Source organism: Balaenoptera ricei, chromosome 5, assembly GCF_028023285.1.
Source record: "Balaenoptera ricei isolate mBalRic1 chromosome 5, mBalRic1.hap2, whole genome shotgun sequence".
Classification (NCBI taxonomy): domain Eukaryota; kingdom Metazoa; phylum Chordata; class Mammalia; order Artiodactyla; family Balaenopteridae; genus Balaenoptera; species Balaenoptera ricei.
The window spans coordinates 26,354,785-27,501,974 of record NC_082643.1 but is presented as its reverse complement, the minus strand read 5'-3'; the positions used below and the strand labels follow the sequence as shown (position 1 = coordinate 27,501,974).

Genomic DNA, 1,147,190 nt, shown 5'->3' with positions numbered 1-1,147,190 from the left:
TAGTGTTTTGGTTTTTACCAGTTTACAAAATGGTTACACCAATATATTTAATACATCAGTAAGGATAATCTTGAAAAGAATGGCAGTTTAGACAAGATAGGAGCTGGGTAGAGGAAACTTGAGACCGAGTTAGTTTGCAGGAAGAGATTGAAGATAAAAGAGAAATGAAGTAATTGATGGATCTAAGACAGTCATGCTAGAACACAGGAATAGCTTTGGAACTTTTCCTTTTCCAATAGATGGAAGTAAAACTACAGAGAAAAGTTCGCCTTTACTGGAAATGGTGCCGCGTTGGAAGACAAAAATAAGGTAGAAAGTAAAGCATTAAGAGGACTGAGTGGTAGGATTGTGGATTGGCTGATATCCTGTAACTTAAATGCTGAGATGTAAAATTAACAATACTTAATAACTATCTGTTACATCCTATGTTATGTGACAAGGGAATAACAGAGGAAAGAAAACAATATTTGTTATACTTGTTATATATATTAATATATAGTCTGAGCAAATATTTTTGTTATCTATACTAAGCAAATATATTACACATTCATAAGGAAAAAAGGAGGAAATACTTATGACAAGGCTGTAAATGGTCATGTGGTTATAGTTGATATTTATAACAGCCTTTTCCCACTACTATTTTGTATTCCCTTTGCCTTCAGCAAGTACCTCAGCTGGTTGTAGTTCTTTGCTTGGTGGAGTGACCCAAACCTTCATTCCTGAAGAATCTGGGCCACTACTAGTCCTACCTGGATTGGATTTTGTAGATTTCCATTGATTTTAATCAAAGAGCATGGTAATACTAAGAGATGCCCTAAGGGATCTCTTGTATTCCAGACAATGCATTCCTTATCTCCACTGTATTAATAGTAGAGTTGCTGTCCAATTTCCTCTTGATAGAGAGGATTAATCACCCCAGCCAGCACACTAATTCCCTTCTTTGCATGTTTTTTTAAAAAATAGATCTTTATTGGAGTATAATTGCTTCACAATACTGTGTTAGTTTCTGTTGCACAACAAAGCGAATCAGCCGTGTGCATACACATGTCCCCATATCCCCTCCCTCTTGAGCCTCCCTCCCATCCTCCCTATCCCACCGCTCTAGGTCATCGCAAAGCACCAAGCCGATTTCCCTGTGCTATGCTGCTGCTTCCCATTCTGTAGTGTATATATGTTGATGCTACTCTCACTTTGCCCCAGCTTCACCCTCCCACCCCATGTCCTCAAGTTCATTTTCTATGTCTACCTCTTTATTCCTGCCCTGCAACTAGGTTCATCAGTACTGTTTTTTTTTTTTAGATTCCATATATATATGCGTTAGCATACAGTATTTGTTTTTCTCTTTTTGACTTACTTCACTCTGTATGACAGACTCTAGGTCCATTCACCTCACTACAAATAACTCAATTTCGTTTCTTTTTATGGCTGAGTAATATTCCATTGTATATATGTGCCACATCTTCTTTATCCATTCATCTGTCGATGGACATTTAGGTTGGTTCCATGTCCTGGCTATTGTAAATAGTGCTGCAATGAACATTGTGGTACATGTCTCTTTTTGAATTATGGTTTTCTCAGGGTATATGGCCAGTAGTGGGATTGCTGGGTCGTATGGTAGTTCTATTTTTAGTTTTTTAAGGAACCTCCATACTGTTCTCCATAGTGGCTGTATCAATTTACATTCCCACCAACAGTGCAAGAGGGTTCCCTTTTCTCCACACCCTCTCCAGCATTTATTGTTTGTAGATTTTTTGATGATAGCCATTCTGACGGGCGTGAGGAGATACCTCATTGTAGTTTTGATTTGCATTTCTCTAATGATTAGTGATATTGAGCATCTTTTCATGTGCCTCTTCACCATCTGTATGTCTTCCTTGGTGAAATGTCTATTTAGGTCTTCTGCCCATTTTTTAACTGGATTGTTTGTTTTTTTGATATTGAGCTCCATGAGCTGTTTGTATATTTTGGAGATTAATCCTTTGTCCGTTGTTTCATTTGCAAATATTTTCTCCCATTCTGAGGGTTGTCTTTTTGTCTTACTTATGGTTTCCTTTGCTGTGCAAAAGCTTTTAAGTTTCATTAGGTCCCATTTGTTTATTTTTATTTCTATTTCCATTACTCTAGGAGGTGGGTCAAAAAAGATCTTGCTGTGGTTTATGTCAAAGAGTGTTTGTCCTATGTTTTCCTCTAAGAGTTTAATAGTGTCTGGTCTTACATTTAAGTCTTTAATGATTTGGAGTTTATTTTTGTGTATGGTGTTAGGTAGTGTCCTAATTTCATTATGTTACATGTAGCTGTCCAGTTTTCCCAGCACCACTTATTGAAGAGGCTGTCTTTTCTCCACTGTATGTTCTTGCCTCCTTTGTCGTAAATTAAGTGCCCATATGTGCATGGGTCTATCTCTGGGCATTCTATCTTGTACTATTGATCTATATTTCTGGTTTTGTGCCAGTACCATACTGTCTTGATTACTGTAGCTTTGTGGTATAGTTTGAAGTCAGGGAGCCTGATTCCTCCAACTCTGTTTTTCTTTTTGAAGATTGCTTTGGCTATTCGGGGTCTTTTGTGTTTCCATACGAATTGTAAAATTTTTTGTTCTAATTCTATGAAGAATGCCATTGGTAGTTTGATAGGGATTGCATTGAATCTGTAGATTGCTTTGGGAAGTATAGTCATTTTCACAATATTGATTCTTCGAATCCAAGAACATGATATATTTCTCTATCTGTTTATGTCATCGTTGATTGCTTTCATCAGTATTTTATAGTTTTCTGAGTACAAGTCTTTCGCCTCCTTAGGCAGGTTTATTCCTAGGTATTTTATTCTTTTTGTTGCAATGGTAAATGAGAGTATTTCCTTAATTTCTCTTTCTTTAATTTTTCGTTGTTGGTGTATATGAATGCCAGAGATTTCTATGCATTAATTTTGTATCCTGCAACCTTACCAAATTCAATGATTAGTTCTCGTAGTTTTCTGGTGGCATCTTTAGGATTTTCTATGTATATTATCATGTCATTGTCAGAAGGTGACAATTTTACTACTTCTTTTCCAATATTTATTTCTTTAATTTCTTTTTCTTCTCTGATTGCTGTGGCTAGGACTTCCAAAGCTATGTTGAATAAGAGTGGTGAGAGTGGATATCCTTGTTTTGTTCCTGATATTTGTGGAAATGCTTTCAGTTTTTCACCATTGAGTATGATGCTTGCTGTGGGTTTGTCATATATGGCCTTTATTATGTTGAGGTAGGTTCCCTCTATGCCCATTTTCTGGAGAGTTTTTATCATAAATCAGTGTTGAATTTTGTCAGAAGCTTTTTCTGCATCTACTGAGAGGATCATATGGTTTTTATTCCTTAATTTGTTAATGTGACGTATCACATTGATTGATTTGTGTATATTGAAGAATCCTTGCATCCCTGGGATAAATCCCACTTGATCATGGTGTATGATCCTTTTAATGTGCTGTTGGATTCTGTTTGCTGCCATTTTCTTCAGGATTTTTGTATCTATGTTTGTCAGTGATATTGGTCTATAATTTTCTTTTTTTGTGATATCTTTTTCTGGTTTTGTTCTCAGGGTGATGGTGGCTTTGTAGAATAAATTTAGGAGTGTTTCTCCCTCTGCAATTTTTTGGAAGAGTTTGAGAAGGATCAGTGTTAGCTCTTCTCTAAATGTTTGATAGAATTCACCAGTGAAGCCGTCTGGTCCTGGAGTTTTGTTTGTTGGAAGATTTTTAATTACAGTTTCAATTTCATTACTTGTGATAGGTCTGTTTATATTTTCTAATTCTTCCTGGTTCAGTCTTGGAAAGTTGTACCTTTCCAAGAATTTGTCCATTTCCTCATGGTTGTCCATTTTATTGGCATATAGTTGTTTGTAGTAATCTCTTATACTCCTTTGTATTTCTGCAGTGTCAGTTGTGATTTTCCCTTTTTCATTTCTAATTTTATTGATTTGCGTCCTCTCCTTTTTTTTCTTGATGAGTCTGGCTAAGGGTTTATCAATTTTGTTTATCTTTTCAGTGAACCAACTTTTACTTTTATTGATCTTTGCTATTGTTTTCTTCGTTTCTATTTTATTTATTTATGCTCTGATCTTTATGCTTTCTTTCCTTCTACTGACTTTGGGTTTTCTTTGTTCTTCTTTCTCTAGTTGATTTAAGTGTAGGGTTAGATTGTTTATTTGAGATTTTTCTTGTTTCTTGAGCTGAGATTGAATCGCTATGAACTTCCATCTTAGAACTGCTTTTGCTGTGTCCCATAGGTTTTGGGTCGTCGTGTTTTTGTTGTCATTTGTTTCAATGTATTTTTAAATTCTTCTTTGATTTCTTCAGTAATCTCTTGGTTATTTAGTAGTGCACTGTTTAGCCTCCATGTATTTGTGTTTTTTATAGTATTTTTCCTGTAATTGATTTCCAATCTCATAGCATTGTGGTCAGGAAAGATGCTTGATATGATTTCAATTTTCTTAAATTTATTTAGGCTTGATTTGTGACCCAAGATGTGATCTATCCTGGAGAATGTTCCACGTGCACTTGAGAAGAAAGTGTATTCTGCCACTTTTGGGTGGAATGTTTTATAAATATCAATTAGATCTACCTGGTCTATTGTGTCATTTAAAGCTTGTGTTTCCTTATTAATTTTCTGTTTGGATGTTGTGTCCATTGGTGTAAGTGGGGTGTTAAAGTCCCCTACTATTATTGTTTTACTGTCAATTTCTTCTTTCATGGTTGTTAGCATTTGCCATACGTGTTGAGGTGCTCCTGTGTTGGGTGCATAAACATTTATATCTTCTTCTTGGATTGATCCTTTGATCACTATGTAGTGTCCCTCCTTATCTCTTGTAACAGTCTTTATTTTAAAGTCTATTTTATGTGATATGAGTATTGCTACTCCAGCTTTCTTTTGATTTCCATTTGCATGGAATATCTTTTCCATCCCTTCACTTTCGGTCCTTATGTGTCCCTAGGTCTGAAGTGGGTCTCTTGTAAACAGCATATATATGGATCTTGTTTTTGTATCCATTCAGCCCATCTTTGTCTTTTGGTTTGGGCATTTAATCCATTTACATTCAAGGTTATTAAATTCAATATATATGTTCTTATTACCATTTTCTTAATTGTTTTTGGTTTGTTTTTGTGGATCTTTTTCTTCTCTTGTGTTTCCTGCTTAGAGAAGTTTCTTTAGCATTTGTTGTGAAGCTGGTTTGGTGGTGCTGAATTCTCTTAGCTTTTGCTTGTCTGAAAAGCTTTTAACTTCTCCACTGAATCTGAATGAGATCCTTGCTGGGTAGAGTAATCTTGGTTGTAGGTTTTTCTCTTTTATCACTTTAAGTATATCCTGCCACTCCCTTCTGGCCTTCAGAGTTTCTGTTGAAAAATCAGCTGATAACCTTATGGGGATTTCTTTGTATGTTATTTTTTTTTTCCCTTGCTGCTTTTAATATTTTTTCTTTGAATTTAGTTTTTGTTAGTTTGATTAATATGTGTCTTGGTGTGTTTTTCCTAGGGTTTATCCTGTTTGGGACTCTCTGTGCTTCCTGGACTTGGGTGACTATTACTTTTCCCATGTTAGGGAAGTTTTCAGCTATAATCTCTTCAGATATTTTCTCAGACCCTTTCTTTTTCTCTTCTTCTTCTGGAACCCCTCTAGTTTGATTGTTTGTGCGTTTAGTGTTGTCCCAGAGGTCTCTGAGGTGGTCTTCAATTCTTTTCATTCCTTTTTCTTTATTCTACTCATCAGCAGTTATTTCCACCATTTTGTCTTCCAGCTCACTTATTCGTTCTTCTGCCTCAGTTATCCTGTTATTGATTCCTTCTAGTGTATGTTTCTTTTCAGTTATTGTGTTGTTCATCTCTGTTTGTTCTTTAGTTCTTCTAGACCTTTGTTAAGCATTTCTTGTATTTTCTCAATCCATGCCTCCATTCTATTTCCAAGATTCTGGATCATCTTTACTGTCATTATCTGAATTCCTTTTTGGGTAGATTGCCTATTTCCTCTTCATTTATTTGGTCTTGTAGGTTTTTACCTTGCTCCTTGATCTGTGACATTTTTTTGCCATCTCATTTTTTTTTTTTTTTTTTTTTAATGAGTGGGATGGAATCATTGTTGCGTTTCCTGGTGGAAACATTCTTCTCTTTGAAACTAAGACTTCTAAACCAGCAGAGCATAAGGTCACAGGAACAGGGAGCAAACATTTTGCCAAAAAGGTCACTAGGAGAAATAGTGAGTGGTACCCTCCCATTTCTATCCTTTGGTTTCTGGACCTGTGAATCCTGGCTATGAGAGAAATAGCACCATGTATTGGATGCTGATTCAGAGCATATACAGCATTCTGGAGAACTTTGCTACAGTCCTGCAAGTTCTAGTCACCTAGTGACACCATAACTGAGTCTTCAAAAGGCTATTCCACCATTCTGTCAAGCCATCTGCTTCAGGATGGTGGGATACATGGTAAGATCAGTGAATTTCATGAGCGTGGGTCCATTACCTCACTTCATTTGCTGTGAAGTGAGTTCCTTGATCAGAAGCAATGCTGTGTAGAATACTATGATGGTGGATAAAGTGTTCTGTAAGTTCATGGATGGTAGTTTTGGCAAAAGCATTGTGTGCAGGGAAGACAAATTTATATCCAGAGTACATGTTTATTCCAGTAAGAACAAAATATTCCCCCTTCCATGATGGAAGGAGTCCAGTGTAATCAACCTGCCACCAGGTAGCTGGCTACCACCCAAGGAACTGGTGCCATGGTGTTGGTCACTGCCGTTGACAGGTTGGGCACTCAGCAGTGGCCATAGCCAGGCCTTGGTAAGTGGAAGGCCATGTTGCTGAGCCCATGCATAGCCTCCATCCCTGTCACCATGACCACTTTGTCCATGAGAACATTGGGTGAATACAGGGATGGCTGGGGAAAAAGTGATTCAGTATGTAATCATATGTCTGGCCATTTCTCCTTCCAATGAAAGTGAACAACCAGGTTCACTGCTTGAAGTTCACCCGCTGGGAGGAGTTCCTTCACTACTGTCCTTCAGGGATGTCCCAGAACAAGGGGCTGTAGTTCTATAGCCATCCACTTTTGGGTGGTGCTTGCATATTGTCCAAAATCATCTGTAAACCAGGCCAGAGTCCTCTCTACCTCTGTCAACTGATTTAGGGAACTCCCCATGAGGCCATAGGTGCAGATTTATTTCTCACTGTGGCATGCAAATGTCTTACCATTAAGTCTAGAGTAGTTCCTATTCCAGGTCCATCTTCTGCTCACCAGGTCCAATCCGTATACTGTCATCAATGTAATGGAGCAGTGTGATGTCTTGTGGAAGAGAAAGGCAGTCAAGATACTTGTGAATTAAATTATGATCCCCTAAGTTAGGACTGGAGAGTTTAGTCCCCTGAGACAGGAAAGTGAAGGTGTATTGCTGCTGGCCTTGCTAGCTGGAAACAAACTGCTTCTGGTGGTCCTACCAATAGGTATAGAGAAAAAGCATTTGTCGGATCAGTAGCTGCATACCAGGTACCAGGGAATGTGTTAATTTGCTCAAGCAATGAAACCACATCTGGTAGAGTAACTGTAGTTGGAGTCTCCACCTGGTTAAGCTTACGATAGTCCACGGTCATTCTCCAAGATCCATCTGTCTTCTGAACAGGTTAAACAGGTGAGTTGAATGGGGACGTGGTGGGAATCACCACTCCTGCATCTTTCAAGTCCTTGATTGTGACACTAATCTCTGCAGTCTTTCCAGGAATATGGTAGTGCTTTTGGTTTACTATTTTCCTAGGTAGAGGCAGTTCTAATGGATTCCACTTGGCCTTTTCCACTTGAATAGCCTTCACTACACAGGTCAAGGAACCTTTGTGGGGATTCTGCTAGTTGCTGAGTATATCTGTTCCAATAATTAATTCTGGTATTGGGGAAATAACCACAGAATGGGTTAGGGGACCCACTGGGCTCACTCACTGTGAGACAGACTTGAGCTAAAATTCCATTGATCACCTGACCTCCATACGTTCCTACTCTAACTGGTAGATCACAATGATGTTTTCGATCTCCTGGGATTAGTGTCAGTTCTGAGTCAGAGTCCGGTAGTCCCCCAAATCTCTGAGTATTTCCTTTTGCCCAATCACAGTTACCCTGACAAAAAGCTGTAGGTTACTTTGGGGAAGGCTGGGAGAAAGAGTAACAGTATACATTTTTGGCAGTTCATCCAAGGGGTTCTGGGTCTACAAACTGGCTCAAGTCTGGGAACTCAGTGAAGGACCATGACTCTTCCTTTCCATGATTCAGGTTAGACTTGTCTTCACTTGGCCTAGAACTTTCCTGCTTATACACATCAAGTAAGAATTTAGTAGGCTTCCTATCTATTTCATTTCTAGGAACACCATGATCCACTAGCCAATGCCTTAGGTCTATGCAAGTCAGACTTTTCTGATTGCTACGTCTCTGCTGTCCATTATGGTAACCAGAGCACCTTGCCTTTGGCAGTTAAGGGCTGCCACTTGATCCCTGCTCTCTGAGATTCAATCACTTCCATTGCATTTAGGTTTTCCAATTCAGTGACTGCAGTCCCTGCTATAAGGCCTGGCCTATAAAGAAGAGCGATCACAGAGTTCTTCAGAGATGTTGGGGCTCCTCTCACAAGTTTATTTCTCACGGTAGTGGTGAAAGATATGTTTTCTGGACCCTTCCAATATGGATACATAGATCTTAAATGACAAATCCACTCTAACATTCCAATCTCCTTAAGCCTTTGAATCCCTTCCTCCATATTAAACCGAGGCAGGTCTAGCATTTCTACTTTGCCCACTGGTGGATGATTGAGATCACTAAAGGAATTAGTGTAGATGGGAGAAGAGAAATAGCTCTAAGTTGGGCTCTATAATATTAAGATATTTGGAAGACTATGAAGAAACAACAGAAGGGGCTATGAAGAAGCTACTAGCGTGGTGGAAAGAAAACCAAGTATCCTGGTATCCTGCATGAAGAAAGCAATTAGCTACATTATATATTGCTAAATATTATAATAAGATGAGGATTGCTACTGGAATTAACAATGTAAAGATAAGCAGTTGGATGGAGTGGTGTGGTGAGTGTTAAAGCCTGTAGGAGACTGAAGAGAAAATGGGAAAGAAATTGATGACAGCAAGAATAAACAACTCTTTCAAGGAGGTTTGCTAACAAGAAGGGAAAAAATGGGGTGGTAGCTATAACACAGAGCAGGGTAAAGCAAAATTTTAAGAAAAGAGAAAAATCATGTTTGTTCATTAATGGCAAAAAAATCTAGGAAAGGAGAGGAAATTCTTGATACTGGAGAGAGAAGAAAGAATTGCTGAGACAATGCCTTTGAGTAGATGGGAAAGGATCTAGTGCACAAATGGAAGGGTTTCCCTTTGCTAGGAGCATGAACTAGTTCACTCAGTAACGGGAGAGACAGCAGCTGCAGGTAGGTGGGTGAATGTGGTTGTGGGAGTCTGCAGAAATTCTCATCTGATTGTTTCTATTTAATCAGTAAAATAGAAAGCAAGGTCGTCAGTTGAGAGTGAGACTGAAAGAAGAGTTGGAGATTTTAGGAGAGAGGTAAAGCCATGTAATAGTTTTTTAGTGTTGAGGAGAATGGAAATACAGTATGATTCCAGGCAGCATTTAGGGCCCATTGAAGTTAGAGGTCATGAATATAAGTGAAACCAGTCAGTCTGTTTATTTGTTTCCTCCAGCCGTGTGTACATGCACAACATGCACAAGTACAACCATAGAATAGGCAGAGAGTTGGACATTACCAGGGTTGTGGTTTAGCCATGTACAGGGAGACAAGAAAAGGGCAGGAGAGTGAAGAGTGTATGCAAAGGAGTGATTATGATTGACCATGCAATTTAAGCTGGGCAAGGACAGAAGTTAAGATATGAGGGGTGGGAGATGAGAAAAAGACGTTAGAATCAATGAACTGTAGGTTCTGGTGGGGTCAGAGGATTGTTGAAATTTTCCAGATTCCAAGTAGAGGTAGTGAGCTGGAAAAATAGGAGATGATAGTCAAAGTGAGATAACCTCAAATTGAGATGATCAAGAGGCAATACAGTCGTCCTTTGGTATATGAGGAGGTTGTTTCCTGGTGCCCTCATGGATACCAAAATCCATGGATGCTAAATCCCTTATGTAAAATGGCATTGGATTTGCATATGTCCTATGCACATCCTGCCATATACTTTAAGTCATCTCTAGATTGCTTATAATGTCTAATACAATGTACAGCTGACCCTTGAGCGTGTGGGAGTTAGGGGCGCTGACCCTTTGTGCAGTGGAAAAATCCATGTTTAACTTTACAGTCAGCCCTCTGTATCCTCGGTTCCACATTCACAGATTCAACCAACCGTGGATCATGCAGTACTGTAGTATTTAGTGAAAAAAACCCACGTATAAGGACCTGCACTGTTCATGTTGTTCAAGGGTCAACTACAAATACTATATAAATACAATGTAAATGGTGTGTAAATAGTTGCCAGTGCGCAGCAAATTCAAGTTTTGCCTTTTGAAACTTTCTGGATTTTTTTTTCCTGAATATTTTTAATTCACGATTGGTTGAATTAGAGGATGTGGAACCCACAGATATGGAGGGCTGACGGTAGTTATTGGGAAAGACGAGGATTGAGGTATGGCCGTGCGAGTAAGTAGCTGAGGTAAGGTGGAGAATAAAAATCAGTGGAGGAGAGGAGGGCAAGGCACTGAGTGGCAATGTATTGGGTAGATCATCTATGTGGACACTGAAGTCCACTGAGAATTATGACAGGAATGCGGTTTGAGACAGTGTCAGGGAGTTAAGAACTAAAATCTCCAAGGAATGGGGTGGAGGGAGACTAGCCTGGGGTTTGTTTGAGAACCGCAGCAGGGAAAGGGAGTTAGTGCTGTCGTTTGATGTCATAAAATGTAAATGGGCAGCTTTATGGAGGAGGGAAGAAGAAGGGTCTGGAAGGAGCTACAGGGAACAGGAATGTCATCCTCTCCACCTCCAGGCTTCGCAGTGGTGGAGTTTGGGAGTTTTGGCTGCAGAGAAGAGGGTTGATCCGGTTTTAAAGCAAAAAGTGAAGGAAATGTTTAGAGAAGGCGATTTTGCTGATGACTGAGTCTCAGAGGGCCCAGTGGATAGTTTTCCGTGCCCGACAAGGATAAGAAATGGGTCAGAAAAGATGTTCAGAGCCTTATAGGAATTAGAGTCCTGAAGATGAGAGTTAACTTTGGCTTTTTGTGGCAACTAAAACCAACAGGCATGAGGTGCATAATGAGATTCATCTTGATGAAAGTCTTTGAAAAAAGCTTTAAGTTCAGAATGGAAACTATAATGAAACAAATGTGCAACCTCAGTGCCTATTCAAGGACAATCTTAGGCTTGGATTAGTCGTGAGTGAAATGCCTGTTGGCCAAATGTCTGCCTTGTAAAGGGTGCAGGGTGGTTTTGGGGGTTAGGAAGGAATCTGAAGACCTTGGAGATAATCAGGGTTTACTATTCATTACCTTCAATTTACATCATACAGCAATTATTGCTGCTATCTCAAAGACTTTCATCATCATAAGAGGATCTTTCTCAAAATCTAGGCAGTAAGTTTCTGCCCTCTTGCCTGAGGGGAGTTGGAATATCAGTATCATCTTGTTGATTTATAGACATTTTACCTGTTGTTACATTCAAACAAAATTTGAAACTTGAAATTTGATGTTTTAAAAATCCCCAAAGATCAAAACAGGCATAAGTGGCTGAACATGAATTCAAAATAAAGAAATGGTGGGAAGATTCCAAACCTAGAAAATGGACATAAATATTTTTAGGCATATTAAAAACCGTAACAGTTTTTCCTATTCTGCCTAAAATAATCAACATGTGATACAGGAAAAAACACTGGGTGGGATTATTAATTTTTATCTAATTCTTATTTTGGTCAACTCACTTTATCTTCTTCCTAAGACTAGATCTGTGTGTCTCTTCTTCGCTTATTTATAACAGGAACTCACAACTATCATTGCTACTTTTGAACACTGAGAGGTGAAAAATTTTCTGGTCAGGGACAACCAAGGCTTTGACTGGCTCAGAGAGGGCCATGTAATCACAGGGTGATGTAAGTAGGAATGAGGTGGAAAGCAAGAAAGTAGATTGGCCGTGGCATGGCTGCAGTTTACTTGTTATGAGATTGGGGTGTTTACAGAGTCTGAAAACTCAAGTTTGCTAAGAAGGGGAGAGGGCTGGAATGGATAATTATGCAGTGTTTGTGTACAGGTTTTGAAGATTTAGATGGAAGGCAGGACAGAGAACTTTATCATTTACTGTTTAGGTTCTTTTTAAAGTTTCTGCTGTGACAATCAGTGTGCAAGACACACTTTGGCTTGGCAAATTGTAGAAGGAATAAAACCAGGGCCTACAAATAGCTACCTCATAGTTTTGTTGAAAGAGTAAATTAAATGAAATGTGCAAGGTACAGAGCCCAGTGCTTGGCTTAACTTTCTTAGAAGTTTTCTGGAAATTATCTCATTAGTTTTGGAATGTTTTACAGAAATAAAATAACAACTTCTGGTTGCAAAAAACCTCTGCAGTTATTTAGATGAGCTCTTTAACCTTGTGCTAGCTGTACACATATGTATGTGTGTGTGTGTTTAATCATAGTAGATCTTCCCTGCTGCGGTCCCTTTCCTCAAGTATCACTAACTCATTCTTTCAGATCTCAATTTAAATGTCCTATCTTCAGGGGAAATTTTACCTAACTTCACAAAATAGATCAAGTATTCTATAAAATATCCTCAGAGTATCCCGTATTACTGTCTAACACCTATCACAATTATAATTATTTTTTCTGTAATTTTTGAATGTCTGTCTTCTACCTGAGGAATTAAGTTCTTTGAGGCTAGACATCATGTTTATCTTTCTTCCTGTTCCTTGCCCAGCACCCAGCACAGTGTCTCCCAGTACTCAGCAGTCAGTAATTATTAATAAATTATTAATAATTATTAATGAATCTTGGTTTTAGTAAAAATCCTTTTGGGGATATGCTCATTTGGCATATATCAATATTTTTAAAGAGAAATTTGACAAGAAGTAAGTTCTTTAGTGGTATTATAAATCTTTAGGGATTATTCATGTTAGCTTCCTCTACTGTAACTGGAAAAATATATATATAAAATGTTATATATATTATTATATATATGTTGAAGAGTTTTCTTAAGATGATGTGGACATTGCCAACATGTAGGTTATTAAATGTTTCAAGTAATGTTTTATTGCCTTACTTCTGAGGCTTTGTACATACTCTTTCTCAAAGATGTGTCACCAGAGAATTTTATTGCTTAGATGAAACAAGATGTGAGTCTTTTATAAGCTTCAATGTAGAAGAAATTATTTGTATTTTAGGAAGATAGTGCTTAAGTCAGCTTTAGTTATAAAGCATTTTCACATGAAGAGCAATCTAGAATGTTTATTTGAAGTGGCCCTTTTAGCTCTAAAAAGTAGACTGTTGTGGTAGCAAACAAAGAACCAGAGAATTGGTAACAAAGCAGACCAAATAATCTTTCTGGTTTTTAATATGTTGTATGCTTTTTATTTTCAGTTGCAGATTAGTGAAGAAGAAATATTAACTGTTTTTCAAAACAGACCTAAGTAGATTGACTGTACCTCCCTCTTTTATGTTGTGGCCTTGGGTGAGATACATACTTGGACCTCAGCTTTCCCATCTGCAAAGTGAGAATATCACCTTATTGCCAGGGATGTTCTACGGATTAAATAGTCTAGTGTATATCAGATGTCTCGCAAATAATGGCACACAACAAATACTTCTTTCCCCTCATTGGTGGTGTTAAAGAGAAAAATCACAGGCCCAAAGTGGTGTCACTTGTGCTAACATTTATGATACCAAACCTAGATTTAATATCTAACCTCATTACAGTTTTGCCCTTAATCTTAATCAACCAGTCTGGAATTTTCTGGTCAGCACCAATCTGACCAGAGGTAATCTGCCACTGAGGGCCTTCTTTATGCCCCAGAGGAAGAGAGGCAATCTACATGATAAAACCCTTGTAGTTCCCTTTCCCCCAAAAGATGTCCTCCAACCTAAAATAATCCCCTCCTTTCTTTTGCTAATAGCTCCTTTGCCCCACCCTTCTTCCTGTAAAAAACCCTAATGTATCAATATTGTTTCATCAACTGTAACAAATGTACCACTCTAAGTTATTAATAATAGGGTAAAATTGGAGGTGGAGGAATATGAAAATCCTTTAAACTTTCTGGGGAATTTTTCTGTAAGCCTTAAACTACTCTAAACAATAAACCATATTTTTAAAACCCAAATGCATTATGAAAGATGTTATTCATCTGTTCTGGGCCCTGGAATCTTTATTATAGGGTCAAGCAGGGTTTTTCAGTTCTGGGATTTGATTTTACCATGCTTGCAAGCTAATAAATTAGCCTGTTACTGTTTCATCAATGCATGAGCATCAGTATGTCTGCATTGGTTCCCCTTGCCCCTCATTTACATGGGGGTACACAGAGGGCCTAGTTGGGAGCCCGCACATGCCGTCAGTTATATTCTAACTGAATTTGGGAATCCACTGTTTTTATAGCAAGCACTAAGCAAGCCTGCTCTTTATTTGTGATGGGTGCATTACCTTATCTCTCAAGATTGCTCTCTGCAAGCACAAATTTCAGAAATGGCCTGGGCAGAGAGTGGTCAGGGCTTTGCTTTCATGGCACACCCTGCAAAAATGTGCAGGATGATAACTGCCCATGGCAGATTGTCTCTCCCAACAGGTCCTTTCAGTTCTGGTGTCTCCAACAATACTTAAGGAAAGAAATTATTCATATGGGGGTTTCTAAAAACAACATACATTTTTATGTACAGTTGACTTGCATATGTGTATAAAATTAAATATGAATTCTTCACAAATGGGATACTGATGTCAATGTCCATTTCCTTCTTAATAAGCATTCTTCTCTGTTCTGCTCCAATCTAGATTTCTTTTCTTTTCTTTTTTTTTTTAGCATCTTTATTGGAGTATAATTGCTTTACAATGGTGTGTTAGTTTCTGCTTTATAACAGAGTGAATCAGCTATATATATATACATATATTCCCATATCTCTTCCCTCTTGCGTCTCCCTCCCTCCCATCCTCCCTATCCCACCCCTCTAGGTGGTCACAAAGCACCGATTTTCTTTTAAGTCCTGCTGATCTTACTTTGGAGGGTTCCATTCAAATCTGCCATAGAATGGTGACATTTTTTGTATCAAAACCTTTATAACTGTTTGCAGAAATTTCTTTACCTATGTATCTGAAGTTCCTAGAGCTTACTTTAAATATGGCCTTTTCCTCATTTGGCTGCTGTGTACTTTGTTCTCTTTGCCATGCCCTGTTTTCTTCAAGGCTAGGGTCTACTTCCTTTAGCAGGAAAAATTGCTTCCTGTTTGATACCTAGACTGAAAACAACCACAATGGGCAGGAACATGGCTACCATAATGCTTCCTGGGTAACATTAGATAATCTTCCACCTTCCTGTGTCAGTGCCAGGGACACTGCTGTTTAATTATTTTATTCTCAGTATTGTGTGGCTTGTAAAAATCCATGGAAATATGATTTCATATCCAATCTATGGTGTTGTTATAAAAAAAGAATGTCCTTAATGAATAAAATAAGACTAAATTGAGTGCCCATAGTTTATAACTATCATTTATGTAATAAAGGCTGTGGAATACCAATGCCATTTCTAAATATAATTTCAAATCAAATCAAATCAATACTCTTTTACCCTCCAAAATAATATTTTAGCCATATATGTTAATTATTGCTATTAGCAAAGTTGATAGAGTTAACTTATATCTCTTCTTTTGCTTTGCTTATCCCAACTGTTGTTTATAAGACGGCAATAAGGAGATAAAATAGCTTGTATAATATGAGCACAGAGAGAAAGAAACTCACCAAACCGCTTGCTAATTTTCCTAAAACTCCAGTTTTATTTTACTGTTTCATAACTGACCATCCCTATGCCTCTTTGGGGGGCATCCCAGGGGGGTTGTGCTCGGTGGACTATCAAAGGGTCATTACATGTTGAGAAATGGAGTAAAAATAATAGTTTTTTCTGTTTTTACTTCTCCTGAGGTTAGTAACTCCCTCGGTAGAAGTCACATATATTTAGAAAGTACATTAACATTTTAAGGCCATTTTGGTGCTCGTTAATAAATTATGCTTTCATCATACTAAAATAGCACCTGGATGGACACTCCAGTGGGCTTTCAGTGACAGGGTAGTGTAACAAGGCACTGTTATTTGGACTTAGGAATGAGAGCTCAACTGGAGAGTTAGACTGCCTGGGTGTAAAACCTAGTGCCACAATTTACTAGCTATATGACTTTGGGAAAACTAATCTCCAGGCTTTAGGCTTCTTATATAATGGTAATAAACGTACAACATAGACTTCTTTGATGATTAAAGGAGATAATCCATAGAAGACACTTAAGTGCCTGTCACATAATATTCACTCTATAAATGATAGCTCTTACTCCTTCTTGGCATTATAACAATATATTATTAATAATAGCCAACTTAATGAGTGCTTGCTACAAGCTTGGCACTGCATTTTCACAAGCATTGACTCATTTAATCCTCACCAGTGTCCTCTGTATTAATCTTAACACAAAAGATTGCATTATCAAGTCAGACAAGAGTCAGAGATTTCACTGGCATCATTGGGTGAAATGATGATTTGGCACAATTAACTTTGCTTCAAGTTTGCCAGGAGGTTTGTCATTAGCATGTTCATAAGGAAATTTAACTAGGTCAACTTCCTTCTTTTCTAGGGGCCTCCCTTCAGTAAAGGGAGAGAATGGATTGTAGAAATAGGCTAGCTAGTTTCTTCCCAGGCAGGCACTGGTATTTCCATTTTAAGGCTGAAGAAATTGGGACACAGAGAGGTTTAGTTAGTTGCTTCAAGTCTAGTAATAATGGAGGCTGAATGAAAAAGATTATGGCTTATGGAATACCCACACACACACGAGGCACTAAATTGTATACAACTAGACTCACATTTAACCAAACTCAATCAAACTCACATTTCATTTCTAAATAACTTAAAATTTGAAAGAATATATTCTGATAGGTACATAAAACATACAAATATACAGTAATGCATTGAGGGAGTATTATACAAACCTGGTCTTCTAGTTTTCCCTTTCTCAGGAATGGCACCACCATCTAGCTATGCAAACCAGAAATATAGGAGTTGTCCAAGACACTTTCCTCCTTTCCTCTTCTTCACCTTCATATCCAATACCCCATAACAAATTCTGTTGTTTTGACCTCCTAAATAAGTCTATAAGTTATTTACTTTGCTCCACTTTTTCTGCCTCCCCTAGTCTAAGTACTATCTTCTGTCTTCTGAACTACCACAATAATAAATTTCCAGGTAAGAAAATAGCCTATACCAGCACACTCTTAAAATATTGTCTCCACACCACTTGCAAACTAATCCTTGAAAATGCAAATCTGATTATGTCATTCCTCTACTTAAATGTATTAAAGCTCCCCATTCTTAAAATAAGAACAGAAGTTTTTATTATGGTCTGTGGGGCACAACAGGTCTAACTCTCAACCGTATTTCTAGCCTCTGTTCACACTATGCTTCCCCACGTTCTTTGTATTCCACCCACAGTGGCCATTTTGCAAACTCTTCTAATTTCAGTGTTTCATCCTTTCAAATAGTTTTTGCATATGCTTTTCCCTTTGTTTCCTCCCCCTTTTGCTTGGTGGTTCTTAAAATTTGCCCTACTGACCTCAGTTCAGTTATTTTTTTCCTCAATGAAGCCTTCTCTCACCTGTTTGACAAAGCCAAACTCCCCAGTTCTAAAGCATGGACTTTAGGTAATTTCACTGAAAAACAGTTAACTTAGAGTCAGTTCCATGAATTACAGATTTGCTAAAAACAAAGTTGGCAAAAGCCAACTTACAGGAGACCAGTTCATCACCCTGGTCTAGGGTGGTTCTCTGCAGCAATCTTTCTGGAAGAGGCTTAAGTCTAAAGACAGTAAACTGCATTTAAGGAGAAGCCCACCATTTGCTTACATTGGAGTACTGGATCATTGGGCTTTAGAGAAGGACTTGGCATCTAAAATGTGAAAACATGAAATTGATATCCAGCCCAGACAGACTGTCAAATTTGGAGTTAAAGAGCCGTCATGAAAGGACTGCATTGCAACGTCTGTGAAATGAAGTCTTCGAAAAATCCTTAATAATTCAGTAAATTAGTCATTTGATGAAATGATAATTTGGCAGACTACTTTTCGTCAAATTGGTTTTCTAGAAATTGGTTTTTGGTGAACTAGCTTTCAGTGATTTGTCAGGGAATTCAGTGAATCAGTCATTTGGAAAATTGACTTTTGGCAAATTGGCTTTCTGCAAATTGATTTTTGGCAAATTGGCCTTCTTACAGCATCATGTAACTCACCTTGCAACATTTTTCATACTTAATGTTTTCCATTTGTTTTATGATTATTGGATTGGTGGTGCTCTCCCCCACTGTATGTAGGCATCACCAGGGGAGGGGCTATATCTGTTTTCATTCACCGTTTTATTCTTAGCTCCTGGCACAGTGTCTGGCACATAGTAAGTACTCAATAAATATATGTACAATGAATTACAAAATAACACATTGCTATAGATCAAAATGGAATAAAAATGGATATTGGGCATTACTCAGTGGGGCTTTATTACCAAATATCTAGATGAACTGATTATGAGGCAGTTGCTTTTATTTTTTTATTTTTTAAAATTTTTATTGGGGTATAATTGATTTACAATGTTGTGTTAGTTTCACATGTACAGCAAAGTGAATCTGTTATACAAATACATATATCCACTCTTTTTCAGAGGCAGTCACTTTTAGACAAGTGCCTATAGGAATGCTGTATGTATAAGATGGTACCGTTTTAAATTAGCAATAGTAATAGCTAACCTTTATATATCACTAACTTCACGGCACACTTTATAGTGATTAACTCATTTCGTCCTTGCCACAATTCATGGGATAGATTACTACTGTTATCCTCATCTTATAGATGAGGAAGCTGACACATAGAGAGGATAAGAAACTTGCCCAGTGTCACACACCTGCTTGAACATAGGCAGTCTGACTCCAGCACTAGCCAGTATATTGCAGTTTTCTTGACTGAAATTTTGGTCAAAGTTAGGTGATGAGCAATGAGCAGTTTGTAACTTTGAATATTTCTTAGGATAGGCATGGAGCAATGAATAGGTTATAAGAAAGGAAGAGTATTTCAGGTGTAGTTACTAATGTGATCTAAGAATTTTGAAAACTGTCATGGAGGGTAATGTTTGACGATGGGCTAAGTGATGGCTGGACACAATAGGAGAAGGGGGATTTTTAAGGTCCTTTGTATCTCCATCGGCCTCCTGAAAACTCCCCAAACATGCAGCATATATAAAAACAGGGTGCTTGCTTTGTATGCACAGCATCAATGCAAAAATCCCTCTATTTACTGGAACCAAAACAGTGTCCTTGCTGTGCAAATTCAGCTTCAAGACAATTTTTCTAATGTCTCTTTCTTACCAGATTTTTGCCCCTAGTTCCTTCTATATAGAAATTCTGGAGCTGACTCCAGTTCTTATAGGGTCACCTGGGTAGGAATGAAAGCAGCAGGGGTGGGAAATGGATGAGTGATAACTATGGACTGCAGGGAGTGAAATTAAGTAATTCATGGAGGCCTTGTCATCATTATTAAAATAGTAATACAAAGCATGACCTTGCTCTTCCGAAAGATAGGGAGAATGAGAACTTATTGTTTCAATGTAAGCCTTCATATCTATCATTTGGTGGGGAGGGGTACTTTGTATATATACTACATTTAATTTTTACAACTTTACAAGTGAAGTATTATTCTTCCTATTTTCCAGATGATGAAACATTCAGGGTGAGAAATTTTCCCAAGGACATATGTCTAGTAAGTGATCTTGGGATTCTAACCAAGATCTGCCTTATTTCAAACTTCATGTAATTTGCACTACACCACACTGCCCTTGTAGGATATTGTAAGGTAGAGACAATAATGATGGTGTTGATAATTGGATGTTTGTTCTCAAGCACCTATTGCACAGAATGTGAAGAAAAGCAAAGTTTATGCTAAAGAATGAGTGTTGGTGAATGTTACAAAGGAAAGACTTAGATGCCTTGATGAATAGAGCCTGTTTAACTAAATGGAGTAATATGTTACTGCAGCCATCTGTCAAAACATAACAGCAATATATTGGTGGTACAGTCATCTTTGGTTTGAAAATAGGACTGACTGAGAGGCTGTTCTTGAGATCATGCCATTGAATTTACCTCCAGAAATTGGGCATATGCTTGAAAGAGCCTTGATACATCAAATGAAAGAGAAACTACTGCTTCTTTCAAGGTTTCTTTTCTCAGTAAGATGAAAATGTTGATTATTGCTAAGGATTTTTCTGAAGAATATAATAGCTGTAGGCCAAAATTGAAAAGTTCAAAATGATTCATGCAATCTCAGAAAGTTTCATCAGTAGTTTTAATTGGCTTTGTAGGGAATTGTTAATCTCATCAAATTCTACAGAGGAAACAGGAATGAATTCATGTCTATTTCTTTCATCACATTATGCTTGCTGTTTTTCTCCTGTTGCCACCTATGGGAACTGCTGTTGTTAGGGTAAAAGTTAAATATGTTATTAGTCCTATTCATTGTTACAATTTATTTTGAGTTAAATACCAGTTTTTTTTTTCATATGTGCTAAAAGCCTGACTGCCACAAAAAAGAAACTTTTTTTTTTAGTTTATTTATTTATTTACTTTTAAAATTTTATTTATTTTTGGCTGTGTTGGGTCTTCGTTGCTACACGCAGGCTTTCTCTAGCTGCGGCGAGCGGGGCCTACTCTTTCACTGTGGTGCGTGGGCTTCTCATTGCGGTGGCTTCTCTTGTTGCAGAGCATGGACTCTAGGGTGCTCAGGCTTCAGGAGTTGTGGTGCGCAGGCTCAGTAGTTGTGGCTCGCGGGCTGTAGAGTGCAGGCTGAGTAGTTGTGGTGCACGGGCTTAGTTGCTCTGAGGCATGTGGGATCTTCCCGGCTCAGGGCTCGAACCTGTGTCCCCTGCATTGGCAGGCGGATTCTTAGCCACTGCACCACCAGGGAAGTCCAAACATAAACTTCTTTAGATCTGTGCACTTTTTTTTTTTTTAAACATCTTTATTGAAGTATAATTGCTTTACAGTGGTTTGTTAGTTTCTGCTTTATAACAAAGTGAATCAGTTATACATATACATATGTTCCCATATCTCTTCCCTCTTGCATCTCCCTCCCTCCCACCCTCCCTATCCCACCCCTCTAGGTGGTCACAAAGCACCGAGCTGATCTCCCTGTGCTACGCGGCTGCTTCCCACTAGCTATCTATTTTACATTTGGTAGTGTATATATGTCCATGACACTCTCTCACCCTGTCAGATCTGTGCACTTTTAAAATTCTAGACAGAGCTAAGGAAATTATAAATTTGGGTTCCAATATTTTAGAAAGAATCTGATGCATTATTTGCTAACATATTTTTTGGAAGTAAGACTCTTGTAGTTTGGATAGAGGCAGAATTTTGAAAACTATCTTTCTTTTTAGAATTGTCTCTGGTCTTTAGCCATTTTACAAATTCTCTGAACAAGTTACCTTCTCAACTCTTCAAATACATGCACACGATCACTTAAATTTGTGATCAGAACTTGTGTGATGATATGGAAACTCTGCCTTTTAACTATTTTTTTGGCATAATATCAGCAAAAGTTGTACATTTCCTTTGATCTCTGTATGAATAATGCTGCTTCATTGATTTTGTGGTTTCATCTGTGAAGGAACTAATGGTTGATCTCACTATCTCTATCTTCTATAACTTTTAATAACATAGCTCAAGATGGGATTATATGACAGACGACATTACTTACAAAGAAAGCAGTAATGAAGACATCAGTTATTCCATAAGGTTTGGTTTGCTGCAGAATCTTTTAAAAGCACAGCTGACTCAACTACAAAAAAATGTGATGTTCTGAGTATTTCTTCCTTCTGGCAATTTTGAGGTGAAAATCAAGAGATTAACATTGTCTTGTTTGTTTAAAGAGTGAACAATATTAATTCTGTAAGTGTGTTTGACTAAAAATGTGGTTAAATAAATAATAGAGAACGCTGCTTCACGTGATTTTTTTTCAGGGCATGGTAAAATGTTGATTAAATTTCTTTCAGGTTGTTGACAATTCAGAGTTTTAAAAATGCTTATCAAAAATTCGGTGTTACCTAGCTATTCTTAGTGGGCTTCCTTTGGTATTGAAGATAGTTGTAAACATTCACCTCCTTTACGTTTTGGACAATTAACAAAGAATCAGGAACTAGAATCTTGTAATAGGTGACCTTAACCACTTACTTTGGCCAAGCTTAATAGGTATGAATAGAATTTGCTGTGGAGGAAGTTTGCTAGTATTTTGTAAGTGCGATTTGTGTTTGAAAGTTGATTACAAGTCCTTGTCTTTTCCATTGAGCCGATACTAATTTTCAGGTAGATCCAATCTGGGGAGACTTTTCCCCACCATATGTGATTGACTCAAAGACTATGCACCATTCACTGCCTAGTTCACTGCATTTCTATTCTAGGCTAATATGTTTTAGATCAGATTTTTGGGTAGTGGTATGAAGAATGGGCTGATGAGACACAAAATAAGACATAAGGAGACTGGGTAGGATGCTATTGCTGACTGGTTAGGATGCTAGCCAAGAAAGGACAGAGGTTTGAACAAATATAATGTCAATAGGGGTGATGTTAATAAAATAATCTTTATTTATTGAATGCTTTCTATGTGCTAGGCACAGTGCTATGTACTGTGCCTGGATTGTTGCATTTAATACTCACCATGTCCCTATGAGGTAGGTTCTATCCCCATATTACAGAGGAGAAAAATGAGGTCTAGAGAGGCTAAACAACTTATGTTTACGTTATGCAGTCAGGAAGTGGTATAGTTGCGATTTGGCTCCAGAGCCTGGGCACACAACCACCATACAGCAGACAGAAATATTTAAGAGGTAGAATTTAGCAACTGATTAGAAGCAGAGAGGATAATGATGGGGAGCTAAGGTGTAACTCTTTGGGCTCTGGATTGGACACCCTAGTTAGTGACATTGCTTCTCTCCAGGTCAGGGAATACAGAATGAGGAACACGTTTGGAAATTTAGGGAGTTCTGGACATCTTGAATTTGAGGTGCCTTTGAGACACATCAAGAGAGGTCAAATAGGTTATGTGGCTCAGGAGATCTAGCAGGAATCTGGGTCAGAGTGCTTGGCACGATGCCTGGCACAGAATAACTGTCAATGAATATTTGTTGGGTAAAATGACAGATGGAGAGGCAGAGGGAGAGAGAGAATGAGAGAGAGAGAGAGGGAGAAAGAGATTGAGAGCAAGCACAGAGAACTGTTAGTTATAAGGGTACTTGGGACTTTGGGAGTGGATAAAATTTCTCAAGGGCAGTGTGTCAAATGAAAAGAGAAGAGAACCCAGAATAACTCTGGGGGCAAATCAGTACTTAAGAGTCAGGTAATGGAAGAGGAACTTGAAAGGATGACAGAGGAGGAGAAGAACTTTAAGAGAATAATATCACAGACGCCAAGGAAACTGAAGGATTTTAAGGATATTAATGATATTAAATGCCATAAAAAGAGGCCCAATAAAATAATGATGATAAATAGCTAACAACGTATATTGCTCTTACTGTATGTCAGGCAATGCTTTAAGTGTTTTATATGTATTAGCTCTTCAAGTGAAATCGGTACTATAGGTATTTTTATTAACCATGCTTTATGGATAAGAAAAGAGAGAGATGAAATAACTTGCCTAAGGTAAGCGGCAGAGTCAAGATTTAGAACCATGAAAGTGACCGCAAAGTTGATGTTCTTAAACCACTGTGATATTCTGGCTCACAGAAGCAGGGGCCAGAATGTGACAACTAGATGGGGCAGTTGGGAAATCGTTTATGACTCGGGGAGTGCAGTTCAGTGGGATACCGTCACCTGAAGCAGGATGCTGTGTGGGGATTAGGCCGTCAAGAGTACAGGAGGCTTCTCTTACTGTGAGCTTGACTGTAAAGGAGGGAAGGAAGAGTTTGCCAAAGCGATATTAGGGCAGAAGAAATTGTTTTTAGGATGGGAGAGATTTGGGGATGTTTATGTGGTGAGATAAAGCATCTTAGAAGAGAGATTTGGGGAGATACTGGAGAGATGTGGCAAAGGAAGAGATGGTCAAGTATGGTCTCTAAGTACTCTGGGAGATCTTCAGCTCAGACAGGAGCAGGGAACACCTACGTTACAAAAGGAGAGGGTTAATAGCTGTGTAGAGAGGCAGATGGGTCTTTTAGTCTGAGTGAGTAGCATGCTCATGGAGTTCATACTTAATCCCCCCGTTTCTGTCTCTATGAACAGTACTTGTTACTCTGTTTTCTTTTTTAAAAAACAGTAACCCTTCCTTTAGGGAAACTATTCCCATCCCACCCTACACTCACATGAATTTTGTGGGTTTCTGCTATCGTTATATTTTGTCCTCTGCTCTCTATGTAACTAAAGCTAGGCCTACCAGTTCTTACTCTTCCAAAGTTAAACCTTGTGTAAAGACTCTGTTGATCTGAAACAAAAAGACTGCCAGATATTTCTCCAGCAAAGATGTGTGTATTAGGGAACAGCAGAGACTGGCAATTTGGGGGTCCGTAACCATGATAAGCCAGTTGCATGTCCCCTGCACAGCTCTTTTACAGGGAGGAAAGGGGAGTTAGGAGGGCTACAGTAAACAAAGAATCCATGGCTTTTCATTGGCTGAGTCCTTGCCAGGAAAGAAGAGGAGTCTTTCTTCTTCCTCTTGGGCTCTGCTGTGGTCACAGGGCATGAGAGCTCCCCTTCTGGTCTCCCAACACTATCTAATTGAGGTTTCTGTTTAATAATTTTTACAACTCATAGGGACAGGAAATGGTTGGAGTTGAGTCATTTGATGGCAATGATGTTTTGAGCTGGCTAGATTCTTGCCCTTTCAGAGATGCTTCCTGTTCAAGTCTTCCTTCAGTTACATGAGCTCCAATAAGTCGTCTTTTTCTTTCTAATAATGTCTCTTTTGCTTAAATCACTTGCCACATCTACCTAATAAAATCTCTTGAGGGAACTTGAAGGGTGTGGCATAGAATAAAGAGTTTTGGGGCTTCTGCATTAGCAGTGGTGGGAAAACCAAAATAGGATCCACCTAGACACAGATAAAACTGAGAAACACCGAGGCCCTGCTGAAGCAGGAAACCATTCACTTCATTTGAAATTGCCTTTTTTGTTTGTCTCCACCACTCCGACCCACTGCAGAATATGGAATATAGGGAGTGTGATAAAACTCATCAAAAATAGTTATACTAACCATTTGAATCATAGCTTTTTAGTTAGGTGACCCAATTAGGAATAGTTTTTGAGACAAGTTTCATTGTTTTTGTCAAAACCTTTTAAGAATTTTTAAGGTAAGTATTGTCAAAAGGCAAAATTAATGTTTGACTCACTTGGAGTTATTTAAATGCTGAATGAAGTCTTAACCCTCAGCCAAATTCTTCCTCGTAGATTGTTCACACTGTTAAGGACATTTTCCCCAATTAAATCTGTGAGCACCACTGTACTATAGGCATTCTGTATAATTTCACACTTAAATGACTGGCTTATCAAAAATAGAATCTAACTCCAGGACACAGGTATTCACACAGATCATCAGTATGCAACTATTATTTGTTGTCTGCCATCCGCATAAATAAATGTTCAAGATTTTGTAGAGTTTTACAGCTCATGTAGTTTTTTGCTTTTGATAACTTCACATATTGTGAATTTGTAATACATTTTATTATTGACAATAAATAATAGAACAATAATCAAGGAAAACAGGCTAGTAGAATAAATAGCAAAGTAGAAATATGCTACTAAGAGATGGTTTAGTGAACAACTTTTCCAATTTCACTTTGAACATGATTGCATTTCAGTAAAAGAAACTTAAGTTAGACACTTGAAAAACTTCTTTGACTCCTAGAATTGTGTTTTTGATATTCAAGAGAAATTGAATGTCTTTGATGCTATGTGGAGCTACATACACAACCTCTTTGTACTGGCAGTGTGCCCTTGGGTGAATTATTTAACCTGGTTTTCTCATCTCTAAAGTGGGATACTTATACCTCATAGTGTTATCATAGGTATAATCCAAGTGACCCCAAATAAAATATTCCTATAAAGTCACTCAAGCTTTTGTTATCTGCTGTGCAAGGTCCAAGACATTGTCCAGTATTCTAAGAGAGTCCCAGGGATATTTAAATGTTTTTAAAACACTTTTCCTGGAACTCTGCAGAGGTGGTTATTTAATTTAAATATCATTTTTAAATTAAGTTTTTATGAATTGCGTACAAATGCACAGATGCCACTCTAAGCTTAAAATAAAAGGAGTCGTTCTCTCCTCCCCTCTCCCTACCCCCAATCTCCTCTCTGCTGCTTTCAGCGCTTTTTTAGGTTATTTCTTCTGTTATTTCCACAATGTAACTATATACTATACACTACTCTTCTATACTACTATATTTCTATATACTACTCATCCTTGATTTTTTTTTTTTTTACACACACACACACACACACACTGTATTTTATTTTTACAAGGGATAAATAGACTGACACCAAGCATTGTACATGGATGACTACAACAAAACATGGATGACTACAACAAATCTTCCTTGATTTTTAATTTTAATTTTTTGTTTTTAATTTATATTTACTTAAAAACACATTAAAATAAAAAATGAAAATTAGACAATGATGAGATAATGATTTCAAAATTTTAGACTTTCCTTTAGTTGACTTCCTCCTATGGGAGATGAGGATATAGTTCTCAGATGTCCCCCTCTGTTACCCACTGCAATCCCAGCCACAGACACACACATTCCCCCTCTCTCCTTCCCATACACCCATGTCATAATTTTTGTGTAAACGAACAGTAACTGTGTACATAGTTATAAACATGTCAATATTGTTCATAACTAAGCCATGTTTATATTGCTTTTCTTGTACAATTTTTATCTTTCATGAAATCACTTGCTTTATTTTAAAAGTTTTACTTTGTTTTCTGCACTCCTTTTATTAATTTAGCCCCCAAATTTCCCATAGAAGTGTGAAATTCTTCTTAGAATAGTCAAGTACATTGATAATTTGTCAGATTTATATTTTCCCTGCTGACACCCCTCTCAGAGCGCTTGTTGATCTGCAGTTCGGGTCAGCTGCTCTGTAGACCTGTTGTGACACCCCTTCAGCATCATGCTGGGAATCCTCTCTGCCTCTGCCTTCATCTGTGTCCTGCTTTCCATGTCTTCCTCCTACTTGGTTTATCCCCTTATTTTAGTGCAGCACATTCTCCAGTAGATGCCTAAGAAATGGTGAATTGGAGTGAAATTGTTGAGAACTTGCATGTCATAAAATATCTTCTCTCTCTCTTTTTTAACATCTTTATTGGAGTATAATTGCTTTACAATGCTGTGTTAGTTTCTGCTGTATAACAAAGTGAATCAGCTATTTGTATACATATATCCCCATATCCCCTCCCTCTTGTGCCTCCCTCCCACCCTCCCTATCACACCCTTCTAGGTGGTCACAAAGCACCGAGCTGATGTCCCCGTATGATGCAGCTGCTTCCCACTAGCTAGCTATTTTACATTAGGTAGTGTATATATGTCAATGCTACTCTCTCACTTTGTCCCAGCTTACCCTTCCCCCTCCCTGTGTCCTCAAGTCTATTCTCTACGTCTGCGTCTTTATTCCTGTCCTGACTCTAGATTCACCAGAACCTTTTTTTTTAGGTTCTATATATATATATGTGTTAGCATACGATATTTGTTTTCCTCTTTCTGACTTACTTCACTCTGTATGGCAGTCTCTAGGTCCATCCACCTCACTACAAATAACTTAATTTCGTTTCCATTTATGGCTGAGTAATATTCCATTGTATATATGTGCCACATCTTCTTTATCCATTCATCTGTCGATGGACACGTAGGTTGCTTCCATGTCCTGGCATTGTAGATAGAGCTGCAATGAACATTGTGGTACATGACTCTTTTTGAATTATGGTTTTCTCAGGGTATATGCCCAGTAGTGGCATTGCTGGGTCATATGGTACTTCTATTTTTAGTTTTTTAAGGAACCTCCATAATATTCTCCACAGTGGCTGCACCAATTTACATTCCCACCAACAGTGCAAAAGGGTCCCCTTTTCTCCACACCCTCTCCAGCATTTATTATTTGTACATTTTTTGATGATGGCCATTCTGACCAGTGTGAGGTGATACCTCATTGTAGTTTTGATTTGCATTTCTCTAATGATTAATGATGTTAAGCATCCTTTCATGTATTTGTTGGCAATCTGCATATCTTCTTTGGAGAAATGTCTGTTTAGGCCTTCTGCCCATTTTTGGATTGTGTTGCTTGTTGTTTTGATATTGAACTGCATGAGCTGCTTGTAAATTTTGAAGATTAATCCTTTGTCAGTTGCTTCATTTGCAAATATTTTCTCCCATTCTGAGGGTTGTCTTTTCATCTTGTTTATGGTTTCCTTTGCTGTGCAAAAGCTTTTCAGTTTCAATAGGTTCGATTTGTTTATTTTTGTTTTTATTTCCATTTCTCTATAAGGTGGGTCAAAAAGGATCTAGCTGTGATTTATGTCATAGAGTGTTCTGCCTATGTTTTCCTCTAAGAGTTTTATAGTGTCTGCCCTTACATTTAGGTCTTTAATCCATTTTGAGTTTATTTTTGTGTATGGTGTTAGGGAGTGTTCCAATTTCATTCGTTCACATGTAGCTGTCCAGTTTTCCCAGCACCACTTATTGAAGAGGCTGTCTTTTCTCCATTGTGTATTCTACCTCCTTTATCAAAGATAAGGTGACCATATGTGCATGGGTTTATCTCTGGGCTTTCTGTCCTGTTCCATTGACCTATACTTCTGTTTTTGTGCCAGTACCATACTGTTTTGATTACTGTAGCTTAGTAGTATAGTGTGAAGTCAGGGAGCCTGTTTCCTCCGGCCCCATTTTTCTTTCTCCAGATTGCTTTGGCTATTCGGGGTCTTTTGTGTTTCCCTACAAATTGTGAAATTTTTTGTTCTAGCTGTGTGAAAAATGCCGTTGGTAGTTTGATAAGGATTGCGTTGAATCTGTAGATTGCTTTGGGTAGTATAGTCATTTTCATAATGTTGATTCTTCCAATCCAAGAACATTGTATATCTCTCCATCTGTTTGTATCAACTTTAATTTCTTTCATCAGTGTCCTATAGTTTTCTGCATACAGGTCTTTTGTCTCCTTAGGAAGGTTTATTCCTAGGTATTTTATTCTTTTTGTTGCAGTGGTAAATGGGAGTGTTTCCTTAATTTCTCTTTCAGATTTTTCATTATTAGTGTATAGGAATGCAAGAGATTTCTGTGCATTAATTTTGTATCCTGCTACTTTACCAAATTCATTGATTAGCTCTAGTAGTTTTGTGGTAGCATCTTTCGGATTCTCTATGTATAGTATCATGTCATCTGCAAACAGTGACAGTTTTACTTCTTCTTTTCTGATTTGGATTCCTTTTATTTCTTTTTCTTCTCTGATGGCTGTGGCTAAAACTTCCAAAACTATGTTGAATAATAGTGGTGAGAGTGGGCAACCTTGTCTTATTCCTGATCTTAGAGGAAATGGTTTCAATTTTTCACCATTGAAAATGATGTTGGCTTTGAGTTTGTCATATATGGCTTTTATTATGTTGAGTTAGGTTCCCTCTATGCCCACTTTCTGGAGAGTTTTTTTATCGTAAATGGGTGTTAAATTTTGTCAAAATCTTTTTCTGCATCTATTGAGATGATGATATGGTTTTTATCCTTCAATTTGTTAATATGGTGTATCACACTGATTGATTTGCATATGTTGAAGAATCCTTGCAATCCTGGGATGAACCCCACATGATCTTGGTGTATGATCCTTTTAATGTGCAGTTGGATTCTGTTTGCTAGTATTTTGTTGAGGATTTTTGCATCTATGTGCATCAGTGATATTGGCCTGTAGTTTTCTTTTTTTGTGACATCTTTGTCTGGTTTTGGTATCAGGGTGATGGTGACCTCATAGAATGCGTTTGGGAGTGTTCCTCCCTCTGCTATATTTTGGAAGAGTTTGAGAAGGGTAGGTGTTAGCGCTTCTCTAAATGTTAGATAAAATTCACCTGTGAAGCCATGTGGTCCTGGGCTTTTGTTTGCTGGAAGATTTTTAATCACAGTTTCAATTGCAGTGCTTGTAATTGGTCTGTTCATATTTTCTCTTTCTTCCTGGTTCAGTCTTGCAAGGGTGTGCTTTTCTAAGAGTTTGTCAATTTCTTCCAGGTTGTCCATTTTATTGGCATATAGTTGCTTATAGTAATCTCTCATGATCCTTTGTATTTCTTCAGTGTCAGTTGTTACTTCTCCTTTTTCATTTCTAATTCTATTGATTTGAGTCTTCTCCCTTTTTTTTCCTGATGAGTCTGGCTAATGGTTTATGAATTTTGTTTGTCTTCTCAAAGAACCAGCTTTTAGTTTCATTGATCTTTGCTATCGTTTCCTTCATTTCTTTTTCATTTATTTCTGATCTGATTTTTATGATTTCTTTCCTTCTGCTAACTTTGGGGTATTTTTGTTTTATTTCTCTAATTACTTTAGGTGTAAAGTTAGGTTGTTTATTTGAGATTTTTCTTATTTCTTGAGGCAGGATTGTACTGCTATAAATTTCCCTCTTATAACTGCTTTTTGCTGCATCCCATAGGTTTTGGGTCATTGTGTTTTCATTGTCATTTGTTTCTAGGTATTTTTTGATATCCTCTTTGATTTCTTTAATGCTGTCTTGCTCATTTAGTAGTGTATTGTTTAGCCTCCATGTGTTTGTATTTTTTACAGGTTTTTTTTTCCCCTGTAATTGATATCTAGTCTCCTAGTGTTGTTGTTGGAAAAGATACTTGATACAATTTCAATTTTCTTAAATTTACCAAGGCTTGATTTGTGACCCAAGATGTGATCTATCATGAAGAATGTTCCATGAGCACTTAAGAAGAAAGTGTATTCCATTGTTTTTGGATGGAATGTCTTATAAATATCAATTAAGTCCATCTTGTCTAATGTGTCTTGTCTAATGTGTTTCCTTATTTATTTTCATTTTGGATGATCTGTCCATTGGTGAAAGTGAGGTGTTAAAGTCCCCCACTATGATTGTGTTACTGTCGATTTCCCCCTTTATGACTGTTAGCATTTGCCTTATATATTGAGGTGCTCCTATGTTGGGTGCATAAATATTTACAATTGTTATATCTTCTTCTTGGATTGATCCATTGATCATTATGTATGACCTTCTTTGTCTCTTGTAATAGTCTTTATTTTAAAGTCTATTTTGTCTGATATGAGAATTGCTACTCTAGCTTTCTTTTGATTTCCATTTGCATGGAATATCTTTTTCCATCCCCTCACTTTCAGTCTGTATGTGTACCTAGGTCTGAAGTGGGTCTGTTGTAGACAGCATATATATGGGTCTTGTTTTTGTATCCATTCAGCCAGTCTATGTCTTTTGGTTGAAACATTTAATCCATTTACATTTAAGGTAGGTATCGATATGTATGTTCCAAGTACCATCTTCTTAATTGTTTTGGGTTTGTTATTGTAGGTCTTTTCCTTCTCTTGTGTTTCCTGCCTAGAGAAGTTCCTTTAGCATTTGTTGTAAAAGTGGTTTGGTGGTGCTGAATTCTCTTAGCTTTTGCTTGTCTGTAAAGGTTTTAATTTCTCTGTCAAATCTGAATGAGATCCTTGCTGGGTAGAGTAATCTTGGTTGTAGGTTTTTCCCTTTCATCACTTTAAATATGTCCTGCCACTCCCTTCTGGCTTGCAGAGTTTCTGCTGAAAGATCAGCTGTTAACCTTATGGGGATTTCCTTGTATGTTATTTGTTGTTTTTCCCTTGCTGCTTTTAATTTTTTTCTTTGTATTTAATTTTTGATAGTTTGATTAATATGTGTCTTGGCATGTTTCTCCTTGGATTTATCCTGTATGGGACTCTCTGCACTTCCTGGACTTGCTTGACTATTTCCTTTTCCATGTTAGGGAAGTTTTCAACTATAATCTTTCCAAATATTTCCTCAGACGCTTTCTTCTCCTCTTCTTCTCCTGGGACCCCTATAATTCGCATGTTGGTGCATTTAATGTTGACTGCCAGACAGTTTCTGAGACTGTCCTCAAATCTTTTCATTTGTTTTTCTTTATTCAGCTCTGTGGCAGTTATTTCCACTATTTTATCTTCCAGGTCACTTATCCATTCTTCTGCCTCAGTTATTCTGCTATTGTTTCCTTCTAGAGAATTTTTAATTTCATTTATTGTGTTGTTCATCATTGTTTGTTTGCTCTTTAGTTCTTCTAGGTCCTTGTTAAACGTTTCTTGTATTTTCTCCATTCTATTTCCAAGATTTTGGATCATCTTTACTATCATTACTCTGAATTCTTTTTCAGATAGACTGCCTATTTCCTCTTCGTTTGTTTGGTGTGGTGGGTTTTTACCTTGCTCTTTCATCTGCTGCATATTTCTCTGTCTTCTCATTTTGTTTAACTTACTGTGTTTGGGGTTTCCTTTTCTCAGGCTGCAGGTTTGTAGTTCCCATTGTTTTTGGTGTCTGCTCCCAGTGGGTGAGGTTGTTTCAGTAGTTTGTGTAGGTTTCCTGGTGGAGGGGACTAGTGCCTGTGTTCTGGTAGGTGGATCTTTTCTCTCTGGTGGGCAGGGCCATGTCCAGTGGTGTGTTTTGGGGTGTCTGTGAATTTAGTATGATTTTAGGCAGCCTCTCTGCTGTGTGGGGTTGTGTTCGTGTCTTGCTAGTTGTTTGGCATCGGGAATCCAGCACTGGAGCTTGCTGGCCATTGGGTGGAGCTGGGTCTTAGTGTTGAGATGGAGATCTCTTGGAGAGATCTTGCTGATTAATATTATGTGGGGCTGGGAGGTCTCTGGTAGTCCAGTGTCCTGGACTCGGCTCTCCCACCTTGGAGGCTCAGGCCTGACCCTTGGCCGGATCACCAAGACCCTGTCAGCACACAGCTCAGCAGAAAAGGAAGAAAAAAAAGGAAAAAAATAAATAAATAATAAAATAAAAATAAATAAATAAATAAGTAAATAAAAGAAGAGAGCAACCAAACCAATAAAGAAATCCACCAATGATAACAAGCACTAAAAACTAAAGTAAGATAAACCTAAAAATCAGAAACAAATCAGTCGCAGACAGCAAACCCCAAGTCTACAGTTGCTCCTAAATTCCACCGCCTCAATTTTGGGAACATTTGTTGTCTATTTAGGTATTCCACTAATGCAGGGTTCTTCAAATTGTCTGTGGAGATTTAATCTGCTGCTCCTGAGGCTGCTGGGAGAGATTTCCCTTTCTCTTCTTTGTTCACACAGCTCCTGGGGTTCAGCTTTGGATTTGGCCCCGCCTCTGCGTGTAGGTCACCCTCAGGCGTCTCTTCCCTTCCCAGACAGGAGGGGGTTAAAGCAGTGGTTGATCAGGGCTCTTTTGCTCACTCAAGCTGGGGGGAGGTAGGGGTACAGTAGTCATAATTCGAATGTGGGGTGAGCCTGCAGTGGCAGAGGCTGGCGTGACATTGCCACAGCCTGAGGTGCACCATGTGTTCTCCCTGGGAAGTTGTCCCTGGATCTTGAGACCCTGGCAGTGGAGTGCTGCACAAGCTTCCAGTGGGGCAGGGGTGTGGGTAGTGACCTGTGCTTGCACACAGGATTCTTAGGGACAGCGGCAGCAGCGTTAGTGTGTCATGCCCATCTCTAGGGTCCGAGCTGATAGCTGCTGCTCAAGCCTATCTCTGGAGCTCGCTTAGGTGGTGCTCTGTGTTCTGTGGGCATACAGGGAAGGAATCCCCTCTCCTTGTGCACCCGGAAACAATGGTCTCTTGCTTCTTAGGCAGGTCCAGACTTTTCCCTGGACTCCCTCCCAGCTAGCTGTGGCGCACTAGCTCCTTCAGGCTGTATTCATGCAGCCAACCCCAGTCCTCTCCCTGGGATCTGACCTCCGACGCCGGAGCCTCAGCTCCCAGCCCCTTCCCGCCCCGGCGGGTGAGCAGACAAGCCTCTCGGGCTGGTGAGTGCTGGTCGGCACCAATCCTCTGTGCGGGAATCTCTCTGTTTTGCCCTCTGCACCCCTGTTGCTGTGCTCTCCTCCGTGGCTCTGAAGCTTCCCCCCCCCCCATCTCCGCCAGTGAAGGGGCTTCCTAGTGTGTGCAAACTTTCCTCCTTCACAGCTCCCTCCCTGAGGTGCAGATCCCATCCCTATTCTTTTGTCTCTGTTTTTACTTTTTTCTTTTGCCCTACCCAGGTACATGGGGAGTTTCTTGCCTTTTGGGAAGTCTGAGGTCTTCTGCCAGCGTTCAGTAGGTGTTCTGTAGGAGTTGGTCCACATATAGATGTATTTTTGATGTATTTGTGGGGAGGAAGTTGATCTCCACATCTTACTCCTCTGCCATCCTGAAGGTCCCCCCTAAAATATCTTTTCTACCCTTATACTTATTTAATAGACAGGTTGGATGTAGAATTATGGGTAGAAACTAATTTTCCCTCGGAATTTTGGAGGAATGCCTCTTTTGTCTTTTTGCTTCCAATACATACCATTTCCCTCCTACAATTTGTATGCTGAATAAATAATGAACTTAGATTTAGCCACATGCCTTCAAGGAGCTCAGAATTTGGAGAGTGGGTAGAATTTAGGAAGAAAGGGTTAATATTTGTATGTTTACTGTATGTCAGGCAATATTATAATATACTGTCTAATTTAAACTTCATAACATTTAACTTTATAGTAAAGCAACTGAGGCTCAGAGAATTTAAGTAATTTGCCCAAGATTACTCAGAGATTTTAATACAAGTGTTGCTGGAGTATGTGTTTTTCCCATTCTATAAGGCTGCCTTCCAACTATACTAATAACATCTTATTTTATCTCATTAAGCAATTTGGTTATAGTAGTGCCTAAGGACATGGATCCTGGTTTCATATCTGCCTCTTTCTAGCTGAATTAGGGGTTGATATGTGTCAAATGCTTAGAGATGTATAGGAATGCTGTATAATGTTAGCTGATGTCATTATTAAAATTGATTTGTGTCCTGCTTTCCCCTCCCCCATTCTGTTTGCCCAGTTAACTCCTTATTCTTAAAGTTATCAATTTCAGTTTCACTTCCCCAGTGAAACCATTCCAAGTAGAAAAGCCTCACTCCCTCCAAAACTAGATTAATTTACATCTACGTCTTACACTGTAAACTTATGAGACAGTAATTTTCCTAATTAATCAAAGTTAGTTTGATTAGTTTCCTACTAATCACAGTTAGTAATTATATGTTTTTGTGAGTATTTGTTTCAAATCTGTTTTCCCTATTGAGGTCTAAGCTCCATGTCTGTTTTGCTCACTTTTATACCCACAGAACCTAACAAATACTCAGGACATATGTATTACATAAACATTTGTTGAAGTATTGGTTGCATAAATGAATATTGAGTGCAGGGAAATCTATGTTTTTTCCCTTACTGCAAAAATATATTTTAATAGAAAGTTAATAAATAACAAACAGCAATACTGTTATCATCTTTTCCATGTTTATTATGTATCTAAGTGTAGGGAGAAACCATTCTCCCTATATGTCTGCCTCAGAGAGGGTGCAGTTTGCAGGTCAGTTTAGTGGGTTGTGACCAGATTTTAAAAATGTCATGGAATAGAAGATATCAGGGTACATAATATATAGTAAGGGGTAAGTACAGTCTTATGAAATCATATATATCTATATATCTACACACACATACATATATATATGAGTATATGAAGTGGATTGCATTATAATAAAAATATTTTTTATTGTGAGTATGGTCAAAAAGTCTTGCCAAGTCAATTGCTCCAGAGCAGAGATTGGCAAACTTTTTCTGTAAAGGGCTAGCTAGTAGATATTTTCAGTTTTGTCATCCATGTGGTCTTTGTCACAACTACTCAACTCTGTCATTGTAGCATGAAAGCAGCCATAGACCATAAGTAAAGAACTGGACATGGCTGTTTCCAATACAACTTTATAAAAACAGAAGTCTGGATGGATTTGACCCAAAGGCCATAGCTTGCCGATCCCTGCCCTGGGGGGATGAGTTGGCAGGGAAACTTCTATCCCTCTCTCCACCTTGTTAGTTGAAGGAGATAATTTGATTAATTTGGGGGTAATCTGATAATTCTCATTAATCTGATGGTTCTTGCTTAGTGGATGGGAGAATAGGGAAATAGTCTGCACCCTGAGCTAAGCTACCTCAAACTCTTATTCTCTTTACTTTCCTCATATTCCTGACTATGTGATAGAATTGAAAGAGATTGGGCAGTGCTTTCCTCTGTGTAAAGAGGAGCTTGCCACTCTCTTCACAAGGCCCTTGCCTATGCCTTGCATGTTTTACACTACATAATAGTGTATGTAACCTGAGCCCCCTAGAGTTGTGTCAGCTGGCAGCTCTGACTGCCTGGTAAGTGGCTTTAGAGTCTACTCTACGATTCTGCCTCTCTTCCTGAGTGGGTCTTAAGGACCAGGGTTAGAGTGTTAGCAGGATGCCCACTTAGGTCTGAAATCCAATCCATGTTCTCAAATCCAGCTGTTAATAGAAAGACTGAAGTGTAAAGTGATTGGCTGTTTGTCTAGATTGAATCAAATGGACTCTACGGTTACAAGCACTTTGTAAGAGTACTTTATAATTTAGAACCCAGAGAGGTGAGTTTAAGTTCTCTGAACTTTCCACATTAAGAATTGGGTATTCAAACTATATTTCAAGAGCAAAAAAAAAAAAAAGAAATTAGATTTCCCTCTGTCTCTCTCCAGAATGATATATGTCTCTCAGACTTTTCTCAACTAACTTCAACTAACCTGAGAAATTTGACACCCTAAAGTGATTCTGATTCGGAGTGAGAGGACTTGTGGAGGGATGAAAAATATTGAAAATAGCTGCTTCAGAAGAGTGTGGCTGATATTATAGACTGGCTACCCCAGATTCTTTTGTAATCCCCTCCCTTTTCTGTTCTTCTACTACAATCACTGAAAATCTTAAAGATTCATGTTCCTTGGACTTTCTTGAAGCTAGGATGAGCCATGTGATAGAGATGTGGTAAATGAAACAGAAGTGTTTCTTTTCCCCCTTCTTTCTGGATGAGATGGTTCCTGGCATGTTCCTGCAGGTGCAGCACCATCTTGCACACATGGACTCCCTGCCAAGGACGCTGGCACAGGAGATGGAAGGAGTCTGTTTGCTTGATAACATTACTGAGGCTTTCAGCTGCCAACACTTAGACTTCTTGTTGCATGATAGAAATTCCCATGTTTTAAATAACTGTTAGTCAAATTTTTAGTTATTTAGGGGTAAACACAATTCTAACTGATACCAAAAGAAGCTCAGCTTGTTAGATGGAAATTGTTATTATAAAATAATGTTAAGGGGACATTACCCTAGGTAATGAAAGGGAAAAAGGCATTGGTTTGAAATTTAATAGTTAGAATGAATAAGTTGTAAGTTGTTTATAATGCTAAACCTTTATTTCTTTAAATGCAAGAAGTCATCGTGGGGCTCTTAGAACTTTATAATTGTAGGTTTTCCAAACTACAGAAAATTTAAGATCTCTTCATTCACAATGCGCATCAAATACCTAGTATATATTATGTATGTCCAATAAGTGCATGTTAAATGAATAATTGAAAATGTCATTGAAGGAATAAATGAATGTGAAGGATACTTCCTGAAGGAAGTATCATAGGTGACCTCACCAAGAATATTTAAAAACGCAAATCAGGAAAGGTGGAGAAGTTTTTATACTCATTTCCATTGATGTCAATAACTTTGAAACACAGATGTAGAATCTAACATCAAAACATTTTAATGTTTCAAAAAGATATGATCATGCCTAATGTGAGAGTGGGAAGGACAATTTATTTAGTCTGGGAGTGTATAAACAAAATAAACAAATGGAAACACGACCTTTAGATTTTATTATGAAAGTTGGAATTAATTTCTAAGAAGTCTATACTTGCCAAATTATTTTCTGGAACTGAAAGGGAAACACAAGGTAACAGAATATTAGGAAGCACAATGACATTTTAGAATATAAAATGGTGAGTGATATGTGGTTTTGACTCTCTATTTTACAAGTTTGGGAGGAGTCAGAGTTGTATCCTTTACTATAAAACTATAATTGTAAGTATAATGCTTTCCTGAGTTCTGTGAGTCATGCTAGTGAGTTATAGAACCTGAGGGGGTTATGAGAACTGTTGGATTTGCAGCCAGTTGGTCAGAAGTGTGGGTGTCCTGGGGACCCCTTGAACTTGCAGCTGGCATCTGAGGTCAGGGCAATCTAGTAGAGGACTGAGCCCTTAACTTGTGGGGTCTGTGCTAACTCAGGATGGTTTGTGCCTGAATTGTATTGAAGTACATGCAGTTTGTTGAAATGGAATACCGTCCATAAGAAATGACTGGTGTTTGCAGCCCAGTAGCATTCTCAGATTTTGTCCTGTCTGCCATTAAGTTGACTTTCTTAGGAAATGCACTCCTTGATGGAGATTAGTGTGCAAGAGTTTAACTGGGTAGTATTCTTTGGATCAATACTTGTTAAAGGGAAAATAAGAGTAGGACTGGGCCAGGGGAGAACTCAAGCTGTGATGCAGTCTTAATGGAAGACTCCCTTGTCCCTACAGAGTCTTCTAAAGGTAGGATGACTCCTCAAAGCTACTCCAAGTTAGGGTAATGGCTCTGGAATATGGGGTAGTTAGTTTTTATGGACTGGGTAATTTCATATGCTAATGAGTGGGAGGATTATTCCAACTATTTTGGGAAGGGGTGGGGATTTCCAGGAATGGGGCCACTACCCACTTTTTGGCCTTTTATGGTGAGCCTTGGAACTGTCATGGCGCCTGTGGGTGTGTCGTTTAGCATATGCTAATGTGTTACAATGAGCATATAATGAGGCTCAAGGTCTGCTGGAAGTCAAATCTTCCACCATCTTGGGCCTAATTGGTTCTAACCAGTTTTTGTTGTATCCTCAACAGCTGTGTCATTCTTTTAATGGTTATGCCCTTTCCCCTTCCCTCCTGTCTCAAAGCCAGCAGGGGAAAGCTTCTCTCCTTAGGAAGGGCCCATTCCCTCTTTTAAAGGCTTTCACTTGATTAACTTACACTCACCTGGATAACAACCCTTCTCTTTTTTGCTTTTGTCATCTAATGTTACCTAGTCATGGGAGTGAAATCCCATCATATCCACAGATCCTGTCCACGCTCAAGAGGAGGGGGTTATACAAGGCTGTACTTCTGCATCAGGGGATGGAAATTTTAAGGGCCAGCTTAGAACTCTGCCTACTAGAGTCTTTAAATTCTATTTCCCCCCTTCTTAGTTGTTCTAGGGAAAATGGCACAGGCCCAGAGGTAGGAAGCCAAGGTTAAGTCCTGGCTCTGCCACTGACCCATTAATAACTTTGGACAGGTCATTTACCCTTTTAGGAAGGACTAGATTTCTTCTGCATTTGTATTCAGATGCTAATATTTCAAAATCCCATGATTCTATCTCTAAGTTTCTTTGCAGGAAGGAGGGACACAATATCAGACACATTGTTGCAATTCGATAAATATTAATTTAGTGAGGTAAAAAATTCAACCTACATTATAACTTGGGTGTGCAGAAAAATTATAGTTACTGAATGTAGTCTACAACTAATTTGGCCTTTCCATATAACCTCCATCAACTAATTGGAAGGGAGAAAAACCAACTTAATATCCAATGTAAAGCTTATCTGGCTCAATAATTTAAAACTGGCTATTTAAGCAGTGTTTATTACCTCTTGGATAAAAATGTGGAGCCTTTCATACAACTTTCTCCTCTTCCCTGCCTTCTTCCTAAGACAGTGTCAGTTTCTATGGGGAGAGGGTTGATGATGAGGAGGAGGATGGGTGGGGCTAAAACATCCTTATCAAGGTGGGGAAGTGCTGGCATCTTCAAGTGCCATCATTGGCCTCCTTTGGTCTCCAGGTGATATGACATTAAGCTAATTGAGAGTAGAATAGGAAATATAATTAGTTTGGCTTTTAGTGCATAGTATTTGCATGGTTTGTAGTCATTTCTATATTACTGGCTATCACAGTGTAGGAATGGATTCTAAGAATATGCCTACTAATCTCGGGTGGCCTCAGCCTGCAGTGCCTTGAAGCAGCATTTTGGTTCCCTGGCCAGAGACTGAAGTCAGGCCGTGGCAGTGAGAGCGCTGTATCCTAGCCACTAGACCACAAAGACCAGAGGCCAGTGACAAGGCCCTGGTCCAAAGGCTTTGTAGAAATGAACTTCCACAAAGAGACAGAAAGTAGTGAAACAAGTAAAGTGTTTATTAGGAGGAAGAGTATGTGACTCACACGGGCAGACTCAAAGAGTCGCACCCTCGTGGTAGTTTGAATCACTTATATGGGGCATTCCTTCTGGGTTTCCTCTGGCCAATCGTCTTACTTTGCCTGGCTCTGAGTCCATATTTGGTTTATGTCAGGGTCCTCCCCTGTGTGCGCACGCATCTCTTAGCCAAGATGGATTCTAGTGAAGAGGCCTATGGGTAGGTTGACATCACCTACTATGGGGTGGCGTCCCCTCCCTTTTTGGCTCCCTAGGAACCGTTCTGAGCATGCGTAGTTGGGAAGGTCTCCTTGACCTCAAGAATGAGAAATAGGTGGTCTCTTTAGCTTTTATCTGGACAGGGCTCAGCTCCTCTTCGCTCCCGCCATTTTCTCTGTCTTGGAGGATCTGTCCACAGGGGACAAACTCCAGCTGCTCAGCCTGGGGCCCATCTGTCTCCTGCCTCACTACCACTTGCTGTGTCAATTAACCGATTGTTATGGTATGAAGGTATGGGACTAAAGGTCTTATTGTGATATGAATGTGTCCTGTGGGGCCAGGAGCAAAAGTAAGTGGTTAGTGGATGAGAAGCAAAGATTAAAATGTATGGGGCCAGAAGCTAGTCTGTGGGAAAATTCTTACCTTCACCACTCCATCTCAGAAAATGAATTGTCTCAGCTTCTCCAGAGTAAGCCTTTACATTTTCACTGGATTCCATCCCTTCCCACTTCTTCCAGAACCTTGGTCTGTTGTTTATACTAGTGTGTACTTTTGGTATGGTATCTGACTGTTCAGACAATAAAAAAAAAATACCTTCCAGATTTAAACTAGACCATTTTGAAGGATCAACCTAGTCACTAGGCCACAGTAGCAGTATGAAGTATCAGTTCATTTATTTATTCACACAATAAATATTTAATAAGCATGTATGTATCAATTTTCTATTGCTGTGTAACAAACCACTTCCAAATTTAGTGGCTTAAAACAAAAACAGTGACTTACATTGTTCATGAATCAGTAATTTCATGAATCAGGGCTCAGTAAGGATAGCTCATCTTTGTTCTGCATGTTTCTATCTGGAGTGGCTTCGTTGGGAGCTGGAGAATCCGCTTTCAAGATGCTCACCCGTATACCTGGGAGCTCAGCCAGCCTCTGCGCCAGGGACTTTGGTACCTCTCCACATGGCTCCTCCACGGACTGCTTGGGCTTCCACAAGGCATAGTGGGCGGATTTCAAGAGCGAGATCCCAAGAGAAAAGGCAGAAATGATGACATTTTTATGACCTAGCTTCTGAAGTCACATGGTGTCATTTCCTCTATATTGGTTGAGGTAGCCGTAAAGGCTCACTCAGGTTCAAGGGGAGGGGGTATCTATGTTGTATCAGGGCTTCTGTAACAAAGTACCACGCACTGGGTGGCTTGAAAGAATTAAAATTCTGTAGAAGTCATGGTTCTGGAGGCTGGAAATCCTAAAGCAAGTTTTCGCCAGGGTCATGTCCTCTCAGAGGCTCTATGGGAGAAACTCTTCCATGACTCTCTCTCAGCTTCTGGTATGGCTGTTAATCCTTGGCGTTCCTTGGCTTGCAGATGCATAATTCCAATCTCTGCCTCTGTCATCACATGTGATCATTCTCTCCCTGGCTGTTTCTCTCTCTCCTTTCCTTATAAGAACACCAGTCATATTGAATTAGGGGCCCACCCTACTCTAGTATGGCCTTGTTTTAACTAATTATATCTACAACAACCCAATTTCCAAATAAGGGCACATTCTGAGGTACTGGTAATTGGGACTTCAACATATCTTTCTGGGGACACAATTCAACCTGTGACAGATGACAAATGTTGTATCTTCTTTGGAAAATATAATCTGCCACATTGTACTAAATAGCAGTCACTGGCTTATGTATAGGTGATAAATTGGTGACTTTTAGAATGTAGGCTCTATGAAAACAAAACTTCGTCCAGTACTTAGAACATTGCTGACATAAGGTAGGCACTTAACAAATATGCTGAATAAATAGAATGAGTGAAAACAGATAAAGACTTTGTCTTTATCTGTTGGTATTTTACATGGGATGCCCTCCAGAGTCAACATCACTGAGGAGGTAACATTTCTGCAGAGACCTGAAAGAAACAGATGAGAAGATAAGCCATATACCAATCTGGGGGAGATGTGCTCCAGCCAGAGGGCAGGTTAAGGGCAAAGGCCTTGAAATAGGAAAGGGATTGGCATGTTTGAGAACAGCAAGGAAGCTGAAATGGAATGAACAAGGGGGAGGAAGGTGGAAATGGAGGTCAGGGACTTGTAAGCAAGCCAGTGGGAGGACTTTGATTTTTTGCTTCAACTAAGATGGCAAGCCATGGAGGGTTGTGAGCAGAGGATTGGCGTGATCTGACTTATGCAAAATCTCAGCTCAAACCTGATTTCAGCTGTCGGCTCCTATGTCATCCTCCCAAATAAAAAGTTTAGATGATCATGAGAATATGTAGCAAGAGAATGTGATTTAGTTGGGGGGTGGGGAGTTTTGAGCTGACAAGTGAGAGATGACAATAATTTTCCAATTTTATCTCAATATGATTTTCAACAGATACGAAAGTTGCATTATTTAACTTTGTCATATTATATGTTAAACGATCTATAGTATTTTAAATACCTAGGTATTTGAAAAGGAAAAATATATAGTGATGGTTCTATCCAAATTACATTTTTATTTAGTAGCAATAAGTATTATCCAACCTGCAAATAGGAAATTGAAGCTTTTTCTATTATCTTGTCGTTTAGAAAATAATGCTTGGCCCAAAGGATGAAAAATAAAATACATGTTACTTGTTTATGGGGAGAAAGTAAATATCTAGTTTCATATATTATGAATATTTTAAATAATGATGCTGTGGTTATAAAGTTAACATAATGTTCTTTAACAATATGATGATCTAAAATTACTTCTTTGTCATATATTACCTGTTATGGACTGAATGGTTGTGTCCCCCCAAAACTCATATGTTGAAACCCTAATCCCCAGTGTGATGGTATTTGGAGATGGGACTTTTGGGAGGTTATTAGGTCATGAGGGTGGAGCCCTCATGATGGGATTAGTGCCCTTATAAGAAAAGACACAAGAGAGCATGCTTCCTTTCTCTCTGCTCTCTGCCATGTGAGGTACAAGAAGACAGCTGTCTGCAAACCAGGCAGAGGACCCTCACCAAAAAATGAATCTGCTGGCACTTTGATCTTGGGCTTCCCAGCCTCCAGAACTGTGTGAAATAAATGTCTATTGTTTGAGCCACCCAGTCTATGGTAATTTGTTATATCAGCCCAAGCTAAGATACTACCCAAAAATGAAGAAGTGATTTTTAAAAAATCTCTAAGTGGAAGTATGTCCAGAAGTGTTTAAAGATTACACATTGCTGGAGTATGTTGGGAAACACAGCTCTAGATCAGGGTTTGGCAAACTTCAACCAATGAACCAAATTCTGCCCACTGCCTATTTTTGTGAGTAAAGTTCTATTGGAAGACAGTCAAACCTATCCATTTACTTGTTTTCTAATGGCTTTTTTTTTTCTTTCTACAATAGCATAGTTAAGTAGTTATCTGCCTCTTTACAGAAAAAGTTTGTTACTCCTGCTTATGTGAGATGTATGACAGGCCCAGAGAAGAAGGTATCTAACTTTCCCTAAATCTTAGAAAGGTAACATGATTATTGCTAGTGAGGAAAAATTTGTAAAAATGAACCTCTGGCAATTAAAATATTTATTAAGAATAAATGAGTATGGGGACCTTTATGCACAAACATTCCAAATGGCTTTGTAGATTGCTCACAAAACCATTTATACTCCTGTTTTTTATATCAGCCAATGACACCACCCATTTACTCAAGGCAGAAATCTATCCAGTGTCCTCTTCATTCCTTCTCTGCTTCATCACCAACTCAGTCCTTCTCTCCATTTGTACTGTCACCCTGGGCCAGGCCACCTGGAATTCTGCAAACTTGCCTGGAGTAGGCAAGCATTTCCTAACAGGATCTCTCACTGCCAGACATTCTTTTATATTCAATCTCTGTCCTACACAATGACCTTTTAAAAGGTGTCCGTCCCTATTTATACCCTTCAATTGGTTTTCTATTGCTTTTAGAAATAAATCCAAATGCAAGAGCATAATTTTTGAGTCCTTCACAGGTGGCCTTTATTTGACGAACTTCTCTTTACCCTTCAAGCCCCAGCTTATCTATCACTTCCTCTGGGCTCCTTCTCTGGTACCCAAGTCTAGTGTAAGTCATCCTCAGATGTTCTCCTGTTTACAGTTTCTTGTTATAGAGCAGAACACATTGCATTGTAATTGTTTGTTTAATTGTCTGTCTGAACACTGTAATGCGGAGGGTAAGAACCATGTCTTTATTAACTGGGGAGGCACTAGAGGGGAAAACAGACATAGTCTCTGTTGTACAGACACTGCAGCATAGTGAGAGAAACAGATACTTATCATGTATTACTGAAATATAAGTAGCAGTATCCTACTACTACTGCTGCATTTTTATTTTATTTTTTATTTATTTAATTAATTAATTAATTTATTTTTGGCTGTGTTGGGCCTTCGTTGCTGTGCACGGGCTTTCTCTAGTTGCGGCGTGCGGGGGCCATTCTTCATTGCTGTGCACAGGCTTCTCATTGCAGTGGCTTCTCGTGTTGTGGAGCACGGGCTCCAGGCGCACAGGCTTCAGTAGTTGTGGCTCACGGGCTTAGTTGCTCTGCGGTATGTGGGATCCTCCGGGACCAGGGCTCAAACCCATGTCCCCTGCCTTGGCAGGCGGACTCTCAACCACTGCACCACCAGGGAAACCCCACTGCTGCATTTTTAAACTGAGGTTCCCTGACCCTCTTTCCTGAAATTATTCTTGTTGTCTTATGGTTCTTCACCCATTCATTGATTTAGGAAGAAGGCAAAGTCAGGCTAGATTAATGAGGTCACGATCAGTTTTGAAGTTCATAGTCCACAGGGAGACAATAGTTTTCAAGGCCAGACTTTCAACTGCAAAAACTAGTCACCCCCAAAGAGAAAAGTGTTTCCCAAATTCCAAAAGCTATCCTTTAATAATCAAGAACAAAAGATTGGGGGGCTAAGGAAGAATTTTACTATAAGCTCCAGAGTAGAAAGGCTACAGGATATGTCACACAGGGAGAAGATAAAAGCTCTTTTGGGGCTGGGCAGAGAAGCCTGGAATGAGGGAAAGGAGTATAAGTTCCAAGTGAGAAGCCTTCACACTTCCCTGTCTCTTTCCCCTAGAGTGTAGGTCTTTTGGGGGCAACAGAAGCCCCAAGATGGGGTTGAGAAATCCAGAGGAAGACTTGTGCCCTGCTTCCCTTTCCATGACTCAGGGAAGGTGAGAGCCTCTTAGAGAAGAGGCCCTGAGTGTAGCATGGCGCTGGAGCAACCTGGCACACAGGTTGATAGCAATGTTGATACAGGTGACCCAGTGAATGGCTTGATACAGGGAAGGCTTGACCCTCCCTACCTAAAGGGATCCAGAACTGTAGACTAGGAGGTCTGGACTAGTCTAAAGTCTCGACTAGCTTAGAATTTCAGATCCCTTTAGGTAGAGAGGGTCAATGGAGAAAAACATGTTATAGAACTGAGAGAAAGTCTTGTTTATGATTGTATCCCAAGTATCTAGTACAGTTTACTGGCACGTGGAAGCAGATAATAAATATTTGTTGAATAAATTGAATGAATGAAGAATGGGAAAACAGGGAGGAAATTGAGTTTTTATTTATTTAAAAGGATCTTTGAAGGAAACTGTCATGTTGACACTTGACATAAAGCACTTAACTGGAAAATTAATCTTACTTTAATTTCAGGAAAGCAAATCTACAAGCAAGTGATCTGAAAAAAAGTCCATAAAAACCTTAAATCCTTGGAAAATCCACATGGCTCCAGAATCCATGGGCTGTCAGTCATCTTGATAAACTATGACAGCTTACTTGATCTAATCCTTTTACAAGCTGTTTCATTTCTTATATTCTTAATTTCTAATACAACTTTTACTGTCTAGAGCCCAGCACAGTATGCTTAGAAAATACTTAAAACAAATTTGTTGAATAGATTGTTGAAGAATTCATCTAATCTCCAGATCTGAAAACTTTGGAGGAAGGAGAAAATCCCCCCTCTCTTAAATCATATTTGTACTAATTATCCGCATAGCATCTGGTGTAAAGTGGGTACTCAAAAATATTTGTTGAAGAAACTGAATGACCAAAGAGGAAAGAAGGGAAAGAAAATTTCAGCTCTCTTGCACACTTCTATCAAAGAGATCTTTCCAGAGAACCTCTATCAAGCTTAACATCTTCTATTCTCTATTACCTTCAATATTAATTTTTAATGTGCTTTTTGCCATGAAACCCCATGTCCAATCTTACGATCATGTAAGAATTAGGAAAGAATATATATTAAAAATAATTAGCTTTTTCCAATTCTGTCTTTTATGCTTTTTAAGGAGGATGGACTCTTAGGAAGAACCTTTGTTTTGCTGAATGAGATGATATGTGGGTGTAAGATGTAGTAGCAAGTGAAGACTGTATTCTGAACAGAGGGGTGGAGAGACCCAGACATCAGGGTATATGGATGTTGCCCACATGACATCCTGGCTTTTGCATTGAAAGTCTTCCTTCCTGGGTATGGGTTGAGGCTTTTATAATGTTTGTTGTTATAATCCTTGTGTTCCGCCTGTGTGCACTGCTGACTTCTCTCCCTGGTAAACTTGTGCTTTACTTTTTCTCAGCTTGGTCCAGTACTGATTCTGATTGCGCATTCCTGCTGACATGGCCTCTCTTTAGCTCTTGGTAGTGCAGAGGCCTGTTGGGTCTCTGCTCTATTCTCCATCTGACCTTGTCCAAGGATGTCCACCCTGCAGCAGAGGCTGTTGCTCAGCTTTCCCCCCGCCCCCCCCCCCCCCCCCGACTATGGCCTGTGCATTCTCATCCCAGGAGCCCTGTTACATAGGAACAGAGGTTGATCCTGTCTCTGGCTGACCAGCCTATCCATTGTCTCGCCCACACAGGTGTGGCCATTTGTTGGTCAAGGGCCACTCTGCATAATGATCTTCTCCCAGAGTCCTGAATATGGAATGCTCCTCCCAGTCTATCACCTCTTCCTCCTCCTGCAGAGCCTTGAAGCCGGGAGGTTGGGCACACATCTAATTGCTTATCTCACCTACTTCTGTTCACATTTTCTCTCCCAAACCATCATATTGGAAAGGACAGACTTTCCCCTTCTCTTCCTGGCTGATTAAAATAGTCTGTGTCATATCCTTCACTTCCCCAAAGATCTTTGTGTCTCCATTTCTTTAAAGCTGTGATTGTGAGTGGGTGTAGGGAGATAGAAAACCTGCTTACCAATAGGCAACATACATAGGAAGATATTTTTAAAATATTATACTTGCTGCACTCTGAGAATGGGTGATTTAGATTAGAGCCAGATATACTGAGCTTTCTGTGGGTTCACTAGGTTAAAAAAAATCCATAGTACTTCCTTGTGGAATGGAAGACTGGAAATTAATATTTAACCCAACCTCTAATGATACATGATTTCTTTAGTGATCAGAGTAATTCCTGGAAATGGAGCTATACCGTTATCATTCTGAGTTCTGCGGACACTTCCCTTAACGCTGGTATAGTAAATTTATACTTCTGTATAATAGCACTTAACTTTCCTACTGTAATTATCTCTGACTAAAAGTCTCTCTCTCCTTTAGTATGAATTCGAGCAAGGACCTTGTTTTTCTTACATCTCCCATCACTACCTCTCCAGCGGTCAGTGAGCGTAACACCTGGCACACAGTGAGTGCTCAAAAGTTATTTGTTGAATAAATGACACCATTTAAACCTATGGTTTAAAAAATGTGTTTCACTTTAAAAATGGCAATATTATAAAAGGCCACAAGATGGGCTCATTACACTGTAGAAGTTTGTAAAACCCTCCTGAATCATGAAATTAACAATTTTCTGCAAAAAGTTAGGAAGATTTCATACATGTTTTTGAATCTTAAAGAAGAATTAAAATGCTTTTAGTGGCAAATCCTGGCAACATTTAGTCATTTCTTTATTCATCTAAAGAATTTTATTAAAGGAAAGTTGTAGTGTTATTTAATTATCATTCCCTCTTGTGGGTTTGAAAAAAAGGTTTTATCTTTATCACTCTTTCCATATATTCCTCTCTATAAAATTGAAATGTCTTCCTATTTATGGAATAATAAACTACATTTCTTCTTAGAATTCAAAAAGGTGTTTTTCACTTTTTTTTTCATTCAAAAGATTAAGGTTACTAAATTGAGTAGCCCTTTTTTTCTAAACGAATGCTTCTTGAAAATTGACTGTATGCCAGGACAGTCTCCATCCTTATCTCATTTGATACTTATTAACTAGATGAGGAAACTGAGGCTCTGAGAGTCTGAGGCTGGCCAAAGTCACCCAGCTAATAACTAGAGGTACATTTTAGAAGAAAGACAGATACAAATCAAAAAAAAAAAAACAACATCAAAGAAACAAGAGAATGTGAGCTTGCTTGACAAAGCATGGTGATACGATAGAGTGACTGAGGTTCTACTGTAGGTTGGATGGCCTCTTTGAGAAGGTGACATTGATGCTAAGCCAGGCATGATGAGAAGGAGCCAGGTTTTTGTGATTCTGGGGAAAAGTTTTCCAAGCAGAAAGAACAGCCAGTACAAAGGCTGAGTTAGGGAGGTGATTGATCTCAGTCTGGAAAGAAGACAAACTGTGTGGCACTAAAAGATTCATCCAGTATCACTCTTACGCCTTTGACACAGTTGATGTTAGACATCTACTGTCCTGGCTTCCCTTGAAGATAAGCAGACACTGGCGTGTATCTTTGCAACAACCAAGGGATTGTTGCTTATTTTAAGGGACTGGCACTCACTACCAGGAAGAAGGAAGAACTCTTCTGGAATTGAGTGTTCTTTAGCTAAGGAAGGTCAGGGTTATATTCTATTAGGGTGACTCCAAGCCAAACAGGACCTCCTGGTACCCGCTGAAGCCACAATGGGATTGGAATGCTTTTCATGTAGTCAGTATGTATACATTAAGTATCTACTGCTGGGCATAGAGTATCATGCAGTGAACAGAACAAAATTCCCTTCCCTCAAGGAGCTTGTATTTGATGACATCATGGCTTATGTAACTACACATGGTTTACTTCAATTCTCTTTAGTCCAGCCAGTGTTTGATTAAGTTTAGAACTCTTTCATTTATTGGGTAGTTGAACAAAAAAGGAAATGGCACTGATTGTCAGGATTTCCATTTTCCTGTCCCAATCCCAGTTGGGCTCCTTTAACAGTGGGAATTTTCCTGAGGATAGATGTGGTGCAATTATTCCTGCCTACAAAGATTCAGAACATTAGTGCTGACACCAGAAACCCGACAGTTATAATGGCTTATTTGTACCATCCTGGTCTCTAATGCAGATCCAGACTTACATGGTGCCCCCTTACTTCCTACCTAGCTTCCATCCATCAGGTCAGGTTATTTCTTCATGATTCGTGTCCCTTAAGTCTATAATAGGAGAAGCAGAAACTTATCCCTCAATGACTGAAATCTAAAACCCAGCGGAGTCTAATTGTTATAGACTCAATGGCTTTTTCTGAAATTTTTCCATAATTTAGGCTACGCAGAAGAAAAATTCAGAAAAGAAAAAACAAACTACATTCACACACTGACCTTTTGACACAAGGGGCAATATCACTTGTGAACATGGTGTCATTTCTGCCCTCACATCCACTAATTCATAGGAAAATCCTCTAGAAAGAACGTGAAACCACCACCTGCTCCCCCTCCCCCACCAAGCACAGTTCTTTACAATTTTTCTTTGTCATCGGAAGCAAATGAGATAACAGACTATGTATATGGCCTATACTTAAGCTTCATAGCACCTTATATTAGGTTTTATAGCACCTTATAATAAGTTTTCTATTTGAAAACTTCTATTTACAATCGCAAATTTCTACAAACTTAGTGGTGTAAAACAAGACACAGTTATTATTGGACGGTTCTGTAGTCCAGAAGTCTGACAATGGGTCTCACTGGGCTAAAGTCCAGGTGTTGGCAGGGCTAGGTTCCTTTCTAGAGGCTCCAGAGGAGCACGTTTCCTGGCCCTTTCCAGCTTCTAGAAGCTACCTGCGCTGCCTACCTCTTGGTCCCTTTCCTCCAACTCTAAGGCCAACTGCTTCACATATCTCTGACTTTTCTTTCATCATCTGGTCCCTCTCTAACCACAATTAGAAAAGTTTCTCTGCTTTTAAGTGCTCATGTGATTAGATGGGGTCTGCCTGGATAATCCAAGAAATCTCCCCTTCTCAGAGGCCGTACCCATAACCACATTGTCAAAGTCCCTTTTGCCATGTATGGTAACGTATTCTGAGGTTCCATGGATGAAGATGCAGACATCTTTGGGGCCATAATTTTGCTACCACACCCTTTTCTTAAAAAAAAAACACTGGGAAACATATACATGTAACTCCTATAAATCCCCTGTATAGAAATCCTGCTGTTTTCAGTTAAAACTCTCCTCTCCTGTCCTCCTCTCTTCTTACCTATTCCCTCTCCTTCCCTCCCCTCCAGTTTTCTTCTTTGGGGGGACAGATATGGAAAGAAAGTGAGATGAATACTGTGCTTTTGTCTACTCAGCTTCTCTTCTCTTGTCACAAGCCTTTGGTAGGGGAAGTGAGTGTTCTTTTCATCCACTCTAATCCTGATGTTTTGGTGGGGTTTCCAATCATAGTACTCCTCTACCTCTTTGCCTCAGAGCCCCCCTATCCAGTTTGTTTATCTTATCCACCTGGCATTGTGATTGGTTCAGTAGCAGGCATTTAACCCAAACTGGGCCAATCAGAATACCGCCTTGAGATTTTTTTTATAAGTGGCTCCATGGGGGGACATTACTCTTTCTTTCCTTGCTGCAAGAAAGCTAAAAGTATATGATTCAGAGCTGCTGGTTCTATACCTTTCACCCCTTGGAGAAACCAATAGACTGATGAGGACAGAAAGAGATGATTCTGGTAAGTTACTCCTTGATTTTATTCTTTGAGGTCTTCAAAGCTGCTTTGGTTCCTCTTTGATTCTATGAGTTACCCACGTTTGTTTCTAATAAATCTCCCTTTTGCTTAATCTAGTTTGTTTTGAGTTTGTTTCTTACAACTAAAAGAGTCCCAATTAAAATATGTTATTTTCCCTCCCATAATGCCTTTGTCCCCTGACCTCACTGTTTTTTTCTGGGGGGGAGCATTGCTGACTTCTACTTTTTTTTTTTTGTTTTTTTCTTAAGGTATAGTTGATTTACAATGTTGTGTTAATTTCTACTGTACAGCAAAGTGACTCAGTTTTACATATATGTATTCTTTTTCATATTCTCTCCATTATGGTTTATCACAGGATGCTGAATATAGTTTCCTGTGCTATACAGTAAGACCTTGTTGTTTATCCATCCTATATATACTGATTTGCATCTGCTAATCCCAAACTCTCAATCCTTCCCTCCCCCCACCCCCACTCCCCCTTGGCAATCACAATTCTGTTCTCTATGTCTGTGAGTCTGTTTCTGTTTGGAAGATATGTTCATTTGTGTCGTATTTTGGATTCTGAACTTATATGTGATATCATATGGTATTTGTCTTTCTTTTTCTGACTTACTTAGTATGGTAATCTTTAGGTCCATCCATGTCACTGCAAATGGCATTATTTCATTCTTTTTTATGGCTGAGTAATATTCCATTGTATACATGTATCTCATCTTCTTTATCCATTCATCTGTCAATGGACATTTAGGTTGCTTCCATGTCTTGGCTATTGTAAATAGTGCTGCTATGAGCATAGAGGTGCATGTATCTTTTCGAATTATAGTTTTGTCTGGGTATATGCCCAGGAGTGGGATTGCTGAATCATATGGCAACTCTATTTGTAGTGTTTTGAGGAAACTCCGTACTGTTTCCATAGTGGCTACACTAACTTACATTACTGCCAACAGTGTAGGAGGGTTCCCTTTTCTCCACACCCTCCCCAGCATTTGTTATTTGTAGACTTTTTAATGATGGCCATTCTGACCAGTGTGAAGTGGTATTTCATTGCAGTTTTGATTTGCATTTCTCTAATAGTTAACAATGATATGCATCTTTTCATGTGCCTATTGGCCATCTGTACGTCCTCTTTGGAGAAATGTCTATTTAGGTCTTCTGCCCATTTTTCAATTGGGTTGTTTGGTTTTTGTTACTGAGTTGTGTGAGCTGTTTGTATATTTTGGAAATTAAGTCCTTGTCAGTTGCATCATTTGTAAATATTTTCTCCCAGTCCATAGGTTGTCTTTTTGTTTTGTTTATAGTTTCCTCTGCCATGCAAAAGCTTATAAGTTTGATTAGGTCCCATTTGTTTATTTTTGCTTTTATTTCTATTGCCTTGGGAGATTGACCTAAGAAAACATTGGTACAATTTATGTCACAGAATATTTTGCCTATGTTCTCTTCTACTGTCCTCACTACTTATCTTGTTGATCCACTGGGTTTAAAAGCCAAATCTAAGGTCAAGGATGTCTCCCATGGGGGAAAAAAAAAGATCAAGAAATGATCAGAAGAGATTCTGAAATGAGTCCACATCATATTGCTTTTGTTAGTTCTTAGGTCACACTTTCTGAAAACATTCACCCCCTGTTTCACAGTTCTTCTTGGATTATGCAACTCAGTTAATTAAAGAGGATTATGTACAGATGCCAGTAATACTATTAATACAATGGCAGTAAGATGAAAAGCTTGAAGTCTAAATACTTTCTGTTTCTATTATCAAGTTTCCACGGTGAAATTAAAATCCTTTAAGTGAAATCTCCCTTCTCATTTCTTCTTATTTTACTTCTGGAACTTATACATTCCCAACAAAACCTTCAAAGGCCAGTTATTCTAAAGCCAGCTTTCATGAATCTCATTTTTCCAAACTTCAGAATGTTATATAAGAACATTTCCATTGCAACTCCATACCCAGAATTTTCTGACCCAAATGCAAGAAGTGCCAATTTTGCTTCATAATTTGGATCGTCTCAACAGCATATTTCTGAGACTCGGAAATCGTTAAATTTTTGTGCATGTTTCTGACATACAAGGAGATGCCCAGTGTGCACTTCCCAATGCATTGCAAGCTACAGTTCCAGAAGAGAATTGGTGGGGAGAGGAATGTCCAGCCAGCATATGAGGCCAAGCTACTCACTTCACGTTAAATCACAGAATGACTGCCAACTGGAGGTGCTTAATTACATTATGGAAGAAGATACCTCTTCTGCACCTGTTTAGGTATGGAAATAACTCCTCATCTCTAGCCTACAGAGACCATCATCACAAAACAAAATTAGCTTGCTGCTCAGAAAGTAGTTGTTATCATGTACTTGTAGGGCATAAGCTAGGTACTGGTACGTAAAGGTGGACAAAACAGACCTGATTCCAGCTCTCAATGAACTTGAAGTCTAGTGGGCGACATAGAAACCAAATAAGTGACAAATAGAGTTATAATTAAAAATTATCCTAAGCGCTATAAAAGAAAAACTTCTAAAAGGTGACATTTAATCTGAGCTCTGAATGTGATGGATGGAAAGGAAGTAGTCAAGGGGAAACTATTAGGAAGAGGATCCTAGGCAGTAAGAGGAGCATCCAATGAAGAAGAAATAACAATTGCATAGATCCTGAGGCAACAAATCGATTGCAGCTCTCGAGGACTCTCATGCATGCTGTGTTCTGGAGCCTGGTGAGTGATGTAGAGTGTAGTAGATGTGTATGTGTGTTTGGAGGAGAGTTAGGGAGGGCAGACAAATTGTACAGGCTCAGTTTGCCTTAAACCAGGTTAAGAATTTTAAATTTTTTTCTAGGTACAATGAAATGCTATTGAAGTATTTTCAAAGTGGGAGAGTCATGATCTAATGTACATTTTAAAGGGATCACATGGAACCTGTTTGGAGAATGGCTTGGAGGGTGGCCCTAGTCAAATCAGACAGACTAGTTAGGAAGCTATTACAATAGACTACACAGGAGGTCAAGGTCCTGACTCTTAGACTAGAGTCATGGCAATATGGGGAGAATCACATGGATTTGAGATATATATTTGCAAATAGGATCAACAGGTTTTAGTGATGGGTTGAATATGGTGAATGATGGCAAGAAATCTGCTTTGAGAGGCTAGATAGGTAGTGGTGGCATTTAGGGATCAGGAAAAAGACTTTTGGTGGAAGAGATTTTGAAGATAAGGTAAGAGTTCAATGTGAGAAATTTTAAGCTTGAAATGTCTGTGGTACATCCCAGTGGAGATATCAAACAGGAAAGTGAACAAACTAGATAAACTAGTCTGGAGTTCAGAGGAGAGATCTGGACTAGAGATTTAAACTTGAGATCAAAGGTGCACACTCTTTTTTTTCATGTTTTATTTTAGAATAGTTTCAGACATACAAGAAAGTTCGAAAATAGTACCGAAAAATCCTGTTATACATCCAGGTTTCCTAAATGTTAAAATCTTACATAGCCACAGTACAATTATAAAAACCAGGGAATTACCATTCATACAGCACTATCTAATGACAGACGTTATCCAAAGTTTGTCAATTGTCCAACTTGTATCCTTTTTTGCATCCAACATCCAAATCTAGGATCACACATTGCATTTAGTTGTCACGTCTACTCAGTCTCCTTTCATCTGGAACAATCCTTTGTCTTCATGATCACAGCATTCTTAAAGAGTACTGGCCAGTTATGTTGTAAAATGTCCCTTAATTTGGGTCTTTAGAGAGTCCTAACTAATATAATGAGTAGAAGGGTAACTTTGAACATCCACCGAACCCTTAGATGCTGTCACAGAAAGTCCTTCCTGCTCCAAACCCTGAGAATTCCTGGCTGCCATTGCTAGTGGGCTGGGTGGGGGGGGGGAGAATCTTCAGTGAGGATAGGGTGAGAGGGTGGGGAACAGAAAAGCAGCATAGACCAAAACTCTCTTTTGCACAGCAGATTCCCCTGCTGAAGCAGGCCTGAATGAGAAGTGGGAATAAGTTTTAACCTTTCATGAATTTCAGAGTTTTGACTATTACATGGGGCCAACTCTTTTAAGTATTACACTTAGACTATTCTTGGAACTGAAGTGACCAGAAGATTCTTATCATTTGGGACATAGGGAAACAAATTTCCTACTCCAAAGTGTCTCTTTGGCATGAAGATAAATTTAGGCTGATTATTTTTAAGAAACAGAAGACTCAGGAAGTCTTGCTTTTTACTTCCTCCTTAGTTGCCTAAAGAATTTAGATAGAGGGCCTGTCTTCTGAATAGAGCTATCACCAGAGATATTTGAAAAGAATTTGGACTAGATGTGGTCCATAGAGATCAGTTCTTTCTGGGTCCCATTTTCTCTGCATGGCCCAGCAAAATTTGCTTACCAAACATCTGCTTTCCCATCTCCATGTCAATCAATCGCCTTCTTCCCCTTTGAAGTCCCAAATCACTACCCATGATATCTTTTTGTTTTGTTTTGTTTTTTGTAGCTGAAGATGGTATTTAAGGTGAGGGTTTCGGCCATTTTGGTGAGTTACTCAGTTTTCCTAGGTCTCTCCCATGTATACATGTTATTAAACTTTTGTTTGATTTTCTCCTGTTAATCTGTCTCATGTCAATTTAATTCTTAGACCAGCCAGAAGAACCTAGAAGGGTCGAGGAAAATTTCTTCCTCCCTGACAGAGATGAAGGAAAAAGTCATGAGTTCTGTTATAGAATTTACTCAAAGGACAGGAAAGAACTAGCTTAATAAAATTTCATTGGGCAAGAAGGGGTGCAGTTATTTTGTTTGTACTCCAGTTTCTTCTTTAAATGTAATAAACACATTTGCAAACAAGAAGACTAAAAATTCATCAACTAAGTATTCAACTAAAATTTTTAAAAAAGAAAAATAGGCTAAGCCCAAAAAACATAGAAGAAAGAAAATAATAATGATATAAGCATAACTTAAGGAAATAGAAATCAAACAATATAAGATCAACTAAAACCAAAAGCTAATTGTTGGAAAAGAGTAACAAAATAAATTAACTTTTTCCAAGATTGAACAAGATCAAAAATAAAGAAAAAGCACAAATAAACAAGGCTAGACATTAAATAACAGGCATCACTATATGTAAAGTAAAAACTTGAAAAGAAGAGAATACTATAAACAGACTTACGTTCATGATTGAAAAAGAGCTGAAACAAATACTTTTCTAGAAAATGGATTCAAAAGGAATTATAAAGTCTGAAAAGCCTTATACGCACTAAAAAACTGAAGGAACATTCAAATATTGACACACAACGGTGGCACCCTCCTCAGAACCTTTTATAGCTGAGTTTTATGAAGCTTTTAAGTAAAAAAATAATTCCAGTCTTATAAGACATGTTTATACAATAGTAAAAAAGGGTGTACACCTCAACTCCTTTCATGAGTCCAGGTAACTTTGATACCCCAAAAAAGATAGTATGAGAAAGGAAAATTAAAGGCCAGTCTTATTTATGAACATAGTTATAATACTCTTGAAAAAAATATTTGCAAACTAAATCTACCACCGAATTAAAAAAAGAAACATCTTAACCAAGGAAGAATCATCTCAAGAATGTATGAATGGTTTACTAACTGAAATTTTGTAAAGTAATTTACCAGAATCACAGGCAAAGCAAGGTTAAAACCCATACAATGGCCCCTGTATCCTGTATTGCTGCTGTAAAGAAATCACCACAAACTTACTAGCTTAAAACAACACAGATTTATTATCTTACAGTTCTGGAGGTCAGAAGTCCAAAATCAGTCTCAGTGGACTAAAATCAAGGTGTTGACAGGGCTGCATTCCTTCTGGAGGCTTTAGGGGAAAATTCATTCCCTTGCTTTTTCCAGCTTCTGGGGGCTGATCACATTCTTATGGTTTTAGGGTCTCATCTTCTATCTTCAAAGCCAGTAGTGTAACTGCTTCCAATCTCTTTCTCTCTCTCACTCTGATGCTCTTTACTCCTTCTTATATGGATCAGTGTGATTACATCGAATGCACTCAGATATTCTAGGACATTCTCCCCATCTCAAAATTCTTAATTACATCTGCAAAGTCCCTTTTGTTATATAAAACAAAATATTCACAGGATCTGGGGTTTAGAATGCAGCTGTCTTTGGGGGCTATTATTCAGCCTGCTACATTTTAGAAAAATAATTTGATAAAATTTAACATGTGTTCATGATTTTAAAATAAACAACCACAATGATAACAAAACTCTTAGCAATAGAAATAGAAAGAAACTCCCTTAGCCTGTGAACGGTATCTTTAGGAACATTTTCTTTTAAGATCAGGAACTATGCAAGAATTCTCATTATCATTGCTTCTTCTCAGTATTGTGCTGGAGGTCTTAACCAATGCAATAGATAAAATAAAGAAACAACTGGTAAAGCACTAGACAGAAAAAAAGAAAAAATTTGTCAACAAAGAAATTTCTCCCAGAGAAAACCAAAGAGAGTCTACAGATAAATATTAGAACTAATGAGAAAATCTGCCAGGTTGCTGGATGCAAGATGAATTTACTCTTGTTTCTATATATCAGCAGCAAGCAAATAGAACATGCAAGATGATATGTAATTTTAAAATTTCATTCAATCCCTACTTCATGTCATACACAAATATGAATTCCAGGTAGATTAAGGACAAATATTTAAGGCAAAACTATGAAACTTTTCAAAGGCAATATGAGAAATTAACTTTATAACACTGGAGTAGGGAAGGAGTTCATAAATAGGATACAAAAAAATGCAACCCATAAAGAAGAAGACTAAATTTGTTCACTTTATATGATGAACTTCTCGATCAAAAGACACATAAAGGGAGCACAAAGGCAAGTCACAGTCGGAAGATGATTTTCAATATCTTCAATATCAGATGTAATTGAAACGAGATTAATATTCAGAATACATAGTGATCTTCTAGAAATCAACATAAAAGAGAGATACCCAATCAAAAAATAGGCAAAAGATTTAAACAGGCATTTCACAAAAGAGGAGATCCAAATGGCCAATAGACTTATAAAAAGGTGCTTACCTCATTAGAATTAGAGAAATACAAATGAAAACCACAATCAGATACCATTCCATACCCCAAAAATGGGCAAAAATGAAAAAGCCTTATGCCAAGTGTTGTCATCAATATGGAGCAACAGAAACTCTTAGACAATGTTGGAGTGTAAAATGGTACACTGCTTAGGAAACTAGTTTTACATTTGAACAGAAGTAGACACAATGATTCAGCATTTCCACTCCCAGGCATAGACTTTAGAAAAACTAGTACAGTGCCTGAAGATACATACACAGCATTGTTCATACCAGCATTTTTTGTAATAGCCCCAAACTGAAAACAACCAAAATGGCCATCTACAGTAGGATAAACAAAATTTAGCATGTTCACCATTGAAAACGCTCCACAGCAGTGACAGTGATTGAATAACCATCACTTGTATCAATATGGCTCAGTTGAAAAATGTGATTTTGACTGAAAGAAGTATAGAGAATAAATACAGCATGATTCTATCTATAGAGTTGAAAACCATCAAACCCTGATCAGTGTATTGTTCATAGATACATACATAGGTGATAGCATTATAAAGAAAAGCCCTGGAATGTTTAATACGAAATTTACAGTAGAGGTTATAACAATGAAAGAGGAAGGGAGGAATAAGATCATGGAGGTAAGATTCCACATGAGATTCTGGTTAGTCCTACTTTTTGTGGGGAAGGAAGCAGATGGTTTTTTTATATTGCTGTTTTTACAGTGTTCAACATCTACAATGTTTCATACATCTTCTGTTTGTCTATTTCGTTCTTTGTTTCTTTCATAGCCACACCCACACTCAAGAAATTCCATTCAGGTTACCAATAAACACTAAAAATTACTTAGGAATATATCTACAAAAGCAGGCATAACTTTTATGGAGAGAATTCTGAAACTTTCTTGAAGGGCATACAATGAGATAATGAACAAACCATGGCATTGGAACTCAGTATGGGTGAGTGAAAAGATGACCATTCTCCTCAAATTTACTTTACATTTAGTGCATTTCTTTTTTCTTTTTTCTTTTGGTGGATTTTGATAAACTGACCATAAATTCTGTGGAAAGGTAAGGGACCCAGATTAGCCAATATAAATTGAGATACAGGATAAAGAAAAAAAAATTCACACAACATGTATTAATATATTTTGTTTCTTTGAAAAAAAAAAAAAGACTGGGGTATGAAGAAATAGAGATAACATTTGTAGGCAACCCTTTTGAAAAGTTTGGCTGTGCAGAAAAGCCGGAACACAATTTGTCAATACTTGTTCTGGTACACAGAAACGTTTCAGCTAATGGATCAGCTGCTTCCTGTGAAATTGAGACATAGTTTATGACACAGATAATCAAGCTCAGGGTTTCCCAAACTTGCCTAGTCATTAGAATTGCCTAGGATAGTTGTTAAAACTGCAGATTCCTTTGCCACATTCTAGACCAACTGAATCAGACTCTCCAAAGGAGGGTCCTGGGAACCTGTATTTTCCAAGTAATAAACGGCCCAGGTGATTCTTCTGATTTGGCAAGGTTGTGTAACACCGATCACTTCCTAAACGAATAATTGTTGTTAGAAAGAAACATGATACAACACATTTTGTGAAAGTTTATACATAACTTTAAAATAATAGTAATCGTCTAGAAAAATATATTTTTTCCATAGATGAGAATTATTTCCACAGAAGTTTGGAATCTGCTTTAGTTACTAAGAAACTCTTTAGGAGAACACTTTATAAATGTGTCTAACTTGCCAAATTAAAAAAAAGAAATGTGAAAGTCTTAATTTATAGGAGCAGTTAATATTTAAGTCCATTTACTTAGGATCTCTTAGGAGATCATTGGTTTAGCTATGTTTTTCTTTTCTACATTTTTATCAAAGAAGGAGGTATAATACAAATTTTGGTTTGTGGTTCTGTCCGAAAAGGTTTGTGTAGAGAACAAATGTATAGACACCAAGGGGGGAAAGAAGAAGTCTGTGTGTCTTGAGTTTCAAACTGTTTTTCTTCATCTCAAGCTGAGCTTCTTTCTTCCTCAGTTAAAGGAGAATCTGTCCTCTGGTTTCCAGCCTTCAGAATCAAAACTTTTTCTTTCTTTCTCCCTCCCTCCCCCCCCTCCCCCCCTCCCCCCCTCCCCCCCTCCCCCCCTCCCTTCCTTCCTCCCTCCCTCCCTCTCTCCCTCCCTCTCCCTCTCCCACTCCCTGTCCCCCTCCTTCTCTCTCTTTCTTACTCTTTTTCCTTGCTGTTTTTCATTTTATTTTGGCCTGGGCTTTCCTTCAGTCACATTATTTTATTTTATTTTTTTTTAATTTTTTAATTTTATTTTATTTTATTTTTGGCTGTGTTGGGTCTTCGTTTCTGTGCGAGGGCTTTCTCCAGTTGCGGCAAGTGGGGGCCACTCTTCATCGCGGTGCGCGGGCCTCTCACTGTCGCGGCCTCTCTTGTTGCGGAGCACAGGCTCCAGACGCGCAGGCTCAGTAATTGTGGCTCACGGGCCCAGTTGCTCCGCAGCATGTGGGATCTTCCCAGACCAGGGCTCGAACCCGTGTCCCCTGCATTGGCAGGCAGATTCTCAACCACTGCGCCACCAGGGAAGCCCCAGTCACATTATTGCCTCTCAAAGCCCATGGTCTTCCTTGGGGAAAGCAGAGGCGTATCTAATTTATCACTATCACTTGTGATTTAATACTTGTGTTACAACTTCTCAGATGGTAAGCATGTGTCAAAGTTTTATTTCAAACTTGCCATAGGGAGAAGGCTCCTAAGAAAGACGATCCAAAGATTTGCTCTTGGTAGAGACATCTTTTGGGGAAATAAGTGGTTAAGTAATCATTGTTAAATTAGCTTTGTTAAAAAAAAAGCATGTCTACTTAAAGATCATTAGGCTTATTGCAAGGTGACTGTAAGCTGAGTGATGTGACTCTAATTTCTCCAAAAGAGTTTGAATCTCATTATCATCTATCAGAAAATTGCTCCAGCATTTTATCACGAATACCAGCTATTTGCCAGAAGGTGCTTCTAACTACATCACACCCCAGAGTTCTGCCTCAGCTCAAGTATGTGGTATTTTTCTTTTCCAGGCCCTTTTTTTTCCCCCACTGAGAAATTCTTTTAAAAGAACTAGCTTGGTCAAGAAAAGATTCATCTCATTGTGTTTTTATCCTATGTGTATTAATCGAGTTTGTCACTTAGTTACTTATTACATTTTTTACAAATGGTAGAAATTAGACATAGGTTTAATTTGCACCATCAACATCAATATTTGCACTTCCATTGTTAATATTCCATTTAACCATCCCTCTAGGGAATATTTCTGAAATAAGGTTATGTCTTACAACTGAACACACACACACACACCTAGTAAAGCCATTGTTGAACTGATGGTGTGTCTTAAATAAATTTAAAAAATACACGTGACATTATACAACTTGGCACATGTGGCTTTACGGTGTTAGCTTCCTGACAGTAGGCCTTTTTTTTGGTTTCTTGGTCTGTTTAAAACCCTTTATTATGTGGCATACATCAGAAAGGTGGGGTAATACAGCCTGGTGCCATTCTGTGAGAGGCAGGAAGCTCTCACTGTTTGTTGACTCCAGTGGGAAAGTTGGGGGAAAGGCTTTTTATGTCCCCTCCCCCCAAGGGTGGGGAGAAACAGGAGCGGCTGTGCAGTCAGATCCAGATAGCGGTCCTTTCCCCAAATTGGTGACTTCCGTGTTGCTTGGGAGGCTCTTCTCATTATGGAGTTTTCCTCACCCCTCTCTTGGGTCTTATGTAGTTAATAATTCTGTTCAGTTTGTTTTGGGTGAGGCTGCCTAGTCGTGCTTCTAATCCATGTATGTGCAGTCAGGGAAATTGCCCTCATCAGTCCAGCCTTGTGGTGGAAACATGTGTAATACAAATCAGGTTTGACCCTGCCAAAAGTGATTGCTTGTCGGTAGTGCTTCTAAGCGCTGTTATTCTGCTAACGGAGTCTCTCTTTTCTCCTATTTGAATTACATTACAACACGTCCCCTTCTGTAATCCCCTTCAGCACAGACCAGGCACTGGAGGAGAGCGGTGAAAGTTGATTGTAAACCCTGCAGAGCTACATATTGTACCCACCGTAGAGTTTCATGTGGTGCTTGGCACTTACTTGGTACTGGCGCCATTTTGCTGGTGGTGGGTGCCTGTGGCAGTGCTGGCTGGTGAGAGACAGGGCTTCTCAGCATTTCACTACTGCCAGGGATGAATCCTTGACCTCACAATTCTAGAAATGGGAATTTTTCAGTATATTCAGCTGCTCCATTGCTGACTCGTGTTGCCTCAATTCCCCAGGTGTAGGTAGATAAGCCAGAATGTGATCTTACTAATTTACGGTCCAGTGTATACGTGTTGTAGTAACTGGGACGGTCACCATGGTCTCAGGGAGCCCTCCTTCCTAAGTACTGAGGAACGTGAAAAACTAGACTGTAGCTTGTGTACATGGAATCAGAACAGGAGCATAGTCAATATATGGGGTGACAGGGGGGATATTTTATCTAAGCTTCAGGAAATAAAAACAAAATATGACTAGCCTACAACAGAGAAAGTTTCTTTACTGACTGCAGTTGACCAAGGTAATTAGTGCCAATGAGAGAATTGGAAGTAGGAAGTGGATTAAAAGGGGTCTAAGAGGGAGCTTACTTTACAACTGTAAGGAAAATGGTGACATGACAAGTTTTGTTAGCGATTGAAATCCAGACATCCAAGACTTTTCCAGGAGCCCAAAGGAGAAGAATGTCAGTTAGCAATAGACTTTAAAAATATCCTGCCTGGGCCTCAGATTTAAATTATGAACAATACTTATTCAAAGAAGTTAATAATGAATGTGACAAGAAACTACCTCCAAAGTGGTAGAAATGTAAGAATTTTAAAAAGTGTTATGACTGAAAAAAACTTGACAAATAAAACTTTTTTTTTTTTTTTAAACCAAAATAGGGACTAATGCAAGTGAAGCTGTGCCAAATCTGTGTGAAATACCTACTTAAAACAGGTAGGAATGTCAGAGGACCTGTAATTACTGTCTCTGCATTTCCTGTGGAGTCTATTTTGCAATACTTTGTTTGGAAGTCTTTTACCCCAGTTGTGGAGAGATGAAGGGAAAGAAGTAAACTGGTATTATAAAAAAAAAGGAAAAAAATTTAAATATAAGAATAAGAGACCCGAGTTGCACAAACACCCAAGTTCATTAACATAAAGAGAAGCTCTGTGCCACAAGAAGATAATGTCTGAGCAGATAAACAACACAGTTGTTTTCTTCTTCTAGCCTGAGCATGAAATCATCCCTGAGTTTAATGAAAGATAGATATTTGGATGAGATGTATGAGTGCAAACGGAGGAAGGAGAAACAAACTAAGGCCCTTAAGGGAAAACAAATCAAAATAGGCATCCCATCTTGGGAAAGAGGAATTATATAAATATACATCAAGAAATTTGGACCTGCTATTGCATTAGCTCTTTTGGATATTAGGGATATTGAGGGAAACTTCTAGTTATCTTTGGTCCCCTGTCTATAAAAAAACAAGAATAAGCATAGATCTTTTCAATGGATGCTGGAAAGTAAATGCAGGATTTTTGGAGAAAGTTCTAAATACTTTAGAAAGGAGCTTAGAAGAGTATGGTGTAATTACATTTATTGAAATAGAATGAGCACCATGGGCATGTTCATTCCGTTAATTACAGTAGTACGAACACTTCTATTTAGTGTTCACTGTAATTTTAAAAATAAATAAACTTTACTGTGGTATAGTTTTCATATAATAAAATGTGGCCATTTAGAGTATTGTCCACTGTGTTTTGATAAATGCATGTACTCACCACCGCCACAGCCAAGACACAACATCTTCATCACCCCCAAAAGCTACTTCATAGTCGTTTGCAGTTATCAGCACTTAGTATTGTCAGGCTTTTAAATGTTAGTCATTTTAATAAAGATGTAGTGGTATTTCACTGTGGCGCTAATTTGCTTTTACTGATAATTAATAATATTGACCATCTTTTCAAGTGCTTCTTTGCCACTCATGTATTTTCTTTGGTGAATTGTTAGGTAACATATTTATGTTGGGTTGTTAGTCTTCCTCTTATTCAGTTAATGTGAGTTCTATATATATTCTGGATATGAGTCCTTTATCAGATGAATGTTTTGCAAATAGTTTCCCCTGTACGTGGCTTGCCTTTCTACTTTTCTAAAAGCGTTTTTGAAAAAGCAAAAGTTTTAAATTTCAATGAAGTCTAGTTTATCAATTATTTTCTTTTCTAATTTGTATTTTTGGGGACCCATCTAAGAAATCTCAGAGGTCTACTGTAAGGTCACAATGATTTACTCCTATGTTTTCTTCTAGAAGTTTTATATTTTGTGCTATTACATTTAAAGCGATAAACTATTTTCAGTTAATTTCTGTGTGGTATGAGGCAAGGGATGAGGCTGATTTTTGTCCATATGAATATGGATATTTAATTGTTCCAGCACTATTTATGCAAAGGAGTATTTTATGCCCCTTGAATTAGATTTGGATTGCTGTAGAGAATTGCTTGACTGTATGTATGTATGTTTCTGGACACTATCTTATTCCAATGTTGTATGTGTCTAGCCTTGCACCAGTACCACAATTTATTGCTTATGATAGCTTTACAGTTTCACCTGAAATCAGAGAGTGTAAGCCCTCCAAATTTGTCCTTTTGGGGAGCTAGTCTAGGTCTTTGCCTTTTGATATAAATTTTAAAGTTGGCTTGTCGAGAATGTGTCCTGGAATGATTTGACTGTTACTACACAGAAGCCATTGACAATTTTGTAGAAAATTGACATCTTAACAATATTGGGCCTTCTGATCCACGAATATGGAGTATCTGTCCATCTATTTGAGACATTCTTTAATTTTTCTCAGCAACGTTTTATAGTTTCCAGTATAAAGGTCTAGCATGTATTTTTCAAATTTATATTTAAGTATTTTATGTTTTTGGATGATATTGTAAATTAAATTGTACTTTCTGATTGTTCTAGCATACTGAAATTAATTTTTCATATTGATTGTTTATTCTTCCATCTGACGAAATATATTTATTAGTTCTAACAGTTTTCTTTTAGATTCCTTAGAATTTTCGATGTAGACTAACTTGTCACCTATGAATAAAGACAGTTTTGCTTGTTTCTTTTAGTCATTATCCCTTCAGCTCATTTACTTTCGTCTTGTTGCACTGGCTAGGAACTCCAGTACAATGTTGAAAGAAGTGATAGTGAACATCCTTGATTTACCTTCAAAATTAGAGGGAAAGCATTCAGTTTTTGCCATTAAGTGAGACTTTAGCTATAAATTGTTCACTGATGTCCTTTGTCAGGTTGATGAAGTTTCCTTTAATTCTTAATTTGTTGAAAACTCATCACAAATGGCTGGTGAATTTTTGTCAAATGCTTTTTCTGCATCTATTGAGATGAATCATGTGGCTTTTCTCTTTTATGATGTTAATGTGGAGAATTACATTGATTGATCTATAAATATTAAATCAACCTTGTGTTTCTAAAATAAAACCCACATGCTCATGATGTATTATCCTTTTTCTCTATTGCTGGGTTCTTTTTGTTAATATTTTAAAAGAAATTTTACATCTATATTCAAGAGAAATATAGGTCTATAATTTTCTTGTTATTCCTTTGCTTTTGGCATCAAAATAATACTGACCTCATAGTATTAAATGAATTGGGAAGTGTCCTGGGGATCCCCAAGACCACCTTCAGGCTTGATGACTCACTAGAAGGCTCACAGGACTCAGAAAACTATTATACTCATGATTACAGTTTATTACAGTGAAAGGCTACACATTAAATTCAGCAAAGGAAAAGGTACATGGGTTGAAGTTCAGGAGAAACCAAGCTTAAGCTTCCAGATATCCTCTCTTAGTGGAGTCACATGATGTCCTTTATTCTTCTCCTAATGATGTGTGACAACATGTGTGTTACCAACTAGGGGCGTTCACCTGAGTATTGGTTTGAGACTGCAGATCTTCAGAGCAAAAACAGGTGTTCATCATAAATCACATTCACCTGAACTATCTGATCAAGCTGGTATCATGTGGTCCAAGGCTTCAGGCATACAAACACATTCTTATCAGTCAGAATATCCCAAGGGCTTAGAGATCATATCCCAGGAGGTGGCCAAGGGGCAGTACAAGAGGAAGGACACTCTTGAGAATGTGCAGGTTTTGAAGAACCCAGGCCTGCTGCATTAGCCCTTTCCTGCACAGGATGTGTGTCTGTAGTCTCTATTTTCTGAAAGAATTTGTGTAAGATTGGTCTTATTTCTTATTAGATGTTGACTGTAATTTATCAGTGAGGCCATTTGGACCTCAAATGTTCTTTGTGGAAAGATCTTTAATTAAAAATGCCATTTCCTTAGTTGATGTAAGGTTATTTATGTTGTCTATTTCTTCTTGTGTCTTATTTGTAATTTGTATCTTTCAAGAAAGATTTGTCCATTTTGTTTAGTTGTTAATTTTTTTGACACCACATTTTTAATGATATTCCCTTATTAGGTATGGTAGATTGAAAACAGTTTCCCAAAGATATGTCCATATCCTAATCCCTGGAACATATAAATGTTACTTTGGAAAAAGGTAAGATGTAACTAAATGAAGGATTTTAGATGAGGAGATCATCTGGGATTATCCAGGTAGGTCCTAAATGCCGTACAAGTGTCCTTATATGAGAGAGGCAGATTAGAGAGATACACAGAGGAGACACTGATGTGGGGATGGAGTAAGAATAGGGAGTAATGGAGCCAGAATAGGGAGTAATGGAGCCACAGGACAAGGAACACCAAGGAATGCTGACAGTCACCAGAATCTGAAAGAAACAAAGAAGGGATTCTCTCCTAGAGCCTCTGGAGGGGATGTGGCCTTGCTGACACCTTGAGGGTTTGCTCAACCACTTTATACTGTGGAAGCAATAAAGAAAGGCCATTTATTAGAAATCCTAGTCACTGTATTTTAATTGCCTCTTTTCATGCCTGCTCCCCTTTATTTCACTATAAGCTCTCGGAATATGGAGACTGTATCATATTCCATGTTGCATCCTCAGCACCTAGAGCAATACCTGGGGCCAAGCAGGCCCTCCATTAATATTTGTTAACTAAATTAATAAAATTCGAGCAATGAGTCTCACCTGACATCTTCAGAAGCCTGGCAGGATCATTATGTTACATATGCCCAGAAGGATGCACGGTTATTAGAATTATGTGAAGAAATTTCAAATATGCAAATAATATGTAAATGAGGAGTCTATTAGTGATGAAGCCATGGCTCAGTGGTAGGGGAGGAGGGATGCCAGTGCAGGTGAGGCTGAGCAGATCAGGAAACAGGTGTGATAAAACACCTAGGCAGAGAGATCACTGGGAGGCTCCTCATTAACACATTTAGGAAGCCTACATTTGTGTTCACAGTGAATATAAAAACACTAATGTGATCTTTGTTTCTCTGGGAACAGAAACATAGGCTAGCAATTACTATTTAAAAAAGCAAATAGACTGCATTTCTGTATTCATGGTTGTCAAAGAGCAGCTTACATATATTAAAATATTTATGCTCTTTTCATTGCTATAACACTGTCAAACCTTATCACTTGTACTGGCTTTGAAAGAGCAATAAAGCAAGAGTGAAATGGCTTTATTTATTTATTTTTGGATACATGCAAAAGCTATTTTTATCTTAGTCAAGGACTAATTTAAAAGCATATTATGAATTAATGAGAAGACTAAAAGTTTCTATTTTTTCAGTTAAATATTAAAAGTGTACTAAAGTTATAGCTTATGGAGATGTAAGAAGAAAATACTTATTTAGGGAAAAGAAAAGAAGAAACTCCACACAAGAAGGATTGGGAATGCTTGCAGGGGGACAAATTTCCATCTTGAATGGGGCTGTCAGATAACATTACTGGTGAATCGGGCAGGACAGAGACTAAATGGAGTCTGGATATATTTCTGTCTAGAGAGGCTGAAGCTACTCAGTACCAGTTCTTTGTTCCTATGGAACCAGAGCCTGTGTTACCAGTTCTTCAATTCGTTTTCAGTTCTGCTCATGGTTTTGGACATTCTTCAAAAGTTCTACGTAATTCTCTTTTGATCTGTCTCATTTCTGGTTTGTTCCTGGCCTGGCATCCTTCCTGAGTTTCCCTTCTCTCTTTAGCTGAACCACTTAAAAAAAAATTTTTTTTTAAATTTTATATTGGACCATAGTTGATTAACAATGTTGTGTTAGTTTCAGGTGTCCAGCAAATTCAGTTATACATATATATATATCTATTCTTTTTCAAATTCTTTTCCCATTTAGGTTATTACAGAATATTGAGCAGAGTTCCCTGTGCTATGCAGTAGGTTCTGTTGGTTATCTATTTTACACATGGTAATTTATATATATCAATTCCAAACTCCCAATTTATCCCTCCCCTCACCTTGCCCCTTTGGTAACCATAAGTTTGTTTTCTATGTCTGTGAGTCTGTTTCTCTTTTGTAAATAATGAACCACTTTTCTAGTCTTTGAAAGATTCCTTTCGTTCCTCTTTCCTCTCTCCCTTTCTCTCCCCATCCTTCCTTCCTGCCTTACTTCCCTTCCTTCATTCTTGCTTTTAAAATAATTCTTTCTCGAATAGCTCTATTAAATGGAAAAATCTGCTTCCACAATCCTTTAACCTTGCCTAGAGATAGACACACACACAAACACACACACCCACACACGAAGCTTGGCATTTTAAGATTTGATGTACATTTATCTTGGGTTTTCAATGAAGTGTTCACAAATGCTTTCCAGCTTCCTGTGGGTTGTTGAATTTTTAAATGCTATCATTCAATATCCCCCTAACCTCTACAGATTTTTCAAGTTTGTTCCCTAAAAGTGAATAACTGGGATGGATTTCTCTTTTGTTTTGCTTTCTCTCTTCCACTGGCATATTCAACTTAATTGGCATCATCACAAACATTTACTGAGGGCTACACCATAAGGCACTGTGCAAACGAATGGGGACCCAAAAAATATGGCATGCCTCTCTATTTGCTTATAATCACGATGGGGGAGATAAGATATCACATGAAAAGATAAATAATGATGGAAGGTCATATATGGTAGGTAACAGAAAAGTAATGTAAACAAGTGCTATAGGAATTCAGGGATAAGAACAATTATTACGGCCTGAGAGAGAGGAAAAAAAGGGTAGAAGCGAACACTCATTGAGTGTTTATTATGTCTAGGCATTTCACATGTGCCATTTTCCTTTATTTAATTACTTCAAGAAACTGGGAGGTTTATAATGTTACCGCTTTTCAAAAGGATGAAACTAAGTGTCAGAGTGGTCAAAATGATATTCCCAAGAACACAGAGGTAGTAAATTGCAATCCAGGATTTGAGATGAATAGTCATGACATGTTTCAGAAGTAAAGAGTCTAGGAGAAGTGGAAGGCTCTTACGGGGTATAGTAGAGAAAAAGGTCTTTAATGATAGAGACCAGATTGGGTAATGCTTTGATGTCAGCTCCTTAGAGTGTACTTAATGCGTTCTAGAAGACTGTTTTAATACAATCAAATATTATATTTTACTTTAGAAGGGTAGAGATAAAATATTCTTAAACAGAATTTTATTTTATTTTTAAAATTTTTATTAAAATTTTTTTTATTGAAGTATAGTTGATTTACAATGTTGTGTTAGCTTCTGGTGTACAGCAAAGTTATTCAGTTATATATATGTGTTTGATATATATATATCTATATACATATATATATATTCTTTTTCATATTCTTTTCCATTATGGTTTATTACAAGAGATTGAATATAGTTCCCTTTGCTATACAGTAGCACCTTGTTGTTTATCTATTTTATGTATTATAGTTTGTATCTGCTAATCCCAAACTCCTAATTTATCCCTCCCCCTCTTTTCCCCTTTGGTAACTATAAGTGTGTTTTCTATGTCTGTGAGTCTATTTCTGTTTTGAAAATAAGTTCATTTGTGTCATTTTTTTAGATTCCACATATAAGTGATGTTTTATGATATTTGTCTTTCTCTGACTTACTTCACTTAGTATGATAATCTCTAGGTCTATCCATGTTGCTGCAAATGGCATTATTTCATTCTTTTTTATGGCTGAGTAATATTCCATTATATATATATATGTATACATATATGTACATATATATACATATATCTATATATTATACCTTCTTTGTCCATTCATCTGTCGATGGACATTTAGGTTGCTTCCATGTCTTGGCTATTGTAAATAGTGCTGCTATGAACATTGGGGTGCGTGTATCCTTTCAAATTAGAATTTTCATCCTTTCCAGCTATATGCCCAGGAGTGAGGTTGCTGGATCATATGGTAACTCTGTTTTTAGTTTTTTAAGGAACTTCCATACTGTTTTCCATAGTGGCTGCACCAATTTTCATTCCCACCAATAGTGTGGGAAGGTTCCCTTTTCTCCACACCCTCTCCAGCATTTATTATTTGTAGACTTTTTATGATGGCCATGCTGACTGGTGTAAGGTGATACCTCATTGTAGTTTTGATTTGCATTTCTCTAATAATTAACGATGTTGGGTGTCAGCCATCTGTATGTCTTCTTTGGAGAAATGTCTATTTAGGTCTTTTGCCCGGTTTTTGATTGGGTTGTTTGTTTTTTGGTTATTGAGTTGTATAAACTGTTTGCATATTTTGGAAATTAAGTCCATGTGGGTCACATCGTTTGCAAATATTCTTTCCCAGTCTGTAGGTTGTCTTTTTGTTTGTTTTTGGTTCCCTTAGCTGTGAAAAAACTTATGAGTTTGATTAGATCCCATTTGTTTACTTTTACTTTTTTTTCTATTGCCTTGGGAGACTGACCTAAGAAAACATTGCTATGATTTATGTCAGAGAATGTTTTGCCTATGTTCTCTTCTAGGAGTTTTATGGTGTCATCTCTTATATTTAAGTCTTTAAGTCATTTTTAAAACGGAAGTTTAGAAAATATCTTTTACATATCCTCTTGCCTAGCAATTCCTGGCCTAGATATCTATCCTACAGAAATACTGACATAAGTGTGAAAAGATGTATGTAGAAGGTGTTTATTAATGCACTGCTTTTAATAGCGAAAAAAATGAAATTAATCTATGTGGGAGAGACTGACTAGATGCTCATCAAGACTTCTTCCACTTCCTGCTCACAAATTCAAACAACTTTTCCAGCCTTCTTGGTGGACTACATGACTAGTTCTTGCCAGTAGAACATGAGTAGGAGAAATAAAGCACTTCTATCCATGGCTGTGAAGAGTGTTGTGCCTTCACACTTTCTCTTCTCCTGTCTGCTGGGTGACCTTGAAGAAGAAAGGAGCCTGATCCTTGTAGGACCATGTGAAAGAGAACATCCCTTTCTGATCCATTGGACTGTGACCTGAGTTCAGCCATAACCTTTAGTAAGTTAAACTGTTGAAGTTTCAGTGTTGTTTGTTATAGCTCTTAGCCTATCTAATTAATAAAATCTGATATACATCTAGGGGAATGAATTAATAACTTTTGGTACTTCCATATTATGGATTGCTATGTGGCCAGTTAAAAGAATTGGGAAGATTTTTGGTACTGTCATAAAACCACCTCCAGGCTATGCTGTTAAGTGTGAAAAGCATTTCACAAAATAATATGTATAATATCCCGCTTATGAATATCTGCCACCCCAAACTCTGTTTGCATGTGCCTGTGCACAATGCATAGGGAAATGGTTGAAAGGATACTGGGCTTTAACAAGGGGGTCCATCACATTTTTCTCTATGTACTTTATTATTTGAACTTTTAACAATAAAAATGTATGTAGGATTTTTATAAATAAAAAAAGAAAAAGAAAAAGTCTGTTCAGACTTTTTTACAGGCTTGGTGTAAGGTTCAATTAATGTAATAGTTGTAAAAATTCTTAGGAGATAGTGCTAAATATATATGAGAAGTTTTATTATGACAAACCTCTTCAAATATATATTGTTAAGATGTCTATTTAGATTTCTGAGCAAGTTATAATTTTTTTGTACCATAGGAACGTTTTAGAGTTGCAGGTTGCTAGGCTATCTTAGCTGCTTAATAAGGAGTCACTGTGACTACGATTTGAGATGCTTCCTGTCCTCTTATGCTTTTTTCCACATGCATCCTCCTCTTCTGTCTAGTTCTTCTGAAGGTAAAATACTGGGAGGAGGGGGAGAGTTCTCTTTCCTTTTAGAGTAGCCTGGAAACATTTTACCAATTAGATAAAAAGATTCATAAATGGGGTGAGGAGGTGCCCACACGGCAGTAATTTTCCCCTCTCTGCTTTGGGAAGAGAGGTCGTAAATAATGAGGATGTAATACTGTCAAAAGAAGCAATAGATATAGCAATAAAGCTGATAAGGTTATCTGAAGGCAAGCTGAGGTTGTCTCTTTAATTCGCTTGAATGGGAATTAATTCAAAGGCATCACTACGTAGACCAGTGCGTAGACAAGCCTTCATGATGAGAAAACAGAAGAAGCAGCACGCTTTGCTTCAGGCTGAGCTGGGTTGGAATCTTGATTTAGCTAACTACATCATGTGCAATTTGGCAGAGTGAGAAGTTTCTCAGATATCTAGGGCAGCGTTTGATGCGTTCAAGGCACTCCATCAATGTTTTTAAAAACAAGTTTTTAAGAAGTTATTTTAAGGAGCACAGCACCTAAAGTAATTATTTTTATGTCATTGTTCTGCTGAACCACTTTCCAGTGACGAGAGTCATTCTACTGTGTAGCTCATTTACTTTGTAGGAAACCTTTGGATCTGAGAAGAGGAGGAGTAAGGGAGATAGAGGAGAAGTAGGAGGAGGAGAAAATGGAAGAGGGGAACCGGAGGAGGGGGTAGAGGAAGAAGAGGATTGAGTGAAGGGGGACAAGGAAGAGGAAGAGAAATATGATGAGTCACTTTTAGTTATGTGTCTAGATCACAAAAATGTTCTTTTTTTTCAGTCAATGAACTAATCAGATACAATTCTTCCTCTTTTTAACATAAAATTTTCATGACAGCTTTTACGTCTGCAGTAATTTCCGTTGACTGAGTAGTTGCTAACTTTTTACCAGAAGTAACCTACAAGTAGTATTATCTTTACTGCTACCTATTTTATTAAAATCTAAATCTTTTTTATTATAGTGGCATTTATATAATCACATAGAAATATCTATGTATCAACTGTTTTCTGCTAGAAAATTTAGAAAAGCTATGGTTTAAATGTATTGGTTTATTGATAAACAGAAATTAGTTAAATTATTAAAAGAATAAGTTGAAATTTATATTGCTGGAATTGTTGGTGATAGAATATAGGGATCATATAGATCACCGTGGAACTCCATGGTGAGTGATTTGTAGGTTCCACTGATTAGTTTTCATTGCTTTCTCAGTGTCCCAAAATAAACAAAGAACATTTTTGAACATATGTTAATAATAATTGTGACACTTCTGATTGCTACTTTATGTACTTAGGTTTGTTGATTAAAAGTTCGAGAAATTTCTTCATTCTGCTCAACTTGATCTTACAAATGAAGATTACCAGAAGGTGGTTAAAATATGACTGTATAACTTTTAAATTCTTCTTGTAGAGAAGAATACACAATTATTCTTCATTAATATAGTTAGAGTTAGAAATATTAATATTAATAATCATCACATTTAAAGATAATATAAAAAAGGACAATTTAAGGAAGTAAATCTGTAAGTTCAATTGGGGACCATTCTTAGCAACCTTTACTATTAGACACCATTTGGTGTGGAACTTAAACTTCTATCTTGGAGTCAAATAATTTCCTTGCTTAGAATGCATCTGCTGGAATACAGCTCAATGTCTTTTGGGCAACTAGCATATCGTAGAATGAATACAGAAAAGAAAATCCATTACTACTCTGCCTGTCAATTCTTTCCATTGTAAAATGAGCGTAATAATATCAGCTACATCAGCACATAATGTTATTGTGAAGCTCAAATAAGAAAATGTGTGTGAGCACTTCCCTGGTGGTCCAGCGGGTAAGACTCCGTGCTCCCAATGCAGGGGGCACAGGTTCGATCCCTGGTCGGGGAACTAGATCTGGCATGCATACCACAACTAAGAATCCGCATGCCGCAACTAAAAAAGATCCAGTGTGCTGCAACTAAGACCTGGTGAAGCTGGAAGGAAGGAAGGAAGGAAGGAAGGAAGAAAGAAAGAAAGGAAGGAAGAAAGAAGGAAATAAAATGTGTGTGAAAATATTTTGAAAATAAAGGCATTATTATAAGAATTGCCCAACAGTGTGATGGGAGGTGTTTCTCATGGCCCATTGGCAACTCGGTTCCATTCTTTTTCTTCTAGGATATTCCCTATATTATGAAAATTGGAAACCTGGAAACTAAATTTCACAGAATCCAAGCTGGGAACGTTCTGGGTTAGATTCTGTGAAGGAGAATCACCTGTATGTGATTTGGAAGATTGAAGAGATGCTTCTGTCCTCTTGCTACTTCAGCAGTAGAGGGAAGATGCATGCATGCCTCATCATATTCTCTCAAGTTCTGTTTTAAATAACAGTGCCTGCCAACACCCACCCTCTATCCCCAACCTGTGGCCTCCAACATCACCATATTAGTATAAAGCAGACGAATGAGGTTTATCTATAGTCAAGATTCATGAATATGATTTGATTCCTAGTTCTTCTTTTCTAAGGAAACCTGCCTCCTCCTTTTATACCTAGGGCAATTGACAGTGATGACATTAAATTACAACACTTGTTTTCACATTTGGAAAATTAGGAGATGAACTTCTTTGCTACTCTAAAATAGACAAAGTGACAAGCATTCAAAAATTCTTGTGATGTAGTGGGATTATCATAGATATTTTAAATTTCTTTCCTGTTAATTTCAATGTCTTTGTCATATGTGGGACCATTTCTACTGTTTTTTCCCTCTGGGTTAAAAGTCAAATTTTCCTTTTGCTTTATATATCTAGTAAGTTTTTACTGTATGCTGGACATTGTTGATGTCATGTTTGAGAGTCTAACTTATGTTATCTTTCTTTATAAAGTGTTGATTTTTGTTTTGGTAGGAAGTTAATCTACATATGATTCAGTTTGATTCTTTTAAGGCATTCGTTTTAGCTTTCTTTGCAAGGTCCATAATAGCTACTACAGCATGGCTAGATATGCCTTACTCCTAAGTTGTGGCCTTTCTGAGGTCACACAGGGAAACCGTTGAAAGGATGTTGAATACTTAGAGAGTTGTGTAAGATATACGGGAGGTCAGAGTACCAGCATTGTGTGATCTCTGGATTTCCCACTCAGCTTACAGACTCCCAGCAATTGACCTCTCCCAGGCTTGCAGATACACAGCTAAGGATCTAGACAAAAAGTCAAGAGAACTACATAGATTTATATGTTTATTTCTCTACATAGCTCCCTCCTCTCTGGCACTCAGTTGAGCAACTACATACTGTCTCAGCAACCCCTAACTCTAATATTTATATTCTATACCCAGTAAAGTGGATAATAAGCTCTACTTCTCTGTAAGTCAGTTTGAAAGTGTACCGACAACAAAAGCCAGGGTGAAAGTAGAACTTGCCTTATGTATTTTCCTTGTGTCTAGGATCACAGATCCATGCTTTCTTTTGTTTAATGTTTGAAAACTTTTACTGCATATATTTGTCCTGCTTTATTGTTATTGACTGCAGGAGGGTAAATCTGATACCTACTACCTCATTATGGCTGAACTTCCAGAGAATTTTTGGAAGTCAACCATTATTTTCCCTTGTGCCATTCTCAGATGTGAATGCGGTACAAGGAACCTCTGCATCTTGTTGCCAGCATGGAAATGAATCTAAAACCTGGAAGAGGTCAAGGCCAAAAGAAACTGAGCCCAATGTACTTCATTAAGCCAAACTTGAAGAACACTCTGCTTCTGGATTTCTAGTTATGTGAAGATATAAATGTCTTCATTGTTAAACTTAATTGAATTACATTTTCTATTACTTGCAGGCAAACCATTTTAACTGATATAAGCTCACACACATATTTTTAAAATTAAAAGTTAAACCATGTTATAACATATTGTGAAAGAATATTAAAATTATTTTTTTGTACTGACTTTTTTATATGTCAATCATCATATGAAATAAATGCTCCATTGGCTGAGGCTAAAAACAATAGAGATTTTTCATAAAATCACATTTTTTGCTAATTAATTCCTTAATGCTTTAAACATTACACAGCTGTTTATTTAACACTCTGTGAAGCACTGGGGACACAATAGTGTAAAACCAAAATAACACATGAATTTGTGTCTATAAGCACTTATGTACCTGTATGCCTAGAGAAAAGTCTAATAAGATTGAAAGAAAATGTCTAAAGGAGTTAACATGTGTGGTAGAATTGTACATTATTTTCCTGTTTTAAAAATAATTTTTTCTACTATTTGAATTTTTAAAAACCTGATACCTATATATAGTACGGTGTATCTGGCATGGTGATAAACAACAAATATTAATTTTTTCTCTTAGTTTTCACAACAAAAGATAGGAATTGTATTATTCTTATTTTACTGATGAGGAAATTGAAGCTTTGATTTTAAGTAAATTATCCAAGATAAAACAGTTAATAAATAGTAGAGGACATATTAAATTTATAATTAGAACATAAAAGAAAATTAATTCCCTTTAAGAAAAATAATAATGTAGAAATGTATTTAATGATATGGAAAGATGTTTATAATATGTTAAGTAACAAGAAATCTGTTATAATACAACTATCTCAGAAGACCCTCATAATATCCTGGCTAGAGTCTGGGGACATTTTTGATACTGGACATGTAAAAATCTTTCTTCTCCTGGGAAAAAAACAGGACCAATAAATTGACATTAGCTTTCTTAAATTCAGTATACAGCAATGTAAGAAAACATACAGTGTCCAAAAGATCTGTATTTGCATTCTCTCTTCTGAAATTATGGTTTATAGTTTTTTTTTTAAAGATTTTATAAGGGAACAACAACAAAAAAAACTGCCTCTCAGTGCTTCAATGGAGCCAAGAAAAAAGTCATTGGTTAGGAATATCATGCCTCTTTTTTTTTAATTAATTAATTTATTTATTTATTTATTTATTTATGGCTGTGTTGGGTCTTCGTTTCTGCGCGAGGGCTTCCTCTAGTTGCGGTGAGCGGGGGTCACTTTTCATCGCGGTGCGCAGGCCTCTCACTATCGCGGCCTCTCTTGTTGCGGAGCACAGGCTCCAGACGCGCAGGCTCAGTAGTTGTGGCTCACGGGCCCAGTTGCTCCGCGGCATGTGGGATCTTCCCAGACCAGGGCTCGAACCCGTGTCCTCTGCATTGGCAGGCAGATTCTCAACCACTGTGCCACCAGGGAAGCCCTATCGTGCCTCTTTGAAGCAATTTCCAGGTCGTGTCCACAAAGCTTGACTATAAAAATCCCTCTTATTTTCTGCCCAAATATTTGTCTTGAGAAGGGTCGAGATGGTTTGCATATTTGCAAGAGAGAGTCTCACCAGTAGATGGTTGAGAAGCACTTTAGGTAAATCTGAATCAAATATCTGACCTACACCTAACGTGGCCTTGGGTACAAAATAGATGATTAAATCTCTGATTGACCTCTGTCTCTTTGTATCCTTAAACCTCTGACCATTGTTTTGAAAAGAAATAGTTAAATAAGACAGCCTTGATTTTGGCAAACACCATGTTGTCTTGCTTTTTGCTGATTTGTATTTATAAGTTTTCTTTAATGAGTGTTATATTACTTATGTAAGAGGAATATATATTATTTTAGAATTTTAGGATTGTAGTTGGTCTTAGATATTATCTAGTTCAAACTATTTTTCCTCTTTTACAGATGAGTACTCTGAAGTCTACTGAGGGTAATTGTTCATCTTGTTGGAATGTGTAATGGTACCAGTTAGTACTTTGCTAAAGATTTTTGCTTATATACTTTCTACAAATATATTTAATTATTACATTGCACTTTCTTGCTGTCTGATTGGAGATTTTCTTGAGAATTTTTTTTTAAACAAAGGAGGAGTTTGGAATTCCCTGGTAGCACAGTTGTTAAGAATCCACCTGCCAATGCAGGGGACACAGGTTAGATCCCTGGTCTGGGAAGATCCCACATGCCACAGAGCAACTAAGTCCATGCACCACAACTACTGAGCCTGTGCTCTAGAGCCCGCGAGCCACAACTACTGAGCCCACGCACCGCAACTACTGAAGCCCGTGTGCCTCGAGCCTGTGGTCCTCAACAAGAGAAGCCACCACAATGAGAAGCCTGTGCACCACAACGAAGATTAGCCCCTGCTCACTGCAACTAGAGAAAGCCCCGCGCACAGCAACAAAGACCCAATGCAACCAAAAATAAATAAATTAATTAAATAAAATAAAGTATACAATTCAATAGTTTAAAAAGATATAAAGGAGGAGTTTGAACAATTCTTGAGTGAATGAGAAATCTTTAGGTCCTGTAAAAGCATTTTATTTCCTTCTTTCTTTTTTTAAACTCTAAGGGGATTTCATTATCAGATATTTTAACATGGGTATTTTGTATCATTTTCTTCTTGCTATTTAAAAACATTGCTGTTGTAATCTCTAGCCCATCCAAAGACATACCTGTGGCTTTTTCATTCTTTAAGTCTGCACTGAAGTGCTCTTTCTATCCTCTTTCGTGAATGAGCTCTTCCAATGTAAGAACTGTTTCCTTTGAAAGGGAGTTTATCTGAGTGGTTTACAAACTCTTAAAAACTTTGAAAACATTGGCTTATGAAAGTCAAGTACTCTTTGTAAAAATGGCATTTCACTGAGTGAGGTCTTCATTGACTTTAGTGTTCCTTTTGCCCTTGATTCCTCTTGGTACCTTGATCATGATAACACAGCACACTTGTCTTCTTATGGGGACATAATTCACAACATTCACATGTAGGTTTTATCTCCAAGATTTTCTAAACTTAAAAAAATCTTTGTTTCACTCTTCAATTTTTCATCTTTTCCATGTCTCTTATTGAGGATTTCTTTTGATTGCGAGACACAAAAAATCTGGACAAGAGCCACTAAAGAAAGTATGGGTTCATTTGGGTCGTATAATAAATCCAGAGGCAGTTGTCTGTGTAAGTTCACTTATTCAGGGATGTCATCAAATGCTATGATTCTTATATTTTCACTTCACTAGTGTTAATTGGTTGGGTTTTTCCTCATGCTTGCAGCTGAGTAAATTCTGTCTAAAACTGAGTGAAGTTTTTGGATTTTGGATTCACTTCTCCTTTAGGAAAACAATGAACATCCAGTAAAGTGTGGGTACATTTCAAGGACCCTGTTTTGAAAGGTGTTTGAGATTGGTGAGAACTTTCTTCTTTACTCCACCCATCCTTTCACTTTCTCTTTTAATCCAAGCCTAACCTTTGGGTCACAGCTCACTATCAGAAAACAGGATGTTGACCCCTGGAATACTGATGTCCTCTGAAAGGCTAGAAACAGCAAGTTTGGATCTGAATCAAGCCACTAAATTGGGGAATTTCGGGTCCGGACTGGGTAATCATGATAGTAAATAAGTCTCACCAAATCCTATGATACAGATGTTATCTGGAGACCCTACCTTTCAAAGATCTGGCTGAACATCTCCTGAACCCCCAGTTTTATAGTTTGTGAGAACCCTCCTCTGCTTTCTGTGACTTCTTTTTAAAAAAATTAGGTTATCCAAGATGATTTAAAGGTGTACAATGTGATGGCTTAATATGTGTATACATTGTGAAATGATTACCACAATCAAGTTAATTACCATGTACCATTAAACTAAAAAATAGTTACCATATTTTACAGTAATAAGAACATTTAAGACCTAGTTTCTTAGCAAATTTGAAGTATACAATACAATGTTATTAGCTATAATCCCCATGCTATTCATTAGACCCCCAGAATTTATTAATCTTATAACTGAGTTTGTATGCTTTGACCAACATTCTTCATGCCTCTCTCTGCTTCTTTGCTCTTGAGTTGATGCCTGCTCCGCTTTTTCTTTTAAATGTCCATTTAAAGATGAAGCCAAATTCTTCGCTATTCTTCGGAAAAATCCAATGAAATGTTTTATGAATTCAACTATCTTTACCAAATGTTTTAGGGCCCATAGAGCCAAGGATACAGCTTTTTATCCTCTTGCTAGCCCCGGGCTCAATACCTTATGTTCTTCTACAAGTCTTCACCCCAAAGGGAAAGGAGTTCAGCCTCCTACTTCAGCCTCATCAGGCCAGCGATTTTCCCAGCCTTCTCCAAATTTTGGGCAATTATAGCATTCTGTAAACTGTTAAATTCCTCTGTTAGTCAGGGATCCTTAAGTTGATTTTGACAGAAGCCACAAATGGGAACTTATTGGCTTATAATCCTGAAAAGTCTAAGTAACACTGGCTCAGTCAGAGTTTGATCCAGGAACTCTTGTGGCCTCATCAGGACTAGATCTTTCTCTGATTTGTCTTGACTTTCCCTAGTACTGCTTCACTCACAGGCAGGCTCTGTTTTTATTTGTTTATTTATATTTGTTTTTAGTGGTCTTATTTTAAAATTTCATTCATGTAGGTTATTTATTTTTAGTGCATTTTTCAAAGCATCAGTGTGTGACAGTTGGGAATTTTACAGAGTTGGTCCTTTACCACAGACTGTTTGGCACCTAGATCTGCTGCTGACCAACCGTGTGACCAGAGCAAGTCACTTAAGCTGTTAAACGTTAAATCTGTTATTTGGGAATAATACTGCTTGTCTCAGAGGATTTTTATAAGATTCTATGAGTTGATTTATCTTGAATATTTTTAATTGTATTATTTTATTCTGGTAAAATATAAATAACATAAAATTTACCATTTTAACCATTTTTCAGTTTACAACTCAGTGGCATTAAGCATATTCACCATGTTGTGTGAACATCAACATTATCTATATCCAGAACTTTTTCATCATCTCAAACAAAACTCTGTATCCATTAAACAACAGCACTTCTTCTCCTCTCCCCCACAGCGCTTGGTAACACCTATTCTACTTTCTCTACACAAGTTCTACCCCCCGTGCCAGGATTTCATCCTTTAATTTCAATGACTTCAGCAGAAAGAGTTTTTCTACATCCCAGTAATTTTCACAGAAGTCCCAGGTTTGAGCTCAGTTAGACAAAGTTGGTTCATATGTCCATCCTTGAACCTATGGGACTGGCCAGACCTGTGACATGTGACACTGCTGGATGTTGGGGATGAGGCCACTCCTGCCTTTTTCCCTAACCATGTGGACTGAGCATGGTGGACTGTGGTCTTCAAAGAAAAATCAAGATGCTATTATCAGAATTGGGGGTGAGCTGGGGTGAAGGAAGCAGAGCATTGGTTGCTGGGCCGACAGACCCCAAGGCAATGTCCAGCTTACACACCTGTGTCCATGTGGATCAGGTGACTTCTAATCTATGACCCTTCAACAGGAAATGGAATGCTTTGTATTCTTTTTTTCTCTTTTTAAAAATCAATCAATCAATTAATTAATTAATTAATTATTTGGCTGCATTGGGTCTTTGTTGCTGCCTGCGGGCTTTCTGTAGTTGCGGCGAGCGGGCTTCTTATTGCAGTGGCTTCTCTGGTTTCAGAGCACAGGCTCTAGGGCGTGGGCTTCAGTAGTTGTGTCACGCGGGCTCAGTAGTTGTGGCTCAAGGGCTTAGCTTCTCCGTGGCATGTAGGATCTTCCTGGACCAGGGACCGAACCCGTGTCCCCTGCATTGGCAGGGGCATTCTTAACCACTGTGCCACCAGGGAAGTCCCTCTTTTTTCTCTTAAAGGTGAATTGATCTACTAAAAATAATAACATTTGTCACACACAAGTAAAAACATATTAAATTTGATTGGAAACTTTTGTTGTAGTTGGGAGAGTACACTATATAAAAGTTCATTATATGACATTTTTAGAAGAAAGAAAATTTGTTTTATTAAATAAGTTCATAATTCTATTTTATGGTAGAGAAAAGGAGGAATTAGGAAATAAATGAGGAGAGGGAGAAACACATAAAAGGAAACACTGATAGAGATTGGGAAGTTCCTCTGTTAGGGAGAGGGAGTGCAGATTGGTAGAGATAAACTATTCTTATCACATTTTATATTTTACTTGAACTTCTGAGGTAGGCATTTCAATTATGTTTGCCCTGAAATCTATGGATCAGGATCAGAAAATATGGGATATTTAAGTTGCTATTTCCTCCTTTCTGAATCTGTCATAGACATTGCTAATCTATCTTGGCACTGTTCCTCTAAGTGGCCTTAGAATGTTCTAAAGAAGTTACTCTAGGAAGCCATCAATCAGAGTTCACATGCAAAATTACACCTATTTGCCATCCAGGTCTTAGAAGTTCATTATTACTGAGACATAGGACTATATATGGCCTGGGATTCCTTGGCAGTACCCAGCGCAGTATTATTACCTTGAAAACTGGATACGTTGGGCCTAAAGTTAGGTCCAGCCCATAACCTGGTACTTCTTCATTCATGAGTTCTAAAATTGTGACATGTATCCTGAGCTACCTTGGAGCAGCTAGACTATTCCTTTCCTCAATTATGCCAGCAGGCCAATGGGATAGCCAGCATTTTTTGCCTTTTCCCATTCCAACTGAGTAGCATTCAACTGCCTGATTCTGGAAACTGCACAGTAGTCATTGGAATTTCCTGACTTTGAACTAAGAGAATGCTATTAAAATTGATTAATTTGAAATCAGAAGAAAAAGGATATTACCCAAATTTCTATTTTTTTGGTAAAGATATTGATTAAATTTTGTAGAAGAAGGCTTCATTTGGAATTACAAAAGCAGCCACAGAAGTATGAGGCAGAATATTTTTTAATCAATATTTAGTTGGAAAACAGAAAAAAGTGATGACCAATGGAAGTCAGAGTTACTTAGATGATAAAAAGAATGAAACTGCAAAATTATTAAATGCACATAATGAGTCTTTGTCTTATTATCTTTCTTTCCTTACTTAAACGCTAATTTCAGGCAAAAATTTTCTGCCTCAAGATTTGCACCTTGGGTCATGCATACTCCATTTCCTCTAAATTATACTAATTAGGTAACATATCAAAGATATTAATTTGATTCTTCACTTACATAAAAATTCATTTACTTTAGAAAAATTAATACAGAAAATAGAGCATGCCAGTGTTCTGTTAAAGGTATGTGACGAGCAACAGATTGTATTTGATGGTTGTCTATAAGAACATATTTTTAAAAAAGCAAAAAATTATTTTCTCTAAATGTTCAATGGATTTTCATTTCTCAGTTGAATTTGGAATTGGAAATTAAAACTATCAAGTAGCTTTCAGGAGTAGAGCCTCTGTCATTTTCAGTGGTGGAAATATTAATACTAGGTATGTGACAAACATAAAAATAGCTAAATGTTTACATCAATGGTCAAAAAATAAGCTTACACTAATAATAAAGCTGAAAAGACAGATCATCTCCTGGCAGCCTCCTTTTTTTTTTTTTTTCAACATCTTTATTGAAGTATAATTGCTCTACAATGGTGGGTTAGCTTCTGCTGTATAAAAAAGTGAATCATCTATACGTATACATATATCCCCATATCCCCTCCCTCTTGTACCTCCCTCCCACCTTCCCTACCCCAACCCTCTAGGTGGTCACAAAGCACCGAGCTGATCTCCCTGTGCTATGCAGCTGCTTTCCACCAGCCATCCATTCTACATTTGGCATATGTATATATGTGTATATATGTCCATGCCACTCTCTCACCTCATCCCAGCCCACCCCTCTCCCTCCCCATGTCCTCAAGTTCACTCTCCACATCTCTGGCAGCCTCCTTTTTTATTAAAGCAAGACCTTGACTGAAGTGTGTGTGTATAATAACTTCTATTCAGAAATCAAAGATAACCTATAATATTAGAAAACTGGACCTTGTAATTTTTCCTATGATATTGTGTATGTTCTTGATTCTTTTTTTTTCTGTAGGTAGGTTCTTTGAGAATCATAACATTGTTTGTGTGATGTTCATAGAAACATCGCCAATGTCTGGAGAAATGAACAATTATTCCCATGCTGTGCCTTTAGCTTGGGTGATGCATCCATACACCATGTACCCAATACACAGCAAAAGTCTGGACTTTTCTGCATCTTGCTCAGTTTTGCACTTATCTGATTCCTGAACTTTTGGCTTTATGCCCTGTTCCTTTTCTTGCACTTGACCTTGGACATGACATGTGATTTGCTTCTTTGTGTGACTCTCAGCACTCTGCTTGGACATGTTTTTTAAAAATTTGCTTCAGGGTCATTTAGCTTCCAATTATTTGATAGCCAAAGCACAGAATATCCATCTGAATTACCAATAAGCCTGACCTTTATCCTGATGGGCCTGAATAAACTCCAATGAGGTGTAAGCAAAGAGATTGCAGTTTCAGGTTCTGGTGGTTCATTACCCTGGTTCCCTAGGCACAAACTTGATAAAGAAGATGAATGAGGCTCTCCCCTATACCTGTCGACATGAATTTCTGAATAACCATGAAGACATATGTTCTAGGGGCCATTGTCAGATACATAACTAATACAGTTATATGTATAAATCCCTTGGAATGTGAGATTGTATAAATATTGTTATAATTTGAGAGGACCTTGTTTGGAAAGAACTGAGAAAATGGAGTGATCTACAACATCTTATAAGGACTATATTAAAAGGGGCCATATTATAAGGGCAAATAGAGCTACAGGAAAACCTTACATTTTACTTAGTAGATTCGTTATGATGGTGGTACTGTAGTAGTTCCAAAATTATTTTGTGCTTATTATAAATTGAGTAAATGAATAAATGTTGATATTGTTAGGAATCAGAGTTCTCACTGTAGAAGAAGGGTAATAAAATTATGGATTAGAGGCTATAAAGGAAGAACCCTACGGTATTACTTTGGAATGGATATACCAGAAATACATATATTCATTCAGAAGAAGTGATTTCATTTAGAAGAAGCCCTGTTCAAAATGTATATCTGAACTTAACCTATATATGTTTGAAGTAGTAACTAAACACTCCTTGAGTGGTGAGAAGGGTTAGATAAGAGGAGAAAGGCATTACTTGTTAGTGCTTTACTGTGAATAAATTGTATAAGTTTTTATTGATACCCAGTTAATAAACTCTAAGTCAGTTGTTCATAACAGGTGATAGTGAATTCTTTAATTTTTCCATCAATAGCAAAAAAATTTTTTGTTAACAGTTACTGTGAATATTATATGTCAGATGTAAAATCGATTGAGTGGGTGTCTTGAGACCATCTAGAACGGGTTAAAAGCTATTTTGCAAATAAGAAGTTAGAAGCATATTTTAAGACCAAATACTGCCTAATAGAGATAGTGAGTTTACTGTGATGTGTGAGAATTTTCCCTCTTGCGTATCTAAGCAAGTGTGGTCAGGGTACAAAATAGTCCCCTCAAATGACAACTGAATAGTGAGATAACTAATTGAAGATGGTTAAAGATCCATGTGACATTATATGACAGTTATAATTAGAAAGTAAATCTGTTGTGAGAGTAATAAACATATAAAACATATTTATCCAAGAGGTTTGTTATTTATACTTGGAAATAATCAGCATATAATGGAAATACAATAGAATGGAAGGCATCTCATTAGTGGATTTAAGAGACCATGTCTTGGTCAATAAAGTATATAGAGATACAGGAGACAAAGGGAAGAACTCTAGAGTTGACATTCTTGTGATCATAAAATTTAGGTGAGTCAAAAAAACATTTGGGATTCTTCCAAGTGGAGCAAAGTAAACCGTCTAAAACTAAACTGTGCTGACATCACTGCCCTGCCACCTGGTTGTGGGAAGCATGCATCTCCACCCCGTTTATCAACCCATAATAAATAAAGCAACATGCAAGTACAGAAAAATGTAGCTAAAGGCAGAGCAACATATGGTCTTCAGAGCTTCACATTGAAGGAGAAGAGATCGCTGGGGAGCTTGGGAGGGTTTTAAATGGTGGATAAAGAGTGAGTGCTTTGGGGAAGGAAAAGTTCAAGTAGTACATAAGAGACTGACTGAGTCTGCCAAGAGTATCCTGGGTATGGTGTCTGTCATCTTTCTTGCTGGTGTGGTCGGCCAGAATGTTCACCTGCCTATTACCAGGAAGGAAATCCTAGGGAGTAGAGATGCCAGCTATAGGAGTGATTATGTTATTGCTGAGATGTTAGAATTGAGTAGAGTCTTTTAATCTTTTTAAATCACTGAACTGTCAAAACTTCTGATTCTAAAGTGCTACAGACTAAAAATTTTGAGAACCATTGCTGAATGGGCTTCAAAGATTTGTGACCAATTTTCTTCCCAGTTGACTTGTGGATATATCTCATTTGGATCGTAACTCCGCATGGGGAATTTCATAAATTCAGTTATGGTGTGCTAGAGGCAGAGCAAGTGAAATTCTACGGAGGAAGAGGTCTGAGACTTTAGTGGGGTCAGAGTCCTGGTTTTCCAATCCAAGGGAGATTTAGCTGAGAAGCGAAGGAGAAGTGAGTGGCACTCCTTGTCCAATGATTCCCACAGAGGTCTCCTAATCTGTGACTGTAGACCAAAGAATGTATTCTGGTATCAAACTTAGAGAAGTAGGCAATCATGGTGGGTGAAAGATGAGGACTGCAACAATGTGACTGAATTAGAGTTTGTTCCTGGAGTGTTTCCAGAGCTGAGTAGATACTTGTAGTCATTTCATATTAGGTAACTGCATGTGGTGGTATGTCCTTCATGGTAGAAATACCAATAGGAAAGAGAGTCATTTTTAAAACGTGTGAACTCCAGTGGCATCCAGGGTTGGAGGAGCTCTGAAGTCTGGCTTGTTGGGTAAGTTGGTGTCAAATAAAACAAAGAGAAAACTATGAAGTAGAAGGAGGCGTGGAAATGAATAGAGGATTAGGGTTTAGAAAGGAAGATGCTTAAATAATCTTATCTAAATGTGCTGGGCAGAAAAAAAATGTCTGAGTAGGATCTTTTAAGATTTGTATAGCTGTGAAAATCTTAATGAGAGTTATGATCACACTTACAGATTATTTGGGCAAAAATTATTTTTGCCTTAATTACCTAAATAATTGAGGAAATGTCTAATGATCCCAATTAGCAATTTAAGATACCTCAGACCACCAGATAATGTAATTCTCTATTATATTTTGTATCAGTGAGCTAAGGAGAGATCTTTAGTAGAAAGAATTTCCCATTTCCAGTCCTTAAATCTGTTGGTGAAATTGGTCCAGCCTGTATAATTTCTGATAATTGAAAATAAAGACATTGTAGTGGACATCCCTTATTCACTATTTGCTAAAGAAATGGCTTTTGTTTTCTTTTAAAACATTTTGGAATATATCCAAGATCTCTTTCCTTTCTTCTTTTAACTAAAGGAATCTTAACCAATTGTTCTAAACTTGCATAAATTTGAACACTATTTTGCATTGAGTAGGAGAGTGCCTCTCTTTCTGTGTTTTCTAAGAACACAAAGTTTGATGGGAATAGAACTGAAATGTAATGACTATCAATTGCAAATATCATTACAATGTCAAACAATTGGTAATTGTAAAATTTGGCTAATAGTCCTGTGTTCCAGAAAACTGAATCACTCTTTCTATCAATATCTTGATTTCAGAGATGATAGCATTTCCATCTTCCTTAGAGGGGGTCATTAAAATTAATAAATAATGCCAATAAAATCCTTGACAAAACTCAGAAACTAGCATTACACAGAAATCAAGATATTATTTATTTAAAAATTGATTACTTATTGTTTATCTTCATATTTTAATTATGAGGTGATAGTAATATAATATATAATATAATATTTAAAAATTTAAAATACATCACTTTGACATATCCCTCAATCATTGTCTATGTATTTTTCTTTTTTTTTTTTTTGAGAAATTTCTTACTTTCTGGAAGTACAAGGTACTACATGCTTATTTTGTATATTTCCTGTACCATCTCATTCCTCTAAGGAGCCCTGATTCCCTTTATTGGGGAGTAGTATTAGAACAAAGAACTAAGAGCACTAGACATGCTCTTTGGTGTGGGGCTGATGTTACTTCTTGGCTCTCTCAGCTGGCAAAGCAAGGAAATATATGGGCGTGTATTAACCTGTGTATATAGGCATGTCTATAAATACCCACAAATTTATATACAAATATGTAAATATGTAAATGTCAAGAAATATAACTCTTTCTATATGTAGCCATCTGTGTCATGTTAAACTAACATCAGTTCATACTTATGTCTCCAACCCTGGTTCATTACCATGTGGATTCTTCTGGCCTCCTCCCCTTGCTTATGTGTAAACTTCCACTTTAACAATGAGAAATCTGGCTTCCACCATCTGCTATCTCTTTACTTAATTGCTTAATTTTAGTATTCATGTGTAGCAGTATCAGAATTGTTCATCTGTACTTCTGTGGCAAACAACATTATCAACTAGAGTACAGTGCTTATGTAGATTTATTTTGGCATTTACTTTATAGGCTCCACTTGTTTCCAAAGTTACTTAGGTCAACACCTTTTCTTCCCCAACCTCTTAAGTGAGGTTGTTTCATACATTTTTATTGCTATTAGGTTGTTTTGTCACATTCTGCAGTCCATTGTGGGATTCTTCCAAACTTCTAAATGATTTTTTAAAAATTTACACTTAAATGTCCATCGACAGATGAATGGATAAAGAAGATGTGGCACGTATATACAGTGGAATATTACTCAGCCATAAAAAGAAACGAAATTGAGTTATTTGTAGTGAGGTGAATGGACCTTGAGTCTGTCATACAGAGTGAAGTTAAGTCAGAAAGAGAAAAACAAATACCGTATGCTAACACATATATATGGGAATCTAAAAAAAAAAAAAATGGTTCTGAAGAACCTAGGGGCAGGACAGGAATAAAGACACAGATGTAGAGAATGGACTTGAGGACACAGGGAGGGGGAAGGGTAAGATGGGACGAAGTGAGAGAGTAGCATTAACATATATACACTACCAAATGTAAAATAGATAGTTAGTGGGAAGCATCTGCATGGCACAGGGAGATGAGCTCGGTGCTTTGCAACCACCTAGAGGGGTGGGATAGGGTGGGTGGGAGGGAGATGCAAGAGGGAGGGGATATGGGGATATATGTACGCATATAGCTGATTCACTTTGTTATGCAGCAGAAACTAACACAACACTGTAAAGCAGTTATACACCAATAAAATTGTTAAAAAAATTTTGCACTCACTAAGTTTCACTCTCTGTGCTGTAAGCTTCTATGGGTTTTGATAAATGTATAGTATCATGTATTCACCACTACAATATCATACAACATAGTTTCAATGCCCTAAAAAATCTCCTGTACTTCACCTATTTAACACATCTCCTGTGTCCCCAAACACAAATCAACCACTGATTTTTAAAAATCATTTCTGTAGTTCTACCTTTTCCAGAACATCATACAATTTTTCATTATTTATTTTTTTCAGATTGGCTTCTTTCACTTAGCAATATGTATTTACAATTCATCCATGTCTTTTCATGGCTTGGTAGCTCATTTCTTTTTATCACTGAGTAACATCCTATTATTTGTATGTACCACAGTTGTTTATCCACACCTGTTGAAGGAGAAGTTAGTTGCTTCTGGCTTTTGACAATTAAGAGTAAAGCTGCTATAAACATTTGCATGCAGGCTTTTTTTGTTTTTCCCCAAGATTTTTCTTTATCTTTGGTTTTCTGTACTTTGAAATTGGTATGCCTCCATATGGTTCTTTGGCGTTTATTCTGCTAGATGATCACTGAGCTTCCTGGATCTGTGATTTGGTGTCTGACATTACTTTGGGGAAATTCTCAGTCATTATTTCAAATATTTCTTCTGTTCCTTTCTCTCTTCTCCTTCTGGTTTTCTCATATATGTATGTTATACATTTTATAGTTGTCCCACAGTCCTTGGATAATCTGTCCTTTTTTTTGCAGTCTTTGTTGGTTTTGCTTTTCAATTTTGAAGGTTTATATTGAGATTTCCTCAAACTCAGATTCTTTCCTCAGGGACTTCCCTGGTGGCACAGTGGTTAAGAATCCACCTGCCAGTGCAGGGGACATGGGTTTGAGCCCTGGTCTGGGAAGATCCCACATGCCGTGGAGCAACTAAGCCCGTGAGCCACAACTACTGAGCCTGCACTCTAGAGCCCGCAAGCCACAATGACTGAGTCCACTCGCTGCAACTACTGAAGCCCACACGCCTAGAGCCCATGCTCCACAACAAGAGAAGCCACCGCAATGAGAAGCCCATGCACCACAACGAAGAGTAGCCCCCGCTCGCCACAACTAGAGAAAGCCCGTGTGCAGCAATGAAGACCCATCGCAGCCAAAAATAAATAAATTAATTAATTAAAAAAAACCAAAAAAACGGATTCTTTCCTTAGCCATGAACAGTCTAGTAATAAGCTCATCAAAGGCATTAGTCATTTCTGCCACAGTGTTTTGATCTCTGGCATTTCTCTTTGGTTACGTCTCAGGATTTCCACCTCTCTGTTTACACTGTCCATCCGTTTTTGCTTGCTGTCTACTCTATCCATCAGAGTCCTTAGCATATTAATCATAGTTCTTTCAAAATGGTGGCCTGATAATTCCTACATCCCTGCCATGTCTGGTTCTGATGCTTCCTCTGTGTCTTCAAATTGTGTTTTTTGCCTTTTAGTATGCCTTGTAATTTTTTCTTTGATAGCCAGACATGAACAAGGAACTGCTGTACATAGGCCTTTAGTAATGTTGTGGGGGGAGGGGCAGGGAGAAGCGTTCCATAGCCCTGTGATTAAACCCGAGTGTCTTAGTGAGCTCTAGACTGTGGACTTCACAAATGTTTCTCGGTTTTTCTCTTCCCTTGGGTGGATGAGGATGGCTCGAGTGGGCTAGAGTTGAGTATTTCCCTTCTCCCTCTTGGAAGGCTACAGCTGACTCAGCTGACTGGAGTTGAGTATGTCTCAGGTAACTCTCAGGTGAGTTAGGTTCTGATAATACCCCAGCCAATTAGGCTCAGGTTAATTCGTTTTCCTTGAGGGCAGGCCTTAAGAAGAACGGAGTGCTCTGGTGTATTTCAAAATGGTTCCCTTTCCCCTCCTGGTGCTGGAAGCACGAAGGGATTTTTCTCTGATATTTACTGTGAGAATCTGGTTGAACTGAAGGTAAAACTCACAAAAGTGTAGGACTCCCCCCTATGACTGGGTCCCCCCCAGAGTTTTTAATTGTCAGAGTTTTCCACACTGAGCCTCCAGCAATTCACCAATTTCAGTGCAGGTCTTCTACTACAGCACTGGTTCTCCTGGCAGTTTCTGCTGTGCGTCTCTGCTCAGGTAAGCCATGACTCCTTGTATTCTCCTGCCTGACTCTCCAGTCTTGGGGACACAGAGGTTTGCCCTGTGTTTTCCCCTCTCTTATGAATTCTAGAAGAGTTGTTGATTTTTCGTTCTGTTCAGCTTTTTACTTGTTTTTAGGATGGAGTGGTGACTTCCAAACTCCTTACACAAAGAACCAGAAACCTGACGTCTGCAGGTTTTTGGTGAATATAAGTTTTCAAATAAGTTGGGTAAATACCTAAGAGCATGACTGTTGGATTTTATGGTAAGAGTATGTTTACCTTTACAAGAAATTGCCAGACTCTTCCAAAGTGGCTAAACCATTTTGCATTCCCACCATCAATGAATGAAATGAGAGTTGTTTTGCATCCATGTCAGCAATTGGTATTGTTTAATTTTTGGATTTTAGCTATTCTATGGTTTGTGTAATGGTATCTCTTTGTTGTTTTAATTTGCAATTCCTTAATGATGAGTGATTTCATGAACATTTTCATTTGTTTATTTGCCGTCTGTATGTTGTCTTTGGTGAGGTGTCCAAGCATTTTGCCCATTAAATTTTTTTATTGTTGAGTTTTAAAATTTCTTTCTATATTTAGGATACAAGACCTTTATTAGATATGTGTTTTTCAAATAGTTTATCCTAGTCTTTAGCTTGTCTTTCTATTCCCTTTAAAGTTTCTCAGGATAGAAAACTTTATAATAAAATCCAACTTATCAAGTTTTTCTTTCATGGAATGTGCTTTTGGTATTGTATCTTAAAAACTTATCACAAAATTCAAGGTCACATATATTTTCCCTTACTTTAATTCATAGTGATACATTTCAGCATCTTCTTGTTTGCAAACTTTCTTTATAACCGTTGCAATTCAGTAAAAGCGCCAAAATCTGAAGATTTTTAGCCTGTTAATTATCTAATCTCTGATTATTGATTTCTAAGTCACTCTGAACAAGATGCAATCTAAATGTAAAGGACTTTCTAACAAAAAGTTTCATGTTTTTTCAAGACACTAATTTGTTTTACGGTTTTTTTTTCAAAGGCTTAAATATTTGAAGAGAGGTAGCAAAGAAAAATTTTATACTACCATTTGGAAGCTCTTTTTCTTTCTTTTTTTCTGTTATTTTATTTTCACATTAGTTTTGTTGCAAACTAGTCCATTGTAGCGTATATATAAAATATTTGTAAATTTTTAAGACCTCTGTTTATTTTTTAACTGGTGGACTATCATGACATATTTGAATTTGGTTATGAATTATGTGTGCAGCACAATTAGTTCTAAGTATATTTCTTTATCATATGTTTTCAATTTAGTAAGAACATTGTTCTTACCATGATGATGTGCTCCATCAAAATTTGTATATATATCATTACTGGAAAAACAAATCCTTTTTTTCACAATAACATTCATAATAATGTCAGGTGTTTCACCTTAAATAGAATGAATTTTTTAAAGTTTCACTTTGAGTCCATAAATTGTATGAATAAAACAAACATTATTTGAATTAACTTTTTCTATTTGAAGCATCTGATGACATAGATATGAAACTGGCATAATTAATCATTTGTGATTTGCTATTGCGGCCAACAAATTAACACCTATCACTTCACTTTTTATTTACATACAAGAAAATGTGGAATAGAAAATTAGCTATATTAATATAAAAGCAGTGTCATTTGATCTAAATGAAAAATCATGTTCACAGAATGATAAGTAATTGCACCCCTGTAGCCTCATTTTCTATTGTCATCTCTGGACACAGAGATGTTAAAATAAATATCAAAAGTAAAATAGATGCTGGAATTTCTTCAGATTTCTGACTACTGGTTTTTATATAGCTACTGGTGTCTCTACAATCCTCATGGCATGGTAGATAGTAAATATTTTAAATAAGGTATACATTTATCATCACCTTTTTGAGAGACAGAAATTTAGTACATGACTTTTCATTAAATAAATAAATACAGTTTTGAGGTCATAACTGCTGAGAGAGTGTGTAAAATAAGTGTTGCCAAATAAGCTAAATAGTTGTATACTTACATCATATAATAAATGGCTAAGCCACCGTAGCAATAGTATTCAGGGTATTCTCTATATACTCTACAGAAGAACTGCTCTGCTATTTCTTGCATATATTTCATGTGTACATAGCCAGTAAGTTACCACGTTTCACACTGATCTATTCCTCTGACCCTGACTGGTGGTCTGATGGTCTCGTGCATCTTACGGACCAGGACATGGACCATGCACAACTAGCAGTTATACCAAATGACACACAGGATAGCAGCACAGAATATTTTTTCTGATGCCTACCTGAGACTTGAAAGAGATGGTTGTCCTAATCATTTGCATCGAAAGACAGTCTATTTCCTAAGCAAGAGCTGTCTGGAAGAGTGGTGTTTGCTGAGTCTGGAAATGCTCAGTGAAGAAAGGCAGGTTATCGCTGATTATCCTTCAGATTTAACTACACATTAAGGTGAGAACTCCATTTAGTGCACGTGAGTCTTGTAGTAGTATTAGATAAAACCATGGCAGAAGTGGAAAGGTCAAAGTGGAGGTCTGCTAAATGCAGGCATCTTATTTTAATGCAACCGTTAAAAATAAAACTTCATGAAAAGTGAATAATCAAGAAAAAAATTGCTAAATTGGACAGGATGCTGTGGAAAAAAGCCCCATAAACTAGGACTATCATGGGCAAACCAGAATATATTGTCACCTTACTTATAATCCCGGAATCTCCAAAACTTCCTTGTATCATTTGCCTACGTCCTTCATTTTCCAATTTCCTATCCTTGGGGCAATTACTTTACATTTCTCAACTTCTTGGGCATTTATTTCTATATTTTTAAATATGTGCAAACTGTTCTCTTGATTCTTAACTTTTAAAACATTATCGATTGACTTCCTGTTACAGTAGATGAGGATTTTTCTCTCTTTTTATCCTTTTCTACTCCCCAATATAAAATCACAATATTTGGTTAAATCCATTTTTGGTGTTTTCATTGTGTGTGTGTGTGTGTGTGTGTGTGTATGTGTGTGTGTGTGTTCGCTGCTGAAGTCAACTATTATAACGTGAAAACAGTTTGTTGTTAGACTTCCTTCTGAAGTTGATAATTGCCTTATTTTTTCCCATTTGCTTAGTTTTCTTTAAAGTAAAAGCTGTCTTTCTATACTCTAACAGTTCTGTAAAATATTTATGAATATAATATTCTAAGTAGTCAAACTTCTAAGAAAATCTGCCAATAACTTCACCATCATCTTTTACTTATTTTTTGCTAAAAGCATCCTTTCTGGAACCTTCCATTTTCTGTTCCATGGTGGTGTGTGGTGTAGGCTACCTGCATGGCGCTCATCTTGGGACTTCCTTTGGACAAGTTCATACAAATTCCTTTCATCCCTTTCCTCTGTTGGATCCTTGTACTGGATTCCATATCTTGTTTTTGCCTATTTACTTAATTTTATTGTAATATATCCTTCAGTAGCTTCTTACAGAAAGGTACCTGGGAAGTTAAATTTTTCAGAGACTTCATTTTTCTTGTTAATTGTGCTCCATTCACCATTTTATTAGCATCCCATTTTCTATTTGGCAATCCAGTGCCATTCATATTTCTGAGTTGGTGGAAATTCATAATAAGAAACATTTTAATTGCTATCGAACATATACATGGTGATATGTGTGTACTCTAGGTATTGCCTGGTGCTGTTATTAATGAAAAAAAGAACTATTTTTTGGTGTTCTTATATACAGTAGTATTCTTGTCAAGCGGCTCAATGGTTTGTAAAATGCTATCTTTACAAGTAGGTTTTTGATCAAAGCACCCTGGAATATACCCAATATACTACAATTATCAAATTAGATTTCATTTCATGATGATTGTACTTAACATTTTGTAGAAAGAATTAATGATTTCATTGCCTGTTTGTATCTTGAGTTTATTTAGAATCTTTTGCAAATAGAACATACATACCAGTAATGATCACCAAGATACACATTGTTTGTGTCTTTTTATAATTATAAGATCTCTCAGTTCAAAACAAAAGTAAAATCATTAGAGATGACAAGATACTAACAAAATCTCACACAAAGAGTGAACTTTATTTAAATCATAGAACAATGAAAAACCCGCTGCACTGACATAAAGGCTCATAGGTGAAATATAACAGAAAGAAATGAACATTATTTTTCTTCACATCACATCAAGATGGCAGAGGTAGGGACTCCATGTGATTTCAAGTTACTAGTATTAGAGTCAGTATTGTTTCAAAGAGCCTCAAATAAAGAAAGCTTGCAATGTGAAGCCCAGTTAGAGCACAATTCCCCAAGCCCTGACCTGGAAAATATGTCCCCAAAGAACTGCTTGTGATAAATTTAACCTCAATGACATTACAAAAATATCTGAATACTGATTAATATCTTGTTTGTTAAGTTAACTTACCCTCAACAAAAATGGACATCGGTCTTAAATATTTAAAAAATAAAAATGTAGGTGTTCTGCTGAAAGTTTTGAAATGGTGTCATCATTTTAAGTGCAATGATTGGTTTCATAGAGCAAGTGGCATAGAAATTTCTGTGTCTTAGTAAGTATCTCATATAGATTCCTAGATAATGAAATACAAAATAATGGATAGAAAATAATGGCTTAACTACACGTACATTTATAGTGAGTAGATTAAGCATTCCTGTATGCATATTAATTTAACAGGAATTATGAGAAAATTACAGTTAACAATAATGACTCCTGCTTCTTGAAGTAGCAAAGGACTTAGAATCTGAAGCCTGAGAAAGATATTTGAATTTTTTTTTTTTTTTTTTTAGCAAAGACGAGTAATATTACATTATTAAGTATAGGGGAATAAAGTCATTTCATTCCATAAATGAATGTTTACATGACTATCTGAGTCTCACTGCTGACTGCTACTTCTAGGAAGTACTAGATAGGTTTCCAAAGAAATGATTTTAGCTTGCCATAACAACCCCTAACTAATGTGGACACATAGGATATTTCTTTCCCACTTGCTCTTCCTTCCAATCCCAGTAATCCTTCCAATATATTATACTTTATAATATTGCTGGTTGTAACACTTACTTGCTGATAGTTAATGAATTTTCGATGCTTTCTTGTTTATAAACATAATGCCACTGTTAAAACTCTATATGTTCATTTGTTATAAGACATATCAGGTGACTAAGAAATATTAAGTTCCTTTTATCCAAATTTGTCAAAGTGATTTCAGTACTTTTGTGCTTGGACTGGAAAATATATAAACTTTATTGAGTCTATGGCTTTTTGCATTCTGGTGATCAGTTCTCCACTCATTTCTCCAAATGGGAACAAACAGACACCTTGTTGGAGAACATTCTGCCCCATTTTTGTTTTTGCATTTGTTTCTTCAGCTGAGAATATCCCAGTACCTCATTTTCTTTCCTTTATTGCTCTTTTGCATGGGCTGATTGTTTCAGTGGTTTCTCCCACAGTAATAGTCACATCTTTTCCCTGTTCGCTGTGCTAGATGATTGTCCCATTTAGCACTTATTTGCTAGCTTGATTTCTTGTTTCTGGACTAATTATTTTACTTTACAAGGAGTACTGGCAAATAGAACAGACCATTAGTCTAAACATTTACTGTGGGTTCTATTATCTTCTCTTTCTATTTCACCACCAACAAATACAACATTTACTTAACAGCAACAAAATCTCGAAGTTGTCACATCACATGGCATATTTTCATGCTTGGAACATTTCGAACTATCTCAATATTAAATAATATTTTTGCTCATGGGATTGCTTGCCTCACTGAGTGACCTTGGAGCGTTCATACCTGCCCCCACCCCCACTGCAACACACACACACACACACACACACGCTAATTCAACCTACACAGTTATAGAGAGAAAAGCCATGTTAATACAACAGGACTGGCCCCTGGTCGTACCTGTGCACCACGCTGGTCCAATCAGAACCTCTCTGAAATTAAGCTTTTAAGTTTAGGTCTTACTCTGACTCGTCTTTTGAATTTTTAACACTAGATTTTTTTTTTTTTTTTTTTGGCTGCGTTGAGTCTTTGTTGCTGCGCGCGGGCTTCCTCTAGTTGTGGTGAGCAGGGGCTACTCTTCGTTGCGGTGCGCAGGCTTCTCATTGCAGTGGCTTCTCTTGTTGCGGAGCAGGGGCTCTAGGCGCGTGGGCTTCAGTAGTTGTGGCGCATGGGCTTAGTTGCTCCGCGGCACGTGAGATCTTCCTGGACCAGGGCTCGAACCCGTGTCCCCTGCATTGGCAGTCAGATTCTTAACCACTGTGCCACAAGGGAAATCCTTTTTTTTGTTAATTGGCCATGTTTTCTGCCAAAAGGCAGAGAATGCCTGACTTGCCAAGATTAAAAAGAAGGCTGGAGCTGATTTTTAGTGAATAGCAGTGGTTAGAGGAGTGAAAGAGGGAGAAAATCATGAAGGAATTTAAACTCCTGGTTGCCATTTGTCCTGGGCCCAGCTGCATCTGTCTTTGAGATACTCTTATGGTCTTATGATAAAGTCCCCTTTTAAAAATTTATGCTGCCCTGGTTTGGGTTTTCTTACTTGTTAACAAAAGCAATCTAAGAAATATATTTCTCAAGACCCAAGATATTTTACCTTAAGGTTGTCTATACTTCTCTGTGTTATTGCAAAACAAAATGTAATATAAAAACAAAACATAAAAACACGATCTCTCACTTCTATCAGGCAATAAAGGAAAGGTTTCTGGGCTATGGTCCTTCTTAGATGATATCAAACAGCCCCAAACCCTTGGAATTTCATAACTGAGTGTCATCTCGGTGATGATATATCAGTGTTTTCCTGCAATATCAAAGATCATTTTACTTTATTCTGTAACAAACACTTTACATATTTTATTTATGCCTGAAAGACCATATTCATATATTGGATCATATTTTCCTTTTGGTTTTCTTTATATTTTGGCTATCTTTTCTCAAGGGAAGAAGTTAGCTTTATTGCTTTTGGACGTGTGTGTGCATGTGTGTGTGTGTGTGTCTGCACATATACACATATGTATGTATATATGTATATAAGTATATATAGGTGTATATATCTATAACGCATATATACTCAGATATATAAAGTTTTATGTGTGTGTGTGTGTGTGTGTATATATATATATATATATATATATATAAAACTTGATCTTTGTTAAAGCATTTATTTAATTTTCCCCATTTACTCTCGTAAAGATTAGTCAAAGAAAGTTTTAACCCACATTAAAAAGTGCATATAAATTAAAGCAAAAACATTTCATTTTACTGTGAATCCTCATTTTCTTCATAGGCCACAGAAATTTAAGCAGCCATACTAACTACTTTCCTTCTTTCTTTATTTAGAAAATTCTAATGGAAACAGTTATGCAAAAATACTTTTCAAAGGTTTCCAGGGACTGCAAGCCTTCTTAATTTGTAGTTAAACGTAAGTTTCAGGATGATATCAGCAAGATGGCAGAATAGGAAGCCCCAGACCCTGTCATCAGAGACATCCACTCAACCATACATGGACCACTTCCCTTTGTAAGAAATTCAGAACCAGTTAAGAAGCATCTGCACCCCAGGGGAGCAGTGAAACCAGCCAGCATCAAAGTCAGTAGGAAAATTTATGGCACCCACTCTGCCAGGCTGGATCTGGAGAAAACTCCCAGCTCTTGGCTTCTCTCTGGGGAGGGAAAGAGGAAAATGAAACATACATCCAACTGTTCAGACTTTTTTTGGGGGGGTCAGCCTGAAGGACTGGTTTCTGTCATACCTGAAGCTAAGTGCTGACAAGAAATGGTGCCAGGTCCAGGGCAGCTGAGAATTAGGTGATGATTTGGACTAGTCCTTCCCTGTAGCTCAGTGCAGAAAAAACCCCTTACTCCTGGCTTCTCCCTGGGGAAGGAAAGAGTTGGAGCATGTGTCCAATGTTCAATTTTTTTTAAATTAATTTTTATTGGAGTCTAGTTGCTTTACAATGTTGTGTTCATTTCTACTGTACAGCAAAATGAATCAGCTGTACATATACATATATGCCCTCTTTTTTGGATTTCCTTCCCATTTAGGTCACCACAGTGCCTTAAGTAGAGGGCCCTGTGCTATACAGTAGGTTCTCATTAGTTGTCTATTTTATACATAGTATCAATAGTGTATATGTGTCAACAATGTTCAGTTTTTTTGGGGAGAAAGGAGTTCTCTCTTTCTTTACCTATATTTTTTCTTAGATTTTAAAATCATCTCTTTATTTTTCACTTCATGCTTTTTTAAAAAATTATTGTGGCCAAAGAACATTAGGAGCACAACATGAGATCTACCCTCTTAACAAATTTTCACATATACAATGAGAGTAATGTTAACTATAAGCATAGTGCGGAGGACAACTCTAGAACTTATTCATCTTGCATAACTGAACTTTTATACCCATTGAACAGCAACTCCCCATATGGCATGCTTGTCGAAGATCATTTGACTGTAAATGCCTCTATTCTTCTTTCTCAAGATTGTTTTGGAGACTTCCCTGGTGGTCCAGTGGTAAAGAATCTGCCTACCAATGCAGGGGACACGGGTTCGATCCCTGGTTGGGGAACTAAGATCCCACATGCTGTGCGGCAACTAAGCCCGTGCACCACAACTACAGAGCCCACACGCCCTGGAGCCCATATGCCACAACTAGATAGAGAAAAACCCACAGGCCACAACTAGAGAGAAGCCTGCATGCCACAACAAAGAGCCCATGCCACACAACGAAGAGACCATGCACTGCAATGGAAGATCCCACATGCTGCAACAAAGATCCCACGTGCCACAACTAAGACTTGATGCAGCCAGATAAATAAATAAATAGAAACAGAATATTTCAAAAAAAAAAAAAAGATTGTTTTGGCTATTCAGAGTCCTTTGTGGTTCCACATGAACGTTTTTTTTTGTTTTTTTTTTTCTATTTCTGCAGGAAATGCCATTGAGATTTTGATAGGGATTGTACTGACTCTGTAGATTGCTTTGGGTATTATGGACATTTAAAAATATTAAATCTTACCATCCATGAACACAGGATGTCTTTCCATGTATTTTTGTTTTCTTCATTTCTTTCAGCAATGTTTTGCAGTTTTCAGTGTGCAAATCTTTCATTTGCTTGGTTAACGTTATAATTATTTTATTATTTTCATAGTATTGTAAATGGGATTATTTTATTAATTTCTTTTACAGACTGTTTATTGTTAGTATATAGAAACATAACTAGGTTTTGTATATTGACTTTCGTATCCTACAACTTTACTGAATTCGTTTATCATTTCTAACAGTCTTTTGGTGGAGTCTGAGGTCTTCTATATATAAGATCATGTCATCTGCAGACAGAGACAGTTTTACTTCTTCCGTTCCTATTTGGATACCTTTTATTTCTTTTTCTTGCCTTATTGCTCTGACTAGAACTTCCAGTACTATATTGAATGGGAGTGGTGAGTGAGAGCGAGCATCTTTACCTCGTTCCTTATCTTAGAGGAAAAGCTTTCAAGCTTTCACCACTGAGTATGATATTAACTGAGGGCTTGTCATGTATAGCCTTTATTATGTTGAGATACATTCCTTCTATAACCAAGCCTTTTACCTCTATTCTCTGCACCTCTCAAGCATCTAGAATATGCTGGGTCCTGGCAGTACTCAGTGACAGGCAAGACAGAAGCCAGTCCCTTGGGCAGCCCCCAGAAAAGTTGGGATGTTGGCTGCACAGTCCAACTCTTTCCTTTCCTGGGGAGAAGCTGGGATTTGGGGGTTTTCACCCATTTGCTCAAGGCTAAGTTACACGAGTGTGTGCATGCTGTTCTAAACTGCTGCTGTTCTCAGCAGCTCCCAACCTGTGAACCTTTCAGTGTTCAGATTCAGGCAAGGCAGGAACAAGTTCCTCAGGCTGTCTCCAGAAATATCAGAACTTTGGGTGTATGGTCCAGTCCTTTCTTTCCTTCCCCAGGCTGAACCTGGGAGCTGCGGGTTTCCTGCTGATTGTGTGATGCTATGTCAGGGGGAGGGCTTATGGTGCCAGGGAATCTCAAGTTTTCCTACTGGCTTCAATAAGGCTATTTCACACTTGCTAGGAGCTTCTCAGTTGGTTTCTGGATTTCTCATAGAGAATTGGGCCATGTGTTGTTGTTGAATCATTGTGTCCCTGGCAGGAAGGAGAGTAGAGGCTTCTTATTCTGTCATCTTCTTGACATCATTCCTCTTTGCCTTAATTTTAAAAACATTTATTAATTTGCTTCTGCATGTTGGGAGTCTAAACTCTGGGGATTCTGAAGTTAAGTTTCATTATACAGACTGCCATAGGTGCTTTGTTCTTGTAATTCTGATTTTCTTTTTTTCTTTCTTTGTTTTTAGAATAATGATTTGTTTCTTCATCTTCAAGCAGTGACCAGTTAGTTCCTTTTCCTTTTGTTTTATGAAGCACTGAGTATTAGAACATGTTTCAAACTGTTATAGTTAATATTCCTATTGATGCTCAATTTATTCCATGTGTGAACAGTGATACCCTTTCAAGTTGGCCCTTGAATCCTTATGATACAACCCTAGTAGTAGTCTTTGATAATTTCTTGTCTTACGGATAAGATGTTTCAACCTCATCTTGTATATTTCTTCCCTAGCCATGAGATCAGCCATTTCTTCAAAGATCTCTATTCTTTTTGGTGGGTAATTATACTTAAAAATTACTATGTTGGTGTTATTCCTTAGAATTTTAAATCTTTGATATAATATTCTCTCTTTTTCTTATTCTCATAGTTAAACTGTTCTGGTATCTATTGCTGTGAAACAAACATAGTTAAACTGTTCTGGTATCTATTGCTGTGAAACAAACCACCCTAAAGTTTAGTGGCTTAAAGCCACAATTTGTTGTTATCTCTCAAAATTTTGTGGGTTGGCTCGACTCATCTGGGCACTTATTCCTTAGGGAGTCTCATGAGGTTGCAGTTAGATGGTGCTCCAGCAGGAATCGTTGAAGGCTTGCATGGGAATAGATGTACAGGATGGCCTCTTCACTCATATGTCTGTCACCTCAGCTGGGAAGGCTGGAGAAGCTTGGGACCGGCCTGCCATCTATCTCTTTCTTCATGTAGTCTCTCTACGATGCTAGATCGAGCTTCCTCATAGCATGTGGATCTCAGAATTGTCAAGCATTTTGCTGTGGTGGCTGGCTTCCACCAAAATAAGTGTTCTAAAGCCCAAGGGAGAAATGGCAGGTTTTTTTCTGACCTAACCACAGAAATCACACAGAATCGCTTCCACCACAGCCTACTGGTTACAACAGCCAGCCCATATTCAATGTAGAAGGACATTAGACTTGTCTAAAAGGGATTCGTTTGGTACAGAATGGCCGTACTTAGACATTATCTACTAGGTATACCATCTCTGTTAATAACATCATTTAAAAGCGTGCAGTGGGATTATATCAAATGTTTATTTTATTTACCTAACTATTCCTATTCTAGTATGGGCAAGGCACTATTCTAGGAGCTGAAGATACAGTTGCCAAAAAAGATATACACACACACACACTCACAAACATATTGACTGGTCTCAGTTTACATTTATGACCACCAACAATAAATTCAATATGGGGCAGAACTAGAGAAGGACATACATACCGGGAGGCATGGTTCATTGTGGGACTATATGTGTAGACTAGCTACCACATATACCAATAACGTCACCCAGACACTGAGAAATATACAGTAGCGTTATATCAAATGGTCATTTTATTTACTCCTTTATTTTAGAATCAAACTTCCACATCGCCTCTCCTCACTATTATTTTAGTAAAAGCTGATTAATACAACTTTTACAAGATCAGTCAGGTTTCTGTGTTGAGAATTGACTGGAGGAGGGCAAAGACAAAAGCAGGGAGACTGCTAAAAAACTAATTGCAAAGATCCAGGAAGAAGACGATAGTGGTTTGGACAAGGACTTCTATGAGATTCTGACAATCTCCATTCCTCCCCTTTGAAGACATCTCTGTCAGGTCCCATGGCTTCCTAGTCATTCACAGATACAAGAACAAGTTCATTTTTGAAATATACTGTCCAGTCTAACTGTATCTCAAAGTCAAAGCTCTTTCCCCTCTGACCACTGCCTTGAGCCCAATCCCAGGCATGGCCTGTGGCTGGAGACTCGTGGTGAGAGCCAAGGCAAGGTCTGACTTCATGCTGCCTCCTGTTTTCCCCTCTCCTTTTCACCTTTCTGCTGCTCTTGGCTCCCACAGGGTTGGGATGAGCTGTAGGGGGATTAGAGGAGGTGGCAAATGTCTTAATGATTCAACTGTTATTGTCATTGATGTCTTTGTGGACTCACGGATGCAGGGATTAGTCCTTTGGGACACTGTAGGGACTTCTTTGCCACTCTGCCAGCACAGCCGAAGTCCTCAGGTTGCCCTCTTGCAGGACATCTTTAAGACCACAGTACCTACTGTAAACGGTGCAAGTGAAGGCTCTCCTTTGCTGTTCTCTCTCCTCGTCCCACTCTTACCATCTTCTCACGTTAGCTACAGGGGATATGTGTCAGGTTCTCCCAAGAGCTCCCTTTCTTTAACCCACCCAGCACTGGCTGTACCAGGGTCTATATATTCCACAGAGGTGAGGATGCCAATTTCCTCTTCTTCCAGGCACTCCTGATCTCTATGACTGGTTCTCTTGGAGACTCTCAACTAGATCGAATTGGGGGAATAGTGGGGAAAAAACCACAATACTCTTCTCTCTAGGCTGGCAGCTCACATCTCAGATAATTCTTTAGTACAACAACTTTCCTTAGCATTGCTTTCCCTTTAAATCAGCTTGAGGTGGATATATGGGGGTGAAGGAATCAGATCTGATTTTGATTTCTTTTAATAAGGCCCAGAGTGGATATTTGGCAGCTCCTGGGTGTTCTCTTTAAAGTGAAGTTTCTTTGAACATTTATCCAATATTCTCAGACCATAGAAAAGTCTAATTCAAAACCCTATTTAAGTTTTCTGTTTCTTGATTTAATTTTTAAAAACATTAATTTTCTTATAAAATCATATATCTTCTGGGGTTTTTTTGTTTCATAGTCATGTTCCATAATTATTTAGTAAATTTAATATATTTTGGTTTCAGCTCTTCACAGTTGGCCCCTAAGAGCCAAGATATAAGAATCTTGAATTTTGCTGAAATAAGAATGAGGACTGAGCCAGCCTGGGTCTGAGTGCAGCACTGATATCTCTGTGTGGCTTTGTTGTTCTCTACTTGTCAACAGTAACCCTGTAAGTGATGAAATGTGTGCTTCTTTGTGGAAAATGGCTATTAGGTGAGAGAAAACTTTAGCACAGGTGGAAAAGCCTGCTACGTTGCTGGATAAGGATGTGTTGGGAATCGCATGACTTTTTATTGAGGTGCGATTTAGAGGAAAGCCAAACAAATTTTAATTGGTCACATATACACTCAACTAGAGATTTTAGTTCCTAATCTCCCTATAGCTAACTGAGGCCATGTCACTAAGTTTTGCTCAGTTGGATGTATGCAAAGTAATGTGTGCAAATGCCAGATTAATTTTGTGTAAGGAAATGACTTGCTTTCCACATCTTCTTTTTCCCACTTTCCATTGCCTAGAACACGCACACAATTGTCCTCGCCAGCTTTAACCATGTACATGAGGACAACACTCTAGGAGATGGCAGAAGAAGATAGAAGGGATCTGGGTCTGCATATGACATAATAGACTGTTTTCCTGCCTACCAGGGGCTGCATTTTCCATCTGGACTCTTGTAAGAGAGAGAAGTAAACTGCAGTCTTATGTGAGCCACTGCATTTTGGAAGTCTTTTGTTTTAGTTTCTTAAACTCTTCCCTAACTAATACATCATATTTTCATGTTTTCATATTTTAAATTGCTTGATGTAGTCCTTTTATATTTCTAGTTTCTCATGCTTACTTTGTAATTTTTCTCTTAATACAATGAAGACACTTCTGTGTTTAATTTTTCAAGTAGATATAGATGGACAGTATATTCCTTAAACCATTTCATCATGTTATCTTGTCTGGGTATAAAATAATTGCCACATCATTTTTCTCCCCAAATTCTGAAGACAGTTCTAGTTTTCTGGGTTCAATGGGGAGACAGGCCTGACTTTTTTTGATTCTTCAAAAGTAATCTATTTCTGCCTGAATTAAAAAAAAAATCTTAGTTTGGAATTTAAAATTTTGTTTAGTTTATATTTAGCCTATTTTATATCAATTTTGCCTGGAATTTGACCTATCAATGTCAAACTTTTTGACTTTTTGACCTATCAGTGTCTATGCTTTTTTTTTTTTTTTTGACTTCAGGATATTACTATTTTTTCCTTCTAATAAATCTTGACAATTACTTCTGTTCCTTTTCCCAGTGGTGGTGACTATTTAAATGTTGAATTTTCTCTTTCATTGTAGCTGTCATTTTCTTAGAGAATTTCTCTAGGTTGTTACTGCTTAAATTTTATGCAGTCTTAATTCTGTATTTTACATGTTCCAGGGCATATTTTAATTATTTCATATTTTATTGTGCTTTCTTGAGGGCTTCTTTGCATTTTAATTTTTCTCTGCCAGCTCAATATTCATTTGTGTCATATCTCATTTCACTGAGTCCATGATTTCTTGTATTTCATTGAGATTAAAAAAAACAGTATAAACTTTCCTTTTATTTCTTGGATGAATATTATTTAGAGGTAGACATATGTATATATTTTTAAGGTAATAGCTAAAGTTCTTTCTTATAGATCACAGAGGGTTTTTATTTTAAAGCTCCCCTGTTTCCCATTTCTTTCTGATTTTTTTAAACTTGAATGAGGAATTACTTCTCTGGGCCTGGTATTTGTCAAGTAATGTGATAGTTTCATTCCCTTTGAGTTTATATATTATCCACACCTTTATTGCTAGAATTCCCCATCAGCTCTTAAGCTGATAACCAACGTCATGAACATAACCTCCAGCAAGTTTCTGGTGTAGAGCAGACGTTCACTTAGGATGGTTTTGTTTGAGAGACCGAGAAATTTCTTCTGCTCTTAGTTTTTGATTCTGAAATTGTGAGGAAGTAAATTTACTTTGGGAATTAAAAAATATTTTGAATTTGGTTAATTTGTTATAGATAATACATGACTGGTATAATCTCTGGAGGACATTCTTCACTCTGCTCTAACTGAAACCTTCATTTATCACCAAAGGAAAAACACTGCCCTCCATCTTTCACTAAGGGTTTGGCACGAGACATTGATGCTTCCTGAATGGCTGTAGAGAGAGGTAAAGAAAAGCATGCTGGGAGATCTGCAGTGTTAACTAAACTGGTATGTGAAGACCTTTTCCAATCCATTCCTGTAAAACTGAATAGCTGTTTCAGAGGTCTTGTCAATGATTATTTTACAATCTATTGAAGCTATAATTAGGGGTAAATCATTAATCAATAATTGATTTTTTACATGTTTCTTTTGCTTTTACGACTCTCATCACTTCTTTTTCATTTATGGGAAGATAAGGAAATGAGTGTCAGTTTCCATTAGTCAGCATCATCATGACCTAAATGTTGTAATATTTCACCTCAGTGTTGTTTGAAACCTCTTTATGCTTTGGGGAGAAAAGTTCTTATTTTTGAACTAAACAAAACATGAATAGATGTAAACTTCAAGCTCAAAATTGTGCAGAGCTGTCGTTGGCCTTCCCAAAAGTGCATAATTGCCTGCGGGAAAGATTTGTTTTGTATGAAAATCCTCTGAATGTTCATGAAAATTTATAGAAGTCAATTTTGCATCTCACTCTGGGTAGTGGGACTGTTTTTTAGGTCTCCCCAGAAGTAAGTAATGTGTGGAAATGGTCACTTAGAGTTTCTTTATAGAAATAGTCCTACAAAGGCAAAATTGCATTAGAAGCTTATGACAAATACAAACATTTCTAGCAAGCAGCTTAATCATAATGCATATCCACTCTCTTCCTCAAACTTTTAAATGCTTCTCTCACAAAAGCACTTATAGGCTTTGCAGAACCTCTTACAGGCTTTGCAGAAGATTCCCAGGAATTGAGAGGGTCTGTTCACCTGGCTTTGAATGCCTCCTAACCATATTCTTCATCTAATCAGATTAATCCATTTAGCATTTTTCAAATGTGAATTACCTTCTGTTTTTAGGCTCTGGACTGTCACATTGTGTCACTGGCTTTTATTCTAGCAGAACTTCCCTCATTGATCTGCTTCTAGTTCTCTCTTCCCCATCTTGATCTTTCATACTCTCATAGGTCCTTGTTCTTGATGCAATGACTTGTTCTAATCTTTGGCAACTGTGTTCTCTCCAATCCTTATTTTGATCTCTAGTTCCAAGTTGGTTATCAATTTCTGGCCTTTTCCAGTACCTGACCTCTAAATTTTGTCCAAGCTGTACCTTTGGTTATCTGAATCTGGTTCCACTCTGAACTCTGTGGTCTCAACTGTGGAAAGTCTTGGAATAAAAAAACCATTGGCAAATTCATATTTAATATATGTGTGTGTGTGTGTGTGTGTGTGTGTGATTATAGCACAATTTAACAAAATGTAGATATTCCAAAATATCCTAAACTGTGTCCAAAAAATAACTACTATTCAAATTTTTAAAAATCCCAAATACAGATGTACTTTTCCATCATGCCCTCCTTTTTCTGACTTCCGCAAACTCTGTAAATTCTTTAAAAACGTCAGTATTGCAGAAATAGAAGACTCTGCATTTCCAGCTGCTTGGGTTGCCTCAGGATCTAACATAAGACCACATGGTCATGCATCTCCTTCCTCAAGTTAGGGGTTATGTAAGAATATTTCATCCTTGTTATATTACACCCCCCACTGCCTGAGAAATAATAAAACTACCAAATAAAAAGTATCATCAGGTAGAGGAAAAGGGGGTAGGAAAGAAGAGGATTGGAAGGTATTATATTTATTATTGGGAAACTGATGTATTAAAGAAATTCAATTCTTACTTTGATAAACTTATTTCCCCCCTTTTTAGGATAAGGGCATTATCTCAGCTTAGATGGTCTCTGGTGACTTGAGGACAGGATTCTTTTTAGATAACTTACTAATAATTCCTATCCTCCCAACATTTTTCACTCCCGTGAAAAATACACAAAAATCATCTTGTCCTTGTATGTTTCTTTTTTGGAATGTTGATAATATATTCTAGGGAGAAAATGAATCATGAAGGTGCAGGGTCATGACATATAATAACTGATGCCCTTCATCTTCAATAGTCAGCACTTATTACAAATATATAAGGGAAAGAGTGGAGTAGAAAACCTTAAGCCAGGGAAGAGAAAGAGTGACTACTAGCTAATGATGAGTCAGTTACAGAAGGTAACTATCACTGTGATTTTAATTTAAATAAATCTTAACATATTTATAGGAGAATTTCTAAGTATTTTTCTGTATTTTGTTTTAAATAAAATTCAAAATCTTCCTTTCTTTGTGTGAATTTAAACACTTCTAATTTTGGCAGCAATATTATTCTTCCTGGTCTCATGTTTGAAACTCCTTGATGTTAATATTTTGATAAGTTAGCTACTTTCTGTTGGATCAACTGTGAGCTATTTGCATTATAAATTTATCATTTTTTTGCTACAGGATGTTTTTCATTTGGCTTTTGCTTAGTTTGTCCTTTTACTTTTCAATACTCCATGTTGTCTAAGTTATCATGATTTTACTCATTTTAGTTGATTTATCATTGATCTCACCACTTTTTTTTTCTGTCATTCATTATTAATGTAGTGCCAGAGACGTAACATGTGCTTTATACGATTGTTGAATGTGAATAAGATGGGTCACTGCTCGGGGTGGAGCTTTCTCAGTTAGGATACGATGTTTTCACAGTACCTGTGATACCAAAATCGCTATGACGTTCCTAACTAATGGAGGGGAGAGCGATTGTGATGAAGCCGCGACACCCACCTCACGCCGTGGTGATGAGCGCATTGAGGCTAGTATTAGCTTGTTATCATTTGTAGAGACGTGGATGGACCTAGAGACTGTCGTACAGAGTGAAGTGAGTCAGAAAGAGAAAAACAAATGTATATTAACACATGTATGTGGAACCTAGAAAAATGGTACAGATGAGCCGGTTTGCAGGGCAGAAGTTGAGACACAGATGTAGAGAACAGACATATGGACACCAAGGGGGGAAAACTGTGGTGGGGTGGGGATGGTGGTGTGCTGAATTGGGCAATTGGGATTGACATGTATACACTGATGTGTATAAAATTGATGACTAATAAGAACCTGCAGTATAAAAAAACAAACAAACAAAACAACTAATACTAAACTTTCATTGGGTTATTTGTATGGAAATATGTTAATATAAATGTTTCAGACATTACATGAAATTTCTAAAAATCTTATATGTTCTGGTATAATGTTATAAGTCATAAGTCTAGTTATTACTTTAAAATGTATATCTCAGAAATAAAAAAAAAAAGAGGAAAACAAATACCGTATATTAACACATATATGTGGAACCTAGAAAAATGGTACAGATGAACCTGTTTGCAGGGCAGAAATTGAGACACAGATGTAGAGAACAAACATATGGACACCAAGGGGGGAAAGTGGCAGGGAGTTGGGGTTGGGGGTGTGATGAACTGGGCGATTGGGATTGACATGTATACACTGATGTGTATAATATAGATAACTAATAAGAACCTACTGTATAAAAAATAAATAAAATAAAATTCAAAAGTTCAAAAAAAAAAGAATAGGGCTTCCCTGGCGGTGCAGTGGTTAAGAACCCACCTGCCAATGCAGGGGACCCGGGTTCGAGCCCTGGTCCCGGAAAGATCCCACATGCTGAGGAGCAACTAAGCCTGTGCACCACAACTACTGAGCCTGCGCTCTAGAGCTTGCGCACCACAACTACTGAGCACGTTGCCTAGAGCCCGTGCTCTGCAACAAGAAAAACCACCGCAATGAGAAGCCCGCGCACTGCAACTAAGAGTAGCCCCCGCTCGCCGCAACTAGAGAAGGCCACGCGCAGCAATGAAGACCCAACACAGGCAAAAATAATAAATAAATTAAATAAATAAATTTATTAAAGAAAAAGAATAAAAAAAAAAAAGGCTAAAAAAAAATGATGTACCTTCTAATCCCTTCAAATTATATGTCAGTATGCATTGATAAGCATAGGAAAATATATTTATTATCTCATATATTTCCTCACCAATTAATAGGGTAGTCGAAAGAAAAATCATTATAGCTCAAAACCCCAGGGGCAGCTAGCAGGGGAACATAAATATTTGATCTGCAGAAAAGCTTCCAAGTTTGCTTCTATGTACAGTAAAATGTTTTACTGAGCAAAGAAAATCAATAAGGAGTAAGAAACATAAAATTAGATCAAATACATATTACTTAAGATTCTAAAGATGTTCTTCAACATACAACAGGATCAGACACAACCTAAATGATCTAAATTTATATTGCTATTTATAATTTGTTTGAAAAAATTAACTCAGTGTTTAGTTCCAGAATTGAGTTAAGGTATCTATACATGGCTGCAGTCTCAGTAGTCTCCTGAGAGAGCAAATAAAGTCACAAAATAAACCCACACCTTTAACACCTTTAAACATACAGCCAAGCTGTCGCCAGGCACTTTGACTACAGTATTTACCTTCCTTAAGCAGCTGAAGCCCTTGGGATTTTAAATCCAAGATTTAAAAAAAATGTTTTGGAACTCTTCCTACTGTGTGAAATTTCTTGATTCTCTCTCATTATCTTTGCCCTGTAACCCCATAGAGTTTTTTTTTACTGTGTCCTTGGGTGTGTGGAAAGAGGAAACCATTAAATAAAGGTGTAATCATTGTCTAGTAATGGAGGCTGGTCCGGCAACTAGCTCAGTTCAGAAAGATCATCACATTAGCATACTAACAAATGATTTTTTTTTAAATCTGTCTTCAACATAATGGTTTTATATTTAATGTATCCAACTCACAGTATCATTCAGGGCTGTGAATACAACATGGGTGTCTGTGGAGCCTGCATTAAACTCTGGTTTAATCATAATACACTGTAATACGTGGAGTAAGGGGTTGGCCATGTTAAGTGCTTCCGTGAGCAAGAAGAGGTGCACAGAACCTTTAATTTTATTAATTTAGGGAGTATTTTCCTTTTGGCAAAGTTCTGATTCATTAGTTTCCTAAATTCTAAGTAAACTCTGTTGAGCAACAGAGAGTTATAGCAAGTTTAGTCTAACGTTCCACTCCTAGGCCAGATTTAGTCCTTGTTAAAAACCAGTGTTTAAACAGAATCTCTACTAAGTTCCTATAGAACTCATTCTCATACAGTTTCCAAGTTCTCATAGAGTTTTCTAGCAGGAAGACTTGGCAGGGGATTCTGCAAAGGTCCACAGCCCCTTCTAAAGAAACCTGCCCTGGCACTGCTGATGGAGAGTCCTGGACAGCCTGCCTTTCCACCAGTTCTCCTCTAGTCTTCTCCCCACTCCCACCTGTGGTCTTGCCACATGTGGTTTAGCGCCAATACGATTGGACCTGACGGACATCTAACCCAAGGGCGGTCAATCAGTAGGCTGAGAGATGACTAGAAGATGGTCCCTTGTGGCGAGTTTGGTCCATGTGAAGTCACCTGTGCTGATTACTTCTTGCTGTGGGTTATGTCAGTTAGGAAGGTCAGAGGCAGTTAGCAGTGGCAGTGCTAAACCGCTATGGCCACAATGGAGCCAAAGTCACGTGTAAACAGAAGCTATGAGAAGGAAACAAAGATACGCAGGGGTTGAAGAGGTTAGGTGGGAGCCAGTGAAGAGAGAAGGACGTACTCAGGGAAGAGCTGCTGCATTAGTGATGGGACACTTGGGTGAGATGCACTTGCTGTTGCTCAGCTTCCCAGCAGGCTTACACTCTGAACCACCTCCCAGTTCCAGGCTCCAAGAGGCCAGCTCTGCTCCAGTCCTGTTCTTCTTGAAGCCCAACTAGATGGTTTGGCTTTTCCTGGGTACTCCTGAAGCTGGCCATGGACATAGTTTTCTTTCTTAGGTCGCTGGTATGGCCCACTTCACCACCTTGTGTACAAAGGAATTTGTATTTATTTTATTTTTCAAATTAATACTGGCTTGAGCACTCTTGCGCCCAAATTCTTAGTAATTCTTAAAATAAGATTCTCAGTATCTTATTCATGAGATAAATGATATATTTAAAAGATACACATTCCAGCATCGTTTCTTCCATCACATTAAAAATTACTCAAAACTTTGGGGGACTTACTTAGTTCAAAGGGATAGTCATACTTCCAAACTCTCATGGAGAAAGAGAAGTTTGCTGTTTTTTCTGTTTTCTGTCTCTGCCACAGGTTGTTGCTAAAATTGGAAGGTCTTGCAGTTTTCTCTGCATTTAACTCACTGTTGCAGTGCTACCACTGCGGACCTGCTGGTTGGTACCTTTTCAGTATAGGGAGGGGGATGTTCTAGAGGTCTCTCCCCACAGTGTTAAGTCTATCTGTGGTCACATTACTATTCTCATTAGTGGGGCTATAGTGATCAATAAGAAAGTTTTAAAACAATAATAACCTCAAAAGAGATGAGGTAATGAACTCGATATCCGTGTTTCCGGCGGCCTCTTTAATCTTAACTCCTATGCAATTCTGGCCACACTTCCTCTGTGGAGAACAGCTTTCCACACCAAAGGGTATTAGTAAGGGTGGCGTTTGTCTGTTCACCTAAATGTAACGCTGCACCCTTCTGCCAAGGCGTGGGGTACCCACTTGCCTTGCATCTACATTACTAAGAAATCCACTCAATGAAAAAGATATGCTCCAAGTTTACGTGTTTATTAAAAAGGAAATCCATGCACTGGATTCAAAATTCAAAAGGTCCCAAAGGGTTTATTTTGAAAAGCAAATTTTTGTCTCATCCTGTTTCCTGATCATCTAGTTCCTCTTTCTAGAGGTGTGTATATTCTTTAACGATACTATATACATGTACATAAACACATGCTACCATCCTATACATATAATTCTATACTTTGAGTGGCATATATTCTATCATAGGCATGCAGTATGACTTACTTAGTCATACTTCTATTAATAAACATTTAAGTTTGCCAATCTTTTGCTATTATAAACAATGCTGGAATGTGTATCTTTTAAATATATCATTTAGCACAGTGTGTTTAACATTTCTATAGAACAAACTTCCAGTTGGGCCAGAGAGAATAATTGATAATTGTGATTTGCAATTTTGTATACATATTGCAAAATCCTTCTCCATAGTTGTTGAAGTAATTTACACTCACACACATTGTATGTGAGAGTGCTTGTTCTACCACATCTTTCCTGACCCTGTACGTTAACAGTTTTTTTAATCTTTACTAACTTTTTGGTGAAAAATGAAATCTAATTATAGTATTTATTTATGTTTCACTTAGTAGAAGTGAGGTTGAGCATTTTCACATATGTTTAAGACTCATTTCCATTTCTTTTTCTGTTCTATTTTTTACTGTCTGTTCACAGCCTTTGTCCAGTTTTCCATTGTTACTGGTCATTTGCTGTTGGAGTTTAGGATCTCTCTCTCTCTCTCTTACACATATACTATTAAAGAAATTAATAATTTGTTTGTAATATGAATAACATCAAATATTTTTCCATCTTTATTTGTCTTTAACTGTTTTGGGAGGACACAGGGAACTTTGTTTTCAGGATAATTAAATTTATCAATCTGTATTTTCATGGCTTCTAAATTTTGTGTTCTATTTAGAAAGTCTTTTCCCACTCAGAGACTATGAGACTAACATTGTGCATCCCACAGCACATATGTCTGTAATCATCTGTAAGTAAGCCACCTGTTACTTTAGATGACATGAGTGAATTTCTGTTTCTTGTGACCTAAAAAAGAATAACTTAAACTTGTGAGACAGTCAAGAGAACAGAAAGAAAAATTTAAAGGTGCATTGAACCATGATTTCCAGCAATGATATAGTCAGCAGGCAGGTCAACCTAGTGTGCAGGACTCAGAGCAGTGGCTATGCTTTTTTGAGCAAAGGTTTGAACTCAGACACTGAAGCTGAGACAGAGTCTCAAATAGTAATAGCTCTGAAGCAGGGACTTATTTGTGGGAAAATAGATCTGGGAAACATTAAGGAAACATATTTTTTTTTTAATTTATTTTTTATTGAAGTATAGTTGATTTACAATATCGTGTTAGTTTCAGGTATACAGCACAGTGATTCAGATATGTATTCTTTTTCAGATTCTTTTCCCTTGTAGGTTATTGCAAAATATTGAGTATAGTCCCCTGTGCTATACAGTAGGTCCTTGTTGTCTATTTTATATATAGTAGTGTGTATATGTTAATCCCAACCTCCTAATTTATCCCTCCCCCACCCTTTCCCCTTTGGTAACCATAGTTTGTTTTCTATGTCTGTGAGTCTCTTTCTATTTTGTAAATAAGTTCATTTAGGTTCCACATATAAGCAGTATCACAGATTTGTCTTTGTTTGGCTTACTTCACTTAGTATGATAATCTCTAGGTCCATCCATGTTGCTGCAAATGACATTATGTCATTCTTTTTTTTAGCTGAGTAATATTCCACTGTATATATATACCACATCTTCTTTATCCATTCATCTGTTGATGGACATTTAGGTTGCTTCCATGTCTTGGCTATTGTAAATAGTGCTGCAATGAACACTGGGGACATGTATCTTTTCAAATTATAGTTTTCCCCAGATATATGCCCAGGAGTGGGATTGCAGGATCATATGGTAGCTCTATTTTTAATTTTTTAAGGAATCTCCGTACTGTTTTCCATAGTAGTTGTACCAATTTACATTCCTATCCACAGTGTAGGAGGGTTCCTTTTTCTCCACACCCTCTCCAGCATTTATATTTTGTAGACTTTTTGATGATGGCCATTCTAACTGGAGTGAGGTGATACTTCCTTATAATTTTGACTTGCATTTCTCTAATCATTAGCGATGTTGAACATCTTTTCATGTGCCTGTTGCCCATCTATATGTCTTATTTGGAGTAATGTCTGTTTAGATCTTTTGTTTGGGTTGTTTGTTTTTTTGGTATTGAGTTGTATGAGTTGTGTGTATATTTTGGAAATTAATCCCTTGTTGGTTGCATTGTTTTCTCCAATTCTGTAGGTTGTCTTCTCGTTTAGTTTATGGTTTCCTTTGCTGTGCAAAAGCTTTTAACTTTAGTTAGGTCCCATTTGTTTATTTTTATTTTTATTTCCATTACTCTAGGAAATGGATCAGAAAAGATAAGCAAACATATTTAGAGTGTGGACAACAGCAACTCAAACACATTTAAGTTTAAAGTCTCTTTCCATCACATACTTCTGATTCATGTATTCAATAAATAATATGTGTAATTTCTATATACATTAGTTTGTTAGGCACCAGGAAGTTTAAAGAATTAAATGCAGTTGTCCTTGACCTTTTGAAACTTGCAAGTTCATGTGAGAATTGATGAATCAAGAAAATACGTATGTGTAAAACCAAGAAAGTATTTGTAAGGATATGTATCAGCTAAATCATTGAAAATTGTGTTTATAAATGTGCAGAGGTCAGTGAGTTTTTAAAAGTGGAAAGTAGATTAAAGAGCAAAAATTACTCTTTTTACGAAAACATTTATCATAGTTGAAAGTTTAGGAAACAGATAAGCAAAAAAAGAGAAAAACTTAACAGCACACCTGAGAGATCCACTTTGAGCATGTAGCGTTTCTTTCCTTTCTCTGACTCAAATTACACATTATACATATTGTTTGGTAACCTTTTTTCACTTAGCAATAGACTAGGGACATCTGTCATGCCATTGCATGTTCATCTAAAACATTTGTGGTGTTCTACCATAGAGCTATACCGTACTTACCATTTGGTATAGCTGTACCATTTTCATATTGTTGGAATTTTGAATGGCTTCTAAATGTTCAAGATGATTAACAATGGTGCTAAATGTGTGCATCTTTATTTTGTTCAGATACATTGAATAACTAGAATTGATGAATCAAGAGCGCCTTTTTAAAAAGGGCCTTTGATATTTACTTATTCATTCATTCCCCATGCAGAAATATTACTCCAATTTATACTCCCACCATGGCCTCACCAATGCCAGATATCATGATTTATAAAAATCTATGTTAATTTGATGTCCCTAAATAGTGACTCACTTCAATGTGAATTTTCCAAATTGCTAGTGAGACTAAACATCTTTTCACAAATATCTTTGCCTTATATATTTCTAGGGGCATCTTTTTGAGGGAGACAGTTCTTGAGTAAAGTGTTAGAGGAAAAATTGTAATTATTTGGGGATCACTAAATGATTAAAGTTGTTTATCAGATCAGTAAGTATGTTAAAGCCAGTTCTGATTTGCGATTTTTAGTCACATCACTTTTCTTCACTGGATAACCCCTATATGTTGCAATGTAATGGAAAATACAAGAATAGCAAGAAGAAATGTAGTTCTAGAAAATTTCAGTCAAAATTATATTTACAGGACATTGGTGACAAAAATAAAGCAGATTGGGTTTCAGATTTTAATCATTTTCACCATCTCCTTCCCCAACAATATCTCATAGAGATAGACATCATGTAGTACAATTCTGATCATTGGAAGGTGGGGTGTGCTCCAGACCTACACACCCATGGACTTCCAGCATGGAAAGAAAGTCCCTTGCTCATATTCTGCTTGATGGCCTGAAAGAAAATTCAGGGAGAAAGGAGATTGTGCTGGATCCCCGTATTTATATCTTAAGAGTGAAAACACATCCCTGTTGAGTTTGGGATTACTCATTTTAGGTGAAAATTTTAGGGAGTCCATTTTGGTTTCAGATGTTTCTGAGAGACTGAATCAAAATACTCCTGGTCACCCCAGTCTATAGGACTAAAGGGACAATAAATTGAGCCAGGTTAGAAGGTAGGAAATGGGGAACTGAAGTCACCTGCGTCCACCTGGAAAATGACCTGAGAAAGAACTCTTATCTCCTTTATGTCTTTCATATTAAGGGTTGCTATGGACTGAATTATGTCCCCACTACCTTTATATGTTGAAGCCCTAATCCCCAATGTTGTGGTATTTGGAGATGGGGCCTTTGGGAAGTAATTAGGGTTAGTTGAGGTCATGAGGATGGAGCCCTCATGATGGGATTAGTACCCTTATAAGAAGAGACACCAGAGAGCTTGTCCTCTCTTTCTTTCTTCCATGTGACTTCTCTGCAATTTAGGAAGAGAACTCTCACCAGAACCTGACCATGCTGGCACTCTGATCTCAGACTTCCTGCCTTCAGAAGAACTGTGAGAAAATACTTTTTGGTGTTTAAGCCACTCAGTCTATGGTATTTTGTTATGACAACCTTACTAGACTAAAACAAGGGTTGACTTCCTGGGTTCTACTCTAGAATGGACCCCACTCATCTCCTGATACAAATTCACAATTCACTCTGTTAAAGCTGAAGTCTAAACTGGCCTCTCAGGGAGCAGTAGGTAACCACTGCTTATTAAAAGACAGTAATGAGATAACAGAATGCTTCTGAATACATTTCAGTTGCTCTTTTGATAGTGCAATTAACACTTCAGATCCTGAAATGTTTCATAATTATAGGAGTTTTAAGGTTTAGAGCTTTCAAATTTAGTTAAGTTAGAGGTTCAAAAATGCGGGCATATTGTGGTCCAAAAACCATTGAACAAAAATGGGGGAAGACAATGGAATATAAAATAAATAAGAAATATCCATATTTCTCATATTTGAGAAGTAATAGATTTTTTTAAAGTAAAAATACTCTGGGACCCTTAATGTTGGCTTAAATTATTAAGAGTATATTTCTTAGCTGAGTATATGTATATTTAAATTTTATCAAAATGAAAATCTAAAAGTTTAAGTTTCTCTTGGAAAATCATTAGATTCATTGGAATATAATCATTTATTTTCTGGTGTCTGTGGACTCCCATTTGAGAAACAGTGATATAAAATATAATAGAATGCTTGGATAAACATGTAACAAGTGATATTTGACATAGAAAAATTTTTTAAAATTATCTTCTCTATGAAAAATGAGTTAGAACTAAGTTCACTGTCCATGGTGCTACTCTCCCCACGCTTCCTCAAATGTGCTACCTTAGAAAAAAAAATTTTTTTTAAACATCTTTATTGGAGTATAATTGCTTTACAATGGTGTGTTAGTTTCTGCTTTATAACAAAGTGAATCAGGTATGCATATACATATATTCCCATATCTCCTCCCTCTTGCGACTCCCTCCCACCCTCCCTATCCCACCCCTCTAGGTGGTCACAAAGCACCGAGCTGATCTCCCTGTGCTATGCAGCTGCTTCCCACTAGCTATCTATTTTACATTTGGTAGTATATATAAGTCCATGCCACTCTCTCACTTCGTCCCAGCTTACCCTTCCCCTTTCCCGTGTCCTCAAGTCTATTCTCTATGTCTGTGTCTTGATTCCTGTCCTGCCCCTAGGTTCTTCATAACCATTTTTTTTTTTAGATTCCATATATATGTGTTAGCATACAGTATTTGTTTTTCTCTTTCTGACTTACTTCACTCTGTATGACAGACTCTAGGTCCATCCACCTCACTACAAATAACTCAATTTCATTTCTTTTTATGGCTGAGTAATATTCCATTGTATATATGTGCCACATCTTCTTTATCTATTCATCTGTCGGTGGACACTTAGGTTGCTTCCATGTCCTGGCTATTGTAAGCAGAGCTGCAATGAACATTGTGGTACATGACTCTTTTTGAATTATGGTTTTCTCAGGGTATATGCCCAGCAGTGGCATTGCTGGATCGTATGGTAGTTCTCTTTTTAGTTTTTTAAGGAACATCCATACTGTTCTCCATAGTGGCTGTATCAATTTACATTCCCCCCAACAGTGCAAGAGGGTTTCCTTTTCTCCACACCCTCTCCAGCATTTATTGTTTGTAGATTTTTTGATGATGGCCATTCCTTAGAAAAACCTCATTTTCTTCCCTCCTTCCTCTCACATACTATGTACCTAAAGGAGCTTTCATATTAGTGGACTGAGTTTGACAATAAACCAGTGAACAAGCAAATGGTAAGGTGTCAGGTGGTGATAATCAATGAAGGAATATAAAGCAGGGTAAAGGGGAATAGAGAGTGCTGGGGTTGTTATCTTATAATTATGTATTTTATATAGGATGGTCGGGGAGTGTCTTGGATAAGGTGACATTAGACCAGAGATACAATTAAAGAGAGTGAGCACTATAGATATCTGGGAGAAGAGTATTCCAAGTGTAAGTTTAGTTGGGAGAGTACTTGGCATCTTTAAAGAACAACAAGGATTACAGCATGGCTGGAGCTGAGTGAGCAAAAGGGAGAGTGGTAGGAATGAGGTCTAAGAGAGAGCAGGGTCATATCACATAGGGCCCTGTAGGCTGTTATAGGGAATTTGGCTTTTAGTCTAAATGAGATGCCAACCTTTTAGAGAGTTTTAAGCAGAGAAGTGATTGTCTCCATGGGTCCCTCACATTTCTGCATACCTTCAAATGTATTAACAGATAATTTGCTCTGAACTGTCTTTTTAAGGATGTTTGTATAGCAAGCAGCCTTGGAAGACAGAGTTGTTTCCTTTCTTGTAAAGTTTTGTTTATATTGCAAATAACAAAGGTAGAGATATCAGTCTCCGGAGAGGAGGATAGGCAGGTTTACAGGAGCCAGGTATATAACATCAAAGCTTCCAGACTCCTATAACCCAACTCAACTGCATATACTGGCAATAACTGGTCCTCCTCATAACATCCTGTGAGAACTGGGGCTTATGCAACAATGTTGCATTAACTAGTGTTATTACTGTAGGTAATGAATTGTCTTTTGTCTCTGAACCAGTAGTCTTGTGTCTTCTGTCATTATCTATGAAACTGTAGCAGGCTACTTTATTAGCTTGCTATTAGGTAAGAACTCAAAAAACCCTCATAGTTCCTGTCCTGGCTGTGATATGATCTGACTTACATTTGAAAGCACAATTCTGGCCCCTGTGTGGAAAATGGAGTGTAGGAGACCAACAGTAGAAGCAGGGAGACTGGTAGTAGGTTCTTGCAATAATCTTGGAGAGAAATAATGGTGGCTTGGACCAGAGGGTAGAAGTAGTGATGTATTGATAAATAGAATGTTAAACAAAAGTATTTGGTAAGGAATTGGATGAAGAGCGTGAGAGAAAGCAAAATGCCAGGGATGAGTCCAAAGTTCTTGGTCAGAGAAACAGGAAGAATAGATGGGAAACACTGCAGAAATCTTGAGGTAGAGATGGAAGGGAACTAAAAAATTTATTTTGGTTGTTATGTTTATTTCATTTAAATTTTTTTATTTCCCCCCACCTTTATTGAGATATAATTGACATATAACATCATATAAGTTTAAAGTATAAATGTGATGATTTGATATAGGTAATATTGTGAAATGATTACCACAATTAGGTTAGTTAACACATCTATCACCTCACCTGACTATAGTTATTTTTGTGTGTATGATGAGAACACTTGAGATCTACACTCATAACAACTTTAAAGTATATAATACAGTTAACTAACTAGAGTCACCATACTGTATATTAGATCCCCAGAACTTATCTTTTGGTTAGAAGTTTGTGCCCTTTGGCAATCATCTCCCCACTTTGACGACCTCCCAGCCCTTGGCAACCACCATTCTACTCTCTGTTTCTATGAGTTCCCATAGAACTCCCATTGTCTTTGTTTCTATGAGTTCTTTTTTTTTTTTTTTTGATTTCACATATAAATGAGAGCATAGGGTATTTGTCTTTCTTTGCCTGACTTATTTCACTTAGCATAATACCCTCTAGATACATCCATTTTGTTGCAAATGGCAAGATTTCTTTTTTTTATGGCTAATATTCCATTGTATATCTATATATACCACAACTTCTTTATCCATTCATCTGTTGATGGACACAAGTTGTTTCCATATCTTGGCTATTGTGAATAATGCTGCAATAAGTATGGGAGTGCAGACATCTTTTCAAGATAGTGATTTCCTTTCCTTCGGGTATGTACTGAGAAGTGGAATTGCTGGATCATATGGTGGTTCTATTTTAATTTTTTGAGGAGCTTCCATACTGTTTCCTATAGTGGCTGCACCGATTTACATTCCCAGCAACAGTACACAAATGTTCCCTTTATCCACATCCTCACCAATACTTATCACTTATCTTTTTGATAAAAGTCATTCTAACAGATGTGAGGTAATATCTCATTGCGGTTTTGATTTGCATTTTCCTGATGATTCATCATGTTGAGTATCTTTTCAGGTACCTGTTGGTTATCTGTATGTCTTCTTTAGAAAAATGTCTATTAAGGTCCTTTGTCCATTTTTAAATTGGATTTTTAGAGGTTTTTTTTTTTCTTTTTTGATATTGTGTTGTATAAGTTACTTATACATTTTGGATATTAACTCCTTATTTGCTATTTGGTTTGCAAATATATTCTTCCATTCTATTGGTTTCTTCTTTATTTTGTCAATTGTTTCTTCTGCTGTGCAGCAACGTTTTAGTTTGATGTAGTCCCACCTGTTGATTTTTGCTTTTGATGCTTATGCTTTTGATGTCATATTGAAAAATTGTTGCCGAGACTAATGTCAAGGAGGCTTTTTTGCTATGTTTTATTCTAGTAGTTTTATAGTTTCAGGTCTTACATTTATGTCTGTAATCTATTTCAAGTTAATTTTTGTGAGTGGTATTAGATAGGGGTCCAATTTAAGTGGTGAAAGCAAAAGACAGTGTGAACTAGATTAAAGAAAGAATGAAATTCAGGACAGAAAATTAAGTTTCTGAGCAGTCTGGAGTAGAGAAATGGGGCAATAACTGAAGAAGAGTATGGAGACAATTTTTTGAAGATGTTATGTTTGTATGCCAGTGGTGACGTGAAGAAAAATGATCATGGAAAAGAAGGAGGAGGGATAAATGTTGGAGTGATGTCTTTGAACAGGTAAGAGGAGATTGGCCCCAGAGACAAGAGGAGGGGTTGGAGAAGAGCATGGGTTGTTCATTTCTAGCATTAAGAAAAAGATGATGTAAAAGCGGATATGGTGATAAGAGCTTGAAAATTTTCTCTTGTGATATCATCTGCCTTTTCAGAGAAATAGAAACAAGATCATCAGCTGAGGGGAGATGGTGTTGGAGATTTGAGGACAGAGAGAAGGCATGGAATAATTATCTAAGTGTGTAGAAGAGTGAATGGACCAGGAAGACAGATTGCTGGGCAAGGGTCCTCTTTAGGTTAGCGATTATGAAATAGAAGGGAGAAGGATGAGCACGGTTGTGTCTTTTTCTTCAGCTCCATTCGGATGTCCAGGTGCAAGGGTGAAGAGTGTGGGGAACTGGGCTTGATAAGCACTGGGATTTAGCCAGGTGAGTATCACGGAAAGGGTGGGGTAGGGAGTTGGGAGTGAAAGGGAGTGATTGTAATTATGAACTTTATTTAAATTGTGTAGGCAGGGAAGCGAGAACATCATGGAGATGAGGGACAACGAAAAGGTTATTGGGATCAACGGATTATAAGCAAAGGATTGATGGAATGTTTACTTGATGGCAGGAGAATAAAAGATCAGAGGTTTTGGTTGAAGTGTTTACGGAAGGAAAGCAGATCTAAGTGCAGGTCCGTTTCATCTAATTCACTTTGAATTTTGTGTGTTGGTCTTTTTACATACATTACCCAATCTGGGTACTCACTTGCCTCATGTTCGAATTCTTTTTATCGCCTTCTCGGTTCTGTAAACTAACCTGCTTACAGGAAGAAACATCTTTCTAAGAGTCATTTTGATCTTGCTATTCAAATCCTTAGAAGTCTATAATAACTCCAGGCCATTTTAAAATCAAAAGTTGATGTTCTTAAAGGTAATATCCCCATAACATCTTACTGTGGCCCTTTCTACTCCATTATTTTTTTTTTTTCATTTTGCCCATATAAACAGAGCATGTTTCCGAGCAGTTCTTTAAGTAAAAAAGGAAGTTTTCTCCCTTTATCTCCCACTGATTTCATTGTCTCATGAAAAAGGAGAAGCTTAGGTCTAAAGTTTCTCTTTGGGTGTTCTATGGCTCTTTATAGTACCTTTTCACCACCTCTCCAGAGTAATTGCACCACAATCCCAGACCTTGATCTCTAAATTTTGTTTTATTTCCTCCTGTGATATCTTATAGGCTCAAAGCATAAGAGAGTCAGGTTGTTTTTTATCCAAATGTGGTAAGATTCCAAAACAGTCTTCTAACACAGAGCGGGCCTTGTCCTTCCTGGTCCCTTTGGCAGTCCATGCCCATGTGATTCTTTCTGATGTGTTATCAAGGAATTCCAGATGGAACCCTAACACTTTTTTTTTTTTTTTTGCTTTCACCACTGTACCTTGCTCCAGGCTCAGTTTTCTAATTGGGTGTCTTTCCTTTTAAAGGGACATGTATTAGGGCCTTAGGCTATTATTTTTTCTCTACTGATGGGTTATTCTGAGTGATTAGTTCTCATCCTCATTTGACTGACCTCTTCTGTAGAACTTTGGGACTAATGGCACTTGGGTAATTTTTTATGTAATAGATCTTAAAGTGCTTTTTTCTCATGTCTATTCCCCATCATATTTTCAGGGCTTTCAGATAAACCGTACTCTGTTTACAATGACAATTTAAGAACTGATATTTTTTTCTTGATGTTTCTGGAGAGAGATTCAGGCTCAACAAAGCTAAGTTCTGGTAGAAACTGGTACTTTTGATTTTTAAGTGAGCCTTACGAGGTCTAATAGAGGAAGTACCTATTAGTCACGGGACTTAGCTCCTTATTTCTTTTTGGTGGGTATTATTAGTTTTCTAGGACTGCCATAAAAAAGCACCACAAACTAGGTGACCTAAAACAACAGAAATTTAATCCCTCATGGTTCTGTAGGCCGGAAGTTCAAACTCAAGGTGTTAGCAGGGCCCTGCTTCCTCTGAAGCCCATAAGGGATGATTCTTTCTTGCTTCCTCCAGCTTCTGAGAGCCCCAGACATTCCTTGGCTTGAGGCAGCATAACTCCAAACTCTGCCTCTGTCTTCATATGTCTTCCTTCTGTGTCCGCGTCTGTGTCCAAATTTCCCTCTTCTTAGGGGGCACAAGTCATTAGGGTCCACCCTAATCCAGTTCACAACCTAGCTTAACTAAGTACATCTGCAAAGACCTTATTTCCAAACAAGGTCACATTCTGAGGTTCTGGGTGGACATGAAGTTTTAGCAGACATCATTCATTCCAGTAGAGTGGATGTAGAATAAATCTGTGAAAATTGCATTATGATCATTCCTTTGGAAGGTGAGTGTTTCAGAATGGTGCTATGCGATATTGTATCCCTTCCGCCACTACCAGCATTTATTCCTTTTATACGCAGAGTTGATACTGAGGAGTGGAGATGACTGGAAGTGACTCACTTCAGTCATTCAAGATGCTTTTCACCAAATGTTAGAAAAATGAATGCTTTGAGGAGAAAAGTGGATTTGATAAAATATTATTAAGGTGGAAACATTAATAAATAATGCCTTTTACTGGATAAATTCCCTTTACCTGTGAAAGAAAGAGTAAACTGTGAAATCTTTAATTTTACCCATTTCACTGCCCCTCAGTAGTTGACTTAACCTACTACTTTACTGAAAAGCCAGCTTAAAGGAGCCCTGTCATAGGTAGTGTTGCCTCGATGTCTTCATTCCTTCACCACCCCACTCCCCTTTGTTCTCCCTTCCCTCCATGAGGAAAGTGTATCTCTCTTCCTGGCAGAGCCTGAAGCTGGGCTTGCACCTGGGCTCTTGATCGAACCTCTTTTCCTTCCTCTGAGATTTCATTCCTTCGATTTTTCTTTCTCCTTTGTCAATTTAATCTTTCTCTCTACCGGCTCTTTCCCACTTGTTGATAAACACATTTCAGTCTCCATCTCCTGATAAGCTCCATTTTTTTTTTTTTTTTGCTCTGACACTGAAATCAATACTGCTTTTCTCAGATCACAATTCTTTTTGTCCTCTAAGCAGCCTTTGATATGTTGACCATCCTCTCTTAGAGTTTTCTTTTTCCCCACCTCTCATTTCTTCTGACCTCACTGTTATTTCCTCCTCTGTCTCCTTCACTGGCCCCCTTCTCTCCTACTGTGTCTTAGAATGGAGGTATTTCCCAAGGTTCTCCCCTTAAAACTTTTTCTTTTTTTTTTTTTTGTTGATGATTTCATCAACTCTTACATCTTCCATATATATACATATATACATATATATATATCACACACACACACACACACACACACACACACACACACACACACACACAGAGAGAGAAGCCTTTCAAACCTATACCCTTTGGCTCCTAGTTTTGCATAATGTCAGGAGAAAAAGCAGCAGCGGTAGCAACAAGAATATTAGCTACAATTTAGTGAGTGCCTACTGTGTGCTATCTACAGTGCTATGGTGCCAGGTGCTATTTCGTTCCTTTCTAAAAGAAAATTATTTAATTCTCCAAAAAAGTCTATGAGGGATGTTTTTATTCCTATTTTTCAGACAAAAAATTTAGAAACATTAAACTATTTTCTTGAAAAGGTACATAGTAAGTCATGGAACAGAGAAAGCAAACGTTCTCTGCACAAACTCTAGCAACATCTCAATAAGCCCAGGGAACATCCTTGCCTCCTTTTTTGTTGTTGTTGTTAATAACAATACCTAACTCCTTATTTTGTTAATTTCAGGGCTGAGATTCTAAACATGAGCGTTATTCCCCCGTTCCCTTTTTCATAGGACTCTTCCCATCACATAATTTCTTGCCAAGTTCTTCATAGTGTCTTGAGTCCAGCCCCTCTTTTCCAGGTTCAGTGTTGCCACACTAATTCAAGCCTTCATCTCTTGCCTTGTCTATTACAAATATATATATATATATATATATATATATATATATATATATATATATGTGTGTGTGTGTGTGTATATATATTACATGTATATTCTCACAGGTCCCCTTGGCATCCTGTGCTGCACACTGCTACATGGTGAGTAGCCCTCCTTAAGCCCAGCTAGAAAGTGTCATCCACCTTCTCATAGTTCTTCAGAATTTCCATTGCTTGCTGAATTAGGTACAAACTCCTCACACTAGAAGTGATATATAAAAGATTAGAGTTTGTTTTGATGATCAGCTGAGAAAGTACACAAAGCACTTATAGAGCAATGTTTGCATATGGAAAGAGCTTAATACATATTTTATAATAATTCAGTGCTCTTCACAATGTGGTTCTAAACTTACTCTTCTAGCTTACGTGTTCCAAAGCCCGTCAACCTTACCCTCCATTCTAATAGGACACATGAACATGTATCCACTTTTCTGCTGTAGTGCTTTTATTCATACTGTTCTTCTTTCTTAACATTATTTATCTCTGCTGTGGAGATCCTTTCAATTTTAGGTCCTCTCTTAGGCCATTTTCCTGAGGAATTTCCTGATTTGAGATTTCCTGGTCCAAGTTGATAGAATTGTTTCTTACTATAGCTCCATGGCACCTTGTTTATAACTCTCAGGTGACAAGCAACATAGACTATGTGGTGATGTAATTGTCTGGGTACTTGGCTCATCTTTTCTGGATTATAAAGTCTCTGAGGGCAGAACTTGCATCTAATTAATTCTGCATCTTTATAAAGCCTGACATAGTAATTTGTCCAACACTTGCCCTCAATATAGGTTTGAATTTAATTTATATTATCTTTCTCTAAATTTATTAAGATAATACTAGGCTGCTACAACAAAAAGACTCCCAATTGCTCTAGCTCGAATGAGATAGACGTTACTTGCCTTGAGGGGAGGCATGGGGTCCAGGAGAGGTAGGGCACTGTGCTCCCTCCATGAGTTGACCTGGGGACCCAGTTTCCTCTGTCTTTTTGTTCCATTTCCTTGGTCGCCACCTCATCTGCATGGTAGAAGCTAGCTTACCTGCTTCATGTTCTCAATACAGCTTGTGGGGTGAGGAGGAGGAAGTGGAAGGCAAGCAGTTTTCCTATAAGGAAGCACCACATAAGTGATACAATAGATTCCATTAACATTCCAGTGATAAGAGGTTAGTCACATGGTCACACTGAGCTGCAAGGGAGATCAGGACATGTAGCCTCTAGAGGAGTGGAGAGTCATGTCCCCACATACTCAGGACCTTTCTATGTCCAAAAGAGGACTCGGAGAAGGAAAGTTTAGGGGATAATTAGCAGTCTTTGCCACACCTCCTCATGAAATCATTTGCTATGTTATATTTTGATTTTATTCTCTCTGTATCTTCTTATAACAGGATCACTTAGATTAGATCATTCTGAATAAACAAGTATTTTAGCTAGCTAAGTATGTATCTATTATGGCACTAAAATTTTTTATTTGACTTCTTTTGAGCAGAAATCTTTTGTATTACAGTTTCAATGAAATTATTGAGCCTATTTTAATCATTTCTTAAATATTCAGGGTTATCTTTATAAACATTAACTATTTTACTGAGCTGAAATAGAGGTCCTCGGACATGATGGTTCAGGCTCCTCTTCATAAACATTCACTACTCTATTGTGATGTGCTGCCCTTGGATACTCATCAGGCTTTTACTCCCATACTCAATGTCCCCAATTCTTACGTCTATCTTTAAACAATAACCCCACCCCTTCCCTTTGCTACTAGACTTTAAGTTGATAATGCTTGATGGTGTCAGTGCAAATGCCCTCAGAAGCCCTTGTCTCTCATCTTTCTTGCTGTTTATAATAGTTTATGGGCTTAGAAATCAAACAATAACTATGCCTGGCACAGTTCTAGGTGTTTTATATTTTTTAATTAAATTCATCCTATAACAGCTCTGTAAAAAATACTGTTTTCCTCATCTTATCGGTGATCCAACAGAGCACTGAGCTTAAGTAACTTAAGGTCACAGAGTTAATAAACAGCAGAACCAGGATTCAGCTCAGACTGTCTGACTCCAGCATCTGTGCTCTTAATAATTACACTGTGCTGCCTTCAGGCTTCTTCAAATTCTATTCAAACTAAGAAGAAATAGATTCTGAAAGCGGGTGAGAGGTACTCCTGTAAAAATAGCATTTTTGGTCATTAGGACATTCTCTCCTTGCTCTATTACATGCAGATGGAATTGAAAGGTAGACAAATTCCAAAAAGGTGAGGTAATATGGCAGCTGTAGTTTGGGCAGTTGTGTCAGAAAACAGTGAGAGAGCTTATTCCATACCATGCAAAGTCAGTCAGTTATAAAGCAGGGATTCAGAGGTGAAATCAAGTGTTTCTTCTCTTCTATGTTGACATCACTGTAATTAGAAGCCCATTCATTCTCTTTTTCAAGTTGACCAAATAATTTGCTGGCTCTTGATCTGTAATCCATGTGAGACTGCTATTTCACATTCTGACTCTTCATGTCACCAGGATGTCAGAGGGAAAGTTTCAAAGGAAGAAAAAAAAAGTCTAGAGAATGTCACCAGTGTTTTCCTTTGGTACTATAATATAAAAGTTAGTTTCCAAACATGACTGATTTAAAGAAAAAAGGATCCTCTCTTGGTCAAGGAAAAAAGTGTTTATCTTTTGTGGAAAGTTAGTACTTTGGAAGGAAATGTACATTTGAAAAATGCAATGTAAAGTATCTGGACAGTGTTTTTAATGTAAAGTATAAGTGTCAGAGGGCATCTTACAGTGAGGAGGAGATACTAGCTGGGAACAATGCCAATAACCAAGAATATTAGTGAAGTGAAAAAATGTTCTATAAGTACTGATGGTAGAGTAGGCACTATTTAAGATTGTTATAACCTCCACAAGACTTGATATTTTCTAATGACTTTGAGGCTTTGCTAATTTATTTTGATGACTAACAGTTTTTGGAGTGTTCCTTGGATGTTTACTCATTTTTCTGCTTCAAAAACCACTGAGAGCATTTTCTTTTATAGCAGAGGTGATTTGACAGTCACTGATTGAAAAGTAAGAAGTCTCTTCTCTTAGCTATGGCTGTGAATGGTTTTATTATAAGACAGCAGCATGTTTCGGAGGCCTGCAATTTGGTTTATTACAAAACAAGTATGATAGTAGAATTTTCTACCATTTTCCACTCCTGTACCTCATTAACCTGTCAAAATGAGTACATTCATTTTTTATATAACAACACATATATTTACAAGTTATAAAGCTCAGACTGCAGTGTATAAAGAAAATAAACTAACCTATATAGCATCAAAATGAGTATGAAGGGCGTAGTTGTCCCATAGTAAGAAATTTTATATATTTTAACCTGATATTGGCAGACATAAATATTTCTACCTCAAACCATCAGACATTCCCATTTCCTTCTTCTACTCCCCATCTCACTCAGCTATAAGAACACAAGTGTAGACTGATAAACACTGAACCCCTTGAAAAGTAAAAAAAAAAAAAAAAGAGTATATTGACAATGTTGGCCTACTGCCCAAGTGCCTGTTAGTTTATACAGATTTCCTTCAATTCAAGCAATAGGGGCCAGTGCCTATTTTCAAGGCTGTGCTAGCTTCAAGTATTTAAACCTCTTTAGGGATTATACCACTATTCTAGATGGGTATAGGAAGAATTAGTTGCCCAAGATCAAAGGTGAATTTCTTGACTTCCTATTAGGATTTTAACCTGGTTTATTTAGCCTTGTCTCTGAATTTGGAATAGAGCAATGTCATGTACTATCTTGAGCATTTAGTTTTATAACTTTGGTTTGATCTTTTGGATAGAATCGTTTTCCATGTGATCTGATTATTTGTATCAGATTCCCTGGAAGAGGCTGAGGTCACACTCCAGCTGCCACTTTCCTTTATGGCAAGTCTAATTACTTTCACTGTAATGTGTGATTGTGAATGTAACCCCAGATCTGCTTGTTGCCCTGTCCTCTTGTTGCAGGAAGGGGAACCCCTTCCAGAGTGGGCTCTTGTCTAACACTTGGAAATGAATTATCCTAGGAGACACATGTGCTGACAAAGTAAAAGACTTAATTGGAAAGGCGTTCCCAGGGCGGAGAGCAGTGGGATAAGGGCAACCAGGAGAACTGCTCTGCCACGTGACTCACAGTCTCAGGTTTTATGGTGGTGGGGTGAGTTTCTGGGTTGTTTCTGATCAATCATCTCACTTGGCCCATATTTGGTCTGACTCAGGGTCCTTCCTGGTGGTGCATGCATCTCTCAGCCAAGATGGATTCCAGCGTGAAGGATTCTGGGAGGTTGGTAGGACGTATTGTGGGCTGGCATCTCCTCCCTTTTTTGGCCCCTCCTGAATTCTCCCAGTTAGTTTTCAGTGGCAGCACCATGTTCCTTACCCAGACCTCATGTTGTGAGACAATTCATGCAAGAGGTTATCATCCCACCTGGCCAAGGTGGGCAGTTTTGGTCAACAGTTCCCTAACGCTCTGGCTTTTGTGTCCATGAGTTTCATCTCATTTTTATCCCATGTAAACCTAGATTCTAAATTCCATCATTTCACTGCATTGCAAGAACGAAAATATCCACTCACGCCAAGATTTTAATGCATTTCCTAGAACTGATTGAAGATTTGAAAGTCATGGTGGTGAGTGCATTGTCCTGGTTCAGTTTGCCTCATTTTTTCTCTCTGTGTCTCACTCTTATTTTGCCTTGGAATTCTCCAGACTCTGTCTTTTTTATTATGTAGAGTATTCCATATTCCCTCCAAGCTTTCATTGATTGATAAGTAGGCCCGGAGGGGCTTAACTTTTACTCCAAAAAACCTTTCATAAGTCTTTCCAGCAAAAAAGAGCTGTCTGCCACAAAAGAATTACAGCCTCAGCTGTCAGCTGTTATAAACTTTATCCTATTATGAGTAATAGCTCAGTCATTTTATTAATTGCTTTCCTCCTTACATCTCTCTCTTCTCCTTTCATTTTCCTTTCATTATTCCTTTCTTCTCTTTCTCCCTCCTTTCCTTTCTTCTCTCCTTTTTTCCTTCTTACCTTGTACACCTGATATGTACTCGCTACTCTTCTAGGCACTGAGATAGGAGGATGAATACAACAGGTCCTTACTTTCAAGAAGCATCACTTAGAAAGGGGAAACAAAAAAACAAAACAAAACAAACAAACTCACAATGTGGGAGGTTGAGAGAGAGGCGGAGGAACTTAAGGTCATTTCATGGTTGCTAATTTGGAGGATTGGTTTGATAAGAATGTCATTAATAGAAAATACAAGAAAGGGAGGTTTTAGGCAGACATGATAAGTTTGGTTTTCAACATGATGAAGTTTTATGAACCTGCAAGATACCTGAGGAGAGGAAAATTCAGTGGAATTTAGGAAAGAGCTTAAAGTTGGAATATAATTTTAAGAGTCACCAGCATGTGTGGGTGAGATTATGCAGGAAGGAGAAAGAGAATAAAAAGAAAAGGGGGTCAAAAAAGGATGTAGTTTTAAATAACATCCACATTTTAGAGCAGTCAGAAGCAGAGCCACAAAAAGGAAAAGCAAAAGAACACAGTAAGAGTAAAAAATTATGTGGAGACTAACTCCGTCCATTTCCAAACTCTTGCCTTCTTTTTATGACCTTGAAACCTTGGAGACCATGGATCCCAAAAGTGACTATCAATGTAAGAGAAGAATAGAGTTGTACTTTAGGAAGGAGAGGAGACTCTTCATAAGGGAGGGAGCAGCCGACAGTGTACAATGTCTCAGAAAGAATAAGTTCACTGAAGACTGAAGATGGGCCACTGAGTGAGTCCTCTATCTTTAACCTGTTGTTGTCGATCATTCCATCTTATTCTGTTTCAATGAAGCTGGAGGGCAGATGGTCACCATCTTTCTCACTTTTCTTGTCTACTGTTTTTTTCACTGTTTTCCTTTAAGTTCCATTCTTTTAAGTATTATTTTGTGAGCCTTCTCAGAAGTGTGTTCTAGTCTTTTTAATTTCTCTAAAGTCCTTACTGAATCTTTATCTTGAGTCGCACTAAATTGAGTTAGTGCTTCATTTGATTATGCTTTTATTAATTCACTCCTAGACAGCACTTGTTTATTTAGAAGTGTGTTGAATTCCTGGTAATATTCAACCTGTATTGCCTGGTAATTTCTGGATTTCTTTTGTTTACATTTTTGCATAGACAAAAGTTAGTAGACATTAGTATGCCATAATAGCAGCTGGTTTCAAAGGATATGGTTATAGGAAGCCTGAGTATTTTGTTTGTTTGTTTTGTTCTTTTGACTGATGTGGACGGATACAGTCTGAGTAAACATAATGGAAAAGACAAGACAGAGGCTATTATTAAAAAGGTTTTTCAGTTAACAGAATTCACACTGAAGATTCCTATAAGCATGGACAACGGTCAGTAGAGTTTTTTCAAATTGACAGTAATAAATGCCTTCCCAGGCCTGCAGGGACACAGGAAGCTGAACACATTAGATGCTTAAAGACAGCAGAAAGTTGTCTTAAGTCATACGTTTCTTCGGATTTGACATCTCACAAAAAAAGTGATTTTATTCTGTTATTTTCTATAAAATATGTGATTGGTTTTATGATCATTTTACATTATTTTATTACTTTTATAAGGTCCTTGCAATAAATTTCAGTGTATTTTTTACAAGGAGAACAAAAAGATAAAATTTCAGTGGGGCTGAAATCATTGTTTCTTTTTATACCTAAACATTTGTAAATATGAGTTAAAAATTTGTGATCACAAGGCCAGTGAGTCTAAAGATCTATTTAGAAAGTATATTTCTAGTCAAAGTTGGATGCTAGGGTTCCTGTGACCAAGACTTGAGTTCAACTCTTAAACAAGTCATCAGAGATGGGAAAGAAGCTGCTGGAGGTCCTGGCCAGGAAGTCTGTCTTCAGGCTCATCCATCCTAACAAGATTCATTAATCACAAGGTTCATTGATCCAGAGGGGTTTCTCTAATCAGACTTGGTGGGAACTGAGATACTCCTGGATGTTGCTAGTTTAAAATGAAATATATCAAAGAAAAGCAGTGTAACAAACACCTACTTTTTTGTAGCAATACCTACAATCTATGTTAATCATTTATTCATTCAACAAGTATTTACTGATGGCGTACTATGTACCAGGCAGTATTTTTGGGGTTAGTGGTACATCAGTGAACAAAACAGAAAACAAACTCCCACATAAAGTTTATATTTTGATGGGTGGAAACAGAAAATAAAGAAAATAAATCAACAATTATTTAATATGTTATGAGGTGATAAGTGCTATGGAGAAAAATAATGTATGTGGTGGGTGAAATATTAAAGGGATGGCCTCATTATGAAGAGAGCATTTGAGCAAAGATTTGAAAAACATAAGGGAATAGTAAACCATGTGGAAATCTGAAGTAAGACTGTCACAGGCAGAGAGACATGTGCTTATAGGAACAACTTGGAGACCAATGAGGCTGAAGTGAGGTGAATGGAATACAGATAGTAGATGACAGCAGAAAGGCAGTGGAGGTCCAGGTCCTACAGGTGTCTTGCCCACTGTTATAAGGACTTTGGAATTTATCCTCAGTGAGCTCTTTATTCTGTCAGAGGGGTGACATGATTGGACATGTCCAAATGGATCACTCTGTCTCTTGGTTGGGAATAAATTGAAGGGGGGCAAGCATGTAAGTGGCGATATAATTTGAGCATGAGTAGAACCTTCTCTGTGACTGGAAAGTACAAGAATTTTGAGTGTAGTACAAATAGAGTAGGCCAATAGGGAAACTACAATTGAAAAGATAACTGAGCATTTCTTTGTGAAAAGGCTATGGTGTGTTTGTGTCTGCCTTGGTTGTTGGTGGTGTTTGCTGAGTCTGTAAGCTTTTTGTATGCTTATGGTGACTAAATCTGCAGTTGCGAATTATCTTTGCCCCTTGAAATTCTGTTCTTTGCAGTTCTGTCTGTACTTCAAAAGTACTTCTTGCATCAGTTATACATGGTGGCTTATCTCAGTGAATATTTGCCCAACTGTCTCTGAAAGATATTATAACTCTACTTAAGGACAAAAGCTTCCCCAAAACAAATAATAATGAACCTGGGAAGGTATTATGTCAGGGGCTCCTCCAGGAGTAATGGACTAGACAATCTCAGGAGTGTAATATTTAGAAGAGTCTGAGGCAATAGAAATTAACTAAGTGTTTAAAATAGTAAATATTTTATGTCTAAGACAAATTGGATTTTAAAAGTCATCAAGACTATGGAATTGAAGCAAATAATAAGGTAGTTCATTCTTTGCTACGAGATTCTAAGAAGAATATAAAATTTCAGGAAAAATGAAATAGTAGAAAAATTACTCATCAGAGTTAGCTATTCCTGAATAGTGGTGTATGAATAATTAAAATGATCAAATCAATAGGAACGAAAGCTTAAAGTAATTATATAGGTATTAATTTAATTTCCCACAAATTTAGGAGTTCCAAAATATAATTTTATTTTTCTACAGCTGAAATTAATTTCCATCCTATCCTATTCTGCCTAGTGGCACAAATTTAACCATTGTCACTTTAGTCAATTCAGTAATTTCTCAATCCATTCAAGATTTTCACCTTTCAGTGATCCCTGAGAGAGTATATATATATATATATTCTGAGGGGCTTTCTCCAGCACCCAGCACCAGAGGGGCGGGACATCCATTCCTCAGCCATCGATTGTCCTTGTCGGCATCCGTTACCACCTTCCAGGGGCTGTTGGCTGGCGGCCACCCTCAGGTCACAGAGGCCACTTGTAGTCCCTGGAGGCTGCCTGCAAGTTCATTGTCTCATGGGCTTCTTCACGTGGCTGCTGACTTCATCAGGCCCCCAAGGACAGTCCCTCTATTAAAGGATTTCACCTGATTAAGTCAAATCCATATAGGATAATCCCTCTTTTGATAATAATTTTAAATCAAATTATTTGAGACTTTAATCACATTGGAATACCTTGCACTTTGGCCATATTCTGTCAGTTAGAAGCAGCTCACAGGTCCCATCCATCCTCAAAGGGGATGACGTAGGAGCTACCCTAGGGTCTGTCCAACAGTCTGGAAGACTTTCTTAATGTTATCTTCTAAAAGTTTTACTATTTTACATTTCATATTTAGTTTCACATTCTACTTGGAATTGATTTTTATGTGAGGTAAGGGTTAAGATTTATTATTATTTTATGTGGATAAACAAATGACCCAGTATAATTTATTTGTCATACATCAAATGAATATGTTTGCTTATTTTTCTAGACTCTTTGTTTCTGTTCATTGACATATTTATCACTACTGTGCCCAAACCATACTTTTTATTAATACTTTGGTTTATAATATCTTGATATCTGAGTAAGTGTAAATCCTCCAAATTTGTTCCTTATTTGTCTTAGCTATTCTTTGTTTTGTATTCCCATATAAGTCATAGAATCAGCTTGTCAGTTTCTACCAAAATCTCTAGTGGGATTTTTATTGGTATGTCATTAAATTTATGAATCAATCTGGAAGGAATTGTTAAGTTTAAAAATTGAGCCTTTCAATTAATGGAATCTCTGTCTCTCTCACTCTATCTTTTAAAAATTATCTTAGTACCGTTTTATAGATTTCTGTATAGAGTATTGCATGTTTTTCATTAGGTTTATTTCCTAGGAAGGGAACCAGTAGTTCTCTATATGGTTGGAGCTTTTCATTAATCGCAGAAGAGCAAGCATTTTTTTAAAAAAAATATTTATTTATTTATTTTGGCTGTGCTGGGTCTTAGTTACAGCCTGCAGGATCTTTTAGTTGCAGCGGCATGTGGGATCTAGTTCCCTGGACCAGGGATCGAACCTGGGCTCCCTGCATTGGGAGCACGGAGTCTTACCCACTGGACCACCAGGGAAGTCCCAGAGCAAGCATTTTTGAACCAAGAGGCAGGACTGAGAAAAGACATAGCTTCCCTAAATTCCTCAATCAGAGATTTAAAATATAATTTCATTAATAAAAATTCTGAATGATCAGAAAATTAGAGACCCCAATATTCAAATATATGGAGAAACTCAATTCCAAAACCAAATCTAACAGCAATTACACTGACAACAAGAGAATTAAGCTGTTTTTTAGAAGTCTATACCAGGGGTTGACAAACTTTTTTTTGTAAAGGGCTAGATAGTAAATATTTTAGGCTTTGTTGGCCGTAAAGGACATTTTCTTAAAAGTACCCAACTCTGCCTTCATGGCATGAAAACGGTCATAGACATGGCTATGTTCCAATAAAACTTTACTTACAAAACAGGTGTTGGCTGGATTTTGCCCAAGGGCTATATTTTGCTAGCCTCCTGTTCTAGGGCATTGGTTAGAAATTACTGAAATATACATATAGCTTATTTAATTATGGATATGGAATGGTTAAATGGCAAGCCTCTGAGTCATTGCAACAAGGAAGGATGTTTAATGTAATTTAAGAAGTATGAAAACGTCTATGTCTCTGCCCAAAGGGGCAAGCTTCTTCCTGACCTCATCGCGTTTGCAGACTAGTCTAAAGGAGAAAGAAATCCCAGAAAGAACAGAGGATAATTTCTTGACCATATTGCACTAAGGATTTTCAATGACTCCTTAATGAGGAGAGAAAGAAAATCAGATCCATAATGTATATGCATATTCATATGTAAATGTATGTGTATATTTGTACTTGCATTAATATACAAAAAATTATCCTACATATTACACGTACTTTTATTTCATTTATGTAAACACATGGAGAGCTAATTCTTCTCTTTGAATATAACTCTAGAATGTATTTATTATATTTAATTTGACTTATTTGTGAATATAAACACTATTCATCAGCATAAATAATTTGAATTATGGGAATTTTGCTGCACATTTTTTGGTGTGCAGTGTTTTAGTGTCATTACATCCAGAAGATACAAAGTTCTGAACTTGAAAGTTATTGATCTGAAGCTTTTAAACATAAGGAGGACAACTTTATTAATCATTTAAAACATTATAGATGTTTTAATAACTGATCATAAAAGAGGATTAATAGGAATGGGGGAAGGACTTCCCAAGCCCAGATACAGCTGAGGTAAATAAAATGTGAATCCAAATATCTGGAGAACAGGTTAGGATGAATAGGTAGGCTATTTTTCCCCAAGAATTTATAAAAATTTTCTGCTGCCATTTAGTCTAAGGAAACACATGGTGCAGTCTATCTATGGTCTAGATTTATTTGGTTAACTAAGGAATCAGGGGTACAATTTATAATTTCTATTTTTGGAACTAAGTATTTTAAATTTAGCAACATCCTTGACATGTTGATAAGCATTTTGCACAACATGAGCTGTTAACAGCTATCATGGAAAAAAGGATTTGGGAACAAGTCAATGTGGGATGCACTGGATAATCTCTGTCTCTGTTAGAGATTCACCACCTGCATGAACATATGTTAAGGGCTTCAAGAAGTCTGGAAGTTACGAAACATGTTTGTGCTTAGCCTAGATTTCTTCCAAACTTTTTGGATGATGAAGCAGTTTGTTTCCCCTATAAAACACTTAAATTCTGAAGTGCAAGTATTTTAAGGGAAAAACTTTGGGAAACAACTATTTTAATCCATAATTTATTTCCCCATTGTTTTTTGGAACCACTTCTCATTGTTTCTGACATTTCTAATCGAAATAGTTGTATTTATTTCTGTCATTTCGTATAGACTTCTACAGTTGGCTAACTTGAGGATAACTTAGGGAGAGAATTTAATTTTTCTCTGCATGTTGATTCTTGCTTAATTTGAGATATTAGAAGCAATATTATATTCTGTCTTTTTATGAGAAGTTTCAAGAAGCATGTTGACAGAGAAATTTACCAATCCAGTAAAAATATATTGATTATTAGTGGCTTAGTTAAGTACTATGAAGTACTTTTCATTTTTGTTTTAAAATTTACACAAATAATCCATGAAAATATACTTATTATTAAAAAAAAATGAAACAATGCAGAAATTTTAGAGTAAAACATAAAACTTTTAAACTCATAAAGATTATCTTTGTAAACATTTTGGGTTCTTCGGGAGCCTTTTAAAAACGCATTTTATTTATTTATTTATTTTATTTATTTTTTATTTTTTAACATCTTTACTGGAGTATAATTGCTCTACAATGGTGTGTTAGTTTCTGCTTTATAACAAAGTGAATCAGGTATGCATATACATATATTCCCATATCTCCTCCCTCTTGCGTCTCCCTCCCACTCTCCCTTATCCCTTCCCTCTAGGTGGTCACAAAGCACCGAGCTGATCTACCTGTGCTATGCGGCTGCTTCCCACTAGCTATCTATTTTACATTTGGTAGTGTATATATGTCCATGCCACTCTCTCACTTCGTCCCAGCTTACCCTTCCCCTCCCTGTGTCCTCAGGTCCATTCTCTAGGTCTGCGTCTTTATTCCTATCCTGCCCCTAGGTTCTTCAGAACCATTTTTTTTTTTTTTTTTAGATTCCATACATATGTGTTAGCATACAGTATTTGTTTTTCTCTTTCTAACTTACTTCACTCTATGACAGTCTCTAGGTCCATCCTCCTCACTACAAATAACTCAATTTCGTTTCTTTTTATGGCTGAGTAATATTCCATTGTATATATGTGCCACATCTTTTTTATCTATTCATCTGTCAATAGACACTTAGGTTGCTCCCATGTCCTGGCTATTGTAAGCAGAGCTGCAATGAACATTGTGGTACATGACTCTTTTTGAATTATGGTTTTCTCAGGGTATATGCCCAGTAGTGGGATCACTGGGTCGTATGGTAGTTCTCTTTTTAGTTTTTTAAGGAACCTCCATACTGTTTTCCATAGTGGCTGTATCAATTTACATTCCCACCAACAGTGCAAGAGGGTTCCCTTTGCTCCACACCCTCTCCAGCATTTACTGTTTGTAGATTTTTTGATGATGGCCATTCTGACCGGTGTGCGGTGATACCTCAATGTAGTTTTGATATGCATTTCTCTAATGGTTAGTGATGTTGAACATCCATTCATGTGTTTGTTGGCAATCTGTATATTTTCTTTGGAGAAATGTCTATTTAAGTCTTCTGCCCATTTTTGGATTGAGTTGTTTTTTTTTTTTTGTGATATTGAGCTGCATGAGCTGCTTGTAAATTTTGGAGATTAATCCTTTGTCAGTTGCTTCGTTTGCAAATATTTTTTCCCATTCTGAGGATTGTCTTTTCGTCTTCTTTATGGTTTCCTTTGCTTTGCAAAAGCTTTTCAGTTTCATTAGGTCCCATTTGTTTATTTTTGTTTTTATTTCCATTTCTCTAGGAGGTGGGTCAAAAAGGATCTTGCTGTGATTTATGTCATAGAGTGTTCTGCCTATGTTTTCCTCTAAGAGTTTGATAGTGTCTGGCCTTACATTTAGGTCTTTAATCCATTTTGAGTTTATTTTTGTGTATGGTGTTAGGGAGTGTTCTACTTTCATTCTTTTACATGTAGCTGTCCAGTTTTCCCAGCACCACTTATTGAAGAGGCTGTCTTTTTTCCATTGTATATTCTTGCCTCCTTTATCAAAAATAAGGTGGCCATATGTGCATGGGTTTATCTGTGGGCTTTCTATCCTGTTCCATTGATCTATATTTCTGTTATTGTGCCAGTACCATACTGTCTTGATTACTGTAGCTTGGTAGTATAGTCTGAAGTCCAGGAGCCTGATTCCTCCAGCTCCATTTTTCTTTCTCAAGATTGCTTTGACTATTCGGGGTTTTTTCTGTTTCCATACCAATTGTGTATTTTTTTGTTCTAGTTGTGTGAAAAATGCCATTGGTAGTGATAGGGATTGCATTTAATCTGTTGATTGCTTTCAATAGTATAATAATTTTCACAATGTTGATTCTGCCAATCCAAGAACATGGTATATCTCTCCATCTGTTTGTATCATCTTTAATTTCTTTCATCAGTGTCTTATAGTTTTCAGGATACAGGTCTTCTGTCTCCATAGCTAGGTTTATACCTAGGTATTTGATTCTTTTTGTTGCAGTGGTAAATGGGAGTGTTTCCTTAATTTCTCGTTCAGATTACTCATCATTAGTGTATAGGAATGCAAGAGATTTCTGTGCATTAATTTTGTATCCTTCTACTTTACCAAATTCATTGCTTAGCTCTAGTAGTTTTCTGGTAGCATCTTTAGGATTCTCTATGTATAGTATCATGTCATCTGTAAACAGTGACAGCTTTACTTCTTCTTTTCCGATTTGGATTCCTTTTATTTCTTTTTCTTCTGTGATTGCTGTGGCTAACACTTCCAAAACTATGTTGAATAATAGTGGTGAGAGTGGAGAGCCTTGTCTTTTTCCTGATCTTAGTGGAAGTGGTTTCAGTTTTTCACCATTGAGAACAATATTGGCTGTGGGTTTGTCATATATGGCCTTTATTATGTTGAGATAAATTCCCTCTATACCTACTTTCTGGATGGTTTTTATCATAAATGTGTTGAATTATGCCAAAAGCTTTTTCTGCATCTATTGAGATGATAATACGGTTTTTATTCTTCAGTTTGTTAATATGGTGTATCACATTGATTGATTTGCATATATTGAGGAATCCTTGCATTCCTGGGATAAACCCCAGTTGATCATGGTGTATGATCCTTTTAATGTGCTGTTGGATTCTGTTTGCTAGTATTTTGTTGAGGATTTTTGCATCTTTGTTCATCTGGGATATTGGCCTGTAGTTTTCTTTCTTTGTGACATCTTTGTCTGGTTTTGGTATCAGGGTGATGGTGGCCTCGTAGAATGAGTTTGGGAGTGTTCCTCCCTCTGCAATATTTTGGAAGAGTTTGACAAGGATGGGTGTTAGCTCTTGTCTAAATGTTTGATAGAATTCGCCTGTGAAGCCATCTGGTCCTGGGCTTTTGTTTGTTGGAAGATTTTTAATCACAGTCTCAATTTCAGTGCTGTGATTGGTCTGTTTATATTATCTATTTCTTTCTGGTTCAGTCCCAGAAGGTTTTGCTTTTCTAAGAGTTTGGCCATTTCTTCCAGGTTGTCCATTTTATTGCCATACAGTTGCTTGTAGTAATCTCTCATGATCCTTTGTATTTCTTCAGTGTCAGTTGTTACTTCTTCTTCATTTCTAATTCTATTGATTTGAGTCTTCTCCCTTTTTTTCTTGATGAGTCGGGCTAATGGTTTATCAGGTTTTTTTTCTGCACAAAGAACCAGCCTTTAGTTTTATTGATCTTTGCTATGGTTTACTTAATTTCTTTTTCTTTTATTTCTGATCTGATGTTTATGATTTCTTTCCTTCTGCTAACTTTGGGGTTTTTCTGTTCTTCTTTCTCTACTTGCTGTAGGTGTAAGGTAGGTTGTTTATTTGAGATGTTTCTTGTTTCTTGAGGTAGGATTGTATTGCTATAAACTTTCCTCTTAGAACTGCTTTTGCTGCATCCCATAGGTTTTGGGTCATCGTGTTTTCATTGTCATTTTTTTCTAGGTATTTTTTGATTTCCTCTTTGACTTCTTCAGTGATCTCTTGGTTATTTAGTAGTGTATTGTTTTGCCTCCATGTTTTGTATCTTTTACAGATTTTTTCCTGTAATTTATATCTAGTCTCATAGCATTGTGGTCAGAAAAGATACCTGATACGATTTCAGTTTTCTTAGATTTACTGAGGCTTGATTTGTGACCCAAGATATGATCTATTCTGGAGATGTTCCATTAGCACTTGAGAAGAAAGTGTAATATGTTGTTTTTGGATGGAATATCTTATAAATATCAATTAAGTCCATCTTGTTTAATATGTCATTTAAAGCTTGTGTTTCCTTATTTATTTTCATTTTGGATGATCTGTCCATTGGTGAAAGTAGGGTGTTAAAGTCCCCTACTATGGTTGTGTTACTGTTGATTTCCCCTTTTATGGCTGTTAGCATTTGCCTTATATATTGAGGTGCTCCTGTGTTGGGTGTATAAATATTTACAATTGTTATATCTTCTTCTTGGATTGATCCCTTGATCATTATGTAGTGTCCTTCTTTGTCTCTTGTAATAGACTTTATTTTAACGTCTATTTTGTCTGATATTAGAATTGGTACTCCAGCTTTCTTTTGATTTCCATTTGCATGGAATATCTTTTTCCATCCCCCCACTTTCAGTCTGTATGTGTCCCTAGGTCTGAATTGGGTGTCTTTTAGACAGCATATATACAGGTCTTGGTTTTGTATCCATTCAGCCAGTCTATGTTTACGTTGGAACATTTAATCCATTTACATTTAAGGTAATTATTGATATGTATGTTCCTATTACCATTTTCTTAATTGTTTTGGATTTGTTATTGTAGGTCTTTTCCTTCTCTTGTGTTTCCTCCCTAGAAAAATTCCTTTAGCATTTGTTGTAAAGCTGGTTTGGTGGTGTCAAATTCTCTTAACTTTTGCTTGTCTGTAAAGGTTTTAATTTCTCTGTCGAATCTAAATGTGATCCTTGCTGGGTAGAGTAATCTTTGTTGTAGGTTTTTCCCTTTCATCACTTTAGATATGTTCTACCACACCCTTCTGTCTTGCTGAGTTTCTGCTGAAAGATCAGCTGTTAACTTTATGGGGATTCCCTTGTATGTTCTTTGTTGTATTTCTCTTGCTGCTTTTAATATTTTTTCTTTGTATTTAATTTTTGATAGTCTGATTATTATGTGTCTTGGTGTATTTCTCCTGGGATTTATCCTGTATGGGACTCTCTGTGCTTCCTGGACTTGATTAACAATTTCCTTTCCCATATTAGGGAAGTTTTCAACTATAATCTCTTCAGATATTTTTTCAGACACTTTCTTTTTCTCTTCTTCTTCCGGGTCCCTTATAATTCGAATGTTGGTGCACTTAATATTGTCCCATAGCTCTCTGAGACTGTCTTCAATTCTTTTCATTCTTTTTTCTTTATTCTGCTCTGCAGTAGTTATTTCCAATATTTTTTTTTTCTATTAAACTAAACATTTATTTATTTATTTTTTTTTTTTAAACATCTTTATTGAAGTATAATTGCCTTACAATAGTGTGTTAGCTTCTGCTTTATAACAAAGTGAATCAGTTATACATATACAATATGTTCCCATTTCTCTTCCCTCTTGCATCTCCCTCCCTCCCACCCTCCCCATCCCACCCCTCTAGGTGGTCACAAAGCACCGAGCTGATCTCCCTGTGCTATGCGGCTGCTTCCCACTAGCTATCTATTTTACATTTGGTAGTGTATATATGTCCATGACAATCTCTTACCCTGTCACATCTCACCCCACCCCCTCCCCATATCCTCAAGTCCATTCTCTAGTAGGTCTGTGTCTTTATTCCTGTCTTGCCACTAGGTTCTTCATGGCCTTTTTTTTTTTTTTTTTTTTCCTTAGATTCCGTATATATGTGTTAGCATACTGTATTTGTTTTTCTCTTTCTGACTTACTTCACTCTGTATGACAGACTCTAACTCCATCCACCTCATTACAAATACCTCCATTTCATTTCTTTTTATGGCTGAGTAATATTCCATTGTATATATGTGCCACATCTTCTTTATCCATTCATCTGTCGATGGACATTTAGGTTGCTTCCAGGTCCTGGCTATTGTAAATAGAGCTGCAATGAACATTGTGGTACATGACACTTTTTGACCTATGGTTTTCTCAGGGTATATGCCCAGTAGTGGGATTGCTGGGTCGTATGGTATTTCTATTTGTAGTTTTTTAAGGAACCTCCATACTGTTCTCCATAGTGGCTGTATCAATTTACATTCCCACCAACAGTGCAAGAGTGTTCCCTTTCCTCCACATCCTCTCCAGCATTTATTGTTTGTAGATTTTTTGATGATGGCCATTCTGACCGGTGTGAGATGATATCTCATTGTAGTTTTGATTTGCATTTCTCTAATGATTAATGATGTTGAGCATTCTTTCATGTGTCTGTAGGCCATCTGTATATCTTCTTTGGAGAAATGTCTATTTAGGTCTTCTGCCCATTTTTGGATTGGGTTGTTCGTTTTTTTGTTATTGAGCTGCATGAGCTGCTTGTAAATCTTGGAGATTAATCCTTTGTCAGTTGCTTCATTTGCAAATATTTTCTCCCATTCTAAGGGTTGTCTTTTGGTCTTGTTTATGGTTTCCTTTGCTGTGCAAAAGCTTTTAAGTTTCATTAGGTCCCATTTGTTTATTTCTGTTCTTATTTCCATTTCTCTGGGAGCTGGGTCAAAAAGAATCTTGCTGTGATGTATGTCATAGAGTGTTCTGCCTATGTTTTCCTCTAAGAGTTTGATAGTGTCTGGCCTTACACTTAGGTCTTTAATCCATTTGGAGTTTATTTTTGTGCATGGTGTCAGGGAGTGTTCTAATTTCATACTTTTACATGTACCTGTCCAGTTTTCCCAGCACCACTTATTGAAGAGGCTGTCTTTTCTCCACTGTATATGCTTGCCTCCTTTATCAAAGATAAGGTGACCATATGTGTGTGGGTTTATCTCTGGGCTTTCTATCCTGTTCCATTGATCAATATTTCTGTTTTTGTGCCAGTACCAAACTGTCTTGATTACTGAAGCTTTGTAGTATAGTCTGAAGTCAGGGAGCCTGATTCCCCCAGCTCCATTTTTCGTTCTCAAGATTGCTTTGGCTATTCGGGGTCTTTTGTGTTTCCATACAAATTGTGAAATTTTTTGTTCTAGTTCTGTGAAAAATGCCAGTGGTAGTTTGATAGGGATTGCATTGAATCTGTAGATTGCTTTGGGTAGTAGAGTCATTTTCACAATGTTGATTCTTCCAATCCAGGAACATGGTATATCTCTCCATCTATTTGTATCATCTTTAATTTCTTTCATCAGTGTCTTATAATTTTCTGCATACAGGTCTTTTGTCTCCTTAGGTAGGTTTATTCCTAGATATCTTATTCTTTTTGTTGCAATGGTAAACGGGAGTGTTTTCTTAATTTCACTTTCAGATTTTTCGTCATTAGTGTATAGAAATGCAAGCGATTTCTGTGCATTAATTTTGTATCCTGCTACTTTACCAAATTCATTGATTAGCTCTAGGAGTTTTCTGGTAGCCTCTTTAGGATTCTCTATGTATAGTATCATGTCATCTTCAAATAGTGACAGCTTTACTTCTTCTTTTCCGATTTGGATTCCTTTTATTTCTTTGTCTTCTCTGATTGCTGTGGCTAACACTTCCAAAACTATGTTGAATAATAGTGGTGAGAGTGGGCAACCTTGTCTTGTTCCTGATCTTAGTGGAAATGGTTTCAGTTTTTCACCATTGAGGACAATGTTGGCTGTGGGTTTGTCATATATGGCCTTTATTATGTTGAGGAAAGTTCCCTCTATGCCTACTTTCTGCACGGCTTTTATCATAAATGGGTGTTGAATTTTGTCGAAAGCTTTCTCTGCATCTATTGAGATGATCATATGGTTTTTCTCCTTCAATTTGTTAATATGGTGTATCACATTGATTGATTTGCGTATATTGAAGAATCCTTGCATTCCTGGGATAAACCCCACTTGATCATGGTGTATGATCCTTTTAATGTGCTGTTGGATTCTGTTTGCGAGTATTTTGTTGAGGATTTTTGCATCTACGTTCATCAGTGATATTGGCCTGTAGTTTTCTTTCTTTGTGACATCTTTGTCTGGTTTTGGTATCAGGGTGATGGTGGCCTCGTAGAATGAGTTTGGGAGTGTTCCTCCCTCTGCAATATTTTGGAAGAGTTTGAGAAGGATAGGTGTTAGCTCTTCTCTAAATGTTTGATAGAATTCACCTGTGAAGCCATCTGGTCCTGGGCTTTTGTTTGTTGGAAGGTTTTTAATCACAGTTTCAATTTCAGTGCTTGTGATTGGTCTGTTCATATTTTCTATTTCTTCCTGGTTCAGTCTCGGCAGATTGTGCATTTCTAAGAATCTGTCCATTTCTTCCAGGTTGTCCATTTTATTGGCATAGAGTTGCTTGTAGTAATCTCTCATGATCTTTTGTATTTCTGCTGTGTCAGTGGTTATTTCTCCTTTTTCATTTCTAATTCTATTGATCTGAGTCTTCTCCCTTTTTCTCTTGATGAGTCTGGCTAATGGTTTATCAATTTTGTTTATCTTCTCAAAGAACCAGCTTTTAGTTTCATTGATTTTTGCTATTGTTTCCTTCATTTCTTTTTCATTTATTTCTGACCTGATCTTTATAATTTCTTTCCTTCTGCTGGCTTTGGGGTTTTTTTGTTCTTCTTTCTCTAATTGCTTTAGGTGCAAAGTTAGGTTGTTTATTCGAGATGTTTCCTGTTTCTTGAGGTAGGCTTGTATTGCTATAAACTTCCCTCTTAGCACTGCTTTTGCTGCGTCCCATAGGTTTTGGGTCGTCGTATCTCCATTGTCATTTATTTCTAGGTATTTTTTGATTTCCCCTTTGATTTCTTCAGTAATCACTTCATTATTCAGTAATGTATTGTGTAGCCTCCATGTGTTTGTATTTTTTACAGATCTTTTCTTGTAATTGATATCTAGTCTCATAGCGTTGTGGTCGGAAAAGATACTTGATACGATTTCAATTTTCTTAAATTTACCAAGGTTTGATTTGTGACCCAAGATATGATCTATGCTGGAGAATGTTCCATGAGCACTTGAGAAAAATGTGTATTCTGTTGTTTTTGGGTGGAATGTCCTATAAATATCAATTAAGTCCATCTTGTTTAATGTATCATTTAAAGCTTGTGTTTCCTTATTTATTTTCATTTTGGATGATCTGTCCATTGGTGAAAGTGGGGTGTTAAAGTCCCCTACTATGATTGTGTTGCTGTCGATTTCCCCTTTTATGGCTGTTAGTACTTGCCTTATGTATTGAGGTGCTCCTATGTTGGGTGCATAAATATTTACAATTGTTATACCTTCCTCTTGGATCGATCCCTTGATCATTATATAGTGTCCTTCTTTGTCTCTTGTAATAGTCTTTATTTTAAAGTCTATTTTGTCTGATATGAGAATTGCTACTCCAGCTTTCTTTTGATTTCCATTTGCATGGAATATCTTTTTCCATCCCCTCACTTTCAGTCTGTATGTGTCTCTAGGTCTGAAGTGGGTCTCTTGTAGACAGCATATATATGGGTCTTGTTTTTGTATCCATTCAGCCAGCCTGTGTCTTTTGGTGGGAGCATTTAATCCATTTACATTCAAGGTAATTATCGATATGTATGTTCCTATTCCCATTTTCTTAAATGTTTTGGGTTTGTTATTGTAGGTGTTTTCCTTCTCTTGTGTTTCTTGCCTAGAGAAGTTCCTTTAGCATTTGTTGTAAAGCTGGTTTGGTAGTGCTGAACTCTCTCAGCTTTTGCTTGTCTGTAAAGGTTTTAATTTCTCCATCACATTTGAATGAGATCCTTGCTGGGTAGAATAATCTTGGTTGTAGGTTCTTCTCCTTCATCACTTTAAGTATATCCTGCCACTCCCTTCTGGCTTGCAGAGTTTCTGCTGAAAGATCAGATGTTAACCTTGTGGGGATTCCCTTGTGTGTTATTTGTTTTTTTTCCCTTGCTGCCTTTAATATGTTTTCCTTATATTTAATTTTTGACCGTTTGATTAATATGTGTCTTGGCGTGTTTCTCCTTGGGTTTATCCTGTATGGGACTCTCTGTGCTTCCAGGACTTGATTAACTATTTCCTTTCCCATATTAGGGAAGTTTTCAACTATAATCTCTTCAAATATTTTCTCAGTCCCTTTCTTTTTCTCTTCTTCTTCTGGGACCCCTATAATTCGAATGTTGGTGCGTTTAATGCTGTCCCAGAGGTCTCTGAGACTGTCCTCAGTTCTTTTCATTCTTTTTTCTTTATCCTGCTCTGCAGTAGTTATTTCCACCATTTTATCTTCCAGGTCACTTATCCTTTCTTCTGCCTCAGTTATTCTCCTATTGATCCCATCTAGAGTATTTTTAATTTCATTTATTGTGTTTTTCATCATTGCTTGATTCCTCTTTAGTTCTTCTACGTCCTTGTTAAATGCTTCTTGCATTTTGTCTATTCTATTTCCAAGATTTTGGATCATCCTTACTATCATTATTCTGAATTCTTTTTCAGGTAGACTACCTATTTCCTCTTCATTTGTTAAGTCTAGTGTGTTTTGACCCTGCTCCTTCATCTGCTGTGTGTTTTTCTGTCATCTCATTTTGCTTATCTTACTGTGTTTGGGGTCTCCTTATCACAGGTTGCAGGTTTGTAGTTCCCGTTGTTTTTGGTATCTGTCCCCAGTGGCTAAGGTTGGTTCAGTGGGTTGTGTAGGCTTCCTGGTGGAGGGAACTAGTGCCTGAGCTCTGGTGGATGAGGCTGGATCTTGTCTTTCTGGTGGGCACGTCCACGTATGGTGGTGTATTTTGGGGTGTCTGTGGCCTTATTATGATTTTAGGCAGCCTCTCTGCTAATGGATGGGGCTGTGTTCCTGTCTTGCTAGTTGTTTGGCATAGGGTGTTCAGCCCTGTAGCTTGCTGGTCATTGAGTGATGCTGGTCTTGATGTTGAGATGGAGATCTCTGAGAGATTTTTGCCGTTTGGTATTACGTGGAGCTGGGAGGTCTCTTGTGGATCAGTGTCCTGAAGTTGGCTCTCCCACCTCCGAGGTACGGCCCTGATGCCTGGCTGAAGCACCAAGAGCCTTTCGTCCACACGGCTCAGAGTAAAAGGGAGAAAAAATAGAAAGAAAGAAAGAAAGAAAGGAAGGAAGGAAGGAAGGAAGGAAGGAAGGAGGAAGGAAGGAAGGAAGGAAGGAAGGAAAGAAAGAAAGAAAGAAAGAAAAGAAAGAAAGAAGCTATAATATAGTGAAGTAAAATAAAGCTATTGTAAAGCAAAGCTATACAGACAAAATCTCCCCCAGAAGCATATACATATACACTCACAAAAAAAAAAAGGAAAAGGGGAAAAATTAATATATCCTGCTCCCAAAGTCCACCTCCTGAATTTGGGATGATTCGTTGTCTATTCAGGTATTCAACAGATGCAGGCACATCAAGTTGTTTGTGGAGTTTTAATCCGCTTCTTCTGAGGCTGCTGGGACAGATTTAACCTCCTCTTCTCTGTTCACACAGCTCCTGGGGATCAGCTTTGGATTTGGACCCGCCTCTGCGTGTAGGTCGCCTGAGGGCGTCTGTTCCCCGCCCAGACAGGACGGGGTTAAAGGAGCAGCTGCTTCGGGGACTCTGGCTCACCCAGGCCGCGGGGAGGGAGGGGTACAGAGGAGGCGGGGCGAGCCTGCGGCGTCAGAGGCCAGCGTGACGTTGCACCAGCCTGAGGCGCGCAGTGCGTTCTCCCGGGGGATGTTGTCCCTGGATCACGGGAGCCTGGCAGTGGCGGGCTGCACGGGCTCCCGGGAGGGGCGGTGTGGAGAGTGACCTGTGCTCGCACACAGGCTTCTTGGAGGCGGCAGCAGCAGCCCCAGCGTCTCACGCCCGTCTCTGGGGTCCGCGCTGATCGCCGCGGCTCGCGCCAGTTTCTGGAGTTCGTTTAGGCGGCGCTCTGAATCCCCTCTCCTTGCGCGCAGCGAAACAAAGAGGCAAGAAAAAGTCTCTTGCCTCTTCGGCAGCTGCAGACTTTTTCCCGGTCTCCCTCCCAGCCAGCTGTGGTGCGCTAACCCCTTCAGGCTGTGTTCACGCCGCCAACCCCAGTCCTCTCCCTGCGATCCGACCGAAGCCCTAGCCTCCGCTCCCAGCCCCGCCCGCCCCGGCGGGGGAGCAGACAAGCCTCTCGGGCTGGTGAGCGCTGCTCGGCGCCGAGCCTCTGTGCGGGAGTCTCTCCGTTTTTCCCTCTGCGCCCCTGTTGCTATGGGATCCGCGCTGTTAGCTGCGGCTCGCGCCCGTCTCTGAAGTTCGTTTAGGCGGCGCTCTGAATCCCCTCTCCTCGCGCACCAGGAAACAGGGAAGAAAAAGTCTCTTGCCTGTTCGGCAGCTGCAGACCTTTTCCCGGACTCCCTCCCGGCTAGCTGTGGTGCGCTAACCCCTTCAGGCCGTGTTCACGCCGCCAACCCCAGTCCTCTCCCTGCGACCGAAGCCCGAGCCTCAGCTCCCAGCCCCGCCCGCCCCGGCGGCTGAGCAGACAAGCCTCTCGGGCTGGTGAGTGCTGGTCAGCGCCGAGCCTCCGTGCGGGAAGTGCGGGAATCTCTCCGCTTTGCCCTCCGCACTCCTGTGGCTGCGCTCTCCTCCGTGGCTCCGAAGCTTCCCCCCTCTGCCACCCGCAGTCTCTGCCCACGAAGGGGCTTCCTAGTGCGTGGAAATCTTTCCTCCTTCACAGCTCCCTCCCACTGGTGCAGGTGCCGTCCCTATTCTTTTGTCTCTGTTATTTCTTTTTTCTTTTGCCCTACCCAAGTACGGGGGGAGTTTCTTGCCTTTTGGGAGGTCTGACGTTTTCTGCCAGCGTTCAGTGGGTGTTCTGTAGGAGCAGTTCCACGTGTAGATGTATTTCTACTGTATCTGTGGGAAGGAAGGTGATCTCCGCGTCTTACTCTTCCGCCATCTTCTCTCCCCAATATTTTATCTTCCAGGTCACTTATCCGTTCTTCTGGCTCAGTTATTCTGCTATTGATTCCTTCTAGAGAATTTTTAATTTCATTTATTTTATTGTTCATCATTGTCAGTTTGTTCTTTAGTTCTTCTAGGTCCTTGTTAAACGTTTCTTGTATTTTCTCCATTCTATTTCCAAGATTTTGGATCATCTTTACTATCATTACTCTGAGTTCTTTTTCAGGTAGACTGCCTATTTCCTCTTCATTTGTTTGGTCTGGTGGGGTTTTGCCTTCCTCCTTCATCTGCTGTGTGTTTCTCTGTCTTCTCATTTTGCTTAACTTACTGTGTCTGGGGTCTCCTTTTCGCAGGCTGCAGGTTCGTAGTTCCTGTTGTTTTTGGTGCCTGCCCCCAGTGGGTAAGGTTGGTTCTATTTACTCCTGTCTCCGAGATCTCATCCACCTTCACATCTTCAACTTTCATCTCTTAGTGGATGACTCACAAACCTTTATTTTCCACCTTAAGATGGGCATACATAAATCCCATCTGAATTGTCCCATAAAGGGTATTAGAACAACTCATGATTCATTTAGGAAAAAATTAAAAAATAAATGTTGATCCTATCTTCACAACATACAAAATGCAATTCTAGTTGAGTTAAAGAGACAAACATTAAAAAAAAATAATTTTTAAATTATAGAGTAGTCATACAGTTCGGATATATATAGAATATATACTTATTATTATAATGTAATATAAATATATATTTACAAATTGAACTTCTTTGATGATGTCTTCTGAGATATGCTAAAGGCACAGACTTATTGAGTGAAAATCAGAGATACAAATCAATGCATCACAGATGCATGTGCAGAGATTTATGCAATTTCATGTTAATGTATCAAATTTGCCAATTTGTAGTGCATTGAACTATGCATCACTAAAAAGGAACAACATGTTGAACATATCATGAATATCACTGAACATAATTATTGCAACACAGTATCAATAAGGCATTTATTATGCATATTTACTTAGGCTTCCAGAACTTCTGGTCATCCTGTTTAAGGAGAAAGTTTATGATATTTTGTTTAAAACTATGGGATAAGGGAGGCCTTTCTACACATGCAATAAAACTCAAAAGCCAAAAAGGAAATATTTTAAAATGCGTTTTTAGAGACCTTCAAGATGCTGGAGGAGTAAGACATGGAGATCATCTTCCTCCCCCACAAATACATCAGAAATACAAGTACATGTGGAACGACTCCTACAGAACACCTACTGAACACCGGCAGAAGACCTCAGACTTCCCAAAAGGCAAGAAACTCCCCAGGTTCCTGGGTAGGAGAGAAGAAAAAAGAAAAAACAGAGACAAAAGAATAGGGACCGGACTTGTGCCAGTGGGAGGGAGCTGTGAAGGAGGAAAGGTTTCCACACACTAGGAAGGACCTTCATGGGCAGAGACTGGGGGTGGCGGAGGGGGGAAGCTTCGGGGCCGCGGAGGAGAGCGCAGCCACAGGGGTGCGGAGGGCAAAGTGGAGAGATTCCCGCACAGAGGATCGGTGCCGACCAGCACTCACCAGCCCAAGAGGCTTGTCTGCTCACCCGCCGGGGTGGGCGGGGGCTGGGAGCTGAGGCTCGGGCTTCGGTCGGATCCCAGGGAGAGGACTGGGGTTGGCTGTGTGAACACAGCCTGAAGGGGTTAGCGCATGACAGCTAGCCGGGAGGGAGTCCGGGAAAAAGTCTGGACCTGCCTAAGAAGCAAGAGACCATTGTTTTGGGGTGAACGAGAAGAGGGGTTTCAGAGCACTGCCTAAATGAGCTGCAGAGATGGGCACGAGCTGTGGCTATCAGCGCGGACACCAGAGACAGGTATGAGACACTAAGGCTGCTGCTGCCGCCACCAAGAAGCCTGTGTGCGAGCACAGGTCACTCTCCACACTGCCCCTTCCGGGAGCCGGTGCAGACCACCACTGCCAGGGTCCCGTGATCCAGGGACAACTTCCCCTGGAGAACACATGGCATGCCTCAGGCTGTTGCAATGTCATGGTGGCCTCTGCCGCCACAGGCTCGCCCCACATCCATACCCCTCCCTACCCCCGGCCTGAGTGAGCCAGAGTCCCCGAATCAGCTGCTCCTTTAACCCCGTCCTGTCTGAGCGAAGAACAGACGCCCTCAGGCAACCTACATGCAGAGGCGGGGCCCATCCAAAGCTGAACCCCAGGAGCTGTGCAAACAAAGAAGAGAAAGGGAAATCTCTCCCAGCAGCCTCAGGAGCAGCAGATTAAATCTCTACATTCAACTTGATGTACCCTGCATCTGTGGAATACCTGAATAGACAACGAATCATCCCAAATTGAGGCGGTGGACTTTGGGAGCAACTGTAGACTTGGGGTTTGCTTTCTGCAAATAATTTGTTTCTGGTTTTGTATTTATCTTAGCTTAGGATTTAGAGTTTATTATCATTGGTAAATTTGTTTATTGATTTGGTTGCCCTCTTCCTTTTATATATATATGTATTTTTTTTTCCTTTTTCTCTTTTTGTGAGTATGTGTATGCTTCTTTGTGTGAGTATCTCTGCATAGCTTTCCTTTTACCATCCCCAACTTTAGGACACGTGCTTCTTTAGAGAGAGGAAGAAAAGGAGTTAACCAAGAGGTAGTAGAAGGACCCAGAATGGTGCCATGGAAGTTAGGGATTAGGGAAGTTTCAAGATAAGGAGAGAGTGGTACTAACCAGTGGGGAAGCAAGAGTCTGTTGTGAAATGGGTGGAACAGAACATTGGATACATTTGTTATGTTGTTAATTGAGTTCTGTGGTACAACTGGCTTTTGGATTATTTTGGATTATCTACAATTTATTCCATTGTTTCTATCCATGGACATGGATGATTGTGAGTTAACTGTAAACATGGTCTGTTTGGGGGTAGTAAAGTGAAGTTTTCTAAACATATTTAAAAATATTTTATGAACATTTTATTTGTATAGTGCATTTGAAAGATATTTACAATAAAAACTCAGAACATACAATGATATAATGTATGCAAAAGAACTTTTGACCTGTACAAACCATGAAAATAAAAGATGTGGTTTGTATGTGTAGCATGGGGTGGCTATTCCTCAACCATTTGGTGAAAATATGGAGTGTACTGGGCCAAGCCTCTTTGCATTCCCGTGTTTGTCTATACCCACAGTAATGCTGTAAAAGACAGCTTAGGCCTCCTAATTCTTTGTTTTTATAAGCTATTCATTTCTAATGCCTATGTGTGGCTCACTTTTCCCCGTTTCCCTCTTCAGAAAGAGGTGGAGAGAGGTAGAGAATTTGTTCCATTTAGTTTGGATATACTGTTAGATCAGCCTGTGACCGTGCCATAAGGACGATAATCGCTATGTAAATGCATAGCAACACAGCGTCCCACTAGCCTTTCCCAGCTGCCCTGGAAAGCAGCCAGTCTGCAAGCCCGGAAGCCGCGTGCATCACTCGGCTCGGCTGCGCCCTGGCTGAGGATGGATGGTGGCCGGATCTGGGGCAGCTGCTCTACAGCAAGACTCGTGGGAAGGAACCTCCGTCCAGGTGCTTACTGAGAAGCCCATGGGACTTGTTGGTGTGACACCAAGGGAGCTGCCGTCAGTGATGAATGAGGGGTACACACATGGCACACGGCAGTGTGACAGAGGGGGATCATTTTGATTCAAGGTATTGAGCAGCCTGTGAAGCTAGGAATATCCGCAAACAGCGACAGGCCCTGCGTTGGTGCCTGGAGTCAGAAGGAAGGGCTTGACCGGCTAAGCTTCTCTGTTTAGAGCAATTTGCAGGGTTTTTTTTTTAAAAGCTACATCCATAAATATGGAAAGCAACATTGCCAGCATCATTATCACCATATATGAAGGAAGAAGATGCACATCCATAAATCACACTAATGAATGCCAGCTAATGGTGATGGGCTGAACACCGTATTCCATAAAAGTCTTAAAGTCATTTTCTATCTGCTTATCCTGATTTATTTTCTTCACAGCCTTATTTTTGCCAGATATTTTATTATATATTTATTTCTTTATAGATCGTTTCCTTCTTAGCCTCTACTATATAGAAGTTACAGGGGGGTATGGCCTTTGAATGGTCTTGTTTCCTGCTGTCTCCCCAGAGTCAAGAACAGCGCCTGTACATAGTAAACCCTCAGGATATATGTTTGCTGTAAAAAATGTAAAAATTCAGTCTAGTATATTTCTAGTGATTTCCCATAATATTGGCAAGGCTCAAAACATCAATTTCGAATAAGAATTGTGCTCCTTAAGTGAACAGTAATTTTCTTCAAAGTGATTCCTAAATAGCTGAGTTTTCCAGTATTCAAAATGTGTAATGCCATATTTCTGATGGGTTTATCGGTTAGCATTAACAATTTAGCTAGTAAACTCATTGTTTTGTGCCCATGCTGCAAAATAACAGGTTTTGACTAGGTTTCTTTCCTCCCCTTTCCATCCCTCCCATCTTGCCCTGGAGAGGATGTTGTCACAGCACAAATGTTACCTCCAACTCACTGTCAATGCATTGATAAGAGGAATCAAATGATCTACTTCCTTTTATAGACTGGGTGTGTCTGTGTGTAAAAGGAGGTGGAAAAATATGAGTTTTCCTAGGTAGAGAAAACAGAATGTTTGCAGTTACTTTAGGTGGAAATGGTTTGGGCTCTTGGTTTGGAGTTGTTCCTAAACCAGCCTGGGCAGCAGCCTCATCTGAGAGCATTAATAAATAACAAACAAACAAACAAACACCGAGAACAAACAAACAGGCTTCAAGTCCCCATTCTGGAGGTACCTCTGTGGAAATACTGAATTCCATATTGAAAACAAGGCAACTCGTCAGGCGATTCTCATGTACATAAAGTATTAGGAACCATGTAAGGCTGGGATTCAAATTTCAGATAGAAAGTTGGACCAGATCAGCCTTTCTCAAGTATTGCCCGAGCATTATTTGGTCAAGGCTTTTCTCACTGGGAATTCTATTTCAGTTGTGCAGGGTTGAGGCCTATAATTTTTTTCCAGTTTTTAATTTTAAAAAATTTTAATAAGATTCTGGGTGGTTCCTGGATCATATGGTAGCTCTACTTTTAATTTTTTGAGGAAACTTCATACTGTTTTCTGTAGAGGCTGTACCAGTTTATATTCCCAGTCCTAGGTTTCCCTTTTCTCCACATCCTGGACATCACTTATTATTTGTTGTCTTTTTGATGATAGCCATTTTAACATGTGTGAAGTGATATTTCATGGTTTTGATTTGCATTTTGCTGATGATTAGTGATGTTGAGCATTTGTCCATATGCCTGTCGGCCATCAGTATGTCTTATTTGGAAAAGTGCCAAAAGGTACTCTGCTCATTTTATAATCAGGTGTATATCCAAAGAAAATGAAAACACTAATTTGAAAAGATATATGCACACCAATGTTCATAGTGGCATTATTTACAATAGCCAAGATATAGAAGCCACCTGTGTCCATCAACAGATGAATGAAGATGTGTATATATTTATATACATATATATATAATATAATATTACTCAGCCATAAAAAAGAATGGAATTTTGCCATTTGCAACAACATGGATGGACCTGGAGGGTATTAAGTGAAATAAGTCAGACAGAGAAAGACATATACTGTATGTTTTCACTTATATGTTGAATATAAAAAATAAAACAAATGAACGAATATAACAAAATGGAAACAGACTCAGAGATACAGAGAACAAGCTAGCGGTTACCAGTGGGGAGAGGGGTGAAGGGAGAGGCAAGATAGGTAAAAGGGATTAGAGGAACAAACTACTAGGTATAAAATAAGTAAGATACAGGATGTAATATACAGCACAGGGAATATAGCCAATATTTTACTACTTTATGTGAAGTATAATCTATAAAAATATCAAATCACTGTTTGTTGTACACCTGAAACTAATATTGTAAGTCAACTATACTTCAACTTTAAAAAAGATCCCAGCTGATTTTTATTTTCAGCTACATTTGGGAATCATTATCTAGAAGACCTTGAGGTATGGTCCAGTCCTCAGATTCTTTAGTTATTCAAATAATTTAATTCCCTACTTTATCTGGATGTAGATTCATTCTTTAAATGATTTTTTGGGGGGAGTTTAGGAGTCCTATAACTGATATCATAGACAGTGGTTTATAAATTGGACGGTTTATGCCTGGCTTAAGAACGCATGAACAAATAAAGAGGCCTCATTTCATGCAAATTTCCCCTTGGAATGACACGCCCTCTGGATCACTGGGCCCAGTAACGTTTTTCATTTGTTTGTGAGCACACTTGATGGGCCTGCAAAGGTTAAACTCAACAGCTAGAATAATGATGACAGTAACAAAGTTTAAATAACAAAAAAGCATGGTGCATGAAAACCAATCTTCAAACCCTATAAAACTCCCAGTGCCAATTCCTCATTATATTTTTAACTACATAATGATTATACAACTTGAACTCCTCTGCAAGTTGAAAAACAAATAGCCAGGACTTAGAGTGGTATTTCCCAACAATGGTTCTGCTTTGAATTTTCTTTTTGTTTATTTCTTTTTTTACTATATATTTCAAGTGGACTAAATAGAGAATTTTAATTAAGAGAACAATGTTGGGAGCCCTATTTGCTTCTCAGATGCTGTACTCTATGATCCAGCAACTACTTTAATGAGTTGTAATGCTGCAAGATGTTTCTAGTTCCTTTACATCCTTAACTCCATCAGCATATATTTCTGCCAGACTTACACAATGAATTCTCTTTTCCCAAAATGCATAATTTTTAACAAAGAGCTTAGTGAAAGAATTTCTTCCTATTCTACTTTTTTAAAGTGACTAATTTAAGGTATAAGCTATTCTTAACCCCAAGTAGGATTGAACTAATTTTTTCCCTAGCTATCTTACATAGCTATTCACATGGCAGAAGTCTTTGGATAATTATTTTATCTAACTTTTAGGTCTCCAGATACTGCAGAGAATAATTACAGAAATTTAGAATTTTATCATTTGAAAGAACATTCAAGGTGGTTTATGCTAATACTCTCGATTTTCAGATGTGAGGACTGAGACTCAAAAGGACTAAATGACTTGCTCACAGCCATTTAATTCAAAGAAAGCCAGTGCTTGCACCTGGGCATTCAGAAGCCAGATTCTAAGTTCTTTCCAACCCATACATTGACTTCAAGTGCCCTCACCCTAACAATACCAGTCAAATAGCTTAAAAGAATAATTCAGACCATGCTTGATAGCAAGAGTGAGAAGCTCCATAAGACTCCTAGCAGAACTTTAGCCACTGATGACAGCTCAGCACTGCTCAGGGTGGGCCCTCAATGTTCATCCCAGTCTCGAGGGGCAGTGCTCAACACCGAAAGACCTAAGGTTCTTCTTAGGAACTCATGAAATGAAAACATCCCCTGTTCGGTCTTGGCTATAAAGAAACAGCCATTTCCTCAGAGGGTTTGGAAAACTCCATGGGGACTATTGAGATAAGTCACTGTGACCTCTCGAGTAGATCAAGGTGGATGAGTCCCTGGAAGAAGGTTGAAGGTGTCAGCATGGACCAGGTGATTGTGGAAGGGAAGGGGAAGGGGTAGCTGTGCCCTTGCCTCCTAAACAAGGTTTGACAGAAGATGCCACTCTCCACATCCTGGTCCCAAACCAAGGCCAGAAGAAGGTCAGTGAAGAATGTCCCCAGTGAGACGCAAGGACTGAGAGACTTCTGTCTGCCTAGATCCAGATGCATTCTGCATGCGGTGCCAGGAAGAAATGCTCCCCTATACACTTTGGGCTGCTTTGCCTGTGAAATACCATTCTGGGGGGGCCCTTCCCTGAGTGCACATGAGCTTGGGATAGAAGACTAGGTTCCTATATTCTAGGAGAAGGCTACTGGAGAAGGACAGCCATCTTTGCAAGGGACTGCAGAGATTTTACTGGGAAGGTGAACCATTGACTAGAGGGTGGGTATGATCCTTCCTAATTCTGGGACTGCAGAGGTTGGGCCTGGATTCCACAGCCTGGACACACAAGGTGCCCCTGCTACATGCAGACAGTGAGAAATCCTGAAAGAGATTCTATAAACAAGATGGTTTTGAGGACCCTAGGCGGAGCCACATCAGGAAGTAAGTTATACATTAATCTTTGGATTGGGCTCTTGATCATCTCCATACTCTCTGTGGAGCCTTGTGAGAACTTACAGCTTGACTGAGCTGTGCTGTGGAGAAGGAGTGGAAATTCTCATCCCCTAAGTGTAAGAGGATGGTTGTGACAACAGCCGACCCCAGTGGTGGCTTGTGGGGCCCAGCAGAGTGGCCTCCGAGGAGGCTCACTGACCAGGTGCCACAGAACCCGCTCCTAAGTGAGCACAGATGTTTGAGGGATAACAGGGGCGGAAGTCAAGTGCATTAGTACTATTGCTATTAGCACCTGCTGACCTGCTCTGCTGGTACACCCTAGGCCAAGCACCACCCACTATGCTAATCTATGCTAATTGCACAACAACTGTCACCACAGCACAGGCCAACAGAGCTTCTCTCTTAGCCACCCATGCGTGTCGGGCATGCAGGCCCACGCCCTGCCCACTCTGTCTTTTAAACGCCATAAGGAACCTTCTCACTCATCCCACAAGATGTCCTTGCCCCTGTTTCCTCGGCCATTTTCATTTCCTTATGGCACCATTTTCTCTTGGTGTTCCCCATAAAGCTCTGAATGCTTCTCATCAGTCTGTTTCATGGACTCCCTGCCTCCCTCCGGTTCCGGTCTTTCAAATGTTGGTGGCTCAGGGTTCTGTCCTCCTTCTCGCTCTCTTGTCCTGTCAGGTGATCTCAGTCACTTACTGCCAGGATGCCCACACATCCCAGTTTTCTCTCTCCTCCCAGATCTTCTTCTTGCTCTGAGATTTACCGAGAGTTTTCTAAAAAAAGATATCTGAGATGTGGTCTTTTTCCTTACAGATAGTTTAACTTATTTGCTATAAATGGCATATTTTAAAAGGAAACGAATATTGTCCTTAGGTCTGCGTTTAACTATTCAAACTATTTTATAGATTTTTAGTTGAATTTAGAACACGCTAATTAAAATTTTGTACTTTATTTAGATCATAATTATATGTTAGATTTTTAATATATACATTTAATTTTTATTGATAATAAAAATCATGATACTGAAATAAGGATTAATATAGAAATATTCATAACATCTTAGTACTTATAGTTAATAGAATTATTCTTTGAAATTACCTTGTCTCAAAAATTAAAGCATAAAATGAATTTATAGATACTTTTTAAAGCACTTTTTTTTTTTGAAAATTACTGGGCTGCTGGTTTTTTATTTTTTTCTCTTTTTTAATTAATTTATTTTATTTTTGACTGCGTTGCGTTTTTGTTGCTCCTCGCGGGCTTTCTCTAGTTGCGGCCAGCGGGGGCTACTCTTCATTGCGATGTGCGGGCTTCTCATTGCGGTGGCTTCTCTTGTTGTGGAGCACGGGCTCTAGGCGCGCGGGCTTCAGTAGTTGTGGCATGTGGGCTCTAGAGCGCAGGCTCAGTAGTTGTGGTGCACGGGCTTAGTTGCTCCGCGGCACGTGGGATCTTCCCAGACCAGGGCTCGAACCCGTGTGCCCTGCATTGGCAGGCGGATTCTTAACCACTGCACCACCAGGGAAGCCCTAAAGCACTTTTATACTAGAAAAAACTTAGCCTTTTACATGGGCACAAACGTTGCTTATGAAGAAAATGAATACTTCCTACCTAGCTAGCTGTAAGTATAGTCACCAATGGAAAATGGAGAACCGCATTTTCCTTAGTTTCTAGATACATCCAGAGAAATTTTTTTAAATATAAAAATGAGTTTATGCCCCTCAGAATTTTCTTACAATAGTTAACCCCTCTGAAGCTAGACCTCAGAGAAAAGTTGACTCTGGAATTACTTAGATAATTCAGGAAAATCTTTCATTTCTGTACTAAGTATTTAGTTTAAACCATCTAAGTTTGGGTTTCACTTTTTTTCAAAGGTTATGATCTTAAATTTTTTTTCTTTTTAAGTTACCTATGGATGACATGGACATAGAAAACAAGTCCAGGGCAGGGCCCAGGACATAAGACAACCATTCTGGCTGTCTCCTGAAACTGTAAAATGACACATAATGAAACATTCAAATCACAAGCTATGTGTCTCTGTAAGTTATGATAAATAAGACAAACACTAAGCATAGTGCATATATGCAGAACACACTGTTCTGGGTTCTCAGAATCGGTGAGGCAAGTCTGTTTTGGCTCCTGGTGTCCACTTGAACACATTGATGGCCGTGTAAACAGATTGTGACGTGGCCAGAGCCATCTGCAATACTCTGCAGACCTGCCTGGAGTCCACCGCAAGTGAGGAACCAGAGCAGGTCCCTCGAGCCATCCACACATCCACAGCTGAGCTGTGCGCCTGCAGTTCAGGATCAAGGAATATCTATCTGCACACGTGGATCCATTTTTCAGTTACCCCCATGGGAAATAGAGTTCAGAGATACTTGGCTGGCTCAGCTGCTTGGGGCAGCTGTGAGCTCAGCGAGAACTGCAGTCTCAGAGCACGTGCATTTATTACTGAGAAGAACCAGGACTTACAATGAAAGTAAGTGGAATTTGATTGGTTGGTTTGTTCACGGAAGCCATGTCCTCATTGGCTGGCAGGGATGCTGGTTTGCCAAGGCTGGGAAAGGAAAGATCAAGGAAGAAGCAACCCTAGAAGAGGCAGGGGTTGCTCCATAGACTTGAGCTAAGATGCCACGGACCAGAGAGAAGAAATATTTCCCAAGCAGAGTCGTGAAGCGGTTATGAGCTGGGTATATTAAGCTATACTGCCTGGTTTCAAATTCCAGCTCTCATGACCTTGGGGAAGTTATTTACTCCCTCTTTGCCTAAATTTCCCCGTCTATGAAATGGGAATAACAGTATTCATCTTGGATGGTTGTTGTGAGATTATATGAGTTAATATAGATGAGGCACTTAGAACAGCATGAAACACTCAGTAAAAGCGCTCGGTGAGTTTGAGCCTTTATTAGTCACTGTGATGAACGTTCTTACATAGCGCCTGAATAGGTATGTATCTGCCTGCCCCTGACCCCCAGCTATGTAGCACACAAGCCATGGGTGCAGAGTTTGGGGACCTGCAATAGTCCTTGAGTGCATCTCTTTATTTGAGGAGCTGCCAGACTAAAAGCAGATCACCTTCTAGAGAATGTGAAACTATTGGAGCCTTTAGTGCAAAGCTGTATAAATCTTGCACACTTTGGTAACATTTTAGGGCATTTTTGTGGGAAATGCGTGCCTACGCGTGCACACACACAGTGAGCTCTTACTACATGACACATGTTCTCTTAAGCTCTTTACGTATATAGTTTCACTTACCCCTCACAACAGTTCTGTGAGGCAAGCCTAATTATTATCTTCATTTCAAAGATGAAAAATCTGAGGTTTGGGTCAGTTACAGTTACCTAGGATCCAACAGCTGGTAAATAGTATAGCCAGAGTTTGGACCCATGTATTCCTGACTCCAAAACCAACACTTCTTATTTTTTTTAAATTAATTTTTGTTGGAGTATATTTGCTTTACAATGTTGTGTTAGTTTCTTCTGTACAGCAAAGTGTATCGGTCATGCGTATACATATATCCCCTCTTTTTTAGATTTCCTTCCCTTTAGGTCACCACAGAGCACTGAGTACATCTCCCTGTGTTATACAGTAGCTTCTGATTAGTTATCTGTTTTAAACATAGTAGTGTATATATGTCAATCCCAATCTCCCAATTCATCCCACCCCCCTTTCCTCCCTTGGTATCCATAAGTTTGTTCTCTATATCTGTGACTCTATTTCTGCTTTGCAAATAAGTTCATCTCTACCATTTTTATGGATTCCACATATAAGTGATATTATACGATATTTGTTTTTCTCTTTCTGACTTACTTCACTCTGTATGACAATCTCTAGGTCCTTCCACGTCTCTGCAAATGACACTATTTTGTTCCTTTTTATGGCTGAGTAATATTCCATTGTCTATATGTACCACATCTCCTTTATCCATTCCTCTGTAGATGGACATTTAGGTTCCTTCCATGTCCTGGCTATTGTAAATAGAGCTGCAATGAACATCAGGGTGCATGCATCCTTTCGAATTATGGTTTTGTCTGGATATATGCCTAGGAGAGGGATTGCTGGGTCATATGGTAGCTCTATTTTTAGGTTTTTAAGGAACCTCCATACTGTTCTACATAGTGGCTGTACCAATTTACATTCCCACCAACAGTGTAGGGGGGTTCCGTTTTCTCCACATCCTTTCCAGCATTTATTGTTTGTAGAGTTTTTGATGATGGCCATTCTGACTGGTGTGAGGTGATACCTGATTGCAGTTTTGATTTGCATTTCTCTAATAATTAGTGATGTTGAGCATCTTTTTATGTGTTTGCAGTACCAACATTTCTTAACCGTTATATGGGAAGGTGTACAGGACAGTGGTCAAAGGAAGGCCAGGGTGGTGAGCACCGCCTGTCATGCTCTGGCGAGATTGCCACATTTTCTGGAATATGTGAGCTGAAAAATTTTAAGCTATATTCTTCATGTTACAGGGTCAAAATTTAACAGTCACAACAGATAAGCGTGTACAAACAATAGGGCTTTCTTTGCTGTATCTGAGATCAACTGCTCCTCGGCCCTCATTGCTGCTCATGGTAGGGAAAGGCACACTCCTTGCATCTGCCATGTAAAGCACACCCGATACCTTCTGTTTGATACCAGTGAATATTCACTTGATTCAAAGTTCATTTCAGTATCCACTTGATTCAGAGATCAAACTTCCTAAAAAGGTTGCTTCCATCTTGTCAAAAGTATTCTCCCCCTTCTGCTTCCCAAGATGGGAAGCTTAGGTATCCTCAGGGCAGGGAGACAACAGACTGATTCCTCTGGTGAACGTGTCCGATAGGGTACTGAGGGGCTCTTCCTCTTACCCTCATCAAGGTCATTACTCTTTTCTTGCTGACTGAGACACCTCCTTTGTCCTCTTGATGTGGCCCACCCTCTGAGGCATGGTCAGGGGTGCTCCTTAACCCCTTGGCATTTGCGCTGGACATCTGCTCTCGGGTTGATTTATTTTTCAGAGGGACCACCCTCCCCCCACTCCCCCTGCAGCAACTGTGCCAGTCTGCATCCGCAAGTGATTTTCCGTCTTCCTCAGGGGTGTAGAAAGTCATCCTCTACCCATCACTAGGAATGTGGAGGCTTTGCAGGAAATTTCCCTCAGCCATTTCCACGCTTTGGCTTTTGAGTCATGTTGGGAGTATACCTCGAAGAAACTCTGAGAGTTTCTCTGAGAGGCTTGCACAGCAGGGGAAGCAAAGTTGCCTCCTGCTCTGAGATGCCCCCCAACTTGTCTGCTTCTTTCAGCCCCCCTCCCTTCACCTGAGGGCTTCCTCTGCACAGGTGGGTTTGGCGCCAGTGGTAGGGGAGGGCAGGAAGCCCCTTTGCATTCATTTACTCTGCATTCCTCTCTCTTCTCTTCCTTTTCCTCAAAGAGAGGTTTAGCAGTTGAGTGGGAAGTTTCTTTAGTACGTATCTTGACTGTTCTGTGTGATGATCTGCTATGTACAAAACCTTCCACATTTCGTTTGCTCAAGTTTGAAGAGGTTTTGGAAATTAAGGGGTATGCGTGTACGGGGAGGGGGCGGTTCTCTTGCTTAAGGAAACCAGGCTTTCAAGACTATTTCTCACTATAGGCTTTACAAATCTGATTTAACACTCAAATCTGAGCAATTCCTTTTCTCTAGGTATTATGGGCTCTTCCCCTCAAGCAATGAAAGCCCTTGATTCAATGCCTGAGAGAGCCATAGGGAATTAAAAATTACATTATTTTCAAAATATTATAGCGATTACATATATATGTAGTTTAACGTTACTTTTTGTGTGGATTTCCCTTTTGTGATCCACAAGTTTCATACAATTTTTATTTAACTGTGCCAGTGTGATTTCAGTTATAGTTAATTTTTTTTTTCTTTAACATCTTTATTGGAGTATAATTGATTTACAATGGTGTGTTAATTTCTGCTATATAACAAGTGAATCAGCTATACGTATACATATATCCCCATATCCCCTCCCTCTTGCATCTCCCTCCCACCATCCCTATCCCACCCCTCTAGGTGGTCACAAAGCACGAGCTAATCTCCTTGTGCCATTCGGCTGCTTCCCACTAGCTATCTATTTTACATTTTGTAGTGTATATATGATGCCACTCTCTCACTTCGTACCAGCTTACCCTTCCCCCTCCCCGTATCCTCAGGTCCATTCTCTACATCTGCGTCTTTACTCCTGTCCTGCCCCTAGGTTCTTCAGAACCTTTTTTTTTTTTTTAGATTCCATATATATGTTAGCATACGGTTTTTGCTTTTCTCTTTCCAACTTACCTCACTCTGTATGACAGACTCTAGGTCCATCCACCTCACTACAAATAACTCAATTTCATTTCTTTTATAACTGAGTAATATTCCATTGTATATATGTGCCACATCTTCTTTATCCATTCATCTGTCGATGGACACTTAGGTTGACTCCATGTCCTGGCTATTGTAAATAGAGCTGCAATGAACATTGTGGTACATGACTCTTTTTGAATTATGGTTTTCTCAGGGTATATGCTCAGTACTGGGATTGCTGGGTCATATGGTAGTTCTATTTTTAGTTTTTTAAGGAACCTCCATACTGTTCTCCATAGTGACTGTATCAATTTACATTCCCACCAACAGTGCAAGAGGGTTCCCTTTTCTCCACACCCTCTCCAGCATTTACTGTTTGTAGATATTTTGACGATGGCCATTCTGACCCGTGTGAGGTGATACCTCATTGTAGTTTCGATTTACATTTCTCTAATGATTAGTGATGTTGAGCATCCTTTCATGTGTTTGTTGGCAATCTGTTTATCTTCTTTGGAGAAATATCTAATTAGGTCTTCTGCCCATTTTTGGATTGGGTTTTTGGTTTTTTGATATTGAGCTGGATGAGCTGCTTATATATTTTGGAGATTAATCCTTTGTCAGTTGCTTCATTTGCAAATATTTTCTCCCATTCTGAGGGTTGTCTTTTCATCTTGTTTATGGTTTCCTTTGCTGTGCAAAAGCTTTTAAGTTTCTTTAGGTCCCATTTATTTATTTTTGTTTTTATTTCCATTTCTCTAGGAGGTGGTTCAAAAAGGATCTTGCTGTGATTTACGTCATAGAGTGTGCTGCCTATGTTTTCCTCTGAGAGTTTTATAGTGCCTGGCCTTACATTTAAGTCTTTAATCCGTTTTCAGTTTATTTTTGTGTATGGTGTTAGGGAGTGTTCTAATTTTATTCTTTTACATGTAGCTGTCCAGTTTTCCCAGCACCACTTATTGAAGAGGCTGCCTTTTCTTCATTGTGTACTCTTAACTCCTTTATCAAAGATAAGGTGACCATATGTGCGTGGGTTTATCTCTGGGCTTTCTATCCTGTTCCATTGATCTATATTTCTGTTTTTGTGCCAGTATCATACTGTCTTGATTACTGTACCTTTGTAGTATAGTCTGAAGTCCAGGAGTCTGATTCCTCTAGCTCTGTTTTTCTTTCTCAATATTGCTTTGGCTATTCGGGGTCTTTTGTGTTTCCATACAAATTGTGAAATTTTTTGTTCTAGTTCTCTGAAAAATGCCATTGGTAGTTTGATAGGGATTGCATTGAATCTGTAGATTGCTTTCGGTAGTATAGTCATTTTCACAATGTTGATTCTTCCAATCCAAGAACATGGTATATCTCTCCATCTGTTTGTGTCATCTTTAATTTCTTTCATCAGTGTCTTATAGTTTTCAGCATACAGGTTTTTTGTCTCATTGGTAGGTTTATACCTAGGTATTTGATTCTTTTTGTTGCAGTGGTAAATGGGAGTGTTTCCTTAATTTCTCTTTCAGATTATTCATCATTAGTGTATAGGAATGCAAGAGATTTCTGTGCATTAATTTTGTATCCTGCTACTTTACCAAATTCATTGATGAGCTCTAGTAGTTTTCTCGTAGCATCTTTAGGATCCTCTATGTATAGTATCATGTCATCTGCAAACAGTGACAGCTTTACTTCTTCTTTTCTGATTTGGATTCCTTTTATTTCTTTTTCTTCTGTGATTGCTGTGGCTAAAACTTCCAAAACTATGTTGAATAATAGTGGTGAGAATGGATAGCCTTGTCTTGTTCCTGATCTTAGAGGAAATGGTTTCAGTTTTTCACCATTGAGAACGCTGTTGGCTGTGGGTTTATCATATATGACCTTTGTTATGTTGAGGTAAGTTCCCTCTATGCCTACTTTCTGGAGGGTTTTTATCATAAATGGGTATTGAATTTTGTTGAAAGCTTTTTCTGCATCTATTGAGTTGATCATATGGTTTTTCGCCTTCAGTTTGTTAATATGGTTTATCACACTGATTGATTTGCATATATTGAAGAATCCTTGCATTCCTGGAATAAACCCCACTTGACCATGGTGTATGATCCTTTTAATGTGCTATTGGACTCTGTTTGCTAGTATTTTGTTGAGGATTTTTGCATCTTTGTTCATCAGTGATATTGGCCTGTAGTGTTCTTTTTATGTGACATCTTTGTCTGGTTTTGGTATCAGGGTGATGGTGGCCTTGTAGAATGAGTTTGGGAGTGTTCTTCCCTCTGCTATATTTTGGAAGAGTTTGAGAAGGATAGGTGTTAGCTCTTCTCTAAATGTTTGGTAGAATTCGCCTGTGAAGCCATCTGGTCCTGGGCTTTTGTTTGTTAGAAGATTTTTAAACACAGTTTCAATTTCAGTGTTTCTGATTCATCTGTTTATATTTTCAATTTCTTCCTGGTTCAGTCCCGGAAGGTTGTGTTTTTCTAAGAATTTGTCCATTTCTTCCAGGTTGTCCATTTTATTGGCATAGAGTTGCTTGTAGTAATCTCTCATGATCCTTTGTATTTCTGCAGTGTCAGTTGTTACATCTTCTTTTTCATTTCTAATTCCATTGATTTGAGTCTTCTCCCTTTTTTTCTTGATGAGTCTGGCTAGTGGTTTATCAATTTTGTTTATCTTCTTAAAGAACCAGCTTTTAGTTTTATTGATCTTTGCTATTGTTTCCTTCATTTCTTTTTCTTTTATTTCTGATTTGGACTTTGTGATTTATTTCCTTCTGCTAACCCTAGGGTTTTTTTTGTTCTTCTTTCTCTAATTGCTTAGGTGTAAGGTTAGGTTGTTTATTTGAGATGTTTCTTGTTTCTTGAGGTAGGACTGTGTTGCTATAAACTTCCCTTTTAGAACTGCTTTTGCTGCATCCCATAGGTTTTGGGTCGTCGTGTTTTCATTGTCATTTGTTTCTAGGTATTTTTTTATTTCTTCTTTGATTTCTTCAATGAACTCTTGGTTATTTAGTAGTGTATTGTTTTGCCTCCATGTTTTGTATCTTTTACAGATTTTTTCCTGTAATTGATATCTAGTCTCATAGCATTGTGGTCAGAAAACATACTTGATACGATTTCAGTTTTCTTAAATTTACCAAGGCTTGATTTGTGACCCAAGATATGATCTATTCTGGAGATGTTCCATGAGCACTTGAGAAGAAAGTGTAATGTGTTGTTTTTGGATGGAATGTCTTATAAATATCAATTAAGTCTATCTTGTTTAAAGTCCCCTACTATGATTGTGTTACTGTCGATTTCCCCTTTTATGGCTGTTAGCATTTGCCTTATGTATTGAGGTGCTCCTATGTTGGGTGCATAAATATTTACAATTGTTATATCTTCTTCTTGGATTGGTCCCTTGATCATTTTGTAGTGTCCCTCTTTGTCTCTTGTAATAGTCTTTATTTTAAAGTCTATTTTATCTGATATGAGAATCCCTACTCCAGCTTTCTTTTGATTTCCATTTGCATGGAATATCTTTTTCCATCCCCTCACTTTCAGTCTGTATGTGTTCCTAGGTCTGAAGTGGTTCTCTTATAGACAGCATATATATGGGTCTTGTTTTTGTATCCATTCAGCCAGTCTATGTCTTTTGGTGCATTTAAACCATTTACATTTAAGGTAATTATCGATATGTATGTTCCTATTACCGTTTTCTTAATTGTTTTGGGTTTGCTATTGTAGGTCTTTTCCTTCTCTTGTGTTTCCTGCCTAGAGAAGTTCCTTTAGCATTTGTTGTAAAGCTGGTTTGTTGGCTCTGAATTCTCTTAGCTTTTGTTTGTGTGCAAAGGTTTTAATTTCTCCGTCAAATCTGAATGAGATCCTTGCTGAGTAGGGTAATCTTGGTTGTAGGTTTTTCCCTTTCATCACTTTAAATATGTCCTGCCACACCCTTCTGGCTTACAGCGCTTCTGATGAAAGATCAGCTGTTAACCTTATGTGGTTTCCCTTGTATATCCTTTGTTGTTTTTCCCTTGCTGCTTTTAATATTTTTTCTTTGTATTTAATTTTTGATAGTTTGATTATATGTGTCTTTGCATGTTTCTCCTTGGGTTTATTCTGTATGGGACTCTCTGTGCTTCCTGGACTTGGGTGGCTATTTCCTTTCCCATATTAGGGAAGTTGTCAACTATAATTTCTTCAAATATATTCTCAGTCCCTTTCTTGTTCTCTTCTTCTTCTGTTACCCCTATAATTCGAATATTGGTGCGTTTAATGTTGTCCCAGAGGTCTCTGAGACTGTCCTCAATTCTTTTCATTCTTTTTTCTTTATTCTGCTCTGCAGTAGTTATTTCTAGTATTTTATCTTCCACGTCACTTATCCATTCTTCTGCCTCAGTTATTCTGCTATTGATTCCTTCTAAAGAATTTTTAACTTCATTTATTGTGTTGTTTATCTTTGTTTGTTTGCTCTTTAGTTCTTCTAAGTCCTTTTTAAACGTTTCTTGTATTTTTTCCATTCTATTTCCAAGATTTTGTATCATCTTTACTATCATTACTCTGAATTCTTTTTCAGGTAGACTGTCTATTTCTTCTTCATTTGTTTGGTCTGGTGTGTTTTTACCTTGCTCCTTCATCTCCCATGTATTTCTCTGTCTTCTCATTTTGCTTAATTCACTGTGTTTGGGGTCTCCTTTTCACAGGCTGCAGGTTCGTAGTCCCCATTTTTTTTTGGTGTCTGCCCCCAGTGGTAAAAGTTGGTTCAGTGGGTTGTGTAGGCTACCTGGTGGAGGGGATGGGCTCCTGTGTTCTGGCGGGTGAGGCTGGATCTTGTCTTTCTGGTGGGCAGGGCCACATCCAGTGGTGTGTTTTGGGGTGTCTGTGAACTTATTATGATTTTAGGCAGCCTCTCTGCTAATGGGTGGGGCTGTGTTCCTTTCTTGCTAGTTGTTTGGCATGCGGTGTCCAGCACTGAAGCTTGCTGGTTGTTGAGTGGAACTGGGTCTTAGCGTTGAGATGGAGATCGCTGGGAGAGCTCTCGCCAATTGATATTACATGGGGCTGGGATGTCTCTGGTGGACCAATGTCCTGAACTCGGGTCTCCTACCTCAGGGGCTCTGGCCTGACACCTGGCCGGAGCACCAAGACCCTGTTAGCCACACAGCCAGGTACGTGGGGAGTTTCTTGCCTTTCAGGTATTCTGAGGTCTTCTTCCAGCGTTCAGTTGGTGTTCTGTAGGAGTTGTTCCATATGCATATGTATTTTTGATGTATTTCTGGAGAGTAAGGTGATCTCCTCATCTTACTCCTCTGCCACCTTGAAGGTCCTCCTTTTTTTATATATATATAATTTTTTTTAAAATTTATTTTTGGCTGCGTTGGGTCTTCGTTGCTGCACTCCAGCTTTCTCTAGTTGTGGTGAGTGGGGGCTACTCTGTGTTGCGATACGCGGGCTTCTCATTGTGGTGGCTTCTCCTGTTGCGGAGCTTGGGCTCTAGGTGCGTGGGCTTCAGTAGTTGTGGCACACGGCTCAGTAGTTGTGGTTTGCGGGCTCTAGAGTGCAGGCTCAGTGGTTGTAGTGCACAGGCTTAGTTCCTCTTTGGCATGTGGGATCTTCCCAGACAAGGGCTCGATCCTGTGTCCCCTGCATTAGCAGGTGGATTCTTAACCACTGGGCTACCAGGGAAGCCCTCAGTTGTAGTTTAGACCAGAGCATTAAATGGGGAACTATAATATTCTCTACCCCAATGGCATTGGGGATGCCATTGGGGTAGAGATGGCAGTGGCACTGGAATTAAGGAATGGAGAAAGTGATTCCAGAGAGAATAGAGGTGGGATGTGAAGTCCAGCTGCTCATCCTTATACCAGGAAACTTCTTCAAATACTAGCCTTGCATGTTCTGGGTTTAATTTTGTTAATGATGTATGTTATTTGTGTCTTGGCAATATTTTTGCTACTTTTCTGACTGCCAACATTATTTTTGGTTCTACGTGTGTGTTACAGTGACTGTGGAATACAAAATACACAGTATGACACAGAATATAGAATGTTGTTATAGAAGAGATTTCATATGGATGTTGGGCCATCATGTAGGTATTCTGAAGGATTTTAATCCTTTTGTATTGTTCAAGATGACATTTTATTTTGGTTTGTACCTGGCATCCTGTTAAGTCAAACATTAATGAGAACTTGGAGAAAATGGTGGACTGTTATGTTTGCAGAAGTGTGTGTTTCTGATGATGAAAGGAAATATGAAAATCTTTGTGTAAAGTGTCTCCAAAATACTAGCTTCTATTTTTGTAACATTTAGTGATACTCGTTCTATGCATGTGTCCTCACTTGCCTCATTCCCAGTTGCCACCACTCGTGACTTGGTAGGGTAGGGAGAGTGTTTTGTTTTTCCTTTTATACTTTGACTCAAATATAGACACATATGTTTTTCCTCAACTCATCATAATGGAATTGTGAAAGAACATTTAGATAATAATTTTCTATGGATTAAGCAATGATTTGCATTGTAAGCTATGACTTCTTCATGTTCAACTGTGTTCCTGCATTTCCTCACTTCATTTTGACATCGGTGATTAACCTAAGGAATCTTAAAGTATTCCTCCAGTCTAATGAGAAAATGAGAAAGTGGAACTTATTTGAAATGGGTGGCAAACTTCTGAAATGCAAAGTATCTCCTAGAGATAAAAGGGGCACATAAATTAATACTAGGATATACCCATTATTTCATTTGGTCACATCTTTAATACTAATAGATGAAAAGGGGGACAAAAAGGAAATGAAGGAGAAAAGAGGTCAACATGACACAGACCCAAGAAGTTCAAAGACGGAAGCAGGAGAGGAGTGATCAAGAAAGTGATCCAGAACTACAGATACAGTGACTGAAAGAATATTTGGCAATATTCTAAATGACCTTCTAAACACTTTGCAACATACGCATGTTTATAAGTTTTGTTATTCCCTATTGTCTATTATGAATCTATACTTTTAGATCAGTTGGAACCGCTATGTAGTTCAAGCCAATAAGTGTAAATTCTGGGATTTCCTCACATCGCTCATATTTAACATCTCAGCTTCTTCCTTCTAGAAGATTTTCATAATTCTGCTCCATGCATCCATTCAAATGGATACTACCTCATTTTCTTTTTTCTCTTCCAATGCTCACCTGTGTGGACCTGCCCAGAGGTGCAGCTTTTTTACTGCTGAAAGTTGGTTCGCCTTTTCCAGTTTGTCTTTGTTCTTTGTCTGGAGCTACTTCTGTCTGGATTAGTACCCAAGGCAAGATGATGGTTAATGTTGTGGATACTATAGGTAGACTGCCTGGGTTTATTTCCCACCTGTGATTTGTTAGTGGGTAAACTCAAGTCCTTTCTTAACCTCTCTAAATGAATCAGACAGGACCCTATCAGGAAAAGATGGCGCATTCAAATGGGGGTAATTTGATGAGTGTACTGCTTTGCAGTGATGATCTGAATTCTCCATTCTCCTCCCCTTGTCCCTTTGATGTAACTTTGCAGAACTTTTTTACTCTAGTTAGGGTTCCCTGCTATATCCACCCACTCTCCCCGTCAGCACTGGGCTCAATCATGTGACTTGCTTTGGCCAATGCAATACTAGCAGAAAGGATACAAGCAGAAGTTTAGAATGGATATGTGCACTGGGGCTTCCTTTTCTATGCCTCTACTAGTACTATGGGAGCACGTCAGGGGTAACCTCCTGAGGTCGGGAAGCAGGAGGAGCAGGTCTGAGGCTAGCTTAGATCAGCTGTCAGACCACTGCCAGACATATGAATGAGCCTGACCAAGAGTGACTAGCTGACCATCCAGCTGATACTAGACATGTGAGCAATAAACGCTCATTATCAAGGCTATAGAAGCTTTGTGGGCTTTGTTATAAAGTACTGTGACAATAACCTGAGAGTTTAATTTTGGCAACTTTTTACAAAGCTGTGTGGGCAGAGTTTAGGTACAGCAGAGTTCAGGAGTGGTAGCAGCAAGGTGCACTTACCACATCTAGGCCTGAAGGAACAAGGGGAGAAAGTGGTTAATGGAGTTTAGAGAGAGAGAAATGCATAGAGACCAGAGCTGTGAACTTCAATTGAGGGAGGCAGCCAGCCTGTGGTTACACAGGGAGGGAGCTGCAGGAATAAATACCCTCTTCTCACTCTCCCGACTGGACCTACTGGCTCAACTGTTAGATGAACTTGGGCCAAAACTTCAGGAGCACCCTCTCAGGACAGTGGTGGTGTTTCAGACATTGGGATTAGCCTCAGAGCAGAGCCAGGCTCTAATAAGCCTCAGAAGTTCTCAGTATTTTCCTTTCTTTAGGGCACAGCCAACTGGTAAAATGGCCTCAAGCTCTGCGGGAAGGACTGGGGTAAGATTTAGGATATAGGCCTCTGGCTGTGTTGCATGGTCCTTCAAAGGGCCAAGCCTCCCCCTCAGTCAAGGCTCTGGGTTTGTGAATTGGCTTAATTCTGGATGGATAAGGTACACACTTCCACTATGGTGATTTAAGTAAAGCTTCTGATGACTAAATCTGGAATATTTCTGCCAGTATCTGTATAGAAATGCCTTATTGGGCAGCCCATCTGCTTTATTTCTAGCGATCATTGGTGAGTCCATCATCTATTCACCAATTTTGATCCTTGAGGGTCAAAACACTCTGACTTCATTTTTCCCAGAGGCTTATTGTTTAATTGCCTGCACCTTATCACTGATGGTTAATTGCCAACACCTGGTCTCCAGCCCCCTGGGATCACATTATTTCCACTGAGATCAGGAAACTAAATTTTAATTCAGCATCCTCCACTGTTATCTCCAGCTTGCAGAGGACATCTGACACAGAGCTTTTCAATCTTCTGGTGCCTTTCTCATCAGTGCCTTAGTAAAGGAAGTATTCTTTACGCCATCCTATGAGGTACGGTTGGGGTGGTGAGTGAGTTGCCATATAATGGATTCATTCCAGCCTCTCATTTCCCAGTAGGACTCCTTCCTCTCCTGTAACTCTTGAGCAGTCCCACATTTTGACCTCAATGATGTAGATCAGGGGTCGGCAAACTTTTTTCAGTAAAGGGATAGATAGTAGATATCTTAGGCTATGAGGACCATATGGTCTACATGGCAACTACTCAGCTCTGCCACTGTAGCTCAAAAGTAACCACAGATGATATGAAAATGCATGAGTTTAGCTGTGTTCCTATAAAGTTTTATTTACATAAACAGATGGAGGACTGGATTTGGCTGATGGGCTGTAGTTTGTTGACCCCTGACATAGATAACTTTTAGATCCAGCTTCAGTTACCTAACTTAGCAAACTATCAACACCACTTTTGATGATCTAATACATTAGGTGTGAGTCCTGGGTGAACAGATGCAAGTTAGTGAATTCAGCTGGATCAAGGTTTATGTTTCAATCTTCTAGATGTAATACTTTCAGAATCTGCTTCCATATATGCTCCTCAGCCCTGCTAGCACTTGTTGTATCTTGCTGTATAGATTGTCTCCTTTGGAGCTGGCCTTGTATTACTCTGTCTGGACTTTGTAGGGCTTTGACTCTGGTTAGGGTCCAGAGTCAATGAGGAGTGGTTGGAGTGAATCCTGAGAATAAGCATTAGTTTGTGGGATAACTCTTCCTCGTTAGTCAGTGAAAGGCTTTTACTAAGGATTAAGCTAGTTCCTTTAGAGGGAGGGTAGGGAGAGTATTCTTATGGAAAAGAGAGATCCCTGAACTCTACAAGGGATGTTCAGAGGGTCGTGGGCTCAGAATCTTCAGCCTCATCTATATCTGCTCAATTGTCCTATCCCACAGCTCAGGGTCCTATTTCTTCCCTTTACATTAGGGCCTTATATCTGGAAGCATTGAGCATTTAATTGCTGATATAGTTCTGTAAACCTTAAGATCAAGTTTACAATTGAGTCATTTGGTGAACATCTAAAAAGGGATTATTTAAGGATTGGGCAGTGTTTAAGGGAAACACTCAGGATAGCATACAAATCCAAGGCTAATTCCAGAAGGGCATTTTTTCCATCCTAGGCCTAAAGGAGTCATGAAGTGGTGCAGATAGAGCTGTATATGGATGACCACTGATCAGGACCCTTTTGTGGAGGAGGCATCCAATGCACAGCAACACAACAAGAAAGGTTTTAGGGAATAAATACCTCAACTCTACTTTCCCTTCTTTCAACTCTTTACAGTTCTCTCTATTAACTGAAACCAACAGGAAGCCAGACAGCAAGGGAATCTGTTGATACCCTAGTGTCAGACTATGGGCTCAAGCTCCCATTTAATCTGAGTTCCCCTTTGTATTTGCCAATGGTAATGTACAGAACTCCTCTTCCTACTTCCCTCCCCCCCCCCCCAATAAATGAGCTTTCTGCATTAAGCAAAGGGAAGAGCTGGGGACCCTTTGTCAATGGGAATAGTAACTCCATGGAATATAATGGCCTTAAGGAGAAGAGAAGAATGTGAGGAAGGAAAGGTGATATGACAATTTGACTTTGCTTATATTTCCCATTGGACCTTGCATATATTTCCTATTGGTTTCAAGGAATGGGGAGAGGAACTTGACAGCTGGTAGGCTGAAGATGGTGGTCAGATGTAATCAGGTACTGGAAGAGATTGCTCTAAAGGCATATATTCCAGAATTGCAGAATCAAATGCAAATTAATCAAAAGAAGAGATGATTTTCTATAATTTCAGTCAGAAAAGTTTCAAGAATTGTACAAGAAATACCAATATACCCTTGACCCAGGTACACCAAGTGTTTACATTTTGCCCCATATGTTTATCCTTCTGTCTCCCTCTCTCTATTTTTTTCACGTGTGTGTAAACTTTTTTTCTGAACCATTTGAGTGTAAGTTGAGGAATTATACTTCTTTATACCTTAATAATTCAGTGTGTATTTCCTAAGAAAAAAGAATATTTTCTCTATTTTTATTATCAAAATCCAGAAATTTAATATTGATACAATACCATTATCTAATCTATTGCCTATTCAAATTTTATCAATTGTCTCATAGCTTTTTTTTCGGTCTAAGATCAAATCTAGGAGCATGGTTGTTCTTATGATGGATTTAGCTTCAATCCATCTAGAGCCATTCCTCAGCCTTTCTTCGCTTTTCTTGACTTTTTGAAGAGTACTTTATAGAATGACATTTAATTTAGTTATTAAATTTTTTGTAACATGACATTTGAGTTTAATTGATTTTTCCTAATTTTAGACTTTCAAAATTTTGTTTTTAGGTATTTTTGGTAAGAAAGCAACGAAGAAATGCTGTCTATTTTTTAGACCATCATATTCAGAGGCACATGATATCAGTTTGTTCCAATATTGGTGATATTAGGTTTCTGCACTGTACACTTATTGTACTGTTTTTATTTTTGTAACAAGTAATTTATAGGAAGATACGATGCAACTATATAAAAATAATGTTCCATACCAAGCTTTCACTTCCTAGTTTTAGCATCCACTGATGATTTTTCTACTCCATCATTCTTTCTGTATTAGTTGTCATTATGCTATAAGAGATCTTCCTCTTCCCCATTTATTTTATTATTAATTTATGTAAGAATGAATCCATGGATTATTATTTTATTCATTGTGTTATAATCCATTATTATCATTAGTTTATTGCTCAATTTGGCCCAGATTTGGCCAGTGGGATACCTTCTAGCTGCTTCCTGTGACCTTTTGCCAAATCCCCATAGTTATTTCAACACTTCCTTACTTTTGGGCACAATAAAAGGCACAAAAAAATGCTCCAGTCTCATCCTGTACTTTTCCTGAAGCATCCCTGAAACAGCCATTTCTTTGAAGCATTTCGGGTTCACTGAAGTAAAGAATGGCATTTAGAAAGCAAGAACTTGGCTCAAGATTGCTCATTGCTACTGTGCATGATTTATTTTAGGTCTTCTCAGCAGACAAGAGGAGTATATGTATATTATTTCATTGTCTAATTATATAACTTTGAAAAAATTCAATCTTTCAATGGACATTCAAGTTGTTACTCTTTGTTGGTTTTCTGTATGTATGAGAATTCTCATTGCTTCCTCACCAACATTTAATATGATCAGACATTATTATTATTATTCTTTCTATTGTTTTGCCAATCTGGCTGTTGTGAAGTTTTATTTCTTAGTGGCTTTGGTTTATGTTTCTTCCAGAGAGGTTTTCATTTGTTAGCTTGGAACCGTTGTCATGCTCTTAACATGGGGTCACCTGAGCCCCATTTGAGCAGCCAAGTGGGACTCTCTGGATTAGCCCCACCACCTTGAGGGGGGCCCAAAACTAGATTCATGTCCCAGAACTGTAACAGATCTTTCCAGAGTAACACTGGTTTTGTGTTCACTTGTTGCTGACTTTCTAACTTTATTTCACTCTTTTCCAGTAGAACTGGAACTTCCTTTCTGTACCCAGCAATGCATTATAGTACTTCACCTGGGATCTGGTTGTACTTAAGTAGAAGAGATCTCAGAGATTCTAATCCACTTCACTTCCAGAAATTGAAGTCAATGATGAATATTTTATTTTTTAACAATGTGCATAAAGGTCACAAACACTCCTTTCTCCCAGCCCAAAGTTTCATAATCTGATAATCTCATGTCCCTTTCAACTCAGAGCTTTATCTACTCACACTGAATGCTAGGAGAGTGGAGTACGGTTGCCCTTTGAACAACATGGGTTTGAACTGCATGGGCCCGCTTATATGCACATTTTAAAAATAAATATATCCTACGGTACTACACCATCCAGTTTTGTTGACTCTGTAGATGTGGAACCACCAATGAAGAGGCCCAACTGTAAAGTTATGCGTGGCTTTCAACTGGGTGGTGGGCCCCCGAGTTATTCAAAGGTCAGCTGTAACCATTTTCAAGATAGACAAAGGAAATTTGTTATTTCAACTATTTGCTTAGGAGCTTCTGGCATTTTGTGGTCTCAGGGTTTCAGGGCTTCAGGATCGAAAGATTCAGGCTTTCCTGGACATAGTATGATTGCTTCCTCCTCAAGGTTAGCAGGAAAATGTCCTGCATTGCATGGTTCCTACAGGTGAAGAAGGCAAAGGTGGTTGCGTGGTGGGAGGGAGTGGGCTCTGTTTAATGTGTAAGAAAGTTCAGGCTGGGATATTCCCTCATGCCTAGTGGGGGACTCTAGATTATTTTCCATTTCTGTTGAAGCTACCTCTACAAATGGAGCCCCAACCGACTCTTTTGTCCTAATGCCCTTGCCCCCAACTCCATGAACTCGGTGCTTTTAACCACACCAGTTCTTTGCTCTTCCCCTCATAAGGAAGACATTTTCCATCCTGTTGTGTTCATGCTGTGCTCTTTGCTTGGACTGCTCTCCGCTCTTCTCTTTCCTGTAAATGCCGAATCTTCCTTCCCGATCCAGCTTAGGCTTCTCCTTCTTGATCTTTTTCTTTCATCCATGGCACTTTTAATACATTGAATTACGTCTCCCCAGATTAAAATTTTAAAAAGGCCTAGGAATGTTGCTTCTCAGTGCCTAACACAGTACTGAGTATGACATAAGCACTTGATGGATATTAAATGAATGAATAAAAAGCAAATGAACAAATACATGGCCATTTTCTTGTATTTGCTGGCATTCCGAGGTCAGGGTGAAGCCTTCCAGAAGGATCAGAAGAGTGAGAATAATCCTCAAAATTGTGCTTAGTGAAATCTCTGGAGTGAGGAAAATAAGCTCCTCTGGTTCTTTGCCAGCCACAAATCCAACTGGATCAAGTCATTGTTTTGCTGTTCAGAAAGTGGATGGATGGGAACGAAATGTGCTGCTTTGATGCAGTGCTAGGGTGTCCACTCAACAAGCTCTCAAGACCTGAGAGAGAGAGGGCTCTGTTGTAGAGGGAACTCCAGGACTTCGAGTTCCCTGCTGGTGGGAGAGGAGTGTGACCTGCAACCCCTCTCCCCCATGTCTGCTTAGTTCTAGGTCTTCCCATTCAGACATTTTTCTTTGAGTTAGTTCTGACTAGGATTCAAAGACAAACAATATTTAGGAACATTCATTCAGAAATTTATAACTTATTTGCCAGAAGTAGACAACTGATCATTTCGTATCTGAGTTTCTGGGCAATATGTTTTGGCCATCAGAGAGTCATCACCTTCCCATCAAATTTCAGTCCCCCAGAACCTCCTGGCCCTTTTTCCATGCTCACAATAGAGCTCTCCTTCCCTTGTTTCAGAGACTCTGTGAGTGATGCCATCTTAATCCGGAGAGTTGAACTGAGGGCTGGGAAATCCCTTATTTTTCAACCATCTTTTTTCAGGGCTTGGTCGTTCATCATTCAAAACAGAATAGTTCTTCACCAATATTCTGTTGGGTTCCTTGAGTAAGACTGCAGGCTGTAAGCCTCATTATGTGTCTAAGTCTAGATCTATGGTTCTCAAATGTACCACAATCACCTGGAAGGCTTGTTAAAACACAGATTTCTGAGCCTCACTCTAGAATTTCTGAATCCATGGGTATTAGATTAGGCTCAAGAATTTTCATTTCTAACAAATTCCAAAGTGATGTTGATACTGCTGGTTCTGGGAACACCCTTTGAGAGCCACTGGCTTACAACTTTGAGGCTCGTTTATTTCATCCTATGCAGCTGATGATGTGGTGGTTATTAGTTAGGACACTGGTCATGACACTATAGCTAAGAGACCCCAAAATACACTAACTAAATCAAGAGAGAAGCTTATTACTTTCCAATGTAAGAGTGCAGTTGTGAGGGGTCCACTGCTTGTAGGAAAGCTATAACTTTTCCATGGGGCTTCTAACTTTGTCCCAGTCATTTCCATTTTCTGAGGAAATGAGAAAGGGTAGAGGAACAGTACAGGCAATTAGTGATGACTCTCAGGAGATGACCTGGATATTACGTATATCATTTCTGCTCCTATCTCATCAGCCAGCCCTGTCACTAACCACACTTTGCTTCAGGAAGGCTGGAAATGTAGCTACTATCTGGGTGGTCACATGTCAAGAAGAAATGTTGTGAAGTTTATTAGTAAAAAGAAGAAAGGGAGATTTTCTGGGTCATAATCGGCTGTCGTTTCCTCAAATAAGGTATTGAAGGTAAACATCTAGCAGGTAATATTTTTAATGAGAAATAGAAAGTATGAGATGATGACCTGGGATCCAGAAATCTTATATATTTGGGGGAGTTGATTTTGGAGCTGAATTTGGAAGTTCATGAATTTATTTGGTTTAGGATTTTGATGCGAATATTCAATAACCTGAGGTACATTTATTGCTAAGGGAGAAATTATGCAGTAAGTGCTATTTTTTTGTTATAAATCTCATTGTGACACCCATAATTCATTTTTCTTAATATGTGCTCTTGTCCAATCGTAATTTATCTTTGTTATCTTATCTTATATTTATATTAGCCTTTTCAATTAAGATCTGCACTGATGAAAGGACAAAATGTCTAGAAGGGATATTGGTATTAGACAAGTATATTTTACTTTATTCAACATGGGGAATATTGATACCTTCAAGGTCTGAAAATAACTTTATTATGTACTTTGAAAGGTCTCAGGCTCTCAAATTTTGCCTTTAATACACAGTGCAGAAATGTATTTACTCCTATTCATGCAAACACAAATGCTGTTGGGGGTAATTCACAATAATCTGATAAGAATTTGAAATGAAGGCCATATTAAAAATACAGCATGCACTATGATAAAAGTGCAATGGTCATTTTGACATTACTAGTTCTGGCTGATGTTAGGATTGGTGCCAAAGAGAGCATATTTTTGACACTTGAAATATTATAAGAATGATGCATTACATCTACTTGACATTATCATTTCTGATGATGCTTATCTCCCTTAATTTTCACCGTGGAGGGCAAGAGAAAAGGTTAGTCTTTTTCAGAAGATTAAAACACATGTTTAATCTTATTTCTCTAGGCTAAGTAGAGTGAAGCCTTGAGAAATTATGTAGAAAAGTCAGCACTATTTTTAGATTACTTTACCATGTACATGTACCTTATTTACTTTTCATGTGGTATCATAAGAGTATTATTACTTCTTCCATTTTTCAGAGGAATTAAGTGAGGTGTAGAGATATTAGAGACAGTAACTCATTCAGCAACACACATTCATTTGGTAGAAAAGTCAAGACTAAAGCAACTTCTGTGTCCAAATCCTGTATACTTTCTACTATACCACACTGCCTCTCATTATAGTAGACAAACAACCCTGATAATTCATATTTAAAAAGCTACCTATTATTTGGCCAATCACTCAATTTATCTCTTTCTTTTCTTTTTTTTCAGATTATATTCCATTTTATGTTATTACAGGATATTGTGTGTATAATTCCCTGTGCTATACAATAAATCTTTGTTGCTTATCTATTTTTATCACTGTATTTTCTAGGGTAGGTTTCCAAAAAGAGAGCTTGGAATGCCTAAGTTCTTGGATTTAGCTTCCTATAATTGTTATTAAATGTGTTCATGCTCATGATCCACATTAAGTGCTACCCATTGTATCTCCTGATTTGAACTTGGGGCAAAGATTAATATGCTCGAGAGGTACAGGTGCAGTTGAACAGCTACTGGTGGGATATTTCTCAACTTGGGGCATCTGTGTAGACTTCGGGAGCATTCAGCATGAGAAGGTGAAGCTCATGAACTTCCCAGAAGTTAAAAAATATTTAAAAAGCTAAATTAAAATATTAAACATTAGACAAATTAAACATAAAAGATAGAATTCCTAAAATTATAGTTATTTAATCTCAGTGAGATCATATTGCTTTAACTTTCCCCAGAATAAAAACACCTGGTTCCATTTGGTGATGGATAGTTTGAGTTACTGGTCAAATTCCACTTTCTAGTCTTTCTCTTTATTTACCTAGAAAATCCCAACCTGCAGGGACTTGGTGAATTGGCCAGTAGTTCTGGATGTTCAGACCAAATATACCTCTAGTAATATTACAGATTCTTCATACTGAAGACAGCAGTTAGCACTCCATCAGATGTAAAGTGAGAAACAGATCACACACAGAAGCTGGAAGAGCTGGTGATGGTTTCATTTTGAGAGATAGAGACCAGTAGCCCTCTAAATTCATTCTGGAGTTTCATTTAACTTTGTTTCATTTCAGAATTTACACATGGTAATAAAATTTGCTTTATAGCATATAAAATGTGTCATCAATTTCTGTCTGTAGATGTGAGGAAAATCAACTGTTATAAATTTAAACTCTTGGAGGTAAGCCATTTGTATCACAGTTTGGTTTCTTAAGAAGCCCTGGTATCTTGCCTTTAATAATAGCAATATTTCGGTCCTGAAGTGAAAGTTTCAACTGTTTCAAAATACAGTTGACCCTTGAGCAATGAGGGGGTTAGGAGTGTTGACCCTCCTCTCAGCTGGAAAATCTATGTATAATTTATCGGAGACCATTTATATATGCAGATCCTCCGTATCCGAGGTTCCAGCTGTAGATTCAACCAACTGTGTATCGTGTAGTACTGTAGTATTTACTATTGAAAAACATCCACATATAAATGGACCTGCACAGTTCAAACTTGTGTCGTTCAAGGATCAACTCTACTGGGTATATCCCTAAAATATGTCAGTTGAGGAAATAGTTTGAAATAATAGAAATGGTCTCTTTTACATAACTGATTCCCTCATTTCAAATGTGACCTCTTCCTTCTCATAGGGTGCACTTCATGTGGAGAAGGTCTCCTGTCCTACCTGACCATTTCTTTATACAGCACGCTGAAAATAAACTTTTCAGAGACTCTGAGTATGGAACATTGGTTATCCTTTGTCTACCGGTTATAATCTGGTGGAATCCTTATCAGGGGTCTTCTCCTCTACAGTTCAAGGTGGAGTATTTGAATCCTGTGCAGAGAAAATTATAAAGTTAAACAGTTGGCCTCCAGTGCCACACCAGTGGCCGGCTTCTACCAGCCTGGGTCTGATAAACCACAGTTGCTGGGCTTCCTGATCCTTAGCCTCTGGGGCTGATTTCAGTCCTGCCCATTCCCAAGCCTATTTCTCTGGCCTGCCATCAATTCTCTGAGCTCCCCTTACCATTCCAAAAAGCTTAATTTTATTTAAATCAGCCAGAAACTGGTTTGGTTGACTGTAACAAAAGTACTTTGACCTGATTATACCAAAAATTACTGCCATTTCCTGCAACACGGAATCAACCCCAAATTATTTATTTTTTTGTATTGATAAAACAAGGTGTTTGATATTTTGGTGCAACAACTTAATAACAGTCTTTCTGGCTGCACAGCTAGTCAGTCCTATTAAGTACGTTGTCCACCACACTGTTTCTAGCTACGTCGTGCCTCAAAAACTTGGAGCTAAAATTTTTAAAAAGGCCTTTTCTCCTGTAGTATGAAATTTTAGTGTGAAATGTTACAAGAAATCATTACTTTCCCTTCATGTCTCCACCGTGCATATTACAAGAACTGTTTCACACTGTACATCAATGCTTTCTTCCAAACGCAAGGTGAAATATCTGGTAGGATACATATATATTTGTAATTGTATATTTTGTACCATTAATATTTGGTGACATACAACAAGTTCATTTGATTAAAGGAATTTTGGCAGTGATGTTGTTATGGACTGCATATTTTTGTCACCCCAAATTCATGTGTTGAAACCTTAACGCCCAGTGTGATGGTATTTGGATGTAGGGCCTTTGTGAGGTGGTTAGACTTAGATGAGGTCATCAGCGTGGAGCCCCAATGATAGGATTAGTGTCCTCATAAGAAGAGTAAGGAACCCCAGCTCTTTGTCTCTGCCGTATGAAGATACAATGAGAGGACAACTGTCATCTATAAACCAGGAAGATGGCCTTCACCAAGAACCTGACCTTGCTGGCACTCTGATCTTGAACCTCCAGGCTTCAGAACTGTGAGTAATAAATGTCATTTGAGCCATACAGTTTATGGTTTTTCAGTTACAGTGGTCTGAACTGATTAAGACAGATGTGTTCTGTTTTCTTTTTAGCACAATATTTTTCATTAACTTTAGACACTTCTCATCAACAGTATGGTTTCTATATTTTTGCAAGAAGGTGTGCAATAAAATATAATGGTTCTGTATTTTTGTCTCTTCTCCTTCTTTAGTAATAACTACCACCAAATATTTTCCTCAGGAACATTATTTTATAATTTTTCTGAAAAAACCACAATTGGTTTACCGAAGAGACCATTGTGCTTTGTTTGGAAATGAAGCAGAAGCCTTGACAATGTTTTGTAATTCAAACTGCCATGGAGACCAGAAGGAACTGGATCACAGGTCCAATAAAATTCAATATCAAGGCTTATGTAAAATAACCATTACTGAAGACACAGTTGTCCCAGCCTACTTTGTGTTTGCTCCGCAGTCATATTCATTATATATGTTTATGATATTATTCTGTTACAATATTTAGATTAATATTTTCTTTAGTACTATTTTGCTTCAATAAACTAACTCTAAACAATATTCTCTGCTCTTGGGGCTTAGCAACTTGACATTAGACAATAATAAAGGTAAAATGCAACAGAAACAATAAAAACCCAATAATAGCAAATGTAAGTAATAAGCACACAGTTGATGTGAAAACAAGTTAGTTGAGATGAATTGTAATCTGTTAACTGGATGTTAGTTCTGGTGACTAATCAGCCTAATCTTTGCAGGATATATGTACACTTAATGCTGTAATGATTGATAAGAACTTTAGAGAATTCTTGTCAACAAGTAAGAACTTGAATTCTCTTGGAATTCATAGGTAATACTGCATCTAATCTTTGTGAAATGGATGGCAGTAAACATGATTTTTCCTTTGAAATCACCCAAATCACCTGTAGATCATTTGGTAATTCACAGAGGCATTTTGAAGAACACACTTTGAGAAACTTTGGATTAGAACAGTGGTTTCCATACTCTTTTAACCATACACCTTTTCCAGTAGAATCTTGACTATAAATGTTTATTTATTAATGATTAATTATATACGTTTCCTTCTAAAATTTTATGTACATTTAAAACACATACAAAATTACAAAATAAAAAAAGATAAAATAAAAACAAAGTAAATTATGTTTTAAAAATACTTTATATTAATGACACAAAAATGTACTTTAAAATATTTATCCTTAGGTATAGTATTTTACTAGGCTCTGTCTTGTTAAATATACTTTGTTATTTTTGAAAACCATGGTCAACACTTTGTGATACAGTGATTAAAAGGATTGGTTCTAATTTCAGTTTATTTTGATACTTGGTTTTAATGGATTGTTCTAACTCTATAGAAATGATTCCTCACGAAGATATACAGATCCTAAAGAAGGAAGCACATCTTTGGCTATATTTAAAATTTTTGATAAAATTTTTTTCACATCTACTGGGCAATTACACAAATGTCGTATAAGAAAAACTGCTTTCTTAAATCACAGCAAGATCCTTTTTGACCCACCTCCTAGAGAAATGGAAATAAAAACAAAAATAAACAAATGGGACCTAATGAAACTTAAAATCTTTTGCACAGCAAGGGAAACGGTAAAGAAGACAAAAAGACAACCCTCAGAATGGGAGAAAATATTTGCAAACAAAGAAACTGACAAAGGTTTAATTTCCAAAATATACAAGCATCTCATGCAGCTCAATATCAAAAAAACAAACAACCCAATCTAAAAATGGGCAGAAGACCTAAACAGACGTTTCTCCAAAGAAAATATATAGATTGCCAACAAACACATGAAGAGATGATCAACATCACTAATCATTAGAGAAATGCAAATCAAAACTACAGTGAGGTATCACCTCACACTGGTCAGAGTGGCCATCATCAAAAAATGTACAAACAGTACATGTTGGAGAGGGTGTGGAGAAAAGGGAACCCTCTTGCACTGTTGGTGGGACTGTAAATTGATACAGCCACTATGGAGAACAGTATGGCGGTTCCTTAAAAAACTAAAAATAGAACTACCATATGACCCAGCAATCCCACTACTGGGCATATACCCTGAGAAAACCATAATTCAAAAAGAGTCATGTACCACAATGTTCATTGCAGCACTATTTACAATAGTCAGGACATGGAATCAACCTAAGTGTCCATCGACAGATGAATGGATAAAGAAGATGTGGCACATATAGACAATGGAATATTACTCAGCCATAAAAAGAAACGAAATTGAGTTATTTGTATTAAGGTGGATGGAACTAGAGTCTGTCATACAGAGTGAAGTAAGTCAGAAAGAGAAAAACAAGTACCATATGCTAACACATATATATGGAATCTAAAAAAAAAAAAAAGGTTTTGATGAACATAGAGGAAGTACAGGAATAAAGATGCAGATGTAGAGAATGGACTTGAGGACACGGGGAGGGGGAAGGGTAAGCTGGGACGAAGTGAGAGAGTAACACTGACATATATACACTACCAAATGTAAAATAGATAGCTAGTGGGAATCAGCCGCATAGCACAGGGAGATCAGCTCGGTGCTTTGTGACCACCTAGAGGGATGGGATAGGGAGGATGGGAGGCAGACACAAGAGGGAGGAGATACGGCGATATATGTATATGTATAGCTGATTCACTTTGTTATATAGCAGAAACTAGTACAACATTGTAAAGCAATTATACTCCAATAAAGATGTTAAAAAAGAAACCTGCTTTCTTGATATTTATTTGTACTTTCTATAATAGTCTTACCTTTAATCTACGGCTTCTTTGCAGGAGTCTTTTTAAGACACTTTATTTTGTGAAAATTAGCTTGTTAGAATTATATAATCTGTGAGTTCATTTAACTCGCCACTCATGAATGGCAATGTATAGTGATATATCCAAATACATTGAAAGTATGAGTGAAAGCACCATGGACATTCCCTCAGTGCTTATCTCAGGAGGTCATGCAATACAGAATTAGTGTCAAGCCACATGTTAACTACCAGGGAAACTTAGTTTTTTTCCTTTTTCTTTTTAAAATAAACAGAGCAGTGATTTTCTTCCCACACTACTATGTATCATTTTGCACACTTCTTGGAATGTCTACGCACTCATTTTGGAGACCACTTCCTTTATCTGTATACTGCTGCATCATGGAATCCATTTAGGCCTGGGAAGTAGCTGTTCTTAACAGCCAAATCATAAACAAATTGTTGGAGAGAAAAGTTATTATCAATTGCTTATCTTCCCTTATTTTCATTAATAGAAACTAGAATGACTTTTTGCTGGACATGTGGTCCATCTGGCTAGAAACTGCATTTTCCACCCATCTTGCAACAATGTGTGGCCACAAGAATATGGTCTGGCTATTGGTGTGTGAGTGGAAGTCGTGTGCAACATCCAGGTCATGGACTTATAAAGGAGGCCTCTTTGCACTCCACTTCTTTGTTCCCCTTCCCACTGAATTACAAATGGCAACACCAGAGCATCCAATCTGGAGTCAGTGATGGAAATTACTTGTTGAAGATAGCAGAGCCATCCTGTCATGTAAAAGATAAATAGACTTCTATTTTATTTGAGCCATTGTATTTTGTGTTTTCTTGTTAAAGCAGCTTGGCATGTTCCATCCATCATTTGTTTGGCTGGAAGAAGCATTTCCAAGGGACATTTGCTGGTAGATTTCTCACTAGCACCTAGAACCAAATACAGGTAAATTTTGACTCACGTGTTCTATCTTGACCTCAGATGACAGAATCAGAACAAATGGGAAGACTATGTTTAGATGATTTCAAAGTAGGATAGTAATAGCTGCTAGCGTTTATCAAGCACTTAACTAGTGTTAGGAATTTTCAAAATATCCTCTTATTTTTGATCCTCAAACAACTTTATGATTTTGGAATTTTTATCCCCATTTACAGATAAAATATATTTGTCCAGAGGGTTTGAAGGCTACACAATTACTAAGAGACAAATTCTAAGAATCCAAAGTCCCTGGTGTCTTTCCATTGTGACTCTGCCTTTCTAGATCTATTTTTTTATTATTAAAGTATAGTTGATTTACAATTGTGTTAATTCCAGGTGTACAGCAAAGTGATTCAGTTATACATATATATACATATTATTTTTCATATTCTTTTCCATTATGGATTATTACATGATATGGAATATAATTTCTTGTGTTGTACAGTAGGACCTTGTTGTTTATCTATTGTATGTATAATAGTTTGTATCTGCTAATCCTAAACTAATTTATCCCTCTCCCACTCCCCTCCCCCTTGGCGACCACAAATCTGTTCTTTATGTCGGTGAGTCTGTTTCTGTTTCATAGATAAATTTATTTGTGTCATAGTTTAGATTCCACATATAAGTGATATCATCTGGTATTTGTCTTTCTCTGTCTGACTTACTTCACTTAGTATGATAATCTCTAGGTTCATCCATGGTGTTACAAATGGCATTATTTCATTCTTTTTTATGGCTGAGTAGTTAGATCTATTTTTAAAATAAAAAAAAGTATAGCTTGATGAGTGGAGGGACAAAGATTTGTCAAATTTTTTAACAAAGGAAATTTCCAACTTTCTAAGATACTGAAGCTATTTATGGTTGTAAATCTACCCCACAAAGAAACAGAAAGCCAGATTAGTTTGACATCCAGGCCATTTATTCCACCAAGATGCATCATGTTTGACCTGAAAACTTGGTCAACATGATCTGCTATTGAGATCACCATCACAAATAAATATGTCAAGAGAAGTAACACACAAAAAACCTTTGATTTATGTCAGCTGCATTAATTTTCACAGAGTTGGATAATTAAAAGGACCTACAAGATTCTCCATGGTATATTCACTTAAGCTTAAATAAAGGTGAAGGATATGGTATAGCAGGAGGAAAAAAAAGGACAACTATCAGAGAGGTATAAGACTTTCTGGCCAGCTCCCAGGTTCCATTCTTAGTCACAAAAGACAAGTTGCCTTAATGTCAGGGAAATCAGAGTCCCATGTGAGGAGATGTCTTTTATACCCTTCTGGCCATGTCCCTCAAACCAGGCTTTATGACAAGCCTCAGTAATGGAAACCAAGAGAACACACAGAAACCAAGTGCAAACCATCGATCTGCATGTTTCTTTTTCTTTTAACATATTTTTTTCCAAAGATTTATTTATTATTTATTTATTTTTTTGGCTGTGTCAGATCTTAGCTGCGACACGCAGGATCTTCGCTGAGGCACGTGGGATCTTTCCGTTGAGGCGTGCGGGCTGTTCGTTGCGGCGTGCAGGCTTCTCTCTAGTTGTGGCCTGCGGGTTTTCTCTTCTCTAGTTGTGGTTGTGGTGCACAGGCTCCAGGGCGCGTGGGCTCTGTAGTCTGCGGCACACAGGCTCTAGTTGAGGCCCGCAAGCTCAGCACTTGGGACGCAGGGGCTTAGTTGCCCCGTGGCACGTGGGATCTTAGTTCCCCAACCAGGGATGGAACCCGAATCCCCTGTATTGCAAGGCTGATTCTTTACCACTGCGCCACGAGGAATGTCCCCAGTTGCTCATTTTATTGACACATTGCGGGTAACTTCCCTATACAGACATAAATTTATTTTTTACCTTTTAAAATGTATAAAGAGACCTTCATTCCAGAGGTATTTGATCAAACCAGAAATCCTTGACATACTTTTAGTCACCCTTCAAATCTAGTCAGTCACTAAGAATTGCCAATTGTCTATTGTAATTATTCTCTCTCTTTTTTTTAACCTGTTGGTCATTTTATTTTATTTATTTTTTTAACATCTTTATTGGAGTATAATTACTTTACAGTGTTGTATTAGTTTCTGCTGTATAACAAAGTGAATCAGCTATGTGTATACATATATCCCCATATCTCCTTCCTCTTGAATCTCCCTCCCACCCTCCCTATCCCACCCCTCTAGGTGGTCACAGAGCACTGAGGTGAACTCCCTGTGCTATGCAGCTGCTTCCCACTAGCTATCTATTTTACATTTGGTAGTGTATATATGTCCATGCCACTCTCTCTCTCACTTCATCCCAGCTGACCGTTCTCCCTTCCATGTCCTCAAGTGCATTCTCTATGTCTGCGTCTTTATTCCTGTCCTGGCCCTAGGTTCATAAAAACCTTTTTTTTTTCCTTTAGATTCTATATATATGTGTTGCATATGGTATTTGTTTTTCTCTTTCTCACTTACTTCACGCTGTATGATAGTCTCTAGGTCCATCCACCTCACTACAAATAACTCATTTCGTTTCTTTTTATGGCTGAGTAATATTCCATTGTCTATATGTGCCACATCTTCTTTATCCGTTCATCTGTCGATGGACACCTAGGTTGATTCCATGTCCTGGCTATTGTAAATAGTGCTGCAATGAACATTGTGGTACATGACTCTTTTTGAATTATGGTTTTCTCAGGGTATATGCCCAGTAGTGGGATTGCTGGGTCATATGGTAGTTCTATTTTTAGTTTTTAAAGGAACCTCCTAACTGTTCTCCATAGTGGCTGTATCAATTTACATTCCCACTAACAGTGCAAGAGGGTTCCCTTTTCTCCACACCCTCTCCAGCATTTATTGTTTGTACATTTTTTGATGATTGCTATTCTGACCCGTGTGAGGTGATACCTCATTGTAGTTTTATTTTGCATTTCTCTAATGATTAGTGATGTTGAGCATCCTTTCATGTGTTTGTTGGCAATCTGTGTATCTTCTTTGGAGAAATGTCTATTTAGGTGTTCTGCCCATTTTTGGATTGGGTTGTTTGTTTTATTGATATTGAGCTACTTGTATATATTAGAGATTAATCCTTTGTCAGCTGCCTTGCTTGTAAATATTTTCTCCCATTCTGAGGGTTGTCTCTTTGTCTTGTTTATAGTTTCCTTTGCTGTGCAAGTTTTTAAGTTTCATTAGGTCCCATTTGTTTACTTTTGTTTTTACTTCCATTTCTCTAGGAGGTGGGTCAAAAAGGATCTTGCTGTGATATATGTCTAAGAGTGTTCTTCCTATATTTTCCTCTAAGAGTTTTATAGTGTCTGGCCTTACATTTAGGTCTTTAATCCATTTGGGGTTTATTTTTGTATATGGTGGTAAGAAGTGTTCTAATTTCATTCTTTTACATGTAGCTGTCCAGTTTTTCCAGCACCACTTATTGAAGAGGCTGTTTTTTCTCCATTGTAAATTCTTGCCCCCTATATCAAAGATAAGGTGACAATATGTACGTGGGTTTATCTCTGGGCTTTCTATCCTGTTCCATTAATCTATATTTCTGTTTTTGTGCCAGTACCATACTGTCTTGATTACTATAGCTCTGTAGTATAGTTTGAAGTCAGGGAGTCTGATTCCTCGAGCTCCGTTTTTCTTTTTCAAGATTACTTTGGTTATTCGAGGTCTTTTGTGTTTGCATACAAATTGTGAAATTTCTTGCTCTAGTTCTGTGGAAAATGCCATTGGTAGTTTGATAGGGATTGTATTGAATCTGTAGGTTGCTTTGGGTAGTATAGTCATTTTCACAATGTTGATTCTTCCAATCCAAGAACATTGTATATCTCTCCATCTGTTTGTATCATCTTTAATTTCTTTCATCAGTGTCTTACAGTTTTCAGCATACAGGTTTTTGTCTCCTTAGGTAGGTTTATACCTAGGTGTTTGATTCTTTGTTGCAATGGTAAATGGCATTGTTTCTTTAATTTCTCTTTCAGATTTTTCATCATTAGTGTATAGGAATGCAAGATATTTCTGTGCATTAATTTTGTATCCTGATACTTAATCAAACGCATTGATTAGCTCTAGTAGTTTTCTGGGAGCATCTTTAGAATTCTCTATGTATAGTATCATGTCATATGCAAAACAGTGACAGCTTTACCTCTTCTTTTCCGATTTGGATTCTTTTTATTTCTTTTTCTTTTCTGATGGCTGTGGCTAAAAATTCCACAACTATGTTGAATAATAGTGGTGAGAGTGGGCATCCTTGTCTTGTTCCTGATTTTAGAGGAAATAGTTTCAGTTTTTCCCCATCAAGAACGATGTTGGCTGTGGGTTTGTCATATATGCCCTTTATTATCTTTAGGTAAGTTCCCTCTATGCCTACTCTCTGGAGAGTTTTTATCATAAATGGGTTTGAATCTTGTCAAAAGCTTTTTCTGCGTCTATTGAGATGATCATATGGTTTTTATCCATTAATTTGTTAATACGGTTTATCACATTGATTGATTTACATATACTGAAGAATCCTTGCATTCCTGGGATGAACCCCATTGGATCATGGTGTATGATCCTTTTAATGTGCTGTTGGATTCTGTTTGCTAGTATTTTGTTGAGGATTTTTGCATCTATGTTCATCAGTGATATTGGTCTGTAGTTTTCTTTTTTTGTGACATCTTTGTTTTTGCTTTCATGGTGATGGTGGCCTTGTAGAATGAGTTTGGGAGTGTTCCTCCCTCTGCTATATTTTGGAAGAGTTTGAGAAGGATAGGTGTTAGCTCTTCTCTAAATGTTTGATAGAATTCGCCTGTGAAGCCATCTGGTCCTGGGCTTTTGTTTGTTGGAAGATTTTTAATCACAGTCTCAATTTCAGTGCTTATGATTGGTCTGTTTATATTTTCTGTTTCTTCCTGGTTCAGTTTTGAAAGGTTGTGCTTTTCTAAGAATTTGTACATTTCTTCCAGGTTGTCCCTTTTATTGGCATATAGTTGCTTGTAGTAATCCCCCATGGTTCTTTTTATTCCTGCAAGATCAGTTGTTACTTCTCCTTTTTCATTCTAATTCTGTTGATTTGAGTATTCTCCCTTTTTTCTTGATGAGTCTGGCTAGTGGTTTATCAATTTTGTTTATCTTCTCAAAAAAGCAGCTTTTAGTTTTATTGATCTTTGCTATTGTTTCCTTCATTTCTTTTTCTTTTATTTCTGATCTGATCTTTATGATTTCTTTCCTCTGCTAACTTTGGGATTTTTTTGTTCTTCTTTCCTAATTACTTTATTTGTAAGTTTACGTTGCTTCTTTGAGATTTTTCTTGTTTCTTGAGGTAGGATTGTATTGCTATAAACTTCCCTCTTAGAACTGCTTTTGCTGCATCCCATAGGTTTTGGGTCATCGTGTTTTCATTGTCATTTGTTTCTAGATATTTGTTGATTTCCTCTTTGAATTCTTCAGTGATCTCTTGGTTATTTAGTAGTGTGTTGTTTAGCCTCCATGTGTTTGTATTTTTTACAGTTTTTTTCCTGTAATTGATATCTAGTCTCATAGCGTTGTGGTTGGAAAACATACTTGATACGATTTCAATTTTAAATTTACTAAGGCTTGATTTATGACCCAAGAAATGATCTATCCTGGAGAATATTCCATGAGCACTTGAGAAGAAAGTGTATTCTGTTGTTTTTGGATGGAATGTCCTGTAAATATCAATTAAGTCCATCTTGTTTAATGTGTCATTTAAAGCTTGTGTTTCCTTATTTATTTTCATTTTGGATGATCTGTCCATTGGTGAAAGTGAGGTGTTAAAGTTCCCTACTATGATTGTGTTACTGTTGATGTCCCCTTTTATGGCTGTTAGCATTTGCCTTATGTATTGAGGTGCTCCTATGTTGGGTGCATAAATATTTACAATTGTTATATCTTCTTCTTGGATTGATCCCCTGATCATTATGTAGTGTCCTTCTTTGTGTCTTGTAATAGTCTTTATTTTAAAGTCTATTTTGTCTGTTATGAGAATCGCTACTCCAGCTTTCTTTTGATTTCCATCTGCATGGAATATCTTTTTCCATCCCCTCACTTTCAGTCTGTATGTGTTCCTCCATCTGAATTGGTTCTCTTGTAGACAGCATATATATGGGTCTTGTTTTTGTTTCAATTCAGCCAGTCTATGTCTTTTGGTTGGAGCATTTAATTCATTTATATTTAAAGTAATTATCGATATGTATGTTCCTATTACCATTTTCTTAATTGTTTTGGGTTTGTTATTGTAGGTCTTTTCCTTCTCTTGTGTTTCCTGCCTAGAGAAATTCCTTTAGCATTTGTTGTAAAGCTGGTTTGGTGGTACTGAATCCTCTTAGCTTTTCTTGTCTGTAAAGGTTTTAATTTCTCCGTCGAATCTGAATGAGATCCTTGCTGGGTAGAGTAATCTTGGTTGTAGGTTTTTCCCTTTCGTCAGTTTAAATATGTCCTGCCACTCCCTTCTGGCTTGCAGAGTTCTGCTGAAAGATCAGCTGTTAACCATATTGGGATTCCCTTGTATGTTATTTGTTGTTTTTCCCTTGCTGCTTTTAATATTTTTTCTTTGTATTTAATTTATGATAGTTTGATTAATATGTGTCTTGGCGTGTTTCTCCTTGGATTTATCCTGTATGGGACTCTCTGCGCTTCCTGGACTTGGGTGACTATTTCCTTTCCCATATTAGGGAAGTTTTCAACTATAATCTCTTCAAATATTTTCTCAGACCCTTTCTTTTTCTCTTCTTCTTCTGGGACCCCTATAATTGGAATGTTTGTGTGTTTAATGTTGTCCCAGAGGTCTCTGAGATTGTCCTTAATTCTTTTCATTCTTTTTTCTTTATTCTGCTTTGTGATAGTTATTTCCACTATTTTATCTTCCAGGTCACTTATCCGTTCTTCTGCCTCAGTTATTCTGCTATTGATTCCTTCTAGAGAATTTTAAATTCATTTATTGTGTTGTTCATCATTGTTTGTTTGCTCTTTAGTTCTTCTAGGTCCTTGTTAAACGTTTCTTGTATTTTCTCCATTCTATTTCCACGAGTTTTGGTCATCTTTACTATCATTACTTTGAATTCTTTTTCAGGTAGACTGCCTCTTTCCTCTTCATTTGTTTGGTCTGGTGGGTTTTTACCTTGCTCCTTCATTTGATGCATATTTCTCTGTCTTCCCATTTTGTTTAACTTACTGTGTTTTGGGTCTCCATTTCCCAGGCTGCAGGTTCATAGTTCCCATCGTTTTTGGTGTCTGCCCCCAGTGTGTAAGGTTGGTTCAGTGGATTTTGTAGGCTTCCTGGTAGAGGGGACTGTTGACTGTATTCGGGTGGGTGGGGCTGGATCTTGTCTTTCTGGTGGGCAGGGCTGCATCTGGTGGTGTGTTTTGGGGTGTCTGTGAACTTAGTATGATTTTAGGCAGCCTCTCTGCTAATGGGTGGGGTTGTGTTCCTGACTTGCTAGTTGTTTAGCATGGGACGTCGAGCACTGGAACTTGCTGGCCGTTGGGTGGAGCTGGGTCTTAGGGTTGCGATGGTGATATCTGGGAGATCTCATGCCGAGCGATATTATGTGGGGCTGGGAGGTCTCTGGTAGTCCAGTGTCCTGAACTTGGCTCTCCCACCTCAGAGGCTCAGGTCTGACACCAGGCTGGAGCACCAAGACCCTGTCAGCCACACGGCTCAGAAAAATTGGGAGAAAAAAAGACAGAAAAAAAAATTTTTTTTAATAAAATAATTAGAAAAAAAATTTTTTTTAATTATTAAAATTAAAAAAGGTAATAAAAAAAGAAGAGAGGAACCAAAACAATAAACAAATCCACCAGTTATAACAAGTGCTAAAAACTATACTAAGATAAACATAAAAGTCAGAAAGAAGTCAGTGGCAGACAACAAATCCCAAGTCTACAGTGGCTCCCAAAGTCCATCACCTCAACTTTGGGTTGCTTCGTTGTCTATTCAGGTACTCCACAGATGCAGGGTACATCAAGTTGATTGTGGGGATTTAATCTGCTGCTCCTATGGCTGCTGGGAGAGATTTCCCTTTCTCTTCTTTGTTCGCACAGCTCCTGGGGTTCAGCTTTGGATTTGGACCCGCCTCTGCATGTAGGTCGCCTGAGGTCGTCTGTTCTTAGCTCAGACAGGACGGGGTGAAAGGAGCAGCTGCTTCGGGGGCTCTGGCTCACTCAGGCCGGGGGGAGGGAGCGGTATGGAGGAGGCGGGGCGAGCCTGCAGCGTCAGAGGCGTCATGACGTTGCACCAGTCCGAGGCGCGCCGTGCGTTCTCCCGGGGAAGTTGTCCCCGGATCACGGGAGCCTGGCAGTGGCGGGCTGCACAGGTTCCCGGGAGGGGCAGTGTGGAGAGTGACCTGTGCTCGCACACAGGCTTCTTGGTGGTGCAGCAGCAGCCTTAGCATCTCATGACAGTCTCTGGTGTCCGCGCTGATAGCTGCTGCTCGTGCCTGTCTCTAGAGCTCATTTAGGTGGTGCCCTGCCTTCTGTGGGCACACAGGGAAGGAATCCCCTCTTCTCACGCACCCTGAAACAATGGTCTCTTGCCTCTTCGGCAGCTGCAGACCTTTTCCCAGACTCCCTCCCAGCTAGCTGTGGTGCGCTAACCCCTTCAGGCTGTGTTCACGCCGCCAACCCCAGTCCTCTCCCTGGGGTCTGACCTCCGAAGCCCGAGCCTCACCTCCCAGCCCCCGCCCGCCCCGGCGGCTGAGCAGACAAGCCTCTCGGGCTGGTGAGTGCTGCTCGGCACCGACCCTCTGTGCGGGAATCTCTCTGCTTTGCCCTTTGCAAAGCGCTCTCCTTGGTGGCTCTGAAGTCCTCCCCCCGCCCCCCCCAGCCCCATCTCCACCAGTGAAGGGGCTTCCTAGTGTGTGGGAACTTTTCCTCCTTCACAGCTCCCTCCCAGATGTGCAGGTCCCATCCCTATCCTTTTGCCTCTGGTTTTTCTTTTTCTTTTGCCCTTTGCAGGTCCATGGGGAGTTTCTTGCCCTTTGGGAAGTCTGATGTCTTCTGCTGGCGTTCAGTAGGTGTTCTGTAGGAGTTGTTTCACATGTAGATGTATTTTTGATGTATTTATGGGGAGGAAGGTGATCTCCACGTCTTACTCTAACTTTTTTAAAACATTAATTAATTAATTAAATTATTTTTGGCTGTGTTTGGTCTTTATTGCTGCGTGCGGGCTTTCTCTAGTTGCCATGAGCAGGGGCTACTCTTTGTTGCGATGCGCAGGGTTCTCACTGTGGTGGCTTTTCTTGCTGTGGAGCATGGGCTCTAGGCATGCAACCTTCAGCCGTGGCACACGGGCTCAGTGGTTGTGGCTTGCAGGCTCTAGAGCACAGGCTTTGTAGTTGTGGCGCAAGGGCTTAGTTGCTCCGCGGCATGTGGGATCTTCCCAGACCAGGCCTCGAACCCGTGTCCCCTGCATTGGCAGGTGGATTCTTAACCACTGCCCCACCCGGGAAGTCCCTGTATGTTTTTTATAACCAGTGCTGATAAGCTGGCACAAGTTGCCCCTGGTCTGTCTTGGACCCTATCTCAGGACTATATTCATCACTAATCAGTACACTTCATTCAAGTTTGACCATGACTCAGAGCGTGTCTGGATATAATAATTATAGGGTTGCAACAGATCGGCTCAGAGTAACCCTGTTCTTATACCATCCACACCTGACCCTTGGTTGAGCTTTCTTAATTACAAATTGGTCATCATCATTCTTCTTTCTGCCTTTTATGATATTTATAGAACAGAAAAAGCAGAAAGATAAACACCAAACTACTAATCATTTGTAACATTCAGTGAGGTGTAGGTATTGCTTTAAGAAAAACACGCCATCTTTTCAAATATTCCAGCACAAAATTTTTCATAATCACATACCAGCTTGACAACTCTTTTTTTTTTTTTCCACTACCAAAAAAGGATCATGAGAAGAATATGGTGATTGGAGAAGCAGAAAGAAGGTCTGGGTTAGGGATGCACAGAAAAATTCATGTGTGACTATCCTAGTAGATGCGTTGAGCATGGTGTCATGAAGTCTGAAAGAAGCAGTAGGTGGGAAATCAAAATTTGTTTGGCACAAGGGAGATGAGGAAGCAGTTGGGGGAAGAACTCAACCATGGGACCATAGTTCAGGAGCAGTACTCATATTCCTAGGACCACTGCCAAGCGAGGCAAGACCTCAGAAATATCCAGCAATACATCGATTCACTGATTTGAATTCAGTTACAAGAAGGGCGTGGTGCTTAGAGCTAAACGAGGACACCAGAGAAGCCACTAGTTCATTCATTTACTTATTCTTTAATTTTCCCTCTTTCAGTACGTATTTATAGGGCACACACTATGTGGCAAAAATTAGGGCAGAATACACACAGGGTTAAGCAAGACAGAAAAATTCCCTGTTTTCAAACTTTATATTCTAATGAATGGCTAAGGAAAGTTTACCTTGATTTTAGGCTAATGATCTAATATAGAGATGCTTTAGTAGTTCCCAAATAGGAATTATACTGATTCCAGAGACTAGGGTAGGAAGACTCTGAAAGGAAAGGGCTTAGCATCCTTAGATTTGGGCTTTAGAGAGATGTGCCAGCAGAAAGTCAAGCAGATTATTTCACTGCCTACATCTTCACAATGGAAGGTTAAGAAATTACATAGTTTGTGTTGAAAATCTAAATCCATGCAGAAAATTCAATCTCCCAAGTCTTCTTTTATTGTCATGATAGAATTGTATCTTGATGTTCAACATTCCACTTGACTTTATTATAGATCTAGACTAAAATGAAGCACAGACAGAAAATGTATCATATTTTGCTCCATCGATGGTTGTTTTTAATAGTAGATGTTTAACAAAGGCTCTGCTCAAGCATTGAAGATCTGTTATGACAGTCAAACCTTCATATCGTCCTTCTGCTTCATCACTCACTATGAAAAGTACTTACTTTAAACTTAAAGATTAAAAGATTCAAAATGAAAGATAAATATCTTCTATCAACTACTGAAATATAGCTTTCATGTTTTCTCGCTTCTGGGAGCTTTGATAAGCTGACTTATTTATTCCACTTAATCTTATTTTTAATAATGAAATAGTGAGCAACCATAATCTGCCCATAATAGTGAGCAGATTATATAGCAGATGCCAAGGTTAATTATTGGACAGTTGACTCTACCAATGAATGGGGAATATTGTAATTAGATTACATAAAGAAAAATGTGAGTTTGCACTCTTCAGATGTGTAAAGTCATATCAGAAATGCATATGGCTACAAATACACAATGAGGAATAGAAAATTCTACCTCCAGATTCCTTAGCTGGGCTTGGCATGCACCAGTTGTTTCTTAGGGAGAAAGCTTAGTTAGCATGTCTCAGTGCTGGATTGAGTCTACATTTAGGTGTGGACTCTCATTCCTAGGAGATTAGCATCCAGACAGTGAACAAGAGCCTACAATACAAAGCACAACTTTACTATAGAGAATACAAAGAAGTCTGGATTTGGAATCAAATGAAACTGGCTTACTTGTGTAGCCTTAGATACACTGTACACATCTTCTGGACCTCAGTTTCTATAAAGTGGAAAAGTTGGATTCAATGATCTTTAAAATTTTCCCTAACTCTAAATTTTACAACTTGTTTTTATGATTATTCTTTAATATTTTTTTTACCACTTTTATAAATTGTGATTATAATATAGTGTAATTGCAACGAAGATGGGAGATTAACAAATGTAAATGGTAAGAAGTAAATGCTGTGAAAACACATTAGAGAACATACCTATACCTTGTTAACTAAAAGTTAGCTGAGATGAATTGATCAGTTTTGTTCAGCCCAGACCTCAGAGCACATGTGCAGTGATGTTAAATCACGGCTCTGTAGCATTCATCTCTTACATTTCCAAATCATTGTTCAAAATCACATTTCTGTGGCATTCATATCTTACATTTAAGCAAAATACATTTTTGCCTATTATATGTGCTGTTATATTTATCTCCATAATAACTAATTGCCTGCTGGGCCTTCAATAAACAACCTGGACCCCTACAAACCACATTTTGAGGACTTTTACTCCAAGGAACTTATACACTTTTCTCTTTGAGACTAAGGAAACTAGATCCAGGTAATTAGCCAAGTTCCTGCCCCGAGGTCACACAGCTAATTAATTGCAACTGGCAAGAGCTCCAGCCTCCTCATCCCTCCGACTGCTGTGGCACTGGCCTCTGACTGCACCGTGTACTACAGCCCCTGCACTGATTACTGGCAATCTGCCTGGATGGCAGGCGGTTCTCAAACGTTGGTGAGCGTCAGCAGAAACCAGAAGGCCTGTTAAAACACAGGTTACTGGGCCCCACCCCAGAGTTCCTGATTCAGTACTTCTGTGGTAGGGCTAAGGATGTGCATTTCTAACAAGTTCCTAGATGATGTCACTGCTGGTAGAAGGCTATGGCCCTTGGAGAACCCCAAGTGTCTCCCTCTTCTCTGATAGTTCTATAGGCATACAAATCACTTAGGGATCTTGTTAAAATGCAGATTCTGCCTTTCTAATGAATTCATATATAATGCCAGGGCTGCTTGGACCAGCCGTGTTTTGAGGAAAACTTCAAAACATGCTCAGCTACCAAATAAACACCGGGAGAAAAAACAAGGAACATGCAGGTTGGGCCAGAAAAATGTAGAATTCTTCAAATATAGAATCACTTCCATGCAACTTGTTTTTATTACTTTTAACTTTTATTTAATTTAATTTAATTTATTTATTTATTTATGGCTGCGTTGGGTCTTCGTTGCTGTGCACAGGCAAGCGGGGGCTACTCTTCGTTGCGGTGAACCGACTTCTCACTGCGGTGGCTTCTCTTGTTTTGGAGCACAGGCTCTAGGCGCATGGGCTTCAGTAGTTGTGGCGCACCGGCTTAGTTGCTCTGCGGCATGTGGGATCTTCCCGGACCAGGGCTCGAACCCGTGTCCCCTGCATTGGCAGGTGGATTCTTAAACACTGAGCCAACCAGGGAAGCCCCAGTTCAGTATTTTAAAACAATACAGTCTAACTATGTATAAATGACCTTCCTCATGCTGTGAGCCTCTTGAATAATGAGGCAATGTGAACAGCGTCATCTCAGGAGTACTTCTTGAGGGATTGCCACTCAATCACGATTTAAATAATGATTATCTTGGGTAGCCAAAGAATCTGATTTTGAAAGTCATTGAGTGTATCTCTTTAGAAAACAAAAGAAACCAAACAGAACAACAACACACACCCACACAAAAACCCATTGAAACTATGTATTCGGTGGTCTGAGATATCCAAGTTAAATCATTTCCACCATCAATTTCAATTAAGAAATGATTGTTGAATAGAGATATGTTTAAGAAGTATTTTTCCTGGCAAATGAAAGTTTCAAATACTTTTTCAAGAACATTTTAATAAATATATTTTTTACTTGAACTGTCACAGACAATACCATATAAAGTTCTAAGAAGACAAATAATATGATTATCTCCATAAATGTTGAAAGCCTTTGACAAATCTCAACCCCCATTCTAGATAAAAACATAAAGCATAAAAAACAGGAATTAATGTATACTTACTTAACATGAATTTATGTATACTTACTTAACATGAATTTATGTATAATTATATATTTATCTGATATATAAATTATGTACATATATAATTTTATATCTATCTACCTATCTCTATATTTCTTAGTCCTAAAGCCAGTATTTTACCTAATGGTGAAACACTAGAGGCATTTCCACTAAAAATATGAAGAAAAGAATGTTATTATTTAATACCGTACTGGACATATTAGCCAATGCAGTTAGACAAGAGAGATCTATTAATGGCATAAAAATTAGAACATAAGTAAAACTATTTTATTTCTATTTGCACATTATGTGGCAACACCTGAAAATTCTACAGAATCAATGATAAATTCAGCTTTTATAATGATGATCGATGATAACTCAAACAATAAAATAATTTGTATATGAAGCAAGATATAAAATGAGCATACAGAAATCAATAATCTTCCCATACATAAGTTATAGCCAGGATAAGATATAATGGTTGAGATACCCCATTCACAATAAAAGAAGATAAAAATAGTTAAGATAAACCTTATAAGAATATGTAAAATTTATATGAAAAATACTCTAAAACATTTGAAAGACACAAAATTTGACTAGGATAAGTGAAAGACATTTCTTGTTTTTGCGTAGGATTACTTAGCATCATAAAGATGTTATTTCTCCATAAGTTAATTTATTAATTTAATGAAATTCCAATAAAAACCCAACCAACCAGCTTTTTTCTGAAATGAGACAAGTTAATACTAAAGTTCATGAGCAAAAACAAACATAAGAGAATAGTTAAGAAAATACTGAAATAGGAAAGTTATGGAAGGTGTGGTACTAGCCCTCCAGATATTAAAATATATTTTTAAAAAAACTTCTGTAATTAAAACAGTAAATTAATAAATAGCCCAGCAAAAGCAAATGGAAAGTTCAGATAGACCCAAATACACAGGAAATATAGGAGATGACAAAAGTGTCATCTCATATCTGGAGATGACACTGGAACAAAGATGGACTTTTTAATAAATGCTGATGGGACAATAGTATAGACAGCTGGGAGAAGATAAAGTTTGTTCCATGTGTTACACCAGGAACAGCTCCAAATGGATGGGAGATCTAAGTGTAAAAAATGAACCATATAAGTATGAGTGGGTGACTTCCTCTATATTCTGAGAACAGGTAAAGGCTTTCTGACTATGGCTCAAAATCTAGATGCAATAGAGAAAGGATTGATAAATTCAATTACATAAAAGTAGGTACCTTTGGCCTGGTAAAAAATACACCATTAAGTAAAAAAAAAAAAGTGATAACTAGGAATATAATAGTAAAACATTTAGAAAAAGAACTAATACATAAAGAACTTTTAAAAATATAGAGAAATACTTTACATTCACTAGGATGGCTATAATAAAATAGACAGACAATAACAAGTGTTGGTGAGATTGTACAGAAACTGGAATCCTACATTTTGGTGTGAATGTAAAATGGCATAGTGCTTTGGAAAATAGTCTGGCAGTTCTTCAAAATGTTCAACGTAGACTTACCATATGACCCAGCAATTCTACTCCTAGTTATATATTCAAGAGCACTGAAAACATGTCCAGCCCAAAACTTGCCACTAATGTTCATAGTAGCATTATTCAAAATAGCCAAAAAAGTGGAAACAGCTCAAATTTTCATCAACTGACAAACGGAAAAACAAAATGCGATCTATTCAAACAATGGAATATTATTTGACAATAAAAAGGAATGAACTTCTAATACATGCTACACCATTGGTATTTGGTGATGGTGGTGAAATCCTCTTTGCTACTGCCTCTGCTGGCCATTTGGTGTACCAGTTGGCTGTACATGTGCCATTGCCTCTAAGATACACAAAGAAGCTTTGGGAAGAGAAATTCTTCGTGCTGGTAGCTCAGGGCAAGGGCAGAGAATCTGCTGGGTGAGTAGAGATCACTGGCTGCATCAGGCAGGGATTCCTAGAACTCAAAGAGAAGCCTGAATCCCCAGCTCTTTTGCATCATGATTTGACATTTGCTCTCCTTCAGCAGCTCTGGGTCAACAGCTACATTCCCGCCTCCTCCCCACTCCTTCCACACCTGCTTCCTGCAAAGGGGGCATGTCTGTCTGGCTCCTGGTTCAGCGGTGCCTCTTCTGCCACCATGAGCTGTTGGTGGATCGGGGTTGGATCAGGGTCAGGGATGCTCACATAGTCTTCTCACATTCCGAGCTCCAAGCAAGGGTCATTGGCTTGCTTCCTCTTGGTTTGCCACTTACTTTTGGAGAGCTCCTTAGGGTGCCTGAGATCTGCATGGAAATATGTTCCCTCTTAATATCCTTTCTTGGCTTGGTCTTAAATTTGGTGGCTATTTTAAGTAGATTCTGGGTTGAGGCTGTGGTCTTTTCTAGTATCAGTATTCTTTTTTCCTTCTTTCTGTTTTCAATCTTTGTTGTTGTCTCTAGGTATCAGTGAGTGGAATGGTGGGAGAAACACCTTTTATACTTCTGTTTTAGCTCTGTCTTGCCCCCTCCTCCACTAAGTTGGTCTTTAGGTGACTGACTGTCCATTTTGTACAAAGTCTAGGGCAGCCTACTACCGTTTCTTCTTCTGGATTCACCTTTTTCCTGTTTCTCTCTCTATCTCTTTCTTTCTGTCTTTAACATATATACATATGCTCAAACATATACACTCACTCCATTTAAGATCAGAATAGAAAATAAGTTTCTTATTTAGTATAAGGTAAGTAGTATATACTTGTAGGTTAGCAATGAAGAACTCTGATTTGGTGGTGAAACAGAATTAGAGGAAATAAGTAGCACAAAAATTTTTTGCTGAGATTTGACTTAAGTAATGCTTTTTGAACTCTATCAGCTGAAGTAGGCTTTTTCCCTTTCTTTAAATCTCTGTTCCAGCTGATTGCTTTGAAACTCTGATGTTGTCTAAACAAGGAGGAGATTCTGGGAGCCTATATAAATGGACTCACAATATCCTTTGAAGGACAATGAACTATGATTTTTAAAAGGTATTACTAAAAGAGGATAGATCCATTTCCATTCAATTGCTCTGATACTGCCATTCAGAAAATATAGATAAAAAGAAGATATCATGGATCTTTGCTGAATAGTTTTGTCTTTTGGTCTTCTTTTTTATGTGAGATGAATTTTAGAAAAGTACTTTAAATACTAAAATCATAGGATGCTTTCCAGAATAGACCATATTTCATCCTAATCATTTGGAGGGTTACGGGCCATTGGAAGGGCTTTGGTGTTTAATCTGTGTGAAATAAGGAATACCTGTAGGGTTTTGAGGAGTGACATGATATGTCCTAACAAGGTCACTATGGTCGCTGTGTGGAGAAAAGATAGCAAGTATAAAAACTGTAAGATCAATTAGGACGCTACTGAAATAATTCAGGTGTGAAATAATGCTGACTTGGACCAGGGTGGTGGACGTAAAAGTGGTAAGAAGTAGTACAATTAAGAATATATTTTGAGGTAAGATTTGCTGATGGACAAGATGTGGAGTGTAGGAAAAGATGGGAGGTAAGGATGAGACCAAAATTTTTGTCCTGAGCAACTGCAAGAGTGGATTTGCAATGACCTGAGATGGGGAGACTTTAGGAGGAGCTGGTCATGTGGAAAATAATGAGAACTCACTTCTGGACATATTTTGCTGAGATGTTTATTAGACATCCAAGTAGAAAGGTTGAAAAGCCAGTGGGACATAAGGATCTAGATTTCAATGGAGAGGTTTGGACTGAAAATGTATTTCTGGTGCCTTCAGCTTATAGATGGCATTTAAAGCCATGAGTTTGAATGAGATCACAGCCAGGTAGTGAATGTATAAGGAAACAGAAGAAATCCTTGGGCACACCCACTTTCAGAGTTTGAGAGGTACGGAGGAACCATTTAATGAGATGGATCAAGGCAAAAGGAAAACTAGGGGAATGTGAGATCCTGCTTCGAGAAGGAAAGAGTGATCAACTGTGTCAAATCCTACTGATGGGTCAAGTAAGACCGGCACTGGATATTGAGCATTAGAGTTAGCAATGTAGAGGTCCTTCAAGATCTTGAGAAGAGCTCTTTATAATGAACGTGTATGTTTTCATTCAGTTAGCATCTTTTCTTCCATAAGTATCCAAGTATCACCAAAACACTGTATCTTATTTGGTCACCAGAATACCTATCATTTAGCATAATAAGCGCTTGTAAATATTTGTTGAATGAGTGATTTCACTAAAGATGGCCACATTTTAATCTTTTTCTGAGACCTACTTCTGAGTTCCTATGTCATATATTAAACATTCGGGGGGGACTTTCCTGGTGGTGCAGTGGTTAAGAATCTGCCTGTCAATGCAGGGGACACGGGTTTGATCCCTGGTCCCGGAAGATCCCACATGCCGCAGAGCAACTAAGCCCGTGCACCACAACTACTGAGCCCACGTGCCACAACTACTGAAGCCTGCATGCCTAGAGCCCGTGCTCCTTAACAAGAGAAGCCACCGCAGTGAGAAGCCCGTGCACTGCGAAGAAGAGTAGCCCCCGCTCACCGCAACTAGAGAAAGCCCGCGTGCAGCAACGAAGACCCAATGCAGCCAAAATTAAATAAATAAAACAAATAAATTTATTAAAAAAACAAAAATCAAACAAAACAAAACAAAAAAACATTCAGGGGGATTTCTTTCCTTGGATTTACCACAGATTTACCCTAGACTCATGTGAATATGGACCAAACTCTGAGCTTGGCCTTGGAACTGCAAAAATAAATTAGATGCAATCAGTCTCCTAAAGATGTCCGTCAGAGCTGGGGAGGCAGACAAATGAATGGACAATGAAAATGCCCTTGGTTTAATATAGTGATAACAGTGAAGGAACTCTGTGAAGAGGCAGAAGCTGTGCCGGGCGAGCGGGGGGTGAGGGCAGCAGGAGTGTCGGGAGGTGACGATGTCTCAGAGGCCACATCTTTGAGCCTGGTTAGTGGGCATCATGCAGGTGAGGACATGTAGGAAAGGCAAACCCCAGAGCAGCCCGTGCTAGGTGTGTGGGTGAGAGGAGCCATATCCTGGAAATAAACGCATATTCCTTTCTTTGGTTTGAACCCATCCTCCCACTCCTGTATTTCCCATTTCCTCCAGCTCTAGTCTAGGTTTTTTATTCTTGGTTTGTTTTGCTTCTTTTCCTCTGTTCTCTCTGTTTTGCCTCCGTATTCGTGGCTGACCTCTCTTCCCAGCATGGAGCTTTCTTCGATTTCCTCCACAGAAACTCATTTCTTTGATTTAACCTTGAGTTGAATCTAATTAACTTCCTCCATGTGCAGCCCTGACGACCACTGCCCAGACTTACATGCCTTCTCTTCCTTTCAGAGGAGCCCAAGACTTGTACCATTCCTCTTTTCTCCTCCACAACTTCGTCACACCCTTATTCTCCAGCAGAGTCCAACTACCTGAAGTTTCCTAAATCTGCTGTCCTGTTTAAAGCCTCTGAACATCTCCTATGCCCACCTTGAGTCTCCTGCCCAGCACACCCTCCCCTCCTCTGGTGACTTAAATTCACACTTATTTTGCAAGATAATGTATACATTGCTTCGACTGTAATGTATTATCAAGATAGGCCAAGGTAGGCTACAGTAACAAACATCATCAAAATCTATGTGACTGATGGCAAAAGTTTATTTCTTTTGCTTGCAAGATTCTGCATGCGTCTGGGAGATGATCTTGGGATGATGTCTTTTTTGTGGAGGTTCAGCTTCCCCCAGTATCTTTCCATCTTGTAGCAACTCCACATCAACAAGTGCTTCAGTGACCACTGGGAAAGGTAAAGACAGGATGGAGAATTGTGAACTGCCTCTTAAATGCTCCTGGAAGTGACACATGTCATTTCTGATCACATTTCAATTACACGTATCCATGCATATATTCAAAGAGAAAAGTGCCCTAAGGAAAGGAGAACCAGAAATCTTAGTGATTATCAGTAACGTTTACCTTGTGGGATATATTAGTAAATGGTATTTGTGGAGACACTAGAGGAAATTTCGCTACTCTCACTATATCATTAAGTTATTTACTGAGAAAATTACATAATTTACCCCTGCCTTTGTTTCCTCAGCTATAAGATAAGGATAATAAAATCACCTATTGTAAAAAGGTCATGATAAGAGTAAAAGTGCTTAGAAAAGTACCTAGAACTTAGCACAAGTTATCAAAAAATTATTATCGATTTGTACTATGAACTCTTCCTTGAGCTGTCTGCCTCATCCCATCTTGCAGAGTGAAACATTTTCTCCTTTGTGTTTTTACTCTTCCTTGTGTGCAATCATAGATGGTTGCCTTCATCTCATAATTTATTATTTTTAGATGAGGTTGTGAGCTCCTTAAAACTAGGATTTTTGTCTGTTCAACATTGTGCTCTAGGATCTAGCACCATAGAGGAGGTACTCAATATATTTCACGTGCTTGAATGAGTAAGTGAACAAAGGACTCAGTTTGTGGTTTCAAAGCTCTGCGCTGGGGATTAATAATGTTTGGGCTTACAAGTACCTCCTACCTTTTTTTTTCTGAAGTCCTACTCTGTGATGATATTCTTGCTCCTAAACTGCTTGTACATAATCCATTGACAGAATGGAAGCATTCTTGACCTGGATATTGTCATGCTTACAGATATGTTTTCTTCCCTCAAGAACTCAACTACTTTGCCCCCTGGTGTGGTTCACAGACCAGCAGCCTCAGTGTCACCTGGGAGCTTGTTAAATATAGAATGTCAGACCCCCACCCCAGAACTACCAAATCAGAATTTGCATTTTAACAAGATCCGGGTGATTCATATGCACATTAACATTTGAGAAGCACTGTTCTAAAGCACTTACTCAAGGTATCAGAACAAGCTTCTGGGCCCTCCATGCATATGGTTGAGAAAGGGGACTGAGAGAATGCAGCTACCCTAAAGTTGTTTTGGGTCGACTTTGTTCATTCTGACTTATTACTGAAGAAAAGAACTTGTTTCTAAATGATCTAATATTAGCAGACTGTGTTTAGTACTGGGGAAATGATGGATTTAGAAATGCTTTGTGACTGAGTAGTATTTCATTGTATATATATATATATACCACATCTTCTTTATGAGTTCATCTGTTTATGGACACTTAGGTTGCTTCCATACCCTGGCAATTGTAAATAATACTGCTATGAACACTGGGGTGGGTGTATCTTATCAAATTAGTGTTTTTGTTTTTTATGGACATATACAAAATAAAATTAAATTTAAAAAAAGAAATGCTTTGTTCAGGAAGTTGAGGGGTATGTCAGTCAATTATTATTTAGTGTCAATTGATTTGTTATTTGTCACTGAGCATACAAAGCATATCTGAGAGATTTATGGATTTTTGAAGTTATGGAAGAAACAGGTGCTTTTGCCAGATGGTTTCATGACATGTAAAGTTGAGCTATTTCTTTGTAAATTAGCTGATCTTAACAGTGTGGAAGACTTTCTATAGGTTCTGTGCTACTTGAGAAAGAGATCAGGCAGCTGGGCTCCTTATATGTCCATAAACTGGGCAGTCATTGCTTTCCTAGGTGAAGACCTTAAAAACATTTTTAAAAAGTAATCACGAAGTGTATTTCCTGATGTAAGCATGTGAGCAGTTTGGAGTGACCCTTGATGTATGCCATGATTCAAGGCAGACAAGGGGCATGCCACACTTGGTTCACACATGAGTGAGGAACAATTGGGGGCTGATAGAATCTAGTCAAGGAGTGATTGGTGCTGCTTAAAAGTTTTTATTTCAGGAACCATCCAATGACGAATTTTACTATTTTGTGACCTGTTGGATCTCCATGTAGAAGGAAATCTTCTATCATCACTCATAATGAGTAATATCATTCAGCACAGTCAACATTACTGCAGGGTTATATGGGGAAAATTTTCTTTCTATGTGAAAAATAGCCAGAATATTTCCCACAACTTCAGGATGCATTTGATTAAAGGAGCTAGTGCAGGATACTGATATGATTGCATATAAATGTGGTCCATAGTTGTTGTTTTTTTTTCCCCAAAGATGTCCACACTCTCATCTCTGGAACCTGTGGATATGTTATGTAAATGGCAAGAGGAATATTGTAGGTTACAGACTTCATTTATTTATTTTTTGGCCATACCATGTGGCATGTGGGTTGCGGGATCTGAGTTCCCTGTTCAGGGATCGAATCTGTGCCCCCTGCCTTGCGAGCATGGAGTCTTAACCACTGGACCGCCAGGTGAGTCCTGGTCCATAGTTGTTTTGTTTTGCTTTTTAGTTTTTTTGGCTGTGCCACACAGCATGTGGGATCTTATTTCCCCAGCCAGGGATTGAACCCATGCCCCTTGCATTGGAAGCGCAGAGTCTTCATCAGTGGACCTCCAGGGAAGTCCTCCATATCTTTTTAATAGCTGACTCTGCCCAAGAATCATCAGGCTGGGTTTGATTCTAAGAATTGCTATCTTGTTCTTAGTATTCATATATTTCCAGCCTACTGAGATTGCTATGCTCATTTTGTTTTTCTCACAGGTAAAAAAGTCATTAAAGGTTTATTGGATATTACATTCATAAATAAGTGGTAAACATTCGATATTATCTATCACATAAAGAAACACATGCCAATTTTTATCACATTTTTGTTGCCTCCTTAGCATATTTCCTAAAAAAAGTATCAAACATAAAAGAAACATATTTGCCAAGAGACACTGCTGCATCTTTTTAGCAATCATAACAAACAGTTTGCACAGCTATTTTAACTTGTTTTGATGGATTAATTGGTACTTATGACAGAGATTTCTTGCATAGCTGATTACAGGCTTACCTTGGAGATATCGTGGGTTCCGTTCCAGACCACTGCAATGAAGTGAATATCTCAGTAAAGTGCATCACACGAATATTTTGGTTTCCCAGTGCATATAAAAGTTATGTTTATACTATACTGTAGCCTATTAAGTGTGCAATAGTATTATGTCTAAAAAAATGTACATACCTTTATTAAAAATACTTCATTGCTAAAAAATGCTAACCATCATTTGAGCCTTCATCAAGTCTTAATCCTTTTGCTGATGGAGGGTTTGCCTTGATATCGATGGCTGCTGACTGATCCGGGTGGTGGTTGCTGAAGTTGGTGTGGCTGTGGGAAGTTCTTAAAATAAGACAACAGTGGAGTTTGCCGCATTGATCAATTCTTCCTTTCATGAACAATTTCTCTGTAGCATGTGGTGCTGTTTGATAGCATGTTACCTACAGTAGAACTTCTTTCAGAATTGGAGTCAGTCCTCTAAAACTCTGTTGCTGCTTTATCAACTAAGTTTATATAATATTCTAAATTCTTTATTGTCATTTCAACAATCTTCACAGCATTGGATTGGATTCCATCTCAAGAAACCACTTTCCTTGCTCATCCATAAGAAGCAACTCTTCGTCCATTAAAATTTTGTCATGAGATTGCAGCAATTTATCACATCTTCAGGCTCCACTTCTAATTCTATTTCTGCAGTTACTTCCTCCAGTGAAGTCTTGAACCCCTCAAAGTCATCCATGAGGGTTGGAATTAACTTCTTCCAGACTCCTGTTAATGTTATTATTTTGACCTCTTCCCTTGAATAATGAATGTTCTACATGCATCTAGAATGGTGAATCCTTTCCAGAAGATTTTCAATTTACCTTGTCCAGATCCATCAGAGGAAACACTATCTATGGCAGCTATAGCCATGCAAAATGTATTTCTTAAATAATAAGACTTGGAAGTAGAAATGACTCCTTGATCCATGGGCTGCAGAATGGATGTTGTGTCAGCAGGCACAAAAACATTAATCTCCTTATACACCTCCATCAGAGCTCTTGGGTGACCAGGTGCATTGTGAATGAACAGTAATATCTTGAAAGGAACATTTTTTTCTGAGCAGTAGGTCTCAACAATGGGCTTAAAGTATTCAGTAAATCATGATGTAAACAGATATGCTGTCATCCAGGCTTTATTGTTCCATTAATAAAGCACAGGCAGAGTAGGTTTAGCATAATTCTTAAGGGCCCTAGGATTTTGAGAATGGTCAACAAGCATTGGCTTCAACTTAAAGTCACCAGCTGCATTAGCCTCTAACAAGAGAGTCAGCTTGTCCTTTGAAGTTCTGAAGCCAGGCATTGACTTCTCCTCTCTAGCTATGAAAGTCCTAGATGGCATCTTCTTCCAATAGAAGGCTGTTTTGTCTACATTGAAAATTTGTTATTTAGTGTAGCCACCCTTACTAATTATCTTAGCTAGATCTTCCGGATAACTTGCTGCAGCTTCTATATCAGCACTTGCTGCTTCAGCTTGCACTTTTATGTTATGGAGATGGCTTCTTTCTTTAAACCTCATGAACCAACTTCTGCCAGCTTCAGACTTTTTTTCTGCATCCTCCTTACCTCTCTCAGCCTTCCAGAATTAAAGAGAGTTAGGGTTTTACTCTGGATGAGGCTTTGGCTTAAGGGAATGTTGTGGCTGGTTGGATCTTGTATCCAGACCACTGAAACTTTCTCCCTATCAGCAATAAGGCTATTTCACTTTCTTATCATTCATGTGTCCATTGGAGGAGTGCTTTTAATTTCCTTCAAGAACTTTTCCTTTGCATTCACAACTTGGCTAACTGTTTGACACAAGAGGCCTAGCTTTCAGCCTATCTCAACTTTTGACATGCCTTCCTCACTAAGCTTAATCATTTCTAGCTTTTGTTTTAAAGTGAGAAATGTGTGACTCTTCCTTTCAATTGAACCATTGGGGCCATTTGGTTAATGGCCTAACTTCAATGTTGTTGTGTCTCAGGGAATAGGGAGGCCCAAGGAGAGAGAGAGAGAGATGGGGAAATGGCCGTTCAGTGGATCAGTCAGAACACATACAACACTTATTAAGTTTGCCATCTTACATGGGCATGGTTTGTGGTGCCCCAAAACAATTACAATAGAGGCAGACCTTGGAGATATTGTGGGTTTGGTTCCAGATCATGGCAATAAAGTGAATATTACAATAAAATGAGTCACACAAAGTTTTGGGGTTCACAGTGCATATAAAAGTTATATTTACGCTATAGTGTAGTATATTAATTGTGCAATAGCATTATGTCTAAAAAATGTACCTACCTTAATTAAAAAATACAAAACAAATAATTATAATGGTAATATCAAAGGTCATTGATCACAGATCACTGCAACAAATATAATAATAATGAAAAAGTTTTAAAATATTGCAAGAATTGCCATAATGTGACACAGAAACACGAAGTGAGCAAATACTGTTGGAAAAATGGCAACCAATAGACTTGTTTGATGCAGGGTTTCCACAAACCTTCAATTTGTCAAAAAAAACCCCAAAAACCCACAATATCTGTGAAGCGCAATAAAGCAAAGCGCAATAAAATGATGTATGCCCATCTTTTGTAATGTTATCATCTGCAATATATGGAAAACATCTTTATGCTACGAGAAAGATTAGGAATCAACAACAAAATGACTGAACTGAGATTACTTCTGCCATAGCATTTCATATCCGTGTGTTTACCAGAAGTATTTTTACACTGTTTTCTCAATGACATGGTACCAAATATATACGATTTTACAAAATAAAATATATCATGCTCACATATGGTCTTTCATGTACATTGCCATACCCCTATAGTTGCCAGTCTATCACTGTGCCTCAAAAATAAAGTTTGCGTTTTCTCATTTTTGCTGTTATGTGAACAACACAGCACTCTGGTGACTTAAAAAACTGACAGATAAATGAAACTTTAAAAGCACTTATCTGTTTAATAACTAAATGTCAGTGATAAGTAAGTGAAAAGATCCTGAATAGCCAAACAAGTTAAAAAATAAAATTGAAGGAAGTTTATTCCTAATTCGAAAATTTACTATAAAGATACAGATATCAAGATAATGTGGTACTGGCATAAGAACAGACTGTAGAAAAATGGAACAGAATTAAGAGTCTCAAAATAAACCCTTCTGTTTGTGGTTAAACTGATATTCCACAGAGGTGCTAAGGCAATTCATTGGGCAAAAGGATAATTTTTTCAACACATTATGCTGGGACAATTGGATATACATGTAAAAGATGGAATTAGACCCTTACCTCACACCATACGCAAAAATTTACTCAGAATGGATCAGGGTCATAAATGTAAGAGCTGAAAAAAATCTTTTAGAAGAAAATATAGGAGAAAATCTTGATAACTTGGGTTAGGCAAAGGTTTCTTGGATATGATACCAAAAGCATGATCCATAAAAGTAAAGAATAATAAATTGGACCTCATCAAGTTCCAAAACTTTTGTATTTCAAAAGACACCATTATGAAAATGAAAAGACAAGCCAGAGGTGGGGAGAAAATGTTTATAAATCATATATCTGATAAAGGATGTGTATTCAGAAAATACAAATAATTCTTATACTTCAATAATAATTTTACAAAACAGCCCAACTAAAAATAGACAAAATATTTGGATAGACATTCCACCAAAGAAGATATCTGAATGGCCAACAGCACATAAAAAGATTCTTAACATCATTATTCAGTAGAGAAATGCAAAATAAAACCATAGTGAGTACCATTTCATACCCACTAGAATGGCTATAATCAAAAAGACAGACAACAAATGTTATCAAGGATGTGGGGAATTAGAAAACCTACATTCCTGGTGAAAATGTAAAATGATATGACTAATTTAAAAACAGTTTGGCAGGTTTTTTTAAATAAAGTTAAACATAAATTTACCATACATTTCAGCAATTTCATGCCTAGATATCTATCCTGGGTAAGTGAAAGCATATATCCATGTTTAAAAAAGTGCATGTAAATGTTCATAGCATCATTATTCACAAAATCCAAAAAGTGGAAACAGTGCAGATGTTCCTCAACTGGTGAATAAAGAAAATGTGGTATATTCATACAATGGAGTACTATTTAGCAATAAAAAGAAATGAAGTACTGTTATGTGATACGACATGAATGAATCTCATAAACATTATGCTAAGTGAAAGAAGTCATACGCCTAAATGTGTGATGATACAAAATAATAAGCACACACATATTACTGGTGTGATGAAAATATTCTAAAATTAGATTATAATCATGGTTGCACAACTTGGTAGATTTATTTAAAAATCATTGAATTGCACACTTAAAATGGGTGAATTATACAGTGTGTAAATCATACCTTCAGAAATTTTTGGAAAATGATGTGAATGATTAAAACAATTAAAATCTAGGTGAATCTGTCATCTTGATGTCCACGTGGCTTTATTATTGTTAGAACTTTCATGTAATCTTAATATTCCTACAGGTCCTGATGGTACCCCACCCTCCATCAGAATGTATCTCTCCTCACCAACAAACTAGCTCTTTATTTACAGGATACAGCTGTGGGCCCAGGGCAGGTTATACCCTCTGCAGCCAAAAGCTGTATAGATCTTTTCTAAAACATAACTAATTATCAGGTTCCAACTGTTGGTGGGCCTGAAATGCTCTATTCTCCTTATTTTGTCCTATTCATATTTCAGATCTCACCTCAAACCATACATCCTCAAGGAGTTCTACCTTCTTGATTATTCACCCTGGCCTGCCTTCACATTCATAAACTAATCCTTTTGTTTCACTGACGATCTGTTGTTTAGATTTTTGCTTTGTTCTGGCCAGTGATGCCATTTGTTACATTACTTTTAGCACAGTAATTCTCTGATATAGTGTGATTAAGAATTTATTAAATACTAATTATATGGGACCTCGCTAAACATGTAGACTTCTATGTCTTACCTATAGAACTTCTAGTGGGTGACTTAGAAATAAGTAATTTTAATGAGCTCCAGTGATGCTTCTGTGTATGTAATATGTAGACCATGCACTGTTTTTGAGACACAGAGATACATTGCTGAGGATGGAATCAATTAGAATATTTTTCAATGTAACTTTACTGAGGCATATATTACATATCATATAATTCACCTGTTTAAAGCATACAATCCTATGATATTTTGATTGAGATAGAGTTGATTTACAACATTGTGTTAGTTTCATCTCATCAATTTCTGCCAAAAAAATAAAGACCTACTGGAATTTTAATAGAAATTATCTTGAATCTATAGGCCAATTTGGGGACAATTGTCATCTTATAACTAATGAGTATTTCAATTAATGTAGATGGAATGTCTTTCCAATCATTTAGAAATTCCCTCAGCAATATTTATAATTTTTAGTGTACAAGTCTTCCACTACTGTTGTTAAATTTATTTCTATGTATTATATACGTGTTTAAATCTCACTGGAGTATTTGGGATCTATCATGAGCAGAGATGGTTTTTGACTGTATACCCAGATATTAACAGTGGTTATGTCTGATAATGTAATAACAAGTATAGTTTTATTTTAAAATTTTTGTCCATATTTTCCAAATTTTCCAGAAGTTTCATGAATCTTTTTTTAAAGTTAGTGATGCCCCCAAACATAATAAATCATCAATAAATAAAAGGAAACATATGAAAGGGAAAACCTTAACAATAATAAAGCTATTATATATTACACTCTTACTATATATGAGGAATTTTTCCTAAGCTCTTTACATGTATTACCTCATTTAATTGTCTCAATGACTTCATGGATTATCTCTATTATGCCCATTTTATTGATATGGAAACTGAGTCAAAAAGCAGTTAAGGTACTTGCCCAAAGTCTCAAGGCTTATAATTGCCAGAGTAGTAATTTGAACTGGCTCTAGATTCCATGCTCTTAACCACTGAATATTGCAATAAAATCCACCAAAATATTAATACTAAATATCTCTGAGTAGATATTTTTAATTAAAATGCTTTTTGGAATTTTCTAGATGAGTGTTAATACTTCTGTAAATAGAAATATTTGAAAGTACCATAAAAAAATTCAGTGGTGGACTCTATCCTGCGGAATACTTTTCCTTACCTGTTATCCTGAAATTCACAGTCACCAGCGGTAACCCAATGAGTTTAAAAACATTTTATCTTTCTTTCTCTGTGAAATATCTAATCTATAACTGTAATCAAAATTTCACACTTAAATCTTGTATTACTTTACCCAAACCACAGGCCATTCCAGTAGCAATTTCTGTAGTGTAACAAAAAGAAGTGCACATTCATGTATTTAAACAAAACACAAATAAGGAAAGCAAACAAAATTCAGGTATTAAATTTTTCTGAAAAAGACATACAACTCATTTTCTTTCATTTATGTACTGTTAAATGAATTCCTATGTAACATTTAAATTGACATGTTCACTCACGTCTCTCCTGTTTTTGTGTCTTGTTAGTGAACTGGCTTTTTAATGTCCCAAAGTCATAATAAGGTCTTTAGAAAAGCTTTGTATCCTATAATTAAAAATCGCTATTCCTTTAGCTGTTTTGCTTAGCAAAGGCATAGGGCACAGTGTCTTTTAGAGACATTGCTCCTGAGATGGGAATAAAAGATTTTGACCTTTTATTACAGCATTCATGAGTCGGAAGAACTTCATTTATTTTAGGTAAAGAGCAAATGGAGCATTGCTTATTTTTAGTAATTCAAGAGCAGCTGAAGTCACCTACAACTTGCCAGTCAATAGTCTTTTGTAATGTTTTCCTTTTAGAAAACTATTGTACTTGTCTTTAAAACACCAGTGGCTCTTCCCTAGCAATTTGCACACACACACACACACATACACACACACACCCCTATATGACAACAGTCCAGTCACTAGTGAGTTACAGTTATAAAGAACACTACCCTCATGTGTGAAAATTTTCCTGCTCTTCCAGCTGAAAAGACTTATTCTTCAAAACCGAGAAATCACTCAAAAATTGACTCTTAAATGTGAGCTAATTAGAGCCTGGAGGCTCCATCTAGTTCAATGTTTTCATGTGGAAAAAAAAAAAGGCTTAAGGTCTATTTGATATTCAATCAACTCTGTAAGCACAATGGTATCGACTGACCCAGCTTGCTCATATATAAAATTAACGGCATGGATAATCTCTGCACTTACTTTTACTTTAAGAGGAAAAATTAGGATAATAATTGAAAAGTGGTAAGAAAAGTTTTGGTCAATTCCACCTTAGTCTGTAAGTCCCATTTTAAAGCTATAAGCGCTAAGAAAGCTAAGTTCCCTCTCTGGTTTGTTGAAACCACATGCAATTGTGGACACCTAAAAAATATGAAAGTTCACAAGGTGTATCTTTAGTCTGTACAGCCCGAGAAGAAGAAAATCTCAGTACGTCGAGTTTGGTTACTAGGATTCACCACTGCCGCTCTACACAATCGATATAAATTGCTGCATAATTAGCCCAGCTGCAATAATCCATGGATCACAGAGACAAGCTGCAGAGAACTGAAGCCATCGATTTTGCCCTCTGTGGCACGCCTCGGTAACCACGTGCATGCGGACCTGGTTGGAAACATATTTGTCACGTGGTTTGCTTTTGCCTTGAAAAAGAGTGCGGCAACAATTTAAAAAAGAATTCAGAACAAATAGAAATGTCTGTTTTTAAAGGTTTGAACGTACATGGGGTGGGCTTGGGCGTCTATTACTCCTGGTCAGAAAGACAGAGTCAATTAACGCCTCCCTTAAGAGAAAAAAGAATGACTTAGGGGTGGTGGTGATAGTGGGGGAGACAACGTGTTGATTTCTCAAACAGCATGGAAAGAGAAATTCTGAGTGATAATAATAACTTGTGAAAATTATGTAATTTCTGAAGGCTACCCTGGGAGCAATCCACAATTTATTTTTAGAATCAGACGTGTCAGACACATTTACACAAAACCAATTTCCTAACTCATCAAAGATAGAAACCTTGGAACTACACGCTGGATATGTAATCTCCAAGGAATATATAATGACTGTTTTAGAATCAAATGTCTATTTTACTGGTGGTACAAGTAATAACTCAACAAAAATCTCAAATAGAAATAAAAAAGATCTCTCTCCTCAAACTATATTCAACGTGATATAAACTATAAACAAGATCAAGAATAAGATTCTGTAATGGACCAGTAATTAGGAAGATTCAACACAGCTGGACAAAGGTACCATTTCAATGAGCTCCTTTTAAATTCTGTTGTGACCAGTATAGAAAGGTCGTTGGGTAGTGATGGTAAAAGTGATTTTTTTTAAAATTAATTAATTTACTTATTTATGGCTGTGTTGGGTCTTCGTTTCTGTGCTAGGGCTTTCCCTAGTTGCGGCAAGCGGGGGCCACTCTTCATCGCGGTGCGCGGGCCTCTCACTGTCCCGGCCTCTCTTGTTGCGGAGCACAGGCTCCAGACGCGCAGGCTCAGTAATTGTGGCTCATGGGCTTAGCTGCTCCACGGCATGTGGGATCTTCCCAGACCAGGGCTCGAACCCATGTCTCCTGCATTGGCAGGCAGATTCTCAACCACTGCGCCACCAGGGAAGCCCCTAAAAGTGATCTTTGTGTGATTCACTGATAGAAAAAAAATCTTTATGAAATCTAATTATGTGCAGAAAGAAGCTACATAATTCATTTTGTACTAGATTCTTCACAAAAACTATAAGTTCAAACATAAAGCCTCCAGAGTCAAGGGGTTTAGAAGAAATGAGATGAACTCATTAAGGTAAATCTGGTTACCAGCAGATGACTGATCAGCATAATTAATGTTCTTTTGGGAATAAGAGGAAATATTTGAATCAGAAAAAGTATACTGTCTTGTACATGTACCTGATTTAAAAGGAAGATGTAAGATATTATTTGGTTTCTAGATATGAACTTGATAAATGTTAATATTGCTGTCAGGCTGTTCCTAAGTGATGATATGGACCTCTTTGAGAATTTGGAATAGTAATCCAGAGTGATGCCATTAAAAAGCCTTTATCAATATATCATGAGATTGGCTGCAACGTGTCCAAGTTGCCTGCATTGGGTATGTTAGAGTCTTGGGTCCTTCTGTTCGGTGGGTGCAATGAAGAAAGTAGCAGTAAGGGAAGGAAAGTTCAACCTGGTAAGGAAAAAACTGCGTGGAAAGAGTATGACAAGGAGAAGCAGATAATAATAGTCCAGGAAAGTAGTTCATATAGAGGAGGAGTTTTAATAGTAAATAGTTGGGGGGAGGGTATTTGTCTAATAGATGGCCATGAACAATCTAGGAGCAGTCAATATACGGAATGTAGAGAGACAGGCAGGTGGGCATCAGGAGATCTTGTCGGCAGGTAGCAGAGCTCCAATCATGGGACAACCCCCCCCCCCACAACACACACACACCTCTGCCCCCGCCAGAAAAGTACTGTGATGGATATTGCAGACTGGCTTGTTCAAAACCAATTTCCACCTCTTTCTAGTGTGGCTTCCTATACTGCAGAGGCTGGTGAGCTAAAATCCACATTTCCCACATTTCTGGATGTGATTTATGTTCTGCCAACCAGATGCCTTTACATAAGACCAGAATCCAGAACTGAAATAAGAGTGGAGGGAATGTGGCATGAGGCTCCTATTTTTGCCGGTGCAGATTGAAGTGGAAGTGATTTGATCTTGAGCTAGCAGCTGTCATCATGACTTCTTGCTTCATCAGGCAGCTTCCTGATTACGGCCAGGGCAACAGCAGTTCTGCATCATGACTTAAGAGTTTTTTATCTGGAAGATCAGACTAAATTCTCTTCAGTTTATAAACAGTTTTATAAGCCATGTAATATCCTGTAAAACAAATTCCTTTCTGCTGACACAATCTGGAGTAGGTTTTGTTCTCTATAAGTGAACCCTCACAGGGTATTTACTGGCTATTGTGATCGTAAGCAACAGACTCTCAAAGAAATGAGACTCTAAGATTGGTTAGCTCACCAGTTTGAAATAAAGGCAGGTAAGATTCTGCTAGTATCATAAGATAGACACGGGTGCATACTGGTGATGTGTTAACTTAAATCATAACCTGGGGTTGTATAGAATAAGAGGCCTATCAATGACAAGGTTTTGGTGGCTTCAGTGATGCTGGTCATTATGGAAGGAAAAAGGATGTAAGGACTGTTGTGGGGATGTGGGGTGGATTTTTCTATCTGTTCTGTAGAATGTAAAGGAAAAATGATAAAATGAGATTTAAAGTGTTCTGATTAAGGTATGGTCAGAGAATCAGAGAACTTCCATGGCTGCCTGTAAGATTCTCCTCTGTCTTGTAGCTGTTGAACTGACAGAGCCAAAAGATAGAAACAGAGGCAGATCCTTTGAGTTTCTGAACCACAATGTAGGGTGAATTCATAAACTTCGCATCTCTTATGTGGACAAGAGGGTATTTGGGGGAAAGAATGGGACCAGAAAACAAATAGGGAATTTGGTAGAGTCTTATGTCTCCGAGTACCTTAAAAGCCCACATTCCACCAAGTATTCCTTGAAAGCAGAAGCAAACTTGCTTCCTGTTTCATGAGGCTGCTCCTTTCTTGCCAGAAGGCTCTGTGATGTCTTCACCTGAGGGAGTTCAGTCAGCAGGAATGCCAGCCCTCCCCGAGCCCTACACCCCAGCATTACCTTCAGATCCATAGCCAGAATCAAAGCCCAGCCTGCTGGTGTGGTGGCAAACACAGTCAAAGCTGGAGGGAAAGGTTTATACAACAGAAAGAACCACAAGATTTTGCTCATTTGCAATGGCAAAAACCTGCAATATGTGTGGGAATGGATTCCAAGGGTGTCAGACCAAGAAGGGAGAAGCTTAATTTTAGATCCGGTTGATTATTTTGCATTGGGTGCACTTGCCAGAGATTCTGAGTTTAATATGCTCACTTGAGCAGCTCAGAATGTTTGGTAGAAATGTGGGTATGGTAGCCAATAGCTATCATACCCATAGCCATACCAACATCCACAGCCAATGCTTAAGCTATGATGCCAGAAATTTCGTGGGATAATGTAGAGAAATGGATGTAAAGATAAGGAAATATTGGGGTTTCTTTACGATGTGAAAAATCACTCATCTACACCTAGTCATGTCTCCCAAGAGAGACTAAAGGACCTTCCTTCAGTGAGGTACTACCTTCATCAAGAAATAACTTGATACTATATATAATAGTTTGACTCTGCTAATCCCAAACTCCCATTCTTTCCCTTCCCTCCCCCTCCCCCTTGGCAACCACAAGTCTGTTCTCTATATCTGTGAGTCTGTTTTTGTTTCGTAGATATGTTGATTTATGTCTTATTTTAGATTCCACAAATAAGTGATAACATATGGTATTCGTCTTTCTCTTTCTGACATACTTTGCTTCGTATGATAATCTCTAGCTCCATCCATGTTGCTGCAATGATGGATAAACAACAGGGTCCTGCTGTATAGCACAGGGAACTATATTCAATATCTCGTGACAAACCATAATGGAAAAGAATATGAAAAAGAATATATATATGTATAACTGAGTCACTTTGCTGTACAGAAGAAATTAACACAACATTGTAAATCAACTATACCTCAATAAAATAAAAAATATATATACCTTGAAAAGTGTCAGACTGGCTGTCCTCTGACGGTAGGAGCTACTGTCAAAGAAAAGGGCTCCCTGATTTCTCTGGGGGTGATGGGGTCCCAGGTGGCAAAGTTCAAGAGACAGCACAATGATAGGACCCAAGACAGAGGTGAAATGGGTGTGGTTACCATAACAGGCAGCAGGGCTGGACCAGTGATCACAGGTTTTGAATGTTAGGGATGTTTGACAGTGGTTAACTGTACAAGAGGTGCCTAGGACTGAAAGAAATATGCAGACCTATTATCATCCTCCTTGATCTGCATAAACTGACACCAAAACAAAAGCTCTAGGTGACCTGAGTAACTATAATTATGAGTGACAGCCCTTTCCTGGTTCATAGACCCACAGCCCATAAGTGAATGTACCCTATGATAGTGCCACAAGCACTGTTCATCTTTGTATTCTCCTGAAAAGGACCTGCATTCATCTGTCAGGAAAATGGCTATGGCCAGGGGAAAGGAACCACCCAGATCTCTGTGGGATTATTGACATGAGCTGTAGCTAATATTCATTCCAGGGGACCCAGAAATGCCAGTGTGGTTCCCTACTCAGAGGGGACTTACTGAGGTTAGGGAGTATAAATGGAGATTTGGTTTGCGTTTACCTCACAGTGGGTCAACGTGGGTCTCCTCCTGATTCGTTCTGTGATTACTTTCCCAGTTTCCATATGTATATGGTGGTTGGAATAGACTTACTCATCAGCATGTGCGTACTGGCTTCCTGATGCATAGCCTGAAGGCTCTGGATGGGCAAGAGAAAGCTTCTGTGCTAAGATGCTGCCATAATAGTTAACTTAAGCCATGCCACACACCTAGACGGGTTGTAGAGATGAGTGTTACTATCAAACCCTTGAGAAAGGCAGGGATAATAATTCCTATTACATTCCCAAATTCCCCCCCTCCCCCATCCTCATTAAGCTCTCCTGTTTGACCAGTGAGAAGATTGATGGGTCTTGGGAACAATATCAATGGATTATCAGAAACTTAATGAGAGGGTGATTCCAACAGAAGCTGTTCCATACATAGTTTATTTTCTGAAGCCAGGGCACACAGATCCTGACGCCTGATGTGGAATTGTCAAGTTGGCAAATTTCTTTTTGAAATTAAATACACCGAGAGACCACAGATGCACTTTCCTTTTAAGTAGCAGGGGGCAGCAGTGGACAACCGGCTACAACAACTCTCTGGTTCTGTGTGGTAATTTAGTTCAGGGATTGGCTAACTTTTCCTGTAAAGGGCCAAAGAGTAAATTTTTTAGGCTTTGTGGGCCACATATAATCTCTGTCGCATGTTCTTCTTCTTCCTCTTTTTTTTTTTTTTTAACAACTCGACAAAGTAAAAACCACTCTTAGCGTGCAAGCTTTACAAAAACAGGCTTCAGGGCAGATTTGACCCGCAGGCCATAGTTTGCTGGCTCCTGATTTGGCTTATGGGCTCCTTAGCCATCTCACCAGTCCACAGGATATCACGCTGCTCCATTACATTGATCATGCTGTAATTACGAACCCAGGAAGCAGAAAGGAGTCCTGGATGTCCTGGGAAGACATACTGATGTCAAAAATGGAAGAGAAACCCTCTGAAAGTTCGGTGACCTGTTTCCAAGTCACAGAGCTAATTTCCAGAAAGTTGTTTTTAATTCTAGGTTTCAGAAACCAGGAAAACCCATCAGGAGCACTGAGCCCAAGCTCTGAGATGGATGAATAGTGAGTGTGTCTTGAAGCCGGCCCCTCCAGTGTGGTGTGACTGGCCTCAAACCCTTCCCACCAAGGGCCTTTGGAACTGAGAAATGGCTGAGTCTATGTAAGGGTGTAAAATGGCTCCAAATGCAAGGAGAGGAGAAGTGCCGTGGCCAGGAACCGGGGGCTTGATGAAATAGGTCCCTGAAATATTGATTTTGAGCCTCTTTCACCAGTAAGCCATTTTTATTGAGGGTGTTGTCTGACGTTGGGATAGGAAGAAGTCAAAACTTGACTTTAATTTTATTCCTTAGATTCCCAGGGAAAAACAAAATCTACCTATAGGTAATATAAAAATAGCTATGGGGGCTTTCCTGGTGGCGCAGTGGTTGAGAACCTGCCTGCCGATGCAGGGGACATGGGTTCGAGCCTTGGTCTGGGAAGATCCCACATGCCGCGGAGCAACTAGGCCCGTGAGCCACAACTACTGAGCCTGCGCGTCTGGAGCCTGCGCTCCGCAACAGGAGAGGCCGCGACAGTGAGAGGCCCGCGCATCGCGATGAGGAGTGGCCCCCGCTTGCCGCAACTAGAGAAAGCCCTCGCACAGAAGCGAAGACCCAACACAGCCAAAAATAAAATAAATAAATAAATAAGATAGGCTATTAAAAAAAAAAAAAAGCTATGTTCCAAGGGAATTTGAAAGAAAGAAACATTCAGAGATTGCTGAAAACCATATAATTGTGTAGTTTTGCAAGCAGAGAAGACTTTTCTTCTTTATTCATTTTAAGCACAATTTAAATTGGTTTGTGCATAATAAAAATTTAGCCTTTCATTAATACTTGGATAAATAAACTGCAGCCTCCCTGGAATATAGATTATCAAGGGACAATCATACTGTGGTTTACTATTTCATGCAGTATGCTTTCTCTTTCAGAGCTAATAAAAGCCACAACTGCATGCTTTATTATAAAAAGCAGAACAAAAACTGGGCAGTGTTTTCCTTATTTCAGAAAGACAAAGCTCATCAATGAATCAGATACTAGGAATTTGACCTGAACAGTAAGAGATTTGACTTTCTTGCTGCCACGTTGGCTTAACCCCATCTGTAAGCGTGGTCGGTAGTGGTGACAGGTATTTGAACCTCTTTCTTTGATTTCATGACCTTTAGCAGAAACATATTCACTGCATATGTGTATGTTTTCACCAAAGCCATTTTCTTATGTATTTGAATGTGCATTTGTTTCATTCAGGATTTTACTAGCCTGGTGTCCAATATCCCTAATTCACGATTCCCTGCTCTTGGAAACGATGCTAGGTTGCCCTTTATACTCTGCAGAGAAATGTGGACACCTGATAAAAGAATAGCCTAACCATACATCAGCAAGCTATGACGTAGGCCGTTGCTCTCTCTTCTTAATAGGAGAGAGATTAATTGCCTCAATCTGATGCTATCCTTTGCAATTTGGACTGAGGAGAATGCAGAAGATCATTCAATTAGTGGTAGGAAGACAAAGAGGAACCTCCAAAAAGAAGCATAGACAATGAAAGTTGCTGAGAAGTATTAATGTTCAAAGGGAAGGATTCAGATCAGAAGAGAGCAAAGCTGTGGTTCTGAATGGCGGTATCCCCCAAGTTTTCTTCATCCCTCCACTCCTAGCTGTTCAGTATAAGGTGACCAGGATCCCAGTAACAGTGATACCAGTGGCTTCTGTGGCAGAGAAAGAGTTACAGAGAGGGGACCCATCAGGCCAACACCACGGATTCCTAGTATTTCATGTCTGCCCAGTGTACCTCTGTTCCTTGTAACTATCACCCAAATGTGTGGCTTCTCCAACCTCTGGGGAATCACACCTCTCTGCAATTAAGATATGTAGAATCTAAAAAATACAACAAACAAGTTAATATGACAAAAAAGAAACAGACTCACGGATTTAGAGAACACACTAGTGGTTACTAGTGGGGAGAGGGAAGGGGGAGGGGCAATATAGAGATAAGGGATTGAGAGGTACAAACCATTATGTATAAAATAAGCTACAAGGATATATTGTACAATACAGGGAATATAGTCAATATTTTATAATAACTATAACTGGAATATAACCTTTAAAAATTGTGAATCACTGTAATGTATACCTGTAACATATATTAGACATCAATTATACTTTGATAAAAAATTAAAAAGAAAAGCTTTAGAATAGTTTTAGCAATAAGAATAGTATTATTAAAAAAAAAAGAATAGTTGGAGCTGGTATCCTATTTGATTTTTGGAAGTCCAGTATTTTTTTGATCCAAAGAATGCTTCTACCAATTTATTCCAGTTTAGAGAGTCCCTTCAACCAATCATCTTCTGGTTCTCCTCATGGTAACTCAAGTTCTTTCTCTGTATCTTCTGGCTTCTCCACACTGTTGCTGCCTTCTGATTCACCCTGACAGGACAAAGTCCCCAAGTCTCAGCTAAGATCCTGCTATTGTGTTTAACGACACTTCACAGACAAATGATGGGCACAGAAAGGAATGACAACAGAGGAAGAACAAGCAAAGAACAGGCGAATTCTTAGGGCTTTTTCTAAAGTGTAAGGCCCACGTCCTTCTATGAGGGCACCTGGAATGTGACGATAGGGACAGATTAGGGTGGAACGGGGATGTTACATGGTCTGCCAACATGGCGCAGGGAACACTTGGCATCCTTGAACGAAAAGTGCCTTTGCTCTTGGGCTTCCTGCCTGGAGTTTAGTTGCCCCAAAGTCTTTTGAGTCCAGCGAGAGACAGATCTATTTTCTCTCTCATCCACCACTCCTAACCTCCAGTTCAAAGCCTGCCTTCAGGAAACATAATCATCTTCAGAGATATAGTAGGGCCTAGAATGAAGACAAACTTTTACATTGTTATGTAGAGCTGTTTGCTTCCTCACTACTTTGAATATCCCATTGTAGAATAATATTCTTTTTGGTTTTACCATCACAAAAAACCCACCAAAGTCCTTTTTTTCCCCCCAAATCAAAAGCAATCTGACCATGTGGTTCAAGTTAATCTTCCATTTGGAGAACCTGATAGAATGTTCACAGTATTAAAATAGTGGTGTTTCCCTGCCCCCTGCTCCCAATCACCTCTGAGTACCCGGTCTTTCAAGGTTTTTTTTTTTAAAAAAGAAAACACTCAAGTCTACTCTCAGCTACAGCTTTTGGTTACAAAACGAGAAAAGGCTAACTCAGATAGGGAGGTTTTTACTTTTATATTATAGAAAGCATAAAATGAGTCAATCCTTTGTTTTCACTATAACTTTCAGGAAACTGAAATTCAGCCCTATAAAATGTTACTTCATTTTAGACCAAATAAAACAGTTGTCTTTTCACACTGATGAATTTCCTCAACCTTTTCCTAAGGTTTCAAACGATCCTGTTTGCCCACAAGTGCTGTGTTTCAAAAGAAGAACACTTTTAAGCTATCTATCATGATTTCTCAATTTTTACCTTACAGAATATTGCAGTGCGCTCTGCGTGAGAAGCTTATATTCTATTTACAAAGAAAAAGATCTGTAACTTTATGTTTTGCTTGAATGTTGTAGAAAACAATACTCGAGTGTACATGAAAACGTCACTCAGGAATTTCTAAAGTGTTCCAAAAGCGATCACACACTCACACGCACACATGCATGCGCATGTACACACTCATTCATCAATTTGTGTAACATGGGAGGAGCTTTTTGAAGTAACCCAGATGAATTTTCTCCTCACGACAGCTCAGATTCTTTCTCTGTATCTTCTCTGGCAGTATTGCTACAAGAAAATAAGTACAATTGCTGCCAGAAAAAGAGGCGGCTATGATGTAGGAGCCTTGGTAAACAGGGTAGGGAAGTAGAAAGTGTGGAGAGAAAGGGCAGGAAATGCAAAAAGGGCAGAAATATAGATGTGATTGTCCTTCCCCCTTAGCGGTTAATCTTCAAGGGTTGGAGTGTAGATACACTGAGATACCTTCTGAAGAACCCCAAACATGGCACGTCTCAGAGAAGTTCCACACGCAGCCTAGGGGAGCATGTTAGAGAGCCTTGACAGAGGAAGGGTCTAGATGGATGGGCCCTGGCTTCCCATGACCTTCATGTGCCATGTGGAGGTCTAAAGTTCCTGATGACCTTGTGAGGAATGCAGAAGTGCTGAGAGAACCGTGGGTCAGAGATGCCCCGGGACTAGGTAAACCCCCTTCCAAGCAGAAGATCCAAAAGAGGTGAAGCGGACGCTAAAAAGTGATAGATTTTTCAGCAAGTGTGGTGAGAGGTTCAAGCTGGATATAAACTTGAAAAGTAAATGAATTTACTTTAAAAGTAAATGAATGTGGGGCTTCCCTGGTGGCGCAGTGGTTAAGAATCCGCCTGCCAATGCAGGGGACATGGGTTCGAGCCCTGGTCCGGGAAGATCCCACATGCCACGGAGCAACTAAGCCTGTGCGCCACAACTACTGAGCCTGCGCTCTAGAGCCCATGCAACAAGAGAAGCCACTGCAGTGAGAAGCCCGCGCACCACAACGAAGAGTAGCCCCCACTTGACGCAACTAAAGAAAAGCCGGCGTTCAGCAACAGAGACCCAACGCAGCCATAAATAAATAAATAAATTTGTTAAAAAAAAAAAAAAGTAAATGAATGTAAAATTCCCTAGGTTCCAAGTTCTCAGCATTTTCTGGAACCTTTGCATCCGTCGTAACGAAATAAAACATGGCTTTTCCTCTCAGGAGGAGCTTGTGACCCAGTGAAGGAGATACATGGGTAAACAAATCCAATGCAGTAAGTGATACAACGGAGGCAGGTTCACGGTGATGGGGAAGCAAGGACGAGGACGAAATGGACGGTCTCCTCAGAGTGGGTGAGGCGACCCGCTCTGATGGCTGAGAGTTTTCACCATCCACCACGTACTAACAGGCCTCCCTGTGGAATCTGTGCCAGTTACGTCCCCTGAAATCTCTCGCATATCAAACATCACCTCCTTCATGAAGATTTTTCTGATCCTTCCAACTAGATTTGATTTCTCTTGTCTCTTGATTTTCATGGCATGTCCGCTTAATCTCTCTCCTCGTTTTATACCTGTTTGTATACTTACCTTGTCCTGTCAACTACATTTTGTGCTCACCCCTGTGTTGCCACATCCCTGTACCCTTTGTGTACTAGACACTCAATAAATGTAACGTTCCAGTGAATTGAGTCGTCGATAAATAAATGGAGAGGCTAGGTTTAGAAAAAATCAAGTCTAAACCTACTAAATGATGTGCTCTCTGAAGACAAAGTTTATGCCTTCTTCACCTTTTTATTCCCATAATTTAGCACAATTCCTGGCAAACAGTAGGTGCTCAGTGAATGCTTGTTAGAACTGAATGGGGAAGCTGTAAAGATAAACTGGGAGTTAGAAGTGGTTCTGCAGAAGGTTTCTATTTGAAGCTTTCTGGAAAATTCTCCTTTCAGATGCCATAGACTTTAGTCAGAGTCTTTAGAACTCTGTTACTCTTCACAGGTGCTGACCAATATCTCTGTGACAAATGTCAGGTTGTAGGTAATAGTGAAATAGCGAGACTAGAACATATAAATTAGAAGGTTTAATGTTGAAACTCTGATTTTGCTCCTTCCCTGTCCATCTTCTTCAGTCTTGGCAAGGGGATATTGGATACATACATCATGCAAGATGGATGCCATCTCATCTCGTGTACAGTAAGTGCCCTACCTACGAACCTTCAAGTTGTGAACTTTCAAAGATGCGAATGTGTGTTCGCACATCCAATCACGTAAGTTAGTTCACGTGTCTGGTGTACATTGTCACGCGCATGCATCCTCTACAAGTGGTTGTGCTTTTGTGTACTTTACAGTACTGTATAGAGTACAGTAGTACAGTATCTTTATTTTAAGCCCAGAACCTGTGCCATCAACGTCAGGCGTGAGTGAAATTGCAGCTTGCCTTGCATCTCCTATTGCTGACGATCCTTCAGCTCTACCATCTCCCACCTCCTCTCCCTCCTCCAGTCAGTAACTCTTCTTGCCTGTTCACTTGATGCCAGCCCCTGTATGCCAGCTGCTGTACTGTACTACTGTACTTTTCAAGGTACTGTAGTGTAAGATTAAAAATGTTTATTTTTTGTGTTTGTTTTTTATGTATTATTTGTGTGAAAAGTATTATAAACCTATTACAGTACATTACTATATAGCCGATTGTGTTAGTTGGGTACGTAGGCTAATTTTGTGCTCTCAGAACAGAACTCGTTCGTATGTAGGAGACTCACTGTACTTGTAGTGTCACAGGGGGTTCTCACAATCTGTCTATGAGGTAGGTACTATTGTCCCCATTTTTCAGATAAAGAAAGAGACCCAGAAATTTTAAGGCACTCATCAAAGGTCACACAGCGGGTGAATGGGAGCACCATGATTGAGCCCTAATTTGTCTGATACTAAAGCACACATCTTGTCTTGATGAACAAATTAAGTCTTGATGGAGACAGGTCTCTGGAGATACAGGTTTAATTGGGAGATACAGTTGGGTCCAATTCTTCTGACTTACTCTGGTGATCAAAATTGGTCTATTCCAGCCTAAATCAGGTCAGAAGGAGATGATAGAGCTTGATTATACCACAGAAGAAGGGACCCAGGATGGTAAATTGACAGGAATATTGGATGTAGAGAAATCTTTGAAAATAGGGTGAGAAGGATCTATTTGCATGTTTAAAAGTGGAATGCAAGAGAGAGACACTGATGAACAAGATGTAAGAAAAGATTCAGGAATATTGCTACAATCAATAGCCCCCATTAACACAAACATTCCCTACAAATATGTCTGATGTGTAAGTTTCTCCTTCATTTTATGCCACTAGTGACATAATTAGGTAATAAAGAAGTATTTGCTTGAAAATGGGGAGAAAGAAAAACAATTAACTCAGATGTTTTCATTTTGAAGACTTCTGTTAAAATAAAAAGCTTTATATTTCTCAAAGTGAAGCAGCATAATACTGTCACCTCTACTTGAATATAGCTATCTTTACCCAGTGATTGTCTATAATTTCTGCATTTACGATTCTATCCTTTCTCTGGCATTTACTAAACACAATCATGTGAGTTATTGTCTGTAACTTACAGATACTACTCTTTAAGAAAACAGAATTTCAAATAATATATTAGTGGAAAATTATATACATTAGCAGGTATTTTTTTTTTCAGTTAAAAAGATTCTTCATACAATCAGATTTAAAAAACCAAGACGCAGATGTAGAGAACGTACTTGAGGACACAGTGGGGGGAAGGGGAGGCTGGGACGTAGTGAGAGGGTAGCCTTGCCATATATACACTACCAAATGTAAAATAGATAGCTAGTGGGAAGCAGCCGCATAGCACAGGGAGATCAGCTTGGTGCTCTGTGACAACCTAGAGGGGTGGGATAGGGAGAGTGGGAGGGAGGCTCAAGAGGGAGGGGATATGGGGATATATGTATACATATAGCTGATTCACTTTATTGTACAGCAGAAACTAAGACAACATTGTAAAGCAATTATACTCCAATAAAGATGTATTAAAAAAAAACAGATCCCCTAGGGCAAATATTCTCAATCTGGATTCATAAATGCTATTCCAGGAGATCTACGTACTTCTTGAAAATACATTAAAAATGTGAAGTGTAAAGGATGTATTTTTGAAAGTCAATAGAGGGACTTCCCTGGTGGTGCAGTGGTTAAGAATCCTCTTGTCAATGCAGGGGACATGGGTTTGATCCCTGATCCGGGAAGATCCCACATGCTGCGGAGCAACTAAGCCCGTGCGCCACAACTACTGAGCCTGCGCTCTAGAGCCCACAAGCCACAACTACTGAGCCTTCGTGCCACAACTACTGAAGCCTGCGTGCCTAGAGCCCGTGCTCCGCAACGAGAGAAGCCACCGCAATGAGAAGCCTGCGCACTGAAATGAGTAGTAGTCCCCGCTCGCCGCAACTAGAGAAAGCCCGCGCGCAACAACGAAGACCCAACACAGCCAATAAATAAATAAATTTATATATTAAAAAAGTCAGTAGAGTCTTTAAATCTCAGGTACAAAAAGTGGAACATAATTTTCCTACAGTAAAATTAACTTAGAAGCACCCATTTGTACTCAGAAACAGGAAACTTCAGTTAGTTTTCTTAGATCTATCCAGCCACCTAAACCAAGTCTATCCTGGTTTAAAACTTACCCAGTTTAAGATACTGCTCTTCCCTCTTTTCCTTCTCTCTCGCCTCTGGGGCAGCTTGTTAGTCCAGGGGAGACTTATGAAGCATCATGATATTGGGGGACATGTCTGGGTGTTGATGATCTCTCTTCTCATTTTCTGCAGAGATGACTTGGCCTCTGTTCTCCAGGTGTGAGTGACACACGACATTGCTCTAGGGCACAGCCACTGACTCTTCTGAGGTCATTGCTTTGGCCCCATGCCTGCTCTGTGCAACGCCACAGAATGGTAGCCATGTCTCTGCATACCAGTCAACAGGACACGCTGTTCCTTAGTCCTGTGTCTGTTTACCCTCCTCGGTGGCCTCTTCCATGTCCCGTTGGCTCTCTTTCCCACTAACTTCCAGGCCTCCTGCAGGTCACAGGCACCCATTCGTCACCACTCAGTCACCATGAGAAAGTCCAGGGTGCTGGAAAGGCTGTTACCCTCAGCCCTTTAGGATCTAGATAAGGCAGACTACCATTTACATTCTCACTTTACATCCTTGTGTTCTGGGTTCTTCTCAAGACTGAGATTTTCCAAATCCTTCAGTGGGAAAACTGGATACAAATTTCTTTACTCTTCGGCTCTCTTAACATAAAGGGGAAATCTCTATCTCACCTCCACCCCGAGACTCTTTCTGGAGTTTGATGCAGTGCCTGTCTGTTAGGGGGTGTATGGTGTCCCCCGTGCCCTGCAAATTCATATGTTGAAGCCCTAACCCCAGTACCTCAGAATGTGACTGTCTATTTGGAGATAGGGTCTTTACAAAGGTGATCAGCTTAAAAGGAAGCTGTTAGGATGGGCTCTAACCCAGTCTCGAGGTGTCCTTCTAAGAGGAGGAAATTTAGACACAAAAAGAGACACCAGAAGTGCTGGCACACAGAGAAATGGCCATGTGAGGACACAGAGGTAGGTGGTCATCACCAAATTATGGAGAGAGGTCTCAGGAGAAACCAGCTCCGCTAGCATCTTGAGCTTGGGCTTCCAATCTCCAGAACTGTGAGAAATAAATTTCTGTTGTTTATGTCAGCTAGTCTGTAGTATTTTGTTGTGATAGTCCTAGCAAATGAATACAACATCCTTCTCCAAATTGCAACTTCTAACAGCTCTGTCTTCTTTCCTTACCTCTACCTCATTTGTATCTCAGTCAGGGCAGGAGTCGGGGGGAGGGGAACTCTTTCCCCAAGTTCGCATAGGCTCCGGCACTCCCCACCCCTAACCAATGTTTTGACTTAACTGGGCATTTTGAATCTTTTGTTGACGAATCTGGAGTCTTTGTTTCACTTGTTCAAATGGGCTTGATTGGAGGAAGCCAAAAGAAACATGTTTGAAGTTCCAGATCTCAAATAAATATGTCATATATCATCCCACTATAAACATGTGTGCATCCAAACTAGTATATATAGGATGGATAAACAACAAGGTCCTACTGTAAAGCACAGGGAACTATATTCAATATCCTGTGACAAACCATAATGGAAAAGAATATATATGTATAACTGAGTCACTTTGCTGTACAGCTGAAATTAATACAACATTGTAAATCAACTATACGTCAATAAAATTAAAAAAAATATGTGTGCATCTGCTCAAGATTTTCTGGGGAAAGTCCACAGCTCTCTTCAAATTCTCAAAGGCGTTTCTGACCAGAAAAATGTTAAGATTCACCATCTGATCATATTTGAAATGTGATTCAATTTCAAGTACATGATTTATATACATTTTAGAAATAACTATTATGTAAATGAGAGCAGAATGTTTATCTTTGATAAATGTAAATGATATCACACTCATTGCCTTCAGTTAAAAAAATCACTTATTTAATTTGCCATGAAAAAAGGAGCTAAAGTAAACTGTCTGTGAAATACTTGATTCCATGCTCACCTAGTCCCAGGTCAAGAGATCATAAAATCATCCTGTTACTTTCACTGGGACCAGCATCTTAGGGCACCACCATCAGCAAGAGGCATTCTCCGTCACTCAGAATTTAAACAGGCATATGCATTCGCACACACAGATGTCATGGCACGTTATATTTCTCCTTCCCGCCTCCTTCTGCCTTTTGTGCCATTATTCACGGAACAACAAGGATTCAGAGATGAGAGCGGTCAGGGGAGAGGATCAGGAACTCCTCCCCATGTTCTGGGAATTCTTCCTTCCCTTCCTGCCTCAGCCCACCACTATTATCCATCTGATTGCTACAGTAGCTGCTATGGGAATGCAACTTGACCGTGATCCCCTCGCCAAGGTTGTCTGGACTGGAGTTTGACAGCCAATAGTGGTACTTCCTTGAGAATTTGGAACTGGCCCATAGGTCATGAAGTTCAAGTTCTGTGAGTAACCATGTAACTCAGGGCACACCAGAGAAGCAAAGAAAGTCGTGTATGTGGAGAGAAAGGGAAGGAGGAGAGAGAGAAAGGATGGAGCAGGTAGGGTAGTGGGAGAAAAAAGAGAGATAAAGTTCTTAACGCATGTCCCTGTTTCCAAGTTGTCACTGATGCCCAGTTGCATTCCTGTCCTCGAGTTCCATGGATAGCCAGGTATCTTTACACTAGTTCCCCCCCTTAAGTTGGGTACAATTTCTATTTCTAATAACATCTCCCATGAGTTTCATTACACACACACACATACACATATGCACACACAAGAGATGATCTTAGTGTAGGAATATCAAAACTGAACTCTCCCGATGTCAGGGGACATGGGTTCGATCCCTGGTCCGGGAGGATCCCACATGCCGCGGAGCAACTAAGCCCGTGCGCCACAACTACTGAGGCTGCACTCTAGAGCCCCCGAGCCACAACTACTGAAGCCCACGTGCCTAGAGACTGTGCTCTGCAACAAGAGAAGCCACCGCAGTGAGAAGCACACGCACCGCAACAAAGAGTAGCCCCCGCTCCCCACAACTAGAGAAAGCCTGCGCGCAGCAACGAAGACACAATGCAGTGAAAAATAAATAAATAAAAACAAATAAATTTATTTTAAAAAAATTGGGAGGAAAACTGACTTGATCTACTACAAAGTTATCATTAATATAAACGAACAAGTTTGGGAAACAAAAAACCACTATGCCATACTTGGTGCTATATTTTAGAAGAGATTTTTCATAGTGAAGGCTCACAAAAATGGAGAATCCTCCTTGTGCCATACCAATCTCACCTGAAATAAAAATCTCCAGCAATAATGAATCTATACAAAGAAAAAGTATGAGCTACTTCACTGAAAAAGGGGGGGTGCAGTGCCAGCCTTGCAGATTCTGGCTTGATTTTATTGCTTTAGACAGCAATGTAACTACTGGGACTCACCTTTGGTCTCTGGCCCTATAAAGATATATCAAAAGGAAATGAAAAATATTTTGTCCTTCATTGGCAAATGGAGTTATGTTTTGGGAGCACAAGTGGCTAAAAGTTTAAGGTTTGTAAAAGTGGATGATGAACGAGTTTAATAAGCCATAGAAGAATCTGAACCTGCTAGGTTTATTCAAGGAAAACACCGCCAAATAACTAAAAAAGGTAAATATCAGGCTGATTGATGGGTTTTTAAAATGTCATGTGGTACATGTATTTGATTCATTCTCTCTCTCTCCGGAATTAAAACTCCCTAGATGATCTGCATGGGTATGTCACAGGGCTGTTCCCAGCAGCCCTGTAAATGGTCTGTAAAAGGTCTTGGTCAGCATGATGAATGTCTGGGTTTTAATTATAAGAGGGTTTTCTGGGTATCTTACTTTAAGTGTTCTTTTCCACAAAGACAGTTGCTGCATCTGTTTTACAACCCTCTCTTTTAGAAGGAATGGTTTAATGCTTCTGGCACTGTGGCAATCTTCATAAACACACACACACACACACACACACACACCACACTAAATCTCCGTTTAAAGTTAGACGATGGATATATCAAACAGCTTTTCACTTTAGTGGCAAAGCTCTGGCACCCTGATGTTCTGATAGTCTTTCCCTCTTTCTGTATTTTAAGGAAAGGCTGAAACTCTTGCCCAATGAGAAAGTTGTCTCATCTCGCCAGCAGATCGCTGCAATCGGGATTTATCCATTGCTTCAAGCCCCACGTATGACACAGGTGTTTTGTTTTGTTTCCAAAAAATGGGTGTGTTCAGCACTGCCCCATGGAGGAGAAATTTAATTGTGTAATGGGCTCCGCAGGTGTGATCCACGTCCTCGCAGGGCCTGCACGGACTGCTCGTCCGTTTTGTTCCTGCTTCTCTCCATCCAGCAGCTCACCTGTGATGGTGGCTGAGCGTAGCAGAAAGAGCTTGAAGAGGAGGAAAGGGAAGGGCTGTAGGGAGAGAATGGGCCAAGCACAGTTTCTGGCCCGTAGTGCTTATTCATTCACTCTGTAAACACTTATGAAAGCTACAGCATGTTAGGCGTTGTTCCAAGTTCTGAGGAAGAGTGATGGGAAAAACAAAGAACCCAAACACCGAAGTCTCTGCTCTCATCGATAAAGCTTATAACCCAGTGGCAGTTAAATGCTTGCAGAGTGAAGGGATGCCTCGATGCAGGGAGCGACAGCAGGGGTGAGAGCTGGGGGCAGCTCCAACTGCCCACTCTGTGTAACTGTAAGTACTGACTTACCCAAATCGACTTCACCATCCCAACTCTAGGAGTCCCGTCTCCGCGGAGCAAACTGTAACTCGCGTGTACTAGCATTCTCACTCTTGTTTAAACTGTAAATTTAAAGTGCCCGTAGGGAGGGGAAAGGCTGAGGGTGCCTGCCTGGACCGGCGCTCGCCCGGCCTTTCCAGCATCCCCGTGACCTTTGAGCCGCGCAGTGGAAACCTCCCCAAGAGAACCGCCAGGTGGCACCTGTCAGGCGCAGATAGGGAGAGTCATTCTCCCGACTCCCCAGCCAACCGGAACAGCCGGGCTGTGCGCCTTCGCCAGTAGGCTTGTTGGCGAGGCAGAGGGGGAGTGTTAGCCTCGGTTCAGACTGCGCGGTTACGTACCCCGTTTTCCCCACACCCCAGACACGCAGAGTGTAGACCTGTCCCCACGCGCCCGGGCTGCCAAAGGCGCGTCATACGCTTGTTGGGAGCGGCTCGGCCTCAGTCACCGCGCCGCGACTTGGGGGCTGGCGGTGGGTGGCCGTGGGCTGCGCTGAGTTGGAAGCCTCGCCAGTGCCCAGGTCTCCTCCGCCCGACCTCATCCCGGGCCAAGGCGGAGGAGTGGCACGAGAGACGGGACCCAGGGCGGTGGCAGGCAGAAGTCCGGTCACGCGGGACACCGCCTCCCCCTCTTCCCCCCACCTCCCGGGTCTGAGCCTGGGTCCGGGGCGCCTCCTCCCGCCGGTTAGAAACCCTGTGGTTTCCGCGGCCCCGGCCGCAGCGTGGCGGCGTCGGGTCACCTCTCCCCACCGCGCCGCAGCGGCGCTCCCAGCAGCCCAGGCTGGGGACCGTCCCCACTGGCAGAGGGGCCCAGCAGAAGGTCGGGGTGCGGGGTGGCCGCACCCGGAGCAAGCGTGTTGGGGTCATTTCGGATTGGGCGGCCGGGTCACCAACTCCACTCCATCGGTAGCGGAAAGCGAGCTGCGCCAGTTGCGCGACTGTCGCTGCCGTCGCTGCCTCTATTCGGCCGCCGGTGACATTGGGAGGAGACCGCTGGTAAAGAGCGGAGGAGGAGGAGGAAGAGGAGCAGGGAGGGCTGGGGTGGGGGGACAGAAAGTAGCGATTGTGCCAGGGGGCGTGTGAGCAGCCGGAGAGGCGGCCGCGCTGGTGCAACTTCTCCGGGGCGCGCGCGGCGGGGCGGGGAGCGAGCGCGGAGCGCGGCGGGCGCCGGGAGCCGGAGGGAGGCGCGGGAGCCTCGGGGAGCCGCCTTCAGCGCCCCGCGCCCTGCGCCCCGCGCCCTGCGCCGCCGCCGCGCCGCCGGCTCGCTTCCTCCGGGTTCCCAGCCCCGGGTGCTGAGGCTCCGGTCTATAAATAGCAGGTTACAGCTCCCGCTGGCGCGCACAAGCTGACCCGCGAACGCCGGAAAGTCAGGCTCAAAGTGTCTGCTGCTGCTGCCGCCCCCTACTCCGCCTCCGGGAGAGGTAATTACCCGCCGGGGCTCGAGGGCTCGGCGGGGGCTTCGGCAGGGTGGGCTGGGGGACGGTGGGGGGCTCGCGAGGCGTTCGAGCGGGTCTGAGAGCGCGGGGGCGGGCGGCGGGGGGCGGGGAGCCAGTCTGTTTGGCCTCAAGTTTCTCAGCCTGGCGGCCCCGATAGCCCCCGCCGAGCCCTCGCTCCTAAGCGGTGTGGTGTGCTGTCTCTCCCGGGCTGCCGGGGTACCCCTGACACCCGTGAACCCCCTGGCCGGACGCCCCTTGGCCGGGCCGCGCGCAGGTTCAGGTTCACCGTCACCCTCGCCCCCTCACACTCACTCTGTGGGCCCCGCGTAACTCTGAGCTCTGGCCTCACTGACCTTCCAAGGCGGCGCCCGCCCAGCCTCGCGGTCCTTTTGGAGAGGCTGCGGTGCCCCGGGGAACTCGCTCTCCATCGCCTCCCGGCCGCTAACCTGCCGCCGCCGCCCGCCTCGGGAGAAGCCGTCTTCGAGGCGAGCGGGTGGGGGTGGGGTGGGAGTAAGGGAGATTGATACTGGGGTCTCCGTTGCCCCATGGTTCGGTGTTTCCTAAGGAGCCCCCTCTCCATGGCCACCCCCATTCCACTCCCGGCAACTCATTCCGGCAGAGAAGCCCGGTGCGTCTCTTCTTGGCCACCGAGCATCTCTTGTCCTGCCCCAGAGAGGTCTCATTTTTAAAGGGGTTCGACAGCGAGGGGCCGTGGCTGGAGGGCGGTGGGGGGCCGTGGTCGCGCGGTTGGCGTGGGGAAGTCATTGTTTGGCGTCTGACAGCTGCGCTGCAGGGTCTGCGAGCTCTCTGGCACCTTTGGCAGGGAGGGCCCAGGCCGGGGATGGTTAGGAGCCAGGGGCTGGTTCCTGAATGGACTTTCGGGCTTGTAGCTGGGACTAAGATCGGGATGCTGGAGCCCCACGTATCTGTTTTTGCCCCTCCCTATGCCTCTGAACTCTCCTCCCTTTTGGGGGGTGGTGTCTGCCCCTACACGGTGCAGAGGCACCGGCAGTTTCTGTTTGGGGACAAGGGGTTTATAAGGGCGAGGATGTGCGTATGGATTAGGTTGCCGCTGCCGCCCCAAACTTACTGGAAAAACCCGGGAGGGTTCTTTTCTATTACTCTCGTTTTAATGATGCAGATTAACTTTGCCTGTCTCCCCCCAATCCCCTCCGCCGGGAACTAGGTTTCCTCCCTCTTTCTGAGGTGTGTTATTTGAGGTCATTACATTTTATGACTCCAGGTGTTACATTTTACATATCTCCTTCCTCTCAGTGTGACAGAACCTGTTTGTAAAGGTGTGGCTCTATAAAATAAGTGAAAGCCTGGAAGACAGGGGGTAGATTGTCTTCTTTCCCTCGAGATGGGCACTAGATAGCCCGTTTGTAGGTGTAGGACTACATTTCCAAGACCTTGGCTTGTCATAGGAGTTTTCTTAATGGGTTCTGGACCAGCAGTAGTAGTAATCTGACGATGCTAAAGCAGCATATAAGGTGCAAGGAACCACCGACAGGGCAGCTGGCTAGTGCAAGAAGTTGAGTAAAAAGAGGATTGAGTAAGTGGGCACTGTCTCACTTAATAGACAAAGAAATGCATGATCTTGTGTTCCTTTGTGATATACCCCAGTAGAGCATTGATGTGACATCAGAGTATATGATCAATGGCTTTGTAATACGTACTTGAGCGTTAAAAATTGAACCTCTTGGATTTGTAGTCATGTAAAACGCGACTGCAGTGGAATGCTTTTCCAATGTATTTCTCTAAAATGTGCTTTAGAACATTGTCCTTGAAAGGTTATGAGAGTCTAGATCCTCAGTGTCTTTCAGAAACATATGTGCTGCTTGAAATACTGCTCGTATTTTTGAAGAATATTCTCTGTGATTAGGCAAATCAATATTTATTTGTGATAAATTAATGACCAGTTAGGATGTACATATTTATAACGGTGTTTTGTTTTTGATCCATTGATAAAGTATAAGAAAAACCAGATAGACCAAGTTTAGTCTTGTTCCTCCAGCTGTTTAAAGAAGCACATGGTCAAAGTTATAGGCAGAAAGTACTTTCCAAATGTTGGGTTTGAGCTTCACTTTGGGGATGCAAATCGACTGAATGACTTCATTCCCCTAAGGTAAGGTTTTTGTCAAAATGCTCATAAGATAGACTCATCAGTTAAATTTGATTATAAAATAATGCTATTATATTTGAGTGGTGTGAAATGGAAAACTCCTTAAGCTTAGGGAAAAGCCAGATATTTGTTCTAAATTGTGCAGATTGAAAGCAATTCATTTCCTTTCTGAGACCTGGGAGTTTCTTCTAGTACAAGTAATATTAATTCGCACATGGGTGACAGAGGCTACTTTCACTACTTTGAGGCAAAACCCAAGAGGGCAGTTCTCCTAAAGACAAAGAAAAAAGTGCAAACTGATCTCATATCTCTTAGCAACTGAATAGATGTCAGTTGTCAGGTAATTACCTGACATCTGAGAATACAAAGTTAAAAAAGTTATGAAATAATTAGTGAGCAAAATGCTTACTGAATATGTTACATTTTCTTATTTCATAGTGCACAATCCCCAGCCAGTACTAATATTAGAGATATAAATATCATAATTTTTGTAATCTGTGTGGAATAAATTCTTGTCTTTCATAACCATGGGGATTTTAATAGCTAGAAATGTGCTGTTTTAAATAATCTCAAGTTTAATGTTAATGTTCATTTGAAAGCTGTATCTGCCTCTTCTGTATTCTGTATCTTAATTTTTCAATGTGTTCTATCTATCTTTCTAAAGCCCTAGGGAATGTGCTTCATAGCCACTTTGTTACTACTTTTTAATATTGAGTTAGAAATCTTTGATTATAAAGCTCTTTAGGATACACAAATATACATACTTTCATATTCAGGCTAAGAAATGAGGTTATTAGACAAATAATTTCAGTTTAAACATTTATTTTTAGATAAATCCAAATGATAATGCCATGGTTGCATTTTTGTGTGCAAGATGCACATAGCTTTTGTTTTCCAAAACTTTAAATGCAGTATGTATTGATACCTAGAAACACATTAAAATATGGAAGAAAATTTTAAGCAATCTTGAGAGTCCCAGGCATTATTATCATTTGAATCAAGACTCGTTAGTTCACTTACTTTATATGTTTTCATGACCTTGTCGACCAATAGGAGCATTTGAAAAGGCTTATGAAGTTTTATTATTATAATTATCTCGTTTGTATACCTGCAACTGCTGTGGGATTTTTCTTATATAAGGGACAGTTGTAACCACTGTCTTGTGTCCTAGAAGTATCTTGTTAATACATGGTATACCATAAGGCCGGTGGAATATCTAAGAGCTGCAACTTCAGACTTGTTTTTTCCAATTGACTTTGTAATTTTGTCGAACACTGATAGATGTAATCCCAACATAGTGTGAAGAATTGGATTTCAATGTAATATGTGTTCTTAAATCATGTTTTCCAAACGGAGTTTCTTACATTGCAATATTTTGAGTAAGTTCTGTCTTTTGCATTGGCAGCCATGCCAACTAGGTGTCCTAATTGTGTGGAGAGGCCTCAAAATAGCTCTATGCAGAGCTAAGTGGAATAGACTTGGCAGTATTCATTTGGTTAAGCTGATTAAAGGAAGTAGTGAGAAGTTGTCTAGATCATGTGGCTGTGATCAGAGATTCCTTTGGGAATTATCTAAATTAATGATTTCAAGGGGATGGAGGCAACACTTCCCTCAAAGGTGAACTTCTCCCTCCTTCTCCCACTCCCTCCCTCCCTCCCTCCGTCCCTCCCTTCCTTCCTTCCTTCCTTCCTTCATTCCTTTCCTTCCATCGATTTGTCTCTTATCTATCTTTCTTTTTCTACCTGCCTTTCTGGTTGTTAAAATGAAGCACTGCAACAGGCCTGATGTTGAAATTGCTGAGCTATGTGCTCTATTTTCCACATTGCCAAGGATGGAGAGAAGTTTGTGGGATATACAGGCGGCCTTAATACTCACTCTGCATTTGAATTATCGGAGTAACAACAACAATGAAAAATGTCTTCCAAGATCAACATAAAATATAGTTCTTTAAAATTTCCATATATGAGTTGTTTTAATATATCATGGATTTATAAATTATAAGTACTTTAAAAGGAGAAACAGATTTTTATGTGTCTCAAAACGGAGTGTGATTTTTAAAAAGTTAAGCAGCAAAGGTTTAAAGGGAATCCTCTGAGCATTTTTCATTATAGCAAACTTAATGGGCAAAAATATGAGTCTTTCACCTTTCACCTTACTTCTTAAAATAGGTAGCTACAGTGCATTAAGTAGACCAAACTGGGGACTACCATTGTAGACTACAATGAAGCAAATAAAATGCACTCCCTTACCCATAGCAAAGTTCTCTATAGCAACTCTTTCTTTAATCCAGTCTTTCAAACATTTCTCATTTCATTTTCTTGGGGCTTTACTCTTCTAGCCAAAAGATCAGAGATGAGCCTGAGCAATTAGCACAACCAAACCATAAAAATTATTCACCGCTGGGAAAATAAAGTAGAACTAAAAACCAGTGACATCTTAAATTGAAGTTATAACCTGTAGATGAGGGGAGATTATAGCTATGTCCTTAAGAAAGCTTGGAAGTATCATTAGTGATTATTTAACATCCTACAAAGCCCTTTTGAACATTTTCATATACCGAACTTGCTAGATAACAACATATTCCACTTGGAGCATTGGCATATATCACATTCATAATAGAATATGTTACATACTTGCTGCACAGTATTAAAAAAAATCACCCTTTAAAAAAATTTCATGTCTTCATTAACAAAACCCATAACTTTTTATATTTACTAATCTAATCAGATCTTTTTTACCTAAATTTACGAGACAGAGATGATTTTATGGTATGTGTAATTTCATTTCTCCCTAATAGCTTTCTTCTCTTGAAGCAGTTATGAATAAATATGTTCCAGAGCTATGTTTTTTGGATAAATTTGCTTTAAAATAGAGCATCTCCACTTTCCTGAAGGCGTCCATTGTGCATTTGGAGTGAAAGAGACAGCACTAGGTGGCAGTGTGCAATGCTTAGTAGCCTTGGGTCTTTTTAATTGCAATATATTCATTATTAAAGCTGTTCTTTTACACAGAATTTATTTATATCACGGGCGAGCTAATGAAATTAAAATCAACAGGCAGCTAAATCCTTAGCAGTATATGTAGAAGATCTATTGTTTGTAATACTTTAAAGATTTGATTGTAATATTTAACACACTCTGCTTTTATGTGGGGTCTGCTCGTGTGGGGAATTCTTAGCAATTAATTGAACTAAACGTGCCAGAATTCTGCTTATGACTGGGTAAGAAAAAGGTAAAGACAAAATTAAGTGAACATGGTAGAACTCTTCCCCACCCCCAGTATGGTCATTCTAAAACAGACATTGTATTAACCATTTGCATTTTAATCCTAATCCTCTCATTACACAGGCTGAGCAAATTCTTTTTTCTAGGTGTTGAAGGCTATAATTCTTAATTTTTCCTCTATCTTATTGTCCTTGGGACAATGCAAAAAAGAAAAAAAAGTGCAGATTGTCTCCCTGACACTTCAGCAGTTCCCTAATGTCCTCTGTAATAGTGATGGCCTGGCCATCACAGTGACCAAATTGGATTAGCCACGTAGCACTCTAATTTACTTTATTGTGACAGCTGAAATTTATCCAAACCATTTCTTCTTGGTTTATCTGGATGTCAGCATCCCTTTCTTTGGCTGAATGACTAAATCATGGGCCATGGCAGAATTAAAATTTATTCCATCCTCCGTGCACCAGAATGGGTCCCGTGCATAGTGTAGCCACCTGATTGGAACCTCCTCAAGGTCAACAGGGTAGGTGTTTCAAACCATGTTCACTGGATGGGGCAGTTGTGGGAATGGAAACCAAGGGAAAAATTAATCAACATAAATTTGCATAATTAAGAAATATACTTCTTTTAAAAGACTTTTTAGTACTGTGTAAAATTTTAAACATAATAAAAAATAGTACAGTGAACTCTCGTGTTCCCACCAGCCAACTTCAGTAATTGTCAAATCATGGCCATTCTTGTTTCATCCACAGTCTCACTAGCTTTTCCCCTTTCTGCAGTTTTGGGAAGCAAATCCTAGAAATTATATCAAAGGAAATATACTTGTGAAGCAGTTATTTACAAAAATAGGTATCATATGAAGGGCAAGTTAAAAAAGATTACTAAAGTAAGAACACTACATATTTCAACTAAAAAATTAGGAATCTTGGCATTAGTTAAATTATGCACAAATTATGAATTTGTTTCTGGAAAATATGTCAGACTATATAATTAAGGAATTGATTTCAACTTAGGTTCTATGTCGTATTTTTTTAATCAACAAAAGTGTGCAGTAATGTTCCTTGAACATGGTAGGTAGTTAGTACATGCTTGATAAACCAATGACTGCATTAGGCTTCTTAGATTAAAACAAATAACTGACTGTCTGCATACCTTGTCACTACAGTTCTCTTATGTAACATTTTACTTCTAAAGAGGCAGACATTGTAGACAACAGCAGGCCCTTGGCATGCGAGAATTTAGTTTGCAAGAGTCAAGATTTTACCAGCTGTCTTAAATTACTTACACGTAGTAATCTATAATTTTGCTGAAGTGTGAATTTAAATCACACAGTCCTGGAAACTGGCCTTTCAGTGAATGAGCCCAGCCAGTGGGCCAGTGGTCATACCTCCAGGTGATTTTATGCTCTAGGTAACATGGCACTTCACTTTCTAGAGCTAGTTATCCCTGGTGAGTGTGTTTGAGAATTTGGCAATCTGAGAAATCGTTTGGTCCTCCCCTTTGAAAATGTCATGAATCTCCTAAAATATACCTGTAAGATTTTGTGTTGAGTTGAAATTTTAAATGAGTAGGATTTTTTCAGATTTCAAAAAATTGACAGTAACCATTATGTATAAATCATTATGATATTATGTGTCTAAGAGAAAATATAATTCCATGGTAGAGAAAACAAGTATTTTGTATCTAAAGGGTTTAAGCCATGCCATACTTTTCATATGTAAAAATTATATAAGGAACAAAGGCCCTGTATAATTTTCTTAATACTAGACAGATAATTTTTTTGACTTTTTTGAAATTTACTATAATGTTTTCTTTCCTGGGCTGTGTTTTAAAGACTGCCTCCCAATTTATTCATGCTATTCATATTCCGATTTCTCACTTTATATTTTGGGTGGGAGTGAAGAATGGTACATACTCAGAATAGTGTAACAAGAAATAATTGAGCCAGTTGGCTTCCAGTTGATGTTTTTTTTTCTACTCATTTTTTTTCCAGATTATAAATGTAATAGATCTCCATTGAAAAAATTTTGGCAAGTAGAGAAAAGTCTAAAGAGGCAGAAAAAAATCATCCAAGGACATATTTTTAGTGTTTTATCATATTTCTTTCTAGAATCCTGTGATCCTTTCTAGATTTTGTGATTCTTCTACAAAAGTTGAGATTATAGTACGTGCATGCATGTGTGTGTGTGTGTGTGAAAATGTCTTGATTTTTTTTTCCACTTAGAATTCTGTTGTTCAATTCAGTTTAGAATTTGATTGAGCACCTACTGTGTGCCAGGTACTATGCTAAGCTCTTTTCTGGTTTACAACAATGAATAAAAAAGAAAATCACTTTTCCTGTGCCTGTAAACACTGCTCTAACCTTTTCTTTCTTTTTTTTTTTTTTTAAATTGCCATCTGGTAGTTAAGCATACAAATCACTATCATTTGTTTAGCCATCCTTGCAACTTTGACTTTTTGGCATTTTTTTCCTGTTCACACACTGTGATGAATCTTTTCTGTATGACCTCATTTTCTAATATCCCTTGTCTATCATTTTTACTGTTTTCTTAGGAATGATTCCTAGAACTAGTATTCTAGATAAAAAGTATAAACCTTTAAAAAATTCCTTATACGTATTGCCAAACTGCTTTTTAGAAAGACTGCACCCATTTTCATTCTCCCTGGAAGTACATAAGTCACATCTCCATCCTCACCAGCACTGAGGGATATGATTATTTTTTATTAAGTTTGTTAATTGGAATGAGGAAGATGATTTTAACATCAACCACAACAAGAAAACTTATTGCACACCTCGTGCAGCCCATTCATCAAACAAGACCTTTATCTATATTATCTCATTTAATCTTTGCAGCAACTGTAGGAGGAGGACAATGTTACCATCCCATTTTAAAGGTTAGGAAAGTTATATTTTGAGAGGTTAAGTGGCTACCCCGAAGTCACACAGTTGGTAAGTGGTCGAATTGGGTCTTGGACCAAGACTGATTTTACTGTAAAGTCTAGGCTTTGAACTACTGCATTCTTCTCCTATTGTTTTATTAAGTGAGGCTGAACATTTTGTTGTTGTTGTTTCAAAGCTCCAAATTTTTAAATTTGATTTATTTATATATATTTATTTTAATTGAATGATGGTTGATTTACAGTGTGTTAGTTTCAGGTTATGGCAAAGTGCTTCAGTTATACATACATATATATTCTTTTTCAGATTCTTTTCCATTATAGGTTATTACATGATATTGAATAATGTTTCCTGTGCTATTGACTAGGTCCTTGACATTTGAGGCTGAACATTTTTGTAATGCTTATTTTCATTTGTACTTTATTTTAAATATTAATTTATATTTTTAGCATTTTTGCATATTGGGACCTTGGTTTTCTTTTCATCAATTTTAGTGTCCTTTATGATACTGTCTTTTTGTCATTTATGTTATCTGTATTGCTTTGCTTTCTTTTAACATATGAAAGTTGAAAATGTGTGGGTTATTAAGTTGAATGTCATATTTCTCCCATTGTATTTTTGTTTTTTTGCTTAGATAATACTTTCTCATTTATAAAACAGATTAACATTTACCTAAATTATTCTTCCCCTAAAACAATTTACATCTAATTCTTTAATGATTTTTTTATCACTTTTCCACCCAACATTGTTTTGGTGTATGGTGTGAGATAAGAATTAAATTGATTTCCCTCCTAATAACATTTTTCAGCAGCAGTTTTTTGAATAATGCATCCATTTCCCACTTATTTGTGATTCTATCACATCATGTTATCTAATTCTAGAGGTAAACACATAGACACACACACACAGACACAGACACAGACGCGCACGCACACACACACACACTCCCACATAGTGGGTTTCTGGTTCTGGTATACTTACTTCATTCTAGTGTTCTGTCAGTAGTTTTTATTAATATTTCACAGGTTTAGATGTTGTTATTTGCTTAATACCTGGTAGTATTGATGCTCTCTACTTGTTTATTTTTCTGTAGCTTTTAAGACATTCTCACTGATATTTCTTCTGGACTCTTTCTAGAATAACTTGGAAAAGTTACCCTCACATATTTTTAGATTTTAATTGAAATTTGAGTGTATAAATGGAATTGAGGAGAATTGGCAACTTAATGGGACTTAGTCTTCTTGTAAGCAACCTGGTGTGCCTCTCAGTACAGTTTTGATTTGGAGGGTTTTTCATGCTATATGTAAGAGCCTGTATTAGACATCAATCATTCTGTCTAAGTATTTTCCTTTTTTAGTATTCATTCTCCAAACTGACCAGGGAATTAGGCAGCATGCCCCATGCACCATGGGCCCACCTTAGCTTTGCCCATTCCTGTTCATGTGTTTGGCTTAATGGCATCTCATTGTCCAGGAAAGGGAGGGGCACACGAGGCTCGAAAGCTTCTCTTTCCCATTATTGGGCCACAGCCGTGCTCTTAACATATGTTTATTTTAAATTATTTTACTTAAATTAGCCTAAGAAGATACATTCAGTATAAATATTTAAAATATCAAAATGTGAGTTCTACTTCTTCAACAGCTTACCAAGGAAGTATCATAAAATTGTCCAAAAATTTGTAATACCTGTAAATCAAAAAAATATAATCCAGCAAACATTGCTCAGTTTGATATTTGGTTTCCAGTTGTCGAATCTGGTGAAAGTACCTCTAAGATCATCAGTTTTGGCCCATTACAATGGAGCGACAGGGTTGGGTAACTAGCCTGAAGCTATAGCTCATTTGTTTGGGTCTGTGCTCCAGTTATAGAGATTTAAAAAAAAAATGAATATCCAGAAAGATTTTTATACACACAATTTGTTTATGTCTTTTTAAAATGCTACATAGCTATATACTCCAGCTCTCTTCCATTGACGGGTGTATAAAACAGTTTGCTTATTGGAATCATGCAGAAGAGAAAGCCTTGCTTTTATGAACATGAGTCCTGCAGGTTTTCTTGAAGCTGAGACTTGTCTATCTCAGGCTAATGGACCCCACATCTGCTGGTGCCCTGTCTCAGGAAGCTGCAGATAGACAAGTGGGAGAAATATTGTGTGTGTGGAGGCATCTTCAGGCCTGCTCATCCATACCCCCAGTTCAGTTATATTATTTTCAATGACAGTTCTTCTGCGTAGTGGAACTTTGCATGTAAGTTACATTCAAGTTACAAACATCGGATTGTGGTAAGAACCACCTTCATCTCTCTGTTTAAAACTGTGAGGACTTCCGCATGGACGGGTCACTAAGTCAGATTCTACTAACATCCACTTTCCATTTCATAGACTAGATCATTGAGCTCAACAACAAGTGAAAGCAAGTGAAAAGCTTATAATTTGCTTCTGTTAAGACTTTCTAATTTCCATGCTTAGGTTCCTGTATTTCTTTTCAGTTGAACGCTTGAAGCAACAATGCACTAGCAGTGATGAAAGTCCTCTCAAAGCCTCGGGAGAGTTTTTCTCCCACTGGTTTAAATTTCCCTGTCAAAATTTCTCAGGTAATGTGATACTGCGAAAGAGCGTGTGAGAGAGAAAAAGATCGACCATTGTAGACAGGGCAGGGCAAAGACACTGCAATGGGGTTGTAAATCATATGACACTTATCTTGGGATTCTAACCCATACAGACCTATATCTCCATAGTGTTTCTGCATCCAGCACATAAACACTAATTGTAATTTTAAAAATGATTTAAAAAATCACTGAAAAATACTGTCTTAGTTCAAGAAGACACCTCTAGTTTAACTATTTCCCTGCACCATTTTAGGATGACCAAGGTTTTATTTATTTATTTATTTATTTGATTGAAGTATAGTTGATTTACAATGTTGTGTTAGTTTCTGCTGTACAGTAAGTGACTCAGATATACATACATATATATATTCTTTTTAAAATATTCTTTTCCATTATGGTTTATCATAGGGTTTTGAATATAGTTCCCTGTGCTATACTGTAGGACCTTGTTGTTTATCCATTCTATATATGATAGCTTACATCTGCTAACCCTAAACTCCCACTCCATCTCTCCCCTAACCCCCTCCCCCTTGGCAACCTGTTCAACCCCCTCCCCCTTGGCAACCTGTTCTCTGTGAGGATGACCAATGTTTTGATATGCTCAGGGCTGGTGGATTTCAGTGCTGAAACCTGGAGAGACCTGGGCAAATGGGCTGGTTGGTCACCTTATCATCACAAACACGTTTGAAAAGTATAGAGAGATTAACAGGTAGAAGTTTTCAAATAATCTATTGTGCTCATTAGAAAGGAGAGATAGTTTTTGGTATGTGAAAGTGCTACTTGAACATTCTATGAATAATAATCACCCCAGGATGATACAAAATCTGGACTCAGGTTGTTCTTTTCTGGCAGAAACTGGATATTTTTAATTTATGTACTTATTTATTCATAATTTATTCCCTGCACACTTCCAAAAATGATTTGAGATGGTTTACAGTAAAACAACATAAAAAGATACTGAGGTTTTTTTTGTTTTTTTTTTTTAATTTTATTTATTTATTTATTTATTTTGGGCTGTGTTGGGTCTTCGTTTCTGTGCGAGGGCTTTCTCTAGTTGTGGCAAGCGGGGGCCACTCTTCATCGCGGTGCGCGGGCCTCTCACTGTCGCGGCCTCTTTTGTTGCGGAGCAACAGGCTCCAGACGCGCAGGCTCAGTAGTTGTGGCTCACGGGCCCAGTTGCTCCGTGGCATGTGGGATCTTCCCAGACCAGGGCTCAAACCCATGTCCCCTGCATTGGCAGGCGGATTCTCAACCACTGCGCCACCAGGGAAGCCCCGATACTGAGTTTTTACAGCAGTTCAATACTAATGCAAAAGATATATTTTGGAGCTTGACTAAAAGTACCATGCCTTAAAAATGAAATTTGATAATATGAATACTAACCAGTACGAGATCTGAGGTACTCTAGGTAGAAACACATATGGGGACCTTTAAAAATCACTACCCAAATCCCATGATTTTGGATAAAAAAGTAGCAATTTTTTGAACAATGATTTGATGTTATAAGGTTCCCACGAGACAGTCTGGGTGAGCTATTTTGGAGAGGGCCCAATAGACAAGAATTCTGAGCCCATCCAAACAGGACTGGCGGCTTTCTTTCACAGGCATGTTTTTGATTCTGTCTCCATACATTCTAGCTTTAGACACATTTGTGTTGCATTGAAAAGACTGTTGCATTTATTTAAAAGACCTACTGTAAGACTTTGTTCCTCCAAATCTAGGCTGTAGTGATTTTGGGAAAGTCATTGAAATCTACCTGAGCCTGTTTTCTCATCTATTAAGTACAGATAATAATAACTATCTCAGATTTGAAGTGAGAATTAAGTGGGACTGTATACAAAAACTATAAATTACAATTTATAAAATATACTATAAAAGCATGGTATTAAATATATTGACAACCACTAATGTGATTATTATTCTATTCTATATCCTATACTCAGAATGATTATTTGGGACTCAGTTACAGCTTGACATGTAACCAAGAAAACTATATAGATTCAGTGTCCACTCTGATGAATTTTAAGCATAGCCTCCTAATCTGTAAACTGGTTCATGAACACCCACCTTGCAAAGATGTTATGAGGATTAAATACAATAAGGGATGTAAAGCACACAGTGTCAGGCCATAGTAAGTCTTCAATGAGTAGTAAGTCTTCAAGCTATTTTATTACTGTGATTAATAGTTTTTATTTTTTATGAATGAATGAGGAATTGAGATATTAGAGTTATCTGATGCTATATTTTCTAAACTTTCGACAGTAGAATTTTAAATGAAATCTAAAATCTCAGTGTAGAAAGTAGACATACAAACAATATTTTATTAGCATAGATGCATTTTGTAAGTTCACATTTTAAAAATATGCTTATTGATAAGGTCAATCAATGAAAACAAGGAGGTTCCTTTGCTGAACACAAATACGCAAACTTTGTGCTTATAGATAATATTTGAGCAATTATGTCTGCTCCATCATGAAATATATTTTTTACTTATTTGTTTTCTTTCCTTTTTAAAATTTGGTGTCTTTATTTGATTTTGGTTTATTTGGTATTTTTATTTTGTGCCTTTGTTTGGTTTATACAGTTTCTTCCTCTAGATTGCAAATTTCTTTTTTTTTTTTGTATTTATATATATGATTTTAAAATATTTATTTATTTTTAACAATTTTTATTGGAGTATAGTTGCTTTACAATGTTGTGTTAGTTTCTGCTATACAGCATAGTGAATCAGCTATACATATACATGTATACGTATATCCCCTCTTTTTTGGATTTTATTCCCATTTAGGTCACCACAGAGCATTGAGTTGAGTTCCCTGTGCTATACAGTAGGTTCTCATTAGTTATCTATTTTATATATAGTAGTGTATATATGTCAATCCCAATCTCCCAATTCATCCCACCCCTCCTTCCCCCCTTGGTATCCATATGCTTGTTCTCTACTTTTGTGTCTCTATTTCTGCTTTGCAGATAAGTTCATCTGTATCATTTTTCTAGATTCCACATATAAGTGATATCATACGACATTTGTTTTTCTCTTCCTGACTTACTTCACTCTATATGACAGTCCACCCACATCTCTGCAAATGACACAGTTTTGTTCCTCTTTATGGCTGAGTAATATTCCAGTGTGTATATGTACCACATCTTCTTTATCCATTCCTCTGTTGATGGATATTTAGGTTGCTTCCATGTCCTGGCTATTGTAAATAGTGCTGCAATGAATATTGGGGTACATGTGTCTTTTTGAATTATGGTTTTCTCTGGATATATGCCCAGGAGTGCGATTGCAGGATCATATGGTACTTCTATTTTTAGTTTCTTAAGGAACCTCCGTACTGTTCTCCATAGGGGCTCTATCAATTTACATTACCACTAACAGTGTAAGAGGGTTCCCTTTTCTCCACACCCTCTCCAGCATTTATTAGATTGCAAATTTCTTAAGGATTGGGAGCATCTTCAGTTTTATCTTTTGGACCCAGTGCCCAGTAGAATGCATGGTACATGGTAGGCCTCAAAAACGTTTTGTGGGTGAATGAATAATCAGCATAGTGAGGCTTATTCTACCTGAGAAAAATTATTGTGTTTTTAAAGGTGTAAGGGTATGAAAAGGACAGGAAATGAAATATCAATTAATAAACTGACTGATCTAAAAATAACGCCTTCTTGATGAAGGTCTAGAAGAACTTTAATCTATTAGTAGAGCTCTTGCTACACCAGGGAAGATTCTGGTCTTGGAAAAGTCTGTGTATGTGTGTATGTGTGTGTGTGTGTGTATGCACACATATGTGTGCTCCTTCATGCATGTGGTTTTGTGAGAGTGAGTGAGGGACAGAGTGGAGGACACTGGAAGGGAATGAACACTTGTGCAGGCCCTGCCATGTGTCAGGCACTTGCCAAGTATGTTGCTTTGAATATGGTCTGTTCTTCTTGGGGATTTTTGCTGCATCAGAGCCTGCTGAAATGCATCCAGTGAAATGTTTATCACGCTTTGGCAGGTGGACTCTGGGAAACAATTACAAACTATTTGTAGAACTGTGGGGTCAACTGTTTTCTGTCTTTTTGAGGCTGAGTAATTTGTAGAGCTCTTTATCACCCTTGTCTTATCCATGAGAACCAGCAAGGAAAGGTCTCAGTAAATCGGAAAAAAATAAATCCTCATGGGAACTCACATATTTCCTCTATCCTGATAAAAATAACAATAGCTGGCATTTATTGAACACCATGAATGTTTTACTTACATTAACTCTTTTACTCCCCACAATTAGCTGAGCTAGGCACTGCCGTTACCCCCATTTTACAGGTGAGAACCGTGAGAACAGAGAGGAAATGTAATGTGCTGCAGTCTCGTCTTTAGGAAATGGTAGATCCAGGATTCTGAGCAAATTCCTTAAGCACCCACCACTCAGGACCATACTCTTGCAATCTGACTCTTCGAATATCAGCTGCAGAAGTTAAGAGGAAGCCTGATGTTCCTGCCAGTTCCATGTCGGGGTTCTTCACTTGAGCTTCAGTTGATGGGAAAGGAAAATGTGCCCTTGAGGGTAGCTTGCAGCCATGGTGCCAGGGGCGAAGTGTGCTCTCTCTTTGTTGGGTCAGGAAAGGCGAAGGTGATTGTTCCAGTCCCAGAGGTGGGAGGCTGGCTAAAAACAATGTAGCTATCTGTAGGATCCTTCCCTTTGCCATTTGTTTCTTCTAGTTGGGAAACATGGTTATTTAGTTCTAGTTGGAGCCATCTGTTGAGCATATATATATACATAATATATAGAGGTGCTATGTTGCTTATGAGCATAAAATTGCCCGGCGATTGGAAACCTTTAATCATACACTTTCAACATTCTAGCCAAAATCTTTGTGGCCTAAAAAACATCATAGGTGGAAGGAAACATCTGCTGTGTTTTTCATGAGAGCTGTGGAATCCAATCTGCTTCATTTACACAGTCATTTTATGTGCATTGGGCATACTTAAGAATTTTACTTGTCCCTGAATTTTCTACTGAGAACATTCCCCATGCGTAGAAATAAATGTTAACCTCTGTAAAAATCCACTGGTGAAAGCCATCTATAGAAGTTGGCAGCTCAAGGTATAAAAAACACTGTCCAGGCTGGATTGTTTTTCCCTCCTGCTGTCTTAGAAGATATATCTTGAGCACAAAGTATATTTTATTTTTAGGAAGGATTTGTTTACACCGTATGGTGCCAATGCTGTTAAGGTTTATTTGTGCCACGGGTACTTATCGACACTGTAAGAACAATATATTGGAAGAAAATGAGCACACCTTGGGTGACATCTCTTCATTAAGATAAGCATGCAGTAAATCTCAGTCTATGAAGAATCTTCTCTGTCTTAATGGAAGGTGGTATTTGCGAGCTAGCGTTGCATGACCATTGCAGATTTGTTTGCTGGTCTCTATGGGGTGGCTCATTTGCAGATCACCCAACATAGAGGTTTAATCTTGGGAAGAAGGAAAATATGCTTTTTGAAAAACACTAGAGGAATTGGTGTTTTCAGCTTGATCATAATTCACTGAAAGCATGAGGGGATCTGTGTGAACCATGTGCTTTAAATTAATGGGGATCGAGAAGTCTTTTTTCACCCTTGTGAATCCTTTTAGAAGACATTTGCAGAGAAATTACTGGAGCTGCTCCCCCGTGGGGTGATTAATGTTTTAATATGCAAAAGCAGACAACCCACAATTCCTTTGCGCCCTGGCACTCCGAGCTACACAATTTTATTACTTTATTTTCCCCATGTAGCTTGGCTGCCTAAAAACTCCTGTAGAGTCAAATAGAGCCACTAATGCCAAGTCATATCCTCGGTCTAGACTTGAGGACTCTGCTACGTGGCACCACCAAGCCGTTTGTGCCTCACTCTGGTGGAATAAATGTCTAGGTGAAGGTATTGAGATTTTCCTGCTCATCCACTTGAATTTACTACCTACTTCATTTCCCAGCATCAAAGTTAGGCACTGGAAAATGGTGTTAGGGGAGGGTGTGTTTTTAGGCTCTTTTACCACTAATTTCCAGTAAAAGTCAAAGCCAACAAAAGCATGACCTTTAATAACCCACCACCCACCTACTGCACTCATGCATCTTATCACTATCCTTTCCTCCTTCCTGCCTGGATAAACTAAACCCTGCACCCCTGCAGTCAATCCTGTTTCCTTCTGAAATCTCAGGGCTCTCTACATGGCCATCATTTCTTATCTCCTGTATCTTCACTTCTCTGCTACCTTCCAATGAGCAGTGAACACATGCAAGATTTTCATGTTTCACCCCTCTCTACTGCATACCCACTCCAGCTACGCTCATTTCTCTTCCAGTAGAGAGCCAAGTGTCTTGGAGGAGATATTTAACGTTTCCTATACTTTCCAATTTCATTGTAGTCTGGACTTCATCCCCACAGCTCCAGTGAAACTGCTTTGGCCAAGGTCACTTAGATACTCTGTTATATTTCACAAGTGGTTCTCTGTCCTTGACCACTTGGCAATATCAGGTCTATTAACTATTCCTTTAAAAAATTCCTTCTGTTTTTCTTGATACTGAATTCTCCTTTTCTTTAATCTAATTCTTGAATATAAAATATCTTTGATTATATGTATGTATAAAATGTCTGGGACTTCCCTGGTGGTGCAGTGGTTAAGAATCCACCTGCCAATGTGAGGGACACAGGTTCGAGCCCTGGTCCGGGAAGATCCCACATGCCGTGGAGCAACGAAGCCCGTGCGCCACAACTACTGAGCCCGCGCGCCTAGAGCCCGTGCTCCGCAACAAAGAGAAGCCACCACAAGCCCATGCAGCAACGAAGAGTAGCCCCCGCTACTCGCAACTAGAGAAAGCCTGTGCGCCGCAACTAGAGAAAGCCTGTGCACAGCAACAAAGACCCAGTGCAGCCAAAAATAAAAATAAAATATAATAAATAGTACTTAAAGAAAAAAAGTCTGTATATTATAAGAAAAAGATAATCAGCATACTGTACTCCTCTCTCCCAACTATATCCCTCTCTTTGATTGGCACTGCATTAAATCCTTAGGTCAACTTGGGTAGATTTGACCTCATAATATTGATTATAATCTTTGTATCCATGAACACAATGTATCTCTCTCTTCTTAAGAGTCTTTTAATACAGTTTAAACATTTGCTCCATAAATGTCCTCTACATCCTGTGTTAGTTTTATTTTTAGGTACCTCATTTTTATTGTAGTTATTTAAAGTGGTATCTCTTTTGAAATTACATTTTCTAACTATTTGTTAATGGTGTATAGAAATATTATTGATTTTAATGTATTGATCTTATAATCAGCCACTTTACTAAACTCTCTTATTCTGACATTTTATTTTCTGCAGCTTTGCTGTTTTCTGAGTATATTGCAATAAGAGTCCATTGCTAGTAAACGCTCTTGGTTGCTGCTTATCTTAAATTGCCTTTATTTTGGGCTTGCTGTTAAATAATAGCACTATATAATTCCAAGCTGACAGTTCTCCTCTCAGCACTTTGAAGATATTGTTCCACAGTTTTCTGGCTTCTATTGTTATGATTGAGAATTTTGCTGTCAGTCTAATTGCCATTTCTTTGTCGTGATCCAGCTTTCCTTTCTGATTAAGATAAGGGGGAACCACAAGGAAGAGTGTAGAAGCTCAGGAATAACAGCAACAGGGCTGTTGGAGAGGGAGAGGTTACTGGAAACTGGAAGAAGAGAGGGTTGTGTAGTACAGGAGCGGTAACCCTGTGTCAAGAGGTACAGCCAGTTTTGGGGGCCTCCCAGGGAAAGAGCCAAGGCCGAGAACACTTGTACTCATTCCCCCTCCTCCCTCTGATCTCCTGCTTGTGGTCTACATTAACTAAACCCAAGAAGAAGCCAAGGGCCATGATATGATTAACGTGATGATAAATACAGGTCAGATAAATATAGGGGGCAGAGAGCTTGGTGGAAAAGGGTGGAGAGTGTGGATCTGGAGGGTTCAACATGAGATATTTAGCCCATTGTATTTACTTTTCTCTTCAAATCTGTCTAGTCATTTTCGATCATTTTTGTTCCTTTCTCAGATTTCAATCCCATCTTTTAATTCTTTAGGCATCTCATGCATAGTTGTTTATATTAGATCTGTTAGGTCTGATATCTTGAGGTTCTATAGTTTTTGGTATTTCTGCTGACTCGTTTTTTTTTTTTTTTTTTAATATTTATTTATTTATTTATTTATTTTGGCTGCGCCGGGTCTTAGTTGCGGCACACAGGATCTTCGTTGCAGCATGCAGGATCTTTTTGGTTGTGGCATGCAGACTTCTTAGTTGTGGCATGCATGCGGGATCTAGTTCCCCGACCAGGGATCGAACCCAGGCCCCCTGTATTGGGGAGCGCCGAGTCTTACCCACTGGACCACCAGGGAAGTCCCTTTGCTGACACTTGCTGACTCTTTTTTCTTGAGTTTATGTTCATTTTTAAAGTGAGCACATTTTAGCTAAAAATCTGTGTGATTCTTAAGGAACCTGAGTAGAGGATCTTTTCTCCAAAGAGGAGTTACATTTATTTCTGCAAGATACCATGGACCTCCACAACCTACTCTGTATGAGCATGTCATTTAAACCTCAGACTCTTGTGAAAGAATAATTATAAATACAGTTTTTCCAAGAAGAATATCCTTTTTTTTTTTTTTTTTTCTGCTCAGACTGTGATGGAGGCAGATTTGCTCATCTATTCCCTTTGTTGATGTGTGGAAGTTTTCCAGCCCATGATGTACAAACAGTACTTCACTTTGGAGAATCGCAGTTCTTTGTGGGGCTCAGGGTCATTCCCCACCTAGGATGCAGGTCCAAGGCCTTAATGCTTATTTCCTATACCGGGACCTTGGATTTTCCAAGGTCTGGTTTCCTGGTGTTAACATTTGTCCTATTCCTTCTTGGTTTATTGTTTGCTTTAATTTGCCATTGAGGGCCTTCCTTTAATTTCTGGTGGACTCAGTATTGTAAATATCATTGTAGTTTATCTGACATCTAGGACTTTGGTGTGAAAGGAGATTTTCACTTCTCCTGGGTTTTTTTTTTTTTACTTCTTGTCTTGCCTTGTCATCCTTCCCAATGTCATTTCCTTGCCTGTCCTTTAAACTCGAGGTACTTCAGAGTTCTGTCCAATTCTCTCTTCCCATATCATCTTACATTTATAAATCAATTATTGCTTTAATTCACAAGCTATTGTAATTTATGAATCAATTATTACTTAATTCACAAACTATTCAAAAGCTATTGTGGGCAGGGATTGTGTAGATATTCTTCACCAATATCTCCCTAGTGTTTAGAATAATATGTAGCACAATAGTAAGTATCCGGGTTCATATTTGTTGAATGAATGAGGGAATGGAAGAACCATTAATGTGGTCTCACTAGAGGATGATTAGTTTGTGGTACTGTTGGTGGGAGGGGTTGGAAAAGTAATGGTACTATAATGGATAAATACCTTCATTTTACTTCAGTTTCTTGAAGTTTGCACTTCTCTTGAGGAAATATATCTTGCCTTTGGATTTGTCTCTACCTTCATGCTGCAGGCAATGTTGAGTATTTTTACCCCTCCCTTAAATATATATTTGTCCCTAATATACGTGGACATGTAGAATTCTAAACAGCTTTAGTCAGTAATGGGCTTTTTCCATCTGCTGAGGGGGATGTTATTACATCTAATGAATAGTAACACATTATTATTGGCCTTTTTTCCAATTACTATGAGGACCTTCTAGTTTGCCTGTGACTTTATTACATTTGATGATTGGGCTTGAAGACTTCTCTTCATGTAGAGCAGATAAAATGGCATTAACTTCTGCTCATATTCAGAGCAGACAACACCTGAATATATGGAAAAGCACTTTAAGTGCAGAGAGGTAGCAGGCTAGGGTGAAATCTGTCTTTATCAATGTTGCACGGCTTTTATGCTAACAGCACGGGACTGGGTTGTGTCTATAAGATCCTTCCCACAGAGAAAAGTATGGAGAACAAGCTCCTGCTGGGTAGAGGCAAACCAAAGACTGACCCTTGACATAAAGAACTTCTGGTTTTTCCAAACAAGTGGTGACTGACCTTGAAAGCAAGTGACTGTTAGAAGCGGTAACACAGGACCTGATTTGTGTTCTACAGCGAGCCTTGAAAACAGTGGTGGGGATGGTGACTTTGGGAGTCATAGACCCTACAGAAAGGTACTGATAGGTCTGTGGACAAAGAGAGGCTGCTACAGATTTCAGGAGCTGCAAAGGTAAAGCTATTTCAACAACAGTGACAAGCTTCCAGGAGCTTTTAAAGATGAAAATGGTCATTGTACTTTATCTCAGCTATTTTGGAGAGCTTGCTGGGTTATTCATTTTTCCTGTATGTCAGAAGCTAGAGAGTTGAGTTTGTGAAGACCGTAGTGGAGAGAGCTCTTGGCAAACTGAATAGAAACACAGGCTTAGCTGGCCGAGAGTTTCCCCAGAGAAACAACATTTGAAAAGAACAGTATTAAAGATGAGGACACTGCAAACAAAATATCACAGAGTTAGAGCCTGTTCAGGAGAACAGATACTGTGCAATATTAAGAGATGAGAGTGGGAAAGGTTTTCCGTTTGTTTTGTTTGTGTTTCAGCTTCAGAAAACAATTTAGCGTTAGGAGAATGGAAAGGGGGATGGGGCTTAGTCTGGACTAGCAGAGAGGGCCTTGGGAACAGTAGGCAAAATCTCCAGGAGCAAACCCGAAGGGCTTCAACTTCTCAGGTAAAATGCCGGAAGTCATGCTATTCATTCTCTTGTGGCATTGTCCTGATGTATAAGAATATTCAAAGTGAAGAATTCATTTTATGAAATTCAAGGGCCTATGAGCCTCATTCCCCTGCAGGCAAATACATTTATGAACTTAATCAACTAAATTTAGGGAAAGAATTTTACCATCCTGAAATTTTGGCTGGGAGACCTGGAAAGAGAAAAAAAAAAGTGTGGTAATTGTTTCTCATACATATGTAGATTTCACAGATGAATTTGTTAACTTTCATTCCAGCTACTTGGATGGAAATGATATTTGAGCCTGTTAATGGAAAATAGGCCACATAATCGAATTAAAAAGGAAGCTTAGTGTCTAGAACAGGGTACATAAACAAAGAAACGTGTGAAAAGAGGCTGTATTTTCCACATCTGTAAAAACAAGAGCTTGAACATAGGGTCACTGAGCTCTCTTCCAGCTTGAGCATTATATAGCTCTGAGAATCTACAGTGTGCATTTTATTTCCTCTTTCTTCTTTGCTGTGCCCTACACTACAGGCAAACAAGACAACTTGATCTTTCCCAAACATACCCCCTGCTTGTTCCTCCTTCCTCCTTTCAGGGTGGGCTTCCTTCTCAATTCTGTCTCTCGGAATTCTACTCATATGTTAAGGTCCAACCCAGGTCATTTGTCACTCTTCCACAAAGCTGTCCCCTGGTTTTCTAGCTGAAAGTGACCTCTAGGCGCTGTGCCCCAAAGCACTTGTAGTTCTGCTATCATACTTTTCACGTACTTCTTTGTATTATGCTTATTTGTTTACATGCCCATCGACTAGATTTTAAACTTCTTGAGGTCAGGGATTCCATTGTTAGATTCTCAATAACATATAGCATCGTGCTTTGCACATAATAGGCATTGTCTCTTTATACATTGAATTGAAAGTTGAGTAAAGAAAACAATTTGCTGGTAGGTTAAAGTCAACTAGATAAAGTTACAGTGAAATCTTAAACTTACGTAATGCATTTAGTGAAATAATCAAATTTTATGATCTAGAGTCTAAAACAAGTAAATGGGAAATTTTTTTGACATCTCTATTTCCAGATGAGAAGTTGGATTATCAGTACTCACATTAAAGTAATTCTAGTAACCATATCCCCTCTTGGAAAAGTGCTAAGACTTCTAGAAGTCAGAAGAAAGAAAATAAGGTATCACATTCACAAAATGCAAATAACTTGCCCTTTAAAATATGTCAAAAGGAACATGGTTCCTAGGAAAGTCTGACATGAACTTTAGCTCATCAAAGAGACTAGCACACAAATCCAAGGTTGCAGTGCTATTACACAAAACTGCCATTGTTTTTCCCCCTCTGGTATATTTCCTAGCTTTAAATTCTCTGAAATGAAATGGAGATGACTTAAGAAAGTCGTCAACACTTTGCCAAGAAATCTGTCTCCAAACCCAAACACAAAGCTATCCATTTTGAACTCTTTCTAATTTATGTCATTAAAATTAAGGTATAATTTTTTTTTTTTTTTAGTTCTGAACTTTTTTCTTTAAACAAAGAAAGGATCCTATTAAAAAAAAATTGTTTGCATTGTCAACTGAAAAAAATGCACAAAGTGAGAGTTCTGCATTCAGTTTTATTTGGGGCAAAATGAGGACTATAGCCCAGGAGACAGCCTCTCAGGTAGCTCTGAGGAACTGCTCGGAGGAGGTGGGGGGCAGGTCAGTATATATGCGATTTTGGTGAAGGGGGATACGTGTAATCAAGCACACATTTTGGCAGAAGGTTACTGCTGGTCACAAGAAGGTTGCTGCTAGCCATGGGGGTTAGATGTCTCTGTTAATGATTTTAGTGCTTTTCTAGATATGAGACTATGCAAGGAATTGGGCTCATAAACTCTTCTCCTGAAAATAACTATCTGAAGGCCTATTTTTCCCAGAACACAAAGTGCCTCATTCCTGATCTCTGCCCTGAACTCCTTTCAGGGTGTGTTGAAGGTCAGCGCCTGCAGTGGCTAGTGTCTTCATTCTTAAAGAACCAGACGGCGAGTGACAATTTTTCGTTGGCAGTATTTAGTTGAATAATGTTGAGGTGATCAAACTATCTTTTTGAGAGGCAGGCATTGAAACTCTATATCTGAATAAAGGACTGGGGAAAATGAATTAGTGTGAGATTGCCATGACAGTTCATAACCAAAGAAATTTACTCTTCTGATATTGTGTAGAAAAAACTTTTGGATTGTGTCTTTGGAGGGGGTGATTCACACCAGAAAAACTATAGCTCTTGGATTTGGAGTTAGGGTTAATTCTGAATTTCAAAGTAACCACGTATTTAATTGAGTAGGTTCAAGACAACACTTAACAACCAACTGCTTTAGCCTGTTCTAGGGTGTTTTAAAGCCAAGAGGGTTTAGAGGAAGGAAAACGTGGTTTAGGGTAAGAGCCCAGAGGACTATCTGCTCCTGCCTGGTGCAGCTTTTGCTTTCTCACTGGAGACTTTCAGAGAAGGGGACAGCTTTTATCCTAAAGCACTGTCAGTCCAAATGAAACAACCCAAAGTCTTGTGTCCCCAAGGCCGAATAGACATTTGTGAATTAGTATTGAAGGCAGAGGTCATTTGGAAGAGGAAATATTTAGTGATTTAGATGAGCTGCAAGCAACAATAAAGAGCTTTAATGAAAAATGATATTCGTTTAAAATGATCAAGATTGATGGAAATTCAGTCAATGCGTTTCAAAAGCCTATGTATTAAAATTGTGTCATTAGCTCTACTCCAGTGGATTGTTTCAGCAGTGGGTAGATACTCTCATGTTCTCGTAGTATTTTACGTCTTAATTGTTTTTTTATTCATGTTAGAAGAAACACTACACTTTCAGAAGAGGTATGAATACTGTGAAAGAGAAATGAAGGGGCAATACCATCATGATATTGTGCTACCAAAGAAAGTTTCCTGTCTCATTAATTACTTGGGAAAAATATTTTGAGAAGCTGTGAGTTATCGTCAGCTTTTTAAAAAATTTAAAAATTTTTTAAATTTTTATCTTTTACTGAAGTATAGTTGACTTACAATATTGTGTTAGTTTCAGGGGTACAGCAAGGTGATTCGGTTACACATATATACGTGTATATATCTATATCCTTTTTAAAAATTCTTTTCCATTATAGTTTATTGCAAGATATTGAATATAGTCCCCTATGCTGTACAGCAAGACTTTGTTGTTCATCTGTTTTATATATGGTAGTGTGCATCTGTTAATCCCATACTCCCAGTTTATCCCCCTACTCCCCCTTCCCCTTTGGTGGCCATAAGTCATCAGCTTTTGAATGAGAGAATACTTGAAAACTTTGTAGTGAAGATACGGTAATCATTAGTTTCCTTCACTAAATACCCCTGGCTCCCTGCTAAGCTAGCACAGGATCACACTTCCCGATCCCTTGTGTTTGGGTGGCCAAGTGATTATTAGTCTTACCGGTGACCTATAAGTAAAAATGGCCCTTGTGCCACTTCTTTACCTGAGCAATTAACTGCCAGCTCTGCCCGCTTCAGAGCTCTTTCTCCCTTTGCTGTGGCCACCAACATATTTTGGGATGGTAGCTGCTCCTTCAACCCAGATCCAGTATTAGAAAACGTGAGGCAGGCAGGTCCCCATGCCGACCCATGGTGAGCATGTATAGTGAATGAGAAAGAAACCTTTATAAGAAGATGGGGAGGCTTAGGGGTTGTTTGTTCATAGAGCACAACCTTGCATATTTTGACTGATGCGGAAGGAATTCTAAACCGTAGGACTAGGTTAGGAGACTATGTAAAAAAAAAAAAAAAAAAAAAAAGATGGGATGTCCAACTACACTGGTATAATTGAGGGGACCTGAGTCAGGTTTACCATGGCACGGAAGGCAATATAACCTCAGGGGTAAGGACTGCCAAGTCCCCTAAGGTAAAGAGGCTGAGTCACTATTTCCCCATCTACGAAATGGGAGTGATTATCTTAGTACTCACCCCCTGAGGTGGTTGTGACGATTAAGTAACAGCCTGCACTTGAAGTACCTCACACAGTGCCGCATAATAAATATGCAGCGAGCTTTAGTTTTTATTGTTTTTTATTGTTTCAGTTGTAAGGAACCCAAATTCCTTTGGTCAAATTTTTTCACCATTTGAGGTGAAAAAAAAAATCACTTTTATAATATCTCAGGTAGTTGTCCTGCTTTTACTTGAAGTCTCTAGTAACAGGGAACTCGCTGCCTTCCGAAGCAAGCAGAAACTTCTCCTGGAAAGGCTGGAAACAAAGGCTAGCTTCCCATAGCGTCGACCTCTTGGTTCTCATCCTGGCCCTTAGGGACACTCAGGGCAAAATCAAATCTTCCTTCACAGAATAGTGGCAGTTCCTTTAGTCAGTCTTTAGGTGATTAGCCTTCCAGATGCCCTCACTTTTTCAGATGCACTTTGATGCATGGGGCAGCGACCCATTTATGCTGCGGGTCCAGACCTACGCATAGGACAGCTGAACCAGTGACACCCCTGTCCCATAATTAACTGAGCTAGCATTTAGTGAGTGCTTACTACCTGCCAGGCTGCGTCCTCCCCACAATTCTATGAGGTCATTTTTATTATTATCTGCCTCTTATATTTAAGAAACTGAGAAAAGTAAAAATACATCATTCTACCTGTTCTTAAGACTGTTGACTACATAGGAGACTATTTGTATATATAGTTATAACTGACAACTCACAGAATAAACTATAAAAATAAAAACTACGTTAAGACTACCTAGTTGATGGCAATTTGAAAAAGAAAATATGAAAATAACTGTATATTAATATTAATCAGATAAACCAATAATGTAATGCAAGAAATGTGTATTATTATTAGGCAGATTGGTAACTTCTTGGATTATTCTAAGCAACAAAGAAAGAACATTCTCTGCCAAAAAAAAAGGTATAGCCACCTTGTGGTGTTATTTTAATTAAGGCAGGGTGTATTTCTAACATAATGTGTGAAAATAGAAAACTGACTGAAATATAAATCTAACTGTTCCATGAGCAAGTAGCATATAAATCAAATAAATAAATGCACTCAAGAGAATTTAGGCTCAAGAGAATGTAATAAATGCTATATCTTCATTGAAGCTTTTTAATGATGTTATTACTAAAAATGTGAACTAAAAATAAAAAAGCAGTTGACCAAGTTCTCAAGAGGCATCATAATTCCTATGAGAAATAACTGACCAGAAAGAAGCAAGCCTGCATATTGTGAAGATAATTCACACGGTTTGCTCATAAAATACAGGAGGCAGATTAAATTCTTAACTGACTATAACCAGTATAAAGTTATAATAGAAACCATGAGATAGAGTCCTCTTAAAAGCCATCAAATACACAAGACCAACTTCATAAAACAAACAAACAAAATTTAAATTAGAATCAGGGGACTCAGAGTTGGCTAAGTTATTTCAGAGTCAACTTTTCTACATTAAAAGATTAAAAACAAATGCACACTGCTATATATAAGATAGATAACCAATAAGGACCTACTGTATGGCATAGGGAACTCTACTCAATACTCTGTAATGACCTATATGGGAAAAGAATCTTAAAAAGAGTGGAAATATGTATATGTGTAACTGATTCACTTTGCTGTACAGCAGAAACTAACACAACATTGTAGATCAACTATACTCCAATAAAAATTCATTAAAAAATTAAAATTAAAAAAATTAAAAAAGAGGAAGTTTAAAAAAATAACGCACCTGTAAAAAACCATAATGGAAAAGAATATGAAAAAGTATGTATATATATGTATGACTGTATCACTTTGCTATACACCAGAAATGAACACAGCATTGTAAATCAACTATACTTAAATTAAAAATTTTTTTAAATGCAAAAAAAAAAAAGTAAAACAAATGCGCAAAGAAAAACCAACCAACCAACTGTACGTGCAGAAAAGGAACAAAAGGAAACTGTGTTATAGTACACTGCAGGCATTTCCTGCAATTGGGCATGCTCAGTTTCCTACCCAATACTGTTACAGCATAAATGGGCAGTGAACTGGTCAGTTGCAATAGGGAAAGTTCCTCCTCTGCATGCAATATCATCATAGTTCTCTGAACTTACTCAGAATCTGATAAATTCAAGTGACCTTAAAATGAGGTAGGATTTACTCCAGTTTATTCTAATTTAAACAATTCTAATTTTGGATTTGAAGTCCGTAGCCGACCCAGCCATATACTGTTTTATGTTGGGTTTTCAGAAGCAGAGCCTGAGACATGGATTCAGGTGCCATGATTTATTGAGGGGATGCTCTTCCGGAAGAGCCTCTAAGGGAGGAGGTGATGCAGGCGGGGGAAGGGAGAAGAATTGAGCAAAGAGGTGGTTTCAGGTAAATTTTAGTCTTGGCTACGTGTGGGGTAAATTCTACCTTTGGCTAGGTGTAGACTCACAGTGAGGGTGAAAGGAGAGATTGTGCAGGCATAAACCACACCACAAACCACACCACACCTTGAATGGTCATCCAAGGATGCCCGTCGGTCATTGGCTGTGGGCTGTGTGTGTGTGTGTGTGTGTGTGTGTGTGTGTATGTATGCATGTGTGTGTGTGTGTGTACCTGTAGGGTGTTGGGGGAAAGGCGTGTGGCAGCTTCCCTGATGAGGTGGCTCTTGTCTACACTTGCCCAGTAAAGGGGCAGATATGCATAGGACATCAGCATAGCCTTTACCACATATGCATTTGAATTTTAGTTTTACCAACTTGCGATGGTCTACAGAAATACCTTTTCCGTATATCTTGCTGGAGGGAGAAGGAAAGCAGCTAGAATTTGCAGCCTAAAAGTTATACTGGTGTCTCACCTACAATGATAGATGGCTGTAGATTTGGATGCAGTGCGAAGTCTTTATTTAGCGTTCTGTTTGGTAATTCCCTGAGACTCACTTAGAATTTTCTATTGCCATTTTAAGACATCCCCCTATGTAGGCTTAGTTTCTTTCCCCGTTGCTTGGTGAGGGACTCAAATGCTAACCAGACTCTATGTTCTGCCTCAGTGGGGTGTAAACCTTTACAAGTTGATTTGCAAGAAATGAATCAAACATCTCAGCACATTTTCCCCAGGCCATGTGATAAGACGAGGTGAGCCCTGGATGCGGCTCCTTAGGCCTCTTGGTGTTTGAAAGTGAAGTTGTTTATTCAAACTGCTAAATCTGTTTACTTTCATCAATATATACTCCCTCCTCAATTCCTGATCTTTCTTCTACTCCAAAGTATTTGAGTCGAGGAAGGCAGGGAGCACAAGTGTCTGAATCCCTCTTCCTTCTCGAGTAAATACTGCAAAGGTAGTCCCAGCACACAGCGCAGAGCTGAGAGGCATTCCTTCCTCAAGAAAGATTCATCGAGAGAAACTTCCCTGGTGGCACAGTGGTTAAGAATCCGCCTGCCAATGCAGGGGACATGGGTTCGAGCCCTGTGCTGGGAAGATCCCATATGCTGTGGAGCAACTAAGCCCGTGCGCCACAACTACTGAGCCTGTGCTCTAGAGCCCGTGAGCCACAACTACTGAGCCTGCGTGCCACAACTACTGAAGCCCGCATGCCTAGAGCCTGTGCTTCGCAACAAGAGAAGCCACCACAATGAGATGCCCGCGCACCTCAACAAAGGGTAGCCTCTGTTCGCCGCAACTAGTGAAAACCCACGTGCAGCAACAAAGACCCAATGCAGCCAAAAATAAATAAACAAATAAATTTTTAAAAAAGAAAGATTCATCGAGAGCCTGTGAGAGCCAGGTGCTCTTCTAGGTGCTGAGTATGCGGCAAAGTCCCTATCCTCACGGTATTCACATGCTAGTGGACCAAAAACTCAAAAGCAAATATATCAGAGGGAGAGATACAGTGTGGATAAAAATAAAATCAGATGAAGAGTTAAGGAAAGTTGGGTGGTTGAGATTTTGTATAGACTAGTGAGGGGGAAGGAGTTCTCTAGTATAGGAACAATTGAGGGGCAACCAACAGAGCTACAAGTGTATAGGGAGGAGAGAGTTCCAAGCACTGGGTACAGCACACGCAAGTATGGAGAGACACCTTCCTGGGAGAGTAGCTGGGCTGCCAGGGTAGGATGGGGCCGGGGCAGCGCCCAGGAGCTCACCCAGCCTCAAAGTCTTTTTCTTTGGCCACGTAGCACGGCTTGTGTCTTGTGGGATCTTAGTTACCCGACCAGGGATTGAACCCAGGCCCTCAGCAGTGAAAGCGCCAAGTCCTAACCACTGGACCGCCAGGGAATTCCCACCCAAAGTCTCTTCTATTTCTAATGTCATCTTGATTTTTATTTTAATATCGTCATGCCATTTTTACAGTCAAGACTTTGAGGCATACAATTGACTTAAATTTTGGTTCCTACAGCAGTGGTAATTCTACTGAAATATAGATATCATTGGTAATACATACACACATATGTGTATTTAAATTGCTTTCCTTGTTTTATAGAAAAACCAGGCCCTAGAATGGCCTCTGATGAGAAAAAGCCGTGGAAATTTTACTTTGGCAGAAATGCCAATAATGGAATCAAAAGCTGGCCTCATGTTGTTTCTGGCAAAGCAGGCGTTGCTCAGTGAAAGAATGATGGCCTTTGAAACTTGTGTGATGTCAGAGGGGAAGTGAAATGCTGGCACGGAAAGGGGATTAGAGCAGACTCCCGGGCCGCATGCAGTTCTAGGGGCTTCTCTCCACTTTCACATGTAATGCCAGGAGGAGCTGCGTTTCATTCTTTAACATTATTGAAGTTTCATTTTCTTACAATTTTTGACCACTTGATTTTTTTTTTTTTCTATCATGTTGCTTTCTCATTATTTAAGTGCTCTCTCTCGCTTTTTTCTCTCTCTCTCTCTCTCCCTTTTCCTCTCTCTTTATGGAAAGCTTGTTGCTTATTTTTTCTAATTCTAATGAAACCAAAAAACCACCAGGATAAGTTTATCTAAGAAGTTCTAATTTCCTGGTGTCTTTTGCTGTTATTTTGGTTTCCTTTTTGTATCAGTATATAGCAGTCTTAAAGCGGGTTTAGATGTTTTAATTTTTTTTTTAAGTTCAAATACATCCAGAATATAAATATGGCACAAATATGATGATGGAAGAGACCCAGGAAATGTTAATGTTAAGTTATTTAAAACGGATTTAGCTCTACTTGAAAGCTGACTTCCTGGGTGATGTGCTGCAGGGCGTCTTAATCCCTGGTTCCATGGTTTCTGGGCGTTGGCATGAGAAGCATTTAATCAGTTAGTCATCGCTCTTCCGAGGGCTTGTTGTGGCCCAAGCATTATTGTAGCTGGGCTGTCACCTCCCTGGATATGCCCCTTGGAATGGGGATGAATTGGTTGCATGAAAGGTGTATAAGGGCCAGGGAACATCAGAAGCAGCTGCATAGTCAAAGATGAAAGTACTTTATATGCAGTTTGACTTTGAAAGGACTGGATAATCAAGGGGAAAGTAAGGGGAATGAAGAGGCTTGTTGTAGGTAGCTTGCTTGTGTTTGGGAAACCTATCAGGTCTGTGACTGGTAATTTCATTTCACACGTCTTTAGTTTTATGTGTTTTTTTTTAGCCCTGGCTGGAAAGCTCACGAAAAAACTTTTATCCTATAATCAGAATGATCAACCACCTTGTTGAATGCACGACTGCAATGCAAGGTATAGGAAGAGGCCCATAAACAACTGAAAAAATAATGAAATCCCATTTCCTCCCAGATCCCCATCTTCATTGTTTGTGCTTTATAATTTTACATCGAGGACAACCATTTTGATATGGGAGGCCTGGTGTGTATGAGCATTTCAAAGGGTGCTATTTAAACTGAATCCATGAAAACTAGCATATATAGGATGGATAAACAACAAGGGCCTACTGTATAGCACAGGGAATATATTCAATATCCTGTGACAAACCATAATGGAAAATAATATGAAAAAGAATATATATATGTATAACTGAATCACTTTGCTGTATAGCAGAAATTAACACAACATTGTAAATCAACTATACTTCAATAAAGTTTATTAAAAAACTCACTAAACTGAATCCATTCTTATGGAAATTCTTATTTGTGTGTATATCTCTCTGGCCCACCATATTAGTTTTCTAGGGATTCTGTAACAAAGTACCACAAATTTGATGCTTTGGACAATAGAAATTTATTCTCTCACAGTTCTGGAGGCCAGAAGTCTGAAATCAAGGTGTTCGCAGGGCTATGCTCTCTCTGAAGGCTGTATAGGAGAGTCCTTCTTTGCCCTCATTGCTTCTGGTAGTTGCTGGCAATCCTTGGTGTCCTTGGTTTGTAGATGCATCACTGTAAACTCTGCCCCTATTGTCATTCTCATGGCATTCTCCCTGTGTGTGTTTTCTCTTCTTATAAGGACAGCAGTCATGGATTAGGGCCCACCCTGATCTAGTATGACTTCATCTTAATTTAACCTATTAAATCTGCAAAGACCCTATTTCCAAATAAGATCACATTGTGAGATTCAGGTAGACATGAACTTTGGGGGGACATTATTCAACGAGTAACCCCCATCCCACTAGATTATAAACCTTTTTGAAAGACAGGCCTATCTATACCTTAAATTTTTTAGGTATGTCTACAGTGGCACTTGAAACTCAGTAGATGCTAAATAAATTGTTGTTAAATAAAATAACAGATTTGCTTTGAACATTCAAATGTACCATAAAGAAAAAATAACCAGAGATTCAAATGGTACCCAAGAACATTTCTCTATGTGTAATATACACACACGCATATATATATATATATATATATATATATATATATACAGATTATATATGTATATATATATATTTTTTTATATATGATTTTTTAAAGAAGTTAGGCACTACAGAATATTACTATATTTACTATTTTTTAAGATGGAAAATAGTTTAAGCTTGAAGGAAATGACTAAGTGGATCCTTTTCCTTTCTTGCACTAATTCTTTTCCTATAACAGCATATTTAACTTAAGGGTATGGAAAGTATGAACACATACTCAATTAAATATTTAAAGAGTGACATTGTAATGTTCTTGATGAAATAATGTCGTATGAAATGGAAATTGGCTACTTGGAGTTTAACCTGCTTTAATCTGTTCTGAGAATGATGTCCTCGGAAGTTACAGCCCTATGAATGGAGAGTGGTAAAACATTCCTCCAATAAGATACCTATGCCTAAAGACTCTATCATGGGTATGAAGGTGGAGGTATTTCCCCAAGAGGGCCTACCCAGGAGAGAAGCAGAAGACACATTTCTATTTTGCACCGGAGTGGTTCTGATCACTTTTCTGACATCAGTCTGTTGCCACAGAAATAATTATGGTGACCCAAATTTAGCATCATGACTTCACAACAGAAAGTGCAACTTTACTTTCTTTACACCGTGGGTGGACAAGATCTACTGTGAGGGGAAAAAGTATCTTCTTTGAGTAGAAAGCTGGCAATTTAGAAAAGTGGAGACAAAATGAATAACTACCTATGGGAAAAAATGGATTTTCTGTAGTTGGTTTTTACCTATCCTTTAAAGCATGATATCTTAATTTTTGAATTATGTCTCCAAACAATACACATGATTTGTAATAAGTAAACATACACAGAGAATAAAGCTAATGCATATAAAAATATTTGTAGAATTGAGCTAATGTTTTGTCAAGCTTACCTAATTTGTCTTCATAATGTTAAAAATCTAACAACAACTAAATCCCCATAGAAAGACAAAGTTCGATTGGGATGCCAGGTTTGTTTTTCTCATCACAGCTTATGTTCAGTAGAATGAGTAGCATGAAAAATAATTGCTTTGTTAAACTGAAACATGAGTGGCACGATAAATTTATATTTATATGGCTTTCATTAAAATAAACTTTCTATTTTAGAACAGTTTTGGATTTATGGAAAAATTATGAGATAATACTGAATTCCCAGGGACCCCATACTGTTTTTCCTATTAATAACATCTTACATTATTATGGTACATTTGCTCAAGTTAATGAACCAGCATTGATTCATTACTATTAACCAAAGTCCATTCTTTATGCAGATTTCCTTAGTTTTTATCTAATGTTCTCTTTCTGTTCCAAGATCCCATCCAGTATATCACATTACATTTTAGTTGTAATGTCTCCTGAGGCTACACTTGGCTGTGACAGTTTTCTCAGACTTCACTTGTTTTTGCAGACCTTAACAATTCTGAGGAGTTTTAGTTGGGCATATTGTAAGTTGCCCCTCTAATGGAATTTGATACTTTCTCATGATTTCACTGGGCTTATGGGTTCTTGGGAGAAAGACCATAGAAGTAAAACGCCATTCTCATCGTATCATACAATTCACATGTCTCTCAGCACTGCTGAGTTAACCGTGATCATGTGGTGAGGTGGTGTTTGTCAGATTTCTCCTCTGTAAAGTTATTCCTTCCCCCCCTTTCCGTATTGTATTCTTTGGAAGGGAGTTACTACGTATAGCTCACACTTAAGGAGTCCTGGGGGGCAGCGGTTATGCGCCATCTCCTTGAGGGTGGAGTATCTACTTACGTCATCTCCTTCTGTACAGGAGAACTATCTCTTCACCTCTATACATTGACATATTCAATCATTTATTTATATTAGTGTGGACTCGTGGATATTTATTTTATGCTTTGGATTATAATCCAGTACTACTTTATGAATGTATTTGCTCAAATTGTTCCAGCTTTGGCCACTGGGAACTCTTTCACTTGGTTCCTGTGTCTTATGTGTAGTTTTAGGCAGGCCAAATTGAGTTTTAATAGTCCATGACATTTCTTTCCCTCTTTATACAATAACTATATAAAATAATTTTGGAGAAGAGGACAGATTATTTGGCCATGGTATTAGTAGGTAACTTGACCAGATAATAATATCTATTTTCTATCTTTGTTTTTATTTTTATCTTGGCATTTTATACCATCTAAGAAAAATAGACTTATATTTTGCAATTATTTTAATATATGTTTGTCAATTAATTCACTCTCTAGTTAGTTTTTTTTAACCTCTTGGGTGTTGGGAAAAAAGCTGGTGATGTAGATAGTGAAGGACCTCCAACCCCACTGCAGTTCCCTCTTGTCTTCCACTGACATTGTGCTTTTGCTTGAAGATGTTGTACTTAAAATATGATGTCTTCCATAGAGAAAGAAAATGCATGGTCCTCCTCTATCGCCCTCACCTACTTTCTTGCCATTCCTCCCCTTTTGTTTTTTGCACAGTGATGGGGAAACACCCTGTTAGAGCAGAGATTATGTCCTGTTTTCCAGCCACTGCCCATTTGCTGTCCCTCCTCAGCCTGCAGATGAAAGCGCTTGGCAATCTGGCCACACCTGGGGGAAAGGTCCATACCTTTTTGTGTTTTTAGGGTTTATAGAGAAATTGGTATCATGATTTTTAAAGCAGTTACCACCACGTTTTATGCAGTATTAAAATTTCAGTTCAGAATATAAATACTGCCCAAAGACACAAAATGCAACATAACAAAAGGAAGTGAGAGATAAGAGATGGAGTTCTTCTGTTACTTTGTTGTTTTTCGGTATATAGGACACATATATTGTAAATCATTGATTTAGTATTCATTTATTTTGTTGTTGGCACTATGATCTTTGAAAATGAAACTTTTTGTTAGCTTGGATCTATAATATGTGTCACTGGAAAGCATTTCCAACTTCTTTGATGTGTTATTGTTTATTTCTTTTTCCTTTTATTGGCAGTGACAAGGCACAGAGCAAAGCTCAACTGAAGAGCACAAAACACCATTACATCGCTTAGTAACACGGGGGTGATGGAAAGACATGGAGAAGTTGATATTAGAGAAACTCTGTGTTATACTTACTGCATTAACCCAACTGGCTCCTACAAGTCTGGGTTCTGTTCATCCGGAGACTTTTAGCTCCATGTGATGATTTGTCAGGAGAGGTTTTTCCTAAGAGACCCATTAACATTTCTTTACCTTTTATCAAATGAATGGTGAGGAATGACAGAGCAGGTTACTGTAAGAATCTTCAGAAAATGATGTTAATTTCCATTCTGAAATGACATAATGTTTATGGAAGCTTTATAAGGTTTCAAGGTAATGTTATTTTTACTTATTATTAGCTTGGGACACGAATAGTGCATGAATAAGTCTCCTTGCTGGGTTTAAGAAAAAGGGCTTAGGCACTAGAGTGGAGTGGAAGAAACTCCCCCTACAGTGAGGCTGTTTTGAAATTTCACTTTCAACATTTTTAGGAGTGAGATCACAAGCACACGAGGAGAAGCTGAGGCAGGGTGTACGGCATTAAATACCTGGATGTACCTTATGTTATGGATATAAATTTGATGTTGATCATAGTAAAGCCTTTCATTTTTTGGCATCTAAATGATAGATGAGAGTCCTCCATCTGTGACTGGTGCGATGTTCCAGAAGGGTGTTCTTCTCATAATTATAAAGGATTGTCACGCTTTTTACATATATAAAGCCTGTCAAATCCATATAGCTGAAGATGTTGGGAATAGTCTATGAATTCTAGAAGTCTTTACTGCTCAAAAATATTTTACTAAAATCAAGTGTTCTGATGTCTTTTTTCCCTTATTTTCTTATGAATATGTATAAATAAGGCACTAACGAGGTAACAAAATTGTTTGTTTTCCTTCTGTGGCAGCCTAGTTTTGGATTAAATCCTTTAAGCGTCCATGTTGTTTGCTTCTCAAAATGAACAGCACGTGGTCACATCCATTTCCACACGTTAGGCAAGAAGAGCAACATGTTCGCAAGAATGGGATCAAACAGAATTTAGTGGAATTAATAAAACATCTGTATTTATTAAAAATGCATAATATTATTTTCTAACTTTAAAGGAGGGAAAACAAAGCAAAGCCAAGACATTTGGTGACGAAGCAGCTCTCACGGCTTAGAGAATCAGAAAGTGCAACATCTTCTCCATTGGAACCACAGCTGAGGGGAGCAGTGCTTCCGGACAATGTAGGACAGGCACAATCCTGAAACGCCAAACCCTTTATCCACTGTCAAGGCTAAATCACCACAGGTGTGTGGCCACATGCCTGCTGTTAGGTACATCATTTTTTGAAGAGTCCCCTGTCCTTAGAATGTGGGGTTCAGCAGAGAAGTGTGCTATAAATATTTGGGATTTTAATTTTTATCAAGAAACTCTGTCTCTCATTAGATTTTAAGTTTGTTTGAGAGCAGGGACTGGGTAATTCTTCATCTTCATACCCTCCATAGAATTCCTAGTGCCTTACACTAGTAGGTTCTCAGTAATTTGTGTGTGCGTGTGTGTGTGTGTGTGTGTGTGTGTGTGTGAAATGGAATTGTTGACTTTGGTTTTAGGAGGGCTTGGGAAATTATAATTGCTGGTTAAATATATACTTATTCAATTATTTAATCATTCATTGGATAATATTTTGAGGCCTCTTATGTGCCAGCACCAGGTTTGCCTTTGGGGATATATTGGTAAGCAAATGTAGATATAGGCCCTCATCCTTATGAAGCAGGGGGGTGGGGTGAGAGTTAAATGAAAAAATTAATATTCAAAATATTACTAACCAGATGGTCAGATGAATCAATCTATAAATCAAGGCACGAGAAAAAATTTAAATACAATTATTTTATTTTCTAACTTAACTGACATGTATCATAAGCCAGTTTCCCAAGTGTTATAAGTTGTACTTTAAATTCTTTTAAACTTAACACATCATTCCAACAATTTCCAAATCATTGGTTGAGTTTTAGATAGTAGTAACATAATAAATCACATCAAACTTTTCCAATGACTTCCTCATTAGGTTTCCCCTAGCCAGCACGTCTATGCAGTTGGAGGGCAGCTGGCACGATGTCCTTGGGTCAAAGCAGGATACACAGATGGATGTCAAGCCATTTCCTTATGACCCAGACTCGGGGCAGCGCTGGCTTGGCTCTGGCAACAGCACGTCCACCAGTGCTGCCTACTCTGCCATCCACACTCCTGCCCTGCCTGCACTGTGCTACTCTGAGGCGGTGACAGCTCTTGCCCATGATTCCACGGCCGTGGTCACCCTTGGTGTACTAGGCAGATGTGTGGGTGGAGGTAGGGGCATACCAGCATATATACATATATACATAGTCACCAGCACTGCAGCTGGCCCCATTCCCAGCCTCTACTGCCACTGCTTCATGGCAGTATCCTTAGGTAACTCCTGACACAGCAATATGTAGAACTCCACCATTGGATTCACAGTAGATTAATATTTTAACAACCAGTGCAAAAAAAATGTCAGCATTATATACTGGTACCTATACAATATCTTTAATTTTTAAATTGCTAGAAAAGAGCTCTTTTCTGTCTGGACGTGTATAATTAGTAAAGTCAGGAAGAAATACTGTTAAACTAATGTATCTTTGTTGAATGACAATTTGTATGCAAGACGTTTTTGGGGAGGGTAGACAACAGGATTAGAAGTCTGGTGTAAGGATAAGTGTAGGATACATACGATAACAACAAGACTTGGTCTTAGAAAATTTCCATAGTGACTTTGGGATCACAGTGTGGGGTTAATAGCAGCCTTACATATGAATATATCTATAGTATGAGTGTAAAGCTTACAAGTTAGTCAACCATATATTGAGATGACAATAAAAATGTCTTGAGAGCGTCCTTTGTGCTGTATAGGAATTCAGTAGATGTTGGTTGAGCTGATTGTATGAAGCCACTGGTACAGCATTGAAAATATGATTGTATATACTAGCTGTGGTCCCATAACTGAAATGTTAATCTCAGTAGATTACTGCTCATATTTATGGCAGTAAAATATTCATATTCTGAATCAATGAATAAATAATGCTGATGGATCAAGATGTAGTTCAGGGTTATGAGTAAAAGAAGCTAATACAATAGGAACAAAACTTTATGTGAGGTTGTGTAGTAGAAAAATGTGAATTATATTATTTTATAATTAAATGCTATATGACAACATTATTAAGTGTTTTGATGTTAAATTCTTTTTTTAATTTGTGGAACATATACATAACAAAGTTTACCATTTTAACCATTTTTAAGTGTACAATTCTGTGGCAGTAAGTTCATTTACATTGTTGTACAATTTGATGATAAATTCTTATTAAGAGCAAGGTCATATTATATCCTATAGGGTTTTTTTTTTAGTATGGGAAAACCAAATCTTTTCGAGTCACTGCAAAAAGTCGACCGCAGTTGACTGCGGCTTGACTGAATCTTGTTGATCCAGGAACATCAGTCATAAGGAGAATACCCAAGAAGAATACAGATCATTTGGTGCAAACGTCACTACTTCATAATAAATTCTAGTTTATATTCTAGGATGTTCGTACAGTTCTTTTCTTTGCATCTGTGTCAGTAGTTTCTTCATGTGATGACAGGTTATTACTAATAGTTTATAAATGGAAATTCAGTGTATGAATCCATCCTCAGTAATCTACATAAGTTTCAAGTGGGCAATGCCTGCTACCTATTACTGTAGAGATACATGGAGATGGGTAAGAAATGTATTAAAGGATCAAACATTTGTCCTGAATATAATGTTGTAGGTGTTAAAGATTAATGGAGTTCTGGAGCACTTCTTAGAACAGCTGGGTTTCTAGAAGACCTTTGTTTTTTCAGAGTGAAATGAACATTAATTATAGGTATTAAGGCAATATGCAAAGTCATGATTAAAATTTGGCACTGCTATTTAGTCCTATTAAATATCTTTTCTTATACTACATAAGTGGAAATTAAATATGAAGGAATATGTTTATGTTCTAGAATCTTAAAACTTTTATATCTTTTTCTCAAAATGAAAATGTTGGCCATTTTCCTTTTTATGTTTTTTTTTTTTTTGACCTTGAAATTCTTTCAACATGCACCGATTTCAGAACACATTTCATTGATAAAAATCTATTTACTGATAAGATTAAACTTTCCTTCTTTAGTAATAAGGTTTTCATCCAGGACGACTGGTAAAGTCATTTCTTATGCCAATATTTTTGAAAATAAAAAGATTAAAATTCCTTGTGTCCTTTTCCCTAACCAATCTGAATATTTGAGTCTTAATTTTTGAAAACTGTATTCTAATATTAGCAAATCCAGAAATATTTAGGATAACAATGTTGGCTGCTTAGGCATTGTGGTCTCATATTATCAATAAAAGATATTGATGATTTTCATTCTGGAGTTCTTTGGCTCTTCAAAATCTTCATTATTTTCAATAGTGAGTTGTATAAATAAATATTCTAACAGCATTAAAAAAGAAAGCATTCTGAAAAAAAATCTTATGTGGCAACTTCTGTTGGTGTACTGATCATGAATTAGTTGGATAAATATACAGAATGATAGGGATTTATGTTTGCATTGTCAAGGGCTATTTCCAAGTAAAAATTCTCCTTTAAGTTTTAGCTCCTCCATCATAACTACCCCGTAATGTATTCAGTTTATATTTTTATTAATTACTTATGCATATTATTCATCTAAAGTAGTCTTGTTACACTGAAAAAAGATGAGTACAGTTGAGATTAGGTTCTATTTCTAATTAAAGGTGGTATATTCTTTTTCTTCCTGATTGGATAATCCTTTGAGTCTTAAAACAGGTATATTATAAATCCTCTGAAAGGCTTTTTGTATGTCATTTTCTTAAGTATCTTCATCTGACTTTCAATTTGGGAAGTCGTGATTTCTCTGCATTTTTATTAATAGTTTCCAGTTAGAAACCTTCAAGCAAGACTCCTAGGAAGTTTCACCTGTTGTGAAACCCTATTTGGTAATTCTTTTCAACATTTGTTATTCAGTAGAATAAAACAAAAAAAAGAAAAACTACTCCCCCTGAAGGAAGGACTCCTTTATTGGGGAAACTGTAAGGTTCCAGTAAAGTCTTTTATTTAGGTGGAATGAGAGATGATGGAACTTGGCAGCTTAAGTATTTATAACAAAATTGAAAAATCAAAACACCATCTCTGGTATTCACAGAAGCCAGAGTCAAATGAATTTTGAATAACATAGAAGATAAATCTTGATTTTCATGTAATTCTAGTATAAATGTTGACATATTTAGATAAAATGTTGTTCCAATATGCTAGAGCAGCTGAAGGTGTATTGATTCCTACACGATTTTATTCTTCAAGCTTAGGTATTGTCAGGGAAAAGTTGAATGATGTTGCAGACAGTTAGTGGCTATTGGGTGTCACCCTAGGAAATTTACTGTGCATGTTGTTGAGTAGGACACTGAGATGAACCTGAAGGAAATATCATTCTCATCATATCTCACTTTTCAGTTTTGCCCCTTCTAATTCATCTTCCACATTGCTTGCCTGGTGAGCACATGAGTCTGGTCCTGTGTTCTCCCTGCTGAAAGCTCTTCTGGCTCCACATCTTCCAAGGACGAAGCCTAAACTGTGGGACTAAGCTGCTAAGGCGTTTGATAATTTGGTCATTGTTCTCTCTCCTACTTGTTTTCTTAAGATTTTATGCCAACATATGTTTTAGAGACAGGTGTTTCTTTCTGTAAGAATGTATTTAAGTTTTTGAATAAATAATACTTACATAGAATCAAGTGTCAGCAAATGTAAAATGAAGTATCCTGTCAAAAGTCTCAACTGTCTTTTCCATTTGTCCAGATCCAGTGGCCCTAAGAGATAAAAGTCATCCAGAGAAATTTTATGCTTGTATGAGCTAGTATACACATATGTTTATGTTATTTTTCCCCTCTATTTTTTCAGTTTTAATATTTTTGTACTGACGTATAGTTGATTTACAATGTTGTGTTAATCTCTGCTGTACAGAAAAGTGATTCAGTTTTACATACATACATTCTTTTAAATATTCTTTTCCATTATGGTTTATCATGGGATATTGAATATAGTTCTCTGTGCTATACAGTAGGACCTTGTTTAGTCATTCTATATATATAAAAACTTACATCTGCTGACCCCAACCTCCCACTCCATCCCTCCCCCAACCCCCTCTCCCTTGGCAACCATCAGTCTGTTCTGTATGTCCCTGATTCTGTTTCTGTTTCATTGATAGGTTCATTTGTGTCATACTTTAGAGTCCACGTGTAAGTGATATCATATGGTGTTTGTCTTTCTCTTTCTGACTTACTTCACTTAGTACGATAATCTCTAGTTGCATCCATGTTGCTGCAAATGGCATCTTTTCGTTCCTTTTTATGGCTGAGTAATATTCCATTGTATATATGTACCACATCTTCTTTATCCACTCATCTGTCAATGGATGTTTAGGTTGTTTACACATCTTGGCTATTGTGAATAGTCCTGCCATGAACATTCCCCTCTCTTTTTAAGCAGAGTGTGGCATACTTGGTCACACTTTTCTGTACCTTGCTTTTTTCACCTGACAACATATATTGGAGAGTTTTCTACATGAGTGCATTGGCCAGGATAGGTTACTGTGTTGATCCTAAAATCTCTGTGCCTTAAAATTACATAGATTGGTATCTCACTCATACAATACATGTCTATTGTGAGTCATCTGTAGCCCTTGTCCAGGTCATTGTCTCTTGAGAATTCAGGCTGATTGAGCAACATCTATATGGAACATTGCCAGGTTCATGACAGAGAGGAAAAAGGGCATGGAAAATCACATCTTGGCTCTTAAATCTTCTGTCTGAAGGTGACACATGACATATATGCCCACGTTTCATTGGACAAAGCAAGTCATACCTTTTCCCAAGTTCAACAGGGATGGGGATATATAATCCTCCTGCAGGGAGAAACATCACAGTAGGGGAGTTTTGACTAACTGGTGAATGGTAACCCAGTCTGCCCCAATCAGTAATAAAGACCTCAGTATCATTTTTACAACTGCACTGCATTCCACTGAACGGATGCACCATAATTTATTTAACTACTTTCTTATTAATAGACATTAGCTTGTTTTTAATCTTATTACAATAGTCCTGAAAGGCATCGTTTCAGAAGCATGAGTGCCTCTTTAGGGTAAATTCTGAGTAGTAGAATTACTGAATCAAAGATACATGTATTTGTAATGTTGATTGATATTGTTAAGTTGCCCTCCAATTGACACCAGCAGCATGTGCGAGTGTATTTTTTTTATGCTTACCAATACAATGTGTTATCAAACCCCCTGGAACTTAACAGATCTGTGAGGTGTAAATGGTATCCTGGTATAGTTTTTTTTAATTTTTTAATTTAATTTAATTTTTTAACATCTTTATTGGAGTGTAATTGCTTCACAATTGTTAGTTTCTGCTGATTCACTTTGTTATAAAGCTGGTATAGTTTTAATTGAATTTTTTTATAAGTGAGATTGAATATTGTTTAACATATTTGAGAGCCATTTGTATTTCTGAATTCACTGGACTTCTGTTTTGCTCCTTTAGTTGGCTGAATCATGTGCCCAATACTTATTATTTTGATTACTGAGGTTTTGTAGTATGTTTTAAAATCTGAACAATCTCGTCTTCTCTCACTGCTCTTAATTTATAGAGCTTTCCTCTTGTACTTACTTTTTTTTTCCATATTAACTGTAGAATCAGCTTACTTCGAGAAAAAATATCTGCTGATATTTTATTGATATAATTTTAAATGTATAAGTTAATTTAGGGAGAATTGACATTTTTATAACATGTATTTTTTTTCAATTGCCATTTCTAATCATGTTTAGGTTTTCCTAATACAGTTTTGCACATTTATTTGAAAAATAATCCCTAAGTACTTTACCTATTATTTTGTGTTATTGTTTCTGTTATAAATTTGACTTTCTGTTCCATTATATCTTTTGTCTGGTCATTGTTTGTACATATGCAGATTATTGCTTTCTATGTACTAATTTTATGTTCTGATACCTCACTAAATCTTACGTTCATTTTGGTAGTTTTTTTATTTGATTTTTTACTCTAGTTGTATAATTCTCTCATCTCTAGATAGTGATAGTTTATTCTGCCTATTCCTTTTGTATTGATAATTTCTTTCTATTTCTAACTGAATCAGCTAATACATCCCATACAGTGTTAAGTATTAGTGGTAATAGTGAGCACCCTTTTACCTGTTGGTAGTGGAGTGCATCCAGTGTTTACCCACTAAGAATATTCTTGAGGTAAATCTTAAGGATTTAGCCATTAATTTCTATTTCGCTGAGTATTTAGCAAGAATGTATATTTATTTGTCAAATGGTTTTTTAGTTTCGATAAAGAATACCATGTGGCTTTTCTTCAGATTTACCAAATAATCACTCTGTCATCTATTAAAAAAATCAATTGAATGCTAACTATGTGTCAGGTACTATTGTAGGCATGTGGAATACAGTGGTGAACAAAACAGAGTCCTGGCTCTTTTAGAGTTTGTATTGTGGCTGGAGAGAGAGACAATAAATAAAAATCACGATGTATAAATACATTGAATCAGTTCTAGGTGATACAGAAATGCTACAGAAAAAGGAAAACAGAGCAGCGTATAAAATCAGAAGCATCAGGGGTGGAGGTAGAACAGTTGCAAATTTAAACAGAGTGGGCAGCATAAGCCTTATGGTGAAGGTGACATTTAAGCAAAAAATTGAAGGCGGTGAGGGATTTAACCCCACAGATACTTGCGTAAAGTGTTCCAGACAAAGGGTGTAGCAGTGCAAGGCTGTTAAGGCAGGAACATCCCTGGGTTGTTTGAGGAGCAGCAGAGTGTCCAGTGTGGCTGGAGCCGTGTGACTGAGTGGAGAGAGTAAGAGACAGGGGCAACAGTTATTATTATTATTATTTTTAAAGATGTTGACGCAAATACTTTAAAAAATTTTTTAAATTTATTTATTTATTTTTGGCTGCATTGGGTCTTTGTTGCTGCTCGTGGGCTGTCTCTAGTTGCAGCAAGCGGGGGCTGCTCTTCGTTAAGGTGTGCGGGCTTTTCATTGAGGTGGCTTCTCTTGTTGCAGAGCACGGGATCTAGGCGCACAGGCTCAGTAGTTGTGGTGCACGGGCTTAGTTGCTCCGCGGCATGTGGGATCTTCCCGGACCAGGGCTCGAACCCGCGTGCCCTGAATTGGCAGGCGGATTCTTAACCACTGCGCCACCAGGGAAGTCCCGCAACAGTTATTTATATAGATTGCCAGGTTGTATAAACCCTTTAGGTCATGTAAGAATTTGTGGTTTTTACTCTGTGTGAAATGGAAAGTTTTTGGAGGTTTTGGAGCAGGGAAGTGACATGATCTGACTTAAATATTAAAGTATAAATAGTATTAATACATTTTCTCAGATTGAATGATCTTAGACTATGCCATATTTGATCGTGATGCACTACTCTTCTTTTTGAAGAAGTATTGATGGATTCTGTTTGCAAATATTTTCTTTAGGACTTTTACGTTGATAATCATAAGTGAAATTGGTCTTTGGAATTTGTGTGTGCGTGTGTGTGTGTGTGTTTTGAGTAGTGTACATATCCTCAAGATTAATTTCAGAATTTTGTTCACTTCATAGAATTGAGAGGTTTTCTTCATTTTTCTATGTATTGTAGTGCTTAAAGAGAATTGGCATTATCCTTTTTTTTTTTTTATAATTTATGTTAACCCTCTTCTTAATTTATTTTTCTGGCTGCATTGAGTCTTCGTTGCTGCGCAGACTTTCTCTCGTTGCGGCGAGCGGGGGCTACTCTTCGTTGAGGTGCGCGGGCTTCTCATTGCAGTGGCTTCTCTTGTCACGGAGCATGGGCTCTAGGCACGCGGGCTTCAGTAGTTGTGGCATGCGGGCTCAGCAGTTGTAGCTCGTGGGCTCCAGAGCGCAGCCTCTGTAGTTGTGGCGCACAGGCTTAGTTGCTCCGTGGCATGTGGGATCTTCTCAGACCAGGGCTCGAACCCGTGTGCCCTGAACTGGCAGGCAGATTCTTAACCACTGCGCCACCAGGAAAGCTCCGCCCCCCTGCCCGCCCCAGTCTTTTTTTAAAGGTTTCTTGGAATTCCCCTGGGAAACCGGAGACACATTTCTTATCTCTATTCCTGCCTTAGACCACAAAAGTGAATTCACTTTGTAGGGTTCTATGTCACAAAATTGAAAAGTGGTAAAAATAGCCGGGTTTTAAAAACTTTCCTTTTATGAAAAAGTGCAATGACATTCTGTGAGGTTTTTCTTATACAGCAAGGAAACTGAAAATGATTTTGCTGATAATTTTTCAGTGATTCTCATGTCAAATTCAATTAATAGAAAGTCTTTGTTGAGCACCTACTGTCTGATTATTAAATGAATACAGACTTGAAATTATATTGTACCTTGGCTAATTGATGACTGTTGCAAAAACCCATTTTAAAACTTGGATATTGTATAAGGTGCTGTAAAGAACTAATTCTTGATGTTTTCTATCTTACATCCTACCAATTATTTCATTCCATTTTATTATTTTTGCACAGAGAGGGTGGTCAGTGCTATCTTTAAATTATTATTATTTTCTGCATAGAAACTGAAAGAGGAGAAAGGAACCCCCAGACTAAAAGCTGGAGGCTCATAGCTGTAGTAGGCTGAACGAGCTGACATCTTGGTGGGCACTTTCAAAATACCTTCCATAAAACGAAATCACTATCTTGGAAAGATATCTGCACCCTCATGTTTAGTGCAGCATTCTTAACAGTAGCCAACACATGGAAACGACCAAAGTAGTGTTATTCAGCTATAAAAAAGAAGGAAATCCTGCCTTTTGTGACAACATGGATGAAACTGGAGGATATTGTGCTAAATGAAGTAAGCCAGACACAGGATGACAAATACTGTATGATCTCACTAACATGTGGAATCTTAAAAAGGTGAGCTCAGGAGTTCCCTGGTGGTCCAATGGTTAGGACTTACGCTCTCACTTCCGAGGGTCTGGGTTCAATCCCTGGTCGGGGAACTAATATCCCACAAGCAGTGTGGTGCAGGCAAAAATGAAAAAAAAAAAAAAGTTGGGCTCATAGACAAGGAGAAGAGATTGGCGGTTGCTGGGGGCTGGGGCTGGGGGCAATGGGGAAATGTTGGTCAAAGGGTAGCCACTTTCAGTTATAAGATGAATAAGTTCTGGGATTCTAATGTACAACGTGGTGACTTCAGTTAACGATACTGTGTTGTATACTTGGATGTTGCTAAGAGAGATCTTAAATGTTATCACCAAAAAAAAGGTAATTATATGAGGTGTTAACTAACTTTATTGTGCAATATATACGTGTATTAAGTCATCACATTGTATACCTTAAACTTATACAATGCTACATGTCAACTACATCTCAATAAAACTGGAGGAAAAGTACCTTCCCTATCATTTAGTAGGTGAGCTATTTGAGGAAAATCCTGGTACCTACTGGAATGCTTTCAGCTTCTCAAAATAGGATTATTGACCAAAGTGGAATAAACAGTGTGGGATTGTTTTTCTCCCATGACAAGTGACGAGGTAGGTGACTCCAGGATTGGTTCAGCAACTCCACAAGTCCAGACCTCTGGGGAGGCTTCTCTTCAGTTCTCTTAACCTTCCCTCATTCTCACAGTGTGGCTGCCACAGTACCAAGCATGACATCGTCTCACCAATCTTTAAGTTCAAGAAGAAGGAGGTGAATGTTTCATCACACATTTTTTTCCTGTTTTTATCAAGAAGAAAATCTTTTCAGATACATCTCCATTGGAGATGGATAGGTCAAATGCCTACTAAACATTCCCTGGCAAAAGAAACTATGATTTCCATGTGTCAATCATGATTTGTTCTCTGGGGCTTGACATGCTACTGCCCAAAACCTGAACCAAAGTAAGCTCCTATTAAAGGGAACTCACAAAGAGAAACATCTTCTGAGTGGACATTCAAGCGGCTGCCTCAGTACCTAAGAGCCAAACCCTTAGTGACCTTTACAAGGGGAAGATGGAATTCTCTGTCACTGTCTCCTTTCCATATGCTCTTATCCATAGGTCACCAAGTTTAAGCAAACATTCTGTTGCTTCCCAGCAGGGTCTTCATTAATCTGTAAGTTGATGGACCTGGGCCCATTTCTCCAGCCAAGCTCTCCGTCCTGAGTTCCAGATCCATGTATTTCTCAAATCATCTAATTTATAATTAGACTTTCTACTTAGGTGTGTCATAATTACAAAAGCTCAACATGTCCACAACTGAATTTGTTAAGTTTTAGTCCGTCCTGCGCCTCCTCTTGGAGTCCCTTCCTCAGAAAATGGCTCCATTCTCTGGAGTCACCTGGACTCCTCTCTCTCTGTTAAAACTCATATCCAGCCACTGAGTTTTGTGATTCATGACTTCTAAATATCTGTCAGGTCCACTCACTTATAGCCATCAGTATTAGTTTCCTAGGACTGACAACAATATACCACAGACTGAGTGGCTTAAAAACAGATTTATTTTCTCACAGCTCTGGAGGCTGGAAGCCCACTATCAAGGTCTCTTGACCTTGTGACCTTGTGACCTTGTGACCAAGTGGAGGCCTCTCCCCTTGGCTTGCAAATGGCTGCCTCCTTCCTGTCTTCATATAATCTGTTCTCTGTGCACACACATCCCTGGTGTCTCTCTGTGTGTCCGTATTTCCTCTTCTTAGAAGAACACCAGTCAGATTGAATTAGGACCCACACTAACAGCCTCGTTTAACCTAATCACCTCTTTACATGCCCTGTCTCTAAATGCCGTCACATGCTGAGGTACGAGGGGTTAGGGCTTCAACATCTGCGTTTTGGGGAACACAGTTTAGCCCATAACACCATCCTAGTTCTACTTTCTTAACTTTGGCCATCATCATCTCTTGTCTAGATTACTAACTGAAAATCCCCTCTTTCCCCCCATTTTTTTCTTTATTCTTCAGCTAGCGTGTTCTTTATCATCATGACACTCTGTGTTTAAATGCCTTCAATGCTTTTCTTTTACGACTTTAACCTGGTATACGAAGCTGTCTGTGATCTATCTCTGGTCAACTTCTCCATCTTTATCTCTGGACAATTTCTCCTCATCAAATCCATTTTCTCACCATGTGGATCTATTTTCAGATTCCCTAAGTGGCCTGCTCTACAGACTCCGGGCCCTTAAGTACCCTCTTTGTTTGTAACTTACTCCCAATGTAGAATAATGTCCTATTTCTTACTCCTTCCACCATTTTGAGTTATCACTACTCTCCAAACACCTTGAATCACTTAATGGGAATTTAAGAAGTTCCAAGCATAGTACCAAGGTGGAAATACTAAGAGAGACCCCTAACATTGAACACCCAAGTAATTAGCAGAAATCCCTGAAACAAAAGTAAGCATCACACTACCAGCATCCTGTGGTGTTTTAAGGGTTGTAAGCTAATTAACATAAGGTTAGTTAGTGTTTTTCCTTTAGAACTTAAAACACTAAGAGATCTTTGGAAGTCATTGGATCTCTTCTTTCGAAGATCTGCATATAAACCTCAGTTCTTTAATATCTCTTGAAAAAAAATGATTCTGTAATACATCTGGTGATTCAGTTTCCATTTAATCAGATATACACACCATTACCTTAACTTTATGCCCTCTAAGAATCATTAGGAACAAAGAGGAAGCATGATTGGTTAAAGCAACCCTTTTAACTACTTGTAAATAGCACTGGTACTTTATCATTGACTCAGAATCTTTACCTGCTCTACTGCTTCCGCAGAGATGCATTGGCCATAAAAAGAATGAAACCAGCAGTATTGTTTGTTTCCCTGATATAAATCATTGCTCACTTTTGGGAGAAAGGAGATTGCTGTTTCTAAGTTTGCTGTGTGTATATTCAGCCCAAAAGGGATCATATTTTCTTACTGATTCTCAAAACATTTGAAAAGAACTCACACCTATCTTTTGTTCTTTTGTTTTTAATTTACGCAGTACCATTTTACACAAGTCAAAGAATTACCCTGCCTTTATCTAAATTACATGCTTTTCCAATTGTACTCAGAATGATCTTTATACAGTTTATTTTATTTCTCTTAGAGCCAGTATTCGTTTTATACTTCTGGAAATTTAAGCTATGAAAACAATCCAAAAGAGGCGAAGATTTTTATGCACAGATGTATTCTTTGCATCATTATTTATAATTTGAAAATTTTTTTAAATTGGAAGAACAGTAAGTATTTGATATTAGGACAATAATTAATTAAAAGTCGATAAAACATGTAAAAGATATTTATGAAGAGGCTTATGTATGGGAGAATACTTTTTGTTACAATATTCAGTAAAGAAAAGCAAGAAACAAAAACTTACATAGATCAAGCATTAAAACACACTGTATATGCAAAGATGGGAGTAAATATATGAAAATGTTAAAACTGAATAGATATAGAATTGTAAAGGATTGTTATTTTTCTCTTCTATACTTTTCTCTCTTTTCTGACTTTCCTACATTTGTTATTATTTTTATAATCCCTAAACATATATTTTCAAAATTATATTTGAATAGTCCTTTTAATAACATGGAATTTTTAATATTAATTTTTGTAAGTAGAATGCAAAATATTAGTTGTGCTATGGTTTTAGTAAAGAATGAAGATGATTGCCAAAGTATCACAAGCAGTGACTTCTGAAGAGTGGATTATGATTGTTTGTTCTACATATTTTTTTCAGAATTGCCAGATTTTCCCACAAAATGTATACCTTTTATATGGATTATTTAAAGTCAGCAAAAAATGCACACAACTATTTAAAATATATTGGAACCGATGAGATTCAGATAGCAATGCATAGACAGTAATTCTGAAATATACATATGAGGAAAAGAGAATCAAGAGATTTTTTTAAAGTGACTTTTTAAATAATACTAGTTGTAAAGCATTTAATAGAGGTTGAATGTGAAATTTCCTTTATATTTTATGACAATATTTCAATGGGATTAATCCCAGTCTTTGAATCTAGTGGGGTTTTTTAATTTTTTATTTATTTAAATGCACTCTTAAATTACCAGTGGGTAAAATCCAGTAATACCAAAGGGCTCATCAAGAAAAGCACAGGCTGTTTCTCACTATCCCCATCCCATCGCTCAGACACAGACACTTTAACCATGTAAACCATTTCTGATTTTGGTTCTTCTATTAGTATTCTTCTAATACTCTAACCTTAAATAATATGCTTAAATACTAATTGATTTACCAACCTTAGGCATTACTTCTACTTCTCCTTTTGAAATATGGTTGTTTATCTCATTTCTACAATTTCCTCCCCTTTTCAATTTAAAATATATATTTTAGCAAAGTTCTTCAGTTGGGTATCTGTATAATTTTGATAATGCCTTTTAATTTCTCCTTTTGTTCCCTAGTTTTTAGATAAGGTCTCTTTATTTCTCATGATGTCCAGGGAGGATGTTAACACCACCCATCTCCTCTACACTTCTTTCCAACTCCACCTACCAACCTGTTGGCTTCGTTTCCTTGTATATTATCCAGGTAGATAGCATTTACATTCTGTTCTGAAACCATAATCAATTCCTTCATGCTTTAAGAATCTAAGTAGATTCTAAAGATGATGAGTAAAATTACTTTTCCTTCTTCATGGGCCCAGTTACCTACCCCTCATACCTCTTGAATCAACCTAGCATCAAGTCAAATGAGTTCTGTTGTGATCTCACACTCCACTAACTGCTCAAAATCATGGCGCATATTGCTTTGCTTTATACATGGAAAAATAGCTTTCTTGTAGAGTTTTCTATCTTTTCTGATGTTTCTGTTCCTCCCTCTCCTTCTTGCCTCCCTTTGGTAATGGTAAACAACCTTTCATGATAGCACTAATCTCGTTGGACTAATTTTTATACTGATTGGAGTCTACCTCATTTTTCTTCTTTGAGATTTTCTACTGGTGGCCCTATGTCTTCTCGTCCTGAGACCAGTTGCTTTCCAGGCTTGCTGCATAGCTGATATCTTAAGATGTCCCTTTCACTGTGCTCTGCTCTTCTGTTGTTGTTATTTCTTACACCTTTCTCTTTCTTGATTTCCATTCTTGTTTTGGTGAGGCAGCCTCAAGTGATTTCCTCTGAGAGGTGGATGTGAGATACATGTTCTGAATTTATGACTATCTGAAAATATGTTTATTTAACCTCACATTTGAAAATAGATAATCTATGTACCAAAAAATTTCCCTTAAACTTTGAAAACGTTGCTCTATATTTATTTCCTAGAATTTAATGATGACAATGGCAGAGTGACCGCAGTGCATTTTGTTTCAGTGAACTTTTATTATTTTTTTCACTTCGGAAACATTTAGGATATTCTTCTTAGGCTAGGAAGTATAAAATGCCATGAAAGTATGTCTAGATTTTTTTTTTTCCTCTTGTTAGTTCTTGGGCTGGAAAATTTGGTGACTCCTTCTCCTGTGAAAACACATGACTTTTTTGTCTTCACCCTCTAGAACTTTGGTCACGTAGATGTAGAGCTCCCCTTCTCCCACCCCCAACCCTTTTCTGTAGATCTTTTGTTTTCTCTCTGCTCTGGGAAAGTTCCTTGACTTTATCTTCCAGTTTTTCTCCTGGTAATCATATTTACATTTGTGGAAACTTTTTTTTTTTTTTTTCCTCCACATTGGTCTCTCCTAAAGAGAGAGTCTTATTGTAAACTCTCTGTACAGGGATGGGTCTTGTAAACCGACAGTCTCTGTTCAAGGATGAATTGAAAAGAAAGCTTCCTTTTAGGTCAAGAACTCATAAATGCGAGAGTGGGTAAGTGCCTGCTTCAACACCAGTAGTCTCTGCAGCACTTATTCAAATGGGCAGAAAGAACTCTTTTAGATTTTTTGTTTGTTTGTTTGTTTTGGCCTGACTGTAAATGTTAAGCTGCTGGAAGCTCTCTCTGCCTCTCTGCCTTGGCCGGACGTGGAGTTCTCCTTGGTCAGACTTTCACTTACCTTCCGCGTTCAGCATCCTTTTTCCTACCATCCGTCCCTGCTGATTTCTAGCCCAGAGCGTGTTCAGGGCTCTCATTCTCTGGCTGTGGATTCTTCCATTCTGTTTCATTCATAGCACGTTTCTCAGCTACTTTCCGCCTCTTAGGATTTTGGTGAAATCTTTTGACTGCTGAACCCCTGATTGCTTCGAAAGTTTCAGTCCCTTTTGTGTTGATTTTTATCACTTTAATGGCACTGTTGTCTTCGAACAAAATGAGAGAGGCAAACGTATCTGCCTTCTCCTTTAACTTAAACAAGAATCCTCCGTGTGTGTTTACTCCTTAGTTCATTCATTTTAAAATACGTCGTTCATTCTTCAAACATTTTTGAACACATATACATGTGCTTGTCACGTAGAGCGAGAGGTTGGGGATAGAACAATGATGAGATGTGACCCTCGTCTTCGAGATGCTCACATTCATGGTACATGAATATTGAAATCAAATTCAGAGATGAGGGGCCTTTCTTTGGGAGGAATGGATATAAAAATGGAATGAATGTGGAGCATTGTACATTTCTCTCATATTGGATAATATTCTTAAATTAAAAATGATGACCGAAATTAGGTGAAAGCATATAAGGCATGTTGAATAGAGGCAGCAATTATGGAAGTTTTAGAAAGAGGGTTTGTAGTGAGAATAAGAGGATATATAAGATTAAAAAGGTAGTTGAATAAAGGCATAATTCATCAACTGAGTTCTTTTGTTTGGTTGTGGAAAGGATTAAAACATTAGGTAAGCAGAGAGGCCATAGATTGTTTTGGCCACATTGATAGTTGCACTGGTAACAGTAGATATGATGATATTAATGATAATAATAATGATAATTAACAATCATTAAGCACCTACTATATACCAGATACTATTCTAAGATCTGCTCTATTTTCACACAGCCTTGTAAGGTAGGTATTGTTAAAACTTGTCCTTCGAGCTGAGGAAACAGATTTTAAAAGGGCAAGTTATCACCCCAAGGACACTAAGAGGACCTTCAGACGGCATTCTCTTTTATATTTTATTTTGTTACCTACCGCACAAAACCGAAACTATTTATAAAGTAGGCATATGTTGTAGAGAATGACAACACAGCAATTTCTTGCATACCTACTGAGACAGGCTGGGACCTGGGACCCTTTGCTGCAATGCTGCAGTGCTAGCACCTGGACAAACCTCTCCTCAAGCAACAAAGTACAAAGAAACTATATGGGACTAAAAATAACTGTGTGCATGCACAATTGGGGCAAAGTCTGGATAAAAGATACAAAAAGATAAAAAAAATCCCTACTGCCACTTTTGAAAAGCCCAGAGCAAAAACAGGGTGTTGGGAGCTAAAGCAGCCTACTGAGCATGCCCCCTGCACTCATCACCACCAGAGGGGTGGGCAAAACACCTAAGCCACCCCTCCGGCCTGACCCCTAGACACAACTCTACCTTCACCCAGTATAAGGAGCAAGCTTGTCCCCCCCCAGCGAGCGAGTGAGCAAGGGAACCTGTTGTTTGTTCTCTCTCCCCCCTGCTGCAGTAGGGGCCCCCATAAAGCCTTGCCTGAATTTCTTGTCTGGCCTCTAGTCAGTTTCTATTGATTGGGGAAGGCCAAGAACTCAGGTCGGTAACATACTTTGTGGTGCCCAACTTGGGGCTCTTGTCCCCTTCTAAGGAGAGGTCTGTCTAGGTGCAAGCGTTGCAGCACTGCAGCAAAGGATACCAGGTATCAGCCTGTCTCACTACCACTCAAGTTAAGTAAGAGGACCATTGCTTTTGAGGCTCCTTGGGTGCATGTCCCATTGTCATCCCTATCTATGCTTCGTAAGAGGTAAATAGGTATTACCCTGGATTTTTTGTTACAATTCTCTTGCTTTTTCATCATAGTTTTATCATATATGTTTCTATCCCTAAACCTATATTGTTCAGTTTTTCATGCATTTGGAGTTATATAAATGAAATCGTGCTTGGCTTCTTCTGTAACTTGCTTTTTCACTGAACATTATATTCCATATTCATGGTGTTGCATGCAGTTGTAGTTTATTCATTTTTGATGCTACATAATGTTCCACAGTATGAATATACCACAATTTATTTATTTAACCCATTTTACTCTTGGATTACATTTTGTTACTACAAAGAATCTTAAAGGAATATCTTGTGAAATGTTTTTTAAGACATATATATGTGTGTGTATATATATATATGTATATGTACACGTCTGTCTATCTAGCTAAGCTAAGAATTCGACTCCTGGTTTTATATATACTTATATCTTTATGTATCTTTATATATTTATAAGTATATATAAAACCAGGAGTCGAATTCTTAGCTTACAGTGTATGCACATACTTAAATCCTACTACTTAATGCCAAATTGTTTTCCAAATTACATCCTCCAAATTTTTAGGTTATTTTTTGTGGCCTCTTTTGGTAAGTACTGCCATTTTCCTTATATATTGTTGTCTTTCTGATTGATTTGCATACGTGCTTTGTATATTTTTATGCTAACATTTAAAAGTATACATGTTATCTCCGAGTATGTGGCTTGAATTTTCACTTTCTTTTTATGATATCTTTCAATGAACAGAACAGATTATTTTAAAATAATCTAGCATATCAATATTTTCCTTTATGACTTGGGTTTTTTATGTTTAAGAAATCATTTTTTGCCTGAGAGTACTAAAGATATTCTATCTTATCTTCTTAAAATTTTATTGCTTGGTCTTTTATATTTAGTTCCTAAATACACAGAATTTTTTGTGTATGGTATCAGTACAGAGTTAATGTTATATTTTTTTCCCATTTTGCCTCAGCCCCTTTTGTGGAAAGGTTCATTTTTTTTTTACTGACTTTTAGTTCAGGTCTGTAATAAATCAAGCTTCCATATACCTTTGATTCTGGATCCTTTATACTGATCCTGTTCTATTTGTCTATCCCCAATCCACGCCATCTTAAACTACAGCTTGATAAACTTAATACTTTATTTATAACTTAAATATAGTTAGTTTTTGATATCTGGTAAAACAGGTTCTCCTACCTTGCTTTTATTTTTCTTTCACTATTCTTGGTCTTTTGTTCTTCCATAGACACATTTTAGAATTAGCTTGTGGTAGAAGGATGGATGGATAGATAGATAGATAGAATTACAACCACCAAAACCAACCCATTGATTCTTTACTTGTAATTGCATTGATTCTATAGATTGATTTGGGGAGAATTGATGTCTATACAATATACAATCTTTCAATGCATGAACATGGTATCCATTCATTTAGTCTTCTTTTTGTTTCCTATTCATCCTGATTCAGGACCCCTCCCACCATCACCAATTGAATGGCTGCTTTGATTTTTTCTAATTATTAATATGCATGAGCATATCTTCGTATATTTATTAGTCATTCAGTTTTCGCTTTCTGTGAAGTTCTTGTCTATACCTTCACGTGATTTCTGGTTGGTTGTCTATATTTGCAGAAATTCTTTGCGTCCCAGATTCTTTACATGCTAGATATTCATTATTTCTCCTTATTTGATATCACTCTATTGAATTTCTCAGTTATATCATTAAAATAATAGAAGTCTTTAATGCTTTAATGTTGTTAAATCTATCAATTTTCACCTAATGGTGTGGTGTCTTATTTAAGAAGTCCTCATCTACTTAAGTTCAAAAAATATCCTCTCATATTTATTAGTTTCATATTTTTCTATTTCATACTTAGGTCTTTAACATTTGTACATAATGTAAGATTGATATTTAGTATTAACTTTCTCTATATAATGAGCCAGATTTCTTAACATCAACTACTATACAATCTGTCCTTTCCTCCCTCATCAGCTCTATTTTCAGATCTCTCAGGTGGAACTTTGGTTCCCGTGTTTAATTTTTTTTCTTCATAATTGCATATAGTTTTTACTACTGTGGTCTTTTTGTTATGTGTTAAAAAGTGGTAGGGAGAGAGTCCCTTCTTTTATTTTCTAACTTGATGTATCTATTCAGGGATATCACCCCCACACATACATATCATGAAATAAGTTAATACGTTCTTAAAAATACAGATGGAATATTTTGTTTAATTTTGGGAGTATTGGTTTTAGGAGTATTTTAATTTTAATTTGCTCCATCCTTAAATATGTTACCCATTTATTGAAATCTTTCTTTTTTAAAGTTTTAGAAAAGTTTTAAAAGTTTTCTCTTTCAGGTGTTGACTGAAAAAAATACACAACTTAAAGTTGAGAATTATGTTTTATTTGGTGGCCTTATTGAGGACTGTAGCCCAGGATGGCAGCTTCTCAGGTAGCTCTGAGGGACTATTCTAAAATGGTAAGGGCAGAGCCAGGCTATATAGGAGATTCTGCTGGGGAAAAAAAAACCCTAGACACAAAACCGTGTAGTCGAACATCAAAAGATGACTGCTAATCACAAAAAACAGACATCTCAAGTTAATAATTTTAGTGCTTTTCATGTATGGGAAGATGCAAGAGTCTGGGCTCATTGAAATTATTCCTTTGATATGCATCTTAACTATGTAGGACCAGTATCCTGTTTTTCTCTATCCTAAATTCCCCTCAGGGTGCACCATCAGGACTGATGGCTTAAAGGCTCAGTGGTGGGCAAGATTCATTGCTTACCGGAATGGCAGGCAACATCCTTTGTTTACTGAAATGGCAGGCAACATTTTTTTTTGTCCACATAAGAAAGTTTTAAAGTTTTCTCTCAGTAGGTTTTGTATAATTTGTGCTAAGTTAATTTCTTAGTACTTTTAATTTGTTCACGCTAATGAATGATATCTTATTTTTTAAATGAAATTTTCTAGCTGATTATTAGTGGTTTAGAAATGTTTCTGGATTTTGTAAGTTAATCTGTATTTGGAAACCTTGCTAAGCTCTTTATTAATTCAGTTTTCCTATTGATTCTAATGATTTTCCATGTAGATGATCATCTCCCTTACACATAAGACAGTTTTGCTTCTTGCTTTCCAATTCTTATACCTCATTTTTATATTAAATGACAATGATAACAGTTATCTTTGTTTTAATCCTGAATTTAAAGACTGTGTCAAAAATTTCTGTGTAAAGTATGATATTTACTGTAGTGTTTGGCCATTAAGTATATTAGCAAGGAAATGCTTTATTATTTTTATTTTCTTTGGTTCTATCAAATATAGGTTGTTGAACTTAAGAAATACTTTTTTTGTACCTATTGAGATAGTCATATGAATTTTCCATAATAGTCGTCTTTAATTTCTTCTTTTCCATTTAGTTTTCTTTAATTTTTTGAATAAAGTTTTAATTTTTTTCATAAAGGTATTGCATATATTTTGTTAAATTTATTCCTAAATACTTTGTGTTTTTATGCAATCTTTATTACATTTTATAACTCCTTGTTCCTAGTGTTTAGAAATGCAATTGATTTTTGTATATTGATTTTGTTTTCAGCAACCTTGCTAACATGTTTTGTTAATCTTAGTAACAAATACAATGAGCTTAGCACTGCACCTCATTTATTTATTTTTGCCTTTTCTGTTTGACTTTTGGAATCACAGTTTTCTACGCACAGTGGATGAGAATGTTTAGGATTGCTGTCATTCTAGGACTTTGAGGCCTCTGAGGAAATCCTTACAGATACATTTTGTTACTTGCAAGGTCTGAACCTTAGCTGCTGCAACAAATATGTCATTTGGTTTGTTTTGTCCTTAATGCTTTTTGTTCAGTTGCTAATTACATTGAAATATGTGCCCTGCTCACAGTTTTGCTTCCTTGTTTAGTTTAACATTTACTGAGTTTCTATTGTGGCTACATGCTGATCCAGAGAGTGGGCTGGGTGCTGAGGATACAAGAATGGTCAAGTCAGTCCCTATCTTCCCAGTAACTGAGGGGCTGGTGGACTTTTGGGCAGATTTCCTCCTGATTAATTCTTCTGTGCTGCAAAGGGTAACTTATTTTCTTCAGGGAGCTCCGTTTCTGATGGGCAGTTACTGGAAGCAAAACGCTCTATGTGGGTGTTTCATGTTTTTTTAATTTTCACGTTTAAACAAATAAATGTGGGTGGTATTGACCCATTTCTGGTTCTGTAGCTTTTTTGCCATTCACTCTTTATTTCATGTGGCATCTTGGGACACTCGAAAAAGTTGGAAGGTCAGTATTTTGCCAGAAAAGAAGTTGGACCTTCCAGCTCCTGGGTTTGGTCACAGACATCATCTGGTGATGGGAACATGGGAGTGAAGATTGGGGTATGGAGAAAGCTTGCATAGCCCAATCCATTTTGAGATGATCTTTGGCAATTTTAAATCTTGTGTTTCTAAAAATATCTTGGACAGTTCATTTTCAGTTTTGAAAGTCAGAGCAATGCTTGAATTGAGTTTGGTATTGTTGTCAGTCCACACTTTACCATATTATCTTCTTTGTCTTGTGCTCTGTGGCTTGGAAAGGCTGCTGTGCTCAGGTGTGGAGTGATTTTTTCCATCCGGGATGTCTCTCAAGACATCTAGCACTCTAATGTCAATGAGAATATGGCCAAAAAATCTGTTACCTTCTCCGAGCCCATAGTAATGCTTTTCATTTCTTAAGCAGTGTCTCTGTGTCACCTCACCTGAAAACAGTTTCCTTAAACTAAAAGGAAAAAAAGTCTTGGGGACATGATTAAATCAGTAATCATACTTTCATTTAATGGAAAATCATGCGTCAAAAATTTTTAACGTCAGGTGAAAATGTTTATGATAAAGTACTAAGTGAGAAATGAGTGAGTCTCGGTATTTTTCTGTTCCCCCTCCAACCAAGTTCTTTAATTTGTATGTGTTGTTTTAACAATTGGAGGGAAAATTTCTAACAAAATTAATAAAATTTATTTAAAAAACCCATCGCACATACACAAATATAACCAGTGGGATTACATATGAGACATTATAGGGTTATTTACTTTAGAACTTAAAAAAAAATTTTTGAAATTAACTTTAAGCAAGTCTCTCTTGGTCACTGCTGTTTGAAGTTTATTTTAGAGTTTCTGTTAACCATACTTGAGTACTAGGGTTGTTAGAGGTGGGCTAATGAATCCAAGAAGGCAGTGTGAGCCAACATGAGGACATCTGGGTGTGGAGTCAGTGTTTGGGAGAATCACGTTGATGGTGGTGGGTTTAGGAAACAGTCACTGGTGGGTAAGTAGCAGAGCCCAAGTCTCAGGGTCCAAAGTGTACTGGGGGATCGTGGTTCTGAAAATGATTCTAGCTGAGAAGGAAGGCAAAAGAAGGCCATTCTTAATCTCTAGGGATGTAGGGAGCCGAGGTAGTAGCGAGTTCTTCCGTAGGAAGGTGTGGGCAAGATATTGAACCAATCACTAAATTAGAGCTTAGTCATCAAGAAGTGAAGGGTCATACTTCTGGTTGGGGCGTGGTATAAGCCTACTGGATGGAGGTCTTGATCCTCAGCTACACATGACAGACTTCTTCATTCTAACTCCTCCCCAGTGGATCTGCCCCTTTCTGGCCTCCCTCTACACACACCCATGGTAATATCCATCCTGGAGTCTGAGTGGGCAGTGTGTTAATGCTGTAGGCGGAATCCCACTTTAATTGATGCTGTTATAATCTCCGACCTTCTAGTTTGACACCATTCCCTTCTCCTGGTGAACTGTCCATAGAAAAGGGTATTTGCTGAATCTCTGGAATGAAATGAAATGAAACAAAAGCCCTTATAGAGCAGCAATATTTAAAAGTCCCACTCCATACAGCAGTACAGTTCTGAGATGAAGTCTTTGATGATATGAAATTCAGCTTCGGTGATAAAACTGGTAAGTCATGCCATTTCTTAGGCTTCTGATCTTGGGCAGATCACATCACTATTCCAAGTTTCTATTTTCCTTTCTTTGAAAGCATGATATGTTTTACCCGGGCTGTGAAGTCCAAAGTCAAAGACAGTAATGTGTGTGAAAACACATGGTAACATTTATACAAATGTCAAGTATTATTATTATTCTTTTTATTTAATGTAGAACATTCTGAAATGTGGGCAGGTTTCCAAAAGATTGTGATGGAGTTAGTGTTTGGTGTTGGGAAGTGGGACTGAGGCAAAATGTGGTGTTCATTATTAACCAGTATGCCCACTTGCATGCTGTACCTTCTCCCTTTCAAGCTTTTAAAGGAGAAAGGAAAACAGGGCAGCCCCTAAACCTGGTTTATTTGTAATATGAGAGGGAAAAATGATCTCATTCGAAAACAATATTCTATTCTGCACCATATAGAAATAGACATTTGTATAAATGTTAAAATATAACGTATCAATAGTTTAATATTCAATCAAATTAATTACATCAGTTTTCTGTCCCAGTTTGTGTTTCTTTTCCCCATACAGGCCCACTGGCTTTGAAAATATGTCTATTAGAAGTTTTTCAATCTTCTTCTAACCTTGTAAAGAACACTCAGGGATTACCTACTAAAAGATGCAGCAGAACCAAGAGAAAAGCCCTCTTGTATAAGACTCTGGGAATTCAAATTTTAGTCTCGGGTCGATCTTAGAAAGTCTATTTTCTGTTCTCTTATATTGGCATTTTGGAGCTCCTTCTTTTACTACTTTCAAGAATTGTGAAAAGTTAAGTGAAATTATATTTGAAAAATATCTTGAGCTCTGTGGAATAAAGATACATTATTAAAGTTATTAATATTTGCTTTGAACTTACCAAGTGTTTATTGGCTGGTGTATCATACTTGTTATGCTTTCTGCCCCATGGGTCAGTGTTCTTGGGGACATTGCAAGTGAGGATAATGTTTATATTTCTTACGCTGACTTTAAGACCTTCTGTAATCACAAGTGCTTCAGCTGGTCCCATCTGAATTTAAGGACTTTCCTCCACTCCGTCCGAATTTCTCTATTCTCGGTACTGGTCACATCTCTGCCTCTCTCCCTTCCACCTCTATGGATTTTGTACTGGTTTCTCTGTGGCACATTCTCTAATTGCTCAAGTTTAGACCAATCTTTCTGAACTTACATAGCACTTATATTTACTTCGTTTTTACTGTGTTTTCTCTTATATTCCTATTTGCCTTTTTATGTGTATGTCTCTCCCTCTATCCCTCATCTTGACGGTAGATTTATTTTTTTGAGACCAGTTACTATCTCCTATAGTAATTAAGCACTGATATAGTATTTTTCTCAAAGTAGGATTTGGAGATAGATTTGTCATTGACTATTGTAGTCCCCAACTACTGTTGCATAAACTGAGGCACAACTGATAGTTCGATGGCATAAAATAAGCTGGTAACATGGATAAGAATGGAACCCAGAATATAAGACTTCCAGTCATCCTGAACCTGACATTTATTTTAATAGATTTCATTTTTAGAACTGTTTTAGAGTTACATCAGAATTGAGAAGATAGTACAGAGAGTTCCTGTATACTCCTACATACAACTTACCCTATTATTAACATTTTAGAGTAATGTGGTGTGTTTGATATAATTAATAACCAATGTTGGTACATTATTATTAACTGAAGCTCATAACGTTACTCACATCTGTTTGTTATATGGGTTTTGAAAAATGCATGATGTCATGAATCCACCATCACGGTATCATACAGAATAGTTTAATCACCCTAAAAATCCTCTGTGCTTCACCTATTCATCCCTACTTGTCCCCTTCTGAAGCCCTGGCCACCACTAATTAAAAAAAAAAAAAACTTTGTATTTTGCCTTTTCCAGAATATCATATAATTGGCATTGTACAGCATGTAGCCGTCTCAGGCTAGCTTCTTTCACTTAGCGGTATGCACTTAAGGTGTTTCTAGCAGTTTCTGGCTCCAGCAACTTTTGCTGTAGGTAAGCTGTTCTTGGCTGTGATTCTCTGTATTTGCTTGTCTTTGCAGATTTTGGGTTGGTGACCTGTGACCTCAGTTCTGTGATTGGCCTAAGAATAGTTATTGATTTTTAGGTTTTTTTTTCGGCTTTTTTCTTTCTGTAAGCATGGAAACCATGACTTCTAAGCTCTTTACATGCAGAAACCAAAAGTCTCTGGCGTTTCTCTTAGCCTTAAAAGTCTTAAAATCTCTTATTCTTTACTGTTCAATGATGCACCTATACTTGCTCTCAACCACACTGCCATTCCTCCCCCTCCATTCTACATTGACTGTTTGCCACCCAGACCTAGCACTTTATAGGTGCTGAACCCACCTCAGTAATTGGCAAGAAAGAGGTGGGGAAATTTGGGAGAAAGCAGGTAATACCATGCTACATGAAGGGTTATTATACTCTCTATTTTTTTTGAATGCATATTTTCTGTCATTTTAATTCTTTGCAGAGTACACAGAGGATTCTAAATTTCTGTTTATCATAATCCCAATGTAGCAAAATGTGGTGTTTAAAAAAAAAAATCTTCCACAAGGGATGCCTAAAAATAAAACTGGGAACTAAAAACTCAGAAGAGGGGAAAAAGAAGCCAGGTCAATAAAAATTGTCTCTGTGTGGTGCTTTAGTCCTTCCTTTAACATAAATATTTCTAATATGAAAGATGCCTAACTTCATTTAAAATAAGGTTGCTTTAAAAAAAGGTTAGCAAAACATAAAGAGGGAGTAAGTCAATCCAGCTGAACCACTGGCTAGCAAGTAAGCAATGTCCTTTCTGTAGTAATTCTCTAAAGGGCAGTAATTAAATTCTTATTGTTAGTGTTTGTTTTCTCATGGTAAGTCCACTTTCATGAGGTTATCTTTTGTTTTACTGTTATATCCTGTACGTTTAATATTGTAATGCCAATGGTACTCACCGTATATATATATTATATGCTTTTATGTATTTATATATATTGTTTATTGAAGTATAGTTGATTTACAATATTATGTTAGTTTCAGGTATAGAACATAGTGATTTAGTATATTTGCAGATTATACTCTGTTATATGTTATTACAAGATAATGGGTATAATTCCATGTGCTATACAGCATATCCTTGTTGCTTACCTATTTTATATATAGTAGTTTACATCTGTTAACCCCATACCCCTAATTTGTCCCTCTACTCTTCCCTCTCCCCTTTGGTAACCACAAGTTTGTTTTCTCTATTTGTGAGTCTGTTTCCGTTTTGCATATACATTCGTTTGTATTATTTTTTAGATTCCACATGTAAGTGACATCATACAGTATTTATCTTTCTCTGACTTATTTCACTAAGCATAATATTCTCTATGTCCATCCATGTTGCTGCAAATGGCATTATTTCATTCTTTTTTATGGCCGAGTAATATTCCATTGTGTGTGTGTGTGTGTGTGTGTGTGTGTGTGTATGTATACTACATCTTCTTTATCCATTCATCTGTCGATGGACATTTAGGTTGTTTTCATGTCTTGACTATTGTAAGTAGTGCTGCTCTGAACATTGGGGTGCTTGTATCGTTTTGAATTAGTGTTTTCGTTTTTTTCCAGATATATACCCAGGAGTGGAATTGCTGGATGGTATGGTAGTTCCATTTTTAGCTTCCTGAGGACCCTCCATACTGTTTTCCAAAGTGGCTGCACCAATTTACATTTCCAGCCAGTGGTACACAACTTAGATGAAGACTTACATCCTAATTTATAAAGATTCGCTCTCACTGAATCTCACTGATTCTTTCCTCCCTTGCTAAGTCTTCCATCCGACCTGATTTTTCGTCTTTGATTTTTTAAAATACTTCTCAAATTTCATTAATCATAGATGGGAAACGTTCATCTAATCCAACCACAATTATCCACTTCATATTTGCACGCAGGCCAGTGAAGGGCCTGGGTGTTTCTGGTGTCAGGAAAATCACCTCCTTATAAGGTGACCCATTCCATACTGAGGTTCCTTCATATAATGACTGAAAGCTGTTCCCTCCTGTTTCTCTCAACATAGAGTGAGTGAGTGTTCACAACAGGACAGCCAGTGAGTGGGGAAGAAGTGAACCCTGCCTATCGGAATAGGATCAACAGTAGGAAAATGACTCATCAGCAGAGGAGAACTTGCTTGGGAGCGATAGGCAGAGTGCAAGGTTTTTGGGGTTTTTTTTGTGATTTGGAGATGGGGAGAAGTGCCCCCCTAGTCATCTCTAAATGAACGACCTCACCCCATGCCTGCTTTCCTGACAACCGTTCTTATACCAACATTCAACCCCACAACGGTCTTGCTGAAAATCTGTTAAGTTTTAAGAATATCTCACATGCATGTAAAGAACCATGGCAGTAACACCATGCTTTGTTGTAGCTTGTTTTTAGCTCACAAATTCAGTGAGCATTATGAGATTGATTTCTTCAAAGCCTCTAAGGTCTTGAGATAAATGAGCTCATAGACTCTCTCTCTCTATTCTCATTAATTTCATATTCGCAACCGAAAAAGAAACAATCACACAGCTTCTGACACCTTTATGAGAGAAGTACACTAAGATCAGATTCAGTCTAGACAGGATCGAATTTTGGTTTAAACTGAAAATTGCTTTCCTAGAATTTATTAATGCCTTAATTCCTTAGTGCTGAATGGATGTGTCCTCAGCATGTATCAGATCAAACATAACTTTGCTTTTCTGTCCTACTTCCCTCACCATTTTGTATTTTGAACAAGTCCTGTTGATTCTACTCCTGAAAATTTATTGGAATTTACCCCCTTCTCTCCATTCTCTCTGATATTCAGCCTTAGTTGAATCTCTCATTTACCACACTTTTGGAATTTTGTTGAAGGTCAGAGATGAGAAGCTCTACTTGACTGTATCGTATGTGAAGATTCAGATACTTAACTTTATGAAATTGACATTAATAAACTGTGAAAATCATGTTCCCTTTAAAGAAAAAATGTAATTCTCTCTAAATGACCCTGAACTCATTTAAGCTGCCATTAAGGTGCCAGAAGTTGCCCTATTCTTTCTTTGTGTGAATATAAAAGTAATGGTATTTATTTAATAAATATGAGCTCATTTCTCTTGAAGACACTGCGAGCTGCAGACATTTCTCAGACCTGCCTTAGTTTCTTAGTTTCTGGCTCAACCTTCCCCAAGTCTAGTCTCTTCTTCTGCTTTGCTTCCTTTTGTGCTCTCTGCCACTGTGACCTTACGTCACCACATGACTTTAAACAATCCTCTAGCTTTCTTTTCATCCGTCCTGTTTTCTGGCTTTCATTCTTTTCCTCCCTTTGTTCATTTTTGTCTTATTGTAATCTACTTTCCTGTTCTTTAAAAGAAGGGGTGATGGATGGTAACTAGACGTGATGGTCATGACTTTGTAATATATACAAATATTGAATTATAATGATGTACACCTGAAATTTATGTAATATTATATACCAGTTTTACCTAAAAAAGCCAGATAGAGCCTACTGATTTCTTAGAACATGAGATTATGGAGCATGGACCAACCTCTCATGGTTTCAGCTAATACCTTTTATTCTATGAACATGGAATATAGGAAAAGAGGGGAAGGATGCCACACCGATATTGACCTCAGTGTACCATATTGGTACAACATAATTAGTAACAATAATGGCTGGGAGTCATAGATTTATAGAAAGAATAGAAAGAAAAATTTTCTGATAGGGTAGTAAACATATATCACTAATGTATCATTGTCTTTTTTTGTAATCTCCTTTGGTCTGTACTACTGATAGTTTTAAGTATTATAGATTCATGTGGACCCCAAATTACATGAAGTTTGAATTCCAAAAGTTTGTTCATAAATGACTTACTTGGGACCTTCTATAATTAAAACATTGTTACCAATGTTTAGGGTCTTAGGTTAGTTCCCCAAACACCATTCAATGCATTATAATGAATTTAAGCCCTAATTTTAATAATTTCAGTGTTTGTAACTGGCATTTATGAAATTGTCTCAGAAAAATAAATCTAAATTTTATCTTAGGGTGCCAGGGACAATTGGCTCTCACTAACAAGTGACTGAGTTGGAATGGGCTATAACAGTGGGTCACTTAAAAATCAGGGGCATATTAACTCTACTTATCCATATAGAAAGCTACCTTTCCTACTTACATAAAAGAAAATAAGTTGGTAATTCTGCTAACTCTCCAGAAGCTACAATGGTTCTTACACTCACAGGGTTGGACAAGTATAAATGCTCTGAATTTAGATCCTCAGCCATCTTTTTCAGTAAGAATCCCTTTCTCACCCAACATTAAAAATCATATGTTGCCTGCACAAAAACTTACATGATAGAGAGGTTTTAGAGTAGCAATTTGTAAAAAGCTGCAGACTCAGAAGAAAATGATATAGAAAACAAACATAACTTTGTACATCCCTGGAAGGCAAACTGTATGGAAATCTTTCTAAAATAATGATTCCCAACAAAGTAATAGTGGTGAGTCATATGCTTGCCTTGTCAGAATCATTCGGCAGAGTCTTCTTCCATGTACCCACCTACCTTCTTTCTTACAGCTCCTCCTTCCAACCCTCACACTTACCCAGCCATGAGTCTCTGTTGTGGTGTCATTGATACTGATGCGAGCATGTCACATTGCTTGGGAGTACTGGGTGGGAGAAAGCTCTCTAACTACCAGGTTATACAAGTAGGGTCATAAGATGACAGAGATCTATGTTGGAAAACCTTGAGATATTCCTGAATCTGTGCTGTAAATCTTTACGTAACTTGCCAATTTTTTAAACTGTTACAGCAGGAAGAAGAATCTGAAAACAAGTCTCAAAAGAAATCATCACCTTTTGGCTTTACCTGTCACCAGTGTGTCTTTGGACAAATAAAATTGCTATATTATGTGTGTTTGGAAAAAAAAAAAAAAGAATAAGGAAGCATGTGTGTGTTTGAGGTTGATGGTTCAATAATAAGCCGATAGAAAGGAAGATAAAAAAGCAAACGTCTATTGCATACCTACACTAGACCAGGAACTTCCACAGACACACATCTCACAGTGTTATGTGCTGCCAGTTGCTGCATGCCTGCATTTTCTGCAGAGTACATGGAGGCTCAGTTTGAATAATTTGCTCAAGGCACATCTAATATGGTAGTAAGATCCAGCTTCATGACCAGCTGCACCCAGCCCTGTCCTTAGATGGGTCGCATGCTTAGTTTAATGCTCTGCTGTCACCATCCCAAAATTCTTAAAAAATTTTAACAAGAGGTCCCATATTTTCATTTTGCACTGGGCCTTACAAATTACATAGCCAGTCTTGTAGGCTTTGTTGAGGTCTTTCGTGGAGGTCCCTAAAGGTGTATACTGAAAACTCCTCAGCCCTGTAAGGCAGACTAAGAGAAGGAGAGGTAGCTACAGGGCTTGCACAGCAAGAACATTGTGTTCTGGAATGAGGATATTAGACTTGGGGACGTACCTTCCTCAGAAGAATCAGTGCCGCATACGATAGTGTAAGTGGTTCCTGGGTGCCAGTGTGGCTTGATGCCTTATATTAATTTTCTATTGCAGTATGACAAATTACCACATACTTAGTGGCTTAAATCAACAAATATTTATTATCCCACAGTTTCTGTGGGTCAGGAGTCTGGGCACAGGTTAGCTGGGTCCTCTGCTCAGAGTGTCACCGGGGTACGATCAAGGTGTGGCCAGCCTGCGTTCCTTTCTGGAGCTCAGGGTCCTCTTCCAGGCTCATGTAGTTGTTGGCAGAATTCAGTTCCTTGGGGTTGTAGGACTGAGGTCCTAGAGACTAGCCTAGACTAGACTTAGCCTCCTAGAGGTCACCCACAGTTCCCTGATGTATGGTTCTCTTCACTGGCAGTTCATACATGTTCACACTTCTTTAAGGCTAGTGGGAGAGTCAGTGTCTGTCTGTCTGTCTGCCTCTCCATTCTGCTGTCATGTAATCATTAGAGTGACATTTTATTACCTTTGCTATATTCTGTTAATTAGAAGCAAGTCACAAGGGGAGGGGTTTACACAAAGACCTTAACAACAGGAGGTGAGGAGTATTGGGGGTCACGCTAGGGTCTGTCCACCACATATAAAAGTCCAGAGATATAGAACACTCTGCCTAGGAGGACCTCTCCCTTCACACAATTGCTGAGAACATAAAACTTTGGATATACATCCTTGAGATATCAAGAAGGCAGTGTGGATATTTACTCCCCATCTGTACTTATATCCTGTATTTTCTTTTTCATTGCTTTGCTACTTCAGGAATAAGATTAAAAGCAACCTTGAACTGAGTTCCAGTTGTTATTCATGATCAACCTCAAATCCAGGCCAGAATCTGTGTCTGCACTAACTCACTAGTGACTGGCAGATTTGGGGTTTAATCCCAGGTTTGTGTGACTCTGAATTTCACACTCTTCCCTGGGATAGATCCAGGTATTCTGGGGTCTGAAATGTTCAGATCTGGGGGAGCCCACTTTGAGTAAGAGAATACAAAACAATAATTTACAAGATTAAATACAAATTGACAATTTGAGTGAGAGAAGAAATCACAAAAAAATTACTGAAACCTTGGAGATTCAGGTCTTTTTTTTTTTCTTTTCTGAGATCTCTAAGTACTTTGCCAGAAATACTTAACTAGAGAGGCTTCCTAACTGCAGCCTGGTTTCCTCCCATTCCCATATAGAAATTCTATGGGCACTGGCAACTTCCTATACCCAGGGGACGTAGTGCAAATGATGGGCCTTGAAGCTTCATTAGCTTTCCAGGAAATGTGTCTTTGCTTCTCACTATATCCTCCCTATTCAACAAGTGATTCATGGACCAGCAGTGGTGCCACCTCTGGGAGCTTGTTAAAATGCAGAATCTCAGGCCTCATCCACACCTGCTAAAGAAAACCCTGCATTTTAGCAAGATCCTGGGTAATTTATATGCACATTAGTGTTTGAGAAACACCACAATATACCACATGCTGAGGAGCATTGCTTCCTCGTGGGCTGCATCCAACTTTTTTTTTTCTTGGCCGGAGCAAGTGGGTAATAGACCTTAGTCCACAGCTGGTAACAATCTTGAAAAGAAATAGTAAGAGCACGTCACACTGCTTTAAATTAATACACATTTCCAGGGTCAGACAAATTACATCCTTGGGGTACAGAAAAAAATTTATCGCTGTGATTAGAGAAACACCATCAGTAATCTTGAAGAATCACAGGGAACCAGAGAGGTGCCTATTTTTTTCAAAGGAAGGAAAAGATGAATTCTGAAAATTACCGGGTAGTGAGTCTGACAGCAACTGCCTACAAAATTCTGGATGGAATTATTAAACAGATAACTTGTCAGTGCTTAGGAACAGACGTGGTGATTACCAGGAATCATGCCAAATTAACTTCATTTGTCTTTCTTATAATGTGTTTCTAAGAGTGGGAGACCCCATATAAATATGATTTTAGATAGGTATTTACAAATCTTCTAATGATATCTTTATAGACTATATGTAGAAATGTGGTACAGATAATAGCACAGCCAAATAAATTCATGAATGATTGAATGATTATCTACTGTAAGTTAAATTACAAATATGAGGAAAGGAGTTGATCGTAGGTCTCTGTATCAATCAGGGTTCAACTATAGAACTCCTAGGAATGATACGAAATAAGGCACTGATTATAGGCATTTGACTCTACACAACTGTGGGAACTGGTTAAAGTGTTTATGTACTTTTGCTGTGTCTGAAGTCAGCTTGGCAGGAAAGCAGGAAATCAGGAAGAAAAGATGATTGAGAAGTTGGGGAGAGCAAGGACAAACAGGAATGTGTGAGGAGGATGGTCTGCATCCTGCTTCAGCCTCCAGGTTTCCAATTTCTATGATGCAGGTATCTGGCAGGAGAAGCTGAGGTCCAAACTTGCACCTGGCCTGGGAGTGGGAGAACCTGAAGGAACTGTGGCCCTGGCAGCTGCTGCACCCAGGGCCACAGTGAGTGGCTGCCTCACTTTTGCCTCCTGATCTCACCTAAACTTCTCCTGAGGCCAATCTTAGCTCAGAACCTTGAGGGAAAGGAATTCTGGGAAATGTAGTTCCCGTTTAGCTGAGTTGATACATTTCAAATCTAAAACAGCTGCAAGCTTTGTTCTTGGCCTTGACTTGCTGATTATTTGTTTATTTTTATACATCTTTATTGGAGTATGGTTAAACAATTTTGTATTAAATTATAATGGTGGATACATGACACTGCGCATTTGTCAAAACCCATAGAACTTTCCAACACAATAAGTGAACCTTAATGTATGCAAATTTTAAAAAATCGTTAGTACATTGGGAAGATTTCCAGAATAGAATGCAGAGTTTAACAAAACATGTAACTGTATTACAAAAGTATATGAAATAGCCTCACTGAATGGGGTTAAGGGGGAAAAGTTACTGATTAAGTAACTCTGGAAATGAGTTGAATCCGTAAGAATAAAGTCAAAAGATACCATACATAAGCACTACATAAAGTCATTTCTCACCTGGGGACAGGTTACACTTCAGGTATTGCTTTACAAGTGTATTGGAATTGAACAGTTAAGTAAATGGGGGAGGGATGATGGGAGCCAGATTTCTCAAAGTTGGAGTGGAAGTTTACTCCACTCCAACTTATTTTTAGATAAGCAAGGGAGAAGTTTAGAATGATTCATGTAATGGATTAGAATTGGAACCATCAATATGAACTCCTGTTTAGCTTAATATAGGTATAGTAGTTACATACAGAGATATTTTTAGATATGCATATAACATGGTTAAGTATATACACACATATTTGTTCTGTGAGCTTAGAGGACGTAGCAGCAACTTCATCCCAATAGCAGTAAGCATACTTAACTTTCAGTTCCTGGTTTCTAATATCATTCTTTAATATATAAATATAAATATATAAATATATATACACACATATATATAAATATAAAACAGGGCATTTAGAGGAAATGATTGATTTTAGATATATGGTAGGAAATATACTGAATGAGCCCAGAGAATGTTATAGTGCCTGAAAGTAAGGAAGTACTTAAATAAACAAATAAATAAAGCAAATAAATTAATAAAACCTCCCAATGATGAGGATATTTCAAAGAAATACAACAGCCAACTGAAAGAGCTCCCAGTAGCCAAAACTGGAACAATTCCAGGAAGAAAATAAATAAAGCAGTACTGGAGTATAACCAAAGTATTAAAAAAATCCATGGGTCCATAAAGATATAAATAAATTATTTAATAAATAAGTAAATGGGGGTCATAGACAAATATCCCATGAAAATGAATCCCAAATAATGTATATTGATATTCCATCCTCAAAGAAATGAGGCTTAACCTCCCAGTCTTTAAATATGGGCACTGGACTGTGGTGTTCTTCCAAAGAATGCAGTATGGAAAGATGAGTGGAGGGAGAGTAACTTTAAAGTGGAGAAACCTCATAAACACTACCTCACCAGGTAGTCAAGGTCAGCATCAACAGTCATGTCATGTTCATAGTATGTACTTTTGACCTGATGTGTTGAAAATGTCACTTTACCTCCATGGTCTTTCTCCCCGAGCCCATAATCCCAGTCTAATCTTGAGAAAATTATCAGACAATCCCAATTGAAGGACAGGACAGTCTACAAAATACTTGACCTGTGTTCCTCAAAAGTATCAAGGTCATTAAAAAACAAGGAAAATCTGAGAAACCGTCACAGTCAAGAGGGGCCTAAGGTAATGTTATCTCTAGATGGGATCCTGGACTTTGGGAAAAAACTAAGGGAATCTGAATAAAGTCTGGATTTTAGTTAATAATAATGTATCACTACAGGTCCATGAATTGTGACATATGTCCCGTCCTAATGTAAGGTATTAATAATAGGGGAAACTGGGTGTGCATGGTATATGGAAAATCTCTCCCCTACCTTTGCAATTTTTTTCCTGAAAATCTAAAATACGTTGAAGACAAAGATTTCAATTAAAAAAAGACAAGCAGAAAGTGCAGAAGACAAAATCAATGAGTGACTCTGGCACCCAGGTTAGAGATGGAATGGGTGAATTGAAAAAACAGAGAGAGAATAACGTATGAGGTACTTATAAGTGAATACATGCTTAGGCAGTAGTTGTAATTGGAGGGCTGGTCATTCCTGCCTTCAGATATTTCAGACGTTGAAGGTAAAGGCATCGTGCTCAGTGTAGTCTCCAGTGGCTGACCATGAACAAATTGATCAAAGTCACATGCAAGCAGATTTCAACTCAGATTGAAAGAACTTTCGGATTATTTGAGCTGTCCAAATGTGACTAATCTGCCTTTGGAAGGTGGCAGAGCCCTTCCTCGTACTGATCGTCAAGCTGAGGCTAAAGGAACGTCATGGTGAAGAACAGCTGGAGGAGAATGAGCCCGAAGGAGTCTTCATCTCAGATGCAGTGGTTCGCTGTGTGCTATCCAACACCAGTGTGATGGCACAGGTGAAGTGGCTGCAGGCAGGTGTCCGAAACTAGTTATTTTCTTAGGACGACCAGATGGCAAGTTTTTCTCTGATCATCTTGGAATTATACACTCTAGATAGGAAGGGAGAAATGATTGTTGAGCACTGTGAGAAACGGGTTTAAGAAAAGCCTCTGAGATTATATTTATGGATATGCACTCTTAAAAAGAACACAAACAAAATTAAAAGAAAAAATGGAGACATGAAACAAACCCCACAGTGGTTTATACTGAATATTATCATCTCCGTTATCAATACTACTGGTAATAATGACGCTTGAGGCCAACTCCAGTGAATAGGGATAACTTTTGGAGGGCAGGCATCCTCTACTGTTATCCATAGGACCAGATGGCTCTTACCCCCTGGAAATCCAGATCAATTTCATCCTCTTCTGAAATGAACAGCACCAGCAGCAATTTTAGTCACTGCCCTTCTGCTACTACTGACAAAAGAGTATTTTCTTGCTTACGTGTTTCCATGCTCATGCATTTCTTCTTCACACATCTCTACTTTGTGATTCATACTCTAAAAGTAAGGAACTTCAGGGATACAGAAACTGCAGCAACTTCTATCATGTCTGCTCTCTAACAAATGTATACATTGAAGCTCAGGCAAAGTGTAGGCCTTCCAGTAAAAAATAATTTAGCCAGTAGATCTCAGATCAAGAAATATCTCAGTATAGCTGCTGTAGAGTAATATGTGCATATGTAAATTGGTGTGTGTGTGTGTATAGCCTGTGTGATTTTTAATGATAAAAATGTCCAATTAGAGAGTTTCACCACATTGAAATGTAAGTACATAAGTACATAGTAAATAATCTGTCATTTGTAGGTTCTGTATCTCTTGGCAGTGGTTTGCCTGCAATAGTAAATGTAAATAAGGTAAGCTTTTAGTAGAAGACACTGACCTTTGGATTTTATGTCTACTCTCATACCACATTAGTGTTCTAATTTCTTTGCGGATATAAATTATAGTCAAATTAATGCTATGGTGTATGACAAAGTGCAAAAGACAGCCCAGATCTGTTTTTTATTGAGAGTTTGCAGGCATAACAGCTTGGTCTCTCTGACCTATCTCTTTCTTATCTCTAGTCTAGGAGAAGGTTCTTGATTTTTGTCTCCAGCATCAGTTTCTAAGAGTATCCATTTCTTGGATTCAGGCCCCAAGAGCAATGGTACCACTAGAATGGGTTTTTCAAGCATCGGCTCGCATGGTGTCAACAGGCTTTCATACTTCATCCACACCCTTCCCTGATCCCCTTGGATCGTCACTTTCATTATTTGTGTACATGTAGGTCTCCTTACATAGACTTTAAGCTCCTTCACTGTTGGGGACAGTGTTGTGTATATTTGTTCATTCCTTCTGGCTCCACGATGGTGTTTTGTATTCGTTTCTGTGCCTCCCTGCTATTGCCCACCCTGGCCCTTCAACCCTTTCCCTCTTCACCCACCTACTAATATTCACACATTATTTAAGAGTCACCTGAAATGTCATAGCCTCTGAGAAACAGCTTGTTCAGTTGGAATTAATCACATCTTTCACTGTATTCCTATTCCACTTTGCTTTCATCTCTTTTATAAAGTTATTTCCTTCTGCTGTGTATTTTATGTATTTATGTCGCACACCCACCCCAGAAACACATGCATGCACACACTCTGTTGGAAGCTACTTACAGACGGCCATCCTGTGTATCCCAGCACGAGGACTAGTATCTGCTTTACACATTGCAGATGCCTCATAGATGTGAGTTTTATGACACAACTCAAGGTCTTGTTAATAACTGTTTATTCTCTAATGGCTCAAAAAATTATATCCCTGGCCTGGACCTCCCCTTTGCCTCTCTTGTACTCATGTCTACCATTATCTACTTATCTCCAATTGGCTTTCTAATTAGAATCTCAAACTTAACATGTCCAGGAGACCCCTGATCTTTTTCCTTACTAAGCCTTCCCCATCTCAGTAAAAGCAAGTACCATTTATAGCACCGTTCAGGCCAGACCTGACAGTAAGCCTTGATTTCCCTTTTCCTCATATTGCATATCAAATTCATTAATAGGTTTTGTCAGTTCATTACCAAAATATATCTTGAATCTTATGCATTTTTACCATCTCCATATCCATAGCCCTGGTCCAAGCCACTGTGATCTCGCCCCCTGGGTTAGTGCTATCATAATTTTGCCTGAACTACACGAGATCCTAATTAGTGTCCTGGCCTCCATTATTGCTCCCCAAAAATGGGTTCTCCACACAGTAGCCAGATAAAACTCTCTACGGCATACATCAGACCATAGCATTCCCATTTTAAAGCTCCCCAGTGGCTTGTACTTAGAATGAAATGAAGATTTCTAACTACATCATCTAAAGGCCTTCATAATCTGACCCCTGAGTACCTCTGACTTTCCTTCTTTCTCTCTCCCCTCTGTTCACTGTGCTGCAATGACATTGACCCCCTTCCTGTCCCCAGACATGGCAAGCTAGTTTGTTCCTGCCTAGGAATTTTGTTTTTGCTGTAGTTTCAGCTCAGAGCTTCACATGACCATATCCTGACCACCTTGGCTAATGTGCACCATCAGTTGTCCTCTTCCATGATTTCGTGTCTTTCTAGAACTTACTAGGCGCAGGGCACTTCCCAACTAGGTAGTGATCGCTAGAATCTAAAACAGCACCTGCCTTAAGATGTATTTATTGATTGATAGGCTAATGCCACCTCGTCGGCAGCCTGTCTTGCATCTCTAGGTAGTTGGTTCCTTTTTTGTGGTTAAGGATTTTTGCCCTGTCTTGTGATGATCTGTGCACCTCACAGCTGTTTCCTGTGCTTGACTGTGAACCCCTTCGAAGTAGAGGCCATGCTTGTCTCACCACTGCTTCTCAGAGAACTGGGCACGGAGTAGTACTGAAATAGATGAGCACATGTGTTTTCCTTTTAATCCTGTAATCACTCTTTGCTCCCTCGTTCTTTTTCTAATGGAATTGCTTGTTAGTTATAGGAAACTTAAATTCCTATTAGAGCCTTTTAAAACTGAGATTGGAGAATTGATGAGGCCTGTAATTGGGAAAAGAAACTCTGACCTGAGGAACTTGCCTAATGAAAGAATGTGGTAGGAGGACAGTGGGAATTGTTTCGCTTAGTAGAGGAGATGAAGATTTGATGCTCATGGTAGCAGTTTATTAGGCAGAAAAACCAATGCTATTAGTTCACTGAAAAAATGATCTGTCAGAAGAGTTCATCCGCTCTACAAGCTGAGAGACTGGCTTAGGTCTTTTCACAAATTGCAGCCCTTTTACATTTATATGAACAGGGTTAAATAAAGATTTATCTTTATTATAAAATTTTACATTATATAACTTGATATTTTAAACTGTACAATGACATTGGACCTATGTCACTGGCCTTACTCCCAACCAAGGGGATGCTTCAGGTTCCTTGGCAAACTCTCATGACCAAGAAATGATCTGATTTTGTAAAACAAGCAAACAAACAAACTGTTATCAATATTCTGCAAGCATAACCCAGTTTGTTTTTAATGTTTCCAATATAGTTTTCTTTTCTTTTTTTTTTTAAGTCTTTATTAAATTCGTTACAATATTGCTTCCATTTTATGTTTTGGTTTTTTGGCCCCGAGGCATGTGGGATCTTAGCTTCCCGACCAGGGATCGAACCCGTACCCCCTGCATTGGAAGGCGAAGTCTCAACCACTGGACCACCAGGAAAGTCCCTCCAATATAGTTTTCTTACACCACACACTGTACCAGATTTTGAAAGTTGAGCCCAAGGAGCTAAAACAATGGAGTTGGTCTTTAATTATTTCCCATTTCCTTTCAGCCCCACTCCCACCCAAGTCCACCTTCCCTCCAGACAGGTTCTGGGCCTTGTGATAATGACTTCTGAGCCCAAAGAAAAATTAGAAACTCTTTCCAAGCTGTCCTCCCCCTTGTGCTTCAAGGAACGAGGGGACGTCATTCCTCTGGCCCCTTGTCAAAGCTCCTGTTTCCTTAGTGTCTTTCTTCCAACTAGATTAATGAAGAAAAACATAGATTTGTCAATGAGTAATAACACCTCCATGTGTGGATCCAAAGGTATTTGCACTTTTAAAATGAAAATTCCTGGGGAGAACAATATTTTAAGGTTAATAAATTATCAGTGGTGGAATTTTAAACACTACATTAATCCATATCATGTTTTAAAACGCCCATCGTGCACCTAACGTCTGCTCTAATGAGGATAGAGCAAATTAATGGAGTTAAAAAAATGGCTGTATGTAGCTTAGCTATAGTTTATTAAAATATCACAGGTTTATCACTAGACTTATTAAGGTCTAGTTTCAGTTTGGTGCCCAGAAAAGTACTCAAAAGTGCCCTGCAGTGCATCATGGGAAACTCTGTGCCCTTCTCACATCAGCGTGGTCCCTCTGGCTGAGTTAACTGTGGAAACAAGCACAGCAGCTGTGGGCCGCATGAGCTTGGTAGAGCCCTCAAAGTCTGCATATGCAAAATGAACTCATTGTTTCTTTCTTCCTTTCTCTGAGACATAGTCTTTTCTTTATTTCCCGTGTTTGTTGAAAACATTACTAAACAATCAACTACTTAAGCCAGAAACCTGCAGGTCATCTTAGAAAAATTATTCTTTCTCAACTTCCATATATATCTAGTCACTAAAACTTATGAATTCTACCTGTTATCCTCATTGTCACTCTTCTAGATTAGTGTTGCCCTTCCTCACATTGACCTTGGGCTATTGCAATAGCCATTCATCTGATTCTTTCTGCATTCAGTATTGTTGTTCACCAGTCCATCCTCCACACTACCAACACGTTCCTAAAACATGAATCCTCCCCTTGTTCCCTATTGCCTATGGAATTAACGCCAAACTAAGGCAAAAGCTATCTTTGATCCTTCATGATCATGCTTTGCCTCTTCACGCCATAGCTTTGTTTCCTGACATTTGTCCGTGGAAGTGTATGTTCCAGACCCTTGAGCCCTTGCTGTTCTTTAAAAGCTCCATGTTCTTCCTTGCCCCGTGACATGCTTCTGTGTTTGATGCTCTCACTATGTGAAATTCTTGGGGCCATTTCTACTTATCTGTCTAGATTCTGTGCAGACACAACATCCTCTGTGAAACCTTTCTGATTGCTCTGATTTCTGGGCAGAGTGTGTTTCTCCCTATATTGTGTAGCAACTAGACTCAATGTATGCCTTTATCATAAAATGTACTGCTTTGGGTGACAAATGCTTGTTTCTTTGCTGCCTCTAGTCCTCTGCCTGCCTCTTGTTTGTAGAAAAACTGTAGTCTCCCAGGCCTTCACTGAGTCACAAAAACCTGGCTCAAAAATTAATGATTGAAAGGATGTGAACATGTAGTAACAAAAGTAGCAGAGGGGCCAGGAGAACTGGTAACAATTTAAACAGTAAATCTGCCATATAGCAGTCACAGAATCTTTTTTTTCCTCCCTGAAGTACATAGATAATAGTACCTGATGAACTTTCCTGAGTTGTTTTACAGATACTAAAACCACCATCAAATGGAAGAAGCTAACTGCAGGATGACCATGAGCATGTAGCCCCCAGACCACTGGAGCCTGAGAATTGATAATGTTAACCCCTGTGACACCAACCTGTTACCTCACCATCAACCAGGCAGAGAATTTTGCATGAGCTGATCACACACCCTGTGACTCCCCTCCCTCACCTTGCCCTTAAAACTCTTCCCTGAAACCCATGGGAGAGTTTGGGTTTTTTGAACATCAGCTGCCCACACTCCTTGTTTGGCACCTTCAATAAACACTGCACTTCCCTTCACAAGAACCCAGTGTCAGTAGATTGGCTTTACTGTGCCTGGATGAGTGGACCCAACTTTGCTTCAGTAACAAGAGCAGAGTCTGTGATATTTGTTTATTTATTATTATTATTTTTGTATCACCTGGTACAGTGTACCTGGCATCTGGTAGGCACTTCACAAATATTAAAAGACTAATCACCACAGCTAACGTGACCTGATTTCTTATTATGTGGTTCTAACCGCTTTAACATGAATTACTTATTAAATCCTTATGACAGTGCTTTGAGGTGAATAATATAGCCAGTGCTTTCAGTGCCTTGTGTCAGTGTTTTTTGACTCAACTCTGATCTCAGTCGTCACTGTGGCAGGTAGTTTTGTGTGGGCTTAGACTCGTGTTAAGTGTCTCACCTCAAGCGCTGTGTGTGCCCATCTGCTTTGTCTCAGGCCTTCTCCAAAGCTGCAGGAAGCCACTTGATCTGTTTGTGAGCCTCACACAAAAGTGAAGGGGATTTAACATCCTCAGGGCAACCCTGAACCAAAGGTGCTAAAGAGCTGGTGGGTAAATGCTCCAGCTTCCCCTCCTTTGGGTCAACAATTCTAAGAGGCATTTTGTATGCTGTCAGAGGTCTCAGCTGAATCAAGCTTCCATTGCTATGGAAGCAGCTTTGATAATTTGCTCTTACATAGCTCTGTCTCACTCTTGGTATTCTTCACTCCTTCTGGAAGCATCTCTCAAGTAAACTACTTACACACAAGATCTCATCAGGTTCTATTTGGGGGAAACCCAAGTTTAGACAGGTACTACTATTATCCTCATTGTATTGGAAACAGAGGCACAGGAAGGCTAAATATCTTGCCTAAGGCCTTACAGCTGGAAAGTTAGACAAACTGGGTTTGAACTCAGTCTCTCTGCAGAGCTCATTAAGTTCCAGATTGTTTGTTCCAGAGGAAAAAGCGTACAGAAGAGTGACAGAGGAGACATCGAAGTATTATAACTTACCATTCTTAAAAACTCCATTTTTTCCTTGTGTCTTTGAAGTTTATTTCTCTTGATTACAAAATTAGCAATTACAAATCTGTTCTTGAGAGGAGTGAAAAATATAAAGGAACAGAGAAATATTTGGTCTATATGCAGTTACCCAGACATAGCTATTGTTTTGTCACATTCTCTTTCAACAGTATTGTCAGTAATCCCACTGAAAACAAGCATAAATGGGTTTATAGAAATATATTTTGTATGTATGAAATTTCTGGAAAATATAGGTAAATTACTATTTATACTGTTCATTAATTTTTGACTCTTTCATATTATTATTTTCACTTTCTCTTGATTCCTTTACCCCTTTAGAGCAGTGTTGTTAACCCTGACTGACATTAGGATCAGCAGGGGAGTTAAAAGCTCCATTTTTAATATTTCATTTTGGAGGCCTCTGAATAGTGGCAGCGAAAGAAGAGCGGGCATTTAGATCATCCTCTGGGAGGTCAGCTCATCTGAACCACTAAGTCGTTCCATGACCTTGGGTGACTCTATTCCCTAACCCGGGTCTCGATTTCCTAAGGTGTAGAATAAGAATAAAGAGTTTATTCTACATGTGTAGACTGTAGAGAATAAACCTCATGTTGCAGAATAAAGAGGAAGTGGCTTTTCTTATATTCTTTTGGAGTCACAGAATCACTTAAGAATCTGCTTCAGTCTCTGTCTATCTTCCCCACTGTCTCTTCCTCGACTCCAGATGCATGCGCACAAGTGCAAGCATGATACCCCCATGTAATTTCAGGGGCTGGCATCATCTGTGGACCTTCAGGGTTTAAGGACCCATAGACATGACCTCTAAGTTCCATTTCAACTCTAGCCTCCTATGATCTTAGGTAAGGAAGCACTCTGAATTCATCCTGCTTAAGATTTTTCTTTGAGAAAAGAATTTATGCCTTTTGCTAACTACCAGACTCACCATGAATGGATCACTTATTAATAAAAGTCCAGGTGATTTTTAAATAGACATTAGTGAGAAGAAGCAAACATTTATATTTTACTTATATCTTATTCTGTTATTATTCTATGTTTGGATATCTTTTTAAACCATGGCAATGGAATATGTAAATGATTGACTGATGGGCTATACCCTACAAGTAATATTTGCTGTACAATATAAATGAATTTAAAAAGTATTAAGAAGATGATTGAATAAACAAAAAGGTATTTCCATATAGTTCTATTACTCATCTAGTGTCTAAAATTAGGATGTTCATGCAATGTTAAATTGCTCTGTACTTTTCTATAGGAGACTATATTGATTCAATATCTCTATTTTCTTTAGGGAGAAAAATCTCATTAAGTGAGAATCTAATGGGCTGGGAAAAACTAACAGACCAACCTCGATGAAATAATATATTTATTTAAAAAAAATAGAGCACCTCATTAGCTGGAAATGAATGGTAGCTTTGATTTACACTGTATTCGTCCTGTGTTTTCATAAAACTAGTAACTTTTGCTGACAGTTTCCTATACCCTTTTTATGAGCTGAAATCTTAGCTTATAAAAGAGAGTTAATGATGATCAGTAAAACAATGCTCAATTTTATTTCAGTTTGCATAAATAAAAGAAAGATGGCATAATATGCTATTGTACTGGTTTAGTTAATGTTTCTATTCAGAGTGATAGGAATTATGATTATGTTAGCAGTGAAAATCCTGTACCCTTTTCTGAATCTAACCAAAACTACTTCTATTTTGTTAGTTTTGTTTTGTACCAAACTGGCTTTCAGGTGATTGATTGGAGGAGGGTGGGGAGACCCATCTATTCCAACCACAGGGATCACCTTTCATCTGTCTATGGATACTCCATTACAACTCTTCCTTCAAATACAATCAACGGTATTGGTCCAGTGGTTTTCTGCATTGTATTTGGAGAGATTGTTTTTGTGCAATCCACCACTCAGTGTGGCTTAGGACTCAGGACATACTTAGGTGACCTTGACTCTTGTGTTTTATTTCACAATATTCAGATCTAGTCCTTCAGCCCTCTCCCTCCTATATCGTTTTGGCTCATAAGCACCTTGTAGATTTCACTTGCCTTGCTTGTCTCCCAGGATCCATGGTTCGTCATTTCAACATTTCCGTTGCCTTGCTAATCTCTAATGTTGGATCACCCCATTATCTGCTTTTTCCACTGCCAGGTAACCAAGCTTTGTTGCAGAAAGCCATGGCAATTCACAGTCTCTCCTCTTAGCTATGTCCTCAGTGTGTCTTAACATCCTACTTATTTCTTACAGACTTTCTAGAATACTTCTGAGAGCAATTGCACCAAATCTTTTTCACTATTTTTCAAACACTTGATTACTCACCGCTCCCAGCATAGATGACTTAGTCTACTTTGAGATCACGTATGTCCCCTCTTTTAATGAGTTAGCAGTCCCCTGTGGTCTTTCTCACCAAGTCCAAATTCCTGGCCACATATTCAAGACCCTGCATACTCTGGCCCCAACCTCCATGCTCTTGTGTGTTTATCTGAGGGTCTCCAGTTTCTTAAGTTTCCTGAAGGATCTCTTGTTCTCAGGACCGATTCTGATGATCATTGATAAAAGGGGGGGGAATAGAGAGGATGGGTATTGACTCATTGGGTGTAGCATAATAAAGAAACCTTTGGAGATCTAGGGTATCTCTCAAGAACATCTCTTGAGGAATAATGGCTCTCTGAATTCTAATATGCTCTGGGGAGAACAGCTGGTTCCTCTTTATTCTTGTCAAAATAAGATGGTTATGTTCAGAGGGTGGGTCCCAGGATCATCAGAGCCCCAACTAAGTTATTTTTTTTTGTTTGAAAGTAACTATAATATCAACAGCTTCTTTGATGTTGGCACAGTATGGTGCTGTGCCAGCTATTTTCCTACAGTTGCCTTGAATTTTTCATGACTATATAAAGCAAGAAATGACCTTTGAGGGTTTCAGCATCTGTTTGATGTATGTGTTCATTCATATACTTTTTCAACAACTGTTTTAACAGGGTCAAGAAATGAACACAACGATTTTAGTCAGAAAAGAGTTTTATTGTGGTCTTTGGTTTATTTGTAAGTTTTTACTTACAAATAAATTAAATGCAGTTTATATTTTGGATGTAAATTCTTTATTTTTTATTGTAGACACGAGTAATTTTGTCTGACACATGAAAAAGGGAGATGGGAAATATCAAGAATGTGATAAAACTTCTTTTTAGGAAAGAAAAATTTATGGTCTCAGAAATTAAGTGATAAAATTTGCATTTTGTCATAACTTTTTGAACTTGAAATAAAGCATTTTAAAACTGAATAGCTCAAAGGATTTTAAACAGCAGATTATAGCTTTTAGGAAACTGTCAATGAATATGTTTAATCATTAATTTCCTACAGAACTTTCTTTTTGTTTCTTTTCTATAAGAGTTGGAATAAATTCATCTGTGGACGATTTATATTGCTTTTTTGTTGATTTTTTTCATTTAAAATTCCTTTTTACTAAGCAAAATTCATGGGATTGTATTTAGAAAATGTCCTAGCTGCAGAGAGGTATAAGCATAACAATTGAACCTTACTTAAAATTGGTTTTGGCATGATTTTTACTCTGGTGACATAGCCAGTATGCAGATTTATCATTACAAGTTTCCTATTTCGTCATGATAGTCTTTATTTCTCCTTTAGAAGAGCAACAAGTCCAAGTTGAATATGTTTATGGTCTCAGAATTCTTCCTTAATATATAATATTATATTGTAATTCTCAAGCTCAGTTTCCCTTCTCAATCATGTGTCAATTTCTCTGGTGAAACTTCCATTCTGTGTCTGCAAAGGCAATATCTGGGTTCTCTACAGTGTGTTCTGTTGTTTATTTTTTGGTGTTACACCTTGTTACTGAGGGTTAAATCCAAACAAGGAAAAAATTAATTAATATATACTGAAATAGTATTTCTCTTAAATCTATCCGTTTTATTTTGTAAGTAAAATGTGTTAACGAGTTTAACAAAATTATGTAAGGCTTCCATTTTTTTTTTGAATTTTTGCATTTTATTTTATTTATTTTTTTATACAGCAGATTCTTATTACTTATCCATTTTATACATATTAGTGTATATATGTCAATCCCTATCTCCCAGTCCATCACATCACCACCACTGCTCACTGCCGCTTTCCCCCCTTGGTGTCCATATGTTTGTTCTCGACATCTGTGTCTCAATTTCCGCCCTGCAAACCAGTTCATCTGTACCATTTTTCTAGGTTCCACATATATGCGTTAATATACGATATTTGTTTTTCTCTTTCTGACTTACTTCACTCTGTATGACAGTCTCTAGATTCATCCACATCTCTACAAATGACCCAATTTCGTTCCTTTTTATGGCTGAGTAATATTCCATTGTATATATGTACCACATCTTCTTTATACATTCGTATGTCAATGGGCATTTAGGTTGCTTCCATGACCTGGCTATTGTAAATAGTGCTGCAATGAACACTGGGGTGCATGTGTCTTTTTGAATTACGGTTTTCTCTGGGTATATGCCCAGTAGTGGGATTGCTGGGTCATATGGTAATTCTATTTTTAGTTTTTTGAGGAACCTCCATACTGTCCTCCATAGTGGCTGTATCAATTTACATTCCCACCAACAGGGCAAGAGGGTTCCCTTTTCTCACACACTCTCCAGCATTTTTTGTTTGTAGATTTTCTAATGATGCCCATTCTAACTGGTGTGAGGTGATACCTCATTGTAGTTTTGATTTGCATTTCTCTAATAATTAGTGATGTTGAGCTGCTTTTCATGTGCTTCTTGGCCATCTGTATGTCTTCTTTGGAGACATGTCTGTTTAGGTCTTCTGCCCATTTTTGGGTTGGGTTGTTTGTTTTTTTAATATTGCCTGCATGAGCTGTTTTATATATTTTGGAGATTAATCCTTTGTCTGTTGATTGACTTTCAAATATTTTCTCCCATTCTGAGGGTTGTATTTTCATCTTGTTTGTAGTTTCCTTTGCTTTGCAAAAGCTTTTAAGTTTCATTAGGTCCCATTTGTTTATTTTTGTTTTTATTTCCGTTACTCTAGGAGGTGTATCAAAAAAGATCTTGCTGTGATTTATGTCAAAGGGTGTTCTTCCTATGTTTTCCTCTAAGAGTTTTATAGTGTCCAGTCTTACCTTTAGGTCTCGAATCCATTTTGAGTTTATTTTTGTGTATGGTGTTAGGGAGTGTCCTAATTTCATTCTTTTACATGTAGCAGTTCAGGTTTCCCAGCACCACTTATTGAAGAGACTGTCTTTTCTCCACTGTATATCCTTGCCTCCTTTGTCATAGATTAGTTGACCATAGGTGGGTGGGTTTATCTCTGGGCTTTCAATCCTGTTCCATTTATCTATATTTCTATTTTGTGCCAGGACCATATTGTCTTGATTACTGTAGCTTTGTAGTATAGTCTGAAATCAGAGAGTCTGATTCCTCCAGCTCTGTTTTTTTCCCCTCAAGACCACTTTGGCTATTCGGGGTCTTCTGTGTCTCCATACAAATTTTAAGATTTTTTTGTTCTAGTTCTGTAAAACATGGCATTGGTAATTTGATAGGGATTACCTTGAATCTGTAGATTGCTATGGGTAGTATAGTCATTTTCACAATATTGCTTCTTCCAATCCAAGAACATTGTATATCTCTCCTTCTGTTGGTATCATCTTTAATTTCTTTTATCAGTGTCTTATGGTCTTCTGCATACAGGTCTTTTGTCTCCCTAGGTAGGTTTATTCCTAGGTATTTTATTCTTTTTATTGCAATGGTAAATGGGAGTGTTTCCTTAATTTCTCTTTCAGATTTTTCATCATTAGTGTATAGGAATGCAAGAGATTTCTGTGCATTAATTTTGTATCCTGCAGCTTGACCAAATTCATTGATTAGCTCTAGTAGTTTTCTGGTGGCATCTTTAGGATTCTCTATGTATAGTACCATGTCATCTGCAAACAGTGACAGTTTTACTTCTCCTTTTCCAATTTGTTTTCCTTTTATTTCTTTTTCTTCTCTGATTGCCGTGGCTAGGAGTTCCAAAACTATGTTAAATAATAGTGGTGAGAGTGGACATCCTTGTCTTGTTCTTGATCTTAGAGGAAATGCTTTCAGTTTTTCACCATTGAGAATGATGTTTGCTGTGAGTTTGTTGTATATGACCTTTATTATGTTGAGGTAGTTTCCCTCTATGCCCGGTTTCTGGAGCGTTTTTATCATAAATGAGTGTTGAAGTTTGTCAAAAGTTTTTTCTTCATCTATTGAGATGATCATATGGATTTTCTCCTTCAATTTGTTAATATGGTTTATCACATTGATTGATTTGTGTATATTGAAGAATCCTTGCATCCCTGGGATAAATCCCACTTGATCATGGTGTATGATCCTTTTAATGTGTTGTTGGATTCTGTTTGCTAGTATTTTGTTGAGGATTGTTGCATCTATATTCATCACTGATATTGGTCTGTAATTTTCTTTTTTTGTAGTGTCTTTGTCTGGTTTTGGTATCAGGGTGATGGTGGCCTCATAGAATGAGTTTGGGAGTGTTCCTTCCTCTGCAATTTTTAGGAAGAGTTTGAGAAGGATAGGTGTTAGCTCTTCTCTAAATGTTTGATAGAATTCACCTGTGAAGCCATCTGGTCCTGGACTTTTGTTTGTTGGAAGATTTTTAATCACAGTTTCAATTTCATTACTTGTGATTGGTCTGTTCATATTTTCTGTTTCTTCCTGGTTCAGTCTTGGAAGGTCATACCTTTCTAAGAATTTGCCCATTTCTTCATGGTTGTCCATTTTATTGGCATAGTGTTGCTTGTAGTACTCTCCTATGATGCTTTGTATTTCTGTGGTGTCTGTTGTAACTTCTCCTTTTTCATTTCTAATTTTATTGATTTGAGGCCTCTCCCTCTTTTTCTTGATGAGTCTGGCTAATGGTTTATCAATTTTGTTTATCTTCTCAAAGAACCAGCTTTTAGTTTTATTGATCTTTGCTATTGTTTTCTTTGTTTCTATTTCATTTATTTCTGCTCTGATCTTTATGATTTCTTTCCTTCTGCTAACTTTGGGTTTTGTTTGTTCTTCTTTCTCTATTTCCTTTAGGTGTAATGCTAGATTGTTTATTTGAGACTTTTCTTGTATCTTGAGGTAGGCTTGTATTGCTATAAACTTCCCTCTTAGAACTGCTTTTGCTGCATCCCGTAGATTTTGGATCGTCGTGTTTTCATGGTCATTTGTCTCTAGGTATTTTTTGATTTCCTCTTTGATTTCTTCAGTAAACTCTTGGTTATTTAGGAACATATTGTTTAGTCTCCGTGTGTTTGTGTTTTTTACGTTTTTTTCCCTGTAATTGGTTTCTATTCTCATCACGTTGTGGTCAGAAAAGATGTTTGATATGATTTCAATTTTCTTAAATTTACTGAGGCTTGATTTGTGACCCAAGATGTGATCTATCCTGGAGAATGTTCCATGCGTACTTGAGAAGAAAGTGTAATCTGCTGTTTTGGGATGGAATGTCCTATAAATATCAAGTAAATCTATCTGGTCTATTTTGTCATTTAAAGCTTGTGTTTCCTTATTAATTTTCTGTTTGTATGATCTGTACATTGGTGTAAGTGAGGTGTTAACATCCCCCACTATTACCATGTTACTGTCGATTTCCTCTTTTATAGCTGTTAGCAGTTGCCTTATGTATTGAGGTGCTCCTATGTTGGGTGCATATATATTTATAATTGTTATATCTTTTTCTTGGATTGATCCCTTGATCATTATGTAGTGTCCTTCCTTGTCTCTTGTAACATTCTTTATTTTAACGTCTATTTTATCTGATATGAGTTTTGGTACTCTAGCTTTCTTTTGATTTCCATTTGCAGGGAATATCTTTTTCCATCCTCTGAGTTTCAGTCTGTATGTGTCCCTAGGTCTGAATTGTGTCTCTTATAGACAACATATATATGGGTCTTGTTTTTGTATCCATTCAGCGAACCTGTGTCTTTTGGTTGGAGCATTTACTCCATTCACGTTTAAGGTAATTTTTGATATGTATGTTCCTATTACCATTTTATTAATTGTTTTGGGTTTGTTTTTGTAGGTCCTTTTATTCTCTTGTGTTTCCCACATAGAGAAGTTCCTTTAGCATTTGTTGTAGAACTGGTTTGGTGGTGCTGAATTCTCTTAGCTTTTGCTTGTCTGTAAATCTTTTCATTTCTCCATCGAACCTGAATGAGATCCTTGGCAGGTAATCTTGGTTGTAGGTTCTTCCCTTTCATCACTTTAAATATGTCATGCCACTCCTTCTGGCTTGTAGAGTTTCTGCTGAGAAATCAGCTGTTAACCTTATGGGAGTTCCCTTGTATGTTATTTGTCATTTTTCCCTTGTTGCTTTCAATAATTTTTCTTTGACTTTAATTTTTGCCAATTTGATTACTATTTGTCTCAACATGTTTCTCATTGGGTTTATCCTGTATGGGACTCTCTGCACTTCCTGGATTTGGGTGGCTATTTCCTTTCCCATGTTAGGGAAGTTTTCTACTATAATCTCTTCAATATTTTCTCGGGTCCTTTCTCTGTCTCTTCTCCTTCCGGGACACCTATAATGCCAATGTTGTTGCGTTTAATGTCCTAGAGGTCTCTTAAGTTGTCTTCATTTCTTTTCATTCTTTTTTGTTTATTCTGTTCTGCAGCATTGAATTCCACCATTTTGTCTTCCTTATCCAAACAAAGTCACTTATCCATTCTTCTGCCTCAGTTATTGTGCTATTGATTCCTTGTAGTGTATTTTTCATTTCAATTATTGTATTGTTCATCTCTGTTTGTTTGTTCTTTAATTCTTCTAGGTCTTTGTTAAACCTTTCTTGCATCTTCTCGATCTTTGCCTCCATTTTTATTCCGAGGTCCTGGATCATCTTCACTATCATTATTCTGAATTCTTTTTCTGGAAGGTTGCCTATCTCCACTTCATTTAGTTTTTTATCTAGGGTTTTATCTTGTTCTTTCATCTGGTACATAGCCCTCTGCCTTTTCATCTTGTCTGTCTTTCTGTGAATGTGGTTTTTGTTCTACAGGCTGCAGGATTGTAGTTTTTCTTGCTTCTGCTGTCTGCCCTTTGGTGGATGAGGCTATCTAAGAGGCTTGTGCAAGTTCCCTGATGGGAGGGACTGGTGGTGGGTAGAGCTGGCTGTTGATTGGTGGGCAGAGCTTAGTAAAACTTTAATCCACTTGTCTGCTGATGGGTGGGACTGGGTTCCCTCCCTGTTCGTTTTTTGGCCTGAGGCGACACAACACTGGAGCCTACCTGGGCTCTTTGGTGGGGCTAATGGCAGACTCTGGGAGGGCTCACACCAAGGAGTACTTCCCAGAACTTCTGCTGCCAGTGTCCTTGTTCTCACGGTGAGACACAGCCACACCCCGCCTCTGCAGGAGACCCTCCAACACTAGTAGATAGGTCTGGTTCAGTCTCCTATGGGGTCACTGCTCCTTCCCCTGCTTCCCAATACGCACGGTACTTTGTGTGCGCCCTCCAAGAGTGGAGTCTCTGTTTCCCCCGTCATGTCGATGTCCTACAATCAAATCCCACTAAGCTTCAGAGTCTGATTCTCTATGAATTCCTCCTCCCATTGCTGGACCCCCAGGTTGGGAAGCCTGACGTGGGGCTCAGAACCTTCACTCCAGTGGGTGGACTTCTGTGGTATAAGTGTTTTCCAGTTTGTGAGTCACCCACCCAGCAGTTATGGGATTTGATTTTATTATGATTGTGCCCCTCCTACCGTCTCACTGTGGCTTCTCCTTTGTCTTTGGATGTGGGGTATCTTTTTTGGTGAGTTCCAGTGTCTTCCTATCGATGATTGTTCAGCAGTTAGTTGTGATTCTGGTGGTCTTGCCAGAGGGAGTGAGAGTACATCCTTCTACTCCACTGTCTTGAACCAATCTCTCTGTAAGGGCTTCCATTAGTGCTGACAAGTTACTATACTTAGGAGAACGACCTTGAGTATACTTAATGATAAACTTTTAACCAGTGTTCACAGTATTTATGTAGGTTTCCAGTAAGAATGTAGTTGCAAGCTGGTAAAAATTAGTGAATTTAAATGACTTCTCCAAGATGACACAGCAAGAGGCTATGATTTCATTCTTGGTCAGATGTTCTTTCCTCTTGCTACACAATCTCTTGAAATGTATGACATCCACCCTCACCTGCCCCCCATATAAATTGCATTCTACTGCAATGATTAAAGATAACATAGTTGTTCTCCTTGTCTCTTAGAAGAGTATGCCACAGTGGATTGGACCTACTCTAACCAGGCAGGGAAATTCATGGAAAAATTTGGGCTGGCTTGCTGCAAAGAGCTTCTGCAGGATTGCTTTACTACTGGTGATGTGCCATAAGCCAGCTTTAACCAGAGGAGAGTTAGCTCAGGGCAGCTATTTTTAACTCTTGCATAAACTCACCTCACAGGATTATTGTGGATCCCAGAGTTACACTGAGAATTTAAATCACTAAGGTGATCTATCTTCCCAAGACTTTTCTTCTGAACTTTAACAAACCCCATGCATCTGTGTTTGTGCCTGGGTATTTGGGGGAATGCAGTTGGAGAACTGATGTGAGTGTGGGCGTGGATTTCTCTCACTCCAGTCTAATATCAGCCAGAGTGTTTCCAAGAGCCCCACAGCCTCTAACATGCTTCCAGAATGCCAGGGGTCTGCAGAATGAGGAACAGCACAGAAATATAGAGTGCATCAGAATGAACAAATGAAAAAAGTGCGGGCATGTCTGTGTGCGCTTCGTGTGTTACAGTGAACTCTCTCTGCCGGAGACAATTAAGGGCATTGACCCCTAAGTCAAGGGCTCAAGTTATGTAACACATTTGTGTTTTAAATTCAGTTATGTCAGCGTTTCTCACTGGAAGTAGAAATCAGAAATGATCATTTTTGGTGAGCAAGCTGAATCTGGCTAGCTTCCATGTCTACACAGTTGGCCATGTGTTCTGAAAAATTTTGAAATGGTTTATGTTCCACCATTGGCTAAGACTGTGTTACCTTGTCTTAACTGTCCCTACGTGTGACTGATTCATATTTGAATGGACACAAAGTCAGAGCTGCCCCAGTGTTCCATTTTAGCAGGGCACCCATAACAAAATTCACTTAATATAATATCTGACAAAAAGGGCTGTGCAATCTGCCTACCTCTGTCAATGTGTAGAAAACAGAAACAATCAAATATCACACATGTGGGGTCAGCTTGACAGTGACTTTCAAGTGAATTTTCCTAATACAGAATGAACTTTAAAAATCACTCACAGCAGTGACCACAATGAGATCCACTGTGAACATTAAAAAAAATACAAAATTAATTGAAAATATAGAACCCAGTCATCTGAAAATACTGTTATGAATGCTCAAATGGACACATTTCTCAATCTTGACCACATGCCATTGTGATATATTTGTGTAAAAAGGCATTCATGGTAATGATTTTAAATAAATTATATGATGTTATACATTTTCTCTGTTTTCAAAGTTGGAACTCAATATGCAAAAATATCAAAAGGGATCCATGTACCAAACTTCAACTGGTTTTCCAGCTTGTCAAAGGACTGAGGTCTCCTGGTACCATGGCCCTGAGATGAAATGGAGAATGTTGCAGAATGCAGTTAAAATGTTTGAGAAGATGTGTATGCTTTGTAGCTCACAGCAAAAAATAATTTTTTACCACAATGTCTTTATTCATGAAAAATATGTTAGGTTCATACTGTGTTCTTGAAAAGATAACTAGATGCTATGTCCTGGCTCAGAAGGCTCTTATAGTCTGTGTGTGTGTGCGCACATGCACGTGTGTGTGTGTGTGCGCGCGCGTGCATGTGCACAAGATGGGGGGCAGTACAAAATAAAATAAGAAATAAGAAATGTCAAGACAGTGTGCTTTGTGCTATGTTAGGGGACAGTACAGAGTGCTAGGGCTAGTGATTATTTTGGCAGAGACACACAACCCGGCTTTGATGGGGATGTTCAGGGAAGAATCTTGAAGAACTTGTCATCTGAAACTTCAAGAGTGAGTGCAATTCAGGAAGAGGAGAAGAAGTAGGAGTGGAGAGTGGTAATTGATAATGATGTTCTGAGCTGTGGTAACACCATTGCTAGGCCAAAGGCAAAAGAGTGAGCATGGTTTGTTCAAGAAACACTTTCCTTCAAAACATGTATTTTCAGTGGGTTTTACACCAAATTTATTATAAGAACAGTTGGAATAATTAAAATCACAAACTTTTATTTTTTACAATTGGCTGTTTTTATATATTGGGCTTCTTTATAACATGACTATTTCATTTTTTTAAGTCAATCGTTGACAATATTTTCAGCATAATTTACTGCTTCTTAAGAGTATCTTGGCTCTTCAACCATAATTGGTTTCCTCTCTGGAATCGGCTGTGAGGGCCTTTATAAATGTTGACACTAACTTCGAGTATACTGCTGGTCATTCATGTAAATTGCCAATTTGTTTAAAACAATAACCTTTCACAATAATTTACATATTTTGCTATGTTTTTCTACCAAGTTCTCTGATTTTACATTCTTTTCTGTGTAACTCTTTTGTGAGTTGAAAGACATTTTCTTTGTCTTTTCCATGTGTGACATGGCAGAGAAGCTGTTAAAATGATTTATTGCCATTCCTTAATATGATGGCATAAGAAGAGCATTTTCAAGATTTATTTGTTCAGGGACTGTGTTCTCAAATCCACGATACTATCTACTTAATTAGAAATGTAGGTTTCTGGATATTTGTGAATTTTGGCAGTTGAATATTTAGTGACTGCACTGACAGATCTCCATTCGAGGTACTTGAGCTTGGCTTTCATTATTTAAGTTGAAATGTCATTCAAAAACATGAAAACAAACAGATTTTCTGTTTTTTTTTTTTCTAGAAAAGAAAACAGGGGACTTTTCCTAAAAATTTTTGCCTGCATTTCTTTTTCTGCCCCTTGGAAAGCTGGGTCAAGAGTGTACATGTTCTTTTCTAGTTGCTAGTTAACTAAGTTTGTAGCAGAATTGCTTCATGGTATAATTAAATTATAATAATAAGTAATTATTAACAATAATTAATAATAAAAAATAAATAATACTTAAAAACTAATAATAATAATAAAACCCTATAGAACATGTTGGCTCAGGTTTTGGTAGAAATTACTTTTGGGATCCTGGGCAAATCACTTAAATTCTTTGTGGCTGGAGTTTATTTTCTTTCCATTCATTTATTTAATGGAAAGGTATTGACCATTTACCATGTGCATGGTGGTACATTCAATTCCAGGGGAATTTTAGAAATTAGTAGGAAAATGTAGACAAATACAAAAATTGTTATAATGTAAACCATACACACATGCACACATACATGCTTAATAAATGCAAAGCAGAAAGTGTTAATACTGCAAGAGAGCTAGTGTAGAATGCAGTGGGGCTTCTAGGGATGGAAAACTTACTTCAAACCGAGGAGGAAGGAGACTCAAAGATGCTGTATTTGAACTGGTCCTTGAATTTGAGTTTAGAGATGTGGAGAATAGACGAAATGGTATTAGAAATGGTGTTGGAAATGAAGGAACAGCTTTAATATAAGGCTGAGAGTCTGGAGACCTTGTGCTTAGAAGAAAATAAGTAGTTCAATTTAACTGGATCATAAGGTGAATTAAGGGTAATGAGGAAAAACAATGTTGAAAATATAGGTTGGCGAAAGATCATAGAAGTTCTTGAATACAAAACAGGGAGTTTAGTGTTCATTTTATAGATCTTGAGACATCATTGGGGGTTGTAAAGAGAAAAGGAGAGACTTTGTTAAGACTTGGTTTTAAGTCCTAACTCTTGCACTTCCTATTTAAATATTTAAGTTACATAATTTCTCAGAAAGTTGGCTTCCTTACCTGTAAAATATCAATGAGACTAACAAGATGATCTTTCTGGTTTGCTGTAAGAATTGGGGATAATGTGTATATAGTAGTTGTTAGCAATTGTTATCCATAGAATGAAGGACCTTTAACAGGTGAATTCCAAGTTTGCTTTTTGTGCTGTGTTTCTGTGATCTTTATGTGATGTATTTGCTCTGAGTATCATAGAATCTTGGAGTCAAAGGTAACCTCAAAGTTGTTCTGGTCCACTTCCTATTGAGGGCAGGTGTCTCCACTGTAGCCTTCCTAATTGTGTTCCACAGTGTCAGTCATCTGACCTCTTGAGGGAATTTACAATTATGAGAAAATTGTTATTTTTTAAAGCAGTCATTTCCATTGTTGACCGTTTAATGGCTTGAAAAGTTTTCTTTATATTGATCTGGAATCTGTCATTTTCTAACTTCATGTATTCGTTCTCTAATCCTTTATTTCAGAGCTGTCAAACAGTGAACCTCTTCCATAGGTCAAATCTGAAATATCCCACATGTGTATGTAGTTTCCTTTCATGGGTTTCTTCTGAGTACTTCCACTTCTAGATTAAATATCCTTGGGTCTTTCATCTACTCATCATATGACATAGTTACAAGACTCCTTACCCTCTTGGTTGGCTTTCTCTGTGTGCATTCCAACTTTTAAATGTCTCTTTGAAACTGTGGTTCCAGAACTATATAAAGTCCCACTGATGAGACCTGTATAGAGATCAGTTCAGCGGATCTTGCTTGATCTGGAGTCTAGACTAGTTCATCAACTGTTGCTTATGGAATTTTACAAAATGCACAAAGCCAGAGCCAACTCCAAAATATTCTGATTCACTAGGTCTGGAGTTGGGCCCAGATATTTGCATTTTTAAAAAGACCCAGATAATTTTGATATCTAGCTGGGGCTACAAATCACCTATCTAGACACCATACTCAATGGTGTCTAGAAGGAAGATTGCATGATGTTTATGGTGGCCACATAGCATTATCTGTGTGTGCCGAGCTTGGGAACAGCTAAAACCACGAGGGCTTCTTTTTAGCTCTTTCCTAGATGTGTACACTGCTTTTTCTAGGACCTAGATCTAAGACTTTACATTTATCCCTGCTACACCTCATCTTGGGCATTTCTACCCATCATTCTGTTTATCCATATTGTTTTCAATCTCACATACCTTATTCAGATAACCTTTAAGGATTCATTTGCTCTGAGTAGGCACTGCAGAATGATAAATATAACAAAAGCTACAGATTTGAATCTGTCCTTATTTATCACTACTCTTCTCTGGTGAGTGTTATGTATTGCTCTCACTTTTTCATATTTGACATATTTATTATTTTGCTTAATGCTTTGAGTCACCTTTCCTTTCTAAGTAATGATAACACATGCCTATAGAGTTGAAAGCTGATGGAGAATAGGTCTTGGAATGCTATAAATTCAGGGCACAACCCCCAGCCTAGCACTAAAGTGATGGACATCTTTTAGCCCTTGGCAAGCATCTCATAAAATATTATTGCTTTAGCTTCGTTAGGCTGATTTTGGCTGCAAGTTTCAGGAACCCCAACTTAAAATATCTAAAATAATGAGGGCATTCATTATCTTACATAGCAAGAACTCCAGAGGCAGGACAGTCCCAAGGTTAGTTAATTCAGCAGTTTTCTAATGAATGTCATCAAAATTCAACTTTAATCTTTGTACTCTGCCATCCTCAGCATTTCCTTTCAGGCTAACTTTCTTCATGGTCTCAAGATGGGGGCTGCAGTTTTATAAGAATATAGAGACATGACAGTATCCAGGAGCAGAGAGGAGCCCTTTCTTCTCCATCATGTCTTTTTGGAATCCACTCATCATACATCCTCTCCTGTCTCACATTCCTGAACTCTGTCACCTGTCCCAGTGTAAAACAGACATTGGCAAAGGGAACTGGATGAATTGTGATTCACCCCCAGGTCTAGGGCTGGGACTGGATCCAGAAAGGGGGTCACCTCCCCTGAAGCTGATGGAGGGTTTGAGACCGGGTAAAAATTGAGATTTAATAAGCAGGACCTGAACAAAATTGGTATTCGGTGAGTGAGGAAGAAGGTGGATGTGGAAAATGATTTCTGGGTGAGCAAGTACTAGTGTCTATTATACTTCCCAAGTTCAACAGCATTTTCTTTCTTCATAGAGTAGATATTGTTATTGTGCCACTGAAAATGTTATTAAAATAGTGAGATGCTGTGGGTGTTGGCTTGTTGCTAAAGATCAAGAGACCATTTTACAGGACAAAGGTAACAGGACAAATCATTCTGCTGACCACATGGTAACATTTTCTTTTTCCCTAAAGCAAATTGATTAAAGCCTAATTAAAAAAACAATTTGTGCAGGACTCCAGATTAATCCTCTCTTTGTGATTGTCAGTCCTATGTACATGTGCTCCATCCTTGCTGAGAAGTGAGGACCTCAGCTCTTAGAAGCAACAGCTCTTCTAGTTTTTATTTTTTCCTGTAGTCTGACAGCCTTAGAACAACTCTTTTAAAAGGAGTTAAAAATTGTAGCTTTCCAATTGGGAAGTAATGGAAAACAAAGGACTAATTGAGATCCCTGACAGAGGAAAAGAATCTGGGAGAGGAAAATATAATCGTCAAAGAGCTAGATAATTAAATGCAAATTAAAAATTTATTTCAAAAAGTTTACAAAAAGCCAATGTAATATTACTTCTAATTGATCCTAGTGAAATCTAGAGTCAGGAAACGGAGAAATTTGTGTAGACTTATAGTCTGAAGAATTCATGTACTATGAATTACTCAATGCCATTTGGAAAGAAAACCCTAGGTGAGTGAAAGTCTGGGGCTATTACTTGATTTCAATGCTAACTTGAAGGAAAGACTCATAGATTTATGAGAAGAGATAGAAGAGAAACATGTGTCATCCACAGAAGAAAATGAAATAAGTAACAGGAACAAGAGTTTCCATTGACTGTGACCTAGTACCTGTCAGGAACTTACTTACATTGTTTCATTGAATCTTCGCAACCCTTTGAGGCAGGTGCAATATGAGACAGATACAATTTTGAAGAATTATGTAATTTTAAATTGTAATGTGCCATACAAATGCAAGATATTTTTAGTCCATGTTTTCCTGCACCCATGTCAGTCTACTGTTGGGCTAACTGACTATCCTCCATTCTATGGTGAATGCACAAAAGCCCATGCATGGGTCAGAGTTTAGCTATATGAGAATCATTATGCAATTTTACCCAATACATAGCCTCAAAATGTCATTGTACTGAATAAATCCAGTATGGCAGGAATGAGTTACAAAATCAAATTCACAAGCCACACCACACCTTGAGACTGAATCCTTTCATATTGCAGATAGACATATATTTTTAAATTGGCAAATAGTAGATGAACCCCCTAGATCACTTCAGTATTTTTGAAGTATTTAAAAATTCTTTTTTGGTTGTGGAAAAGGATACATCTTGCTGATTAGCATAGAGCAGCATTTAAAATACTGCCCCAAGTGTACTTAAGCCTGGATGTGGCATAACTGTGAAAAAAGACACAAGTCAATAGTAAATATTGGTGTGGATTGGGGGAATGGATAAAGAAGGAGAGACAAAGCAGTTATATATTTCAAAGTGCACTTGTCCTGTTCACAAACAAACGTGGTATTTGGGTTCCAAGAAATTATTTTCGCTGCTTGTCAGCACTAAGGGCTGAAGCACTCATTGCTTCAGCCCAAAAAAAGAAGCTCATTAGTAAAAGATGTCCCAGAGAACAGCATGACTCATTTACTTGAGAACTCGCATGCAAAAGAAACCCCTAGCTAATAATATTTTGGAGTTATTTTTGAGAAAAGAAGAGATATAGGGGAATGATTAGAGGTATGAAGGGAAATTCCCAATGAAAAATTCACACTAGTCTTCATTCCACATCAGCTATTTTGGAAATAAGCACAATTTCCACATAAGCCATTAACTATGACCTTACTTGGACTTGTACCATTGCTATTCTTCTTATTTTTCAGTTGCCGAAGGTGGAAATCAGTCACCAAGGTAGTGCCTTCTAGGGTTTTCTTAGGAATCAGTAAGACCTGGACTGGGCAGGTTTTCAGTAAGATTACACATAAAAAGCAGCCTAGATTTTTTTTTTTTTTTTTTTTTTTTGTAGCAATTTGCTCAAACAGAAGATGATGCTGATATAGGTCTTAAATATTTTCTTGGTCATAAATATACTGACCTAAAGCTCATCTCTTTTTTTCCATGGGGGAAACAATTTATTGAAAAATGTTTGATTTCCTCCCTGAGAAGCATATTCTACCCTAGAGGAGCTTTCAACAGTAAAATTCACTGGGAAAACAAATTTGTGAAAAATTTGAGCTTTTCTCTCTTTGAAAAGATATCTACTCCCAAGTGTCGCTAGATCACAGCAAGCCTCAAAGAGTCAGAAAGGGTTAGGGAGAGAGAAGAATCAATATGTAAATTTGTTTTGAGAGGTTCTCCTGGGCTGACCCGGTCTGCATCATGCCAACTCGACTGCTGATGTCAAGATGGTAACCAGCAAGTTGACAACAAATCGATTTGGCTTCACTATAAAGTGAAACTTCACAAATAATCTAACAACCTCAAGATGGCTACCAAGTAGTGCTGGATACACGTAAATATTTTATGACAACAAGAATGACAAAGATATACCACATCATCATTGTTGCCCTCCCATGTACAGTTAAAAGTTTAATCCTGAGAAAAGTAGATTTGAAAGAAAATTTACGTCACTATTAGCGCAAGGGATGACCAAGTTTATAACCAGATGTTAGGCCAACTCTGATTGCTGTAAGCATGGCCTTATAAAACTCGTGCTGAGAGTATTTTGGAACTATTACCTCTTAGTAGAATGTTTATTCTGACTAATAAATTCCTGATTTAGACATTTATAGGTATGTCAGAATAAAGGCTTTATCGCATGTCTTGAGGCTTAGGGCTCTCCTCTGCACAGAACTGTTTCCACCTGACACGGCATGCCAGGAATTATTTACATTATTCGGAACCAGATCTATGAATCCTAACTCAGTGCCTGGCCCAAAGGAGATACTTAGGAAACGCTTCCTGGATCACTGAATTCTAGTAACTTAACGTTATGACATGTTGTTCCTTCCCTTTTTCATAGAAGAAAAAATAAAATTTGCTTTTCTTCAAAGACTCTCAGAATCTGCAGGAGAATGTGGCCAATAAAGAAGACACACCTGGGCCTCCTTTGTTGGGGAATTTATGGGAGGTAGAATCTCAGCTGTCTGGCCATCGGGAAATGATAATGTAAAATATGATGTCATCTGAAGAATTACAGAGGATCTGTAAGATTTCTATGCAACTCTTGCTGCCTGACAGCTGCATTCTGTGACTCTTCCAAGGACAGAAGAAGGGCTCATTAAGTTCAGTATTTCCCCATCTACTTGCTTAAAATCAAACAGTGAAGCTGGGAAAGGACAAAGCCTCTTTCTCCTCCAGCAACCAGCAGGGAGTTTCACTCTGACACATTAAAAGACAGAGAGTTCCAAGCCTTAGGGATAGGGGCTTGGGCAGAAATTCAGGCTGTGATTCTTGACCCTAGACAAGCTACAGCTGGGAAAGATCTATAGATGGGGAAACTGAGGACACGCCTGGCCCCTGGACTCTCTCTACACGTGAGATTTAATGCTGATCTTCAGGAGAAGATTACCCGGACAGCCTGCTCCTGGATCAGAATTTCTTTTCCCAGGCCTGCATCCCTCTGACTACAAGGCAACTTTGGCCTCCTAAATCTCAGCTCTCCACATGGAACAATTTAATGTTCTTTTTCAGCCGCATGTGATTCGATTCACTGATCTTTACCTTACATGGCTGGCTTCCATTCTACAGCTCTGAAAAATGTCTATTTCCTTAAGCTGGTCTTATAAGAAACCTCAACTTGGATGTCTCAAGGCTTGTGGTGTTTGTGTCTTAGCCTTCTATGTTACAAGGCAGGCCGCCAGATAGGAATAGAATGGAATTCCATATCCTAAAAACTTTAAGTTGCTTAAAATGGAAATTTTCTTTTTTAAGATGTGTCTTAGCTGTGCCTTGGTCTGTTTGGGTTGCTATGACAAAGTACCGTGGAATGAGTGGCTTATAAACCACAGAAATTTATTTCTCACACTTCTGGAGGCTAGAAGTCTGAGATCAGGATGCCAGCATGGTTGGGTTCTGGGTTCCAGGTCACCTACCACTGACTTCTCATTGCATCTTCATGTGGGAGAAAGAGAGTGAGCTAGCTCTCTGGCCTCCTATAAGGGCACTAATCCCATTCATGAGGGCTCTACCATTATGACATAATCACCTCCCAAAAGCCCCACCTCCTAATACCATCACGCTGGGGATTAGATTTCAACACTGAATTTTGGAAGGAAACAAACACTCAGCCCAAAACAGGATGTATATGGGATATGACATGGTTTGGGGAGAGCTAAATAAATAACTCCTGAAGTACATGGAAAAGTATTAAAGCGAAAACAATAGAAAATAGAAAACATGCTCAGTGAAGCAGTGCCTAGTAAAGGAATGAGACAACCCCAGGTTCTAATTGTCTTTTTTGTGTACCTAACCCTCCAGGCCTTAGGACACTTCTGTGAAAATGAGGTCAACTGTTTAATGATTTTTAAAAATTGGAGTCAAATATGGAATAAGTGATGAGCCCATAATATCTATCACCCCTTTAACTACTGATCACTGGTTCATTATGTTTAAGCTGGCTTCAAGGAGTTCTCTCTCCTCCCAGATTCATGTACCGCAGGCAGAAGCCTTGTGCTTAGAAACTTACTGGATGGGGCAGGATAGAGAGTCACAGAATCATGGGATTAGAAGCATCTTGAGGAGGCCTTTGAAGAATGTGACTTTATAAAGGACTTAGGGTGGCACTGATTCTTAAAGGTGTTCGTGGAATTGGGGTGAAAGAGAGAAAAGGAACAGAAGGTATGTGTTGAGGCATGCTTTATTACTTCCAGGGGAAATACATATTGTTTTCATATTTAAGCCAATTTTTAAAAATTGCACTGTGCTCTGCAGATTTATTGCAGAGATCAGCTAATCAGCATCTTGCTCCCTAGCTCCCTCTATATACTTGAAGGCCATGGTCATTATTGGGCTTATTTTTTGAGTCTGTTAGCCCCCAGTACTGTAAAAATTACAAACACAACAACAACAAAACTTCTATTTTTACCCTGTTATCATGCTATTCCTGTATCTCCCTTTTAACACTTGGTGAATGAAACTACCCCACAAAGTTCTGATTATATAGCATTTACTGGCTCTTTTTTTTTTTTCATCACATTCCTTTTCGATATTTCTCAACATCATGTTATTTTTACAGTTGTACTCCAAATACGGCATGTGTCTACAGGGTATCTAGGTTTTTCTACAGTATTAGCACTTAGTCTTTTGCATACTGTATTCATTCCTGACTCTTCTATTTTTTAAACACTTTTCCTCATTAAGTTCTCTCCTCTGATATTTTGCATTTTATCTCCCTGTTTCTAGACTCTCCCATGAGTTTCACAAATTAAATTTCTAAAAGGCAATAGCATAGGTCATAACCCTTCCCTCCTCAGGAACTTCCAAAACTTCCTACTACCTATAAGGATCATGTTTTTTGTTTTTTGTTTTTTTCTTTTTAAGATTTTTTTTTGATGTGGACCATTCTTTAAGTCTTTATTGAATTTGTTACAATATTGCTTCTGTTTTATGTTTTGGTTTTTTGGCCGTGAGGCATGTGGGATCTTAGCTCCCCCACCAGGGATTGAACCTGCACCACCTGCATTGGAAGGCCAAGTCTTAACCACTGGACCACCAGGGAAGTCCCTAGGATAACGTTTAAATTCCCTATTGTGGCATCCATGCTCATCAGATGACCTAAGAGACGACTCCCCCCCTCATTCACTCGTTCCTCTAAGGAACCCGACAATATGATCAGACCCATCTGCCCAGGGCCCCTCATAAACGATCCCTCTGCCTGTCCTGTGTGTCTGTGCTGCTCTCACCACTGCTCTCAGACCCCTTCCCATTGCTTCCCAGTGATCTGAAGCCCACCCTGACTTTGGCCCAGCTTATCTCCTGTCACTCCCGTCAGGGGCTTCATCCTAACCCTGTCGCCTAGTGTAGGAGACTCCTCCTGCCTCTCTCAGCCCTGCATCTGTCCTACATTGCCATAGCCATTTGGTAGGTATCATAAAGTGGTGCAGAGCAAGATTTTTGCCTCTTTTCATCATTTTCCTACTGAAATGTATTCTTTTTTAAAAAATAGGACTCATGTTGTTTTGTCAAGGTCATTTTAAAATGAGTTTCATTTTTCCTGAGGGGTGCAACTGAGTGACTAATTTTCTTCTCTGTACACTTTTATATTTTCCAAATATTCTTTACTCAAAAATATTGCAATTAGTATTTACAGCAATAACAACAGAACCTTACTATGTGGCAATGACCATATAGAGTAGGTATTACTGTCCCCATTTTGCATGACGAGTAATTTATTTGAAATTTACCCAGGTCTGTCTGACTCCAAAGTTGAAGCTCTTAACCGTTATACTCCTTTCAATAATCATGAAAAAGAGAGCTTTAATCTTTTTCTTTTTTCATTTTTGAGGGCATTAGTAATCCCTCTTAATTTAATATCAACTACAAGATTAGGTATTTGCCATTCCTTTGTTCAGGGTTCATGACAGATTGTATTTTGACCACATCAATATATAGATATCTCATCACACATGTTTTTCTCATATGACTAACATGCCTCCCACTGAATATGGGATCTGTCATTTCCCTTGAATCTGTGAGTAGGGGCTTATGACTGTTCCAACTAATAGACTGTGACTGAAGTGATACTCTGTGCCTTCTGAAGCTGGGTCACAAAAAGCATAGGACTTCTGCCTGATTTCCTCTCTCTCTCTCAGCCCTGTCACAATGCTGTGAGATGGATAAACACTAGTATATAATAAACAGGAAGACGATTCATTCTGGGAGTCAGAGCAGAAAAGGTTTTAAGAAAGAAGTAGATTGTATAATTTCATGTAAAGAAAAGACATTTATTTTGAGGAAACAAAGGGAAAGAAAATGTTTAAAAAGTAGGCATGGGAAAAAGCTGAAGCAAGGAAAGAGATAGAGGGTACTCTTTAAGACATGTTTATTTAGGCAGCACACAAATACACTCTGGTTGTAACTTCATTGGCAAATGAGAGTAAGAGTTAATGATGGGTATAAGTGTTAAGAAGACAGATGCATTGTTCCTGACACTCGTCATTTTCAAAAACAGTATAGTCGACCCTCGGGGAGATTGGTTCCAGGACGCCCGGGGGATATGAAAATCGCGGATGCTCAAGTCCCTGTACAATCAGCTCAGTATCCGCGGGTTCCACACCTGCAGACTCACCACCAGGACTCAGAACCAATGGAAACAGAGCACCAACTCTATTCCGTCAACTAGACAAATGACTGCTTCCTTAATCATTCCCCATTCATTGGGCAGCTGGGTTGTTTCTGAATACTTTCAATTTTAATGGGGTTACATACATGATTTACAGCCTGTGAGGTGATTTCTTTTTTGTATTTTTCAGTCTGTTTACTACTAGTTCATCTGCTTTGTCACTTTTCTGGAGAAATCTGGCCATTGGTCACTTACAAATTCCCTAAATATTTTGCAAAATGATTTTTTCCACTTGTGTCTTGGCATTCTATTTGTTATAGCTTTATTACATTCTAGTATGCACTTTTAATGTGTACTTAATTAATCTGTGTCTAATAATTTTTCTTCATCTTTTTTTTGAATTTTTGAATTTTATTTAATTTACTTTTTTATACAGCAGGTTCTTATTAGTTATCTATTTTATACCTATTAGTGTATATATGTCAATCCCAATCTCCCAGTTCATCCCACACCCCCCCCACCCCCCCACCACTTTCCCCCCTTGGTGTCCATACGTTTGTTCTCTACATCTGTGTCTCTATTTCGGCCCTGCAAACCAGTTCATGTGTACCATTTTTCTAGGTTCCACATATATGCGTTAATATACAATATTTGTTTTTCACTTTCTGACTTACTTCACTCTGTATGACAGTCTCTAGGTCCATCCACGTCTCTACAAATGACCCAACTTCCTTCCTTTTTATGGCTGAGTAATATTCCATTGTGTATATGTACCACATCTTCTTTATCCATTCATCTCTCGATGGGCATGTACATTGCTTCCATGATCTGGCTATTGTAAATAGTGCTGCAATGAACATTGGGGTGCATGTGCCTTTTTGAATTACAGTTTTCTCTGGGTATATGCCCAGTAGTGGGATTGCTGGGTCATATGGTAATTCTATTTTTAGTTTTTTTAGGAACCTCCATACTGTTCTCTATAGTGGATGTATCAATTTACATTCCCACCAACAGTGCAAGAGGGTTCCCTTTTCTCCACACCCTCTCCAGCATTTATTGTTTGTAGATTTTCTGATGATGCCCATTCTAACTGGTGTGAGGTGATACCTCATTGTAGTTTTGATTTGCATTTCTCTAATAATTAGTGATGTTGAGCAGCCTTTCATGTACTTCTTGGCCATCTGTATATCTTCTTTGGAGAAATGTCTATTTAGGTCTTCTGCCCATTTTTTGATTGGGTTGTTTGTTTTTATAATATTGGGCTGCATGAGCTATTTATATATTTTGGAGATTAATCCTTTGTCAGTTGATTCACTTGCAAATATTTTCTCCCATTCAGAGGGTTGTCTTTTTGTCTTTTTTGTAGTTTCCTTTGCTTTGCAAAAGCTTTGAAGTTTCATTAGGTCCCATATATTTTTGTTTTTATTTCCATTACTCTAGGAGGTGGATCAAAAAAAGATCTTGCTGTGATTTATGTCAAAGTGTTCTTCCTAGTTTTCCTCTAAGAGTTTTATAGTGTCCAGTCTCACATTTAGTTCTCTAATCCATTTTTGAGTTTAGTTTTGTGTATGGTGTTAGAGAGTGTTCTAATTTCATTCTTTTACATGTAGCAGTCCAGTTTTCCCAGCACCACTTATTGAAGAGACTGTCTTTTCTCCATTGTATATCCTTGCCTCCTTTCTCATAGATTAGTGAACCATAGGTGCATGGGTTTATCTCTGGGCTTTCTATCCTGTTCCATTGATCTATATTTCTGTTTTTGTGCCAGTACCATATTTTCTTGATTACTGTAGCTTTGTAGTATAGGCTGAAGCCAGGGAGTCTGATTCCTCCAGCTCCATTTTTTTCCCTCAAGACCGCTTCGGCTCTTTGGGGTCATTTGTGTCTCCATACAAATTTTAAGATTTTTTATTCTACTTCTGTAAAACATGCCATTAGTAATTTGATAGGGATTGCATTGAATCTGTAGATTGCTATGGGTAGTATAGTCATTTTCACAATATTGCTTCTTCCAATCCAAGAACATGGTATATCTCTCCATCTGTTGGTATCATCTTTAATTTCTCTCATCAGTGTCTTATAGTTTTTTGCACACAGGTCTTTTGTCTCCCTAGGTAAGATTATTCCTAGGCATTTTATTCTTTTTATTGTGATGGTAAATGGGACTGTTTCCTTAATTTCTCTTTCAGATTTTTCATCATTGGTGTATAGGAATACAAGAGATTTCTGTGCATTAATTTTGTATCCTGCAACTTTACCAAATTCATTGATTAGCTCTAGTAGTTTTCTGGTGGCATCTTTAGAATTCTCTATGTATAGTATCATGTTATCTGCAAACAGTGACAGTTTTACTTCTTCTTTTCCGATTTGGATTCCTTTTATTTCTTTGTCTTCTCTGATTGCCGTGGCTAGGAGTTCCAAAACTATTTTGAATAATAGTGGTGAGAGTGGACATCCTTGTCTTGTTCCTGATCTTAGAGGAAATGCTTTCACTTTTTCACCATTGAGAATGATGTTTGCTGTGGGTTTGTCATATATGGTCTTTATTATGTTGAGGTAAGTTCCCTCTATGCCCACTTTTGGAGAGTTATTATCATAAATGGGTGTTGAATTTTGTCAAAAGCTTTTTCTGCATCTATTGAGATGATCATATGGGTTTTCTTCTTCAATTTGTTAATATGGTGTTTCACGGTGATTGATTTGCATATATTCAAGAATCCTTGCATCCCTGGGATAAATCCCACTTGATCATGGTGTATGATCTTTTTAATGTGTTGTTGGATTCTGTTTGCTAGTATTTTGTTGAGGAATTTTGCATCTATATTCATCAGTGACATTGGTCTGTAATTTTCTTTTTTTGTAGTGTCTTTGTCTGATTTTGGTATCAGGGTGATGGTGGCCTCATAGAATGAGTTTGGGAGTGTTCCTTCCTGTGCAATTTTTAGGAAGAGTTTGAGAAGGATGGTGTTAGCTCCTCTCTAAATGTGTGATAGAATTCACCTGTGAAGCCATCTGTCCTGGACTTTTGTTTGTTGGAAGATTTTTAATCACAGTTTCAATTTCATCACTTGTGATTGGTCTGTTCATATTTTCTATTTCTTCCTGGTTCAGTCTTGGAAGGTCATACCTTTCTAAGAATTGGTCCATTTCTTTGTGGTTGTCCATTTTATTGGCATAAAGTTGCTTGTAGTACTCTCCTAGGATGCTTTGTATTTCTGTGGTGTCTGTTGTAACTTCTCCTTTTTCATTTCTAATTTTATTGATTTGAGGCCTCTCCCTCTTTTTCTTGATGAGTCTGGCTAATGGTTTATCAATTTTGTTTATCTTCTCAAAGAACCAGCTTTTAGTTTTATTGATCTTTGCTGTTGTTTTCTTTGTTTCTATTTCATTTATTTCTGCTCTGATCTTTATGATTTCTTTCCTTCTACTAACTTTGGGTTTTGTTTGTTCTTCTTTCTCTAGTTCCCTTAGGTGTAAGGTTAGATAGTTTATTTGAGACTTTTCTTGTTTCTTGAGGTAGGCTTGTGTAGCTATAAACTTCCCTCTTAGCACTGCTTTTGCTGCATCCCATAGGTTTTGGATTGTTGTGTTTTCATTGTCATTTGTCTCTACGTATTTTTTATTTCCTCTTTGATTTCTTCAGTGATCTCTTGCTTATTTAGTAACGTATTGTTTAGCCTCCATGTGTTTCTGTTTTTGTCCGTTTTCTCCCCTGTAATTGATTTTTATCTCATAGCGTTGGGGTCGGAAAAGATGCTTGATATGATTTCAATTTTCTTTAATTTACTGAGACTTGATTTGTGACCCAAGATGTCATCTATCCTGGAGAATGTTCCATGCACACTTGAGAGAAAGTGAAATCTGCTGTTTTGGGATGGAATGTCCTATAAATATCAATTAAATCTATCTGGTCTATTCTGTCATTTAAAGCTTGTGTTTCCTTATTAATTTTCTGTTTGGATGATCTGTCCATTGGTGTTAAGTGAGGTGTTAAAATCCCCCAGTACTGTCGATTTCCCCTTTTATAGCTGTTAGCAGTTGCCTTATGTATTGAGGTGCTCCTATGTTGGATGCATATATATTTATAATTGTTATATCTTCCTCTTGGATTGATCCCTTGATCATTATGTAGTGTCCTTCCTTGCCTCTTGTAACATTCTTTATTTTAACGTCTATTTTATCTGATATGAGTTTTGCTACTCCAGCTTTCTTTTGATTTCCATTTGCAGGGAATATCTTTTCCCATCCCCTCACTTTCAGTCTGTATGTGTCCCTAGGTCTGAAGTGGGTCTCTTGTAGATAGCATATATATGTATTCTGGTATTGTTTCTGTATCCATTCAGCGAGCCTGTGTCTTATGGTTGGAGCATTTAATCCATTCACATTTAAGGTAATTATCAATATGTATGTTCTTGTTACCATTTTCTTAATTGTTCTGGGTTTGTTTTTGTAGGTCCGTTTCTTCTCTTGTGTTTCCCACTTGGCAAAGTTCCTTTAGCATTTGTTGTTGATCTGGTTCAGTGGTGCTGAATTGTCTCATCTTCTGCTTGTCTATAAAGCTTTTGATTTCTCTGTTGAATCTGAATGAGATCTTTGCCAGGTAGAGTAATCTTGGTGTAGGGTCTTCCCTTTCATCACTTTAAATATATCGTGCCACTCCCTTCTGACTTGTAAATTTTCTGCTGAGAAATCAGCTGTTAACCTTATGGGAGTTCCCTTATACGTTTTTGTCATTTTTCCATTGTTGCTTGTAATAACTTTTCTTTCTCTTTAATTTTTATCAGTTTGCTTACCATATGTCTTGGCATGTTTCTCCTAGGGTTTATCCTCCCTGTGACTCTCTGTGCTTCCTGGACTTGGGTGGCTATTTCCTTTCTCATGTTAGGGAAGTTTTTGTCTATAATCTCTTCAAATATCTTCTCAGGTCCTTTCTCTGTCTCTTCTCCTTCTGGGATCCCTTTAATGTGAATGTTGTTGCATTTAATGTTGTCCCAGAGGTCTCTTATGCCGTCTTCATTTATTTTCATTCTTTTTTCTTTATTCTGTTCCACAGCAGTGAATTCCAGCACTCTGTCTTCTAGGTTGCTTATCTGTTTTTCTTCCTCAGTTATTCTGCTATTGAGTCCTTCTAGTGTGTTTTTCATTTCAGTTATTGTATTGTTCATCTCTGTTTGTTTGTTCTTTAATTCTTCTAGTTGTTTGTTCTTTAATTCTTCTAGGTGTTTGTTAAACATTTCTTGCATCTTCTCGATCTTTGCCTCCATTCTTTTTCCGAGGTCCTGAATTATCTTCACTATCATTATTCTGAATTGTTTTTCACGAACGTTCCCTCTCTCCACCTCATTTAGTTGTTTTTCTGGGGTTTTATCTTTTTCCTTCATGTGATACATAGCCCTCTGCCTTTTCATCTTGTCTATCTTCTGTGAATGTGGTTTTTGTTACACTGGCTGTAGGACTGTGGTTCTTCTTGCTTCTGCTGTCTGCCCTCTAGTGGATGAGGCTATCTCTCTTCATCTCTTTAATAGTCAAAAGTTTTAATCTTATTCTCAGATGGGAAAAAAAACTATATTTTATATTAAAATGGTTTTAAGTTATTTGACTATTTTGAAATGTATGGCCATGAAGTTTTATATTATAGATGCAACTCTTTTCCACACTATCTTCATTAATAGTTATTAATAATGATTCTTTTCTTCATTATTTTGTTACTTTAATTTGGCATTTATTAAGGTCTGATAATGATTTGGTTCCTTTTCTTGATTATCTTTTGTATTCTATTAATTTATTTTTCTGTGTTAGATACTTTGTGGTTTCAATAATTTTCACTTTGTAGCATAGGTTAGCATTTCATCAGGTAAGTGTATCAGGGCTTTAATACTATCCTTATATAATTTCATCTTCCTTATTCTTCCAAATGAGTTGTATCACAACTGTCTTTGTGGGATTGTCTGAGGTATGACATTAAATGTTTGCTTAGGGATAAATGTACATTTTAAGTTAATAATCTTAACCAGGACAATGCTAGTCTTTACATTTATTTCTGTCTTCCTGTATTTTCTTGTTATGATTTTTCCTTCTACGTCAATAACTTTTGTATTATGAACAGAATTAACAGCTGTAGCCTGAATACATTGGTGTTGTAAGTGGAATCATTCTTTTATTGTACATTTCTAGCTGTGTCACTACTTTATGATAATGGCAGCTGCCATATCTGAAGTGTTTAATTTATGTTAAGTGCTTTACATTATGTTTAATCCTCACAACAATGCTGCAGGGTAGGCCTATTGTCGCCAAGATATAGATGAAGCCACTAAAGCTCAGAGATTAAGAAAATTACTTAAGGACACATGAGTGGTCAACACCAGATCTGGTATTCAAGTCCATGTCTGTGTGCCTCCAAAGATAAATTCCTTACACTGTCTCTCTTGATAGTTCTGCTTTGTCTCATATATTACAACTCTTCTGAACTCAGTTACAATTAGAGGATAATATCTATGTTTTCTATGTGTAAAATTTATGAATTTAAATTTCCTCTATGTTTTTAAATGACAAAATCCTTTTTTATTGAATTAATGTCACTCACTTTCATGTAATGTGTTAAGTTGATGTGGTGGTGAAAAAAGCTAATTTATCTGGTTCTGTCTTTAAATATGTTTTATTTTGAAATAATTTCATATTTATAGAAGAGTTGCCCCCAAAAGTAAAAAATATGCATACAACTAGGCTCTTTTACTTAGAATCATTTTTCTGAACATTTCATTTTTAATTTAATTTTTTAAACATTTTGCCACATTGCTTGATTATTACACACACACACACAGAGTTGTGCATGTGCATGTATGTGCACACACACAACATGTCTTATTTTCTGAACTGTTTGAAAGTAGGTTGCCTACATCATGGCCCTTCCCTTCACAGTGCTTCCATGAGTATTTCCTAATAACAAGAATATTCTGTTACAAATCTATAATGTAGTTTTCAAATCCAGGAAATTTAGTATCGATACAGTATTTTTCTTTAATGTGCAGTCCTTATTCCAATTCCATTAATTGTCCCAATAATGTTATTTAAAACATTTTTTCCTTTTGTGAAACAAGATCAATTTCAGAATCACATTCTAGGCTTCATGTTCCTGTCTTCTCGGCCTTCTTTCTATCTTCTCATTCTTTATTGCTATTATCATCCTTTCATTATTAATTTTTTTAGTACATGCAAAACATTTTAGTATGATGCCTAGAAGAGATCAGTATTAAATCACATGATCAAAGGATGCATTTTAAAATGATGGTACAAAAATCAGAAACTGTTTTGGAGACTTTTCTTAATTGCTTGGATGTTTTTGTGATCTCTAATTTTTTATTGTGATTAGAGCAAGAGTCTAAAAAGAACTTAATATTTAGTCAGTTTGGGTAAATATTCCATGTATACTTGAGAAGAATATGTTTTATCTTTTGATAGGTACAGAATTTTATTATTTCCATCATTCATGTATTATTAAATGTATAAAATATATTTCTATCATTTGTGTTCAAATATTTGGCATATTTATTAATTTTTCTTTCCTTGTTATAGTGAGTACTCAAAGACACTTTAAAATATGTTGTGTTCAAATCTCCCATTATGATGGTGCAATGATAAATATTTCATTTTGTCCTTGTAATTCTATCAATTTTTATTTTATATAGCAAGGTGAACACAATTTTAGAATTGTTCATTGTTATATTTTCAGGTGAATTGGATATTTTATCATTAAGTAGAGATCTCATTTTCCCCAATACTGTTTTTTGGCTTAAAATGTATTTTGTCTGATATTTTGTAGTAATATAGCTACACCACTTTTATTCTTTTTACTTATTTAGTCTATTTTTATGTATTGTCTTTCCTAACATATTTGAAATTCCTACTGCTATTATTTTGTGCTTCTTATTTGTCGTTTTTTTCCTCTTACATTTCTACTTTTTTTTCTATTTTTATGTCTTCTCTCTTTGTGGGAAAATTTCTGATTATGAATTCAAATTATTTAATAGAAGGAGGAATACCATTCAGTTTTCTATTTCTCCTTGATTCAGTTTTGGTAAGTTGAGTTGTTCAGAGAATATGTGAATTTCCTCTAAGTTAGTTATTTAATAGGCATAAGGTTGTTCATATTTCCTTTTTTTCCTTCAATGTCTGTAGGACCTCTAGCAATATCTATTATTTTGTCACTAATTTTCTTAATTTGTTTCTCCTCTTTTATTCCTGATTAGTTTGCTAGGGGTTTATTAGTTTCATTAAAGTTTTCAAAAAATCAACTTGTGTTTTAAAAATTTTTTCTCTATTTGTCTATTTAATGTTTCTTTAGTTTCTTTGTTTCTTTGGTTTTGTCTCTTTAATGTTCTCTATTGTTTGTCTATTTAATATTTCCTTGGTTTAATGTTTGATTTTTAATATTTCTTTCCTTCTCTTTCCTTTGAGTTTAGTTTGTTCTTCCGTTTTCAGGTTCTTAAGTCAGAAATTTAGATCTTATTTTCTAATATGGGCACTTAAAGCTATAAATCTGTTTCTAATTACTTCTTTTAGTTATGTCCCATAAATATTGCTATGTTGTATTCTTGTTGTCATACATTGTGGACATTTTCTAATTTTCTTTACAATTTTTTTCTTTGGCACATGTGTTATTTAGACATGGGTTATTTAATTTTTAATTGTTTCTTTTTCTATACTAAATAATTGTTATATATTTTTAATTTAATTCCACTTTGAAAAGAGTATGTACACTGTGAGATTTCCATCTTTTAAAATATATTGTGGTTTATTTTCTGGCTGCCATAGATTCTGTCATGGTGAATATTCCATATATTCTTTAAAAGAATGTCTGTACTGTGGCTGTTGGATATAGGATTCTATAATTGTCAACTAGGTCAAGATGGTTGAGTCGTGTTGTTAAGATTATCTTTTTCTTTATTGACTTGTTTGTCTTCTTATTATATATGTCAGTTATTGAGAGAAAGATATTAAAAATCAACAATGATTATGGATTTGCTTATTTCTCCCTTTAGTTCTATCAGTTCTTGCTTCATGAACTTTGAACCTTTATTATAAGGTGGATACATATTTAAGATAATCTATCTTCTTGATGGACTGACCCTTTTATCATTGTGAAATATCCATCTTTATGTATTGGAATATATTTTTGTCTTGAAATCTACTTTGTCTCGTACTAATATAATGACACCAGCTTTCTTATGCTTCCTATTTACATTGTAGATCTTTCCCCATTCTTTCACTTTCAACTTATTTGTCTTCTTTAAATTTAAACTGAGTTTTTTGTTGGCAGCATATAGTTGGATCTGGCTTTTTAATTCAGTCTTGTAAAATTTGCTGTATAATTAAAGTGTTTAGTTCAAGGGTTGGCAAACATTTTCTGTTAAGGGCCAGACAGTAAACATTTTAGGCTTTGCAAGTTGTATAGTCTCTGTTGCAACTACTGAACCCTGCCATTGTAGCACAAAAGCAACGACAGACAATATGTAAATGGATAGAGATTGGTGTGAGGCGGTGGCGTAGAAGGACGTGCGCTCACTCCCTATTGTGAGAGCACTGGAATCACAAGTAACTGCTGAACAATCATCTACAGGAAGACACTGGAACTCACCAAAAAAGATACCTCACATCCAGAGACAAAGGAGAAGCTACAATGAGATGGTAGGAGGGGCCCAGTCACAGTAAAATCAAATCCCATAACCACTGGGTGGGTGACTCATAGACTGGAGAACAATTATACCACAGAAATCCCGCCACTGGAATGAAGGTTCTGAGCCCCACATCAGACTTCCCAACCTTGGGGTCCGGCAACGGGAGGGAGAATTCCCAGAGAATCAGACTTTGAAGGCTAGTGGGAATTGATTGCAGGACTTCGACAGGACTGGGGGAAACACAGACTCCACTCTTGGAGGGCACACACAAAATAGTGTGCACAATAGGACCCAGGGGGAAGGAACAATGACCCCATAAGAGACAGAACCAGACCTACCTGCTAGTGTGGGAGGGTCTCCTGCAGAGGTGGGGGTGGCTGTGGCTCACTGAGGGGACAAGAACAGAAGCAGCAGAAGTTCTGGGAAGTACTCCTTGGTGTGGGCCCTCCTAGAGTCCGCATTAGCCCCACCAAAGAGCCTGTAGCCTCCAGTGCTGGGTTGCCTCAGGCCAAACAACCAACAGGGAGGGAACTCAGCCCAACCCATCAGCAGGCAAGCAGATTAAGTTTAACTGAGCTCTGCCCACCAGAGCAACACCCAGCTCTACCCACCACCAGTCCCTCCCATCAGGAAGCTTGCACAAGCCTCTTAGATAGCCTCATCCACCAGAGGGCCGATGGCAGAAGCAAGAAGAACTACATTCCTGCAGCCTGTGGAACGAAAACCACACTCATAGAAAGATAGACAAAGTGAAAAGGCCGAAGACTATGTACCAGATGAAGGAATAAGATAAAACCCCAGAAAAAAACTAAATGAAGAGAAGATAGGCAACCGCAACCTTCCAGAAAAAGAATTCAGTATAATGATAGTGAAAATGATCCAGGACCTCGGAAAAAGAATGGAGGCAAAGATCAGGAAGATGCAAGAAATGTTTAACAAACACCTAGAAGTATTAAAAAACAAACAAACAGAGATGAACAATACAATAACTGAAATGAAAAATACACTAAAGGAATCAATAGCAGAATAACTGAGGCAGAAGAATGGATAAGTGACCTGGAAGACAGAATGGTGGAATTCACTGCCTTGGAACAGAATAAAGAAAAAGGAATGAAAATAAATGAAGACAGTCTAAGAGACCTCTAGGACAACATTAAACGCACCAACATTCGCATTATAGGGGTCCCAGAAGGAGAAGAGAGAGAGAAAGGACCCGAGAGAGTATTTGAAGAGATTATAGTCGAACACTTCCCTAACATGGGAAAGGAAATAGCCACCCAAGTCCAGGAAGCACAGAGAGTCACAGGGAGGATAAACCCTAGGAGAAACATGCTAAGACATATAGTAATCAAACTGACTAAAATTAAAGAGAAAGAAAAATTATTACAAGCAACGAGGGAAAAATGACAAATAACGTACAAGAGAACTCCCATAAGGTTAACAGCTGATTTCTCAGCAGAAACTTTACAAGCCAGATGGGAGTGGCACGATATATTTAAAGTGATGAAAAGGAAGACCCTACACCAAGATTACTCTACCTGGCAAAGATCTCATTCAGATTCGACAGAGAAATCAAAAGCTTTACAGACAAGCAAAAGTTGAGACAATTCAGCACCACCAAACCAGATTAACAACAAATGCTAAAGGAACTTTGCCAAGTGGGAAACACAAGAGAAGAAAAGGACCTACAAAAACAAACCCAGAACAATTAAGAAAATGGTAACAAGAACATACATATCGATAATTACCTTAAATGTGAATGGATTAAATGCTCCAACCATAAGACACAGGCTCGCTGAATGGATACAAAAACAAGACCAGCATACATATATGTGTTGTCTACAAGAGAACCACTTCAGACCTAGGGACACATACAGACTGAAAATGAGGGGATGGGAAAAGATATTCCATGCAAATGGAAATCAAAAGAAAGCTGGAGTAGCAAAACTCATATCAGATAAGATAGACTTTAAAATAAAGAATGTTACAAGAGGCAAGGAAGGACACTACATAATGATCAAGGGATCAATCCAAGAAGAAGATATAACAATTAAAAATATATATGCTCCCAACATAGGAGCACCTCGATACATAAGGCAAATGCTAACAGTTCTAAAAGAGGAAATCGACAGTAACACAATAAGAGTGGGGAACTTTAACACCTCACTTACACCACTGGACAGATCATCCAAACAGAAAATTAATAAGGAAACACAAGCTTTAAATGACACAACAGACCAGATAGATTTAATTGATATTTATAGGACATTCCATCCCCAAACAGCAGATTACACTTTATTCTCAGGGGAACATGGAACATTCTCCAGGATAGATCACATCTTGGGCCACACATGAAGCCTTGGCAAAGATAATAAGATTGTAATCATATCAAGCATGTTTTCCAAACACAATGCTATGAGATTAGAAATAAATTACAGGGAAAAAAATGTAAAAAACACAAACACATGGAGGCTAAACAGTACGTTACTATGTAACCAGAAGATCACTGAAGAAATCAAAGAGGAAATAAAAAAATAGCTAGAGATAAATGACAATGAAAACATGACGATCCAAACCTATGGGATGCAGCAAAAGCAGTTCTAAGGGGGAAGTTTATAGGAATACAATCCTACCTCAAGAAACAAGAAAAATCTCAAATAAACAGTCTAATCTTACACCTAAAGGAACTAGAGAAAGAAGAACAAACAAAACCCAAAGTTAGTAGAAAGAAAGAAATCATAAAGATCAGAGCAGAAATAAATGAAATAGAAACAAAGAAAACAATAGCAAAGATCAATAAAACTAAAAGTTGGTTCTTTGAGAGGATAAACAAAGTCGATAAACCTTTAGCCAGACTTATGAAGAAAAAGAGAGGCCTCAAATCAATAAAATTACAAATGAAAAAGGAGAAGTTACAATGGACACCACAGAAATACAAAGCATCATACGATACTACTACAAGCAACTCTATGCCAATAAAATGGACAACCTGGAAGAAATGGACAAATTCTTAGAAAGGTATAACCTTCCAAGACCGAACCAGGAAGAATAGAAAATATGAACAGACCAATCACAAGTGATGAAATTGAAACTGTGATTAAAAATCTTCCAACAAACAATAGTTCAAGACCAGAAGGCTTCACAGGTGAATTCTATCAAACATTTAGAGAAGAGCTAACACCCATTCTTCTCAAACTCTTCCAAAAAATTGCAGACTAAGGAACACTCCCAAACTCATTCTCTGAGGCCACCATCACCCTGATACCAAAACCAGTGATACTACAAAATGAAAATTACAGACCAATATCACTGATAAATATAGACACAGAACTCCTCAACAAAATACTAGCAAACAGAATCCAACAACACATTAAAAGGATCATACACCATGGTCAAGTGGGATTTATCTCAGGGATGCAAGGATTCTTCAATATATGCAAATCAATCAATGTGATACGCTATATTAACAAATTGACGAATAAAAACCATATGATCATCTCAGTAGATGCAGAAAAAGCTTTTGACAAAACTCAACACCCATTTATGATGTGGCATAGAGGGAACTTATCTCAACATCATAAAGGCCATATACGACAAACCCACAGAAAACATCATTCTCAATGGTGAACAATGAAAGCATTTCCTCTAAGTCATTAACAAGTCATGGATGTCCACTCTTGCCACTATTATTCAACATAGCTTTGGAAGTCCTAGCCATGGCAACCAGAGAAGAAAAATAAATAAAAGGAATACAAATTGGAAAAGAAGAAGTAAAACTGTCACTGTTTGCAGATGACATGATACTATACATAAAGAATCCTAAAGATGCCTCCAGGAAACTACTAGAGCTAATTAATGAATTTGGTAAAGTTACAGGATACAAAATGCACAGAAATCTCTTGCATTCATAAACATTAACAAAGAAAGATCAGAAAGAGAAATTAAGGAAACAATCCCATTCACCATTGCAACAAAAATAATAAAATACCTAGGAATAAACCTACCTAAGGAGGTAAAAGACCTATACTCAGAAAACTATAAGACACTGATGAAAGAAATCAAAGATGACACAGGCAGATGGAGAGATATACCATGTTCTTGGATTGTAAGCATCAATATTATGAAAATGACTATACTACCCAAAGCAATCCACAGATTCAATGCAATCCCTATCAAATTACCAATGGCATGTTTTACAGAATTAGAACAAAAAATCTTAAAATTTGTATGGAGACACAAAAGATCCCGAATAGCCAAAGCAATCTTGAGGGGAAAAAAACAGAGCTGGAGGAATCAGACTCCCTGACTTCAGACTATACTACAAAGCTACAGTAATCAAGACAATATGGTTCTGGCACAGAAACAGAAATATAGATCAATGGAACAGGATAGAAAGCCCAGAGATAAACCCATGCACCTATGGTCAACTCATCTATGAGAAAGGAGGCAAGGATATACAATGGAGAAAAGACAGTGTCTTCAATAAGTGGTGCTGGGAAAACTGGACTGCTACATGTAAAAGAATGAAATTAGAACCCTTCCTAATATCATACACAAAAATGAACTCAAAATGGATTAAAGGCCTAAATATAAGACCAGACAGCATAAAACTCTTAGAGGAAAACATAGGAAGAACACTTTTGACATAAATCACAGCAAGATGTTTTTTGACGCACCTCCTAGAGTTATGGAAATAAAAACAAAAATAAACAAATAGGACTTAATGAAACTTGAAAGTTTTTGCACAGCATAGGAAACTGTAAACAAGACAAAAAGACAACCCTCAGAATGGGAGAAAATATTTGCAAATGAATCAACGGACAAAGGATTAATCTCCAAGATATGTGAACAGCTCATTCAGGTCAATATTATAAAAACAAAGAATCCAATCGAAAAATGGGCAGAAGACCTAAATAGACATTTCTCCAAAGAAGAGATACAGATGGCCAAGAGGCACATGAAAAGCTGCTCAACGTCACTAATTATTAGAGAAATGCGAGTCAAAACTACCGTGAGGTATCCTCTCACACCAGTCAGAGTGGCCAACATCAGAAAATCTACAAACTGCAAATGCTGAGAGTGTGTGGAGAAATGGGAACCCTCTTGCACTGTTGGTGGGAATGTAAATTGATACAGTTACTATGGAGAACAGTATGGAGGTTCCTTAAAAAACTAAAAATAGAATTACCATGTGACCCAGCAGTACCACTACTGGGCATTTACCCAGAGAAAACCATAATTAAAAAAGACACATGCACCCCAATGTTCATTGCAGCACTATTTACAATAGCCAGGTCATGGAAGCAGCCTAAATGCCCATCGACAGACGAATGGATAAAGGTGTGGTACGTATATACAATGGAATATTACTCAGCCATAAAGAGGAACAAAATAGTGCCATTTGCAGAGACGTGGAAGGACCTCGAGATTGTCATACAGAGTGAAGTAAGTCAGAAAGAGAAAAACAAATATTGTGTATTAACGCATATATATGCAATCTAGAAAATGATACAGATGAACTGGTTTGCAAGGCAGAAATAGAGACACAGATGTAGAGGACAAATGTATCAACACCAAGGCAGGTACGCTGGGGGTTGTGGTGGTGGTGGGATGAATTGGGAGATTGGGATTGACATATATACACTAATATGTATAAAATAAATAGGTAATAAAAAAAAAGTAAATGGATAAACAAGGCTATTTTTCAAAAATTATATACAAAATAAGTGAGTAAGATTTGGCCTGCAGGTCATAGATTCTCAACCCGTCATTTAGTCTGTTTGCTTTTCTTTCTTTCTCTCTGTTTACATTTCATATAATTATTTATACTGTTGTTTTTAATTTTGTCTTCATATTTTTTCCATTTTTTCATTATATTTTTTGGTTTGTTTTTTGTTGCTTCTTTCCTGACTCTTTTGGGCTGATTGAATATTTTTTATACTCTGTTTATATCCTTTCTTGCTTGTTATTTCTTTTGTTTTTAAAATTTATATATTATTTGTCCTAGTATTAACAATATTCTATCCCTCCCAAATTCTAAATATTTAACTATCCTTGAATTCTATTTTGAGTAAATATTATTCTGTTTAACACCTGATTCTTCACAATTCCACCTTATTATTTCACATTTGATGCTTCTTACTTCCCAGTTCCTACTTCCCATTTTCAAAATATTATACCATTCAACAGTAGAATTCCATTAATTTGTCCCTTATGTATTGTGCTGTTGTTTGCATATCCTCGATTTCTTTCATATGTTATAAACTCTACCTTATAATTTTATTATTCTTGCTTTTGAGAAAACAGTTATCTTTTAAAGAAGTAAGGAGAATATTATAGTCTCTTATATAACCCACTATTTATTTTTTCCAGTGTTCACCTTTTTTTCCTGTAGATCTGCCTTTTCATGTGGCATAATTTCCCTTCTTTCTTTAAAATTTCTTGTAGTTTATGTTTGCTGCAAATAGTTTTTCACTTTTCTTTATAATAAGATGCATTTATTTTACCTTATTTTTGAAGTATATTTTTTATTAGATATAAAATTTTTAAATAGCAATTTGTTTCAGAATGTTAAAGATGGTGTTCCATTGTTGTCTAGACTACCTTGTTTAAATGAGTAGTCAGCAGTTATCTTTACCACTTTTCTTACAGTTATATGTCTTTTTCTCTGACTGCTTTATCTTTTGTTTTCAGCAATTTGAGTATGATGTACTTTGGTATAATTGTCTTTGATTTTATCATTTTGGAGGTTTCCTCAGATTCTTGACTCTGTAAGTTAATTTTTTTTCCGCATCAGATTGAGCTTACTTTTAGACATTATTTCTTTAAATATCTATACGTCGTATTCTTTTCTGCCTGAGACTTCTAGTATACATATGTTTGATTATTTGACATTGCACTGTAGGTCTCTGGAATACTGTTCATTTTTCTTCAAATACTTTTTCCTCAGATTGCATAATTTCTATAGATTTCTCTTCACTGACTCCTCTATCATCTCCAACTTGCTGTTAATCCCATCCAGTAATTTTTAAAATTTTTATTTATTTATTCATTTCTTTTTGGCTGCAGTGGGTCTTCGTTGCTGCACGTGGGCTTTCTCTAGTTGCGACGAACGGGGGTTACTCCTCATTGCAATGCGCGGGGTTCTCATTTCAGTGGCTTCTTTTGTTGCAGAGCACAGGCTCTAGGCATGCAGGCTTCAGTAATTGTGGTGCGTGGGCTCTGTAGTTGTGGCTCACAGGCTCTAGAGTGCAGGGTCAGTAGTTGTGGCGCATGGGCTTAGTTGCTCCGCGGCATGTGGGGTCTTGCCGGACCAGGGTTCGAACCTGTGTCCCCTCCATTGACAGGCGGATTCTTAACCACTGCACCATCAGGGAAGTCCCCATCCAGTAATTTTTAAAGTTCATTTATTATTCTCTTTAGTTCTAGAGTTTCTATTTGGCTTTTTAAATAGCTTTCATTTCTCATCTGTGACTATCAGTTCTCTCATTAAGGCCATGTTTTCCTTTAATTCTCTGAACATATTTTTCTTTGGTTCATTGAATATCTATTTATTAGCTGCTTTAAAGTCATTATCTACTATATGCAAGAATTGTGTCATCTCTCTGTTAGTTTATTTTGATGTATTTTCTCTACTATATGTCATATTTTTCTCTTTCTTTGTACATCTAGTAATTAATGTATACTGACATTATTAAAACGTTACAATATTAGGAGGTGTTAATGAGCTACCTCCACTCTGGTTGGCATGGATGCCAATATCCACTATCACTGCTTGACCTCTTAACATCTCTGTTTCATTCTCAACCAGTAGCAGTGAGTCCCTAAAAAGTCTCATGTATTTTTGTCCTGAACTTGTATAGCTCAGTCCTTGCCTGAGAACTTACAGGGAATACTACTCAGACATCTGAGACCTCTCTTCTACACAGCTTCTTCCTTTCTGACTCCTTGCCTTGCATATTCCATCTACTTCAGCTTCCTTGAACTCTAATTATTTCCTTCTAAGTGCAGTAGGGTCATGTGCTTTGCTTGGATCTCAGCTTGCTTTACTGAGGTTGGAAAATTGTTCCTAAGGAGAGTGTTGGGGAAATGATGGAGCTTTCCCTTAACTCATAAGTTGCAGTTTTGTGCTGCATGTATAATGCCCAGAAAGATTTACCTTATATATTTTGCCCAATTTTATGGCTGTTTATAGTGAGTGGACTAATCCAGGGATGTTTACACTATTGTTGCCAGAAATAGAAGTTTCTCAAGCTTCCTTTCTGATTGAGGTTTTTCTATTCTTTTATTCCCTCTTTGCTGGTTTGAAGTTAACATATTTGATTTCTGTTTTTTAGAGATTGACCATAAAATCTTTGCTTGCACACTTGAAGTCTAAATTTAATCTCTGTTGTCTACTCCTCAGCAATGCAAGATATTACAACTTAAATTCAATTACCTCTCTTCTTTTTTTGTAAAATAATTAGTTCAACATTTTTTTGTTATTCACTGAATTAAGCATTATTATTAATATTATTTAAATACAGTCACTATTGATTAAGTTTACCCACATATTCACTAATTACTTTTTTCTTTTTTTCTAGTTCCTTTTGTGTCTCAGACTTCCCATCTATGATTATTTTCTTTCTGCCCCAAATCCTTTCTTTAAAAATTTTTTTGGTATGGATCTGTTGGCAGTAAACTCTGTTTTGATACAACTGAATATTTATTTCACTTCTGCCTCAAATTATAGTTTGGGAATAGAAGTCTTAACTGACAGCTATTTTTTTTGAGTATTAGAATGTATTATTTTCTAGTCTTCTGGCATCCATTTTTGTTTCGAGAACCTGCTGTTGATCTATTTATCACTTGCTTGTTGGTATTTGTACTTCCTAGAGTCATTTGGGGATTCTTGATTTTGTTTGTTGAAATAAGAAAAAGAAAATTAGGAAAGCCGTACAAGACAGGAAAAGCAGCTAGCCAAAGAAGTGGATTTAGTGGAAGGTCAGCCTGATTCCACATGAAGCTCTGCATCCTAAGGGTACCAGAGAAATGTCCCACATTTGGGTCTTTGGTATCCTTTGATTAGTCATTCTTTGGCAGTGGCCTGTCCCCAGAAGGAGTATGGAAACTGAGATATTTCTAGTAAGCTGAAGACAATTATCAAAGAAGGGTAGGTGTGAGTCCACTGGCTGATATGGCCAGCGAACCAACAGAGTCTACTAAAGTAGTCAATCTTTTATTTCTGGCTATTTTTAAGTCCTCTTTGTCTTTGATGGTATTCAGCAGTTTCACTGTTGTCTACAGGTATGAATTTCTTTTTATTTATCCTGCTTGGAAAACTTTGTTTCCTAGATACCAAGTTTCAATTCTGAAAAACCTTTAGCCAGTTGTCTTTCTGGGTATTGCCTGTTCCAGGTTGCAAAATTTAAGAAGAGTAAATGCCTCCTTAAATTTTTTGCCCTAGCTGCCTCACTTGCCTCACCCTAGGTCTGGCCCTGGCCTCTCTTCCATTCTCTCTTATTTGCCTTTCAGGGAATCTGATTGGTCACATATTCTCTCCTTCATCTTACGTATGTTACATCACCTTTCCTTTCTTTGTTGTATTTTATATATTTGTTCAAGTGTATCTTTCAGTTTATTAACTCTCTCTAAAGTTGTACCCAATTTTCTATTCAAAGCATCTATTGAGATTGTAATTTTATTTATTTTTTCCTGAAGTTTTCTTTTGTCTTTTAAAATTCCAATTGGTTTTTGTACTCTTTTTCCTTTCTCATGTTTTTGTTCCCTGTTTTATATGTTTAGTAGTATATTCATTCTATGTTATGTATGTGACAGTTACAAAGTCTGAAGTCCTTGGCAGTCTAATTCTGCTGTTTGATGCTTCTTTGGACTCTCCTTTATGAAGGCCCATTTTCTTGTTGGTTGTGTTACTTTGGAGCTCATTTTTGGCTTTTTAAAACTTCTGGGAATCCTAAGAGGTCTGAAATGAGGTTATATTACTTTGGAGGGGATTTAATTTGCTTCTTTAAGTTAATTTCTCTGCTTGAAGTTTGTCAGGATTTGTAATCAGTATAATCCAAGCCCAAAAGCCATAGGGGAAGAACTACGAGTTATGCATTTTTAGAAGAATGCTTTTCTTCTCTACTCCAAGCTAGGGATGTCACAGATCATTTTCCCCTTGTCACTTTCCCTTAGTAGAAGGCATTTAAAATTTTTCATACCCTTTTGGGCTTTTTGATATTCTTAATTCCAACTCCCCCATCATTTTCTTTCTTTCTTTTTTTCTTTTTTTTTAGTATTTATTTATTTATTTATTTTTGGCTGCATTGGATCTTTGTTGCTGCGTGGGGGCTGTCTCCAGTTGTGGCGAGTGGGGACTATTCTTTGTTGTGGTGCGTGGGCTTGTCATTGCGGTGGCTTCTCTTGTTGTGGAGCACAGGCTCTAGGTGCACGGGCTTCAGTAGTTGTGGCTCCCAGGCTCTAGAGCGCAGGCTCAGAAGATCCCACATGCCCTAGTTTCTTCGCGGCATGTGGGATCTTCCCAGACGAGAGATCCAACCTGTGTCCCCTGCATTGGCAGGCAGATTCTTAACAACTGCACCACCAGGGAAGTCCCTCCCTGATCATTTTCAAACCTAAAGTCTTGTCCACTATTTCCCGTCAGACTATTAAAATCCAAGGCTTCAAGATCCTACTATTAGTAAAACACTAGCAGGGCACTCATGATTTTTGCATGTGGTTGCTACTATTGTTTCAGCTCTGTCTTCATTTTGGCACTGTAAGGTCATTCTTATTTCATTATGAGCTGAACAATGCATTTTAAAATATGTTTGTTGTATTCTAGTAAGCATTCTAGATGTTTTGAAGCAGGGGCCTTTTAAAAATTACTAGTGTCTGTGTTACCAGAAGCAGAAATCTCCTGATTGAGCACCATACAGTTTTTATTTTTGTCCCCCTTTTTTTTCTGTAGTACTTTGGTAGTGGAATATGGAGACATTCAACTGTAATTTCCTTTTTATAGATTACTTCTTTTTCTGGCATTTAGATATTGTTTGGGTTTTCTGTGCACGAATACTTTCAGCATCATAAGATTGTCTTTTGCTGTGTTTGTTTTGTTGTTTATATACTCCACCAAATTTGTTGACTCCTAGAACAAGGGTGAAAGTAAGAGTTAATTTAATTAAATATTTTTTTTAATGGGTTAATTTCCAAATTTTTGGACAAAGTTTTATACTTGCTTTAATGCATTTAGGCACAGAACCCACCTATAAATAAAATATGACTATCTGACTAATCAAATTATCTTTCATTATCCTATGGGGGTAGATAATATCAAATAGAAAGACTTTAAAGAGGTGCAAAACTTCTCTCCTTGGACCAAGTCAGTATGAAAGTGGGCAAAGTGTTCTTCAGGTCTTTCCTAAATTGTTATTTTAAAGATTAAGAGTAATGATATATATTAAAAACTTATCATAGTAATTAGCTTGAGAAAGAGGCCAATAAAATGTGCTCATAGCATTTTTCAAATATAAGGTGTTAGTTCAGTGATATTATGAATATTTTTTAAAAAGTTATCTTTTCTTTCATCACTTTTAATCCAATGGACTAATAATAGCTTATTTAAGCCTCCTGCATTGATATTAAAATTTATTTTTGATGTCTTCTGGATTCCTAATTTCCCTCTTTCTCTCTTTTTGTTAGTGGTACTTTTATTTCATTTTTACTGGTGGTGGTGTGTACTAGTATGTCCTGATTGGCAATTTTTTTGACATTTCAACCCAATTTACTTCAGTGTACATTTCTGAAAGATAAGGATATTTATCTTATGTAACCAATTTATGGTTATCACAGCTGACGCAATTAAAATTATTTCCTTTTTACCATCTAATAAGCAGGTCATACTCATTCTTTATTTTCCTATTGGCAGAATTTTTTTTTTTTAAATTATTTATTTATTTATTTATGGCTGTGTTGGGTCTTCGTTTCTGTGCGAGGGCTTTCTCTAGTTGCGGCAAGCGGGCACCACTCTTCATCGCGGTGCGCGGGCCTCTCACTATCGCGGCCTCTCTTGTTGCGGAGCACAGGCTCCAGACGTGCAGGCTCAGTAGTTGTGGCTCACGGGCCCAGCTGCTCCGCGGCATGTGGGGTCCTCCCAGACCAGGGCTCGAACCCGTGTCCCCTGCACTGGCAGGCAGACTCTCAACCACTGCGCCACCAGGAAAGCCCCCTATTGGCAGAATTTTAAAGAATGATCTTCCTTGATGCTATATAGTCAAGCAAATTAACCTTCTTGCCTCAGCTAGCTCGTATGTTGGAAATCCGTTCAAGAACCAACAGCAAGAGATAAGGTGGTAAAGAAATTTGATAATTTTTTTCATGATATGGGTACTGGTGCTTCATTAAAATAGTAAAAAAGCACTTGCTAGCCCAGAATTTTATATTACAAAATTTGTCTTTTTTTAAGGTTTATGTCTTTTGCAAAATTTACTGTTTTTGAAACTTATTTTGATGGTTTTCCATATGGATATTTCTCTTTGAGGGTTTTATTAATTATTACTTTTGATTTTGGTTGTGTTGATGGTGGTTGTTTCAGCCAGAAGCAAAATCCTGTATTGCTACTAAGATATTTTTCTGGAACCTTTTCAGGACAACTTATATACAAAAACAGGAAACCCTAGGGCAGTTTATAAGTGAATACCTGAAAACTAAGGAAATCTGAGAATTCACAAAGGAACTGAGATCAACGTTGTGCTATAATATAGCATAAAATCTCCCAGGATTTAGAGAAAACAGTAGCTACTCTGCTATTGATCGTTTAATTTAGGAACTCTCTTAGACATTTACAAGGCTATACACCAGAGCTAAAGCATGTCAGCTCTGCCTGTCTGTTTCCCATTGGTGGCATTTGTAGTCACTTGGGGGGAGGGATAGAGCACGTTGCAAAATAGCTTTACAGACAGCCCTAGAAAGGAAGCTTCTGTTTTACGTCCTCAAGAGTTAATTCAGTAAAATTCAGTAACACTGCAGGCAGTAAAGCTGATAGAGACAGTGAAGCCCTCAATAATAATTTTAACAGACCAAAACACTTAGTGGTAAAATTGATAAGAATACCTTTCACAAAACCTACGGAAATAAATTAGCTGAAGCAAGGATTAAGAAAACCTTTAGTTGAGAGGAATATATTATCTAAAGCAAGTTTCTTAAACTTTTAATATTCCTAGAGATCACTTGTTGGTCTACATTGGTCTAGGGTGGTGCCTGGAATTCTGTATTTCTAACAAGCTCTGAGGACATGGTGAGGCTGCTTGTTTATGAACCACCCTTTGAGAATAAAGGGCCTGGAGTCTGAGAATTTGACTTTGGCAATAGCATGAGATAAAAGGTGAGAAAAATATACAATAAAATGTATAAAAATCAATTCAGAGACAAGTACTGAATGTATATGTGTGTTTAAATGTAAGTGGCATGATATATGTAAATTGCTTTAAAATCTTAGGAGATAGTACCCCCTGTAAATTCAAAGTATAGTGTGTTTGCAATTCTAATGAATACATGAAAAATATAAAAAATAGCAAAGACATACATACATAGAATAGAAAATTTTTATACAACGTACATTTAGAGTACAATGGGAAGCTTTGCAGTAAGAATTAATATTAATATATTTAAATAATAAGACCACAGGACAGAATATGTACCATAGTAATGGGAACTCACGTGGAAATAGCAGAGGTACAGTATCAGTGGAAGAGTTAAGGGAATGGGATTGGTGATAGCTACCTGCCTTCAGATCCTCCTGCCTTTGCTCGCTAGCTCTGTGGCTCAGGTAACTTCCAGTAATCAACCTGTCCTTCACTTTCCTCATCTATAAAATGGGATAATAGCATACACAGCAGTTAAGATTGTTATGAGTATTAAATGTATAAGACAGCAACCCAGAACAATGTCTGGTTTATATTTGACAGCACTAAATGTTTATTTTTTATTATCACAATAATAATAATAAGGTACTTCTAATTCAGACCTAGAATTTTAAAAATAGTGTTCAAAAAGTAAAAGTTTTCTTGGGTCCATTTTCTTGCTAAATTGCCTGTGGGAAAATATTTTCATTATTTATTTGAATAAACAATAGAAAGTGAAAAATTTAAGATTAAGTAAATAAAATTATCAGTGAAATTAGAGTATATCATTTAGAGAAGACTGTTTTCATCAACTGAGAAAAGGTCTAAATATTAAAAAACAAAAGGATAGTTTTTAATTATTCCCAGTATTCATTTTTTTGTATGTTTTAAACATGGAATGTGGCTTTTTTGTTGCTATTTTATTTCTGCCTTTCCTCTGGCAGGAAATGCCTGGGCCTGATTATTACCTTTGTGGTTTATCCATTATTGATGCTTAATCTAGGTATAATTATAATGAAGAGATGAAAAATTTTTTTGTATCTTATTGCTTGCAGACAGAGATAAATAAGTGTTAATTGTATTCCTTCTTTTATATGTATATTTTCTTTCCAAAGTTTAAATGCAGACACTTCTAAAAACCTACAGTTCTAAACCTTTGTTTTGTTTGTGTTTTTCTTCCCTGAAATAATTGTTTCATAAAATAATAAGCAAGGGGAAATTAGAAAGGTATCCAGTTGGCAGCAATTTTAGTATTTGCAAAAGGAAATAATGTCAAAGGTCAGGTATAATACTTAAAATCTGTCTCTAGGTATTTCCTGGCTAATGTAGCCCAAATTAAAAAAATTTCTCAAACATATGTACTGTTAAATATGCAAATATGCTTTAAAATGGCATATACATACATTTTATGCTAGATTCCCTTTTATTAAACAAAATCAACGAGTTGTTCAATTTGGGAGGAATGTTATATGTTAAAAATATGAAAAATGGCTTGTGTTCCAGGGAAAACACTAATGTTCTGTCTCCAGCTGCTGTCCTGAGTCATTGAACTTGATGCTGAGGAAAAACATTTACAGATTGAAATCTGCTCTTTTATTCCTTCCCAATCATCTTTAAAATCAGGGATCATCTTAAAATTTATTTGTGCCTTTTTTTCAGGTGGTTCAGAGAGATGGGTGGAGATTCCAATGCCACTTAAAAAAACTTATTGAAGTACAACATGCATATAGAAAAGTGGGCAAATCTTAAGTGTACAACTTGATACATTTTTGCACAGTGAACACAGCTGAAGATCCAAAAGGCAGGTCAAGAAAGAGACTAATATCAGTACCTCAAAAGCTCCCCGTATGTCGTCTTCCCAGTCACTATATAACCCACAAGAGGTCCCTCCCACATTTTATATAAATGCTGTCATGTTGTATGTACTTTTTTGCGTATGACTTCTTACCCTAAACGTTGTTTGTGATATTCATCCATGTTGTTCATGTAACTGTGGTTTGTTCATTCTCATTAGTGTATAGCATTTCATTGTATGAATAGATCTTAATTTGTTCACCTGTTCTACTGTTAATGGAGATTTGGGCTGTTTCCAGTTTTTTCCTACTGTAAAGAGTCCTACTGTGAACATTCTTGTACATAATTTTTGGCAACCATATTATGCCTTTAGAGTGGTTATAAACCCAGTAGTGGAATTTGCCCAGCCATAAGGTATTGTATATGTCCACCTTTAGTAGATACTACCAAACTGTTTTCTAAAATTACTCCAGTTTCTACTCTCTGCCCACATCAAGCAGATGTGACAGTATCATTGTTCCATATTCTTGTCCACTCTTGATATTTTCTGTCCTTTTAATTTTTGTCACATTTGTCTGTGTATAGCGGTATCTCATTGTGATTTTTAATTTGCATTTACAAGGGACTAGAGTTGAGGAAATTTTAATATGTTTATTGAAAATTTGAATGTCCTCTTTTGTGCAATTTCTGTTTATGTCTTTTGTCCACTTTTCTACTGAGTTGTCTGCCTTGTTCTTATTGATTTATAGGAGTTTATTTAAATATCGTGAATATGAGTCATTATCTGATATATGTATTTCAAAGTTTCTTCTTGCACTCTGTGGCTTACCATTTGATTGTCTACCTGGCATCATTTGATGAGCATTAGTGGTTTTTTTTTTAACCCTGTTTTCTGGGTGAGAATGAAACTTTATTTTTCTCCTAGTTTTACTGAGATATAATTGACACACAGCACTGTATAAGTTTAAGGGGTACAGCCTAATGATCTGGCTTACATACATTATGAAATGATGACCACAGATTTAGTGAACATCCATCCTCTCACATAGATACAAAATTTAAAAAAAAATTTTTTTCCTTGTAATGAGAACTCTTAGGTTTTACTCTCTTAACAACTCTCACACAGAACATACAGCAGTGTTAATTATATCTATCATGTGCATCACATTCTAGTATCTATTTATCGCATACTTGGGTGTTTGTACCCTTTGACCACCTACATCCAATCCCACCTCCCATGCTCCACCTCTTGTAACCACAAATCTGATCTCTTTTTCTTTTTTTTTTTTTTTTTTTTAAACATCTTTATTGAAGTATAATTGCCTTACAATAGTGTGTTAGCTTCTGCTTTATAACAAAGTGAATCAGTTATACATATACAATATGTTCCCATTTCTCTTCCCTCTTGCATCTCCCTCCCTCCCACCCTCCCCATCCCACCCCTCTAGGTGGTCACAAAGCACCGAGCTGATCTCCCTGTGCTATGCGGCTGCTTCCCACTAGCTATCTATTTTACATTTGGTAGTGTATATATGTCCATGACACTCTCTTACCCTGTCACATCTCACCCCACCCCCTCCCCATATCCTCAAGTCCATTCTCTAGTAGGTCTGTGTCTTTATTCCCGTCTTGCCACTAGGTTCTTCATGGCCTTTTTTTTTTTTTTTTTTCCTTAGATTCCGTATATATGTGTTAGCATACTGTATTTGTTTTTCTCTTTCTGACTTACTTCACTCTGTATGACAGACTCTAACTCCATCCACCTCATTACAAATACCTCCATTTCATTTCTTTTTACGGCTGAGTAATATTCCATTGTATATATGTGCCACATCTTCTTTATCCATTCATCTGTCGATGGACATTTAGGTTGCTTCCATGTCCTGGCTATTGTAAATAGAGCTGCAATGAACATTGTGGTACATGACACTTTTTGACCTATGGTTTTCTCAGGGTATATGCCCAGTAGTGGGATTGCTGGGTCGTATGGTAGTTCTATTTGTAGTTTTTTAAGGAACCTCCATACTGTTCTCCATAGTGGCTGTATCAATTTACATTCCCACCAACAGTGCAAGAGTGTTCCCTTTCCTCCACACCCTCTCCAGCATTTATTGTTTCTAGATTTTTTGATGATGGCCATTCTGACCGGTGTGAGATGATATCTCATTGTAGTTTTGATTTGCATTTCTCTAATGATTAATGATGTTGAGCATTCTTTCATGTGTCTGTAGGCCATCTGTATATCTTCTTTGGAGAAATGTCTATTTAGGTCTTCTGCCCATTTTTGGATTGGGTTGTTCGTTTTTTTGTTATTGAGCTGCATGAGCTGCTTGTAAATCTTGGAGATTAATCCTTTGTCAGTTGCTTCATTTGCAAATATTTTCTCCCATTCTAAGGGTTGTCTTTTGGTCTTGTTTATGGTTTCCTTTGCTGTGCAAAAGCTTTTAAGTTTCATTAGGTCCCATTTGTTTATTTGTGTTCTTATTTCCATTTCTCTGGGAGCTGGGTCAAAAAGAATCTTGCTGTGATGTATGTCATAGAGTGTTCTGCCTATGTTTTCCTCTAAGAGTTTGATAGTGTCTGGCCTTACACTTAGGTCTTTAATCCATTTTGAGTTTATTTTTGTGCATGGTGTCAGGGAGTGTTCTAATTTCATACTTTTACATGTACCTGTCCAATTTTCCCAGCACCACTTATTGAAGAGGCTGTCTTTTCTCCACTGTATATGCTTGCCTCCTTTATCAAAGATAAGGTGACCATATGTGTGTGGGTTTATCTCTGGGCTTTCTATCCTGTTCCATTGATGTATATTTCTGTTTTTGTGCCAGTACCAAACTGTCTTGATTACTGAAGCTTTGTAATATAGTCTGAAGTCAGGGAGCCTGATTCCCCCAGCTCCATTTTTCGTTCTCAAGATTGCTTTGGCTATTCGGGGTCTTTTGTGTTTCCATACAAATTGTGAAATTTTTTGTTCTAGTTCTGTGAAAAATGCCAGTGGTAGTTTGATAGGGATTGCATTGAATCTGTAGATTGCTTTGGGTAGTAGAGTCATTTTCACAATGTTGATTCTTCCAATCCAGGAACATGGTATATCTCTCCATCTATTTGTATCATCTTTAATTTCTTTCATCAGTGTCTTATAATTTTCTGCATACAGGTCTTTTGTCTCCTTAGGTAGGTTTATTCCTAGATATCTTATTCTTTTTGTTGCAATGGTAAACGGGAGTGTTTTCTTAATTTCACTTTCAGATTTTTCGTCATTAGTGTATAGAAATGCAAGCGATTTCTGTGCATTAATTTTGTATCCTGCTACTTTACCAAATTCATTGATTAGCTCTAGGAGTTTTCTGGTAGCCTCTTTAGGATTCTCTATGTATAGTATCATGTCATCTTCAAATAGTGACAGCTTTACTTCTTCTTTTCCGATTTGGATTCCTTTTATTTCTTTGTCTTCTCTGATTGCTGTGGCTAACACTTCCAAAACTATGTTGAATAATAGTGGTGAGAGTGGGCAACCTTGTCTTGTTCCTGATCTTAGTGGAAATGGTTTCAGTTTTTCACCATTGAGGACAATGTTGGCTGTGGGTTTGTCATATATGGCCTTTATTATGTTGAGGAAAGTTCCCTCTATGCCTACTTTCTGCAGGGCTTTTATCATAAATGGGTGTTGAATTTTGTCGAAAGCTTTCTCTGCATCTATTGAGATGATCATATGGTTTTTCTCCTTCAATTTGTTAATATGGTGTATCACATTGATTGATTTGCGTATATTGAAGAATCCTTGCATTCCTGGGATAAACCCCACTTGATCATGGTGTATGATCCTTTTAATGTGCTGTTGGATTCTGTTTGCGAGTATTTTGTTGAGGATTTTTGCATCTATGTTCATCAGTGATATTGGCCTGTAGTTTTCTTTCTTTGTGACATCTTTGTCTGGTTTTGGTATCAGGGTGATGGTGGCCTCGTAGAATGAGTTTGGGAGTGTTCCTCCCTCTGCAATATTTTGGAAGAGTTTGAGAAGGATAGGTGTTAGCTCTTCTCTAAATGTTTGATAGAATTCACCTGTGAAGCCATCTGGTCCTGGGCTTTTGTTTGTTGGAAGGTTTTTAATCACAGTTTCAATTTCAGTGCTTGTGATTGGTCTGTTCATATTTTCTATTTCTTCCTGGTTCAGTCTCGGCAGTTTGTGCATTTCTAAGAATCTGTCCATTTCTTCCAGGTTGTCCATTTTATTGGCATAGAGTTGCTTGTAGTAATCTCTCATGATCGTTTGTATTTCTGCAGTGTCAGTGGTTATTTCTCCTTTTTCATTTCTAATTCTATTGATCTGAGTCTTCTCCCTTTTTCTCTTGATGAGTCTGGCTAATGGTTTATCAATTTTGTTTATCTTCTCAAAGAACCAGCTTTTAGTTTCATTGATTTTTGCTATTGTTTCCTTCATTTCTTTTTCATTTATTTCTGACCTGATCTTTATAATTTCTTTCCTTCTGCTGGCTTTGGGGTTTTTTTGTTCTTCTTTCTCTAATTGCTTTAGGTGCAAGGTTAGGTTGTTTATTCGAGATGTTTCCTGTTTCTTGAGGTAGGCTTGTATTGCTATAAACTTCCCTCTTAGCACTGCTTTTGCTGCGTCCCATAGGTTTTGGGTCGTCGTATCTCCATTGTCATTTATTTCTAGGTATTTTTTGATTTCCCCTTTGATTTCTTCAGTAATCACTTCATTATTCAGTAATGTATTGTGTAGCCTCCATGTGTTTGTATTTTTTACAGATCTTTTCCTGTAATTGATATCTAGTCTCATAGCGTTGTGGTCGGAAAAGATACTTGATACGATTTCAATTTTCTTAAATTTACCAAGGTTTGATTTGTGACCCAAGATATGATCTATCCTGGAGAATGTTCCATGAGCACTTGAGAAAAATGTGTATTCTGTTGTTTTTGGGTGGAATGTCCTATAAATATCAATTAAGTCCATCTTGTTTAATGTATCATTTAAAGCTTGTGTTTCCTTATTTATTTTCATTTTGGATGATCTGTCCATTGGTGAAAGTGGGGTGTTAAAGTCCCCTACTATGATTGTGTTGCTGTCGATTTCCCCTTTTATGGCTGTTAGTACTTGCCTTATGTATTGAGGTGCTCCTATGTTGGGTGCATAAATATTTACAATTGTTATACCTTCCTCTTGGATCGATCCCTTGATCATTATATAGTGTCCTTCTTTGTCTCTTGTGATAGTCTTTATTTTAAAGTCTATTTTGTCTGATATGAGAATTGCTACTCCAGCTTTCTTTTGATTTCCATTTGCATGGAATATCTTTTTCCATCCCCTCACTTTCAGTCTGTATGTGTCTCTAGGTCTGAAGTGGGTCTCTTGTAGACAGCATATATATGGGTCTTGTTTTTGTATCCATTCAGCCAGCCTGTGTCTTTTGGTGGGATCATTTAATCCATTTACATTCAAGGTAATTATCGATATGTATGTTCCTCTTCCCATTTTCTTAAATGTTTTGGGTTTGTTATTGTAGGTGTTTTCCTTCTCTTGTGTTTCTTGCCTAGAGAAGTTCCTTTAGCATTTGTTGTAAAGCTGGTTTGGTAGTGCTGAACTCTCTCAGCTTTTGCTTGTCTGTAAAGGTTTTAATTTCTCCATCACATTTGAATGAGATCCTTGCTGGGTAGAGTAATCTTGGTTGCAGGTTCTTCTCCTTCATCACTTTAAGTATATCCTGCCACTCCCTTCTGGCTTGCAGAGTTTCTGCTGAAAGATCAGATGTTAACCTTATGGGGATTCCCTTGTGTGTTATTTGTTTTTTTTCCCTTGCTGCCTTTAATATGTTTTCCTTATATTTAATTTTTGACAGTTTGATTAATATGTGTCTTGGCGTGTTTCTCCTTGGGTTTATCCTGTATGGGACTCTCTGTGCTTCCAGGACTTGATTAACTATTTCCTTTTCCATATTAGGGAAGTTTTCAACTATAATCTCTTCAAATATTTTCTCAGTCCCTTTCTTTTTCTCTTCTTCTTCTGGGACCCCTATAATTCGAATGTTGGTGCGTTTAATGCTGTCCCAGAGGTCTCTGAGACTGTCCTCAGTTCTTTTCATTCTTTTTTCTTTATCCTGTTCTGCAGTAGTTATTTCCACCATTTTATCTTCCAGGTCACTTATCCTTTCTTCTGCCTCAGTTATTCTGCTATTGATCCCATCTAGAGTATTTTTAATTTCATTTATTGTGTTTTTCATCATTGCTTGATTCCTGTTTAGTTCTTCTACGTCCTTGTTAAATGCTTCTTGCATTTTGTCTATTCTATTTCCAAGATTTTGGATCATCCTTACTATCATTATTCTGAATTCTTTTTCAGGTAGACTACCTATTTCCTCTTCATTTGTTAAGTCTAGTGTGTTTTGACCCTGCTCCTTCATCTGCTGTGTGTTTTTCTGTCATCTCATTTTGCTTATCTTACTGTGTTTGGGGTCTCCTTATCACAGGTTGCAGGTTTGTAGTTCCCGTTGTTTTTGGTATCTGTCCCCAGTGGCTAAGGTTGGTTCAGTGGGTTGTGTAGGCTTCCTGGTGGAGGGAACTAGTGCCTGAGCTCTGGTGGATGAGGCTGGATCTTGTCTTTCTGGTGGGCACGTCCACGTATGGTGGTGTATTTTGGGGTGTCTGTGGCCTTATTATGATTTTAGGCAGCCTCTCTGCTAATGGATGAGGCTGTGTTCCTGTCTTGCTAGTTGTTTGGCATAGGGTGTTCAGCACTGTAGCTTGCTGGTCATTGTGTGATGCTGGGTCTTGATGTTGAGATGGAGATCTCTGAGAGATTTTTGCCGTTTGGTATTACGTGGAGCTGGGAGGTCTCTTGTGGACCAGTGTCCTGAAGTTGGCTCTCCCACCTCCGAGGTACGGCCCTGATGCCTGGCTGAAGCACCAAGAGCCTTTCGTCCACACGGCTCAGAGTAAAAGGGAGAAAAAATAGAAAGAAAGAAAGAAAGAAAGAAAGAAAGAAAGAAAGGAAGGAAGGAAGGAAGGAAGGAAGGAGGAAGGAAGGAAGGAAGGAAGGAAGGAAAGAAAGAAAGAAAGAAAGAAAAGAAAGAAAGAAGCTATAATATAGTGAAGTAAAATAAAGCTATTGTAAAGCAAAGCTATACAGACAAAATCTCCCCCAGAAGCATATACATATACACTCACAAAAAAAAAAAGGAAAAGGGGAAAAATTAATATATCCTGCTCCCAAAGTCCACCTCCTGAATTTGGGATGATTCGTTGTCTATTCAGGTATTCAACAGATGCAGGCACATCAAGTTGTTTGTGGAGTTTTAATCCGCTTCTTCTGAGGCTACTGGGACAGATTTCCCCTCCTCTTCTCTGTTCGCACAGCTCCTGGGGATCAGCTTTGGATTTGGACCCGCCTCTGCGTGTAGGTCGCCTGAGGGCGTCTGTTCCCCGCCCAGACAGGACGGGGTTAAAGGAGCAGCTGATTCCGGGGCTCTGGCTCACCCAGGCCGCGGGGAGGGAGGGGTACAGAGGAGGCGGGGCGAGCCTGCGGCGTCAGAGGCCGGCGTGACGTTGCAGCAGCCTGAGGCGCACAGTGCGTTCTCCCGGGGGATGTTGTCCCTGGATCACGGGACCCTGGCAGCGGCGGGCTGCACGGGCTCCCGGGAGGGGCGGTGTGGAGAGTGACCTGTGCTCGCACACAGGCTTCTTGGTGGCGGCAGCAGCAGCCCCAGCGTCTCACGCCCGTCTCTGGGGTCCGCGCTGATGGCCGCGGCTCGCGCCAGTCTCTGGAGTTCGTTTAGGCGGCGCTCTGAATCCCCTCTCCTTGCGCGCCGCGAAACAAAGAGGCAAGAAAAAGTCTCTTGCCTCTTCGGCAGCTGCAGACTTTTTCCCGGTCTCCCTCCCAGCCAGCTGTGGTGCGCTAACCCCTTCAGGCTGTGTTCACGCCGCCAACCCCAGTCCTCTCCCTGCGAGCCGACCGAAGCCCGAGCCTCCGCTCCCAGCCCCGCCCGCCCCGGCGGGGGAGCAGACAAGCCTCTCGGGCTGGTGAGCGCTGCTCGGCGCCGAGCCTCTGTGCGGGAATCTCTCCGCTTTGCCCTCCGCACCCCTGTGGCTGCGCTCTCCTCCGTGGCTCCGAAGCTTCCCCCCTCTGCCACCCGCAGTCTCTGCCCGCGAAGGGGCTCCTAGTGCGTGGAAATCTTTCCTCCTTCACAGCTCCCTCCCACTGGTGCAGGTGCCGTCCCTATTTTTTGTCTCTGTTATTTCTTTTTTCTTTTGCCCTACCCAAGTACGGGGGGAGTTTCTTGCCTTTTGGGAGGTCTGACGTTTTCTGCCAGCGTTCAGTGGGTGTTCTGTAGGAGCAGTTCCACGTGTAGATGTATTTCTACTGTATCTGTGGGAAGGAAGGTGATCTCCGCGTCTTACTCTTCCGCCATCTTCCCACCTGGATCTGATCTCTTTTTCTATGAGTTTGTTTGTTTCTTTGTTTTTGAAGTGTAGTTGACCTGTAGCACTAAGTTAGTTTCTGTTACATAACATAGTGATTCGATATTTCTGTACCAAAGTTCTTAATTTAAATGTAGTCAAACTTACTGTGTTTTCCATTTATGGTTACCACTTCTGTTCTCTTTAAGAAATCATTGTCTACACCAAAGGGAAAGATACTCTCTTCTAAAAGCTTTATTGTTTTATCAACCACATTTAGATATATAACCTTCTGAAACATATTTTTGTATGTGTAGGAGTTAAGATTCACTTTTTATCACAAATGGTTGTACAATTCAGTCGGTATGATTTAGTAGAGCGGTTGCCCTCTTCCCACTGCTCGACATTGTCACACTTGCCATAATTTACTTGTATAATTAGTTGTCATAATTCGTATAGGTTTGTTTCCGGACTCTCTTTCATTCCGTATATCTGTTTGTCTGCTTTTGTGCCAATTACACACTTGTTAATGACAAGAGCTTTCCAATAAGTTTGATATCTGGTAATTGAAGACCTCCAGTTTTATTTTTCTTTAATATCACCTTGACTAATTTTGGCCCTTTGCATTCCTGTATAAATTTTAGCTTGTAAAATTAAAACAAAAAAACTACTGTGATTTTGATTGTGAGTACACTGAATACATGGATTAATTTGGGAAGAATTGATAACCTTATTATACTGAGTCTTTCAATCTATGAGCATGATATATCTCTTTTTGTCTGCTTTATTTTCTCTAAGTAATGTTTTATGGTTTTTTGGTGTAGAAGTCATAAACATCTTTTGTTAGGTTTATTCCAGGGTATTTGAGGTTAATTCTATTTTAATAATGTATAATTTCTGTGTTTTGTTTGTTTGTTTTTATATGGTAGCACAATTGATTTTTGTACAATGACCCTAATTCAGTAACCTTGCTAAATTTGCTAATTAAATAAAACTAATAATTTTTCTGCAGACTCAATATTTGTTAGTTTAATTTTAAATCTATTTCATTACTCATTAAAAGAAAGGGATTTAAAATTATTGTCTCCATTGTTATTTTTATTTAAAAATATTATTGGAATTTTTGTTTTAAAATATTAACAGAGTGGTAGCATTAATTGATATTCATAATAAAAAGAAAAGCTGGACTCTAGGTGAGAGAGTAGGAAGGCGTGTTAGCATTTCAGTAGGTGCTAGTAAAATTGGAATTATTGCCTCTGCTCTGTCCTCATTTGCATCACACTCTTGAGTAAATGAGTCTGGCCTTTAGTTTTCTCATCTGAAAAATGATGACACTGGACTAGATACCTTTTAGTTCCTTTTTACCTTTTTAGTTCCTTTTTGGGGTGGATGACTCAGACAACTTTTGGGTGAATGGTTGTGCTTTCAGATTTTTTTTCCTTTCTTCTACTCTTCCCCTATGGCATTGTGACTTGGAGTGGGGGGCAGTGGGCCTCTTATGATCTCATTTTGGGGGAGGGGAGTAGGGGGGCCATGCCCACCCAGGACTCTTGTGTCCCCTACTCAGGGCCCTTGGGAACTTATGTCTCCTTGAGATGCCACATGTTGGCTATAGGATAATGGGATTCTGTCTCAGGTTCATGTCTGTAGAAGCTTCCCTCCCTCCTCTAATGCCCCCTGATTGCTTCTATGTCATGTTAAATGCTGAATGCTGGTTTTCTCAGAGTTCTCTCCAGTCTGTGCCCTGGAAGGTAGTCTGTTAGTCATAATGCTCCTATTACCATGTTCATGTGGGGTTTAAACTTAGAGAAGGAAAATAATGACTCGATGTTTGACCCTTTTCTCTTCTATCTTCTCCATACAACTCTTGAACCCAGGGTAGTTTTCCATATCCTTTACATCATACCTTATATTTTCTGTGCTCTTGACATTGCAGAACTCTGTGATCTGGTTCTCTAGGTCCGACTTCCAATATGTTAATGACAGCAAAGATTGTGTTCTTTAAAATCCTGTTTTCTCTAAGGAAAGCTTGATCTACAAGACTATAGTATTGCTCTGGACCAAGAATTCTTGCTAGATGTCAAACTCTAAACACCTTTCTTATTTTATTTATCTTGTAACAATCCTAATCCTTCTTGAGGCAAGTGCTACCCCTGGCAGACAGGTGAGGTCAGACATAGAAAAATGCAAAAGTATTAAATGTAGATATATTTCCAAATAATAGCACCCTTGTTATATGATGACCTATCTTCTCTCTCATTTATCATTTCCCTATGCCTCCTTCCTATCTGACATATTTGTTCAAACGTTCTTTAAATTTTTCACAACAATAGGGATTTGTTATGCAATTTCTATCACAGAACATGGTGAGATATTTATGCTGCATGTCAGCTCTGTCTTATATTGGTTAATAGATATTTAATACATAGCAAATGGCTATGTTCTTATTAGGACTTTCCTTCCCATGTGCTGAGTATTGAATTAAGCACTGACGGGGATAGGTGAGAAGCACAAGATACAATAACGGTCTTTTAGGAACTTAAAATATAGTTGGGAAGACATGACAGCACAAGACAACCCAAAAAGGCAACATAAATTATAGGCATTGATTATAATTGGTGTACAAGGTCAGAGAATGATAAAATCAACAGAGTCCAAAGTACCCCAGGAATCACCTGGGGAGAAGTTGGCATTAAAGCTTTGATAAGGCAGTAAATTTGAAGGTGCTGAAAAGTAAGAATTGAACCACAAGCAGAAGGAATAGACATGGAGAAAAGGAACTGGGAGAGAAGAACATGGGAGCCATTGAGCACCTTCCTGACTGAAAACAAGTTATATTGAAGAACAATGTAAAATTCATGGAATGTTCAGGAAACTTAAAAAAAATCCAGTAGACATACTTTACAATTTGTAGCTGCTTCCCCCATGGGTCTTTTAAAGCTCAAATTATGAAAACTAATATCACAGGCTGTAAAATTGGAAAATTTTCACCTCTTAAGGCAATAGCTATCAGACACCAAAGTGATATATGAGATACATTACCTTGTAGAAATTCCCTAGTAGGAGCATGAGAGCTAGTTGGATGACCCCTACATTCCCAATACAAAAGGGGTGGGGGGGACTTCCCTGGCGGTCCAGTGGTTAAGTCTCCGCGCTCCCAATGCAGGGGACCCGGGTTCGATCCTGGTCAAGGAACTAGATCCCACATGCTGCAACTGAAGATCCCGTGTGCCGCAACTGAGACCCGACGCAGCCAAATAAATAAATATTTAAAAAAAAAAAAAAGGGGGTGGGGGATCTGGAAATTAAAGGCAGATTTCTTTTTAGTGAACTGAGGCTTCACTAGCCATGTCCACAAGGAGGTAGGTTGTGTAGCACTTCCACTTTTCCCCTCTAAGTGCTAGAAAGAGGTGCATCAAGGAGACTCAGTGAGAGTTTAATATGTATTCCTTGAAGTCTTGGAGGTGGCAGTAGAAACAGTGTTGGTTTCTAATGAATGTGAAGGCCAGGAGATGAGCTAGTGAGCAGCTCATGGTAGAACAAAGGAAAGAGGCTGAATTAGGATTAGCCCATTTTCCCAGGGTTTGCTGGAGAGTTCCCTGTGGAGCAGATGTGTGCAGTGAACGTGGACGTCATCATGAGGCTGTCTAGGTCCTGTCCCCAAAGGCTGCCCTGAGGCTGAGCTGGTCTCAGCAGAGAGAAGCTGAAGGTGTCACTAGGAGCTGAGGATGTAGTAAGTGATAAAGTGAGATGTATGACTCCCATCAAGGGTTGTACAGATGAAAGGTCCCCAGTGATTGGAGAAGAGGGAGCAATCACTGAAGAACGTGGAAAAGCATTCATTGGTTAAGAATCAGCGTTAAATATATAGCAGCCCACTTAGATCAGTGACCAGAAAGTCACCTTTCCTTCTCCATTGACCACTTCTGTCCCCACCTCCCCTCTTTCACTCCACTCCCATATTCCAGAGGCATTGGAACCAAGGTTAACTGGCTGAGGAGGAAGGACCTGGAGAAACAAAAGGGGACCTTCTTCACTGGCTGCTGGTTTCCACTGCAGCAGATCCTAGCTATGGAGGGTAGACAATTTGAAGTTCAAGTCAGCTTTTTATATGTAGCTGGGTATTCTAATTTCTAAATTGAGGCTATGGTGAATCAATGTAACTATAAGTTTTTTAAGCCTCGGGTGTTCAGGGTATGGGTAAAGGCCTAATGCTTATTGGCTCAAAAGATGTTGCATTAGTTTCCTCGGGCTGCTGTAACAAACTACCACAACCTGGGTAGCTTAGAACAGGAGATATTTATTCTCTCACAGTTCTGGAGGCTAGAAGTCCAAAGTCAAGATGTCAACAGGGCCATGTTCTCTCTGAAAGCGCTAGGGGATCATGACTTTCTCACCTTCTGGTGTTGCCGGCAATCCTTGCATTCCTTGGCTTGTAAGCACATCTCTGCCTCCCTAGTTACATGGACATCTCCCTCTGTGTCTCTTTCTTCACGTGGTATTCTCCTGTCTGTGTGTATGTTTGTATTTGTGTCTCATCTTATGAGGACACCAGTCATATTAGATTAAGGGTCTACCCTTCCTCCACGTAATCATCTTAACTTCCATCCCTACTTACCTGCCTGACAGACTTAGTCTTTCCAAGTCCTTCCCTCCTGTGAAATTTTCTTAGACCAAACAGGACTGATGGTCAGTGAGTGTACATCAGTTCAGTTATTCTGATTGATTTTTTTTAAAGATTATTTATTTATTATTATTTTTAAAAATAATTTTATTTTATATTGGAGCATAATTGATTTACAATGTTGTGTTAGTTTCAGGTGTACAGCACCAAAGTGATTCAGTTATGCATATACATATGTCTATTCTTTTTCAGATTCTTTTCCCATATAGCTTATTACAGAGCAGTGAGTAGAGTTCCCTGTGCTATACAGTAGGTCCTTGTTGGTTATGTATTTTATATACAGTAGTGTGTGTATGTTAATCCCAAACTCCTAATTTACCCCTCCCCCCCACCCCCCTTTCCCTTTGGTAACCTAAGTTTGTTTTCTATGTCTGTGAGTCCATTTATGTTTTGTAAATAGGTTCATTTGTATCATTTTTTAGATTCCACATATAAGTGATGTCATATGATTATTTTTTAAATGACCCTTTCCTAACTGCAGAATATTCTTTCAATTTGTTCTGTTGCTTCAACACATTGTATGTTGTTGTTGTTGTTTTTTTAACATCTTTATTGGAGTATAATTGCTTTACAATGGTGTATTAGTTTCTGCTTTATAACAAAGTGAATCAGTTATACATATACATATATCCCCATATCTCTTCGCTTTTGCATCTCCCTCCCTCCCACCCTCCCTATCCCATCCTTCTAGCTGGTCACAAAGCACCGAGCTGATCTCCCTGTGCTATGCGACTACTTCCCACTAGCTATCTATTTTACATTTGGTAGTGTATATATGTCCATGCCACTCTCTCACTTTGTCCCAGCTTACCCTTCCACCTCCCCGTATCCTCAAGTCCATTCTCTAGTAGGTCTGTGTCTTTATTCCCATCTTGCCCCTAGGTTCTTCATGACCATTTTGTTTGTTTGTTTTTTAGATTCCATATATATGTGTTAACATACGGTATTTGTTTTTCTCTTTCTGACTTACTTCACTCTGTATGACAGACTCTAGGTCCATCCACCTCACTACAAATAACTCAGTTTCATTCCTTTTTATGGCTGAGTAATATTCCATTGTATATATGTGCCACATCTTCTTTATCCATTCATCTGTTGATGGATGCTTAGGTTGTTTCCATGTCATGGCTATTGTAAATAGAGCTGCAATGAACATTTGAGTACATGACTCTTTTTGAATTATGGTTTTCTCAGGGTATATGCCCAGTAGTGGGATTGCTAGGTCATATGGTACTTCTATTTTTAGATTTTTAAGGAACCTCCATACTGTTCTCCATAGTGGCTGTATCAATTTACATTCCCACCAAGAGTGCAAGAGGGTTCCCTTTTCTCCACACCCTCTCCAGCATTTATTGTTTGTACATATTTTGATGACAGCCATTCTGACCGGTGTGAGATGATATTTCATTGTAGTTTTGATTTGCATTTCTCTAATGATTAATGATGTTGAGCATTCTTTCATGTGTTTGTTGGCAATCTATATATCTTCTTTGGAGAAATGTCTATTCAGGTTTTCTGCCCATTTTTGGATTGGGTTGTTTGCTTTTTTGGTATTGAGCTGCATGAGTTGCTTGTACGTTTTGGAGATTAATCCTTTGTCAGTTACTTCATTTGCAAATATTTTCTCGCATTCTGAGGGTTGTCTTTTCGTCTTGTTTATGGTTTCCTTTGCTGTGCAAAAGCTTTTAAGTTTCATTAGGTCCCATTTGTTTATTTTTGTTTTTATTTCCATTTCTCTAGGAGGTGGGTCAAAAAGGATCTTGCTGTGATTTATGTCATAGAGTGTTCTGCCTATGTTTTCCTCTGAGAGTTTGATGGTGTCTGGCCTTACATTTAGATCTTTAATCCATTTTGAGTTCATTTTTGTGTATGGTGTTAGGGAGTGTTCTAATTTCATTCTTTTACATGTAGCTGTCCAGTTTTCCCAGCACCACTTTATTGAAGAGGCTGTCTTTTCTCCATTGTATATTCTTGCCTCCTTTATCAAAGATAAGGTGACCATATGTGCATGGGTTTATCTCTGGGCTTTCTATCCTGTTCCATTGATCTATATTTCTGTTTTTGTGCCAGTACCATATTGTCTTGATTACTGTAGCTTTGTAGTATAGACTGAAGTCAGGGAGCCTGATTCCTCCAGCTCCGTTTTTCTTTCTGAAGATTGCTTTGGTTATTCGGGGTCTTTTGTGTTTGCATACAAATTGTGAAATTTTTGTTCTAGTTCTGTGAAAAATGCCTGTGGTAGTTTGATAGGGATTGCATTGAATCTGTAGATTGCTTTGGGTAGTAGAGTCATTTTCACAGTGTTGATTCTTCCAATCCAAGAACATGGTGTCTCTCTCCATCTGTTGGTATCATCTTTAATTTCTTTCATCAGTGTCTTATAATTTTCTGCATACAGGTCTTTTGTCTCCTTAGGTAGGTTTATTCCTAGCTATTTTATTCTTTTTGTTGCAATGATAAATGGGAGTGTTTTCTTAATTTCACTTTCAGATTTTTCATCATTAGTCTATAGGAATGCAAGACATTTCTGGGTATTAATTTTGTATCCTGCTACTTTACCAAATTCATTGATTAGCTCTAGGAGTTTTCTGGTAGCATCTTTAGGATTCTCTATGTATAGTATCATGTCATCTGCAAACAGTGACAGCTTTAATTCTTCTCTTCCGATTTGGATTCCTTTTATTTCTTTTTCTTCTCTGATTGCTGTGGCTAAAACTTCCAAAACTATGATGAATAATAGTGGTGAGAGTGGGCAACCTTGTCTTGTTCCTGATCTTAGTGGAAATGGTTTCAGTTTTTCACCATTGAGGACGATGTTGGCTGTGGGTTTGTCATATATGGCCTTTATTATGTTGAGGAAAGTTCCCTCTATGCCTACTTTCTGGAGGGTTTTAATCATAAATGGGTGTTGAATTTTGTCGAAAGCTTTCTCTGCATCTATTGAGATGATCATATGGTTTTTCTCCTTCAATTTGTTAATATGGTGTATCACGTTGATTGATTTGTGTATATTGAAGAATCCTTGCATTCCTGGGATAAAACCCACCTGATCATAGTGTATGATCCTTTTAATTTGCTGTTGGATTCTGTTTGCTAGTAGTTTGTTGAGGATCTTTGCATCTATGTTCATCAGTGATATTGGCCTTTAATTTTCTTTGTGACATCTTTGTCTGGTTTGGGTATTAGAGTGATGGTGGCCTTGTAGAATGAGTTTGGGGGTGTTCCTCCCTCTGCTATATTTTGGAAGAGTTTGAGAAGGATAGGTGTTAGCTCTTCTCTAAATGTTTGATAGAATTCACCTGTTAAGCCATCTGGTCCTGGGCTTTTGTTTGTTGGAAGATTTTTAATCACAGTTTCAATTTCAGTGCTTGTGATTGGTCTGTTTATATTTTCTATTTCTTCCTGGTTCAGTCTTGGAAGGTTGTGCATTTCTAAGAATTTGTCCATTTCTTCCAGGTTGTCCATTTTATTGGCATCTAGTTGCTGTAGTAATCTCATGATCCTTTTTATTTCTGCAGTGTCAGTTGTTACTTCTCCTTTTTCATTTCAAATTCTGTTGATTTGAGTCTTCTCCCTTTTTTCTTGATAAGTCTGGCTAATGGTTTATCAATTTTGTTTATCTTCTCAAAGGAACAGCTTTTAGTTTTATTGATCTTTACTATCGTTTCCTTCATTTCTTTTTTATTTATTTGTGATCTGATCTTTATGATTTCTTTCCTTCTGCTAACTTTGGGTTTTTTTTGTTCTTTTTTCTCTAATTGCTTTAGGTGTAAGGTTAGGTTGTTTATTTGAGATGTTTCTTGTTTCTTAAGGTAGGATTGTATTGCTATAAACTTCCCTCTTAGAACTGCTTTTGCTGCATCCCATAGGTTTTGGGCCATTGTGTTTTCATTGTCATTTGTTTCTAGGTATTTTTTGATTTCCTCTTTGATTTCTTCAGTGATCTCTTGGTTATTAAGTAGTGTGTTGTTTAGCCTCCATGTGTTTGTATTTCTTACCGAGTTTTTCCTGTAATTGATATCTAGTCTCATAGCGTTGTGGTCAGAAAAGATACTTGATACGTTTTCAATTTTCTTAAATTTACCAAGGCTTGATTTGTGACCCAAGATATGATCTATTCTAGAGATGTTCCATGAGCGCTTGAGAAGAAAGTGTAATCTGTTGTTTTTGGATGGAATGTCCTATAAATATCAATTAAGTCCATCTTGCTTAATATGTCATTTAAAGCTTGTGTTTCCTTATTTATTTTCATTTTGGATGATCTGTCCATTGGTGAAAGTGGGGTGTTAAAGTCCCCTACTATAATTGTGTTACTGTCGATTTCCCCTTTTATGGCTGTTAGTATTTGCCTTATGTATTAAAGTGCTCCTATGTTGGGTGCATAAATATTTACAATTGTTATATCTTCTTCTTGGATTGATCCCTTGATCATTATGTAGTGTCCTTCTTTATCTCTTGTAATAGTCTTTGTTTTAAAGTCTATTTTGTCTGATATGAGAATTGCTACTCCAGCTTTCTTTTGATTTCCATTTGCATGGAATATCTTTTTTCATCCCTTCACTTTCAGTCTGTATGTGTCCTTAGGTCTGAAGTGGGTCTCTTGTAGACAGCATATATATGGGTCTTGTTGTATGTTGTTTAATGATGGTTTTTTCATGAATTACTTACAAACCTTTCTTCCACTAAACTGTTTTTCTTGAGTCCTTTCTATTTATAATGGTTTCTCTAAAGTCTGTGGTATACCCTTCCTTGCAATCGGAGCTCAGTAGATGTTTTCTGAATTGGATTGAGTATTTACAAGAGCAGACATTGGTCATTTGCTTTAAGTGAATCTTGAAGTATCCCAATTTCTTGGAGGACATCTTTAAATTAAAATCCCCAGCAAAGTCAAAGGAAGCTACTGCAGTGGAGTGACAGGTTACTTATTCTCCTGAAATGCTGTTTAATCTTTTTCCCTTACCTGCCCAAAGACCTAAAAGAACTCTTTATTTCCTTTGCCATCACAGAGTGTGACTAATAAATCAGCAAATTAAATACCATCCAGTATGGTAGGATTTTAATCATTCCACCATGTGGCTCACCAGGGCAGTGATTTTCAAAGGGGTTGCAAGATTTTTTTTTTTTTAAAGGAGAACAATGATAATAATAGTAATAGTGATGTTCATAATTATATTGGCTAACATTCATTAATTCTGTGTCCTTTCTGTGTATTTATCTCACCTATTTATCCTATCAGTTCTATGAAGTAGAAAGAATTAGCATTCCGATATTACAGGTGAGAAAGGAAGGTTTACAGAGTTTAATTTCCTTGCCTACGTTCACACAGCTAGTAAGATGTTTTGGTGATTGCAGTTATATGACTGTTCTTATAGTGACTGTTACAGTCAAGTAATCAATGTTGCTTTTAACTGTTAACATTTCTTCAGTCAAATAACTTTCTTAAGGGGTGAATTTAAAATTCTTACCTATCTATGTGATAGTCCTTCCTGGAGAGCTATGGCTTAGACTTGAATTTCTTATCCTGCAATCTGAACATTCAGATAATGATGCAATAAAATCCTTCCTGGGACACTCCTCAAGATGGTTATATGCTAAGGGAAGGAATAAGATATATTTTCATAACTTTTGTCTCCTATAAAGTACTTTTGTCCTCACTGCAGCTTAGAAAAGCTCTAAAATTGCAGCTCCTAAGGAGGGTAATCTGCAATTATTTACCATGTCAATTCACAGTATCTCATTTTATCAATTTTGTGGAAAGACAGAATAGAAAAACACCCAAACTTGCACAAATATTTTAAAGGCCATACTCACTGGGGGAGGGAGGAATCTAAGTTAGATAATTGCAAATTCCATTTCAGTCTGTTGCATTCCAAGTAAATGTTCCGTCCCAACATGGATTACATCTTATCTTTTGAAATGATTGAAGCTAATTCTTTTCCTTGCTCGAGTGCTAGTCTTGTTCCCATGTGAGAAAAGAGAGAGAAGCAAAGAAAACAGGGCTGAGGATCTGTGGCAGTCACCCTTGTTTTCAGCTGCGGGGGAGAGGGGAGCTTTTGGGAAGTTATTTGTCATTTAAAGCAAGTGGTTCCCAAGGCAGCTGCTGAATGGAGCTGAATATTTTGTTAAATGATTTTCTTCTCTGACCTTTATTACTAATAAATATTTTTAAAGAAGCATTTAAAGGGTGAAAAGAAAGGTTTTTATTAATCTCTTTTCTTTTTACCCACAGAACCCAAAGAAATGGTGTCACCTGGCAAGAGATCTGCTATCCTTTATGAAAAATCAGACCAAGGTAATGCTTATTTTAATATATATATTAGTCTGTTTAACTCTGATACATTCAACTGGTTGGTTTTTCTTGATTACTGGTTTTAACTATTGAATAATCCATCAAAAAAGTAAATCATTATCTGAAAAGTAAAAGGAATGATTTTTGATGACCATCATATTTAGGAAGTGACCAGTAAATTTTAAAATATATATTAGCTTGAAGCACTGTGGTTAATGATTAATTTTCCGACACTACTCTTGCATTTATGTTAATGTGTGGATAGGATCTTGACTAGAAGATTGTACTCTCTTTGTTTGGAAATATGTCCAATTAGTGTATTACATTTACAAATGGTAGACAATAAGAGAATCAGATTCTTTTAATTAAAATTTTCCTCTTATTTAAGCATCAGTCAGATGGCTTTACATATTATTTTTTTAATAGACAAAAAAGTTCAGTACAAATTCCTAGAAAAACTTCATCGAGTTTGACGAAGACACTCTTACACAAAACATATATTTTCTTTGGAAAGATTGAACTATATCATACAGTTGTTGAATAGCATGCCTGATTATACTCAATGATTGCATATTTAGTTGCTAAATTTTCCAATTGCTATGTGTTTTGTTTATATATGTTAGCCTAAGAATATGAACAATCACGCAAATATTCTAATGACATATACATGTAAGCAAAGTGGAGCCTAGATGCAGATATAAAATGTGTGTATGATTTATGAATAAAGGTGATGTCTCAAAAGAGTTTTTAATAGAAAAGTTTCTGAAAAGTTAGAATTGTGGTGGGAACTAAACCCATCTATCAATACTATCTGCTTATATAGCTATGAAGATATGATGTTGCTTTGTATATATCAACACACATACTGGATTTGTTGAAATGTGTACTAGGTCACATACTAATTGGAACTAACTGGGCTCTGTTTTTGACAAATTGTCGAATTCCTATAAAACAAATGAGTGCTGAAACAAAGGAAGCATTTGAATTTAATGGACATCAGCAGAAAACTGGTTTATGAACTTTAATTTGCAGTGGAGCAAAAATAAATTGTTAGGTTGAATTACAAACTGGGGTGTTTCTACTTATTTTTGGCTTTTAGTTAATGCTTCAAGGGAGGAGTAAACCCCTTAAAGAAGTAGCTTCTCTCCTGTAATGGTGATTTTCAATTGTAGGCACACTATACTAAAATGTTAAGTCAAACTGTAAGGTATTTTTCAAATGGTTAATGAAATCAATGGAGGGTTTCCTTTAGCTTAGAACTATTAACTGTGACTCCCTAAAGAGAGGCATTATAATGAGAACTAATACCTAGACAGTATGTGGAAGGGGTTGAAGCTGAGTGCTGTGATACAAGCATAGGGAGATGTATGGTAGAAAAATGCTGGCTGAGGCGGAATCAGCAGAAGATGACACAGTAAAGACAGAGAAGGAAACACACTGAGTGAGATGGAGCTAATGAAGAGGGTCAAGGATCCATGCCCTTTAGAATGAAAATAAGGATGAAGAGAGGAAGCACAAACTACCCAGGATGCATTCATGTGAAATTTTTCTTTTTTCGGAGGTATGTATATACTAATACATTCAATTTTATTAGGCTTTGATTTCATTTATTTAAGATAGGGATAAACTTACTTCGAACTGAATGTAGTAAAGAAAGGGTTGAGGTGTAGGAGGGAAAGTCCCATTAATGTGGCAGAATGTCCAGCATCATGTACCCGGAGTAACAAAGTTTGCTTCTCCCCGATGTGCCAATAAAGAACCAGTTCTGTATATTGGCAGTCCAAGCACTTTGGTCTGATAACACTCCCAAAGAGATTATACTCTAGGATGCTGGTTTTTGTGTGGAGGTTGGGAGTGGGGTGTGAAGGAGTAACTGGGGTGTGAGAAATGGTGTTCATGTCATCACCTCTTTAGGTTGGTCCTTTGGACTCATTCAAATAGGGGTGTTTGCAACTTTATAAAATATTCCTGTTAATAAGACAAAGAGTGCTAATGTTCTGATGCTCTGTCTCTATTATCCTAAACGGGATATATGCATTTAAATTTCAGTGTTTAAATAGTAGAAGTTCAAGGCATATTAGTGAAGGTGCTATTTTTGGACAAATGGGACCATTCAGCCTTTCTCAGTTGCACGTGATGACTAACACACTCATTTTGTGTACCATTAACTCTGGCAATGGGGCTCGGAGAGCAATCTTTTGGGTTAACAGGTACTTTTGTGTGTGCAGATACCTGAAAGTTCTACATTTGACTTTTTCAAAAAGGGTCTAAAATAAGTTTTCATGTAGGGTTTCGTTATGTAAAGTTATTGATGTCTGTTGGTCACAATATTCTTAATTTTGTCACCCAAAAATAGAGGCAATTTTACCTAGTTGGGTTAAAATATCCTTCTCTGTACCTAGTAAGATTATGCATAAAAATAGAGACCATTATTCTGTTCTGTTTTTACACAGGTTTATATGTCCTGGAAATAAGTTGAATTTCAATTAAGAAAATTTCATGTTTGTAATTTATTTGTGTTATGTAGGAATATTAAGTATTATTCTCATATATATTTAACTTCTCTGTAGGAAAATGAAATGGGATATTAAGGGTTCAGCAGTTTTTTGATGTACTCTAAATACATTTTTGAGAACTGAAAATAAACTGTCATAAGGCTAGTTAGTATACAGTGTTCTTTTTGTTCTAGGGCACTAAGAAATAAGGTATAAATATATTGTTTAGAGGTTGGTTTCATTGTGGTTTATTATTATTGGTTGTAGAATATTTTGTAGATGTAGTACACATTGAAAATTTTTTTAAAGGGTAAAATTCTTCTGATATTTTAAGAGCTTATTACAAATTATATTTTATATTATTTTTTATAAACTACTATAAAGTAACAATGGAAAGTAAAGCATCAGATTTTCAGGTTGATTAATAAGTTAATGACCATGAATTACAATGAGAGTTACAAATACCTCTACACATGTGATGAAAGGGGTGATGTAATTGTCAAGATGCTTGGACTAATTCACATAGGATAGACACAATGCTTTACAGAAATAGAGTTATAACATCAGGCATACATGCTCCCAAAGAGAATTTAAACTGAAAGTCAGAGAACAAATCATTGAACACTTTCATTGAGAAGTGATTAAAAAGTAATTCTTAAAGAGGACTTTATATGAGGAAGAGTTATTATGATCATTTTTATGAATTTGCCTTTTTTGTTTTTTTATGATTTTCATCATTTGCCAGAGTTCTTGGTACTCTTTACTCTTCTGAGTATTAGATTCTGTGGGATACTCCATCTTTTTAAAACTTTAAAGAAAAATCCCAAGAATAGTCTTAATGGAATAGTCATATAGAAGCCATAGCATTGTCTAGAATTGTCTCCTGCTAATGTTCAAGTTCTTGCGTCGACTCCCCACATCTGTTTCTTACTGTATTGGTTTCTCTCTTACTACACTGTATACCCTAAACATTCTTGTCTTTCCTTATGCTGATAACTCCACTCGGAATGCCCAGTCTTCTTTTTCCTTATTCCAAAGCCTACGTAACCTTAAAACTGTTCTTTAGGGGGCTTTCTGAGTTCCTCATCATCCTACAACTATTTCTCTTCCTTAACCCATATTTAGTCCGTAAAGTAACCTAGATACACTATCTGTCACACTGTCACTGATTTGCATATATTGCTCTGTAGTAGTTCTCTTGTGTGCGTGTGTTTAAATATGTATGTATATGTACATATAGAACTTTATTATGTGTAAAGATACACACACAGACATGGGACATTTTTTCCTTCAGTGTGACCATAAGGAAGATCCTTCTGTCATCTACTTTTACTCCCACTTGTGAGTGAAATAGACTTTGAATGAATGAGGTCCTTGCATCTCTAAGATTTCCACCGAAGGAATATTTAAAAGGCTAGAAGATTCCTTTGTACTATGAGAATTATAATTTAGCAAAGTTTTGTATTAATTAGGACTAACTTGAGAATCTTCTCTCCCTTTATCATATCTTTTCAATGTGAATAAAATCTAAATTCAAATATACTAATTTATAAGGCAAATAATTTTCAACTCTTGAGATACACTCCCGGACTTCTCTGGTGGCGCAGTGGTTGGGAGTCCGCCTGCCAATGCAGGGGACACGGTTCGATTCCTGGTCCGGGAGGATCCCACATGCCGCGTAGCGACTAAGCCCGTGCGCCACAACTACTGAGCCTGCGCTCTGGAGCCCGCGTGCCAAGACTGCTGAGGCCCGCGTGCCTGGAGCCTGTGCTCCATGGCCGGAGAAGCCACGGCAATGAGAAGCCCGCACATCGCATCGAAGAATAGCCCCCGCTCACCGCAACTAGAGAAAGCCCACACCCAGCAACGAAGACCCAATGCAGCCACACACACAAAAAAGTAATTAATTAAAAAAGAAAAAAGTACACTCCCTTCACCAAAGGGACATTGCCTAATTCGATCACCCATTGGCTTTGTACCACTCTGCACATGTGATGGGAGGAAAATCTAACCTGAGCTACTCCACAAAGACACTTTTGCCTAAAAGTAAAACACTACCCATTTCATATCTTACATTAGAATCAATAGGGGGAAAATGTTATATTGTAATTTGCCACCTCATTCATCAATTCAGTGTTTACCTGCTATACTCACAAGTGCTTTAGGGGGAATGGGGTATGGGTAGAACTTGAGTCTTTCTCTTGTTTTACACACACACATATGCACCCCTTATACACACATACATACAGACAGATAGAGGCTACAGAATAAATCTTTTTACTTGCTTGTAGAAGTTCTCTCTATGCTCCTTACCATTTTTCACATCAATATCAATTTCATCATTCATGTGGATGGTTGGAAACGTTAAAGCAGTCCCTGAGAGCTATTTTTAAGTTTTCAATAATTATTGAATCTCACGCATAGGGATTTCATGGCCATTTTGAATGTGCAGGTATGTTTGTGGACATGCAGTCTGAAATAACATATGCTCAGCTCTACAGTCAAATCTCTTTAGGCTGGCACCCTAAAAGTACCTAAATGCTAATAGGTGTGGAAACTGGGGACGGACTGTGGTTATTTGGGAAATTCAGATAAAATTAGGACTGTTAGGGTCGGGACAGGGCTTTTGGGAATTGGGGCTTCCAGGGAACTGGCAATTCCCAGTAAAAGACACAGGACTGTGAGGGTAAACGGTTCCTTTAAGGCTTTAGCAGATGTGTTGGTTTTCCTTTCTTCAGTTTTGCGGTAGTAGCCTTACTTTGGAAAGGGAAGCATGTCATTGGAGGCAGAGTGGTGTGAGCAGAGGCAAATAATTCGTAACATGGGCTGTCCACTAGACTTTGCAGGCGCATATGTATGCATATCTGTCCCTTTCTCTCTCTAGATTTATGTTTTTAATGCGTATAACGTTTAAAAAATTATGCCACTAGATGTCAGCAGCAGCCCCCTAGGGTTCCTGGGGCCTTAATTAGTAACAAAATTGATACTTCATTAGAACATCTTACCTGAGGATAGTAAGTACCTGTTTTGCAGGTTAAAAAAATATTTTTTGAGATATAAGGAGGAAGACTACAAGCATCATAAAATATTTAAATATTTTTTCAACTTGTTTTTGTTCACATGTGACAGGTTACTTTTACTCCCACTATTCTCTCTACCAATGAGATGACATGAAGAATATGTGTGAGGCTGAGGAATTGCTCAGAAATTGGACCTGCTGCCAAAGCTTGAAATTTCTGTGTTAATGCTTTATGATTCATTTATGCTGCGATGGCACGAATATTTGTGCTTTGGGCTTGTTTCATTCTGCTTCTGTAGAAGCAGTTTTGGAGCTACAGCCTATCAGAAGATGGTGTGTTATTAATTTTTCAGCATCCACATCTGTGCACTGTCTCCTTAGTAATGTCTAAACTTTCTCGGATCTGTGCTATCTTGTCACAAGATACTCAGAACATTTTGATAGATGCCAAAGAGTATTATGGGTGTTTGCTCACCAGCTGACAAAGAAAACAATCTAGAACTACAAAAAGAACGCGATTTTTCATGAAATATAAATACACGTCATTGTCGAGTCCTTAAAATGGCAGGTAAAATTAAAGCAAATGCTTTTTTTTTCCAGAAATTAATAAAAAATCGTAGTATTGGTCAATGTTCAATAGATACTAGTAATGTTATTTTAAACAATGCAGTTAATATTTGGTCAAATCTGACTCACATTACCAGGAAGATTCAGACTAATCTGCTGGATTTTAGTTATCAGTTGAAACTCAGTCTTAGGTGATTAGTTATGAGTTGGCTAAGCACCAAGCAGATTTTTAAATGGTTATGAAAAAGGTATGAAAAAAGGTTCCCATTTGGAACAACTCTTCTGGAAAAATTCTGCTTTCAATGCATTTTTAAAAATACCTTAGCAAAAGTTGGAAAAGAGAATTGTGGAAACATTTCCTTTCCTGAAACCAGTTTCACCAAGGAATATACTAATTGTAGATGTTACACCCTTATCACTTTTAAGATTTTCAAAAAATTGTTTTAGTTGGTTCGGGGAGGGGGCTAAGGAAATAATTCCTTTCACATTGAACTTGTTATATTTGAGAATTATTGGTTTACGAGATTATCAGCAAGTTTCTTATCTTCTGCCTTTCTGTTTTAGAACTGCTAGTGAAAAAGACTTACCAAGATTTTCCCCAAGACTGTGGTTGTTATTCTTTGATTATGTTTGTAGGTGATGAGGCAAACATTTGAAATCATGCTGCCATTACTTGACCCACGTAATTTCCTCAGATGGAGCAGGTGCAGTGAGTAAGTGCCATTAATACATGGAAGGTACATTATTAGCCAGATGTTCAGTTAAGGCACTCTCAGCATTGAACCTGGTGCGGAAGCACACAGCTTGCTCGAGCTATTACAGTCCCGGTGCTTCCAGAACTTAACCCTCCAGAAGGGGGTCAGGACTGGGATGTGACCAGGGCATCTGTCTTCAGTCTGTCCCTCTTTTCATCATTTGCAGATAGTTCAATGACACAGATGTATGTGAAGTCTTTTGAGTGAGAGATGCTGCCAGTTTCAAAGTGTTTTAGCTCCACATTAAGAAACTTACTCCCACTTCCATATGCACCAGTGCCTTCTCTTCAACCTGTTCTTTTGCCTGCGTGTTGACACGGATTAAGTTAAAGCAGACAGAGGGTCAGGTTCCCTTTGGGTGGTTCCAGAAGTCCAAACAACTCAGCCTGACGTTCAAAGACCGCTTCTCTGCTGCTGCATCTCAAATCCTCCCAACCTCATTTCCACCCAATTCCTCACCCAGGTGTGGCTTCGTAGCCCGTACAACCTGGTTGAGTCCCACGCCTGTGTATGATTGACTTATTTCTACCTTGTTGACTTTGCATTTGCTGTTACTTTTTTCTCCCCTCCCCAACTTCTTATTCTTCATTTCAGAAAGCAGAGTGTGGTAGGGACACTTCTCAGGAGCCAGATGGTCTGCATTCAAATTCCAGATTGCTGATTTATTAGCTTACTGCTGCCTGACCTAATGCAGGCTGTTTAACCCAGGGGATCTCATATTGGTTTATTGTACAAAACTGTTAAAGAAAAATACATAAATAATTGAGTTAATGTTAATATTAACTTAGCATATTAATATTAACTTGTAATAGTTATTGGCACATAGTAAGTGCTTAATATATGTTAGCTACTATGAATTCTTTCAAGTCGGTCTCAAAATTCACTTCCATAAAATTTAGCCTCAACTCTTCTCCTTCTTCATACAGTGATTATTAATCTCATCAGTGTGTATTTGCAGCTCTACCTGCCCGCCCACCAATACTTTTATATTTGACGATCTATGCAACTGGGTGTATTATTTTCCTCTTCAATAAAATAGGATAATAATACTTGCCATAGCCATACCTAGGGTATGAAGACAAAACTGGAGAACAGGAGTAATAACAGGATTGGTGAGAATTATCACTCACCCTGCTTTTGTTATGTGTAAGGAACTGAATTAGGAGATTTCCTTCCCTTGTCTGATCACATAACACCATACACGTGTTTGTTGGGTGATGGCCAGAGAGGCAACGAATTCACATTTTTTGAGGATGAGGAGATGGCAGAACATCCAAATACAAAAGTCAAACAGCAACGGAAATGTGGAGTTGAGTTCAAAAGAGAAGTTACAGCGTGAGTTTGGAAACTTATGGAATTTGCCCAAAGCTGTTTAAGTGGGTGAATGACTTATCTGAGGGAGAGAGAGGGTAGACAGAGAAGAGTAGTCATGAAGCAAACCCCAGCTCCCCACACACACACCATATGCACACAGTGATCAGCGAGTTGAACCTCAGTCATGTGCTTCTCCAGTTTTTGTAAAGGTAAGGTGTATAATAATGTTTTCTTGGAAACAATGCATGTATTCTTTTAAAGTCTGCAGCTGAAAATAGCATCAGACATAAAACTATTATGTCGGAAAATACTAGAGCAGATAAAGTTACTCTTGTCCCAACTTTTGACTCAATATAAATATCATTAACAACAGTTAATCATGTAATAAAAATGTTACTGTCCATTTTTTTCCTGGGAGAAGTTTGATATTTGATCTAATTGGTGATATGTTAGCTGTGCATAGGTCAGATATTAGATGTTTGTACAGGGCGTGTGAAGGGCTTTGGAGATTATGTACTTTTACTACATTGGCAATAAATATCTTACTTTCCATTATTAGAATATGCTTAGCTTTTGATACTTTTCTTACTAATTTATTAAAACCGCAAAAAATTTGATAGATCAGTATTCTCTGTTAGCTCTCACGACACTTGTGGTAGACATCTCCATTTTCTTCAGGAAGCTGGGAAACACATTCTGTGTGGTGCTGTCATGGATAATAATAATAGCAAATATTTATTGACTGCTTATTTGATGCCAGGCACTGTTCTAAACACAGTACAAAGCATTAGGGCCTACTGTTATCTCTGTTTCAGTTTTGTCATTAATACTGTGGAACAAACACCCAATGAGCAAAACTCATTGGCACAAGTCTGCAGATTATGTGGGTGGTTTACCCTGGTCTTAGCAGGTTTGCTCATGTCTCTGCAGTCAGCTGGAAAGTCAACTGTGGGTTTGTCTTGCTGATCTTGGCTGAATTATCTCATGTGTCTGTGATTTTGGCTGGGACAACTAGGCTGATTTGGCTTTGCTCTGTGGAATCTCTGTTCCCCCAACAGTTAAACTGAGCTTGTCCTCATGGTGGTATCAGAGTTCAGAGAGAAAAAGAGCAGAAATGCTAAAGAGTCAGAACTAGCACAGCGCCATTGCAACCACATTCTGTTGGCCAAGCAAATCTCAAGTCTAGCTTGGAATAAAGGGACGGGAAAATAGACTCTGCCATTGGATGAAAGGAGCTACAAAATCACACTGCAATTTGTTGGATACAGAAGAGTGGAGGCTTAGGGTCATTTTTACAGTCAATCTACCAGAATCTTTATTCTACACGTGAGAAAACTGAAATGCATTGAGGTTAAATAACTTATTGCTAGGGTGGACTGGGGACCTTCACCTGACCTATTATGGAATGTTATATCCCAGGACCCAGTGATTGGACAGGGGGTGGGTTTGTGACCTGAACAAAATTAATCACTGTTCTTCCATGAACTTGTTATACAAGAGAAAGATTCTTCCTTTAGGATCAAAAATTATCAGGATATTGACTTAGAATTGCCAGTAATCTTTTGTTCTGCCAGTTGGAGAGGATAATGGGACAGTTAGGGGTGGGGAAAGAGAGAGAGACCAACAGACAGACAGACACACAAGAAAGAGATAAGAAACATAGAATGAATGAACAAGTATGAGAAAGTTGCAATTATATCATCTGAGCCACTGGATCCAGCCATACTTGAAACTTTAAGCTTACTGGTTTCTTAAAACAATAAATTTCTATTTTGTTATTAGTTTGGTTTGACTAAGGTTTCTATCATTGGCAGCCTAAACTATGTTATCTAACAGTGATGGATTATTTTGCAAAAATGGCTACAGCAATATTTCTAATCCACGTGCTCCTCCCGAATCTCCTTGGCACTCCCCACCAAGAGGTGAAGACTATTTTCCCTTCCTTTGAACCTGAGTGGATTCGTGTCTGTTCTAACGAGCAGAGCAGTACTGCCAAAGTGATGCTATGGGACTTTCAAAGTGAGGTCATAAAGAGTTTACAGAATCCTCCTGACTTTCTTTCTTTCTAGACACTTGCCCTTGGAGCCCAGTCACCATGTTCTGAGACACGCCTCATGGAGTAGCCATTTGTAAGGTGTTTTGGCTGGTAGCCTAACAGCCAAAGGCCAGCATCATCCAAGTAAACAAGCCCAGATGATCCCAGCTCCCAGCCTTGGGACAATTCAGGTGATGAAGAGTGGAACAGAGATGCACTCTTCCCTCCATGGGTCCTGCCCAAGTTGTTGCAGATTCATGAGCAAAACAAATGTCATAGATTTAAGTGACTAAATTTTGGGGTAATTTGTTACGCAGCCATAGACAACTGCAACACTATCATTACATTCTTACCCTGTAGCTCCTCCTCAGGACTCCCTTTACTTACTAAAACATATGTCAGACCCTGCTCCCACCCAGTGACTGCCATTCCACTTTGACCCGTGCCTTTACTTAAACTTACTTCAATTTGCCAAGTAGTTGTGGACATTTTTTTTCAACGCTTGTTCCCCACTCCTCCCCCAACCCCCATTGGCTTTGTGATGTAGCTTTGCAGGGATGGAAATGGTTAGGGAACATGGGTTGGGATATGCATATTGCTCTATGCCCCTATTAAAAGGCTGGGAATCCTGACTTGATGAATTCACACTTCCATTTTCTAGCCCTATGCTGTTAAATATGGTGGCCACAAGTCATATGCGCTTATTTATATTTGAATTCATTAAAATTAAATAAAATTGGCAATTCAGTTCTTTAACGACACTAGCTACATTTCAAGTGCTCAGTATTTATATGTGACTACTGGCCATCATACTGAACAGTGCAAAGTTGTAGAACATTTCCACCATCTTACTATGTTCTTTTGAATGGTGTTGCTCTAATTTGCCACATGTGGTCCAAGGCTAACTCCTTTAAACACTGGCATGCAATGACAAAATCTTTTGACCCAGAGCAGAACTCTAAAGGATGTGGTCTCTATCTCCTAGGTGTGAGCTCCAGGAGAGGACAGAGATGAGAATCTCTGCTCTAGTTAATAGGGTTATGTTTCATTTCCATTCACATGAAAAGGCTGTCTTTTGTAGCCTTTCCTGCATTCTTTTCTAGGCCCTGGACATGTGGATAATGGTTTATTTTCTTGGCTACATTAGTTCCCTTTCTTTAGTCCTGCCTGCCTTTCAGAAAAATTCAATTCACAGAAGTTATCCCAGTTACAAATGCTATCCCTCTGAAAATACTTGGGGGCCCCGTGCTCCCAGCAGAGAGTCCTCATGAGGACACTGGGCTTCTGTTGACTTGAAAGTGAACTCTGGCTGTGGAGTGGATATTACTCCCTTAGAAAAGAAAAAGAATAACTTCCAGGCAAAAGGGTCTTTCTTCTCCCTAGGTGTAAATTTTCTTGAAAGCTTGTTTATTGATTTTCCTGGTAACAACTGAGCTTACAAGCTATAAAAGAAAAAAAAAAAAAAAAAGGCAGGGAAATAATATCAACGATCAACAAGTTTATTCACCAGATTTATCTCACGTGTAGTCAGTCACACAGGGCTGTGAAATGAAATGTACTATATGCCCTAATCCCAGTTTTATTATGGAGTCCATAGAATTTAGTTCATCAAAAGGGAAAGCAAATATTTAAACATTCAAGCAAGGGTCCATCCCCATTATAAAAGGGACTGTGCCCGAATTAATGTCATCATGTGAAGAGAGTGCTAAAAGTGGGGTGAACCGAAGCAAACATGGCTGCTCAATGGGATGGTACTTGGTACAATTAAAATGGTGTTGATTTTGATCTCTGATCAGTCAGTCACATTGTCTGAAATAACCTCCCCTAGCATTGGTCCTATGGGAAGGCATCTTCTTAAATTTCGGATCCATGTGATAACACTTTTAAAAAGTCTCATAATCAGGTAATTTTGGAAAATGCTGAATTTTATATCTCCCTCCTGTGGTTTTATGATGCACATTAGAATATTAGTCTCTGAAAATCCTGCTGTAAAGAAACCTGTTTAACTTTGTTTAACCCAGCATTTCCTAAAATTCGTGGACCATGGAACCTTTCCTACTTTAGTATATTTCAATGTAGTACTCACTGTATCCAGAGGCTAGGTTTCAAGAAAGCAAACTTTGTGAAATGTTGCTTTAGAATACAACATGAATTCCCAAGAGGGCTTGCTTTATAACACAAAAGTTACCTAATAACACTGTAAGCCATTAGCATCCATCCAGTACAGATTAACTTTCCTCAATGAGCAGGATCCTAGGACCCTGATGGTGTGGGAGAGGCCATAACATGGAATGTTTTCTAAGGAGGGCTGTTTCAGGAGGGTTCCTGGGAAGTCAGATGATGGCTAACCATCTCCAGGAAGGTCTTTCCTGGGACACGAGACTTTCAGAGCTATGTTTCTAGGAAGGTCAATTTTAGAAGGCATCAAAAGTAGATGATTAGCAAAGAAACTTTTAATAGCTCCTGTGACTTCCAGATAGTGTTCAATCACTTCCTTCTCCTGTGCAAATAACCATTTCTCAGAGGAGTAGATCACTATCACCGTTTCTGCTTTCTCACTAACCATTCACATTTTGACCTGTAACAATCTTTCATTCGATCTCTCATTCCAGTAAAACTCCTCTTTCGCAGATAACCAGTTTTTTTTTCTATTCGCCAAATGTAGGGAACTCTTTGTGGGTGAACGTATTGCCCTCTAGGATTTTGGATTCTACCTAACTGCTTTTAAGCTCCACATTTATATCTCTAGCCCAGGGCACCATTCTGAGCTTCAAAATTCATTCCCACAGGCATCTCATGCTTACATCCAAAATTGATCTTATAAACTTGTACGCTAAACCTCTTTCTCCTATAGATCATTGGAAGAACCATTATTTACCTGGTCACCCTAGCCATGTAGGAGTTGCTCTTACCCTTACCCCAATCAATCACATTTCTCAAGATATCTCCTCTATCTTGTCATCCACATCTCCTTCCATGCCTTAGGCTCCGGAGTCAAATCATAGCGTTTCTACCTGACATCTGAGTGATCCTGAACAAGCTTTCTAGTCTCTTATGCCTCAATTTCTCATTTATTGATGGGAATAATAGTAATGCCTAAGTGAGTTATTGTGAGCTTGTGAAAATTAAATGGAGATAAATTAGGGGAGTAGAGAGAAGATTAAGTTGATTAAATTGACTTTTTTTTGTCTCCCTAATGGAGGGAAAAAGTACTTATTTATTAATAGGGGAAAATTCTTAATGGGTTAGTTAGTGTTTTTACAGGAGCAAATGTCTCTTAAAATGCTATAGTAGTAAATAAACAAAAAAACTAAGGTTGTGATTTGGTTGGAATTCAGGGGAAAATAAGTTACTAATATTTTTCTCCTCTCATTACACAATTATGGGCTATTGTCAGGAAAATAAAGGAAAGGAATCGAATTATCTTTACCACCCATTAGGCCAACAGAATTGATTGTATGATGAAGTAGATAACAAAGAAGGACCCCAGAGTAGCATCTCTAGGACATTTGTATTATCTGTACAACCAAGCCAATGTGAAGATACCTGCATCTTGTAGGGTCAGCCAGCAGGAACACTGCTAACACAAGATTAAGCCCTGGTTATGAATTTCAGACAATTTCCTGTAAGTGTCCCTTATATTTTGCTTAATAGCTAAAAGCCCTATTAAAAATCATATTACACATATAATAGTGCATAGAATAGTGTAGGAGAGTTACAGGGCCATGTGTACTCAGGCCTACCACCATCAAAAGAAGAATACATGATTGACGATAGTCATTCGTTCTTTCAATAAATTTTAGTGGCCTCCTACTATGGACCACTAATTCTTGATGCGGGGCATATAGTAGTCTACAAAATAATAAGAAATCCTTGCTCTGCTGGATCTTATGTCCCAGTAAGAGGAGACAGACAGTAAGCAAAATAAATAATTGTACTGTATTTAAGACAAGGGCTATGGAGAAAAATAAAGCAGGAAAGAAGGACAGGGCATCTTGTAATGGCATTAGAATGACATATTTAAAGAGAGAGGCTTGGAAATCCTCACTAGGAAGATGCTATTTGAGCAAAGACCCGAAGGAGGTCGTGGAGCCAGTGAGTGGTTCTGATCAAAGGAATGAGTTGATCTGACTTTCTTCTTACCAGGATCACTCTGGCTACCCTTTGAGAATAGACACAAGGGGAGATGAGTCATTAGGCTACTGCAATAATCCAGGCCAGAGACGGTAGTGGATGGGGCTAGGGAGGTAGTACTGGAGGTGATAAGTGGCATAGGTAAAGTTCAATCTTAGTGTGTATGGCATCTCTGAGGCCCATGTTCTGTTCTTCAGAAATACCAGGATTTCCAGAGAAGACTGAGGGAGGGGAACCAGGGAACAAAATCTAGAGAGATATACCAGGGAGATAGCAGGAGAATCATTAGAAAGTGATGTCACAGAACCAAAGGCAACGCAAGTCAGAAGGAGGTATGAGCAATGTTCAGCACTTCAGAGAATTCAACTGTGACTGTGTCTGAAGGTGGTCCCTCAAATCTGACAAGTAGAAGGTTCTCAGTGACATTATCAAGAGCAATTTTAGTGGATTTGCTAGAGCAGAAACAACAGATTGAGATCAGGAAGTGAAAGGGTGTAGACAGAGAATATAGGTTACTCATTTATGACCAGTGCTTGTTTATATATCTCCCCAATCCACAGTAAGAAATACATTTCATATTGTGGTCCACTGCACATGTACACACATACCAATTTGCATAGTTTTCATGACATAATTACTACTTTTTATATGTGCCATGCACTCCATTTTCTATTCTCTTCTATGTAATTTCTTTTAAAAAATGCTTGCCGCAATCTACTAAATTGATTTTATAGCCCACTCTAGGGTCTTAACTCATGATTTGGAAAACATGATCATAATCAAGATAAAAGATTACCCATTAGAACCATTGCCCACATTACCTACATGCCTGTCCGTCTCATATTTTGGCTTTTGTGTTGAAACTTTCAGAAACACAATCTCTTTTATACATATGGAATTTTTATACTTCCATCTATAGTCACAAACTGCATATCAATAGAATAGCTAATCCAAACTTATTTTAGTATCATTAAGACTCAGTGTATAGTAACGACATTGGCTGTGCTCATAGATAAGTGTTTCCTGCCAACTAAGCAATTTGGGCCCATTTCCCTACTTTGATTTTATTCTGTCTTTATGACAGACAAGCGGGAGATCCATGACCCATGGCAGAGTGAGTCAACTGTGTTGAGGAGCTTTGAACTCAGTTGGGTTTTAGAATGAGCCACTTGTGAGCAGTGCTTGGTATTTAACTAGGAGAATAAATATTTATCAGATAAATAGATGGCCTTAAGTAATATATTTTTGGGGAGTCAGAAAACTTAGCATATGTCAATAAAAATAATGGTTGCTTCCTGTTCTATAAATCTTTGCTAATAATAATAGTAAAGATTATCGAACGGTATGAAAAATAAGCTTTAATTTAAAGGAGATAAGGGGAGGAGGCAGTAGGCAGTCAAAGGAGCTTTGCCCCCCCCCCAAAGATGAAATTGTTGCTAAGTTGAGCAGAGGATGAAGTTGAAGATCTTTGAGGGAAGAGGATAATTAACGGAGGTGATGTTTTAGGGGCAATGGTGGGAGGATTCCACTTAAAGAGGAGGAGGATCACCTCTCCTTTGAGTTTGGATGGTTTCAATGTTAGTTAAGTGTGTAGACTGAGAATGGGAAGATGAGGCAGTTGTTTCCTAATGTCTGTGATTTTCTTTATGAATTAGGAATCCAGATCTTCTGTTGAGAGTGAGAGGGTCTGTGTTAGGAGGGTGCTTGAGGATAACACTGAGGTTTTAGAGTTGTCATTGGGTAGAAGGAGCTGATCCAAGGTCAGGACATTGATGGATGTGATGGATCAGTGCAGACCGGCTGCCCTCTCAAATTCTACATCTTCTCTCCCATTGGTTTAGAGCCAAGATCATGAATTGATAATTCACAGAAGCTGGATAGGCGCCATAGATTTGTTTTGTTTATTCCCCATTATTTTAATAAGTCAGAGTTTTAAATGAGTAGCTTCACTTGCAAGTTTTAGTTTTCCAGGTGTAAAAAAAAAAAAAAAAAACCAGCTAGAAGATCTGGGGATAATTCACTGGAGCTGAGCAATGTCTACTCCCTTTAGTAAAGGCCCGCATTCTCCTTTCATTCAGTATCTCTGCCTTCCCCCCCACCCCCCTCCACCCCCCACAATTACGCGATGTGCATTTATCCATGCTGCTCACTTAGGATGCTTGTCTGGCCCCGTAGGCATATGAGTGTGGAATCCCTGCTTTAAACCTATGGGATTTGTCTTTGAAAAAAGTAGTAAAGGCAAGCTTACTTAGTTAACCTCAGCCTAGTCAGGCTAAGGTGGTTGCAGCTCAGTGGATTAATGGTTTTTAAGGTCCGGTTACCAACCCTGATGACTGAGCTCTGGGGATTGATTCATGTCAATAAAACACATGAGAGATTTACCAATAAACATGTACTCCTGACCAGACTAGATGATGAACAGAGCACCCCTTTCCTGTGTGTAAAGCCATGCAGCAGTCTAAATTATTTATTCATTTACTGATACTCTCCCAAAATCGTTACTGAGTACCTACCAGGAGTCAAGAAGTCTGCTAGTTTGTGGACTTACAAAGATAAACATATATAGATAGATAGATGATAGATAGATAGATAGATAGGTAGGTAGGTAAGTAGATAGATAAATATTCTTCTGTCCTTCACAGAGCTTAAAACCCAGAGCAGGAGACAGACAATTTAGCAATCACAACAGCACCATGCACTTGGTATTCCAAGATGCTGTGGGTATTCATAGCCAAGGCAATGGCTGTGAGTGCCAGGCAAAGAGGAGTGGGAAAAGGTGTTCAAATGAAGAGAATTGCATTTGCAAAGTCTGGAGATGTGGGAGCATGAGATGTGGGGGGAACTGATGGAAATTACCTGTGACTATAACATAGAAGGCAGGAATGAAACTTGAGAGGTAAGGCTGAGAAAGTGACAGTGGCCATGTCTTGAACAATCTGGTAAAACATCTTAGTGGATTTTGATTTTATGCCACGTGCAACAGGAGACACCAAATGGTTTGAATTTGAGTAGTGACTTTATAAGACTTCTATTTAGGAAGATCATTCATTTTGCACTGTGGAAAATATATACCAAGGAGTAAGGCTGGCAGCCTGGAAATACTATCTAATACATACTGAGTACCTAACTCTTTGTCAGCCCTGTGACAAGACCTTGTGCATTAAAATGAAAGCATAGATAGTCAGTGAAATATATGAAATAGTGGATCATGTTTTGAACACTAGCTGGAAAGCGACCACTTCTCCTGCCAGATGCCTTCATGAATCACTGCTTATATTCAAAGCTTTCAAAAATCAGGGGCTGGTACCTCCACCCTGATATGCAGAAAACAGTGTCAACTATGGAGGGACTGAAAATCTGACATGGGGGAGGATAAGTCCTTCTAAACGTCTATCATAATAAATACATAGGTAGGTTGACAGTGAACTACCTCAGTTCCTCAAACATGAGTAAATACAAGGAATATCTAGAATATTATGATGGCTCAACATAAAATGAACTATACCAAATCAGGTTCTTGGAAAGAGGCTGCTACTTACACCAAAAGCTCACCCAAGTCAAGCCTAAGTCAGGAGTTTGAGAGACCTGTTAACAGTCCTACCCATTCAAGATTTTCCTGGCTTGTAATATCACACATGTCACTTGTCATCTTTTCTGTGCTTCTGTAGCCTCGGCCTCTTTAAGCTTTAGTTTTTTATTAAATTATCCTTTTAACTTCCAAGTGTCTGTTACCATTAGACATGAGAGACTTCCAATAGGTGTTGGGTAGAGTTTATCTCATGTGTGTAGTTCATGTAATTCTTATTGAATGGGGCCAGCTTTAAAATGATCTACTCTACTCTGAGAGTAAACCTTAAGAGATCTCATCACAAAGAAGAAAGGTTTTTTCTATTTCTTTGATGTTTTATCTTTATAAGATGATGAATGTTCCCCTGTAACACAACATTGTAAATTAACTATACTTCAGTTAAAACAAAAAAAAACCATTAAAAAGAAAGTTTCCTCTCCTTCCAGTAAGAAGGTCTAGGCAGAAGCTCCTGAGGAAAGTCTTGGCCAAAGATCCTAGTAAAGAGGCGTCTGAATGAAGGTGCTGCGCTAAGAGGGGCGCATGCCGAAGAGAGTGTGGCGAACCTTGGGGGCCTGAGTGCTTGACTGCACCTCCCCTCAGGTCCTGTGATGCATCAGCTGTGCATCACATCTGGAATGGGGAGGACAGTCTTCTCCCATGAGGCCTGCCTGGTAAAGCCTTTGCAACGGCCTAGGGTCTGGCCTGAAAGATCACAGACAGAATTTTTGCCAGGAGCTGGACCGATCGGTAGATCCTGATGGAGTCTACAGATTGCTGGTGATAGAGAATGAGTGAGGACAATTAGGAAATGAGATGCTTGCAAGTGAGATCTGGAGATTCAGGATATTGGTAATGATGAGATCTAGAGTCTGGTGATGGAAATGAGTGGTCTGGAGAAGGTAGGAAAAAATCATTTGAGTGAGGAGAGGCAGAATCATCTTTGTGGAAATTGAAATCCGAGAGAGTTATGACAGGAATAATGCCGGAAAGAAAAATGGTGACCTCTTCTGTCAGTGCTAAGTCAAAATTTAGCGCATCTATGTCTTTTTTTCTATGAAAAATATTGTATGAATAATTTATTGCTTTGAAATTGATCAAAATCACGTTTGTATCAGGATTTTTTTTTTCAAGCTGTGAGATCTGTAACTGCCTTTTTTTCTTTAGTGATAGGGTGTGTTCCTGCTAGCAGTTGACCTTATAAGATGGCTGTGGTTGTTTGTCTTGATTTATACCAAGGCTCATTTTATCCTGAGTGGTTTTTTTTCTTTTTTTCCACCTTTATTGAGGAATAATTGACACATATTTGGCAAAGTATATGTTTAAAGTGTACAATGTGATGTTTTGATGTACATATACACTGTGGAATAATTACCAAGATCAAGGTAATTAACACATCTGTCACACTTCACATAGGTAACTCCTTTTTTTTTTTTTTTTCCTGTGGTGAAGATGCTTAAGATTTACCCTCAGCGACTTTCAAATATACAACACTGTATTGTTAACTGTAGTCATCATGCTGTACATTCGATCCTCAGAACTTATTCTTCTATCTGAAAGTTTGTACCCTTTGACCTGTATCTCCCCATTTTCCTTTCCCCTCAGCCCCTGGCAACCAGCATCTCTGTTTCTATGAAATTGCCTTTTTTGTTTTAGGTTCCACGTATAAATGATATCATACATATTTGTCTTTCTCTGTCTGGCTTATTTCACTTAGTGTAATGCCCTCCAGATTTATCCATATTGTCCCGAATTGTAGGATTTTCTTCTTTTCTATGGCTGAATAAGATTTCATTGCATATATATACATACTACATTTTTTTAATCCATTCACCCATTGAAATACATTTAGGTTGTCTTCTTTTCTTGGTTATTATGAGTAATGCTGCAACGAACATGGAAGTACAGATTTATCTTAGAGATATTGATTTCATTTCCATTTTATGTATACCCAGACATGGGATTGCTAGATCATATGTTAGTTCTATATTTAATCTTTTGAGGAACTGTCAAACTATTTCCATAATGGCTGTACCAACAGCCATTTACTTTCCTACCCACAGTGTATAAAGCTTCCCTTTTCTCTACAGTGTATAAAGATTCCCTTTTCTCTACATCTTGGTCAACATTTGTTATATCCTGTCTTTTTGATCATGGTCATCCTAACAGGTGTCAGGTGTTAGCTCATTGTGGTTTTGGTTTGCTTTACCCTAATGATAAGTGATAATGAGCACCTTTTCATCTACCTGTTGGCCATTTGTATGTCTTCTTTGGAAAAAATGTCTATTCAGGTCCTTTGCCCATTTTAAAATTGGATTATTTGCTTTTCTGCTATTGAGTTGTAAAAATTATTTATCCATTTTGGATATTAACCTCTTATCAGAAAAATGATTTGCAAATATTTTCTCCCATTCTGCAGGTTAGCCCAGTGTTTTATAAATAGATCAGAATTTTAACAGCCGATCATCATGCACTACTCTCTTTGTAAATTCAAGCACGTGTCACATTCTGAGAACCTAGTCTTCACATATACAGCCCTTTATTTTCTGGGAATTTGAAATTCCCAAATAAAAATCTTCAGAATTCTGAGTTTGTCTGAATTATTATTAGCAGTAGTAGTAGTAGTATATGAATGGAGAAGAAAAAGGGTTGGGGAGGGGGTTAAGTAAGTCAATGCCTAAAAAGTGATTTGTAATGTCTTATCCCTATATAAGAACTTTTACCCATGCCTAGTGGTTTGAGATTTACACTTGGTCTCCAGTTTGGGGATCTGAATATGTTTAACTCATGATACTGAGAAATCTGATGGCTGTATTCCTTCCACACTTCATACATCTCTGACGTTTGTCTCCTGTTTTTCTTGTAGGTTCCTAGTATAAGCTGACCACATAAATTAATGAAAAGCAATAAACTTTTGTTATTTAATCCTATAGAAAAGCCTGCTAAGAATATGCTGTCCAAACTTTTTTCAGTTGAGATCGATTAACAATTTTATCTAATTGGGTGGGATTTTTAGAAGATAAACGAAACACTATCATGTGATTAAAACCTACTGCCAGAAACAATAAGCTTGGCTTACCTATTTTGATTTATACGCTAATATATATAATTCACTTTCACAGTTGACACCAATCTCTCTTTTTTATTAATGACGACTCCATAAGTTTAGGCAGTTTTTCTAGCAGTGAGGTTGATGGCATTGGTGTGGGTTAAGGAAAAATTAACAGTATCAGAGGAGAGGGTGATATTGGGGTTGCTTGCCCTATGTTCCATCACAAATGTCTTTTCAATAGAAGTCTATCATTTAAATGTCTCCTTTTCATGGAAATTACAAAGCATTGTAAAACAAATAATTTAATAACAACATAACTTAGGCTGCTTACAACTGACAACAACATTACATGCATAAGATGCGATTCCAATAAGTTTTTAAGTTATCATTGAGATAATAAACTATAACTGACATACTTTTAAACTAAAAGGAAGTGAAAGCTTGCCAACTTTTCTATTGTGTTTCACTCTCTCCGATTTACCGTTTTAAGAATCAATGCATACGATGGAGTATGCTGGGCTGCACACTGAGGTTTTATCCACTTCCTTGCTGGAGGAAAGTGCTGTTATAGAAACAAGTAAAACATACAAAGAGAGGTAATAGAAGAAGTAATTTTACAATAAAAGAGTGGAACTATAAATCTACTTTTGCTTGGATATCCTTGGTGTTACCCAATTTGCCCACTTACTAGGACCCTCAATGGGCTGGCTGACAAAGACAGTGGTGAATTGAGAGGCACAAGGTGGATGACTGTCTAGTGCCTAGTTTTGAAATGTTCAGAGAGCGACATAGGTAGTAGCTGATGGTAAGACAGAGAGAGGCGGGGGTTGAGTGGGCCCTGCAGATGCCAGGATGTGACAGCTTCAGTGGGTGTAAGTGGTGAAATAAGTGACGAAGTTGTGTAGACACTGATGGTGTGTTTATGTAGGAGGCAGATCTTGCGGCTAGGATGGGAAAGGGAGTGTTTGTGCCACAAAGTTAGGCACTGGATCAGTTATTGCCTTGCACTGAGATGGGTGGTTATTTTGTCCCCTCGGCTAGATTTTATTCTCTTTGAGGGTGGCAGCCTTGTTTTAAAATTGTCTCCTCGAGCTGCTGGGCAGTTATGAAATGAGATTGATTGTTTCATGAGGATCACTTGTGAAGCTCTCCTATGGATTTTCGACCTCTTGAGGACTACAGTTAGTGCTAGTAAGCCCAGGGCTACCACCTCTCTTAGAAGACATGGAACAGGGCAGAGAGGAAACGACCTGTTTAGGGTCAGAGTGCACTTTGGTTCATTCACTAGGCTAGTGTCACCATCTGCCTTCTTTGACCCTAAACACTGTCCTTCTAGACTCCTAGTATCTTTCTATTCTTTTTGTCTTCTAAGGACTCCTCTGACACGCAACATTTCCCTGCTTGATCCAGGATACCTGTCCAGTTCTCAGAGTCCCAGCTTGTGCTCCTGGAACTTGACCTCTGACCTGAGTGACAGTATCTAGGTTTCAGTTTTTCCTGGCCCATCCCATCACTTTCAAACTAACATCCTGATAAATATTGCCTTCATGTGTGTGAATGACCTGCATATAACCACTTAGACCTCTGTTGGACAATAAGGTTTGGTTGCAGTTGGCACCATGGATGGATAACTTAGTACTCTGCTGAAGAGAGCACTGAAGCTGTCTTAATGAGCATTATATAAATGATTTAAATTCTCTTACACAGTTTATTAAATCATACGTGTTGGATAGGTTCCTGCATTTGAAGCATGTTGCTAACAACATGATACATGATACAGCATCTTATTTTTCCTTCAGCCAGATATTTCCGATCATAGACTTGTGCATAGTATTTTAAAAATAAGCTACTAATTTACAGATAATTGCATGAGGAATGTGACAGCCGCATTATACATGATCCTTTGCTTAAAAAACACATTAAGGACTGGGACATTCAGATCTTTTGCACGGGAAAGAATGTGTTCAGCATTATTAAAACTTCTTTCAATGTATTAATTTTTTAAAAGTTTAAACAAAATAGCTGTTCAGTTTGGCAGAATCATTTGTTATGGGCTTTCTGGCTAGCAGAATGCAGGCTTCAACTTTGGCAGGGCTATTTGAGAACTAGCTCCATATTTGGGACTCTTCAGTTTCCTGTCTCATTGTTGGACTTCAATTTCAGAACTTTATATCTTTGTATAATCCTGAAATAGTGTCAGTGATTTTGATGTCTCCATAATGGAGATTATTTTGTCAAGTAATGCTTTGTACAATTTATAGATAATTTTTACCACGCAGGCATTGATGTTAAAACTAAAAAAAAAAAAAAAAAAAATAGAAGATTTAAAAGATATTCTAGGTATTATAAAAGTAGTCACCCCCTACTCACTTCCCCAGGATCCTATTTTATTACTGGACCAATGGTAAAATGTGGTTAGTTTTTAAACAAGAGCGTGGTTGTTTCTTTCTTTTTAAAAATTTTTTATTGGGGTATAGTTGCTTGAAAATGTTGTATTAGTTTCTGCTATACAGCAAGGTGAATCAGCTATACATATACACGTATACATATATGCCATCTTTTTTGGATTTCCTTCCTATTTTGGTCACCACAGAGCAATGAGTAGAGTTTCCTGTGCTATACAGTAGGTTCTCATTAGTTACCTATTTTATACATAGTAGTGTATATATGTCAATCCCCATCTCCCAATTCATCCCACCCCTCCTTCCCGCCTTGGTATCCATATGTTTGTTCTCTACCTCTGAGTCTCTAGTTCTGCTTTGCAAATAAGTTCATCTGTATCATTTTTCTAGATTCCACACATAAGCGATATCATATGACATTTGTTTTTCTCTTTCTGACTTATTTCACTCTGGTATGACAGACTCTAGGTCCATCTCTGCCTCTACAAATGACCTAATTTTGTTCCTTTTTATGGCTGAGTAATATTCCATTGTATATATGTACCACATCTTCTTTATCCATTCCTCTGTTGATGGACATTTAGGTTCCTTCCATGTCCTGGCTATTGTAAATAGTGCTGCAATGAACATTGTGGTGAATGTATCTTTTTGAATTATGGTGTTCTCTGGGTATATGCCCAGTAGTGGCATTGCTGGGTCATATGGTACTTCTATTTTTAGTTTTTTAAGGAACCTCCATACTGTTCTCCATAGTGGCTGTGTAAATTTGCATCTGAAAGTGGTTGTTTCTTAAGATTTTGCTCCTACTAGAGAAAAAGGTTTTCCTGAAGGACTTCAGCTGGTATCCCTATACATAGAGTAAAAGCAAATATATATATATTTTTTTTTTCTAAAGTTTTTTTTTTAACATCTTTATTGGAGTATAATTGCTTTACATTGTTGTGTTAGTTGCTGCTGTATAGTATAACAAAGTGAATCACCTATACATATACATATATCCCCATTATCACCTCCCTCGTGCATCTCCCTCCCATTCTCCTTATCTCACCCCCCTTATCCCACCCCTCTAGGTGGTCACAAAGCACCAAGCACCAAGCTATATGTGCCACATCTTCTTTATCCATTCATCTGTCGATGGACACCTAGGTTGATTCCGTGTCCTGGCTATTGTAAATAGTGCTGCAATGAACATTGTGGTACATGACTCTTTTTGAATTATAGTTTTCTCAGGATATATGCCCAGCAGTGGGATTGCTGGGTCGTATGGTAGTTCTATTTTTAGTTTTTTAAGGAACATCCATACGGTTCTCCATAGTGGCTGTATCAATTTACATTCTCACCAACAGTGCAAGAAGGTTCCCTTTTCTCCACACCCTCTCCAGCATTTATTGTTTGTAGACTTTTTGATGATGGCCATTCTGACTGGGGTGAGATGATACCTCGTTGTAGTTTTGATTTGCATTTCTTTAATGATTAGTGATGTTGAGCATTCTTTCATGTGTTTGTTGGCAATCTGTATATCTTCTTTGGAGAAATGTCTATTTAGGTCTTCTGCCCATTTTTGGATTGGGTTGTTTGTTTTTTTAAACGTTGAGCTGCATGACCTGTTTGTATGTTTTGGAGATTAATCCTTTGTTAGTTGCTTCGTTTGCAAATATTTTCTCCCATTCTGAGGGTTGTCTTTTCACCTTGTTTATGGATTCCTTTGCTGTGCAAAAGCTTTTAAGTTTAAATAGGTCCCATTTGCTTATTTTTGTTTTTATTTTCGTTACTCTAGGTGGTGGTTCAAAAAAGATCTTGCTGTGATTTATGTCAAAGAGTGTTTTGCCTATGTTTTCCTCTAAGATTTTTATAGTGTCTGGCCTTACATTAAGGTCTTTAATCCATTTTGAGTTTATTTTTGTATATGGTGTTAGGGAATGTTCTAATTTCATTATTTTACATGTAGCTGTCCAACTTCCCAGCACCACTTACTGAAGAGGCTGTCTTTTCTCCAGTGTATATTCATGCCTCCTTTATCAAAGATAAGGTGAGCATATGTGCGTGGGTTTATCTCTGGGCTTTCTATTCTGTTCCATTGATCTATATTTCTGTTTTTGTGCCAGCACCATATTGTCTTGATTATTGTAGCTTTGTAGTATAGTCTGAAGTCAGGGAGCCTGATTCATCCAGCTCTGTTTTTCTTTCTCAAGGTTGCTTTGGCTATTCGGGGTCTTTTGTGTTTCCATACAAATTGTGAAATTTTTTGTTCTAGTTCTGTGAAAAATGCCATTGGTAGTTTGATAGAGATTGCACTGAATCTAGAGATTGCTTTGGGGAGTAAAGTCATTTTCACAATATTGATTCTTCCAGTCCAAGAACAGGGTATATCTCTCCATCTGTTTGTATCATCTTTAATTTCTTTCATCAGTGTCTTATAGTTTTCTGCATACAGGTCTTTTGTCTCCTTAGGTAGGTTTATTCCTAGCTATTTTATTCTTTTTGTTGCAGTGGTAAATGGGAGTGTTTCCTTAATTTCTCTTTCAGATTTTTCATCATTAGTGTATAGGAATGCAAGAGATTTCTGTGCATTAATTTTGTATCCTGCTACTTTACCAAATTCATTGATTAGCTCTAGGAGTTTTCTGGTAGCATCTTTAGGATTCTCTATGTATAGTATCATGTCATCTGCAAACACTGACAGCTTTACTTCTTCTTTTCCAATTTGGATTCCTTTTATTTCTTTTTCTTCTCTGATTGCTGTGGCTAAAACTTCCAAAACTATGTTGAATAATAGTGGTGAGAGTGGGCAACCTTGTCTTGTTCCTGATCTTAGTGGAAATGGTTTCAGTTTTTCACCATTGAGAATGATGTTGGCTGTGGGTCTGTCATATATGGCCTTTATTGTGTTGAGGTAAGTTCCCTCTATGCCTACTTTCTGGAGAGTTTTTCTCATAAATAGGTGTTGAATTTTGTTGAAAGCTTTTTCTGCATCTATTGAGATTATCATATGGTATTTATCCTTCAGTTTGTTAACATGGTGTATCACATTGATTGATTTGCATATATTGAAGAATCCTTGTATTCCTGGGATAAACCGCAGTTGATTATGGTGTATGATCCTTTTAATGTGCTTCTGGATTCTGTTTGCTAGTGTTTTGTTGAGGATTTTTGCATCTGTGTTCATCAGTGATATTGGCCTTTACTTTTCTTTTTTTGTAACATTTTTGTCTGGTTTTGGTATCAGGGTGATGGTGGCCTCACAGAATGATTTTGGGAGTGTTCCTCCCTCTGCTATATTTTGGAAGAGTTTGAGAAGGATAGGTGTTAGCTCTTCTCTAAATATTTGATAGAATTTGCCTGTGAAGCCATCTGGTCCTGGGCTTTTGTCTGTTGGAAGATTTTTAATCACAGTCTCAATTTGAGTGCTTGTGATTGGTCTGTTCATACTTTCTATTTCTTCCTGGTTCAGTCTTGGAAGGTTGTGCTTTCTAAGAATTTGTCCATTTCTTCCAGGTTGTCCGTTTTATTAGCATATAGTTGCTTGTAGTAATCTCTCATGATCCTTTATATTTCTGCAGTGTCAGTTGTTACTTCTCCTTTTTCATTTCGAATTCTGTTGATTTGTGTCTTCTCCCTTTTCTCTTGATGAGTCTGGCTAATGGTTTATTAATTTTGTTTATCTTCTCAAAAACCACCTTTTAGTTTTATTGATCTTTGCTATCGTTTCCTTCATTTCTTTTTCATTTATTTCTGATCTGATCTTTATGATTTCTTTCCTTCTGCTAAGTTTGGGGTTTTTTTGGTTTTCTTTCTCTAATTGCTTTAGGTATAAGTTTAGGTTGTTTATTTGAGATGTTTCTTGTTTCTTGAGGTAGGGGTTTATTGCTATAAACTTCCCTCTTAGAACTGCTCTTGCTGCATGCCATAGGTTTTGGGCTGTCCTGTTTTTATTGTCATTTGTTTCTAGGTATTTTTTGATTTCCTCTTTGATTTCTTCAGTGGTCTCTTGGTTATTTAGTAGCGTATTGTTTATCCTCCATGTGCTTGTATTGTTTTACAGTTTTTTTCCTGTAATTGATATCTAGTCTCATAGCGTTTTGGTCAGAAAATATACTTGATATGATTTCAATGTTAAATTTTCCAAGGGTTTATTTGTGACCCAAGGTATGATCTATTCTGGAGAATGTTCCATGAGCACTTGAGAAGAAAATGTAGTCTGTTGTTTTTGGGTGGAATGTCCTATAAATATCAACCAAGTCCATCTTGTTTAATGTGTCATTTCAAGCTTGTGTTTCCTTATTTATTTTCATTTTGGATCATCTGTCTAGTGGTGAAAGTGGGGTGTTAAAGTCCCCTACTATTATTGTGTTACTGTTGATTTCCTCATTTATGGCTGTTAGCATTTGCCTTATGTATTGAGGTGCTCCTGTGTTGGGTGCATAAGTATTTACAATTGTTATATCTTCTTCTTGGATTGATCCCTTGATCATTATGTAGTGTCCTTGTAGTAGTCTCTTGTAGTAGTCTTTATTTTAAAGTCGATTTTGTCTGATATGAGAATTACTACTCCAGCTTTCTTTTGATTTCCATTTGCATGGAATATCTTTTTCCATCCCCTCACTTTCAGTTTGTATGTGTCCCTAGGTTTGAAGTGGGTCTGTTGTAGATAGCATATGTATGGGTCTTGTTTTTGTATCCATTCAGCCAGTCTATGTCTTTTGGTGGGAGCATTTAATCCATTTATAATTAAGGTAATTATCAATATGTATGTTACTATTACCATTTTCTTAATTGCCTTGGGTTATTTTTTTTTTTGTAGGTCTTTTCCTTCTCTTTTATTTCCTGCCTAGAGAAGTTCCTTTAGCATTTGTTTTAAAGCTGGTTTCGTGGTGCTGAGTTCTCTTAGCTTTTGGTTGTCTGTAAAAGTTTTAATTTGTCTGTCAAATGTGAATGAGATCCTTGCTGGGTAGAGTAATCTTGGTTGTAGGTTTTTCCCTTTCATCACTTTAAATATGTCCTGCCACTTCCTTCTGGCTTGCAGAGGTTCTGCTGAAATATCAGCTGTTAACATTATGGGGATTCCCTTGTATATTATTTGCTGTTTTTCCCTTGCTGCTTTTAATATTTTTTCTTCGTATTTAGTTTTTGATAGGTTGATTAATATGTGTCTTGGTGTGTTTCTCCTTGGATTTATCCTGTATAGGACTCTCTGCGTTTCCTGGCCTTGACTGACTATTTCCTTTCCCATACTAGGGAAGTTTTCTACTATAATCTCTTCAAATATTTTCTCAGTCCCTTTCTTTTTCTCTTCTTCTCCTGGGACCCCTATAATTCAAATGTTGGTGTGTTTAATGTTGTCCCAGAGGTCTCTGAGACTGTCCTCAATTCTTTTCATTCTTTTTTCTTTATTCTGCTCTGCAGTAGTTATTTCCACTATTTTATCTTCGAGGTCACTTATCCGTTCTTCTGCCTCAGTTATTCTGCTATTGATCCCTTCTAGAGAATTTTTAATTTCATTTATTATGTTGTTCATCATTGTTTGTTTACTCTTTAGTTCTTCTAGGGCTTTGTTAAACGATTCTCGTGTTTTCTCCATTTTATTTCCAAGATTTTGGATCATCTTTACTACCATTACTCGGAATTCTTTTTCAGGTAGACTGCCTATTTCCTCTTCATTTATTTGGTCTGGTGGGTTTCTACCTTGCTCCTTTATCTGCTGTGTGTTTGTTTGTCTTCTCATTTTGCTTAACTTACTGTGTTTGGGGTCTCCTTTTTTGCAGGCTACAGGTTCATAGTTCCCATTTTTTTTGTTGTCTGTCTCCTGTGGGTAAGGTTGGTTCCGTGTGCTGTGTAGGTTTCCTTGTGGAGGGGACTGGTGCCTGTGTTCTAGTGGATGAGGCTGGATCTTGTCTTTCTGGTGGGCAGGACTGCATCCAGTGGTGTGTTTTGGGGTGTCTGTGAACTTATCGTATGATTTTAGGCAGCCTCTCTGCTAATGGGTGGGGTTGTGTTCCTGTCTTGCTAGTTGTTTGCCATGGGGTGTCCAGCCCTGGAGCTTGTTGGTCATTGAGTGGAGCTGGGTCTTAGTGTTGAGATGGAGATCTCTGTGAGAGCTCTCGCCAGTTGATATTACGTGGGGCCAGGAGGTCTCTGGTGGTCCAATGTCCTGAACTCGGCTCTCCCATCTCAGAGGCTCAGGCCTGACACCCAGCTGGAGAACCAAGACGCTGTCAGCCACACGGCTTTTGGGAAGTCTGAGGTCTTCTGCCAGTGTTCAGTAGGTGTTTTGTAGGAGTTGTTCCACATGTAGATGTATTTTTGATGTATCTGTGGGGAAGAAGGTGATCGCCACGTCTTACTCCTCTGCCATCTTGAAGGTCCTCCACCCATACAGACCTTCAAGTAGATCTTGAAATTCAGGATTATAGTGCTTTGAGCCCAAACAGTTTTACAACATCTCAAAGGAGAAGTTCATCTCAGGTGCTGTGGCAGATGATGGTGGAGCACAACTTGGGTTTAGGTGGGATTTGAGAGTTTTTCTCCTTGGTAGTAGATGCTTGCTGACAATTCACATCTAGGCTAATAAGAGGTTAGATCTAGGAAGGTCAGTGAAGGTAGGCTGGAGAAGACAGAGGAGTCAGAGTGAACAAGAGCAGCATGTGCTAGCAGAGTTGAACTCTGTAAAAGCAAATATATTTATTAAGAACGTTAAGTAATTTAATCAGACAACATTTTGGTAAATTAAATCCAAGAACATTTTTAGGTTCACTGTAAATCTGTTAGCAAATAGAAGGAAGTGAATTACAAAATGGTGAAGAGGATACTTCCTATTAATATTCTGTATTATTTTTGCCTTCAATATTTATTTCTCATCCAGTATTGTTTGTTTATTTGTCTTTAGTAATCTGTTTATTTTATTTTTTTAAATAAATTTATTTATTTATTTATTTTTGGCTGCATTGGGTCTTTACTGCTGCGCACAGGCTTTCTCTGGTTGCAGTGAGCGGGGGCTACTCTTTGTTGTGGTGCACGGGCTACTCTTTGTTGTGGTGCACGGGCTTCTCATTGAGGTGGCTTTTCTTGTCACGGAGCACAGGCTCTAGGCGCATGGGCTTCAGTAGTTGTGGCATGCAGGCTCAGTAGTTGTGGCTCGAGGGCTCTAGAACACAGGTTCAGTAGTTGTGGCACGTGGGCTTAGTTGCTCCATGGCATATGGGATCTTCCAGGACCAGGACTCAAACCCATGTCCCCTGCATTGGCAGGTAGATTCTTAACCACTGCACCATCTGCGAAGTCCTAGTAATCTACTTAAAGTAACAGTAAGGTATTTGAGAACCCAACTGGATTTGTCCCATCTGTGACTGCTGAATAAGAGGTCTTTTAGTGGGAAGAGAAAGCATTTCACATGGCCCATAGGGTTTCTGTTCCATGTGAAGATCCAGTATTAATCTGGTTTGAGAACGCTGGGTAATTCATCAATTTTAAGTTGAAAGGGGGGTCTCAGGTCATCTAATCCATCCGCTTCATTCCAGAGGAGACAGTGAGGCCAGGAAAGTGATGGGCCTTTCGAACTGGTCAGTGGCAGAGTCAGATGTGAAACTCAAGCCTTCTGGTTCTCCCCTACATTTCTTAACTTGGAGCTCCACTTAGTTTCTCAAAGGGAAAGCATAAACAAAGGGGTATTTGAAACCCAGGGTCAGTAGTTTAGGGATTTTGTCACTGAGATGTGTCCACCCCACATTCTCCCTCTCCTGAGTTAGACTGAGGAAGTATAGAGAAGAGAGAAGGCAAGCAGAGTACTCAGTAGTCAGAAGATAAATTGAGGCTGTCCGGGTCAGGATAACTAGGATGCTGAGATTGTGTTTCTAAGTCTGGATTGTTGATGGATAAGTAGGAATGATCTTATTAATGATTTTGAGACATGTGGTACCTGCTCTGACATTTTCTTTAGTGGTTTCCTACCTCTTCCTGATTCTAATAAATGTATATCATGGTTTGACCTTATTAAATGTTCAACCTGAGTATTACATTATTAATCAGGAGACATTTTTCTAGTAGCATCTGTTTTCCAAACATGGATCTTGTGACGTATGTTGTATTATGATATGGATCCTGGAAAGTAAAATTAACAAAAAACAACAGCAAAAAGCCTGCCCTTGTGAGCATTTTGGACCCACTCCTCTTTTTCTTTGTTTCAAAATGCTTCTAAATCACATGCAAGTCTTGATGTCCTAAGGGCTGTCATTCCCCTCTGAGTTTTTTCACTGGGCTTTTAGAGTTTACTAGAAAATGTGGTGACAGTTACAGCTGAAGATCATGTTAAGATGAGAAGGAAAAGGGACACATTGGAGGGCTGAGATGCGCTTAGAGCATCATAGTCTCGTGGTGATGGATTTAAACTGATGGTTCCTGCCGAGTTCTTCGTCCTGTCAAGTCCCGCAGGTCAGCTGGTCATCACAGACTGAATCGTAGGCTTTATGATAACTGAGAATTATATTCAGAACTTGAAACAGCGGTGGAAAAAAGAGACCAGTTGTTGGCTGTAAACAGCTTCTGAGAATGCTTTTCTAAAAACAGATGCCAGGGAAAAGGTCCTGGACCTGTGATTCTTGGTCTCTGGAGGTGGGTGAGGGGGCAGGTGCTGGGGGCCCTCCAAACTAATTTCTACCCCCTTGCTGTGCTTTACAAAGAGGTCAATTTCACTCTTCACTGAGATAGAAAAGTCAGTATTGGGAGCCATTTTAAAGGTCTAAATTGGCTTTTTTAATGAAGTTGAAGGCGCCAGGGAGACTGTTGGAGGGATGGGAGGGGACCATTTACAATGCCTTCTCTGGTCCTTTTTGCTAATTTTCCAGCAGTTCTCTGCATGGGAGCCGAGTTTCTTTCAAGATTGTTTCAATGTTAAATTTACACTAAATCAAGAGCACAGTAAGCCCCAACCTAGTCTTTTTAAGGGAAGGAAATTTTGAAGGAGCCAGGTCCCCTGTGGGGAGCTGTTGCAGAAGGCGGGAGACAGCAGATAAAACCACTATAGAGGCTGGCGAGTGGGAAGTCAAAATTAGACGGCTTTGCGATTTTTTCAAAATATGTTTTTCTCTCCTTGTATTGTCTTTTCCTCACTGCACCTCTTATATTATTTGTTTTATATGGTGAGTGTTTTCTCTAGTGTAAAAGAACAAAAATGACCTTTGAAACATTTTTCTCCGTGTTGCATTTAGGCCGAGACCCTCCAGATCATCCTTTACCCTGCTTGCAGGGCACTTTGTTGGCTCAAGCTCTTAGGCAGTGTCTTCGTGTTTTGCAGCACACCTGAGTCATATATTAATGGATCAATAAAAGACGCCCTATTGTGTCCTAACAGGATATTAAGAACTGGATGCTGACCTGAAAAGGCATGCTGCTGATGGTGACCAGATCTCTTATCAGCAAAATATAGCTAAACATGTCACTCACTTTCTTGCTAAACCTCCAAAGCAATATACAAGATAGTGCATCGTGGAAAAGATTATTAAATGTATAAATGTCAATTCACTTTGTCATGCAGATGGTAGTTCCCATCTTTCTTTCTTCCTTCCTCCCTCCCTCCCTCCCTTTCTTTCCCTTTCTCTTTCTCTCTCTCTCTCTCTTTGTCCCTCCCTCCGTCCTTCCTTCCTTCCTTCCCTCCTACTTTCCTTTCTATTTTGCAAGATAAAGAAAGTTTGACTTTTAAAATTGTGTGAAATCAGAACTTAGTACTTACTTGTGAATATGGCTTTACCGGAAAGGAGGCAGATAAATATTATTTTCTAAAGAACTACTCAGCCGTATATGAACATATGTGTTAATGTGGAGCTGAATTTGTTTACTCACAAATGTTTATCTCTAACAACCTTGAGGCTTGATACTACTGAATAGAGAAATATCACTAGCTCTTCAAATATTTTGTGGCCTTTTTCTTCCAAAATGGCCTTGAAACAGAGTGTGGGTAAGTCTTTCAAAGGAATCGTAATTTCTTGGTTTAAACCTAACCAAATAGATTATCATGGGCAGCTTGGCCATGCCTACTGATAGCAATTCTGACATATTTTTTGACTAAGAGATTACAATTTGAGAAAATTTCACTTATTTCACAAATATTTATTGTCTGCCAATGTACTGGGACCTTCACTTGAAGTACTAGGCCTTGTTCTCAGTAGAGTATATACCAAATAAACATGTAAATTAATTGCTGTGAGAGATTTTTTTTTTCCATTAGTGTATATACAGAGTGCAGCAGTGACACAAAAGACGACCGTTGGCTTCCTGAGATGGCTCAGGACATGTACCAGAAAAGAGGGGACTCTTGGAGGAGTAATATTGGCCAGATAAAAATGTTATGGGAAAACATCCCAGAAAAAGAAAATAACAAAGTCATGGAGTCAAGAAATATCGTAGTATATTTAGGGACGTGTATATAGTCCTGTAGTGTTTCCTGTTAGAATCTTGCTCTTATTTCAATATTCATAAAGAAAACAAAGTATATTGCCTGCAGCAGTTGTGAGATACATGATAAAGAAATGACCTTCAGTTATTTACTAAAGAGGATGACTTAGTATTGATTACACAGCTTATTTGGGTGATAAAATGAATTAGGAAAATGTACTGAAGACAAAATTATCTAAACTATAATACTGTAACATAAGGAAAAATGGTGGCCTGGAAAAGACAGGTGCTTGTAAGAGACGGCTGAGCGCAGCTTTGGTATCCATCCATGGACTGTGGGTACTGGGAGAATGAATAGGGCAGACGCGCAGTCAGGCTGGAGTTGTGTTTCTGTGAGGCAAAGAGGCACAGAGTGAAGCTTAGTCAGGTGTGCCACACTGGGACAGCGGTTCCATAGGATGAGGCAGGAAGAACGGGGTGGAGAGGGAAACAAATAAAGAAGGGGAGGGCAGGGCACAGATTGGTACGGGGACAAGGGCAGTGTCATCTTGGCAGGGTAGGTGTTCCCCAAGCCTGGTAAGGATGAGAAATGTGGGACCTGGGTTATCTATATGGAGAGTCCTACAGCATCCCACACTGTTTGGAACATCTCAGTAAATATCCATATCATTCATAGTCACCGGGACTGTGTCATCTATTCCTCGAAATTTAAATATGGCGACCAAGAGGCTCTGGTGCTCTCCATGCCTCCCACTTTCTTGCTATTTCCTGTTATCATTTCCCTGCCTGGCTTTGCCCTGCAGAACCCTCACAGCTCATGCAACCTGGACCAGCCCAAGGCTTTCGTTTTTCCTTCAAGGGTTTTCCTGAGGAAGGACGATACGCTAAAGAGAAAGAATTAGCAACTTCACCCTCCCCGCATCCCCTTTTGCCTTGAATCCTGGAAAAATTAAAGCTGAATTTGTTTCCCAGCTCATGCAACTCTAGAACACCTTATAATCTGTATTTCTGTGTCCAGACCCCAATCAGAGCTTTATTGAATTTTCAGTGGTTATTCATTGATTAATTTTATGCTTTGGTATTTATAGCTATTTTAGAAAGTCCTTTGAGGCCCATTTGAAATGAATTGAAAATTAATAAGAAAAAGTAATCAAATACTCCTTCTAATCTCATGCATCCTTTGGCATAATCCTCTCAGTTCCCCTCTTCCTTGGAGCGTGTTCTTTGTCACTGGGTCAATTTCACATCTTCTTCTCTCTGATGTTCTTTCTTAGTAACTCTCAACACTTACAGCTTTCAATTAAAAAAAAATCCCCCATCTTACTAGTTGCAAAACTCTTTGTTTCTTTCCACTTTTTTGAAGAATCCTGATTTTTTTCCTCCGGAAATCATCACTATTTCGAGCGATCAGGAAATAAAACCTTTCCATACAATGGATTTGCTTCTCCAAATCTACTTTATTCTTAATAACGAGTTTTAGTCATCACCCCATATCTCCTATATAATGAATATTTTCTGCTCTTCAGTTTTTCTTAGATTGGATGGCCTGCTTTCTAATTTCTAGAGAGTGGAAGTAAAGGAGACACATAATCTTCTCTCTGTTGGAGCTATTTTCTCTTAACAAAGGTTTTCTCTTTTCCAAATTTTAAATTGCATATGGAACCCAGGAATAAATGAAGATGGTCATTTATAATTGAAGTTGTTTGTGGGGCATGTTATACAATCAGGGCAGCTCCCACAGAGGGCCAGCTGGACTCAGATTGGTTCTCAACTTGGACCTCATTTCTTGGCTTTGACCCAAAGTACAACTATATATTGTTTTTCAAGTTGGCAGCCAAGGTATCAGAATCAGCATTTCCCCTACTAAGCGTTCTTAACCTACAGTTGGTGACTTTGTCATTTCCTCCCTAAGCTTGTCTTGACTTCCACTTTCCGTTAGTTGAGAACTGGAATATTCACTTATACCACGTAAGCATTTAAACTCTAGCATTCTAGAGGATTTAATAAATCCTTATGGGCTATCTAGGGAGTAGAAGCTACAGTCTTAGTGTCTTGGAAGTACTTCTGGTCTCAATTCCCACCTGATTCTAGAGTTTGGAAAATCGGATCAACAGCTTAGGGGTTCAGTTGCATCCAATGTTGAAAATAAGCCTTCTGAGATTTGTAAATCTGTACCTTGTCATTTGTTTTACCAAGTTCAATAATCTAGGTTTTAAACCAAATCTATTTATGGCTCATATATTATGTGCAGTTCATTTCTTGTTATTATATAGCAGTAGATAATTTTCATAGACTTACCTATTTGAGTTGTCTTGATAAGTATTTTTTAAATACTATGGACAGATTTACATGTAGAAACCTATTCGATTCTCTAGAAGGTGTAATTGGTATGGAAATATACAGATGCCTTTAACTTGATAGGGAAACTCTTGACCATTTGTATTTTTAGAAATGATTGCAGTTAGTGGAATTTCAGTGGAATGAAAATATACCATATAAAAAACCCATACTATGAAATTTTCACCATGGAGTCACTAAAATATTTATAGTTTATAAAACATTTTTTTCACCCTCGAACAGTCTTTGAAATATTACTCACTAAAAACATCTCCCCAATGAAGGATTGTTCTAAAGTGCAATTGGCTTTTTTTCTCTTCTCTGCAGTCAAGGAGGATCTATAAACTGGTAAATATTCAAATGTTCTTCTTGTAAACTACTATATATTTCCCTGTCTCAAGCAAGTAGAGGTCTATGTTGGCAGAAGTCAGCTTCTGCTTATTAAGTAATATTGCCATGACTTGTAAAATTGGGAAGAAGTGTATCTGAAGCTGCAGTGTTCCTTTGATATATCACTCACTGTTATGCCTTTCAGAATTATGGAAGGCATACTTAAGTCTGAATCAGGGAATAATGTTAGAGAAAATAAATGTCCACTTTTTTGGGCAGCAGTTTAAAATATATTAAATTTTAGAAATGTTTGAAGTCACACGCATGTTCTTTGATTTATTTGCTTTTATTAATATATAACCAGCATGAAGTGTTCAAACTGACCTTTTGAGGTTTGGATTATCACTCTGGGTAATTTTTTTGTAGTCTTATGCTAATTTAGTCCAGTTATAATCTTGCCAAATAATTACTAATAGAGAAGTGTCTTTTTTCTCATATAGGAATAATGCAACCAAGGTATATTTAGTTAAATGCAGTTTGGCTCTTCATTTCAAGCTGAAATGGCTGTGGCTGAATATCAAGGATGCCTTTTCAAAATAATGTCCCTGAACACTCGGTGAAATGCAATGAAATATTAATGGCATATATGAAATCATATTAAATGATCAGCGTTTTTATTTTTAAATTACCAAACTCCCTTTCTGCCTCTCTTCTAATTTCTCAGGCCTTTCTGAGTTTTGTGACTGTTGAGCTATTTGGGAATTACTGGTAGTGGAGCTCTTTTGCCTAAGTAGGAGTGGAGGGGAGGAACTTTTAAAGTAGACTCCAACGTTTAACTTAGACTTATCTCTAGTCTGAGAATATTGTCATACTCGTAGCTCTGTAAATAACCAGTCGTATGCTCTTGGACAAGTTATATGAAACCTTTTGGTAGTAATATCTTGAGTTCCCACAAAGGGATCATATATGTGCAATCCTTGTTGGTAGAGCCATTTGTGAAGGTCCAGATTGCCTTCTAACAATTTCCTGTTTAGTGTTTTCTTCACAAAATCCACCAAAATCTTGGCAGACGTATCCACTGGGCAGCCTTGTCTACTGGTAGCAACTCCCCCACTTGCAAGCATGCTGACCACAAAGATCCCAAAGAAAGTTTTATGATGCATATAAATTGAAGGAGCTTTGCAATGGACAAATCCAAGTTATACCTTTCCAGATTTACTTACTGTCACTCCATCTGCATGTATACCCTATGCTTTAGCCTACTCAAATAATGACTAGTCCTGGAATATACTGTGCTCTCTTTTGCCTCTAGATGTTTGCCTGGAATGCCCATCAAGCCCGTTACTGCCTGGTAAATGTATACTCACTTTTCCTGACTTAATTCAAGCACCAGTTCCTCTGTGAAGCTTTCCCAAATTTCCTTCCCTTTCCCCAACACACATTGGCTCTGGTACTCCCTTTTTCAGATCACTGTATACTTATACCTGTTGTAATACTTAATAGATTGTATTCAGATCTGCTGGTTTGTTTACATGTGTGATTCCTGTATCTCCAGGTGTTCCAGCCCAGAGTATAAAACATAGGGTCACAATAACTTGACAAAAAGGCATTTGTATGGCTTCTTTCCCAAAAGGTGGTAGGCATGGGGAGTCCTTTTATCCTCCAAGTGGTAGATAACACTTCTCTCTTCTACAGCCTGTTCACTGATACCCCTTGGAAGCCACCAAAGCCCAATACCCTTTGCTTTTCCGTTTCTCTTCCACGTGGAGACTGGTCTGGTGTTCTGTTTAAATCACCATGCTTGTTCTGTGCACCAGTGTCCTCCAAAAGCTTCTCTGATGGGGAAATTCTGTTCCCTCTCTCTAGCCCTGTGGTCTATCCCACTGTCACCATGAATCCTGTCTTGTGCTCTCAGTGCCTTACAGAAGTTTTTATAAAATAACTCTTCTAGTGCCCCTCCTCTTCCACAGATACACAAACAAAACACACTGGGAAAATAAGTCCTTTTCTTCCAGGGCTACACATTGAAGGGTAAGAAGCTGTTTGTATATGTAATATGCATATACTCTATTAAAAATAACTTCGGAGTTCAAGTGCCATATTGCTAGAGAACCAAAAAGTAAATAAAAGTTTTGGCTAAGTTAACCTTCACTTATCTACAATAGTCATCTATCTCAAAACCCAAGAATTAAATTCTTCTGAGAGGCTTTCCACTTATCATGTATGTGTGTGTGTACATATGTACATAATACATGATTATTGCAACGCTTTTATTGTACAATACTTTCTTCCTTGCCACCCCCAATTGCTAAAATACTCTTGTTTTTGGCTTCTTTCCAACCCTACTGATTGATATCTTATAGGTATCAAAATTATTTTCTATTAAGTATTTTTATAACACTGAACTTTTGAAACAGAGATCTATTCCTTTTGATGATGAAATGCCAGGTATCATTTCCTTGTCTGTCTCTCAGAATCCCATGATCAGAGTCCCTGGGAGGAGGATATTTTTAACTTCACACACCGATACTCTGTGGGAATATTTTCTACTCCCTTGTAATAGGGAAAGCACTTTGTTTTAGTTTTTCAAAGAATTACACTCTTTGTTCAGAAATTGTTTGTTACACTCATTAAATAACCAAATTAAGACCTTTGCAACTTGGTAAAGTACGGATGCAAACGGAAAGAGACTTGGTCTTTTTATAAATTAATCGAATTAATTTAAATTCATTTTCATGTTTGAAAAGAGTTCACAAAAGCTGCCAAAGTTGGTGTCGGAAGACAACTTTAATAGATAAAGGAAGAGTTTACAAATTTATATTTATTTTGTATCAATTGTTTTGTAAGTATTTTTAAATTCTCACTTTGGTACAGGGGATCCCCAAGACCACCCTCAGGTTTGATAATCCACTCCATGGACTCACAGAACTCAGAAAAGCTGTTATACTCATAGTTATAGTTATAGCTTATTACAGCAAAGGGATACAGATTAAAATCAGTAAAGGTGAAAAGTGTGTAAGGTAGTGTCTGGGAGAGACCAGGCAAGAGTTTCAGTTTGCTTCCCACAGCGGAGCTGTATGGACAACACTTAATTCTCCCTGCAATGATATGTGATGCATAGAAAGTATTGCCAACCAGGGAAGCTCACTGGATCCTGTGTCCAGGGTTCCTATTGGGGCCAGTCATGTAGGCAGGAGACTGACCTACTCAGTCTCCAGCTCTCCCAGATGTCAAACTGAGTGGCGGTCCGGGCCCTAGGTGATAAAAGTACAGGCATTAATCACATTGCACTGTTAGCATAAACTATCTGCCATGGCCCAAGGCCCCAGGTATACAGTCTTACCAGGCACGATATTCTAAGGGCTTAGAGATTGTCTCCCAGGAGCCAATTGTTTCTTTGAACACACACCCAAGCCTACTAAGTCAACCCTTTATTGTAGACTTCTCTTTGGAGACACCCCAGTTGAAATGATGCATACAGTTGCATTTTGTTTAAGAAAGACAGTCATGGTCCACCAATTAGAGTAGGTGTACTCAAAGAAAAGGTCTTGTTTCAACCTCAGAAGATTGGCAATATATCTATATTTTCAGTTAAAATAAAATGTTGAAAGCAGCATGTATCATTTTTTGGATTCCTCCCTTACACTGGCTTTTAAATTTCCTACCTGTCCCAGTCTCATCTGCTAAAAACGCTTCTAATGAGCTTAAAATGATCTTAAATTTGTCATCTCCATGAAATGGCTCACAACATAAGGATGAAGTGAAGATAAAAAAAAATGAGGTAACTAAGTTATTTTCAGCCATCACAAATAGAAATACTGCAAGAGTCATCGTCATGCAGCATGTTTAAATACGTGTGAGCACCTGGTCCTCTTATAGTTCCAGGTTTCACTATCAAACAAAAGATACCGAAGGAGATGGCATGTAAGGGAACAAATTGTGTTTTAAAGTGGGGATGTGGAGAGTCCTCTTTTTGTCCTTGTGCTCCAGAGCATGCTGTAGTGAAACTGACCTGTCCCCGTCCCGTCCCCACTCTGTACTCTGTCCCCCATCCTGTGGAGGATTTGCCTGCATACAGGAAGTCTATGGGATGAGCTCTTCTCATTGATTAATGCACACATTTTGTTTTACACAGCAGCATGTACCTTCTCTCTTAAAGAAGCCATAAGAAAGAATGAAATAATTCTATTTGCAGCAACACAGATGGAACTAGAGATTAGCATACTAAGCAAAGTAAGTCAGATGGAGAAAGACAACTATCATATATCACTTGTATGTGGAATTGAAAAAAAATGATACAAATGAACTTATTTACAAAACAGAAACAGACTCACAGACATAGAAAACAAACATATGGTTACCAAAGGGGAAGGGGGGGAGGGACAAGTTAGGAATTTGGGATTAACACATAACACTATTGTATATAAAATAGATAAACAACAAGGACCTACTGTATAGCACAGGGAACTATATTCAATATCTTGTAATAACCTGTAATGGAAAAGAATCTAAAAAAGAACACGCACACATGCACACACACACACACACATATATAAAACTGAATCACTTTGTTGTACACCTGAAACATTGTAAATCAACTACATTTCAATGAAAAAAGAAAAAGAATCTCTCTCTTCCGCACATGGGAAGGGACATTGCCAGCTTTCTTAAAACTGGAGGGAAGCATCAGCATGGCTACTCTAAAGATGTTCAACTGTGCAGTATCTGTTAGAACAGCAGGACCGGCTTCACATTGAGTATGGGCCAGTGCCCTGATATAAAAGTCAGATTGTCAGTGAATGAACCATCTCTCTTTTTATAGAAGTTATCTATGTTTTATCAAATCAGATGTAGAACAGTGCTGATAAATTAGTAAGAAGTTATTCATTTGGATTACGCTGTGCTGAACTTCAAGATCTCCTTACCTCCTAATGCTCGGGATTTAATTTTATAGAAAAATTATTTTCTGCATAATTCACAAATTCATTGTTCGTTGTTTGGTGTTTTCATTAGAAACCTTTGCAAATGTCTTTAGTAATAATGGTAAAAGTAGAAAATTAACATTTTTTTGTCTTAAATCAACTTCAACATCATTTTAAGAAAAATGAGAGGAGAAGCAGGAAAAAATATTAATAGTCACACTACTTTTTTATCCCTGGGAAGGGTAGACATATTGAGTAATGAATTATTGATTCAATGTTGATGAACCTGAGTTTATCTTGATACTTCTACCTTGGATTGGGGAATAGCTAGAGTTTAACTTCTCTTTACTGATTACGAACCTCGGTGAGATTGGAGCAGCCATAGGAAATGCAGGTTATTGACATTTTCCTAGCAAAGCTACCTCTACATACAATTTAATTCCTCCAACAACTCTCTATTTCCATTTCTGTGCATGGCAAATAATAGGTGCTACTGGGAGGAAAAATCAATATTGTATTGGATAAATACACACAAAAGATTGGTGCTTATCAGGGTAGACTCTAAAGATGTTCAGCTTCATACAGAAGCAGGGCAATACATTTTGTTCCCAAACAAATTTTACATGTTTAAAATGTACGCAAAATTCTGAGCCTATCTTTTACGTTGTCAGTCTTATTATTTCCTCTCCAACTAAAAGTATAAAATTATCATCAACTTGTACTTCCTCATATTTCATGCATGGCATAAAAACAATATTTTAGTATGTATTGGTATAGTACTTCTAAATGTTAAGGATTCATTTCATCTCTCAAATGTTGTTTTTTGTCTACGGAATCAAAATAGTTACTCCATGTTAAGGCTAGTTGGTTGTCTGGATAAGTCTGTGACAGAGTAAATGAAAGTAATTGTTCTACATTTATTCATTAGGATAATTAAAAATACTGAATCTGTCATACTGATGTGACCTTCTCACATAAGGTAAAATTAGTGTTCATTTTTGTAATTTAACTGTAATATTTATCTTGGTTAATATAACTTTAACTTCATCTTTTTCAATAAAGTAAGTTGCTGATTTTGTCTTGTAAATTATTGCTAAGTATGATTTTCATCTATCACTGAATCCTTGTCAGTTAGATAAGGAAGTTATTCTATAGCAGTGAGGTACATGAAGGTGTCAGGGTAATAATCCAGTTATCTAGGTGCCCAAGTTCTTCCTGTGAGGCTTGCTCTGCAAACCATCTCAGTCACATGTTTGTATTAAAGTGACGCTGTCTGTTTTAGTTAAAGATTATTATGGGGAAATTGGTGATGTTATTTTAATGAAAAATAGAGTATTGTAATTATTTTATCAGTGACATAATTTATTGACTTTTAAGGATCATTATTGTATTCACTACATATTGTAGAAATATGACTCCTTTTCTAGTGTTCATTTTTTTATTGACATTAATGCCAAAGTCTTCAAAAAATAATGTGATAACACTTCAGATTTTTTAAGATGTCATTTTTATTTTACATTCCCTGCACAAGTTACATTGGGTAGGTATCATTTTAAAAACTGAAAGGGAGAGAGGGAGAGGGGGAGAGAGAGAGGCAGATTCTTGCCAAGTAATTACATTAAATATTCTCTCTGGGGGAAAAAAAAATGTCCAAAAACTTGAGAAGTGGTGGAAATGGAAAGATTAAATTAACTTCTTGTAAAATAATTTTCCACATCATTAGAATATTTGTTTACAAATGTCAGAAGCAGATGAAATAATTTTACTACAGATACTGCTTCAAGGATGAGACTGAAACTCACAGAGCACTAGAACAATGGAGGATACAGAACTTCCCCAAGGTGTATAGCAAGATGAGATTGCTCACTGAGCAGAAAGAATGCTACTCTTTATGACTGAACTTTTGAGTTGTTTCTGCATGGATTTGGGATAATTATACATGATGAAATATTGTAAAGCACAGACAGCAATATCTGCCAGCCATATTTATTAAGACTGAATGCACATGGAGCATTAAAATGCCATACAATACAATTTGTTATGTTGAATTTTAAGAAATTTCAAGGCAGATTAAAAATTGACATTAGAACAAATCGACTGTCTTTGCCTTCTGCTATAAATCTTCTCATTTTTTTTTTTTTTTCTCTCATCATTAACCACTTTCATTTCTTTGGCATTTGCAGACATCCACCTCCTTGAAAAGCCTTTCATTTTTGTCTCTTATTCTCTCTCCTTTCTTTCTTTCTGGGCCATCTGTTATCCAGATGTTGGCTTTAATGCCAAAATTAATGACACTTTAAAATTTACTCTTTAATTTTAAGCCTTAGACACCTGACCTTTCCTGCCTATTTCTCTTTTTAAAAAAATCTTTACCCGGTAGTCGAGGGCAGCTCATTAATTAGCATCCACAGCAGAGGAGGAGGGACATTTGCACTTGCTTGAAATGCCTTTTATCTCACTATTGAATTGCATTTAGAATTTCGTAAAGTCTAATTTGGCTCAGAGGGCTCTTCCATGTTTGTTAACTAAAACACGTGGTTCTGGCGTCCCCAGGTTAAGTGGAATCAGTCTCTCTAAACAGGATGTTTCTCTTCTTTACAGTGTGATAGGGTATAATGCCTGTGCTAGGAAAGGGTATTGACTTCAGATCCATAGCTCATTAAAAGACCATACAGAGTAGAAAAAATGACGCTAGCATAAAGGTGTGTTTTAGACTGTTTAAAGGGCCGTGTAATTACAGTCTATAGGAGTATATACTGAGTAAAACTATGGAAAAGTGAGGTTTTCTGCATGCAACCTGCTATAAGAATATAATAACATACACTGTATATAGATTTGAGTAAAAACTCAGGCCAGCAGTCTTTCCATATAAATGTATAGCCTTGGGCCTGGATAGGATTATTCCCTTGTCTCCTGAGAAGGGATTTGCTCAAGAGAATTTACTAAGGAGTAAATGATACTTGGATTTTCTGACTGTTGTGAATGGCTGGGAAGAGTGTCTGGCTTACCTTTGGGTTGTGGGTATATGTCCAAATACGTCTCATAACATGACAGCCATGGAGTAGACCAGGAGGAAGGGAAGAGAACCACTTTAGTCCACTCTACTTTGTCCTGGTAGTTCAAAAACTTCTCCAAAGTCCTAAGCCTAAAACTCAAATGAGATGCCTGAGGGATGGAAATAGGAAGATGGTTGAGAAGACATTTCTAGGATTGGCAGCCCAATTCTAGGACTGTGCTTGGTGAAACTAGCACATCTCTAGTAAAAATTAGTCCAAAAAATGCCTGTTTTTTTTAGTGACTTCAATTCTTAAATAGCTTGCAAGTATCTTATTTTAAAAAAAGAGGCTTAAATTATGTACTTGCTGGAAACCATTTCATATCAAGCAAGAGTCTTTGGTTCTACAATTTTCCATGTTTTTTATTTTTCATGGTTATTTAGAGATGAATAACCAGCTATAAATAAAGATTCAGGTTGTTTGGCAATAGCTACTTTACAGGGGGAACTAAATGCCTTTTTAATTTGGAAGCAAACTGAAAACAAATGGTCATGTTCGCTGAAGTGCTTCCCTTGGGGGGGTGTGATAGGTAAGAATGGGCAATAGGATTTGGCATGAAGTAGGTAATTTTGGAATGCGGTATAGCTAAGAAATATTTTGATTTGCTTCCCTGTTGATTTCTTGGCTGGGGTTCCTGGCACAAAGTGTGGAAATCAGATTAATAGGAATATGTGAAGTTTTAGTATTTCATGTTAAAATGCCATTTTAAAATTAGTCTAAATATAATCAAGCCTAGTTTGAATTCATCAGCCAAGACCTGTAATTAGAATTTTGCCTTGTGATGTTATGGCTCCAAACCAGAACTCAAAGTAGATGAAGGATAAGGCTAGCTGAAACCAGCCAGTCAGTCCATTGCTGAAAAGAAAATAGAGCAGCTAGAAGAGAAGCTATGTCTTCCCTGAGAGTTGCCATCTACTTCCAAACTCAGTCGTTCAAGTCTCTATGTCTAGAAAAGACCATGGTGCATCTATTTTTTTCACTGAGTAGAAGTTGGGTTTATTTGTATAATTAATTGAAGAATTGTATTTTTGTGTTGAATAATCAGAAAAGTTTATACAATCATACAGAAAATGCTTACCTTTTTCTAAAATAATTCAGTTGATTGTTTCTAATTCAGATCATCCCACACACTTACTGCTACCTACCTTCTCGTAATTTTAATTCTCATTTATATCCCCAGAATAAGTAGTGACAAGACAGTTACTATATGCTACCTTTTTGTAGCGTTGGTAAAGATTTGGCCTTGCCTGAGTCAATTTTCAGATATCAATTCCTTATCAGACTCCCATAAGCATAGATAATTCAGAATTGAGTATATTAAGATAAACACTTTCAAAATGTTCTAAAAAACACAACATTTTAGAAATAGGTCACAGATCATCATTACAACCTTAAAATCATAGTGTATCTATTTTTTTAAAATGTATTGACATCAGGAATACAGTTGAAGGATGTACGACTCTTATTTCCCACTTGACTGACTTAAGGAGAATGTTCTCTTGGTACAGTGAGTGTGATCATTCGTGTTTTCTGGGTAAAGATGAATCCTATAGAGATACCCGAAAGGATTCCTCTATAGAATAGTGTTTTCTGCTAGATGAGGACTAGACCTCAAACCTCTGTATGGGTTTGAGTGCTGATGGTGTCAAGGAAGAGACTGCCTGTGCTTGAACACAGGCCAACTACACACGACCCTCTAATGACATTTCTTTTAATTAGTGCTTCTCAACCTCTCTATAACAACTATTTTGTAATACCGGCTTTACTATTCTGAAATAAAATTCAGAAATAATGCAACCTACCTATGTACATAATTTTTAAAAATCAATCTAATGCCAAAAATGGAGAAATAAAAAGAAAAGTAATTTATAATAAAATAATATGTCTGATGATAGGTAACTACTCATGCAGAACTTTACCAGAGGACAAACTAATAGCTCCACAGTTTCCAATGCCATTTAGTTTCCAAGAAACTCAGAGGGGACCATGGTGATCCCATTAGGATTCTCTGCTTTTTAAAGAAAGTATATTAAGTGTCTTGTCAACCCTTTGGATTCTAGATAGATGTTTTTCTGACTTGCTAAAGCAGCAGGACCCTGTCTTCCAAAGAAATCATATTCAGAGGAATAATATATAAATAGTATATAAAGCAGATAAAAGCTCTTCTCTACTTCCTGTCTGCCATAGTGGCTGTATCTGAAGCATCACTGGTCCAGGGGTCTGGATATCTGATTGTTTCAGTGATACCTTGAGCTAAATATAAGTTGAAGCAGATGAAAGGAAATCTGTTTTTACTAGTAAGGAAGTGACTTCTTCCTTAAACTTTTTTTTTTTTTTTTTAGAACAGTAGAACCATTCTCTCAGCCTTACTATTAAAAGAAATTTTTAAGGATCAGAGAAGATAAATGAAAGTCTCTTGGGAAGATGTCTCAGGAATGTTTTATACAATTCTTCATTGCACAGCTAAAGGAAATAACAAATATTTGAGTGGATGAGATACTCAACTTGCTAAATGCTGCTCTGACTTCAGTTCAGTTAGTCACCTTTAAAATAAAGCCATTTGAGGACAGGCTGTCTAACATTTATTCCAGCTCAAAATACAGACTAAAAATTTATCTCATGAATGGATATAAGACAAATACAACTTTCCTTTCACTAACCATTCTTACACTGAGTGTCAGATCTCTTTTATACCTGGTCTTCCTTTTTGGAGAAGCACATCATAGAATCAACATCTTGTAGAGTCAGAAGAAACCTAAGGAGTACTTATCTCAACATGAACATTTTGAAAATAAGGAAATGAAACCAGTGATGTAAATTGATTTGCCCAAACTCACACACAAAGTCAGCTGTCTAATGAGAAATACATGCTGGCCGTAGAGTCTATACCATCTAAAAAAAATCACTTCCCTAGAGGAACTTAAATATTTGTTACTAGTTTAGGCATTATCAGATATTTAGAATTAAATATTTCTTCTAACAAAATAAGATTGGTTTTATTAACTAGCAGGAACCAGAAATGTTGCAGGACTAGAGGACATTCGATATGGTTGACCTCTCTGGGTGACTCACTTCTTATATTCCTCATGGCCAGTCAGCTGGCCTTGTAGGTTTAATTCAGTACACCATCACCATAATCTTCTAATAAATAATGTCATGATGATCTGCCTTCATATTTATATTTCTCCTGTAAAGGTAAATTTATATTGTCACCACTAATTGATCTCAACATGGCAAAAGTCTTTCCTTTAACAGGCATATATTTATTTTTTCTTAAAAATTGATTACCAGAATTGGGTCAAAACACTGCCAAAACTCAATCCTTAATGCCATTGGTTCCCAATCAGGAGTGTGCATCATGAACACCTGAGGAAGCTTTCAGACCAGGTAGGGCTAGATTGCACCTCAGATACACAGAAAGAGAAACACTAAAGATGCAGTACGTGCAAGTGTATCTTAGGACAGATTACCCAGGGACCAGATTCTGAGTAGGTTTATATTCAGGGGTTTTACTGGAAAGTACTCTTAGAAACAACTCCTGTAAGAAATTGGGAGGAGCAGGGTGGGCAGAGGGAGAAATTGAAAAGAAATATAGTTACATTAAAGGGAGGCCTCAGACAATTCTCTGGGGAGATTTGGACGTAGCTCCAAATTAGGGAAGGATGTAAGGCCAAGTCATTGGAAGCAGACTTTTCCTGGGTGGAAGTGTAACCTAGGATGAGACAGCTCCCATCTGCCTTCTGGGCCATGAGCTGTTAACAGCCAACACTCCTGGCAGCTAGGGAGATGAGTACCTGGGCCTGACAGGCTATCTAGGTGCTGGCTACACCCAGATTCACTTGCTTTAAGTAGTAACTTACCTCATCTAGGGACAGCTCTTCCTGGATTATGGTTGGCTTCTTTTCCTGGGGAAATGTAAAAGAAGAAGCTTAGTCTGATCAACTTCAGTCCTGCCCCTGCAGCAGGACGTGTAGCTGCAACTGATACTCATGGTCTCCAACAGCTTGTACTCATTCCAGAGTACATTCACCCACTGGCTGGAACCTCTGCTGGTCTAGATGGCTTACCTGGTGGGCTGATCCAAATTCCTGAAGGGTCAGAGCCCTCAATTTCCATACCCTTCACAGGCCAACGTACACCATTGCATTTGCCAATTTACCATCAACACTGGGTAGGAGAGGGTAGAGAAATGCCCATTATCATCAGGTTGCAAATGTATTACTTTCTTCCCCTGCTGAGTAACAGTATCCCTACCTCCTCATGACAATCAGAGTCAAGTGTGTGACTCCTTTCCTGTTTACTGGTGTTTGACATGAAGAGCCTAGAGTGACTGTCAGCATTCATCAGTCAATATTCAACAGGACTCTTTCCAAATATTATCAGAGCAATTTTATAAATTATATAAATTCTATAAATTGCACTGATATCTTCCCTTAAGAACCAGAATAGGAGGGTGAAATCTAATCATAGAATCTAGGTGGTGGGTATTTGTGTATTCACTAAAATTGTTTCAACTTTTCAGTACATTTGAAAAATTTTATAATAAAATGTTGCAAAAAATATTGTAAGGCTACTAGATTGAAAACAGAAAAAAAATCCCACAATGGAAAAATATACAAGTAGATGCTGGAAATACTTACAAACATTTAAAATGCTAGAAAGCTGGATGCTAATATGAAGAAAAATAAAACTAGTCCTATATAAAAAAATTCAATATAAAAATATTTTTATAGAAATTGGAAAGTTGAATTTAAAATTTGAAAAGGCAAAGAAACTAAAATCACTGAAATAATTTTTTTAAAAGATGGACAAAGATGAAAGACTCACACTATTTAATTTCAAGACTTAGTATAGGACTACAGAAATCCAGAGAGTGTGGTAGTAGAAAAAGGATAGATATATAGACTGATGAAAAAGATTGGGAATTTCAGAAATAGGCTTACACATACATAGTCAAGTGATTCTGACAAAGGAACAAAATTAATTCACTGTAGAAAGGTAGTCATTTCAACAAATGATACTGGAAAAATTGAATATCCGTATGCTAAAAATATGAACTTCAACCCATACCATACACCATATACAAAAATTAACTTTATATGAATCATGGACCTAAATGTAAGACCTAAACTATAAAACTTCTATAAAAATAACTGGAGAAAGGATTTGTGACCTTTTGTTATGTAAAGATTCCAAAACCATGATCTATAGAAAAATTATAAATTAGATTATCAAAATTAGTATCATCTGCTCTTCAAATACATTGTTAAGAAAATGAAAAGACAAGCCAGGCCACGGATGGAAAGAAAATATTTGCAAAACACATATCTAGTACTGGGCTTGTATCTAGAACATTCAAAACATTCTCAAAACTCAATAAGAAAACAAAATAACCCAATAAAAAGCAAAATAATTGAAGAGACAACATTGCCAAAAGAGATACACAGATGTAAAATAAGTACATGAAAATATGCTCATATCATTAGTCATTAACGAAAAGCAAAGCCACAATGAGATACTACTATACCTCTATTAGAATGTCTAGTTTTGTTTTTTTTTATAAAAAGTAATATAAAGGACTATACCTATACTGAGGGCTGGCAAGGATCCAGAATATCTGGAAGTCTCAAATGATGCTGGTAGGCAAAACAGAACAGCCACTTTCAAAAAGTTTGGAATTTTCTTGTAAAGGTAAACATACACTTACCATATGACCCAGCAATCCTTCTCCTAGGTATTTGCTCAAGAAAAATGAAAATTTAGATTCACACAGAAGTACGATAAAACCTGTATGTGAATGTTTATAACAGCTTTATTCATAATAGCCAAAAATGGAAAGTATGCAAATGTCCTGCAACTGGTTAATTAATAAATAAACTGTGGTACATTCATACAATGGAATACTACTCAGCAATAAAAAGGAATGAACTACTGATACATGCAATGACATACATTACACTAAGTGAAAGAAGCCAGAAGGTATGATTCCATTCAGGAAAAGGCGTACCTATAAGGGTAGAAAACATTGAGGCATGAGACATGGAAGATGGGGTAGGATTTGACTACAAAGATGCATGAGGATATATTTTGGAGTGATGGACTTATTCTGTATCTTGATTTGATGGTGGTAGCTTGATCATATGCACTTAACAAAACTCAGAATTGTACACTAAAAAGGGTAAATTATACCTCAGTAAAATTAAAATTTTGATTGGTTCAATGAAATTTTATTGTATCCCCTGGTGAAAGTGTTACTCTCTGGGAACTAAGACTTCTGTGCCCTGAAAGCCTAAAGTTATGAGGACGATAAGCACAAATTTCTCAAGTGTCACTGGCAATGACAGTAAGTAGGACCACACCTACTTTCATCCCTTGGTTTCTGGACCCACATATTCTATACACAGTTCGGGTTGCAGCATCATACAGTGAGACTGTATTTGAGACAAGTCTTGAAAGATGGGTAGAGTTGCAAGGGATTTACAAAGTTGGAGGGATTTCTGGGAAGAAGAAATTGTTAAGACAAAACCATGAAGGCAGGAAATGCATAGTTTGTTTCAGAGTGTGTTTCATTGGAGCACTAAGAATAGGTAGGAACATATTGGGATAAAGGCTGCAAAGGAAAGTTGGACAATATGATGATGTCATGCAGAAGAGATCATATGTAATTCTATAATCCATTCAAGGGCTTTGAGAGATGAATTGGCTGATGGTCACTGCAGCACTTTAGCAAGATTGGTGGGTCAGCAGTCCTTAGGATGGATTTATATGGCTCAGGAGTAAAGGTGATTGTAATGACCCTCTCACTTTCAATTAGACATGCTTCCAAACCCCAAAGCATCTATGTTTTCACCTACATCTACATTTTCATCCCCGTCTATTGCTCTAGAGCTAATTATCTTTCTTGTTGAATGAAATTTAAGGTTTATCATAGCTTTTCAGGTAAATTTATATTAAGATAGTCTTGCTTTTTTCCTGGCACTAATCTTATACCTAGATATCTAGACTTCTAGGTTTTCATAGGACAAAGATTTAACCTTGAATCGTAATCCCAGCAGTTAGTTCCTGCACCCAGTTACCCCTACCCAATCATCTTCTCTAAGTCTTCCATCCTGGGCAGAAGCCTCGGCAGGTTCTCATAATTCTTCTTGCTCTTGAAGATCTTATATATATTTTTTGCTATCCACAGGTAGCCTACGCCTAGACTTCCTAAGTGCTGCCCATATGCTTGGCTTCTTATATAGAATCTCATTTAATTCCCGAAATGACCCCTTGGAGATATTTTCTCAGAAGGAGACACAGGCTTAGGGAAATTAAATGGCTCATTCGCATTCAGACAGTTAGTAAGCAACTGACACAGGACTGGAACTCAGTGGTCTGACCCCAGAACCTGCACTCCTGGCCTCTCTAATGTCCAGGTAGAGACTATATTCAAACAGGTCAGTACACGCATTACAGTTATTGGACTTGGTGGTCGGTACTTTGTGGATGGAGCCAGATGCTCTCATCTTCATGATCAGTGTACCCGATGGTGAAAATAGCTTCCAATATAGAGATATTGGGCTGGCCAAAAAGTTCGTTTGGGTTTTTCTGCAACGTCTTAGGGAAAAAAACCGAACGAACTTTTGGGCCAACACAATATCAAAGTCCTGGCCAAGTGGGTCAGGACGCTGGGGAAAGAAACTGGAGGACAGATCAGGAAACAAGAAAATGGCAAAACACGAAGATTGGACAAGCATAGCAGGGATGGAGAAAGAGGGCTACAGTTAGGCACACAGATTCTGAGCACTTCCCCCAGTTATGCCATTTAGGCAACAAGTCCTACTGATGACCCTCATCTGGTGGTGGTTCTTGAGCCCATTATGATGTCAATAAGGTCAGCGTTGCCCCAGAACTTCAGGTTTAAGTGTCCGACCACAAAGACTGACCCGGGCTCAGGAGGATAGGTGTTGACAAATACATCATGTTCAGTGATTTCCTTTATTTCTAAAGTCCATGCTTAAATATACGGGTGGGCATTTAGTGTGTGTATTTGTAGCAACTGCACTCCAGTAGCCATTAAAATCTGACAGAACAGCAGGAAAATCGCCTCAGGCTGTGTTGACCTTCCGTTCCAGTCAAATGGCTTGTTTATCAAGCACATGAATATTAAGGGTTATTAGTCCTCATTAAGGGATTTTAGCAAATTAGAAGGTTGATAGATAGTTAGGTTGTGCTTCTCTGTACCCTTTTGTTCCCCCTGCAGTGCTGGTGATGTCATTGGACATTAATGAATTGTAGGAAAGTAAGGACCTGCATACACAGAGAATAGCAATCGCATGTTAAAAATTTTCATTTCTGAGGTCTGAATCTTAGAACAACTTCAAAAATGTTTAAAAAAGGAAATTCATGTGATTGATTTTTGCTGTTGTTAAAAATACCATTCTCTGTGTTTCTAGATTCGATGCAATGACGCTAGTGAATTTATTTTAAAAAACAGAAGAAAAGCTTAACTTTTTGTTACTTTTTCATTCATTTGCCTCTCCTAATCTTATCTTTATATCACATGAAATGACTGGTTTTAATAGCTAATACCTATTTTATATTTTAAATGTTTTCTCAGATTATAAAAACAATATATTTGTATAGAAATATGAAAAAAATGCTATGAACATTGAAAAAAATCACTTATAATGAGCCACCCAGGAAAATCATTATGAATGTTTTACTTTATTTCTTCCAGTCTGTTTTGATAATGCATATGTCATAATATGTGTTGTACGTAATATAGTCATATTAAACTTTCTTATATGTGTATTTAATATATTAGTTTAATGTAATATATCATATCTATTGCATGTTTTATTAATAGGGCTTGTAATATACATATGGTTTGGTGTCTTTTTTAACTTAATACTGTATCATAAGATATTAATTAATAAATACTGAGTGAGCCATGATTTTAATGGCTGTATAATGTCATTAAATTTTTCTTAATTCATTTAACTTTTTTTTGGTACAAGTAATGGCTTTATCTTCAATTGCTTTTTAACTTTATTTACTTCTAAACTCTTCCTCATCTTTGTGTTTTTAAACTCTCCTATTATTTTCTTTAGGTGTATCTCTTGAAAATAGGTTTTTAAATTTTTTTTAGCCTAATCTGAGATTATATATACATTTTTATTCTTTTATTGCAGAAGTGAAAGTGTGTTTCTTGCAGAATAATTTGGGATTATGGATCAGTTATATGTAAATCAACAATCTCCTCCCCCAACTGTTGATATTTCGATGTATACTTTTAATTTTTTTATATATATATACACACATATATACTTATTTAGCAAGCAAAATAAGTATTCTAAATATGAGATCCCATTGTTTTTAGTGCTCTTTATTACTTAATAAAATATTCTGAAAGTTTTATATCACTTCATATAGTTAATGAAAATATTTTTAATGGCAGATTGCATCTCACTGTATCATAATTTTTAAATAGGTTCTTTTGGCCATTTACATTATTTCCATTTTTGCATTAGTAAACAAAACAGCAGTGAATAACCTTGTAGCTGTCTTTGACACATCAATCATTCTTTAGAATAAAATCCTAGAAGTGAAATTTCTGAGAAAAAAAGCTATATGAAATATAGGATTTGGGTTCAAAAAAAGTAAGATTTAATTTCTTACTTCAGTTATCTTGTTCATATTTTCTGTTTCCCATGCTTTCTTGTAATTTAGTTTGCCCTGTGTCTCTAGTTTTTCTTTTCTCTTAGTGAATTAAAATATTTACATTGATTTCTTTAGTGTTTTCCTTTAAATTAAAGAAATTCTTAAAACTTAATTTTTCTAATTATAAGTATTAAATATATATACAAATATGAAACCGTTTATTATTATTTTACTGTTATTTGTTGTCTGTTTCATGTTTTTGAATAAAAGGAGATTAACTTGATTTTGGTATTCTGAAGTGTTGGAATATCCCACGTTAGACCCTCTCATTCCCCAGTTTGTATATGTTGCAGTACCAGGTTTTGGGTGGCAGCAACCTCATCCAGGCCCACAAAGAATGGCCCCAGGACTAGGTGAGACCTTGGTGAAATATTAGACGGAAAGCTGAAAAGTGACATAGGTGACATGGCCGCAGTGGGTGGCAGAGGTGGCAAAGAGATCCAGGGGCCAGCAAGCAGGCAATTAGCTTGGGGTGGAAGTAGGGAGACCTAGGTTGGGCTAAGGAACAGAATGGTCCTCAAGCACAGTGGAACTAGGTAGATGAGTCACGGGCCAGGCTCTGAGCGCCTTGATGAGCATATTTTTATGGGGCATGGCTTAGCCCGCCACCATCAAAGTCCTGGCAGGGATGGCATGGATCGTGGTGCATAGGGAAAGTCAACAAGATGCTGCGTTAATGTCTTCCAAGGCAGGGGAGGACTCTCATGCCTTCCTGTTCAGGTAAATAACTGAAGCTGCTGCGTGAACCTGCTGGATCCCTCAGGTGAACAATTAGAATCCTCAGCCCTGAGAGTTACGTACTTGACATTCCTGAGCCATTTCTCTGATACATTTTAGTCCTTTGTCACCCTTTAGGAATATCTGGAAATACTTTCCCAAGATAATTAGCTCACATAAGCAAAGATTTAAAAAAAAATACATCTCTCTCTCTCTCTCTCTTTTTTTTACTTGCTTCTCATATTCCATACTCTTTAATTTTATTGGAGTTACAAAAAAATTCACTGACTGAAAGGTTTCTAATTTTTTTAATGGCTTTATCTGAAAATCTAAAAACTATGGTGACAGTTGCCATAGAAGTTCTCAGAAACAGATCAAAACAATTAAAATAGTCTTTCAACTTGTAAATAAATACAAATCTCAAATCTGTTAGTTTTTCTTTATGGAATAATATGTGGTCTATTTAAAAATATGAAATATAATTATTCAGCAAATTGGACAGATTTTTTTAAAATACACAATTAAATGGCTATGTCTTAAAACAACCTGCTTCCTGTCTAATTGTCCAAATATTCTTCTTCTCTAAAAGAAGACATATTCTTTGCATTGAAATGTTAACTTTGCCCATTCTTAAATATATCACCCACTTACTTCTCACTCTCATTTTAATTCTAGACTTCTATCTCCTATATTAAAGTGTAATTGCAAATTTCCACAAACTTCTCAATATAATCTGAAAGATAAATGAAATTAATATAATTTCATTATCCTTCTATCTACAGACCTGTTCTGATTACCTTAATTTATTAGCAATGATATTGCTTTATGTTTGTTAGTACTTGACAGTTTTCAAGTGCTGTCACATCTTTAATCTGACTTGATATTTTAGCAAATAAACAAGAAGGATATTAGCCATATCAAGGAGGATAAATTTGAGATGGAATAACTTGTTTGAGTATTTCTGGACCAGAAAAACACTGAATGTCCTTTGTTCCTCCCTCACACTCTTATTCTCAATCACGTTTTTAATCTCTTTCAGTTTCTCAGTTACCAAACTGATAATTTGTCTCAACAAGGGATCCTAACCTGTGCCAATAATTTTTCAATCCTTAATAAAAAGATGACATTTCCCCAGCCCGGAATTAAAATAAAAATCTACGTATCTGTATTTTTCTTTTACTTTGTCCTAGGGTTTGGAGTTGTAGGGTTACTCTAGGTGGTCTGATTAATAAACACCAAATTTTCTTTCCTTCTCACTTCTGTAAGAGTCCAATGTGGGTATTCCTGATTAGTGGAGAATTTTCCTCCATGAGGTTACTCAGGGAACTCAGTATCTTTCCACCTTTTCATTCTACCATCTCCCGGGGCCTCTGAGTTCTCTTCCTCCAGATCCATTTGCTTCTTAAAAGCTTCAGGATGGAGATGACACAATCCTTCTTCTCATCTTCCTTGGGTGGGAACTAGTCACATGGACAAACCTGAAATGCATCTCTGACTGGGCCAGTACCTCCCAGAGTCAACACCAGGCTATGAAATAGAGAGGGCAAACTTTTGGGGGACAGCCATCAGTGTGATCGAAGATTAACACTATGAATACTCCAAAGATCACACGTGTGATGCTATTTAATAATGAGGCAATAACAGTGAGATTCAGGATTTTGCAGGGAAGTTTTTAAGAGACCACTTGTGTGCAAAGGATCAAACTGTGTTCAACGTCTCTCACTCTTCTGATTTGTTCTGTTTTGGAATCCTGTCTACCTCAATCCTCAGCTGATCATCTAGAAGACTTGAGCTCAAGGCAGCACTTCGTGGGCCCCATTTACTAACATCTCGTCCCCAACTAAGCATCTACCAATAGCTTCAGTTGGACTGTCTCCTGCTTTGATGGAGAGACTTCCAACATCTCTTACTTAACTTTTTATTTTATTTCATTTTATTTTTGGCTGTACCATGCAGCTTGTGGGATCTTAGTTCTGCACCCAGGGTTTGAACCCAGACCACCGCAGTGACAGCACCAAGTCCTAGCCAATGGACCGCCAGGGAATTCCCTCAGCATCTCTTACTTCAGATGGAAGTAACAGCCTCACTATTTCCCAGTCAGTGGCTGGTGTGCTATAGGTGAATGGTGTTGAAAGATTCATATTTTAAATAACCATACTTAAGATCTGACAGAGCACGAAAAAAGATCTAGTTGTGTTTTTAAAAGATTTTTCAACTCTGAAAGAATTGCTAAATTAAGAAGCCCCCGTGGTTTAGCTATCACAAAAATATATGATATTGCAACTGGAAAACCTCTCAAACATTACCTAGTATTGAGATTGCAGCCTATTTTTCAAATTCTGCCACATCTTACTGATATCCATTTTAAGGACTGAATGTCAGGAATCTGACTGAAATTTTTCATGATATAATTAAGCTCATTTTCTCTTGTGTTATTCTTCCACAGGATAGAGACAATTGCTGGTTAGGATATTTGGCCCATTGAAATTTATTTTATCATCACACATGTTCTTATTCTTTTATGGATAAGATAATTTTATTTTATTTATTTATTAAAATTTTTTTCTTTTCCATTATGGTTTATTACAGGATATCGACTATAGTTCCCTGTGCTATACAGTAGGACCTTGTTGTTTATCCATTCTATATATAATAGTTTGAATCTGCTAGTCCCAAACTCCCAATCCAGCCCTCCCTTGTCCTGCCATCCCCTTGGCAACCACAAGTCTGTTCTCTTTGTGAGTCTGTTTCTGTTTTGTAGGTAAGTTCATTTGTATCATATTAGATTCCACATGTAAGCGATACCATATGGTATTTGTCTTTCTCTGAGTTAATTCACTTAGTACGATACCTCTGGGTGCATCCATGTTGCTTCAAATTGCATTATTTCTTTCTTTTTTATGGCTGTAGTATTCCATTGTGTGTGTGTGTGTGTGTATATATATGTGTGTATATATATATATATATATATATATATATATACACCACATCTTCTTTATCCATTCATCTGTCAGTGGACATTTAGGTTGTTTCCATGTCTTGGCTATTGTGAATAGTGGTGCTATGAACATAGGGGTGCATGTATCTTTTCGAATTATAGTTTTGTCTGGATATATGTCCAGGATTGGGATTCCTGGATCATATGGTAATTCTATTTTTAGTTTTTTTGAGGAACCTCCATACTGTTCTCCATAGTGGCTGTACCAATTTACATTCCTACTAGCAGTGTAGGAGGGTTCCCTTTGGATAAGATAATTTTAAAATCTTCCCCAGGATTATAATTTAATTTTGCCCTCAGTCTTCAGTATTGAAGTATTGATTTTACTGGTAGCTTGCATTTCAGAATTAATCCAACAAATATTCTTACATTATATCCCTGTCAATATTTAAGGAATAATATTAGCTTTCTGACAGTAAGTCTTGCTTTTGAAAACCAACAAAAATGCAGGAAGCCAGTAAAAGTACAAGTGAAAATAGCAGATAGATTAGAATAGTGGGAAGCTCCCCATGCCCTTCATGTGGACTTTCAATGGAATAACACATGTAAATGATAAAAACCAAATTAAATTAAATTTATAACCTACAGTATGTTGTCACAGATTCCAATTTTTATACTTGTATAATTAACTGTGCCACTCATTAACTTCACAGAATCCTTTTAAGTCTTGTTACTTAACCACAGCCTCATGCTAGTTAATTATGGAAAATGTAAAGCAAAGGTGTTTTGTTTAAGAATTATAACTCATGCAGGTGCCCTAAATATTCAGGGTGCACAAAATCAGCTGCACTTGTCAGATAATTTTCAAGCCAGATATTAAAAATGAGCATGTAGATGATCCTCTGATTTAGATTTGGGCCAGTTTTGAAAGAGTGTGGTTCATTGGAACCAGGGTGTGCTCCATGACAAAATGGGAATTCACTGAGGATAGACAATGTTAATCTACTGTTCCCTGTAAATGAAAGCTTAGAAAATAAAATGACAAGAACTGCCCAACTATGGAGATAATGGAGCTCACCTACTGAGCTGGACCACCAGCAGAGATGACTTTCATAAATATCATTTTAACCAGGAAAATGGACGCCATACAAGCATGATGAAAGGATTCACAGGAAGTATTTTCTTTATTGTTATTTTTTTTTAAGAGTTCTGAAACCATGCTGAAATGCAAAGGATCAGAAGACAGAAAACCTGAATTCTGGACCAAATTGGTAACTTCTCATCCTACATGTAGTTGCTGTGAGAATTGAATAAACTAGATCTGAGAGTGATTCATGCAGGTACTAGATTCAGGAACCCTTTCAATTACATGTTCTCTCTCTCTCTCTTTTTTTTTTTTTTTGGAAGCTATAGAGGATTGTATTCCCTGATGGTGGCATTGGGATTGATCTGCAGTGAATTGTGCCTATTTGGATATTTGTGTCGCTTTGCGCTTTGGAACATTATTTTGAGGACAGGGTCTTCTCCTTACTCACTATTTTATCCACCTCATTGCTGACCACAATTCTTCCAAAATGTCCTCAAAAATATTTACTGAACTTAACTGAGTAATTGGGTTTCAAATGAAACTGAAACTGTAGCTCTGACTTTGTTTTCTCCTTTGTAATATTAGGTAGGAGAGGCTGTTCAGGGAAGGAGGGAGGTCTGGCTTTGAAAACAAGAACTTTAGAAAATCCAGAAGGATGTGGAATAGGAAACAAGAAAACATTAATCAAGCAAGGCCTTGACACTCCCTTGAAATGATACAATTCTACCAGAGTTTTTTGAGTGTGTGAATTTCCTTAAGATTTATTCATTTTTATTGTATTTGCAAGGAACTGTGTAGAGCAGAGAGGTAAGAGAACATCTAGAGGTAAGGGAACATTGCCTTTTATGGTCTCAATTTACTAAGTCATTTAATGTATTTTGTTGCTAATTTGAGCCAATTTAGTTTCATAGCTTTGAGTAAAGGTGTATGTTACAATTTAGTAGTGTAGTAGGCAAACTAACCAAGAAAACACCTTCTTTATTTATTTATTTATTTATGGCTGTGTTGGGTCTTCGTTTCTGTGCGAGGGCTTTCTCTAGTTGCGGCAAGCGGGGGCCACTCTTCATCGCGGTGCGCAGGCCTCTCACTGTCGCGGCCTCTCTTGTTGCAGAGCACAGGCTCCAGACGCACAGGCTCAGTAGTTGTGGCTCACGGGCCTACTCGCTCCGCGGCATGTGGGATCTTCCCAGACCAGGGCTCGAACCCGCGTCCCCTGCATTGGCGGGCAGACTCTCAACCACTGCGCCACCAGGGAAGCCCTCACCTTCTTTTTTTTGTAGAGGGGATGATGCTCAGAAATAGTGAGTTCCTTTATAAGAAATGTCTTTACTTTGTTTCAAATTCTGAGGCATTTGGAAGTTCAGTGTCAAATCTAACTGGGATGGGGCTGGGGAGAGGGAGAAAAAGAGAGGGAATGCATTTGCATGCACACAATCAATAGACATTTATTTAGGACTTACTAGCCAATTAATCACTTGCTACCAATGGTGGAAAACAGTATAACAGTGAAGGACAAGAAGTAAGTACCATATATCAGCATCTGCTTTGAGCAAGGCCCTTAGTTCAATGCTGTGCTTTCTATCTTACTTGATTCTCACATCCATCCAGTGTGGAAGATACTATCACCTCCACATCATTTATGAGGAAATTGGAGCTTGGTGAAGTAACTTGCTTAAGGTAGCTATGATGGTAAGGGCAAGAGAGAGGAGTAGAATTCAGATCTGTTCTCTCTGAAGTCCATGCTCCTTCAACTATACTGTGCTCCCTCCACAGCTACGAAAAAGTACTTGAGGATTCACTGAAATCATGCAGGGTTATCAGGAGGACTTTGTTTGAGCTGCATGCACCAGAGGCCATAAAAGAGATAAACCACCTCTGAGGACAGCTTTTATTTCTCCACACACACCTGGGCAGGATTTAGGCAACACAACACTTACTGGTTGTTGCTCTCAGTCTTAACTTGACATTTTATGAAATCCTCACCTAAACCTCCACCCAACTGGCTGTTAAGCATTTTCATGGTAAGCACTGAAAATAGTTCAGGCAAATGAAGCTGAGCTTAATATACTCCAAATAATGAGGTGAGATGAGGATTGAGTGAACAGTTGTTACAGTAGGTTTTATCTTTTTTAAAAAAATTTGAAATATAGAAATAATACAGAAAATTGCACGCACATACGCACACACAACAAAGTCCTTAATGATCTATCAAAGTGAGCAAGCACCCTTGTAACCATCATCAGGTCAAGGATAAAGCATTGCCACCCTCTTTGTGTCTCCATTGAATTGCCCACCCCTGTTCCCTTAAATATAATCACTAGGATTACTTTGATTTAATCACTTCCTTGTTTCTCTTTGTAGTTTTACCTCCGAAGTATGTATCCTTACTAATCACTTTGTATAACCTCTCCTGTTTTTGAACTTTATTTATTATGTAAATACTGTGAAGCATACACTATTCTTTTCTACCTCCTTTTGCGTGTCTATGGCATTCATCATGTTATTGTGAAAAGCTGTAGCTTTTAACATTTTTGGTGCATTTTATTGTATGACATGCCACATTTTAGCTATTTTTTAGTCTACTGTTGGGAAAATTACAGATGATACTGCTTTACAAACATTCTCTGCATGTCTCTTGGGGGCACATGTGCATATATTCCTGATGGAAATATACCTAGGAATGCAATTATTGCATGTTAGGTTACATCTTTCTGCAACATTAGTAGATATTGTCAAAATAGTTTTCCAAAGTAGTAGCAATTTATATTCCCGTCAGCAGTAAAAGAGAGCTCCCACTGCTTCACATCCTCTCCAATATTGGTGATTGGGAATCTTTTCAATTTTAGCCAGTTAACTGGGTGTATAGTGATATCTCGTGATTTTAATTAGCATTTCCCTGAACTCTAATGAGCATGAACACTTTTTCATATGATTATTGACAATTTGGCTATCTTCTTTTTGCAAATGCTATTTAAAGGCCCTTAACCCTTTTTCTATTGTGTTGATTGTCTTTGTTTTTTAATTGCTTGGAATTCTTGATTGTGTTTCAAAAATCTCCAGCTTTCTGGCTTGCCTCTTTACTCTCAATTTTGATGAACAGAAGTTTTGAATGTTGATGTAGTCCAATTTATCCCTCATTTATTTTATGTTTAGTGCTGTTTAAATTCTTTTAAGAAATGTTTCCCTCTGCGGAGTTGTTGATGTCATATTACCATATACTGTCTTTTAGAAGCTTTGCTGTTTTAGCTTCCATATTTAGACCATTTTAAAAATGTAGATATATAATTGTTCTAGCATAAGATATTAAAAATTATCTTTATCCCAAAGCTCTGCAGTATCAGCTTTCTCATAATTCAACTATTCATACATTAATAATTCTATGTCTGGGCTCTCTGTTTCATTCCATTTATCTATTAGTTCATCCTTGTACCAATACTGCATAATCTTAATTACTGGAGCTTTTTTTTTTTAATTAATTAATTAATTAATTTTTATTTTTGGCTGTGTTGGGTCTTTGTTTCTGTGCGAGGGCTTCCTCTAGTTGCGGCGAGCGGGGACCACTCTTCATGGTGGTGTGCGGGCCTCTCACTGTCGCGGCCTCTCTTGTTGCGGAGCACAGGCTCCAGACGCGCAGGCTCAGTAGTTGTGACTCACGGACCCAGTTGCTCTGCGGCATGTGGGATCTTCCCAGACCAGGGCTCAAACCCGTGTCCCCTGCATTGGCAGGCAGATTCTCAACCACTGCGCCACCAGGGAAGCCCAATTACTGTAGCTTTATAATAAATTTTGATTACCAATAGAAAAGTCCTCCCACCTTGTTGGTCTTCTAAAAGAGTGTCTTGGTTCTTCCTTTGACATTTTCATATACATTTAAAAATTAGTTTAAGTACTACTAGAAAACCTGTTGCTCTTTTTATTAGAATTGCACTGAATTCATAGAATTGCAAAGTATGTTCTTTTTCTGGTTTGCCTACAACATTCCTAGTTTACATCTATACTCCTGGTATCCTATGTAGTTTAGTATTTGTCTGAGGTTTTACATCTTTTAATTATTATTATTATTATTATCATTATTAAATTATAATAAGCAGGGAAAGTTTTGCTAGACCTCTACTTTTAAATCTTAGTTCTTGCACGGTCTCATCTAGAAGTGGATGAGACACATGTATGGTGATAAGAATTCTCACTTTTACTTGTGGTTATATCTGGAAATAAATGATCCACCTCTCTTTTCTCAACTAATTCCTATTATAGTGTTGTTAATATCTCCCATTCAAAGACAACAAGCAGTGTGCTCACTGATAAAGTGACGTGAAATCAAACATGAAGACCTAGAGATAGCTGACGCATTCTGATCTGGGGTAGTGGTGGGAAAACTATAGTATTTGATGTTTTTGTCTCTGTCAGTCACCTGCTGTGCCTATGGTATATTTGAAAAATTATACCTTATAAAAATATTTGTTAAAAAACAGTGCTTTGAGATGAGACAGAGTCAATACCTGTGAAAATATTCAGGAGGAGGATTTTAACATGAACCACTCTATGCCCACAAATTTGATAACCTAGATGAAATGGACCAATTCCTTGAAAGACACAATTTGACAAAACTCACTCAAGAAGAAATGGAAAATCTAAATAGGCCTATTATCTATTAAAGAAATTGAATTAATAATGACTACCCTTCAAAAACAGAAAGCACCAGGCCCAAATGGGTTCATGGGTGAATTCTACCAAACATTTAAGGAAGAAATTATACCAATTCTCTACAGTCTCTTCCTGAAGGTATAAGCAGAGGGAAAATATTCTAACTCATTCTATGAGGTCAGTATTACTCTAATGCAAACCAGACAAAGACATTACAGTAAGTCTCCTACATATGAATGAGTTCTGTTCTGAGAGCGTGTTCATTAAGTCCAACAAAGTTAGCCTAGGTACCCAACTAACACGATCGGCTATACAGTACTGTACGGTAATAGGTTTATAATACTTTTTGCACAAATAATACATGAAAAACAAACAAACACAAAAAATAAACATTTTTAATCTTACAGTACAGTACTTTGAGAAGTACAGTATAACAGCTGGCATACAGGGGCTGGCATCGAGTGAACAGGCAAGAAGAGTTACGGACTGGAGGAGGGAGAGGAGGTGGGAGATGGTAGAGCTGAAGGGTCCTCAGCAATAGGAGATGGAGGGCAAGCTGCAATTTCATTCACACCTAACATTGATGGACAGGTTCTGGTTCCTTGCTGGATTCAATTCTATCTACCCTCTTGAAAAAAATGATCCAGTGATGTCTGGGTAGTAGCTCTTTTTTTCTCATCATAGATGACACGGTAGCACTGGATTGCATTCTGAACGGCTGCTGCAACCTTCATGTACTCTTCTACATTCGGGTCCTGTGCTTCAAAAACTAACAGTGCCTCCTCTAGTACAGAAAATCCCCTTGCCATTTCCTGCGTCGTGAATCTGTTCGGTTCTTCAGTTACTTTCTTCTTCCTCTTGTCTCTCTTCGTCCTCTCTCTGGGCCTCCAATTCCATCAGGTCTTCATTAATAAGCTCCTCATGTTGCACAGCAAATTCCATCGTTATCTCTTGGTGCTTCTTAGCAGTACCAGCTACATCATTGCTGCTTTTGTGCTTGCTTCCTGACATCCTGGGTTTGAAATAAAGATACTATACTACTGTACTCCATATAGTACTGTACAGTAAAGTACACAAAACACAGCCACTTGTAGAGGATGCACACATGGCAATGTACGCCAGACATGTGAACTAACTTACATGATTGGACCTGCAAATGCACGTTCGCGTCTTTGAAAGTTCGTAACTTGAAGGTTTGTATGTAGGGGACTTACTGTATATGCATAAACTTTTTCTCTGATAGGATGTACAGTAAAATAGTATCAAGATTACAGGACTCAAGGACTGTTACATGCTACTACCAAGGTCATCTCTACTCTGAATTAATAGAAGTTAAAGGGTTACCGTAGTTCAGACACAAATTACACTACAGCAGACTCAATATTTGGGGGAGCTATAGCTAAAGATCCTTGGGAAATCTAAAATTCACAACATATAGATCTTTAAAGACCCCTTAATTTTTCACAAATAAAATTTCTGTCCAGAATCTCACGGTCTCTGAATATATCTGTCCATCACACATTACAAAGAAATATGCTTAAATCACTACACAGAAAGCTATACAGTAACAAATGGAGAATGCAAAAAAGTATCAATACTTAGCTGCTGGTGGTTGGCTAGATTCACCCATCAGTTAATGGCTTAGTCCCATGCAATCAGTCTCACAGTGCACATTAGGGTTGCTTGCAAATGATTTGAGTCCTCCAAGGTTGAATCCACAAATGTCATGGGTTTCTTGTATTAAATAGCCAGTCTGTTCTGCATCCCTCCAGGCTACAGAAAGATTCTTGGTTAATAGAAACTCACACTTAAACTCAGTGGTTAAAATAAACTCTCAATTGACCGAAGCATGTTCAAATCAAGAGCCCTTATAATGACCTTTCAATTCTACTCAGTGGCTTTCCTTGAGTACCGGGAGTTTCCAGTCTATGAGAAAGCTCTATGCCTACAGCCACTGTTGATAATGACAAATTGACACTAAAAGTAGATTCCACCCTTTCCCTGGCTGCAGAGACATGAATGTAGCCGACATAACGCTCACTCCCACTTGCACACATGCATAGCTGACCTGCATCACCTTCCCTCTGGGTTATATCCAGCTGGGAGGGGGCACACCTACAGACAGGGACCACCGCTCACTGCCCAGTGTCCTCCCCCCTCCCTGCAAAAAGACTGGCCCAACATCAATGGGCAGTTAGCCACAGGGAGTCACCTTCCCGCCAGATCTTCACACCCAGGGGGGGCGCTCAATGGCCATCAGGGGAAATGAGATTTAGTGACTTAATGAAGGAACACTCTGCCACTAATCTCATAAAATTGAGCCTGTGAAGCAATAAACAAAAGCTGGCGCTATTTCAGGCGCCAAGTGTCTCATTTCCAAGCACAGTGTCTCCTGGAGTTCAGAGGAAACGGCACAGATGAAAGGGGGAAATTGAACTGATTAAATCATCTGTTAAACTCGTCAGCCACCACAGAAATTCTATAGAAAACCCTGGGTGGAGGACACACATATTTTCCTTAACCTTGTCTTGCCAAGGTGGATCACATGAACACAACTTCCAGAAAATGCAATAAAGAGAACAGCATGAAAGTTGGAGTTTCTCAAGTCACTTGTCATTCCTCAGGTTTCATCCTCTTTTGAAGATAAGCTGCTAAAAATTATTACAATTTATCAATCAAAATATCACACTGAAGTAGCAATATAGCAAAATGTCATAACAATGTTGAAACCATAATTCAAATCATACATTCTAGAGGGAATTAAGGAAAATGTGATGCTATATACTTTATGTGCTGTAGTCATTTTTCCAATGGGTAGATTAAGAAATGAATATAAACAAGAGATTAAAGACTACATCTCAGGAGTAGATCATAAAGAAGGAATAGAAGAAATATATTTATTTAGCAAGAAAAGTAAGGATTCTTTCTGAAATGTTTGGGTTCATGTGATTTACATAGAATCATAATTCCAGAATTTGAGACCAAGTAAGAGTAGTAGGGACTCATTTAGCCTAACCTTCTTATTTTAAAAATGAAGAAACTGGAGCTTGAAAAATTAAAGATGTTCACAGAATTACACAGCTAATAAGCAGCAGAGTCAGGAGAAGAACTTAAATTTTATTCAAATTTTAAATCTTTTTTTTCCATTATCTTCTCATTCTTTTTTGTATCTCTGAGTTTAACCTTTTTATTTATTATTTTCCAAAGACTCACATAAAGCATAACCTTTAAGGGAGCTTTCAGAGATGATGGAATTACTTTGTATCCTGATTGTACTGGTACTTACATAAGTCTATATATATATTAAAATTCGTAGAAGTGCACACCACAAAAAGTAAATTAGAAACATCTAAAAAATAACTTTCAATGTTATTGAAGAAGCTGGTTTGTATCCAGTGTATATGAATTTTTCATATTATAATTTCTTATTTGTTTTCAGTCAAAAACCAAGAATAAAATCAGGACATTTTAACTCCTTTGTCCATTATTCACTGATTCTGTTGTATTTGATGACCTACTATTTTACTGTATGCAATTTCTCTATCATCAAATATAAATGTAAAATAATGAAATAATAATGAAGTGTAAATTCTTCTTCCTATCATGGACCAAATCTGAGAGAGGGAGAGAGAAAGATTAAGAAAGAGAGAGAGAATATTTTGTGTGAGAAACTGAGTGCAGAGGTAAGCTATGTGGTTCTACCAAAACTTTAGAGAATTATATCCATTTAGGTCAGTTTTAAATAGTTCATGGTGAAATAGATAATGATTACAGCTACTTGCCATTTATGCAGTCCCTGTGCACTAGAAACTGTGCTAGACGGAAGTCAATTATATCTAGTCCAGAACAATCATTCAAGAGAAAAAGAAATATTTTTTAATGTCAATCATCTGTATTTAATGCAATTTGAATCCCACTGTGTGACTGGTGATCATGTCCTTTTCACTATGCGTGAAAAGGACATGATCACCAGTCACACAGTGGGATTCAAATTGCAACTTCATGCCCTTTCTCACTCTGAGATATTGAACAGTTTTTTAAAAACATCTTTGAGTCTCAGTTTTCTCACTGATAAATGGAAAAATCCTCCCTTCCTCGATAGATAATTGTGTGGATAATATATCCTGATGCATAAAAATAATAACAGTTGATATTTATTTAGTGTTTGCCATGTATAAGACACTATTCTAAGTGCTAAGTAGTGTAATTTATTTGCCTGCAGAAAAAGTCTAGAGACAACTGTTGTTATTATTCTAATCATACAGATAACAAAACAGACATAGAAGATTAAGTGAGTAACTTACTGAGAATCATATAGTTATGTTGGAAACTGATATTTGGACCCAAACATTCTGGTTCCAGAGCCCATTTGCTTACACCACGTCACCATTATTGCCTCATGTATAAATGACTTGGCACAGAGTAGATGCTCAACTAATGGTTGCTGCTTTAACCATAACTTTTAATTTTTATGGCAAGCTAATCTCACTGGGGTCCTGGAATCTCAAAGTGGGACAGGGCTACCAATGTGAATGATGTAAATAAAACCATTTTGCTAACACTGTGATAGTTTTCGTTACATCTTCCCTTCTCCAGTGCAGCGAATTCAGAGATTTCGTTTTAATGCTGATGTTAATCAAAAGTGAAGGTTTACATTTTTTTAAAAAAAGTTCCCAACCCTTAATCTCTCTCCCAAGCTCTGGACCCAGATGCCCAGCTGCTCCCAAACATCTCCATGTGCATGGCACACCTGTTCACAATGGTTAGAACAATAGGGAATTGTGGTAGATAAAGAGATGGAACATAAAACGAAGAAAAAATGGAAGTTTTTGCAGTTCAGTCCTGGCAAATAAGTTGCCTTACTTTGAGAAAAGAGCCCGTGAGATTGCCTGAGTGAAGAAGGAGAAAGGAAGTCATCAGGAAAACTCCCTGGACCAAGAGAAGAGGATAGAAAAGGTTACTTAGAAGAGAAACATCAGTGAAGGTCAGTGATGATCCAAGAAAAGGAAAAAGATCGGCATAGCCAATCATGGCCCCTATAAAAAAATATAAGCTACCACAGGATATGGCTAAGGCCATGGGAATTGACTTTTGCCCAGAGGGATGCTTTGGCCCGTGAGACTCCTAAATGCCCTCTTATCCCAGACACTTGTACACTGCTGACTGCCTGAGGCCACCTGTGAGAATTGCCTGCATATGATTCCAGAGCAGAATCATCTTCATTTCTCTCTCCAGTTTCCTTGTCCAATGTCTATCACAGCTTCATGGTATGTATATCTCCTGCATTTTCTCCCTTCCTACTGTACCTGCTCTGATTCCGGTTGACATTGTCCATTTCCAGGACTACCTGGATGCCCTCTAAATGTCATCTGCTGCTACTCTCCAGTCCTTTGCTTAATTACGAGGCTCTTTCTGTCTTGGTGAATCAGCACTGTGCTCTAGGAAGCTCCCATCATGTAACTGGAATCGACACACAAGATGACACTTATTGGCTGTGTCTTCTTACCTCTCTGATCTATCATTCATACTTGGCCAGAGTCACCTTCCTAAAACAGAGATCCTCTATGGTGACAGAACCTAAGATGGCCTCCAATCCTAAGTCCCACCCCTAGTATTCATGCCTTATATATTTCCCTCCTTTTGAATGTGGTGAAACTGTGCATAGGATGGACTGTCATCTCCATGATTATGTTAACAATCAGTTGGCTTTGAATTATTCAAAAGGGAGTGACCTAACCAGGTAAATCCTTTAAAGGGATATGGCCCTTCCTAAAGTCAGAGAGATTTGACATGCGGGAGATTCTCTGACTCAGGCTATGAAGATGGAGAGAGCCATCTGGCAAGGACTTGAGAGCAGCCTCTAGAAGCTGAGATCAACTCCCACCTGACAGTCAGCAAGAAAGCAGGGACCTCTGTTTTACAGCCACAAATAACCGGATTCTGCCAACAACCACGTGAGCTCCGAAGAGGACCCTGAGGCTCCAAGTAGGATTTCAGCCTAACTTACACTTTGATTTCAGCCTCATGAGACCTTGAGTGGAGAACCCAGTTATACCATATCCAGAATTCTGCTCTAAAAAACCATGAACAAATAAATGGACATTGCTTTAAGCCACTTGAGTTTGTAGGAATTTTTTACACAATAATTAAAAAATACTAATACATCCATCCTGTCTTTTCCCATTTGAAAAATCTATCTCCCCCAAATGGCAGAAAAAAAAGTTAACTGTTCCTAACACTTGGTGAAATTTCGTCAAATAAATAAATATTATTTGATGCTCTAGGGTGAATATTTCTTCCATTCTGTGGTATATATCTCCATCCGATAACACCCATAAAACTATGTTTCCTGAATGCATCGCTCATCCAAATGAAAGCCTCACATAACTAAGGTATGATTAAAGGACTCTGCCTGAGAGACGTTTGCAAGTGGCTCTATCTGCTATCACTGAAGCTTTTGATACACAGCTTCCTGGTACAAGAGCCCTTCACTAGAGCATGATCTAAATGACACTCTTCCATCTTCGCACCTTTGTGGAATATCAGGGCACTTCAGCCAACTCACCGCTCTCAGGACATATTCTTTGAATCTGTCAGTTACTAGAGCACCATTTTCTTGCTGTGATTATTCTCTGGGTACTCAGGTTGCTTATGTTTTTCTTTGATTCATCTTTTCGCTGGGCATTTCATAAGATACGGCCCCACTATATTATGGAATTCCTAATGTTTTTCTTTCCTTTTCAGAGAGGGCATATTCATTCTCTATGACAAGTTGATTCTTCCCAAGGAGTTCCCCAGACACATAATAAACACAAATAAGTGCCCAGGCTGCACAACAGGGAAGGCGTACTGTGGGGGGAGGGGTGGGGAGCACCAATGAAACACATTCAAGGGACGACACAAAACATTTCTTTCCTGAGCAATAATCTATTATAGTTCAGTCACAATATGTCCATAAGAGGCAATAAAAAAAATCTACCTCTCTCACATTTCATCTATTACTTTCTTTTCACCTATTTTTTTTTATGGAAGCAGGATTTAACCAACTTTCCTTCAATTAATAACCCAACAAACAAAATATACTACACAGATGAGAATATGCTGTTCTCTTCCAGGGTTAAGGAAATAAACAAAGGTAATTAGTGGCTAAAGAGCATGCCCAGTGGTTCTTCTCTCAACCCTAGACTGATGGAAAAGTGAGGAGATTCTTAGGCATATATTAGAACTGCTTCCCAGGAGAATAGACAGTTATTCAATATTGACTAATTAGTGAGTTGAGTGCTAAACCTTGGAGGATGTTGATTTTCATTTACTGATTCAACAAATGTTTATGGGCTGTTTTTGATGTGGCAAAGTATGAGTATATAAATATAAGAAATGGCAACTAACTGGAGATGATCAGAGTTTGATGTAACAAAGTACACATAACGAGGTTGATTTCAATAGGATGGATACAGAGGGACTGCTTTAGCAGGGAGAGAGTATTTATTTCCTGAGGAGTTGAAGGAAAATCCAGAGTGAGTGAGTGTATGCATGAGTGTGTGTGTGAGAAGGGGGAAGGAGAAAGAGAGAGAATTCACAGAGGTGATCCTTGAGCTGTGTCTTTAAAAATGCGTAGGCAATGACAGGTTGTGTAACAGAAGGTTTTTCTAGGCAAGAAAACAACATGAATTCATGAAAAGACACAGCACATTTGGAGAAAAGGCCAAGAAGTTTACTGTGTTAAGGATAAATGTATAAAAGAAGCAATAGTAAAATGTGAAGTTGGGAGCAGGATGGGACTTACTTGTAAAAGGTTTCGTGTGGCATAACAAAGGGGTAATTGTTTTCCTATACCCAATTGTCCTTCTTCCCCATTCTTCTCCCTCAGAGAGACCCTAATCTGATGGCTGGCATCTGCTATAGCCAATAAGAATAACCCCTTCTAAAGAAACTGACCACAGTGATGGATCCAGGATGGACATAGGATCTAAGCCAAGCTGGAGAAATGGACCACAGTGATGATCCAAAGACAGACATAATAGGTCCAATAGGACCTAAGCTGGGCATTTCCTAGGATTCTTCTTATTGGATATTGGTGGAAAGGAGGAATAGTAGCCAGGAAAAGCCTCTTTTTTCCTTCTGGTGGCAAAATGTAAGGCTATAAACTTAACACTATCACAAGTTGTGTTCCCTGACATGATGACTAAGCTTTTCCGCAATAGGGTAAAGTCAACATCTAAAGAGCATAAGAGGCACAAGAACTGAGGGAAGTGTCATGCAAACAGCGTTTGGCTTTATAAATATAATCATTCCTAAGGGCAAGCTTCTTATAGCGCTTTTCCATAATTTGGTTAGATAAGCCAATACTTTTATATTCAAGCTAATTAAAATCATATTTCTGTTTAAACTAAACCAATAATTTTACATTTTATTTTGAATCTTTTATTTTTGGCCAAATTAAATGCTTTAAAAATTGCAGGTACTTTATTTTTTATTTTTAATAATAATTTTATTTATTTATTTATTTATGGCTGTGTTGGGTCTTCGTTTCTGTGCGAGGGCTTTCTCCAGTTGCGGCAAGCGGGGTCCACTCTTCATCGCGGGGCGCGGGCCTCTCACTATCGCGGCCTCTCTTGTTGCGGAGCACAGGCTCCAGACGCGCAGGCTCAGTAATTGTGGCGCACGGGCCTAGTTGCTCCGCGGCATGTGGGATCTTCCCAGACCAGGGCTCGAACCCGTGTCCCCTGCATTGGCAGGCAGATTCTCAACCACTGTGCCCCCAGGGAAGCCCAGGTACTTTATTTTTAATTTTTAAAAACATTAGTGATATTTTATGCTTTTGGGGGGTGGGGCAGTATTCAGTTTTTCAACAAGTAAACTAAATAGACTCTACTAAGGCTTCTATTTCTGTTCATCACAGACTGATTCATACAAATTAATAGTGCTGCTGAGGGCAACTAGAAAATCTGAATCAAGTGTTATAAAAGAGAATGTTTTTTAAGACTGTGCAGAGCTAACAGGAGAGGAAAAAATTGCAAGGCCAGGATACAGAGGAGGACAGAGTTCCAGGAAGATAAGCTGACTTTGGGGCCACTTTTTCGAGGAATCTGAAGGGTCATTTAAGAATCAGTCTGGGCTTCCCTGGTGGCACAGTGGTTAAGAATCCGCCTGCCAGTGCAGGGGACATGGGTTCGAGCCCTGGTCTGGGAAGATCCCACATGCTGCGGAGCAACTAAGCCTGTGCACCACAACTACTGAGCCTGTGCTCTAGAGCCTGCGAGCCACAACTACTGAGCCCACGTGCCACAACTACTGAGCCCGTGCACCACAACAACTGAAGCCCATGTGCCTGGAGCCCATGCTTCACAACAAGAGAAGCCACCACAATTAGAAGCCCCCGCTCACCGCAACTAGAGAAAGCCCGCTCACAGCAACGAAGACCCAATGCAGCCAAAAATGAAATTCAAAAAAAATAATAAAATAAATAAAATATTTAAAAAAATCAATCTATATAGCTTATCAGCATATGGAAGAATGAGGTTGGAGTCCAGGTCCTACTAAGGTGGGGAGATAGGGAAATCCATCTCTTTGGGTTCAGACACGGAAAGGTTTAATGTTAGAAGTAACAGTGAACCAGAAGTGAACACCCCCTCACTGTAACTGCAGCTTGGCTCCAAGTTATCACAACAACTGCAGTTGAATCACGGCACTCCTGTATTACCAATGCCATCAGGTGCCTGGAAGTAGCTAACATAAATCCTCTCTGGAGGAAAGTAATATCATTCCAGGACTAAAGTTATTTCTCTAATTTAAAAATACTATTTCACCACATAATCCAAAATAAGGGTACAAGGCAACAAGTCAGTAGGTATGAAACCTCCAGATACAACAAACAACAGAAACGGATTAATGTGACCTCCAGATATCAGAATAGACTTTCAAGTGACTAGGCTCGTATCTTCAGAGAGATAACAAAGAGAGCTTAGACATTTTGGCAGAGGAGTAGAAGCCATAAAGAATAATAACATAAAAATTCTAGAAACTGTAAATATGAAAACTAAAAACTCAACACACAATTTTAAAAGCAAAATAGCGACAGTGGCAAGAGTACTTAGTAAACTTGAAAATGAGTTGGAAGAAGCTATGTTTAATGAAGCATAGAGAGAAAAAAAGTAGAAAAATGCCAAAAAGAGAGTAAGAGACTAGGAATACAGAGGGTGAGGATCTATAATTTGGAAAATGTGAGCAAAACAAAAAGAGAAGAAAGGGTAACTACATTATTTGAAAGAATACCAAGTAAGAACTTCCAAAATTGATTGAAGACAGTGAGCCACAGATTCAAAAGCCTTTACAAACTCAAAATAACACAAAATAAAATGTCACCTACAGCTAAACACATCATAGTAAACTGGCAAAGAATTAAAGATAAAGAAAATATCTTAAAAGGGGAGGTAGAAAAGAAAGGATTAACTTCAAAGTAGCAACAATTATTTTAACAGCTAACTTTTCTACAGAAAAAAAAAAGGAAGCTGGAAAAAATAAAATGATATTTTAATGTGCTTTAAAAATACATGCCAACCTAGAGTTCTGTACCAAAACAATATATTCTTCAAGAATGAAGGTGAAATAGAGATATTTCAGGCAAATAAAAACTAAAAGAATGCATGAATAGCAGACGCATAAAAAAGGAAATACTAAATGACGTATTTGATATAGATCAATGAAAATGGAAGTTTAGAAATATAGGAAGAAATAAAAAGCAAAGAAAATTAAGAAATATGTGGATATAATTGGATATTGATTCTATGAGATAAAAAATATCATTATTAGCTTAAATATATATGAAGAATTGATACCTAAAAACAATCGCATGTACTTAAAGAGGAAAACAAATTGAGTTAACACACATTAAAGAGGATCAAAAAGGTAAAATGATACAAAATTGATAAAAAGCTGGAGGGAGTGATAAAATAAGATAAATAAAATAGATGAACTGAAAAAGAAGCAGCACTAAGACCTTGAGGACATGAAAAGATAAAAAGAGGATATTAGACATATTTTTATGTAAATAAATCTATCTACTTCAAAGAAATGCAAATTACTTAAAAAATGAAAGTTACCCAAACTGACACATGTATAATCCTATCATCACTATTAGAAAAATAAGATCCATAACCAAAACTCCAAATTTAGATTGTTTCACGGCTTATTTACATTTAAGTGTATGATCCATTTTGAGTTAATTTTTGTGAAGGCTGTAAGATTTGTATCTAGATTCATTTTTTTGCATGTGAATGTCCGGTTGTTCCAGCACCATTTGTTGAAGAGGTCATCTTTGCATTATTGTATGCCTTTGTTCCTTTGTCAAAGATCAGTTCACTATATTTACTGGGGTCTGTTTCTGGCCTGTCTTCCCTTTCACTGGTCTGTCTGTCTTTTCTTTCACCAATATTACACCATCTTGATTACCATAGCTTTATAGTAAGTCTTGAAGTAAGGTAATGTCAGTTCTCCACTTGGTTTTTCTCCTTCAATATTGAGTTGGTAATTCTGGGTCTTCTGCATTGCCATATAAATTGTAGAATCAGTTTTTCCACAAAGTCAGTTGCTGGGATTTTGACTGGAATTGCCTTGAATCTATAGATTGAGTTGGGAGAAACTGACTTCTTAACAATATTGAGTTTTTCTATCCAATTACATGGAATATCTCTCCATTTATTTAGTTTTTCTTTGATCTCTTTAATCACAGTTTTGCCGTTTTCTACATACAAATCTTGTATATATTGTGAGAGATTTATACTAGTATTTCATTGTTTTGATTGCTAATACAATGGTAATGTGTTTTTAATTTCAAATTACACTTGTTCATTGCTGAGTTGTAGGAAAGTGATTGACTTTGTATATTAACCTTGTACCCTTCCACCTTGCCATAATTGCTTATGAGTTCTAGGAGTTTTTCTGATTGTTTAGGATTTTCCACATAGAGGATCACGTCATCAGAGAAGAAAGATAGTTTTCTTTCTTCCCTCCCAGTCTGTCTACCTTTTATTTCCTCTTCTTATCTGATTGCATTAGCTAGTAGATCCAGTACGGTGTTGAAAAGCATAGGTGAGAAGGAACATGTTTGCTATGTTCCCAGTCAGAAAGCATTTTTTCAGCAGTTTCTCACCATTAAGTATGATGTTGATGTTTTGTTTTGTTTTTATAGATGCTTTTCATCAGGTTGAGGACATTCCCCTCTATTTCTAGTTTGCTAAGAGTTTCTGTCACGTTGAAAGTTGCATTTTATCAAATGATTTTTCTGATCTCTTAATATGGTCATAAAACTTTTCATAACTTATTGGTGTGATGGATTGCATTAATTGATTCTGAATGTTGAACCAGACTTGCATATCTGGGATAAATCTGCTTGATTATGATGTATAATTCTTTTTATATATTATTAGATTTGAATTGCTAACATTTTGTTGAGGATTTTTGCATCCATATTCATGAGAGACATTGGTCTGTAGTTTTCTTTTTTTGTACGTATTATGTGTATATTAATTTGCATATTATAAAGATGCAGTACTAACAAGTCTGTATATATGTCAGTTAAGCTTAGGTTCAACTGCATGCAATAGAAAAGTTATTTTAAAAAGATAGTGTCTTACACTAGATGACATTTTATTTTTCTTTCATATGAAATCTGGAGGTTGACAGTTGAAGACTATTTGGTAGCTCCCAGAGGTCATCAAGTAAAAAACTCTTTTCTTCCTGAATTTTTTTCCTCACATGGATTTTCTTCTTCATGGTATAAGGTAGTTGCTGGATCTCTAGCCGTGACATTCACATTCTAAGCAGCAGTACTGTGATTGCATCACAATGCCCAAAAGTTAGCTGCCAGGAAGCCCAGAAAATGACAACATTTATTCTGACATATCGAGCTAGAAGTTGGGATTTTGTTACCAAGTGAGAGAGGATGGATATTGCAGTAGGCACTCAGCAATCTCTAGCCAGTGTATATTAAATGTTGTGAAGCATAATTTTTCTTTTAGCTTTTTATATGAACACTAAATATAAGAAGTTTTCATATTTTCTTTCTGTATACACATGTATCATCTTAAGCACCTACCAGGGTGGGCCCGTCACACAGGAGGCAGAAACAACAGGGATAGTGAGCCTTGGTCTCCAACACACTGGCCATTCTCAAGAGAGCCACAACTGGAAGACACCATCCTCCTCCCACCTCTCATCCTCCTGAAGGTGGCTAGTTGGATAGAACTGTTGACAGTACACCTGTGTGTGCAAATAGTGTGTACAATCCTGCGTGTGCTATAGAGTGGGCTGCTGAAACCAGTCCTTCAAGAGGGACCTCCCAGAGGAGAACTGAAGCATTTGAGAACTTAATTTCGTTTTGGCTCACAAGTGAAGAAATAAAAGATATTTATTTTATAAATATCCAGGCCAGATAAAGTGTTTAAGTCCTAGTTATTGTGTGTTATATGCTTGCCATTTCTTGCTTTTCCTTGGAGCAAACAAAACAAAACAAGATCTGAAATATGCTAGATTCTTGTTTGCACATCCCAGCATATATTCTGGGGTGGTCCAGAAAAACTTATGAACTAGGGTAGCAGCGTCAAGATCCTAGTAAATTTGAGAATTGGTGATCCTGAATCATATTTTTCTTTAAGTAGGCTTGCATTGGTGTGTCACTTTCCAGTTTGCAAAGTGTTCAGACATTTTTTTTTTCTCAATTGAGCCTCAAAAATATCCTTAAAGTAGTTTGGACAGTATGAGACTGATATATTGATAGAATCAAATAATTTCAAAGTGGGTGATCACGTGTTCTAAATTTTTAAGTCCCTGAGACATAAAGCAGTTTTCCCAGTGCCACACAACTACTTAGCAATATAGCTGAAAACATACATCTTCTGACTCCTGGGAAATATTCTTTTTAGCCAAAACACCCATCAGGGACTTTTATTTTTTTATCTAGAAAATGTAACAAAAGACTTGGTAAACATTTCTTTAGAATATTTAGTATTTTACATTTAAATTGAGAGATTTGTACTTTATGCAAATCCAGGTCATCTTTTTTTTTAACCCAGAATGCCAAGAAAAAATTTTTAAATGTACGCTTGTTAATGGTAGGCTAGGAATAATCAGTTAAATGTTATTGTGTTTAATGACATTCATTTTTATTGTATGATTTTAAGGCAAATCCCAGATAGCATATCTTTTCATTCATAAACACTTATGTAAAAATGTTTATGTCTGAAGAATATGTTTTATCCACTTCCTTATCTAGCTATAGCTTCTTATTCCAATTCCAATATACATCTAGTACCATATTCAAGGCCTTATCTGGTAATATTCTTTCCAAATATTTATTTTTATTTACCCAGAGATATGAACTCCAAGTATGAGAAGTATTTACTGTTAAAACACATGTCATTTTATCCTGAATGTTATTTACTAATCCTTTGTAATTTCAGTAAATGCATAATCTTAACAGTGTTGATTATATTGGGATTACACTGTCTAAAATGGTAGTCACTAGCTAGCTGTTTCAGTTAACTAAAATGAAAACACTCCCTCAGTCCCACTGGTCACACTTCAAGTTCTCAATAGCCAGAAATGGCTAGTGGCTTCTGTCTCTCACGGTGCCAATTATATAGCATTTCCACCATCATAGAAAGTTCTATTAGACAGAGCTCTGTTAGAAGGCTATCATATTCGTTACTGCTAGGTGAATTATGATTACATTCTTGTGTTTCAGCTGGTGCATTGGGGTGGCAGGAACAGTGAACAAACAAACTAGCAGTATCAAATGGTTTAGAAAATAGTTGACTCTTGAAGAAATATTTTTCCTATTCAAGAGAAAATGAGTATGTGTAAAATTAGGATAATAAGTGCAGCTAAGCAGATAAATGGTTTTTAGGAAGTCATCAGCACAATAGATATTTATAGATGGTACCCTAGATAAGCTTTTTTTGGATCATATTCTTTATCACTGGTAAAGCATTTTGAGGACAGTGTTCATTTCAGGTCCCTGTCAGTGAAGTTTTAAACACTTTGAGTTACTATGCTACCCAAAAACGTAAAGTTGAGCATGATAATCTTTCAGAAAAGGGGAAAAGAGAAGTACCTAGAGAAGAACAAGAGAGAAAGCTGAGTTCTGTCTTTTAGGATAAAAACACACATTTACTTATGCACACATAATCATATACTCACAGGCCTTCATTCTGATTGAGCTGAAACCTTCAGATTCATTTCTGTGACTTTTACATGGCAATATTGTGCCTCTCACAGGACTTGGATGGTGAATTAAACTAGCCTCACACCAGTTATTAGGCAGCCTCTGTGATTTCTGACTCTCCACACAGCCTCACAGCCTTAATGTGAATTACATTAAGACACTGGAAAATTGTTGGGAGCATTCAGGAGGGAGTCCAGTTGAGAGGCAAACCACAGGAAAAAAAAAAAATAAAGGACTAAAGTAGTAAGTAAGTATGAATTCAGAGTAAGTAAACCTCAATGTAGAGTGAGAAAAGACATTTCACAAAGCAAGATTTGAACTTCCTTTGAAGCACATGGGATTTTGAGCAGGAGAAAGAAAGGCTGCTCTGAATCAGTGATGAGAAGTCCTAAAGATGTATGTGAATGTGCTTGCATTTTGGCAAGGGTGGAGGTTAGGAACAGACCTTGGGAAGGCCTGATGGGATCAGAAAGTGGGCGTTTGGTTAGTGATGACAGCATTGGCTAGAGAGGTAGAACACAGCATGGATAGAGAGGAGCTTGAAAGCAAGTGTGTTGGCTATGGATGCTGCTATGAAAGGCAGCTTTGGCTGATTCTTGATTGGAGAGGGATGTGACCAGACTGTTCTTTCAAGACAGTGAGTCTTGAAGAGTGTTGTTCCAGGTGGATCAGATGGGGAGCAGTGGTGGAAGCCAGAGGGTACTGCTGTAACCTAGGAAGTCCCCTAATATTTCTTGAGCACCTCCTATCTTCCAAGCATTGTTCTAGGCACTGGGGCTACAGTAGAGACAAGCCAGAGACTGATTTTTAGAGCAACGGGCAGAAGATTACAAGGTAGTAAGAAAGGAAAGAGTAGTTCCAAGGTATAGGAGGCTTATAAATCCCTCATATACCAGAATGCTGACATCACAAAATGAGATGCTTTTCTTTTTTAGACCATTTATATTATCATGTTTGTTCGTGATCCCTGTTTTCTCCAAATTCATTATAATGTTGAAGGTGTGGTATTTCCATGGCTGTGAGAGGAATAATTGGCCTTTTATTGGCTTTCACCTTATGCAAGTCAGTCAATGAAGGGAAGAAGTCCTGGTAATTCTGGCGAGAAACTCCAAAAGGAAATCTCTGCCTTTTTTTTTTTTTTTAAGGAAATCTAATGGGGAAGGGCATCAGTCACTACAGCTGTTTATAATTAGAAAGGATCAGGCCCTCGGTGATTCATTCATTCATCCCAAAACAAAACAAAAAACAAACCCCACAAAGCCTCCTGAATGCTTACCTGTGCCCTGAAGGTGCAACAGTAAATAGGTAATGGGAGGTGGTTGTGGAGGAGTGCCTGGAGTGCTTAGAACCCAGTTCCAAGCTGATGCCTGAGAATGTTCCATGGCGTCCTTGTCCATAGAGGTGGCTGTGGCCATTGGCACCCTAGAGGAGAAACATAACCACCCGTGTTGAAAAGCAGATGATCAAATAACTGAGGGCAGTAATAGAAGTCCTTTTCTTCCCTTCCTCCCTAGCAGGGTATATGACTTGAAACCTCCTGATCCTGAAAGCTAATATGTTTTCTTAAAAAAAAAAAAAAAAAATGTATAGCTTCTTTATAAATTTGGCTGTCTTCTCTATAATTATTCTGTAGAAGAAAGCTGATATCGTGTGCCAAAATAAAGTAAGTCTGTACGCAGAGGCTTAACGTAGTATTAGTTTTTAACTTGTTTTGAGTATAGACATCTGAAAAAAACAACTTCAGGGTTTTCTAGTTTTTATTTTGGATCAGATTGGCAGACCAGAATGCAATGTACATTCTCTAGAGACTGAGAGATTTCAAGGCCAGACCAATGTTGGTGTCAAGCTTTGTATGCACCAGGACTGAAACACTTTTTGTGAAGCTACATCACACACATATAAGCACACACATGACAATTTATAAAAGCTTTGTATTAATTTTTCCAAGTAGAGAGTGCTCAGAGTGTGTAGTAACAAAAAAAGCTACCACTATAGCCTTTAGTACTGTTTATTTATATGTTCACATATACTTAATTTTGTGGCTAATTTTATGTTTAAATAAAACGTTTATCTGCTTTTTGTATATTTCCACAATATTCAACCAAAAAAGGAATGATTAAATGAATTATTGGATATCTATACGGTGGAATTTACACAGCATTAACGTTTGAGCATTTCCCTTTTGTTGTTGTCTTTTATACTTTATTTTTATTGAAAGTCATGGGGATACACTCATGCCAGAATGTCGACTAAAAAAATAACACGATATAATATTATATTTTCATTATAATACCACGTGTGTAAGAAGAAAAAGAATATAACAAAATACAATGAGTTAATAATCTTGTTAATATGTTCTATAGATTTTGTTTTATTTTTTGTATTTATTTGTTTATATTTTTAGATGTTCCATTTCTTCTATACTGAGTATACAATCTCTTCTAGTAAGAAAAAACAGCAAAACTAGAATTTAAAAACATTCTTAGTCATTTTTTTTCTTTGTGTTTTAAAGAATTTGCCTCTGATTTTCACTTAAAAATCTTATCCATTTACTACCGAGAGTGGAAATTGTCATTTTCAGTACTTCTCATTTTATAATTTGATCTGAGTTCAGAGTAAATTGACTTCAGTATTCTTTCTCTAATGAAACGGAAATATTGCTAGCAGCTTCCTTGTGGAATTTTAGCACTTTCAAGACCAGAATGTTGCATCTGAAAAGATTGTAAAATTCCTTTAGGCAAACAGACTTAAGATCCGAAATATTTGAAAATATGTATTTGAACAGCTGTGTTGTAATCTGACATTTTTAAATTGTTTAGCTCTTCTTGATGCAGGAAGTTTGTCTCAGTCTCTCTCTCTCTCGTTTTACTTTTTAAAAAAAAATTTTATTATAAGAATAGTGGTTATTTCCAGAACAATTTTATTGTGGAGTTAGGGGCATTTGTTTTTCAAACTATAGATTCTATAAAAGGAAGTAAGCTCCTAGCTTGGTGGTACTTTAGTTACTATTGCCTGTTGCAGCTCTTGGTGTACTAGGAAAAAGCACAGTAGCCTTAGATATAGATAGATATTTTCCCACAGTGAATACAAATTGTTAATGATTCTTAAATGACACTTATCATGATATTCATTGAGTTTCCCCAAAGGAAAGATGCTTACAGATAAAGGGACTTTTATAGCAGCAAGTCTGCTTTTGAAACCTGCTGACGTCACCTTCCAGAATTTAATCCTATCTCAGAGGGGATTATTTAGTTTTTAGGATAAAGGGGAGTTCTGAGTGGCTCAAGGAGTCGTTCACGTGAAAAATTACCCAGATCTACATCATCTAAATTTGCACATTTATCTCAATTATTTTTTCATCTGACATTATCTGAAAAGCCTGTAAAAGTTATTGTGAAATGTTTAAGAACTGACATTAGCCTCACCTAAGCCAGTAAATGTTGGCACCGTTGACTTACATAGTTCTCCATGTACGGAATCATGGAATCTGCAGGATAGAAAGGCCCTTTCCAGAAATTGCAACCCTCTTCATTGGGGCATTAAGGTAGACATAAATAAGCAGGAAATTCCACAAGTTTTGGTATAAGATAGTCCTTTAATTGGAGTCCTGACCTATTTGGGGAAACCAGAGCAAGGAATTTTTTTCTCCCTGGTGTCACGTACATGTTGATGCTGTGAGGGTCGGATGACATGATGTAATTCATCCAGCTCAATACTCGGTTCATCATAATAGAAGCTTTTAATGAATGAACAGTGGCTCTGGAGCCCAGGCAGTAAAAGGTGTTGCTTGTTTGAGGATAACTGAGGTGACATTAATTTTGGAGGACAGAACCAAAAGCAAAAAATAATGCCCTTTAATCTGGGCAGTGTGAAACCTCTAGAGATATGAGAGTGGCCCCTGACTTGGTACAAACTAAGTCCCTGCTTTACTGGTTTCCAGTTTACACCGAAGAGCTGACAGGGAGGGGCAAGCTGGCTGCTTCAGCTGGTAGCAGAGAGGCCAGATTGCGGTGGTTTTAAAACCTGCACACTCTTTAAAACTTGGTGCCTTGGATAAATCCCAATTGGCTTTATTGTAGTTATTAAACTACAAGTGTCTAAAGAACTGTAGAGAGAAAAATAATTTATTTTAAGCATTTGTTACAGTTTTCCTTCGTTGTATAAGAAACCAACCTCAAACTTACTGGCTTAAAACAAAAGGTGATTCGTTATTAGTCAAAATTCTTTGGGTTTTCCAGATGGTATTTCTGCTGGTCTTTCCTGGGCTCAGTCATTCAGGGTGTAGGTTGAGGGGGCTGGCCTCTGCCAGGGGGGGGATTAACCCCGCTGCTGGAGCTTTCATTCTAAGCTTCCTCACATGAATGTGGTCTCAGTGCGTGATTCTAAAAGGGCCAAGGAAAAAGCTGCTGTTACTGAACTCAGGTTTGGCTGCTTGCCGCTCGAAAACTCAATACTCCAGAGACACGTGCTGGTAGGAATGGAAAGGTTGCTTTGTTCAGGAAGCGGCAACCTGGGGAGAAGGCAGACTCATGTCCCAGAACCAGCTCCAAAGATTCTGCTCAGCCATGAAAGTTTTTAGAGAGAAAAAGGGGAAGTAATCTCAGTTAATCATTGAGATAGGGGGTCAGAGTCATTGCCCCCAACTGTGTGCAGGCTTTGTGTGCAGACTTGTCAACTTGTTGTGATCTTTCTTTAGATGCTATCTCGTTCACCCAGCCTGTGCACAAGATTACTGAAGGGAAAGCTGGGGAAAAGACCTGGTCATCTGTTAACTACTTACTCTTTATTTCTACTTCTTTGATCTAAGGAAAGAATCAACAGGTTAGGCAAGGTATTGTATGATCAAAAGATTTGAAAGGTGTGCTTGGGCTGGAGATGAGTAGAACATGAGGGTTCCTGATTTAAAAGTTAGTTACAATATAGCTTTGCTTAAAGTGACAAGACAAAAGGGGTCTCCTGCAGAGACCTGCTGCCTGCAAAAAGCTGCTTACGCTGCCAAGTCTCTTGAGGTCTAGACCCTCTTCAACACATAACATCACTTCCTCCACATGTTATTACTGGTCAAGGTAAATCACTAGACCAGTTCAAATTCGAGGGGAGGGAAAATAAATTCTACTTCTTAGTGGAATAAGTGGCAGAGTCCCATGGCCAGTGATCATGGGAGTAATTCTTGTGGCCATTTTTGGAAAAAAAAAAAAAAAAGACTCTATCTCAGCATTTCATAAGGAGGAAGGTGGATTTACAACAAGGAAAGTGAAGCTACATGACCAGTAGAGGGGAATCTGCTAATGTGAAAAGTGAAAGGAAAGAGCTCCCTCCAATGACTGTCTAATAGTTTGTACATTGCCAGGTTGATTGTTTACCATGGCTAGGATGACTGTATGTCCAGATTTATTCAAGACAGTTTTGTTTATGTCTGCTGTCCTAGAGCTCCCCTTTTCCCTCTCAAAATATTCAAATTTTTGGTTAATACATTTTACATTGACATTAAGTATAGTTTGAACCTTTTGGAACATTTTGTACCTTGAGATTCCATCATGCCATAATAAAAAATCACTTTGACTAACCTCTGACATTTCTGCCCCACAGTGGGCACTTTGGAGGAAGAGTGTATCTGAAGAAGGGAGATTAGAAAAAGTTCACCATCTCAGGGACTTCTGTCCCTGATACATTAGTTTGTAGCCATAGAACCTGTTAGCAAGAAAATGCCTATTGAGCAAGACTGTTTGTTGGAACTGCCCAAGGGCCAGCTTCATCCAAGAGCAAGAATCAGAGGGCTTCCCTGGTGGCGCAGTGGTTGAGAGTCTGCCTGTCAATGCAGGGGACGCGGGTTTGCACCCTGGTCTGGGAGGATCCCATATGCCGCGGAGCAACTGGGCCCGTGAGCCACAACTACTGAGCCTGCGCGTCTGGAGCCTGTGCTCCGCAACAAGAGAGGCCGCGACGGTGAAAGGCCCACGCACTGCGATGAAGAGTGGCCCCGCTTGCCGCAACTAGAGAAAGCCCTCGCACAGAAACGAAGACCCAACACAGCCAAAAATAAATAAATAAATAAAATGCTGGCTTAACTCCTAGAGAGTTTCATTATAAAAAAAAAAAAAAAAAAGAATCAGAAAGAAATAAGCAGAGAGAGGAGAAACATCCAGAAAGTAAAGACTCAATATCTATCTCTCTATCACTAAAACTTAGGTAATGTGACAAACCTCACACACTCTAACTTAAAATGTTAAGTTCCACTAATAACTGCAAAAATATACCTAAATAGGCATTTTACTTAAAAGGAAATACAAATAAAGCAAAATAATGACAACAGCAACAAAAACATGGGAAAGTCATTGTAGCTAAGAGTCAAAGAAATCAAAACAAAGCAATCTTAAGGTAGTATTTTATGCTATGAATACGTCTCTTTTTTTCCTGCCAGAATTCTAATATCTAAGTGATATAACATATGGAATTAGTCAATGTGAGGCAATAATGAAGTGCCCCAGTTCTGAAGTCAGACTGACTGGATTCAAATCCAGCTCTGCTTCTTACTCATCATGTAACTTTGGGCAAATTACTTTTTCTCCGTGTCTCAGTTTTCTCATCTGATTAAATGATGATAATAATATCCACCTTTTAGGGTTTTTGTGAGACAAATGAGTTGATAGAAATAAGGCACTTATAATAGTAACAGGTACAAAATAAACATTTGAAAAACATTAGCTAGTGTTTTATTGCTGTTAGCACTGGACATTGATACAAACCTTTTAAAATGCAAAATGGTAACGCATATCAAACACTATAAAAATGTTCTTTACTTCGTCCCAGTGAACACACTTCTAAATATTTACCTCATGAAATAATCCAAGAGAAGGAAAAAGATCTATACTCCTGGGAATCATCCAGTGCAGGGTTACTTCTGTGTCATAGCAAACACTGACAGTTGCTTTACTTTCCAACATTGTTTACAATGCTTGAAGTGCGTGGGAATATTAATATTTTTCTCCTTATGTTGCAGGTTAGAACTAGGGTGCAGATTCTGATTGGGGAAATCCTTATGTACACCCACCAGTGACTAGTTAAATTTATTAGTATGGTATATCCATAAAGCAGATGATGTGTAGTTATTTAAAAGAATGAGGAAAAACAAAACTGAAGATCTTGGTTTCTAATACCATTCTTCAATAAAAGAAACCAAGGCTCTTTGGGGAAATGGTTGAGTCTAGGGCTAGGACAGTGAATACATAAAACTGGCCTGGACTTTCTCATTCTGCCAGAAAGTAAGAAAGTGCTAACAATAACAACACACAACAATAACAACACACAGCCACCCCCCCATGGCCCTGCCCAAACACACACACAATGATGGGAATATATCGAAGGGACTCAGGGGCCAACTGAAAGAACTCTCTTTTTTTCTGGCTGAGGCTAGAATAATTTGAATGACAAAATAAAGTAGCATTGGATTATAACTCAAAGTATAAATACCCATGAGTTCACACAGATACAAAGAAATAATTGAATAAATAAATAAATGGGGGAGGATAGATAAATCTCTCACATAGAAGAATTGCAAATAATTTATGTAGATACTCTGCCTTCAAGGAGGTGAAGTATAACTCTCGTTCCTTCAGTGTGGTCTGCACATAATGACTTTCTTCCAAAAACTACAGTATGGAAAGGGGGAAAGAAGAGTAACTTTACAGTACAGAAAACGGACAAAAAGGTACCTTATCCAGGTGATCAAGGTCAACATCAACAGTCATATGTCATGCTGATAATATGTACCCGTGACGTGACATGATGAAAATGGCACTTCACCTTTGTGAACTTCCTCCCAATCCCAGTCTAATCGTGTGCAAAAAAAATGGGACAAATCCCAATTGAGAGCCACTCTACAAAGCAGCTGACCAGTCTTCCCTGAAACAGGTCACCAAAAACTGGGAAAGTGTGAGACAGTGTCTTAGGCCAGAGAAGCCTAAGGAGACGGGGTGCCTAAATGGAATGAAGCATCTTGCATGGGATTCTGGTTAAGAACTAAGGAAGACATTAGGGAAACTCTAAGGAAGTCTGAATAAAGTATACACTTTAGATAATAACAATCCATCAATATTGGTTCATGAATTATAACAAATGTGATACATGAATGTAAGATGTTAATGAGAGTGGAAACTGGGGAGGGGGTACATGGGAACTCTATTATCTTAGCAATTTGTCTATATATATGTAAACTGTTAAAAAAATAGCTTACTTTTAAAAAACGTTTTAGAAACAAAACAAGGCTCTTATTTTCTTTTTGTTCATCCTTTCTCCCTGTCAGAAGACAGTACAGAGAATATCGAACAAGGAGGGTGAAGGGACAGAGCACACAGCAGGTTTCTAAGGCTGAGAGAACAGCTGGGGGATGAAGAGAAGCTTTAACCTGACCGAGAGATTACAGTTTTAACTTTGATTGGGATAGAATTGTTTAATATTTAATAATGCAGCTGTCAATACCTGAATACAACCAGAAAAGACTATGGGGCCTTTCTGAGGCATTATTCAGGGGAAGAAAGGGTTATCCAAAAGAGTGGATTTGAAAGCTATTTTATGAAACAGATAGTGTTGTTTTTTGATTTCTCACTACAAATCCAGCTAGTTCAATAAACTGGTTCAATGAAATATTTGTTGGATAAATGCATGCACACAAACAGGTATTTTGGTTGATTGAGCTGTGTCTCATGTGCTGTTTGTATATCCCACCCGCCTTGCAGTTATCGCTAGTGTTTGTTTGCATTCATTTATTTGCTTGGGGCTTTGTGTCTGGAAACTGGAAAAACGTTATAGAGGTTTTGTTTGAGGTGAGGTATGGGAGGAGACAGATGGTTGGAAGGGATGACGAAGGATGTCTTCTCTCTGGAGTTCCATGGACTGGGAGATCCCTTATGGAAGGAGAGGGCAAGTTTGGGAGACTCTGAGATTCCAGGAAGAGGTGGCCCTCTAGCTGGTGGGGCTGCTTATGGCCCGGGTATAAAGTGTATCACAGAGTTGGGAAGAAGACCATGTTTCCTGGCTCTGCAGGGAATCAGGCACTGCTTTAGCAAGTTGAAGACTAGCAACTTCACAAGCATCAGTAGGCAGCTGACTTGGCCCAGAACAAAAGTGTTCTCACTGCTGCCTCGTTCTGCAGTGGTAAGTCTCCCCTCTCCCAGCAGGACTTGGGCAGCAGGATGGTAAGTGAGAGCAGCAGAGGAGAGGGAGAATGACTGCAGTTGATAAAGGCCCTTTTCTAGACTCTCAGAAATAATTGATGTTATCTTTGAGAGGTGCTGACTTCTCACTTAGGCAGGTAGGGTCTCAGAATCATGGTAATTTTGGCCTAAAAATAAACATGACCCCATTCAGAGCAAAAAAAATGGCAGGGCTAGCTGGAGATACACATATATTTAATTCGATCCTTGGAGGTAAGAGGCATGCGATTATTCTTATATCTGTGTTCAGGTAAAGAAAATGAGGCTTAGATAAGTTCAGATGAAGGTCACACAGCTCATAAACTAGTTAAAGTGAGACTGAATCTTGGTGGCTTATTCTCTGTACTATAGATGTAGAACCCAATATAAATGGTAATTAGTCTCTGGTTAGGAGAAATTGTACATTAAACACCAATAGCAAAATGTACAGTAAACTGCCAGGCTCTTCACGTGTTATGACACGATCATGAGGACTATAGTATTCATTTTGGTTTTATAGGCAACCATGCGGGAAGTTGATTTTTTCCTGATTTTTACTTAGCTGTCACAGATTAACAAGAGTGAAAAATGCCAGAGAGGAAAGCTGCACTGTGCCTCGCACAAGTGCCCTGGCCCATGCCCATTTGATGAAGAGGTTTATTTTATACTCACCATTCTCTCCATCGAAAAGGCTTTTTCAAAAGAACTCCTTTTCTCTTTGGTTAGATCATCTTCTTTATAGATTGATTCTGCTACTATTAATAACTCTCGCTATCCCCTTTATGAGTCATTCATGTTCTTTTTGGAACCTCTCTAGTTCCAGGTGACAACAATTTTAATTTGCATCCTCTCTGCCCAACTTTTCCTACACACATGGCAACATATTGTTTGAGCAATCTACTTAAAGTTTCACAGACCTCTGGTTGCCTGGGTTCCTTTCCACCCGTTTGAACAGACCGAGGTAAAGCAAATGTAAGGGCATATGCTCTTTTCCATATTTTTGTGGTTTCACTTGCCGGCTTTAATAAATGCAGGGTACAGATTCTAGGTCCAGTCTTGGGCGTTTAAAAACTAATTTATAATTTTGTAGCATCTTCTTTTTTCACAACCGGTAGCCATCCATGAACAGATGTATTTCCTTAACCATCTGATGGTTGTGTTTTTTAGCAGATTAGGGGAGTGAGTGGAGAAGGTGTTCAAGACCACCAGGGCCTTTACAGTAAGAACAAATCGGCAGCAGCAGGTGTAAGGTGTCTGGGAAAAGAAGCAGCGTGTACAGCATGTGCTTGCCAAATTACTGGCTCCCACAACGCACAGCGATGGCGTATCTTTTTATGTTTTTTAAAGTAGGCTTTTCCTTGGTATGATTAACATTCTTTTATTTTGACACCATTGCAGAAGATGGCGAGCCTCACTCATGCCAGCCGTTACCTCTAGTAATTTTTAAAAATTAATTAATTTATTAAATTGAAGCACAGTTGATTTACAATGTTGTGTTAGTGTCTGCTGTACAGCAAAGGGATTCAGTTACACATATGTATACATTCTTTTTTATGTTCTTTTCCATTATGGTTTATCACAGGATATTGAATATAGTGCCCTGTGCTATACTGTAGGTCCTTGTTAGTTATCTATTTTATATACAGCAGTGTGTATATATTAATCCCAACCTCCTAATTTATCCCTCCACCCCAACCCTAGTAATTTTTAAGTAGCATCCACTGTCCCATCCTCAATTCATGTAGAGCCAGTATCAGCTGGTACAGAAGTCATATCCTTGCAGGATTCTGGGATCATCTCATACGAAGAACAATGTGCCTGCACTGATGCCCAATTTAGAATAATTGTAATGGTCTGTCTTCCAGGTAATCTGAAGGAAGATGAATTATTGGAAATAAATATTTGGGGAAAAACAGAACTCCTATCTATTTCTTTGTAACCGAAAGTTCATGGAGAATTGTTGTCTGCTGACCTTAAGATAATTTGAAAGATAGGATATCGATCAGTAACCTGTTAATCTGACAGTAACTTGGGCAGTCTGTTTGCTTGCACTTGATTTCTAATAGGACTTGGGAAGCTGGATCTGAGAGATAAGTGCTCTGGAGAAATACTTGAGTGCTTTTCTTTGTGCATTACAAAACTTGGAGAAAAAGTCCCTAAAACTCTTTGAGGAATATAGAATGTGTCCTTATTTTTGTCCTCCAAGATTTCCTATCCTTTCTTCAAAAAGTAAACAAAAGTATATTTTTCTAAACCTGATGGATTTTTCTCAGCTCTCTTTTCTTTGGTCTCGTTCTTTACACCCCAAATAATGACAAGACATGCCACTCTCTGCCCCGTCTAGCCCATGTTCTACACTTATTCCAGACATATTTCTTCCAGAAATCTCACAATGATGAAGTGAGAGGAAAGAGTCCTGAATTACTCTTTGATCTAAGGATGAATTCTGTACATAATGTGTAATTAAGAAATGTCCTGACCCTGGACCAGATGCCATATAATAACATAAAATCCCATATAACAATGAATGAATTCAGGCCTGCTGAATTATGAAACTTCTAATCTGCCCCAGAATTCGAAATTGTGTGAGAGCTGGATTAAATGATTTTGACCCAATTTATTTAATGTCTCTCTCTGGTTTAACTTTATCCCATAAAATGGAACAGATTCTGCCTTCTTGAGTCTGCCAAAATGTTTCAGGCATTTTTTGGGGAGGGAGAAAAAAAAACTAAAGAGAGAAAACTGAATATTTAATACAGGTTTTCTGTCTTCTTTTAATATTTGAATATAAAAATGGATTATATAAATACATTCTTTGTAACCTGCATTGGGATATTGTTTCTTGGCAGAAATTGACACCTGGATTTTAACCACAGCTATTACGTGAAGTCATCAAGTCTCAGTCTTCCCCAAATTAACTCTATCTCTTAATTAGAGATCATTAATTAAAAAAAAAAACTTTCTAACTCTTAGAATTATATTCAGATACAAGTTTAATACAAGAAGTAACATAAAGAGAGAAAATTGTATGCTGGGCTTGTTTCACGTTAAGATAGCTAATATTTGCAGAACTCAGACTACGTGCCAAATGCTAAGTGCTTTGCATTGTTGACCTGAAAATACAACAACTCCTTGATGCTTTAGAAGTTAGAAAGTTGAATCTGGGTTAACACAGCTAGTAAGTGGCAGAGATGGGATTAGAACCCAAGCGTTTCATCCCTACCTAAACCCTTCGTGCCTGGGCCTGCTTTCTTGACCACAATGCTATACTGTTTAATGCTTGTATGGGTCAGCTGCTAGGCAACGTAGACAAGGGTTGAAGTCTTCATTCACGACCCATTGCTTTCTGTATTCTAACCTCAGGTCCTCAAACACCCCAAAATCTGTCTTGCCTTGAGTGTCTTTGTACTTGCAGTGCCTGATTTGGAGGCACTCTTCCCTCCCTCTTTACGTGATTGACTCTTCCTTATGCTTATGGCCTTGGGTGAGATGTCTCCAACTCTGGGAGGCCATCCTTCACCACCCAACCTCAAGTAGGTTTCTTCTCCCCCCACAACCCACTGGCATTCTTATTTCACTGGCATTCACATTCACAGCCTCTTCCTGGAATTTGTAGCTTTCCGTAATTCACATTATGAAGGTAATATGTGCTTGCTTGTTTATTACCTGCCTCCACCCAAGCCCAGTGTTCCCCTCTTAGATGTTGGCTCCATGAATGAACAGACCATGTAGCTTTGTTTTAGGGACTCAATAAATTGTGTTAGGTGAGCTAAGGCAGACGTTCCATACAATGTCTAACACATTGGGTTTAGCAAAATTGCAGCTTTTGTTTGTGTGTGTTTGTCTTTTTGGTAGGGATAGATTACAAAACTAAGGCATGTTTATTTTCAGTTGTAGGAGTCCACCACAGTCACGAGTTCCCTGGAAACTTAAAGTTAAGAGGAACATAATTTCTCTCTGAGAGTTAAAGTTTCACATGAAAATGGAATGGGATGGGTCACAGTCAATCACTTTAAAGAGATTGCAGACAAGTGAGACCTGATTGTAAGCTGACTGATGTTGCAACATTTAGAAAAGACAGGATTGGTTATTGACTGAATTATGCTCCCTAAAATTCAGATGTTAAAAGCCCTAACCCCAGTACCTCAGAATGTGACTGTATTTGGAGGTAGGGTCATTAAAGAGGTGATGAAGTTAAAATGAGGCCCTAATCCAATCTGACCATTGTCCTTGTAAAAAGAGGAAATTTAGACACACAAAGAAACACCAGGAAACCATATGCACAGAGGAAAGACCACGTGGGGGGACAAGGAGAAGGTGGCTATCTGCAAGCCAAGGAGAGAGGCCATCGTAGGAGAACCCAAACCTACCAATGCTTTGCTGTTGGACTTTCAGCCTCCAGAACTGTGGGAAAATAAATTCTGTTAAGTCTCTTAGTCTGTGGTATTTTGTGAGGCAGCCGTGGCAGTCTAATACAGCATCTGAGAATCAGAGGAAAGTTGGGCATCCAGTGGCAGAGATAAGATAGTCACAAAGGCAAACCTTGTCATTAGCTGTTTAAGTATCACTCAAGGAAGAAGAGCCCATAGATTTTGTGTGTTCTCATCTTGTGGGCAAGACTTTCTATGATGGCAATGAGATAGATTCATCAGTCTGTCTTGGCCGTATTTGATTCTTGCATCATTCACAAAACAACCCTTATTATGTGGTGTAGCAAACAGACTTTTAGGGTGGCCCTCATCATCCCCAACTGCTGGTTTCACACCCTTGTGAGAGCTCCTTCCCTAGAGTTTGGGTACAACCTGTGGCTTGTTTCTAACCAATAGACAATGGCAGAGGTGACAGGATATACGAGATTACATGTGTGGAACATGCTATGTAACCTTATATGTTTTTGTTACATGAGACTTTAGCACCCATCTTGCTGGAGTCTTCTTTGCTGGCTTTGAGGAAGTAAGCAGTCATGTTGAGGAATCCCGTATGACAAGGACCTGTAGTGACCTCTGGGAGCTGAGGGCAGCTTCTGGCCAACCCCCAACAAGACAGCGAAGCCCTCACTCCTCAATTGAAGCACTTAATTTCACAGGCAACTGAATTCTGCCAACAATCTAAGTGAGCCTGGGAGGGAATTCTTCCCAGTGAAGCCTTAGATGAGACCATGGTTCCAGCCAACACCTTGGTGGCAACCTTGTGAGACCAGACCCTAAACAAAAGACCCAGCTAAGATGTGCTAGGATTCCTGGCCCATAGAAACAGTGAGATAATAAATGTATGTTTTTTTTAAAGTCACTAAGCTTGTGGTAATATTGTTACATAGCAATAGATAGCTAACATGCTTGGTTTTCCAATAGGCCTCTCTATAGGAAATAATTCATGGTTAAACCAAAGTTATGGACTCTAGTTCATCTGGTGGTGATTTCTCCATATAAATGAATAAGTAAACATTCTGAATATTGTTTAGCTTACATGCATGTTTATTTACTGGAAAAAAATTGGGTTAGTCCTATTTTCATTATTATTCCAGTTCATGTGCACTCTGGTTCTTGTTGTAGATTGATAGACTGGTATTTTGGTTTTCACCAGACTCATAAGCTTAGTCGTTATGAGTCTGCTCCTCAGAGGTAGACCTTTCCTTTGTGGAATGACAAAACATGGATTCATCCAGATAACAAATGAGAGGCTTCTTAGGAAAGAGTACTGCCTTCTGAATGGGCCTTCTGTTGGTACTGCCAAGTAACAATAGAGCCTTTTTATGTTGATACGTCTCTATTTATATTTACATGTTCAGCATCCTTAAATCTAAATGCTTACATATCCCTTGTGTTTCAACCTGCAGGGAAAAAACAAGTCTTTATGGGAATATTAATGTTGGCTATCCTTGACTATAATTTGGGCAATTAAACTAAAATGATCCAAAGCAGGATATTAGGTGAGCCAAGCATTCCTGTAATGAGGTTGTTAAGCTAGTTGTTGTTTAAACTCAGTGGGCTGACTAGTTTGTAGACAAGTAATTCAAACGATCACTTTTGTAAGGTTATTACTTGGACCTTCAAAATTTAGCAGGACTTTCTAGTTAATGAGAAACAGGGCTAAGAAATATGCAACATGTTTTTCCTATGCACTCTGTTTTCTTTTCAGTGAGAAATTAGAGTGTGAGAAAATATAAAAACTAAGTATTAAATGTGCTTTTTATTACTGGGTTTTACTATTACTTGACCGAGTGTTACTGAATATATGCTATTTAATTCTTAGAGCATTTATTGAATGTCTGTGATGTATAGGGCACTGCGTCCTGTACTCTGGGGCACACTGGATACATGAAGTGTGGCCCCTGGTCACAGTGAAGGGAAATAAAAGAGGACACGTTTCTTACTATGCCTCATGCACATGCTCTCCTAGACGTGTTCTGAACAACTCATAGTTTGTACAGGACCACACATCCTCTTATCTCATCTGTGCCTTGTCTTTTCCCCAGACATTCTCTTGGCTAGCTTCAGTTCATCATGAAAACTAGCACCAGTAGCCTTCCCTGGGGGTGTTGGGGACATCTTTCCTGACCACTCTTTTGTCTCAGGCTGGATTTGGTGTTCCACTTCCTGTCCTTAATCACCAAGGGATGGCAAGCCATCGCCACTCCACTTAGTATGTGCCATTGCAGTTTCCCCTTTTCTTTCCTCCTCTCCCCATTCCTGCATTAGCATCCTTTTCTTTCTTCTTAACAGTAGGGTTCTGGTAAAAGGTTAATTAATGGCTGCTTACGCTCCCCCCCGACATGTATATCTGTGTATATAAATAGTATATACAGTAAGTCCCCTGCATACGATCAAGTTCCATTCTGAGAGCGCATTAGTAGGAAGTCCAATCTGTTTGTAAGTCCAACAAAGTTAGTCTAGGTCCCCAACTAACACAATCAGCTGTATAGTACTGTACGGTAATAGGTTCATAATACTTTTCACACAAATAATACATAAAAAACAAACACAAAAAATAAAGGAAACATTTTTAATCCTACAGTACAGTACCTTGAAAAGTACACTACAGTACCAGCCACATCACCGCTGATTTTACGCTCACTTCCTGACATCCTGGGCTTGAATTAAAGATACTGTACTACTGTATACAGCACTGTACAGTAAAGTACACAAAAGCACAACCACTTGTAGAGGATGCACGCATGTGACAGTGTATGCCAGACACATGAACTAACTTACGTGATTGGACATGCGAACACACGTTCGCATCTTTGAAAGCTCACAACTTGAAGGTTCAAATGTAGGGGACTTACTGTAATGTGTACACACATATATGCATAGATATATACAAATGCATACATTTATTATAAATCTTACAGGTATAAAGGTGGCACGCAATTTACAAATGATATGATATGGAATACACTATTAAATTCCATACAGTCGTTGATTCTCAGATAATGCTTTCATTCATTTTTGCCCAATTGTTGTACCCGTACCAACCTATGATTACAATTCACCTATGATGTGACCATTTTTAATGCTATTTAACAGTTTTTAGCTGAATCTGCATGATTAACACATTGTCCATCGCTTTCTTAAGTCTAGATAACGAACAAGCCAACAAATTAAGCCTTGATTTGTAGAGTCTGCTGATATCTGTGGTGAAAATATTTCTATCATGGTCAGTTTCAAGCTACCAGAATGAGATCCCTGAACACAAAGTTGGGAAAGGGTGCTCAATAGCTCACTATTATATGGTTTTCCTACCATGCAAATACAGTAGATATATATGAGCATAGGTAATAGTAAGAGTTGTACAATAGTTAGGAATAATGAGTTTTGGGTAGCCTACCTTTGTCCCTAATATAATTTGTTAAATGATAAGTTTACATAATATACTTTAAAAAATAGTAGCTATGTTTAATAGCTGACTCACAAAATTCCTGAAAATGTTACAATCAACTCTTGTGAGCTGGCTCACATTGAGGGCAAATGAGATAAATGTTATAGTAAACATTCAGAAATTGCACTTGGAAAGCCCAGAGAGGGAGAAGTTAATTCTGGATAGGGGATTCAAGAGAAAAATGAAAGTTATCACTACCCTTTGGACAACATTTCTTCTACAATTTAGTGTTTGGTTCATAAAACACTTTCATGCGTGTAATCACATTGATCTCATAAATATCCATGATATTAAGAGAGCCAGGATTATAAACCCCTTTTACACCTGAACAAAGCAGAATTGGGGTATTTTCAGGTTTGATTTGTGGTTTTTAAGGTTGTTTCAATCTCTGTGGACAATGTAAAATCACATGACATAATTTTTGTCTTATAAGAGTTTTTCTGTCTCCTGTAAGAAACAGAAATGGGAAGAGAGAGCAGGAAGGAATTCATGGAATCTTGGGTTAAGACAGAGCTGACCATATTGAGAAAGACGGTTTAGCATGCGGAAGTCAGCAGTAGGCTGTCAGAGGGTGGGCTGCAGCTCTGTCAGCTACCAGTCGTGAAAACTGGGGCAAATTAGTTTAGTCTTCAGTGCTAGCTTTTCGTATCTGTAAAACGGGCATAATGTCTGTCTCCATTTCTAGAACCAAGTTTGCTTTCATGTGTAGTGTAGAATAGTGCCTTGAACTTGATAAGTGTTGGCCTTCTTCACTATTCCTCTTATTGCACATCACCAGTTTCTTTATATCTTTTTACGTAAAATATTTACAAATAGCAGGAGCCTTACAACGGAAAATGGAGCACATTCTGCCAATGGTCAGACGGTTCTTTCTGTTATCTTGAAATTGTTCCTTGTATTTAAAAATTCTGGATTTGGATTTGATATTTCTATTGTAACAGGTGTGGAGGGGGGAGGTGATATGTAGCAGTGAAGACCCTTGGGTGTGATCACTAACCACAGGTGCTGCTTTTGATTTAAGACGTTTAAGATGCCAGAGTGAGGGAGGAAGGTGGGGATAGTAGAGATGGGATGAATGGGCCCAAAAAGTGACTTTTGTGCCTTTCTTTCCCTTGGAGGCATGATTTATGCACTCTTTTTAAAGCTTTGATATTTCTGCTTTAAGTTATCTGTAATTACTATCCTTGTTGCCGATAGATAGCTATTTCTCATATTATATCTTTTGGTATATTATTCTCATTTGATATCCCTTGTTCAAATAAGGAAGTTAAAGGCATATAAGGAAAAACAATTGGTCATAATGTAGAAAGTCATACTCCAAATCTTACTATTGTATAATGTTAAGGTAAAAGACCACTTTTTATAAAAATTTAAAAAAAAAATCCCTTTATTTCAAATGTAAGGACAACTTATCTTTGGGCTGATGAGATGGCATTTCCAAAGACTAAACACTTTCATTTCTGCCCTTTACTATTCTGGATCATTCTCCCACTAGAATGTAGTTCTAATAGGTCAGGGATTTTTATCAACTTTGTTCATTGCTATATTCCCAGCACCAAGTAAATGCCTGGTGCATATTAGAGGCTCAGTAAATATTTGTTAAACAAACGAATTAGCCCCAGCTGGATATTGAGTGGGAATGTAGCTGTGTTACATGTGGACTATGGGGGGATCATGAATGATATCCAGGCTAGTTTAAAAGCTAAGAGCTCCCATCCTACAACTTAGTGGATTTGTAACCAGCTGTGAAAGGGCACAGGCAGGGATTCAATCTCTTAAATGCAACCTGTGCACACACAATATATAATTTTGCATACAATACCTTGAATTATTTGAGCGACTAGGTAGGTGACATACATAGTAGTAACCACAAGGTCAAGGGTGTAATGGTGGAGCATAGTTATTGTAAGTTTTCTTTTTGTGACATGGCATCAAATATGTCATGTTTGTACTTCTATTTTCATGCCAGCTTTTCCAGGAAGATCTTCATTGAGACAGGCATGAGTTTGAGGCAGGTGATAGTTGCTAATAATAGTAATATTTATTGAATGTTTTCAATATGCCATCTCTGTCCTAAGCACTTTATACTATTTTATTTAATACAGATGAAGCCTCTGTGAATAGCTCTCTTAGCTATTCTGATCATTCCACCTTATTGATGAGGAAATAGGACTCAGAGGTGTATACATATTATTATTATGTTATTATTATTAATATTTGTGTTATTTTTTACTATAGGACTTTTAAATTTATAATATAGCAACAATTGAAATATATTAGAAAGGCAGTGAGGTACGGTGGAGAAAGTAGATGGTTGGTAGAAAATCTTGATTCCATTAATTAATCTTGGTCACCTCACAACGCACAGTAGTAACATCTGTTAAATTCGAGTAGGTCTTCAAAATCTGCAGGTTGTTTTTTTTTTTAAAGTTGCTTTAATTCTTGCTTTGATTTTCTCCTTGAGTGAACCTGCCTACTGTTCTGTCCAATGGAAACTCTTCTTGTATTCCCTTTTCTCCTTTTCTATTTCTTTTACCTTTTGTTTGGCCTCCCATCGTGATTCTGCTGCATGATGGGTCGAATGGGATTTAGGGCTGAACTGAGAACCAGAAATAATGTGGCTAACACTTCCTAAGGGAAACCATATTCCACAGTAAATTTCTCTTCTTTTGACCCTTATCAGAGTTGAAAGTTATTTCAGCCAAATTAAGGATTAACAAGGCTTTAGTTGGATAGCCTGAGGCTCTCAGTACTAGCTAAATGTCATTTAGGGAAACTGCTCTGGCTTCCATGAAATCTACATTTCCATTCATTCATTCATTCATTCATCCAGCCATGTAACATTTAGTGAAGTCTCTCTGTCTGAAGCCAGTGCCATAGTGGGTCACAATGAGTGTCACTTTCCATGAATCCAGGGAGCTATGGAACTGAAGGCAGGAGACTGCTGTATAAATAAACACAATATTCAATATGTTGTAGTAAGTGCTTTATAAGAAGCACACACTCATTAACATGAAGATAGGAGAAGGCTTCCTATATTCTGAGTAAAAGAGATGGGGAAGCCAATATTGAGAGAAGGATATTTGAGTTGAGCCCTGACAATTTTGAACAGTACTCTGTTGATAAGTGGTGATTTTCTGTCTCCAGTGACAGTGTAGCAGAAGGTGACATGAGAACATGATATCTTGGGGGAGACTCTCATTCCCTAAGCTTCGTGTAACTTTGTCCAGCCAACGTAAGGCTGAGGGTTACCGTAGAAACAGCATTTCATGTCCAGAGGGCCTGCTCACAATGTCCACATGACGGGTAGAAAATAACTGCACAAAATTTTGAAAGGAGAGAGATGGTGCTAGGCTGTGGCAATGTGGGAAAGATTGGAGGAAGAGTGGGATTTGAACTGGACCATATGCAGATAAAAGGCTAGCAGAGATTCCAGGTCAGGAAACACAGCAAATAAGAAGGCTGAAGAATATTCCAGGTTGGGAAATACAGAATACAAAGGAAGGAAGCAACTCTCCAGATGAAGTTGGGCGACAGTGCGAAGACTGGCTTTGCTAGAGTAGAAAGGTTAGCTGTAAACAGCTGGATATAATGTTGGGAATAGATGAGTTCAGATTTTGTAATACCTTAAGTGTCACATTAAGGCATTTGACATTGATGAAAGTGCCAGTCTGAGAGTTAAGTGATTTAGGTTAGAATTTTAGCTCTAGCACTTTTTAGTTGTGTGATCTCAATCATGTCTCCGAATTTCTCTGAAGTTTACACCAATAAGATGGGGATAATACCATTTTTCCTATCAGGATGTTTAAAGTAATCAACTAAAAGAACATATATAAAAGTATTTTGTAAATTATAGAATTCTATGCAAATAAATAGATATATGCATAGTCAAGAAGTTACAAGTAGAGAGACGTGAGACAGTGGAGAATGTAAATTGTCAGTGGAATTCAAGATGGATTTGATGAGGAGGAGATTAAAGTCAAGACAGCAGGTGGCAATGGCTGTGGTCCAATATGAGGGCCTCTGTTCAGAAGTCATTTGTGGCCATTCTCAAGCTAAACTTGGTCAAACCATGATTTAGCAGAAGGAGTCTATAATGGTATGCTAAATCCTGCCCCCCACACACATCATTTTTACCAAACTAATATGGCTCAAGCCAAATTTAAGAGATGGGGGTTTTTAAAAGATGGATCTTGAGAGTGAGAAGGTGACATTTTTTTCAGCACAGTAAGGTGTAGAAACAGGCTGGGGGAGATAACCTGTCTCTAGTCAGGTGTATGATTGATTTCTACAATTTTCATCCTCAGGCCAGAACCCTGATAGCCTGCCTCACAACAAAGTTCTCCACTGTATTATCTTGAAGAACAAAGAATTTCTGCCCACCTATGTCAGAAGCAAGCCATGAATAGATGTGGGGTCCTGGGCATGGAAGAGAGGGAAGGGTTTGTTAAAAGAACAAAGAAACTGGGTAGCACAAGATTCCAGCTAGAAAATAGGAAAGGAATGTTTTCTGTCAAGGAAGATGGTGGCCATGTGTGTGTCCTGAGGGCCCAGGCCATGCTGGACTACTCAGAAGGACAGGCCAGATAGACTGAAGAAGCCACTTCTGAATCCCCATCCCCTTGAGGGCTCTCTGTGGATTGGCATATAACACTTTACTCTGATGTGACAGTTAACTATTCTTCAGGTTTCCACGTGTGTGCTTGGCCGGCAGTTCCCTGGGGCCCTCTCCCCACTTCTAGTCACTGGTACATAAATATGTAGTTCTCCACTGTGGAAAGCAAGAGGGTACAGAGAGCAGTAAAAGGGGCAAATGAACCAGCTGACAGAAGAATGTTTTTGTTTTGTTTTGTTTTGTTTGGCTTCACCAACCCTTTTTTATGTGATAAAGAGCTTAGTACTGGGGTTGGTATTTCTTTTTTTTTTTTTTTTTTCCAAGTCTCCACATGGCCTAGTCTTTTATTTATTTATTTATTTATTTATTTTTGGCTGTGTTGGGTCTTCGTTTCTTTGCGAGGGCTTTCTCTAGTTGCAGCAAGCGGGGGCCACTCTTCGTCGCGGTGCGTTGGCCTCTCACTGTCGCGGCCTCTCTTGTTGCAGAGCACAGGCTCCAGATACGCAGGCTCAGTAGTTGTGGCTCATGGGCCTAGTTGCTTCGTGGCATGTGGGATCCTCCCAGACCAGGGCTCAAACCTGTGTCCCCTGCATTAGCAGGCAGATTCTCAACCACTGCGCCACCAGGGAAGCCCCCTGGGGTTGGTATTTCTATTTCCCTTCCTCCTGCTGTAACCAGGAGTTTTGGGGTAAGGATTGCAAGAGGTAGAGACTGTTGTGGAGAGTTGAGGGCCACATCTTGTGTAACCCACCCAAACTAGCCAAGGTGCCCTCCCTGCCACTGTAATGCTTTAAAATACATGTAAGCATATATATATATATATATATATATATATATATAAAAAACATATAGTATGCACATATATAATATTAATATAATATATAATTCAAATATATATCATATTATGTAGTATGTTGTATCATAATATATAATAAATATATAATGTATAATATATGTAATATATTATATGTAATATAATATATGTAATATACACTTATATAATAAATAAACAGTATATAATTATATAATATTATGTAAATATGTGTATATACATATATTTACATTTATTGAGTACCTATTTAATGCTTGTCAGCCATTCATTGAAAATTTACTAAGTGCCAACTATGAGACTCACAAATGTGGAAGATAAGTGCATATTATCTCTTTCAATTTTACAATATAGGAAAGAAAGGTACAGGGCGTATAAGAATCTGGTCTAAGGTCAAAGGGCTAATAAGAGGGGGAATTGGAAAATTCTCACCCAGATAAAAAATTCCATACTTAAAAAAATCTCAAATCACTAAATCCTCTCTTATTTGTCTGTATTTATACTAATCCTACAAGCTGAGGAGCAGAGAGGGTCTTTCTCTGTAAATAATAATCACATGCAAATTTCTCACCTACTTGGGCTTTTGCCAGAATATAGTGTTGTGGTTGTGAGAAGCAATGTTGTATTTTGATGTCTTTCCAACTTCCCACCAACTCCTCAGTATTGCTAAGAGATTGCGTCCCATTGCTACACCAGCATCAGTGTAACTTCTCACTTATTCCTGGAGGAAGCTTCCGGATGGGAGATACTCCAGAGCTTGTCTGCACAGGTACACTTTGCTCTCAGGCCTCCCCAGGCGCTACATGTGTGCCAGTGCCCAGCACCTCTCAGGAGGCTGGAGACGGCATCATTTCCTTACAATCCAGCTGTTGAGCAGAATTTCATAGTTTTATGTGCCAGTGATATATCTTTTTAAATCTATTGAATTCAACAACAGGGCAGTGTGACAGCCCATCTTCAAAGACAGGAAGGGCTTTGGAAAAGGAAGATACAATTAATGGAACCTGTTACTGACAACCCAAGAAAACGAAATCGTCGGTTTTGATAACTATGAAGCAGTAATATATAACTGAAGCATGTAGAAAATGCCTAAATGTTTCCAAGTTTATTTTCCAATTTAACCATCCTGGTATAAACCAGAAAGCAATTCATTTATTCATTCACTCATTTATTCAATTAGTAAAGGATTACTGAATGTTTTCTATTTATCAGGCACTATTAAGCACTATTTATCAACATAGCCTTTAAAAGTACCACTTGGCTAAAACATACATCTATGTTTTCTTTAACTAATTGGTGTTCTCTTTACTTCTATAATAATGTGATTTGAATTAACTTTTTGCCATCCCTTTGCCAAAATCCTCAAAGTATCACTTTATTTACTTCCATGGCTGTTAATAAAACTTACTTTTCCACTTGTCAGGCCAATATTTTCAATCTCTAGAAAGGTGTGAAACAATATTTCTTTGATTGTTTTAATTGCAAGGAGATAATTATGCTACTTATGCAAAAATTTATGAAGAATGAGCACATGTGATAAGAATGGAGTGTTGTTATTAAATAAAACACAACAATGATTCTCAGGTGCTTATGATTATATATAACCATTATTGGCCTACTGTAAACATAAATGTTAATCAGTATATGTGAATGGTGGTTAGTGATCTTCCTTTACATAATCACATCAAACTTTGCTCAGGTTAACCAGGTTGTAAAGGTATGGGGTCAAAATGAAAAATCAGAGGCAGGAAGAGAAAGAGAAAAGATGAGGAAGTTGGGAGCAGGGTGGATTTGAAGCTTTTCTGAATGCATAGTAGGTCTCCAACTGGGGATGTCAAGGTCCTCTCCATCTTCTCCCCTCCCCCTCCTGCCCACTTTGCATTCTTCCTTTTCTGGGAGACAGTGTAGGACTGAATGAGGACTCCCAGAAATTTTTGGTTAGGTGGGGTGGGCTAGTGAAAAGAAGAAAATTTAATGGGAGCCAAGTAGAAAAACAGAGGGAGTAATTACAAGGTGTAACTTGAGAATAAGAGAGATCTGATGAGGGACTTTTGGTTGTTATAGGCTGGAAGAGGATATGTCTTCCTTCAGGGGTGGTGGTGTGCGTGATGAGATGTAGAAAAGAGAAATGAGGCCTGAAATGAAAAGAGAAGGAAGTACAATTCATTAACAGTCAGGTCACATGTGCTGCATATATGCTACAGGTGGTGAAATCTATGATTAAGAGTTCATTTGAGGTGTTTAAAAACATTTATTTATATGCAGAAATGTTGAAGTGACTTATATTGTTTAAAAATGGCTAATAACGTTTCTTTTTCTTTTAAGTAGAGTTTAAAATGGCTTAATCCTAGAGCATCTTCTGAGTTTCCTACCAAGTTTAGAATCAACTTAGATCCTGCCTTCTTGGAGCTTATAGTCAATTGCAGGGTACTGAGTCTCCCCCTCAACTCAAATGAGCTCCGAATTACTTTTGCCAAACTTTCAGTTTGTATTTTATGCCCCCCGCCAAATTATAACACTTTAAGAAATGTTAGCTTTATTACTTTTTTTAAAATTATTTATTTTATTTTATTTATTTTTGGCTGCTTTGGGTCTTCGTTGCTGCGCAGGCTTTCTCTAGTTGCGGTGAGCGGGGGCTACTCTTCGTTGTGGTGAGCGGGCTTCTCATTGTGGTGGCTTCTCTTGTTGCCGAGCACGGGCTCTAGGCGCATGGGCTTCAGTAGTTGTGGCTCGCGGGCTCTAGAGCGTAGGCTCAGTAGTTGAGGCGCATGGGCTTATTTGCTCCGCGGCATGTGGGATCTTCCCGGACCAGGGCTTGAACCTGTGTCCCCTGCATTGGCAGGCAGATTCTTAACCACTGCACTGCCAGGGAAGCCTTCTATTCCTTTTTAATGAAAAAAAGCTTTGCAGTAAAATATTACTTACTTAGTTTTCATAATGCATTGAGAATTTTCAGCAGATAAAGGAACGAGTGTAAGAGGGCTCTAAGTTAATTTTCAAATGAGTATTCAGGGATTAAAAAAAAGAGACAGAGAGAGAAAAGTCTGGGGCTCCTGAGCTGTGGTTGTGGTTGTTTAGCAAGAGAACATATTATTAATGTCATTGGAAATTGGTTCATGATTTGGTATGAAATGAAATACATAAAGAAACAAATTTGGTTTCTTTCTGTTCTTTCACAGACACTGAAAAATGATATGACTTCTTTAGTATATATTGTAGTTCTCTGCAGGGAGACAGGAATTAATTTTTTCTTAGTTTTATGTATTCCCTACTTTTTCCTACCTTTTTTTTTTTTTTTTTTGCATAGAAGTGTCTTATTCTTATACCTAGCTACTCACTAAGAACAATAAATGTTGATTTTATTTTCTTACCTATATATTTCCAATATATATAGAATATTTTTATATGAGAGGTGGCATTTGTTTTATACACATACACACACACACACACACACATATATACAAACATACATACACAGTTGGTCTAATCCACTGTCTCTAGTATTCTTCATCATCAGTGGTGGAATGAAAGCATCTTTCACCATTTCTTTCTTTCTTGCTTGCTTTCTTGCTTGCTTGCTGTGTTGGGTCTTCGTTTCTGTGCGAGGGCTTTCTCCAGTTGCGGCAAGCGGGGGCCACTCTTCATCGCGGTGCGCGGGCCTCTCATTATCGCGGCCTCTCTTGTTGCGGAGCACAGGCTCCAGACGCGCAGGCTCAGTAATTGTGGCTCACGGGCCCAGTTGTTCCGTGGCATGTGGGATCCTCCCAGACCAGAGCTCGAACCCGTGTCCCCTGCATTGGCAGGCGGATTCTCAACCACTGCGCCACCAGGGAGGCCCTCTTTCACCTTTTATGTCGACCTATGTTTTATATGAAAGCTTTTCAGGAAAGAAAGTACATATTCCATGAACTACAGAGTACCAGAGTGTGAATTTGGATGTTGGTGCTAGCTTTGAGATTAATCTTAGAATATAATCCTCTGTTTTTAAGAATTACCTATATTTTAAAGAAATTTTTATAACTATATAGGAGAGAAAGGAAGCAGTCACTAGCACAGGGTAGTGGTAAAGATCCTCTTATAAACTGTTTCGAACCTGGCTCGTTTGCTCACTTTTCCCATTTGTAAAATAGGCATGCTGACAGTGCTCACAGTATAAGGTTGTTATGCAAATTGAGTGATTTAATATGTATAAAGTACTTAGATTTGGTATGTAGCACTATGTGCTTGTAAATAAACAAAAACAAATAAATCACTCCTTGAGGGGCTAGGAATATATTAAAGCATACATAGGAATGTGTCTAAAGCAATAAAAATCCGTTATTATTTGCAGTGGTAGGTATTTTGCAGGTTAATTTGCCATTTATTTTTGTGTATCTTTCCCTAATAATGTGCTATTTTGGAGTTCTTTGATGCTGATGTTGTTCCAGAAACTTCTATTTCTACTTTTTCTTTTTTGAGTTTGCTACATATTGTAGAACCTGAATATGGCAGATGGTTTACAATGCCACATAAGAAGACGTTTTTCCAATTATGTTTTCATCAGGCAAACGGCCCTGCTGTGATGGGAATAAATGGTTATGGCATTCCTATGGAATTGATATTGTCTGTTACAGAAGGCTATAGAACTGAACAAACACTGGTCAGAATTATCCTTCATCTTTTCCAAATGTAAGGTCAAAATTAGTATAAATAAAGGAAGATTGTGTAGTTTTCTCTTTCCTTCTTGTCTCCAGTAGCCATCTAGAATTTGTAAGACAGAGGGACAGAATGTGTGGGTGTGCTCAGTCCCATGTAGTACAAAAATATTCTTTCTTATTCATGCCCATATACAGATTAAAAATGCAGGTGGCATATTTAAATAATTCATTAAGTTGCCCTTTCATTCATGTAAAAAAATTAGGCAAATATCGCAACCATTTAGTTTATGTTTAAGTTCTAGTTTCAGCAGAACAGTTAGCTTTGGAAAGGTCAAGACTACTGACCTAAAAGTATTCATAATCCTTCTGCAATTACCATAGTAATTTGTTCCATATGCCTATGAATTGTTTCTCAGAGTTACTGGATTATCACCTACTGAGAAGTTCAAAAATATCTATTTGGCATTTTTTCCAGCTGAGAAGCAATTCTGCCTCAATCCCGAGTAGCACTGAATTCTATACTGAAGTATGTCTTTTCAGATAATATCATCTTCAGTAGCAGTTAAGTATATCTATGATTATCTAGCAAGACTGTTGACATACTCTTTCTGCTCTTAATACATCAGTGATGGGAAAGAGACCGTTGGTTTTGGAGAGCTGTCACTTTCGAGTGTTTTTGGAAAAATCCATTAAGTGCCCAATATTCATTAACTTCTTTGGGATGCTTAGAAATGTACATGATATTACAGAGAGAGAGAAAGGACATGATGATTGATAAGAATGAAATCCAATGTCCCGGTCGTTTATTTCTTCATTTAGTTATTGTTTAAACATTTCTGAAGCCCATTTTTATACGAGGCAAAACAGAGTTCCTGCAAGCAAGCCAGTTTCTGGGTGATTCAAGCGTTCAGGTAATGCTGTGGGGCAGACTTTGGACCTTGTTGACTCACGAGAGAAGCGATGAAGGTTCAGATCGCACAAAGGCAGGGCTGAGAGCCAACTTGAAAATGAAAGAAACGACTTGAGCAAAACAACTTCCTTGGTAAGATCAGACTGCTCCTTCTCCCTATAATTGCTAGTTCTACACAATGGCAAAAAGAAAAATAGAAAAGGAAAAGGGAAAAGAATAATCAAACTAAAGTCAGAGACAATGAAAGCAGAAAGGTTCGGTGCTGAGCTTCCAGCCTCTCCCATTTTAGCTCCAGAAGTGTAATCCTTTAATTGAAGCTTTGCTCTGCTCCTGAGCATTCAACTGTTAACTAACAAATTTCATGGAGTGTCTATTTTGGAAACAGGGTTGTTTTAGGCAAGTAGTGTCTTAAGTAAATTTGTGTTTTAATTGCAAGAAGGTAGAGTATGATTTGAGAGTACCCAAATTAGAAATGGTTTTTATTCTTTTTCAGGTGCATAAATAAATAAACAGCAATAATGAAAAACCTTTCTTAGAGTATGTAATGAACTGTGGTTGGAGAAGGATTTAAGAATGTGATTACTTTGGCTGTGGCAATTTAAGAGAAGAGCTGTGTTTATGTAGGGGATATGCCTTTCTGTGTGTACTTTTCTCACGTGTATATATTTATTTCATTGTTATTACAGGTATCAGAATAAGAAAAAAGTATTTAATGAGAATAAACACTGATTACAGCAATATAGTCATTCAGCCGTATAAAGTATCAGTTATAATGAAAGCTTTTTCTCGGTCATGCTACCCTTTCTGCAAAGAGGAAGGGAGGCACTCTGCTTCTTTTCGTCTCATCACCTGCCTGTAACGGAAGGGTGATGGGCGGGGGTGGGGGGGTGGGAGTGTAAGGTGTGGGTGAGGGGTGAGCAGTGGGAGGGTGGGATTCTGGGCTAAACAGAACCTCTCCCACCACCGGGAGGGAGCTGCTGGAACAGTTGTAGTGAGTGATCAGCGACCTCTGCCTGGGTCCTCATTTCTGTCAAGGCTAAGTGATGCCCTAGACTCCAACGGGTTGAGTGGTGGGTCTCCTGCCCACCCTCAGAGCTGACCTCGGTTATATTGCTCCCTGTGGATTCAAATATATTCAGGGAATGCGACGCTTCTTCAATGTAGATATTCAGGATGCAACACTTCTGCCAGCTAATACAGAGCAATGAAACCTAAAACTCTAGCTCCTGTCTGCTCTTAAAACAGGTGGGGACTCTGTAATGGCCTATATGGGAAAAGAATCTAAAAAAAAAAAGAGTGGATACATGTATATGTATAACTGATTCACCATGCTGTACACCTAAAACTAACACAACATTGTAAATCACTTATACTCCAATAAAAATTAAAAACAAACAAATAGAAAACAGATGGGGAGAGCTGGTAAGAATTCAGTTGCATATACCAGGAACTTTTCCATCTAACCTATGTATAAATATTCGAATGTGCAGGACTAGATAACCTGAGTTGTAACATTATAGCATTTGAGTGGGTGATGTCTGAGGTCGACTAGGCTCTGACAGTCAATCAACTGATCGTTGAAAGTCCTAGGAGGCTCTGAATATGGTCTTTACTTTTGTGTAAAGCCCAATGGGACTCACAGACAAAAAGGGAACTTCCCTTATTCCTTTACATTTTTTAACAAGTGGCTTATAATTTTGCACATAGCCTGATTGTGCACTTAGAGATTGACAGTTGCTGACGTTTGCAGTTCTTTTGAACCCTTTGGAGAGTCTTGATATACACAAAAATTCCCATAGGCCACAGAAACTTCTGAACTTGGAAGAACTGGGTTTAAAAACTGGTTCTGCCCCTTACTGGCATCGTGACACCGCACAAGGTACATGTGCTCTTCCAACTCAGTTTCTTAATGGAAAATGCACCCATTCGTACATGCTATATCTCCTTCCTGGACTGCAGACTGATCTTCCCTACTACCTGCTAGACATTCTCTTTAGGATATCCTGGTGATGCCTCAAACATTTGTCCCAAATGGAATTCCCTTACCTCTCCTTCCATTGACCCACCTGCTGCCTAGACACCCAGGTGCTAAGTCTAGTAATAGAGACCTTCTTTTCCCTCCTTTTGCAGTCCCTTCACATTCAGTGAGTGGAAAATTAATTTTCATTTTTGTTCCCATTATTTCTTGGCTTGCTCTCCTCTTCTGCATTTCTAATACCAGTACGCTAGTTGAGATTATGACCATGTGCCTGAAATAATGTGACAGATTCCTATCAGGCATAGATGCCTTCCCCAGCTTTCATTTCCACCCCCTTCGTTTTATATCTTACTCTCTGCTTGAGACACAGCTGTCATCCTGTCATTTTCTTCTTAAAAGTCTTTCAGTGCATCTCTGTGAACTGAATCAAGGCCAAACTGAAAGTACATGTAACACGTGAGTGTACCCTAGTGTGTCTAATACTAGGTCGACAAGGCTCTGGCAATCGATACATTTTCTCTGAGGTTTCCTCATATTTAAGTTCAGGTTTTACATTTTTGGCAAAGATGCCACAAAGTGAGGTTGTGACCTTCTCAGCATATCAAATCAGAAGGGATTTGATGTCGGTTTGTTCCGTTACTGAAAATGGTAACTTTGATCACTTGGTGAAGGTGACGTCTGTCAGGTTTCTCCACTGCAAAGTTACTGTATTTCTTTGTATTTAATGAAGATCTTATGGAGAAATAATTGGAGAGTATCTAGTTAGCTTGTTATTTAAAACACTGTTAGCACTAATTTTAGAACCCTTTGAAGATTCTTGCCTGAGACAGTTATTACTGTGGGGTTTGCCAAATACTAGTTGGAAATTTGCAGTAAGGAAAATTTTACTCTATTCATTTATTCATCCATTCATCCGTTCACTCATTATTTATATTAGTATGGGCAAATGAACTCATTTTATTCCATGGCTTATAATGTATCACAATCATTTTTTTGTTGTTCGGTTTTCCCAGATTTGGCCTTTGGGAGCCCCCTTCAAGTTGGCTCCTGTATCTTTTTAGAATTTCTCTTTAAAACACTTTGATATTTTCTGGCACCGCAAGATATTTTAGGCTCATCTTTCACTTTTCCTGTCCCATTCCTGCAATCAGCTGTTTCTCCAAGGACTAGTAGTTTTCTTTTATTGGAGCATGGTGTTTAGAAACCAAGATTTGGGCAGTGAATGGGCTCATTAGTACTGGGGTATCACAATACCTGACCAACACTCTTGAAAATTGTCAAGGTTGTGAAAAACAAAGAAAGACTGAGGACCTGTTCCAGATTAAAGGAGACTAAGGGAAACATGACAACTAAAGGCAAAGTGTGATTTTGGGTTGCATCCTGAACCAAAAAGAACATTAGGGGGGCAACTGGAGAAATTTGAGTAAGTTCTGTAGATTAAATAATACTGGATATTGTATTATAGTCTTATACATATTTATCTTCCTGTAATGGTCAACTCAAAATAACATGACCATTCACATTATTATTGATTTAAAAAATATGTATATGTATAGCTGATTCACTTTGTTGTAAAGCAGAAACTAACAAACTATTATAAAGCAATTATACTCCAATAAAGTTGTTAAAAAAGAATAATTCAGATCTCTGCAATTGAAGAAACTGATCTACATTAGGGGCAGGATATTCAGAAGAGAAATAAAATTATACTTGGTATTCTAACTATATCATTTAGGATTTTTGAAAGAAATGATCATGTATACCACAAATTATCTAATTAATCTCCCTTTGATGAACATTTACATTGTTTCAAATTTCCCCAGCTGATGTGTAAGCCTGTATTAACATATTTCTACATAGATTTTCAAACATTTGAAAATCTCCTTGGTATACATTTCTTGAAGGTTGGTTAAATAATTTATGGTACAGCCATAAGCAATATGAAGTCATTAAGAATTATGATATAGATCAGCAAACTATAGCCTATGGGCCAGATCATCCTTGCTTTTACATTTACATATTGTCTAAGGCTACTTGCATACTACAGAGCAAGGACAGAGTTGAGTAACTGCAACAGGGACCATATGGCTCACAAAGCCCAAAATATTTACTATTGGTCCTTTACAGCAAAAGTTTCCCAACCCTGATATGGATTATTACATGCAGAATGACAATATTCTGTGAAAAAGACACATTTTTATTACATATATTATTATAGATCTGTATATATATAATTTTTTCATTTTTTAAAAATTGAAATATAGTTGATTTACAATATTATATTTGCTTCAGGTGTACAATATAGTGATTCAGTATTTTTTTTTAACACCTTTATTGGAGTATAATTGCTTTACAGTGGTGTGTTAGTTTCTGCTTTATAACAAAGTGAATCAGCTGTACATATACATATATCCCCATATCTCCTCCCTCTTGCATCAACTTATTACAGAATAATGGCTATAATTCCCTGTGCTGTACGATATAACCTTGTTGCTTATTTCTTTTATACATAGTAGTTTGTATCCCTTAATCCCATACCCCTATCTTGCCCTCCCCCCTTCCCTCTCTCCACTGGTATCCACTAGTTTGTTTTCCATATCTGTAAGTCTGTTTCTATTTTTCTATACGCATTCCTTTTTTAAGTTTTTTAGATTTCACGTATAAGTTATAACATACAGTATTCGCCTTTCTCTGTCTGACTTATTTCATTGAGCATAATACTCTGTAGGTCCAACCACTTTCAGCAAATAGCGTAATTTCATTCTTTTTTATGGCAGAGTAAGATTCCACTATACACACACATGTGTGCGCTCACGTGCATCTTCTTTATCCATTTGTCTGTTGACGGACACTTGAGTTACTTCTATATCTTGGCTATTGTAAACAGTGCTGCTATGAACATTGGGATGTGTGTATCTTTTTGAGTTAGTGTTTTCATTTTCTTTGGATATATACCAAGGAATGGAATTGCTGGATCATATGGTAGCTCTATTTTTAGTTTTTTGAGGAACCTCCGTACTATTCACATAGTGGCTACACCAATTGATATTCCCACTAACAGTGTACAAGGGTTCCCTTTTCTCCACATCCTCTCCAGTATTTGTTATTTGGAGACTTTTTGCTTATAGCCATTCTGAATAAGTGTGAGGTGATATCTCATTGTTATTTTGATTTGCATTTCTCTAATAATTAGTGATGGTGAGCATCTTTTCAAGTGCCTGTTAGTTATCTGTATATCTTCCTTGGAAAAATATCTATTCAGGTCTTCTGCCCATTTTTAACTGGGTTGTTTGTTTTTTTGATACCAAGTTGTATGAGCTGTTTATATATTTTAGATATTAACCCCTTGATGGTCATATCATTTGCAAATATTTTCTCCCATTCATTAGGTTGTCTTTTTGTTTTGTCGATGGTTTCCTTTGCTGTGCAGAAGCTTTTAAGTTTAATTAGTTCCCATTTGTTTATTTTTGCTTTTATTTCTTTTGCCTTGGGTGGCAGATCCAAAGAAATATTGCGTGATTTATGTCAAAGAGTGTTCTACCTATGTTCTCTTATTGGAGTTTTATGGTTTCAGTCTTACATTTAGATCTTTAGTCCATTTGGGGTTTATTTTTGTACATGCTGTGAGGAACTCTTCTAATCTCATTCTTTTATGTGGAGCTGTTTGGTTTTTCCAGCACTATTTATTGAAGAGACTGTATTTTCTCCATTGTATATTCTTGCCTCTTTTGTTGTAGATTAATTGACCATAGGTATATTGGTTTATTTCTGGGCTCTCTATTCTGTTCCATTGATCTATGTGTCTGTTTTTGTGCAGTACCATGCTGTTTTGATTATTGCAGCTTTGTAGTATAGTCTAAAGTTGGGCACATGGTACTTACAGCTTTTTTATATTTCTCAAGATTGTTGGGCAATTCAGGGTCTTTTGTGGTTCCATATAAATTTTAGGATTATTCGTTCTAGTTCTGTGAAAAATATCCTGGGTATTTTGGTAAGGATTGTTTACATCTGTAGATTGCTTTGAGTAATATGGACATTTTAACAATATTATTCTTCCAATCCAAAAATATGGGATATCTTTCCATTTCTTTGTGTCAACTTCAATTTCCTTCATCAGTATTTTATAGTTTTCAGAGTATAGGTCTTTCACCTCCTTGGTTAAGTTTATTCCTTGAAAGTACCTGGGAATTTATTCTTTTTGATGTAATTTTAAATGGGATTTTTTTGTTTTTGTTGTTCTTCCCCTCCTACCTGATTCCATGTGCATCTTTCCTACAGCCTTCATTTTACAGGAGTCTTTCAGCCAATTTCCAGTTCGTTTTCAGTAAGAATTATTCCACATATAGACGTATTTTTAATATATTTGTGTGTGGGGAGTGAGTTTCACATCCTCCTATTCTGGCCATCTTGATCGCTCTCCTGTATATATATAATTTAAATCAAAAATCCTATTAATTTAAAATTAGTTATGGACAGAGAGACTCTGCAAGGTTGTTCACCAAAGTTCATAAGTAGGTCCTATTTTTGTACATTTTTATTTATGATTTTATGTATACTTTGTGCTTTCTTAAAAGGGTTGTATGAATTCTGTTTTCTCATTTTTACTTCAAGATAACTACTCAAACCACACTCTTCAGTCTTCTGCACCCAAAATTCTAGTGAAGCGAGATCACAGTGATCACGAGAGACTTTGAATGACACTTAATTTTTAAGTAGGGCAACCACTCACTGTAGTTTGCCTGGAGCAGTGCTGTTTTATGGCTACTGGGACTATAGTGTCATTGTAGCCACATTTTTCTCTTAACTCTGTAGTAGTTCTTCCCAGCCTCTTAAGCTGCTATTCATCTTTTATGTGTCCTTTAAGTGTTTCGGTACCTCTGGGTTCTGCCACTGGCCTGGTCCCTTCTTACTCCAGTCGATCTCCCAGGAACTCCCCAGAACTCTCCCAACTCCCATAGTTTGGTTTACATCTATACACTGATACCTCCTAAATGTGTACCTTTAACTTCCAAACCAGTGCTTTCTGGATATTTTTAAGATATTTCAAATCTAATTTAATCCGGTGCCATCCTTGACCCTTCCTTTCCCCTCCACTTGCATTTCTTCAATCAACAAAAATTCCTGGCAATTTAACCTCCTAAATATTTCACACATTGGTCTCCAGTTTTTACTATTACTGTCCTAATTCAGATTTTCTTATCCTTGCCTCTTTCACTGAGTGCCTTCAGTTCCCTACCAAACCTCAGCCAGAAAAATCAGTCTTAAATGCCAACCTGAAAATAATATAGAGTGCCTGAGTCACTCTCTTTCTTAAATCACTTCAGGAGACCTCCCATTGCCTAGTGACATTTTTTAAAGTGTGGACCATGTACAACCTACATCAGACCCTCCTGGCTTATATATTAAAAAGGCAAATTAAAAAAAAAAATTGAAGCCCGAAATCTGGGGTCCATTATCAAGGTACTGGATCAGAATTTATAGGTGATCGAGCCCTAGAAATTTCTGTTCTTAACACCACCACCAGATGATTTTTATATGCTTTCATGTCTGAGAACTACTACTGTCCTAGGCCTATATCAAGACACCTCTATCCAAGGTGTTTATGAGACCGTCCAAGGCCTTCATGGTCTGGTTCCTATTAACTTCTCTAGTCTTATTTCTTGCCATTTCCTAACTAAAACTTCACATTCTACTAATGTAAATTCCTGTGTCTTCCTGCTTATACCTTACTGTTCAACTTCTGTGTACATTTACCATTCCCTGTGACTGAAATACCTCTTTCCCCTTACTTCTCCTGGCCCACTCATAAGTAAATTTCAAGTCCTCACTTGGGTATCTGTGCTGCAAGTCTTCCTGGCATCTCCAGAATGGACTGTGCACCAGAGAGCTCTGTCTCCTCAATGCACTATTACTGGGCTTTGTCATTGTGCCTGGTGCATAGTTCATCCTTAACAATGGTTTGGCAGATTAAGTTAATAATAGATTTCTATGAAGCTCCTTAGAGTATATGGATTCTATCCACTATCTTTTGTTGTGTGACAGATCACCACAAAATTTTGTGGCTTAAAATCACCACTGCTTATCTAGCTCATAAGTCCGTGGGGTGGCAGTTTGGTCTGCAATCAGCTAGGTATTTAACTGGGGTTACTCCTGCGTCTGCGGGGAGCTGCTGGTCAGCTAGGTGGCTCTGCCGCTAGGATTGGCTTTTTGTTGGCTGCAGCAATGGCAATTGCTGTACAATGATGTCCTCAGTGGGTAGAAGGCTAGATCAGCCAGGCTTGGGGCTTGTTCAAATGGAGGTGGCAGGTTCTGAGGGAGAGATAGAGACAGGTTTATTCTCAGAACTGGGAAAATATCATTTCTGCCACTTTGTATTAGCCAAAGCAAGTTAAACACCAGGTCAAATTTGAGGATGAGCAAATAGACTACAGTTATTGATTGGAGGCACTGCAAAGTATTATGGCCAGTTTTGCAATCTATTCCGTGGGTCTATGTATATGAATTGATAAATATCTTTCACAATGTAACTATAAACTGGATTATAATTTTCTATCACTGTCACTGCTCTTGCCTTTTAAATACCCTTATTTCTTTAATCTTCAAACCATTTTATAGCCAAATGTTGATGTTTCTTTTCCAGTTCTGTCACCTAATTCTTCTTCAGTTAGCCTCTTCCGGAGTACCATTTGCATCTATTCATGAACAATATAAATAAGCATGTACCATTTAGTTAATTCCTTGGATTTGGTTTAAGTCTTAAAATGAAGCCAACATTCCCCAGCACAGCAAACAACAGACTCTAAGTATGAAAATGGACATGGCTGCCAATAAGAAAACATACCATTCCCGTATCCTTGAATGTATCCTGAATTCTTTCATTTTCAGCTTTACTGCCTTAAAAAATCGACAATAGCCAGCTTTCGTTCTGCCATATCAGTTGACATATTTTCTGTTTTGAAAGTGATATTCATCTCTCTGACTACTGGAGCGTCCCTTCACTGCTAAAAAAGAGCTTTCTTTAAAGGGCAAAGCCATCTAAGGTCAAGTCCGTTGGCCTGTGTACCGGTAAGGAGAGTTATGCTTTGAATTAGAGCTCGTGCTCTGAACCCTAGCATTCATCATTAGAGTCTGCACCTTCCTTTCCCGATTTCCATGGTTCGTCTGGGAACTTTAACCTCCTTGACATTTTATTCTCTTCCCCAGACCTTAGAAGGAAATGTAGCAATATCGAACATTTCCAAATAACATAAGAGGGAACAGCATGGAAATTAGTAAGCAGGCTTTGCAGTTTTCTACCATAGGGACTTTTTTTTTTTTTTTTTTTTGACCTTAATGCCTCTCTAATTTTCCTCCTCATGGATTCTGAATTAAACTCTCAACAATCCTTGATATTTTATTCTTCAGCACAAAACCCGATTTTATGCAAGCACTTGGGAACTGGACAATTCTGTTTCCAAAAAGCAACAGAATTTCTTTCTTATTTTTGAGGGCACCTTGGTCACCAGAGTTTCCCGGCTCTTGGTCTCATCGAAGCTTAGCATCCAAGCTTATCATTCACTGAGGGGAAAAGGTCCTAGAATTTGCTTTGTGACCTGGGATATATGGGATGTAAGTGTGTGTTACAAAACTTAATGCATAAAGCTGCTACTTTTGATACAGTCTGGTTCATGGAGAGATGGGATTTAGCTGCTTGTAATGAGAATTTGATGTGACTGGAAATTGAACAGAAGCATCTTTTTATTGAAGGTGCTGAGCCTTATAACAATCATTCAGTGGCAGAAGTTATTATTTTTCATATTACTTTTCAACTATAAAACCTTTCAGGGCCTCATAAGAAAATCCCTCTCCTTGTTCAAGCAACAAAAAACTTGGTACCTTTTTCTTTACATCCACATAAAGCAAAACAATGCAGTAACGTCCCTCCCCCCCCGCCCCTTTAAAGATCTGTCTCAGTTTTGCTCTGAGTTAAAGATCTTTTTTATCTTTCTAGGTCAGAACTGTCCTCTCATGAAATCTTATTTTCCTCTTTTTTTCCCCCATGAGAATCTCAAGGAGAAAAAAAGAGAGAGCAAGAAAGAGAGAAAAGAGAGAGAAAAAACAAATCTAGACAGGATGCTGGAGACTTGAAATGTACATAGAAACTTTTTTGAAAAAAATAATATTTTTTACCCTTTAGTTAGAATCTTTCATACAGTGTGTGCATAAAAAACATTTCAGTCTTTCAGCTCTTCAGAAGATCAGTACCATAAGAATCTCAAATTAGATATTTGAATTAAAGTTACGAGAAAAGCATTCCCTTACTTGCTCCATTCACAAATCAACTTTAGAAACTTGAACAAGTCATATAGTTTTTCTCCTTCAGTTTTTCTGTTTATAAAATGGTATCTATTCAAGTGAAATAATTTTGTGAATTGATTTCTGTTTCGGAAGTATATTTTCATCAATTCTCTTTTTTGAGCAGTACTCTACTATATTCTTCCCCACCAGAACATATATCTAGAAAAATTAGTGAGTAGAGAATTTTTTTAATTTTTGGTCTTCCAGCAGATCTGATAAAAAATATTTTAAGTTCTCATCTCCTGTATATTTGTGAGTTATATCATTAGTGAGCTTAGCTCTAACATATGTATTCTGTAAATTTAAGTATGGTCTCATGAAATATTTTTCTCTGGAATTTATAATGCTGGTTTGGCAACTATTCCCTGGAGAACAACAGGTGATATTAAAAAGGCAGTTTTCACCAAAATGACAGCACCTAAAGTAAAGGTTTTATCAACTGGGGTGAGAATGATTTTTTAAAATCAGTACTGGCGTTTATGAGCTTTCAGGATTAAGAAGTATCTTAAATTCCATAGACAGGCTGCTTGCCTTGTTGTGCTCATGCAGCCTCAGAGCGGAAGAAGGGAGGACCAGGTCAGGGCTATCATTCTCGTGGGGGGCTAGGTGTGTTTGGAAGAGACACGTGGCTGGAGCAGGGGAGGGTTTCGGAAGACGTCTTTCAAAGGACAGGCTTCTGGTGTTGAGGATTAGATCTTGCCGAAACACTTCACTTCTGTGGTGATCTCAGTAGAGACAACATTGCTTGATAAAGCCCCATTTTGGGAAATGATAGGAGACCTATTTGATTACTTGTACTTCTTGCTGCTTATCTGATGTGAGTGGATGAGGCTCTACAGAGTCTATACCCAGAACACTACTCAGACCAGGCACATCTGATGGACAGAATTACAGCCGCCCTAATCCTTCTGTAGGGTTTTCAAGTGTGTAAAAGCCTTGTCCGTGGATTAAATGTAAATAAATAACTCAAAGCTTTTTAAACATGTAATAAGAGGAAGAAGAGCAAGCAATAATAAAGGGTGATTCAGTAGCTTTCTTTCCTCATTATTTTTAGTGTCCTCTTGGCAAAATGTTCAGTTTATGTGCTAAGAGTTTAAAGCATCTCAATGCCACGTCTGGGTAAACTAGTGCTGTAATTAATATATGAGTATTGAGTTGTCATGGGTTTGTCTGTAAAGGACTATGATTACAAGATTAAATATGTGTAGAAGTGCAGGCAATACTCTAGAATTAAATCACAATATTGATAAGACAGACACATATGATTTTACTATTTGCAAGTCTACTGCTGTATCGAAGCATTAAAAGTTGCTTTTAACAAGACATCCTTGCTGTTTTATGCTTTTGAGTATTATATGCAATTATCCATAAAAATGAGAGGCAAATCCTCCACTTTAATCTTGGTTCATTAAATACAAAGCAGACATTCAAAACTAACATTAAAAAAAGTATTCCCCTCAAGCCACAAAAATGAAACAGAAACACACAAGAGTGAAATAAAATTGTAGCCTCACAACCATTCTCAGATACCTTAGGTTCTCAGCTTTTAACACACGCACTGTCATTGCATCATTCCATTAGTCCATATTCATTCCTTTTTATCACACTTATTGCAGACGGCTTTGCTTATTGTCAACTAAAAATGAGAAGCATTGTCATGACTTCAGGTGCATTAGCCCTTCAGCTAACATAACAATTGGGAGAATTCCAGAGCCACATCATCTGGAATCATTGTGGTCTGGATGTTACTAGGATTCTCAGCCTCCAGGTCTCCTGGCCTTTGGGCCACGTGGAAAAGCTGGGCTTCTCAGCTCCTTGCAGATGTGCACCTCTGGATAATGGGCTGTGAGAACTGATAGTGTCAGCTCCAGCCTGAGGCTGTGAAAACTCCCTTGTGATCCTCTAGTCTGTCTTCACCTGCCAGGAAGTCAAGGAGGAGACTTGGTCCTGATGAAGCTTCAAGGACTTGAGACCTCCTTTAGGTCCCTAGTTCCTACCTAGAGCAATTCTTTCCCACTTCCCAACACCCACTGAATATATAAGAGAGGGAGGAAATGAACCTTTCTTACGTTAAGCCACTGAGATTCCCAGGGGAATTTGTTAACAGGAGCACAACCTAGCCTACCCTAAATAGTTCCTACAGGTTGAATAATTTCCTTAACTTTAGGCTTCATATTTAGGTATGTTAGTAATAACTGTTTTTAAAAGAAGCCGTATTTCCTCCTTAACTTTCAGTTTTCATTCTTCTTCTTTCCTTATTTTCTGCTGCCAATAGCAAATTGTGGTCAGTGTCTTATTTGGGCCAGGATGATGAAATCTGGAAGATAGTGAGGGTGTAAAGAAAAGGCGGCAGGACAGATAAATACCATGAATCCAGAGGACGGAGCAGAGTCAGTCTAAATGTCAAGCCACAACAAGCAAAAGGGGCAACAAGCAACCGGAATATACAGGCTGGGCTCGGAATTTGGGGGTCAAGGTTGTGAAGAAGGCTCAGACAGAGGAATGAGGCCATGCTGTGGGCTCGTCCAGAGTTTTGAGATGACAGGGAGGGTGGAGAATTCAGAATGAAAGGCTGTGACCAGTGCTTAGGATTGAAAAGAGCAAATATGGCTGTCTTGGTTGGTACCGTGGATGTGAGTCCAGGACCTGCCAAGGAAGCAGAGCCTCAGATGCAGAGGAACTGGGCAGTGAGGCCAAACCCAGCCCCGGGCAACCGTGCCTCACATACAGGGCTTAGAAACAAGATTGACTTTTTGTCTCCGAATTGCTTGTTTGGCGTTCCTTGTGGCTCTGGGGGCCAGGGCCAGAACCTAGAAGGGGAAGGAGGGGGCTGAGCCCACAGATGAGACAAGAATCTCTGCAAGAACAGACATTAGAGATCACCACAGTGGGGAACTCTACCATTTCTGATGGACCTATTTTGGGGCTCTCAGTTCCATTTTTTATTTTGTATGGAGCTTAAGTTATGTCAACTCCATCTTATATTTCATCACAGACAGTCCCTGTTACTACCTGTATAGTTTGTTTTACCATTTATCAGATACCTACTAGGACTCTCCACAATTTGGGGGTTTATATTTACTGTGACCACATCTATCACAGATTTTATGATGTCGTGGGGAACGTTAAGAAGGTCCCTTGGAGCGTGTGTCTGTCATCCTGAGTGTCTACCCTGTTCTGCCACTGACAGCTGCCCGTGTGACACCAGTGGGTCATGTGACCTCCCTGGCTGTTTCTTCCTCTGTGGAGGCAGTGGGTCTGTGTGTTTGTGGGAGGTGGTAGGCGTGGGTGGCCTTTGATGAACATCAAGGCCTTTGTGTCTCTTCAGTTCTCTGCAGTCATTCTCTGTGGTGAGTCTGCCTTTCCCAGAAGTTCCATTTCTGGGAACTAAAGGAACTCGACACGCTCCCCCTCTTCGCCTCTTCTCTGCGTTGGTCTTAACATCCGAACCTCAATTCAGCTCCGACTCCTGTCCCTTCTTGATTTTCTCCTCTCCACAACTCTTTCTCCACGTTTCCCGTCAGCAGCCCTCCCCTGGCAAACTGCCAGCCTCCGTCCAGCCGTGTCAGCGCTCTGAGTGCTTAAGAAGGTGCTCCCCCCTGCACAGGCGAACCTCTGCAGGCAGCCTCTTTGAAAGCCTCTCCCGGGCTGAGCAGCTGTGTGGAAACCTGACATGGGCTGTGATGCAGCAGGCTGGTTGCTGGCCCCCGGTGGTCAGCTTTGTGTGGTATCGGTTTTGATGCATCACAGAAAGAGAAGAAAGAGCCCCTTCCAGCCCTCCGTCTTCTCTCTTCCCCTGCCTGAATATGTGGGGAGAGAGCGCAGGTTTCCCAGGTATCAGCTTAGATGATCAAAACTGCAATCGATACTTTCCCCTGCAATTTGTGCACCTCTTCGGGCCTTTCCCTTCTGGCCCTAAACTGCTCAGGTCATCCTGACTCAGAGTGGAAATAAAACTGTCTTAGGTGATATAAAACATCTTCACATCAGCGGGAAATCCCCACATGCCTATCCTGCCTTCTTGTCAAAGTTAATTTATCCCAGACTGAGCTAATGGTCTTTCTCCCTGTGACCCTGGAAGCCTTTCCTTCCCCTGTGACCCCAGTTTGGTTGGTACCAGCTTTCTTCCCAGTCTCCAAGTCTTGGGTTCTTTTTTTTTTTTTTTTTTTAATACTTCTTTCCTCTTTATCCCTCACACCTAGTCAGACAGTAAGTTCTTTCACCTTTTTCCCCAATTGTCTCTAATATTTGCCCTTTTTTTTCTATGTCAGTTACCGTAAACCTCAGCTACATCCTCATTTAAAAAGCAATAACTATTTTTCTCCAGTCACATACATGCTGGAGTCAGGGACCCCAGCAGCGACCGGCCTTAATGACTGAGGGGTGATGCGGTACAACTCCCGCTTGGTCGGTGGCAGAGGGCACGGAGTCTGCAGGGCTAGGGAAGTAAAGAGCAGATTCTCATGGGTCCTGTTCAGGAGCTGCACTTCGACCCCGTGTGCCTTTGTGGACAAAGCCCTCCCCTGGCTGGCGGAGGTCCTGGGTTCTGGTTGTAGCTGTGGCACTTTGCTTGTAAGACAAGGAAACTCTGAGCATCAGTTTCTTTACCTACCAGAGGTTGCAATTCATGCCACCTCTACAATCCTGCCTCCGTGTCCCACACAGGTCACCCACAGCTAAGAACTCTCTTCTCTCACTGAACAGGAAAAAAATAAATAGATGTCCTTTCTGCCAGTAGGCGGAAGCATAGGAATATTTTTTTTCAACCAGCCTCAAGGTCTTCACCCTATTAAAGTTGGCTCTGGAAACTATATGTAAGTCAACTGTAAAAGACCCGTTTACAACTAGTTAGTGTCTAATAAATACGTGAGTTAGAATGCATTGTAACCAAGCCTTTCAGAGTCTCCCTCCGGAAAGTCTTTCATGGATGCCCTTGCTCCCCACCTGACAGCTGCTATCTTTACAAATGTGCTTACGGGTCTCACTTGGGCTGCTGAACTAGCTTTCTAAATACGGTATCTTTGCCCTACTTTGTCAGCCTCCAGTTTGTCCTTCCCAGTGTGCCCAAGTGTCCCGGAAAAGTCCTGGTGGCTGAAGGAACTTGTGCACGTTCAACCTCTTACCTTCTCTCCCAACCCCCCCTCTTCGGCTTGATATGGTGGGTAGCCATCCTACAGCCAGATGTTTGGATTCTTTATAGCTTCTCTTTTCAGTCCTCCCCACTTGGGTACGTTGAATTCTCTTCAGCTGCACCTGGTACTACCCGGAGGAAAGTGTTTAGAGTCTGACAGCCCCACCGGGCCCTTAGGACCACAGCATGCTGTGGGTCCCAGGAGGGTGCATAGGGATTCCTAAGCAAAGGGGTTGGGGCAAAGCTTCCCAGGCAGAGGAAGCAGCGTCTGCTGAGGCAGAGATGGGAGAAGGATGCCAAAATGACAACTGAGAGGAATTCTGGAAAAATAGAACAGGAACCAGGAGAGTCCATGCCCTGAAAACCAGGAGAAGGTAATACTAGAGAAGGAAGGTGAGGTCCGTAGCATCCAGTGTTGCTGAGAGGAACAAAAATGTCTACTGCATCTTGCATCATGGAGATTATCCATCTCCATTGGAAAAGCTGTTTTGGTGGAGCCATGGAAACAGGAGAGGGAGAGAGCATAGTGGTTATATGTGTAGACTGTAGAGCAGGACTGCCTGTGTTCAAACACCTGTCCTGCTATTTATTAGCTGTGTGATCTTGGGCAGGTAACTTACCCTCTCTGAGTCTCAGCTTCCTTATCTCTAGAATAGAGATAACAGTTGTTCCCATACCATTGCGTTACTGTGATATTAAGAATGAAGTGATAAAATACTTAAAACAGTTCCTGAGAGATGGTAAACATTAAACAAATAGTAGCAACTGTCACTTTTATTCTTTATATTGTTTATTTCTCTGAAAATCAGTATTTCTTCCTGCTATAAATTCTCCATAGTTCTTGGTATGGCAGTTTCCCAGATCTCTAGTTTTTGGTAATATGTGAGGCTTACCAAAGGCTCAAAAGTCTACTGTAGGAATCCAGTTTCTCTGACACTGTGCTCTGATAGACAGTGCAGGGTTCCAGTAACTACCCTCTTTTTTCTTCCATAAAGACTGCAAGTTTCAGGGAATTCTATATATGATGAGGTTAATCTATTTAATACCTGTCAGGGTCCTCTACTGTTTGTTATTTCACGAGGGAATCTAGCCTTGCTGCTCCAAGTATGGACCCCAGACCATCAACCTTAGCATCGTCTGGGAGCTGGCTAGAAATGCAGAATCTCAGGTTCTCCCTCAGACCTAACTATCAGAATCTGCATTTTAACAGCATTTCCTGGTGGTTCACGTGCACATCAAAAGGTAGGGAGCATGTTCTTGAGAGCCCATAGTACATTGCATGTGCTTGGTTTTCCGCCACAAGCATACAATCTCAAATAGACTCCTTACCCAGATTCTCTGAGAGTGATTTTAGAGTACTTTGCACAGCTTTTCTGTGACTGTGGTAGAAATCCCCTGACCTAATTGGTTGATGCTGAGTTATTGCTCCTCCTCGGAAATAGGCACCCCACGGTTTGGCCATCATATGCTCCTGGTACAGAACCAGGGCAGGGATTGAAACGAGGAACTCAAACTGTCTATTGCATCAGAGTTCAGATGAACCTGATTAGGGACTGAAAATAAAACCCCAGCATCAGCTTGGGTATCCTTCCCTCAAAAGTAGATAAAATGGGCTCAAATCACTACTCCATGTCCTAGCCTATACCCTCTTGCCATCCAGCTTTTTGAAGTTTGCTCCGTGTAATTGACATTCTCTTGGCCATCTGCCATTCTCAGCTTCTGCTTTAGCTGGGTTGGTTTAGTTTGCAGATCCGTGTGTCCATCCTTGCGTGCTACCCTTCCACTCTGTGTCAACACAGATACAGAGCTCACCCCTTCCCTCACTTTCCAGAAAAACAAACAGAAACACTCATACAAGACCTTCTGTGTGTAGGACAAATAATAACAGGTTTGGGGAGATGGAAAGGACTTACATCATTTAAATGCAAACAATTTAATAGTAGAATATTAGCCAATCCTTGCCTTAAAATGCCCCGTGGACATTTTTACAACTCGGATCCAGCTTCCTGCCCTGTCTTTCCGCCCTTCCCTCTCTCCTCCCTCTTGCTTCTGTGCAATCTCAGAAAGGAAATGACAGAAAAAAAATGCCCCACTAATTCTTTCCATTTTTTAGTGCACTATAATTTAGTATTTGGGCTCCCTTTTTAACAGACTCTGCTGAGGCTTTGCAGAGGCTACTTGCCATGTCACGCAATCAGAAACACATGGGCTGAGCACAGGGGACAGGGGGCTTGTCCAAGGAAATTGGATGTTGTTGCCAAAGAAAGGCTGTGTGCTTGTTGAGCAGCCATAAAGTAACAAATGTCCGCTTGTGGGAGGAGTAGCCTCCTGTCACCTTGTGGTTCTGACTCGTTATGGTCATTTCCTTGGTTAGAATACCCATTAGTGTGTGTTGTCACTTACTGCTGGGTATTAAGTACCCTATAGGTACCAAGCCCACTCCTCAGTGATGTATATACAATTGACTTTAAAAATATGAAACAACTGGCAAGATAAGTATTAGTATTGTCATTGTACACTCGAAGAGACCGGGATTATGGAATTTAGGAGTTTTAGCCGTAGTGACACAGCCAGGTAAGTAAGTACCTATGTAACTGACTTCCATCTGCCTCTACAGCTAGACTGTGGGCTTTTGGGAAAGCAAAATCCGCCTTGTCTTCATATGTGGCTTTGAAGTGCTTGGTCCTCTAGTTTGTTGTAGGGCCTCAATCATTGTTCGGGTTGAATAAACATTTTAAAGCACAAGAGGTGAGAGGAAAACCTAGTTTCTTGGCTGTAAAATAAAAAATTCATGCACACACACACACACACACACATATATATATATATATATATATATTTTTTTTTTTTTTTTCATGATAGAGATGAGAGATCAAGAGGTAAGGGAGAAAAATCTTGAAAAGAACTCTATTCTGGGTAAGTTCCCTTATCTCAGAGAAGTTTAACTCTCCCACCTCAAAGGGATTCAAATAAAGAATGAGGTATGGCTGCCCCCGTAAGCTACTCTTCTACCAAGATTACTAACATCCTGGTTTGCTCATTTTGAGTTCACAGACCTTAATTATGTAGCACACAGCATGAATCATCCTATCTGTTCCTACAGAGAATACCAATTTGTCTTCCAGACGGTACAGCAAAGCACACCTTACTTTGGCCACTACAGGAAAAAGTGAGGAGGAAAGTACCACAGACGCTCCTCTGCCCACCAATCGGGGAGCGTTTCCTCTCTGAGGTGATAATAACCTGACCTGTGACCACCACGGGGGGCGGGGCACAGGGCTCTAATACTTGATGCTTTTAATCACAGGCAATGGCCTTGCCATTGTATCAACCTGGACAAGTCATTTGCCCCCCGGGGAGCCTCAGGCATCTCATGTAAGACAAAAGGGCGATTCTTCCAGAAAGTGAGAATTCACCCTTCTGCTAGCACAGGCTCCAATGCAGCTGGCTTTTAAACTGTCATTTCCCCCTCTACTTACTACACTGGGCTGTTGCCTTATCTGTTTATTGACATGGAAACCGAAGCAGAACACCTCACCTACCTGGAATTTAGTTGCTCTGAAACCTCAGAGGCTCCGGGACAAGGGCAGGAAAAGCTGTTCCCAGGAAGTAAACAAATAAGACTTGTGAACCGTCACATTCCCATGCCTTATACCCAATGCCTGTTCTCCTGGGTTAAGACCATTAGGTTACTCACTCAGATCTCCGTGACTCACATGTCTCACCATCCAAGGCATGAGTTGTCTTTTAAGCCAGGTTCAAGTTGGAATTGATTGAGGGGCTGTGAAAAGAAGCAGGCACCCTCCCTCCCTCCCGCGGTATTTACTTTCAAAATGTAATCACGCTGGAAGGGGGATAAAAGACAGCGCAGACATCCCTGTCATTCATATTCCTCTGCTCTGCCTCCCAAGGCTTGCTCCTTGCTGGACCTCCCTCTTTCTTGGCATTTTTGGTTCCTGCCTCTCCTCTCCACTTTGGCTCTGGACCTTAGACTCCAGCATTTGGTTAGATCTCTTCATTGTGGTTCAGGTTAGTTTACCCTCTACATTTTAGATCACTCTCCTAAATTTTACCTGAGTTCTCCCCAGATCCTGACTTCCAGCCATCACCTTTGATGACCATGGGCTCCCCATGCCCTCCCTCTGTGCCAGAGCCGCACTAATCACCAGCAGAGGGCGTGGTGCTGGAGGAGATTAAATCACCAGCAATGGTGAGGCGGGTGAGCGTAGAACCTAACAGGAAGGGTAGAGAAAAGCTATTAAAAAAAACAGACAGGGCTTCCCTGGTGGCACAGTGGTTGGGAATCCGCCTGCCAATGCAGGGGACACGGGTGGAGCCCTGGTCCAGGAAGATCCCACATGCTGCGGAGCAACTAAGCCTGCGAGCCACAACTACTGAGCCCGTGTGCCACAATTACTGAAGCCCGTGTACCTAGAGCCCATGCTCCGCAACAAGAGAAGCCACCGCAATGAGAAAGCCCATGCACCACAATGAAGAGTAGCTCCCGCTCGCTGCAACTAGAGAAAGCCTGCGTGCAACAACAAAGACCCAACCCAACCAAAAATAAGAAAAATAAATAAATAAAATAAATAAATTTTAAAAAAAGAAAAAAGAAAAACAGACAGAGAAACTAATGAAAGGCACAGGTTGTGGTGTACAATGTGGGGTACTTGAAAGGACTCTGGAGAAGGTGGGAGACCTGGGGTAGGTCACCGTTTACGTCTCCTCCATTACATCATATCGCTCCTCTCGCGTCACTAGTATCCTCATCTGTAATTGAAAAATCTAGACAAGCTCTCAAGTCCTGTTTAATGCTGACATTCTGTCATTCTAAGGGCCACGAAAGAATGCATTTCTGAGGGCCTCACAGACGTGATTTTATTACAGGCCAGTGTGATAATTAATATTCACAATAATGACTCTGGGTCATCAAGGAAAATGACATTATGCCCAATGTACTTTTAAGGAAGGCCTCATATAGTTTAATACATTTTAGAATGATTTTCTGTCAGAATGTTAAGTGGAAAAAGCATATACTATGTTCACTCCTAGAAAGGTAACCCCTCTGTTTTGCTGAAAATTGGTGCAGTCTAGAATGACAGCATTTTTTAGGATTCTGTAGAGTGCAGCATGATGTATCTATAAAACATTTGATCAAGATAACTGCTTCATACTGAAGTGCTTACCAATAACAGAAAAATTTTCCAAATTAAACAATTTAGATGGATTGTTATGGAGGCAATCAGATTTGCTTTACCATTAATACGTATTTTAAGTTTTGACACACTAATCTCATGTCGTATTGAATTTCTTCTACAAGACAGGACCTTCTGGGTTGGCCTTTTCTCCGACTAATTTATACATTGATCTTATCACTTATATTTCAGGAAGGAGATTTTCCTTTGATGACTTCTTTGATTTTCTGTTTGGATGTTGATATTCAAAGTGCTTTGGCTATTGTTCCGCTGCTGACAGAGAAGCTTGAAATACTGAGACCACTACTTAAAATTTTCACTCATTTGCCATCAAGTCCATGAGTCTCTCATTGCTGGAAATATTGCTCTGTAGTGACTGGTATGAACGACTTGGTTCTTACACTATTTAAGTGTTCCAGGGAGAGAGTTTTGCAGCCATTGGAGAGGCATTTGAGATATATCTTTCGAAGCTGTACCTTTGGGCTTCTCTACCACTGACCAGAGTCACAACCTGTTTCCCCTTCAACTGTGACCTGTGTTAATAGCGATCCTTAGCTTATATCTCTTTCCAAAAACATTGAAGGATGTTTTAGCTTTTATTCTCAATCTTTAAGAATGCAGTCTCTCAAATAAAATACGGTGGTGATTAACACATGAAGTTGTGTTGTTGCTACCTGAATATTACAGAACCAGGATTTCTTATGGGTTCCCATAACATTTTGGTCTCAAGAAGAGACCAGATGTAATATATCAGATTGTAAATTGCTCTCCAGATTTGTTCCCCACAGATGAGGAAATATAATACAATAGAAAGCGAGGAGATCTTTCAGTGTAAAATAATTGGAGGCGGCATCTTCCTTTCAGGAAAGGTAAAAGCAGCATTGTTCTGCCAGCCAGGGTTTGGCTTCTCTGGCAGCTCTGTGTCACTTCAGCCAAGTCACTTAACCTTCATGGTCTTTCGTTTTCCTGAGATATGAAATGGGTTGTAAACTCAGTGACCTCCGATGGCCCATTTGCCTCTTTCACTGTCTGAGTCGCTAGTGAGCCACAAGATGAAGGTCACTTTTCTTTTGCCAAATGTGGCTAATTGGGTAGCAGAAAATCAGTGCAGTGTTGGAGGTACTCACAAGTAGTTACTGTTTAACTATTGCCCGGGCAGTTCTGCAAGGACATGGGGGTTCAGAAGGTGAAGGGTCCTTTAATCTGTCTGAAAGATCCCCAGAGCCCGGTGAGTGGGTTAGAGTATATGCACTATTTAGTCAGAAGGTTTATTTTTTTAAATTAATTAATTAATTAATTAATTTTTGGCTGCGTTGGGTCTTCGTTGCTGCGCACAGGCTTTCTCTAGTTGCAGCGAGCGGGGGCTACTCTTTGTTGTGGTGCGTGGGCTTCTCACTGCGGTGGCTTCTCTAGTTGTGGAGCACAGTCTCTGAACGCGAGCTTCAGTAGTTGTGGCTCGTGGGCTCTAGAGCGCAGGCTCAGTAGTTGTGGTGCACGGGCTTAGTTGCTCCACAGCATGTGGGATCTTCCCGGATCAGGGCTCGAACCCGTGTCCCCTGCATTGGCAGGCGGATTCTCAATCACTGCACCACCAGGGAAGTCCCAGAAAGTTTATTTTAAAAAGGGTCTGGCTAGCATTCTCAAAGGCTTCTGAGACTCCAAAATATATTTGTACATAAAATATTGATTTGAGGGTAAGTTCTCTGACTTTGTAGGGAGTAACTGCTCAGCTTTTTGAGGGCTTATTTGCTCTCCTGGTTGCCTTGGTAAAAATGTACAAAAAATATAAAAAAAATGGAATCAGGAAAAGGGGAATAAAGAACATATGTATTGCTGTACAATAGGAAATATATAGTCAAAAGTATGATTTGAAAGAATATTGGAAGAAACAAATGCTCAAACTGTTAAGTTAACCAAAATGCTACAGACAAAATGATTTATAATATGATCTTAATTTTAATTTATTTATTTTAAATTTTTTATTGGGGTATAGTTGATTTACAATGTTGTGTTAGTTTCACGTGTACAGCAAAGTGAATCTGTTATTCATATACATACATCTGTTCTTTTTTAGATTCTTTTCCCATATAGGTCATTACAGAGTATTGAGTAGAGTTCCCCGTGCTATACAGTAGGTACTTATTAGTTATCTATTTTATATATAGTAGTGTGTGTGTGTCAATCCCAACCTTCCAATTTATCCCTCCCCTCCCTTACCCCCCTGGTAACCGTAAGTTTATTTTCTACATCTGTAACTCTATTTCTGTTTTGTAGATAAGTTCATTTGTAGCCTCTTTTTAGATTCCACATATAAGTGATAATATGATCTTAATTTTAAAAAAGAGCATAAAATATTAATAGTGTTTGCATCCAAATGGTAAAATTATAGATGATTTCTACATTTTTTATATTAATCTAAAGTATTTTCATATTTTTCAAAAAGCATGTATAACTTTTATAAACTGGAAAATTAAATGTATTGGGAATTGAGTATTCCCTTAGATGGTTTTTCTATGTGCTTAAGGGTGTATTTTGTCCAAGTTGCATTACTGTTGAATGGTGTGGCCTTTTTGGGGGGGGGGGGATGGAGTGGGGATTAAGAAAAGTATATAAAAACTTACTTTAAAATATTGTTTGAGGATTCTTATATTTTGACTTTACAATAATAGATTATAAATATATCACTGAACAGCTTTTAAGCACTTACACTTTCACTATCCATTTGGACTCTTTTAACATCTCTGTGGCAACACGGCATTATAATTTCCCCAACTCGTATTATATTTCCTTCAACTTGTATTATAATTCCCCCAACTGGTAAGTGACTTGTTAGAGGGGAGAACCTTCACTGTGTCACCTCAGGTTCCTAGGTTTCTCATTTTGGGACATAAACTCTGGTCAAAAAACTCCATCAGTACTATTTACTCTATCCAATAAACATTTCTAGATGCAATGAAACAAACTGAGTCTGAAATGAATGTCTCAGTCACTTTTTCTGAAATTTACATCCCCAATTATCTGAACTGCAAGCCATTTTTGTATCTGTATTAGATCTAACATCGCTTGCTCTTGCACAGGCAAGATAAAATAGTAGGTGACAATGAATGTAATTGAGGGTAAAGGAGGCTTTTGAGAACTAGAGCTGGATACGAAGTTGTCCGCATATGAGCTTGCCTTACAGCTAGAGCAGGGGTTCTGCAGTGGACGTGTGGTATCTTCTTTACTCCTGTGTCTCTTTGGTTATCACTGAGATTGGTTGAGAGTTTCATCTCTGTCACTTAGTACTTACTCAGTGACCTTGAGTGAGTTACTCAGTTACCTCCTTTGTGCCTTGGTTACCTTATCTTTAGAGAAGAGTAATGGGGATAATAGCATTACCTACCTCATAGGGTTGACGAGAGCATTCATGCATGCTCCCACTATAAAGTTTTCAGGATGTTGTTTGGCACCAAAGAAGTGCTTAGCTATTAACTATTATTATTGGCTCTTATCATTATCATTATTGTCATTAACTATAAAGCTGTTGTACTGTAAATACATCGAATCTTCACCTTATAGGTGCTGCTTCCTTGATATATTGTATTCTAAGACTGCAAACCCATAACTCTTTGGGCATTAATATAGAAACATTTCTATAAATCAATTTTTTCCTACACACCTATAATCAGGGTCCCTCAGATACAAATTGTAGGATTCCATAAATAATATACATAACTGAAAAAGTACAACTCCCAGAATGTAACCATAAAATATACTTGATTTTGTTTTCCACTGTCCATGTAAAATATATTCAGTAGGAGAAGTTTTTCCTCCATTACCGGATGAAACTTTCAACAAGTTCATTACTCTTGGATAACAGGAAGTCATAGGGTCACTTTACACAAAAAATACAGTCTCGATTCAGAAAATAAGCTGTCTAGTCCAATATATTAATTAGTCCACACTCAATCTTTATTTGATCCTCTCCAGCTGCAGCACAGTTTTGGTGGGTCACCTGCCTGCAGGAATTGATCAGCCCCTTCAATCTTCACACTGGCCCCTCTCTCTGTACCTCTCTGCGGCTCTTGCTTCCAACCCTACCAAAGGCAAAACAGGGCAAGAGAGAGGGAGTGTATGGTCATGGAGATCATTCTTTCTTGAGTGATAACATCACAACTTGCTTTGTTCTTTCTTGTCCTGGCAGGGGTGGTTAAAAGATTTTTTTTCTTGCATGGATGCTTCTGTAGGTTCTTTAGAAGTTTCCCTCTGATAGCAATGTCCATGACTTGGGGAAAGGTTTCCATCCATCCAGCTGGGACAACCCACTCTGCCTGTGGTTTTTGTGGTGGGCCCTTCTACATGGCCTCTTTCCGTTCTCTTTCCTGTCCTTTTTGCCCTTGAGGAGAAGTAACAGCCCCTCTCGGCCGGCTCTCCCACGTCTGATCCACAGAAGACAGTCACAGATTTGTTCTGATGAGCTCAGAGAACCAGGGGGATTCCAATGTATTAGTAATGACCTGGTTATGCTCCTAGAGCAGTTACTCCTTCCATCTCTCTGTAGACTTTACAAGAAGTCAGACCCTGTCCGCTATGCACCGCCCCCCGGCCACGTCCGACACACATACCCTGCAGTAGTCATGCATTACACTTTCGGAGTAGCCCCCTTGAAGACACCCTCACTAGGGCCTAAAAATTACATTCATGGGAATTGGAAGCCCTCACTAGGTTTTAGTTACAGGGTGAAACTTTCTCCAAAGAAAACTTCCACACAGACTTTTCTTCACAAGACTTTTCTTCGCTTTTTTTTCTTCTTCCAGGTTTTAGACCTTCATGTAGACTAGGGACTTCCATACCCATGCAGCTGGCTCTTGGGGTCTTTTCTGAGGCTCCCCCTGGTGGACACTTCTGCACTTACATTGATGCCTTTTAATCTTGAGCATTTGGCGTCTCATTTGCAACGTCAGGTTTAAACTCCGTTTTTATGGAAGAGGTAGGACTTTTTCATATAGTTTAAAAAAATTTCAGAAATGTTTCAGTCATTTTATCCAACATAAAAGCTGTCAAGATTTCAAGTTACAGGTAACTAAGGCCTTGGGCTTCCCTGGTGGCGCAGTGGTTAAGAATCCGCCTGCCAATGCAGGAGATGTGGGTTTGAGCCCTGGTCCGAAGATCCCACATGCTGTGGAGCAACAAAGCTCGTGCACCACAACTACTGAGCCTGCACTCTAGAGCCCGAGAGCCACAAGTACTGAAGCTCACGCGCCTGGAGCCCGTGCTCCGCAACAAGAGAAGCCCCTGCTCGCCACAACTAGAGGAAGCCCGCACACGGCAACGAAGACCCAACACAGCCAAAAATAAATAAATAAAATGGATAAATAAATAAGTAAATAAGAAAACAAAACTTAAAAAAAAAAATAAGGCCACAGAAACACCTATGCATTTTAAACTTTGAGCAATAGTTGAAAATCTAAAGAGGAAAAAATGCCCTGCAGTGAAGGAGAGCAAACATTACTGAGCATCATTGGGAAGTTTTTTTTTTTTTTAATGCTGACTCTACAATTGAATTCTAAAATTAAGAACAAAGAACACTTATATTACAATGAAGTAAAGTGACCTTTTAGCTACACAGCTTGAAGTTTCGCTAATGGATTTAGCTCCATCAGAAAGAAAAGTTCCATTTCATTTTCTGCTTATTATCCACAAGTATAATAGATAATAATTGTAAAGGGGAATTAATCATGTGACAGTGGAAATGAGTTTGCATAAAATTCATTTACTTGAAAATAGAAGCACTCATATTTACCAGATTTGCAGATCCCTAAAGAAGTGGTATGATACCAGCACAGTTAAATCATAGAACAAAGTGCACCACTAAACTTAATTGGAAACAGCATTAATGTAGTGATTGAACATGTGGACAACCATAATGTTTTCTGTTGGGATTAGTGCATTTAAATGTAAGAATATTATACTTTAATTTGTAAGTGTAAACAAGAGGCACTTGAAATTGTGCACAGGCATCAGTACTTTGAGAAATGGGCTTCCAATTCCCATGAATGTAATTTTTAGACCCAAGAAGTATGATATTTCCAGAGGGTTTTTTTTACTCATGATAGTGAAAAAGATACTGTTTGGGGGCATGTAAATATGCATTTTTTTCTCTCTCTGAACATCTGCCACCTTTATTTTATTACACAATCAAACCAATTGATGCTCATTTTGAATAAGGAAAATTTATAGTGTTTACACGGCGTAAAAGACTCATTCATTCAGTGAGTTTTCGTTGGGATACACAGCATCTTATTTCATCTTACTGAGTTATGTGTATTAGAAGAATACAATCTACTTATTATTGATCTGGCAAAATAGCTTTATTGGTTTACACTATTCCCAATTTGAGAAGGAAATGAGCTTCATTTGAAATTGGTTATTTTTAAAAAAACAAGTACCACGACCTGTGGCCCTGGAAGCCAAGATTCATTTGTATCCCAAGAAGGGAAAAGTATTTCATAAAATTAACTCTTTAATATTTGACTCCATAGTCCTGAATTACATTTCAGATACCATCCTAAGCAATTGCTTCATGTGTATTAATTAAAGGCAAGAGATTATTTAAAGATTGGCAGACATTTAAATTTTATATCAGAGATGAGATTTATATCAGAGACTTATATAAATTATATATCAGAGATCAGATCAGAATCTGCTAGTTTTTCTTGTTAGTTTTCATATACAAAAAATCAGGTGATTTATTCGCTTTCTGATAAATAGTGCTCTGTTTTCCTCTAATGGAGAAGGAAGGTTTTGATTATTCCTTCAGTCAGGGTCTAATCAGGAGATGGAAGCCACTCATTAATTTGGATGGAGAAAGTTTAATATAAAGAAAGATCAACTATAAGGGAGGATTGGAATAACTAATAATATAAGAATAATGGACCTAAGGGGCCATCACTTCCCCGAGGGCTGCAATAGGGTTTCCTCCCTCCTGCCTCCAAACCTGAGATCCAGATCTTCTTGGAGAGGGCAAAGCCATGGTCACAGCATGGTAGAGAAGTTGCTGGCAGAACCCGCAGGACATGGGCCCTCTGGCACTTGTGGAAATCCACCCTCTGTTTGCAGGGAGGTGTAATCCCCAGAGGCGCTCTGCTACAAAACCACCTGAGAGGACTGCCAGGGGAATCTGCTGTGGGGTGAGTGCTGTTGGCCATGGTGATCTTCAGGCGCTGCACACAGTTGTTATGGCAACTCCTCCCCAGGCAAGAGAAGTCTCTAGGCCAACCTATTAAATATATTATAATCCCTATATCCCTCTCATTCTTAATTCTTCTCCTTGAGCACAGATGCTAATTTTTCAGCATTCCTCTGAAATCTGCCCCACTGAAGCAGGCCAGAGACTCCACATATTAATCTTTATCAAATTATTTAACCTCAACTTTCTCCTCCTAAAGTGAATTTATACATATATACGTATTTTTATACATGAATTTATATATGTTATATATATATACTTTACATAAATTTATATGCTTTATATATATACTTTATATATATTTATATACTTCATATATACGTGTGAATATATATATATATATTTTTTTATTTAAAATTTTTAATTTATTATTTATTTATTATTTTTATTTTTGGCTGTGTTGGGTCTTCGTTTCTGTGCGAGGGCTTTCTCCAGTTGCGGCGAGTGGGGGCCACTCTTCATCGCGGTGCGCGGGCCTCTCACTATCGTGGCCTCTCTTGTTGCGGAGCACAGGCTCCAGACGCGCAGGCTCAGTAATTGTGGCTCACGGGCCTAGTCGCTCCGCGGCATGTGGGATCTTCCCAGACCAGGGCTCGAACCCGTGTCCCCTGCATTGGCAGGCAGATTCTCAACCACTGCGCCACCAGGGAAGCCCCTATTTTTTTTTTTTGAGGAGAAAATTGAGGTGTTCTGGCCACAAAGCCAGTGTGTATGACGATGCATATTCCTCCTTTACAGACACACACACTTACACACACATACACGTGTGTGTGTGTGTGTGTGTGTGTAAGGAGGAACATGCATCGTCATACACACACATCCACACACACATATACATACCTTATAGTACATTAAATACGATGATGTGTCGAAAGCACTAAACATCATTCCTAGCATAACAAAGATATTCAACATGTATCAGTTACTTCTATTATCAAGTAAAACTTCCTGTAGACACACAGACTGCCTCAGCCTTCACCTGGATGACAGAAGAGTATTTTTATGCCCAGATTGCTGTTGAGCAAGGACAGTTGGAGAAGGCAGACAAAGGAGCGGGAGCTCAAGTTTGGAAATTAGAAAGTCTAGAAGCAGGATTGATGGGTTTTTCAACTCAAGTTCAGAATCTTCACACCGGTGATGCTATAGCCGCTGAAAGGTATTCTCAGGACCACCCTATCAGGTCTCCAAATGAAGGTTTCATTGAGTCACACAAATTTGACCCTACTCTTTGGAAATTAAATAGGCTAGGCTCAGGAAATGAAAGGGAAATGTCTTTTGTTTTTTTTTTTTTTTGCTCTGGTTTTCATTTTTTAGGATCTCCACTTCCATTTCTGCCTGAGACATTCAGGACAAAAGGCGATGTGATCATACAGTGTCTTTTCTGATCCTGAACTCATTAAATAGTCGTGTAGATATTTTTAATTCCATCCTACTTGTCTTAAAATAATAACTGGAGCTCATCTGCTAATAGTACTAATACGGGAACTTGATGCAAAAGTATTCTTCCTTAAAAATTCACCTGAAAAGGGACAGAGAATAAGGAACATGAAGTTGCAATGTTGCAAAAAATGTGTTAAAAATGTTCACAATTCTATCAATAATAACACTTTTATAGGCATATGTGCCAGGTTATGTTATTTTAATACTAAAGAAAATGCCTGCAAATATTCTAGAGAAGGTTGAAACCCAGCTGGATGCGCTTTGATCCCAGGATTATCCGGAAATCTGTTCTCAGCTACTCAACGGATAGAAGTACAAGGGACCAATTAAAAGTAGAGGCCAGAGCTCTCCTCGCTTTCAAGTGGTGGATCTAAATTCTACTGGTCATGAAATTTATGGCTGTAAAAATGTAACTTTATTTTTCTACTCTAGGCAGCATTTACGTCCCCGAGGGCTTTTATCACATTCTGGAACAAAAAGTGGGGGCCATGTAGACCTGTTCCCTCTGACCTGACCATGTACAAGATTATCTGACCCTCTGTCATAAGCTTTGTTATGGTGTCTCCTGGTATTTTGCTGCTCGATGAGGACCATGTGACCAATGTCACTTTCTGCTGTAATATCAGTTGTCATGGTCTAAAACCCCTTTTTAGATTCAATAGCACTCTCTGTCTCCCTCCCTCCCTCGCATCCTTTTTCCCTTCCTCCCTCCCAAGGTCTACATAATTCTTGGGGCACAGAAATATTTGGCCATTCTTCTAAACCATTCTCTGCTGTGGGAAGTTTTGGGATGAGGCATTCCCAGATGACTTTGTTCCTGATATTCCTAAGAATCTCCTCCACCCTATAGAGGCCTATGCCAGTGTAATGGGGTGTCTCTGTGCCCTGATAACACCAAGGATTTCAGGTAAGATGCTGGGCACAGATTTCCTCTATATTCAGTTTCCTCAACATATCTGGAGCAAAAGATTAGACAGAGTCAAGGGCTGTTATTTTTCCCCTGAATCCTTATCTTGCTTGTTTTCCCAACTCTTTTTGGTTTTTTGTTCTGTTTTTTTCTTTTTAATTCTCAGGTCAGTAATTTTTTTAAAAAAACATAAATTCAAGCATTTTATACCTTTATTTTTTTTTGGTTTTGTCCTAGCAACTTCTCCTCAAGCAAGAGAAGTCTCTAAGCCAACCTATTAAATATATTATAATCCCTATATCCCTCTCATTCTTAATCCGTCTCCTTGCTCACAAATTCTAATTTTTCAGCATTCCTCTAAAATCTGCCCCACTGAAGCAAGCCAAATAGTCCAGATATAGTTGGGGAGAATTAAATGAGACTAACAGCCCATGAATTGGAGAGTGCACGTTTATTAATATAGCCTAATACTGCGTTAATGTCAGCAGCTGCCTCAAATATTGGCTCATTAAAATTTTGGAGAACTAACACCTGTACATTTTTTCCATATAAATTGCTTCCTTGCTCATACATATGCTATTGAATATTAGAACCTAAGCATAGATTAGAATATTAATTAAGTTGCCCACTGCAATAGCTTTTAAACTCTCTGGAAAACCTGACTCAGTCATTTAGTACATTTTCTTACTCATATAATTTGGTGTTACCTGTAAATTTAAGAAACTTATCCTCTATGTTTGTATTCAAATCATTGATGAAACAGGACCAGTCCAGGTGTTGCATGAATGCTAGAGCTCATTACTTCCCAAATTGTGTTTAATTCAAACGATACTCTTTGTTGCTCTGAGAAGTAAGAATTTCGTGATCATTTGCTTTATTGTAGATTCACATAACATACTAACATTTAAAAATTGGAGGCATATAGTAGTAAAAAAAATATGTAAAATTTTATTTATGAAGAAAATAAGTGTATTTTGACAAGGGGTATTATTTTCCTCAGCAAGTCCCCCCTTGTTCAGTAACCTCTTTCTCTCCCTAGTTTTTAACAGCGTCATTTTGATTAGTGCTGCCGTGGCCTATCTAGTCAAGGCTAGAAGCACATACTCATGTTAATTAGGTACTGAAATTAAAACCTGTGCTTCAACTAGTTATGGTGAGGCTAAATGCTTTAGCAGATAACCTCTCAAATCCTTGTGTCTTTTTTTTTTTCATCCTCACTCCGTGGCTTGTGAGATCTTAGTTCCCCGACCAGGGAGGGACTGAACCTGGGCCCTCGGCAGTGGAAGCGTGGAGTCCTAATCACCAGACTGCCAAGGAATTTCCCCAAATCCTTGCGTCTTAAAGCAGTAAAAGTTTATTGCTTGCTGGTGTCACGGTCTAATGCAAGAGGCAGGTGTGGTTGGTGAGGAGTCTTCCACATAGTCTTTCAGGGAAACTGTCACCTTCAATGTGAATGCCCGCATCCTCACCACGTGGCCGTGAAGGTCATTTCAGAAGGAGATGGGAATATGGAGAAGGCCCACTAGGTACATAACCACCTTAGACCACAGATCACTTCCTCCTACGTCCTCTTGGTCAAAACTTGTCATAAAGCTGACCTGAATCAAAGACCAAGAAATGTCACCCCCCAACTTTACACTATGAAAGGAAAGAACACATTTGGGGGACTTCCCTGTGGTCCAGTGGTTAAGACTCTGCCCTTCCACTGTAGGGGGTGCAGATTCGATCCCTGGTCGGGGAACTAAGATCCTGCATGCCATGTGGCACAGCCAAAATAAATAAATAAATAAATAAATAAAATTACCAATCTCTAAAAAGCAAAAAATGAAAAAAAAATTTAAAAAAGAACACATTTGGGATAGTCAGCTAGTCATTTATGCTCTAGTGAAGAAGAGGGTTTTTTTGGTTGCTATTTTAGTAACAGAACTCTGACCAGGAAGAGAATTATATCAGTACTTACTTAGAAGAAAAATTTGGATAAGCCATTTGAGGCAAAGAGTAAGATGTCAGGCCCATACTAAAATCAAAAACAAAAAAATCAGAAACCAAAAAGACCCGTCAGAATTCTAACGACATCCTTCTGTTTTGCTGACTATTGAGATGAATTTGCTTATTCAGTTTGGGGGTAGAAGCTGGCACAGCTGAATTATTCTGATGGATAGAGAAGAAGAGAGAAGACTGACATTCCAAAAAGTTCTTTAAGTGTTAGAGGAATGAGGAAGCCTGATAAAGACTGAAGGTAGGACCAGGAAGAAAAACACCAGGGGAGGGCACAACTGCAGGAAGCCTTTGGAAATTAGAAAAGTCTTGGGCTAGTGGAGTGGCAGTGGGGTTGGAGGTGGAGGGGATGAGAACGACAGCAAGAGAGAGATTTTTCTGGAGAATTTGAAGCAATGCTTAGATCTGTGTTTGGCAAAATATAAAAATAGAGATGATACAAGACAAATGCAATGTAATAGAGACACCAGCATCAGCATTACACTCTAAACATAATTTCAATGTCATCCAAAGTACATTGTGTACAATGTCATCCAGAGTACACATTATTTTTCCTATATGGCAGCATTTTATCATTAGGGTTCAGTGCAAGAAGCAGAAACAACTCTGGGTTCTTCAGGCAAAACAGATTTGGCACGAGGATTAAGTGCTTACAAAATCTTTAACGGATGGAGGAGCCACCCCACGAATTCGAATTCTGGCATCAAAGCTTTCACAGCATCTCAGGCTCCAGAGGTTGGAACTGCTGCAACCACAGCCAGACTGCTGCCAAATTCATAGCCTCTCCACAGCCACCAAGCAAGGGAAAAACTTGGAGTTGAGCGGCTGCTGACCCCCACGTGTGCAGGAGCCCATCTGGCCCTCATAGTGTCACTGTCTCCCTTGCATTCTCCAAATCTTAGGGCAGAAACGAAATCGCATCCCAGAACATCAGAGCAAGGGAGTTGAGAAAGTGAGATTTTTGCCTTCCCTGTTCAGTAGTTCTGACAAGAAACAGAACATGGGCAGGGGATGAAAGGGGATCCAGTATCAGCACCGACGTTTTATTTTCAAAGTCAGTGCGGTTTTTTTTTTTTTTTTCCTGAAATCAGTCATTTTATTAAAAGCTTAGTAATATTTTTTCCTTCTCGATAATTAGTATTTCTAGAAGTTATCTAAAATGTACTAGTTCACTTTATCATAAACGCATAGCCCCCTTCTCCCTGTTAGTCCCCCTTTTTCCCAAGAAACTCTTTAATCAAATATCCCAAACAGAAGCACAAAACATACAACAGATTCAAAAAGGGCAATGTTAATTTAACATTGGAGTGGGGGAATGATGTGGAAATTTATTCAGTTTGACCAATCTCTTCCTCACCAGGCACTCACAGGCACCCTTACAGTGGGAGCCAGGGAAGAAACTTTGAGACTCACTGGTCTATATAAAATAATATAGGTTTTGTTCTCACATCGGCAAGACACAGTGTGAGAAAGACTAAATTGAGGCCAGGGGAAGGAGGCTGCAGTAATTTGTGTTCTTTACTAGATTACCAATCCAGTCTTTTGATTTTATTGGTTGGTTCCATCCGTCAGCACAGCTGAGCTGAGCTACTGTGACCTCCATCGAGTATCAGCTCTTAGAATTTACCTCATTGACTGATTGGTTGACTTATTACAGATAAATCTTTAAAAGCAGAATTATTTTGCCTGATAGCATTCTTCATTCGAATATACTTTGAATCATGTTCTTCTTCAGTAGGGAAACATTTTTCTTGTTGCTGTTATATTGTCCTGTAGATGTGCAAGAGAAATGTCATCTGGCTGCTTTATGACTTCCCCAGACTCTCAGGTATCTGGGTGCCAAGTGTGGTAACCAGCTAGCAGGTGGGGTGAACAGCCTGAGGCCGGTCTTGTATTCTCAACCTGGAGATCATGCACACTTCCTGGTTTGAGAATGAAGGAACAGTTCTGGTCTACATCTGCTCTCTTTGAGCCGTGACTCACAAATGACTGTCTCCTCAGCGTGATGTTTGTGTGTGTGAGTGTGTGTGTGTGAATGTGTGTGTGTGTGTTGGTGGGGAGGGCTTGTACCTTTTTTTTTTTTTTAATATACACAAAAAGAGGCCTGAAGAGAGCTAGGATCAAGTTCATATAATTTCATATAATTTCTAACTACAGTGTGTGTCCCTCTCAAACTCCTTTTTTAAAAAAAAAAACTGGTTCTTTTTGTGTTTTTTGGTAAAAGAATGTGTTGTTTGTAACTGTAAATGTTCTTCTGCAGTATCTAAGTCGAAGGAAGTCTTATTTCTTTTTTTTGCCCCCCAGGTATTTCTGACTAAGGTTTGTTTTTTTTTTTTAACCTGAGCTTTTGTTTTCCTTTTTTATTGAGGTAGCGTTGGTTTATAACATTATATAAGTTTCATGTTTGCCCCATTATATTTCTGCTTCTGTATACCCTACAGTGTGCTCACCACCAAAAATTTATTTTCTGTCTGTCACCATACAGTTGATCCCTTTTACCAGTTTTGCCCTCTCCCCTGCCCCATCCCTTCTGGTATATAAAAAACTAATAAACAAGCAAAAACAAAATAAATGAATAAACCAAACCAAAACAAACACGTAGATACAGAGAGCAGAGTAACAAGCGTGTGCTTTGAAGTATTGTCCTGTATTGCTTTACCATAATACGTAGGCTGTAAAGTCAGAAGTTCAACTGAACTGAACTGAATTACAGAAGTAATTCCAACTCTATTAACTACCCTTAGCAAATCTCTTAATATCTTTGGTCCTCAGTTTTCTTGCACGCAAAAAGGAAATGATGATGGTAAATTATAATGCCTTGTGCTGTATATCTTATGGTGGTTGTGAGCAGCAAATGAGCTAGTGGATATATAATTAAAACATGAATAGAGCAAAGGGGTTTTGTCTGGTCTGTTATTCTTTTAGCAAAATTTCGTTGAGCGCACATCTTATTTTACAAAGACCATCTTTACCTGGTCAGTTGGTACCTCACATAAATGTAAATATGGGTAACCTCTTTGCTGTTACCCAAAAGCTTCTGGGAAGGTAGTCTTATTTAAATAGGGAAATTATTTTGTTGAAATAATTCTGGGGAAAGTATTTTTACCTTCCTTAACCTTCATGCCCATGCCTGCAATATGGGTATGTGAATGGATACTATTCATCTTGAAAATAGAATTTCAAAGTGGCTTGTTCACCAAGGACAATGCAATTTATATGCTTCTCAGTGTTTATGAAAAGAGAACCCTTCAAATTCTTTAAGGTTATACTTAGCATGAGTCATATTTTCTTAAACTGGCATATTCATTCAAGGAATCCTTTTATAATATCACAAAGAATTATGATACCTAGTCTTACATTTAGGCAAAACAAATGTGAGTTTGCTTGAAAGACTATAGCACAAGTATTTAGCGTCATGGTTATGTAAATTTTTATATCTGATATAAGTATGTATATATATGCACATACATATAATCTTGATGAATTTGCTAGATCATAGTTAGAAATTATTTTTATAAATTTCTACGCTGTCACAAGACATTATTTTTAATTTATTACCATTTTTAACACACTCCAGATTGTTGGCTGCCCTTCTTGCCATGTGGATTTAACCAATTTAGCAGTCAGTGTTGAACGTGTTCATGTTTAAAAAATAATGCTTACAAAGAAAGAGTATGGGAAGCCACTTACATAAGGATTTAGGGGGATGATGGGCAATCAAAAGCAAGCTGTGCTTTTTGGTGCCTCTCTTAAAAAGGTCATTTGTGATGATCATTTTCCAGAATCCTCAAGTTTAGGTGAGGGTTTTGTTGCTGTTTTTTAAGGTACAAAATGTTTTCAGGAAAGGATTGGGAAGAGTACATTTTCCTGAAATAAGAATTTATACATCTTGAACTCTAGCTTACTTTGGTTTTCCTTTGCATCCTCTCTGAAACTAAGATTTGAACAATTCGAAGTAAATTTTGGAATAATTATTAAATATTTCTAGGGTTCATGTAGTAAGGTATTTTTCATCTTTCCTCTGTGTGGTGTGTGTGTGTGTGTGTGTGTGTGTGTAACCTCTGCTCTCTGAGAACTTGTTTACCTTCTATCTTGTTCGTTTAGGCAACATTTTAGACATATGTACTCAGCCTCCATCTAAGGTATATTCCTTGGTTTCCCTTTAAGAATCTGGCTTGCCCACTTTCCCACCTAGGTCCTCTTTCCTTCATTCCCCATTCCCATCTCTAGAAATCTATATCTACTGATCATCCAGGACTCAGCAGCTGTCAGTTTGAATATATACCACTGTGCTTTGAAAGTTTTCCTTTGCTAGTTACAAATCGATGTATTGTCCTGTTAAATTAAGCACGATTAACCATCCCCTCTTTCCTGGAACCTATGCCTGGTAAACTCTTTGAAAATTATTTGGGATCGGCTGGAGTGGTGTTGGATGGAGAGTGGGAAGCAGGAGTGGAAAGTCACATTAAAAAAGGGTCAAATTTCAGTCACCACACTCATCCAAGGTTGGCCCCATTCAAGCCTCAGGTGGAAGTGTGCTGGGATCTGACTACATATGCTGAAGCCCTAGATGAATGTAGCACGCATGAGTGACATAGGCTATTTTTCATTTCCTCTCTCTCCTCTCTCTGGAGTTCAGCATAACCAGGCTCAAGGAGCGATAGAGGAATTCCAGTGGAGTATTTTTAAGGATTCATTTCAGTGTTGAGGAAATGGCTCATGACCTTCACCTTAAATCTTTCATTAAAGCAGTATATTTGAGGTCAATCAAAACATATCTTTAGGTAGATGATGAGGGTTGTTGACATTTACAACACGGTAGTGTTCGTCAAGCCGGAATAATACTTCCAAAATTAATCACTAAAAAAAACCTCACAATATGTTTTCTAGATTGTGAATTCTTTTCAAATACCTCTAACTTGATCTGAAAAATTTATCTTATAGATGTTACTTATTGATTAGTATGATCCATAAGAGTGCTCACTATAAACATCAATTTCTATTCTGACTAAGAATTACATTTGGGAACCAGAATTTGGTTTTTAATCTGTAGAAGAGTTGAAGGAAGATGCAAGTTTTTTGTAAAACATCAAGTGTGGCTAGACCTTACACTGGGTGCTTGGGCCAACACAGAAAACACATGAGGTAAAAATCTACAGCTTATTTCAAATACATTAGACAGAAATCATGCTCGGCCTACTTTTTGTGGCAGCAGCACATTTTTAAGATCACAATGACAGGCAAGAGCACAAGTGAGATGCAAACTTAACGTTTAGAAATTTCATGAAATAGCAATGAAATGCCAAACTACAAGAAAAAGAAAAATCAGAAGTTTAAAAAATATTTTCACTAAGTAATTTTATATTATTTGTTAAATTCCATTTAATTCTGTCTTTATGCCCAATACTGTGTTAGGTCTGAGAATGCAGAGATTCCTATAGTCTAGCAGAAGAGGCAGGCATATAAACAATTACCAAAACAATGCATTTTATCATTAATTCATATATACTTAATCCTTCCTGGGAGTGATCAGGGTGGGGTCTTAGAAGGAAGTGAATGGCATCTTGAGGTAGGTATTGGGATTTTCTAGCCAAATGGGGCAACTCTAAGAAAAAGAGAATATTTGAAAAATTATAGATGACAAAGAACATGAGGTATCCTGGAAACTCCACACTTATCAGATGAAAAGTAGACTTTTACAGACAGTAGCTGGAGGTCATCAATGCCTGGTATGCCATGTGTGTCTACTTCCTTGATCAGGTGGTCTTATGAATCATAGCACACGTGTGAAGGAGGAGAAGCATGTTAAACCACTTATTCATATAAAAATGATTTGTAGTGTGTTTCAAGTTCCAACAAAGTAATAGGTCACATACATAGGAGCAGAGTTTTAGATGTGAGAGGGCAATGCACTTGAGAGGTGAGGAAAGTGAAGTTGGAAAAAGTTTTAGCAACCTGCCCAATTGACTTGGCAGCACCTTGCCGGAGGCAGAAAAGAAAATCAATATCATTCCCCCCAACCTTGGTTATTTTGCTTGCTTACAGTCAATTCATTGATAATAGAGGGATGGAATCATCAGGAAACTAGCCTTACAGGTGTCTTCCAGGTGCTGAGACAGCCACTTCCCATCATACATAGCACTGCCTAGATTCCTTACGTACTGATAGAAGCTGTTTGGTGAAGTGCAGGAAGAGGCATCTTCAGCTCTAGAAATGCCAGGGCGCACTACTCTATGTGCAGCTGCCACTTCTTTTGATTTGAAAAAAATAACGATTTTTCTACTTAGAGGGAAATAAAATCCTAAATTGTAGAAAGGCAGAAAATGATGATAATATAGTCTTTTGTTAATTTTCAGGTGGTTAATTATCAGTTGAATTAATGGTCATTTATCTTTTCCCTGCTTAGAAATCGTTCAGTTCCGATTTTTAGAAGTTAAAATCAGAAATGCATTCTGAAGTGGAAAGTGGAGAAAAGGAGGGCAGTTAATTACCAAGACATACACAGAAAAGAGATTTAGCAAATCAGCTAGCATTGTTTACAGAAATAGTAAATATACGACTTTGTTAGATTAAATGAACCAAGGATCGAATGCCTATTTTAATTCTTATACAGATAACTGGGAAATTTACTTCTATACTATTAATCTGTCAATGATTTTACTTGCCCTTGAAAAAATAGGGCAATTATGATATAACTGTATAGCGATGAGACCTCTTGGTTCTGATGAATCCTTACTCTGTGGGGAGGGGTGTGGTCAGAGTAGACACCTCCAAATCAGACTTTAAGACAGGGGCCATCCTCACCTATGCCTAAGGTCAGTACTGGATTGGGGACATGATGCATGCTGTAGACATAAAGAATTTGAGAAAACAATGGGAAATCCACTTGACAGTGTTCCAGAAGGAATTGCAAATATAAGCCTGGAAATCAGGGAAGGGGTGAGTAATTAAACTTAGGAATCTTACTTTTGGGTTGATAGTTGAAGTCTGCAGATTAGATGAGATTTCCATGAAAAAAAGAGTATGGAGTGGAAAAAAAGAGGATGATTGTAAATTGAACTTGGGATATGTCTACACACAATTTATGGATTTAAACATTCTTCTTCTTCTTCTTTTCTTTTCTTTCTTTCTTTCTTTTAAAAACATCTTTATTGGAGTATAATTGCTTTACAATGGTGTGTTAGTTTCTGCATTTATAACAAAGTGAATCAGCGATACATACACATGTATCCCCATATCTCCTCCCTTTTGCATCTCCCTCCCACCCTCCCTATCCCACCCCTCTACGTGGCCACAAAGCACCAAGCTGATCTCCCTGTGCTATGCGGCTGCTTCCCACTAGCTATCTATTCTACATTTGGTAGTGTATATATGTCCATGCCACTCTCTCACTTCGTCCCAGCTTACCCTTCCCCCTCCCCTTGTCCTCAAGTCCATACTCTACATCTGCATCTTTATTTCTGTCCTGCCCCTAGGTTCTTCAGAACCATTTTTTTTTTTTTTAGATTCCATGTATATGTGATAGCATACGGTATTTGTTTTTCTCTTTCTGACTTACTTCACTCTGTATGACAGTCTCTAGGTCCATCCACCTCACTACAAATAACTCAAATTCGTTTCTTTTCATGGCTGAGTAATATTCCATTGTCTATATGTGCCATATCTTCTTTATCCATTCATCTGTCGATGGACACTTAGGTTGCTTCCATGTCCTGGCTATTGTAAATAGAGCTGCAATGAACATTGTGATACATGACTCTTTTTGAATTACGGTTTTCTCAGGGTATATGCCCAGTAGTGGGATTGCTGGGTCGTATGGTAGTTCTCTTTTTAGTTTTTTAAGGAACCTCCATACTGTTCTCCATAGTGGCTGTATCAATTTACATTCCCACCAACAGTGCAAGAGGGTTCCCTTTTCTCCACACCCTCTCCAGCATTTACTGTTCGTAGATTTTTTGATGATGGCCATTCTGACCAGTGTGAGGTGATACCTCATTGTAGTTTTGATTTTCATTTCTCTAATGATTACTGATGTTGAGCATTCTTTCATGTGTTTGTTGTCAGTCTGGATATCTTCTTTGGAGAAATGTCTATTTAGGTCTTCTGCCCATTTTGGGTGGGGTTGTTTGTTTTTTGATACTGAGCTGCATGAGCTGCTTGTAAATTTTGGAGCTTAATCCTTTGTCAGTTGCTTCATTTGCAAATATTTTCTCCCATTCTGAGGGTTGTCTTTTCATCTTGTTTATGGTTTCCTTAGCTGTGCAAAAGCTTTTAAGTTTCATTAGGTCCCATTTGTTTATTTTTGTTTTTATTTCCATTTCTCTAGGAGGTGGGTCAAAAAGGATCTTGCTATGATTTATGTCATAGAGTGTTCTGCCTATGTTTTCCTCTAAGAGTTTTATAGTATTCGACCTTACATTTAGGTCTTTAATCCATTTTGAGTTTATTTTTGTGTATGGTTTTCGGGAGAGTTCTAATTTCATCCTTTTGCATGTAGCTGTCCAGTTTTCCCAGCACCACTTATTGAAGAGGGTATCTTTTCTCTATTGTAAATTCTTGCCTCCTTTATCAAAGATAAGATGACCATATGTGCGTAGGTTTATCTCTAGGCTTTCTATCCTGTTCCATTGATCTATATTTCTGTTTTTGTGCCAGTACCATACTGTCTTGATTACTGGAGCTTTGTAGTATAGTCTGAAGTCTGGGAGCCTGATTCCTCCAGCTCTGTTTTTCTTTCTCAAGATTGCTTTGGCTATTCAGGGTCTTTTGTGTTTCCATACAAATTGTGAAATTTTTTGTCCTAGTTCTGTGAAAAATGCCATTGGTAGTTCGATAGCGATTGCACTGAATCTGTAGATTACTTTGGGTAGTACAGTCATTTTCACAATGTTGATTCTTCCAATCCAAGAACATGGTATATCTCTCCATCTGTTGGTATCATCTTTAACTTCTTTCATCAGTGTCTTATAGTTTTCTACATATGGGTCTTTTGTCTCCTTAGGTAGGTTTATTCCTAGATATTTTATTCTTTTTGTTGCAATGGTAAATGGGAGTGTTTCCTTAATTTCTCTTTCAGATTTTTCATCATTAGTGTATAGGAATGCAAGAGATTTCTGTGCATTAATTTTGTATCCTGCTACTTTACCAAATTCATTGATTAGCTCTACTAGTTTTCTGGTAACATCTTTAGGATTCTCTATGTATAGTATCATGTCATCTGCAAACAGTGACAGCTTTACTTTTTTTGATTTGGATTCTTTTTATTTCTTTTTCTTCTCTGATTGCTGTGGCTAAAGCTTCCAAAACTATGTTGAATAATAGTGGTGAGAGGAGACAACCTTGTTTTGTTCCTGATCTTAGAGGAAATGGTTTCAGGTTTTCACCATTAAGAACAATCTTGGCTGTGGGTTTGTCATATATGGCCTTTATTATGTTGAGGTAAGTCCCCTCTATGCCTACTTTCTGGAGGGTTTTTATCATAAATGGGTGTTGAATTTTGTTGAAAGCTCTTTCTGCATCTATCGAGTTGATCATATGGTTTTTCTCCTTCAATTTGTTAATATGGTTTATCCCATTGATTGATTTGCGTATATTGAAGAATCCTTGCATTCCTGGAATAAACCCTACTTGATCATGGTGTATGATCCTTTTAATGTGCTGTTGGATTCTGTTTGCTAGTATTTTGTTGAGGATTTTTGCATCTATGTTCATCAGTGATGTTGGCCTTTAGTTTTCTTTCTTTGTGACATCGTTTTCTAGTTTTGGTATCAAGGTGATGGTGGCCTCATAGAATGAGTTTGGGAGTGTTCCGCCCTCTGCTATATTTTGGAAGAGTTTGAGAAGGATAGGTGTTAGCTCTTCTCTAAATGATTGATAGAATTCGCCTGTGAAGCCATCTGGTCCCAGGCTTTTGTTTTTTGGAAGATTTTTAATTACAGTCTCAATTTCAGTGCTTGTGATTGGTCTGTTCATATTTTCTATTTCTTCCTGGTTCAGTCTTGTAAGGTTGTGCTTTTCTAAGAATTTGTTCATTTCTTCCAGGTGGTCCATTTTGTTGGCAGAGAGTTGCTTGTAGTAATCTCTCAGGATCCTTTTTATTTCTTCAGTGTCAGTTGTTACTTCTCCTTTTTCATTTCTGATTCTATTGATTTGAGTCTTCTCGCTTTTTTTCTTGATGAGTCTGACTAATGGTTTATCAATTTTGTTTATCTTCTCAAAGAACCAGCTTTTAGTTTTATTGATCTTTGCTATTGTTTCCTTCATTTCTTTTTCATTTATTTCTGATCTGATCTTTATGATTTCTTTCCTTCTGCTAACTTCGGGGGTTTTTTGTTCTTCTTTCTCTAATTGCTTTAGGTGTAAGGTTAGGTTATTTATTTGAGATGTTTCTTGTTTCTTGAGGTAGGATTGTATAGCTATAAACTTCCCTCTTAGAACTGCTTTTGCTGCATCCCATAGGTTTTGGGTTGTCATGTTTTCATTGTCATTTGTTTCTCGGTATTTTTTGATTTCCTCTTTGATTTCTTCAGTGATCTCTTGGTTATTTAGTGGTGTATTGTTTAGCCTCCATGCGTTTGTATTTTTTACAGATTTTTTTCCTGTAATTGATATATAGTCTCATAGTGTTGTGGTTGGAAAAGATGCTTTATCCGATTTCAATTTTCTTAAATTTACCAAGGCTTGATTTGTGACCCACCATATGATCTATCCTGAAGAGTGTTCATGAGCACTTGAGAAGAAAGTGTATTCTGTTGTTTTTCGATGGAATGTCCTATAAATATCAATTAAGTCCATCTTGCTTAATGTATCATTTAAAGCTTGTGTTCCCTTATTTATTTCCATATTGGTTTATCTGTCCATTGGTGAAAGTGGGGTGGTAAAGTCCCCTACTATGTTTGTGTTACTGTCGCTTTCCCCTTTTATGGTTGTTAGCATTTTCCTCACGTATTGTAGTGCTTCTATTTTGGGTGCATAAATATTTACAATTGTTATATCTTCTTCTTGGATTGATCCCTTGATCATTATGTAGTGTCCTTCTTTGCCTCTTGTGGTAGTCTTTATTTTAAAGTCTATTTTGTCTGATATGAGAATCGCTACTCCAGCTTTCTTTTGATTTCCATTTGAATGGAATATCTTTTTCCATCCCCTTACTTTCAGTCTGTATGTGTCCCTAGGTCTGAAGTTGGTCTCTTGTAGACAGCATATATACGTGTCTTGTTTTTGTATCCATTCAGCCAGTCTATGTCTTTTGGTTGGAACATTTAATCCAGTTACATTTAAGGTAATTATTGATATGTATGTTCCTATTACATTTTCTTAATTGTTTTAGGTTTGTTATTGTAGGTCTTTTCCTTCTCTTTTATTTCCTGCCTAGAGAAGTTCCTTTAGCATTTGTTGTAAAACTGGTTTGGTGGTGCTGAATTCTCTTAGCTTTTGCTTGTCTGTAAAGGTTTTAATTTCTCCATCAAATCTGAATGAGATTCTTGCTGGGTATAGTAATCTTGGTTATAGGTTTTTCCCTTTCATCACTTTAAATATGTCCCGCCACTCCCTTCTGGCTTGCAGAGGTTCTGCTGAAAGATCAGCTGTTAACCTTATGAGGATTCCCTTGTATGTTATTTGTTGTTTTTCCCTTGCTGCTTTTAATATTTTTTCTTTGTATTTAATTTTTGATAGTTTGATTAATATGTGTCTTGGTGTGTTTCTCCTTGGATTTATCCTGTATAGGACTCTCTGTGCTTCCTGGGCTTGACTATTTCCTTTCCCATATTATGGAAGTTTTCTACTATAATCTCTTCAAATATTTTCTCAGTCCCTTTCTTTTTCTCTTCTTCTTCTGGGACCCCTGTAATTCGAATGTTGTTGCATTTAATGTGTCCAGAGACCTCTGAGACTGTCCTCAATTCTTTTCATTCTTTTTTCTTTATTCTTCTCTGCATTAGTTATTTCCACTCTTTTATCTTTCAGGTCACTTATCCATTCTTCTGCCTCAGTTATTCTGCTATTGATTCCTTCAGGAGAATTTTTAATTTCATTTATCATGTTGTTCATAATTGTTTGTTTGCTCTTTAGTTCTTCTAGGTCCTTGTTAAACGTTTCTTGAATTTTCTCCATTCTGTTTCCAAGAGTTTGGATCATCTTTACTATCATTACTTTGAATTCTTTTTCAGGTAGACTGCCTATTTCCTCTTCATTTGTTTGGTCTGATTTGTTTTGACCTTGCTCCTTCATCTGTTATGTTTTTCTCTGTCTTCTTATTTTGCCTAACTTACTGTGTCTGGGGTCTCCTTTCACAGGCTGCAGGTTCATAGTTCCCATTGTTTTTGGTGTCTGCCCCCAGTGGCTAAGGTTGGTTCAGTGGGTTTTGTAGGCTTCCTGGTGGAGGGGACAGTGCCTGTGTTCTGGTGGATGAGGCTGGATCTTGTCTTTCTGGTGAGCAAGACCGTGTCCGGTGGTGTGTTTTGTGCCTGTGACCTTATTATGATTTTAGGCGGCCTCTCTGCTAATGAGTGGGGTTGTGTTCCTGTCTTGCTACTTTTTTAGTATAGGGTGTGCAGCACTGTAGCTTGCTGGTCGTTGAATGGAGCTGGGTCTTAGCGTTGAGATGGAGATCTCTGGGAGAGCTTTCGCCGTTTGATATTACGTGGAGCCGGGAGGTCTCTGGTGGACCAATCTCCTGAAGTCGGCTCTCCCACCTCAGAGGCACAGGCCTGACCCCTGGAGCTCCAAGACCCTGTCAGCCACATGGCTCAGAAGAAATGGGAATAAAAAAGAAAGAAGAAGAAGAAAGAAAGGAAGGAAGGAAGGAAGGAAGAAAGAAAGAAAGAAAGAAAGAAAGAAAGAAAGGAATGTAAGAAGGAAGGAAGGAAGGAAGAAAGGAAGAAAGAGGAAGAAAGAAAGAAAAGAAAAGGAAATTATTAAAAGAAAAAAAAATTATTAAAAATAAAAAAGTTAAAAAGTATTTAAAAAAAAAAGAAAGAAAGAAAGAAAGAAGAGAGCAACCAAACCGAAAAAGAAATACACCAATGAGAACAAGTTCTAAAAACTATACAAAAAAAAAACAAACCCAAAAACAGACAGAACCCTAGGACAAACTGTAAAAGCAAAACTATACAGACAAATCACACAAAGACGCATATACATACACACTCACAAAAAGAGAAAGGGGAAAAAGATATATATATCTATATATAAAAAAAAAAAGGAAGAAAGCAACCAAATCAATAAACAAATCTACCAATGATAATAAACTCTAAATACTAAACTAAGATAAACATAAAACCAGAAACAAATCAGATGCAGAAAGCAAACACCAAGTCTACAGTTGCTCCCAAAGTCCACCACCTCAATTTTGGGCTGATTCGTTGTCTATTCAGGTATTCCACAAATACAGGGTAAATCAAGTTGATTGTGGAGATTTTATCCGCTGCTCCTGAGGCTGCTGGGAGAGATTTCCCTTTCTCTTCTTTGTTCGCACAGGTCCTGGGGTTCAGCTTTGGATTTGGACCAGCCTCTGCCTGTAGGTCACCTGAGGGCGTCTGTTCTCCACTCAGACAGGACCGGGTTAAAGTAGCAGCTGATTCAGATGCTTTGGCTCACTCAGGTCGGGAGGAGGGAGGGGTGCGGAATGCAGGGTGAGCCTGCGGTGGCAGAGGCCAGCATGACATTGCAACGTCCTGAGGCGCGCTGTCTCCCGGGGAAGTTGTCCCTGGATCACGGGACCCTGGCGGTGGCAGGCTGCACAGGGTCCCGGGAGGGGCGGTGTGGAGAGTGACCTGTGCTCGCACACAGGCTTCTTGGTGGTGGCAGCAGCAGCTTTAACGTCTCATGCCCATCTCTGGGGTCCTCGCTGATAGCCGCGGCTCGCGCCCATCTCTGGAGCTCCTTTAAGCGGTGCTCTGAATCCCCTCTCCTCATGCACCCTGAAACAATTTTCTCTTGCCTCTTCGGCAGCTCCAGACTTTCTCTCGGACTCCCTCCCGGTTAGCTGTGGCGCACTAGCCCCCTTCAGGCTGTGTTCACGCCGCCAACCCCAGTCCTCTCCCTGGGGTCTGACGTCCGAAGCCCGAGCCTCAGCTCCCAGCCCCCACCCGCCCCGGTGGGTGAGCAGACAAGCCTCTCGGGCTGGTGAGTGCTGCTCGGCGCCGAGCCTCTGTGCGGCAACCTCTCCGCTTTGCCCTCTGCACCCCTGTTGCTGCGCTCTCCTCTGTGCCTCCGAAGATTCTCCCCCTGCCACCCCCCGTCTCCACAAGTGAAGGGCCTTCCTAGTGTGTGGAAACTTTTCCTCCTTCACAGCTCCCTCCCAGAGGTGTAGGTCCCGTCCTTATTCTTTTGTCTCTGTTTTTGCTTTTTTCTTTTACCCTACCCAGGTACGTGGGGAGTTTCTTGCATTTTGGGAAGTCTGAGGTCTTCTGCCAGCATTCAGTAGGTGTCCTGTAGGAGTTGTTCCTCATGTAGATGTATTTTTGACGTATTTGTGGAGAGGAAGGTGATCTCCACGTCTTACTTCTCCGCCATCTTGAAGTTCCCCCCCTTATTACTATTATTGTAACAATTACAGTTTATGGAGCCACTACTATGTGCCAGGCAATTTGTGTGGATTAGCTCATTTAATCCTCAGAGCCCTAAGTTGTAAATGATATTATTAGCCCTGTGTTAGAGATAACGGTATTGTTATAGCTCAGTTCCTTTTCTTGCACTTCTTCTTCATAAATCAAGAAAAGCAGCCATGGCAAAGCAAACTGCTCACTTTTGTTATACTGCCATACAACTCGCTCTCATTTATGTCCAGATTCTCCTAAGAAGAGGCAAGAGATCTGCGTGGGCACAGAATAGGTAGCGGTTTGCCTGAAATACAGGAAGTCCTTTCTTGGAATTTTGTTTTTGCTTAAATGACGAAATTGTTGACATTTATCTGGAAGCAAGAAAAACAGATTTACCCTGCTCTGTGTAGGTGGATGAACTAAACTCTCCCTCAGCTTTTCTCTGTCTCTGAGTTGTTACTTAATTCAAGGGACGTCATTAGACAGCAGACAAAAGATGCGATTCTAGGTGCTCAGTGACTTCTGTTGAATCATCAACTGATTCATGATGTTTCCAGGGTTTGGCATTGCTCAGCAAATTGTGCATAAATATAGTCAGCTGTACCATCTCTTAAGACGATATGTGTTCCTTTTGATAATGCATGAAAATGGATGTTCTTTCAGATATTTTAATATGAACGTAAGACTGGAAAACACTAGAGAATGAACTCTGACTTCCGCAGAGGATGCATTTGAAGAACAAATGGTATTGTTTTCGGTAACCAATAAATTGTGCTGTACCTGTGAAAGAGGGTACAGCAGACGCTGTATTTACCCTTCAATAATTCTAGAAATGCATATAGGTTTCCTGTCTCAGGTTAAAAAGCCTAAAAGGAAATTTAAGCGAGCTGTAGAATAAGGAATTTTAATGAATTGAAATCTGATAACATTCTACAGTTTTTGCATCCTTTGGTCTCTTTCATCCCATGATTTCCGTATATAAATATAAATAAGTGTATATATATTTATATATCTGCATGTGTATATAATCATAGTATAAAATTTGAAATTATTTTTGATGACTTGTATTTACAAATGTATATCACTCAGTATGGACTTGGTTATGCTAGAGAAATGAACAACTTCAACTTGTAAAGGCTTAAAAGAGCAAAGGCATACTTCTCACTCAAGATGTGTGTCCACAAGGGGTTGACTGGTGCTCTCATCCATGTCTTTACAATTAGAGGCCCAGAATGAAGGTGTTTCTACCATCTGCAGCAACACAGGTGCAACAGCAGTGGGAAACAAACACTGCAAATTGTGCACTAGCTGTTACAGCTTCTATACCAAAGTGCTACCCACGGCTTCTGACATTTCATTGGCCAAAGCAAGTTCACGGTCATGCCATGATAATAAATGCAATCCTACCAGGTGCACAGAAAGGAAAAAAAAAGTGAAAATATTTGATGACTGGCACTGACAATTACCACACTAGCTCTGCTTCTAGCTGTGGGTTCAAAGAGGCACATGTGGGATTCAGAAGTTCATGAGTTGTTACAGCTTTTAAAGGTGGGTCATATTCCTGCTGATTCTTATGAACACATTATTTCATCTGTTCAAGCATTTTGCTAATGAGGTCAGGTGAAATTTTTATTACATTTTTAGCCCCGCTTCACCTCGCTTTGATCCTGAAAATCAAACTGATTATCTAAGTCTAGTCTTTTGAAAAGTGCAATATGGGAATTGGGGAGGGTGACTGGGAATGGATTTCCTCCTTCTTAAAAATGTCAAAAACAGTTCTTACTATGTTCATGGTACAGGTTGGGTCAACCTGGACTAAAGCTTGATATTGTTTTTATTATTTGTTTTTTTTTCAGAAGTATTTTCATACATTTTAGAATCCAGGGAAGCCTTGGTTTCTATTTGTTAAAAATCAAGACAAATGGTTGAAAGCTTATTGCTTTGAGTCTGTAGCCCAGATAAAGATCAGACAAAAAGCCACTGTACAGGGCTTCCCTGGTGGCGCAGGGGTTGGGAATCTGCCTGCTAATGCAGGGGACACGGGTTCGAGCCCTGGTCTGGGAAGATCCCACATGCCGCGGAGCGGCTGGGCCCGTGAGCCACAATTGCTGAGCCTGCGCGTCTGGAGCCTGTGCGTCTGGAGCCTGTGCCCTGCAACGAGAGAGGCTGCGACAGTGAGAGGCCCGCGCACCGCGATGAAGAGTGGCCCCCGCTTGCCACAACTGGAGAAAGCCCTCGCACAGAAACGAAGACCAAACACAGCCATAAATAAACAAACAAATAAATAAATAAATAAAAATTAAAAAAAAAAGCCACTGTAAAGTCCTTCTAGAAGGATGCGTCAGTTTGTCCTACACTGATTTGAGAGCAGACTGTCTTTTGAGTAGAGCCTTATGATTGCTCCAGAGCAGTGAGAACATTTGTCTTGTATATATATTCATACAACCAAAATTGAGCTCATTCAAATTGTGAGACTGCCGATATATTTACAATATGTGTTGAACTTGGACCTCCAAAGATAAAAGGGCAAATAGCCCTGGAATTTTGGACACTGTAACACTGAAATGATTTTCTGATTCGCTTATTTCTTGGGGCTGTGTTTTTGACATGTGTTTCATTTGCTTTCTAAGCCAGTTAGTGACATCTGGATCTCTTTTTTAGCACTGCTATAAAAAAAACAAAAACAAAACGTTAATACTTACCATTAGAGTTTACAGCTGCTGAGGTACAGCAAAACAAAACTGTAAGGTTTTCAAAGCCCTCGAGGCAGTAGGTCAACAGAAAAATGGCCTTTGAGTAAAATCAAAAGATCTGAATTTACCAAGCCTCTTTTCCTCCAGATATCCATTTCACAATCACAGTTGGTTATTTAAATATTTAGGTGTCTAAATATATCAGTTTTACTCAAGTATTTTGATATCTTCCATTTTAACTCTTACTTTTCTAATTTTTGGCGAACGTTTCTTTTGTGAATAATTTATATATACTTGTTATTCACCAAGTAGTTACTGAGTGCCCATCTTAGTCTAGAGCAGGCTGGTGTGGGTCCCTCCCTCTCGAAGCTTGCCATCTGGTAAGGGAGATGGCCATTAATCAAATAACTGCCCAGCTTAGTGTATAGTTGCTGTCTTCATATGTGCTAGGAGCTAGAGGAACATGGGGTGATTAGAGCATAAAACAGGGAGATTTGACCTCGATGGGGTGAGGCAGGGTGGTCAGGGAAATGTCCCCGGAAAAAGTAAAGCAGGATGGCTAGAGACCTGAAGGATAAAGAGGAGCTAAGAGAGTATGGGAATAAAGAGTGTCCTGACGGGGGACAGCCTGTGCAAAGATCTTGGAACAGCTGGGAGCAGAGCTAGTCCAGGAAAGGCCAGAGCCAAAGCGATGAGAGCAGAACGGTCTCCCCGGCTGAAGAGGATGGAGAAGCTAATCACAGGCATCTACAGGTCCCCAGTGGTTTTTCATTATCCTATGAGCCTTTGGAAGCCTTTATAAGTTTTTAAGTCAAGGGAAAATATTATGTGATTTGAGTTTTGGAGAAGATCAGTCTAACTGCTCTGCAGAGAAGGATCAGAGCTGGGCAAGACTGATGCAGAGATCAGGTGGGAGAACATTGTTACTCCCAGGCTGCAGGTGACTCTAGCTTGGACCAGGATGGTGATGGTGGTGACAGTGGAGACAAGTGGATGTATCTAATAATAATTAGAAAATCAAATTAACACGGTGATAAATTGAAAATAGAAATTGGACATCTATAACACAGTTTTCTGATGTGTGTTCTCAGTGCAGGCTGACTCAGGATTTAATGTCTGACTGTGGAAACAAAAGTAAATTAAAGCAAAAGTATTACTTACTTAAAATGTTCTCATGCATTAAAAAGTAGATGAATAATATATGTGCTTAATAATTCTATTCAGCTTAATCAATACTTTAATATCAATGTTTGAAAAGAAACTGAAGAACAGGGCTTTGTAGATGGCACTAGCAAATTATGGCTCCTTTGTGGAGAAATAGTCCACCTCTGATTAGTGTCTTGGTTTATTTGGTAGAATGCTTACCTGTTAGCCTGAGACTGTGGAATTGACAGCAAATGTGACCTTCACACAGGCTTGTTAAAAAATCTCCTCAAGAGAAATTTTATTCTGTTCAGAGAAGGACAGGGCCATTTTACTCAAATGTGGATTAGATAACAATAAATCACGTTGTAATAATGTTGAAAACGACATCATCAACTTGGACTCGTAAAAGGGAAATTACTTCTCATAGACTACACAAATGTACAGAAGCAGCTACATATGCCAGACTTGCCTAACACCATTCAAGGTTTTGATGCTAGGTAAGCATGTTTTGCTTGTGTAAGATTCATCTTTCTTCTAACTAATATCCAAAGACTTCCGTAAGTCATGGAATTAATTTTCCAAGAAGACCTATTCATTCTGGTACAAAAATCCTTCCTTCCTTTCTTCCTTCCTTCCTTCCTTCCTTCCTTCCTTCCTTCCTTCCTTCCTTCCCTCCTTCCCTCCCTCCCTCCCTCCCTCCCTCCCTCCTTCCTTCCTTCCTTCCTTCATTCCTTCCTTCCTTCCTTCCTTCCATCTCTCCCTCCCTTCCAGTTTTGAAGAGTAATCACCTTTCTTGGTAGTGATCCTTTCACACCCAAATCATCTAACCCGTCAGTGTATCTATTGACTTTATTTTCAAATTGTATCTAGAATCCAGACAGTTCTCAGTACCTCCACCATTACAGTTCTAATCCAAATCAGCATCTTCTCCTTCCCGTGTTATTTCAATGACTTCCTGACTACTCTTGAGGCTTTTAGCCTTGACCCTGGGGTTATATTCTCCCCACATTAGTCAGTGACCCCTTAAATGTAACCCATATTATAACACTCCCATAAGTAAATGTCCCTGTGGCTGTCCATCTCAGAGCAAGGGCTATGTCCTTCTCACAGTCCTTGGGACACTACCTTATCTGCACTTTAGCTCTCTCTCTCTCTGACCTCATCTCCTCCTCTCCCCCTCCCCAGCCACACACTGGCCCCCTTGCTGTCTCTCAGACATTGCAAGCATCCTCCCACACAAAGTCCTCTTCAGTTGCTATTTTCAGTGCCTGAATGTTCTTCTTCCAGATATCATGATTTCTTCCTTCCCTTTATTCATGGGTCAACTCAATCAGTTGTCTGATCAGAGAGGCCTTTGCTGACCACCTTATCTAAAACAGCACCCCTTACATCACTATCAATTACTTTCTTCTTTGTTGTGCATATCCTTCTCCTAACATATATGTGCATATTTGTTTACTTGTTTATTCTCTTTCTCCTTCCACTGGAATGTAAGCTCTCAGAGTTGGGACTGTGCCTTTTGTTCAGCTCAGTATCCTAGCATTATAATAGTGCCTCATACCAGCAGGTGCTCCGTCATTTTTGGTTTAAGGGATAAATATTGTTATAATCCATGTTTTCTACAAACTGGAAAAGGTAGAGAACTGATTATCTCCTCGAGACTGTGCAAGGAACACATTCCTGCTAACACTCTGTTTTTAGGACTTCTGATTTCCAGGACTCTAATAAAATACATTTGCATTGCTTTAAGACACTGAATTTGTGGTAATTTGTTTCAATGGCAATAGGAAATTAGTGAGCCTTATGAGCTAAGATGCAGCCTCATAATCCTTTTCAACTCAGTGCCCCTGCTGTCTGTGGAGGGGAGTTGGCATATCTGGTGGTCATTAGTATTGTTTACTGCATATTTCTGGATTTCCTTTTAGGTATATGGCAGAATTGTGTGTCCCTGAATTAGGTGTGGCCATGTGGCTTTCTTAGGAAGATGACTAGCAAGTAGGAGTCGCATACGTAACTTCCAGGTAAACTTTATAAGCCTTTGCAAAATTTGCCATACCCCTATTTTTCTTGTTATTGTGAGTGTAGAATCTTGATGAGATATACTCTCTGTGAGCCTGGTTTCCTGAGGAAACAATGAGCACATTCCCTCAGCCTACACCAGTGGACTTGTAGTGTGAATAAGAAATAAATCATTTTGTTCAAGCTGCTGAGATTCTGGGATTACTGGTAAAACAGCCAAATCCAGCCCAGTGGTTCTCAAATGTTTTGGTCTTAGGATCCTTCAGCACTCTTAAAATGTATTGAGGAACTCAGAAAACTTTTGTTTATGTGGATTATATCTTTCAATATATATCATGCTGGGAATTAAAGAGACATTCTTAAATAATTCATTTAGAAGTAACAATGTAAATATTTTTAATGAAAAAACTGTATTTTTCAAATAAAAATAATTTCATGAGATGAGATATGCCTTTATACATATTTGTAAATATTTTCAATGTTTGGCTTAATAGAAATTGGCTGGATTGTCGTATCTGCTTCCACAGCAGTAAGACTGTTGCCATTTGTGGTTGTGGTTGAAGTACATGGAGAAGATCCAGCCTCACATAGTTACACAGTTGAAAATGAAGAAGTATGTTAACACCCTTTTCAGACAGCTGTGGATATTCTCCTTTTACACCACATTAGAACTCTGTAAGTAGTAGTTTCTTAAAGGTTGATTGCAAGGTAGAACTGACACCGTATTAATGAACTTTTTATACTGTTCCGTGAACTCCATTGGTCTATCCTGCACTTTAAATGGTTACATCCATGAGTCTTAAAAGCATCAACTGGTCATTTGAAAAACATTGGCTCCTTGAGTTTCACAGCGCTTTTGAATGTTAACACATGTCCATACACAATATCAAACCCAACATTCTTTAATATTGCTGCCAAAATCTTTAGCAAAGGTTTTATATATTTTGAGAAACTGGTAAGACACTGTTGCCAGATACAAGTTTTCCTGAGTTCTATGGCATATTGAGTATCAACACTGTTTTCCTTGAATTGACAAAACTGACTTGGTTCATTTTCAAGAAATACTCAATTCTGCAAATATCTAAAAAAATACCCAAGCCCGAATCATTAAAGTTTGTTTGCTAATGATTCTTCCAAGTAAAAATGGTCTGTAATGAAAAGAGAAGCTAGTTCACCTTGCAGTGCAAAGTGTCACACAAGTGCTTTTCCCAGAGATGACCATTGTGGATGGCAGCTTCTGATTTTGTTCTTGATGATCCCAGCCCCTGGGGATTCATACTCTTGTGTAATTCCCTTCCCTCAAGTGTGGGATGGGCTAAGTAATTTGCTTATAACAAATAGAATATGACAAAAGTGAGAAGGTGCCGCTTCTGTTTTTGAATCACAAAAGACTGTGATTTCCATCTTGCTGGACTTTTCTCTCTGTTTCTTCTCCAGGGCTTGCCCTCATGGAGAGGGCAACCTGGCAAGGAAGGGAGAGTGGCCTCCAGACAATAACCAGTAGGGAACCGAGGTCCTCAGTCCAAAATCCCTCAAGCAGCTGAATCCTCCCAACAACCATGAGTGAGGTTGGAAGTGGATCCCTCCCCAGTAAGAGCTTGAGATGCCTGTGGCCCCAGTTGGCACCTTAACTGCAGCCTGGTAAGAAACCTGGGCCAGAGGACCCGGCGAAGCAGTGCATGAGTTCCTGACCCACAGAAACTAAGATAATAAGTGTATATCATTTTAAGCTGCTAAATCTTAGGGTAATTTGTTACACAGCAGCAGGTAACGAATACAACTATCTACTTCATTACATAGTAGAAATGCTTTATATATATCTTCAGTTTTTGTCATACAGTTTATTAAGATTTGTACTTAAGTGCCAAGACTTAACAGAATTACAATTTTTTACTACTTCATCAATGATTTTCTTAAGTAAAACTGACATTTTGGTGAATGGTGGTGCATGAAATATACACTAGTCCAGGTTGTTTCTGCTACCTTGATTTGTTCTAAGCACAAGTAATTTTACCCACCATTGTATTTGTACCATCAGTGCAAATGCCAACCTAGCACAGACCAACACAATGAAAAAGACAAAAAATGAAAATGATAAATAATAGAGTGAGAATTGCTTTGACTCCACAGAACTCTTGAAATGTTTCCTGGGACTTCTAGGGATCTGTGGATTGTGCTTTCAGAACTGCTGATATAGACTATCCCTATTGTTACATCAGGTGAATTGTTAATTTACTATCCCTAGTCAATATTTTACAGCATAGTAATGTTGCCCAAAAGAAAGGCAAAGAACAGTTCTCTTCACTTAAATAAGAAAAGTCGTTTTCATTAAGTTTTGAAATCCTTCCTATGCAGTATGTGCACGTGGTTGCCTCTGCCTATCAATTCAGGGCGGCTGAAACATTGCCTCACTTCAGTGTTCACTCTCCTGGTCTCAGATTATAACATAACATAACAAGTACACAGTTTTGACTCTCACTGTCACTTGCTGCTGTTGATATTGTTATCTTATTTCTTAACTATCAAGAAAGCCACTGTCCATATGTTTTTGTGTGTTCATTTGCAGGCGTGTGTGTTTGTTTTTGCTTTTGTATGAATTCTATAAATAGGAATCTGGTACAAGTGTGAATAAGATTTACAAATATTTCCACCTACATATTTCATTTGTGTCACTATTACTAACATTGGTACTGTAATGAATAATAATACTTATTTCCTTATGATAGGGAATTTAGGAAATACATGGGCAATTTAGGAAATACAATATTAATGGGCAATTTCAACCCTATCACTTGCTTTCAAAATTCTAGTTGTGATTCTAGATAAATACCCAAGTAATTACTTTTATTGTGAGGGAAGGCACATCACAAAGGAAGCAGTATTCAACTATCCAAAATACTGAAAAAATGTAGGTTAATTTTATTTTTCAGGGTAGGTTAATTTTGCTTCTATTGTTAAATATGCTATATAGAGTGTTAATAAAATATATTTTTTATTGGTCTAGGTTTTACATACTATCCCATATATTTTATAGAGTTTAAGTTCACGTGTTATGTTTGCATGCAATACACAAATGATAAAGTAAAAGGAAAAACCCATAAAGAAACACACAGGAATCACCTTGTATTTATAAATAATAGGAGTGACATGTTTCAAGTCCCTGAAGATTGATTTCGTTTTACTAAACGTGGATTCCCGGATATTACAAGGCAGTCAGCACTAGTTTAAAATGCAGGTGGTATTCCCATGTGTATCCTGCCCCAGAGAATGCCACGGTAGATTTACCTGTCTCAAAGGTCTACACAGTTGATCCTGTCGCCATGGTTGAGCTGATCCTTGCAGCTGGAATTGACACATTTTATGGCCAAAATTAATATACTGGTCAGGTCTCTGATAAGCTATCGTAATGAGATCTCTCATTATCTATTACCTCTGTCTCTATCAAAGAATCAATAAAACTCCCTGAAAGACACAATGGAGAAATCTGAAAAATTGGTAAATGTTTTCTGTGGCGGCTACTGCTCACCTCTTTTCACACTTAACACCTATTGGATTCAAGATGAAATTAGTTTTTAAAATAAAAGTGCTCTTAAATAGTATAGACCCAGCATGTTCTTTGCAGGCTTCTGTGTTTCAGGGGCCAGAGAAGGGTCACTAGATATACATATATTGATAACTGTTTTATATTTAATGGCCAAGGATTCCTACTATTAAAAGCCATTTTCTAGGCTATTACTATCTTTATTTATTATATATAAAGCTCTATAAATGTACATGGTATTTAATGTTAGATGAAACTGTGCCAGACACATTGCGTACTCCTAGCCGAAAGCAGAAGAACAATGCAGGAGGGAGACTGGGGGCAGGATGGAGAGTAATTAAGGGTTGCAAACTTGCCATGGCTTTGCCGAGTAGGTGCACTGCAAGGAGAGCTTGAAAGCTGAGACATGATTCTGAGATTGGGAAGCCATTAAGTAAAATCCAACCCGTAACTGGAAGCAAGCAAAGGCATCAGGAAAGGAGAATTCCAGCCTTTTAAGTAAGAAATCTACACCTTCAGCTCTGACATTTCCTTGTACACCTTGTTCTCCTGGTTTCTCAGCATCACCTCTGGCTCATCAGGTTCTAAACCAGTGGGTCTCAAGCTGGAGTGAGCATCAGAATCCCCTGAGGGGTGGAGGAGATTGTTAAAATGCGGGTTATTGGGCCATGTGTCAGTCAGAGTGGCTGAATCAGTAGGTTTGGGGTCTTGAATTTGCATTTCTCATAAGTTCTCAGAACTACTGCTGCTGCTGGAACCACACTTTGAGAACCTCTGTCCTAAACTAGTATCTTCAATTCCTCTTATATCTTTCCCTCCAAGCCTCAGCTTAGAGTCATGTCCGATTCTCACCTTTATAGTCAGACAATACCCCAGTTCTATCTTTCCTGTCCTAGAAATTTCTTTCGGATTTGTTTCTTTTCCATCTTATAGCTACTAACCTAATCAGATACTGCTACCACTCCTACTATTACTAGCAACGACAGAATAACAATCACTACTATTAACTTCTTTGAATACCTACTATATTCAAGAAAATATGCTAACCACTTTTATATTATCTCATTAAATAATACTATTAGATAATTTGTATTATCCCCATTCGCAAGTGAAGAAATTCCTTTGCAGTAAGATTAACTTGTAGTATTACAGAAGGGATAAAAATGAACTTCTGTCTGACACCAAAACCTTTATGTCCATCCAGTATTCGGCCCTTACCTGAAGCCTACTTCCTTCATGCGGTCCCTCGTGTATAATTGTCAGTGTGGTAGTGAATCCTCTCCCTTTTCTCAACTACTAATGATCTCCTCTGTGTTACAAAGACTTGATATATGATGAGGTGGCATCAAAAATCAGTACGGAAGAGAAAGATTTATCAAGAGATGTCACTGGGACAATTAAATGCCTGTATGACACAACACACAAATAAATGGCCATGGAACACAATCCTGAATGAGAAAAATAAAACTGAAAATTTTGGAAGAAAACATGACATCAAAGTACAAACTTCATAAAATTGATAAGCATAAAAACTTGTCAAAATACAACCAGAGAAATAATAAACAAAATGAAAATTAAACCATAAATCAGGGAACTTATTCATGGTGAATTTGAACAATGAAGTATTAGTTTAGGAAATATATAATCAACTCTGTCAAATCTTCCCACTTCACAAAAGAGGAAAGACAGATGGCCAAGGTTATTATGAAAATATGTTCAGATTTAAAAAATAATAAGGGAAATTAACATTGTATATCAGCACATTGTAAGTTCATATACATCAGATTAATATAAAGTAATGTCTGAGTGTGTGCAGATGAGTCCCTGGGAATTCCTGCAGTGCATTGATTGGTGTGTAACTTAGTTCATTTACTTTGGAGAGAAGTTTGAAGTATTGACTAAAGTTAATAATGTAGGTACCTATGACTTATTAATTCTATTTCTAGGCATATCCTCTAGAACATCTCTTCAACAGAAACACAAGGATGTATGTACAAGAATGTTCACCACAATGTTGGTTATGCTAGGAAAACTTCGGGAACAAGCCACATGTCCTTAATAGGTTATTGGATAATTAATTTTTGTGGTCTATACAAAGAACATAATTCCTCGGTTAAAATATGCGAGGTTAACCTGTATGCGATATCATGGCTCTGTCTCATAAACGTAATGTCAAATAAAATTAGTACTTCACAGTCTGTACAAAAATGATACTATTTTTGTAAATTTAAAACATACAGAAATCCTATGTATTACTCATGGATACAAACATCTGAGTTAAAGTAAATATATGGACAAGAATATACACCAATTTCAGGATGATGGTAACCTATGGGGAAGGAAGGAGGAAAAGAGGGATGGGGGTGGCCTTAATTGCATAAGTAATCTTTTATTATTATTTAGATTAAAAAATCTGAACCAAATATAGCAAAATGCTAATGCTTGTTAAATTAATGTGGCAAATACTTGTGTTTTTTTCTCTTCATTTATGAAATGTTCATAATCAAAAGAACATTTTAACAAAGGCGTCTATGGTTGAAAATTTTTTGAATATTCTGGTTTAATCAAAGTACAATCATTTTATTTGCTGCAAAACTTTTCAGTCATTAATATGCTAATAGACATTGTGAATTGCCAACACGGTAATGTTTTATGAAATATTTCCCAAACGTATTTGACCATGGAAGCCTTTTTTTAAAAAAAAAATAAAACATCTATTAACATCTCATGGATCTTTTGGGGAACACTCTTACATATCATAGCACTTGATTTTTCCTAATTGTTTCACGTAATTTAACTTTATTTATATGGTTATATTTCCATCTCCTTAATGTCAGAGCCTAAGTCTTATTCCTTTTAGCTAGGCATAAAATGGACATACAAGTAATACTTTGATGGCTTGTTTGATTTTTCTGAGAGATTATTGTGCAGGTCATTATACTCAATGTAGGTTTTGGAGGGGAGGAAATAGTAAAACTATTCCTTGCATACAATTTTATATGGAAATAAAAACAAAACTCAAGAACACAAAGATCAACATAAAGATAACAGTACTTTTCAAACAAATGGAGAATATTGATCCCAAAACATTGCCAGAATTGATTTCTGAACACTTTTCTTCCTTTATTTTTTATCTCATTCAACAGATATTATAAAATTATCTGAAGAGAAATGATAGCTTTGAATATATAAAAAGTAGATACAATCCAATGCATAGGAATTTTCAGAATTAAATCATCAATGATTTCTCAAGGTAAAATAACTCAATCCTTTTGAATTTATATTGAGCATAAATCCACTCACAATTTTATTAAATAATTAATTCATTTAAAAATTTGTAAATACTAGGTATGTCTTAAATTCCTTGGTTCACAAGGATGTAATTTTAACACAACAATAAATAAAATTGATTAAGCATAAATTCCTTGACTAATACGTCTGTCCCTCACAAGAGCGTAAGCCTCTCTTTTGAAGCTTTGAAGCTAGTCATTGACTTCTCCTCTCTAGCTATGAAAGTCTTAGATGGCATCTTTTCCCCACAGAAGGCTGTTTGCCTGCATTGAAAATCTGTTATTTCCTGTAGCCACCTTCATTAATTATTTCAGCTAGATCTTCTGGGTAACCTGCTGCAGCTTCTACATCAGCACTTGCTGCTTCACTTTGCACTTGGATGTTATGGAGGTGGCTTCTTTCCTTAAACCTCACAAACCAAGCTCTGCTAGCTTCAGACTTTTCTTCTGCAGCTTCTTCACCTCTCACAGCCTTCAGAAATTGAAGAGAGTTAGGGACTTGCTATGGATTAGGCTTTGGCTTAAGGGGATGTTGTGACTGGTTTGATTATTTTATCCAGATGACTAAAACTTTCTTCATATCAGCAATAAAGCTGTTTTGCTTTCTTTTCACTGTGTGTTCACCGGAGTAGCACTTTTAATTTCCTTCAAGAACTTTTCCTTTGCATTTATAACTTGGCAAATTATAATTTGGTGCAAGAGGCTTACCTTTCAGCCTATCTTGGCTTTCAGTATGCCTTTCCCACTAAGCTTAATCATTTCTAGCTTATGATTCAAAGTGAAAGGTGTGTGACTCTTTCACTTGAACACTTAAAGGCCATTGTAAGATTATTAATTGTCCTAATTTCAATATTTTTGTGTCTGAAGGAATAGGGAGGCCCCAAGAAAGAGAGAGAGAGAGATAAATGTGTATTTCTGACTGTTTCATCTACCCAACTAGGGGAATGGCCTGTCAGTCGAATAGTCAGAAGATACACACTTACTGATTAAATTCACTGTCTTATTGGGTGTGGTTTGTAGTGCCCCCAAATAATTATAATAGTAACATCAAAGATCACTGATCACAGAGCACCATAACAGTTATAGTCATAATGAAAAAGTTTGAAATATTGTGAGAATTACCAAAATGTGACACAGAGACATGAAGTGAACAAATGCTGTTGTAAAAATGGTGCTGATGGACTTGCTCGATGCAGGGTTGCCCCAAACATGCAATTTGTAAAAAATGCAATAAAGCACAGTAAAATGAGGTATGCCTGTAGATACGTAAGATCTAGTACAAAGACGTAAGGAGTTAAAACTCACTGGAGTGTTTCAGAAAAGCATTTTGTAATTCTTATTCCATAACTATTACCCTTTATACCATTTTCTAGTTGGCAAAATTCTGCTGCTATTGTTTGAAGATAAAACATTGAATCTCATTCTTTTAGAATTTTTCATTTTGGTATAGTTCTTACAGCTTTAAAAGATTATTTTATGGACTGGTATAAAAGCAAATTTCTGCTCTTTGCAGAAACTAAATTTGTGTACAGTAAAACCTCATTTGAAGTACAATTCAGTATTAATATTATTTAGTTTGATTTAGAATTCTGATTTTCTTAAGAGAAATTCATATCAATACTACCAAAGTAATCTGTGTTTTCAGGTCTAATACTATACTGGAATCTAATACTGAGAACAGTTTTTAAGTGGTTTATAAACAGTAAATGTGTATCTTCTCTAATTTTATTACATTTTAATATTGATCTGAAATGTTAATGATAAACTGATTTTATATGAAGGCAAGTGGGGAAGAGTGAGGTATTACCTGCTTTGGGTGCTTCTGGTAATATTAGTTCTTTAGCACTCTTTGTATAATGTAATCATGACTCATAGCAAAGTTACAGTTAATAATTGTTTGAAATTTCTCTGCAGCTGAAGAAACTCATACTTAGTTTACAGGCACTGCTAGACCTTCGCAGTATTTCAGCAAGATGTTCCTCTTAACCGTGTAACTCATTTGTTTCACTATCAGCTTAGATAATATGACTCACTTCCTGCAGTTAACAGGAGTTAATGGCAGGACATTAACTCACTACTTATAACTGTCTGGATATTAAAATGATATCACCAGTATTCCACTTACGCTGCTATAAAACAATGAAATAATCTACCGTGTTATAAATAGGGTTATATACATTATGAAGATCAAACATGTGGTATTTATTTTTGTAAACAGTTTCTTGGATGAGGACATTCTTTCACATAAACCTTCATTATTTGTACAGGTGTAACTATGGACATGTATATCTTGGAGCATTAATTCTTTAAAATTGTGTCATTATCAAAGTGTCCACCCCCTCCTGTTGCTCCGAGACATTTTGCCATACTCTTGAATAAAGGGCTTGCTTGAAAAAATGGGTGTATGTATGTCAGGGTTGGGAGAAAGAATATATATACAGTCAAGGTAAACCTTGTATAGAATAGAAAATCAGAATAAATAGTATTTTAGTTATATATTGCTATATAGTATATTACCCTTCCACCTCCCAAAATCTTTGTGGCTTATACCAGCAAACATTTATTATCTCACACAGTTCCTATGGATCTAGAATTTAGGAGCAGCTTAGCTGAATGATTCTGGCTTGGGATCTCATGAGGTTACAGTCAAGATGTCAGTTGGAGTTGCATTCATTTGAAAGCTTGAGTGGTGTGTAAAGATCTGCTTCTAAGACGGCTTAATCACGTGACTGGCAGTTGGTGCTGGCTCTTGGTAGGGCGTCTTAGTTCCTCACCGTGTGGTCTGTTCCATTAAGCTTCTCGAGTGTCCTCTTCACATTGCAAATGATTTCTCCTAGAGTGAGTGATACCAATAGCCTTTATGAACTAACCTTGAAAATCACACACTATCATTTCAGAATATCTTATTGGATACACAGGTCATCCCTGATCAGTGTGGGAGAGAACTCTGTGAGTGTGTGAATACCAGAAGGTGAGGATCATTGGAGGAGACCACCTTAGAGGCTGGCTAGCTACTACAGGTAGGGAGGAAAAGAAAGAGCATCTGTAATTTGAAAGAAATGCTATATCTTGACTTTGTTTCAGGACAATGAGGCTCTCAATCACTTAAAATAATTTCTGACTGATTTCTTCAAGGCAAAGTAGCACAAAGGTTTTTGATATTACTGTTTATACGTAACACTCTTGTTAATGCCAATGACTCTGCCAGTCAGGTCATACAGATAATTTTCATTTTATAGTGTAGGAACTCTGGCACATCAAGAAGGTGGCAGAGTTATAATTAGAGAAGTAAGATCTACAATTCCTGTCTTTTAACTTTGGGTCATGATCATGGCTTCCTGCCAGGCCAGAAGTACCCTGAGAGAGTCCCCAAATGCTTATTGCTGAAATCTGTCAGTGTATTATGTGTCCATCTCTAGCTATTTTTCTATGACACTGTAATTCAGAGATGTCAGTTTGTTGTATATATCCCACTGGTAATTGTACATGCTCATAGATTTTAAGACTGTTGTGACACCTTCTGATGATGAACTAAAGACAGTGAGTGCTTTACCTCTGCAAACATATAACCTTGCAAACATCAAAAAATGGTAAAAAGAAGTGCATCCTTCTAAACAAGCCTAGCTATAAAGCTCGACTTTCAACATGGAAACCAGGGTAGAACAGTGAAGAGTTATCAGCACTATTAAGGTGGATTAGGGGAGAGGAGTGGGTGGGGAACCATATTTTTTTGAATTATGTCCCAGGGTGTTGTTCTTACATCCTTTTCAATGAAAACAACCTCTACTGTCACCACAGGGTGAACTGTTAAATTAAATGACAAGATCAACTTGAGATGTTTTGGAGAAGAGATGTTAAGGTCCGTTCAGATGCTCACTGTCTTTGAGGTCAAGACATTTTTATAAACATGCATAGTTTCTGATGAATGGCTAATTAGGTTGAAAGAAAAACAAGGATGCACCTGGTATCTTTCTGCACCATGGGATCACATTTCCTGGTATGTTACTACCTGGTTCCAAGAAGCCAACTGTCTAGTGTTATCAGCTGCATAGATCAGATATTTTTGTATTTAATTAGGCTGTGTCTGATTTATGACACCTGAGTCATAAGGTCAGTAAGGTCATTCAACTCAAAGAGACCAACACCCAACATGAATAGTCTGTTACTGTCGGCTGCCTGACACTCAGGATGATTTGATAGACCCAGTGACTATTGTTAGAATAAAAATGCTGTTCTACAGTATATGGCATTGCTTTGCATGTTTAAATTTTTTATATAAATCTATTTATACCATTGGATTTTTTCTTGAATTAGTTTTATTCATTTCCATATTAGATTTTTGAGATTTATCCACGTTTAATCTTGTAATTCTAGTTCTTTCATTTTAACTCCTGTACAAAATACAAATGGCAAGGCAAAATAAATGTAGACACAATAGAAATAAAACTATAAACTTTCAAAATACCAATAAACTTGAAAATCTTAAAAAAAAAATGCTGTTCTATTTGTAGACCTCAGTTTCTGGCCTCTTACAAAAACCAAGAAAATTGAAAAATAATTTTCACATAGGCTTGTAGTCGGAGGAATGGAACTTTTTTTGGACAGCTGTAGAATTTATGTCCCGGGCCTGTTGTGCAGAGGGTGGAAGGTGGGGATAGTGAGGGTTATGCTGCATTTTTGGGGGTCCAGTCATATGTAAACTAGCTGGAGAATGGAATTCTCTGCTCAGATTCCTGGAATGGTGATTTGAGGAAAGTTTAATAAAGGACCATTTACAAAGATGTGGTCAGGGTTTAGGGAAAATAAAGGAATATGGTTCCGCGCCATGGCAATTGTAGCAGTAGGCCTTTAGGGGCAGAGGAAGGGAGAGGTAGGGAATCCAGAGTGAAGTAAGTCATTTGACAGGAACTGTGGTGTCAACAGAGGGATACAGCGGACCAGTAGTGACCTGACTGAGGGACCCAGGAAAATAAATACCCTGACCTTGCTCTCCCGTTGACCCCTAATCTCTAGCTAGTGCCAGACCTGACTGGAAACCCGTTGATGCTGGTCGTACAGGCCAGACTCTAGAGCATAGAGCAAGATAGAAAGGTGTTGGGAGTGGAACCGGAGGCACCAAAGGAAGATATCAAGCACAAGGGCATGCCTATAATTGGCAGAAATCAGAACAAAATATATACTCTTATTCCTGACTGCACTGAAACTAAACCACTAAAACATCGTGTGGTCACCTCTAGAGGCTGATTGCCTGGGTTTGAATCCTAGCTCCAACAATAACTTTCTGCACTTCCTCTGTCAAAGAGCTAGTCATGGTTCTGAGCCCATCAGGTTGTTGTGAGGGATAAATAATGTATGCAGTGCACTTTGACCAGTGCCTGGCACATAGTAAGTATGATATGTCTTTGCTACTATTACTTACTTGAATCCCATGTAGTATTGTGTAGTTGTGTTGCTCTTTTTTAGGACAAATAATGTGCATTGAGTTAAGCTGGATTCCTGTTGTTATTATTTTTCAATATTCCTTGGTGTTTGGCTGTAACCTGGGATTAAACATGCAGGTTGCAGTAATTGAATGTAGATCCATAGGAACCCCACTTCCAACCAAAGGAGGCAGGGAACATTTCCCTTAATATCCTTGTGAGAACTGGGAACTGTGGTGAATTTCTTTACTGCAGACGATGAATGACTGGGTTGACCCCTTGTGAATTAAATTTGTGATGGAAAAGTTCAGTCAACTGTTCCTGCTTCCCCCAATAAATGAATCCCATTAGGAATTCCTTTAAAAAGCATTTTCAATGTGCTTACTGCACAGCATGCTAGAGATGAAAATGAATATTTGACTCGGAACCGTGCCTTTTCTTGAAATTTATTATCGAATTAAGCAATTTCCCAATAAAACAGGCATTTAAATTTTCTCAGGAAACAAGAAACAGCAGTGATAATATTAAAAACTAGCATTTGTAAATCACACTACAGTTTACAAAGGGCCTTCACATTTACTGGCTCCGTGGTTTTCTAGCTTTGTTTTAGCCGTGGAACCCTTTGAACATCATGTAATCTCGAGCACATGAAAATGGAGCTATCTGGGCAACCCTCTTTCCCCCACTCTGAGATAACGTCGATAGTGGAGGACAGTGTGAAAGCTACTTTATTAGTCTCTTTCTGGATTCCCTCCTTTCCTTGGGTACAGGGCTCAGTCATCCCACTGCATTTTGGGGTTCTATTCCAAATGCAGAGTGCTGGGCCTCAAGACAGTCTTCCCTGACAGTGTGGAGGGAGCCACTTAATGAGGGCTCTGAGAACAGAAGGAGACACTGAGAGCATCAAGGGGACCCTTCGCATCTCATTTTTATGCCCCATCGTGATTGTGTCTGAAACTTATCGTAACGTCTATGACCAAGAGTTAGTGGAGTTTGGGATTTCAAGTTCCCCCAATCCCACCTTATATAATTCATCCAAGTGAAAATGGGTAGATAACCCTTCTTAGTCAGCAGACCACATGCAGTCTCCTAAGCTATAAAGTTTCAAGATGCCAAAGAGTAATATGGCATAACTAATTCTTGTTTTTACTACCATGTAGTAAGATCTTTATCCATACAATATTTAAAATAATCTCAATGTGTGTGTGTGTGTGTGTGTGTGTGTGTGTGCGTGCACATTTATGCTGTTTCTCTCTCTCTCTACCTACCCTACCTATTTATTAAAGACTTGTGTGCCAGCCTCTGAGTTCTCTGTAGTGTTTCTTTTATTTCTTTTTTTAATTTTTAAAATTTATTTATTTATTTATTTATTTGGTTGCACCAGCTCCTAGTTGTGGCAGACGGACTCCTTAGTTGTGGCTCTCGGGCTCCTTAGTTGCAGTTCCACTGCTCCTTAGTTGTGGCATGCGAACTCTTAGTTGTAGCATGCATGTGGGATCTAGTTCTCTGAGCAGGGATCGAAACTGGGCCCCCTGTGTTGGGAGCGTGGAGTCTTATCCACTGCGCCACCAGGGAAGTCCCTGTACCATTTCTTTTAAAACTCACATTATTATGATTGTGATAAGGAAACTGTGACTGGCTTAAGTAATTTAGGTCATGTCTTAGAATCTGCCTGTAGCCCATGCTTTTAACTGCCATACTAAATCATTTGCACAAGCTTGACACAGTTCAGCTCCAAAATTGACAAGAACGACACTAACAGCAACATAAATTTGAAATACCAAGAATCATGGTAAATTTATGGTAAAAAGAAAGGACAGCACACATTTTAATCAGATTATTATAAATTCTAACTACATCTTTGGTTAGAAGTTTAGGGAAGAATTTGGTCATGTCTATTCTCTTGTGATTGGTGAGCTATGTGACCAAGGAATTGGCCTCTAAGTGCCTTCTGGGGAAAGGATAAAGGAAGATTGAGATCTTGCTTAGGAGAAACCATATGAGAACTGGCAAGGAAGGGACATTTTCCAGGCTTGCTCATCCTTTGCCTGTACCTTCATGAAGATCTATTCCAGGTAAAGAAGAATTTCCAGGAAGGTAACATTATTCTGCTCCTCTTACATTTTCATATGCTTGAGCGTTTCACTTGGCTGATTCCTGCTTATCATTCAAATCTCAGATCAAACATTGTCTACTTGGAGATGGATATTTTCCCATGCACCTCCCTTGCTAACCAGCCTCATCTCCAGAGTCACAATCCCATGACTATTAAAATAGAAATTACTGCCTAAAATTATCTCTTTCATTTTTGAATAAAATTATCTTTTATTTTTCCTGTCTACTTCTCCCCGCTAGAATATAAACTCCACAGAGCAAGAATCTTGTCTTTGGCCCCTTCTGTATCTTCAGAATCTAGACCAGTACCTGGTACATAGAAGGCAGTGTATAAATATTTGCTCATTAAATTAATATTCTGAAGTTCTTGAAGTACTCTGTAATATTAAGAATTTCAGCCATATACCATTTCAAATCAGGTTTATAGAGTTATTAATAAGAATTTAAAATTTTAAAATATGAATAAAATTAAAAAGCTGCATACATAATTTTAAATTCAGTGTGACTTTGTAAAAGCTTGATAGAGAAAAGCTTGTAAAGATGTCAAATATTACATATGGTTGCTATAGTGGCAGATTATGAGTAATTTTCTTGTATTTATGTAACAATATAATGAGCACAAAAATTTTTTAAGGAAATATAGAATAATCAAGGACTGACAAAAATCTAAGTAGATCAACAATAGTTTTCTGATTATTGTTTCCAATGCCATAGTTTTGCTTTCAGACATATTTTCCAGTTACATATTAGAGACTCTGCCTAGAAAGTTGTGACAATAACGATGATGGTGGTGGTGATGATGGTGGTGATGAGACATTAGGAAAGCAAGAATGGAACAGAAAATTTGGGGGAAGTGGAGATATGAGAATCATTTACCATTTTTTGTTTTTGCATAAACCTGTGCAAGCTCAACTAGTAATGTTCATATTATCAGTCTTTTCTTGATCTTTTAGAAGGTGGGGTATAGAGAAAGGCATAGAATGTCAACCAAGATGATCTGAAAATGTGCTATATGGACAAATGGCAAGTCATTTGTGACTTGATATATTATTGAAGTTTAATAGTATCTTGAGTTCACAGTGGGTGTACAGATGGCATCAAAATCTTTGGCCTGACTTACAAGTCAGCCAGCTGGACTGTATGTCAATGGGGGCAGGAGATGTGTCTTTTCAGACACCTTGTATCCCCAGGGCTTAGTGTGGTGCCAGGTACCTAAAAGGTCCTCAACTGTTTTTGTAGTAAGTTAATATACTAGTTATGGTATTTTTAAAATAATGTTAAACATATGGAACCAAGCGTTATTTCTTCTGTTATATTATGATATTCTTATGCCAAAGTTTATATTACCGTTCTGTTTTTGAGGAAAAAGTTGCCTAACCGGTGACCGAATCTTCTATTTCACCTGGAGTCAATTGAATGGGTTAGGGTCTTATAAATGGCTATGTCATATCAAGTTGCATCAACTTGAATGTACACATATGGAAATGATCTCAATGTTTTGCTAGAGTATTATAAAAAAAAGTACAAAAATTTAAAAATCTATTTCAGTAGTGGCTCTAAACCTCATTCTAAATATTATAGGTAGGGGATGGAAAGGTAATTCTTTTACTCTGACCAATTCTATTTCCAGTTATGAAAATATATCCAAATATTCCTTTTAAATCTATGCTATAGTGGCAATTGTATAAACTTTCCATTTTTAAAAAGCATTTGTTCTCAACTTGAGCTGCATATTAATATCACCTGGGGAAGCATTTAAAAAAAATACTCATGCCTGGTTCCCAGCCTATATATTCTGATTTAATTGATCTGGGGGCAGAATGGGCATTCAAGTATTTAAAAGCTTCAAAGGTGTTTTTAATATGCAACCAAGGTTGAGATCCACTGATTAAACTGTTAACAACCTTATCTCCTTAGACTATGGTATTGTTTTCCAAACAAACTAACAAACTGACTTTTGTTAGCTCAGAATCTATAGCTGGTACTAAGTGGTCCACAGAAAAGCTCCTTCCAAACAATGTCTATAGACTATTTCTAGATGATAAAAGTTTTCCCTTTTAGACGGACTGTCACACAGATCATTTGCTTTCGTGTTAGGGTTATTGTAAAGGGTGATTCTATGGATTCCCACTCTTAATAATTCATTTTTTTTTTAAGTTCTTCTTAGATTTTTGTCCTTAGCTGTACCTCATTGAGGTTACCCTTAATGTTCCCCTTTTTAGAAGTACATTAGAGAGAACTAGCACTTTGAAGATTTTATTCTTTGACTCAAATTTTAGGATAAAATTGAAAAATGAACTTATGAGTTAAAGTAGGAATAGCATATTGAACTAACCAAAATGTACCCTCTGGAGCGCATAAAGAGGGAAGAAATTTGAAAATTTTAATACAGCTCTGCTTTATGTAGGAATAGAAAATGAAATAAGATCTCTCTCATTTCCCAGGATCTCAGAAACCCAAGTCATGTTCAATTTGGAACTGACAAGTCTATCTGAAGGAATAATTAGTTTAGAAAATTTGGGGGAAGATATCCATTGTTTTCAATTTTAAGTTTCCTTTAGTTTGATGGCTTAAGAACATTCTTTAGATATTGATTTAGTAGTGAATTATTGAGTGGAGACTTAAGGGATTTCATGCTTTCACTGCTCATAGACTAATGCATTTTTAAATTTAAAATATAGCTCTTGAGGAAACTCAGATAATCTTTTAACATATTGTCAAGAAAGCACAAGACACATGTAAATAATAGAAGCTCTAAACATGGGATAAATAAAAATAAGGCATAATATCGAAGGTCTGTTAACTCGATGTGGAGTTGGTGAGAATTCACTAGAGTCTTACATTACAAAATAAGCCCAACTCATTTACATCTGAAGTACATAGAATCACTTTAAGTTAGTTTGTCCTTATACTGGTTTTCTAGCTGTGGGCAAAAGGGGAGGAGGGAAGGTGTTTAATTTTTTTATTGTGTGCTTGCCAAATAAAATGAGATCAACGTGTGAACTAAGTGTGTGTTTGTTCTTTATTATTGCTACAGTAACTGCTTTTTGAGTAAGTGAAATAGAAATCAGGTAACCTATTTAAGTTAACCTGCCAGTTACTAAGAGAGCATTTGCAAATTTAGTAATTCTTATAAGGGGGCCATGGGCTAATTAATGAAGAGCCATTCTTTGTCAGTGAGCTAGTGATAGGTGTGGCAATCTATATTGGATTAATCATGGTTATTATTGTGTACCCAAATTGATCGAGATGGACCTCTAAAGGAGATAATGGCAGAGTGGCAGTTCATTAGCCTATATAGACTAATTAAGCATCTGATTAGATTCTTACTAGGAAATACCTTGATGTGATTATGAGTCCAAAGTGATTCCATGAGCCCACAAATTGGATTATCTGGATCTTAAGTTCTCATAAAAAATAGTGGGGTTTGAAGAGTTAGCTTGGTCTCAAAGTATTTCTCAGTGAGATCCTTTTCCAGAGCTGCAGTTGGCCGTCGCCATCTGTGGGTTCTGCATCTTGTAGCACCAACTGTACTCTGCATTTTATGTAAGGGACTTGAGCACCCACAGATTTTGGTATCTGTCGGGGTGCCTGGAGCCAATCCCCTGAATAGTGAGGGATGACTGTATTCATAGTTATTTTTCAGTTGCCTGCTTTTATTGTTTTTAGGAACTATAAACTGATTCTGGTGGAGGCTTTGTGGCACAACCTAATCATGTTGACCACGCTGAGACTTAGGAAGGCGTGCCCTTAGGGTCTTAATTATTTATAGCAGTGCTTCTCAACCATGCATTATTAACATTTGCACCAAATTAGTCTTTGTTTTGAGGGGCTGCCTTGTACATTGTAAAATGATTAGCACCATCCCTGACCTCTACCCATTTAGATGCCAAAAGCAAACCTCCTTCTTTCCCTCCTCCTTAATTGTGACAACCAAGGATGTCTCTAGACTTTACCAAATGTCCCCTGTTGGGCAAGATTGCTCTTGGTTAAAAACTACTGGTTGATAAGGTGAAGAAATTTTATTAAATATTTTACTAATCACAACTATGACCATCACTATGTTATGGCTGAAGTGCTTTACAGTGTGTCAAAGAACACTTGTACTGGGTGAAATTAAACAGGCAAGAAAGAATTTAATAAAGACTAAGGCAACGGAGAAGAGAAATTGAACTCAACTCCATTGAAACAAAAGGTTGGAGAGCTTTTCAGCACTGTGGTGAGCTAGTAGAAACGTACTGGAGGACATTAGGGGGCAGGTGGTCCATGTGCAATTGAGGAGGCCATCTGGGTTTACTAATTGATGCCTATGGAAGTTAGGCTCCTACCTTCCCACAGAGACTGAGTGAATGGGGTGCTTTCTCAATTGCATTTCAAAAGGACGATCCCCAGGTCCTTGAAAAAGACATTCCTGGGTTGTAAAACTGGCAAGAACCTGGGAGAAGATTTACACATCAAAGAGGTTGAGAAAGAATTTACAATTACACGTTTTCTAAAGTAAATACTCTAAGGAAAAAGAGGTCAGGGGCCTATCATCAGAAAGAAACCATCTGAAGTTTAGTCAAGCTGAGGACAACGTTAAGGCCTTCTTGGTCAGGGTTATGACAAGCTTGTATACTTAGTGTGCATCTAGGGTTTGACATTACTGTCAGTGGTTGGGCTGGGATTTGTGCACCCATCACACACTCCCAGTAAAGGATGTCTGTGGAAGGGTCTGGTGTTGGTGCCATGGCCTGCTTCATTGCCCTCAGCCTATTCCTACTTCAGTTTCCGTATCTTCATCTTATAGAACTGATAACTCACAGCCAGAGCTCCATCAGCTCCGAATTTAAGCTGCCACTGCTCTCAGCAAATGATGATCATACATTTTCCAAACTGAGATCCTATTTTGAGTAGCTCTAAACATAGATTAAAAGAACAGGGCGGGTGCTAGCTTCTTTACCTTTCATTCCTAAGGCCTGACAAATAGTAGGCGTCTAATAGTTGTTTGCTTCGTTCACCAGTGGCTTCTGGGTCTCTATTTTCATGAATGTTCAGCTGTGGCAGAGTTATCTTGACTCTTACCTGGGAAGTTCACAGGAAAGCAGACACAGTGTTCTGCTACCTGGGGGATGATTTCTGGATTTATCCTCGAGAGATATTGGGGCACAGCAGATACAGCATGGTCTGGGTTTCTGTGACTGATTTCAATGAGCAGTTCATTCCACAGCAATTTAATCAGCTAGCCCTGAGCACTTAGCATCAGGAAGATACTGTGCTAAGGACTGGGAAGAAAAAGACAAAACTCCATACTCATCCTGAAGGAGATCAGTTTCAGAGGCGTCTGACTATACTCATGGCTACAAATGTATAATTGATTGGGTGTAAGGCTACGGGGAACATAGAAAAAAAAAGATTAATTTAGCCGGAGACATTAGGAAAGACATTGTAGAAGCAGGATCATGGAAGGTGAGATTAGAATGCTGGCCAGAATTTCAAGAGAACAACGTATATGAACAATGTCAGCCAAAGCAGAGGGGAGAAGCAGTGGTTTCTTATGTCACTAGTCAATAAGGGATAAATGGTCTTATTCCTTCTCCCACCACGGCCCTCCAACAGACTTTGTTGGATCTCCCTTCTCTGCCACTGGGGAATACCTCAGGAAGATTTCAGATCTTTCCAGAAATAATATTAGAACAATCATTGGCTATTAGAACTGTCATTCTCTGATATTAAAAATATAGTACAATCACATATCATAACTTTCACCTCTAATCCAATTTAAGGCATCGCTCTATCTTTCCAGCTAAGTCCTGACACAGAAATTCCCCAGACCAACAGTGGGGAAGGAGGGATGGAGGAATTATCTATTTTTTTTCTCTCTTCCTCCATTTTGTTCTTATACTGTTTTTTTCCCCAAAGCTCTTCAGTCTATAGGTCTTCCAGGATTGGGATGGGAGTGGGAAATAGAAGTAAAGGAACAAGTTCTCTCCTGTCTGGGGCTCTTATAGTCCAGCACAGTGCCCTGTATTTCAGATGCCAAATTGCCAGCTCTTTCTGTAATGGGATCCTTCTTGAATATAGTCTGAAAGTGGGGAGGTGAAAATCCCAACCCTGACCTCTGCTAACAAGTTCCTTAAAAGCGCCATTACCTAATTAACTTTATATAGCCTGGTGACAGGTGACAAAGAAGGTAAGGCCATGTTTAGATTTATCTCAGCATGTCTGGATAAGAGTGTCTGGCACCTCTATTTAGAATGTGTGAACATTTATCACCTGCTGTCCTCAATTTTAGAACCTCAGCCAAGACTCTGAGACAACTGAAACCTCCCATTAAATATCCTGCCTACTTTTAAATTCGTAGAATATTTACTGTTTATAGAACATGTATACATTGATGGCAACAAGCTGCATTAGACAAGCCTGGGATTTGGAACTAGACGCATCTAACATCAAAACAAACTTTGACATTCATTTAAACTATGGGAATATTAGTTCCTTTATCTGCAAAATGGGGGAGATAGAACGCACTTTTCAGTATTACTGCCTGCAGCACAGTGCTTGGCAGGCAGCAGGATATCAAAAAAAAAAAAAAAAAAAAAATGTGAGTCAACATCTTCCCTATTTGATCCTAATAGCAACTCTGAGTGGGTATTGCAAGAATTGTTTGGGAAACAAATAGAATGTCTGGGCACTAGAGAATTATTGCACTTGGATGAAAGACTGATTTTGAGGCTCTTGAAGATCATATTAAAAGGTTTTAACTTTCTTTGCTACCCAATCAAAACTTAGGAAGGAGAATTTAAAATATAGCACCATGACTCCAAGTCACTTATGCTTGAACCTCAAAACCATCTTGCTCTCCACCTCTCCTCCTTTTCTCTAACAAGGACCTACAACTGGCCGATTTGCAGTAGCTATAAGAATGTTAATATTAATAGCCAGTATTTATTGAGCACTTTATATGTATCAGGCACTGTGCTAAACAGTTTAATTACATTGTTGCATTTTGTTTTCACAATGTTATTCCATGGATGAGGAAATTTTGAGTTGGGAAAAGTGAACAATGCAATGCAATGGAAGTCTCACCTCCAGTCAGTGACGGGGGCTGGGACATGAACTCTGCAGTCCAACACCAAAGCCTGTGGGCCTGCTGCCTCCCTGCCATTTCCTAGACATACTCACAAGACCTTTCCTAGTCACTGAGGAAAGAGCTTTAAAGACAACAGAGTGATCACCGTTTTTAAATTTTTAAAAATTCTATTCACATATGTAATTTTGCATATTTAAATAAATAGTTTTCAATTTTTAATACACTTTTATTCTATTCTTTTTTTTTTTTTTTTTGGCCTGATTTTTTTTCTGTTCTCCATCTTCAACACAAATCACCCTACTAACTACTTCCAAAAGCATGGTAATTCTTGGTGGTGTCCTAATATTTATCCTTCTAAGTTTCTGTTTCATATGATACTATAATGATATAAATATGTTTATATGATCTGTAATCATTTTATGTATATTTGTAATCACTTATATTGCAAATAATTATGTTTTGCACATTTTCCTGTCCCTTCCTTTTCTGATTCAACAATACAGTATGGTGTAGGGGAGAGATTCAACAATACAGTGTGGTGTAGGGGAGAAAAGACTTTTTACTTCACCCATCTTAGGTTCACTGTCTGGGCTTCTCTAAATTAGACTGACAAAACAACATATTAACAACAGAAAAACAAAACAAAACAAAACAAAAATGGTTCTGAAGAACCTAGGGGCAGGACAGGAATAAAGATGCAGACGTACAGAATGGACTTGAGGACATGGGAAGGGGGAAGGGTAAGCTGGGACGAAGTGAGAGAGTGGCATGGACATATATACACTACCAAATGTAAAATAGATAGCTAGTGGGAAGCAGCCGCATAGCACAAGATCAGCTCGGTGATTTGTGACCACCTAGAGGGGTGGGATAGGGAGGGTGGGAGGGAGACGCAAGAGGGAGGAGATATGGGGATATATGTATATGTATAGCTGATTCACTTTGTTATAAAGCAAAAACTAACACACCATTGTAAAGCAATTATACTCCAATAAAGATGTAAAAGAAATAAATAAAACAAACAAACAAAAACACAACAACAGAAAAACAGTTTATTAACACATTCTGTACACTTCACGTGGGAGAAAACTTAGTGATGAGTAACTCAAAGGGGTTGTTAGAATTTGGACTTAGATGGCATCCTATCAAAGAACATTAATTTTGTAGAAAAGGGAGAAGACAAAGGAAAAGGACTTCGAACTTCTAGGGGTGGCAAATTGAGGGAAGACAAATTTTAGGGGAAACTAGTGGTAAATAAGGCCAGTTAGTAAGGTTTCTTTGTGTAGACCCTTTCTCAGTGCCATCTTGTCTCCAGTGATAAAATTATTATTCCATTCCTGGTATGAGAAGTAGAGAGGGGTCATCTTCACAAGAGGAGTACATGTTCTGCCTTCAGATAGATAAGGGGAAGGCAGAGAGCTTCTCTTGGCCTTCAGCTCAAAATAATCTGTACGCAAAGTGGCATATTATGGGAAATGCTTCCAGGTCAACTGGTAAACCTGTAATTCACTCTCTTTAATAGCTGAATAATATTCCATTGTGTGTTATGTCATCATCCATTGGAAATGCTTCCAGGTCAACTGGTAAACTTCTAATTCACTCTCTTTAATAGCTGAATAATATTCCATTGTGTGGTATGTCATCATCCATTCAACCATTTCCCTATATATGGGCATTCACTTAACAAGGCTTTGTTTTTGTTTCTGTGTTTATTTTTGGGCAAAATAAACAGAAGAGCAATAATCATCCCGTACATAAGTGTTAATGAGTTGGGGCTTTTATTCTATGGAGCATATTCCCAGGAGTGGGAAAAGTAAATGCATTTATGATTCTAATAGATGTTGCTATATCACTTTCCAAAAAGGCTGTAACACTTTGCACTCCCAGAAATATAGTAGAGGGCCTTTTTCTCCCACATCCTTGCCATTATTTGGTGTTAGAGCTTTTCTTTAAATCTTTGGAAGTCTATTAGGTGTAAAGTGATATTTCATTGTGCTTTATTTGCGTTTCCCCAACTATTGGTAGATTTAAACATTTTTCCTTTGTGAACTGCCCTTTCACAGTCCTTTGCCCTTATTTCTATTCAGCTGTTTTTTTCTATTAATTTTAACACTTTTTAATACATTTGTAGATATTAATTAACAGATCATTAATCCTTTGGCCTACCATTTGCTTGGCATTTTTCTATTGACTTGTTTGCCTCAGAAAAGGTTTCATATAATCAGATATACATAATATGTGAGATTCCAATTTTGTCTAGTTTTTTTTGTCCCTTGACCATATATGCTGTCACCTAAATTTTTTTACAATTAAGTTTATAATTAATCAGGAATTTGTTTTTTGCAATGATACAAAATAGGGATAAATCATTACATTTTTTAGATAGCTAATTGTGCCAACATTTATTTAATCATCTGTTCTTTCTCTACTAATTATATATAGCAAGATCCTTTTCTAGACTCTCTTTCATTCCATTGATCTAGTTTATTTCTATACCAGTACATACTGAATATGGTAATAATACATTGGCTTTATCATAAGTTCTTAAGAACCTGCTCGCTGATCTTCTATTACATGATTTCATTAGCTGTTTTTGGATACCTATTCCTCCCATAATTCCCAAATTATTTTATTCAATTCTACTTAAATTCCTGTTGAGATTCTATTTGTAATTCCATTAAATGTATGTGCTAATTTAGGGGAAAATTGTCATTTTTATGATATTATGTCTTCCCACCCAAGGACCTTCCTATTTGGTTCAGATCTTGTTAATAACTTTTAATACAATTGTATGTTTTTCTTCATATATCATATGTCTTATGCCATTTTTATTAATTCGCTTAGTATTTTGTAATGTTTATATGTATTATAGATGGTATACTTTTCCATTTTATTTTCAAGTTTGTTATTGCTGGAGAAGATAAAGGCCAAAGGCTAATTTTTTATATATTGTTTCAAATTACCCAACGTTATCATTAACAATGACCTTCACTTTCCCAGCACCCATAATCAGGTGCATAAGACATAACTATTTCAGCCCACTCTCTACTCTTTGCTTGACTTAACCTTCCCTCATCTCGAATTCTGACCTGGTTGTTTGTTTAGAGTATTTTTCTAAGTATTTTCTTCACATGTAGTATATGGGCGATACTCTCTGTATTATTGTCTGTCTTCAAATACTGATTGTTCACCCTGATGGGTGATTGATAGATATCATGGCTGGTGAAAGGATTCTAGTGTTTCCAGGCTTGTCTTTCAATTAGTTCTAAATTTTATTCCACTGTCTAATAGCTGCCAGGGGTTCCTGTGAGAAATCTCATACTGGTCTGGTTTTCTTTTCCCTTAGGTAACTTGTTCCCATTGTGATTTTTAAACTCATACATTATTTTATTTGTTTTCAGATTTCTGAAATTTTAATTCGTAGGTCGAGCAATCCTTCTTAGCAATGAAGTTTGGAACTTGATGAATCATTTGAAATGTCCATTTAAATTATTCTTCACTTCAGAAGAATTCTCTTCTATAGGTCAGTTATCACTGCCTTCATCTATTCTTTTTCTGAAATTTCTGTTATTTGAATACTAGGTTGTATCTATCCTCCAAATCTCTTATCTCTTATCTTTGCCCTCATATTTTCCATCTCAATTTTGTTTTCTGGTATTTTTTTTTGCTCTGAATTTTGTAATGCAACTCTTGATCTTCCAAGCTACAGTTTTGGTTCCTGGTGTTGATAATCCACTCTTTTATTTTGTTTAATGACTTTTTAGTTTGGAAATCAAGTTTATTAACTGTATGTGTATGTGTGTGTGTGTGTGTATGCACATGTGCATGTACAGACATGCCTGAGCTGAACTAAATTTTATTCAAATATCCATTTGTCTTTTCCAGAAGTTCTAATTTTCTGAGCAGGTTTTCTGATTACTCTAATTTTCCTCTTGTCTCTGGCTTTCTATTTCCTAAAGTGGCATGTAAGTTTCCTTCGTTACATCATTGTGGCTTAGGTTTTATTATTGGGATGTTCTACAGAAGGTGAAAGGCATTGCAGTTTCTTCATCTTTGGGTCTGCGACATAGGAGCCAACAGTTATCACTACCCAGATGAACTATTGGAATTTAGCAGGCAGGTTGGTCAATGTGATTAGGCCATTTGTGTTTATTAATTGGTGCTTATCTAAGTTACCCCTTACAGATACTGGGAGATAGGAGCACTATATATATTTCATTGTGGGAAAAAAACCTCTAAAAACATAACATAAGATCATGAAACCTACCCTCTTAGCAGAATTTTAAGTGTACAGTGCAGTAACTACAATATTGTACAACAGATCTCTAGACATTTTTACTTTGCATAACTGATGCTTAATACCCACTGAACAGTAACTCCCCATTTTTTTCCTCCCTCCAGCCTCTGGCAACCATGATTCTACTTACTGCTTCTATGAGTTTGACTGCTTAAGAGACCTCATACACATGGAATCATGTGGTGTTTGTCCTTCAGTGACTGGCTTATTTCACTTAACATCATGTTCTCAAGGTTCATCTATGTTGTCACTTATGACATGATTTCCTTCTTTTTTAAGAATCTTTTTTTAAGAGATATTTGCACACTCACGTTCATTGCAGCACATTTCACAATAGCCAAGATGTGGAAGCAATGTAAATGTCCATCCATGGATGAATGGGATAAAGAAGATGTGGTATATATAGACAATGGAATATTATTCAGCCTTAAAAAAGAATGCGCCGTATTTCTTTTTTTTTTTTACGACTTTATTTTTTAGAGCAGTTTTAGGTTCATAACATAATTGAGAAGAAGGTACAGAGATTTCCCATATATTCTCTACCTCCTCACATGCATGGCCTCCCCCATTGTCAACATCACTCACCATAATGGTACATTTGTTACCAAGGATGAATCGACATTGGCACGTTACAATCTCCCCAAATCCATAGTTTACCTTAGAGTACACTCTTGATACTGTACATTTTATGGGTTTGCATAGATGTGTTATGATACATGTTCATCATGATAGTATTATATAGGATAGTTTCAGTGCCCTAAAAATCTTCTAAGCTCTGCCTATTCATCTCTTGCTCCCTCCGCCTCCAGTGATGACCACTAATGTTTTGATTGTCTCCATTGTTTTGCCTTTTATGGAATGTGGTATGGTTAGAATCCTCCAGTATATAGGCATTTCTAGATTGAGTTCTTTCACTTAGTAATATGTATTTAAAATTCATTCATGTCTTTTCATGGCTTGATAACTCCTTTTATTTAGCATTGAATAATATTCCATTGTGTGGATGTACCACAGTTTATTTATCCTTTCACCTACTTAAGGACATGTTGGTTGCGTCCAAGTTTTGGCAATTATGAATAAAGCTGCTATACATGTTTGTGTACAGGTTTTTGTGTGGACTTACATTCTCAGTTCCTATGAGTAAAACCAAGGAGTATCTGGATCACGTGGTAAGAGTATGTTTAGTTTTGTTAAGAAAATGCCAAACTGTTTTCCAAAGTGGTGTACCATTTTACATTCCTGCTTACAATGTGTGAGGGATTTCCTGTTGCTCCACATTCTGGCCAGCATTTGGTGTTGTCAGTATTCCATATTTTGGCCATTCTAATAGGTGTGTAGTGGTATCTTATTGCTGTTTTACTCTGCATTTCCCCAGTGACATAAATGTGGCGAATCTTTTCATATGATTATTTGCCATCTGTAGATCTTCTTTGGTGAGGTGTCTGTTCAGATCTTTTGCCCATTTTTTAATTAAGTTGACTTTTATTATTGAATTTTAAGAGTTCTTTATATATTTTGGGTAACAGTCCTTTATCAGATATGAGTTTTGAAAATATGTTCTCCTGGTGGCTTGTCTTCTAATTCTTGATATTATCTTTCACAGAGCAGAAGTTTTAAATTTTGAGGAAGTCCAGTTTATCAATTATTTGTTTCATGTATCATGTGTTTTTTGTATATAAAAAGTCATTGCCGCACCCAGGGTCATCTAGATTTTCCCCTGTGTTATCTTCTAGGAGTTTTATAGTTTTCAGTGTTACATTTAGGTTTATCACCCATTTTGAATTAATTTTTGTGAAGAGAGAAAGGTCTGTGTCTAGACTAATATTTTTTGCTTAAGGATGTCCAGTTTTTCCAACACTGTTTTTTGAAGAGTCTATTTTTGCTCGTTGTATTGCCTTTGCTCTTTTGTCAAAGATCAGTCAGCTCTGTTTATGAGGGTCTATTTCTGAGCTCTCTAATCTGTTCCATTAATTTATTTTTCTATTATTTTTCCAATACTACACTGTCTTGGTTACTATAGTATTACAGTAAGTATTGAAGTTGGATAGTTTCAGTCTTCAAACTTCATTCTTCTCCTTCAATATTGTGTTTGCTATTCTGGGTCTTTTGCCTCTTCATATAATGATTGTAATCAGTTTGTTAGTATCCATAAAATAACTTGCTGAGATTTTTCTTAGGATTGCATGGAATCTATGTATCAAGTTGGGAAGAACTGACATCTTGACAATATTGAGTCTTCTATTCATGAAGATGGAATATCTCTCCCTTTATTTAGTACTTCTTTGAGTTTGTTCATCAGAGTTTTATATTTTTCCTCATATAAATCTTGCACATACTTTATTAAATTTTTACCTTAGTATTTTATTTTTGTGGGTGTTAATATAAATAGTATTATGGTTTTAGTTTCAAATTCCCCTTGCACATTGCTGGTATATAGGAAAGCCTTTGGCTTTTGTATAGTAACCTCATATCCTGCAACCTTGCTATAATCGCTTATTCGTTCCAGGAGTTTTTTGGTCAGTTTTTTCAGATTTTCTACACAGACGATCATGTTATCTATAAACAAAGACCGTTTATGTCTTTCTTTTCTGTCTACATACCTTTTCTTTCTCTTTTTTTTTTTTTTTTTGTCTTGTATTGGCAAGGACTTTCAGTACAGTGTTGGAAAGGAGTGGTGAGAAGGGACATCCTTGCTATGCACCTGATCTTAGTGGGAAAGTTTCACGTTTCTTACCATTAAGTATGGTGTTAGCTGTAGGCTTTTGTACATGTTCTTTATCAAGTTGAGAAAGCTTCCCTCTATTCTATTTTTCTGAGAGTTTTTCTCATGAATGAAAGTTGAATTTTGTCAAATGGTTTTTCTCCAGCAATTGATATGATGATGTAATTTTTCTTCTTTAGCCTGTTGCTGTGATAGATTACATTAATTGATTTTTGAGTGTTGAACCAGTCTTGCATATCTGAGATATGAATTCAATTTGCTAATATTTTGTTGAGGATTTTTGCATCTATTTTCATGAGAAAGATTGGTCTAGTTTTCTTTTTTTGTAATGTCTTTGTCTATTTTTGGTATTAGAGTAATGCTGGCCTCATAGAAAGAGTGAAGAAGTATTCCCTCTGCTTCTGTTCTTTAAAAGAGATTGTAGGAAATTAGTATAATTTCTCCCTTAAATGTTTGGTACAATTCACTACTGAACCCTTTTTTGTTTGTTTGTTTTGCTTTCTGTTTTAGAAAGTTTTAATTATGATTCAATGTCTTTAATAGATATGGACTTGAATTCAAATGGGCTATTTCTTCTGGGCACTATCTTTCTTGATGCCTACATTTCAAGGGGAAGACTCCTGGATCCTTGAAGAAGACATTTTTGGGTTGTAAAATTGGCCAGAGGCTGGGAGAAGATTTATATGTCAAAGAAGTAGAGAAAGAATTTACAACTGCAAGAATTTACAATTATTATTGCTCCTTGAAAAGCTATTCAGTTCTCAAGTCTCTCTGTAATCTTCCGGCCTCAAGGTCAGGGAGACTCAATCTGCCTGATGTAGTTTCTCCACCCGAAAATGTAGGAGACACCAAAGTTTATTGAAGTCAACATTCTTAGGAGTATGTATGGTTTTAAGCACCAAGTTTGCCTCCAAAAACACAGTTTATTAGGTCCTGCTCCTGGGCTTCAGTGAAATTCTCAGAATATTGCAAAACCTCATGCATATTTTCCCATGCATGGCCTCCCTTGCTTCTGAGTGTGCTAGCTATTGGTTTGACTCAAAATTGGCAAAAACCTTAGAGCTTGATGTGGAGGGAAAGGGAGCTGCTGAATTTATTTTTCTAATTTCCAGAATCCAGTCTGCTTCTCAAAGAAATAATATTTTCTAAGGCTGCAGAGAGGCATGCTGGGGGAAGCCTGGGGACTGGTAGGGGACTTGGCCTTTTGACTCACATTAGTGATGATGGGGTTCTTGTTAGATTGCAGGGTTGGAGTAGGGGGAAAGAAGTAAAAGTACGGGGTATTACTCTTTCAGGGTATAATAGGATTTAAATAATTTCTTAACAGCCCATAGGTTTGGTCTTTTTTTATTGGTTAAAGGGAAGAATACTTGGAGGATTATTGAATTGGTAAATGGTATCTTTCAGCAATTACAACCCCTGAGGGGTTATGGGTAACAACATTCTTCAGAGAGTTGATTCCATGGGCTGCCTGAACAGTTACACATTCAGTTTTCTGGTGAAAGCAATTCCTATTCCTGTGCAGTAAATCTCAGACAAAAGATAGCTTGTAAATAAAATCACTAAAAAAAGCAAAATTGTCTTATAACCTGAGTAACATAATGCAATCTTAGTTGGCTTCAGTGTGTCCGTCCAATAAAGCAGATTATAGGTATAGATACATTTAGCTAAACACAATTAAAACCTGTTCTGAATTTTATTTTGCATTACTTTAAACCATTTTGTTTCCTGATTAAACCTCCTTTTAATCAAGTGGCAGATGCTAACAGTATCTCCTTGTTCTCAGGTATTTGGTTATTGTTATTTTGCATGACTGAGGCCTCTATCAGATATTATTTTCTCTCTCTCTGAGTGCTGGATTGTTGACTTCTTGATAAGTCAAGTAAACAACCAGAGGTTTTCTCAGTGGTATTAAACCTCAGTTCTAGCTCCTTAGATAGGTTGAGTGGTTTTTATGGAATAGACATTTTTTCTTTATCCTCAAAGATCCAAGTCAGATGCACAGGAATAAAGGAACAGCTTCTGCATTATGCAACTACAAATATGCTGATAATCAGTCCTTACAGGGAGAAAAGTCTTCTGAATAACTTTTCAAAATGCTTTGTACATTTTGGAAACTTGCTTTCCTCTCTTAAAACCTGAGACTAGATATTTACAAAGACACACAGGTTTGTCTTTAGGGTGCTCTTTCTATATTTGACAATTCTAACTCATAGTTTTGTTTTCTAATAATACATTGTGAAGATTATCTTCTAATCTAAGCCAGAGCGTTTCAAATGAATATTTCTTTAAATAAGACTTTTTAAATAGGTAGATTCATTGTAATGACAGTTGGCTTTCTCACAATGTCACAGACATCTTCAACTTTTAAGGTAGTTATAACTCTCAGTTAATTTCTTTGTCACAGTGCTTTGCAGGAAGTGGGTTACCCATTAGAAGAATAATGTGATTGGCAAAGTTCCGGTCATTCATTGCTTGGGTTGGCAATTTTGGATACTGACTTATTCCCCTGATGAAATCACCCAAGAAAAGTTAATACAAAAGAATAAATTGCAAGATAGAAATAAAATGGTTATATCATGATTTCGAGTCCCTTCAAAGCTCATAAAAAGAACTAACATATATATGCATAAGATGTCCTTTGACTGCAGTTTTGTCTTTTCATTTGTAAATACCTTTATCATTTTCTGTGCCAGTAAATGTGATCGGCACCTTAGTTGGCACATAACTCCAAGTAGTCATCTACTTCAGCTCATTTTGAAATTTTTTTCATTTTGTCTACATGTTTCCTGTGGGTAGTGAGTGGACACGTATTAGTAGAGAGGTAAGCATTTGCATCCTTCTATCCAGCACAAAGTATGCTGTAGGCTTTTAGTGCAATGACAAGCCAGTGATATACTGGTGGGAGAAGATTAAAGTCTACTGTTGGAAAACACTGTTGTTTCAAGGTAATGTTGAAAAACAATGAAATTGAAAGCAAACTAAGAATTTAGACATGGTTTTACTTCGGTTAATGTAGCACTGTTTGTGGATATAATTATTTATAACTTTGACTCTTTGGTTTATTTATCCTGTGTTTAGCCAATAAGACATTTGCTTGAAATATACTTTAAATGAGGCAGAGATTAAACACTATGACACATTTTGTGGATTTAAAGCCAATTTAAAAGTGTTGGAGCTTGTTAGTCTCTTCTGTATAAATTTGAGATTTTTATCATTAACAGATATAGCCCTGATTCTCTATTGTATTTTTTTAAGTGTAAATTCTCCAGAAGATAGTGTTACAAAAATATATTATTTTACTGAATATCAAGATCAATATTATTTGGGCATATTGCATTGCTTGTTAGTTTGGCATTATGTGATTCTATCAGTTACAGTTAGGATAGGAGAGTTGGCTCCTCAACAGTAGCTCAACATTGTTTATTTCTCACCTGATATTAGTCACAACTGAGGTAATGGAATGTGACGTGGCTAATAAAGTCTCAGTTAAAAAGGCCTCTTTTAGATGGGCATGCTGGAGAAATATTCATATGCGGTATTTTGTGGAAATCCAAAGTAAGGCAAAAACAAAACAAAACAAAATTAAACTAAAACCAAAAAAACCCAAAAAACAAACCAGCCTCATCTTATTAATTATAGATCAATTTTATTCTGACTATATAGCTATAAACATTTGAAAATACAGGCATCCTTTGTTCTTTCTTTTTCTTATTTGTGCTATTTTACCATTCTGTAATTCTATCTTCCCAAGGAACAACAGTGAATCGAGATTATTCCTAATTTGTTTTATAAGTATCAAATATTTCAGTATGTCAGTATTGAATACTGACAGGTAAATCTGTTGATAAGGAGTTTATTGTGATAAAGTTAAGGTTTAATTATCTACTCTAATGAACTGAAGCAGATATATGAATAATTCATAGTATGAGTAATCCAAAGGAATTTACACATTATGTTTGGCATAGTTGAAATTAAAACAGGAAGAACAGAATATATGGGAATATATTTGCTGCACATATGATGGTTAATATTTTTATTATATAAAATATTTATCTAAAACAATAGGAAAAGCAATACCCTGATAAAAACACGGTAAAAGGTCTTAGAGAAACTACAGACAATTAAAAATATAAATGGAAACTCTTACACACTAATGATGGAAACATAAATAGGAACAGCCACTTTGGAAATCTGTTTAATAATAGCTACTAAAAATGAACACATGTGTACCCATGACCCAATTCTATTACATGTGTTTATATATTCAAAAACAGACACTTGCAAGAATTTTCAAAGCAACACTATTCATTATAGCCAGAAAGTGGAAATTTCTCAAATACCCATTAACAGAAGAATGCAATAAATTTTGTTGTAATCATGAAATGGAATAATCTACAGCAATGAGACTAAACATGCAAGGAAATGATGAAAATCTAAAAAGGATAATATTGAGTAAAATTAGCCAGACAAAAATAAATAATATATATTATATAAGTCTATTCATATCAAGTTCAAAACTGGCAAAACTGGACTGCTGCTTCAAAGTAGACTGTAGTAAGCTACATGTGGCCCACAAAACTGCTGACAGAATTAGAAAAGCTACATAAATTACAAGAATCACGTTTTCAAAGATACCTTAAAGCTGTGGAATCAATGGGTACTGGATGCTCCGAAAGTCCAGAGACAGGAAAACATTTCCGACGTGAGCTGAAGACAGCAGCTCTTCCCCTGTGGCATTTTCCTACATGGTCTGGAGGCTGAGGAGCAGAGATTGACCCAAGAAAAGCACCACTCCCACAAAGTCATAGTGGTCACTCAGCATCAAAGTAACAAAATCAGAGAAATTAGGGACTTCACACACAGCTGGTTTATTATGCGGTACATTTTGAAGCTTTGCATGAAAACCAAAGCAACTAGACCAAAAGCCTTGGATAGGCAGAGTGAAATTACTCTCACCTCAAAATCATGAGTCGAAAGAGTTGAAAATCCTAGTGGTAAAATGATAATGGGGACTTGACAGTGAAGAGCTACAAGCACCTTTTTTTTTTTTTTTTTTTAATTAATTTTGTAAGTGAAATAGGGAGCATTTTCTTTTTTTTTTTAATTTTATTTATTTATTTTATTTATGGCTGTGTTGGGTTTTCGCTTCTGTGCGAGGGCTTTCTCTAGTTGTGGCAAGTGGGGGCCACTCTTCATCGCGGTGCGCGGGCCTCTCATTATCGCGGCCTCTCTTGTTGCAGAGCACAGGCTCCAGACGCGCAGGCTCAGTAATTGTGGCTCACGGGCCCAGTTGCTCCGCGGCATGTGGGATCTTCCCAGACCAGGGCTCGAACCCGTGTCCCCTGCATTGGCAGGCAGATTCTCAACCACTGCGCCACCAGGGAAGCCCCTACAAGCACCTTTTTTCTAAGGGTTCTGGGGTAAGTGGAGGCTGAGAATCCAGGATGGCCTCAGGCAGAGGGCTGCTCCTGGAAGACAGAGAAACCAGGGGAAGCTTTTGCTTATTTTGGCCAAGTTTAGCAGAACTTGGTATTCTACCTTTTCAAAGATTAATACTGAGTTTATATTATCCCTAATATGCACCATTATGAAACAAAATGAAATATTCAGTGTGTATAAGAGAAACTGGTATTCTATTGTGTTACTAATGGCATTATACATTGATGTAATTGTTATAGAAATAATTATATATATATGTATATACACACATATTTATATACACATGTGTATATATATATATATATATGGTTTTACAATTTTACCCTCTTTTTGTTCTCAAAACAGAGTTGAGGATACTGCTTTTTCAGTATTTTCAAGAATGAGGAATATTTTCCTACCCCTTGACCAATTTCTGGGGATCAATCTCAAGGAGACATTACTAAAGTTTTTAAGAAATACATTTATAACTTTATCTATAATAGACAGAGGTATTTAACTAACATATATTGGTTAATACAAGATTTTTAATTTACAGTACTGCATTAGAACTCTGTAGAATATTAGTCATTAAGATGCTTATGATATGAGACTTCTTCCATCCATAACAGATTAACTGGTTTTCAACTTACCCTCCTGATGTAAACAACTGTCAACCTGGACAAAATACAGTAAACAACTATCTACTGTCATTGGGCAACGGTCCAAGAATTTGATCCTTGTTAAAAGGAAAAGAATGTGAGGTGAGCCTCACATTCTTTCGACATTTCTGACTTGGAGGAGGGAAGTAATCCTGAGCAGAGAGTGGCGATCTAATAGAGAAAAGAAGGCTAAGATTGAATTTGGGGCTGAATTACCTGATTCAGAGGTAGAGATTTCCTGGGGGCCTAAGAGTTGACTGGAGATGCCAGAAATTGTACAATATTAGAGGAAATGACTATCCCGTTGCCCAGAGTAGAATAACACTGATGAATACCTCAACCAGTTGAAATCCCAGAAAGGTCATGCTTTGCAAGTAAGGACCATACCATAGAGGTAGGGCCACACCCTAGGGCTAAAGACAAAACTTCAGTAAGTCTTCCCTAACAAAGAATAAAGAACAAGTTTGATGGGATTGAGAAGATCATCCAGTAATTTATCTGCCCATCAAAACAACTCAATATTATTTAAAGGAAAACACCTTTCTGTAGTCAACAGACACAGAAACCTAAATGGCCAAGATGTTGAAAATAAAATACTAAAATTAGGTGTTACAGCAGTCTCTTTATAATAACTATGTAAAATAGCTATCATAAATATGTTCAAGAATTTAAAGCAATCATAGGAAAAAATCAGTGAAAGGACAGAGATTCTCAACAGCAAATGGGAAGCTAAAAGAAAAAAATAGTATTGAAATTCTAGGACTGAAAAGTACAAAATCTGAACTTTAAAAACATTACTGGGTGGGATGAACAGTAGGTGGAAACTTCAGAAGAAAGGGTGAGGGAGACCAACAGAAATTACCCAATTGGAAGAACAAAGAAACAAGTTTTTTGTTGTTGTTTTAAATAATCAGTCTCAGTTACATGTGAAGTGATGTGAAAAGGTCTAGTATGTGAAAATAGAGTCCCAGAAAGAGAGGAGAAAGGGATGGGGCAATAAATGTCTGAATAAATAATGGCCAAAAACTTCCCAAATTTGCTGAAAATAACACAACTAACCTACAAAGTCAAGAACCCCAGAAAACCACAAGTGGGATGAATGCAAAACAAATCACCCTTAGTCATATCATAGTTAAAAACAAAGATAAAGAAAGAAGATTGATGGGACTTGCTTGGTGGTCCAGTGTGGGGGGTGCAGGTTCGATCCCTGGTCGGGGAACTAAGATCCCACATGCCACACGGTGCAGCCAAAAAAAAAAAAAGATTAAGAGCAGTCAGAGAAAAAGTGCACATTACTCATAGGAGAAACATGACACAAATTATGGATGATCTTTTTAATCAGAAACAATGGCAGCTAGAAAACAATGGAACAGTATCTTTAAAGTTCTACAAAGAAAACAAAAACTCAAATCTGATGAATATATGCAAGAAACTGAGGATGAAATAACATTTTCCAATTTAAGAGAATTCTTGGTCTGCAGAATTGCACTATAAGAAAAGTTAAAGTAGGTTCTTCCAGCTGAAGGGAATTGATACCAGGTAGGGACTTGTATCAACAGGGAAGAATGAAGGGCACTAGAAATCATAAATGTGTCAGTAAATATGAAAGCCTATTATATTTTTATTATTTTCTTTAGCTGAAAACTGACTATTTAGAACAAAAAGAATATTATCTGTGGAGTTTATAAGATATGACAACAATAGCGCAAAGAAAGGAGGGTAGATGATATCATGCTGTTGTTAAGATTCTTACTTTTTATCTGAAGTGATACAGTAATAATTAAAAGCAGAGTATGATAAAGTAAGGATGTAAAATGCAATATTGAGTGATATCAGTAAAAAATTATACGAAGAGGTATAAAATTAATAAAAAGGCCAGAGAAGAAATAAAATAAATGCTATCTACAAGAGATGAACCCTTATTCAACCAGTATATGTTGTGGTAAAAGATGGGAAAATGTGTAACATGCAAACAGTAACCTGAAATTAGAAAGCTGATATAGCTATATTTAGATCAGACAAAGTAAACATCAAGAATAAGGTTGTTACTTGAAAAAGAGAGATATTTCATAATGATAAAAGGGTCAATATGTCAGATGACATAACTATCCTACATATATATATATATATATATACACCGATAACAGTGTTTAAAATACCTGAAGCACAAATTGGCAGAACTAAAGGGAGAATACACAAACGCTCATAGTATTTTTAGCAGGCCCCCGCCTCAGCAACTGATAGACAAAAAAAAAAAAAAAAAAATTAGTAAGTATATAAAAAACTTGAAAACACCATCTATCAAATTGATCTAAATTATATTTGTAGAATACTTTTCTCAACATCTGTAGAACACACGGAGCACTTGCCAAAATAGACCATGTGCTGAACCATAAAAGAAGTTTCAACAGCTTTCAAAAGATTGACATTTACAGAGTAGTTTCTCTGACCTCAATATGTACAGTAGAATTAAATTAGAAAAAAAAAAAAAGTTACCTGGAAACTGGCCAAATATTTGGGAGTTAAGTAACACATGACTTAAGTTACTCATGGGTCAAAGAAGAATTTCCAGGGAAAATTGGAAAATGCTTTAATTTAAATAGAAATAAAAACACAACACATTAAATTTGTGAGATGCGGCTAGAGCAGTGTTTGGAAACAAATGAACATTTTAAAATGCTTATATTAGAAAAGAAGAAACACTTAAAATCAGTGACCTAAGTTTTCACTTTAAGAAACTAGAAAAGGGAGAAAAAATTAAAACAAGTAAGTTGAAGAAAGAAAATAGTAAGTTGAAGAAAGAAAACAGTAAACATAAGATAGAAAACCAATGAAATGGAAAAAGACAAAGAGTTAAAAGGCTAGAACTTGGTTTTTTCAAAAGATTAATCAAGTTGATAAACCCTTAGCAAGACTGATCAAGAAAAGAGAGTACAAATTACCAATACTGGATTTGAATGAGAGGCTAATAGTATCCTAAAGATACTAAGAGAAATATAAGGGGATATGAAAAATGAACCACTTTAGGCCAGTAAATTCTACAATTTGGTTGAAATGAAGAATTTCATTAAAAATCACAATTTATCAAAACTGACACAAGAAAAAATAAAAGATATGAGCAGTCTTGTATCTGATAAACAAATTACATTTATAATTCAAAACTTTCCCATAGAGAAAACTCCAAGGCAATGCGGCTTCACTGATGAAATCTATCACATATTTAAGGAAGAAGAACTTTCAGTGTTATACAAACTTTCATAAAATATAAGAGGAATGAGCACTTCACAACCCATTTTATGACATCATGATTCCAAACCTAGAGACATTAGAAGAAAGTACATTCCATTATCCCTCTTGAACAGAGATGAAAAATCCTTAACAAAATATTGGCAAAGCAATTCCATTACATATAAAAAGGATAATTTATTATAAGCATTTGGAGTTTATCCCAGGAATGCAGGATTGGTTTAACATTCAAGAATTAATCTTATATTGTACCACATTAGCAGAAGAAAGAAGGAAATTATATGACCAACTCAATGGTTACAGAATAAGCCTTTGAAAAATTCAACACTCATTCATGGTAAAAACTCTGGAGCAAACATCATTCTTACTTAATGGTGAGATTCTGAATGCTTTCCAGCTAAGATCAAGAATAAGCAAAGTGTCTGATTTATTCTCATTGTACTGGAGGTCCTGGTCAGTATGAATAGACAAGAAAAAGACATAAAAGTCATAACAATTCAAAGGAGTAGTTAAAACTGCCTTTATTCACAGAAGATATATGTATGTAGGAAATTTTAACAGGTCTAAAATTCAACTACTAGAAATTATAAGTGAACATGAAAAGGTCATAGGGTGAAAGGCCAATTTTACACAAATCTATTTCTATGCACATAGAGAAACATTTAGAAAATTCATTTTAGATACATTATTTATAGAAGCAACCCCTAAATATAAAATAATCAGGGAGATTTAATAAAATATGTGCAAGTCTTCTACAATAAAAATTATAAAATTTTGCTTAGAGAATTTAAAGAAGATCTTTAATTCATGTTTATGGGTTAAGTATCTCAATTTTATTAAGGTATTAATTCTCCCAAAATTGATCTATAAATTCAACACAATTCCAATCAAAATCCCAGCATATATTGGGGGGGGGGGCGGGTAGAAACTGACAAACTAATCCTAAAATTATATGGAAATGCACAAAACCTAGAATAGACAACGTCTTGAAAAAATAATAAAGTTAGGGAATTTATATTTCCTAATTTAATGCTATTGTAATCCAGACAGTGTGGTACTGGTGTAAAGAAAGACAAATAGGTCAATGGATCAAAATAGAGTGTCCAGAAATAGACCTGCTTGTAATGGTCAGTTGATTTTTGATCTAGACACCAAGGCAATCCTTGAGGAAATTCTTTGCAATAAATGTTGCTGGAACTGGATGAATCTATGTAACAAAATGAACACCAGCTCTTACTGTCACTAATGAGCTATATTCCAAATTGCAAGTGCTAAAATATAAACTATCTAAAAGCCAACAAAATAGACTATTCTCAAGAACTTGTGCAGGAAATGATTTGTAATATATGGCTAAAAAAAAAAAAAGCACAAACCATAAAAAGAAAAACTGATAATTGGAGTTTATAATTATGTAAAACTTCTTTTTGAAAGATACCAATAGGAAAATGAAGTGGCAAGCCAAGGTTAGGAAGAAAATACTCCCGACCGAAAAGTATTCCAACAAAAATGTATTTGACCAAAGATTATATACAGAATTTAAATGTTGCTATTGCACAATAAAAAATAAATAAATAAATAAATAAAAATAAAATAAAAACAGAGCTACCATATGATCCGGCAATCCCACTCTTGGGCATATATCTGGAGAAAAACATGGTTCAAAAGGATACATGCACCCCAATGTTCACTGCAGCACTGTTTATAATAGCCAAGGTATGGAAGCAACCTAAATGCCCATTGACAGAAGAATGGATAAAGAAGATGTGGTATATATATATATACAATGGAATATTACTCAGCCATTAAAATGAATGAAATAATGCCATTTGTAGCAACATGGATAGACCTGGAGATTATCATACTAAGTGAACTAAGTCAGACAGAGAAAGACAAATATCATATGATATTGCTTATATATGGAATCTTTAAAAAATGATACATATGAACTTATTTACAAAGCAGGAACAGACTCACAGTCTTAGAGAATGAATTTATGGTTACTGGGGGGAAGGGGAGGGGGAGGGACAGATTGGGAGTGTGGGATTGACATGTACACACTGCTATATTTAAAATAAAAATGGCTTTGCATGAAGAAAAAAAGATAAAAATGGGAAAAAGATTGGAATAGTCTCAAATGAACATGTAACAAATGAGTGATAGATATATAGAAAATGCTTAAAATTACAGGTCATCAGTAAAATGCAGATTAAAGCCACAATTATCACTACCTGTGGACTGAATGTCTAAGACTAGGAAGACTAAACACCAAATTTTGGTGACAATGTGAAGCAAATGGAATTCTCATGTTTTGCAATATGAAATGGTACAACCACTTTGGAAATTCCACAATCTTAGTAGCTTATGGAAATAAAAGTTTATCTCTTGTTCGTATAAATTTAAATTTGGCCATTCCTGGTAGGTAGAAGTATAGCATCATGATATAGGGATCCAGGATCCTTCCTCTTATAGATCTGCACTTCTTGGTGTCTTCCTCATTCAACTAGTAGAGAAGGATGGAGAACATGGTGGATTGTGGAAGAGGATTTTATAGGTCAGGTGTGGAACATGTGTACAGAACATTTGTCTACACTCCATCAGCCAGATCTCAGTCACATGGCTGCACCCAATTGCACAGATGGCTTGGAAGTATAGTCTAGGTCAGGGGTCCACAACCCCCCCTAGCAACCGGTACTGGTCCATGGCCTGTTAGGAACTGAGCCACACAGCAGGACGTAAGTGGTGGGCGGGTGAGAGAGCGAAGCTTCCTCTGTTTTTACAGCCACTCCCCATCACTCGTGTTACCGCCTGAGGTCCGCCTCCTGTCAGATCAGCGGCTGCATTAGATTCTCATAGAAGCGCGAACCCTACTGTGAACTGCACATGTGAGGGATGTAGGTTGCGCGCTCCTTATGAGAATCTAGTGCCTGATGATCTGAGGTGGAGCTGAGGCGGTGGTGCTAGCGCTGGGGAGCGGCTGCAAATACAGATTATCATTAGCAGAGAGGTTTGACTGCACAGAGACCGTAATAAATCAATTGCCTGCAGACTCATATCAAAACCCTATCAGTGAGTGGCAAGTGAAAACAAGCCCAGGGCTCCCACTGATTCTGCATTATGGTGAGTTGTATAATTATTTCATTATATATTACAATGTAATAATAGAAATAAAGTGCACAATAAACGTAATGCTCTTGAATCATCCTGAAACCATCCCACCCCTCCCCCATCCATGGCAAAATTGTCTTGCATGAAACCGGTCCCTGGTGCCAAAAAGGTTGGGGACCGCTGGTCTAGGTGTGTGCTTAAGAGCAAGGGGAAAAGGGTCTGGTGAATGTCTAGCCAGTGTCAGCCTTACTCACAGTGCTGTGACGGATGTGGGCAGCAATTTGTCTGATAAGGAAAACACTAGTTTGGGAGTTTGTTAGTCCTAGCAGTAAATGCATGTTACCTTGGACAAGAAATTTAAAATGTAGGGGGGTTAAGGGAATGGGATTAGAATCAGACAGATTCATTGAAATGCCAATTTCTTAACCTAGTTTGCCCCCTAATTAACCAGTTCACGCCGTGGATATTATAAAATAGGCAGCCATTGATACACTTACTAGTTCTTACAGACTGAGTTTTTACTTTTGTAAAAGAGAAATCATGATACCTGTTCCTATTCATTCTAGGAATGTCCTGAGGAGCAAATGAGATAGTGTCTCTGAATTATCTGAACTATGTTATGAAAAATGTTATTCTCCTTAGCTGGCAAAGAAGTATTGATCTATATGATGGTCACATAAACTCAGATTTTGGAAAAGAGAGCCCTTTTTGAATGAGTATCATTATTTACTGGTTTCTGTGGCTCAGAGATACAGACTCTCAGTCTAAAAGTTAAATACCTAAGGTTTTCTTGTTTGTTTTTTCTTAATGAGAAAATTTCCACTCCAATGAGATGTTTCTAAAAACATTTAGATGATGGTTGAGATTATGCCTGGTTTCTGATTGCTTTGTTCTCTTCTCTCAGTTTTCTGGTAGAAGATCAAATTCTCCTCTATCAAAGTAACTTTATATCTCCCTTAGCATCATGTTAAAAAAAAAAATGTATCTATGCATGCCTTCTCTGAAAGCTATTTACATTCCCCAGAAAAGAGAAAGCTAATCTCCCAAAAGCCCACACAGAACAAGGATTCTCTGATGAGTGGTGACGTATCTCTGCTTTAGTCCCCAAATGACAAGTTAACACTCTAATTTTAGTCCCCCTCTTGACTGCATAGATATTTTAAACATAGACATCATTATTAATCAAAAACTAAATATAAGACCCCTAACTGTAATTGTTTTCATAGTATCTGAACAAAGAGACTTTTTTTCTGAGGAATTCCTTAGTGTACAGATATTTTCTTTCAGAAAATTAGATGTCAACTATTGTTTAAATTGCTTTTTTCAAAATATTCTGGAACTTAATTGATTATACACTCAGGCCCTTCTAATTCTAGTGTTTGGATGCTTTAAGGTATGGTTACTGCAAGCTGTGGCTTTAAAACCTAAAGATAGGCTGTATCCGAGGTTTCCTTTAATAACTGCCTATTTCTAAGTTTTTCATAAATTTGACAAATTCTTATCAGATATATGTATATTTCCAGATATATGTATATTGGCGTTATTAAAATACTGATAACTTTATTTCCTCAAAGCATATTCGTGTGTCCAAATACTTTGAAATTTGTTGAACAAATCTATATTAAATTTGTAAGTTATATTGATTTTTAAGATGCTTGTTTTTATCACTGTCACTTAGTGTCTCCATCACTAAGATTCATGTTCTCAAGCAGTGGTCTAAAGATTTCCAGACCCCATTCCAACCCTTTCTAATTAATTTTGAGCCCTGGATTCTATGGATAGGTCATCTTTTCAGTGTCACATTTTCCTTAAATATCCAAGTAGTAATACTCCTTGAGTCCTCATTCTATACAATGGCAAGAAATCTAGGTTTCTCCCTAAGAATTTCTGAGAATCTCTAGCGAGTGTTCTTGAATTCCACAAATCTGTTCTGGGTGCTCTTTATCTCTTTAGACCATCCCACTGCGTTTAATCCTATAGTTGCATTAATCCTGTCTTAGCTCCTTGCTTTCCAGTTTGATCAAAACATACACACAGGCTCTACAGTAGTTCATAAAGCATAGGATTTCAAGTTTACACCTTTGACTAAGATCTAGGGAAACTGTGATGCAAAAATGGAAACTTAAGACTGAATATCAGGTATCACTGCTTCTTAAGTCCATTAATACTATCCACTCACAGAGAATTCTTATTCGCCTTTGCTCTGTGAACCCAAAGAATGCCACAAGGAGGAGGTATTTTGGGAAAGTGGTAAACAAACAAACAAAAACTGGCTCAAAAAACTCTATCCTGAGTCTATTATGTTTTCTAGAGTGCTTTGAACACAATAACACTCACAAGTGGAGGCTGGTTTTGCTGCCTGAGCACCATGATTACATACTTTGAATTGTTTAGCTAACTCTATTGTCAGATCCTTGACGTTGACCTGTGAAATGGAAGCAAACACATAGCATGAGTTCAGTGATTATTATTGGTTCCTACTGTATGACCATGATTAGTTTTGTATTCCTGGAGATTATTACACTCCTTCAAACAAGAGTTCTCCTCTTGTAAGACCATTATTTCTGAGGACTGTGGATAAAAGAAGCCAAAAATTAAATTTGCATCATAGTCTCTGCTCATACTGAAGATAATCTTTTATGTCATTAAATGTAATATTGCATTATTTATTTATGGAGCGTGTCGTCTATGTGCTGGTCTTTTTTCCAAATGCTAGAAATAAAATGATTAAAAGATGCACATAGTCTCTTTCCTTATGAAGCTTATGGAGTTTACAATCTAATGGGAATTGTAAGCTCTTCAGTAATGAATTGCACAAATTAAGACACGATGTGTCACAAAGGAGAAGTACTAGATACTATGAAAGCAAATAATGCAGGAATGGACCAGCTCAAGAAGGTCAGCAAAGGCTTTAATCTCTGTACAAAGCACTTTCATATGATTTACTCCTCTGGCTCATGGATGCCTTAATACACACTGATACATACATAGCTTGTATATATGCCTAATTATCATTCAAGTAGTTTCAGAGCAAGGAAAGTCCAGCACAAAGACACATTCTACATTTTACTTTTGAAGCCGTTAAATGTCAGAAATATTGAGTGTTGAAGTTCTGAGGGGGAGAGGGGAGATGGTGAATAAATTATTTTTCTTTTCCCCTAATGTTTTGGAAGGAACTTATTAGTAGACACAGAAATCAGACAAATGGAGCTTTGAGTAACAGTTTTATTACTAATAAAAGCTTGATTAGATGATGTGACATACTTGATGCCAGATGGAGCTTCTGACATTTCACTCTGAAATCAAACTTAGCCACCCAGTCAGACAGAGCTGGACAAATGCAAATAGAGCATGTCTCGCTTGGGGCAGAGCCCACTCTTATAGAGCTTAGCACAAAGTAGGAAGCAGAAAGAATGCACAGTTTCCTCTGATTGAAAACAGAGTGAGAAGCCCAGGTGAGTGAGGGGGGAGGAGAAGGGCAGCAGTGTTACCCTAGTGCAAGTCTGTCCCCAAAAGAGTCCTGAGGAATGGAAGCCATACCATACCACAACCAGGTTCTTTTTGTTCCCTTAATCCATGTGGTTTAACAGTCAACCCTATGGTGCGCCAGAGTTAAGTCTGGCCCCTATGGAGGAAGATGTTGTTGGTCCCCAGGAATTCCTGCTCTTCACTTATAAAGTTGAGAATGATACTTCTCCTTTGTGTATCTGGTGGGAAATTTAGTTTTTACTTCTAAAGCTGCATTGCCTAATACAGTAGCCACTAGGCACCTATGGCTTATTTAAGTTCAAATGAACTAAAATCAGATTTAAAAAATTAAGTTTCTCAGTAACACTAGGCACATTTCAAGTGCTCAATAGCCAGATGTAGCTGCTGGATACACTCTAGGACAGAACAGATTAGAACATATTTGCATCATCAAAGAACCATCTATTGCATAACACTCCTCTAGATTGCCCTGAAATGGGGTAGGGTAGTGCATTAGTGAACTCCAGGACTTTGCTTTACCCTAAGACAAAAATATACTCACTTTGTTTTGACGATTTTATTTTTTTGATGTACTGTTACTGTACAATATTATATGTTACAGCTGTACAGTATAATGATTCACAATTTTTAAAGGTTTTACTCCAATTATACTTATTATAAAACATTGGCTATATTCCCTGTGTTGTACAAAGATCCCTGTAGCTTATCCTGTACCCAGTAGCTTGTACATTCTACTCCCCTACCCCTCTGGTGGCCTCTCCCCTTCCCCCTCCCCACTGGTGACCACTAGTTTGTTCTCTATTTCTGTGAGTCTGCTTTTTTTGTTGTTATATTCCCTATTTGCTGTATTTTTTAGATTCCACATATAAGTGATATCATCTAGTATTTGTCTTTCTCTGTCTGACTTATTTCACTAAGCATTATCCCTCTAGTTCCATCCATGTTGTTGCAAGAGACAAGATTTCATTCTTTTTTATGGCTGAGTAATATTCCATTGTGTGTGTGTGTGTGTGTGTGTGTGTGTGTGTGTGTGTGTGTGTGTGTCTGTCTGTGTGTCTGTGTGTGTGTGTGTGTATACCACATCTTCTTTATCCATTCATCTACCAATGAACCTTGGTGTGCTTATATCTTTTTGAATTAGTGTTCTTTTTTTCCCCTTTAGAAAATACCCAGAAGTGGCATTGCTGGATCATATGGTAGTCCCTTCCTTCCTTCCTCCCTGCCTCCCTCCCTTCCTTCCTTCCTTCCTTCCTTTCCTTATTGGAACCTCCAAAATATTTTCTATAGTTTCTGTAGTGCCTGTGTCGATTTACATTGCATCAACATTGCATTAGGTTTACTTTTTCTCCACGTTCTTGCCAACATTTGATATTATTTGTTGTCTTTTTCACCACAGCCATTCTGACCAGTGTGAGGTGATACCTCACTGTGGTTTTGATTTGCATTTCCCTCAAGATTAATGATGTTGAGCACCTTTTCATGTGCCTGTTGGCCATCTGTATGTGTTCACTGGAAAAATGTCTATTCAGGTCCTCTGCCCATTTTTTAATTCAATTGTTTGTTTTTTTGGTGTTGAGTTGTATGAGTTGTTTATATATTTTGGATATTAACCCCTTATCATAAATATCATTCACAAAGGTCTTCTCCCATTCAGTAGGTTTCCTTTTCATTTTGTCGATAGTTTCCTTCACTGTGCAAAAGATTTTTAGTTTGGTGTAGTCCCATTTGTTTGTTTTTGGTTTTGTTTCCCTTGCCTGAGGAGACATATCCAAAAAATATTGCTAAGATCAGTGTTAAAGAGCATACTTCCTATGTTTTCTTCTAGGGGTTTTATGGTTTCAGGTCTTACATTTAAGTCTTTAATCCATTTTGAGTTTATTTTTGTATATGGTGTAAGAAAATGGCCTAGTTTCATTCTTTTTCATGTAGCTGTACAGTTTTCCCAAAACCATTTGTTGAAGAGACTGTCTTTTCCCCATTGTATATTCTTGCCTCCATTTTCATAGATTAGCTATCATATAAGTGTGGGTTTATTTCTGGACTATTCTGTTCCATTGATCTATGTGTGTGTTTTTGTTCCAATACCATGTTGTTTTTATTACTATACTTTTGTTGTATGGTTTGAAATCAGGGAGTGTGATACCTCCAACTTTGTTCTTCTTTCTGAAATTGCTTTGGCTATTTAGGGTTTTTTGTGGTTCTATACAAGTTTTGAGATTATTTGTTCTAATTCTGTGAAAAATGCCATGGGTATTTTGATAAGGATTGCATTGAATCTGTACATTGCTTTGGGTAATACGGGCATTTTAACAATATTAATTCTTCCAATTAATGAGCATTATGTATCTTTCAATTTATCTGTGTCATCTTCAGTTTCTTTTTTCAATATCTTATAGTTTTCAGATCTGCTTCTTACATTGGACCCTTTTGTTCTCTACTTCATGTAGCACAGGTAGGGTTTGCTGCATCTGAGTATCTTCTTTCTTTTTGATTTCGGTCCATGCATTTGTTTTTCTCTCATATTCCTCTGAATTTTTTAATAGAGGAGCTTCTGTTGTGAGAGCTATAAAGCCATCCATTTCTAGATGTACCAAAAACATCTAATATTCACACAAATTTTATTTATCTTCACCTCCCTGAATGGCATAACATTATTTCAGAAGTATTTTGTCATCTCATTAGACAACATCCAATATAGACCCAGATGAGCTCTAGCATCCTCCTCCTTGTATTTTCTTTAGTATGTCTCCTCTAAATTGTTTCCTCTTTTGGAGTCATAGTTCATTAGGGTCTTGAACTTATCCCTTTAGGACAGTAATGGGCTGGTAAACTGGCTCTCTAAAAAACAAAACTAAACAAAAAGTCCTGAGTTTTAGTATTTGCCCATTTTCCAGATATAGATACTCCCATGACTGATTTCAAGCCACTACTGTGATATTACTAAATGCAGATCTGGGGGAGATGTGGCTCACATGGGCTGGAGCAGCTGCTCCAGCATAGCACTACTTTAGGGAAACACAATACCAGCCTTCCATCTACATTATGGAACCATTGAAACTAACCCAGTAACATTCTGAGTTTTTGACACTGATGTTTGTGTCTTTGCTGCTCAAACATGACCCTGATTTATGACATCTGGGTTTCTGGCTCTAGAAAGATAGAACCATGGGGATTTTCAAGGTGTGATTTGCCTATTGCTCATATTATGAACTCTTCAAGAGCATGTATCTCAATAGCTTTCTAGATCCCATCTCCCTTAGGAGAAGTCATTCTGGTCTGTTTTTAGTTCTTGACTCTCTTCTTTTGGCCTCAGTATTTTGGGTCTCAATCAGTCCTTCCAATATGGAAACAACTAAAGTAAGAATGATAATGAGATAGTAATTTTAGGCACTGGCTTTGAATATAATAAATCCTCAAAAATGTTAACTGCTATGGTAAGATTTTTGTTTAATTATTTTATCCTGCACTTCTAATCTACCATTTTAGGGGACAATATGTGGTATCTCCTAACGTCCATCCTTTTAAAGAAACCAGCCTATCAGATTTAGTCTGTTTTTTTTTTTTTTTTAAGACCCTAAGTCCTAAGTTGTCTTTGACAGACCGTAATCATGGGTTCACTGAGTCTCTAGCTGGCTCCTTGCCTTTGATATATTGAAAACAAGTGTTTTTATTTGCTTTGACATTCCTTGAAAGGTAATCTTGAAAGTTGTTTTTGGGGGATAGACATTTTATTCCTAGACAATACTCCATCTGTCGGCTATTTTGAGGGCCTCCCTGTCATCCTCACTCTTTGCGTGTCTGTCCACATTTTGAAAGATGATCTTTAATAGGGACAGTTTATGGCATTTGACTGGTAGTATTTACCGCATGTGCGCAAAGCTACTTGAAAGAGCAAAATTTCAAAGCTGTGTTATCTCCAAATTGATAGAGTTGGTTGAACTTTAAACAAATAAAAATATGTACCTTTTCCCTTACAATAGTATCATTGTTTCCCTTTATTATGCATGCCTATGGTTTTGAACCACAGCATGCATTTTTTCCTGGGCTTATAGTAAGGGATTTGGTACGCAGTCACGGGGATTCTTGTAGGCTATTGACTTTCTCTATTTTAATTTAAAATGATTTCTCAACTAATACCGACATATTGCCACCATATGTCTTTTTCTCTAATATTTAACTGTTTCTTTTGTTTCCTCACTCTCATGAGGGTACTAAAGGTAATGTTATTGTGATGATTATTACTTTGGGGCTCACTCAGCCATCTTTTTTACTACTTCCTACACACTAGGCCACACAAAATAGAATAAATGCTCCTTTCTTGAAAAGTTTTAACTACTTTTTCTAAGAAATAGATCCCAATCCTCTCTAAACTTTCCAGTGCTAAATCATAGGCCTATCTGTTGATGTTTGGGTAGTTAAAATCGATTACCTCATTGTGTTTTTGTCTGAAATTTGATTTAACAGTTTTACCATAGATTTAACAGAATCAGTCATCTATTTTTCTGAAAGCTGATGAAATCAAATCATCTGGTAGCTTTTTCAAAATGCAAAATACCCCAATTATATTGACTGAGACTCTTGAATCCCCAAGTAATTCTGGTATGCAACATGCTTAAATACCACTTGTTTAATGTGTAAATCTGTTGACTTTTTCAGTCATTCACTCAATAACAGTTTAATTTCTTACATATAAGGAGATATGACAGTGTAAAGAGTCAAAAAAAAGTAGATTCAGCCATAAAAAGAATGAAATAATGCCATTTGCAGCAACATGGATGGACCTATATACATCATCATACTAAGTGAAGTAAGTCAGACAGAGAAAGATAAATATATAATATCGCTTATATGTAGAATCTAAAAAAAATTAAAAAGATACAAATTAAGTTATTTCCAAGACAGAAAGAGACTCACAGACATTGAAAACAAACAAATTTATGGTTACCGAAGGGGAAAGGGGGGCGGGGGGGGGGAGGGATAAATTAGGAGGTTGGGATTAACATACACACACTACTTACATAAAATAGATAACCAACAAGGATCTACTGTATAGCACAGGGAACTCTACTCAATATTTTACAATAACCTACAAGGGAAGAGAATCTGAAGAAATATATGTATATGTACTTTTTAGAGAAAAAAATAAAAACTTTATCAGACTTTGTTACACTTATTTTACAGTTTAGTATTGCTTTTACTTTAAATGACGTAAGGTGGGGGACGAGAACAGTAATGTTTTTGAAGTTCAGGACCTTTAAGGGTCTTAATCTGGCTGACCCTGCTTTAAGGAAAATGGGGTGATAGCTTTACACTGACAAAGTAAGGGACTGTACCTCCCCTATCTGCCCCCCAAATCCCTGGCAACTTTATCTCTGTACCATGGTATAAAGTACTAGTCTAAAAGATGGCGGTTCAGTTATGTGTGTGTGTGTGTGTGTGTGTGTGTGTGTGTGTGTGTGTGTGTGTATGTATATATATATATATATATATATATATATATATATATATATGTATGTATATATATATAACTGAATTGCTGTGCTGTGCTCCTGAAACTAACACTATATTATAAATCAATTTTACTTCAATTAAAATAAATAAATAAAATAAAACATTTACAGCTAAAAAAAAGTAGATTCATATAACAACATGCAAATAAACAACCACATAATAAGCTGCCATTACATAAATAATATGGGAATTCCAAGGGAGGGATAACATTTTTCCTGGCATGTATATGGCATACATAGGAGCAGGCTTTTTTGGGTTGGTGAAGTCCCAGTGGGTAGCAACCTGATGAAAGCTGCCTTCAGACAGGAAATTTGCAGAGGCCACAGAACAAAAGCCACTGTGGAAATGGCTGAGACAAAAACTCATGTAGAGAACTAGTAAAGAAGAAGACTAGAAAGGGGCTAATCATAAAGTGTTCTGAATAGCAGCCTGAGGAGCACTTTTATTTCATTATACCATTTAATACATCTATTATATGACTATGAAAATAACAATCCTAAAAATTCTCTTTTCTGATATGACTTTTGCCTCGAAGATATTTCTGACACTTCTCATCCAGAACTACATTTCTCCTGGAACCCTGTTGTCTATCCTTTCAGAAGTGCGTGCAGCTTATAATGACCATATTCTGATTATCCTCACCTTCATCTATCTGTGATGCCAATTTTACCAAAGCCCTTAATACCAAATCTTCATCTTATCTCTCAATACTTCATTATTTAGGCTCTGGCTTTGGTACAGACAAATGTATGCAAACTGCCTTGGACTAATTGAGACTCACAAAATCTTTAATTATACTCGACTGTGATGGAGATGGCCAGCTGTCCATCAGAGATCCTGGTTCCCTTGCAAGGTGTAGAATTATAGCTGCTCAGGCCACCTTGCCCTCAGGAGTATTATGTGACAGTCCAGACCTGCTCATAAAGGGCTCTCATGTGATCCCCATTCTCTCTTTTCCCTAGTCTCCCTGCTGGAATTCCATAGTCAGGGTGACTAAGCCACTTGCTTGAAAGATGGTGAGGTCTCCCTTAGCCTGGGTTCCTGAAGGACTTTATAAAACAGAACTCCTTAACTGTCCCCCTCAGCCAAAAATTGGATCAATGAGTCAGTAACTTTTTTTTTAATTGACAGCTAGTTGATTTATAATATTGTGTTAGTTTCAGGTGTATAGCATAGTGATTCAGTATCTTTGCAAATTATATTCCATTTTAGGTTATTACAAGATAACAGGTATGATTCCCTTTGCTATACAGTGTATCCTTGTTGCTTATCTATTTTATATGTAGTAGTTTGTATCTGTTAATCCCATACCCCTAATTTATCCCTCACCCCCCACCCCATTCCCTCTCCCCTTTGGTAACCACAAGTTTGTTTTCTATATCTATGAGTCTGTTTCTGTTTTGTATATACATTCATTTGCATTATTTTTTAGATTCCATATGTAAGTGATATCGTATAGTATTTGTCCTCCTCTGCCTGACTTATTTCACTAAGCACAGTATTCTCTAAGTCCATCCACGTTGCTGCAGAATGGCAGTATTTCATTATTTTTTTAAGGCTGAATAACATGCCATTAGTTACGGCTGAATAATATGGTAATATATATCACATCTTCTTAATCCAGTCATCTGTTGATGGTGTCAAAGAACACAAGAAAAAGCATACCTGATGGTGATCAGATGGGTAACTAATGATGGTGTACTTTTGATTTCAGTCACGCTTAATACTTCTGTTCGTTGGTTAAAAGGAAATCTTAAATACGAATGCAATGACATTGCTCAATAGTTTTATTTTAAATTTACTTAATCAGATAATGACTTAGGGATCTAATTCTTTATTAGAAATCCAGTCATCAAATGTTAAGAATCTAAATTATCCCTCAAGGGATGGAGGAACCTGGATTTTATAAAGTACATAGTATTTATTAGCAGAAGCAGGACTTAGAATCTATTTTGCCAGATTCCTAGTTTTGTACAGTTTTCACTATTTCATTTCAGCTAGCTGCTTCAAGAAAAACAAAGTAGAATGGTTTTCCTTGCCAAAACACTCACATATGAATTTTGTATTGGGTTCCAAATTTCTTTTAAAACAATGGCCCCGTACCACTTTGTTTTCCTCTGATGGGAGTCAAAGAAACGATGAGTTTGTGATCTGAAGAGAAAGAAAAAGAGACAGTCTCTCTGATCTAGCAATTCACATCTCTGCTTTGGAGCAACAGGTTACCCAGGGGAATGATAGACTGATACAGAATCAAAGTATCAAGTGTGTGCAGTAGATATAAAAGTCTTCTGAGTTGGGTTGCTATGCAATGATTCCAAGGCATTGATATTGCATATCTAAGATGGGACCATAAGGAATTCTCAGATGTTGAAGATGCATTCAGGGAAAAAAGAGAAAGTTTCTGGAATAAATACATTTTGACTCAGTATTAAAGAAGAACTTTCTAATAGGCAAAGATATCAAGAGATAGAATGTCTGATTTTCTTCCTGAGAGAGGGAACTACTAAGCTCAGTATCACTGATTGTGATAACTTGGTCAGGGTGGGTGGGGTAGAGGTGATTCAGATGACAGATGGGTGATAGGACTACATGACATTTTCTCCACAGTGATCTTTGCAGTCCCTTTCTAGCTTGAGATTCTGAGATATGCATGTAAAATTTGTCATTTAAGGCTGTTAACTGCCGATGATATGTTAATTGGTCAGATTTTCTTCTTTTTCTTAACCCATCATCTTCCCTTTAATAAGTAATACATGCTTTTTCAAAATATTTGAGGATTCCTACAAAGTTGAAAAAAAGTGAAATTTCACTGTAGTTTTGTCATCTGTATCATCCAGTTTCGTAGCTGCAAACACAGAATAGACGCTAGCTAGCTTAAGAGAAAAGGAATTAATCTGAAAACATTAGGTAGGGCCGACTTTTCTATCAGGGACCCAGTAGGCACAGTGCCAGTGACTTACAGTGCTTTTATGGGCCCATGAAAATGTCTTAATTTCTTTTAAAATCTGAAGGAAAAAGAAGAATTTTTAGGTTGGAAGAATTTTTATTATATGATACTGTATCTATCTTTATACCAACATAGTCATAGACTATGATTATATATACATATACATATATAAAGGGGTATGTGTATGTGTGTGTGTGTGTGTGTGTGTGTGTGTGTGTGTGTGTGTGATGGAGGAAAAGACAGATGAAGGCACAAGTGCACAGGACCCATTGTAGTCTTAAAGAACATCGGCTCGGGCTTAGAGGCTACCCACTCAGGAGCTCTCAGCCCAGTCAAATACACATGAGCACTGACCGCTCCAGGACAAACCCCTGATTCCTGCCCCTGGCACAGGCTCCACTGCCCTCACGTGAGCCTGATGGTAGATCCTCTGCCCCCACTGCCTCTGAAGGCTGGCAGAGATGTCAGCTCCCAGATGGATTCAGTGAGGCATGTGCTTCTAAACCGAAGACCTTCATGTGCCCAAAGTATAGTTGATAACTCTAATTCGAAAAGATACATGAGCTCCGTGTTCCTCATTGCAGCACTGTGTACAGTAGCCAAGACATGGAAGCAACCTAAGTGTCCATCGATAGACAAATGGATAAAGAAGATGTGGTACATATATACAATGGAATATTACTCAGCCATAAAAAAGAATGCATTAAGGCCATTTACAGCAGCATGGATGGATATAGAGATCATCATACTAAGTGAAGTAAGCCAGACAGAGAAAGACAAATATCATATCATATCACTTATGTGTGGAATCTAAAATATGATACAAACGAACTTATTTACAAAACAGAAACAGACTCACAGGCATAGAGAACAGACTTGTGGTTGCCAAGGGGAGGGGAAGTGGGGGAGGGATGGATTGGGGGTTTTGGATTAACAGATACACACTGCTATATATAAAATAGATAAAAAAGGACCTACTGTTATAGCTCAGGAAACTATATTCAATATCTTGTAATAAACTGTAATGTAAAAGAATATGAAAAATATATATAGATAGTACATATTTGAATAACTCTGCTGTACACCAGAAACTAACACAACATTGTAAATTAACTATACTTCAATTAAAAATAAATAAATAAATAAATTGGTTGAAGCCTTGTACAAGGGTATGTCATCAGAAAAGCCTTGGTCACAGGCTTTCACTCTAGCATTCTCACCATGTATCTATCCATTCATGGATAATTTAGACTCTTCACATGTAAGGAAGACTGAGAAGTGGATTTTGGGCATCCGTCGTTGTGATGTGTAAACATGGAATGTGGAAGTTTCCCAAATGTAGGAGAGATGTTCCAAAGGTAGTGAACAGCCAAATCCACCACACGATAATTGCTGCCAATGCATTGAAATATTAGCATCTGGACTTTCTGGTGTGCATATGCTTTATTTTTGTTTAATAGTTCAAATAAAAGCTATGTCTGTGATTACTGAATATGTGTTATGTAATAGGTGCTATTAACACTATTTGAATTATCTAATTTGATTTTAATTAAAAAGAACAGCCTTTTAAATAGGCAATATTGTTACTACTCTTCCATTTTATAAATGAGGAAACTGAGACTTGAAGAGGCTAAGTAAGGTGTTCGTGGAGCTACAGTTAATGAAGGTGGGATTTTATGCTGAGTCATACCTGCTATACTACACCTGTTATATAAGAGATATACAACTTTAAAACCTGCTTTTTACTTTTAATATTTTGGCATAAGCTTTTCTAAACCTGGATTCTAAATTCTTCTTTTTAATAGTGACATAGTATTACACCAAATTAACGTAACACAATATTTTCAAAGAGTCCTCTATATTTGAATATTTAGGCTATTTCTAGATTTGTCCTATTGTGGTAATTCTTTATGTATACGCTTTTTTTTTCTCTATTTGGGTTTACTTCCCTAGATAAAAACTCAGAATTAGAATTACTAGGTCAAAGGGTATGAAAACATATTTTTGAGACACCAGCCACACTTTTATTTATTTTAATGATGAAAAAACAAGCCTGTTAGTTCATCTGTTCAACATTCAGAACGTTTATTGCATGTCTCCTTTGGACTGGGCATGGTACCTGTAATACCATGATGAATATTTGATGGTCTTACCTAAAGGGTATTATGGTTCAGTGGGTGTTAAAATAGAGTGTGTCCGAAATGAGCATCTTGTATGAATTATATATGGTAAGAATGCTTCCTAGATTTTCTGCAACAAGGTAGGAATACTTTTAGAGTTCTTAGGGGTTATAGGAAAGTGGCATTCAAAGTAATTTCAAAATGGCAACAAGGATGAACGTTTTCTCTTCTTTGCCAGTTTGTTAGATGAAATATTATAGGTCGTTGTTTTAATGGTTATTTCCTTGAGTACTAATGAGGCTGAACATTTTTTCCATGTGTTCGTTAATGAGTTGTTTCTTCATTTTGAAGTACCCTTTGGTATTTTGGTATTTAGTACTTATATAAAACAGATTTTGGTGTATTGCATTTGTTGCGAACAATTTCACATCTGCTTTGCTTTTTAACTTGTTTTAAACTTAGGGAAATTTTTTACATAGTCCAATCTACCTGACATTTTCTTTCTAATTTCTTTTAGCACTTATATACTTCAGAAGTAGACTTGCCCTCTCCAAAGAGGCATGTAAATAATCAATTCCACTTTTATTCATTTCTTTATGTTACATTTCATTTGTATTTTATTCCATAATATAGCTGCAATTTATATCTATGTCTAATGGGATCTATTAGATTTTATTCTAAAAAGATAGGCAATTATCTCAACATTATTTATTGAACAGTTTCTTTCTCATTAATTGGTGGTGCTCATTTTGTCATACACTGAATTTAGATTCCCTTTCTATATGAATTCATAAAGTCCTATGCCCATTTGTCTCCATTTCTATCATAATGAAAATAGCTATTTTTTTCCCCATCAATCTTTCTGAGGGCAGGAGTTGTGTTTTCCCTTTAAAAACTAGCATAGTGCTTGGCATATGACAGGCATTATATATATGTTGAATGAATGCATAAAATAGGATGTTTCTGGGATACCTATATTTTCCCACTATTCTGTATGTCAGTTTCTATGCCAGTTCTGCTCTATGTTAAATGTTGTGTCACAACAATATATTTTATCATTAGGTAGAACAAAGCATCTCATTAATATTTATATTCAGAATTTTCTTTATGATCTATACTTTTTTTGTTTTTATAAATTTATTTATTTTATTTATTTTTGTCTGTGTTGGGTCTTTGTTGCTGCGCGCGGGCTTTCTCTAGTTGCGGCGAGCAGGGGCTACTCTGTTGCGGTGCATGGGCTTCTTATTGCGGTGGCTTCTCTTCTTGTGGAACATGGGCTCTAGGTGCATGGGCTTCAGTAGTTGTGGCACGCAGGCTCAGAAGTTGTGGCTTGCGGGCTCTAGAGTGCAAGCTCAGTAGTTGCGGCACACAGCCTTAGTTGCTCCACGGCATGTGGGATATTCCTGGACCAGGGCTCGGACCTGTGTCCCCTGCGTTGGCAGGCGGATTCTTAACCACTGCACCACCAGGGAAGTCCCATGACTCTTTCGTCACATTAACTTTATTTTTTAAATTTTTAAAATTTATTTATTTATTTATTTATTTATTTATTTACTTACTTACTTATGGCTGTGTCGGGTCTTCGTTTCTGTGCGAGGGCTTTCTCCAGTTGCGGAGAGCGGGGGCCACTCTTCATCGCGGTGCGCGGGCCTCTCACTGTCACGGCCTCTCCCGTTGCGGAGCACAGGCCCCAGACGCGCAGGCTCAGTAGTTGTGGCTCACGGGCCCAGTTGCTCCGCGGCATGTGGGATCTTCCCAGACCAGGGCTCGAACCCGTGTGCCCTGCATTGGCAGGCAGGTTCTCAACCACTGCGCCACCAGGGAAGCCCCTGTCACATTAACTTTAGAAAGTTTTAACAGAATCTAAAATTATCCGTACTAGAATTTTGATTGGAATTATGCTAAAAATACAAATTAATTTGGGAAGAAGCAAAGATTATGTTATTCATAAGTACTTTATTGATTTTGTTGTTACTGCTGTAGTGTGTCAGGATTATTGATGCTATTGGGAGCTGCATTTATTTATTTAAAAAATTTTACTTTTTGTTTATTTACTTTTTGTTATTATATAGAAAAATTATTGTTACAAATTTATCTTGCATCCTGAAACTTTTCTTGAACCATTTTATTAATTCTTACAGAAAAATTTTTGTACGTTTTTAGTTGATGTGAAGATCTTCAACACTTGAGAATAATCTCATTGTCAGCTAAATTCTATTTTGTTTTTACAATAAGGGATGGAAATTGAAGAACAAAAGTAAGATTTAAAAAACCTGCTTTTGGAGATAGGATTAAATTTTTACATCTATTTTAGAGATAGATATTATAATAGATTCTGGTAATTATTTACATATATATATATATATATATATATATATATATATATATATATAAAATGGGAAACAGGTTTTAACTGCTGGATCTTTCAGGGGACAAATATTTGAGTTTTTCAGAACTGATGAGGACCTCCTTATACAATTTCCTGACATACATGTTATTATCTCTTCCTGGTCTTTTCTAAACTCCACCCCGCTTAGCTCCTGCCTTTGGCATAATATCCCCAAACCTCTCATGGATGGGGGCTCTTGACCTGGAATCACCAGGCTGTCTGGGATCAACAACAAGGTATCTCAAGCCCAGCTTTCTTTCATGCGGCAACATGGAAAAGGCAAATATCCAGCTCTGACTTTGGCTATGTCCCCATCACACCAGGACTCCTGGGTAGAGGGAAAATGTGAGTTATGAGAGCCCCATTTAAGGTCACAAGAGAATGGATATAGGAAACAAAGAAGCATAAGGTGGAGCCCAATAGAGTCTATTCCATTTTTTAAATATTGCATATTTTATTCCTAATCAATAACGTTCAATTTAGTTGAACATCTAGAAGTTGTCTAAGATAGAATTTTCTATTTTCTAAAGAAAACTTTTGTGTCCTAATTAAGGCAAATATTTTATTTGATCATTTATTGTGAAGGTAATGATAAGTGTTAAATAAGGCTTTTGTTTGCATTAACTCTGTGGGATATTTATTTAAGGCTACCAACACTTTGGTGGGTTTGGGTAAATATTGGTTCTTGCTACATGATGGGAGCTGACAAATAATAACACAATGGGGACAATACAAGTATGAAAGACCCAGGCTCACATAACACCGTTGATCCTTCTGCATCATAAAATTTTATCCTTTAGACTTGCACAGTTATCCAGTTTACATTCCATGTATTACATCATCACTGTGTCATGGGTTGACCTTCCTCTACATGCTTTACTTGTATTTTTGGAAGTTATTTTAAGGGCTTGTTTGGACGCTCTGAGACTACATTGGCCTCTGGATATCCACATTGCAAGATAGACTCATTACTTTTGCAGATGTCATGACACCACAAAATATCAAGAGATGTGCAGTCTGTTTTGGTGATAGGAACAAGACACTCTAATCCACTATGAGTACAACAGAGTCCAATGCTTAGTTTGGGGTGGATTAAAAAAGATAAGATAATGAATTACAGTTTTGTTCAAGTGTTAGAATAAGCCTAATGAATAAAGCTACTTCAGACACCTAATGATGAACTAGACCAAAGTGTTTTTTGCAGAGTCTACCTGAAAAAAGCTTAACATAGCAAACTTATGACTTTTTTACATAACTGGCATATTATTTTTATCTGTTGTGTTTAGAAATCAGTGGATGGTTTACATTTTCTTTAGTAGCAACTGATTAGTCTCATACTTTCTCCTATTATGAAACTATTTTTTCCAACACTTAAAGGCAACTCTGGATCTATCAGACTCAAAAATTATAAATCTTCAGAAAAATTGTGATAAGGTGTTTTTTTCCTCCAAATTAAATAAAACCTGGTGTTTGATTTAAAGCTGACTGTAGTTTTCATCCTCCTGTATTAAAAACCATGTAGATTGGGAAGAAATATATGAGAATGTGAGTGAGAAAATCTTACGTCACATCTGCATTGTTGACATGACTGGAAGAAAGTTTTGAATTAAGTACAGCAGTTAAAGAACAAGTTGAACCCAATAAAAGTTATTGCTCTCTTTTTGACAGATAAAATGAAATCTTGGTAATTGATAGTATATTTACAATTTGAAAATTATCATTCCTGATAATAAAATAGGAAAAAGAACCAAGTGGCACTTTTGGATACATCTGTTGAATGATACATAATAAATATTTTGATAAGCCACATGTCATAGTTGTAAAATGCCCAAACCAGATCACTGGGTTCAAATTTAAATAGTGACACTTAACCTAGCTGTGGAATTCTGAGTTGCCTCACCTTTCTTTGCCAATTCCTCTGTCTATAAATGTGGGTAATAATAGTACCTACCTCATAGGGTGGTTTTGTTGGGGGTCACCAAGGCCACCCTGAGTGTCAACGATTTGCTAGAAGGGTTCCCAAGATTCAGAAAATCTGTTATACTCACAGTCATGGATTCTTACAGTGAAAGGATACAGATTAGAATCAGCAAAGGGAAAGGACACATGAGGCAAAGTCCAGCTGCCACCTTCCAGATGTCCCTTCCCAGTGGAGTCACATGGGGGTGCCCTTAATTCTCTCCACAACAGTGTGTGACGTCATGTGTGGAGCGTGGTCAACCAGAGAAGCTCAACTGAGCTCTGGTCCCTAGAATTTGACTAGGTGTCAGTCACAGAAGCCTGCAGCACCAGATGACTGACCTCAGCTATTCAGACCTCAGCCTCCCCTCCTCCAAGCAAAAACAGGTGTTCACCATGAATGTATCTGATCCACTTGGAACAGCAGAAGCCTCTAACATATACACAAACTCTCTTATCAGTCAGACTGTTCGAAGAGCTCAGAGGTTATCTTCCAGGAACTGGCCTAAGGCCAATTCTGAAGGAGGGCCTTTCTTTGGAATGTGTAGCATTTGAGGAACTTATGCCTGCTGAGCTAACCCTTGCCTGCCTGGTGGTTATGAGGAATAAATGAGTTAATCAATTAACTTAGAATAGTGCCTGGCTCATGTAAGCAAATAAATAATGGTCAGCTAGAGTTCCTTCTTGTGGACCTCTATGAGCTGAACGAAGCAGATTAGTTTGGAATACAAACAAGAAGTCGCTATATTCCGTGGATCTTGTGATCATGACATAAGTCCTCAAGTTTGGGATAATGGGCATTACGAGCAAATTAAATATTTTAGCGAGCAGTGTTTTAAAAACGAGGAGTTCCCAGTGAAACACCAAATCCTCACGTTTTGTCTTTTTGTTCTTTACAGAGCTCTGAAATCAGCAAGGCAGTAATCAAAGAGCAGAACTGTTTGAGGAATCCAACAAGAAAGCAGGTACAAGAGTGGTTCTCAGTAATTAACCCATAATATTCATTTAGATTGATGATTAAGTCAAACTTACAGGCCCTATTATTAAAAATATTTTCCAGAAAAGCCAGCTTGGTGTCTTAGAATGTGTGTGACTGAATATTGCAGATGGCTGACCATATCCTAAAGAGGAACTGATTTCTATGTGTACTTTACATCAATTCTGAAGGTTTCAGTTAGGCCAGGCCTAGGTAGACATGTAAAGGAATGAACTAATTATTATTACTTATTATTAAATCAACACATATTCATTAAAGGCCTGCTATATGGCAAACACTCATCTATGAGGTATTTGGTGATTTTATAGACTTGGACCAAACAGGCATGGTCCATTCCCACCCTCATGGTGCTTACAATCCAGTGAAAGTGACATGAAATAAATAAGCAATATCAATATGTGAATAAAAATTGTGATAAATGCTATGAAGAGAAATTGCAGAGTTCTGTAGGAGAAAATATTGGGAAATAAGGGAGGAATGTACTGTAGATGGACTAGACAGAGGTGTTTCTTTGGAAGTTGATGTTTCAACTAAGAGCTTGAAGTGTAAGGAAAAGAGTCCCAGGCAGATGGAACAGCAGTGAATAAAGAACGTAACTGAAAAAAAAGAATAAAGTGGCTGTAGCAAAGTCACAGAGGTGGAGACAAGGATAAGATGAAGCTGGGTTGAAAATGGGATGAACATGAATATGGTAACCGGCCCAGTCCCATAGGGCCTTAATGGCTCGGGTAAAGTGTCTTCAGACCAGCTCTGCTTGGCCACTTTCTGCCCTTGGCATTTCTGTGCTATGTCATTTGTTGTTCTCTGCTGGTCCCTTGAATATAGAAGCTTTCAAATCTGCCACCCAACCCTACGCTTCTACATCTCCTGCCAAAGTACAGTGTAAAGGGCTTATGACTGTGCAAAGAGGTTCTCAATGTGTCCAAATACTAGTTCCATAATATGTTCTGTATAAAATGGTTTGGGGTCAAGAAGATTTGAAAATTTCTGAATACTGTACCACTCTCAGGAGATTTAAATACACATTAACATGTTACAGTTTCTGGGAAGTTCTGTAGTACAAACAGATGTATATGTGTTTTGTGTGTGTGTGCACCATTATTGAACTTAATATTTAACCAGTATTTCCAGGTTTACATTAGAAAATGTTTCAGAATTTTCTCTCTTAGAAATATGTATTTTAAGGGGTTCCTTATACTCCTGAGGCTGGCCTGCATTTAGGTCACTTGACCTATTTTATGGCTATGCACATTAAATTATGTTTGATAATTTTCTAGAATCTGGATAATTCAAGCCAGAAGAAAAAAAAATTAATAAATAAATGTTTGCTTCAGTGGTTTAGCTTTTTAAGGCAGAAGATTTTTCTTGACCTGAATTATATGGTTAACTGCTTTAAATCCTGATTATACTTTGCATGTGAAAATACTGCCTTAAGTACCAGTAAGGAGCACTGGAGTTAGAGCTTACTAAGTAATTTTCAGTGTTAGTGTTAGTAATATTTGTTTTCTTAAATCAAACAAAGGAAAACCACAAAAAATACTGCCTGCCTCTTAGCTGCTCTGAATCTTATGCTTATTCTTCTTGATTTGTAAAATTCACCTAAGTTTTAAAAGTCTGAAAGTGAGGAAGATGACTTGGGGTAGTGCCTACTTTAGCACCTAAAGAAATGATTTGATTTCATATAAAATGTGGAGATTGTCTATTTGCAGCAATAAAAGTTTCAAGGACTCAGAGCGTGAGAGTTAAACTAAGATTATCCCAGAAGAGAGGTTCTCAGCATCTGTGTTGGAAAGGATGTTGACTTTTTTAGATCAATTCAGTATCTCTCAATTCAGTTAACTATTATTAAAAATAAGAAAAAAATCATGAAAAATTCCCTAGTATTTCATAACTTAGAAAAAAAGCCTTGTTTCATCCCCAGAAAGACAAGAGACATCTGTCCCTTAATTACTACTCCTGCCATTTGCTTTGTACTAGAGATGTGTCTCAAATTTGGAAGCTAATTAGAAATCTTAATTGAAAATGGCTTAAAAAAAAAAAGGAAAAGAAAGTAAAATGATCAACATGAAAACATAAAAGTAGGGAGGAAAATAGAAATGGTAATATTACAGCCAGATTGAATAATCACCTCTCTTAAAATGAGTTGGTGCCTGGGGAACATATTTTGTGGCATGAAATGGAACTTTACTGTTTCCTCTTTCAGGAGGAATTTTCTCAACCAAATGACAAGTCTTTTAATTTCTATAAATTGTAATTTTCAGGGACTAGATTTTGCTCAGTGTAAAAACAATAGTTTTAACGTTTTGAAGCTGAAGTTAAATCCCAGCTCCCTAACTTGTTCCCTGTTTGACCCTGGACAAATTTTCCAACTGTTCTCAATCTCCATTTACCCATCTTTAAAGTGAAATTTTAAAATCCTGTTTTGCAATGTGGTTTCTTTCTTATTTGTCTCTTGACTTATACACTGACTAGATATATTCAGTCCTAGAAAGAAAGGAAAGAAGAGAAAAAGTCAAAAGGAAACAAAGCTAAATTTGAGAATATATATAAATGTCTAGCACAGAATACCAATACCATACATTCAGAAAGTGCTTGTTGCTTCTGTGCCTTGGAGGCAAAGATTGAAAGGCAGATTCATTAATCCTTTTCCTTAAGCTATTTTTCTTTCTGGTGGGTATTTTGGATTCTGTTGTCCAGATTGTAAATCCCACTTAAAGGTATTAGTGACACATATTATTTCTGACTTACAGCACTTTGCATGCTGGTTAGGCATGAGAGTTGCTCAATTCATATTTGTTTAATTTGAGTGAGGCTGTGAACTAACAGGGCAGGAAGTAGGTAACCCAGATTGTCCTATCTTCTGGCTTACAAACACCATGTCTAACATCTGAAGCAGAAGTGGTTATGCCTCCCTGTGAATGATTTCATTCAATGATAGTGTACCCACTTCCTGCTGCTGTTGCGTGCACTCTCCTCCCACCAGACTAGCTCATTTCCTGTTATTTATGCATATTGTACATTTGTGGCTTTAGGTCTTTGCTTGCACTGCCTCCACTTTCAATATTTTCTTCCTTGTTTTCTTTCATTCTCCCTCCCTTCTCCCCCCTCTTCCTTTTATCTATACCCATCTTTTTGATGTACATATCTCTTAAAGTCTGACCAAATATCACCTCCTCCATGAAGCAGTCACAGGTATCTGCTGAGATAATTCTCTTACCTCCTTTGGTTTTTGTTTTGTTTTGTTTGTTTTGTGTTCAAGCACCATTCCTTGTTCCCTGTCTAGAAAGTGACCCTGAACACAGAGCCAATGAGATCCCAGCCACATAGTATGTTAATGGCTCTTCACTTCCATCCTCCACTCCATTTTGTTACCCTTTTACCAAAAATCTCATCAAAGGAGTAGCCCACTGGCAGTGTTTGCTGCTTGCTTGCACACTGGTGTCTGGGTTACTGGTGGTATGAATTTTTGCCATTGAACACCAGGCTGCAGTCACATCAGTTGTCTGAGCCTGGTTGGCTTTCTGAATCTCTCCTTAGTTTTGGCTGCTGTGTACCTTGCAGTCAGGAGCCTGGCTCTGTACCCAGTGGTCGAGGTGCCCTGATTCCCAGGACACCTGCCTGCATCTATTTCCCCATGTCCTTACCTTACTCTGGGTATCCTTCCTTGATTTATGACTTGGATACACATGTGATGCTGAGAATTGCCCCTCCACAGAAGCCCTTTCTACTGCTTCCTTATCCCCCACCCCAAACTCAAGGGTGCCCCTATTTATTGAGGCCCATTCATATCAAACTTAAGTTTATCACTTAAGTCTTGATAATTTGGACTCTTGGCTCCTATAAGTCAATATTTGTTTCCCAGTTTATTCTTCTTACTCCTTTGGAATGGATTTCTTTTTGCTTCCATTTATGTCTCTGCATTCCTCCTGGTTGAATGGTTATTATCAGAGCATTCCAATTGTACCTCTCTAAGGCCATCTTCCACTTGTCTAGCCATGTTAATAGTAAATAGTATTAAAATTGATAATGCTAGTAATATTTATTGACCACATGCTATATTTTCTAATATCTTCTTTTGTTTCACTGTTTTAAAATTCGCACACAGTAAAATTCATACTTTTTGGTGTACAGTTCTAGAATTTTTGACAAATGTAAGCAGTCATATACTCACTCCACAATCAAGATACAGAACAGTTACATCACCTATAATCTTCTCTTTTCTACACCTTTATGGTCAACCTCTCCTGCTCACTTCTAACCATTAGAAACCACTGAACTGTTTTCTGTTTCTATAATTTGCCTTTTCCAGAATGCCGTGTAAATTGAATCATACAGAATGGAGCACTCTGAGTCTGGCTTCCTTCACTTACAATGATGTGCTTAAGATTCACCGAGTTTTGTGGGTGTCAGTGATTTATTCCTTTTTATTGCTGAGTAATATTCCATTGTATGGATTTGCTTTGGTGTGATTATCCATTTATTTTGATTTTGAGTTTTTAGTTTAAAAAAAACATGTTTTTCTGTGATCATGTTTTATTTCTCTTAAGTAAATAATCAGGAGCAAGATTGCTGGGTCATATGGTATGACCCAGGTTATGTTTAACTTTATAAGAAACTGCCAGACTTTTTTCCAAAGTGGTTGTGCTATTTTGCCTTCCCACCAGCAATGGACAAGAATTCCAGTTGGTCCACATCCTTGTCAGAGATTGATATTGACAATTTAAAAAATGTTTAATTATACCATTCTAGTAGGCACATAATAATAGCTCATTACAGTTTTAATTTGTATTTTCCTAATGATATATAGATCAGTTTAGAAAATATTGATATCTTTACAATAATGAGCCTTTCAATCCATGAACATTGTATATATCTTCATTTGATTTTATCTTATTTTCTTTTATCAATGTTTTATAGATTTATAGCATACAGATTCTGTACATATTTTGTTTGATTTATTTCTAAATGTTTTTATGTTTTTTGGTACTATAATAAATGGTACTTTAAAAAACTTTATTTTTTCATTGGCAGTTTATAGACAACTGATTTTTGTATATTGCCCTTATATTGTGCAACTTTGATGAACTGATTATTTCTAGACAACATTAGTTGTTCCTTTCCAATCTGTATGTCTTGTATGTTTTTCTTGCCTTGTTGCATTGGTCATGACCTCCAGTATGATACTGAAGAGGAAAGATGAGAGTGGAAATTCTTACCTTATTCCTGACCTTAGCAGCAAAGTACTGAGTCTTTTATTATCCAGTTATGATGATAGCTGTGGCATTTTTGTAGATGGCCATTATCAAGATAAAGTACTTCCATTCTATTCCTAAATTGAGAGGGTTTTTTTGTTTGTTTGTTTGTTTTTAATTTTCTGGATGAGAGTTTTTATTTTCTGTACATTGAATTTTGTCAGTTATTTTTTCTGCATCTTTGAGATGATCATATGTTTTCGTTTTTTATTCTGTTGATATAGTGAATTACATTGAGAGATTTTTGAATGTTGAACTAATTTTTCATTCCTAGATAAACCCCTCTGTATACTGGTTTATTCTAGAATAAACCCCTCTTATATACTTTTGAATTAGATTTGCTATAGCTAAGGTTTTGTTGACAATTTTTTTGTGAGTCTAAGTTCATGAGAGATATTGGTCTTTTCTTTTTTTCCTTACAGTGTCTTTGATTTTGCATTAGGTTAATGCTGGCCTCATAAAATGAGTTGGAAATTATTCCCCACTTTTGGTTTTCTCAAAGAGTTTGTGTAGATTTTTGTTCTTTGTTCTTCAAATTTTTAGTACCATTCATCAGGAAAGTCATCTAGCCTGGAGTTTTATTTGCAGTTTTTAAATATGAATTCAAGTTTTGTAATAGGTACAGAGCTATTCAGGTTATACATTTCTGCTTGAGTGAGATTTGGTAGTTTTTGTTCAAGAAAGTGTTCAATTTTATCTAAGTTACAGCTTTTTTTAAAATTGCAATGTAGTTTATTGGTAATTTATAGCTTCTCTCTTTTTTCTTGGTCAATCTGGCTAGAAGTGTATCAATTTTATTTATCTTTGCGAAGAAACAGCCTTTGGATTTATTGATTTTCTCAATTGTTTTAATTTTCAATCTCATTGATTTTGCTTTTATTTATATTATTCTCTTCCTTCTGCTTGCTTTGAGTTTAATGCACTCATTCTAGTTTTCTAAGATGGCAGCTTAAATCATAGATTTGAGACTTTTCTAATAGTTGCTTACTAAATTTCTGTAAGCACTACTTTAGTTGTTGCATTTGACAAATTTTGATATTATTTTTTACTTTCATAATTCAAATTATTTTCTAATTACTTTTGTGATGTCCTCTTTGGCCCAGTGGTTATATAGGAATGTGTTGCCTATTTCCCAAATATTTGTATTTTCAGATTTTTTTCTGTAATTAAATTCTAGTTTAATACTGTTATGTTCTGAAAACATGCTTATATGATTTAAATTCTTTTAAACCTGTCACAGTTTTATGGCCCATGTCAAAAAAATAAGGACTGCCTTCAGGTCAAAACTATAAGAAAACAGAGGGGAAATGAAAGCTTCACCCTCATGTGATTTAATTCTTCAAGTTACAGCTCCTTCTTACAATTTTCCTGCTTTTGTTTATTTATCAAAATGCTCAGGTACCTTGCTTTTTGTATCTACTTCTGATCAGCGGGACATATAGTATTCAGTTGCTTTGGTCCATTTCTGCTAGAAATGGAATACCTAAAAGTTTTGCATATGTTAATTTTTTTACTTCTCTCCACAATTTGTTAGACAGGTATTACCATTTCACCAGTTTATGATGAGGTAACTAAGGAATAATACGGTTGAGTTAATTGCCCAAGGTCTCAAAGTGTCAGAGCCTAGGTAGTCTGTGTCCATAATAGCTCTCTTCACCACTTTGCTACAATGTCATTCATGCTAAATTACTGTTAATAGGGATTCAGATATGCATGCTAGACTAAAATAGAGTTAAATTATAAAAGATTCCAGAACACAGCAGCAAGAAATAGTCAAACAAAGACAGACTTACTAACTTGCCAGACAAAGGAAAAACAACTGGTGAAGAAATTCCCAGAGTAGTTCACTAAAGGGAAAAGACCCAGGGAGTATTAAGTGCTACAATGTTACGGGGTGGGAGATAGAGGGGTGTGGGGAGTAGAGGGGTGGAGAAAGAGGGAGAGAAGCATGCAGAGTTGGATGTTATGTTGGTTATGCTATTTAAGGATTGAAAATTATTACTTTGGCAAAGACAGAATATAAAAGGAAATTTTTCTATTTACAAAATTACATTCTGTATAGTAGATGCTCAATAAATACATGTCACATGAACTAATGATTATGGTATTTCCTTTCCTTACTTTTCCTTACATGTGGGATCAAAACAATCCTAAAAGTTGGAGAACTTCCTCCTGAGATTGAGAAGATGGGGAAGGAAAATGTTTTATTCAGTATTCAGGCATAAATTAATGACATACTTTTCACATAAAATCTGAGCTTAAATACCATACTGCCTCAGTAATAATCCTTCATTTACTCCAGCTGATCACAGAAGATTAGCCCATGTTATAGAGGAATTCATTAAATTAATCCATGATTTTTTTTAGTTGCATGAGAGGCACCAGAGAAACTCTAACTGAATTTGCAGGTGGAACAATGGCTTGGAACTTCACTACTCAGCCTTGTTCTTTTTGTAGATATTCTTCCCAATTCAAGTTTAGCAATTAAATTTTCTTTCTTTTTCTTTTCCTTTTTTTAAAAGTTTTGAGTACCTATGTTTGCTCTTATTGTGGTGCAGTTTTATTGAGTAAATATTTTAGGTAGAATGTGTGATTGTGTACACATTTGTGTGTAAAGAAACTGCTTGCAGTGAAAGAATTCAGACTCATCATCTGCAATATGAATGAGAAAACTTAGTTATGTCATCTTATAGTCTTTGTGGATAACCTCAGGCACTCTATGAATGTCTCTGGAGAGTTAAAGTGAAATTACAATCATCACAAATACACATTTATTCTTGCCTGTCATAAGAAAAAGCAGAAGATAAAATTTTAATTAAATTCATTATCTGTCTTACTTTGAAATTTCAGATTTCAAAAGAAAACGAGCAATTAATCATCAGAAACTATAGCTAATTCAGTCAATACTAATTTGAACCTGAAACGTATCCTCATAAGGAATTCAGTCAGTTCTGTGAGTGAATAACTTCTGATGTCTATGTTAGAAACGGCCTGCAGACATAGCCGACGCTTCAGTTTTAGTTTTGCTTGAACAGGTGGTATTTAACTGGCCTTGGGTGTACATGTGTGACAGTGTTCATAAGGATTTTGAAACTTTCTTGTTTATTATTTGTTTGTTTGTTTCAAATTTAATGTTTTACTGGAAGGTGAATGGATAATCCCTATCAGTTATAAAAGCAAAATTAGAGGATTCTAGGATTGCGGTGGAGATACAGGAGTATATTGAAAAATTGTCCAAAATTCTGAGAAGCTAGATATTTTTGTGCAATAACTCCAGCATGATCTTCGTTTTCCAGTTTTTGAGATCACAATTTGGAAAAGCCCCTATAATTTCAGCTGTTGGGCTCCTGGGGTAGGATTTCAGCAGAAGCTAGAAAATCCGTATCTTCCGTAGAAGGATGGGAGGCCATGGCAGACATATTCGAAGCTTCCATAACCAGAGCCATACCCGTAGTCTCTGAAGTCACATCCATAGCCCAGTCTGCAGAAGCTGCCACATCCAAAGCCATTACCAAAGCCCAGGCCACCAAAGCTAACATAGCTGAAGCCCAGGCCTCCGTAATAGTTCCTGTAATGGCTCATGGTGTCAGGGGTGGTGACTTTGGTTTGCTGTTCAAGACAAGATCCTGAGTATGAATATCAGCATGTGTAGAGGGATGCTTATATACCCTGGTCAGAGCATGTGATAAATCACATGTATTCCTTCCTTTCATGTCATTTTTTTCATTACACATACTTTGCACAACTCATTCATTTGTTGTCCCCTGACAGAGGGAGAGGGCCTCACACTCATTAAAATATTTGAGATGACTTTGTTGCCTAGTTAGGGTGTTCTTTAAACGTTATTGCATCACTTTATCAAATCATCACTTTGCACCCTTTAAATATACACAATTACATTTGTCAATTATACCTCAAGAAAGCTGGTGAAAAATGTTATTGCATCATTTTGTTAGAGGAAACGCCGTTGCCGCAGCAGCGTTTCCTCGGAGTCCTCTTTAGTACAGGTGGGAAAAGAATCAACCTCCATCCAAATTAAGATTCTCTCTTTACATCTCTGCTTCTTGAGATAGGCTTGAGATGGGCTGCTAGGAGCCATTACAGTTAGAATATGCAGCTGCCCAATAAAAGTATCAGGAAAAAAGCCCTGTCATCTTAAGTGTGGACAGTAGACTCCTGTCCTTTACTTAGTTTTCAGATGAAGAGAAGGCCATTTAAAAATACCCAAGCATCTAGTGAATTGCCATAAAACCCTCTTGTACCATTTTTTAAACCTGTGCTGTGTGATAGCAATTCAAAAAACAAAAAACAAAACAGTGTATTTGGGGCTCGAGACCAGTTTTACAAGTTTTTGTTAAGTAAGCAAAAATGCAATGCGTCACATGAAGTATTTATAGAAAAAAATTTCCATGAAATTACAAGCTTTTCTGGAACATTCAATGAAAGTTCCTATCCTTTGGATGACATGTGAGAAGCAACCAGGAGTGTCACACTGTGAACAAAAGGGTAAAAGCCCACCTTAGAACAAAAGACCTTCTCGCTGATCCCAGTGTGGCCACCTAGCGCATGGAGTTTTTCTGTCCCATCTCTGGGTCTCAGTGTGCTCATCTCTTGAATTAAATGACCCCTAGTTTCCTTAAGTCTCTTCAATTCTATATTCTGTTAGAACATTTTATCTCAGTGTTTAAAGAGTGCTGATAGGTAGACATAGGTAACACACCTCTTGTGAAGAGATGACTGAGATTAAATCAAACAGGTTTTCACAGCTTTGTAATTCTTCAGGTTGCTGTCATTTTTATAACTGACACGGAATACAGTCTAACAAGTCAGACGGCTGACCCGCTGTATTCCCAAAGGTGGTCCAACTGCTCCCCCTTAGGACATCTGATCATTGTTGGAAACTTTAAATTCTGGTGCAGATCTGTTGCAGTGCTGAGGTGTGTTGAGTTCTCGGGATTAAGGGTACCTCGTCACAGGGATTGACAGAGCCTCCCTTTCTGACTTTATATACAGTGGAGACCCACGTTGCTCTTATACTAATTTGAAACAAATGAGCGACAGACTGACCTCTGGTTGACAACGAGCCAAGGACATAGTCCCTTTGACTATGCTTGCTGAACTGAGTTCTCTGTATTGTGTATTGCTTTGTGTTCTGTCCTTCTGAACATCAAGATTTTGCTAGTTTCAGTGACCATTTAATACTCATTGTAATTTGGGATTATTTCTTGACTGGGATTGTGATCTCTGAAAGACAGCTCTGCAATTTAAAAAAACAAATGAAGAAAATATTACCCCTTTGTTAAGTAACCAGAATGATGGATCCGGAGAGTTGGATGTGTTCAATCATTTGGTTCTATTTTAAAATTTCAATTATTTTGAATTTTTGGTCTTGATTATTTTTTCATGCTGACTTGACCACTGAAAGTATATTTACATCAGGATCAAGTAAAAGAACCAGAGATTAGTATGTTTTAATCAGACAGGATGTTATAAATAGAATTATGAAAACATCTATCATGACCTGGTTTTCTCTTTCCTGGGGCTTCTAGTACTTAGGTGTTAGATGCTATATTGATAGGCTATAGGTTTTCCAAAGGTTTTTATGTTTAAGAAAGAGAATAATCTAAATAAAGGACAGTATAAGTAAAATAAATGTCTCCTAGACTCCATCCTTCCTCTCTACCCTTCTGCCCTAATTTTTTTCTTAAGGGATAATAAAAGGTTGAAAATTTTTGCATGGTAAAATTAAAAAGTAGTAGCAGGTAGAGTAGGGCTCTAGAATCAGAAACTCAAGTTCATATCCTTGTTTCTCCAATTATTAAATGGGCCCTGGAATAAATTATTCTTAAGCTTCAATTTTTCACCAGTAAACCTGGAGTTACGTCTTAAATTTGTTATGAAAATTAATATAATGCATATAAAGTGATGCCACAGAGCATGGCACATAATATGTGTTCAGAAAGGGCACATATCCACTCAGAAAATCATAGCTGCTATTGACTAAGGTGAATTTCTAAAGCAGTGATGAAGATAGAAGCCTTTGAAGAATGCGGGTGGATATTAGCAGATTATCCGTTGATTTGATGTTCACAGGAGGAAAGGAAAGTGTAATATCCTGGTCAATTGTATTTTATTGAAATGGTTCTCTTGTTTCTACCCTCTCTCTTCCTGTTTCCATGTGTCACAAGCAACCACTGTGTGCCCTAAAACCCCCAGTCTCCAGACATTTTCAGTGAATTGTTGAACTCTAGGTGATCATGCTTTTGATGACACTGGTTCTTAATGTGAGCTGCCATCTTACTGTCCTTGCCAACCTCCAACACTTTCCGAAGTGTGGCATGCAGTGGCCTGGCTCTGTTTAGGCCCAGAGGTACCCTGGTCTGACCCTGCCAAGAACCGAGTGTACTGCCGAGAGTCAGGCAGCAGAGTGGAGGCTGGAGAGAGCAAAGAGAAAAGGGAGTACAAGCGGGGGACTGAATCTAGGGTGGGTCAGACCTCGTCACTGACAAGACTTCATCTCAAAGAGGCCAGCTAATAATAGGTGTGGGTGGGAGGGTAAGTGGGTATCAAGGGTCCCAGGCAGATAACCCAGATTGTAAAATCCTGGAGAGATGGAAGCACTGGAGGTAGGACATGAGCCAATCGCTGGAGAGACTGAAGCCCATGTCAGGATCCATGACAGCTCCTGGCATCAGTCTAGAAAGTCTGGTTAAGTGACATAGGCCTTTAGCCCCTATTGGCTTTTTATCTGAGGGAACTCCCTATTCACCTCTCCCAGTTTATAAGCCTGGAATCTGGGTGGTCTTCTTTGCCTTAAAGTCATGCTTTTCAAGCTTGAGTGTGCATAGGAATCATCTGTGCCACAATGTGAATTCACTTTAGTAGATCTGGGGTCTGGCTTAAGGTTCTGTGTTTCTAACAAGCTTCCAGGTGATGCAGGTACCACTGGTCCAGGAACCACGTTTTGAGTGGCAAAGCCTTAAAAGAATATGGCTGTTTGGTTTTGCTTAATCCACATGTCTTCTATTTCATATCTGTGCTGCTTCCTCGTGGTAAAATTGAGGAGGACATAGCTGACTGAGCCCCCAAAGCTGGACTTCTGATCAAAGTGGAGCTCTAACAACTCTCATCTTTATTCTACTTGTGACAAAGCATGTCCTCACCAAATTTAATATTAGTAGTAAGACCATACTGATGGCCTGGAGCATTCAATTGTCTCCTGACACAATTGGTTTTCCTGGGCAGAATCATTGCCCCTGAACGTTCATCCATTGCTGGCTCATATCCTCTGTCTGGTCAGGGCCCTCTTGAGAAGCCAGGAGGGACTTTGACCTTAAATACGTGCCTGAATTTTTTAGGTAAAATATTTGCCAATCTATGCCATTTTTTTCCAAGGAAACATTTTTTCCTGAAATCTTATTTTTAATTCTGCTATTACTTTTGAATGATATAACGTAAGAATAAATCCCTGTTACTGAGAATAGGGGCCTGGTTGAAAAACTGTGAATATAGTTTTCCTGCAGTGATGGTAGTCTTCAAAGTACTTGACATTTCCCATGAGGGGAAAGGAGCTGAGAAGGCAGAGGTAAATCCCATCTGGATCACATTCCTGATTTTACCTCTTCTTAGTATCATATAGCATTCGTCTGATTCTTAGAAGATCCACCCATCCACACGCCATGTTGCAAATTCCGGATATTTAGAAGGTTTTAAAGTGATTTGGCATTGTGAATTATATCTGGTTTATCAGAATGAAGTCCTGGCTCCAGAAGTTTTGCAACACTGACGTGAAGTGAGCAGTTTAGTAGCTTAGCTACGGAAAGGCTATACCATCAACATAATGGAGACTTTATGTTTCTTCTTGAAATGGCTAGGAAATAATAATTCACTCAACACTTCATATCAGAGCAATGTTTGGAAACCTAAATGAAAGTCATAGGTATACAGTGTTGTCAAGCCTCCAGTACTCCCTGCCTGGACCTCAGCTGGAACAGGCCAGGAAGCATCTTTAACCAGAGGTCCACTGAGAACCCAAGAATGGGGCTTCCCTGGTGGCGCAGTGGTTGAGAGTCTGCCTGCCAATGCAGGGGACACGGGTTCGAGCCCTGGTCTGGGAAGATCCTGCATGCCGCGGAGCGACTAGGTCCGTGAGCCACAACTACTGAGCCTGCGTGTCTGGAGCCTGTGCTCCGCAACAAGAGAGGCCGCGATAGTGAGAGGCCCGCGCACCGCGATGAAGAGTGGTCCCCGCTTGCCGCAACTAGAGAAAGCCCTCGCACAGAAACGAAGACCCAACACAGCCAAAAATAAATAAATAAATAAATAAATTAAAAAAAAAAAAAAAAAGAACCCAAGAATGGCCCATTGTATGGTGCCTCACACCCATGTCATCCTGGGATACGTCCTAAACCACAAGTGCCTCCTGTCATGTATCCTGGCCCATTATTTCGTCCCCATTTTGCCACGGGCTTAGTTGGCTATGACTCAATCTTTCTCTGAGCCTCTCACGTCTGAGATAATTATATAAGGTCCTTGGGGTCTTCTGTTTCTACGAAAAATAGTCTCATCTGCCTTCCACCTCCTGAGAAAATGTTTTCTTTGTCTCTTTGTCTTAATGGAAACCTGCTTTTCTGGAGTTTTCTGCTACCCTGCTGCCTACTGTAATGTAGATCGGCCGCATATACAGAGCCTGGAGTCAGGGTTACTGTTTTCCTGGTGCCACAAGAGGCCTCCTAAGCTGTTATGTCTGGCTATGCCACACCTCTGTCCCTATTTATCATGCTCATTGGCCAAACTCCTGTTCTCTTTAGACTTTTCTACCAGACACATAGTCTTCCCTTGGTCCCCAGGTTCCGCCTGCTATCCCTCTGGGCAGTTGCAGTTCCTATAGGAATAACCCATCTAGCATCCTTGCTGGTACAGTTTCTTTGTCTTTTTGTGCTCTAGTGACCATCAGCACCACTCTATTTCATCCACTCATTTATCCCATGACAATACCCTGGAGTTATCACTTAGGACTGAATTCTTCTCTCAGCCCCCAATCTGTCACATCTTTCCCCATTAATGACTTCCCAATCTAGCCTAGAAACTTGTCAGTCGCATTAGTAGTATTACATTCTCGGCTTCACCCTTCTCTCACCGCGTCCACAGACAAAACCCCAACGCTATGTCAACTAAGGTGTCCTTCTCCACCAGGCTGCTGAGCCCTGCTGGAGAAAGCCACACAGCTAGTCAGACTGAGGCCTCCACAAACCTGTGTCTCCAGGCCCAGATGGACCCATACAACTGCCCCACTCGTTCCTCATCCGGTGCTCATAAAGGCCAGCACAAAACTCCACCTGTCTTCTCAAAGCTTCTTAGTTCCTCCCATTTCCTCTCCACATGTTAACATAATTTAGTTTGTTAAATTCATGAGTACTTACGACCTACCAAAGTCATAAAGAAAAATATAGTAGATGTTTTGTACCTATTACCCAGTTTAATAAATCAAACTTTCCCAATACAGTTGAAAACCCCTGTGTTCCCCTTCCGGATCACATCTCCTACACCCTTCCTCCCAAATATCATAACTATTCTGATTTTAGTGTTTATCATGCATTTCTCTGTGATTGTACCTCATGTGTGTGTACCCCTATGCAATACAGAACTGGAATATTATTTTACATGTTTTAAAATTTTCTATAAGTGCCATCCTCTTTCTTCACCCCCCCCCGCCCCCATCTTACGCTCCTCTTCACTCTTTCTCCCCTTTTTCTCTATACTTTGTGAAGTTAATCAGTGTTGGTATGTGAAATGAAAATCCAGTCTATGCAGAATGAATAGATCACATTATATTTATCTACTTTCTTATTGATGGACATTTAGCCTGTTTCAGTATTTTATTATTAGAAGTTGATTCATTATAAACATTCTTTTAACTGTCTTCTGGTATGCATTTGCAAGAATCTTTCTAGAATGTGTGGTTGGAAGTAGAATTGCTTTTCAACTTTACTAGATATTACCAAATTATTTTCCATTGTGACTGGAACACCAGCAGTACCTAAAAGTTTATATTGCTCTAAATCCTCATCAATATTTGAGGTTTTGAGACTTTAAAATTTTTACTTATTGATGGTCGTATAATGATATCTCATTTGGCTTTAACTTGCATTTCCATGATAACTAGTGAAGTTCAGAATCTCTTAATAAGTTTCTTGACAATTTGTGTTTAATAATTTTGAATTACCTGTTTACATATTTTGCTAGTTTTTTCTGTTGGGTTGTTTTGCTACCATTCTTAAGATATTCTGGAAAGTAAATCTTTATCAGTTATCTTTATTACACACAGTATTTCCTTTTTCTGCTTGTTTTAGGTTTAATTTGCTCCTTTTCTAGTTATAAGGTGACAGCTTAGATCATTGATTTGAGACCGTTTTTTTCTATTATAAGCACTTAATACTATAAATTTCCCTGAAAGCGTAGTTTGATATGTAGTGTAGTGATTTCATTCTAATTCTAATGAGTATTAGTGTGTTTTATAAATGCACACACTTGTTTTTATTGCCATTCTCTTAAACTTGTTAAGGTTTGTTTTAGGACCTAGGATATGATCTTAGTGAATATTCCATGTATACTTTGAAAAAAATATGTATATTCTGTTGTTGTTGAATTCGTTGTGTTATAAATGTCAGTTAGGTCAAGTTGTTGGTACTGTCGTTGTCTTCTATATCCTCACTGATTACTGTTTACTTGTTCTAGCCATTACTGAGAGAGGGATGTTGATGTCTCCAAGCATATCATTGTGGATTTGTCTATTTCTCCTTTTAGTTTTTTAAGTTTTTGCTTCATGTATTTTTTTTTTCAATTATTTATTTTTTTGGCTGCGTTGGGTCTTCATTGCTGCATGCGGGCTTTCTCTAGTTGCAGCGAGCGGGGGCTACCCTTCGTTGCGGTGTGTGGGCTTCTCATTGCGGTGGCTTCTCTTGTTGCGGAGCATGGGCTCTAGGCACGCGGGCTCCAGTAGTTGTGGCATGCAGGCTCAATACTTGTAGCTCGCGGGCTCTAGAGTGTAGGCTCAGTAGTTGTGGCACACGGGCTTAGTTGCTCCGTGGCATGTGGGATCTTCCCAGACCAGGGCTCGAACCCATGTCCCCTGCATTGGCAGGTGGACTGTCAGCCACTGCGCCACCAGGGAAGTCCCTGCTTCATGTATTATGAAGCTCTGCTGTTAGGTGCATGTACCTTTAGGATTGTTATGTCTTTTTGGTGAATTAACCATTTGTCATTATATTATTCCTTGATGTGAAATCTATTTTACTTGATATTAATATAGCCACTTCAATTTTCTTTTGATTAGTGTCTGCATGGTTTAAATTTTTTGATCCTTTTACTTTAACCTATATATGTCATTATATTTAAATATAACTATGAAACATAGAGTTAGTCCTTGCTTTTTTGTCCAAGCTGATAATCTCTCTTTTTAACTGGTGTGCGTGTGTGTGTGTCTGTGTATGTAGATTGTTTACATTCAATGTAATTATTGATGTGGTTGGATTAAAAACAAATATTTAGCTAGTTGTTGTCTATTTATTCCATCTTTTTTTGTTCTTTCCCCCCTGCCTTTGGATTATTGTGTATTTTTTGTTATTCCATTTTACCTCCACTATTGGCTTATTATTTATACTTATTTTTTAAAAAATATGAATGGTCACCCTAGGAAGTACCATATACATTTTAACTAATCACAGTCTACTTTCATATATTTTAGTGATATAATTGTATACTATAATTTTAGTGTAAAAACAATAACTCCCTATTCTTTGCTCCCATCATTCTTGCTATTGATATTATATGTTATATTTTTACACATGCTATAAGCATACAATACATTGCTACTAATTGTGCTCTAGATCAGTGCTTGGCAAATACTAGCCTGCAGGCCAAATCCTAAATAACAATTAGTTTTGCATAAAATGTTATTGTAACATGGGCATGCCTATTCATTTATGTATTGTCATTGGTTGCTTTCACATTGTAGCAACAACACTGAGTGGTTGTAACAGAGACTGTATGGCCCAAAAGGCCTAAAATATTTACTGTCTGTCCTTAACAGGAAAATTATGTCAAGCCCTGCTTTGGGCAATGATCTGTTATAGTCACTCAAAGTAAGAAAAGATGAAATTAAAATATATTTTTCTTCATACCATTTATAGTGCTCTTCATTTCTTTTGTAGATCCAAGTATCTTTCTGTAATATCATGCTTGAAGAACTTCCTTTAATATTGCTTGCTGTGCAGGTCTGCTTATAATGAATTTGTCAATTATTTGTCTGGCTAAAAGTCTTTATCTCTCCTAATTTTTACAAGTTATTTTTACTTTGTGTAGAATTTTGGGCTGACAGTTTTTATTCTTTCAGATTTTTAAAGATGTCACTTACATAGTTTCTAACAAGAAGTCCAAGATATTTTCTTCTTTTGTTACTCTACATGTACTTTGCCTTTTTTGCGGTCAAAATTTTTTTACCTCAGAAATTTTCTCTTATCTTTGGTTTTCAGTAGGTTGAATATATGTAGAAGTTTTTTGTTTTTATTTTAAATTTTTGTTGAATTTGCTTATTTGATTATTGGGGTGTGTGTGTGTGTGTGTGTGTATACACTACTCTGCTTAGTGTTTTCTGAGCTTCTTAAATTGGTGTTTTGATGTCTTTAAATATTTTTGGAAAATCCTAGGCCATTGTCTTTTAAAATATCTATTCTGTCTTTTTCTTTTTTCTGAGATTCGAATAATGCATTTTGGTTGATACTGTCTCACAGTTGTTGAATGCTCTCATGCATTTTCACTTTTTTTCTCTGTATTACAGTATTTCTCTGTATTTCTTTTTTTCTCTGTATTATTTCCTTGATGGTGTCACATCTACTGATGAGCCCATCAAAGGCATTCTTCATCTTTGATACTGGTATTTTACATTCCTAGCATATCCATTTGACTTTTTTCCACTAGTTTCTGTCTTTGCTAAAAATCTCCATGTGGTCATGCAGGTTGTCTACCTTTCCCATTACAGTTTTTAATATATTCTCTTTCTGATAGTTCCAAATTTGGGTATTTTCTGAGTCTGGATCTCTTGATTGTGTATTTGCTTTTTCTCTTGAGTGTGTTTTTGTTCTTCTTCATCTTCTTCTTCATCTTTATCTTCGTCTATTTTGTGTTGTGTGTAAGATAGTGGGGTATGAAAGAATTAGTACTTAGGCCTGGAAGTGGGCTTTCCTCTTTTTCTGTTAATCCTTTGTGTGTTGGGGGAGTTGAATCAATCTAGTCAGTAACTGAGCTGGGTTAGGGTTTTGTTGTTGCTATGCCCACCCTCAATGCACCTGTATATTCAGATTTACTCCTGTGTTCACTTGTGTTTAGGGTGGGATTTGGGTGGCTGGAGAATTTGTTCTCCACCCTCCAGTTTAGACTTTTCCTGGGAACTTCTACATCAGAGAGGTCCACCATTCATGCTTCTGTGTCTCCCCCGGTGGTAACCTACTGTTAACTTATTTCTTAGCGTTCGCTGGCCTGGTGTTTGGGAGCAGAAACGTTCTCTGTTGTTCTATTTCAACGTTGATCTTAGGCAAAATCTGTGTTCTTGGGTCTTAGGGATGGGGCTTTCTCAATGACCCTGTCCCTGTCTTAGAAATAGAGGATCAGAAGATCTCTAATGATCTGATCCCAGGAAACTTTCCTTCCCCTCTCTTGTTCCATCCCCTAATTGCAATGAGTTTTCAGCTGTGTGCTGATGGCAACAGGGTCTGCCATTTTTGTTCTGTAGGGATGAGGATGCAAGTGTTGTGCTACGTCTTCTCTGCAGTGACTGCTGCTCTGCTCTCGCAGGCCTGTATCACCAAGGATTGCCTTCTTCAGATCCTACTGTGCTCCCAGTCTTTCTTATGAGTATGTGATGAGGTCCATGAAAGTGTGTTAGTGGGGACAAACTACCTTTGAGTTTGTGGCTATCAGAAGCTGTATACACTCATGCTGGCCTACTCCTGACCTTGAGTAAGTCATTAAATATTTCAGTTGAATTCTTATTACCAGCTTCTTTGGAGACTGACACCCCTTCCTCCTGTGCCTGAAAGCTCTGCTCTATGGAGGCCTTTGTCTTTCCTTAGATTTCAGCCTTGTTGGTTGCTCTGAGACCTAAGCTCTCTGATTAGTTAAGGAAAAGTTACGATTTTATATATTATTCAGCTTTTTCTTGAGTTTACGGTAGGAGTAATATTCTTTACACCTTTGTCTAAACAGAAGCTGAAAACTACTGTGTTACAAACATATTTTCCCAGGATGTAATTTGTTATCGCATGCTTTATTGTATCTTTTGCTTACAGAATATTTTATTTTAATGTAATCAAATTTATTAATATTTTCCTTTATGAACTAGGCTTTTGTTTTGTTAAAACTTTTATTATTATTTTTTAAATTTTCTATTGGAGTATAGTTGATTTACATTGTTGTGTTAGTTTCTGCTGTACAGCAAAGTGAATCAGTTATACATATACATATAGCTACTCTTTTTTAGATTCTTTTTCCATGTAGGCCATTACAGAGTACTGAGATGAGTTCCCTGTGCTATACAGTAGGTCCTTATTAATTATCCATTTTATATATGTGTATATGTGTGTATATGTCAATTCCAATCTCCCAATTTATCCCTCCCCCCTCCCACCCTGGTAATTATGTTTGTTTTCTATGTCTGTGACTCTATTTCTGTTTTGTAAATAAGTTCATTTGTACCGTTTTTTTAGATTCCACATATAAGCAATATCATATGATATTGGTTTTTCTCTGACTTACTTCAGTCAGTATGACAATCTGAACTATGCTTTTGAAGTCAAGAAATATTTCCTTATTCATAGTTCCCAAATATTCCCTTTTCTTGAAAGGAAAAAAAAAAAACCAGCTGAGATTGTTAGGGAGACTATCCTCAAGTTTCTGTTGCTTACTTTTCAGATCATACCTCATTTTCTGCTTACCCCCTTCCTTTCATTACAGCAGATAGAAGCATTTGGATTTTTCCTTGTCCCATCAATCATCTCCCTTTCTCCTTTATATTTAATTCCTCTTTTTTCTTTTCGCTATATGCTTTCAGTATTTAAATATGGACAAGTGTCCTCATTCTTAAGAAAATGAAGCCATCTCTTAACTCAATGGTATTGTTTACTTGAGAAACCCTAGTTGTGTGGATTGATGATGGTGTTCCCTCAGTTGCTGCTCTATGCTGCTCTCCTTTTCCAGCTAACTTCTCTTCTTGCTCCCTGAAATAGTTTTGTGCCTTAAGTTTGAGTCCTCAGTCATGCTTTTTCTCACTACATGCACTTGCTTTCAGTGACTCCATGCATTCCTTTGACTTCAACAACTGGCCAACAATTTCCAAAAACATATTTTTCCAACCTTAATATCTCTCCCAAGATCTAGACCCATGTGTTCCACTGCTTCCTGAATATCATAAGGCATCTCAGAAACAACATGGTTAAAATAAAACTCAACATCCTTGACCACAGCTCCTTCTTCTTTATTCTCCAGATAGCTTAATGGTCCATAATTTACTGGGTTCGAACTGAAATTTCTGTCTTTCATTATCTCAACTTTAATATGACATCTAATTCCATCACTAAGACTAGGTAATTCTTTTTTGTTTTTTTTTCTATACATCAGCATCATTTATTATATCAAAGAAACAACTATTTTCCCACTGGAATCCCAGCTTTGTCACATATTAAGTTCTTACATATACATGGCTGTTTTTTTTGTTTGTTTGTTTTTTTAGATTCTATATATATGTGTTAGCATACGGTATTTGTTTTTCTCTTTCTGACTTAGTTCACTCTGTATGACAGACTCTAGGTCCATCCACCTCACTACAAGTAACTCAATTTCGTTTCTTTTTATGGCTGAGTAATATTCCATTGTATATGTGTGCCACATCTTCTTTATCCATCATCTGTTGATGGACACTTAGGCTGCTTCCATGTCCTGGCTATTGTAAATAGACCTGCAATGAACATTTTGGTACATGACTCTTTTTGAATTATGGTTTTCTCAGGGTATATGCCCAGTAGTGGGATTGCTGGGTCGTATGGTAGTTCTATTTTTAGTTTTTTAAGGAATCTCCATACTGTTCTCCATAGTGGCTGTATCAATTTACATTCCCACCAACAGTGCAAGAGGGTTCCCTTTTCTCCACACCCTCTCCAGCATTTATTGTTTGTAGATTTTTTGATGATGGCCATTCTGACCGGTGTGAGATGATATCTCATTGTAGTTTTGATTTGCAATTCTCTAATGATTAATGATGTTGAGCATTCTTTCATGTGTTTGTGGGCAATCTGTATATATTCTTTGGAGAAATGTCTAGGTCTTCTGGCCAGTTTTGGATTCGGTTTTTTGTTTTTTTGATATTGAGCTGCATGAGCTGCTTATAAATTTTGAAGATTAATCCTTTGTCAGTTGCTTCATTTGTAAATATTTTCTCCCATTCTGAGGGTTGTCTTTTCGTCTTGTTTATGGTTTGCTTTGCTGTGCAAAAGCTTTTAAGTTTCCTTACGTCCCATTTGTTTATTTTTGTGTTTATTTCCATTTCTCTAGGAGGTGGGTCAAAAAGGATCTTGTTGTGATTTATGTCATAGAGTGTTCTGCCTATGTTTTCCTCTAAGAGTTTGATGGTGTCTGGCCTTACCTTTAGATCTTTAATCCATTTTGACTTCATTTTTGTGTATGGTGTTAGGGAGTGTTCCAGTTTCATACTTTTACATGTAGCTGTCCAGTTTTCCCAGCACCACTTATTGAAGAGGCTGTCTTTTCTCCACTGTATATTCTTGCCTCCTTTATCAAAGATAAGGTGACCCTATGTGTGTGCGTTTATCTCTAGGCTTTCTATCCTGTTCCACTGATCTATATTTCTGTTTCTGTGCCAGTACCATATTGTCTTGGTTACTGTAGCTTTGTAGTATAGTCTGAAGTCAGGGAGTCGGATTCCTCCAGCTCTGTTTTTTCCTCTCAAGATTGCTTTGGCTATTAGGGGTCTTCTGTGTCTCCATACAAATTTTAAGATTTTTTGCTCTACTTCTGTAAAACATGCCATTGGTAATTTGATAGGGATTGCATTGAATCTGTGGATTGCTTTGGGTAGTATAGTCATTTTCACAATATCGATTCTTCCAATCCAAGAACATGGTATGTTTCTTCATCTATTTGTATCATCTTTAATTTCTTTCATCAGTGTCTTATAATTTTCTGCATACAGGTCTTTTGTCTCCTTAGGTAGGTTTATTCCTAGATATTTTATTCTTTTTGTTGCAATGGTAAATGGAGTGTTTTCTTAATTTCACTTTCAGTTTTTTCATCATTAGTGTATAGAAATGCAAGAGATTTCGGTGCATTAATTTTGATCCTGCTGCTTTACCAAATTCATTGATTAGCTCTAGTAGTTTTCTGGCAGCATATTTAGGATTCTCTATGTGTAGTATCATGTCATCTGCAAACAGTGACAGCTTTACTTCTTCTTTTCCGATTTGGATTCCTTTTATTTCTTTTTCTTCTATGATTGCTGTGGCTAACACTTCCAAAACTATGTTGAATAATAGTGGTGAGAGTGGGCAACCTGGTCTTGTTCCTGATCTTAGTGGAAATGGTTTCAGTTTTTCACCATTGAGGACGATGTTGGCTGTGGGTTTGTCATATACGGCCTTTATTATGTTGAGGAAAGTTCCCTCTATGCCTACTTTCTGGAGGGTTTTTATCATAAATTGTTGTTGAATTTTGTCAAAAGCTTTCTCTGCATCTATTGAGATGATCATATGGTTTTTCTCCTTCAGTTTGTTAATATGGTGTATCACATTGATTGATTTGTGTATATTGAAGAATCCTTGCATTACTGGGATAAACCCCACTTGATCATGGTGTATGATACTTTTAACGTGCTGTTGGATTTTGTTTGCTTGTATTTTGTTGAGGATTTTTGCATCTATGTTCATCAGTGATATTGGCCTGTAGTTTTCTCTCTTTGTGACATCTTTATCTGGTTTTGGTATCAGGGTGATGATGGCCTCATAGAATGAGTTTGGGAGTGGTCCTCCCTCTGCTATATTTTGGAGGAGTTTGAGAAGGATAGGTGTTTGCTCTTTTCTAAATGTTTGATAGAATTCACCTGTGAAGCCATCTGGTCCTGGGCTTTTGTTTGTTGGAAGATTTTTAATCACAGTTTCAATTTCATTGCTTGTGATTGGTCTGTTCATATTTTCTATTTCTTCCTGGTTCAGTCTCAGAAGGTTGTGCATTTCTAAGAATTTGTCCATTTCTTCCAGGTTGTCCATTTTGTTGGCATATAGTTTCTTTTAGTAATCTCTCATGATCCTTTGTATTTCTTCAGTGTCAGTTGTTATTTCTCCTTTTCATTTCTAATTCTATTGATTTGAGTCTTTTCCCTTTTTTTCATGATGAGTCTGGCTAATGGTTTATGAATTTTGTTTATCTTCTCAAAGAAACAGCTTTTAGTTTTATTGATCTTTGCTATCATTTCCTTCATTTCTTTTTCATTTATTTCTGATCTGATCTTTATGATTTCTTTCCTTCTGCTAACTTTGAGGTTTCTTTGTTCTTCTTTCTCTGATTGCTTTAGGTGAAAGGTTAGGTTGTTTATTTGAGATGTTTCCTGTTTCTTAAGGTAGGATTCTATTGCTATAAACCTCCCTCTTAGAAATTATTTTGCTGCATCCCATAGGTTTTGGGTTGTCGTGTCTCCATTGTCGTTTCTTTCTAGGTATTTTTTGATTTCCTCTTTGATTTCTTCAGGAATCACTTGGTTATTATGTAGTGTATTGTTTAGCCTCTGTGTGTTTACATTTTTTACAGATTTTTTTCCTGTAATTGATATCTAGTCTCAAAGCGTTGTGATCAGACAAGATACTTGATAGGATTTCAATTTTCTTAAATTTACCAGGGCTTGATTTGTGACCCAAGATATGATCTATCCTGGAAAATGTTCCATGAGCACTTGAGAAGAATGTGTATTCTGTTGTTTTTGGATGGAATGTCCTGTAAATATCAATTAAGTCCCTCTTGTTTACTGTATCATTTAAAGGTTTTTTTTCCTTATTTATTTTCATTTTGGATGATCTGTCCATTGGTGAAAGTGGGGTGTTAAAGTCCCCTACTATGATTGTGTTATTGTCCATTTCCCCTTTAATGTCTGTTAGTATTTGCCTTATTTATTGAGGTGCTCCTATGTTGGGGCCATAAATATTTACAATTGTTATATCTTCTTGGATTGATCCATTGATCATTATGTAGTGTCCTTCTTTGTCTCTTGTAATAGTCTTTGTTTTAAAGTCTATTTTGTCTGATATGAGAATTGCTACTCCAGGTTTCTTTTGATTTCCATTTGCATGGAATATCTTTTTCCATCCCCTCACTTTCAGTCTTTATGTGTCCCTAGGTTTGAAGTGCGTGTCTTATAGACAACATATATATGGGTCTTGTTTTTGTATCCATTCAGCCAGTCTATATCTTTTGGATGGAGCATTTAATCCATTTACATTTAAGGTAATTATCGATATGTATGTTCCTATTACCATTTTCTTAATTGTTTTGGGTTTGTTATTGTAGGTCCTGTCCTTCTCTTGTGTTTCCTGCCTAGAGAAGTTCCTTTAGCATTTATTGTAAAGCTGGTTTGGTGGTGCTGAATTCTCTTAGCTTTTGCTTGTCTATAAAGGTTTTAACTTCTCCGTCAAATCTGAATGAGATCCTTGCTGGGTAGAGTAATCTTGGTTGTAGGTTTTTCTCCTTCATCACTTTAGGTATGTCCTGCCACTCCCTTCTGCCTTGCAGAGTTTCTGCTGAAAGATCAGCTGTTAACCTTATGGGGATTCACTTGTGTGTTATTTGTTGTTTTTCCCTTGCTGCTTTTAATATTTTTTCTTTGTATTTAATTTTTGAGAGTTTAATATGTGTCTTGGTGTGTTTCTCCATGGATTTATCCTGTATGGGACTCTCTGTGCTTCCTGGACTTGATTAACTATTTCCTTTCCCATAATAGGGAAGTCTTCAACTATAATCTCTTCAAATATTTTCTCATTCCCTTTCTTTTTCTCTTCTTCTTCTGGGACCCATATAATTGGAATGTTGGTGTGTTTAACATTGTCCCATAGCTCTCTGAGACTGTCCTCAATTCTTTTCATTCTTTTTTCTTTATTCTGCTCTGCAGTAGTTATTTCCTCGATTTTATCTTCCAGGTCACTTATCCGTTCTTCTGCCTCAGTTATTCTGCTATTGATCCCTTCTCGAGAATTTTTAATTTCATTTATTGTGTTGTTCATCACTGTTTGTTTGCTCTTTAGTTCTCCTAGGTCCATGTTAAACGTTTCTTGTATTTTCTCCATTCTATTACCAAGGTGTTTTTTTTTTTTTAAAGATTTATTTGATTGATTGATTGATTGCTATGTTGGGTCTTCGTTTCTGTGCTAGGGCTTTCTCTAGTTGCGGCAAGTGGGGGCCACTCTTCATCACGGTGTGCGGGCCTCTTACTGTCGTGGCCTCTCTTGTTGCGGAGCACAGGCTCGAGACGCGCAGGCTCAGTAGTTATGGCTCACGGGCCTAGTTGCTCCGCAGCATGTGGGATCTTCCCAGACCAGGGCTCGAACCCGTGCCCCCTGCATTGGCAGGCAGATTCTCAACCACTGCGCCACCAGGGAAGCCCCCTATTACCAAGGTTTTTGATCATCTTTACTAATTATTCTGAATTCTTTTACAGGTAGACTGCCTATTTCCTCTTCATTTGTTAGGTCTGGTGGGATTTCGCCTTCTCCTTCATCTGCTGTGAGTTTCTCTGTCTTGTCATTTTGCTTAACTTACGGTGTTTGGCGTCTCCTTTTTGCAGGCTGCAGGTTTGTCGTTCCTGTTGTTTTTGGTGTTTGTTCCCAGTCACTAAGGTAGTTTCAGTGGGTTGTGTAGGCTTCCTGGTGGAGGGGACTAGTGCCTGTGTTCTGGTTCTTGAGGCTGGATCTTATCTTTCTAGTGGGCAGGTCCACGTCTGGTTGTGTGTTTTGGGGTGTCTGTGGCCTTGTTATGATTTTACGCAGCCTCTCTACTAATGGATGGAGTTGTGTTCCTGTCTTGCTAGTTGTTTGGCATAGCGTGTCCAGCCCTGTAGCTTACTGGTCGTTGAGTGGAGCTTGGTCTTGGCGTTGAGATGGAGATCTCTGGGAGATTTTCACCATTTGCTATTACGTGGAGCTGGGAGGTCTCTTGTGCACCAGTGTCCTGAACTTGGCTCTCCCACCTCAGAGGCATAGCCCTGATGCCTGGCTGGAGCACCAAGAACCTGTCATCCCCATGGCTCAGAATGAAAGGGAGAAACAAAAAAGAAAGAAAGAAAGAAGAAGATAAAATAAAATAATGTAAAATAAAATAAAGTTATTGAAATAAAAAAAATTATTATTAAAAAAAAATTTAAAGAAAACTGGAAAGACAGAACCCTAGGACAAGTGGTAAAAGCAAAGCTATACAGACAAAATCACACACACAAACATACACATACATACTCACAAAAGGAGAAAAAGGGAAAAATATATATATATCATTGCTCCCAAAGTCCACCTCCTCAATTTGGGATGATTCGTTGTCTATTCAGGTATTCCACAGACGCAGGCACATCAAGTTGATTGTGGAGGTTTAATCCGCAGTTCCTGAGGCTGCTGGGAGAGATTTCCCTTTCTCTTCTTTGTTCACACAGCTCCCAGGTTTCAGCTTTGGATTTGGACCCTCCTCTGCGTGTAGGTCGCCTGAGGGCGTCTCTTCTTCGCTCAGACAGGACGGGGTTAAAGGAGCAGCAGCTTCGGGGGCTCTGGCTCACTCAGGCCGGGGGGAGGGAGCGGTACGGAGGAGGTGGGGCGAGCCTGCGGCGTCAGAGGCCGGTGTGACGTTGCAGCAGCCGGAGGCGCGCCGTGCGTTCTCCCGGGAAAGTTGTCCCCGGATCACGGGACCCTGGCGGTGGCAGGCTGCACAGGCTCCCGGGAGGGGCAGTGTGGAGAGTGACCTGTGCTCGCACACAGGCTTCTTGGTGGCGGCAGCAGCAGCCTTAGCGTCTCACGCCCGTCTCTGGTGTCCGCGCTGATGGCCGCGGCTCACGCCCGTCTCTGGAGCTGGTTTAGGCGGCGCTCTGAATCCCCTCTCCTCGTGCACCAGGAAACAAAGAGGCAAGAAAAAGTCTGTTGCCACTTCGGCAGCTCCAGACCTTTTCCTGGACTCCCTCCCGGCTAGCTGTGGCGCACTAACCCCTTCAGGCTGTGTTCACGCCGCCAGCCCCAGTTCTCTCCCTGCGATCTGACCGAAGCCCGAGCCTCAGCTCCCAGCCCCGCCCGCCCAGGCGGGGGAGCAGACAGGCCTCTCGGGCTGGTGAGTGCTGCTCGGCGCTGAGCCTCCGTGTGGGAATCTCTCCGCTTTGCCCTCCGCACCCCTGTGGCTGCGCTCTCCTCCGTGGCTCCGAAGCTTCCCTCCTCCGCCACCCGCAGTCTCCGCCCGCGAAGGGGCTTCTAGTGTGTGGAAACCTTTCCTCCTTCACGGCTCCCTCCCACTGGTGCAGGTCCCGTCCCTATTCTTTTGTCTCTGTTATTTCTTTTTTCTTTTGCCCTACCCAGGTACCTGGGGAGTTTCTTGCCTTTTGGGAGGTCTGAGGTCTTCTGCCAGCGTTCAGTAGGTGTTCTGTAGGAATTGTTCCACATGTAGATGTATTTCTGATGTATTTGTGGGGAGGAAGGTGATCTCCACGTCTTACTCTTCCGCCATCTTAAAGCTCCTCTAGGTAATTCTATTTAATAAATTTTTTTGGAATCCAGATTCTCTTCTCTAGATATCTGCTTCTATTCATTATTTTGGCATAGATCTTTTTTAATATTTTATTTTCGTAGAATATTAAAATTACCTCCAAACAGGTTGATTTCCTTATCAAGTTGCCACCTTTTAGTATATTCTCTACTTTGACCCTCAGTAAACTTCCTAAAATCAAATATGATCATGTTACTTTCCTGCTTAAGGTATATTTAATGTGACTTCTTTCTGCTTTAAGAATTAAGTTTAGTCTCTGGCTATCTGTTTAAAAATTTTGTGTGGTATGTAAAAACCTCAATCTATTCTCAAGCATGATCTCCAAACCAAAAAATTTCCAAACAGACACAGAAAAGGAACTATTGCACCTAACCATAACCCTACATAAATGCTATATTTACCAGCTAGAAATACTTGGTTTTCTAGAACTTTGCTAGTAATGCAGCTGTTTCCTTCTTATGTCTGTGCCTTGATAACAAGTATCAAATCTGAAATTTGTCCTCAAATGCAACAAAGATAGAATGAAGGTGAATAGAATCATAAGAGGTTGTCATATAATCTTTGTTTCATATATCTGGCTCCATTCTCTCCAAAATTGAACTCATTTTTCAGTTTTGAATGGGTATGCTTAAGATGGGGCCATGTTAATGAGTCTTTGAAGACGTCTTACTTTAGTCCTCTCTACTCACCCCCAAATTACACAAGTGCACACAACCCACACACAGAGTTGAGATTTATTAATTATTTACCATTAGTGTGCTGGGTTATTATTTTGCTAGGATTCATCCATATTGCTTTGTTTAGGTCTCCTTGTCAGTTTTTAAGATAACTGATCAGGATTAGGGGTTGAGTCTTTGATCAAGAAGTGTAGTGAATTTAACAAAGTCCGTGTATCCAAGTCCCACATACATGGCCGTCTTCCACAGATATTAATGCTAATGCATTCCACTAATGCTAATGCATTTATCATAGGTTTTTGAGAGAATGTGGTGCAATAAATATGTGCCTGTCCTTATTAAAAAGACTTCTGAATTTAAATAATCCAACAAGAAAGTAGAAAACATTATCTTAATTTAAAATATAATTTTCTACCCCTATATTGCCCTTTCCCCATTCCCTCTCCACTCTGGAAACCATTAATTTGTTCTCTATATCTGTGAGTCTGCTTCTTTTTTATTACATTCACTAGTTTCTTATATTTTTTACATTTCACATATAAGTAATATCATATGGTACTTGTCTTCCTGTGTTTGACTTATTTCACTTAGCATAATGCCCTCCAAGTCCATCCATGTTGCTACAAATGGCAGAATTTTAAACATTTTTAATGGCTGAGTAGTATTCTACTGTATACCACATTTTCCTTATCCTTTCATCTGTTGATAGATACTTAGGTTGCTTCCATATTTTGGCAATTGTAAATGGTGCTGCTGTGAACATTGGGGTACATGTATCTTTCTGAATTCGTGTTTTCACTTTTTTTTTTTATTTTTCACATATATACCCTGGAGTGAAATTGCTGGGTCATATGGTAGTTCTAGTTTTAGTTTTCTGAGGAGTCTCCATGTTGTTTTCCACAGTGGCTACACCAATTCCCTACCAATAGTGTATGAGGGTGCCTTTTTCTCCACATCCTCTCCAACATTTATTTGTGTTCTTTATGATGATAGCCATTCTGACAGGCATGAGGTGATAGCTCATTGTGGTTTTGATTTGCATTTCCTTGATGATTAGTGATGTTGAGCATCTTTTCATGTGCCTGTTGGCCATCTGCATTGCCTCTGCCCATTTTTAATTGGGTTTTTTTTTAATTACTTTTTTTTTTAACATCTGTATTGGAGTATAATTGCTTTATAATGGTGTGTTAGTTTCTGCTGTATAACAAAGTGAATCAGCTATACACATACATGTATCCCCATATCTCTTCCCTTTTTCGTCTCCCTCCCACCCTCCCTGTCCCACCTCTCTAGGTAGTCAAAAACACCGAACTGATCTCCCTGTGCTATGTGGCTGCTTCCCACTAGCTATCTATTTAACATTTGGTAGTGTATATATGTCCATGCCACTCTCTCACTTCGTCCCAGCTTGCCCTTCCCCCTCCCCGTGTCCTCAAGTCCATTCTCTACGTCTGTGTCTTTATTCCTGTCCTGCCCCTAGTTTCTTCAGAACCTTTTTTTTTGTTGTTCCATATGTATGTTTTACCATACGGTATTTGTTTTTCCGTTTCTGACTTACTTCACTCTGTATGACAGACTCTAGGTCCATCTGCCTCACTACAAATAACTCAATTTCGTTACTTTTTATGGCTGAGTAATATTCCATCAAATATATGTGCCACATCTTATTATCCATTCATCTGTTGATGAATATTTAGGTTGCTTCCATGTCTTGCCTATTGTAAATAGAGCTGCAATAAACATTGTGGTACATGACTCTTTTTGAGCTATGGTTTTCTCAGGGTATATGCCCAGTAGTGGGATTGCTGGGTCGTATGGTAGTTCTATTTTTAGTTTTTTAAGGAACCTCCATACTGTTCTCCATAGTGGCTGTATCAATTTACATTCCCACCAACAGTGTAAGAGGGTTCTCTTTTCTCCACACCTTCTCCAGCATTTATTGTTTGTAGATTTTTTGATGATGGCCATTCTGACCAGTGTGAGGTGATACCTCATTGTAGTTTTGATTTGCAATTCTCTAATGATTAATGATGTTGAGCATTCTTTCATGTGTTTGTTGGCAATCTGTATATCTTCATTGGAGAAATGTCTATTTAAGCCTTCTGCCCATTTTTGGATTGGGTTTTTTGTTTTTTTGATATTGAGCTGCATGAGCTGCTTGTAAATTTTGGAGACTAATCCTTTGTCAGTTGCTTCATTTGCAAATACTTTCTCCCATTCTGAGGGTTGTCTTTTGGTCTTGTTTATGGTTTCCTTTGCTGTGCAAAAGCTTTTAAGTTTCCTTACGTCCCATTTGTTTATTTTTGTTTTTATTTCCATTTCTCTAGGAGGTGGGTCAAAAAGAATCTTGCTGTGATTTATGTCATAGAGTGTTCTGCCTATGTTTTCCTCTAAGAGTTTGATAGTGTCTGGCCTTACATTTAGGTCTTTAATCCATTTTGAGTTTATTTTTGTGTGTGGTGTTAGGGAGTGTTCTAATTTCATTCTTTTACATGTAGCTGTCCAGTTTTCCCAGCACCACTTATTGAAGAGGCTATCTTTTCTCCAGTGTATATTCCTGCCTCCTTTATCAAAGATAAGGAAACCATATGTGCGTGGGTTTATCTTTGGGCTTACTATCCTGTTCCATTGATCTATATTTCTGTTTTTGTGCCAGTACCATGCTTTGTTGATTACTGTAGCTTTGTAGTATAGTCTGAGGTCCGGGAGCCTGATTCCTCCAGCTCCATTTTTCTTTCTCAAGTTTGCTTTGGCTATTCAGGGTCTTTTGTGTTTCCATACAAATTGTGAAATTTTTTGTTCTAGTTCTGTGAAAAATGCCATTGGTAGTTTGATAGGGATTGCATTGAATCTGTAGATTGCTTTGGGTAGTAGAGTCATTTTCACAGTGTTGATTCTTCCAATCCAAGAACGTGGTATATCTCTGCATCTGTTTGTATCATCTTTAATTTCTTTCATCAGTGTCTTATAGTTTTCTGCATACAGGTCTTTTGTCTCCTTAGGTAGGTTTATTCCTAGGTATTTTATTCTTTTTGTTGCAGTGGTAAATGGGAGTGTTTCCTTAATTTCTCTTTCAGATTTTTCATCATTAGTGTATAGGAATGCAAGAGATTTCTGTGCATTAATTTTGATCCTGCTGCTTTACCAAATTTATTGATTAGCTCTAGTAGTTTTCTGGTAGCATCTTTAGGATTCTCTATGTATAGTATCATGTCATCTGCAAATAGTGACAGCTTTACTTCCTCTTTTCCGATTTGGATTCTTTTTATTTCTTTTTCTTCTCTGATTGCTGTGGCTGAAACTTCCAAAACTATGTTGAATAATAGTGGTGAAAGGGGACAACCTTGTCTTGTTCCTGATCTTAGTGGCAATGGTTTCAGTTTTTCACCATTGAGAACATTGTTGGCTGTGGCTTTGTTATATATGGCCTTTATTATGTTGAGATAAGTTCCCTCTATGCCTACTTTCTGTATGCTTTTTATCATATATTGGTGTTGAATTTTGTCAAAAGCTTTTTCTGCATCTATTGAGATGACCATATGGTTTTTATTCTTCAATTTTTTAATATGGTATATCACACTGATTGATTTGCATATATTGAAGAACCCTTGCATTACTGGGATAAACCAACACTTGATCATGGTGTGTGATCATTTCAATGTGCCGTTGGATTCTGTTTGCTAGTATTTTGTTGAGGATTTTTTGCATCTATGTTCATCAGGGACATTGACCTGAAGGTTTCTTTCCTTGTGACATCTTTGTCTGGTTTTGGTATCAGGGTGACGGTGGCCTCGTAGAATGAGTTTGGGAGTGTTCCTTCCTCTGCTATATTTTGGAAGAGTTTGAGAAGGATAGGTGTTAGCTCTTCTCTAAATGTTTGATAGAATTCACCTGTGAAGCCATCTGGTTCTGGGCTTTTGTTTGTTGGAAGATTTTTAATCACAGTTTCAATTTCAGTGCTTGTGATTTGTCTGTTTATATTTTCTATTTCTTCCTGTTTCAGTCCAAGAAGGTTGTGCTTTTCTAAGAATTTGTCCATTTCTTCCAGGTTGTCCATTTTATTGGCATAGAGTTGCTTGTAGTAATCTCTCATGATCCTTTGTATTTCTGCAGTGTCAGTTGTTACGTCTCCTTTTTCATTTCTAATTCTGTTGATTTGAGTCTTCTCGCTTTTTTTCTTGATGAGTCTGGCTAATGGTTTATCAATTTTGTTTATCTTCTCAAAGAACCAGCTTTTAGTTTTATTGATCTTTGCTATTGTTTCCTTCATTTCTTTTTCATTTATTTCTGATCTGAACTTTATGATTTCTTTCCTTCTGCTAACCTGGTGGTTTTTTTGTTCTTCTTTCTCTAATTGCTTTAGGTCTAAGGTTAGGTTGTTTATTTGAGATATTTTTGTTTCTTGAGGTAGAATTTTATTGCTATAAAATTCCCTCTTAGAACTGCTTTTGCTGCATCCTATAGGTTTTTGGTCGTCGTGTTTTCATTGTCATTTGTTTCTAGGTACTTTTTGATTTCCTCTTTGATTCCTTCAGTGATCTCTTGGTTATTAAGTAGTGTATTGTTTAGCCTCCGTGTGTGTATTTTTTACGGATTTTTTCCTGTAATTGATATCTAGTCTCATAAATTTGTGGTCGGAAAAGAACCTTGATACGATTTCAATTTTCTTAAGTTTATCAAGACTTGATTTGTGACCCAATATATGATCTATCATGGAGAATGTTCCATGAGCACTTGAGAAGAATGTGTATTCTGTTGTTTTTGGATGGAATGTCCTGTAAATATCAATTAAGTTCTTCTTTTTTAATGTATCATTTAAGGCTTGTGTTTCCTTATTTATTTTCATTTTGGATGATCTGTCCATTGGTGAAAGTGAAAGTGGGGTGTTAAAGTCCCCTACTATGATTGTGTTACTGTCAATTTCCCCTTTTATGGCTGTTAGCATTTGCCTTATGTATTGAGGTGCTCCTATGTTGGGTGCATAAATATTTACAATTGTTATATCTTCTTCTTGGATTGATCCCTTGATCATTATGTAGTGTCCTTTTTTTCTCTTGTAATAGTCTTTACTTTAAAGACGATTTTGTCTGATATGAGAATTGGTACTTAGCTTTCTTTTGTTTTCCATTTGCATGAAATATGTTTATCCATCCCCTCAACTTTCAGTCTGTATGTGTCCCTAGGTCTGAAATGGGTCTCTTGTAGACAGCATATATACGGGTCTTGCTTTTGTATCCATTCAGCCAGTCTGTGTCTGGGTTGTTTGTTTTTTGATGTTGAATTCTATGAGCTGTTTATATATTTTGGATATTAACCCCTTATCGGTCATATCATTTGCAGATATTTTTCTCCCACTCAGTATGTTGTCTGTTCATTTTGTCAGAGGTTTCCTTTGCTGTGCAAAAGCTTTCATGTTTAATTAGGTGCCATTTGTTTATTTTTGCTTTTATTTCCAATATAGTGGTAGGGGATTAAGAGATACAAATTATTATGTATAAAATAAGCTACAAGGATATATTGTACCTCATAGGGAATATAGCCAATATTTTGTAGTAACTATAAATGCACTATAACTTTAAAAATTGTGAATCACAGTATTGTACACCTGTAACTTATATAATAATGTGCATCAACTATAACTCAATAAAAAGGTAAATAAAATATAATTATCAAATTGATGGTTTTGGTCTTATTGATAGTGCTATGGCCCTTTACCCTAGCAAGTATTCCTAGTTGTATCCTTAGAAGCCAATGTGTATTTATCTGCAACCTTATTGTAATCGTTTCTAAAGATTCAAGATGCTTTGTGGATTTAATTTTTGCCAGATGATATTTAAAAACTAGAGCTGAATTATAAATGAAGCTGCTTTTGTTCAGAACAACAAAGAGTGAGTTTGTGGACTTGTGAAGTTGGAAACCAAATCAGTATTCCAAACCAAACTCTACTGCTGCTATCTCATTAAACAGCATTGGGTAGACGTTTAAAGATTTTTATACATTTTAATTCAGCTGGTAACTTGATTTAAAACAGCATTGATTTTTTTCCTAATCGTTCTTGGTCATGTATAACATACTAAATATCAAAATGAATTTGATACTATTTGAGGCTGTCTGTGCAACAGGGTATTAAATTCTTGGAGGCTTCTTTCCCCATGCTAATTTTCATCATTTTGCCATTATTTTCATTTCCCTTGGAGCTTTAGCTTTTTAGAATTATTATTCATTCTTTTCCCCGTATACCCCGATCATTAAACAATTAAACCTTTGTCAGACAGAGCAGCAAGAGACTTTATGGATAATGATGAGGTTGGAAACTCCCCTGAACAACCTGTTGGCTCACCTTGGAAGAAGAGCATCATGCCAAATTATCTTTATGTGCTCATGAACAATGTTCTAACAAGGGTGGATGGAGAGATTAGCATAGAGGGCAGTTCTAATGGAAGGAATGATAGCAAGATTCGCATTAGCAAAACATGCTAATGCCTGGACAAGATGCTATCTGCTCTTGCTGCTAAATTAGGTACATATAGCTCTCTGCTATTTTACAAAATGAACTAGAAGAGAAATAATATACCTTTCAGAATTTAGAAGTCCCTCATATGACTATAAAGTGATTGCATAGAGATTATCCATTTAACCCAGTGTTTATGGTACATTAACTGGGTGGATTGTTTCTGAAAGTAAAAGTGGGATAGGCAGGAAGGAAGTTCATATGAAGGTAGCTGTAGGCTCTGCCTACCTTTAATTCTTAGCTTTATACTGAACTCTGAAGTAACCGAGATTTTTGCTGTTGCTGTTTCCTAAATGCAGAATTTCAGAGTGGGATATCAGGACTTTAGTGTGAAGATACATCTATATTAAACCAGGAATCGTTGGCAGTGACATTTGGGCACAAATATTTGGAAGATTTAAAGAACTGTGAAGGTTGATCATGGAAATCAAAGAGGAAGGAGCATCAGAAGAAGGTCAGAACTTTCTGCCCACACCCCAGGCAAATGATACTGGGGACTTTCAGTTCACAAGTGAGTATGCATGCACCCCCCAAATTAACTAACTTTGTTCCTTTGCGCTATTTGTTTCAGTGTTCTGAATCTATGATATGCCTCTCATCTTCTATCTTGGGTGAGGTAGATGATCATCTATGAAATGGTTAAATAGCAAATAGAATCATCATTGTTGAATGTGTATTAAGACATTAATAAATACTTTTTAAGTACACTTTCTATTGAACATTTTTATAATCTCACGTGGAATTATTTTTTGGAACATGGAAATTTTCTCTTTAAAACCAAAGACATTTCAGTTGAAAGCATTAGGGCACAATAGTTACACTAGATGCTTAGCCTGTCGCTGCCATACCTGAGAGCACTAAGTCACATAAATAGAGCAAGCTTGGCTATTTGGCCAAGATTTGCAGTTGAACATTAACACTGGTCTTTGTGCTACTCGAGTGATTAAAATCATTGGAAGAATTGTACGTTTTCTCTCATGCTTAACATCTTAGAGTTTGGGTTTGATTGTTTAGCATAAATTGTGTCTTTTTCTTTTCAGAAGATTCTTGTTGCCCAGTTATTTAACCCTGGCAAACATATGCCTAGCTTCTCATTTCATTTATATTATAAAAATAATCTTTAGAAAATGGTATTGGTTGGATGAGTTATTTTGAGAAATTTGATTGTCAGAGCTTACAGCAGATTGTTAATAACCTTTAAAAAAACCCCACAGTATTTGAAATTAACAAAGACCTACCTAATGATTATCACTTTTCCCTCTCTTGGAAAGTCTAAAATTGTTAACCATTACAATGTTAAATGTCAGCAGGAAATAAAAATAAATGGTTACTCTGCAAAAAAATGTGAACTCTGTAAATAAAAAATGGATGATTTTTATACCAAGAGGTGGTTCTAACAGTTGTCGACTGAAAAAAAAATGCACAATTTGAGAGCTGTGAGTTAAGTTTTATTTGGGGCAAAATGAGGACTATAGCCTGGGAGGCAGCATTTCAGATAGCTCTGAGAAACAGCTCCAAAGAGGCAGGAGGGAAGGTCAGTATATATGTGATTTTGGTGAAGGGAGAGTACATGCAATCAAGCACATATTTTTTGCAGAAGGTTTCTGCTAGGTACCAGGAGCAGACGTCACCATGCAGCGTTTTAGTGGTTTTCTAGATATGAGGAGATGCAAGAATTGGGCTCATAAAATCGTCATCTGAAAATATCTAACCATCTGAAGAGCGGTTCTGCCAGTTTTTCACAGAGCACAGAGTGCCTCATTCCTGCTCTCCACCCTGAACTCCTTTGAAGGTCAGCAGCTGCAGCACATGATTTCATCCCTGTAGAGGCAGATGGCAAGTGCCAATCTGTAGTTAACACAGTATATTCATGACCAAATGCTAATAAATTTAAATTGTATCTGATGGGTGCACCAGTAAAAATAAATGAGGAAAAGATTTTTACAATATTCTTACATTTCTCGGTCAGCATGAGTGGTTACAAATGACATCCCAGTCCTCAGCCCCTCTTGTTTAGGAAGCCCCACACCATGTGTGGTCTTAGAGAGTCCATCTAGGACATTATCACTGGCCCCAGCCTTACCTTTCTACCTTCTAACCATTAGACATTCCTATTTCCTTACCTTTTTCTCAGACTCACTTTCCCTCCCACTTCATCTTCAATCATTTAGCCATGGTAATAGATTTGTTTTAATTGCCAGAAAAGGAATAGAAACATTAACAGAATGCTGATTTGAGCTATCAGTACGTTGGCTGAATAACCACCATCATCATGTCCTGAGTAACCTAACCAGAGGTAGCTCTTTAATTAATAATTTACTATTAACACCAGGTTGGAGTGGTGTGAAAGAGAAATCTATGTTAGAGAGGACTTTGGTGAGGTCATCCTTTGTGAAGGTCCCATCTCTGTCTACATGTATCCAAAAGAAACAGAAACAGTTGAAAATATGTTTTATATTTGTCATGCGGCTTACAAAAGCAATGTTTCTGAGTTTTTTATGGCCATGGTGCTAAATAGATCAATCAAATCTGTAGTCATATCTAGTTCTGCTACAAATATTATGTCCTGCCCTGAGAACCAACTCCTTTTATATATGTCAGGACAATTAACTGAGTTTATTTGTTCTGCCAACTAATGCATTTATACATACTGGGCAGGCTGAAAGTAATATATGCTGACATAATTTTCATAATGAGTTAAATATCTTCAATCTGAATTTGTTCCTATTATTCATAGGTATTCAGAAGACTCCAAATGAACCTCAGCTGGAATTCATCCTTGGTAAGAAATTCCATCTTATTTATTTATAGCTATAAATGTAATAAGCCATTTGTACATATAATTTACAACTTTAGATATGTTACTTATATCATTATATATTTTATAAACTTTTGAATATCATTCTGTGAAAAAATTTCATTCTGTAAGGTAAGTGTTATTTTCCCCAATTTATTAGTAAAGAATCCAAGCTGTGGGGCAGGTCAGCTCATGATGCAAGGATTGAGGGTTCAGTGGGTTTGTGCCTCTCAATCAGGTCTGCTCTCCACAAATCTGGTGCCCAGCACTCATTCTAATACAGTGACCCGATTTTGTTGCTAATCAACATTTCTGAAAATGCATGTGTCTAATTATCTACTCCTTGGGCTGGAGACTGGGCTCATGTAGAGTTTTCTTTTATCCTCCTTTATGTCATTTACAAGGTTCATGCCCCCTTTCGGTCTCACTCACTCAAAAATATCCCCTTACTCTTTTTAAAAAATAATTAATTAATTAATTAATTTTTGGCTGCATTGGGTCTTTGTTGCTGGGCATGGGCTTTCTCTAGTTGCGGCAAGCGGGGGCTACTTTTTGTTGCAGTGTGTGGGCTTCTCGTTGCAGTGGTTTCTCTTGTTGCAGAGCACGGGATCTAGGCACACAGGCTTCAGTAGTTGCGGTGTGTGGGCTCCAGTAGTTGTGGCTCGCAGGCTCTAGAGCGCAGGCTCAGTAGTTGTGGTGCACGGGCTTAGTTGCTCCGCAGCGTGTGGGATCTTTCTGGACCAGGGCTCGAGCCTGTGTTCCCTGCATTGGCAGGCAGATTCTTAACCACTGTGCCACCAGGGAAGTCCCAATCCGCTTACTCTTCCATCTTGATGTGTGGACAGATCCTTGACTTTGAGAGTTTAATTTTAATTCAAAGCTTTAACTTGCTTAAGCAACTCTAAAGATCTGGTGCATGTAGAAATTTCTAACTTTGTCAAGGGTGAATTATTAAAAATGTACACCCCTACAATATTGTAAACCAACTGTACTTCAATACAATTTTTTTTTTGCTTAAACATCAGTGGTTTTAAAAAAAATGTGTACCCTGAGGCTGGTCCACTACTTAGCTAGTGAGTGGGAGCTGCTTTGTGTTTGAATCAGGTATGACTACAAAGTGCTATTAGGGAATTAGCTGCAAAATGGTATTTAAAGGGGGTAAAAATATGGTGCCTATGCACTATTCAGAGAGGGTTTTTTTCCCCCCCTCTCACTGTTCTCAAATATTTTGAAAGGTCCTGAATATCTTTACATTTTATTTGTATGAAGTTTTATAGAATTGTAAATGCATGTATTCAATTTCATATAGAGACACCAGATACATTTTAGTATCCAAATCTTTAAATATTGATATACATATTTCATAAAGTTATGGGAAAATTGAAATATATACATCCACTATCTGCAGTAGTTTTTAGTTGTTTGAAGTCCCAATTATTTTAGGAATATACTTTTTCATTATATAATGAAATAGGTTTCAAGTTTACATCCTTTGCTCAAAATATTACATTTTGAGGCATAACTTATTGAAAAGAAATAATCATAATTTTTTGGTTTTGTTTTCTTTCTCTTTCTAATAGATTTTATTTTTAGAGCAGTTTTAAGCTCACATCAAATGTGAACAGAAAGTACATCCCCTGCCAGAGTGGTACAGTTGTTACAGTTGATGAACTTACAGTGACAGATTATTATTACCCTAAGTCTATAGTTTACATTAGGATTCATTCTTGGTGTGATACATTCTATGGATTTGGACAATGTATAGACATGTATTCATCATTATAATATCACACTTATTATCTTCACTGTCCTAAAAGTTCTCTGACTTCTAACTATTCATCCCCCTCTCTCCTGTAATCCCTGGCAACCACTGATAAAGCTATACTTTATTTATTTATTTTTCTAGAGAGTTCTCAGATGTTGTCAGATATAGAAAGCATTCATTTTTCAGAAAAGGAGCCAAGTAGCAAAGAAGGCCTAGGCACCTCTTGACTCACTGACTACTTGACTCTTGCTACTTGAGCCTTCATTTACTCATCTTTTATTTTTAAGAGAAGAAATTCATTTTTTACCTTTTTAACAGGACTTCTGAAAATGAAGATTTGTTAGACTAATTTGGTGTATTTCAAAACACAGAGAAAGCTTTCTTACTTGCATCCTGAGAACAGGGGAAATCTGAACTAGGCAGAAGCAACTGGAGTGGAGGCTGTTAGTCAAACATGGAGACAGAATGCCTGGGCCAAATACCTGTCTTCTGTTTCTTTTTTTTTTTTTTTCCCAGTTAAATTGCCCTTTGGGGATCCTTGAAGACCCCATAACTCTCACCCAACAACTAATATATATACTTTTTCTTTTTTTTTTTTATACTTATGTATATTATTTCTTTTTTTTTTAACATCTTTATTGGGGTATAATTGCTTTACAATGGTGTGTTAGTTTCTGCTTTATAACAAAGTGAATCAGCTATACGTATACATATATCCCCATATCCCCTCCCTCTTGCGTCTCCCTCCCACCTTCCCTATCCCAGCCCTCTAGGTGGTCACAAAGCACCGAGCTGATCTCCCTGTGCTATGCAGCTGCTTCCCACTAGCTATCTATTTTACATTTGGTAGTGTATATATGTCACTGCCACTCTCTCACTTCGTCCCAGCTTCCCCCTCCCCCTGTCTTCTATTTCAATTAAAGTTATTTATCTTGTTCAAAGACCTAACTATACTAACTCTTTTGAAAGCGCAGTCAAGTTTGGGAACAATGCTGTCGTCACTTACATTTCTGGCTTTGAATCATAATCTCAGAGATGAGCAGCTCTGAGAATTTATTCATAATAATATTCCTCCCATTTAAAAAAACAAACCTTAATTTTCTTTTTTCATATCTATTCAAAAAATACAGTAGAATTCTTAACAACAGGTAATTTTATCATATGGCAGGAAATGCCTGATGAGTAAACAAAAGAAAGTTATTTAGAATCTTCAGGGAATTGTGTTCTTGATTCTGGAAGATGTATTTCCCAAACTGTTTATGTTTCTTAGCACTTTAAGATCCTTAACTGTACCATCTCTTGAAGAATTTTTTGAAAAAACTACTTTTTCAAGGAGATTACAGCTAAACCCATGTAGGTTTTACAGTATATTTTTGTCTCTTTTTTTCCTTTAAGTTTTTTTTACTCTCACAAATTATTCAAGATTTCATCTATTATATAGCTGACTTCACTTCATAATTAAAAATGAGAGAATAATAGTTTCTTAAATATTTTTGTCATCGTTTAAGAATGTGCATGTTTATTTAATCAGAAAGAAAGCAAAGCATCTTAATACAAAAAAAAAAAATCTAGGAAAAAATGGAACAAACAAGGTAAGAGACTTTTTTCCACCTAATTTTCCAACTAAATTCTTTTGGGGGGGGAATTTTTTTAATTGAAGTATAGTTGATTTATGTTGTGTTAATTTCTGCTCTACGGCAAAGTGATTCAGTCATACATGTATATACATATTTTATATATTCTTTTCCATTATGGTTTATCTCAGTATATTGAATATAGTTCTCTGTGCTATACAGTAGGACCTTGTTGTTTCTCCATCCAACTAATTTTTTTTTTTTTATATTTGATTATCAGTTCTGTACCAAAGTATTCAAAGAAATTAAGAGTTTCAATGACCTTGCTTTTTAAATTGGGAAAACAGCCACACTAATTTTGTAGGTGTCATATTGCTTTGTATGAGTTATATTCCATCAAGGATTTGTCTCTGCCTTGTCTATATGCCACTATAAAATCATTATATCTTGCTGAATTTCCTCTGCTACATCTTTATCTAAGTAAATGAGTTAGGAGATGTTTAGTCAATTGAGCAAGCTAATCAGCTAAAAATAGTACAATATATGCACGTACTGATAAAATGAGTATCTCATGCCCATTGTCAACTGTATTTCTAGTGGGTGACTGCATTTAAATTCTGTAATTCACCCTTACACCTACAACTCTGCTTCCACATGTCTTTCATTGTTTCACTTGAGTACATTGATACCCTTTTTATTTTCACAAAGAGAGAAATAATTAAAAACCCAAAAGAACACAGATTTTGTTTACAGTCTAATAAAATTGTTTTCATTTCAACAAAGCTGGCATTTAAGAAGAGGGATCATTTCTTACAATCTGGTGACATTTCTTTCTTGAAACCACTGTGGAAAATGTATAGAGGTGAGTCATTTGACAAAGATATGAAAGAAAAGAAATTCCTATGAACTATTTCTTAAGTTTATCCCCCTGATTATGCTTATGATGTTTATTTTCATGCCTCCATTTACTATCTCCAAAGTCAATAGAATACTTAGAAGAATATGTTTTCATATTTTTATATAGATACCACACATACCATAAATCCAAGGCATAGTCACTAATGCATGTTAATACACAGGAGGGAATGGCATGTGTGTGTACATGTGGTTCTTGTGTTTTTTATTTGACACTGTGAAGTCACATTCTTTAAATAACTTACACGTTGATGACTGATACCTACTGGAAGCCAGACACAGGGTACATCAAAACACACATTTTATACATGTCAACAGCCTCAGTGTCAATTATGATAGGAATGTGGGGATGTGGAGGCTGGAGTGAAATCCTTAACAAGTGCAAGTAATTCACTCATCTAAAGTGTATTAGGAGCATAGAAAACTTATAAATAAAGTAATTTCAGGTAGTGTTAAGTTCTATGTAGACAGAAACAGGACGACTATCTAGAACGTGCTTGGGGGAGAGGTAGTTGACTTGGGAAACAGAAGGACTATTTTTGGTTTTTGTTCATTGTTTTTTCAAAACATAACCATAATACCTTTATTAGTCCTAAAAATATTGATAAAAATTCCTTAATATAATCAAATATCCAAAAAAGTTTACATTTCAGAGGGACTATTTTGAATATAGAGGGTTAAGGAAGGCCTCTTTGTGTCCAGAGGGACTTATGCATGTTTCAGATGCTGATTTGGAAAGTATCCATACTAAATGTAAGATCCAGGTGAACAAGAAGACAACGTACAGAATGGGAGAAAATATTTGCAAATGATGTGACTGACAAGGGATTTATTTCCAAAATATACAAATAGCTCATTCAACTTAATATCAAAAAAAAAGACCAAAAAACAAACAACCCAATCAAAAAATGGGCAGAAGACCTAAGTAGACATTTCTTCAAAGAAGATATACAGATGGCCAACAGGCACATGAAAAGATGCTCAATATTGCTAATTATTAGACAAATGCAAATCAAAACTACCATGAGGTATCACCTCACACCAGTCAGAATGGCCATGATCAAAAAGTCTACAAATAATAAATGCTGGCGAGGGTGTGGAGAAAAGGGAACCATCTTACACTGTTGCTGGGAATGTAAATTGGTGCAATCACTATGGAGAACAATATGGAGTTTCCTTTAAAAACTAAAAGTAGAGTTGCCATATGATCCTGCAATCCCACTCCTGGGCATATATCTGGAGAAAACTCTAATTCAAAAAGACACATGTACCCCAATATTCATTGCAGCACTACTTACAATAGCCAAGACATGGAAGCAACCTAAATGTCCATTGACAGACAAATGGATAAAGAAGATGTGGTATATATGTATACAATGGAATATACTCAGCCATAAAAAAGAATGAAATAATGCCATTTGCAGCAACTTGGATGGACCTAGAGATTCATATTAAGTGAAGTAAGTCAGACAAAGACAAATGTGTATCACTTACATGTGGAATCTTAAAAAAATGATACAAATGAACATATTTACAAAACAGAAATAGACTCACAGACATCGAAAAACTTATGGTTACCAAAGCAGGGGAGATAAATTCAGAATTTGGGATTAACATATACACACTAATAGAAATAAAATAGATAAACAATAAGGACCTACTGTATAGCATGGGGAACTATATTCAATATCTTATAATAACCCATAATGGAAAAGAATCCGAAAAAGAATAGATATAGTTCTAGATATATAGAACTGAATCACTTTGCTGTACATCTGAAACCAACACAACATTGTAAATTTACTATACTTCAATTTAAAAAAAAGATTTCAAAAAAAAAACCCAGTTGACTTTCCCAGCAGGAGGGGGCAGGCTATAGTAGATACTTGTGCAGTAGGTAATAGGGTTTTAAGAATGGAAATAGTGGGGTTCAAGGACAGTCAATCAGGTTGCTGGTTTGATCAGGCATGAAACTAAGCTATGAGCTGATCTGGGCTCGTAGTAAAAGGGGAAATGGCAAATAGTGAAGGACCATTTGCTGGGCTACTGGAATGCCAAGGTCAGATTAGGACAGTAGTAGGATAGAAGATGGGCTGAGCCAGTGAGAGCCCTCCTCCCATGGCCTCTTCTAGTCTCCCTCACCCTCACCTGTACTCACCTCTGGACAATAGGATCAGCCCTGGTGCTTGGGTGATGCCAAGACTCTAGTGAGTAAAGGATAGAGAGAGATGGGATTCAAAGCCAACTGACTGTTAGATCCTTTGCCTTGTGTGAAGCTGATTTATCTTTTAAGAATCAGTACATAAATTTATGGAATGAATTTTTCCTGAGACTTTTTCCCCTGGAATTGAAAATGGATCAATTCCTCCCCTATAGGTTTTATTAGTACGTAAAATAAGACTAATCTGAGGTTCAAATTATTTAACAGATCCTTACTTTTTCTTTCAATTTTCTCTAAAATCAGTAAATCTATATTAACTGCTATAATTTTCTTAGTACTATAGTGAAAATTATATCAGATAACAATCAATAATAGGCAATGCAGAAATATATCGCAGTTATCTCTGTAGAGTGGTCATACATTTTCAGATAGTTATTGTCATACATTTTCAGATAGTTTTCTCTCTTGATTTCTGTTTTCCCATCTCATTTCTTGACTTTTTTTCCTAATGCTTCAAAGTCAGGATAGATAAAGGGGAAGTTTAAGCCACTGTATTTCATCCCCAACTCAGAGTCAATCAGCACGTGTTGTTTAATTTATATAGTGAAACATAGATTCTTAAGATAGAAAACTATTCAGTCATTAAAAAATCGTCTTTCAAAAGGATATTTCATCAAACAGGGGAATATAAGACTTGTCAAAGCAGGATAACAAACTGCTTGTACAACATAACCCTTATTTAACTGTGTTAACGGTGTTTGTGTACAAAATAACAAGATTGGAAAACTAGGCATGAGTGTCTTTAATCATGGTTCTCACAACTTGGTACAGTTTTTATTTCCTTTGTTATGCTTTCCAAAGGAAAGCATAAAGATATTTTGTTATATCTTTTAAAAGCTCTGCAACGTGCCCATATAAATGTCACGATCAAGTGTTTGTTTGTTTAAATAAATACCTAAAAAAGCTGAACAAGAAAGGGGGCATATTTGAAGGAGTCAAATTTTGCTCTTTGCTTTCAGTTAACTCATAGTATAAGTAGAGAGATCAAACTAAGACTCCTGAAGTGATTAAAAAGATCCTTAAACGCTAAACTGTCTTTCAGGGGCTCTAAGAATATGAGAGATGGTGTAAAGGATCAAACTAGTATGAGAAGGAGTGGTCAGGAAAGGCTTTCCAAGGAAGACTAACTAAAGCGAGTTTCTGAAGGAGGAAAGAAAGCAGCATTAGAAGAGGTAGAGGAAAGGAGGAATCACATTTTAGACCAGGAGAGCAGCAGAAGCAGACGCTTGGTGCTTGGAACAAGATAAATACTCCAAATTCAGAAAACACAGACACAAAAAGGCGTGCAATAAATACTTATATTTATTACACCAAGTTACGTATAACAAGCCAGCTATCTTGTCTTCCCAGAAGAGAAAATAAAAACTGTGCTCTTAAATAGGATTCTTGATTCATCTAGTTCCTGGTCCTTTGGAGTCATGATATATACTGAAAAATCAGTGATTCCAAGTGCTTCATAGGAAATTACTTCACATTCACTCTGTAAGCCATGTCAGTTCTGCCATACATAATGTGACTAAATAAACAAATTGAAGTACACCCTTGTAGAAGCTCTGTTTTCTCTATGGAAATAGAGACTTTAAAAAGTCTGTGGGCATGCAACCCACTATATACCTGTACCAGGTAGATGATGTGTACCAGGTTAGAATTCAGTGATTGAAATTCAGTTCTATCACAACATTACGTTATGGTGTAATGGCAAGATGTCCTTGGGTAGGTTACTTCAAATATCAGAGTGACTTTCAATAAGGACAAGAAGAATGCTGATTCTAAATGCTTTGTTCTTTGTTCTGTTGGAGCATATAGGTGATTTTGTGTACTGATTTTAGATTTTATATATACAGCCACAATATTTCTAATAACCCAGCTAGGAAAAAAAAAAGTCATGTAAATCATGTGATCAGTTTTCTGTGTTCAGAATTTGAAAATGTGTATAAAATACGCCCAAACTGACAAGCTGCACAAAACCTGTCTCATCTCTGTATAGACACTGCTTTTATAGCTTGCTAAGGCCTTCATTAACCTGCATGTCACATCCATTCATACTTTATGAACTGCTATAAATCAGCCATTGTTTTATATTTTTCTGGAAAAGAAAAAAAAAATCTGAGGAGGCTCAACTTGCCAATTTTCTCCTGTGTTCACACTTCTACTGTCCTGCTGATCTGTGTTCATAAGTGATCATAAAGCTCTGACTTTTTTAAAGCTCCAATGGGAGAATGGAAGATTTTATTATATCTTCTTTAGTATTTTTACCCTCTATATGGTATTATAGGCAAACTAAAGGGAATACTGAGCACAGAGGTATATTTTTGTATTTAATCTATTGATAAAAATACTATATGAAATACTTCTTCATATAAGCTGCAAGATGATTTTCAAGCAACAAGAGAAACAACTGCTAAGAATGTGCTTGCTCTATTTTTTTGCTCATTATACGTTGATTGCCATTTTCTTTATTCTTACAGTGTAAAGTACCGGGAAATCACAGTAATAGCTACCATTTTTTGAGCATCTACTATGTGCTTATCTCTTTACAAACAGGATGCCATGTTTTCCTTACCACAATTCTACAGGATAATATTAAAATAGCTAACATTTACTAAGTGCTTGTTTGTTCACCAGACGTTGTTCTAAATAATTTACATAAACTAATTACTTTAATTCTCAGAATTTCATTATGAGATAAATTCTCTATTATCATCTTTGTCTTATAGGAAAGGGTACTTAGACATAAACAAGTAAAGTTATGAACCTAAGATTTGAACCCAGGAATCTGAATACAGAACAAACTCGCCCATATTATCTTCAATGGAAAGAGGAAAAATCTAAGATTCCCAATGATCAACTTTCCAAAGATCTTATGGAAGTTGAGCAACAGAGTCAGAATCCAAGCTGAGTTTTGTCTGATCTGAACTCCTGCTTTTAACCATCAGGCTGTCCTCCCTCCTTCTTGATTCCTGTTTTTCAAGAATTTCCAGGACATGGTAGAGACAAACTATCAGGCCAGGTAGATTGTGATAAGGGCAAAATAAAGACATAAGCCAAGAACTATGGAAGTACTGAGCAAGCAGTGATTAAATATAACTGTGGCATCAGAAAAAACATCTCAGAGGAAGTGGCATTTGGACCAGGTTTGCTAGGATGAGCAGGATTTCAGCTGGTTTAGAAGGAACACAAGAGACAATTCAGGCAAAGGGAGTAGCAAACTACATGAAAGAAAATCCTACAGCTCATTTCCTAAGGTGATGAGTTTAATGCTCATTTACATTTTCCTCTTTATTACTTATAATCCCACTCTAAAAATAAATTAAGGCTCTAGAAATCTTCTTGCAGTATTTTACAATTGTTGCACATACATGAGAAACTTGTTTTAAAATTCTAAATAAACACAAGTCTTTCAACATTATTCTAGTGCTTGCAAATTGTAGTTGGGGATCAGGAAGAATTGAGGCTTACTGGCTTTGGCGCTAAGCTATCAACAGATGAAGCTCAGGGAAGTCTCAGGCCATGCTAAGCTAGACACGGCAGACTCTGTGGCCATGCTGTGTCCCTGACAATTGCCTACCTATGCAGAGCTTGCAGACACAAGAATCTGCCAGACGCATCTTTCTCGGAGCTATCTCAATTTTGACAACATCGGGTAACTAGCACTACTTTTGAAGAGATGTTTTTCAGAACAACAGTTTATCACCACAACCAAAATAATAGACAGTAGTTTTGCATTTCAGGCTCAAATTTCAGTCTACAATCTGAGTGAGGAGGCAATATAGCTAAGAGATGGGAGTGTGAAGACTACTCTAGAATTTTAACAATGTCTTTGTTACTACCTCCACAGGCAGCCTTGGAAAAATGACACAATGTCTCTGACTCCCTCTTTTCTTCTCTGTAGAACAGGAAGGGGATCAGTATCTACCTTATATGGTTCTTGTTAGGATTAAACGAATTAATATCCAGAAAGCCTTTAAACTGGTATCTGACATATACCTAACGATTGGTTAGCCTTTGCTATTTTGGATTTAACCTTGGGTAAATCACTTTGTCATACTCAGTGAGTACTTTTTTGGAAAGGGGTCTTGGCACTGAATTTTTGTGCATGATAATTGCTATCACTTATTGAACTCCTAAGTGCCAGGTATTGAGTCCTACTGGCTTTGGGGCTAAACTAGATGAAACTCAGAGAAGGCTCAGACCATGCTGAGTGGGACACAGCAAAATCTGTAGCTGTGCTGTGCCCCTGACAATTGCCTACCTATGCAGAGTTTGCAGACACAAGAATCTTCCCAATGTGTCTTTTCACATTTTATCTCTGATCTTAGAACAGACCAGCTAGGTGCTTCTCACTATTCCTGTTTCACAGGTGCAGTCACTTGCCCAAGGGCATAAAGCTGGGAGTGGAGAAATATAGATTTTTAACTCCAAAGGCCATGTTCCTTGTGGCTGATTATTAAAAGTACGGGATTGGAGGGGGGTAGACAATAAAAGGTTATCTAAGACCTGCATCACGTTTTTGTACTGCTGAGATAGAGATTTAATTGAAGGAAGAGAAAGTGAACTAATTAGAGCTTCTTAACAGGTCTGTCGTGTGGGTAGTGTTTTCTGGCGACTCAAGATTTAATGTGTGCTCCCTCTGGAACGTAACTGTTCTTATTGCTACTGGTCTAAATTCTAGCTTGGCATTCTTCAGGAGGTTGAGATACATGACATCAGTTAATCAGTGAAAAGTATATAAGAGAACAAACGTCTCTTTTTGCCTCACTTCCTATTTGCTAGGAGTGTACCATTTAACTGAATTTTGTTGCAATAAATTATATCTATTCTTCTGTTCCCATTTCTTTCTGAATAATATACCACAGGAACATTTAGTTAAGGGAGACCTAAATTGATTATTCCACATGGGTTTAGCTAATTACTTGTTAAATTAGAGGGTTTTTTTCTTGTTTATCTGTCTTTCATCCACGATCAACATGCCCCATCCAGTTTATTTCTCTTTGTGTGTGATTGACCTAATTACTTTCTTTCCTCCATTGTCTAATCACTGAGAGTGCTGGTCACTGGAACAGGTCTACCTTTTCAGCATCTGTTGCTGCTTGTGGGTAATTGAGGAATCAGGACTGCCTAGCAGGTTTGTTCATTAGGAAGCCACCGAGGTTATGAGGGAGCGAGGTCCCCTGATGCTGTTGTCCGTGCGGCTGAGATTTGTCAGTGGGGCTTCTTGTCAAGCAGATGGCATGCAAATGTATCTAAGGCTACCTGGGAGCCAAACCAGGGGGAAGAAACCTAGTAGAGTGGAACGTGGGATTAAAGAAAAGTCCCTTCCCACGTCCACTGTACAGAGCAGTCTTTTCCCAAATGCTTCTTACTTGAGCTTTGACCTTTCACAGTTGCCAATGGTGGTGCTCTCCCCATTTTACAACAGCAGGAACTGACTGTCAGATGGGTTGAGTGACTTGCCCGCGCTCATGTTTCTGGTATAGCAAAGCCCAAAACTTTTCAAGTTCTCTGCCCCTTACTCCTCCATTCCCTCTACTTGACCATGACAAGGACATGGCTCTTGGCTGTCATCTACAGGGGTAAGGTGGCAGAAGTCAGTCTGAACACAAGAGGTATTCCCAGGTCAAAACTTGCTCAAATTCAGAATATCAGTTTTATCCTAATACTCATGAAACTTAAACACCCTCTTGCTCTAAGCAGTTTCAAAGTCTATGGCTTTAAAGAATATTTACGGGTCTTTGTCTCCAAAATTTGTAACTCTTGCCTTCACTTTTCTTGTTTTTTTTTTCTTGAAGTGTAATTGATTTACAATTTTGTGTTAGGTTCAGGTGTACAGCAAAGTGGTTCAGTTTATATATATATATATGTATATATGGAAAAGAATCTGGAAAATATATATATATTCTTTTTTCAGATTCTTTTGCATTATAGGTTATTACAAGATACTGAGTATAGTTCTCTGTGCTATACATTAGATCCTTGTTGGTTATCTATTTTATATAGAGTGGTACATATCTGTTAATCCCAAACTCCTAATTTATCCTTCCCCACCCCTTACTGCTTTGGTAACCATATGTTTGTTTTCTATGTCTGTGAGTCTGTTTTTGTTTTGTAAATAAGTTTGTTTGTATCATTTTTTTAGATTCCCCATATAAGCAATATCATATGATACTTGTCTTTTTCTGTCTGACTTACCACTAAGTATGATAATCTCCCTCCTCCCTTTTTCAACTGGCTAGTAAATATCTCCACTTGCTTCTCTAGGAGGTCTTTTTTTTTTTTTTTTTTAAGGATAGCAAACATTTATTGTATATTTATAATGTTCCAGGCTCTTAAATAAGTACCTTACTAATTTTATCTCATCTAATCCTCACAGTAACTCTGATTAGGCACCATTATTATCTATATTTTGGAAACTGAATTATGGAGAGGCTGAAGAGTTGAGATTTGAATCTCACAGGCTCACTCTAGAGCCCATTCTCTTCGACACTGTGGATTGTGCGACATCCGAGAATGAAAGAAGAAAAATGCACTTTTGGCTATTTCAGACCCCAAAGGTTATTTTGTTGGTAAAGGGGAAGAAATATCCTGGACTTAAAAGTAAATCAAGGAAGATGCATGAGAAGGGGACACACCTTTAAGACCAAGGCTTTTAAGTGGAATTCTCCCTCATTTTTATATTTCTCATTGTATCTTTAATCCTGTGTCTGAGAGGTAAACCATCAGATCTTAGGATCAGGTCCTTGGAGCACTCCCTTCAGCTGGAATGTTGATCCTTGCTCTCCTCTGAACTCCACAGTGTCATTTGCTCAAGACACTTGACTTCCTAGGAGGGGTTTTAAACTCAAGCTAGTTAAAACCTGATTTCTTGATTCCCATTTCCTGTCCCTCCCAAACATTTTATTTCCCCAATGATATCCATCTCCTTAAAATACATCACCATCCATTCTGTTATGCAAATCCTCAACCTCTTAACTCTTTCTTGATACTTCTTTTTCCCTAACCTCATGTCAAATCCATCTTCAAGTCCTATACTTTCTATGTGCAAAGTGTATTCTGAACTTGATCACCTCTATCCGTTGCCACCGATATCGTTCAATTCTCAGCCGCTGTCAGCTCTCACCTGAGCCGATTAAGGGAGTCCTCCTAGGTCTGCTTGCATCTACTCTTACCCCTTCACACTCCCTTCCTGATGGGAGAGCCAGAATAAATCATATAAAAATGTTAAAAATATATATATATATATATAATTGGGATTTCTTTACTTCCCTAGTTAAAATCCTTCCATGGCTTCCATTTCACTTAGAATAAAATCGACAGAGGTAGACAAATATCATATGATATCACACATGTGTGGAATATAATTTTTAAAAAATGATATAAATGAACTGATTTACAAAACAGAAACAGATTCACAGATTTCGAAAACACACTTATGGTTACCAAAGGGGGATGTAGGGGGAGGGATAAATTAGGAGCTTGGGATTAACATGCACACACTACTATATATAAAATAAACAAGAACCTACTGTCTAGCACAGGGCACTCTACTCAACAGTCTATAATAACCTATATGGGAAAAGAATCTGAAAAAGAATGTATATATATGTATGTATAACTGAATCACTGTGCTGTACACCTGAAACTAACACAACATTGTCAATCAACTAGACTCCAATAAAATTTGAAAAAAAGAATAAAATTGAAATATCTTACCACACTCTACAGGGATCTTGGGCAGCAGGCCCTTCTCACCTTACCTGTGCTGGTCTTCCAGCTCACTCTGCAGCCTTAGTCTCAACCTCATTCGTCTTCTTTTTGCTTCTCAAACAAGCCAAATATTTGGGTCTTGGCATTTGTTCTTCCCCGCTCCCCGCCCCTCAGCTGGCCCCTTGGTAAGTTTTAGATCACAACTCAGATGTCACCTCATCAGAGAAGCTTTTCCTGATTCTTGCTCCTCCCAACACTCTCAATTTAATCACCCTGTTTAAAACGCTCACTAAATTATTATTTTTTTTTAACTTTATGTCTTGCTAGACTGCAAGCTCCATAAAATAGAGAACTTGCTTTCCTATTCACTGCTATGAAACTGTCACCTAGAATCATGCTGGGCACATTTAGACATTCAGTAAATATCCACGAACTGAACGCAGGCATGAATGCCATTGCTTTTTGACTCACATTTCTTCATAAAATAAATTTATAGGTTTAGAAATGCCCTTGAAATGTTTTATAATTGTCACTAACACAATTGTTTGTAAAAAGCAATTCATTTTAGTATTCTCAGTGAAGACAATTATTTAACTGTTGATGCTTTGTTGTTAGCAAATTATATCAGGAAGGGCAGAGCCTGACTGCCCTTGGGGTTCATCTAGAGAGAACTGACAGGAAGAATCAATCATGGGCCAAGCTGAACAAGTGGGTTCTGTAACTAGACTAGATCGCTGACAATTGCTTATCTGTGTAGAACTTTATGCCCCAAATTCTTCACAAAGTAACTTCAAGACTCCTGTACTATGATAGCGTCAGGAAGCAAGCTATCTTCCTATAGAGGTGCTGTTAAGAACATATATACACAAATAGCAAGAAGCATAACAGAACTAAAATCGGAGAAATGGACTGAGGTCCAGAGATCTGAGCCTGGATTTCAGCCTACCACGTGTAACCCTGAGAGAAGGCAGTACAAGGGCAGTGTTTGAGAGCATGGGCTGGGCTGCCATTATGAGAGCATTTGAATCCTTATCCTGCTACTGGCTACCTGTGTGATTCGGAACAATTACATGTTGACTGGGTTGTTTTGCAGCTTAAATAAGGTAGTGTACTTAAAGCACTAAGAATGGTGCTAGGTGTATAAATGATTGCTTAATGATATTTTAAAATGACTGTTCTGGGTTAATCCCTTACCCTCTCTGAAAATCTGATTCCTTGTCTGTAAGTTGTAGATAATAATTCTTATTTCACAGAGTGTTTGAGCTAATATACATGAAAGGGAGAAGTACATTATTAATACATCATTAGGAAATTCACACATCTTTTTTCCCTACATATATTCACAAGCACGCAGTGAGAATAACTGTAATTTTCATCCTCATTTCCTGAGGAGGATACCGAGATTCCATAACAAATCCGAAGTTACCTGGTCAGGACTGGAATCTACGACCCTGAGCCTTTGACTGTTTACTACACAGAGCAAGAAAGAACTGCCAAGGAGACCTTCAAACATAAGGTGTCTCATATTCTTATCTTACCTAGTCTCCCACATGTCTTGGAATTGCTGCGAAGGTGGTTCTTCTCTAGTTTAGTTTGGGTAGTGTAAACAACTGCTGCTTTGTTCTGAAACTTCCTGTGTAGCTAGGGCTCTGAAGCATTCTACATTCAGCTCACAGGTGCTGTGCTGAGTTTGAGGCTCTCCTTGGAGATCCCCGATATTCTGAGAAGTGTGCTGTTTGTTTCCTTCAAACTTGGTTTCTCTTAGAATCACGCTCTCCCACTCTCAAGCTGCGCTATTTCCACATGGTGTTGAACTTGTGGATTTTGCTCTGAATAATTAGACCCTTTCTGCCCTCAAGCTAGTCCACATTTGATTTCTCACCCACAGACTCACTGTCTTTCTCCTCTTGTGTCATGTGTCCTGGTTCACTAGTCATTTCTAGCTTTAGCTTATCTATACCAACCTTGTTTTATTTCCTGTGAGTCAACTGTCTTATGATGGGAGAATTGACACCCTTAAAGCTCCATATTCAACATGGATATTGAGATTTTCTTTGGTCTACAAAAAAATCACACGTATGATTGACTCAAGGGACTCAGGAAAAATAGGGAGTGATAACTTGCCCCTCCACAAAGGATGCTCTAGATAGAGACAATGAAATGAGAGGCTAGTCATCCCTCCAGAGCCACGTATTCCTCTCATGCTTCCCTTCCCCCGCTTGTTTCCTAATCTATCCATGTATGGCTTTGATTTAATACTTTAAATCTACTTGTAAAATATTTGACACTAGAGAGGTGGGAATTTCATAAAAGACTATTAATTCCACATATAGCTACCAAGTCCAATACATTTATGGGAAAAAAATTACTGAAATTTAAAAAATTACCTTAATTTAAATACCACCTTCTAAAACTTAGCCCTTGGGTGCAATATATACAGTACAATTTTTCTGAAATATTTTGGTTCAGGAAAGCATGTCTAAAAATTGCCTCATGCAGGATTTGGTGAAACCCAGACCATGAGTCAGTGTTTTGTGTGTAAAATCATCCAGGTTAAACAACTGCCTTCCAGAGCACTTCCTACTTCCTGCCCAAGCAAATGGACCTCAGATTCCCTCAGGGGACTGTCAACCCCTGAAGGTAACGTTCTAAGGTCGCAATTTCCTTTTTTCTGCCTCAGGCTCCCAAATACCTTCTGGACATCATTTTGTGTCCTCAGATAGAGTTCGTCAATTTTGAGCACAGTTCTCTTAGCCATCCACACTTGGCGACTCAGGCTCTGACTTTCCTGCCACCACTCCTGTAACTAACTGTCTCCACCAGCCACGCTAGCTTTATCTTGTGGTTCAGAGGTAAATCAAGGAAGCATCCCCTTCCCACTAACCACGTGCCCGGCTGGATCCACCGTTGGGCTCTATGCTTGTCCTGAACGGGAACCCTATTGGCTCCTATGTCAAACTGGCAGTTCTGGAAAAATATTGTCATCTTGGTCCCTGGTCGGGTATAAGATTTAAGGTTGTTGCCTGTGTTTCTTCCTCTTCTGCAAGCCTAGTTCTAACACTACAGATTTCCATTCACTGACTCACAACATTTCTTATAGTATTCAGAGGGACCAGCTTCCATTCTTTTTTTTTTTTTTTTTTTACTTTTAATTTATTTTATTTGTATTTCAGAGCTTAAATACACAGATAACTACTTAGCATAGTTTTGGATACATTTAGTGTTAGTTATCAATAATATACCTGAGAGGAAATGCCTGTGACTGAAGGATATTGAAAACAAGAGAGGGTAGGTGGGAAGGCAACACAGGAGACAGATCTTGGAAGACCCTTTATTCAAGTGGTAATTGAAATTGTGTGAGAAGTTAGGTTACTGCTTTAATAAGAAATAGAGAAGAATGAAGGGTTGAGAACAGCTTCCATTCTGGGAATAACATTTTCATCCTTTCTTAAGCAGCACATATGCTCCTGCTGAAAAGAGCAGCAGAAAGCTGCAAGCACGCGTTTCCGAAGTGGAACGTGGATTTGGAGCATGCGCACAGAGAGCCAAGTCTGAACAAACTATTAGGCGATGATGCCAGGCCAGTTTGGGGTTTACATCATATAGCGTGGGAGGTCAACACCGGAAGAGACACGAGCACAGACTTGTTTTTAATTCAATTGCTTGAGAATGGAGTGTCAGCCATTTAGGTAATATTCATGAAAACAGGACAAAATAGAATTTACTGAGGATTGAAATGAGAGAAGCTGGGGGAGCAGGGGACGGGCTGGAGAATGGGAGTCTTCTGATACAGACAACAGTAATTTGAACCAAATTTGCTCTTTTCATATGCAAATACGCTGTCTTCTGTACAGCTGGCATCTTCGCTGCTTCAGAGCACGATCAAAGAGCATTTCCCGAGAGCACCATTGTTCCAGGCAGAGGCTACTCTTTTCTCTCTCTACAGATTGTTCAACGATACGTAAATTGAGAACCAGTACTGAGTGGTTAGTTTATTTTAGTATAAGGTTCCCAACTGTAGAAGTGAATTTCATCTTCTCGGCTATTTGTTGTTAAAGCCAACATTTTTTTTTTTTTTTTTAAACACACACAGATACACATAAAATATGGTGGCATATTTTTCTGTTGTTTTGTTATGGGGGAAAAAAGTAACACATTTTATTTCCGGACCTATTTCTCAACAATCTGAATCTGACTTTTTACATCAAGGAAATTAGTTTAATTTATAAGTGAGTCAGTTGTAACAAAATGTAGCAGTGGTGCTCAAATCTCAGTGTAGCAAGAATTCTGAAGCAATATTTCTATAACACGATCTCTTCAATTCCCTCATGCAAATTATTACGTATATTCCTCAATAACTCTGTCATCTGCTTTCTCCCTATGGCATTAGTCTCATCCTTTCCTCAAGTTTTATTTGGATTCTATTTTCAGAGTGTTGAGAGTCTTAAAATTCTCCTTACAAAGCTAAATCACCAATGAACATGCAGCGGACAAGACGGAACAGAATGATGTTATTGACAAAACAATTAACTGGGCTACTGAGCTATTGGTAATAAATAAATAAATAGTCTTCATGATCTACAAATCTGACTGACTGATTAGTCAAAAATATGGATATGGAACTAATGGAATGATGAGGGGGCACTAGGCACATTATTGTTCTGAATTTGAGCTAACACAAGCAAAGTTTAAGCCTAATGCCACCTGATGCGTAATAAGTATGCAGTAAATTGTGCTTCCTACCCCTCACCCCCATCTTCTCTGCATGCTTCCTTTATTATATTAATTGAGAACAACCTTAAAATTTGTATAATTAGCATTTTTTTTCTTTTTCTTTTTTTTTTGGTTGCACCGCATAGCTTGCGGGATCTTAATTCCCCGACCAGGGTTCGAACCCATGCCCTGTGCACTGGAGCTGCAGAATCCTAACCACTGGATTGCCAGGGAATTCCCTATATTAGCATTTTGTTGTTGTAGTAAAGGGGCAAAAACCCTAGGATTCTTTCAGTATATCTAAGGAATTCTTTCATTAGGATGGCTTTATTTATTCATTTATTTATTTATTTAGTCTCGTGTGTGTGTGTGTGTGTGTGTGTGTGTGTGTGTGTGTGTGTTGATTCCCTGGATTGATTTCTTATCTTTCAACCTTAAACACTGAGTTGCTTTTTGCCCTCTAACTTTCTAGAAACCTAAAATTAATACTGTTTGTTCAAGTTATGTGGGTATACTTTATCCTCCTTGAAAAGTAAGATTCCAATTTTGTATTTAGAACATTAATATTTTGAACTCAATGTCTTAAAAGACAAAAGAAAAGAAAACAAAACAAACAAAAAATGAAAGGAAAAAAGAAAAGAAAGAAAAATAAGTCCAAATTTTCTAATCACGTTTTTCACACCAGCTCTTCTATCTACAGTTCTTTAATTTTCCCAACAAATATTGCTTATGTTGGCAGCTATGCATGGTTCACATACTCTTTAGGGAAGTATGTGTGAATTAAAATTTCCCACACAACAGTTAAGGGGAAAATAGCACATTTTTGTTTTACTTCTATGAAGACTGAAAAAATGGTTACTTAACTGGAAGCAGAAGCTGTAGTTTGTTAAGAGAGATGTATTCCTGACCCAGGAGTCCCAAGTCTTATAAATATACAAGTGATGGTTTTGATAACCTCATCCTTCCGAGTGATGAGAGAAACATGTCAGTGAGGACGTTTGAAATAGTAGGGAACACATAGCAAAGACATTTGAGAAAGCAGAAGAGAACGCAAATGAGAAAAGTAATACCAAATGAGAAAATTACAGAAAATTGGCTCTATCAGTTGAAAGTAAGCTAAAATGAACAGGGAGGGCAAGATGTGATGCTAAGCTCAATGAATCAGAGACTCAAAGATTCTACAGAGAATACAGAATGAACATGGAAGAATATTATTAATGGGCATCAATCAGCTCAACACGATATAGAGCCACATTTTTCTAAGAAGTAGCCTTAAGAACATATTCAGAAGTGAATAGCGTGTTCCTGATTACTTATGAAATGCTCCTTGTGTGGACATTAGTATGAGTCCAGGACACTGTACATTCTGCCATTTTACTGCAGAAAATGGAATTATGATGGAACACGGTGCCCTGGGAACGAAGCAGTGTTGTCTTCTGAATCCACTCAGTAGATCTGAATTGTAGAGGTTCACATCCTAGGCTTCAGAAAATTGCTGTCTTAAAATTCCTGAGAGGAAGGAAGAATAAAGAACAGAAAGGCAGAAGAAACTCAACGTAGGAAAGCGTATTGTACTGGCAATTAGCGGGGCTATTAGGCTTTTTAAATGTGACATATATTTACATTGTCTTTACATTTGTATTTATATATCTCTTAATGTATGATGTCAATTCATTGAATCTAGATGTAATCACTGATCTAGAATGGTAGCTGTGAAACCATGCAAAGGAATCCAGTAATTTATTGGACTGGGGATATAACCCAAATTGGCATATCAGTTGATAAGTGGCGTCTACTTTTCTGGAGTACAAGGAGCAAGGATATATATGTCACATTTTTGAGAAACCTAACCAAACATCAAGAATTTGAAAAGTAAATAAAAAACTGCATTCTAGGCAGCAAGAGGCTTACCCACAGCCTTAGGGAAATGGTTGATTCTCTTAGGGATGGTAAAATAAGAATAGTGCTATTGGGGGAGCCTGGAGCTAGATGGTTATTTCCCTAAATCCCTGTAAGGCCACTTTCCTGTTCAAGATGCCCCCTATTCTCTGTACCCTGGCCCTTTTTGCCCTTGAGGGGCATGGATTTACCTCTTCTGTTTTCCCTATGAAGAGTCTGGGGTGGGGGAAGAAAGGGGAAAGAAATGAACTTTCATCAGGGGAGGTTTGTTTCCATCAGGCTATATTGGGTTTGAGTTGTAACATATTTTTTTTTTAATTGCAAGAAAAAGAAGCTTTATAAGCATTCACAGCCTTCTTTTTTTTGAGGAAGGAACGTACAGAACAGAGGAGCAAGTCTTCCCATTACCCCTTGGGATATCTCAGTTGTTCAGAGAATGACTCTTTGTGGACCAACTTTCTCTAAGTATTTTTTTTTTTTGGCCACGCGGCACGCGGGATCTTAGTTCCCCGACCAGGGATGGAACCCTTGCCCCCTGCAGTGGAAGCGCAGAGTCTCAACCACTGGACCACCAGGGAAGTCCCTCTCTAAGTAAAGGAACACTAACCTCCCAGATAAATCCCTGCATAGAGGGTGAGTTTACCATTTACATGTAGTACATCTGAGGACAGACAGAAAATAAATAAAGCTTTCTGCTATTTTTGGCTTCTCATTTGGAAGTGCCTAGTCAGAGGTGAAATTAACAAGTATAAACGTGCACATCTGGTTTCACAGAAAGCAATATATTAATGATAACTATGATTTCTGAAATTAACAAATAATCCAGTAAGGGGTTTAAAATTTTTTTGTATTGAAAACAAGAAGGTACCAAGAAATCACAGGTATATATTTAATAAAATACTTTTATTAAAAAAGAATAAGGTTACATAAAATCAGGACCAACCTGGGATATCTTGAGCATTTAATTACTATAAGAATATTGAATAGATAAAATCCATTTTTGTGCCAATGTATAATTATATTCATATCAATCTTAATATATAATAAAAGGACCTATTATGTGCCTAGCACTCAACATATATTACTTCATATAACCTTTATAGCAAATCTATGAAATCTGTCCTTTGACTTCCACTTTACAGATAAGACAATAGAGACTGAAAGAGATAAGAGTAATGTATCCAAAGTCACATAATTCCTTAGGCTAGATCCTAGTTTCAAATACAATTTTATCCCGAGTTGAAAAACAAACAAGCAAACATTTCTTTTTTCTCTATTTGCTCTCCTGTGTGGTTTCTCCTTTAAGCCTAACTTTCCTCTGGCTAATTTAAGAACAGAATTGTAGAGATATGGGAATTCATGTGAAAGTCTACCCCCACCCGCCCCCGCTTGTGGCCATTGCTTTTTCTAGAGGACTGAGGATAAACTTTGTTCGATGCTACTAACGCTGAATGGCAAGAAGAGAGATGAGATGGAGTGGGGCAAGAAAAATGACCTGACTTCACAGAAGAAAGAGTTCTTAAGGGGAAAGAGACAGTTGCTTGGAGTCAGCCTTGAACTCACACTACCCCAGTGGCTCAGGCCACTGCCCTTGTGAAAGCCTGTGACAGGCACCTCTGCTCATTTGCACACTCCGTAGCCAGGGCAGGTCTTAGAACGACTAGGATTTGGCCAGTGCTGCTGAATGCAAAGGCACCTGAACCGACAGTCGTGTTCAAATTGATTTTTGCTGGGGCTGAGCTCTCTGGTAGAAGAGTCTGGAGACATTTTTAGGCTTCCAGCCAATGTTGGCTAGAAGGATGGAACGGCTGTATGGACTCAAAAGACTTGACGTGCTTTAGAAGTGATGGCTGAATGAAACAAAAGCAGATCTTTTATAAAAATGGTATTTTGGGGTGGGCAGAATATTAATTCAACAAGAACCCAGAAACCCCCGCCCCTTAGCTTCTGGATTCTCAGATATTAGAGGAATTATAGGAGCAACAGATGGTCTGCACTTCTCCCTAAGAATCCAAGTAGTAGCTTTAAGCATCTAGATCGGAGGTTGGCATCTTCTGGTCCTTAGGCCAAATTTTGTCACAGATATATCAATTTAACTTATACAATGACTGGGATTTCAAGCTTTGGACAAATCCTCAAATCCAGCCACGTGGGCTTTTATTTCTTCAGGCAATGAATTTGAATGGAGGGTCCCTCTTTTGGTACAGCATAGGTTTCCAGTTTGCTCAGTGCCTAGCCCTCTCCTGAGATATTGAAGCTCTGTTTGTTTTTATCATTACACTTCTATTGAGGATTCCCTTCCAGCAGAGAGCTGTCTGGATCCTGTACAAATCTGAGCTGGGAAAGCCTGTGAGCATCTCATTCACCAGCACTGACGATGGAAAGTGAATTCTCAACGTTGCCAGTTACTATAGCAAAAGTGACAGGAAAAACAGTCACTCGTAGCTCTTTTGTTTTTTTCTAAAGAAAAGTTTCAAATTGTAGTTTTTTAAAAAATTATTCATTACTTTTACATTGTGATTTTTCCCCTTTTTATTAAAAAATAAACAATTCAGTGGACACAAGGACATTTGAATCCCAACCTATCAACATCTTGTATATTTAAACTCTCTTGGGCTCTGAGAATGCTTTTAAATAGCTCAGTCCAAAACAAAGCTAATAAAAAGGCAGAAATAAAAGTAAAAAATCTACTGGTGAATGAATGATGACAGAGAGGTATTTACTTGTTACTACCCATTTGATTCAAGAATTCTCAAATAAAACAAAACAACCAAAGCAAAACCCTGAAGTATTCTTTAAGTCCTGTGAGTTGAAAGCCATTTATGCAGGTCACTCCCTCATAGAGTAGAATTTTGTGTGGGTAATGGGTAGTGCTAAGTATGGCTGGAAAATTGATATGACATTTTTTTTTGATTTCTGAAAACAGATTTTTCAGGCTTCTTTAGTGGTTACTAAAAAGTTCCTATGCAGGTTATACTTTATAGTGACCCAATGAGTAACATCTCTGTGAAGGAATTCAATCATTCATCATTTATCACCCCTCCAGTGGGACAGTTTCAGTATGTATAGATTCATAGTGTGTATGGGTTTCACTTTACTAAATGCAATAACTCATGTACTGGTTTGATATTTACAAAGAAATATTGGACCTAATGATAGTTTTTAAGGAGCTGTCTGAATATGGCTGAACCAATAAAAACCATTGTACGGAAGAATAAAACACTATTAGTAAATGTTGGTATTGATATTGGTAAATATTAGTATAATGATATTAGTAAGCTTTATTTTGCATAGAAAAGTCTATTCATAAAAAGGGACCTAATTTCTTCCTTGCCTCCATCCTGAGAAATAGACAGATGAGGAAACTGAGCATCTAAGAGTTTGTAGCTTAAAGGCACATAAGTAGAAAATGAGGAATCTGGGACTACAGCTCAGGAAGTCTGACTGATGTCAGGGTCCTTCCCTAACATCTTGCCACGTAAAAGTAGGGAACAGTAAAATCTCTGGGCTGTCAGGAAGGAAAAGATATGGACAGCCAAGATGTGACTTTAGTTGTTGTTTTCTAGGCCATATTTTAGATCTAAAATATAAAGACATACAAAGTGCCATGATGGTTGTTTTTACTTCATCAGTATTGGGGGAATCTGCAAATTGGGTTGGACTGAACATCTGAGTTTAATGGAGATTATCTCCATTTTTATTAGGAGTGAGTCTGAGAGGTTCGCTGATAAAATGGAGAACAGATGCTCACTTCTGAGAACTAACCACAGCCCACAATCAAGCCCGATAAGAAATCAGAAAAGAAGTAACTTACTTTGAGCAAACGTGTCATAAGTTCATAAGGTAGAGATGAAGCTACCAGCAGAAAGTGGACAAAATGCATGTGTTGGAAACAAGTTGACTCCAGCTTCAAAATCTAAGGAGAGATATCAGTAAATGCAGAGAGAGCTGTACACTCTGAGCAGAAAGCCAAGAGAATGAGTGATAAAATTAAACATTCATTAGGCAAGTGGAGGAAATGATCAAAATAACCACCAAAGAACAGTGAGGTCTAAATCTGCCTTTTTGTTTTTCTTCCGGTGATATGTTGACATTATTGAAACCTTGCATCAGTATTTTCTAAAACTAGATCTCTTGGGTTAGACAGTAAAGAATTATGGCAGTTGGTCTTCCAACGAGAGGTGCCATTGTCTGAGAGAGGAATTCAGTATGCCAAGAAAAGAAATGGAACTGCTGGGGTATGATGTAAGAAAACTACCAGAGAGTTCTAGTAATGTAAATGTGAGCACTTACTATTTCAAAGCCTCTAGTTCTTAGCATGTAAAAATGAAATAATAGTTCAAAGCACTATTTTGAGAAATAAAGAGATAATTGGCAAAAGGCCTCAAAAATAATGATGGCTAAATAAACTGTTGCTATTAATTTGTTCCAAGCATGCTTTCCTAAGCTTTCCTGTATGGTTAGAGGCATATGGTTTAAATAAGGAAAATTATAACAAAATACCGTACAGGAGTAAAAGGTTCTCAAAGTCTGTCAAGAAGAAATTAAGAAGTTGAAGAATTTGCCTAGCATTGCTTAGCTAGTAGAACTGGCCGAAAACCAGGCCAGTTTCATTCCAAAGCTCCTGCTTTTTCCTCTGTCCCATTCTGCTTCTATAAATGAGCTGATCTGTAAGCAAAGGAAAGGTGATAATTACATTTATAATTTGCTTTGCTTTCAAGTTTCAGGTTTAAGCCGTAGTACCTCTGTCCTAGTACCTCTGTCCTAGTAGGTGTACACTGTTGCAGAGCCAGAATGTAGCTTAAATACTTGGGTCCTTGCCTCTCTTTCTGCACTGGTCAGAGGCGTGAGATGCGGATGGTATAGAGCCCAGCATACTCTCACCATGAATCCGTGACCCGGGGCTACGGCTAGTCCCTGGTCCCAGCTCCAGCCTGACCCCAGCCACAAGCTCAGCCTAATTTGAACCTCTTCCCTGTAGTGAGGACACTTTGCATGATACTTCGGAATCCAAATGCAGGTAGTAAAATTACTATTTCAAAGCCAGGTGGGGAAACACCTGAGGAGATATTGGACTTGCTGAAAAGGAATTTTTTTTGGACTTTTCTTCCCCAAATTGTGGGAATGATATGTGGGAGGAGAAAATATTCAAGTAAATATGGTATGGTGGAGAGCGTCTGTAATATGAGCCTGGTGTCTCAAGGGAAAGGTCTTACTTCTGTGGCCCCTGGGCAAGAATTAACCCATCATTTTTTTTTCCACGTTTCTGCCTCCCAGACTTGGCTGGAATCCTGGACAGAGGACGCTTTTAACCCCTCCATCTCCTCCTCTGCTCCTTGCCCGGGGCTTGTGTGTTGTGATAGGGTAGCCTCACTTCCCCGGGTCTGTCCCTATGTAGGACTGTAGGAGGCCAGCTCTAGTGAATAGATAGGTAAGGACCAAGCGTGCGTTCCAACATTTGAACTAATCCAGCCAGTGTCAATAAGGAGAAGCGTAAAGTTCCCCGGATGTGGCCCAAGTCAGTTTACTTAGTCTAGGGGTGTGAAGTAAAGCCCGGGGTTTAATGACTAATAAAAGTCGCTCAAAGCCCCTGAGCTGTGTGTGCCGGGTCACACATGAGAGCTGGGATCCGAGGGCAGTGGAGACTCGCATGAGCTGCACATGTGGCCAGTGGAAATGAATTCTCAATTCCGCTCCGCAGCACGTGACTTCCTATTTCTGTAAGGTACTTCCAAGGGACTTCCTCTGTAAAATCAGCCAGCGTCCCAGAAGATTTCATTCAGCGCCGGCGCTGAGTTTCCTTCCAACCCGGGACAAAAGTTTTCCCTGAGATACGACGTTAGTTTCTCTTTTTTCTCTTTTCTTTGCCTTTGCCAGCATGCAAGGATCTTGTGGCTCCTGTACGTGATCGAAAGCTGAATACACTGGTGCAGATCTCAGTAATCCACCCGGCGGAGCAGGGTCTGACAAGATACTCCAGCACGGAAATTGTGGAGGTGAGCGTGCTGTGTGCCTGATTTACTCTCGCTATCTCTCAGTCTCCCTCTGGATTTGAGCAAACAGCTGAAATGCTTTAGATCATGGCCTGCAGCTCTGCTAGGTTGCAATCCTCCGTATCCTCCGTCATTTAGGAAAGCATACCTGAGGTTACTAAGCATGCATTTGTAACTTACCAGAATAAACAAATGGGGAAAGAACTTGCCTTTTTTTATAAAAGACCTATTTTTCTTTAGTAAGTAGAAGGAAAATCCCCACTCTGGATCTTTGAATAGAGTACTAAATAGGGGGAAAAAAAAAAAAAATATATATATATATATATATATATATATATATATATAAATTTTAAATTAAATGGAATGAATATTTCTTTGAGGGGCAAAAAAGAAAGTTGTAAATTACCTAGAGGCGTTTTAAACCTAAGTGTTTTTGCCCTTTTCATTTTTTCCTGTATTCTTCAGATTGTCTGTAGAAGCTTCATATTCTCTGCCTTTTGTGCATGTCAGAAGCTTCATATTCTCTGCCTTTCGTGTGTGTCTTTTTAAAGTATGATGTTTCTCAAAGAAAGGTGGATGATTAATTTGAGACACTGTAGTGTTTCTAGGCAAAAGGTGTAAATATTATTCATCCGATGAGAGATTTCCTATTTACATTTATTGTTGCTAATATAACATTCAAAATGTGTTGGGAGGAAACTTGTTATTGTGTTGGACCAGATTCAAAAGAGGAAGTGTTTCCCTTTTGATTATTTTGTTCTCATCACATATTTCACAGCCTTAGTGAATGAGAGATACTTATTCTCTGGGACTAAAGAAAATGTTCTCTACACTCCTTAAGCTTTGCTTTTCTTCGACTTGGGAGCCCTGTCTGTTTTGAACGAGGAGTTTCTCTGCAGAATCTAAGTTGCCTACCCCAGACCTGACTTGCTGAGTGCCATTGGTGGAATAAATGATTCAGACGAAACTCCATTCATTTCTCTAATGGGAATGACCCAGATCCTACACGTAGCCCTGACTCTGTCCTTGGGAAACTTTAGGTTCCAATGCTGGTATCGTTTGTAGTTAATGCTGTGGTTGAATAAACAAAAATAGTCTTATTCATTCAAGGAAAACTAAAATTGGAAAATTGTTCATTTATATGAAAACTATTTTCAAGCATTATTTCAACTTGATTATTTTAAAAATATTGTCGAAACGTAAAAGAAATTATTTATTTTGACACATTTATTTGAACATACATAGCTGTTGTTGACTGTTTCATTCACTGCGTGTTCCAGAGCATCTAACACCGTGCCAAACAAAAAGCAGTATTTGTTGAATAAAAGGAAGAAAGAATGAATGAATAAATGAATAACTTCAGCTTCCAGAAACTTCCATAAACAACTGGCTTCCAGAACTCTAGCAAACATCTCCATGATATTCAGCACTATGCATATTTAAATATAGATATAAAATTTAATGTTGGATGTCAGCTCTCTAAAAATGAATTCTGAGGCATGGAAAAACCCTGTGTACTGCATCCTGAGCTAGTAATTTCATAGCCCCGAATGCATCATATTTAGTTTCTTTCATGAGTTTTCAAATCAGTCTGAGAAAAAAAATACAGCTGAACATCTAAAAACAAATGGACGCTATCAGAGCATGGCTTTCAATTGAATCATTACAGAAAGGAAATAAAGGGACAGCATAAGATTGCCAAATGGTTCTTGATGAGAAAAGAGCTTCATTTTAATTTGATCAGTCAATATCTCAGGTTATTTGCATAAATCACAGGTTATGTCCATTACATGTATTCTAAATGGACTGACAACTGACCCTAAAGAAGGGTGCTGCATATAATGAAAATAAATTGTTTTTCAAGATTCTTAGCAGCTCTGACAATGATGCAGGGCATTTACTATCAACAGCTCTATCAGTACTTTGGGGCCCTGGGCCGTGTTGTTCCCTGTGGGCATCATTTGGCAATTCAGATATCTCTTCTAATAGAACCACTTCCTAGAAAAACAGACCCAGACACTTTCTGCATTCTCATGTGTCACTGCATGCTGCTGACTGCTGCCTTATTGAATCAAAGTTGTCTGCTTGTGCTGTTACAGGGAACAAGAGACCCGCTGTTCTTGACTGGTGTCACATTCCCATCTGAGTATCCCATCTATGAGGAGACCAAAATAAAACTAACAGTCTATGATGTCAAGGATAAGTCTTATGACACTGTAAGTACTTGTACTTATTTCTTTCTTTGGGAAAAGCAATAAGCTTTTCCAAACCATTGGGTTTTTGATGTAACTGGCATTTTTCGAAGAGGGGCTTTGTACTGTGTTTATGGTTGTCTTATGTTTATAGTTGCTGGGATTTCTTTCAAATTCATTTGGCTTAGTGCCATACTGGCAACTGGTTAGGAGCAAAAGCTTTCAGAACAGTTTCTCCTCTTTTTCAGGGAGGCTGGCTGGATGTCTTGGTTTACATTTTTGTTCTTATTGCTTTAGGAGTTGTTGAAGGAGTAGCACCGTGAGCGGAAAGCAAGTGGAAGAGATTAAATAATGTTTCAGAACTTTCTAGATATTGTCATTATTCTAAAATGGGATTGATAAAGTGTTCTGCTTTCACAATTTATTCTTTTACGTACTGACTAAGAGAAACTCCCTCTGTTCTTCTGATGTTGTCCGTGGGACCAAAGCAAACAGAGGAGGAAGTAACCGTCAGCATGAGGCAGAAGCTTTCATTGGCCTAGTTACAGGAAGGTCATGTCAAGTCCTGATGGTCTTTTGTCCTAGGCTGTTCCTACTGGGTCTGACTTTTCCTCCGCTTGAATCAGTGGGTTCAAGTGAGACCGTTAGGTACCCAGGCACTGCCTCTGGAGCCCACTCTGAAAATCCCTGGACAGGAGAGAATGTTATTGATAGGTGTTGAGAAGGGGTTGGTTTAGCCCTCTTCTTTAAATCTCTCCCATCAGCATGAATTTTTGTCTGTTTTCAAGGCTGGGTGAGCTATGGGAGTATTGATGGTCCACAATGAAGTATAAGCCAGGAAACACTTTGAAGGCAGGTAGACCAGTAGGTTCTGGGAGAATTCTGCTTGAGGCTATGGGGTGCTGCCCGGCTTAGAGAGTCACACACACCTGGTTGAGGGGAAACGCACCTTTCAACTCTGCCCTCACTAGGGATTTCTGTCTCGCTCATGAGTCTTTCTTTCCTTTTCATTCTTTACCCCGAAACATGTAACATAGGTAGATGGTGGGTATATGTAACAGAGAAGAAAATCTTCTGCATCGAAGGCATTTCTACTCAGCCCCAGAAAAGTTCATGTCTTCAAAACTGCAGAAGAAATGCCCAATGAAATGCGCAGCACATATGTGGTATAGAAACAGTGATGGTGGTCAGGTAGAGCGGTCGAGAAGGCAGACTTTCTGGTTCCCGTTCCACTTTGTGACTCTGGGAGAATTGATCCTCATTTATATTTACCTGGTGGGGGCAAAGGGGGTGTTGTAAGGATTAAATAAGCTAATATATGAAACATATTTAGAAGACTTCACAGCTACAGATTCGTAAGTGCAAGTTTATTATTGCTGTAGTTATTGTTTTGGCTGCTGCCTTGTGGTCTCTCATAAATAGTAATAATCAAATAAAAGAATATTAACCAAAGGCTTTTCCCATATATACTAACTTTGTTTTTTCTTAAGTAGTCCTACACTTATTATTTCTGACTTCTTTGAAGAAAAGTGGAAGATAAAAATATATATATATATTTTTTTAACATCTTTATTGGAGTATAATTGCTTTACATTGTTGTGTCAGTTTCTGCTGTATAACAAAGTGGATCAGCTATACGTATACGACGCAAGAGGGAGTGGGTATGGGGATATATGTATACGATAAAAATATTTTAAGAGACAAACATTGGGGTTAAAGCTAGCAACTAAAAAAAAATATTAATATTTGCCTGGGAGTTTTGTTTTTACCCTTTCTATTCCTTTTCCTTGATTTTTGAGGTAACAAGGAAAAGGAGTAGACTGTGATTGGGGTATCTGGACCAAAGACTATGCACAAAACCTACAGCATGACTTTTTTTTTTCTTTTGCCTTCTGCCAAGAAGAGAGGGAAATGGGGGAAAAAATCATAAAATTGGGGAAAAGGGAGATATGGTTCAAATGGATGGTGGGAGGAGGTGACACAACTATGCAGAGAAGTAATAAGCAAGGAAGTGATCAGGGTGACAGGGAAAGCAAAGCAGAAACTATGGGATTTTATGGTTTTTCCAAGCACATGGTCAAATTCAATGCTCCCAAAGGTCCCAAGGTGTAGACAGGATGGAGAATATGGAAGGGCCAGAGTTATAGAAGCACTGTGCTACAGAGATGAAAATGTTGAGCTCTTGGGTTGGTTAAGTCCTAGAGATATCAGAGTTAGAAATATTAAATACCAAAGGTGTTTCTATCCCCTTCAATCTGCCTCATTTAAAATGTTATGTATGTTAATGCTCTAGGGATAAATAGTTAGCTTACTCATTAATTATGCTTTTTATGGGCTTCTATTCTGAAAACTCATTAATTAGGGTCTTTTAATGACTTTCTTCCTTGATCCAGAGGTTTTATCACATAAAAGTATTGAACAAACTGGAATCCCTGCTGTGAAAGAAGACTTGTGAAATTTGAACATACTTAAGAAATGCAACCAGCTTTCATTTACCAAGTGCTGTTAATTAAAGCATAACTTCTTCCTTAAAATAACTAACAGTTCTGGTGATGGAAGTGTAAAGAGAAACACAGTTCATTAATATGCTAATAGTCTCCATGGACATGTAGTCTTTATCCTGGCACCTTTTCTCCGTTTTTTGCCTTAATTTTTATTGGGGTATAGTTGATTTAAAATGTGTTAGTTTCTGCTGTATAGCAAAGTGAATCAGTTATACATATAGCCACTCTTTTTTAGATTCTTTTCCCATATAGGTCATTACAGAGTATTGAGAAGAGCTCCCTGTGCTATACAGTAGATTCTTATTAGTTATCTATGTTACATATAGTAGTGTGTATATGTCAATCGCAATCTCCCAATTTATCCCTCCCCCCCTTTCCTCCCCCAGTAACCTTAGGTTTGTTTTCTATATCTGTGACTCTGTTTCTGTTTTGTAAATAAGTTCATTTGTATTACTTTTTTAGGTTCCACATACAAGCGATATCTTATGATAATTTGTCTTTATCTGACTTACTTCACTCAGTATGACAATCTCTAGGTCCATCCATGTTGCTGCAAATGACATTATTTCGTTCTTTTTTATGTCTGGCACCTTTCCTCTTATTTCTTAAGGTTTGGTTTTTTTTTTGGTGTGGAGGTGGATGCAGAAGTGAAGGAGGTGGGAAGTGGTTTTAAAGTACAGTTTAGATTATGGGCATTTAAGAACCTAATTATTTTAAGATCATAATACTTTTAAGGATTAAGAAATGAAATTATGAATATTTATGTGTTTTGGAAAATCAACAAATTACGTGCATGTATTTAAAAGGAGTTTAAATATTTGATCCTAGTAACCCATTGATCATATTAGGACAGGGCAATGAGATACTCTCTACTGGCTGAATACTAATTAATGGAGTCAGCTGACGAAGTTCCTTGTCTTTTTCTATTGAGTTTATTATTACTTGGAATTAGCCGGTCAAATAAATGCGTTACTTTGCCATCTCACGTTTGTTTACATACATATTAAAATTGGAAGTTTTGAAAGGGATAAGATAACCTGCCATCGGCGCCCTTGATGCGGCTATTATCTAACTTGTTCTCGTACTCCTCTAAACAACTGAAGCCGAGATTGTCTTTCTTAATAACTTCAGCAGAAATGCAATCAGTCATTGTAAAGAATGAAAAGAGTCTAACTGCTGATTCAGAAAGACTCTTGTTTCCCCCTACCACATCCTTCATCCTTCGCATTCATTGCAATGAGTCTCCCTCTGCAGCAGATGGATGGATAATGCTTGGCAGGTAGGGAGGCTGGAGTCGAGGGAGATAGGGTCATTATTAGAATTAGAGTGACCTTTTTGTTATTTTCCTTACCATAAGGAAATTATCTATTTTCTCAGAATGGGCTGTTCTAACACCCAGCTATTTGGTGGAGACTTCAAAGAGCGAAATTGAAGCCCATGGCTAGAATATGAGAGCCCAGGTTCTACCAGGGAAGTTGATGTCTTCTGGATATATACTGGTTGTAGGCTCTTTTTTAATACTCTTGCAAACTGAAACAACATAGACAAAAGTGTTTTTAGCACATCATTTACTATGTTCAGCCCTAGGGAAGTAAGCTGGGAATCTGGGTCTTTCATATGTTATAGCAAAAACTCAGAGGAAGGAGAAATTTATGAATGAAAAGAACATCACCATCAAACCTTTCTCTTTTTCCCCTTCCTCCCAAGCAACACGGTGTTTTGGAAGGTACTGAATAAGGTTCTTTCCACACCCAGCTGAGGACCACCATCAATCTAGAAACACATGATTAGGTCACAGAACTGTTTTTGCCCATGGTAGAAATTTAAATTTCTGATGTATTTTCAGGACTGCAGATTGACTTTAGTCCTTTCGCTCTAGGGTTAAATAAATGTTTGCTGTCTCCCCAGATTGTTAGATGTTTAGCTTATAGGACAGAGTCCCATGTCCAATAGACACTGAACATTTCTCAGGTGAGAATCTATGTCCTAAGACATTTTTTACCGCCAATAAGTAACAACTCCACATTTGTACCTTTCAGAAAAAGTGACCTTATCTAGATTGGATGTAAATTTACGTTTTTACATTTATTTTTATTTATTTTTATTTTTTTGGGCCACACCGTGAAGCACATGGGATCTTAGTTCTCTGACCAGGGACTGAATCCCTGCCCTCTGCAGTGGGAGTGCAGAGTCTTAACCACTGGACCTCCAGGGAAGTCCCCTGGATGTAAATGCATTGTATTTTGTGTGTTATACGTCCACGGAAGTTTAGTACTAGTACAATTCCCTAGGCAGAATTATGCAGTTCAGTTTTTATGTTTTTCAATGGAAAATAAAACCATTTTCTATTTAGTATACTTTGGCTTGGCTTGATTTTCTCCATTGACTTCTTACAAATTTAAGTCTAACTATACTTGTTGAGACAAATTCTGTGGCTGGCCTTCCACTCTACCTGGAAGATATGGTGAACTGGGTAAGGAAAAAGAAATTAAGATTACTGATCACTAAGTATATACCAAGCACTATGTTTAATTTTTAGTTTCTTCTTTAATCTCCATAAAACTTCTTTGAGGGAAGAAGTATCATTATGCCCATTTTAAAGATGAAGCAATTGGGATTCTGAAAACTTAAGTAGGTCAAGTCAAAGATCCTTTATTTTTTCCATGCTACACTATGGTACGTACATAGTTGATAGGATTTCTCTCATTTTTCACTCCCACAATATGATATTTTTTACTTCAACTGATACTTTAAAAGCATTCTTCATTTGGAGCCTAAAGATTGGTTAATTGAGAAAAAAATGTCAATAATCAAATATAGGAAAAAAACTCATATCCAAACATTTTAAGCACTTAAATTCAGTATGTATAACTAACTGCAGATGCCTGAAAATCTTTTGTAATGGAGTGACCAGCTACTATTCATGACAACATAGCTGTTATTGCCTGTTGTGAAATGGCTAGATTTATGTCTCATACTTTTGCTTTTGTCCCCCTGGCCTTATTTTTCCCTTTTCTTTTATGTGTGCTGCATGGTCCTCTCAACCTCTTCATTCACTCAGCCTTGGCCTTTTGGAATGCTCGCCTTTATGTTTTGACATAGTTTGCAAGGGGAGTTGCCAATTCCATACGGAAGTAGTTCAGAGTTCTAACATGTTGCCGCCCTTCATGAATGGATAAAGAAGATGTGGCACATATATACAATGGAATATTACTCAGCCATAAAAAGAGACGAAATTGAGTTATTTGTAGTGAGGTGGATGGACCTAGAGTCTGTCATACAGAGTGAAGGAAGTCAGAAAGAGAAAAAAAAATACCGTATGCTAACAGATATATATGGAATCTAAGAAGAAAAAAAAAAGGTCATGAAGAACCTAGTGGCAAGATGGGAATAAAGACACAGACCTACTAGAGAATGGACTTGAGGATATGGGGAGGGGGAAGGGTAAGCTGGGACGAAGTGAGAGAGTGGCATGGACATATATACACTACCAAATGTAAAATAGATAGCTAGTGGGAAGCAGCCGCATAGCACAGGGAGATCAGCTCGGTGCTTTGTGACCACCTAGAGGGGTGGGATAGGGAGGGTGGGAGGGAGGGAGACGCAAGAGGGAAGAGATGTGGGAACATATGTATATGTATAACTGATTCACTTTGTTATAAAGCAGAAACTAATACACCATTGTAAAGCAATTATACTCCAATAAAGATGTTAAAAAAAATAATAAAATAAAATAAAAATAAAAACCATTAAAAAATAAATAAATAAATAACTTCTCTTCCTTTCTACCTGTTGATAAGTGGTATATATTTACAAAGAGCCTATTTATATTTTATTGAATCATAATTTACATACAATAACAGGGACAGATCTTAAGCGTTCACTTCGATGAGTTTGACAATGCATATGACTATGTGGCCTTTACCCAAGGCAAGATGTAAAACGTTTTCGTCCTTCTAGAAGGTTCCCTTGTATCCCTTCGCAATCAGTTGCCACTCCCCCCACACACACTGTAAGGCAATCACTTTCCCATATCTACGGACATATATTTGTTTTGCTTATTAAAATTTATGTGAATGATATCACATAGTGTGCACTCTCTTGTATCTGGTGTTTTCTGTTCAACATAACGTTTTTGCGATTCATTCATGTTGCTCAGTGACTTGATTACTGAATGGTATTCTGTTGTAGTCATACACCACAATGTACGTATTCATTCTCATATTGATGGACATTTAATTGCTTTCAGCTTTTAACAACAATGACTAAGTCTCTATGAATATTTGAGTGCAAGTATTTGTTTGAAATTGTCCTTTTATTCTGAGGGGTAAATTCTGAGGGGTAAATTTTATTTTTATTCTGAGGGGTAAATACCGAGGAGTATAATATTTACATTACAGGTCAGATACCTGTTTAACTTTTCTAGAAACTATTCTTCAGGATTATTTGCAACTTTATTCTCCTCCTCTTAGTAATTCATGGGAGTTCTAGTTAACTGCACAAATGAAGATACTGTCAATCTTTTTCACTTAGCATTCTAGTAGATATGAAGAGGTATCTCATTGTGGCTTTAATTTGCATTTTCTTGGTGACTAGTTATGTTGAGCAGGTTTTCCTGTGCTTATTGGCCACTCATCTTTTTTTTTTTTTTTTTTTTTTTTAATGAAGTGTCTGTTCAAGTCTTTTGCCTATGTAAAAAAATTGGTTTTCTTTTTATTGTTATTTCTAAGAATTCTTCATATTTTTGTGGATACGGGTGCTTTTGTTAGATATATGTGTTACGGTTTTCTGTGAGTCTTTGGCTTGCCTAATAATTTCCTTAATGATGTATTTTGTTGATCAGAAATTTTAAATCCTGATTAAGTCCGTTTTTCATGCATAGTGAGTGCTTTTGTGCCCTAAGAAATCTCCCTAACCTCAGGCTGGGAGAATATTCTCCAGTGTTTTCCTCCAAAATATTTTATAGTTCTAGTAGCCTTTACAGTTAGGTTTAAGCTCCATCTCAAATTATTTTTTGTAATAGGAATAAGGTAGGGATTAAAGTTATTTTCTCTTATGTAGATATCTAGTTATTTCAGCATCATTTGTGAAAAATACTTTTTTCTCCACTGAATTTAGTTGGTACCTTGACTGGAAAATCAGTGTCTACTGATACATGTGGGTCTGTTTCTGGATGCTCTGTTCTGTTCCATTGATCTGTTTGTCTAGCTTCATGACAATAACATGATTTTTGTTGCTTCATAATAAGTCCTGAAATCTGGTAGCTTAAATCCTTTATCTTTACCAGTTTGTTCTTTTTATCGAGGTTGTTGTTTTTGTTTTTGCCCATTTGAAAGCCCTTTTTCTTTCCATATAAATTTTAGAACAACTTGTCAGTTACTTTAAAAAACCTTTTGGGACTTTGACTGGAATTGTACTGAATCTATAGATCAGTTTGGAGAGATGGACGTCTTAATGACATTGAGTCTCGTGATCTATAAATATGGTATGGATATCATTCCATTTATTTAGGTCTTTAAACTTTTATGAGCAATGTATTTGTGCTCAGTATACAAGTCATAATATTTTTTAGACTTATTTCTAGGTATATGATTTTTTATGCTAGTATACAAGGTATTGTTTTAAAAGTAGAGTTTTTAATTGTTGTTTGCTAATAGGTAGAGATATAATCATTTCTTTATATTGACTTTGTAGCCAAGGCTGCAGCCTTCCTAAATTCACATATTAGTTCTAAAGGATTTTTTCATGGATTCCATAGAGTTTTGTAAAATACACAATTATGTTATCTGCGAATACTGAAATATTTATGTTTCCCTTTCCAATCATTGTGCATTTTATCTTTCCTTATTGCACTAGTTAGGTAGGACATTTAATACAGTATTGATAGAAGTGGTAACAGTGGAAATCCTGGTTTTGTTTCCAAACTTAAGGGGTAAGTGTTAATATATCACCATTAAGTATGATCTTAACCGTAGGTTTTTCATAGATGCCTTTTTATCAGATTGAGGAATTTCCCTTCTATCTATAATTTTCTGTGTATTTTTTTTATCACGAATGGTGTTGGATTGAGTCAAACTATATTTTTCTGGTATGTGTTGAGCTGCTGAAATGTTTTTCTTATTTATTCTGTTAGTGTAATGAATTACTTTAGTTTTGTATGTTAAACCAACCTTAGATTCCTGGAGCAATTTTTTTTCTTTGATTCACTGTTCTTCCACGTCTTTGCCAAGCTTCAGCCTAGTATGTGGGGAAATCAACCTCTGCTCTTCAGCCCTCACCTTAGAGAAAGCCCTGTGCACCTTAGCAGTGAATCTCACTGCTCTTTTGCCCCCATTCTTCATTGGAATACCCTCCTGCATGCTGTGACATCCCATGGGGAAAAGTAGGTGGATGGGTGAGACTCAGGCTGTGACTAGGGCTCCTAGGGATTCAGATTTCTCATGCCAGGTCACATGGGCTCATTAGAAATTCATTACAAGTTCAGCTGGTTTCTATGGAAGATCCTCTACTTCCTGCTGCTCAGCCAAGGATGACACCAGCCCTGGGCATTTCTTCCTCTACTAAGGGTCTGTCACCATCTGGATTTCATTTCCTTTTGGTTTATTTATACCCTCAGTTTTCTGATAGGTTTAACAAAAAATATGATTTGGTGGCATATATGACCTCTTCTCAGTGTAACAATGGGAGTGACAATCTCTTGCAACTTTTAACATCTTAACCACAAGCAGAAGTGCTACTTATCTAACATCTTCCCTTTAGCATTTATGCTACTCTCTGTATATCTGCATTTCCATCTCTTCCTTTAATTTCCTCTTCTCTGTAGTTACATATCAAGTGCCTTCCATTCTACCCTGCTCTTTACATTGTTTTCCCTTTTCTCACGTATTCCAGTTCTTTCTTTGTGCCACTATCCAATGCATGGGCACAGTACTTGCTCTATAGCATCTGTTCAGAGATTTTTGTTTTTTGTTTTTGTTTGGATTCCCACAATAGAGAAAAGGATATTCATCAATACCTCCTCACTTTCCAGAAAAAAATGTTGTTTGCATGGAGAAAGACTGGCTCTTAGACAATAACATAAGAAAATGAATTTACTCATGAAGCAAAACAAGCTTCTTACAAATTTCTGGGGGCCATAGCAGAGTGGCTGCTTGACCGTGAGGTAGCCATATCTTATTTTATGGAGATCAGCAGAACTGTAGTTTCAGTGTTTTCACCCTTGACTGTCTTCAGATGTGTGAGTTATGGAAACATTGTTTAACCTAGCTTAAAAAAGAAAAAAAAAAAAAACCTAAATAAAATATTAATTAATAAAAGAAAAATTAATTTGCTTTTTTACAATTAAAGTAGAAATGGTTAGTTAAGGCCATTTCCCATTCTCTTTCCAAAACAGGGTAACTGTATTCATGTTCATCAAAAACATAGAGAAACTTAGTCTACCCTGTATTCCCTAATGGAATACTGAGATTGGTGGGGATTAGTGATCCTCGTAATATTTAAAGAGTTCTTCCAAGTTTAGAAGTAGGGTCAAAAAATTGAGCAAAGTATGTGACAAGCCAGTCCTCAGGGAAAAAAAAAATCAAATGACCAAGAAACATAAAAAGTGTTCTAACTGTATTTTCTTGGACACACAAATTAAAAGAGCAATGTGATCATCAGTTTTTGCTAATAAACTGGCAAAAAATTTAAAGACCATTGCTGGCAGGAATGTGGGAAAAGTGCCCTTTCGTACAGTGCTGATTGAATGTAAAATTTTACAACTTAAAAAAAAAAAAAAATCTGCCAGCATCTAGTCAAATGAAAGGCAAGTGTACGTTTTGATTTAGCGATGTTACTGTTAGCTGTCAACCTCTTAGACGTAAAGCCACCAATACCTAAGGATATATGGAGAAGAATGTTTGAGCATTACTGTGAAAAATTAGAGGGAAGGTGTGAATAAATTCTGGTGTATCCTAATTAGGGATATTATGAAGCCTTAGAAAAGAACGATTAATTAATTGGAGCTCTAAAAGTAGACTTAGAAGTAGATCCACAAGGTATTGCATACTTGGGAAAAGCACGATACAGAAAATAATGTATAATAGAATACCATTTTTTGAAAACGAATAATAAAAAATGCCTTTATATATGTATGTGTGTTGTGTTTATAGTTAAGCAATATATAATTGTAAATGACTGTTGAATATGTAGAAAAATATAAGAGAATAAATGCAGTGAATGGAATGGGGGAGAAGAGGAGTAGATAATGAAAGAAAAAGAAAGAAAGGAAACAGGAGAGCATGAAATAAAATAATAGTATGATCAAACAATCCTGCTAGTGGATTTTCCGAAAATAAAATAAAATAAATGTAACTTTAAAAGGTAAGTGTCATTTATATTACTTCCATGCAAAATACATTGTCCTCAGAGAAGTGTCACTTTTGCATCCTCAAGATTCAAAGCAGGAGGGCTGTCAGTAGCCTGGATGGGAGGGAACTGCTACAAACAAGTGGCCACCTATAGGAATGCTGGCAGGTGCGAGGCAGTGCCTGGGGAGATGGCAGACCTGAGGGACCTACTGTCGGGGGGGATCATCTGTAGGGAATGAAGGCAGTAACTGAAAACCTCACCAAGGCCAGTCAGAGCAGAAGAGGAAGAAGATGGTCATCATTTGCATTACTTGATGAAGCCCTGGGAACTCCCTGAAATAACTAGGGGAACTTGTAGGGGACTCAAGGATCTGAGATCACAAGTTGGAGCTCCGTCTTCTGGTGCTGTTGTAGTCAGTAAACTGGATAATGAATTCATGCTTCCAAGTAGATTTAGGAGCATTTATTTATTTATTTATTTTTTTACCTGCTAACACCAATCAAATGATCTGATAACTGCCCACTGGGATTTGTGAGTCTAACTTGGACCCTGAACTGAGAGAGAGTTTATTTCTGCTTCACCTTATGTCTCTCTGAGATATTGACCTCATTCTGAGAGTTTTCAAGCATGTGCGGGTTGTTACCATTTTTCCAGTGGCTTAGGCTGTGGGCGCCTGGCTGGCCAGCTCTGTCTCATTCATATGGCAGCCTTCTTGGCACAGCTGTGAGGGCAGGTGGAAGCTTAGGGGACATTCTATCTGATGGGGCGGATCCCTGAACAGCCCGACGTGGGCACAGAGGATGTGTGTCTTGCATTGGCTTCCCGTTCCTGCTTGGTTTTGCAAAGCTGAAATGTGATATGTTGCCAAAACATTTCTTCTGATTAGAAAGGAGCAGAAACTAGTGATTTAAAAGGTCCGTGTGCCATACAGCTCGGAATAGCTTTTAATTACCTTAAGTTTATATATGCAGCACAGTGGGAACAAAGGGAAATTCTAAAGAAACCTAGGCTTTCTTTAGAGTCATTTGAATGGAACGATAATTACAGCTAGGTTCCAGCTGGTATTTAAGTTCACGTGAAAAGTATTTTTAAACATACGGGGAAAAGTCATGTGTATCTACCAAGGCAGAAGGTGAGGCCACATTCTGAAAAAAGTTGAGGGACATCTGGTTCCACATTACAAAGATTTTCTTCTCAAGTTGCCATGAGCCGGGTTACTCAGGTTTCATGGCAGTAAGTCAAGCTATCTTTTAAGATGTTTCCCCCTTGAGGGTGGAGCTAAATGCTGAGGGGGCAGATGTCCTAAGGAATTCGGTGTGTGAGTTCACAGAGATACTGGTCTTTCAGACAAACCTGGGTAATAGTTTTTAACCAGGAGAGAGAGAGCAGCTCTTGGAAGACACTATCGAGATTTGTTTAATCAGAAGGGGTCTCTAAGGATATTTAAACTTTTAAATAACATACTGATAATTTTTTAAACTGCCGTTTTGTTTTTTGTTTGTTTTGAAAAGGGCACTGATAGTCACCTTAGCATGTTGGAATGTGGGAAAGCAGTTTCCCAAGAAAATCTTAATTGGATAGGATTTAAGTGTAAACAAGAGCTCACCCACGTCACCCCCGCCTGCCCACACTCAGGGAATTTGGAGCATGTGTTATGGCTACAACATTTGCTTTTCATTCCTAAGTTTAAATTGAGGCACAGTGAAATGTTCATAGCAGCTTGTTCTGGCCTCCAAGCAACAAAGAAACTGAGGGCTCATGTTAGAAACTCTGGACATGTGCTTGTGTCTTCATACCTACATATATAACAATTTTAAATATGAGTATGTACACGGAGTAAAATTCACAAATTTGTATTTATGTACATTAGGTAAGGCTTTAAAGTTGAAATTCCAGGATCAAGTTCATTTGTTGCCATGCAAGGCCAAAAATATGCTTAGGGCAATGTTAATATTCAGAGAAATATTCTTCTATTTGTAAAGAGAACCTTTTCAGTTAGTGTAGGCTTAAAGGCAGAAGGATGTCTTTCAAATTCTGTTTTATTGCCTTCCCCATTCTGCTTTCCCCAGCACACACACACGTAATAGTCGCTTCCCCTTGGTATCAGCGTCTTTGACTTTGAACTTGCAATCTAAACAAGTATCTGAAAAAAGACAATACCGAACTGGAGATGAATTATTGAATTGTTCTAAGAGACCATAAGAGGCATTTAAAAACCACACCAGTGGGTGCAAGAGCAAGGTTTCTGAATGCCATTATGGGAAAATCAGGTTCACATGGTGTTGGAAACAAGTGTAGCAAGGACGTTTTCAAACTTGGGATCAAGGATACAATTCTCTGTCCCCTCAAGGATCCTTTCCCAATCGTGATGCCACATTGAGAATAAAGAACATCAAGTTTAGAATCAGAAGCTCTAATCTAAAATCTGCTACTTAGTTGTGTGGCTTTAGACCAGTTATCTTTTTCGGGTCTCAGTTTCCCCAGCTCTGAAATGGAAACCATAATACTTGCTCTGTCTACTGCTGAAAGGAAAAGAGGCTAACACATGTAAAAGTGCTTTGAAAACTAAAAATACAGTAGCAATGCAGGTATCATCATTGTTTACTGCAGATATTATTCTTGTACTGAGGGCATTCTTTCCCGAGTGACACTAGTGTATTTCCAAGAGAAGGGTTAGTGGTTTCCTGGTATTAGACTCCTCAAGGTTGACCATGTTTCCAGTGAATTGATCAGTCTAGATATCTTGTCTGTGTTCTCGTGAGATGATTTGTGGCTGGGTGCTGAACCTATGCTGGTACACCAGAGCTGTTTCAGTTTGAAACAAGTGACTAGCAATGAATAAGAATCAACTTTCTCTGTTCTTATTTTAATATTTCATTAACCTGATACTCTGTATTCTGATACTCCAATATTCATTTCCTGAGTATTTCTTTACAAAATGGGAGAAAAACAGCAAAAGATAATGCAAGGCATGTCCACAATTTTCATTATAAGAGTCATTTTGATACCTGACTCTCATCTTCTGACTTGGGTTACAAGGGACATTGTGTCTATGGGTCTATCTTCTGAAACCACACATGAGAAAGAATGAGAGAAAAAAAACCCTCTTCTTTAAGATTCACTTTTCAAATCATACTTATACAGATGGGCTGACCAGTGAATCACCCTGTACCTCTTTTTCACTCTTCCAACTCTGAGTCATCATCCAGTTTGATTTTTGAGACATCGTTCTAACTGCCCCAAATGAAATGCTTTTGTAAGATTCTTTGACCTCGGATATAGCAGAAAGTAAAAGTGGAGAATAAAGAATTCTTGTCTACCTTCCTTACAATCTTGCTTTCTTTCTTAAAACATTTGTTAGACGGAAGCAGAATGTTTCTTCTCTAGTCTGACCTCATGAAATTCATGAATGCTTAACTAGATGAGACTGCTTGAAGGAACTTCTGAGACCAAAGCCACCTAAAAGTTATGAAAAAAACCTTTTTTTGTTTTTGTTTTTCTTCTGCAAGACAAATGGCTTAAGCATTTAGACTCTCAGAAACACCAAAGATAAAGTAGAAGAAAAGGCTTAAGAGTTATTAATTAATTAAACATCAGACCAGAGTACAAGTGGTATTTTTGGATGGCAGATTAAAGGATAGGATTAACTTACCGTATAGCTATACATATTACTTCACCTTTTACAGCAGTGCTAATTTTATTTGGGACAGCACAGAAAATAAAGAACAAATAAAGTACATAAAACTTCAATAATTACAAAGAATTTGTACATGTAGTATTACAATTGAACCTCATAGAGACCCTGTTGAGTCAGGGAGCTAGGAAGTAAATTTAAATAATTTGTTCAAGGTCATATTGAAATGTCAACCAGAATCTCAATCTTCTGATATTGAATCTATTGGAGTGTGGGAGGTTTCTCAGGAACAGTGAGTTTCCTAACTCTATTAATAATTTGAAGTGGTTGATGACTTTCAGTCAATCTGCTGCTGAAGGTGACCACCCTTGTAAATGTGGTTAAGAACTTCCTCTTCAAATTGACCTCCAGGAAAGGGAAGAGGGAGAATTTATGTTTTGAAGGCTCTATCAATATCTGGAGTAACTGCCTTAGATAATGCATCTTTCTCCTGGGTCAGCGTATCTTCCTTCAGGTGCTGAAATGCCCTGATGACCTTCCCATTGTTCATTTCAATTTGGATACGCCTACCTTGGGTTCCCATGTAGTAGCTATAGCTACGTTAGTGTTATTTGGTGCCTGTCTCAGGTTAGCTGAGTTACAGCGTGTAAGACTTCAGTGTCAGTGAACAGACATCCTGGAGGAGCTAAGCCACGTTGCCAAGTGATCATGAGATCTTATTCTAGGATGCTGACAATGTCATGATAAAAATAGTCAAATGAGGAAAAAAGCTGTATATCTTAATGCTGTTTCCTCCAATTGGAAGTTCCTAGAGATTATTTGCTCTGCCCTGTTTAGTCATGTCACAATTTATTAATTCACTTAAGTATTTTTAAACTTATTCTGTGAAATAAGAAATATTAATATTGGCTATATTAAGAAAACACAAAGATATGACAAATGCACAGGCTTCTTTATATTAATTTGATTTTTGCTACCATAATATTGACATACAGATGAGATATCCATGTAGAAATATCTAAGCAATCATTTGGAAATAGGCGCATGGAATTAGGGGAAAGTGACAAGATTTATATTGTCTGGAAACACCTAACAGTCGCTTAAAAATTATTGCGTATTTTTTCTCGCACAGCAAAGGGGAAAGGGGAGTATTATCTCATTCTGTTCTGTTTCCTCAGGAAAGCAAACTTGTCCCAGACTTTTTCTTGCATTTCATTGGCTAGAATTGTGTCCCATACTCATGAGTAATAGCAAGGGAAGTTGAGAAAACAAGTATCTGTTCTTTCAAACTTTCTTTGTTGGAATGTGTAAAAAAAGAAGCAAGTTGGAAATGACTTTTGAATTATGAAGTAACCATAGTATTTGGAATAAAGATTTGGAAGGCACCTTTACAGAAGTGATTTTTGAAAATGAGAGAATCAGGAAAGAGAAATAGGAGAAAATGATCAAAGTGAGAACCTTGGGAAATAGTGACTATGGAGAATGAGAGATGACCAGGTTTCAGTAAAAAAGATAAGGAGCAACCTCACAGCCATTAGGATGGCTATTGTCAAAACACCAGTAAATAACAAGTTCTGTTCCTCCGTGGCTAGGGTGTGGAGGGAATGGAATCTTTGTGCACTGTCAGTAGAAATGCAAAATGGTGCAACTACTACTGAAAATAGTATGGAGGTTCCTCAAAAAATTAAAAATAGAATTGCCATGCGATCCAGCAATCCCACTTCTGGGTGTATATCCAAAAAATTGAAATCAGGATCTCAGAGATACTTGTACACCCATGTTCACAGCAGCACTATTCACAGTAGCCAAGAGGTGAAAGCAACCCAACTGTCTATCAATGGTTGAATAGATAAAAAAAAAAAAAATGTGGTATATACATACAACAAAATATTATTCAGCCTTGAAAAAAGAAGGAAATCCTGTCACATGCCACAACCAGATGGACCTTGTTGACATTATGCAGTGTGAAATAAGCCGATCACAAAAAGACAAATACTGTATGACATCATATATATGAGGTATCTAAAGTAGTTAAATTCATAGAAACAGAAAGTAGAATGTTGGTTACCAAGGGCTGGGGAGAGAGGGAAAGGGAAGTTGTTATTTAATGAGTTTCAGTTTTGCACGATGAGAAAGTTTTGGAGATCTATTTTACAACAATATGAATATACTTAACACTACTGAACTGTCTACTTAAAAATAGTTAAGATGATAAATCATAGGTTATATGTTTTTTCCCCACAGTTTAAAAAAAAACCCAAACCTACCTCAACTTTCTACTTCGGTCAGTTTGGGCTGGGGCCCAAAAAGTCAAATTTCTAACAAGTTCCCAGGTACTGCTGCTACCGCTGGCCCACTGGTCATACTTTGGGAATCACTGCTCTGACCTAAGACGTATCACTCAATCCCGTAATCCTCTGTTTATAGTCTAGCTCTCCTTCAGACTGTGAACTCTTAGAACAGGTACCATCTAGGTTGTCTTTACATCCTCAGGTTCTAACCCACTATTTGTTCCTGAATAAATGTGTGTTGAATAAAAAAAGATAGGGAAAAAAAGATTAAAAAAAACAGTAAGAAAACAACAAAAAAATGAAGAGAACCAGATTGTGCAGTGCCTTAGAAACCAAATTAGGGGGAAATTTTAAGATAGAGATGAAGATCAGTGTTGCCTAGTGCTATGGAGATACCAAGGAAGGTGAAAAAAGATGACTGGATTTAGTGATTGGGAGGTCAACAGCCTTTCAGAAAACAGTTAGAATCCAAGGGATCAAGGAATAATTGAGGTGCTGAGATTGTAAATACTGGGTAGCAAAAAGGAGAAAGAGGAAAGAAATGTGAGTGAACTCACAGAAAGCTTTTAGTTTAGGGTAAGTTTGAACACATTTGTAGAGAAGAACTAGGCCACCTAAGCAAACTGCAGGAGTCCCCAGAGATTCTGGGTTAGTGGGAATTAGGGGTTACAGAATAGAGAGCTGGAAATTTCTTGATAATTAGTCTCACCTTTACTAGAAATTCCTGATTTATTATTATTTTTTTTAATTTCAAAGTTTCTTCTGCAGCAGTATTTATGTTACAGTCTCTTCCTTGGGTCAGTTTACCACATGAGAAATAATGAAATACTTGGCTTGAACCTATTTCATTTGGGTAACAAGAGGAGCTGACAAGTATTTTTATTATGTGTTTGGAGATTCTGATGGGAAAGAAATCATGTTATGTGAGGGTCACCAGTAACATGACTTCCTTAAGGAACATAAGATGAGTGTTGCCTAATCATTTCTCAATAAAAATTTATTTTAACTAGTTTGACAAGCCCCAGGAATCCAAAGTATTTATGATAAAAGAAAACCACGTGGAAGAATGAGAGAAAGAATATATATGAAACTACGTTCAGTTATGGCTTATATATTCTTTTCCCATAGCATCTCAACAATAGTGCAAGACGGAAAGCCCTCCTCTCTTTTGGGGGAGATCCTTCTTTTTTCTACATCTTCCAAAATGTTTACCCAAATGGGTTTTGCTAAGAAATCCGGATCATTGGGAAAAAGTTATAAGGAAAATGTTAGCATGAAAAAATGCATCTTTGTTTGGAACTATAGTCTCTGAGATTATGTCTTAGATTGTGAACTGTGCTCATCTGAACCAGGGTTTATTTCCAGGTTCTGACACTAATTCTGTAAGCGGGGGCCAGTTACTTAATCTTTCTGGCCCTCAGTTCATTCAGCAATGAAATGATAATAGGAGTAAATATTACACAGGGTGGTTATAAGGACAGAATGAAACGGTTGGTGTAAATCTTCTCGTATAGCAACTGGCATGTAGTGGCGGCTCAGTGCAGGCTAGCTGCTACTGTTGGGATTCTTAATATGATGATGATGATGATGATATTTCTATTTTAGCACCACAATTAACTTTGGAAAAATTTTTGTGTTTTTTTTTTTTGTTTGTTTGCTTTAACAATAATTGCAGAAAGACTCTCAACTGGGAATGTGATAAAACCTAGTATTTCCTAAATGGCTGATTACTTTCCATATTTAAAGGAGTGTGAGTGAACATACAGAAAGGTCACATTATATTTTGAATGTACGATCATCATTATCCCTATCCTAATAACGGCAATACCTTTATAGCACTATTCTGTATCACGCACTGTTCTCTAGGCTTTCCCTATTTGCTCATTCAAGCTTCACACACTACTAAGAGATAGATACTATTAGTATGACCTCCATTTTCCAGAAAAAAAAATTGAGACACAGGTACAAAGCTCTTAAGTACAAGTGTTCAGATGTAAACCAAGACATTTAGCTCCGGAGTCTGTGCTCTAATTAATCACTACATTTTTTTTTTTTTTAAGTTTTTCTTTCTTTTTTTTTTTTTAAAGGCTTATTTATTTATTTATTTATGTCTGTGTTGGGTCTTCGTTTCTGTGCGAGGGCTTTCTCTAGTTGTGGCAAGCGGGGGCCACTCTTCATCGCGGTGCGCGGGCCTCTCACTATCGCGGCCTCTCTTGTTGCGGAGCACAAGCTCCAGACGCGCAGGCTCAGTAGTTGTGGCTCACGGGCCCAGTTGCTCCGCGGCATGTGAGATCTTCCCAGACCAGGGCTCAAACCCGTGTCCCCTGCATTGGCAGGCAGATTCTCAACCACTGCGCCGCCAGGGAAGCCCCAATCACTACATTTTAAATGACGATAAGTAACATGGTAAATAATACTTATTGTCTGGATACCTATTATATTTTACCACGAGAGTGTTTTTAGTTGTATAGTTTAGGTCTTAAAGGGAGAAATTCTAGCAATTTCACTAAAATATATTTTTCTCTAAATGTTCGAGATTTCTGATCTTAGGATTTCAGCACCTTAAAAGGTCAAACGTTGTTACTCTATTCATCTTCTCAAACACTTTCTGCTTTATGAAAGGGCACCCATCTATTCAATATAGATGCAAAAGTAGAATTTATGACACATACAGGTCTTGGCTCTTCAATCAGAGTTCTTTCCATTATGCTGCATTATGTAGTGTCGAGTCAGATTCTCAAAATAGTAATTGTGAGAGCCTGCAGCTACTTGAGACCGATCTCTGTTCTAGCAAAGAAAAGAAATGATTCTGTTTTAAACCCTCTGTATTTCAAGTCCAGGAGAGAAGTGCACTGGATGCCCTTCTATTGATTTATTTACTTGTAGGCAGATACAGAGGGTAAGTCCTTGGTATCAGGACTGAGATTGAGGTAAAATCTACTTAAGCCATCATGTGAGATACTATCTGTGGTGATTCCAAGGCAGCAGGAGTAAAGATGCTCAGGTATTCACTTCCAATGCGAGAAGACAGCTAAAATGCCTTCCTGGAGAGGAAACACTTTTGCTGAAGGTAGGGATGGGAAGGATGTCATCAACCTTACTTATTTGTTCCTGAGAATGTGTCAAGCTGCTTAGTCAGAGGTACACATCCCTACCAACTGTCAGAAGCCAGACTGGAAACAAAGTCAGGACTTGTGAAGGGAAAACTGCCTATCATTGAAAGGCCTGCCAAGCCTCTCTGCCCTTTTCCATTGGCGAACCAAATCCAAGTGATATTTGCTGCTTGTTTTTTTTTTTTTTTAATTTTTACTTTTCTTCAGTGTAGAGCATGTGTTACGTAAATATAAGGCTTGAGTATCTAGTCAGAATCTGAACTACTATAAATATAAGGCTTGGGTATCTAGTCAGAATCTGAACTACTTTTATCAAGGTGATTTATCTTTAAGGAAAATCTAAAAGAGATTTAGAACTCTACACAAACTCCATGGGGACTCATTGTGCAGAGGTTGGTGTGCTTCATGAGACTGGGTGATTTTTCAATGTACCATTGTCCCAGGCTGGTAACTGAGTATTGTGAAGGCATTTATTTATATCTAGAACATGGACATAGGGGAGGAACAGACTTGGGTTTGAATATTGGCTGTTTATGAAGACCTTGAGCATTTAACCCTGGGTATCGAGTTTTCTCATTTCTAAAGGGAGGTATGAATAAGAATATGAATATAAGCTGCGATATTGTCTAGGTAGTCAATATGTTTATTTCTATTGGCATATCAATGTGTTCTGTCAGAAGTTGTGTAGGCATGTGGCCTAAGCCAGGCCAATGAGACATTACCTGATCTTTGAGGATTTTGTTTTGCCTGGAAATTCTGGAGGAAGAAGCCCTCTTCTTAGGATATGAAATGAAGTTCTCAACAGTTTTGTTGTTTCTTGGGAAGGATCTGTTTGAGAACAAGAGGGAACAATCAGAACCCCAAGAGTTCGGATGATATTAACACCAGGATTTAGGTGTGCCTGAACAAGAATCACCACTGTATATTTAGGGGAGCTGACAAGTTCCAACATCCCCTACTTTTCTTTCCCCTTCCTCCCTCCTTCCCTCCCTCCTTCCCTCCCTCCCTCCCTTCCTTCCTTCCTTCCTTCATTCCTTCCTTCCTTCCTTCCTGTTGGTGCCTCCTCCTCTCTCACCATCACCTGTAGGAAACATCCAAGCTCCTTAACCTGGCATACACGTCCCTTCTTGAAGTAGCCCAGGCATATTATCTCAGCAAATGTCTTCTTTTATTCTTCTACACACACCTGGAGTCCTGTATTTCCCCCAAAGGCTTATTTTTCTTGGGTTATTGGACATCCAATCATGTCTCTATTCCTTGGCAGTCACTCTTTTCCCTTTCACCAATTCTCCTCTTACACTCATCTGCCTATTATGTCCTGTGCAGCTCCTTTGGAAAGCATTCCTTGATGTCTTTTTCCATTAATTTAGGTCATTATTTTCTCTGAGCCCATAAGAGTTTGTACAAACATATATTCGAGCAATCACTTGGGTGGTTTGAGCATTTTGTTTCTTTGAATGCCTAGAACATATGCCTTTTGACTTAGAGTAGTATCTTTCACCATTCTGTAGTCTCACTGTCTCTCAGATTATGTGGTTTTGGAAGGAACAAATAAGTATGTGCAAATAACCTTTTTTTCATAAATGGTTACGTGCTATACAGGCAGTAGTTATTATTATACAGAACATAAAGGAAAAATATATTATTTACTAATATTACATGATTGAGGGAATAGGGATGCCATTGTCCAAAATTTTGAATATTGGAAAAGAAGGAAATTATTATTTGGTTTTGGAGACACTGAATTTAAGTTGATAATGGTACTACTGAAAGTACCAGATTTTAACTCAACGTGTGGAATAAGATACAGAGAAGAATCCTCACTTGACACTAAACCATTTATTATTATTTGTGACTCTTATGTTACAGTGTTACTTGGAAGATATATGAGAAATTAGGTGTTTTAATTCCAGAAGCAGGGACAATGACCTTTGTTTTAATGGGTTATTTTGTATTTGTAAGTTCCAGGGAATTGTGTGCTAAAGAAAGTTCACTCCTCCATCTTTAATCTACTTGAATCAAGGTAGGAAAAATCATGCAATTATTAATCGGACAAGAACTATTGAGCTCTCATTTCTGGATGGAGATGGAAATAATTAGGAGGAAAAAAGGGTATAATGGAGTCAAATTAGACCTCCCTTCATGACTGCATATACACATATATACATACATATGAATGAACTGATCTGAAATGTTAATCAATAAAAAGATATGGAACATTCATCCTAGAGAAGTAGATTAGAAGCATTCCAGACGTAGATAATTCTATTTTTAATAAAAACATTGTATCCCTTCATGGGTTCTCATGTGATGCAAGAATAAATTAATAGCATTTGTTGAAGCGGAGACCAGGGAGCTTGGTAAAAAACATGGTACAAACAGAATTTTCTCACAAAATTCAAAAGGTTCAAAAGAAAAGATTGGTTGAGGAAAGTTATTAGTTATCCAATCAGCATTTTCCCTGGGAGAAAACATAAAAATGAGAATCCTTGTGTTAAAAAGTATGTGGTTAGTTTAAGGATATTTCCAAAGTGTTTTTTTTTTTTTTAATTTAATGCACAGTTGCTGAATCCATACCATTATACTTCTCTGAATTAGGAGCTGCAACTTGTCCATCAATACTTTTCAGATAACATGGTTTTGAATGACAACCTCCCACAGCACAGGGGTGCTGTAATGATTGATGGTGCTATCTATCCATTAGTGAAAAATCAACAAAAGATGTCTTTTTTTAACCCCCAACCTTATTAACTGATCCCAGGGGATATTCTTTTTGTTCCTAAATATGCTTATATGGTATCTCTTACCACTGTAAATTATTGGCTTTTTCACAGCTCTTTATGAAATTGTACTGAACTAATTATTAAACTTTGTTAATTATGAAGACTTCCAATATAATTGCCCAGTTAGTATTTGAATTTTGTATTTCTCTGATGATTTCTATTTAGATTGAATGGTCTAAAAGATAGAAATTTGTCTTATTTTTCATGCACCTAGATTAAAATTAAGAGCTACTATTTGTAACCAATACTAAGGTATCAGAGTAATTATGTTTTTGCAGCTCCCTTTTATATCCTTTGACATACACACATTATCTCTAGAGAATCAAACCTCATGACATAAATTGATGCAGCCAAACAGGCAGCATGACCAGAATCCTCACAAGATTCCTGGGAGGATATCCTGCATTCCTTTTTAGTCCTATCACATGATCTTTATTATTATTATATACTTATTCACGAGAAGAAGAACCATGGCCTTGCTCATTTCCCATTGGCAGAAACCTTCACCGTTTCCCTTTACAATTAAAAACGCAGTCCCTGTCTTGAATGCAGTCATGAAAAATGAGGAGAACAAAAAGCTGACTAATGAAGCTAATCATGGTTATCAATTCCAAAGAATTCAATGATATCACAAAATCCAAGAATTATTGAGAAGGGTCTGTTCATAGCCAATGTTAATAATCGAGGACATCTCTCAAGTCTTCAGTGAAACAGCTCTTAACATTTCATCCTCTCCACCAAATCTTCATTAACAGAGCTGTGATGATATAAATGTTTGGCGTAAATCCCTCCATGCCTCAAAAGTGCAGCTTTCATGGTTCACTCTTATTTCTCTAATCCTAGATCCATTTAATCCTTATGTGTCCTTAATATAAGTATTTCATTGAATCTGAATTATACATTACATTTTGTAGCTCTCTATATTTTCTTCCCTATGTTTCCTGAATTACCAGAGGTGTGTAGAATAATTTGTCAGGTGCCTAAGGTGGGACAAATTTGTTCTCTTAAAACAAGGAAAGATGGAGGTAAGGATCTCAGTGCTGAATTAGGAAAAAGAACATACCTCTTGTATCAAAGAAGTTTAGATCTTTGTATCCTGTTCCAAGTATCAATGGCTCCAGGCAGAACGAAGCTTATGTTGTTTGGCACTTTCTTCTTTAATTTACTATTAGTCATGTGACCTCTCAATGTTGGGCTGTCAGATGCTTGGAGAACTGTAGTTTTAAAACATTCTTTGAAGTCTTTGAAAGTTTTTCTATATTCAGTGTTGTGTCTCATTTCATTGTCAAAATAGGTTTTTGAAACCTCAGACTATCAGTTAAGAAAAGTCTGGTTTACTCTGTTCTAAATTCCGTATTAGCAGAGGAGTGGGTTATTTTGTTTACTGTGCCTCTGCCTCTTCCACCCCACAGCCATTCTTCTCCACGCTTCTCCATCCTGCTCTGGTCTCCCCGATCTCAGGATTTGAGATTTCCTGCTTTTCAGCTCTACGCAGAGTCCAGGCACCGTGAGGCCCTGCTGAAGATCAGGGCACGAGGGGGAGAGAGTCAGACAATATCCAGCCCTCAGTTCCATTCCTAACTCTTGCTCGGGTTCTGGAATTGTCTGCTTCCCCCCCGCCCCCACTGTTCCTGTCCAGTCCTGCAGAACCACTCCTGGCTCCATCTCTCAGCAGGTCCCCAGCAAATGTGGTCCCTCCCTTCTCCCTTCCCACCAGCGGTGTTGAGGACCAATAGCTGTGGCTACATTCCCTGGTGCCTCCCCGACCCTTCTTAGGTCCCTGAGCCTCCTACGACTCTATAACAGTCCTTATCTTTAATCTTCTTCAGTTAAACCATTTTGAGTGTGCCATCTGTTTCTTCCTAGGCCCTGATTGATGCAGCAAATATGACTTGCTTTAGACGGGAAATATCTTGTTTATTACATAGTCTTTTGCTGATGGTGAAATCTTCAAACTTTACGACATGTACATCTGTTCCACTCTTTTCTCCGTATTGACTATGTCCTATTTATCTTTGCCTTTCTAAGTCTGTACCAACTCACAGCACATTGTATCCCTCATAGGATGCTTTAAGGAAGTCTTTGGTCAATTGAACTGACGTGAATTCACACTGAATTCTCTTATTTTCATTTCATTGGACATCATGAGTAATAATGCTGAACTGAACATAGATTTTTGAGTGACAGTTTGCCTACTTAACCTAAAATAGTCATTTGTTATAATCATGTTGCGCTTTATTTCTCCTTTTCTATATATGTGATTTACCTTCGTTATTCTCATGCAGAAACTTAATGAATGAGTCTTTTAAATTAGAAATAGCTGCCTGTAATAATATTTTATTAGAACCATTTATTCTTTAGTATTTTATGCAAAATTATGGTTATCATTTTATAATGTGGGAAAACACTTTTTAAAATTATTGTTGAATTAAGGTAGTGATAGGGTCAATTTATATAATCAGGAGGCAGGGTCAAATGGAGTAAATGAAGAAAGTATTTGATTATTTGGCCCATTATTAGTAATTTGGAGAAGAAAACTATTGTAAAAATTTCATGTTTTTTAAAAATAGTGATGTATGATCTATAATGATGCTTTGTGGTTTTATGCCTCAATGAATCTTGGCTGCTTTAGCAAGGCACATGCATTATAATGAGCTGCTGTGTGAAATGACTAATGTTGTGAATACACATTACATTTAATTGATGTAGCCACATGTCTGAAATAAAAGCTCCTTGTAGTGTCAAGTGTAAACATCTCTAGATTCTTCAATGTGCACTGCCCACGTCTGAGTGTAAAAGTAGGAATCTGAAAAACTGCAGGTTCTGCTGGAAGAGAGGGCTACGGATGTCCACTTCTTTTTATTTCTTCTTCTGCCTATTACTTATGGGTTGTTTTTATTCCAGTAAATCATCTCCATAGAGAAGCATAAGTAATAGTCTCCTTTCGCTGCTAAAGCCTCCATGGTCTCCGTTGATTTTTGCATCTGTGTGTGTCTAGTTTATGGAGAAGGCCCGGCTCAGTGGGGAACACACATGAAATGGTTTTATTTTTCACCAGTCTTTGCTCCCTTATTGTGTTATGTCAAATTCCCCTTCCCAGCTGGGTAGCAGATTCCTTAGCGACATCCTAGGCATATGCCGTAACTCTCAAGTCATTTCCCATTACTCAAATTCTGTCCACTGGAAAATTCCGATCTCATTTCTTTTACAAAACTTTCCCTTCCAACATCATGGGCCAGGCTCCAGCCCCTTGACAACATGTGGGAGGGGCGTGGCTTGTTTGTCCTCTCCTCCTACCCCTCCTTCACCTGTGAGCCCAGGGCAGGATTGGTTGGCCGGCCTTTGGACACTTTCTTCCTCTCATTTTCCTTGCGTGCTCAGGTGGGGAGCAAGAAAAAAGGGAAAAGAACAGTTGTCCCTTACCTGACTGAACCTGTTTTAATTTTCTCTTGGTCTGTCACTGCTGCTTCTCAGGCTACTGCTATCTCATTATTGCATAGCTGGCTTTCTCCTGGGGGTGTGGGTAGGGGGCATGCATGAGTTTGTTGAAGTTCTCTGTGGGGGGCGTCCCTTATGCACAGGTTCCTGAACCTGATCCTGTTCATGTACCCCATAGCCTCTTGCTGCTTGGGGCTCTCACCTGGCTTGCAGTCCTTTTCTGTGGGTTGCTGGTATGGTGGTTCCAATCCAGTTCTTTTCCACGAGGCCCACTTGACCATAGGAACCAAGTACTGGAAGTACAAGCTACGACATCAGAATCATCTCCTTCTGTCCTTGGTCTTTTGTCAATTCCCTTTTCCTCTGCTTAGGTAGGTACAGGGAAGATCAAGATACCTGCAGTAAGGGAGACCAGTGTGGTGCTAGAATCCCAGTGTCTAGTACAGATGCTCTCCGATCCCTCTTATTTAGCTTGTTTGACGGGGGCAAATTTTACTTCCCATTAGGTCAAGAATCTATGACTCTGGATGACCTTGTCCCTTTCTCCCTTCCCATTTATTTTTATTTTTTTAGTAGACAGGTGAGAGAATTCAGGAGGCTAGAGTGAGGTTTAGGGGTTATAGGACTACGTCAACTGTCTTAGAAAGCTCTGAAGATGAGAAGCCCTTATTATTTGTAGTTCTCTTTAGAATATGAGATACTTATATTCTTTCCATTCTTAGAATTAATCACCGATTTGGAGCAACAGGAAAAGTCCCATTTAAGATCTTGTTACCTGGTCTCATATTCCTGTCGGCAGAGGCACCAGAGAGAGATGTTAGAGCTACATCCCTTTTCTGGAATCTCTCCAACCTCACTCCCCATCCCCCCACAACCTCACCTCAGGAGATTCTGTTACCCAGCTCTGTAGAAGGAGCCCTGGGAAGGAGACAGGCACCTGGAGTCTAGTCTGATCTCAGCAGAGCTCAGCAGCTCGCTGGGACTTCATCCGTCCCTGCCTCAGATAATCCGTCTTGGCGAATGCAGATGAAACTACTGCCCCTACTTATCTCTCAGGGTTGTTGGAAGACAAACAAGATAATATCTGAAAACCCTTTGGAAGAAATGTGATGTATAAATCTAGGTGGCATTATACATGAGACACCACCCTCATCTTTCTTTCATCCGCTATCGGATGAGATGTCTTTGTGCTGTTTAAACGTAATAGAAAGATCCCCAGACTCAACGAGCTTTAACATCATGGTTCTGCTTGGCTTTGAGCACTAACAGACTCTATTTCTTTACATCAGTTGTGCCATCTCTTTACGTTTACTTCAATATCTAAAAAAATGTGCGGCAGACAATGGTATTATTTACCCCTCGGAGGCACTGTGAGAGTCAAATACACCAGGAGGTATGAGTGAGACACATAACATATTTTGAAATATATCTGAGTGTCTTTTTTTTAATATCTGAGTGTCTTTGTATGAATATATATATAATATAGCTTGATATGATTATATATAATATATCCTTATACTTTTCCATAGACACACATATGTGTCATGTATATCGTTCCATTTATGTCAATGACATGACACAATTAAGAACCTTGAAGTTTCTTAAGTTGATATATACAAATGATATAGACTGCAACTCATTTTTATAATAATTAAAAATTTGTTGCACATGCATGTGTGTGCATGTGTGTGTGTTTACATGTGTGCACACATGTGTAATACTAGACTCTCTCCCACGTTCCAAAATTGATTCGAAACTCTGTCTCTCTCTGTACCTCCCCTCTGGTTATGGCACTTGAGCTACAACATAGTCAAAAGGCATTTAGAGGACAAAAGAACTATAGGGAGTTCGTGGACTTATCTGCATTTATAGATGAATTACTTCAACCCCTCACACATTCTGTAAGCTATGCTTTCTTCATTTGTCTCATTTTAGCTTTTTGTGAAACAACTAATCATCTGTGTTCTTACCCTCATAATTGATTTCTTTCTTTTATGTCTTTACTAATTCCCAATTTTGATGTACGTAATTTTTTGTCTCTGGTCAAAGTCCCTTCTTTATTAAGGGTTGTCAAGCTGTAAGTTGGGGCAGCATAGTTTTTATTAGATGTACATAATTTTTAATTGTGTTAATTACTGCAGCTCCCCACCTCACCGCACTCCACCCCCCACTGAAGATTTTGATAGAATTTGTGCAGGATACCATATCCTGTTTCTTCTGGCTCTCTTCTTCCATCTCTATGTTGTGTTTCCTTAAGTCAACCTTATTAAAGCACAGTTACCCTTATTCCTTAGGCCAAACTGGGTCATCATTAAGTGTTGCCTCAAGGTAAGGTGTTATAAGAAGCGAACAAATAGGGATATTATATTTCTTTGCATCTTTTTTTTGGGGGGGGGGGTGGGCTATACCTTGTTCCTCACATACACTGAGCTTTCTGGAAGTGCCTATGGATTTTTCTCTGTTTTTCTCCCACCCTCTCACACTCAGATATCTACTACCTCCATTGAAATAATACTCAACTTCATGGTCATCTTGGACATTCTCCCAGGATTTCTTCCTAACACTCCAGTCATTAGGGATTTCTCTCTTCTCCTAATTCCCATAGCATCTGTGCCATGTTTATATTACCTGCTGCCCTTTGTGGTTATTTGTGTACATGTTTTTCTTTTGCACTAAATCTGTATCTTTCTTAAGGGCATGTTGTATTTACTTTTGTATTTCCCACACCACCAAGCATAATACCTTAAATGAAAAAAATATAAGACAAACATCTGTTGACATAATGGATTTATAATATAGTTCATAGTGTTGATACTCATAAAAGTAATTATTTTATTCATTCTCTTGTCCACGAATATTTATCTCCTCCTGTGAGAGGTGACAATATACAGCTGTAAATAAGGCATAAATGTTCATTACTGTCACAGAACTTGCAGAGAAGTCAGAGAGCCACAAACAAACCAACAGATACATAATATAATACCAAATTGTAATCAATGCTAAGAAGAATCAGGATTTTGAGAGATTAAGAGAAGGGAATTTAATTTTATAAAGTATAATTAGGGAAAGCGTCTGAGTAGGTGATATTCAGTTGGAAACTTGAAGGAAGTCCCTCAGCATATATATCTACTTACATCTCATGGACTGAAATTTGGTGCCGAATCTAACTACAAGGTCTGAGACTTCCCTGGTGGTCCAGTGGTTAAGACTTCGCCTTCCGGTGCAGGGGGTGTGGGTTCGATCCCTGGTTGGGGAACTAAGATCCCACATGCTTCATGGCCAAAAAACCAAAACCTAAAACAAAAGCAATATTGTAACAAATTCAATAAAGACTTTAAAAATGGTCTACATCAAAAAAAAGAAGTCTTTAAAAAAAAAAATCTAACTACAAGGAAAGTTGGGAAGATTGCCAATTCTAACAAAATTGGGCTTCTGGCTGTAAGGAAGAAGTGACAAATTAATAAGAGGTGGGCCAAATAGGTAGGTGCCTGTCCCACCTACCAAAACTATTTATATCCTTTATTAGAGATTAGGCTGGGGATAGGGGTAGGGGCAGGTCATGGTCAATCTTAAAGATATTTTAATTTAATTTTATCTGGTTTAGGAAAACACTGATTGGCTTTAAGTAGAGAAGAGACATAATTCTCTTTGTATTTTTAAATGGTTACGCTAGCTACTATGTGGAACATGGACTTAAGGGGTTTAGGAGTAAACTGTACAGTGGCTGGGGCAGTGAAATGGAGAGAAGTGGTTGGATTTTAGACATACTTAGGAGACAAAAGCTACTAGACTTAGTGAAAAATAGGATAAAGTAGTTGAGGTAAAAAGAAAGCATCAAGGATGACGCCCAAATGATGTACACAAAATATGGCACGCACACAAACTACATAAAATAACAACTACATCTCTATTTAAATATTTACCGTTGGTGCCAGCTCAGCTGCTACAAGGAAAGAACCAATACAGATTTTGAGTCACTTTGGTAGCTTTTTCAAACTATTTGCATGGCTACTGGAATTTACTTTTTCTACGTAATGTTTTAATGATAATCATTTTTTTGTGAGCTGACATAATTAAGAGGCTTTCCATTTTCATAGTCACCATAATCATCACCTTCAACCGTTATCTAAAATTATGTTTTTCTTTCCTGCAGTGTGTAGATCTCTGACCTGGATTCCAGGGGATTTGCAGAATTAACAGAGACATTATCCCATCCCTGAAATGACCTAAATTCTTCTCAGCCTACAGAGGGATTTTAGCATTAATTATTTGCAGTGTATCAGTAACTACATTTGGCTTTGTAATATGAAGTAGTCCTTGAAAGTAAAAGTATCTGAGATGTATTTTCAGGGTACCTTTCAGTGAATTTCTCTGGTTCCAAACATGTATGCTTTTGTGATGATGACTTTTTAACATCTTGACTGTTGACATCTTTCTATCCAGCACAAAAGAGTGGATAGTTTTAGTTGACCAGCTGCTTCTCAGGGACAAGACAAAGTACTGAATATTGTTAAAAAGCATAATTGAACAAATTTTACAATTTGACCCTGTTTTTATGTCTGCTGGGTTGGCTGCTCATTTGCCCTTCTAGAAGTGGCCTTTGGAATTATTCATCTTTATTACTGGCGTGTGTATAACATGTTTATATTAACATTAGGCTCAGAATTCATACACATGTTACCCGAATCCTGATCTCAGGGTCCATGATGGGGTCCCTTTTATGGTTAAAATTACCTCAAATAACATTTCCTGTGGTGTTTCTTTTTTTTTTTTAATAAAAATTTATTTATTTATTTATTTGTTTGTTTGTTTGTTTTTGGCTGTGTTGGGTCTTCATTGCTGCACACAGGCTTTCTCTAGTTGCGGCGAGCGGGGGCTACTCTTCATTGCGGTGTGCGGGCTTCTCATTGTGTTGGCTTCTCTTGTTGCAGAGCACAGGCTCTAGGTGCGTGGGCCTCAGTAGTTGTGGCACATGGGCTCAGTAGTTGTGGTTCGTGAGATCTAGAGCACAGGCTCAGTAGTTGTGGTGCACAGTCTTAGTTGCTCCACAGCATGTGGGATCTTCCCAGACCAGGGCTCGAACCCGTGTCCCCTGCCTTGGCAGGCAGATTCTTAACCACTGTGCCACCAGGGAAGCCCTCCTGTGGTGTTTCTTTAAAAGCCCCTCTTATGTATGAAATTGAACTCAAAAAGAAACATATTGTGATATTCTAGTATAATTTTTAAAGATTTGAAGTTCCCTTTACAATAAATACTAAGTGATAATAGTTATCACAAGTCCCATTTTATAAAACGGGCACAAAAGCCAAACCTAGAGAAAATGGGATTAAAGCTCAGCATGACTGAATAAACCTTAACATGAAAAAGAATTCCCTGCCCAAAAGGGTTATTTTAACTCTACAACAAGTTATTAAAGTGGGTTATGGGATTCCAAGACCCAGAGATCCTTGAAAAAATCGAATCAGAATAGCACAGAGTGTTATTCAAGTAGACACAACCAAGGTATTATTTTTGAATTCATGTCTCTCGACGTTATTTACTGATGATGGTGACAAAAGGAGAGAACGATATTTAATATATTTTGGAAAACATACAGAATTTGTTATTTGATAAAATGTTTAATCATTTAGGTATTTTTACTACTTTTTTTTCCTTTGCTACAATAAATAAGAATAAAAGAATTTGGGTGGTGAAAATGGGAAGAATTCTAAATGATAAACATGCAAGAATACCTGTATGAAAGGAGAACTGAAAAATGTAAACTAGTGAGAGTAATAATAATAAAACTTTTATTAGGCACTTAAGTTCCAGGCATTTATAATTTTTTTTATTAAAGTGTAGTTGATTTACAATGTTGTGTTAATTTCTGCTGTACAGCAAAGTGACTCAGTTATACATATATATACATTTTTTATATTCTTTTCCATTAAGGTTTATCACAGGATATTGAATATAGTTCCCTGAGCTATACAGTAGGACCTTGTTGTTTATCCCTTCTATATATTATAGTTTGCATCTGCTAACCCCAAACTCCCAATCCATCCCTCCCCCATATAATTATTTATCTTATTTAATCTTCACAACAACAACATGAGAGTAGGTACTATTATTATGACTATTTTTACAGATGAGGGAAGCAAGGCGTGGTTAGATTAAGTGTGTAGCCCACTTTGCATAGCTGATTGCTAGTGGAGCTGGGACTTATCTAAGCAGTCTGGTTCCACAGCCTGTTTTTTCCCAGTGTTCGTTACAGCCTCGTCAACAAAGGTAAGCAAGAGTCCTGTGGCTGGAATCTCAAAGGTTATATCCTGGAACAGTGGACAGTATGATACATGAATGTGTAGTGGTGTGACAATGCCAGCTACAGCTACTATGTGAAGCCCCTCGGAAAGCTAATGACATCCAACTGGGATCTTTTCCTGAGGGATCTGATTTTTTCAACTCCAGCCAAACCAATCATTGCAATCCACAGGTCAGAATGACCACTTGAATACAGATGTTATCTAGAAAGGCAAGATTTACTTGCTTGGAATGATCGCTCCAACCAGTAGGGGCTCTCAAGTGGCTCTAAAGTGGTCTTCTCTGTCTAAGTGAGATTCAGGAACTTAAAACACTGCAAATTTGGCTGGATTGAAGAGTCCAAACGGGAGAGAAATGGTGTGAGTTGGTGCTGGAGTGGTGGATAAAGGCTGACTGTGCTGTACCTTGAAGGCTAAGATAAGGATTTAGGACTCTGTTCTAAGTACAGTAGAAGCTCTTAAAGGAGCTTTTGGTTTTGATGAATAAATCATATTCTAAATTTTCAAAGTTTATTCTGACTGCAGAGTGAAGAATTATTGGAAGGGGACACTAGTGGACGGAGGACAATCAGTTAGGGTACCTGGAAGAAATGGGCTCTGCTATTTATTGGTCATACAAAAGGAAGAAAGATAATAATGATTTCATATGCTTTGGAGACATTTGAAATTGGTCAAACGTTGGTTTGATGAAAGAAGAGGTTTCAAGAATGGCCCCAAGTTTCTGGGGGTGTTAGAAGACTCTCAAAACAAAAATCTCGTGAGTGGCAAAAAAAATAAATAAATAAGTGCTCTTCTCACCACTGCTCAGTTGAGGCACAGCCCTTCTGTTTCTAGGTGTATACCTCAGGCATTTTTAAGCATACAGCTTCTCAGGCAGGCCACTAAAGAGTATGGGTCCTGGAGATATGCATTAGTAACAAGTGCTTTAGGTGCTTCTCATAATCAGGACATCACCTGAGAGATTTAAAAATAACTGAGAGATGCAGGAGGGAGGAGATATGGGAACGTGTGTATATGTGTAGCTGATTCACTTTGTTATAAAGCAGAAACTAACACACCATTGTGAAGCAATTATACTTCAATAAAGATGTTTAAAAAAAAAATAACTGAGGTCTTGATCCTACTAATTCTAATTTAGTTGGTCTGCATTGCAGCTTGGGCATGAGTAGATTTTTAAAAGCTCCCCAGCAGATTTAAATGTGCAGCGAAATTTGAGAATCCTTGCTCTAGAACAGAGTGGCTTAGCCAGTGTTACCTGTACATCACTGTGCTGGAAATTGGGAAAGGTTTGCAATCTATAGAGATTTGATTCTTTTTAGCCTTTGGGGTGGCTGCATGTGTTTGGTGAGGTGAAATGGCTGGTCTACTTTAACTTTCTATGAGTAACATTTTCCCTTTACTGCAATGCACCCTATAAATATTACCGCTTGTCTGTCATGATGTAAAACAGAATAGCATGCATAGCCATAGGATAGGGCATCTGGATATAAAACAAAACAAAACTCTCCAGATAATTATAGTGTTCAGACAGGGTTACCATCCAGTCTCCTAAAATTTCTTTGCAATATTTTTTTTTGTATTACTATAAAATTGCAAGAGATCTAAATGCCCTTTCACGTAAAATGAATAAATTGTATATTCACACTATTAGAGCAGGTAAAAATGAATGAACTCTTTATGTGCATTGTAAAAAAAAACAAGACACTTTAAAATAAAAATTACTACCCAAGTGCCCATCAGTAGACGATTGGCTTAAGAAGATGTGGTATATATACACAATGGAACATTACTCAGCTATAAAACAGAATGAAATATTGCCATTGGCAGCAACATGGATGGACCTAGAGAATACTATGCTTAGTGAAATAAGTCAGACAGAGAAAGACAAATACTATATGATATCAGCTATATGTGGAATCTAAAAAAATGATACAAATGAATCTATATACAAAACAGAAACAGACTCACAGACGTGGAAAACAAACTTATGGTTACCAAATGGGACAAATTAGGAGCATGGGGTTAACAAACTACTATACGTAAAATAGATAAGCGACAGGATTTATTGTGTAACACAGAAAATTATACCCAATATCTTGTTATAACCTATAATGGAATATAGTTTGCAAAAAAAGTTAAAAATAAAAAGTTACGGTGCATATATATTTATGAAAAATGTAAAACACATACGAGAACAGTAGCAACTAAATTCAGGACAGATATTACTTTTGGAATTGGAGAAAAAGAAACAAGATCAAGAAAAGACAGACAAAATGCTTAATGTGTTTCTCTATCTACATCTTTCTTTAAAAGTAGAACTAAAGCGAATATGGCAAAATGTTATGGTTAGATTAATGGTAAGTATATGGAGATTTTTTATGTCATTTTCTATTGTTCTCTGTAGTTGTCTATGTGTTTGAAATTAATTACAAATTGGTTCAGGGGTCAGGGGATGAGAATTACCATAGTCCAAAGCACAAAATCATAAAAGGCTAATGCCAGAACGGACCACAAAATCATTTTCGTCATTACCCTTATTACGTTCATGAGTATAAGGGCTTTCTAGAGGAAGGTGAGGTCTTTTCTCCATTACCACAAGTCACATTGTTTTTGAGGTTTGTCTGGAGAGAAAGAGGAGGCTAGAGTGCCTGGGTGTGCCCCTCTCCCTTGCTCCAACTAGAGAGGTGATGGAGTGTGTGGAACTCCAGTAACTCAGAAGCACCCTTTGTCCTCCCGGCTCCTCTTGGTGCCCACAGAGCCTGGTCTTTGGCTTCTGCCGACCAGGATCCACAGTACTTCCATCCCACTCTCTTTGTCTGTCCGCCCCTCTCCATCTGCCTTCTCCTGTCTCCTTTCTCAGCCGGAACCATAAAATGAGTTTTCAAAAATGTCCTCAGCAACGAATCTAGAGTACCCCAGATTCTCTCACCATCTTCACTTGATTCATCCTGGTTCCCAGCTTGGATGATACCCATTGTTCAATTCCTTTCATCTCCCAGGACTACTGAGTATGGCTGGAGAAATTTGCAAAATCATGCTGAGTTGATTCTCCTACAGAGTCATGTATCTCATCTTCACTGCTCCTTCACTGCTGTTTGCTTTTGTTCTCCTGCCTTGTCAGTGCCTCAATGCACGGATCACGGTGAAGTTTCCAGACCCATCAAGTGCCCTGACAAAGCAAAACATCATTCTCTAGAAGCTAGAATCTAGCTAACTGAAAATACTGAGCTTATCCATGTGTTGCTCACATTTTCTCCTCTTCATTTCAAACAGTTATGTAAGATTTATATTCCTTCCTTACTTGACCTCTGTCTCTAAGAAAGGTAGATCAGCCATCTCCTTACAAATGTAAACTGTGCTTTGGTGCTTTTGATCTTTTTTCCTCAAGGTCCTGGACTTTAGTATTCTAGTGTAGTTTACTGTAGTGATACCTAACCTCTCTCCCTAACCATTCATTTCCTCTGTAATCAACTACATTCATCGCTGCCAGAATAATCTTCCTAAAAATACCACTCTGGTTATTTTATTCTGGTAGCTCTTCATTACCTTCTAAAGCAAGGTAAATTCTTTATAATCTGACTCTTGAGCTACATACATACTCTTGTCCCATGAATTTTCTCTTTTTAGACCCTACATTCTTACAGAGGTAGATCATTCACTTTTGTTTAACTAATACTCCCCTCTGTCTTCTATCTAGAATGCTTTCCTCTCTGTGTCTGTAAAAGTATAGTGCAAATATCACCATCTTTGTACTTTTTTAAAGATCCCCTAACATATCTTCCTCTTTTGAATTTGGATTGTAATTTGTACCCCCTCTTCATCACTGAATCATTTTGTACACTGCAAACTAATTGTTTGAATAGTCTTATTTGTTTTGGTAACAATCTTTAAAATTCTGGAAGAATAAAATTACATAGTTTTTATTTTTGTAGCCCTATAGCATCTCTCCAAATATGTGGCATTTAAACAAAATATGCATCTTATTAAATCATACTGTCCATTTCTCCTGAGGTTAGGAAAGAATTCCATAGGAAGAAGAGTGATCAAGCCTGTCCTTACATATGAAAAGAAAGGTTTCTCTCTGTGGGATTAATTGGCCTGTCTGAGGATCAAAGCTTTGACTTCATTAGCCCCATGTTCTGATACACTGAACTGCTTCTCAAAGTTTGCTTGTTACACGCTGCCTGCCTTGGATGTCTTAGTCTTGCCAGAAACTGGTAACTTGTGACTCTCCTTTGTGTTGTTATATAAAGAATCTCTGTGCAAAAAAGTAATTGCTTTCCTCAGCTGAAAAGGTCATGACTTTTCATAGTAGATAAGAATATGTGCTTAATAAATAAACTGACAAAATCTAGTTTAGTTTCTCTCAAACCTGCCTGTTCCTCCTCTGTCCCCATTGTTATGACTGGGTGTTTAGTGGGTGCCAGTTATGATGTAGACATTGTATAAAAGCATAGCAATGGCATAGTATCTATTTGTTAGTATTCAAAATAATAGATGACCTGAAAGCATAAATCAGTGACCTCTCACATCACCTTTGTCCCTAAGGAGAGACTCTGTTGAAAACAAAGGAAATCATATCTGCCTCGTATTTAACCTCCTGACTTCTTTCTTCTGTCTGGGTGTGGTAGATTATATGTATACACACACACACACACACACACACACACACACACACAGATTCTTTGCAGCTCCTCCAAAAAGAGGCAGGGTCTATTTTCCCACCCTTTGAGTCTGGCCTGTCTTTGTGATTGACTTTGACCTGTACAATTCAACAGAAATGGCAAAATGGGACTTCTGGACCTCTATTTCTATAGGCCTTATGATTTCTACTTTTGTCCTCTTGGGATACTTCCAGCAGCATGTAAAAAATCCAGATGAAAGTTTTCATAGAGAGAGAGTCACAGATGTTACAGCTTTTCCAGCCATTCTAGCCAAGCCCCCAGGCCTTGGGGTCATTTAAAGCATCCAGCCCCAGCCAAGCCACTGGCTGACTGGGTCACCCACCCTGAGTGAGGCCAGATGAGGTGAACAAAACTGCCCAGGCCACTAACAGAATCACATGGAATGATACATCACTGGGGTAAAGTCACTAAGTATTGAGCTGGGTGCTATGCAGAAATAGGTAAGTGATACAATAAACTTATGTGAATTCGGTGTATTTAGCTTGATTCTCTGACTCTGGAGTGTGCACAAACAAAATTTCCTATTCACATAATGGCATCTAAGGTAAACCCCGAATAAAGATCATCCCAATGAAGGATTGGACCTCTCTGAGTTACAGTTTCCTAAATGTAAAGTGAGAGCATTGCATTAAATGCGTCTAAGATCTTTTTGCTCTATTTTCTGAAATACCAGCTCGTTTTGATAGTTGGATTCTCCGGAAGAATTAGAATTCATGATTCTAATGTTCTTCTTTGTTCTCTACCTAAATTGTTCTGGCCAATTTATTCCTTGAGCATCTATGCCAGATAAAAGATACAAAATAGAAGTGTGTGCGAGCTCCAACTATATGGAGGGGCAGGAATCCTTCTACTATGCCTTTCCTGTGAAAACCTTGTGCCTTCTTCGTATAGATAAACTGTGCTCATCCAAACCTCTTCTGAACTGCCACATAGTTACAGGAAGAAAAAGCTGCTGGAAGATGATTTATGCAATGTGCCTGTGCATTCCATTGAATTTTTAGTTGTGAGAGTCAGTGTACACATTTGCTGAGCCCATGACCCAAGGCTCTAAGAAAATTTCGCCACACACGATACCCAGAATGCTTGACTAAAGGCAGATTGTGAGTTTGCTGTTGGGATTTGTCTGTTTAGGTTGGTTTCGGCTGGGCTGCTGTGCTCCAGGTCTCTTCAGCCCACTGGTCATATACAGTTGACGCGAGTTCTTTGTGCTCACTGGATGTATTGGGTTTTGCTCCATGACCCCGAGTGGCATTACGTCAGTGAAATCACACAGTGGAGAAATGACTTAGACTGCCAATAGTCATTGAACATAATTGCTCTTAGCATTGGAAAGAAATTGATGAAGATATAAAATGCATAGAATACTGGAGCCAGAAGGCACTCTAGAAACCATTTAGTGAGGAAAGTGGAACTCATAGAACAAAGGGACATGCCCAGAGTCACAAAACTAGTTAATGGCATTCCGTGCAGTTTAAAAATAAACACTCTATACTACTGCTGCATACTGTTAGAAATCAGAGGAAGCTCTAGGGTGCTGTGATATTATGACCAGTGCATCAGCAATGCCAAATATACCTTGCACAATATTTGTCCCCCGAAACATGGACATGGATGGCTGAACAAAGGCAGTAATCAGAGAATCCTGGCTGTATTTGGATATGCATATGTGTGTATACATTGTGGGTGTGTATGTGTATAGATATTTAGATATATTACTATCTTTATAGGCACAAAAAGAGAGAGAGGAGTTTGTCAAGGCAGTGATTTAGCTTGTTTTCCACGTAGAAGAAATAAATAGCATTAAGAGAGAAGTAATCCTTTATGCTGACTTTTAGCCCTCTGAAAGCTCCAGTCCTACAAGACATGGTGCAATCTGTGTCCTGGACGCTGACCAGGCAGATCATTTTTTCTTAGTGAAATGGAGATTTCTCCTTTCTTCCTAACTTAGCCTTTAGGAAAATTAAGGCGAGGAGCCTGGAGTTCCCCCTAGAGGCTAACATTTCTACATGCAACTTTAAAAGCACTGCATTGTAGGGCTCCCTGTGTTTTCAGTCTTAACAATTCCCTGATGAATATATCAGCATGATCTCTATTCATTACCTTAACAGATGTTAACAGAGCGAAGGTAGAATATCCACGGGTGTATCTCACGAGTTAAAGGTTGGAGTCATAGACATCATTTCTTTTATGATGGACATCTAAAAAAAATACATTAGATGACCTCCCCTTTTAACATGTGCTGGGTGGTAGCACGTTCAGGTTCTGTGACCCAAAGTATCAGATAATCTCCAAAGTCAAGTTGAATAGGGGCGTAGTTATCTGAGTAGTGAGCTGGGAAATGCCACCCTCTATTGCTAAGCTACTCTCTTCATAACTGAATAGGCCACATGTCATCAACTAAAGTCCCCAGGGACCATGTGGCACATCACGGTGGTAGGTTGCTGCCTGTCATGCAGCAGGCTGTATCCAGCAACAAGCAGAGGCAAACAGATGCTGCCATTCAACATTAGTTTCTCCATGGCAAATCCTGATCATGTTGGGGCTCTAAAAATGGGGGGGGGGCTGCTCTTTCACAGGTGTTCAACTAATAGACAGTAATTAAGAGAGGTGGGAAGGTTTCTTTCGTTTTCTCATTTCTTACTATGTTCTCTGTGAGTGATCTGTCATAAGCCACCAAAAGGGTCCTATCCTATTAATTTAACAGGTGAATTTGTTAACTTCCTGGTGAAACATAGGAACATATGGCTTGGGAATATTTTCTAGTGTTGAAAAATAACATCTGTACGCATCTGTCTCTCTATACATACTTTATGAGTAAAAATTTCATTTTCATATCATACAGGATATGTATTTTTTACATAGTGTAGGTACTGCAGATGTGATTGTACTTTTAATCTGGTTTTTTTCCCTGTGTTTCAGTCCTGAGGATCTAGAAAAAATGAGGGAGGAAGAATAAAAGTTGGTGTATTTGTTTTATTATTTTTTTTAACATCTTTATTGGAGTATAATTGCTTTACAGTGGTGCGTTAGTTTCTGCTTTATAACAAGGTGAATCAGCTGTACATATACATATATCCCCATATCCCCTCGCTTTTGCATCTCCCTCCCACCCTCCCTATCCCACCCCTCTAGGTGGTCACAAAGCACCGAGCTGATCTCCCTGTGCTATGCGGCTGCTTCCCACTAGCTATCTATTTTACACTTGGTAGTATTTATAAGTCCATGCCACTCTCTCACTTCGTCCCAGCTTACCCTTCCCCCTCCCTGTGTCCTCAAGTCCATTTTCTACGTCTGCGTCTTTAGTCTTTAGGTGTATTTGTTTTTTTAGCTTCTGTTTTCACTTTTCTTGTTGTCTTAATGCTGCCAATTGTGGAAGAAGGCCATTTGGGAAGCATTTGTGGTGCTTTCTTCAACTTGATTAGCTTTTGCTGCCAGGGCCTCCAGTTGTATGCTAAAGGAATTCCTGTAATTTTCAGGAACACAAAGCAGCCTTTGGAAACACATCCACAGGAGGAAAAAAACACACTATTTGGCTAAAAAAAAGTAAGGAAGTCCAGGTCGAGTAAAGCTTGCTGAACATCCCATCAGGAAATATTCATTGCTTTTCATTTTAAACAGCAGCTTCCAAGATCCACTTTCATATTTATTGAATACCTGGCAGCAGACAAATGTAATCCCGAAAGCTACGTTTTATTTCATATCTTGCTTTTGCTTTTTAAATCCCACTTTTAAAACTGTATAGGAAAGAATGAGCTCACAGGTATGGTTCTGACATTCTTCAGGGGCCTCAAATGTCATGGATCTTGACTGTTTATTATTACACTACAGGAATAAGAATACATCTTAACTCAAACTCTCAAAATTATTAGAATGGATTGAAATCGAAGAATTTTCATGTAAAAATTAACCTGGGGCCTTGTCCAAAAGATCTGACTTTAAATAGCCATGTTCATCTGGGCCACCTTAGATATTTTTACCTATGTATTTTATTGCACATGTGGAGTACCTAGGAGAAGTACTTTATTCAGTTTACACAGAGAAGCAGTTTCTGTGAAAATAGTGCCAGGATTGGAGCTCAAATCCCAGGTGTTCTTTTCCCAGGGTTAAAATGTTATTTTGTGGACATTTGTGAAATGGGGGCAGTGAGGCTTGCTCTCACCGCCCCCATAGGGCTGTTGAATGGATCAGGGCCCACTCAGGAGACAGAAACCACACCAGTTATTTGAACACAGATATTGAATATAAGTAGGCATAATATTTTTAACGAGATAAGATTATCACAAAGATGGCAACTACAAGAGGTAGCTTTCACCTCTAGAGCTGGAGGAACAAAGGGAAGAGTTTGAAATGGTAAAAACTTAGAACCTCGGAGGAAAGGACCAGTGGAGCTAAAATTTATTGATGTGGATGAGCTTGGGCAAAAAGCCTTGTAGCCTGAGCCCTACTCTGTAGAGGGCAGGCTAGTTGGGTATCTCTGAGAGGGGTGCAATTGGGCTGCAGATGTTGAAAGTGTTGCAAACTGGTTTTGGCTTGCGCTATAGCAAGGAACAGCTGGGCCGGGGGCGCAGCTGTATGTCCCTCCTCTAGTTTTCTCAGACTCCATCTGGTACTCCCTGGTAATAAAGGCTAACAGAGAGCCAGTTGGGAAAGCAGAAACAGGGTTTTGAGAGTCTCAGCCTCAGCATCAGAAGGCAGAGTGTTGCCAGTGGATTTGGACCTGAGAGTTAATCAGGGCACAGTTGTATGTAAAACTGCCTTGAAAATTAAGGTACAGATATGGGTTATAATTTCACAATGTAAAGGTAGAATTTTATAATCATTTACATTTCAGCTCTTTTAAATCTTGAAAAATAATAGTGCCTTAGATATTCTTAAATGACCTCCATGTTGTTCAAATATCTTACCAATAATAGGGTACTTAGTATCGATATTTACACCACATGTGGGCCTCTTATGTTTGAGGCTCAATGGCTTATGAATAATAAGCTTATTCTGCTATAATAAAGTAAGAATTAGAAAAGTAATACAGAATGAGGTAAATCTAGGGTAAGGGGAAGTGGGGTAAGAGTTTGAATTATGTTAGTATGGATGATATGTAAGAGAAACTGATTTAGGTTTTGGTATTTTGTTTGTTTTGCCAAAAAAAAAAAAAAACACTTGGAAGAATGGTCACCAAGAAGGGCGATGTTGAATGTTGTTCATTATGTGCTCTGATTTATCTTCACATTATCTTAGGGAAAAGGCAATTGAAACATGGACAGCAATTATGGAACACAATGTGACAATGATGATTCCACTTTTATTATTTTGCTTAAATAAAGCAAGGGCATACCTTATGTACTTGACATAACATATACCTAAACACTTAGAGAAAGGCTAAGAGAGTAAGCTGGTTTTTGGGTTTGTTTTTTTTTTTTTAATTTTTAAATTGACATATAGTTGATTTACAATGTTGTGTTAATTTCTGGTGTACAACAAAGTGATTCAGTTATACATATATATATATATATATTTTTATATTCTTTTCCATTATGGTTTATTATAGGATATTAAATATAGTTCCCTGTGCTATACAGTGGGACCTTGTTGTTTTCCTATTTTATATGTAGTAGTTTGTATCTGCTAATCCCAAACTCCTAATTTACCCCTCCTCTACCCCCTTTCCCCGTTGGTAATCAAAAATTTATCTTCTACGTCTTTGAGTCTGTTTCTGTTTTGTAAATACGTTTATTTGCATCATACTTTAGGTTCCACATATAAGTGATATCACATGGTATTTGTCTTTCTGTTTCTGACTTAATTCACTTAAGACGATAATCTCTGGGTCCATCCACATTGTTGCAAATGGCATTATTTCATTCTTTTTTATGGCTGAGTAATATTCCATTGTATATATTTACCATATCTTCTTTATCCATTCATCTATTGATGAACATTTAGACTGCTTCCATGTCTTGGCTATAGTAAATAGTGCTGCTGTGAACATTGGGGTGCATGTATCTTTTTGAATCAGAGTTTTCTTCGGATATATGTCCAGGAGTGGGATTGCAGGATCATATGGTAACTATTTTTATTTTTTTAAGGAACCTCCATACTGTTTTCCATAGTGGCTACACCAATTTACATTCCCACCAACAGTGTAGGAGGGTTTTCTTTGCACCAAGAGTAGGCTGTTCAATAGTGGAAAGCAACTTACAATCCAAGTTCTTCAGGCTCACATCTCAAGATAATTTTCTTTCTATGGCTTGTTGTATGTAAGAGCATAAAAAATAGCATTGATTGTGGTGATAACAGTCTGTGTCCTAGAGCAAGATTATTTTTAGAGTGCATTGGGTATCTTAACAAAAGAATAACTTTTATTTCTGTCTTACATTGAAGAGAATAAACAGATATTCTGGTCAGATAGTAATGATGATGGCTTTTTTTTTTTTATAACTTCTCTGACAGTATTGGTTTCAGGAAGATCTGAAATTATTCGAGCATAAAATTCTTGGTTTGTCTATTTTTAAACTATAGCTAAAAAATAAAGAAGCAATGTGTCATTCCTTGATTCCTTGAAGGTGAGGGTAGGGAATCTAAAGATGTGAATTTTATAGAGGACAATTCTTGATATTACATTCAGGTAGAGTGATTACTATTTTTCCTTTTTGTCTCACAAAATGTTCCACTTCAAAGAGTGTTTTGTGGCTACATAATAAATCTTTATACAATATTTTATTGTTATGAATTATTGATGTTGAAAAAAAGCCCTATATTTTATATTTTCAACGAAATGTAATATTCTTATGTCTTTACAAGAAGATGGAAGAGCTGATCCACGAGATTCTCCTGGTGTCTAAATCATTCTCTGGTTTTAAGTTATTTGCTAAGAGAGTAGTTTGACTTCCATTCTCTTAGAGGACCATTTAGTGCTAAACTACTGTAAGAAAGTAGATCTTTCTGCCTAAGAACATAACTTACAAAGACAGTTCAACAGGCAATAAGAAAAGTAGCATCCCTTTTATGTCATCTTTCTTTTTTCCCCTCATTTGGAAAGTGATCCACAAATGTTTCTTTCATCACTGTATATGAGATGCTCTTATTCTCTGAGGGGAAATAAAAAGAGGTATGTTGAGAAGGGGCTATCTTCTGTGATGTCAAAGTTTCTATCTAAATTAAGATATAATACTGGTAATTGACCCACGTTAGTTTAACTCAGATTATAAATAAAGGGCTATCGCCATAACGATCTTGGCTACCAGACAGTGTATGTAGCAATAGCTAATAAAGAGCCAAATATGGTGGAAATCTGGAAGAGAAACAAAAAATCCAAAGGAGTGTAAAAATGCAAGGAAAATGACATGTGCTCTGTGTTCCTCATTGGTGCTGGCAAGGCTGAGCTGTAACATCAGCTTCCCAAGAGCAGCGCCCTCCAGCTCCCTGCACTGAGCTGGCTGTGAAGTGCATGAAATCACTCTTCTTCCTGCCTGCGGAACAGCCCTTGGGAGTAGGCAGTCACTGAAACTGACATGGGGAATTCTTAAGACAGATAAGGCTTTGCTTTGCTAACCTTCTGTTGGTATAGAAGGAAGGACTCTCCCTTCAAATCATTCACTAGGGATATTTTAGACAATCATTGCCCACTTCTAGTTTGCCATCCTGGAGCTATGTTATTTGAGATTAGTGTGTCACCAAACTCATATTAAGAAAGAGGTTCTTTTATTTCCTTATGTCCCAGACTTGCACTTGTCAACTGTAAGGATGAAAAAAAGAGAAGAGAGAAAAGGCTTCGCACATGCTGACGATTTCGAGGGCTTCCTTGATCATCTGTGTTGAAATAGAATTAGAAGGCAGGGCAGGTGGCTGTTACTGGGGCTCCAGAATTAACTGGATTTGTGTCCACAAATGATTGGTGAGTGATTCTTCCTCTAAGGTAAAATAGTCCAGAAATAAAAGATTCTCCTTAAGCAGGTGCAAACACGGAAGTGACTGGATAGCGAATGCCTTAACTTCATTAAAATGGCAAAAGTCAACCCATTTCTTATTGCCTATCAAGGTAATGATGGAACAATTGACTTAGAAGCTAATGGAAACAAAGGCTCCTCAGTGACCTGTTTGCAGGAGCAGGGTTGGGATGGGGCTATTTACAATGCCCCCTCCTCAGATCTAATTCCCTTGCCCTGTACCCACCCCTATATCATAAGCAAGGGCTTCAAGATGGAAGAATATTATTCACAAGATGGAGCTCATAGTTTATCTTTGTTATTGACGTGCACTTTGTCAAAATGTGTGGATATGTACGCAGCCACATAATGAAGCTATGATTTTGTTTTATAATCATACAGCAGATTGTCAGATTGAGATGTTCTGTCATGTTTTGGACAAGTATAGTTCCCTGATTCTTCCTCTCTTTCCTTCATGGTATCAGGAAATTTTGTTGTGACTTAGGATGGGAATATTTAACCTCCTAGTGGGAGTACGGTGACCCTTGCTACTCTTTATAGGAGATTGTCCCCTTTTGTGAACCACCTCTGCTCTCAGACATGGACCTAAATCTAGAAAATAATATTCTCCTAGTGCACTCTCTCCCCATCTCATAAATGCTTTCATATTTCATTTTCAGGCCTTTATATTCTGATATCAGAGAGGTCTCAGGAGAAATGTCACATAGAAATGATTTGCTCAGATATTTTAATTAATGGATTATTTTTAATAATGTTTTTATTGAATGCTAATATTTTTCATTTTGATATTTCCAATTTGAAAGTTAAATGAAAATAATAACATCGTTGCTAATTCAGCTAAGGATGACTAAATTAATTTCACTGTGAAATTTTTTGACCCCTGAGGCTGGTGCTCAAACCAATATTGATTTGGCTTGCTCCAACTTTCATTCTGTGTGTCACCCATGATGCAATACTGCTAGTGCTTCACAATGATAAGGGCTGTACTTTCCCCTCAGACCACTGGCCAAATAATAATCAGGTAATTAGAATGTATGTAGCACTTTCATCCAAAAAACTAATACACACTAGCCCTGACTCTCTAAGACTCTCCTTACGTCATCCCTAGTAAGCTGTTAGGTGAAGAATATTTGTCCCAGTGGCTGGCACGTGGTAAATATTCAATAGATATTTGTTGAATATCTTTTGAAGTTGAAATTAAAGTGACATCCATCATGTAATTTAAACGTAAGTACCCATTGACTTAATTTGAAAAATACGTTATTTACCATATGAACTTACAATGGAATGGCATTAAACGTTATGAAATAAAAAAATCATAACTCATTTTTTCTTCCCATTTTAAGGATCTAGGCATTTCAAGATCACACACTAGTTTACAGAGAGGTTGCTTCAACATTCTTATAAGGGAGGACTGGGGCTATACCTGCACAAAGGGAAATGAAAATTAAAGCAACTATAGAATTTAATTAAGCCTGGTATCTTTACCTGTTCCATCTGGATTGGTCATGAAACTGAACCTGGTCCATGACGGTGTGGTTGGACCACAAGGAACCACCTTTTGTGTCCTTTCAAGTAGAGAGGTCTCCATTTGTGGAACTTGCTCTGCCTCTTAAAATGTCATTATTCAGCACTTTTATGCTACTGCTACTCAACATTGCACTTTTATGTTAAAAAGTATTGAAAGATTCCAATTTAAACCAAATGTTTCAATCATTTAAGTAGTGTAGGCTTGAATTACTTAATGTTTGTCTTAATTTGGTATTTTTTTGCTGAGTTGCTAGAGCCATAATTCCATTTAGGGAAATTTATTTTGCTAAAGAGCCCCCAAGCCCTCTTTTATTGTTTTATTATTTATTGTTATTTTGTATATTCCTGAGTCCTTTTCTGTTCTTGGCCTTAATTTATACTTTTTGATTATCATTGTTCATCCATATACTATCTCTTACCTCCTTTGTTTATTTGGGTGCTAATTTGGCTTATGAAAGAGACTTTTATCCTTTTCCACTTCATCAATATGTCACTTTTTTCTAGTCTCATTTTGGCTTCTACTGTTTCATGCTATTTAATGTTTGAGGATATTTGCCTTTTTGATTCCTTCTGTAAGCCTTCTTGTTCCCAAAGCCTCCTTAAATTATGGAGTAATAGAGGGCAAGAGTCAAAAAGAAGAAAAGTGAAATGGAATAAAGCTAATGACCAGTTTGTCTTAGAATTCTAATGATTGGATTTAATTAGGAAGCCCACAGGGCAGATCTACGTTCACTTGTTGGAAAGGAACAAGAGTGTGCTATTTATGTTTTAGTTCATAAATTCCTAAGCTGCAGAGACCATGTCTATTTAAATTACGTGCCTCGCTCAGCACCACATAAGATGATGATAATGTTATCTGATAAATTAGAGCTACTGCTGTCTGTTCATTTCTACAATCCCATTTCCTCCTTGTTGTGACCGTGCCTGCATGACTTAGTCGCAACTGTATGTTTACATTAGCAAACTGAGGTGGACAACTGAGACGATGACCACTTTGCCCAATAGAAAAAGAAAGATCTAGAAGCCATTTATTCAAAGGTCCCCTTCCTAAGCTAGGTGTACACTAAGAAGGTGAAATATTAGCAATTGTAGGGAGAATGGACAATTATAAGCCCTAAATCTATGGCAACATAAGCCATTTCCTTTGATTATTCTGGTTCTTTTGGTCATCGTTATATTAAGTCAAGTGTGAATCACTGTGACTGTTTTCCTATGAAGACCACCGGAATTCATGGGAACCAGACAATTTAAGTGAGACTTGAATTAAATGAATTATCTACCTCTGCTCAGATATGGCTGTGATTTATATTTCAGTGTCCCACCAAGTAAACATGTGTACCGTTCCTGGTCCAAAAGGCCATGCACGTTGAGTGATGTAACCACATCCCTTTATCCACTCTTGGCATTTGGAAGGCTCCTGTCACACCTCTATGAATGTATGGTGTACATTGTTCTCTAAATCTTTTTTCTTGTCCCTGTTTTTCAAATGCTTTATTTTTCAACAGTATTTCCCCCCGCTCTGGCTTTTTGTTTAAATCAGGAAATAATTCTATGACAGTGAATTTTGATCCTTCTTATCAAAAAATGGCTTCTTTTTCTAGAGATCTGTCACCCGCAGTGTGTCTTGTAATAGACTCTAATTAGTTATAAGTATAATACATCTGCTACTATATAGCATCTCTTCCTCTATTAAAGAATAATGTTATGACTCTGCAATGCATAGATGCCTCCATAAAGATTTTTTTATTGTGCATATTTCCCCAAATATAAGTGAGTTAGGTGCACTTAAATGTTATAAAGTTGTGAATTTAAGACTTCTTAGAAATAAGCGGGACCAAGCAGTTAGCTTAGAATAATTTAAGGAATGCTTATAAAGCACTTATATACAAATCAAATGACATAATAGACAACAAGAGAACAATGTTTAATTTTAAATACTCCACCTAGAGAAAATATTGTTGCATACTAACTGAATGACACAAAATGTCAAAAAAGTGGAAATGGAGGATTATTTTACATCTTTATATTTTAAAGAAAAACTATCAACATCTTAAGTGATATGAGCATTTATCATACTGTCAAACAAAGCTATGTCCTTGTTTCTTGGATGACTAATGAGTGTATTGCTGGAAAAGTAGTAGATGTTCTTGCTCTGATATTTTTTTCCATTCATGTAAATTTATACCTTGTAGAAGTTGTATGATTGTGCAGAGCTACTTGAGCTACTTGGGAACAGGCATGATGGAAATAGGAAAACTTTCTAGTTCTACATTTCCCATTATGATGCTATCCTTTGAGTTGCTAATAAACCTTGTAGCTTGGGTAATGGGCCTATAAAGCTGTTTATATAAAATAAACATTATATAAAATTTTGTAAATATATATGTATATACTTTCCCTCCCCCTTAACTTCCCTTTTTTGCAGTCTGGACCTGGCTAGAGTATCTCACTGTTAAGGAGAATAATGTTCTCTTTTCCACCAGCAAAGTTTTTTTTCTTATTTCTGTGGTTACTTCTCTTTAAAAGAATGCTATTCTTCGCAAATAAGGGGTTATTTTAGAGAATGTGAATGGATTAAAACTAATTTATAGGCATTATTAGAAAGATAAGCAGAGTACACTCAATATTAAAAATGGCTAAATGGTGGCATCTTGGAAGTACAGGAAATCTCACTGTTAACAAATGTTATTAAGTTGCAGCTTATTACTTAGTAAATGTGATACTCAATGAGCTATCTAGGGCCAGAAATGTAATATTAATATTTATAGTAATTTTGTGTTAAATTTGTCTAGTGCCTTACTGTTTGCAATGTGTTTTCACGTGTATTATTGCTTCTGAGCCCTAAACAAAGGAAAAGGGTAAAGGAAATGGTTCCTCTCTTTTACTAGAGACAAACAAAGGGTCAAAGAGATTAAGTGGTTTGACCAAATTCACAATTAATTTGTGGCTAAGCTGTCACTAATAACTAACTATTGAACTTCATCAGCATTCCAGTTGATGAGGAGATAAATCAGAATATAGGGTAAATAAAAGGCATTTGGGGTGGTTTGGAGCTGTTAGTCATTATTCTGTCCAATCAGCTAGGAACTCTGATCGTGGAATTCATATTTTAAAAAAGCAGGCAAAGTTCCAATTCCCCAGTTTAGTCAAAGGCCAATATTAGTTTGATTTATTATAAACTTTCAGGTATCTTTTAAGCCCTCACAGGTATAGGGATTTATGTGAACTCAGAAGCAAAGGATATTCATATAATCCGTTAAATAAATGTCCTTTATCTGTCTATCCCTTCATCTCTAGAATATCGATATCTTTGTCACTACATAATATGAAATACATCCCTTAGAATGGGCTGTATAGTCTACTCAGTTCTTGAGATCCCTGGTTAATTTACTAGTTAGGATATCAATTTCGGTGACACCTGTTTGGTTATATTGGAAAACATCCTGTTTATTCAATAGGAATCAACTGAGATCACAAAATTGTTTCCTATAGGCTTTTATGCTGCTAGTATTTAAATTTCTTCTAATTCAGATGTTTGAGCTGACACCATAGAAATGAAATCTGTCATGTTCTTACTGATGGTTTTTCTTCTAATGAAACTGAGGGATGAATGAAATTTTACACTTTTAAGGTAATGATGTTGGTTTGTACTTGACACGTTTAAAGCTCTAGGCACTCTTTGCTTCACATTTCTCCACTAATAACAGGTTTTTATCCAAATTTTTTATGACAGTGTTCACTTATAAAATTGTTTTTAGAACCTTTGGAATGAGGCCACTAACTATTCCAGCTTTAAAAGCATCCACATAAGTAACAATCCATTCCATGTTGGTGCTTGCTTTTTATTGGTAATTAAAATGATCTGAAATCAAAATGAGAGTAGTAAATAAAGCTTAGCGTCAGAGATCAAGGCAGCAAGCAAGATACTTTGGACTGCTATTAAGAAACACGAATGCTTTTTTGGCAAAATTTTTCTATATAAAATACATGGAGTCTGTTTTGAAATTGTTCTATATTACGAAAATGTTCACATTCTTATAAACATTTCCCTGTAATTTTAATTTGCAAAAGGAGTTGGCAAAACTCCTTCTGCAAATATGCGACAATTCTTATATTTTGCAGAAGAGGCAATTGTGTTTTTCGTGCAGCTTAAGCTATTATAAGCATCCCTACCTTAAACTAGATTCCTTGATTCTCAGCATACACAGCTACTAAGAGAAATCAAGTACCTAAGAACTGAGAGAGGTGGGAAGAAGGTAGGGAGGGCTGAAAGGATAAAGCGAGGGTACTCAAGACCAATTTCTTCCGTTTCTCAATTTTATTTAGTACAGTTCCAGACATTGGATGTAATAAAATTAAATTTGTCAAGTTCTTGGTTAATCAGTACTCTATTTGATTGCATCTTCACTATTAACATTAGTAGAACTCACCTCTTCCTAAGGCCTGTTTTTATATTCACTCTTGTGAGATTTAATTTTCTAGGATACTAGGAGTAATAATGTTACTACGGATTTTTAAGAGCTTTTCGTGAGCCAGGTCCTGGGAGTATGCGTTGAAAACAGAATTGCGTTTAATGCTCACAGCTACTCTGGGAGGTTCTATCATTTGTATTTTACATGTAAGGAATCTGAGGATTAGAAAAGTGTATGACAAATTATCACAAATTTAGCACCTTCAAATGATACATATTTATTATCTTACAGTCTGATAAGAAAAGTGTTGTATGTAATGTAATATAATCACAGGATGACATCTTATCACCTCTGCCACGTAATATAACAATCTTAACAGTGACATTCTATCACCTTTGCCATATTCTAGATAAAAAGCAAGTCACAGGTGTTGTCTCCTCTCAAGGTAAGGGGATTATAAAGGACAGGAACACCAGGGAGCCGGGACCATGAGAGGCACCCTGAGGTCTGTCTGCCACATTAAGTAAATTAACCAAGGTCACACAGCTACTGGGATTCAGAGCTAGATGTTATTGACTTAAATGTCCATGCATTACTACCATACTTTCCCATCTACATAGGATCCAAAAGAAATAAAACACAACTGTATAAGATTATTGTCTGCATATACTTCGATTACTTGTATAAAGTATAACAAGTGATGTAATTTCTACATTTGGGGACATTCTTAATCCTGACCTACTCCTTAAAATAAAATATGTGTATGTTTTATCACATCTGTTTAGAAATAATAAATGTAGTGTTGAATTAGGTACCAAATAGCATTGACTTAAAGAGAGCAATTGTTGCTTTCAAAAAGTAATCAGTGAGGTCAAGGGAGAGATGAAAGTGGCTTTTCCAGTCAAATAAGTGTATTTATATATTCACTAGTAAGCACAGTAGAACCTGTAGAGTGTTTTTCTGTTTAAAAAGTGTAACTTAAATTTTATCATCAGAAGCTCCAGTAAAATAATGGCAAATGCATTATGAACTGCACTTTAAGTTCCTTTAAGTGTGAGGTTGTGACTGTGAATTTTTAGCTGTCTTGGTAATTTTTAGGGCTGGAGATGAGAAAACAAAAGAGCTGCAGTTCTTTTTTCCTCTCCAGGTGGTATTTAAAGACCTATTAGAAAACATTCCTCCATGATTTGATGCCTGCTTTAGGGAGCCTTCAGATCACTTCCTGTTTAGTCGCACTGATGGCTAACAGACAGGAAGCATAGAGCCCAAGGCCCCTCTGCACTGGCAGGATAGAGAGAAGGACCCCACATTGGGTCGTGTTTTTAAGGAAGGGGAAGATTCTTACTCATATAGTGGCTCCCTCTCCTATCGACTGTTGCCTCTGCTACCTGCTACAGCATCTAGGAAGTTGGGAAATAAGGGATCCTCAAACTAAGCCTTCCTGACTTTTTCCAGTGGAATTTAGACTGCCTTCCCTATAGGTGAACAGGTGGGAAAAGGCCCCCCTCTGCTCCTCTGTTTACCAGATACTACACCTTATGTATTTCCAGTTAGTAATTTCAGTTAAGAAAATCTCTCCTCCATTTGATGTGCTTTTTGTGGTATTAAATATACCTTAGTTTGACAGACTTTCATTTCTTTTTTTTTTAATTTTTATTGAAGTATTATTGATTTACAGTGTTGTGTTAGTTTCTGCTGTACAACAAAGTGAATCAGTTATACATATACATATATCCACTCTTTTTTAGATTCTTTTCCCATATAGGTCATTACAGAGTATTGAGTAGAGTTCCCTATGCTCTACAGTAGGTCCTTATTCGTTATCTATTTTCTATACAGTAGTGTGTATATGGAGAGACTTTCATTTCTAAAGTACATAAATAATAAGGCTTTTCCTTAAGAAGACAGCCTTGTAGTTGAGAAATAAAAATATTTCTTTGTAGCATCCTGAGGTATTCATACATGTAGCTAATTCTAATTTGTTCCTTTTTTTCCAGTTTAATAATTGCTTTTTTGTTTTGTATGAACTATGAATAAGAGGAGACATTTTTGTTATTTAATATTATATCAAAGCAGAGAAAATAAGAAATCTATGCAATGGGGAATAGATAAATAAGCCTCAAAGGAACTGCCTTATTTCTTTAGGGAAAGAGAAAAAAACAGTAAGGAAAAAAAAAAGAACAAACTCTGAATGAAGTTCAAAGCCAGGATGTATGGGGGTCACTTGAAGCATAATTCACTTCCCTTCACTAAATAATGTCGCCTTTCAGTTTCAAGATGTGGAGGTGAGAATAAATGAGATAAGCAAGAGGGTGTAAAGAATTGTTGTGTGAGGGAAGTGCTTTTCACCAAACCCCTGAATGCTGTCCAGCTAGCAGATAATGATTGGGGTCTACAACCTAGTCCTGTTAAAAAAAACCCCATCCTTCCAAGGGGGAGAATAATTGTTGTCCTTCATTATTTATTATATTCCCAAGGCCCAACATAATTTTTGTGTTCCTTGAGTCTTCCATTAGCTCCATAGAGAAGAGTACTCAAAAAAAAAAAGAAAGAAAGAAAGAAAAGAGTATTTGGGCTTCTATGTGCTTTAGACAGGAGGCCAGGAAAGCGGCACTTACAGGACTATACCTTAATGCTTTGTTTTGCTTCTCTTTTTGCACATGAGCATGACTATTAAGTCTGTGTCAGTCATGGTCCCAATAGGAAACACCTGGCACTCGCAAATTAGGATAATTCCAGGAGGGTTTATTTACAAAGAGGAACCACAAAGAGTAGTGCGGTAAACTGGTTTAATAATGGTAGAGCAGTTATCATTCCTAGGCCTGAAAGAAACAAGGCAGGGAACAGTTTCCGAAAAATAGAGAGACTTGAGTAGAGAAGGTCATGTCGACTGGAAGAAAATTGCACAACCTAAAAGTTGAGAATTATGTTTTATTCAGCGGACATTCTGAAGACTTCAAGCCCAGGACACAGCATCTCAGATACCTCTGAGAGACTGTTCCAAAGAGGCAAGGGGGGAGCCCGGATATATAGGAGCTTTTGCAACAAAGACCAGGACTCGGAATCAAAAGCTTAGTGTTAATTAAAGAAAAACAGATAGGTCAAGTTAAGGAATTTAACCTTTTCTATGTATGGGAAGATGCAAGAGTCTGGGCTCACTGAAATCATTCCTTGGGTATGCAGCTCACTGTCTGGGGCCAGCATCCTGCTTTTCCCCATCCTGAATCCCCTCAGGGTGCACAGTCGGGGGTGGCGGCTGTGGTTGAGGGCTTAGCAGTGGCAACCCTGCAACCCATTTGTCCCCATCCTGAGTTCCCTCGGGGCTCACCCTCCAGGCAGCTGTAATGTGATGGCTTGATGGCTGCAACAGCCTTTGTTTATGGATATGGTAGGCAGTATTTTTCATTCACAGCCAGTTTGGTCAAGGGACACAGCCACCAGAAGCTACCTCACAGGAAGGAAGCCAAGGTCATTTCCTAACCTCCCTTTCCCCCTCTGGGCCCTCCAGCCTGCTGCCAGGGTCCCCACCACGAGAACCCAGGTAAAAGCCAGAGGACAAGGAAGTCCCTTCATGTCTTCCACAGAGCTCCGCCCCCAGGGGCGGGTGACCAAGGTGGGAAAGGGTGGAGGAACAAATAGGATCTGGCACATTTGACACAAATTCCAACATATGGAAACTAGGATCTTGAAATGCAAGGTTTTTTTTTTTTTTAATGGCTTGTGATAACCAGAATAAATTAATAGCAAATACTTAGTACTTATGAGGCTTTAAGGCTTTGAGAGCCTTACTTTTTTGAATTTGAAAGGCAGGAAAAATAACTCCCTCATTAGTAGGGCCTATGTCAAGGCAAAGGAGCAGATTTCTATATGCAGGGCAGTTATTTTCTTTCAAAACTGACTTTAATTATAAACTCCTCGGACAACTGGATGGCTAGTCTGTCATGTGGCACTTAATCAACTGGATTTTTAAAATTAGAGTGTTTGTTATGTATAGGTCAGTATCTAGGTGTTGGTCTCTATGGCAGGGAAGGTTTCAGACACATATGGAGAGTCCTGAAAGCATTTGCAAAGTGACACATAGGCAACTTTAGGATGACATAGTTGAAAGCAGGTACGTAAGTGCTGACACATTGCTTCCTGAATGCACAATTGGAGATAATGATATTAGATACATCCTTGAGATGTCTTTTAGACGTGTATGGTTATATATTCCTTTTTCCTCACCTTGTCATAATGCTTTCAAATATGAACATTTAAAAGAGTCAGGTAGAACAGAAACCATGAAAAGACAAGTTATAGAGGGGAGGAAACATTTGCAACACTTATAAATTACAAAGGATTAAGATCCATTGTATATATAAAATCTATAAAGGACACCTACAAATCAATAAAAATAAGGCAAATAATTATAGGGAAAAAAGGCAAAAGATTTGGACCAGCACTTCACCAAAGAGAAAATTCCAATGACCAGTAAACATTTGGGGTTCAGCCTCATTAAACAGAGAAATGTTAATTAAAACTATGTTGAGATATAATTGCATATCAGCTGTTGGCCAAAAATTTAAAGATCGAATCATTTTAAGTATCGATAAAGATGTGAGATTTTCATACAGTTGGAGGTAAATGCTACAACCATTTTGAAACACAATTTAGCATTCTAGTTCAGTGAAAGATGTGATCTCGAAGGACCCAGCAATTCTCCCGAGTAATTATCCTAGAAATTCATTTGCACGTGTGTTCCAGAATATGCGTGAAGAATTTCATAGCAGCAGTTCATTCCAGCCAATACCTGGAAATAATCCAAATATTCATCAAGAGTAATAGGGGTAAATAAATTGTGGTATAGTCATACAATAAATTGCTATCTGGCAATGAAAATAAATGAACCTTAGCTATATGCAACAATTTGGATAAATCTCAAGAAAATGATTGAGTAAACAAAGCAACACAAAGGGATTTATAAAGTATTTATGTATTTTATATTAAGTGAAAATGTAGGTAAAAAGAAAGCCCACATTTTTTTGTTTAGGCATGCATTCTTTAGTGGTAATACTCTTAAGGAAGAAAAGGGAAATCATTACAAAAGGACAATGGTTATCTTTGGTGGAAAAAGTAGGGGTTGTATTGAGGAAGAGGCTCAAAAAGGAGGTTTTCTACTGGCTAAGTTGCATTTCTTCCACAGGTGGTGGTTACACTGGTGTTAATCTGTACATATTAAACTATACACATAAGATTATGCAGTTTTCTTTCCGCTAAGAATAGATTAACGACTTTTAAAAAGTCAATTGACTCTCCATTCTCCATGTTCTACAGTTTGATGATTGATCCTGCCTGTCTCTCAGGGGTATTTAAATGCACTATTTTTATTTATTTATTTAACATCTTTATTGGAGTATAATTGCTTTACGATGTTGTGTTAGTTTCTGCTGTATAACAAAGTGAATCAGTTATACATATACATATATCCCCATATCTCCTCCCTCTTGTGTCTCCCTCCCACCCTCCCCATCCCACCCCTCTAGGTGGTCACAAAGCACTGAGCCCAGTTCTCCCTGAAGGCACTATTTTTAAATTTCAGATTGCATTTTAGTGGCTGAGAAGTTAACATGACTAGCATAACAAAAAATGTGAATATATAGTATATGTCCATTAGATTTGCATATTTTTTCACTTCTGGCATATGAAAGCAAAGCCATTTTTAAGGTATACGTGAGAAACCTGGTGTCATGAGGAAGAAAATCAGTGCTGCTATTAACAGTTGAATTCTAAAGAGTAAGATAGGTGAGGTGAGGAGTTAACGCAAGGTATTTTGGACTAAAAAAAATGAACAGGACCAGAGCTGAAGCTGGAGAAGAGAAGCATCCTGTACCCCAAGCAAACATTAGGAACCAGTTCACTAGAATTTTTTGTTTTTGCTGCTGAAAGGTTTAATCTGAGTTACTATTAATAAAGAAAATGGGAGAAGTGAAGAAGCTCCCATGGAAATGGTCGGATGCCTTTCTTTTTATAACTCCTCCAGCTGCTTTGGGAATTCTTGGATCCTTAGAGAGACTTTTTTTTTTCCTGCATTTTTTCCCAGGAAGCAGCAGACAGAGCATTAATCAGACTGAGTTACAGGCATCATCCTTGGGAGGTCTTAGGAGGCCAAACTTCTAGTGGGATTTCAGGGGAGCGTTTGCCATAGGTGTGGTTGCTCCCTAGAGAATTTATCCGTTCTGTATTTAAATGCAGCTCACCAGCTGCCTCAATGCAGTATGCATTAAAAAACAGAACAAAACCAAACAAAAAACAGGTGAATTTAGTACCTGTAATAACCACAAGATCATGCAGTTATGCTATTGAATTTTAGAGTGTATATGTACAAATCCTTTTCTTATATATGACAACTTTATTGTAATGTAACATCATATATCTTTATATATTTTAACTAAATGTACTATTATTTTCCAGTCTTCTTGATTTCTACAAAAAAATTTGAAAACTAAAGGATGGAGAGGAAAGATTTGGTCATTTAACAACCTCTCCTCCATTTTTTTTTTTTTTAACATCTTTATTGGAGTATAATTGCTTTACAGTGGTGTGTTAGTTTCTGCTTTATAACAAAGTGAATCAGTTATACATATACATATGTTCCCATGTCTCTTCCCTCTTGCATCTCCCTCCCTCCCACCCTCCCTATCCCACCCCTCTAGGTGGTCACAAAGCACGGAGCTGATCTCCCTGTGCTATGCGGCTGCTTCCCACTAGCTATCTATTTTACGTTTGGTAGTGTATATATGTCCATGCCACTCTCTCTCTTTGTCACATCTTACCCTTCCCCCTCCCCATATCCTCAAGTCCATTCTCTAGTAGGTCTGTGTCTTTATTCCTGTCTTGCCACTAGGTTCTTCATGACCTTTTTTTTTTTTTTCCTTAGATTCCATATATATGTGTTAGCATGCTGTATTTGTTTTTCTCTTTCTGACTTACTTCACTCTGTATTGAAAGAATGCATTCTTTCGGTCTTGGTTTGTCAAACCTTAATGTACTCAGGGATCATCTGAGGACCTTGTGCAATGCAGATTCTAGTTTACAGTCTGGGGCAGGACCTAAGAGTCTGCATTTCTAACAAGCTCCTAAAGGACACCAATGCTGCTGGTCCAACAACCTGGCTTTGAGGGGCAGGAACACAGAGAACAAAGGTATGGCCCCAGCTGATCCAATCAGACAGCATGCTCAGGAGGCACCTGAGATGGTCCCCATAATATGTCTCCGTGTTTCAAAGTTTTCACTGTGGCTACTTGTCTGCAATTTTATAAGTTTTTAAAGGAAAAATAAAACATTGGGCCTAGGCCTAATTTTGTTCTGAGCTAATTGTGAGACCAGGGGTCTGTTGATCAAAGGGGACCCACTTGCAGTTATAAGATGAAGTTCTGGGGATGTAATGCACAGCATGGTGACTGTAATTAACACTATCGTCTCGCATACTTGAAAGTTGCGAAGAGTTGATCTTAAGCGCTCTCACCACACTCAGAAAAGGTAACCAAAATGAGGTGATGGATGTGTTAATTAGCCCGAGCGCAGTAATCATTTCACAATATATATCAAATCATCACACTGTATACTTCAAATATGTATAATTTGTATGGGTCAGTTATACCTCAGTAAAGCTGGAAAAATTAAAAATTTTTTTATTTTGCAAAATACTTTTTCAAGTTGCTGGATTAAATTATTTTTAATGTCTTTTCTAGCCCCAAGGCCCCTTAGCTCATAAATGATAGAACACTCTGATGTGGGTTTTTGTGATGACAAATATGATCTGCCTTTTTTTCTATTTCTTAAATTTCCTCACTATAAGTGTTCTTCTTTTTCTCCTTTAATAAGGTTTCCTATTCATTTCTCAAGGACGTTGAGAAATATTTCTCTTTTGCTTTAAGAATAGCATTTAATACACTTCTGTTCCGAGCTCTTTTTATGAATATTGATATGCCTATGAAGGCTACTAATCTATTATTACAAAACCTGTACTAAATGTCTAGCCATATTTACCTCCCTTTTTATTTTAAAGAAAGTGAAAAAAAGCCAAAAACAAAGTCTCATGGTGCAGTAAATTTCTTTTTATTTAAATATAAAATTGTCTGAAGTCCCTGAAACATGATAATATAAGTACAAACTGTCATATTGTATACCTTGGTTTGGAATAATCTGTGAAATAAAACTTGTACAAGACAGCTGTTCTAAAATTTAGATTTTCTTAAGGAGGCAAAATTATTGGCATGGTTAATTCCCTTAAAGTAATTTTTGTTTGCTTAATTGAAACAACTGTTAAAAATTCCTTAATGGAAGGTTTTCCTAAGAATTTAGACTCTAATAAAAGTCCTAGATATGAATAAACCTGTTTATGGACTAGGACACATACTGACAACCTTAGGTTTTTTTCCCAACTTTGTGGTACATTTCAGTAAAAATATTTTCCTAAATACTAATACATAACATGGTCTGTGGCCTGTACAGTTTACAATCAGAGGTTCTAAAGATAGAGAACATTTTGTAGCATCCCAATACTAGCTACCAGGGCACTTAAAACTGACCCTGGAGCCCAGATATGTCATGAGACCAATTCTGGTCAGCCAGATTCTTTGTGCGTGTCTGCATCTTTCCCATGGCCAAAGTTTCCATTGATTTTAAAAGAATTTCTCAGCAGCTACTGGGAATCTGATTGAATAGATAGAACTGGTCACCTCTTAGCCAGATATTTGCGTTCCCCTGAGTTTAAACTTGATTAAAATCATTGGTTTCTCAGACACAGAAAACAAATTTATGGTTACCAAAGGGGAAAGGAGGGGGAGGGATAAATTAGGAGGTTGGGATTAACAGATACACACTACTACATATAAAATATGAAACAACAAGGACCTACGGTATCACGCAGGGAACTATACTCAGTATTTTGTAATAACCTAGAAGAAAATAATCTGAAAACAAATATATATATATATATATATATATAGAGAGAGAGAGAGAGAGAGAGAGGACTGAATCACTGTGCTGTACACCTGAAACTAACACGACATTGTAAATCAACTATACTTCAATTAAAAAAAAAGAAAAACAATCGTTGGCTTCTGAGATATGGTTTTATTCCCTGTGATATGAGACTAAGGATGATTTTACTTTCAAATTATTAATGGTAATATAGTGGTTATTACACTCAGTTCTTCCTGGAATAGATGCCCAAGCTGGCTGTAGTCAGGCTCACGGCACACTGAGATCTCAGTTGACCTGGGTCCCAAGCACCTCCGCTGTGCCGATTTCTCTGCCATGACCCCACGGTGGGGTGCCAGAGCCTGCTTCCGTCAGCCCCGGAGAGCTGATCGTCCACACCTCTTCCCAACTACACAATCAGTTATCCCAAGTGGTAGCTTGTAGTGGGCCAGGGTGAGAGTATTTTCACCACGGAAACTGGCACCCTCTATAAGTTGTAGCTTCTCCTCCCATCCCCAACCTCTGAGAACCAGTTGTTAGACCTTCAGTGGCACCCCGCTGCTCTTAAAGGCAGAATACTATCCAGTATGACTAAAGTCCCTGAGTTTCCTTACCTGTGGTCTCATCCAGTGCCAAGAAGGAGCACCCTTATCTGAGAATGTTTGTAAGTTTCTTCCTGACAGCATCAAAGGAAAATTCACTCTAAGAAGTAGGAAAGGTGAAAGCACAACTTTTGATAGAAAGAATTTATGAAAATGCCCCTTGTTGTCCCTGTGAGTGGACTTAGCTTAGTGCTCTTAGTTTTAAACGGTTCTCTCTTAAGTGCCTGAACTCATTAGCTCCAATTAGCCTGCCTCTCTACGCGCGGACGCAGCAAGAACACCACGTGTAAACTCATTCTAAGCACAAACGTGCATTATAATTGGCGGAAACACTCCAACTGTTAAAAGAGTTTTCAGTGTTAAGATTCTAGGTTTTAAATGTCTCCTTGAGACAGTAAATTCCTTACACATCTGAGAAGATATATTTTAAAAGCTCTGAATGGTTTGAAGGGATAGGAATACTTTGGCCTTTGTTGAATAGTTATAGTTTTAATCAAATTGCTTTACTGAATCCAAGTATGCGTGCATACGGATGTGTGTGTCTTTGGTTAAAACAGACAGAAAAACTTTGATTAGAAAATGAAAGAGCCATCTCACAGGCAGCTCCAGTGCAGGTGAAGAATGTTCCACAGCTTTAACTTAAAAAATCCAGAGTTGAAAAAAAAAAAAAAAAAAAAAAAAAAAATCCAGAGTTGGATTTCCAAGGTATATTTTTTTAAATTTTTACTTTATATTAAAGTATAGTTGATTTACAATGTTGTGTTAGTTTCAGGTGTGCAGCAAAGTGATTCAGTTATACAGATACATATATCTATTCTTTTTCAGATTTTTTTCCCATTTAGGTTATTACAAAATATTGAGTAGAGTTCCCTGTGCTATACAGTAGGTCCTTGTTGATTATCTGTTTTATATATAGTAGTGTGAATATGTTAATCCTAAACTCCTCCAAGGTGTATTTTAAGTCAGGCCCTATGATGTGCAAAATCGTGCGTATGTGGAAAGATGCTTTCCAGAAGTCCTGTTAATAGGTCTCTTGTGCTGGAAAGAAGGGGTTTGGTTTCAAAATTAAAGGTGCTGTTCTTCCCTTTTATGATCTTCTGTCCATCCATCATTATTTGCTGTTCATGAGTCTTGGAATCATTGCTTGCTGATATGGTTCAAATGCAAAGATGAAACAATGAAGATATTCTCTAAATTCTACTGTCACAGGTACCTGCCAGAAGCGCTGAATCCATTGATAAACAATCCTATTCATAGGGGTTTCTTTAGTAATTATAATTCTGTTATCACTCAGTCTGTTTATAATTTTTTTTTCAGGGAATTGAGGTCCTTCACGCTTTTAAGGTAGCATGCTTCTTCTAAAGATTCTTCTATCTCAAGAGCTGTGCTGTTCTTTAATATGCATAATGTAAATAGGATGTAAATAGTACATTTATTATTTAGTACTAAATATATTTCAATAATTATTCATCCACAAATATTCTTATGATAGTTGAGCATTATTATCCTCAGAGATTAATGTAATTACACATACAGGAAATTTATATACTAACTTTATTTCTCTGTCAGTATCAAAGTGCTTTCTGTAAATATTCAGAAACGAATTAAATGACTCAAGGCAACCTAATGATTATCCTTCTAAAGCCTAAATACCTAGCTTGAGCCTGACTCTAGAAAAGTAAAGTGATGGTAATAAAACTCTAATTTGCAAATGACTCCTAATTGTTCACCCTTTCCACTCTTGACCTTCTGCAGTCTGTCCTCCTTATAGAATGAGAGTAGTATTTTTAAAGCATGAAAAAGATCACATCACTTCTTGGCTCAGAGCCCTGATTGAATTTCCCATTGTAATTAGAATGAGGACTCTACTCTCCCAGAGCCCTCCCTTCCTTTGAATCTACCTCCCTCTTCTTTCTTCCTCCTTCAGCTACTTTTTTCAGACACTGTGACCTCAGGGCCTTTGCACTTGATGTTGCTTTGGCCTGCCACACTGTTCCCCCTTATTTTCCTCTGAACTGGCTTCTCTTCTTTAGCAGGTCTTAATCAAAGTCACCTGCTCAGAGAAATTCACCCTCACCATTATATGTAAAATACCCCCATCCAATTAACACTTTATTCCATTACCTTATTTTACTTCCATGCATACTTACTAATTTACCCATTTTGATGTTTTCCATCTCTTCTTGTTGGTAGAATGTAAGTCTATGAAGGGATTATTCCTTGTTCACAACCATGTCCCTCATACTTAGAATGACAGAAGATCAATATAGGCAAAGGCATCAGGGAGATGGGAGAAACGCATATTAAAGGAACCATAGGGATTCAGATCGGCTGGATTAGTGGGTTCATGTAGTAAACATCACATCCATCTCTGAAAGAGATTCTACAGCAAAAATCTTGTTAACAATGGTAAGATTGTGAAATAGACAATGTGAAACACAAGTCTCAGATGTTGAGGAAGAAGCAGTATTTCTCAAACCTTTGGTCTCAGGATTCTTTTACATTCTTAAATGCTATCTCAAATCCCAAAGGGCTTTTGTTCATGTAGGTTTTAATGACCATGGATGTTTACATTAGAAATGAAAACTCAGAAAATTTAAAAATATGTATTAATTCACTTACAATAGCAAATAATAAACCCATTATATGTTAACATCCATACTACATGCTTTTGAAAATAAATTGTATTTTGGAAAACTAAAAAAAAATATACTGAAGGAGTGGCATTGTTTTACATGTGTGTAAGTCTCTTTAATGTGTGATTAATAGGGGATACCTGCATTGTCATGCCTCAGTCTGTAGGCAAATCACAATTCTTGTAGCATCTGGAGAACTCCACTGTACATTTGTGAAAGAATGAGAGTAAAAAGTAAAATACTGTCTTAGAATTATTATGAAAATGGTGTTGACCTTGCAGATCCCCTGACTGGACCCCATTAGAGAACTGCTGATCTGGGGTTTGAGTAAGACCTAAACTGCAGGCATTTCGTGTCCCAGCTGCTACTCACATGTCACAGGATTCAGTATGCACCTGGACTGTTAACGTACGAGCTGCCCTCAACTTAATGAGATCGTGTCCCCAATTTTGGAAATCAATCTTCAGAAACGTTAAATACATTTTTCTATACAGGCAGGGTTCTTCATCAGTATTACCTTCCTAGGAAGAGCTCACAGCATTCAGTTTAACGCCTTTGCTCTTTTAAGACAACCCTGAGTGCGTCCTGCGGTAGACCCTGGCCACTGCATGATAACGTTTCAGAAGAGCCATCCTTGGTTCCTGTTTGAGATGCCACAGTCACGTTTCCCCCCCGCGGGGAAACTGCGAACTTTGTTTCAATCTGCCCGCATCGTCTTCAGTCCACTGTAGTGGAAGCGTACTATCCTTTCAGCCCGAGCTGCAGGCAACGCGACAAAGGCAGTGTTGGAAGCATTGGTTTGGGAATACAGAAGATTCGGGTCGAGACGTTGGCTCTTTGACGTACTAGCCACGTAACCTGGGGAGAAAGTTACTTATCTTCTGCCGTTTTGTTTTCAGGCAGGTTGAAAGGTACTGAAAGTGAGAGCCTCAGTTTTCTCATAAGGTTGCTTTGAAGAGTAAATGAGAAGAGAAAGCAGTGAAAACTCTGAGTGATTAGAAACGGGTTATTTAAAGGAGTGTAAATAATGCCTCGGAATTTTTAAAGCTTCTCCAGGTGGTTCTCAAGTGCAGCCAGTGCTCAGACCCAATGATGGAATAAATTATTAGATACTTTGGTGGAATTCCATAGAGAAAGAAACTAGGGTGATGGTAGAATGGAGCTGCTGAATTATCCCAGTTTTGCCTGAAGACGAACACAGCACTTCGTCAGAGAGCTGCATCAAAAGCGCCTTCCCTCTGTGCCGGTACACACCGTGATATTCCAGTTTGTCAAAAAATATGCTTTGTGGGTTAATTATATAAATCAATTGATCTTTACCCAGGGCTCGGTGATCTTCTTTTGACTGGGGTTACAAAAGCCTGGGTTGTAAATGATCTCTTAAAATACTAAGTGATGTCGCAATAATTTTGCTTTAAAGCTACCTAGAAATTATTTAGCCTTACAGCGCTGGGACTAATGACTTTCACTGAGCAACAGGTTAATAGACATGTGCTTGTGTTGATATTACTGTTCTCTGTCTAAAGGCTCGTTCATTAACTCATGACTGTGGTCTTAATTGGAGGCTGTTAATACGTTAAGGATGGTGTTTTTGAGTCTGGCAATGTGATAAATTGTGTCTGTTTCTATTCCCTGAGGCCAATAGATTTTTGGTTTTTGAAACTCATTAAGCAGCCCTAGGGAAGACAATTAAAGTCACCACCAGCGTGGGCTCAGAAAGGCACACCACCGTGGAAGGGGTGCAGACTTTGAAAGCAGACCATTTCATGTCTGATCTGTCACTTGCTATTGAAGTGAGCAAATTACTCCAGTTTTCTGAAACTGAGTTCTCTCATCTGTAAAATGGGCCAAACAAGAATAATACAGCACAGAACTATAGGAATTGAGTGAGATAATACAAGTAAAAAAAATTAATACATGTGCCTCTGAAATAATTAACCTATAGGCGAAGAAAGTCTAGTTATTTCCTTTGATTCCATTATCCTTATTTATCAATTATAAGTTTGTATTATTTCTTTCTAGGGTAGCACATATTCAACCCAGGTCTAGTGCTGGGATCAAGAGATCAGTTCCCATTGACTCTCTTTCCATTTTTCAGAATGATGGTACAGTTATTTTTGTATATTGGAGCTGTGGAGAAATAGAGGAAGGGGAATGAAAGCAGTAATGGAGGTTTAACCTGACCAAAAAACTATTAATATGGATACATGATATTTGAGTCGAATGCTCTGTGTATTGAAATGTTAATAATATTCTCACGTGAGGCTTTGGAAGTCAGCAGGAATAGAATTCTCAACTTATAATGAGCAGCTGTTTAGCAAATTATTAGTTAATATCTTCAGTGCCTCTAAAACACATTCTTAGATTCAGTTTCTGCAGTGCAGAGAGGTCCTTTATTCTTTACCTCAGTTTTAAAAATAGCTAAATATCTATTAACACTGAAAAAAAATTTTTGGTTTTAAATTGTACAGCTCTTTGGAGGTTTGTCCTATTTGTTTTAGGTAAGTGCCCAGGACAAGACTTGACTCTATGCAAGTGTAAGATACCTGATGGGGTCTGACCAGTGCCGCCTTTCCCAGCCTAGTGTCCCTTTCAGGAGGATCCAGAAGTAAAGAGTACGAAAGGCAGAAGAGTTTATGCTCAGAACAGAGACAGAGAGACCTCTTTGACTTCATGAAAACTAGACCTCAGTTTTAGCATCTCTTATTTTCAGTAGAGCCTGTATCTTTCAGTGACTCTCTGACAAAGGAAGCGAATGTCTAAAGATACTTTTGCTCTTCAGTATTTTTTCACCTGCCTGTAATAGATCTCTGTAAGAGTTGGAAAGGGAAATGGGATAAAATGTGGGTAATGGCAGGGATACCCAGAGTTACATGACTCTGGAGCCACATTTGCTGTCATCATTAACTTAAAGAACCACATGACTCCTATATGACTGGTAGAATTTAGTATAATGGCGCATTCATATAGTGAAATTAGTAGTCTTAAAGGGCCACCAATTAAACATAAAGGGACCGATGTGACCAGAGGGCTGTGGTGTGAACATCATTGCCTTAGAGAAATGGAAAACTCCTACGATGAGATGCATCCAAACTAAGAGTGCTTACACTTTTCTTACTGTGATCTCATTTGGCTTGGGAATCTCTAGAATGTTCTTGTGTATCTCATTTGCATAATATGTTTTGACGTGTGAAAGGTGATCACGTTTACCTAGTAAAGATCAAGATAGCACGTCACACTCAGTAATCATTGGATCATTTTTAGATAGTGCTCAGGCTTCAGGGTTAACTCTGCTTTTACGAAGAGAACCACCTGTAGTTACCCATTTGTAACTGGTGTATCGAAGACTTAACAGACAGCCCAACATGTAATGACATCTTTTCCCCTCTCCAATCATGTTTAACTACTACATTCTTTTGAGTATCATTGTTCATCTCTTAATCACGTTTGGAAGATCCCTTAGCTTCGCAATAACTTTCAGATATTACAGAGGTTAGTTTGGGTAGGTTGTGGCAGTTGGAACAAGCAATGTTCCCTCTGACGCCACCTAGAAACAAGCCGAACGTGTTATAACAATCACGTTTGAAAACATCATCAAGTTGTGACAGTAATAACAAGACGAGAAACTAAAATTCCAGAGAGAGGAGGACGTTTCAGAGTGGAGCCATCAGGAACCTGTGGAGTTTTCCTCTCCGGGCATTTGGTGATTAGGTTGAAGAACAGGCATTTGCCTGGACATGGGGCCGCTGCTCCTCAGAAGAAGAGAAAGTAGCAGAGCTTTCAGCCGTTGTGTTGGATGGACTGAGAAACTGAGACTTCAGGGGCCTCAAATCAATGGGCACTTTTTCTCAGAAGAGAATCGCTGAATCCTGGCCGTGGCAGGAGGCGAAAGAACCAGGCCAAAAGCTTATAAAAAGCAGAGTGAAACCTCCCACGGTTTCACAGTGTTTAGGAAACCAGGGAAAGGAACCAAAACCAGGCATGAGCCACAGCCCTAGAGGGAGTGTTGAATTGACAATGAGGGACTAAAAAGCCATTTCTCACCTGGGGGCGATTACAGATTCTCTCTGTAGTTGGAAGTCTGACTATCCGTCTTTGCTAAACACAAGGTGGCAGCTGCAAGGCCCAGACCCAGCAGAGATTTTGGTTTTCATGTGTAGCCGAAATGACAAACTTAAGAGACCAGAAGGGACTCAAACTCATGGCTGGTCTGTCTCTAAAGACATTTGCCAGACGTTGAAGCTGAGGCCCAGTACAAAAGCGGTACACTGAGACATCTAAGGATCTCCAGCATCCTTTCAAGGATTGAGGAGCAAAGACCAGTTAGGCTCTCAACTGAAAGTTATGGAAGGCCGTACCCTACAACACAGGTAGACTGAGTGTCTTAGTTTGCTAAGGCTGCTATGAAAAAGTGCCACAGACTGAGCGGCTTTAACAACAGAAATTTATTTTCTCACATTTCTGGACTCTGGAAGTCCAAGATGAAGGTGTTGGCAGGGATGAGGTCTTCTGAAACTTCTCTCCTTGGCTTGCAGATGGCCACCCTCCTGCTGCCTCTTCACATGGTCATCCCTTCGTGTTTGCACCCCTGGTGTCTCTTCCTCTTCTCGTCAAGTTACAGGTCCTATTGCATGAGTGCCCCATCCTAGTGGCCTCATTTTAACTTAATCACCCTGTCTCCTATAGTCACATTCCGAGGTACTGGTGCTTAGGGCTTCAACATATGAATTTGGGACTGGGGGAGTGTGGGATTGGGGTTAGAAGGGTTGGGGAGGTGGAGATTCAGCCTACAACACCGAGTCTTACTTGAATTCCAGACTAGCTCTGTCCCAAATCAATCCCTGACTTGATGACAAGAGCAACCCCTTCCCCATAACATGATGTAACAAAGCATAACAAAGGAAAGACGTGTCTGAAAGAAAATATTATCTGGAGCTCTACAGATGATTGACATTAAAAAAATTACTAATTACCTTCATAACCAGAAGAATAAATCCCATTCCTTATTTAAGTATGTTTAGTTGCAAATGAATATCTACCATTCTCATCTGTGACCTGTTTCACTCGGAAGTACTCTAGACCAGACCATAAACATGCATATGAATTACATGGGAACCTTGATGAAATGAAGACTCTGATTCAGTATGTCTGGAATGAGCCTGAGATTCTGCATTTCTGTAACAAGCTTCCAGGGGCCAGTCCTCAGACCATCCTCCTGACCAGCTACAGACCAGTAGGTGATGGGTGTATACATTGGAGTTTAAGAGAAATTGCCCAATAAATAATGTTTAAGATCACTTCCAGCTCTGACATTCTGTTAACTTTTAAAAAAAATCTTTTCCAAAGGAAGACTTATTCTATCACTTGACCATTGCACAGTGCATTTTTGTGAACTTGTATAGGATTTGGAGTTAGTTTATGAGGCTCACACTCAAAAAAGCTCATTTATTTTAGAGCAGTAGTTCTGAACTTTGGCTACACATTGGAATCAAGTGGGGAATGAGCATTAAAAAACACTAATGCTGGAACAGACCCTTCCCTCAGAGATTCTGATGTAATTATTCTAGAATGTGGCCTGGAAATTGGCATTAAAATTATGCTGGATGATTCCAATGTGTTGTCAAGATTAAGAACAACTGTTTTAGGGTAGCACTTTTATTTGTTTATTTATTTTTACTAAAATAGTACTGGAGCTGCTTTGACCACCCACCTCATTTACCAGACCCATTTCTGGTAAAAGTAAGTAAACGCTGGTCACAGCCCACCTGCAAAGGAAGTAGGATTTACCCACAGTTGATAGTTGAAGAAATTTTTCTCGGGAATTTTTAATCATCTGGAGCTAGATAGTTGCTGCTCCTTATAGACTGGGAATGTGATTTCTACTTTGCCAGAGTCTTCTCCAATCCCTATTGTCTCTTATACCCAGTTCACTTCTTTCATTAATTTAACCTGCTTGGAGCCTTTGGGTATGTGAGTTTGTAACACTATCTCTACCATACTAATTAGTGAGATAGTAAATTAGAGATTAAACGTGTTCAAGGAGAAATTTTAAATGTACTTCTCAGGCATATTTCAGATAAAAATTTCACATTGCGTAGGTAGTTTTTCTAGGTTAGCTCTAAGACCCCTTCCATCTCTAATATTCTGTGGTCTAAATTGTTGACATTTGTGCATGGATCGTTTTCTCCATCCACAGTTGGAAAATCAGTATCTGAGTGGCTGATAGGTTTTAGACAGTTGAAAATGCATAACAATTATTATTGCATATTTTGACTCTTAACCATGTTATTAGTATTGCCTATAGGAATACGATGTCTTCTTAATCTCTGAGATTGCCAGTGTTTATAATAGTGGCTGGGTCATAATAAGTAGTTAATGCCTGTTTGTTGACATTAAAATACTGAATTAGGATTTAATATGACCTATTTTGCTTCATTTCTTCATAGCCATAAACTGAATTCAAAATTTCATTTACAACCAATGGGAGGTCTAAGTTATGCTGGCTGCTGAAACAAATGTAAACATCCAAATTCAGTGTCTTAGCACAATGGACATTTAGCTGTTATCATTGTGGTGGACAGACTTCTAAGATGGCCCCAAGGTCCCACCCCATGTTGTACATGTTTTACATAATCTGAAGATCTGAAGTGCAAGAAGGTTTGATGCAAACGAGATTCTTTATTGCTGGATTTGAAGATGGAGGAGGCCACACGGCAAGGAACGAGGGCAGCTTCCAACAGTTTATAGCAACCTCCAGCTGACAGCCATCAAGATAACGGGGACCTCAGTGCTAGTGCCGCAAGGAACTGAGTTCTGCTAACAGCCTGCGGGAGCTGGCAGCTGACCTTTCCCTAGACAAGTTTTCAGATGAGGATACGGCCAGCTGTCACCTTGATTTGAGCCTTGCATGTAGGACTGGATGGGAGAGCCCGGCCATACCAGGCCTGGACTTCTGACATACAGACTGTGAACTAATAAGTGAATGTTGTTTTAAACAGCTAAGTTTGTTGTTGTTTTTTTACACAGCACTAGAAAGCTAACCAATCATTTGATAGCCTAATACTGGTAGTGATGGATGGTGGATGGCTTCCTTTTATATGGTCATTCTGGGACCCAGGTGCAGCTCTGCAGTCACCTAAAGAGACAATGGAGAGGGCATTCTAGACCCACTTCTGAAAAATCCAGTTTAGATGCGGCAAACATCACTTATACGTATATTTTATTGATAGGAACTAGTTACATGGTTATCTGTCAATACAAGGCATCCTAGGAAATAAAATCCTGACTGAGCAGCTTCCTCTCCAAAAACTCATGTTGTGCAAGAGGGCTAAACAGGGCTTCCCTGGTGGCGCAGTGGTTGAGAATCTGCCTGCCAATGCAGGGGACACGGGTTCGAGCCCTGGTCTGGGAAGATCCCACATGCCAAGGAGCGACTAGACCCGTGAGCCACAATTGCTGAGCCTGCGCGTCTGGAGCCTGTGCTCCGCAACAAGAGAGGCCAATAGTGAAAGGCCCGCGCACTGCGATGAAGAGTGGCCCCCACTTGCCACAACTAGAGAAAGCCCTCGCACAGAAACGAAGACCCAACACAGCCATAAATAAATAAATAAATAAAATTAAAAAAAAAAAAAAAAAAAAGAGGGCTAAACATTTCTGTTGCAGTCAGATTTCCATGTGTTTGAATATTAAGGCAATTCTGTATCTCATTCCAAGTGGAACAAGTAAATGTGATGATATTATATATTTTAATTTGAGATATAGAAAGAATAAGAGTAATGCATTCATTAGAAAAAAGGGATGTGTTTCAGTGACACATTCATTATCAGAGATCTTATCAGATCTGACAATAGCCTGAGGAAAGAATCTGGGCTTTCTCCCTGCCCCGAGGTATGCCTCCACTATTGCCAACATCTTCCACTCTGCCTTCCAGGGGAAGGTTGTTCCTTCCTCACCTACCAGTGAGGTCCAGGCCTGGACACCCTGGTGCACAGCGTCATGGCAGCACGGCCTCCCCTTCTGTGGATCTGGTTACCCAACCATATCCTAGCACCACTCACCTATGAAAAATACAGCAATCACCCTCCTCCCTGGCTCAGGGTAGCTGTGCCCAGGCTCTTTGTAGCAAGGGTGACTCTTTTAATAAGTTGTGCCCCATAGACTGAAGTGCTATGTTCAGCCACTGCAGTGGTAGCCCAAGTAGCCTCTTGCTTGGAAACAAAGTTTATGAACTAGTCTCTAAGGATTTGATGAAAGAGTGTCACTCACTATATGCTACCTGATTTTCCTTTGGTTGTTTCTCTTTTTTTTTTTTTTTTTCAGGGTAAATTTTGTGCATAGAATGTTGAGCTTATGAAGTTGATAGAGAAGGAAATGAATTTGTTTTACAGGAACCTTAAGAAATATTCAAGACGGAATATATAATTTTCTACATGACCTCTTCTAGTAATTGATCTTTCTTGCTTTATTTGATATCATAAAAATCCAGACAAAAGGAAGTTATAAGAACTCTAAACGTGTAGTCAGGCAGACATTCTTATCTTCCAGGAAGGGACAGGGGACAGGGAGGGGTATGGTGAAGAAAAACAGGGAGAAGAACTGCTAATAAGACCAAAAAAGGGAAAATGAATTCCTAAGGAAGGCCAGGAAATCTCAGGAGGCATGACATTGCCGATGAACTGGAATATTCCAGATGCTACAGTGACAGCCATTGCTTCATCCCTTTCTCACCAAGAGATCTTAGCTAAATCTGTCCAGGGTTTATTTACGTTTTTTTTTTTTTTTCAGTGACATATTCCTCCCTCTGGTCCTGTCTCCCTGTCTCTCTGCTTCCTCCCATCTTTCCTCTATCATCTCTTCCCTCTCTCTTTTGTCTTCTTTCTTGTTTCCCCTCCCCCCCTCACCTCCTTTCTTCCTCTCTTCCTCCTTCCCTTTCTCTCTCACTTCCTCCCTCCTTCCCTCTCTGTGTTAAGTACTGTTCGAAGTGCTGAAAAGATGTCATACTCGTGACAACTTATGGGGTCTCTTATTAACCCTGTGTTAAAGATAGCTGACATAAAGGCAAAGGGCAACTGGCATAAAGAGGTTAAATAATTCTACCGAGGTGACTCTGGGCAGAGTTGGGATGATTCAGGGGGCTCCGATCATGTCACTCCTCTACTTGAACGCATTGCTAGATTTCCTAGAAATTGCGTACAGCTCCGATTCCATAACATGATAGATGGACCTCTACAGCAAATGGCCCCCAACCTCTCTCCCCAAACACAGTCGGCTTTTGTCACATCCCTAGAGGCCCCCATGTTATAGCATCATCAGAATACTCACTCTTTTCCAAACACAGATGGGCTTTTACGACTCCATGCCGCATGCCTGATACATAACGCCTTGCTTGCTTTGTCGCATCCTTCTTTACCTAAAACTCTTACGCATTGTTCAAAACCCAGACCACCTCTTTTGTGAAGCCTTTCCTGACACTTACAGGCTGAACTAGTTACTCTTCACTCTGAATGCAGACATGAAGATGCTCACATTTCCATTATAGAATTTATGACATTGTCCTGGATTATTCATACATTTGTCCTGCCCACCAGACTCTGAAGTCCCGAAGAGAAGGAATGGGACCTTATTCACTGGCAAACCCAATGTTTGCCACCTAGTTTGTGTTCACTGTGAAGACAGTTGTATGATATGCAAGAAAAGCATCATCGATATGTAACCTATATGCTAAACATAAGTAGTACTGACCTTAAATATAAAGGTTTTAGAACTGTACATACATGCTGATTTAAACAAACATTTCCTATAAAAATTTGACTTTGTAAAATTTAAAACTGATTTATAATTTTGTCTTTCAGTTCCTCTAAATCAAGAGCTCTGCTAGTGATTTAAACGTGCCATGATTTAATAAAATGTGATGTCCATGTACTTTTCAAAAATACTTTTTTTATGTAAAGTGAAATTCATTCTCTCTCTCTCCTTCACACACAAACACACACACACGCACACACTGGATATGGCAAACCAGTCTGTGAATATCTTTAGACTTTTTCATAGTATACACCTTTGTGTTAAAAATCTTTTTTTCTATATAGTTTATTCATATTTATTTAACATTTAAGAAATAAATGTTATACTGATAAAATCAATTTAAATTTAGGAGTTTAATGACTATGTTGGAGGAATTGTCACTATTATTCTACCTTTGTCCAACATTAGATTGCATAGTCTACACACACACGCACGCACACACACACACACACACACACTATATGCCGTCCTACATATGTTTAACAGTTTCGGACTTCTTTCACTTTATTTCTAAATTCAAGCATATCCCTTTGGATAGTGTTATTTGGACGTCAAATATTTTTTTTAAATGATATATAAATACACATACATTAGTGTATGAGTTGCATGTATGTGAATATTTATTCACTGTATATATAGTTCATTCTGGTATATATATGTATATATGTATATAGTGTTATGTATATACACACACTATGTGTATAGTCTATATAAATATATACATATATGTATATATATGTGCACACACATACTGTATTTATATATCCCTTTGGATGATATTATTTGGATGTCAAATATTTTCTTCTTTTTAAATTAATTAATTAATTTATTTATTTATTTTTGACTGTGTTGGGTCTTCCTTTCTGTGCGAGGGCTTTCTCCAGTTGCAGCAAGTGGGGGCCACTCTTCATCGTGGTGCACGGGCCTCTCACTATCGTGGCCTCTCTTGTTGCGAAGCACAGGCTCCAGACGCGCAGGCTCAGTAGTTGTGGCTCACGGGCCTAGTTGCTCCACGGCATGTGGGATCTTCCCAGACCAGGGCTCGAACCCGTGTCCCCTGCATTAGCAGGCAGACTCTCAACCACTGTGCCACCAGGGAAGCCCCAATATATATATATATATATACATGTATATATGTATATAGTGTGTGTGTATATACACACACTATGTATATAGTCTATATATGTATATATACATATACTATATTTATATATCCTTTTGGGTAATGTTATTTGGATATCAAATATTTTCTTAAGATGATGTATAAATATACACATATATACGTGTGTGTATGAGTTGCATGTATGTGAATATTTATTCACTATGTATTTAATTTATTCTAGTATACATATGTATATATGTATATAGTGTGTGTGTATATACACATGCTATGTATATAGTCTATACACACACACAAACACACACACACACACTGTATTTATATAGTCTGTGTGTGTACACACACACACACTATATGGTCCATTACAGCGCGCTATGTATTAATATATAGTTTCCAAGCTTCCTCATCCTTTGAGGCCAGCTAATGATTTCCAGATAATGAGACTGAAGGGTACCTCTGAACATTCTGGATCAAAGAACGTTAATGCAGCTACCAACCTGGAAATGCTCTTAAACAGTGAGCTCTCTGTCATGAAATCCTGAGCCGAGCGTGTTCTGTCAATTGTGTTGTTTACTCTGTTGGGATCTCTCCTGTCATTATTTTGTGTGACAAAATAATGGTGAACAATTTTGAGTCATTATGACTGACAAATTGTACAAGTGATAATGCTGGATCTGTCATAAAGAAACAAAGAAGTATGATTGCCCTTGCTGCACCTCCAAAGGGATTTTGTTAAAATGACCCCCTAAAATGTTGACCCATTATATGGTCCTGGGTTCCTCTCTCCCATCCCTCCCCGCAGCCCTCTCCTCTCCAATTAAACACAGTGTTCTTGTATGTTGCTGTGTATTCATTTAACTTGTTTATCTCATCCTTACTTCAAATTTAGATATACTAGATTTAGGTTTTTATGTTCTCTTCCTGCTTTTACTAGCTTTTTCTTAAGTGAGAAAGATAATTGTGACTTCTTTTTATCGGAAACATCTTTTTTCTTAGAGAATCATAGACTCGTAACTATACATTGGGGTCAATATCCATGGACAGGGAAGAGCACAGGTAGTTTGAAAGGTCCCCAGGTAATTCTAATGTACAGCCAGGGTTGAGAATCACCACCCACTAGGAGAAATATGTCTACTTATCATCTAAGGAGTTGATTTTTCACCTGGAATGCTTTTTAAACATATGAAAAGCTTCCCCAAATGACTAATTATTTTACACTATTGTCCTCTCCCACAATTGAGAATTAGTTTTCAAAGGAATCTAGTTGATGGTATATCACAATTTGGCCCAGAATTCTCAAGAGAGAGAGATATCCTAAAAGAGAATAAATATTTATAAGCATTCATGGAATGACATTCTCTGTGCCAACTCTGTCCTTTCCCTGGAATGTTGAATGAGCTTTGCTTTTCAAGGAGATTAAAAGTGATTCACCTAAAGCCCAGATATCTCTGTATTTGACAAGGAGTGATGGGAGGAACTCTGTCTACTTGAGAACCTCAGGAAGTTCAGGAACTATAAAAGGATAGCGTCGTTGTTGCCCACAGTGGATGTCATACACAGGTACCTTCAGTAATGATTAACCACAGAGTCTGAATTGACGTCAGATGAGGGAAAATGCAAACAGCACCTGTGTGAAGCTTCTGCACTGGTTTCTACTCCAAAGTCATACAGAAAATGTTTGTTTTTCTCCTTAGGTTAGAACCAGTGTCCTCCCTGAACATAAGGATCCCCCGCCAGAGGTTGGGGTAAGTGTTTCTTTTGTTTCCAAAAGGCACACACATCACTTCTAAGCTAATCATCTGGGTTTTCTCTGACCTCCTGCCTGCTAGCTGACAAATAAAATTGAGTTAACTTAATAGGGTGTGACCATGCAAGGAGACACAGTCACATATTTGCGGAATTGCATGGACTTCATTCCTTGTCTCCTGAAAATCATCCTCAAGTGAATTCTTATTTAGTTCAGCTGGCTAGAGATGAGTCTAGAAATTGCCCTGCAGGTAACTGAGACGTGATTCGGAGCCAACATTCCTGGACCAACAGGAGGCTGGGAAATTGCAGGTGTGAGCTCGACCGCTTCCACAAGGACGCAGAGGGCTGACTAGCCGTGGGATTGTGATGTTTTCTGCATCCAGCTGCTTCAACACTGTAGGGCAGGTCGAAACAGAAGCTGCCACCGAAGGGCAGCCCAGTGCTGGAAAATCCAGCTGAGGTTTTCCTGCTGCATCTGAGCCATTGCATCTCAAGCTTTTAAAAGTTGGGAGAGCAAGAGGGTAACAGGCAATTTTGCTTAGGCAAGTTTATAGGCAACGGAGGCTCCTGAAGAATAGCCCAGCAGGCCGGTCCCTGAGATCTTGCATTCAGAAGGGTGGAAAAAGTCCAGAAGTAAGTTGAGTCTTAAGAGGCCCTGCCAACGGAAAGGCCTATTTGAAATTCCCTGAAATCCTACAGGCAGTTGGCAACCTTCTTCCGGTGGGTGTGGGGAGCCCTGTACTAGGTAGCATTCATTTCCTCATTGGCAACAGCTGCCATCCCAACCGGCCAAGGGAACCCTCTAGAAAGCGTGCCTTGCATTGGCTGAGAAGTGAGTCAGCCACCTCGGCATCTCTCAGTGTAGGGGAAGGAAAAGAGTACTTCGTGCTCGCTCATGCCGAACACAGCCTTCTAGTTTCTTCCTGGAACAGGCTGAATAACTCTCTTTGACTTAAATGAATCTTCATGCTTTGTTTCCTGCCAGTCCCTTCAGCCTCTTGTGCTGCTCTCACTTCCACCGCCAATCTTGGTGCCAAGACTACCTGGGCTTCTAGAGTTTCTCCCAAGGAACCAGCGAGTCCTCCCAGCCTCAGACCTCTGTCCCTGCAGGACACATGCAGTCTCCTTGTCTGGCTCCCCACTGGTGCTCTCTCCCAGCTCAGGACTCGGGTCACAGGCCTTTTGCCTACGACCACTCAGACGTCCTCCTTCAAACTAGAACCGCCAGTGCAAGCCGTCCTCACACCCTTTACAGTTCCTTCATATAATGTAAGGCCTTCTGAAATTTGTAACTCTTTTTTTTAATCAAAAAAATAATCTATAGTGCTTTACAATTTTCAAACGTTTCACACACATGGTTTCATATAATCCCATAATAACCCTTTTGCCCCCACCCCTATTTTGCTCCTCCCCCTTCCCTCTCCCCACTAATAACCACTAGTTTGTTCACTGTATCTGTGAGTCTGCTTCTTTTCTGATTTATTCACTATTTTGTTGTGTTTTTTACATTTCACATATAAGTGATATCATACAGTATTTGTCTTTCTTTGTCTGACTTATTTCACTTAGCATAATGCCCTCCAAGTCCATCCATGTTGTTGCAAATGGCAAAAAAAAAAAAAGAATGAAATTTATAACTCTTAATAAGTTAATCTTTTTTTTTTTTAAATTCCCATTTATTTTTTGAGGTTCAAGAAAGATGAGCTGGTTTAATTATTTTCCTCTAACTGCTCAGTTCCACAATTTCTCTGTGTTAAATCCCCCTTGCTTGAGATTTTAATGACATCTTGGCCTAATTGTATGAATTTTCCCCCTATTTTTTCTCTTATTCAAGTTCTTGGAATGGAGTGCATCTTATTCATTTTAAAACTTGAGTCTCTTCTCTGGTTTTAAATTATTCTCTTCCACCCTCTCCTCCACCATTGCCTGCTACAGGCTGTAGACATCTCTGTGCTTCTAGCAACTTGTGGTGGGGGGAGGGGGAATGGTCCATTCTCACACATTCTCCCCTTTCCTCCTCTCATTGCTCAGTTGCTCAGGAGAAAGGAAAGGGGAGAGGTTCCTTCTCTGCTTCCCCACCATGAGGTGTGGTGCCCTTTATGCTGGTTTTGATGCTTCTCAACCTAATCTGCCTGAGTTCTCTTTGTGGCAGAATGAAATGCTGGCTCTCCTGTGACCACAAATATAGGTATTCCTGGAGGCCTTGGAGGCCCCTTCCCACTATATACTTTCCCATCATGGGGGATCTGGTTCTGGCTGAGCCATGTCTCTGCTGACCGTTTCTATGAGCCCCAGCAGCATCGGGTACTAGATAATCAATGATTCTCAAAGGAGACACGATCACCAGCTCCCAACACAGCAGAGGCAGAGATGGTTTGGACACCTTCAAGCTTCATAAGTCATGTTTTGGGTCCATACTCCCATGACTTTGGTTTTGGCCTTGGAGATAAATATGTCTTCCTGAAGGTAATGAAGAGAGAGATCCGCTTCATTTCCTAAATTGTATCCTCCCCAAATTCTGACCTCTCTCTTCTAACACTACCTTTATATGAACTGGCTGTGTTACTAATAGACCAGTTTCTCTAAACTGGCTCCTTTTAGGCACTGTGATGAGGTTTTCTGAACTTATAATGTGGAACATTTGTTATCTTGTGTCCTCATCTTTGACAAAGACTCTTCTATAATTCCTGGACCAAAAGAAACTTTTCAATGGGCATTCTCCAACATGCCTATTGTATCAGTTAGGAATGCATTCAGAAGCAAGTAACTGGATGAACAGTAGGTAACAGACTTGTTCTTCTCATGTTAAGAAAAGTCATGGGGAAATTGCCCAAGGCTCCAGCTACTCAAAATGACTTAAAGCAACCAGGTTCTGTCCATTGTCGTGCTTCTCCTTTCTTAAAGTGTTGTACAGTCTGACCATTACACTTCCAGGTATCACATTCCAAATTGAAAAGGTTCTGAGCAACTCATCCTGTTCCTTCAATTCTGGAAAGGAAAACTCAGTTGGTATACAGTCATTCCTCAATATCCTCAGGGGATTGGTTCCAGGATCCTCCTCGGATACCAAAATCCATGGATGCTCAAGTCCCTTACAGTTGGCTTTGCATATCTGCGGGTTCTATATCAGTGGTTCTGCATCCCAGGGTACAGAGGGCCAACTGTCCCACCACTTACATAATCACTGAGAAGATCACTGAGAAGGGAATCGGGATACAATTCCCATTTAAACAAAATCAAGATGCTATTAGTAATGCAACTTGGGCAGAATGGGTATTAGATATTAGTAATGTCTCCACTCCCCTACTAGATGTTAAACTCCATGATTGCAAAGATCATGTATATTTTGTTTACTTTAATAGCCCTAGTTCTGTGCCCGGAAATTAGCAAATCATGATATATGTATTGAATGCATTAGGAAGCATACCATGATTTTGGTTTGCCAACCACCTTATATTTTTTTAGAACCACCAGAATAAAAAGGGATGGGGTGTCTAAAAATAATTGCAATAACATGGTAAGAATCGAGTACACCTTCAGAGTACATGATATTCTGGATAGAGAAAAATTGTCACACCTTGAGCAGCTGTGAAGCACCGCTGATTAATATACATCTCATCACTCCTCCAAAATATTTTTTTGGACACTGAAAAAACTGTTGAGAATTTAAGTTCTTGGCCAAGAACATAGAGCAGGTAATGGCTCTGCCATTACAATGTGCCAAGGACTCTAGCCACTAAGTACTCCAATTTAAAAAATGAGCTAAAATTTTTTATTATAAATCTTTCAAATATGTTCCATTCAGTTCTTTGCATTCTTCAGCAGCATCTATTAGATGAAACCACACCTTTGTTGATGACTTAGTCAAGCAGATACCAATCTGTGCTCTGAGACCTTGTGAGGTATATTCATAGTAAAGATGTAATTTTATAATATATGATTTTGCCCTAAATTGCACTTTAATGTGTTCTTTGGACTGTTCATCAAGTTGTAATAGATATTCTCTCAGTTCTTTTTTCTTTGTGATGTATTTTTTCAGCGCATATAGTTCCTGTACCCTCTGTCCCTTCCTATAGAGTGGGAAACCACACAACCATGTCTGTTAGGGTAGAGAGGGAAGAAGAAGTACCTGTACAAAAGTATGAAAAAGGGCCCATCCTGTAAGTTATGTGCAGGAGGTGCTGTGTATCAGCCTGCCTCACAATATAAACTTCTGGTCTTCAAAGACCTTTTAAAACCTACACCACAGTTCCAGTATATAGTTTTATGAGAATATGTCAGAGTATTATGGATATCCTCAAAAACCAGCACTGTCTTCTAGAGACTGTCATACAGAGTGAAGTAAGTCAAAAAGAGAAAAACAAATGTATAATATCGCTTATATGTGGATTCTAGAAAAATGGTACAGATGAACTTATTAGCAAAGCAGAAATAGAGACACAGATGTAGAGAACAAACTTATGGATACCAAGGGGGGAGAGAGGATGAATTGGGAAATTGGGATTGACATATATACACTACTATGTATAAAATAGGTAACTCATGAGAACCTACTGTATAGCACAGGGAACTCTACTCAGTGCTCTGTGGTGACCTAAATGGGAAGGAAAGCCAAAACAGAGGGGATATATGTATACGTGTAACTGATTCACTTTGCTGTATGGCAGAAACTAACATTGTAAAGCAACTATACTCCAATAAAAATTAAAAATAAAAAAACAACACTGTCTACTAGAAATTTAATGCATGCCACATATGTAATTTAAAATTTTCTAGCAGCCCATGCTTTTAAAAGAGTAACAAGAAAACAGGTGAAATTAGTTGTAATATTTTATTTAACTCAGTATATGTAAAATATTATCATTTCAAAATGTAATCAATTCAGAAATCAGTAATGATATATTTCACACTCCGTTTTTCATATCACATCTTGTAAATCTGATTTGTGTTTACACTTAGAACACAACTCAACTCACAGTAGCCACAAACTAGTGCTCATGCTGGATAATGCAGCTCTGGACAGTACTTGGAAAAACTTGGGAGATCCATGAAAGTTGTAGTATAAAGGAAACCTAAACTTTGAATAAAGGCTTTGTGAGGTGAACATAGGTGATGGAGCTTCAGGCAGGTATGCAACCCTGCTGAGCCTTCTGGATGTCTGTGACTTGCGCTGAGTCCCCGCCAGGGCAGGCAGGATGAACGGTTTATTTGTACGCACCCCGTAGAGCAGAGCCAGGGATTGAGACAGGTGCCCTGCATTCTCCACCCTGCTTGATATCTCTCTCCAGCCAGGTGAGTGATTGAAATCGTGCATCTAGCAATTTAATGATCATCTGCTTTGGGTGCCTGCACCAGAATGATAATGGTGAGTGTTGCATTGTCATGAGCAGGGAAGAAAGGTCAGAGCCGCACAGAGTGCAGGCAGAGAGCCTGTCAGAAGGAAAGGCAATTGCCACCTGTCCTGGAAATGAGGCACAGCGTGAGGGGGATGAAAGAATTCTGGACTGAAGAGCAAGAAACCTGGATTCTAACTTGGCCTCTGCATATTAACTAGTTCTGTGACCAGGTGTAAGCCAGTTAACTCCCTGGGTTCCTGTCTCTTCATCTACAGACTGGCCACGTCTTAACAAGTCTTAATATTTGTTGATTTCATTCAGACATTTCTTGGCCTCTAATAAACATTCCACATGATCTAATAAAAATTTGAGCTATAAGGAATCAGAGGTAACATGTGCGCAACACTAAGAACTGTAAAGGACCACATAACTTTCGTATCTTTTTTTTTCACTAGAATTTATTCTATTATATATTTCCCTGAATCTAACTTTTAATTTTAAACATACATTTTTCTTTTTTATAATAGGAATTTCTCATAGACTTTTTTTCTTAAATTCTCTGCCTTTTCCAAAAAGTATTTGAAGTGGACTTATGTTTAAGTCATCTGACTTCTGGGCATATTTTCCTTAAGCACTATGCAAGCTAATATTTATGCAGTGCTTCCTATTTTCCCAGCAATGTACTAAGTGCTTTGCCTGGATTACTTTAATTCTCATAACAATAACTATGAGAAAGATACAGTTATCATACGCAACTTTTTCATCCAGAAACTAAGGCCTACTATGGTGGAGTAACTTGTCCAAGGCCCAGATTTGTGAGAGAGAAGACACACAAACAGAGCTTGACAGTGCCCATCAGTGGACAGCCAGCCTGGGGGCTGGGAGAAGTGATTTAATTGCCCAGATTTCCATTTTTGGACATAATCATGGATTTAGAACTACACTTCAGACCTCCAACTCCAGTGACACTTTAATTTTTTTTTCTTCTTTGTTTTTAAATTTTCCACTGTTATTGGAGCTCCCAGTTTAAAACCTTGAAGATAAGAATTTTAGAAACAATACCGAAGGAGAGATGGAAACATTGTTCCCTGAGTTATATTTGGAATATAAACAGATTTTTTGAAATAATTTTCTTAAATTCTATGATTATGATTAAAGTGACAGTAAAGATAAAATAACTCTATATTAAGTTATTCTTTTGCATTAGCATTGTGTGCTATTTTCCCTCCATGGGAATTCAGGTTTCATAACAGAGAAGACTGTTTTCTCTGTAATTCATTCTTTGACCAGGAGTCCAATGAATATTCATGTAAATGAATGATGTGTTTTCCACTTTCAGGGATGTGGAAGGTCCTAGTTTTATTTATACTGAGGTGAAGCAAACACATAAAAACCTGCTAGAAAGTAAGACTATAGGCAAGTCCATTGTTCGGTATTGCAATGTGAAACAATTAGGCACTGTCTTTAAACTGGGGGATTTTATTAAATGCATTTTATGCAACATGTAGTCCTAATGTACAGTTATTTTTAGAATAAATTAAAAAAATATTTTTAGAATAAATAACACTTCCTCTGGTTTAACACGCTTTCATAATGCCATTACCTAAGTTGATTTATAATGGATTGTATGATTTCTGTAAGCTCTCTCTCAAAGGATAATATCCTTTGAGATTAAGCACATGGCTGACAGTTGTGATGGAAAAGGTTGACTCACAGGCATCCTTTTTGGCACACTGCAAACACTCACAGTGCAGCAGTGGGCGTAGCATGCAGCCTCTCTGTTCCGGACAATGGGCTGAGCTAGAAGATGGACGAGCCAAGGTCCTGCTTCCACAGGAGCTCCCGGCCTGGTGGGCAGGAGAGACATTCAATGACTTGTGGTCACAGACGACTTGCAGCTGTGCCTGCTGGTGTGTCTGGGGTGCATGTCTGAAAATAGCCCCTCCACCTGTCTCTCGTTGCTACATTCCCGTCTGGGACATCTGCTGCTTCTATTGCTGAAAAGACCGCACTAACATTCATGGCATGTGCAGTTTGTTTTCTTAATTCTAAAACCATCCCTTCCTTCATAAATCTCAAAAGGCAAAGAGAAGAAATAACTTGAAATTTGGGGACACCGTGACATTTCTGATGGGTTGAGCATTTTCTTCAAGTGAGGATAATGAGTGAGGGGTAGAATTTAAATTAATAACCCTAATTACTGGTGAAAGAGTAATAAGCAAGACATCTCTTTAAAATACAAAATGCTAAAGTGAAATTCACTACCACGGTATACAATCCGCAAGCTAAAAAATTGTTTTGATTTCCCACAGTTCAGTGAATTATAGTGATTTATACATATCTGCAGAAGGAGCATTTCTTTTATAGCTCAGAATAAATTACTTGAAAGCTAGTGTCTATGCCATTCATTCATTCATTTATTGTCAGTCACTATTTATCACACACCTAATGTGTGTTAGGCAGTGGGAGGTTACCAGAAAACAAAGCTCGTTGTGGAACTTCAAATCTCAATTTTTATTTTGAGGGGAGGACAGAATAAACAATTAAATACATAATATTTAAGTGACAATAGAAAAAATACAACAGGATAAGGAATGGAGACGAGCAGTGTGGAGAAGGGGAGCCCTTTTATACAGGGACGTCCTAGTAGGCTATCTGCTGAGGTGGCATAAGTGCTTTTGTTCAGCTGGGTCTCTCCTAGACACTCTCTGCCCCTTACTGAAAAGTCACCCTAAATTTTGGCTGTGTTCACACAGCTCGTGGACTTCTTCTCTGCCTTGATTCACTCTCAGCACTCATGTCATTACAGCTTGTTTCCACAAATCTTCTGTTTTCACATAACATTCCTCACCTAATAATTTAGTCTTCTATGATCCCCAATTTGACGACTTGGTATCTAAACCACTTCTTCGAGTTTCAAGTGAATTAATTAGGTTTTATCATCACTAACATATAGGCATCTCCAACTTACAACCGACTTGTATTTCAAATGTTTGCCTTTAAGACTTTTGAACCAGTTCTTCTAAGTTAGAACTTTGAAAAGAAGGAGAAAAATTCTGACCCGAAGCTTGTCTTCTCTATGCTAAAAGATCACTTTGTGTAGATGCAGCCTCTTATGGATGGAATCACTGCGCACTTTCCTCTGAAAAGACCCAGTTGACTTAAGTCCAGCATCTCGTTCTAGGGCAGGCTGACAACAGACCTATGAAGAGAGAATGTTCTGGAAGATGTAGGGTAGACTTCTTGTAAAGTATTACAGTGTGTTAGGCAGCAATGGTATAGGTAATAATATGGGTTTGATACTGACATTTTCATGTTTACATCTTGACCTTGAAAGGAGAATGAGAAATCTTATTTATGGTATACCATAATATTGTGACTTTTAAATCACAAGCAGCCAGGAATATTAAAAAGAGATGAAAGATTTTTATCCTGGAAAAGAAAAACCAATTTAGTGTTTTATTCTTTATATTATGAGTAAGAGAGTTTAGAAGATAGATATATTCATAGATAGTCAACACCCAGTATGATAGGTTAAAAAAGCAATTTTAGAAAATATAATTGAATAAGTACCATTCTTTTTTGTGTGTTGGAGTGAAATTGTCCCATGCTAGTGTAGAAATAACAAAGGAAACAAATACTTTTAAACATTGCTGTGATGGGGGAGAAATGTAGCATTTCTATTTATAACTTGCACAGAATCCCACATAAAAATAGCTCCAACTAACAGATTTGCTCATATCTGGAATACAAAGTTGTTGCTGCCCATGACTTGAGGAATTCTAATAAGAACAAGGACGGCATTGGTAAATATTAAAAGTCTGTCATCTTTTCTTTTCTCCCAGTTTTCATATGGGGAGAAAATGTGTTCATGGAAAAGTCCTGGCTTCTGTGTTAGACATTTTGTTATTTTCCTGGCTATTCATCTCTGTTTTTAATGAGAAGAATGCATTTGCATCCCTCAACCTTGCCCCATGAAGTGGATATCTATTATTGATGGTTGTATTTCTGTCAATGAAATATTTGTCAGGCTAATAGATTTAACATTTCACTCTTCTGAAGACTAATTTTGTGTGATTGCTGTGACACAAAATACTGAGAACCTCAGAAGTTAATGGAAACCATTCTTTCTTATTTTCAGCGAAGCTTTCTGGGCTATGCCAGTTTTAAAGTCGGGGATCTACTGAAGTCCAAGGAGCAAGTGCTGACCCTGAGCCTGAGGTGGGTCTCAATGCTGTTAAATTTAACAGCCTGTGATATTTATTGAAGGCTGGTTGGGTTTGAAAGTCACAATTCTTGCAGATGTTTGGATGTCAACTCTCAAACAGCTTACGTTCTCCTCTGCAACAAGTTACAGGGAAACAGCAATTATTCAGGTTCATATTCAAGTCTGTGTTTCACATGGTCAAAAGTTATCAGCTCTTGTAGGGAAAAAAAATGACATTATTAACAAACTAGTGGTGGCCAGAGGGTTAGGGGTGGGGAATGGACAAAAAGGTGAAGGAGATTAAGCAGTACAAACTACCAGTTATATAATATATAAGTCACAGGGATGTAATGTACAGCAGGGGAATATAATCAATAATAATATAATGGCTTTGTATGGTGCCTAATCTTTAAAAATATCAGATCACTGTATTGTACACCTGAAGCCAATATAATATTGTCAGCAACTGTACTTCAATATAAAATAAAAAAGAAAGTGATGAAACTTGAAATGAAACTTCAAAAAATAAGGTGATAAAATTCTTTGAAAGTAAGAAAGTAAATAGAAATGATAGGCATGTTACTAAATAATATTTCTGTTACTTATCAAAGTGTTACTTTTTAAATCAAGTGAGTTTCTAGGTTTGAAATATGTTTGTTAGAGGCAACTTGCAGATGTATGATAATAAAGGGTAAGCTGATTTATTCTCTTTTTTTAAAGTTTCTTTTGCTGCTATACTATTCAATATAAAGTGTAAGTTAAAAAAGTAAAGTATAAGTTAAAACAGACTCATTGCAACAGACAGCAGATCAGAGATGCTTGAGTATGAGTACAATCTGTTTTGATACAGATGATGCAGCAATCTTTAGGAACCGCGCCGTGTTTTCATACTAAGAAGAGTATTAAATAGAATACTCATTTCTTTTTAACTTCATTATAAATTAGAAAAATAGTATGTTATTTTCTAACTGTATAATAACTTTAAAATTATGTATCCATGGAGAACACTGCCTTACAATATTTATATAGTATAAATGAATATAAAAATTGTAGAGAACATTGTTTGTAAATCTTAAGATGCTCTTCTTTCCATGAGATGTAGAGACCATTGTCAGGGAACAGACGATGTGTCAAGTTTGTTTGCCCTCTGCCCAGCCCCTAAGGACCCATTATAACCAATTTATTTCAGTGTAGATGTCATGGTTTATGGTGGGATCTGTACTTCTGGCTGTCTCCTGTCTGATTTTTTCCTGAGCCTTACAGTTTTGCATTTTGACTTAAGAGATGGTATAAAATAATTTAAAGTAACACATGTTCATGCAGAAAAATCAGTGTTGAAGGGTTCTACTGAGGCTGTCATCTTCTTTTTGGCTTCCTTTCGGCTGTAAATTTTTTTGTTGTTGCATTTTATTTGGGACGGCATTTAAAAATCTTTATAGTTTTGTGGTGTTATTCCCAATAAAAGTTTGCTGTGTTTATTTTCTGTTGGAAGTGTGTAAGTGCCAGCTAAAATGTCTATCTGTCACTGTCACTGGTATCCTAGAAGATATCTGTTACCCATCTAGCATGGCAGTTAGATTTGACCCAAGTACCCCTGGATTCATGATATAAGATGTCAGACATTGAGCTTGCTGAGAACCACCAGCAGGTCACATGTTTTCTCTATAAGTTGCATGGTACTTTATTCCTCACCTTGCGGATTACGAACTGCAGTATTGATTGTATCATAACTGTCATTAACGTCCGCAGCCCTCTGCACAACATTTAGACACTGGCTTTGAAACAGATATCAGGGACCCAGAAATCCTTAGTGAGGTGAAAATATGTGAACACACACAATTAGAGGAAGGATAGGAACAGAAAGATCTAGTTTAGAGTACTACACTTAGAAGGAAAAAGGAATATAATAATTCCAGATTTAGGGGAAATCAAGACACATTTCCACTTTTGATTTTAATACTCCTGATTCTTATTTATTTGATTTTGATTGTACAAAAGGAAACCAAATTTAGCAACAAAGCATTGCATTTTCTAGAAAAAATAATTTTTGAAAGCCAATTTTGAAATGGCGAGGTTAATATTTTTTTTCCCTTTTTGCGCTTTGCCGAATTTGTAGATTTCTCTCCCTATGAACAAGACACATTATAGATTTATCATAACCTGCTGATTTCTGATGCTTCGTGTGTTTCCATCTGTTGTCATTTATCTTCTTTCCACTGACTTGGCAACCTCTGAGGGTACTGAGGCAGAAAAACATTAGATCAGGGATAAGAAGCATTTTTTTGTTTATTAGTTTTGTTTTTACTATTCCTTTGCACTGACAATATCTGACTTTTATTCCTTTTATATTCAGGTCATAATTTTTAAAGAATAGAATTCTCAGATTTCTGGAAAACAAATTCACAGAAATAAGGGTCAGGGTGTATTTGTCAGCACCGTTCTTGGATAGTGGTATCCCCAGAATCTGTCTAGTTTTGTTTGCGTTCACTTTCCCTTTGGGTTGCTTCTTGTCAGATAAGTCAGATTTCAAACTCTCAAACTAGTTTCATGGAATACCATAGTTTAATGTGGCCTGTCCTATGTGCTGTGAACTGGAATTTTTGAGTTTGAGTTGAATTTTTATTTTCCATAAAAAACTTAAAAGGGCAAGAAGTGTGTGTCTTATTTATAGACTTAGACTCAAATTTCATGAAATATGGTACAGTGCATTTTTGAAATTGTAGGCTAAAATTTGTTTGCATGTATTGGGGAGAATGCTTCCGATATAGAAAGTGGTTCCCACTCATGTAACTCATCTTCATTTAAATGCATAGCCACTAAATTTCTGTCTAAGTGATCTAGTATCCCAATCGGTGTCTTTATTTACTATTAACCCTTGTACCTTTATATGACATCTGCTTTGTTTTTCTAGTTTACATTTGGTAGTTCCTGTCTACTCTGACTTCCTTTAGATCTGAATCATACTTTCTGTTTCGTTTTCTAGCTCATTGCTATCTATTCCTGACTTCCATACTGTACTGTAAACAAGCTGAGGTTCTTGAATAGCGGATTACAATTGCAGACAAGGAAGACACTGGTTAATATTACAATAATAGTAATAATAATGAGAAGAGAAGGAGGAGGAGGTGGAGGAGGAGGAAGATACTATGAGACACTGCGTGTTTTATGCTCTGATAAGTATGTTAGAGATATTGTTTCATTGACCCTTATCAGCATATGATGTTATTACTTTTGTCATTTTATAAACTAAGGAACTGAGGTATAGAAAGCAGTTAAGTAATTTGCACAAAGTTACAATGCTCTTAACATAAGAAAGCCAAGGCGTGAAGCCACACGTTTCTGACTACAAATCCTGTGCTCTTAATGACTCACTTCTTGTCCCCATTGACCAAGGGGAAAACCGAGATCTAGTTAAAACATGTCCTGTGTCGCGTGACTTGGTAATGGCAGAACAAAGCAAGGACTGAGGTCCAGGACCACTCGTTCAAGGTGTCTTCCACATTGATTTCACTGCAGTGCCTGGATTTATAGCAAATGAAGACCTAATGAGTGTTAGTGGCCATGGAGAACTCAGGAATATTAGCCATGATGGCAGAAAATGAGAACCAGCCTGCTAGGTTAAGGGGGAATGGAGACTAAGGGAAACCTGGGGAATCTATTCTCACCCCAGAACCATGGCCCTGAGCCTGGTTTACTGCCCAAGCACCTAAATATTATTTGTTCTACCAACCTAGCCTGAGTCTCTTGGAATCATAACAAGCAGAAATTTAGAACATCATAATACTGTCTTATTTAATTACAGAATGGAGAAGCAGATCTTTCTCTGGCAATGGCGCTAGAGATCAGGGGAAAAATTACGTTGCTCTTAAAGTAGTCAAACAATCACAAAGACAGAAAAAGAGGCAGGGATAAAAATTCTTTCTTAGGAAATCCTTCTCAGAAGAACTGAGACAGATAGAAGTGCTTTGACCTTGTCTGACCTTTGTTGCTTATCTCCACAGAGTTCAGACTTCATTCAGTGACTGTTCATTCAGCAAGCATTTATCACGAATTTTTCATATGCTAACTATAGTAATAGGTTCTTTACGAAATTTTTAAAATAGTAACAGAGTTAACATTTTGCAGTTGATATTACTAATAACACTGTTAATGAAAAATCTTGTTATTTATTGATCATCTACTAGCATGCAAGGGATATGTTGGGTGCTTCTCCTGAACTATATCATTTAATGTCTGCAGCTTTATCATCCCAGTTTTATAGCAACTTGTCTAAGATTCCGCAGGTACTAACTGTACAAGTAGGATTAGAATTCAGTTGAGTCTGACTCCAGAGGTTCTTCTGCTTTTATTTTCCTGCCTTATAGGAAGCTAATGATCTCATAGCATCTTTGCTTTCTTCTCCATTTTATATTCTATCTTTTGGAGAGTTTTAGGGGCCTCAATTACTTTTTCTTAACGTTTTAATCTTAAAATTCAATTTTATATGCCTGTGACAGAGTAGAGAGGTTCAATAATTATTTGCTGAGATTTTGATTCATGATGATGACTTGTATTTTTATGGATGCTAAATATGAACCTGGTACCATTTATTTCCGAGTGCAATCCACCTAAATTAGTGAATATAATGCAGTCTAAGCTTTAGAGTATATCTGAGACAAGTAACGTTCAGAGTAATAGTGAGTGATAGATTGTGATTTGCTTGAAAGGCTGAAAACCTTACTTAGAATTCACATTTATTTCAGTGTAGGTCACATTGCCTTGCCACAGAAACATTCAGATCATCTTAGCAACTGGTCTGTTATTTCTTTTGTAACCTTCCCCCCCAAATTAAGCAAGCATTTATATAATTTTATCATAGTGGATGTGACCAAATTTTCTTGAGTGCCGATGTATAAGAATTTATCCATAAAAAGAGAATTTATGTTTCCTCTTCATTTATTACTTCTGCCACATTTACAGTAGTGCTGTCGTGAAACGTACAGCATGACTCCAATGATCCTAGACAGACATATGATGTTATGTTTTATAATATACAGATGTATGGGAGGGGTTCTGAAAGAAACAAACAATGAATTTCTGCTGTTTTTAAATTTTTCCTATTTTATGTAACATTTTCTATGTGTACATATTCATGCAAATACCTCATGGATTATATGGATGGGTATGTTTGTACATTTATATTCTTTTAGGATTATTTTGCTTTCTCACAAACTTGACTATTTATTTTCCATTATTGTCAAATGTGTGTGTTTAGAGAAGGCAAGATCCAAATTATGGAGTCTTAAGTTTTGTTTGATTTTGGTTTTTGGTGTTTTGCTTAATTTAACCTCCTTACACACACACACACACACAGGCACAAACATGCACTTCCATTTTATTTCTAAAAACAGAAGAACAAAAAAAATCCCGCATATTTTTAACTGAATCTCCCAAAGGCATGTTCTTAATTTAAGAGCTGGAAGCAATATTAAGGAGAGGTTCCTTAGGCTCTGACACACAGTTTTCTACACCGGCATACTCAGAGCGATAAAAAAAATGAAATTGTCACTAGCATTTCGCAGGTTGGGAGCCAAGGCCCGTTCTGTAGGCCATAGGATCAGAATGTTTGCTCCTGGAATGCACGAATGCATGTGAATCCCCACGGTAACCTGAGACCGAACTTGGCCGTAGATTGACAATACAGTTTTAACTGATAAATGTATTTTTCATTTGAAATGGAATTAAACTTTGTTTTTTCATTTCCTACCGCAACTCTTTTCCTGCATGCAAATAATGCTTACATTAAGCACCAGATACCGTCTTCAAAATTGTATGTGTGACGACAACGTATTTTCTTTTATTTACTTGGACTTCAGAGATGCTTTTAAAAACTCACATCCAAGCATCTTAATAGTCATGTATATTTTGAATATGTTTTATTCTCCTTTAAAAGTCGCTTCCAGTTAGTTTTTCTAGGTATCAGGTATTTTTCTAAGTAAGATTACAGCAGAAAGTTCTGCTGGTTCCACCACACTAAGTTTTATACACGTCTAAAACATTTTCTATATTACATAAGGGTGGTAGAGATTGACTGGTGGCCAAAAAGCCTGCTTTAAGAGAAAATAGCATATCAGTGATTAATTATAAAACGGAATAGTATTAAACTTTATTAAACGCACTCGTGGAAAAGTTCGAGGATAAGGATGTCATATAAAAGCTAACTTGATGCTTTTGCCTAGAATTTTCTAAAAATGCCCATCCTAACCGCTGAAAGCAATGAAAAAGAACACTGCATTCTTTTCCTTTGGGAGTGAACAGCCAGAAAACATGCACGTCAGTAGCAAATGCACACTCATGCTTGATCCAGATGCACACATATGGGGAAAGCCTCAAATCTCTGGAATGCTCTATTCACCGTGCTTTTGGCATAATTCAAAACGAAGACAGGAAGCTCCTCCAGGACGGCTTCTCTGATTCTGACACTGACTCGGACCTCATAGACACATAGGAAGAGGTAACTAACACCATTTGAGGTTTATGATGGATTAAGTGTTTCAAATGTCTTACCTTACTGAATCTTCTAATACCCTTGCCTGGAAGGTGATATTATTCTTGTTTTATAAGCTAACTGAGGAGTAGCAGTATAACTTTCTAAGGTCACACAGCTGGGACAGGATGGAAATTAGACGAGAAGAAGGGTTCTTAGAGAATATATATCTTGTTTAGAATTTTAGGATTAAATAAGTTTACAGACCAGAAGAGATCTTGACACTTTAGCTTCTTCTTGGACCCCTTTAGTGACTTGGAAATCAAACTTAGGAGGCCATACGTCTTTCCCATTTTCTGACAGGTCAGTGTTAGAAAAGTGTTCCTATTTTATCCCAGACTTTATCTTCTTGCCACGTTCCCAGCTCTCCTTCATAGTGTTAAGTAGAATAAGTCTCATGCCTTTTCTCTATGATCGCATTTGAAAGCAACTTTTTTGCCTAACTAAATCTTCTCTCCTTTTTTACTCAGCAAGGAATGTAATGAGTAGAAAGAGCACCAGACTTTCCTACCAGATTCGGGTTCAAGTCCTAGCTGTGTCACCAGCTGTGTCGCCCCAAGCATGTTGTCTATTCTCTAACATCTGTTAATGGAAATAGTAATGACCTTCCTCCCAGGGTGATTCTGGGCAATTAATAAATGCAGTGAAGTTCCATGCATTGCCATGCATTAGAGAAAAACACTCTATAAAGATCGCTTCTTGCATTAAACTTACTAATTCCTTCACCAATCACTTAATGTTTTGCTTAGTTTGCTTAGTTAGTTGTAGTTCTTTCTTAAAATGTGACATCCACAATTCTCTAAATTGGGCAATGGCAGAGAGGTTGATTTAACCTTTGATCTGGACATAACATTTTTATTATCTGAGGAATGGATGCTTCCTTGAAACCCAAGTTCTGGCTTTAATCACACTGACACCAGATTTGGCTTCTTATCAAATGGCAGATACCAGCAAGAGACATAGGGAAAGTATTTGTTTGGTTGAAACAGGCAGCATTCTGATAGAGTTGGGAAAAATCTCAAATTTGCTTTGACTTGAAATTTTAGCAATATAGCATTGAAATCAGGACAGAAATTCATAAAAGTGACACGGAGTGTCAGTTGCTTTTAGGGTTTACTGATGCATGTTATTCCAAATCTGTAATAAACTGTCTACAGAAATAAATTCAAGTGATGTTTCTCAGGACTGGTCTGTGAAAAGGAAGGGAAGCATCAAAAGCAGAAGTAGGGCTGTTTGCTTCTAAAACTGATTCTGTTCTTATATGTAACTGTGTCAGTGTCATTTAGGAACAAGACTGTCTAAAATTATCAAAAGGCTCTAACATGAGCCACTTTGTAATAACTACTAAAATGACATTAATTTATTATAAAATCAGAGAATGCAAAGTATACAAATATCATGGGCTTAGGACAGTAGAGAAATAGGAAGTGTATGGGATTTAGAGACATGCCTGAGCCCAAATCCTGGCTTTTTTATTACCTAGCAGGATGATTGATTACTCTGAGACTCAATTTTCTTATCTGTGAAAAGGGGATGACAGTGGTGCCCATCTCACAGCCTCAGCTCACATGAATTACTAACGTGAAATGTTTATAACAGTTCCTGACACATAGTAAGTGCTCAATAAATGTTGGCTGTAATTTTTATTATTTTTTTATCTTTTATTGATTAGCTTCTCTAGCCTTAGGTGTTTTTTTTTTTTTTTTTTAATTTATTTATGGCTGTGTTGGGTCTTCGTTTCCGTGTGAGGGCTTTCTCTAGTTGCGGCGAGCGGGGACCACTCTTCATCGCGGTGCGCGGGCCTCTCACTGTCGTGGCCTCTCTTGTTGCGGAGCACAGGCTCCAGACGCGCAGGCTCAGTAGTTGTGGCTCATGGGCCCAGCTGCTCCGCGGCATGTGGGATCTTCCCAGACCAGGGCTCGAACCCGTGTCCCCTGCATTGGCAGGCAGATTCTCAACCACCGCGCCACCAGGGAAGCCCTAGCCTTAGGTGTTTTGATGTTGTTTTTGTTGTTCCCAGGTGAGAATTAGACAAATGGTACCCAACCCATCTGAAACAGTACCTGATGCAAAGTGTGTGCCCATCATGCTTGTCACCTGTTTTTAAAATTATCATCCTCATCAGTATTATTATTCCCCATTTCATCCAACTAGACTGTCTTTCATTTATAATTTAAATGGCTCTATGGTGGTATAGTCTGCATTTTTCTTTATGTTCCTAATCCATTTTCGTGGGGCCGGAGGTATGACCATGGAAACTGATTAGCACTTCCTTAGTTTGCATTATTCAAAATATGTCGTATTTGTCAGATTGCAAATTAGAGTTTTCAGTCACTGAAGAGACAACGCATACTTAGAGTACACTTCAATAGCTCCTCAATTTGTAGAGAAAAGCCTGAACTCTTCCCTCTTATAAAATGCAGATCACATAAAGTTAATATCTGTACACAGACTTACCTGCTTAAGAAGTTTGAGAGCTAATTTAGCTTTGAAGATAATTTGCAGGAATGATTAGGCCTGCAAGGAATTATATTTGACCTGAAAATTTTGTATAGGATTTGCCCATATTTACCAAAGTCGCTTTCATCATTATCACCCTGTATTTCTGCTGCTCTGGACACATTTATATCAGCTTTTTCCGGAGAATGTTATTTGGGACACCGGTGTCCCTTCAGTTATTAGTATGTGTTCTTCGAGTGAAGGAGTTTTATGTCAAATAAGTTTGAAAATGTTATATTCAAAAAAGTGAAGAGGGTGACCTTATTGTAGGATTTCTCAGAGCCTTCATTAGGTCCTCAAGTCCTTCTGGGACTCTCAGAGGCAGTGTCACCTACAGCTTTTCCCTAACTAATTTGAACCCAAGAAGCTTTCTTTATGGAAAGTTTTCTTTAACAGCTTATCAGACAGACACTGTGTTCCAAGAAAAGCAGCTGCATAGTTGAGAAAATGCTGATTTTGAACAATATAAACAACCAAGTATTTTCCAGAGAAATATATGAGACACTCTCTACATGTATTCATCCACTTTTCCCCACCATGAGCATTTTCTCTAACAGACACCTCTGTAGACAGGCCTGTGGTCTTCATCCAAATGAACCCTCATCCTGTACACACACCCTGCACCTGCACACATTCTGCCCCTGTCCACATGCAGTTACCCAGCCCTGTTTCTCCCACCCCCCACTCCCTGTCCACAGGCATTGCCAACCCTGTGGCATTTTACACCCATGCCACGGACTATATAGACACCATTTGTGAAATTTGTACAGAATATGTGGAAAGGGGAAAGGAGTGACAAGATACATGCTTTCTTTTTTACAGTCATTGACAGATTCTTTTTAAGCTTGCATAAGTGGACACACACTTATTTTCACAATCACTTAATATTATAACCACCCTGAACTGAATTTAGGTCTTCTCCTGAAGGTTCTGCCTTTTAGTGCTTGTCCTTTCTTGGTTAAATTCAGAACCATTAGGTGCCCTAACTATAGCCCAAGTTAGAAATCGCAGCATCCATTTCCAACTGATCTTTTCTACAGTTCTCGTCTGATCTCATCTAAAGCTCTTCTTCTGCTTTAAATTTATGTCTTCCTGTCCCTGCACCCAAATGAACATGAACATGAAAATAAGCGTGCAAAAGCCTCAGCCAAGAGATACAAGATAGTAAGTCTGCTTTCTCAGCTTCATCTGCAACCACACGCATAACCCTTGACATTGATCATCACTTCCTTTGTCATTTATAGTGGCTTATGTGCACATAACGCTTTCCAAAGGTGGAGTCAGAGTCTCTGTAGTTCTTTGGAAACCCCTCTTCTCAGGGTTTTGAGCTCAGTTTCAACCTCAACCAGCAAGAGAGCAATGTCCGTAGGTGTAGATGGTGCTCCTAAGATTCTTCCCCACACTGATGTCCTATTATTTTCCCTCCATCTTTTGTTATCCCTTGCCTGGGATGGTCTCACCCATCTGAAGTCCCTAGTATTCTCCATACTTATTCTCATTAGGAACTGAGAGGCGATAGTCTCCAGGCATGTCAGTGAAAAGGGCTGGTCACTATCCCCTACCCAGTCTCCTCAATTTCCTAAGACCAAATTGACCATTTTCCTATCATCAGGCTTTTGAAGAAGCAGGTCAGAACTCATTATTCCTGCTCCAGCTAACACAGGCTTAATGATCACTGGAAGGTCACTATTCTCAACTGTGTTCCTAGTGAGGTTTGGCTTTGCTTTTTCATTTACACATTGTCAGTTCTACTTAATATATATGAGTGAGCTGTGCTGGAGGTACCATCCTTGAGGAACTGTAGAAAGTTACCTGCCCCTTAACAATGTATTCCCCTAATAGCATTCTCTAGCCTAGGATTTTCCACCCTAATCCATTAAGTGAAATTCACTGATGTCTGCTGTTCTGTGGTATAGCATGGTGCCTCATAGTAGAAGTGGGGTTGAATGAAATTGTTTGCAATAAGACTTCAGGAAGATAAAGAACTGAGTCAGGAAAAGGAAGAAAAGTGCAATTTTATAATGGAAGATAGGAAAACTAGAAAATATACAAAGTCATATCATGAAAGATTTTAAGAAGGCAGAAGAGAAGGATGAGATCACAGATAAAAAGATGTAGAATAAGAGGGAGAAGAGAACAGACACACTTATTTTGCTTTACTTAATTACTTTTAATACCAATATAACCACATTGTTTTTCTCAGTGCTGTGCTACAATAGGGGCTGGTTGCTTCTAGCAATGGGCTCAGCCTATTGGTGATCCATTGGGTCCCTTTATCAGTGTACTCAATCTTATTAGAATTTGACAGAAAATGTTAGGTAATTAAAGATTAGTCTTTATACATTGTGTGGCACTGAAGAATTTATTACGTTATAGGACAGTTTACCATCTTGCAGGGAAAGTAGATTTAAAAATCAATTGAAATCATTGAATGCAGGTTTAATTAGACTTGATCTAAGTGCTACTTGGCATATATTACATTATGACAAGCAGATGAAATGACCAGTTTTGCTTGTAGATACATGCTGTAGGTTGCTTCTTTCTGATGTTCATACATGTAAATTGGAAAGTAAACACATTCCTTTAGAACTTAATATAAAAATTGATTGCTAAAAACAAATTTAGGTTGCCATAATAAACTTGGTCTAATCCTCATCCATCCATCGAAGACCAGAGCAGATAACTTGAATTTTATTTTATTTTAATCTTCCCCAGCATCGATGCAGTCTCTCGAATTCAAAGCAGGTTTAAGGTTCAATCCTAAACTTAGAAAAGGTGTATAGTGGGGATTATTTTTCTCTTATCTAGAATCAAATTGAAGATTTTCCAGGGACCTACACAGTAAGTAGGAGAGAGAGACTCTAACAGTTTTGAGGTTTGCTTGTTTGTTGGGCAGACTACCAACTAACAATAAATTTCCTGGCTATGGAGACTTACTTCTAGTACTAGTAAACGTGAATTGCTTCTCTGACCAAGTGATATGCCTTTCAAGCACTTTAAGGATCGGCCTGTGATTGTAACACTGGAGGGAGTTCGAGTTCCATTACTGTCACCAGGGGGTAATTACTTTCCTTAAATTTCTTCATCTGACTACTAATGATAATAATGCCACTGAGATGAGCTTAAATTATGAATTCATAAGGCAGATTTTAAGAATCTGTTTATACTTTAGTAGGAAAAAATATTTTCTCCCTCGTTCTTTCATGCCATCTCTTCTTCCCTTGAACCCCCACTAGTTCTTGAAACAAATACTATGCTAATTTTTAAAGTTTGAGGTTTTAAGAGTGTTACAGACTGAATATTTGTATCCCCCAAATGTATCTGTTGAGGCCCTAAACTCCACTGTGATGTTATTTGAAGATGGGGACTTTGGGAAGTAATTGGAGTTAGAAAAGGTCATGAGAGTGGGGCCCTCATGATGGGATTAGTGCCCTTATAAGAAGAGCCACCAGAGAGCTTGCTCTCTCCTTGCCATCTGAGGACACAGGGAGAAGGCAGCTGTCTGCAAGTCAGGAAGAGGTTTCTCACCAGAATCTGACCTTGCTGGTGCCCTGATCATGGGCTGCTAACCTCCAGATCTGTGAGAAATTAAGTTTCTGTTGTTTAAGCCACCCAGACTATGGTATTTTATAACAGCCTGAGCAAAGAGTTATTAGATTCTGATAGAGTTCTTTGATTACACTTTAAAATCATATTCCTCTTACATTGACTGTGTTTTCTTATTGTTAGCAGTAAAAATTAAATTATAAAAGTTACCACCATTGCTGCATGTCTATGGGGAGCCACGGATATGCATCTCTGCTTCATGGGATGGAGTTAAAGTTGTCAAGAATAAGGCCTACTTCAAAAGATGCCAAGTGAACTTTAGAAGAAGGCGAGAGGGTAAAACTGATTGGTATGCTTGGAAATGCTTAGCAATCCAGGATAAAAATAAATACAGTACACTCAAATATGGGATGATAGTTCATGTAACCAGCAGAGAGATCATTTGTCAGATTGCTTATGCCTGTGTTGAAGAGGCTATGATAGTCGGTGCAGCTTATACTCATGAACTTAAAATATAGTGTGAAGGTATTTTGTACTTGGATTCAGTTCACACCTGAACTACCACTGGAAATAAAGTTTTGGGGGCCCTGAAGAGAGCTGTGGAAAGAAGCTTTTCCATCCCTCACAGAACCAAACGATTCCCTGGTTATGGTTCAGGAAACAAGGAATTCAAGGCATAAGTACTTTGGAAGAAGATCAGTGATCAAAACATTGCAGATTATATATGGAAGGAGATGGTGATGCTTACAGGAAAAAATTCACTCAGCACACAAAGAAGGTAACTCCAGACTCCGAAGAGATGTGCAAGAAAGTTCATGCTGCTGTATGAGAGAATCCAATCTGTGAGAAGACACCTAAGAAAAAAGTTAAAAAGAAGAGGTGGAACTATCCTAAAATGTCTCTTGCTCAGAAGATCAGGTAGCTCAGAAAGCAAGTTTCCTCCAAGCTTTAGAGTGGGCTAGTGAGGGTTGAACCAAAGCACCACATTCCTATGAAGATTTTTCAGATAAGGACAATCAACTTATTGATGAAGAAGCTAAAAATAAATACATTTAAAAGTTACCACAATTTCATCTTTTGGGTTTCAGAAACAAATTAAAAAAAAAAAAAAATCAGGTGTGGACTTCTGGTTTCTACTGTTCTTTGACAAATATCAGCACTGCTGTTGACCTGTGAGGTGGCTGTAAGCCTTTCACTTGACCTCTCTGGGCTTCAGTTTCTACAGAATGAATTGGCTGATACTTAACCTTACTTTCTGTTTTAAGCATTCTCTGATTTTATTCAATCCTAATATTGAGATCTGAGGAATTTATTGTAGAATAAAAGAGAAAATAGCTGCATCCAAGGTTATTGAAAGCTGGTGAAATTTTTATTTGGTATACAAACTTAAATTCAGTTCTCAAATATTTACAAAAGGATATATAGCAATCACTCCTGAACTGAAAATTTTAATCCCGTGACTTTTAATTTTTACTGTCTTTCTCCTTCCCGTTAGCACATCAGCCTGCCAAATACCAAAATCCGTTTGTTTTCTTATATGGATTTTTTTTAATGATGCAATAAAGACCTTTAATTACTAACAGATATACTTTCTTCTTATAATGAAATCTTAATGTTTTAAAAGGGAGATATTCAGAGAACAAGTAATTGCTTTCTCATGTACTTTATGCAAAGCTGGTATGGGACATTTGATTTTTTCCTGCTGATCTTCAGAATCTATTTAACATGAATAAAAGCAGTATTCTGTTTCCATACAGCAGGTGTCTTGAACTTTGCATTAATTACTTTTCTTCCTTTTAACAAAAATAAAGTTCTGTAGAAATCTTTATTGTTCTATCTAGACTCCTTTAACAGTGATTCAGTCACATTTTGACCTCGAAAATAATTACCAGATGATTTAGTAATGCATTGTTAAGACTGTTAGCAGAACAAGTTAAAATCTGAAAATGGGAAATTTCAGGTCTTTAAAGTATTTGTAAATTACTGCTACCCTGTCTGCCCGGCATATTTTGCCTAGCTAAACTGAGATTCCTTATTGTAGCAGTAACTATGACTCATTTTCCCGTGATTGGTGACCACGCAGGAACCCTGGATTCCTAGGTCATCTTTCATCCACATGGCCACCCATCATTTTACCTGTTCGTCCACCCCCTACTGTGGCCCTGGTGCCTTCAGCTCCCTGACTCTATTCTGATCCTTGAGCTTCCTCCTCAGCCCCGTCCCCTATCCTCAGTCATTTCTCTTTGTTTAACTGGAAGCTGGCTGTCTCCCCTGAAGCCCTGTCAAGTGGTTACTCTTCATACCTGCTCTGGGATGAACAAGAAAATGGGGACCTTCGTCATACAGCCACAAGGAAATAAATTCCACTAACAACCTGAATGAGCTAGGAAGTAGATTCTTCCCTAGAGTTTCCATGTGGGAGTGTAGCTCAGCCTACATCTTGGCCTCAGTCCTGTGAGACCCTGAGTAGAGGACCTGGCCTGGCTTCTGATCTGTACAAGCTGTGAGATAGTAAATGCGTGGTATTGTAAGTCACTGGGTTTGTGGTCCTTCATTATGCAGCAATATAAAATTAATACATGGCTCTCTGACTTAGTCTTCTAACTCTCCACCTACCCAGCTTTAGCCACAATGGGGTCTTTGCTCTTCCTTGAATATGGGGACCGTGTTCCTCTTCAAGACCTTTGGACCATCTGCTTCTTCTGCCTGAAAAGACCTTCTTTCTTCCCTTTTTTACTTCCTTTAGGTATTTGTTCAAATGGCATCATATTAGAGAAGCCTTTCCTAATACATATACATACATATGTAGTCATTATATATATATAGACTATAAAGTAGAAGCCCCACCCAGCACTCACCTACCTTGCTTAAGTTTTCTCCATGGAACTTATCGTATCTGTATCATTTATTTGTTTACCATGAGAATTCAAGCTCCATGAGGACAGGGATTTTTGTGTTGTTCTCTGTTGTATTCTTGTACATGGAGCAGTGCTTCCAACATGGTAGGTGCTTAATACATGTTTGTAAGTGAATTAATATTTTCTGTTATTTTGACCTTATTATATTTCTATGGAAATTTATAATTTTGGAGACTCCTTTTTCATTAAAAATGTTGTCATATTAAAGGAGAAGGAAGAAAAAATATTTGAAAAACCACAATATTTCATAACTTAATACCTGAAGAATTTAAAACAAATCTAAATGCAATTAAACAGAAAAGTATAGGTACTTAATAACTGTTTGGTTTCAGAGTGCATGCCTCACTGTCCAATTTAAAGCTTAGTGAATTTCTTATCACACAGGTTTGAAATACATTTTACTCTAAGGTTATGTTCATACACTGAATAACTTTGATTTTTTTTTTAACTTTGATCTTTTAATGCTAGCTTTAAAAAAATTCCTTTGCATTATTTCCCACTATTAAGAAATTTACATAAAACCGAACAGCACAAAAAATCCAGAAAAAATATAAATAATTCAAAACTTCAATAGTAAATATAGACCCATCACTAGTATTTGATACTAATTATTTAATAATTAAATCCTCTAATCCTCCATGCCTGTTATCTTTAGTAGAATGTTTTCATAGTGGCCTAGAATATTTTGATTTATTTTTTGACATTTGCAAACTATTCTTGTAAAGAGTTTCTGCTGTCGGAGCATGTCCATTTTTAGTAAGAAAAAAATTTTTGTTTAACTCTCTATCAAGACTGTTTATACTTGGTCTTAAAAATGTCTATATCTTTTGCTTTTAAAAATGTCAGCATTAAGTCAGGTTTCCCGGCCATTTATGTATAACCTCCTATAATTCCTTTCTTGCTACTATTCTCTTCCACTTCCAATGGTCTCTGCTTAATATATATAGTGCTCTTTTCCTTTCAACATTTTTCTTTCTCTTAAAATTCAAACAATACAATAGAATAGAATAAATTAACAAAAATCCTTAGCAATAGTTTCTCTTGTAGGTCTAAACGTGAGTCAGTTCAGACATGGGTGGCCAGTTGTTTTATCCCATGGATGAGTCATGGGCTTGGGAAATTCATTGCACCTCCTGCAAGAGCATTTTTCTCTCCAATCTCTGATGAAATACCCTCCCCCACCCCTTGTTCAGGTGGAACATTTTTCTCTCGCATATGGCAGTTCTATGTCAGCAGATATTTTGAAAGCATAAAGCATGGGATAAATTGACACTTTGACTCTACCATTACAAATCAATGTTGCCAGCAGTTAGAAGGTTCTGTTCACATGGAAGGCAATAACCTTTCAGTCATTTGGTTTTGTATTCCCAGATTAAATGGCTAATAGTTTGTTATCCATTCATTATCATCGAAAATGTCTATATCTTTTCTCATTTATTCTATTTTGGAAATTACATTCAGTAAACATTGACTTTTTATTGTTGTGCAGTTCTGTGAATTTTAACACATGTATAGATTCTTGTAACCACCACTGCAGTCAGGATACAGAACTCTTCCATCTCCACAGAGAAACTCCCACCTGCTGCCCCTTTGATGCATGCCTCCACCCACACCGACCTCTGACACCCACGATGTGAGTTCTCCATCACCATAGAGAAATGCTTTTTGAGAAAGTCATTGAATCATCGATTGCAGATCCTCCTGAGACTGGCTTCATTTATTCAGTCTGATGCCTTTGAACTTCATCAAGGTGTTGTGCATATCAATAACAGGTTTTTTTTTTTCAATTGCTGAGTTGTATTCCATGCTACTGTACCACAACAAACTGTACCACAGTTTGTTGCACCATTCATATGAAAGTATATTTTGGTTGTTTCCAGTTTAGAGTGATTATGAATGGAGCTGCTAAAATATTCATGTGTAGGTTTTTCTGTGATCCTAAGTTTTCATTTCTTTAGGGTAAATACCTAGGATTGGAATTTCTGAGTCATATGGTAAGTGTGTGTTGAACTCTATCAGAAACTGCTGTGCTGTTTTCCCCACCAGCAGTGTATGAGAGTTTCAATGGCTCTGCATCCTCACCAGACATTGTAAAATATAGTGTGACATCTCATAATGATTTTAGTTTTCATTTCCCTAATGGACAGTGTTGTTGGACAATTTTCCGTGGTCTCTTGTTATCTGCATATCCTCTTCTGAGACACATCTCTTCGACTTTGCCCTTTTTTTATTATGTTGTTCATTTTCTTGCTGTTGAGTTTTGAGGGCTCTTTATGTATTTGGGATGCAAGTTCTTTGTCAGAAACATGATTTGTAAATGTTTTCTTCCAATCAGTAGCCTGTCTTTTCATTCATTGTGTCTTTCACAAAGCAGAAGTTGTTAATTTTGATGAAGTTCAATTTATCAATTTCTTTTCTTCTTCAGATCATGCTTTTGGTATCACATTTAAGAACAACTTGATGAAGCCCAGTTCATGAAGACTTTTCTCCTATGTCTTCCTTTAAAATTTTTATGTTTCACATTTAGGTCTATGAACCATTTTAACTTTTGTTTCAGTTGTGAAGTTTAAGTAAAATTTCATTTTTTCCCCAAATGGATGTCTAATTGTTCCAGTACCATTTGTTGAAAGGACTACTCTTTTTCCATTTCATTGACTGTAACTTTGTCAGAAACAGTTGTCCATATTGTCTCTGTATTCTGTTTCATTTATCAATATATCTGTCCTTTTGTCAATACCACAGTTTTGATTACTATAGATTTACAGTAAGTCTTAAAAATCAGTAGATGCAATTTCTCCATTCTTGTTCTTCTTTCTAAAAAGTACTTGGGCCATTCTGTTTACTCTGCCTTTCTTTATAACTTTTTGAATCAACTTGTCATTATCTACAAAAAATCTTGCTGGGATTTTAATTGGTATTGCCTTAAATCTGTAGATCAATTTAGGAAAAATCAAAATCTTTATAAACTTGAGGCTTCCAGTATATGAACACAGTATGTCTCACCATTTATTTAGACCTTTTTTGATTTCTTCCATCAACACTTATAGTTTTCAGCATATAGATCTTGTACATTTTTGTTAGATCTATACCTAAGTATTTGCTTTGGACTTACTATAAATGATAAATATATTTTTAAAAAATTTCAGTTTCTAATTGCTACATATTTATATGCTGACCATGTGTCTTGTGAAACTTTGTAGTTTCAATATCACTTCTGTTTTCAAAACTTTTGTAGTGTTATTCGTACCTGTCCTTCGAGTTTGTCACCGAGGTGACAGTCTGGGACCTGGGGGATGGTGTAGTCCATAGATTATTTCTCAGAGTATCTGATATGTGGTTTAGATCCATGCATGCACAGCTTGAGGTAAGCCCAGAAGTCCATGAACGACATTAAGAAGTCCCTTCCTGAGCTCCTTCCTCATTACACTCTCTCTGGCCTATTCCCATTTCCTGTGGCTTCCCTGGAAGGGAAAGATCAAAAGACCCTTCATTCAGAAAGCTGGGGTTTGATTTTCCCTTCTCTGCCATGAAACTGCACCCTCTTCTGGGGCCAAGAGGTAGGAGAAGAGAGAGAGAAAAAGAGAGAGAAAAAGTAAAGGACATTCATCCCATGCCCTTGGGATCACAGCTCCAATCAGAGAGGAAACTTTCCCCTCCTCATAATTTTAGGCTCCTGCACTCCCTCAGAGCTGTCACTTTTGTTGCTGCCACACTGGATTGCTTGGGGGCTGAGACACAAGAGAGTGGAAAAAAGAAAAGTGATTTCATCATTCTTCTGAGTATTAGGAGACCTCTTTTCTGTTCTTTGAGCCAGAACCAGAGAGATTCTCCTGGAGCTATCTTTGTCTACACCATGACCATCTCTGGGCTTGGGGCTGTTTGGGGTCTAGATCATGAGATAGGAGAGGAGAAGAAATGGTAAACTAATTGCTGGTTCAGTGGCATTTAAAATTCTATCTTCTTCCCCAGTATGCCCAGCAGTGTTTACTTTGAGTCCTCAAATAGCTGCTCTGTGCATTGTATCCAGGTTTTATAGCTTCATCCAGTATGTGCAAGAGGGTAGAGTATGCTTCCTCTATCTTACTTGCAGCATCTTATCTACCAAAGGGCAGATGATGGTGACCCGTTAACTTGAATGTAATTTTGGTCGCCTGTGAATCCTGACAAGGACATTTACAAGATGCCAAGATGTTTTCTCACCTTGCTGTGGAGGTATATCTTACATTTAAAGAGATGGATATTTCTTACATTTCAAGAGATAGCTTAACTGTTTAGGGAGCTGGAAATGTCATCTAGCCGTGTGCCCAAGAAGAGGAGGGGTACTAAGATTTGCAGTCTTTGCCCTATTTTAAATGTCTATCGCCCCCCACCTCCAACCCGCCAAATTCGATAGGGGTGGCCATGTAACTGAGCTCTGGCCACTGGATTGTAAACAGAGGGAAGCACACCGGTTCTGGGTCTGTCCAATAAGAGTTCCTCCATGCTTTTATCCCCTTCTGCTGTTTGGAGACCTTAGATGCCACAAGGTGAATATGGCAGAGCCTTCATCAGCCTGGCTCCTCAAATCACTGAATAGATGACCTACATTTTTAACTATAGTTAATTTGAAAGTTGCTAAGAAAGTAGATCTTAAAAGTTATCATCACAGGAAAAAAAATTTTTATAACTGTGTATGGTGATAGACGTTAACTAGACTTATTGTGATGATCATTTCGCAATATACACAAATATAGAATCACTGTGCCGTATACCCAAAACTAATATACTGCTATATGGCGATTATACTTCAATAAAAATGTATATTTTAATAACAAATAGAGATAGTTTATATTTTACATTTAGCATTGAATCATTTCCAAATACAACTCACTATATATATATATATATATATATATATATATATATATATATATTTAATAGAGTCATGAGGAGGGAAAGATTTCTTTAGCTTATTTGTATTGAGGCAGTTACTCATATTTGGATAGTACTGTTTTCAGCAGTAAAGAGGAATCTACAAGCCAATTAGTCTGAAAAACTGGTAGTCAACGTATCTATGATGTGCTCTTGGAACTTTGTGTCCCGGATGGTATAACAGTTGTACTCATTACCATACACGAAAGCATTTTTTTTTTTTTTTTTTTTTTTTTTTTTTTGCCACACTTGCAGGATCTTAGTTCCCTGAGCAGGGATTGAACCTGGCCGCGGCAGTGAGAGTCCTAACCATTGGACTGCCAGGCAGTTCCCACAAAAGCATTTTTATATTTAAACTTTAAGGTCTTTTAATTTTGGACACATAAATCTTGTGAGATAAGTAGAATGGTTTACTACCTTCATATTTTATAGCTCGTAAATCTTAATAGAGGCTGAATTGCCCTCTCACGATCACATAGTTGTTTACTATGAAAAGCCAACACCGTAACCAAGGACTTTTGTCACTCAAAGTTCACTGTGCTTTCCACTAAACCATGCTTCATTACTTACTGGTGTGTGATGACATGGATCTGTTTGAACCAAAAATACTGAGCTGTCCATAACCCCGGACAAGTCTTAAAAGACAGTCTACATTTCAAACTCTCTTGGTAGGCATTAGGCAATGTCTAAGGAATTTTGACAGAGAAAATAAAATAAAATAGTGATAGCAGGTATTAAGAAGAAAACCTGACATGGACGGGATGGAAGAGAAAGATTCTGGAAGATGGGAAGTAGGTTCTTCAAGTGTAATGAAAGAAAGTTGATGAAACTAATTGGGATGTTACCATTGGGAAGGGACACATGTAAGGGGCATTATAGAGGAAGAATCAGTAGCGCTTGATGACTTATTGGATGGTAGGGACAAGGCATTGGTAGAGATGGAATATTCTGTGGTTTTGGTCTTTGGAAAATGATATGCTACTGATGTGAGCTGGGGTTTGGGAAAAGGACGAGTTAGGTTTCAAGCTTATAGAATGTAAAATTATATCAGGACGAAAGGAATTTGGAATTCTGGAATAGGAAATCAGGTCAGAGTAGGAAATATAGGTTTGTGGTAGATCCTCAAAGACGGGATAATTGAATCCCATGATAATGGATAGAATTTCTGAAGACAAGTTTATAATGTGAAAAGAGGAGAAAACAAAGGACTAAAGCTTCGAGTGTATAAGCTATAATATTAAGAACTACTGAAAAGTTTTATTTGAATATTAGTTTGAAAGTATCGTATGGCTTCTGAAATTTGTGAAGTTCAGCCAGAATAGAGGTGTGTTCAGGCATACGTACTTAAGTAGAACTCGCACTTCTCTGAGGCCAAAGTAAATCTAGCACTGCCAGATAAATGTATTCACCAGAAAGGCAGTCAGAATGCACTTGTTAGTTAGTTAGTGGCACTTGTTTACTTATGGCCTTTGCTTATTTTTCTGTCCAGGTGAGATTTTCATTTCCCAGTTACGTGTCTAGATGGGTTAAATGCCAGGCATGTCTCCCAGGTGATGATCCCAAGACTACTTTATATTCACAAAGACTGACAGTGCTAATGATGATTTTCTCCTGGATGTTTACAGAGTCATTTGTATCTCTGTGGCATTTCCAAAAGAGAGGAGGTATTTACATGTTGCCCTTTAACATTTCCATAGGATTTTTTTTTTTTTTCTTTTTGCTCTACTAAGGATGGTACAGTAGGTGGTGAAGAAGTTTAGAGGAAAAGTGTCATTAAATTGTCTTTTGTTAGAAGACTGTTTCACATCCCTTTTCCTTCTAAAATGTTTGTATGTTTTAGCATGTGAAATTGAATATTTCATTAGGAAGCGTTAGGGGAGTTATTTTATTTTAATTTATTTTTTTTTAAGATTTTTTTTTTTTTGATGTGGGCCATTTTTAAAGTCTTTATTGAATTTGTTACAATATTGCTTCTGTTTTATGTTTTTGGTGTTTTGGCCACAAGGCACGTGGGATCTTAGCTCCCCGACCAGGGATCGAACCTCATCCCCTGCATTGGAAGGCGAAGTCTTAACCACTGGACCACCAGGGAAGTCCCAGGGGAGTTATTTTAAAGGAAGATTTTAAAGAAACTTAATCACTAATGTATTATGCATGCTGAAAAACTAAGTGATAAGGAAGTGTAGATTTGCGTTGCTGAAATTTTCCCTTTCTCTGCCTTCCATCTTGTTGGCATGGTTAAATATTTAAGTGTATCTGCTGAGGGAAATGGGAACTTGATGTTGTGATTGAAATAATGTGGCTGCCATGAACTATTCATCTTTTACTTCTCTTATAGCTCTCTGCAGTAAGCAGTGGTAATGACCTGGCAAGAGAGTGAAATGACATATAGTTTTTTTTTCTTCTTCCTATAGATTGAGATAGTTATTTATTACTGCAGCCTGTTCTTATTGCCATATAAATTGCTAGGAAAGTGTACGAAGACCTCTTTTGTTTCTTAGTTCAGTCAAATTTGTATCCTTGTGAAAGTGCCAAGATGCAGTGCCATAATGGCAGTAAAATATATACGTATACAGTGGATACTATAAGGAAAACTAGCCCTTGTATTTGACTGTAAGTGTTAAAGTTACTTTCTAGGTTTGGCATGCATTTTGTTTGCTTCATTTGTTTTGGGGAAAGGTTGGAGGGGAAGGTGGGGAGTGAGGAGAAGAGGCTAGGATGTGTGCCCAAGATTTTCCCCAAGGCTGTATCAGCCCATGATAGCCTATGATGAGATCACCTGATGGATTCCAACCATGTCAGAGCATGAAGCTTGAGTGCTAATATGATAACTGTCCAAGACCAACGCTTTGTTTTGCAGTAACAGAAACTGAAATCCAGGGAACTGAAGCAACATGTTGTTGGTCACATAGCTAGTGAGCAGCTGAGCTGGACGGAGTACTGGTTTTTTGATTCCTAGCCTAGAAGTCTCTTCAATATATCTCCCATGCAGAGAGGATGAATTTCTATTAGATAAAAGTTAGTCAAATTTTGGTGATGAATAATGGTTAAGCAATTAGTAGTAGCCTCCTGAACTTGATGGGTGATTAATTGAAAGTATCATTAATCACTTAAGAATGATTTTTTTCTAAATGTTTTTGAAATCACCTTTGAAACAGCCTTTGGAAACATGAAATAGGTATTTCAGTTGCGACTGTCCTGACTGAAGAGAAGTGTTGAATATCCATGCTCTGTGGGTTGTAAATTGTTACAGAATAAATAGGAATTGGCTTCTATATTTCACATTGCAGTTCACTGACAGAATGACCCATGATTTTGGGTGTCTTGTGTTTAGTTCTTAAGTTTATAACCTGAATTCTCCATTCGGTCTCCCACAAATCTCAGGTGAAGAAGCATGATTTAGGGTACTCAGAGATTCTTATCCAAAATGGTTTGTGAAAAACAAAAAGGTTTTAGAATCTCTCTAGTGTCCCTATATCTAATGTGACCCAGAGACACAGTGAGCAAATGCTTTTGGAAAGAATGGCACTGATAGACTTGCTCAACGTAGGGTTCCCACGAACGTTCAATTTGTAAAAAACAAACACAATATCTGTGAAGCTCCAAAAAAGCAAAGCACGATAAAATAAAGCACAATAAAACAAGATATGCCTGTATTTAAAAAGCAGCCAGAAGCTTTTTTAAAGGGAATAAATAAAGCTATAGTTCGGAAGCTTACTCCCATACTCCCATGGTGCATTGCGTCTTCATCTACCTTTGGCACTTTGAAAGGTTCACTTTGTATTGTAATTGGTTATAAACTTGTGTTCTTTGCACTTCTAGGAATGTAAGCTTTATAACACCATTTGTCATTACTAAGTCTTTGTACCTCTGATGAGCACTTAATCACTCTTGAAATGCATGTGTCCTGAAATCCTATAATCTTTTACTATAGTCTTAGATGCCCATTTTAGTAAAATTTCTAAAGAGAATTGAATGAAATATAATACTTTAATGACAATAGCAATTCTGTTGATACTGCTACTACTACTACTCCTGGGATGAAGGCGGGGTAGGAAGAAGCACTTATTTTGTGTAAGTCATTGTGCTGAGAACTTAACATAAATCGTGTCACAATGTAATCCTTACAACAAAATTATCATCTCCGTTTTACAAAGTTTCACATGGTTAAGTTCCTTGTCCAAGGTCATGAAGCTAGCAGATAACTCAAACTCCTGAGTTCACACTTTTAACAATTATTGCATGTACTGGTTTATTATCCAGTCCTGGGAGAGGGTGTGAGAAGTCTATCCTCTCATTCAAATCATTATGACATTATTTGGTTTAGTCAATGAAAAAATTTGAAACGTTATACCTAAGCTTTGTATACCTAGAAACTAAGCTCAGTTTGCTCAAGCAAAAATTTTAAACAATGCCTATGAGAAGAAAAAGGTGTCTTTAATTGTTATTGAGTATCAGTTTGGGGGAAAAAGAAGTCTGCAAATTTCTAGAAAAACCTGTGAGTTGAACCAAGGCTTTTATTAAAATATCTATTTCACTATCAGGTACTAAACAATTGTACAGAGGTATGTCACATCATGATTTATGACAAGTTATTATGTCATTTTCAAGTAGGAAAATGGTATAATTAATTATTAAAATCATCCCAGAATTGGAGCTAATGTAGTTTTTTACGAAATCATAGATTATACTGTCATCTGTATACACATCTTCTTTGTAATGAATGCTTAAGTTTTCTATGTTAATTTAAAATAATTGAGTCAGTATTATGATTTACACTGATTTAAAAAATCACCACGAAGCATTTTATTTTATATTTTAGTAAGAACCTTAATACACTATTTAAGTAAACCACTTGTATTTTTCTATGTACATAATCTTTATTTTATTACATTATGACTTAGCTATGTATATGTCACCAGAGTGTTTCTATTTCGGTTTTCTTAAAAACATAACTCAAAAGATGTGTTTAAATTTGTACTTTATATATTTTGAGAAAAATATTCCTATGATCTGGTAACAATTGGGTTTCCTTTTCGCCTAACTTATTCACTGTTTTAATTAGCATTTTAGTAAACTACTAATACTAATTTTCCTATTCCTGTTTTCTGACACCTCCAGTAATAAAATAGTGACATTTTGAAGGAATTGGTTGAAAGACACCGTTCGTATTCAGATTAAAGTTAAACACAAATTTAAAAAATGAAGCAACTGACAAAGGATTAATCTCCAAAATTTACAAGCAGCTCATGCAGCTCAATATCAAAAGAACAAACAACCCAATCCAAAAATGGGCAGAAGACCTAAATAGACATTTCTCCAAAGAAGATATACAGATTGCCAACAAACACATGAAAGAATGCTCAATATCACTAATCATCAGAGAAATGAAAATCAAAACTACAATGAGGTATCACCTCATACCAATCAGAATGGCCATCACCAAAAAATCTACAAACAATAAATGCTGGAGAGGGTGTGGAGAAAAGGGAACCCTCTTGCACTCTTGGTGGGAATGTAAATTGATACAGCCACTATGGAGAACAGTATGGAGGTTCCTCAAAAAACAAAACAGAACTACCATACGACCCAGCAATCCCACTACTGGGCATATACCCTGAGAAAACCATAATTCAAAAAGAGTCATGTACCACAATGTTCATTGCAGCACTATTTACAATAACCAGGACATGGAAGCAACCTAAGCGTCCATCGACAGGTGAATGGATAAAGAAGATGTGGCACATATATACAATGGAATATTACTCAGCCATAAAAAGAAATGAAATTGAGTTATTTGTAGTGAGGTGGATGGACCTAGAGTCTGTCATACAGAGTGAAGTAAGTCAGAAAGAGAAAAACAAATACCGTATGCTAACACATATATATGGAATCTAAAAAAAAAAAAAAAGAAAAGAAATGGTTCTGAAGAACCTAGGAGCAGAACAGGAATAAAGATGCAGACGTGGAGAATGGACTTGAGGACAGGGGGAGAGGGAAGGGTAAGCTGGGACGAAGTGAGAGAGTGGCATGGACTTATATATACTACCAAATGTAAAATAGATAGCGAGTGGGAAGCAGCCGCATAGCACAGGGAGATCAGCTCAGTGCTTTGTGACCACCTAGAGGGGTGGGATAGGGAGGGTGAGAGGGAGACAGAAGGGGGAGGAGATATGAGGATATATGTATATGTATAGCTGATCCACTTTGTTATAAAGCAGACGCTAACACACCATTGTAAAGCAATTATACTCCAATAAAGATGTTAAAAAAAAAAAAAGTTGGGGAAGGGCCAGTGGATGGATGATACAAGAAAGGTAGAATGCTGGGAATTGTTGAAGGTGGGTGGTGATGGGTATGTGGAGATTCACTGTGCTCACCTCTACTTTGATGTGTGTTTGGAAATTTCCATAATAAAAAGGTTTTTTTCAAAAAGAAAAAAAATGACTAAAGTAAATGAAGTGTTGCTTGGTCAGTTAGGCTTAGATATAGGTTACAGCAACACCCCATACCAATGGGTGACTTGCTACCTATCTTAAAAAAAGGTGCAAGGGAAGAATATCATTATGTATTGCAGTGTTCCCATGACATGATGCCAACATTTATTCTGTATTTTCTCTTGCCCAGAGAAGAAAATTTGAGAATTTTAAGGATGGTGGTTGTTAATTTTATTTTGGGTTTTCATTATTATTGTCAGCCATAAAATTTGTATGTTGATGACAGTGATGATGATGAAAATCTTAATAATAAAATTTTCATCATCATTAAGTTGAGAAGAGTTGTTCAATGACCAACAAACTTAAAGAAGATAAAAACCTGGGTTTCTGGCTTTGCCAGTTTGTTTCCATGGATGAGTCTTTCTATCTTCTTGAATCTCAGTTTCTTTATCTGAAAAAGTAATGGGTCATCCTAAATGATCTCAGTGGTTAATTTCTGTCTTCATGTACTGTGATTTTCTGTTTTTTGCTGGGAGAGAATCTTCTTTACCTGGTCTCTGAGAAAGAAAAATGAAAAGGCACAAAATCGGATGTTATAGCCGATGGCTGGGTCATAGAGGAATATAGCGTTATTTGTACTCTCTTCTGTTTTATTCAGCTGTAGCTTCTGTAATAGATGAGCACAGTATCCCATGTGATTGGTATAGAGGAGCCATGGCTGATGCCGTTGTAGGGACATGGGGTTACCAAACAGAGCATGGATCCGTGATCTTGGCAGCTACTGCTGAGAGCCGTGAGATGGTTTAACCTTCATGAGGTAGCTTCGTGCACTTACCACACCAATTCGTGATTCTAGTAACAGGTTTCAATGTATTTTAAGCAGATTTGTTTATTACAACCAATGCAGGTAAAGAGCGGTGTTAGTGGTTTTCAGAAACAAACATGTTTGGACATACTTTCAGGGAAGAGACGATTCTTACCTTTCCGCTTCCTTTATTTTTGATTGCAGAACTTCAGATGGTGGCAAGGTTGTTGGCACCATACAAGTCAGTGTCGTGAAGATGGGGGAGATTGAGGATGGGGAAGCCGACCACATCACGACAGATGTGCAGGGACAAAAGGTAGGGTCCCAGTCAGCTCACTGCACAGATTAAATTAGAAACGATCAGCTTTGCCAGCTGCCTGGATCGCCACTACCTCTGTGGGATATGAAATCTCATTATTCCAAAGCTAAATGAGAAATCAGCTTTGGAATGGGAGTACCGTAAGTGTGTCTCATCCTCGTAACCCGACAGACTATTTGCATGGAACTGTGCAAAGCCATGCACCATTCAAAACACCATTCTCTTCGTAGCTGGCTCCCATGTGGACACAGCCTCTTCTCAGTTCGAACAAAAGTATCGATCACTGTTGCATCCTGCTGTAATTAACCCTATGTGAGATGCACAGAAGATTCTGGAAGGCCTACTGCCAAAAGTAACCACTTCTCCGCTCTCGAAATTCTCTTTGGAAAGAGATGCAATTTGAATTTGGATTCCATTTTTATGTGAAGGAGGACAGATTTAACAACTTTGTGCCTTATGAAATTGCAGAGAGAGAAGCAGGAAGTAGTAAACGGTGGAGGGGGAGCTCTGCTTGAGGAGCGATACCAGCTGGAAGTGAAGCAGCTTCCTTGAAGGCCAGGATAAAAAGCCCAATATTATCAATATCCAGGGCTTTTACTTGTTTTCTACTTTCTTTTCTTTAAGAGAGAGACTTGATATAAGTATTAGTCTAAAGTTCTGTCTTAGGAATGTGATTGCCTGTTTTACTGAGGCGCAGGGGACAGATTTACAAACTGCTAATAGTTTTTTTCCCCCAGGGAAATGAATTTGTTTGTGTACTAGAATGCCTACCTTTTTATAAATGAGCATTTTTTTTTAATGACAAGGTCTATTGTGACCTATTTTCTGGCTTAGTGTTGCTTCTCTGGGAGCATATTTTAATTTTTGGTACATCTACATGGGAGACGGTGCGGTGCTTATCTAACACTTAACAAATCATTAACTTTACCAAAAAAAAAAAAAATCTAAACTGCCTTTTGAAAAAAAATATTGTTCTTGCCCAGCATAGGCTAGGGTCTTACTGCTTCCCCAAGCCTCATTCTTCTCTGTTCCCTACTATCCCTCAGGATATATTCCAGGTCACGAACACATTCCAGTGAGGCCCAGTGTTTGAATCAGGTTGCTTGCAAATGTCAGGGCCATGGTGACGTCATGCATCAGATCGTCTTAGGATGTGGGTATTTAAGATTCTTGTCTGGTGGCTAGGTTCTGTCATTCAACCCTTGTTAACTTTGGAGTTCTATGTAAGACTCCTATTAGTCACCACCACATGGATGCTTATACGTACTAAGATTAATGAGGGAGGATTTGTAGGCTAAGAAGGTGGGGAGGGTGTGGGAGACGGGGACAGAATGAACTAAGGGCATGTGCCAGGAGACCAGGAGCTAAAACACTTCCCATCTCAAAGCAGGCCTGCTTTCCCTGTTCCCAATCTATTACCAGCCACCTCTCTACTTTTCTCAAAGCTGGCTCACCCCTTGACTCCTTTATAACGTTGCTGTTATGGGGTAGCACAAATTGAATCATATTCTTTTCATAAATGGAGAACTTGACACCCAGGAATATGCCCCACCAAAGTCATACATAATGTTTCTGACTTAGTAATGTGAACTTAAAAATAAAGACTTAACTGAGCCATTCTAGAAATAGGAAGTGGTAGTGTCAGCAAGTACCTTGTAGGAGTCATAAGTGTACTAAAATGGTAAACCCATCAAGCAGTGTTGGTCTTAGCTCTGTCCTATCTGGATTCTTAGTAAACCTTGACCTCTTGTGAAGTTTTTTATAGAGTTACTGTAAACCCTACTGGCAACCCCTAGGAATAGTCATGAAGAACATGTAATAAGGTTCACTATGCATGATATTTAGAAGAGTTATGTGGAAATAACTTTATCTCGGTGTTTTTCAAAGTGCGGTCAGAATCATCAGAGGTGTTTGGTAGAAATTCAAATGTGGGGACCCTTTTGCAGATCTGCTAAATCAGAATCTCTATGAAGTGTATTAACACAATCTGTTACTAATAGTGATTTAAGTCCTGAAGTTAGTCAGTGGCTGAAACATATGAAAAGACAAAGTAACTGAAATGGAGGTTATCCCTAAAACAACATCCCTCTCACTGGTTTGTGTGAATGGGGGAGAAAGAAATGGAACTACTCTTAAAACCATAGTCATGTATTGAGTGACACATGCTATCTCTCATTTATAAGGAGCAGCTAAAAGATTCATACCTATGTTTATCAGCTTGGGCTGTCATAATAAAATACCATAGACTTAAACAATGGAAATTTATTTTCTCACAGTTCTGAAAGGCTACGAAGTCCCAGATGATGGTGTCAGATGATTCAGTTCCTGGTGAATGCTCTCTTCCTGGCTTCCAGATTTCTTGCTGTGTCCTCACAAGGCTTTTCCTTGGCACAGATGCACAGAGAGAGAGAGGGAGAGAGAGAGTGAACTCTGGTGTCTTCTCCTCTTCTTGTAAAGGACACAAGCCCTAGCATTGGGGTCCTACTCTTATGACTTCATTTAACATTAATTACCTCCATAAACGTCTTATCTCCAAATACAGTTACATGGGACATTGGGACTTCAACATATGATTCTGAGGAACACAGTTCAGTTCATAACAATACCCCGATGTAAAATATTACATTTTAATCTTGACTCTTACATTACCTCCAGAGCATGGAATAAAATATAAAAGAAAATCCAAACTCTTTCCTCTCACATACATTTACTTACTTATTTCCTAAAACCATATTATTATGTATTTTTTATCAAGGGAAGATTGTACAGAGGGTCATTCACCATATTATACTGGTTCAAACTTCTACTTCATATATACATACATAGAAATAGAACACAGCGTGTTAAAATCACGTAGCAGTAGAAAGAAAAATTCACAAAAGGCCTACGAACATCGTCCTTTTACAAAGCTAACATATTAGGTGAAATATCACATTAGGTATACCAAACTTTTTTTTTTTTAATTTTGGGGTCATCTTTGACTCCTTTCTTCCTCTCATACCTACAGTCAGTATGTCAGCAAATCCTGTTGATTTTGACTTCTGAATAAATCTAGAACCCGGCAACTCATGAGCCCTTCACTATAACCAACATTGTCTATCACCTAGATTTTTGCAGTAGTCTCTTAAACGTCTCCCTGACTCCCTCCATCCTCCTTCCCTGACCGCCCCCGCCACCATCATAGTCTGTTATCAGCACAGCGCTTAGTAAAATGTAATGCGGAACTTGTCATTCCTCCAATGGCCTCTCATCTTCCTGAAAGTATGAACCCAAATTCTCACTTAAAGTCCTCTAAGTGTTGGCCCCCTTCATGTCCTTCACCTCCTCCTCTACTCCTCATTTTTGTTTATTTCAGTCCAGTCACATTATCTTCTTTGCTGCTCCCTGAACAGTCCAGGTATATTTCCAAATTGGGTCCTTAAACTTTGTTATTCAATCTACCCGTGAAGCATTTTTCCCAGTAACTGTGCTTCACTCCTTTACTTCCTCTGATCTTTATACAAAATCACTTTCTCACCGAAGGCTTCTCTGCCACCATATCTAAAACTGCGATGCCTACCCAAAACTCTGTCTCTCTTCTCTGCATTATTTTTTTGTCCTTAGTACTTATCATTGTCCAACATTCTATATCTTTTTAGTTTATCTCATATATTGTTTATTTCCCTCATTAGAATTAAACTTCCTGAAGGCCAGATATTTGTCTGTTTTGTCCTCTCTTTTACCCTCAGCTCCCAGAACAGAGCCTGACACGAGAAAAATGAATGAGTGAATAAATGAAGTCAATTTTACTTTGAAGAAATTAAATCCAAAATTGTCTCCTAGAAGGGAAAATATTTGGCTACATATAGCACTGTACAACCTGACCGGTCAATAAATAAAGCGTGTAATAAGGATGTAGTGAAGAGTGTAGGATTATGAAGGAAAGAGGAAGAAATTAAATTTAAAAAAACCTTTGAAATAAGTAGTCAAGAAAAAATGCTACTAAGGAAAGGAGAACCAGGAAACAAAATCATCAAGTCAGGTGACAGATGAGAAAACTCATGTAAGTAAAAGCCAACAGGATCAACTGAGAGAGCTCAGTTCACCGCTTTGCCTGCCCCAGAGATGCCTGGGCTTCTTGTTAGGGCAGGAGGGTTAACAATCCTCTGGTGAGGCTAGTTAAACCCAGCTCCTGCCTTGTCTTCCCCTTTTGTTTAATGTCTATATTATATTTGAACGTTGCAGAGTACTAATGATCAAAGTGGTAGTGATTTCTTCAAAAAGAAGGTCATACTTATTATATGAAAATTATATATTATACAAAATTATTATTATATGAAAATAAGGTCATACTTATTTATGACCATGGCAAAAACGGTATAAGTGGAATGATAATATGTCTCCCTTTGACTATGAACCTAACCCAGCTAGTCTTTTGATGACCTGCTGCCCTTAGGTTATTTTGACCCCATACTTTGAAGAGGTGTTTTAAGTGGACTTTCATCAGACTTAATCAGGGAAAAACTAGAGTCCTTGTGTAGCTAAGGACCAGTCTCAAAAGGTTTCCTCCCTTTATCTACCCTAAATATAAAAGTTGAAAATTATATAACAGGCCCTACTTATCTTTATAGAATATTAAAAGGCATATAATATTCATCATTCGTTCATCAAACAATACTACCTTCTGTGTTCTAGGCATTGGACTAGTTTCTGGGTATTCAGCAATGAACCAAATAGACACGGATGCCACCTTCTGGGGAAGTAACAGTAAAAAAGAAAGTAATATACTGTTGATCAGATGGTGCTGTGTCCTATAGGAAAAATAAGACAGAGTGCAAGGACTAGGGAGTGCTGGACTGTGGCCTTTTTAAATTGGCTGGTCAAGGATAGATTCACTGGTAATGTAATATTTGAGCTGAAACATGCAGGAAAGAAGGGAACAAGACATGGATATCTGAAAGGAATAGGAATTGTAGACAGAGTGCATAGCAAGAGCAAAGGTCTTCAGGAGACAAGATGCTTGTGGTGTTGAAGGAGCAGCAAGGAGGCCAGTGTGGTTGGAACTGAGGGGTCAAGGAGCAGAGTGGTAGGAGTTGAGGACAGAGGTTCATGGGGCAGGGAAGACCGACTCCCATGAAGGTGTTAGACTCTGGGCTATGTGTAAAGACAGTTGAGGAGCTGTGAGTATAGGTATGAAATCTGATTCATGTTTAAGAGGACCGTTCCAGCTGCTGTGTTGACTAGGGCCTGAAAGGAGGCAAGGACAGAAGAATGGAGTCTGATTATTGTGAAGATTCAGGGGAGAAGTGCAGATGAGCTGGATCAGGGTGTGACTGATGGAGAAAGTGAGACATGGCCAGACTCCAGGGGGAAAGGCTAGCAAAAAATAGAATTACCATTTTCTCAGAAGCAAATGGACATTTCTCCAAAGTAGACATACAGATGGCCAACAAACACATGAAAAGATACTCATTCACTAACAATTAGAGAAATGCAAATCAAAACCACAGTGAGGTATCACCTCACACCTGTCAGAATGGCCATCATCAAAAAATCTACAAACAACAAATGCTGGAGAGGGTGTGGAGAAAAGGGAACCCTCTTGCACTGTTGGTGGGAATGTAAATTGATACAGCCACTATGCAGAACAGTATGGAGGTTCCTTAAAAAACTAAAAATAGAACTACCATATGACCCAGCAATCCCATTACTGGGCATATACCCTGAGAAAACCATAATTCAAAAAGAGTCATGTACCACAATGTTCATTGCAGCTCTATTTAAAATAGCCAGAACGTGGAAGCAACCTAAGTGTCTTTTGACAGATGAATGGATAAAGAAGATGTGGCCCATATATACAATGGAATATTACTCAGCCATAAAAAGAAATGAAATTGAGTCATTTGTAATGAGCTGGATGGACCTAGAGTCTGTCGTACAGAGTGAAGTAAGTCAGAAAGAGAAAAACAAATACCATATGCTAGCAGACATATATGGAATCTAAAAAAACGATACTGATGAACCTAGTGGCAGGGCAGGAATAAAGATGCAGACATAGAGAATGGACTTGAGGACACAGAAGGGGAAGGGGACTCTGGGATGAAGTGATAGAGTAGCATCGACATATATACACTACCAAATGTAAAATAGATAGCTAGTGGGAAGCAGCCGCGTGGCACAGGGAGATCAGCGCGGCTTTGTGACCACCTGGAGGGGTGGGATAGGGAGGGTGGGAGGGAGGGGATATGGGGATATATGTATACATATAGCTGATTCACTTTGTGGTGCAGCAGAAACTAACACAACATTGTAAAGCAGTTATACTCCAGTGAAGATATATATATATATATATATAAAACAACACTGAGAGTAGTAGTTGGAGGAAGACAGGAGATTTTGAGATGTTACGTTTGACATTCCTCTGAGACATCCAAGTATGGATATATCTAAGCAGTTGGAGGTTCAAGTCAGAATTCAGGTGAGATGTCCAAGCTCGAATTATATATTTGTGAGTCATCAAATGATATTTGGATGGTATTTACACCATGAGACTGAATGAGATCACAAAAGCATAGCAATTCTCATATTTTACACTCTTCAAATTTATATTTATGTGGATTTTATCTATTGATATTTACTGTATTAGAGATTTTGCTTATTTGGATTATATCCGTAGACATTTATCATATTAGAAACTCAAACAAGGAATGTTTAAAGCAGAAGAGTACATAAGCACACATACCATTAACTGTCAAATGATTGTGTCATATAGCTTCTAGAAAATTCTACCTTATGCTTGTAAGAGAGAGGGAAACAGACAGGAATTCCCTGGCGGTCCAGTGGTTAGGACTCTATGCTTTCGCTTCCAAGGGCCTGGGTTCAATCCCTGGTCGGGGACCTAAGATCCCCCAAGCCACGCACCCCCCCCAAAGAAAAAGAGAAGGAAACAGACAAATAATATTTTAGTATTAATATGAAAATAAAGTTGTCTTCGCCCTGTGCTAGATGCTACAAAGGGTGCAAAGGCAAAAGTTATCAGGGACTTCCAGGAGACTCCAGACCAAACTTTGAAAAGCATGATAGATGGAATAAATCAACAGATGTGAAAGTACTTGGCCATGAAGTGTTGGTCTTGATGGATTCATACAGAGCTTTATGATTATTGTTCATACAGTATTGCTAATTTTCTAGCTCAGTGCATGGTAAATTGATATGTTAGCTGAGAGTCAAAATCATTTAGCTCCAAGAATTTTACATATCATATGTTTTGTCTGCTTGGCCACACTTACCATCAAATGACACTTTTTAAACTATTAATCCAAATCAATAGGCTTATGGCGCTACATCTGGTACAAAAAGCATGTGATGTTTGTTATTCCTGCTCAGAATCACAAATGTAAAGTTATTACATTGAGAGCGCACCCCACGTAAGTGTGTAACGCTGCAAGTATCCATCATAATAATAGCGATGAACAGTAGAAATAGCTGAACCTTCTTAAGCACAGATTCCACATCATTTCCATCTTTGCATTCTCTGTAGCAACCAGCACAGTGCAAAAAGATTCTAAGGTCAATGTAAAAAAAAAGTAAAAAAATAAAATAAAAACGGCCTAAGGAAATAAGAAATAAGGTTCTTGGCTTTGAAAACTTTCAATCTAAATAAATAGAGACAGAAAAGGTACACTCAGGAAACAATTGAAGAAAATAATTGCTGAGTCCAAATATGAAAATATTAATTAATTTAGTAAATATTTATTGGATATTTTCTGTTTATGTTCCATGGATTTAAATCTTGAGAGCATTCTGAATAGTAGAGTTGTAAAATACAAAGTAAGAACATTAGTTTAAAATTGTCCTAAATATCAGCCTTCCAGTGTGGATGGAAGATATGAATATATAAAAGTCGTATGTCTGTATTCATTTGGTGGAATAAAACGGGCCTTTTGTTAGGAAACAGAAAGTTATCTTTGATTTCAAAGACGCAGGGTTGCCTCCGTAAAGGGAAGCAGTTTCTCAGGGTAATAGCCTGATCTCTGTGAATTATGGACTTCTTCACTAAAAAGGTTTAATCTAAACCATTCCTATAAGTTATATTGTAGATGATGATCTTCTTTTGGAAAGGAAGATGACTTAGAGCTGTATACCAAGTTATTATGTGGAAGGATGTCAGGGACAAAACATGAAAGGATTTGAGGACCAGTCTGAGAATATTGGATTGATTGGACAGTAAATAATCATTATATACATTCTAGAGCAGAACATTGATATGACGAACATAATGTTTACAAAAGATTACTTTAACAGCCCTATGTAGGCTGGAAGAAGTCGAGAAAACTTTGCAAATAAGAGAGATAAAGAATTTTAAGTATGTCCAAGCATCCTTGCACATTGCTATAGTGATTTGGGAAGTACATCTCCAAAATAGCTGTGGATTAAAAGAAGGGATCACCTCTGACTTTTGGTTGGTCGGGAAAATGATTTAGAGAACATAAAATTTTAAGAGCTGTTTGCAGTTACTCATTTTTTCAGTAAACTAGGATCTCAATATAAGCACTAAAGAAAGTATGAAAGCACATTTTTCTCCATCAAGAGATTTCCTGAGTAATGTGACGCATGTTATGATAGAGTAGTGGGCTTTAAGAATACAGAAAGTGACATTTAAATCAATGTTTTAAGTCATTTGTCTTCCTTCTCAAAATGCTTCAGGCACATAATACATTCTATCATGAACAGTGACCTCGGTGGTGGTGAGTCTCAAGGCGGGGGGCACTCCCCGGAGGAGGAACGGAGGTGGGTCACAGATAGTTACAACAGTTGGGAAATAGCCCAGGCAATTCTGATACATCCTACTAGGGAGGGCAGTCTGAGCCCTTGGAGTCTCTTGACAACACCATGCTTGCTACAGAAGGATGGCTGTTTCGCTTAGAACTCTTCACCCAGAGAACTTTCTGGGGTTTTGTCTGTTTGTTTTGTTTTTGTTTGCATTTATTTGTTTATGTCTGATGTATTTGCTCTAAAAATTTACTTTCCTCCTTCTCCCAGCCCTCCTTTTTCTTCTGTGGGGCCAGGCGGGGGGCGGTTGCTAGAGATAAAGGGAAAGTCATCTGAAGAAATAATTACTGGTCTCTGTCTATGTGAATATAGGTTTCTTGTCAGCCTCTCTGGGGCAGAAAAGTTTTGCTTCCTCTGTTAGTTACAGTTTCATAGGAGGTTGAAGCAGAGTCCCATGCTTAGGGATGGCTTATCTGAGATAGTATCTCCCACCCATGGTTCACTCGTTAGGAACATGGCAATGTGCTCTGTGTCTCTCTTCTCTCCTTCTGTCCAGAGAAGTGTTGGTTCTGTAAAGGATCGTGAGCTGAATGTATTTATCATGGATTAATAGATCTATGATCTCTGGATCCACTTATTTATAAATTGCTTATTCATAAATCAGACATCAGCTTATTTATAAAGTATCCTCATACTTTATGAGCAAGTGTTTGCATCGTTTTGCCAGAAACAAACATCTCTTTTTGCCTTATGAAATTAGATGCTGTAACATATTTTATTTTCTATTTAAAGTTGCCTTTACTTAAAAGCCAGAAGATAATTTGCTTTTTACTGATCGAAAATCAACCCAGGCAACAGAAATACAAAGCCATTCAGCTTGTCATAGGTGATTTGCTGTAGGAGGAACCTATCTCTAGCATGCGGTTAATCCTTTTCCACAAAGAAAGTACAAACTTCCTTTCCTAAGTAGTCTTTAACTGGAACTGAAATGTAGTCTATAATTGTATAATATAATCATATTATATATAAATGTAAGTAAATAATCACAAGTTAAACAAGGTTCATTGTAAAGATAAAGCTGAAAATAGTTTTACAAAAATGTTTGTTCAGAACTTTTTGAAACCGTGTGCATGACCTCATGTTTTGCAAATAAAAAAAGAATCTCGTTTCTTATTTGATCATTTTCAAATATATTTTCTTTTCTTTTTTCTTTTATTCCTTCTTAGTGTGCACTGGTATGTGAATGTACAGCCCCAGAAAGTGTGAGCGGAAAAGATAACCTACCTTTTTTGAATGCAGGTATGTACCTCAGTTTTGGAAACTTACATTCATTTCATATGAACATACATTTTAATTTTCTATGAACTCAATACTGAATCTGAGCAGCATTCTTACAGAACCATTGTAGACACTTATTAAATATTGGTAATCATGGGAGTCATCAGAGTGGTGTTAGACTTGACAATTCTGTAAGAAAGATATATAATATATATAAATACATGTATATATCTTGACTATATAGCAAAACAAATTCCTTTTAGCTATTGGATTTTGTATCATCTGAAATGAGATATTAGAAGAGGGAGTATTAGAAATGTCAAGCTCTTAATTAGTTTGAGTTTTAGTTTATTACTTTTAATGAAGTTGTTAAAACGGCATGTATATGGATTCAGTAGGAAAAATTCATATACACATTTGTACATTCCTGAGTGTGTGTGTACACATATATGTGTGTGTGTGTGTGTGTGTATAGTGTTACTTATAGTAATATATTTGAATTTCAACAAGGAACTAAACAATGTGATAAATGATGACTTTGAGACATCTGGTAAAATTACAAAATACGTGATAATATGTATCTATAAATTATTTATAATTTATAATTATAATTTATAATATAAATTATAATTATAAATTTATAAATTATAAATTTATAATTATTTATAATTATAATTTATAATTATTTAGCTGATTTTTGAATGATAACATAAATTATGATATAATTTATGTTATAAATTATGTTACCAGTGGTGATAATAATGGCAAATAAGTGGTAGGCGAGATGCCACTCATATGCCTTGCCTTACCTTGCTTTCTGATGTGTGCTATGAAGAAGGCAGTATTATTATCTCCATTTTACAGATGAGGAAATTGCTCAAGGTCACTACCTAGTGAATAGCAGGTCCAGAATTTAAATCCAGTTTTAATCCCAAGGCCTTTGCTCTTAATTACCAGGTCATGCTATTACTAAAAAGCCATTAATTAAAAACTTGGTGTAACAATAGAATAAACCTTAATATTTTTCTAGCCTTCTATGTTGTACATTTCAACAGTGACATGGATAGCATGATAATCAGATTAATGAGTGATACAAACTTCAAAGGCTTACTAATACATAACCCCTAAACTATTAGCAATTTTCCCCTGCAGGAAGCCACTAATAATAAGGGATGGAGAAAGACAGGCAACCTTTTGACTCAAAATAAAATATAGCAACAAAAAACCCCTTAAATGTACTTATTAGAATGAAGGATTAAACCAAAGAAGAGCAGCTGCTTCTCAACCTACGACCAAGTGACATGTATTTAAAAATTTTTTTATTAAGGATGTAATACCAGGAGGGACATGCATTAAACAGTGAAGGGGCTACCCGGTCAGCTAGACCAGCCATGTACCATAAAGTACTTGATAAGTTATCCATGTGGATAAAATAACTAATGTATCCTCAAAGGGTCTTCCTCACATATATTTTTTTCACCTGAAAGTTGACCAAACCTTTAGTCCTTTATTTCAATATATCCAGATAATCTATTTAATTTACCAGATGTCAATTTTGAGAAATAAAATTGAATGTGGGAGATATTACATTCATGTTAAATGCAGTTTGAATGAATCAAATTTCATCAGAATCATCTACACTGTAATTATAAGACACTTTTTAAGTGATTCACTCATGTGAACCTTGTAATTTTTTATACCCACAAAGAGAAATGCCGTTTTAAAAAACTGATTGGTTTAATATAAATTTAAAGAGAAAGAGAAAAATGGCTCCCGGAGTAAGAAAATATATCACCTAAGGAAGAAGAGACAAAGGGAACATAGTGAAAAGTAAATCTGCACCTCCTAATTCTTGTGCCATAAAATCTGCAAGGCATGAGTCTTGGAAGCGTACTAATAACTCTTCCAAATTACTAGGGTACAATTCCTAACATATGAACTGTAATGTGACAAAGACAAGTGACACGGAAGTGATGGAAGCAGCTGCATTCTGCAATTTAAATATACTCACTTAGTGGAGTGAAAGATGATTGATTACTGCTTTTCCCTTTTCCTGGAGGTGACAGTTTTGGTGGTGATTCTCCACTTAGGTCCGATGATATTTCTCAATGTCCTTAGTCCAGGCAATCCGGAAGTGCCTGGAATATATTTGCCACAAATATTTTCTATGAGCCTTCTTATATCAGGGAAAGATAAGGCTAAATGACAGTCAAATGTTATAAAAGCTAGATTTTTAAAAAAATGCTATTTTAAAGTACAACTAAGTGCTATATATGAAATGTTTCTGTTCCAAATCTAAGTGTGTTGTGCACATAGAGCATATGTAGCTAGACTATGCACCTATGACTTTCGTCTGTGTGTACCTTGGTCTTCTGTTCTATTTATTTATCTGTCTAAACTCAGCAACCTTGGAATTAATCCACTATATTCCCATGTGGTATTTTTTCAAAATCTTTAGGTGAAGGGAGTTATTGACATTCTTCTCAAGTCTCTGTATTCATGTATTATGTGGAACTGGCCAGTCTCAAGTGAGTGACGAAGTTCTTACTGAGTGAGTGCAAGAGCAAGTCATAGCTCATAGCTGCTCCTCACTATTCTATTTATATCTCTAGAGGTTTAATGCATAACTTGGGAAATTCACTTATCTATTGTGAGACTCCAATGAAAAAGCTCTTCCCCCTTGGGCCTCACCTTTTTCATGCCCTGTTTGCCTCTCAAGTTGAATGTATATGTTGGGAGCTTGGGGAGTTGAGGGCAGGAGGAGAAAAGAGATGAGGAGGAGGAGAGGGGGCAGAATTTACAACTCCATTAAAAAAAGATATATAAGTACCTTAGTTATAGGAGAAAACAAATTCCTTTCAGCTGTTGGCTTTTATAGTCTCTGAAACAGGAAACACACTAGAAGGTACAGTATTAGAATTGTGAGGTTCTCATTTTGCTTGATTTTATAATTCTGTAGTTCATCAAATAAAGTTGTTAAAATAATAGATTTACCCGTTTAATTATTGGTTTATTCACTTAAGCAAATGGTAGTGAAAACACTTCACACTGTTTGTTGTTGAGGTATTGTTTGGGCGATGGGGGTAGGGGAGGTTATTTTTGAACAGAGGGAAGTGTAGACAGCAGAGTCTCTTATCTGGTCACGGAGTTGGGTGTCCTACTAAGTCTCATCAACTGAGGTGCCTTGTCTACAGCAGAACAAGAACAGATGTGCTCTGGTGGTGTTAATATCAGAGCACTGGACAGACTCTTCTGAAGAACTGGTGTCACAGCCTAAATTTGCTAACCAGCAGTGTGACCCTGCCAGACAAGTCAGCCTCTTTGGACATCAATTCTTTCGTAATGACCAAATTGACCTGGACAGTCTTTGATTTCCTTTTTGGCTCTCAATGTCTGAAGTCTGTAGAGCATAGTTTAGCTTTTGCTATGTTTTCCTTCGTTTTAGAAATACTTCATGGAAGTATTCCTTTTCATCAGTCTCACATGGAGTCACATATCTATTCTTTGTCACTTACAGTTGTCTTTCTCAGGAGTTATTTATATTTAATAAGCCTGACCACAGATAAGCTTTTTAAAAATTTTTGTCAAGGAGACAATTCTCTCTAGATTTCCTAAATCTACCAGTTTTCCTCGTAAAAGTATAATGCTACAGAATACTTCAGTCCATGGACTTTGATATTATTATGCCCAATCTGAGGAGCTAATGGGCCCTGTCACCAAGTTTCCTATTATCTTCACATTTCAAGTGAGTTTCCCCCTGTCAGCAAGCGTTCGATCTGATACAGCATCTTTCTTGGTTGAATTCCATACTGCTTGAGTCATGAAATTATCCTTGATATTTTTTAAAGACCACTTTCATGCTGTACATTAAAGTGTGTGCTGTCCATTGCCCTCACAGAGGGTGTATCTGACAACGATGATTTCCATGACTGTGTAAGTTAGAGTCTAAGCCACAATGCGGGGACTACTCTTTCAGTCCTAAACACAGGCAATTTCCCTCCTGTTTGGAGAATTGATTGGTGTTTGTCTTCTTGCCTCACAGATAAATCGCAATTTTTCTCGAAATAGTCCGCTATATCCTTGATTCTTTTTCCCCCAATAGGATTAAGCCATCTACTACTATTGCTTTACGGAAGATGCCTGATTATGTGCTATTTAAGAAGAAACATTGCTTATTTAGTTCTGTGTCTCCAGGGCCAGAATACAATAGGCACTCAGTAAATATTTGTCAAATGACTAATAATGGGTGTATCTTATCGTTTGAATTGACCCTTCAGGTAACAGAAAACTGCACTGTTATTCTTCTCTCCATGAGAAAGATGTTCAAATTGAATTATTTAGGTTTGAAATAAAAGAATTTATTACTCTCCCTAAAAATTACTGTGAAATTCTCATTTTAAGTTTTTTCCTGCCTCATATGGCACCAAAGATTTTAACTGCCTTTCACAATACCACACAGCTGAACTGAATATTGGGTGACCTTCTCCTCGCTACCACCTCATGTAAAGCAAGGCATGACAGAATATTTTAGGAGATATTCTGAGAGACATTGAAAAATATATCCCTCTATATTCATTTTGAGTCCTGAGGAATTCCAGCCAAAAAGCAAATCGCATTTTCCCCGTTTTTTCTCTTCATTCATGAGGTACTAAATCAACTACCTTGTCAAATTTTAGATCATATCAATTTATGCTAACAAAGATATCTCTGTTGTATTTTCTCCATACTAGTTTAAATAGATTTTGCCCTTGTATTTATAACTCTATGATGTGTAAAATATGGGACCATCTTGGCTTATAACATTGGCCCTTTATCCTTTATACTTACTTACTCACCAGATTTCTTTGCCCTTTGCTGTTTTAACAAATCCAATGGAGTCCATTGTCTACTGAAAAAAAAAAACCAAACACAAACACGCAACAAAAAAGTTGAGAGTTATGTTTTGTTTGGCGGATATTCTTAGGACTTCAAGCCCCCGGAGATAGGACTCTCAGGTCACTCTGAGGAACTGCTCCAAAGAGGCGAGGCGGGGAGCCAAGATATTTAGGAGTTTTTGCAACAAAGGGCAGGTAGTCGGAACATCAACAGATTATTGTTAATTAAAGAAAACCAGACATCTCAAGTTAATGAAATTGGCGCTTTGCTATGTATGGGAAGATGCAAAGTCTGGGCTCGTTGAAATCATTCCTTTGGGGCTTCCCTGGTGGCGCAGTGGTTGAGAATCCGTCTGCCAATGCAGGGGACATGGGTTCGCGTCCTGGTCTGGGAAGATCCCACATGCCACGGAGCAACTAGGCCCGTGAGCCACAATTACTGAGCCTGCGCATTCTGGAGCCTGTGCTCCACAACAAGAGAGGCCACGATAGTGAGAGGCCCGCGCACCGCGATGAAGAGTGGCCCCCGCTTGCCGCAACTAGAGGAAGCCCTCGCACAGAAACGAAGACCCAACACAGCCATAAATAAATAAATAAATAAATATTTGAAATCATTCCTTTGATGTGCACCTCAGCTATCTGGGGCCAGAAACCTGCATTTTCTTATTCTGAGTCTCCTCAGGGTGTGCCATCGGGGTGGCTATAGCTGTTGACAGCTAGATGGCAGGCATTCTTTGTTTCCATCCCAAGTTCCCTCAGGGATCTCCCTCTGGGAGGCTGTAATGTGATGACTTGATGGCTGCAACATCTTTTGTTTACTAATATGTCAGGTGACATTCTTAGTTCACACCATTAACCTTGCTCTTTTGGAATTTTCATATGTTTTCATTACTGTGTATTAACATATTTATGGTGTTAAGTAGCTTCAATGGAAGAGTGAATCTCACTGTCTAGTAATCCATGAAATCATCTCTTAGACACCTTTAAATACTTCAGCTGTCTTCCTGTTGTAAGTTTATTACCCCCTCCACTGCCCACCTTAGGTAAACTAGAAGAAAAATAAAGGCAAGAAGAGGATATAGTCAAAAGGTTAACATTTTGTGGACAAATGTGAGGAGGGCTTTCTCTCAGCTGTGGTTTTCCTTCTTTCATTCTGATGCCCGTGCTTTCTCTTGAAGTGAGGTTTTTAGTTATGTCCTTCCCCCTTGCATTTTCCCCTCTCAATTTACACAGTTGTCGGGGCCCTAACTGTTCGTCTATTAGGGAAAGTAATGATGAGAAACATCTGAGGTGTAAGGTTTAAGCTCATTTCTGTGGAATATTTGCATATACTGGGCACTGTGCTAGGTGCAGGAGATAAAATGAGGACAAAGAAAACAGTACAGTCATGGCCTTCACAAAGTTTACCTTCTAATGGGGGACACAGAGCAGTAAACAGACAATTATAGCACAACTGGTAAGAACCATGATAGAGATGGGAATGGGGAGTACAAAAGAGAGACAGCTGTAGGCAGGGAGCAGAGGGAAGTCAAGAAGGGCTTCCTGGAAGAGGTGCTTGCTGAACTGAGTTTATAGGATGATTACGTGTAGCCAGGATAAAAGGAGCGTTCCTTTGAGGTACAGGGAATACCTTGAACAGGGGCAAATTGGCAAGAAACAACTTGAGTTCCATGAACCGCAGGTCGTACCAGGCTGCTCAGCGTAAAATGTGAACCAGAAAAGGACACTTCTGTAGATCTGTCCTTTACTTTAATGACTGAATTAGAATGAACAGGGAAAATCATCCAAACTAGAGTGAATGAGCAAACCTCTTTTCTGACCATCCAAAACCAAAACTCCAAATTCTACACATTGAACTCGCCAGTTTTCACCAGTTGGAGACTAAATCCCCACAAATATTATCTTTATGTTTTATTCTGCATCTGTAATAGTTTTTGTTGTTCTTGGCCTTGAATTGAAGATGGAAGGCCAAGAGCTTGTGGGTTTGGCTAGACTAGGGAAGCAGCACTTTGACTCAGCTTACATCCTATTTCTATTCTTATTTTTTGTTCCTTTAAAAACAGCACAAACAATAACATAATTTAGATTTTATAACACACATAAAGAAAAGTAATTTAAAATTCTGGGGGAATTTATTTTTTAATAGTTTGTTTCCTCTTTATTATTTTAAAAGAGATCTTTCTTTGCTGTGTTTTCTGAGCTCCTGTCATGCTTTCTTACTTTCTCTTTTCTAAGCCTTGCTTAGGATAGTCTTTTAGTGATTTCTATTTAGGATTTTTAGTTCTCATCTAATCTTAAAAAGAGCCAATCTACATTTAAGATGTATGTATCTAAATCTAAGATATTTTCGACTACAAATGAGAGGATGTCATTATCTAATTGGCTTACACAGACTTATCTTTACTAAGTGTAATGTAGCATTTGGAGAATAGGCAATGCATGTACATTTGGCTGAATGATGAAACTATTAAACAACTGCATATTTAAAAGCTATAGAATGAATAGATTCTCTACAAGAATCTACAGTACATTAAAATAATGATTTTGTAAAGCTTGAAGCCAATAAAGTCAGATTCCATTTAAATATGTGACATCTACCACCTCCTGAAAGCAAGAAATTGCATGAAGATAATCACAGATGAGCTTATTCTGGAGAACTGTATTAAAGACAATCTGATGAGATAAGTGTTTGGCATTTTGATGATCCCCTCAACCCTGAATCCAAATTTCCAAAATTCCTTGTCTAATCCACTGATGTCCCCAACACAGACACAGAAAAGAGAAGATCATCCCTATGATATCACTCTGGTTTATCTTTTCTGCCCCAGGTTGCTTGAACAGCCATCCCTTTTTAATGTGTTGTCTATGTTTTGGCTTTGTTGAACATTTCCTTGGCATCTTTACTTTGATAATTCAGAACTGGAGCACTTGGCTTTCACAATTGCTGGAAAAGCAGGTGGTGTGCTACCGTATTAAAAAGGCCTTTTACAGTGTCTGGAATAAATGATATGGAAATTTGAGTTGTGTTGCAATTTTAGGAGAAAAAAATCTGTCATTTACTTTCTGTCCCTGTGTTCACATTAGAGGGTGGATCTCAGTGGGAATGTATTCATATCTGGACCATCTTAGAACTTTATCCTTATGAAGTCATTATTAAGACTGTGGTGGTGTCCAAAATCTCTTCACTACTTTTCCCTTGGTAGAATCTGTCGCATGATATTTTTAGCAATTGTTTTGGCAAAAGCAGTGAAAAAAAATGCAGATAATACACACAGGGCTCTCTTCAAAAAGAACTTATAATAGATAAGTTAGATAGTTGTTTTTGCTGAGTTGAGCCTATTGTGTGGTCAGAAATGCATCTCCTACATGAAGAAATACTTGACATCAGTGGAAAGCCAGAGCTGAAAGTGGTGGGCTCATTTACACAGCTGGAGTATGTATGCAGAATTGTTGAAACTGTATCTCTGCTATAGGGGAGAAGTATTTATAAAACGACAAAAGCATTCATCATTTATGGCCCACTGTTCAATATCTGATACATGAATACCTTGCCTTTCTTTTATATGAGGATGGCAAAAATCTCCTCACTATGAACCCAGCAAAATTTTGAGTTGAGAACATCTTATCTGGTCTGTTTGTAGCCATTGGAACAAATTTCATGGTAATTAAAAGTCAGGCCATGTATTTTTTTAAATTTTCTAAGTCATAATCCATTATATGGCATTTTGAGAAACAGTAAGTGTTCTTGCTTTATACGTAGTAGGTGTTCAATAAGCAATGCTACTGGATCAGACTTGGTTGTAAAGTGGATTCCACTATGTCTACATTGAGATCCTAATAACTATGTACAGTTAAATACTAATGTTTGGAGATCTATGAATTTCAAAAGGTTAGAACCTATAGCATGAAAGTTAGATAGGAGACATTATTGGGAATTTTCGGGGGGGTAGATCATGTGGCCTGATTTTTTTGTTTATTCTTTGCCCCAAGTGCTTTCCTTAAAAAAACAGCAGCATTCCCACAGGGTCCTGGATGTTGTGTCTCGGGTGGTCAGAGGATAGTTCTGGAGCTCATTAATCACACTGTCCTTGATTTCTACCACTCTATTTCAACAAAGATTTATATTTAGAATACACTGAAAAGCAGTAAAATGAAAACAGTAAAATCAGAAGTTGAAGGACTAGTTTTGTGATAACAGATAAAATAAAGAATATTATATTTTTCAACTTAATTAAAAATACAAATTTTCTAAAATATTATTGTTTTATTAAAGGCAAGAAAAATCTAAGGGTTTTTAACCGTGGTTTGGGAGATACAAAGATTCTGTGTAATCCTGAAAAAAAAAAAAAAAAAAGCAGAGGTTAAAAAGCAGTGCATATACTAAGTATAGGTAACCCAAGTAATTGAATATTTACTTAGGTTACTAAGGAAAAATGTGGACATTTCAGAGACTGTTTCTGTCTTACTATAAAAGGATGCATTTATATTCCTCATCATGTTAGCTATATATATTAGAATTTCTGAGATCTCATAAATGGTTTAACCTGACTTACAATGTATTGAATTCTGTACATACATTGTTTTTCTTCTCCACCTCTAGAGATAGGGCAATAGAGGTTATAGTAAAATTCTTACATCTTTAAAACATTGTCACTTTAAAGATGAATGAAATATCATAGTTTCTTTCATTGGCTGTAAGTTTCTGTATTTCATATAAAAGAAAATATATCTGATAAGGGCTAATATCCAAAATATATAAAGAACTCATACAACTCAGTAACAGCAAAAAAAAAAAATTCTGCTTAAAAATGGGCAGAGGATCTGAATAGACATTTTTTCCAAAGAAGACACACAGATGTCCAACAGGTACATGAAAAGTTACTCAACATCACTAATCATGAGGGAAATGCAAATCAAAACCACAGTGAGATATCACCTCACATCTGTTAGAAAGGATATCAAAAATACAAGAAATAACAAGTGTTATTGGCAAGGAAGTGGAGAAAAGGGAACCCTCATGCACTGTTGGTGGGAATGTAAATTGGTGCAGCCACTATGGAAAACAACATGGAGATTCCTCCAAAAACTTAAAATAGAACTACCATATGATCCAGCAATTCTACTTCTGAGTATTTATCCAAAGAAAATGAAAACACTAATTCAAAAAGATATATGCATCCCAGTGTTCATTGCAGTATTATTTTCAATAGCCAAGACGTGGAAACACCCTAAGTTTCCACTGATGAATGGATAAAGAAAATGTGATACACACACACACACACACACACACACACACAAATGGAATATTATTCAGCCTTAAAAAAGAATGCATCTTGCCATTTGTGACAACATGGAGGGACCTTGAGGGCATTATGGTAAGTGAAATATCAGACAGAGAAAGACAGATACTGTATGAACTCACTTATATGTAGACTCTAAAAGCAAAAACAAAATAAAACATAACAAATAAAAAAAGAACTCATAGATATAGAGAACTAATTGGTGGTTGCCAGAGACAGGGGATGGGGATGGGTGAAACAGGTGAAGGGTGTCAAAAGGTATAAATTTTCAATTATAAAATAAATAAGCAATGGGGATGTAATGTACAGCTTGGTGACTATAGTTAATAATATTGTATTGCATATTTGAAAGTTCCTAAGAGAGGTTTTTAAAGTTCTCATCACAAGAAAAAAATTGTGACTATGTGTGATGACAGATGTTAACAAGACTTATTATGGTAATCATTTCACAATATATACAAATATTGAATCATTACATTCTTTACCTGGAACTAATATAATGTTACATGTCAATTATACCTTTATACCTCATTAAAAAGAGAAAGAAAATAAGTATAATTAGCCTTATATATGGATCTGTGATATAATCTAATTGATAAAACTTAAAGGTCATGTTTATGGCAAAAACATAATCCTTTAGACATACAACTTTAGATTTAAAATATTGTCTCTCAACACCCTGGAAATATTCTATCGTCTTCTTGCTTCTATTGATGCTTTTAAAAAGTGAACATTCTAGCTAATTCTTGTAGGGGGTAGATAAGTGTGACGGGAGCTTTGAATCTGGTCGTTAAAGAATGAGATGTTTGAAATAAAGGTTTCCTATTTAGTATCAATTCTGATAATGAAAATTGTCAGACTGGACCTCTGAGAATGATAGTTGCAGAATGGATGAATAGTTCCTCATTTTAATGCTCAGAAATATATTTATATTTATATTTATATTTCCAAGTAACGAATGAGACACAGCCTTATAGAACCCTAAAATGAGAAAGGCATTTTACTCCATATGATGAAGAGACTTGGGCCACATACCAGGCTGGGCATTATTTAAAGTCTTACATCCACTTCAATATCAAATTCTCTTTTTAATCAGCTTCATTGGTAAACTGGAGCCAAATAATCATACCTACTTGACTGGTGATTGACCTGATATTTTGTTGTCCATTAAGCTTTGATATATTTCTCTTATATTCATTATCCAACAGCAATGGAAATAAAATCCTGCCCTGAAATATAGGGCTTGGTAGTATGGTAGGAATGCTGGCCTCACAAAAAATGTATCAAGTATTATCTTAATATCTAGCCCTACACTTTTTCTTTAAATCTTGATGACATGACCATGTTATTTCTTCCCTAATCACTGTCACCCATCCCAAATATTCAGTTTCTTCATAGTCTCCATGTCTTGCTTCTGATAATATATGGTTTTAGGAAAGTGTTATTGACTTATTGACACTAAAGTATGAGTAATATTTGAATTGTAATAGATCTTAAGCCAAGGAATGAACCTTTCTGACATTTAAGAAAAAAGTCACTTTTGGTAGTAGGGTCATTTAAAACCTCTCATATAACATATCAGTTGTCACCTACTATATAAGTGGGTAAAGTTGACTAAGAGTGAGTGGAAGAAATCCAGAAATGTATTTTTTCAAAGCATGTATGATGTATAAATCCATATATTTTCATCTATATTTATAAATACATATACTTTAAGAAAATCTTTAGAAGGAAAAAGAATTAATAGGTGGTATATCAGAGAACCATAGTAGCCACATTTATGAATTGGAATTTGATGTATCACTTTTTAATTTAATAAAGACTATATCCCATAAGCTACTGAAAAAAATAAGATATAAGGAGAAAATTCTTAGAAACTCAATTACACTACGGATTATGATAAAAAATTTTGATCAAATAATTAGAATGGTAGCCTGATTAATGATTTTGTTAATTGATCTTTATCTAAAGTGCATATCTTTATAATTTAACTATTAACTTTATTTTTTTCTCCTTTTCCAGTGTTAAAGAACCCAGTGTGTAAATTATATAGATTTCCCACATCTGACAATAAGTGGATGCGAATCCGGGAGCAGATGTCAGAGAGCATACTTTCTTTTCATATTCCTAAGGAATTGATCTCTCTTCAAATCAAAGAAGATTTGTGTAGGTAAGAGAAAATGATTTATGATTGTCTCTTACATTAATTGTTTTTTTTTTTATAAAACATTTTTTCTTAAAGTATGATGATAACATAAAAATCTAGATCTGCATTGTCCAGTATTATGGCTCCTAGCCCTGTAATTAGTCCACTTTGAGATGTTCTGCAAGTGTAATATAAACACCAGAGTTTGAATTCGTAGCACACAAACAAAAAAAGACTGATTTCATAATGAAGTGTTAACATTTTGGCTATACTGGGGTTGAATACAATATGTTATTAATTTTATGTGTTTCTCTTTTTACTTTTAATTTTTATTTTATTTTATTTTTTATTGAAGTATAGTTGATTTACAATGTCTTGTTAATTTCTGCTCTACAGCAAAGTGATTCAGTTATAGATATTATATGCATTTTTTTATATTCTTTTTTATTATGGTTTATCACAGGATATTGAATATAGTTCTCTGTGCTATACAGTAGGACCTTGTTGTTTATCCATTCTATATATAAAAGCTTACATCTGCTAACCCCAAACTCCCACTCCATCCCTTCCTCAAACCCCTCCCCCTTGGCAACCACCAGACTGTTCTCTATGTCCATGACTCTGTTTCAAAGATAGGTTCATTTGTGTCATATTTTAGGTTCCACATATAAGTGATATCATGTGGAATCTAAAATATGGTATCTTTTTACTTTTTGCATATGACTACTGACCACTAGACAATTTTAATCACATATATGACTCTCATTTGTGGCTTACATTACACCTTTTCTGTGTAAATCTCCCACCATTAAAATGTGTTGAAAAAAATTCAATTATGAATCTTTAAAATTTTCTAAAGAAAAGTAGAGAAAAAATCATATTGAAGCCTCAAAAGGGAAATAGGAAAGATTGTAAGGAAATTGACTAGCGATCTCAGTAGAATATAAGGTATGGTTATTATGAAAAGGAATTAGAAAGCCCTAAGGTGAGAACCATCACCTTTTAGGAAAAATGCTAAGAAGGAACGAATAGTGGAGAGAATAATGAAATTTTAAAATTCAGCAGGCAAATTAGATCCACAAAGCCAGCAGAGAAGAACAGATTTGACACTGAGAAATCACATCTCGGATGTGGAAGACAAACACAATAAGTTCTTCTCAAATGTTCTTTCTTGGGAAAGAACAATTCATGCAAAAACTTGAAAACAGTGAAAACTTATGCAGGTTTTTATTTTACATGCTAAAATCAGACTAACCTTATACTTACTTCTCTGCAGAAGTCCATGGAGTAACATCTACTGATTTTTGATTTTTTGAGAGAAAAAGGTTGTGGCCCACTTTATTATATAGGGTCAAGTTATGACTTTTTTTTAATGAATGAAGGCAATGGAAATGACATACTTAAATACGCAGAAGCTCAGAAAATGTCATCCACCAAACTTTCTTAAAGAATCTACCCTCGAAGATATATGCTATCCAACTGAGAGAATAATTTAAATTAAGAATTATATTTATAATATAATATAAATTAATATACTGTAATCATTAAATTATAATATGAAATTAATATGATATAACATAACAAATTAAGAATGTAAGAATGGGACATTGTCCTACAGAAGGACTTGGAACATTTTTCTTGGTTGGGTGGAATCTCCAGCCCAGACAGATATTTACTCTGAAGTTCTTTTTTTGGCCTCTTTTGTTTTGTTTTAATTTTTATTGGAGTATAGTTGATTTACAAGGTTATGTTAGTTTCTGCTGTACAGCAAAGTGAATCAGTTATACATATACATGTATCCACTCTTTTTTAGATTCTTTTCCCATATAGGTCATTACAGAGTGCTGAGTAGAGTTCCCTGTGCTGTACAATAGGTCTTTATTAATTATCTATTTTATATACAGTAGTGTGTATACGTCAATCCCAATCTCCCAATTTATCCCTCCCCCCCTTTCCCTCCTGGTAACCATAAGTCTGTTTTTTACATCTGTGACTCTATTTCTGTTTTGTGAATAAGTTCATTTGTATCATTTTTCTAGATTCCACATATAAGCAATATCATATGGTATTTGTCTTTCTCTGTCTGACTTACTTCACTCAGTTTGACGATCTCTAGGTCCATCCATGTCACTGCAAATGGACTCTTTTACCCCTAGTCTTATTCAGATCCCAGAAAGTATTATACTTACCTCAACCTTCCTCTCAACAGCACAATTTTAATGGATTTTCTTACGTGGTTTGATGAAGACTGTGGGTGCCGTCGTGCCCTTATCTTTCAGTAGTTGCAAAGAGTACAAGGTGCTTCATTTTCATGCTTGGAAATCTATATTGAGAGAATTAGTTTTTAAAAAGCTTTGAGTCTTTTCTTCAAAAAAAACTAGTTGCCAGGGCAACTCTATATTATGCTAAGTAACTGAAACAGCTATTTTCTGAATCTTTAAAATAACTATTAACTAAATTATATCATTTTAGTTGGTGAAGAGCAGTAAGTAAATGAGCAGTAGGTAAAAGCTGCCATTAAGTCCCTATTTATATTTTGTTCTGCATAGGACCTGTGGATAGATGGAGATAGTTATAGATGGATAGACAGAGAGATAGACAGACAGACACACAGACATAGATATACAGTCTTTCTTTCCTTTTCTTTCTTTCTTTTTTTTTTTTTCTTAGGAAAGTCAGTAAACACAGTATGAATTTAGCTGTATAACAGGGGTTACAAAAACTTTTCCTTAAGGGCCAAATAATAAATATTTTACAAAATATTTTACAAAAGTGAGCTGTTTCCTCTCAATTACCAAGATGATGAATTTGCAGACATGGTCAGACTTCTGTGAAGTCTGGATTTTGAAAATCCTACACTTTCTTTCATGATCCACTGACTCTTTCAGTCTCACTTTTCACCCCAGATGTAAACTTTTCTACAAATTCTTTGTGTTGGTGTGTTGTCATCTCCTTATAGGGGTAATTAGGGTATTATTTGAATATTTTGTTACATAACTTCCCTCCTTTACCAAGGGAGTAGAAAATGGAAAATTTTCTGCAAAGACTGCTATGATTGACATCAGCCTCATAAACTCGCAGGTAGAGATTTCCTAAGTTTGAGTATGGATTTAACTGTGAACGAAAATAGCAAGTAAGAAAGGGAATTTAGGGAATATTAGGTATATGTCTAGTCACAACTGTGTCTTAAAGACAAGGCATTATTAGTAGTTTTGTAATCTATTTAACTCGGTGAGAATGAAATCCCACTCATGCATTTAAAGGTATATTATTAATTTTATCATGTCTGGGATTGGTAAACACTTGAGAGACTAAGTAAGTGTGAGTCTGTTGGCAGGGACCAGGTGTGTGCATGGTACGCCTCTTTGCCTAATGCATACCTGTATGTATCAATGAGGAAAATGTTGTCCTTCTCAGCCGTCATGATATGGAGTGTAAATGTTGGCAGAGACATAATGGTGCAGCAGCTACTTTCCATCATTCATACCCAGTGCCCTTGCCTGCAGCTGCCATCTAAAAACTCTCTTGCTGTTAGTCCCTTAGTGTTACATTGGACTCAATGTGAACTACTTTAATTAACTTTGAGATTGTACATACACAAAGTCTTAGGGCTGTGATAGAGTTTAAATTCTTTGGGGGCTCCCTCTCATTGGCCTAAGCATTAATACCTTCTGAGTTCAAGTTCAGATATATAACATCTTTTGCGTTGGCTGTGACGTGTTTTCACAATGCTAAACTTTGAATTTTATATTACGGTTTAGGCCCAAAAAATTCACAAGCAGGAAATCGTAGATGACAAGTTATGTTTACTGCTGTGAAGAAAGGCTTATATTAGCAATTTTCTGCTTCTTTGCTCCTGAAGCCATATTTTTAAAAATATATAAAATATATGGTAATTTTTTTCTGTAAAAATAATATATGGTCACTATAGAAAATAGTGAAAATATTAAAAAGAAAACAAAATCACTCTAAACCCACCACCCAGAAGAAATACTGTGTCTTTATTTTCTACATCTACCCTCATCTTTGTGAGCCTCACTGTGGAAAGCAGACTTTTGGTTCCCATGATTGTCACGCCCTGGTATCACATTTAAGTCATTCTCCCTAAAATAATTCCTGTCTCAGTAAATGCCACCCTCTCTTCAACAGTTCAATGCAGAAACATAAAACATAAGTATTTTTGTCTTGTCTCACCAAACCTATCCACATTCCACATTCAAGTTCAAGTATCAATTTCTAATCATGCTAATTCCACAATTTCTCTCAAATTCATTTATTTTTTACATTTTCACTCTATCCATTCTAATCCCAACCACCATCATTTCTTGTCTGTGATAGTGTAATGGTCTATAACGGCTTTTCTGCCAATGGCCTTGCTTCCTTAAAATCCATGGTTCACTTTTTTATGAACAGATGATACAAATGAACTTATTTACAAAGCAGAAATAAACTCACAGACATAGAAAACAAATTTATGGTTACCAAAGGGGATAGCGGAGGGAAGGGAGAGCAGAGAGTTTGGGATTAACAGATACACACTACTATATATAAAACAGGTAAACAACAGTGACCTACTGTATAGCTCAGGGAAATATACTCAATATCTTGTAATAACCTATAATGGAAAAGAATCTGAAAAAGAATATATACATATATGTATAACTACATCACTTTGCTGTACACTGGAAACTAACACAACATTATAAATTAACAATTCTTCAATTAAAAAATAAATAAAAAAGAAAAAGATCCATGGTTCACATTGCAGACTCACATAATCTGATTAAAAATGTTATAAATATGCAGATTTCCAGCAGGAGTATCAAGGAGACAGCATTGATGTATAACCTCTTGAGAGCTATGCTGGAATTATGTGTTGGGAAGGGAAGAGGGGGAGGTCCTGGCTTACCAACTATCAGTGTAACACCTCGCTTCTGAGAAGTGTACTAAATGACTCTATAATCATGATACCTAAGGGATGTGGCATTATAAAGTAGCCCAGTTCTTTGATCCAGCCTCCTTGAAGGATGGGGGGGAGAAGACAACTGGTTTATTATAGAGTTAGTGCAATGGAGAGAAAAAGGAGAGTACATGTTGAAGACAGCTCAGAGATCCTAAATACATAGAAGGTGTGTGTGTGTGTGTGTGTGTGTTTATGTGTATTTTTCCCTGTGTTTATAATGCCACAGGCTTTACAGTCCTTCACCTTGGGTTGCATGCAGGCAAGTTATGTAGGTCTTGCCAAACTACCACTTAAAAAATTTTTATAGCTTGTTTTAGTGTTGCCACGTATTTTGTTTACATTGAGTATTTTCTTCAGATTTTGTACTACTTCAAAAGTTTGCTTTGTAGTTTTGATTTGCATTTCTCTAATGATTAATGATGTTGAGCATTCTTTCATGTGTTTGTTGTCAATCTGTATATCTTCTTTGGAGAAATGTCTATTTAGGTCTTCTGCCCATTTTTGGATTGGGTTGTTTGTTTTTTTGATATTGAGCTGCATGAGCTGCTTGTAAATTTTGGAGATTAATCCTTTGTCAGTTGCTTCATTTGCAAATATTTTCTCCCATTCTGAGGTGTCACCCCACACTGGTCAGAATGGCCATCATCAAAAAATCTACAAACAATAAATCCTGGAGAGGGTGTGAAGAAAAGGGAACACTCTTGCACTGTTGGTGGGAATGTAAATTGATACAGCCACTATGGAGAACAATATGAAGGTTCCTTAAAAAACTAAAAATAGAACTACCATATGACCCAGAAATCCCACTACTGGGCATATACCCTGAGAAAACCATAATCCAAAAAGAGTCATGTACCACAATGTTCATTGCAGCTCTATTTACAATAGCCAGGACATGGAAGCAACCTAAGTGTCCATCAACAGATGAATGGATAAAGAAGATGTGACCCATATATACAATGGAATATTACTCAGCCATAAAAAGAAAGGAAACTGAGTGATTTGTAGTGAGGTGGATGGACCTCGAGTCTGTCATACAGAGTAAAGTAAGTCAGAAAGAGAAAAACAAATACCGTATGCTAACACATATATATGGAATCTAAAAACAAACACAGAAAATGGTCATGAAGAACCTAGGGGCAAGACGGGAATAAAGACACAGACCTACTAGAGAATGGACTTGAGGATATGGGGAGGGGGAAGGGTAAGCTGGGACAAAGTGAGAGAGTGGCATGGACATATATACGCTACCAAACGTAAAATAGATAGCTAGTGGGAAGCAGCCGCATAGCGCAGGAAGATCAGCCCGGAACTTTGTGACCACCTAGAGGGGTGGGATAGGGAGGGTGGGAGGGAGGGAGACGCAAGAGGGAAGTGGTATGGGGATGTATGTATATGTATAACTGATTCACTTTGTTATAAAGCAGAAACTAACACACCATTGTAAAGCAATTATACTCCAATAAAGATGTTAAAAAAAAAAAGTTTGCTTTGCTTAGTCAACATTGAAATATGTTAGTTAATAGAAGAAATGAGGGACCCTGTGGCGTTGAAGCTCCATGGCAGCTACACATACCATATTAAATGATGGTGTGCACACATATATGTTTAGATGGGAGGCTTGGGTGGCCATAGGGTGTTTGGTTTTATCAAAACATGTACTTTTCTACATTATAATATGATGTTTGAAAACTTATTATGGTACAAAAGTTTTAAAGAAATGAAGTATTTCAGTGACAATGAACCTCATGGTCTATAAAACTCCCCAGGAAAAAGTTAGTTTGATTTATATCATGTATTTTTCTCTTTTTCTCCTGCTTCATTTCTTCTCTCTCTATATTTTTCGTCATTGGTCCCAGGGGTGAGGAAAGAGAGAAACTTCCTTGAATATAATTTTGGGAGTCTAAAGGAAAGGATAAGAATAATTTATAACAATTAACTTTAAGATGTCCTTAGGTTTTATATAAGACATAAATATTTGTGTATACCAGGCAGAGGAACAATCTTGTAAGTAAAATATAAACATCTGAACCAAACCCTTTAGTAGGGAAAATGTAATAGAATTTGGGACATAGAAAGTTTAAATAAAAGTCTTGCTAGCACTTCTTTTAGAGAATGTGAATGCTTTCTCTTAGATATTAGTGTTTGTAAATATTGTACATATACTAAATTCATGATGATAAAATATTTTATGTCAATGAAGACACTGTTTTGTTCAATACTATATATTTCAAATATTCTATATTCTTCATTTTTAGAGCTATATTACAGACCTATGATAAGTGTATCTATCTGTCTGTCTATCTAGTCTTAAATCTATTTCTTGAATGCAGTATATTCTTTTATATGCAAAAAAATAGTAAGATACTTTGAAATCCCAGGTTGAAAGCCTAGTTGCTGCACAGAGTTACATTTCAGAGACATGTTCTACATGCTGACTTTAATATTATCATATACTACTAAATGGGTTTTCTAAGCAATATACCTAGTTTGAAAGAAATGAGGAAGATACTTACTTTTCCGACCTTGAACCTTATCTTAAAGCATTTTGTGACTATTACATTCAAAAAGGTTCATATTATTTCAAACCGATAATGCTACAGGAGTGCCATTTAAAAAATGTTAAAAGTATATACTAGGAATTATGAACTAGAACTAGAATATATTCATATAAATTATATTTCAAAAATATCCTCACTGTACAAAAAGTTGTACAGCAGGATTTTACCACATAGTGAGCCAACCCGTCTATTGAATGTGGTTAGATCTTTTTTTCAAAATTTATCACCAGATGAGGTTTCCCCTTCACACGGCCTGCAAGGCAAGCAAGGGCTCCTGTCTACCTACATCTCCAGCCTCATCTTACACCTTGTTTATTTTGGCCTGGCTGAAGCACATGACTTTTGAGATGTCTACTGACATTTGCATACTTAGATAGAATAAAAGCACACTGAAAATCTTTACTGACCTTAAAGAAACATTGATTAGTGGGAAAAGTAATAGGGAGTCAGCTATTCTCTTTAGGTCTCATAGATACTGAATAGACCTCAAACTGATGAATTTCATAGATGTTTTTTATAGTGTTCTATCTCTTCCGCTTTGTTTCTCTTTGTGTTTCTTTCTGTCTCTCTTGTTTGCTTTCTCTGAGGAAAATCTTAAGTCCTAAAGATCCAAAAGTGATGCATAAAAAAATATCCCATTGGGACTCCACTGTTGACTCATACCTGACGAGTGTTATTTCTTCTGTTCATTTTTCTTCATGCAACGTTGATGCGCAGTTGGAATACCATGTGGTATATTATTTATCATGGAAAGAGCGCATCGGCCCTACCAACTCCTAGTATTGAGGGCAGATGCTGTGTGCCATTAAGTTCATCATTATAGATTCTTGGTATCATTTAATGAGATGTCCTGTAGAGCGCTTAGTATCACCAAGCTGGCGATAGAAATATGTGTTTTAGTTTGCTGTTTGGTTATTATAATAGCCCCACAGGAACAAATAAGGCAAAGCTCATTCAGAAGCATATTTGTCCATTGTGCCAGGATTCTTTATTTCACATGGATTGAGTAGGAGAGAGTGTATGTTGTGATGATAAAAATACGGAATTGGAATAATTATCAACCCGAGTCCAAAACCTCTTTATCTGCCATTTGATATGTACTTATAATTTTTAGAAAATTACACAATTTCTCAATTTTCAATTTTTTTTTCACTTTTTAGATAATATTATAATTTGTCCTACAGGGCTACTGTAGTAATTAAGTGAACAATCAGTAGACTCTAGCACTTATGGCTATGGGATTTGGGGGTGTGTGTGTATGTAAGTGCAGCTCTGGGTTTGAAACCTGGCTCTCCCAAGTCTACTTAATAGCTATGTGGCATGGCACAATTTAACTAACTGCCATAATTCAGTTTCCTCAACTGTAAAGAAGGGATTAAATAATAAATGCACAAGGTTATTGTGACGTTTAAAATGAGCTATTGAAAAATGCCTGGTGCATATATACATAGGCCTTTAATGTGTGGAAACCACTCTTACCACTTATGTAAAGAATCATATGCACAATAGACACCCATTATATCAAAACTATTATCATTGTTATTTTTTATCTTAGCTGAATGTTGATAGTGTTTCAGTCAGAAAACCGAGCCTATAATTTATTTGTAATCTCCTTTAGTTTACTAACCTAACATACGTCATAGATACGTTTATTATATGGTACTACAAATTCCCAGTGGACAGAAAAATGGACTTCTCTCACAAAACTGGTGTATTTAGAGCTGAGACAGTGATTTTGGAATGATAGTGAGGCATCAGACTTCAGATTAGTTAGGGCCTTCTGGGACACAGAAAAGGAGGAACTTGTCAATTTTCTTATTGTACTATTCCTGGAATCTAGCATAATACCTGGCATATAATAAGCACTCAAGAATGTAATCTTTTCCCAAGAACAACTGAAATTGCGTGAAGAGAATGACATGATTACACTTGGAAAAAGGGAAGCAAGTGTGGAGGGATAAAACAATTTAGGGGATGTTGTGTTTGCCTGGGCTAACGATGATGGTGGCTTAGACCATGGTGGTTGGGGGGAAATGGTGAAATGTACAAACATTTGGGATTGTTTTGGACGAGCAGAGTTTGGTGATGGATTATCTCTGGAGGTAAGACGTGCAGAATAACTTAAGCATTCTGACCTGCATGACTGAATAGATAAGTTATAATTCTTTGATGTAGGACATAGTGGGCAAGCACAAGGTTTAGAAGAAAAAAAGGAGCCCTCTTTGGCTCTTAATTGAACCATCGAGGTCTTTGCTATTAAATCCAGATGCTGCTTGCTCCATGTGGCTGTTGAAACTTAAGTTAAAATTTGTTAAAATGAAATGAAATTTAAAATTTCGTTTCTCCATCACCTTAGTCACATTTTAAGTGTGCAGTAGTCACATATGGCTAGTCACCATTGTAATTAAAAAGCGCAGCTTTGGAACATCACCATCACACAGAGAGTTCTGTTGGACAGCGCTGATCTAGGATAACCAGCAGTAGCATCTCTAACGTTAAAGAATTCTAGTAACATAAAATCCCCCTTTCTTCCTGCTTATTGGAATTTAATGTAAAGAATAAGAAGGCTGACATCAAGCTTTACCCTTGTCTGCAAAAACAGAAGGGTTTTATTTTGTTTTTTCCTCAAGCTGATAGTATCAAGATATGTTCTTGATGTGATTTCTAGTGAGAGTGAGATTGTGCTGTATTTCTAATGGAGAGTCTATCTAGCATAGTAGTTTAAAGCATGGGCACCCTAGACAAACCTCCTGGGCTTCATCCCAACTCTGCTACTCACTATCTGGATAGCTTTGGGTAAATTACTTATCTTCCCTGAGTCTCAGTTTCCTCATTTAAAAAATAAGGATGATAATAATAGTACCTACTTCCTTGGGCTGTTATGCATACAGAATGAGTGAATATTTATAAAGTTCTTATTATAGTGCCTGGCATGAATAAGGATAATCAGCACTGCTAAATATTTGTTAAAGGAATAGAAAATACATAAGAATTTTGTTTTGTTGTTTGAGATTCCAGCAATTATGGTAGCCAAGGCTGTCTGGTAAGTGCACACTTGAGCAAAATGTTTGCACTGGCTCTTTGTTGACCTGGGTGGAATTTACATACAGATGAGTCCCTCAGATGGGAGATTCCAATCTTGTCCTCCTATTGAAGGATACTTGCTTAAGAGAAATCATGCTCACCAGAAATTAAAATAAAAAAGAGAACAAGATTTGCATTCACAAGACCTCAGTACATGTCTTGATTCTGCCACTTCCTAACAATATGGCATCAAATAAGTCACTTTACTTCTCACTTATATTCTTCCCATTTGTCCAGAGCAATGTTGTTCACTAGAACTTTCCACGATGATGGAAATGTTCTATACTGCACTGCCTACTCTGATAGCCATGTGGCTATCAAGCACTTGAAATGTGCCTAGTGAGACTGAATTTTTTATTTTGTTTAGTCGGGCTCTGGGACAATTATATCTGAGGAGTGTTTTAAGAATAAGAAAAGAGACACATTCTATACAAAAGTAACCTTGATTACCTGGAAAGCCTTATGGTGTTCCCCAAAGAGCTCTACTGCCAGCACTTTGAGAGCTTCTTGAATTCTGTCTACCTATGAAACTGAACTGGGTGACATCTGCACTCCAGATGCAGGAGTGAGAATTCAAAGGGGTGATACAAACGTTTGCACCTTCTAAAAGTATGGGCATGAATAATGAAAAATGGTAACTCACACTGTTACTGTTACTCACACTGCATATGTTCTTGCTTTAGTAGCCTTTCAGGTACAGTGAGTAATTTTCATGGCTACCCAAAATAAAAAGACATATATTAGTATATGTGGATTTAGGAGAAACTTCATATAAACACGCCACAATTTTAAGCATAAATGGAACACTGAGCTTTAACATATTAAAACAATAAATGACCATGTTTGACAAACTTTGAAGGGTAAAGAAGATGTTATGTGGAAGTAAATAAACACCAAATCATCTTTATCAGGAGCAGCAAATAGACTCTCCGGACGGAATAAGACATACTTATCATTCCTCATTTTTTTTCTAACGCAGCTACCTAAAACTAAATTATAGAATCTGGCTGTTTATCAGATACAAACAGATTCTGTGATTACAACTAAATCCTGTAGTTACCGTGTTCCAATGCTTAGTCTTGGCATATAAACTTGAAACCTTGAGTGTATAGTACAACAGCCGCTTATTTTAATGTCACATGAAAATCAGAGTGAATGACCACTCAGAATATCCAGTCACTTTTTCCAGTGAAATAGTGGCTCATGGATTGCAACATTACCCACGTTGTCATTTACAAAAATGCATTTTAAAAAAAGCCTGTGATTTATGGATGCAGTTTTTATCCCTCTACGGGTTAAAGCACAGTTTGAATTGTGGGTTGAAAATACTGTGAAACTTGACATGTAGTTGAACTTTGTTCAGTTTTATGGTGTCACCCGGCCACTTTATGAAATGAAGCCACCCACCAGTCATTTATGGAGTCTATAGTTCATTGACTATTTCATATTTAATTTTTTTTCCTAATGGGTAAATTTTTATGGCTTCTTTCATGTTTGTTTTAAGGTCTAATTTTGCTTAATGAATGAAAGCCATTTGGCTCTTAAACCTGCCACCCATGTACACCCACATGTAGTTTTATTTTAATTTATTTATTTATTTATTTATTTTTGGCTGTGTTGGGTCTTCGTTTCTGTGCGAGGGCTTTCTCCAGTTGCGGCGAGCGGGGGCCACTCTTCATCGCGGTGCGCGGGCCTCTCACTATCACGACCTCTCTTGTTGCGGAGCACAGGCTCCAGACGCGCAGGCTCAGTAGTTGTGGCTCACGGGCCTAGTTGCTCCGCGGCATGTGGGATCTTCCCAGACCAGGGCTCGAACCCGTGTCCCCTGCATCGGCAGGCAGATTCTCAACCACTGCGCCACCAGGGAAGCCCCCACATGTAGTTTTAGAGTGTGTTAAAAGAGCCAAAAGGCTCTCTTTAAATTGTGTAGCCATTTTTATTCTACAAAATGGTATTGTACAGCTCATTGTAGGAAAATATTTCTATTTGCTTAGATAATAACAATTTCAAATAACGTTTTAATGTCTTTCTTACTGGTCTGTATCCTTTGGTAGATAAATTTTTATCAGGCTATTTGGTCTTACTACCTTCTTATAAATGAATTAACTGTTACTCTTGGGCACTCTTTCTTACAATAATTACTTTTTGTAATTTCAGGAATTTTTGAATTCACATAACCAGATTTTTTTAAGTTGATTATTCTGGGTTTACACTTCTAATAAGATAGGTGCTCACATGTGGCGCTTTGGCCTCAGGACTAGAGATTTCTTGTGTACGTCCCTTAGACAAGCTGAGCATTTCTATGGTTATTTTTCTTTTGAAGAAGTCAGAGTATTTGTAAAATGTAGTGGGAGGGATAAAAGTTCATGAAAGAGCCTAAACTATATTCTAGATGTTTCCATCTCACCACCCCCCCCCCAACTTCTTTTACACCAAGCAGAAGGAAAGCTTTCTGATGGAATCTCTACATAGTTAGTGTATTACTCAGGATTCTCTAGAGAAACAGAACCAGTAAGGGGTGTGTGTGTGTGTTTGTGTGTGTGTGTACTCATCCTCAGATCTTCAGGGTGAGTCAGCAAGCTGGAGACCTAGGAAAGACTATGGTGTAGTTTTAGTCCAAAGGCCAGCAGGCTTGAGACCCAGGAAAAGCCAGTGTCCCAGCTCAAAGTCAGCCTGGCAGGAGGAATTCTCTTTTGGTCAGGGGATGGTCAGCCTTTTTGCTCTATTCAAGCCTTCAACTGATTGGATGAAGCCCACCCAAAGTAGGGAGGACAATCTGCTTTACTCAGTCTATACATTTAAATGTTAATCTCATCCAAAACACCCTTATAGAAACACCGGCAATCACATTGGACCAAATATCTGACACCCTGTGGTCTAGCTAAGTTGACACGTAAAATTAACCATCACAGTAAGAAATGCCATGTGAAGATACATTTCAAATATTTCTCTATCCGTGAGGAAGACATAACCAAGCTAGGGTTACAGATCTCAACCATATAAGGTTAGAAGACTTAACAGTGACTCATTTATGTATTGCACGTAACCACTTTAAGTGGGGCAGAGCTCAGCATTCTACTTTGGGGTTAGCTTATATTTTGACTTTATCTCGAATTTCAGGAAAATCTAAGCATTACAGTCTTCAAGCAAATCTTTCATTCCATTAACAGGCCTACATGGAACACTTTCTATGGACAAAGGACTGTGGTGGACAAAACGATAAACAAGACAAGTCTCTGTAACTCACAGACTCAGAGCAAAGTTTTCCCCATGTTGGAATTCCCCCCCCCCCGCCTTGAATACATCATCGTCAGGCTTTGAAACTACTTTTAAACAGAGGCTTTAAGTAGATGCTAAACTTTTTCCTCTTTGAACTTGGTTCTATTTTGGTAGTCTTAAACCTAGCTTTATTTTTTAGCAGTAGAAACTGTTTACAGCTCTGTACAGGGAATTCCAGTATTAATTAGGGAGATTCAGTTAGAGCAGGTGGATGGCTGGAGTAAGGAAAAGGGCCAGATGCCAGTTTGCTTACTTGGTTTCCCTGTTGCCCAGCACCCTCCCTGCCCTTCTAGCCATGACAGCCCCAGGGATGTAAGTAATGAAGTTTAAAAAACATTTACCTATTTAATAATCTTTCCAGTGTTTCATGCATTATATGTGAAAGCTGTAAAGCAGCTTTGGCTATTTCCCTTTCAGTTTCTCTGTGACTCATTTTGTGTTCAGTTCTTTCTTTTTATTCTTCAAGAGTCATTTGGGTTTTTTTTTTTTTTTTTTTGGTCTCATTTTCTCTTCATGTTATTTAATAGTCTGTGTTTCAAACATGTTATACTTAGTAGTGTGTTTCACATTATGGAAGGTTCAGAGGGTCATAATAACCTCCAGGAATTCGCAATTTTCCTGAAGAGAAATAGCATGTATTTTTGAAATATTTAAACAAGGTAAGATAAAACAAACCATATAGGCAAAAAGTGCACCATCAGGTTATTTCCAGAGATCTGTATGAATATTTCATCAAGTATCAAAAATGTCAATCTTTACAGTTGAAATGTCAAGAACCATAGAGCATTAGATATTTCTCAGGTAGGCCTTAGCAATCACCTGTCTCCTTTGGAGACATATTTTATATGATTTGCCTTTTATTTTTGTAGGTAACAAAGTGCAAGTGGATGGATGGCAGTAAGTGCCAAAAGAACTTTAATGTGTAAGCGGCCTAAGCTTATTAGTATTTGAATATTCAGTCTTTTCTTTTCAACTTCCTGTGCCTACCTATTGGAGTCTTGGAGAATTGGAAAGAGTTAGAGACAAGCTAGAAAATTTGTTTTAAAAATAGAACTTTAGTGAGAGTAAGGTAGGGAATTCATAAGAGATTGTGTGTGTTTAGCAGGGCAGTGGATTTTCCAGAAAGAAATATTCATTGTCATTGTTGTAAGGTAGCAATGGAAGGAGACAGCTTTTGAAAGCAGAAGCTGTTGTTACTGTGAGTAAAATGATAATGTTTATAGATGGCGAAGGAGTGTTTTTTTTCTATTTTTATATATTTTTCTATGGGTTAAAAATGCATTTACACTGCTCATCACTTTTTCCATTCACACCAAAGGTTTAGTAAAGATGTGTGACTGTTTAATTATAATGTTGATGCCAGATTTCTGTTTAGATAAAAGTGGCAACATGCAGCCTGGACCACAGGGGCCATTATCTATGCGTCTCAGAATACTAGACACCACTATGCGCTTGAACATATTTTAGAGATTATGACTGCGTACCTAGTAGCCATGCCATTTGAACTGAAAGATACAGAAGTAAAAAATCTCAAATTATAACTTACCCTTTGCTCAGGTTTAATGTTAAAAGTACATGAAAGTTTATAAATGTGATTCTAGAAGTCAATAGCTCCAGGTTCTACACCCCTTCACTCCATATATGTTCATTGAGTAACTTCATAAACAAGGCACTGTGTTTATTGTTTGTAATTTTGTTAATTTGTTTTGTATGTCTTTGTTCTTACAGTGGAGAATCTTATGGGGTGAGGAAAGAGTAGGTATAGAATTACAGTCTAAAAGGCTTATGGTTTTCTAGTGACTCTGAGATTAACAAGCAGTTTTATTTAGATGCCTCCATGGGTGAAACAAGAGGTTTCAAATTGTTTCCTAAATTTCCTTCCAGCCGTGACATACTGTGAGTTTGTAGTTGTTGTTTTCTTTTACTATATCAAAAAGGATATGTTAATTCTGATATCCTAAAACTTGGGTCATTTAAAGGAATGTTTTGCAAATGAAAGAGCTGCTGATAATTACAATGCGGTAACAGGTGTAAACTGGCACATATGGTTGCTCCACCTCTAACATATGTTGGTTTAATGACAAATAATGGGGGAAATCAGGAATATAGCACATACATATACATACACAAAAAAGACCTTCTTCATCTATGTACATAAATAATTGCTGTGATTTGGACTATATTTCTGATGCATATACCATTCAGACTTTATGTGTATAAAAGTCATATATATGTCATAAATATATATGAAAGTCATATATACCATATTTATCGAAAATATAGTGTATATATGTGTGTATATATATAACCATTAATGGAGAAGCAGAGTGTGTCAAATAGAGCCCAAGGAAGAGGAACATTTCAGAAGTTCCTAACTGTGTTGCCAGCCCTTGGGTACATGAGATTGAACAATGGGCCTGAACGTATCCATGGTGAGAAACAATGCTGCCCTGTGGAGGCTTCAGCAAATTCAGGTAGGATTATTTCAGTGCAGACCTTTAGGTTTCTGAAATGTACTGGTGGCTCCTGCATCATCCCAGTATGATACTGGGCCCTAGTTAGAGACTAAACCCCTGATGATGGGACACAGAGTGACTCTGGGCCTAGAGCTGCCCATTATGAACTGGGTACTACTGTGATCCCATTGTATGACGTAGGAGTAATGTATTGTGTGGTGGAAGTGATACATTCGGAACTGGGCTTAAGCAGATCCAGGAGGTATGAGCATATATCGTAAAGAGCTGTCCCAGAGTCTCATGTCACTGACCTCATGTTAGTACCTCTATCTTATGATGCTTCTCTCGCATTCTGATTAACTCACGGAGGAAGAAAACACTCAAACTCTTAAAAAGATGGGTCAGCCTGATGTGTTAGGTGGACCTTAAGGTCAATAATGAAGAAAATCCATCCAGTGGAGAGATCTGAGAAACAGTATGATTGTTAATCATTTAGAGGGAGAGTTGGCCCGAAGTATGCATATATATCGAGTTTAGCGAAGTGAATGGCTTCACGGGCCTGGAAGAAATAAGACTAGAAGATTGGATTCAAGGAGTATGGGCAAGGGTATGTAGATGGGCTTACAGGAGTGAGCACAAGTATGTCTGAGCCATGCCCATCAGAAAGCAAATACTCTTTATGACCAGAGAACATTATCACCTACCCATGGATTAGCCAGACTCCTTTCTTGGACACTCCAGAGTTTGTGAAATAGACCCATGAAGAGAGTGGCCTTGGTGGCAGACCCAGCGGTTATACATGGACCTAAAGGCGTGGCCTCCCTCTCCAAGGCTGATATAGCTACTGTCACTGCTAAATGTTAAATGCGAGAAATAGATTGGCAATGGACACGAATACGGTACCATTCCTTGGGGGAGACCCAGCAGCTATTTGGTGGCAGGTCAATTGCATTGGATCCCTTTGACCTTGGAAAGGGCAGCAGTTTATCCTGGGGACATGAAGCGTAGTCTGAATGTGTGTTTCCCTTTTCTACTCACAGTGCCACTGCTGGCACCCCCATCTGATGGCTCACAGAATGATCTGGTGTCCCACATAACATTGCTCCAACCAAAGGACAAGTGCTACGTAAAACGAGGTGCGACATGAGTTTGTAATCACTGCATTCCCCTCCACCCAAAAGCCACAGACCTGATAGAACAGTGGAATAATATTAACCATGAAAGACTCAGCTGAGGTATCAGCTTGGGTAAAAAAACTTAGGGTTGGGGTACTATCCTCCAGGATGAAGTTTATATGCTAAACCAACAGCTGGTATAGGATGCTGTGCCCGCCATAGCTAAAATAACCACCTCTAGAAGAAAGGTGAGCCCTTATAATCAAGCACAGCACCCCACTTTTGGGGATCTGCGCTTCCTTTCCCTACAGGCTTAGACTTTGCCAGTTAAAATCCTGGTTCTTGGAGTATGGGGAGAGGCGTTCTGTCAGGGGACCCATTAAGAGTCCCACTTATCTGGAAGTTGTGGTTGATTTCATGTGTGATCTGACTACCATACATTCCTAACTAAATGGACCAGCAAAGATAGTAAGAGATACTGTGCTCATCACCATGGGGAAATAGGGCTGCTGAGCAAAGAGGAATATATCTAGAACTCAGAGGTGTTCCATGGCCAGAAGTGCATGGGAAATTGCCACAACTAAAATTCCATAAAAGCAAGGAAACTAAGAGCCTAATGTCTTCAGATTAAGGTCTAGGTGACCTCACAAGGCAGCACTCCAGAAATGCCAGTGGAATATGAGGTAAATTTGAAATGAGTGGTAGAATGATGAATATCACCAGTTAAGGCCCCCAAATCAGCTGGAGTATTGACTATTGTGCTTGGTTCACTACTTCTCTTTAAATCTTTGGGAAGTTGCAACTGGCCGTCACTTGGAAGGATTGTACTTGAACTTCCCTCTTGCAGAAGATAAAGAATGTTGTCTTATATGCTATCTGGATTTCATAAATGGATCGGAATTGTGCAAGAAGTTGCCTGTCCTGGGCCCCGTTTTTGTGCTTTCCTATGCCCGCTCACCCCCAACACGTCTTCAGGTTTTGACCACTTGCTCAGTGGAGAGCCCCTCCTGGGCTCAGTTTATGTGCTTTTCTGTGCTGGCTTAACTGGAATGTGTCTTCAAGTTTTGACCACTTGCTCAATGGAGAGCCCCAATTGGTGCCACCCTTGTCACCTTATCTCCTGATGCCACCAGCTTATCAGTCTCCCTCAAGGTGAAGACCAGCCATTATCATGCACCCAATGGCATCTGCCATGGAAATATCCAGAGTGGATTTGGCACCTATATTTTACCAGACCCAGGAAAGTTCTGTCTCTGCTGGAATATTGCCCCCCCCCCGCCAGTGGCTGCCTGGAGGAGACAGATTGCATAACTAGAAGTACAGAGGAGCTAAAGTCCCATCGGATGAACCTTTACCAGTGAAATAGAGTGGATGGTAAGGAACTGGCATATAAATGCATTTTCCTCCATCTAACAATCTGTTCCAAGGTACAGAGATTCTGTATGACTTCTCTGGAGTCGTTCCACATGGCCACCTAACCAGCTGTGTTTTCTTGTAAAGTTCTGCCCAGCTTGATAACGAACCACGTTATGCCTGTTTTCGCTTTTTCCCTTCAGCACTTGCCTTCTTACCTCCCTCTGACTGACCTGGGATTGCTTGATCTCAGGCCCTGCCTTCCAGAGAACCTGGATGGAGATATAAAACAAGGCTCTTAGATGCTAAAGTTTTTGTTGACTGAGTGACAAATCAAAATATAATACAAACAGCCCTAGCCTTCCTGATTGAAAAGTTTACTGATTTTGATGCAGCCAATTATCTTCTCTATTTTAATGTATTAATGTAATTAATTTCTTTCATTTTCTAAAAACTTACTTTCTTACTCTGCCCCATTTTGTTTTACACCTTTTTCATTACTCTAGTTCATTAGACCTTTATTCTATAGTTCTCCTATATTTGAACTTTTTTTTAAAAAGATTTTTTTTGATGTGGACCATTTTTAAAGTCTTTATTGAATTTGTTACAATATTCCTTCTGTTTTATGCTTTGGTTTTTCGGCCGCAAGGCATGTGGGATCATAGCTCCCCGACTAGGGATCGAACCCGCACCCCCTGCATTGGAAGGCAAAGTCTTAACCACTGAACCACCAGGGAAGTCCCTGAACTTTTTTAATGCAGAGAAACCTTATGTTGTTTGTTTGTCCCTTTCAGAATGTGTATCTGTTTAATGTCCTCTCTTAGAACAAAAAAGCAGTGAACGCCAGGTTTTGTCTAGTTATTCCTGTATGTAAGTTTTGACATATTGGAGGAGAGTAATGAATTTTAAACCCCAGTTTATAGATTCCTCCCGGCTTCCTTCAAGTCACTCCCTACAGAACACTAAGATTTTCTGATCACACTTTGTCGGACTCCTCTTGGGCAGGGAGGTGTACTCCACCCCAGTATTTCACACCGTAGTCACGGGCTTCACTCTTACCGTCCCCTCCGTCACCACCTCCCTTATAATTATTATTTCTGATAGGAATTCAGAGACAACATAAATTGTAAACCCATGGTGCGTTTATTAGTGTTAAACTGTAATACCTAGTTAAGATTTCTCTTGTAACCATATATTGAAAGTAAAACCCAAAATCTTACATATTAAGTTGACATATCACATTTGCTCTCTACCTCAGGTTTGACCTAATTGCCCAGGCTCTTCTAGACTTGATACCTCCCGCTTTTGAAATTATCTGTTTGTTTTAGTTGTTGTTGTTTTTCCTGAATTTGAATACCCTGCCGTCTGAGTCCACACAGAGAACTTGACTTCCCAACTCTTCAACCTTCTCTCCTAACCCCCCTTTGGTCATGAATTTCCTTTACTCCCATTGTCCATTGATTAATTACTTCCATGAATGTTGTCTGATGAAAGTTAATCTATGGAAAAGTTGAGAATGAGATTAATGTTCACAAAAATTGTGAAGACCTCAGATGGAAGATGCAGCAATACTATATCGCATTCCTGTTGAAACGAAACAAAGGCAGCTACAAGCATTTGAAAGCAAGTCACATTTTTGCACACCATCCATTATTCTTGAATTTAACAAGATGTTAAAGATTCTACATCTTCTGAATTTATTAGCTTGGTATTTAGCATGTTTCACAGCCAAAATGGCAAAGAAGTTTCATTATTGCTGGTTAAACTGCCTCATGAAAATGTTGTTGGTAAAAGGTTATAGAAATGAATGAGAAATCTAACCAAGGAGCATATTAAACCATTTATCATTATAATTTAAAAAGGCATTCTGATGACTTAAATTAACTTGGCTAAAGGGTAGAGAATTAAAGTTAATAATTAAAACCTAGATCTTGATTAGATCTTCTTTTGATAAAGAGGGGACAAAATATAGACATACAGTATTTACTTAAATTGTCCTCAGGAGAAATTGAGACCAGTAAAATCATACCTGATCATACTATTTATGGGCTTTAAAAATATTACAACTATATTATATATAAACTAGATTACGTGATTAGCTTGTGTTTCCTTCAGACAGTCAGATAACCCTTTCCAAATTATTTCATTTGGGATAGTCAAAGCCTAGAACTTAACTATCTCTCTATTGAGGTTTAGTGTTTTGTTTTGTTTTGTTTTAACTGAATGGCCCCTATTTATATTAAGGATAATAAGTCTTTGCCATCTTTGTGAAATTTTTATCAATAAATTTAAACTTTTGTTTTTGTTTTTTTTTGCTCTTTGACATACAGGACTTTTAATGTTTGTGTGGCCTAACCTAGTTACTTCTTCCTTTTTGTTAAAATGATTTTTTTTTCCTAATAAGCACAGAGCTTTCCTGAAAGGGATGGTGAATCAATTAGTTTGGCAACCCTGATTAAGCATTTTGTGCCTGTGGGTTTAAGATCAAAATAAATATTTTCTCTTCTTTTTCATTCTTAACAGAAACCAGGAGCTAAAAGAACTTGGTGAGCTTTCTCCACACTGGGACAATCTACGAAAAAATGTCCTTACTCACTGTGATCAAATGGTGAATATGTACCAAGACATTCTGACAGAACTCAGCAAGGAAACAGGTGTGCAATCAATGACTTTACATATTCAAACTGAAATGAATTTCATGTATGTTATGTGAAAACAATAATAAATACTGTTGTTATGGACATAGAAAAGTCAAGATTTAATTTTAAAAAAAGGCAGAAAACTTTTATTTCCAACTCTACCATCTTGGCATGAAAAACAAAGAAGAAAAAAATTGCACTATTTTACCTCATGGTATCATTATAGGGATAACTGAGAATTTTTTTTAATTAAATTTCTGAGAAGAAAAGCAACTCATACAGAATATGTTTTTCTTTCTGAAATTCTTATAACATTTTTCTATGTCAAATGTACTTTTCAACACACACACACACACACTATTTATTTACTAATGATTTTTTTTTTTTTTCCACCTAGGGTCCTCTTTCAAATCAAGCAGCAGCAAAGGAGAGAAAACATTAGAATTTGTTCCGATAAATCTACATCTGCAAAGAATGCACGTACACAGCCCTCACTTGAAAGGTAGTATATAGTATTCTTTTTCAAATGGGCAAATTATGGTAGTGTGTACTTCTTTAAAAGGCTTAACTAGAAAAAAAAAAAAAAAAAAACCTTGACTATTGGCAGAATTAGAAATTTTAGCAGTTATATAAAGATGAAGATGAAACAATGGAAGCTGATAATGACCCTAAATACTACAAAAGAAACCATTACATTTTCGTTGCTGTGTTTCTGGGCAATGCTTTGTAAATATGCCACCTGAATTGAGTTACAGGTGACTATGCAAAATGAGTGTTAGCTTTATTAAGTATTATCAGCGATGCCTAATAGCTCCCCATTCTGCTACTGTTTGAATTAGAGAAAAAGAAAAACAAAACTGGTTCATTTTGTGCCTATCCTGAGAAACCAAAGTCCAAAGATGGACTCAAGTGCTGTTTCTCTGACTTAGGGGTGGCTATCGCCAGAATCACGCGCTTCCCTATGAGAAGCGGGTTTATCAGATAGAAGGTGCTACAGTATTTTGATGTACTTGGTTGTGAGAGACATTTTTCAAGAAAATACACATAGATTTTCATAACATACCTGAATAGTTCTAGAGTGAATGATATGAGGTTGAATTCATTGCCACTCTACGTAATTCCTTGCCATTTCTCAGTAAAATATATTTAAAATATTCTTCTCATCTCCCTTTTCTTTAACTTATTGCTATATCAATTTTGTGTATATTTAGGGTGACCACCTGCCCCTATTTATCAGCAGAAGTCCCATACTATGCCTGTTTGTCCAGCATCTTTGTTAATGATGCCCTCCACATCCTTTCCATCTCAAAGGTCTCTCTGAATCATAAATGCTATGGTCATCCTATGAGTACTCATCTTCCTAGGAAGCTAAAAGTTACTTTAGATCATCAAATCCTTTATGCTGAGTCTATCAACATATACATACAAACACGCACATACAAACATACACAGATACATCTAAAGAAGCATTCTAACACCCAATTTTGTAGCCATTGTCACAATGAGGCTACAGGTTAGAGGTTAGAGGTTTTAAAAAATTAAAATAAAATCTCTGTCTGTTTTAAAATTACCTGAAGTTTTATAATCAGAAAAATTAAATTTTTCAAGTTGGTGCATACTGATTGTGTATACACAACTAGCTAACGTATAAGTTCAAGTGTAGTTAAAATCATTCTGATATATAATTGTATTATCTTTGGTAACCCTTATCAACTATCTGAAATTTTAACTTGCATCCTGTTCACCAAAAATTATGTCAACTGAATTAAAAATGAGATGGATTGGCCTAAAGCTTTCAGGAATTCTTCCCTGAATACTGAGTGTCTGTTAATAGTTTGAACATAACAATATCTAATGGTTTTAAAAAATCATCAAAACCAAGGTCATAAAGAAGCTGCAACATTCAAAAGCTATCTGACAACCAGCATAACTTTTTCTTTCCTAATGGCCTATATGAAGAGACTTTTATGATACAGTAAAAAGTTTATATATTTTGGAGTGGAACAGAATTTCAGCTTTACTACTTTATATATGACCTTAAGCCTGTTATTTAATCTTTCTAAGCACTGTCTTTTCGTTCCTGATTATGTGAACTAGACCATGTAAAACACATAGAACGAACAATAATAGTTTTTATGATACATGTGGCATTTGCCATCACTGGAACAAAACGGATCTGTCAGTTTTATCAGGACTGTTAAAATTGGAGGAAAGTAATCAGTTAAGAGCCTATTAAGAGACATTGAAATCTTGAACTAAAGAAGTAGCCAGATTTATAGAAAAGATGATTTAGAGAGGCATTTTGGAAAAATCATCACATGCAAGTACTGTGGCTAATCAGGTTACAGCCATGCATGGGTAGCAGTATCATCAAAGCAGATAGTTTCTTGAAGCCAAATTGATAGGAATTTATATTTAAATGTGCATTCACATATTTGGTGATGATCCTTAAAATACATCCACCACACAAAGGGAAATTATTATCTATGTGGCCTTTTACTTTATACTTATTTCTTGAAAACAAAAGAACCATTTACATTATGCTGTTTTTTCTAAGGTAATTTCTGAAAATAGACTAGAGTGAACTGGCATGATACAAGGCATTTAGTTTTTGTTTCTCCAATGTAAAAGAAAGAAACTGGCAACTAAAAGAAAGATATTTAGAAAAGCAAACAAATTTTCTTCTAATTAGTTTAGTGGGATATGTATCAGTTTCCTAGAGCCACCATAACAAAGTATCACCAAGTGGGAGTCATAAACAACAGAAATGCAATGCTTCACAGTCTGGAGGCTGGAAGTCTAAAATCAAGGTGTCGGCAGAGGAGTGCATCCTCTGAAACTGACAGGGGATTCCTTCCTTGCCTCTTTCCATACCTAGCTTCTTACGGTATTCCTCCAATCTTTAGTTTTCTTTGGTTTGTTGGTGCATCCCACAGATCCTCCGTATTTGCATGTCGTTCCCCTTTATGCCTTTACACCATCTTCTCTGTGTCTGTTTCTGTGTCCAGATTTCCCGATTAAGGACATTTTGGATTAGGTCATGTTGGATTAGGACCTGCACTAATGACCTTAATGCAACTTGATTGCATCTGTAAAAACCTTATTTCCAAATAAGGTCATATTCTAAGATATCTTTCTTGAGTGGGGGCACAATTCAACCCATAATGGGATATATAAAAGAATTTCTTATTTGTGATGACAAATATCAAACAGTAAAGAGAAAAGCAATATTTTGAAGTTACGGAACTAGGGTACAACTCATCAACTAGAGGGTTTTTGACATAGTTTTCAGAAAGACTGATTCCTTTCTTTGAAGACTTAAGGAGTAAATGGGGGAAAGGACTAGAGAGTCTAACAGCCAAGAATTAATTCAAAAGTACTGAATTCTATTACATGCTGGTTTCTTTCCCCAAGGCTACTCACATATTTATATATATATATATATATAAATATGTGAGTATTTATATATATATAAATATATATTATATATTTATATATAAATACTCACATATAAATATATGAGTATATAATATATATATATATGATATGCATGTCCTATGTATAATATTAAATATATGTTTTTAAAATATTTAAGTTTTTAGAAGTTTAAATGTTATTTTAAATTGAAATTCAGTTAAAGTAGGTGTTTATAGACTACATCACCAACTATGTATTATAATAGAAATTAAAATCTTGACTGAATTTGGGGGGCTCTACCCCTTACTTTTTTTTTATTTTGACCAAGTTGATAACCTTTCTGAGCTTTGATTTTCTTTACTTGAAAAATAAAATGGTTACAAGTTAGATGGTAGTCTGATTTTCTACTTGCTTATATAACATATATTTAGCAGATTAAGTGAATCAAGTTAAATGTATTTAAGATCCATGGTTACTGATTTGAATGTTTAGCTGAATTACAGACAACATTTTTCCAGGTAATGATGCAAGTAAGATTGGCCAAGCCTTGGTATTTCACTGGTGAGTTATTTGGATGTAGTCTACATCTATTTTCATGCTTACCATTAGTAAATTGCATCTATCCACATTTGATTAATATGTCTCTTATATTTGGAGAGGTAGCTTTGCAAACAGTAGCAGGCAGATTCACCAAAGACAAGGCTAATGTCCAGCTCTTGAAACAAGTAACTGAGCGGAACTATGATGTCATGTCTCATACTGACAAATGAAATAACCTTCATTTAACTTCAGGTGCCCCCAGACCCATTAAGTTAATTTTTCATCCTTGTCCATTACTTAAATGCAACAAATAGAATACCCACCACAATAGAGATCTTAGCAGCCATGACAACAATAACACAAATCCCTGAAATTAAGAAGGCAGTTTCCCTCTCCAGTATATTTTACTTTCATAGAAAAACAGTTGTGAATATTATACAGTATGGATTCTTGTGATATTATTCTATGTTTAAGTTAGTTTGTATGTTTTATACATATATATATGTATAATAGCATATAGTACATAGGAAAGAGAGAGAAAAGGGAAGGAAGGAAGGAGGGGGGGAAGGAGGGAGGGAGGAAGGAAAGGGAAAGAAAGAAAGGATAAAAAAAGAAAGAACCTACTATATTATATCATAAAGCTCTGGCTGGAATCAAGTGCAAGATCGGCCAGGATTTCCTGTTTAATATGGATGAGTCAGCTAACCTCTCTGCCCCTTAGTCTTCTAATCTCTACACAGAAGGAAGGAGGAAACAAGAGGAGCTATTTAGAGCTCCCTGATTTCTTTGTCTCAAGAGTTCAGGTGTATCACCTCACCAGTGAAGCTCAATTACCTTTTAGATGTGTTTAATCATCATGCCAACTTGCTTGGACTATTTTGAAACAGATTTCCCTTAGAATTCCCTATTGTCTTGAGATTCATATCGAAGTCATTTTGTGGGTCATTTAAAGTCAGGGATTATGCTTAAATTTTTCCTTGAAATGAGATCAGCGTGTCTACATTTTTTTTTCATCAGCACTCTTTTTATAGTTGTAGGAATTTTAAAGAGATCTTCTGAGAAAAAATAGGCTTACTATCTCATTTCTATTATTAAATGGCTTTTAAAAGGCTATGAGGCAGCCCTACTATTAGATTTCAAACCAACCTGGTATCTTTAGTTTGACAAGACTCAACAATTTGAACTCCACTTTCCTCATATGGTGTATATGATGCCATTTTCACAAAGCCAAGGAATTTTTGACGTATAAAATATCAAAGAAAGAAGAGAGGCATATTATGTTTTTTTTAAAAAAGAGAAAAAGACTTTACACTTATTTTGCTTGACTTTTCTTTAAGATAAAATGCTCACTTAGATTTTTATAATTGTCTGAGTACCAAAAATCTGAAAGTTAAGGGCTATTCATGTCACAAAGATACATAACTTAAACAGCAGGATAAAATGAGGAAATTTTAAAATGAGACAAATATCACTGATCAGATTGTTATCTTAGAATTTTAATTTTTTATTGTTTTTTTTTGTATATCTAACTTCTTCTAGAGGAAAACAGTCAATTACAGTTAATTCTAACTAAATTTTAAAGAGTACGACTGCTGTAGCCAAGAATGAGTATGGTATGGTAAGTGTATACCATTCTTCATTAACTAAACTAAGAGACCAAAAAATAATTCCCTTGGTGTACATAGATCTATCTACTATTTATGTAGTAATTGCAAGTGAAATTCAAGGATGAAGGGGCCAAAAGGGATAAACCTAGCTGTTCCAGTACTGTGGTATTGGTAACTAATAATTATCAAATAACAGTTGCAAACTTTTAAGACTCCCTGGAGTCTTGTGATTTTTGTGATTTCCATAAAGAATGCTGATACTTAAAAATATTAGTGATCAATGTTAATTGTGACAGAAACTGTCTCAATTAAAATTAGGTACTATACAGCTGTACACAGTATGTTCTTATTTCAGATTATATGAAAACCAAAAATACCTAATAGCTGAAGAACAAAGCTGTTTTCTTTTGCTTAAAATCATATAAATTCTGAGAATAGAGTTCAGCAGCTACTTTCTAATTGTTTTCTTCAGAACCACTCTTTAGTTATTTATGATTGTGGGGAGGGGATTTCCCCCACCCTCATTTGTCCAACTCTCCAGAGCCACAAACTAGGTGTCCTACAATTTAACTCAATTCTGACATTACTTTCCCAGAGACAGCATCAGATTCCACGGGTTAAAGGCTCAGCCCCACAAGACTGCCCTCTACTTCAGATGCCAATTGAAATTCCAGGTAGTTACCCATACTTCTGACCAACTGGCTATAAGTCAGAGGTTCCCACAACCCCTTCCTTGGATTTGATTAATTCACTAGAGAGACTCACAAAACTCAGAAAAAAACATTTTACTTGTTAGATTACTGTTTATTATAAAAGGAGAGAACTCAGGAAGAGTCATATGCAACAGATGCATAGGGCAAGGTATGGAGAAAGGGCGTGGAGCTTTCATGCTCTCTGAGTTCCCCCAGCACCTCCACGTGTTCACTAACCAGAAAGCTCTCCAAACCCTGTCCTCTTGGGTTTTTATGGAGGCTTCATTACACAGGCAATATTGATAAAATAATTGGCCATTGGGACCGAACTCATCTTCAGCCCCTCTTACGTAGGAGAGTCAAGGGAGAAAGGACTGAAAGTTTCAACCCTCTAATCTCATGGTTGGTTTCACTGTCCACCAGCCCCCATCCTTAGGTGCAGTCCAAAAGTCACCTCATTAACCTAACAGAAGACACCTTTGTGGCTCTCAACACTTAGGAAATTCCTGGGGCTTGGGGAACTCTGTGCCAGAAAAGGGGACGAAGACCAAGTATTTATTTCATATTATAAATCACAGTAATCAATGTTTAAAAGTTAATACCTCTGAGCAACTCTTTGAACCTCAAATGTACAAACACTATTTAAGCCTCAGCTCTTTGAACCTCTGTAAAATGTGGACATAAAGATCCCAGCTGTTTGAGAAATGGTTCTAATCAAGATGGGTAAAATCAAAAGGCAACAGAGAAAAGTGAGAGAGGCAAAAGAGAGACCTTATTCGCTCTTTCAGTATCCAGACAGAAGCTCTAGTGTCCCTGCAGAGAAGACCTCTTGATACTAATGGGATATTATGGTTGGCTTGGGAGGATATTATGGCTTGGGAAATGGGAGACATGGCTTCTGGAACATAGATAAGATGCTGCACTTGTAGATCTGCTGAACCACAGTAGTACTATTTTCTACTTGCCTATTTGAAATGTGTTCTATGACGTCCAAAAGTGAAGAATATTTGGGGAATGCTTCTATATTTTACTTCTTGGTACCTGCACCTTGGCTCCCTTTCTATTCTTATTTTTTTCAAACCGTGATTGTTGTGCTACTAATTATTGTGTAAGTTTTCCATAGAATTTCATATTTCCAACCTGCTTTTATTAACTTACTTTTGTTATGTTGTTTAAAATGGTAATTAATGGTAAAGATAATTATAAAAATGATAATTTACTGAAAAGATTGGGAAAGAAAGGACCTGGCCTATGTAAACTTTGGAAAGGAGTGGATATTGTAATGCTAAATTAAAAAACACTACAAACACTGTACATTCGTTAGTAATTTTTTTTCTTACAGAGTTAGGGTTAACAATTCTGAAGCTGTTTTATTTTTCACTAGGATTGACCATATATTTAAATATGTGGGTAGGGAGAGTCAAGTTTCTCAATGTCAGGGAGAGAAGGTAGAAATAAGGAAGGAAGGCTAGAAAGAATCTTGTGAGGCTGAATTGAAGTCAGAGGTAACAGCATTGACTCATGGTTTTTGTTGTTGTTAGTACAGTATAGATAGAGCAATAGTTAGATGGATAAATATAGATGTGTGTGCACAAGTTAGTACACATACATATATTTCCTAGCTCTAGCTACTGAATGGGATTGAAAGCAGTAGCAATGAGTGTAATTGCTCATAATTGATTTCTAAACACCATTCTCCAATAAAAAGAACTAGGGTTCCTTGGAAAGCTGGTTGATTCCAAGGCTGTGGCAGGGAAAATATGAGTCTGGAGTATCTTGTGGCTCTAGAAAGTAAGGAAGTGTCCAAAAACCAAAAAGCAAAATAAAATAAGACAAAACAAAAAACAGAAGGGGCAAAAAAAGTGATACAGGAGCCATTCCGAAGGAGCTCCCAGTGGACAAAGCTGGAACAATTTAAACATAAAGCTAGGGTTGGATTATGAATCAAAGAACAAAATACTCATATTGATGTTAATAAATAACTGAATAAACAAATGAAGGAAGAAGAAGGGGCATCTATTCCTTCCAGAAGAATTCCAATTAATAAATTTGGCAAGAATGAGGGAAATGGAAAATTACCATTTGAACAGTAATTATTGCCACAGGCAAGGTTCATCAGTGGATGCTAAAATTAATGGGTACCAGTTTAAACAGAAACAGGAGATTTGCATAATCTTAAAGTATGCCCCTTCAAATATTTAGTAACTTTACAGTGAAGAATCAACTCTAGGCAGTGGCAGATATCATCTTGACCAATGAATTGCAGTTAACATCAAGTAATACATATTAACTTAACATACTTCCTGATACCATGCACTGGTTATTTTAGATACCTCATATAAGTGCAGTCATGCAGTATTTGTCTTTCTGTGCCTGGCTTATTTCTCTTACATAATATTATCAAGGTTTATGTATGCTGTCACATATTGCAGAATTTCCTTCTTTTTTAAGGCTGAATAGTATTCCATTGTATGTATACAGCACATTTCCTTTATTCATTTACCTGTTGATGGACATTTAGGCTGTTTCCATGTCTTGGCTATTATAATTAGTGCTGCAGTGAACACAGGAATGCTAATATCTCTTCAAGGTCTTGATTTCAATTCTTTTGTATAAATACACAGAAGTGGGGCTGCTGGATCATATAATAGTTGTATTTTTAATTTTTTGAGGAACCTCCATACTGTTTTCCATAGCAGCTGCATCATTTTGCATCCCGCCAACAACAGTGTGCAAGGGTTCCAATTTCTCCACGTCATGGCCAACACTTGTCTTTTTTTTTTTTTGGTAAGAGCTATTTTATAAATGTGAGGTGATATGTCATTGTGGTTTTGATTTGCGTTTTCCTGATGATTAATGACATTTACCATTTTTTCATTTACCTGTTCGCCATTTTTATGTCTTCTTGGCAAAATGTCTATTCAAGTCATTAGCCCATTTTTTAAGCAGGTTATTAATTTTTTTTTACTATTGAGTTGTAGGAGTTCCTTACATATTTTGGAAATTAATCTCTCATCAGGTATATGATTTGAAAATATTTTCTCCTAATTCTGTGTATTTCCATTTCACTCTACTGATTGTTTCCTTGGCCATGCAGAAGCTTTTTACTTTGATGTTGTCCCACTTGCTTATTTCTGTTTTCATTGCTTGTGCTTTTTGTGTCATTTCTATGAAATCATTGTTAAGACCAATTTCATGAAACCTTTTCCCTATGTTTTTTTCCTAGGACTTTTACAGTTTTACATCTTATGTTTAGATCTTCAATCCTTTCTGAGTTGATTTTTTGTGCTTGCTCTAAGGGTCTAATTTCATTCTTTTGCATGTGATAATCATAAGCTCTCTGTTATTCTACAGAATGTGATTCATGAATGGATATATATTCATTCCCATACCCTGGAGAATATATATACATATATTCCAGATTCTAATATATTTGTTTCTGGATAGTGTATCTACAATTTTTATTCTTCAACTAAGAATAGTAATTCCATTTATGATCTGAAGACAAACATGACAAACTGAATTTTCCCTCAAAATATTTGTTTATCTATGTGTTGACATTTATTGAGCACTTAAAACATGCATGATGCTGAGACATTTGAATGTTCTTCTATTTATATTTGAAAGATATGAGGAGGGGTATAAGTCTCAAAGCCTGTGTTTTGGGCAGAGTGATTGAATGGCCACCCATATAGGAGAAGCAAGCCACTGCATTGTGAATGCAGAGAGGCTAGGACTGAAGAGGCAGTAGGAATCTTGACAAGACATGAGGAAGATCAAAATTAAGCTAAAGATGTTTAACATGTATAAGAGAGAATAAAATTTTGGTAGCGGAGTTGTTAGAACTGATCAGATATAATGTTGAGGGAAAGAGAGAAATTGGAAATGATCTTCAGATCTTGAGGACTTTACTGGAAGACTTAAAGGAATGAAGTGTCTACATGGGTCACAGGGAACCAGAGAAGAAGAGCAGGAAAAGTCAGAACAATAGAATATGATCCAGCCATAAAAAAGAATGAAATAATGCCATTTGCAGCAATATAGACAGACCTAGAGATTATCATACTAAGTGAACTAAGCCAGACAGAGAAAGACAAATGGTTTTGCAAATTTTGCATAATCAAGTCATTTTAATCTCCATCAATTAAGACTGCTTTCTCCACTCAGATCTCCACTCCCCTCATCCTTCCTCTCTTGCTGGGTGGTGTTGGAGAGGCTACAAGTTTTTTTGGATCCAGTGAAAGTCCACAGACAACTTTTTTTGAAAATTGAGTTAGGAATGCATTTAACTTGGGCTTGGTGGGACATGTGGATACAGTTTATAGTCACTTTGGTATATTGTTGGTATTGCTGGTCACCCAGGTTTTAGCAGCAATGCAATGTATTTCATTACAACATCATGATGATTTTTTTTTTGTATTTAGTTTAGATTAACACAGAAACTGATCTTATTCAGAAGACTGAGCCTCAGAATCACTTTCCTTTTCAGACTGAAAAGTTTATTTTTATGGAGAAATAAGCAAAAGTTAAAATATCAGTTTTCTTTGCTTAATTGGTAGGATTACTTCCTATAGGGAAAATAATCATAGACAATACTTACTAAATGCTAACCTCTTTTTACTACTTTCCACTCCATTTTCTAGCTGAGGAGCTGAGACGTAGAAAGGGTTAGTAGTTTTCCCAATGCTGCACAACTTATACATGGCAGAGCTGGGATCCGGAGCCAGGGACTCAGGGTCCAACAGTCAGTAACTTAAATCACTGGTTCTCCATCCCTGGGTTAGAAGTTAGAAGGCCCTGGGTATAACGTCTTTGGGACTTCAGACAAAGCAGGTAACTTCTCAAGATCCTCAGGTTTCTCGTCAGATAAATGCAGGTAGACAAGTCTTTAGTTGGCGCATTTTGGGTGATCTCGTGACTGTTCAATAAAGCTGTGACCCCTTTCCATGAAGTAGAACAGATGCACCAATACAATTCACCATCCATCCCTGGACACCTTAAAACCCTCTTCTTAGCCCTAGGCTAAAATCCCCTGGACTACGAAATCTGAAAATTTCACACTAGTCTAATGTGTTGCTATTTTAAGAAAAGATGACTTCTAGTTGATTAGTGACTTTTTAAAAGAACAAGAGCTCACCACTCCAGCAATCCATTAAGTGATTGTTCAGTATCTGCCTTACTAACCATTTGGTTTGGGTTGTATTTCTGTTTTTTTTTCACCTTGAGTTCTCTGAGTACAGCTGAAGTCTTTTCAATTTAAGACATATTTTATTAAAAAAAAAAAAGAAAAACCATTTCAGGTGCATTTGGATTGAACCACTATGAAGAAGTTATGGTGTTTACCTGAAGCTAATAAAATAATTTATGTTTTCCCTGTAAATGAGATCAGAAAAACAACCAAGGTGTCAATACCAAAATCAATTTGAAAAGGATCTACTATGAAATTAAGTTTCTCAAATAAAATGTAGTTTAACAAGAGGGCATTCACTTTGTCTTCCTTCTTATGGTGATACTTTTCATTAGAATGGAAAAATGATGGCATGTTTTGAAGTGGTAAATTTAATATGTATCAAACTTGATGGCTTTGAAGATCAAAGGGTTGAGTTTCAATTTAAATGTATGGTTTTTTTATTAAAAAAAACAAAGTATCTCACTGGAAATTAGATCAAGAGACATTTTGTGTATTCTTTCTATGTCACCTAAGGAAATTGCAAAATTCAATTGCATGCATTCAAAATTGTGTAAGATTTAGTATATACAGGCAGGAAACTACTATGTATCGATTTTTTAAATGCACTATTACTGTTCGGCCCTTGAGTCAAAATGCATTAATATTTTGGTTCTTTTCTCAGCAACTTTTGGTTGAAAGATTGTTCATTATTGTTGAATTTCAATATGATTGCAAATTAAATGATGCAAAACTCAATAAAGTAAAATACACAAAAGACCAATTAACATGTTATCTCAGTAAGTGTATAGAAGAATGAGAGAACATACTGTTCTACACAGTAGCATATAATTAAGATGTAGTCACAAATCAAGGAAATATTATAACTTGTTTAGGTGCACAGGTGGCTTTTAGAAAGATTGATTAGCTCCTCTTGCCCCCTTGAGATGTGAGTTCATTTTTATTCCTGCAAAATCAAACAGAATAATTTCTCAAACTCTCCACAGTGTGTAGGCTTCAATGCAAATAGCGTGTTGGAGATAAATGTTTGCAAAGCGTTCATCTCCTTGTCCATTCCTGTTCCAGATGCTCTCTACGATGTCATAACTGTGGGAGCCCCAGCTGCGCATTTTCAGGGATTTAAGAATGGTGGTCTTCGGAAACTACTCCATAGATTTGAAACGGAAAGGAGAAAGTAAGTGATGACAGGATGCATTAATGATATTTATCTTCTCTTTGGGGAAGTTCGTATACCAGGTTAGGAGATAAAGAAGCTTGGTCCATCACAATGAATAGTTCTTGACATCTCCAGCCTATTCAGGAAGAAAGCATTAAAAATATGTTAGAATTGTGTAACTGATATACTGTTATATAAATGTATAAACTAGCAATGCATATATATATTTGTCTTTCTTGTTTTAAAGAAATTGTCTCTGTACTGATACAATATTATTAACTCAGCTACCTCCTTATTAGGATTTCTCTAGTTTTTTGTTTTTAGTTTTGGTTTTGGCTTTTTGGTGGGCAGCGTATATAGTTCTCTGAGGTTGTATCACAGGTGTAGATTAGCGTAAGCATCACCATAATCATCATAAATAACTGTCCCATTACCACATAGAAATCCCCTCAGATTATCCTTTAATTGTCACATCTTTCCCCCAGACCCTTTTGCTGTGGAAAGTGGTTCTTTTGCCTTATTATTTCAACAGGGAGTGGACGTCAGAGTTCCAGCTAGGGGCTCTGAGGGGAGAGGCACCTTCTATGTAATTCATGGAGGTTGGAAATCAGTTCAGTGACAGACCGCATGGGGAAAGGGATGCCATCCCTTTACTGAAATGAGAATAAGCATGGAATACAGGCTCAAACTTGGCTGCACATTAGAATCACCTTTGGATCTTTAAAATATTTTATCTATGCCAGGATATCACCCCAGACATATAAAGTCAGTTCTGGGAATGGAGCCCAGGCATTGGTAAGTTTTAAAAGCTTCCCAGGTGAGACTGATGTGTGGCCAGGGTTGAGAACCACTGATACAGATGTAAGTGAATAATGCTGGGAGAAGACAGGTGAAGGGTGTGGAGACTAGAAACAGGAATAGTGACACAGATGAGTTAAACTTGAAAAATGTATAGAACCTCAATTAGTATCTATCAGGAGGAAAGGAAATCTACATAAAGGAATATTTGTTGCAATACAGAAGAAAAGCATTACATCTTGTTTACTGGAAATTTTTCTTTAAAGAATCCCCAACTCATTAAATTGTTACAAAATGGAACCAAAGATGGGGATAAAGCTGTAAGAGTTTTGATTTGGAAAAACTTGGGCCTGAGTAACATGGATGAATAAAACCGAGCATATTATAGAGCTTCTCATGCTTTAGACATGAGACTTTTCTAGGAGAAACAAAACCCTAATTACTCATATATTATTTGGGGGTTTTTTATTTGTTTTTTTAATTTTTTTAAGCTTTTTTTGTTGTAGTAAAATATATGTAACATATAAATTTACCATTTTAATCATTTAAAATTTTTTTATTGGCATATAGTTGATTTACAATGTTGTATTAGTTTCAGGTGTACAGCAAAGTGATTCAGTTTTACACATATATATATACTTTTTCCCATGTATTCACTTGTTCATCAAACACTTATGTGTTTCTGGATTCGGTGATTTACCTAGGCACTATTTGAAAGCTTGTGGACTCCTCCCTCAAAATATGAATCAATTCTTTACTTCCAGTATTTCGTAAAAGAAAGGGAAAATCTACCACAACAACACATACTTTGCCAGCTTTGATCATTTGTAATTTCAGCAGGAACCTCAGATTAAGCCAGAACTTTCACTGAGTAAGATCATGACCTGAAAGCACAGCCCTTTCACTGAGATAAAGAGGCACCTCATGAAAACCAAAAGCCTTTGTAAAGAAGAAAAAAAGCCAATGAGGGGCAGTGTTCACTCCTGGAGAATATTAATTCCTTATGATCTACCTGTTCATTGGGGACGAACTCAGAGTTGACTCCCTGCAAGAGATCCTAGTGTCAAATGCCTGCCTTGAGTATCTACCATGGTTTTCCCTCCACACCTCCCACCCCCTCAATCTGGTCCCATAATCAAGATTGACTACCCCAAAATCTCAAATGGAAGAGAGAAAAAAATCATTTGGAAAAATCATAAGGAAAACAAACTAAAATTTACCAATAGAAATGTTAGAGGCGGTCCTTGAGCTTACAACACTTGAGTCGTACTAGAATTTGGGGGAATTTTCCGAAGGAAAGTAAAACAATACAAAGAGTTAAACAAACCAGCCTTTATTTTTTTGAGATCAAAGGTTTTACAGTCACAATGGTTATACAATTTCTAAGGAAAATTTTCCTTATTATTGTAAGGAGAAATTTGAATAGGAGTTTCCCAATTCTCTATTATAAATAGGAAGTTTCTTGAGTAAAAGGAGAAATACCACATCAGGGAAGAAAGTTCTCCGTAGCCTATAGTGTAGCAAGAATCCAATAAACCAGAAATGGGAGAACTGGATGCAAAATCATACCACTACCTCTGAAATATATTCATCAGACAGTATCACTAACCACTGCTTAATTGGGGGGGTGGGGTTTAAAACATAAATTAACATTTTTCATTAGTGGTATAAAGCTGAGATATCTAAGCAAAACGGTCAGAGTTTTCCAACTCTTCTTTTTATGTACTTTCTCCAGTAACATATGAGCAGACTAGACAGCAGTTACAAGTATATTTGTTTTCAAACCCTTCACTTTCATGCTTAAGACAAAGATTTTCATTTCTTTTATGAAAGGGAATGAGTGATTCAAATGTATTCATTGAAAGCAATAAGACTGCATCCATGATTTGATATTTGAGAGCCAATTTTTTTTCCCCTGCTTGGAGGTCTTTCCCTGTCTCTACCTTGATCTCTGGGTTTTTCTCAGAAATTTATCTTGTCACTCACTGGTAGAGCAGTTTAGAATCTGAGATCATAACTCTGTATAAATCCATGTCTCATGTCATATATCTTTTAAATAGAAATATTTTTTATCTTTTAGTGATATATATTTTTAATATATTGCTTTCTATTGACAATTTTCCAATTTTGTAAATATGTTTATTGGCAAATGTAGAAAAGTCAAAAGTAGGAGGTTAAAATCACCCATAATCGCCCTTCTCAGCAAGACAGTTACTGAGATCATATTGGTACAGTCTCTTCCAGTTTGTTTTTCCACATGTAATCTACATTTTATGTTTTTTTCTATTATAAATTAAAAATTCAAAATGGCTTAAAATGACTAATTCTTCAAAATACATAAATTGAGTGCTCTCCATTTAAAAATCCTGATGTGTTTCTGGTTTTTGGAAGTCATGCCCAATACAACAAAGCTACTATATTTAATAATATCAGTCTTACAAGTTATAGCTAAAATTCATCTCCTGTTCACTTTCAAATACATTTTTCCTTTTTGGAAAAAACACTTTATAGCACCAAAAAATAAAGAAATTTTAAAAGTATAATAAAATCATACAGACGCTGTAGAAATAAGAAGTGTGAATAAAAGCCCTGTTCATTCCTTTTTTTTTCTTTTGAACTGTGTCCAGTAGTTGACAACATATCATTTCCAAGGAGATAGCAATTTAATTTTTGTGTTGATTATAACTTGATTCCTTGGAGGTATATTTTCTTCTTCCGGTGAGTCAGTTTCTCCTCGGCCACTCTTAGCTTTCAGCTCGGTTCTTGTTTGAGCAAATACAACGCTAGGTCTGCCAAAACTGTGTACCAGGTTTTTCTCAACAATGTGCACTTTTCTCTGTGCAGCCCCCTGTGCACAACAACAAAATTTCAAGAATAGGTGGGTTTTAGCCCTTACAACATCTATAGCGTGGAGTCAGGAGAGAATAAAATACTTCAATTAAATAGCCCTGCTGAGTCTTGGACATACTCTACAAACTAAATGATGACACTTGCAAAGCATTAAACTAAATGTAATATACGGGAATGAAAGGATTTTTGCTAAGTTGCACATGATCCTAAATGAATTTGTAATGCAGTTTTTCTCCTCCTTCATTCTCTTTTTAACTATACAAAAAAACAATATTTGCTTCTAGCACACAAATTGAAAGAATAAAGAAGCACATAAAGTGAAAAGTCTGCCTTTTCCATTCTCCTTCCTCAGAGTAAACCAATCTGAACAGCTTAATGCATTTCCCTATACAATTTTTTCTAGCTTTCCAACTCTTTGAGTTTTCAGTGATCAGGACACTTTGTCCACACAAACTCAGGTCATGGGAATGTCATGTTCTTGACTTTCCTATAATTCAGTTTACTTTTTCTGGCCTCCATTCTGGGGCAAGTCAAAAACTCTCATCTCAGATAATTCATAAACTCGACACCTTGTATGGATTTGAATCCTGGTTTGGGCACTTACTGGCACTGTGACATTAGTCAAATTACCTCACCCCTCTGTACCGTAGTTTCCTCACTCGTGACACAGAAATAATATTGCTTTACCTCATAGGATTGTTCTGAAGATTTTATGACTTCATATACACCAAACAGTTATAATGGTACCTGGCACATAATGAGGGCTTAATAGATATTAGCTATTATTTATGTAAAATATGTAAACAAGTATTTTTTTACTCAAAAAAATGTCTGACAACCTTTAATTTCAATACATTTAGATCTCATTTTTTTTTCTAAAAGCTAAGTAGGGTTTTATTGATTGAATGTAGCAGAATTATCTAACCAATACAATATTGATGGGCATTTAGATAATTCCTATTATTTGTTATAACTCTGTGTTTGCAAGGTAAACCCTTATTCTTATTCTTATGTTTTTGCAAATTTGTGTCTCTTTTTGATAAAATTCCTAAAAGTGGAATTTCTTAGTTGAAGTGGTTACACTTTAGAGATGCTGTCATACTGCCTTCCAAAAAAGTTGTATTAATGTGCATAATATGCCTAATTGCCCACATATTCTTTTTTAAAATTTTTAATTGAAGTATAGCTGATTTACAATGTTTCAGGTATACAGCAAAGTGATTCAGTTATACATATAGATGCATATATATGTATATAGAGACATATATATTCTTTCTCAGATTCTTTTCCATTATAGGTTATTACAAGATATTGAACATAGTTCCCTGTGCTATACAGGAAGTCCTTGTGCCCACATATTCTTAAGTACTAGGCTTCGTACACCATCTCTGTGCTAAGCCCAGGCATGGCTCTTGAGATTCAGACATGTATTTACCACCATTTAGTAGACAGCTCCACGTTAATGGTATCTTCCAAACACCTCAAAGTCGACATATTCAGTCATCTCTCATCCCCTTATCCTCAAACTTCTCTTGGGGATTGTTTATCTTAATTAAGACACTACATCCATCTAGATGTTCGACTTTGAAGCTTGAAAATCCTTGACTACTTTTCTTCCCTTGCTTCCACTTCCCAGAAAAAAAAAAAAAATCAGTTCCATCACTTCTACCTTCTTATATCTCAGGAAGTCGCTCATTTCAATAATCAATTGTGGTTTAGGATAATCCTAACCCATAGAATCACCAGTTTTTAAATGTCCTACTGCCAAATCTCTTAATCACTCTTCATCCTCCAGACTGGCTCTCATCTCATCCGTTTTCCTCACCTTGGTTGGAATAATATCTCTAAGAGGCAAGTACAATCTTGTGATTTCACCATGTTAAACAGTTCATAGCTGCCTCTTGCCTGGAGAATAAAGCACAAGGTGCATAAGATACTCATGTGTCATCTGACCCTGACTTTTTCTCTAGCTTCATCTTTCTCCACTCACACCATCATCTTCTCCTCTCATACCACCCTCCACGGTGAACCAGACCGAAGTTCTTCAGTTTCAGGTCTGCCTTGAAGTTTTGTTTTTTTTTTTTTTTTCCTGAAGTCTTCTCCAACTCCTTGGCAAGGCCACATCTGCTTTTTTTTTTTTTTTTTTTTTTTTTTAAATTTTTATTTATTTATTTATGGCTGTGTTGGGTCTTCGTTTCTGTGCGAGGGCTTTCTCTAGTTGCGGCAAGCGGGGGCCACTCTTCATCGCAGTGTGCGGGCCTCTCACTATCGCGGCCTCTCTTGTTGCGGAGCACAGGCTCCAGACGCGCAGGCTCAGTAGTTGTGGCTCACGGGCTTAGTTGCTCCGCGGCATGTGGGATCCTCCCAGACCAGGGCTCGAACCCATGTCCCCTGCATTGGCAGGCAGATTCTCAACCACCGTGCCACCAGGGAAGCCCCCACATCTGCTTTTATACAAACATACCTAATTGCCTCTCTTCCCCTCTAGGCTGTGTACTCTGGGGGCATGGACTGTGTCTGTATCCCCAGGAACTAACTTGATAAGTGTTCCTTGAATAAGTATATGAAGAAGTAAATAAAAGAAGTGAAAGCATTGTCTGTCAGAGGAGTAAAAGGATGAACAAATTGCTCTGCCTAAAGAGATCATCGTGTTGGAATTAGGTGACAGAAACATAGGGGCATTTGTGGAAAATGTCTTGTAAGCTTTCAGACAGCCATTTGTCAGCTATTAGAATGTTTGCATTTGCTTGCGCCTCACTAGGAAGTGAAAATATACTTTTATGTGTTCTGAAAGAGGAAAGCTGATGATTTTTATAAAAATAGCCAACCTAAAATCCGGTTCAATATTAGTAATGCAGTGGTGACTTTAACGTTTAAAAGTTGGCAACATTCTTCCAATCACCTACCCAAAAGCTTGTGAAGCAAAGTATAATCTGAAGCAAGAAGCACTGTGTCAAGTGTAACAGTTCAGACTTCTTAAAAATTGAATCTTTCCTTTAAAGAAAATGACTTTAATTGTAAATGAAAACAAGTTTGCTAAATGATCCTAGAATTTAGAGTGATAATAAATTCGGTAAAGAGAACATTGTCTGAAAATGATAAAACACATAATCTTAACTGTGTGATGTCAGAAAACCACTGAGCTTTTACCCTTTAGTTTCCTTATCTGCACTGTGGATGTGGCTGATTTCTGTTGAAATCATTAGATTGTTAGAAAGAATGGTTACAATCTTGAGATTTTTGAGGAAAGACATATTAAGTGTATCATCACTCTCAGGAAGATAATTTGGATAATTTGACTTTACAATTAAATGTTTTAATTTCACACAATTATTAAGATATGACTTCTGGTTTTAGCTCAGAAGAAAAAGTTAATCAATAGGAATATTAGGAGTTAAAATGTGGAATCTATAGCAAACTATCGAAACCTTTTTTTTCTGCTTAAAAAACTAAATATGAAAAGAATATATGGTTTGAGGACTTATTTTCTGTAAATCAGGAGTTGCATTTCTTCTTCACTATAAACTAAAAAAATATTTGGAATCGTGACATAGTTAGGTCATCTTAACTAGTATGCTTTTAATCCAAGGAAGACCTTGTGTACTCAGATTAAATGCTGAGTAATTTTCAGCATGTTCTTTAAAGCTCTCTATTAGCTTAGATATTTAATATCCATCATTTTAGAGGCAGCAAACAGCAGAAAGGAAAGTCATCTACAAATAAATTGCCAGAAAATTTAAAAAGTGCTGTATTTTCCAGAGCTTTAGAAACTAACTCTAGAGTATCTCATTCTTTGCAAGATTATAGTGAAAGTACTAACATTAAAAAATGTACACATGGGATTTATGTCATGGGAAAATCACACAATCAGCTTGTGTGACATGAGAAAAAATAGTGTCACTGCAGAATCTTTATTAGATGGGACCTTGACTAAGCTATTCCAATGTCTTCTCCCCTGTCAAGAGGCTTGCGTAAGTAAGTAGTTATTGCAGTGCTTCTGCTGAAGAAAGGTGGGTTGGCTTAGGGTCGTTTAAGCACAGATGTAGAGAAGGGGATCAGTTACAGAGATATTTTAAAGGACTTGGCAATTGTTTGGACTTTGTGTGTCTGTTTGGAGTGGGAGGTAAAAATCCAGGGGTGTCTAGGAAGACTCCCAAGCTTCTGTAGAGCACACCTGGGCAGGGTGATGCCATTCACTGCTCCTTGGGTTAGGAACTCCAGCAACACAGAGCAGCTGGGAGAAAGAGAGAGAGGCAGAGAGACAGAGACAGACAGACAGAAGGGACAGATAGACAGACAGAGAGAATGAGAGAGAGAGAGAGAGAAGGGTTAAAGGATGGGAACCAAATCTGAAGGACGCTTGTTTGCTGTGTCAAGTCCTGGCTTCTCATCCTATAGGCTAGGCTAGGCTAAGAGGGCTGATTGACAGGTTCTTATCTTGGTATTAACATGATCAGATGCGCATTTTGAGTTACTATGTGGAGAGAACTAAGGGCAAACAATTAGGCTATTATAATAGTGCTGGTGAGAGGAGATGGGTGAGTATGGAGTTGAAGAAGATTTAAGGAAATTTTTACAGGATTTAAATGCAATTGGATGAGGACTTGAGGGACTGAGCAGGGTTGAAGGACTCAGGTTTCTGGTTAATGTAACCGGGTAAATGAAAAATTCACGAGGAAAGGGAATACAGGAAATACACCATGTGTTTACCATGTTTACTTGATAAGATCAGTTGTCTATATTCAATATGAAAAGAAGTTTTGGGAAACAAGAAAGTTATTTGAGTCTGCCTTTTTTTGCATTAAAGAATCTTTTAGATCTTATTGGGAATCTCAGATTACAAATTCCCCTATTTATTTTATCAATGAGAATAATGAGTTTCAAAGACTGAATCGCCCATACAGCTAATAACAGAGCCGGAAAATCAGACTTCGGTGCCCAGTCTCAAGGTCTTCTATATGCATTCATCCTCATACAATCAATAGATTTTCAACACGAAATGTGTATGCTGTTAATGAATGAATGATGTTAGTTTATGGATAACCTTTCTAAGAATTGATTTTTGCTACCCACCGGATAGAAATTTTTTTAAAAGTTGATGCATTTGACCCTTTCTGGGCCTTTATGAGACTATAATTTTCAAAGTAAATTACTTTATCTATACTACAAAAAAGAATGAATGAATTGATGTGGTAATTTGCACTCAGATCAGTTACTATTTTAATCTGCTAATGAAAATAGTCAGTAAAATATTTTTAAGACTCTGGACTTATTGATTCTCTATCTACAGCTTTCCTAAATACACCTCAGGAAAACCACTTATTTAGGAATTATATATAATAAAAATAATTAAAAAAAAATATTTCAGGTATTCAGAGATTCTACTCATAATGGTAACATTTTAGAAACATCTTGAATGAATGATTAAGAAAGCTTATTCTGCATCACTAAAGTGGAACACTATGTAGTCATTTCAATTAGTATGTGGATTATGAGGTATCTAGAGGTGTATATAAAAAGGTACTTGTAATAAAACATGAAATTATGTATACGCAGAGGACAGGTATTGGTGAATGTTTTGGAAAGGATAACAAGTTAACTTAGAGTGGTAGAGATAGATACAGAGTTCTATTTCCTTTAGGACTTTCTTTTTTGTTTTCTATCTCTCCTAGTTGTAGAATAAGAGAAATGTCTTTGTAAAACCCTTTTGCCCCTTCTACTTCTAGCAAATATGGAAAACTAGGTATCATGAAAAAAAATCTCCAACAACAAAACGCCTAGGAAATTTGGATGCAACGTGACATCCTTTTACATTGCTCTTAAATGAAGGTCTGAGCTCTGGGGAATGTAAAGAGCTATAGTACTGAGTGGTTAGTAAACAAACCCTGAAACTATGGCTACCTGGGCGATTTTTGCCTATATTAACAATATAGAGCCTTAGGTTCGCAAGGACTTGTGGGAAGCAGCTATTTATCCCCCTTTTTCTTCTTCTCTGCTGCCAGCCCTGGCTGTAGCATTTAGAGGAGAAGCATCACCACACTCATCCCGTGACTATCTTGCTGGCTAACTCCAGCCTTTTGCTTTTCTCAGCGCATTGACTGAATAGCAGTCGTTAAATATTTGTTGCAAGCAATTTATGGTGAGATGATTTTCAAATTCTTTCTTGTGTCTAATCTGTGTTATAAAATAAAAATCATACATCTTCTCTAATGAGCTTTGTTTTCATTAGAAGATGAGAACTTCAATTATATTTTGTTTTAATATTTATATGCTGTACCTACCATTATTTTACTAAATAAAAGATGTTTCCTGTGTTAGTTATGGGATTGTAATTTTTTTCAAATCTCAAATGGATCAATACCATGTTCATAAAATAGTAAAACACAATTAAGAGTTCAAACTGTGTATTCATAAAGACCTGCATTTGAATCCTGGTTTCTACCATTTATAGTAGTTGTATTTTCTAGATCAAGTTACTTAACCTACTGAGGCTTCAATTCCTAAATCTCTATAATGGAATAATATTTGTTGTTCAGAGAGTTGTTCCCATGACTAAATAAAATCATTCCTGAAAAGAAATTAGCATAATTCTAGGTCCATATTATAGACCCAATAATTATTAACTATTAAAATGAGAGAGAGAGAGAGAGAGACTTGGATTATTAGTGTAAATTCCACAGTATTAATTATTGGCTTTTTTAGAGACCCTCCATAAAAATATCAGATTTAACAGGGAAAAAAATGAAATGGGTCCTAAATATACCTTCTGTTTTCCTGTATTCTTATCCCAGAATCATAATCACCAGCACTATCATATCATATGCTGGGAACACTTGCTTGTTTCCTGCAGCTTTATTGAGGTATAATTGACAAATAAAAGTTTTATATATTCAAGGTGTATAACTTGATGTTTTGATATATGTATACATTATGAAATAAGTATCACAATCAAGCTAATCAGCCTACCCATCATCTCACGTAGTTACCATTTCCTTTTCTTTTTTTGTGGTGAGAACACTTAAAATCGACCCTCTTAGCAAATTTCAAGAATACAATACGTCAGTGTTAGTCACCAGTCTGTACTTTAGATCTCCAGAACATATACATCTTGGGTGAATGAAACTTTGTACCTCTTGACCAATATCTCCCCATTTCCCACTCCCCCAGACCCTGGGAACCAGCATTCTACTCTCTACTTGTGTAGAATAATGTGCAATTGACCTATTTTTTTTTTTTAAATATTTTATTTATTTATTTATTTATTTATGGCTGTGTTGGGTCTTCGTTTCTGTGTGAGGGCTTTCTCCAGTTGCGGCAAGTGGGGGCCATTCTTCATGGCGGTGCGCGGGCCTCTCACTATCGCGGCCTCTCTTGTTGCGGAGCGCAGGCTCAGTAATTGTGGCTCACGGGCCCAGTCGCTCCGCGGCATGTGGGATCTTCCCAGACCAGGGCTCGAACCCGTGTCCCCTGCACTGGCAGGCAGACTCTCAACCACTGCGCCACCAGGGAAGCCCCTGACCTATTTTTTTAAGTGTATGGTTCAGTGAATGTTAATTTATAGAGTTATGTGATCCTCATCACAAGCCAATTTTAGGACATTTCCATCACCTCTAAAAATATCCCTCAGGCCCATTTGCAGTCAGGGGAACATTTACCTTGCAGTGTATTTGGGAATGGTTTCTATTCTTACACCTTATCTTACTCTGTACTTTAATTAGATGTGTGAATGAATGAGGTCCAGGATGGAGTTGAGAAATTTTTTGGATGGGAGGGAATCGGGGACCTGGTTTGGGTGCTACTCCATCACATCTGCACAGAGCAGTGCGCATGAAAATACCAGAAGCCAAACTAGGCAGAAATAGATCTACCAGACTCTTGGAAGTTGGCAGAGGAAATCAGGGCAAGTGAAACCAAGGATAAATGGGAATAGGCCATGGAAGGAAGTGAAAACTCATTGGACTTTGTCATATAACAGTGTCTGGGAACCTTTTGTTAGAGCAAGAATAGGATGAAGGAAAGGATTTTTTATATATATATATATATATATATATATATATATATATATATATACACATATATATATATATATATATATATATATATATATATTAGTTCTAATGGTCAAAAAATCGCAGATAAGAACTTTCAAACTGAAAAGTGGGATGATCGTAGGAGACAGTGTGACCAGAGCCAATAGGCAAATTTCCTTTGAGGGCAAGTTGAGCCGAAATGAATTTTAGGTTTTTCCCCTTTAATTAGCATTACCTGTCACAGAGCTAATAAACAAGAGAGTCAAGCTTTGTTCAAAATGCTGATTCTAAAGTTTCCAAGAAACCAATATTTTTAGAAAGAGTAGTTTCTGAGACAAACATCAATTTAAGTTTAATTAATTAATTAACTCAATTTATACAAGTGAAATCCATAGGAAGTAAACAAAACAAATATTGTTTTCCTTTAAGTTTTTTTTTCTAAGCCACACTTCTAAGCAAAAAAAAAAAAAAAAAAAGAGAGGACGCATGGGGGGAAAGCAGAGCTGTATGTTTTTCTACCTTCTACAGTTTCATGAAGCACATTGTTAAACCCTGTGAAGCCAGAAGGGTATATTCAAGTGCACTAAGCTGTAAATTTTCATTTATTATCCACATGATTCTCTTCTCAGAACTGAAAGCACGTCTGTCCCTCCCTCTGGATTCAAGAAATCGTTTTTTTTTTACAAGTAGTGCTTGAGTAGGGGAAAAAAAAAAGAAGTGGAAATAGTCCTTAGATTTTTCTCCGGAGATTTATTTCTGCTATGGAGTGAGGCACATCACTCCATAGCATTTGTTTCCTGAGCTCATCAACCCTAATCTGCCCATGCCCCATCTCCCTCTGTTTTCCTTCCCTTTCCCCTCCTTCCTCCCCATCATCTCTCATCTGTATTTTTCCATGACTCCATTTGCCAAAATAGTAGCTTGGTTGAGCAAATGGGTTAAGGAGTGGCCTGGGAGAAGGAAGGCACAGATAAATGGTGGAGCAAGTCCTTGGATTTGGGGTGTGGGCAGGGGACTAAGAAAGAACTGCTTTATTTCTCTCTCCTTGCCTGCTTCCCGCCTCCATCCAACTAAGCACAAGTCAAGGATTTCAATGTCTCAGAGTATGGACAGAGGTGGGAGACCAGTTTGAGGCTACTGTAATAATCCTGGCAGTAGATGATGGTGGCTTGCACCAGCATGGTTGCAGTGAGTGTGGAAATACGTGGTTGGATTCTGCATATGTGTGGGAAAAAAAGGCAGAATTTTCTGAAAAATTGGGCAAATATTAGGAGAGGAAGAGAACAGACATTGGCCGCATCAAATGAGCTTGGTGTGAACTATGATGGGGAAGAGGGTAGAAGGAGCTGGTTGTAGAGAATGGGGAGCAGATCAGGAGCTCAGTTTGGAACATGATAAGTTGGAACTGTCACGAGGAGAGCTTTTGCTTTTAATGGAGTTCAGGGGAAAGTCTAGGCTGGAGATGAAGAAATTCGAAAATCATTAGCATAACTGAGGTTTTTAAACCACAAGATTAAATGAGAGTACTTAGGAAGGACATGTAGATAAAAGGAAGGAACACTAGAGGAGAAATAAGGAGGCCCAGCAAGAAGTGACTGAGGTGGGATATACACACAAGAACATATATCATTGTTTTAATCATATTTTGGTTTATGAATATGAATATTATTTCACTATGTGAAATATCTCAAAAATGATACCTCTAGTAGTAACAATATGCACATGAACATATGAGTATGGCTATGTGTGTATGCTAATTAACTGGATATTAAATAATTTAAATAAATATATACTAAAGTGTATATATAGACATACATACATATATACTTTCATTCACTGTTTCATCAATATAAAAATATTATGACACTAATTTCAATTTTTATTATCTGTGATTTGCTATATTATTTATCTCCTATAAAATATTCTTTGTCCAAGCACATATTTTGTCTTTCTTCTGCTTTTGCCTGATTGATAGTTGATTCAAGTGTTTGGATTCAGTTTAAACTTCAGACCACTATAAAATAGAGTTTAGCTATATTCTTTTTATCTCAATAATTAAATTATACTCATAACTTTCTATTTAAGAAGCTCTAACTGTTCAAATATATGACATGTTTAAAGAGTAAGGCACTGAATACGTAGATGAAATTTATGTATACTTAAAATTATTTTGTGGGTGGTGATTTTTTTTTTTTCCATACCATACTGTTTCATCCTGGACGCCAACATTGGCTTTTATTGTGGAAAATGAATCTTTCAGCCTCCGTACGTAAGATGCTCATCGTTAAAAGGCTTAACCAGGAGAACCAATGCCTGCTACATAACTCTTCTCAAATAGAAACTGACTCAGGAACAGGGGGGCAGGAGTTATGGTTAGGTCCCGTGATGATGATTGAAGAATGTATTGGGGAAGGAGAAGAAGAGGGTGGAGAGTATATTGGGAGGGAAAAGATGAAAGGATGATCGGGGCAACACTGGTAATGAGAAGTGAACCAAAGCAATTTGTGCTGAATATAAAGATGGGGTACAACAGAAACAGACTCCTAGACCTAGAGAACAGACTTGTGGTTGCCAAGGCAGAAGTGGGGTGGGGGAGGGATGGAGTGGGAGTTTGGGGTTAGCAGATGCAAACTAGTATATATAGAATGGGTAAAAAACAAGGTCCTGGGCTTCCCTGGTGGCGCAGTGGTTGAGAATCTGCCTGCCAATGCAGGGGACACGGGTTCGAGCCCTGGTCTGGGAAGATCCCACATGCCGCGGAGCAACTAGGCCCGTGGGCCACAACTACTGAGCCTGCGCGTCTGGAGCCTGTGCTCCGCAACAAGAGAGGCCGCGATAGTGAGACGCCTGCGCACCTCAATGAAGAGTGGCCCCCGCTTGCCGCAACTAGGGAAAGCCCTCACAGAAACGAAGACCCAACACAGCCAAAACTAAATTAATTAATTAATTAATTAATTTAAAAAAACAAAGTCCTACGGTATAGCACAGGAACTATATTCAATATCCTGTAATAAACCATAATGGAAAAGAGTATGAAAAAGAATATACATATGTGTAACTGAATCACTTTGCTGTACAGCAGAAATTAACACAACATTTTAAATCAACTATACTTCAATTTAAATAAATAAATAGATGACTAATAATGCACAGAATTGTAAATAAATAAAAAAAAAGATGGAGTGCAAAAGTAGCCTTATAGAAGGCATTATGAAAATGAGAATGAGTTAAGAATAAGAAACTTAGAATAAGGAACTTTTATTGGAGTCATTGTGTAGTGTGATCAGAGGTGTAGAGGGCAACTCACAGTCAAAAAAGTGGCAGAGGGTATTTCTAAAAGTGGTCAGCTGTCCACCTGCATCAGGATTTCCTGAGATGCTTGTTACGAAGACTACAACCTACTACAGCAGAATCTCTTGGTGTTGCCAGGGCACCTGCAGTCTTTATTAAAAATACCCAGGCCCTGACCTCATCCCCGAGTGAATCTCATGCCTATTAAAATTTGAGCACCACTGAACTAGGGTGTAAGGAAAGAAGATGTAAGAAATAAATCTTGGCAGTGTATTTCCTCCAATGGAGAGGAGACTCAGGGAATTTGCAGAGTAGGAAATATGTATAAAAAATTAATGAAAATAGATAATTGTCAGGAATAAAGTAACACTGAACTGCCAGGGAAGTATGATGTGAATCCAGAAGGAAGGTAAAAAAGAGGAGTCAAAAAGAGGGCATAGGAGTGAACATGTGAGGGGCCAGGAATGACACACTCAGAAAGAGGACAGATATGTGGAGAGAAGGAGGGAAGACCACACTGGCCTTGAGAGCTCTAGCTTTCCCAGAGCTAAGCCATGGGAGGCCTACCCATCCCCATAAGATGAAACCAGAAAGCGAATTATAATAACAGAAGAGCAGGGCTTCCCTGGTGGTGCAGTGGTTGAGAGTCCGCCTGCCAATGCGGGGGACACGGGTTCGGGCCCTGGTCTGGGAAGATCCCACATGCCGCGGAGCAACTGGGCCCATGAGCCACAACTACTGAGCCTGCGCGTCTGGAGCCTGTGCTCCGCAACGGGAGAGGCCGCGATAGTGAGAGGCCCGCGCACCGTGATGAAGAGTGGCCCCCGCTCGCCACAACTAGAGAAAGCCCTCGCACAGAAATGAAGACCCAACACAACCAAAAATAAATAAATAAATAAATAAATTTATTAAAAATAAATAAATAAATAAATAAATAACAGAAGAGCAGATCAGTGAAAAGGGACCACAAAGCAGCCCTCACAGGCTGCTTTCTGTGTCTAGTCCTTAGTAAGTCCTATTCTCAGCTGTAAAAAGTGCTGGGTATTAAATATCATCCCCACCCTGGTGACACATCAATATCTTTATTCATTTATTTTTTATTGAAGTATAATGAGTTTACAATGTTGTGTTAGTTTCAGGTGTACAGCAAGTGATTCAGTTACACACACACACACATATATTCTTTTTCATATTCTTTTCCCTTGTAGGTTATTACAAAATACTGAGTATAGTTCCCTGTGCTATACAGTAGGTCCTTGTTGATTATCTATTTTGTATATAGTAGTGTGTATATGTCAGTATCTTTAGACAATCATTTTCTTTGCGGAAATAACATGGAGTTGTTTGATTTACTAAAGACTGCAGTGGATTGAATTTTGTATCCAGTCTGAGTACAGATGATTAGGGGGACATCCCAGTTGATGATTTTTGTTAAAGGCCTCAGCACAGCCCCACAGGAGATCAGATGAGCCAGGAAGAGACAGAGATAATTGGCCTGGACTATTGTTTTCTTTCTCCTCCTCGCCATTGTTACTTGTCATTTGCTTCAGTTTGCACTAAAATAAGTGGTATGTTTTATTTTTAAGCTCCTGCTTCTGAAATTTAAAAAAAATCTACAAGTACTGAATTAAGAGTGAGTTCTCATCAGTGTCACAGGATAGCAATGTGTTTCTTAGCTTTTAGACACCTGTATCCCTCATTCATCAACTTCTTGTCCTATCTCCTGAATAGTCCAAGCACCAAGGTCATGTTTAAAAATAATTGTGAAAAAATAAATAAAATAATAGAAATATTTATTATATTGTCTCCCTGAAGAAACCGATATTTTGCCCTGAAAATCACTAGTGTCAGGGCAAGGGGAGAGTGCTTTCTAGATGTTAATATGTCTTATTGGATGCTAATATTTCAAAATAAGAAATGAAATTATGGGAATGTTAATAATTTAGCTGGTAAATGTAAAGAAAATATTCAGTAAATACTCATTCCGGGTTGCAAGGTGAAATCCAGCAAAGGGCTCATGTGCCCAAGGGTCAGAAAGCCAAACTCTGACAGCAAAGTGAAGATTTATTGCAGGACACCAAGCAAGGGAGGGGGAGGCAAGCCTCAGATCCACTCCAACTTGGTCTTTGAGTTGGAGATTTTTTTAAAGGGGAAAAAAAAAGGGGCCAGGATTAATCATCCTCTTGTGATAGTCCTTAATCCTTAATCGTAGTTTTGGGAGTCAGGATAACTGGTTTATGATTCTCAGACCAGGTGGCCATGGCTTGGGGTCCTGTTAGCTCATCCTGCCCTGGAGAAACAACCTGAGTTTGTAAGTTAATGGTGATATAGACAACAGCAATTTTAGTCATCTGACTGGTCGAGGAGCACAAGATTGAGGTCAGAGGAGACAAGAAAGGGAATAAAGTTTTGGATAGAGACATGAATCATAAATTAATTTATAATTGATTGATAATTAATCAGAATTAATCATAAACAAAGTTCTCGGTAAGGGAACTTTGTTGTGAGGGGACTTGGTTTCAAAGATACTATGAAGAAATCATTGATGATTGGATATAAAGGGATATAACCAAGTGTTGCACCCACTATGTAAATGTACCATCCATGGCCACTCTCTTCTTTTTCTTTGGCTGATGTTTTGCTGTTTTACTTCTTTCCCTGCTGGAATGCCTCCTTTGTTTTTCCTAATAAAACTGGCCAAAGACTCCTTCATTCCATGGAATTCTTACATCCGTAACATGCTTGACCAACTCCTAAATGATGACTATAAAAGTCATTCTTTCATTTGTAATCAATTTTAGGTATTTTTACAAGTCAAATGAGAAACCACAAGGGGAACAAAAACAGTGATGAAAAAAATAGCATAATGGAATTTTTATGCCGTCATGTCCCTTTTCTATCCAATAAAATTCTCCATATGCCCACTTGGCATTAATTTATATTCTCCCCATTTCTCAGGTATTTATGCCCCCTGCCCTAAGTATCATGGGGAAAATATACACAGTAATTATTAAATGCTTGCTCTGTGTCAGGCATTTCACATGAATGATGACCAATCTTACCCACCTCTTAGAACTGTTTGCATAATTATTCCCACTTTCCTGATGAGGAAGCTAAAGGCTGCCCAAGATCACCCAGCTAGTAAGGGATAGAGCCAGGATCTATATTCATATTGGCCTAAATATAAAGGCTCATACTTTTCTCTCTGTACTGTGTGACCTCAAGTTCACTAATAATTATTAATAATATCAATACTAATTTGTTTTGAATGCTAATACTTGATATATGTAATCATGAAGAATCTTCCTAGTGATTGAGCAAGGACTGGATTTATTTCACCTAGTCTTACAAAATATCTTGGTCATTTGACTTTAAACACTTTTCAGATATCATGAAAATCTCTTAGAATAGTTCTTATCTGTTCAATAAGAAGTAATGCTATTTGGAGTTCTGTTTATCATTTGCCATCTGGCACTAAGTGCTGAAAAGTCTTCCTGCTCATTGTGTAACTTGCCTTTATCTTTGTTGTTGCAGTACTGGATACCAGTTTATTTACTATTCACCTGAAAACACAGCCAAAGCAAAAGAAGTTCTCAGCAACATCAATCAACTACAACCTCTTATAGCAACCCATGCAGACCTACTGCTTAATTCTGCAAGCCAGCATTCTCCAGACAGCTTGAAGAATTCTTTAAAGATGCTTTCAGAAAAAGTAAGATCCAAATCATCACTGCAGTGGGGAAAATGAAATACCCAAATCCCCGTTGGTACTGCTTTCTGCATACATTGCCTTTCATAACATCTGGAAATGTAAAATAGACTAGGTTAAAAAGTAAGCTTCAAAGTATTGCCACAGGATCAAAATGAATTGGCCTCATTCTCTTTTCAAATTTTACTGAACATTAATTTTTTTTTCCTAGCAGGAAACGAAACCTATTACTGGTTGAGGTATATTTTCTCTTTTCCTTGACATCTTTCATTTTCTTTGGTTCCTGGTTGTATTAAATGAATTAACTTAGATTTTGAAAATTATTTTCTCTGGTGATCACCTAATTTTTATGCATACGAAGCTATACCTTTGAGTCAGAATGTCACTTCATTTGAGAGCAGAACTTTTATGTGGATTCTTATCAGTGACATGGGGTAGTTCCTCTGACTCAGTTTACTTTCTGTAACATTATCAACTGGGAGAAGGTTCTAAAATTTTCTAAAAGTATTAGTTATTGTTTGAAATGTAGTAGGACCTAGGTCTTAATTTTTCCAAAGTGACTTACATTTGTATATGTAAAGAAGAATGGTAGTCTGGCATGGGGTAAATACTCAGCATCAATTTCCATAATGAATTAAGGCATCTGAATGATATGGAGAGAACCCAGATAGAAAAAGTCAAATTGCAGCTTGAATAGAAATGCAAAGTCAAGTATCCTGGAGTCCAATTCCAGTACACTCATTCGTAACCTCTGCATTCTGAGGACGTCTTGAAATTTATTATGAGATACTTCCAATGAACATGCCCTTGGAGAAACTGACCAAAGACAATTTTCACGGTAACATTTTAGAATAAGATAACAGTGTAGTTCTTTGCGTCCCTGAAGAACAGATTCATAGAAACCTGAATACTATATCTGTATATATTTTTGACTCAGTTATGTTAATTTATAATAATAATAATACCTTGCCCTTCTTTAACGTTTTAAAGTCTACATTTTCACATATTTTTCTCATAGGATATAACCAGTATATATTTTCAGAAAAAATTAGCTAATATGTATTCAGAAAGGTGGGGTGAATTGTCTAATAAATTAAAAAGTGAAAAATCAAAACCCAAGACTTCCAGTTCAAAATGCAACCTTCCTTCCATGCCAAAACAGGTACCTCCATCAAGAAAAGGGAGGAAAAAATTGACCCAAATTTTACAACTACCTACGTTGTCAAATATTGTGCTAGTGACTTCAGTGACTTAGGTTATTTCATTTAATCTTCAAACTGTGGGTCCATATTATCTCCATTTCACAAAGCAAAAGATTGAAGCTCAGAGAAGTTTAAAAAATGTGCAAAGTCATGCAACTAAAGTCAAACCCAGGATTCAAACAAAATTAGGGCTCCGACCCAGGTCTGGTTGACTCCGGAATGGAAACTCTTTCTGGTATCCTCCATGCAATATATGTTTTGATATTTCCTTTTTTAAAAATTAAAAAAAAAAATTGTTAGACAAACTTCTCAACAATACTTAAGTATTCTAATAGTCAATGAATATGTCTAATAGTCAATGAATATGTTATGGCTAAGAAAAAGGGAAAAAAAGTGGAGGGTGTCGCATCCAGTAAAATAATAGAATTTCTTTTTGGGTCGTTTCTGTTTTGGATTTGTAGGTGAGGTGAGGTTTTCCTGGGTTCACCTAAACAGAAAATTCTAGCAAACAGAACATCACTGTGGTGATTTCAGAGCAGTATTTATATTCTTCCTGTGCATTGGACAGGGATTTGTCATTTCATACATCCTTCACATCTTGCTGCAGTGATTTGGGGGCGCGGCAGGGCAGGTATTTTCTCCTCCTTTAATTCAGCATTGCTCCAACTTTTTTCCCTATGTTTTTTTTTTTGTTTGTTTGTTACTGAGTAGACAAGCTTCGTCTACTAAGAAATCTGTCAACACTTGAAATCACGCGGATTTTTTAAAGTTAAATTTGCAAGCCATGCATTTCTTTAAGAATTCATGCCCAGAATTTCAAAGAAGTATCTAAGTTAACAGAGTTTTGCATAGTGTATGAAGACAGTTACTAGCTCATGGTTTAAAATAAACTATGATCCATGAATCTAGCATAAAAGATAAATCATTTTAGTGGCATCTTAAATTTTAGTGTAATTTAATATTAGCAAGATTTAACTTAAAAACATTTCATGTTTAAGATCAGGGACTTGCACACTGTGGGTTAGAGAATAGGTCTTTTCTTCATTGATAGTCCCCTTGTTTCTTTTAATGAATCTGAACTGACATGTTTGGAAAATAAGTTCTTGAGTTGTTTTCTTAGGAACTCATCCACAGGACATAACTGAAATTTCACAATAAAATTTACTATAAATTTTTCATATCCTAATGTGCACAACCTCAATTAAGTTATTCTATTTTTTTTTAAATAGTTCTGAAAAAAAGAATCTTCTGAAGGATAACTGGGTTTGTTTGCTGCATATTAGTTTATGAAAATATTAAAGAATTATTTAATGTTATGATGTAGGTTTATAGCAAAAGACAAACTCCAACTTTACATAACTAATCCCAACAGAGAAAACAAAGCATAAGCCAAATTTTTAACATAAGATATGAAAGGTTAATAATAGAGTGGGATAAAAAAATGCATTTTCCTTTTTTTCTAGACTCAAATTATACAATACTGTGACAAAAAGAAAGGAGAGAGAGAGAGAAAGAGAAAAGTAAAGTAAAGAAATTCAAAATGAAAACGTAAGGACACAAATGTAGGCATGTATCTCATTACTCAGATATATGTGTGACATTAGTTTCAAATGCCCATCATAGTCTCCACTCCATAGAGATTGATAGACCTTGTTTAGAAAGTCATTATTATTATTATTCTCATCACAAAGCAGTATTGAGCACCTAATTGTGTGTGGTATTGTACTCAATGTTGTATGACAAATACTACACAGACATGGTCCTTAATTTTACAGTCTAAGAAATTAAAAGCATGGACTATTTCACAATATGGCAGCTGTGAAATGGTAAACAACAACAAAAAAGGATTTGGTCACAAATAGTAGAGGCTTTGCTCACAATATATTTGAGAAAACCCAACACCTTCCAATTCCTAGTATCTTTTCAACCTTAACATAGTATACCAAAGCATTCTGCTGTATTCAAAGAAAGAAACAAGCATTCCATTCTAAAACTTAACTCAGGATTTTCTTAAGAAATGTTCCGGTTTCCTTAATAACAATGCCGGAAAGTCAGTATGCTAAGAAGTTGAAGATATATATAATATACAGAACATTGATTATGTTGATTACTTAGGTACTGAGAAGGAATTTCTTATTGTTTATTTACTTCCACTACTCTCTCAATCCCAAACTGAGTAAAAGAATTCAATGAGTTTCGTTTGTTTTTTATAGTTGGTGAAAGTATATATCTACATATACACACATACATACATACTAAATTCTAAGGGAACTTGAAAGTAACTAGCGTAAATGAAGGTGAAATTTCAGGATTAGAACTTATGTTTCTTCTTTTCATAGTCTCCCTCATATGGTAAATATTTAATTGGTGAAATAAGTACTGTTATATAAAAACAAAACTGCGTTTATTAGAATATTAAAAACAAGGAAAATAAAGGTAAGAAAGTAAAATAATATTAAGAATGAAACTTATACATAAAATACATGGAATTAGAACTTCTGTTTCTGGCCATGATAGGGTAATATGGATCCTCTCAAATGACAAAAAGACAGCTAGGCAAAATGTATAAAATAATGGTTTTTAGGCATTGGAAAATAGGCAGCATAGGATGATGACAGACTATGTGACCTTATAATTGTCTAGTTTCTTCCTGGAGGCAGTTTCCAGGCTGCAGCACAAGGAGGGAGAAGCCAAACAGCAACTTCTCAAGTTGAGGAGACAGAAAGTGGAGTTCAGGAAAAACCAAGATGGCTAAAATTTGCAGAGCAGAGTACCAAAAAGGAGGGAGCTGCATACAGAAAGAGCCTTGGGCGTCTGTAAATGGGTGCTTTAAAATCTTTACCTGAGTACTGATTTGCATATGCATGTGAATAAACTATCAAAATCCAGGGAAATAAGTACGAGAAATAAGCATACAAAATAAGTCCTGGTGGTCATACAGGACTCGGAATGGTTTATCTCCTGACCTGCAGAGTGAGAAGACTTTGTCATACATAGAGCATTGCATAGGGCCCTCAGAAGGGCATGGCCCTAGTAGTGGGGCTAAATTAGTCCTAGATTAAAGAAGGCTGCTCTTGATTCACCCTAACAAGGCTTAAAAATAAGGTTTGAAATGATCTTACTGAGTCCTCCTGGTGTGAAATGATCTTACTGAGTCCTCCTACTGAGTAACTTAACTTCATACCAAAACAAAACCCAACATTTTTTAAAAGAATACAATAAAATATAGCAACAAGAATGTAAACTCAAAATGCCCCTGGCATTCAACAAGCATATACTAAGCATGCAAAGAAGCAGGAAAGTATAACCCGTAACTAGAAGAAAAATTAAGCAATAGAAACAGACCCAGAAATGACAGAGATGATGCAGTTAGTAGATAAGAACTTTAACATGGCACTTATAAATATGCTCACATACTTACAAAAGCAAAGAAACATATAAAAAGGATGAGGAGAAAAAAAGGAAAATTAAAAAAAGAATCACATAGAACTCAAAGAAAAGTGAAATATAATTTCTGAAATAAAAATATGCACTGGGTGGAATTAGCAGATTGGTCACTTCAGAAGAATAGATAGTGAACTTGCAAACATAGTATTAGAAAATAATTAAATGAAGCACAAAGAGAAAAATAACTGAAAATGATAAAACAGAGGATGAATGACTTATAGAACAATACCAAGAAATCTAACATACATATAATTAGAGTCCTAGAATAAAAGAAGAGGGGAACAGAAAAATATTTGCAGAAATGATGACCAAAATTTTCAAAATTTGATGAAACTATGAAACTACAGATCCAAGAAGCAAAATGTACTCCAGCAGAGTAAATATTAAAAAAAAGAAAGAAACACAGATATTAAATTGCTGAGAAACAGAGGTAAAGAGAAAATTGTAAACAACCAGATAAAAAGAAAAGAAAAAAAAGGCACATTATGTGCAGAGGAACACAAATAAGAATTGTAAAAGACTTCTTATTAGACACTATGCAAACCAGAAGATAGTGGAGTAACATCTTCAAAATACTGACATACATAAAAAGTTACAATTCCATATCTAGAGAAGATGTCTCTCAAAAATAAAGGTGAAATAAAGATCATTGTAGACAAAAACTGTGAGATTTCATACCAGACTTACACTATAACACATTTTAAAGGAAATGATCCTTCATACAGAAGGAAATGATACCATGGAAAATTTGGATCTACACAAAAGAATAAGGAGTGCCAGAAATGGTATGTATGTGGACAGAATTTTAAAAATCAAAAGTTTAATTTACTTAAACATATTTACTCTTTAAAAAAATAATATTCATTGCATGGTTTGTAACTTATTAGTGTAAGCACAGATATATAGGTCAACAGAATAGAATACAGAATCTAGAAATAGACCCATACATATGTGTTTAATAAATTTAGACAGAAGTGCAAAGGAAATTCATTGGGGAAAGGATATCTTTTTAACATATAGTGCAGGAACAATTGGATATCCATATGCAGAATAAACCTTTCCTTATGTTTACCTCACACTTATATAAAAATTGATTAAAAATGGATCATAGACCTTAATATACAAGCTAAAAACAAACAGATAAATAAATAAACAAACATCTAGAATACAACATAGGAGAAAATTTTTTGTCATCATGAACCAAAAAAAAAATATGTAAGACTTCTTCAAAATTAAAAACTTTCAAAATTAAAAACTTTCATTAAAGTTTTCAGAAGACACTATTAAGAAATTGAAAGGGCAAGTCATAGACTAGGAGAAAATATGCATAAAATAGGTACCTGACAAAGGACTTGTGTCAGAATGTATATTCTTACAACTGAATGATGAAACAATTAAAAATGAGCAAAAGAATTGAAAAGACATTTTACCAAAAAAGACAGATGGCAAATAAGCACATGAAAAGATACTCATCATTATTTGTTATTAGGGAAATGCAAATTTAAACTAAAATGAGGTACCACTAACCACCCACTGGAATAGCTAAAATCGAAAGGGCTGAGCACAGGAAAAGTTAGGAAGGATATGGAATAACTGGAACTTTCATCTATCACTGATGGGTACACAATTGTTGGCAGCTTGAAAAACAGTTCATCAGTGTCTCATAAAGTTAAAAGAGATATATATGAGCTATCCATCTCACTCCTAGTTATTTACCCAAGAGAAGGTCTGTTCTGTAGGTACTGAGAAGGTTGTTAAGGGCCTAAGACCTGGAGGCTTGCTTTGTGAAGATCATCCTCAGAGCCAAAACTAGGCTGAGTAAGGACAGAGAGATTTGAATTATTGAGCATCACAATATCAGTAATGCTTTTGGGGAGCTTGATAAAATACAAATTCTGATTCAGTAGTTCTGAGATGGGACCCAGAAGTCAACATTTTAGTGTTGGTGACCTTGGATAACATCCTGAAAAAAGAAGAGTTAAAGAAAAGTAAATCAACCAGTAAGAAGACTATGGAAATATCAACATGGAATGCAGAAAGGGTATTAACTAGGATTAGCTGTGGGGATACAACGTAAGGGTCAATCTTTGAAATTACTGAAAATATCTAACGACTAGAAATCGATCACTGACCCAGAAAATAAGTATTACTGAAAATGATCCAGACGTTTGGACTCAGAGTTGCTGAGTAGTAATGATACCACTCAGATGGAAAACAGGGAAGAACACATTTATTTGAAAAACTTGAGATCGGGCTGAGACTTCTCAAAAAGCTTGCAGATGAAAACCCTTGACCATGCTGATTCAGGAGGTAAGCAGAAATGGATTTTGAAGACCTTGGCATGATAAAAATGATACTTGAAGTTATGGAAGAAGGGGTTACATCACCAATGGGAAAATGCTTTTGAGAATGTGGTTTAAGGTCCCTTGGGGTCCACTTAGCACATTTTGAGTGAGCAGGGGATTATGAGTCAACAGCAGAAACTGAAAAGGTCAGTCAAGAAAGAGAAGCATAAATAGAAGAGTACACTTTACAGTTTTCAGTGAACTCCCGTAAGGGTTTCACAGATCGGCATTGTAATTTTGTACATACTGGGGAAAAGTTGTTATGTGATTTAGCCAAGGTCAAGTGGATAATTTATATAAGCTGCCCAGATGTCAGCTACCTCTCCTGGCTGAAAGTTCAATGTTCTTTGCTTTAGGGAATGTTAAACACATATCAGTGTACTAATGTCAAGAATAACACTATGAAATAATTAAAGTATATCAAATTTTAAGATAAGCAGGATTCTTTTCTTGCCATATACATGACTATTAAAATGATAATTACTTGTTTTATGGTATTTTGTATTGCCGATGAGATTAGGCATGGCCTTGAATTTTTTTCAGTGACTCTAAGGAAATTCTAAATAGAATGGGACTTTGCTTAATTTGTTGAGTTCTCTGGTTTAAAAGAGTATTTTTAAATGAACATATTCTAACTATTCCTCTGGCATTAGTATTCAGGAAACTAGGAAATGTATCCCCAGGAGAAGTAATTTTTAGTAGTTTTGTACTTGCAGATAATTCTGGGTGTTACTTTGAAGGATACTTGTATGAGCGTATGAATTGAACAAATGGCAGAAAGGCAAGAAAACATTTTCTGTTCTTTTTCTTTTTTAAATATAGAGCAAATAAAATAGATTTGCCTTGGGTTCAGAGTTTATGCTTTTTTACTATAATCTTACACCGATATTTTAAATTAATTGCTTTGCCTACCCTTACAATAACATTTAGTCAGCCTTTCTTCTTTCGTTTATTGTAGTTGGAGCTAAGTAAGAAAAGCAAAAAGGCTTTCAGAACTCTGAGTCAATAGGCAGCTCAGAGAGACATGGTCAGCTCCTTCCCTGATGCTTAACTTCCCTGGTATTATCTCAGTTGTAAGAACAGCAATATACAGATGTGTTGGGATTGTGTGACTACATTAATCTCTTCAAGCTGATTTATTTTGATGGTAAAACACCTGGGTCTATATTGGTCTACATTTACCAAGTAATACCGGTCAAGAAAAATTAAGATTTTTTCCGGGTCAGATGGAAATTGTAATGGAATATTTTGCTATTTTCTAACAGAATACGATTCTATGCACAGCATCTGGGTGATCCAGAGAGTTTCCAAGGAGTCAGATACATGTTTCAGTATACACACAAAGTAGAAGAGCAGCTTTTATTGTGTTTGTTTAAGATTTTGTGCGTTATATTCAGCTACCCTCCCCCAAAATTCTAGGTTGTAAAACTACAAGAATCTACTGTATTATCTCCCATGTCTTTGGTGCTAAATCAACCCAAATGAGATTTGAGTAAATTAAGAGGAAACTCTGTGTGCGTGCTATGGGAGGAAATAGTGGTGATTACAAGAACCATAGGAAATTTCATTGGGTGTGAATAGTATTCAGCTACATAGTAATTAGTGAGTGTTATGGAGACTGGAGCTGTAGTAGCAGGAAGTCAAAGAAGTCAAGCTGTTTTGCTCCAAAAATAAATCAAAAGAATTTATTGAAACTATCAAGAAAGAAACAGTTAGGTTAAGCTGAGTGGAAGTAAATTCACATTTTTAATATTTAAATTCACATTGATAGACACATCCATGCTCTCTGGAAAATTATGTAAACAGCATGTTCCCCCATTTTGCTATAACTATACTGACTTGTACTGTCAAGCAACTTTTTCATCCATTCTTTTAATTAAAAAAGCTCTGCCTTAGTTTTATTTTCTTAGTTATTATAAAAATATTTTCCAGCCTCTTATTCTAATATATCCTCTTTTTACCATATTTCTTGTCTACTTACCTTCAAAGTGCCTTCAGTATGACTAACAGATTAAAAGAGTGTTTAAAACATCCATTAAAATTTCACAGGGCAGAGAGTTAACATCAGCGATCGCGGACACAATTAACTATGAGAGCTGGTAGATGTTCAGAACACATGGGGAGCCAGAGTTAGAGAAGAAGGGGAAGAAGGACAGAAGGATCGAGGCGGAGGGTCATGTTGGATGGTGTGCAGTAAGGGGAAATACTACTGAATTTGTTAGAAAACTTTGACTCTGTTCCCTTTGTGCTGCCAATCAGCAGTCTGCCCTAGAACAGATCATCACACTTTTTTCTTAGTTTTTTAATCTGGTTAGTGAAGAAGTCCACTCAACTCCCTTCTAGATCTAGAATTTCACGATCCATTGCAAAGATATAACTATGCAGATATGACAGGGTCTTATTAATTAGGTGCTTATTTTGCACTTGGTTTAACTGGTTTTCTGTAATTGTCCACACTTACAACAGGGAGATTGAGAGACAATTTAGTAACAGTTATTGAGCATGGCACTGCTGACTACATATTGAGAGAGCACCAGTAAATGATTACCGTGAGTTACAGCATTGGTGAAGACAGCATTATATTCAGGAGTGTCTCAGTAAATGATCTGTGATTCAAAATAATGCTGCGGGTTAAAGGGCCCCTTCCCAACAGATTACAAAGCATAAATATGTTAACAATGTGGGTCAGTGCTTGAGTTACTTCTCTACTCTTTGAACAGATTGGTAGGCCATGTGTATGTTAAGTGTACTATAATACAGAAAATCAATTACTGCACCCTGCAGTGTATAACAGGGTGAAGCCATTAAACATTTCATCAGGAAATTGCAGAGTACAGCTGTAAAGTTCTTTATTGTTGGAAAGCCATCATTACGATAGTACTTACTAGGTGTTTACCACCAGCTTGTAAAACTTACATGGCAAGTTTCATGGTAACCTCGTTAACACTGAACATTACTGAAACCACTTGGTGGAGGAGACAGTTTAGAGGGTAGTAATGGGGAATAAAAGCCAAATGTTTTCATGGGGAAGATTGCCTATGTCATCTCTACTGCTGAAATCTGTCCATGATGCTAAAAAGAAAAAAAGGTCTCCTGCCTCTATTTTTTTTGTTTTGAAGAGATATGTCATTCCTTATCCTTTAACTCTGTTTAAAATACAAAATAAACATAGTCTGATCACATTTTCTTTAAAGGTGTATTTGGAATTACTTGAAAGGCACAGCAGGGAGATGGTGTTCAAATGGTAATCCCCAGTGAAATACATCTCCAAAGACAGGATCTGGAACTAAAAGAGAGTGGGCTGAGGAGACAGATGGCGTTTATAATGCATATAGAACCTCAGCATTAACTTTAGAATAGGACTCAAGGCCTTGGCGGAAACCCAAACCAAACTATTTTCCATTGATCCGTATGAATCATTTTCTCTCTCTCTTGCCTGCACTTTTTCCACCATCCACACCACTCAAGTGCCAGCAAATCTGCCACTGACCTTTTCAAAGGTCTGTGCTGAATCCCTGTCAATTTCTTTCCAGACAGAGCTTTTCGTACATGCCTTCAAGGATCAGCTGGTCAGAAGTGCCCTTTTAGCACTTTACACTGCCAGGCCAGGAGGTGTCCTTAAGAAGCCATCCTCTCCTGAGACCAGCACAGAGGAGAGCAGTTCCCAGGACTCACCCCCGCCGATGAGAAGGCAGGACTCTATACCGCATCATTCGGACTACGATGAGGAAGAGTGGGTAAGTTTTTTATTTGTTTTTTTACATGGCTTGCCTCTCCGTGTCTAGTCCTGAAGAGTAAAGCAAGAATGTTCAAAAAAAAAAAATCTCTGCTTTTCATGAAAACAAGTCGGAAAGCAGTCATAATACAGATTGTGGATAAATAGGTTACACTTTTCCTCAGGGGCAAATGATAAAATGGAAGTTTTATTCCTGATCACATTTACTTGACGTGAAAACCTATTTGCTCTCAAATAGCTTCTATATATAACATATACATGATATATATTTTATGTACATATAATGCAGTCAAAGAATAAATATCTCCAAGAAATGTCGTCAAAGCAAGGATGCCACAATTGCAAGACTCTATAATATCAATACTTTTCCTTATTTATTGCCAAGGTAATATAAACCATTAAAATTGTTTTTTTAGAAAATGAGTCAATAATCATCCATAATCTACTACTTAGATGCAACAAGTATTTTCATTGGCGCAATCCAGCGTGTAAGTTCTGGACACACTTGAAAAAGTGTTAACATTTATATGGCAGTGGACACAAAGATCTCTTTAAGTCCTTCTTGTTCATGGGTTCTATTATTTGTTTAAAAAAGATGTTGCTCCAGGTGGCTCTAAAATTGACAGGAGAATGGCCACATAAAAGCATCTGAAAAAATAACTAGTAAAGGCACATAAACCAAAGAAGCCAACATGGTGATAGGAACCGTAGGTGGGCAGAAAAAGACAGGAGAAAATCAAGGTTTCTCTCTCTGGGTGAGAGGGAAGAGTGTGCTTTTCCTGAATCAATGCATATTCATTATCCAAGAACCTTTTGAAGTTTATGCACATCACACACACACACACACACACACACACACACACAGAAGGAAAAGCTTTACTGTATCATATGTTAAACCAAGAAAATGCTGTAGTATGCTAGCTGTATTAGATGTTAAATAGTTAACGATTACTTTTCCTGCCACCCTAAATTTAAAAGTGTTTGGGTAGTAAATTATTTGAAAGCCTCAGGCCTCTCAAAAAAATTGCTGTCTGAAGTGCTGTGAAGTGATACCTGCTCTTTCTTTTGATAAAATTTCTATCACAGGAAAGACAGAGCTGGGCTCCATGAGGTAAATGCTGAATAAGTATTTGTTGTTGCTGATTAAGATTGCATTTCTCCCACTGCATCATTTTCAAAAGAGCAAATCTAATATTTCTTCCTTTTACCGTCACCTTCTTCTTCAATTTATTCATAGCTCCAAGGCGTGCATACCTCTTAACCTCTCTGAAGTTCAATTTTTTTCAACTGTAAAGTGAAAATAACAGCACCTGTTCTGTTTAGCTCTTAGCGTGGTCCTAAGATAAATGATTTAGCTGTGTGATAACGCCCCATGACCTGGAAAAGCCCAGGTCAATGCATGATATTACTTTAATATTATTGCTGTATGTTTTCTTTTTTAAGATATGTAAATTATATAATCTTATTATGAGGATCAATATTACTCCTTGAGATAAATGGGGAGATGGGGTAGATCATAAATATGGAATGTGAATTTGAAAGAGTTTGGGTAGATATAGAACTTGTGTTTCATTTAAATAAACATACAGTAAACTTTTTGACAAATGATTGCCATTTTTATATGAAGTCGAGTGAGAGTTTTGGAACTGGGTATCTTTTGTTTTCATAATTTTCACCTTACTGTGTTATGCAAACCCGCTCCCACACCTCGCCCTCCTCCTGTGGCTCCAATCGCCCCTCTCCTTCCCTCCCTCCTTCTAGATAACTTTTGAGAACTTCTATATCCACAGGTGCTCCAAAAGGGAAGATAAGTCAGATCATTAGGTCCTAGAGCTCAGAGTCTAGTGGTAGATAAAAATATATTAATAAATAGTTAAAATGTTGTGATAGGGATGGAGAGAGACAGGTGGAATAAAGAGGTTGGCTCTGCTAATGTGACTTCAGATCAACATTTTAAATACAGAAACTTTTTATGATGGGAAAAGAGGGAGAGAGTAGGAAACATGGTGAGTTGAGGTCTATGGTGAAGCATTTGGTACAGTGGGTGTTACTGAGCCCTTGTTCTGCCTGGGTCACTGTGCCGCGTGCTGGGGAAACATAGGTGACCCGCCCACGGCTGTGAGGGCTCCGTGACCTATTCAGGGCTCTAGAGACACCAATGGCAATGACAGTGCAATTTAGGATTATACACAGGATGAAGTGGGAGTCTGGTGGTCAGGGTGGGATCTCCAGAAGTAATTCCTGAGATTTAAATGTGAATAGAAGTTAACAATATGAGAAAGAAGATGAGGTGACCCTTTAGACAGGAACACTTTAGCTGACATAGGTCGTGTGTGTGTGTGTGTGTGTGTGTGTGTGTTAGTTGCTTACTTGTTTTGTTTTAAAGGTCATGAAATTGACTGTGTTTATTACTCCAAAAGCCACCTAAGAGGCTAAGAGACTGAGAGGCTATTACTGATAGAACAAGGTCCTTGCAAAGAAGAGAAGATGATAAATTCAAGCAGGCAGGTAGAGGACGAGTCCTGGGCAGACGTGTGCTCCTCTGCTGAGACGCAGGGAAGGTGTAAAAATGGATTTCACTTTTGTGAGGGTGCGTGGGCCTGGATGGCTTCTTTGTTCTTTGTTTGACATATTTTTCTCCAGGTTTATTGAGCTATAACTGACATATAACACTGCATTAGTGTAAGGTGTACAACAAAATGATTTTATACATGTATATAATCACCACGATATATTTAAACATCAACACCTCATAGGATGACAATTTTCTTTTCTTAGGATGAAAACTTTGAGACCCATTCTCTTAGCAACTTTCAAATATACAGTACAGTGTTGTTGACTATAGTCACCATGTTGTACATTACATCCCTAGGACTTATTTATCTCATAACTGGAAGTTTGTACCTTTTGACCACCTTCACCCATTTTGTCTCCCCCTCCTCACCTCTGGCAACAACCAATCCACTCTCTGTTTCTACGAGTTCGTATTTTTTAAATTCTGTGTGTAAGTGAGATCATGGTATCTGTCTTTCTTTGTCTGACTTATTTCACTTAGCATAATGCCCTCAAGACCCATCCATGTTGGTGCAAACAGCAGAATTTCCTTCTTTTTTTATGGCTGAATAATATATATATACACACACACATATATATGTATATATATATATATATATATATATATATATATATATATATATACATCACATTTTCTTTATTCATGCATTTGTCGATGGACACTTAGGTTGTTTCCATATCTTAACTATTATAAATAATGCTGCAATGAACATGGTGGTGCAGATATCTCTTTGAGACAGTGATTTTGTTTCTTTCCAATATATACCCAGAAGTGGAATTGCTGGATTATAAAGTGGTTCTATTTTTAACTTTTGGAGGAACCCTCATACTGTTTTCCATAATGGCTGCACCAATTTACATTCCTACCGACAGTGCACATGGGTTCCCTTTTCTCCACATCCTCGCCAGCACTTGTTATCTGCTATGTGTTTGATGACAGCTGTTCTAACAGGTGTGGGGTGCCTCCTTGTGGTTTTGATTTGCATTTCCCTGATGATTAGTGATGTCGAGCACCTTTTTGTGTCTTCTTTGGAAAAATGTCTGTTCAGTTCCTCCGCCTATTTTTTAATTATGTGCTTTGTTTTGTTTTTGGCTATTGAGTTATATGAGTTCCTTTTGTATTTTAGATATTAACCTGCATGACTTCTTTTATCATTAAAGCAGAACCATGTTCAGAAGAGGGCAGAGAGGACAGGCTGAGGAGAGTGGTGAAAGTTTCAAATAGGCACCAAAGAAAATGGGTAGAGTTGCTTATTAACATTTCAAAAAAATAGGAAATTCCAGTGCTTGTGAGGGCCAGCCAATATTCCAGTAGGAGTCTGTATGGATGCTGGTTCACCTTCAGTCATTCACTTGCGAATACCTTGGTAGGAAAAAGTCTGCCTGATTTTTTTTCCAGTTGATGCAGGAGTGCCTTCTCAGTTTCCCAGGGTTGTTTGGTTAGGGTAGGGTAATAATGATCTGCATCTTCCTCTTTATCTCCTTTCATACAATTTCTGAATTTCTTCCAGAACCCACTATTTCTAGAAAGCATATAAATGCCCTGATAAATTTATCACAATTACAAGGAAAATCTTTCCCACTCAGAAAAGTTACTTCTAACTCTCTTCTCCTAATATAATTTTACTCTATTTGCAAACAATAACCAAGTGTGATTGTTATAATAACATTTTTTATTGACGTTCCTTAGCAACCACTTTCTATTACAAATATCCCTTTGTTAAGAGATGGAAATCCCTTATTTAAAAGAATTCACCAAAGTCATAACCATTTAACATTATTTTCAAATCTTTATCTAACTTTGAAAAGTTGAGTAAATCCAAAGAAAATGTAGCTAATTAGAAATGTCTTTAGAGACTGTGCTATTAAATGAATTGGAAACATAATTTTGTGTACCACTTTTCTTAGTTAACTAAGTGTTAGAAAAGTTTCAGCACTGATTACAAGTCTAGTCAACTTCCTGAAATAATTCAGTGTTTTAAACAATTAATTTAATTGGGTTTCTGTGACATACAAAAATATTCTCTGATCACGTAGGTTGATTTAGGTTTGCACATAAGATTAAAGTAGTTCCATTTTACAAAATCTGTTTTATTTAATTTCTGGTAGGTACTGTAGGTTTAACAACTGCCTAACTTGCACAACTGCATTTAGCTTCTAATAATAAATATTTGGAAAGTAAGTTCATGTTAGTAAATTACTCTTGAGTTCTACTGAGCTGATGCCTATAAAACACCTTTCTTTTGGAGGTCAGGAGAATCTCTGTTAACTATCAGTGTGAGAAGGTTCTTTCTCTGTTCAGCATGTTTGTTGGCAAAATTGATGACATATGAATCTGGATAATAATTATCTAGTTAATAAGGAAGAGATTGAAACGAAAATGATCACTGACCAAAAAAAGTCTGTTATTTGCTGAATTTTACTTATTAAATAATTGAGAGCTTTAAAGGTTTATTTTCGTGAAAAGTTAGTATACAATTAAACCCCAGAGGAATATTGGGATTTTATGACGATCTGTGCAAAGAAATAGACTAATATCGCATTCTTCATCTTTTAGCTGGTAAAGATGACATATTGCTTTTCTGTCACTACATCTCTACAACAGATGCTTCCAACAGCTGGGATTCCAAGATTAGTCTGTCCAAAATGTGAAGGCATGTCATCCAACCAAAGTATTAAATTGACCCAGTTTTTGTGGCTTCCAGTAATTATGCTGTTCTCTAGAACACTGTGATTGAACTTCAACATTACTACACTGACGGGTTTGGGGCTAAATCTGCCTACCCTCATTCAGTAATTGTTAAAGAAAAAAGATACACTTCTGATCTTTTATGTCCTGATCCATTCCAGCAAGGTGCAGGACTAAGAAAGCTGTTGTTATTATTTAGCCATATCCCAAACCCATTTTTTAGTTGAACTACATTCGTATATCAGGCAACGATTCAGCATCCGTATTAGCCACTTAATTTCCCTTCTTCATGTTGTAAATGTAAATCAGATTTAAAATTAGTTTTCATTCTTAAGCTAGGAGAACATTTGCTATGTTTTATTATGGCAAAATGTGTTTATGTCACATAAGCACAATAGATGGTTCACATTAATCCATATACGTTTTCAGTAATTTCATAGCTTATAGAAACAATAGCACAAATTCACAGTAATACTTATGTCAGTATCCTTTTAATAAAGTCTCTGTACAGCCTGAAAAAAATTGTGGTTTCTCTGTAACTCAGTATTCCCAAAGATTGAATTTGGGAATAAGACTTAACATCTTTCTGGTATGTTCTTTACCAAATTCTCACAGTTCATTTTCTACTACACCTTTCTCTAATGATGTGTAGAACAAATATGAATGTTTCAGTTTGACAGGAGTATTGATAGAGCTATTTATATTGTCAACATTGGTAGCAGTAAGCGTACATGGCTGCAAAATATTACTAACTGTTAAGGACAAAACTTATCTAGCCAGTTTCCTCCTCCACAAACAATCTGCAGTGATCTGTATTCTCAACTTCTCTTGCCAGATTCTGTCTCCATCTTAGACCTTACCTCTAGGGAAAATAGTTAAGGTCATGCATAATGCAGAGGTACCTATGCAAATTTATATTCCAAAGCAATTCTGTTCAGTTCTCTGACTGGCTAGAATTATGCTATGTGAAACCATTGACCTGATCTTAATAAGAAGGAAATAAATCATTCTCATTTTTTAAAAGTAATGAACTCTTATAGACAACTAGATACCAATCTGTGATTTATCTTTTCTAAAGCAATACCTTATGACTTAGTTACGTGAATCAGTAAAATGTCCACTAAAATATGGCCATTTATTTCCAAATTTTCTGTTATTGATACACAGAGATGTATGTATATATACATATGCATGCATTCAACTCCAAAACATTTAATATAATAAAGCATTATTCTTGCATCCCATGATCACACAACCTCGTGAACGCTGAATTATAATCAGTTGTTTATATGTCTGTTTCTTCCATGTGCTCATCAACTTTATAAACTCCTAAAGGGCAAAGACAATGTTGTGTTCACTTTTGTGTTTATGTGCAGAGCACTTGCACATAAAAGGTACCCAATACTCATCTGTAGAATAAATTAATGACTTTGAAATTTCCCCTCAAGTTATTATTCTTGTCTACCTTCTTATTTGGCTGGAAACATGGAATAATTAAATTTAATATAACTCTGCACCATGTCAGTACCTTTTCCTCCATTAGAATTCATGAATTTTTTGGAGGATTTTCTTTCTCTCTTCCAATCAAAAGTACCCGGTTAAATCCCTCTCTCCTTAGTGGATATTTCCCAGAGTCATAATCAACTCTGAGGTGACTGTTCAAGTCATCTTCACAATTATCTCCAAACATAGAAAGTGGTGAAAATTCAGGATGGACACAGAACATCATCAGAGATGACCAAAGTTGAGAACATGATGAGTTAAGGCCTCCAGAAGCTTCCAGAAACCCAGTGGTGGGGATTTTCGTTTTATCTGATTATTCATGTGCCGATTACAAAGGGCCTGGTTACACAGAAATAATTTCAGATGTTTACCGGTGAATATGAATTGGAAGCAACTATTTTCCCCTTGTCCCAGCTCTTTCTTTTTCCTTCCTACGTCACGCCCAATAGGGTTGCCTGGTTTTGTTAATCTTGCTGTGAGGAGGGGACATTGAAAGCATCCATTCTCCCCATCAGAAAGGACAGGGAGAATTAGGCCAGTTGTTCTCTGTATGGCAACAGCAAGTGTTCTGGCATCTGTTTTCCTGATGGATGGGAAACCCTCCTGACCTTCTCCAGTCCATTTCACCCAGGAGAAATGTGCTCCGAATACTTATCTGATATTAAAGTCCACAAAAGGTGATTAGGCAAAGTTCACGACTGTCTGTCAAAATGCACAAATGTTCTATTCCAATAAAGATGTTAAAAAAATTATTTTTAATAAATAAAAGAAACCCCAAAGGAGACCTTTATGGGCATGCGTATTCATGAAATCCTACTAATACATTCACCTTCAGCCCCCTGTTTTATGGCAGCTAATACAGTGTTTTATACATACCAGTTCAATGTATTTTTCAGAATTAGTCAGAATAAGTGAACAGATGGATTTGCTGAATCAGCAATTCATCTTCCAATTCAAATTAGTGTTTTTAACAGAGATATTTTCTTCTTATTCATGTAATGGTGATTTTCCTGTGGTTTTATAATGGATCCCATCATCTCCCTTGGATACTTTGCTGATTGTTACAATGCCTGGTTCAGCGTCAGAGATAGTTTGATATGCCTGCGTATAATGATTATGCAAACTTGCATACACACACTTTAGAAATTTATGATTACATTTAAATCAAGTGCCCCTAAACTTTAATACATTCTGAGGTGAATAGTGAGATATTATTCCTAAGTGGAAATTTTTGAATACACCAAATTTCATGAATAGTTAAAAGAAATGCCGAGGTCTATACAGGCAGACTATTGTCTTGCTATATCAGGGTACATTCAGTGAAAAAAAAAAAATCAATCCTGGAAATTGGTTGCATGCAGCACACTCACTAACGTCATATAATTCAACCACTTGTACGACTGTTTGATGGTGTGTGGCTGACACGCAATTACCAATTTAAAATTAAAAGCTTTAGTCAATCAGTGATTTATTTTTACTTATTATTAAACAAAAGCTTTATTTCATATTTTCACTGAATTGAAAGCTTTAGCTTGATGTGACACATATTAGGGTGAACTCAACCATTCAGAATATGAGCTTAATTCTAACTTCAATTTGAAGATACATGTGCTAATACTTCTTATAGTTGTATCTTAATTTATTTTTACTCCTAAGTAGCAGGCTATTAAGTCAATCACCAAATGTTAATTAAGCATCAATAATGTGAAGCAGTGCTATAGGTACTTGGGGGAAAACAAGTTAAGCATCAAAAATGGATCCTGACCTCAACAGCCATATCGTCCAATTCAGGTGAATGGTCAGCACTCATAAAACAAACAGAGATACTATTGAAAGGTATTCCCAGAGCAGAGGTGGTTATGTGATACACATTAACAATATCAGAAGGATTAAGAGAGAAGTTATGTGAAGGTCGAAGAAGATGAAGAAACCATTTCTTCCTTCCTTTATTTTTCTTCCTTCCTTCCTTCTTCTTCCTTCCTTCCTTCCTTCATTCCTTTATTCATTCTTTTATTTACTATCACCTGGTAAGTACTATGACTTGAGGACAAAAGGATTAATAAATAATAGGCATTTCCCTCATAGAGCCCACTGTCTATTAGAAAGAAAATACAAGTTAAGCAAAGAGAGAGTAGCATGAATAGTTCTTGGAAATGGTGAGACTTGAAAGGGTGAGAATTTGGATTGATGGAAGGTAAGGGAGAAGGCACTTGAAGCCTAAAAAGCAGTATATGTCAAGTTAGAAATATTAGTTCCTCCAAGGTTTCCTTCATATCTTTGATGTTCAGCACTCAGAAGGCAGGTAGCAGATACCCAGAAAGTATATGTCGAGCTAATCAGCAGCATGTTTCTAGGATAGCAAGGAGACTGACCTGGATAAAGCTTTCATTTTGAAGACTGAAGAGAAATATGTAGAATTATCTAGGTCGACCCAACTACAGAGGTGCCTCTAGGCTGAGAGAAGAGTGAATACTTGCTGCAGTACTAAGCCTGCTTTTGATCAGAGGAGTGATGGCATGAGCGTGATGATCAGTGAAGATGAAGTGCAGACCTGATCGTGTGAGAGCTGATCGTATAGGTCTGGGCAAGATCCAAACCAGGGACTGTGGAGAGGTCACTGCTGGAGAAACAGTGTCTGACCATCTGAGTCCACCCGTGTAACTAGGAACTGAATTTCAGAGTGAGGCCAGCAGTGTGTTCATTGGGAAACCAAGGTCAGGGATTTTTACATGAGTAGGTGGATGAAATTATGCAAGAGGCTCAATAAGAAGCAGAGGTTGGGGAATCTCACTTAATTCTGATGGATGTCGCATATCTGGCTACTTTTAGTGGACATGATGTATGTGTATGTTTATATGTGTGTGTGCAGGTATGTGTGTATTATGCAGCTTGGGCCAAACGTGTGCCAATTTGTACCATAAAGTATTTTATGTACAACTCCTTTCACCTAAAAGTCTGGGTAAGGTTAGGATTCAGAGAGCAGAGCTATCAAGCTATGGAAAGAGCAAAGGATTGCAGTGTGGAGGAACTAGGCCAGTATAGTGCAAACTGCTCTCAATCAACTCAAAGATAGACTGAAGCTTCTTTTTAAAGATGAGATTGGCCTTGTTAAGTTACTAACTGGTTCTAATCAAAGTGTTCAGAAATTGGTAATGACAAGTGACAAATTATGCATGGAGATTAAGATACAACAGGGCCCCCATATCAGCTCTGGTTTAGCCTTTACATTCTTGCTGATCGAAAGTTGTCCCTAGAAAAGTTGATCAGCTAAGCATTGCTGAACTTTTTTTTTTTTTTTTTAAGTTAACAGCTGATCCAAAGCAGTCAGGATGTCTCTTGATGCCACCAAGCTCATAAATGTGTGACATGCTGAGTAAGCACCATATTCCCTGCCCTCATGCCTCACTCTGCCAGGTGTAATGGCCCCCTGGCTACTCCTGGCTACATCCATCAGATGTGTGCATCTACTGCCCTGGGTTTGACCTGCATGTTAGCTTAGGTCCTAACCCAGAAATAAATAAGAACCAAGATCAGCTACCTGACTCAGAATGGAATAAATATTGCTGCTCATTCCCCACTGACTTTTGCCCTCATTGCTGAGCAAAAGTTGATAGCCACTTCACCTTCAAGAAGTTGGGTTGTATTAAGGTCAAGGACAACATTAAACTCCATTTAATAAAGGTTAGACTTTAACCCACCAATTTTCCATTACTTCCTTCAATAGCAGGCTAATGACTGCTATTTGAGGGGAGGGGAGCAGGGGGACGGCCCAGCAATCTTCTTTTCTGATAGGTTGTTGTTGGGTTGTTTTATTTGGTTGTTGTTTTGTTTTTGTTTCTAAACCTTTCATGTGGCTGAGGGGCTAAACAGAATCTGGAGACTGATTATTCTTCCCTGGCCTGAAAAGGGGAGGGGTTGGATGATCTTAGTAGGGAAGAAAGTTGAGTAGGTCCCAGCCATACCAGCAATCTAAACAAAAAGAATCTCCTAAATGCACTGACCTCATGAATAAAAAATTATCAGAATGAGAATGGAGTTTTGCTGGTTATTTTCCTCTGTGCATATGTTTTCACAGAGATACTGTGGAAAGTGGCTTGTTTAGGATAGAAATCAGATATTCGAGGTACATCTTCAAGAATCTTTGCCTACCCATTTTTAGCATCCTAACTCCAAAATAATTATCTTGCTTGGAATTAATAATAATTCATAATTATCTCCTACAAAGTGAATTATCACCATTCCTCCCTGTAACGCACTCCCTGTTTTATATCCCAGGCTGATGAATGGATCTGGGGCCTTGATGCTAACACTGTCCTCTATTAATACTGGCCACTTATGTCCTTTGACCCAAGCTGATTGATCCGTTAGCCAAGTGATTGCTCCATCCATGATTGTATGATACTGTTGTTTTCAGACTTAAGGGTACGTGGGGCCAGCCTGTCCTTTTTCTAGAGTCATCTCTTAGTTCAGAATTTGCCATTGGGCTCATTTTCAAATCTCAGATAACCAAAACCTAATCTTACTCCTGTGAGGTGACACACACCTATACCTGGCCCTTCCTGGGCTCCCTCTCCCCAACCTTCCTCTGTCTGGCTTGTCCCCAGAGTTCTAGTAATTTCATGAAGAGCAATTCCTACTGGGTACCAGAATGCTGTGGGAAACTATAGGGGAAGAATCAAGTCTTTGGAATCAAAATGGAATTTCTAGTCTACCATTTTAATATTGGTTGTTATTCAACATCTCTTACCTGAAGTTTCCTCATCTCTAAAAACTATAAGTCAATAATATTGACCTTATGTGATGGTTTTTGAGAGGTAAGTTAGCTAATGTTGAATATAAATAGCAACCCTCAATCTGCCTTTGGGTTGAAGTCCTCTCCTCCTCCATCCTTTCGTCCCTCTCTATCTCTCTCTCTGCCTTTCTTCCAGGCCTTCTTCAGTGTAGTGAGGACACAGCTCTCAAATAAGTTGTAGTCTAATGTGAGAGACAGAAAAGTAAATCAGTGACTTTACTTTGATGATGCCATAAAAGAGAAGGAAGCAGTGTCTGGCAAAGCTCAGTGTTCTCTCACCACTAGCTCGGCAGGATCTGATCTCCAAAAGATAAAGAACAGAATGAGTCTGCTTGGGGTCAGCTGCTGAGGGTGCCTCCAATAGAGTATTTGATTATGCATGAATCATGTGTTAGTGTTGCATGAGAAACTGCTCTATTTCTCACCCCCAACAAACATACTCCCAGCTCATGTGTCCTCCAAGCGTTTTCATGACTTAAATGTTTTGCTACCATTTACCACATAACCCTTTACTATATGATTGTTGGTTTTGGTCAGTGAACATGCTTGACTTTGCTCCTCATGCCAATGAAGATCTGTCTACTGACTGCAAAGGTTACTTTTTCTCCCAGTGGAATCCTGTAACCCGAGGTATCTATGAAGGAAGAAGAACAATGTATAGGAGTAGAATGTAAAATCATCCTCTTATATACCCTTATGTTCACACTCTTCAAAGATGTGATTAAGAGCAGTTGATCCAACCCTTATATGCCTTTACACAAGAAAGACATCATGCAACACTACTCGTCTTTGATCAAAATAAGTTCCTTTCAACGTGGGCAACAGGAAGAGAGTTGAAAACCTATCTCCTATACAAAGCTAATCTGGAAAATTAAGAGAAAACTTCTCCCCTTTTTCCCCTCAGTAGTAGAGTTTATTCCCAGTATTAGCTGGAGAGTTGCTTCATTTTTCAATTTAGGAGCCTGAAAGATGCAGGTGATGGTGGTGATTAAGGCATATTCAGAATGGGAGCCAGTTAGTTTGGTTATATGATCTGGAATATAAGCTCCTCACCAAATTCCAATGAGTGACGTCACGTCCTCAGCTTGCTTGCCATTTTCCAGCATTTCCTCCTGGAAGTAATGAGCTTATTAGGTGTCAGAGGTTTCTACCTCATTTTCTCAGACAATAGGCAGAGAATGATGTAATTTATGGATATGATTGCTTTAACTAATAGCCGAGGAAAAGTGCTTTTAATTCTTTGGCGGAAAGGAGATCTTCGTTTAGGGGAAAATTGTTATGATTACTTGTGATTAACAGCATACTTTATACTCAAGATTACAGGGTTATAAAAAGCAAGCTTGATTCATTTAGGAAAGCCAGCAAGGATAGGACGTGATTTTGCCAAATTGCAATAATTTTACCAAGCACTTTCATAGATACCGTGTCATTTGTCTCTCACTGCAGCATGGTGAGGTAAGCAAGGCAAGAATCATCATTCTAAACTGTAGATGAACCAACTGTAGGTCCCCAGAAATGAGGTGGTTTTCCCAAGGTATCATAGGTAGCATGTCACATAGGCGGACCGCAAACTTACCTTTTCTAACTTTGAATGTGCTGTTTTTCTACTAAACCCTCTTTCCCCCTCAGCTTTAGTATGCATATCTGTACACTCCCATATTTGGTTTAATGTGGTTGAATTATTCAACTTAACTCAGTCTTTACAAGACAACCATCAAATAATCTAAATTCAAATGTAGTTCTTTCTTCCTAGATTACTCCTACCCAAAAGTAGTTTATATGTTTATAAACTAACAAAATTAATTTAGCTAAAATAATACATTTCAGTAAAAAAAATATAAACCTCTAAGAAAGTAGTATAATTGCATATTATCTTTCCACTAAGCGCAATTCTAAATGCCTGAAATAACTCTGTTACAGAGAAAACACCTACTGAAAGATTCCTTTATGGCAAGATGCAGGAAAAGCACTTAAGACTCCATTTGGTTCATATGCAGTGATGTATTAGAGAGGGTTCTCCAGAAAAACAGAACCAATAGGAAATTATTTTTATATATGTGCATAAGTATATATATATATATATATATATATATATATATATATATATATACATATATATAAAGAGTTTTATTAAGATTTGTTATAAGGAATTAACTCACACAATTTTGGAGACTGAGAAGTCCCACAATCTGCCATCTGCAAGCTGGAGACCCAGGAAAGCTGAAGGTGTAGTTCAGTCTTAATCTGAGGTCCTGAGAACCAGGGGAGCCAATGGTGTAGATTCCAGTCCGGGCTTAAAAGCCTGAGAATCAAGAGCACCGAGGGCAGAAGATTGATGTCCCAGATCAAACAATTAAGCAGAAAGGGTCAAATTTCTCTTTCCTCTAGCTTTTTGTTCTATTCTGGCTGTCAGTGGATTAGATGATGCCCACCCTCATTTGGGGGAAGGGGGCAAAACGCTTTGTTGAGTCCACCAATTCAAATGCTAATTGTATCTGGAAATGCTCTCACAGACACACCCGTAATATAAGTAAATAACGTTTGGCCAAAGATCTGGGTATCCTGTGACCCAGTCAGGTGGATTCATAAAATTAACATCACAGGTAGGGAGTCAGTGCCTCCATCTGAATGATGTGGAAAGAGAAGCAAGAAGGGAAGCCAGGAATGATTGGCTACCACGACGATAACTATATTAAAATTTTTATTTTTAAAAATAGAAATGTTTATGACTCAAAAAATTCAGTGTTGTGTGTTGCCCTTGACAGAAATGGTTGCTAATCAGAATAAGGAAGATTAGTGACCAATGACTGAGAGGCTCCCTAGTGATAGGGGCTGCTTCTTAGGCTTAAATCAGCCAAAGTGACTTATTATGTAGACAAAGCACATAATATTGAGTAGAAATTCTCATACTTAATGTGGTCAGAAGCACCTGAAGAGCTTCTCGAAATTTCAATTTTGAGTTCCCAATGGTTCTTTTTTTTAATTTAATTTTTATTTTATATTGGAGTATAGTTGATTTACAATGTTGTGTTAGTTTCAGGTGTACAGCAGAGTGGTTCAGTTATACATATACATATATCTGTTCTTTTTCAGATTCTTTTCCCATATAGGTTATTAGAGAATATTGACTAAAGTTCCCTGTGCTATACAGTAGGTCCTTGTTGATTATCTGTTTTATATATAGTAGTGTGTATATGTTAATCCCAAACTGTTCTGATTGACTTGTGGCACCCAGGGATCTGCATTTTAATTCTCTAGGTCATTCTGTTAGAAGTGATCTGAAGATCACAGTTTAAGAACTTCTAATACCTAGAACAGTCAAATCCTTAGAGACAGAAAGTAGAATGGTGGTTGCCAGGGACGGGGAGAAGGAAGAATGGGAAGTTCATGTTTACACGGTACAAAAATTTCAGTTTGGGAAGATGAAAAATTCCTGGAGATGGATGGTGGTGATGGCTGCACAACAATGTGAATGTACTTAATGCCGCTGAACTGTACCCTTAAAAATGGTTAAAATGGTCAACTTTACCATTATGGATATATTATCACAATAAAAAGAAAAACAAGAAGTTTGAATGCAAGTGGCGGTCATTCTTTAAAAATATTGGTGTATCTCTGCTTTCTTACTAAGTACTGATAAAGAAAATCGATATCTCCAGTGTAAAATGTCATAATTGGTGCTCAATTATGGATTCATGCCGTACGGTAGTTCATCATTGCTTTATGACAGAGGAAAAATAATGGACTAAATAAAAAGATTCACAACACTTAAATTATTCTTTATGAGGAGGAAGGAGATTTCTTGTCTATCCATAATTTGGCCAAATTAATGGAAGTATTAGAGCTGCTCAATCTGCATCCTTCTGATTTGTTCCTCTGCCTGACGCTCTCAGATGGATTCATCTGATTTTGCCTGATCTCGGTTTTGCAATAAAAATGTGTAGTGATACTCATACTCTTTTCAGGATAGGGTGTGGGCCCACGTGGGCAAGAGCCTGAACTGCATTATTGCTATGGTGGATAAACTGATTGAAAGAGACGGCAGCGGTGAAGGAGACGATGGCAGCGGCAAAGATGGAGAAAAGGGCCATTCTCTAGGGGACTCCATCATAACTCATCCACAGGGTAAGGAATCGTTTTTTTCCCAGTCATTGACGAGTAACCAAAATGAGGAAGCCAAGATACAATGAGATCGAAAAAGAGGAGTCAACAGTGCCTTAGATGAAAGTGCTGATAGCGTGTTTTCCACTGCTCTGGCTGGGGTGATGGAAAGCGTTTATCAAATTGCATCTCAGTTGTGTTTTCGGAACTGCTTGCAATGCTCGTTTTTGTTTTGTTTTTGCTACATAAAAGCCCTCTTGAAAGGAGAACAGTGTGTTCTTTTAAAGAGTCTGACATAGTTTAATCTACGTTTACACATTCCTCCAAAATTGTATTAGGAAGAAAAACAAGCATCTGAAAACGCTTAGAAACTTTGAAGAATCTCAGGACACAGTATCTCAAAATGGTTCCTGAAAAGAAGTCAGTATGATAAAAATGTTCCTTGCCTTATTCTGAGGAGTGATTTTGTGAATTATTTCAAAAACATATAAGAAGTTTTAATTCTGTATAAGAAGAATGTATTTGTGTGTTATTCCAAAGACATATTTTCACAGGGTCTAGACTTCCATGGATATATGTATATGTACACACACACACAGATGCATACACGTGTGGGTGTCTATGTCTCTGTAGATAGACACACACACACGCACACACACACACATAGAGAGGGATACTTTCAAATGTATGGCTTATTTTTTTTTTAATTAATTAATTAATTTATTTATTTATTTATTTATTTATGGCTGTGTTGGGTCTTTGTTTCTGTGCGAGGGCTTTCTCTAGTTGCGGCAAGCGGGGGCCACTCTTCATCGCGGTGCGCGGGCCTCTCATCGTCGCGGCCTCTCTTGTTGCGGAGCACAGGCTCCAGACGCGCAGGCTCAGTAGTTGTGGCGCACGGGCCTAGTTGCTCCGCTGCATGTGGGATCCTCCCAGACCAGGGCTCGAACCCGTGTCCCCTGCATTGGCAGGCAGATTCTCAACCACTGCGCCACCAGGGAAGCCCTCTATGGCTTATTGGTTAGCAAACACGATAATTAAAATTTTCACTACAGTTGCATCCCTATAAATGGCTTCTTTTGTTAAAATTTTTCGTTAATTTAATGAATTTTGACAAAAAAAAACTAAGACAGATACCTGCATTTCTCTATGATAGTAAGAACTGCTCTTAGAGTGGTCCCAGCTAGATGCTTAAGTGTTTGGAAAGAAAAAAGTGTTGCCCTACCCTCTTCTTCCAAAATCTGCTTTTCCTTTTCCTTAAGGAAAATGAGTCATAATAAAATATGGATGCTTATCAAATTAAATTTGTTTTCTCAATTTGTTTTCCTGCTTTTTCATTACTCACATTTTCATCAGGAGTTTAATTACGGGAAACATCAATCTTTCGTCACCTGATTAACAGTAGAACCATTTCCAAATCACTTTTGTAAACAATGGCTTTCTAAAGTTCGCTTACTGTAGATGGTCCTAATCCTCTAGAGTACGTTTACATAGGTGGAAAGTTTACACTGGTGTTCTTTATGTTCTACTTGATCTAACTGTATATGGGGATTTAAAAAAAATAATATCAGGTTTTTTTCTGATTTTCTATAATGTTTTAAAAATAATATCAGTTTTATTAATGAAACTAGTCCAGGTCCATAACTTTACATGAATCAAAATGAAAGCCTGTCATAACTTATGTCAAAAGGAACTAGTATACTTCAATTTTCTTTAATTGAATATTTATTGACCATCAGTGATGAGCCAGACACTGTGCTTTGCTCTGGAAAATGAGGTAAAGAAGCAGAATCCATTTTAGTGACTTGTTTTGTCCATTGATGGGTGTTCAAGGCATAATAATTTTTAGCGAGTAAGATTAAGAGATTAAGGGATACTGAATTTTGCCACATCTTTTTGTTTTCATGTTACCCAAAACTTCTCATTGATGAGAATGGAGTTCCAAAGTATTTGAAATTATGCATTTATTCATATCTTATATTTTATCATAAGATTGTATCTGTGCGATCAAAGTTTCCAGTTAAAAAGTAAAAATATTTGATAGATAAATCATCTGTAAAATTAGATGAATCACCTTCATTTGAATGTAAAGCATTGTTTGGATATAGTCTAAAACCAGGTGGAATTTGCTCCCAAAGTAGAATTCACAACTTGATCAGCTTTGTAGATGGTTAGAGTCAAATTACAACACAGTGCCCTGTAACTGATTTTATTATTTCTGTTTTATTATCCATGTTTATTTCATCCATTCTTTTTTGTGTTAGAAACATTTTTAGGACACAAGACACTATTTAAATGTGCAAAATAAAATCTATACTTTGGTCTGAAAATTATTCAATATAGTATTATCAAATAATTCTAAGTTAAATCTTTTGTTAACATTTTATGTGTTAGACGATTGTGTATAGTACGCATGTTTTGGCAAGGATAGTGGTACATAAAAGAGGATGCTTAACAAAGATAAACAGACGTCTTACAAATGAGCGTGTGCTCAAGTATACTTAAAATATATTATGGATGTTACTGCATATTTGGAGTGGGATTGATTAGCTCAGTCAGTTATTTAATAAAAACTTTTTATTAAATAATAAAAATAATAATGCTTATTATTCTTATTTTAATCTTCCTCTTAAGTTAGGGAAAAATCACTTTCAGTTTCTACCCATAAAACAATGCAGTAAAGAAATTAATACATAGTGGCTTTCTGAACTAATATAAAGCAAACAACCTAAAGTCACGTATTTACCTATACTACTCCCCCCAAACTATTGCAGACAAAGATATTTGAGATATACATTCACTAATGATATGTGCCTCAATTTACCTGTATTTTAAAATTTTATTAGAAATATTAATTTTTAAAATTTGAGAAGGAAAACATAGAATTGCATATGATTTTTATTTTATTTCCATCAGACATTTGAACATATCTTGTGTTTACACACACACACACACACACACACAGAGTAACCAAACTGGAGTGCACAATATAAATACAGATGTACTTCTTGATATCCTGCATGTCATTATATTATGAGTATTTCCTGATAAATATTCTCTGGAAATAATGAGATTATAATGACTATAAACTAATTCATCAGAAGAGAAACCATTATTTTAGATATTTAATTATTATAATAATGCTGCAATTAACATGTAAGCATCTTTGAATATGTAAATCTTTAACTACATCTCAGAAATTGTCCCCTAAGTTAGATTGCTACAAGTGGAATTATCTTGTAAGGAAGAGTTACCCCTTCTCTCCAATGTAGTTATTTATACAATTACTTGTTTATATCAGTGTGGACTTGTGAATAATTTTATTCTTTGGTTTATAAACCAATAGTGTTATTATTTATTTTGGGCTCCAGTTGTTCTAGAGTTCGCTCTTGGGAGCTCTCAGTGGCCTTTTGACAGCTTCTCCTGCTACAGGCTACATACTTTCTTACTTACTTTCTTACTTTTTTATTCACTCCCTTATTCTCTAGTATCATGAGGGACTTAGTCTAGTCTGATCTGTATTTGCCCCAACTCTAGGTTCAGCTATTTTCCAGGGAACCCTGGTTTCTTTTATTGGAGAATAGCGTTTAGAAACCAACATTTGGGTGGGTAGGGACATTTTGATGGTTCTTTGTAACAATAGGTACTCTTACCAGCAGTACCTGTAAACACTCTTTTAACTTCCCAGCCTTAAATATTTTCACTGATTTCATGCCATTTGGGGTGAAAAAATCATATTGTAATTTCTGATTATTTGTGACTTGACATTATATAACTTAATACTATATTTCAAAAAATTATTTTGGTAATTAAATCCATTTCTTCAATAGCACCAAATTTATCCCCAGTCCATAGCTGGGGTGGAAAATCATTACATTCTTTTCCTTTTATTTTTTATTATTATTATTTTTAATTAATTAATTTATTTATAGCTGTGTTGGGTCTTCGTTTCTGTGTGAGGGCTTTCTCCAGTTGCAGCAAGCGGGAGCCATTCTTCATCACGGTGTGCGGGCCTCTCACTATCGCGGCCTCTCTTGTTGTGGAGCACAGGCTCCAGACGCGCAGGCTCAGTAGCTGTGGCTCATGGGTCTAGTTGCTCCGTGGCATGTGGGATCTTCCCAGACCAGGGCTCGAACCCGTGTCCCCTGCATTGGCAGGCAGATTCTCAACCACTGCGCCACCAGGGAAGCCCTGTTTTCCTTTTATAGTTAATTAATAAATTGACTCAGTGAGTGATTTGAGTCATCTAGAGTTCATTGTTCTATATAAGGTGCTAAATACTGATAGAGATTTGTCGTCACATCATTTATTAGTGATTATTTTCCTCACATTTGATTAGTTTTTCCTTATAATTAAGTTCTGCAGATATTTTTAATCAATTTTAGTCAATACACTAATTTTGGTCAATTTCTGATCAGTGGATTTAGTCAAATTTTGTTCATGTGCTTTTAACTATTGTGTTTTATATTGGGATACATTTTTTTTAAATTTATTTAATTAATTAATTTATTTATTTATTTTTTGCTGAGTTGGGTCTCTGCTGCTGCGCGCAGGCTTTCTCTAGCTGCGGCAAGCAGGGGCTACCCTTCGTTGCGGTGCGCGGGCTTCTCATTGTAGTGGCTTCTCTTGTTGCGGGGCATGGGCTCTAGGCTTGTGGGCTTCGGTAGTTGCTGCACACAGGCTCAGTAGTTGTGGCTCGCAGGCTCTAGAGCGCAGGCTCAATAACTGTGGTGCACGGGCTTAGTTGCTCCACGGCATGTGGGATCTTTCCAGACCAGGGCTAGAACCCATGTCCCCTGCATTGGCAGCGGATTCTCAACCACTGCGTCACCAGGGAAACCCTGGTATACATTTTGAAATCTCATAATTAACCTTTAGACAGTCAGTTTTTCTTTCTTTACCATCATTTTATTTTTACATTATAACCATAATTGGTGTTTCTTTGTTGGTTAAACAGATGGTCTTCTGAATTGTTGCTACATTTTTTCACTTTTTTATGTTCCTCTATAACCTGCAGATATTTCTCTTTTCAAGTTGCAGATTTTTCTTTTTACACTGTATCAATTTAATAATGCTTTAAACCTGTAGTTTTGAAGGTTTTCTTGTTTGTTTTAGATCCAGGATTTGGCAGTATATCTTACTTCATAAATTTCGAACTTACTACAAATAGTGCTGAGAGAAGTAAAACTTTCTCTACTGTTCTGAGCACAAATAATAGATTAACTGTTCCAAACTGTTCCAAACTCCCATGGCTTATATATATTCATATATTTTCTTAATAAACATGATTGTCCTTCTACTTTTTTGTACACTTAATCATACTTATAAGCATCTTCTGTATGTGTAGTACCACATGCTTTCAATTTCATAATAAATTGAGGACTCAACGATAAAACCAGTGAATTTAGAATCTTAGATTTTGATGTGCCCTTAAGGATTATGTAATTAAACCTCCTAAATTATGTTAAGACGCTTATCTGTAGTATCTGCCAATTTTCCCCTAGCCTGTGATACACATCTCCACTGATAGAAAACCTTTTTTTATGTCCTAAAATGGCATACTCCAGATGTTGATCTAAATATGTTTTCTTTAATTTTACCCGCTAGCCCAGATCTAATCATTTGCAACAAACGGAACAAATTTACTTTGCTTTTTGCACATTATAGCCTAACATATCTGAAAGCAACTATCATGTTATTTTTTGAATTGCCACTGTTTTGGTCATTTTTCAAAGGTTTAGCATCAAGTGCAGAGTAACACAGGAGGACCACTTGTCTACTTTTAGATACTATTCTCTTATTGATATCTAAGTTTACATTTGCTATTTTGACAGTCGTATCTTACTATTAACTTCATTGAAATCCATAAACCGTGCTAAATTGGACCTATCCTTCAGGCTTCTCAAAATTCAAGTAATATTTAAGCACCACTCTGTGCTAGACATTGTGAAATATTAGGAGCACAAGGAGATTAAGACACAGTCTATCTCAATTCTCCTGAAGAGATTGATGTCTAAACCCACAACAGTAATATAGTACACTTTTGAGTACATGCTAATAAATACCTGTTTCTTTCATCCATCATATCTACTGCCTTACTCAGGTTTATTTTATTCACATCTTGGAAACATTTCCTGTCCATTCGTAGAAGTAATAGATAAAAATGCTGGGAAAACAGAGATAAATATATATCCTTGAGGCATATTACTAAAAAGAATTGTATGCATTGGAATACGCTTGTTAATCACTACTCTTTGGGGATGAGTGTTGATTCGGCTGTGTATTGACCCATTTGTGTTATTGCATGGCCTGTACTTCTCTGTCTTTCACGCAAGTGTCATGAAGTGCCCTGTGAAAGGCCAAATACCCTACGTCATTGAATACGTTTCTCTAATCTACCCAGCTGTAAGCCCTATCAAAAATGAGATGAAGTTCCTGTGCCATAATTTTCCCAAATGAGCCCATGCTGGCTTCAAGTCATCACTGCTTCCTCATACAAAGGAGATAAACATCTCTGGAGATCACAGAATTAGTTCACGCACCACTGGTTAGTTTCATGTTCCTTGATTCTCACGTTCTTCCCCAATTCATAATTTTCTTCTAACTTGAAGGCACATGCCTTGGGATCTGAGAATTTGTTTTTCCCCCACATCTTTTACTTTATCGCTGCCTGCCTCCAGTTAACACAATTGTCTGGTAACTACCAAGAATTTATCAGTAATTTATCACCAATTATCCATGAGTAGCGAATGCCAAAGATCAGTCGTCTGAAAAATTCCCCCCCATACTCCAAATAGGGACAAATCCAAGGTTTTAGCAAATCACATTTTTTAGCAAATATTTTTTCCTATCTTTATCTTTGGTTGGCCAGAGTATCTATCTTCCTAATACACCTGAAATAATTAATGAATAGAACAGTTAATCAGTTGACACAATTATATCTAAATATATCTAAAACAGTTCATGGCATTAAGCCTTATGGAAGAGACTTACCAAATACATGTTAGTTGGAAGATAAAGAGGAAGATCCTTTCATTCAATTGATAGATATTATTTGAGCATCTATTCTATGCCAGGCACTGTATCTAGAAACACATTCAGTCATTGTCGTATTCTTGCAGTCTGGTGGGTGAGCAACTTGTATTTGAAAGGAGATACACAGAGATTTTTCCAAAGACAGCATCTACAAGAGAAAGAAAGTGGAAGAGGAAGTATCCATTTGGGAGTCTTCAGCAGATAGATAGATGAAACTGGATAAAATGAAAAGAGAAAGTATAGGAAAAAATGAGCACAATCCCTAATACAGAGCCTTGGGGTGTGGAGATTGCCCTCAGCTGAGGAGTAGGAAGCACCAAGGGATGAAAATCAAATGCAACTTGGAGACCAAACGAGGGAAAAGAGAGGAAATAGTCACCTTAACAGTTAAAACTGACTGCACTCACATTTCTGTGACATGCACTTTGCTAAGCTTTCCATCCCTGCCTCCCTTCCTTCTCATAGCAAGCCTATAGGGGAGGTTCTGTTTTTATCCCCATTTTATGGGTGAGGAAGTTAAGCAGTGCTTCTAAGGCCACAGAGCTGGTAGGCGTCTGAGCGAGGATTCACATCCAGGCAGAGTGATCCCTGATTGAATTTGTCAAAAAGAACTGGGTCTGCAGAATAACTGTTGGACAAGGAATGCTTAAATTTTAAGAGCAGTTTTGCATGTGTGTTTACTTACCTTTATGTTTGCTCTTTATATCTTGATGAATGATTTCCCAGGTAGTCATAGCTAATGCTTCACTTGTTGGTTACGTTTTCTCCTTATCTTACAAGGCTCTAAATTCCCAGACTCCCACTTGCCTCTTCAAGTGCTTTGCCATCTTCTTCATGTCACCCTACCTCATCCTTCCTGATCCAGCCACACTGGACTCTTTGGAGAGCTCACCTTGTGCTTTTCAATGCCAGGCTTTCAAAGGTTTGCCCATCTCTACTGTCCACAGGCTCAGTCTTCACATCTTCTGGGGCACCTTTTCTGATCTTTCAGACCAGAGTTGGCATGACAAGCGGGGGACCACTTGCAAGTGCACAGAATTCCTCAGTCAGCAGGACCCTTTGCTCTGGGTTTAATGCTCTGTGGTCACCATCTTGCCTTTTTTAATAGTGTTAGCTTTGTGTTGTAAATAAATAATGGGCAAAGAAGGCTATGCCTGGGACTTGGAGACTTGATTCATCTCCAGTTCTGTCTCCCTGATTCTCCAGTGCCTGCCTAGCTTCCCCATCCTTGTCCAGTCCAGTGACCATCTCCCATTCCCACCCTCACCTGCTAAGGGACCTGGGCGTGAGTGCTGGAGAGTCAGGGTCAGTCTGGGTGCCTTTGAAGCTCTGCACACAAGCATTCCCATGCCAAAGGACTATGACATGAAAGAGTAAATAGAAATCACCATGACAGGGCTTCCCTGGTGGCGCAGTGGTTGAGAATCTGCCTGCCAATGCAGGGGACACGGGTTCGAGCCCTGGTCTGGGAAGATCCCACATGCCGCGGAGCGGCTGGGCCCGTAAGCCACAATTACTGAGCCTGCGCGTCTGGAGCCTGTGCTCCGCAACAAGAGAGGCCGCGAGAGTGAGAGGCCCGCGCACCGCGATGAAGAGTGGCCCCCGCTTGCCGCAACTAGAGAAAGCCCTTGCACTGAAACGAAGACCCAACACAGCCATAAATTAATTAATTAATTAATTTTAAAAAAAAAAAGGAAATCACCATGACAGGCCGAGAGAGATACCACTGAGGAAGAAAGAAAAAAAGCTTGTTTACTGCTTTTTGAACAAAAGTCTCACAATTTTATTTTTCATTGGATTCTGCACATGATGGAATCATGCTTTCTACAAGGGTTGTAAGTACAAAGGCCCACAGTCATTGTGCAGGGTAACATGAATGAGTCAGGTGAAATTGATGGACACTGGAGCAAACTAGGAAGTAAATGTCCCTAAAAAGAGGGCCACCACTACAGCTATAGCCAATCATTCCCATGGGGGAATCTGGACCTAAAGTTACCATATCTTCTGATTTTTCAAGTGACGCTGAATTTTTATATAAAATATCCCAATTTTTAAAAGGTTGATAATAGATTTTTTAAAATTATTACAATGTGAGGAAGGCCAAATAAAATACATTTGAGGGCCAAATGAAGCTGTTCATGGGCCACTAGTTTGCAGCCTCTGTATCTCTGATTTATTGGTAATGCTGTTTTAAATGTTATTTCCCCTACTAGTCTTGGCTCTGTGAGAAAATATGCCAAGTATTTTTGATTTGCTCTTGAATCTCCAGAGCCTAACATGATTCTTGGCAAGTAGAGTCCAACACGTAGTCACCTTGATCTATTACTGCTACCAGACAAGAAATGCTTAGGTTTTCTTGGTATTATTGACTATCTTCAGTGTACATGCATATTTATGCAAACATGCTTCAAAATCATTATATCCTCGGAACTTGCGCTTAACATTCCTTAATATTCCTGGAGTCCATGAATTTCTACACATGAATGTTTAGAATTTCATTAGGAAAGAAACATCAATGAATGAGGCTTTTTTAAACTCACAGGTCAGCAGGTGAGACAACTTTTAAAATACACTTACAAGTTAAAATTAAAATTTGGTAAAAAATAAAAGATGACACAGAGATTTTTATTATAAACTTAGAATTCCAATAATAATTGTACCCTATGACATTGTTGAACATTTAGTCTTATCAGAAAATTAATGTTGTTTCCCTTAAAAATTGTGCCGTGAATTTTGATGTAACAAAACAACACTTGACCCAGAGCCAAGATACTTGGCAAGTCCACAGTTTACTAATTTGGCTGCATGACCTTTGGCACATTGCTTAGATTCTCTGGACCTCACTTTCTTTGTTGGTAAAATACAGATCATCTGCAAATTTTTAAGGTCTCTTCCAGTTCTGAAGTTTTACGATAATAAAGATGTTACATTATTTTTAAAGTGATTTTTTTTCTTTTAGTCATTCAACATATTTTAGTTGAGCATCTACTATACAGGCACTATTCTAGACACTGGGATACAATAATGAACAAAACATACAAAACACCTGACATCCTGAAGTTTGTATTCTTTTTACATCTCTCGACATAAAAAACTAACATAAGAAATAAGGGCACTACCTAATATGTTAACAGTGGCAAATGCTGTGGAAAAATATAGAGCGAAGTAAAAAGGTTTTGGAATATTGTTGAAGTTTTGTAGTCAGTGCAAGCTTCACTGAGAAGTTGATGTTTGAACAAAGACACAAGGAGGTAAGGAAGTGAGCCATGTGGATACCTGGGGTAAGGATATTTGAGGCATTGAAAACAACTAAGGCAAAAACCTTGAGGCATAAGTATGCCTTCCATGATCAGGAAACAGCAAAGAAGCTGGTTTGGTTTGAACAGAGAAAGTGAAGAGGAGAGAGTAGAAGATGAATTTAGAGGTAACTTGTTGGGGGAAGGATTATGCAGGGTCTTTGTATTGACTTTGGCTATTACTCTGAGAAAATCGAGAGGTAATTGGAGGGTTTTGAACAGAGGATTAATCTGATTTGACTTAGATTTTAACATCCAGGCTGTTATGTTGAGATTAGACTGTAGATGGAAAGAGTAGAACCAGGTATAGACCAGTTAGAATCCAATAGTTAGAATCCAATAGAATCCAATCCTAGAGCATAATTCTTTAGGTGAGACATGATGGTGGCCTGGACTAATAAGAAAACACAGTGGAGATGATGAAAGTTAGCTGGGCTCTGTACTTACTTTGAAGGTGGTGCCAACAGAGTTTTCTGATGGTTTGGATGGGAGATTGAGAAAAAAGGGAGGAGTCAAGAATCATTGGACAACTTTTGGCCTGTGCAACTGGAAGGATGGGTGGCCGTGGAGTGGTTGGGGAGGACTCTGGATAGAACAAGTTTTGTGGTCAGGAACAGAAACATGTTCACTTTGAACATGTTAAGTTTACATGGAAATATCAAGTATGCAGTTAGATATAAAAACCTGAAATTCAGGAGAGAGGTTTAGATAAATGATCTAAATTTGGGAATTGCCACCATATAGATGGTACTTAAAGCCATGAAACTGAATAATGTCAGCAAAGAATTGAGTGTCCAGAGAAGAGGGAAATGACCTACAGATTACAAATGGGCACAGCTCCATGTTAACAAGTGAGGAGCCAGCATCAGAGTTGGGTAAGGAGTGGCCACTGGTTTAGGAGTGACCACCAAGCATGATATCCTGAAATCCAGGGTTAGGAAGTGTTCCATGAAGGAGTGATCAACATGCCCAATGCTGCTGGTAGGTCAAGTGAAATGACGACTGAGAAGTGACTGGTTTAGCAGCGTGGAAGCCACTGGTGACATTGATGAGAGTAGCTTTACTAGAATAGATAGGGATTAAAGCCCCAGTGAAGAGGATTCAGAGGGAAAGGAAGAAAAGGAACTGGAGACAGCATGTATGAACAACTCTTTGAGGACTTTCACTGTGAAAGGAAGCAGAAGAAATAGGGTGGAAGCTATAGCGTGAAGTAGGGTCAAGAGAGGGTTATTTTTTAAAGATGGGGAGATAACCGTGTGTGTGCTAATGGGAATGATCCAGTAACAAAGGAAATACTGATGATGTCAGAGGCAGGGGAGAGAATTGCTTGAGTGATACTCTTCAGTAGTGAGAGGGGGTGAGACCTGCTGTACGGATAGAGGAGCTGGTCTTAGCCATAGAACAAATAGTCATCCACAGAAATAGGAGAGAAGGAAGAGCATAAGAAATAAGTGCTGGTGAGTGGACAGACATTGGGTCACATGTCGAAATGACTTTATATTTGTTTCCATCTTTTTAAAGATAGTAGCTAACAATTTGGGGTGGCTTAATATGTGCTAAAACTTGTTTTTAAGATACTGCCTTTATTATTTCACTCTTGCAACACTCATAGGAATAATTCCACACATTTAATGGATGAAGAAGTAGAGAGTTGAAGTTACCTGTGCACTTTCACGCCAAGTCTAGTGGCAGCACCTGGATTCCAGCCCTGGTGGTCTGAGTTGAGAGCCTGTCCCTTCAACCACGATGCTGCACTGCTTCTGTTCTTTCCAGGAAAAAGCATCTCTAATCTTAACTCTGTACAGATAATTTTTTGCTATCACCCTTTGAGCAAAATGTTAAGTTTTATCAGACACAAATTAGCAGTATTATGAGATAACTTCATGAAAATCAATCCCATCGGTATCTCTTAAAAGTTTATGGAATTGTACCTTATGCAGAAATTAAGAATTGCCAAGTATTCATAATTACAATTGAAATATTATTTAGCGTTCTCATAAATCTGATGATACTCACTCCCACAGAGAAACTGGGATAGGCAAAGAAAAAAGATTCATATCTCCCATGTGGAAACTGTGGGGCATATAATTAAGGAATAGAGTGAGAAATGGTACTGTTTATGTTATGTTTGGTTACTTGCCTACTTACTCAGCACTTATCAGTTGAATCTGTTTACATGAGGCTTTGTTGGATTCGTAGAAATAATTTTTCAAAGGGTGCACTGTATTCCACTGGCCTTGAACTTTACTGGCCTTGAACTACTACACTCACCTAGTTCGCTGCAGGGTAGATATGTATCTCCCTTTCCCCTCTGGGTGCCTGTGCTCTAATCAGGCTTTCATCAACTCAATATCTACCACCCCTCTTTTCTCAATCTTAGATACTGGACAAAATTTAAATGACAAGAGCTGTCTGATGTAGATGTATTGGTGATTTTAGGTTGCTCAATGACCTATGACCTACGCACTTATTCTTAAAAGCTCAGTGTGTTTGTAGGTCAGAGCCCTGAGGTTACAGATTTTTTTAGGCCAAAAGGCAAAATAAGCTCAAGAAATGTGAATATGTGACTCTTCCTGGTCCAGCGTAAACTCTGATTCAAAACTTTTGTGCTACAACCAATGCAGAACTTGTTTGATTAATGGATTTAGTTCCTGGAAACTGTCTTAGCAGAATTTACTTAAGGCTTTCAACTTTGTGCTATGAAATGAGAAGTTTAAGCAGGATATCAGGTGATGCATTTCCTTTACTGTTTTTCTAAGAGCAAGACTGGAAAGTTTTATGACATTGTTCTCAGACTGGCAGGACTTAAACAAATAAGGTTCCCTTGACGTGAGAAGAGTTGCCTTTGTCCTTCTCCTAGCAGTCTGTCGAGTTGAGCAGTCCACTCATTTCTCATACAACTGGAAGGTGCCAAGATCAGTCACTTACCTTGGACCATAGTTCACTGGACCCTACGATGATAACACTTGAAGATACACGTTTGTTCTTTGTGTGAATACCCTTGGACCCTTTAAGACTGCTCCTACTCGATGCAAAGGAAGGTACCACATTTATATGGGATCTTCCTCCCAGGCTTATCATTAACCTTGCCCTACCTGATACCCATTATTTCTAGATTTGGCCTTGCTTCTTAGCTTTCGGCTCTCTGCTCACCCATACTCTGCCCCTTCCTTTTTCTCTCCCCACCCCTACTTATTCCATTGCCTATGCCTACCACGGTGACTGCCCACCTGGTTTTCCATTGGTTTTTCCTATGGCTTCAGGCTCCACACTTGCTTCCCCTTTATTCCTGCCTTTTCCAAGTCCTTAAAGTCAGCTCAGTCCCTTCCCCGCTCCCCCCCAGTCCCACTTCTGACCTCCTCCAGTTAGTTTATGGGTTCTGTATTTTAAGGTCCTTGATGGTAGGGGCCATGAGTTTCAATATTAGTATCAACCATAGGACCTCACATTGAAGAGGTTCTATTTGTCTAACGAATAAGGATACAGTCGGCCCTCTGTATCTGCAGGTTCCTCATCCACAGTTGGTTGAATCCCCAGATGTGGAACCCGCGGATACGGAGGGATGATGGTACTATGCCATTTTATAGAAGGGACTTGAGCATCCTTGGTTATTGGTATTCGCGAGAGTTCCTGGAACCAATCCTCCATGGATACTGCAGGACGAATGTATTTCTCATGATGGCAATGAAAAAAGAGGGGAAATTGATATAAGGAAGACAGGTTAGCATTTTTTAAAGAACGATAAATGCAGGGTTTTTTAAAAAATTGATTCCTGAATCAGAGTGTAAAGATGGGCAAGGAGTTAGGAAGACTTGGAGGAGGTCATTCTGAGTGGCCAAGGAAGTCATTCTAGGCAACCCAGCCTCAGCAGGTGCTTTTCTTTCCCTGATTACACATCTGTTGTCTGGATTAGCCTCATTTCTGTGTCCTCTATCTCAGGGATATGGCTGATATTTGGAGGCCTCTGATGACCGGGAGTCTAGAGTCTATGACCAAAGTTGGCCATGTGTAGTATACAAAGGAGTCCTGCTAGAAGGTATCTGGAGAGGAAGACTTATTATTAGTTGACCCCTCCGAGCGCTGATGTTCACATTGTAAAATTGTACCCAAAAGACAGAGGGGCACATAGGTAGCCACCTCTGGGTTGATGGAGGACATAGGCTCTTCAAAACCAACAAGGACTCTATGGGCAGGGATATGATATACCCACTCCCAGCCCCCAACCTTGAACTCACTGCCAGTTCTGTGCTACCTGAGGTTTGGGCATCCTATAAAAACCCTGTCAGCTGTGGGATGGGTCTCTGTTCCTCTCAGAACCTTGGAAATTTTATCACCCTCCTTAAAGGCCATTCTAATTGTTTGGCTTCACGGTTCATCATCTTCCTAACTTAGGCGAATCCTAAGAGCCAGGCTCATTTCTTCTCTTATCTCCTTGCATAAAGTTTAACGGGCATGCAACCTGTGAGCTTTTCTTCCCCCCACCCCCATGTCTAAAAAGTGGTGATAACAAAAATAACAATGTCTACAAGCTTCCATGAAGTTCATTATCTTAAAAGAGAGAAGGAGACCAAGCACCTGAGAAGAAAGTGGCTCAGAAATTGGAAAGAAAGCATTATGCTCTGCTACCGTTGGTTGGTATTTGGCTCTTTTATTTTTCTCCTGAGCAACCTAAGAGCCATTGAGCTCAGAGGACGTGAACACCCTGTACAGGAAATAGATGGTGTGTGGAGGAGGTGAGGGGGGACGCCCGGCAGTCGTTCTTTGAATTCTTCAGTGAATTCACTTGAATACGTTAGAGAAACGAGTAAAGGGCTGGAAGACAGTCTCTGCTTGGATGCCTTCCAACACACTTCACAAAGCTCAGGAAAAGCTCAGCAAAGCCACACGCATTTTATGCTTTCCTGAGGAAAGACTCTGCTTCTTGGTCTCAGGGTTAAGGAGTTTCAGCAAGTTTTTATCGAGACACTAGAACATTCTCTTCACATTTTCCTCTGTCACTAAAAGGAGCCCAGGGGATAGAATCAACGATGTGGGCACTTAAGTGCCTGCTGGGCCAGTTAGATTCTGTGAGAGGTGTAGGTGCAGTGACTATATTGTGGTGAGCCCTTAACTACCCTGTGTCCTTGTATATCAGGAGTGTGTGTGTGTGTGTGTGTGTGTGTGTGTGTGTGTGTGTGTGTGTGTAAAATCTCAGTTGGAATGTGAGGAAACTAAACTCAGAAGAGTGGATGTGTGCATTTCAAGATTTCTTCCTTGGACTAGAAAATACAGAACAAACACCATCTTTATCCCCTCTCGGAAAATGGTTTTCCCATCAGGACAAAATAAACCCCATGTAAATTGTAAGTATGGAGAGACAGGAAGCTGAGAGGGATATGACAGTGGTCTCAGGGCTGTCAGGGGCTACCGCTTTTTTTGTTGTTCCCAAAAATATTTTTAAAGAGAAAACTGAAGCATTTCTTTTGTCTTTGTGAGAGTGATTTGGAATGCTCATTGGAGCAAAAAGGCTGTTTATGAACTGACTACTTTGGCCTTTCTTTGGCCTGTCACACCCCATTGTGTTTATTTCAGAACCTGAGATTTACACTGGGTGAATATTAACAGGGAAAAAAACCTGAAGCCATCACAATTTGCATTTGCCAGTGAGGTTTTCCTTTATCTGCTGAACTTCAATTGCTTTTATTCTAGAAAAAAAAAAATGTATTTTTAGCTTTCTCAAGTATGCTTCTTTATAGGAAGCTTATTACTATCTTTAAGCCGTTCTACCTTGCTCACCAACTTGTAATTTTCTCATTCATCATTAATGTTTTCTTATATTGTCATTTTCCTTAACTTTTAGCCATAAAAAAGTATATATAATTATAATAAACAGAGACACTGGAATATTGCTAGTGTCAGACAAATACCTAACAACACTCCTAGATTTAGAATTTCAGTGTATTTATTTATTTTTCCAGGTCCTCAGTTTTATTCTAGAAGGACTAGAAATCAGGTGATCTCTCTGTCTCTTTTTTAATGTCATTGTAATTTCTGATTGAGTCAAATGGTTAAATAAGTGTGAAGATAGGTTTAGAAGTGAGTAAAGAAATTATCCTGATGCTAATGAAGAAATCTGTGAAGATTCCTGTTTTAAAGATCTTCAAGAAAACCATCAGCTATATTTAATTGGACCTGTCACTTAGTATCTTCCAAGGGAAAAAAATTAAGTTAATTTTCCATTTTCTAATAGAAAGAGCCTATTACACTTTTGGCCAGGTTTTTGACCACTTGACACAGGAGAGTAGGATGTAAAGTGCCCAGACAACATGTACCTGCTGTTTGGGAACTATGCAAGTATATAAAAGAGTATAAATCAGTTACCTGAATGGAGTAAGTGACCAAGTAGTTCTACTTCAGCCTGATAAAACAGCGCCACCTACTGCACACAGGCTTTATTTTATGTAGGAGAATTCTTCAGTAGAAATTCATCTCTGCAGACCTCAGCACAAAATAGGTTTTCAGTCTGTTATTTTAAGATCTACATCTGGGTCAATTTATTGAGATATTTGTTGTGTGTGTGTGTGTGTGTGTGTGTGTGTGTGTGTGTGTTTGTGCACATTCATATTGAGAACAATAATTAAATAAGAGAGTAGGAGAGAATGGGAGATAAAAGAATGTAAATATGATAACAATAGGAATATCCAATATTCCTTCTTGGTGTCTACTGATGTGTCTTTTATTCTGAAAATAAGTCTAATGTACCTCCTTTTGCCCTTTTTACAGCTACTAATGACGTAAAAATCAAGTCACCGAATGCCTGTTTCACTTGAACCACTGTTCATATCTCATCCTAGGCTGCCCACAGTGATTCCTTTATTAAATGATTACAGATTTAATAGGCCTTCATTGAATTCCCCTTTCTCTAGTGTTTTTTTTTTTATTTCTATCATAACACTTAATTCTACAATATTTTAAAATAATAACTCCTAATATTCCTAATGTATTTTGCATTATAGCATCACATAAGCATTTACGTGGAGTATTAACAGGAGCACATGTTTTTACTGAGTTGGGGCCATTAATTATCCTTTCACCCATTTTGGTTTATTTCATCTAATCTATTTCACCACAACATAAAATAAGTAAGTGACAATAGATATGGTACAATAGTGATTACGATTCTTTTCATCACTACCTATAACTCTTTCAAGGTTTTAACTAATTATTGACCTTTCACATCAGTCACTTTTGTAAACTGAGAAGGTCATACCACTTCAGATCTTGATTCATAATTAATTTTTCAGCATTCGCTCGTTTCTTTTCAAGCATATTTGTATTTTTCCCACTACTGTTAATTTATTTATATATTAATGGAATAGCACACTGTCTGGAATTTATAATGTTTGACATTTGTCAGGGGTTTGATTTCCAAAAAAACTGAAATAGAATATAACTTGTTTCTATTTCACATGCCAAAGTCATAATTATATAATTGAAACATGTTAAATTTCTAGACATACAAAAAGCACAGATGGTTTCAATTTTGTATCCTGATTTGAAGGAAAGCTATTTGAATTCCAAATATTGTCAAAAACTTGATTTTCTTTTACATGTCTATATTTTAAAAGACTTTTGTTATATTTACTATAACTTTACTCATTCAATTAAAAACTGAATATGTGCTATGCTAGCTTCTGGAGATTCAGTGATTAAAGCAGAAATTTCTCACCCTCAGTGAACTCCCTTTCTTGCAGAACAGCATGGATCGTTCTAGAACAGTAAGAGCAAGGAGCTGGATGCAAACTTTTAGTAAACAGGGATGGGGGGAGGAGGGGATTAAGGGGAAAATCAAGAAGACTTCCTGGAAGAGAGAAACCCTGAACTGAGTCTGCAGAGAGGATAAAGTGTTTGTCAGGAAGATATGTAGGGGGAAGGTGCTCCAGGATTGGAGATAGGATTTGCAAAGACACTGAGATGAGAGGGAACAGGTTTGGGGAAATCCGTGTTGTTCAGCTCACCTGGGACTCAAGGCTGCAAGTGAAAAAGTTCTGAGAGATGAGACTGAACACGTAGGCAGAGGTCAGATAATGCAGGGTCTGTCATGCTTTGGGACTTTGTTCTGAATGTTTTGGTGTCTTTAAAATAGTTTTAGTTAAGGAAGCAAAAGAGTGAGTGATGGGATTCAAACTGATTAGAAAGCCCCCTCTAGCAACTCTGTTGAGAAAGGATTCGAGTAGAATATGACTGGAGGAAGAGGGGTCAGTTATGGAACGGAATAGAAAGTGGTCCGAAGGAGATGGATAAATGATGATGGGAGAGGGCAAGGGGGAAGATGAGTGTTTGATGGCTTACTCTGGTGGTAGAACTGATTTAATGACCCAGTAAATGTGGAGACTGTAGAAGAAGTCCAGGAAATTGTGTCCAGCATAGGAAGAGTTTGGTGGCACCATCCACTAAGATACAGGCTATGCACAGATCAGAGATGAGTAGGGAGGAGAAGACTTCTACTATTAATGAGTTAGATACACCCAAGTGGGTGGCTGGTAATAGACACCCAGAGTTCAGAGGAGAGATTGGAATCAGAGATCTTTAAATCTAATCTTTGTGACTCCTTAATAATGTGTAGAACTTCACTGAAAAAATAAGTAAATTGGTTCTATCCTCCAAGACCTTCCTTCATCTATCCCGCTGTTCTTATGCCCCATCCATCCCGCAGAGGACTGGTATGAACAGTTGTATCCCCTCATCCTTACCCTGAAGGACTGCATGGGAGAAGTGGTGAATCGAGCCAAGCAGTCCCTGACGTTCGTGCTCCTTCAGGAGCTTGCCTACAGCCTTCCCCAATGTTTGATGCTGACGCTGAGAAGAGACGTCGTCTTCAGCCAAGCCGTAGGTGCCTCTTGATCCTGTGAGCCCAGCACAGTGATGGGTTGTCAAATAGCATCCTTGGTGAAGATAGATGTCTTTTTTTTGACAGTTTTCTTTTTTTTAAAATCTTTTTATTTTATATGGGCATATAGTTGATTAACAATGTTGTGATAGTTTCAGGTGTACAGCAAAGTGATTCAGTTATACATACACGTATATCTATTCTTTTGCAAATTCTTTTCCCATTGAAGTTGTTACATAATTTTGAGCAGAGTTTCCTGTGCTATGCCATAGGTCCTTTGGCAGTTTTCTTTTTAAAGGGATTCTTTTCTTAAAGTTTAGTACCCAGTTTTTCTTACTCATAATGAATACAAGCCGAATGGAAACAGTGTCTGAGACCTGAAGTATTTATTTCAGCAAAGAGGTGGCCAAGTCTCTGAAATGTCCATGCTGTTTCACAGGACAGAGCGTCTGTGAAGGAAAGGGTCCCCCCTCCTGTCCTCATGTTATGCCCAGGGCTCTCCACACGGTGCACAGTGCGGATGGCAGCCAGGACTGGCAAAAGAGATCTGTTTGCAACCCCTTATTTATACAGCTCCCTCATGAATCCCAGGACAGGACTTCATAATGATCTCTTTTTTGGTGTTTATAAAATAAGTTCACCAGGCCATAGTCTTGAATGCGAGGTTTGACAGGACCACCTCCTTTGTCTACACCCAACCCTAGCCCATGACACCAAGGTTGGCCTCCATCACAATGGCTGTGCTCCTTTTCCCCTCCTGCCTCCACCACCATGATTGAGTTTTATAGACAGACACGTGTAAGGAAAGAGACAGAAGCCTCTCCTAAACCTTCCACACAAAGGGAATGTTTTACCCAAAATATCTCTTGTCACCCCTATTTCATGCATGACCCAGTAGCAAACGGAGCTAAGTGTCAGGTATTATGATCTACCTTATACACATTTCTCCATTGTGTCCTTTCAACGACTCTGCAAAATGAGAACTATTATCTCTATTTTCCGTGTGCAAAAAAAAAAAGAACAGAAAGATTTGGAAGTGTTAAATAACTTTTTATGGTTTTACTGCTTAGAAATGGGAGGGACAGGATTTGCAGATTCTGAGTCCATGGTCTTTCCCATTTCACAATGCTGCCCTCCCCAAGCCAAACTAGAGTAAATGCAGTCAACGGATTTCAAAATGGATATATAAATAGTTATAATTTTGTTACACATACTTGAAAATTTCTGATTATGTCTGTGATGTCTCAAAGACATATATTTTGAAATTAAAGTTTGCTGACCCCAGTAATTTCTTCAATGATTTTTTTTTTTTTTTTTTTAGCTTGCTGGATTGGTCTGTGGTTTTATCATCAAATTGCACACAAGTTTGTATGACCCTGGCTTCCTTGAGCAGCTTCACACGGTGGGATTGATAGTACAATATGAAGGACTGCTAAGTACATATAGTAAGTATTGCTTTAGTCCATGTTAAAATAATATTCCTATTCATAAAGATATGTGATCCATAGATTCTTCAGTTAAATATAAAAATGAGTAGTAAACCTTTCTTGCATCAAGCATTAGAGAAAGAATGTAATTTTTAGTTCTTTGTATTCATTTTCCTTGCCACTGTGCTTTTACTCTCATTATGTTTTGAAAATGGAATTATAGATTATTTCACAGTGGAGTCCTGAGCAGCCATCTGGCTTTTTAAATAAAGGCTTTTGCCAACCTAGTTTCAATGACTGGATTTTTAAAGTCCCAACTCTGTAATGTCTAGAGCTGCCCTGTTCAATACATAGGTTGGTGTGGCAGTTGAGCACTTGAAATGTATCTAGTCCAAATCAATAAGTACTCAACGTGCACACCAGGTTTCAAAGACTAGTGAAAAAAAGAGTTTTATATTAATAATTAATGAATAATTAATCATAGTATATTGATTTACAGCTGAAATGTTATTTTGGAACTATCAGGCTAAAGGAAAACAGATGATTAAAGTTAATTTCACCTTTTAAAATTTTACTCTTTAAAAAGATGATTACCAGGAAATTTAAAATTATATATGTGGCTCGCATTATATTTCTGTTGTGCAGGACTGATCTAGAATCTTATTTAATTACCTCCTTCTTAGGCTTTATTTGTCAGTGTATTAAGATATAAAACTAGCATGAGATTGGGTCAGTGACCTTCAATTCAGCCATCTCTATTATTTCTAGAATTTAAATGTCAGTCCTGCCAAGGGAAAGAGGTCTGCACGATACTTTGTGCCATAAAAGAATTAAAACTTCTCTCTAACCTTCCGGCAAAGGCATTCCTCTTTCCTTCCCTCAAAGGGTATGTGGACAGCTGGAGACTATTTAAATGGTTCTTGTTTCACGGATGAAAACCTTCAGACTCAGGAAAACGTATTGAGAATGGATTCACTGCCTTCAGAAACTCATTCACTAAACTGTTAGAACAAATTCCAGCAGGGAGGTGGAGTACAAAGTGACTTTCTTCAAATAGTATGTTTGTAACTAGGTTCCTTTGCCCTTGTTTAGGTGAGGAAATTGGAATGCTGGAGGACATGGCCGTTGGTATTTCAGATTTGAAGAAAGTCGCTTTTAAAATAACTGAAGCCACATCCAATGATGTCTTGCCAGTTATAACAGGAAGGCGGTAAGTGGTGTTCATTTCCTAAGACCAAGCTTTGTTAGATATTTTTAATTAACCCCTGACAAAGGAGCCAGGGAGAATTAAGGTTTGGTTTGGAAATGTTCTTTTGTTCTCTTTTCCTTTTTGGTGAAAAATAAATGTAGGTGACATGACAGGGGAAGATCTTGAAAAACTCATAAAAGTCTCATGAATGTAAATTGTACTATAGTGAGGTAAGTAGGGTAAGGTTCCCCTATGAAGTATGAGAAATTCAAAATAATAGCAGGCATGAGAAAAACATTTTTCTCTTTATTACTATCTAATCTAAAGCTCTGGATGTTTTTACTTCTGCTGGAATCATTCGGTTAATAGTGTCATAATTCTTGAGATGACTTGGTATTAAATTCTTGGTATTAAAAGCAGCAACATTTTAGAAAAGGTGTATTCCTATGTCAGGGGCACATACCACCATTTTTCTTAATTAGTTTTGACAATTCACTGCCAGACTGAGATTTCTGAGAATGGTTTTAAATAAATAGTTTTGAAGGTTAGTGTATAATGGGCAAAATATTAGAAATAATTAAGAAAAATGATGTTATGTAGAATAGACCTCTAATAGAAGAATTACATCCCAAGGGCAAATTATTTTAATCAGAAGTCCTCCAAATTTTAACCATTCTGGCATTAACACTTTTAAGTGCTGCATGAGGATATTTGAAATTTGAAACAGTCTCAGATCACAGTGAAAAAAACATGAATTTACTAAAGAGAGAGCCCTTTTCATGCTAGAGAGAGATGGAGAAGAGACTTAAGTATAAAAGTTCACACTAAACTTGTTTTCTTATCTATAGTAAACATATAATTACTTAAAATTTTGTGTGAAGGATACCCAAAAACACACGGTTGAATGAAAGGTAACTGTTTCTTATACATAAAGAAAAAACACATCCTCGTGAAACTAAATATTTCATCTGCAGACTAAAGCTGAATTTGCCATTCATTGGAAGAAAGAGGAATAAAATTGCTCATACACACACCTAGAAAATAGTACCACTTTGTATTACTGTGAAGATTATTATAAAAAGTGGAAAACTGATACTTCTATCACAACTTATAAGGGAAGCTTACCAGGCCATTTGATATAGGCAAGAGTACAGATGCTTTTTTCTGAGGGAGTTCTTTAAGCTGTACCTAAATTCAAAAGCTATCATACAGTTGGGAGTGAGACTTCTGGAGTAGCAAAGTGAGCAGCTTGGAAAATCCTCTTTCCAGAAAGCAACATTACCATTGGATAGAATTTTCTAAAACAACCAGCTTACGACTAAGGACTTAATTTGCACACACACAAATTTAGAAGTAATTATTCGTGAAAAACTAGTGAATATTGGATAAGTCAGTTGGAGTGTGTGGTGTTTTTGCCAGGAGTTGCTCCCATCACCCCCAGCTCTGTCAGCACAGTTTCACTAGGGCGAAGCAGGCCATGAAAACCAACAGTCTCCTACCAGAGGGGGTTGACTTGATTTGCACCAGAGAAGAGAAAAAAGCATACTCCTGAAAAGTTATTAGAAATAGTGGTGATTAGATAACAATTCCATTCACAATAGCATCAAAAGTAATAACTACATCAGACTAAATTTAGCAAAGCTTTCTAACAGTTGTACACAGAGCACATAAAATAAGCTTAGAGAAATTAATAAGATCCAGAAAATGGAAAGACAGTACATGTTCACAGATTAGAATGCTCAATATTGTTTAGATAGCAATTCTCCATGAATTGATCTATAGATTCAATGCAATCACCGTCTAAAGCTTGGCAGAAATTGGCAAGCTAAACCTAAAATTTATATGAAACTGCAAAGGATCCAGAATACCAAAAAACAATTCTATGAAAGAAGAACAAAGTTGGAGAATTTTACTTATTGATTTAAAAAGTTAATATAAAACTACAATAATCAAGGCTGTATAGTACTGGCATAAGTATATATATATATATATATCTACTTATATATAAGTAGATATATATATATATATATACATACATATATATGTAGATCAATGGAACAAAATTTAAAGTCCAGATATAAACTATTATCTTTAAGTTCAATGGCTTTTCAACAAAGGTGCCAAAGCAATTCAATGGAGAATGGAGAGTCTCTTCAAAAAATGTTTCTTTGACAATAGATTATCGATGTGAAGAAAGAATTTAGAACATCAATTGAGATCATACACAAAAATTAACTCACAATGGATCATAGATCTAAATATAAGAGCTAAAACTATGAAACTTCTAGGAGAAAATTTTTGTAAGTTAATTTAGGTAAAGAGCTCTTAGATATGACTCAAAAATCTAGATTCATAAAATAAATGATTTGATAAATAGGATTTAATAAAAATTATAAACTTTTAAGCATCAAAAATACCATTAAGTAATGAATAGACAAGCCATAGATTGGGAGAAAATATATGCAAATCATATATCTGATAAAAGACTTGTATTCAGAGTATAAAAAGAAATCTTACAACTCAATAATGAAAGAAAAAAATCTAATTTAAAAATGGGCAGAAAATTTGAATAGATATTTTGCCAAATAAGATATATGAATGGCTTATATGCACATGAAAACATACTCAAATAATTAGTCATTAGGAGACTGCAAATTAAAACCAGAATTAGATACCACTTCACTCACAGTAGAATCATCGTAATTAAAAAGTCAGACAGTAACAAGTGTTGGCAAGGATATGGAAAATGTGGACTCCTCCTTCATTACTTGTGGTGCTGCCACTTTGGAAACAGTTGGGCAGTTGCTTAAAAAGTTAAACTTAAAATTACTATATGACTCTTCAGTACATACCCAAGAGGAAATAAAACCATATGTCCACACAAAAACCATATGTCCACACAAAACTAGCAGCATTATTCAGAATAGCCAAAATCATAAAGTAATCTGAGTGTTCATCAACTTGAATGCATAGACAAAATGTGGTATAGCTATACAATAGAACACTATTCAGCATGCTACTAAGGCATGCCACAACATATGTGACTTCAAAGTCATGCTAAATGAAAAAAGCTAGACACAAAAGACTGCATATTGTATGATTTCACTTATATTAAATATGTAGAAAAGTAAAACCTGTAGAGACAGAAATAGATCAGTGGCTTCCTGGGGCTGGCAGTGGGGTTGGGGTTTGAATCAAACAGGCACGAGGGATTTTTTTAAGATGATGGAAATGTCCTGAAACTGGATTATGGTCATGATTGCACAACTCTATAAATTTGCTAAAGCTCTGAATTATACACTTAAAACGATGAGTCTATGTCAATTATATTTTAATAGAGATGACAAAATGTTATCATATAGAAAGTCCAGAAATAAACCTACACACTTATGGTTATTAAAACTACTACAGAGGAGGCAAGAATATAGAATGGAGAAAAGATAGTCTGTTTAATAAGTGGTGCTGGGAAAATTGGGCAGCTGCATGTAAAAGAATGATATTAGAACATTCGTTGAGTTTACAAAAATAAACTCAAAATGGATTAAAGACCTAAATGTAAGACTGGATACTATAAAACTACTAGAGGAAAACATAGGGCAGAACACTCTTGACGTAAATTGCAATATTTTTTTGGATCCGTCCCCTAGAGTAATGAAAACAAAAGCAAAAATAAACAAATGGGACCTAATTAAACTTAAAGGCTTTTGCACAGCAAAGGAAACCGTAAACAAAACAAAAAGACAACAAACAGAATGGGAGAAAATATTTGCAAATGATGCAACTGAGAAGGGATTAATTTCCAAAATATACAAACAGTTCGTACAGCTCAACATCAAAAAGAAAACAATCAAAAAATGGGCAGTAGACCTAAATAGACATTTCTCCAGAGAAGACATACAGATGGCCAACAGGTACATGAAAAGATTTGCTAACTATTAGAGAGATGTAGATCAAAACTGCAATGAGGTATCACCTCACAACCAGTCAGAATGGCCATCATCAAAAAGTCTACAAATAATAAATGCTAGAGAGGGTGTGGAGAAAAGGGAACCCTCCTACACTGTTGGTGGGAATATAAATTGGTGCAGCCACTATGGAGAACAGTATGGAGGTTCCTTAAAAAACTAAGAGTAGAGTTATCATATGATCCAGCAAGCCCACTCCTGAGCATATCTCTGGAAAAAAATGAAACCTCTAATTCAAAAAGATACATGCACCCCAATGTTCATAGCAGCACTATTTGCAACAACCAAGACCTGGAAGCAACCTAAATGCCCGTTGACAGATGAATGAATAAGGAAGATGTGGTACATATATACAATGGAATATTAACCATAAAAAAGAATGAAATAATGCTATTTGCAGCAACATGGATGGATCTAGAAATGATCATACTAAGTGAAGTAAGTCAGACAAAGACAAATATCACATGATATCACTTATACGTGGAATCAAAAATAAATGATACAAATGAACTTCTTTACAAAACAGAAATAGACTCACAGACATAGAAAACAAACTTACGATTACCAAACGGGAAAGGGGTGGGGGGTAAATTGGGAGTATGGAATTAACAGATACACACTACTATATAAAAAATAAATAACATTGACCTACTGTATAGCACAGGGAACTATTCAGTATCTTGTAATAACCTATAATGGAAAAAATCTGAAAAAGAATAATCACTTTGCTGTACACCTGAAGCACAACATTGTATATCAGCTATACTTCAATTAAAAAAAAAAATTTATCATAAAGAATGTGTATAATGCTTTACCTTCAGAGAAATCTTTAAATGCAGACTTGGCTCATTGAATCTTCTCATATTCCTGAAAATTTTGAAATAAACAAACATCAGCCTTCTGTTAGCCAGGCTATTGTAAAGGGCACTGAAAGCAATTTAAAAAAGAAAAATAAAGTGTCCATCCTCTGAGGGTAGTGCTAACATGCCTGCTTGCTGGATTGATGGTATTTCCAGATTCTCTAGTTCAAAGCTGAGGTAAGAAACAAGTCTCACTGTCAAGTATCCAGAGTACGTATCAGTATTATTATACTAGAGAAACTGAAAAGATTTTCACAGAGACTCTCTAATTGTCCTGTTCTTCGTTACCCTATACACATATTACAACACCAGCACTCTATATAGTTCAGGAAACACATGGATTTTCCTAAATTCCAGGTGAAACTTGACATTTCTTTAATCAATTCACACTGGATCAGAAGGCATCAAGTTTCAGAATCTACAAGCAGCTATTCTTATTGACCCTATTTTGTGAATCCTAAGTTAAATTTTCAACACGAAACATTAGGGGTAATTTTTAATGGAAATTTCCAAAGAAAAAATGCTCTGGTGATATGTTAATGTTGCAAAATGATCAGGAAAGCCGAAAGGTTACATCTTAAATAATGAAACCATTACATTTCCATCAGGTCATCACAAACGGAGGTTCATCAAATAATAACAATTAGGCCATGCTAAAAAATGTATAAATGATTTGGTTCATTAGTTTCACTATATTAAAAAATCCATCATTAAATTGCTTTTCTTATTCTTGAGACTGGGTTTTTAAATAATTAAATCAAGAAAACAAATACTGAAGCTCTTATGCACATGGCCCTTTTATACGAAGATGCACTAAATATTCTTCCTTTCCTAAAAAAAACTCAGAGTAATGGAGGTAAATGTAAATGACTCTTTATGCCAAGTAATTTAATAGTGAAGTGAATGAAATGATTATCAAATGAATTAATAAAAGAAAATAAGCAGATAGAAGCCAAAAACCTAAATCACTGCTGTATTCCAACTGTTTTATTGTTTCTTCCCTATGACTCTAAAGTAACATAAAATTGAATGAAATAAAGCAATGCTGCTTGTCTTTGCCCTCCTCTTTCTCCAGTGAACATTATGTGGTGGAGGTGAAGCTTCCAGGGAGAATGTTTGAGTCCCTGCCTCTACAGATTAAAGAAGGACAATTGCTTCATGTGTATCCAGTACTTTTTAATGTTGGAATCAATGAACAGCAAACTCTTGCTGAGAGGTAAGCTTCAGATATGAGGTCGGTACTTGATTTTTTTGTTTAATTGTTATGGATATGCTGAATAATTCCACGTGTTCCTGCACATAGAAATTAGATTCATGGGTAACATTTTCCTTTTCATCAGTACAAAGTTATTTGATATGGCAAGCAGAATTATTCATATTTAAGGATTCCTGGCCCACATCAAATTTAAATATGGCAAAATAACAAGGAAAATATTGGTGTCAATACCAAAATATTCACATGGATTAACTTTCTTCATGTTTCCAAATACCTACATGTGTGTATCAAATTTTAGAATTTTTTGTGCTTATATGTATTTCAACATTGTAAACTCTGCTAATTGTGTCCAAATTTTCTGGACCTAATAAAACACGCTATTTTTTCCTTTTGTTTTACTTACTAAAATAATTTTTTTAAATGTATTCAAAAAACTTTTTTTAATTTTTAAAATTTATTTAAATAATTTTTAAAATTTATTTACTAAAATAATTGTTATTGGAGGATGACAACACATCTTTTCATAATAATTTGCTCAGTTAAATGACAGATGGTTTTATGTGATCGCATAAGCAACTGTCAAAAATGCTTTCAGCAGACAAAGGAATTACTTTTGCATCTTACATGATTCCCATGTAGAGATTATTGAAAACGTGGATAAGAGTTAAGATTCACAGAACACATTTTTAAAAGATTCTCTAAAACTTCTCAGAGAAAGAAGTTAGTGTCTTGCTATAAAGCCTAGCTGGAAAAGTTACCCCAAAGCAAAACTTTTGAAATGCTTCCTTGTCAATAATTCACTCTGTAAATGTTTCCTTCCCCCATACGTAGCTGGCATATTCTTTGCCATGACTTGATAAGTATGTTTTAATCCTTTATTAATGTTTTTTACTAAACTAAAACTACCACTACATTTATAGCCGTCTTGAATTTCAATGATGGTGAAGTTGCCTGTTTTTCGCTACTATTTTCAACGATTTCTCTGTCTCTCCCTTTCATCCAAAAGATTTTCTGGACAACATAGATTTTCATAATTCTCACTTGCCAGTTACAAAATTCCATGCCAGCTTTGTATTGCATGTTTAATCTCAAACTGTGTGGAAGCTATTAGTCTCTTGTCTTATAGTATGCTTAAATCAGAATATAATTTTTTTCACTGTATTGTACAAAGAGTTGATTCTTCAATAATTAAGCACTTTTGCAAATAATTATGTAAGATCAGATTATATTCCAGTCATCTTTATATGTTGTCTCATAGCAAGTTCACAGGTTGAGGAGAATGATATTCATGAACATAAATTATACAATTTGGGAGGTAAATGATATTTATGAACAATTGGGGGGAAAAACAGCACTCTAAATTAATTGTGTCTTCTTTGGTACACTAGAGTACAGAGTGTTTGGAGTTTAAATTACTAACTTAAGGCCTGTGAGTGCAGTCTTGAGAGAGATGTGAGAACCTCCATTTACAGACTTTTCAAGGAATAGTTGGCATTGTATTTTCAAGCCTTCTAGATTAGGTTAATTTACATGTCATTGTTACTATTTTAGATGTGAGTCACTTTATTTTTTTTTAAATGCCCCTTCCCTTGTCTCTCATCTGTCTTGCCTATAAAAATGTATTTTTTCCTATCTGGATGCTGTATAAGACACATAGGATTTGAAAAGGAAACACAACTACAAAATAGAGAGAAACAAAGGGAAGCAGGAAGGCTGGCCCTCGGATATCAACCAACTACTACTTTGAGCAAATCACTTTGTCTCTGTTCTCTGAGCTTTATTTTTCTGATTCTGAATTTTGAGCTTTTTCCATCAACATTCACATGTTAGGTATGCTATGTAATCCAGGTATAATAGGTTACTACATATGTACCCGTAGCCAAAACGTATGTAATGTATATCCATTTTTAAATTAGTAAGTACTAATTAGTCTGCTTGGGCTACCATAACAAACTACCACAGGTTGTGTGGCTTAAACAACAGAAATTTATTTCTCACAGTTTTAGAGGCTGAGAAGTCCCAGGTTCTGGCCAATTTGGTTTCTGGTGAGAATTGTCTTCAGCCTTCTTGCTGTGTGCTCACATGACCTCTTCTTTGTGTGTGTAGAGAGAGGGAACCAGCTCTTTGATGTCTCTTTTCACAAGAACACCAATCCTACTGGTTCAGGGCCCCACCCTCATAATCTTAATGACTTCTTCAGAGGTTCCATCTTCAAACACAGCCACACTGAGGGTTAGGGCTTCAACATATGATCTTTGGGGGGGACACAAACATTTAGTCTGTAACACTAGTATTACTCCAGCAAGGATAACATTTTTTAAATACCAGTTGCTTATAATGTCTGAAAAAGGTAGAAGAGTGTATTTCAGAGTTCAGGCTAACTCTCCTGCAGATTTTCCTGGGTTCGTATTCCTGTCCTCCAAGTTTAACTCAGTAAAGTTATTGAACATTGAGTCTGCACCAGGCATTACTCTGCCAAGCTGTGGGACACAGGGAACAGGCAGTGTAACAAGAAGAACTGACATGATCACCGTCCTGAAAGGACCTACCATCCAGTAAGGAAGACAGTTGAACAAATGATACTCTACAGTTCGACTCATACAATAAGCAAAGATGTAGAAGGGACAGGATTCATGGAGGAAAGAAAGTGATTCACAGATGGGAGAACATTTCATCAGGAAGGTTTCATAGTATACATGTACCTTCCACAGGGCTTTGAAGGACAAATAGGAATTAATCAAGCTGATAAGGAAGGTAAGGCTTCCTAGTCAGAGGAGGAATAGCATGTGAAAAGTCCCAAAGGCATCAAAATCCTGCGGGTAAAGTAGAAGGGTGTAATTCCATTCCCACAAACAAAGGGTTTTGGAGGCCTTTGTGGAGATGTTAGATGCTAAACTAAAGAGACTGGACTTTGTTCTTACATGGAGAGGATATGCAGTGAAGTTTAGTGAGCAGATATGATGAAACGGGTGGTAGACTAACTTCTCCAACATTTCATTCATTGCCCACGCAGCATCTGGCACATGGCTGATGTTAAATAAATGTTTGTTGAATGAATGAATGATCTGACCATGATGTAAGGGATAGATTGGAAGGGAAGGAGCCTGGAAGCATAGCGCTCCTTGTATTTGGGAGGCTTTATATCCAGTCGAGACTGAATATAACTAAATACCTAAAATGACAGTGGTAAAGAAAAAGAAGGAAGGGATACCAGAGATGTGAATATATCAGTGAATAGTGGATGGAGTGCGGAAAACCGAGGAAATCCAAAAGGGTGCCTAGATTTTGAACCTGAATTAATGGCAGAATATTAGAAACACGCCTATTTCTAAACAAAAGGAGGAAGTGGTTTCAGTTTTTGGTTAGGTTGCATTTGAAGTGGTGTGGGTTAATTCACTTTGAAATTTTCCATTGACGTCTAGAAATACAGATTTGAATGGAGATATTTGGATGAGGATACATATTGGAAGCCATTTGCATGGCATCCTTTCATAGAGAGACAAGAGGTTTTAAGTTTAAACCTGGGAAAGGCTTAAAGAAAACACAAGGTCAGTGATATACAGGTAGAAAGTTTTGCCTGAAGAAGGTGGCAGAAGAGCACCAGTACAGAGGCTGGCATCCTTCATGATGTGGGCAGAAAGAAAGGTCCACAGAAGTGAACCAGTCCCCGGGAGATTGGAGTACTCTACGTGTGTCTACAGCAGTTGACAGTGTGTTTAAGACTGTATGCAGCCCAATGTTCAGTCCTGGTCTTCTGGACCTCTCCTCAAGCTGTCATTGGTGAAGAGGAATATAGGAGGGATAAAAAGAGAGAAGGAAGAATTTTTAGGTCTTTAGAGATATAGCCCTGCAGAGGTAGGGAGACTAACATTAACTGAGTATCAATTATGCAGAGGCACGGGGTTGGTGTTTTACATTTCATATTTCATTCAGGTTCACATTTGATGACTGTGAGAATATTTTGGTGTGTCAATAGGGATTGGTGGAGTCAGGGCCAGTGGAGACTGGAATATAGTTGAAATCACCTTTGCGCAATGTTGCTTAGAAAACAGAGACTCCTTCCTTAGAAAACTATTGCCACCTATTTAAAAAAGAAAGATTAAAAAATAGTAACTTTCGGGTGCTATTTTATAACCCATAACTATTCTCTTTTTTCTATGTTTAGGTTTGGAGATGTCTCTTTGCAAGAAAGTATTAATCAGGAAAATTTTGAACTTCTAAAAGAATATTACACGGTATTTATGGAAAAGATGCCTCCTGATTGTAAGTATGCAAGTTACAAAGAAAAGCAACAATAATAATTTCTTGATTATAATTCTTCGGGAGAGGTCAGACATAGAGGTCAATGGAAGAATAAAGCACGGTGTGGGAATGTGAGAGTGATTTTGAGATTGTCTGCGCCAAGAAGACTGATTGCCAAGGTGGCCTGGCCGACACCTGCCTCGCTGCCCTGATTGCACTCAAGTGTGTCCTGCTGCTTATGCTAGAATGTTAATTTCAGTGCCACTAGAAAATGCCAAAAGTCAAAAATAAGGAACTTATAATTAGAAATCTCAACTGAGTCCAACAGAAATTTTGTAGAATTCTTAACCATGTGAAAGACTTTAATAAAGATTTAGTTTTCTGATTTATAAGCTACATCAGATATATCTCACATATATATATGTGTGTGTGTGTATATATTTATATATTTTATATTTATGCATATATATATATATGTCAGATAGAATATAAATTTTACAGGTAATAAAAAGTGATACAAATTAAGGAACAAATTATTGAATATACTTATTGCAATATTTATGTGAAAATGTTGGGGCATAAGCCTACAGAACTGTGTTTTACATTTTGTTTTTTGTTTTGTCTTATGCCATTGTTCAGTTCTGCCATCCTTTTTCCCACAAAATTAAGCACATATTTGAGCAGTGCAAAATTAGAGAATAAAGAATGTATTTGGAGCTCATCCGTAAGTGCTATAAAGAAATAAGTTGAGATACTTAGATATTCACAATAAGAAACTAGGTTTTAATAAAGTAGGAAATATCTTAATATTTGTTACCAAAAGCTGTTCTAAAACTCTACCTGTCATCTATTCACTAGCAATTTTTCACTATCTGTATTCTGATACCTAGTTTGAAATATCTTAGGTAGCAGAGTACTTAGGTCTTTTTATAACACAGTTATCTTGCTTCAAAATATTACAGTGGCATAAGCACACATCCGTGTGTTTTTATAGTTAGAAAATTTTACTGCCACTTTTATATTTTATTTCAAATAAAATATTTTTAAAGCCAAAATGAAATTAAATACAGAGAGATTCTTTGGCAGCCAGCATACTTATGAATTTTAAATTTGTTAATTACTTGGAAGATTAATAATATAAACAAAATTATTTTGCATTAGTAATTATGGGAAAAGTTTATTATAACGTGGACGTTGGTGGATAATTATTTTTCATTATTTTTTCAACATCTTTATTGGAGTATAATTGCTTTACAATGGTGTGTTAGTTTCTGCTTTGTAGCAAAGTAAATCAGCTATACATATACATATATCCCCATATCTCCTCCCTCTTGCGTCTCCCTCCCACCCGCCCTATCCCACCCCTCTAGGTGGTCACAGAGCACCGAGCTGATCTCCCTGTGCTATGCAGCTGCTTCCCACTAGCTATCTATTTTACATTTGGTAGCGTATATATGTCCATGCCACTCTCTTACTTCGTCCCAGCTTACCCTTCCCCCTCCCTGTGTCCTCAAGTCCATTCTCTACGTCTGCATCTTTATTCCTGTCCTGCCCCTAGGTTCTTCATAACCAGTTTTTTTTTTTTTTTTTTTTTTAGATTCCATATATGTGTGTTAGCATACTGTATTTGTTTTTCTCTTTCTGACTTACTTCACTCTGTATGACAGATTCTAGGTCCATCCACCTCACTGCAAATAACTCAATTTCATTTCTTTATATGGCTGAGTAATATTCCATTGTATATCTATGCCACATCTTCTTTATCCATTCATCTGTCGATGGACACTTAGGTTGCTTCCATGTCCTGGCTTTTGTAAATAGAGCTGCAATGAACATTGGGGTACATGACTCTTTTTGAAATATGGTTTTCTAAGAGTATATGCCCAATAGTGAGATTGCTGGGTCATATGGTAGTTCTATATTTAGTTTTTTAAGGAACCTCCATACTGTTCTCCATAGTGGCTGTATCAATTTACATTCCCACCAACAGTGCAAGAGGGTTCCCTTTTCTCCACACCCTCACCAATATTTATTGTTTGTAGATATTTAATGATGGCCATTCTGACTGGTGTGAGGTGATACCTCATGTAGTTTTGATTTGCATTTCTCTAATGATTGGTGATGTTGAGCATCCTTTCATGTGTTTGTTGGCAATGTGTATATCTTCTTTGGAGAAGTGTCTTTTTAGGTCTTCTGCCCATTTATGGATTGGGTTGTTTGTTTTTTTTGATATTGAGCTGCATGAGCTGTTTGTAAATTTTGGAGATTAATCCTTTGTCAGTTGCTTCATTTGCAAATATTTTCTCCCATTCTGAGGGTCATCCTTTTGTCTTGTTCATGGTTTCCTTTGCTGTGCAAAAGCTTTTAAGTTTCATTAGGTCCCATTTGTTTATTTTTGTTTTTATTTCCATTTCTCTAGGAGGTGGGTCAAAAAGGATCTTGCTGTGATTTATGTCATAGAGTGTTCTTCCTATGTTTTCCTCTGAGGGTTTGATAGTGTCTGGCCTTACATTTAGGTCTTTAATCCATTTTGAGTTTATTTTTGTGTATGGTGTTAGGGAGTGTTCTAATTTCATTCTTTTACATGTAGCTGTCCAGTTTTCCCAGGACCACTTATTGAAGAGGCTGTCTTTTCTCCATTGTATATTTTTGCCTCCTTTATCAAAAATAAGGTGACCATATGTGTGTGGGTTTATCTCTGGGCTTTCTATCCTGTTCCATTGATCTGTATTTCTGTTTTTGTGCCCGTACCATACTGGCTTGATTACTGTAGCTTTGTAGTATAGTGTGAAGTCAGGGAGCCTGATTCCTCCAGCTCCTTTTTTCTTTCTCAAGATTGCTTTGGCTATTCGGGGTCTTTTGTGTTTCCATACAAATTGTGAAATTTTTTGTTCTGGTTCTGTGAAAAATGCCATTGGTAGTTTGATAGGGATTGCATTGAATCTGTAGATTGCTTTGGGTAGTATAGTCATTTTCACAATGTTGATTCTTCCAACCCAAGAACATGTTATATCTCTCCATCTTTTTGTATCATCTTTGATTTCTTTCATCAGTGTCTTATAGTTTTTTGCATGCAGGTCTTTGTCTCCTTAGGTAGGTTTATTCCTAGGTATATTATTCTTTTTGTTTCAGTGGTAAATGGGAGTGTTTCCTTAATTTCTCTTTCAGATTTTTCATCATTAGTGTATAGGAGTGAAAGAGATTTCTGTGCATTAATTTTGTATCCTACTATTTTACCAAATTCATTGATTAGTTCTAGTAGTTTTCTGGTAGCATCTTTAGGATTCTCTATGTATAGTATCATGTCATCTGCAAACAGTGACAGTTTTACTTCTTCTTTTCTGATTTGGATTCCTGTTATTTCTTTTGCTTCTCTATTGCTGTGGCTAAAACTTCCAAAACTATGTTGAATAATAGTGGTGAGAGTGGGCAACCTTGTCTTGTTCCTGATCTTAGTGGAAATGCTTTCAGTTTTTCACCATTGAGAATGATGTTGGCTGTGGGTTTGTCATATATGGTCTTTATTATGTTGAGGTAAGTTCCCTCTATGCCTACTTGCTGGAGAGTTTTTATCATAAATGGGTGTTGAATTTTGTCAAAAGCTTTTTCTGCATCTATTGAGATTATCATACTGTTTTTATCCTTCAGTTTGTTAATATGGTGTATCACATTGCTTGATTTGTGTGTGTTGAAGAATCCTTGCATTCCTGGCATAAACCCCACTTGATCATGGTGTATGATCCTTTTCATGTGCTATTGGATTCTGTTTGCTAGTATTTTGTTGAGGATTTTTGCATCTATGCTCATCAGTGATATTAGCCTGTAGGTTTCTTTTTTTGTGACATCTTTGTCTGGTTTTGGTATCAGGGTGATGGTGGCCTCGTAGAATGAGTTTGGGAGTGTTCCTCCCTCTGCTATTTTTTGGAACAGTTTGAGAAGGATAGGTGTTAGCTCTTCTCTAAATGTTTGGTAGAATTTGCCTGTGAAGCCATCTGGTCCTGGGCTTTTGTTTGTTGGAAGATTTTTAATCACAGTCTCAATTTGAGTGCTTGTGATTGGTCTGTTCATATTTTCTATTTCTTCCTGGTTCAGTCTTGGAAGGTTGTGCTTTTCTAAGAATGTGTCCATTTCTTCTAGGTTGTCCATTTCATTGGCATATAGCTGCCTGTAGTAGTCTCTCATGATCCTTTGTATTTCTGCAGTGTCAGTTGTTACTTCTCCTGTTTCATTTCTAATTCTACTGATTTGAGTCTTCTCCCTTTCTTTCTTGATGAGTCTGGCTAATGGTTTATCAATTTTGCTTATCTTCTCAAAGAACCAGCTTTTAGTTTTATTGATCTTTGCTATTGTTTCCTTCATTTCTTTTTCATTTATTCCTGATCTGATCTTTATGATTTCTTACCTTCTGCTCAACTTTGGGGTTTTTTTGTTCTCCTTTCTCTAATTGCTTTAGGTGTAAGGTTAGGTTGTTTATTTGAGATTTTTCTTGTTTCTTGAGGTAGGATCGTATTGCTAAAAACTTCTCTCTTAGAAGTGCTTTTGCTGCATCCCATAGGTTTTGGGTCATCGTGTTTTCATTGTCATTTGTTTCTAGGTAGTGTTTGAATTCCTCTTTGATTTCTTCAGTGATCTCTTGTTTATTTTGTTGCATACTGTTTAGCCTCCATATGTTTGTATTTTTCATGGTTTTTTTCCTTGTAATTGATATCTAGTCTCATAGCATTGAGGTCAGAAAAGATACTTGATACAATTTCAATTTTCTTAAATTTACCAAGGCTTGATTTGTGACCCAAGGTATGATCTATCCTGGAGAATGTTCCATGGACACTTGAGAAGAAAGTGTATTCTGTTGTTTTTGGATGGAATGTCCTATAAATATCAATTAAGTCCATCTTGTTTAATGTATCATTTAAAGCTTGTGTTTCCTTATTTATTTTCATTTTGGATGATATGTCCATTGGTGAAAGTGGGGTGTTAAAGTCCCCTACTATGATTATATTACTGTCAATTTCCCCTTTTATGACTGTTAACATTTCCTTATGTATTGAGGTGCTCCTATATTGGGTGCATAAATATTTACAACTGTTATATCTTCTTCTTGGATTGATCCCTTGATCATTATGTAGTGTCCTTCTTTGTTTCTTGTAATAGTCTTTATTTTTAGGTCGATTTTGTCTGATATGAGAATTGCTACTCCAGCTTACTTTTGATTTCTATTTGTATGCAATATCTTTTTCCATCCCCTCATTTTCAGTCTGTATGTGTCCCTAGGTCTGAAGTGGGTCTCTTGTAGATAGTATATATATGGGTTTTGTTTTTGTATCCATTCAGCCAGTCTATGTCTTTTTTGTATCCATTCAGCCAGTCTGTGTCTTTTGGTTGGAGCATTTAATCCATTTACATTTAGGATAATTATCAATATGTATGTGCCTATTACCATTTTCTTAATTGTTTTGGGATTGTTATTGTAGGTCTTTTCCTTCTCTTGTGTTTCCTGCCCAGAGAAATTTCTTTAGCATTTGTTGTAAAGCTGGTTTCGTGGTGCTCAATTCTCTTAACTTTTGCTTGTCTGTAAAGATTTTAATTTCTCTGTTGAATGTGAATGAGGTCCTTGCTGGGCAGAATAACCTTGGTTGTAGAGTTTTCCCTTTCATCACTTTAAATATGTCCTGCCACTCCCTTCTGGCTTGCAGAGTTTCTGCTGAAAGATCAGCTGTTAAGCTTATGGGGATTCCCTTGTATGTTAGTTGTTGATTTTCCCTTGCTGCTTTTAATATTTTTTCTTTGTATTTAATTTTTGATAGTTTGATTAATATGTGTCTTGGCGTATTTCTCCTTGGATTTATCCTGTATAGGACTCTCTGCGCTTCCTGGACTTGATTGATTATTTCCTTTCCCATATTAAGGAAGTTTTCAACTATAATCTCTTCAAATATTTTCTCAGTCCCTTTCTTTTTCTCTTCTTCTTCTGGGACCCCTATAATTCGAATGTTGGTGCATTTAATGTTGTCCCAGAGGTTTCTGAGGCTCTCCTCAATTCTTTTCATTCTTTTTTCTTTATTCTGCTCTGCAGTAGTTATTTCCACTATTTTATCTTCCAGGTCACTTATCCGTTCTTCTGCCTCAGTTATTCTGCTATTGATTCCTTCTAGAGAATTTTTAATTTCCTTTATTGTGTTGTTCATCATTGTTTGTTTGCTGTTCAGTTCTTCTAGATCCTTGTCAAATGATTCTTGTATATTCTCCATTCTATTTCCAAGATTTTGGATCATCTTTACTATCATTACTCGGAATTCTTTTTCAGGTAGACTGCCTATTTCCTCTTCATTTGTTTGGTCTGGTGGGTTTTTACTTTGCTCCTTCATCTTTTGTGTGTTTCTCTGTCTTCTCATTTTGCTTAACTTTCTGTGTTTGGGGTCTCCTTTTCACAGGCTGCAGGTTCGTAGTTCCAGTTGCTTTTGGTGTCTGCCCCCAGTGGCTAAGGTTGGTTCAGTGTGTTATGTAGGCTTCCTGGTGGAGGGGACTGGTGCTTGTATTCTGGTGGATGAGGCTGATTGTTTTCTTTCTGGTGGGCAGGACCGCATCTGGTGGTGTGTTTTGGGGTGTCTGTGACGTTATTATGATTTTAGGCAGCCTCTCTGCTAATGGGTGGGGTTGTGTTCCTGTCTTGCTAGTTGTTTGGTATAGGGTGTCCAGCACTGGAGCTTGCTGTTCGTTGAGTGGAGCTGGGTCTTAGTGTTGAGATCAAGATCTCTGGGAGAGCTTTCTCCGTTTTATATTACATGGAGTCAGGAGGTCTTGGTGGACCAATGTCCTGAACTCGGCTCTCCCACCTCAGAGGCACAGACCTTACACCTGGCCAGAGCACCAAGACCCTGTAGAAAACAGGAATTTTTTCTTGAACCTTTCTATTGGTCTTCCTCTTAGAAAACAGGCAGTTCAATGTCATTATGTGAAGGACTCTCTCTGGCTTCACCTAATAGTGTTCAAAGAGTACAGGTGATTTGAATCTGGTTCTTGTGTTCATCTTCTTTTTTTCACCCAGGCTTCCCACCATCCTTTTCCTGGGAATTCCCTGGTGGTCCAGTGGTTAGGACTCCGAGCTTTCCCTACCAAGGGCATGGCTTCGATCCCTGGTCGGGGAACTATGATCCCACAAGCCACAGCAAAAAAAAATAAAATAAAATAACACCTGTTCCTGAAGACAAAGTGTCACTCCATGCTTGTGGGAAAGGCTCTCCCAGTGACTTGTTGGTGGATAATTTTCTTACAGTTACTTGTAATTTTTAAGTAATTCCCATAATTTTTATAAACAACTTGATTTCTCTTTATATGGGTCCTTTCAAAGTGAGGTCCCTGGACCAGCAGCATCCGTGTCACCTGGAAATCTGTTAGCAATGCACATTCTCAGGGCCCTCTGCTGGTCTATTGAACTTGCCCTGTAATCTGTTTTAGTAAGCCTTCCAGGTGATTTCTGATCCATACTAATTTTTTTTTTAAGATTATTATTATTTTTTTAAATTAATTTATTTATTTATGGCTGCGTTAGGTCTTCGTTTCCACGCGAGGGCTTTCTCTAGTTGCGGCAAGTGGGGGCCACTCTTCATCGCGGTGCGTGGACCTCTCACTATCGCGGCCTCTCCTGCTGCGGAGCACAGGCTCCAGACGCGCAGGCTCAGCAATTGTGGCTCACGGGCCCAGTCGCTCCGCAGCATGTGGGATCCTCCCAGACCAGGGCTCGAACTCGTGTTTCCTGCACTGGCAGGCAGACTCTCAAACCACTGTGCCACCAGGGAAGCCCCATACTAATTTTTGAGAACCAATGCTGTGTCATCCTTACTCAAAACATACATTATATTAAAAAGTAGTTTGTTGGCAAAGTCTATGAAAGATTTCAATAGTACACATAAACAATTATACACCTAAAAAAAAATATGTATAAGTAATTGTTGAAGTATTTCTGATATATGAAATACAAAGTAATCCCTACATACAAGTCACTGAAACTCTTCATGGGAGTGTAAGTTTTAAAAATTGGAAGAACATGAGACCTCATATAAATTATTGCTAATTAAATACAGCTGTTTTAGAAATATATAAATATATCTCATCCTTGAAAACAGGATGTACTTTTGCATCAAATCAGTTTTATTTCATTAGTTGAAATAAGTTGTCTTAACTGACTGAATTCTTCCTGATATTTTGTTTCCTGTTATGTCAACATATTTTTGAGACAACACTCTCATACATTTGGCACAGAATGAAGGTATGATGTGACTGTGGTTATTTTCCATAACAAAAGTCCAAACCGTATCGATGAAATTATACCAACATATGTAGGGTTTTTCCTCATGCAGAAATATTGTAACCTAAAGCATCACTGGGTTGCACTCCATTCAAGGAGGTACCTAAAAGCTTTATTAAGAGTGGGAATAAGGGTTAGGCTATTTGTTAAGGAGGGAAAAACTACTATGTGGGATCATACTTATAATCCATAGAATCTACTATTTTTCTTTCACAGTGAAATCAAGGGATAATTTGTAGCAGTGTTCAAAGGCTAAGTTAACCCTCTAAATATATTACTTTCACTTATTCATCCATTTTGGATGTCCTGTGCATTAATTTACTCACCCTGTTTTTTAATGATTTATGAGTTAGTCAAATTCTACATGTTTTAAATAAAAAATTTTCCTTTCTTCCCAGAATATTTTTTTTTAAATTAGGGATGTCCCCTACTTTTGCAATACCAGGATGTAATGAATAAATCATTTTAACTTATATATTCACTCCTAATCAAATAGTTATCACCTTTCTGTATATTCTTCTTATACATAGCTTTTATGGTCTAAACATTTGTTCTTCCCCAAATATTCTCTAATTCTGTTAAATATGTAGTAGATTCTATTGATAGTCTCAATTCAGCAGTCTACACACATGGACTCCTTTTATCTTAATACCTCTGTCGGCTTTACTGGGCACTCACTCCTTAGGAGTTAGTAATGGGGAGGGGAATAAAATTAAAGTTGCCAAACAACAGTACCTCATTTCCTTTCAGTGTGTTCAACATAGTCTGGTGATTTGTAAACTAATGTATTTGAAAATCTCAAGTTCATTTGGAAGAAATATTCAGTCAAATTCAAGTATTACTATCCTCCAACCCCATATTCCTTGTATCTGCAGAAAGGTCATTAGTGGAAGGCTTGGTAGGTTGGGATGGCCTCTCTCTCTCTCTCCCTCTCTCCCTTTCTTGGAGGATTCATGGGATCTAGAGCTGGGAAGTACCTGTTACAGAGGAGGAACCCAAGAATGGATGATCCCTTTCCTGTAAATCTTTGCTGAAACTTCTTCTGAAGCAAGAAATATATAATGTCTGAAATTGGTATCAAACAGAGCTATTGATGACTGGGAGGTCTGTTTGCTCTGTCTGAGTACTGTGTGTTGTGGATTTCTCCCTTCACATTTTCTCGGCTTAGTGATGCAGCTTTCAGACAGTAGTTCTCGCTGCCTTGACTGTAAGGCACAGTAAATCATCAGGAGCTGCTTCCCCTCAGGCCCTGCCAGTGATATTCACTGGCCCCTTTGATCAACAGGCGAAACTCCCATGGGGCAGGTATGAGTGTTTCTCTCTCTTCTGGCTCTGATCTTCCAGATGGGTTTGATGATCTCAGAAACCTTTCAAGGCCCCGTTCGTACCCACCTAAAGCATTAAGACACTTCAATGTTGGGTTAGCAAAATAAGATCAAATAAAGTACTGCTGTAAATCACTAGTGCAAACTGCTCTATGGTTTAGAGTTACCATCGCATCTCATACATAATTCGGGGCTCCTGACTTTGGTGGATGAAATGCTTCTTTCTTTCCCCTTGAATTGACCAAGTGTCAATTTATAATCTCCAACCTCTCATTTCTGTTTGTGATAATAATGCCCTTCTCTTGTCCTTTTTCCAAAACAAAGGAGAAGGATATTTTCATATGGTTCTATTGGAATGCTACCGTTTATTGGCTCCTATGTGAGTACTATAAGGGTGGGCTGTCTAGCATGTGAGCTACGGAGGAAAATCAGGCAGCCTTTTGTGAGCTGTTATCAACTATCTCCACAATATTTGATATCCCTGTCTTACATATAATATTTCATCAACTGTAGCATAACAATCGCACACAAAATATTTTTTAGAAAAAATCTTAGGCTTGTGATGAGGGTAAGTAAAATGTTGTTGTCATATTTCATCCTGCATTTTTTTTTTTTTTTGGCCCTTTGTTGCTGGAAGTCTCCCATTCAATTTAGCAGACATTGGTAGAGATCGTATTATGTGTAAAACTCTGTGCCCATCGCTATGGATGATGAAAGCTGAATAAGATACAGTCTCTGCTTCTAATAGCTTACACTTTAATGACTCAGTGTGATCAAGGAATAATCTACCTTAACTCTAAATCTCTTTCCAGAATACTAGTTGCTATTCCGTAGTATTGAGCCTTTCTGTGAATAATTTGGTTTTGTTTCTGTTGCTTTTGTTGTTCAAAAAGTGTTAGTTTCTCCTTGATCAGTTTTGACATTCGTTGTGTGGTGATGCATTGCCACAGATTTCACTTCTGCACGGGAAAAAGAAAAGCTTGTATGCATTCCTTCCATTCTTAGAAATAAGAGAATAGGATAAGGAGCTAATATTTTATGGATAATTAATTTTAGAGGAATTGTTTAAATAATTTTCCATGTATTCCACATAGGAAATGAGAAAAAATACATCATAGGGGGAGATGATCCGTAAGTATAGGGAAAGGAGGACTAAGGAACCCACAAAAAAATGGAGAAATGATTAGAGATTGAGGGTCATCGAACATCACTATAGCTAAATGAGAAGAATATCAACCAGGAGAAGGTGAGCAAGAATAACGAATGTGTTGATGAAGAAAGAAGCATGAGAATTAAAGAGAAGCTGTTGGATTTGGTGTTTGAGAGTATTTGATGACATTCGATGGAGTAGTTTTAATAAAAGCATGGGATGAAACCACATCAAAGGCATTCAAGGAGAGAACTCGTGTTGTACAAGTAGAGAAACAGAGTAAGTAGAGAAAGCCACCCCTTAAGAAAGTTAAAGTGAATACAAACAGAGAAATGAAAAAGTAGGCTAAAAGCAAGTATCAGGTAAGAAGGTTTTTCCCCTTTGTTTTTCTTTGGTTTAGTTTCCAAAGAGAGAGCGAAATTTTAAAGACAGATTGAAATTGCCAGACAGCGGCTAGGGGCTAAGCACATGCCCTTGACCCTGCCTAGAGGTTCTGGAGAGGAGTACAATGATGAGGCCCCTTGAACTAGCCAGAAAACCTGTGAGAGGCCCCGAGAGAGAGCAGAGGACAGGCCTCCCATATGATGCAGAGCCAGAACCTTAGCTGAAAGGGAAAGGGTAGTATTCTGGCTTTTAGAAAAAGAAATCTGCCCTGCCTGGCTGAAGCCCTTTAACACCTGAAGAATTCCAACCAAAGGTCACAGTTAATTCTTTAAGATTGATGTTCTGAGCATAAAAAGTTTGAAAAGAGTCCAAAGAGTAGTTCTGGCTTGGTCTTCATACCCCTTCTGGTCCGCCAATGTCGTCAGGTCTCCCATGGTCCTTTGATGGCTTCAGAGGAAAAAGCCTTGAAGAAAGGTTTTGTTCACATCCACCGTACTAACTTTCAAAATCAGATCAATCATGGTTTTCCTTGATATCTTATCAAATTCTTTTAACGTAATTATTTAACTATAATTCATAAAAGCTTTGCATGCATGCCATACGCTGTGATGCACACTTTTGCCGAGCTAAGATTTAGTTAACAGGGTGCAATTTACTTTTGTGCCCTTTGAATTTATAATTTCAGTTAACATTTTTTATTTTTAGTATTTTGATTTATCTGATCTCTCATTTAAAGATAGACCAAAGGAGCAAAGCTGGTGCAGTTAAAGATAACATTAGAAAGAAAATTATAATAAATATTAAAACTCAAAATAATGTGAAATATGAAAAAAGTTAACAGGACTCCACTGGGACGAGGAAAACCTTCAAATGAGAGGGTTTCCCAGAAATAGGTGAAAAAGAAAAGCTTGACTATGGATACAATGTTGAATATCTAAAACGGGCTTTTGTTAGATCAGAGAATGGATCAACTCATTCCTTATATCTAATACTTTGTCTTTTTAAAATATAGCCGTTGAAAATTTAACCAGTTTTTCAAACTTAAGACAGCCCTCTAGTAAATCAAAATAATCTTTCTAGAACAAGTATGTGGTAATACTTCCCTGAATGAAGTTATTGGATTTTGTTTCTAGAAGGAATGAAAAGACTGGAACTACCAAGATATGATTCATAATTGTACTTCATGTGAAATGAATTTACAAATTGATACACATCAGACTCTTGCTGAGAAAGAATTAGTTACAACGTTTATAACACATATTGTGCTCTGTAAGAAACCAGCCCTAGGTCTTGGAGTGTGGGAGTGCAGTCACTGTCACATGCTAACAGGTATCTTGTGTTACAAATGGATAAAATCACCGAGGAGCAGCATGTAAATCAGTTCTTGGAATACTGAGCCTATATCAGAGAAAAGAATTGCACCACATTTGCTCTGTTTATCAGTGAAAATTAAGACTACTTAAATGGATATTCTCTTCAGTTAGTGGTTATTTTATGAGCTCTGTTGCAGACCAGAAAGTGTGCGATGAAATCAATACTGACAGCATCAACTCCATGTGCCGCATAGGTGGGCAATGCTCCGTAAACAAAGAACGCTGCCTCTGAATATTCACTCACTTAACTGCTTATTTACCTACAGTTGGAGCCCACGTGTGTTGACACTCACAGCGTGGCTCGCTGCCACCATGAGTTTGAACATGTTGCTTTCACTTGGTAGAATAAGCTATGGTGGGTGTTTCTTGTCCCTGCTTTTCAGAGCCCTCTGTCCTTAGACTACCACCTAAACTGAGCCCGGCTCCCCAGTCCTTAGTAGGCTCTGGAAATGACTTGAATTTATAAAGTAAGGAAATGAGGTGAGGCAAATATCTCAAAAGACATAAACACATGCACAGACATATGATTGCACACACACACAGACACACATACGCGTGCGTGCGCAGGCACAACTTACTAAAAGTCGACGATCTGAGTGTTTCTGATTAGCATAGGGACTTTCTGATACAGGTTAACTGTTTCCCAGGTTTCAAAGTAAAATTCTAAATTATTACCTTTCTACCCACACGTGGTAATACTAGATTTCCTCTGAAAGGTTCACATTTATATAGAGAGACCCTGTCTTAACATGAGGCCAGCCTCTCAACATTCACAGAACCGTGACATCAGAGGCTACGGTTTTATTCTGTCAACTGAGGTTCAGCTGTGGGTGACAAAAAGCACTGTTAGACCCTTCCCCCATCACTTGTCTCCCTTTTCCCGATATCTCTTTCATCTCTGCTGCCTTTCTACTGTCTATAAACTTTGCGGGTGAGGTCAGGCTATGATTAACCTGCAATAGGATCGGGTAGAGACAGGTGTCTGAATTAGAAAGGATATGCTAACCTAAACTGTCCTGTGGTAAATTGAAAAATAATGCCAAATTCTTAGCAGCCATAGTAGTCAGAACCCAGCCATGCAAAGGAGCATTCTAGGAATTTCCTGCAGAGTGTTGGAGATAAACATGAAGAAATTTGGGAGAAATTAACCAGGGCGATGTAGCCACCCAGAGTTTAGCAATAAATAGCAGGAAACTAGCAGAGCTAACCCAGGTTACATAATTTATTTAGTAATAATTTCTGTTTTACAGACATCTCAACTTTGATACTATGTAGACATCGAGATAGACAAATGAAAAATCCTGTTAGTCATCCAAATATTTTGCTTATTTTGTTTCAAACTATGTGTGTTTGGAAACATACAGATGGCTTAGGAATTTTTCACATGTTATCCATATCTTTGGCATTGCATAGACATATAAAAAGATGAATAAAGGGGATTGGCAGTACACAGGAAAAATATGTTATCATGCAGGACTTCCTGAAAGTTGGAAATGTTCCCCAAAAAGCAGACAGAAGTGGAATTTGAAGGTTACTGTCTTCAATTTTTCTCTACCCGTTTTTCTAGTCAGCTGCTCTAGTCAGCCTTTGGTCCACATAACTTCACCGAAACTGGTTTTGTCAGGTTCTCTACCTGTTAAAGCCAATGCTCAGTTCTCTGTCCTCATCCTATTTGATCTAGTAATAGGTTTGAGATGGTTATTTTTTCCCTCTTTCATCACTGGTCTTCCAGGCCATCACCCTACTTTTCTGTGATTACTCCTGCCCCCCTGGGCTGCTGCATTTCAACCATCATTACTGATTCCACATTATCTTTCTGACCTCTAAATGCTGAGGGTACCAGGATTTGGTCCACGGATGTCTACTCCGCTCCCTTGTTGAACGGCCTCATTGCTTTAAATACCATCCTTTAATTATCCACCTCCATACCTGCATCACCAGCCCATCTCTCTTCCCTAAATTTATATATCCTGCTCAGCACCTCAAACTCTCTTCCTGATGTGCCCCTAAAAATTTATTCTTCCCACTATCTTCCCCATTTCAGTTTTTATCATTTCTAACTTTTTGTTGTTTCAGAAAAAAATGGGAGTCACCCTTGACTCTTCTCTTTTTTTCACACCCCATTTTCAGTCCATCAGAAGATTTCATTGGCTGTATTTTCAAAATGTGTGATCAGCTCTGTCCACCTGTATTGCTACCACTCTGTGCAAATCCTTGTTATTCTTGCTTCCAGATTATGGCAAAACCTTCTCCCCGTCTCTTTGTTTCCTCTCTCAACCTCATTCAGTAGTCCTTTTTGATCACAACAGCCAAAGTGACCTTTAAAAATGAAAATCGAATCATGTCACTCTTCAAAATCTTCCAATAACCCCCTATTTTTTATTGTAGAATAACAATCTAAATTGTTACAATGGCCTCTAAGGGTCCCCATAATCTGGCAAAAAAAATTGGATCTTTTGACTCCACTCTCTTCTCTCTCTCTCTCTGTGTCTCTCCCTCTCCATGTCCCTCCCTTCCTCCCTTGCTTCACTCTGCCCCAAACTGACCTCTTGCTGTTTCTTAGGACTTTTTCATTGGCTGTTTCCTCTGCCTTAAATGCTTCCCCCATAGGGATCACTTACCTCCTTTAAGTCTTTCTCCAAATGTTACTTTCTCAGTTAGGCCTTTCTTGACCACCCTCTTTAAAATTGCAACCTCTGGTGCCCTGGTCCCCTTCTCGCTTTATTTTTCTCCACAACGTCTATCACGTACCTTGCTTGGTTATAACTCCTGATCAGAACATAAGCTTCATGAGGACAAGTCTCCTGTCTATTTGTTGACTTTATTTACCAATAAACAAAAACATTGTCTGGCACATAGCTTATACTCCATACATATTTGTTGAATGAATGGCATAGATTAGGTCATTTGTTTAGTTGGATGTTTTGAAGAATCAGAGAACAATTCGATCTTGGAAATAATCTAATCTAAAGTATTCCAAAGAACACTCTTTCTGCTAATAATTGTTAGGCAATGAAAGAATTCTATAGTCAAATGATTTTGGAATTCACGTTATCACACTGCAAGTTTTGAGAAGATCTGTAGCATAGCCAGCAATCGTTTTATGTAAAGGATCAGAAAGTAAATAATTCAGATTTTGCAGGCCATGTGATCTGTCACAACTTCTGGACTCTGCTACTGAAGTGCAAAATAAGCCATTAACGATATGTAAATTAATGAACTTGGCTGAATTCTAATGAAACTGTATTTATAAAAACACAGAATTGACTGGGTTTAGTTTGCAAGCCATAGTTTCCCAACCCTAATCTACACTGCCTATACTTTAATTTTGTTTAAAATAGCATTTTTATCACATTATAAGACCACCGAAAAAAACCCATAAAATATTCATTAGCATCTTGTTAAGTAAGTGTTCCTCAGGACGTGGTTTAAGAAACACTGATCTAGTTTAACCCTATAATTTGTTATGAGGGGTTTGGGATCCAGGATAGATTTTGTTAAATTCACACATGCAGCTAGTGGGAGAACAAGGATAAATTCTATATTTTCTGACTCCCAGTTAAGTGTTCTTTTCACTTTTATGCCGCAACTCTTCCATTGCTGTCTAAGGACTCTGTTCTTTTAAATTTAAAATTTATTTTCAACTCATTGCAGAGAAACTCCGACATACTTACCTGTTGAAATTTTTAATGTTGATAAAGATTAAGATAATTTTTTAATTTGATATGTCTTTTGAAGCACTCCTGTGTCTTTTTGAAAAGAAAAGTGATACTAAACAATACTGAATTGTAATTTTCTATGTGCACGTTAAACCACAGACATAAACTTTTAGTGTCCATTAACTTGTACTCTGAATCACAGCAACAAATACAAACAACACTACAAGTAACAAAGGTAGACACATATACTCTCATACACACATACAAATGGCCACCTCCCTGTTCAACTCAGCATTTATCTCTGCATCTTCTATGTTACTTCATGGCCCTCACAAATTAGATGTATCCACACTATTCTCAAGTTTATGTGGGTAAAAACTCAGATTTCCAGCCCTTTAGTCATCCTTCCATTTTTCTATGTTCTTTCCTTCTCACTGGGGCTCTCCTTTCTTTAGACTTCATCACTCACTGAAGATTGGCCGGACTTCCAGTAAACCCATCTAGTTAGTATGCACAGAATAGCATGAAAACAAAAGATATGAATTCAATTGAAAGTTCACTTAGGTGAATCATTTGATGCTCTGAGTGCCCCCATTTCATTATCAGCTAAATGAGAATAACTAATACATAGGTACCTGTACTTCATCTACCATTATCTCACTGGAGAAAGGAAGTTAATATTTCCAGTGTCAGTTTCCTGATAAGTTGTCACACCACACTTATGAACATTAGCGAGATGGATAAGATAATGGTTGTATGTGCTTTGAGCTTCTCAAGAGAGTTCTGTTTCGCCTGTATACACACATTGATCCAGTTAAATTTGATTGTAAAGCTCTTTTTTTTTTTTTAAGTCTTTATTGAATTTGTTACAATATTGCTTCTGCTTTAGGTTTTGGTTTTTTGCCCGCGAGGCATGTGGGGTCTTAGCTCCCCAACCAGGGATCAAACCTGCACCCCCTGCATTGGAAAGCGAAGTCTTAACCACTGGACCACCATGGAAGTCCTATAAAGCTCTTTCTGTAGTTTGAACTAACCTGCCTCTCTTCTCCATTCAACAGCCTCTCTCCTTCTCAGTCTTGTCTGTAACCCTTCAAATACCTACCTATATTAATCTTTTTTTTTTTTTAATTAATTAATTTATTTATTTTTGGCTGTGTTGGGTCTTCGTTTCTGTGCGAGGGCTTTCTCTAGTTGTGGCAGATGGGGGCCACTCTTCATCGCGGTGCACGGGCCTCTCACTATCGCGGCCTCTCTTGTTGCGGAGCACAGGCTCCAGACGCGCAGGCTCAGTAATTGTGGCTCACGGGCCCAGTTGCTCCGCAGCATGTGGGATCTTCCCAGACCAGGGCTCGAACCCGTGTCCCCTGCATTGGCAGGCAGACTCCCAACCACTGTGCCACCAGGGAAGCCCCCTATATTAATCTTAATGATTTTTTAAATATAGTCCCTGCTTCTCTGATAATCTTTCAATAAAAGCACATTTTTCTTTTTGGAACACCCACATAGAGATGAGTTCCTGAAATTGATCTTGGAGAGGCAGCAGAGAGCGGTGGCATGAAGCGAGATCTTAGTTCCCTGCCCAGGAATTGGACCTGGGCAGTCTGGATGGAAACCAGGAATCCTAGCCGCTAGTGCACCGGGGGCTAGAGGATAGAAACAAGGTTCCCCTGTCTCTTACCCCACATTGAGAAATGCATTTCTCAAGGAGGCAAAAACTGTAGAAACAGGTACAAAGTTTATTATTAGAGACATGGTACAACAAGTGGGAGAGCACACAGAGAAACAGTTTGTTTAGTTAAGACAGAAGCGAGGCAGAGATACACACCAGGAGAGAAAACCTGTGGGCATCCCCCCTAATGAGGAGGAATGCAGTAAAGAGGTGGTTAAATCATTTCTTCTGGGTCTTTGTTCACCTTTGGCCAATTATCTGGTTTCTTTTTCCACACCTGACCTGCCTTAGGACCTCCCCAACACCTCCCCAACACATGAGCATAACTTTTTTCACAGATGGATTCCAGCCCACAGGCCTATGGGGGGCCTTGGCATCACCTATTTTGGGGTGGTGCCCCCTCCTTTCTGACCCCCAAGAAGCCTCCAAGGTGCAGTGTCTCCCTTTTCCCCAAGGATGGGAAACACGTGACCTCTTCATCTTTTACTCAAACAGGATTTAGCCCCTCTCTGTCCCTGCCATGACTGTTATCTTAAAGTGTCCACAGGAAACAAAGTCCAGCTATTTACCCTGTTCCTGTTGTAATTTCTATCTCAAAGTGCAAACAGTAGGCTGGTTGTAAATATCTAGCCTAGCGCCCACCTGCCTCCTTCCTCAGGAAATGTAAACAGGAAGCTAGTTGTAAATGCCCAGCCTGGAGCCCATCAATCTCCTGCCTAACAAAGTCGTCACTCTTTGGAACTGGCCCCACAGTGAGGAATGAGGTAGATAATAGAAATCTTAGGACTCATCTTCCCTTTTGGAAATAAATATCTAAATTTGACCTGAATTAATACCAGTCTCCTATGAATTCAGCTTCAGGATAGTACCGCATCCAGTAAACAGCCCAACAATTAAAAATAACTAAAAATTAGTTCCAACTTTCAATTAAACATCAAAGAGGAGACAACGGACAACTCATTATTTTACTTTTTAAATCCTTTTTGCCAAATGTTCAAGTCACTCATCGATTGAGCACATCACTGGCCCAGACATTCACTATTTACTTACCATTCCGCCTTTCCCAAAACCATGAGTGCAAAGCCTTCAGTTCCATTCCGGTCCACCTCCCCGTCTACCTTTCTTTCTTCATGCTTCCACTTCTGCAGAACAAAACTCCAGATAAAGCACAACTCTTCTCTGAAGTCAGGTAAGGGGGAAAAATTGAAGACTCAAAGATAAAATTATCTTTATCAGACACATCAGAAAAGGGAAATATGGCAACACACATAGATTAATACATTTTGTTGCTATCAACAAATTATAAAGGTATGAGAATCCTAGATTTTCAAATTGGAAGTCACTTAAAGCCAATAAAAGGAGCTATATGAATGGAAAAAAAGGTAGGCCATATATTCTTATTACCCCTTTCCTCTTCATTTTGGAGCCTTCTAAAGCAGCTTTAGTTCCATGATCATCGTCCTCTATTTTACCTCATTTATAACTTTTTAAATACCTCAGGAGTTATTTATTTTATTCTATATAGTATGAAGCAGTAAAGATCTCATTCTTTTTTTAATTTTTATTTTGTATTGGAGCATAGTTGATGAACAAAGTTGTGTTAATGTACGGCAAAGTGATTCAGTTATACATATACATGTATCTATTCTTTTTCAAATTCTTTTCCCATTTAGGTTATTACAGAATATTGAGCAACATGTTGGTTATCTGTTTTAAATACAGCAGTATGTACATATCAGCCCCAAACTCCCAATCTGTCCCAACCCCCGAAGCCTTCCCCGCTGGTAACCATAAGTTCTTTTTTTATTTAAAAGATTTTTTTTTTGATATGGGCCACCGTTTTTCAGTCTTTTATTGAATTTGTTACAATATTGCTTCTATTTTATGTTTTGGTTTTTTGGCCACGAGGCATGTGGGGTCTTAGCTCCCCAACCAGGGATTGAGCCCGCACCCCCTGCCCTGGAAGGCGAAGTCTTAACCACTGGACTACCAGGGAAGTCCCTGGTAGCCATGAGTTCTTTCTCTAAGTCTGTGAGTCTGTTTCAAGATCTCATTCTTACTTGCCTCCAAGAGCCTAAAGAGGTAATCCAGAGACCATTGGAGAAAAGCCCATTCTTCTCAACTGTCTCCCCTTTTCTTTGGCCATTATTCGGGCAGTTTTGGAGTCAGTTCCTTCTGCATTATCAAAAAAAAAGGAGGGCCATGGAAGAGGTGAACCCTTCTTCCTTGGAGAATGGCTTATTATGTGTCTACCTCTCTGGGCTGCCATTTGACCTTGGTATATTTCACGGGCTGCCTGGCTCTTACATGGGCAGGGAGGTGAGGTGCTGGAATTACCCCAAAAGCTGCTTCCCTCTCAGTCCTAAGTTTTGAGAAATCTATTCTTGCTTTGGTCCTCAGACTTTTGTGTGTAGTGTGTGCCCTCAACAGGTATTTTCTTGCTGTTGCTCTAAAGTGCAAGGACTTAGAAATTGAGCTGGAAGGAAGAAAGGGGACCATCCAACTCCCCTCAGTGCTAAGGACCCAGGCCACTTAAAAGCAGGCAAAAAATAATCCAAGCAGTGCAACCAGGCTAACAGGAAGACTGACCTGGGGATTTGTATGAAGCCCCTTTCATACTCAAATTTTCTATTTTCTGTTAATAAAAATATCTCAATATCTTGAGAGCAGAACTTAAATTTTTGAGAGTCATCTGCCTACAATCCATCTCCCAACCTTTGACATGACTCTAAATTGTTTGGAGATTCTGAAATTAAATAATGAATGATTTCTTTGAAAAAATGGAAATAGAAAAAAATATTAATGGGTTACAGTTCTACTCTTCTTCCTATACACCAGTCCCATGGCCTTCAATGTGCAATAGTGAGTGAGGAAATTCTAAACAAATTGTTAACACATTACTTTTCATATATTTTAACAATTCGTTTTGAAGTTCATCTTTTCCTTTGCTATGGGTGATGCAACCTTGAAATTTATTTAAGAGGAAACGATGAAAATGTACAGGCCAAAGATATTTTTCGGCTCTGATCAGGTTGGGAATTTGATATTTGATTTCTGATACTGCCTTTTTCGTAAATTGTAAATTGTAAATCAAATTTAAGTAAAGCTGGTGTCCGTGGGGCTTTTTCTTTCGTAATTTTCAAGATTTTGCAGCCTCTAAAAGAGCATAATTTCCAATTTTAAGACATCTCAATGGCTTTCACCTAATTGCATTTGTTTGCTTGTTAGTGCATTTAACTATAATTGTTTCAGAATTAATTCTAGAAAAGATGTGATATTACAGAATGTAGTACTAACCAGAATGGACTGTGAAAACTTTGTTCTTCATATGTTCATTTTATCATACTTAGAAGAACAGGCCCTTCCACGTTTGTTTGTTTTTTTACTGTAGTTGTTCTGGTAATTTATTGCTAGGTAACAAATTATCCCATGTTTACTGATACAAAATTAGAATCATTTTATTTATGCTCACAGATTCTGTGGGTTAGTTATTCAGACAGGAAAGATGGGGAAGTTTGTCTCCACTCCAAGATATCTGGGACCTCAGTTGGAAAGGAGAATGGCTGGTATCCCTTAAGTGACTGGGAACTGGAGTCATCTGCCGGCTTCTGTGCTCACATTCTGACCACTGGGCTAGGATGGCTCAAAGGCTGGGCTCAGCTAAAACTGTTGACCGGAGTACCTAAATAGGACCCTCCATGTGACTTGGGCTTCTCCGAGCATAGTACATGGGTTCTTATAGGGAATATCCCAAAAGAGGGAATACAGACAGCAAAGTCCCAAGAGAATAAGGCAGAAGCTTCAGAGTCATTTATGACCTGGCACCCAAAGTCACGTAGCATCACGTCTGCCATTAATCAACATGGTCACAAGCCCACCTAGCTTCCAGATGAAGGTACGAAGACTCCACCTTCTTTATAGAAGGAGTGTCAAAGAACGTGGAGCCATGTTTTAAAACCATCACTGTAGAATGGACTTGTAGACATGGTACAGGGGAAGGGGAGGCTGGGACTAATTGAGAGAGTAGCACTGACATATATACACTACCATGTGGAAAATAGATAGCTAGTGGGAAGCCACTGTATAGCACAGGGAGATCAGCTCGGTGCTTTGTGACCACCTAGAGGCGTGGGATGGGGAGGGTGAGAGGGAGGCTCTAGAGGGAGGGGATATATGTACACATATAGCTGATTCACTCTGTGTACAGTAGAAGCTAACACAACATTGTAAAACAATTATAATCCAATAAAGATGTAAAAAAATCATAAAAAAAGAAGTGATTAATGGGATGCTTTCCATAAGTACTCTTCCTTATTTGTGATTCCTCACCTCTAAAGCAACAGTACACATTTTCAATATGGCTGATCAGTGTTAAAAATGCCTATATAACCAGGTGTTTACCTTAGAATGCTTTTGGTTGCAAGTGACAGAAACCCTGACTCAAACTGGCATCAATTAACAAAATTGAAAATTTCAGCAGTAAGGCAGGCAACCAGTTAAGAGAGGGTTGGTTTAGTGGCTTAGCAGTACTGAAAAGACACTTCTCTGCCTTATTTCATGACTCTTAGTGTTGACTTTATCCTACATCTAGTTCCTTCATGAAGAAAGTCTTGCTGGCGTGAGCAGTTATTCCCATGCTCAACTGTATGCTCAAGCAGAGAGATAAAAAGAGCTTTTCCTCCCCTTCTACTTTACAGAGTCCTGAGCCTCACTCAGCTGGAACAGCATAGGTCACTTACTTAACCCTGAAACAATTTCTGAGGTCAAAGTCAAGTTCTGATTGGCTTAGATTTAGATGCTCATCCCTGAACTAGCCCTGATTTCAAAGGGGATGGAATTATACCACTTGACTTCATAATGGGGGTGTGATTGATCCCTGTAAATGTTGTGCCTGCTACCCACTGGGAAATAGCTGGAATAGGTGATGGGAAGGCGGCTGTAATTTCTATTTCATCTTGGAACATTCTCTGACAACATGAAATCATTTGACCGTGAGGTGATGGAGCTATTGCCTTGGCCTCATTAGCATCATAGTTCAATGAGCCGAGAGTTCATGGTCCCATTCCCGTTCACTGGTCAGCACCCTGCCTTTGAGTCAGGCCAATGTCATATTTAGAGCTGCCGTTCTTAAAGAAATCCCATTTGACAAAACAAGGAAAAAATAGCTACTAAAAAAATGACTCTGAACTTGGCTGTTCTCTCCCAGCAAGGAGTGGTGGGAGAACAGTCACTGGCTTTCTGAATGTTTGGAATCATGTGTGTGCACCTGTGTCTGTGTGAGAGAATATTTCTTACTTTGGATAAATTCGGACTTTTGCCTGAGAAAGTAGGCTTTCTATCTGAGGCTATGAACTCTTCTTAAGAACTGTGAATGTCTTCCTCTGTTTTTCAGAGCTGACGCAGAACTGAATAATGTAGACTCTTCTGCCAAGACTTTTATTCATTGTTTTCCACTGCAGGTCGATGCAGCATGACGGGGTTATTGACCTCACTTTGCTGTTGAGAAAATAGGGACAGAGGGTTAAACAGCTTGCTATGACCACATGTCGAAGCAGGGACGGAGTTGGCATTAGTAATCGTTTTCCTGGAATCTTGGCCCGGTGCTTTCTTTACAAAGAGTTATGAAAGTTCCAAATGGAGAAAGAGAACAGGTCATAAAATACAAGCACTTTGGAACCCATCACCCAGTCTCAGAAATTTTGTGAGAAACAAATATTTGTAGACATAGTGGAAACCCCCTTGGTACCCTTTTTGGTTCCCACCCCTCACCTTCCCTTCTCTGAGAAAATCAGTATCCTGAATTTGGTATTTTACGTTCTCATACATATTTTTCCTCTGTATGTGTGTATCCATAAAAAATATGGTACAGGTTTGCACATTTAACTTTATATTATTGCTGTTATCTTGTATGAATCATTTTTTTTTTTTGCTCAGCATATTTTTTAGTATATATCCATGCTCATACATCTAGCATGTTTATTCATTCTACCTATTATATAATATTCTATGTCATAAATATATATACATATGTATGACAGATTATCTTTACCATCATTTAGATTTTTGCTGCTGTTTAATATCATAAGCAATAATGCAGTGTACATTCTTTTACCTTTTACCTTCTGATTACTTTCATGAACCCCCCTGGAAAAACAGAATACTTTTATGGAGATAAACATAGAGATTCAATTGCTCTGTCTAAGTTCGGTCCTAGAGTAATGCAGGAGTGAGTACCAGAAGCAAGACTTATTGGCCATATTTACATTTGAAGAAACTCATTCTAAATCTAAAACGGTTACTGAGCAGAACCTTACGGGGCCATCCCAAGACAGACCCCTCCCCCATATCCTCTGATTTAGCTCCTCTCTGAAGTACCCAGATAACAGTATCTGATGCACATTTCCTGAGTTGTTTTACAAATGCTAAAACCGCCACCAAATGGAAGAAGTTACCTACTTGATGACCATGAGCAGGTAGCCCCCAGACCTACCGGCACCTAAGGGTTGATAATATTAACCCCTGTGACACTGCCCTGTTACATCACCATCAACCAATCAGAGAATTGTGCACGAGCTGATCACATACCCTGGGACTCTACTCCCTCACCTTGTCTTTAAAAATGCTTTGCTGAAGTCCATCAGGGAGTTTGGGCTTTTTGGGCACTAGGTAACCAGGACTCCTTGCTTGTTGCCCTGCAGTAAACACTGCACTTTCCTTCACTACAACCCGGTGTCAGTAGATTAGCTTTACTGCTCATGGGTGGGCAGACCCAAGTTTGGTTCAGTAACAAAACCAATCCATGTTCTGTGTATACCATGATTTAAAGTTGCTATATCAGGATCTATCATTATATCTTGAAATCTCACCTATTTAGTCATTACTAATGCTACTTCTTTCCAGAACCAGACCTGAATTTCTGTGGCCTGCAGGATTTTTGTCAGGCTGAAAAAAAATGGCAGCAATCATAGTGATGGACTGAATAAACGAAGTTTTATCATTACAGAAATAGAAACAGTGGCTTGAAAATTTTAAGAACATCAATTGACTTCCTTCTAAAAAGCATGCCATGGGGAGAAGGGGTGAAATTTCTATGGGATATCATTTCTGTGTATCTGAAAGCACTATCTTTATGTAGATAAAAATGAACAAAGGATGGCCATTTGTTTGACTTATTTTAGGAGCACTGTAGTCTGTTTAAAATGGCTGATTTAAAAATCTTCATGTCAACTATGAAACTAAATTATTTTGAAAAATTATTATGCTTTGTTCTGAATCCTCAGAATTCTGAAGAAGCTGGTTCATTGTGTTAATACTGGAGTTACTTTTTTGTATCAGCAGCCAACTGTGAAGACACTAATACAGATTTGAGGGAAATTACTGGCATAGGACTTGGGACACTGGATTTTTGACTTGACCATCTGACTATGAACCTTGTGAAAAAGTCACCTAAGCATCTTGGACATGGGGTTGCCCTAAATCAGTGCTTTGCAAGTTTTTTATGTTGACCCTATATAGGTGTTAAATCAGTTTAGTGGGTTGGGGCCAACATTCAAAAGAAAGCAAGATGGAATAGAACAAAATATATTCAGGGTGCAGTGAACGCACTCAGGGTAAATATTATTGCATAAAATTTTTGTTACAAAGGGATGAGTGTGCATAACTGCTATGGGACATTGTATAAAGTAAACTTCTTCTGTATTGCTTTTAAAAATATTTGAAAGTCATCTTTACCAGGTGATTTTAAAAACAGTCTCGGGGACCTCTCAGATATGGTTATGTCCATAATTAAAATTCACCAGGTGCTCCCATTTTTAGGAGGAAGCCCAGATATCCCAAATAGCAGAAAAGACTCTTCATAATTCTTGCCCTCTAGGACATGGTGAACTACAAGCTTCCTGTTTCCATAGTACTGCCTCGTATGTCCATGCCTTTGCTGACGTTTTTCTCTTGGCCTCAAATACTCTCTGTAGACACAAAGCATTACCTTTACTAGAAACCTTTCCATACTCAACTATTCTTCATTGAATTGGCCACTCCTTTTCTTAGGTCCCTATTATCATTTTTACTGTCTTGTGTCATAGCCCACGGTACACTTGACTGCAGTTAATAATGGTGTAAAAAATCTGTCCCACCCTACCAGACCATGGAAATTTGGAGGTAAGGTCTTTGTATCATAAGAATTTGAGGGTTTTTTTTTCCTTTTCTTATACATATGTACTCTGTTCTCCCTTGCTCTTAAAATAACTGTATTATTTTAAAACAATGCATATTTATTGTGTCTCAAATGACATAAAAAGTTGAGGGAGGGATAGATTGGGAGTTTGGGATTGACATGTACACACTGTTATATTTAAAACATAACCAACAAGGACCTACTGTATAGCACAGGGAACTCTGCTCAGTATTTTGTAATAACCTGAATGGGAAAAGAATTTGAAAAAGAATAGATACACATATATGTATAACTGCATTACTTTGCTGTATACCTGAAACCAACACGACATTGTTAATCAACTATGCTCCAATATTAAATAAAAAATTATTTAAAAGGCAGTTGAAAAATCACCCTAAATCCCATAACCCAAAGAGGAGCACTGTTGACATCTAAACCGATGTCTTGCTCTGCCTGCGTTCACATAGAGAGAGAGGTAAGCATGCACACAAGTGCAGGCACACACACCCAATGTTACACCAATAAATTCATTTATTAATATGACCAGTTTTTCCTTTCAACAATGTCAAGGACACTTTCTCTGTCAATGATATACCTGTACACGATTTTAAATTGCTGCTTGTTATTCTAAGTCATGTTTTGTTTTGGTTGCCATTTATCAACATTAAGGGCAGTGATGGCAGATCTGACTTATTCCTTGTGTGCTACAAGTATCAATTAGAAGGCACCATTATTGTCCTTACTTTCTTCAATTAGCTGTAGAGTCCTGAGCTGGCTTTGCAACTCTCTTCAAGGCATTCTACATTATGCCTCCTTCCCTTTATCCTTGGGCTGTGTCCTGTTAAAATCTCTGTGTATCAGAGTCTCCTACCTAGCAAGGCAATGTCTTTGGGGAAAGCTTCTCTTTCTTAAGAGAATCATTGGGACTTCCCTGGTAGTCAAGTGGTTAAGGCTCCACGCCTCCAATGGAGGGGGCATGGGTTCGATCGCTGGTCGGGGAACTAAGATCCTACATGGTGCGCAGTGTGGCCAAAAAATTAAAAAAAAAAAAAAAACTGTCTCTAGTTACACAGTAAAAATTTGACGTTTAACAGTTTTCCATTTAGGAACTAATAAAGTAGAATCATGCATATATTTATATGAATATTTTGAATCTCATCTCCCTAAAACAAGGTATGAATCTGGACTGTACCTGACCTTTCTCTATTCTGTGGACAGGAAATTCAAGATGATATATAATTGTTTTCAATGCTCAGTTCCATTTTACCAACCACTTCCATTCTTTGGTAGATATAGATTGCTAGTACAGTTCTTTAGGATATTTCCTCTACTCTCTGGAGCTAAAGTTAAGAGCTACGCAGATATATTATTCTAATAAAATGAAACATCTGGTACAATTTTGTTAAGTGCCAAGCTTCATTATGATTAAAGCTTATTTGTGTCATTTGTGTGTGTGTGTGTGTGATCTGAATCAGGAGCAGATCATCTATTTCTTCAATGTAACTGGATAACCTAGGTATAGTCCATGTTGTTCTTATGTATTTTCTCCTGTTTTTAGCCTCAATTAAAGCTCTCAGGAGTTCTTCATCCATCAGTTTGTGGCTTCCACAGTAGAGTGTATTTTCATACTGTACAGTACTAACCCAAACACTCTCTTAGACTTTTTGTTTCCATCTCTATATTCTAATCTTGAATCCTATCTCACTGAGTCTCAGGAATACTGGTGTCATAGTGTGCATTGCCTTAGGTTTTAATATAAACCATATGCCATTGATTACTCATGCTCTAGTTATGAGTGTGTAGAGATCTGAGCAATCAGTCACTTCTTGCTCCCTTCCCAATTATCTCATATAATTAACTATCGTTTCTTGCGTTGTTTCTCTTTCCATCCATACCTGTGCTCCTTAATAGCACTTGTTCTCAAACAGGATGGACTTTGCCCCCAAGGAACATTTGGCAATATCTGGAGATAGTTTTGATTGTCACAGTGGGAAGGGTACTACTGGCTTCTAAATGGTAGAGGTCAGGGACGCTGCATAACATCCCACAATGCAGAATATAGGCCCACTCCCTACAACCAAGTGTCAGCCAGTCCGAAATGTCAATATTGCCTAGTTTGAGGAATCTTGCTGTGTAGAAACTGACTTCATGTGTTTTGGTTGAACTTTCCAATTCCACCTCTGAGATGTTCAGTTTGATATAGTCTCATGATTCAGACTAGCTGCTCAGTAGCCCAAAATGGAAGGTTGTATCTCATGTTCCATCCTCATTCCTATACTTTGGTTGAAGTGAGGCAGCCTTTGTTATTAAAAACAGTTCCCTTCTTGGTGAGCGTTATATCACCCATTGACATTACCCCAGTTACACACAATAGGGAATGAGGGAAACTGAGGCATATTTCTAAGTAAAAGAATAAAACCGGAAGGATTAATAAGTATGATTATCCTCAGATACTCTCTGCTCCAAATGGCATTTGTTGTCATGGAAATTACATTTGCATATATATTAAGGAAAACTCCATGGGCAGCTTAATACTAATACGGTTTCCTTTTTTTCCCCTCCTTTTTTGTTTTTCAGACATTTCACATTTTCAAGAACAAAATGATTTAAAAGGATTACTAGAAAATCTCCATCAAAATATTCAAGCCAAAAAGAGGAAGAATGTAGAGATCATGTGGCTGGCTGCAACGGTAGGCACTCTCCTGTCAAATGGTATTGCCTGTCACCGTGATGATCAGAAAGCATTATCGGGTATCTGCTATGTAGGGTCCAACCTCTGCACTTTGGTCTACCAGATGTCATTCTCCGTTATCCAGGAGATTAGGCATCTAGTCTACCAATAAACACGAACACAAGATAGAAGAAGATGTATTCAACGAGAAAGAATCTTACTCATTGGCTTTTCTTATAAATTCGGGATGTGTTTGAGGCTAAAATCAAGGGTCTGTGATTTTCTTGATATTGCATGTTGCAATGTCAATAGCCCATGTCAGTCAGGGTTTTGAAGTGCTGCTCTAGAGACATAGGGTTTCAACAGAAAGTGGTTATCAGATCTCTGACTCACAGCCTCAGTAAGGCTCCTGGACATATTGTTTTGTTAATGAGCTTGTAAATGCGTTTGTCAATTTAGATATTGGCATAGAATTTATTACTGATGTATTGCTCTTAGGGTAATGAGCTATATTTTGTATGCTTCTTTCTCATTTAATGGCACCCTCAGGGTAGAAGATCTGCCTGCTTCCCCCCCCACCAGGTTTCTACAAGGTTGAGGGAGAAAAGCATGCCTATAGTTTTTAAGCTCTTATCTGGCAACCGTTTAGGTATAGCTCACATGAGTTTTGTTAAACATTCAGACCCAGAGATCCTTTCACTAGGAAGGGATCTTTTCATCAGGAAAGGAACACATTGGAGATCTTTTTGATGAACGCCATGTTTGAACTTACTGCACAGGATTGCTTGTGTAATTTGGAGTTCAGTGTAACAGATCTTCTCACGTGTGCTATTCATTCTCTATCAATAGCATTTAAAACAAAGCCTTTCCCCCTGCTGCCAGTGCTTCAATTATAATCTAATATTACTTACTCTCTTCTGGGAAAAAGGAATGGATAATTTACCATGAGTTCATAAAATAATTTACCAAGAGCAAGGCAGAGGAAAGCTGCTTTAGTTTCCCTTCATGCCCTCTTGGAGCCCCAGGGAAGAACATCAAAGGTAACAGTATGAAACGTTGCTTTCAGGCAGCTCATTTACACTGGTTCCATTTAGCATCATACTACATTACATGAAGGTTGTTTTTAATAGTTCTTTCTCCTGTGTCTGCTCTATATACCTTCAAAGACTACTATGGTTGCTAATTCTCACGAAAATTTCACAAAGACAGGTCGAAGTTATTTTTGCTATATAACTAATGACATGATAGCACAAAAGTAGTTTGATCATTTCCCAAGGCCATCTGACAACTTAGGAACATATACATATGTCATTATACACATATCGTGCAGTCATGTAAATTGACAAATGAAGGATGCACAGGTAGAACCACAAATGTATATTTTCTCTAGTACATGTAGTTTTCTCATTTGAATATATTAAAATAATTTCCATAAATCCTACGTTTCTGAAATTGTTTTTGAAATGTATATACCAACCAAATATGGCTTACTCACAACTTACCATTGAATTCATGAATGGGTGATTACTTGCCTTGATAAATATACAGCACCCATAGTGTGCAAATTTGGCATTCTGTAGGAATATTGACTTCATTATTAATAGCATGTCTATAGAGTGATACATGAGTTTCAATATGCTCTTTGTAAACCAGGGACCTTGGTATTACTCTTAAAGAAATATAGAAATTCCCTTTGACATTTTCCAAAAAGTTTTTATTTCTGTCTCTGTTTTGTTATCCTCTCTTCTTTAAAACAATTAATGAAATACTGCTTTTGTTAATGTTTTACATTCTAATTGAAAAATGTAAAGCTATTTGGTTTTATCTTGAATGAATTTTAAAAAATGAAAATGAGAATTTAAAAAGACCAAATACCAAATTAAGCTAATGTTAAATTAAGCTCATATAGTTCAGAAGAATTGTGAAATACAGAAACCAAGACCCAACCTGTCTGCTTTGATGGAATTGCCCCAGCTTCTTTTTTTTTTAATAAATTTATTTATTTTATTATTTTATTTTATTTTATTTTATTTTTGGCTGCGTTGGGTCTTCATTGCTGCACGTGGTCTTTTCTCTGGTTGCGGCGAGCGGGGACTGCTCTTCGTTGCGGTGCGCAGGCTTCTCATTGTGGTGGCTTCTCTTGTTGCAGAGCATGGGCTCTAGGTGCATAGGCTTCAGTAGTTGTGGCACATGGGCTCAGTAGTTGTGGCTTATGGGCTCTAGAGCACAGGCTCAGTAGTTGTGGCACACGGGCTTAGTTGCTCCGCAGCATGTGGGATCTTCCCGGACCAGGCATTGAACCCGTGTCCCCTGCATTGGCAGGCGGATTCTTAACCACTGCGCCACCAGGGAAGCCCGCCCCAGATTCCTCTTGATTTAAATTTGTAACATGAAATATCCTTAGTAGGATAGTTGCATACAATTGTGACAATGCATTTTAAAGAATATTCATTCTTTTTAAAAATCACCTCTCATAAGTGACCATTGAGGTCTGTATTTTGTTACTATAAATATAGTCAAGCCTTTGTTATTTTATATTAAAATTTTTGAAATACTATTTATTTAAATGCGTTAGTGTTTTCTACAAGAAAAAAAAAGATTATATGTTGAAATCATGCTCTCACATTTCTCTAGTCACTTACATTGGAGATAGTGAGAAAGTACCTAAGGGCTAATAAGGACTTGTAAATCCTAAGCTAAGTATCAGAATCACAATTAAATCATGATAAAAACCCTTGATAAACTGTATTATTATATCCTCTCTTCAAATCAGGCAACTGTTAAGGCCTCCTCAATGGCAGATAATAAAGCAGGCCTGTATTTCATCAGAGTAGAGGTATCTTAAGTGCATGTTGACTAACACTGTTGATGCATTACCATGGACTAGGGAAGAGAAAAGAATGGTGTGATTCACCTGTTAACCGTAAAGCAATGAGACCATAAATTATTGCTACTTACAGATTCTTCTCCTGGCTTACATCAGAATAACAACAAGAAAGAATTATAGAGAGAAACAGAACAGGACAGAAGTTAAAGACTTGGTCCTTGTTAGGTAGACTTATATCAGCATCCTGGCTCTGCTCTGTTGTGCATAAGTCACCTTACCTATCTAAACCTCAATTTGGTCATCTGTAAAATGAGATTAATATACCTTCCTCCAGGGTTCATGTGCAGTTAAATTAAAAGAGCAAATCTATATGAAATTTATTAGCATTGTACCTGGTGCACAGTAGATATGCAATTATAGTGGCCATTTTTGGTGCCCTTATTCTTATCAGTTGCATCGATGAGTGGTTTCCTTATCGGTTGCACTTGGCACCATATGGATGTTTGAAATCTCATAACATCCAGCAGAGATTAGTAAAGGTTATTTTAAATATATAGTAAGAAGGTATTAGCTATGTAAGATTCAAATCAAGTGGCTGATCCAAGAAATACAGATTATTTTTTTCCCCTTCACTATTAAGATGTTGCTTCTGAGCTGTGATTATCATTATCCCCTGCAGCTTAGATCCCCTCTCAGAGAGCTTTGCTGCCTCTGCTGGATATTTACCATCTTATATGCCTTCAACAGCCCCACACCTCATGTACAAAGAGCTAAATAAATTAAATCTATTCCACCAGCTTTTGAAATGAAAAGGTAGTATTTTTCCATTCCATAGGCAGATTGAACCAGTTAACTTTCATAAATTAACATAAATTTGGTGGGTTTAGACTAGAAGTGTCTAGAGGACTCTGACACTTTAGAGTAATCTGCAGATAAACAATAAACTGTATATATGTCTGTTACAGATTTGTCGCAAGCTAAATGGCATTCGTTTCACCTGTTGTAAAAGTGCCAAAGATAGGACGTCGATGTCAGTGACGCTTGAACAATGCTCAATCTTGAGGGATGAACACCAGTTACACAAGGACTTCTTTATCCGAGCGCTGGATTGTATGAGAAGGTATCCCATATGTCTTCAACTTTCTTTCTTTTTTAAAACAAAATTTTATTGAAGTATAGTTGATTTACAATATTTGTTAATTTCTGCTGTACAACGAAGTGATTTAGTTATACATATATATTCTTTTTTATATTCCTTTTCATTTTCGTTTATCACGGGATGTTGCATATAGTTCCCTGTGCTATATAATAGGACCGCATTGTTTCTTTTAGGTCATTTTAAGGTTTGGGTTTGTTTTCTTTTTCCAAATATGTGTTTTACTGGAGGACTAAACATTTAGTTACTTCACTGCATTTCCATGGCTTAGAGCTGATGACATGAGAGATAACATAATTTTAAGTGAATACTCATTTTAGGCAATAAAAAAAATGTGGCCAGATTTTGATCATCTGAATGGAAGATATATTTCATTAATACATTTAGACCTAAGTTGAAGGGCTCCGGTCCTTTCACATATAACACTTGAAGAGCACAGTCGCTTTTCATACAAGTCGTTATGTGTATGCACAAAATAAAACTAAGTCGTTATGCAAATAAAGCAACTATCCAAAAAGTGGCAACTAACAGGTGATCTTCCCATAGGTTGCAGGGTCTTCCTGTCTTTAACCTCCTTCCTAAAATTATTTTCACATCACTCATCATAAAGATGGGATTACACGGATTCTTTAAGATTGAGAATTAATATGGTTACTCTGCTGACATTTAAAATGTTCTGCCTGAAGTCATGTATCTTGATTCATTTCCGCAGTAATTAAATCTAAAGTCTAAGCCATAATGGGAAGGAAAAAGTGCCTCATTCACAACATCTGTCAGCAAGGACATACGTTAATTAAAAACTTTAGCGAACTTGTCTCTTTGCCACAAAGACCGACTCAGAAGCACAACAGGAAACGGGACAGGCTCCCTGATCCCAGAAAGGAATGTCATGTGATGCTGTGAGAGGGCTGCTTCTTATCTGGCATGTCATTAGCTCCCCTTTTCTTTTAACTGCTACGGTCTTTCCATGGCGAGAGTGATGCTTGTCTGCGCTCCTTCTATGCTGTATGTTTTCCCCACTAATGAGAGGGTTCTGAAGTCCTCTCTTTTACCCCATTTCATGTCTCTTGGCATTTTCGTTGTTCGGTGGAGTTCTACCATAATTTTTGGATAAATGTATGAGGATATCTTCAAGGCCTGACATGAGCATCTCAGCCATACGAAACATGTTTGGTTGTCATTAAAGACTTTTTTCAATAATAATCTCTCAACACTCACAGGGAAGGTTCAGAATCTGAGTATAAAATCTTCTAATGTGCATTTAAAAAGTACAGATGTCACTATGGATGGAACAAAGATGCCAGGTGAGGAGGGCAGAGCATATGATTTTACAGGCCAGAAACCCTAGAGGGCTAAAATGATTCAACCGGCATAAAGTATCTGGAAGGTGAAACTGTTACTTGTTTATTTAAGGTAGGGGGAAGAGAGGACCCTTAAATTAGAAAGGTAATTTTTTCCAATCCGTAAATAAAGGGCATATCTGTCATATATATGTTGAACTATAAAACTACATATTTTGGAATAGCATAAAGGTTGTATGGACCTGACATTATATGTACAACACATTTGCTAATGACATAACATTTATGAGGATTTAGTTTGGGATTGTGAAATAAAAGTAAGGCACTAGAAATGTAATCCCAAAATACTAAAGATCTTAACTTCCATATCCCCACTACTCTAGCGAAATTTCAAATCTGCCAAATTTATCCTTTGGTTTTGTGTCTATGTGAGGGCTGCATGAGAGTGTGAGGGCTTGTCCATGTGTGTGTATGCGTGTGTGTGTGTGTTCGTGCGTGCATGTGTTTAAGGGAAATAGATGTGTTATTGTCTTGAATAACTGATGTCCTTTCCCTCTTTGGGTACTGTCTTACATCACAAGCCCATAGGTTTGTAAGCTCTGGCCACAGGGCAGAGTAGATGAGAGGATGCGGCTTCGGCTTCGGAGCCAGCTGACCTGAGTTTGAATCCAGGTCACGTGCCACTTAGCAGCCAAGAGGAAGTTAATCTCATCCTGCCTCTCAGTGCCTGAGGCAAGTTAGTCAACCTCTTGGTGCCTCAGTCTTCTCTTGTGTAAAAATAGACATGCTAATAATAGTAGCCCTTCTTAGGAATGTCTCCAGGATTAAATGAATTGATATGTGTTAAGTGATTAGATCAATGTTTGAGACACAGTGCGCACTCTACGATATTTGTTAATAAAATAAATATCAAAGGTCATGATCTTCCTGAGACAATCAGGTCTAGGCAATTATGAGCCTCGTATTTTTTTTGAATATATTATGACATACGGTTTGACTCCAATACCATATATTAAAATCTTGTAAATAAGCTTTCAAATGCAATGTTTTATCTATTTAAGAAAATAAGCTCTTTAAATACCACTTTGAAACTGTGCGTGTGTTTACAAATGCTGTGCTAATTATGGATGGATTGCATTCATTAAAGTAAGCCTGGATAGGTTTCTTATAAGTATTTTTTATGTTAATGTGTATTATTGTATGCCCTTACAAATAATCATAGAATTTGAGATCAAGGAGTCACCTTAAAAATTTAGTCAAACCTGCTTCACCTTATGAGTAATGAAACTGAGCTCTACAGAGTGTTTCAGCAAAGACTACTCAGAAAATACTAGAGCCAGCACTAAAACACAGATGCCTTAGTTACATTTTTTATCCTGTGCTATACAATAGCACCTTGTTATTTTCCTTAGTTGTTTTTTTTCCTTTTTTTATAAATTTTATTTATTTATTTTTTATACAACAGTTTCTTATTAGTTATCTGTTTTATACAAATTAGTGTATATATGTCAATCCCATAATTATTTGGTTATGTATTTGACTACTTCACATCTGTTAGTTAAAATATTATGTAAGTCATATGAGTCATAAGAACCATGTACTTTTAGAAACTGGAGACTGTGTGCAAGACCAGAGTGGTCTGAGCAAATCCTGAGACCTTGAAGAACAAACTCTAGTTCTAGAATGTTAACTCTTTAATTTCTACCTTATCTGTCATGTTCACTATTGTGTGTCTGGGCATTTGAGCACAGTGTCTGGTCCAGAATGAAATAAATATAAATAGTGGTTGAATAAACAAAGAACAGTCCAAATAGGAATTCATTCTGCTGCCTTCTGTTTTTCAGAACCGTGTAGCAACTTTTTCATCTGTTTTTAAAATTGTATTTTCAATTATGTTCTGAGATAGTAGTTCAGTTCTTACTTTTATGTCTAAGCCTTGTTTCCTAGGGTTGCACTTGGGTCTCTGTAGTTCAGTGGTCAGTCAGTGATTAGCCAGAAGTTGTGCTCAAACATTTCAATCCAGTAAGGCTTTCAACCTCTGCTGATATGTCTGTGTATGGACTGGGAAACATGTTCAAATTCAGGAGTTTTCATATCCATCCTGCCTTTTCTTTCCACCAGGCCCTATTAGGTCCTACTGGTCAACCCAGGATGTGTGGAAATTGATCAAAGCCCTCCATGGTTCTCTCATGTCCAGGATCTCATTTCCCATTACATTCATGGCTAGTCCACTGGTCTGGGGAGTGGCCCAAGTGGGAGTGCAGGCTCAGGCCAGCTGTGAGGTTGGCAGTCAGCATTTGTTTGCCTCCAAGGACGCTAATGCTTCGGACAGTGCCTGGGAGTAGGCTTTTCTACTCTTCACTTCCAATGCACTTAGACCCTGGGGCAGCAAAGTTGCCAGTTTCCATGGCAGCCTCTCCCTGGTAGAGGTTTAGCTGAGAGGGGCGGGGTGGGAGCAGCCCCAGGCAGAAAGACCACAGACTCGCCCTCTTCTTACCTGCCAGTCAGCAGTTTTCCAAGAAGAAACTCTTTTCCACTTGTTGCTTGTCTTTGGCTGATTATTAGGGTCCTGAAATGGTTGGTTTTGACAATATTTTTCAGTGTCATGGTTTTGGGAGGAGGAAGAGGATTTGCAGAGCTCTTTGCTCTGCCATCTGTTGGACAGTCCCAGCCTCCAGACAGTGGCTGCTTCTGGGACATTAAAAAACTACGTATATTTGGACCCTGTGCAGTTTATCATTGAGGTGGATTCAGGGATCCAGAATTTTTAAGAACTTTACAAATATTCCAGGACACAACCCTGGATTAAAAAAAGAAAAAAAAAAGCTAGTGTTGTAAAGGAGTTTGATTTTTATGTTTTTAAATGTATTAAAGTTTTTTATTTTATTTGACATCAGTTGCAGTTTATTTTATCTTTGAATTATTCTAACCACCTTTCAGGCTATTTACTCTGGATATTTTTAAAAGTTCACCGGGGTTATAATATCAATGTTGTTTCTGTAGTTTTATTTTTTTCATTATCTATATTAAATTTTTCTACTGTATAGTGCTTATCTCTGTTAAATTTTCAAATTATTTATGGATGAGAGAAATGTTATGGATAAAAAGAAATAAAGCTTCATCTACCTGCTTGTTCAGAAGCCCCCTCACCAGAATAAGGTTCATGAGAGTGGGGACTTTTGTTATCTTGTTCACTGCTATATTTTAATTATCCAGTACCTAGAATAATGCCTACTTATAGTAGGTTCTCAATAAATATTCAATGAGTGAGTGAATGAATAACGTAACATAGGTTTCTAAAATGTTCAAGTCCTATAAGGAAGTTTTGTGCATACATGGGCATTTGGAAATAAGCAAATGAAATTATTGCTCAGTTGTGACATATTTATAAGCAAAAGTTCCAGAAGATGAAAGTGAAAGTTTTGGAGAGGTTTCAACTCAAATTCAAAAACAAACAGGCCACAAACAATCTACCTTAACGCACAGTCTGAATCTGTCAACCAAAAGTTTAGAAACAGACATGATTGAAATAAAAAGGTGTTTATTTAGGGCTGCAGCCCGGGAGACACAGATTCAACAAGCATTTGAATTGTGTTCTACCAGACTACAAAATGGGGGAGGCTTATAAAGGCAAAAACCCACAAGGTTACAGTTAGTTACATGAATTGTTTATCAAGAATTATAATCAGAGCTGGCAAGAGTCAGGGTGCTTGTTAAGTGAGGATTGGTTGGGATCCCAAATGGTTGCATAGTTACAATGGAAGACCTTGAGACCATAGGTTGCAGCTGGCAGGTATTGTTCTGAACACGGCTAGTGGTGTCCTTGGGTCTGGTACAGCTCAAAGGAAGTTCAGGTTCCCAGTGGTGCAGAGACTTGTCGGAGACCAGGTCCTCAATGGCTGCCCGACTGCATTTTTGTATGCCTGAACCATGATTACTCTATCAAAATTTCAACTTGTCATTATACCCTCTCTACAGTTTTTTAAAATTTCAGACTCTCTCTTTTCTTACATATCCAGTATTGCTTATAGCTTCACACTTGTGACATGTGCTGCTAGCTACAGTCTGTTTGACTGAAATGGCACAAGATCCTCTTCAGATTAGGAAGTTGGCAAGGAGTGCCAACTGACTCTGTAAGGAACTCTTAGCGGTTGCCTATATTATAAGACCAAAACAATGATTCTCACAGGAGTCCCATCACAGACTAGGTTCTGGGACAGAGCCGGGGTTGAGAACTGCTTGACTATAAAGTCTGCCTCATTTAAACCAGCCACCATTCAGTAATTGATTTTAATGGCTTTGTGATATGACTATAAGCCTGGTATAACTATCCTTTCTTTGAGTTTTGAAGTGTATGTGTATCGCCAAATTCTCCCTTGATCATCTGTGGCAGGAATTTATGAAATGGTGGCTTGAATAATCGGCAGATTTTTATTTTTAAAAAGAAAGGGAGAATGCATTCAGTATCAGCACTCAGTTGTTTCTTATGGAATCACCATTGAATGCTAAGAGCCATCTTGTCACAATGCGTTTGCAAAAAGCATATTTAGTAGGGACTTTCAAACTTATATTTGATTAATAGGTGATTGGGATTGGATTGAAAAATAATAAAATTTGACTGGATTATAAAATGTCATGTTTTATCAAAAAATAATTGTGTCAGGAAATTTAATTGCCACTAAAAAGTAATGAAAATGAAAATGCCAGTGCACTGTTATTTTCCCTTAAGAGGAACTCTAGGATTTTGTGTATATACAGTGTAGTAGTGTGACACCATATTGCTTAGTTGTCTGTCTGTAACTTTTATTTTCCTTATGTTACATTATTCTTCAATCTGTCATTCTATAATGGCTCTTTAAAGTTAAGATAGTTGGTATGCCATTAGTAAGACTAATCAAGGTATGCTTCAACATACAACCTATTTATCAGTCTTAAGATACAGGGCTTTAATCATTCTATTTTAGTAAATATTTAATTCACAAGAGAGGGATTAAAAGGCCCATCTGCCTTACTGAGTTTTATTATCCTGCTGAACGTCATATTCTCAACATGAAATTTATGTGTCGGGGAGTGTAACTTATGAACTGTTCTTCTTTATAAATAAGTGACCTTTATCAACTGACGTCAGTATAGGTTTTATTTCTCATGACTTACTCCTTTAAGTATCCCTTTGTGGGATTTGCTTTTGAGTCACAAAGGTCATTTGTGTTCAAATAGAAACATGTCTTCCTTCTTTCCTTTGTCTTGTTTCCACTTTGGCTTTTTTTTTTTTTTTTTTTTACTTTTGATTGTACTAATCGGAGAAGAGCTCCCATTATTTCATATTATCCCCTATTTCAAATATTGAAGTGAATAAGAAGCATTGTAGACATAGGTAATTGAAGCTTTCAGTTGTCTCTTGACTATTGGAAAGGGATGTGTTTATGTAGAACAGCACGAGCCGGAGCAGTTTCTCCATTATCACTTAGTCTTATCTCTTCCCTTGAGAGTTTCAGCGGTGTGTTTGCTGCATTATTTCAGTCCGTATCTGTGACAAGTAACAGTAATAAGCCCAGATGAAGTCACCGTCTTCTTAGGCATGCTAATAATTACGTGAAAACTTACCCCATTTAGGATGTTGTTGCTTCAGCTGCTGGTAAGGTGAAAGATGCTGCAGAGAGTACACTTCTATAGAAATCATGTTTGAGCAAATATCTCTTAACAAGATATCCACAGATGAACCACCACAAAAGAACTGCTCTTACTAGAGAAATCAAAGAATGACCTACAAAAAACTTTCAACTTCCTGAACAAAATGTATGTGCTAATTTTAGGCTATCTTCTTCATACATTTATGTGTGTCAGATTATTTTGCTACTAAAAAGTGGTAGTTTTGAGATCTGTTTCTTTTCCCTAATTTGTTTGGTATTTAATTTTGTTTTCAAGTACTAGTGACTTGAGACCCTATTAGTATGGAGCTTATCATTCAGAGCCATTACAAGCTTTAGACACACCTTTCCAAATAAGTCACTTCTCTCAGTTCCTCAAATTATTAACTGAGGACCTAGACATATAAGTGTATGGAATATGTGCTTTTCATTTAATTTAACGAAATAAAATGTAAATGAATCTAATTTAAATAGATTTAACTTCTGCCACAAACACGGGTTTTTAAAGTCAAGAAGACCTGGGATTAAATCCTTATTCCAGCAATTATTTTCTGTGCCCCTTTTAAGTTAATTAATCTCCAGGCCTTAGTTTCCTCATCTATAAACCAGGAATAACTATCTCTCTCTCTCTCTCCTGTAGGTGTTGTGTTAAATGGCATCACCTATTTGAATTCTCTATGCCCGGCAGAAATGAGGTGTTATGCTTAATAAGTGTTACCCTGTTCTCCATGCTTTCCCCATTTTTACCTACCCTACTTAATGTTTCCTGTCCCATGTTTGTCTAAAAGTGCCTCCTCTGAGACTCCTGAAATGGGAATTTTCCTGGTGTTTAAGATCTTAGAAGAAAAATCCCAGGATTAATACTTGTTTTCTAAAAGGCTTAAACTCTTTCAGTGACTTTGGCTAGAAGGTCTGTAAGCTTTGCTAGAGCTCAACTAATAACTTCAGGGGAATCTAGGAGTAGCTGAGCCTGGAACAGGGGGTTAGTGTTCATCTGTGGTCCCCAGAGAGCAGTGCCTCAGCGCTCAGCCAGTGGAACTTGGGAATGTCCAACTCTTGAATGCCCACAGACTTTACTGAACATCCAGTAAATAATGAGCCAGGACCCCACCTCAGAAAATGACCTGGGCAAATGTAATCATTAGCAGAAACATGTCACCATCATATTCATAGTCAAATGTAAACATTTATTGAGTATCTACTATGGCAGTGTACCAGGCTAAGCAAAGGGAGACATAAACTTGTAATAATAATAGCAACTAAGAGTCAATGAGTTCTTGCTATGCACTAAGAACTCCATGAAACATCCTATGTGAGGAAACTTTATTAATTCCCACAATGAGAATATGAGATAGATGAGGTCACATGCCTGAAACTATTATTATTAGAGTGGATCAGAGGAGAAAAGGAATCATTGTGGGTTGGGTGGTCCTGAGGGAGGTAGGATTTGAACTGTGTCTTGAGGATGAGTACAATTTAGGTAAGTAGCAAGAAAGAGTTAGGAGGTCTTGACTAGGAATATCTAAGTGGTTAAGGCTAAGAATATTATTTATTAATTCATCATATGTGTTGGGTGTTTTTGTTTCCATAACTGGCCTCATAGTGTGTGTCACCTTCAATGACTCATATTCTTCAGCTGATATCATGCTTTTGAGATCTATGTTCATATACAAGGTCTAGTTCTCCCCTTTTAATAGCTGTATAGTATTCCTTTGTATGAATAGACCACAATTTACCTATTCCCCTAATGAATTTTAGGTTGTTTCTGATATTTTGGTACTATAAGCAACAGTGTAATAAGCATAGTCACATGTATAACTATGAACACAAGTATGAGGGTACATAAACGTATAAGTGGAATGCGTGGTGTTTATATTTTCAATTTTACTAGATGCTACCAGGTTGCCCTTCAAAATAGCTATACTAATTTATATCCCACAGGCCATGCACACATGCTCCCATTTTTCCACAAGCCCCAATATTTGTACGATAAGAATTTTTACCAATCCAATGGGTAAAAATTGATATTTTGGCTTAATTTGTATTTTCCCAATAATAAGTGATATTGAACATCTTTCTAAACATTGATTGGCCATCTTGGTTTCCACTTTTGGTAGCTGATCTTTATTGCTTCATATACTGAGGGTTTGCGTATAACTGTGACTTTTAAAAATGTGACTTTATAAGACACTGGTTTATGGTGTTTAAGTTTTAGAAAAGAGGGTTTCAGGAGTGGTAGTTTTAAAAAAATATTTTTATTTATTTTTTTTATTTTCTTTAAAAATGAAAGCACAGTGAAATAGGACAGAAGGGTCTCTCGGATTTGGAAAGAGAAATGCACAGTGTTTTGACAGGAGCCTGTGATGTGATCTGAGACTTTTTAGGACTCCACTTTAGACAAGGGAAGGAAACTTCCATCTGAGACACAACAAAAGCCTATAGGTGATTAGGGAGATGATTGATGCCTTTGCACTTGGAAAATGAGGTACAGCAGGAACTAGTCCTAGAAAGGGCTTGTTCTCATTAGAGAAGCCAGAGATGCAGGCAGCCCAGGCCTGAATGATGTGTGCAGAGCAGTTATGCCGAAACCCAGAAAGTTTATTTACGCTCCCAGAAGGTTGAGACACAAGACTCAAGGAAGCTAGTGGTGTAGCCTCATATCATTGAACTTGAAAGCCATGTTCAAGGAGAGAAACAACTCGGAATTAAACACGTGGATATGGAACAAATATCATAGTTCTCTCTCAGATTCTGTTTGCTTTTAAAGTTTACAAGTTTGTTAGGGCATTCTGTTCCCATACAATAGTGCTTCCCAAATCTCAGTCATTCATTTAACCACCTAAAGGTTTTTTTCCACAAATGTCACGTGAACCATCATTTATTTTAGCCTTGACCTGGGCAGGGATGTTCTTGAATTCATACAATTGTTATGTTTGTGTTTGTCCTAATGCACGTGAGAATAAATCCCAAGCTATTAAAAATCAATGCATTGTCAGTGTACCGCATAAAAATTCCTGTCTCCATCAAAGAGCTTACTATACTCAGGTAAACACTGTCATTAAAAGGGTTTCAATCCTCCTTCTAACCTGAATTTTGGTTGTACTGCTCCAGTCTCTAGCCCAGGGTAACAAACTGAAAGTCTTCACAGGCCACTGTCTAATGAAAACTGGACTGAGAGGCAATAGAGTTTATGAAAAAGCAGCCAAAATACTGCAAACTTTTCTCCTGATCAGAAGATCACAGACGACAAAGAAGTTCAAATGCCCAGTGTAATACCCGAGGATAATGATCTCCAGTTCTATGGGCAAAATATATTATGCACAATTACACCGCATTCTCTTCCATTCATTGAGCCCATCAGAATTTATGTGCATGTGAATGGCATCTTTATAGGGATCAAGGGTGTCATTTATAAAACATATCATTTACAAAATTGGTAGCTGATTAGTAGTAACAAGTCGCATGTGATATTTCTCAGCATCGTTTTGGGGATTTCACTGCACTGAATCCTCTAAAATCTAACCATCGAGACAGCTGAGTGGAGAGCAGGATGTCAGGGGAAGTAAGTACAGACAGTCCCTGGCTTAAGACGGTTTGTCTTAGGACTTGGGGACTTTACAATGGTGCAAAAGGAATACGCATTGAGTAGAAACTGTACTTGGAATTCTGCTCTTTTCCCAGGGCTAGTGATGTGCAGCACAGATACTCTCGCGTGATGCTGGCGGGTCAGCCACGGCTGCCATTGAGCCACGGGATCATGAGGGGAAACCACTGATACACTTAGAGCCATTCTGTTTTTCAGTACCGTATTTACTAACTTATATGAGATATTCAAGGCTGTATAAAATAAGCTTTGTGTTAGCTGATTTTTATGCAACTGTAGGTTAATGTAAGTGTTCTGAGTGTGTTTAAGGTAGTCTAGGCTAAGCTGTAATGATCTGTAGGTTAGATATATTAAACGCATTTTTGACTTATGATATTTTCAACTGAAAATGAGTAACTTAAGTGTTCTGAGCCCTTCAAATGTATAGCATTCTTTAATAAGCTTTTTCTTTTTTAATGTAGTGGCCTCATTCCTAGTTATGTCAGTTTTATGACATAACCCTTGCCCTGATATAACTCTTTCTCACAATCCATTCTTGATATCTTACTAAATTTTATGTATCCATTTAGACTGCCTTAAATTCCTTTTAAAACAAGGCGGGATGTGAATACTTAAGAATAAAATCACATAAAGCATTGCCTACCTGCTAGGCTCAAGGCTTTTCCTAAATCTGCTCTTAGCACCCATCAAATCAAGTTGAATAATACTGATGGGGAGTTTTTTCTAACAGCAGGAAAAAAAAAAAATCTAGTCTCTTACACATAAGAACTGAATTTATGTGTTTTCAAAGTGATGTCTGTCTTCTCAACTATTTGAGAAAATAATGGCATGTTAGTTTTGTATGCTTCAGAGTTCGAAAATCACCTTGACTGCTCTCTTGCTCTAGAAAATAGAAATACAATAGATATCATCTGTTGTTCAGTTTCTGTTCCCTAATTTAATTTTATAACAAATGCAGAGATGGAATCTTTGTAACAGATAGTTTTTTTTGATTTTGTGATAAAGATTTTTTTTTTTCTCTTGGAAAGATTAGAACAAAAGTGAGAAAAAGGCATGTTAGAGCTGTCAAAAGATATTATTTTTGCCAGAAAAGGAGGGGGCAAATGCCTTCCTCTTCACAAGAATGAATTGATTTTACAGCAGCTGCTCTTGAAATAGATACATTTATTGAAAACTCCCACTGATCTCCAATCCCTATGAAAAAAAAGGAAAACCATTTTTTCTATAAGAAAACAAAAATCTCACATACATATATGCAAGGTCCATGTGATCAAATATTACATGGTCATAAAGTCAAAAGGCAACTGAGGCAGCTGTGTAGACTTGCTATGGGTTCAGCTTGACCACATGAGAAATGTGTGGAAAGCCCAAATTCCAACAAGCATTTGCTGAGTTTAATCTTTTTTCCTCTGAGGTTGGATTACATAAATATGATTTTATTGCACATGTTAATAATTTTAAAGTTGCTAATAAATTGTTTGGTTCCTGAACAAGAGTATAGATGCCCTGCATAATTGGAAATTAATTCTAAATCATGAAGCTTTATTTGGGAGCTAAATAAATCTATTTTTAGGAAGTAATACTGTTTGATATTCATGTAGTCTGTTATAACCTCCCCAAAGGGCAATCCTCGACATTCCTTTATAAATTAAAACCTTATGTTACTGAGGTTACGGTTTCAGATCATAATGGAAAATTGAAACTATTTTGTTTCTGTTTATGGCAAGGTAAAAGAAAGTCTTTTTTTTTTTGGCAATCTGCTTTATATAGTTTTATGATAAATGTGTCTATGTGTCTTTTGCCACCTTTGCTCACATCCCTTGAAGAACAAAAGAAGGAAACACTAACAATCTTGGTATGGACTCTGGGATGAAAGGAAAATGAGAAATATCCCATATTTTAAAAAGCTTTAAGAATTTGGGGCTGTTGATATATTAGTGCTAATGAAAAATGAATTTATGTGTATGTATTTTTAAAATTTTGAGTGTAATTTAAAAGTTAATAATTGCCCTTTGAATATCTTTATCTCCACTTAAATGTTAAAATGGTATTAGCACATTTTGCTAGTGTGTTGCTGAACTCTGCTAATTTCCTCCTGGAGTTTGATTAGTAATGGAAGCAAAATTTTGATTTAATTCATTTTATGACAATCAGGAAAAAGCAAAACTAAAAGATCTTGAAGAATCTGGACCTATGTGTGTGGAAGATAGGGGAAAAAAGAAGCTTTCTGATTTATGTAAGGTTCGATGAAGTAAAGGCATATGTCAACTTTCATGTCTCATGGACCCCTCAGCCAGGGTGGATGGTAGTGGTCTTCCAGGCAGGAAGAGCTTTCTCTCCCCTACAGGGGCGGGACTTCTGCTTGCTCAGATCATCTGGACTCAGTATTTTCCTCAGCAGCTAAAAGAGAAAGTTGCTGCAAGGAAGATAGTCTGTACTCCCCATAGACGTTGACCTCTCCTCCAAAGGAAAATGCTTGGCAATCTGATATACTTTCCATGCCCTTCCAAAAAATAAATAAATGACTACTGAGGCAGCATTCTTATTCACATATAAAAGAAACCTTTTGTGCCATTATCCTCGTGTGGCCTTATATCTCTATTAGTACCAAGATACTTAAGAGCAAAATATAGTATTTCAACTTAGGTCAAAAATTTTATTGAAGAATCTGAACAAGTATCGTTAACATTGTTTTTTTCCATATATCAAGATATATACCTGAGGTCTAGAATATGTTTTTCTGTTGAATCCATGTGGAAAGGGAAGCTAGGTATCTTCTAGTCTAAAACTTGGCAAAATCTTAGGTAGGTGAATATAGGCTAATAAAGTAATTATTTCTTAATCTAGATATTGTACTTAAGTCTATACCAGCCCTTTAATTAAGTTTGGTGGAAGGTTTTTCAGTGGAAGGTTCTGTACTTGAATGTAACATGATAGTTTGCAAGAGCAGGCATGCTGGAGTAAAACAGGACATTCCTTTCTTGCGTCTGAACTGATTCCACTGTGAGAAGATGTGCTTCTCTGAGCAACAGTGAGAATTTGTACAGAAATGACTGGGGCAAGGTTAGATCCCTGTGTTTGAGGAAATAGTCTAAATCCACTTCAGAGAATAAAGCCACTTTTTTTTCTTTTTCAAAATGAATTTGGCACCCTTGTAACACTTATGACCCAAATAAAATAACTAAAATGAAAAAGTAAGTTGCAATGAACTTTTTTAATATTACTCTTTGACTTGCTTTTGAGGCCAAAGATATAGATATTGAGCAATATATAAGTGTATATATATGTATATAAATTATTTAATATTTGCTTCACTTAGACCTAATTTGATCTTGTGTTTTTACACCTGGATTACACCTGGATTCAGATGACCCAATCATTATGACTTGTGATATACCCATTCTTACACTACTCTTTCAACAACTATGTTTAATATTAAGTAAAAAAAAAAAAAAATTCCATCGTGTTATCTTGTCAAAATGAGACAGATTGAGAAAAGGAAACTGACCATATGTTGACACGTCAACTTCCCCCAAATATGCCAGAGTACTTACTTTGCTCAGTACTTTCATGGGTTGGTGAAGGACCACAAGCTTTTGGTACAGAATAAAATGTTATTTTTCAAGCCTTGATTGTTATTCTCCTAAAAAGTCAGTTTTCAAACCTCCTCCATTTCTGTGCACTTGTAACTTTTCATATTAATGATATTTTAAGACTGAAACATTTGGAAAGGAATTTAGAGATTACCTAGTGACCCTGCCAACCAAGGCAGGAATTCTTTATACAACATCCCTGACAGATTGTCAGCTAACCTTTACTTGTACATTTCCAATAGGAGGGAGTTTGTCACTTTGTGTATCAACCCATTCCATAGTTGGACAGCTATACATTTTATAAAAATTTACCTTCATGTTAAGCTGAACTCTGTCACCCTAGAACTTCTGGTCATTAATCCACTCATCTGCCTAGATCAACATAGAGTAAGTCAGTATCTCCTTCCTTTTGTCAACCCTCAAGTATTTGAAGATGGTTGCCATGTTCTGCTTAATTGTTTAAATCCCTTTAAGATGTAAAATTACATGCCACTCCTTCTGCCCTTCCTAAAATAGATTGCCACCATCTCTCAATGCATTCTTTGTTTTTATGCCCTTCATAAATAACTACAAACAGAATTAAACACCATGTTCTAAATGTAATATGAACACAGAGTAAAATAGGACAAAGGTCTGCATATCCCTCCCTCCCTGTCTCCCTCCCTCCCTCCTTCCCTTCCTTCCTTCTTTCTTCCTTCCTTTACATAATGCTGACTATGTACCAGGCACTTTTCTAAGCACTAGCCAAATATTAACTTCCCCAAACCTTATTTTAAACCTAAGGATTGAGTGTTAAAATGAGGAAACAGCACCAGAGGGACTAAGTGACTTGTTCAATGCCTCACAGCTGGCAAGCGGTATGAGGCCATCTGACTCCAGGCCCATGCTTCTAAGAGCCTAGGCTGTCTCTCTTGATCTATATTTAGCCCTTTGTTCCTGGATGCATAAACTTCATGACCTTTATAAAAGAATTTTGTCTCACTGCTTCATAAATTGAAACATGTAGTCCTTTGTAATATATACTGCTGTCTAACAAGCTTTCTCCCAAGCTCTACTGGGATAATTGATATTTTGTGATGAAATTTAAATGTATATATTTTTATTCTTGTCAGCCTTACCCACGAGATAAGTATCGTGGCCACATTATATATTCTCTATGCTTTAAGAAATGGGGCTGAGTTTTATAACAGAACGTATTTCTAAACAATGATACCTAATTAATAGGTAATTTAAGGGCTCTTTAACCAAACATCTATGTAAATAAGTAAACAAATGAATATTTAAAAGAGAAATTTCATGGAGACAGTCTTTTTGGGCACAGTGAAACACCTACATTGAAAAATCGTGCAAGGTACAAAACCAAAACTTTGTCATGTGTACATAGCATGTAATGACTCTGGAACCAATTTGTGGTTGATTGTTTGCCTAACCAGACCACAAAGTCTTAACCAAGTTTGCAAGGTAGTGACATAGACAATTTGGACTTGGTTCAAGTTCACTTCAGTCCCCCACTGAACAAGCAGAGCAATGATGTCAAAGAGAACAGGGTATCAGTGAGGAGCTGCAGTTACAAGGGACCTGCATTGTTCCTTTTCCTCATAAAGGCCCACCCAGAGTAGGAAGCGGGGGAAGTGAAGTGGACAATCAGACCCCTGAGCTAGCTCAATCTTGTGCCGCTGGTGGGCTGGAGCCGCGTCTCCCTCAAGGTCTGTTTACCACCACAAAAGGCAAATTTACAGCCTGATGATGACCTACTTCTTTGCTCTGTTTCTTTCTGCAGCACAGGGCCTACAGGCTGTTCTTGGTTGACCAGAACCCTATTCATTGTTCCTACCAAAGTATTTCATTTTATTCCGGGTCATTATTCCACTATGGCAGAAGCCATTAACTATAAGGAATTGTTGGTTCTGAGTACTCTCTTATATCAAAGAAGAAAGCAATTTTTGAGTGCATATTATTTACTGAGCATAATGCTTCATGTTAAAGATATATATATATATATATGAATATGAGGTGTTTCTTGTCCTCGAAAATCTTCAAAGCCTTTTAGGAGAGAATCACATGCAAATAAATAATGGTGGATTAAGTTTTTATGATATTGTACATAAACTGCTTTTGGAAACATAGTTAAGGGAGCAGGTAATTTCCAGAGAGGTGAGGGGAGGGGAGTGTGGGGTATTGTTGGGGCTTCAGAGAGAAGGTGACCTCGGTATTATTATGAGACAGGTAAATTAAGAAAGAACATATTTCACCCACAAGAGACATTGATGTTTCTTAAGAAAAAAAAGCTATTGATTACTCTCGAATTTTCAGCATGTTTTACTAGAGACCTAAGATTGGCACGTATTGACAGTAAATATAAAGGTAGATTACTTTATCAAGCTATGACTTCTGAGAAAGCAATGACCTTAGAAAAACTAGAAATATGACTTTTATAAGTATCCAGGTTTAGGAGCCCCTATCCCTCTGCAAATACATAGGTTTTCTCCATGATTTTTAACCCGCCTGCACCTTCCCCCTTTATAAGTGGCTTCATCAGACTGAGGCAGCCAAGACAGTATATCTGGGCTAGAAATCTGTGCTACAAACCAAAACCTAATTTCTCCCATTAGATTCAGTTTTAGATGACCTCCTTTCAGTTCTTGTAAACATCATTACTACTCAAATTCACCTCCACCCTTTATTCCAAGAATGAGGAGAAGCTTGTGTTAGAGCCAGACAGCTTGCAATAGATAATCATAATTGAATTTTTGTGCAAGAACCCTCCCCATTTGTTGTAACACTAGACTAAGGTTTTTCCATTTTATTAAAAATATTACTTCTGCAAAATAGAATTTCATTTTAGTTTTTCTATTCTCTTTTTTAAAATCTCAAACCCTTCTTGCTCTTGAGTATCTCATTCATAATTGTTAGGCGAGAGTGGTATATGAATTCTGCAGTGCTTTAAACATAATATTGGACTAGAGAGTAACTAGTCTCTTGAACATATTGTAGGCTGTTGGAATAGAGAGCAAATTGGACCTAAAATCGCTTCCTCAAAGATGTTCTAAGGAAAAAAAATTATAAAGCATGATCTGAGAAATAATAGCCCAGTGATAGAGTAATGTTTATTTTAAAATCATTTGTGAATGGGACACAGGTGGGTAGATTAATTGCCTCCTTTCTGCTATTTACTTGTACTATTTTCAAGAACTTAATAGGCATTATCTCATCAACTTTAAAATATATATGAGAATCAGATAAAAGATAGAAAATAACTTCCCTATTTGACAAAGACCTGCTTTACTTTATGAATTTGGGGTTGATGGTTGTATTTACCATAGCCTCTTCCATATGAAAAGTCCAGAGTTCATTTGTACCGCAAAGTTGTGCATATCATTATAAATGACAAGAAGGAATGCAGAGTTTAAATCTTTTTTTAGGTGCTTCTTAGAAATCAGTGATTGTCAGTATTAATAGTGGTCTATTTAACGATCAATCCAACGTTAATGCACTGTGCTATTGAAAATGGATACATAATAGTTAGCTCCATGGTTCCTGTGACTTTGGAATTACAGATGCACAGAGTGGGTCCACAAGCAATATTAACTGAAATAATGAGGCCAAGTCAAGAATCTAAAAAGTTCAAACTAGTGAATAGAATCTTACACACACATGTCTATACTTGGTCACTCTTATGTCACAAAATGCTTAGTAAGCAATCTTCAGCTAGTGATTATAGTTAAAATTAGATGATTGTGAAGCATGCATACAAATTCAGTATAGCAGATCATTCTGAATAAGGTAACGCAGATATAAAGAACTTTATCTATTCCTATTTTACAGACAGTGCCTAATAAAGATTGTCACTTATGTATGTTGTTATCTCCATTTCCTGAATACTTAATACTTGACAATGTCATTATCTGTCTGTGGATATATTTAAGCATGATTTAGGAATCTTTTGTGACTACCCAGCCTCCTATAATCACAGCACTAGTTTTAGTAATAGATTGGAAAAAATATTAAAATAAATGTTGCAGATCCTTAATACAGGCAAGCAGACACCCACAATTAAGTTAGTTCTCAATAAAAGAAAAAAAAAAGGGACTCTCTGGACTCTCAGTGGAATAATCTGATTTTTAGTTTATTGTGTGTGTGTATATAGTGAACTCTGTCAAACTCTGTGTTTTCAGACCCAGAGGCAATCACTCTCTCTATCATCATGAACCATCTTCCTCTAAGTGGCACAATAAGGATAACAAAATCCATTTCAGTCTCAATTTTAGTTTAATTCCCAGCTGGAACTTGAAATGAGACTGCAATGAACTTGAACTTGCAGCAGTGATTATCTCATACGTGCATATAAAAGTGTTCAGATACAGTAGCAGTGTTTCCAGATACTACACTGAAGGCATTCACTTTTGCAGAAACAGATGAAAAACAGAGTGTCGAGCTCCCCAGATTATTACACTGACCACAGGGCAGCCAGCAGGTTTTGTTGTATTTTACTTTCTATATAACAGGATGACGGAACAGCATGATAGCATGATCAGAGTATTTTTTAAAATGACCCGTAGAGCTACATTTCCATCAGAAGTTTCTAAACTAATGCATAAAATGTCAGCAGATGTTATCTGAAGAAAACACATGAAGGCAAAGGTTGATGATGTATATCACTAAGTGCATTTAGCAATACGTTGATTAGAATTATAAAATATTTCTTAAAAAAAAGAACAGATCTCCCCAGTGTCCAAATAGTTCCCTTACACCATTTAGGCTTTTAGGAAGACACATTCATTCCTTTGGCTGTCATAGGCATCATTTAGTATTTTATTACTAAAGCACTGAATTACATTTTGTGAACATGGTTGAATGATTGTGCCTACTTATGCATTTAATAAGCCAGAATTCAAGTAGGAATAAGTTAAGCCTCCACTAGATGAGGGAATGGTTGCTGGAGTTTATGTCACCGGGTAAAAAAAAATCGACACAAGAAAGACCTGAGTTGGGGTGCTTATTGTATCATTTTTACTCTCTGGTAGAGAGATTGCTAATTAGTAACTCTCTATCATCCCACAATTTTCTACATGTAGGTTATCTTCTCCATGATTTCTTAGAGATTGAAAGATGTGGGTAGATTCTGAGTTAAACATTCAAGCATATCTAAAGTATTTTTTGAGAAGCTGGCCCATGACTACAGGTACAATTTTAACTTTTCTTGAGGTGACAATGTGGTGGCCCGCCCCTGGGACAAAGAATATGAGTCAGGATCTCTTGTGTTTCTTAAGCAGATACCAAGGTTGGCACTACTGTCACCAGTGTCTAGAAACACACAGATTTCCTTTCTGTTAATAACACAGAATGTTGGCATCTACTTAGCATCTGCTTTGGACCAGGCATTACCATTTCTCACAAAATTCCCTCCCCAGAATGCCTTCTAGAAGCTCATCCTCTGTGTAGAATTCATATTTATGTTGAAACACACATCTGATCAGTCCCCTCCTACGTGCTTAAGAACATGTCAGTGACCTGTCATGTGATCACTCATTTCCTGGCCTTTTCCTTCTCCACAGCCCTTTTCCTCCCAACCCCTGGGTCCTTGAAGCACTCTGTCCTTTGCACACACTTTAACAAAAAATTACGAAGTGACCTCCTGTGAAACACCTGCTCAAGTCCAAGAACTAGCATGTTTCTGGCTCCCAAAAGCCCCCAACACATTTCTATATTGAAGTCCTAGGAAAACTCCACTATAAAGAAGCTTGACTTTTGTTAACCCAGCGCTACACATCCATCGAAACTCATGGGACACACTATGGGAAATTCTGTCTTAGGAAACTAGGCAATTAAAGCACTGTAAATTTTGGCCAGTAGATAATATAAAGGCATTATTTTCAAAATGATATTTAATGAAAGTATTCAATGTATTCTTTGACTGTAGGAGTTTTCAGAGAATTAATGTTATTTTATAAATATGTACCTTTTAAAGGAGAAGTAGAGAGAAGAAAAAGAAACCTCTGTGTTTAATTTATACCTATATGTGATTGCTTTAGTTTATATTTATTAACATAGAAGAACATGGGTTATACTTAAGTAATCAGGTAGCAATTTCTGGAGAAACAAATTTTAAATAAGTAATTACTAGGGAATAAATAAACTAATAATCAAAGAGCAACATCATTTCTCTTTAGAAATCATTATGCATTTTAATAATTTAGTATGCATCCAACCTCTCTAATTATCATTATCTAAATTGAATACTTATAATTATTCAAGGTATAAATATTTGAACAAAAATCCAAATATATATTAATGATTTTTGATTGAAAGTATTATAGCAAAACATTACTTGTAATGAGTTATTTGTAGTGAGGTGGATGGACCTGGTCATATAGAGTGAAGTAAGTCAAAGAGGAAAACGAATAGCTGATTCACTTTGTTACAAAGCAGAAACTAACACACCATTGTAAAGCAATAATTATACTCCAATAAAGATGTTAAAAAAAAAATCATCAGAATTTAATGGTTATTTCAGGTAGACGACAATGAATTATAAGATTGAACGACTCAGTTCTTTTGTTATATATGGTATATATATATATGGTTAAATTAAACATGGACTAGAAATATAAGAGAAATAAACACCATAACGTGTAATAATAAAAGCAAGCAAGCAATATTCTACAAATAAAATATCTTTTGGTTCAAAAGAATCAAACTGGCCAACAGCCCATCAAATTTGTATTTGTAAAGTTTAGAAAAATATTTAGAGAGAGTAATACAATATGCATTGTTAGAACGTATAAATCATTAGAACAAAGTATTATTTGAAATAATTCTTAAATACTCTTTTCTTAAAATCATTACTGTGCACTGCAACTTTCATAGAGATGATTCTTTGTTACATTGTATGTTTTTCATTAGCCATTAGTAAGAGATCTTATAGATTATTTCATTGCCATTTATTCAATAAATAATTAGCAATATATATAATGGCACCAATAATTATACCTACCATTTATTGAGCACATCATATATGTTTGGTATGCTGAATATACTATACGTGTACGTGTTTGTTTATGTATATGTGTATATTTAACTTTCATATTAACCTGTATGTGACAATATTATTATGATCTTCATTTTAAAGATGACAGAACTAAAGTTTAGCAAAATTAAGCAGCTTGTCCAAGTTACACAGGTAGCAAGAGGCAAAGACAGATTCAAACCCAGGATTGTCTTACCAGTATATGAGCAGAGTCCTATAAAGAAATATAGAGTCACTATATAATATGTACGGTGCTATCTACTGGGAATTTTTTTAAAAACCTAATAATTTATAGAAATAGGAATCCATAGGCTAATAATCTGTATTCTGGCTTTCAATCAGCTGTTTACTTTTTATTAATCTTTCTCCAGTGGGAAGTAATGAGAGTGACAGCTAATTCCTGTTTTACTAAAATGGAATCCATTAGGATACAATTCTCTAAAACCGAAGGATAAGCGTCCTGATAAATTTTAGCTTCTTGTTTCTCTGTAAGAATCTTAGTTCATACCTAGATTAACTTTGGGATATTATTTATACAAAGTCAGGGGTCCATGATCCCCTAACCAATTTCTTGGCAACTGCCTTTCAATGAATTATTTGCTTTTATTTAGAGGAAGGAATTAAAAGAATGAAAGTCAGTATTTTAGCCATGTGGCTCTGGAGCTCAACAACCTGACTAAAAGTCATAAAATCTGCTCCTAAATCAATGGCACATGGATATGATCCATGGACATTTTGTTAACTGATTTGTGATTTGGGGTAATCAGATACGTCACTTGGATTGTCTTCCATATTTCTTAAGGCTTTACCTTTTAATGAATCTTTCAAATTGTCATTTATTAATTTGACCATAAAATTAATTCCTGCCTATTGATATATTCACCTTTCTGGAAAGAAATATATTTAATGTTCACCACATAACCACAAAACTCATATTTTAGCTAAGTGCAACACTGTACTAAGTCTTGAGTATCAATCATAGCTTATATAGTTGGTTTTACTGCTTATATTGCTTTAGTTTATGGTTTTCCTTCAGAACCTGTCATACATAATATACGCTTCTTGATATGGTCTCAAGTGCTGCTCTTGCTTTTTAATCCCATATATTCTTCCTAGCCCACTGTCATTTGACTCCCATCCATCAGGCCACTTAAACTGTTCAGTTGAACATCACTGATAACTACTTCCTTGTCAAAGCCAGAGATGTAAATAACAATCATATTTGTATTAGATCTATGTCTCAAACTTGAGTCATGTGTTGACCTCTTTAAGAAGAAAGAATTATTATATACTTTCCTTTCTGACATAAACTATTTTTAGTATGTTACTAACATACAGCCAAACATAAAACCAGGTATGAACTCCTCATGCCTTTAGCACTTATACAACTATAAAGCCAAAACAAATATACAAATTACACAGAACAAAACCAACAAAATTTGAGTTAGCATAATTCCTTTCCTATGACATGATACTGTTTTGCTGAAGTTAAATTGCATGTGAAAGCAGTTCAGTTTGCCTATACTTTCTGTGCTATATGATACAATTCTCCCATCACTTATTTTTTTAAATGAGTATAAAAACTTTGGGTAGCGTGTGCCGTTATTTCAACTTGCTGCCCCTTAGACCCAAAGCATCATGAGTGCGCTAGGCAATCCTGCATTGTTCTCTCACTGCCCATGATGATGGCATGTAGAAGTTGGGACCAATATCATCATAAACAGTGATGTAAGGCTTAATTACTTGTTTGTTGACTGAAATTCTGCCATTTCTTCCCTTCAACATGTCTTTGGCTTTGACAGGTTCTCTCTGCCACCCTGGTCTTTTCTTATTTGCCTCACACCTTGATTATTTCAATATGCTCTTTCTTGGTTTTTCTGCTTCCAATCTCTCTACTTCAATCTACCCTGCATAGTATTTTCAAACTAAGTTTTCTAAAACCCAAGTATAGCGTGTAGAAACATACAATCTTGTAGTGTCATTTCATCTCCTCCTCATCTCTTTGTTGGACCATGCCGTGTTTCTCTCCCTCATCTTTTCACCATGTTTTTACATAAATACATGCCCCTACACTCTCATTTAGCAAACATGTAACAAACACCACAAATCCTTGCCTCTATCTTTTTTCTTTTTTTTCTTTGTTAATACCTAGATGTCCTCTCTCCTTCCCTCCATCTCACTCAGGCAGCATACACTAGGGCTATCCCAGGCTCGCTGGGATGTGTGGTCACCCTAAGCCTAAGCCCACACTGAGAACTCTTTAGATTCAAAACCTTTATTTCATTTTATATTGGAGTATAGTCAATTAACAATGTTGTATTAGTTTCAGGTGTACAACAAAGTGGTTCAGTTATACATGTATCTATTCTTTTTCAAATTCTATATAATATAAAATTAAAAGTTTAAAAAGAGAAAAAGAAATCCCTTTTGAGCACATAAGAGTTTAGGCTAATGAGATTTCTGAGACTGGAGCCCCTGAATAGCATCAAGATGGGGTTGATCATCAGAAAGACCAACAGAATAGAGGATTGGAAGGGGGAGGGGCTGGAAATTAAGCTCTATAAAAACTCTTGAACCAAGAGATTTGATCAACTTCCAGATTGGTGAACACATCCAAATGCTGGGAAGGTGACTCACCCCAGTTCCATGAGGGACAAAAACTCCTGTGCTGGGGACACTCTGGACCTCACCCTATTACCTCTTCATCGGATTATCATCTTCATTATCATATATTTCATTCATATTGTAGCATGTGAAATATCCTATATTATGTCATCATTTTATTATCCTCTATAATAAACTGGTAAAATTTTCTTAAAAACCTTTATTTCATGTATGGCAATACTACATGTTTTTCTCTAATAGTTCTGGGTATGTTGGGCTGCCCTGGGTAGACTGTAAGGCCATGTATACAGGTACTATAATCTACATAGTTTCTGGGACAATGCAGAATGTAGAAAAGGAAAGTGTATCACAGTTATTAAGAGCACAGACTTAGGAGTCAGAAGGAACCAGATTCACATTCTAGCTCTACCTCTATTACCAGTGTAAGTTTGGATATTCCACCTAGTGTCTCTAAGTTGTGCCATTTGCAAAGTGAATCTTTGTACCTACCTCACAGAAGTGGTGTAAAGGTTAAAGGAGATCATTAGGGTTAAGTGATTGGCATTCGTGAAATAGTCAGCGCTCAATAAGTGGTAACCTTTATTATTAACTTTCTATGAGCTTAGTTGATGCTTTATGAATGAGTGTTACAGGAACCCATCCATTAGTTTCCGTCCTTCCTGGAATTCTCAGTGGTTTGTAAGTTGGAACAGCAGCTGCCACAGTGACAGGTTCAGAAAGGCTAATTTTATGCCATAATTATCTAGAAAAAGGAACCAAAGTACCATAGGGATTTCTGAGGAACAGTGAGATCACAGTGAGTCATATATGGACAGTCTCCAGCTCTGCTTCCTCCCAAGCCCGGGGGGCATTTCCCCAAAACAAGGTGCCAGACACCTTGTCCTCACAATGTTTAAAGCCTGAGGAATGAGAAAAGGGCTCCTTCCTCTCTGTTAGGGATGGGGTGTGAGAGGAGGTTCTGTTTCATCGTGTGAGAACTGAAGAATATCATTAATCTAATTGTTCTGCACACAATCCCAGCTCTGCACCCTGTGGACTACTTATGAGTTCCTGGTCCTCCTCTGGAGGCCTCTGCTTCCTCATCTGAAAAATGAACGGGTTGGACAAGGTGATCTCTAAGGTTCCCTTCTAGCTACAACAATCTGAGTTGAAGAAAGGCTTTAAGCAATTCAGAGGGAGCCTAAACAAGAGGAAAGTAGGAAAAAAGACCCTTTTTTTCTAAGCTCTGTGTCTCTGTGTCTTACTCAGTTGAACAGAAGAGAGTCGATACAGAATATGATTTCTGACGGATGTGGAACAAAGCACAAACCAAATGGATGGAAAAGGAAATTGTGGTGCCCTTAGAATTCTTTTGGTTCTGCTGGAATGAAACTACTGACACATTTTTTATTTTAATCAGAAATTTGACTCGAAGCCATTACTATGGTTGGCTCGGAGTGATATTTTGTACTCTCCCCGATAGCCATCTGTTTGGCAAACAGCACAGCCATTTCAAGAATTATTGCAGAAAATGGTTGCAAGTGACAGAAATAATGGCTCTGTTAGACTCAATTTGATTATCTGCATCAGTGTAGTTACAAAAGCAGACAACAGAGAAGGAAAAAAATGTATCTGAGATAAAATACTCTCTCCTGGGTCTTAGGATTTATAATTGCTACCTCTGTCTATCATTCTTATAGGGCAGGTTCAAGATGTTGATTCACCCCACCTCCCCATCTATCATATATATAGTCTCTCATTCATTTGTATTTATTTTGCTTTACTCCAGACCTTTATTACTTTTTACCTGGACCACTGCAGTAAGCTCTGAATTGCTCTTTTCTCTGGTCCCTCACCTTCTAATCTATTTTACACATTCCTCCCAAAGAGTTTTTCCTGAAGTTCAACTCCAGTCATGTGACTCCCACTACGTAGAGAGTAATGTTCAAGTTCTTTAGCCAGGAATTTTGGAGCTTCTATCATTTCAGGATCCATCAACTTTTTCTATATCACTGCCCCTTCCTCTTTCTTTTTATTCTTAGATTGTAGTCAGCTCAAACTATTCAAGGCACAAAGCTGGTACTCAAAAAATATCCCCTGGATAAATATGTAAATAAAGAGTCCTGTTTGAGTTTTTAACTCAGCATTTTCCCAACTCATTTCATCACAAATATCTTAGGAAATATTATTCTCATGCCATTGTATTCTATATCCTTAGAGGGGCTTGAGAGGTATAGGTCGCAAAGGGAAATTAATCAAGATCCATGGCCAATTGCTTATAACTTAGATTAGTACCAAAGCAATTTTAAAAAGGAAAAGAAATACCCAGAACTGAACAAAAAAACAAGAGGAAGCATCCATCTGTATCAGTAGAAGACAGCTGGATGTCTTTTAATATCATGTATTAGCTCCAGGGAGGTACTGAAGTTCTGGTAAGCCAGTTGTAAGACCTTCCCAGTGGCCATAATCAGAAAATAACATGTTGGATACAAAATCAAGTGATGGATAATTACAGGTCATTAGCAGTATTAGAAATTAAAAAGGAAGCAGAACAATGCATACTAGTATAGTCAATTTGATAGTCATATGTGTTGATAAAATGCTTCTAATTTTTATGTTTATATGATCATGGGAAAGCTTCATTCCAAAGAGCCATATGAAAAGGCATCAGTTCAGGAGAAATATACACTGAAATTTGTATGTGAATGTAAAGTGTAAACTCTTGGGACCTACATGACATTGGGCTTCAAAACTGTATGCAAAGATGTTACTCCAACCACACTGCCAGAAGCGTAGATGTTATAGTTGTGGCATTCGTTATTGTGGCATGAATGGTTAGGTGATCAGAAAGTCAATCTTAGCTTTATTTGTTTACTCAAGCACTAATAATATATTGTGAAAAGTTCTGATTGTGTCACAAAGGGGAAAGAGATGAAGCTTCTAATTAGGTTATGTTTACCTTCCATTCCATGTTCAGATGAGTCAGGAAATGCTTTGATTTGCAGATTCCTACTTAGTAAGGACTTTTTGATAAGCATTGAAAGCTCTCTATTTTGTAGCTAGTCCTCAACCCATAAATATCTATTTTTTCCTGAAAAAGAAAGAGATGACCAACTATCCCATTTTCTTGAATCTGCCCCTCCAAGCATATTCACCTCACATATCCCAAAACAGTTTCATCAGTCCTTTTGACTCTTCGAGGCTCTGTGCTGTCTTTCTTCTTCCTTCCTTTCACCATCAAGGCTCTGGACACAGTAGTTAAAATAGAATAAAATGCTGCCTCCCATTCTTTGCTGCTCATTTATCAGTTTATTATAAACTAATTTCTGTTTCTAAGATTCTACTGAAAGTCAAAGGCTGCAAGTCACATAATTATGGAGTCCAGTGGCCTTTAGTTACTTTGCAACCTCCGTGCTCCAGCGGACACATTGGTTACATCCTCTTTCTTTGAATCTGTGCCTGTTTTCTTACGTTGCTGTCTATTGTCTGGCTCCTTCCTTAGAGGCCTTACAAATGCAGGCATTCCCCAGAGTTTTACCCTCAGCCCTCATCTCTGCTCATCATATACTCTCTACATGGGTGTTCATCTAATTAGCCCACTTTTTGCCGGAAAATTCCAAATGTATGGTATAGAACTATGGTATATATCCTGTCTAGACCTACCTTTTATTATAAATGTCTAACTAAAAGTCTTGTATCAAACACAGTATATTTAAGCAGCATTATTTACAATTTCCAAGGCATGGAAGCAACCTAAGTGCCCATCAACAGACGAATAGATAAAGAAGATGTGGTGTGTGTGTATACGTATTACGTACATATACATATACACACAATGGAATATTACTCAACCATAAAGCAGTATAAAATTCTGCCATTTGCAACAACATGGATGGACTTGGAGGGCATTATGCTTCATGAAATAAGTCAGACAGAGGAAGACAAATACTGTGTGATATCACTTATATGTGGAATCTAAAAAATACAACCAACTAGTGATTAAAACAAAAAAGAAGCAGAGTCACAGCAGATTCACAGATATAGAGAACACACTAGCCAGGAGAGGGAAGGAGGGAGGGGCAATATAGGGGTAGAGGGAAAAAAAGGTTATTACAGGATTATATGAAATCGTGTGTGAAGCTTTTGAAAACTGTAAAGCACTATAGAACTTAAAGAACCTTTCATTCAATAAAAAATAAAAATAAAATTTTAAAAAACAGCATATTTGAACAGAATGCATTTCCTCCTAAAACCTGAACATATATATTTTTTTTACTTTCTCTCCCTGATCTTCCCCTACCTAAACTCTTAATATATAGTCTACTTTTCAAATTACTTCTGTTTTAGAACCTGTAACTTCCTCACCCTTCTCCTGCACTCCAAGTTCAAGCTCTGATCATTCCTTGCCTTGACTATTTTAATAGCCTCCTAATTGGTCTCCATGTCTCTGGTTTATTCCATCCCTGCCTCAGTCCTGGCTCAAGCCATCCTGCCCACTGCGGCTAGGCGCTGTACATAGCTAATCACACCCCTCCACTGCTCACGAATCCTCAGTGTTTGTCCACCCACCATTTAGAGAATTCTAAGTTTTTACCGACGACACAAACATTTGCCACATAGCCCCGTATCATTTTAAAACAATGTAGTTGAATTTCTTATCACAAAATATGTGTTTATTTTAGAAAATGTCTAAAATAGATAAGCTACAAAAATAGAAAGTATCCTAATTTTAATATTCCTGCTTTTGCTATTTCCTGCTGCCCCATTACAACCAAAGCAGACTGTGGGTCATTCCCAAGTGCATCTGACATTTTCCTGTTTCCATGCCTTTCCATGTTATTTACATCCCCCCAACCCCATCCAATTTCTAACCATTGAAATTCTATTCAGCCTTCATCATCCATCACAAAAGTTTATTTCTCTAAGATGCCTTCCCTGATCTTTGAATCCCTGAAGCAGATATTAGTGATAATATATGTAAAAAGCACTTTGAGTTACACCTTGGGGTTCTTCCTCCTTGGTGGATTTTATATTTTATAGTCTGTCATTGTGTAACAGTTGCGTAACTTGTTTTTAAGCCATGCACTTGTTGTATCCAAAAACTACACTCTAAGATTCTTGAATGTCTTTTATTCTCTTTCACAACGATTTTCATAAGCCTTGACTTCCAGAAGTTGATAAAATAAATTGTAGCATTGTGCTATTTGCTTGGGATGGTCGGAATAAAAGGAGAGCTGGGGATAGAAATGGGAAAAGGTTGAAAGGGGGAGAAAGAGAGAGACCCTATCCTCCTAGAGAAGATAATGACAATTCCAGGGGCAAAAACTCTAAACTGATTCTTTGGGCGTGTCCAATTCCAAGATGGGGTGGAAGTGAATGTGTAATAATACTGATACTGCGGTGGTGATGTTGATACTGGTCCGTACTCAACTCCATCCATTTCAGATGCAACAAGGAAAACCCAAAACAGGAGTTCACCACTGAAAAAGGCTGGCAGGATTTACCTTGATGACTGGAATCCCATAGAAATGGCAGGGATGGGAGGGGATTGAAAAACCTGAGAAACCCAAGAGATTGTGGCGAAAGAAGGTATAGCTGAACTGCTTCTTTATGATTCAGGAGCTTCGTCTCAGTGCTGAGCAGTTGAAAATATTTCCATCTCCTTGCAGATGGGTAAGCACCGCTGCTATTTTGGCAAACCTGGCTCCCTGTGGGAGACTGAGATGCAGCTGGATTTTCATTCTGTAAAAGCTCTTTGGGAAATGGTTTCAGGACACGACCAGAAGAGTGCATTGGTTGCTTTGCCATTTGTCTAAATGGGTACATCAGGATTTACTGAAACTTAATAGAGGAGTAAGAGTGGTGAAGGCAGGAAAACGGCTTCTGTTAGTACAAGCAAGAGGACGGAGGGTCACAGGCAGGTCGCAGCAGTAGAGATGCTGCCAAGTGGTCCGATGGATGGATGGATGGATGGATGGATGGATGGATGGATGGCTGTGGGGTGTAAAGAGGGCAGAAGAATCAGGGAGAACTGAGGTGCTTAACATGAATGTCTGAGAGTGGGTGAGTGTCATTTCCTGTGATGCGAAGGAAGGGAGGAGCTGACGTGGAATGGTGACAGAGGAGGCGGACTCAAGATGTGACCTTGAAACTGGACTGAAGGTAAAACTTTTCCTCTGCCCTCTTAGGGTCTCTGGCTGGGCCTGAGAATTAAACTGCCCTAAGACAGATTAATGGGAGAAAGGCATACACATTTTACATATACATGGCAATTCTCACCAGAAAATGAAGACCCAAAGAAGTGTCAAAACCTAAATACTTTTATACTAGGTTGAACAAAGAAAAGCAATTGTGGAAAAATAACGGAAATATATGGGGACACGGGGTGTGGTGCTAAAGGAAGATACGAATTCTTTCATCTAGGTCTGTTGTATAGAATTCTCTCAGCATTGACTCCCCATATCTGGTGATAAGAATGTTTCTTTCCTGCTGGTAGAGAGAGGGCACCTTTCCACGCGGGAATTTTATCTCTTGCTTTCAGGAAGAAAAGGGGAAGTCAGAGCACTCTTCCCGCACGTGCTGTTTCTTCAAGTGCCTTTAGCTCAAAATAATCCTCATGCCAATGTGGAATATTTGGGGGTGGCATAGTCTGCCATGCTTCAATACCTTAAAATGTCTATTAGGCATCCAAGTGAAGATGCAATATATGTGTCTGTAATTCAGAGAAGAGATGTACAGTAGAGAGAGAAATTTAAGATTCATCATCATACAGTGATAGTTAAGTCATGGGACTGGTTGACTTATATACTGCCTAAGGGCAGTATATCTAGTACAGGAAGGTAAAGTGTGCTGTCCTAAATCCTGGGGGCACTTCAGCATTAGAGAGAACTAGAGGAGAAAGAGCTGGAACTGAGCAGCTGCCCATCTCGTCAAGATAACTCCTTGTCTGCACGAAAACTGAGATTTAACAAAAGGAGGACTAGAGAGGGAATTTTTTTATTTACCTATTTACTTATATCTATTGTTCGGAATGTGGTAGGTGCAGGTGCCTTTACATTATCTCTCAATAATCCTATTGGGTAGATCTTAACATTCTGCCTTTAAAAGGGAAGATTGAAACTTAATCAAATAGATGTTGGGAAGCTGGGCTGATGTTCTTTCCCGTTACACGTGTCCAAATGGGTATCTGTTGTTACTGATACCCGCTACCTTCCCAAGCTACTTTCCTAACAACACGAGCATATATGGACTTTTATTTTTATTTGGGAGCTCAGGACAGCCCCACCAGGAAATCTGGCTCTCGATGGATTTACCTCATTATCCTCTGCCTGGTACTTATCAAGAATGGAATCAGAAGTCTTATATTTTTGCTTGTTACTTTCCTCTTCACTGGGGTATAAAAGTTCTCCCCAATCCAGGAGAGTGCCAAACTAGAGCAGTGAGACAAGGGTTGTTTATATTTTTCAGTACTTTAGCCACAAACACATTTACAGAATGTTTCAGTGACTAGTCTGGTTTCTTCTCTCTGACTGTTATTTTGAAGCCATTAAAACTAAGTCATCCTGTAGGAGTTCTTGTACAAAGAAAGGCGAATAACACTGCATGGGAAATAGAAAATGAGTTATAGGTATATATCCACATCTAAGTACTTATTTCTTTGTAGAACCACCCTATTTACCTGTTTACGAACTAAGGCATGTGGTTTGGTTTTGTTTACTTTTAAAATAATTTCCTTAAACAAACCTGATTCCACATTTCAGCTCCTATCCAACCAGGCTGGTGGAAAGTCAGTCTCTATTATTTTGAGCTTTCCTCTTGCCACGGGTCTTATCTCGCACTGAAACTTCTGGAAGGCTTGTCGGTATCTGTCATCTGCTGCGGATGTGCCCATTTCCTATTCATTATGGTATCTTTAAGCCCCTTCATCTCCTTATATCCAAACCAAGCTCAAGACAAGGGAACCTTTGGCAAGGTGGACCAGTGACTTAGGGAGAGCCTCCCTAGATGCATCTTGTGGCCCTCCATACCACGACCCTCCCCCCGCCCCCCCACACCCCCACACCCCCACACACACCCCCACACCCCCCCCCAAGCCACAGACACAGAACAATGCACAGGGATTCACCCACCGGGCACCAACTTTTGTCCCTTTGTCTTCTTCCCACTGTTTCCCTCTCTCTCTCTCTCTCTCTCTCTCTCCCCTTCTCCCTCTCTGTCCCTCCCTCCCTCCCTTTCCCTCTCTTTTCTCTTTCAACCCTCAAAGATCCTTTTGCCCCCTCAATGGACACCTCATATTCTCTGTCGTAAGATTAAAAAGAACAACAAATCTATTTAGTTCAGACAGCGCTTGCTTTCAGCATTGCTAAAATCCCTGAGGCACATGCTTGATGCTACAGCCTAAAATATAAGAGAGCAAAACACAATTTAATACCTCAAAAATTATTTTACCACTGTCTTACATACATTTAAATATAGCAGTCACATTTCATTTAGCCTTCTTTTATCGAAACAAAATTAACCTTAAACACTTCCTCATAAGCATTTTTCTTTAGCCCTTTAATCATTTATGATATTTCTTTCTGGACCTCATCCAAGTATTCTCCTTGTTAAAATTCAAAGATCAAAACTGGAATCAATTCTCTGAAAATGGTCTGATGGAAGCAATTATACTTCAAATTCATTCATTCTCTCTTTCTCTCTCTTTTTTCCTTTTTAAAGTTTTTTTATAAAACACTTTCATCAATCTTTTCTTGAGTTGTTTTTCTGGGCATCTGCACTTTCTTTTCAAAACAATGTTAAATATTATCTGAAAGTGTCACTACTTGGAGCCTTGCTTCTTCTGACAAGAAGATATTCCTATTTTCCAGGCACTTTGTAAAACTAAAAGAGTGAAATTGGAAGAAGAATGTAAAAAGTGATACCGGGGAGAATTAAACAATTAAATATGTCACGTTTCTTTTTTTTTAATTCTGAAAATAGATAAGAATGAGCAAGAACCACTTTAGAGATTAAATACAGTGTCAACATGCTTTGCCTTCTTTGATTTTTGCCCCATACCCTATTTCTTATTGAACTGTCACCTATTCTATTAGTAGAAAAAATATGCATCTCTAGAGTGTGCAGTTATGTTTTAACAGAATCAAAGAATCACAGGAAGGTAGAGATGAAAGTAATTTTAGAAGTTGCTTAATCTAATCTAGCAACTAGCAAGAAATCACACCTGCCAGTTTCTGAGAGGTAGTGAGAAATCTGTGCTCAAAGGATCACAGTCATAAAGTAGAAGGAATATGGCTTTTCCATTTGACAGACAAAGATAAAAATTCCCTGTCTGCAACTTGCACAGGTTTTATAATCCTTTTTTCGCCTGTGGAGATAATAATTGTAACCAGTTGGACTGTTTGTAAGAAATGAATAGATACTATCTATAAAGCAGCTATCACATGATTGGATATGATACATGAGAGATCTCTTTCTTTACTTCAAACACTTCCATTGATTTGCAAGTTGCCCAGACTTTAAACTACTGAATCTTTGACTATCTGAAATCAACAACCACTTAACTATAAATGTTCCTGTTCTCTAAGCCAATGGATTTCTTCTCATTCCCGTAGCCTTCAGTCTTTTCTGATTTGCCAGGTTCCCAAGCCCACTATCATCTTCCTGGTGACCATGCTCTGGTATCCTTTAGTTCACAGTAGCCCTCGCCTTAGACTGTCATGTCCAGAAGTGCATGCAGTACCCCACGGGGAGGACTCCTTCCTCTGAGTGTGATTTTGCATAATACTGCTCTTTCTTTTGTAGCAAACTTGTCTATGATTCTTGGAAACGCTCTATGACCTGGACATTCCAAGCAGTGACATAGTCTTATGTCTTCTAAGTAATTTCTTCATTTAGGGGCTTTTCCTGTGGTTGACCTAATGTATTTTGAATTAGATTCTGAAATTCAGTTAAAATGAAGAAATCATTTTAAATGTTGCTGGTGATTCAGTAGCGACCAAGGCTAATCTTGATTCTAAGCCAGTGGAAATTATCCCAACCTTGGTATTCTTTTTATTAAAATTTCCCCTCTGTTTAAACAGCTGCACAGTTTTTTTTTCAAAAGTCCTGGAAATATACTTTCAATATTCTAATTATAAATTAAATTTTTGGAAAGTTTTGGTAGATAATTTGACATCTAAGCATATTTTGAGTCATTAAATTTCACACTGGACCTTGATCTAAACTGAAAACAAAAAATTCTTCTCTTATTTTTTATCATTTAAGCCGACTGTGAACCAGGCAAACTACATATTCAGGATCCTTTTTTGCAACTTGCTGTTGTAGAAGCCCAGGCAAGGCCTTTAAATTTGTTTTCTCATCTATAAAATGTGTAATTCAACTTGAAGACTTTTTAAAGTCACTCTACATCTGAAGAATCTCTGATTTGATGATGTAGGTACCACTCTCAAAGCTCTTATTGATAAAGACCTACATTATATTCATTTTTACACAGATCTGCCAGTTTAAAATCTGACACAATCCAACATTCTAGAGCCTGAAACATGATGCTCTATTAAGATCAATTTACCAGATGAGTGTAGACTCAAATAAAGTTCTGTAAGATACTGGCCCTAAAATCTTGGCTCAGCATTTCAAGATGGTATGCCTATAGCTCCGAACTTGGATGTAATGAAACGTGAAACAGTCTCGTTTTAGCATGGAAGGAAATCAGCTTTCTCGTCAGAAGGAAAGATTTTTCAATTCAGTTATAACTGGTAATTTTCCTTTGGGGGAGCTTGAAGAGCTGTAGTGGTTAAAGGAATAAACTATTAAATAACAACACTATTCATGAATAATTACCCAGCAGGGGGAGATAGGAGGATTCTAACTTTTATCTTTAGAGGTCCGAATGATTTGAGAGGATACCTATAGTGGGGGACTTGTGATCTAGGATACAGCAGTAGTTGCTGACAGAAAAGAGGGGGAAATAAGCAAATATCAAGTCACGCACGTTGGGTTTTAGTTAAGGAAATGTCTCCTTGTGTAGGCAGTGATGTGTTTAAGAGTGAGACATTTCCTTTTACTCGTTTCTATTTTAAGTGATTGCTTTGACAGGTCTTTGAAGGAAAAAAAAAATCATTTTCTATCCTGCAGATTCAGTAACTGCCCTTAAATGTCAGATCATGTCACATTTTCAGTGGAGACAACATTGTGATTTGCTTCCGTGGTGATCTACCGGTCAGTGATGGCTAAAACTAATGACCTTGGATTATCGGGGTACCGCAAGGCAGCCACTAATTAGTTATTTGTCATAATCTCCCAGGGAGGAAATTACTAATATTATTCCTTAGTACATCCTTTGCATTGACACTAGCAAAGTGCTGAAAAATTCCTCTGTGGCCCTGAAGAAATAACCATTTGTGCTGTTCTTAGCAGGAAGCAAGGAAGCAGCCCCAAGAGCAGCTGTGTCCACTCGGTGACATAGTCAGGGCCTCAAGCTCTATGTGCTGTGGCAGGCTTGTAGGCTATGTTGCTTTCAAATTTCAGCTGAATAATAGAATGACTATGTCAGAGGCATTTTTAATATATTATTCTATCTCCAGAGATTGCAGTTAGTAAGCAACAAATTAATTCAATTATAAAACTGCCCCTCAAAAAAAAAAGAATCTTTTAATGTAGCACTTTCACTTGGAAGGCATATTCAACAAGCAGACTTGGAAAATATTAAATGCGCTCTGGCAGTTGTAGGGAAAAAAAGCCATCTGGTATGAATGAGTGCCCTGTATTTGGAGTAAGGACGGTTACAAGATCCTTTCAACTTACTGGTCGGCCAGTTGTCTGTTCCTCAGCCAGAGCCTGTCTACAGGTGGTCCCACTGGGAAAGAAAGAGTATTTCTATACTATTATTGATAGATTGTGGTTAATATTTAACCTAAATTTGTAATCAGAATGTAATATTTACATTATGATAGATAGATAGATTAGATAGATAGATAGATAGATAGATAGATCAATGATATAGGAGACTCTGTACTTCTCTCTTAACAAGGAAAGGAACCAAGGTTTTAACAAACTTGAGATTTGCTACAGATAACCTTCATCTTAATAATGGACAGGAGAGAGTGTTAGTGAAGATGATATCAGAGAGATAATATTGGACAAGGAAGCTTTTCCTAGTCACATTCAAAGGTATCCATACTTTAAAATCTACTGCATGTTTCCTACCTAGTGAGCAGTAGAAAGTTAAACAAGTAACCAAGTACAACTGACAATAGGAATTATGCAGCCCTCCCTTTCACTCAATAAGCCACTCATTTTCCAGATAATATTCTATTTCACTTTGACACTGGCTCCATAGTCCTTAGGTCTTAACCGAACAACAAGGAAGCACCAGAGCCCAGCCCAGCGTTGATTGATTTGGTGTTTTAAACTAAGATCGCTGTTTGAAATAATTACGACTGCTGTTTGTCCACATGTGGCCACTGGATGTGGTCGACACCAGGTCAAAAATCTCTGTGTAGGAGGTTTTCAGAAGCTGCAACTGGTTGAAAGGGGGCCATGGATGCTAAGCTGCTTGTGTAGAAGGTACCTTTGCATATACAGCCCTGTTCACAGACCAAGCAACAGCTGGTTTTCTGCCTCAAAACCCGGAGGAGCTGACAGAGATCAAAAACTCCTTGACAACTGAGAGTGACTGAAATTCTGAATACTCTGAATACTGCTGAACTATACCACAGAAAAGAATTTGTATTTTCAACTTACCTCAGTATGGCGTATTTCAGATGTGCCATAATTGGAACTGCTTTTAAGCCCAATTACAAATGCTTATTTTTCACTTTTACAGAAAATACACAACCTGGAAGTTTAGAATCTTTTCTTTTTCAACATGTACTCTGTAAACGTGGATCTCTTTTCAGATCTGGAGTCCAGAGGAGATAGATTTGGCTTCATTTTAGGAAGATGAGCAGGAGACAACATAATTTATGAGCTGAACCGATGAAAGGGTGCTGAGTCAGGTTTTGTTAAACTAGTCTTATGGCTGCCAAGGATGACATGTCAGATGTTTCATTCATTTTGAATACCAAGCCATTTCCATAAATCATTTTTATAACTTTAAATACATTATATAGGTACAGTAATAGACAGTGTGTTTAAATGTGCCAGACACGTCCGTTTCCTTCACTACATACTGTGTTTCTCATTTCATTTTCCAAAGATGTACTTATCAGATTATTTTTATGGGCTGATCCATATTTTAGTTTTATTCACGTAGCCTTGTCTGTTGGCCCCGTTTTGCTTCTCTGATTCTTCCTTGTGCATATACATATTCAACCCATGTGAATATCATCATAGCATTTCTCTCTTCCCTTTTGCACAAAAGCCCAGTTAGAAAAAATACGCAGGATGCATTTGGGGCTATTTAGCATAAAATCTTCATCTGAAACTGCTGTATTATATAAGATAATGTGTTGTATTTCAGGATATTTAAGGTTGAGTTTCTTTACTGTGTGAACGCTATACTATTTTCTTTTCTCCCCTAACTCCCCACCCCCCCCCCCCTCCCTGTTTAACAGCAGACAAACCCAGGGAGCACTGAATGAATCTGATGATCCTGAAACAGGCTGTCTAACTGATAACAAGCCAACTTCTCGACACTTCTATCCCGTCGCCTTGCTGCTTGTCAGCTCACACCTGCTAGTTGTGTGGCTTATTTTAAGTCTTGCATTACTTTTAGCCAAATACCAATAAGTTTTATGTTGTACTCCTTTCTTTTCTACAACTGACAATGGACTTTAAATTATGGGGACAATGCTGTAATTTCTACATTTTCAGAGTCAAAGAATTTAAAAACAAACAGATGTTTGAATTGTAAGTGTTTTATTTGTTTTTCCTAAAATCTAAAAAAAAAAAGAAGTACTATGCATTAAGTGAATTATTTTGCTCTTTTATTCATGGAGAAGTGTTTCCCTCTGTTAACTAGCTCAAGAAGAAATTTTAAATTCCTGTCTTTGGCATAAGACAAAGAACAGAATCCTGAAAGCTTGACGTTCTGCATCTCCTCTTCCTCTTCCCATTAAATTTACTTAAAGAAATTAAGACTGAATTTGCACAAACCCTGAAATGCTGAGACAAGTCCTAGAGATATGGGAGGTTCCAGACTTGATTTCCACTGTGCCGATCTCATTGTCGCCATCAGCTGATAGAATCTTCTGTTTGATATCTTAACCTGTTAGTTCTGTGATTTCTTTCCTGCAATTAACCCTTTTCTGTCAAGTAACTTTCTGGAGAGAATGGCTATTTATGTTTTGTAATTAAATGAACCCGTTTGTAACCATGGTTTGGGTTGATTTGGCTCTCAGAGTACTTTTCTATTCTTTTTAACAAAGTCTTATTTGTGTCTCGATGCCCCATTTTCAGCACCTGTGACTTGTGTACTGTCTGTACACAAGCGCTCCTCTTGATAAAGCTGAGACTTGGACCAGGCTGTCTGGAAAGTCATTTTCCTCTTCGTTGCACAGCTAAAATAATGCAGTCAAATAGAGATGAAACTTTCCTTTAAAAATCTATATGGCCAGACTTAATAAATTAAATGCCTTATTCCTAGAACCTACATCCTTAGGGCTATGTGTAGATGTTCATGTGTTTTAAAGAGACTGAGAAATTCATTTGTGGAAAACTTATAAAAAAGGCAGATATATTTATGAAATGAAAATGAAGCTGTATTGTGAAGCAAATTATATTTAAAGAGTTTATTAAACCTTAAATATATGTTAAGAGCAAAGGGACTCTACTCATCTTTTTTCTGAGGGCAATAATGGTATTGGGCCTGGCCTAGGATTTAATTTTGTAAGATGTATCATCATTTCTGAAAAAAAAAAAATGTAGAGTTGAATCTTTGTTATTTTTACTTGGACTGTTGCTGCAACTCTGCATTGGACAAATAAAGCATATTTATTTATTCTGTGTTTCATGAAGTTGTCCTTTTTCCCCTTTCACCAGAGAAGGATGCCGCATAGAAAATGTACTGAAGAATATCAAATGCAGGAAGTATGCTTTCAACATGCTACAGCTGATGGCTTTCCCCAAGTACTACAGACCTCCAGAGGGGACTTATGGAAAAGCTGACACCTAAGTTTACCAACATGTAAATAAACAGGAACACAAATATGCTTCCGCTGGATAATCTCTACCTTTTTTATGTTTTCATTGTCATGAATTTGTGGAGGGAGGTGATCAGGGATATTTGCCCAAATCTAGGAATTACTTGAATTAGTTATCAGCCTATGACTCTGAAAGAAATCCATTAAACAAACCTTAAATCATATCGCGTTTCTAGTTCTAAGCCTGTATTGATTCTCGCTGGTTGAGATCAGCTCAGAAAGTGTACATTTCATTCATGGGGTATTTTAATGAAAGACATTCTGAGAAAACCTAGGTCTCTACAGGGAACCTGGGGGTGATTCAGAGAGTGGCATTCTCCACTCCAAAGCTATGATAGAGTGTAAAGGGAAGAGAGACTTTGAGATATTATTCCATGGCCTTTCTCACAAATAACCTGAGAGCCCATTTGTGGGCTTTAAAAAATATTTTTCTAGTTACTTGAAACTAGGGAGAGTTAACTCATGATTTTGACTACAGAAGCAGTTTATGTGTGCTTGTAAGGACTTTTGTCATCGTGGAGGTGTGACAGGTCCTCCTAAACACGTAGATGGACAGTGTTAGTAAAGCAGTAAAAATACTTTTCAAAAGCGTAGTATCTTCTCAAAACTCTGACTTACGTTCGATGGCCCCATCAGCCTGAACTTTATGTAGTCAAGTTCATGAAAGACTGTAAAATATCTTTGAGGTGTTTTCTAGCAGTCATCTTGGTATAGAATGTAGATGGTGTAAGTATGCATTGTCTAGCATAGATTAGTATACGTGAATAAACCTTTTAAAACATAGGCCACCATAACTAATGATAAACCCAAACAATTATTTCTCTTCAATGGAATTTCAAATTTGCCCTTACTTAGTAAAATAACACTGAAAGTTTTCCAAAACTCCAAATCAGAAGTTGCCTTAGAGATCATCATGTGTAACACCATTATAAATGGCTAAATTAAAACACAAGGAAGATATACCCCCAATTACCCAGCTAGATAATTTTAGAACCCTGGTTACAATCTCTTCTTACCTTCTTAGCTTGTGGCTTGTCTGTTCTCTAAATTGCCACACTAAATATATACATGAAAATTTGGGAAGAATGCTAGTTAGTTAAATAGAAATTGGCATTTATTGCTGGAATTGAAGCTTGGAGTATGAGGGTCTGAACAAATGAGATTTTTTTTTCTCCAAATGTTAAGAATCTATTCTTTTTCCTTTCTCATCAGAGGAGCATGCCATCCAGAGCATAAATCTCCCTTGGAAATGCCAGAGGCCTGTTACACTGACACTTCTTAGCTGTGACCACATTCAATGGATGATCTTAGGGGCTTTCCATAGCTGATGTAATAGCTCCTCCACGAAGATGCCTGTTGAAATAAGAATTCCAAACATATCTCTAGGCTCATATTTGGTTTTTCAAATTACTGTATTTTAGATAACCCTTTGGGGCTTTTAATGCTAGAATTATCAATCTTTTAGTTAAGGACTTGTGGGCATTATACTTGAGGCAGGTGTCAAACTATTTACAGCCTTTTTCATAAAAAGATGCTGTGTACCGTGGATCTATTCATAGACAGGTTATCTTGGTGTTCTCCTTTATGCCTCATTCTTCATTTCACTGAGTAAATATAATCTTTGAATTGTTCAATTTCATTTGAAAATGGTAGCATTTGTGATTATTTTCATTATCCCACTGGATTTAAGGTACAGAGGTTGGGATGACAGAGGTTTCCTTGAATAACTATGAAGCCTCATTCAGTATATCAAATGGTAGTCTGAGTTCCAAGATAACTTAAGTGATTTATCATCTTGTAAATATTCTTATAAACAATAGTGTTTTGTTTGTATTTTTTAAAATGAAACCTCTTGACTCAAATATGGAAAAAAAATATTAACTAGAAAGCCAACAGTAGGGTTTTCTATTTTGGGAAGACATTTCAAAGACTTTTTTCTTTTTTATTAAGTACTAATACAAAAGTTCTAAAAGAGTAGAGCTGACTGTAATACAAATGCATGTAAGTTCTCATTTATTATTAGCATAATCATCTGCATTTCCCTATTGGAAGCTTATATTTGTGCACACTTCTAAAAGTGGATTTCATCCAGAAAATTTTTGTTTCATATTGACAACAATGTTGCTTCTTTCCTGAGAGGTATTCCAAGTATCCTTGGAAAGCTACTTCATTATTTCTTAAATTATTAACGCTTTCTAAATCAAAGGAAAAATATTAAACAAAAAGTTTTAAAATCTCTTTTGTACAAACACAGGCTCAGTCCTGCTTTTCTATCTTCATTTTCATTTAAAAGATGCACCAATCATTCTATTTTAAAGGATCACGTTGAGTCAGAAACTGAACCAAGAAAGTAACATTTCCAAACAAGATAATTTTTTTGGTTCAAAAACATGTTTGCCCTCTGATATCCTCAAATGTAGATAAAAATTCTGTATTTGCTATTTACAAAGTCCTATAGAAAACATATTTAAAAACAAGGGAAGGTGGAATCCTAATTACGTTTGACCCAGTGACCAAAGATCCAGAGCCTGAAAACGTTCTACAAAACAGCTGAACGTTAAAGTTTGAAATATTTTATTGAAGCAGACTCACATTTTAGATGCACCCATTCATTTATTTCTTGTGTGGTTGTTTCTTTCTTGTAAATATTGCCTTGGGTTTTGTCTACACTCTGCCCAAACAATCCTTGGATGTAAATAGTTTGGTCAATCCAATAACCCAGTGAGTCAGAGCAACCATGTGATCCTGCTTACAAATTGCACTGAAATGACCAACTGCCCAGTTAGAGCAGGAGCCCAGGTAACTAACCTCTAGTCCTTACTTTATAAGACTAACACTTCTTCTTCTGAGGAACTGTGGAGTCTTAAAAGCTAGCATCTGGATGAAGGATACTTCCCTTTTTTTCCTCTCAGCTAAGTATAGTATTTTGCACAGAATAAGACGGTGGAGAAGAAAAAGATTTCTGTAGAGCCATGCTTTTCTTCCCAAGCAAATCAAACCCCCTCCTATGTCAAGTTTGATACGTGCCTAGAGGAGGATAGCAGTGGTGTGCTGGAAAGTGGCTCATGCTGACCTATGATAGCTGATCATTAAATTCTGTAAGCCAATTGTGAAAACACAGCCATCATTAAATATTAAACTATAAAATACAGTTGAATAGATTTTATTAAAAAACAAAGGTAATAATCAAAACTTACCAATTCCTAATTGCTTTAGTACATTTTACTATTGACCTCTGCTCTTGAGGTTGTTTATGTCAATTGTATCTGTACAGTGGAAACACAATATTATAACGTGCTAACTGTGCCTGTCTCTCTTCCGGACCCCACATTCAGTAACATCACATCCGTAGCTTGAAATTGACCACAATGGGAGTTACACCACAGAAACTGCCAAACGCTACCAACCCATGCTTTTAACTCCTGGAAAGCCAGTTGTCAAACAATTACCAGCACGTAACTGAATGCCGCCATCACGTTTTCTCCAGAAAATAACCAATAATGGGAAGCAGTATTAAATTACTCAAATGATATAAAATGCAATCGCTCGTCTTCAGATGGCTACAATTTTGATTTGGTTTTTACCCTCTTTAAAGACTCCTATTAGACTATAAGTAATATTTGATGTTTATATTTTATGCATAATTAAATCATTTAATCATAACGATGTGTTTTAAAAATGCCTCTCTCTATGATGGTCTGCAAGAGAAACCTCAGCAATGCAGCTTTAGTGTACGTAATAACAACTTCAGGCTAAATTCAGGGAAATGTTAGCCTAATCAGAGTATCACTAAAAATGTGCTTCAGTATCCATTTTTAAGTTTATCATTTTAGCATTAGCTAAAAGAAGAAAAACGGTAACATATTACCATGCCCAGATTCTAATAAATATAGCTCCATTGAAAGCCACACTGTTAGATTAAACAAATTAAACTCTGGCAGCACACTAAATCACACAGATGTTTTAGGTGTTTGATTTCCAAACAGGATGGTCTATCAGTGGTTTAGTTCAATATACAGGGCACCTTTTGTAATCTTTTGGGAAGTAAATTAACTTTTATCACCATTTAAGAAACTGGTCTGAGAAAAAACTGTTGAGCAGTTGCAGAGCGAAGCAAACATATTGAACACAAGGCATCCCCAATAGCTGGAGGCTTCACAAATTATGTGCTGCTGAAGGGAATGATTTGCTGAGAGTTGTATAGTGGATTGACAATTTCAGGTGAATTCACATTGATTTAACCCAGCTGTAATTGGCAAGAGCTATGCTTTTTTCCCCCCATATTTATGTTTCATTGCTTTATAAACAAAGTACTGATGTATTAGATCTTTTGTTTCTTTGGAAGATTTAAGTTAGAACTTTCCAAACAGATGCTATCTCTAGCAAAGACTGTCTTTAAGAACAGAAAAATACAGTTAATGTTGTAGATAAAATATGGCAGGCCAATTAGGTATAAAGAGGTATGGAAATTTGGATTTTTCCTTTCTGAGTCATAGTGTACATTAATCACTTTTAATTTTATTTCTAAGCAAGTAAGAGGAAGTCTAAAACATTTCTGATGTCAAAGAAATCATATCAGTCTATTAGTAACAAGGAGGTAGGAAAAAATTGTAAAGTCATATTAACTTGAAAAATGTACATGCCATCAGCTCTCCTGAGCTTGAACTTTTATAGATTGCATGAATATTTAGAATTTTAAATTTAAAAAGGAAAACAAGGCTCACAGTTAAGTATAGTACCCAGAGAGACTGAACATTAAAGGAGAGAAGACCTAATACAAGTGATGTTGCCTGATAAACCATTCGTTTAAGATGTTGCACTTTCACACACGTTATGAATACATTCACAATCTTCCTAAAATCATCAAAATTACTCCAAGGCCATACTAGGTCACAACTCAGCAGTACATCTTTAATGATGACTTGGTGTGGTTTTATTGACTAGCAGGCAATATTGACTCAAATATTGGCAAAATTGCTATATTATCTATATAGTTCTTCTGATGCTTTTATATCGCTATCAATATTAAAAACCATTTCAAAGAGCTTTCAAACTTTTAAAAGGCAGACTCCACGTGTCTGTAACTGTATAGACACTCCCATTTTATGGCACATGTGCAATCCTTTGTACACATATACTCATATGAAGATGTTATTATTTTATTTAACCTAATATCTGATTTTCAGATTCTTGCGGTACTTATCTGAAACATTGGCATCTGTTTTAATGTTAAATGTATATTCTAGATCAACCAATAATGTATAGTCCCAGGAAATGAGGCACAAATAGGTTAGATCATTTTATATTGGTATTCGAAGAAATATCATTTTGTTTTATTGTTCTGTGTAAACCATATTCATTGTACACTGTGTGTATATTTTTGTTTAAATAAATGTGATTTTTATTTTTTATGTTTCTGTCTTTTTCATTTCAAATGTCAAATTATACATTTTTTTCATTTTTGTCAATGTAGCAATATCTAAAAATTAATTACAATAACAGTAGGATAGCCTAAACAATATCTCAAAGAGAATAGACTAATTTTCCGATGAACTACAATTACAGTGCAAATTTTACATTGATGGTAGGTTAGTCTCATATTTACTAGCAGAATGCATCTTTCAGGGTTGCTATTCTGTGGGACCAAAATCGACCATAATTTTAAAAGGTGCAAGAACCAGATGTCAATGCTTCAACTCTGGGCAAATCACTAATCTTTGTAATCCTGATTGTATTAATCATTTGAGCACATGAGATAACTTTTCCTTATTGGCTCTTTGGATCTGATCAATTATAATTCATTATAGTAGTTGATAGTAGAAGGTAAATCCCAAGGAGTTTTAATTTGATCTTGTAGCAAAAAAAAATTTAAAAAAAATTAACCAAATGAGGCTCTTGATTGCATGGAAAGAAAGAAAGAAGTTTTGCCATCTGGAGAATTTCAAGAACATATCTGATCCTGCAGCAAGAAACTCTTCTGTAATGTCATCATCATCAGTATATGTTCATACTAATGTGTCTTTCTACATCTGAGCAGGGACAATGCTGGAGGTAACCCCATGGGGAGACAATGCATAGCGAATTATAGCAAAATGCTGCCTGCCATTAAGCAGTGTAGTAGCCTGAGTGAGGTAAGAGTACTCTTCTGTCTTAAACATCCATGCAAAATTTTCTTGAGTGTCGTAAGTGACATATGCACACAAAGTCAGAGTACAAGGGACTCAGAAAATTTGTTCCAGAGCTATAATTTGATCTCTCCAGAGAAGGGAATCGAGAGGATGGATGGATGTAGTTGGAGCATGTCAAGCCAAAGTAGCCACCGCATGGGCATGATTCTGTGGCGCCCTATAACAATGGAAACTGAGTTCTCTGTTCTCTCAATGATCCTGATGAATAAGGGTGACCCAAAAACAGATTTTTAAATAACTTTTACCTAAAAGGTAAAGTGAGAGAGGAAAGCACACTTGGGTAGAACACCAAGAATGTGATACTCAGCTACTAAGAGCTCCCTTCTATCCTAAGCCATATGAGTTTATTACTATAGCCCTTCATTTCAGAATTAAACAATAGCAATGAGGATAATGATCTGCCTCTTGCCTAGGGTGATGACTTCTCAGTTTTCAAACTAATTGACCATAAACCACCACCTCCTTGGTGATAATTCACCTCTTTTGAATTTGAGTGTGCTGCACTGAACTACTGTTTCTGCTTCCTTTGCTTGCTTCTTACATTTAGGAATTACCCAAAAGTCTAGACTCAGTGTTCTACTTTTCTCATTCGATATACTGTCTTTTGAGGTCTTCAACTGTTATTTCTAAGGAGAAAACTCCAGGGCCCAAGAATGTGGGCTTTTGAGTCAGAATGCCTGGATGCAAATCTGATTCCCCCACTCCATTAGATGTGGACATATGTCAAGTTACTCAGTGTTTCCATGTCCTCACATTCTTATCTGTAAAATGAGGGTAATAATATGACAATATTTCTTGAGAAAAGTGAGTGAGAAAATGTATATCCAGCCCTTTGCCCCATGCTCCTTGTGCTGGATCTTCTCTGTTGGCCCTCAGCCTCCGTTCCCACTGTGGTTAAGGCTCCTGAAGTCCCACTCCCTGGCACATAAGGGCTGGATGACTAAAAACTACATTTCTTCAGCACTCTTACCACGAGAGTTCAGGATATCCTATAGGTTCTGCCAATGAGACCCACCTACGCCATATTTGGAAGGCAGGAGGAAGACAGCAAGGGGCAGGAAGTGTTTACCCCTTGTGCACCCAAGTGGGCACACAGGCATAATCCAAGTAGAGGGTAAGCAGCAGCTGGATTCCCATGCTCGTTGTCAATTCTGCAGCTGGCTAGTGGTGGTGGCTGTGACTTCAGCACGGTGGAAGCCATAGCAACAGCTTTTTCTTAACCTGGGGGCAGCAATAGTAGTTCCTGAAAACTGGATCAGAGGAGCTTGAGGTCAGAAGCCTGGTAAGAGTCCGCTTCTGACATGAAGTTCCTCTGTCCTTTCTAATGCTTGTATGAACACCAAATTCCCATATTATATGTACTAAATTATTTTCTGCTAAAAATGACTGTGTTCCATTTCCTGCACTGTACTCTGGCTGATACCCTCAGCCTCTAGGACATATTCAATATATTTCTTTGTGGTAGTTGTTGCTGATTAACTTATTTACCTTTGATATTTTCAGCTGGGACCCAGCACCACCTTTCCAAGTATCTGCTGGCTATTTCTCTGTATGTTTTAAGATATTCATAATTTCATTGCCCTCCTCCCAATTTACACACAGCCCTCCTAGGATTCCTATCTCAGCTTACAGAATCCATGCTCTAGTCACACAGGTTCACAAGCTTGAATCAGCTTTAACTCTCCTATCTCTGTCGACATACAATATTCCATTTGTCACTAAGGTCTGTCAATATTACCTTCATATTCCTCATATCTTTTACTTCGCCCTTTCATTGCCACAGCTATTTTCTTCACATGCATCCTTTATTACCCTCATAACTATGGTTCTAAACTAAATGGAATCCACCATTTGGGCTTATCTTCTCTTTCAAGGCTAACTTTCTATCTCCTCTAGTTCTATCCTCCATACATACACACACTAGGAGTTTGCATACATGTATGTCCCTTAAACACACACACGCACACACTCAGACACACTCAGACACCCAGATTTTCTTCCAAGTTTTCTCTGAGGCTATTTCCTTTCTTCCCACCACTCCCAAAGTTATTGCTCAAAGTTGAACTCATTTGCTTCTTATTCCAAAACAATCGTCCCATATAACTCTAAATGGAATTAGTCTCCACTATTCTAATTCTTCCGTAGTACACCCTGTGTCATTCATTCATTCATTTGTGTGTTTTATTCTTTCGTTCATTCAAAAGATACTTTGCGTGCCCGTGTAACTGGCAGGCAGTTAAATACCAGGTGTTCAGTGGTAGACAAGAGGCATGGTTCTTAAATTCATGAAGTTCACACTCCAGGCTAGTTGTTGTGGAGACAGACAAAAATAAAGCCAACTAAATAACAAATAACTAATTATTAGTTATCCGGTATGATATGAAGTAAACGATCTAAGGGTTTTGGCAGAGAATCATGGTGTTGGTGATTCAGACAAGGTGGTCAAGCTGTAAAGGAAGATAATCGTCCAACCAAAAGAAGGTAAGGGACAAACAGGGGCAGTGTGTGTGAAGCCAGTGCCAGGAACACAGAGTACGGGGCTTGGAGAGAGATGAGATTAAAGTTATCAAAAGTTTTTTAGACCAGGAGAAAGGATTTAAATTTTATTTTATATGTCATTAGAAGCAATTACAAGGTTCCATGCAGGGGATCAAAGTGACTTAGTTTATATTTTTAAAGGCTCACTCCAGGTGCTGTGCAGAGGCTGGATTATAGGAAATCAAAGCTGAAAGTGTGAGATAGTTGGAAGGATACTGCAATACACTGAGAGATGGTGTTGGACTGGGATGAGAGAGTGAAAATTAAAAGTACAGAGGGTGACTCCTGTAGCATTTAGGGAGTAAGAATGGCAGGTCTTGCTGAGGGGTTGGCAGTGGGGGGAAGCGGGGGGATAAGTAATTAAGGTAAGTTTCATTTCTTACTTACTTGAGCCACTGAAAAGTGGTGGTAACACACTGAGAGGCAAGAAGGCAGAAGAAGGAGACAAGAGTAGGTTTGAGGGAAACCAATTGTTTGGCTTTGAACATGGTAAGTTCAGCCACCGAAATCCTCCAATCAAAGCTAAAATTCAAGTATGGAATTCATGCAGGTGAATCTAGGGTTCAGAGAAGAGTCTAAAGTGGGACTAGAAGAGCAGTGTAAGCTGTCAGCATGAGTAAATGAATAGAAACACTCAGAACAGTAGTCAGCACTTGTTGGCTGAAAGTGACAAAAAACTAGCTTAAACGAAAAGGCAATTTCTTGACTCAAACTGAAAAAGAACAGGAGTTGAGTTATGGGCACATCTGCTGTCTGATGTTTAATTCTTTAAGTGATGATTTCAATTCTCTCTCAATCTCTCTCTCTCTCTTTCTCTCTTTCTCATCTCCATCTCTCTGTCTCTTTCTCTACCCACCCCCCCACCATGGATTTTTCTTTATTTTGACTGTTCTTTCCTCTGTCTTAGTTTAATTTTCCAGAAAGTCCCTGCCAGTTCAGGCTTATGTGGTATTTTCAGCTTATGTCTCACAGAGATCCTTTGTCTCTCAGCAATCATATCATTTCCCAAAAGGACTCTCCTCAGTCACTGTGTCCTGGGTGGAGACTCTGAGGGACTCGTCTGGGCCCCTCTCCACCTCTATGGCACTTTGAATGGCAGCTCCACCCCTTTATATGGCATTGGGAAAGCTCAATTCCCAAGAGGAAAAGAGATGGGGAAAATGGACCTCCACTTCGTCTGGGGAGTGAGTGTGGTGAGAAAAAAGCCTGAGACCAAGCCTTCAGGAGCTTTACCATTAAGAGGTTGGGTTATAGTAAAAGCAACCTGCTTTTGATAAGAATTACTTTACTGTAAAATTACATTTTATTTTGGAGATAGATTCTAAAGTCACTAGTAAGATAAAAATGAAAAGCAATTTCACTGAAATAAATATAACTGAAGAAACAACTATAACACTAAGGTGAGAGGCAAGAGGTCTAATGGGGTCTGGATTTGCCATTAACCCTGAGTGAATCAGTTCATGGTTATTTTCCATTTCCCCCCATGTAAACAGAAGATAGCATAACTCTCTCTATGCCTTTCCCTTGTTAGCTTAATGAACAAGGAGAACACCCACCTGAAAGCAAAGTGAACCCATTGCCTCTGGAATATGTTTTTATTTCAGAGGTCCCTGACTTACTCCTAAAGAGAAGTATGGGCTTGAGCTGATTTGCTTTTAAAGAGAAATAAAATAGAGGGCTAAACCTCCTTTCACTTTTGTTTCACGTTTTTCAGTGAGCAACATCCTCTAGGAAAATATTTGTGGTCTTTCATTACACATTGCACAAATTGTTATTCACGCAGTGACTTTTTTGATCGGTGTGTGTGGATATACATAGGTTAGCCTCTATCCTTCTTTTCTGATATTTACATACCTTTAGATATGACATTTTCTTTTAGAAAATTGAATAGGAGGGCATATTTCCCAACTCATTTCATGAGGCCAATATTATTCTGATATCAAAACCAGACAACAACATTACAAAGCAAAACAACTGCTGACCAATATCACTCATAAAGTGAGAGAAAAGTTCTAAACAGAATTTTAGCAAACCAAATTCAACAAGTGGGATTTATCACAGGAATAACCTGGTTTAACATTCGAAAATGAACCGGTATAATTCAACACATTAACAAATTTAGAAAAGAAAAACTATATGATCATCTCATATATCATTTGACAGAATCCAAAATTCATCCCTAAAAAATAAAACTATTGGAAAACTAGGAGTACAAGGGAAACTCCTCAACTGATAAAGAGCATCTACACAAAATCTACAGTGAACATTTTACTTACGGGTAAAAGGTTGAATTCTTTTCCTCTGAGATCAGGAACAAGGCAAAGATGTCTGCTCTCACCACTTCTGAAAATTTTACTGAAGTTTCTAGCAGATCAATAAGGCAAGAAAAATAAAGTCACCCAATTATGAAAGAAGGTGTTAAACCATCTTTGTTTGCAAGCAACGTGATCAACTATGTAGAAAATCCAGTGGAATCTATATAAAAACTAGAAGTAAAAAATGAGTTTAACAAGGTTGCAGAACACAGGGTCAATGTACAAAAATTAATTGTATTTCTAACAATTTAAATGCAATAAAGGTACCATTTACAAAGGTACAAAGTTAAGTCAATTAATACAAGATTTTTTCAACAAATGGTGTTGCAACAATTGGATGTTCAGACAAAAAGTAAACTTTCATGAATACCTTCAACTTTATACAATAATTCACTCAAAATGCAAATGTAACACATAATATTATTAAACTTCTAGATAAAATATAGGGGAAAATATTTTTGACTTTGGGTTAGGCAAAGAGTTCTCATATATTACACCACAAAAACAAATCATTAAATTAAAAGAATTGATAAATTGAATTTTATTGATTAGAAACTTTTGCTCTGCACTTAACATTGTTAAGAGAAGGAAAAGCCTAGACACAGACTGGGGGAAGATATGTGTACATCATATACCTAACAAAGGATTGGTACCTAAAAATATAAGTAACTCTTAATATGCAACAATAAGAAAACAAACTACTCAATTTAAAAAATCATGAGCAAAAGATTGAATAAGCAACTTACCAAGGAGATACATGATGGCATATAATCACACAAAAAGATGCTCAACATTATTAATCACTAGAGAAATGCAAATTAAAACCACCATGAGATACCTGAGTATGTGGAGCAACTAGAATACTCTCAAGTTGCTGCTGGTGGGAATACAAAATGGTATGACCTCTTTGGAAAACAGTTTGACAGTTTTCCTATAAGGTTAACATAAGTTTACTACATAATCCAACTATCTCATTCTTAGGCATTTACCCAAGAGAAATAAAATGTATGTTCACATAGAAACCTGTACACAAAGTTTATGGACACTGCATAATTGCAAAACCTGGATACAATTCAAATGTCCTTCAACCACTGAACCGATAAAGAAACTGCGGCACATCCGTACATTGTAACACTACTCAACAACACAAAAAAACTGCACTATTTCCCTGTGCAACAATATTGATGAATCTCAAATTCATTGTGCTAAGTAAAAAAGAGTCAGACCCAAAAGACCACATCCTTTAGGGTTCAAGGCATTTTGGCAAAGTACAGGAAGAGAGAACAGGTCAGTGGTTGCCAAGAATTGTGTGTGAGAAGAGGGCTTGACTGCAAAAGATAGCATGAGGAAATTTTTGCAGGTGATTGAACTGTACTACATCTTGATTGTGGTAATATATGAGTACTCTATGCATTTGTCAAAATCCATAATCTATATAAAATGGAGAAAACATTATAATTATTTTTAAAATTTGTAACACTAAAGAGAAATGAGCCATCAAGCCAAATAAAAACTTGGAGTAATGTGTATTACTAAGTGAAAGAAGCCAATCTGAAAAGGGTACATGCTGTATGCTTTGGGCTATATGATATTCTGGAAAACGCAAAACTATGGATATAGTTAAAAGATAAGTGGCTGCCAGGAATTAGGGAGGAAGTTGAGAGCACAGAGGAATTGGGGGCACTGAAACTATTCTGAGTGATAGAGTAATGATGGACACATGCCACTGAACATATGTCACAACGCTCAAAATGTACAACACCAAGGGTGAACGCTAATGTGAATCATGGTCTTGGAGTGCTAATGATGTGTCAGTGTACCAAACGGACCACTCTGGCAGAGGATGTCTATAGTGGGAAAGGCTGTGCATGTGCGGGGGCCAGGAGGTATCTGGGAAATCTCTGTAACCACCCCTCAATGTTGCCATGAATCTAAAACTGCTCTAAAACATAAAGCCTATTTAAAAGTAAATACAATTGCGAAACTAGAGCAATGTCTCAAACGTTAGTCTCTGAGAGATGAGAAAGGATACAGCAGTAAATTTTTGTCCAGATGTAGTCATTTTGTATTCAGATCTGGTTAACTACTCTTTAAAAGAAGAATACCTCTAATTGAGTTTAACTTTGTAGATCATGAACTCCAGATGGGCAGGCGGGTTGAACTAAAATCTAGATTTTCACCATCTTTTCTTCTTTAAATGCCATTTGAGTTTCTGTATGGTCCTTGGCAACACTGAGTACTGAATTCTGACTTAGGGCCAGGGAGTTACCTTGCTTTTCAATCAAGGGCAGGCCACTGACAACTGTATATGTATCTGCTATTAGTTCTTTGGATGCCTTAAAACTGAGACTCTAAGAGATTTGGCATTAAACTAATACAACTTCTGGAGTTATGAAAGAAATATGCCAGTGCCAGAACAGTTTAGACTGCAGCTGCTGAAGAAACTGCAATTCTTCCCAGATGCAAAAACCCCTCAGGCTGAAACTGAGCATATAATGAATTGGTGAAGTCCTGAATTGCCCTGTATTTGTAACTCATAGGGACAAGATAATTTGAATTTTCACCTTAAAATTCCTCTAGATTTTGACGTCTTAGTATTATAACTTACAAGAGGATTTAGTTTGCAGATTTTAAATCTCCCCTGGAATTTAATCATGGAAATAAATGTTGGCATCTTTATTTGTCGCCATTTTATATTGGCTCACTTTTACGTTGTTTTTTATTCTTATTACAGAATCTCATGCCATTTTGGGCAATATGGATGGATCTAACTTGGAAAATAAAATTGAGAGTGAAATATAGACAACTTGAAGTTATTTAGTATTCCGTTCTGACTCATTTAAGAACCCTCTGGTGGCAATAAAGCCATCCCCGAAGTATCCACAAAACTGTGGTTGAACAAATAAATAATTATTTTGTAGATGGTGAGAGCCAGGTTTCTCTCTGAGAAGATAGTTACAAATAAGGAAAGAGGAAGGATAAAATAAATCCCCCTGTAGTGGTAGATTGGAATCAGACATATCAGTATAAATTCATGTTTTATGTATATATCTTTAGCAACATATATACATATACACATGCATATAAACACATATACACATATACACTCACAGAGATAGGTGGGTACAGAAATACAGATTTGTGTATATACCTGGAAAGGTATGCATACATACATTTCTTAGCTCTATGCGCTAAGAGGACCTACAAGAAGTCACACACCAGTAGCAATGAGCACACCTAGCACCTAGATACTGGTTTCAAAATTCCATTTTCCAATAAAAGGAACAAGGATTACTTGAATAGATGGTTTATTCCAGGGTGGGGACAGAGAAAGTACAGCTGAATCTGGATCATCTTGAAGTGTCAGAATGTAAAGACGAAATAAACAAATTAAAAAAAAAAAAAAAGAACAAAAGTCAAAACAAAACACAATGGGAAGATATCAAAAGAACTCAAAGGCCAACCTGAACAAACCCCCAATGGCCACAGTTGGAACAATTAGAAACACAAAATAAATAATGATAATATTGGATTATAAGCCACAGAATAAAATAAGCATGAGATAAAAATAAGTGATTGCATCAATAAATAAATGAGGGAGAAGAGGCAACTTAGCCTTACAGAGAATTCCAATTGATGGATGTAGAAGGGAGGAGTAGAAAGTCACCATTATCAGTTACTCTCACGGTCACTAGTAATAAAATATATCAATATCATGTACAATCTGTTGTATGGGCACGTTGCCTCTTTGGTACTCCCCAAATCCATAAACTCAGTCTAATAATGAAAAACTATCAGGTAGACCCAAATTAACGGATAATCACAAAATACCTAGCCAGTACTTTTCAAACTGCCAAAGTCATGAGTTACAAAGAAACACTGAGGACTGTGACAGAGGAGGTGACTAGACATGACAACTAAATGCAGTGTGGGATCCTGGATTGGATCCTGGAACAGAAACTGGGAAATGTAAATAAAGTCCAAGTTTAGTTAATAATATTGTACCAATGGTTGTGTAAGATGTTAACAGTAGGAAGAGTTAAGTGGAGGTTCTATGGGAACTCTGTACTATCTTAACAACTCTTCTGTAAGTCTAAAATTACCTCAAAATTTAGAAAAAAAATCAATGCCTCTCTCTTTATCTCTGACACCTTACTCATTGTCTACCTCCTAATTTGTTCAGAACGTGGACAGGGAAAGGAGATACTATATTAATTCCCAAAAATCTCCCTTAAAAATTTGGAATTATTAGTTTAAAACTGTGTAATGTGATAATGGATAATAGATTAAGTGATTTTGTTTTCTAGCACAACGTTTATCACTCACGTTTTTTAAAACTGTCAGACATCTAAGAAGATTATGTGTGAGAATTTTATTTGAATTATTTCTCTCTTCAGTAAATCTTTTTAGTAAATATATTTTCAAAATATTTTAGGGAGAGGCTGATGCAAGAGATCACATACAAATGCCTGAAAGAAAACAAATAGTTTAAATATGTTTTTTCAAATTCTTAATGTAAAAATATGGCCTATGAGAAAAATTTACCTTTCTCATAAAAATAATAAAAGAAAATATTTTGAGGCATTTCTTGAAATTATTACTTCCTAGAATATTCTTCCGAGGGAGAAAACTGAAAGGATATTAAATGTTTTGTTCTATACCTGAGGGATGACAGTAGAAATTAGATTTTAACTCTATGTGTTTAAGAAAAACACACATTCGGTTTTTCTGTCTTTACATTGTTTCTACACTAATATCTCTTTTAGCGTGAATTTTTTTTCCATTTAAAGAATATAAGCATCTAACATTTACAACTGAGAGGACTGTAAAAAGCTTTTCTGTATAAATTAATTCAAATTTCACCCATGTTACATATATAATAGTTTTAAATCTTTAGATCAGCTTAGACCAAATGCTAAAAATGTTCTGGACAAGGGGGAAAAGCACGTAGATAAATGTAAGCAAGTGAACACATTATCTGACTCTTAATGCCTTGGAACCAGAAACCAATAAGAGACTACCAAAAAAACTTTTTTAATATATTACGACGTATAATGAATTCTAAAGAAGAGAAAAAAAGAAAACTGCCTGGAACGTGCAATTGATTTTGCTCACAGATGCTGCACTAGAAAAAAGATTGGAAGACAATAGATTAAATCATCAAGAAAGCTGAAAAGCACCTGCTGCTGTGCCATTAAATCCAGAGTCAGTGAGATTAGCAAAGAGAGGTTATTCACTTACATAATACAATTTTAACTACCTAGAAAGCTCAGCACGGACTTTGATATCAATTTTAATACATTATAGGCATTCAATAACTGCTTAATGAGTTGAGTTGACCTTTGATCAGAGAAGGCTGCGTCGGTGCTAAGGTATCAAATAAAATATATTTCTTCTTAAACGAGATAAAGGCAACAAAAAAACTATTAAAAAACAAAATTCAATTGAGTAAATTTTAAAGATCTTATTAGCTTTGTTCAGTGATTCACGAATCGGGCAGCATCCAACCTAGCAGATAGAAAGGAGCTGTGAAGAACTGTACAAAATGAAAGACTTATAGGCAGACAGGAGCAGAAACAAGGAAGTTACTCTAGGCAAAAAGCGTGTTGCTGGTTGCAAGGTTACTTTCCTTTAGGAGTTGACAGGAGTCTATCAGGCAAATGACCTCACTAGGACTGATCAGACGATTCCTGATTAATTGGTATAAGATTTCATTTCTGGGGGAGCCAAAACTGTGATTAAGTTAAATCCCGGTTTAGCTATGTGGGGCTTAGCATAAGTGACTCCACTGGGGATGGTCATATTGTTTTTAACATTCCTACATCTGTTTCTGCTGAGTACTGCTTATAGTAGTGCATCTCTCTGTAAAGTTATTTTCAATATAGGGGTTGATAGAATATTTTTCCTAGTTTTGGCGGGTTTTTTGGTCCGCTTGTTTGTTTGGTCTTGGACAGAGAGCCATCTGCCTAAGATGATGTGTGTATTGTTGTATCTGAAAAGATAACGGTCCATCAAAAATGGAATCCATTCTTGATTTAAGTGCTCTTCGTTCTGAGTGTAATTTTAAAATAAACATTTTAGAGAGTGACTCTCAGATATAAAAGTAGTAAAACTATGAAATAGGTTAATTCTCCTATTGGCTTACTAGTGTTTTTATGTCAGAAAATGTTCTATCTCTTTTGCTTAGTTTCCTCCTTTTTTAATCCAAAACACACAGAAAGGAATGATTTGTTTTCTTGAAAGAATATAGTATTTTAAAAGATCTGGAGCCCTTGGATCTTGGGTATCATTTATGAGTAAGATATTATTAGTTGCATTGTGAATTCTTTTTTGCATGCTGTTTTTAAAAGATGTAATCTATGTTAATTTGAGCAAGTAAAATTGTTTTCTGATTTTTCAGTGTCCTAAAAAAGAATAAAAACATATCCTCTTATTTCAGCTCTACAAGATAACTACAAATGTCCTTAAGATGTCTGCTATCCTAAATGAACGATATCCTATTGTATATTGAACTTCTACTAACTAGGAGTTTTATTTTTACCTGTGCTAGCATTCTTCTTTCCTCTTAACCACCTTTTATGCATTATTACCAAATCATAGTTCTAAAATCATCTGTTATTTCCACCTTTGTTTTATAGATTTACCGTATTGATAATTGGGACCATCAGGTAAGTAAAAGACCCTCTCGGAGAGGATGAGCTATAATCAATTTAGAAATCATCTTTTATTTGTCTGATTGGGCAGGGCAAGTATCCTGGTCCCTTCTGTGAGGAAGGAAGGCATAATCATTATTTTTATTTTGCAAAGCAGAAAACCAGAAACACTGAGTGGAACTCATCATGTGCCTAAAGAGCTCTCATCCCTGAACTCAGCCCGCTGGGAGTTGCATGTTACAATTTTCATGAGTTGAGTAAACACATCATTCTTCCCGATATCAGAGTGAGAGGATGGAAAACTACCACTGCAACACAAGTCAGAATTTACTTTTGTAACATCCATGCTTCCTCCAGGAAACTGTACATGAAGAAGCATCCTTCTCAGACTAGTGGAGACTTGGCAATCACTTTGGATTAAACTTATTTACACAAACCGGTCCATTAATTGATTCACTTCAGTTGAACAAGTATCTATTGAGAATTTCTTATGTGCTGGGCATTGTGGCAGGGGATTGGATTGAAGAATAAACAAGGTTTCACAATGTAGTGGATAAGACAGACAAGAAAGCTACCATTTTTAAATTATATGGAGTGATTTAAGAGTACAAGGGAAGGACATTTGGTTTGTCCTGAAGAGGAAGAAAAAATAAAGGAAAGCTTGCTGGAGGATACTGAAGTTGAATCCTGAAATATATACAGGGTTAGCTAGGAGAACAGACTAAAACATTTTACACCAAATCAGCCAGAAAAGCTTTGGAGTGAAAAATTGGCATGATTACTAGCAGCTCCATGCTTTAAATCTAACAGTGGTTGCAACAAAATGATTTACAGGAACGGTAACAAATAAACAGGTTTAATCAAGAAGAGATAAGAAATACTGTACTTCTTTTACCAAGAAGAATATGGCAACCATGAGCTGTCTTTGGGCATCCCCCAATTTATCATGTTCTTTAAAGTCTATGTGTTCATATATTCATTTATGCTCAGTTTTAAATTTCAGATAAAGAGCTGATTTTTAAAAATGAAAACAACCTATTTATATTTATTTATTCATGAGAATTCTAAATGGACAGCAGCAAGATGGGCTCATACAGTTAAAAATGTGTGTGTGTGTGTGTGTGTGTGTGTGTATTCACACATCCCAAAGAATACAGCTCTATTTGCATTAAACTTATTAAGTCAAATCAATTTTACAGATATATGGGCTAGAGCTTTGGCACTTAATTCCTCTTGATCTTCCACCTGGTAAATTTCATTTCCCACTGTGCTTCCCTGCAATTTATTTTTAACATTGTATTTGTTTGGACATCATTAACAAAGAAAATAGCATCCTCCTAAGGTACAGAAGAGCATTTCAGACATTTCAGTGAGAAAACAATCAAATTCACATACTCAGGTCTTTTATCGCACAGTGAAATATAGTTGGATATCCATTTTACTCATGACATCTGGGAATATTTAATGATTAGGTAGACACCAAGGATGTGCCAATCCATGAGCTACATATGGATAAGGAGAAGTCCATATCATATTTCTTACTGCTCCAGAATATATACCTTAGATGGGGAGAATCAATTCTTATTTGTTGAGCACCTGTTATATGCTGGCTCCGTGATAGGCACTTTGTTATACTTTACTTCATTTAACTTTCAGAACAACACGGTAAGGTGAGGAAATAAAGCTCAGAAAAGGGAAGCAGTCTGTTGCCAGTCACATAGCTAGAATTCAAACCAGGATTTCTGACTCCAAGCCAATGCTCTATGTACTCCCCCTGCCTCACTGAGGCTTTCAGCAAAATCACGCACCATGGAGGGTTAGTGACCATAATGTGATTTAGCAATGACCACAAAAAAATTTTAAAAATTTGTGAAAATCCAAGTTGATGAGATAGAAAAACTAGGAGATATTTGTTTTTAAAGGAATTTGAATAAGAAATCTGGTTATCTGTTTATTGTAAACACAGATCGCCTACTACGTGCCAGGCATTGAGCTACATGCTTTATGGCGATGATCATCAATCCTCAAACTGTATTAAGACAGGCTGGGACCTGGGACCCTTTACTACAGCGCTGCAGTGCTTGCACCTGGACACACCTCTCCTCAAGCAACAAAGTACAAAGAAACTATATGGGACTAAAAATAACTGCCTGCATGCTGCAGTTGGGACAAATTCTGGACAAAAGATACAAAGAGACCAAAAACCCAACTACCACTTTTGAAGAGCCAGGAGCAAAAGCAGGGTACTGTGTGTGTGTCCCCTGAACACAACACACCTAAGGGGTGAGCAAAACACCTAAGCCACAACTCCAGCCTGATCCCGGACACACCCCTACCCTCAACCCATATAAAGAACAACCTCTCCCCGGCCCCAGCGAGCGAGCAAGTAAGGAAACCTATTGTTTGTTCTCGCTCCCCCCGTGCTGCAGCAGGGGCCCCATAAAGCCTTGCCTGAATTTCTTGTCTGGCCTCTGATCAATTTCTATTGATTAAGGAGGCCAAGAACCCTGGTTGGTAAGAGTATGAGGTAGATATTGTTATTATATTAGTGAGAGATAAATATGAGAGTTGCCCCCAAGTCTGAGTCCAGAACGTGTTTTGTTGACACTCTACAGCCTCCTCCCAAATTTCCTTACACGTTGGGAGTAACCAAGTTATGGGCAACCTCGGAAGTGAGAAGTCCATCTCAGACAGTATATGTGAGAGAGAAACTGAAAAGTTACAGAGATTTTCCATTTAAACAACCTTTTACAAACTTTCTCTCTGCACATGTATTGGGATTCATTACTAAAAGCTGCTTAACTCACTGTGACCTAAGAACTGATACACTGTCTTGGCCCCTGTACCACCAGGGAAGTATCTGCCTTTAGGAGGGAAGTCATTTGAATTTAGAGATTTGAAAATAAAAACTAATAAAAATGTATATCATTCCAAATAAAGAATGTGTCCTAGATTCATTCTTTTGTCAAATGTCATCCAGATCAGAAATTTTAGGTAGGAATCCTATTTGTAAAATAGTGGTTTAAGTACACACTTACTAAATACTATTTTCTATCATGTTAGATTTCATTTGCTGTAAGCCTTGTTATGGTAAAACTGCTCATATTATTTCTTTCTATGGCGCTCAGAAACCCCATCTCAATACCAGGTCTATCTATCAACCTAACTAAATTTTCTATCACATGAGGCCACGGTGATTTTCTTCTTTTCTCCACCACCATGAGGTAGGAAATGGGGAGGGCAATTTTTTCTGGATTTAATGACCACACACTGTCTTAGAAAGCCATGTTCAAGGATTGTTGAGAGAACATACCTGCCAATTTTTATGAGATATTGCCACCAACCTTGAATACTTTGAAGGAGTAGGTCCTGAATCTTAGGATATTTATTTATATTTATTTATTCTGGTCTTTGGATCTGGATTGAGCCCTTGTTTTAAGAGAATACGAATTTGTTGGACCATTTGGAGGCCTGGTTCTATGTTATGTAGATGGAAATGTCTTCAGGCAGCCAAGTAACTTTTCAATCTCTCCAGAGACCTGTGCAAAGTCCAAGTGCACCCAAAAACAAGTTTTGAAATGATACAAGAGCACCCTGCCTGACCTTTAGCATTCCCTTTTGGTGGTAGGAAGGTGATAATGGTGAAGGAATAACAATCATTCCAGGTAATGGGAGAGTTGATGCTCATATAATACATGGAGATGAATAATATTTGTCTTGAACTGATCTAAGCCAAATTGTGCACCTACAACTATTAGATTCCTTTTGATAAATATTAGTGACTTCTAATAGTTAGAGGTGGGTGAGAAAATATATCTTTCCTTCCCCTGCATCGTTAAAATAAAAGCAAGTCTCAGACTGACTTCTGTCACACATATTTAGTTGCCAGCAGGTATGAAACAAGGGCACAAGCCCTTTTGTATGCCTAAAGAGTCCCTTGGGGGTCCTGACAAAAACTTGACATAAAAAGTTTACCTCAAGGCAAATGTGACCATATTCCAGCTAACCGTATTAATCTGAGTCATGTGATCAAAAATCTACTGGCTAAACACAGGACCATTAAGGAGTGAGATCAAGGTAGTCAATTGTCTGGGTCAGGGATGAAGGCTAGTCTAGATTCTTGTATCTTATCCACGCACCTTCCTCTGCGGTGTTTCAGCCTATCCACAGTTCGTCAACACCATTCATTTCACCAAAGAAACATAATCTCTAACATTTGTTCCACAACTTAAGAAAATTGCGATATTGAACATTCATAAATAGAGCTGAACCTTGTGTTGGCCACATCTGGAATACATCCTTTTGATGAAATACTAGCTAACCTTCCCTGGAGTGAGTACTGATTAGAGCACTTGACTACACCTAGGGTATAGACTTAAGCTAACATTACTGTGATGGAAGAATATTTTTATAGTATAAATGAATATCAAAGATTTGGAGAAGATGTTTTGTTTATTTAAAATTCCATACAACCTATTTAGTAAGTTCTTTCTCACTGTATTTCAAATATAGTCTAAGGTATTAATTTATATAATGCTAAGATCTTAAAATACAAAGTAAACAATATTGACACTTTTCTTAAGAGTTAAAATAAAGTAGAATCTAGCCCATTTATTTACTACTCCTCATCTAATTTCTTAAGGAAATAAGACTGTGGTATAGAGAAAATAACATAAACTTTGGAGTCAGATAGTTTTGAAGTCAAATCCCGATTTTCCACTTTCCCACTGTGTGAACAAGGATACTTTGCCAAAGCAAAATCTCAGATTCCTCATCTGTTAAACGAAGATAATTTCTATGTCATGGAGTAGTAGTGAGGATTAAATGGAATAACAAACAACATGTTCTTAGTACATTAGAGATAGATATTAAATAGGAATTATCATTATATATATGATCAGGATGACTTTGAAAATAAAAACAACAAATTGCTAGTAGTCTCATTTTAAATAAGTGGCAGAGTAGGATCTACAATTCAAAAGGCTTAACCTCCAATATTGTTCTTTGTTCTAGTGTGGCGCATTACTGTACTGGGTTTGTAAAGGGAAGTAGGGCAGAAATCTATTCAGTCTCTGACTGTAGAATACTCATGTTTTTGGCTTTCTTTTTGCCTGCCCTGGTTGCCTTTTTTAGAAAAATGTTATTGTTTAATAGCATTTCACCTATGGGAACTGTATCACAATTATAGCATAACATAAAATGAGAGGAATATAGTTAATGTCGAAAATAAGTTTTTATTGTGGTTGTGGTTTGTGGTTTTATTTAGCTTCTTCTGTTCCATTTTGCTGGGTTCAGAAAATGAAATGTAGGCCTATACCCAAATTTCTTAGGCTCTATTCCTTCTCTTAATAAACAGATCAATACTACACTCCTCTACTCCATGGGTATAAGAACCACTCTCAGAGTCCTTTCTTGAGGACAGATCTTCAATACACTTGGAGTGAAAGACAGAGAATAAAATTGTTGGGCTATTGATTTACCAGCATGGTTTAAAAGGCCATGTCTTACAACAGTTTGCTTTAAAAGGCTATAATCTTCTCATGCAGAAACTCAAGACCTAATCTGTTAAAACCATTTTTAACATTTTAAAACCACACACGACACAGCTTTGCTACTGATTCTCATTAGCCTGATGAGGAATATGTTGACCTGGGACCTTTTGTTTTAACTCCATTTGGGAACGAGAGCTTCCCAGCATACATTAGTACAAAGCAGTTACAGAGGTCATTGCAGAAGTGAGTGCAATGATTACTAATATCTGTTTTGCCGTTTTACCTAAGCACAACGTGTAGCTGCTGTGTTATAGATTACTTGCAAATATTTTGAATGTGATATTTCTTTTTCTTCATAAAAAAGTACAGGTGAAGTGATTACATAGTTGAGTTTGACAGTAGAATAGAAATGCATTTTTCTATGTGACTATTATCAGAAGATAATGAAAAATAAACAACAGTAATGCTTTCTTTATCCATTCCCAAGGAGCTAAAAGAAGTTCCCCATTTCATGAAATTGTCCATGGTGGTCAGCCATTTCTTAAAATTACTCCCTGTGCAAAAATTACTCCTAAGAGTAAGAGTACACATGGGGATGGGATTCCTAAATTACTCTTCTAAACTTTGCTAGATCCAACTGTGAATTACTTATAAAACTATGCACTCTCAGAGAAGACCTTAAAGATGTTCACCTAATGCAGGCACAAGTTTGCTGTTTAATTTTCTCTGTAGCATTATTTGCAAATTTTCCTTCAGCTTTCTCTGCAACCTCTGTAGTGGTGGAGAACATAGTACTTGGTGAGGTACCACCACGCCCCTGGAGAATCACATAAAGCTGTGCAAAAAGCACTAGGCTTAGGTATAATACTAATGCTGATTGATTATTACTAGCTCCGGTAACCTTTGAACTTAGCTTTGCTTATCTGTAAAATGAGGGAGTTCAGGTACGATAGGTCTTGAAGAAACTCTTTACTTCAGATTAAATGGTTCTGTAATGTCAACATCTTCAAAACCTCACTGTTTTTTCCAAAAATTTTCCAAAATTTCCAAAAATTTTCCAGAAGCAAAGATGAAAGCACTGCCATATCCTGCCCAGCCTTTCACAATGAGAGTTTTCTAAACTCTCTCATTGTCTAGCTTCTTTCTCCATCCCCTGTGATTCCTACAAACCAGAAATTAGAACTATTTTGGGGGTAAGTATACATAATAAGTGATGCTGAATATTACATTGTATCACAGCAGAAAGCTTATTTTCTGGTTGAGCAGCCATGGGTGTTGCTAAGATTAAACATTGGACTGAGGGACTGACAGACCGGTTGTTTTGTTGTAAAGTAATTTTCCCCCTTTGCAAGCCAGAGGTATTCACAAAAAGGTTATATTTGCAATTTTTCATGTTCCCCCATCAATCACTCACCTCATTGTTTTAGGTGATCAATCGTACCTGGATCAGTAATATCATTAGGGGGTGCAAAATGACAATTATGTAACCCTATAATTTCTTCTACCTTATTAGCTGGACTTCTTCTGTGTTACTCCTTTCCCAAGCCAGGTAAATTACCTATGGGCTGTATCCCGTGACATCCAGCCTATTTCTTTGCTTGCTTTTAAAATAGCACCATACTGCCTATGCACCTATTGGCATTCGACCAGATTTCTTTGTTGTACATATATTCAGATAATCACTCCAGGATGTTTTCAGTTGCATTGATTAACCTGCAGCCCAGTTTAATCAATCCACATATTATAGCAGGTCTCGATTCCAATTCATTGATTGTTTTTATTAAGCAGCATTATAGGGCTCATGCTATAGAGGACTTCACCCTTATCCTCAGCACCTTAAATGGGATTGCCATTTAGTGTGTGAGATAATTTATTTGCTAAAATATATGCTTGTGACTTATTTATAATAATACCATCTTTAAAATCGGAAATGCCTCTCACCTGATAATCCCTCTGGATTTGTGGATCGGACATTCAGTTCTAAGTCACATATTTTTGTTTTTTAGGCAAGCAGCACCCACTGTGAAGGGTAAGTTGTCTACTTAATATCTTTCATTTCAATAGATATATTTTATACCATAATGGACTTTTAAGAAAGACTTCAGGGCATATGTTAATGTAAAATTTTAAAGTCAATTTTCTCATCTCTGTAATTTGTTTGATTTGTCAATTAATCAAATAAAAAATAAGTTAAATAGTTATACAATGCACAGCTGACTTCATTAGTTTCCAGCCAAATTTGTATTATGACAATGACTTCTTGGGCAGGCCTAATTATTTTCAATTATGTAAAAGGTTTAAGGCACCAATGCATTCAAAGGACCTTTTATGTAGAATGACTCTCACTTTTCTTGGCTTCATGTGAACATAGGTGGTTTTTATTTCCATTGAAGTAGTTAATAGGGTTAACCAGACTTAATAGGAAATGTTTAAGCATGCCAAATGTTGACTTTTTGACAAATGGTCTCTCCATTTAAATTGCTCAGACTATATAATTGTGCAAAAGCAACCTCGGCCTTTTCAACAGCATAGATTCCTTTCCTTTCCAAATTATGCTTAATCATTTTCCTGAAAGTATTTGAACAAAAATCACCTCTTCTGCTATTTGTTCCAACACATTGCTTAGAGCTCAAAACATTAAATAGTAGAGACAAATTTAGGGTAGAAGACTGAATTCCTGTAGTGACTGGGAAACAGTTTTCTTTGACAGAAAATACTCTCTTCCGTTAAGGCCACAATGGATTAAGTTGTAATTAGTGTTCCCATTTTTGTGGAATTTCAAAAACAAGATGGCATGCTTTACCTAATAAATTGGCTTCCTTATTGGAAACATTTTAATTTTCCCACATAAGTTAGTGAGCATTTAAATCAAAAAGTTGAGAAGGCAGCCTGTCACAATTTATGGACAGTCAGAAAAAGAGAGAAGGAAGGAGATGAATAAACAAATAATAATAATTTTGAAAATGCCTTAAGCATTGACATTGTCATAACTTATTTTGAAGACCAAGATAATTGGCTTCAGTAGACATGATATCGTATGAAAGCATTTCCATATTTCTGATTTAATGACAGTTACCAAATGATGAAAATATAGTCCATTCTCACCACAGTTTAAATACTCTTTTTCTCAATGTTATGGCCATTCTCAGTTCCCACTGGCTAGAAGAAAAAGATAACGTGTTGAGTTTAATCATAGGCACTACGCAAGACTATAAGAACTATAAAATATAACTGTAGGGTATATTATACTCAGGAATTTTGAAATATTTGAGGTGAAAGTAAATTTCTTCAATAAACAAAGATTTTCATCTAAACTTCAATGATTGTAAGAAACGAAGGACAATTGCAATGGAGGTAAACTCATCGGCATTTAATAGAAAGTAGATGGCTTTGGAGTTAGCCACATACAGATTTAAATCCTGAAATTCCTGCCTACTATTTCAGGCAATTTACTTATCTCTGTCTAAACCTGTGTCAGTAGCCATTATTCTATCCACCTCAGTCAATCAGCTGAAAACTAAATGAACTGATATTCATAGAAGAAATGAAGAAACTATGTATATGTTGCCATAAATAGTTCAATTAGGGAAATACCAAGACAAAATAAATTTCTATCTTTAGAAGTGGAAAATGTGGTAAAATTCTAAGAATACTGGAAGAAAAAAAACAGAAAAATATGTATTTACCTTGATATAAAAAGAAAGGTGAAGAGTCCACAGCTTTTGTTGCTACAATGAATGAGAAATGGAATTTTCCATTTCTGCCTTCTATATGCCCATGCTGACACTTGTGTAAATAAATTGAATGGATTTGTCTTTGCAATAAAGAGCTGAGTTGTGGCAGAAATAGACTATTATTGGATCAGTCTTACCAAGAGACAAATTTAGGATGCTCTGACAAATTTGAAAACATCTCCCCAAATCACATCTGAAGAATACTGATGCTTGTGCAACAAAATACACCAGACAATATGTGCTATTACAACATCTTCTTATAAACCTTGCTTGTATCCAATGGTTTATTTGCATCACAATAAATGGGACTAAAGTTTTCTTCTTTTACACTCTGTGCTTCTAATTGAAATATACTGAGGTTGTAAAAATTGTCACTGCTATATAGCAAGCTTATGTATTTTTGGTAATCAAAGTCAGGAAAGACAGAGCTGGACATTCTAATCTTTATCTTAGGAAGCTTTTAAAGAGTATTTTGGGGAGTAGCCAATGAATATCAATATGTAAACACTTTGTCTTTAAACATTTCATAAGGTAAAAATCTTAATCCAATTTTATTTCCACTTTAGAAAGAAGCTTATTAGAGAAAACTTATGTTCATTTCTTTATGTTTTATATAGTAAAAATGGTATTTTCAAGATGCACAAATTAATTTTATTTTACCTTAAAATATTTTATTCCCTCAAAACAATTACTATATATACTAATGGTAATTCTGTCCACAATTTTGTTTCTTTGCATATCATTTTATGGATTATTAGAGATCTATTGACAATAAATTCCTTTGAATCTCTTTCTGTTTATTTGGCCTCTCCTTAGAATGGCCCATTGGCTTGCCCCATCTGATGATGTCCTTTCTGCTCTCTTGCTTGGTAACTCTCAACAATTACCAAGTGACAATAGGAACACCAAGTTCTTTCTTATCTTTTGTCTCTAACCTAACGTTCCCCACAATCTGAAAAAGAGTAGATATTTTGTTTAATAATGAGTTCTAGGGTCTTATTAATTGTCTTAGATTCCTATTGCAAATTCTTAATTATACCTTAAACTCTATTATTTTAATATACTTTCTGTAGCAATTGACACTAGGACATTTATCAACACAGAAAGTACCCAGAAAATGTGTATCCCAAGGAGTTTTGTTACACTATTTTCAACAAAAATGAATTAAGCAACCCATCTGATACTGATATTAAAAACACTACAAATGAGGCCTAGCTTACTTTTCTAGAAAGTACCACCTACATGTTCTTTATTTTAATGCTGTCTTATAGGCTTAAATGTTTGATATCATATGATCCCAGGTCCACACTGCTTCTCATTATTTAGCAGGCTTGGGATCATGTGACATAGCTACTTGATCTTTGGGTTACTATTCTGATGAATTCTGAATTTTCACAGATCCAGCTTCTCTTCCTTCCTTCCTTCCTTCCTTCCTCCCTTCCTCTTTTTCTCCTGTCCTTTCTTTCCCATGTAATTCCCCTAATTAATCAAATTCACTGGTGCCATTCTTCAGAAAGCTTCAGACTTGGGCTATTTTCTGCCTTAGCATAATAATGGCTGGATACAGAAATCTATCAGAAGACACAATATACTGACTAACCAACCTTTAGTCCAGACTATGCTGCAACTTTTACTACAAGTGTCTGGGATTATTATCATTCCTGAATCAATTACTTGATTTTAGAACTCTTACTTTGTTCTCTAGCTCCAAACCAGAATTTCATTCATCAGGAGGATACCTTCACGTCTTTCCTACTAGTAGATTATTAATGTGCTTCTCACTCAGTGGTTTCAATAAGAGACCACTGGCTAGAGGAAACAGGATTGGAGATAAATTCTAGTAGTTTCACATGGCTACACATATTACAACATTACTACACATTACCGCAGACTTACTTAAAATAAGACAAATTTATTATCTTACAGTATCAATATTGGAGGTCAGAAGTTCAAAATGGGTATCACTGGGTTAAAATCAAGGTGTTAGTGGAGCTGCATTCCTTCTAGAGGCTCTAAGACAATGTAGTGGGTTGAAATGATGACCTCCAAAAAGATATGTCCACATCCCAAACCCCGTCTATAATCTGCACTAATATGGTAGCCACTACTCACATAAGCCTGCTGAGCACTTGAAATATGGCTAGTCCAAATTGAGGTACATCGTAAGTGCAAAATACACATCAGATATCAAAGACTTGGTATAAAAAAAAGAATATAAATAATCTCATTAATAACCTTAGTATCAGTTACATGTTGAATTGGTAATATTTTGAAAAGATGAGGTTAAGATATATTATTAAAATTAATTTCACCTATTTCTTTTTACTTGTTTTAAAGTGGCTACTAGAGCATTTGAAATTACACACATGGTTTGTATCTTATTTCTATTGGACAGTGCTGGTTTATATCCTTGCTATATAGTTCTTAGAAGCGGAGGGACTAATCTAAGTACACAGCAACAGCAAGGAACGTTCACCTCCTTCTGTTCTAATTTCCTGTACTCTTCCTTATTTTTCCAAATGAATTAGGTATTGGAGGTAAGACTGCTAGCGTCGGGGCAATGACTTTCTCTTCAGAGTCTCAGTATTACTGATTTGAAACTCAATAAAATGCAATCAGTAAATGAACAAATGAGTTGAACGAATGATCAGTTGAATGAATTTTTTGAATGAATATTGAGCAGCACCTACATCACACATTTAAACATTTGTCTTTATCACTGATGAACATTTATTACAGTATGTTTTGAGTATATATACATTCCACAATCTTGTGAATATATAATTGGAGAAAAAATCATTTTTATTCAGTGAAGACACCACTCTAGCCTAGTGCAAAATGTTCTAACCTTACAATATCAAAAATGACATATACCCTAAATTATTCTCTCAGTTTCAATTAGTCATTTGCAACTTTTTTTCTTACTAGCTTATAAGCAAGTCAACTGAAGTAATACTACTTGTCAGCAACTCTGCATGAAAACAAAGTTCCCCAGACCCTTTAACATTTACTGGACATATTTATCAAATAATTATATGCACAAGAAATCTTATGGGAAGTTCGTATGACAAACAACATAAGCTAACATTCATTGATTTAACAAATTTTTATGAGTGTGTCTCATGTACCAGTCACTATGCTAGTTCATTTTTATGCATAATTTCACCCAATGTTTAGAATATTCTAATAAATCTTATCATCAATTCCACATTTTACTAATGAGGAAACTCACAAAGTTTAACTGACTTGTCCGTAGTGGCATACCTAGTGGGTAGAGTAGAAACTGTCAAAAGAAACTTTGGAGAGGTTTAGTTGATATGAATATTTTATTGAACAAGAAAAAAACTGTTGGCAAACAGGGAGACTCCAAACCAAAAGTGCTATGCTCTCAGCCGTTACAGCTCAGTTTACAAAGCGTGAATGAGGAAGTACGTTGTTTTCTATCGTGATTGGTTACTGGAAGCTTACATTCCTTTTAGGGTAGTAGCACTGCATAAGCTTGTTTGTAGCTGATTGGCTAGGAAGCTGCTTGAAAGAAAGCTTGAGTTTTGGTCGAGATCAGAGTCAGCATTTCAGGGAAATCAGGACAGTTTAAGTTTGGGTTACAAGGCAGTGGGTGGTTGGATACTCAGACTGTGGCTTGATTTTGGGTTTTCTTTAACACCACAATTCAGTCTTCATGCTTATGCTAAGGCCCTTGTTCTACTACAGATTTTTGACATGCATGAAAAATTTTACATAATTTAAATACTTCTTTGATAATCATTTCCAAGAAAGCAATGTTATGTTTAAATATTAAATACATACTATGACCACTGTGTATCTTAGCAAATGGCTTCATCAGCAGTTGCAGAAGGTCTGGTCAGCAGTGACCAATGGCAGGAAGGTAAGTGAAAACTCACTTCTCTGAGGGATATCTTCAGTTTTTGCCATCTCAGTAGCCCTTCTCCACTCTTTGTAAGTTTTTATTACAGTCCCTAGACTTTCCTTTGGAAACCATACACATCATGTTTGAACTTAAGATATGTGAATTTCTGCTTCAAGCCACTGAGTTGTGACAGTCAAGAAAAATATTATGCAATGGAAAAAGAACCCAGCTAGGAAATGAGAATCATTCGGTCTAATCCAGGCTCTGCCACTAACTGGCTATAAGATCTTGGAAAACGTACCTATTTATCCAGATGTCTACACCCATAAAATAAAGGGGTTGGTCTCCACATGATCTCTCGGAGAAATCCAGCTGCTGGCTCTGTGATCTTGCCTAAGAGAAGGTCTGAAAATTCAACCCTCAAGGAACAGTTAGGAGTTTATTTCTATGAGACCCAAGGTGATTGAGAATCCAAACCAAGCAACTGTACCTCATTTTTAAAATTGTTTATTGAATAACAAAGAATCAATATTGATTTGATTGATAGCAATTTATAATGAGAGAAGAAAAGAGAAGGTTATAGAATATCACAGAATCAATTCAAGAGAATTTGCTGGAGTTGAAGGACGTAAGTCTCCAGATTGAAACCACCTTCTAAATGCCAAATAAATGTATGAAGAAGTCTGTTTTCTAGACAAGTATTTGTGTAATTTTGGTACCAAAGGAAGAAAAAAAGACAAGGTCCTAATAATTTCCAGAGGGAAATAGATATGTCATCGACAGGGGAGTGATCAAATTGGTACCAGCCTTCTCAGCAATAACACTGATGCAAGATAGTCATGGAGCAAAGCTTTCAGAGATCTGAAAGAAGCAGATGCAGGATGAGAATTCTATGTCTAGACAAATATTCAGTCAAATGTTTGGAATAATCACATGTTTAGACACAAGTTCTTAGAAATATCACTTCCCACACACTCTTTGCTCTAGCAAGACAACTAAGTAATTCAAGAAAGGCAAAGATAAGTTCCAGGAAAGACCTCCTTCCCAAGATGAAATCCCAGGATGACCACCTCAAAGCTATCCTAAAAAGTGACTTGTCCAGATGACAGTAAGGGAAAGAGTGTCCCAGGGGAAAGTCAGTAAAACAAACACTCTGTAGAATGTCTGATAAGCTAAACAGTTTAAATACAATGTTTGCATAAAGAGACATAGTGGACAAAAAAGGAAATTAGAAACTCTTGATAAATGAAAAAGCTCCAAAGAATAAACTATTTGGCTTTCAAGTAAGCTACATTTACATAGTTTATTGATTTAATTAAATAGAGTGATTTAACTATACTAGGAAGTTGGTGGTTTAAGAGACAAAAGAGTAAATAAATAATTTCTAAAATTGAATAATTGAATAATAGCAGTACAAGACAGCATTCAGAGATATGGAAAAAAACAAAAAGAATCAGCTAAGAACCAAAAGTCACAAACTTCCAGTTATAAAACAAATAAGTACCGGATGTAATGTATAGCATGGTGACTATAGTTAATAATACTGTATTGTATATTTGAAAATTGCTAAGAGAGTAGCAATTTAATTAAATTGCTAATGAAAGCTTCTTATCATAAGAAAACAAAAAATTGTAACTATGTGAGGTGACAGATGTTAACTAGACTTATTGTGGTGATCATTTCACAATATATATGAATAACCAATCATGTATAACTAAAACTAATATTATATATCAATTTTATCTCAATTAAAAATAACTAAAAGAAATAGCTGAAAGAATTAAACATGGTTGCCTGTATATAGCCAAACTGGAGGCTGGGGAAGAGCCTGTACCCTTTCATCAAGATTTACTATGTTATTTGGTGTTTTCACCACGTTCATGGGGTATTGTGATCTAAAATATTTTGATTTTTTTCACTGAAATAATGATATTAGGAAAGATTTTTTAAAGTACTTTTGATGTATGAACACAGAGTACATAATTCTCTATATAGTATGATCTCAATTTTGTAAAATAAATAAAATAAATACCTGATATATATATATATGTCTTTTAAATATATATCAGGTATTTGTTTTATTTATTAAAATATTGAGTTAAACATATATGTATTGTATGTATTTTACTAAATTGGGTATTATATTCAATTTAATAAAGTTTAATAAATAAAACAAATACAAGACATATAAAAGAAAAACATATATATATATATCAGATATTTCTTTTATTTTATTTATGTTACTAATTTTAGCTCATACTGTGAGAAATGTGTATTCTGTGATATAGGTAAATATTTAAATATATGTATATATTTAAACTTTATATATGTTTATTTATTTGAACCCCATATTTGATGACTGAGAACATTGAGAAAGCAGATAAGAAGAGTTTGGAAAGCAAATTTCCTGTGGAAGAAACTTCTGATGCGACCCTAGTCTTTAATGTCTAGGAGGCAGGGAATTTTGACATTGCTGGCTGGTAGAGTTTATACTAGGCCAGAGGTAGGTTTTTCCCTTGCAAAGCTAGCTTTGAACTGCTGACAGCAGCTAAGAGTTCAGAAGCATTTGTCACTAGGTATTTTGGGCTTTGCCAGGTGCCTGCAACTTGTTGTGATTCTGACTCTAAAAGAATTTCTGTGGAGACAGGGCCAAAGGCGTGGGCCTTTAGCCAGCACAGATGGCCTCAGAGTACATTTTGCTGCAGTTTGACCTTAAACTTGTAGTGCAACGTGAGGATCTCAAGAGCTATGCCTTCAGCAGGTGCTAAGGCCTCAGACTGTAGGCGGCTGTAGTTGATAGTGGTGCAGACACAGCTTGGCCTGCCATCACTGGCCAGGCTAAAGTGGACTCTTACCTGCATATACATGGCCTGTCAGCAAAGTTACACGTGAGACACAGAACACCAGGGACCTTCTAGCTAGAAAGGAGGTCGTGTTCCATTCTGCCTTCACGGTACAGGTTGAGACTGTGGAGGACTTGACCTTTAATTGCGTGTCTGGTCCAAAAGCTCAATATAGAAAATGAAAATAGAAAAGGACGTTTGGGCAAGTCTCAAAACAATTATTGTAGCTGAGCATGAGGGTATCACAGCAGCCAGGGGATTTATGGGATGGAAGAGAAGAAGGAGATTGTCTGGACATCAGAGGACCATATGGCTGGGACATCTGCCCCCACTGGGCACCTGCTTCACAACAGCCTCAATAGCAGCTACAGTTGAGAAATTTTGAGGGTGTTTTTTCAGCTGAAACAAATGTGGCTCTAAGGTGAAATCCTTTTCTAAGAGGCAGGGTTTTTTTTTTAAGCCAAATTAATTCCATTCCAAGAGGCAAAGGTACTCAGTAGGTACTCAGTAAATGTTTGTTGAATGAATAAATGATTCACATTTATTATTAAAAAAAAAAAAGAGGCAAGAGAAGGGTGCCACTATACACAGGCACAAAATTCCTCACAGAAGACCTAGGAGTCAGTACTAACAATAAAGCTCATCCCCAGGACTGAAATGCTTAAAGGGAAAAGGAAGTTAAGAGGGTTTGAATACGTTGGGTGAGAAAGAAAGGATTCTCAGATAACACCTCGTTTGTGCGGAGGGCTGCTGCCATTGCAAACAAAGATGGCAGCATCGTCTCAAGGCCACCCTCCTAAGGAGATGTTAGGCTTCTGGAATGTCCCCCGCCCCACATATGGTAAATTCATAGTGACAGAATTAATCATTTGCTGGGTGATTCCTACCAATTACATTCACAGGGTGTGGATTCCAGAAAAGTAGACTGGCCGGCAATGCAGGCAAGCTGAAGCCAAGATGGTTACCATCTACCATCTGCCTTTCTTCCTCAGATACCAGTGTGATGGCCTTTGACAACACTATGTACTGAGTTTAGGGAACAGGATTGTTACCATGGATCACTGCTCTAGGGGTGAGGGTTTGGCTTATATTGTAAATTTAGTGGGTGTAGAATTAGGGTTACTTTTTGAGTCTTATTTTAAAGGGTCCTTTTAGAGTGAGAATGATGTGTCTTGACACTGAGCTAAGAATTTCTGAGGCCCTAAAAGATCCACACCCTTCCCAGGTTGTAGTTGATGAGAAAAAAAAAAATAAAACAAAAACCAACTCTGCTCATTTGTGGTGAACTCCTCTGACAGAACTGAGAAGAATTACAAATTGGGAAGGATGACTTTTGGACTTTTTATTTTTTTAAGTCAAAGGGATTTGATTTTGAGCCTTATTTCCTTTGGATTTAACTTGCAAGAGTATTTATTCTTTGAACTTTAATTTCTCCCTAGAAATTTAATATTGGCAGAGGGCTTAGGGGTAAAGTTAAGGCATCTTTATTGTTGGAATTTTATGAATAAGTCTTTATGCATTTTATTATTGGAGTATTATACTGTGACCATTTAATCTCATTGCAAAATTTCTGATAACCCGTATAGGACAACATAGCTAGACATAATTTGGCTTGAAAATTAGAATAATAATGGCTAACTTCTTGAGAATGTATTTTGTACTAGGTTGAATCTCTGCATCATATACATTTGTAACTACACATATGTTACAGAATAGTATATGCCTTCACCTTCTATTCTTTATTTCTCAACTGATTTAAGTACCTGGGCAAGGAAGACGGGTGTCATTATTCAGCTCCTCTCAAATACGGCTGTAGTGTATATGACTGTGCAATGCATCAATATTTAGGTACATATATAAATGAGTATATATGTATATATAACACACAAAAAGTATGCATTCAAATATACTATATCTATGCACATATGTATATATATAAACATATACCAATGTGTAATGTATGTATACCTGCATATATGATATGTAAACATATATATAACAATGTACACTCACACATATGTATATACATAGTCATGTATATAAATTAATCTGTTTTATCTGGATTGTGGGATTACTAGTAATATTTTATTTCTCTTCTTTACACCTTCTATATTTCCAACTTTTTTCAATGTATATTCATAAATCAGAAAAAACTTAGTGTTTAAATGACTAAGTTCAGTTGTCACCATAACTTGTGTCCTGTTTCTTCCTCCTTTATACAGAAGTTACCCTTTTCTTTTCACAAAATGTCTTTATTAAACGAATGAGAAAGGCTTCCCTGGTGGCGCAGTGGTTAAGAATCCGCCTGCCGATGTAGGGAACACGGGTTCGAGCCCTGGTGCAGGAAGGTCCCACATGCCGCGGAGCAACTAAGTCCCTGTGCCACAACTACTGAAACCCACGTGCCTAGAGCCAGTGCTCTTCAGCAAAAGAAGCCACTGCAGTGAGAAGCCCGTGCACCGCAAAGAAGAGTAGCCCCTGCTCGCCGAAACTGGAGAAAGCCCACGCGCAGCAAAGAAGACCCGACGCAGCCAAAAATAAATAAATAAATAATAATTAAAAAAAAAAAAAAAAAACCGAGTGAGAATGCATTTCAATGTATTTTACTTTATCTGACTTATACATTTTGCTCTTTGGTCACCCTGATTACAGTGGGACTTCCTTAAGAGGAAGAGTCCTGTCACCGTAATTCAATGCATATGACAGTATGCATTTTCTCCTGTGCATATAACATTATGCCTTGCATACAGTGAGTACTCATTAAATACTTATTGAAATTTGATTCTACCACCCTTTCCAGGCAATTGGGTTGTACTCCAATGAAATAATTGCTGGAAACAGGAGAAAAACAATCCCCCCAGACACACACAATGAGGTAATTCCAGGCAATTGTCATGCAATATTTCAATGAGTTTGTTAGACAAGGCTTAAAAATAAAACCATAGTCCATGTAGCAGCAGATTTAGATCAGGCTCTAAATCTGATTTGGATCAGGTGCACCATATCTGATTCAAGGTAAAATAATGGGAACATGTTTGAAATCAAGCCTAGGCAGAGTGATTATGGAAACATGGTGAGATGTGCTTAATATTTCCTCAGAGACCATAACAACGCCTCTTGCCAAATCAACAAATCCTGTTATCTTGTCTCTTGAGAGACTAGATGATTGAGTAACAGGCTGCAGTTGTGAAATCTTTAAGCTTGGCTTCTGTTTGAGCAGAGCCTGTCAGGCACCACGTGATGTGAGGAGCTGATGAAATCTCCGTAGGACCCTCAGAGCCGCCGACGCCAGCCCTGGGAGCACACTGAAATCACTCAGAAGCTGTAAGAATGACTGACGCCTGGCTCTCTGTCCTCTCTCAGCCCCCCACCCCTGGCTTCCTATGTAATTGACCTCATGTGCAGCCTGAGTGTCCAGAGTTTTAAAAACTCTCCAGGTGATTCTAAGATGCAGCCAAGAGTGCGAATCAATTCTTGAGGGTCTCTTGGAAGTCTTAATGCATTTTTTTTTTTTTTCCTCCACCTACAGATTGTCCCAAACAGACACACCTCCTTCCTGCAGACTCAAGTGAAATCACACAGGTTGGTTCCTGGTTGGCCTGGAATTGTAAAGATAACTTTTTCACCTTAAAGCCTTCATTTCTAGTTTAATGGTGCTGGGTCACACAATTCTCCCTCTGAAGAAAAATGTGCTTTTGTTGCACAGAGTGTTAACCTGTTCTATGGATGTGAAAGAGTTGGGGATAAACAGTATGCTAAAAGTTAGGAAGAAAAATGTAAATCCTTTTAAGTATGAAGACTGTTTTTCCTACCTCACATTAAATGGTTTCCTAGATTCTTACCTGTCACAGCTGGATTTTAGAATTCCTTGATTGAGAAAAAGTATAATATAAAAGGTATTATACATTTTAAAAACTGTAAAAAGGTATAAATGTATTTATTAATCAAGTAGGGAGCTACATTTTTTTTTAAGTTAAATGCATGCGTGTCATTCTAATTATTTAGCATACAGAAAGTGTTTAGTACACGTGAGAATTCATGGACTTTTTACAATAACTCTGTGTCTCCTCCAGGGTTCATTGCCCAAGGACTTGGGTTGCTGTTCAATGTGTCTGCACATGGCAGTAGTTTGATTTGTCCATCTCACCATTTCTAAGACATTTATCACCATATAATCTGGCCCATGGTGGTACCAAAGTCTAGAAAGTCATTCTCATCCCTGTTCCCAGATCCCAGAGCTGTTCAGGCATCACGACTCAGTGTTTTTTTTTTTTTTAACTACCACTGAAGAAGCTTTCACTGATCTGTTTTTATGCTTAGCCTGGGAGCAGTAGAAGTTATACTCAAGCTGTAAGTAGTTGGTCCTTAACTATCCTTTCTAACTTCAAACCGTGTCAGTGACGTTACATTTCCTGTTCGCCATAAGGGAATGAGAGAACTATCGGAGCACTCATTTATGTGATGAAATATAACTATATTGTTGAGTAAAAGACAGCTCTGGGAAGTTAAATAAACCTACAGTGCGTTAAAAAAAACTACAGCTTGAAAGAAGTTTGCTAGTTAATGTAAAGAGCTGATCAAAGCTGTGATAAGGATGAAAATCAAGGACAAAATTTCCATACAAAGGTTTTGAGAGCAGAGACAGTACCCTTCCTTTAAATGCATATAAATCATGGACATATGTAAAATGGAAGCTGCCCTAGTTCTATCTTCAAGGCTAAGGGTATCCTTGAAAAGCTTTTATCATTCTCATCTTTCTTCCTCCACAAAGATTGATATGTACTTACTGTTGGGTAATGTTTAATTTGTATTTGGATCAGTTGTCAGTGACACAAAATTTTAATTTTCACATAATTTTTTGAAGCTTACAATCTAGGGAACAAATATATACCGAGTCTCAATTTCTTAAATGACTCTAGTAAATCATCTGTACTCGTGCCATTCCCGGGACCACCTAGTTAAATTTTACATTCTCCTTGCCCTAGGAAAATCTAATTTTCCAAGCAAAATTGATGAGCCCCAGATCTTGGGTGTTGCATTGGATAAAATTATAAATAAAATCATAGGCGCAAATTTCAAAGGTATTTAACTAGAAAATTTCAGTGAAGAAATTGTCACAGGTGATTTTGAGAGTGTAAAGCACTGATTTAGCGTTATTCTGCTTAAAGGGAAAATAGAGACAATGAGAAAGTATTCACATACTTTTATGTCAAAAATTTCAGTTATATCTATGCTTATTTCATAGCCAGTTTTTGTCAAATCTGTCTTCTGATCGAGGGAAACTTTTTCCCCCCTCCTAGTATACCTTCCCATGTGGAGGAGAGTAAATTGGTGCTACTCTTGGACCCTCTTTGCCCTTTTACTGACCTCACCCTAGATGAGCTAAGTGACTTATCTGACTGGTAATTAGGGAAGAACAAATGCCTTTTGTTCTTCTTGGAAGTGAACCTACCCACAAGTTAGCTTCTGTTTTCTGTGCTGTGAATCTTACCCAGGAATTCCCCTCCAGGTAGAGATAGTTGCCCGGGTCCAGTTGCCCATGGAAGGGTACACAGTTCTAACTATTTAGCTGTTAAGTGTCATGAAATTCATTTGGCTCCCACAGAACCTCCACCTTTGGCTTTGTGAATATTGATGGTGATATACTGGCCTCCATTTACTGCTTTATTTTGTCTTTTTCCAATTTATTCTGAGCTCACGTAGAGAGAAGGAACACATACACTAGCATGTACTGAAAAAGGTAAAGAACTGTGTTATATTTGTAAGTTTGCTTTCATAATTTAAAAGAACCATTGTCCTGTATTCTGTGTAACAAAACCACCTCAAAACTCAGTGGCTTGAAGCAGTTTATATTATTTGTCATGATTCCTTGCATTGACTGGGCTCAGTCGGGCAGTTCTTGCCTCACATTTCTCATGTGGTTGCAGTCAGCAGATGGCTGGGGCTGGATGTCCACCATGACTTACAAGCCTGGCACCTCAACTGAGACCCAAGATCAGCTGTCTCGCTCCACTGGCTCTTACACATGGCCAGGTAAGGGCTTCCTCACATAAGAGGAAAAGAGGGTCTCCTGGTATTTAGACTTCTTACTTTGTGATTGGCCTCTCCTAGCACATGTGTTTCAAGAAAACAAGGCAGATGCTATAAGGCTTCTTATGACCTAGACTTGGAAGTTATAAAGCATCATTTCTGCTGCACTCTATAGCGTTTATGAGGTCAGTCCAGATTCAATGTATCTGGACGAGCAAGGGTACCAGTTCCAGGAGCCTTTGTACACAGACAGGGGGGCTTAGCCACAAACTGTAATGTTGGAAACATAAATGTTTGTTGTAGGAAACTTTATTTATTATAATGTTTATTAGAGAGAATTGTGTTCGTCCACTTAGTTTTGTAATCGTTTGTTTTAGGAAGCTGAAATCTCCTCACTAATCTTATGGTGATTAAATGCCGATTATTTAATTCAATGTATTGTTGAAATTAATGTATTATTGATTTCATTCAGTGTATCATAATTTATTCCATCACTTAAAAGATTTTAATTTTTTTCCATTTTGAAAACTATATGAAAGACTTACTTGTGTATGTTATTTTTTAGTTAAAATAAGTAATTCTGCCAGCTTAATTTTAAAGCACAACATGAATCTATTTCTTCCACAGCAGGAAAACCTTAAAAATGTAAAATGCTTACATGGCCACAAGAAGATGGTCATCCCTGGAGCTGGGGATGCTATAACAGTCTCTAGAGTTGGGCATGTGGAAAAAAGAACCCAGAGGGCAAAGTGTACAGTAGAATCTTGAATGAGATGATAGCACTCCAGAAGCGTGTGTCTGGGTGAGAAGAAGACACCTAGTTCTAGCTGATTCTAACACCAGCGGGTCTATCCAATACCTGTTACATGGAAACGTTTCCAGAGCACAGCTCAGCTTCTCTGGAAGGACTGAGAAAGAAGGAGGGGCCCCAAAGAGCAACTGAGATTTAGGGTCAGTAAACAGGGGCAAGGCAGGAACCATGCTATTAAGACTGGAATTTATTGCAGGAGTATGGATGTCACAGTTTTATATAAGGCAATTATAACCACTGTACTATATAAAGCACCAGATATTAGTGGTTTTTCATCATGGGACTTTATTTTTCACTTAAGTTTTAAATGAATGTTACTGATTGATGAGTGTCTCGCCTTCAAGCAATGATTCAGAAACAGATACTCTTTCCATCTTAAGACTGTCAGTTTTATCATGAAGATTTCAAGGTTGTCATGCTTGTCTGCATAAGCAGTCAAGGGATGAGAAATTGAATGAAGGGATTGTGAGTAAGAGACTTTCATGGGACAGGGATGGAAGGGACACACAAAACTCCAATCACACATAACTCAGTGGCGTGGCCAAAGCCAGCTGGGAAAGAGAACACCAGCCAGAGATAATGGGGAATGTGATCTAGCTGTGGGTCCAGGAGGAGGAAAACGGGGCTTTGTTGAGAGGTTAGCCAGTCTTTGCCACACTCAGGACCTAGAATTAGTGAAAGAATCAAAGAGTCTTGGTACGGACCCTAAAGGGCTCTTGACATTGATATTCTTATGTTTCCTCTTTCTCTCTGGGGCAAGAAGAGCCCCAGAATCTTGGGAAGGGCTAAATCAACAAGGAGGCTTAGTGATCCAGTCTTATAGCTTAAAAAGACAAAGTAATGCTATGGAGGGATAGTGCATCTACAAAATCTAATTCTGACCAACTCTAGTTCTACTAATCAAGAGGACATGATTGGCAGATGACCTAGAGAACCCAGAAAGGGATCAAATAAGCACTGCCAAAGTATTGATATGAAATAGAGAATATGGCTGAGAGATACTGTCAATAATAATGAAAGAAATAGCTGCTCATAGAGACAATACCATTGCATAAGAAAACTGAAATTTGGTGAGTGCCTATGGAACTAAGAAGAAATTTCTTCTGAAACCTTAACATTTTTCCACCTCATTAATTTTCCTAGTGAAGACATGCAATGCTGGTTGACCTATGGGCATTTATTTTACTTTGACTACCCACATCAGCCTTGATTTTGCTACCAGCAGGATAAAAAGCCACCACTGACATCAGACTTAATCTTCCATTTCATTCAATCAGCCTTAAGAGTTAAATAAGAGTTTTCTCTATATAACTTTTCCCTTTTATACTTTTTAGCATATATACATTTTATTTTTATTTTATTTTTAAAATTTTTTTCTGTTTTAAAAAAATTTTTTTATTGAAGTATAGTTGATTTACAATATCATGTTAATTTCAGGTGTACAGCATAGTGATTCAGATATCTATCTATCTATCTATCTATCTATCTATATATATTTTTTCTTTTTCAGGTTCTCTTCCCTTATAGGTTATTACAAAATGAAGCCTATATGCATCTTAATTTTTATTTTAAATGTACTCCACTTCTTAGCTTTAAGGCATTGAAACTCTTCTACAGTCACTTGTCATTTGCTTTGGAAAAATAAATTTCCTATAACTTGGAATGACCCCTGTATACAAGAAGCACAATGGGACCCCAGGCAGAGGGACAACAGGGGCATCCCTATAGCCAGACTGAGCAATATCTTCATCTCAGAGCAAGGTGTGACTGGCTTTTGCAACCCCTTCACAGGTCACTCATAAATCTGTGAGTCCCAGAATAAAGTAGCAACGTAGAGAAGGACATGTTCCTTGTGAGACATCCAAAATGCCATCTGGTTATTTTCTTAACCAGTGTTCATCTAATCCATTTGCTAAGCATTGTGGCTTTACAGCAATTCACGAGGGAGGAAATGGTTGCTTAATTGCCCAGAAGAATTTCCTAGAGATGCTTCAGTAATAACAACTTGTCTTTCTTCGCCCATGATCCATGAATAACAAAACAATTGAAAATGAAAGTCACACTGAAAATATGACAATGACATCTCTAGTCAAAATAAAGCACAGCCTTGAAATAATTATTTGAATAAATCACACCCCTCCCCCTCAAAATGACCATAATTTCCATAGCTCAGTTTGAAGCTTTCTAGTACTGGAGAATAAAGTGTAACTTTATTTCCTTTACTTCATTATATGTGAACACATTCAGCCAAAGGGATAAAGTGTCAAGAAACACCCTTTTTATTCTACTCAACTATCTCCCACCCCAGCTTGTGTACCATTTTCCTTAGAGGTGTTGGGGGAGGGAAAATTTCCCCCTATGCTTTTGGGGTTTTTTTGGCTGGTCTGATAGTTAAATTGACACAAGAAAGATTAACAGGAGAAAATCAAATTTAATTTTGTACGTATGGAGGTCTCATAGATATAGGACCTAAGCAGTGACCAAGGCAGGCAGCTTTTATACTTTTTTAGACAAAGAAACAATACATTTGGAAGGAATTGACAAGGCAAGGAAACTTAGGTTTGGGTGCTTAATAAGTGAAGAATCTAAGCAGAGTTTGTTTACTCAACCTTCTGGGCCCTGAATTCCCTGTCGCTGGTAGTAAGGATGTCTCTGTACCCTCCTGGTGCAGGGAGGGTATTTTTCACATGGGAGGTTTTATGTCCTGCTTTCTGGGGACAAAGGAGAGTCAGAGTTTTCTTGCACTGGCTGTTTCTTAAGAAACTTTAGTTCTAAATAATCAATATGCCACTTTGGCATATTTGGAGGCGACTTGCCCTGAACCCTAACAGGAGTCCTGGATTAAGAGTCAGACTACTCGGGTTTACACTCCCTCTCTGTCCCCAGCTAACACTTTGCTTCTGGATCCGTCGCTCCATTTCTCTGACTCTTACCTATAAAGTGACGAAGATAGGATAGCTCAGATTTCCAATTAATCTTATGATTCTATAATTCTATTTTCTCCTAAGAGAAAGTTTCTAATTATTAGCATGAGAACACTTTGCAAGCTTTAAAAGGTATTATAAAATATTCAATTTTATTGACTGTGTTAGCATTCTATAATGTAGACCAAGTCAACAGGTGTTTGTTCGAGTATGACTAGAAAATGTGCTTTCTTTTGCCATTATGTTTTCAAACTAAATCTTCAGCCTCTTTGTCTCCAGTCTTCTCCCACCATTTCTAGAAATGTAAATTCACTGTCTTTTTCCAAAGAAACCCAGAATTGGTATCCTTGAGGATATCCTTAAGAATAATGGCCAGAAGAATCAGGCTTATCTATCTAGACTGAAATAATTGAGGTATGAATGTGAATTGGAACAAGAGGAAATGAATTTTCAGAGCACATAGAAATGTTTTACTATATTCCAGAATGAACTGTATTATTTTACCAAGGTATTGTTTACCTTTTGATAGAGATAACACCCCCAAAATAAATATACCTCCTGTCACTTTTCTTGTGATCTGTAATGAAGGTGAGCTTCCTCATGATAAATGCGTATTTAACAGTAAGTGACAACAGTATTATCTCTCGTATTGTGTGCTAATAAGGTCACCCTCCAGATGGTCCACAGTCAGGACCTTCATTCCATGTAACAGTACATGGAATGTACTGGCTTCTTGGTGAAGAAAGTTAAGCTAAGAGAATTTTTCTGCAATTTCCAAGGGAAAAAGTGATGACGGTAATAGCATCTTCATTTAATAGAAATTATGTTTGAAGCATTGAAACTTCAGCTTCTTCAGGAAGTACTAGCTCCTGAGTTCCCAGCGCTGTAGTAGATGTTTTTTATATATTATTTCTAATCTTCACAAAGATAGTTGAGCTATAAATTACTCCCATTTTATAGTTGCTGGAACTGGCACGTGGAATGTTTGTTTTCAATGACTCATAGTTAATAAATGATTGAACCAGGATTTATATCCAGAACTGTCAGACTCCAAAATCTTTCAACCTCTTGACCACTGCTGCCCACAACTGTCACCACCAGCCTTATGTGGCTTTTGTGACTTGTCCAAAGGGAGATTTTAAAGACTTAGAACTAAAATATATAAAATATTTCATTAATAGAGCTATGGTCTGAATGTGTACTCCCTAAATTCCTATGTTGTAATCCTAATGCCCAATGTAATGGTATGTGAAGGGTGGAGTCCTCATGAATGGGATTAGTGCCTTTATTAAAGAGACTCCATAGAGCTTCCTCACCCGTTCCATCATGTGAGGATACGAAGACCTGGAAGAAGGCCCTCACTCAACCATGCTGGCAACCTGATATCAGAGTTCAGCCTCCAGAATGATAAGAAATACATTCCTATTGCTTATAAGCCACCGGTCTGTGGTATTTTGTTATAATAGCCTGGACAAATAGAAATAGTTTTTATATTGATTACCTATTGAAATAATAATATTTTAGGTATTTGGGTTAAATAAAATATGTTATTAAAATTCATTTCATCTTTTTTTAATGTGGCTACTAGAAAATTTAAAATTATATAATGGTTTCTATAGCCCACATTCTATTTCCATGGGCAGCCTTGATCTATACAACATTACTTTTTTTTTTTTATAAATTTATTTATGTATGTATGTATTTATTTATTTATTTATTTTTGGCTGTGTTGGGTCTTCGTTGCTGCGCACGAGCTTTCTTTAGTTGCGGTGAGTGGGGGCTACGCTTCATTGTGGTGTGTGGGCTTCTCATTGTCGTGGCTTCTCATCGTGGAGCACAGGGTCTAGGTGCGTGGGCTTCAGTAGTTGTGGCACGTGGACTCAGTAGTTGTGGCTTGCGGGCTTTAGAGCTCAGGCTCAGTAGTTGTGGCGCATGGGCTTAGTTGCTCCGCGGCATGTGGGATCTTCCTGGACCAGGGCTTGAACCTGTGTCCCTTGCATTGGCAGGCAGATTCTTAACCACTGCGCCACCAGGGAAGCCCAAAAACATTACTTTTATAAAGATCCAAAACACAGGTCGTATTCTCATCATTAAAATCTCAAAAGTTTTGGCCAAAACCAAAATTAGTGCTTAGAAACCTTTATTGAAATTAGAAACTTCTTCCTAATAATATCTGTTAATAAGGCTTCTAATTAACTCAAGTAATTCAAATTAGCTTAGTAAGTATAGTCATTACTTTTTAAATTATCTTAAGGCAAGGATCTGGAACTATTACTCATTAAAATTAATTTCTAAATAATCTGATTCACATTGGTAGGTTAAATACCATTAAAAAAAAAAGATGATATCTCTGTTCCTTAAGGAATTCCTTTAAAGTAAAAAAAAAAAAAAAAAAAAAAAGGAAAGAAAAGAAAAAGCTGGTCCAGCTGATAGAGAAATTGTCCAAGATCCATGGGAGCTCAAGTCAATGAACCTGTAGCAAATGTATTGTTGGTTTTGAGGCCAGTGTTATTCAATTCTTCTTAAAATAGTATCCATTAAAAATTCAGCCCCAATTTTGGCACATCATCTTGACTGGAATAGGAATTAATCTGAAAAATTCTCATAATTGAAGCAACGTCATAGAAATCCTTCCTAACATTTCTCACCTTCCTATATTCCCCTAACACTGAAAGGAAACACCTCTCACAAGCTGTGTTTCTTAATCAGGCTTCTGGCTGCTAAGCAATAAGTTCTATCTTCCCCACCCTGGACAGCTGCTTCATCTGTGAACTTGGACTTCAAGCGTCAGAGCTGTACTCATTGTTTACACATGCATAGCTCCTCTGCTTACACTCATCTATTGGTTCATTTGGAATTATATTTTGAGAGTCCACACTGTGCCTGGAACTGTTGTAGGTGCTTGGGATGTGTCAGTAAAAATAAAATAATCTTCCCACCCTTCTGGAATTTTAAGAGTTATATTGTAAGAACTTCCTGGTCTGGATTATAAACACCATGGAAGATTCCAAAGTCCCAGGACTACTGAAAGAAAAATCAGATTTATAAAATAAATGCATATTCTCATCAATCAGCTGGATTTATATCTGTTCAGTGGGCATGGAGTTAAGCCCTTTTATATGTATTATCTCGGGTAATAGGTGTTAAGCGATGTGTGCTGAGAAAAAGCCACAGAAAGATTTGAGTTTACTTGAAATGTTTTTGCATTCTGTGGAATTACATGACAAGCTTGTATAAGATATGAAGTTGCAAACAGCATCAGATTCTTCAAGTAACAGGCATCACGACAAATCAGTGGTCTCAGGACAGAGAAATGGAGAAACCAAAGAGGACCATATGGCTTGGAACACTACCCATGCCCTTTAACCTCCCTTTCAGTAGACTCAGCTTAAAAGTCATGTGTAGTACGCACATCATTGCCTGATGATCTGAAAAATGAAAGGGAAGACATTGTCCTAGCTGCATAGTAGATATCCCTAGTCTAGTGATACAATTGAATGAGTTAGTCACAAGCTCTGGTCAGATCTTGTCTTGGCATTGACTGACTGTGTGACCTCCAAAGAGTGACTTGTGCTTCCCGAGCCTCTGAGCTCTCACTGGTAAAATAAAGGTGTTGGCATGATTGCCAGTATCCTGTGCTACTAATCCTGTACGTTACAGATTCACGGCAAATATTTCTCAAGTTTGACAAGAAAATATTTTATCAGTCTCACTCTCTCCTTCAGTAAAATCCTACACTAGAGAAGCAAAGATTTTAATGATTTATAGAAAAACATAGAACTGAAAATAAAAAATACTTCTTCATTTAAAGTAAAAGGAATCCAGCTTTGGAACAAGAGTTCTCTTGGTCATATTTTACAAAGCACTTCTTTTTATAGGGCCCCTTTCATTAGTTTCAATTAAGAGCCCAGGGAAAACATATTTTTTGAATTTTAATTATTATTTACATATATATATATGGAGAGAGAGAGAGAGCTCAACTTTTATGGGAAAAGGTTAAAGGTATGAAGATAGTCCTATTCAGTCCTTCTGAATCCTTTATTCTTTATTTGTGTGAGGATAAGTTTGTACCAATTCCCTGGTGAAAAACGCACCGTGGAATTGAAGAAAGAAGGGAGGTCTGTTTGCTTTTCTGAGATGCTAATGCAGTCCCTAGGAAGTCACCTGTCAGAGGAGACAGTGATTCACTTGAACATTTGCCACCTTAATCTGGGATTTTATCTTCATTTTGCTAATTTTTCATGTCACTGTTATTGTTAGGTTCTTTTATAAAGTTGCTTCATGGACTTTTATATGTGCCGCACATTGCTGTATCTTTAAGGAAAAGATTTTGTCCATTTTGTTACCGTTCGTTCACTTGCTAACTTGAAATTTTCTTTGAAAAATAATTTTACTATTCTTATTTTTAACTCAGTGTTTTCATTTGTTTTGTGTTTGGCAATTCACATATATTTGAAATAAAACTACACAGAATTTTAGTCGAAGCAGAAAAATTAGAGCTACTTAAAAGTCCTAGCACAACACCCCTGTCACTTTGGCTGCCTGTCTTCAGCTACTGATATAAATGTCTGGTGGATGCAGATAAGGACAATATGAAATGCCAGGTAGAAGATTCACTAACCCCACAAAGGCAACCACGGTCAACAGCGATTGATGCCAGGCAGAGTTACTTAGCTTTGTTTAAAAGCATATTTATTATCTTAAGATAAAAAAACACACGATCTAAGGAGATGGAGAATACAAAAAGTTACTGCTAAATTGTTTTGTGAAAATTATGAACAAATTATTGTTGCCAGCAGTATTACATAAAAATACTTTCAGAGCATTTTCTCCCACATTGGGAACAATCTTCTTTAATTGCAAATTTAATGTTTTCGTGCTTTTAAATGTGTACACCTTTGATTACTTGTGAACTTAAACGTTATTTAATAGGTTTACTTCTTCCTCTGAGAATTTCTTGCTCAGCCTTTTCTGATTTTTGAGGGGATTCTTATCCATTGGCGTGAGTTCTCTGAGTCTATTTTTAATGGAGATAATATTTAGAATCTAGTAAGTCAAATTATTTTCATTCTCAGAGATCCCTATTTTTTTTCAAATCACACCCCAAGTTTCCCAGTTAAATACACCTGGAGGATGTAGGACCAAATGTTTATTCCATGGATTTTGGAGAGAATTCCCATCTTTGTCCTTTATATGGGAGCTAATCCAGGAAGCTTGTTGCCATAGCATAGGAGACCATGACAAAGAGGATGAAAGAATCTTCCCTTCTGGACAAGAGACATGAGGAAAAGAGGGGACAGAGCAGTAAAATAGGAAGAAGGTAATCGCAAGGGGTCTATCCCTCACTCCAAACCCTCAGTGACTCACTTTCCAGGAAAGAAATGCTTTTGTCTTTAGAAATATACAGGTAGGCAGCACATGTAATTAGACCAGAAATGTGTTCACATTAGAGATACTGAAAGAGATCATAAGCCCCTTATGTTACCTACAAGTACTGTGATCTTCACAAGTCATTTTCCCTTCTGTGTTCTTTCCCAACTCTGTCTTCTATCATCTCACAGCATCAGAGGGGATGAAGTCCTCAGACTGGCCCTGACTTCCCAGCTTCCTCCAGTCTCCACTTGAAAGTGGTGAGGCTGTTTCTTCCTGGGACCAGTGCCTGCTGAGTGCGATTGGGTCCCCATGAAGCAGTTTGAGCTTCATGTGCTGGCATCCTTCACAGGAGTCCCTGATTCTGGCCATTTGCCCCTGGTTTCCAAATCCTTGTCTACCATAGCCTCGTTGACCAGATCCAGGTAACTCTCTGCCCTTTCAACAGGCATATGGGCACCCCTGGGTCCCTTGCTTGACATGCATAGGGTGGTGGGAACCAGAAGCACTTCCTGAGGCTCTTTGTCACTGTCAGATGGCAGTTCTGAGCCATCGTTCCAGTATAATGGTGGAAGCAGCCACGTGTAAGTCCTCTCCTGGGGTACTGCAGTTACAGGACCCCTACTGGTATATGGGGAGGTGAGCCTCTCTTCATACGGTCTACTCCTTAACTTTTTGAATGTTTAAAATTAGCTCTCCAAGAAGTAGACTCAAGGGATTTGGGGAGAGGATGGGAGATAGTGATCAATCATTAACAAGTCTGCCTTCCTTCTCTACTTGTACTTTCTTTGTCATTCTCATAATGCCTTGAGCCAGAAGGGGTGCACATATTCTCTCTCTATAGAATATCTCCCTTTACCCTCTAGGACTTCAAGATTCATGGCTGAGTATGTAGGTGCAGTGCCACTAATTGGAAATAGGAATTAACAAGGGCAAAAATAACAACTCCATCACATAATTAAGGATAAAAGCCGTATCTGTCATGTTTATAATAAATATTGTCCTAAAATTGCCTTTTCATTTTCATCGATGTTATTATGAACAAAACTTTTATTTTTATGTAGTAAAATATGAAGATTTTCCTTTATTATTTTTTAAAAAATACTTTGTATGTTTGGGAAGTCCTCCTCTATTCTATTCCTCCTCTATTCAGAGGTCAGAAGAATATTCATATAAATTATGTATAGCATTTTATAATATTATTTTTGATATAAAGATATAAAATTTATTTTGATATATGGTATGAACTAAAAACCAAATGTTATAATTTTATAAATAACCATCTATTGTCCACCGACTATTTGATGACTAGTCCTTCCACCATTTGATGACTAGCCCTCCTGTTGATGTTTCCTTTATCACAAACAAAATTTTTTTTAATTAATTAATTAATTAATTTTTGGCTGGGTTGGATCTTTGTTGCTGCCCGCGGGCTTTCTCTAGTTGTGGTGAGTGCGGGCTACTCTTCGTTGCTGTGCACGGGCTTCTCATTGCAGTGGCTTCTCTTGTTGCGGAGCACGGGCTCTAGGCGTGCGGGCTTCAGTAGTTGTGGCTCATGGGCTCAGTAGTTGTGGCTCGCAGGCTCTAGAGTGCAGGCTCAGTAGTTGTGGCGCACCGGCTTAGTTGCTCCGTGGCATGTGGGATCTTCCCGGACCAGGGCTTGAACCCATGTCCCCTGCATTGGCAGGCAGATTCTTAACCACTGCGCCACCAGGGAAGCCCCACAAACAAAATTTTTATGAATTATATGGTAATCTATTTTGTATTATTGATACGTTGAATTTTAGCAGTATTATTCAGGTTTGATTTTCAATCTTTCTAATACTGGTTTTTCTTTTTTATATTAGCCTTTCTTTTTTATTCTTTAAAATGGATATGGTGTTAAAGTCTAAATAAATCTAGCTAGGATTGATTAGAATTACATTTAACCCAAAGGTTAATTTGGGAGGAATTTATTTCTTTAAAATATTGTTTTGCCATCAAGAAATATGGTATGTGTCTCTCTCTACGTATTCAATAAAGTTGTAGTTCTTTTTTATGTGTGTTATATAGTTCTTATAATGGTTATTCTAAATATTTCATATTTTTGTCAACATTTTATTGTGGCTTACAATTTGATTTTAATTGGTTATAGTTGATATGTTTAACTATATTCTTAATTGCCTCCTTTTTAAAATTTTCACTTAAACTTTTAAGTGAACAAGTCATATCATTTGCATACAATTATTTTCCTCCTCCTGTTCAATAGGTAACCTCTTATTTTTTATTCTTATTTTATTTTCATGTATTTCAGATGCGTTTTAGAAAAACCTTAGAGATGGCAGTTATGGCTAGAATCCTTGTCTTATTCTTGATTTTAATGAGAATATCTCTAACAGTACATCATTAGAATGGTAAACACTAATTTCTATGTAAAGGAAAGTTGACAAAGACTTCACAAATGTTTTAAGACCTATGTGTGTGTGTGTCACACACATACACATGCACGTACACACTGTTTAACCTGAGAGTTTTAAATGTACCCCCCCCAAATTTGGCATTAGTCCTAGAGAGTGACCATTGGTTCACTGAAGATGGATCCGCAAACTGAAGTGGGGTGCACTAGTTTCCTGTGGCTGTTACCACAAATTACCACTAATTGGGTGGCTGAAAACAGAAATCTAATCTCCTACAGTTTTGGGGAAGTCCAAAATCAAGGAATTGGCAAAGCCTCACTCCCTTTGGAAGCTGCCAGGTAGTTCTTTGCCTCTTCCAGCTTCTGGCGGCTAGCCGTAGGACTTGACCTGTGACTACGTCACCCCAGTCTCTGCCTCCATGGTCACCCTGCCTTCTCCTCTTCTGTCTATCTTATCTCCCTTGCCTCTTTCCTATAAGGAGATTTCTGATGGCATTTAAGGCCCAACCAGATAGGTCCAGATAATCTTCTCCTCCAAGATCCTTAACTTAATCACATCTGTGACCATATAAGATAATATTTACTCTTTTGTCATATAAGGTAATACTTATAGGTTCTAAGGATTAGGGTATGAACATATCTTGGCAGAGGTGGGGAGGCTGGTCACCATTCAAGCCACTACATGGAGGTAAATGAGTTATTGGCAAAGACCAGATATATCTTTTTCCTAGTGACAGAAAAGAGTAGAATCTTCATGCATTAGTCTCCTCGAGCTGCTGTACCAAATACCATACACTGGGTGGCTTAAACAACAGACATTTTTTTCTCAGAGTTCTGGAGGTTGGGAAGTCCAAGATCAAGATGCTGGCAGGGTAGATTTCAATATAAGACCCCTACTTTTGGCTTGTAAGTGGCTGCTTTCTCCCTTTTTGCTCACATGACATCTCCTTTTGGCATCCACAGATCTCTCTCCTCCTCCTCTTTAAGGTCACCAATCCTATCAGGTTAGAACCCTACCCTTATAGACTCATCTAACCTTAATTAGCTCCTATATACCCTATCTCCAAATACAGTCACTTTGAGGGTTAAGGTGTTAAAAAATTAATTTTATGTGGACATAACTGAGTCCATAACACCCCATACTTCCTATAAATCCAGTAAATGTTGCTTTATTAAATAAAACAGAGTCACTATTTTCTTTAATGTTGGGATACATTTGGATAAAATGTCAGTAAAAGAATGATTTCAATATAAAATAATAAAGCTATCCACTTTGGGGCGATAATCTGGTCATTCAATTTTTTTTCAAAAGGCAAGGAGAGCAGAAGTGTATATACCTCATATAACTTATGGTGTGAAAAGTATACGTGGAGCTTGAAAAATTAATGAAAATTTCACCAATATTCTGAATAGCATGGCTTAACTTTAAGGGAAAATCTCAAGCACCAAGAGCTGATTCTGATTAGAAGACCAATGAAGCACCCATGAAGTATCACAGACTGTTCCATCGTACAAAAATAAATAAATAAAAATAATTAAGTAAAAAGTTTAAAATTGGTGTTTGAATCAAAATTCCTGTTACTCAATATTTTGTTTATTTTTTGTAGTAAAATTATATTGTCCTTTCAAAAATTCCTTTTAGTTTATTTTGTTGAATTCTGCCTCTTGTTGATTAATTCTTGAGATTCCTTTGGTTCTCATGTCCTTATCTGTTATTGAAGACTCTAATTTAGTCATTTGCAGATGGATTCTAAGTTCTCTGTTGCCTTTTTCTTATTAATTCTTTTTTTAATGTTATTTCTTTTGGTCTTCTCCTTGTTGTAAAACCCATCTTTAGTTACACAAATACATGTACCTCATTTCCTTGTAAAAATCCAAAGAATTACAGATCAGACTAAAATTGTCTTTGAATCCCCACACAGATTTTGGTCTGACTTCCTTTCCCCAAAGGAACCCACAGTGTTATACCTTCTGAATATGTGTTGTTCTCTGATTCATCTAGAGGATGCAGTGTGTATGTTCCTCCCTCTGTTCATTGTGTACACTTACTTATTCACGTACATAACCATCATTTCCTGAGGACTGGCTCCTACAATCTGGACACCTCACATGGTAAACGGAGCGACTTGTACATGGATGGGGGGATTTTATATTACAGATTCCCGATTCTAATCCCTAACTCCTACCTTCAGACAAAAAAGAAGGTTTAGTATACACGACAATCTCAAGAATTTTACCATTACCCTTGGTATTGAAACTATAAATATTTTTCTCTTAGATACTAATTTTGTTTTGAAAAAATTTAAAAAGAGAGAGATAGCAAGAAAGAAAGCCAAATTGTGATTGCCGTATATTGGTAGCAAAACTCCTAAGCACAAAATAGTTGTAAGAGCACTTTAAATCATATAAGCAAGGAAATGGAAACTGGTTAAACAAAGTCATTAAGGCCAATGCCCACTGAAAGCAGACACCGTGAGCCCTGTAATAACTCCACTAAATGTTATCTCTAAAGAAATTTGCATTCATTGTGTTTAATTTACCTCAAATGCTTTTAAGAATAAATTCCCTTGTACTGAGTTTATGGAATGTGGAAAGTAAACAGTCCTTGGAGAGCATATTGGAGGTTGTTATAAGATACACATATCATCTTAAACTAAACCTTTAGCATCTGTTTCAGGCTCTGATTACAAATGATGAAACTGACAATAACTTTTACACTTACTCCATAAAAAGGAAAGGTGGTGATTAAGGACGTTGTGTGATCTTTATTCAATGCAAACTACATCTGCTGTGTTTTCTCTCATACCTGGCTGTCTGGAAAAAAAGTCACTCTGCTTCCTCCAGAAGGGAAAGGGGACTCTTGCGTCCTTTGAGATATCTAACTCACCTTCTGTGCTTTCCCTCTTTGAATCCTAAACCAGATCATTTTCTTTTTTTCATCGTAAACCAGATAAACTCTCTCATGTAAACAGTTTACCATTAATAGGGTTTGAAAATTCAGCTCCTGTCATAACCCACACATGAGAGATTTCAACCTTTTGAGGAATGATATCAAAGCCATTCTATATTTTGCTCAGTGGATATGCTCACCACCACCATATGCTTTTCTCCAAGTCCAGGGTTTTGCCATTTAGGTCAATTTCAATAACAGTAGTGGTTGAAACCTTTGCTGTACCTTGGAATCATCTGGAGAGTTAAAAAATCATACCAGTGCCTGGGTTGCTGAGGTTCTGATATAATTTTCTAGGATGCAGTGGGAATATCAGGTCTTTTCAAAGTAGCTAAGCTTGAAAACCACTGCATGTATAGCAACTCTCTGACTTCACACATGTTGCTCATTTGAGATATTTCAAGATATTAATCATTCAGTTAACATACTACAGTCTAATTTCAGCCCACTATTCTCCTCCCCCTTTCCCCTTCTTTTTCGTACTCACTACAACCTTCTAAGTTAAAAGTCTGTGGCATCAGTTGCTTTAATTTATCTGCTGATTGCCTGCACTAGACCTAGTCACCTAAATAACATACATTTGACAAACTTATTGATTGTACAGCATTTACTAGTCTGGTAAAATCAATTTGCAGTAGGAAGTCCATCTCAGCTTTAGCTAGGATTTTGGTTTACAAAACACATAATACTGCAAATCTTAGGTGAATACAGCCAGAAATTTTGCTAAAAAGAAAGCATGTAAACTATTTGGCAAAGATCCCAATGGCCGGAAAGAAAACTAAACGAAGAAAATGATGACTCACAGACATGTTGGTTCAATGAACCAGCCTACAAGTTGGTTCAGTGAGTCTTCTGAAAACGTCTCCGGTATGAATCAACTCTTTGTTTCTTGATAATGACTGGAAGAGTCCAATGACACAAATATATTCTCACATGTTATTTCTGTCAGTTACTCATTGAACAGATATTTATTGCTCTTCTTGTATATATAAGACCTATTTCTAGCTACTTGCTGTACATGCATGAATTAGATATTCCACAGAGGCTCAGAATTTGTCAGGAAATGTGTGTGTTTGTGTGTGTGTGTGTGTGTGTGTGTGTAAATCTAGCAGGGATTCTAAAGTTAGATTGAAGATATTTACCGTAATAAGTAAATGTGTTGGGAATAGTAATAACTTGTAGAGGTTTAAAAAAGCATATGTAATGTTGCATTCCATTATATTTGTAAATTTTTTTTAAATCTATTTTTTAGTAAGTTCAACAAAATCTTCATGATATTGATAGGTTATAAGTGTTAAAAGGTCAAGAAAGATTGTTGTAAGACAAGTTATAATTATTCATCTAATGGGATTAAAAACAAGATAGAAATTGAAGTAGAAATAGAGTGCATCATTTGGGATACTCAGGGAAGAGTCCAACTAAGATGATGTTACAAACTCACCTCAGCCAATTTTGCCCATCAGTGAAGTTTGGTTCTTTGGGTAAATATCTAGTAGCCTTTGGTTGATTAGGGATAAGTAGAGCCTATAACTCCTCCCTCCCTCTATTATCCTACCAGGTGGCATATTAGGATGAAAACAAATCTTAGACTAAATTCTGTTGAATGTGGGAACATTTGTTGACAAGTAGGGACAAAAGAATAATACAGCTTCTTCTTAGGGCTGAGGCAAGTACCACTCTCTGCCCTTGACATTGGATGAAAGTTCCACTTTGAAGGTAGAAACGTACATCTTCTGTTAGCAGGACTAGCCAGCTCCCAAAATGTAGAGGGATATGAGACCAATGGTCTTTAGAATTTAAATGCTGCACCAATGATATTACTTCAGTCAACAGAAGTGCCAGTTTTTTAATCCTATACTACAGTGTGGCCTTTTGAAATTGTCATAACTCACCACCTATCTTGAGATGCACTGATTTCATGAAAAAAAATTTTTTGACCATCCTTTATGCTGATTTACAAACTCTCTGGTATAGATTCAAACAGCAATATATGAGGTGCTAAATATCTAACTCTCTATGTCAATTATTTATTAGGACACTTTAAGATGTTAACTAACCACCCATATGGTATAGATTAAAGACAACTTGGATAAACACATGCATCTCTTAACCAAAATTTTAGAAATCAAGACCTGATTGAACTAAAAAGGTGCTTATCTGGGGTTTGTTAGGACTGCAGCCCAGGAGACACAGATTCAAGAAGCACTTGAATTGTGTTCCACCAGACTACAAAGGGCAGGATACTTATAAAGACAAAAATTGCAAGGTTAGTTACATGAGTTGTTTATCAAGAATTATAATTGGAGCTGGCAAGAAGCAAGGGTAATTGTTAAATAAAAATTGGTGGGGGTCTGAAATGGTTGCATAGTTACAAGAGGAGACCTTGAGACCATCGGGTTGCAGTTGGCATGTGTCGTTCTGAATACAGCTGTGAGTGTCCTTGGATTTGGTGCAGATGTGTCTGAGATCAGATCCTTAATGGCTGCTCAATTCCTTTTTTGTATGCCTGAACCATGATTACTCCATTATAATTTCAATTTGTCATCACAGCTTACTTTTATATAAAGTATATTATCTCACACGCAATAAAGTAGATAAAATATTTGAATTGAGATGTGAAGGGTGAGTAGGAACTTGCCAGTTGCACTGGGATAGAGAGAGTATTCTCTGTAGAATAAATGGCAGGCTGAGGTACAGAGCAGAGAAAAAGCATGATGAAAGTGATTTGGTACACTAGGTACCAAAGGGTAAGTGTGTAGGAGTGATTGGATAAATAGTACTAGCTAAACTATGAAGACCTCATACACAGTGCTAAAGTTCTCCAGTCATTGGTGCTAAGGAGAGAAGTTGGTTATGGACCAGATGAGTGAGTTCCATATGGATTCCTCCCATTAGTGATTTACCTTAATACCACAGGAATCAGGGTTGGTAGGAAGGGTCTATTTGAAAAAGAAGTAGTCTGGTGTGGAGGTTACAAGGATGGGCTTGTCATTTACTAGCTGAGTTAAATCACTTCTCTTAAGCTTCATCTTGTCACCGTAAAATGAGGATAACTATACTATCCACAGAGTTAAGAGTTGTTCTACTTTACAGATGTTCCAGGTAAATTATGGAACTGGTTATTCATTAGATCTATGTGCTGGGGAAGACCAAATATCATATTTTTTTAAATAGATCTTTTTTGGAGTATAATTGCTTCGCAATACTGTGTTAGTTTCTGTTGTACAACAAAGTGAATCAGTCATATGCTTACATATATCCCCATATCCCCTCCCTCTTGAGCCTCCCTCCCACCCTCCCTATCCCACGTCTCTAGGTCATCACAAAGCACCAAGCTGATCTCCCTGTGCTCTGCTGCTGCTTCCCACTAGCTAACTATTTTACATTTGGTAGTGTATATATGTCAATACTAATCTCACTTCACCCCAGCTTCCCCCTCCCCTCCGTGTCCTCAAGTCCATTCTCTATGTCTACGTCTTTATTTTGGCCCTGCCACTAGGTACATCAGTACCATTTTTTTTTTAGATTCCATGTATATATATGTGTTAGCATATGGTATTTGTTTTTCTCTTTCTGCCTTCACTCTGTATGACAGACTCTACGTTCATCCCCCTCACTACAAATAACTCAATTTTGTTTCTTTTTATGGCTGAGTAATATTCCATTATATATATGTGCCACATCTTCTTTATCCATTCATCTGTTGATGGACATTTAGGTTGCTTCCATGTACTGGCTATTGTAAATAGTGCTGCAATGAATATTGTGGTACATGTTTGTTTTTGAATTATGGTTTTCCCAGGGAAAATGCCCAGTAGTGGGATTGCTGGGTCATATGGTAGTTCTATTTTTAGTTTTTTAAGGAACCTCCATACTGTTCGCCTTAGTGGTTGTATTACATTCCCACCAACAGTGCAGGAGGGTACCTTTTTCAGCACACCCTTTCCAGGATTTAATGTTTCTAGATTTTTTGATAATGGCCATTCTGACCAGTGTGAGGTGATACCTCATTGTAGTTTTGATTTGCATTTCTCTAATAATTAGTGATGTTGAGCATCTTTTCATGTGTCTCTTGGACATCTGTATGTCTTCTTTGGTGAAATGTCTATTTAGGTCTTCCGCCCATTTTTTAATTGAATTGTTTGTTTTTTTGATATTGAGCTCCATGAGCTGTTTGTATATTTTGGAGATTAATCCTTTGTCCATTGTTTCATTTGCAAATATTTTCTCCCATTCTGAGAGCTGTCTTTTCATCTTGTTTATGGTTTCCTTTGCTGTGCAAAAGCTTTGATGTTTCATTAGGTCCCATTTGTTTATTTTTGTTTTTATTTCCATTACTCTAGGAGGTGGATCAAAAAAGATCTTGCTGTGGTTTATGTCAAAGAGTGTTTTTCCTATGTTTTCCTATAAGAATTTTATAGTGTCCGGTCTTACATTTAGGTCTTTAATCCATTTTGAGTTTATTTTTATGTATAGTGTTTGGCAGTGTTTTAATTTCATTCTTTTACCTGTAGCTGCCCTGTATTCCCAGCACCACTTATTGAAGAGGCTGTCTTTTCTCCATTGTATGTTCTTGCCTCCTTTGTCATAAATTAGGTGACCATATATGGATGGGCTTATCTCTGGGCTTTCTATCCTGTACCATTGATCTATATTTCTGTTTTGTGCCAGTACTATACTGTCTTGATTACTGTAGCTTTGTAGTATAGTTTGAAGTTGGGGAGCCTGATTCCTCCAGCTCTGTTTTTCTTTCTCAAGATTGCTTTGGCTATTTGGGGTCTTCTGTGTTTCCATATGAACTGTAATATTTTTTGTTCTAATTTTGTGAAGCATGCCATTGGTAGTTTGATAGGGAATGCATTGAATCTGTAGACTGCTTTGGGTAGTATAGTCATTTTCACAATGTTGATTCTTCCAATCCAAGAACATGGTATATTTCTCCATCTGTTTATGTCATCTTTGATTTCTTTCATCAGCATCTTATAGTTTTCTGAGTACAAGTCTTTTGCCTCCTTAGGTAGGTTTATTCCTTGGTATTTTATTCTTTTTGTTGCAGTGGTAAATGGGATTGTTTCCTTAATTTCTCTTTCTGATTTTTCATTGTTAGTGTATAGGAATGCCAGAGATTTCTGTGCATTAATTTTGTATCCTGCTACTTTACCAAATTCATTGATTAGTTCTAGTAATTTTCTGGTGGCATCCTTAGGATTTTCTATGTATAGTATCATGTCATCTGCAAACAATGACAGTTTTACTTCTTCTTTTCCAATTTGTATTCCTTTTATTTCTTTTTCTTCTCTGATTCCTATGGCTAGGACTTCCAAAACTATGTTGAATAATAGCGGTGAGAGTGGACATCCTTGTCTTGTTCCTGATCTCAGAGGAAATGCATTCAGTTTTTCACCATTGAGAATGATGTTTGCTGTGGGTTTGTTGTATATGGCCTTTATTATGTTGAGGTAGGTTCCCTCAATGCCCACTTTCTGGAGAGTTTTTATCATAAATAGGTGTTGAATTTTGTCAAAAGTTTTTCTGCATCTATTGAGATGATTTTATTCCTTAATTTGTTGATATTATGTATCACATTGATTGATTTTCACATATTGATGAATCCTTGCATCCCTGGGATAAATCCCACTTGATCGTGGTGTATGATCCTTTTAATATGTTGTTGGATTCTCTTTGCTAGTATTTTGTTGAGGATTTTTGTATCTATGTTCATCAGTGATATTGGTCTGTGATAATTTTCTTTTCCTGTGATATCTTTTTCTGGTTTTGGTATCAAGGTGATGGCTCCGTAGAATGAATTTGGGAGTGTTCCTCCTTCTGAAATTTTTTGGAAGAGTTTGAGAAGGATTGGTGTTAGCTTTTCTCTCTAAATATTTGATAGAATTCGCCTGTGAAGCCATCTGGTCCTGGACTTTTGTTTGTTGGAAGATTTTTAATTTCAGTTTCAATTTCCTTACTTGTGATAGGTCTATTTATATTTTCTAATTCTCCCTGGTTCAGTCTTTGAAAATTGTACCTTTCTAAGAATTTGTCCATTTCTTCCAGGTTGTCCATTTTATTGGCATATGGTTGTTTGTAGTAGTCTATTATAATCCTTTGTATTTCTGCAGTGTCAGTTGTGATTTCTCCTTTTTCATTTCTAATTTTATTGGTTTGTGTCCTCTCCCTTTTCTTCTTGATGAGTCTGGATAAGGGTTTTATCAATTTTGTTTATCTTCTCAAAGAACAAGCTTTTAATTTTATTGATCTTTGCTATTGTTTTCTTCATTTCTATTTCATTTATTTCTGCTCTGACCTTTATGATTTCTTTCCTTCTACAGACTTTGGGTTTGCTTTGTTCTTCTTTCTCTAGTTGCTTTAGGTGTAGGGTTAGATTGTTTATTTGAGATTTTTCTTGTTTCTTGAGGTGAGATTGAATTGTTATACATTTCCCTCTTAGAACTGCTTTTTGTTGTGTCCCATAGGTTTTGGGTCATTGTGTTTTCATTGTCACTTGTTTCTATGTATTTTTTTATTTCTTCAGTGATCTCTTGATTATTTAGTAGCGCACTGTTTAGTCTCCATGTGTTTGTGGTTTTTACAGTTTTTTTCCTGTAATTGATTTCCAATCATAGCGCTGTGGTCAGAAAAGATGCTTAATATGATTTCAATTTTCTTAAATTATCCGAGGCTTGATTTGTGACCCAAGATGTGATACATCTATCCTGGAGAATGTTCCGTGTGCACTTGAGAAGAAAGTGTATTCTGCCACTTTCAGGTGGAATGTTCTATAAATATCAGTTAAATCTATCTGGTCTATTGTGTTTTTAAAGCTTGTGTTTCCTTATTTATTTTCTGTTTGGATGATCTGTCCATTGTGTAAGTGGGCTGTTAAAGTCCCCTACTATTTTTGTGTTACTGTCGATTTCCCCTTTCATAGCTGTTAGCATTTGCCTTGTGTATTGAGGTGCTCCTGTGTTGGGTGCATAAACATTTATAATTGTTATATCTTCTTCTTGGATTGATTTCTTGATCATTATGTAGTGACCTTCCTTATCTCTTGTAAGAGTCTTTATTGTAAAGTCTATTTTATCTGATACAAGTATTGCTATTTCAGCTTTCTTTTGATTTCCATTTACATGGAATATCTTTTTCCATCCCTTCACTTTCAGTCTGTATGTGTCCCTAGGTCTGAAGTGGGTCTCTTGTAGACAGCATATATACGGGTCTTGTTTTTGTATCCATTCAGCCAGTCTGTGTCTTTTGGCTGGGGCATTTAATGCATTTACATTCAAGGTTATTATCAATATGTATGTTCCTATTACCATTTTCTTAATTGTTTTGTGTTTGTTTTTGTGGGTCTTTTTCTTCTCTTGTGTTTGCTGCCTAGAGAAGTTTCTTTAGCATTTGTTGTAAAGCTGGTTTGGTGGAGCTGAATTCCCTTAGCTTTTGCTTGTCTGTAAAGCTTTTGATTTCTCCATCAAATCTGAATGAGATCCTTGCTGGGTAGAGTAATCCTGGCTGTAGGTTTTTTTCTCTTTCAACACTAAGTATATCCTGCCACTCCCTTCTGGCTTGCAGAGTTTCTGCTGAAATATCAGCTGATAACCTTATGAGGATTCCTTTGTATGTTATTTTTTGTTTTTCCCTTGCTGCTTTTAATATTTTTTCTTTGAATTTAATTTTTGTTAGTTTGATTAATATGTGTCTTGGTGTGTTTCTCCTAGCGTTTATCTTTTATGGGACTCTCTGTGCTTCTTGGACTTGGATGACTATTACCTTTCCCATGTTAGGGAAATTTTCGACTATAATCTCTTCCAATATTTTCTCAGACCCTTTCTTTTTCTTTTCTTCCTCTGGGAGCCCTATTCAAATGTTGGTACATTTAGTGTTGTCCCAGAGGTCTCTGAGATTGTCTTCAATTCTTTTTCATTCTTTTTTCTTTATTCCGCTCCTCGGCAGATATTTCCTTCACTTTGTGTTCCAGCTCACTTATTCATTCTTCTGCCACAATTATTCTGTTATTGATTCTTTCTAGTGTATTTTTCATTTCAGTTATTGTGTTGTTCATCTCTGTTTGTTTATTCTTTAGTTCGTCTAGATCTTTGTTAAACATTTCTTGTATTTTCTCAATCTGTGCCTCCATTTCATTTCTGAGATTCTGGATCATCTTTACTATCAGTACTCTGAATACTTTTTCAGGTAGATTGCCCCTTCATTTATTTCGTCTTGTAGGTTATTACCTTGCTCCTTCGTGTGTGACATATTTTTTGCCGTCTCATTTTTTTTTTTTCCTTTTTTTAATGAGTGGGATTGTGTTCCTATCTTACTGGTTGTTTGGCCTGAGGCTTCCAACAGTGCTGTTTGTAGGCTGTTGGGTAGAGCTGGGTCTTGGGGCTGAGATGAGGACCTCCAGGAGACCTCACTCCAATGAATATTCCCTTGGGTCTGAGGTACTCTGTTAGTCCAGTTGTTTGGACTTGGAGCTCCCACTGCAGGAGCTTCGGCTAGACCCCTGGCTCATGAACCAAGATCCCGCAAGCCACACGGGACGGCAAAAAAAAAAAAAAAGAAAAAAAAAAAAAAGGAGAACAATAGCAAAGTAGACAATAAAATTAGACTAGGAAACTAACAGCAATGTTAGAAAAAATATAAAAATAAAAATATAGATCAAACAACAACCGGAATGTAAAACAAAATCACAATAGTTAAAAAAAAGGAGGAGAAAAAAGGTGGAAAAGGCCTTGGCTGTGGAGGGCGGGGCCTAAGCAGGAGTGAGGTTTGGGCAGTGGGCGGGGCCTATGCTTAGTACCCACAGGGCTGGAAAAGCTGGGGGTGTGTGTGGGAGGTGGGGCTTAGGCTCAACTGAACAGAAGGGGCCTCCTGCCTCTTGTCTCAGAGGGTGGGGTACCCCACCTGGGAGCCCAGCAGGCTTCCTGGGCTCGAGTGGGCAGAACAAATGCCCTTCTCTCTTCTGCTCCTCCAGTCTGGGAGGGCCCCTCCCGCCTGCCTCTCCTGATCTCCCTGGCCTCCCTCCTATGATCCCAGGACCCATGTGGCGTGGCCAGGAGGGGGTTTTGGAAGGCAGGGGACGAGCCTGGGAGCCAAGCAGTCTCCCTGAACCCGAGTGGGTGGGGCTAATGCCCTCTGCTCCTTTCCGCATAGGACCCGACCCGAGAGCCAGGCAGAGTTCCCCCACCGATTGGGCAGGAGAAACGCCACCTTCCCTGATCCGAACCCCTGAGAGTCCCTTCAGGGATGGGAACCCCTCCCCCTTCTCAGCCACCCCTCAGGGACGCCAGTCCTATCCAGCCTCCACTTCTCCTCCCCCCTCAGTCCTGCCACATCCTACCAGTTTGCGTGTGGGTTCTTCCCGTCTCCTTGGGCATCGGGGCCTCCCACCAGCATCCAGCAGATGCCCTAGTTGTGGGCAGATGTGAACTCTGCATCTTTCCACACCACCGTCTTGACTCCTCCTTCCCAAATATCACTTCTTGAGAATAATCATTCTTGCTTCCTTGGCCCTCCACATGCAAGGGCTTATCAAGAATATTTCCTTGTTATTAGGCTATCAATTTTCACGACAGAATGTCAGTCTTATCCCAGATTTGGGGGTCACTAAACAACACTCAACAACATCACACAAGGTTTGCACTCCAGATATTTTTCTGAGTACAACCTGGAATTTATTGCTGCTTAATACTTACCTAAAGGTCAGTGAAGGGCAATAATATTTACAGCTGCTAGATTAGAATTTAAAACATTTGTTTAACTCATGCCCCACTCCTAGTAAATTTTGTAGAGATTTCCTCTAGATATTTTAAAATATATCCTTTGATTAAGCCAGAGGTGCAAACACCCAAGGTGTTTATAGAACTGTGCTTCATGTCAGGTGTAATACCACTGATCAACACATAGGAACATAAGAAACAGCCCTAGGAAACCTCTTGCTATATTTGTCCTAAGGATATTTTTCATTATATTGCAAGGTGTCTACTTTCTCAGGCCCCACAAGAACAAATTGTCTCTGGTCTCAATATCAAGACAAGTCATGGTTCTCCTCATTAACTAGATATATTTTTCCCTTTAGAAAACTGTGACTTATTTAGCCAATCACATATGTCTCTTTGCATTTTCTGCTAGACCATTTAGAACCAAATTTGAGGCCCACTCATGGCAATTGTACAGGGCCTCACTGGGTATATCTCAAATGGGTATTACTCTCACTCTTGGCTTCAGCTTATTTTTCCTACTTACATTTTTCTCTGTAAAGATTTCCACATCTGTCATTTCTTTATTTTGTAGTAACATATGTACTTTATAATATGATTTAAATACTTCCTGGAAAAAATATCAGACAAATGTATATACAAAAATATGTACTATTGCTAACTAAGGATCTGGGTTTATTCTTCAAGGCATTGGGACATTATCAACTATATTTTTGGTGGAGACTGACATCCTTAAGTTTGCACTATAGAATGAGTGCTCAGGCACCATAGGAAGAATGGACCGAGGGAGACGGAGTTAGTAATTTTATCAAACTATAGTTTATCTTATATCAGCGTTTCCTTGGTGTTTGTTAAGAATGCACTGTCTGGGCATAAGATCCAGGACTCTGCTCTTGCAGTGGCATTTTGTTCCCACTTTAGTTTGAGAACCACTGAAAGAGTCCTATAGATCCATTAAGAGACCATTTTGCGATGCCAAGCAAACTACAGATGATGGGAATCTGAATAAAGGAAGTGACAGTGCACTTTGGAAAAACATCATTTTTGAGAGATGTGGAGTTCTAAACTAATTGTTTTTCCAAATTCCTAGCCTTGTCCCTATGGAGGTAAATACCCAGGTCTACAGGGCTGCTTGAAATACTTTGGCAATTATAATGGTACATGTAAGTAACAAATGTGATATCAGAAAGGAAACAATTCAACCCAAGAGTTACTCGCTTTCCCTTTTGCTTCCAGTGTCCACTCACTGCTGGGTGTGGTCCTTCATCTTTTAGCTGAAACCTGTCAGAAGCGGTTCGCTTAGGGAAGCTGCTAAAATAAGAGAGACTAAGCTCTCCTTACAGGCAATGGAGTCCAGAAGATTTCAGATTCTACAAGAAACAATTTGCTATTATCAGAGTGGAACTCAACCAAGTTTTTACCCCTGAAGCTATAGGGGATGCCTCAGGCAGTGGGTGAGCAAACTGTCTTTAACAGTCTCAGATTTTGGTGAGATAAAGTCTAGTCACAGACGTGGAAAATGCAGGCAGGATTCTGAAAAATCCTGCCCATTTTAATCCTAAAAGATCCTTTTGTAGGAATGACTCAAGCGATTGCTCTTCAAAACTAGTGAGAAAGTTAAGAAATCACATTCACTCCTGCCAGGCCCACAGGGGGGTCCCTACAGGATTTTCTTTGTAAGTAACAGGCTTTATTAGAAGTGACATTTTCTTTCTTCCCTAGGTGTTCTTTCACAAGAAGAGATGGCCAAGTCTGAATTACAGATAAAGCAAGCTTCTGACACTCCTACGTTTTCCCCCTCTTATTTTATATACACACTGCCTACTTACCCATGTTTGTGATGAAGTAAGCCTCATTCTTGTACTTCTGTAGATTGAGGGAATGTTTGAATGGCATACAGGATGTAATTTCTTCCTTTATTGTAAAATCTTTAAAACTGTGTCAGGGGCTCTCAGAGAAAAAAGAATATGAGGAAAGGGGATGGAGGGAGTGTTGGAAGAAGAATTGGTAGAAGAAAAGTACTATTTTCTTATGAAGCCTTGAAAAAGCTTCATGACTAGAACAACAATTTGTCCATCCATTTGCTTTTCTCTATACTTTCTTAAGGAGAAATATCCAGTTTGAAGACTACAAAAATTTAAAGCAGAGATGGAAAAACAAATGAAGTCTTTTAGTCTCTATTTTCTGTTGTCTAAATCCCGCGTTGGGGGTTGGCGGTGAGCGGGGGGATACACATCCTCAAAACCACCCAGATGGAGCTAAATGGCACCCCATGATCAGTATCCAGTAAGTCAGGAAGTGCAGCGTTCAAAGGACTAATTCCCATACCATCATCAAGCTAATGAGACTTGAAGAGACTAGTTAATATGCCAAACCCCTAAGCCAGCTGTTTGAGGGTAAATCACCAGTAGCAAGGTGACAGAAAGCTATCTCCCGCTCATAAGCTAATGCTTCTTCAGCCCTTCAATAAAAGGCTGTACCGCCGAACAGAGGACTGCAATTTATTTTGTCCTGGAAATATACCAAAAATTGCCTTTTAATTATTTGCTACATTTTCAGAAGGAACTACAATTTCCCAAGCAGTAAGGACTATTCTTTTGACAGAGAATTCTAGTTGATTTCCCAAACTGCTGACTTCTTAGGCAGAGAGGCCCAAATAACTTTAATTCTAGAATTTGGGAACACAATTCTAGTAGTGACTAGAATTCTTACTGCGGACGCTGTTCTCCTCCTGTCAAGGATCCCTGGATTCTTGCCGTCTGTATGATCGACACTTAATAAACTAATATGTGAAATAACGGTTAGCATTCTCCATTGTGTTGGCTTAAATCAGATTCCCAACCCGGGATGTGTAAAAGGAGACGTGGAGGATCTCTATATGATTTTCATTAACAAGGCTCCTACCTAACATTTTCGAGCCCCTACCATGTGCCAGGCAATATGTTTGTTGCTTTGTATGCACTTTTAATTTATTTTAAAATAAACTGTAGAAATGTGATGATTTGTCTCTAATCTAATCAAACTTTCAGATACATCACGATAACGGGGGGGGGGGTTTGAAAACACAGACTTTGGGGTTTCTAACTCAGTAGGTCTCTGGTGGAATCTGAAAATTTGCATTTCTAAAAAGAAATTTGCATTTCTAAAAAGATTATCTGGGGACCACTCTTTGAGGATTACTGCACCCTTACATGGGGTTATCCAAATTACGTACCCAGATAAAGATCACAGAGTTAACTGGAGGAGGTGATTCTCATACAAAGTTGTGTGCTTCAAAGTCTAAAAAAATTAAAAAAATTTGTATTTATCTAAATTACAACGAACGTAAGGTTAACCAAAATATAGTGTCTCTTTCCTCTGGACGCGGAAAAAAGAGTGTTTCCATCAATAACCTGTTAGGTGAAGTTTACCAAAGGCTCTTTGATGAATTACATTTGAGAAATGAGCTTCTATTTAATATATGTCCAGAAAAAAAAATTGAAAACCTGAGGTCCAAGAAGGGGGGAACAGAAGGAGAGAGACTTAGGTAGTAACAGTGTTAGAAAGCTGTTTCTGGAGGTAGAGTGGTCCTGTTGCCCTATAAAAGTCCTTTTGAGCTGAAAACTTATGTATTTCCCAAGCTGACGTGTTAGGCAATAAATCAGTCTGTAAGGAGGTTAGCATTGCCTAGAGATACTCAAAGATATGAGATTCATCAAAACTTAATTTCTTTTCCCTTAGCTATCTTGAGTTTTGTTTTACTTTGCAGTTGACTAGATCTTGGGTTCAGATCTAAAGCTCTGGTGATTTATTAACTCTGTATGTGTGTCTGGATAAAGACGGAAACTGCACATAAAAATGGAAACAGACATGCTTGGCTGGAGGGAGAGGCGTTATTTTTCAATTGCTCCTCTTCCCAGCAGGAGGGATGTGAGGTTTGAATTTCAAATCAGTCTGACCATCTTAAGGCAAATATCATCACACAGTTCTGGGGAAGGGAAAGACGGAGACCCAAATGTCACTGGAGTACCTAATAATACCCACCTCAGAGGTCTGTGTTCTTCTCTGTTTTCATAGCAACCCTGTGAGACGGTAATCACGTTTCATTTCCACAAACAGGAAACTGAAGCTCTGGAGGCTGGTGACTGCCAGATAGCACCCCGTAAGATGTGGCAGAGGAGTAATTTGAGTGCAAATCTCTGTGGCTATAGATACATGCTCCTGCCTTTATACTCCATGGGCAGGATCTATCAGAAACTCCATCCATTTCCCCTCAAGAGGCAGGGTTGAAATGTGTAAGAAGTGTAGTGCTTTAAGACAGCTATTGCACCCCACCCTGCTGTACCTTTGCACTTGTCCTAGCTTCCTGTTCTGGTCTACATGGATTCTGTGAATTCTGTGGGAATCACAGCCTTTTGATCTCTTTACTGACTTAAATAGGAATTCTTAAAATATATGTGAGAAACTGCAAGAGAAATTTAAAAAATGTCTGAACCTCAAACCACAAAGCTGACTCAGCAAAACTGTGACATTGGGGTGCATAGGGCAAAAAAAGAAGGGGGCTGGGGAGATAGAGCAGGAAGGAAATGGGAAAGTATCCTGTGTGGAATTATTAGTTTTGTCTTTTTAAGTCATACTAGAGAAATTTGTATGAATATCAGAAAAGACACAATCTTTGATGGAATGGAAAACATAAACAAGGACAAAAGAGATAAGTACATTGATGGAATTATTAGAAATAAGGGGAAAAGAAAATAATAAATTAATACATAGTGTATTAATACATACAAGTAAAGTGAAATAAATAAAATCAAGTAAAGTATTACCCTTTAATAGGGCAGACTATAATATTTAAATTTTTTTTAAAAATTATGCTGTTTATAGAGGACAAAGTATTAAATCTGAGGTGAAATTAGAGATGGGAAAAGAGATATTATTCAAATGTAGTTGCAACCACAAAAAAAGCAAGAGTGCCTATATTAATATCATATAGGGAAGAGTTTAAGGTTATATTCACTTACCAGAATAAAGAGGGAAATTGTGTAACTATGAAAAGCAATGTTTATGAAAAAAAGAGCATTAATCTGAAATAGTCCTACACAAATATAAAATTAAAAGTATTTAAAAAGCAAAGGGGACTTACTAAAAATAGATGTCAATATAGTTTTTTTTACATAGAACAGATTTTATATGTAAGAAGTAATAACACTCAACTGTCAAATTTACTAGTTATTTATAGAACTTTAACTTGAGTAAAAAGTATTTTGTGTATATTCATTGAACATCTAAAAATCCTGTTTACCAACTTAAAAACAATAAACCTTAAATTTAGAAAAGTATAAATCTTACAGACCAATTCTCTAATCCTGAGGATATAAATTTAAGGGGGGGAACTTTTATTACATAAAAATTAGAAAATTAACTTTGAGATAGTGGTTGAATCAAAGAATATTTAAACCTAAAAGGACAAATTAACAAAAAAATATAAAGGAGGAATTGTTATTACAAAGATCCAGTGGACCTATCAAAAGCTCTTTTCATAGAAAAATACATAACATTAGACTTAAATACTTGTATTATTAAAGATGAAAGATTAAAATTAAAATAAAACTGTATTTTATCAGTCAAGATTTTGAGTGGGAATCATAAAAATTCACAGAACCTACTCTAGTAAATAGAAAATAAATATATAAAAGTACTGTGATGGTTAGTTTTATGTGTCAGCTTCACTGGGCCATGGGGTACCCAGATATCTGGTCAAACATTATTCTAGGTGTTTTGCTAAAGGTGTTCTTGGGTGAGATTAACATTTAAATCGTAGACTAAGTCAAGCATATTGCACTTTCCAATGTGGGTGAGCCTCGTCCAATCAGTTGAATGCCAGAATAGAACAAAAAGCTGACCTTCCCACAGGTAAGAGAGAATCCTTTCTGCCTGCCTTTGAACAGGAACACTGGTTTATTTCCTGCTTTCGGACTCAAACTGATACACTGGCTCTTTCTGGGTCTCCAACCTGCTTGAATTACACCATTGAGACTGGAATTACACCATTGACTCTCCTGGTTCTCGGGCCTTTGGACTCAGATTGGAACAAAACCATTGGCTCTCCTGGGTATCCAAGCTTTCTGACATATCATGCAGATATTGCAACTTGCCAGCCTGTATAACTGTGGGAGCTGATTCTTTATTATGAAACTCTTTATTTATATATGGAGAACCCAGACTAATAGTATTACCCAGTCTAATACTATTCCCAAGGATAGCTCTGAGAATCTCTACGAGGCCCAGAGAATCAAGTTTGGAGGACACACAATCTGACCCTCAAATTACACCACTGGGCTTCTCCAGTAAAACCCTGTTCACTCTGTCAAGGGGTAGAAACTCCCAAGTTTAAACCTGAAATCTTCCACATCCACCTATGTCACTGATGTGCTGGAAACCTGCTGCCTCTGGTGTAATATAATATTGTACAGGTGCTGTCTTGACCCAGTATTGAAGTTGTGACTAAAAACTCTCAATTTCCCTTTTTGGGCAGTTTGTTAAGTCCCTAACTCCACCACTTCCCTTCTTGGGCTCCCATTCTCGGGGACCATGAGGCACAACTTACCAATTGCCCCTGGACCAGGTATCAAACAACTTGACATCCCTCAATGCCCCAGAGCCTGTGTAATTATTCAGATTGGTTGATGCCCAGGAAGTCCAGGAAACCAATCTATCCTCACCCCATTCCATAATAAGCCTGCTCCTACAGTTCCAGTTTGCTGTTACTCCATCCCCTTGTGTGGCAGCCTTCTCCCATTTGGAGCTGTAAGTAACAAAGCGTTCTGCCTTTCATCTCTCTGAGGGTCACTGTGTTTTATCCTGCCATCAAAAGGACTTTTAAATCTTATAAAACATCTTTTCAGGTCATCCTCACCAGGAAGGAGTCCATGCCATGACTGTGTTTAACATCAGTATCTGCTAAATTGGATTCTCATTTAAGTAATTCTAATAGGTAACATCTATGTCATCTGCCTGCACCATTGCAGCAAGAGAGGCTGGATATAAGTTATAATTTTAACTCTAATTTGAAGTGTCTTCTAATTCAGAGACTTCTCAAATATAAGAATGGTGCCAAAGGGGCTAGGCAGATAAATAGATGATAAATACCTCTCTGGATATCTACCTTAAATATTTTCATTAGATAACATGCAACATAATAATGCAAAAGAAAGAAGGAGAGGAAAATAATAAAATAAAATCTGAAATTAATAAAACAGCAAAAGTAGAAATAATAAATACCAGATCAATTCTTTGAAAATTATTTAAAAATTAAAGTCACCCTCAGATGGTGATTAGACTTATGGTGATCATTTTGTAATGGGTAGAAACACTGAATCACTATGTTGTGCACCAGGAACCAGCATAGGGTTGTAGGTCAGTTATACTTCAAACAAACAAACAAACAAACCCAGAAAAAGAGATCAGATTTGTGGTTACCAGAGGCGAGGTGCGGTGGGTTGGGGGAGGGGGAGTTGGATGAAGACGGTCAAAAGGTATAAACTTCCAGTGTGAGATAAATAAGTACTAGGGATGTCACGTACAGCATGATAAATATAATTAACACTGCTGTTGCATATGAGCATATACATGTGTTACATATGAAAGTTGTTAAGAGAGTAGAGCCTAAGAGTTCTTGTCACAAGGAAAAAATTTGTTTTCTTTTCTTTTGTATCTATATGAGATGATTGATGTTCACTAAACTTATTGCGGTAATCATTTGTAAGTCAAATTATTATGCTGTACACCTTAAACTTATACAGTGCTGTGCATTGATTATATCTCAATAAAACTGGAAAAAAAATTGTCACCTTTTATAAGCCTGATTAAGGAAAAACTAGGAAATGTACAAGATTAGAAAAGCAAAATGAGACATAATCACCGAAAAAGGGGAAATTAAAATAATATTAAGATAATTCTCCATAGAACTCTATAACAACAAATCTGAAAACCTACAGAAAATGAATGATTTCTTAGTGAAATTTAAGTTATCTAACTTAAATATATTAATTATCATAGACAAGATCGAAAATGTCATTACAGATATACCGATATAAGAGGCCCCAAACTCGGTAGTTTCACACCTGTCTTCCATCTAAGCTTTAATTAGTATACATTTCCATTATTATTTAAGTTTTCCCAAGCAATAAAAGAATGTAAATGTCACCAAGAAATTTTATAAAACCAGAACAACTTTAATATCAAAAGCTGATACCCCCAAAACATATTAGTCTTATTATTTAATATAGATGCAAGAATTCCAAGTAAATATTAACAAGGAGACTACAGCAATGTATCAAAATAGTAATGCACAATGAGTAAAAAAGGCTTATTTTGCAATGCAAGGGTAGTACAATTACCATGAAATCTTTTCAGAGAACTTATTACATCAACAAATTATGGGAGAAAAATGATGTGATCAGATCAATAGATGCTGAAAAAGCATTTGATAAAACTTAACAGTCATTCTCAGTGAAAATTCTGAGAAAAATAGAATGTCACTTAAATATTGCAAAGATTTTTTTTTTTACCAAAAACTAACATCAAATCATTCTAAAGAGCAAAACTGAAACTATCTCAATTAAAATTGTAAACCAGTCATCAGGAATGCTTGCTACTGATATCTCAGAGGTACTAACAAATGAAATAAGATTTTTTTAAATGTATAAAACATTGGAAGAGAGAAAATTATTTTTATTATTAATTGTTTTAACCAATAGTTTAATTGTGTAACAGTTAAGAGACACAAAAACTTCCAGGATTGATAAAAGAAGTATGTTATGTGGCTGGTATAAGTATACAAAAATCAATAGAGTTTTCTCTATAGGTATAAACTCCTAGAACTAGAAATGAAAATAATATTCACACTAGCAACAAAAACCATATAGTGCTTAAGGCTTAATTTAATAAGAAACATGTCAGACCTATAAATTTAAAACTATAAAATACTACTGATGAAAATAAAACAAAATCTGAATAATTGGAAAGTCATTCCATGTTCTTAAATAGGAATTTTTGATATCCTAATATTAAACTTCCCCAAATTAATAAATAAATGTAAAGCAATTTCCATCAGAGTGCCAACAGGAGAAGGATGAGGGAGGTGAAGAATTGGATCCGATTATTTAATGAGGAAATCTAAATGCCAGAGATAAACCAAGAAAAGTAGGACAACGAAGAATAGAGAAGGGAAAAGTTTTGCCTTATCTGCTATTTGACCATGTGATAGAGTCACTTTAATCGCATTAATATTGGCATGGGAATAGAGAAACAGATCAAAGGAAAAAGGCAGAAAATATATAAATCAATCTTACATATTTGAAAATGTAGCATGAACAAAAAGAGGAAAAAGTTATTTCATTTGAGTAGGAAGGGTAAGACTTTGTTTAATAAATGCTGTCTACAACAAGTAGGTATCAATGTGAAAGGAAGTAAAGGTGAATCTCTTTCTCACATGATTTGCAATAATTCCATCTGGGTTCAAAACTTACGTTAAAGCAAACTATTTAGGTGGATCCAAACGGGAAAGGGATGAAGACTTTAATGTTAAATCAAGTCTGAATATCTTATTAGTATCTAGGAATGAAAACTATATTTATCTAATTGAGTCTGCATTTGAGAGTTAAAAGTGACCTCAGTTTTCATCCAGGGGCAAGGAAAGACTAAACCCTCTAAATAAATGTTAAAAGAAAAGTGAGAAAAGAAAGATTTTATAGATAGATTACCTGTCTTCACAACTAGAATGTAAGCTCTATGACACCTAACACTTTGTCTTATTTACTGTCGTTAAAAAAAAAGGAATTAAATTTTCAATGTATCTTAGAATTTTTTTATAATAAAGCATATAATAACTAACTGTATTCACCTGTTGCATAGATAAAATGTCTTCTGTAACATAACTGCATAAATTCTGGTGGCATGGATTTAGCGTTTTGAAGGAGAGAGATACTTTTCAGAACCAGACTAACGTGAGACGTCAGTGCCGGAACAGTGGGGAAGGAAATAGTTGCTTAACATTATTCTTTCCAGGCATCTTGTTTGCATTATTTTACTTACATATCACAACCATTTTATATATAGTAATACTACTATCCTAATTTTACAGATGAGGAAACAGGCTGAAACAGGTTAAGTAACATCCAAAGTCATGTAGCCGATAAATAACAGAGTAAATATTCAAACTCAGTTCTGTGTGGCTTCAAACCGCAACTTTACTGAGCTGCTGATTTTACCAAAGTCTGAATTATTTTAACAAGAAGATGCCATCTTCAATTTCATATCTATAGCTGTTTTCAGATGTTTCAACTGTCAGGGCTTTTTAAAGCTTGTTGGGAAATTCGGCATGGACAAAATCGGAGCCCTAAAATTCCACTTCCTGGGACTTGGACTGTGTGTGTTTGTAGGATGGTTTAACAATAAATGACTCAAGTGGAAAATCGATAGTCAAGAGACCATGTTGAGATACAGCCTTAATTCAAAAGAAATTGCTGAGTTCAGTGTAATCATACGGAAATGATTTTCTTCTTTTTGTTTGCACAACCAGCGTGAGTGGCTTGCCCTAAATCTTTCACTAAATTTATGTACTTTAAAGTAGATTCTATAACTCTGATGGTCTTCTGATACGTATCAGATGGAATCTTAGCAGGAATCCAGGCGATAACAGATGAAGTGTTTAAAAGATCGGGAGTTTAAAAAGTTGGGCAAAGGATCTGAATAGACATTTCTCCAAAAAAGACAAATAGTCAATGACGTCCATGAAACGATGCTCAACATCATTACCCTTCAGGAAAATGTAAATAAAAACATTATCACTTTATAACTCCCTATTCAATATATTTATTTATAACATTTACTATTTAATATTTTCATTGGGGAAGGGACCTTTGTCTAATTTGTTTACTGATATGTCTCAAGTGCCTAGAACAGTGCACGGCAAGTAGCAGACATTCCCAAAGTATTTTTTGAACAAATGAAGTTTACAAAGACCGTAATTTTAGCCTTGCACAATTGTGTTTTGTAGTTGTATTTAGCTGTCTTTTTCCTTTGTGAAACCATGCTTTCTGCTATTGAGAGCTAGTATTGTGCCTTATTTATCTTTGCAACTCTAATGTTTCTTAGTAATTGGCATATAGTAGATGTATCTGTTATCTATGCCTGTGTAACAAATTACCCCAAAACTTAGTACCTTAAAACAATCCCCACTTATTACTCCTCATGAGTTCTTGGGTCATTTGGGTGCTTTTGCTGCTCTCAGTTGGGCTCACTTATTTACCTCCAGTTAGCTATAGGATGGGTAGCAACTTGCTGATCTTGACTGGGCTCCAGACATCCCTGGGGCCAGGGCTGAGACACCTGGCTGACTGGGCTGGTCCATGTGGTCTCTCACCCTCCAGCAGGCTAGAGTGGGCTCCTTCATAGAATGGACATTTGCAAGACCTCCTGAAGCCCAGGCTCAGACTAACAGAACTGCACTTCTGCTGCTGCATTTTATTGGTCAGAAAGATTGACGAGAGCATCCTGGATTCAAGTGTAGGGGAAATAGGCTCCATGTCCTGATGGGAGTTGTTGAAAAGCCACATTGCACAGAGGCTTAGTACAGGGAGGAGAATAATTGCAACATTTTTCTAAATAATCTATCAGGTTAGGCAAGCAAAAGATTGTTATACAAAATAATAATAATTGTAGCTAACGGTGCAGGAGTGCTCTCTTCTAAGTCTTATGCTAAGTGTTTTATAGGCTTTAGTTTATTGCATTCTCTGAAAGTCCCTTGAAGGTAGATGTTATTATTAATAGTATCTCTGTATTTCTGGTGAAAAAAACCAAGGTTTAGAGAAGCTAAGAAACAAAGGTGTACTAAATGAATATAGCAGATTAATGAATACCATCTTCCGTTGGGGTGATCCCCAAAAGACTGTGGATAAATTTTTAGACCTTGGAACTAGGTAGAACAATGTTTCCCAAACCTGTTCAAACATAAAAGCACCCTGGGGGCACAAGTTCAAAATACAGAACCTAGGCTGTACCCCAGACATCCTGAGTTAGAAGCTCTAGGGAAAGGTCCGGGAATCTGTGCTTCTAACTAGCACTTAGGTGACTCTTAGTGATGAGCAAATTTGGGAACCACAGAGCCAGAACACTTTCATAAATAAATAACTCCGGGCCATCAAGAGAAAAAAAGAATATTTCCTCTCTAATTTCTTAGTGTGTACAAAGAACAATTAAACCCTGGTGCTCTAGTCACCACTCTTCCTGGGTCAGAGTACATCATTTTACTTACATATATATATATATATATATATATATATATATATATATATATACACATATACACATACCTAAATATATACATATGCATATATGTATGCATACATATACATACATACACACGCACAGATACATTCCTCCCCACCCCAACAATGTGAGACTGTTTCGGACATTTGGACCCAACGCAGAACAGGATACTTATGAACATCAGTAGGAGCCAGTGTTCACATGACCATAATCAGGGTGTCAGGGTGAAGTCAGAGCTACTGAACCATGCAATGGATTAATTGGGTGGAAAATAAGGAAGTCTGCCAGTGTTTAGATTTAACACAAATTAAAGATATGGAAATCTAAGCTAAAATCTTTTTTTCTGTCCCCACCAAACAAGTTCTGCTCTTTGGGGCGTTTTAGAATCTTGTTCAGTGATGGGGTGAGAGTGTGTTTCTGGAAAGCCTGAAGGAAGACAGTGTACATCACTACTCCTTTGCCAAACGGCTCAGCACCAGCGTATGCCCAGCCTTTTGAGGACCTGTGTTTAATAGCTTCTGGTTTCTCCAAACTTCATTTTTCTCTGCAAAAATGAGGCAGTGCATGGGCAAATTAAACCCTCACAGGAGTGATTCCCACAGGAATTCTGTGGGTGTTCTGTGGGTGGGTGCCCCTGACCTCCCACGATTTCACTCTTTTTTTAAAGGCAAGAATTTTAGCAAACTCTTGCATGTTTTGGTACTTATTCACCACTTTGATCCCTCTTTCATATTCTCTAGTCTTTCATTTTGCAGTTATTATAAACCTATTTCCTCTTTTGGGGGGTTTAGTAAGACAATATTAATTTTAACAAGGTTCTGGCTATATTTTTTTCATATATCTCTTATAGTATTTCCTGGATTTGTATTTTCTCTTTTTTATGTAATTTATCCAAAATCATAAGTCAGGGAATATTTTTATCATGTCCCTGTAGTTGAATGACAGTTGTCAAGAAGCAAATATTTTCATGTTTCTGAATGGCTAGGGATTTCTGAGTGAAGAAAACAGAGTCCTTGGTTAAAGGACAAACATTGATATTCTAAAGATGGCTGAATAGATAGCAAAAGAACTCTGTGGAGATTTACCTGCTTAGAGATATGTGCTTACATTTCAAAGGGGGATAAACCACAACACCAGGGAGACATTTTAAGAGTTGTAGGCTGAGATGATTGTTGTAATTTTCCCCTAGAGAGGTTTATATACAGTCTAAAAGGTAAGAACCCAGGGACTTTCCACTTCTCTTCCAAGAAAATTTTGTTTACATTAGGGAGATTAAGTTTATCTCCCTCTCTAAGAAGAAAAGGTGATTGATGATCAGCTAATCCAAATAAACTCCCAAATTAATAATTTCAGGGTTCCTCCTCTGCACCCCAATATGTACAAGGTGATAGCTGGCCCTCAGGCATAGCCTGTGGGGTATGAGACACAGGGGAATGGACACAGTTATTACCTTAAGTAATAACTCTGATCTTTGCTCTAGTAACCTCATGTTTATTTTCAGAATAAAATTAAATGTCTTTAAGTCTTTAATCAAGAGTTTAGCCATATGTCACATTCTAGTTTTTATAACTTTTTCATGAATAGTTTTGAAAGAGTATTTTGTTTCCTCATATCCATTTTTTTGTGAAAAAAATATTATCAACCCAATTCTTATTCCTTTGTATGTGATCTTTTGCTTCTGTCAGCTTTGAAAATTTTCTCTTTGTCTTTGATACTCAAACATACCATTTTAGTGTGGCATAGTTTTTCCTTAATTCTTTTATTTGGTCTTTTAGGGTCTTTTAGGCTGAGGGATTTCATATTTGGGGGGAGGGGTTGAAGTTTATTTCTCTGTGACTCTATTCTAATTATTTTATGTTTTATAACTTAAATAGCTAGATTTTTAAAAAAATTTAATTCTAGTTTAATATTGCTGATATCATCCCTTACCTCTTTTCATATGTTTATTAGTCTAATTTTAAAGTCTTGGTCCTTTCGCTTTTGTATTTTTGCTTTAATGCAATCTTTAATGCAGTATGTTGCTTTTCTTCTTAATACTTGGAGTCTTCAAAAGTTTTATTATTTTGTCCTGTGAGCTCATTTTCCCATTGTGGTACTGACTACACTGACAGGTGGTACATGTGGGGGCAAAGCCATCTCCAGTCCAGTGAGCCCCAGTGAGCTCATGGAATGAAGGGTTGATGAGCCATAGGGTTTAAAGAAAAATAAAACAACAAAACACTCTGAAGTCACCCCCAAATAATTCCTTTATTTCCCATAGATAAATGTATTAGAAGAAGTGCCTCTTTAAATTGCAATTCACCAGCCCTTGGAAAATTTGGAAAGGGAGGTGTTGGAAAGTGACTATCTAAAATTAGTTCTTCCTCTTCCTCTTTTTTTTTTTTTTTTTAATCTGATGCTCACGGCACAAGGCTTCTTATCTGGCATGAATTTACTTTTGATGACAGCTCAACTGGAGCTTTGAGTAGCAGCAGGTGCAGGGACGGGCACTCTTTGTCCCTAGGCAATGTCAGGAGAGAAACAAAAGCAGAACTCCAACAGTTCCTTGAAATGTTATCCTCCCACAGTCTCACCTGGCTGTTTCTTTCCCCAGGTAAAAACCACATACCTACACAAGGCTTCAAAATAATCCTTGTCACACCAGGAGATTTTAAATCATTTTATACATTTATTTTTGTTTTTCTTTGTTTCCCCCCATAGTTGCTCAGGGATTGACCTTGGGGGAGAAAGCCAATAGTCTTGCTGGTTCAACATTTTAGTGGGAACCTGGACCCTGGAAGCTATCTTAAAAAGGAATGTTGCACCATAGTTTTTAAATTAAACTTTTAATTTTGACATGATTATATATTCACATGCAGTTGTTAAGAAATAATACAGAGAGATCCCAAGGACCCTTTGTCCAGTTTCCCCTTATGGTAACATCTTGCAAACTACAGGACAATATCACAACTATCACAATATCACAATCAATATCAATTGATATTGATACAGTTGAGATCATTACAGTAAAGATATTTCCATCACTACAAAAATCCCTCAAATTGCCGTATTTTAGCTATACCCAGTTCCTTCCCATCTCCACCCCCCTCCTTAACTCCTGGTAACTACTAATCTTTTCTTCATTTCTATAATTTTGTAATGTTAAGAATGTTAGATAAGTGGAATCATACAGAATGTAACTTTTTAAGATTGGCCTTTTTTTTCACTCATCATGATGCTTTGGAGATTCATACAGATCGTCACGTGTATCAGTAGTTCATTCCCTTTTATTGCTGAATAGCATTCCATGGTTTGGATATTTTACAGTTTGCTTAACCATTTATCTGTTGAAGGACATATGTTAGCAGGTTTTAGCTATTACAGATAAAGCTGTCATAAACATTCATGGACAGGCTTTTGCATGAATATGTTTCCATTTGTCTCAGATAAATGCCCTGAAGTACAATTTCTAGGTTATATGGTAATTGTACATTTGTTTTTTTTTTTTTTTAAGAAACTGCCAAATTATTTTTCAGAGTAACTTATGCCATTTTACGTTCCCACCAACAATGTGTGAGTGATGCAGTTTCTCCACATCCTCACCAGCATTTGGTGTTCTCACTGTTTCTATTTTAGCCATTCTGTTAGGTGTTTAGTGATTCTCATTGTGGTTTTATTTTGCATTTCTCCAGGGGCTAATGATAGTGAACAACAATTTGATGTGCTTTTTTGCTATCTATTTGTCCTCTGTGATGAAATGAATCTTCAAGACTTTTGCTCTATTTTTAACTGAATTATTTGACTTTTCACTGTTGAGTTGTCATATTCTAGATATTCATATCATATTCTAGACATTAGTCCTGTGTTGGATATGTAATTTCCAAATATTTTCTGCCAATCTGTGGCTTGTCTTTTTATTTAAAAAAATCTTTGCATAACAGTCATTTACTAAAGTGGCCACTAAAAATTCGAGAGCAACCCTCTTTTCCCCTTTTCATCTTAAGACTTGAGCACCTATTTGTACAAAATGTCCCACTGATTTTTGCAGGTGATCTTCAATATTCAAATTAGTAAAGCTATAGAGGTTGTCATTTTAGGGATCACAGACAATTTCAGCACTTCAGGGATGAACTAAAAATTTACCCTGGGGAGATCCTTTTTTATATTGGAAGCAACCACGTTGATAAAATATTTTCCTGGGAAAACTCTGTACTGGCAAAATATCAAAAAGACTAAGCATTAGACCACGATATTTAAAAGTTGTGAGTCTAGTAAAACAACACAAATATTATGCTTCAAACTGAGTTGTTGAATATCATAGGCCTGGGACGTGTCAGAACTGAATATTGACCTTAATTTTAATATTTTTATATCTTGGCTTGGGGCCAGATAAAACTATTTAAGGCTTTGGATTAAGAGCTGTTCAAAAAAAAAAAAAAGGCTTCATTGTTGTCATTATTGTCTTCCTAGTTTTTATTTAAGATGAGTGAGACATGGAAACTACCAACAAGTTGAGGACTGAGAAAAAAGACCCACAGAAAGAAACACTCTAGGAATGGGTATTGGTATAAAATTATGGAAATATTACTACTTGATATCCAGTTTTAAATTTTCTATGTAATGAGTCCATTATTATTATTCTTATCATTATTATTATTATTAAGCCTTTAATACAGTTTCATTAAATACTCCAGCCTGACATGAGTGATGTTTGAGGGAAATTAATGTGGGAGTTATTCCCCCAGTGAAGTAAAACTTTGCAGAAAGAAAACAACTGCCCATAGTTTCAGGTCTGGCATCCCTGGGGTGACCACCAGAGAAGCTTACTGAAGGAGCCAGAACCAGAGTACCATGTAAAGAAGAGTTTGTGTTATCAATATTGTCACATGGGCTGTCACTCTGTTCCCTGGAATGGAGGGAGAGAAAGTCCCTTAAAGTCCAAGAAGGATTTTCAGGTTATACCTCCTTTTCTTTATGTGATTTTAGCATTTTAGCAACTTGGACCATATCTCATTTCTATTAACCAGCCATAGCAGCTCCCAGAAAACTACAAGCCCTTTTCAAAGGTCACAGCATTGGCATAACTGTTGTTTTCCCTATTGAATACTTAAGAGTGAAAAAGAATTCTAATTGCAAATTGCAAGCTGTTTTTAAAGATTCAGGCTTTTCATCTTTTGAGATAGAAAACAATTACATTGCTTGTCCCCAATTCTCATTTTCTGCTCTCCTCTTGACTCTGGAATTTCTGCCAAATATTTCTTTCCTGTTAGCTTCCCATTAATCGGGACTTGGATTTGTGATTGTTTGTGTTACTCTTGCAAACATGCTGGCCTGATTATGTTTATAGGAATTATGAGAAAAGCAGCCTCTAATCATTATCAATGCAAGGGTTTTCTGAGAAATATTCAGTGCTCTTCTGTGAAATGTGGAAGGTAAGACTAGTCCTTAAATAGGTGTAGAAATTAACAAGAGTAATATCAATCTCCTTGCAAGCTCAAATATAATGAATGCTTCATTTCACAGGCATGATTCTCTGTCATCTGGTGCAATGAAAGGCAAAGAGTTCTTTTTTTAGTTTATTAGACTTCAATTCAGTTTCTAGAGGTGTTATGAAATAGTCAGGCTCATAAATGTTAGATAAGCCTATTTATTTTATCAAGTTTTCTTCCACAATGCATTTGCCCTTCTTTTTGTCAAACCTATTCATTAACCCCTCCTTCCTTCTGGGCTATCCAACTTGCTCTTACCCAGCATGTACTCATTGAAAGTTATTTTCATTTTTTAGGAATCAGATGGCAGCATGACTTAGGTATTGCAGACTACAGTATCAATTGTGAATAGTATATAGTATCTATCTCCATTAATTCACAGAACGTTTTATAAAGCTACAATTCTTAGCCTATGGAAGAACCCTCTTCCATGATACTTCATACCTCAAAGAAGCACATGTCTCTTCACTGGTTTAATTAAAATGAATACAGAGTGATACGTCCCCACTGAAAACTATATTACCCATTATTTTATTCTGGTGTTACTATAGTAACTGTATAGCACAATCTTTTCATAAATATGATTAATTCAGTAGAACGAGTCAAATGACCTTTTGTCATAAGTTATCAATGTTAGAATTAAGATTGCATGAGTAAATTTTATTTCTGATTCAAGTATGTTTTCCAATTATAACCATGTATACCCTGCAGGATACTATATACAACTGTTTATTACCAATAGAGTTTTTATCACTTTGATAAGAAAAATTACCTAAAACTTCAAAATAGAACAAAAGGTTGACTGTGCTTCTTTATAACGTCATGGCGGAGCGTTGCCTAACCGATGTACCTAAGAATTATATCATTTTCTAGGGATGTACCTTTGTTTGAGTCACTGATTAAGGCCCAGATGGTGTCAAATTACATGCTAATTTTTGTCTGGAAGAGATATAAATGATTTCTATCAGCTAGAAAAGATAACTAGAAAGATTATGATTTTATTACACTGTAGGGCATTAACTAGTTTTGTTTTGCTCTTAGAACACTTATCTCAGCATGCCTCTTTCTATGAATTATATGAACTTGTTCTTCAAGTGACCCTTGAAGCAACTTTATCTATGCATATCTTAGTTTGCTCCTCCAGAGTGAATCAAAAGTGGCAATAGAAACTTACCTTTGCTGACTTATTTTACCCTGTTTTTCCCTGGGCTGTTTTGTTTTTATTTCTGGTTCATGGATGACTTTGGTTCTGGTTCTGGTTTGCAAAAAGTCAATAAGTTATTCCCTATAAGTGGCGACAATATTTAGGAATCCAGTTTTGTGATCTCTACTGAAATGTTGGGCATCTATTCTTTAAAAGTGAGAAACTACAGGAAATCTGGTTTGTAGCCTTCCGTGTATATGTTTTAAGTGTCCCCTGACCACCCACATGTTCAATGATTCACTAGGACTCATGGGACTCAGGGCCTTAATTTTGCTCATGGTTATGGTTTATTATGGTGAAGAGACACAAAGCAAAGCCAGAGAGTTAAAAAGACTCACCCAACGGGGTCTGGAGGGTCCAGACACAACTTCCAAAGCTCTTCCCAGCCAGGGTTAAACAGAACATGCTTCTTCCTTCAGCTATGAACTGAGGCAATGTGTATGAAGTCTTTCTGGTTAGGGAAGCCTGCATAATAGACAGAGCTGAGAGTTTTTGTTGGAAGCTGGTCATGCAAATACTCTGTACCTGTACTACCAGCCACAATTACCAAAATCTCAGACACCAAGAAGGAGAGCAGGTGTTCATCATAAACCACATTTTTACAAACAACCTAGGCAGACTGATACAGCACAGTTCAGGCTCCAAGCATGCAAAACAGCCTTATCAACTAATAATGAAGGGAATATTCCAAAAGTCAAATTCCCATGTGAAGCCAAGGTCAACCCCACAAGCAGGCCCTTCTAAAGAAATGTGCAACATCAAGCCTACTGTGCTAATTTTTTCCCTGCATAGTATACTTGCCTATATTTAAACTTATTTCAATTAAGAGATTATGTCATGCTTATAGGACATCATTTTTGAGATCTAGATTTTGGGATCAGAACCAGTGAGATTTTGTGCCCTGAATTTACTTTTGACCTATGACTAATGTTGATCTGAAGTTGCATGCTGTCTATGGACTGAATTGTTTCCCCCCAAAATTCAGATGTTGAAGCTCTAACTCCCAAGGTGATGGTGTTTGGAAATAAGGCTTTGGGAGGTAATTAGAGTTAGATTAGGTCATGAGGGTGGGGCCCTTATGATGGGATTAGTGCCCTTATAAGAAGAGACACTAGAGAGATTGCTCTCCTCTGCCAGGTGGGGACACAGGGAGAAGGTGGTCTTCTGCAAGCCAGGAAGAGAGCCCTCACTGGAACCCAGCCATGCTGAAGCCCTGACCTTAGACGTCCATTGTCCAAAACTGTGAGAAATAAATATCTGCTGTTTAAGCCACCAGTCTATGTTTTGTGTTATAGCAGCCTGAGCTAAGACGTTACCTGTGTGTCCATCTGCCAATAATTGAGAAAATTCTTTCCCTCTTATTGTGTGGAATATTTGAAATATTGTCTTATTTTCAAAGTGTATTAATAAGCAGGATTACAAATTATCTTAAATTAGAGATCTTTGGTTCTGATTGGATTATAGAAACAAATGAAGTATAATGTCATTTGTTTTTATTTTATTATTTTAATGCTACCTTATTCCAGTTTTGAGGTCCTGGCTAGAAGCCAGACAGTTCCCCTTTTTGAGCTGCTGGTTAAGTCTACACAGCCACCACTTCCCTCATGGGGCTTTCAAACTCCAAGTCACTATACGTCATTCCTAATCACTCTGGGGCCGGGTACCAGACAACTAGGGACAACCTCTATGTACCAAATGCTGCCAAAATTATTCAAATTAGCCAACCCACAGGGAGTCTGTGAAACCTATGTAACCCCACCAGGGTTGCCATATTTAAGCTTCCTCATACAGCTCCAACTTGCTTTCATCTCTCCCTAGGTGCAACCTCCTGTGTGGCCTGCCTGGCAGCTTTCTCTCTCTCTCTTTTTTTTAATAGATCTTTATTGGAGTATAATTGCTTCACAGTACTGTGTTAGTTTCTGTTGCATAACAAAGAGAATCAGCCATATGCATACACATGTCCCCATATCCCCTCCCTCTTGAGCCTCCCTCCCACCCTCCCTGCCCCACCCCTCTAGGTCATTGCAAAGCACCCAGCCAATCTCACTGTGCTATGCTGCTGCTTCCCACCAGCCAACTATTTTACGTTCAGTAGTGTACATATGTTGATGCTACTCTCACTTCACCCCAGCTTCACCCTCCCACCCTGGCAGCTTTCTCTTGTTTCGAACTATAAGTAACAAAGAGTTCTATTTCTCATCTGAGTGTCATTGTGTGTATTCTGCCATTGAAAGAATATCATAAAACATAAGTTTTATATAAATACTTAAAAGCACAAGAATTTCCAGAAAAAAGTGAAAGTTCTGTTTCTTTGTATGTGCTCTTATGGAGTCCTCCCCATACAACAGAGATTAAACCTTAATTCTCTAAGTCATCCTTTGCATGTAATTTATTAACTTCTCTCTGTTGCACCCACAGTGGTATTAGCTATGCACCATCCTTGAGAGAATTGAGAAAAAAGTTACTCAACAATCTTCTGTGTCCTGTGCTTCAAATGAGGAATCCCAAGCTTTCAAAGGGAAAAATAAAACTTGTCTCGGGGGGGAAAAAAAACAAAAAACAACTTTGCTCAGAAGTGTTTTTATATAAGGATTCAAGTTTATATGCTCAAAATGAATCCTTGGGAAAATGAGATAGTTGTCTCTTTGGGGGTTTAAAAACAGCTCTATGCAGTTTTCCTAACTTTTATCAGGGTAAAGTAAATGAAAAAACAGGTTTTTTAAGGTTTTGGTTTGTTTTCTCATGAAGAGGCTGCTAATATGAATGTCCTAAAAGTCTATATTAGTTTATTGCCCAGATTAACTAATATTCTTCCATATTAATTTTTAAATTATAAAATATGTAAAATTATGTGTTCAATTAATTGAATTATAATTCAGGCAAACTTTTAAATATAAATAATGATTGTTTATGCCAGTGGTCCCCAACGTTTTTGGCACCAGGGACCAGTTTCATGGAAGAAAATTTTTCCATGGATGGGGTTGGGGGCGATGGTTCAGGTGGTAATGCGAGCAATGGGGAGTGATGGGGAGCGGCAAATGAAGCTTTGCTTGCTCACCTGCCGCTCACCTCCTGCTGTGCAGCCCGGTTCCTAACAGGCAGCTGACCAGTACCCGTCCACGGCCCAGGGGCTGGGGACCCCTGGTTTATACAATACAAAGATGTATTGTACAACACAGGGAATATAGCCAGTATTTTATAATAACTATAAATGGAATATAACCTTGAAAAATTGTGCATCACTTTGTTGTACACCTGAAACATATTGTGCATATTGTACATCAACTATACCTTAGTTTAAAAAAAAAGACAAAAATAAATAAATAAATAAATAAACAAACACAAACTAAACAAATTATTGTGGGGTTTTTTTTTTTTTTTGGTCAACTTAAACAAAATTTTTAAGAGATTAGTTAAATTTAAGACCTTGATTAATATCAGAATTAATTAATAGATAACCTTTGTTCATAGACATAGATTATAAGAAACATAAAACAATGAAAATTTGTTCAAGGATAAGGTTTATTTTAAAATATTATAGTGTCTATACCTTTGAGATGTGTTAATAAACATCTTTATTTTTGCCACTGTAAGAGTGTAAAAGAATGTGACTTTTGAGGTTTTATAATGTGTGCTCCTGAACTTTTCTGATCTGCCAAAATGCTTATATAAGAGAGTTCTCAATTACCTACCTCTCATTTCTGCTGTGAAGCAGAACTTGGTACTTTGGTTAAAAGTGGCAGTTAACATGGATGGATGAGAATGTATGCAGAAAACTGACAGAAAATAAATACAACTTGTATATACAAGGTAATGGAATGCATTTTTGTATTTTTTAAAGGAGCTAGAGAATAGTTTTGTCCTAAAATAAAGTTTCAGTTTATTCTAGAATATGAAAGACTATAGTGGATGACAAAGTTTGAGTGGCTATAGCAAGTTGTTTAAAGAAAGTGAGTTTTCTTTGACTTGGATTATAATACCCAAAAGGATGTGTCTGAAAAGAAGCAACGCAATGTGTTGGGGCAGTTTTGATGGGTCTGTTCACAAGGGGGATAGAAGGTTTATGAGTTCTTTATTGTCAAATATTATATTAATGCAATACCAGAATTCGGATTTTCTCTCTGCTAAAATTGATCTTGAAATATTCAGCTTCTCTTAAGAAATAATAAAATGTTACTCTTTAGCTTTTATATAATTTTCAGACAGCAGAGACTCTGTAGCTCATCAGAATAATTTTTTGTTCTGCTGTCTTTGTAATGCCCTTGATTATTTTTTTTTTAAAAAAAACGAAGAACAAAAATTACTTCTGAAAGAGGGGAGGGATCTTACAATTAGGTTAATTAGGTTACCTTTTGCTATTTCTGTTTTAAAATATTTTTTTTGACCTTGTGTTTACTAGGTAGCCAGGCTATAACCATTTTTTTAGACACTTATGTTCCTCTCTTAACCCAGTGTCTAATCTCCTTTAACGATTCTTTTGATTTTGCCCTTCTAAAATCAGATCCTATATTCAGAAAATTTTTTTTTTCAAGATATCTTTAATACGTAAATAATGCGTGGAGTTTTCCAGAGGTCCCTAGGTACCTACAAAGATTCTTCTTTCATCTTATTAAAGGAGGAATACTAGTAATAATTAGGTTGTTTGATGTGCTCAGCATTTCTTAATTAGCTTAACACTATTGTAAGAGCTGTTGGGAATAGGTGTCAAATCAGGAAAAACTATACCTTCCCTAAGTTAGTTTCTTACAGGAAAATACTATTAATACAAATATGTTTCAGGGCTTATCCACATTACAGAAAGAATTCGAAGGCTCCAGGATTGAGGCAATGCCTTTATAGTTCATAGTATGTTTGACCCACAGGGGAAACCTGGATCAAATCCATCCTTAAGATATCATTATATATTATGACCCAACAGAGAATATTATTCCCATTAAATCTCATAATGTTTTACTCTAATAAATTAATCACTGTCATTTAGTCTTATCATCAACAGATGGTTTATACTTTTCTCTCATGTTTGCCCAAAGGCTCATTATAAGCTACAGTCTAGAAATGTGCTCCTCAATAAAGAAGCATGTTCTTAGGGCATCAGAGAAAGACAGTACTACTCACTGATACTTCGAGGGAAAGGATTTTGAGTAAAGGCTTCTAAACCAACATCATTTAGACAGGAGACTGATTAAAAATGTCAAGAGCTCTTTTTAATCAAGAAGCATACAACTTCATGAAACCAGACTGCTGACCAAGAGCCAATGGAAAAATAATTGACTAAGTAGGACTGAATGAACTGATGAGGAAAATTTAATTGTGGTTATTCATTTTGGAATATTGTTGGTAATATTTTTCAATGTACTATTTTCTGATAGCTATATGAGCAAGCAATTTCTATTAATGTTTTTGCAAATTGAAATGATACTTTTAAAAAATGCTATCTTTTTCTCACTGATCTACCTATCAGTGGACAGGAGCAGATACTGAATCTCTACTTTTCATGACAATATAATTATTTACATAGATCTACTAAGATTCTGTTCTTTTTTTTTAACCAGAGTATAATTAAGCAAATCAGTTGTACAATCAAGGATATGGCTAGAGTGTCATATTTGAGACTAAATCTTATTTATTCACACATTAAAAAGCCCACAATTAAGGAAAAGGGGTTGTACCTTTCATATGACCAATGTCTACATAGCCCCTCCAGGATACTGGTCTAAAAATAGGGTCCTTGCCTTACAGATATTAAGGAAGGTCATTTCCTGACAGTTCAGGAACCTCAGCAGATTCTGAATATCTCAAGGAGAAAGGAATTCATCAACATTACCTGTACTGCAAGCAAAACTTGGTGGAGATGAACCTCTTGTGTCTGGTTCATAACTTGAAAAAGAAAGTTAAATATTGGAAGCTTTTAAAAGTTCATTCTTATACTTTTAATGAAATCTCCACACAGTTAAATTCTGTGGATTTAGTAGTCTTCCAACTTTACATAACTCTAGATTAGAAGACCATTTAGAAAGGATATGTACATATGTTACTTAAAGCTTCTTGTCAAATCTATATAGATGAAACATGAGACCAGCCTTTTGTGATAAACAGTATAATCTCTGATGATTATTTATGATCACAAGGAAAGTCTGTTCAAAAAAAAAAAAAAAACCTACCCTAATATTATTTGTAAATAAGGGAAAAGGGTGACTGCATGCCTTTTCAATGTCACACTGGAGCATTGCCTAATAGACCCACCCCAAAATTATTTCTCTATATGGTATGCTTAAGTTGATTCACTACTTAACCCATGATTAGGCCTGTGCAATTATGTGTTTACTCTAACAAGGTTTTAACCAGAGATATTTTCTGTTTGTTCTCAGAGTTGTTTGTTAGAGATGCAAACAATTGATATCTGATAGAAAAGGTTACTATTTTATTGCCCTGTAGGACATTAATCAGTTTTATGTCTAACTTCAAGTTATTGCAACATGCCATTCAAACTTGACTATATAAATCTCTCTGATGCTTTTTGATGTAGCTTCATTGTTCTACTGGTTCCCTCATTAATGAGTTAAGTATATTTGACATGTTTTCACTATATATTTATGTGATTCATGATTTTTTAACTTTTTAAAAATTATACTTTGAATAACATATTAGTTTGCAAAGGTAGCAATGCAGACATAGTTATTATTCCCTAAATATCATATTTGTAATTTAAGTAGGGTGCCACCTAGTATATGGCAAACATAGCACTTGATTGTTTTAAATTTTTGTAAATGTGTAGACATCTTTATTGAAGTAGCCAAACATAATGTTCATCAATATATTTGGAATTTGTGCAATATTTAATTAAAGACACATACTGTTAATCTGGTGTTCTAAGTCTCTCCTCTTTTTGGTGTATTACTGACAGCAGAATCATAAAATAATACTACAACATTTATTTTATCATATCCTTCCAATGAAGTCTTATTCTCTACAAATATTCAATACTTACTTTTGTGTGGAGTCCTGTAAAAAAGACTTGGGGCTATTTTTATCTCTGTTCTCTGGTTTACCTTTCTAGATGTTATCTGTTTTTCAAAGCTCAGTTCAAAGCTCTGGGTCTATTAAACCAATCCTAAATCTTCTTAATAAAGTTATCTGCTGTTTAGCTCTAATCATATACCTTTATATGATTGGTTAGCAGTTCTGTTGAAATTTTTGGTCATATGTTTCCCTTAGTTGATGTTGAGTATCAGGAGAGTAACTGTGTCTAATAAGAGAACACAATTTGACCTATTTTACAAAGTCTACTAAACTGAGTCAATCACTGCCCTTTCAAAGCATTCTATAATAACGAAAGCCTCCCTGATCATGTTATTAACCATATGCTACCTTATGACAGCTATTAGATTTTTCTCTTTCACTAATTTTTAAATCACACAGAGTCATTTAGCATTTAGTCCTTTTCCCCCCTTTTTCTTTTCAAATACACTTTAAGGTCATTAAAAGCAAAATATGGGACATACCATATGATTTTTGTATTCCACAAGACATCACCACATTGACTTTCATAATAGCAAATACTCAGTAAATGTCTGTCGATTTGGTTTTGTCTCTTGAACACTGTTAATTTTGATTTTTGCCATATTTAAGTAGAACACTGTTGTATAAATTGCTCATAAATATTTTTTGTGAAACATGTACATTGTTCCGAATATAAAGCTGGCTTTCTCAGTGTTTTTTCCCTAAAAGTGATTATTTATTTATTTATTTATTTTTATTGAAGTATAGTTGATTTACAATGTTGTGTTAATTTCTGCTGTACAGCAAAGTGAATCAGTTATACATATACATATATCCACTCTTTTTAGGTTCTTTTCCCATACAGGTCATCACAGAGTATTGAGTAGAGTTCCCTGTGCTATATAGTAGGTTCTAATTAGTTATCTATTTTATATATAGTTGTGTTCTCAGTGTTTTCTAGAAGTATGCAAAGATGTCAGTATAACTCTTTGCTGGTTATAATCTCAACTTTCAAACACAGCTCAATCTGGGAAAAATTTAAAATGCTGCTTCAAGCCCATTTTAGTAGATTAATTTTCTTCCATATCCCATGCTAATATTAGACCCTGCTTCATTCCATACAATATAAACAGAATTCTTTGGCCAACATATGTCAATAGTGTGAATTCTACTAGTTACAGTTTTGCCTTGTTTTTCCAGTCAGCAGTTTCATATCTATCCCAATTATTTTCTCAGCATATTTCTAGCTGGTAGATGGCTATTAATGAATATGCATCACTTATAGTGATTGCTTATTTTCCCACTTACAATTTTTTGTAGCCTACCTTCTGACAATTTTTAAATGATTTTGAGTTAATAAATAGTAACCATAGAGTTTCAAATTTAAAATCTTTTTTAAATCTTTTCCAATTAATCTTTCATCCTTACTATTCTACCAAAGCTGTATTTAGCAAAGTCACCAATTTCCTACAATGTGCTAAATCCAATGATTAATTTGTCATCGTTGTCGAACTTGACCAACCAGCAGCGTTTGCTGCAGGCGATCAGTTCCTCCTCTTCACTGCTCAGCATACCTCGTCTGTTTTTGTCCTACCTCCCTGGCTCACACTTCTTCCTCGTGTCTCTGATCTCTTAATGCATCAGTGCCCCGGGGAACTATTTTCTACTTATCACCTAGGAAATTTCATCTCATTTAATATCACAGTTTTAAATGTCATCCTGGACCAAAAATTCTGTTCCTCTCCCTGAACTTCTTTCATCCACCAATAGGCATCTTCAATTTAAAATGTCCAAAACTGCCCTTGAGATCTTCCTTCTAAATGCATTCCCCTTATAGTCTTTCTCATCTCAGTTATCGGCAGTGTGTCCGTTCCAGCTAGAGTAGTTTCCTTTCTCCGTGGTTTCACTGCCTGTGATTGCAGTTACCATGGTCAAACGCAGTCCAAAAGTATTAAATGGAAAATTCCAGAAATAAACAATTCATAAATTGTAAATTGTGCACCATTCTGAGTAGTGTGATGAAATCTCCCGCCCTCCCGCTCTGACCCACCTGTGACATGAATCATCCTGTGTCCAGAGTATTAGTCACTTAGTCGCCATCTTGGTTATCAGATCAACTGTCAAAGCTTGCTATCACAGTGCTTGTGTTCAAGTGACCCTTATTTTACTTAACAATGGCCCCAAAGCACAAGAGTAGTGATGCTGGCAATTCAGATATGCCAAAGAGAAGCTGTGTGCTTCCTTTAAGTGAAAAAATGAAAGTTCTCAATTTAACAAGGCAAGAAAAAAATTGTATGCTGAGGTTGCTAAGATCTACGATAAGAAGTCTTCTAACTGTGAAAGTGTGAAGAAGGAAAAAGAAATTTGTGTTAGTTTTGCTGTCTCACTTCAAACCACAAACATTACAACCACAGTGCATAAGTGCATAGTTTAAGATGAAAAAGGCATTACATTTGTCCAGTAAGATATTTTGAGAGAGACAGACCACATTCACACAACTTTTATTACAGTATATTATTCTATTTTGTTATTTACTGTTGTTCATCTTTTACTGTGCCTATAAATTAAACTTTATCATAGGTATGTATGTACAGGAAAAAAACCATTGCATACATAGGGTTTGTTTGTTAGCCTCATCCCTTTGCTAAACTGTAAGGTCCCTAAAGGCAAGGCTACTGAATGGTTTCTTCATTGCTCTATTTCCAGTATCAAGTACCCAGTAGACAGAGTGGATCAAGATGTGTTTATGGGATTACCTAATTAATTAGTAAAAAAAAAAAAAAAATCACATAGGACCAAACGACAACAAGCTTTTATATAAATATATCTGTATTTTCCATGCTGATATGGTGACAGTTGGAAATAATGAGAAACCATCAAAAATTATGACATATTTGTATGTGACATTATGTTTAACTGAAACTATGTTTATCTTGTTTATATATGGGTCAATTTGCAAAAGATTTATAACAGCTGTTTCAGTTTGGATGTTGACAGGTATTTGAATAAATCTTAAATTGTTGATGGAACAATCAGCCCATCCTCTAAATTCTCATCTGGCCATGCAGGAAACATCCAATCAGCAGGACATCCATTCCAAATTCAAATTATCTCTAAGGCAAATTATCTCTACATTGGCACTCATTTCAATGTCATTACACTTCCAGAAATTTCTTTTTCAGGTACTAAAGTGACATCTCCAATGGTTTGTTAATAATTATTTTCTCGTGCCCTGGACTCATGGAGGAACAACGATTAATCATCATTCTCATCTTAAGAGAGTTAATGACCATCAATAGATGTATTATTGCTATTGTTCCTCTTACAGCTAATATATATGTATAATATATATACACATACACACATATATACATATATATGCATACGTATTTATATTTTGTATTTAAATCCTCAAAATTACCAACTGCCCTGTAAAAATCTTTCTCCTCCAAGCATCAAATATTGCTCTAACATTTAGAAAAGGCATTGGAGGAGCTTCAAGATGGCGGAAGAGTAAGACGTGGAGATCACCTTCCTCCCCACAAATACATCAGAAATACATCTACATGTGGAACAACCCCTACAGAACACCTACTGAATGCTGGCAGAAGACCTCAGACCTCCCAAAAGGCAAGAAACTCCCCACGTACCTGGGTAGGGCAAAAGAAAAAACAGAGACAAAAGAAGAGGGACGGGACCTGCACCAGTGGGAAGGAGCTGTGAAGGAGGAAAGGTTTCCACACACCAGGAGCCCCTTCGCGGGTGGAGACTGCGGGTGGCAGAGGGGGAAGCTTCGGAGCCACGGAGGAGAGCGCAGCCACAGGGGTGCGGAGGGCAAAGCGGAGAGATTCCCGCACGGAGGCTCGGCGCCGAGCAGCGCTCACCAGCCCGAGAGGCTTGTCTGCTCAGCCGCCGGGGCGGGCGGGGCTGGGAGCTGAGGCTCGGGCTTCGGTTGGATTCCAGGGAGAGGACTGGGGTTGGCGGCGTGAACACAGCCTGAAGGAGGGGTTAGTGCACCACAGCTGGCTGGGAGGGAGTCTGGGAAAAAGTCTGCAGCTGCCGAAGAGGCAAGAGACTTTTTCTTACCTCTTTGCTTCCTGGTGCGCGAGGAAAGGGAATTAAGAGCGCCGCTTAAAGGAGCCCCAGAGACGGGCGCAAGCCGCGGCTCTCAGCGCGGACCCCAGAGACGGGCATGAGACGCTAAGGCTGCTGCTGCCGCCACCAAGAAGCCTGTGTGCGAGCACAGGTCACTCTCCACACCGCCCCTCCCGGGAGCCGGTGCAGCCTGCCACTGCCAGGGTCCCGTGATCCGGGGACAACTTCCCTGGGAGAACGCACGGCGCCCCTCCGGCTGCTGCAACGTCACGACGCCTCTGACGCCGCAGGCTCGCCCCGCCTCCTCCGTACCCCTCCCTCCCCCCACCTGAGTGAGCCAGAGCCCCCGAGGCAGCTGCTCCTTTAACCCCATCCTATCTGAGCGAAGAACAGACGCCCTCAGGTGACCTACATGCAGAGGCAGGTCCAAATCCAAAGCTGAAACCCGGGAGCTGTGTGAACAAAGAAGAGAAAGGGAAATCTCTCCCAGCAGCCTCAGGAGCAGCGGATTAAATCTCCACAATCACCCTGATGTAACCTACATCTGTGGAATACCTGAATAGACAACTAATAATCCCAAATTGAGGCGGTGGACTTTGGAAGCAACCATATATATTTTTTTTCCCTCTTTCTCTTTTTGTGAGTGTGTATGTGTATGATTCTGTGTGTGATTTTGTCTGTATAGCTTTGCTTTTACCATCTGTCCTAGGGTTCTGTCTCTCCGTTTTTTTGTGTTTTTTTTTTTGTTTTATTTTAGTATAGTTTTTAGTGCTGGTAATCACTGGTGGATTTGTTTTTTAGTGTGGTTGCTCTCTTCTTTCTTTCCTTTTTTTTTATTACTTAAATTTTTTTTTAAATTTTTACTAATTATTTTTATTTTAATAACTTTATTTTACTCATTTTATTTTAATTTTTTCTTTTTTTCTTTCTTTTTTTTCTCACTTTTATTCTGAGCCTATGGGTTGACAGCATCTTGGTGCTCCAGCCAGGTGTCAGGGCTGTGCCTCTGAGGTGGGAGAGCCAAGTTCAGGACATTGGTCCACCAGAGACCTCCCAGCTCCATGTAATTTCAAATGGCAAAAATACCGCAGAGATCTCCATCTCAATGCAAAGATCCAACTCCACTCAACGACCAGCAAGCTACAGTGCTGGACACCCTATGCCAAACAACTAGCAAGACAGGAACACAACCCCACCCATTAACAGAGAGACTGCCTAAAATCATAATAAGGTCACAGACACCCCAAAACACACCACCAGACGTGGACCTGCCCACCAAAAAGACAAGACCCAGCCTCATCGACCAGAACACAGGCAATAGTCCCCTGCACAAGGAAGCATACACAACCCACTGAAACAACCTTAGCCACTGGGGGCAGACACCAAAAACAGTGGGAACTATGAACCTGCAGTCTTCAAAAAGGAGACCCCAAATACAGTAAGTTAAGCAAAGTGAGAAGACAGAAAAACACACAGCAGATGAAGGAGCAAGGTAAAAACCCACCAGACCTAACAAATGAAGAGGAAATAGGCAGTCTACCTGAAAAAGAATTCAGAGTAATGATAGTAAAGATGATCCAAAATCTTGGAAATAGAATGGAGAAAATACAAGAAACGTTTAACAAAGACCTAGAAGAACTAAAGACCAAAAAACAATGAAGAACAACGCAATAAGTGAAATTAAAAATTCTCTAGAAGGAATCAATAGCAGAATAACTGAGGCAGAAGAACGGATAAGTGACCTGAAAGATAAAATAGGGGAAATAACTACTGCATCGCAGAAGAAAGAGAAAAGAATGAAAAGAATTGAGGACAGTCTCAGAGACCTCTGGGACAACATTAAATGCACAAACATTCAAATTATAGGTGTCCCAGAAGAAGAAGAGAAAAAGAAAGGGACTGAGAAAATATTTGAAGAGACTGTAGTTGAAAACTTCCATAATATGGGAAAGGAAATCGTTAATCAAGTCCAGGAAGCACAGAGAGTCCCATAAAGGACAGATCCAAGGAGAAACACGCCAAGACACATATTAATCAAACTACCAAAAGTTAAATACAAAGAAAAAATATTAAAAGCAGCAAGGGAAAAACAACAAATAACATACAAGGGAATCCCCATAAGGTTAACAGCTGATCTTTCAGCAGAAACTCTGCAAGCCAGAAGGGAGTGTCAGGACATATTTAAAGTGATGAAAGGGAAAAACTTACAACCAAGATTACTCTACCCAGCAAGGATCTCATTCAGAATTGATGGAGAAATTAAAGCCTTTACAAACAAGCAAAGCTAAGAGAATTCAGCACCACGAACCCAGCTTTACAACAAATGGTAAAGGAACTTCTCTAGGCAGGAAACACAAGAGAAGGAAATGACCTACAATAACAAACCCAAAACAATTAAAAAATGGTAATAGGAACATACATATCGATAATTACCTTAAGCATAAATGGATTAAATGATCCAACCAAAATATATAGACTGGCTGAATTGATACAAACAGAGGACACATATATACGCTGTCTACAAGAGACCCACTTCAGACGTAGGGACTCATACCGACTGAAAGTGAGGGGATGGAAGAAGATATTCCATACAAAAGGAAATCAAAAGAAAGCTGGAGTAGCAATTCTTATATCAGACAAAATAGACTTTAAAACAAAGACTATTACAAGAGACAGAAAAGGACACTACATAATGATCAAGGGATCAATCCAAGAAGAAGATATAACACTGGAAAATATTTATGCACCCAACATAGGAACACCTCAATATATAAGGAAAATACTAACAGCCATAAAAGGGGAAATCGAGAGTAACACAATCATAGTAGGGGACTTTAACACCCCACTTTCACCAATGGAAAGATCATCCAAAATGAAAATAAATAAGGAAACACAAGCTTTAAATGACACATTAAACAAGATGGACTTAATTGAATTTATAGGACATTCCAACCAAAACCAGCAGAATACACTTTCTTCTCAAGTGCTCATGGAACATTCTCCAGGATAGATCATATCTTGGGTCACAAATCAAGCTTTGGTAAATTTATGAAAATTGAAATCATATCAAGTATCTCTTCTGACCACAATGCTATGAGACTAGATATCAATTACAGGAAAAAATCTGTAAAAACTACAAACATATGGAGGTTAAACAATACACTACTTAATAACCAAGAGATCACTGAAGAAATCAAAGAGGAAATCAAAAAATTCCTAGAGACAAATGACAATGAAAGTACGATGATCCAAAACCTACGGGATGCAGCAAAAGCAGTTCTAAGCGGGAAGTTTATAGCAATACAATCCTACCTTCGAAACAAGAGACATCTCAAGTAAACAACCTAAACTTACACCTAAAGCAGTTAGACAAAGAAGAACAAGAAAACCCCAAAGTTAGCAGAAGGAAAGAAATCATAAAGATCAGATCAGAAATAAATGAAAAAGAAATGAAGGAAACAATAGCAAAGATCAATAAAACTAAAAGCTGGTTCTTTGAGAAGATAAGCAAAATTGATAAACCATTATCCAGACTCATCAAGAAAAAAAGCTAGAAGACTCAAATCTATAGAATTAGAAATGAAAAAGGAGAAGTATCAACCGACACTGCAGAAATACAAAGCATCATGAGAGATTACTACAAGCAACTACATGCCAGTAAAGTGGACAACCTGGAAGAAATGGACACATTCTTAGAAAAGCACAACCTTCTGAGACTAAACCAGGAAGAAATAGAAAATATAAACAGACCAAACAGAAGCACTGAAGTTGAAACTGTGACTAAAAATCTTCCAACAAACAAAAGCCCAGGACCAGATGGCTTCACAGGTGAACTCTATCCAACATTTACAGAAGAGCTAACACCTATCCTTCTCAAACTCTTCCAAAATATAGCAGAGGGAGGAACACCCCCAAACTCATTCTACGAAGCCACCATCACCGAGATACCAAAACCAGACAAATACGTCACAAAGAAAGAGACCTATAGGCTAATATCACTGATGAAGACAGATGCAAAAATCCTCAACAAAATACTAGCAAACAGAATTCAATAGCACATTAAAAGGATCATACACCATGATCAAGTGAGATTTACCCCAGGAATGCAAGGATTCTTCAATATACGCAAATCAATCAATGTGATACGCCATATTAACAAACTGAAGAATAAAAACCATATGATCATCTCATAGATGCAGAAAAAGCTTTAGACAAATTTCAACACCCATTTATGATAAAAACCCTCCAGAAAGTAGGCATAGAGGGAACTTACCTCAGCATAATAAAGGCCATATATGACAAACCCACAGCCAACATCATCCTCAATGGTGAAAAACTGAAAGCATTTCCACTAAGATCAGGAACAAGACAAGGTTGCCCACTCTCACCACTATTATTCAACATAGTGTTGGAAGTTTTAGCCACAGCAAACAGAGAAGAAAAAGAAATAAAAGGAATCCAAATTGGAAAAGAGAAGCAAAGCTGTCACTGTTTGCAGATGGCATGATACTATACATAGAGAATCCTAAAGATGCTACCAGAAAACTACTAGAGCTAATCAATGAATCTGGTAAAGTAGCAGGATACAAAATTAATGCACAGAAATCTCTTGCAATCCTATACACTAATGTTGAAATATCTGAAAGAGAAATTAAGGACACCCTCCCATTTACCATTGCAACAAAAAGAACAAAATACCTAGGAATAAACCTACCTAAGGAGACGAAAGACCTGTATGCAGAAAACTATAAGACACTGATGAAAGAAATTAAACATGATACAAATAGATGGAGAGATATACCATGTTGTTTGATTGGAAGAATCAACATTGTGAAAATGACTATACTACCCAAAGCAATCTACAGATTCAATACAATCTCTATCAAACTACCACTGGCATTTTTCACAGAATTAGAACCAAAAATTTCACAATCTGTATGGAAATACAACAGACCCCTAATAGCCAAAGCAATCTTGAGAAAGAAAAATGGAGCTGGAGGAAACAGGCTCCCTGACTTCAGACTATACTACAAAGCTACTTTAATGAAGACAGTATGGTACTGGCACAAAAACAGAAATATAGATCAATGGAACAGGATAGAAAGCCCAGAGATAACCCCATGCATATATGGTCACCTTATCTTTGATAAAGGAGGCAAGAATATACAATGGAGAAAAGACTGCCTCTTCAATAAGTGGTGCTGGGAAAACTGGACAGCTACACGTAAAAGAATGAAATTAGAACACTCCCTAACACCATACACAAAAATAAACTCAAAATGGATTGAAGACCTAAATGTAAGGCCAGACACTATCAAACTCTTAGAGGAAAACATAGGCAGAACACTCTATGACATAAATCACAGCAAGGTCCTTTCTGACCCACCTCCTAGAGAAATGGAAATAAAAACAAAAATAAACAAATGGGACCTAATGAAACTTAAAAGCTTTTGGACAGCAAAGGAAACCATAAACAAGAAGAAAGGCAACCCTCATAATGGGAGAAAATATTTGCAAATGAAGCAACTGACAAAGAATTAATCTCCAAAATTTACAAGCGGCTCATGCAGCTCAATATCAAAAAGCAACAACCCAATCCAACAATGGGCAGAAGACCTAAATAGACATTTCTCCAAAGAAGATATACAGATTGCCAAAAACACCTGAAAGAATGCACAACATCATTAATCATTAGAGAAATGCAAATCAAAACTACAATGAGATATCATCTCACACCAGTCAGAATGGCCATCATCAAAAAATCTACAAACAATAAATGCTGGAGAGACTGTGGAGAAAAGGGAACCCTCTTGCACTGTTGGTGGGAATGTAAATTGATACAGGCACTATGGAGAACATTTTGGAGGTTCCTTAAAAAACTACCATATGGCCCAGCAATCCCACTACTGGGCATATACCCTGAGAAAACCATAATTCAAAAAGAGTCATGTACCACAATGTTCATTGCAGCTCTATTTACAATAACCAGGACATGGAAGCAACCTAAGTGTCCATCGACAGATGAATGGATAAAGAAGATTTGGCACATATATACAATGGAATATTACTCAGCCATAAAAAGAAATGAAATTGAGTTATTTGTAGTGAGGTGGATGGGCCTAGAGTCTGTCATACAAAGTGAAGTAAGTCAGAAAGAGAAAAACAAATACTGTATACTAACACATATATATGGAATCTAAAAACAAATGGTCCTGAGGAACCTAGGTGCAGGATGGGAAGAAAGACGCAGAACTACTCGAGAATGGACTTGAGGACATTTGGAGGGGAAAGGATAAGCTGGGACAAAGTGAGGGGGTGGCACTGACATATATACACTACCAAATGTAAAATAGATAGCTAGTGGGAAGCAGCTGCATAGCACAGGTAGATCAGCTCGGTGCTTTGTGACCACCTAGAGGGGTCGGAAAAGGAGGGTGGGAGGGAGGGAGATGCAAGAGGGGAGAGATATGGGGATATGTGTATATGTATAGCTGATTCACTTTGTTATAAAGCAGAAACTAACACACCATTGTATAGCAAGTATACCCCAATAAAGATGTTAAAAAAAAAAAAAGAAAAGGCATTAAAACAAAAAGAAAATGTTAAGTGATTCCTCAGAATATTAGATCTCAGCATTAATGGATATAAGGATTTGTTTTCCTAATTGTGACACTGATTGTAATTGTCTGAAAAATGACCCCAGTTACTATCACAGGAACATTAAACTTAATAGACTTTTTCTCAACATTACCTTCATTGGCTAAAATCATAGAATCTTAGAATTGGAAGACACCTTAAAGTTACCTAATTCAATGTGTGAATGTTTTTATTAGATGGTTTAAGTGATTCTGTCAGCTTATGCCGAGCTGACACAAAGGAAAGTGACAACTGGAAAGAGACGTCACACAAATAGCTCAACTTTGGAGAACAGCTATCATGCCCTAAATAAAATATGTCCTTTTAAGCTTTGTCCCCTTCTGAGAGCAGAGAGAGAAAATTCAGTAAAAAATTCACATCTCCTTGTATTACAGTCAGAAGGATACTTGTGTCCCTTGATAGTTTAACCCAACCTGAAGCTTATTTGTATTGTATTTGATTTTCTTCTTCCTCTTGGAAATAACAGATCCTAAAGCAAAAGCAGAAGAAAAAAAAAATCAAAAAACATAGTAGTAACTGCATAGAGGAACATAGGCTATCACAACACCCCAAGCACTCCCATTTTTGCTTGTTCCTCACAGGATTATACACAACTCTTGGCTGTCAAAAGTGCCCAACAGAAGCTCGAGGGCTTTAGGGAAGCAATCTCACTTAAAGACACCAGGGAAGATTCCACATATAATAACTCACACGTTCATGTTTGTATTTCACAACTAATTTGATGATGGTGATGAATTGTCTCTGCCAGACAACGTTCTAAGTACTATTCAGTATTAACCCATTAGTCTCCTAACACTCATATGAGAGCAGTGTTATTGTTTATTCCCATTTTACAGATGAGGAAACTAAAGCAAAGGAGATCAGGAACTTGATAAGGTCAGGCGATTCAGATGCTGTCTTACATAACTTTTTTTCTCATATGAGCAGACAGAATCCCTCTTCTTTGAACTTATATCACAGCAATAATGTTGTTCATTTGATTCATTGGCTACTTATTTCTCTCTTTTAGTTGTTTAAACATCCATTTCTTAAATAGTGGGGTTGTTCTATGGACCAGAGATTGTGCCTAGAGTCTCTTCTGTCTCTAAGCAGATAGATATTGCCCCAAAGTTAATTTTCTTCTTAAAATAAACTTTATTTTAAAGAAATTCTGTTCCATTGATCTATGTGTCTTTCTGTCTGCCAGTAGCATACTATTTTGATTACTGTAACTTTGTAGTATACTTTGAAATCAGGGAGCATCACACTTCCAGTTTTGCTCTTCTTTCTCAAGATTTCTTTGGCTATTTTGGGTCTTTTGTGTTTCCATACAAATTTTAGAATTATTTATTTTAGTTCTGTGAAAAATACCATTAGTATTTTGATAGGGATTACATTGAATCTGTACATTGCATTGGGTAGTATGTTCATTTTAACAATATTAATTCTTCAATCCATAAGCACTGTATGTCTTTCCATTTGTTTGTGTCATCTTCAATTTCTTTCATCAATGTCTTATAGTTTTCAGAGTATGAGTCTTTTACTTCCTTACTTCAATTTGTTCCTAGGTACATTTTTTCTTTTTGATGCACTTGTAAAAGGGATTGCTTTCTTAATTTATATCTCTAATAGATCGTTATTAGTTTATAGAAATACAACAGATTTCTGTATTCTGTAACTTCACTGAATTCATGGATGAGTTCTAATACTATTTTGGTGGAGTCTACAGATTTTCTAAATATAGTATCAAGTCATCTGCAATCAGAGCCAATTTTACTTCATCCTTTCTCATTTGGATTCCTTTTATTTATTTGTTTTTCGTCTGATTGCTGTGGCTAGGACTTCCAATACTATGTTGAATAAAAGTGGTGAGAGTAGATATTTTTGTTTTGTTCCTACTCTTAGAGGAAATGCTTTCAGCTTTTCACCATTGAGTATGATGTTAGCTGTGAGTTTGTCATATATAGCTTTTATTATGTTAAGATAGGTTTCCTCTATACCCACTTTATTGAGAGTTTTTTTAATAAATGAATGTTGAATTTTGTCAAATGTTTTTTCTGCATCTATTGAAATAATCATATGATTTTTATTCTTTTCAACTCTTTATATTCATTAATGTGGTGTATCACATTGATTGATTTTCACGTACTGAACAACACTTGTAGCCCTGGAATAAATCCCACTTGATCATGGTGTATAATACTTTTAATTTATTGTTGAATTCAGTTTGCTAGCATTTTATTGAGGATTTTTGCATCTAAATTCCTCAGTGATATTAGCTTAAATTTTTCTTTTTTTTATGGTACAATTTGTCTGGTTTGGTGTCAGGATGGTGCTGGCTTTGTGGAATGAGTTTGAAAAGTTTTGGAATAGTTTGAGAAGGATAGGTGTTAACTCCTCTTGAAATGTTTGGTAGAATTCACCTGTGAAGCCTTCTGGTACTGGGTTTTGTTTGCTAGGAATTTTATTTTTTATTACTTATTCAAGTTGATTACTGGTAATCGGTCTGTTCATAGTTTCTATTTCTTCCTGATTCAGTCTTGGGAAATTGTACATCTCTAGTAATTTATCCATTTCTTCTAGTTTGTCTGTTTTATTGGTGTATAATTGATCATAATTTCTTATGATTAATTTGTATTTCTGTGGTATCACTTGTAACTTCTCCTCTTTCATTTCTGGTTTGATTTATTTGAGCCTCTCTCTCTCTCTCTCTCTTTTGATGAATGTGGCTAAAGGTTTATCAACTTTGTTTATTTTTTCAGAGAACCAGCTCTTAGTTTTATGGATCATTTCTATTGTTATTTTAGTCTCTATTTTATTTATTTCCACTCTGATTTTTATCATTTCTTTCCTCTACCAACTTTAGGTTTTGTTTGTTTTTCTTTTTCTAGTTTCATTAGCTGTATTTTGTGTTTCCTAATGTAGACTTGTATCAATATAAAGTTCCCTCCTAGAGCTGCTTTTGCTGTGTCCCATAGCTTTTGGATCATTGTGTCTCTGTTTTCATTGTCCCCAGGTATTTTTGGATTTCCTCTTTGATTCTTCAATGACCCATTTGTTGTTTAGTATCATGTTGTTTGGCCTCTATGTGTTTGTGTTTTTTGCTTTATTTCCTTGTAGTTGATTTCTAGTCTCAAAGAGTTGTGATAGGAAAAGATGCTTACTATGATTTCAATCTTCTTAAATTTACTGAGACTTGTTTTGTGGCTTAGCACATGATCTATCCTGGAGAATGTTCCATGTGCACCTGAAAAGAATGTGTTCTGCAGCTTTTGGATACAATGTTCTCTCTCTATATATATATATCCGTTTGGTCTAATGAGTCATTTAAGTCCAGTGTTTTCTATTTTTTTTTTAAATATAAATTTATTTATTTTTGGATGTGTTGGGTCTTCGTTGCTTCATGTGGGCTTTCTCTAGTTGTGGCAAGCAGGGGCTACTCTTCATTGCAGTGCATGGGCTTCTCATTGTGGTGGTTTCTCTTGTTGTGGAGCACAGGCTCTAGGTGCATGGGCTTCCATAGTTGTGGCATGCGGGCTCAGTAGTTGTGGCTCGTGGGCTCTAGAGCACAGGCTCAGTAGTTGTGGTGCACAGGCTTAGTTGTTCTGCAGTGGGATCTTCCAGGACCAGGGCTCAAACGTGTGTCCCCTACATTGGCAGGTGGATTCTTAACCATTGTGCCATCAGGGAAGTCCTAAATCCAGTGTTTTCTTATTGATTTTCTGTCTGGGTGATCTGTTCATTGATGTAAGTGGGGTGTTAAAGTTCCCTACTACTATGTATTACTGTCAATTTCCCCATTTATGTATGTTAATATTTGTTTTATGTATTTAGGTGCCCCTTTGTTGGGTTATAGCATCTTGTTGGAGTGATCATTATATAATGTCCTTCTTTGTCTCATAACCATTTTGTTCTAAATCTATTTTGTCTGATATAAGTATTGTTACCCCAGCTTCTTTTCATTGCCATTTGCATGAAGTACCTTTTTCCATTCCCTCACTATCAATCTGTTTCTTGAGATCTCAAGTGAGTCTCTTGCAAGATCATACATAGGAGCATATAATCCTTTCAACTGGCATACTTATCCCATTTATATTTAAAGTAATTAATTATTGATAGGTATGTATTTATTGCCACTTTGTTAACCATTTTCAGTTTGTTTTTGTAGTTCTTATTTATTCCTTTCTTTTTCTTTTGCTCTCTTACCCTGTGATTTGATAACCTCCAGTTCTTTTCTTTCACATTCCCCTGATAGTGCTAGGAGATGTATACTCTGACCTTCAATTAACTTGCCAGCCTTCCCACAGAACCTTTCCCTTTATTACTTAACTCTTACTTGCTCTAGTTCAATTATCTAAAGCTTGCCTTCTTTTGAAAATTTTCTATCCTCAAACATCTTTATAGGGTATATGATTTTTCAGAAGAAATTTTTAAATCCATACTGTGGACCACATTGTTCTTGGGTACAAATGACATCAAGCACACGAAGTATTGTCAATATATTAGAGACAGGAAGTAGAGCAAGTATCAGTGTCTATCGTTATTATCTCCGATATAAGTGAAAAGAAGTTTACATCTACCCATTAATTTGTTACTACATTCCCAGAAAATGACTGGATGGGTTTTCTCCATTTTGGTCTGACCTGAAATACAGAATACAAGGTGTCTTGACATCACTCATGGAGTGGAAGAATAACAAAGAAGTAGGTTTTCCTTTTTTCACTGAAATAAGGTTGAGTGGAGACCCATGTGGTTATCAAACAGGAGAAACATGCCATGCTGTTAACATGAAACATGCAGTGGAAAAAAACAAGCTTCAAATCACAAGTGATGAGAAGAGATGCTTTGAATTCCAAACCATGAATTTTCAATCAAACTACTTCTCACATGGGAAACTCTAATTCATTGCTCTAGAGTGAGTTGAGTAGAAATGTATTTTACTTATTTATTTATGCTTCCTTGACCATCTGTCTGTCAAAGGCTATAGCTCTCTCAAACAATAAGGGATAGGCCAGAATTTCTACCATTTATCTAATCACAATATTTCAGGAACAGTGTGTAGGTCCTGAACTTACATATTGTTTCTCATCTGAATATTCCTATAGCCCTGTGCATTAGGTGGTGTCATTCTCTTTTTATAGATTATAAAAACAAGACTTAAAAAATAATCAGTGTGGTCTAAGTCACTGCATATGGTTAGTAAGCAGATTTGGTATCTGGCTCCAAATCCCACGTCTATAACCACGTTGACTCTAGTTAAATAGAGCTGAATAGAGTTCTGTTTAGAAGAGGGTTGAAGCATAATGCTGTTTATATGTAGCGAAAATAATCCACTCTGACTCTGGAGGAGTTAGTCTTGTAGAAACAGGACTTTGATTCTGGCACTGTGAGTTAGCAAGATGGCCTAGATTTGCATTTATACACACAAGAGCCTCTGCCTCTGCCTCAATCTATTGATATTCTTGTGCCCATGAATGTAAGATGTCCATGGGTGGAGAAAAATTGGGTTGTGGTCTATTCTTAGGATAAATCTCATTTTTCCACTTTTGCCCCTCACTTGCTGTATAACCAACTTAATCTAATATCCCTCACCCATCCTATGAACTTAAATTTTACTAAAATTTTAAGTAATATTTGTGGACATCTGAAGAATTTCTAAAGGATTTTGACATCATCTGACGTAATGCTTAATACAACCACCTAAAGCTATAGTTCTTTATATCAGACAACATACACACAAATGTCCTAGAAGTGTTATAGCTTCTTTTCTCTAATATTTTCTCAGATATAATATTTTATTTCTATTTTTCAGAAAATTCAACTCGAAGTTCTTCTCCAGGGAAATAATTAAGTCAAAACCCCAAGTCATTTTGTATAACACCCCAGAAACTAATGGATTACTGAGAAGATAATTGTTTCATAAGATAACTTCAAAAATAAAAACTGCCACAATATCCAATTTGAGTAAAGTACAGTAACTATTATGGAAATAACTAATTTAAATATAGAATAAACAATGGTGACTTATTTCCAAGATTACATTGGAATAGCTCAGAAATCATAACATTGCGTTTATATTGTTTTAGAGGTTATCTGAAGTGAGAGCAAGTGATAAAAAAATACACCTTAAGACTTTAAAGTCTAGGTTTGAAGTGGGGTGAGCATCCTTTTTATTACACCTTGTGTTTTGAGGGGTCCCCAAGACCACTCCCAGGTCTGATGATTCATTAGGAGGACTCACAGGACTCAGCATATAGTTGTGCTCACGGTTGTGATGACTATGAAAGGACGCAAAGCAAAATCAGCAAAGGATAAGGCACATGGGACAAAGTCTGGAGGAAACAAAGCACAAGCTTCCAAAAGTCCTCTCCTAGAAGACCCACATAAGATTCACTTAATTCCTCCAGCAGCATGTGTAAAATGTTGTCTACCAGTGAAGCTCATTAGAGAGTACCCAAGGCTTTCACTGGGGGCTAGTCACCTAGGCACACTTTGTCTAGCACATGCCAAAATTTCAGATGCCCAAAAACAAAGCAGGTGTCCAGCATAATCCACATTATTTATATAAACATTTCAGGCACAGTTCTGGGAATAGTGGGAAATCCTCCCCAAATCCAAAGTCTCAGGTGTGCCAAGGGCCAACCTTGCAAGTTGGTCTAACTTGCCATCCTGTTTAAAGATAGTAGCAGTCTCGGACCTGCTGTGTTTACTGTTTCTGCACACCTTGCTGGCTTGAAAGTAACGCTACTTCCGGCCCCTGTGACTCACTCACTGGCCCAAACAGAATCCAGACAGAGAAACTGAAATTTGTTGGGAAAGAAGAGAGAAGATAAACAGGCTTCTCAAAGGAACATCTGGAGGTGATAATTACTGTGCTACTTCCCCAGGGAGAGGCTTGAGCCCCCAGTAAGCTACTGCCACTTCACAAGGCATTTACACCTAGAGCTATACCTAATGATGACAGCTGAAAAGTGAGGGACACTGACCTTTCTCAAGTGCATTTGTGCTTGGAAGTAATAATTAATTGTAAAAGATTCAGATCACTGTGCTAATGTCATTCGGCATGAAATCACCCTTCTCTTTATTAGGACCTGAATGATAGTTATTTTTTCAGTCCTCAGGAAAGACACTAGGTAACTCTTGGTTTGCTGCCTGGCTTCACTGTTCCAGGGCAGCTCAAGCTCTTAGATCAGCAAGGATAAATTCCAATTGGCCAACCACAGACTCTTGGCTCAGAGATAATATGAGTTAATTTAGTTCTTCATGATGATATGATAATACTCCTTCTCAGGGGTATGAAATGGAAATCAGTTCCCGTGTAAAATACCAAGAGGGAGGAAACCATGGAACCGGAAAATAAGTTTGGCTCTTTGAAGTTAAATTTTGCTCTTTTTCTATAAACCCTAAAACTGTATTTGCATGAAGCTTGGATTAGGAATCAGCGGGAAAAGGTAAAGGCAAAAGAATGCCTGCAATTACCACTGTGACAGTTCTGCACTTTTCCCTGGAGGCCAGTGCAGAAGAAGAAGAAAATGGATGACAATTTGCTAATTATCCTGAAGTGTTTCAGAAGGGTCTGATTTTATGCTAAGGAACACAATTAAATTCTTGGAAATACTCTCTCCAACAAGAACTTCTCCCTGGGGAGCTTAAGAAGGCAAGAGAAAGGATTTAAGAGTGAATTTCTGCAAATTGTTCTTATAATCTCCATTCCTACCTTATAGGCTTTGAAAAAAGCAGAAGATAATTTGGGGAAAAATGAAAACATACATCTGTAGACAGTTTCTCAAATACTTTATAGAGACTTTAACCTTGCCTTTTAAATAAGATTCTGATTTACATTCAACGTCCCTTGCTTTCTTTGTCTTTCATCTCAAGCAATAAAAAAATAAACACAATATTTTACAAAGCTCTAACACAATATCCAAAATTTGCGTGCTCATCTATTCATCTAAAGTCTAAAATATTAAAGGAGTGTTTGTTCATTAAACAATGTTAGAGGAATTTTATGTTTACATTATTTTGTGATTTTAAAGATGGAATTCGTGCAAAGGATCGTTATCCACGTGACTACGCAGGTGCTTCTCATTTCACAGCTGCTGCAATTTTTCTTCTGATCGTGACACCATTGTGGGTGCTTCCCTTAGACTTACTTTCATGTTCTCTATATGTTTCTCCTTCAAAAGAAATATTTCATAGCTGGTGACTGCACTAGGTACCCTTGATGTGTAACATCTTTCCACTGAAAAATCTAAGAAAAACACTTTCACCAGGCTTAATTTTTACAAAGACATAATAAAAAAGTGTTTTCAATTTGATTCAAGATTTATATAATTATTCATTTTATAGCTGTTCCTGTCAATGCCAAAAGTAAAGCTGGAAGTGAGGAGGAATATGGATTCGGGTTACTTCAGATTAATTTGTGGCATTGAAACGTGTGTACAAAACTAAGCGATTTAGACAGCCCTAGTTTTAGAACAGCTAAACAAAGAATATTGAAAAACCAAGAGAGACAGCTGGGTGACAGTGCAAACTAAAGCATTATGTACAGACTTTGACCAGACATGAACTAAGTCTGGATCAGACTATATCTATAGAAGCTAAATCTTCAGGTTGAAAATGTTCGTGAGGTGCCAACTCTCTAGACATTCTTTTACCAGCTATACCTCCTACTGGGGATCTAAAGATTCGATTTCTTTTCATACTTTGTCCAAATTTAGGCTCAATCCAAGATTCTCGAACCTACTTTCTTACTCTGTATTGGCAGATTATTACATTTTTCTCCTCTTAGAAATGAAAGTCAAAGACACTGACAAGTTTAGGCTCAGTGTAAGACAGAAAAAGTTCTTATGTCAGCAACGGTTCTTGAGAGAATTGAATCACATTCCTTAATTTAAAATGAAAAGTGGTTCATTTTGTACTGATCAATGCAACCTAGCAAGAAAATTGTTATTAGTTTTAATTATGTCATTTTTCTTATGAAAGATCAAGAAGGTAATCCAATAGTAATTCAATCACTTCTTCCCCTGACCCCTGAGCAATTAGCCTTTTTCTGACTCGGTTTTAGAAAGAAGTAAGCCAGTAAGGGTCAACCTCTAATCCTACAGTATTTCCATGGGAGAAACCCATTAAGTGAAGGCCTATTTCATATAGATGGGAACGGGGGAGGGACCTAGGGGAAGGGGTGCCCTCAGAACTACTACATAATTTGTGAGGCTCAGTGCAAAATGAAAACACAGAGCATCTTGTTCAAAAGTGTTAAGCATTTTAAAACAGTGACGGTAGACCCCTAAACCAAGTGCAAGCCTCTCCTGAGGGTGGGTCCTTTTGTGTCTGTGCAGACTGCACACCCCTGTTTATACAGTATCTGGACACATATCTGAAACCAATCTTCCTACAGTTTAGGGTCTGTCATAGGGTCTGGCTCTGCGTGTAAAATTTCCTTCTCCACTATGGAGATCTCTTTCTCAGAGTCCTCCAAGGCCTCTTCTGTAATCTGGTTGTTATCGAATAAGAAAGCCACTTAACCAAACATTGAAGGTGTGTCTGTATATTTCAAGCCTAGTTTAAAACAAAATCCAGATCTTTGTCCTTTTCCCATCGTAGGAGCCTCTCCACCTTCTATGTAATTCACAAATGCCAAATGGATACACAGGGAAGGGGGCAGACCACAGAGCAGGATTATTGAAGACCTCAGGCACTAACTCCTCTCAACAGACAGCTCCCGCCTCCCCACTCTCCCCTGCACTCCTAGACACGCCACACAAGAAGCCTTGATACAGATCTGGCACCTCTACAGCAAACTCGCTGGTGAGACACAGGAACCTAATCGGTTTGCATGCAATGACTAAAGCAAATATTGCACTGATTCTGTTTTGTCAGTATCTTTGTGCCAAGGAGTCGTGCTTTGGCCCAGCCTTTCTACTCCCTCCTATCAAGGATATAAATCCTTTTCCACTCCCTCTTTTCTGCCTAATTACTTAGGCCTTAATTTGTTAAGAATTCAACATATACATTCACATGCAAATTTTAAGTGCCTCTCATTGCGGTGACCAGGAGCCAAATTCACGTCTCAGATAACCCAATTGAAATTGGTGTTCAGCCCACATCCCTGGCTCTGCTTGAACCTCAGGGTGTTTCAGAATAACCCCACACTGAGTCATAAATGAGTAATTCAGTATTGCCAACTCCTCTTCCTTTCAAAAATCCAGTCAAATCAGGACTTATAAATTCAACTTGACACACTGATAAAGATTTTAGGGAAAAAAATATTGAGCAGGGCAATGGGAGCTTTTCTCAGCTCAGGTTAAACCAGCTTCATCTCATAAGAACACTGGCAATCAGATTTGTGCCTGCCTTTCTTAAAAATGTAATGAGAATGCAGAGAGAAGTATAATAAAAGGGATGGGGATTATTTATAAAAGTTTTAGAGTAAATCTTTCTGGGTCAGGAGATTTGTCCAGTGGCAAGAACTTAATACAGAAGCATAACTCTTTAGAGAGCTCCCGCCTTCTGCTCCAGGGAATTTTTTTTTTTCCCCCCAACCAGTGGGAGCTTGAGGAAATGAAAAATTTCAAAGAGATGTTAGAAGTGGATGGGCAAAATCCAATTTGATCTCCACTGTAACGGTATTATACCATTTTTGCATTAAAGAATAATATCCATAATGTCAAGATTATGCCAAGTACTCTATAGAAGGCTGCAAACCTTGAGGCAGTCATCGCCAACTTGCTTCCAATTGTGCTTGGAACCACGCACACAGATACGCCAAGAAGTGCAGTGTCAGCAAAGTTTTGGGGCTGACAGTTTGGAAAAGTAGGCAGCTTTGTCCCACCTCAAAAATACAGAAACCACTTACATATGTGAGAAAAAATATAGTTTAGAAGTGGAAGACTTTGTCTAGCAAAAGTGTGTGGGTATACTAAAAGTATGAAATAATCATTAATTTAGCTTCCTTGATCGAAAAAATATATATGTATATTGCATGTATATATGTGCATATATATATATACATGTATATATTTTTCAGTGTAGTGTGTATATTTTTTGAGAGAAGTCATATAGAGAGTTACTGAAAAAGTAAATAGACTTGCAGACATAGAAAACAGACTTATTTTATGGTTACTAAAGGGGAAGGGGGGGTGGATAAATTAAGAGTTTGGGATTAACACATACATACCGCTATACATAAAATAAATAACTAACAAGGACCTATTGTGTAGCACAGGGAACTATCCCTATCATGATATCCCTATCGTTATAGGTTATCTTCCAATAACCTATAACGGAAAAGAATCTGAAAAAGAATATATATATATATATATGTATGCATATATATAATTGAATCACTTTGCTGTGCACCTGAAACTAATGCAATATTGTAAATCAACTATACTTCAATAAATATTTAAAAAAAGACAGTTACTGAAAATGTGTAGATGTCCAGCAGAACATCCACATGTGAAACCCTAATTTCGCTTTTGTACCAATTCATGCTGCTCCTATCCTTATATCCTTGTTTCTATCTATAGAGAAAAATCAGAGACCTAACTGGAAGTCGGTTTTATCTACTAGCAGTTAGGTTTTATCTCACATGTCAAATCTATTATAGTGGCTTCCCGGGGAGCTGTGTTGAGAAGAATCATGTGTCTGTGTCTGAGATCATCAGGAAAGATTACACTGATTGATTAGTGATGTCTCTCATGGCCCACAGGGAAAGCTTTACTATAAATTTTTCACGTCTGTCCTGGACTTAACCAAGTTCAGGGAAATAGATGGAAGGGGATGGATTCGTAGTTCAGGGCAGATGGAAGGGGTGTGGTGACCCTGGAGGTATATGATTTCCCTTCAAGAGTGATCCAGTGGCCACACCTTTGGGATTCACTGAAGTGTTCTCACTTAGGTCCTGAGTTACCTGGCTTCTCCCAGCTAATGAATGAGCATGGCTGAGGTACTAGAGCCAGATAGTTTCTACTTGATATGGGACTCTTCTAAGCAACAAACGTTGCCCTGAGCTCCTCATTGGCCTGGCCTAGACTTTCTTGGAGATACACTGCAGTCTCAGACTCTTCTTACCCAGTCCTTCCTTTTCTTCCTCCTTTGACAAGTATCATACCTGAGTGTCATTCGAGGGCTCTCTCTGTCTACTTCTGTCTCTCTCTCTCTCTCCTCTCTCTCCCCTTCAGCCTTCATAGGAATTGTCTCAATTGACATCCTGCACTTCTAATTCTGCCTACAGCATCTTATTCTCAGAAAACAAGAATTGACACACTTGGGATAAAAATTAACCCTACACTTGGCCGAGTAGCTAAGTGTAAAATCTATTCCCTTCCTCTCTTCCCCATTTCAATAAAATTTAAGTAACCTTGATATCAATTGATGTATAGTTTAACACAGAGGCTCCTCTATACAAAACTTTCATGGAAACAAACAAAACTATGTGCTCAAGCAATACTATACAAACTATGTGCTCAAGCATCAGTGTGCACCACTAATAGTCCAATAGTGTGGGATGACTTTGGGCTTAAGGACCATGGATTTGTGTACATCTTACCCAACCTGATTGTTTGTGAGTGGTGAAGCTTCTTCAATGATTAGACTGAGTGCAGAAAAAGGAAACAGGATCTATCTTTCACTCCCAGTTAGTTCCTGACATTAAGCTTGGACTTTTATCTGTATTTATTGTGACAGAAATCATTTCTGTATCTCTTATTGTTGGCTTAGGGGGCCTCGGTTTTGAATCTGATAAAGTATCTTGTATTTTTTAGCATGATTTATACCTGAATATATATTATATAAACCTAGTTCTTATAATCATGTAATCACTAAAAATCAACATTGGGCCGACAAGTCTAATCAACTCCAAATAGACAAGTTAACATAAACTCAGTGGATAGCACAGAAGCTGTCATTTCTTCTTTATTTTCCATGCTCACACTTCTCCATTACTGGCCTTTATATTTATTAGGCTGGCTAAAGATGGAAGAGAATTTCCCACTTGGGTTATTTTTCCTGCTGTGATATGTCTTCTTGTGCTTGGCCTATAGTCAGCTTGATTCCCACCCTTCCTTCAAGAACCTGCAGGTCTTGCCTCTCACTCCAACAATACAAACCTATGTGATCTGTTCCGATTACACTACAAGCTCTATTTCTGTATATACAAGCGTAGCTCTGAAATGACAAAGTCAAACCCATTGTGTTCAGTCAATTCTTTAAACTATGAGTTCAAGGTATTGGCAAAGCTCTTCTGCAGAATACATTGATTTTATAAAGGGACATTGGCTATGTATCCACTTTAAATAGCAAAGACTTTTCGCTGTATTTGATATAGGATATATATTTTAATCTAAATATTCATGAGTATTATGGATTGCTTCTCTTTACACTTTGTTCCTCGGTGTTTACAGTCTTATAAAAATCTCAAGCAAGGATACTGAAGGAGAGGCACCCTGAGAAAAAAGCTAGCAAACAGTATCAAGAGAGAAATCTTAGTCTCTTCTAAATTTCAACAGATTACTTCAGATCTGCTAAAGAAAAAATGTCTAACTTAGGCACATGTGTTATAGAAAGATGAAGGAATAACTTCACCTTCTAGTGAGACAGCTTAATGATCCATTTCTTAGGTAACAGCAGGATATTTTCCTGTTAGGATTTTAAAAGCCTCTTCTTTCTTTTTCTAGTGAATGATTTTTTTTTTCATTCCTCCCATATTATTTCAGTTCACTGCAGATTCTTCTGAAATGCTTTTCATAGGATTGAATCTCAATCTGCTTCTGGTGAATCCATCTAAGAAATCAGAAAATAATGAACCTCTATAAGCTTGGTTTCAGATCATATTTTTGGACTCATCACTAATGTAAAGAATACTGGTTAGAGATTAAAAGGATCAGACAGATTCCTGGGTAAGAGTTGACTTTGCTTTGTAATTAAAGCACAGATAACAGTTTCTATAGGAAAAAAAAACAAAAAACAACTTGGGTAGTTTTGTTCTCTATCTATAATGCACTTCTGGAATTTTGATTTATCTATCCATATTCATTTGATGAGGCCTCCATTTAAGGGTAGATACATCATTTTTTAGGCCACACAATTTTTGAACATTTTTACTTAATTTGACCATGACAATTTAATTTTTAAGCTAGTTGAATTCAATTGTGAAAATCTATAGTTATTATTTAGTTCAGTTTATTAGCAGAAGTTTAATTCTACAGGGAAATACATCTCTAGGATATGTATGATTAAAAAGGATATCAGCAAATTAAGTAAGTCTGAGATGCAGTCCTTAACGCTTTTGGTTTGAAATATATGGTCATCCATTAAACCAATAATGAAAGCTACCTAAAAGCATAAAGTGTCTATTTCAGCTATCAATATCATGCACAATCTTTCCTTAGTCTAAAGGAATGAATGGTAAAATGAATGCTTTGATATGATTCTTTTGCTGTTAGAGTCATATAGAATCTATTAGGTTCCCCATACAAAACAGAATGGCCCTACAGTCAAAAGGCTGCTTTTTTACTTCACAGAGAATTGAAACTGCAGATCTCAACAGCAAATTCCATGCTCACCTTCTTTACTGGGTTGCAACTTGTACAAAGTTTTAGCTCCTCATTCCTGGTTCTCTGCTTTGGGTTCATACCCAGTTTCATCCATCTGCCAATATACGATCTTGAGTAAGTTGGTTCCCTTCTCTAAGCTTAAGATTCCCTATCCATAAATGGCATTTAAAATGCCAACCTCAGATATAGAGAGAGTGATTTTTTTTAAAACTGCCTAAAGTGTTTACAAAGTCACCAATAAGATTTTTTTTTAAATACATTTATTTATTTATTTATTTATTTATTTATTTATTTATTTTTGACTGTATTGGGTCTTCGTTGCTGCGCGCGGTCTTTCTCAGTTGTGGTGAGTGGGGGCTACTCTTTGTTGTGGTGCACAGGCTTCTCATTGCAGTGGCTTCTCTTGTTGTGGAGCATGGGCTCTAGGCATGCGGGCTTCAGTAGTTGTGGCACGCGGGCTCAGTAGTTGTGGCACACGGGCTTAGTTGCTCTGCAGCATGTGGGATCTTCCCGGACCAGGGCTCAAACCCACGTCCCCTGCATTAGCAGGTGGATTCTTAGCCACTGCACCACCAGGAGAGTCCCACTAATAAGATTTTTAAATGACACTGTTTTATACTTTTTTAAGCACAATAATCCACATATAGATACTGCCTTAGAGAAATAACCTAACATATAGAAAAGTGTTTCATACAAAGACGTTCAGTGGTAATATTAACAGAAGTAAAAAACGCGTAAAAGTGTGTAATTGCTACAGAACTGTTAAAGACTGGTAAATAAAGGTAATTTTATGCAATCGTGGAAAATGATAGCCATAAGTTAATACATAAAAAAGCCAAGCACAGACTAAATTCATTGTATGATCAAAATATTTAAGATTATAAATGTCCAGAAAAAATATACCAAAATTACATCACTGATTCTCTTAAGATGGTAGATTATAGCTGAATCAGAGGTATTGTTTCCTCTGTTTTTCAGAAGTTCTATAATGTAGTTATATTCTTTTTATGAGTAAAAATTTTACCAAGCACCTCGTCATCATTCTTTGAGGCATGGAAGCCTGGGATGGTGAAAGGAGAGAGCTCTCTTCTCTGAACTGGCTTTACAGATTTGGAGGTAGCTGTCGTGGAGGGAGCTTCAATATCAAGGTGGCTGGGAGGCAGCCTTAATTGAGAAGGCTGAGGGTGAGGTCCAGGTTTAATCCTGAAACAGGTAGACCAGGTCAGAAGAGTTCTTCAATATTATTTCTACTTCTGGAAAAAAAAAAAGAGAGAAAAAAATTCAAGTTTCTGTCATCTTGCCCCATCACCATTATGAAAGCCCCAGAAGTCTTAAGTACTAAGAAGTGAGCACCTGAATTGTAAATCTTTGAGCAGCAATATTTCAGATGGGTACCTTGGGATTAGTTAATTTCACACATATAGCTTTAAAAAAATCTTCAGCTACTCAGCAATTCTATCTATTTAGCTTCACCCAGCCTCTAACCTCTACCATCTCATGGTCCACAGTTATCAGCCCCAAGTAGCTAGTTTTTCCACTTTGCTTTTACATTTGGTGATCTCATTCCTAACTATCACCAGTTCCTTCTTTTCACATCAATTTATTCCTTGCTCTTTTAAGTACACTTCAGGACCACTTGCCCTCTGCTGTCTGGAACCCCTATGCTACTGGAACACATTTATTTGAAAAAGATTTAGGAAACTCATTTCTCCCTAACTTCTAATAGTTTTTGAAATGAACATTCTCTCCACCCTCAGTCCTGATGCATCAAAAAAATTAAGGGATATAGCCCTTCTTCCCACCTGCTATTTCCAGTTGTTTGTTTTGCTTCATTTGACTTACAACTTTTCTCTTCAACTTCAAAATATTCTTATCACTGTTAAGGATTCTCCTTGTGCAAAAGCCAGGGCTAGGACAGTCATTCCTTCTCAACATTTTGTATTTATTTCATTCTTCTTCTTAGAATTTTTGGCAGCAAACTTAAAAAGGAATTATGAGATCCAAACAACATTTAAAAGAAAACATGTATTACAAAGCAATCACCACCACAGTACTAAAGCATTTCCAGTCTTTATAAAAGCATCCACTGCTAATGGCCCATTTACTGGATCACCCTTCAGAACCGTATTATTGCTGGAATAGAAGGGTTTATTCCCAGGCTGAGTTATTTTCCTCTTCATAAGATAATAAGGCAAAGTTGTAAAATTTTCCAGAAAACAAGATCTTTCATTGGTGACCATCTGATGTCACACTGGGACTTTTCCAAACTAGTTTTTTACAGCAGGTCTCCTGGACTGAGCTGTTCAAAGTTCTGTGTCACATGTTAGGATGTAGATTCATTTCAGCACAACTTTTACCCGTTAATCAAAATATGGAGATATTTGAGGATGACATTAGCCAGATGGCAGAATAGGAAGCCCCAGGTCCTTCCACAGAGACACCGATCCAATAACAACACACAGACCAATTCCCTTTGTGAGAAATCCAGTAAACAGTTAAGAGGCACCTGCACCCCAGGTGAGTGTGAAACAAGCCACATCAATTCCAGCAGGAAAATTCATGGCCCCCACTTACCATAGTCCCTCCCACAAGCTCAGCACAGCACTTTTGGGAAAAAACTCTCAGCTCCTGGTTTCTCCACGGGGAAGGAAACAAGACTAAAACATACATCCAACATGCAGACTTTTCAGTGGGCCGCCCAAGGAGCTGGTCTCGGTCTTGCCTGAATCTAAGAGCTGAAAGGAAAAGGTGTCAGGCTGGGAAGCTAAGAACAAAGGTATCAACTAACACCCACTCACCCACTATAGCTCCTGGCCCTGGTTCACTGTGGAAGATCAGGGAAAAAAAAAAACCAACTCCCAGCTTCTTCCTGGAGAGAAAGAGTTAGAACACGTGTTCTGACTTTTTTGGGGGACTGCCCAAGGGACTAATTTCTGTCTCTCCCAGTTCAAAGAATTGATGGGACCTGGCATACTGTAGAAGCCTAGGGACCACTGAGAACAAAAAGCTGGGCAGCTTGCAGCAGCTCCAGAAAACCCGCATTAAAGGTAAATGTATAGACAAATATAGAATATTGTACTACTGTAACTGCAGTACTGTAGACAGACACCAGAGGGATCAAGAGATTATGAGCTCCTGAAAAAGAAATCAGCAGACCCCTCGAATTGGAAATTTACATGCACAAGTCCAGAGGAAACACATCCATTTCCATTGCAGCAATATTCACAATAGCCAAGATATGGAAACAACCTACATGTCAGTAGAGAGATGAATGGACAAACAAAAAGTTGCACAGACAAACACTGGAGTATTATTCGGCCTCAAGAAGAAAGAAAGAAATCTTGTCATATAATACAACATGGTGAAACTCGAGGACATTTTACTAAGTGAAATAAGCCAGTCACAGACAGATACTGCATGATTCCACTTACATGAGGTACTTTCTATGGTAGTCAAACTCATAGAAGAAGAAAGTAGAATGGTGGTTGCCAGGTGCTGAGGGGAGGGAGAAATGGAGAGTTGCTGTTCAGTGGTGCTATGGACTGAATTTCATCCCCCCCAAATTCATATGGTGAAGCCCTAATCCCCTATGTGACTGTATTAGAGGTAGGACTTTTAAGCAGGTGATTAAGGTTAAATGAGGGCATTAGAGTAGAGCCCTAATCCGATGGGATTAGTGCCCTCTAAGAAGAGACACCAGAGAGTTTGCTCTGTCTCTGTCTCTCTCTGCCCTTCCCCTGAGAAAAAGAAGTCATATGAGCACAGAGCAAGATGGTAGCCACCTATAAGCCAGGAATGAAGTCCTCACCAGAAACCCACAATGCTTTGCTCCCTGTTCTTGGACTCCCAGCCTCTGCAACTATGAGAAAATAAATGTCTGCTGTTCAAGCCATCCAGTCGAATGTATTTTTGTTACAGAAGCCTGAACTGACTAATACAAATGGGGGTAGAGTTTCAGTCATGCAAGATGAACAAGTTCTAGAAATCTACTGTACCAAAATGTGCATGTAGTTAACAACATTATACAGTATACTTAAACATTTGTTAAGAGGGGAGAGCTCATGTTAGGTGTTTTTTTACCCAGTTTTTAAAATGTAGTGGTATTTCTATAAAGCCTGATGTTGCCCCAATGTGTTCCCTTTCTTTAAGCCCTTGTCCTTTTCCTAAACACAACAGTTTAAGCCTTTTTACCACCTTCCAGCCCAGGTTTTATCAATTATCCCCTACATTTTGTCATTATTACTTTTATTTTATTGTTTTTGTATCACCTTTATTTACTTTTCACTTCTAAATATTAATTAGAAGAAGTAATAGAAACACATGGCATAAAATCCAAAAGATACAAAAGAGTATACAGTAAAACCTAAGTCTTCTCCTGCCTCTGTCCTCTGTCTTTCAGCCACCAACTGTCTTCTCAGAGACAACCCCCTGTTTCTTGTACAGTCTTCCAGAAGTAGTCTATGTATAGACAAGCATAAATATATTTTTCCAGACTAATGATAACATATTAAACACAGTGTTTTGCACCATCCTCTTTTCATTTAAAACCTTGCTTTGGAGCTTATTCTATATAAGTACATATAGGTCTATCTCATTTTGTTAAAGACCAACATTAAAAGACCTCATTCTTTTTTTATTTTTGTTTTTTGAACGAAACATTTTTATTCTACTGAAATAGCTACTCTTTGCACTGGGTTTGATATGAGAGAATAGGCAAAAATTTCTTCAAACTGTCCTCAGAGACAGGAACCATATCCTTTTTTAAATAAGGAATCATGAGAAAAATACTGCAGTTATTCTTTATTTTTTCAGCCTCTTACACTCACAGCCACCTTCACCTATATTGTTAACAGCAAATGTGATTATGGATAGTGTGAAACAGAAGAAATAACTATTTAGATGCCTTTCTCTGTGGACACTGACCTATATCTCAAATGACCTTGTGTCTCCTGGTTTTCCTTGTCCAGAAATCTCAAGGACAGCCGTGGCCTCTGACCCAAGCAGGGTCTGATCCCAGATCACTCTGGCAGGACTCAGGGAAAAGACCTCATTCTTTTATAGACCAAGGTACATCTATAACAGTGGTTCTGAGACTAAGCTCTGAGTTCAAATCCCAGATCTACCCTTTACTAACTGTATTACCCTGGGCAAGTTACTTACCTCTCTGTGCCTCAGTTTCTTCATCTATAAAAGGAGGATAATAGTCATCTGAGCTCACAGCTTTACTGAGAGGAAATAAAATAATACAAATAAAACACTTCAAATGGTGTCAGATTGTAAGCACTCAGCATTTTTCTGTTATATCTATCCCTTTCCCTATTGAAAGATATTAGGTTATTTCCAATATTTTGATGTTATAAAGAATTCTATAATAAGTATTCTCATGTAAAGTCATTCTGTACTTATGGAAGAATATCTGTAGGATCATTTCTGAAAGTAGAAATTTCTAGGTCAAACGGAACATTCATTTTATATATTCCTATATATTGCCAAGCCACCCTCCATTCAGACTATAATAATTTATTCTCTACCCCCAGTGATATGCTTCTTTCCTCTCACCATTGCCAATGTGACGGTTAAAAAATGATATTGCAGCATAATTCTAACTTCAATTACCTTTTTATGTTAAGCATTTTTCCATGTGTTTAAGAGCCTTTTGCATTTCCCTTGCTCTTTTTTTTAGGATCAGTTCATTCATATAATTGCCCCATTTTTTATTCCTTTCCTTCATGTAACTATCACATTTTGCTAAAGAGTAAGTGGCCAGTGCAGAACCTCTGACTCACTTCCCTTTCCATTGAAATTGCAACCTCTGCCTCTGCTTTGCTCAAAAGCTGCTCTCTGGAAGTCACCAGTGACCTCTTAATTACTCCATTTAATCGTGTCTTCTCAGTCAGAATTCTTATTCTTTCTGCAGTTTAGAATGTGCTTGCCTATACCCCTTCCTGGGGCGTTCAGGGGACTTCTGGATCACACACCTCTCCTCCTCCTTGGAGCCCCCCACCTGCTTTCCAGTTCTCTGAGGGTGACCATGAGGGGCCACCTGCCAGTTAAGCTAAGGGTCACCATATAATTTATCATCCAAACCAGGATACTTTTTAGACTAAAAAAGGTGCTTTTAATAATCATTCCAGGGCCATAATTATAAACAGAAGGACCTGTTTATAACCTGGACATGAGCTGACTCTACCCAAGCCTCTTAACCATCTTTCTGTCAACTGTTTTCTTCCTTCTCAAGTATCAGAGCTTTCCTTTACAGCTTTGGTGATTGAGTTTTGCCATGTGTTTCTGGGAGTTGCATTCTGCTAAGATGAGGTGAGGAGTAAAGTCAATTCATCCCAGTATCTTGCTTCCGTGCTGTAACTCAAATCAAACATTGAATCACTTGGAATTTTAAGAATAGTTCTCCTAAGAACTTCGGGAGTATCAGGGAGAGGAAAGCATACCTGTGTCTGAAACAGTGACCCAGTAGCTAAGTGAACAACTTCAGATGAAGCATGCAACTAGGGAAGATGAGCTGAGCTCTTAAAATTGGATACTCAAGGGCACTCTAGAAACTCAAAGTGGCCGCATCTTTCCAACAGATGATATGTTTCATTTTAAGCCATCTGAAGATCCTTGTATTGTGATTGCTCATCTATCAAAACCACTGCAGTTGTTTTAACTTTTCTTGAACAAGAACACTGGAAGGGATTCGCCCTCTGTCCAGACAAGGAGACACTCCTGTAACAGGCGGCAGAAGGTGGACCTCTGATGGGCACGCAGCACCATGGACATTGAACTCCTCCTACAGGCAGGCAGCCCGTCCATACTCCAGACCTATGAGTGAAGCGGCTGCTTGGGAGGTTTCGTGCAGGCTGGAGAGGAGCTGCACCAATCTGTCCCTACCTCACCTCTTTCTACATCCATATATAAACCTGGCTTATGGGGATAACCTTGTGTTCTTTGCATAGTTCATAATAGGGATTTTTGTGGCTAGAGGCAGAAAGGTGTGCTATAAAGGCTATGCTTGTGGAACAGGAATCCAGAAGGTGGACAGCAATTCCACTTTATGAATAAATTTTATGCGGGGGGCAATGTAGGGCCTCTGGCTGTAAGCCAGTTTCCTCACCCTAATATAAAATCCTTCAGAGATACCAGCCTAAGGGCAGGAGAGGTCAGAGGAAATAAATGGAGACAGAGGAAATAAACCTTCAAATACAAAGCTGATTGTCTCAAGATATAAGACCAGGTCCCTTTATAGTTTGGTGTAAATGAAAATCCTCATTTACTCATATGCAATGAGAATCTCGCAGACATCAGGCACACGGGCTTGTCAGCAGACCAGGAAAGAGGGGTCTGGAAATTGTAACAGAGAAGAACAAACCTGACCCCATATTGGATTCATTCCTTTGGCTGTGACCCTTGAGCTCTGTTGCTTGTGCTTAGTCATGCTGGCTCTGCTAGACTGCTTTACACACCTTCTACCTTTGCTCTTTTTAATCTGTATCCTTTCACTATAATAAACTATAACTATGAGTATAACAACATCTGAGTTCTCTGAGTCCTTCTAGCAAATCACTGAACCTGAGGGTAGTCCGGGACCCCCAGCACAATACTTCTTAGTGGCTTATTTAGAATTAGGGGGAAACCTAAAAGCATCCAGGTTACCCAAAGTGTGGTAAATGGACATGTGAAATAATCACAGTAATTAGCATTGTATTGATAATTTATAGTTTACAACATGCTCTCTTTTGATCCCCCCAAAACTCTAGGAAGTGGGTATTATCCTCATTTTCTTTAGATAAAAGACTGTACTAGTTATTTATTACTGTATAAAAAATTACCTCAAAACTTATTGCATTGAAACAACAAACAAGTATTATCTCACTGTTTCTGAGAGTCAGGAATCCCACAGTGGCTTAGCTGGATGATTGTGACTCAGGATCTTCCACAAGGTTTCAATCACCTGAGGCTGCACTGAGCTGTAAAGCTTTGATTGGAATTCCAGGCTCTGCTTCGGAGAAGACTCACTCTAATGGCTCTTGGCTGGAGCCCTCCAATCCCTGGTGGCTATTGTCTGGAAGTCTAAAGTTTCTTGCCATGTAGGCTTCTCCACAGAATTGTCTGAGTATCCTCAAAACAAGGAAGAAGGTTTCTCCCAAAGCACTCACTGCCTTAGGCAGAAGCCACCGTCTTTATAACCTAATCTTGAAAGTGACCTAACATCATTACTGCCATACACCATTGGTCACACAGACGAAACCTGGTTCAGTGAGGGAGGGGATTACACAAGGGCTCATCTTGGGGTCATCTTGGAGGCTGACTACCACAGGAAGTGAGAATTTACCTTACAAGTGTTAAGATCACACTGTGAGAGGCAGAGCCAGAAATTGAATTCCTGTCTTTTGACTCTAAATCCTTGGAAGTTCTCCCACAATTGACCTATAAACATTCCCTTTGGCTATAGGGAAAGAGAAGCAGATGAAAAGCTAATTTAATCCTTGCATCACAATTCTCAGTGAATGTTACTATCTCGTTTTATAGATCAAAAGAAAGGTTCAGAAAAGTTACATTTTTCTTTTCCATATTCTATTATTCTAAATTACCTCCGTACCATGCTGCAAGAGCAAAATATAAAATAAATCACCCATCTTGTTCCTTCATTTCTGTACCTGTTATTTTTTACCTAATTTGAAATATCAGTGATTGTACTACTAGGAAAAAAGAATGCTGCTGATAAAATAATGAAAAAATTCTTTAATGAATGTCCTGCACAATTCATGAATTAGTTACGCTAGACTCTCATTGCCTTGAAATTTCTTTCATCTCTTCTGAGGGACTTGTCAATTTCTTCCAACTTCAGTTACATTGCTTAGAATCTAATAGACAATCCTTTTGCACATATCTCATTAGGAAAATATAATACAGCTTCATTATTTGTCAGTATTTTATTTTTTAAATCCTTGGTTGTTGCTCTGCAAAATAAAATCTATAATTTAGTTATTCCACCAGCAATGAATATTTGTGTCACTAAGAGAAAATTTATGTCCTGCTGTACTGTTTCTGTCTCTTTCTGCTTACATACCAACTTTCCATTCAATACCAATTATACTTCATCTGCAGTAGGATACAATGTACGTATCAGTAAGTTAATGCAAGTGATGACAAAGAAGAACAGTTATGACCAAGTTGTGCACACCCACCTGGCTGGGAATAATGGTAAGATACCATTGATTCTATGGTGAATGTTGGTTTCTAATATGTTGAAATATGAAAACCTGTCTTAGAATCAATGAAATTCTATTTTTGTCCAAGTTTTACTCCAACAATGATTGCTGGAACACAGCCATTAATTTCAAGGTGCAATTCAATCTAACTAAAACCAAATCACACCTCTTTTACCTCACTTATCATATCCTCAAGCAAATTTTATGTTACATTATGTTTAGTGTCTCTCAAGAATAAGTGAGAAATCAATGCAAAATACTACATTTGATGTTTAAAAGAGAGTTAGAGAGTCAGCCATCAAAATAGTTTATTTCAACATGCCCTGGACCTCCACTGACAGAGTCTGACAAGGCTTATTTGGATAAAATGAAAAATAGAAACAATCATCTTTGCAAACCAAGAGCTTGTGAATCTCCTCTAACCAGTGATGTCAATAAATGAGAGTAAATGCTCAGAAAAAGGTCAGGAATGCTTTCTGAGAACTAATGGAGTGAGATGGGTTGAGAGGCAAATGCCATGTGTAGTTATGTCACCCTGATAGAGTCACAACACTTAGGAGACATCTTTCATTTATTCTACAAGCATTTGCAGTTCAGCTGTGTACATTTTAGACACAATTTGTATTCGTTTTCTATTTGCTGCCATAACGAATTACCACAAGGTAACTGGCTTAGAACAACACAAATTTGTATCTTACATTTCCGGAGATCAGAGTCTGGCACAGATGTCGCTGGGCTAACATCAAGGTGTCAGCAGGCCTGTGTTGCTTTCTGGTGGCTTGAGGGGAGAATGTACGCCCTTGCTTCTTCTCTCTCCTAGAGGTCACCTACATTCCTTGGTTCACAGTTTCCTTCTCCATCTTCAAAGCCGCCAGTATTTCATCTGCCTGTGCCTGTGCCTTTCTGCCATAGTCATATCTGTCTCTGACTTTCCTCTTTCATCTCCGTCGTCCATTTTTAAGGACTCATATGATTACATTGGGCCCATTATATAATCCAGGACCTATTATATTTCAGGTCCCATTTAAAGATCAGCTGATTAGCAACCTTAATTCCCCTTTTCAATATAACCCAACATATTCACAGGTTCAAGGGTTTCACATGCATATCTTTGGGGGGGCCGTTATTCTGCCTAACACACTACTTTTGCTCTTAAGGTTGCCTATGATTTAATTTACAAAGTCATGTCAAAAGTTTCAAACTTATCTTAGAGTGCTAGAGATTTTAGGCTCATTTACTTCACCAAGTGTATTTTTAGCACTCACTACTATTTTCATGAAAGACCACCAGACTGTCTTAAGATAGAGCAGTTTCTTTCCTGTTATGGACTTTCTGGGGGAAAAAAATCACTTCACTTCTCTGAATCATATTTTCCTGTGCATGACATGTGGATAGTTGTACATTTCCTACTTATCTCATGCAGTTATGATAGGATGAGCAAATATAGGTAACATATCATATTGTCATTGCTATACAAGTATAAGACAGCATGTCTGTTAAAGTAGTAATAATTTAAATGTTCCAATTTAACCACTAGTTTCTTACCTCAGAGCTTCAAGATACTAAATGTTATAGGAGTTAAAGGCTCATGAGAAAATGTCTCCTGTGTTTTCAAAGAATGAACTATTGGATAAACACAACATTTCGTTTATGTGGAAAATGTTTTTAGAGAGCCCTAAAACTCCTGGAATCCCCATGGTGCTTCATTTCAGAGGATCGGGTTTAAAATAGACTGTCTGTATTACAGATGTAAATTGTGTGACAGCTATGATTGGCTACATCTTCCACTTTCTGCAGGTGGCACTTTTTTTTCCCCTTTCCATACCGACAATTGTATCAAGGAAGGAGACCTGTTTAAGTGCGAGGGTGCACACAGGTGGGCCAGGGCCTACGGTCCTCAACTTAAGGGCACACTTTCATTTTCAATGCAATTAGCTATCTAATTGAGCATCCAAATTTAGCAGTGCATTTGCATGTGCAATTAATTATGATTTAAAGCACTCTCAGTTAATGATTTCTTTTCCATTATCTACAAATGTAATTAATGAAGGATGGATTGAGTTTGGAAATCATTTGGGAAACTGTTTTTGCACCACTGGAGCCCAATGCTGTAAGTGGTAACAGTGAAAATCAGAATACCACACCCACAGGCATAAAGCTGAAAAGGGAGTTATTTAGGGGGCAGGCTGTAGGACAGGACCAGATTGCTGATTTGAGTGTATGGTAATCTTTTTCTTGCTTATGGGAATTAAATTATAGTCACCATATGATTTCACTCAGACAGAAAAGAGATAAACCCTGGTTTTGCAAAAGTAGATTTTAGAGAGGAAAATCCTCACATTAAAAACAAAGAAAATCTAAAAGGAGACAATACCTAAATAATTTTTCAAATATCACAAAATTAATTTCTAACTCCTCCTAGGAACATTTGTATAGTTTTCTTGATTAAAAGAAGTAAAAATATAACCTTAAAAAAAACCGAGATAAAATTCAAATTAGGAGCCGATAAAAATGAACAGAGAGCAGATTGAAAGCCTAGTCATTGGGGAGAATATAAAAATTTTGAATAAGCAGATTGTGTACTTTCCATTGGCTGAACAATTAAAAAACTCTACTCTTGTTTCCTGAGGAAAAACATTAAGCATTTGCTCACCTGAGATTTCTGTAAATATCTCACTGTAAACCTGATCACAGGTTTGCAGGGAAAGAAGGAATTTCAAGAACTATTACAGACTCGGAGCTCTTGTATTTCTGTCCCCAAAGAACACAAAGAGCCTGAAGGATGGAGAGACACTTGCTTGGGTTGATCTCCACAGAGCTGTGAAGCAGGGAGCCTGACCTCCTTTCTGGGAGCTGCTGCAAGGAAAGCAAGTCAGGGAGAAAGGGAGGAGCACTTCAAAGAGTGAGGGGAGGTGCGGAACGGTCAGGAAGACGGTGTGAAAGAAAGATTCTCACTTAATCATGACCTTATTAGGGTTTCAATTGTTTTAAATAAATTGTTTTACATAAATAAATGTATTTTAAATTTTATTTTTAAATTATGTTATTAAACTACTAATTTAAGAATTAAATTTTAAAACAATTGTTTAAAGTAAATGTTTTAACTATTTAAAATAAAACATATATGTATATATATATACACACATATATGAAAGAAAACCAAACAGAACAATAAAACAATAAGTAAAAGTCTTCCTTCTCACTCAGACTCCTAGTTCTTCTCCCCAAAGGTGACCACAGTTAACATTTTTCATGTACTCATCTACAAAATAGATATACTACAGGTTAAAAATGTATACAAATTTTTGTTTCATACTATAATTAATCTCTGTTTGGCTCCTTGCTTGTTTTTTCATATTAAAGAAGCTTTGATTTCCTTGCATATTAAGACATCCAGGTCTACCTTCTTCTTTCTTATGGCTTCTTTAGAATACTATTGAACAGGCGTAAAATGATAGATCTGACCATTCTCTTATGATGAACATCTGGGTGGGTCAAGTTTTGTCTTTTATATGCAATAGTTCAAATAATGTTTATATAATCACCTTGGCATACTTTGGTGTGAATATATAGAGAAAAAAATTTCAGAAATGAAATTGTTGTGTCATATATACATTTTAAATTCTAATAGGTATTGGCAAATGCACTTTTAAAATAGCAATATTCGGCATCACCAATAGTGTCTGAGAATGCTAATTTTCCCAACACTTTACCAATCTATTATCAATATTTTAAAACTCTCCCCAAGCTAATGAAGAAAAGAATATTGTGTTTCAATTTGCATTTTCGTAATTAAATATGTTAAATATTTTTTTTCATGTGCTTATATTGGCAATTTGGTATTTTTTTGTGAATGGCTTATTTGTATTTTTCTTTTTTTAAAAAACAATCTTTTCCTTATTGATTTGTAAATTCTGATATTCTGAACCTTAATCTATTTTCTGTTCTGTATGCTACAAATACTTTCCGTTCTATTTTTGTCAGTTGGTTCTTGCTCATAAAATCTTGTGCTCTGAAATGCTAAGGTATCTCTAACTTTGTACTGCTCATTGTACTTAAAAATTATTTGCAGAAATGATTTGAGGTCTAGGAAAAGGAGGCTTTATCTGAAGAGGATTTACAAATGTTTTACAAAGTTCCCTGAAGGTGTTATTAGGCAGGACAGTTTTACACCAAATTCAAGGCTTGAGTTTCCCATTCTCCCCAGACTATAAATGTTGGCTTACTTAAGAGGTCTGTCTTGTTTTTTACTGTGTAACAATTTATTATGGGGCAAGTCTACCCTAAAATATACATTACACTCCCCATCTTATGCAGACCCTGGGCTTTGAAGTCTATTTTGCCTCCTTTAAACATCATGGACCTAAACACAAAGTTTAAATTTTTAGAAATGGCAAACATTCATAAAGCAAAAAAACTTCTGGGTTCTGCCTTTATTTCTGGAATCCCTGCTTTGTTTTCCCTTCCACATTTTTTCTGATAATTTCTTACTAGGTGTCAATTACTTTATACTTTTCAAGAGGATTCATAAAGTAATTTATGCAGCTTTTTTAGCTGTAAGCAGTATGAGGTTTGTCTGAATAACTTTGTTTTCCACTACCTTAACTGAAAGTCCTCTGCTTTTATCGTTATCAATTGTACCATTCTACTCAGAAAAGGGTGGTGATTTTTCTGCTCCTTTTCTAGTATTCTGAGACTAAAACAAAGTGTACTATTCTCAAGGTTTTTTTTCCTCGTGAATGCATTTAGGTGTATGATTCTTTCTCTGAGTGGTCTTTTGGCTGCACCTACTGGTTTTGAGATGTAGTTAATTTTAAATACTCTGTGTGATACTATAACATAATGATGGATACATGTCATTATACGTTTGTCCAAACCCATAGAATGTGCAATACCAAGAGTGAACCCTAGGGTAAATTATGGATTTGGGGTGATTACGAAGTGTTGATGTAGGTTCAACAATCCTAACAAATGTACTACTCTGCTGGGAGATGTTAATAAGGGAGGAGGTTATGCACTTGTGGAGAGACGGGGTATAGGGGAAATCTCTGTACCACTCTCTCATTTCTGCTGGGAATATATAACCGCTCTTAAAAAATAGCCTTTTCTAAAGCAAACAAACAAACACTACCCAGGGTACACAGAAGTGAGAGGTGGATCTGATATTTGGAGTGTTTTGTTCACAAGGGCATTTGTTTTTGACAGCTCCTTGAGTCTAGAGCAAATATTAGCAAACTTTTTATGCAAAGCCTTGGATAGTAGATATTTTAGCCTTAGAGAGCAATATATAGTCTGTTGCATATTCTTTTTGGTTTTTTTACCACCCTTTAAAAATATTTTTTAAAAAATTTGGAAATAGTGGTGAGGATTTCACAACATTGTGAATATAATCAATGCCAGTGAATTGCACACTTAAATGGTTAATAAAAAGTGGACCAACTTTATAAAAGAGAAAACGCCTCTCTGCTCCTTCCCCTTCTGCCATCTTGAAGCAGCTAACAGGGAAATCTCGGAAGGCAAGGGCTGAGGATGGTAGACCAGTAAGATGGAAGGAAGAAGCCTGATGAGATCATCACTAGAAGACCTACCTGACAATCAGGACTACCCGTTGTGGATTTGACATGAGAAATAATTTTCCATCATTTAGGGGAAGTTATAAGTTTAATATGTATACTACAATAACTATATGGTATAATTATAACTGCACATATTACTATAATTACAATTATGCATATATGCATCAAATAAATGAGAGCTAAAACAAAAGGAAATCCAGAATACACCTTTCAAGAGACTTAATCTTGTCATTGTCAAACTAGTGCCTAAATAAAAAAGGCTTAGTTTACAGTGTTGATTTTTATATCTGTAAGTTTTCTTCCCTGGGATGAGTTATTTAGCCTTTCTGAGCATCATGTTTTCAAGATTATAATGCCTACTTCTTAATGCTGTTTAAGGATTATAGAAAAACATCCCTTAAACTGTACGTGGTGCAAAACAGTCCCTCAATATGTGTTCCCTCCCTCTTACAGCTTTGGAGGCTGCCGTAATGTCAGCCAAGACCAAAATTACCACAGTAAAATAAGGAGAGAAACATTTCTTCATTCATGATGTCCTGGTGTAGTGTGATATAGAATCAATGCCACCAATACTTTTTTCCAAAATTAGAGGTGAATCAGAAATCTATCTTTATTAGTTGATTGTAGTTCACTATCTCACCTAAATTAGGTTAAAACTTTAATTTTCTAAAACAAATGAAGTGTAAACCTACAAGTGGAAAAAAAAATCCATACCTTAATAAAATATATTTCATTTAAATGTTCTTTCATTTCCTACTTACTCTCCAGGGCCTCTTAGGATACAGCCAAACTGGAACCCTTAATTATAAGTAGCCATGTGGAATTGCTTAACCAATGCTGACTTACAACAGAATGCATAGACAAACATTATTCTCATAATTACTTTCCAAATGAATTCCTAAGTATGTATATCTCAGTGTATCATGGAATCTTCCTTTTGATTTCTCTAGATAATATGAGTTAAACTGGTTAGAAATAGACCTACGTGCCTGAAGTATACAGACACATGTTTTTATGAGAAGTAAGAATTTATTTCTAACACAATATTTACCCTAGAGGTTTCCAAGCTCTCTAGAAACTCGTGAGCTTCATGAAGACCTGGAATGAGGGCCACAGGGGTATAAATATGCCAATATTATGGTGCCTTGAATCTAAAGAATCATATGTATTTTTAAAAAACTTTAAAGGATTTTGTAATGAAGAGATCTAAATGATGGTCTAACCAAGCAACAGTAAAGAAAAATATTTATATAGTTTGATAACAGTCTCTATCTCTTGCTAGGTTTGTTGCCTCTAAATAGAGTTATCTGGCAGATGTTGAAAGGAACTGTTTTAGCTGGGTTAATTCCCCCCAGGGATGTTTACCTGAGTAAAGGAGAATACTATTTCCACTCACTGATGGTTTCCTTTATATAAATACAACCTTTTGCTTAATACTATTTGCATTAGGCCAAACATGATTGTTAGGGTGTGCTTATTCATAATTAGGGAACTGATGTATTCAATTTATATCCCCAGGCTTGAAGAAAACCACACTCCTTAAATCTTTTAGTTTGTAACTAAAACCTTCTTAAGGCATAGGTATCTTACACATTTCTTTGATTCTTCACAGCAGTCCTGGTATTGAATTCCTTTCCAGTAGTGTTTTTATATTTTTTAATTGACTTCCGTTTATCAGCGACATAAATAGATTATTCTTTAGGGAAAAAAAAATGTGACTCAGACCAAGATTAAAGGCTTTATTCAGATGATAAGGATCAAGGAACACCTGAAGACGGGTAACTCCCCAAGTGGAAGCAGGTTGGAGTTTTAGAAGGTGAGGACAAGATTGGGACACCTGTCCCTGTGGTTTGGCTCTGGTGGCAGTTTTGTCTTTTAACTGCTGTGAAACTTGCAGTTGGGAGCTTTCTGAGTTTCGTGCTTCTGCTCAGGACTGTTTGTGGAATTCCATCCCGAAACCTGTCATAGCGGTACTCTCCCAGAACCGTTTTTTCAAGCCTTTCAGTTTGCTGGTTGAGCAAAAGATGAGGGGGAGTTTATGGAGGTAACGAAAAACAAGAAAGGAAGAGATAAAAGAAAGAGAAAAGAAAAGAGACAAAGGAAAAATTGGGGACTTTCCATTATATCTGTTTTAATCCTTTTATATAATATAGAAAAGGAACATGCTTCATTCTATACATGTCTTCAGTCATACTTTCCCTTGTTTTTCTTATCCACAGTAAGAAGCAGGAAAAGATCCTTACCATGTAACATGTCTACATATCTACAGTGTGAACAAACTAGATAACTTTTCCAGTTACATTATCATGATTTCCTATTTTTTCCTTCCTACAGACTAGCCGTCTTTTGCGTTGTTCCTGAGGTCTCTTTTCTATCTTCTACTTAGAGTTATTGCCCTGATTTATCATATCACGCTTAGCTTTACACATTAGTTCTTCCCTTGAGAACATTGCTAGTACCTTGAAACTTCCATAGTCTCCCTTTTGACCTAGACTACTTTCTTAAGAACTTAGGAATTTAAAAGATCTCAGCAATATTAGAGCATGACCTTAAAATACACATTTGAATGAAACATACCTTTTTAAATAGAAAACACTGCCTTTCCTACACATAGTAATATCTGCATAATTTACATTGATAATATTAGAGCATCATACAAGTCCTTTGAAGCTTTCAACAATGATTGGGCCATCTACATTTAGAAGTTAAAAAATTTTTAACATAGCATATTTTTTATGCAAATGAAACATTTACAGCTTTGTAGGAATTCAAACACACAAAAACTATCTTGGAACTACTGATTAGCATATTGTCCCTCTTTATTTCAATCTCCTTTCCAGAAAAATATGACTTACACACATGGGACCAAATGTGAATGAAAATCAAGAATTATGAATATTATTTCTTTCTTTGAGATTCATAATTTATTGGAATTTTCTGTACCTTGAAAAACAAAAATCTCTGAGAGAAGATGCTTTGGCAATTTTTAAGCTTCTTCTGCTAACAGAGATGCACATGTCATCATTAAGGATTTATTTGTGATTAATTTATACTGTAAGCAATGAAAGTACCTTATCATAACATTAATTTAGATATAAATCATTATACTCTTCATTCCAGAGCACACATGTCTGACCATCAAGCAGATGGACCGAGCATTTTGTCAAAGTCCAATAACTGTTCAGTCAATCAATTTATTCGCTTGATGGTTAACCTGACCAAGAAGGCTGTAAAACATTCATTTCACACCCTTAAAGTCATTCACAAGAAACTGATGGTTTATATATCCTATTTCAAGAGGGAGCCTTGAAATTTACACACCTGAAATGGAGAAAGAAGCAGCCTTTTGGTAATTGGAATGTAAACCTCAGATGCATGAAAGAACACTATTTGTTGGGTCACAATATGCATCAGAGCCATGCCATGAAAGCCCATTATCTGCATTATCTTCTGTTCTCTTCTTTCCATTGTTTACAGCTTGAACTTGTGCTGCCATCCATTGAATTCTCATAAATGGAACTGAACAATGTTGGTATTGCCATCAAGGATGGGCATGGATGACCTAGAAAATGCAGGTAGTTGATGAGTGGGTAGAATAAGGAGTATATGCCTTCAGGAAAAATAAAACTATCTGCTATAAGTCAGTTCCTAAGGATTTGTGATAGTTAAATAATATTTGTGATAGTTAAATAATATTTATGATAGTTAAATAATCTTTTCAATTTCAGCCTACATTTTCCATACCCCAACTTAGAATTGCACATTCTTTCTGACTAAATGTGTTCCTGAGGTCTGATTGTTTGGAGTTCGTTATTTTGAATTATGAAGACTGAAGGAAAGAATAAGATTTTTCTATTTCATTAGAGGGCACTGATTATATGACTACTGACATGAAAATAAACTGCTTCTCAATACTCAGAACTAGAACATAGTAAATAATACCATCAACGAGATTTATGTCTAGACCTTCAAAGATAGGGAATTTGGGCTAGAAGCCCTAAAGTTTTATTTTGGTTTTAGTGATGAATGGAATTTTGGACCATTAGGTTGGACCTGTTTTAAGATCTCAATGATTTGCCAACAGCATCAAGCAGCAGTAGGACATCTTAGTGGTCTTTAATCACTACAGAAGGAAGGATAGAAGGAAGGACAGACAAAAGGAGAAAGGGAAGGAAGGAAAAAAGGGAGGGAGGGAGGGAGGGAGAGAGGAAAAAAGAAGGGAGGAAGGAAGGAAGGGAAGGAGGGGGAAAAGGGGAAAGGAAGGAAGAAAAAGAGGGTGGGAGAGAGGTCAACATGTACAAATCAGCTCCGTTCTCTAAACTATGGTTTTAATATTGAGCTTGCTGAAGGCAAAAGTATTCTTTCCATTCTCCACACTTCTCCAAGTGGAAACAGTGTAGCTCACCATGCAACTGCTCAAATACAGTTCCATGGACATGATGCCACGGGTTCAAGTGTCTCTAAGGCAACCAAAGAACCTCCAGAATTTAAGAATCATCCCAGTTTCAAGCACTTGCTCTTTGTTCTTGCATTTCTGTCCCCCATTCCAAATACACTTTAGTTCAGTGATAGAGCCAAATGACCTCATTCCCCTCAGACTGACTCTTAAAACGTTTCAAATGGGAAGATGAAATCAAGCACCTTCATTCTGGACCTTTCTTTGGTGGGAGGTTGGCTAAAATTTGGGAGTAAACTGGTCTTAGCCTGCAGAGAAACAAAGTGTGCACTGAGCACGATTAATAAAATATTGTCTAAAGAAGCTTAATATTAAGCTGAGGAGATCATCTGGGTTTTGGGGGTCAATGAGGAATTGAGTTTTTTGGAAATTTGGGGGAAATGAATACTCTCCCTCCAAAATTCCATTTTACTTGAAAGTTAACAACCTAAACTGTTGCACATTTCAAGCTGTTTGCTGAGTCTGGAAGCTTTGTGATTCAGATTAATCCCATGGTGACTGCCTCCACCCCCATTGTTTTCTTTATTAGGAAGCAAAGATTCCCATATATTTCCATGTAAGACAGAATGACTCAGGCATTTTATGTTTAATGCACCCTTGGATAGCTGCTTTAGATTTTATATGCTGGTGTAAGAGCACAGCAATCGACTGTGACACCGTCTGTTGATGAAATATAGAGAATGGCCTGGGAGACAGAGAGTTTTATGTTCTGGTTGAAAATATGCAGAATATCTGAATCTGTTCAGTGCTATTTTTTGCCAATATCTCTCAAATGGACTCTTGCTTCCAACATTAAATCTAACCAAATGGTAGCTGTGATGAGATTGCCTTGACCAGCGTAGAGGGCAGATGCAAGATGCTTATTCCCAATACTCCTCAGCAACCAGCAACATATTTACAAGAACTCATGGTTGGCACAGAAAGGAAGAACTCTGTGAAAGGACTTCCAGTTCTCAAAATGAGGTCTGCCAACATTGCCTACTGCAATATTCTTATCCTTATGGCCTATGCCTTCAAGATCTGTAGGGAGACTTTGACATATGTAGCTTGTACAGGCCTCCTGATGGCAACCCAGGGAGTTGCAGTGAGACAAATGCATTTCCATACATGAATTTTTAAAAATGTGCTTCATTAGTGAGTTTTAGCATGGTTCACTAGACCAAAAGGTTTCATTCTTGTCAAAAACTTGAGAGTTCATTCTCCATTCATATCTTTAAAAATCCATGGTCACCAAGTCCTATAGACTCTACCCTCTAAATATAATATTTCTTACTTTGTTCTCTTCTTTGTGTAATTTCTTAATGAAGTCTCAATAGCTCTGCCCGTTTATGGTAATGGATTCATAACTAATCACCTGCATAACTAATCACCTGCCTTCTTCCCCTTACCCATTACTTATAAAACCACTATCCAAACTGGTGTCAAAGTAAAAAATTGCACTGGAGAAAATTTAATAAGCAAGGAAGGCTTTATTCAAGAATATTGCAATAGGGGCGAGAGACTGAACTCAACTCCACTGAAACAAAAGCCTGGTGAGTTTTGAAGAGCTAGGGTGGGAGGAATTGTAGGACACCCTGCCTGCCATTCAGAACTTGCTAATTGGCCTTACCCAATGGAAAAGTTAAGTTTCTCCTATCTTCATTACAGGAGGTAGTTTTGGAACAAGTAGCCCATGGAAGTTAGGTTCCTACCCTCCCTCAGAGGCTGCAAGATAGAGGAGCTATCTTCCTTGATGATTACATTCCAAACGGGTGGCTCCCAGGTCCTTGAGAAAGGCATTCCTTCCTTGGGTTGTAAAACTGGAAAGAGGCTTTTAGGAAGATTTACAGACATTTCAAAGAAACAGAGAAAGAATTTGCAATTACAAGTTTTCTAAAATAAATGCTCTAAAAAAGGGAAGTCAGGGCCCTAAAGACCAGAAGAAATCTGTCTAAAGTTTAGTCAAGCGAAAGGGAATATTAAGGCCTTCTTGGCCACTGGCAGCAGATGAATCTTTCTAAAACACAAACATGGACACATTAGTTCCCTGCTTAAGAATCTTTGATTTCTGTTCTCATGTAGGATAAAACTGAAACTCTGAACTTGTCCTATAAGAACTACTTCTCAAAAAAAAAAAAAAAAAAAAAAGAACTACTTCTCATCATCTGATACCCTAACTACTGTTCTGGGCCTCTGTGCTTCAGACATATAGGAGAATCTGCAAATCTCTAAATATAGCATATCCGTCTTGACTCTGTGCTTTCATGCCATCATACGTGCTGTTCTTTCTATTGGAGACACTTTCCACTTCCTTGTTTTCCTACCAAAGTTCTTTACTCCTTCCAGGATGGCATAGCAAATTTTCTGTAACTCTGGCATGGACTTATAAGATGGCATTATCATGGGCTGCTTCTCAGTCTCTTGAGAGCTGGAGTAGGAATAGGTGGAAGTTGTGTATTTTTCATATTATATCCTTATCACCCATTTTAGTGCCAATTACCTTGAAACTACTTCTTTAATATGTTTCAGCTAAAGATTCAGTTCTTAGAAATAACACCAGGACCTACAAATGGAGCTCCTACATGTTCTCAGTGGTATCAAATTACCATCTTTTGAGAATAAATTTTTCTTTATTGAAGTATAGTTGATTTACAATGTTGTGTTAGTTTCAGGTGTACAGTAAAGTGATATATATATTCTTTTTCAAATTCTTTTCACTTATAGGTTATTACAAAATTACCATCTTTTAAGGATAGAATTTTTAAAAATAATAATCAAGTATAATTTGGAACTATATTTGAATAAAGAATATGATTAAGCCAATCTTTAAAATCTGTAATAAGTATTTTTCATGTATTTTTACAATTAGTCCTTAAGGTTTTAATCAAAAAGTATATCATTTAAATGAGGACCTACATCCAAGGACTTACAAGGACAACTCTGAACTACATAAATGAGATTGATTTGTTGGTTAGCAAATTTGTCTCAGCACTATATTGATATTTGCAAAGCAGCTCTGGGTAGGACTATGTCCTCTGTGAGTCTTAGTAAATATATGTTGCCTAAATATTTTAGAATAACCCATTGTTTAAGGCATCACAGCAAAATAGAAATTGTCCCCTGGCTTGGAAAGTTTAACATATTTGAAACACTATAAAATCATGCTCTGTGTGATAATGAATCCATTAGTCAGGGTTCTTGTAATGCTCAGACACTTCCCCACTGTACAGCTGCTTTACACTTGCTAGTGAATGATCTTCTCGCATTAAGTATGCTTAGTTTAATTTAAAATTGGGTTCATATCTGTAAACATGAATTATTTAAATCCCTAAAATCTTTGGGGCAGGGGGAATAAGTTTTATTTATTTATTTATTTAAATGAGGTTAAACAACTATTTATTTTTCCTGCTTAAATAACCATTTATTTTGAGTGCTATCAGGCTGTGATCTACTTTGATAATGGCATAAAGCCCGATCCAAAATTAAATGCTAATATGAGACTGCTGATATTATGCTTTATTTCTGATGAAGAAAGGTGCCAGCCTTATGATTGAATTTCTTCTCTTATTTTATGTCTCTCTGGATCCAAGCACCACACACCTTCTATACATTTAATATAAATGATGCTGCATTTTGGTCATATTATAGAAATCTTATGGATTTTTTTTTTAAGTGACTAATCAGTTGACCTTATTTTTTTTTTTAACATCTTTATTGGAGTATAATTGCTTTAATGTGGTGTGTTATTTTCTGCTGTATGACAAAGTGAATCAGCTATACATATACATATATACCCATATCTCCTCCTTCTTGTGTCTCCCTCCCAACCTCCATATCCCACCCCTCTAGGTGGTCACAAAGCACCGAGCTAATCTCCCTGTGCTATGCGGCTGCTTCCCACTAGCTATCTATTTTACATTTGGTAGTGTGTATATGTCCATGCCACTTTCTCACTTCATCCCAGCTTACCCTTCCCCCTCTCCGTGTCCTCAAAGGCCATTCTCTACATCTGTGCCTTTATTCCTGTCCTGCCCCTAGGTTCTTCAGAACCTTTTTTTTTTTTTTTTTTTTTAAGATTCCATATATATGTGTTAGCATATGGTATTTCTTTTTCACTTTCTGACTTACTTCACTCTGTATGACAGACTCTAGGTCCATCCACCTCACTACAAATAACTCAGTTTCATTTCTTTTTATGGCTGAGTAATATTCCATTGTATATATGTGCCACATCTTCTTTATCCATTCATATGTCGATGGACACTTAGGTTGCTTCCATGTCCTGGCTATTGTAAATAGAGCTGCAACGCACATTACGGCACATGACTCTTTTTGAATTATGGTTTTCTCAGGGTATATGCCCAGTAGTGGGATTGCTAGGTTGTATGGTAGTTCTATTTTTAGTTTCTTAAGGAACCACCATACTGTTCTCCGTAGTGGCTGTATCAGTTTACATTCCCACCAAGAGTGAAAGAGGGTTCCCTTTTCTCCACACCCACTCCAGCATTTATTGTTCGTAGAATTTTTTTTTAAATATTTATTTATTTATTTATTTTTGGCTGTGTTGGGTCTTCGTTTCTGTGTGAGGGCTTTCTCTAGTTGTGGCAAGCGGGGGCCGCTTTTCATCGCGGTGCGCGGGCCTCTCACTATCGCGGCCTCTCTTATTGTGGAGCACAGGCTCCAGACGCGCAGGCTCAGTAGTTGTGGCTCACGGGCCCAGTTGCTCCGCGGCATGTGGGATCTTCCCAGACCAGGGTTCGAACCCGTGTCCCCTGCATTGGCAGGCAGATTCTCAACCACTGCGCCACCAGGGAAGCCCCCAATGCACCCTCTTGAGGCCTACACCTGGGACTTCTATACCTGGTCCTCAGTACACTGATTGCAAATATTCATTCCCTTGAGCACAGTTTATGTTTGTTGTTGAAGATAAAGCAAAGATGACTAAGAAATGAAATGAATCCTTAGGGACAAGTCGGCTCTGCTGAGAAAAATCATGGCCTCCTGGGAAAGCAAGTTCCTTCAAACAGGGAAATTCTAAAGCCCAATCAGATGCCTTGGTGAGTTATGATCTCATTGCGGTGATAAAGGGTTATATTTTGTCTTATCTTTTCTGGCATAGAACTCAGAAGACCTGTGAGGAGAAAGGGTTCTTATGCTTTGCAAACCTACTCAGTCTTGCTGAGTAGAAGGGAAAAATTGTAAATGGTCATTGTAGAAGGGAAAAATCCTTTCTACAATGACCATATCACCCATCAAAAAGCCATTCAACTGAAAAGCAGGAAATAGCATCATTGTGACCATTTAAATGAAGTCTGTGGCTGCTGTTAGCTTTCTGTTTCCAAGGTGAGCCGCTTTGGTGATCCCCACACTCTTAACCTGTGAAACACTGAAAAATCAGGCCCACGTGACCAGCAAAGACAATAACCACTTAAAAGAGAACTGCCTTGTGTCTGCAGTTTGAATTGAGTGCCTCTTTTATAGAAAGTGTGATATTTTTCTTATTATGCTGTGGTGTGGATAACAGGTCTGTGGTTTTCACTCTTTTTTTTTTTTAATTAATTAATTTATTTATTTTTGGCTGTGTTGGGTCTTCGTTTCTGCGTGAGGGCTTTCTCTAGTTGTGGCGAGTGGGGGTCACTCTTCATCGTGGTGCGCGGACCTCTCACTATCGCGGCCTCTCTTGTTGCAGAGCACAAGCTCCAGACACGCAGGCTCACTAGTTGTGGCTCATGGGCCTAGTTGCTCTGTGACATGTGGGATCTTCCCAGACCAGGGCTCGAACCCGTGTCCCCTGCATTGGCAGGCAGATTCTCAACCACTGCGCCACCAAGGAAGCCCTCACTCTTTGATAAACTCTGGGACACCAAGAGCTTACATTATATTGAAGAGTGGATTTCTTTTCCGATGAGATGTTTAAAGCAATGCTATTAATAATGCTGTGTATAACAGCTGCCTCTATTTATTCATAAATACAGCACAAACATCTTACTTGTCAAAAGGAGGGGATTTTCTTTTACTATAAAAAGATAATTAATTCAGGCTGAATAAACTTAATGGCACATTTGCCATCTGGGCAAAGCAAACAAAACACCAAAATAGAATTGTATGAAGAAAAAATAATCAAAATATGGAATAAAAATACCTGCTTAAACTCTGTTTTGATTTCCTTAACAACAAATAATTTTCCACCCCAAGTATTATGCTCATGATTCTTTGAAAGGAAATCTAAAGACAATAGGGCATAGAAAAATACACAGCTGAATGTGGACAACATTTTCAGCTGATTTCTTTGTTTCTTTTTGGTTTCTTACATATCAGAAACATAAGCAAATAGGTTCTGCCTCTCTTCATCTATACCCATGAGGGATGGAAATGCTTATCAAAAAAAAATAATATAGATAAAATTGCTTTGTGAACGTTTAAGAACCATGAAAGTGTAAGAGGACCATTATTACTTGCATCAACCTCTATGTGCCCTTAAGAGAGCAGAATCCATTGACACACTGTGGGGGGCTTTGACTTTATTAAATCAACTCAGGAAACTGAACCTGGCTGATGACCATGATCTTTAAAACCCTTGAAAAGATGGTACTTGTCACTGCACTGATGTTCTTGTCTCACCTTTAGGCTCTTAGTTGTCACTAAGATTCAGAAATGTTGTTTCTTTCTTATCATCTCCTTAAAAAAAAGTCAGCTTTTGTCTCTTCTAAGCCATTGTATAGCCTGATCCCATGGGGCCCTTATTACGTTAGTGAAATTTTGCTTTTGAAGCTTTCTCTCTCTCCACCTGGTCATGCCTATCTTGCCTCTTTCCACTTCCCGTTTTAACTGTGCCCTGTCGCACTATCATTATATCCTGGTGCTTTCCTCTACCCCATTTTTCTTAATGAGAATGAATGGCCTCCCTTTTATCAAATAGTTCTCATTAAAGAGTGATTTAGAAAGTCCTTCCCGCTGTTCACATTTGGACTACAGGTCAGTTCTGACTGTCCTCAGATCCCAATTCTGGACATATATGTTATTCCTCATGACGTTGGCCTCTCAAGTCATAGGTACTGCAAACAGGTTTCTTGTTTTTGACAGTGAACAAATAATTACTTGCTAAAGTTTATTTCTATTAGGAGTTGCAAGGAATTCATTAAATGACTGCAATCATGAGGCCCACATAAGATGATGTTATTAGAAATAATTTTATTATGCTGGCATTTAGTGGTAAGGAGATGTTGACTCCAACTCTTGTCTCAACAGCAAAAGCAATGCCACCTATATTTTTTTACACATGTCAGAATAAGAGTCCCTTTTTTTTGGAGTAAAAAGAAAAATCTTTATCAGAGCCTATGAGACCAGTTGATACTTACCTTAGCAACTTCTTTCAAGGCTTTCTCCAACTTTAGACACTCTGGCTTTCCTTCTGTTCTTTGAATTTGCCATCATCCTTCCTGACTGAAGGTTTGTCAGGCTATCTCTCTGATTGACTCTTTATAATTCATAGCAGAGCTCAGATATCACTGTCTCACAGAAGCTCTCTGACATCTTAAATGCATCTGTTCTTCTCTTCAAGTGCTTGCCTGGTACCCTTCATAGAACTGAAAATACCTGAATAAGCACTCGAGTGATTAATTTGATAATATGACTTTCCTGCTGGAATGTAAACCCCATGAGGGCTGAGATTATGGCTATCTTATTCACAGCCGTAACTACAGCACCTAGCATAATGTTCACACACAGTAGGTTTTCAACAAATGGGGTTACAATATGATTGATGGAGGGAATTCCCTAATGATAATGATGATGAGGACAAGCCAGCTGGAGGGTGACCCTGGATTCTCTGATGATAACATTCTGGGAATGTTGACACAGTTTGTAAAACCTAAAGGTATAATTTTCAATTCTGCTTCTGTGTAACAATTTCCTCTTTAATTTTTCTAATAGTTAACTTACTTTGAAATCCAGGATTAAAGAAATAAAATATAGGTCAAAATCAGGACTCCTTATTAATGATTCATTAACTTCTCTTCTATGTTGCATCAGGTAGATTATACAATTAGGGGACTTTTCAATAAAGCTAAAGTTTACCTTGCATAATAAATTATTCAGTGAAGATGAACTTTAGTCATCAGACACATTCAGAAGCATTGAACCAAATCTCTATGGAAATGGGATTTCTTCCGGGCAAAATATTTATACATGACATGCATATGTTAATCATGACTCACATATGAATGCAGAGAGCTTACACTAAGCCTGATATAACACAGATGAAAGAGAAAAAAATGCATTCTCAGTATTTGTGTGGGTGGGAGCAGGAGCGGGATCAATCACATTCCTTGATTTTTATATCATATGTCACTTTGAACTTAGGGAACATTGACTTCGATGGATAGAAACAGTAACACATCAAAACATATAAGGCCCCTCTCACAACAACAGCAACAGCAGCAAAATAAAATAATCTCATTGATTCTCTGTTCTAAGATAAAGAATGAGAGTCTATAAAACTAGGCTTGTGATTGGGTTTTAAAATCTCTGGGCTCACAAATAATGTATTGGTTCTCTTCGTATTTCCATGTCGTCTGCCTTCTTGTCCTTTTTGCTTATTGCAAGGGAGAGTGTACAAATAATAGTCTCTCATACAACTTCTTTATCAGAAATTAAGGAAAGGTAAGAATATAATTCATCAGTATGACTTTGGACTGTAAACCTGATTTTTATTAGGCTTGCTTTTACTATTTGAGGTCCTAGGTCTATGAATTAGTGCTTTCTTTATTATATGTAATGTAAGACAAATACCTTCAACATTTAGGGCAGGTGAGACATAAACACAGCATCCCAGTCTAGGCAAATAACACTGAGCTGGTTAATTAAGGAGAACAGTTCAAGATGGGAAAATTTTGAAACACAAATGAAAGACTAATTTGTTAAGAATACAAGCATAAAAAATAAAATTTAGATTGTTTTATGTGATTACTTTTTTTCTTAAGTTAGCTAAGAATGTTTTAAGAAGTTGCACATCTATGCCTTGAGTTTCTTAAGATCAACTGAAGTTATCCATATTAGGTAACTAATGTGGGAGGAATTCTAATTTTGAGCATTGGAAAATACCAAATTTTAAGCCCACTCTGTGCTTATATAACCAGAATAGAATACCGATCACTATAAATGGTTCTTGGTAGTGTGATAATATTGGTTATGTAATGTGATAATTATGGTTATTGATAATGTGACAATATTGGTTATATAGTGTGATAATTATGGTTCTTGGTAATGTGACAGCCATTATGGTTTTCCTTCCTCCATCCCAACAAGCACTACTTGGAGGCTGGCTAACTGTTGTCTAAGGACTGGATTGGAAACTTCCAGTTAAAAATGGTGCATTTTTCATTAGTGTATAGGAATGCAAGAGATTTCTGTGCATTAATTTTGTATCCTGCTACTTCACCAAATTCATTGCTTAGCTCTAATAGTTTTTTGGTAGCACCTTTAGGATTCTCTATGTATAGTATCATGCCATCTGCAAACAGTGACAGCTTTACTTCTTTTCCAATTTGGATTCCTTTTATTTTTTTTTCTGCTCTGTCTGCTGTGGCTAAAACTTCCAAAACTATGTTGAATAATAGCAGTGAGAGTAGACAACCTTGTCTTGTTCTTGATCTTAGAGGAAATGGTTTCAGTTTTTCACCATTGAGAACGATGTTGGCTGTGGGTTTGTCATATATGGCCTTTGTTATGTTGAGGTAAGTTCCCTCTGTGAATACTTTCTGGAGAGTTTTTATCATAAATGGGTGTTGAATTTTGTTGAAAGATTTTTGTGCATCTATTGAGATGATCATATGGTTTTTCTTCAATTTGTTAATATGGTTTATCACATTGTTTGATTTGCATATATTGAAGAATCCTTGCATTCCTGGGATAAACCCCACTTGATCATGGTGTATGATCCTTTGAATGTGCTGTTGGATTCTGTTTGCTAGTATTTTGTTGAGGATTTTTGCATCTATGTTCATCAGTGATATTAGCCTGTAGTTTTCTTTCTTTGTGACATCTTTTTCTATTCTCCATCAGTAGAAAAGCGAGGGAAAAAGATAAAATAAAAGCTTTAAAAAATTTTTTTTATTGAGAGTAGCCTCCCCCTCCCATCCAGGCAAGGGAGCTGAGATATAGCTCCACCCACTGTGGAGAGTATCTTCTGATCCCACCTGACCAGAAGAGCTGGAGACAACTCCTGGAAGTTGTGCAACCCAGTGGCACTTGAGCCAAGAGGCAGGTGGGCAGAGCTGACTTTGCAGAACAAAGCCAGTGGCCCTGCTCTGTCAGGAAACTTGGGGTGTTGGTTGGCTTGAGTTAAGACAACAAATGAAGAGCTTTACTAGCTTTAGAGCTGCTTCTCCCACTGCGTCCTGGCAAGGAATCTAATTCATGGCCTTTCAGCCTGTCCTACCAGGTAACCTAACCAGAGCATATAGGAAGGTGCAGAGCCCATTCAGTAGCCTATGTAGTGTCACTTGAACAGACAGCACAGCCATTGGCTTCCCCGATCTGCAGAGCAAAGCTAGTGGCCTCACCTGACTAGGTAATTCAGTGCACATTTTGGCCTGACTTGGGTCCCTAAACAATGAGCTATACATGCCCTGAGTCCCATCCTGCTTCCCTACTAGGGCAGTGAAGCTAATTCATAGCCCCATCAACTATTGAAAATTGTACCCATTCCTGACCATTTAGTAAGACTGACCAGAGAATTCAGGCAACTGCAGAGTCCATCCTATAGCCTCACCTGGCTAGGAAACCAGTGAGTAGTCCTATCCAACTGTTCTCAGCCAGTGGCACTTCCCATCAAGCCCCATCCTCAAAGCTCAGTTGCCTTGCCCCAAAATAGACCATAATAACAGGTCCCACCTGCTTAAGGACATTACCAGCAGACACACCCAGAAACCCAAACTGAGATGACTGGTGAAGCACTGTCTCTGTCAAAGCAACCTGTACAATCTGGAAAAGGAGCCAGATTACTCAAATGCACAGATACTAAATTAAGGAACCAAAGACCATGAAAAACAGGTAAACATGACACCTTCAAAGGAAACTACTGAAGCTCCAATAAACCCTAAAGAAATGAAGATCTATGAACTATCAGACAAAGAATTCAGAATCATTTTCTTAAGGAAGTTTAGAGACAGGCAAATAAATGAAAGTAGGAAAACAGTGCAGGAACAAAACATTTCTCATTTAGACAAGGAAATAGTAGTGTTGGGTGGGGGGATGGGAGGGAAGTCCAAGAGGGAGGGGATATATGTATACATATACTGATTCACTTCATCGTACAGCAGAAACTAACACAACATTGTAAAGCAATTATACTCCAATAAAAAAATAATACAAACCAAAATCCTAAATTGAAAAATACAAAAACTAAACTGTGGGTTCAATATTATGTAACAACCTAAAGGGAAAAAGAATTTGAAAAGAATAGATACATGTATAAGTATAACTAAATCAATGAATTCAGTAAAGTTGAAGGGTACAAAATTAACAAATGAAAAGCACTGTTGTGCTTTAAGAAATTCTTGAGTCTCAGAAGTAAAATAATTAATAGTTGAGAGAAATAAGACTATAATATTTGGTTTGGTTGAAACAGAAAAGCACATTGGTCAACCATTCACTGGAATTCAAAGAAGATGGATAAAAATCAATTTTGCCTGTTGTCTACATTGCTGTTTCATTCTCCAGTTGCCAACACGCATAAATTGGTACCAGAATTAGAATTTTGATATATCATTAACTATAACAATAAGTATGAAAGAGCTTGATGAACCCTAGCATAAGAAAAAATTCAGAGGGAGCTTCAAGAAGGCAGAGGAGTAAGACGTGGAGATCACCTTCCTCTCCACAAATACATCAGAAATACATCTACATGTGGAACAACTCCTACAGAACACCTGCTGAATGCTGGCAGAAGACCTCAGACTTCCCAAAAGGCAAGAAACTCCCCACGTACCTGGGTAGGGCAAAAGAAAAAAGAAAAAACAGAGACAAAAAAATAGGGACGGGACCAGCACCAGTGGGAGGGAGATGTGAAGGAGGAAAGGTTTCCACACACTAGGAAGGCCCTTCATAGGCAGAGACTGTGGGTGGCGGAGGAGGGAAGCTTTGGAGCCATGGAGGAGAGTGCAGCAACAGGGGTGCAGAGGGCAAAGCGGAGAGATTCCTGCACAGAGGATCACTGCCGACCAGCACTCACCAGCCCAAGAGGCTTGTCTGCTCACCCGCTGGGGCAGGTGCGGGCTGGGAGCTGAGGTTCCGGCTTCAGAGGTCAAATCCCATGGAGAGGACTGGGGTTGGCTGCGTGAACACAGCCTGAAGGGGGCTAGTGCACCACAGCTGGCTGGGAGGGAGTCCCAGAAAAAGTCTGGAGCTGCTGAAGAGACACCAGATTTTTTCTTCCCTCTCTGTTTCCTGGTGTGCCAGGAGAGGGGATTAAGAGTGCCGCTTAAAGTAGCTACAGAGATGGGCGCAAGCCGTGGCTATCAGTGCAGACCACAGAGATGGGCATGAGATTCTAAGGCTGCTGCTGCCGCCACCAAGAAACCTGTGTGTGAGTACAGGTCACTCTCCACACCGCCCCTCCCGGGAGCCTGTGCAGCCCGCCACTGCCAGGGTCCCATGATCCAGGGACAACTTCCCCGGGAGAACACACGGCACACCTCAGGCTGTTGCAGTGTCACGCTGGCCTCTGCTGATGCAGGCTCACCCTGCATTCTGTACCACTACTTCCTCCCCGGCTTGAGGGAGCCAGAGCCCCCGAATCAGCTGCTCCTTTAACCCCGACCCGTCTGAGTGAAGAACAGACGCCCTCAGGCAACTTACACAGAGAGGCGGGGCCAAATCCAAAGCTGAATCCCAGGAACTGTGCGAACAAAGAAGAGAAAGGGAAATCTCTCCATGCAGCCTCAGGAGCAGCGGATTAAATCTCTACAATCAACTTGATGTACCTGCATCTGTGGAATACTTGAAGAGACAACGAATCATCCCAAATTGAGGCGGTGGACTTTGGGAGCAACGATATATATATATTTTCCCCCTTTTTCTCTTTTTGTGACTGTGTATGTGTATGCTTCTGTGTGTGATTTTGTCTGTATAGATTTGCTTTAACATTTGTCCAAGTGTTCTATCTGTCTGCTTTTTTTTTTCTTTTCTTTTCTTTTTTTTTAGTATAGTTTTTAGTGCTTGTTATCATTGGTGGATTTGTTTTCTTGGTTCGGTTGCTCTCTACTTCCTTTCATTCGTTCTTTCATTTTTTTAATTTACCTTTCAAATTTTTTTAAAATAATTATTTTCTATTTTAATAACTTTTTAATTTAATTTAATTTTATTTTATTTTAACTTCTTCTTTCTTTCTTTTTTTTCCTTTTATTCTGAGCCGAGTGTATGACAGGCTTTTGGTGTTCCAGCCAGGTGTCAGGGCTGTGCCTCTGAGGTGGGAGAGCCAAGTTCAAGACACAGGTCCACAAGAGACCTCCCAGCTCCACGTAATATCACACAGTGAAAATCTCCCAGAGATCTCCATCTCAACGCCAAGACCCAGCTCCACTCAATGAACAGCAAGCTACAGTGCTGGACACCCTATACCAAACAACTAGCAAGACAGGAACACAACCCCACCCATTAGCAGAGAGGCTGCCTAAAATCATAATAAGGCCACAGACACCCCAAAACACACCACCAGACGTGGACCTGCCCACCAGAAAGACAACATCCAGCCTCATCCACCAGAACACAGGCACTAGCCCCCTCCACCAGGAAGCCTACACAACCCACTGAATCAACCTTAGCCACTGGGGACAGACACCAAAAACAATGGGAACTACGAACCTGCAGCCTGCGAAAAGGAGACCACAAACACAGTAAGTTAAGCAAAATGAGAAGACAGAGAAACACACAACAGATGAAGGAGCAAGATAAAAACCCACCAGATCAAACAAATGAAGAGGAAAGAAGCAGTCTACCTGAAAAAGAATTCAGAGTAATGATAGTAAAGATGATCCATAATCTTGGAAATAGAATGGAGAAAATACAAGAAACTTTTAACAAGGACCTAGAAGAACTAAAGAGCAAGCAAACAGTGATGAACAACACAATAAATGAAATTAAAAATTCTCTAGAAGGGATCCATAGCAGAATAACTGAGGCAGAAGAACGGATAAGTGACCTGGAAGATAAAATAGTGGAAATAACTACTGCAGAGCAGAATAAAGAAAAAGGAATGAAAAGAATTGAGGACAGTCTCAGAGACTGCTGGGACAACATTAAACACACCAACGTTCGAATTATAGGGGTCCCAGAAGAAGAAGAGAAAGAGAAAGGGACTGAGAAAATATTTGAAGAGATTATAGTTGAAAATTTCGCTAATATGGGAAAGGAAATAATTAATCAAGTCCAGGAAGCACAGAGAGTCCCATACAGGATAAATCCAAGGAGAAACACGCCAAGACACATGTTAATCAAACTATCAAAAATTAAATACAAAGAAAAAACATTAAAAGCAGCAAGGGAAAAACAACAAATAACACACAAGGGAATCCCCATAAGGTTAACAGCTGAACGTTCAGCAGAAACTCTCCAAGCCAGAAGGGAGTGGCAGGACATATTTAAAGTGATGAAGGAGAAAAACTTACAACCAAGATTACTCTACCCAGCAAGGATCTCATTCAGATTTGAGGGAGAAATTAAAACTTTTACAGACAAGCAAAAGCTGAGAGAGTTCAGCACCACCAAACCAGCTTTACAACAAATGCTAAAGGAACTTCTCTATGCAGGAAACACAAGAGAAGGAAAAGACCTACAATAACAAACCCAAAACAATTAAGAAAATGGTAATAGGAACATACATATCGATAATTACCTTAAATGTATATGGATTAAATGCTCCAACCAAAAGATAGAGATTGGCTGAATGGATAAAAAAACAAGATCCATATATATGTTGTCTACAAGAGACCCACTTCAGACCTAGGGTCACATACAGACTGAAAGTGAGGGGATGGAAAAACATATTTCATGCAAATGGAAATCGAAAGAAAGCTGGAGTAGCAATTCTCATTTCAGACAAAATAGACTTTAAAACAAAGACTATTACAAGAGACAAAAAAGGACACTACATAATGATCAAGGGATCAATCCAAGAAGAAGATATAACAATTGTAAATATTTATGCACCCAACACAGGAGCACCTCAATACATAAGGCAAATGCTAACAGCCACAATAGGGGAGGCTAAACAATACACTACTTAATAACCAAGAGATCACTGAAGAAATTAAAGAGAAAATCAAAAAATACCTAGAAACAAATGACAATGAAAACACAAAGACCCAATACCTATGGGAAGCAGCAAAACCAGTTCTAAGAGGGAAGTTTATAGCAATACAATCCTACCTTAAGAAACAACAAACATCTCAAATAAACAACCTAACCTTACACTTAAGCAACTAGAGAAAGAAGAACAAAAAAACCCAAAGTTATCAGACGGAAAGAAATCATAAAGATCAGATCAGAAATAAATGAAAAAGAAATGAAGAAAACAATAGCAAAGATCAATAAAACTAAAAGCTGGTTCTTTGAGAAGATAAACAAAATTGACATACCATTAGCCAGACTCATCAAGAAAAAAAGCGAGAAGACTCAAATCAATAGAATTAGAAATGAAAAAGGAGAAGCATCAACTGACATGGCAGAAATACAAAGGATCATGAGTGATTACTACAAGCAACTATATGCCAGTAAACTGGACAACCTGGAAGAAATGGACAAATTCATAGAAAAGCACAACCTTCCCAGACTGAACCAGGAAGAAATAGAAAATATAAACAGACAAATCACAAGCACTGAAATTGAAACCATGATTAAAAATGTTCCAAAAAACAAAAGCCCTGGACCAGATGGCTTCACAAGTGAATTCTATCAAACATTTAGAGGAGAGCTAACACCTATACTTCTCAAACTCTTCGAAATATAGCAGAGGGAGGAACACTCCCAAACACATTCTATGAGGCCACCATCGCCCTGATACCAAAACCAGACAAAGATGTCACAAAGAAAGAAAACTACAGGCCAATATCACTGATGAACATAGATGCAAAAATCCTCACCAAGATACCAGCAAACAGAATCCAACAGCACATTAAAAGGATCATATGCCATGATCAATTGGGGTTTATCCAAGGAATGCAAGGATTCTTCAACACATGCAAATCAATCAATGTGATACACCATATTAACAAATTGAAGGAGAAAAACCATATGATCATCTCAATAGATGCAGAAAAAGCTTTTGACAAAATTCAACACCCATTTCTGATAAAAACCCTCCAGAAAGTAGGCATAGAGGGAAATTACCTCAACATAATAAAGGCCATAGATGACAAACCCACAGCCAACATCGTCCTCAATGGTGAAAAAGGAAACCATTTCCACTAAGATCAGGAACAAGACAAGAGTGCCCACTCTCACCACTATTATTCAACATAGCTTTGGAAGTTTTAGCCACAGCAATCAGAGAAGAAAAGGAAATAAAGGAAACCAAATGGGAAAAGGAGAAGTAAAGCTGTCACTCTTTGCAGATGACATGATATTATACATAGAGAATCCTAAGGATTCTACCAGAAAACTACTAGAGTTAATCAATGAATTTGGTGAAGTAGCAGGATAAAAAATTAATGCACAGAAATCTCTTGCATTCTTATACACTAATGATGAAAAATCTGAAAGTGAAATTAAGAAAACACTCCCATTTACCATTGCAAAAGAATAAAATATCTAGGAATAAACCTACCTAAGGAGACAAAAGACCTGTATGCAGAAAATTATAAGACACTGATGAAAGAAATTAAAGATTATACCAACAGATGGAGAGATATACCATGTTCTTGGATTGGAAGAATCAACATTGTGAAAATGACTATACTACGCAAAGCAATCTACAGATTCAATGCAATCCCTATCAAACTACCACTGGCATTTTTCACAGAAATAGAACAAAAAATTTCACAATTTGTATGGAAACACAAAAGACCCTGAATAGCCAAAGCAATCTTGAGAAAGAAAACCGGAGCTGGAGGAATCAGGCTCCCTGACTTCAGACTATAGTACAAAGCTACTTTAATCAAAACAGTATGGTGCTGGCACAAAAACAGAAATATAGAACAATGGAACAGGATAGAAAGCCCAGAGATAAACCCACGCACCTATGGTCAGCTTATCTTTGATAAAGGAGGCACGAATATACAGTGGAGACAAGACAACCTCTTCAATAAGTGGTGCTGGGAAAACTGGACAGCTACATGTAAAAGAATGAAATTAGAACACTCTGTAACACCATACACACAAAAAAACACAAAATGGATTAAAGACCTAAATGTAAGGCCAGACACTATGAAACTCTTAGAGGAAAACATAGGCAGAACACTCTATGACATAAATCACAGCAGGATCCTTTTTGACCCACCTCCTAGAGATATGGAAATAAAAACAAAAATAAACAAATGGGACCTAATGAAACTTAAAAGCTTTTGCACAGCAAAGGAAACCATAAACAAGGTGAAAAGACAACCCTCAGAATGGGAGAAAATATTTACAAATGAAGCAACTGACAAAGGATTAATCTCCAAAATTTACAAGCAGCTCATGCAGCTCAATATCAAAAAAACAAACAATCCAATCCAAAAATGGGCAGAAGATGTGAACAGACGTTTCTTCAAGAAGATATACAGATTGCCAACAAACACATGAAAGAATGCTCAACATCATTAATCATTAGAGAAATTCAAATCAAAACTACAATGAGCTATCATCTCACACCTGTCAGAATGGCCATCATCAAAAAATCTAGAAACAATAAATGCTGGGGAGGGTGTGGAGTAAAGGGAACCCTCTTGCACTGTTGGTGGCAATGTAAATTGATACAGCTACTTTGGAGAACAGTATGGAGGTTCCTTAAAAAAGTAAAAATAGAACCACTATACAATGCAGTAATCCCACTACTGTCCATATACCCTGAGAAAAACAAAATTCAAAGAGAGTCATGCACCACAATGTTCATTGCAGCTCTATTTACAATAGCCAGGACATGGAAGCAACCTAAGTGTTCATCAACAGATGAATGGATAAAGAAGATGTGGCACATATATACAATGGAATGTTACTCAGCCATAAAAAGAAACGAAATTGAGTTATTTGTAGTGAGGTGGATGGACCTAGAGTTTGTCATACAGAGTGAAGTAAGTCAGAGAGAGTAAAACAAATACCATATGCTAACACATATATATGGAATCTGAAAAACAAACCAAAAAATTGTCCTGTGGAACCTAGGGGAAGACAGGAATAAAGACGCAGACCTACTAGAGAATGAACTTGAGGGTATGGAGAGGGGAAAGTGTAAGCTGGCACAAAGTGAGAGAGTGGCATGGACATATATACACTACCAAATGTAAAATAGATAGCTAGTGGGAAGCAGCCACATAGCACAGGGAGATCAGGTTGGTGCTTTGTGACCACCTAAAGGGGTGGGATAAGGAGGACGGGAAGGAGGGAGATGCAAGAGGGAAGAGATATGGGGATATATGTACATGTATAACTGATTCATTTTATTATAAAGCAGAAACTAACACACCATTGTATACCAATTATACTCCAATAAAGATGGTAAAAAAAAAAAAGAAAAAATTGAAATAAATAGTCATCTCATATGTGTCATTTCTTGCAGGAGCTTAATATAATTTAATAAATCATATAATAAATTTCTACAAAAGACACAAGCTCACCCTTCCTTATTTTCAATGGAAAATTTCAAAGAGAAAACATTAGTTTAATATCATAAAAATGTGTTTTCACATATTTTTGGTACCATTTCTTGTCATGTTCACATCTAAATTCTACTTAGTTTTAATTTTAGGATAGTAGTTTATATATGAATTGAAACTTTTTTCTTTTTCTGTATGTAGAGAATTCTTTTTAAACTGTTTGGGAAATATAACCAATCCAGTTTATTAAGCTGAACAGCATACATTGAACTTTTAATATATCAATAAAGAATAGACTTAATAAATCAGTAGCATTTCTCTACACTAAATTTCTGAAAAAGAAATAAGGAAATCAATCTCATTTGCAATAGCAGCAAAAACAGTAAAACACTTAGGAATAAATACAGCTAAAGAGGTTAAAGTACTCTATAAACTATTAGACATTGATGAAAGAAATTGAAGAAAAAACAAATAATGGAAAATTATCCCATATTCATGGATTGGAAGAATAAATATTGTTAAAATGTCAATGCTACAAAAAGCCATCTATAGATTCAATACAATCCCTATCAAGATTTCAGTGGCCTTTTTTACAGACGTAGAAAAAGCACTCCGGAAATTTATATGGAACCACAAAACACCCCAAACAGCCAAAGAAATCCAGAGAAAGAAGAACAAATAAGGAGGCAAGCTAAACTATAAAGCTATAGTAACCAAAATAGTATAGTACTGGCATAAAAACAGACAATAAACCAAAGAAACAGAATTGAGAGCCCAGAAATAAGACCAAGCATATATAGCCAACTAATATTTGACAAGGGAGTTGAGAATACTTAATGGAGAAAATAAGTTCTTTTCAATAAATTGTGCTGGGATAGCTGGATATTCACATGTAAAAGAATGAAACTGGACCCATATCTTAACACCACCCACAAAAATTAAATAAAATGAATTAAGGACTTAAATGTAATTTCTGAAATCATGAAACTTCTAGAAGGAAACATAGGAATAAAAATCCTTTACATAGGTCTTGATAATGATTTTTTGGACATGACATCTAATGCACAAGCAACAAAAATCAAAAATAAATAAGTGGGACTACATCTAACTAAAAAGCATCTGCACAGCAAAAGAAACCACCAGCAAACTGAGAAGGCAATCTATAGAATGGGAAAAAATATTTGCAAACTATATATCTGAAACAGGGTGGATATCTAAAATAAACAAAGAACTCACACAACTCAATTAAAAAAAAATTTAATAAATGGGCAAAGGACCTGATAAACATTTCTCCAAAGAAGATGTACAAAACCAACAGATACATGGAAAGATGCTCAACATCACTAACCATCAGGGATACGCAAATCAAAACCATGAGAAGTTATCCCACACCTATTAGAACGACTAGTGTCAAAAAGACAACAAATATCAAGTGTTGGTGAGGATATGGAGAAAAGGGGACCCTGTGCACAGATGGTGGGATTGTAAAATGGTGCAGCCACTATGGAGAACAGTATGGAAGTTCCTCAAAAAATTAAAAATAGAACTACCATATATATGATCCAGCAATTCTGCTTCTGGGAATATATACAAAGGAAACAAAAACACTAACTTGAAAATATATCTGTACCCCTAGGTTCACAGAAGCATTATTTACAACAGCCAAGATATGGAAACAACCTAAGTGTTCATCTATGGATTAATGGATAAAGAAGTTGAGGCATATATATGTATGTGTATACACACACACACACACACACACACACACACACACGTATCCCGTGGAATATTATTTAGCCATAAAAAATGAGGACATTTCACCATTTGTGACCACATGGATGGAACCTAAAAGCATTATGCTAAGTGAAATAAGTCAGAGAAAGACAAATACTGTATGATCTCACTTTTATGTGAAATCTTAAAAAGAAACAACAACTCATTTTAAAAAAAGAGACGAAGATGGTCAAAAGGTACAAACTTCTAGTGACGAGATAAATAAGTGCTAGGGATGTAATGCACAACATGATGACTCTAGCTAACACTGCCCTTTGATTTATAGGAAAGTTGTTGAGAGAGTAAATTCCTTTTTGAAAAAAATAAATTTATTTACTTATTTTTGGCTGCGTTGGGTCTTCATTGCTGCGTGCGGGCTTTCTCTAGTTGTGGAGAGCGGCGACGACTTTGTTACAGTGTGCAGGCTTCTCGTGGTGGCTTCTCTTGTTGAAGAGCACAGGCTCTAGGCACGTGGGCACAGTAGTTGTGGCATGCAGGCTCAGTATTTGTGGCTGATGGGCTCTAGAGCGCAGGCTCAGTAGTTGTGGTGCATGGGCTTAGATGCTCCGCGGCACGTGGGATTTTCCTGGACCAGGGCTCGAGCTCGTGTCCCCTGCATTGGCAGGTGGATTCTTAACCACTGTACCACCAGGGAAGTCCCAGAGAGTAAATTCTTTAAGTTCTCATCTTAAGGAGAATTTTTTTTTCCTGTTTTCTTTTTTCTTTCTTTTCTTTTTATTGTATCTATATGAGATGATGTTAGCCAAGCCTATTTTGTTAATCATTTCACAATATATGTAAATCAAACCTCATGCTCTACATCTTAAACGTATACAGTGATATATGCCAATTATTTCTCAATACTGTAAAAGACAAAAAACAAACAAAAAAGCTTCCTGGTGATTTTGATGCCATTGGTCACACTTTAAAAATACTGACCTAAGTAATATATTTATGAAAGTAGCCAACAATTGCAATTGCCTTTTTAATAGTCATATCAAACTGTCAACTTACACTGAGTTACTAGTGCATAAAAACCCTAAAATATTTTTTTGCTGAATCCAGCTGCATCTTCCTTATTCTTTACTCTTGCAGTTCATTATTGTGGCCAAGTACAGAACTCTTTGTATATCCTTGTTAATTTTCATCTTGTTACACTGGCACTTCCTTCTAGTCTGAGGGAATTGTAAATTTTCATTCTGTTACATAATTTACATATTCCATAAATTTGATAAGCACACTTTCTATCTTTATCCAAGTCACAGACCAAAATGTGGTACCACAAGAACCAAAATAAAAGAGTAGAAGCATGCTCATGACTGTGTTTTACAAATGCCATCATTCCATCTAGACTATTTTTATCTCAGAGAAATAAACTGTCATGTTTTAGACATTATTATTTGCATCTAGAAAGATTAAACTAAAAACAGAATTCCTGTAATGTATTTGGGTTTAATGCACATAGTAAAATTTTCTTGACATATTACAATAACTTGACTTCTAATTGAATAATTATCAAAAAATCTGTATTTTAATTTTTAAAATTTCTGCTTAGTACCTTCTGATACCATAAACAAAACAATTGCATTGTCAAAAAAAATCCATTTCAGATGAAATTTTAAAAACTGGTACAATCCCAATGGCTGCCAAATACTATTTGTCTGGACTGAGAACAGAAAACAAACTGAGAGCTAACACAGGACTCTTTGGAAGTGAAATGGAATACAGATTTCTCTAAAACTATCTTGAAAGAAAATTTTAAGCATACATTGACTAAAAGAATGAGATACATGAGCCTGGATGGGGCACT

The 1,147,190-nt window shown here is 37.6% G+C and overlaps 1 protein-coding gene, 1 long non-coding RNA gene and 1 pseudogene across 9 annotated transcripts; all 3 read left to right on the top strand.

Annotated features, from left to right (window-relative positions):
- Nucleotides 1–237,573: 237,573 nt before the first annotated feature.
- Nucleotides 237,574–995,878, top strand: INPP4B (inositol polyphosphate-4-phosphatase type II B). 8 transcript variants are annotated; one of them, XM_059922532.1, is made up of 27 exons: nucleotides 238,109–238,271; nucleotides 385,206–385,268; nucleotides 544,524–544,619; nucleotides 604,820–604,885; nucleotides 640,493–640,704; nucleotides 642,931–642,975; nucleotides 669,659–669,777; nucleotides 671,874–671,990; nucleotides 747,768–747,818; nucleotides 757,300–757,379; nucleotides 785,212–785,323; nucleotides 795,304–795,376; nucleotides 807,552–807,699; nucleotides 829,010–829,140; nucleotides 829,523–829,627; nucleotides 841,635–841,743; nucleotides 860,229–860,406; nucleotides 870,931–871,134; nucleotides 886,657–886,816; nucleotides 905,819–905,991; nucleotides 907,314–907,437; nucleotides 908,512–908,629; nucleotides 914,509–914,649; nucleotides 918,815–918,912; nucleotides 947,507–947,619; nucleotides 951,393–951,547; nucleotides 988,914–989,155. In XM_059922532.1, exons 5-27 carry the CDS (start codon nucleotides 640,614–640,616, stop codon nucleotides 989,086–989,088), a joined length of 2,820 nt encoding a protein of 939 aa, XP_059778515.1. In that variant the 5' UTR covers nucleotides 238,109–238,271; nucleotides 385,206–385,268; nucleotides 544,524–544,619; nucleotides 604,820–604,885; nucleotides 640,493–640,613; the 3' UTR covers nucleotides 989,089–989,155. The 8 variants fall into 8 exon arrangements, with proteins under 8 accessions (XP_059778514.1, XP_059778515.1, XP_059778513.1 ...); XM_059922536.1 differs by lacking the exons at nucleotides 544,524–544,619; nucleotides 988,914–989,155 and adding exons at nucleotides 990,340–990,484; nucleotides 991,713–995,878 and having other exon boundaries at nucleotides 238,112–238,271; XM_059922531.1 differs by lacking the exons at nucleotides 238,109–238,271; nucleotides 544,524–544,619 and adding an exon at nucleotides 237,574–237,846.
- LOC132366712 (large ribosomal subunit protein uL18-like) lies at nucleotides 761,562–770,908 on the top strand (annotated as a pseudogene).
- An 18,959-nt stretch (nucleotides 995,879–1,014,837) lies between the features above and the next one.
- Nucleotides 1,014,838–1,027,380, top strand: LOC132366361 (uncharacterized). Its single transcript, XR_009503430.1, has 3 exons — nucleotides 1,014,838–1,014,879; nucleotides 1,015,693–1,015,715; nucleotides 1,027,352–1,027,380. It is a non-coding gene; the product is annotated as an uncharacterized LOC132366361 (long non-coding RNA).
- The last annotated feature ends 119,810 nt before the right edge of the window (nucleotides 1,027,381–1,147,190 follow it).

Bases quoted from the DNA above. Each gene is read 5' to 3' on its own strand.
- INPP4B (XM_059922531.1), top strand. From the start codon at position 640,614: ATGGAAATCAAAGAGGAAGGAGCATCAGAAGAAGGTCAGAACTTTCTG. The intron at 829,141-829,522 runs GTGTGCAATCAA...TTTTCCACCTAG, and splicing joins AGAACTCAGCAAGGAAACAG to GGTCCTCTTTCAAATCAAGC. The intron at 908,630-914,508 runs GTAAGTGGTGTT...CTCTTTCTCCAG, and splicing joins CCAGTTATAACAGGAAGGCG to TGAACATTATGTGGTGGAGG.